General features: G+C 37.9%; 10 protein-coding genes and 2 long non-coding RNA genes across 18 annotated transcripts; 4 read left to right on the forward strand and 8 right to left on the reverse strand.

Moving 5' to 3' along the window:
* Positions 1-15,847: 15,847 nt before the first annotated feature.
* On the reverse strand, positions 15,848-18,965 carry LOC309486841. Its single transcript, XR_014201696.1, has 3 exons — positions 18,574-18,965; positions 16,552-16,659; positions 15,848-16,466 (listed from the first exon to the last, which is right to left on the reverse strand). It is a non-coding gene; the product is annotated as an uncharacterized lncRNA (long non-coding RNA).
* Positions 18,966-24,016: 5,051 nt separating this feature from the next.
* Positions 24,017-29,727, forward strand: ephx5 (epoxide hydrolase 5). Its single transcript, XM_082154290.1, has 9 exons — positions 24,017-24,209; positions 25,712-25,922; positions 26,141-26,321; positions 26,517-26,726; positions 27,569-27,698; positions 27,870-28,084; positions 28,199-28,307; positions 28,927-29,052; positions 29,234-29,727. The coding sequence occupies exons 1-9, from the start codon at positions 24,166-24,168 to the stop codon at positions 29,442-29,444; spliced, it is 1,437 nt and encodes a 478-aa protein (XP_082010416.1). The 5' UTR covers positions 24,017-24,165; the 3' UTR covers positions 29,445-29,727.
* A 161-nt stretch (positions 29,728-29,888) lies between these two features.
* On the reverse strand, positions 29,889-32,866 carry mad2l1bp (MAD2L1 binding protein). The gene is made up of 3 exons (XM_082154297.1): positions 32,467-32,866; positions 31,617-31,888; positions 29,889-30,932 (listed from the first exon to the last, which is right to left on the reverse strand). Exons 1-3 carry the CDS (start codon positions 32,819-32,821, stop codon positions 30,402-30,404), a joined length of 1,158 nt encoding a protein of 385 aa, XP_082010423.1. The 5' UTR covers positions 32,822-32,866; the 3' UTR covers positions 29,889-30,401.
* A 1,481-nt stretch (positions 32,867-34,347) lies between these two features.
* On the forward strand, positions 34,348-605,737 carry macrod2 (mono-ADP ribosylhydrolase 2). Of its 2 annotated transcripts, XM_082154292.1 has the most exons (20): positions 34,351-34,572; positions 36,648-36,752; positions 48,854-48,955; positions 185,462-185,491; positions 237,657-237,773; positions 428,138-428,259; positions 464,781-464,811; positions 478,890-478,963; positions 550,096-550,177; positions 567,200-567,244; positions 569,788-569,844; positions 575,419-575,454; positions 576,118-576,162; positions 578,555-578,620; positions 583,210-583,305; positions 585,273-585,347; positions 593,135-593,188; positions 601,598-601,645; positions 602,480-602,554; positions 604,300-605,737. In XM_082154292.1, the coding sequence occupies exons 1-20, from the start codon at positions 34,536-34,538 to the stop codon at positions 604,329-604,331; spliced, it is 1,329 nt and encodes a 442-aa protein (XP_082010418.1). In that variant the 5' UTR covers positions 34,351-34,535; the 3' UTR covers positions 604,332-605,737. The 2 variants fall into 2 exon arrangements, with proteins under 2 accessions (XP_082010419.1, XP_082010418.1); XM_082154293.1 differs by lacking the exon at positions 593,135-593,188 and having other exon boundaries at positions 34,348-34,572.
* flrt3 (fibronectin leucine rich transmembrane 3) lies at positions 134,181-145,316 on the reverse strand. Its single transcript, XM_082154276.1, has 3 exons — positions 144,938-145,316; positions 138,412-139,138; positions 134,181-137,358 (listed from the first exon to the last, which is right to left on the reverse strand). Exon 3 carries the CDS (start codon positions 137,328-137,330, stop codon positions 135,381-135,383), a length of 1,950 nt encoding a protein of 649 aa, XP_082010402.1. The 5' UTR covers positions 137,331-137,358; positions 138,412-139,138; positions 144,938-145,316; the 3' UTR covers positions 134,181-135,380.
* On the forward strand, positions 151,078-155,252 carry LOC309486847. Its single transcript, XR_014201701.1, has 2 exons — positions 151,078-154,194; positions 154,412-155,252. It is a non-coding gene; the product is annotated as an uncharacterized lncRNA (long non-coding RNA).
* A 25,155-nt stretch (positions 605,738-630,892) lies between the features above and the next one.
* Positions 630,893-667,195, reverse strand: kif16bb (kinesin family member 16Bb). Of its 3 annotated transcripts, XM_082154267.1 has the most exons (20): positions 667,066-667,195; positions 666,908-666,980; positions 666,488-666,557; positions 666,083-666,184; positions 665,595-665,711; positions 664,256-664,353; positions 661,620-661,729; positions 661,327-661,469; positions 660,281-660,449; positions 660,051-660,173; positions 659,629-659,804; positions 658,875-658,940; positions 658,373-658,432; positions 646,314-646,433; positions 646,078-646,129; positions 645,848-645,985; positions 643,886-643,968; positions 641,763-641,824; positions 635,133-635,202; positions 630,893-633,923 (listed from the first exon to the last, which is right to left on the reverse strand). In XM_082154267.1, the coding sequence occupies exons 2-20, from the start codon at positions 666,952-666,954 to the stop codon at positions 631,803-631,805; spliced, it is 3,927 nt and encodes a 1,308-aa protein (XP_082010393.1). In that variant the 5' UTR covers positions 666,955-666,980; positions 667,066-667,195; the 3' UTR covers positions 630,893-631,802. The 3 variants fall into 3 exon arrangements, with proteins under 3 accessions (XP_082010393.1, XP_082010392.1, XP_082010394.1); XM_082154266.1 differs by lacking the exon at positions 667,066-667,195 and having other exon boundaries at positions 666,908-667,047; XM_082154268.1 differs by lacking the exons at positions 666,083-666,184; positions 666,488-666,557; positions 666,908-666,980; positions 667,066-667,195 and having other exon boundaries at positions 661,657-664,353; positions 665,595-665,642.
* Positions 667,196-672,455: 5,260 nt separating this feature from the next.
* tasp1 (taspase, threonine aspartase, 1) lies at positions 672,456-711,460 on the forward strand. Of its 2 annotated transcripts, XM_082154294.1 has the most exons (15): positions 672,456-672,624; positions 672,957-673,150; positions 674,358-674,425; positions 675,145-675,213; positions 677,895-678,015; positions 678,576-678,660; positions 679,580-679,659; positions 681,960-682,051; positions 685,669-685,698; positions 686,580-686,750; positions 687,434-687,512; positions 693,897-694,007; positions 696,704-696,811; positions 704,493-704,566; positions 709,542-711,460. In XM_082154294.1, the coding sequence occupies exons 2-15, from the start codon at positions 673,027-673,029 to the stop codon at positions 709,632-709,634; spliced, it is 1,305 nt and encodes a 434-aa protein (XP_082010420.1). In that variant the 5' UTR covers positions 672,456-672,624; positions 672,957-673,026; the 3' UTR covers positions 709,635-711,460. The 2 variants fall into 2 exon arrangements, with proteins under 2 accessions (XP_082010420.1, XP_082010421.1); XM_082154295.1 differs by lacking the exon at positions 685,669-685,698.
* A 7,875-nt stretch (positions 711,461-719,335) lies between these two features.
* Positions 719,336-738,842, reverse strand: ism1 (isthmin 1). The gene is made up of 6 exons (XM_082154291.1): positions 736,041-738,842; positions 730,034-730,249; positions 728,463-728,724; positions 725,783-725,926; positions 725,574-725,663; positions 719,336-724,284 (listed from the first exon to the last, which is right to left on the reverse strand). Exons 1-6 carry the CDS (start codon positions 736,176-736,178, stop codon positions 723,767-723,769), a joined length of 1,368 nt encoding a protein of 455 aa, XP_082010417.1. The 5' UTR covers positions 736,179-738,842; the 3' UTR covers positions 719,336-723,766.
* A 1,873-nt stretch (positions 738,843-740,715) lies between these two features.
* sptlc3 (serine palmitoyltransferase, long chain base subunit 3) lies at positions 740,716-770,921 on the reverse strand. Its single transcript, XM_082154283.1, has 13 exons — positions 770,468-770,921; positions 769,252-769,452; positions 767,481-767,635; positions 766,413-766,561; positions 759,028-759,152; positions 756,512-756,605; positions 753,349-753,454; positions 752,235-752,454; positions 749,441-749,567; positions 743,508-743,643; positions 742,080-742,209; positions 741,345-741,476; positions 740,716-741,129 (listed from the first exon to the last, which is right to left on the reverse strand). The coding sequence occupies exons 1-12, from the start codon at positions 770,576-770,578 to the stop codon at positions 741,363-741,365; spliced, it is 1,668 nt and encodes a 555-aa protein (XP_082010409.1). The 5' UTR covers positions 770,579-770,921; the 3' UTR covers positions 740,716-741,129; positions 741,345-741,362.
* A 107,960-nt stretch (positions 770,922-878,881) lies between these two features.
* Positions 878,882-886,318, reverse strand: btbd3b (BTB (POZ) domain containing 3b). Its single transcript, XM_082154966.1, has 5 exons — positions 885,939-886,318; positions 885,446-885,768; positions 884,096-884,186; positions 881,689-881,807; positions 878,882-879,931 (listed from the first exon to the last, which is right to left on the reverse strand). The coding sequence occupies exons 2-5, from the start codon at positions 885,754-885,756 to the stop codon at positions 878,899-878,901; spliced, it is 1,554 nt and encodes a 517-aa protein (XP_082011092.1). The 5' UTR covers positions 885,757-885,768; positions 885,939-886,318; the 3' UTR covers positions 878,882-878,898.
* Positions 886,319-926,618: 40,300 nt separating this feature from the next.
* On the reverse strand, positions 926,619-947,822 carry LOC309486810 (uncharacterized protein). 3 transcript variants are annotated; one of them, XM_082154273.1, is made up of 17 exons: positions 943,719-947,811; positions 943,552-943,602; positions 937,491-937,591; positions 937,223-937,352; positions 936,811-936,860; positions 936,061-936,166; positions 935,507-935,665; positions 935,286-935,403; positions 935,098-935,159; positions 934,843-934,968; positions 934,390-934,469; positions 934,145-934,276; positions 933,519-933,712; positions 931,441-931,570; positions 928,842-929,026; positions 927,451-927,630; positions 926,619-927,368 (listed from the first exon to the last, which is right to left on the reverse strand). In XM_082154273.1, exons 1-17 carry the CDS (start codon positions 944,494-944,496, stop codon positions 927,347-927,349), a joined length of 2,604 nt encoding a protein of 867 aa, XP_082010399.1. In that variant the 5' UTR covers positions 944,497-947,811; the 3' UTR covers positions 926,619-927,346. The 3 variants fall into 3 exon arrangements, 2 of the variants coding, with proteins under 2 accessions (XP_082010399.1, XP_082010398.1); XM_082154272.1 differs by having other exon boundaries at positions 936,061-936,169; XR_014201690.1 differs by lacking the exons at positions 926,619-927,368; positions 927,451-927,630 and having other exon boundaries at positions 928,888-929,026; positions 931,441-931,592; positions 936,061-936,169; positions 943,719-947,822.
* Between the last annotated feature and the right edge of the window lie 141,024 nt (positions 947,823-1,088,846).

Below are 1,088,846 nucleotides of genomic sequence, written 5' to 3' on the forward strand. Positions count from 1 at the left end.
GTCCCACTTATCTCTGCTGTTTCACAAAAAAAACAAAATATCATATTACTCGTATCTCAATCCCTAAAATGCACAGACAGCCATTATAGCTGCCTCCTCCTTCAACTCTTGTTACGAAAATTCTCTAGACATCATTATTTTACCAATAAAATATATAATTGTTCCCCATTCTGCTTAATAAACCTTTGTTCACTTAATTTGACTTGCATGCATTTTGCCCATATGTTTCTTCATTGCACAGTATACCGGTGTGCAGTATTTACTATTAGATGTCCCCATAATGGCTGTTATTCTCCTTCTTTCACTATTGCCTGTGGATTTTACTTCAGCGCGCTCAATCTGACTTTTCACCGTAAATCAGGAAAGGTTGGAATTAATTTTTCTGCATACTCTCAATTGCCTCCCTGGAAGTGTTCCAGTGATCAATTATTTCAGCTCCTATTAATCTCACAATAACGAGTACTCGGCTTCGGTCTGGACAATCGCTCGACCTGCCTAGGTCTCAATTTCCTCGCCCTTTTTAAAAGCCTCCCTTTCCTCGTACCACAGCTCTAGCTTCAGTTCTTAAACACAGCCATTATGGTTCATCCACAAAATTTTCTTTTCCAAATCCCCAAATGAAAAAAATAAATTTGCTATCTCTTACCCAAGATTTTCTGTTGCCACCTGGGTTCTTTTCCGAATTCCAGTGGAAGTCCTCCCGGGCCTGAAGCGGCTGGTTCTCCTTCTCTGAACACTTTCGAGGTGAGACTGAAGCCTATTGCATTCAGGGCGTTTTCCCTCCACCGTCCGCTGATCAGGTCCAGAAGGCCTTTCAAGGAATATCGATCCCAATAATCTGACACCAACTGTTGTGGCAGTTTAATTCACTAAACAATCATCTTTGGCGTAAGAGACAGTCTGGAATCAAATGATCATTAAAAAGTAATTTATTCTTGCAAGAAGGCCCAGTTGCCACACAGAAGTCACAAGTACAGTCTGTGGAACAAGTGCGACCAGGAGGGAGGGGCAGGCCAGTCTTTATACTCTGTTATTGTTATCTTCCAAGGTTCTTTAAACTCCAGAGATGGATAAGACACCACCAGTGATCCTATTATACTGAACTTTAGTTTAGCTTAACAGCCTGCAAGTCCTAAATTGGACAGCCCTTTGACCTTAGGGGTCAGGGCTTCGGCGTCTCCCCCTCTTCTCCTGCCTCACAGAAGTTCCACATCAATCATTATATCACATGGTCAGCAGCACACATAGAAGTCAATCTAGTGTATGTTAATGAAAATCAAAGTAAGTAATGAAAATCAAAAATCTCCCATTACACTCTCTACAGGCCATCCTGATGAAACAGTTGTCTGACTCCAGAAAAGATTGAAGTTGTCAATGAAGTTCATTCCTTTTATTTTGCAGGTTTTTTGGAGCCATGTATTAAGCCCAAGCAACCGTGAAAACCTGTTTGTTCCTCTTGCTGGGAGTGGTCCACTGATGAATGCTTTAACTTTCAGTCTTTTAAGTGTTTCAAAAAGTTAATTGAAATCCTTTTAAAGGAGGGGTGAAATGCTATTTCATGCATACTGAGTTTTTTGCACTGTTAAAGAGTTGGATTCCCATGCTAAACATGGACAAAGTTTCAAAAATTAAGTTGTACGTTTGATGGAGTATTTCTGTGGCAAAAATACCTTCAGGTTTGTCACAAGTTTCGGAAAGTTTTTTTCGAGTATGGGCGTGTGTGACGTCAGATGGGGCGGAATTTCCTTATACGGGTCCTAAGGGCACTTCTCCCGGAAGGGCGCGCGCGCACCCGTAGACCAGAGCGAGAGAGCGAAAGCAGTACACCCATAGATATCATATAATAAAGGCTAGATGTCTTGTGCGCGCTGCTGGCCAATGGAGCTCGACGTCCGCACATGGCGGCCATCTTACCACAGGGTGCTCGCTCACTCGTAACATGGTTCATGTACTTTTAAATAACCATAACTTGCTCAATTTTCTACCGATTTTCAAACGGTTTGGTTTGTTATAAACGTCAGAGATGTAGTTATGACACTGCATACATATGAATAATTATTCATAGAACAGTTCTCAATAGATGAGTGAGGAAATTAACTCACCGAAACATTTGAAACGCCAGACGGTAAATTCAGCTTGTAAAAACTGGCGAAGGTGTTCAGAGAAGACCAACCAGCAGCAAAGCATATATCCTGATTAGACATACCTCTAGACCAAGCCCACGAATAGGCAACAGCCCTTGTCAAATGAGCTCATATGTTACGGGGACAATCCTTCCCCTTACACGCATTCTCATGGACGGTGATATCTGTTTCGGACCCGGCGACTGCAGTGTTACTCTCTGGCCGAGACATGGCTACGTGCCTAAGTCTCTCTATACACCCTTCAAAGAACAGGTTGTTTCTCTGCCCGCTTTATCTGCTGAGCTGTCATCCTCGCGTGACGCTGACACTCAGATCGCTGTTTGCCCTGTCAGGGCTCTGCAGATGTATGCGGATCACGCGGCAGCCGTCCTTCAGTCGGACCAGCTTTTCATGTGCTTAGATTGCTGTACTAAGGGAAAGGCGTGAACTGTCTCAAAACAGACTTTAAGTCCCCAATGTGCTTAGCTGAAGCAAAGGCAAGGAGCAGAGCCATTTTCTAGGGAGAGCTCCTTAACAGCAATCGTACCAAGGGGTCAAAAGGCGGTAGAGATTGAGCCCTCAAAACTAGAGCTAGACTTCACGGCAGCACTGAAGGCGGCCGTGAAGGACATAAATCTCCTCGCTCCCCTGAGAAATCTAACCACCAGAGCATGCCTTCCGATCAATTGCCCGTAACCGGGGAATGAAACGAAGCATTAGCCGCCACAAATCCCTTCAGCGTGAAAATACCTGTTAAAAATGTCCTAATGGGAAGGAGTGGTTACCAGTGTGCATGAGGTGATTTCTCAAAGACGGGTAAGATCCTCCTTTGTAAAAATTAAGTAATTCAATTCAATTTGGCTTATTTAAGTTTCTCTGAAAAGTGGATCTTTAAAAATATTTGAATGATGCTGAGGTAAAAGTGGATATTTTATAGAAAGAAGACCATTTAGTCAAATAATGGGAGACTTAGCTGTAAGGCGATTTAGCAATTAGCTTGATCATGACTGGGAGGTGGTTGGAAAATGGCGAGACTGTAAAAAGGGCAGAGTAAACTCTAAAATATGTCCAAAACATCGAAGATTCGTTTCAGGAGGAGACGAGGAGGTATGACAAGCGGTGATTTATAGCGGTTTAAAGTGGCGGGTCTGCGCTCTGAGGTAGTGCAGTGCAGTGCAGTATAGAAGATACGAAGAATATAACATCCTTGGTCCTCACTGCAGCACTCATGACGTGCAGCATCACTGCAGTATGATTCCTTAAATTATTATTTATTATTTATAATATATATTTCATATTTAGTTTAGTATGATTCATTATATAAAACAGCAGTACAATACACATTTAGCACAACACTTTATTGCTGGCTTATTTGAAACATACCTTTTGTTTTCATTCTCACCATGGTCCCCTCAGCACTCCTGACCTGCATCATCACTGATACTCCATCACAGAACAGTCCTGTGGCATCACTAATCCTCCACCTACCAGCACCAGTGCATATACAGTATGTTACTGATATACACTAACAAGTTTAAGTATATAATACAGTAATAAAATACATGTTAATATGATTACTTCTATAATACAGTAGTATTATATAATACAGTTCTGGTATTTAGTAAGATGGTTTACCATTTAGCCTAGTATGCTTCCTTTTTCAAAACTGCTCCCCTATTTTAAGAGTTTTTTTAAGCTTGTTTTTTTTTTTTTTTTTTATCTCACTTAGGTCCATCAACTTCCTTCTGACATATCCAAAAATCAGCGTAGCTGAAATATAGACAGGTAATAGTGAGTTTAACAATTTACAATTAAAGGGTGTTCATTACTAACTTTATCCAGTAGCCAATCCTAGCCTAATCTGTTAGTTATCTGATAACATCCCTTAAATCTACTAAATTAATGAGTAATAATCTAGGAGGCTTTAATGTACAAGTTATTTTTATTCAGATGTACTGATAATATACAATCTTATTCTTTAAACATCTAACCTTTAAATAGTGCGTCACAAACGGTTTGTTCTGTTCCATCTCTACAGCGCTGCAAGTGTTTGTTGCTACTTCAGGGAGAGGCTTCACGAGCCGCCATTGCTGTAAAAAAAACATTCCATTATGGCTTGTCTCCACTGAGCGGTACGGTACGTGGAGTTATCGCAACTCTATCTATGGCTCTGCCCCAAAGTAAGTTCAAAAAATAACTGTCAACTGTATAACTTTTAACAATTGGTCATTTATTTTCCTTTACTTAGGAAACAGCATTTTCTTCTGAAATATCTATTTCAATGATAAAAACAAACAAACAAAAAAACTGTTCTTTAAGATTTATTTTTTCCTTGGTAAACCTTCAAATGTTTAACACTTTCAAAACAAATATATTTCAATATTAAGACACAAAATAATTTACAAACAACACTGGATCTTTCAAAACTCTGACTTACGTTGATGACTCATAGTTCAATCCAAATAACTAATGTTAATTTCAAATAACTCATTTAAAAAAGACAACCTTCAACTTCACTCAAAAGATTCTTATGAATTAATTTATGATTCAGTTTCCTTTTGACTGTGTTCTCACAAACACGGCTCCTCCAGCAACTCTCTCTCGTGATCTCTCAGCCAGTCGACACCGTTCTCTGTCCAATGACGCAAACAACCGAACTGCTGCTTCAACTACGTCTTCAGTTTCACACGATAATGTTAAAGTCCCTATAAAGTCAAAATGAAGTATGTGTTCTTAGTTTGTCACACCACAGAAAAATGTGTAGCCACCCAGAAAAATTTGAATGATAAAAAAGCAGCTAAACTCACGAAACTATAACTCACCGTGCTTCTACTGTCTTGCATTACATGTCCAGCGGAGAAAATGTCGACTTCTCACACAGCGATCTATCATGGCGATAGTGACTATTTAAAAAAAAACTCATTCGCACTTTATGAAATCCTGCTCTCATTTGTTTTTGGATTCACCGCTATTGGACTTAGATGCCGACCAACATCTCGGTCTATTAAACTCTGCTTGACTGAATGCCCTAAATGAAACTGCTCCGCTTAAGCCTTATAAACCTAAACCTAAATCTAAACCATGGCTCAACGTGGATATTCGTTGACTAAGACAAGTTAGTAGAAAGGCTGAGCGTAAATGGAAAAAGGACAAGCTATATATTTCACTTCAGTTGTTTAAAGACAGTTTGTGGACTTTTCAGAATGCTGTAAAGTCGGCTAAAGCCGCATACTTCTCTGATATGATTATGGCAAATCACTCTAGACCAAAGGTTTTATTTTCTGTTATAAACTCTGTTGTAAATCCTCCAGGAAATACTATGTCTGGTGCTTCTGATGAGTTATGTGAAAGCTTCTTGAGATTCTTCATTGACAAAATATCTAATCTAAGATGCAAAGCAAGCCCTTCTCATACTGAACACTCTAGTCAGTTGTTGAATTCTGTTTCCTGGGATTCTTTTGAACCCATCTCTCTGAATCTCCTCAAAGAAATTATAGTCAATACGAAACCTTCGTCCTGCTCTCCTGACATAATTTCTCCTAAGTTTCTTAAATTAACTGTTGATTCAGTTGGGCCTGGATTGGTGTCATTTGTAAATAAGTGTCTCTGCACTGGCTCCATCCCTGCTGCCCTCAAGGTGGCCACTGTCACTCAGTTACTCAAGAAGCCTTCACTGGATCCTGCCGTTCTAAACAACTTCCGTCCTATCTCTGTACTACCTTTTGTTTCGAAGGTGTTGGAAAAGTTGTCCTTGACCAACTCCAGTTGTTTCTAAAATGCAATGGTATTTATGAATAATTTCAATCTGGTTTTAAGTCTGCTCACAGTACTGAATCTGCCCTGTTGAGAGTTTGAAATGACAACTCCCTATCCACGGACACTGGTGACTCCGTGGCTCTTGTACTCCTAGATCTATCAGCTGCTTTTGATACTGTTGACCACTCTACCTTGATATCCAGACTAGAGTATTATGCGGGGCTAAAAGGTATCGTCCTCCAGTGGTTCCAGTCTTATCTCTCGGGTCAGACTTTCAGAGTCAAGTTAGGAAATTTTTCCTCTTCTGTTGCACATCTAACCTGTGGTCTCCCTCAAGGATCTATCTTAGCGCCTTCTCTCTTTTCTCTCTATATGGTACCACTGGGCACCATTCTAAGAAAACATGGGGTATCTTTTCACTGTTATGCAGACGATACACAAATGTATGTACAAATCAAGAGAAATTATCCTTCTGCCTTTTCATTATTACTAAGTTGTCTAGATGAAGTTAAATTTTCGCTGGACCAAATTTTTTTATTTTTAAATGAAGACAAAACTGAGATCATCGTTTTTGGGCCCACTGTTAATCCTCAGGCTGCCACCCTCGACCAAGGCAGACTATCTGCTTTTAGATATTCACGTGTATGGAACCTGTTTTTTAAAGTCTTTAAACTTTGCTAAACAAATTTCTTCTGTAATAAGCTCTAGTTTTTATCAACTTCGTCTGCTGTCAAAAGTCAAACCTTTCCTTGATCATAAAACTCTTGAGATGGCTGTCCACGCCTTTATCACCTCACGCTTAGACTACTGCAATTCACTTTCTTGCGGGATTTCGAAAACTCAAACTGCTCGTCTTCAATTAGTGCAAAATGCTGCTGCAAGATTCCTTTCAAATAGCTGTAAAAGTGCCCACATCACCCCAATTCTGAGGTCCCTTCATTGGTTGCCCATTAATTTCAGAATTGATTTTAAAATCCTTTTATTTGTTTATAAATCTCTATGTAACCAAGCACTGAGCTACCTATCTGAACTGCTACAACCATATACTCCGTTAAGAAGTCTGAGATCATCAAGCGATAAGAACCAGTGATTGGTCCCTCATTCCAGACTCAAACGCAAAAGGAATAGAGTATTCTCTGTGGTTGGGCCTCGGTTGTGGAACAATTTGCCCCTAGAAGTTAGGATAGCCCCTTCTGTGATCACTTTTAAGTCACTTTTAAAAACGCACTTGTTTTCCATGGCCTATAATTAAGCTTGGTTAGTTTTTCCTTTTTATCTGAGTCTGACACTGCCATTTCTGTTTTATTATTGATGAGTCTGATACTGTATTGTCATTTCTGTTGTCTTATTTTATATTTTAAGTCCGATAATGGTTTTGCTACTCCTGTTTAAGGCTGCTCTTAGCTTTGCTGCTCCTATCTGTGTTGTACAGGTCTTATTCTCTTTTAATTTTGTAGTTCTGTATAGCACTTTGGTCAATCAGTGGTTGTTATAAAATGTGCTATATAAATAAAATCAACTTGAACTTGAACTGCTGGCGGCTCTCCGTTTTTATACAGTGGGGAGTTTCCTGGAGGTGATTGGGGATGGATATGGGCTGAGTAACACCTCGGTGTGGCGGTGCGTTCATTTAGTCTCGAACATCCTGCTCCACCACACCACAGATTATATCTGCATGCCTCCCGCCAGGCACGAAGTTACGGAGGCGCATCAAGACTTCCATGCCATTGCCGGTATCCCGTAAGTAATTGGACTTGTCGACGGTCAACCCATCAGCACTCGACCAGGCCTTCATCTGTTGTAAGGGCCAGGGTTGGATTTAGTAAAGTTTAGTTTTAATAAAGAACACCACTTTCTCACATAACGCAGTGAAGCAGTATCCTGGAAATCCAGACCCAAAATCCGAAAGATTAAGGGTCTGGCATTGAGTAATGAAAATCGCCCAACTCGAGGAGCAGCACCAAGTATGCATTTGAAAATCTCACTGCACGCAATTGGATAACACTACGACCAATCACAATATGCTTAGCTACCAGCGGAGCTAACTGGTAGATTAGACTCTTGCCATATCCGGTCGGCAAAACAGCAAAAACGTCCTTCTTGCAAAGGAACGATTCGAGCGCCGTCTTTTGTTCTTCTTTTAGATAGCCAAGCCAAGACTAACTCGTTAATTGTAGCGGCCAAAGCCGTTTCAAACAACTGGTGTTCATCCATAGCCATCTTGCAATGTTAACTAATGACTTCGACGTCCAGCGCTGTCGTCATCGGTTTAGCTCGCCTCTGGCCCGCCTATATCAGATACACCGATGTGATTGGTGCAGCTCGCCTACAAGGGCATAGTTAATGAGCATCATTACTCAATGCCAGAGTGACTTGCTGAGCAAATACAAATTGTGCTCTCGGGAGAACTCTGGATTTCCAGGATAGTGAAGCAGCCCCTGCATGAGTGAATAATTGATTCTCGAGCCATCGATATCAACCAATTCAGCACCACCGCCACAGACAGCACCTGGTAACGTCGCACGTAAGATGATATCTTATGCTGGGTACACACTAAAAGATAATCTGGCTGATTTTGGGCCGATTTCCCCCCTTCCGACAATCCTAGCTATATCCCGATTATCTTGATGGTTCTACAGATTATCTTATCAGATTTTCCCTTGGTGTGAGGTGTGTTAAGAGTGTCCAAACCTGCTCGGAAGAACATCAGAGCTGCCCCGATCGCAAACGTAAATATTCAACATGTTGAATATTTAAGATCAGAAATGTTGATGTGTGGGAGGAACCCCGAGGACAAACGCGTGCACGCTCTGGAGATTATCACGTGAAACGAAACAATATGGGAGATGATGGAAGACGGAAACAATATGGAGATGATGCGAGATGATGGAAGACGGAAGCATAACAAACACAGTCATGGCACAGCACAAAGTGAAATTGATGTGGACAGCAGAGATGGAGGATCAGCTTGTTAATTTGTGGCAACAGCACAAATGTTTATACAACGTGTTCTGTGAAAATCATTCCAAACACTATCATCGCAATTTCTTCCTGCATATCGTCCGCCATGCTTATTCTGAAGTCTCGCGAGATTTTGCGAGATTTCCTGTGTTCACAGTCGAGACTCTGGTTGAAAATCTGTTCATGTGTGGTGTGCTGTCTTTGTCACATCATGGCACACCACATACTATGGGAGCAAAACGGTTAAATCTAGGATTTTTTGTCCTCATGTTTGTGGTCTATCACATTTTGAAAATCTTATAAGATGTGTGTAGGCTACCCAGCATTAAACAACCTCCTAAGGTATAGTTCAGGGAACACGCCTAGAAACATAAACAGTATAAGAAATGAACACAGCGACCCCATTGACCATTGAGAAAAGTGAAGTCAATTAGAAGCACTCACTTCCTGATGGCTGAGCATACTGCACAGCCTCAAACTGAGCTTGACAACGTAGATGTGACGTGAGGAACCTGTCTGACAGTTGTAAGTCTTCTAGTAGCTGTGCCAAGAGAAATCTGAATCATTCCCTTCCGAATCTTGCAGAGATGGAGAGCGTGAGTAGGAGCTGTCAATGAGCTAGGAGCAGGAGCAACTTTTGGTAAACTTTTGATAAATTATTTTGTCATTTTACCTCCATGTCCCCCCGATTGCCTGCGAGCTTCTCCTCCTGTCTATAGCAATGGCTTGCTAGCCAATGGCTGCCCCCATGGAAGCTACACTTTCCAGGTGCTGGCTTACCCCCTTACGTAGATGTGACGTGAGCAACCTGTCTGACAGTTGTAAGTCTTCTAGTAGCTGTGCAAAGAGAAATCTGAATCATTCCCTTCCGAATCTTGCAGAGACGGAGAGCGTGAGTAGGAGCTGTCCGGAGCAGGAGCAACTTTATGACTCTCTATGGGCTTCTCCCTTGACTTTATTGGACTTTATGCCTCCACGACCCCCCCGACTGCCTGCAAGCTTCTCCTCCTGTCTATACGGTAATTTCTCTACTGTCCAACAGAGAGTCGCATGGTTATGAGGCAATCGTTAGCCTATTTTTATAAAAACTGTTTCTACGGGGCCATAATGTAAGATACAAGGTAATGGAGCCTTTTATACATTGTTGTGTTTCTTTAGAAATAAACAATGGATAAATAGAGTCTTTAAACGCCTCAGATGTAAAGTTATTCGCTGTCAAAGTGACGCCAAAATGAATGGGAGTTAATGGAATGCTAACAACAGGTGATGGCTTGCTAACCAATGGCAGCTCCCAGGGAAGGTACGCTTTCGAGTGCTGGATTACCCCCTTGCCTAGAAATGGTAAACCTTTAGTTAAGTTATACCTTTAGAGTCTTTATAGTAGGGCTGTAACGATATGCCATATGAAACCGAAATCGCAACACTCAGATCCACGAACCTGTGTCGCGGTGTGAGAAAGCAGAATCGCGACACACCCCTTCCATCTCCAAGAGTTATCCTTCCCGTCCAGATCCAATGCTACCACATCTTTAAATTACTATTAGTATTATTTGAAGTTAACATTATAACATACCTATACCTAAACCCAGGGCCGGATCTACCATATGGGCAATCTGGGCACGTGCCCAGGGGCCCTTGCGCAGAGAGACCCACCTTGTTCGCATTTATGAGGAAAAAAACAGTGTTACGGACGTGACCATTCTGAAAGCGGCACTAAAAGACTGTTTCAAAACGTTCACAGAGACCTCAAACAGAAAGCACAAAGCCTTTCTTTAAAGTGAATTTCGTTTTGTATTAATTGTATCTTAATTTTAATCAATGTTTCATCAACCAATTGCCTGGATTTAATAAATAAGAAGTAAATATAGCAGATAATAGATAATCACAACACGGAGGCGCCGGCGCGTGAACTGGAGCTCGTCACATAAATGAACCGAAACTAAGGTAGCTTGCCTCACAGACCTGAGAAATATATCTATAGAAAGCTTGAAATGTCTACTTTTAAACGTTTCAATTCAAAACGAAAGAAAACAGACTGGTCTCTGCTTATGTAATCCGTATGAAATGTGCATTTCTCGCTGGCGCGTTCATTACTGCGAAGATCGCGAGTCAGCATCGTCAACTTCATCTTTGCAGCCGAAACTGACACAGAAAACACTTGTTTATTAATAAACAATTAAAAATGTCTCCTTGCTATATTTGACATATTCATAATCATTACTTTTGCCGGTTCTTTGTGACAGCTTTTAGGTGCTTTATTGGCAGCGCCACCCTCACATGTTACATGAACGCGTCACCACCGCATTAGCATACGCGCCCCTTTTCGGTTGTTGAAAACGAGGGGTTCAAGTATTTACTTAGTTTGATCGAGCCCTGTTATGCATTACCAAGCCGGGCGCATTTCTCTCAAATTGTGCTACCAAAACGTCTAGAGAAAACAAAGCTAAGGAGGAGGAAGGGTTGAGTACCCGAGCGAATTCGAAACCAAAGATCAATTGAACCAATCAGTGCCCCGAGCACGAGCCTGACCAGGTGTGTGAGCCGTTAACATCGCACATCTGAAGGAGTTATTGTGAAGTATGAGCCGGGTATGGAGAGGAGCCTCACCCACTCTCCCGTGTAGGATTATCCGTGAACAAGCCATTTAATGAACACAACACCGCATCCCACAGTTCAGAGAGATTCCCCATCAAACCATTAATAAGTCATAAAACGCATTCATGGTGCCGAGATGGCTACGTGGTTTCTAACAAACAACGATCTCAAAATTGCTTCCAATAAGCTGACTCGCTCACCAGTATTTACCTCACATATATCTTGCTGTCCCTCAGAACGCATCATCGACCGACTGCCAGCCAATCAGCGTCGAAGAGATTACCTTCAGCAACTTCGTCACAGAAGGGAATGCACGTGCTCACAGTAGCATCCAAATGCAAGTTGGCCTACACAATCTCCTAATTCTTGCTGAACTGGTGCAAATCTTATTAAACAAACAAACTATGGTTAAAGTGCTAGTAGATTGATTCTCTCAGGTTGCGGTCAAGAAATAGTGTCTAACGCTAGACATTTGGGACTCCATTCACACTCCGTTAATAACAAATCTGTAAATCTGTCACTGTTTGAATGAATGTTTGTGTGTATTAGAGTAGTTCAATAAAGTCTTGGTTGAATTTACATACAAGTGTCTTGTGCTGTGTGCTGACAAGTTACTGCCTTAAACTGTAGATCTTGTTACCTTGCTCATAATCAGTGATCATAATTTTATGATATTATTACCGTAGGCCACGGGATAATGTTCTGTCCAGAAATGATCAAATACCCCAATCTCAATATATCGGTGGACGAATAGTTGATAAAGTGTTAAATATTAATTCTGAATCATTTGCATATTAATTAGGTTCTAATTCATTGTAATTCAATCACCCTTTGAGTTATATTGATCCTAGTTCCCTTACACCCGCCACAGAGAGTGAGTCGCTGCTGAACTCTGTAGACAGTTTGCTGGTGTTTGTAGAGGATGAGCCTCTACCCCCGCTGATCCAACCCAGCCCTGCACCCCTGGGGTGCTTTTCAATATCCCTCCTCGTCTCCTCTCTCCTCCGTCCTCCATCCTATGACCCGGAAACCGATCGAGCTCAGCCATCTTGAAGGACATCTCAATTCTCTAATTGCACCACGAGGAGTCGAGGATCGAGGAGTTAGGAGGCTTTCTGAGGAGTCATGAGCGAGGATACACAGGTGTATCCTATGCGGAAGAGTTTTATCGACTTAAACGTGACGCACGTCTAAATTCTCCTCCCTCTTCACATCGGTCACAATCATTTAAATTTATACTTTACCTTTGCAGTTTATATAAACCACACATCTCACATATTTCAACAGGGTATCTTGCTTTATTATTATTTATTATGAATTTCTTAAATAAACAAACTTCAACAACATAAGGGCAGATCCTTTGAGCGCTGCTGATGACGCGATGAAGTGACGCTTGAGTGATCAAGTATTCCAATGTTTAAAAAAAAGTTACATTCGATTCCTCCATCCTCGCGTCTTTTCCTTGCAGCCTTCCCTCGCATCCTACAGGGGGCGGAGCTGAGAAGCGAGGAAAGGAAGCAAGGAAAGGAAACGAGGATGCACAAATAAGAAATGAGAAGCACCCCTGGTCCCGTTCAGCACAAAGTATTCAGTGTCTCCGCCCAGCCTCCCTCTCCCGCCATCTCTTTGCTGTCCTCCATCAGCCCCTCGGCTCCTCCTCTGTGACGTGGATCCACCTCGGGCCTTCCGTTATTCAGCTCCTCCTGGGCGAGTGGATCCCGATCCGCCTCTAGCCGCTAATCCCGTCATTCCACCTCAGCTCGTTGCCCCCTCCACCAGAGACCTTTGGCCTTACGGCTCCCTCATTCCTCTGGCTCCACCTTGGTCGGATGTCGCTTCGCCTGTGCCACAGACTTGCAAGCCATCCGCTGCGCTCCATCTCTACACCCCTACGGCTCAGTCTGCCTCTGCCCTGCCTCCGGCTCCACCTGGGCCCTCATTTGCTTTGGTTCCACCTCAGGGGGCCGTCGCTATGGCTCTGCCGGTCTCGCTAGGTCCCATTTACTCTCTATCTGTGCCTCCACAACCATCGGCTGCGTCTTCATTCAGGCTGGACTCTGGGTCCCCATCTGAGTCCTCCCACTGTCATCGACACTCTTGGTCTCTCCTGTACTCAGACTACTCTGCGTCCTCCTCCAGAGACTCCTTCCTCATTTGGACTGTCAGCACATGGTCACCTTTCCAGGATGGGGCGTAATTTCAGTTATGTTCAGTTTTGAGTTCTGTCATTTCTGTTTTCCTTCCTGCCTGAGTTTATTATTAGTTACTATGATCACTCATGTAATGAATTATCTCTATGAAATATTAATAATCAATAACTGGTTATAATGGATTATGAATATTTGGTTCAGTTAATATAATTAACTTAATGTAGTAAAATTAATATTAGAATCAACCCACCTGTTCGTCTTGTGAACACTCAGCGTTAATTGTTATATTCAATTATATTATAAATATTCAATTCCGGGGAAGGGAAATGTCTTTTCTTACTGTACAGTACTAAGAGCCTGTAGTCAAAATCTAAATCGTAAAGTAAACTTTGTTGCAAGCAGAGAATCAGAACCAAATACATATTGTGCACAAGTTTTATTAACTAAATCACAAACATAACATAACTAAACTAAACAAACATACATACATGCATAGGAAAAATGGTGAGTGATAGAATGGAACCGGAAGCAGGATATGGAACTATGAAAAAGATCCATTTAACTATGAAAAGAACCATCAGCGTATAATTTTCAGAGCTCCTCATTAAATTGATAATTGCATGGTCTGTGCAGTGGACACAATTCTTGAAGTTGTTGGAAAAGGATGTGGATGGTTCGGTGAGTGTCAAACTTTGAAGTTGCAATCGATTTCTTCTCTCTTGGATGAAGAAGATATGATGAACTTGAGTGGTTTGTTTGACTCTGGTCTGGTTGAAGGTTTTCTCTCTCTCCATGAGCACATGACTGAGCACATGCAGATTGTGACCTTCCGGCCCTGGGCCGGAGAGGACACGCAGAGCAAATGGTGGGAGTTGCGATGGACTTCTTCTACATTGAAAGAAGACGTTGAGCCAAACTCCTGAGGTTGTCCTTGATTCTGTTGTGGTTGAGAGAGTCCTCTCTCTCCTGAATGAGCACATGGCTGGATGTGAGTCGAGGCCTGCTGCCTTGGGGCCTGCTGAGGCCACGCTGGACAGCACGGCACCCTGAACGTACCGAGAAGGCCAAGAGAGGATCATTGCCCATTCAGTGATGGTAAGGTGGCAATTTTCTTCTGAGTTGGATTGAAGAAAATACAGTCTGACTTCTTTGGGAGAGTGAAAGCAGATCCCCACAGACATCAACCCAAAGAAGCAGCAGTAGAGAGCCAGAAGAGAAGAGAGAGTCACTGTGAATTTGCCTCTAATAATGCCTGAGAAAGGCCCCACCTCTCCGGGTTTGCTTGACCAATGAGAAGGGTGGAATTTCCAAGCGGGAAAATTCCTCTGTGGTTGATTTATGAATCTTTGTTTTAAGCGTGCTCATTTGCATGTGCAGCTGGATTGGTTTCTGATGAAGAAACTAAGATTCTTGTAATACACAGCTCTATACATGCACAGCTCTCGATATGTACACAATCATTTCAATCTTTAAAGTACCAATTTACAGAGACCAAACATGGTATAGGTGACCATTGATTCTATTGTAAAATACACAGCACCAACAAAATAGTATTAAAAGACATTACACAAGACAGTAAATCATTCACAAAATGTTCTAGGATGCAAGCTCATTTTATATATCAGTTGATCGATAAATCAATGCAGGGAAGTCTGTTAATGTCTGTAGGTTCTAATGGCAGGGGTCCTGTTCACATTGCTAACAGCATAAAACCAACTTATCTGCTCGTGGTCATGGTAACCAAGACCTTCTTGGGGGGATGGGAGCACAGATCCCAGAGTGAGTTTTCAATATTATTTTGAACTATAACAAATACTTGTCTGATTTGTCTCAGTTGTTACACATTTGATTAGTCATTCTGTTCAGCTGAAGTTACCTTAGTTTGTTCCCTGTATACAAGTTCCCTTGTTTCACTTTATACCCAGTCTCGTGTTGTTGCAATTTACCCGTCTTCATCTGTTTGTCTTGTGGATTATATATTAAGACTTTAGAGATTCAACTTCGTGTATATACAACCCGATTGTGACACATGGCAAGATCAATGCATTTTAAAAGACAAATACAGAAGTAACGCAAAACGGCAACTTGCATCATAAACATACAAAAATTCCCCATTTCAATATTTTATCAATTTAAGATTTATTCCTGGTGAAAAGTTTTTAAAGGTAATATTAGCTTCATAGCAGGGTACTAAGTTAACAGCTGATTTGCAGTTGTTGCAAAAGAATAGTTTCCAACCCTTGTATCAAAATGCTTGCATCAATGCATTAATTCTGCAGAGGTTCATTTCATGTTCAGAGGAAAGGTGTGAGTGCAAGATTGAGGCATTTATAAAATTAAATTTAAACATTAAATTTAAATTACATACAAATATATCAGTTCTGGTACTGCACTCCTATAACTGTTATCACAAATACTATGGTTGGGTTGTTTTCTTTGTTTATGTATACATTCACAAAATATACAGGGGTCTCAATCCTCCAAATCAGTATGACTCCCAAAATGTATTTAACCAAAAAATGGTGCACAGACATATCTCATTCAACCATGTTTTAATAAGTCAAGGATGCACAAACATCAGAAAGTGTGGTTTGAGACATTTACAAATTGTAGACTTTCAGAGAAATTTATTCTAATGAGATTGTGTTAAAGCATTCTTATATCATGATTTGTTGTTGACAAAGGTTAGGACAAATCAATTCCTATTTTATCAATAGGAACGACATCTGGTTCACCATAATTTGCAACAAGTACATTTTAAAGCAACATGATTGTTAAAAAGCCTCAAACTGCACTAGAAACTCTACACGCAGGTGTTTTCAACTACTTGAATTGATTTTAACCATGGCTGGCTCCAGACTGCTATTTTGCATGGAGTGACCTTGAAGGAAAAAAGTAAATATCTTTTAATATGGAAAAAGAGAAATGCAAACAGGTAACTAAGTGTAAATGAGACCGTGTCTTACGTCTGCAGCAACAGGGTCCTGAACGGCACTCAGGGTCTTAACTCCAGCCTTCCTGCAAGATGTTCTGGCCACTTTCACAGTGAAGATGTATTGCATGCCTGAGACAACCTAGAGCAACCAGAAACATGTTCTGACATTGTTGGGTAAACCTTGATGTAATGTCACAAAAGCAACCTAGATTAACTGAGGCTTAAAACATTCATATCATGATGCGAGCAAAGAGGACATTAAGCAGTAACTTTTTTTGTAATTGTCAATTTTCAAAAAATATTGGTCATACTTCAAACACTCAAATACTGTTTAAAACATAACATCTGAAATTCTTTACAGTCTTACCTTTAAAAATAATTTCCCATATGTGGCTTATAATATAAATAGTTTACATGTTGGGGCCAACATGTCTCTTTGTATATTGCTTTGCATATTGCTTTGTATACAACCATTCGTTAGATGCTTAGTACTTCCATACCAGTGTTCTTTGCTACAATCACTTCAACAATTTTGATAAATACCTTATTCCGAACAATTGTTTGCCATTAAATTCTATAGGCATATGGAATAACTTAAGCTGAAAAATATATTAGTTGCTACTGGATTTAATATAAATATCCAAACATTTATTTGTTACATTTATTTGTTTAGTAAGTCTCTAAACAGGCTCATGTCAAATGAAAAAGGTTTGATGACAGTCATCGGTCACCATGAAGCAGAACCAGAACAAGTGTAACATGTTCCTGGATCACCATCTTTGTTGATCCTTACACATTCCAAATCAACCAATCAGATTTGACTGATAGGTTTACAGTTCCATTTAAAGTTAAGGCTTACAACCAGAGTTAGGTGCTTCTACACAATTCTTATTCACCTATCTTTCCCCTCTGATTTTAGCGATAACATGTGTAGTGTTAAGTTTAGGGATATGGTTAATAGTGCTAGGACGATACACCCATCTCCCAATTCGATACTATCACGATACATGGTGCCTATACGATATGCACTGCAATTTGTTTAAAGTATTGCGATTCTACAAGTTTTGCGATTTGATATTGCAATATATTGTGATTTCTCTTTTAACACTAGACCATGGGGAAAAACTAAATCATACACTTATACAGACTGTTCATGTATAAGATGAGTCATTTACAAAAACAATTCATAACATCTTTGACTTATTTCAGAAGCATCATACAGTACTACATACTGTTTAATAAATGATTCAATAACAAATACACTTAAGCCACCTGTCGCCACCTAGTGGCGAAACAGTGTAATCGATAAATGCGTTATTTTAAGAGCCAAGTTTCTATCAAAAGCTGGTTTACTCTATTGATCGCTATTCGGTAGACTTCGGTGTTTATATTTTAACTTAATTATAATTTGAACTATTCTATCACAGATATGATACTATGAGGTTGAAGATACCTTTTATAAAGCGGTTTCATGACATCTCTATGGGCAGCGCCAACGCAGATTTCAATGTTGCAATTTCAACAGACGAATTGGAATAAGATCGCGTGGTGTTTGAATCGAGATCGCAGTCTTTTAAAGATTAATCGTGCAGCTCTACTGTCTTATCACTCTCTCAGCACACGATTAGTGCGAGGGCTTTTCAATGCATTCAGTCTCACGCACTGATACAATGTCATTATTTAAATCAGTGGTCTCACGTCGCTTCCACTTGAAAGGGAAGTTACGTCACTCAACAGATAACGACACATTTCATCCTCTGTTGAAACAAGTGGCAAACTTCTGTCAATCTCGTATATAGCCTAAGCAAGGACAAAAATAAAGCAATTTAATATGACTAATATCGATTCTGTATTAAAAAAGATGGATTTTAAAATCTTAAAAAATAAACGCCATAGCTGGGTGAATCGATTTTTTCTCCCAGCCCTAATTGTTAACGCATATCGGCAAAATCAGGACGTGCCACCATGACAGCGGCCTGCGTTTCTCACTCACTCGGTGTGATTTAGCGACGTTCCGAGTATAAGTGACAAAACAAACGTTTAAACTACTTACTTGTTTTTGAACCTTGAGGACTTCGAGAATCTGAAGCACAAACGAATCGTTAAAGCAACGATTGTTGAACTGGGCCTTTGCAAACTGTAACGCTTCCTGAGCTCCTTGGTCGTTCATGTTTGCATCCACAGGAGCTCCAACCAGCCCAGCGCTCGCCACGACCAAAATCACCGCCAGAAACGCCACAATCATTTTAAGATACATGTTTAAGCTGTAGGCCTATTAATTGACTCGGTCTGTTTTTGATCAAGTTTTGATTCTCCCTTATTTCGTCAAAACGAAACTGAATAAAACCATATGTGCTGTCTGAGATTATATAGACAAATTTCACTCACTAATTAGGGCGGGGCCTCGCGCATCCACCAATCGCAGCTGTAGGGAGGGACAACGGGTTTGAAAGAAACACATTTGTTTCGCTCTCTTTAATTGAATTTCAGCGCTTGCAAGGCAGGTATACTGTATTGGAATTCTTTTTTTAGTCTTCTTCTTTACACTGATCTGTAATTATTTGACATTGTTTTGCAGATAATTTCATATTGATCTTTAAAAAACATCGGAGTTAGGTAACTTAATTTAAGTTTATAAGTAGCCTAGTGTATTTGTTTTGCCTATTTATTCAGGTATCCACCTAGCTGAGATGTTTTGATGCTTTATTGGTTGTATAGGCTACATTTAAATGTTTTTTTAAAACATTTGAATAAAACTTTATAAACTTGTACTTTTATAAAGAATATATACTTTTTCAGATAATTAATATTAACTCTAATTGAATTATATCTACATTCAAACTGACTGCTAAGATTTTAGCAAGAGGATCCTGCTGGTCCTGTTCTCTTTATTGTAAATCAAAGAAGTCAGATTACTGAGACTTTCATCTTTGCTCTTGGTGCCCCTGTCCCAATCTTTGAATGGTTATGCTAATTTAATTAGGACTGGTAACACTCTAGAGTCATGGGCAGGTTGCTATACCTGGATACTTTATTTGCATGCTTTGTTTAAGGTCATCAGCTAGGTGCTTTGTTCCATCTCTAAGCAGAGCCCACTTAAATCAATATGTATCATTTCATTACTTAGCCTCTGTGACTGCAGCTACCAACTGCACATGTTCTCAATAAAGAATCCTGCTGAAGATACAACCAAGTCCCCCGGGTAGGGTTGCACCAGACGTTCATAAGTTCTTTCTTAAATTGGAACGTAAAGTCCACACTAGAGGCTTAGTAACTACTAGCTAGTTTGTAACTAACTCTGTACTTTATTCCGTTGCACCATTTGTTCGAAAGGCAGAGCGTAGCTAGTTGGTCATAAGCTCTCCGTAAAGTAATGCGTAGTCGCATAATATGACGTTTAGCCTCGATGGTTCACCATGGATGCACTGGTAGGTAAGTAGAGAGACCTTGTACTCAATCCTGAGTGAGACAGGAAGCCAGTGGAGTGATTTGAGGATGGGGGTGATGTGGTCATGTTTGCGGATCCTAGCGGCGCTGTTCTGGATGTTCTGCAGCTTCTTAAGGCTTTTTTCAGAGATCCCGGTTAGGAGCGCATTGCAGTAGTCCAGCCTGGAGGAGATAAAGGCATGGACAAGTTTTTCCGCATCTGCAGAGGTGAGTATGGGACGAAGTTTGGCAATGTTCCTGAGGTGGAAGAAGGATGACTTGCAGAGATGTTTAATGTGAGGCTCAAATGTCAGATGGGAGTCCATTTTAACACCCAGGTTTGTGGCTGATGTTAAAAGTGGAATATTTTGGGCAGAGAAGGTGATGCTGGTAATGTCCGATGACCGAACCTGGTGTGGATAGCCAACTAAGATGGCTTCAGTCTTCGTGCTGTTTAGCTGCAGAAAGTTTTGTTTTATCCATGCCTCTATCTCCTCCAGGCAGGTGGTCAGAGTGGATGATGTCAAGGCAGCAAAGGAAGTTGGGTTTGTCCTGATGTAGAGTTGAGTGTCATCAGCATAGCAGTGGAATGAAATTCCATGCCGGCTGATGACGTGGCCAAGGGGGAGCATGTAAAGAATAAACAGGGTGGGGCTGAGCACTGAACCTTGAGGGACACCACAGGTGACGTTGTGTGGTAGGGATTTAGTCTTTCCCAAGGCGACATGCCCAGTAAGGTAGGATGAGAACCACTCAAGGGGCAGAGTCAGAAACACCGGTAACGAAATTTAGACGGTGGAGGAGGATGTTGTGGTCCACAGTGTCGAATGCTGCAGTCAAGTCCAAGAGGACGAGAAGAGATGGAGAGCCAGCGTCAGCAGTCATCAGCAGGTCATTTGTGACCCTGACCAGGGCTGTTTCTGTGCTGTGGCCAGGGCGGAAACCAGACTGAAACTTTTCGAACAGGTTGTTTTGTTTTAGATGGTCCTGAAGCTGTGCGGCAACTACTTTTTCCAGCACCTTAGAGAGAAATGGAAGGTTGGAGGGGCCTGTAGTTGGCGAAGACTTCTGGGTCTAGGGTGGGTTTTTTGAGAACTGGCCTGATGACAGCGGTTTTCAGTGTTGATGGTACAAAGCCAGCCCGGAGGGAGTGGTTAATGACCTTTGTGATAAGGGGACTTATGGCATGGAGGTTGGATTTTACCAGGGCTGTGGGGAAGGGGTCCAGGGCACAGGTGGATGGTTTCATCTTTTTAATAATGTGCTCAACCTCTCGCTGTGAGATGACCAAAAAACAACAGAGATGTTGGGAAGTTCCGAGCTGTGGTTCGGCAGTCGGGGTAGGCAGTGTGGAGAAACTGGATAGCAAGGAGTGGATGGTGCACCTCAACAATATAAGTGTTTTTATATGTAACTAACATTCATAAACTTTATTTGAAACGAATTAATAAGGATAAATAATAAGTAATGATTAAAAAAAATACAAGAAATAACATTTATTGATTATGATTTTATGTGACATGCACAACACGGACCAATGGGACAGATGCACACAGCGGCGCACTGTGGGACGGGTTCGTGTTGATGAGCCGCTAACAAAGTAATTTATTCACATAATGTTCTCTCTTTTAAAATGTAAGCGAGTTTAAATGTCAGCATTATCATATGTCTAAAGAATTGATGTCTGTCAGGTAAAAGAAGAGCTTATTGATGCAGTTTAGTCTGCCTACTATTTTAGTCCAACCGCTACTTCTGATCGGAGGCTTCCGTAAATATTTAGTTTATACATAGAGTTACGCTTCAACTAAGTTTAATGGTGCAACGCAAAAATATTTAGTGGTGCGTAAGTTGTATCTTAGTGCCCATTTACGTCAAAACTGTAGGCTAAGTTGTAGCCTAACTAACGTACAGCTGGTGTTACCTGCCCCTGGTCTTCGCTTCTGAAATTTCCCACAGTGCAAAGTTACAGAAAATGACTGTCTCTGATTCCATAAAACAAAATCTAGAACTCCTTGTTGAACAAATATGCTCTGTAAAAATAACCACTTTTTTTTGTTTTGTTTAAGAGGTTCCTTAATTTATCAAAGTGTCAAAGTGGTGCCAACGTTGCCATTTGAGAGAAGTCAGAGTTGGACCATTGTTTCATTCACTGTAACTCTTATAGGAATCTCATACAGAATAATTTGTAGAGTAAACAGAGTTTAACCTCGTGCAAAGACACAGTGAGTCTATAATGATTATTGCAGTAAGTCTGTGGCCTGGGATTTTTTTAACCACAGTTTTTGTGTTCTAAAAGAAGAAGAAAACTAGGCCTACTGCTGCTCTAACTTTGTACTGTACATTTTTAATTGAATATTGGGCTTTTAAGCCACATGTGTTAAATATTTTGTCTCAGCTTCTTAAGTCAAGTTATTGAAGTTAATCAGTGCATTGTGTGGAATAGCCTAATGATTGATTCCTACAACTATTATAATCACTGTTATTTGCAGAAAGTAGGCCTACGAAAGAGTGAATGTGCCTGCAGTTTCCTTCCGCAGATTTTCTATCATTACCGAATAAGTAGTCTGGACATCATTTTTTTAAACACTGTGAATATGGTTGGGACAAACCCCTTAAATTAAGAAACCGCTTAGCTATAATTGTTCAGGTATAATCATTAAGGATTGCTAAAGGGGTTTGTTGCAACTGGCTGCAGGATTTTAGCATAGTCTGAAAGACTAAGTAGATTTTAGACCATGTGTTTCCAAAAACTTTCCCCTGGAGCACCCAGTGTCTTCAAAACCTGATCCTGGAGACCCACTATCCAGGAGAGTTTAGCTGCAACCTTATGATTGAGGTGATATAGTATCACCTCACCCAATATGATATTGGACTCACTCTATCTATCTATCTATCTATCTATCTATCTATCTATCTATCTATCTATCTATCTATCTATCTATCTATCTATCTATCTATCTATCTATCTATCTATCTATCTATCTATCTATCTATCTATCTATCTATCTATCTATCTATCTATCTATCTATCTATCTATCATAATACTATACCTATCTCCATATCACCCGGCATGATTTTTCTAAAGTCTGAACTTTTCTTGACAGGTAACTACGTGATTGAGTTGGCAAATGAAATTGGCCGAGGAGCGGAGTTTGCACCAAACTCCACTAAATGTTTATTACTATTATAAATGACGAATAAAATATGTAGCCTATGTAAAATAAAGGCTACCAGCTATATTGTGACATAATTACACAAAAAACAGACAAAAGAAAGATCCTGTACTGTACTGTAGTCTATGAAAAAATTAAATAAAAAATACTGAGTGATTTTTAAGACAGAATATTTCATAAAATATGTTTTTCCTTCTCGAGCTATAAGCTACACGTCTTAATAATTGATGCTCTTCAAAGTCTGTGAATTTCATGAGTAAAATATTTCCATAGCCTACGTCGACGCAGGCACTCGAAAACAAAAACAAAAAAAACGTTTCCCTGTTTTATGGAAGTCCTAAAAGCATGCATAATTTATATATATATATATATATATATATATACAGTACCAGTCAAAAGTTTGGGAACATTACTATTTTTAATGTTTTTGAAAGAAGTCTCTTATGCTCATCATGCTCATTTTTTTTAAATGTAATTTATTTTTGTGATGCAAAGCTGAATTTTCATCAGCAAGTACTCCAGTCTTTGGTGTCTTATGATCCTTCAGAAATCATTCTATGTTTTTTTTTTTTTTAACTGCAGGCTTGATGAGAATAAGAGACTTTTTTCAAAAACATTAAAAATAGTAATGTTTCCAAACTTTTGACTGGTACTATATATATATATATTTTTTTTTTATATATATATAAAAATATATATAAATTATATATATAATTAAGTAATAATATTGACATAAGTTCGTTTTTCGCAATCTTAGTTGAGATCACGAGAAAACAAGAAAGAAAAAAATAATGAATGGCCTTTTAGGCTTCCGTACCTTTGGACAGGCTCTCCCAGTTTGAAAACACCCCCAAATTTGGAAACGCCCCCTTTTAGTTTCAGCAGAGTGGCGGAGTATACTTGAACTGTGGGATCTTTTGGGGTAAAAAAAAACCCCTCCGCCTCCTTCGCTCCTTCAACGTCTTTGCACTTTGAACGTTACATAAGCACGGTTATTTGTCAAGTATACATCTTGTCTGGAAAAGACACGGCTACCTAACGTACGATGGGTTTTGAGGACTCCATTATGCAGACAGTTGAATGCATCAAGTGAGTAAAACTGTGGAACACGGAATGTTTAGAGTTCAGTTAAATGCCAACGCAGTCTCAAGTTTTAGGTGCGGTTAAACCATTTCCGTCGATATGCAACTTGCCTAGTCATTTCGAGGTCATTTCATGGACTTCACCAGATTCATGCAACTCCACCACATTCTTCTGTGTAATCATTCAGCTGAGTTTTCATTGTTGTTTGTAAAAACAAATCTTTGCATGGCTATTTTGAGTTGCGTTTCATTCACTTAATTGTTTTAAGTAATATTTATGATTTCAAATTTCCATGACTTAACGTAATTGTTTCAATGCATTGAATGATATGCAAATAAATAAATAAATTTGCAAAGTGCCTCATGTCATGAAGAGCAGAGTACTCCTCAAGACTATAAACACTTATGAAATGCCTTAAAATGCTATTTTAATAGAGGAGCAAACTCATCCTGACAAGACAACACCTTACTAAATGTGACAAAATCAACGATAGAAATGGTCAAACAATGCCACCATATTAAGTATTACTGCCCCAGTGTATGGTGGGAAGAGTGTGGATGTGGCCAAATCACAATCAGTTTTTTCCCAGTGTCGGCCTATTTGAAGTAAAAAAACTAAACAAACATAAATCTAACCCTCCTGCTATGCTTATTTGCTTACTCACAAAGTAAACTACAGTGATCAAATAAAGGCTGGAATACACTACCTGATTTTTGCAGTCTAGGCGAGTCAGCGCTAGGTGCTGAAAGTATGAGCTGGTCTGCAGATTTTGGGCAGAGTTGACAGATTTAAATAGTGAAGTGTATGATGGACACGGACTCCGATTTATTTCTATCTATGTTGAGTCGATTTTAGAACACATGTTGTTTTGATTTTTCATGTTTTCTAGCAATGATGTTTCTGAATGTTTCTGTTTCATGTCTTAAAATATGTCAGTGCTATTGTTTTGTCTCAAGATGCACACCAGTAATGTCTTTTCTAAGGCATTATAAAAGCTACTTGAATGTCCAAATTGAACTAAGGCCCAATCATGGCTTAATCTAAGCCCTGTATGCGACACCAGGCCCTAGTGTTTTAAAGGGATACTCCACTTTAAAATGAAAATTCTGTCATCATATACTCACCCTCATGTTGTTTCAATCCTGTATGAATGTCTTTCTTCTGCTGAACAGAAAGGAAGATATTTAGAAGAATGTCAGTAACCAGACAGTTTCTGGTCTCATTGACTTCCATAGTAGGAAAAAAATATACCATGGAAGTCAATGAGACCAGAAACTGTCTGGTTACTGATATTCTTCTAAATATCTTCCTTTCTGTTCAGCAGAAGAAAGAAATTCATACAGCTTTAAAACAACATGAGGGTGAGTATATGATGACAGAATTTTCATTTTAAGGTGGAGTATCCCTTTAAAATCTGTTCAGACTGGTAAATCATGTAGTGTATTCCAGCCCTAAATCTTTGGTTATTTTTTCAACATTATTTGTCAACTAACTTCCTTCACTTTTAGAGAGACCCTTGGCAACCTTGATCGGTCTAAACTACAGCTCTTAGCACTCTCTTCTGCTGGAGTTGGAGCTCTTTTGTGCTACTTGGCATGGAAGCAAAGCCCCAAAACGATACCAATGGGAGATGGCTGGTGGGGAGCTGGGGAGAAGCCTTTAACCGAGGACAAAACCATTCACAGATTTGTAGTGAAGACCTCAGTGGAAGAGATAGAGGTGGGCACACAACCACCTGAACAGTAATGTTGTGTAATGCAAGGCAGCATATTTTGGGTGAAGAATTGCATGTGGATCAACAGTTCAAGAATCAAATAATAGTTTTTTCACATAAATCCCCACAAGATCATTCTTCTCCGCTTTCAAACATGTGCTAAGCATACATTTACTCAACCACAATATATTTATGTCATCATTAACTGCACTGTTTTCTTCAGGATCTGCACAGACGCATTGATCAAACACGCTTCACGGATCCACTGGAGGATTCCTGCTTTCATTATGGATTTAACTCGTCTTACCTAAAACGGGTGGTCTCTTATTGGAGACAGGAGTTTGACTGGGAGAAGCAGGTGAAGGTGATTAACCAGTATCCTCACTTCAAAACCAAAATTGAGGGTAAGAACATAACACTTTTAAAGGATATAATTTACCTGACTAGATAATAACCTGTTGTAACAAAGTATGCAATTTTCGCGTTATCTTTTAAGTCCCACATCATGCATTCACAAAATGTGTTTAGGTGTATTTCAAGCTTTTCTAGATTGTTTGTTTTTTTGGAACATTTTAGTGAAATTCTGTACTGCTTTTCAGGGATAGATGTGCATTTCGTTCATGTGAAGCCTGTTCCGAAGTCTGGACAGACAGTTCTCCCTCTCATGATGGTTCACGGCTGGCCTGGTACCTTTTACGAGTTTTATGGGATTCTGCCCTTGCTCACTGAGACGGATTCAAATGTTGTCTTTGAGGTCATCTGTCCCTCCATTCCAGGCTACGGCTACTCTGAAGCGCCACATAAAAAAGGTAAGTCTACCAACATGCAACAAGATATAGCAACGGGTAGCAAGAACTAATTCTACTAGACAATAGAGTATAACATTGCCTGCCCCCCTTTTCAGCAGAGCTGGTTACGGAATATTTTTATCCATTCATTTTTAAAATAGTCTTCGTTAAAAAGTTATAAGCCATGAACCAAGCCAATCAGCTACAAGGTGTATCACAACACTACAAACTTTGATTAGAATTTTTGAAAAACGTACAAAAAGACAAAGGCTGTGTACTTAACGGCTTCAGTAGGAAAGAAATACATCCCATGAAGCATTGCAAACAACATGATCGAATTAAAAACAATGGAGAAATATAAACTATTAATTTACAAACGTTGATTATAGATGTATAATGTTTATAAAAAACAATATATTTGAAGTTTATTGCAAAATATACATATATCTACAAGCACTTTTTTTGCATGTGTTTCTTTTTTAGACTCTTAAGATTGGTGTAATTTTCTGTACAGCATCAAGGGTAATGTAGTTTTTCACCAGGAATTCTGCTGTTAAACACAATAATTTTAAAAAATAAGCTGAAATAATGCTTGCTTACGGCTTCAGCAGAAGCAAATACCATGAATTAACAACCTCGTAGCTCACAGTAGGTCTGTCTTTAAAGGTTCATCAATTATTGTTCAAAATCAATTTCCCTATGGAGAAAATGAATGGAGTTTTTTACTTCCAGAACCCGACTGTTGCACTCTGACACACTGACAAACAAATGGCATGATGACAGATAATATACAATCTTAACATCTGTAAATAGATGGAAAATGGAGAATAGACCTGCTATTCTTTCTATTATTTCATGTGAAGGTTTTAACACTATGGAGGCTGCCCGCGTCTTCCATAAGCTGATGGAAAGACTGGGGTTCACTGAGTTTTATGTGCAGGGAGGAGACTGGGGAGCTTTCATTACCAGCAACATGGCCCAGATGAAGCCAGAGTAGGAGTTTCACACCCATTACTATCCAAATCACTTTACTTTTTATGACATGAATTCTCTGTCAATGTATTATTTGTTAATTTTTCCATGTTTAATTAATACAGAGCAATACATTTTATAATAGTGTTTATTGTCAATTAAAACGTTGCCTATTGCTCTCTTTAAAATAAGGTGTGTTCGTGGTCTACACTTGAACATGATCATTGCCAGGACAGACAGCCTTGGACAGCTCCTCTCCTTAGTCATTGGTCGCTACCTGCCATTCCTGGTGGGCTTTACAAAGGAAGATGTCAGACGACTCTATCCTTACTTGGAGAAGAATTTATATGATATACTGAGAGAAACTGGCTATTTACACATTCAAGCCACTAAACCGGACACAGCAGGTAGGTAATGCTTGGCACATATTATACTATGCTTTTGGGTCATGTCAAATTAACACTTAATTGAGAACTTCATTTATCTAAAAATATTTTTTGTGCATTTTGTCATTCCTGCAGGATGTGGACTGAATGACTCTCCAGTCGGATTGGCTGCATATATCTTGGAGAAATTCTCCTCCTGGACAGACTTGGGAAACAGAGACTTGGAGGATGGAGGTTTGGAGAGGTAAAGAGTGTTAAATCACATACAGGTGCAATTATTTTTGCACAGATATAAATGAATACCACCATTCAAAGTAAGGTAAGATTTTTTTATGTTTTTGAAAGAAGTCTTTTATGCTTACAAAGGCTGCATTTATTTGATCAAAAGTAGGCCTACAGTAGAAAAATAATAATATTATGAAGTATCATAATTTAAAATAACTGTTTTCTATTTAAATATATTTTTAAATGTCATTTATTCCTGTGATGGCAAAGCTGAATTTTCAGCATAAGTGTCACGTGATTTTTAAGATATCATTCGAATATGCTGATTTGGTGCTCAAGATAATTTTTTTTCTTATTGTAAACATTAATAATGGTTGTACTGTATATTTTTGAAAAAATCTTAGGATTCTTAAAAAATTAATAGAAAGTTCAAAAGAAAAGCATTTATTTGAAATACATCTGTTTTTGTAACATGTCTAATCATTTTAATATAAATTATAGTAATATCAATTTAATATCAATAATAGTGTTTTTTTTCATCAATTTAATATCCATTCATTTTTTAACTCTGATGAACAAATTCTAAAAATAAAAGGGTTTAGTTTGATTTGAATTAAGTAATTTTTGTTCCATTGTAGGAAGTTCAGTCTAGACGATCTCCTTACAAATGTCATGATCTACTGGACCACATGTTCCATCATTCCCTCAATGCGTTTCTACAAAGAGAACCTGAAGAAAGACTTCAAGACGAGGGTGGACAGAGTGTAAGTTTAGAACAATTTGTAGTAACCCAAAGTGAATACTCATCATAAAAGGATGGTCAAAATGTTTGCTTTAACATTGATTTTTCAACATATAATAAATTACATATAAAAAATATAATTCTTTGCAGCCTATCCAAAAAAGATTTGTATGGCTAAATGGTTTTCTCCCTTTCCCTGAAAGGACTAGTGTGTTTGTGCCCACTGGCCTGGCTGCCTTTCCTGATGAGTTACTCCACTGTCCTAGAGCCTGGGCCAGCTCACGGTTTGCAGATGTGCGTTCTTTCACCTACATGAGCCGAGGGGGACACTTCGCTGCCTTCGAAGAACCCCAGCTTATGGCTAATGACATCATTCAGTTTGTGGAGAAAGTGGAGAGCAAAGTCCACAAATAACAGCTTTATTCCAGTATCTTAAAAAAAAAAAAATGCACTGCTCTGGGCTGCGTTTCTAAAAAGCATTGTATGCTCAAGTTGATAGTAGAACAATTGCCACCAATGGTCTCTACGATCAACTTAGGCTTACTATGCTTTTGAGAAATGCAGCACTGATCGTTTCTGTTTAGTGTTAGAAATCCAAAGTTTTTCAGTGAACCAAATGAAGTTATATAATTATGTTCTGTACAATATAATTTTGCATTTTTTTTGCATGTTTTGTGAATAAAACTCCATAGACATACTTTTTTTTTTTTTTTTTTTACTTTGTGCTATTAAAGTCTGCATAGTTTCAAAAGCTCACCTCTGCTTGCTAAAGAGAAACTTAGTTTCATGGAACATTACAATATACACCATTACTGTGTCATTTCAATCAGTTTAATGACCTCTGACCTTAAGATTGAATGTTCTTTTTTAAGTGAATGGAAATGCAAATAAAAGCAGACAGTACAAAGATATAGCACCAAATGGAAAATGAACTGTTAAATTGCATTATTTTCATTAAAATATATATTGACAGATTTGAAGAGCCCCAAACACATAATTTTTAAGTGAATTAAAATGGTGTACATTCATCAGTTTACAAAAGCTACTATTTAGCATATGGTTTTAATCCATTGTGACTTAAAAAAAAAAATTATACAAATGGTCTTAAAGTGAGTAGCAGCTCAGATTATAAAACAACAGAAAACCACCACTGTATAATGTAAAACAGATGGATTAGCTGATGATAATGTAAACATGGCATAAATAATCTGCAGTTATAAAACATTAAAGTTCACACAGAATTCCTGAATAAATCATATTTAAAAAAAAACAATAGCCCATATACTTTTTGGCCAGTCATCCAGTGATCCCTGAGAATGGAGTGAATTGTATTCCAACATTCCCTGAAATCTGTTACTCTTTATTCCCTCATCATTTACAGAATCCTTTCACAGTGACAGAGGCCTGAAACCATATATAGTCCTCCAGGTCTCTCTTTCTTTTTTGTAGTTCCCCTGTAAGTGACAAATCACTGGCTATAGAGATGACTTGCCTTTTCACTTTTGTGGGAAATTTAAAATCCACTTTGGGTTTAAACCCAGTCACGCCACAATCCCGGTGCCCCAGAGCCATGACTGTGGTGGTCATGAGACGCACAGACTTGGCATCCGACAACAGGTCAGCCACAAATAGCGTCCGGAAAAGCTGTCTCAGACAGCTTGAGGTCCTTAAGCTGCTTTCGCCGGCCTCAACAGCCAATGCTTCCATGTTGACCTCATAAAGCTCGGTGGGAAGGATGGTAGACCCACCCAGCAGAAAAAGCACACAGGGAACATGGCTAAGAGAGAATAGGGCCTCAAGGTGAGCCAGCACCTCATCCAACTCCTGCAACGTCCGCTGGCACCGACGCCAGTCCAAGCCCCCAGAAGTCTTTGCAGACCGTCGGTTCACTGTGTCCTCCGTCTGTGAAAAAGAAAGCAGTTATCATACCAGATACAAACTACAATAGGGGTTATGCGGAACGCCCAACGTTCGAACCGGAAAACAGGTATAAGCATTTCCGGTTTGCACTACCGTACGCATCTGCAGCGGTAGGTGATCTCTGAGGTAACTTATTTTTCGCTTTTATAGAAAACAATTCTTATTTGTGTTTTAATTAAAATGTCACGAATGCTTAAGTATCAGAAAAAAATTTTTTATAAAAAAAATTAAATGCAGTCTTCATTTGATTGTTTTAATCGTCTGCAAGCAAATATAAAAGGTTAAACTACTATGATAGCATACAAGTCTAAACTAACTTACTGATAGTTAGCTAACTCTACATCGGGTGCCATTAGCAAAAGCTACATACTAACTTACATACCTTCATAATCATGAATAAATGAGGAGGCGTATAACTTAAATCCTTTATCTAACGGAGTACTCGGGGGTCTGGAAGTCCGTTTGGCAATACAATGTACATCTGAAATGGATAGAATGGGTAGCTCCTGTAAACACCGGCTATAAAAGGTAGCCATTCCTACGCTGTGTTTACCTCAGTAGCTGACGACCGGAAGTAGTTATATCTGTTTTGTAGAACCCGGAAGTATGTTGCGCATAACCCCTATTCAATTATGAATCAAACACATATGAGGCCTTCTGTAATACCTGAGTGGTATTATGCTGCTGTTTCTGCAGGAACACCATTTGGTCATATGTCATTGGCATCTGTTGCCGCTGGTAAAGGACACACTTCAGAAGCTCGCAAACTAATCTACAGCAACCGTCCTGGGTGATGTGCCCGGGGAAGACGACATTCACTCGTCCTTCCTCTCTCGCTCTCCTTAATATTTCCTCATCGTCAACATGGTGTGCAGATATTTCACTAGGTTCCCCCTGACTGCCCGAAGAACTGGCCAAAGCATTGGTCTGCTGGCAACCTTGAAATAAGACATTTACATGGCATTATTAACTGAAAAGAAAATGAGCAGAATAAAAATGTCAGAGATTTGATCTGTTTAGTCTGAGGCGAAGACTAGAATAGACAGACATAAGGGTCAATGATGTGACACTCATTTTATTTTTGTCCAGATCTAATCTATATCTATATTCTATATATATATACATACAAATATAAAAAAACATAATATAACATTTTAATGTTCACAATTGTATACATTGTGTTTAGGTCATATGCCATAACCCTGATTCATGATATTTGCAAAGTAATATAATACATAAGCAAACACACATAAACATGTATAAAGACTTACACATCTTTAAACACTAGATATAGACTAGTAAATGACTAGTTACATTTACTAGTGTAAACACTTTACACATCACCGAGCCAGACATGTATGTCTGTATGTATATAACTTACTTATCATTTGTAATCATCTTATTATTTATAATAACTGCCTCATATTTACTGATATTTAACTGACTGGTGTTTGATTTTCTATCACAGTTAGTTATGAAGCATAGACAGGAAATGGAACCGTTTATCACCACTTACCTACATCATGATCGTCACCTCTATGTGTGGAGATATTTCTGTTTTCTTTGCTCTCTGATGGTTTAAAGGGCTCCACACAAACCCTGTCTCTCTCAATCTCACCAATGTTGTCCAGCAGGCACAAATTTTCCACCTGAGAATGAGGGGAGGATTCAAGATCATCGACACGGCACAAAATGTTCCTTTCCGTTTCTCCGTCAGATGAAACCTTTGTTTGTTCTTCGTGAGATGTGCACTGATTGGTGTGAATAAGTTTGTCATTGTAGCTGTTGTTAGAATTTTCGTTGGTGCTGCTGTGTTTGGTGACAGTCATGTTTGCACATTCAACCTCTCTCCTCCTCGATCCCTCTTCCATTTTTAATGTTTGAAACTTTGAATTTACCCACCGGGTACGGCATCATGGGAAACACAGGAACCGGAAATCACGAAAAATTTAATAAGAGTCTCATTCCTTTTTATTACAATTTTTATTTAACGTTTTTATATTTAAAAAGTGTTCGGTTAAAATGTTCGTGGCAGAGCAACATTTTATTTATTTATTTTCTTTTTGTTCCTTTCGAGGTCCATTTTTTTTTATTTTTCTCTTCGGGTTTCAAAGAAGCGGTTAATTGACGCCCTCTGCAGGTTGACTTTTTCACTGTCAGGACTATGGGCTAAAAAAAGGTCAGCACCATTAATGGTTCTTGGCCATTCTTCATTAAATGCTATTATGTTATTGCAGGATTGATGGTTATTTGACAGCAATGGAGGTCTTTGTGCATCATATTGCTAGAAACATTCTGTATATGCCAGGCATGGAGAGACTTCTTTAGAGACTTCATGCATTACATTTGGGACTTTATAGACTTTACTGTTTTAAGTGCCTAATGTCTTGTCGAATAAACCCTTTTATCAATTAAATATTTACAGAACATATGTTTTTTTTTTTTTTTTGCGTGTGTTTTTTTGGAATGGGTGATAATGCTAAGAACTACGAAATAAGATTTCTTTCTTTCTTTTTTTTTTTTTTTTACATATTTTCTTCCAACAAGAGACACATGCAGCACACATTTTAGGAACTCATTTCCAAGTGTGCACATCGTTAATTAATTCCTCAAAGCAACATATTCTGAATGTTTCCACAATAATAATTATATCTAAAGTTATCCTCCTTATGAGAACAGATCAATGTGTCTTATTGTATGCATGTGGGTTAAAGGCGTTGTTCAAATACCACAAACCGGTTGCTACAGAATTTTACTTTCACAACCAGTAAATCACCAATATCATTTGATCCATCATTTCCATTACTAAATAGAGCTAAGGGAATCTAATTTAGATCCAAAATAATGTTTCATATTGTGCAGTGAAAGCAAGAACAAATTAACCTCAGTACAAATGTTACAAAACATGTTAGCATGGATTTCAAAAGTTATAATTATAAAAGTTAGATTGAAAGTTAGTTAGAGAGTGTACCAGTCGCTAAACAAAAATTGCGTTCGCCAGAGGTAACCATAACAACAGTATCCCGCTAGCACGTTTTCCATTGCAATTTGTGTCACTTTGGATGGATGGATGGATGATAGATAGATAGAATATTTTATGTCAAATCTGGGGAAAAAGTCAGTCAATAAAGTTGCACATCACTATACAACTGTATTAAATATGTGCTACATCCCCGCATTACTACCACGCACGGCGCTCCAGTCTTTTAAAGCTATTTTACTCGCTCCCCACGGTTGCTACCCTACCAGCCCTACAACGCTTTGACGCGCAACCTAGCGCACGTCAAGCGTATGCGCATTTTATCTGACTGCCGCATGAAACAATCCAATCACAACACCACTTCCGCGTACGAATCGACCAATCACCGAGCGCCCTTTTGCACGCAGCCTCCACGGGTAGCGTTAAGATAGGTTGCGTCACCGCACACAGTCTCCCCACCAACTACAATTTGACAGTTTCTCAGGTGAGGAGTCACGCTACCGGAGCTCTTTCACTTTCTCTTGAGTTTCAGCGCGCACATCACTGTGAGCCTGGGGTTGTTTAACTCAAAAACCATTTACCAGAAGCCCTCACACCACGGCACCATGAGCAAAAAGAAAAAGGAGTGGAGAGCGGAGAAAGGTAAGGCTCTTTTGGACTCTGGTCGTGTCTCTTCCGTTTAAAGACAGGATTCATAACGATAGTGTCAGTCTGGGGTTTGACATCCACCGGGTTGAACATGCGGTAACGTCACGTACGTGGCGGGAGAAATGTCTTCTTATAGATGCTCTGCCTCTTGAATCAACAGCATGGGGACAGACGCACACCTTCAGGTGCAGGTGGAGCATCAGTACATGATGCTGTGATCAAGGCCCTGATATGTCCAGCGTTAAATTATGTTTAAATGCAAATTAAATGTATTAATTAGTGTTTAGTCATTTTAAAACGAGCTGACACGTGCGTTTGTTTGGTGCAGCCAGTGAAACACCGTATGATAACATACAGTATTTCCATGAACCTTTGTACCATATGACTGACTCTGTGTGGTGTGAACCAGTAACGGGTAAATCCCTGTTTACTGTAGATCAGTTTGTATAAATACACAATCTAAATTACAAATTAGAAGGGCTGTTAATGGATTAAAAGTTCAGTGAGATGAATATCATGCACTCTGCAGTGGCTCAGTCCTGGTCCTGGATGTTCACCTTCATTAGTAGTTTAGGATATTCACCTTCATTTTTTTTGGTATACTTTCCAAACATTAGTTGGTTCAGTTATGTTCAACCAGTATTGGAGCTGAACTATACTTGGAGGTTCTCTACTGTTCTGTACTGTTCTATGCCGTTTTGGTAATCATATTTTTAGCTTGATTTGATGTGAGAACCTTAGTGATTTTGTGTTACGTTGGAGACACTTTATCATTATCATGAAATAATGACATAATTAGATTAATTTATTTTAAGTGCATAAGCACTCCTATATTGACATAAAAATCAACCACAGTGTGACCTGATGTTCACGACAACAATGTTTTTGACATGTCCTATGAAGTTCCTATGACGTAGTGTAAAACATTAGGTTGACAGTGGCGTAACTTTACACACATTAATGGTCTGTTATCGTAAATCAAATGCATAATAATATGATAAATGATATATGATGAGAGCTGTTGACTTGTGGCTAAGTGTAATACAGTGTATTGCAGTGATCGGACATCAAATGTTTCCTTTATAATATCTTTTTTTCGTGATTTGATTAAATGAATTAGCGCTGTTGTCATTTGTTCTATTTTAAATAAAAAAAAATCGTGAATACACATTGTGCTCATAAAGGAGCCCTTGTGAAAGTGATCTTCATTTGTGTAGCAATAGGGAGTGCAGAAGGATAAAAACAGAACAAATAAATGAATAAAGATGGTTGAAAAGGCAGATGTAGGGGGCAGTGAGCATGAAAAACCAGTAGTGTCGGCAGGGGCACTTTGGAGCTGGTTTATAACAGGAATACCAAGCTAAAGTTTCATTTTGTCTTGAAAGAGAGACATTTTTATTTTGGGAGGGTTTTTTAGAGCTTGTTACATTTTATGTACATGTTAATTTCTTATTCTCACCACATAATAAATAGTAAAGCCATTAAAATTAAAACAAAAATGTAATTTATTTTAATTTATATGAAATACAGAATTATGGGAAGTAAATTTGCCGCTGCAAACGTTTTTATTTAAATTTTTTACTGTCCATTCTATGAAAAACCCTTAACAAAAAATTGGTTATTTTGTACAAGGAAAGGTCACATTAACTGGGAAACAAAAGTGAAACTGAAATCATAGGAACCAACTGTGTAAGCTTTAGTCTAGTGCTAAACTAGTTAATGAAACATGCCTTTATTACAATGAAAGGCACATCAATATTTGGAAATGTTTGAATCATGTTGTCCATGAATGCTAAATAGAACTGATCACACACGGTCTGGTTGCATGTCAGGCCTGCAGCTGTATGCTGAGCAGTGTACCCTCATTAGCCTGTCTTTGCTTTCTCACACATACTTACATGGTTGCCACAATTACCACACCAAAGAGTAGCCTACCACTCTGACACGATGCACAGAGCTAGTCGCAGATGTTCCTTTATGAACCCCTCTGATTCAAACTGATTAGCTTTGCTTCACAAGACATGCTCTTGTCTGTATATTATGACTGTATTGTTTCTTCTGTTCCACAGAGCGCTTACTCAGTCTTGGACTAGAGGATAGGCGCAAAGATTATCGGGGAAACTATGTGACGTTGGACAAGATACCCACCTGGGCAAATCATGACAATAATACAGGTAAATACCAAAGCCTTTCTGACTTCTGTTTTTCGACCAATAGCAGACCGGGGGAGTGCTTTGAAAAGCTGTTTAAAAATGATTTGCAATTCTGTTTGATGCTAGTAGATTACACACTTTACCTTCAAGTTGCTCACAAGCTTTTACAATAGTGAATTGTATACCGTTAATGTTTGGGATTAGTTAAGTTTTTTTTTATATATATTTTTTTTATATAAAAGACTAATGCTTATACTCAGCAAGGATCCATTAAACTGATCAAAAGTGGCAGTAAAGATGTTATAATGTTACAAATGATTTATATTTCAAATAAATGCTGTTCTTTTGAACTTTCTATTAAAGTCGACATGAAATAAAACATTTACCCGATTACTTTGTTAGCTCATATTTACTAGTCTTGTGATGATCAATTAACCCGTGCAAGTTAATACACCAAAATAAATAGTTTGCCGTGGTAATCTTTAATCAGAATCTGAAAAGTTACTTTCGGTCTGGAATGGTGTTCCTTCTCTTATGACGTCAGTTTGACGGCTTGGGTTGAAAACGCTTAACTACTCCACTTAAACCATCAGTCTGCTATGAGCAGAGATGGAGAGGAGGAGCGCTTGCCCTCTGTTCAATATTCCGTTTCAACACTGGAGTAAAGTCGTTTGCAACTTCCGGTTCACGGGGCTTTAATCAAAGGATTCTGAAAAATGTATCACAGTTTCCACAAAAATATTAAGCAGCTCTTTTCAATATTGATAAAAAATAAGAAGTTTTTCTTGAGCAGCAAATCAGCATATTACAATGATTTCTGAAGGGTCATGTGACACTAAAGACTGGATTAATGATGCTGAAAATTCAGCTTTGCTATCACAGGAATTAATTTGAAATTAAAATATATTAAAGTAGAAAAAAGTTATTTTAAATTATATTATTTCACAATATTAATATTTTTGCTGTGTTTTTGAGCAATTATGTGCAGCCTTATCGCTGAACATAAGGGACTTGTTTCAAAAACATTAAAATAAATCTTTTGAATGATAGTGTATTTCTTGGTGAATAGCTTTAGAGCTATTTTATAGTATTGAAGTATATGAAAGTTATTCTGGAAGAAGGTACTGGTTGTTTCATGTCCTTCTTTCTCCAGCAGACATCATAGTTACTCTGCATGCAAGTGACTTGCTGCCCTTTTAAAAGAAAAGGACACATGGATCAGTGTGACCCTGGCAGCTCAGATATCATGGCTTATTAATGGATGAACCTGCCAAAATTTTGAAAAGGTGTCAGCCGCCTTCCCTTTCATAGCCTATGTTTGTGCAGGATTGCTAGTGCTAAGATAGTTGAGCTACCCTGACCTAAGCTTATTTTTTTTAATAGATTTATTCAAAGGTTTCCCAAACTTATGCATATAAACAGACCAGAAAGATATGATCGTGTTAAAGTTTTTCAATGTAGCTTAAATGCTGTTATGCCCTGTTTTGCTGTTGTAATCCTGTTTTAAGACCAGAGTTCTGTTGCATAAAAACATAGATTGGAGTCTTAAAAGGGATAGTCCACCCTAAAAGGAAAATTAAGTCATCATTTATTCACCCTGGTGTTCTAATGCCGAATGCCCTTTCTTTTATGCACCACAAAAAGGAGAATTTGTAAAAAAATGTCAGCCGCTTGTGCTCGTCCATATAATGGCAGTGAGTAGCGACCAGCATCAAACTTTTGAAAAAAGACGCAAAAGTATCACAAAATGATCCCATGCCGTATATTCCAAGTGTTCTGGTGGTATACAATAGGGTTTGGTGAAAAACAAACCGAAATATAATGTATTAATTAATGAAATTCTTAACCTTGGGTGTTGGGCTTTAGAGTTCACTCCGACTTAATTTTCATTTTAGGGTAAACTGTCCCTTTAACATAATGGCTGTGTTTATGCAACTGGCCCCAGAAGATCAGGGATAGTTTTAAAGGGATTGAAAAAAACATTGTCATTTACTTACCCTCATTTCTAAACCTAACTAGTTTTGTGAACCAACAGATTCACCAGTCTCAAAAGTGATTTGTTCTCAAATCTGATATTCTACTTCTCTCATAAATGCAGCAAGGGTTTCAGTGAATGGTGACTTACATTTTTGTTTCACACACAAGACTACTATTGCCTTCAGAAGACTTGAAAAATAGTGCAATAGCCTTTAAAGGGATAGTTCACTTTGAAATACATTTTTGGTATGTTTTAGCTTACCTCAAGGGCATCCAAGATGTAGGTGTCTTTTTTTCCGCAGTAGTTTCAATTTTGATATTTTTAGGTCAAACCGTTCTTGTCTGTCAGTCATATAATGCAGGTCTATGGTCATGATCTCAAAGAGCAAGCACAGAGTCCAAATTAAAACAATTCCCCGTCGTCCAAATTAAACAATTCCCCATCGTAAGTACACATTGATGGCCTAAGACACGAAACGAGCGGTTTGTGTGAGAAAACGAACAGTATTTATATCGTTTTTACGTCTTATACACAGCCATGTCGAAGTGCTCTGATCTGACGTGTACGCAGACTGGTGCATAGATATATACACACTAGATGTCGCCTTGTCTACGGCAGTTCATTGGAATGAATGTCTTTAAGGCGACATCTAGTGTATATATCTATGCACCAGTCTGCGTACACGTCAGATCAGATCACTTGGACATGGCTGTGTATAAGAGGTAAAAAAATATTTATAAATACTGTTCGTTTTCTCACACAAACCGCTCGTTTCGTGTCTTAGGCCATTAGGCCATGGGAATTGTTTAATTTGGACGACGGGGAATTGTTTTAATTTGGACTCTGTGCTTGTGTTTTGAGATAGTGACCATCGACCTGCATTATATATGACTGACAGACAAGAACGGTTTGACCTAAAAATATAAAAATTGAAACTACTGCGGAAAAAAAAAGACACTTACATCTTGGATGCCCTTGAGGTAAGCTAAAACATACCAAACATTTATTTCAAAGTGAACTATCCCTTTAATATTGCTATGTGTTTTTTTTTAAGCCTGAAGGTGTCAGTCCATTTTTTAAAAATTGCATTAAAAAGATCACGGAAAACAGATTTTCGTTTTGTGTTCCCAGGTTTGTGTTTGTCACATGGGTTTGTAAATGAAGACAGCTTTTGTATTTTTGGGTGAACAAGAAAGAAATATAAGATATATTTTCTCTGCATTTTATATTTTCTGTTATTCATCTTGCTTGTTTGAATGCAAAAAAAACCCCAGGAGAGCATGAATTGCATGTTTTTGCTGAGGCACAGTGGGAAACCGGTTCCATACAAAAAGTCAGACAAAGTGCAGCGCAAAAACAGTATTTTTATTACTTTAACACACATTTATAAAAGACTTGAATATATTCATTCTTGAAATGTAGCATTATTTGTTTTCTCACAAAGACCCGCCCCCTTTAGTTACTTGTTGCTATGTCCGACCATGCCACACCATGTTCTCACGCAGTGAAAAATACATTGTGGAGCAGAGAGGACACTGACAACGCGCTGACAGACAGGACAGAGCAGGTTACTTTTGATATGAAACAAAGTCTCAACTTTCAAATTTGGTAAAAAAAAATGTAAACGAAATTTAAACAATAAATACCGTTTTGTGGCTCTTTAATGTGTCTGACAGATCGCTGTAGAGCCTCAATTAAAGCTCCCTGTGAACCGATCATCTCTTCCTTCTAGTTAATTTATAGCATCAAATAAACATAAATGAACATGAGAAGGAATGTTGTTTTAACCGCGGAAAAACGTCAGTACACCGTTTTTTCAAGTTCAAATCCTCCGACGTTAATCTACTAACTCTCCTGACTGCTTTGTGTAATGACACTTACTTGTTGTAAGTACACTACTGCATTCATGTCAGCAGTGCCTATATACTATACTATTTGTTTTATAGTAAAATATCTGTGCAGTGGTGGTGAAGTGAGTAAAAAGTGTAAATAGACACTAGCTATCCATCCAAAGTTGCAAATTTAACTTATGTGCTAAATTGGAATATTGAATAAAACGTTTGTGAATAAATCACTGTTTCCATCCCATGTGTTCAAGAGAACAAAATAGTAATTTCCTGGGAAATTTGCGCAAAGTATCTGTAATAAAAATGGAATTTGCTGTAATTGGAGAAGCCACTGTTGCTCTTTTATCCTACATCACAAATGACTTGCACCTTTATCTTGCGTTCGGAAGCCTGATGTTTGTGAATGCAGTCGTGTGAGACACTTCTGGGAGGGAATTAAACCAAATCATTTTGATGACGGACTTTGGCACAGGCATTTCAGAATAACTAAAACCACAATTGACATGCTGTGCAATGAAACTGATCTGCTGGTTAGCCCAGTTATCCAATCACATTCTCTGTTGAGGTAAAGTCGTGCGAGTGTTTTTTTTTTTTTTTTTTGTGCATCGAAGGATTTATTCAGAGAATGTGTTTCTATCGTAGTTTATGCCCATATCTTCATATCAGATAAAAACGATGTAACTTAATTGAATGCATACGGTTTTATTTGTGTGCATCTTGGCGTTTCCATCCAGAGGTTTTTTTAATGCAATATTCCAAAATTTGCATAAAAATATGTGGATGGAAACATAGCTACTGTCAATTATGTTTGTTTGCTTTTTTTTTCTTTTTTTTTTTTTTTTGCCTTTTGCATTTGTTATTAGATAGGGCAGAGGAGAACTGACAGGGACTGAGGGATGAGTCAGAATTATTTTATGTAGTAATAGACTGCATGCCATTGATGCTTTGCATAAGGCTTAACATGTATTGAACCCTAAACTATTTATTTTCGTAACCTTTCTTGGTTTGGTGTCCGCTGGTGAGGAGATGGACTTGTTCTCATTTAAAGGTGAAGTGTGTAATTTCTGCTCTAGTGGCACCAAACAGAATTGCATACATTTTTTATTATAATTTTTTTTTACCATTGGTCAGTTTACACAATTTCCACTCCAAACTCATGCAGTTGGTTTTACTGTGATCTTCTGGTCGGGATGCTCAAAAAGTAGAGAATGTTTGATGGTAAATATTGTTGTTCTGTGGCACTCTTTTGGAGGGAATCAACTAGGGATGGGGCCGATCCGATCCAGTATCGGTATCGGGACCGATACCAGCGTAATTCACGTATCGGATTTTCCCGATCCAACCTGCGGAGATATCCGATATCCATGAGTCATGTCTGCGCTTTAACGTTGTCTGCTGAAATGACTCCAAAAGTGATTCCCGCCGGCGAGTCTGCTAGCTGGCTGCAAACTGCGGAATGGATTTCCTGAACGGAGGCGCGGCTCAATGAGACACAGAGTTATGAGACACACCCCCGCTCAGGAAATCCATTCCGCAGATTGTGGCTAGCCAACAACGTCCACTGTGTGGAAATACTTCACACTGGAAACACTGCAGAGCAAGACAGCAAAATGCAATGTTTGCAAAACCGTAATTCAGTCAGAGCTCTTTGAAGCTCCCTCGTGTCGTACAACACAACGAACGCAATCAAACATTTAAAAAAGCACCACGTTACTGTGTGTTCACACCAAACGCGAATAGTGCGTCAAATTTGCGTCTGCGCGTCTAGTTGGATGCTTGAATATTTTGAATCCATTTGCGCGTCCAGAGTGAAATTGACGCGCATAAAAAGCAAAAGTTTGAAGCAAAATTGATGGGTCTGAGGCAAAATCCGCTTGTCTGTTTGCAAGATGGCTGATTTTGATCGAGCATTCATCGAGAGAGTTACCGCATCGGAGCGAGGATCACCCTTCGTGTGTGTAAAGATGTTTACACTTGCACTTTTCTTATATTTCAACACTCAAGTATTTTACATTTTGGGAATGTAATAAATATGACAATTAATTTGAAACCCTTATAGTTGCATATTTGTTTTCAGAATGGGATTTTTCCTGTTAACAATATTTCCTGTTTTTCTAGTTTATTTCAGCATCATATAAAATAAACAATAATGATAATAATAATAATATTAAAGTAAACACAGCTCTGGTATCGGAATAGTATCGGTATCGGCCGATATCCAAATTCAGGTATCGGGATCGGATCGGAAGTGGAAAAATGTGGATCGGTGCATCCCTTGAATCAACCTACAAATACTCTTAGTTTGAGCTTAGTTTAACAACATATTGATCTTAGCTTAACATTTATGCAGTTTAAAATCCATTCTGTAGAATTCTATTACTTTTAGTCTAAAATGAGCTGTGAAAATCATCAGATTCTGTGTGGGCCTATTATTTCCAAAAAAGTGCCCTTTTAAATAAAGGATGTTTTTAAAGAAATAAAATAAAATAAAAACTCTTTTAAAGTCCTCTGGCCATTTTCATCTTTAGTTCTGTAGTGAGAGGATGTCGGAAAATGCTAAATTAAACACTTCCGTTGACTTGGATGAGGTTTGTTCCTCGCACATCCTGTGTGTGCTCCTCCAAATGGCGATGCCCTGTGCCAGCAGACCTGGAGATGAACTGACAGGAGCAGAACTGGTCCTTTCACATAAGAGCCGGAAATTTTCTCCGGCTCTACTAATCTAAAAGGACAGTCTGTAGGATGTGCTATAGTTAATTTTTCAAATAAGCATAATGAACGCTACTTCTTCTAGCTTGCAAATGTTTATGTCTTTTTTGCATATCATTCGTCTGCAGCCTATGGCATTAAATAGAGCTGACCGACTGGCCAATGCCAGCAGTTTGAGACCTGATGGTTTGGACGCTCTATTCGTTGGATTACTATCTGTTCTGTTAACCCATATGCATAGTGTTACATGCCAGCGCTTTAACCAACCAGATCTGATTTCATTGGTTTCTACTCCGTTCTGGGTGCTGGTAAAACCTACTTGAAAAGGTGACTTATTTGTAGATTTACATATACTTAGACACCTGTTCTACTATAGAGAACCCATATTGAAAGCTGGTTCAAATGTGCAGTGTTCTGTCAGGTTTGGCATTTGATGCCAAAAGGAAGAACTGAGATTAGAGTTATCAAAACCTTTGGTCATTCGTGCCGTAGCAAATTAGCTCTAAAGAAATATTAATAATCAATAATAACTTGTTATAATTGATTATGAAAATTTGGATCAGTTAAAGGAGTCATGACCTGTAATTTTCACTTTTCCACGAGAAAAAATTTATGTTATGATTGCCTAACGATTATACACTGGCCAGGAAGCCGATATTTAAAAGTGAAGCGTTTGTTTACCCCTGTGTTCGTCAACCAGCCCACGTGCACGCGCACTCAAATACGTGATGTTAATTTCTGCGCCGACTTGACGTCAAGTCGGCGCAGGATATACCATATATGGACACCGCAGACCTATGCTGCAGGAAGCCCGCCCTGCCCCTCTCCCCCTCATATTCAGTCGAGCCCCGCCATTACTGAATTCCGATTCGAAGTACGCACTCGACCGTGAAAGATGCAGAAACGTGGTGCACACGTGAGTTGCTCTGTTGTTGACTGCCAGAATCAACATGGAAATGTTTTTTTCTCTCCCAAGAACGGACCAAGCTATCAGGGACCAGTGGATTAAATTCATTTTTAATGACGCGGTTCCTACAACCCTTCCCACTGGCTTAGGTGTCTGTGCTAAACATTTTACAAAAATTGCGTTGCAATGATAAGATCTTTATTCACGCGATCAACAGACTGTCTGTCATCTGCTCAGTCAGTGCTCATCATGCTGCAACCTTTCATGTGATGGAATAGATTTAAATATAATGCTTTAAACGATACTTTTCACGATTTGTTAATCTCGATAGCTGTAATAGTAAAAACGAAGTAAAAGTTTTCGAGAGAGTTCATATAATACTAGCTATTTCATATGCAAGCATGTCAGCCAATCACAGCAGTGGGCGTTTGCACTGCAGTCTCACAGCAGACACGCCCCTTAAAACAGAGCGTTCAAATCTGAGGCTGAAATCAGGCTTGGAAAAATGGCTTTTATTTAGAAATTATGACAATTTTTGATGTAAAAATCATACTAACATTATAAGGGCACCCCAGGCAACATATAATTTGTGTGTGTCTGATTGGTCCAGATGCTACAGCGCCAATGCCAAATGTCGGTTTCATTGGTGCCAACAGTGGAAATCTTGGGCTGTGGACAAAGTGAAACATAATTGTTCTCTGAGTCCACCTTCAATTCAATTCAATTTGCATTTATTGTTGTATCGCGTATATTGTTGTATTCACAATACATATTGTTTCAAAGCAGCTTTACAGAAAATGCATGTCTACACATTACAATTTAAAGTGATCTGTTATCAAAGTAACGTACAGAGTAATGTAATTGAGAAATGTACATAGAAAAATCACACAGTTAACTAACAATGTATTAATTTTTCGGCAGAAACAATGAGCTCATTGAAGTAATAATTACAAGTTGTGAACATAATACAGGGCTCCAGACTAACCTTTCCACTGGTTGCACTGGTGCTACCAACTTTCTCAGTTGGTCGCACCAGCATATGATTTGGTCGCACCTTTTTTTAAATTTTTTTTATACTTGCCATGGGATTAATCAATGCATGCTGATGAATAGTGGTCTTAATCTGCATACCTTAGTTTTGCACTGATGTAAAAAGACTGACAGTGACAAGACCTCATGTTAGCAAAATGTTTTAATCTTTTAACTCTCAAAAAAAAACGATAAAAAAAACATGTATGTTCTTTAATGTTTGATTATAATTTTACTGTCTTCACATAGGGATGGGAATTGATAAGATTTTATCAATAATAATGCCACTGACAATTCTGATGATCGATCCGATTCTTTAACGATTCTCTTATCGATTCTTGATAGCACTGTGTGGAAAAATACCATCATATGCTTTTAAAAAAAACAAGTGGTTTTATTTTTCATTATTATATTTATTTTTTTACTTTTTATGTAATTTATGTAATAAATAGAACCTTATTGTAAAGTGTTACTGATTAGTTATACACCGATTCAGACGTCTCCTGAATTCACTGTTGGAAAGATCAGTTTTTTTAACCCTTCATTAAAATTAATCGGTTCAAAGGAGTCATTAGTTCGCGAATTGGACGTGTCATGCGCGTTATGATTATCCCAGCAGTTAGGACATGGACATCCAAGATTTGTGTCAACACAGAAAACATTTTATCACTGGATAGTTTTTTTCGTTTAATTAAAGTGTTGTTTTATGTCAGCTGAATGTCCGGAACGCTTTTCAGAGAAGATAAGGCAACTTATTTAGCACAATTCACACCCAGCGGTAATTCAGGAAAAAAAAAAAAAGAAGAAAATTTTCGAATGCTCCACATGAAACTTTGGTCTTCCGACCTTTTACCACCGTGTCGATTTATTTTGATTAATATGTGCGAGGGAGAGAGAGCAAGACAGCGCTTAGTTTGGAGACGGTGAGGTCTTGTTTACACTTTCGCCTGACTCCGAAGAGAGCGCGCGCGACCATTTTGGTCGTAGTCTGGAACCCTGTAATAATTACAATACATAGAAAATTTTGCATTAGGGCATGTTGATTTAGAGTCTGATCTGAAGTCCTCTCAGGAGTTGGTCCTGTCTCTTCACAAGTGTGCATCTGAAATCTTTGTGAGATGCTGGATCCAAACTGGAGCTGACGTACACTAGTTACCCCGGGAAGGGCATCCCGAGATAAAACAGAAAAGCAAATAGAGAGTAATTAGTATAGCTGCTGTTCATAACATTAAGCAAATATAATCATGTGCATTTGATCTGACCTAAATGTTATGAGATGTATTATGTGAATGCTTGGCTGAGGAGATGTGTCTTTAGTCTAGATTTAAACTGGGAGAGTGAGCTTGAGCCCCGAACATTATCAGAAAGACTATCCATCACTGTCTTTCCCATGTCCGTGGGAGTTAAGGTGTGGAGAAGCCCCAAAAAGGCTTGACACCCGGACTGTTGTGTTCCCAGAGTGAAGCACAGGGGGTGAAGATGTTTTGGGATGCAATGTCACTGCCAAGGACTACTGATTCTGGAGGACCATGTGCACCTAATGGTTTAAACATTGTACCCTGAAGGGGGTGCTGTATATCAGCAGGATAATGCTCAAAATTCCTCTGGCCACTGTGAAGGACTTGGATCTGTCATTCTCTAAATTAATTGATGCGGTATTGGCTGCAAAATGAGGTCCTACACCGTACTAATAAGTTATTGTGGTCTTAAACCAGGTGTTTCATTTTCATTGTGTGTACACTCTTAAGAAAAATGGTTCTAAACAGTACCAAAATAGGGTTCTTCGGCTTGTAACAATAGCAGAACCATTTTTGGTGCTAAATAGAACCCTTTTTATAAGGTTCCATAAAGAACCATGCTTTGAAAGTGCTATATAGGACATTAATGGTGTTATAAATAACATTTTCAATGATATTTATTTTCATTAATATTAGTATTAGCATCTTCATATTATTAATATTACTATTTTTTATTATTAAAAATGATTCATTACTATTGTTTTTTTAGCCCTCTGTCTGCCTGGTCTTATATCTTGTTGCCTCTATTTGGGTTTTACATGAAATAAAACAGCATGTTGTGTCAATTAGGAACTCTTATTTTTTATTGACATGGCAGATTATAGCAAAAATGAAAGTGCTCTTACAACAGAGGTTAGCTGAATATATTAATAAATAACAATCGACACTGAACATGATATAGATGTAATGAAAACCAAGGTCCAGTGAAATATCTTCACAATTCCCTATGATGTCTTTACATCCTTCATTATGTGTGTAATCTGAGTAGCAGTCTCTCTCTGCAGACGATGAGGTTATGATACGTGACAGCATCTGAAATACAATTGAGTTTAGAGTTACATTGTGTCTCTTCCATTTGATTATGTAAAAATAATGATCTTAATGAAGGCCAAAATTAGCAAAAATGGACAGTATGAGCCCTTTACCATATTAAAAAGAAAAAGTGATATAAAGTCATGGTATAGCATTAATGTTTTTTTGTGAATGGGTATGTTTAAGCATAAAGTCATAATTAAAAAAATCAAACAATATGGATCATAAATTCCATATCTCTTACAGTTACTTACTTTGTGGAGAAGAGAAGATGAGTATCCTTAACTGAACAGAGCTGCTCACACTTGCATGTTCTGTTAGACTAAAAAGAGAAAAAGACATGATTGTTAGGAAATTATTGTTACAATTTTATTGTTACAAAGTTATAATTTATAGACATTTTAAGAAAGAAATCATTTACCTGTTGAGAGTATGTTGACAGTCTTTGTAGTAACTATAGTTGTACAGCTGAGCACCAGAAAATCAGTAATGAAGAGGCTTTGACAGTTACAGATTTGAAAAACAAAAAAGCGGGAATAAAGAACCCTAAACTCTAACACAAAGAACCATTTCAGCATATAAAGGGTTCTTCATGATGATACGGTACTAAATAGAACTGTTACTACATGTAAAGAACCTTTAAAGAACCATCTTTTTTTAGAGTGTACCCTTACACTAGCGTTCAAAAGTTGGACGGTGAATGCTCACCAAGGCTACATTTATTTAATTAATATACAGTAAAAAAGTAATATTATAACTGTTATTATAACTTTCTATTTTAATACATTTTAAAATATAATTTATTCCTGTGATGGCAAAGCTGATTTAATTTTTTTTTTTTTTTAGCATTTATTACTCAATTTTCTGAAGGATTGTTTATCAGTTGAAAACAGTTGTGATGCTTAATCATATTGTGGAAACCGTGATGTAGTAGATGGGCACAATTGATATCAAACAAATCAGTCAAATTTGTCCAAACGTTCTACTGGTAGTAGTTAGAAAGTTTTGCACCTGAAGATACCAGTTCCTGGGAGAGGTTTTATTTTATTTTAGTACGTTCACCCACCAGGCCACATCTCTGACAAAGTCTATTTGTTTTTGACCAGTGGCCACAGGGTCTCTACCACTTCTTAATTTATATCATGTAGTCCTGTTCCATCTTTCAAAACTTTAGTTTTTAGTGATTGCAGAGTGTATATTGGTCAGTACAGTGTTTTAAGACCTTTGATGAAACTGTTTTTTTCTGATCAATATCGAGAGTCAACACGCAGTTGAAATGGTAGCTCTTGTGTAATTAACTTTACTCTATCGTTACCTTACAGCTACTGAGGAAGAAGAACATCAGTCTTTCTCCTTGGCTGACAAAGTGACACTGTACAAAGGTGACATCACCATCCTGGAGGTTGATGCCATAGTGAATGCTGGTAAGTTTGCTGATTCTGATCAATTCTCACAGTTTTAGTACATTAGCAAGGGATTTAGTGCAAAATTATTGCACTGTGATTTTTATTTCAAGTTTATTTTAGTGTTTGCTTTAGCTGAACGGTTTGCATAGTCTTTGATGCACTTTGCATCTGTTGTCCTTGCCTGACCTCTAGTGTCTATAAGTGGTACACTTCTTTTTTTTTTCTTTCTTTTTTTTGGTTCTGATGCATTCTACAGGATGGGATGTGAGATTCCTGCTTATGTATATTTATTTCTGTACAGTGTGTGTGTTTCTCTCCACTGTGGATTTTCCTGTTTTTTTTTCCTGTTTATAATAGTTCTGTATTGATTTGCCGTGAATGTTCTTTCACAGGAATGTTGCGTTTCCTTTTCAGGATGAAACAGGAAACCAAGATACAAACTTGTAAAAATGACTCTTCCTTTTGTTTGCAGGGTTAGATAGTATTATCTGTCTCTCTGGCTTGTTAATTGTCTTGTCATATTGTAAAAACTTATTTACTTTGTGCCCCATTATTGCCTCTTTAGTAAAAATCCATCAGTTTGTTCTGAATGGAAAGGAGCCGTGTTTTAGTAGATGTTCTGCAGAAATAGATGGGTGTTAATTGGGTTCTGATGCGGTGAGGGAGCACATAGATGACACTGCAGAGTATTTAGTATATGCTGTGTGGGAGATTGTCATTGATTAGATGTGTTCACTCTTGATGCTTATCTCAGCATCAGTCATGGAGAGGAATAGTTTAACATTCCCGTCACAGAGAGTGATTGGAAATAGTGTTGCGGTTCATGTCTGAAACCGCTGTCTGTTTGACAAGAACATCTGTGAAATGTTTTTTTTTTTTTTTTTTTTTTTTTTCTAGACCATTGAATCTTTAACAACAAATGAAATTCTTAACAGCTGTATTGTGCTCTGCCTATAACATGTACAAACATATGTTTTTGAAGGATTGAGGTTTTTTGTTTCTCTCAATGTAGTTCAGGCATTATGCAGCCTAATTGAAGTAACTATGCCTGTGAGCTTTGGGATATTTAGACCAATCTAAACCTTCTGTTGAGTTTACTGCTGTTCTGGGAGCAGAGGAACCTTGTACACTATAGTAGATTCATTATCACTGGAGCTTGCCTTTTATATTGATACCCTTCCTAGGATATTTCTACAGTTTTCATAGTGTGATGTATAGGGCTGGGCAAAAAAATCGATTTTTCGATTAATCGTTTTTTAAAATGTGGTCGATTCAAAATCGATTCTCAAACGCCAAGAATCGATTTTTTTCCATCTTTATGTATTAGTTTTCCTCCACTGTTCATAGGCTTGCAAACTCAATTTTATAGCTAATGCTGTGAGATTTTATGGTAGTTTTATCTAAATCATAAAATAACCTCAATTAGTGCTGCACGTTTAATCATATCGCAATCGCTATGACAAGCCTATACGCAATTAGGCTATATGACCAAAATGCTGCCAAAATGCTGTCGTGACTGTGACAGAAAAACTTGCGATGATATCGTGAGTGCGCACAAGACAGCACAGAATAGAATTATCTTTCGCGCTTGAACGAAGAACACACACAATTATGCCAAAATGTATTTTTGTTGAGTATCTTTATAACATAAGAGCAGTCTTATGACGAACGTGAAGAGTTGTGCCTCGTGAGAGAATGAGTCCGCGTGTGAGTTCCGCGTCTCTGTCAACAGCGGCTGGTCTTAAAGGGACAGTACACTGTAGCCACTAATTATCTCTGTCATTTAAGTTAATCAAAGAACAAAGAGAACAGAGAAAAACACTCACTGCTCTTGAATAAAGAACTTTTGTAACTTTGATTAGTCAATATATAATTTATAATTAATGCAACACAGACTGTTTGATAATTTTATTCAATTTCTGTATGGCCTAGCTGTTAGACAGGAAGGGCACATATTATATTATATGCAACGTTTTTATATGTGGGTTTATGTGAGGATAGTTAACCTGTTTGATCAAGACATGCGACTGTTCTGACTTGTCCAATTTTCAGCATCAATTTTTCATCTTGCATCAAAATCCTGTCTATTCATTGTATGCATTTGAAATATAGAGTTGGGTTCTGTTTTAATGTACCCAAGTGTACCTAAAATAAAAAGAGTTTAATATACAGGTTTGTAGCTCTTAATTTCTTTTTATTAATTAAACACTTGAAAACTTGTTCACTTTTTTTTCTTTTCTTTTTCTTTTTTTAATAAATATAGGATTTGTATTTAATATTCATTGAGTGAGTCGAATCGAAATTAATTTAGAATCGAAATTGGAAAAATCGAATCGAGAATCGAAATCGAAAATCGAATCGAGAATCGAAATCGAATCGAATTAGAGCTTGCGAATCGAAATCGAATCGAATTGTAACATCTGAATCGATACCCAGCCCTAGTGATGTAGGACTACAGGCTGATATAGCTAAATATGAACCTGTTTTTAAATAAGCGATAATATAAATTATTAATTGTATGCTTAATATACATATACATAAATACACACACACACACACACACACACACACACACACACACACACACACACACACACGCAACACACGCAACACACGCAACACACATGTTCACAACATAATGCAACACTGATTTTGCAGTGTCAAAGTAAATAAAACTATATATAGTAAAAAAACACATACATACATGAATGAATAATTTATATTTATATATATATATATATATATATAAATAAATATATATATAAATGTATTCATTCATGTTTGTATATAATGTATGTATGTATGAATTTTTTTTTACTATCTGACACTGCAAAATCAGTGTTGCATTATGTTGTGAATATTTGTCAGGAATTTAAGGATTTGTAAGTATTTTAGGTGTTTAGAACAAAGGGCTATTGTTTTCAGAGGTCTGGGACAGAACCGTGGACCCAGTGGGAAGGCTTTACCTCAGAGGATCTTTGAGTTTGAATCCTAAAAGACCCTGAGAGAGTTTCCGTGGTTGTCCCTTGACTACTGCTTTTGTATACAAGACAACTTTCCCCTCTAAAACTTTCCGCAAGGTTGCAGTAAGGTCAGTCAGCAAAGAAAACAGGAAATGAGAGAACAGGCTGAGTGGGACGCTTGTCTAATCTCGTGGTCTGACGCAATCATACCGATGTGAAACTGCAACAGTAAGCAAAACGAATCATGCGTTCAGTTGCACTGTGGTTGAGCTTCTCTCTGTCCTTATTTCAACAAGTTTTTTTTGCGCATTCTTCACATCAGTGGTTGCATAAAATAATGCGAACCTGTTTTGTAGGGTTTGTGGCATTGAATTAGGAAAGTAATTGGTTTAAAGGCTTCAGAGTATGAGGGGGACGACTTATCATGCAGACGGGTGGCTGTTCATCCATCAAAGGCCAGTGGCTCAGGCCAGGAAAGTAATCGCATTATTGCAACCATGCTTTGAAATGATTCTTAAAGCCCCATTTGCTCCAGTGTTTTTGAGTTTAGATTCCTGGAATGATGTTTCCATCTCAAAGCTATAATGCGATGATAAGAACAATCAGAAAGAATCTCTGCGATTGCGGGGAATTGTCTTTTTGTTTCCAGCAGTTATGCTGGGAATGATTACAGCATTGTGCTCTTGAGAAAAAAAACAGTTGCTGGGGTGTTTTTCTTTTTTATTCTTCAACGTGCTGTTATTTTTAAACTCAGAAATATGTCAGATTACATATTAAAATGGCTTGTAAACACTTTACAAGTCACTTTAATCAAACTATTGTATTGGATAGCAGTGTTGTCAAAAAGATCAATATTTCGATACGTATCGATACTGAAATATCTGAAATGATTCCAATACTTATTTTCTGCAGTATTGATAAATTGATACCAGCTGCAAGTCCTCTTTCTTTCTTCCCTCTGAGGATGAATTGACAGTTTGAAAATGAATGTGTGTAGTATAAATGTAATCTGGACGGACGTCCTATATTCACCATGTTGTCTTTGTCATGTGACCTACCATGTCATGTCACACTGACATTTACAACTCCTCTCCTCTCATGGGATAGTAAAGTGTTTTTTGGATGCACTCTTCAGATTCTTGCTGGAAATAGTAAGTCATCCAGGTACTTTTCGCCTGCTTACTTTTCACCTATGTACTTTTTGGTACTTTTAGTTTTATGAATACTGTGAATTTTCATATACTGTTTTTCACCTATATATAGTACGGAAGTATGCTATTTCGGATGGAGCCTTTCTCTAGAAAAAGCGGGTGAATGAAGGAAAGTTTCTTTCAATCCCTCTGAGATTTGATAAGTCTATCAGGCAGCAGCGCTGTCCTCGCACATCTGACAGTCTTCTCTTCTGGCCCTCGCATAGAAAAACAACTTCATAAAAACTCTTAAGAAAGGAATGAAATTGACTGATTATCATGGTTATTTTTCTAATTATGCAGAGAGGTTGGCGCAAGGACCGCCCGGTCATCAAACTTTTTTTTTCTCTTCCGATTATAATAGTTTTTACTCCTCTCCAGCTCTTTTATTGCGTTTAGCGTTGAGGAATATTACTGCAATAAAGAATCCTCTTGAGGCCCTTGCTCAAAAGGCCTACTTCAGATCATAAAAATATTATATTCCATAGCTTGAGTTTGAGGACTTTGGTGAGCAGGATTAGTTTATCTGGCGTTTTTATTCTTTCTGTATTAGAAAGGTATGGCTGCTGACATGCATTTTTTTATTTTTTTATTTTTTATATAATGCTTTTAGTCTTTTCCAATAATGACTGGAAAAGCATGAAAAGGCCAAAAAGCACCATCAAATTGGTACATTCAACTTCTGTAGGCATATTGTAGCTATTTAGAGGCTAATATTTTGTGTTCTTCACTGAAAAGTTAAAAGGATGGTTCGGAGTTACTCTCCAAACCATCCCTTTAACTCTATTTTTTGGCTTCAGAATGATAGACTTTTTGGGGGAATGTTTCCTGTAAAACTTAAAACTTAAAATCTTAAAACTACAATGCAATATGGTGAAATAATTCCCACCTTGTAAATAAAAAAAATGCCACTGACCAATTGGTAAAGTAATCCGATCACTGCAGCTTTCATTAGAAGCTCTGGTTCCCATAGAAACAGTCAGTGTCCTGCAATTTGCGCATGGTACTTCATGGTACTATGTGCATTGGCCCAACCTCAAATTTACTTAAACAGAGTTAAAAAAGCATTTAAGAAACTACATATATGGGATTTTTATGGCTGATTTGAAATATTATTTAAATGCATACGGAAATGTTACGAAATAGTTATCTGGAGGCAGCATCATTCTCTTTTGGTCTGTTAACTCTTTAGGATTCATTGTCTGAAGTGTCTTGGAGAATTGCTTGACATCTTTGAAATAGATTGGGAACGAATCTAGCATCTAATTCTGGAGATCTTCTCCTTGTGACTTTTGTTGCCTTCACATCCATTTGAGTCACTGAAAACCAAAACATTTTTTAATACAGCAATGTAAGTGAATAAAGTGTGCTGGTTTTACACCAGGCCCTGTAGAGTTTGCATTGGAAATGTCAGGCAGCATGAAATTAAATGGCAACAGTAATTAATTCTGGGCGGCTTCATGCTGCATGCTGAGAGAGGTGAGGCTGTAAGCATGTTAAATGGGTTTTTAAATCACTCTCTGGATGGCCAATTATTTTTTCATAGAAATAAATTTCTTGTCAGAGCTGCTAATTGAAATAGCAACTGACATCAGGGTCGTGATAGGTGCAGAAATTTTAATTGCTCTCTTTCTTGTTTTCACACAAGGTGTCGGTTTGCAAAGCAAGCAAAACAAACACTGGATAAAAAAAAAAGCTGTCTGACAGAGCGGTCAGATGGTGAAGCGTCTAAATGTAGCATTGAAACTTGTGCCAAAAATATCTGTCTGGCAAAAAATGAGAACAAAGTCAACATTAAAACTTAAACTAAAAATAAAAATGTAAAAAAACAACTAAACTTGAGTTGTGTGAAGCATATGGTTGAGCACTTCACCATTTGAAGATGTCGTGCAGGCTTAGTGCTCAGGAGGGGAGAGTGTTAGTTTGTAATTATGAGAGCTGTTCAGAAAGAAACAGAAAACTGTGTCTTTTGCCCTGTAGCGTGGTGAGACGTAGCCACAGACGAATGCAGTAATGGAGTCTAATGCACTCTGCACATTAAATGTTCTATGAGTCACAAAGCTTAATGGAGAGCACTTGCATGTTTAACCGAAGACGGGCCTCGGCTCTTTTGTAATTGACATTTTGAAAGTGGGAAAAGAGCACTCCTTATCAACACGACTTGCAAAGGGGGGGAAAAAGGGCCAGTGTTTAGTCTTTCATCATCAAAAAAGGACCCTAAGATGTAAAGCGGAGCTTATGTTGCTAGAAGCAACAAAAGGTATCTTTTGATTTGCTAAAGTAAATTCACATTCATTTTCTTTCTCTTCGTTTAATGTATACACCGTGATGTATCTTTTAGAGCAGGTGTTCCCAAACTTTTTCATTCCAGGACTCACCTAGCTTAATTGGTACATTATCAGATATTTTGCTAATGATTAAAATAGCAGCCTAATGGCTATGTTGTAATGATATGAAGAATAACCGAGTAGTTTCAGTCTGCTGCCTCAACTGATTTACACAGACATGGCAGAACAAATTTACAGAAATAAATTATGTAGTTAGGCTATTTATAATGAATTCTGTAGTAAATGAAGTAATGAAGCCTACTGTAAGCTTCATCTTAATCAAAAGTTAAACCAGTACTAAATATTAGTACTATTAGTTATTAGTACTACAATTTTACTTTGATTTTAAGATGTTAAAATTTAAGTAAAATTTTAGTACTAATATTTACGTATTACTAATATTTAAAATTTCTTAATTTACAGACGTTAAACTATCAAACGCTTGTCCGGATATGAACTGCGATCCACGCTGCGAGTGTTGTTAAACTGGGTGTTCAGCGCATAAAACGCTTTTGTGTGTGTGTGTACATATGAAATGCTTTTTACATAAATTTTTTTCCTTATGTTGGTAGGTAGCGGGGGGATGCAAACAACGCACTCTTACAACCATATCTCTTAAGAAAACAGCGCTGAGTTGAGCAGACGACAGAGATGAATGCGTTTCCCAAAAGCATCATAGGCCTAATTGGATCTAGAAACATTGCCACTAATAGTCTCTACGATCAACTTAGCTCAGGATGCTTTTGGGAAACGCAGCCCAGACCTAAATCAGCCATTCGCGACATTTGAATTCTCTGGTGTAAAGCAGAATACAGCGCAGTGATTGGAGTAAACAAGTTTCTTCCCGTTAATAATGCGCACCGAACAGCTTAATAAACCGAGTCACTCTGAGACGCTGAAAACGCGCGTGCTTCATGAAACACAATGCTGATATTTATATAATTAAATTGCACACAAAGCAATATAACACTTTCTATTTAATATTCACTGAAATGTAAATTTAGCTGCAGCCAAGTGACTGCTCTTCCCACTCTGACCCACAGTTTGAAAACCTCTGTTTAGAAGGTAATGACCAGGCACATGGTGCGTGCACCAGTAGAACTCCTAACATACACAAAGTTCTACACACACCCATCTCCATGCATGTTAGTTTAAATATTTGGGCTAATTTTATTATGTTTTCAGATAGGCCTACCTGTAAGTAAGGCTGGGCAATATAGCTAGAACAAGATCCGGCTTGACAGCCATTGACTCAGTGGACGGGTGCGACCCTGATGAAGGAGCAGTTTGGAGAATGGAAGGATCCAGCTTACCAAACAACCCCCCCCCCCCCCTTTTTTTTTCCCCTCCATTTTTTTTCCCCTCCATTTTTTTTCTCTCTTATTGATCACTATGCAATCATATTAGTTGCCTGATATCTTTGCTCTTAATGAATCTTTTTTTTTCCAGTTCATAGTTTTTTTTTTCAATAGGACTATATGTATATTACCATTCAAAAGTTTTGAGGTTTACAAGTTTTTTTTATAAATGTTTTTTAATTCAGTAAATACAGCAAAACAATAATATTATAAAATATTTGTATAATTTAAAATGACTGTTTTCTGTTTTAGTACATTTTTAAAATGTAATTTTATTCCTGTGATGGCAAAGCTGAATTTTCAGCATCATTACTCCAGTCTTCTAGCCTGACTACGTCAGACTTCGTACTTCCGCTCAATTTTAGTTCGCTTCAGTACTCAGTCTGAGATAGCGACCTGTCTATCAGTTTTCCTCTGGCCTGAAAACAGCCGGCCAATCAAGGAACCGAGGGCGGGCTGAGAGCCGTGACGTAGACGCTGATTGTACCGTGGATGCGTAGATTTAATTAACATAATCTGCAAAAGTCGTGATTTTAATGATTAATGATTATTGATTGAAATTAATGATTTTAAACTTCAGACAAGCGCCCCCCCCCGCGAAAAAGAAAACGCTTTTCTATTATGCCCTTCCAGACTCTGTCTACGAAGCAAAGCGAAGTAGCAGAGTTAGGTATTACCAGGCTACCAGTCTTCAGTGTCACATGATCCTTCAGAAATCATTCTAATATGCTAATTTGGTGCTCAAGAAACATTTATTATTATTATTATTATTATTATCAATGTTGAAAACAGTAAAAGCTGCTTAATATTTTTAGTCTAAAGGAACATAATTTATTTTAAATTGAAATCTTTTGAAACTTGTCTTCACTGTCACTTAACAACATACATTTTAAATAATTGAGATGTATAAATTAATTTATTTTAATTTTGAACAGATTCACAGAAGCAAATCAACTTTGCATTCTTTTACACTGTTTTGCTACTGTAATGAAAATTAAAACATCTCTGTTCTTTCTCAAGGAGGGATCGCAAAATTACCTGTGTTCTATAGGACATGCTCTTTAGGAAACTTAATGGCCAGAGAAGACATGCATTAACCATTCCGATATTCACAATATTGCTTATTTTATATTGCCAAAAAAATTATTGCAATCATATTGATAATATTCGATACGTCACCCATGCAGTAGTGTTTTTTTAAGTAGTGTTGTTGTGATCTGTTCAATTTAACATGTTTTTACCATGTTTAATCTTTATTACCATGTATAAATCAGTGAAGGCAGCCATTACTGCTATTAATGCCACTATGTGAAAAATAGGCGCATTAGTAATGATGGCAATGGTTGTCCTCCAAGCCAAGATGGAAAACTTTGGTCAGGCTTGAAGTCTTCTTAACTCACAATAAAACATGTATTGCAGAAGTTCAGTAACAGTAGTCCTTGTTTCAAGGATGTTTTTCTTTGATGTCTGTGATTTTAGGGCAAGAGAGCATGGGCAATTTGAAGACTTCAAGTCTAAGTCATTTTCAGCAGTATTGATTCTGCAGTGATGTGAGCAAGAGAAAGAGTGTGGCGTGCTGCTGTTGGTGGGGGGAGGACTGGTTTGTGTTGACTGGATGAAGAAGGGAAATGAGATGGACATTTTGGTCTGGTATTTCTGTTCAAGGCTTTAGCACTTAATAAAATCAGTTTGTGATATAATGCCTTACTGACCTTCGCTCTCAAACTTATATTGATTACAGACCCTCTAAAACACATGCACATGCGCGCGCACACATATGCACACGCACACACACTGACAAGAGTTCAAATCGAAGTCCACAGTTCAGTCTGGACAGTAGAAAGTGAGTTGATGTGCAAACTTGTGATTGTTGCAATGTTGCATCAGGAATGAAAATCGATGGCCGCTGCCCATGGCAGTTGCTGCTCTAATGAACAGTGAAATAACTGTGTGTGAGTGTGTGTGAGCGCAGAACCGAATTCCCTTTTAAAGCCCTGTTAAGATTGTCAGCATGATGGGATTCAGGCTCAAGGCCTTCTGTAATACTACACGCACATATTCTCTTGCTTGCCTTTCCCCCCAAAAAATTTGCATTGCTGATTGCAAATGGAAATGAAACTGACCTCAATTGTGAAACTGTCTCGCACTCTTGCACATCTGTGGCTTGACCTTTAACCTTTGAAAGTAAAAGTGCAGGGATTGTCTCAGGTATTTTCAGGTTCCTTTAGGAGACTTTGCTTTTTTGTTGAAGATTTGAGTGCCATAATGTGCAAAGAGGAATGTGTCAGCTCAACCTAATGTTGCGATGTGAAAGTGGAACATACCAAATCCTCAGGCATTCTGAAATTCATATTTCTTTTTTTTTTTATCTTTGGAGTATAATGTAGTTTGTAAAGTGCTAAGTGTAAGTATCACTTGTGGTCTCAGACTTTTGGATCCCACTGTATTTCCAGCTTCACGACGATCTTCACTGGAACTACTGGGCAGTTTGACACTTTGGCCTAAAGAGGGCACTGTGCATCCACGAGAAACCTGACGCTGACTGTAACCTGAGAAAACAGCTCAGACCTGCAAACTGCCAGTGCTCATCTCTGTTGTTTTGACCAAATCCACAGCGCATGTTTGGATAGCTGCTTGTATTCCTGGGATGTCGTGGTTGTGACGGATGGCTCTCGTCTTACTTTAGTCTCAGGTTACCGAGATGAGGGGATGTAGCTTACGTGTATATTTGTACACGTGGGCAGTTGTAGAAATACAGTTGGTTTTTGGCTAAAATAAAATTTAAACCATTTTGAAAAGAAGGGAAAAAGGTGATCTCTTCAGATCTGTTCAGTCTTACAAAGGGAAGAGGGAGAAAATGGAGCATCAATCAAAACATGTAACCTCAATTGTGGTTTGGTGAGTGGAAACATGCACAAGCAAACAGATAAACATGGCAAAAGAAGCACAGAGCGATGATGCATTCATTGCTTGCTGACAGCATCCCATTCCTTCTCGTGGAAACTAATTTTCCCAAAAGTTAGTTCAGCCCAGTCACCTGCTGGCTGCTGTTGTCTGTGCTGCTGCTTTGCTGCTAATTTCCCCAGATGCCTCCATGTCATCCTCATTTTTTCCTGCCATTTTGTTCATTTTTATGACTAAAGGCTAGCATTTCAGATGTTTATTGAAGTCTGTCTTCCGAGCTTCAAGACTATGGTAATCTGTGTGCCTAAGCAGAAATGCTTATTAGGTGCTTGGTTACATGCCCACGGTGGGAATATTTGCAGTAATGGCCCCTCTGAACATTTTCATAATGGGCCGTTCAGCGCTCCACAAATACAGATTTCAGAAAGCATGTGCTGTTTTTGAAGGAGGTTGTTTGCAGAGCGGAGGGTTTTCTTCTTCTCTTTGAAAAAGACATGTTGGTTAATGTAGACCACCAATGGGCTTATCAGAGTTACGCCTTCCAGTATTACCCCTAAGCCTGGGATACAATTGGATTTTCTTCCCCCCTTCTCCATAAAGGACCTCTCCAAACGTTTGTCGCTCATTTCATAACAGTCAGTCATTCCCTCTGCTCACTCCGCTTTGTAATCAGCCTGAGAATATTTTAATATATACTTTGCAAAGTGAGCCGTGAAGCCCCATCAAGGGCCTGTATTGAATTCTGGGATAAATGCAGTTGAATTGAACTTTAATTAACAGCCCATAATTATAAAGCACTCAGCATTAAACAGCATTAATGGGTGGAATTTAGACTTGATGTTTAAATTGAAAGGCGTCTGCACTTTCCTTACGTTAGTGCGTAACTTTATCTGCGCTTCTGTGCGCTATTGCAGATCAAATGATGGTATGAGGAAATTGATTTTGATGGTGGTGTAGCTGTCCTGCACTTTAACAGATGGAATTGAATGGATCTGTGCTTCATAGCTGTTCTCTCGTTCTCCTTCATCTGTATGCTAATGCCAGACAAATGGCGATTGTTAGGAAATGAGTTTCAATTGACTTGACAGGAGTTATATTATTGTTCTCATTGCACAACCACATAAGCCAACCACACTTTTCGGCTTAGCAAACTGAAGTTTAATGCTGTTATGGGCAGATAACATTTCAAAAGCCTTCATGTGTTTTCTGACTAATAATTCTTTGTAATCAAATCCAGGAAGTATTGCATGAAAGCAGGCCGGAAAGCACATGATGACAGGCTCTTTACACTAGATGTATGGACCTCTGCTTTAGCTAACTACAGAGGTGGTGTTTGAGTGTTTGATGTAGTTGGTGGAATAATGATTTTAAAGTATTAGTAGCTTAGAATGCAAACCTTGAAGTTTTTTCCCCCCATCTGCTTAACCTTGAATATATACAGTATGGGTTGTTCTTCAGTTAAGGGAACTTTTCTGTCCCCTAGGATGATTTTTAAACCGTAAATGGTTTAAAAATGCTCTAGTTTGGAAGTAGACATTATTATTTAATTAAATAAATAAAAAAAATAATCTTGCCTTATTCTTTATTTTATTTTATTTTTCATTGAAGTGCCTTGAAACATGTGATGATGTAATTTCAACTGAAACATAAAGACAGGGCGGGACATATTGAGCAGCTCCTCCCCCTTTAAAAAAAAGAAGCCAATAGCGTTTCATTTATATAACCGCTCGGCCAGAGCCGTTTAGCTCGGCAAAGCCGCATTTGACAGCTTTTGACAGCCAAAGTCAAATAGATCCTCCCTTTAGATTTAATATGAAACTGTTATTAAAGCAAAACAGTGATGATAAACATGCTGTGGATGTGTAGTTTGAAAAGTGTAGTTTTTGTAGATGTCGTTTTGAAATGTATGTTTGTGCATGCATGGCACCGGTGTTGTCTCTTCCACTCGTCAGTGCTGTTTCTAATGTCGAGTCTGTCTAACCATTTCTCCTCCTAATCTCCTCCATATCGTTTTAAAAATAAAGTATTCTGTGTAGAATTCAAATGGGTTCGATATGTTTTCTCGCCAACTCGCGCAAATGATACTATATGTACTTTGTACTGTCGTGTCTTTCGATTGGAGCAGACTGTGTGTGTGCTACAGCGGTTCGCGTGACACTAACGCGAAACCAGACTTCATTCGCCCCAATATAAAGCATATTTACACTGTCTGAATCGTTTCCTATCACCTACAGTATATAGTGCACTATGTGCCATTCACCATATATAAAATAGTAATAGTGTAAACAAGTGTCCGATCAGCGTCTATTTGAGGGCGGGATGCTATAGATTCTAGAGAGCATTTGATTGGACAGAAAATCTGATGAGAAGCTGAAGTGCGGGGTGATGTCATCAAAATTGTTGATCCATATTGGTGAAAATGAGAGACTGTAAGTTTTGAATGCTTATATTGCTTATATGTTCTAAATGCTAATTTTGTCTTGTTTTGGAGCACATTAGCTTATAGATAAACATAAACATATTTATGTATTTATACATATATTAACACACAGTATTTATATCGTTTTTACCACTTATACACAGCCATGTCCGAGTGATCTGATCTGACGTGTGCGCAGACTGGTGCATAGATATATACACACTAGATGTCGCCTTGTCTACGGCAGTTCATTGGAACGAATGTCTTTAAGGCGACATCTAATACTGTTCGTTTTCTCACACAAACCGCTCGTTTCGTGTCTTAGGCCATCAATGTGTACTTACGATGGGGAATTGTTTAATTTGGACGACGGGGAATTGTTTTAATTTGGACTCTTGAAATTGAAACTACTGCGGAAAAAAAGACACCTACATCTTGGATGCCCTTGAGGTAAGCTAAAACATACCAAAAATTAATTTCAAAGTGAACTATCCCTTTAAGGCTAACATATTCATACTAAAAGACAAACAAATTCAATTTCGACTTTAAGTTAACTTTTATAATATTTTGGATTTTATTTATAACAAAGAATTACTGTCCATAATACCACGATCATTACCATCAAGCCAAGCATTTTACAGAAAAATTCCTAAACCATTTTTCCAACCAATAAATGACTTTATTTTTTTGAATGGATGTATTTTTTTACATCATGATCTGAGAGTTTATTTGGTGATCTGAGAGTATCATTTCCAAATTGGTCAGTATTTGAGAATTTTAATTCATAAACAGTCCATTTTTTTCTTTTCTTTTTTTTCTCTTTGCTTTCACATCATAACACTTGAAGGTTGGTAAAAGCCATGATCAGATAGATTCAAAGATGGATGTTTTAATGCATACAACAGAAGAGTTGTATTGATTGTTTTAAATCTTGTATTCAAGTTTTCAAGATGTCAAAAGTGATTGAAAAATCCTTATATATGTAGCATGAAAACACACATATGCGTAAAACATATATATTGTTTTACTTACTTTTTATTAGAAGTTCAAAATGCATCAACACCACCTCTGTCAATTTTTAAGTTGATTAAACAAGGTATTAACAACGTGACAATTTTCTAAGACAATGTACAACTTTTTTTTAATGGAGTATGACATTTTCACAAGTTTGTGATATAATGCCCTACTGACCTTCGCTCTCAAACTTCTATTGAACACACACACACACACACACACACACACACACACACACACACACACACACACACACACACACACACACACACACACACACACTTTTTTGTATATTGTGCAGCAAAGAGAGATAAAGACAAGACAGAGAGAGCTAAAAGGAAAGCATTGGCTGCCTTGTATACAATTGGTAAAGTCTGTTTTGTGTTCTGGTAGCACTATTCTGTTTATTGGTTTTCTCAACTAGCCCTTAATTGAACCCACGATAACACATGTCTTAATATCTTCTCCATGTGGTAATGGCAGGATTTTGGAAGGTGCAAGATCCAATAATTGAATTCCCTTAAGTTGTTTCAGGTTCTTATTTTATCACCTGTGTTGATTTGGGTATTTTTAAATGAATATTAATCCTAGGGTCTTTGTAAACAGGCTTGATTACTTTCATTTATTTAAAATAAGCCAATGGAGACAATGGCTGAATTGTCTGATTGAAGTTCATGTGAGTGATAGTGAGAGATGGTGAAAGAGACATGTGTAAAGTCTCTAGATCACAGGATCATGTAGAGGAGATGCAGAAATTGTTGATTTGTAGCACTTGAAGCACAATTCAGAATTTGTGACCTTACGCAAACTGCATTTGTTTATCCTTCTCAGGCTTTTCGGCACATAATGGGATGATAGCTGCAGCCATTACCATGATGAAATGGCCAAATAAGTGACTAAGCATAGCCTCATAGGTGGCAAAGCTTGTCGGCATGCTGTTTTGTTGCCCTTTGATGGCATGGTTGGCAAGTCCAACCGTCTTTAAGGCTGCTGATTTAGGCTGCCAATGTGACAGGAACAAGTCTTAAGTACCTCAGAATGTCCAACGCTCACATGTTTTGACATGCTATGAGAGACAAAAGAAGGTGAAACGTATATATATTTTTTTCTAGTTCAGAACTGGAACTGGAAACCTGACAGGACTACTGTAGATTAATCGGCTTTTTTGTACTTTGGCTTTAATGCAGCCTTCTCAAATCAACAATGGCATCAGATGGGGGTACGCAAGACAAAAAAAGATTGTGAAACACTGACATAAACATAAATTCTACATGTTGGATAATTATAAAGGAGAAATTCTACATGTTGGAAAATTATTCAAGATCAATACAAATGAAGATGCAAATTCTATGTAAAGATGCAAAATTATCACATGCTTCCTTGTTTCCTGTCAGCTCGCTGTAAGCAGTAGCCAAAACTAATAGCCTTGTTTGTTTTGAGAAAATGTCTGGCAGTAGGGCAAACAATTATTTTGACAGAAAGGGAAAAGCGCTTTTAATCAGAGCAGATGAAGTTTATCCTCCAAATTAGATGAAAAAATAAGGGACAATATGGTGATTTTTATTTAGTTTTTTCGTGTTTTTCACTAATATATGAATCAAGTGACGATTAAAAAGTTTAAATAGGCGATATTCAGTGCATGTCTTTTTATGTATTTGCTCTGGAATAAATTAAGAGAACAGTTCACCCAAAAAATAAAAAATTATGTCAGGATTTAATCACCCTCATATCCATAGAATGAAAGTCAATGGGCTCCAGTGTTGTTTGGACCCCAGTATTCCTCAAAATATCTTCCAGTATATGGAGTACAATTTATTTTGTTCAACAAAGTTATACAGGTTTGGAATGACATGAGGGTAAATAAATGGCAATATTATACTTATTTGAAGAAACTATCCTTTAAAATGAAGGATGAAGCACAAATCCACTGTAACCAAATAGTTTAAAAATGTTTAATGCATGAAATACAGCACATATCTAGTTAAAAAATGTTCAGATGCTTGAACAATTTGAGTGATGATGCAAACTAATGCATTCTTTGAAATGAACTGATTCATGAATATGAATCTTACCAACTTTAAAACTGTTTTTCTGCTAAAGTTATAAGATGTTGTTTAAACATGTCTTAAAGTTTATGTGAATTGTGAAATAAGAAAGAATTTTTAAACTAGTCGTAGGAAAAGGGATGCATCATTTTGTCACACGCTAAACATTAATTTATAATTTTATTTCATATTGAGGTCCTTGTCTTAACCTGATTTTATTCCTTTAATTGTAATTTCTGAGGAAATGCATTCATGCAACCTTTGTGTAGCATTAAACGGTGGAAATACCTTTTGTGCCATGTATGCCTCTTCAGATGCTGTTTCACTGCTGCTTTTGTAGTTTAAAGACAGCAAATGTCAACACACGGACCATCATTATCGCAGAATGAACCCCCTGATAAGTTAATCTGAACCCTTAGGAGCATCAAGTGGAAGTGTTTGTGTTGAATAACTTATCATAATACCAGACTCACTGATCACACAATGGACAATTTATTTCACTATTGAAGATACCAACTTTCTGGGATTGTTTAGCTCGACGCCTTTTATCTCCACAGCTAAGACTGAATGTCACCGCGTTAATTATCTCCAGTCATCTCCTGAGTTAGACATGCCATGAAACATCAGAGGCTCCATTCTTAACAACCCAACAGATACTCTCAAATGTCTCAACTCTAATGAAACAGCAAGCAGACTTGCACATTCCTTAATTCTCTCTCTCTCTCTCTCTCTCTCTCTCTCTCTCTCTCTCTCTCTCTCTCTCTCTCTCTCTCTCTCTCTCTCTCTCTCTCTCTCTTTCTTTCAATCCTTCCGGCAAGCAGGTGTTGATTGATTTGAAAGAATGTCATTCACCGTTTTAATGTGAGAGTGAAAAAAGGAGGGGGGAGAAAGAGACTGAATAAATGTCTCTGCCGTTTTTGTCGTTTGGTGCTTTTTTTTCTTTCTTTTTTTTTTTCTTCATCATGGATTCTGTTACTCTGACAAACAGGAAGACAAGGTGTCTTTGCCTCATAGGGAAAATGTATTTATAGTGCTATTCTCAGAACTGCACCAGCTGTCACAGCAAATAGTAGAAGCAAGAACGGCAAACGGAGACGTTCTTTTTAGTCATGAAAACTTAATTGCATGTTTGTTGTGTCCACTTGCAGTTGGAAGAGCAGACCAGAGTCTAATATCGTTTGTATAACACTGTTTGGTGTGCATTCTGAATGAAGTGGTTTACTTTAATGATTAATTAACATAGTGTTAAGTTTATACAGGTGGATGGTTTAACAGGAAGTGACAAGGCTACTAACTGCTGCCGTCATCTTGACACATGTATGAAGCATTACTTGTCTCTTCTTATTTCTGTTCTCCACTCTCACCCCATTTCTGCCTACGCCTCCACATTGCTCTTTACAAGGAACCTTGCTCAGAGCACTCGCTGTTCACATTCGTACGGCAACAACTCTGATAGAACAAGCCCTGAATGTGAGCATCTGAGTGATGACATTGGCCGAAGGGCTGCCAAGTGGACAGTTTAATTGAAAGCGAAGCTGTGATGCATTGGTAGTGAATAGACAGCAACGTGAGATCAAGAATCAGGGGAAAAAATCCTCAGAGTAATTTACACCGGCTAAGAGCAGGCCCTATCGTGGAAAGCCTATGTCACGTCGGCTTTTTTGCAGTGTCAGTTAGCAGAGAGGGGAAGACATGGAATAATTGCTCACGGTCACTTCTGAATTTAAATATCAGGAGTGCAAGGTTCTGAGGACGGTGCGGGCACACCGAAATGTTTGGCACAGTAGAAGGGGACGTTCGAAGGGAGTAAGAGGGCCATAGCTCATACTTTTTAGCTCATAGCTCAATTCTCTGGCTATGGGGGATATCTGAAATTAGACCTTACATTTTGATTTAAAACAATCAAATATTTCCTCGAGATGTTATTTATTAATATTGAATAATAATAATAATAATAATAGTAGTAATAATAATAATAATAATAATAATAATAATAATAATAATAATAATAATAATAATAATAGTAATAATAATGGTTGTGGTCCTGGTATCAGCAACAACTGTTATTATTATTATTATTATTATTATTATTAAATATTATAACAATTTGAATTATTTTTATGATGATGATGATAATATTAAATATATTATTTTATGTATATTATTATTATTATTATAATATTAAATGTATTATTATTACCACCAGGCAAGTGTTTTAAAGGTAGATTTCCTTTATAATAACCTGTATTTTAATAAAATGTAGTACTATTGTTGTCATGAGAAAAGTTTTTGAACTTAAATGTTAGTTAGTTAGTAAAAATACTTTCCTATCTTTGCTTAATTTGTAGAATCAATTAAGCCATTTCAAGGTTCCCTGAAAAGTGTATACACTGTGAATCTGTGGGATAATTTTTTTTGCTTTTTGTTTGAGCAACCTTACACGTATGCATTTTGATTAATTTAAATCAAAGGCAGTGCAGGCATGGAGGTCTTTAATACCTGGCGAAAACTATTCATGATTGACAAATTATCTCAATGGTAGCCCCGCAGACGCACAACCTGGATTTTTACAATCTTTGTTTCATGGCCACTCAGTGGAAACATTTGAGTAAATTCTGTAAATGCATGTGATTTATTTAGTCTATACTGAAACTCATCACGGCAAGTACGGAAACATACAAGTCTTGTTTTTTTGTTTACTCTGTTATGTTGCATTTGAATAGCCATCAATGCTCTCATAATGTTGAAGTCACCGCATCTACCAACAGCAGCTAACGTTGACCCCTTGGATTCAGAAAACAGACATTTTCCAGGAAATCTCACTGAAAGAGTACACTGCAGATATTTTCTGTAATCATGAATTTGTTTTAACAATGAAAGCTTTATATGCTATTTTTTCAATTCACTCAGAGCATCCTAAATCTCTTAATTAAATTAAAACCAGGTCATTCCTTTTTTTTTTACATTCCTTCAAGAGTGGGTCAACTCTAACTTCCAACCACAATAAACTCTTTTACGACATAGGCTATTATTTTTATATTTTGTGCACAGTTTCTCTGCTTCAAAGCACATAAAAAGCCCCCCAAAACAAAACACTGTATAAAGTTTCAGAAAAATAACATGTTCTCCTAAACTTGCCAGAATCAGATTTTGAGGAGAAGCAGTTCTTTCACTCTGGAGGAGAGGAGAGTCAGCTATCTCCAAGGGTTTGTAATGCCTAGCGCATTGCAGAGAGGATTTCTGAATGGAATTGACTGACACCGTCACACTGCCTTGTCTCCAGAGTCTCATCAATGTCAGACACAGCTGCAGACCTGCCTGTCATCTCTGATATAAAAGCTGTCATTTGCTGTAAATCGAGCACTTGGCCTGGGCCGGCGGTTGGCCCTACGGAGATGTTAAAAAAGCACAAACTAAACAAAATGGAGGATGGCTGTAGGTCAGAAGAAGACAGGACTGCTCCCTATTGACTATCAGTCTTTCAGTTACGAGAGTCAAACCTCACAAACACCAGCTGCTGTTTCAATTACAGTGTTCTGCTGTGCAATTTTAACATGGATCAACAGACTGCTGTTTCTGTTTGCCAAGTGAATTTTGGATGCAGTGCGAATTGAATTCCTTTTTACGTTTAGAATTTTTTTGGAGTCTCTTTGCTGTTGTCTCTCTCATGGTTTCCAAACTCTGTGATGGCAGCAGTTGGCATTGCTAGTCTAGCTAACATTAAAATGAGAACTGGAGTGTTTCAGCTAGACAATATTATTCAGTGAAGCAGGATTACCATATTCCAGGTCTGAAATCTGATTGAGTGACAGATGTTAAAATTTATTATAGAATAGCCAATATATTCATGCCCGTGACTACACACAGGGTCCAAAGATAGCACTTGCCATGGGCCAAACAGGCTAATATGTTTATTAGAAAATGGATTGTGCATCTTCTAAAAACATTTAAACCTTTTTTGGAAAATGCATCATCGTAAGTTTATCTACAATGCCTAATTTTTTTCTGTCTTAAGATCTGTGTGACACACTTAATTGTCCTTGAATTAAGCCAACAAAACAAAACTACAGTATAAGGAACAAAATCAGGATGGGATTTTGTGACTGGTGCAGTCTTACTGAGAGACTGAAGGTGATGATACACAGGGCAACTTTTTGAGCAATGTTGCTGCTGGGCAATCTTGCCGAGCGATTGTTGCTTGGGCACTTTCCATTGAAAATGGGCAATACATTTCTATCTGGATAATTTAGATTGGTCGTGGGCCCTGTGTCTCATCTGGTACAGTATATGATGCTGAGTGACAGTGTGCATATGTTTGTCACAATAATTTTGTTTTTCAATAAATGTATTGGTAATTAGAAATGTTGGAATATCCCTTTTTTTGGCATCCCTATTTGGTTCACATTGATGTTATGACTTCATTGCTTTAACCACAACCTAGCATAATTTTATCTAGTACTTGGTAGCTATCTAACGTGAGAGCCATCATCCACAGCTAGGCTAGGTCACATCACTACTTTATGCTTATGCATTCAGCTTACTCAGTTTCACTTTTAACATTAGCCAAATGATTCATCACACAGACATTACTTTCTCCTTACACAAGGGCATCATGAGAGTCTGTGACTGGTAATTCAGGAAAATCAACATGCCCCCCTTTGAGCTCCCATTTCTAAAGATGAAGACCTGGTTTCCACTTTTTGGTTTCCATCTACATGTATTCCTCGTTGGGCCTTAATAAATGCTCTCCATCTTTTTTTTGCATGTCTGCCATTTTGGGGGTGAGTTCATGGCTCAAGACAAACATTTGAGAGCATGCCATGGTTATAGTGGTCATTTCATGTATTTTTTATAAAAGTGCTGGTTTGCCACAAAGTTTTTGTTTTCTTACATCTTTAAACTTTTAGTTTTAAAAATCATCACATTAAAAATAACATAAAAATTGGATAATATTTAGAGGTGTGAAGCACTTGGAAGCCCTTGAAAAGTGCTTGAATTTCACTCTCAAAAGGTTGTATGAACCCTGAGATGGAAATTGAAAAAAAAAAAATGTAATGGACTGAAATGCACTCTATAACTTTGTTCATGGCACAATGTTGCTCCTGGTTTCCACGTCAGTGCGGTTTGATCTGATATGTGTTGTTTATAACAGAATTCTGCGCCGAATTTAAATGCTTCCCATTTTATCTCGCTTCGATGTTTTTAATTTTGCGGTGAATTTAAACACTTTCTCACTGGATCTCCCAGCGCTGTGTAGTAATGGTTCTGTGTGTAATCAAGAATGGCCCGCGAGTAAACCTGTTCTAAGCTTGCACTTAAACGAGTAATTTGGTTTCCTTTCACTTTCTTTTCGCTTGCCGTTTGATGTTTCTCAAATATATAACAGAAATGGCAGCTCTTATCAGTTGGGCAACGTAGTGGTGGCACCAGTGCGACCTCTAACAAAATTGTCACACCGTCAGAAAAAGATTTGGTCACAGTCTAGAGCCCAGAGTTGGTAGGGGGCATGAAGGATGCACTTTTAGCTGTGCTCTTCCGTAATGAGTTTTCAAAAAAACAGTAGGGACAAGAAATAAATCAAAGACATGAGAGTATTAATCATTATAAAAAGCCAACAGCACTGTGTCATACATGGATCTAAAAATGGGAGCTAAAGAACACATCCGAGTGAGATGATCAAAATGGTTGAGATGTTAGTGTCCTCCAAGTCTCCTTATCAACTGCATCTCACCCGTTTCTCTACCAGAAACTTCAACTCGAACGATTGCTCAAGGACTCTTCCAAATGTCTGATATGATTCTGAATCAAATTGAAAAATGAAGTTAGAGGCCTTTATTCAGGATGAGAGCCTAAGTGCACAGTGACAATCTGAGCAGGAGCTGGAGTGGCTGTTAATGAAATGTTTTGAGGTTTAATGGAGTGGTCCAAGATTTGATCCTCATCCTTCAAGTGCCCCACTTGCTGCCAAGCAACCACAAGGTTATTTCTTAATGGCACCGCACGTTCTCCTCACTTGACCATGTATGGATGGGTAATTGAAGGCGATATTGTTGTGGTTCTTTTACCAACAGGGACCGTCAGCGGAAAGCAGTAATTTGACTATCCAACTTGGTGTAATTTTCTTTTAGGCTTCTTCTCATTCCCTCACCTCTTACCCCAAACATACGTGCTCACGGACCATTTGAACGCATTCTAGGAGGCTTTACTTTTTGGCATAAGCGGTTATGTCTGGTTTTCATTATGGAAATCCTCTGATTATAATTAGCGGTTAACAGATTACTCTGAACGTTACCTTCTGATTACGTTATTTTTTCAAAAAAGCTAAATGGATAGTTTCATTTCGTACCTTGTTTTTTTTTTTTGGGCTGTTGGCTGGGTTTATGGGGGCTAACGTTGTTGAAAATACTGTACTTGAGGGATTTTACTGTGTGACTGAGCATATAAAGAAATATAATGTAAATGAGGTGTCAAGGAGAATGTTCTAAGTATTAATTTAGCTCTCTTGATTGCAATCCAGTGGGATTTTTTTTTATTAATTTAAGGATCTCGGCTAACTAGCTAACAGTAGAACAGTATTTTTTAAAGACCTTTGTTATTGTTATTCATATTTGTGTATAGTGCATAAAAAATAGGCACACAAATTCAAATGAAGAATAAATATTATTCTTTAATTTGACCTTTTTTCCCCTGCATTTTATTACTCTGTAGACAAACAAAATAAGATTTGGCTGTCCACCAAAGTCTGAGAAAGTTTTTATTTCTGAACCAGAATGGCATACGTTCCACTGTGGCTGAAGTTGAGCTGATTTATACCACCGCTCACTGCCACAGAGTGTGTCTGCCTTACAGAGGCAGCACTGACTTCAAAAGACATTTCTCGCGGATAAATTGCCATTTGCAGGAAGAGGTGTTGACTGACTGGAGATTTTATTCATTCATATATGCATTTATGACTGCTAGGCTTGTCTTTGGAGCCTGGGCCCTGTGAAAAAGAGCATGAGGCAGAAGATGAATACCTGATAGCTTCTCTCCCCAGACATTGTTAAACGTGCAAACGGGCAGTTTACAGCGCTGCCACGGCCAAACCTGCATATTTTATAAATGAGCATTCCCAGGCATAGAGGAATATCCCGTCTCCCTCAAAATAGAGCACCATCCTGCTTATTTGATTTTAACAGCTGGGGTCTTATTACTCACGTTTTCTCTGCATTTGCTTCTGTTTCTTCAAAAAACGTCCATTACGAAGGGTGGAAAAGCTTATATGAAGTCTTAAACACAGCAACGTGTGATTAAATGTCATGACTTTTATTTCACAGGCCACCTGTGTGGCTGTTTTATAGAGATGGAGAGGAAAAATGAGCGTTTCTTTCACTCCTGCACTTCTAAATGGCAGAAGAAAAGAAGATTGCCAAGCAGTAATAACTATTTCTGTGCCAGCACTGCTTTCATGACCTTCACTTTCACTCCAACCTCAATTATGGTTCTGAATGAGCACTGGTGTGGAGGCATGCGTAGGGGCTGTGTGTCTTTTATTAATCTACATAAAATATCTTTTACTAGTCTACATTTTGTGTGCAAATACATTTTTCAAATAATTTCAGTGCCATTATTGTGGATGTGATGGGTCCTTACCAGTTTTTAACCACTGATGTGTATTAAAAATGCACTCACTTAGCCTTTATTTTATTTTTAGTGGTCTTGAGCTTTAAAGCATTTATAGAATGTGTGTGAGTTTCCATTGACTTCTCTTTTAACATGTGCATTCTAGCCTACCTCAAGTCAACTCTACTCTACCTTTCTTTATTTTCCTCAATACCTCTCTTAGGTCCTGGAGAGCCACTTCCTAGTCTTTCCTTAATGGGAAGCCTCTATGCGACACAATACTTGGGTCAGAGGGCCAACAGACTGCGTGTTGAGAGCTCAAGTCTCGATTAATCTCTCAGGCAGCTGTTATGGCGGCCAGGTGTTGCCCTCCTGTCGTTAAGGGTGGATGAACCTAGGGAAGAGGCGTAGGCTGAAGAAATGCTTTACAAAGGACCTTCAAGTTTCCAATTAACACCAGTTCCTTCTACCCCTGGTGGTAACCTGAAACCCCTCCCCAGAACAGCATGGCTCTCTTCACAACATGTTTCTCACTTGAGAGATCTCTCACACTGTCCTTTCCCCTCCAAGCTGACCCACAAACTATGGTCATCACTCAGAGACAAAAACAATTCTTATGTCTACAGTCCTGCACCACTCACTGCCATCTCACTGTCCCTGTAGACTGAACGATGGCCCCCTCTGAAAATTGATATCCGTGATATAATCTAGGTGATGCCTCGTAACGTTCTTTGAGTGGAGTGGCTCTTGCCGCCTCAGACATTCAGCCTCTGGGCTCTTGTGTGCGTGCATTTTTCTTTTTTTGCATTGACTTTTTTTTTTATTCGTATGTCCAATTCAGGAATTCTCATATATTCTCTTACTTGAAGCATTTAGTTAGATTAGAGTTTATGGCCCAAATACATGGCTGCAAAAGTAGGGATGAATTTAGTTATTTAGTTGCTATTTATGCTGGGTGCAGACTACACAATATCAGCCCAATTTTGGCACGATCTGTTTAATGTAAAGTGTCGTGGTGATTCGCAAACGACTGGGCGTTGGGACGCAAGAATCGATCACTTTATTTCATATAGTGTGTCATAGTGGACGATGACTCTTCATGACGTCCCGACAGAAAGAGGAGCACAGAAGCTCTTCCATACTTTCAAACATGGTGAAATGAAAGAGAGACAATAGTATTGGTGCTGCTAGGTGGAATTATGCAATGGAGGAAAGGTTTGTGGAGCTATGTCAATAATACTCTTGTCTTTATGGTGTTTCCTTGAGGGACTACAACAGAGTGAAAAAAGATTGTTGTGAACAATAGTGGGGGCGCTTAGGCACCACTGTGAGTACTGGAATTATCATTTATTCGTTAAAGACAGCGCTGACAGCGGTGATGGGTTGGAAAGCAACGTGTACACTCTAAAAACTTTTTTACTATGATTTACACATTTTTTGGGGGGGTGAAACATTTTTACACTTAAAAATATTGATTTAAATTGTAAAGCAATGAATTCAATTACTTAGATCTACTTAATTTTTTTTTAAACTTACATTTACTCAGTTCATACGGTATGAGTAACTGCATTTGGTCTTCAATGCAAATACCCACAAAGAAAAAATAATAAATGAAAAGAAACAAACAAAACAAATTATATAAAAAACTAAAACAACCCACAGATAGCCACGGGTTACCTATATCGTGAAGACAGAGTGGCGTTCAAAATGCTCTCACCACAACAACGCTCACAGCAATCACACTGCAAACCTACATATAAAAAGAAAGAAACACAAATAAAGTGACCAAACCACCACACGATCCCAGCCACCTCACCACCACACAGTGAGGGTAACCCAGAAGCCATCGTTTAAAAAGAAATCTACAAAAAGAAAGAAAAACAAATTAATTAACAGTGGGTAATGCAAGTAGAACAAACCAGTCAGCACCATGAAACCATTACTATCCTTTTATGGCCTAGGTTTTCCCTATGCAATTATGGTCCAACATCCAACAAAAAATAAAAAAAAATAAAACAAAGAAAATTCAATCTAAAGTAAACGGTAACCGTGCATCCCTCTAACATCCGTTATTTTGACTGACACTCAGGCAACAATCAGTCAGGCAATAATCCGGCCTAAACACTCCCTAACGGTGTGTATCATATATTCAGCTCTCAATAACGCTGCACCAGCATTTAACATAACTGCTCGTCCGTTACTCTTCTTCTGAAGTGATCAATCATCAGTTGAAGTTTTAGATGTGCCGCAACATCCATTCATCCACAAATCACAATCAAGGACAGGAAGCGAGAGAGCGAACAAACCTCACTACTTCCTTATATAGCGCTAGGGCTGATGGGACTTGTAGTGCCCCAATCATGTCCCATTACATATACATGTACATGACATTGGCCTTTATTGTTTGAGTACAACAGTACAGCACATACAGCATATATTTATACTGTTTTAACATGTATATAACATTGCCTACATTTAAACTCATATAACAAACATTTTAGAAATAAAAAATAAATATTTTAAATTAATTCAAATGTAATTAACCGGTCTGTTATCCCATTTCCATCGTATCAGCGCTGGTTCTCGTGCCTGAGATGGACTCGCGGGTGAACTTCTAACTTCAGATCGCTGTCCTGCATTTCACTCATAGGCGAAAGATGCTACGCCTGCCAATAAACAAACAGTGTACAGTTCAGAGGACATTTTATCATCCAAATGAATTATATTAATTATCTTTAGGAATAGTCGTGTGTTTTATGCAATGCATCAGGCGTTTCAATCACGCGAAAAGACAGATGCGACCCTCGTTCAGGTGACTCACATTGCATCCAAGTAGTGGTTTTTGCATTACATAAAATTATTTAAAGCACAGTAAAGATTTTATAGATAAAATAAAACATACACAAACCTGAATTTCACAGAGGACATGCACCAATTCTGCGACGCTGGGAAGAGAAGAACTGTTCTGGAGACTGGAGAGAATTCTAATAGCTCGCTCTCACTCAACCAAACCGGTGTTGAGTTGTCGTCACATCAGAGGGTGGGGGAGGGGTGCATTGTTTTAATTTAGTAAACTTACTAAATTTCTTAAGTGTGTGTAATATTTGTGGCCCTTGAAACAGATCAGTTTATTTCTCCATTCATTCTCAAATATTTTGATAGAAAATTCACAAATATACTAAATATATTAAAAAAAACGAATTGGTTGGTCAAATACTAAATTCTTTTAGTGAAAATTAATAAATATAACTAAATTTTAGACAAAATCAACTGTTGAATTTTTTGTCAATTATTTTGGTTTGTTCAACTCAAACCATCAAGTAAATGATATTCAGAGAATTTATTAAGTTAATAAAGTTAAGTATTACTGTGATATTTACTAAGCCTCTGAATAATTTTTTAGAGTGTAGTCTGACATGTTTGACCACAGTGACTATCGTAACAGACCAAAATAGTGTAGTCCGAACCAGGCATTAGGATGTGATGGGTATTACACAGTGTCCTTACCTTTTTATTTTATATAAATCATAGCTATATTTAAGTGCACTCGGCAAGTCTTAAAAATATTAGTAATAGTATAATAATAATAATGAAGATTGATTTAAAGGGGTCCTGTTGTCCTCGCCATCTCCCCTTTAGTGACTTAAGTCTCTGCTTTCTCCAGAGTCTATTGTTAGGCCTTGGGTTAAACCACAGTTCAAAGCAGGGGAGCTGCTGGGCTTATTCCCCCCATAATGACAGCGCGACGGAGGTCAAAGGGAATAATTTTATTTGTAAGTAATACTCATGCTTCTGAGATGTGTCTGGGTGCCGATGTTAAGATGCAGGTCAGAGATGAAACTGAAAGAGTTAAATTAAGAGATTAATAGAAGTGTTTGAAACTTTTAGATTTCAGTTTCCAAATATTGAAGGTCATATAAATTTGGAAAACAACAGCTTTTGTTCGAGACTCAACTAAGCCCTCAGCTATCTTTTAAAGAATCATCGATCTCTCTCTCTCTCTCTCTCTCTCTCTCTCTCTCTCTCTCTCTCTCTCTGTCTCTGTCCTTTTGGCCAAAACACTTCAGAAGCATGATTAAATATTCATTGAACACTCAATTGACCCCTCTCCCCTGTCATTTCTGATCAGTCAAATCAATGACAGATCTATCAAAAGTGCTTAGAATGAGAGTCCTCTGCAATAGAAAGATCAGTGCGGGCCATTGTCTCAAGACTATCTAATCAATTAAGTCAATCCCTATCCAACTACTTAGTGCACTTCAGATCAGACAATCTATCCTGAATGGCCAGGTTAATTCGCTCTTCGCACAGCCAGCGTCAGTCAGAAATTTCACCATGGTAACAGCTTGTTGTTCACGTGCAGCGCACTGCATGTCTGGATCATCACCGAGCTGTCACCCCCCGTCCCTCATCCGCCTTATCTCTGTAGGTGTTAATACATCTGAGAGTAGAGAAAGAAGGGACAGCTGTGTCTTTCTTGCGGAATGAAGGAGATGGAAAGGTGGAGGGGGAGGGAAAGGAATCAAAGAGAGGACTGCATCGCCCCTGTGGCTACGGGCGCAGGGATAATAGAGTAAAATTGCACACAGTCCTGACTCTGGGCAAGCCTGGCTTCCTCCCCATCCCATTGTGTCCTCAGCATGGCGGTCTTTGTGGCAACTCCTGTGTTCTGGTAATGAACACGGCAGCCCGCATGCCTGCTCTACTCAGTCTGAGAGGGTCGGATGTGGGGAGGGGTGGGGACGAGAGCTGGTTTCATTAGCTGAGGAGAATGGGCAAATTTCAGGGCTCTGATCAAGCGTGACATGGAGGGCTAACTTTTTCTTCTTTTTTTGACAGACATGGGTCTGAAGTTTGTGGAACTAAAGCTGCCGTTCGTCCAGATGGGGTCTGGGAGCCAATGATTACGCCCCTGCCTCACAAACAATATTCCTCTTCCTCCTCTTCCTCCTCCTCCTCCTCCTCCTCCTCCTCCTCCTCTTCAGGTCTCCTCGCCCTCCCCTGGACACTAGAAAGCCTCCATAAAGTAATTTAGGACATAATATGATGTAATCTCTTCTGTTGCCACAGAGTTTTTTTTTTTTTTTTTTTTTGCTTGTACGGGATCTACACAAAACCTGTCAGCCTCCCTGTTGTCATGAATGAGATTGGTGAATTTGCAGTCTGGTACATGATTTGTATTAGCATGAGAAATGACAGTCTCATCTTTTGGTGTGTTTACATTCTCTTTAAAGGTTTAATTTTTAGTTGGACTAATACAATGATTTGTCTTTTTTTAAATGGCGGTTGTGCACAATTCAGAATTTAATTTAGAACACTTTTTAAATTTGAATTGAATTTGAATTGAGGCAGATTCAGTAATTTCCCACCTGTAGAATTTTCTGAATTCAATAAATTCCACTTTCAGTTCAAATTCTATTTCAACTTCCTGTTAGGCATTTGAATTGAATACAAATTATATAAGTCTTTATAGAATACCTATAAATAAGTGTGTTAAGTGTATAAATGTGTTTATTTTAAAAGTTTGATTTAGAGAATAGAATTTATGGTGCAACATACAGCAACTTGCCTATGATATGCCTGGACAGGAGAGCACTAAATTAAACCAGGATGGGATGGTTTTAAGCTTATTCAAGTTTGTTCATTTGTGCAAGAAATGCATCTACATGCACTGTTACAATCAAGCTACAGCGATTGAGCTACAGTCTGTCCAAATATAAATGACACAATGTATAGTTGAATATTTGAAGAATTAAATTTACATCACCTCTGTCTTTTTTGGATCAAGCACACGGTGCTGAGGAATTATTGCTTTAGTCCAACTGAAATCAAACTTTTAAAGTAAACACGCTTATTGACTACATTTGTACACTCTAGGGTGTCCAACGTGGTATTTGCAAATGGCAGTCACTCTTCTTGGCCAGGGCTTCAATATGGAGTCCAGTTGCCTTCTTACACAGTTGACTAACTTGAAGAACTCTAGTCTCTTATCTCATCCATGCTTTTGTTTCTCCTCCTTAATGTTTGTGGTTCAGTCTGGGTATCTTGATCCCTGGGCTGAATCGTCTCCTACACAAATCTACACAAATGTCCTTTGTTGCAGGCTTTGGAAGCATGTGTGCTGCAGATGTTACAAATCTCCTGTTTAGCTTCAGGATTTAAGCATCTTATTTACTTTCACAGGTATATACGTTTTTTTCCTTGCCCGCTTTTGTGAATGCTCTGAGCAGCATGTGAGGGAGTGTCCAGCTTTTTGTCCTGACTTAGTTTGGCTGAATTCTTGGGGTTTGGGCCATATGTTTGAGAGTGAGTCTTTCTTTTTAAGTGTGGGACAAAAGAAGAACAGGGCTCCTTCTCTCAATGTAAATGCCAGACCATCACTTGCCTGGTAGGAGAAGGGCCATGTCACGATCGATTTCCTCAGCCAAGCCTTCCTCAGAAGGGCTGCTTATTAGTTGTGGGTTCAGACCGTAGGTGTGGGTTAGCTTTCATGCTGCCTGCACTCGATGGAAAAACCCAAAGGCTTGTGAGTGGGTTTCATATGCACGGACTAGTGCTCACACATTTCTTTTCTTTTTTCATTCACCCCTCCTCGCTCTGTTGCCACTTGTCAATCACAGGGTAGAACAGCTGCAAGTCTGGTGGTGGGAGCAAGAGAGAAACCGATGGAGCGATTGGAGCAGGCATTGATGGACATTAGGAGATGAGCTTGGAGGCATCAGTTTTAACGAAACTAGTAATTTGTCATCAATAATCATGATTACTTTCTTGACCCTTTAGCCCAAAGGACGGTGAGGGGTCGACCTTTGAGATCATCCCTGAGGGATCACAGGACACAAAGCCTTTTATCCTTTGTTGAAGAGACATCAGAGCCTCAACAATCCTACTTCTTACATGATCCGTCATGCATTATTTGCGTGCGATCATGCAACCAAATAACAGTCGAAGAATGTTGATGTCAGTCAACTCACGGCAGCGGATTATGGCAGAACACCACTGTGAGTGACAGAGGAATAATCTCTCATGAACGAGTGTAAAATTCACAACTGAGTGACAAGTCAAACCATCCTAACTGCAACCATGAAGCTGCCGAAGCAAAAGTGAAGGGTTTCCTGGCAAGGCCAAATCGGAACCACTTAAATGACGTTCTGTTTTTTATTTTATTTTATTTTTTTAAGCTGCGTGCCATTGCCCCCCTGCAGTATTTTTTAAAATGTTTTAAAAACAAAAGGAGCGAGTTGGTGGAAGAATCTGCATACATTTGCATGCATTTTGAAATGAGCATTAATTTACAGACATCTTCCAGAACTGTGCTTGCTTATGATCTGTCTGGATAGATAATACCCTCGCAGACTCAAAGTTTCTATGACTATATAAAGGTCTAGTGCTTATAGCCACACTGGAAAAGACGCTAACATCACCCACGCAGATTCTTTGTTCTCTCTGTTCTAAATTGTATCCTAACTCCTCTCTGATTATTGTTCATTGAAGCATAGCTATCAATGCCTGTGGATCTACACAAGAGAACTCATCACCAGATGCAGTGAGAGAGGTCTTTTATTCCCAAGGAGATATTCAGCCTCCACACCACCATTCAGAGTCCAGAATTTAAGTACTAATGCTAGAGTTAAGCCTGTCGTGTGCATTGTTTTTCAGCCTGTCTTTACGTCTCATGCACAGTCGAGTGTTCTATCTTTTTAAAGAACTCACCATTTACTGGACACTTCTGAAGCATGCACACTACGACTGTGATACTCTAAGTGACTTTCAAACTGGAGTTTCTTCTGACCTCCTTGTGCACAAGACAAGATGACTAAGACAAAGGTGAAAACTACAACAATAACAACTTGTTGCAATTTCCACCTTTGTCTTGTGTCGTTTTTTTTTTTTTTGGCATTTCAACTTCTATTGGTTAAGTAACTACTAGTAATACTACTCACAAAACTATTTAAGTACCTGCCCATCTGTCAGTGCTGCCAACAATTAGGGGCTGTTTACACCTGGCCACTTCATGCGTTTTCCCAGATCGGATAGCTATCTGATTTATCAAAACGATTCCATTTACACCTGGTCACATAAATGTGTTTTTGCGAAACGGATTTAAATCCGATCTTCAATTCCCGCGCTATATGCAGATTTAATGGAGTGCACTTCACCGAAAGCAACAGATATGAGCTGCATTTTATTGATCATCAGCTAAAATTTCTAAATCAAAGACCGCAATAAGAGAGAGCGGTAACAGCCCTGGTAAGATCATTTCGTTTCTTTACTTTTAATGATGATTGTGTGTTAAGCGTCTGCGACTTACTTTCACTTTGATTTGCGATAGTTTGCACGTTGGCTTAATCAATAGATGCTCAGATTCTCATCTGCGGTGATGCTGCAGTAGCGTCGTCATATCTGGCTATAACATTACATATAACCTATAACACGCTCTCACACGTTTATTTTTTAGCATTTTTGGGAGGAGTACAATTTACATATGTGGTTTCAACAACCAGATGCATTTACACTTGTCCAGTTTCGTTTGGAATGCGGCCCAGACCACTTCCTGAAGTGGTTTGAGCGATCGGATTCAAATCCGTCTCGAATGCGTTTCGGAGGGCATTTACACCTGGTCTTTTCACGATCGGATAGCTATCCGATCTGAGAAAACGCATGAAGTGGCCAGGTGTAAACAGCCCCTTAGAAGTAAACTTGCTTCAAATCACAAGCTCTTGATTTGTTTAGATTCCAATTTTTTATTAATTTGGCCATATATCCTGAGCATTTTTTTATGATTAATTAAAATAACTTGACTAGTTGTACTGTATGTCTTTAATTTGCATAAAAGAACCGATTTAAAAGAGTCATCTATTCTTGAATCAGACTACACTGTCCACAGCAAATTGGTGCAAAAACCATTGGCATGTAGTAAATTATTAGGTTTGGGATTTTAAGAATCAATATGGAAATACACGATTTAATCAGATAATAATTTTTTGGAACCACATCAACTCTTTATTCAATTGACTCATAACTGTTATCTTGTATGCAACCTGTAAACAGTTTTTAATGTTCATCATGGGCACATTTTCATCATCAAGGGAATGTTGCCAGTTGAATCCCTCGCTAGAATACTCCTACCTAGCACCAGCAAAATTTGCACCCATTTCTCTGGCCCATTACCTTGTTCGGCTAAATTAGAAAGGCGAGAGATTTCACCAGGTGCTATTTCTCCAGGCTTTGCAAATGAAGGCAGGCACCCATTTATTATCCTCCCAGTGAGGTTTACTCTCAAGGCCACTGATAAGTCTGCCGTGTTCCTTCTTTCAAACAGAGCTGCACATCCAGTCCTGATTGGGTAATGGTCCCAGACGGAACGTATTGACCTACCCAATTGATGCTCAATGCAGGCTCCGCTGCTTTTTTAGGATCTTTTGGATCAGCTATGACTACTTCGATTGGAGGTTCAGTCGGTAATACCTCATTTGACTGAAAATTGGAGTGCCCCATTGAGCCCATGATTAAAGACTAACCTAAATGTGCACAAACGCACAAATACTGTATATTGCACAGACCAGAACACTGAAAATGACGGCATATGAAGTCAAACCACAGAATTTTCTACGCTGCCTTTGACTATTTATGTTAGATTTGTTTTACTCCATTTATCTTAGCATTTGCCAGGATACACTGTGACAAGCTATGAGGCAATTTTATTTTGGCTCTCGTCTTCTGACCTTAAGTTTAATGACCACTTACTACTCAGCTGATGCTGAATGACCTGTCATTGAATTCGATATCCTAGTGGAAATAAGGGAATTTATTGACTGCCTGTTCTTTCTTTCACTGAAATCACTGCAGGTCCAGATGGCATTTTCTACAGAAAAAGTAAAGTCTCTTCCCCATGATAACCCGAAAACCTGGTCTAAATGACCTTGTGTAAATTTAAAATGTTTTTACAAATTTTTTTTGAAGACTGTTCAGAAAATTAATGCCATTATTCAGACATAGACTTGTAATTTTCTGTAATTGTGATGATTTTCTTTTATTCTCTCTCCCCTTTTGCTCTGGTCTGTGGCGACATTCAATAATCGTAGAAAAGGAGGATGGTAGTGATGTTAATGAATCTAAATGTTGCTTTTTTCCCTCTCATCAGAGGCTGTTTAAAGTAATTGTAGGGAGCCTCTGTATGTGGTCCTGAGGGAGGGAGGGGAGCGAAATTGCAAGCACCTCACACGCCTCTGCAATCTGATCCTATTATCTGACAGTACTCTAAAGCTGCTTCAATCACTACGTTTAGTGAGACACTGTGCCTTCCACCTTTCCATTTGTGTCCTTTTCTTTCATCTTTCTTTTTCCTCATAGTCTGCTGAAGAAAAGTCACTTTTTTGTCTCTCGGGTGGTGTTGGCAAGCTCAAAATGAAGCAAGTTCTTTGTCTGTGGTGTACAGCCTCTATCCCTTCACTTACTTAAAGAACATTCTCGAAATGCTTTGTCAGAATATAATGAGCAAATTTTTCCTGAGAAGGTTGAGATAATTGCACTTTGTAAGATTGAAGTGCATACTGATTAAACACGTTTTTTTTTTGTGTTTTTTTTTATGAGTAAATAATTGCCAGATAAATCACAATTCAAGATATTCCTAGCAAACTATTCGAATAGCTGTTAATTAAAGAAACTGAATATTTCTTGAAAGGTTGACATAGTTTGTTATCGCACAGTTTAGCATTTTTTTTGTTAATCAAATTGTTCAGACTTATGTTGTTACTGCTACGAGGACACTACAAGTGATAACTGTGCAACAACATTTGGGTTAACTGAAATAAACTAACATAATAGGAAAAGTTTTCAAATAATCTAAAAAAAGTAGGGATGCACCAAAATAAATTTCTGGGCTGAAACCGAAAATTCTGGATGCTCTTGACTGAAAACCAAAAATGCTTTTAAAAAAAATATTTATTTCTTATTTTATATTAGCTTATTTTTGTATAATTGTATTAATATTAGACTTTTTAATGAAATTCAATCAATTTAATGATACTGAATAAAAAAAATACAAGCATATATGTGTGTGTGTGTGTGTGTGTGTACCTATGTATATGGGTGGTTGACATGACATGGCCTTTTTTTTGTCCAATGTGTCAAAGTTAAGTAAATTATAGAAAAATGTCAAAAACTGTGGCGATATTGTTCAGAAAGTGCTGTTTTATATGAACCTACAGAGCATTCATGGGTTTACTCTTCCATTTTTTTCCACAATTTTCAGCCAAACCAGAAAAAGCTCATATGGCGTGACTGTCCCAAGCACTAGAGATGCGCGGATGGGCTATTATTTCATCCGCAACCGCATCACAAAACTCATCATCCGTCCGCCATCCATCCGCACCAACGTTTTTGACCAATTTTCAAAACCGCACCCGCCCGCCATCCGCTGATTGGTGTATACATCTATTTTTCATTGGATTGGTTCAACCGCCCGCCACCCGCCCGAATTTAATTAAAATATTATTTTCCGTCACGTCATCCGCCCGATCCGCGGTTTATCCGCGGAGTCCGCGGCTGTAACCGCAAACCGCGCATCTCTACCAAGCACATTTCACAAATTTTGATTTTGAATAAAAACAAGAAAATTTATTAATTTTCTGTTTATTCAATCATATATTGATATCCCAGATGTCTGCTTGACTAAAAGTTCAGGTATAATATTTTGAAGCCACCCTTAACTAAAACATTTTGTCCCAAAAATGGATATCATAAGGTGTGACGCCATATTCCTTTTTTTAAACGGGCAATTGTTTGGAGACCTTTGGGGAGTGGGGGTCCTCCTCCTTTCAGGAGGAAGAACAACACCTCAAAAGGACACTGAAAGTTACAATGTGAGTTTTCTTCCTTCATGTTTTCAAAAAAATCAAGTATATCCGGCATTCCTGCTTCAGTTCCCTTTTGCGCTGTCTTTTGTTGTGACACATTTTACACAAAAATGCCCAAATGAAATTACTTTTCAGTCAATATTACCTTTAAAACTATATTGTCATATTGTAGTTAGCACAAAAGCACATTGCTTAATGTCATGCTAAGTACATGAAACCTCATATGGTGTGACAGGGTTTTCTTGTCACACCATATGATTATTTTGTCACACTATATGATTTGAACTGCATTTAAATACATAAATAATGCTCTTAGATACATATTTTATAGCTAATAGTTAAGTTTATTGAATATTTCGTCCTTTTAACACATTTTGATACTATATTATTCACACATTTAATATCTATTCACCAACTCAATTTGGTGAATCCCTACTTCCCTACTATCCCATTTTCTAGCTGAATCCATGTTAAACTACAGCATTTTGTCACTCAAATGTTTCCATTCACTCATTCACTCATTCATTCGTAGATTTCAGTAGATGGCGAGATATGGCAAATACAGAAAGAACAAGGAAATGATACATCAGCAGCTTCCTGTTCGGTCATTGTTTTACTCATCCTCATTTTGAAATTTCAATGATTTACTAAAGATTATTAGAATTTATGTAGTTAATATTCAGCAGATTAAAATAAAAAGTCCAACATCAAATGAATGCAGTAAGTGGATTAATGAATGTGAATGTTAATGAATGTGTTATAAACAAACTTTGTTGTATTATTTTAATTTAATACTGTGAAGCTGCTTTGATACAATCTGTATTGTGAAAAGCGCTATACAAATAAACTTGACTTGACTTGACTTATAAACCTATGATTCTTTGCTACTATGAGTAGAAATGTTGTAATTTTTGCAGTAACTGAAACAATGATGCACTTCTCAAACTAAGTTTGGTTGTTTGTTAAATGCAGCTAATACAGATTTTTGCATACAGATTGTTGTGTGGTGTGACACCATGTCATCTGGTGTGACATTCAGAATTTTGAAAGAAATTAAGGCTTTCTGGTTATTAATCATAAAATCATCAATGTGACAGATGGGAATAGTGCCAGCAAAGGTTACAAGCATTTTGGTACTTTTATAACAAGGTATTCCCAAATTAATTTGAAGTATATTGAAAGATTACGAGTAAACGTCATACACATACATGCATACATACACATACATTAGGGCTGCTTAATTAATCGAAATGAATACGCACGCGATTTGGCAAAGGCTGCGATTTATGTTCAGCTTGTCAGTGAAGTACAGCTCTTTGATCAGTAGTAAATGCTGCTCCATCTGAAAGCCAGAGGGCGCTCTCGCGCACAAACTCCAAATATGCCCCGCTGGAGAAGTAAACAACACATGTCGTTCCAGGAAATCCCTATGGGCATTATACTATTGCAATAGCTGAATAAACAGAAGGTTGAAACGCTCTGATTGATTTTATTTTAATTTTTTTATGTTGTCTTTTGTTGGACAAGAGGTTCATAAATGCTTCTCATGTTTGGAAAGATGTTTGGCGTGTTGCTTTTTCAAATTCACGTTATAAGCGACTCAAACTCGCAGTGCTTTCAGATGGAGCAGCATTTACTACTGATCATATCAACTAGCTGTGAAAAAATTACAAATATATATAAACATAATATATATACAGTGCTGGTCAGAATTATTTGCCCCCTTGGTAAATATGATCAAAGATGGCTGTAAAAAAAAACAATTATTTGCCCCCTTTTATTAAATACTTTTTGCAACCTCCTTTTTCCAAGATAACAGCTCTGAGTCTTCTCCTATAATGCCTGATGAGTTTGGAGAACATCTGACAAGAGATCAGAGACCATTCCTCCATACAGAATCTCTCCAGATCCTTCAGATTCCCAGATCCATGTTTGCGCTGCTTCTCTTCAGTTCAGCCCACTCATTTTCTATAGAGTTCAGGTCTGGGGACTGGGATGGCCATTGCATATGCTTGGTTTTGTGCTCAGTGACCCATTTTTGTTTTGATTTTGATCCAAACATGGCCCGTTATAAGATTTCTAGCACAGGCTGTCAGGTTTTGATTTTTTTTTATCTGTTAGTATTTGATCGAAACCATGATGCCATGTCTCTGAACAAGATGTCCAGGACCTCTGGCAGAAAATTAGGCCCACAGCATTAAAGATAGAACAGAGTATTTCATTTTACACATGGGGTACTTTTTTATCCTTCAGTGCACCAAACCCATCTTAAGTGTTTGCTGCCAAAAAAGCTATTTTTTGCTTTTGTTTAATCTGACTATATAACCTGTCCCGTTTGAAGTCCCAGTAGTGTCAGTTACTTTTCAAACATTCTATGGACAGATGAAACAAAACAAAAAAAGAGCTTTTTGGCAGCAAACACTTAATATGGGTTTGGTTCATACAGGGATAAAAAAAAGTACCCCAAAAACTTTCAATATTTTTACTTCAATAAAAGGTTTAGTTTTTTTGCATGTATTTTAAAATAAAATATAAAAAGGATAAACAATGCAGATTTATTTTTTATAAAATATTATCTGTATAAACCCCAGCATAGAATGGAATATTGAGCAGAGCATCACACCACGCAGTGATAAGGGTTAGAGTGATAGTGAAACCTGGCGGTGCGTGTCCACTTGCGCGGAGCAGAGCGAGAGTCTTCAGTTCATTCCTTTAGTTCATTCCCATATGAATTAACTAAAAACGCTCTCTCTGCTCCGCTCGCTCAGGTGAGCGCTGAACACTTAGAGATGGGGCGGCATATATTTTCGGCTGTTTTTCTTTTTGGCTAAAAACTGAAAATTCCAATTTTCAGCAGATAATTGTCAGTGGCCGAAATTCCGGTGCATCCCTAAAATAATAATTAGAAGTTAAATATATGGGTATTTCTTGACAAAGTGTTTATAGTGTATTATGGTACAGTTTAGTATTTTTTGATAATCTAATTTTTCATTGACTTTTGTTTTTACTGATACGAAGACACTACTAAGTGACTAAGTAACAACATTTGTGTTCATTGAAATAAATGCTAATGAAATTTCAATTTGAAAAAACTAATCTCAAATACATTGTTTTACGACTCCAAAAAATAAACAACCAATTATGTGTTTAAAAAAACCCATATAATTATTGATTGATTTCTGTTGTTACAACAAGCAGCATTAAATCCTTGACTTCAAATAACGTGAAATCATGTTTTAAGAATTTTTTATTTTTTTGGTCTAGCAGTTTGCTTGGAGGTTAAATAAAGTCCAATATCCTCAGCACCTGTATTGAGAGAGCTTACTGAGCACAGGCACTTAAGAAGGGTTTAGACAAATTGACCCGCTGGAAAACTAAGTGTGCGATCAGCCACCAACTCTATTCTGAAAGAGTGGGCCGTAATTACATTTCACTTGCTCTGATGGGAGGATTAATCCGCGGTCAGTCCGAACAATGGCAGGAAGGGAGTCTTATTCCACCCCACTCCCCCACAGTCTAACTTTAAATAATATTCATACCCTGATATTACAGAGTTTCAGATGTGACATTTTCTTGGCTGGTTCATGGCAGTGTTATCGGTTTTCATGACTTGGATGTGCATTTCAAATGGCCTAGGTTTAGGTAACCAGTTTCCAAAGTAATCATATCAGTTTATTAATAGATTTAGCAGCTTTTGGCAGTGTTCCTTATGTTTTCTTCTCAAGTCTAAAGTGCAGGAGAAAGCAAGGAGCTCGATTTACCTCATCTGATACCTCAGTCTCCCTCCCCACCCATTTTATTACACTTCATGTACTAATTCTATTGGATCTGAGAGATGGAATACTTAACTCTGACAAAGGTTTTAATCTCTCTTATAAAAGACAGCATTTTTCAGGTAGGTTGTCATGGAAATGGTTTTCCCTTGCATGAGGTGTCTGTCTGTATACAGGGAGAGCTTCATCAGAACGGTAATTAAGTTATTTTTCCAGCAAGCGGGAACGGGGAGTTGGAGAGCTAGAGAAGAATCAATAATGATATTGTGCTGCACGAGTCTGCCATATAATACTCCATGGTTCTGGAAGTGCTTAATTTGGCTAGCTATATGCCTCTCCACCCATTGTCAGAACATACCTGCCCCCTCAATAGGGTAGAAAAGAATGGAAAAAGAATAGAGAACTTTGTTGCAGACTAACTTTGTCTTTGTTTACAGACAAAGTACATATGTTCAAGCTGTCGCCTTGCTCTGTGAGAAGAGATCTCGATGGTGACGTATCCCAGGGATGCTTTTAATGTGTCTTCTACACACCGACTTAAGTTACACCTACAGCAGCCCTGCTGGAATGTAAATAACCACTAATGGATATGGGCCCGTAAAAGTACCTGCATATATGATGGCAAATGTTTCGCACCAGCTGAATCAAAGAGCTGAAAAGATCAAACATGAGTGCCCTGGACACCTCTCACTTCTCCGAGTGGAAGATCTGGTATCTTTCATGGTTCCATTTCCATGATGGCTCATGACCGGTACACTAACAGAGGCAGGAAGTAACCATCACATTTCAAAGTAATGTAGCTTGGATGTAACCAGACACAATATCAAAATGGATGGGGGTTTACCATAATCACAAGGGTATGTGTTCACCTTCTTATCTATAAGTTTAGCGATAAGACATTCGTAGACAGCAGAAACAACAGAAGTGTCAAGCACATGTCAGACATCCATGACATTAAGCCAAATTAAGCAAAAACTGTTTTGTCAGTATACTCCCTACGAATAGGATATACTAGTAGGGGTGTAATGATATATCGTTATATCGAGATCTAAAAATGCGGTGATATGCATCGTTGATGTAAACGATGTGATTCGCGATACAGTTTTATCCAAGGCTCAGCTTACTGTATTTATAAGGTATAATTCACTCAAATATGTAAATTCTGTCATGTCGTTTCAAACCTATATGATTTTTTTCAACTTCCAAACACAAATTAAGATATTTGTGAAACCTGAGAGATTTCTGTCCCCCCGTTTAAAGTCCCTCCATTTAAATGCAGAATAATTTTTTTTGGATGAGCTAACATTTACAGTTTGGGAATAGTCATTTTGACATGCTTTCTTGCGATTAGAACTGTGATTGATTGCATTGATCATCTGATACGCATACGACACTCTTCAAAGTAAAAGCGCAAACATCATTTAAATCACCATGTCACATTTAGTTTTAGTAGTATGATTATTCATTTAGGTTTCACTGAGCTACAAAAAAAGATCTGGCTGGCAGGTCTAACATCTGCCAAAAAGATAATTGCGCAAAGATGGCTCCCTCCCAATACTTTATCTGTACAACACTGGCTATGTCAGTTTCATGATATAGTAATGTTAGAACTTTCAACGGCTAGAATAAATAAAGCTAGAGCCTCAACCCTTGAGGCATGGAAAGCTGCTGAAGATGAACTCACAGGAAAGCTTCAAGATGGAAGTATTTAGAACTTAATTTGGGGGACAGTTTGAACTTGTAAACCTCTGATGATCTGTGTTATTATACTTATACTAAGTTTCTCATATTGCAGTATGTATCTGTGTTTTGTATTTATGTCTCTATTTTATTTCTTTACTTTGAAAAAATATATATGTTTAATTTTATTTTTATGTAATTTGTTTTGATTGTTATGTTTTATTACAAGGATCAGTGGCTTGGACCTGGGGGACCGCTGGGGGGTTGGGGGGTTCAGATGGTCAAATTTTGTTCCGTTTATCGTGAAGAAACCTTGGGGTAATTGTTTGTGATCCTTTCTATGAAAAATCAATAAAATAAAATAAAAATTAATCACAAAAAAAGTAGTATGATTATTCAAAGCGTTTTATATGGTTTATTCTTATATGTATAGTGCATTAATAGAGGGAGAGGCGGGACACAGCGAGCACTGGGATAGTCTGTGCGTGCGCGACTTGTCTGTGTAAGAGATACAATGAATATCTGCATTAAAAGCGTGAGTACTACGTAAGGAAATAATTTAAGTTTATGCAGTTTCAGTGACATTACTACATATACATATACATCTACATCTACATGTATGTATGTATGTATAATTGCAATGGGCAATATTTGTGGGTCTAATAATATTATTTTAATAATAAAGAAATAACAATAAAAAACACTCTTATTTTGGCTTAAAATATTGTGATAGTATTGTATCGTGTGTTCAGTATCACGATTTGTATCGAGTGTATCGTTACACCCCTAGGATATACACTATTTTTGGTTAGGTACGATTTTTTAAAAATATATAATTTTTAAAAAGTCTCTAATGCTCGTAGGGCTGCATTTTTTTAATAAATTTTTTATAAAAAATATGGTAAAAACAGTAATATTGTAAAATAGTATTACAATTTAAAATAAATTTTTTAAATAAATGTTACATTTATATGTAAAATCTTTTAAAAAACAGTTATTTTAAATTGGAATAATATTTCACAATATTACTGTTTAATGTATTTTTTTTATCAAATAAGTGTGTGTACAGTGGTGGTCAAAATTGATGGCACCTCTGATAAATATGATAAAAAATGTCTGTAAAAAATAAATCTGCATTGTTTATCCTTTTGATCTTTCCTTCAAAAAAATGCGCAAAAATCTAACCTTTCATTGAAGTAAAAGAATTGAAATTTGGGGGTAAATCACATTATGAAATAAATGTTTTTCTCCAAAACACGCTGGCCATAATTGTTGGCACCCCTAGAATTTTTTATGAGAAAATTATCTCTGAAGTATATTCCCATTAATATTTACATTTTTAAGCACACCAGGGTGACTAGGAACATGAAATTGTCCAGCTATGACTTCTTGTTTCACAGGAGTTTAAATATGAGGAAACACAAAGGCCAAATTCCCTGAATCATCCATCACAATGAGTAAAACCAAAGAATATAGTTCTGATGTGCAGCAAAAGATTGTTGAGCTTCACAAAATAGAAAGTGGCTGTAAGAAAATATCTAAAGAATTGAAAATCCCCATTTTGACCATCAGGGCAATAATTAAGAAGTTATAATCAACTAAAGATGTTACGAATCTGCCAGGAAGAAGGACGTGTGTCTATATTGTCTTAATGGACGGCGAGGAGGAAAGTTTGAGTGGCCAAATACTCTCCAGGGATCAAAGATGGAGAATTGCAGAGATTACTTGAGTCTTGGGGGTCAGATAGCCTAAAAAAAAAGTATCAAACAAACCCTACACAACCACATGTTGTTTGGGAGGGTTTCAAGAAAAATCCTCCTCGCTCCTCCAAAAATAAACTCCAGCATATTCAGTGGTCAGACACGACTGGATCTTCAAAAGGGACCGGATTCTGTGGTCAGATGAAACGGAAAAAAAAGGGCTTTTTGGCAGCAAACCCAGCAGATGTGTTTGGTGCAAACAGGGATGAAGAGTACCCCATGCCTACAGTTAAATATACTGCTGGATCTTATATGTTGTGGGCCTATTTATTTGCTGGAGGTCCTGGACTTCTTGTTCAGATACATGGTATTATGGATTCTAGCAAATACAAACAGATAAAAAATCAAAACCTGACGCCTTCTGCTAGAAATCTTATAATGGGCCGTGGTCGGATCTTCCATCAGGACAACGGTCCAAAACAAAAATCAAAATCAACCCAAAAATGGGTAACTGAGCACAAAATGAAGCTTCTGCCATGACCGTCCCAGTTCCCTGACCTGATCAGTGGAGAGAACTGAAGAGAAGCACCAACATGGATCTGGGAATCTGAAGGATCTGAAGAGATTCTGTATGGAGGAATGGTCTCTGATCTCTTGTCAGGTGTTCTCCAAACTCATCAGGCATTATAGAAGAAAACTCAGATCTGTTATCTTGGCAAAAGGAGGTTGCAAAAAGTATTTAATAACAGGGTGCCAACAATTATGGCCAGCGTGTTTTGGAGAAAAACATTTATTTTATAATGTGATTTACCCCCCACTTTCAATTCTTTTACTTCAATGAAAGGTTAGATTTTTGTGAATTTTTTGAATGAAAGATCAAAAGAATAAACAATGCAGATTTATTTTTTACAGCCATTTTTTATCATATTTATCAGGGGAGCCATCAATTTTGACCACCACTATATGTGTGTGTATCTCTCTATCTCTATCTCTATCATCTATATATATATGCGCAGTATTTAAAACAAAATGTAAATGCAATTTATTCCTGTAAAGGCAAAGCTGAATTTTCAGCAGTCATTACTTCAGTCTTCCGTTTCACATGATCCTTCAGAAATCATTATAAAATGCTGATTTGGTGCATATTATTATCAGTGTTGAAAACAGTTGTGCTGCTTAATATTTTTTTTGGAAACCAAATGTGATGCATTTGATAAATAAAGTTCAAACAAAAAACATTTAATTGAAACAGATTTCAAATAAATAATTATTTTACTGTCACTCAGTTTAATGCGTTCTTGTTTAAGTATTTATAATATAATATAATATAATATAATATAATATATGTTTCATTACTTTTCTTTTTTCTTTCTTTCTTTCTTGCAAAGTAACAACTAAGTACTGGCTGCTGTGTCAGGTACGCTGACAGCATTGAACGCCTCCTTTGTCGCCAGTAGTCAAAACTTTTAAGATCATAGTGTGGTCACTTTTCAACATATAGTGAGTGCGGCGAGCATTACAAAGTTCTCCCAGTCCACCAGCCTTGCAGGCAATATCTTCAGCCAGCGCTTTAGCCTGGGGTCCTACAAAGCTCTCGTCTTGTCCTCTCTATGGCCGGCCAACCAATGAGATGCGAATAGGATTAGAGCAGAGTCTGCCATGCATGATGGAACAGCTTTGATAGGCGCTCTGCCCCGCTCACTCTGCTCTGCTCTCAGAAGAATACATTTTTGATGTCACGTCTTGAGAAATGAAGGCTTCAGCTGAAGGTTTTGAAATAATACAGAAAATGACAGGCACTGTGTTTGAATCTTTCCTGCAATGGCCTTTTAGATGCTGAATGAAGAACTGAATACACACATACAAATATTATATTATATTATATTATATTAATTATATTATATTATATTATATTATATTATATTATATTATATTATATTATATATATTAATTATATTATATTATAATTTAACCTAAACAGGCCATCAAGATTTGTGATCAATCACTCGTGTAATACTTTTCCTCATTTGTTAGTTGCTTTGGATAAAAGCATCTGCTAAGTAAATAGATGTAAATGTAATGCTTTTAATATGGAGTTTTCTGCAAGGAAATGTCTTTTCTATTCATATCACACAATTTAAGATTTTCTTGATGTTGTTTAAGTGATGAAAGGCTTGTGTAAAGAATCCTGAATGCTCAAGCTTATGTCTGGAGTTGGGCAGGTTTTCTGTAAATGGAGATGGCCCTCCTTCCCACTAGAGCAGCTCTGTTTCAGTCTGCACCGGGCTCTTGCCAATGTGTCAAGGTGGCGTAATAATTAATCAAATGGGTGGACGAGAAAAGAGCCAGGACTGAATACAGCCTATCGCAGAGTGCCAGGTCCTCTGCTAAACTCTGCCTAGGGAGAAGGTTCAGCCATCTGCCATGAAAGATCACGTCTTTTTCTTTTCCTCTAACCCGCTCCTTTCCAGCATGCACGCTTTCACAACCCCCCCCACCTCTTTTTTTCCTCTCTCTCTTTTTTCTTTCTTATTCTCCATAGCTTAGTGAGTTTGTGAATTTGGGTCAAGAAAGACTGGCAGCCCACCTTTAGCAGGTATTAAACCCTCCTTCTGCAGATAAAGACTTCTGTGGACAGACTTCTTTTGGTAAAGTTGAGGAACAATTTTCCTTGGCTACACAGTTAAAGGAAGAGTTCTGGGAACCAATTTTTTTTTAGCTGGGGTCCAGCCGATTACAAAGAACAGAACACAGGTTTGAAACCATGTGTGTGAATTAATCAATATCATGCCATGTCACGACAAGAGCCTCTCTAAAAGCAGCCGCAAGCATTGCCTTTGAACTGCCTACACAAAATGTTAACTGAAATAATCAAAACGAATTAAAGTGATCAATTAATTTCTTTCACCTATGTCACAAAACTGACATAATCCACAAAACAGACATATGATATGTCACTCACTGTTAGGGCTAATGGCCAAAAAACTGATCACAATAAAATATTTCACATCAGTCGATATCTATAATTATCATGATAAATGTCAAATAATTTTTTCTTTCAAGTTTAAAGGCAGTTGTTTGCTCCTAAGTGAAAGTTGTAGAAACCAGACTATTAATTGTATTTTTAACTTTATTGTCTCAACATGAAAAACCATTTTCCTTGAACAAAATAAATATCTTAATAGATAAGAGGGGAGTTGACATCACTCCAACAAAACTCATGGCTGCTGATGCTCAGACTCGTACAGGTCTCGTCTCCTCCAGGCCTGATGAACCACACTGCTCCTAGCTGAACCTCAGTTTCTCTCTCCGCTGCTTCTCAGTCTGGGCAGTCGGAGAAGAGGTTCCTTATTCCCTGTGGTCAGATTTACATACATGACTCCAATAATTATTTTGCATGAGTGGATTTCTTAACAATGACTTCATGAGTCCTATCATTTTACTCTGTAAAATACATTCCCTCAAACGTATTTCATTAGTTGTGCTTGCTAAGTCAAGCATCACTATTACTATTACTCATACTTAGCATTAGGAGTTGTTCAAAACCTCGAACCCAAAATATGAAACTTTGGTGTGTATCTTGTCCTGCGCTGTTTGTGCGAATGATACCTCAAATAATTTGGCTTGTACCTTTTTTAATTTGGCTTGTTCCAGGCAAAATTCTACATTTGAAGGAGGGAACAGAGCCATGTCTAGGAATCAGAATATCATAGAGACTTGTAGGTGGACTCTTTTGACTTGGGCCAATAAGCAATCACCCAGAAAACCATAGAAACCATATAGCAACATGATAAATCCACTTAGAACACCTTCACAACCTCATAGTAATGCCCGGGCAACCACCCACAAAACCAAAACATTGTGGTGGCGGCTTTTGCACTGACAAGCACCACTTGCAATGTTCTTCAGAAAATTATGTCTTTAGCTTATTGTTTGTTGTATCCCACAAATCCTCAGCACCAGGATGTAGAGAAGCAAAGCAGTGTTCACAAACAGGATGCTGGCCTGTAAGTCTAAACAATATGTGCAGGTGATGTGTCTGAATGGAGATTAGAGGGTTCCTGACAAAAAGCTTTAATTAAACAGAAAGGTGGGATCCTCAAAAGATCTGAATATAGCCAAAGCCTTGTTCCAGACAAAAGGACGGAAGATTGCACATACTTCCTAAATGTGAGCAGGTTGAGCTTTTATAACTTGCAGTAGCCCCAAAAATATTAAGACCCTTTTGAACACTTAAGTCACATTTGTGAATTTAGATTCATTGTATCCAAGTCAAATCAAGTGGCATCAGAAAATTATGACTTTTTAAATGACCCCATGTACATACAGATTACTTTAAGTACACATTAATTTGAACAACAAATGTTTAATGTTACAAAATATCTTTATTTAAAATAAATGGTTCTTTTGATTGAACTTTTTATTCATCAAAGAATCCTGGAAAAATGTTTCACAGTTGGTTTCCAGAAAAATATTAAGCAGCACCACTGTTTTCATTGATACTAATAAGAAATATTTTTTTCTTGAACTTTACATTAGCATATTAGAATGATTTCTGAAGAATCATGAGTAGTGGCTGCTGGAAGTTCAGCTTTGCCATCACAAGAATAAATTATATGTTGAAATAATAATAATTTAATTATTTATTATTATATTATTATTAAAATGTAAATGGTTATTTTAAATTGTAATAATATATATATATATATTACTGTATTTGTTATTATACAAATGCAGCCTTGATTAGTTTAAGAGACTTCTTTCAGAATTATGAAAAATATCTTACGGACCTTTTTAACTAAATTAAAAATCTCTTCCAAAAAGTGCCCACTTTTAATAATTAAAATCACTTTTTTTTTTTTCATTAAATATCTTGTTACTCAAGTACATCAAATTCTGAAAGTAAAATCATTTGTGAACAGCCATTCATATTGACTTTAAGATGTGTAGCCAACACACAGTATTGTAAGGCATTTGAGGCTCCTCACAAATGTTTTGCTCACAGTACACGTGGCATGACCAAAAAACGTGTTGTGTTAGGTCATGACCATAAACTCTGCATTAGTCAGAGCCTTCGATTGTATGTCCACAGCTCCCACAGATGGCTTCTGAAACATTTCAGTCACACGGGAGGGTGTCAGTAGTGGAAGAATCAGCTCTCTCTGCTCAACATGGGTGGCGCTTGTATTTTCACAGCTGGCTGTACATGCTGGAATCAGCCATACGATGGAAGAGCCCTGAAGCTGAAGACAAGGCCTTCAAAACCCAGCAGGGCTAACAAGGGAGAGCTTGTAACCTTCACCAGGCCACGCACACAGAAATACTCTCTCCCAAAGGAGAGCCTGCCGTTATCCAGCATCCCTCTGGGACTACCAAACAAGCCCTTCACAGTCTGTTCATCTGCCCCTCCGCTAGATAAACAGCTCCAACCATGCTGGTTTTTCTGCTGCTCTGAGATTCGGCAGTCTAAATACAATTCCCTGGAGAGAGGTAAAAATAGGAACCACACAAAAAGATTGACAATAATGGTGGCCATTGTTGGAGCGCATTCTCAAGACACAGTGTCCTTATCAGTATAGCATTCACCTTTTGGGATTTGCACATACAAAATTACAGGATTTATTTCAAACTTCCATGAAACGTCTATCACCGTTCCTTAGTGAAATTCAGGAATTCAGAGTCTTCTTGCTTTGACTTTTCATTTGTATATTTGTTTTCTCTAAGAATAACTTCCAGGTGAGATGATTTAGCTTATTGTTTTGTAAAAGCAGAGCGAAACAAACAATGGCAAAAACAAACTGAGTGCCTTGAATGGCATGTGATTACTTCTCACATTTAAATGTGCAAATGAACTTAACGCATTTCTTGCGCTGCCGCTCTCAGCCGTAGGCATACTGCATGAATTCAGACAAGGTAAACATGTCTTTTGGGAGACATTTTTGTCATAAAAGCCATTGTTGCACCAGATTTAGCGATGTGCTAGCAAAGTCTCTTTGCATCTTGTTACTCTTGCCAACAGAGACAGTTCAGTATTTAGCAGTGTCTTTTTAAGCACATCTTCGCGCTTTCTTTTTGGCTTCTTTGGGCCGGCTTGGCGGGGGAGTTAAAGACGATGAGCTCATAAAGGATTAAACTTTAGTTTATTTGATTGTCTCTTCCTTGTGGGGTTCGGAGATTGTTAGGGCTCCAGGAGAAGGGCACAGAGAGGGGCCTGGCCCCTAATCCGCGGATATTGAGCGGGATTCCTGGGACGCGACTGCTTTCCGCTCCTTTGCTTCTCGAGGTGTGACGGGAGATGCTGGGGAGACCGAGGATGGGTGATTTTTCTTTTTTTTTTGGTGGTGGGGGTGGGAGTTTTCTGGAGGATTCCTCTGTATCTTTTGTTGAGACAAAGTTTTCACAGTTTTGGGGCTGAGTAGTTGAGAATTGTGTGTCCAGTGGAGTGCGTCTGAAGAGGGGAGGAGGACGGCTGGGGCCTCAGAGGATTAGTCTCTCAGAGAATAATCACAGGATCAGTTCATACTGCTCAGGAGGGGGCCGCACTGAATGCGTAGTAGACAATCCTGAGAGAAAGAGAGTGAGGTTGTGATGTAACCGTGACGTACCTGCAGATGTGACTGCAGTTCTTTTATAAAGAATAATATTATACTAATATCCTTAAGTAGTTGATTTCAAATTTTAAGAATTGATAGCTGTTAGATTTGCAAGATTTCAAAATAAGCAGTGAGAAATGCTGTACAAACTTTAACCCTGTAACTAGTACTTAAAGGGTTAATGTATAATTCTTATATTATGATTGAACATTATTATTATACATTCAGTTTTCATAACTCGTTATATTAGATAATACATGGAATATTTACTTTAAATTACATCAAAATAGCTGATAGCTGTTAGATTTGCAAGATTTCAAAATAGGCAGTGAGAAATGCTGTATAAACTTTAACCTTGTAACTAGTACTTAAAGGGTTAATGTATAATTCTTATATTATAATTGAAAATTATTATTATACATTCAGTTTTCATAACTCATGTTATATTAGAGAGTACATGGAATATTTACTTTAAATTACATCAAAAATCTTATCCACTTTAAATAAACTAAAAAAATATATATTTAAAAGACTCTTTTAGATATGTAAACTTCAGCCTATTATGTCAACTACCCCATGCCTAACTTTTCACATACATTTGATCTACAATTATCTATGTACACTTTTGTTGTGCTCTTAGTTTATTATTTTGTGCATTGCATTTACAGAAAGGTGGTCAGTGTATTTATGTTTCATAATATCAGATATCAGTTAAAAATTTGTAAAGTTTCTAAAATTGGTATTTTAGTTTGAGCCTTTTATGTGATTTAGGGAACATTTCTTTGAGTCAGCCATTATGGATATTTCATTTGAATACCAAAGCCAGAAGCTTCTGTAATCTGGTTTCTGTTGGCAGTAATTGGCTGGTACAATAGATCTAGTGTTCTAATCCCTAATTCACTGCTACCAATCTGTTGAATCTAAAATCTAAAAAAACATGGTTGTTTAATCTGAATGTTTGCTTTTTGAGGGATTTGTTGTTGAGAGATTTAGACCTGTGTAAGCTGATACTGTAAAATCTGTGAATTATTCATGGAAGGGCTCCAGACTAACATATAAAAGCGGTGGCATTGGTTGCACCAAGTTCTACAGATGGTAGCAACTGATTTTGTAGCACTGGTGGGGGGCCTTTTAACATGAAGAATAATAATTATGAGCAATGGCAGTTAACAATATTGCATATTTTGTCCAATAGAAACACAGATTTCACAATAAATCATTTTTAGTTGGAGTACAATATAAACTTTCTTATATTATAAATATGCATCTGAAAAAACAATTATCACTTAACTTATTTAGTGCTTTTTATAGAAATAATTAATGTGGAGTTAAAATATTCTGACAGTGGGAATGATCTGGTATTTCTTAACCAGACACTGTTTTCTTTTCTTTAGGCTCTTGGAATCTGAAGGCAAACAAGGTTGTTTTTCTACAATCAGAGAGCATTTGAACAAAACTGATTTTTCACAGAACGTAAACTGATAGTCTCATTCAGGGAGGCTTTAAAGGCAACAGGTAGTTATTGCATAGTGTCCATAGTTTAACTCTGGTGTTTGTGGTTAGACTATTCATGGCCCCTCATTTCCATGTCGGGTTGGATCTGTAGTCATTTGCCATGAAACATTTGTTTCCTGTTTTGAATTTGTATTGTCTGTAATAAAAAAACAAAAAACAAAAAGCATCCGCACCAAATACCGAAAAGATTTGTTAATAGAAAAAAACTTTAGTGTGTAGATAATAAATTTATTATTACCAAGTCCAGCAAGAGGAGGAGCTTGCACATATAATCATAGAAAATGTCTTACGTGGCCATAAAAGTGGGGGAAAAAGTGCAGTGTGCTCAGTGCAAAGAGAAAAGATTTTCGATCTACATCACAATCTAGTATCATAATAGACAATAGCACACCGGATTATATTTGTACAGTAGAGAAGTATTTAGCCTATTTCATCTAATGAAATTGACTGTTAACTTGATGCCTATATACTCAGTGGTATAAAGCATTCAAATGTGTTTTAACATTCATAGACATCCAAAAGCTGTTACTGTGTAACAATAACTTTAGGAAGAATATCAATTTAAAAAAAAATTTTTTACATAAAATGGTAGTCATTACACATCCGTAGGAAAACGATTAATCAAAGCTATTATCCATTATACACGTCATACAAACCGATGTCATACAAAAAGTATTCCACCCTACTTTCCAAAACTGTACCAAATTAATATTTATCAACATAATATAATAGTCTTGTTTTATACAAATCTAAATCAAAATCAAAATCAAATCAAATGGAATCCAATTATTTTTTTCTAAAGAAGAACAGATAAGTCTACAACTATTTTTCTTCCAGAACCACTACATGTTTGAGAATAGTTTTTATCTCCAAAAACAGGGAGCTGGAATGGGTTCCAAATTCTCTCCAGATTATGGCTGTCTTTATGGGTTATCTGGAATACAAGTTTATTTGGAATAACAACCCTTTCTTTGTACAAATTTTGATTTGAAGATGATGCATTGACAACATGTTTTGTATTTTCAGGGGATCTAGCGAAACCTTTTTTGGCCTCTTAATGAAAGCATTTTGTAAGAAATGTTCAATGATTATGTGTGTGTGCTTCTCCTCTTGTTGGACTTGGTTATAAGCATTTAGAAACTGTAATCACAGCTGTCATAACTGAAATTATACGCTTTCATTTCCCTTATTTTTTTGTTTTGTTTTATTCGATTTTTTGAATATATTGCATGATGCTAAAACACTATAGTTGTTACAGTTAATGTTACTATAGTCAATCCATGGGCAATTTTTGAAAGGATGGTGGTGTGTATTGAAAAGGTGTTTCACTTTTCAGATTTTCCATGCGTAGCAGAAAATGGTAGCATGTAACCACAAAGAAGGGGGTAATTTAGTTGCATTGGCAGAGGAAAAATGGTCAAATGTTGTTGCTGTCTAGAACCTTGAGCAGTATTTTTTATGATTTATGCATGCTTAAATAGCTGTGTTTAGATGTTCTATGAATTTAAAGTGATTGCAGATTGCTACCTAAAGCCAGGTTAATTTATTCTTGAACTTTACTGATCGTAACGAGAAAACCAGAGGCTCTTAGTTACCTTCAAATAGAATTGTATATCCTGTATGAATTGTTCCCTCTCTTCCTGGCTGGTGTGGTCACCTTGACTTTCTCAAGAATGAGATTACTGTAAGGCTGGCAAAGGCAGATGCCAAGCTGAATGAGCCACATCTGTTCTTCTCATTCCCTTGATGTCTATTATACTAACAGGACAAAACCCGGAGAAACACATGGAAATTAGTTCTGCAGGCTTTTCTTTGGACAATACAGGATGATGATGGTCTAAACCTGCCAGAGCTGGCAACACCAATCAACTGGTGTAAACACCTTTGGTGTGTAACGGACGTTTCTCCTCTCCTAAAGGTCTATGCATTGTGTAGGAAGTATATCTTTTCAGCCAATCTTATAAATCATTGTATCCATGAATAGGGCTGAATCATCATTTCTCGTTCCCCATTCATCATTTTACATGTTTTCTATTCCACTTTTAGGTGTTGTGCTGACCTGCACGCATGCACATGCTTTCAATAGCACCAGTAAAGTCCAATTAGATGTCGTCTTAGATGTTGATTAGAGTTATTGTTAAAGTTTTGAAAAATACAAAACATTTTCAGTATGATTGTAATAAGAAAATATATGCTTTATACTTTTAAAAGCTTGGTAACAAATAAAAAATAATTGTGTGTATGTATATATGTATGTATATGTATATGTATGTATATTTATATGTGTTCTGAGATCACATTTCTACTTTTAGAGCTATTTTAAGGCCTTTTTGGATGGAGGAAAGCGGTGTATAGATTCATCTGAATTATTATTATTTTTTGTTCCATGAGGGTGAGTAAATATTGACAGTGTAGCAGTTGTTTAGTTTGGTTTCATTGTCACTGTCTTCTGTTCCAGTTTAACCTGTCATGGGCTACGTTCACACTGCAGGCTGAAACGACCCAATTCCGATTTTTTTGCCCCTATGCGACCTGTATCTGATCTTTTCATGACAGTCTGGACGACACAGATCCGATCTTTTCAAATGCGACCCAGGCCACTTGGGTATGTGGTCCCAAATCCGATACATATCTGATCTTTTGAAATGCGACTTCAGTCTGAACGGCCAGGTCGCATGTATCCGACCCGCACGTCATTGATACGCGAAAAACGTCATAATTCTGCGTTGAAGTAGTCGTCGGTTTGAAAACGGACTGCATATTCGTCGAGCTGAGGTAAATCTGCCGAACGGGTCGACCTCGACGAGCCCGTTAATTTAAAAAAAATAAATAAAAGCCCACGGCCATTATATATACGTTATGTTAACTTATTTGTGCTGAATCTGATATTAGATAGGTCAGCGGCTGCTGTCTGGCTCTTGTGTAACGGTCGCTGCGCGCGCTCGTGTGTGTGTGTGAGAGAATCACAGTTAAAGTTTAGCTACTTCCGCAAACAACAAGTGACGTCGTTGACCATTGAGTACTCTTCTGCGCATGCGGGTCACTTCTGGGTCATTTCACGTTCACACAGGAGATCACAAAAGGTCGCATTTAATTGGAAATGTGAACGGCCTTGCAAAAAAATCGATTTTTTTCAAAAAATCGGAATTGAGCATTAAGCCCTGCAGTGTGAACGTAGCCTTATTAGTTCTCTAGTAAATGTTCCGTTGTTCTCATTTTCCCACCATTAGTTAGTCTTTTTGGTTACTCATTAATTAGATCACATCTGTTAGTATTCAGTTTGCTATCTTGTGTATATATTGTATAAGCCCTTCAGTTCCTTTGTCCAGTATTGTTTGTGCATGGTACACTGATTCATTGAGTTTAGGGATGCACCGATATGAACATTTTGGCCAATACGATAATTCTTTATATTTGAAAGCCAATAACAATATATTGGCCGATAAATCTAAATCCAAATTTTGATATACTTTGAGAGCATGATTACAAAAACAAAAAGGCTCCATTTAAAAGCCATGTCCCAAACGCTTCAACAAATCAAACATAAACAATCAGTAGCTTAGTTTGAACCAGTGTAAGATTCCGAAAATAATAATAATTTGACACTCCTATGGCTGACTTTCTTTGTATAAGTTTTTTTTTGTAACACTTTACAATAATGTTTCAATTGTTAGAATTAATTTGTTAGTTAGTTAACATGAACTAACAAAGAATGAACAATACTTCTACAAGATTTATTAATCTAGTTAATGTTAATTTCAACATTTAAGACATTTGTTGTATCTGTTAGCATTAGTTAATGCACTGTGAGCTAACATGAACACATCTTTTTTTTAACTAACAATAACATATACACAAAATAAACATAATATTAGAACTTGCAATGGCACAGAAGGCTGCGAATGCACAAGCGAACTTGACTGTGTAACTCAGTGGACACGCTCTTTCCACAACAAAGCGCTGAAACACAGGCACACAAAGAATTCACAACATTCTTTTACAGTCGTGTTCTCATTCATTTTATGTAGCCTGTATGACAGACTTGCTCTGCACATGTTGCACTTAACTGTATTTTCCTTTTCGAAGTGATTCAAATCATATTTCAAGCAATTCAAATGGTGAACAGCACACATCTGAAGCGTCTCAGCTGAAGGAAATAATACATTATCTATTGGCTTTAATATATTGACCAAATCTTCTTATCAGATCAATAACGATAACATTAAAAATGACCATTTATCGGCTGATACCGATATGGTGGCGATATATCGGGCATCCCTAGTTGAGTTTGAACCTTTGTGGATTCCCTGAATTTGATTATTTTAATAAATACGCTACCATTTTATCCTTTGTGCCTATTTTCATCCTCATCATCATCATCATCATCGGACTTGAATTTGACAGACAGAACATTATTATAATTATTCCTTAAAGTAACTCAGAAGGGGAGGGATATAAAAAGTAAGTGGTATTCATGACGTCAGCCAAAAAGAACTTTGCTTGAGAGGCAGAGAAAGGTATTGCATTTTGCTAGAAGATAAACTGATGAATTGTGCCTAATAATATGCAGTAAAAAAAGCAAATATGGTAAAATTTGTTTAATGGTGAAATTGAATCTTGATTAATGACTTAGTAAAAAAATGAGAGAATCATCTGCAGCCGGGGGGCACGACGATGATGATGATGATGTGATGATGATGATGATGATGAAGTGTGTGTGTGTTTGTGTCCTCTAGGTCAGAAATGAGCACGGCTGACTGCTGTATGAGTAAATCAGAATGAGCGCAACAATCCACTATGATTTACCACACACACGCACTTGAATGAACATACACAAGTCTTACAGTAGCATTACATGTCAGCCTTATTGAGATGAAAATCTGCATTTTCAATATCTTGTAGTCAAACCTGGTGCCGTGCAGTGACTCCTCATATCACTGCGGGTGACTCAGGAGTTTTGTTTTTCGGTACTGTTTACTATCAGTAAATAAATATCGACTACGCACATACAACCTCATGTGCAATTGTCACCAGAGTTCGTAGATAAAAAGAGTGGAATTTTTCCCATCATGCCTTGCATTTGTGGCGACCCAATCTGTACAAATGGGATTTTGAAGCTCATCTGAACATTCCGATAATGGAAGGGCAATTCCTCATGTTCGTGCTGCCTCAATTGATCACCGATCCAATTGCTAACTGCAGTAAATTGAATTTTGAGCCCTAACATTGTTCGTTAACCACAGTGCCGAAGAGATAGCGATACAGATTAATGATAATGGTGGGTCCGGGATGGCTCTCCCTCACAGTCGGCGAGATTTGATTAGCCCCAGACGGCCATGGAGACGGAGATTGGCCCTCCTCGGCTGTTACGAGGAAGCACTTAATGAAAGGCTCGTATGGACGACTAATCGGGAAATGTTTGTCTGGCTGTCCACTTACTGTAGATGTCTTAATGTCGTAGACCAGGCATGCTCGTACATGTGTGTGACTATATGCACACACGCTCTTCCAGTGAGTAATGTCCTTGAGGATAGCTGTTTATTACGCTCTCGAGGTTAGTCTGTTCGCATTCACGCCGCTTGTGATGATGTGCTGAAGGATGTTTAATGGCTTTCAGACTCCGGGTGATGTGAGCGCATCTCTGTTTGAACATGTGCGCTGTGAATTAACTCATCACTGACACTTCTCATCATATTTGAGTCATTTACTCGGAGTTGAGTCTAAACTGACCCGTGTTATTTGCGAACATTATAGTGCTAATTAGTAAGCAGTTAAACATGCAGAGTGATACTTCTGTAGTGGGAGATGAATTGGGTCATTACTAGAACATGCTGGATAAAAAAACACATGCACATTAAACGAGAGACCAGCTCTGTTCCAAAAACTATGAGCTGCCTGCAAAGGGAGCATTTTAAGGCATCATAGGCTCACTTCTGACACAAAGCCTGTCCCATTGTGCTACCTAAGGGTACTTTTACACTTTAAGTCTTAATGCAGAGATCTGATATTTTAACCATATCTAATTTATTTTTTACTTATTTTTTTTGGCCTGCCTGTTTACATTCACTTTAGACACGGCTCCGATATCTGTGTTTACATTAGTTCCCACCCAAAATGATTGTCGGTGATCGCTTTATTATGCACATGGTAGATCCTCTTTTTTTTTTAATGGACGTGCTATTAAAAATTATTTATATAATTCATGTTGGGTGGCCATTTAAATTAGAAGTAATGTAATTTATTATTTATTGTTATATATATATATATATATAGGCATGTGCCGGTATCACATTTTCATGCTGCGATTAATTGATTGAGCTTTTATCACGGTATACGGTATTATCACAATATTTTAATTGCACAAGATAAACGGATGGATTGGGGGGGGATGCAGAATAAAAAACTTGCATCACAATAGGTGTAATTGTGATTGTCAAAACATTTGGTAACTAAACAGAATTTTATTAAGTTTAGTGACAACATGTTACAATGTTTACATGGTACAATGACTGGAAGGCTGGTTTGTATTATTGCTTAACACAATTTTCATGATTTCAATTCAAAACTTAAGTGATTTCAATCTTGATTCAATATTGACTAATTTTGGATAAATATTAGGAAGGTTACAGTAGATAGCCCACATGTTATTTTTTTCTCATGAAAAAAATAATAAATCTCACATAATGCTTTAAGTAGCCTACCATACAGAGAGTCCTATCAGCTGGCATTATTAAAGGTTAAAAAATAACGAATTAAATCAAATATAATGTGGTTTTCATTAAAATAACCATTATGTTATGATGACACAAGTGATAAAATATAATAAAGTGCACATATTCAGCAAAATACTATTTGTTTTAGTCAACTAACGTGCTGGTCGTTAAATGGCTTTCCTGAGGTAAATGTTTACTGGAACTGAGGCACTACAGTGATCTGTCATGTCACGTCACATTTACAAGCGACAAAACAGTATTTAATGTCTGAATTTCGTAATACAATGGACAGAATCTGAGAGATGAGAATTTGTTTCATATCAAAAGTATTCTGCTCTGTCTTGTCTGTCGGTCTCCGTGTCCTCTTTACTCCGCGATTTTTCTCTGCGTGAAGCCTCTGTTATACTCCAGTTTGGACGCGTACACGACAGCTGCGCACAGCTCGGACGCGGACTACTTGTATTTATACTTTCTGCTGAGGTCCGCTCGGTCAACGCATGCGCAGTAGATCGGTCGGGAAAGTATAATCGATAATATGTTTTATATTTATAGTTTATATTTGCATTTATGTCAAAACCTAGACACTTTCAAACATCAAAATGACATTTATTAATATGTATTCGTGTCAAAATGACATATAAACATCTTTTCCTATTCTATTTTGCGTGGAAATCCTTCCAACAGGCTTGCAAAAATAGGCATTGGTTCTATTTCTAGCATTCACGCGTTTTCCGTTTTTTTCAAATTCGGCGTCCATGTTATTTCCATCTCTTTCGCGGTTTTAACCTAATGAAATGCTTAGGATGCTGCCATAGTAGGCAGTAAGATAGCTACTATGCTTGGAACGGTGCTGCAGTGGTTTATTTGTCGTAGCTGTGCTGTTGTGTTCTAAATCCACAACATCCTGCAGGTCAGTCAGGGTTTTTTTTTTGGAACAAATTTTAATGTTTTATCACAACACTGAGTTTCTGGGACAGTTGGCATGCAAAAAAAAAAAAAAAAAAAAAAAACTCTAACCAACTGGCTTAGAGCATCTGTGAGATTACACATCGTGCTTCGGAAAATCTTTCACTGTTCCTCCCTGCAGCTTAAAGAGTGTTTAGTCTGATTTCTCACAGACGAGCCCTCACACAACTCGCACATATTTTGTTCCGTATGTGTTGGGCATAGTATTTAAATAACTGTGTACGCAAACCTTGAGACTAGCCACTCAATAGCCAACAGTTTGTTTTGTCTGAACATTTGACCTACTGACACAATGTGAAAAATTCATGTTTGAAAAGCTAACATTCTGCTGCACAGAAATCTAGTGAGATGTCCTGTGTATCTACTGTCTGCATATGCAGTATAAGGCAGTATTTCACAGAAAGTTGAACTTCATAACTCATTGTGTCATAGATCAAAAAACCTTCTGGTCAAAGGACAGTGCCAACATGGTAGATCGTAGCATTGTCCAGAAATGTATTTATACTACACATTTGTATACCTAAAGGTTGTACATGATCGGGAGATGAGAAGTATATGCTTCATCATTTTCTGTACCTACCCCAAAAATATAGGAATTTAAATGCAGCATCAGTTTATTTCAGTTTTTTGACATTAGCATGTTATGTAAGCGAAGGACCTGATGCTTTAATAAGCAAATAAATACTTGGCACACACACACATATTGTTTGAAACAGTGGAACTTAAATGGAACTATTTTAATTTGAAATTTTAAGTACAGAATATTTTTCATATTTTTAAATATTATTTTAAAATGTGTATAAATATATTTTGCCATCAATCAGGCTTTTTAGTACAGAATATTTTTTTACAATATTTCTTTTTACTATAATTAAAAAAAAAATACATTTAAAATCAAGAAGTACTTTTAATGCAGAATACTTTTTAATATAGAATATACAGAAAAGCCTATATATATTTAAATCTATAGTTTAGCTGTCTTTGGTAGAACATCCAGCGCATTCTGTGATTTGTTTTGTGATACTGGAAGCTGGAAGTGAGTAACAAAGTCAGTCATAACAAAGTCAGTTTATTTACTAGCATTATGATTCAGTGGATTTTACTGTGTACACATACACACACAAATAGAAAGTGACCGTGACATTGAAGATTGCACTGTTTTTGAGTGAAATCTGCTTTCCCAGCAGCAATGCTGCATGACACTTTGACCTGAGGTTGTTGCGAAACAGGATTTGTTCCTGTTGGATATTAATTGTCTTGTTTAATTACAGCTTAGTAATTAGAGGGGGGCGAGACACAAATTCCCTGTTGCTAAGTCCTTGTTAATGTTTGCATTTTCAATGTCATAGCTGTATGTTCTCAAGGATATGGCAACTCCCCCCTAAACTGCCAGTTAATGGACAGAGACAAGGCTGGAGTCAGCACCTCCTTGGTGGTGGTGTGTATGTGTGTGTGCTGACATTGCAAACATTTCTGCGCTGAGAAGCAGAGAGATGTCTTATTGGTTATAAGAACCCCACTGGTATTAACACCTGAAGATTAATGACACTCCTTAACCGTTGCCCACCAGTCATGCAATCTCACCTAGACTGATCGCAACCCTGTAGACATCACCACATGATTTAACTACATATAAACATTTCTGTTGAAGAAAAAACAACTTAATCCAGCCTAAGGTAGTTTTCTGGTCTCCCAGCCTGGACAAACTGGTTAGACTGGTCTGTTTTTCTGATTTTAAAGGGGTTTTGTGCACTTTTCCATTGGTCTTGGCCAGGCTGGGAGACCAGCTAGATCTTTTAGAAGGGATTTTGGATTTCTTTATCACTCCATAAATCAGAAAATACTGTCAACAGCAAGACAAAAACTATAAATATATAGATAAAATATATCAAGTGCAATAAAATAAACGTTTGTTTACTTTCCTCTAGTCTGAAAGAAGACATGTTATGGATGCAAAAAACTTTAAACTGACCAGTGCATGAAAAACAATGGTTTTGCTTGTAGTGTCTTGCCTTAAAAATCCTCTAATAATAATAATAATAATACTAATAATAATAATAAATAATAATAATAAAAAAAAACATTAAAAGCCAACAGTACACAACATGGTCGAATGCATCTCAGTGGATGTCTGTGTTGAATGTGTTTTCACTACGGCATAAATCCAATCCCTGCTTAAGCAGAGGACACGGACTATGGGTTCGTACATCTGGCTTAGCACATTGAGGCTTTTTACCCAGTCACACAGAGCGATGTCATGCATTTAGCCTCAGTCTCTCGTTTGTTGTCCAGTGTCCGTCTCATTGAGCCGTGGGCTTCCTGCAGTATTGCCTTGGGATGCAAGTTGCTGTGTTGAGATAACAGGCCCAACCCAGCTGCGTTATCACTGTCTCCCTTCCCGTTAATCGGCTTTCAGCCTAGCGCAAATAAAGTTTTAGTGTTTCTCTGCGTGATGGGGCTAGCCTGCTTAGTTAAGAGAATGCAAATGGCAGGCCAGGCAGGGTTAATTTACTCCGAGCTAGTCTCAGGGCAAACCATCCGTCATTGGCTCTAAACGCCGCTCACGTCCGCAGTTTTGCTCCAGCGTGAACATAAAGACTTATGAACTGTTAAAAAGATCCCTGAGCCTGAAATCTGGGTTTTTATTTATACAGTAAGTAGAAAACAACAGCACAGTTTATGGATGCAATTTGTTATTCTTTTTTTTTTTTTTTGCACTGCTGTTTATTCTTCCAGAATGTTCTATGCACTTTCAAGATCTTTTTCACACTTTTGAACGCTCCCTAACCCTCTTCTCTGGAGATTCCAACGTAGTGCCAATTAATCGAGACGCAGACACAGCTTGATTAAGCACACATAATTGTCAAAGAGCATCATAAACAGAAGTTGCTCATCAGCGCTCATGAATATGCAGCAAATATTTATAGGATTCTGCTGTTGTGTAGAACAATAAAAGCAGAGCTCATAGCAATCTGGGAAAAGGTTAATGACTCAATGAGGGAATCCAGCCATTTCCTTTTTTTCCCCTCCTAAAGCGGATCCTGACCTTTGCAGGCCCGTATCACCACTCTTCTGCTGTCGCAGTTTCATGTCCCTCTCTTCACACTCATCAGCTGCACTTTTGCACAGAGAAAAGGATATAAACACTTCAGCTTTACAGTCGGGGATGAAATGGTTGAAAATGTTGGAGAATGTTTTCACTCTCCAGTCATTGTTAAGTGTGCCATTTAAGAAATATCTCTCAAGCAAGAGTGCTGTTCGATCAAAGGTAATCACAGCGATACTGCAGCAAGGGAAAGCAAACAAAAAAAACGACCTGTTCTGCTTCCACTCTGCACATTTCACATACTTCTCAACATTCCCTGTGCTGTTACACTAAATATATAAATAAAATAATTATTATATTTATACTTGTTTATTTATTATTTATGATAATTAAATTATATTTATTACAAATAAATAACTTTTTATTTTATTTGATTGGATCTGATTTTATAATAATTAGAGAACTAGAACCAATTAATATGAACAAACAAATACATAAAATGTAACATTATATAACTATTTCTAATTTGCAATGCTAAATTATTTCTTATTTGATTTGAATATAATATATAACATTAATAGTTAAATGATCTCAGTTTAGTGGTCAAATCCATTTTTATTGGTAAAGAATGTAGTGTACATTGCCTGGCAATGATGGCAAGTAACAGATCATTTGAATTTTGCATAACAAATTAATTAAAATGTTGTACTCTCCTCTAGTTGTGCCCACAAAAGGAGATGGAAAGAAAAAAAAGGAGAAACAAAGTTAAAATTCAAATGATTAAAGGTTTTTGGAGGGGCACAAGGAAGTTTTTAGCTGTGTTAACTGGGGATCATTTTAGCATTTTCCCCCTCTCCATCTCTATCTTGAGGTCCAGCAGAGCCAGGATATGACTGCGCAGCTTGGTTTATGGCAAATACGTCTTCACGGGTACTAACTGAGTAAGTTGCCAGTGTGCTCTTCTTTACCCAGCAGAGATTTCGAGGTGTCTGCATAAATTGACAGCACCAGAAAATTGCTGCAATGGATTTGGTTTTTCTTCTTTTCAAAGCAAAGTCACACAAATACGGGCCTCAATTTATCGTCAGGGGAAGAATGTTGCTATGCATCACTTAACAAGCTAGTGTTCAAACAGAGCTTCCTCTGATTTACTGCTGATGGGGGAATGTGATTAATACTCCCTTTTAAAACCCCTCGTACTTTAGTATGTGTCGCAGCCCGGCCCATTATTCCCAGGACGGCACATTATTTCAGCGTTTCATGTCAGATGGTGAATCTTAGATGGTTTATAATAAATTAACTTCACTTACATCATCTCCAGCCACAACAAAGTGTTTTAATTTGTAAATAAAGCAGGACAGTTTGTGTCTACAGATTTTTAACTCATTTATTTTTGTTTTTAAATATTCCATGGTTTACATTAACATTCACATGCTTGTTTTCTGTAAAATATGAATGCTTGATGAGGGTGATGCAATATTAAATGAACAGTATTTGCCAGCTGTGACCAGCCCCAATTCTGTCAAGGTTAGTCTGTGAATTTATACACCGGCCGGATGATGTTTTGACAGATTTGACAATTTTAGAATTTTGACGAATCAAAGCTGCCTAGACTGGATTTCGCAGTTGTTCATGGTGTTGCTTGATTTTATATTATTTTTTTATTTTTATTTTTTTACTCATGTTGGATCTGTGCAAGAAATATGAATGTTAGCTCACATCCATCGAACGCAACTTTCCACTGTGATCTTAATAAACAACCTTTCTTGCATTACCATAGGTCATTCCCATCTCAGTCTTTATCTGTCTCAATTCTTAATCTACGCTGAGTGATTGGTGATAGCCCGCCAGCAGTTTTTGGTGGTTTCCACTAGTTCCACTGTAAAGCTCGCATGCAAGGGCTTCTCGATTATAGCAAAAATCATAATCATGATTATTTTGGTCAATATTGAAATCATCATTATTTAATATGATTGTTGGTGGGTGATATGATCCAAGTCCTATTTCATGATATGAGTCATTTTAAATGTCAGTGAACTTTCACAATTATCGATACTTCAGCAAAAACTACTACTTGGTTAATTAATGTAAGTAAAAGTCATCAAGACAGTTACAGAAGACAAGTAAAACAGTCAGCAATACAATAAGAACAAAGAAATTAACTACAATCAAAACTGACAAAAAAAAAATACAACGAACAAAAATACAAAATAAATAAACAGTGCTTTAGGTTTTTCAGGAAGATGTACAGTGGTGTTCAGATAAGTAATAACCTACAACAGGAATTGAAGTAAAATAACACTGCTGTACACATTAAATATAGACTAATCCTTATTAAAACTACAAAAGTTATTCATTCAAGAGCAGTGTGATTTATCTGTCTTTTGTTGTTTGATTAACAATGACCGCAGCAGATTTATTTGTCTGCTGTCACTTTAAGAGCTGCACGGATCCAATATACTGTTACACGTGCGTTTTCTTTCTCAGCTGTTTACGTTCACTTAAGACATTTTATAACCGACTGTGTTTACGAGTATACTTACCAAAGCGGCATTTTGACATTTGTGTGTAGGCTATTTGACCGTTTAGGCACGTGTCTGAAGCCCACAGTTAGGCCTGTCACGATTATGACATTTTTGTCTGTTTTAGGGCTTTGACGATTATGACGATTAATTGTCTGTTTTAGGGCTTTGTCATAAATTTTTTGTGTGCTTCTGCTTCATTAATAAATTGTGATGAATTTAATCCTTTGTAAGTTATCATTTTGCAGCGTAAGATTACAGTCAACACCTTTTAAATATTAAATAAACGTATTCAATTCAGTAATAACTGAATTGAATGAGAATCGATATCGTATCGTATCGTATCGTGATGAACTGTACAATTTACACCCCTAGTAATTAGCATCTCAGTGTGAGTGAGTACTTTTTTGCTTCTTAGATTGACATTCCCATGTTTTTCAAACTTGTCTTAAATAACCCTAACCGTAGCCTTTTTAGCAGTAGTTTCCATGTTAAATGGCTGCTACTATGCTTTATTCATAATAAGTACTGCAAGCATGCTGAGGTTAAGTCAGTATGCGCCCTGTCTAAGATAGTCAAGAATGCTTTATGTGAGGTCTCTCTGTCAGATTCCTCAAGGTGGGTTCCCAACCTCTCTCCATTAGCAGGCCATTAATCTGAGAGCTCAAACTCAAGTCCTGACACTAGGGCTATTTGTATTTTCAGTCAACCTCTCTGTCTATAATGACTTTCCTCCTTCCACCACTCTAATGGCTTAAAAAGTCTCTCTAATAATATATACTCTAAAATAACTAAAATAACTCTAATAATAATAATAATAATAATAATAATAATAAAAAGTCTCTCTCTTTTTACAATATTATGTTTTATTTTTTTATTATAGATTTAAATGTTTAGTGCACATGTTTAGTGTATTTTTTTTTTTTTTTTTTCTCTTGGAGTGAAGGCTGTTCATATGTGTTGATTTCTAAGATATCTTTATTTGGCCAAATTCTAAGCCAGCAGCACATACCTGTATCCTTTGTAAAGACAGTCTCAGTCCCAATTAATGCATTGCACTGAGTTGACTGATTGAAATTAATCCAAATTGATGAAGGAAATACCCATTTTAAGCATATTATTTCATTAAACAGTGAAAAGTGTCAATCATTTATCCTTTCCAAAGCTTGCAAGGATGAAAATCGGGAACAACAGCGACTTATTCATAATTTACACTCGCACAACAAAAGTAAACAAAGTACTTTTCTTAACTTCTATCCTGTTTTGTTTGTTGTGCTCTGCAGCAAATGCTCACCGGCATGTTCTCTGCCTCTTTTTATCTTTGCTGCCAGACCTTTTCCCCTCCACACCTCACCAAACTTGCAGTTTCACTCCTTTTCAAACTAATTGACTTTAATTTGCCTTTTCTTCCCTTCTTAATTATGGACTGAATCTCCGTGTCACAGCAAGTGCCATTTTAAAAGGTATTGGCAAATAAAAAACATGAGTGTGACTGATGTTAATTAATATTCATGCTTTATGATGTGTGATACTGGTCCTTTGTGGCTCACGATACCCTTCGGCCATTTAGCGTCATACGGTAAGCACCGATCTACTGACCGGGGCTAACGAGCCTTGTCCCTTGAAATGGAGCCCGGTAAGGAAATGGACCTGAGGGGTACATTATCTTAACACAATGAGTGCGTTTATACGTCCGGTGCCGAGGAACATTTTAAAGGGAATTTCATTTCCCTTCGTTAATATGTTTAGCTCAGTATTTAGAGTCTTTCGTTTTCCAAATGACTCATTAGAGGTTACATTATGACCTGCTTCATTGACAATATTTGCAGGCTTTTATTTCAGGACAGCTTAATCAATGGTACTTTGTTGCAATTTATCCTCCTCCGATTTGTCTTTGTCCTTTTTACTGACTATATTGGTGTATTTTTCGCCAAGAGGAAATTGTAAATAATGATTCAATTCCGTGCAATAATACTTTTGTTGTTTCCACAAGGAGGATCTGGCATCCTCCGGAATGGGAGGGGATGTTAATTAAATCACTGCCACTGTACAGTAGGTTGTTCTGCAAATTTTTGTAATCGAGCTGTAAACGCTCCAGTTTTGTGGCATTGCAGGATAAACAATAACCTCTTGTCGCAACCCAAAATTTAAATGAGGCTTTCATAAAACCTTTCCTGGTTTACTCATGTTCTCTGTTTTCAAATGTGGAGTCATACTTATCTGATGTTGTGGTAATTTAGGTCTGGAGTAAGAGTGCTTTTGATGCAAATGGAAGCTCCAGGACCTCTGCAGACTGACAGCCGTAGTCAACAGCCTGTACTAGCGCAATTACCTGTAAACTTTGCCTGTCTTTTCACCCCTCTTGTTTCTTTACGTCAGTCACTATGGAATATTTAAGTTGTGAAACTCGCTCAAAGATTAAGTGCAGCTCACTGTCGAGTTGCCTCATCTTTTTTAATAACGCAAGGAGGTCGTGGAGGCAGTCCATTTGTCCTATTTCTCCCTGCCTCGGAAAACCAGCTCAAGGTTGCTGTTTGAAATGCACATCTCCAAGCTGTGTAAATAAATTGCCTTTGAAAGTATATTCTCCGTGCTTGGTTTTAAAGACCGGGATTTGTGTGGGTAATTTGCCTTTTTCATGTGGGGAATGTGTACGTGATGATCAGGTTGTTGATTTGAATTAATTGATTAATACAAATCTACAGAATCCTCATTTCATCTGGTCCGGGGAATCTTAGGAACAGTGAAACTTTTAAATAACCTGTCTCGAGTGTTTTGCCCTGTTGGAGGACAAACCCCTTTCTTGTTCCATTTTCAAATCGATAGAGATTACCCTGGGAGAGATTGTGAATACCAGATCGGTAGCAACTGTTCAGCACTTCTACTTGATGTTTATCTATTATGAACTGAAATTGAGTTTGTTCACCTGAATAGAGCTTTATTAGCCCTATTTTACCAAAACTTCTAAAATGCTTCTCACTCAATGTTGCTTGTTTAAAATCTTGCCTTGCTGTGAATTTTCGCATTAGAGCTTATCAAAAGTCCACTGAAATTGGGAGAAAAGCGAATATGCCATTTTACAAGGTCACAAATCTTTGAAATTCTATTACTAACATCTTTCCTGTTTATTTGTTCTCATAAACTGTGAAGCCTTAGCCTCTTCTGTCTGTTTTAAGCAAGTTTTCTTCAAATCTGCTTCTTGTTTTTCAGGTATTGTCCATTTCACAAGCTAGACCACATTGACCTGTCAAAATGTTACCCAAACCCCTCAGTCAACCTTTCTTTTATAGATGCCATAATAAAAGTGAAAACAAGGGTGTGAGGGGTAAATGTACAGGACATTTAGTGAGTCGATGTTTATTTCTGAAACACTCAAAATACTGTGGGGACCATAGAGCATATGATGGAGAATAAAGAAAAAAATCATAAAATGGGTGACCACACAAAATATGTGAATGATTAATAATAATAATAATAATAATGTTTATGCATTATTAATTTATTTCTAATATTATCGTCATGCACATTTAATTTATTTTCCATTGAAAACTGGAAATAAAGGGTTTCAAATACTAAATATAATTATTTTCAGTAGTGTCTCATTTTCAAAAGGGTGTTTGACTGTGGTTTTCAACTGCACACTTTTAATGACTGGCAGTGAGAGCATTATGAGGTCATGTTTTGATCCCTTCCTCTCAAAGGAAAAGATTTTGAGGTCTAGTTTTCCTCTCAGTAATGTACTTTTGAAATGAGTGCAATTAATGATTTTCCTAATGCATAAATATTCACGATCAAAGTATTGTGATAGAAGAAGCCAGAGCTTTAAAACTTACGGCGGCACTTTTATCAACAAAGCCAGATCTGCTTTTAAAAATACTTTTCCATTGAATTATGTTTTAATCAATTCTATTAGCATCTCACAGGCTGTACCTTTTCTTTCAAGGGCTTTAATAATGACTGCACTGGCAAACATTAAGCTATTGACTTATGTCCTCTGGAAGCCTTTGGAATGGGCTTTTAATGGGAAATATCTGCTCTGAGGGTGTATCGGGCCTAAATCATCATTGCAGATTGAAGTAAAGCTCTTTGTTCAGTAGTAATTGTATGAGTTTCCGCGAGCCTCCCCAGCCATAAATTAGTGATGACGGTGTTTGCAGAAACGGATTTCAGATGGATGTTGCAGTAACTGATCTCACAGCTTTTCGGTAGGGTGGGGGACAAACAAGGCTAGGAGACACTTACACTCCTTCTGCGCTTTTGCTCATCTCTGGAAGCCTAATGGATCACGAAGCCCTTGAATATGGCAGTGTGCGAACCTCCCCAGGAGACCTTTTGATGGAAAACATCCTTGTGAGGCCACAGTTGGCGCCTGGGCATCAGGAGCCTCACAGACGCCACAGATTTACCACCACCTTTTAACAAAACCTTTTAATGGAGTTATAGAGTGTGTTAGTGAAGGTGTTGGGTCTGATGTTTGAGCATTAACTGGTTTACCAGAAGATTTATGAGTTTTTGAGGGAGTTGAAAGGTCTTCTGTTATTCTCTATGGTGATTTTTCTTTTTTTCTTTTTCGTAAACGTTGTTTACTGTAAATACTGAATATTAATGACTATCTGTAACAATCCAGTGGATTCAGGGGGAAATAGAAAACTTTCTGAAATTAAGTTAGCACATTTGCCTCAACTTTTTTTTTTTTTTTTATTATTCTGGCAGTCCCACCGCTGGCTCTTTCCTTCAACAACTCTAACGTGCTTTAAACACATCAGGCACCTTGTCATCTCTCCCATCTGCGCACTTTGTTATTTCCTGCCCTCTGTTGCTGTTGTTGGCTCCATTGTCTGTTCCCAACTCGCTACATCTGTTGTCATTCTCTCACCCCTAGCAAAGTGTGACCTCACACTCCTGTTTGTGTGGAACGAAGTGTTTTTAAAGAGTCCTCACGCTCTCATTGGCTGTTGCTGTCAGGTAACGCCCCACGGGCGCCTGCTTGTTGGAAGCCGCTCATTTCTGAAGAGACTCTCCGGAGAGGCCCGGAAATGTCGACCAGTCAAGGTTGAATATGTTCTAGAATGGAGATGGTTCTGGCCTGCCAGCGGCAGTCGAATTGAGAATTTATGATAATTGTTTTTGTGCTTTTTTTTGAACAAATGACTCCTTTTGATCGTTCTCATTTATGTCTGTGTAGTCTGTTCAGCTCCCTCAACGTACGTTATCTTGTTAAAAAAAAGCTAATGGGCACATTCTAATGAAACGCATCTGTTCTATTGGCTTCCTCACTGTTTGATCAATTCTAAAGCTGTTAATTAAAGTGATGAGAAAGCCTAGACGTCTTGCAAGCTCTGCTGCTGATTTCGACGCAATCGATTTCTGCCGCATTGATGAACGGATCGAGTGTCTTGTCAATCTGGCCATTCACACTGTGAACAACAATTGTATGCAACTCTTACAACTGAATTTTTTTTTTTTTTTTTTACTCAAGGCTGCACACGCACGGATTAGAGGTCAGTGTCAGTCAGCTTCAAAGGAGAAAAGAGTGAGATGTAGCCTTTTCTCATCTGAAGTCTGTCGCTAGAGTTCACCTTCAGCCTGTTTAGTATGCCAAAGACATATAGGTGAATGTGGAGCTGGTCAGCTCCTATTTTCTCAGCAGGTTGTACAGTCTGCCTCATGAAACCACAGCCGTAGCTGTAAAACTGAGGTGACTGCTTTAAAGATTTAATTTAATCACTCTGTGAACAATATGAACCATTTCTGTGAATTTATTTCAATTTGAGCCTACTTAAGATTCAAATTAAAAACACACAGCTGCACAGAATTAGATATTTTATCTCTGATAGTTCAGGGATCCAGACAAAAAAATGACAAAGGTGTAATTAGTTATTAAAAGGAAACGTTTAGGAGGCAAATTACTTCTTTAGATGACAAATTACTGAATCGGTTGATAAAGGTGGTTGTTTGTTCAATAAACTATTTGCTAAACTATGACTGCTGTCATGACGAGACATTCAGATGTATATATGTAAAAAAAAAAGAAAGAAGTGTGTTATAGTCTGTCTGTAGTAATTGTTCAGATGCAAAAGCCTCTAATGGCGGGTGTGTCTCGCGCGTCTCGCGTAAAAGATTAAGTCACGGCAGTTTCCTGCGGCGTCGCTATAACGACCTGGTACTATTGTGGAGGTACTATCTGCAATGGAAAACGGAGCGAAAAGCGAGCCGAGCCGAGCCGAGCCGAGCCGAGTCGAGTCGAGTCGAGTCGAGGCGAGCTGGTACTGTGTAGTGGAAAAGCGCCATAAGTGCCATCTGAAATTTTCTTCTAGAATGATCATTTTTATCAAGCTTGTATATTTAAGTTCAATAATTTCACTTAAATTGCAGTGCAAATGACCTATTAATTGTCATTTAAGTGAAATTACTGAACTTAAATATACAAGCTTTATAAAAATGATCATTCTAGAAGAAAATTTCAGATGGCACTTAGAGGCTTTTGCATCTGAACTCTTCATATATATATATATATCCACATTTATTTATATATATATATATATATATATATATATATATATATATAAAAAATATATATATAAAAAATATATAATATATATTATATTATATATATTTTTTATATATATTTTTTTTTACACACACACACACACACACACACACACACACACACACACACACACACACACACACACACACACACACACACACACACACACACACACACACACACACACACACACACACACACACACACACACACACACACACACCCTACATCCTACATCCTACATCCTAAACAATGACCAGCATTATTTGTGAAATATGTGTTTTTGTTGAATACCGTTATTACCTGGAGACAATGACAGAGCTGTTACTTTGAATATGTTTTGTGAGTTTTTAAAAATGTTTTTTGATTGGCTCATTAGTGATTTTTATCCCCACAAATTGGACATCAATGGAAAAAGTTTTTTAAACTGAAAAAAGTCACTAGATATGGTGACTGGATTTTAAACAATTGTTGCAGATTTTATTTCTGTTGCATTTTAATCTGGAGCCATGTAATCATTTTCATTCTATCAAATACACTGTACTCAAAGCTATCCAAATGGAAAGTGTCTCATGTTTTATGAGACTCGATTGATGCGTTACACTCTGTTCTTTCAGCTGTGCTTTTATTTGACAGTGGAGAAATGCATGCGAGAGGTGCCTTCATAAATCCAAAAATCTCTTTCGTCTGTGCGGCTGCTGGACCCTGTTGGACACTCTGGCATTCCACCCTCATCAGTGTTCCCCCCTCCTCCTCTCACCTGCCATCGTCCTCTGTCATCGAAGGGATAATTAAGTCGATCCCCAGTTAGGGTCCAGAGGCCCCGCAGGACCGACCGTGTGCCAAAGCACGATGCCTGCTGACCTAGGAGACTTATTTCCCCACCTCCGGCCCCGATGATAGATGGATGAATCCGTCTTGAATGGAACTGCATATTTGCTCTTTTTGTGCGTTATCTAATAATGGATTGGCCATGCATATATGTGAGGAATTACTTATGCTTGGCTAAGTGAATTAGCCCAAAACCACGGCCATCTGGCTTATGAAAATGAGCAAGGAGGGAGGGAGAAGTGCAGGAGTTAGAAACTAGATTTACATGATCAATTTGCATAGTTCTTTCTTTTTGTTTGGCACCAATGTCCACAACAAAAAGTTACTGACTACCCACACATAATCAGGCATAATTTCCATCTCCTTTTTTTTTTTTTCGGTGACCTCTGGAGGTCTTGGCCTCCTTACAATGGCTAAACGAATTTGGTGCCTTATGCTCTCTTGCCTTTTTGACATAATTCGATTAGTGACCTGGTAAGCATTATTGTGAACGGACCTCTTCATACTGGTTCATAGGGCTTTGGTGGGACTGTCCGTGTCACAGTAGACACCACCCACCGCCCCCTCAGTTCCCCCACTGTTGTTGTGTCGCCACACATAGGAAAGGCATGATTAATGACCGAGCTCATGGAGACATTGTCAGCCACTGGTGATGAGGACAAAATAGACACCCCGTCACGTTAACCTCTCGCTCCAGAAGCAGTCGGCTGGGTGGAGGGACACAAAGTATTGTGTCGAGGTGCCTCACAGGAAACTGAAGTTTAGAGAATGCCGCTTGCAGACAGGAAAAATATAAAATGGTTTTATTAGAGATGGAAGATGTTTCCTTACAGGAACATGGAAGGGCAGGGACACAGGGCGAGGGCTTTGTCTTTTTAGGGTAAAAAAGAAATGTAGATGATCTATTGTTAGACTGACACCAGATTTGTAACTCCGCTGATCTCTCCTTAGGCAGTTCAGGCAAACATTTATAGAACCTTACTCAAGTTTTAGATCACCTCATAGATCAAACCTGTGCCTTCAAATCCCGTTCCACACAAATCACGGTCGTTTCCATTTTCAACTGACGTTTTAGAACTTCATCTTGTGAGCAGATATTTAATGTTTCATTACAACGCAGACGCCATTAATACAAAGCCAGTTTTCCTTCCTGCTAATAATAGTAGGGCTTATTAATTGAAAATGAAGAACGGGCCTGCCAGGCAACCCGGCAGAGTTTTCCAAAACTGAGGACAGCAGAACTTCATCCTCGTTTGTGTTTAAATGAAACGTCTGGGAAATAATTAGCAAAAAAAAAAAACCGGGGGAAATGTTCATCCTAATCCCCAGACAGGATTTGTTTTGTTGTCATGTTCTCACTGGTTGAGAAAAGAGTGTGGGCAGCTGGGAAAAATGCTAATGTGAGTAGAACAGTAAGGATTTTTAATTTTTAATTTTTTTAATAAGAACATTTTAGAGGTATTTGCCTGTGCAGATCTTGCTGTTTGTGTATATATATATATATATATATATATATGTTATCAATATATTATTATAATTGCACATAATAGAACACTTATACAACTCATACGTAACATGACACATGCATGAAGGCTGTCTTAGATCCCAGTGTCCCTAGAGAGAAATACCCTTCAGGAAAAAGAAGGAATTTCTCTTGTGCAGGATGAGAGCGAGTTGTAGACTGAATGCTTTGCCACTTCCTGTCGTTCCATAATCCTGTTCTTATCAGCACAGCTGTCAGCCCCTAAATGAAGTTGGGCTTCTGAACTCATTTACAACTGTGACACTCAAAACCTTCACTACTTCCTCTCACTGCATGGCACACACTGACAACATTTTCATATGGTCACACCAGTGTTTGCAACAGAATTGTTCATCCTATATTTTTATGTTTTATTTTAGAATTGGAAGAAAACTCTTTTGTGAATTTGTATTTGTATTTTTTTTTTTATATAGATTAGAGAGATCAGATTGAGTTTCAAGAGTCATTTATTCTTGGTTTTACTTGTAGCTGGTGAAGGCACAATGAAAAGACATTGTCTTGGAGATGCACAATATATCTGTAACGCTGATTATTGGCCGATATTGTATAATTTTTATATTGTGTATTATTTTTTTTAAATGTATCTGTATCCGTTAATATTGGATAATTAATTGTGCATGCTAATTTTCCTTATTTGTACACTTCTATTGCCTTTGCCATCATCTAATGCTCATGTAAATGTAATCTTACTAAATAACTGTATATATTGTAAACACTGTTAAATGTAGTCTTTAGCAAGTCTCAAAAATGAAAATCCACTTTTTCTACTTTTTCTACTGTACATTATAATTTTGTGTTGTTGAAATTCATTTGGAGTATTTAAAGTATTTAATTTTTTTTATGTTTAGTCTGCTAAGTAATAAGTAAGGAATAATTGACGACAGGCCGTTGAATTATTAGAAAAATAATGCACACCCGAGGTGGTAATGCGGTCACGACGCGAAGCGGAGTGGCCGTTACACCTCGGGTGTGCATTATTTTTCTAATAATTCAACGGCCTGAAGTCAATTATTCCGCTTATACTACAGTTACCACACCTCGAAACATTGTTCAGATTATGTATTTCAAGACGTTTGTAAAGTTTTTGTCATTAAAACGCTCTTGTATGTAGGACTAATTTCTTACGCATCTAATCCCATGCCTCCGTTGCTAATTCCAAAACGTCATTTCAGAGTTAGTAACGGAGGTTTGAGCCGCTGATAGCAGACTAATGCTGGGGACACACGACTCGCTGACACATTCTCTGACTGTTTTCATCGACTGCTGCAGATTTTAAACACCGACTTTGAACACAGACTGTAACGCGCTGAACACGCTTTTGGGCATGATCAGTCAAAGTATTAAATTACATTCATAACCGGCCTTAAAGTGTGTTCCCGGCTTTATGCAGTTATTAATGCAGTTATTAGAGAGAGATGTTGCATAAATGAGACAGAAAAGCATGTGCGTCAATATTATTATTATTAATTAATTCAATCGTTTTAATTAATTCGTTAATTCTTTTTTTTTTTCTATTATTGACAGATGACAGTAGACTAGCCAAATAAATGAAACACAAAGCCCTTTTAACAAGTAGGCCTATCAATAATTATTTATTTGTTATTATCTGCAATAAAAATCCGTGCTGCAGGACTATCCATTTATTTAGCCTATATTCAGTTTAATTTTCTATTGATTATAGATAGGACTTTATAGTTTATTTATTCAAATTAAACTGCATGTTTCTATTGATTGTGAAGCTAGACATTGAAAATTGCAGATCAAGCGCATGGGGCGAAATGCTTTTTTTTGTTATGAATTGTATCCTATTTTCCGTTATTACAGTTGACTACGCGAAGTGATATGGAACTGTAATGCGGTCAAGACCTGCCTGGAACTACTTTAGCCGTGCGTTTCCCTGAAAATAATGCACACCTTAGAACGTTCGTCAACCAATCAGATTCAAGCATTCAACGGCCCTGTAGTATAAGGACATTTTATTTTGTGTATTATCAGCAACAATACGATAACTATAATCAGTTAAGTGTATCATCCTGAACTTTAATTTTGGTGCATCCCTAATGTTGTCTATTTACTGTCTCTTTGACACCCATTTAGTTATATATCACATTTATGCAGGAAGCACTAGAATACACCCTTGCTTGTGTAATTTGTCTGCAGTGATTGATATTTGAAATATAGTTCTAACAGTGCAAGTTGGCAATGGAAAGATTTGTGTCTACAAACAGAGGCCTTTGTCTTTTTACTTCAGCAGTATTTTGACCTAATTTTTAATGCATCCAGAATCTCAGCAGGTCCATCCTTTTATCTCACCACCCGTTCTAGTAGTGTCCAAGAACTTTTGTTCATGTGAGAGTGTGTGATTGCAGGGAGGGTTAATGGCATAGATGGAAATGGCCTTGTTGTCATTAAAGTGTCTATTCAGAGATTACCAGTCCTTGTTGTATTAAATCACAAATCATTTTGCTTTTATCATGATTGGTATCTTTACGGCTCAATGTTCAGTGTGCGTTTCATTCTACTCGTACTGCGATCTGTTCTTGGTCTTCATTGAGGGTCGGAGAAAGTGTTTGACTGTCTACATCAAAGAGTCAAATTGCACGCCACCAGATCCCAAAGAGATTTGTAATGGAGTTCTTTTTTTCCAGCTAGCGGCGTCTCATTTCCTGTCATCTCCTCACGTTCATTTGACAGTGGCCTTCTGAGCGAGTGTATATGCGTGTGTGTTAAAGAATGGATGGACAGACCACAAGAATGCCACGGTAAACAGTCATCTGTCACTTTAAGCCATTTGTGTGTCCATTTAGGGACTGTCCTGGTTCTCTGAGGCTTGTCATCTGGGATAGGCAGTCATAGGAAGGTCTTTAGCAGCTGAGAGACGTGGATTAGACCAGCTTATTTCCTTAAACTCTTCTAGTGGATCATTGGATTGCAGTAGCTTTGCTAGATTTTTTTATTTTATTTGAGAAACTGAAACTGAAATTTCTGCAGTATTACTTTGCTAACGCACAGATTAACCTCGTTCTCGTAATATTTAAGAATCGCTTGGTGGGAAATAATTAGTTTGTTGTTTGGTGTGATACAATAGCACTTAAACCTTTCTGCAGTTTAGTGACATACAGTAGCATCTGCTTGACCAGACAGTGCTCATGGGAAAAATTCCAGCATTTATAAGTGGCGACATCAAACCTAAAGTGCATTAGCATGCAATCAGGCATGTACAGTGTGATATACAATTTATAGATGGATACATAAACTACCATTCAAAAGTTTAAGTTAATAAACTTAAATTAATACTTTTATAAAGCAAGGAGGCATTCAACTGATCACACGGAAGCTCATCAAAAGTAAAATAACTGGACAAATGATTCACAATTTAAATGTTTTATGACATTTTATTCATGCATTATATAAAAAAGAATATATGAAAATTCACTATTTATTTTTATGACAATTTTTGTCTGAATGCATTTATTATTTTAATTAATTTTCATTAACACTATTGAATGGATGGATGTATGGATACATTTGGCTCAAAATTATGCCAAAAAGCTCATCTCTGCGAGTATCCTCATTGCTTATGTCTTAAGTGAACGTAAACGATTGAGAAAGAAGACTGATGTGTATCATTATATTGGATCTGTGCGTAAAGTCTTAAAGTGACAACAGCGTAATAAACCTGCTGCTGTCTGTGTCATTAATGTTAATCAAACAACAAAAGACAAAGTAAAATCACTTTTGTAGTTTTTACAAAGATTAATTATATTTAATTTATAGTTAAGACTATGCAGTTATTGATGACATGTTGACATGAAAATGACATGTTGTTTTAAATTTGACTGGGCTTTGTTTTTCAGATAAATCTAACAGTATTCAGGTAGAGAAACACTTTATTTAATTTGTATCTTTGCTCTATTGTATTTATCTATGCGTGTAATTTGTTTATTTTCTATGCGGACGCACTCAAATCACCCCAGTCATTCTAGAATGATTAATTCTTTCCAAATAGAGCTATTCAAGTCATTTTGTAAAATTGTTTTCATAACGCAGTATATATCGCAGAAAAACAAAATATTGAAATGTCAGTGTTTTCCAATATTGTGCAGCCCTAATGCTGTAACCTTTAGCAAACTCCTCAGAGCTAATGCAGTACACAACCACCCTTCTCTCCTCACCTGGCGCACAGGCAGTGATACAGAGACCTTGAGGCGTCGATGTGACACCGCCGATGTTCAGATGAATGGTGACAGCCAGTATTTAGAGCCTGCTGACACCACTGATTGTCCAGGAGTCGTAGTTGAGGCAGCCAGACCTACTTCCAGATTGCCCCAAAGAGAGACGCAGAGGCCTTGGGGGGAGACAGGCCTGTGTTGTGGTTAAGTATAGGTGTATTGATGCGGACTGAAGTGTTGTGTAAGAAGGGCCGTAGGGAGGTGGAGTTAGTCTCACGGTTCCTGGAGAAGGTCAGACTGTCACAGGCCGCATGGCATCTTTTCTTTCAGCTTTACATTTCCCTCGGAACCGGGTTTTTGTTTCGAAAAGCACTTAAAAAGTTCTCATTTATATATACAGTATATATATATATATATATATATATATATATATATTTTTTAGGACAGAAATGGATTAAAGAGGTTCATATGATATAAGTGGTCATGCATGAAAAGGCTGTTTCTTTTTAAGTGTTCAGTTTTATGATGAACAATGACTTTCCTGATCCTGAATTTTGTTCAGAACTTCTTGAGTGGAATGACTCAGTACATTGAGTCAGAACTCAGGGGCGTCATACATCTTTTTTTGAGGGGGCACCATTGACGTTCTTGACTCTTTTGGTGCCCTAGGCGAGAGAAGACATACAGAGGCCGACACGGAATCTACGCCCGCAGAATGAAATCTGTTAGTCCGCAGAATGCAGACGAAATCTCGGCAGATTTCAGCAGAATTTTTTTTTTGAAGTAATTCATAAAGGTGCATTAAATTAATTAGACATAATTGTTCATTGTTCATGATACCTAATGCATTAGCTAATTGAAACTTACTGTAAAGTTTAATCAATACATTATAAGGTTTGCACATTTTTAAGCTACCAATAAGAGTTTAGCAATTTCAGCTGAAATGAAAGAAAGGTGTACAAAACCCTTTTCAACAATAGTAGTTTTATATATAATCTTAGTTTAGTGGTACAGTTTTGACTTAATCATCCTGGCAAAATTTGCCACTTGGCCTCTGTCCATCATGGCCTACTAATCATCCCCATATACTGATTGGCTTCATCACTGTCTCCTCTCCACCAGTAAGCTGGTGTGTGGTGGGCATTCTGGTGCAATATGGCTGCCGTCGCATCATCCAGGTGGATGCTGCACATTGGTGGTGGTTTAGGAGATTCCCCCATCCATGTAAAGCGTTTTGAGTACCCAGAAACACGCTATATAAATGTAAAGAATTGTAATTAATGTGCAAAGGTACCAGATTTCAATTGTTCAATTGCTGATCTCCTTTTTTAATGTTTTTTTTATTTTTATAAATAAACCAAGCAAAATTGCAACTGAACTTGACAGACTGCTGCTAGTATGATCGGCAGACAACTGCCAAGGCTCTTATTTTCTGAAAGGTGTATGTTTTCACATTGCCTTAACTTGGGTGTGAAATTTTAATTGAGGCTGGAAGATGTACAATAGGTTTCTCTCTTAAAGTTAGTTTTTTCTTGACTTAATATAGTCACTTTCGATGCTGAATAATGTCCGTCACCTTTCTGATATTATCAGTGCTTGAGTATCAAGACCAAGTGACCTTTAGCTGGTCTTGTATATGATAGTTGTCTTAAAATCTAAAGAGAACTCGTATTGATTAGTCCTTTTCAGAAAATCTCCTACTGGCAGTCGCTAGGCTGTCTGATGGTGTTTCACTTTTATCAGACTGTAGATTTTAAGTGAATGCTCTGGTGTTATTTGCTGTAGTAAAAAGACTTTTCCATTTCCATACCAATTACACGATTGACATTTAAACTAAACCTTATTGGTGTTGAAATAATCTGATTGCATCTTCCTCTTACGGTTATATCAGAAGGCTACACCAAATCAGCATACACAACACCAATGCACCAGTTGGCATTACAGCATGTCTTCACCATCTGTCAGTTGCGTATATATCTGGCGGGTCGCCTTACCGGCATGCAGATACGCCGTTGACATTTAAACCTTGGCCCTCACGCAATGGGAATGCTAACCAGATCGAAGCTGGGCCCGACCCGGTCCTCGGAGGGCTAAAGAACGATTGTACCACACTGGAACTTTTCGAAGGAATGCAATGATTACTCCCAACAAGAGCAGACATTCTGGACAAATACCCCGATGGGTCGATGCAGCGGCAGAGAATGTGCCGCACAAATCTGTCAAAGGGCACAGGAAGATATATCACCTTTTAAAAGATAATTTAAGCTAGTTAATGGATGACGTGAATTAATGTCTCTCATCTAGTAAAGTCAATTAAATGGACGTTCTCAAAACATATGATGCTCTACATCAAATTATCATACCCAGCACTCGCCTGCAGTAATAGGTCGTTGTCGCTTGTTATTGCATTAACAGATGCTGGCTGGAGGTAGGAATCCACATCACTGCAGTTGTAAGTCATTTTCCCTGTTCAATAATTCAACCTGCTCCACCGGCAAAGTGTCGCTACTGTTGCCACCTTAACAGACGAGCCTTTGTTAACTTGTATTAATGTCAGATGATTTTAAGGGGAGATAGATGTATGCACGCTGTGTGCTGTCGAGCAAAAAATTGGATTCATTTAGATGATGGGAGATTGTAGTTGTTGCAGCCTTAGAGTTTCAGGTCGTTGGCCATAATGAGGAGAAATACTAAGTCTTGTTTGAGAACTTAAGGGGATGTAGGGAGGACTTTAGAAGATAGGGAAGAAAATGGATTGAGAATCTGAGAGGTACATTAAGGGTGGGGAAAAATGATAGGCCCCATTTACACTCCACATTAAGATCTGTCTCAGGTGATCCGATCGGAAGTGGTTAGCTGAGACAGACACATTGCTTTTTGTACCTGGTAGTAATGTCTCAAATACATCTCCTGTGTTCACTTGTTGCTGTATCTACTCAAGACAGCTTTGAAGGCCTTAAAATATGAGAAGCATATAGGGCTGGTTGTCGATAGATGTTAGATATTCATTAGGAAATATTCATTTAGACTACAGACCAAACAAATTCTATCTCTACTAATTCCGTTACAAAACTGTGTTTCAAAATTTGAAAAATTAACACTTTTAATATGGAATTTTAATTCATTGGAATAACTATATTTATTCCCAGTACTAAAGCAAAAGTATCTTTGGACTTTATCTTCTTTCTGGTTCTTTAAACATTTGCTTTGACTCATGACCGTGGTGACAGCAGAGTGCATGTGGCCGTGGCTACATGCCCAGACCGCAGCTGTCTCTTCAAGACATGCATAAGTTATGTTGTGGTTTCCATCTATATTGGAACTTACAAAAAAATGGAATGTATCTGTTTTTAAAAACTGGTCTGTCCTCCTTTGGGTTGCAATGCTTGTAATAAGAAGTGTATGAATGGATGTAAACACTGAAAGGTCACAGTGATCTGTGATGATTAATAGTGGCTCTTCAAACCTCAAGCCCATACAGACGGAAGTACAAGCAAGTTTTGCACGTTCTAAAAATATACATTAGTCTGTAATGTATCATATTGTGTTGATATGATTTATAAACATGCTTTGTTTGGAGTCCAGGCATGTGGGAGGCCACATTGGTGCCCTAAGCCTGACATTTTGACCTTAATTTCTCTTCACTTTTTCTTTAAAGACACACAATGAGGGGTCTTAGCTTTGATGTGCATGACATCTTGGACTGAATACAAGGTGTGGAAGAAGAGCAAAAGCAAATGGCTTATTAGGAGGAATTTTTTATATTTTATTTAGGAAAATTTTGCGCTGAGCTGAGGGAAAAGGTTTTGCAGTGAACGCGAGGCCAGGCAGAATGGGAGCAAACACATTACACACTCGGGAATAGATATGCTAGGAGTTGATGACTACATCTCCCTGCAAGGTGAAACAAAATGAGATCAGAATAAGATGGTGCTTTTAAAGTCAGCTCCCTTATGGCTCTTTTGGTAAATTAAACTCTAAAAATAATTGAATGACATGTGGCTTCTGCATTTGCCAGTAATTGCCTTTCTTGTCAAAAGCAATTCTCATTACCTTATTTTAGTTGCTCTTATAAACGTTTGATGATGAAAAAAGAGCAGTTGCATTATTTTTCACACAATTCATTGTTTTAAAGAGCCAGGGATCTGTCATTGTCCATGATAACAATGCATGACCTGATCTCTACTTTTCCTTTTCTTAAAAAATAGAGGTCAAAAGTCCAACAAGATGAAAAATGTCCATTAGTTGCTTTACAATGCGGTCAAAAGTTGAAAAGATGAAAAATGTCTACCAATTGTAAAAAAAGGGGTGGTCAAAGGTCTAAAAAGATGAAAAATGTGTATCATTTGCTTAAAAAAGGGCCAGATGTCCAAAAAGATGAAAAATGTTTACTAATTGCTTTTAAAAAAGGGGGTCAAACGTCCAGATTGTTCATCAATTTTTCATCTTTGGCTTGTGACCCTTGTTTCACCTGCTTTTATCTGACCTCTGATCAGTCATCGCTTTCTTTGATCACAGCAAAAGAGATGACCGAGCAACATCCAGTTTCTTAGAGTATATTTTTTTACAGCCTGATATTTTCAAGCTCCACATCATTATGTCGAAGTTTTTTTAAACTTTTTTTTTTAAAGATACTTTTGTCTTGTATCTCAAGTGAAGTACCCTATTCAAGGTAGAATTTCAAGTGTGCACCGGCCTCATGGACATCAGACCTGATCAATGGTTTTCCCAGGGCGAATGAGGTCATCTGTAAGCTCCAACAATGTGCTGACAAAGATGCCAGAGGTGAGGTCATTGTGTTAAAAGGGTCACCACAGGTCACCCCTAGTAGCAGCCGCTCAACTCGCCCTCCCCCAACACTTAAGGTTAGTGTTCTGAATAGATCATTTTAACTGGAGAATACAAATTGCTGTTTGCACTCTCATCCATCTGATTTGCTTTCACCATGCAGCACATGATATTAATATTTAAAGCCGTTTTGCTCGTAGCTCAAGCGGTAAAAAATTCTGATGGTGTTAGGAAACTGGAGATTGATTTACTGCATGCAGAACGTCCATAAAGTGGATGTGTACGCTCAAACACACTCGCACACCTGTGCGTTTTGATAATTAAAACTGCTTGGATCTCCTGCTTGATACTGCTTTATACCTTCAGTTCTGGCTGACATCTTATCTCCAGAATGAATGATTTGTAAGTTACCGCAGCTGGTGTGAGTATTGAGTAAATATGCAGAAGAGTATTACAAACTTGAATAGAGTAGAAGATGGAGTAATAATTTTTTTCTGGGATTTAAGGGAAAGAGAAGAAATAATGCTAAATCTGTAATTCGGAGTCGATTGAATGCATTGGATTAGACATGCTGTAATACAGTATTTTGGATATGGATTCAAGTTTAAATGTTCGCTTTTTTTTTTTATACCAAACACAGTTTACTTTCTGATGTCTGGATTTTACATTCTTTTCAGAGGTAAAATCAATTGTACAAATGCATCCTTGATCAGATAAGATTCATTTTAAATAAAATAACTCATAAAGAAAAAGCCTTCAGATTTAAAAGGAAGTGAGTGAAACTTAAAAAAACATCACTCAGCATTTGAAAAATTGCTAATACTGTCAGTCAGGAAACCACATAAACAAATGACAAGGCAAGTTGTGGAACATCAACAACATTCACATACCCTTACAGTACCATATGCTCACAGAGAGTGTTTACTTTAATTTCTAGCTGATGCGGTATATTTAGTACACGAGCTTGTTGAAGTATACTTAAGGTTTGGATCAGACTTGCTGTTTTTAGAGGCTCCCCTGAACTGTAATTACATCTCAGAGCGTGTGCATTGATGTGTATTCATCTGTGTGCGTTCGCACACTCATGGCCCACATATATGTTGTGTTGATGCATACACGTGCACATGCAAGCCACCTGTGAGATTCCTACTGTGATTTGAGCTATGCCGTCAACCTAATGCTATATAGTCATTAGATACATACATTTCCCTCTGTGGTTGCGAGGAGCATCAAAATCCAGCACAGCATCTCTCCAACGGCCTCATTTAGCTTCTGTTCTGTACTCACTGATATTTCCCACTTGGGCCAATCAGATAAGTCATATGTGGCTTAACCACACAAAAGAGCACTTGGAGCCCCAAGCAGATGCTGCACTAGTAAGAAGCCTCAGTAGGCTTTAGATCAGTGGTTCCCAAACTTTTACAGTGGCATTCCCCGAGGCATCTAACATCCTTCTGCGTGTACCCCTCTCTTCTATTTAGACTGCAGTCACACCTTTTCCATTAAGGGACAGTATTTGCCCTCTTAAAAACTCACACAGGGTATTTTGGTATCCAAAGATAGTTTGAGTCTTAAATCTTGTCTATAGTCTGTGTCTATATTTGTTCTTCATGCTAGTAAGTGCTAAAACCCCATTTTAAAAGGTACTATGAACCAGTGCTTAACAGTGCTAAATGAATAATTGTCAGATCAAAGGCCCTTTCACACTAGCTTGTTTGGTCTGGATTTTCTGACTTTTCAGTTTGATCCAAATCAAAATTACAGGTGTGAAACCTCCCCCGGACCACGGTCCGGACCAAACAGACGAAATTTGGTTAGACGAAAAGAGGTAGTCTCGGTCTGGATCAAACTGATCAAAGGTTTGGTTCGTTTCTAGTATGAAAGCATTTTCTGTATGGTTCGGACTTTCAGACCGTTTACCGGAAGTTCCAGTGGTTCTCGCAGGATTGCTTGTAGTCTTCTCCTCCTTTCCTGCCGGCGACGATAAAATGTTCGCGCAACAAGGACGAACATTTGGCGAATTTAAACTAGCCTTGAGTATAGTTGGTGCAGCAGGTAGTAATGCCATAATAATAACAGAATACTGGCAACGATATGCGTCTGTTCATTCATTCTTGTCAAAGTTACCCGCCGAATTGACAACATGCTGACGTCAGACGCAGGTCCGTTTACAAACCAATCAATGTCAAGATGCAGCCCACATAGATGATGACAACAGGACGCCAGTATGTCATGTAAAGTTCTTTAGTGCGCTTGCATAATTGCAATGTTCCTTCCACCAATTCGTTCCTTGGTGCGGACTTTCTGGTGTGAAAACGCCCTAAAAGGTACTGTGACCTACACTTGCCATACAACTTCAGTTTTCCCGGAACATACAATGACGTCACTAAACGGTAATGGCACAACTATAAGATCATCATTCATAGGTTTCTGCATGGCCCTAACATGTATGTAGCTACGTTGAGACCAAATATTATTCAGTTGATCAGTGATATTCTCTCTCACCTTTTGAAGTTGTTGCCTTTTCCATTACATCAATTTCTGATTCTGACTGATCTAACTCCCGTTGCTTGTGTCTCACGCTATCCTGATTAGTATTGGTAGTTCCAGCTTCTGGATCTTTTGATCAAACACCATCATCTTTACTCATGGATATGGAAAATGAAGATATGCTTGACTGTCTTTTTGACATTTTGGCGACATTAACTTATATTTATTAGAATAATTTGTCAGGTATATAGACTCTCTCTAAACTTTATGCTGCTTTCCAAACTTTATGCTTTACTGTGCGCAAAATAATTAGAAGTAAGCGCCAACCAATGAGAGGGATTTTGAACTTAAGATAGCTGATTGGTCAAAAGCATATTTGCAGAGGGCCAACAGCAAAACATAACCTCCAAATACATCTGCATAAACCTGTGCTCGCTCTGTCTCTCACACGCACACACTGTCACCATGTAATGCACTTGTTAATGCCGCATCAATCAAAAACAAGTCAGCATTTTGTTTGCATACCCACTTTGTCATCTCATGTACCCCCTGGTGTACTCATACCCCAGTTTAGGCACTACTGCTTTAGATGAAGACACTTGAGGACCGGAATGGTGTATGCAAAGTTTAGAGGGATTAAAAATAAATGGAAAGCATTCTTTTGGGGAAAAGGAGGCCATCAAGTTGGGGTTTTATCCACTTTTATTTTGCAATATGACCAATATCCTATCATATTCAAGTGTGTATGAAAAAAGTTAAGTCACTGATTTATTTTTTTGAAAAAGCTAAATACAATAAGCATTGGATCAAGGCACATACAAGACTGGCCAAAGGGCATTCAATGCACTTTGGTCTTCAGTTGTAAAGAACAATTTAACTGTGGCAACATAAAAGTGGCTTGAATTAGAAAACAAAAATACAAATAAGAATTATATGAACAAAAAATAGTTGACACTTTATATTCCAAATAGAAAAGAGCCCAAATGTGTTTCTTGCCATACTTTTTCTGCCCACAATATATTCCTTTTGGAGGGCAACGTTTACATGACATGTGGTTAACTGTACTGAGGGATATGGTAAATGCTGTTTCCCTTTGCCGAACAAGCGATATTTAGTTCTGTTCTTGTGTTTTAGCACATCTGCTTTGATTTAACTGCAAAGTAACCTCTCATTTGATCGGTGTGCTTCGTTTGCAAAGGATTTAGGATTCTGTGCTGTGTTGCTTCCTCTTCCAGGGCAGAGAGGAAGTAATAGATATCTGCCTCCTAAACGTTGGAGTGATGTAAAGCCTGGCAGCGTTCTGAAACAGGCAACCAGTATTCCTAAAGAAACCCAGAGGTTTCTGTGACACCGGAGTAAGTCTGTCCCCGCCCTCCTTAAAATGAACAAAACACTTGTGTCTTTATTTCCTTTGATCAACTATGCCCTATATTCCCGCAGCCTTGTTTTTTGTTGTATTTTTTTTTCACTGACAGCAACATAGCAATAGTTTTGACCTGTGCTTATACTACATGGTTTTCTAATATCTGATTGTTCAACACAGCAATGAAAACCCACTTTCACAGTTGACAAGTCATCATATCTCAGTAGAGCACAACGTTTTTTTTAATTGGTCTAAAACCATAAGTAAAGGAAGTACAGTACAAATGACTACAAATATCTAAAATATAGAATTGCAGTTTGTGGCAGCATACACCGACGGTTCAGTGATGGCCTGCAATCGGAACCTTTTTCCTTTTAATAAATCGTCCTTAAATATAAATTATATGGCAAATGTACATAACAATGCTTTCTCAGTCTTTTCAATCCAGTGTTTTGCAAAAGACCAAGCAGCCTCCAAGTCTTTCATTGGCAATAAAATGTCTTTGTAATCCGCGCACACTATCATGAATGAGAGTAGTCTGAATCTGGTATTCCACTGTCTCTGTAGCTTCTGTTATTGATGCTGTTTTCGCTGTGTGGACTCTTGTAAAGACTTAAGCCATTGGGAGGAAAAATTGTGTGTATCACAAACTCCTCCTTTGAAACAGGCATGTGATTTATGGGAATCATTTGAAAAGAGGTCTCTCTAATCTCCAAGATGGAGTTGTCCTTCTTTGTTCCAGCTTCAGCGTAATCGTCCTTCCGCCTGCGCCCTTTGTTGTATGTGCAGTTCCTGGAAAATAAGGAGCCGTTCCTATGGATGTACCAGCACACCAGGGCTAGCATGATGATGGCCAAAAGGGCCACTGCTCCTCCAATGATAGCAGCTAAAGGCAGATTGGAATTTTTATAAGGCTCTTTCTCCTGCTCTCTGTTCAAGGTTGTGGTGGGATTGTATGCTTTCAGGGAGCCAGTTTCTGTCTCTATGCAAACAGGTGTCTCGTCTGACAGGTAAATGTTACTAGTTTCCATGGGAACCATGCATATCCGATAAGAGGATTCAGGTTCCAGAGCTGTGAGCAGGTACTCTGTTCTCTCCCCTTGGACAATGGTCTCAGTTATGGATCCGAATGCAGGACTGTGGCCCAGCTTTAGCCAACTGAGCCTCAGGGCTGTCATGGGCTGAGATACTCTCCAAGATATGTGCACCGTCTCAGCACTACTGGATTTAACACTTATTGTGATGATCTTACGACTGGACGGCGTTGTGCTACGATAGTTTCTTCCAAGGTCTGGACCCTTAACCACAGGTCTTTTAGTTACGTATGAGGGCCATTGGGGTCGAGAGGGTGGCAAAGTGTTTGAGACTGTGCTAGTTTCAAATGTGGGTGGAATCTCGGTGTCCGAGCAGCCAAACAGCTCTGTGGATAAGTCCTTGATGGCCATCCCTTTGACCTTATCGGGACCCTGGCACATGAAGCCACGCACATTGACCTTAGATGGAAGAGTGCGCAGCCAATCACGTACCCACTTCATCCTGCAGTTGCAGTACCATGGGTTGTTGCGCAAGAGCAGCTGGGTAAGGTTATCCAGGTCGTCAAATACACCCATGGGCAGACTGCTCAAGTTGTTCCCTGACAGATCCAAGCGGTACAGCTGTCGCAGAAAAGCAAAGGCACCTGCTGGTACGTGATTGATGTGGTTGTCTTGAAGATTTAGCTTCTCCAGGCTTGTGCCAGGCAGGTTGGAGGGTGGGGATGTCAGGGAGTTTCGTACCAACGAGAGCTCGGTCAGATTGACTAAGTTCATCAAAGCCATCTCCCCAATGCCCCTGTTGTTCAATAGGTTGCCATCCAGAACTAGTCGCTTCAGGTTTATAAGATCCTGCAGGGATACCTCTGAGATGGATGAGATGCGGTTGTCATCGAAGCGAAGCTCCTCAATAGTCATTGGCAGACCGGAAGGTATGGTGCTGAGGTGGTTCCGGGACAGGAAAAGCAGCCTCAAATGGTTGCTGTCCCGGAACGCACCCTCTTCAATGCTGACGGCTGACACGGAATTGTCATCGAGGTGTAATTCCTCAATAATGGGAATCTGTGCCAGGGAGGCATGGGTGATAGTCCGTATATTGTTCTCCTGCAAATGAAGTTCCTTGACATTCAGCGGCAGGTTGGTGGGGAACTCATCAAGATTGTTGCAGTACAGATAGATCTTTTCAACATTGTTTAGCCGTTGTAGATCCGTAGGGATCCCTGCACTTTTGATGCGGTTGTTCTGGAGAAAAAGTACTGTAGCATCCTCTGGGATGCCCGAAGGGATGGAAGTCAAATCCCGGTCATTGCAATATATGAAAGTCCCATCGCAACGGCACTGCGAGGGACAGGAGGCTGAGGTCACCAATGGATTGGCCAGGCCAAGCAAAAGCCCAGCTCTGATGAAGATGACGAAGAAGGACTTGTAATTGCTTGCCATTGCTAATGTCCTCTTTGTGGTTGTTGCCCTTGGAGAAAAAAAAAAAAAAAAGAGAAAAAGTCAAATACATGCAGTCTGAAGAAAAGGCAATGTCCTGCTCTAATTGCTGTTTTATGTACAGTGCCTGCAGCGCCTCTTTCATTGTAAAGATTCAATTAAAGAAAAATAATACTATATTTCTGCTGTTGAATTAATGAAAAGAGGCTATTAACATTTCCAATGACATGAACAAATGAAAAAACCATGGTAGCGAAACATGCCTTGGGTGTTTATCTTGATTGAAATAATTTGTATCTAAAAAAAAAAACCCAAAGTACTGAAAAAAGAAAGAGGGATTAGAGGGGGAAAATTAGAGGAAAAGGAGAGGGTTAGAAGCAAGTCTAATTTAAGTGGAAGGATATTCCCAATCAGCTGTGCATGTAGATAACAAATCCTTAAACCTGCTAGCTTTCCTTGAATGAGATGCCTGTGTGTGAGAGGTTTTATCTTTTGCTGTGTGTAATGTAATCTCTGGCTCTTGTTGTTTTACACATTTCTGCTGTTAGCCAGTGCATTTCAAGACTGCATTTCATTGCTGAAAACTGGTGGTTGAACAAAGTCAGGCCTTGTTGATTAAACATTGTAAAATCATCTTGTCTGTTTTTATCCTCTTTTTGTTTAGTTTTTTGTGCGCAATATTTTTGTTACCTGTAGGACATTTCAGAGAATCATAGTTTGCAAAAGGTGTAAGGCTCGTAACTTGGAAGAAAATGAAAAGTGAATTATTTCAACCATTTTTATATAAGATAATATATAATTATATGTTTTTACATTGTTTATATATTATATATAAATATTATATGTTGTTTTGTTATATATAATATTTATACATTATATATTACATATTTTATTTTTCTGTATTTATAGTTTTTATATACTATGTCATTTTATTATATTATTTCCATTGGCAATTAATGTGTGAACTTTTTTTAATAATCTTTTTTGATTTATTACTTTCATTTCACATTTTCCTCATTACCTCTGTTTGTGCACATGTATTTTAGAAGAAAAGGCACAGCAAGAACATCCATATTTGTCATACCTGATTTAGAAATGCCAGTTAATCCTCTGCTGCCACCCCAAATCCAATGAGGCTTTAAACCTTCCTTTCTATTCTTTCCGGAGATGTTTGTCCGTCTTGTCAAAGGGGTCTCTTTGGTTATATCCTGACCAGGCTGGTATTTGCTGAACTGATCCTTGTTTGTACCGCTGACCTCCTTTCTTGTATTGCAGCGTCCACAGTTCATGCAATCAAAGGCTTTGCCATGGTAGATAAACCTATAAAGCAAGCAGCTCCACTTCCAGACAGACCTCAGGCAGGCTTTTCCTGTGCAGGCATGCAATTTCAGTAATTTTTAATTACAAAAAAAGACTAAAACAAACAAAAAAAGGAAATAAAAAAGAGAGCAGAATCCTTTTATTTTAAGTTGCGGCTCCTAATCAGACCCTTTTGTGTGTAACAGAGAGTCCTCTTTGAGAAGTGAACTGCTCCTGTCTCTCCCAAAGCAGACTGGTCATGGCCTTAAGACCTCTGTCCGTCTGCAGTACGCTGGGCTCAAATCCAGGGTGGTTCGGTTCTGAAGTCAGGCTCCAAAGTCAGCCCCGAATTCTGTAGTCGCACTCCCGGCAGGAGCATGAATAAAGTATCCAGCCTCGTGGCTCGAAAGCAGAATCTCCTGTGCTGCTGTAGCACTCTGGCTCCCTGGCTCTCGTTTCACAAACCTGTGCCTGACGTGCAGACACCCACTCCCTCTCACATGCTGAACTTCCTACCAACAAGGATAGAGAGAAAAGAAAATGTCAATAAGAGCAGATTCTTTGGTTATTGACAGCCTGTGACATCTGAATACGTCATGACACCGGAAAAGGAACGTGGCCTCGTTGAGAATGAGTTATTGACTTTGTGTAATATGCTGTTAGGCAGCGTTTATTTAATTCTGAGATGATAGTGCCAAGGCTGAGATTGAGTCAGACAGTGATGCAGCCAGCTGCAATTGGCCACTGTCCTTCAAACAGAGCAGTTTCACATTGCCATCGACAATACATTGACGTAAACCTATAGCTTACTAGCTTGTGTTTTCAAGGTTTGGACCTAACATAAAACGTACACCACAATGGATTGGATTTTTATGGATTGTTATGGCCTGTAGATCGCTTCACTGCATTTGAGACTTATCAGATTGAAGTGAGGGGGAAAATAAGAGGAGTGTGTGGTTGAGATGAGAATTTGAAAGTCCCTTAAGCTTATTGGGTTTCTGTATATCAGGGGATTTTTTTTGCCTCTGGGTAAATGACCACAGAGAAAAGCCCCTGGGCTGCAGTCCTTTGATAGTGGACACTGTTTGTGAAACCTGGATTAGTGGAGATATTGTGTGGATTTTTATAAAAACCTTTCTTTTTCCTCGCCTTAAGCCTGTGCTGCCTGGATAACCATGTGCGTTGTTCTGTGTGCCACTAACCCTAACATCCCCCCCTCTAGTGTTTTCTATGGTGATGGCTGAAAAGAATTCCTTTGCATAAGAAAAGCGACCACGGTTTGGGCCATGCTACAATGGCCAAAGACCGCTCCCTCCTGCCTGGCAACGTTCTCCACTGAGCTGTGCTTTCAAAGTGGCTGAAGACGCTCTGGAAGGAGAAGGTGAAGGGAAAAAGAGTCATGGTGAAGCATATTGCTGCTGAGGTGTCGAGCAGCCACCAAAGGTCCCTCGGGCTGCCCCGACAGCACCTGAACACAACGCCCTCGCACTGCTCAAAAATGTACATGTGAGATGAACAAGTTTTATGTCTTGCAGACTCATGAATACCCAAATGGGCTCTTCATGCAAGTCACCTCCGGTGGCCCTAAAGAGATGTCCGTGCTGCACCTTCCATACTGTAATTTCCCACGGTACACCTTTCCTGTAACATAGACTGACAATATACATTTCTCCAACTGACAGCCATCACCATTGTTTTTGCCCTTGCCTGAAACCCTTCTGCTGACCTGTGGATGGTAACCTTTCTGTAAAACATGCTGGGGTATGTCAGGCAACTTTAAAACAGTTGTAGGGAGTGACAAGGAGAGATTAGGGAATTGAAGGCCCTGTAACTTGTTAACAGGTCTCACCAACAAGGTCTAATAGTACATCCCATCCTTCTGTTGAGCCTAAGTGCTCCATGTGCCTACTATTGTATTAGTAGATTAACGAGGGCTTGGAAACAGCAGCTGTGACTCTTCTTTAAGGGCAGGTGATATTTGACGGTGAGCTTTCAGTATGCTGACAGAGACTAAGTTGCTTCCTTTTTGTTGAATGCTGAAACATTTGCTTCATGATTGTCAGATTTATTGAAGAGTAAAATAAGTACTTGCAGGAATAGTGAATAGTTGGTTAAAGATCGGCATGCAATTTTTCAACTGTTCTGAGGAAATGTTGTATTGATTTGGAGAATTATGCGTGTAAAGTAGCTTGCCATTTTTCTAGAAGTCTGACAAATAACAGACTGTGAAATGATGTGGAGATGGAATTGCTCTTTTTATGTACTGTACGCAATGTAAATCACTTCCTGGCACAGGAGTGGGCAAAAGGAAGTTGGCGAAACACAAGCCCCATTGGGGTTTTTTTCTGCCAAAATACTTCCCTGAAAATTGAAGGGTTCACTCACAGGTGGCTGTTTATTTCGTGATATTTCAGCTGAAATCTTACTCAGGAGACATTGATAAAACGCACAGGTGTTTTGGGAAATATATGTGGGCCAGTATTATGTTATAGTCGTAAAGGTCAAGCAAAAAAGAAGGGAGGACATCTACCTTATACGCTTCACCTAAGCTTGTCATGCCAGCTGTCTCAATGGGTCATGCAAACCTTGATCTAGCTGGATGATTGGCTGCATTATCATTTCTTTTCTTTTTTCTCCTGGCTTCTCAGATTTCACTGAAGTGGCAGTGGTCCATTGTTCATTTCAAGTTAAGCATAAGGGCCCCGGCCTTCGCTTTTCTGCTTTACTGAACTTCTTTCACTTAGAATTATTAGCTTTTTCACATTTGGTTAAATCTTCCAGCCCCTATCCCACCCACTGCTCATAGCCAGAGAAGAAAGGCCACTGAATGTGATGGGCACCTTTCACTATCGTTCTAATAGGCCACATTTTCCGTTAGAAGATCGTTCTAATGGCTAGGCCTGCTTCTGCTCCATTGCTCTGCTTGAAGTTAAGTTCAATCGAGCATCCTGGTTAAAATGGTCACAGCCAAATACCTTTTGCTCGTTTAGTGTCTTGAGTTTAGAACACTAGGGTTGAGGCACTGAGAAATGGGAAAACAAAAGCATTTAAGGAAAAAAAGAAAAGAAAGGAAAAAAAAAAACGTACTTAAATGAGATTATGCAACATTGATGTGCAGAGAGAATTTTTTTGGGGGGGAAATTGTTCAGGAGTATTGAATCATTTTTATAATTTTAATAAGAAAAGTGGAATATTAAATACAAATATTATTTTACGATTATATGTGAATTTTTCTGCATTTTTAGAGAAATTAGGCTAAACCTTTAGATGGTACATTTTTTTTATTATGCATCATTTTTAAATTGAGAATTGATGTTTTCTATTAGTTTCCAAAAATGCTGTCACATTTGATCAGTACCCATGCATGAACAAAGGCATTTAGGCTGAGATTAAATTTGCACTACAGTCTTCATTGGTAGGTTCTGGGCTATGATTATGAAAAACAGCTCTCTTGTGTTCAATAGATAATAGATTCTAAACCCCAGGCAGGATTTGAACTAAATGCCTCTCTTTGTCATGTATCTTATGTCCATGAAGCCATATCATGCCTCTCTGAGCCTAGTGGGCTGAGAGATGAAACATTTCTGCCTACATATTTGGAATCGAGAAGAACGGTTTGGGCACGGCTTTAACGTTAATTTAAGAGCAGGCTATTGTGTTAGGGGCTCCCCTCTGTGTGTGGTTTTGGGGCAGATGATCCGCAGGTTTGTCCCTGGCTGGCGTTCAGGCAGTGAGAGTGGATTCTAGGGGAGACAGGGGGTCTTTTTCTTTTGTACTGCACTGAAAAGAGAGTGGTCTGTGGCAGCTGCACTGTTTTCCCCACTTGGGGGTGGTAAGTGCTTCTGTATCAGGCCTGTGCATGCAGATACACACAGACAGTTGGAGGCTGAACTGGCGCTTTAATTACCACATATGTACCCCCTGCCAGGGTACAGGGGGCAGCAGTTGCTGGACAAGGGCAAAAAGGGATGGGTTGATTTACTGCACACCTTTTTTGTTTCCACTCCAAAGGGGGGTAAATTGTATCCGTAATAAAACTAAAATTCAGTCCTAGTTTTCTGTTTGTTACATAATTTGTCCTCAGAAAAGTATTTTCCCACTTAAGCATTACAAATAAGTCGTTTTTTTTTTTAAATGCTTCAGAAAATTAACTTCTAGGCTTGTTTTTACAAGGTACATTTTATAGAATGGCCTCACTGAGGTCAGAGGTTGGCTGCCGACATGAGGAGAATTCTACTAGATGATTTGTTTTTGCCGTCTGCACAAAAGGGTGACAGACTTTTTTCTGAAGGCCTGAAAGACATGACCATTTCATGTTGACTCTGAGTGAATGCCACGGACCACTGGGTTTAGCCTCCGGCATTCATGGCTTGAAACAAAGAGTGCTATCTGCCTGGCTGCTTGTAAACATACACTGGATGCTTATATTTTAGTATTCAAATCTAGAAAGTTGGTTAATTTGCATTGCTGTTTATTAGTATCTAAAGGGAGACTGGTATTTACGTCGTTTAAAGCTTGGAGGTGTGGTATTTGTGAATCACTGATACAAATTGTTTATGCAAGCGAAAAAGACTGCCACAGAGTGCTTTGACACGTCCAACAAAGAACAATGGGTTAGTTAATTTTATCACCCTCCTTACATAGTCAAAACAGACCATTTGTGGTTCTCTGCTATTATCGTGCTAAGAAACTAACCTTTCTGAATACACATTAGTGCATAGTGTATCTTATTAGTGCATTATCACAGATGAAGCTCAAAGCTAGGGAAAACAACTTGCACTTAAAAGTAGGCATTTTAGGGATTCATAGTATATTTTCTTGCAAACTTGTCCAATGTGAATCTTCTACACTAGCCTAGTAGTCTTATAAACTGATTTAATCAGCTCTGATTGAAGGCTTTGGCTCTTATCGTCATCTCATAGTTCCTCTCTCTGTATCTGCACAAAACTATTATTTCAATCTTGACTTTTTCTGCCTAACAGATATGAAAGCTTATCTATCAGATAACTTGGAAGTCTACTTAAAAGAAGGGAAATTCGTTTGATGGGAAAATCCTGAAGCAGCTGACAGCCTCAGATCTCTTTACTGCACCAGCGCCACACACTCACTCTCTCACTGAAATGCACAGGGCGCAAATTTATTGCGCTCCAATCCCAGTCTTTTGAGTTTTCGTTAGTATTCCAAATTAGAACGCGACCCTCATAATCAACGAATCTGTCTGCGCTGCAAGCGGCTTCTATAATGGGAGAGTTCTAGTTTTGCCGCGTCGCGCGCAGTGTAGGCTACTGGAGTGTCACGCGCCGCATCCCCGCTTCGCCCATTCTTTATTCCAATCACTCTCGCATCACGCTCTTAGAGCACAGGTTAGCCATTATTAATATATATTTTCTCATTTGTAATCGACGTATGTTCGTTTCATTAGCGATAAGCCTCTCACACCAGAACAGATTTGAGACGAAACGCGTGAAGTTTAAACGTTCCTGTTGACTGCAGCCGGTAAAAATACAATATGCATTGCGTTTTTTTCTAAACGATGTTTTAAAGATCTTTATAGCAGGTTAACTGATATAGAGTGCTGATGGTGAGAATACAATGTAAGTTGTACGTCCTTAGTGCGTTTATTCGCGGCAGCGGAATGGAGACTTAAAGGGATAGTTCACCTACAAATGAAAATGAAAATTCGTTCGTTTTCTCGCTTCCAAAGTTGTTCCAAACCTATATGACTTATCAACATCCTTTGTAAAATGTAATGTTAAACAGAATGACAGCCTCATTCACATTCATTATATGGAAAAAAGATGCATTGAAAGTGAATGGTGACTGAGCCTTTACATTTCTCTTTTACATGTCGTTTTGTGTTCAAGGTAAGAAAGTCAAAGAGATTTGAAACAACATAAAGGTTATTAAATTATGCCAGCATTTTGTTTAAAACGAACTATTGTTTTAAAATTGTTTTGGAGATGCACGTTGAATCCTAAATGGCAAATGGAGGGCTATAGCCTACTGCTGAATTTCTTGACTACTGTACTCGTGATTTTAAATTGCTATTGCACCCCCCTCAAATCTCTAAGGGTCTGCCTGCAATTTAAATAAAACACAATAAAACCCATTTTTCCTCATCGCAAACAAATGACTGGATCTTAAAGTTTAGAAGTGAAGTCTACAATGTGAAGGTTTGTGAGTGACTGCAGATGCAAATTTTCTCTATGCATGTTGAAGGTATTTGATAACCTCAGGGTGATGAAAAACATAAGGGAAAGGGTTAAAACAGCCCAAAAATAAGGGGGAAACACATGACAAAATACACTTACCTGACAAAGCAATAATTCAAAAAGGAAAATCAAAAAGAATATCCTCAAAGAATAAAGTCAGTCCGTAGGATAAATCCAATACGATGGAAGATTTCAATCCCAAAAACGAGCCCAGTGTCAGAAAGGCTCAGTAGCAGCAATGGTGCGTATAGCTGGGTGTGTTTTTATTTCCACACACACTTGTTCACATACACACACACACACACACACACACACACACACTCCTTTGGCTCAGAGAGAGAGAGACAAGATAGAGAAGTTGGCAGAGCTGGTCAGCTGCCTGGAGCTCACTACAAGTGTGAGGTTGCATCTGCCTCCAGCTCTGCTTCAACACAGCACTGATGTCATCTGGGGGCGGAGCCTCTCTCTCTCTCTCTCTCTCTCTCTCTCTCTCTCTCTCTCTCTCTCTCTCTCTCTCTCTCTCTCTCTCTCTCTCTCTCTCTCTCTCTCTCTCTCTCTCTCTCTCTCTCTCTCTCTCTCTCTCTCCTCTACAGCTCCCATTATGCTGTACTTACTGTGGACGCTAGGGGGAGCAGGAGAAAGAAAGATGAGTATTGAGCAGCCTTGAATAGGCAGCTTGAGTGGGCATTTCATGTGTTTGTGTTGAAGGCATTATTTAGATGAGCTTTCTGTGTGTGTGTGTCTTAGAATTAAGTAATGGAGTTTATATGTTAGAGATGCTGAGAAAAGGCAAAGCAATTGATCAGCCCTGGTATGCATTATTTAAATAGGAGCAAAGAGCTTTCTTTATTTTTAGTGTGTGTGTGTGTGTGTGTCTCTGATAGAGAGTGTGCTGTTAGTGCCATCTAAGTTTCACAGCACATTATGATTTTTTAAGCTCTGAAGTCAGGCGTTATGTTCAGCCTCATTATGCTTATTAAGTATTAAAGTGGCTCCAAATGGTGAATTTGCTCCCTCATAAACCAGTTGCACACACTGTGTGTGTGTGTGTCATCATCTCCGAAGGGCTTTTGAAGACTTTGTACAGTCGGGTCTGTTCCTGACCTGAGCAGACCACTTTGGATGAGTGGTTATTGTGTTTTGCCTGAAATCTTTGCAAGCAGATACGGTTCTTCTACCCTTATTGTTAAGGGTAAAGTTCACCCAAAAATGTAGCCATTATTGGCTAACCCTCATGTCGTAGTAAACTTTTTATTAGGCAATTTTTGGCCAGTCTTTTTTCATATAATGGAATTGAATGAGGATTGGGGTTGTCAAGCACAAAAAAAAAGCAACATAAATATAAGGTGGTCCATACTCCACACAATGGTGCATTTCTGTCATTCAGTTGCCATTATAATGAAAAGAGTGGCCAGTAAATTCTTTAAAAATAATTCTGTTCCACAGAAGAAAGACATACAGGTTTGGAATGACATTATAGTGAGTGATAATGAAATTAATTTTTAGATGAACTATCCCCTTCATGGATGGCTTTTTTTTTTTTTTTTTGAAAACTGATTATATACTTCTACTCTTCTGACCTTTTTTATTGCTCAAATTATTATAACTTTTTAATCAACTGCATGGAATTCTTCCAGCATGCTTTACTTGCTTGTGTGATGATCTTTTACATATTTGTTTTTCTAATAAAGGAACTGATATACCTCACAGAGTTTGGGTCTGCCAGTGATTAAATGCTGGTTGACCTGCTTTCACTATTGTGTGACTTGACTGTTGACTAGACTGCTAAGGTTTTGTCCCTTTCCCAAGAACCTTCCTGATTGTGTGTGTGTATATACTTATGTAATTACTAAAAATAAATATAAAAAAAGAATACAAATATTTTTAATAATCTAACATATCAATACGTATTGATATGTTATATTATTCAAATGATCTTTTACATTTATTTGTAATGATTACATATATTCAATTATTAATGAAATGTAATTATTAACATACATATATATCAATACATTGTTATATTGCACTGCCAAACCATGTCTTGTTGTATAGCTTTACTTGTAAGTATTCATTGGAAGACTAAGCATCTGAATAATGTCCTATCCACCCTGTGCTTTTACAGCAGGTCTAGGTGTCGTGATTTAGGGTCAGAGGTGAAGAAGCAGGGCACAGTCGTAGGTGACAAGAGGTCAGTGCAGGGCATCATGGGCAGAGGCCCGTCTGTCCCCCTGCCTCGGGATGGATCACGACTCCGGCCTCTGCATCGACCCTTCCGGCGCTTTTCTCTCCTAAATCTGACTAGGCTTTGTCTGTCATCGGCCCTTGATTGACTCTTAGACGTACAAAGAGCCCAAGTGGAGGGCCCCAAGAGGGTCCGATTACCACTATTTCAATACAGTTGGGGGAGTCTATGGTTGGGGTCATCTGTTGTTTGGAAGGATGAGTGTTCCTCATCTTTCCAAAAGATGCCATTTATTTTATCTCCTCCATCTCAATGTGTTTTGACAACAGACATGACTTTGATGGAGCTCAAGCCCTTCTCCTCTTGCTGCCCTCCTCTCGTTCGTTGTAGTTAGGGGATGGAGACGAGCATAGCTAAGTTTATTAAAGGACTTGATGCGGTCAAGTGCTAACGAGCATTTTTTTTTTTAAGCTCAGGCTTTATGCTTGAAGAATGTCTGACCTCTGCTTTCAGGGATGTTCACGGTACATTCTTTTTGTGACAAGCAAATAAGTCGCATTAAATCTGGCTTTTATTCACTGACGCGTGTTTCTTTTATGGCACTCTTCACTTGAATGGAATTTATAGCAAGCGTGTGTGTCAAAATCAAAGCCATACCTAAAGTCGCTCTTTTCAAAGACTTGTTGAAGGGTTTGTCATTCTGATCTTTACACCTCAAGTGTATATTTCATCCCCCTCCCTGGCCCATTCTCAAACAAACAATCCTGAGCTCAGCGCTGTGCTGTCCAGCTCCAGGAGATTTGTGGCGTATTTTTCTAGTGTCTCCTGCAACTCCACTTACACACATACTCCTGTTTACCTAGATTGAGGACATACCATAGACTTCATTTTTTTTAAATAAGCTAATTATCATTACTACATACAAACCCGACCATAGAACTAAGGAATGTTGAACACAATTGTTCAAGATTAATTGAAAGGCATAATTTTTTACATTTAATAGGCTTTAATATAAATAAACAACTTTAAATTTAAGTGAACTTATAACAATCTTCATGTAAACCCATTATAATAAATGTCACATTTAACTGTGCCTTTAAAATAGCAGGTCTCAACACTAAGGATTTTTCCCCCACAAAAAAGTTATTGTTTTCATTGTTTTTGACACTTGTAACCTTATATTTTAATAAATAAGGTTATGACACCAGCATTTTACTTACCAGTGAAAGTTCACAATTCTCGATTACAATTTTTATACCACAACAAAAACTATTAGCCTAAACATAAAGTTCAAACATTTTTATACAAAAATGTATGTACAAGATGTACAACCAATGTAAATGTCAATGCAGAACTGGGCTGTAATTTATTTTTGGACCACATGGAGATCATTCTTTTAGATTTAGATAACGTTTAGGGTTATTTTTTCATTTATGCATTATTATTGTTATTATTATAATATATTTTTTCGCACGCAAATACATAGTTGCAGGGCTTTCTACTGTCAATTTTTAACTCAAGCCCAGTTAAAGGCAACTTGGGAAAGCTTGTGCCAAATATCTGCTTTGTGTCTTATTTTTGCTATATCCTTCTGGTTCATTTCCATAATCATTCACCACGGGCAATTAGCAGTGATCTCTGTGCTGCTGACTTCTCATCCTCCCTGCGACTTCAGGAGAGACCTCCGCAATATGGCAGAATGTGAATTGCAGGATGGGGTCTTCATCTACAAAGTGTTCATGCTCATGGCAGCATGATAGAGTGGAGATGAATTATTTCCTGCCCTTTTCTGTTCTGTATGACCAGTCCAACAACCCCATTCTGAGATGGGACGTCGCTTTACATGACAAGTCATACTGTCTCCTTCTAACATCTTACGCTTTCTTTCTTTTCTTTTTTTTTTTTCAAATGCAGATCCCAGATGTTTAGCATTAACTTCCTTGGTCTCTAGAGACTAGGAATCTCCTAAACAGCAAAAACAATCTCACCAGGCCGACTTCCTGCTGTTCAAACTCGAACCAAAGGTCTGAGTCAGCGGTCAGCACTCTTGTGTATTTGTGAGGAATGAGCAAATCCTCACAAATACCCCTCTGGGTTGTCTTCTCCGCTTTCCCCTTTGTGTCTGTCGCTTGTTTTTTCAAGGACCTTCTTGTGTTGGCCGCAGGGATGGGGGTGGGTTTGGGTTGACTTGTCAACTGTGTGGAAACTTCTGGACCCCCCAGTGGTAAATGAGCTTCAAAACAATGGTCTCTGATCAGATTAGATAGCCCACCCCTTTAACCACTCCCCAGCCCAAACTACTCCGTTAGGCCTATCAGTATTGCAAAAGATAAAAGATGCCATCAGCACACAATGAATCCACAGTCTCGCGACTCCAGCACTCTAATGTAGCTCACTCAAGCACCTCGCTCTCTTCCTTTCCAACAGTTTACTGTTCCAGCCCTAAATCTGTAATTAGCCAAATAGCAATCTTCTCACTCCTTTTCAAATATAGAAGCCTCCCGTCTTCACAGTAGGAATTTAACTGTGCAAATAAGTCTCTTGAGGACTTTCTCTTTTGTTTGAAACATTCATTTTCAAAAAGTTTCCAATAGGCCAGCAGCAAACAACTATTTTTGGTAATCGAATAATCTGTTCATTATTTCTTCAATTAACAATTAAGTGCATGTTTCTCATTGAGGCCAATATATTATATTATATTATATTATTTTATATTATATTATATTATATTATATTATTTTATATTATATTATATTATATTATATTATATTATATTATATTCTATTATATTATATTAATTATATTATATGTATGTTCTATATATATATATATATATATATATATATATATATATATATATATATATATATATATATATATATATATATATATATATATATATATATATATATATAACTTATATAAGTTATTAATATAAAAATGTATGCTGTAATAATTTCACAGTTAGCCTCCAAATGAATATAGAAACAACTTAAAGACAGTAGGTTTTAAATACTTGTTTAATGGCATTTTTTGAAGGCCAGAATCACTGATACTAATACTGTTTCAATGTTTTTTGAAAAATTAAATATAGCCATTCAACATTACAGTGTAGTTGAAAGCTATCAGTTTTTTAACATTTACTAGGCTTCAAAAAATATAAAAACTTTTTATTTAGGTGAAATTAAATCAAGCCTCACATAAACATATAATAAATGTCATATTTACCTGTGGCCTTCTTGTCTAACAGGTAGGAAATATACATAAATTGTATAAAGTTATCACAGTCTGCACTGCCTAAATTATAAATAATATTATAGATTAATCCTTATTAAAGCTACAGTTTGGTCTTCGATTAACTTTACTGACAGACAGAATTAGTGGCTGCTGTCACTTTAATATCTGCTACTGCTGCACATGACGCGGATCTCACACGCATCTAATTTTCTCACAACACTTTACGTTCGTTTTTTTCCATTTTATTTAAGTAATTTAAGACTGCTCTTATGAGGATACTCTACAAAATGGACATTTTGCTGTAATTGTGTGTGTTACTGCTTGTTCAAGCGCCAAAGAGAACTATTCTACTATTCTGGCGCGCTATCTGTGCGCACTGGCGCGCGTCTTTCTGTGCTGTGTTTGTGTGTGTGTGTGTGTGTGTGTGTGTGTGTGTGTGTCAGGACATTCACATGCAGCGCATTCTCTTTTGTCTTGTGGCACTTGAATGGTTTAAAAGCATTTGCATGAATAAAAGCGTGATCATATAATGTAACGATAACCAAAGGATGACAGAAAAAACAGGTGATGCGTTAATTGCGTTAAATATTTTTTTACGTGTTAAACAATGCTCTGTTCATTCATCAACTAAAAACAGAAAACAGAATAGACTAGTCTATTCTTGGGATTTGAGAATCAATATCGGGGTCGTAAAAATGAGAAATAGATATTTTTTTTACCCAGCCCTAATTTTATATATATATTTAGATACATACATGCATACATACATACATATACATATACATATACATATACTGTACATATACATATACATATACATATACATATACATACACACTCACAAACACACTTCTTTATTCTTTGTTACCAAAGGAAGAGCGCCAGTGGTTTTTGTTAGTTTCGCCCCTCAGAGAGGAAGCAATGCTTAATGACATTAAAGGTTCGCTGACACAAACAGTACAACAAATTGTAGATAAGCTTGATAAAGCAGCATTCTTATTCATTACGGACCTGTCAACTCCCGCTGGTTTGGCTAGATTTCAGGACGTTTCATTTGGCAGAGTGCACAAACAGAGTTACACAATGATTAAAGCTGTTGGTATGAAGTTTATTATTTAGTATAATAGGTGCTAAACAACAGTTCATGCCTTTGTTCATTTGCTGCCTTCATGAATTTTTATAGAGCAAGAAGAATGCAAATAGGCTTCGCTTGAATCAATTTTTAATCAGTGTTGCTCTTCATTTCTGCTAAATCCTCTAAATGTAATTTTTCTCTATCACCCCGTTTTTTTAAATCGTGAGATATGATAGAAACCGTAATTTACAGATGCTCATAAAAACTTGCTGCTATTACGAGTAACACATACCGGTACGAATAACTTTGCAGCATTTTAAAGAATCGCATCTGCTGTGAATCAGTGTGCCGGAGAAAGACAAGAATGAGCCTATTGTGTTTTCATGTTCTCCAAACGAAGCTCGAACAATGCTATGTGAGCTATGTGCGTTTACAACATCTCACCTCGCATTGACTTGTGTTGCAACTACGGGAGGGTTACATGTTTGCGTTCAGTTCCAGTCGCCTTTTCCCCCCTTTTTAAATAATTTAGCAGTGTTTGTAATGGAGGAAAGTCATTATTTGTAATGAACATTGAACGACTGAATACTAAGTGGCTTCAGTAGAACCTTAGAAATTTAACTCTTGAGCTGCAAACACAGCGAATTCAGGTCATCAGGCCGCTGTACTGTTTATATAAAGTTGTTAATTTGCACAAAATTTTCTTTGTCGAATTGACAAACAAGGTCACTTTATGTTAGCAGAAATCACAAACTCTCTTTTAACGAATCATTAAAGGAAAACCCTGACTATTTTGCCCATCACTTGTTGTTGTAATACTTGTGAATAGGAAGTAGGACATTACAGACTAGTGTCTCTCTCTTCTAACTCAAGTGTGTAAGACCATGGCTTTGAACCTTCCCACAATGAAACTTAAGTCCTTCTGTCAGATCTAGAGGTGTTTTTCTTAACACCCCAGAAGCATTTGTGTGCCCCAGCGTTCTCGAGCGCTTTTGTGAGTGATGTATCAGATGTACCTCATGTCTTTGTGAAGAACGGCTCAAGAGTGGACAGGAATTGAATGATGACAGGTAAATGAGGGGAATGGTTTGTGTACACGTCTTACTTGAGCTTCCCCCCCCCTCCATTAGCGACCGTTGTTCCCAAAGTGAACTGGCAAATTTGTCGCTGCCGTTTGGGACGATGAAAGCTGAGGATTAAAGAAACTGGAGAAGGTTCCTCTCCGTTGCTCTTTGTCCTTAAGTGAGGAGCGAAATTTTTTTTTTGTGTGCGTGTCGTTTACAATTGCTTTGAGACCATATGTGATTGCCTGACCTATGTGTTTGTTGAATTTTGGCTGCAGATATTTTTTTGTTGAAAGAAATTAAAAGTGACCGTAAAGACATTTATAATGTTACAGAAGATTTCCATTTCAAATAAATGTTTTTTTTATTTTATTTTTTTATTTTTTTTACTTTCTATTCATTAAAGAATAATGAAATAAAACCTATCACAAAAACTGTTGTGGTTTCCACAAAAATATTAAGCAGCACAACTGTAACAGCAATATTAATTAGAAATGTTTCTTGAGCACCAACTCAGTATATTAGAATGATTTCAGTTTTTACTGTATTTTTGATCAAATAAATCCTGAACTGATTTAATAATGAGTTTTTTTTATTACAAGCAGAAACCCTAGAGCGTGACATCATATCTTGTCACCCGTGTCCGTCATGTTCTGCATATTCTAGTCTGAAATGCTCTCAGATTCTCCCACGTAAAATAGTTTTTTTTTTTTATTCAATGTTTTTCAAACTTGAACAAGATAAAAAATTTTTTTTTTTTACCTTCAACGTGCACTGTAAAGCAGAAACTCCCACTAGCTTTGCCTCCAAATTGAAGGTCAGTCTAATAATGCGAGGATGACATTTCAGCCCCTCTCCTACAGTATGTGAATTACTATCCTGCTGAGATCAGCTGTGATGAAGGAAGTGAAATCACTCGTCTTTGTGCGAGGATGTCGGTCTGCGTGTGTGTGAGTGAGTGACAATGTGTGGCGCCCACCAGTCTTAGCAGGAACAATGTCTGGTTCTGTCAGTATGTTGTTTTTACATATTCCTCACGCTGTTTTACATGTCTTAGCCTCGTCTAAAAAGGACCTATTTGCATCAGACCCACAGCGCTGAGCTCGTGCTACAGAAACCTGGTCAGTGAGAGATGGATGAGCAGACATGCAGAGCCCCTTTGAGGTGAAGAGGAAAGACGGATGGTGGTGGTGCTGGTGTTGATGGGAGGAGAGGAGGATGGAGGCGCCTCTGCAGTGTTGATGTATTCTCCTCTAGGGCTCTGATCATTTCCTTTCTGCTGCTGACTCAGTGCTGTCTGGGCCCCCACCATCCCCTCTGGCCACACAACCTAGTCTCTGTGTGTGTGACTATACACTCTTAAAAATAAAGGTTCTTTATTGGTCTCAATGGTTCCAACCTTTAACATCCATGCTACCTTTACATTCCACAAAAAGGTTCTTTATTGTAGAAAACGTTTCTTCAGATTATTAAAATGTTCTTCATACTAAGAAAATAATGGTTCTTTTAAGAATTGTGAAAGGTTCTTTGGGTAACCAAAAATGGTTCTTCGGTGGCATCACTGTGAAAACCCCTTTTGGAAGCCCAAAAACTGTGTATAGTCAAATAAAGTCTTAACAGAGACTTAACCAAATGAAACAGCACAAGTAGGTGGTGATGTGTTAAATAGTAGAGTTTCATAAGGGTGCCTGCATAAAAATAATGGCTGTGGTGTACAGAGAAGTGTATTTTTCTATTATTTGCACCGTAACGGAATGAAAAGCGCTAAATCTGCCAAACGCTGAACTTTTTAGCTGTAGTAACTAACAGCAAGCAATAGTATTTCCATCCCCCTTTATTGGTGCAGCTCGTGCTGTTGTATTATTATATTATATTATATTATATTATATTATATTATATTATATTAGTGAAATATTTTTTAGAATTTATAATTATATTTATATTGTTATTTTCTTTACTTTCAAATTTGTATGAATTTATTTATTTTTGCATTTAATGGAGGCAAGAAAGAGCCATACACTACACATGTCAGTCTGTCTTGGGACATTACAACCTCTAGATGCCTTCACAGTGCTTAAGATGGCTGATTACAAATTTTTAGCTTGGCACATACATTGGGCCATTTACAAGCTAATTTCTGGCAGCTGGCTTTGTGTGTGTGTGTGGGTGGGTAAAGGTGTGTGTTTGTATCGTGGCCGGCAAAAGCTCCACACAGCTTTTCTCAGCTGTGTAAAGGTCATCTCTCCATGCAAAAATGTCAGCTTTCTCTTTTTGGAAGCTTTTAGCAACTAAATTGTATTGCACGGTATAACCTCACAGTGCTGAAAACAATCGCGTGTTAATGCTTTTCTCACATCCTGGCACCTTATATGACTCACTGCTGAGCTAAATTAGACTTTTCTCATTTTTAAACAAGTCCACAGACTCGTATGCTAATCAGACTTGAGAAACTTACAAAAAACCTCAACATTTAGTGGTTCATCCTAAGGCAAACATCACTATTATTATTGCTCATTTAGGGTGAAGGATTTTAACTTCATCCCACACCATTTGAGCTACTGATGTGAATGGTACCTAAAGTCATATCTAGGGACCAGAACTGAGCACAACCAGTAAAATTCCAGATGTAAAAGTCCCATAATTTTTTTCCACAGAGAAACAAATTTTTAATGATTCTGTATAAACCTGTGAATGTCAGAGCTAATGTTATGTTTCTGTTGAAGCCATCAGTTAGGGTAACTTTAAGTTAAAACATTTGCATGTGAAGAACGAAGCCCCCTATGAATAAGAAATATTAAAAAAAAATTTTTTTTTAAATCGGGATACAATTCCTACACTAGAATTCCTAAACTTTGTTTAAATTTTTTTATTTAATTTTTTTTAATGTTTTATGCTCACAAAAGCTTAATTTATTTGAAATAACTATTTTCTCTTTTAATGTTTTAAAATGTTGTTAATTCCTGTGATGGCAAAGCTCAGTAATCATTACTCCAGTCTTCAGTGTCACATGATCCTTCAGAAATGCTCAAAGAATATATTACTATTCATGTTGAGATAATAAAAGCTGTGCTGCATAATATATTTGTGGGAACTGATCTTTTTTTCCCTTGATTCTTTGATTTATAGAAAGTTCAAAAGAATAGTTTATTTGAAATAGAAATGTTTTGTAACGTGTAATTATTATAATTTTTTGAGCAATTTAATGTATCTTTGCTAAATAGAAGCATTTTTTTAAATATTATTTTATTAATCTGACCTGGACTTTTAAACTGTAGTACATATAAGTATTTGGTTATAAATAAATAATAATAATAAAAAAAATTATACTTTACAATCACCATAAATCAGTAGTTTTATGTTGAACTTTTTATTTTTGATGTCTTTCATAATTCCTTATTCCTTCCTTTCTTTTTGTTTTTAGAATACATTTCTTTCTTCAATTCAAACTTTATATTGTTGTGATTCATCACTTCTAAAAGTGGGCTGTAACTGTAAGTAGCTCACAAACATCTCATGTCATTCCAAACTTGCATGACTTTCTTTTGTGGAACATTAAAGAAAATATTTTTGCAAAATTTAAGTTACCATAGCATTTTGGTTCCCATTGGACAAAATTACAATGAAAGTGAATGGGTGTAGAAACTGTTTGGTAACCAACATTCTTCAAAATACCTTCTATCTTGTTCCACATTCAGGTTTAGAACGAAATGAAGGTGAATAAATTATGACCGAAATTACATTTTTGGGTGGACTACCCCTTTAAATTCACACTCTCCTCCATAATTCTTTATTTCAACCCCATTTTCTTCAAGTATTTGAGTTATTCAAGTCCATGGAAGTCTACTTTTAGCGCTGTGAACTGCAGTGGAACACGATTCAGAGTTTTAGAGTCCCGAGTCTCTGTTCTTGACTCGTATAAAGAAGTGCACACTGCACAGGAACAGAAAGAGTGGAAGGGATTCCACTTAACCTCTGCAGGATTAGTCCTCATGCCTGCTTTAGCAAGGCTAAGAGGGAATTGTCTCAACACACCCAGTCGATATGGTCTACTCTCAGCCTACTGAGATCAACATAAGCCCAACTTTAGACATCAGGCTGGTCTCAACTTGCCAAAAAGGGTTGATAGGCCTCTAACCGATTGATGCACCACTAAACCTGCTGTTACCATTCAAGTCAGGATTTAAGAAATAGCTTCAGATTGAGTGTGCGTGTGTGTGTTTGTACGTCTGCCATTCCCCACCTTAGCATTTGACCCCTGAAGGCATGCGGGTCGAACTACGGAGACGACTGTAGTCGAGTTGTGTTGACTTAAGACGGTCGTTGACATTCCCCCACCGCGTTTGGCTTGGCTTTCGTCAGTTCTTCTTTTTAAACCTATGCCAGCAACTGCTAAAACACACACTCGTGCGGGACGCCAACAGGTGAGGCCCCATTAAGCCAGTCGGAAGAGACTTTGTGTGTGTGTGTGTGTGTGTGTGTGTGCGCACTTACTCTCTAAGCCCCTTGGCTCATAATGCTGTCATTCACATTAGAGTGTATGCATGCTGTACTCTATTACAATGTTTAGTCTTGATCTCCCTCCCCGTGCGCAGGCTTTCCACACTGTTGTGGATGGATGTGGCTTGTTGTTTGTAGTTAATGTTTATTTCAGGTGTTGTGGCACTGATGTGACAGCAGAATGGGGTTTATGGATTCGCAGCGCCCGAGGAAGGGGCAACCAGAACAGCTGCGCTTGTGTATTCATTCATATCCATCTCATCATCGCCCTCCCAATCACAATCCTCCGAACCATTAATCAGACCCCAGTCAAGCTGCCACGAGTGCAGTGTCTCTCCCTCTCACTTTTTCTCTCTCTTTTAACAATGTGGATGTCTGCCCAGAGACGCCATGTTGTGAAATTTCACACCTGTAGTGTCACTCTCGAGAAAAGAGGGTGGTGGAAGAGTGGTATACGAGAAAACAAAAGTGACGTGTCATTGTAGGAGAGAATTTAATCAGCTAAAACACTGCCGAAGCTTGGAAGACTGATTTTTAATTTTTTTTTGTACGAGACCAGGTGCAGTACACCTGCAAAAGTTGTGTGTGTGTGTGTGTGTGTGCTTTCCACCTCTCTTAATTGGAGTGCGCTATCTTCACTAATGAATATTCTCTCCTCACCTCAATGTGGGTGGGAGAGGAGAGGCTCGTCTGGGAATTAGCACAATCCCGGCGTGCCCCCCTGAGAGTTGGAGCCGCTTTCAGTCCTTCAAGCGCTCACTCGATCCTTCTTGACCACATTATCGCAAAAGAGCCTGCTAGCAATTTCGCAGAGCCGTGTGAAATTGTGTCGGAGTCGCGTGTGAAAGCGTGAACGTTCGTTCCTGTGGAGTTTAAAATGCGCTTTCTGCGAACTGTCATAATAAATTGCTGCAGTACAGTGTGTAAAGAAGGTTTTGTGATTGTGATAAGGCCAGGGAGAATTCTGGGACAGAAATTCCTCACTTTCCCCTCACATGGTGACAAACCACATGAAAGTCTCATGAAAAATTTTCTCTTTCTTTTGACTTCTTGTCTTTAGGTTACGGCATGGGGATTTTGCGTGTAGCGGGACGTTTCGGAGGTTGAGATGTTAGCGCCCGCATGAAGTATTGCATCAACACTGCAGTAATGGGGCTTAAAGTAAAGTGTACAAATGTTCAGGGTGGTCCACCTAATCCTTACCTACTCACTGTCTTTTACCTGACCCTGAAATGCCCTGTCAGAACATGTCAGTTTTGCGTGTGTGTGTGTGTATAACAACGTATACACTGCAAAGTTTTGTAAAGTCACAACTGCTTTTACGTGTAGGAGTAAACCCATTATCATTATGCGTGTGTATTTGTGTATGTGCGTATCATGTGCGTATTGTTCACCTTTCAGAACAGCTTTTTCAATTCCTGAATTTTAATTGAATTTAAAGTAAGTACAAATTATTTCTATTTCAAATAAATGCTGTTCTTTTGGACTTTGTTCATTTAAAGAATCCTGAAAAAAAAGTCATAATTTTCACAGAAATATTAGCTGTTTTCAACATTGATAATAAGAAATATTTCTTGAGCACCAAATTAGAATTTTAGAAGAATTATTAGAGAGTCATGTGAAACTGAAGACTGCAATATTTTTTGTAATATATATACTGTACCTAATTTGTAACTGCAATAATAGAAAATTCAGCTTTTCCATCACAGGAATAAAGTACATTCTAAAATAAATTAAATATTTTTGTTACTGTATTTAAAAACAACCTTTTTCAAAAAGATTTTTAAAAGTTTTGAACGGTGTATATATATAAATGCTATAAGTGTAATTTTTACGAAGAAAAGGAATGTTTGTCAAGAAAAACTTTTAATTGAACATACTTTGAAGCAAAATAAGATTTTGTTGTGGGCGGAGCTACAAAAAGTTAACTTTTATTGCTGTATGAATGTGTGGAGCTGTTTAGTTGTTTGTCTCTGTGTGTGTTTGATTAAACATATTAGAGTCCATTAAAAAAATTAATTACCTGTTCACTTATAAAAGATATAAAGTGACACTGTGAGATATAAAGTTACAACAGTGAGAAATACTCACAATAAGATGTCACATTGTGAGAAAAGTTTGAAATGACAAAATTGTTGAGAGAGAAAATCAAAAAGTTATTTACTTACTTTACTAACTATATTTATTATTTTATTATTTTATTATAATTATAATTATTATTTGCTTCCATAATTTGGACATTACAGTCTTGGCATCACTGTACCTAAACTGTGTTGTAGTCGCTCTCACTCCTGACACTTCCTGTCTGCGAGTAGAGCCTTTAGCCTCTGTGTTTAGTAAACGACCGTGTCCTTTTATTCACCCATGGTTTCCCTGGAGAACTTTAGAGTGAACCCAGAGTAGAGACATAGTTTGTGTTGATGTGTCCTGTGTGTGTCACAGTCATATGAGAGATCAAAGCATCATGGTTTACAGAGCGATAATGGTGCCAAACACATTTTCATGTGAGCCTAGCCTACCCTATATAGTGTACTTAGTGTTTTACAAACAAAAGTTCAGACTGCTCACTAATAATTCTGATTTGCGAAGATCTTTTGAAAGTTTGGCTCTCTGTGAATATTGTGCTACAATGCCAACACATCTAGCATGGTATCACATGGTACATGGACTTTGGATAACATCACTACGTCTTTTGACTTTGGGTTTGGGAGTCCATCTGCTTGTTGTGTAAGACTGTAGCCAGGCACAGCAGTTAGCCACGGCCTCATGGTGCTCTTTCTTGGTCTCCTGCTGTAAAGGCCTCTGACAACAAAACAAAACCAAACAAACAAAAAGGACATAGATGGTGGTCCAGTAATCCCAGTGGCTTTTCTGGAGGGATTTTTGGAGCAATTCCCTCCTCACTTTCCTTTGGTTATGTCCTAAATCATAAATCACCTTTTGAATGAATGCATTAACCCAGAGGAAGATTCATGTGAGATTCGGGTTGATTCTCAAATGAGTTTCTATGATTTCTGCCAAGGAAAGAGCTGCCAAGTTCTGAGGAAGATGATTAGAAGTTTGTGAAATATATATTAGGGATTATATTATATTATATTATATTATATTATATTATATTATATTATATTATATTATATTATATTATATTATATTATATTATATTATATTATAGCCTATTAAATTATAGCCTATTATTTGCATAATGCCTCTGCTTTTGTCATCATAAAGTGTTTCTTGTATATCAAACTGGCTACTAAATCATGTGGTGGTTGTGTTTTTTGCTCATGGCCTCAGATGCAGTTTATGTGAACCACCAGTTGGGACTTTTACGCTCTTAAACTGCGGTTGTACACCATGTTCCTCATTAGGTTTTTGGGGTGTTATGTGGTGCTTAACAAGCTATTTGTTTATGTAGCTTCAGCAGGTGTGTCTCTGGGTTCACAAGCCGCAATGGCAAGATTGGTTTGTGTGACTGTAATTACTAATTTAGGGAAAGTGCGGCGAAAACAAACAGCGACGGAGGAAGAAAACGCTGCTTGATTGAAGGTTAGAGAGGGAGGACGGCTCTCTCCAGCTGCCTTCAGCTCCAGTTCTGCACAGGTAATTCCTTTCAAAGCCATCGAATCAGCTCAGACGATTGAATTTCAATGCGCCTGGAAACAACGGTCCCTCTCTGCGCACTCAGCTGATTGTTGAGCTGCCGCTCTCTTAAAATGACATCTGCCCCGAGGTTGATGTCCTGCCTGTTTTTAATGTTTTTTTTCTTGTCATATTTTAGATTTAAGAGGGTGCTCTCTCAATGCAGAGCAGTAATCATGTTTTTAATGTTCAGTCACAACTTCACCTTCTCAGCTTAAACCAATTCCTCGACTTGACTGACGGACATCATCACTCATATCAGCCGACTTTCCACGGTTCTCCTGAAATGTGTTTAGATTTTGCATTAGTGGAGCTGTTGACACGAACCCTTTGAGTTTGCCAGCAATTTTGTGCCTCTCCTGCATCCATTTGTGAGGTCCTTTTATCATTTTAAGACCAACATCTTCACTGCATGACATGTGCTTACGTGTTCACAGAGTGTCCTGGATTATACGTGGAAGATGACTGATTTTATCACCCCTTCTGCATCCTTTATTAGAATGCAAAGTGTCTGCCAAATTTTACACCTCTCTGAGGCTAGCAGCTCCCTCATGTTTATGCATCAGCGGTCAGGAGCGATAAAGCTTTTTAGCGGTACTGGCTCCAACACTTCAGACGCTGAATTTGTACCATGTCTTTAAACATGACCTACAATCCATGGTCAGTCAAACATGAAAACCGTCGCTGAAGAGTATGAAGCTAAGCTTTAGTGTGTTTCGTTTGTCATGCATTTTGTTGTTGTTATCCTCTAACGTAAAGCGTCTATCTAATCTATCTCAATACTTTTTGATTCTTCCTTGCAGTCAAATTCAAACCGCAATTTTTCGCATCCTTTTTTGTGCTTCAATTGAAATTCAATTCCATTTAAGGATTGGAATTTCAATTCTGAATGGTTAACAAACTGATAATCATCTTCTTTCTGTTAGTCATTGATTAACACTCAAGGAAGAAAGCAGAAAAGGCTTTGTTCTATATGCTGTATTCTCTTTAACAACTACAATGTCTTGTTTAGGAAACATCTGTGTTCTACTAAATCTTTATAGTGGAACTTGATACCGTAGTGTGTATCCGCATACACTCCACTGCCGTGTGAAACAATGCTAGCTCATTAGCACACACTCACCTATCGTGCCGCTTCCTCTGAGAATCAGAAGCGTGCGGGAGGATATTACTGACGAGGTGTCGGTTGTAATCTCACTTTCAAGCCCTTTTACATTCCCATCACACTTACCTCCCCCATACACTTTCTAACTTCTGTAATACCTTAGCCAAGTCTTTGAAATATGTCTAAATGCTTATTCAACAGGTTGTGTGGTTACTTTATTACATTGTTTATTGGTATTTGTTTATTTTGAAAAGGGTAGTTCACCCAAAAATGAAAATTCGGTCATTTTCTCACCCTAATGTCGTTCCATGACTTGTATTCTTCAACAAAATACAATGAGATATTTTGAAGAAATGTTTTGTCTCTTCAAAATCAGTGGGATCCAATACAACACTGAACTCCTTTGACTTTCATTTTGTGGACAAAAAACTGAGACACTTTTCAAAAAAAAAAAAATTCCTTTCTTTTTTCTTTTTTTTTTCTTTCCTGAAAGTCTTACAGGTTTGGAACAATACACGTTGTTTATTGCCCTTACATACAGATAGAACTATAGTTCTGTAGACAGAACGACAAAAATGCCATCTGGAGAAATCTGTATTTAGCTTATGGTATATTTTATCATATTTTAATAGAATGACATGAGAGTGATTAAATTATGACACAATTTTCACTTTAAGTGAACTTTTCCTTTAGCCCTACTAAAGCACCAGACCTAGTCGGCCTTAATTACAATGTCACTTTACAGATCGGACTATCACGACTTGTTGAGATGAGCAGGGAAGCTGACTTTTAGCTGGTCCGTGATAGCAACTGTTGAAGATGTAACACCCACTTATTAAATGAGGAGATAATCAAAAGCTAAATGCTGAACTGTAATTGGATCTCCACTATGAGTGGCAGGCTCATTTATTTGGCCTTCGTGTTTACATGCAGAGCTGCATTTACAGCGCTAGCGTTCAGTTCCTTCAGCTATGACGAGTCAAATAGGGTGATGATGAGAGCATTTCTAATTGGCATCCAGGGTGGTATTTGATCATCCGCAGTCAGCAGATCAGAGGCCATTGAAGGGAATTTCATGGCATACGCGAGTTAAGTAAATGGCTTCCGTTTTGAAGGTGCACTTTTAAGAACACCCCCAGAAAATGCAGAGGTCACCCGTTTGCTGCTGCCTCTCACTGTACACTTTAATTTGTTCCACATTTAATGCACGATCCCTTTCGGCACCTTGTGTTCTTAGCATTCAGTCTGATCCGCATTTATGCCAGGAGACTATAAGATCCGACCACTGTTCCCACAACTTCTCCAAGGCATTTTTCGCAAAGATCCTTTGTCTGATGCTTATCTGCCAATTACTTAATGGCGTGTTCTAGAGCTGTGATCTTGCGTTAGTGACCAGTTGTCATAATATGGAAGGAAAGAGGAGGATTTTGTGGAATTAAAAGCTTATTGTCTCGAATGACAAAGAACAGGATTAGAGGGCAACACTGGTGACTGTTTGAGCTCTTTTACTCAGTGCCAGTAAGTTCAGCTCTCCTGATCCACGGTCTAATCCCTGTTCTCCAGGGCTAGCGGGCTCGCTGGGAAGTAGCAAGGCTCCTGCCGTTTCTCCACAGAGGAAAAATGCTATGTGTCATCTTTAGCTCTTTTCATCCCTCCTCCCTCCGCCATGAAGTTAGTCAGGCCTGGACTGCTCTTTTCCAGGGCAACCACCATTTCCACATGCATTAGTCTCCGCAGCCACTGGGCCACATCCTAATACCTCCATTTTAGGAAAAGCTCTAATCCTCATCTGAAAAGAAGCAGAGGTTGGATTTGCAGATGGGGATGCACACCCTAGTGTGCCTGGAAGTGCATGCGGAGTGGTAAGAGCTTCCTAAACTGTTATAGTTATGCTTAAGATGTGCAGCTCGTCTGAAATAGTTTTTTTTTTTTTTAATGGTGTTGTGAGGAAGTATGACTACACAAGTCACACTTAAATCACACATCAGATTTACTTGACCAAACTCTTAACCATCCGACTTTGGGTTCCACCGAGGCTGCTTCGATTTGCAAACTATTAAACTTGCAGAGTCTCTAAACAAGGTTTTTAGTCAAACTGCATTCAAATAAATTCATTTGCTTGTCCAATACAGTGCAACATAGATCATTGCTTTCTATGTCTGCACATGTAGTTCTCAATGTCCAAGATGTTCTCTTTGTGTTCTCTAGAAAATAATTGCTGGTTTCATGTCTTAAACCCTCAGGCAAAAAGTGTGAATGACATTCTGATGGCCACGGCATGGCGCATTGTCCCTGTGGAGTTAGATGGAGAAGATTAGGTGCGTTGTGGCATTTGGGGGCCAGAAGGATCAGTTCCAAAGATTACACATCGCTAGCGAGTTAGTTATGGGTTATTTCATCTGCTAATTCTGCCTCATTACCTTGTAGGAATAAAAGCATCTGAAATCTCCACAAAATTCAGTGGAGATAAGAAATAGCTGACAAGTTGTCTTGAGATCATTCAAAAAGTAAATTCTGAAACATTGTTTCACCACTTAATGGTTGATGAAGCTTCTTGTACAGTCTAAAATGGTAACATTTGGTCATCACCAATAAACTGATTATTATTTTCATGTTATGGCTGATATTTAAATTCTGTACTATTTAATTAAATTAAACACTGAAAACTAAAATCAATCTTTGTAATTTCTACAAGTAAATTTACGCTGACAGCATTACAATGTTTTTTATTTTTAAATTTGTGAAAGATTCAAGATTTAACTTTAAGTGAATGCTTAATGATGAATAGTAAAGAAAATGTAAAGATAGAATGCACTATTAAATATGTAATATCAATGTATATATTTAATAAAAAATGTGATCTAGTATATATGTATATAATATATTTATTTCATTGCATGCATGCTATTTTTCATTTATTTTATTTAAAAAATATATGATAATATAAAAAAATATATAAATAAATGTAGAAATATATATTGTGTATAGCCTTTGTGTGTTTAATGTAGCTCTACAGTAGATGGGATATATGACTAGCATGTAGCATCACAGCACCTTTATTCATTCTCTGTAGCAAAAGTATAATTACCAATATAAATTAGATTTCAGAGAGATGCAAAGATGTTCTCTCTGGGCTATTAGGACAACAGCCAAGCAAAATGTCCTCCTTGATCATTTAGAGTCAGTTTAAACCACTCACTCTTCCCGTGGAAGGCCATTTTGCTTATTCTAAAGAGCCTGTAAGTTGCCCTCATTGCTTTACAATAGGCTTGTCTCATTATCTAATGCTTATGCTAAGCTAAATGGTACTGTAAATCTTCATACCACCACCCTGGAGTAATGGACTACACCGCAGTCTACAATTGAGTTAGTGCATTTAATTCTACAAATGGGCATTTGAAAATATTGCATTTAAAAGTCAAGTCCATGCTAATATTTGATTTCATTCATGTTGACGCACAGTACACCACAAGCAAGGAGTTATAAAATGTCATGGGCCTTCATAAAAGGTAAATATGAACCCTGATATTGACTAACCGTTCATAACAATGATCGTTACGGTCATGCTTGCATCGGGTGTTAGCCTAGCGCCACTTTAGCTCAATACCAAGCTTTTTTATTGTGGAGATCTCAAGCTGAGAGCGCACTTTTTGTTTCTGAAAGGAATGGCACATTGCCTGGAGTGAGTGAAAGGAGGCTGTTTATGTAACACAGCCATTTGGGAGATAAGAAAGCAAAGCATGTAGGTGTTGTTACAGTGTACCCTTTTGAGTCAAATGTTTTTCATATTAACCATTTATAGTTTCTCATGTCATATCAGCTTGCATCACCATATCATGGGAATGACACAGCATTTCTCTGTGGCACATATACATTTTAGCAGCCTTTTTTTTTTTTTTTTTTTTTTTTACTCTATAATTGCCTGTCATGAAATGTTGTGTGTTCAGGAATATTTCAGGTATATTTTATTGCATGTTCGTTCAGACACGTGTGATGTAAACTGCTCTGTATTTCGTATTAATTTTGTTAACACATTACTGACATATTCTAGAGAAGATTTGGGCATTTAATGCCCTTTTAGGCCATTTTTTCTTTAAATGATTTGTACAGTGAAAGATGGTATTAATTCTCTGCTCACAAATGCAGCTTTTATTGTGAATATTTAAATGACCTGATGAAAGGAAGAAAAATGAAGAGAGGTCATGTGACCTACAAATAATGCATGCAAATCAGAGATGCGATGCAAATAAGAGGAAAAACACATTAGAGCTTTGTGTGTTGTGTGCGTTGGCTTTGTTTTCTCTCATGTATATATTAAACCTGCAGTCTTTTGTGGTGTTGCATACAATGCAATGGAGAGTAGATGTGTCAGTTTGAATGTGAATTTCATTTTCACTCCAGCTTTGCCTGATTCTTTGTTTTTTTTCCCCCTGAAAGTACATAAGCACTGTTAAAATGAAAAATGAAAGAGGATACAGATGCAGTCAGTGTTGTTACTGACAAAGACTAGTCTGCTTTAGTCTGTCCCTATCCTACTCAGTAACTTTTCGTATTGAGCTTTTTGTTCATTCATACAGGTATACTTTGTATTTTTGTGTTAGCTGTATGCTGTTTGTTTGCTTGGTAACATGTAGCATTCATTAAAGGTATTTATGACTTGTATTAGTTCATAAGCATCAGTTTTCTGATAAATCAGTTTTTATTCATTAATTTGTGGCTTGTTTTGTTTCGTCCCATTCTACAGACAGATCTTTATTCTCGCACTGTATTCTGATCTCAATCTACACAGTCAAGTAACCAGTTCCTTCTTTTTAATGTTTCAAAGCCTTAAGTGCTTTGAAAACAGTTCTGTTGTTTTATTCATAGTGCCACACAGCCCCTGAATGAATGTGTGCGCTTACTGGAACTAGGCTACGTGACGTTTTTGAATCTTATGTTAGTTATAATGTTATGATAATGTAGGAAGGGGGGAAGTACATTTTTGATAAATTTTTATTCGCGGTAAGTCTGTCAAGTTTTTGGGATTGGTAAGATTTTCTTTTTGTTTGTTTTTGAAAGACGTTTCATACTGAACTTGCTAAGACTGTATTTATTTAATGAAAAATGCAGTAAAACAGTTATATTATGAAATATTATTACAATTTAAAATGACTATTTTCTATCTTAATAAAACATTAAAAAAAAGAAATCTCACTGACCCCAGAATTTTTTAATGGTTTTCATGTACGTGATATAAAAGTTTTTTAAAGTAGACATTTAAGGGCATGAAAGTTAGTACAATTATAATTAATTATATTCTGTTTCTTATGTATCTTGTATTTGTTGTCATTTTGTGAATTTAGTTGATGTGGTGGGTGGTTTTAGTTCTGATTTTCAGAGTCTGTTTAAAAGCAAGATGGCATTTATTAACTCATAACTGATGCTGTCCAGTGAAAATCAAATCTAGCAGTTAAAAAGAAATAGAACTTGAGCTAATTTATCAGTAAGGTGTTTTAACTCTAATTGCTGCAATTGTTAGCTGTGCACTTTCACGAATAGCAAAGCTATTTCAAGCATATAAGTCTCCATCAAAGAATATTAAATAGAGATACAAGCAGTGCTTCCACAGAGTTAAATACAGGCTACAGTTTTCGCTGACGTAGCAATGTTTCTCCATTAGGTAAGATGGACTGCCAGCTTACTGCGGGAGGTTGTGATGCTGATAGAGTCCTCAAGGAAATCATATACGTTTAAATTAGACGAGAGATCTATTATTTTGAAATTGTGGGTTTTTATTAACATTTGATAACATATTATAGCATGTCAGCTCTATCTCACAATAAAATACTGTATTAGAGAAGTGGAGAAAACGGAGCAAGAAACAGTGCGAGGGAAGCGAAATTATATTTCATCATCACAGTACAAAAAGATTTCCAGCACAGCAGACCGTAATCAGACTAAAGACAGCATGGCATTGTAATTTGTAGCAGACAGGAAGGAGTAACCTGATTTCAAATAATAGAGACGGAGTGAGAGGAGAGATCGGGGTCGTCGCTGACGAGTGGGCTTTTGCACTGCTGTCCTACGTCTTTGCTGCACAGACACAATTTTACAATCACTCCAGATGGTCGGGCCTATGTGTGCATTAGCCACGACTGTGCTCCCTATAAAACTAAGCAGATGCTCTGCTTAAATGAGACTTCTGACATTAAAAACTGTTTGCCCTTTCCTTAGAGGCCTTTCTCTTCCAGCTGTTTTGGGGCTATTTCTCTCTTTAATTGGGATGGGAGAGATCATAGATAACATCAGCGGAGTACCATCAGTCGGCTCCCTTGGCTTGTCGTCCGAGCAGCGAGCGTGTAAACGGACTCCTGCTTTATCATTCCCCATAAAAACGCTCTGTTCTCCTAACTGATATGTATTTGGGTTGTATTGCATTTTTTGAAGGTGTTTTTATACTGTACCCTAGCGACTGGAATGCAGAGCATGAACGATTTTTTTAGTGTCTTTTTTTCTTCAACATTTAAAGGAGAAGTCTGGCGCTGTAGAAGTCAAGGCAGATGCTAAAGTCCTTCCTCAAACCTCTTTCATCTGCTTTTTAAATTGATGATGGAAGTGCATAAACCACATCCCGCCATGACTAGCAATGGCATGGTTAGTTAATAGTTGTACTGAATATGAATACTTTTCTATTTTGTATTCTATTTTATTTTATTTAAAAAGAAAATCCACTTTATATTGATTCCAGCAGCCAATCCTCTGTATCAATCATCTGCATCAATCCCAAATAAAACTTTCTCCTAACTGAATTTGTGTAATTGTATTTAGGTTGGTTGGATATAGGAAACACTTTTTTTATTTTGTTAGGTGTCTCATACCCTAGTGACTGGAATCCAGAGCAAGAAATATTGTTTTAGTCTTCTGGAAAGTTTTTTTTTTTTTTGTAACCTATTTTTCATCCAAAATGGATGCTAACTGCAAAATGAGATGCAGAGAACGCAAAGATTGAAAGATATTCATCCCCCCCCTCCTTGATTTTCCTAGAGATCTCCATGCTAGCTGTCTAGACTGCTTGATGGTAACATATCCTTGCCGTCTGGCCAGCAGTGACATATCATATATTTGCAGGAGACAATCCCCTTATTTATATATGAGTTAAATATGCCTCAGGGACCCGATCTGAGATTGCATATCTGCAACCCGAGTGCTTGCCAAGATTGACAGAGGCCTGTTACTCGATTCAAACTTGATTAAGTCCAATTGAAGAATGAATGGGTTCCACTCAGGACGGGGATGGAGGGGAGAGCGCGACGCTGGCGACATTACATTTCCTTGAAACAGGCCCTGGAAGCAGAGAAAAACCTGGCTGCTGGGAGAGGCACTCGAGGGAACATTTGTCCAGTAGAGAACTAGACTATGCCTTTTATTCCCATCTGGATAAAATAGTGAGGTGACATTTGATCCAGTCACTCAAGGCTCAACTTAAACTGCTCCCCTTTCACGCTGCCCGTCACATCTGCGTCTGCCCCCCGTCCAACTGAAGGGCTCGCATAACTGCGGGAGCACAGGTGACCGCAGGGGGGGTCCTTGAATTTGGAGGGCGATCCATTTCACTTAAGCGCGAAGGGCTTGGGAAGGTTAATCCAAGACTAGCAGCGGCATGCTCGGGTTTCCAGGCCAGTACATGTGGAGCATTGCACACTTTGTCATTTATGCAATATTGCTGTGTTTTTTTTTTTTCCTTTCTTTATTTAACCAAAACCTCAAAACATCCTGATCTTGTATGATCCATGCAGTTAGCTGTAACCACAGATCTAATCGAGGGCATGTTTTAATGGGTTGTGCTTTACAGAGACATCAAGCTAAAGTGGAAGGCCAATGCTTTAAAAGTCAGGGCGGACCACAAAGTCTTTCCTTGAACCGCTTTTCATTGCCTTTTTTAATTAATGATGGAAGTGCATTATATTCCACATTTTGAAATGCCTAAAATGTTAAGCTGTTAGTTTTATTGAATGGACCCATCTTTTTATTCTTTTGGAATCTGAAACACTGCTTGCATTTTGTAAGGTGTCTCATACCCAAGCGACTGGGAATCCACAGCATGACCTATTGCTTTAGTCTTCTGGAAAGTTTTTAACTTTCATTTTGTCATTATGTTCCCCTGAGTGCCTCTCCCAGCAGCCAGGTTTTGCTCTGCTTCCAAGACCCGTTTCAAGGAAATGTAATATTGCCATCGTCACACTCTTCCCTTCAATATGTTAGGTGGTAGCTGTCTCGAATGGAACATCATCTTTTATTTTATTGGAATCTGTGCATTTTATTTTTTCTATATAATTTTATCTATTATTTCATTTTCTTATTGTTTCCAATTTTTGTTTTTGTTATTTAGTTTTAGATTATTTTATTGTCATTTGGTTTTGTTTTTATTTAATTTCATTATTTTATTTAAAATAACTAGCAGCCAATCATCAGGCACCTGTATAACATGCCAGCCATCCTAGGAGGTATCTGATTGGACGATCATGTTGAACAACAATACCTTTGGGGTTTTCCTGTCACCCTGACAAGAACCTTAGCAGAGCCCAGACTGATTTCCTCCTTCAGGTCTGGCACTGACTTCACATGAAAGTGTGTCAGGAGATTTGAGGAAGAGAGGCGCTCTGGGAGTTCAATACACCAGTTTGATGGATCCACCTCAAGTACAAACAGGGTGTGCCGCCTGCTCCAGAGCTTTAGATATCTGTAAACTATTTCATGTTGAATTCCTGGCTGTGTGTGGCATGCCCACATTACAGGAAGACAGAAATTGAGATGAAAGCTGAAGAGATGAGCTGTAGGCTACAATTCTGAGTGTCTTAGTTAGAGAAAATGTCTTTTGTTTCTGTTTGTGTGTGGGAGTGAGCCTACAGTACACTCAGAGTTGAAGTAGAAGAGATTGAAATATGTTTTGTCACTTTAGCATTAAATAATATTTTACAGGATAAGTCAGATCATCTTTTCTGAGTGAGCAGTGCTCACTTGTGTATGAAAAAGGACTTTCTTGAAGAGTCTTTATAATCTATAGGTGCAGCGATGTGGCAGAATTCATCTGAGAGATGCCAATGAGGCACGTTTTCAAGTCGTGAATCGTAAATTATGAGAATGAGTGCTCTGGTGCATCCTTAGTAATTAGGATGTCCATTAATGATCACATATTCTCACTGCTTTGAAGTTCTTTTCTAATCCTACCAATGTCACATTCTTTTAGTCTGTTCAGGGAGAAATATCATAAAGAGCTTAATCTGATGCCAAATCCCAACTTAGCAGTGGTGCATCTATTATATCAAGCTGTAGGCTCTCACTGGGCCTTTTAAATTGAATACTGAGATTGGTGGGACGAGAGCAGCATATCTAGTCCCGGGTTTAAGCGGCTTGCAGCAGCAGCTTATAGTCGGCTAAGACTCTGCTACAGCAGTTTTGTGAATACTTGAATGAAAATGGCATTCAAGGAAAAAAAAGTTTTTACATACATGGTTAGTTGATAGTTTTGTTGAAGTACAAAACATTGTGTGAGGAATCTGTGATTTATTTTTTTATTTTATTGATTTGATTTCTCCTGTCTGTGTGACATGCATGGCTCATGCGCACAGCACTTGAACTGACAAAAACACAACATTTAAATGAGTTAAATTAAGTCTTAAATGAACCTGGATTTGTGATAAAGTGCGGTAAGTGTCAGATCCGTGTCATGTGCGGCAGGTCTTAAAGTGACAGCAGCCTAATTAACCTGGATAATCAAAGAACAAAAGAAAAAGAAAAAATCACTCACTGCTCTTGACTGAATAACTTTTGTAGCTTTAATAAGGATGAATCTATATTTCATTTATAATTTATGCAGTGATGACTTTGAAGTGTTTGATAACTTTATTCGATTTCTGTATATATCCTACCTTTTTAGACCGTATACATAAAAATCTTAAAGCACTGTTTGGGTGCTACAAGGTGCAAACTGGTCTGACTGGGCCAATAGAAAAAAATAAGCCCTGATATATTGTAAAGCACTGGCAAATGTGAAATAAAATTTACTTAAAATAAAAGTATTTAAAAAATATATCAAATAAATGTTAAAATCGATTCATTTAAATTATACTGTAATGCTAAATGGCTATAATTAGTAATGGCTAACATTTAGAAAAAGAAAAGAAAGTTTACAAAAAAATCATAGAAACATCAGTAGCAGTATTGGTATTGGTGATGCCTTTTTTCATAAAAAGATGCCATTAAACAAATATTTAAAATATAGGCTACTGTCTTTATGTTGTTTCTTTAGAGAATAAATGTGAAATTCTTACAATATAAAAATAAATGAAAACCTTTAATGTTAGATGTGACATGCAGCAAGGCAATAGTTGTGCAGAAAGTTAAGGTCACACGGTCCGCCCCCTGAGGAAGCTGTTTATCAAGATCAAGTCCAACTTGGAGGCCATTTTTCACTCAGCTGCAAGTAAAGCATCCAAAAGTAATGATGATTGAATAAACTATTGAACAGATGGAGACTTTCCATGATGTTTTTATCTTGCTTTGAGAGAGAGAGAGAGAGAGAGAGAGAGAGAGCGCCAGGTGTAGCATATATCTCGGGATAGTTTTGTCTACCTGTATTCATGCATACTCTTCCTACTCCAGAAGCCCTAATTGCATTGAGTTTTAATCACATATGCATTCAACCCATCTGTTGCTTCACTTTAATTTGACCTCAGCCTTGTTGACTAAATGCATGCAACTTTGCAGTAACCGCCATGTGTGGACACAAACAAAGGTGGAGGGTCACCTCAGGTGACAGGTGCACCGTAGGGTCCTGACGTGTCTGAGCTTGGCGCTTGCCAGGAAGTGACACTAATATTTACAGCCCCTATTCCAAAAGCCCCAATTAATCAACAGGGATCATGGGGCTTTTTTTTGGCAAATGGAATCTTTCAAAATGCACTTTATTCACCCTCATCTGGTTAAGGAAAAGAAGATCAAACAGGACAGCAAACAAGCAGGCTGGGATCTTAGAACAAGGGGCCTGTCTCGGCACATCTAAACTGATTGGTCACTGACAGAAGAGCCAAGTCGAGTTAAGCGTGTGCTGAAATGAATGCTGTGACATTCAATGCATTTCAAATGGAGTGTCCTTGATGCAAGGTCATGGAGGTGTACTGGTTAAAGACGGAGGCGATTCTTGTTGGCCAGCCTAAACACACAATTTTCTTGAGCTGTAATGTTTACCTGGTAGAAATGTAGGGAAATGGAACATCTTTTAGAGAATTTATCTGTAGAGCATTTCACAGTCTCTAGTAGAGATTGAAGGTGTTTTTCATCAGAAGGAAGCTAGTTTTGACTTGTCTTTTATCTCACTATTCTCATCCATCTATCCTGTCGGAAAGTGTTTCTCCTATTTGTGCCATGCTCAGCCAGTGAAGGGGGAGTTTTTCATCAGATCTTCATTTTCTGCCAGCCAGACATTTATATTTACATTTTAACTGAGGTGTGATCTAGACATTGAGGTTTATTTGCAGTAATACAGGAGCTGTTAAAAAAAAAATAAAAAAAATTGCTGCCTAAAATTAAGTACCATTAACTTGGATATTTAAGTAATTTCAACTTAAATTACATTAAACTGACTTAACAAAATTAGTTGAATATTGTATAACTTATAAAAAAACTGTTGAAAATTGCTTAACTTATTATTGCTTAATATTGATCTTATAATTTGTTTTACAGTATAATCAATGGGACACTTTCATTTGGTAATATTCTTGAACATGTCAAATCACACCAAATTTATTATGTATAATTAATTATTTCATGTTTTATTATATAATTTGTACTATTTTATTTGTTTTATTTTGTATTTTTGATTATTTAATTTTTTATATTATTCTATTTTAATTTATTACTATTTCACATCCTAATTCCAACAGCTAATCAGCAGGTACTTGTGAAACGTGCCTGCCATCCTAAAGGGATCTGATTGAACAAAAATTCATTTGGGGTTTGTCTTTTATTTTCAGTGATGATTTACAATCTACTGCTGATATGAAAAATGTACTAGGAAACACATCAATTGCTAATGCTGTAGACTTTCCCTAATTGAGCTTAATGCTACTGTTTCAATTAATATTGGATAATTTTATTCTATAGATGCTGAAGCAGTCTAAAAATGTCTGGCTCCCATGTTTAGATGCTATAGTGAACAACATCAGGATTAGTGCTTGTGCTCTTCCTGGAGAGCAGGAGGGAGTCGAATCTTGTGTCTTATTTAACCCCCAAGCATATTCAAGCTCGGTATCACTTATTCTCCAATAACAATTTACTGTTTCCTGTCAGTGGCTTCTGAAAATGAATTCTGCCAGATGCTGTGGCAGCATGATACAAAGACGTTAGTCGTTATTTGGCCTGCGTCGGAAATGTGGAGTTCTGAGAGGAATAAAAGGCTCATGAGACGTAAGCCAATTATCCACACTGTGGGAATTCCACTGCCGAATGCAAACTATCGTTTATGTAACACACTCATATGCACACACTCTCATATACGCTTGAACCCTTTCTAGTTTAATATTTACATTGTTTTAGAGAAGAATATGGTGCTAAACGATTTCATCAGGCTCTCTAGATTTGGGCTGGCTAGCAAAACGAGACAACTCTCCATTGTAGAGATGTTTAGATAGAAAGCAATGTAATGTGAAGTGAATTTTTGTAAAAGGAGATACTTAACATTCAGAAAATGTTTATCGTCAATCTTCCATGGTCACACAAAATATATGAACTGTTTTGTTTTATTTTCAGTTTGTTTATCCTTTTTGCAACCCATGTTGCATAAAAAAACGGGGGACATTAAAAAACCTAATATTTGTGTGAAACATTTTGTAAGTATATTGCATAGTTGTGCTTGGATGTTGTATTTGTGATAACACAATGAAACGGAGTAGAGTGGAGTGTTTAGTTTTTCCCTCATATTTAAAATATTTTATAAATACAAGTTTGATTTAACCATCAAAATATGAGGAAAATATTTTATAGTATAGTTTATATGTCCTCCAGACATTACTTTTGACCACTACTGTACACTTAAATATCTATTTAATAGAATACCAAGTATTTTTTCCAGTTGAAAAGGCCATGACCTCTTACAAAAAACATGGGATTTCTGGCTCTAAGGTTTTAAAAAAAAAAATTGTTTATGAGATACCAAAGTGTACCATTTGTGATGTTCGGTCCTGTGTACCATGATAAGGGAGACAGGAAGTCACTGGGAAAGCAGGATACAAATTATTGTTCTGTGATTCAAGCATCTAATATCCGAGTGCTTTACAAATAAATTTATCAATACAAAAGAAATCTAAGGAATGCTTTACTTATGCTTTGCTCTGTAAACAATGTAATCGATTCTGATAACAGTGTAGCAAACCCATAATATTCTGTTGTTTTGTGTAGTATTCTTATTAGATGATAAGAAGGAAAAAAAAAAGAGCCTGTACCTGAAATTTATTAAGGCTTTCTTTTTATTTATTTATTTACTTACTTTTTACGTGCATGCGATTTGGGCTGTCAAAAATATAACCTCTCCTACTTCCATTTAGATGCCTTTCAAATTCAAATAGAAGCTTATGCAAATCTCTGTCGTTAATATTCAGACTGATTGCCTTTTTCTTGGCCTTCAAACCTTCCCTTTGCTACTTATCTCAGGCATAACATGCATCCCTCAAATACTTTCTTAGCTACACTCAACTTAAAACTTGCATTTCTGAACTATAAACAGACGTCATCAACAAGCTGAAGTAGTTTTCCTTTTTTAATTCTTTGAATGTCATTTGGTTCAGTCAAAACATCTGTGAAGATCTAAAGAAAGAAATCAGATCTTTTGTTTCCAGATGCAAGAGCTGGTGTTGGTTAATGCTTTTATGTCACCCCCCTCACAATGTTTTTTTAATTATTATTTTTTTACTATAATTAAAGACATCTTCAGGTTTGTTTTTTCCTTAATTTTTTTTTGTTTTTCCGGTCATAATCTACTTAGTATGGTTACGATTACCTTGGTAGCTTGTGTTTTAAAAAGTTGCATGTTGTCTTAATTTGGTACTCATTATGTTTCTAAAGATAAAACTATGAGCTGCATATGCCAGGTTTCTGAATAGCGGACCCTTAATAGATGCAGAAATAAACAGGCAACACTTTTCCTTTGATGGTTTTACATTCAGGTGAATGCTGCTATAAGTTTTCAGTGCCCATGATGCTCTGATATCGCCTTTATTTGTGTGTGGCCCTGGGTGCTAATGATAGCATGCAGGTTTAGGTAATAACCTTGTTTATCTCCTCTTTATGGCTCAGCGAGTAACAGTGGGTGCCGTCGGTGTGCGTTTTTAACCCAAGCGTAATGCTTTTCCCTTTGAGGTGTAAAAAACAGCCTTAGTTGTAACTTCAAGTGGCAGGAACATATAAGAATATTTTGAAATGAATACCAGTTTCACTGAACTCCCTACCAATTTTTGTTTTTTTGTTTTTTGTATGACCCAAAATGACTACTAATCCCAGAAAGAGTACAAAGCAAACTACATTACCCTTTATTTTGGCTTTCATCATGAATTCAATGTCCTCTATGTTGGACCCACTATTGGATGTTTTGAACAGGGCAACTGCGATTATCTTGCATAAAAGCTGAAATACCAGAATCCTACATAATGATACTTGCTTATTTAGGGATTGTTCACTCAAAAATGCAAAGCTGCTGTTTTCCATACACTTCCATACACAGTTGGCCCTTATGCACTTTCATATGGAACAGAGCATCTTGGACATAAAGCTTAATATTTCCTTTTCCACAGTAGATAGAAAGTAAGTAAATGATAAAATCATTTCATTTTTGGATAATTTATCCTTTTAATATTCTTACAACTGTGTGGAGTAGTCTGGCAAGTCAAGGTTCTTGTTCATTTTTACAATGAAAACAGTCACAAACAGTTGAAAAAAATAAATAATTTTAAGCAATGATGTTGTTAGAAAATAAACAAAATTACAATATTAATAACTAAGTTAATAAATTAGGTGAAGTATTTAATGATGCACAAATCATCCGCATGTTACATGTTTGTGTACATTGCAAAAAAAATGACTAATTATTATATAAAACATATTTATATACAATAAATCCAGGAATGCAATAGCCTATGGAAGCAAAGTTGATCTCAGTAAACAACAAACTGACTAAATCCAACATCAGAAAGTTTGACATTTATGGTGCTTGTGAGCATGTGGCCATGAATGTATGTGGCTCACATAAAAGCATTTGCCTTGATTCAGGTTGCATTTTCTGCATCGTTTTTCTTATTTCTGTAGGTCGTCATGAGGTCATTTTAATCCCACTCATTTTACAGCCAATACAATCCCTCATGCTTTTTTATCAATGTATTTTTTCTGCAAGTTTCACAATCTGTCTCAGCAATATATTAGCAGTAGATCTTTTCTCGTACGCTGGCCTGCATGATACTGAACAAATTATTTTTTGATGAGTCTGTTCTCTTGCAGTCTTGACCCATTTCCTGCCTCTTATGTAAGTATTCTACATTACCTCTTTTTGAATCAACTATAATGTTGTTTCAGGGTACAAGGATAGAAGTCATTTAGGCCAGACTAACTGAAAGAGACTGTTTTTTGTCCCTGTTATTTTATCCGATTTATTTATTTATTTATTTGGTCTCAGATGATGAATCATAACACCTTGCAGAATGCATTAGTCCATCTTTGCATTCACAAGCGGGAGCATCATTATTTTTCACCATTATTGTTTGTTATTGCTTTCCCTTCTGCACATCAAATATAAGGATCGGAAAAGGGATGCAGGAAAGATGGAAGTTGAGAATGAATTAAGCCATAGTGATTGGAAGACTACACGGAGGTGGAAAAGAGATGATGTACAGACACAAATATAGGGATTCATATTTTGGTCCATGTTCTTTGTAACATTAATGCTGGTTGGTTTTAATTTTATATTATTGCAACTGATATTTTTTACTAATACTAGTTAAAGACATTATGAAATTAAAATAGCTATTTCATGTATGTTAGTTTTGACTCTATCTACATGCTATAGTTGCTAATAGTGGTCAAAATAATGCTCCATAAGACCCTTTTTAAAGTTTTTTTATTTATTTATTCAATGTCATCTTCAATATCCCAGCTTTCTGTTTCAATAAGATACACATCAACAAATGAACACAAGAACAGCATGACTGACATGAAGACTAATCTAATGTAGACATAGCTGCACATTTCTAAATGCATGCAGTTTTACAGGATTATATTGGATCTACAATTTCTTTTAAAGAGAAATCCATATTACTCTGGTCTTTAGAGAAAAAGTAAAAGCTGCTCTCCTTCATAAAAGCGGTTTTTCGTGTCTTTCAGAGGAAAACTCCAAGTTAAGAGCGGCATGAAAAGTATGCAGCTTGATGAATTATGTAGCCTAGTTTTCTCTCTCTTTGCATTTGATGAGGAGCACAGAGAAACGTTTCTTCACCAGGCATGGCGGGGCCACCCGTAACGCTTCTGACACATGAAGCAAAAGGGGCGTTCCACGTAACCATCAGAGCTGTGTTGTCTCTGTTCTCAGCAGGTCCCATGATGCCGCCATCATCATTTGTGACACCGTGCCTCAGTGTTGCATCTGTTAATTGTTCTCAACATAAAATTTAATGGTGATATGTGATATGTTGAACAGATCTCTTGGTATAACTTTCTGTTGAGATGAACAGATGCTGTGGGCCATTTATTTATGAAAATGGGAAATAATATTCTTTCATAAGTTTGAAAACATGCGTTGACCCTTGTGTATATAGAAGAGATTTGATACCAGAACAACAAAGAGTGAATTTTGTGCTCATTAATAAAAGTTTGAACTTGCAGGTCAGTTAAGAATTGAGCAGTAGTTTGGCTTGTTATCGGCTACTGTCGTGATAGATATTGTTTAAATGAGTGCCTAGAAGCTTTTCCTAGAGCTATGTGACCCTGCCTTCTGAATCTGTGGGTTACTTGCAGTATAAGGCCATTATACATCTTTAGATGTTTGTCTCCTTGCCAGATTCAGACTCGTGTTTAATAATACAGTATGTGTTTTAGTCTTTTAAAAAAATATCTTTTTTATTTTGAACTATGTTGTCATATTTGTTCATTTTAGTCAGTTTTACTTAAATGGTATCTGATTTTAGTCTTTGAAAATGGTTCAGTTGAAAGTGCAAGTGTTTATTCTTTAGATATTCATTGTTAGTGTTTTAGTGCGTTATTATGGCAAGAACGTACAGTATTTACATCATGACTAAAACATTGCTTGCATTTGCATCAGTTTGACTATGATCGGATTATTTGAAAAAAAGAGTGTTTTTTTTTTTTTTAGTATCTTGTGGTATTATTAATTACAAATCCTTTAAATTAGGTTATGACACACTTTTTTGTGAGGCAAAACTTTTCATCAACAAAAGTTTTTTCCAGTAATTGTTTTTAACAAGAACAATGCTCATTTGATTCAATCATTTCAAAACCTCAAGACTTCTCAAAACTGGTTCAAGCTGGCCTTGGGAGTTATGAATGACGATCTCTTGATCATCATATACCAGGACATCCAGAAGATTGAGTATTCCTCCTTGAACAGTTGTTACAGCCAGAGATGCGGGACTGTATTGGTGCGCCTGGTGATCGGACCTCACTGATGTGGAGAAGAGGGACTTTGATCAAGAGTGGTACAACACTGAGTGCTTTCGGCGCTTTCTTCCCTTGACTGCTATATAACTGTATGCGTACAGAGAGAGTGAGATGAGATGAGAGATCTGTTCTGGTCCCATACTCTCTGATTCAGCTTGTCCTGCTCTGGTGCTCAGCAGTTGCAGACAGATTCCTCCGGGAATGCTCGGCGCAATAAAGAACCAAAGAGCCGAGTAGAGTTATCACACTACGCTGCGTCTGGGCCAGGCAAAACCGCATGTATTTTTAATGTGCTGCAAATAAGAAATACAGCCTAGTCTCTCTCTCTCTCTCTCTCTCTCTCTCTCTCTCTCTCTCTCTCTCTGTCTCAGTGGCTAATGAAGAGTCTTATCATTACCCACAAGACTTGGTTCAATTTAACGCTGAGCTTTGCTGACATGAGATAGGTCTCCCTGATATTTTCTGCCTTCAACGTTTTCGCAGGGCGCTTTGTGAGTGTATGTGTGTGTGATGGTGTACAACACATTGCTTACTGTACTAATGACTTCACCCTAAAATTCTGGGCTGACTGGCAGACCTAGTTAAGCTGTCTTGTGAAGTGGAAAGTTCGGTGTGTGTGTGTGTGTGTGTAAACTGAAGGGTGATTCACCTATTATCCTTATTTTGAGGTTTCCAAGCTTATTTTCACATGGCTGGACATTTGAAGTATTGAATTCCCCACTGCTGTAAGTAGTTCCAACACTTTTATCGATGCTCAGAGTATTGAAATGGGAATGTACTCTGTGGAATCCAGTTTTTAGCCTTCTTTATTATTAAAAAGCAAATCATTTCAGCTAGATACTGGCATGTTCAGTATGTCTGGCTGCTAAATATAGCGGCTCCGTTTCTTCCGTCAACATGCTTCTGTTTATGCTCACTTCAGTTTTATAGGAAGGTTCAACATCTCTGAGGAAAATAATATTGGTGTTTTGAACTTGGCATCATGAATGTAAAAAAGCTGAGGATTTGGTGTTCATTTAGAAGCAAACTACAGGAAAAAAGGGGTATGAAGCCAGTGAAGAAAATCAAGTTGTTTTCAAGTAAAGTGTTTTAGCTTGGTTCATTTGAGGTCTTGGCAGATCATTTTTCCTTTAGCCTCAGGTTAATGCAGATTGTGTACTTGCTTTACTCTTGCATCTTCATTCTTTATGCCAGACGAAGTTAATTACATATTCTGATATTGTGCAACTAAGAATATGGAATAAAATGTGAAAAGTTCTGGAAGCTTATAAAGGGTGACAGGTTCTCATAAAATTGATTAATTAAGAAATGCAATTTCTCTACTTTAGCATGCAAAGGGTGTACTTAATCTATCTGTATCTGAAATGTACTCTACATTTACACTATTGTACCAGTACAACAAACTATCATGGGAATCCGTAATTTCTATATTTTGGCAAATTGGTGTCTAATGCGTATGAATCTCATTAGTACGTTTTCATACGATCTGCTCGTGCTCACACCCTACTGACGGGTAGGTTTGGGGGTGGATCTTCATGCTTTTTTTTTTTTTAAATGATACATTTCCAAATGAATCAATAGCATCATACTAATTCAAACATTTTGTCATGAGGTCAGGCTGTACAAGTATGTGATAATATCGTCTCTGTTGTAACAATAAAGGTGTGGTCACATTAGCGAAATGTTTTGTGACATTTTATGGGCAAACATTTTCAATAGCTTAATGATGTTGATGTGTTAAGCAAAGCTCACACAGAAGTTACTTTCAAACCAAGCAACGGAGTTGGTCAACTCTGTGAATCTGCGTTACCAACTTGAACCCGTTGTAAAATCTGCATGGGGAAATCTTTCGCTCTCACACAAAATTCCCAATCTTGTGGATTCCCGATCGCTATTGAAATGACTGGATTTCATTAGCAAAACAGTAGATGTTGACCGCACCTTAACATTTGTTTTACAAATATGTGTTCATTGTTTAAGATTTGAGGGAAATGTAGCTTTAAACATGGACCCTCTGGTTTAGTTACTGCTGTCTTTAGCAGATTAGCTAACCTAGTCCAAAAGCGCAAAAATGATATATTATACAAATACTGAAACATAAAGCCCAAGGTATACTTTGGTTCACGCACTGTCCGCTTGACATAATTTTCATAATTTTTTTTGTCTGCACGGACAGTACAAGAGTACATATGTGAGAAAACAAAGTCCACTAGATAGTGCGCATGCTACAAAAGTGTATTTCCGCACTCATGGCCATAGGAGTATACTTTGAAAGACTCACACACTCAACTGTGAGTTGAGAAAATGAGACATGGCAGACAATGTGGGTTGATGGTAAAGTACAGTTTTCAGCTCACATTTACCCGAGTTCCCACATCTTCTGAAACCTAGATTGTATGTATTTTGAGTGCATCAATTATCCAGCATTTAAAACCTTCTCTCTCTCTCTCCCTCTCTCTCTCTCTCTCTCTCTCCCTCTCTCTCTCTCTCTCTAGTGTGAGAGAATAGTGTGAAATGGGAAAGAGAAAATGATAGCATTATGGGTTTTAGTTAATTATTGTTTATTTGCTTTTTTGATTTGTCTCTTTATTGAAGGGTTGTGCTCATCGTTCATACATTTTTTTATTTATTTTTTATCAGAAGTTCCCATTGAGATCAACATTTTTTATTTTATTTTTACCTAAGAGAGATTTACCTATATTGCAAGACACAGGATTCAATACTAGTGCAATTATTTATGTGATTTTGAAAATGTGTTGTTTGAAGATGCCTAATCATGACTTAAGGTCACTCCAGAGGGGAATATCCCTAAAATAAATGTTCTGTCCTGTATTATCAGTATACTTTAAGATATCTGATTAATTAATATACCGATGAATACTTCATAGTTTTGCCCGCTGTATATAGACATGTTCCAGTCTTTATCGCGTCTTCATTTTTTGCTGTCTGCCAAAAGTTTTTGTATGTGTGAATTTTCTTTGATGTATTAATGCAGAATGTTTCTCTTTTTCTCTGGTGTTTTTTCTTTTCTGGGGGACATGCACTATTTCCCAATGGACCTGACTGGAAAGTGTGAGCAGCTTTTAGATGCTTTTGATATGTACCCTGAGGGCAAAAGTAAAAACACAGGAAAGATGCGATTGTGTGTGTGGAAGTGTGGGAATGTGTAAGGATGTCGTCACCATGGATGCCGGCGTCGGTGTTGTTTTCTGACACTAACTAATGACCAGCACAATCTTGGTGTTTCTGTATTGTTAGATTTACGAGCTTAGCGGGACGCCCACCGCTGTGAGTCCTACTGGCCCTCGTCCGTTCTCTAAGAGAGAGCAGGAAGCTTTGACTGGGATTTATGACCTGAACAGGATAGGAAAAAAAAAAAAAATGTACAGACAGAGCTTTGACTTTTTCTGTAGAGCGTTGTGGTCTTATCAAGGGTGGACACCAAGCGGATCAAAGGTCTAGGATGACGCAGGAAGTAGCATGTGTTGTCTTCCTGTCTGCTTTCTGGCATTGAGATGGCAGTGTTGGTGGTTTGCTTTTGTTTCTCTCTTTTTTTTATAAATTTTTTTTATTCAGACAACTTTTGTGAGGCTATAAGAAAATAATTTTTAGGTCAGTCAATTATATTAATGTACAATTATCAAGAAATGTTTTTTCTCATTTTAATATTAGCCTATTATCGTTCAATTTTTCATTCTGCTTTCTAAAGACTAGAGATTAATTATGCTATAATATTTTGTTGACAGCCATAGCCTAGGTTTTAACAGTAAGAAATTAAATCCACATCTGTATATAGTGTATATGTTTCTTATGCTCACCAAGGCTACATTTATTTGATAAAAAATGCAGCAAAATAGTAATTTTGTGAAATAGCATTACAATTTAAAATACATTCTGCCTATTTTAAAATGTATTTTGTTAATTACTAGTTATTATTAATTATTCCTGTGATGGCAAAGCTGAATTTTCAGCATCCATCACTTCAGTCTTCAGTGTCACATGATCCTTCAGAAATCATTTTAATATGCTGATTTGATGCTCAAGAAACTTTATTATTATTATTGTTGAAACATTTGTGCTGCTTAATATTTTGTGGAAACATAATTTTTTTCAGGGTTCTTTGAGGAATAGAAAGAAACAGAATTCATTTGAAATATAAATCTTTTGTAACATTAGAAATGTCTTTACTGTCACTATTGATCAATTTAATATGTACTTGCTGAATAAAAGTATACATTTCTTTAAAAAATATTCTAACCAGTATTGTGTATATACCAGGGTTTCTCAAACTCGGTCCTGGAGGGCCACTGTCCTGCACAGTTTAGCTCCAACCCTGATCAAACACACCTAGCTGTGAGTTTGTAGTGATCCTGAAGACATCGATTAGCTTGCTCAGGTTTTGCTGTGTTTGATCAGGGTTGGAGCTAAACTGTGCAGGACAGTGGCCCTCCAGGACCGAGTTTGAGAAACCCTGGTATATACATTTATTCACATTTTGATTAATATGACCATATCAGTTGATTACTACTTTTAGCCATGACTATTTTCTAATTGTATCTGATTGATTAAATGTAGAACAAAAAGACAGTGAGCTAATATGTTTTATGATTTAATACCTTTATCAAACTGCAATATGGTGTGATTTTTCTTCTGCTGTGGATTGCTGTTTAGATTTTGACTGTGGCTTGTTTGGACCTCGTCACTTTTTGGATCATACTGCGAGTAGCCAGTTCCACAGCACAGCAGCACTGGGATATTCTTCTGAAAGTGCATACGTTTTCTCTTTTACTTCTATACAGCAGCTGTTCTCCATTTGTTCTCCTGCATTGTTCTCCATTTGTTCTCCCGCCGTCTTATGATAAGAGATTAAGGAAAAGTCCCCATCCATTTTGAAGGTTTTAATGTCTCCCTTGATATCAGTTGCTGAGGGGTTAGTCTTGTTGTTGATCTCAGTGGAGGTAGCAGGTTTTTTTCATGCTTACCTAGACGTGTATTCTCTAAGAAAAAGAGCAGGAGCGAGGGGAAGAGAGATCAAAAGAATCCCACAGAGAGACTTGCTTTACAAAGGGAAAGAAACATTTAAGAAAGTAAAAATAAAATGGCCCTCGTGGGTCATTATTCTCAACTTTCTCAGCGTACGCCACTGGGATATGAAAATTCCGTGCTGTCGTTGTTGGGAAAGCTCAGACAGAAGCACACAGTCGCACTGTTAGGACCTTTCTATGCTGTTAAAATGCTGATGTATATCTTAGCATTCTTTCTGAACAGTGCAGATATTTGATATATAATTAACATTTGTTTGCATTGAAAATTATATAAAATATATATAGATTAAATGGGTGTGTATGTATGTATAAATGTAAGAAAAAACAAGCACACACGCACACACGCACACACGCCCATGCCCATATATCATATGTATGTGTGTGTGACTTTGGGTAGCTATAGATTTAGTGTCTTTTACTTTTTCAAACTTTAAGAAAAAGCATTTTAATAATTGGACTAATTTTGTATTTTGTTTCAGTTACCCCTCTTTTTTTCTCTAATGAAACCACTTGTTAGCTTACCACTTAGCAGAGAAAGGGTGTAACTGTGGGTTGTGGTGCCACACTCAAATAGAACAATCAGCCACACATTAAACATAGTAAAGAGGAGTGGAATATAGTTTTACTCCGTCTGTTTTTAGCACTCTTATCCGGGCGGCAGGAGAGATTTCTTAGACAGGCCTCGACCTCGGGCCGCCCACTGCACTATCTGAGATCAGAAACATGGCATCAAAGAAACACACGGGCCCCCGTCGCTTCTGCTTAAACTCACCGCAGCAGCTCTACATGTAGCCCACTCTGCTCTGACAGAAAACACACAGCTTAGGCGTTTAGCACTCAATGGCGTTCATTTAGAAGTGTAATCATAGCATTCTGCAGTATGTCTGCCAGTTTACTGTTGCCTCAAACCTCTTTTGAGTGCAAACTTCTGGCTATGACCAGTGTTCTTGACCTTCAGGTTCTACATCTCTGTTGGCTCTTATCTGAATGATAGTGTGCTCTGCTTTGAGCTGAAGTGCTTCTTTTGAATGCATTCTTTAATTCAGACACTCATGTTGTTTTTCTCTCTTTTGTTTCCTCTACAGCAAACTCTTCTCTGCTCGGTGGTGGAGGAGGTAAGTGTCTTATCTTACTACGTTTTCATTGTGACATCATTTTGAGATGTTAGGTGGTTTCTCCATGGATTCTACAGCTGAAAACATATCGCCGTCCACTGGCAGATGGAGTCTGAGGTGTCCAACCATGTCTGGGGTTGCCCATGTGGGCGGTTGATGGCGCAACACTACCCAGGCCCTCATTTGGAAACATTTCTGCACACACTTTGACATGATTGAAGTAATTACACACAAAGCACGAGACATGGCAGAAGGGGTAGAGAAGTGTCAGGGGTGTGGGGTCATGAATCAACCCAATTACATCTGGAATTTTGATACACTACACTTTTACAGAGAAATCCGTTTAGTCCCCAGATAATGAATGTAGGTCAGTCGTGTGCCCCCATTCGCACTATCCATTGTTTATCCATCTGTGCCACTGTGTCAGGGAGGGTCCCTCTCCCCTGCCACAACTCGGGAGCCGACCGCGCTTGATTGGGTCCCTCGTGAGGAAGCGATTACCACTCGTGATACACTATCCGTCTCACATCACACTCTCCTTAGTGTGGTTCTTATGTTATCTGATGTGTACTAAAAGCCCACAAACCCCCGTCTTTCTTCATAATAGCTCCAGAATAGACCCTTATCAGCCACTGTGACCGATTTCCCTGATTGGAGAAGTGGCAAAAAAAGAAAAAAAGAAGCCTGATTAAGGTTAGAGGTCACACGTCTGTGACAAAACTACTTACCACAGCACTTGTCAGTGAATCAGTGTGACCCCCACGTCTGGTAGTCAAATGCTTCTGCGGCTCTGTGCTTTATTGGCACCTCGTTGTATGTCATCATGGTCCTTTTATTGATTTGTCACGATGCGAAACGTCTTGAGGGCAATTTGGTTTCTTCATTATTTTGCCGTAATTGGCTTTTGATATTGGTGTGTGTGCGTGCGTGTGTGTCAGGGAGACTATTAGAGGATGTTCATCAGCAGTGGCAGGTGAACGAAGGCTGATGTAACACTCTGTGGGAATATTTTTGTACCTGAAAAAGATCTGTGAAAGGAAATATGCCTGTTAGCATTGCATCTGGAGTTGTTTTTTCCCCAAACATGCCAGCCTGCAAACAAAACTTGCATCCCTGATAAAAAAAAGGAGCTCATTGTCTTGTTCAGCACAGAAGGGAGTTTAATCAAAGCCCATATCAAGAGTATTGTCTCCTCTAATTGCCATCTCCAGATGTGAGTGCTAGAAAACCAATTAACCCATAACTATAAGACATTTGGTATAGTGTCAAAAAAGAAATGAAAATGCTAATCCAAGATTGACAGCATAAGAAAACACATGTTAAACTCTGAAAACAGGGGGAAGTAGTTACACTAGTTTGGGATTGCCACTGTTATGATTGGCTAATGTCATTGCATAGGAAACAAGTATCAACATCCCTTTGCTATTGCACAAGTGTTTTGAACACATTATCCATATTAAACTGTCATTTACAGACAAACTATTGAGAAATTGTTTACTTATGATTTGCGATGTAGCTGCTGTCAGATTCAGTGCAGTTGGCTACTTTATCTTTCAACAAAAGTTTCTTAGTGAACTCCCCATTACTGTGTCTCGTTTACAAAACAATCTGGAGTCAAATATTCCAAAAAAACATATACATCTGTAATGCAATATGGGATGCCATTAAAAATAAACTATCCTCTACTTCCTGACACTGGGGTCCTTTTAAAGTCTGCATAGAGATGCAAACGAGCTGTTTAAACAGGACACGTTCTTTTACTCTTCCATTTGTCCTGTTGTTGGTACTCAATACTCAAGTTTTGTCAGAAATTGAATAGGCATCTTTATATTGTATCCAGTATGGACAGGATCTGTAATTATTATGGGTTCTATTTGTTTTTGATGTGACTACATTTCGTGTAGACAGGTGTCAGCCGTTCAGCTGGGCCTATGGTGCGATTATGTTAAACCATTCTTCAATGTCTTGCTGTAGAGGCAGACATATGCAAATGTATTTTCCTTCTGAAAAGCGATCTTTGGCCTTTATCTTTGAGAGGGCTGTGAATCTTTTGTTGGACAGCGAATCGATTCGATTCACGATTCATAAGTTTTCGATTCAAGAACGATTTTTGCTAATTCAGACCGATACGATTCACAGAAAAATTCTATGCAATTCGATTAATGATTCGATGCTGCATTTTTTAATATGCATTCAGAGGATTATTTAAATGCTTCCTCCAATGTGTCTTAGTCAGTGTGCGTATTTCACAATGGCCTTTAGGGGATCAGAGAGTGGGGCAAAAAACAAACAAAACCTTTTGTCCGTTGTTAATGTTAGTTCTTAATGTTAGTTGTACATAATTTTATTTTAATATTTGTACAAATTTACGGTAACACTTCATTTTACAGTGTCCTTATGTTACATATGTTACATGGACTTACCATAGCAATAACAGTAAATTATGCATAATTACATGCAACTAACCCTCAACCAAATCCTAATCCTACCCTCTCCCTATAGTAAGTATGTAGTTGATTAATATTACTCCGTAATTAAATAAATAATTACACTGTAACAATGACACCTTAAAATAAAGTGTAACCAAATGTATAAGCCAAAATTTTAAAAGGCTTTAAAAGTATTGTTAGTTCATGTTTATTATTGTGTTGGATAGTGTTAATGGCTACACAACCTTATTAAAGTGTTCCAGGTATACAGTGTTTCTGAGGAGAGACTTCCCTAGAAGTCTATTCCGTGAAGAAAAGTTAGTTTAGGATTAGTTGGGAAAGTGCATGATATTCTAGGGTAGTCTCTATGATATGCATCGTCAGGATTTGTAATTGATGCATCAATTACCCATAGTACAGTACCCATGAACTTACCCATAGTAAGAAAAGCCCTCTTTGTTCTCTTTATACATACATATTTTGCCATGCATATCATCGACACAGTTCTGATGCATCGAGGAAAGGAGTGAATCGTTACACCCATACTTTGAGACTTCAATCTAAGGTGACTTTTCTCCCTCTCCCCTCCCCCCTTTTTTAACGGTCTCTCCTATTTCACTCGAGACAAAGCTCTTCATTTCTTTCTCACTCGTGAATGTCCTGGGTGGCTTTATCTCTTGACCCTACAATATCAGCAGTGGGGCGGCAGATACACAAACGTGTTTTCTTTTCTCCCCCTTTTCTACCGCTTATCGTTTATCGAGGTGAGGACCTCCATCTGTGACGAGTTCTTCTTACTTGCTACTCTTAAGAAAGACAGACACAGGCTTCATTTTATCTCTTGAAGGTTTTCTTGTTTTGCTTTCTAATGACCTGAGATCTGGCAGAAAAGCTGACTCTTTAATGTAAATAGAAGGGAAAGTTTCTACTGCATCGGGCTTTGAACTCTGGGTGGGGCAAAAGGTCACAGTCATTTAATTGTACTTGTAAACTGTTTTGCCGGTTAAAGCTTTAGCGTACTAGCATTCCTTCCAGTTTTTGACTCTCACAGGGTTTCATTGCTGTGGTTGAGTGATTTCCTGTTCTTGAGCCACAAATGCAACACACAACAAACTCAATCAAAAATAAAATTGGTGTGGTCAGCAAGGCACGTTCTTTAGTTGCCACTTTAGCTACACTTTGTTTTGAATAGACATGTTTAAATCTTGTATTTCTCCTTAATCTAAACAATCTCAGTAATAACAATTATTAGGTTGAATGTAATGATACTTTATAGCTACTATAATTTCTAGCTTACATTTTGTAATCACAGTTAATAAATACATTTGTTTGACTTCGTAAATGATTGCAATATTTTGATATTTGCTTTCTAGTAAATGAGGCAGTTTAGAGATGCAACTGGTTATGTAAACTGTTTGGGGTTGTTTAGTTTGCTGGATGTTGATGGAGTCCTGATGATGATGGGCTACGTCTGATGTAAATAAGTCCTGATGTCTATCAGTCTGGTTGTTGGTGTAGAACATGAGTTTGCTTTTTACTTTCCTACTAATCTTCTGTATCTGATAGAACTTTGATATCTTCATTCAGAGGGGATATTGGCTCGTTTACATTCTGATTAAAATGATTTTGCCTGTTTAGCACTGAGGTTTAAATTAGATCACCCAGACAAATCACAGCATTTTAGGTGATGTTTCGTCTTAGTAAGTTTGTGCGAGACCAGAGTATCTGAGTGGAGTAGAAGTGAGAGCATTTACATTTACATTTTTACATTTAGTCATTTAGCAGACGCCTTTCTCCAAAGCGACTTACAGATTAGGACAAAATTCAGCGAGTCATCATAAAGAGGCAAAAGCAACAACAACGCAAGAAGTGCTCAAAGTACGAAGTTCAGGTATTATTCAGAGTAGCATAAGCCTGATAAGTGATGTTACAAAGGGAAAGGAAAACTTTTTTTTTTTTTTTTTTTTTTTTTTTTTTTTTTTTCTATAAGGTTAAGTGCTCACGGAAGAGATTGGTTTTCAGCTGTCTTTTGAATGTTGTCAGGGATTCTGCATTCCGGATGAGGGTGGGGAGAGCGTTCCACCAGCATGGAACTGTGAATGAGAATGTTCTGGAAAGTGATTTTGTGGCTTTCTGTGATGGAACCACGAGAGCAGTTACCCTTCCTGTTCAAAGCCTTCTTTAATCACCCTGCTATAATTCCACTCAAGAGTTTTCCAAAATTAGCACTGTTTTACTGCTGTTCCACATTGTATAGTTCTTAATTTTTAATTTAACATAATTGTTTTGGCACAGGAAATTTTAAAAGTAAATCATGTGGAATGTACAATTTCCATATATGAATGAAACATTATATAATTTGAAAATGTCATTTAAGACTGTACATTTAAAAAAAAATTGTCCATTCAAGTCTATTTATCTCATTATTTTCAAATGTGCGTATGACCGTAATGTGGTCCAGTGAAGTTCCAGATTCTCCTTGCTGGAATTTGAACATGTCATGTTTCATACTTGAATTATGTCTCCTTATTCTGAGCTGTGGAGTAGTAGGTCGCTTGACCTTGCAAAAAGCAATTAAGACTGTGTGTGTTGCCAGCAACATCCGTTACCCTGCAGGCATTATGGGTTTTATTTTTTTTTGAGGGAGTGAAAGTGACTCCATTGACAGAACACAACCATTGGATAGCTTTTTAAATTGCTTTTTCACACTTAAAGGAGCCTATTGATACCTGAAGGTTTGCACAAGTGCCATGTTGGGATTTGCATATTCTTTTAGTATGTGAATTCATGTGTGTGGATTGGATGTGTGTACAGTACGTTTCACAAATTGGCTGCAAGACACATACTGTACAGAGCTTCTATTTTGGTCACATTCAACACATGTTGTTATTGTTTCATCACTTATCTCCACGGAGCCTATACCAGCTGTACATTCAGCTTCATTTCAAAGATTATATTTTTACAATATGATCACAACTAAAGGGTTTGCTTTAGTTGGATTTCAAAATAATTATTTGGCCAAAACCCCAGTTGTGCAACCTATTCACTACTGGGTTGACCATTTCTAAAATTCAAATAGACGTGTTGAGGATGTGCCCGTTTTGCATATGGACATATCTAAAAATGGATAATGATCATTTTTTTTCATGAGATAATGATTCATTTTTGTTCAAGATAACTTCTCACCTAAGCGTTAAATAGAAGACCCGGAGTGGATTTGGACCTATTGTATTGAGAATGCTTTAAGAAACGTTGGGAGGAGAGGAATGTCTGTCATTTCACTCCACTCACATACTCTGTCTCAAATCCTCCATCCTTCCAACCATTTCTCAGTCTCTCTCAGCATGAATATCATTTTCAAAGGGCAGTTTAGATTGTACACATTTGCAAAAGCTGTCCTTTAAATGTTTTGATCTGGTGCTGAATGCAACCAGCCTTGGGTTTTCCAGTTTGTAGGGGTGAGACCGACTGTCTCTCTCCTTGCACATTTCACCCATCCTTTCATCTTTGCTATTAATACAGAACATCATGAATCAGACTTCATCTTTAGGTTACCTCAGCATTGCTTGGTAGCTAATACATCATCAGTGCTTAAAACGGTTTCATCCGTGCACCTGCTGTTGAGCTCACAGGCACTGGAACAAAAGCATCACACCTGCCACTTTAGCTACGACCACATCCATGCTCAAATTAAAGCCTGAAATGATGCAAAACCCGTCCTTTTGACAGCCACATGTGGAGGATGTTTTGGTTAGAGTTGGGACGAAAGGCGAACGGCAGCATGTGGATCTAATGGATCTCAACAAGGTCATTTTACTCTTTGATAGAGATGCTTGTTACACAAGCACATGAATGTGTATTCTTTTGGATGGTGTACTTTCACCCATAATCCCTCACTGAATACTTGTTCACATGTTTTTTTTTTAGGAACGTTCCTGAAATAGACTCTGCTCTCGCACTCTGGCCCAATCAGTAGTGATGGATGGACTAATTGATAGAAAATGATCACACCATTAGTTTTTGGGCTACTTTATTGAGCTCTATATTTAGATGTGCTGATGTGTTATGGTGTCTTGGAGATCTCTAAGAATGTAATAAAATGGTATGTATAATATTAGTATTAATATTTACACATGTATAACATTTATATATTAATTTGGCCCAAAAATAAATGTTGAAAATTCTAAATAAAACACATATACTGTATATTTATTATTATTACTATTATTACTATTATTACTACTATTACTATTTTACATTTGATGAAAACATTAATGTGCTTGTCCATGTAAATGTCACTGTCATAATGTTAGGTTGTTGTGGGCCGTTGCTAGAGTGTTCATACTGTGTAATTGTAATGGTTTTCTGAGTGTTTTTTTCTTTTCTTTTTCCTATTCGTTATGTAGTCGCTAGGGTCTTATTGATACTTGCTAGGTTAAATGGGCCACCCTCAAGTCATATTTTCAGATATTCTAGTTCCTTGAAATGGCTCATGTTCCTCCTATAATGTTAGGGTTTTCGGCAACAATGCTGGATACATTAATTGGCAAATATAAGAAATACCTTAGCAAATACCAATAAATATACATATATAAAGATGAACAAATAAATGACAGTATTAGCAAAATATTCCAAGGCAGTTACTCCCCACCCCACCAAAAGCTTCATAAAGGACATATTAATGCAGGTGTCGGGACAAGGTGGCAGGTCTACTGTCACATCTCGGTTAAAGTGTGTGGATTCTGCCGTCCATGCTGAGCTCAGTGTTCGAATCACTGTTCCCTAGAAATGATGAATCATTCATCCGTGTCTCCACACATAAATCTCCCCACTGTCATCCCATCCCCATCGGCAACCATGCCATTAGTTAGTCAATGGCATCGCTTGGGCTCTGCCTGTGTGCACGATGCCAGGAAAGCGTTTTAACTTTTACCAGCAAATTACTGTCTGCACACCTAAATGCATAACTCCTGAACCCTTTCATTTAGTGAAAAAAAAAAAGAAAAAAAAAAAAGGATAAATTATTGAAATCCTCACTGTTTACTAGTTACAGGTGCAGTTTTCTTTTGGATTGCACGATCCAACAGTTGTGGATGTGCAGTATTTATCTTTTTAGAGTAAATGTAAACAGACACTCTGACATTCCCGTGCAGCTTACATCTTCCAGTAAACACCTGAACAAACTACTTCACTGGAGCCCTTCATTCCCATGGGAATAACCCTGTTGGGGCTTGTAAATGGTTTTCCCTTCACACATTCTCAGTAAACAGTCATGATCCCAGGAAATCATGATCCAAGTAATGATGTTTTTGGAAAGACTGAGTCATTTGTTTGATATACACCAACAGTATATACATTTTTTTTTTTTTTTTTTTTTTTTTTTGTGATTTCTTATGTTTGCATTTTTGTTACGCACTCTTTCAGTGCTGGTGTGTGTATGTGTTTGCGTTTCAAATGTGTAAATCTGTTATTTGCTCTGTTATTAGACACCTGAAACTTCCAGCACACCAAAAAAAAAAAAAAAAAAAAAAAAAACTGTCATAGCTATCTATAATTTTATCTCTATGCTTGTGGAGAAAAATATCCTTGAGGGAGTATCTACCTTCTGTGTGACCCATGAAAACATATTATTTGAGGAAGAGATATGACCTCATGACTCCAGGTAACAGGTTTCAAAGGCTTTCAAATTGTGACTCATAGATAGGTGTTTTACCATGTCATCAAATATGTTTTGAGAAACTGGTCGAAAAAAAGTTGTGATCATCGCTCCTCAGTGACGCATCAGAAAAGTCAAGCGCAGGAGTGAGGACGTCCTCCCTCCCCTTACGCATTATTCTGGGTCAATCGCTGAGATTTCAGACAAAGCCGAACATTCCCTTTCGGAATGTCACTTTGCATTTGCGTCTGGAAACCCCTCGTGTTTGGTGCTGCGGTCGCTGAGCCTCGCTGGCTTTGCCCACTGGGAGTCATACTTGTTTGGATGATGAGTCGTCCTGTCAGTTTACTCATTGGTCAGTTTTTGCATCCTTTAGCCCTAGGCTGTGGACAAAATTCATCCTGACAGTTTTAGGAGCAACGAGGAACAGTCCCCACAAGAACACCATAGTCTCACCAACAGGCCACTTTACAGACCTAGCATTCAAGTCACCCACGATCCCTTTAAAGCTGGATTGATCTTTCAAATCAGTGGCTGCTTTTAACACAGTAAATGGACAAAGTAAAATAATTCAATTCGATTGGGCCTTTTTCCATCACTCCAGAAAGAAGTGTTTTTCAGTGATGTTTCAGTAAAATTGTATGAGAAAAAGAGTTTTGATGTATTTAGCCAAGTGGTGATATAAGGGTGTTTATTTTTTTAAAGAAGGGTATGACAGAGGGGTCAATATGTGTGGGAAGGGGTCAAATTAATATCACCTTGATATGGTTCTTTAAATGTGGATTCATAATAATAGCATTTTGGGTGCTCTTTTGTTGAACTTTCACTTAGTATGTATGCCTGGCCATAGAGGTTTATTTGCAATTAAACCCTTGTGTACAGGCCATCAAAGAAACTTTAATTCGTTATCATTATTATTTATTTGAATGCATGTTCACCTGGAATGAAGACACACTATAATCAGAAGATAATCACCTGCTGGTGGCTAATAGATAAGGCCAATCTGATGTGCCCATATACTCACAGAGCATTTATGTGATCTTTATCACCAAGATGAGCATTAGCTCTTCTGGTGCACAAAGCATTAACTCAAGCATGGGATTAAATAGATTTGGGACAAAAACAATTAGGTTCAGTACTATTAGCTTTTAATGGGCTAGAGTTAGCCACATAGCTATGGAGTATGAAGGAGGATACTTTCTCTAAAGTCAACAGACTCAGAAGGTTTTAGTAATTACTACAAAATAATTCAATTTGAAATGGAATTTACTAAAGAAAATTCTCAAGTGAAGTGTGAAGCAGACCACATTATCCACATAGGGAGGCTGGGATCACTGAAGGCATGTATTTGGACGCTCTTAATGACGGCAGTACAAAAGAAAACATTAGCTTTCCACAACCCCAGTCTTGTAAAATGCCAGCATCCATAGGAAGCAATTAGTTGCGAGCGTGAAACATTGTTTGCATGTATCTGTGTGCATGTACGTAGGTTCACATGGACACACAACATCACAATAGTGTTTCAAGTCAAAATGTCCATTCTTCTGTCATAATTACAGCCTTTGTACTTTCACAGATGTCAAAATGGTCTGAAAAAGTTCCTAGCTTCCTAGAACAAAGGCCCATGAAGAAATATATTCCAAGACCCTTGGTATTTACACAGATCATGGTAAAAGTACGTCTTTTCTCTAAATACGTTTTTATTTTATTAATTTTTTAAAAAGCATCTGTTATATTTGTCTGTTTGTGTGTGATATCAGCAATAAAATACAGAAGGATAAATTGGGGTTTGGGGGTGCTGGGCAATGAAAGGGGGTTGTGGGTGACACTCTTGGCACCTCCAATAAGCACACACAGACCAGGAGTCGTGCCCTTTAGACAGACCGTAACTGACTGTCAGCCTTTCGATGTGTCTCAAGAGGCTGTGCTAGTTAGCGCTATCTGTCAGGTTGTGCTCTCGCCAACAAATGCCGTGTTTCTGCCCTGAGATGGAGCTGAGGAGAAAAGAGGAGCTCCAGAGAGAAGCTGTCATCTTTTTTCCTCTCTCTCTCTCTCTCTCTCTCTCTCTCTCTCTCTCTCTCTCTCTCTCTCTCTCTCTCTCTCTCTCTCTCTCTCTCTCTCTCTCCTCTGTTACCGAAGCAAGAGAGAGCATCTTTCCTTCTGGATATTCAGCTGGTGAAGGCTGTCCTGGAGAATGCCGCATCTGTCTAGAGAATGTCACTCAAGCAAAACAGAGACAGCTCCCACAGGGCAGAATGAATTCATTCATGCCGTTAACCCCACGGTACTGCCAGCCCTCCTGTCTGGGGCCGACATTTTACACACGTGCACCTACACCAGTGTCTGTGTGGGTCTCCCAGGGATAATAGGTGACACTGAGGAAGAAACAGTGAGACTGGACTCCTGTGTTTTGTGTATGTAAAATGACAGAATCTCAACTCTTTTCCCGAATCTAAGCCTTCCTGGTTAACTGTATAGCATTACAGCATAATAAAGCATATTTTACTCAAGTTGTAAATGTGCCGCAGTCCAGATTTGCATTCCAAATTGAATGTGACGAGTTAAAAAAAGAATGTCTATCACAACATAAATTATAAATTTATGTTGTGTGATTATTCAAATCAGTTAAATGATTGTTAGGCTGCATAAACTAGGTCAGCCTGAACCGGGAACACTTCCTATAACACCCGATGTACTCTATACATCATAAGAAGAATGGCATCTACGCTGATATTAGTCTCTCTGTTTATCCCGACGATTACTGTAGTCAGCCGGATCCGGGCCGGATCCAGATAAGATGGTGGACTTGTGCCTAGACACGACCACAATGCATGATGTAGTCAGCCGGATCCAGGCCGTATCCGTGATGACTTCTTCAACCAGATGGAACTGGATAAATATTCTGAATGTTCCGATCCATTCTGACTTCTGACCTGTGATGCTGCCTGACTCATAATCATACACTGTTCGTTGGCCAGAAGAGAAATGGCCCCCCGACTGAGCCTGGGTTCTCCCGAGATTTTTTTTTTTTCTCCATTCTGTCACCTGATGGAGTTTTAGTTCCATGCCACTTTCCCCTTTGGCTTTTGGCTTGCTTAGTTGGGGACGCTTAATATTCCACAATATTATTTATCTGCCTGCATTGACACCATTGTATTAGAACTAATCTGAGCTGGACGATGACATCCCTCTCTTCTCCAGAGCAGCTGAATAGATAAATGGACTAAATTAATAAAAAAATTACAACAAAAATGAACTGCACTGAACTTACTTTTTGCTGGACAATGACACGGTTTTCTACTAGATCTGCTGTGCAGTGCAGCCGAAACAAAATGTGTTGCATTATTTTCCTGTTATCACTGTAAAGCTGCTTTTAAACAATTTGTGTTGTAAAAAGCGCTAAATAAATAAAGGTGACTTGACTTGACATAAATGTGAGTAAATGCTTCATTCTAGTACTTGCACAAAAACAAACATACGGTACAAGTAGTGAAGTCCAATTCCTAAAGAAATTACTCTTCTGATCCAGTTCATTTTAGTGAATCAAAAGCATACAATGCAACCTGTGTAGACCAATTCATGAATAAATGTCTCTTATGAACGGATTCTTTAATAGTGCATGAAAACTAGAGTGAAACAAGTGTACATTTCTTTGATCTGGATCTTTTTAGCGGATCAAATACACTAGTATAGTTTCTGGTTCTTTTAATAAATCGTTTTACAAGTCAAGACTCGATTTACTGGAGATATTTTTTCAGAAATCCATACCTGAATAAACTCCCTGTAGTTATAATTTACTTTGTGATTTTCCTCTTGAAATGAAGCATGTGCACTTCTGGCTTGTGTCTGAAACCAGTACAATTACTGACCGATTAATAAAATGTTTTAATTAAAATATAATTTATTTAAATGATACTTAAACTTGCATATAAACAATCAGTCTGTAATTATACTGATTTAGTCTGCACAAACTGTTTAACTAAGAGCCAGTGTATACCTAATAGAACAGTTCTTTCAAAAATAAATGAAAATATAATTTAATCATTTTCATATTTGACTTGTTGAATTACTTTCACAACTGTGAGTAATTGGAGGACTCTTGAGACACCCTGGAAGCTCTAGTATGAAAGGTACAGGTGTTTAGAAAGAGAGCAATATGATAATGGAATAAAGAGGAAGTGAGAAGAGGAGGCAGGAAAAGCAAGATACACAGGAAAGAAGCACTAAGGAAGTTGGTTATTATTATAACATTGCGAAGTGGGAAGCTAACAGTGGCAGATGTTATCTTCAGGGTGGGAAAAGTAGGCCTGAGAAACTGATTTTGTGAGGAATGAAGCGGCGATGGCCAGTCGGGAGGAGGAAACAGGGATTTTTGGGAGGTGATGGGATTTATGAGCCAAAGAAGAGATATTAGCAGAAGAGACATTTTCTTCAACAATAGTATCTGCTCCTCTTAGTCCTAATTGGCTCTTATCTCTCAGTATCTGTAAACAGTCCGCTCTGTGAACTGCGAAATGGAGAAAGAAATGGGGAGAACGCTCACTGAAATATTCTCCATAAATTAGATTTATATTCATTACATTTCCAGAGTGGCTGTTTTAATTTGTCAGTCACCAGGAACCTTATCGTTCAGACCATTAAAGGCCTTCAAATGGTGTCTGGATCCCAATGGCCAAAGAAAACAATGAAGACAATTTCTCTTCATGTTCGTCATACTGTAGCTAAGAAAATAAAATAGTTTCTGACCATTTATTTGATTCTCTCAGTAGAAAAAATTTGAAATAAAAAGCAGTTTTAAAGGGGAAATATGAGATTAATTTGAGCTAATTAAGACAAGGTTCTCTGTTCCTTCAGCTGCTGCAGTTTGTGTTTGTAGAGCAAGTACTTAATGAGGTGAATAATAATGACACTTCTAATGCCAGATAAGATGAGTTTTTTTTTTACATCCTTTTGAAAATCCATTGATAAGCTTTAATCATATAATGGAGTAGAGATACACATTTTTACATCTTTTTTTATTTTTTATTGTTGACATGCACTGCTGTATTTGTACCTTTTTTTAACCTGTGCCATTCCTGGTGACATTGCATTGTGTGACATATCATAAAAAAAAAAAATATATATATATATATATATATATATATATTTATATTTATATATATATATTTTTTTTTTTAAAGGTCTATTTTTCTAATGGAGTAACTAAACTCCATTAAGTTTTTGAGCTATGAACGGGCAAACCTCTGGGTAATTTCTGTGCATCTGCCCCCTTCAGTTTTTCCTCATTTATTGGCCATCAAAAATAACATACTTTAAAATATCATACTTTTTTTAAAATCAGTTTATGAAATAATAAATGCCAATGGCATGCATCTAATTATAGTACTTGATAGGCAGTACTGTACTGATCAGACATTTCTCTTTGTGATTTGTGACTTTCAGACTATTATTAAGTTAGGCTCAGCTCTGTAATATTTCATTGGGTAGATTGCTTTTTTTGTGAGTGCTAACTATATAAAGTAACATAATGGTAACAAAAACATATCATGGTCATATTATGATAAATGGTAATGAGAAATCTTATCTGGTAATCATGAATGACTGAAATTTCATTGGTCAATAATCCATCATTGAGCTTGAATAGCTTAAGTTATAGACTTAATTTAACTTTAAGTGATAAGGGAGCCTACATTTAGCTTTTTTGTTTGTATTTACGAAATGTAAGATTATGTGGTGTAAGATTGCTCCCATTAGGTATGTGAAACTCTTCCATTGAATTGTATTGATGTGATCTGGCACAATATTTAAGGGTGTCAGAAGGTCAGAATCATTTATTTGTCATTATAAACATTGTAAAACATTGTCACAATGAAATTTAAAGTGCTACTCCTGTTGTATAGAAGAATACATTCATACACTCACTCAAGTTATACTCTCAAATGTACCATACCGACACATACACATAATAGGACAGGTCACATAGAGGCAGTATAAATAATAATAATAATAAATCCCAATGCTGGAAAGTGCAAATGCAGTGCAAAACAGGCAAGATAATCATTCATCATGATAAGTTCCTATTTCTGTAAGTGAGTGTTTAGAGTTGTGATGGCTGTGGGGAAAAAGCTGTCTTTGAATCAGGATGTGTGGGTTCTGACAGACCTGCAACGTCTTCCTGATGGGAGTAACTGAAAGTGTTCAGTTGTGATAATAATCACAATATTTGCATACTGAATTTCGGTTGGCCTTCTTTATTGCATCTCTTTAACCTTTTTTTGGCTCCTTTACTGCACATATTCTTATACACAGTAGACAGTAAACAAGATGCCCGCTATCTATCAATGGGCTTTGATGTAACCTTTCATTTACACACAGCTTAACCCTCTGAGGTCTGAGCTGTTTTCTGGGCCCTGGAGGTGGTCTGACATGCTCTGACATTTGTGTTTTTTTCTGTTACTAGTGACATTTTCATGGCTAAAGTCTAATTACACTGTATTTAGCACAAACTCTGCTACAATAATATATCAGCAGCATGTATGTAAAAGTTTGTAGTTTTGAGATAATGACATTTATGCGTGGTTTGTGAAAATACAAAAAAAAAATTCTCACTGAAATAAGGCCATGAAACCCATACTGATTATTTCTTCACAAGACTTTTGAAAATTGTATGACATAGCCTAGAATATTTGCTCCAAAACTATGTGAAAATCACCCTGACTGCTCATTCAGATAAGACAATATATTGATTTAAAATTTCTAAGACGTGTTTTGTGTGACAAAGCCATATGCGAAGGGGCGTGATCATCTCATGAATATGTAAGCTTTTACACCTGAGAAAGACAAATAGACTCCCCTAACTGCCCTATTAGGAGCGATCAGGCCCTGTCATTCAGAGCAACCTTGCACAAAGAATGAGGAGATTTAAAAAAGAATGGCTTTTAGATTGTTTGGATTTATTTACAACACAACACAATCCAAAAATACAAATGACAAAAGAGCACATTGAAAACAATGATCCAAAGACAGAGACCTTTGTGCCATTCCTAAAAACATACCTTTCATTTCCAAGGTGTTTGATTTTCACTTTACCATGTTCATGTACAGAGACTCATGTGAATGTTGAAGTCAGCAGGACTCAGTTGCATCTGGTCCCTGAAAGAAAGAAAAAAAGAAAAAAACTGTGAACATACTGATATCAAGAGAAACTACAGGGCTGCACGATTTTGGGAATAGATTTTAGATTTTTCTGGTTAAAATTTCTTTTTAAAATTCACAGAATACACACACACACACACGTTTCCAACAATATATAATGAACATGAATATAGGCCTTGTAGGCATAGGCTACGCAGTGCTGCATAAAATAATAATAACAATAAATTAAATCTTCCAAAAGATTTCAAGAACAACAACACTAGAGAAAAATATATTGATAATCATATGTTACTTCAAATGTTTCCATTCGTTATGATGATATGAAATGAGATAATAGTAAAAACATAAAGCCTAATGTTTGGTGCATTTTTCCTTTCAAACGCAATCGCGCTCCAAAATATGATACTCAAACCCACAGCGCGCTCCAAAATATGATAGCCTACATTCAAACGCGATCGCGCTCCAAAATATTAAACATTATGGTTATACATATCTATGTTTGAGCAGATATCCACAAACAGTATTTAACAGTAAACACGGGTCTAAATAGTATAATATTCACCATATATCTAGCAACAGTTCAACTGCAATGTGAAGTTTATGCAACAATACCATAAACTAATAAGTAAGAATTTCTTACCTTACATCTTTCTTGTCTTCAAATCGCGTTCTTCTTCTTCTGGGGGTAAATCCAATGTAAGCTCAGACGTGTCTTCCAAACTCGACGAAAAGCAGAGACTTGTGAAGTGTTTTGGTGTTTTGTGTTTGAGGCAACGAGGGCGTTCGCGTTCCATGTGGAGATTTGCATGTGAATCTCTTTTGCGCGAGTGGGCGTGTCGAATTAAAAAATAATTAGCAAGCGTTTGAGATACTGGACATCCTGTTGGTTTTATACAAATTACTTAAACAGAGAATATTTGTTTTCAGTTTGAATCCGATCATTTAAAAGTACACACTTAAATGTGTATAAAGGTGTATGGCTCATAAATGTGTGAGAAGGATTCGCTGAGTTTTGTTTCAGTTTATAGACGTGCTCAAGAAAAAAAAGTTCACCGCGACGGAGAGGCAGAACGCACACCCTGTTTATTTTCTTTATTTTACAAAAGCACAATGTTTTGATTTGATTGTAAGTGGACACATACAAAAGTAGAAATATCACAGATTCTTTTTTTATATTTCTTTTTTCTGTATAACCATAAATGACGGAGTAATTTAAGTTTATGTTGCTGCTATGTGAAAAAAATCCAGCAAAACGCGTCGGCGCGTTTCTCGACCTCAGAGGGTTAAGCCATAATATCAACCCCCGGTTTTACAGTCAAGGTTTAAGCCTAGTCCCAGACTAAAATGTATGTTTGGGCTGTTCTAACTAAAAGTAACTTTGACTGACATATCTTAAAATATGTCAGTGCTATTATTTTGTCTCAAGATGCACACCAGTAATGTTTTCTTCCAAGGCATGTTTGTAAAAGCTACTTAAATGCTAAAAATTTAACTAAGGCCTAATCATGGCTTAATCTAAGCCCTGTTTGTGAAACCAGGCCAAAGTTTACCTTGACACTGTTATTTTGCTGCCTTTCAAGCATTGGCATTTTCTGCATAAAATGCAAATTTTGTCTTTAGTTACAATGTGAAATTAAACACAAGAATTGTGACTATTATCCCAGTTGATTACCGTGAACAGAATTGCACAGGGAAGCTGTTGCATTATAAAAATACTGGTTCTGCACACTGCTGTGTGAATAGGAGGTGGGCTGTGGCAGGTTTGGCCCTGCATCTCGCTTTTATCCCTACTATGTGGCTAAATGAACTCCAGAGGTGGGCCACCATGCCTGTGTGAAATCTGCACTTACACCTGGGTCCTCGGCGAGCCCCTGTGGACCAGAGACCCCAGCTGGAGACTAGAGGCTTAGGAGTAGATCAGTGTTTATGAGGTGGGCGGTACGGCCACGGTGGTCCTACTCCTGTGACCGAAGTGTCTCTCTGTATTTGTAGTGTGGACTTGTATACGTTTACACAGCTCTGTAACCTTGAAAGCGCGAGATCAACTGCCGCTGTCCCTTCAGTGTTGTTTGAAGTGCCCTGGTATGTTTTTTTTTTTGGGGCCCTGAAACACTCTTCAAAGGGCTTTAGCTGTGCCCCCTGATAGACTGCAGAGAAGCTATTTACACTGCACGGAGTTTGAAGTCTCCGAGAGTCTGTGTGAGCGATTGTTTGTTTGCTCTCAGGTGATCCTGCAGGACCCTGGTAAGGAGGTGACCAGTGAGAGTAAAGATAAATCTGCCTTTCTATCTGTCTTTCTGTCTGTCTGAAATAAATATAATATATATAATAAAATAAATGATATACATATATAATTAAATTAAATATTTGATCAAATATAAGTCAAGCTTTATAATGCATTGAGCGTTATATTTTAGTTTAGCACAAACTTATATATTTTATATTTTAAAAAATATATCGTTTTTTTAATTAAAAGAAATATAAAATGCTTCTAGATATTGATCTGTTGTACATGGACACATATTTGGATTTTATTTTTAAATTGAAGCCCCCCTTTTGAGCACCCCTCATATAAAATTTCCGGTCACAGGTGTGGGTTTATCACCTTTATCGACTTCAAAAGCATTTTGTCCAACAAATCACATCAAATATGAAGTCCTTGAATGGATGTTTGTGTGAGTGTGTCTGTGTCTATATGCTTTGTATTGATTTGTAGTGCTGCTTTTATTGTAGGACTGCACTTGATTTATCAGTTTAGTGTGCTTCATTGGCATGACAAAAACAATACATTTCTCTAATGTTAACGCTAGAAAGTGCTTACTTTTTAGATGCATGCAATGATAATCATACAAAAACAATAAGAAATTGTGCAAATGGAGTAAATAAGTAATATTAACAAACACTTTCGCACGTAAACATGGCTTTGAGAACTTTCTTTGTTCTCAGTGTGTGTTTTTGTTCATTTTGCACTGTACCCTATGCATGTCAAACCCTTGGTTTTGTGTTAATGAAGCTGTCTTACTCGTGGTAGGCTATTTGCTGAAATCGATTCAGGCAAGGGGGCTTACGGACCCTGACTGCATTGCAGTTGTTAATATTTTATGACCTGAGCCCAGATGAGATAAGAGCAATGACTGAGTAAAATATTTCCTTATCTTTGTAGTTGGCTGGTCACCTCCCCTCATTTTGTAACTTAACACCTTCAATGGCCAAGGACACATAAAATTTGTTTAAAGTCTATAAAATGTGTCAATGGAGACAACACTTGCAAGATGAAAAAAAAAAAAAAAAAAAAAGCTTTATTTTTCTTGTTTGTATTGTTGTGAAATGAATCAGCAAGGCTTAACTTGCTACGTCTGTTGTAAAAGTGTTTTTTAATACGCAGGGCTGTGAACTCTCAGTAGGAGGTGGCTGAAATCTCTGAAGGTAAACCGCCATGATGCGGATGGTCCCTTTGATCGCACAAAAAGCACATTACACCCAAGTCCGCTCCAGCAGAGAGCAGATGGCCATTAAATTTACCGTAAAAATTTTTTTACAGCTTTTTTTTTTTTTTTTTTACTTAAAACGTGGCTTGAAGATTTACAAGTCCTTTTATCGCTGTTGTTTAAGAGGCTGAGCACACTGATTAGAAACATTCAGCATGCAACAACAAGAAGACAAATGTTTCATAAATGCTTATCAGGATCATTCATCTTGTCTGTAATTCCCTCTGCACTCAAACCCCTTCCCTATTTTGAGTCCCAAGTCTGACAAAACAAAGTCCAGCAATAAACTGGCCGTGTGAATCTGATTAAGCCTGATTGTCTGGGCTTTGAACTAGAGGGGACATGTATTGCCTATAATCTCTTCTTGATCTAGGCCGCAGTAGTTTATTTGAGAATAATGTGAGTCTTTGTTTGGTTATTTTGTGCAGGGGGTCATGGCCAGTGTGTTTAAGAGCGCTTCATGAAAGAGAAAAACATGTTTATAGCCGTGTTTAGTTACTGTAGCTCACAGTCTTGCAGGATTATAACACCCCGCTTCCGCAGGTCTGCTCAGACAACAAGCAGCGAATGTCACACCTCCATTCAAGCGTGGCACAAATACTCGTTAATCTTCATGTCAATCTACACAGGCGTGCGGGTCTAATTACCTCAACTTGATTAGTCGCAACGTGAAAAAAAATAAAAAAAATATCACTTTAATAATGTCTGCCCTGTGCTCGCCTTAGCGCTAACTGACCACCTGGGAGTAGGGATAAAAGGGAAAATACATTTAAACCCCCCCACATTTTCTGTTTTGCACATACAAAGTGACTGAACAAAGAAGAAAGAAAATTAAGAGTTGCATAACAAAGCGCAAACCATAGCCTGACCTACTTTTAACTTTTAATTTACTGCAAGAATAAGAGTAGTTTATCCTCTTATTCCAAACAGAATATTAGCAGACCATCCTTTGTGATAGAAAGAGACCACATCTGTGGTTTGCTTAACTACGTGTTGCCGTTGGAATATTATGAAGCTTTATTACGCAGAATGAATAGAATTCTTTTGGAGCGTGCCCAGCGCCGGGATTGCAGCCACAATTCCATGTCAACCAGATTTCTGCATGGCAGTATTATCTGTGAAAATACCCTGTGGAGTTTGTCCCTTTCTTCCCCTTGTCTGACGCCACAGCGGAATACAATCTAATATATCATGAGTCAGTGGTCTATTGTTGTACTTGCTTTGCTTTCTGAGATGCATCTGTTGTCGATAAATGTAAATGAAACGCACGTTCACCGGCATCAGCACATTTGTTGTTTGGGATGGTGTCCCTCACCTTTTACCCTCCTTTATTTAACAATAGGTGGCCATTTTGGGTCAAAGGGCATTACATTATGTGGCAAAAAAGGCCAAAGTTCCTGACCGGGCAATTTGAGGTTCATTCTGTGAGGGGTAAGTCCTCACAATAGTGTCCCTTGAACCAGAGAGTGAGGCCTAGTTAGTCTAATGAGTTTTAATCAGTACTCACTGGTGCCATTCACACCTGACCTGCATCCACCAAATGCAATTAAGAGAGGTGTGAAGGACAACATTATGTCACCATGGGTCTTATTTATAAATAGCTGAGATTAATTTGTTAATGTCTGTGCAACATCCTTAAGAGGGGTTTAATATTACCTGGTCCTTTATTATACATATATCTGAATAATCACCTGTATCTGTCTCAGTATTTATTTGTTCACCATTCTGTTAATTCAGTGGCTAGACAGCAAAATTTATCAGATTCTATTTCACCTGGTTATAAAGCAAAAATCATTACTGTAATACAACCAGGACTTGTCCAATTTCATTTTGCATGGGTTTTAAAATTGTATACACATTTCATGGTCATATTGCATTGTTCATTTGGTGTACAAAATGTTTCTGCATGACTCATTATTTCTTTATTAGCGGTATCATGGCAAATAATTGCAATCATAATGTACGGCTAAAAGAAATGCAGTATAGCCTTCCTTTCTTTCAAGGTGTTGTTAAGTGAAATCTAAAGTAATACTTTAATTATGCTAATTCCCAGGAATAATTAGATTAGAGTCTTAGACTAGCACAGAAATTCCAATCAATTATTTTTGGATTCCGAAACAAAACAAAAATGAATTAGAAATGAAAACTGAGAGCAGCTTAGCAGCCTTTTTTCTTATTATATCGTAAATAAGATAGGCTCAAAAGAACAGGAGTTTAACTGACATCCTGGGAGGAGGTTATTAAATTCTAATTATAAGGATGTTCCTCCGGTGGAAACAGAGAAGCTGAAAATTCTCATTATGGCGAAAAATGAAAGAGGCCTCAGTTTTGCTGTTAGCAGATTAAGGATCAGCTGCAGAAACCTTGGCAAGCCAGTCATTGTATCTGTAGTGAAATAAAACCGTTGACTCAGGATTATATCATGTGGCCAAATTCACATCTGGCATCTTTCTTAAGACTTAGAGTTATAGTTAAGCTTAATATGCTTTGACTGGAGAAAGTTTTTGTGTGTATGTGTGTGTGAATGTAGCTAATCACCAGATGCAAAAAGAATATCACAAAAGTAGAATAAATGCCTATAAAATTAACTTTTTTTAACTTGTTTTTGAAATAATTCTCCGAGCTTCACCATGGCTGCTTTCATTTGATAAAAAGTGTTTAAAAAAAAAAAAAAACGATTCTAGGGTGTAGTGGATGTTTGCCAGGCCATTGCTATGTAGCTGTTTAGGTTTTCTGATGGTTTTTTTTTAGTGTTTCTATGTGGTCGCATGCAAAGGTGTTGTGTGTTGTGTGCTGCTATGCAATTGAATAGTTCATATACTGTACCAGTGATGGTTCATTCCCCAGCCTTATTGCATGTTTTCACACAACACTCCTGAGCCCCAACCCTGTACCAGAGACTTAAAACCCAAAAGACTTACGTGGAAAGACAAGCTTTTGATGATTTCACTGCACAGAAGGCTTCCTGGGTAAAATGAAAGAGATAAAAGAGTCAAGAAACTCAGATGTACACAATTACAGAGACATGCGTAGCTACCATGTTGGTTCTCTATGAAGCCTTGAGCATATTTGTTGGCGAGATCAATAGGGGACCTCCTGGTAAACCTCATCAGACATCAGTGAAGTGGGAAATGAGAGAATGAAAAAATTGCAACAGGAAATAAAGAGGGGTTGTTGCAAATCAGCAGATCCATGGGATGGGAAGGCAGAGCACTTAATCCATGCACACACCCTTTAGTTGACATTATTCTCATTAGAATATGCACACATCAGAGACAAGAAGAGGTCTTTCTCCAAACCAATGATTACTTTTGAATAAAGTGTGAACTATTAAAGTTGATTAAAGTATTAAACCCATCCATTTAACCCTCTTACACAGCCTTGCAGGGTGTTCTCTCTTGGCTATTGAGTTTTGTTAATTTGAGGAGCAGCAGTCAGAATTGATCCCTGACCGGCAGTAAGAGTAGGTTTACTGTCTCTCAGCGCATGCTCAAAGCCCACTTTAATAAAGCTAGCCTGTCACAAGCTGTTAAAGTTGGAGGTGAGAGCCATAAACAAACAAAGATTCTGTACACGCAATCGCCTTTCACAGCAATCTTCCAAAACCACAATTCAGAAAACTAAGCCACTCTCATCATAGTCTGTATGCTGCTGTAAAACCCACTGCAATTACGAGCGCTATAATTCACATAAGCGACGGATCATTAAAGGTCCTATTAGATGTCTTTTACAGGCAAATCGACTGTTTTGAGTGTGGGGGTGGGGGATACTGCCTAAAACAGTATCAATTAAGTGTGCCTCACCTTTTTTAATTAGTAGTGCTTGCTAAACCTATTATTACTCTTACTGAGGATTAGGAGTTTGAACTAACCTCAAAGCCTGAGTATTGTTCTTTGACAGGTAACTGGTCCCTCACCGTTTGTGCTCTAGACATACATGATTTCTCACATCGAGCGGCTTGTTGAGAGTTGGTGTGCTATTACTTTTTTTAAAAGTGATTAGATTGACGATTTTCCTGGTGAACAATGAAATGAGACCAACAAACATGCAATACACTAATAACACATTAAACAAATTCCAACACATAAAGAACCACTCAAAACATCTCAGCAACTGAATAGCAACACATTAGCTATGTTTCTACCCAAATTTGCTAATTTAACTTATGTGCAAAATTGGAATATTGCATACATCTTTAACCAATAAAAGCACTGTTTCCATCCAGTAAGACGCAGAGAACAAAATCGTCTCTTCTTGGTAAACTGGCACTAAATATCACAAAAAACGTAGGAGAAACCACTGTATATAATACTTTTCATATATAATAAATTACTTGCATCTCAGAGCACGCAGACGAAAAGCAATAAATGTGTTATCTTGCTTTCGGAGGCAGATGCTACTGTTTGGGAATGCAGTCGTGTAAGAGAGTTCTGAGTATTAACTGCCTTCCCATCGTGCAAAGTGTCATGATTTTATTTATTTTTTATGCACATCGAGGAATTTATCCGGTAAATGTGTTTTCATCATAGTTTATGCGCATGTTTTTATTTTATTATTTTTTTGAATTTATGGGCATCTTGGCGTTTCCATCCAGTGTTTTTTGATGCACATAAAAATAGGTGGATGGAAACATAGCTATCGGCAAGCAAGCTAATTTAGCAACCACATAGCAACACCCTGGCAACCACCCCCAAAACTCTAGCGTAATGGAGGTTAGTTTTGCATGATTTTATATTCACATATTTGTCATTCAGAAAATGTAGTACAAGTAAGAAATAATTAGAAAAGAATTATTAGAAAAGAATGCACACCCAAGGTGGTATTTTGCTTACTACTGTTACCAGTTGTTCAGATGTTGTATTTCAAGACATTTGTCAGGTTTTTGTTCTTAAAACGCTCTTGTGTGAAGAACAAATTACTTGCGCATCACATCCAAAGCTTCTGTTGCCAATTACAAAACTTAATTTTAGAGCTAGTAACGGAGACTTAAGCCACTGATAGCAGACTAATGCAGTTATTAGAGAGAGAGAGAGAGAGAGGCTGTGCATCTCTCAACAGTGTTCAGCAGGAGCATCTCTACTAATAGTGAAACAGTAAGTTTATCTGCTTCAAGAACAGTGCCGTTATTCCTGTTAGTGAGAAATGACATGTAGCTTTTAAGTTGCTTTAATTATTTTGCTAAAAAAAATCATCAGAGTGTCACTGACAACACGTTTCTGTGCAAGTGTGTGTCTGACTGTATGTATGTGTGTTTGAGTTTGAGAAAAAGAGTATTTGCTTTCCGCACATAATAAAACATAATTTTGTGGCAAAACACATGGACATAATTTGTCGTTTTTTTTCCTGTTTACTATTTATTTGTTTGGTCAGTGTCGTTGTGGGTTTTTGTTCTTTTTGTTGTAGGCTGTAAGGACCTTTGAAATAACTGAAATCATTTGGTGAAGTGATATGGCATGTTATGCGGTCAAGACCTTCCTGGAACTACTTTAGCGGTGTGTTTCCCTGAAAATAATTGCACACCGTAGAACATTCGTCAACCAATCAGGTTCAAGCATTCAACAGCCCTGTAGTATAAATTAAATTTAAATGTAGTTTAATTCTGAAATTGCGAAATTTTGCTGTGTTGTGGCCTTTTGTTTGGTTGGTCTGGTCTATGCAGATAGGCCTTATCGACAGCAGAGGTGGATGAGATCTGCTCTCAGACATACCAGGTGAGGAGACACTGTTATGGATCAGACACTCCCACCGGTTACACAATACCACTGCACTTTATATTCAACCCGTGAAGAATGGGGCGGAATTTCCCGAGACAGTCAATGAGGTGTTTTTCTAAAGAAAATTCTGCAATTCTCGCGCTGTCACAACAGTGCAGAGATAGCCTTCAGCTCTGAGATTTCTCTTTGCTTCCTGTGCGTCCGGTGATGGGGAAAAAGGATCTGTCTTTAGAAAGAACGATCTGAAATTGAATCTTCTTAACTATGGCTCTCTTGCCTGCCAGATCTGAATGTATCTCTCTTCCCATCGCTTTATTCTGTCGTTGAAATGCTGGGAAGTGTTTGTGGCACAAGTATCTGTAATCGGTTCTTCCAGTGGACACGGATGGAAGGGTTTGATTTATGAGACCCTGGAGTTAATGATCAACAAGATGCCACAGCGTCAAGGACACAGTTACTAGTTTGAGGGTTTTACAGGAAATTGAGTCAAAACCTCTGTAGGAAAATAGGATGTCACTGGTTATATGTGTAAACAATAATCAACCTGTTGATTATTAACCAGCCAATTTTGATAATGATATTGGTTGCGCTCTGTCTAGCTGGTATGTAAATGTCTCTCTAATAGGGGTCATTCGAATAGAAACAAGTCTAATTATACAGATATTTAAGGTATTCCACCAACTAGTCAATTTTTTAAATGTGTTGTATTGCACAACCCAACATGTGTGAGTAATGTAAGTTTGTTTTAGCTGCTGAGAATGTCTTTTACATGAGAATGTCTTTTTAATGCTGCTGTGGTTCTAGTTGTTATTTATGTATATGCATATTACATGACATAAAACTTTAAACAACAGAGGAGAAACTCATTCATGTCACTGGGCTTCGTCTTGGTTTAGTGTTAAATGGCCTTGGCTTGGACTTGATTTGAGATTTCTTTCTCTCCCCATAAGTGTGTGCTTTCTGATTACTGATAATAGTGCATGCATAATATGAAAGACTTTAGCCAGTGTATGACTGCACCTTCATTATTCTACAGGCTCTTAAAGCCGCATGCTAAAGCTGCATTACTAATGGGCCGTATAGCGGAAATGCGACAGGAGAGAAAACACTAAAGCGACTGAATCCTTCTCTGGTGATGTCATGTTCTGTGTGAAGTTACTTTATCACATTTAGGAGTACCTACAGTATGGTTATGTGCTGGAATCACGTTTTATTCGTTGTAATGCATCTTAATCGGCAAATCTAATACTTATTCAGGTTATGTCTAAGAGAAAGTCTATTTTAACTTGAATATTGATGTTGGTAACATTTATTTATACTGACACTGTTGCACTTATTACTAGTTTCTTCTTACACAAATAGTCTTTATGACCAAATTCAAATTTAATGTTATAGTGGCATTATATCTCAATATTATTTAGCTGTTTTTTTAATAGTACATAATCATGTTGTACATAATGTAATCACAGAATATTCATAACACATGAAAAACTAAGTAAGTAAATAAACAAATAAATACATATTTAGTAATTTGTTATAGATATGAATTCAGTTATATGAATAAAGTAATGCAATCATTAAAGTAATAAAAGTAAATATTCCTATTTATTAATTATTAATGTAAAAAAGAATAATAATAAAAAACTGCTCAGTCTTACACACAGTAGCAACTTATGGGGGTTGCATATTTGTTCATCATATTGGTCACATCTTTAGTGATATCCTCTCCACCTGGCCACAGAGACAGACAATCTGGTGCCATCCTGGAGCTGCTGGACACATTAAATCATCCCGTCTTCCTCTCTACCTCTTTCTTTCTTTTTCTACTTCCACATTCCTGGCCTTTTCTTCTTGTCCCCAGGACCTTTGAGGTGGCCTGAACCACGATCTATTTGCCAACATAAAGATTGTTTTTCAGCCCTTGAAATTTTACCCGAGAAGATCAGTGTTGCAGCTGGCCCGTGTGTCCTATGTTAGGGAAAGGGGAAGAGGTCAGACTTTGGCCCCGCACCCTGGTGAGAATTTAGGGCAATACAGGATGCTTTGGAGTCCTGACTTTTACGTCTTTTATGAGCACCAGCTTTAGAGGCACTAGCTTGTAACCCCTTAAGTGGATGTTTTTTGAATTTTTTAACATCATGGATTAGAATTGGCCTATCATTTAAGTGTGTCTCTTATTTAAAAGTTTTTTTTTTTCAGCTCTCTAGATTTCTACATCACCTCCAGATAAGTGAGCTGTCACAAAAACTGACAGTCCATGATGGAGGTCATTCTCAACTTGTCAACGGACACCAGTCAGTTTCTTTTTGGCAGACGGCAACCCTCTGTTTTTTTGGGTGATGATTTTTTTTCTTTCTCGTTTAGAATGCATAGCTACCGGGAGATGTGCCGGCCGTTCTGCGCGTTAAGCTCCTCTCACCAGAATTTAGAGTGCAGACTCAAAAAACCTCGCCTACAAGGGCATTATTCCCCCGCTCTTCTTTATCAGCCTCCACAAAAGTGGGTCTCAGTGCTGCGATTTCATGCTTTCAGCTTACTAATAGCATTATACAAAATACCATTACCCTGGGAAGGACACTGCTGCACAAAAATGAAGGCAGAGCTCATTTTGGCCAACTGAGTGTTTTTGCAACAAAAAAAGAAAACTTTTTCCTTGCGAATCACACTGCGCTGTGATCCTTCACACATTAAAAAGCTCTGATATGCTTTATTCCCGTTAGGTTGTTTATTGTTTACTGTATATTTGTAGGGCTGTTTTGTTGGAATCATTGGTTTCAGGCCTTGTAATTCAAGAGCATACAGTGCTTTTAGATATTTCCTTCTGGATTCCATTGTTGAACAAATTAAATGATCCAGCATGTTATATAAAGTAATAGTTTACCCAAATTAATTGTTTACTCATGTTTTATATATTTGCATTATTATTTAACCTTTTTTTTTATTCCAAACCTTTACGACTTTCTTTCATAGAACACAAAAGTGAAAATGAGGATGGGGGCTGCCAAGCTTCAAAAGTACGCTAAAACACCATAAAAGTGTCATAAAAGGAGAATAGACCAAAATATAAGTTGACATTTTTGAAATTCCACTGATAATCTTCCAATCCAGTAAGGTGTTACTGTTTTGACTGGATTATTGAATGGAATCATTCAGACTGGTTTTGTGAACTGAATCAACTGATTCAATAAAATGATCCAGCTCAAGTTCAGTCCAAACTTTTATGGACTCTCATAAATACACACAGGAAAGCCAGGGCTTAAATTAAGATTTTCATCTTAAACTGTGCTCTGTTTTGTTCACAAACCTACAGTATAAGAAGACCTGTAATGTAGACCACTTTTATGGCACGTCTACGGTCCTTTTTTAAATTTATTTTGGAGTGACCAAGATATTCTTAGAACATTCACATTTTGTGTTCCACAAAATAAATAGTCATACAGGTTTGGAATGACATGAAGGTAAGTAAATGATGACAGAATTTTCATGATTGGATGAACTATTCCTTTAATTGATGTGCTCAATGGCACTCTGTTTACTCAGGTGCCTCTCCTTCCCTTGTTTTTCCTCTTCATCTTCTCTCTTGCTCGCTCATTCTCTCTCTCCCTCTCTTTGGTGAATAATGAACAAACCCTTTGAAAGCAGATGTTGCCTCTTCATCAGCCTTCTCAGAGAGACCCTCTTGAAAAAAATTAGTTTGTTTAAAAGAGGAAAAACAGATAGGAGAACAGCATCAAAGTACCGACTGACTGATGTTAAAAATGGTCAAACCGTGGCGGTGTGACAGAAACAATACCTCTGGCACATCTCTGGCTAAGCACCATGAACGATAATGATATTAGACATGGCCCAGTGAAAATCCCCAACCTGACCCTTGAGAAACCCTCTTTATGTGCCTTTTTTGGATTTCTTCTACTCAGTCGTCATGTCGGTGAAACAGTTTTAGGAAACAGAATGATTTGTTGTGGTTTTTTTTTAAGAGATTCTGTCAATATTTGTTCCCACTTTCGTTCGTGGAACATGAAAGATTAAATATATGCACTATTAAACTATATTCCAAGTATTTTGAAGCCATACATAAACTTTGCATAGCAAGGGAGCTTATTTGATGCATTTGTGGTGCTTTTGCACCTTTTTTGAAGCTTTTAAGCACTAGTCCAATTCATTATCATTGCATTAAATGACATGAGGTCTTAGAATTTTTTATTTTTTTTTAACTTTCTTCATGGTCAATTCATGTTACCGGACATTTTTAACTCACGATGATGCGAAGAAAAACAAGCAGTCAATACTTAAGCCAGGAAAGAAGGAAGAAAAGCTGGGTTAAAAAGCTAGTCTTTTATAGCAGAAACAGAAAATCAATAAAATAAATGATTCCACCATTCTCAAGAGGTCAGCTCATGATTTTCATGGAAATGTAGCTTGAAAGAAACTTGTGCATATTAGCATGCATCAGGTCTTGTAAATCAAGAGGGCTTTGGCCTTTAGATCAAATGAGAACATATTGAAGTGTTTTAGTGGAAAACATGTCGGATTGCATACCTTTTATCCAATCAGTACTTTGCAGATTGAATCAAAAGGATATGGGATAAAACTTGCAACATTGTGTGCTCTAAACAAGCAAGGAATCAATAATAATAATACAAAAAATGTCTATAGATGACTATTATTTTCTGTTTTGCATTCACATCCCGCTCACCAGCAGATACTCTTTGGAACAGATATGTTGTCACCTACAGTTTTACTAAGTCATATTTTTAGTGGTCACTTAAAAAAGTGTGATTCCTCAGTCAGAGACACAATTAGGTGTTTCCTTGGTCAGAACTGTCACTGAATGAGTAAGTGTCTCACTACAAGGTAATCGGATGGTAGACTCACTTTGTTGAAAACTGGAAAAGTGAAACTTAATCTCTCTCTTTAATTCTGGAATGTAACTGACCGTGACCAAGCTGAATAGATGGAAGAATTAAAAAAGAATTAGCTAACCATTGTGAAAACATTTATAAGGCTCTGAATAGCATTTCTAAAGGATAGGATAAGTTTAGCTTTCTTTCTAAATGAGAAAAGTAAGCTTTCTGACAGCAGCTCACTCATTGGCGGTGCATATCATCCTAACAGCGAGGTCATAGTATGAAAGGAGCTTGCATGCCCTGCAGCGGTTGACCCCTGATGTTTCTGCTTTGTTGCACATGTTGGCGATGATAAAGTTGGAGGCGTGTATTCCTGTGCCAGGACGAGAATCTTTGAAGTCATTTTATACCTATGGATGCCGGTCTGCCGGAAGATTAAACATTATCAAAAACGAAATAACGAGTGAAACTACTTCTAAATGTCTTAAGCTACTTTTGAATGATTGATCACAGGTGCTTCTTGTGTTATTTTTAATGAACCACTTTTTTTTCCTCAATACAGGACATGACCTCCCTAAAGCGTCTTCCTGAATAGTTCTGCTTGACTAGAGATTATTAATCATGTTAAATGTTTCAACCGGGTCATTTGTCAAGGGGTTAATCAGGGCGGTATTTGTCAACCTCTGACTCCAAGGTCAGGTGGAACCCCAGGCCCAGTTATACAGTTCACAATTGAGATGGGTAATTGGTGCATTTGGATGATGAAAGAACTTGGCAAAAAAATAAAATAAAATAATAAATCCAAGTCAGTAGATAATTGCCATCTGGATTATTATCCGGTCTTAAACCCTGAGATCTAAGTATATTTAATGCATAACAGGGGTCAAATTGACCAATATGGTTTTATTTATTTATTTATTCCAGAAAAAAAAAAAAAAAAAATTCCAAAAACACATTATATAACAGTACAACCCACTGAAGAGATGCATGTCTGTCTTTCATAGCCTCTCTTTCATTCCCGTTAAAAATCTAAAATGGCCTGCTGTTAATTTAAATCAGTCAAAATTTGCTGCAGGGTTTTGCCCATAATATGCAAAAGTTGCCAGAAAAGAAAAGGGAGGAAAACCCCCCTCACATTATTTATAGTTATAATCAGTGTTATTCTGGTATCATTTATGTACTACTATAGTATTTATTAATATTTAGCTTTTGAATTAGCTTTTATTTTAAATTTTATGTGCTTTTGCCATTTTAATTAGTTTTTTTTTTGTGTGTTCTTATTTTGTTTATTATAGTTTTTTCTTTTTTTTTAAGCTGCTCTCAATGAACTAGCATGGTTAGCATGGCAACAATGGTTAGAATTATTTGAATTGAATTTATTATGAATTAGATTTTATTTTACTGCATTTATATTTATATTGTGTATAATTACATTCTTCCAGACTTGATTTCACTGAAAATAAAGATAAAACGGAATACCTTTGTAGAAAACATTGAATCTAATACTTGTCTTTTTATCCAGTCTTGTAAATATTGGGGGTCATGCATTAGGGTTATTATGTGTACAAGGAAGTAAATCGGCTTCATCACGCAGTTTGAGTATGTGTTGCAAGTGCTTTAGCCTCTCTTTTCTCACCTTGAAAATTGTTACTGCAGCTTGCCATCGCTCTTGGCAAGCTTGCGTTGCTCACACTTTTCCTTCTATCGGTGATGATTTTCTGGTAATTGTTGGCATCTCACAGGTGCATGTGAGCTCCCGTCTAGACACCACTGGTCTTATATTAGAGATCATAAAAGAGGCATGACTGTCACTTACGGTGTGAGAACTGTGTAACGCATGTGAGTGTTTGGAGGGGGGTCTGTGTTTTTGACAAGAGAATGCTGAAATAGCATGTTTTATTGCATCTCTGAGTGTAAAACCCAAGGCCGCTGGGAGAATGTTTGTGCCTCCTGTGTGAGGAAACGTGTTTAACAAGCAGAAAGGAGAGGAAACGGACACCTTTTCATGAATGTGAAGTGCACAAAACACGGTTTCAAGTGTGGAAGTGCCTCACTTAGTCAGCAGACATGCTCTCTGTCATTTTGTGATGTACCTTTTGTGTTTGTTCTTCCAGGAACATGACATCCTGTTATTTGGCATGAGTCTTAAACTTCACTGTGCAACTCATCCTGCACCAAGTACTTTTCTAAGTGATCAGATATATGATTTTATCCTAGCAACCACCTAACATCATTCTGACAACCATTAGCATGCTTTGCACAGTCACCTCTCACAAATGGATGACATCATTTTTTTTTGACAACACATCTTTCTGCCAGCCTTGACAATTCACTGTTTTAGGCTGCACAACAACAGTCTTCTTACTTCTTTCTTTCTTTGATATGATATTAAGGTAGTCTAGTCTGAATGATCTTTCAGGTGTTATCCGTGCTAGTATATACATCTTGAGACTCCAGCGTGGCCCCCAGTGCCTGTGCTCTTTCTTAGACACAATTATCATTCTTTTAATGAAATGGCCTGGCGTTTAGCAAACATGTTATGAAAGGATAGTTTCTAATAGAACTGGGACACCTCCTCCCCCATCTCTGGAGGATCTAATTAAACTAAACTAGTTTCCAACCCGTTCTAAATGACTTCAGAAAAACCCATTCATTATGTCTGCCCTCCAGTCCTGTTAGAAATATACTCAAACATTATATTTATCAATTAAATAGGTTATTAAATGGCTTAAGTGTTGTTGAGAAATATGCTGCGTCTGAACCCTGGAGAGTTGGGTTGCTTTCTGTCACATCATTAGAGTAATGTGGCTACTGGACATGAGCGTTCATGCTTAAGCCCATAATAAATGTGCTTATGAGTCTATCTCACCACATTCAAATAATTAATCCTGACCTCAGGTTCTCCAAGGGAACATTTTCAATATTTTTTATCAAATTTGACCCAAGCGCAACAATTCGATAAACTAATCCACCTTCCCTATTCTATCTGATGAAAGTTTAAACCTATTGATCAATGGCCGACTGCAAACAGAGACCTCTCTGCTGCCATGGCAACAGTACAGACCTTTAACCGTGTGTTTACCAACTAACACGGCTGCACACTAGCTGGTATTGTGTTGCCTTTGTTTTGTAGCTAAGTACGGAAGCAAGGCAGCTGGCTCATACAGGACAAATAAACATAAGATATGTGTAAATCCAAATGCTATATGGATACTTTCTGGGACTTTGTTTCATCGCTTTGGTTTCCTCATGTAAACGGTAGGTGGGCTCCATCCAGATCTAGTCAATGAGAGGCGCAAACCCATTAGACCCCAGGTGTGGCTATGACTGTGCTAAATAAATCAATTTCTCTGCAGGCTTTCCTCATCACCGCACTCACCATAATTCATCCAGTCTCAAGTCCATTTGGGTAATAGCGATGGGGCTCCTCTGTCCAACGAGGCCGCTGATTGGCTGTCCCTTGTCTATGCAGGTTCATCCAAGACCTCTTAGCTGAGGACAAGGAGGTTTATCTGTTCTGACAGAGACAAATGGCTTGAGAGAGAGAGAGAGAACGATAGAGAAAGAGAGGTAGACCATGAGAGGTGAGATAATCTTTGAGTCGGCTGAAAACGAGCCCTGCCGGACTGCCAGGTTGTGCCTCCCTGATTAGAATTGCAGATAACCCAGACAATGAGGTGAGACTGAGCTACTGGTGCTGGAGCTTTGAGTGACAGCTGGAACTGCTCTGAAGCTCCTGGTCCAGTCTGTGTGTGTGCTCAGTCTGACACCAAATAGACGCTTTCAAATAGATCGAGCAAGAGGAAACCATTTATTTAAAGCCCTGTGCATGCAGTGCGGTCTAAAAGATGCATTTATGAGACAACGTGCATAGGTGTGTTGTCTAACATCTCTGGCTAAACAGAACTGTGTTTATTTTGTAAAAGTAAGATTTAAAGCAAGGTTTAAAGCATTTAATGAGAAAAGAGGAGAGGCAAAAGCCATTTTGTTTTAAACTTGATTTGCAACAGACAGTGATCATTTATTTTAGCAGTTTAAACCTTACTTTATGCACAAGTCATATTAGAATTAGGGTTTGGGAAACAACTGTTTTGTTTGTTGTTGGGTTTTTTTTTAACAAATGATTTTGATGATATTCTTGCACTGATATGAATGGGACATTGTGCAAAAAATAACAGTGCCAAAAGTTTCTTGCACTACTGTTCACTTGAGGTATTGGAGTAGAGTTTTTCTTTCCAGTAGCCATGGCCCAATGACAGGAAGCACAACAACCTTGGCCCTTAAAGGTCAAGTTGTCTCAGTCAGCAGTTTGTTTTAAACAAAATGTGGTCCTTCGGACGAATGCGTAGCGTCTCAAGTGACCTTCCACGATACGGCTTCTTGTTGGAAGCAATTTTTCAACTGGCCGGTTCTTCTGTGAGTTCTACTTGGAGGACAGCTGAAATGTGACTGTGGTGTGAGTCCTTGAAGGTTGCACTCAGTGCACACACATCACCAAAATACACAGACATATTCATGGAAAAAAAGTGTCAGAATCCACCACATGTCATTTCCAACCGACATGCTGGACATGTTCTGTCTCTTAAATGAACCTTAGGGAATTCACTGCTGAATATTCCTCCACTATTCGTCTGACAGGAAGCACTAGAGCTGCCCTCGGTGCTCATGGGCAAATCTGGCACCGGTAAAGACACATGTCTCTACCTCAGCCAAACCAGCTGTCTTGCTCTGCCAACTCAGTCAATCCTTGATAAGCATGGGTAGGAATGCTGCCATTTCGGTATGTGTGCACACGCTAGGAGATTATTTATTTGTTTCAATCAATAGATTGAACTTAAACGTTTTACAGTAAGATGATATTCGGCTTCATATTTTAAGTTAAATAAAAATCCAATATATAAAATCAGGGGAATAATACTTATCATAATAGTAATAGATTTCATTGACGGTAGCTCTCATTAGTCACCAGAGAGTGTTGTTATGAATATGTGCAAGATGATCCAACTAGATTATGAATGCCTCATCTGATTTCACCTCATTACCTCATTTAAATGTCATAACCTTTAACACAGCTGATTATCCCTCTCATTGAAATACTGCCACAAAGTAAAGCTTTCTCTGTGCTTAAAGGGCATTTAAAAGTCGTACGCGCTCAGCCCGAGAACACAAATTCTGTTCGGGCCTTTTAAATTCACACTGTGTTTTTGATTTACTGCAGCTGTTGGTGCAATGACACATCAAAAAATAAATCAAAAGAGAAAAATAGAAATTTTTGAAGCATATTAAAAGAGTTTTAATTGTACTGTTCTGTAGTTTCCATCCCCGTTTCTGTTTTTGGCTCAAAATGTATTTACCCCGCTGAGATACGTTGGTGTGTTTTTTTCGCTCTTCCTAATGTGGTTTCATATCAGCTTTCGGTGCTGTGAGCAATTAACTTGTTGAATTGTGATATATTGTTTTAAGATACAACCCGCGTTAATTGGAATTCAGAGAGCGACTGCCACAGGGTGTCAGGATAATGGTGGCTGTTTCTCTTCAGTCACTCTTCAGTGGCGCTTGTACACTAAAGGCGGTTTTATAACAGGAAGTCCTGCATGGATGCTTGTGCTGAGAGCGAGAGGGTGAAGAAAAAGTGATGAGTCAGGCGTGGAGTAACACGACTGAATGAGAAGGCGACCAAGCATGCTGGCCATTATGCGTTTCCTTCCTGTCAATCATAAGCCAGACTGACAGTTCACACAATTGCTTTAACAGATGATCTCCAGGGAGAAGACCCTCAACCTTTCTGCATTGATCATGATATCTAAAAAACATTTCCTTGGATGTGCAACATTTATTTTATTCCCACTTGACAAAGTGTGTGGATTAGGTAGGATCAAAGTAGTTCCATTTTGACTCCCGACTCTTGGAAACATGTAGGCTGCTACTTTAAATGGTTTAAATAGAGTTCTCAATATTTGGTGTGAAAGTCCTGCAAGTATATTAGTGCTCCTCGCTCCCCCTTCCCCCACGGAAAAATGATGGTGTTAATTAAGAAGACCAGCAGGAACAGACTGGGATCAAGATGGTATAATTATTAAAGTCTTGCTTGTGCTAATGCGCTGCACTTTAGCAGAACCCTGGAAACCCAAGATCCTACCTCCATAGACGTCTGTAATTTATATAAGCCAGTTCTCTTCCTCAAGAGAGACACAGGCTGCTCCTCTGTTTCATAAGCTGGGCATCTTAACAAAACATATTTGGTAAAGTATATTGACATAATTTTTTTTATTTTTTTTTATTATTATTTTTTTTACAAAAATACAAACACGGGCTAATACACACCTTAAATGACAAACTTGTTTGCGTGGGTTTCATTTTGTTTCACAGATTTTATTTTATTTTATTTTTTTCATTTAAAAGGGGGTCAGTAAGATTTGTTTTAAAGAAATTGATACTTTTTATTCTGTAAGGATGCATTAAATTGATCACAAGACCTTTACAATGTTACAAAATATTTCTATTTCAAATAAATACTGTTCAATAATTAATCAAGTTTCTTTTCATCAAAGCAAATATTAAATATTAAAATAGAATATTTATTTTGAATTTTTACTGTATTTTTATCAAATAAATGCAGCGTTGGTGAGTATAACAGATGTTGTGAGTATAACAAAAATGTTTTGACCCTAAACTTTTGCACAGTATTGTATAATTGTTTTAGTATACTTTCAAAGGCATAAATCATAATACCGTAATGGGTGATAACACATTAATATGTTTTGTTTTAAAGGTTTCTGTTTTGTTTTCAAAAGCGTATACCATCAGACCGTAATATTGACAGAATTCATTCCTCTCAGAAATATTTCAGTATTTAAAGAGTAGTCGTCAGACTCATCTGAAGAACCAGTTAACAGTTTCAGACAGACTTCTTCCTCTAAATGTTTACACTACTCGTGTGGCACTGGTGTTTTTGCTTCGGGCCGGTGCCGGTCAACGTGAGGCCAGTGATTTGTGCCATACAGCTGGGCCTGCAGTGGGCGGGAGGAGGTGTGGAGGAGGTGTGTAGGGGAGCGCTGGGTGTTTTAGTGGGCAGCTGCTAATGCTTAATCTCTCCCATGCTGACACAAGCTGAATTAATTGATAGTGTTCTCTGGAAGTCTGCTGGAAAGTTGTCAGGGCCCGTCAGATAAATCACTGGACAGGATTCCTCTCTGTCGTTTACTGACTCTGGCCTCAGCCGCCTCCGTCTTTGTGTGTTCATGTGGCCGGTGACAAGAAGGGGGGTTAGAATGAAAGATAAATAAAGCCCAGTCAAAAGATTTTTTTCTTGTTTGCTTGTGTTCGCTGGATTGTCACTTGTTTTCCTACCCAGTGAGAAACTGAAATGTGTAGCCAATTGTACTGAAATCACTACAGTATGTAATTTTCAATTTCTTAATTTCCTTTTTGTGAAAGTATGGGTGTAACTGGATAACATGTGCATTTTGATCCCGGTAATGTCTACTTTTTAAGAAAGTTAACTGAATATATGTTTTAGAAAGGAGGGAGACAAGGGTGCATCTTTAACCTATTTTTCACAGTTAAGACATGAACTAAACATTATATATGACATCCTGTTTAACAGGAATATTCCTGACCTTGTATTCATTCCCCATAGTGACTGATACTTGACTAGCTAAAAACCTGGATTCTGTAGCATAATATACTTAGCCTTTACTAATTATGATCGAGAGCAGCCTAGAAGATTAGCATGATAGGGAAGAAAAATAGAAGGATTATACTAATAGTAGCTAATGTATAAACAGCAGGAATGTAGATTCATTTGTGTAGTCACTACTAAAAAGGCTCTCCCAGCTCTGGCTTATGCACACATGCATTATTTCTAAAGCTCACAGAGGACACTTTGGAGAGGAGTTGATATCGGCATAGTTATTTTAAAGATGACATGAAATGGTTTGGCGAGTGTAGTTTTCTTTCTAATAATTTATTTTAACAGTTGTGTTGTTCCTTCTCAGTAAAAAGTGGAAAACAAACTCCTGCTGCATTATTCTCTCACAAATATTCGATATGATGCATTGATTCAGTCTTAATGTTTACCACTGCAACAGTGCTTATTTTTGGCATGGGACTTATTGATGTTTACACTCTTAATAGCTACCTTACGCTTAATGAGATTAACACATAAAAATCAATTAAACTTTCACTAGAAATGGTGTTCAAACCAAAGCAAGCGTGCACCGCAGGGAAATAGTTTCACCGTTACATTTGGCTCCTAATGTTACGCGATGTTGCAACCGATTCGAACGCTCCGCAATCTCGTTGACTTCCGAATGCCGTCTCCAATTTCCACACACATATTCTCTGCTAGATCAGCCTACGCAATGCCACTTCATCCTTTTTTCTTGCTTAAGTGGTGATGCCAGGCAGCAGTAGCTTAATCCTGATCAATGTCAGGGTTTTTAGTTTTACAGTTCTTTTGAGCAGTTGGAATTTTAGACATCAGCATGCTGACACGTTTCAAATGCTCGGCCTGACAGGTAACATGTCTCAAAGTACAACTACTCTGAGTCTGATGTTGGCTTGTTAACCTGCATCATTTAAACCGCTGAGAAGTGTCAAATGTAGGCAGCTGTGATTATGACTTATTTTCAAATCTATTTTTTTTTCTCCACTGTGCTGCATTAATAAATACATGTAAATATACAAAATAATCAGTACATTTTTTAAGTAAATGTGAATTTTTTTTGTTACATTTAATTTTAAATGTATGTTTATTTTCGGATTGTATATACATATGAGCAATATCACACGAGTAACAGTGCGATTTGGCTGTATTCGGCTGTAATCACAGCTTGCTGATATACAGCCAAATCACACAGCTACGAATGTAATATTGTGTTTATACAACAGTTCGACAGCACAAGTGAGTAAATAAATAAGAAACAACATTGGAGTGTCTTTAAAAACCCTCCTTTGTGCGGAATTACTTACTTACGCCACGCATTCAACATTCAAATCTCAAGTTTACAGTTTAACAGTTGAGCCCAAGCCTCCATTACTAATTCTTCAACGTCGTTGAAGCTAATCTAACAGGAATATTCCTGACCTTGTATTCATTTCCCCATAGTGACTGATTCTTGACTAGCTAAAAACCTGGATTCTGTAGCGTAATATACTTAGCCTTTACTAATTATGATCGAGAGCAGCCTAGAAGATTAGGATGATAGGGAAGAAAAATAGATTCAACGGATTCAACATTCAAATCTCAAGTTTACAGTTAACAGTTGAGCCCAAGCCTCCATTACTAATTCTTCAACGTCACTTCAGCTTGTTGTGTTATGTAGAGTAGAGTATTATGAGAGAGATCGACTAATCAATTGTATTACCTGCATCTGATATAGCATTCATTCTTCAGGTCGATGTCCATAATATTGCATTATAAAAAATCAGTTTGAATGTCCGCTGAGGAAAGCGATATCTTTGTCTTTGTCTTTGTCTTTGTCCTTTGATGGCGCTAAAACAACTTCCTTGTTCTGACTCACTCATAAAGACAGTCTTTGCTCCCATCTAATGGCGTAATAATGTAACTTTGACTGAAGCCCATATCACGATCACTAATGGACCATTTTTCAATACCAAATATGGCATATTATTATTTATATCAAATAATATTTATTGAACACAAATATTTAATAATAGCCATTATAAAAGACAATATATATATATATATATATATATATATATATATATAAACTTAATTTTTTTCTTAAGTTTGATATACCTCAAATTAATTATATCTCATGTTTAACTACTATCTACATAAGAGCCAGCAGCAAATTCCCGAAGGACTGGCTGAGATAAAGCCAGTATTTATTTTTAATTATTTAATTATTTATTTATTCATGTTAAAAAAAAAAAAAAGCACAGTATTTTTAAGTGGCACTCCTAGTCTTCCATTAATATTATCACTAGATTTGGAGAAATACGTTTTGTTTTTGAAATCAACTTCATACAAATCTCAAGTAGACACTCGTATCTTTAAGTCCTGCTATCTTTGTTTATTTTTTTTTCTTTTATTTTTTTTCTTGCTGTCTGCTAAGTATTGATTTTTATTTTCAACATTCAGCTGCCTTGGCAACTTACATTTTCAGGCCATCACATTTTCTCTGACCTTCAAACATAGAGCAGCTCTACAGGTGCGTCTTTCTCTCGTGCTTCGGTGCTATTATTCATTCCCCTCACTTCAGGCCCATGATCTTTGACCCCGTATGTATGATTGCATTCTTCCGTTTTCGTTTAAGTTCGTTTTATTTTGTCACTGGAGAGTCAGGCTCCATCATTCTCACAGTGGCGTCTCTGTACGCTCTGGCCTGTACACTTAGGTGAACGGCACCACAACAGAAGCAGATGTTCATGCATTTTAATCTGAAATTGTGGCTTTTGTTTGTCTGGCTCCATCTCTCTTCATTTCCGTAATTACTGCTTCTGTGGAAAAGTCCATCTGAGAGCCAGGAACGTACTGAGACAGAATGGTGTTTCTCTCCCCCTTTCTCACTCTTTCTTTCTGATGGACAGACTCCATTTCACTTTTTGCCTGTAATTACTTGGGTTTGGCGGCCAGCGCTGTTGTCATTTTTCCAGAAATAACAAGTGAACAGAGGCCCTCTGTCCCAGGACTCACCTCTGACTGGCCGGCTATTTACCTTCACGGCACCGGGCTGAACTTAGGATGAAATTCACTTCACTGGTGTCCTTGTGATGGTTGAGACACAGCTGCTTTACTGCCTCAAATGGAAGTACAAGCGAATACTTTTTTTGTCACACTGTGATCACTGAGGATTTAATGTGTATTTTTATTCATTGACAGTGCTTGACAGCTGGGCATGCAGAGCCTGTACTACTTGTTTATTAGTTTGTTGTTTATTAACTAATGGATGTTTGTGGATTTCATGAAGTCTTATTTATTATAATAGAAACGTAGTGTTTGACTTAGAATACTGAACGAGTGTTGCTGGCGTATATACATTAATTTATATAATGCTTCAAAAAAGAGAAATATATATTGCAATTACAAGATTCTCTTTCACAAATCATATGTTTGAGTGATACATTTGAGTCTACCTGGTTTTCTTGTGCATATTTGTGAGAGTAAATTAATAAGTGAATGAGGCTGTGTTTATGTGTTGCTCTGGCCTTGCTAGAAATGTGTAATTGCCGCTTTATGAAGAGGTGCCAAAGGCAATCTGACCTGAGGGTGCAGGTGATAATGGTCATTTCAGCAGAGATTTCTTTGTAATAAGACACTGTATGAGAAGTCAAAGGTGAAAAATCACAGTTATATTGTTTGGAGGGGAAAAGAAAGTGTGAGTTTGTTTGTGTGTGTGTGTGTGTGTGTGTACATGGGTACAAGAGTCTGAACTCTGAAGGAAATCCTCATCCCTCAGTTCTTTAGCCTTGAAGTGTGGCTACAATTTGTTGAGAATGTTGACTGTATCTTGCCCTTATTTGACAGTCTCTGCTTCCTCTAGAGCCCACACCAGAAATACAAGTCTAACAAAACAGCACAAAACATTCAGAATGACCGGCAAGTGTCAGGGCTATGGTGTCCCCAGGAATCCGGCTCCGCCGGGGTCTGGCACCGAGTCGTCCGCAGCTGTCAGAGTCTTGTGCAGCAAAACGCCAGCACCAGATGAGCTTTGGTAACCTAACCTGGCCCTGGACGCTTTATGAGCCTGGGAACAATCCTGTGTTTTCTTTGAAATGCCTGACCCTACCCCCTGGGTGCTAGACACTAGTGTTATTCCAGTGCTACCCCAATGACTTTTTTTTAAAACTTTTTTTCACCCCTCTTTTTTTAAACGACTGTGGCCAAAACATTATAGAAAATGCATTTTGACGTGTCTGCGGATCTTCTAATCCAAAAAGAATGCACGGAATGAGGTTCCTGTCTTTTTTCTCTTTCTCAGAGTTGCTTTAAGAGGTGTTTTGGTTGTGTTTTCACTGGTCCGGTCTAATGGCAGTGATATGTGAGTGCACAGTTTCTATCACAGTGGACACCAAGGACAAAATAAATACAAATGTCAGATTCTGTCCCGTCATTTTAAACCTTTTATGAGCTCCTTGCTTCACTGAAAAAATATAGTCACAACAAAGACAGAAAATGTTCAGTTTTCAAAGAACAGTCAGGAGTGGATACTTTATTTGGACCTTTGAAAGAATGGACTTGCTTATTTTGCGTATTTATTTGCAAATATAAGAGTACAGCATTTTAGTGCTTTTTTTGTTTGTAGTATGGTAAAAATAATTGAGAGTGAAAACACATTGGGTTGATCTATGTCGTTCTTGACCCTTTAGAGCATTTACTTTGCACTCCTCTATCATGAAATATGTCCAAAATCTACTCCACCCTGTGATATTCGTCATAGCCAACATGACAGTCTAAAGGCCCGTTCACACCAAGCACGATAACTATAAAGATAACGATAAAGATATAATTCTAAAAATCGTTCTCCATATTAAAGAATAACAGAGTTCACACCACAACTATAACGATAAAGATATGAGGAACGATATCGTTGGGATCACTTTCAGAACGATTTTTTTTCCAGCTGTCCAACGATAAAACACTGACAGCCAATCAGAATCCATTCTAATTTAAAGGACTCGCACATTTAAAATGGCAGATGACATTGCAGAGAAGTTAATCGTCGAGGTACAAAAAAATCCTCCACTGTTTGACAAGTCAAACCCCCTTTTCAAGGATACGTTAAAAAAGATGGATATATGGAAAGCAATCGGTCGTATCCTGGGAATAAATGGTGAGAAGTATTATGCAGTTTAGTTACCTCAGGTAGGCAACCAGCGCTAGTTTTGACAACATTGCTGAAGTTGCAGTGAAAAAGGCGTTGTATACATAAAGGTGTTGACTAGGTGATGTTTTTATCCCATCATTGACAGCGCGGGCACGCGCGTGCTTAGAATAAAAAGACCGTTATTGGTCGTTGGTGTGGACGCATATATAGTTATCTTTATCGTTATCTTTATAGTTATTGTGCTTGGTGTGAACGGGCCTTAAGGCTTTGTCTACACATTTTTCCCCTTTTTTTTAAACCCCAAAATGTTTAAACCGAACTGAAACATGGTCAATGAATAACTGAATCAAAAATAATTCACAATATTGGATACACAATATTACAGTATACAGTAAGATGTTATTTCAGGAGGATTTCGTGAAATGTTTTAACATTTTTAAGATCATAAAATCTTTTTTGCTCTTCAAGGCTGCATTTATTGAATAAAAAAATACATTAAACAGTAAAACTGTGAAATATTATAACAATTTCTATTTTAATGTTTTAAAACATAATTTATTCCTGTGATGGCAAAGCTGAATTTTCAGCATAATTATGCTAGTCTTCAATGTCACATGATCATTTAGAAATTCAAATTCTAATATGCTGATTTGGTGATAAATTTCACATTATTATCAATGTTAAATTAAATGGTTATAATAGTTTATTAAATAGTTTTAATGTTTATTATATTTGTGGAAACGGATAATTTCTTTTAGGATAAAAAAAAATTAAAAAAATAAAGTTCAAAATATAAGATATATTTATTTGAAATATAAATCTTTTGTAACAGTCTAAATGTTGACTGTCACCTTGGTGAATGAAAGTATTACTTTGTATTAAGTGTGACTCTTCATAGACAGAAACATATAGAAGTAGCTCCAGCTACAATGTTCTTTCCGCAAGACACATGCAGTTCTGTTTATCAACCGCTAGAGCGCCAACAGTTATGGACTGCAGCTTTAAATTCATAGTAAAACTGACTAAAATAAAAGAACATGACATGATGAAATACTGACTAAATTTAAAGGATATTTTCATCAAAATACAAAAACTATAACAGAAATTACCTGTTCACATGTATCACAGAATTTTTGTTTTAATCTTCACTTTAGAAGGCTGTGTAAAACAGTCTTTACATGTATATTGGAGGCCTAAACGCAGACATATCCGTGTAGACGGGGCCTAAGCTCAAAGAATAAAGACACAGTTCTTATCTGTAGCTTCCCAGTCAAATCTGATATTACCATTGAGACAGGTGAGATTTTTATAATTTCCATCAGCGTTTTGAAGGGAACTTGAATAATGTCACTCTCTTTATTCCCATTGCCTCAATAGTGAGTGTGATTAGCTAATATAACAATTTGTTGGAGCTCTGAAACTAGCGACGGGTGACGAGACGTCTAATATCTGACATTTAGAGTTCTAAGGATCTCTGATTGGCACTTGATTAGGGCCTAATTCATGCCATTATCTCCTCCAGTAGAATTAGCTGGGTAGAAAATTGTGTGGTAAATCACAGGGGCTGGAAACAGGAGGGGTGGGGAGGAGCCAGGAAATAAGGCATGGAGTCGGAATCAACACTTTCAGTTACCTAATCACAAAGTTGACTTGCAGCCCAACAGAATAGCACGGGACCTCTAAGTGTTTGCCAACTTATTTGGCACTGAGGTGTTCCAATCCGTGTAGTTAATTTAGGACAATTTACAGAGTTCTTGCTTTCCTCCTCCAGAGTTTCTGTTTTTCACCCAGCCCACCCTAACCCACCCCGGTGTGCACTTAATGGCAGCTGCTCCCCCAGGCCTGAACTCCAAACCTCACCAGGGACGGAAAATAATTAGGGAGGGAAAATTGCGCCTGACACCATTTCTGAAAAGCAGGGTATTATAATGAAAGCAGAGCAAGGATCTTTGTGTCAGAGGGAAAAATTGAAAGGAAAGGAGTCGGAGAGAAAGACTTTGCGAGAAAGGCCTTTGGGAGGTTAGCGAGGCATTACTGTCTCGCTGCAGCGCTTGTGGGAAAACGTTCAAACTCATGCATGTGCCCAACAGGTACCTGACTTTTCTCCAGGCACCGTCTGCACTTCTGCAGGAGAAAGGGAAGGATATTGAGGTTGCAAGCTCCTACACACTGTGCAGTTTTGTTTTAGTCATTGTTTTTGATAAATATTTTTAACATGTCATCATTTCATTAATTTTAGTCAGTTTCCTCTTACTACAATGGCATTTATTTTAGTCGATATATATGAAAAATATATTTATATATGTTTGAAGTTATTCAGTATGCTGGTGTTAATCAAATTCTTTTTACATTTCTCTTCAAAAACATTTTGCAGTGTTTTTTTTCATTTTTTTTTCTTAAAATCGATGAATTATTGTCATGATTAAATTTTTTCATCTAATCTTCATTATTATTGACAAAATCAATGCAGAACACCTTCAAAATGAATAACTCAACTGGCGCTGAGTCACACACATCTTGAGCGGATCGATGTAACATTAGCGGTAATGGTGGAGGAGACTTGGAATGGCGATGGTGGACAACACCAGATGCTATGCTGCATAGTAGGAGAGCGGATAAATGACAGATCCGCTGTTGAAAGGTCCAGCAGGGGCATTGTGGCTTTTGAAGAGGAGTGAAATATTACACTGGGCGGCATAGTTGCAGGATTACTACAGGCTGAAAGTGCTGTTTTTAGAGCCTCGGCAGCTGTCTTGAAAGCACGGGAAGCCAGGGACTGCAAATTTCTTTAATAGCAAGCGATCAGTGTTTATACTGAAACATCAACTTTAGGAGACTGCACGAATATGCTTTTGGTGGGCTTTTATTTGATGACCCCGGTTGTGATGTCACTTTAATTTGCATAATAAGCCACAGAGCAGATGATGGCAACTAGCAGAAGCCGCTTTAAACTGCACTTAACGTGTCTTAAGTGAAACCAAGCAGCCAAATAAAGAAATGTATGTTGCTTCAATGTATTGGTAAGACCATTAATTGTTAGTATTGCACCAGAAAGACATAAATAGCACACCATATCTCTTAATGACACATTCTCCGTTCAAAGGTGACAATAACACCACACTTAGCTAATGCCGAACAGAGGCAGCCTTTGTAAGTTCGCCAGCTTCGCAATCAGCAGGGAATTCTCCTTAAATCCTCCCCTGATTAGAAAATAAATTGACACCCCGGTTTGCATCTGGGTCACGCTTCTGCTGCGGCTCGGCTGAGACCTGCTTTCGGTGTTGTTAATTCATTTGTCATGAACAGAAATCATCGGAGTCGCTAGGGAACGATTGGGAACAGTAAGTCCTGCATTTGGAGCCCTACACAAATTCCCCTGGTTAGAAAGCAATGGTTATTGATTCCTGCAAAGAATTACATTGTTTTGTGCCATGAGTTGTTGTGTCTGACTAGAAAGTCGAGGAATCGGCTGACTGGACATGATTGCGCCCGGGATCCAGGCCTGGCCCCGTGGGCTCATTACCTGGGCTGGGTGGGAGAATAGGCTCTCTGCTCTGCTTTCTCATCTCAAAAGCCTTTTTTTTTTTTTATATCGGAATTCATCTCTAAATATACCTGCGGTGGGGGAGGTGGGGGGTTAGCGAGATTACGGTATTGAGCCGGCAGACGATTTCAGTTTTAGTGCCCAAAGCGATTTCAGATTGCCTTTCTTTAGAGATGTATGAATGCTGGTGCATTTTGATACCTTCGCTTAGCAGTGAAACAGGGAGCATGGGCTGCCACTCACACTGACGCTGGCATCACCTGATATGGCATCTGCTGTACCCAGCCTGCTGAACTCGTCTCCAAACTAATGGAGTGAAATTAAACCTGAGCTACTATGATGCAAGGCCACAGAAATCAGCTGAAGCCTCTCAACGCATCTAACAGGATTTGCTGTCACAGTGAGCTGAACTCCCAGATTACTTCTGAAAATCATTTCTTGCATCGTACAACAATTCAAACAGTTTAATATCCTCGGAAAGTCACGTAGGGGATTGGTGCCAAACAGACGTTTGGTTGCGAGGCGATAGACGCAAAGATATGTTGCTCTGAAGCTCTTGTATTGCAGATATTTTGTAATCGGGAACTCGTTTTAAACCCTGCAGTCCAGCAGCCTCTTGCCTAGAATATTGATGAGAGTCTAAAAACGCTGCTAATGTGAATGTCGTTGTGCATGTGGGTGATAGATAATCCCATGCAGGCGGACAAAAGACGAAAGTCCAGGGGCTTGAGGCCAGTGAGAAGAAGATGATGGTGATGAGGAGGAGGAGGAGGAGGATTCTGCAGCAGCTGGTGTTCACCTAGAGTTCACCTAGCACCTGCTGGAGGTGATCTGAAGCTCCGTAAAGAACTAAATCTGCACTCTCTAACCACTCTCAATCTACCACCAATTCTGTGTGTGTTCTTCAACTTCAGACATTTTTATGCACCATATCTTGTATTCCACTCATCATTTTTCATCTCAGGCACAAAGTGTGACATTGAAAAAAATAAAAAATAAATCACTTGTAAACCTTTAAAACAACCTTTAAAACATTTCCATCACTGTTAAATCACACATTGATCGTTTGTTTGTTTGTTTATTTATTTGCTGGTTTATTTAAATGTATAATGTAATTTTATTGTGCTTTCAATGTAAAAACAAACATTTGATTTTAATCCAGCTCACCAAGGCTGGATTTATTTGATCAAACAAACAAACAGTAAAAATGTAAAATAATATTATTATTTTTTATTTTATTTTCTATTTGAACATTTAAAAAAGTTATTTATTCCTGTGTTGGCAAAGCTGAATTTACAGAAGTCATTACTCCAGACTCACACGATCCTTCTTAAAGCAGAGCTGCTCATTTTACAGTGTAATATGCATTTTGCATCATTGAAATTGTTGTGTCTGCTTTAACCCTGCTGGTCTGTTTGTGGTCTATAATAATCTCAAAAAAAAAAAAAAAAAAAACATTCAACCAAGTCACTGATGTCAGTGATAAACACAAACCAAGCAGCAAAAAATGTATAAAATAAAAACGCTGTTTTAGGCTGATCCGAGTGAAGATGAAAGCCAGTATGGTATGCTTGGCGTGGGATTGTGAGGAAACAGAATAAATCAGCATTTGTGATGTTTCTTTGACTTGAGACATGCAGAGGGCAAAGATACGAGAGCTGCATAAGCATCAAATAATCAGACATTGGAAAGAAAGCTCTACATATGCTGAAACACATTTGATGTGTTCACCAGCAGCATCAGGTTAGATAATAATGGGCTTTGACAGGCTGTGAGGATTATGTGCTGATTGACTTGTATCACCTGATCCGTTCCTTGGCCTCCAGCTCCAGATTTTGCTCAACAATTCTGTACAAACAGGGACCGTGGAAGTTCAGGCATTGAACTCTGACATAATTAGAGGGAGACATTGTGCCTTGTACGTTGCGTAATATAAGAGCATGTAAGAGTAGCTTACAGACTTGAAGTCTGTCTGTCTATCTGTCTGTCTATCTGTCTGTCTATCTTTCTGTCTATCATAATCTTAATAATCTATATCTAGTCTTAGCATCAGACATCACACCTACAGACTGTTGGGAGACATTTAGCACTTAGCCATCATTGCAGTAAACTTGCACAACATTCTTGAATGAATTGCACAATATTCAGTTTTTACACCCCTAAACATGACACTGAAGAAAACAAAGTGTGATTGGTTACTTTACATGTCAGTCAGATGTCCTCTTGGGCGGTCCTTGGCCAATGAAAGCTACTATGGAGTCCAGACCTTCTGCCGTCAGTCTAAAGGTCTGGATACGCGAGACTAGTGGGTTGCAAACAAGGATCAGTAAACAGACTGAACTTGGATAATCCATAACATCATGAGCTTCTCTTTTAATGAAAAATAAACATTTTGTTAAGCGTTATTAATTATTACTTTTAAGTAAACACATCTTCACAAGCCTCTGCAAACAGGCTGCCATTACTGAGGGTTTATTTCCATGCGTCCCACCTGCTTGAGCCCAAACAATCATGCATGTTGTGAAGATTTATTCCATTCATCTGTTCAACATACTACATGGATTTATTGCCTTTAAACTGTGCTCGCAATCTGCAATAACATGCTCCACTTCCTGTAACACTCATCTCTCAAAGGCTGTGGTGTGCTTGACCAGGCATATTCACGAGAGGCGTGATTCACAGCCAAATGACTTTAAATGCTAACGCATAAGAGCTGTAATAATGTACTTTACATCCAGCTAAATATGCAGTTTTTATGGTGATGCCGTTTGCTGAGCTAGAGACTTTGTGTAATGAACTTTCTTTACAGGGGCCTGTAATATACAATAGACAGTGTTTAGAGTCATTCTGTGTTTAAAATTATACAATAGTTAGTTCTGGTCCTAGAATTTGATTGACTGACAGTGCTAATATACAGCACTGGGACTTTCTGCGACTCTATGAATAAGGGATTTATTTTTTTTTCTGTAGGTTACATTGTTAGTAGGTGGCACCAAGTGATTCATTCATGAACAAAAAATGTGACTCGTTATAAGTGCGTAATTAAAGCAGCACTCAGTAGCTTCGGGATTTCTTCGCTGTATTCTCGCTTTTTGCTCGCAGGTTTCTCTCTAGATCTCCCCCCACAGCTTCGGAACAGATATTTGACAACACTGTTGTAAAAACTCGTTGGTGATTCTCAGACACCAGAGGCTATAGATCAACGACATCAAAGCAGATGGGACATTCTTTAAAACGTCTTCTTCATTCGGGTTCGGACAGCGTGAGGGAGCACAATAATGACAGCATTTTAGCAGATTTCTTTTGGCCGTAAAGCAATTGTTTACATCGCGAGACCTGATATCACGCGAGACTTCCCGCCCGCCGGCTCAAAGTTGCAAGTGCGTATTTTCCGCTCACGGGCACCAGGGGGGTGCGAAACGACCACCATTCAACCCGAAATAAGTAATATAACCATTCCAATGACTCCGAAGCTGTTCAGTTAAGGTAAAAAAAGTTACTTAGTTCACCTTTAAATCCCTCACTGAACGAATTCGTATAAAAACTAAAATAAAAATAAATAAAAAGTGACTATATTTATGAGTGAAGCAATTTAATCATTCATTTATTCAATCAATTTGTTAAAAAAACACAGATTCGTTCAGGAATGGAACAAGTGACTCTCCATAAGAGTGAGTTATTGAATCAATCACAAAATACTGCTGCTTGGAGACGAAATGGTTAATGGTGTTTTTTTTTTTTTGCCATTGTTTGTAACTAATTTCCTTGACTGAACAGAAGTTGACGATGCCATATTGTCTCGCAAAGGTATGTTTCTCAATATTAACTTGTTTTTTTATTCAGCTGTAGTATAATGAATATGAATATTGTTGAAATTTAATGATGACTCCATGTGGTCCATGCTGAAATTCTCAGGAAGTGTACATGTATTGAAAAAATACACAACTTCACAAAACTGCAGGACGTAAAGAAGTACGCCTACACGGCTCTGTCAACATGTCCAATGCAGTCTGATGGCATTTGATGTGGTAATTGTTAGGCTGTCTAAGGAACCGATTCTCTCATTGCAAGCTCTGTCACTGTCTTCATCTATTCGAACTGAGTGCTTTCTCAAAAGCCATCGGAATCTGTATCTGTCGACTTGCTGTCGCTCAGACCATTAAAGATGATTGATTGTGGTGGAAAAATCTTCTCACCAGCTGGTGTCTCCTTCAGAAAATTGTGATAAAAAAAATAAATAAAAAAACTGTATGTAGTTTTTGTCAACTTAGGTAGTGTCTGATAAGGAAGAAAGGAAAAAAAAAAAAGTTTTTTTTTTTTTTTTTGCCAAAGCTGTTCGCACTCATTTACAACGTCATTGTACAATGAATGAGCGAGTGGATCAGGTCGATCATGAAATTTAGCACGAGCAGCCTCTCTTCTGTAACAGCGGGCTGTCTGTCATCTTTATTGCCTCTCATCTGCTTGTGTCATTAGCGTACTGAGACTGATCTCCTTTATGACATGCTGTTCATCTCTGTGCAAACCAGATCAGTGGCAGCAGCTAAAACTTACATTTAGGTCACATGTATCACGACCTGTTGGCTGGGGCATTGAATCAATCACAGGTTCTGAAGCTGTTTTTAACGCATAAGTGATTTGTTTTCATTTGTTTAAAATCAACATGAACACCATTTTGAATTTGTAATGCATTTAACGACAATAATATGACATTTCAGTGTGAAATATTAATTATGTAACTAGATTTTTATTCTGTATGTAGACGTTTTTCATAAATATTTGAGGGGGCTTCAAGTATTTGACTTTTTTGCCTGATATTTTGTCTGCCATGCCAAAAATTAAAAGTCTGATTTCTTAGAAAGATAATAACACACCTATTCTCAAAATTTCATTCATCCAAACTGTGTATGGTGCAGGAACCTTATGTGTCAGAGTTACTTAGAATTCCCCCCCCCCCCCCTAAAACACAAGTATTAAACCTCTATATGTAACTATAATAATGTAGGATTGGGCTGGATACGGTATGATTGGTTCATGAAAGGCTGAGTGTGATAAAATTGATTAAAATATTTCCCCAATATCACAGCCTTGGTTATGCTAGCAGAACAAACGTTTCAGATGTGGAAGAATTTTGATTAAAGATAATGAAAACTTTTTTTTTATTTTTTTATGTGTACAGTCGGTTTTAATTCCATATTCTCTTTATAATGTTCTTCTAAAATAGAGAATAGAGGTCAGGAGCTCTGCGTCTGTTGGAATAAGTCCTTCATTTCTGCTTACAAGCTCTTTTTCGGATTTATTTGTTTTGCTTATGACTGTACCTTTATGATGTTTCTTTGTGATTGATAATGGGTTGCTGGAGGTGTGTCATGGGCTTTTGAGGGAGGGAGACCATTTGGATTTCTATTTCTCTGCCTACTCATGTAAGCAGTACCATCAGTCAAAGGCATCCTGAGCTTAACCATGTGAAATTAAAACATCGGGAGGTGGGGATAACCAAGGGAGAGCAAAATAACACAGAAGACAAAAGCTTCTTCAAGACATTCATTTTATACGAATCAACAGTGGTCGGGGACACGAGGTGGTTTAGCACTTTTTAGTATCAGTAGTTCAAGGGTCATGCCTTCATCTACCATGAGTTTTTTATGTATCACTGTACATATAGTCTGTATGTATTATTTCCTGTTTTAATACATTCATTAATAAGATTTTTTAAATATTCATTCACCTCAGAATTTAAATGGTCATAATTTCTCTGTCGTTCAAAACCTGTATTTCTTGGAGCACAAAAGGAAAAATATATTGAAGAATTTGAATTTCAAACACCCCATAATCACAAAAAAGTTTAAACTAAAACCATGAAACATCAACTAAGTATCATAAATCATAGTATCATAAAAAATAGATCGTTTTTTTTTTCAATGAAAAAAACTACAACTTTTAATACTGTATTTCAGCCAACATATCTGTTCTCGCTAGGTTATGTAATGCCAAGAATCTGACAATACGATACGTGTAACGATACGGATACGATAAGGAAAAATAGTAAAGTGCTTGGAGAATTCTTCAGTATTCATCTAAACGCCGTTCTCAGCAGTGTGGATGGCACTGGGATGTTTTTTGAGCTCTTTAGATACAATGTGTTCCCTGAGTATTGGATTTTGGCACGGCTTATTTTTCAAACAACATGACTCTTGTTGATCTCCTTAAGTGCTTTCTTTATAGTGGAAGCCAAAATGAGTCCACACTTCACCTCTATACACTGCGGCGGGAGCTGGTATCATTATTTGGTCTTCCATTGGTGGTAACTAGTGAGCTGGGTTTGCCAATGCTAACGCTAGCGGTTCACCCTTGCACTTATGTCAGTTCACGTTCAGAGATAAAAAGACTTCCATCTAACGACTGGGGTTTAAACTGAACAAAGCCATGAATCTTGGATGCAAACAAATAGATATATTGATACAGCGTTGCTAAACATAATATCACGATATTATCTTACACCCCTAGTTCTCACACTGATGTTGTTTCTCTCTTTCAGTGGATGGCTGCATACACAGAGCCGCGGGTCATCTCCTGTATGAAGAGTGCCACTCGTTAAATGGCTGTGACACTGGAAAAGCCAAGATCACCTGCGGCTACGACCTCCCCGCTAAATGTAAGTATCTGCATGTTGCCCTTATTTATTTTTTTACAGGTAACTGAAGACCACTATGTTCAGAAGCCAAGGGAACAGTAGTGCTCACAGAACCCACTCAATGGATTTCTTACCTTGTTGTTTCTTTAAACAATAAGCATGAATTCTAGAGAAGAGTCTAATGAGTGAGTGTTACCACGCTTCAACTTTGTGATGTTCCTGCAGCAGAGCACCCGTTGTTTGCAGCGATGCACTTTGAGCGCGTATATGTGATTAATGGAGTGGTATTATTAGTGCGCTGATTATTATGATGACTTGCTGTGGTGTGCTTGGCTGGCTGAAGGGGCCATCTGTACTCCAACAAAGACATTAAGGGAACTATTAGTTTGTAATTTGATTGATATTTCATCCTTGATTTATTCCATTAGCTTATGGCATTCTCTGACTCATGTGAGTGATGATGAGCATCACGCTGGTAGCGGCTGGAAGACAGCGTCGCTACGAGGCGGCGTCACGGGATTTAGAATGCAGGAGGGTGTCTTGTGTCATGTCGTTTGCCTGCTGTGGTGAAGATGTGCTTAAAACATGAACAGACTCTAAACTATGGACTTCTCCTGAGGTGGTCTGATGTAGATATACAAGGTCATTACTCTGCTAAACACCATCAGATGCAGATTTGCAGGTCTTAAATGGCTTGATATGGTTTAGCTGGTCTCCCAGCCTGGTTAAGATGGTGTTCCGTCATCTAGTTGATCGGTCAGTTGGTTTAGCTGGTCTCCCAGCCTTACCAGCTGACAAGTGCTCTTGAATTATTTGGTTTTGCTGGTCTTAGCTAATTTAACTTTTCTCCCAGCCTGATTAAGCTGGTTTAGTTGGTCAACGAGGATACTCGCCAAGATGGGCATTTTGACATAATTTTGCATGTATGTGTTCATTCAAGCACAAAAAGGTGAGAAAGAGAAGTGAATTCTGTGTCTTTATCTGCACTTTTATCTGTTTTTTTGTTGTTGTTTTTTTTACTAGTTTTTCCATGTTAACATGCATTAGTCTGATGTTTTAACCATTGCTAAATATGTTTACTTTTAAAAATGCATTCAGAGACACATGTGGCGTGTTTAATTTCATTGTGCTTACTTTCTCTGTAAGTGGAGATGGGGATATAACATTCCAGTCATAACTGCTTTTTTTTTTCTTTTCTTTTTTTTTTCTGTATCTGATATTTCTGGCATTGGGGCAGCTCAAATATCTTGCAAACATTGTTAAATGTTTTGTGTTCTGCCACCTGTTTTTTCTAACAAGGAGCCGATATTGACTAAATGAGAAGCTCTGTGGCTTTCTCTACTGTCCTTGATTTAATGTTATGTCACTTCTGAGCTAAAACAATTGAATTGGATGTAACAGCATCCAGCAACCTTGAAGCAATCTTTCAGACAGTGATGCCTGAGCTAAAGCTTTTTATAGGCTTATCGAATCCTGGATGGCTGGATGATGTGATTAATTAGTGCAAAGGCAGAATCTCGGCGAGAGAAACATACTGTATGTCTCCTCTTCAGCCCTTAGGAGATTCATCAGTCCTAAAAGCATCAAACGAGTAAGCTGCATTTTGTCTCTTTCTGCATCAACATCATGTCACTTCATTATTTCTCTGTCAAAGCCGACATCTACTGGAAGTCTTCGTGCTCTCACTCGCTTCTCTCTTCCTCTCTCTGTCTGTATACTCTACCCATCGTTCAGTTTTCTTGTCTTAAGCGTTTACTCTTTTGTGACTAATTTCCACCCACATACCCATTCTGAGACTGTCTGTGGTGTTACTTTTTTTTTCATGTCAGAATATGTTGTTGAGCGTCTTTATTCAGTTCTTGCAGAAAGTCTATCTTACAGCTTTGTTTGCAGTTTATAGAAATCATGTTTTACAAATAAGTCATACTGTGTTGCCAAGTGAAGTTGCTACCAGATTAGCATAATTAATTGTAGTCCATTGGTTCTCAGCTGGTTTTGCTCCAGGACAAATATTTTATATTGGACGTCAAGTGGTGGCTCAACACAGTGCTAAAATTGTTTATTCTTCTAAAAAAACAAAAAGGTCCGTAGAATCATACATTAAAGATTACAATGAACAAAATAGGCCCAAAAAGGCAGCCAATATGTTCCAAAAATATAGTACAATTTACCATAAATTGACTATTAAAGGGCCCCTATTATGTATTTTTGAAAATGACTTTTCATGTGGTGTGTAACATAGCTCTAAGTGAATGAAAACATCCTGCAAAGTTTTAAATCTGAAAGTGCACCGTATATAAAGTTATTGTCTTTCAAAAGTAAGAGTCGACTCTGAGTCAATTAAATGAATCGTTTTTCAAACGAGTCATAAGCCGTTTCGTTGTGATGTCAAGACGAAACATTAGTATATTGCCCGCCCACTTATTGCACGCAGACACCAGGGAAAACTTGAACCTCAAACCTGGAGCTGATTCCTGTGGATACTGGATGGCATCATGTAGAGAAGACGGCGCTGTACTCTATAATGTGAAGGTAAAGCCAGTTCTTTTTTTTTTTTCTTTTTTTTTTTCACTGCCCAAGGACGAGCATGTGAAGAATTAGTGGTTAAAATTCATCTTTACCACAATATCACAGCAGTATAATCCTAAAGTTTTGGTGTGTTCCCTTTATTTTACTGACGACTGCTTCTCAAATTTCGGAGTTCAATGCAGGATTGGCAAACCGTTTTTACTCTTGAAAGATGGTGTTCAAAAAACTTAGTTTTGAGTTTTATATTGTGTAGGTCTCCTGCTAACTGGCTAACTCACATTATTACTGTCTTACTGAAATACTTCTGCTAATCAGTTGTGGACCACGATTACCTATAACTGTGTCTATTAATGCAGATTGTCTGTCATTCTCACTACTTTGAGGAAATATTTGTTTTACCAACGTTTGTTACATCAGATCATTTACTCTAGAGCTTGGCTAATGTATATTGTACTGTTATTGATACAGTTTCCACGTGTTCACCGCAATAAATTAGAAAAATACTTGGAAAATAAATTAGTACAAGTAAAAAAAAAAAACTAAAAAAAAAACCGGTTTGTTGATGGACATGCACTTGTTAATGCTGATGGTGAGGAATTACAGTTGCAACGTCTCATAATGTACCTCAAACTGAGTAGTGTATGAGTGAGAAACACTGAGTCCTGCTCGAGTCGTCCTTGTGATGGAGGTTCGGGTTGAATAACTAGTTCTTCCAATGTATCATTATCGGACTCACGCTCAAATCGACGTCATTGTTCGTTACTGTGTTTAGTTTACAGTGTAGGAAGCCACAGGACAGCTGACGTTGTTATGGCAATGGGCGTTTTTGTTTTCGGCGCGCTGTACACGGTAGGCCAATCACAACAGACTGAGCTGTCTGGCCAATCAGAGCAGAGTATATCGCGGAAAGGAGGGATTTAGAGAGATTGATTCATCTCACGAGTCGTTTGAGAGTCATTGAAAATGTGATGATGTGCAAATGTATATTATGAGGAAATTAAACAGTTTTTTTTTTTTTACCTTTGATGCATGTAAACATGTTGTAGGAAACTCCACAACAACATTAGGAAACTTTAAAATAGCATAACAGGGGCCCTTTAATACTTTTTACATTATTTTTCTTTAATATTTTTATTTCATTATATTATTAATTAAAATAATATTGGAAAATACACTGTGCTCAATATTTTATTAGTATTAAGTAAAAAGTAAATTTGCTGTGAAATACTGATGGTTTGCTTTTGATGTCAACGATAAAAAGTTTGGGAAGCATTTCTCCTCCATTTTTAAAAGTTAATAAGCCTATTTATAACTTTGCATGATTATTTTGAGAGTTTAATTTTAATATTTGCATTTAGCATAGCAACCAGACAACCATTTTTGGGTTGTGCCACACCATTTTAGTACAACCTCTAGTCTTGAATGAAGTATGTATAACACCTGCATTTGGAAAAAAATAATTTACTTTCGGTGAATGCCAGTCACTCCATGTGTCAAGAAATAGACATATCAACCAACAATCACCCTTACCTATTAGGACCTTACCTTCACACTTGTCTGTATCCATAATGTTTTATCCTGTGTATACTTTCAAAAAACAGATTTATTAATGCATAATTTTAAAATCAATCTACAAATAATTGGAGAGAGAATCGCAATGCATTGGTGAATCAATTTTTCTAGTCCCTATGCTTCAGATGAGTTTACTAATGCATTCTAGACTTGGAAAACGGCTTCATTATGGCATCATCTTTACGGTAGCGAAATAAGGAAGCTCACCACAAACAACACTGCATAGGCAAAACAGGCTGGGACAGTTGCCATGGTTATACTTGCAACTTGCAGCACATTATAATGCATATTTATCATCTCTAAGGCTCATTCTGATTGGACACACAAGCTCTTTCAGCATCACTAACTTGTATGTTTGCGTTCCATTGGCATCTGCTGCAAGATGGTTTACTCTACTGCGCCACAGAGACAACCAGGGAGCGGGATGCAAATGGCACAGATGGTCCTTTTACCTTTTATATCTTGGCGTAGTCAAATATTTCCAGCATGGGCTTTTTATGCTTCCATAATTTGCCAGAACACAAGCCCTTTTCCTTCCATTCTGCTCGCAGGAAAGTGTATCCCTCTCTTTTGGTAGAAAGGCAGAGAAAGGGAGCTCTACTACCTCGACCTTTTCTGAAGTCTTACCTGCGGGCTTCTCACTTCCCTCTGGAATTGACGAGAACAGAGATTTTACAGTGTGCAAGGCCACTTTATCTCGCTCTTTCCCATTTATTTGCTTCCTTCCTGTGTTCCTTTCTCTAGTTTCAGTTGACCTGAGACTGCCATATAGACTGAGGCACTAAAGTCTCAGGTGATGTAGAGCAGACGCCACAGAAAGAAATTTGTCCTAGTTTATTAGCATCTTTTTGCTATTATTTTTGTTCTTGCAAAAAAACAAAAAACAAAAAGTTACCCATGACAGGTCTCCCCATTTGATTTTGTTTTTCTGCTGGTCCAATGAGGCTAGTAGATGAGATTTTTACATCTACTGACAACATACTGACAATTTTTTTATTTAATTTTTATTTAATTAAATTTAATAAAAAAAAATCTTATTTTATTTTATTAACAAATTGTCAAATATATATTATCAATATATACCATTTTGAATAATAATAATAATAATATTTTGTATTTATTTATTATTATTTAGTAGTAAATACCCGACTAGCCCGACTCTTTTTCTCATACGCATTCTTTGCTTGAAGCCTATGGGACATGACATATCAAAAAGTGCAAAAAGAAAATTGTGATCAGCAGACCTCTTTCTTCAAATATTTGAATTTAATTTATTTTATTAGCAAATTGTCAGAAATAGATATTATCAACGATATGCAATTATTAAATATAATAATAATAATAATAATATTAATAATTCATATTATTATTATTATTTAGTAGTAAATATATTAACCTAGGTCTATATTTAATTAGCTTTTAAGTGCGCTATATATTATTTATTTAAATATACATGTATTTTTGTTATTAGTTTAGTTTAAAATATATTTAAATGTATTGTTAATATTTGTTTTTCTTGTGAAATGTATGGACAATATTTTTTTTTCTTTTTTTTCTCTGGTGGGGTCAGCAAAAATTGTTAATAATATAAAGGTATAACTCCTAGCTGTAGTATGTAGGCTGCGTTCTCTCACAAAATATTTTAGCTTTTGCAGTTAGTGTTACTGTAGTAAAACCATGGTAAGTTTTGTAAGGGGTAGCCACTTTTGAAGGTGCCTTTTTTCTGTTTAGCTTAATTCATGAATAAATTCAATTTGCAAAGATGAGTAGAAGGCCATTGTCCCTGTCCAAGATGGTGAAAAGATAACAGATTTAATTAGATCTGTTTGTCTTCAGCATGTTTTTTTTATATACCTGTTTGCATCTCAAAGGCTTTCATTGTCGTTTAAAAGTAAAATTGGACAAATAAATGGCAGGATTTGTGTGATCAAGATGGACCTGAAAGTTCTGGAAGAGTTCAGTTAAAGTTGTACCTAGTGAGCTAAACTACTCCACTTATCAAATACTCATTCCTCAAAGGCATTGGTGCTGGCTTGCGTCCCTGCTACAATCTGTCAAGGTCACCGGATGGCAAATTATATTGCCTTAGCTAATGTTGAAATTAAACGTAAAAGAGAAGGGAGAAAAACAAAGCCTAAGGGATAAAATGCTTCCTTGTGTTTGGACAGAGACGCTGAACGCCGTGAAGAACAACCCACCATTGGCCTCAGGAAAGTGCCTGTAAATAATGAGCTAAATCCAGACTAGTTCGGCTCTTTTTCTCATACGCATACTTTACTTGAAGCCAATGGGACATGACATCTCAAAAAGTGCCCTTTTGGATTCCTGTTCTCATCATTTGATTCTCTTTTGCCAAAGACAAGAAAATTGGGTGCTATTAGTGATCAGCAGACCTCTTTCTTCTAATTTTTTTCATGCGTTCTCACTTTTTTTTCTTTCTTTTTTTTTTTTTTGCTTAGATAAAACCAAGACTTGTGTATCTCAGAGGCAAATGGGACACTTGTAGGATCAGGCTGTCACATGTGGCACACATTACTGAAGACTGGCCCTGGGATTATTAATAAATGACAGTAATTATCTTCCCACCGTAGCGGAAAAAGGCACTAAATAAAACTGTGTGTTACCTCAATCTGACAATGAAACCAGTGATTTATTTAGGACAATAGTTTTTTTTTTTTTGGGGGGGTTGGTCCCGTTTCGGTAAATCATTTCTTCCGAAAAGGTGTATACGCTTGATTTTTTTAATTATTTAGTAACTTACTGTACTGTATATTATTCAGAGGCCAGCTGTATAAAAAAAACGTGGAATTTATATAATTAATTTAGTTTAAATTAAAGGGATTAGTACAAGTTAATCTTAATCAAAAGAATTTATGGTGTGTTTGATTACCACAAAACAAAACAAAAAAACCTCTTCCTTGTGTTTATGCAACTTAAATGAAAATAAATTGGCCTTTTTTAAAAGCCGAAATGTGAAGTACTATAATTTCATTTAGTTTATATAATTGTTAAAGGGGTGGTTGATTATGATTTCACTTTTCTAACTTTAGTTAGTGTGTAATGTTGCTGTTTGAGCATAAACAACATCTGCAAAGTTACAACGCTCAAAGTTCAAAGCAAAGGGAGATATTTGCTTTAAAAAAAAAGGACTACAACAAACGGCTGGTTGGGACTACACGACATTCCTCTCGGGTTAGTGACATCACTAACCCTAGAATTTACATAAACCCCGCCCCCGGGAACACGCAGACCATGTTGAGAAGAGGAAAAGTTGTTGTATAAGAGTACATTTGTGAGTCAGCTCAAACTTTAGCATCCATCTTTTCACATGCAATAGAAAGTCACTCTGTGTGCATCTCACAACAGTTCCTATATGAGCAATTTATAGATTTATCATGACAGAATATCCTAATTGAAGATAGTTAACTCCACATCAGCTGCATAAATTCATCAACTAACCATTCAGAGACGTCCATTCTATTGAGACGTCTGTTGCATTCTACATGTTGTCACTTCTTCTTGAGTCTCTCCATCCTTATCTGAATCCGTTTAACATTAAAGGCAGAACAGTTTCTGTCATTTTAGTGTGTCTGCGTGAGGTAACAGCAGCTGCTAACACACACGAGCTCTTGAAACCCCACCCTCTGCAGCAGCTCATTTGTATTTAAAGGGCCAGGCACAAAACGGTGCGTTTTTGCAAACCCTCAAAAAGTGACAACTTTAACTTGCTATATACAAATATCTGTGGGGTATTCTGCGCTAAAACTTCACACACACACTCTGGGGACATCATAGATATATTTTACATCTTGTGAAAAGGGCATTATACCACCCCTTTAACTTGTGTATTATTCCTTTTTCATTCTGTCATCTATTACAGTTGTCTTATAATTTTTGTGTTTATGGCATTTTGTTCTCATGGCAATGAAGATGTAAAATTGGACATAACTTTTTCATTCGTTGTGGCTAAAGTTTTGAAACAGTATTTATTGATTGGCCCCATTCACTTCCATAATCAACATTATGCCACAAAACTTGTATTTAGCCTGGAATATTCCTTTAAAAGTTGAACACAGAGTAAATGTTCATACAGTGTGAGTTTGTATGTATTGGCTAGAGTTTCTGCATAAATTTCCATTTAAACAAAATCCTCTTGTACTTTTATATTCATCATATCCCTAAAACAACCCTTTGTCTCTCGACACATTAAAAAAAGTACAAAGATTATTTGCAAAAATATCAAATATTAATGCAACGGTTGATGGTGCTTGAATATCACTTCAAAACACTTTAGCAATGTGGTTATAAATACACTGGCTAATCAACAGAACGGAAACATTAGATGAAGCATTGTTATGAATTATTGAACCATCAAAAAAATCAATTTTTTGTGTTTGTGCAGATGTGTTCTCTTTTTCATTTTGAAGAAAACAAAGCACAGTTTGCTTTGTTTGTGTAGCTGTAGTGTTCAGAGTTTGACCAAGGACACAATCTCTGACTTTGATATATCAGCTAACATTAAGCACACACTCATGTTCCTGTTAAAGTAGTCCAGTTTAATCTCTTACATCAAATCTTTTTCTTTTTTTTTTCATGTGAAGAGGTTTTCACTTAGAGTGTTCAAGGTGAAATATGTAGTGTGATTGTTTACTAGTGAGAAAAAACATGTTTGATATGACCGATTATAATGCTTTTCTGCATCACATCTACTATGATCAATTGAAAATACGCATACATTTCTCTTGAAAATGAATGCACACTATCCAGTGCTCTTCATTTATTCACTGCAGGGGCTGATTTCAGCGTCCCAATATGGTGTGGGCTACTTGAAGGAATGGAGGAGGAAGCTGATTTTATCCTCCTCCTCTTCTTTTTCTTCTCTGTCTCTTCTCCTCAAAACCAGCAGGGTCTCATCTTTATTAATGCGCTTGTACGTAAACAGAACTGTGCAGTATTTAGCATCAGCTGTCACTGTGGAGCCCCAGCACATTAATTGTTAAAGCCAAAGAGGACTGCCTGGGAAAAGTTAACGTCCCTGAGGAACGTTTAAGACAGATGAGGAAAAGAACGGATGGAGGAGAACGGAGGAGGAAGAGAGAGGCTCTCACTCGCTGATCTCGTCTGAAATCACCCACTCTCTCTTTGCTTTTTGTTTTTCTCCCTGAGGCGGCCGCAGATTGACAGTTCAAAATCCTTTCCATGTCATTTACTGTTCTGGCTTTTATTCTCATTTTCTTTAAGTAAAAACCTCAATGTATGCTCTAAATAATACATTATGCGCTGATGTTGAGATTCTCTGAAACTACAGTACACATAATCAAAGGATTCAGGGTCACCTGTGTTTTCTGTTTTCATTGGTGCTGGATCGTTCGATAATTGTGGCTCTGAGTCTGCTGAGGTCAAGGAATCGTGTTAGACACTGCTCTGATGTTGTCTGTGCTTTCATACGCTTATTTCTCTGTCTGGAGATTGCCAAGATAGCATCTCTGCCATTGCCAACATGTTTTAGTGCTCAAAAATGTAATCGATGATCATTAATAATGGAAATAATTGACAAATTTCATTATTATTATTATTATTATTTAGAATGTACACAATCTAAGATTGTCTATATTGGAGTGCAGAATGAGTGATTAAATGTAGCTGTTGTCATTAAACTTCACAGTTAAACTTGATGCATATCAATCAGTGTTTTTATACATAATTCAATCTTGAAATCCTTTATGCATGCAAATTATAGTGTTATAAAGTCTTCAATTTGGCAAGCTTTTGAAGCAAGTGAGCATTGGGCAATGTGTTGAATGTCTGATTAGTCAAAGAAATATGATTTCCAATCTTTCAAAAGAAATCTTTTCTTTTTTATATACCGTATATCCATGGTATTTATTATGTTTATTTAAAATAAGTTATATTATAAATACCCTATACTCTCCTGGTTCTAGCAATTGCAGGACTGTGGGGGGCCCCATTTAATGCATCTGGGGTTTCAGAGGGGGCAAAAGACGTCCCTGCAGATGTTGTGTTTCAAACACCCTGCTATTAGTGGGTGTCAGAGGCGCAGCGTGATGGATGGACAGAAATGATTTAAGTGAGTGTTGACCAAGGCTAAAACAAGCCTCAGAGTTCGAGTGAGAAACACAGACTGTTTGGTCTGTCTCAACTTTGACCACAAAAACGCAGGGTTCACCGGCTCAACGATTTGCTCATGCAATTTCAGACAGGCTGCTCATGGAGGGAGTGTTTTATTATCAATTCTTTCAAAAGCACACTGAATGCCTTTGAAATTAATGCAGTGAAAGTTTTATAGCTTTCAGCCTCAAATCTGAGTGCAAACTTGAAAGAAACAAAAACTAAAAATAGATTATGGGAGAGTTGGGGTACGCTATGCTAGTTTTTACTTAAGTTGTCCTCTAGGCAAGGAAAAATAAATTATCTACAACATAGGGCCATAGAAATATAACAACTTGTTTTGCTAAACATTATTTTAATATAAATATACTCTGGGCAGGGCGGTACCGGCAACATCTGGGTGAGGCCAACAACAAAGTGAGGGCTCTCTCATCTCTCCGACACACACGAACCCGCCTCCCCTCACTCACTTGCTTCATTTGCTATGGATGAATATTGTTGTTGTTACAGGGCTTTCATTTCAGCGTGGGATTGTGCATATTGCTCATCATTTTACTCAGTCCCGCATATTTTGTTCTCACATCCAAAGTGCGTGCACATTAAGTACTACCTCTTAGTATTGAGTTCTTTTTCACTGCTTATAACTGTCAATTACGCACAAAATAATATCAAAATGCAGATCTTGGCGAGTATTCATGTAAACAGTCAGTTATGTTTTAAGGGAACGTAAACAGTTGCTCCAGGTCTTAAAGGGACAGCAACCTAATATATATCTATATGGAAGTTTTTCCTCATGGCATCGATGTCAAAATTACGGCCAGTGAAAATTCTGAGTGGCTATTAACTTTGGAAAACCATTATATAACAGGGGTTTTGCTAAACAGTAGTTTGATGTTTTATGTATATTTTCAGACTTGAATTCGTTGGTTTTGAATTGATCAGATGTGTAAAATCAGTCAAATGTACTGACACAAACAAAAAGAAAATTACTTTTCACATGTGCATATCTAATTCATGTGATGAGCTCTGTCAAAATTTATATTCATGTGACAACATTGTTACACAATGTACATTTTGCAGGGTTTTTTTCCTCCCTGTGTAAACAGCACAGACAGAAAAAGGTCTTGACCGGGAGCTGGACCGGTGTTTGAGTAATGTCATGTTCATGGGCTCAACAAGTTAATGGGTAACACCATGTCTTAACCAGATGCGATGCGATAAGATTGCAGCGACAAATAATTTGTCTGTCCACACAAGACGCGACGCGACTGCGAGATGCGTCAAAATCAATCAAAACCTACAGCCAATCAGAACAGAGTGTGGGCAGAGTGCACAGCACCAGAGAGTAATCTTGACGGCACTCTCAAGAAAATTAATAAATAGGCTATATAATCAAATTCACAAATATTACACCATTTAAACATCATTAAAAATACATAGGCCACTGAGTTACTAAATTGTTTAATTTCAAGATCCGAGGGGAATTATCCATTGTTGCTTTTACAGCTACAAAGCTGAGAGCACTAAATGATATTCAAAGTCACATTGCATGCTTTTAACATTAAAAATAAAGCATATTAACAGTACCTGAGATTGTCATTGCCACACTTTGTGTTCCAGCACGACGTCACAGAAAAATAGATTCCGTTTCTAAAATAGAATCATCGCGTGTTGCCGTCGCGGCTGGTTAGGACAAAAACTCTGATTAACATGGAAAAGATACCCTTTATTGCGTCTCGCGGCGCGTGTAGTTAGGACATGGTGTTATTATCTCAAACATGGGCGGTCTTGACTGAACTGGTTGTTCCTTTTCTCTGCGATGAGAAATTCATAGTGACTCATGAACTTGACTCTCTCTCTTTCTCTCCACATGTAAGCTATCTAATATAAATAATATATTCTAAATTCTTATGTTAAATTGAGCTTCATATATTTTTAGACTATAATCAGACTACCAGTTCTGCTTTTTTTAAGGCTTGCTCTGTTTGTAAAATGACTACCCTCTCAGTTTGCTGCCTTTAATATCAATTAACATTTAACTCACTGCATACAAAATTCGATAACTACACAAGAAAGTTCAATTACGTTGCATCAGGCACACCACAGCGTTTATTAGCTGGTTTTGAAGGTCGTCTTATCATCTTCTCCATCAGCGTCAAACTCTCACCCCAAGCCAGATGCCAGGACTCCAATATTTACTGTAAACACACCTGGAGCAATAATACTAATCATTAGCACATGTCTTAGCGAGTGTGATGAATTCGGGTGAGTTAGCAATGAGAAATCACTCGTATGCCCCGTTTCATCCAAGGACCGTCTGTTCGCCTCTCTTTACCCTGCAAATGAAAATTAATTACACCAAAGTACCCACTATTGATAAGTGACACATAGTTCATTTAGATTAAATTATCCCTCCGAATCATTATCGGTTCACTGGGTTGCATTTGTCACTCGCAGCTCCATCCTTTTCTCTGATTGGACGACTTTGACACCCCTGCAGAGATGATTGTCCACTTTAATTTGGTTATTGGTGGTCTGCCTACGGCTCTCTCCTCTGTGAATTTGTTACACTACCCTTTTTTCTTTTTTGTCATCCTCTTTGCACAACAATTTAGTTTGGACCGAAACTTTCTGCACTGACCCTCTCTTTATGCGTGGTTATTTACTCCTAAGTGTATGTTAGTTTGTTTTATGCAGAATAAGTTTGTATATGAGCTCTATTGAGAGAAGAAAAACAGAGGAAATCCCTTCATGTGGATGTTAGAATTCAGAGAGCAATTTCTCCATTTGTTGAAGTGGCCCAAGGTGCTATGTGTGATCTTCCTGAATCAAAATTTCTCACTTCATGCTTTAGTCAGAGTTTCGCCGCAGGTTCTTTTTTTCTCAGCTACTCACGGTTTAGAATTATTTGATAGCTCAGCACTGAATAGGTATGATATATTTTCATTATGCAACTGTGAAAAATTCTTTGTTGTTGAAAAATGTAAAAGAATATTCCACTGCTAGTTCTGAACAGACCATTTTAAATTGTTTATGATGTAGTTGTTGTTATCATGTTTTTTTGGTTATATCAAATTGTATGTGTTTTTTTGGGGGGGGGGGAGTTACCAGAAACAAGGTTAGTTTCATGACACAAGTTAGTTTCATTACGCTACTTAAAGAGAACAAGGAAATTATAAAATACATGTTTCTCTTTTTCAAATCCTGAATCATGCAAGTGTAAGATGGGACTTTACACTTTTCTTTCTTTCATTCTTTTTCTTTCTTTCTTTCCTTTTTTTAGTGCTCTTATGTTTTTCAGGCGACTTTATGAAATGGCGAAGTGGGCCCCCCATAATTCAACAGCCACTTGCAGAACAGAAAAGAACATGTAGGCTGGTGGCTCTGGAAGCAGCAAGTGGGCACATCGTAAATGTCACCAATGCACACAAAGTTGTTTCAAACTTTATTGGAAAACAAGAGTCCAGCGGTTCAGAGCCTTGCAACCATCATATCCTGTTATTAGCGCCAGGGTGTGCAAATCTAAATTGAATTGACAGTGTTTTTTTAATTGCAATTTATTTACTGAATTGGATTTGTAAACAGGAATTCAGATGGTTAGATAAAGAGGTGTTGATCATTAAATGCTTGATTTTGTCATTATGGACATAAGTTTAAATGGATTTTTTAAGAAATATATTAACATGCTCAAATCATCTGCTGTATCAAGAGAGACAAATTATTTTAGTTACAACATTCTAATCGAAAGCTGCTCTATTGCCTTATTGAACGTAATTACAGAGCAGTCACCAAAACTGCCAGAACGCTCTGTTAATTGGTTAGCTGTAATTTTCTAGACTTCTCTCTTCCCTTCCCCTCTTCGTCCACTGCCACTTCAGAATATTTGTGTTTCTTTTGTTGGCTGGACCTGTCAGTCGCACCAATGCCTCCGGGGGGTTGGTATAATTTGGTAATTTTGCCTAAACGGTGATACAGTGATTATGTGGCATCAGCTGCAGGCCTGTCAGAAAGATGCTCAACGCTCATCCATCACCACAAACGTGTTACCGAAAAAAAACTAAAAAAACACTTCGATAGACTGGAGTGTAGGAGGGAAAATGCAACCGAGGGCAGGTTGGGTTGGGGGCGTAATAGGGTACCTGTGAGTGTCTAAGGGTCCCAGTTTGGCCAGCAGAGAGGCACTGGTGCTTTTTAATAAAAGGGATGCATCAGTGTTGAAAGGGATTCTGGGAAGGTCAGCTTTCAAAAGTGGAATGCAGAGAGGGCGGTGGAGTACTACGGGTCTGTCTGTTCTGCCCACATGCTCGCACAGGGCTCGATCTGTCCATTTACCCATCCTCCATTACTCATTGCACCATCATCACTCCATCCTTTTTCCATCTCTTTCTGTCTCTCCCCGCTTGGAGAGTCTGGGTTCTGTTGGGAATGTGCAGGTCTGAATAGGTCATGATTTCACGGAAAGCACACCAGAAAGGCACTTGGCATGACTTTTCCTCCCCAGAAATTCAATTTAAGGCATCTCGTCCTCGGAAACGGGTTTACAATCATCCAGAAATCATCCTCATGACTTTGTCAGTGGAAGTGACTTTCCGGTACTGATTTAAGACTAATATATCGCATTTGTCAAACAGTGTTTGCAATGTTGTGCAATCCTTCATTAAGCAGCCCGCCACCGTAAAAATAAGCAGCCGTTGCGCATACCGTGAGCCCCCGTGTTTAATAAAAACAGACACGGGAGAGTGAGTGTGAACGTGGTCCTGCAGCTTACCAGAGCCAAAAGCAGTGTCGCCAATGCAGTCAATAATTAGGAGACAGATGGGCAAATTGGAAGCAGCCAAGTAATGAAATTCACAGAGGCAGCATTGGGACTGTTACTGTACTGCTTTAGCATCTCCTTTTTATGTTCATCAACAGAAACACAGAAGAAAAGGCACCTGAAAATGATGTTTCTCAAGCTTATCGCCTTTGTTTACCTCTTAGCAAAGATTTAGCAGCAGAGCTAATTAAAACTAGCAAGTAGGAAAGTCCTGTTGCGCCGTTTTCCCGCTAATTATGTCTGAAAACAGGCTGCTAAATAGTTTTTCCTCAATCCTTGATGTTCCTTTCGCTAAATTGCAGTTGGTACTTGCGTTACTTCCGCTCATTATGTTTTAAGGCTCAGGCTGCACGCTCAGTGCCTGCGTGTTTGGGTATTTTCCTCTCTCTCCTCTCACTCATCAAATTCTCAGCTTGACGCAAACGTAGCATTAGCAGCGGAGGCGGTTTTTATGTGACATGAGAAGTGATGTCAAGGGGTCGAAGCTGAGCTGTGTTCGAGCAGCCGTTTCGTTTGACCTCTCCGGAATCCCACAGTACCATTTTCTGGTTTTTAATGTTGTGGGTTTAGCTCAGCACTTGCTCCTTTAAATGCCATTAACCCGCTAATAAAAGTGCATACAGCTGTCCATAAAGCCTAATGGGCGAGCCAAGATGTACACTGAGCCCTTTGTGTGTGCAATCAGGAGGGAAAACCTTGACAAATACTCAGAAATGAGACTCAATAAAACAGAAAGTAAAGTCCTCTTAAAATACACTGTCAAAACCTGTAAATGATCCGACATCTATGAAATAGTCTGCCTTCTATTCTGAATTGCAGCTAGTGGTACATTTGAACTCACTCACATATAAAACGCTTGCTCTGAAGGTGTTGCATTTATGTTTATGTTAGACTTGCACAGCATGTGGGTTAATGTCTCTATATTTTTCTGTTTTGAATCGAAAAGGCTGCAAAATGCAAATAATGCAAACAGTGCCTGTCAAATGCAAATAATTTCCTGCTGACCCTGAAACGGCTTGCATGAAACAACATTAGAAACCCCCTGCAGAATGTAGTGCATTTAAAGGTTTAGAGAGCCCATTTATTCATTTACACGATTAGTCTGGCTGTGTAATTCACTGAATGAGTGAATTACACAGCCATACACACACACACACACACACACACACACACACACACACACACACACACACACACACACACACACACACACACACACACACACACACACACACACACACACACACACACACACACACACACACACACATAAATATATCTGTTGACGTTGTCCATGTAGAATTTGGTGGTTGTTCGGTGTTGTATTTGTCTCAACCTTCCTCCAATATGATTGGGTTGACAGTGAAATAAACGCTCAGCGCCCCGTCACACTGCTGCCATTTTAAAAACGAGGCGCTCCCATTGAAAACATTTGGAAAAACAATAAAACAATTTTTTTTTAATTTGTATTTTAATTTAGCTTTGTTATCAGAGAAATTAAGTAAAAACATTTCTATCACCTAAAAATAACAAATAACTGAATTGGCACAGATATATTGTGCGTCCCTTGTTTTAAAGTTTCTCGTCAGGTATAATCAACAATATCAGGAGTTTTAGGGCCAGATCACGTAGTTCCTGGAAAACCTGAGGCTTTTGTATTTGACCTGGCGTTGGTGAAAAACGACGACGACTGGCACTTTTATGGTGATCACCTTGAGCCGTTGTTTTGGGATGGAGACCAGTGTGGATAATAGATCCTCTGGGAGTCTCGAGTGGCTGAGTGGATTTATGAATCAGAGCTGGACCTGTGCTAGAAATCAATAGCCCTCCTCTTCTGCAGACCCCTATCATGAATAATGCCACATAGTTTACACAAATTGACGGACTTTTAGAAAATACAGAGCCTGCCCAGTGCTGGTCTGAACAGTGACATTAAGTATGGAGCTAGTTGGAATTATGTCCTGCCATTGGGTCCTTCCTTCCTGTTACCCTCTACCCTCAGTGCACAAATCAATAAGAGAAGAACTGCCCCTCTCTCACCTATGTGACATTTTTTTTCTGTTTGCACTCGATTGTGTCAAAAAATGCTTTTTAGTTGAAGAAATTTTTTTTTTTTTTTTTTTTTTTTTTCATAGAGAAAAAGGAAAGGAAACAAACTACTATTAAAACCTGCATTTTAATAAAACATTTACGCACTAATTGGTGTTTACGTTTTGCAGTGCTGGTTTTGATCTGACATATTTGCAATTAGTTGCATAAGAAAATAATGGGAAAAAAAACCAAGCTTACAAAAGAGTCCAAGTTATAGTGAGAGTTGACTTGTAAGATGAAAAACAAAACAGTTACCCAAGACACAGAGTGTGGACAGCAAATGGAGTCGCTGCTGTGGGCGGCACGTTCACCACACAGCAAGGAGAGAAAAGGATGGAGGAGTAGGAACGGATCTGATTCTCCCTCCTGCAGCCTAATTATTGACCAACTAGTATTGTCTTTTCAATTGTCTCAATTATGATGGCACTGGTGTTTCTCTGCTCTGTGGTGTCCCAGCCTGCATAATTCATGTGCAACACCCCGGACTCCACTCAGCACTGGGGGAAATGAGGAGAATGTCAATACTGTAGGGTGGGGGTGTAGGGGAGGCAAATTCAGCTTTCAGTGGCCTCTGAACATGAGAGAGAGAGAGAGAGAGAGAGAGGGAGACAAAGTGGAGAAGACAGATTTGTGTTGTGTGCCTGTCAGATTTTCAGTTCCTTCTGCCATGCAGTACAAAAGAAAAAAATACTTTTAGAGATTTTGCTAAGCTAAAATATGATATGACTAATGCAACAACCAGGGTTCCCACGTTCATATGTATCGGAATTTTAGGTAACACTTTATTCCTGTTCCCCATGTATATACTATGTACTTATCATAGTTATTACAATATCTGGGTAATAACTAGGTACTAACCCTGAACCTAAACATAATCTTAACCCACCTTATATTAACCAGTACTTTCTTAGGCAAGTACACATAAGTATCTTTCTATCTGTCTATCTGTCTATCTTAATGTAGTGTATGTCTTTCCTCTTGTTGGTATGACTGTCTATCCCTTTGTCTGTCTACCCTTTTGTCTGTCTATCTGTCTATCCTTTTGTCTTTCTGACTTTCCTTTTGTCTGTATTTCTGTCTATCCTTTTTCTGTCTATCTGACTGTTCTTTTGTCTATCTGACTATCCTTTTGTCTTTCTGACTTTCCTTTTGTCTGTATTTCTGTCTATCCTTTTTTCTGTCTATCTGACTGTTCTTTTGTCTATCTGACTATCCTTTTGTCTGTCTATCTGACTATCCTTTTGTCTTTCTGACTTTCCTTTTGTCTGTATTTCTGTCTATCCTTTTTTCTGTCTATCTTACTGTTCTTTTGTCTATCTGACTATCATTTTGTCTGTCTAAAAATTGTAATTGGGATTGAAATGAGGATAAAATCCTTTTTGAGCGCAGTCTGTCAAATTTTTTGTTAGTTTTTTTATTTTTATCGAAAAGTCTGTGCCATGTAAACTTGAGTTTTTGTTCTAAGCAACCATGACTGTGACAAGCAGGAGGACATTTTGCCAATCGATTGGTTTCCATTTGTCGTTGTGCTGGATAGCCCTTCCCACTTCCCATCTCATTGCTCCCGATCCCTCCACATAAACATCATCTTAATACCTTATAATTGGCTGTGAATTTTTCATGTTGCACAGCAGTTTTGCTTCAAGTGTGGATAGATAAATTACTCAATTCTGGAAACTCATAGCACTGTCAAAACATGCAGTTTCCCTGCACTCTCAGGAGCTTGTCGCATTTAGTGAAATCATTGCACAAAATCGTAAGCTGTTTTCACTGTCACCTCTTCATCACAAGTAGCATCCATTTTGTTTCCAGAACATACAACAGACAGAAGGACGCTGCTAGACACTTATCATCACTCAGTGCCTGCAGACCCCTGGAGCACAGCGAGTGTCCCTTCGCATGTCGCCGTGGTTTATGTTTACAGTTATCTGATCTCAGGTCCAATTGTCACCCCAGACCCCGAATCAATAATGTTAAATTTACAATGAGCACCAGTCGCCTGAACCGAGATCTGCTCCAGGATCACACACCCCCCACCCCACCCCAGGCGGGACAGCGCCATCCATGGGTCGACCCAACTCCCTGCAGGCAGCTCAATGGAGGGAATTCAAGTGAGATAATGGGAAAGTTGTGTTTGTGAGAAAGGATATGAGAGCAGGTGTTCATTAGGAGATTTGAAGATGAAAGTCAGGAGAGCTTTATGTGACCGGCTGTAATGTCGTTGTAGTAGAGGTTCTCTGAGTGGAACAGAACGCTACGTCTGTAAAATGCTTCATTAGCGAGCATCGCCGCTGCAGGCGCGTTGTTTACCGGGGATCGGGCAGGGAGCGAAAGAGAGGGAGCGCTGGCTATGATCAAAGGAGAAGAGAGGTGTACCTATGTGCTAAGCCTCATTTTAGCAAGGAATGATGGTCCCTAATGATGGTAAAAAAAAAACGAACTGGGGTGGATGCCCAACACACACACATACACACGCACACGCGCACACACACACGCGCACACACACACACTATGCCTTTGTTTTGAACAGTTTTGTCTTTGTATCATTCTGTGCAGATTTGAGTTTCAAGCAATGATACATTTTCTAGAAATATACTGCATCTATTTCCAAGGTGTATAATTTATCGTAACTATAACAAATAAAAACACTCGTAAGTCTGTATTATGTACAAGAAGCATGTCCATCTGATACAAGAGCATACATGCACTGCATAAGTCTGTTCCTTGTTATGCATCTTGATCAGGATGTCTGATTGTAATCCACTTAAATAAAAGATAGGAATAGATAAAAGACACTGAAACATTAAATGGGGTGTTCAAATGCAGTGACATTTGGACCACATTTAAAGGTGCATTAAGCAACTTTTCATGTTAAAAATACCCGTTTTCTAACCCATACATGCTTAAACAATTGCCTGATGGGCTGAATGAGCCCTTCTCTGATCACTGAGATTGTCTCTATAATCCTGTAAAGTAAAATAAATAAGAGGGATTCGTGCCGGAATTTTAGACTGGGCGTGACGTCATGCGCGTTCACGGCACGCTCACCTGGCTATGTCTGGCAGGTTTGTGTATTCGCCGCCATTCTCCGTAGAAGATGGATTCTAAGAGACCGGCTTGTAGTTCATTTCAAACACCAACGCAAACTCCACGTAAGATAAAAAAAAAAGAAAACTTTTGTCCGTGAGCGTGCACACTTCTGGCTGCAGTTTCGCTTGTCGCCAGAGGGGGCATAGTTCTGCAAAAACTCAGAGACTTGCGCAATGCACCTTTAACTTCTGTAATGACATATTTCTGAATTCAGAAAGAAAAAAAAACAGTAATATAGGATGAGAAAATAGGATTTTATTTGTTGGTAAATGACTCAATGGCAGGTCTGAATATGAGTATGCAATGAATTTTGAACCCCTCATGATTCCGTAACACCTCCAGTAGCAGGAGGGTTTTTATTTATTTATTTATTTATTTATTTATTTGGCGTGCATCTGAGACGCGTCTCTCTGTAGGCGAGGGCGTGGTTAGCTGGTACCTTCTGACGTCAGAGGGTACCACAACTTCCAATAGGAAAATTCAACTGCAGTAGCCACCGTTCAACCTGAAGAGGGCAGCACTCAGACGTTTTTACACCATCTATTGTAGAATTAAAACACTTTAAACCCAAATGTCCAAAAAATTACTTGAATCAATGAACAGCATTAATAAAGCCCCAGTCTTACAGATCAGTTTGCATCAGTGTCAGATACAGTTTTAGGGTTTAGTTACCCTTTAAATTGTTTATTTTTGAATTCATAAACGGAAAATAGTTTTCTTCGTTACATTTTAAAAGTGCCACTATTATGCTATTTTAAAAGCAATTTAATGGTAAAAGATCTCCTACAATAGGTTTACATGCATTAAAGGTAAAAAAAAAAAAAAAAAAAAAAACCTTACATTTTCTCATAATATACATTGCACATCACCTCATCAAAGCATCTTAAAATGGTTTGTCCGAAGATTCAGCCTTTCTAAACCCCTCATTTCGGAGAGCCTACTCTTTTTCTCTTGCCTACTAACTTTCCGTGCCTTTCCAAATAAGGTATTTGGCTTCCGGCACATCTCTACTCAGAAGTATAGAACACCAGACAATCATGACAGGAAGGGAGGGTGGCACCCTGAGGTTTTAGGCTTTTAAAATAGTGCAGAGTTTAAAATTATTTCCATTTGGCATTCTCTGACATTTTACAAATATTATCCCTTTGTGCTTGCTAATTGATTTGATTTCTTCCTTATTTGGACCCCGGAAGTCTGGACACTAAGTGAATGGATTCTCAAAAGCTTTAAAACACAAAGCTGCTAAAACACTGAGAGCTGTAGGCAAGATGTGTTAAGAGTAAAATGAGCAGAATCACTCTCAAGGACCTTGGCTTTGGGCTGCTGTGCAAAAAAAACTCTCCAAAAGGTTGCATTGATAAACTGTGTTTTATTGCTGAACAGCAAGAGCTTTTACTGATGTCTCATGGGCCACAAGTAGGCTAGTTTTGGCTGTAGGCTAGTCCATTTTGTAAAGATGTGGGTGGAAGAACTTTAAATGTCTTAATGTATTATTATTGTTTGAGACTAGGCTTGTTGAAGATACTTTGTCACTTTTGTTTGTGATCATAGTCAAATCAAAGCCAAACGTGTAATAGTAAGCTTGGAAATGCATCCTGTCTTTTCAGATAATGGGTGAGAGTGGATAGACAAATAGATGTGTCTGTCTGTTCTTATGTCCATCTCTCTGCTGCTTTAATGGTCATCACTCTCTCCATCACTTTGTCTAGCCTGTGGAAGATAAGGAGAGAGCTCATTAGGTCTTTGAGGGGTTTCAGTCATACACGTCTTTGTGGAATGCCAAGTGAAATTAATTTAAAAGCAAAGACACTTGGTCATTGATTTGGTGAAGACGTTTTGATGCTCACCCAGCCTTTATGAGTTGTCTTATGGTGATGAATCGTCAGCATTTAAACTTTCTCACAATGGATTGCTATACTTGTTGTGAAAGGGCCTCCTGAAGGTGAGAATTGGGGTGAAATCGCCTAACCCTTCCTAAGATATTAGGAAGCACTTTCATTAACATTCTCAGACCCACATATCTTCAATGAGTCATGCAAATCAAATCAAATTGTCTCCCTCGACAACCCGCTCAGTTTGGTTTATTAACATTCTTCATCCTGTTATTTTCATAGTTATAGTGTATGCTGAAAAATATACTTTAAGGGTTTTAATTTATTTTTCTTGAACACTGCTAGATTGGAAATTCTGTTTTACATTTAATAAAGTTAATAAAATTAAAATAATGAATTAAAATAAGAAATAATTACATCTAAGCTAAAAATCATTTATTTGTAATTATTTCTTATTTAAATTAAAATGATTTCTTATTTTTGTATTTGATATTTAATTAGAAATAATCTGTTAGATTCTGAGATTTTGGTGTGTATAAATAAATAAATAAATATACTATTCATTTATTGGTAATTATTTTAAGTATTTAAGTATTTTTTATTAAACTCTTGTTATTGCTGGATTGGAAATTACATGCTACATTTATTTGTGGTTTATTTGGAATTATTATTTAATTTTGTATTTGATATTTAATTTGGAAATATTTTGATGTTATTTTTTGTGTGTAAAAAATAAATAATAATAATAGGTATGTTCATTTATTATTGATAGGTATATTGTTATTATTATTAATTTCTCGAACTTCGGTTTGAATGCTCAGTAGAGTCTTTTAGTACAATCCGCTTGTATCGATGGTCAGGGCTAGGTCTATTATCTTCATTTCAGTAGCTGTGTGGCCCACATGTGTTTTTCTAATCATGCTGATCAATATGACAGCCCTTCCCCCTTCAATTCCCCACTGCCCCAACACAAGTCTTTCTTCACTCACCCCATTAAACGTTCACAGCTAATGCAAGAGAGAAAGGCCAAGACCACCAAGACATTGATGGAGCGCTGTGTGTGTCTGCAGTGTCAAACTGACCCCTCTAAACAAAGACGGCAGTGTGTCTTTCAAAGCTGTGGGGGATTTGAGGCGATCCCTCATTAGCATCACCTGTTGTCCCAGATGGCATCATGGGAATTAGAAGGATCAGGTTGTGTGAATTTGTGGTTATTTCTCTGTTCTGTGACATGCAAGCATGCAGAGGTGTTTCAGAACAACTAATGCCATCTGCTGTGTTTTTCTAGGGAAAGCCTGGAGTGAAGACATAGCAGTAGCCCTGAGTCATGAACTTGCCTTACTTTGATATGGATTATTAGGCTTTCATATTCTGTACAGTTATTTCAGATCTGCAACGACAACCAATGGGGCCCGCTAATCCTAGTTTGTTTTGACTGTAATGGTGTTGTTCTTTAAAATAAATTTGTCAGAGACATGACCTGGCAGGTAGTGTACATGTGCCAATACATTGCAAGATTGTTATAAAGACAAAATAATATAAAATTAAATAATATAAAACATAAGGGTTTTGCAAAAATATATATTAAACTTTAATAAATGCAATATATATTACATTGTACAAATACTTTTATTTATATAAACTATTTATAAAAATTGTGCTGCTCACTTTTTTCCTTATTTTTTAAATGAAAATGAGGGACATTTAACCATGCTAAGTTAGAGATACTAATGCCATTTAAATGTGCTATGCATAATGCATGTTCCTTCCTGTCTTTGATTTTTGTCATCTATTTGCATCATTTGGTGAATAATAAGGCACTGACTTTTAAATGAACCATGTTGCTGTGTTATTTTCCCCTCTTCACCGTTTTAGATTTGACACTGTTGAATTAATACTGCTTGATCATCTTGTTGTATTCACATTAAAAATCACAACTCAAGTGCTGTGTTAGGTGCTTCAGTGTTTTCTTTAAGCACTTCAGAGGTCCATTCCTCTTCTTTTTACAGATTTTTACACTAAGTCCCAAATTTAATAATTGCTGTTCATATAGCAAAGCTAGAAAATGCATCCTCAGTAATATTATTTGTACACTGTGTAATAAGATGCTTTGGTAAGAAAAATTATGACATTTAAAAAAAAAAGAAAAAAAGAATTAGGGCTGCTCGATTATGGCAAAAATCATAATCATGATTATTTTGGTCAATATTCAAATCACGATTATTTAAGACAAATATTGGTGGGCGATATGATCAAAGTCATACACAGAGTTTACTAAAAATAAAGAGTTTGAACAACTCACTGTAGCTGTGTCCGCCGGCATTTTGACAGTAAAAAATAGTCGATCTCCGAATACAACGTAACAGGGAGGAGAGTAAAGATGGAAAGCTCCTAAAGATTAGTTCCATATAAATTCACGGATAATTTGTTGTTTTGTCGTTAGTGAAAATCAATATTGACCTTGTATTTGAAAAAGGATCCTCATAAGAAGCAATATACTAAAATTCAGAGTCAGTTTATTCACATTCGGAGATAGACTATTTTTGACTGTCAAAATGCCGGTGGACAGAGCTATAGTGAGTTGGTCAAAATCTTTCTTTTTAGTAAACTCTGTGTACACAAACAATGTTCTCAATGCTCAAGTTCATGTGTTGAGCCCCTGGTGATACTTTGAGCAAAGTTTCATGTTGTGTCGAGCCGCCTTAGAGTTTTAAAAATAGTGATTTTTGATGCAATCATAGAAGTGCCCCAAGCACTCCCATTCAAAAGGCATTTTGACCGAAAACGAAAATATGGTCAAACTTAAAAAGTGGCTTTTCCATTCTAATTATGCTTTTAAACTAAAGTTCGCCTTGGGTTGCATTTCGACAAGAGTTACCCCTTTAAGTTTGAGCTTTTAGAGAGGAACAAAAGCGCACTGCTGTGATGGAAAGGAAGGTGTACTGGATGGAATGCGGCAGCGGAACAATAATCGTTTTACCTTTTATTATCTTGTTTTTATAATCGTTGGAAGCCAAGATCGAAATCGAAAATCAATTACGATTAATCAGACAGCCCTAACATGAATGTTATTGTAATATTGCCATTATACTGCTGCATACATTTTTCTACAAAATGGATTTGTTGTGCCATTTCAGCCTGCAGGCCGTTAACAAACCGTTTTACCATTTAAAGACGGTCTGTCTAACAATTCCTCGTTAGAGTACATTAGCCACGTTAGTCATGTACTGTACGCACGTTATTACATCTACAGAGCTCACCTATATGGAAAAGCAATATAGCATTAGCAGTCTCCTGTAATGGTTTCTCAACGGCTCATTAAGACAGTGCGAGCACATGAGCTGCGTTAAGGCTGAACAGTGTGCAGGTGTAGGTGTCATCTCTCTTAGATTGCAAGCTAACAGCACCCCCCTCCATGTGAGAGCGAGGGAGATAATGAATGCTTTCACACTTTACCTTGAAAACTGACCAAACGGCCCTCGCGCCAATTAAGAGCTTGTTTTTCACTGGAGTGGCCATTATCAAACCTGACCTTCCAATTATTTTCTGAATTTCCTCTGCGATTCGTCACCTCGTTGTGGCCCCTAGCCAAGCAGGCTTGGTTGAAGATGGTCCTGGAATGGGTAATAGGGCTTCACAACAGATCGGCCACGATCCACGGGCCTGGAGACACCTTTACCACAGCCTAGATATCTCTGTCTCTCTCTCCTTCACCCTCTCACCTTTTCCATCCTTTCCTTCTTCCGCTTTTCTCATTTTAATGACTCATTTTCTCCATGAGCATATCCTCTTTCTCTCTCTTGGTTCGTTCATGTTTTTTTTTTTTTTGTGGTTTTTTGAATGAACTAGCTGTCCACTCTCTCCTCCCTGCTTATCTTTTTCATTTGCTCTTTAAAGTTGTTCTTCTTATTTAAGTTCTTTGAAGCGGTCCCAAAGCTACAAACAACTGCAAGGTCTTGTCATGGAGGATGTTCAGGACTAGCTCCGAAGTCAGTGCCTTTTCTTCTTGTCAAAGATACATTGTTTTAAAATGTTATACCCTGATATTTGAGGTCATTCCATGTGCCTATCCTTTCACAACTTTATCCTTACGTGCTATGTGATTTTCTGATTACAACAGTGATACAACACTAACTTTGAAACTACTGCTTGTTAAGTTACAATATACTCATAATTGAAAGGAGTTCAACTTCAGTTTAAAGTTGCTGCATTTAAAAAAAAAAAAAAAATTATGTTTTTTCAGGTCCACTTGCATAGTAAGATTTTTACATCAAAACATTGTCTATCGTTTTTTTTGCTCGAGTAATCCTGTGCTTGCGTCTCTTGCGTATTTATCACTGCATGTCATGCGTGAATCGGCTGGTGGGGCTAAAGAGGCAATGGTGTACTGTAGATGTAGGCGTTGATCTGTTGCAGAGACGGTCTTTTGTCGTACAATTACATCATACTGAGAAAAAAAATCCGAGGTGAGTCGTTTTGGGAGCTTGGTTTAAATAAAAACCATCAGCCATAGCTTATTGACAGAAGCCATCAAATTTTGAGTCATCAACATTTTACATTTCTAGATTTAACTTAATGTGAAAGAAAGTTCTTGAATTGGAAACAGGAAAGATAGTTAACAGTGATAAAGATCCATCATAGCAATTTAGCACGTACTGTAGCTCAGCAAGTCCAATCAGCAAGCTAATCAAACTATATTCAGAATGTTCTTTAATCACTCTTCAAATGAGCATATGACATTTTGACATCAACATGAATGAGATCAGTGAGAAGTTATATATATTTAAATATATGAGATGTATTCAGTTAATTGTTTAAATTCTTTTTATTCTAATAGATGTGCATGCATTTTGTATTAGGTGCAAGTTAACTTTTGCAATCAAATATTTAAGACACTTTAATTTCCAAAAGACTCTTCCTTTGCCCTGTCCTTGCTGAGACCACAACAGGGAGATTGGCTCCATATTGGGCGTTTCATCTTTCAGAGGATGTTCTGGTGTCAACAGCTCATTGATCATGTCTTTGTAAAGGAAGGAGTTTCATAACAGGCTAATGTCATCACCTTCTTCATCAGGCCTGAACTCTCAGTCATCAGTAAAGCAAGGGTTTCCCCTTTCATTTTTTGGCTGCTATGTGGTTATTGACCCATAAACTAATGTCCTGCCACTGCCTGTCTATTTTGGTTCTCAGTGATTTAGCGGCCTAAAAGTAAATCAGTGTGTGCTATAGCACCTGTACCAGCAAAATAATATCCTTTTCCTGATATATAAAACTTCCTTTCTCAAGGGTCATTCACACATGAGGTGTTTATCATTATATATGTCGTTGTGAACGTCCAATGTGTATGAAGAACATTGGTAACATGCAGTGCAAATGCTAATATTTACAGTAATACTTTTTAGTGACTCCTGTCTCACAAATTGGCTTTTCCTTAGGGTGAAATTGTTGCCATCATCCATTCCCTGGAATCCAAAGATAATAATTTCCATTTTAATTGATTTGTCAGAAGTGTTTGAACACCCTCCAGCAGTCGTCCTTAGAGGGTCAGTCTGAAAGGAAGTATCTCTGGAGGTTCCTTACTGTGGAGAAAAATGAGTCAGGATGTTGGAGGAATATTCTGCTCACTAGTCCTTGTAAGGACTTTCCGAGCCACCGTGATTAGGACGGTACAGATCTTTGGCCTGTTTCTCATGCACTTTGTTTGTTTTTCCTCTTTTCTTTCTCTCACTAACTTTGTTTACATCCGCTGTTTGATTTGTGTCGGGAAGACTCCTACATGACATACAATTACACACAAAGCCAGAGGCCATGGTATTCCTTCCTCCCAAAATAATCTGTTTCAAATTGGATCCTGCATTTTGTGTGATGCTGCAGAAAAAAAGGCCCAAAGGTACTTCTGCAACATCTCTAAACACAAGATTTGCGGCATTGAACTACAATCAGCATGAAAAATTTTAACGTTTGAGACTATTTTATTACTTCTGTTCCAACATTAAACATGCCAGCATGTTGAAACATAAACATAGCACATCAGCTTCATTTCTTTCAATATGATTCCACTCAAGGCTAGAATGCCTTGTGCCATCCTTGATCTCAGCAATGGCTACAATCAGAATTACCAATCTAAAGTGTTGACATAAACACGCTCAATGTTCTTGTTTATTTCTCTTCTTATTCCCTTTCTTCGTCTCTGCCTTTCTTCCCTCTCACTTGAATGTCCCTGAGTATTCATCACTCTGAGATGAATAAATGATTGTATGCATTATTTACCCAGCACAGAAGCTTCTGTAGAATGCTTTGTTCGCTTTTGCCATCACCCTGAAAATACGTCGATATCCCAGACGGAAACCACTAACAATGCTAAAACTGACTTGCTTGTTTACGTATCTCTGCTACCTAAAAATTGTGGCCTAGTGTGCATTCTGTACAACCTTTCAAACCGAACTGAAATATTTATCAGCCAGTGGCCCATTCCAGTAGCAAACAGCCGTATGAAGAATGCTAAGTGGATCAGCATTAACATCACTAGCAAAATGTAATCCATATCATCATAAACTCTCTTTTGTTTGAGTTTATGATGATATTTGTTGATTTCAAAACTTTTGTACGGTACTGCATGCTTCAGAAAGTTTATATCTATTATATACACATTTATCGATAATTAAAAGCAACATAATAAAACATAAACTTTTTCTTTCTTTTCTTTGATAAAAAATTCACATGACACCAACGTGTTAGCCTGGAAATCCAGTCCTAAATCTAAAAGATTAATGGTCTGGCGTCGACTAATGAAAATCGGCCAGCTCGAGGGGCGGCACCAAGCATGCATTTGATAATCTCACTGCACGCAATAGGATAACACTACGACCAATCACAACAATAAGCCCCATACGCTTAGCTACCAGCGGAGCTAACTGGTAGATTATACTCTTACACTGTAAAAATAAAAGGTGCCTGGAGGAACCTTTTGGGGTTCTTCACTTTGCCACACCGGCGGAACCGTCTGTAGATCCTCTAGGCACCCTTTAAAAAGGGGTGGTTCTCTGAAGAACCACACAAGTTTCCTGAGGAACTCTTATATTAGGCACTGTGTGGAACCACTTTGGGTGCATCCAGGAACCAAATTTCATTTTTATTTTATTTTTTATATTTAATTTCATGTTGTTACTATGGTTACCTTTGACTTCTATTATAATAAACAAATTGAACCAAATACAAAATAAGAATTGTTTATTACATATTTGATATTCATTTTTATACATACACTTCCATGCACATGGGAAAAAAGCTAACTATAGATTAATATCAATGAATACACAAAAAAATTGTATAACATGAATAATCAACCATGTATATACAATAGATAAACAAGAAAAGACATCTCAACAAAATGCATGGAAACACATATGTTCCACGAAATAAATCAATGTTAAAAAAAAAAATACATTTTGACTAATCAAAAATGTCCATCTTTACTTAACTTTAAAATATTTGTGTTTCAGTCCGATGGTAAGTCTGACATCACTGTTTCCAAGTCCAAAAGCTCTATCAGATGCCAAAAACAAACAGTGCTAATATGCACTCATTGTGCTGTAATATTCCTGAAAATTATGATCCTAACCTTTATCTCTATACCAAAATCTCAGATGGTTAGTTATTCAGCTATTTTGAATCATAAAATGTTGAAGTCTGGGATGCCGTTAGACTGGAGACTGTAATGTACACTATGCCTTTTGAAAAGCTTAAATGTGTGACTTGAATCAACAGTGTTCATAAATGGTTGTTGAGTATTCTCATGAAACAAGAAATCGAAAGCGAGGCTCCGGTGGGAAGAAAACCGGAAGTGTCGCCTTTAATCACAGGAGAGTCGTGAATGTGATGGCGTATTGTTGCGTTTAATGCATAAAATGAGTTATTCTAAAACTGTATACATTTCTTTCATACTTTAGACTATATACAGTGAAATTAATTTATAAATAAAATATTTTTTTTATATATAATTCAGAAAGTAAAAAAAGAAGCAGGAATGAACTATATACATATCCTATATTGGATATTAACATCCAATAGTGTAAATCGCGGCAGCAGCTTCAGGTTGGTAGTCCAAGGCATTGTTGTTTATCTTTACTTCCGGGGTTCTTCCCACCGGAGCCTCTCTTTCGATTTCAAAATGGCGGCTGCGTGAAATCAGCGTATAAGAATCCACACGATCAGCAATTTCGTTTGTGGTAAAAAATGTCACTATGGGACCAAGTTGGTGTGAGGTACTTAAAGAGTTAGAAAAGTGAAAAGATGCAGCAGATTCGTTTTCCGTTTGTTTTTCCTCTTTTCTGGTGGATGGTCCAGGCACTTCAATGATTTTCAGGTCTACAGGAGGATTTTTATTCTTGTTCAAACTTGTATTTCAGCTTACCGATATCCCTGCAAAGTACAAAATTTACTGTTAGTAAGGTTATTAAAGTGATAGTTGTGAAATTTAAATAATTTCCTCAGCCTTGTGACGTTCCAAACCTGTTTGACTTTCTGTCTGTGTAACCCGAAAGCAGATCTCAGGCATAATGCAACCCGTCACCATTCATCACTGCATGAAACACAAGCATAAAAAAATTGTGTAAATCATTCATGAAACCATTCTTATGTACACTTGTGTAGTTCAATTCAATGCAACAATTTATGCAAAAATGGTTAAGCTCCAAAAATGTCCCAGCAAATATCCTAAAAATAATCAATGAGTTCACAACTCATGTGTTATGGGTTGTGTTGTAAGTCTTCTGAAGCCATATAATAGCTTTTTCCTTTTTTTTTTTGTAGAAAAAGACTAAACTTGAAGTTATAATTCAGAGTTAAAATGTCTTATATTCAAATGCAAATGATAACGATATAAGAAAAAAGTAATGCATAGCATTATTTGTGAACCAAACCTGTGATATTATTTTTCTGAGTAACATGAATGAGATTTGAGAGCATAAGGTAAGATTTTCAGAGAATAACTGATTAAAAAACACAAGTACACAGTCAAACAATACAATTTCACACAGAGAAAGTTCATAGTAATAAAGTACGTGCATGTGGTGCAGGTAACTTACTGTAATTAAATGTTGCCACTGAAATGTTCAGATTATTTTGATGTATGGTTGTTCTGGGGAAACAAAAGAACAAAGCTGATTATTCACAACATAATATTTATTGACCAGTTAATGGCTTTAAAATGGTATTTGAGAGAATGAGGGCACCTGTAGTAAGTAAAGTTAGGCTAACGTTAAACAAAAACAGACCAAACTATATTAACCTGCTTTTGTTATTCATAACAAACGCCAATGAGACAGCAGGAATCAGCTACATTAGTTAGGCTATATCAGCAATTTGAAGACACAGTTGTACAGAATATGTTGAATTGAATGACTAAATCAATCTAAGACAATAAGTCAACAATTTCCATTTCATTAGATCAACGTAGTTAGCATCGCGGCTAAAACCTTCATACCAGATACTGTGCAATAAACGAGTGGTAAACACTGTAAAAACGTAGTAATATATAATACATTTAGTTTATATATATGTGTGTTTGAATATATAGTGAGTAGACTCTGTATTTATATTTATTTGGCGAGTTTACAAACCTTGTAACGGAGAGCCGATCAAACGGCGGAAGCTTTGCTGAGAGGAGCCGTTACTTTCCCGATGACTTCGATCAGCTGAGCTTTGTTGCGCGCGAGCAGCGCGAGGATCACTGAAGCGACGACAGTAGAGGAATAGCAGCAGGTTCGTGACAGAATAAAACTTATCTCCTCCTGGTTCTTCTTCTTCATATTATTAATATTATTATTATTTAGTGTTGTTGTTGTTGTTTAAGGTTTAAATTACTTAATAAAATAGGCATATACTAAATAAATGTAAGCTACCCAAGTGAAAAAGAAGTAGGCTGCTGTTAAATGTATTAAAAATGCATTAAAGTATATTTGTATTGTAGGTCTACTAAAAACACACTCAAGTACATTTTTTATACATTTAATTGTACGTCTTTTTCACCTGGGTATGTATACTGAATCAAACTTGAGTAGCCTATAATAATAAAAAAGAATAGGATAATAATAATCTTATTCTGGCCTCACTGAACCATTGGGTTCCTCCAGATGCTGGCTTTAACATAAGAGATCTTCCAGGAACCACTTAAATGTTAAAAGATCTTCCAATAACCCTTTTATCGCATTCAAGTTCCTCTATTTTCCCTCAAAGCACTTCGAGGTCTCATGGTAATGAAAAGGTGACTCCAGAACCTCTGAACTAAATACAAAGTGCTTAAAGGATCCCATAAGTTCCAGCAAGAACCTCAAAGATTGTCAATGCTCCTCCAGTAACCCTACTATAGGAGAAAGAGCTTTGAGGCACCTAAATTACATTTTGAAGTTCCTTGAGTATCCGACAGGATATTTGAGGCTCCTTTAGTTTTTACAGTGTACCGTATCTGGTCGGCAAAACAGCAAAAACGTCCTTCTTGCAAAGGAACGATTCGAGCGGCGTCTTCTGTTCCTGTTTTAGATAAAAAGCCAAGTCTAACTCGTTCATTGTAGGGCCAAAGCCGTTTTAAACAACTGGTGTTCATCCATAGGCATCTTGCAATGTTTATTAATGACTTCGACGTCACAGCGCTGTCGTCATCTGTTTAGCTCGCCTCTGGCCCGCCTATATCAGATAACCCGATGTGATTGGTGCAGCTCAGATCAAGGGGCATATTTATTGAGCATTGTTACTCGACACCAGAGTAACTCGCTGAGCAAATTCAACTTGTGCTCTCGCGAGAACTCTGGTTTACCAGGGTACCAACGTGTACTATTTTCATGGAAAATGCCCAAAACCTTTTTTCCTAATTGTCCAAAACCATAAACTAAAGACATTTGTGGAGGTCCCTCAGATATATCCAAGTGTGTTAGTGTATGTGTATACGTGTGTAAGCACATATCTATGCGCATGAATCTGTGACCTGAAGGTGTGAAATTAATGTTCGCTTCAGCAGGGTTAACTTGAATTTCACGGTAGTGTGGCTCCGGCCACCCACATTAATCTGTGCGGTATGCTCTTTGTGAGAGCGGTAAACTTCGAGTGAGCGAGGCAGACTTCTAGATGCAGTGATGATTGCATATTGTGTGGGCAGCAACACACCCTACATGCTCTCTCCTGCGCTTCCTGAGAGTGTGCACGAGTGATGACACTTCCTGGGCCTGGAAGAGTCAAGCATTTTAAAGTAGGGGAAGTGTGTGGGTTTAAACGGACTCTAGTGGGCTATCTCAGAGATCTGGATCAAGGAGGAACGAGCAAATTGCGGCTCTACAAATGTAGAGGAACGGGAGACTGATGCAGCCGCAGCTCACCTGTAAGGGCAGGTTGGGGCAGTTCCCCACCAAAATATTCATCCAAAACACAGAATGACTTTCTGTTCAATAAACTGAATCAATAATAAATTGTAAAAGTGTTCAGCATTCTGCAACAAATACTTTTTTGATTGTCTAGACTATTTCAAGTCGGAACGTGAGCAGGTCAAGTCATACATCCAGCAGTTTTTTATCACAGATAAATAATAAACTCTTACAGGGTGATCTGGTCTTGCATCAATGGGTTTATTGCATGTGCATCATCCCGCTTATTGCACAGCTACTTGCCACATAAGTAAATAATTAGACATGAAATATTTAAATATTTTATTAGCTCTTTAAAAGCATTTGCTAGCAAGTGGCAAGTTCAAACTTGATGGACATTTAAGGGACACGGTGCTGTCATACCACTTATTACATGGCATTTTACCACATAAATAATTTTGGGGATAAGAGATATTGAGTTGAGATGAAACTGTTTTAAAACATACCTGTAGGTTATCCATTACATTGTACAAAACAATCGTCTCAGAATGGCAGCAGCTGCCTTTGTATGAAATGGGAGAGAAGCGAGCCTGCGATACTGGATATATTAAATAACTGTACAGCTCACAAAACGCTAAACTTTCACAAGGAAAAAACTTTCCTAGCAAGTGTAAAAGGCAGGTATCCAGATGAGCCCGTGCTATCAGTATTTACTGGTTGTTATCGGGGGATAACATACTGCTGGATGGCGAGTATCATGGTGGAATCAAGTATTCCACAGAGCCATGTAATATATATATATATATATATATATATATATTTAACACATGGCTTTGTCAGGCATGTATCATGATACTAAGCAGGGCAGAGGGTGCCTGAGTCCTCCCCAGCTCTACAGCGCCCCTATGCAAATCTGTGGTGGAAATTGGAACTGCAGCATGCTCTAATTGAGAGCCAGTGGGGTAGATTTGAGACTGCCTCGCATATTTTCTCATTACCCTACGTAAACCTCGCTCAAGACCAAGATGATATCAATCTGCTTCAGCTATGTGTATATTAGTCTACGTCAGGTCAGTAGCTAGTAAGCATGTCTGAAAGCATTTTTTTCTTTTTATGTACCCCTTTGTCTGGTTCTATGTACTCTTGTCTGTGCAATATGCTTGGTTCTCAAAAAAAGTGTGAAACTTTTGGAAGTGAGAAAAAAAGATCAGTTAAAAAACTTTGATGGGAGTAACAAACTTCGCCATCATGTTCCATCCTCTTTTTTGTCAGCCTCCATTGGTACAATAAACACTAATTCAATAAATGTGTCTCAAACCCACCTTTTAGGTCAATTGAATGTGTGTACACTCCATCTCACTGGATACATGAGCTTCTCGATCCGCCATTTGAACCCCCATCTAAAAGGGATTATAGGAATATTGTGTGATGCGAGACCAGGCCACTTTAGTCTAACAGGCCAGCTTTAACCCAGCTTTGAGGCTGATTAAAGCAATCAATGTGTCTCATTTAACGTGCCAAGATTTGTTTACTTTCTTTCCCCTTCTGCCCCTACAAAGTGTTTGTTTATCAGGTTGAGCCACATCAGTCCAATCATAGAGTTCTTTATTCAGTTTCTGTTTGCTTATCAATAAGGAGCGAGATCAATTTTGTACCAGCTGGAGAAGTTTTGCTTTGAGAACACTCATGCTACATCAGCCAGGAAGGATCTATATTCAATTCTTTTTCATCGGTAGGATTTTCATTGTACTTAAGAAATACATAGTCACTCTTAAATGGAAAGTATTTCTAAGCTTGAAGGTTGTGTTGACTTTCCTTCCTCTTTCAAATGTCCTTTTTCAAAGGATGAGATTCTTTTCATTATACTTGACAGCAATTCATATTCACAAGACTTGGTTTTGTTACATATTTAGGCCATAGAGTTATGTTCACAATAAAGAGTATCAAGAAGAGGCCACTTTACTTTTAACCTTTTTCCTTTTATGATATGATATTTATAATGCTGTCATATTTAGTGTGATGAACGCTAAGAGATGGTGTGGTCTTTTTCGAAGTAATCTTGTGAGGCTCAACAACAACAAGGGCTACATTTTTTGGGATATCTTTAGGGATAAGATATATCTTGCAATATCATTTCACATAATAACTTTAGTGACATTTTGATCATATTGTTGTGCCTTGTGTGATTGTGGTCCCTTTCAGTCATTAAGTCAGTGAAGTTTGAGAAGCCATTTATGATAAAGTTAGTCTGAGGAGGCTGTTGATGTGGCTATTGTGGCTGCTACTGAAACATTAGGTTGTATTTCTGAATTGGGAAACCAGCCTGACTACAGTCCTTCATGAATTTGAATGGCATTGTTTAGGAGTAATGTGTCGAATGAAAGGAGCGCTGATGCTAAAGACATCGAGAAATAGAAGGAAAATGTCACCTCAGCTATCTTGAGAGGTTAATCCTCACCCGATGTAATGTAATCAGCAAACCCCTGCCCATTGCTCTTTCCTTCATTATGAGGTAGCATTTCAATGCGCTACATTTCCACGCCTAGCGTGACATCCCATTTATCTTCGTAAAGTTCTCTCGCTCTTTAAGCGTTGTCAAGCACTGAGCAGATCGACTTATATGTAATGAGACAAAACTTTAAGCCCCACTTCAGCCAACACAAATGAATAACCATAAATACATAAGCTTTTTTGATTGATTGTTGCCTTATGCCTTGATATTACCGATTTCAAACACAGCACGTTTGTTTTATGAGCTATACAGTTCCGTTACTATATGATAATGGTCTTCAACTGGTTTTATCAGTAAGCAGAAGGTCATTGAAGACATGGATCTAATTTAATACTAGTTTCCATTACAGTTGCATTGATCTACTCTGCAAATCCTTTTAGTCTTGGAATTGGCCTAATTGGTTTTTAGACAACCTAACTGGAAATGCTCTGTCTCACCTTGCTTTTAGCTACAGTACGTGCATGGGCTATAAGGTTAATGCATTTTTGGTCTTGGCCTCATAGACCAGTGTAGTCTTTATTTTAACACGATTAGGTACATATGATAAGAACTATAAGTATAGCCTCCTTCTTTACTTGTTCACTTGTTAAAGTGTGCATTTGTGATCATAAAACTCAACTTTCTAAAGGTGTTCATAACTTGATTTATCATTTCTATATGGCACTCATGTAATACAGGTTTATGAGCATGTGACAAATAATGTCAGGAGTCTTGTTTTGACCCACGTGCTAAGAGAAAATTGGCCTGGAGTGGCTCAGGCGAAGGTGCTTGACAGTCTTGTGAGGTCTTGGCTCCTGCCTGAGATTTGAGCACCAAAAACACTGCCTCTGGCTCTCTCATCTAGACAACTGGGTTTTTATACACGGAGTGGACAGGTATTGCAGTCACTCAGGCTCTGACTGAGTTTTCACTATGTTTGTGAAGTGTTTTAATAAATGTGCTACTACGCTGAACCCAGTAGCCCTTCCAGCAGCACCCTACTGAGTCGTAGCGTCTTGTCGATCGTGGGCAGATGACTATGAGTTTAGCAGTGTTGCTGGCAACCGCCACGTTCGACTCTGTTATTCTCTGTTAAGTCAATGATCATATGGTATTAGGCTAACACTTAGCAATATTAACTTCCATTAAGTAAACAATAATTATTTAAAACATTCAGGTTTGTTGATAATGCAAAAAAGATTATTAAAAAAATGACTCAAAAATCTAGAGAACTTATCTGTGAAGCAACAGTGTGATACTTACAAAAAAATCTCCATACATAGTTAAAAAAATATGTAACATAAAACTATATATATTTAAACAATATCAAACTATATTTGTAGATTTAAGTATAACGTTTTTATTTTTATCATTCCTAAATGTTCTTTGCCATGTTACAATTCATCTAGATAATATAATAATTTATTCCTAGTTTTCTGTTTTTCTAATCTTGTAATGCATTTATGTATTTTAGATTTTTTTTCTATTATTTTCTTTTATTTATTCATAACAGCTGTTTACCAGATTGATGGATTTTATTGGTAATTTTCAATATTTTATAAATTAAAGTTTATTTGTAATTATTGTTTATATATTTGAACTTCATTTATATGTATACGTGTTATGCATTATGTGATTACCTTCTTGTAAAGGCAACATGCAATATTGCCTTAGAGTTTGGCTATGAAGGTAACTTTTGGAACACCTTTAGTGTCTAGAGTGTTTCTATGATGCCTTAAAATGCTGCCTAAGTTATCAGCTCACTTGGTTTTGGACAGAGCCGTAGTATTTCCTTATGCACTGTCAAAAGTACTGTGAATTGAAATGACTTGTTCTTAGCATAATTTGTCCTCGTTTCCCTAAAACAGTGTGATGCTTTTTGAGTGTGGATGCTGTTCGGGCCTGTGAGGGCACGCTTGAGGTCTCACCATTACGCAGCAGTTGCACTGTGGAAATGGAGAGGCAGAGAAGACAATAAGCTCAAGGCACTGCCTCCCGCCGCCCCTGACCTCGTGCTGAAATGGCTTTTCCACACGCACCCAAAAGCCATTGGACTGCATTTTAAAGAATAATAGAATCGCTGCCTCCTCCCCGAGAAGCCATTTCAGCCCAGTAATACGGTGGCACGGGGGCATGTCTTTGAAGGTGACTTCACAGCAACTTTTTTTCTCTTTCTCGCCCTCTCTCTATTCTCTCTCTTTGATTCGGTCTTGTGGCACTCTGTCCAATCCTGACAAATCAAATTGTCCTCAAACAGTGCTAGCTTGCTGAGGTGTTGTGTTGTATCACTACATCAGAGAGAGCTCTTGGGTGGGAACTGGGAAATGCTCTTTGCGAGCTGGTAAACCCCCCCAAAAATCGTTTTGAAGAAGTCTTTTCACTAGTACAGAGGAATACGGGCATGAATGGAAGGGAGTTTCCACACTATAAAGCCAACGTAAGAGAGAGGATGTTCTGACATGAACACAGAGCACGACTGGGTAATCTTGTGCTGCGTGTGTTCAATCATTAATTATCCATATGAGAGCAGAGCTGCTCTGAGAGAAGCCAAAGCGTCTGACTCCTGTGTAAACACAAGTGGATTCGGTTATTTACTGAAGCTCTCATGATAAAGTGGGACTGAGGCTGCTCTTCTCTCTGGAAGCCTATGCAGTCCTGATATGAATCTCCTTTAAGTTATTTAATTAATTTAATTAAATCTAATTTAGTTATTTTCATTTGAATACGTTGTAAAGCCACAATACAAATTTCATAGTTCATATTCATATAGTCTACTGAATCATCCGGCTGTGGTTTTCCGTGTAAGGCTTTGCAGAATTTGTTCAATATTTTCAGTGAGTCAGAGTTTATTTTATTCATACATAAAATTATTTTGTTATTGAACAATCTTGGTAGAAATGTTGAGTATAGTGCCGGCAACATAATCTTTGCCGTTTCAGCAAATTAACCTCTTGTAGATGTTTGCTTGATAGAAAATGGTGTTTCTCTCTCTCTCTCTCTCTCTCTCTCTCTCTCTCTCTCTCTCTCTCTCTCTCTCCTTCTCTCTCTCTCTCTCTCTCTCTCTCTCTCTCTCTCTCTCTCTCTCTGTTAGTTTCAAACTGCTTATTCATCTCTACGGGGGGATCTGAGGCGAGATAGAGAGCTTAGTTCTCCAGACATGCAGTATTATCAGGGAAAGCTGAAATAACGCTAATTAATCAGCACAGCAATAATAAACACAAAAGGGAAGTGGCCAATGCTGGAACACTTGGCCCACAATGCACCACTGCATGTGAAATAAAATCAATGCAAATTTGTATAGATTTCTGAAGTTTGATGGCTCCTCCACGGACCTTTTAAAACATGTCTTCTCCTGTTGTCTTTCAAGCAAAAGCTTGTTAGTGATCAAATCTTGTATGTTTTGCTAGTATTTTTTTAGTAAACACATCCATCCATCCATCCGTCCGCCCGTCCGTCCGTCCGTCCGTCCGTCCATCCATCCATCCGTCCGAACTTATTGTTTATTTATTTATTAGGACTAATACCACAATTTTACTGTTTCGACAAAACCTAAAATAATTATTAGTAATTAAAACTATGGGTAAACTGTAATGGGTTTAATTGAAAATTGTGAATATTCCTTGTAGGCTATTTTTCAGTTTTACACACTGAAAACCAACCTATAGTATTTTATTGGTACCCATAGGGCAGATAATGCTAATTAATCTACATGTGTAAATTAAGAACAGGTCTTTGGTACGGATGAAAAATAAAGAGTAAGTTGTGAAGTCCAAAGCACAGAGATTACTGATAGAGATTGCTGCATAGACCTCTGGGAAATGGGGTGAAGAGTCTATGTCTATCGCTCTGTCTGGATTGATGAGCCTTTGATTGCATTGCTCATGAGCAGCTTTCATTAGCACCAGTCAGAGTGGATTGTGAGAAATCTAAATGTGTGTGTGTGTGTTTGCTCCATGAGACGTCTGTGTGTGTGATGAGTTCTTCAAGACATCTCTCATTATGCACCTATGGAGGACCGTAGCTTCTTTCAGACTCAAGCAGTGGAATCATGCCTCTAAATGGTTGATCTGATTACCTTGTTCAAGCTTTTACAGGAAGATGAGCTGGAGACCTGAAATGGGGCCTTTGTCACTCACTATGAATGTAACCTTTACTCTCATTTGCATGATATTTTTCGTAGTTGAAGAGCTTAAAGGGGGGGGGAAAAGCAGCCAGGTGCTCGGCTTTAGTCATTGATGAAAGCGTAGTGCTTGCGTCGAGAAGGTTCAGCCATTAGGAGAGTCTCTGTGTGTTTCTTTACTCCATTCTTTTGCATAATGAATCCTGCATGATCCTGTATTGAACTGTGTTGGCTTTTACTCGCAGGCCAAAAAGACTGATGCTTCATTCACACATTCATTTGTGATTCATTTTTGAGCTTAACCAAATGGCCACTTCCTAATGGCAGCCATTAGATATGAAATATCTTGCTTTTAATATGCAATTAAATGGCACATTTTCTTGTTGAAACAAATAATATTATAGAATGCAAAAACCAGACTCTTCTGACGTATAGGAAACGTTTCTTCTGCTCTATTAAGTGGCCTGACCCAAAGCGGGAAATGTGGCTTTGTGGAAGGGGTTAGTTTATAAGCTTTAGTATGATTATACTGTATGTTGAAATCAAATTAAAATGTAATACATAAGCTCTCAGTAGACCGTTCAGCCGTCAGTGTGGGGCATTTATTAAAACTGCTGCTGAGATTAATTATGTTGTCACGACAAGTTTTGTGAGATTTGTGCTCTATAGTACACGCTTCCCTCTCGCGCAATTAAGGCAGCATGATTACATATGCGTATATGCACACACACGCGTGACTGTGGCTTTGCTATTTCAAGGACAGACCAACCCTGTGACCTATACTGTAGACAAAATGAATTGATTTGTGTGTGACTGACTTTGCACTTGATAATTTTCTTATCTGAGTGTGGCACGCTATTTTGCCTGTGGCCCGATACATTGCATGTCACATTATTTTATTTCTCTTCATAGGTCAGCTTGGTTTAAAGTAACAAAGGTTGCAGGGAGAAGACCTGCAGAAGTCGCCTTCACATAACACAATGTTTATTAGAAATGTTTATGCTAAAATGTAAGCATTCACACTGTCCCAGTCGGGATTCATACCAGCAGTAGATGTATCCTAAAACAGGAGTTCTCAAACTTTTTGGGGCCAGGGACCCCTTAAAGGGAAGAACATTTTCTTGGGACCACCTCATAATTATAACAGTGATTAAACCTGAAGTGAATGTGGGTGGACACATTACTAATACATATAATTACATAATATGCTTTTTTTATTGGTGCAAATGGTCCCCTGTAAAAAACACTTTTTAATAATACAGCACAAATTTATAATTGACCTTATTTTCCAGAAAATAAGTTGCACCTGAGTATGTCACACCGTTGTTGAGAGAAAAAAAAACACTGATAAATTAGGCATTTTATTAGGCTATTATTACATAATAATAATAAAAAAAAGTAAAATACCAATACGAACAAAATGTTTACAAACATTTTATCCTCACTCCACAACAAATCCTTTGAATTTAACAGTAGCCTATTCAAAAAAAGAAAGAAAAAAGAAAAGAATAAGTAGACTATAAAATAAACAAATTATTCATTACAAACAACATTTATTTTAAAGCTAAAAATATATATATTTAAAGCCAAACTGAAAAGGGTGTTGGGCTCCTCTCTCATTCGGCACAAATCCAAATTGTTCCATATTTGGATGCTATACTATTATTTATTATATAAACAAGGCTTTGTTCTTTCACTTGTGCCCCAATATCCATGTAAAACAGGATCCTTCAAATGTGTTAAATGGTTTTGGAATAACACCAGTGCGACTGTAAGGCGGTGGTCACTCTAATCGGCAAAGCCTGCATATTACACAACAGACAATTTAAATCGAACTAAATACCTTTCTCTATGTTTGGTTTGTTAGGGGGTAACAGTTTAGGACCCAAGGACCAGATGTTTGAAAGAAGACCCGGAGTCAGAATTATAATAAATTTAAGAAAAGTTTTACTGAAAATAGTTAGCAGTTTCATCAGCAGAAGTCAGCTTCAAGACTCACATGGGAGTTTGTAGGCCGCCTCACTTACAGTTACAAAGATCACAGCAGTTATACCCTTCACCAAGGTCTAAGCTACGTCCTTACTTCAGGTTGCAGTTTCTGATTGGCTAAGAAATAGATAAACATAGTAATTTTCCACACAAATACAGATAGACGGAAGCATATCTCCATCGATTATGCAGCTGACAAGTTAGGCACGTCGTGACCTTCCTGGTCGCAGATTTGGGTTGCTGGGCGCCAACATGTCCAGAACAACAACTCAGGCAATCTCCAGTAATGCCAGTGGTTCCTTAACCTGTAACCAAGAAGACTAACACACACACCGACACAGCTTTTCCAAGGTTGGATTTGGCCAGGCTCTAACTATAAACAGGAGAGCTTCAATGACCCCTATATGTTTTAACACGTTGAAGACCTTTCCCAAACACAAAGCAAGTCCCTATCTAATTTCTGGAAGCCGGGCTAAATGAGCAAGCACTGTTACTGCATTCAGATATCAAACACAGACATTAAAGAATACATGAAAAGAACATTTCAGTAATCACACTGGTTACGTCTATAACAAAGTAAAATCTCCAGAGAAGTCATTCAACTCATTTGATATTTAGAAGGAAAAATATTGATTAATACCTTGATTATAATGACTCATTACATATCCATTGAAGTAGCTGTGGATTCCAATCCACCCCCTTCAGGTTGACTGCATTTTTAGTTTGATGATGATGAATAGGCTGTGATGTCCAGTCAGCAATGTTGGAACTGATAAGTTGTCTGTAAGCTCTGTCTCATTTCAAAGGCGGTGTCCTCCAGAGGACGCATTTATCGGCCGCATACGTCAAGTCTGCATCATTTCAGTAAACTGACCACTACATTCTAAAGTCGAAAAGAAATTTGAAGAGTTCAGATGCAAAAGCCTCTAAATGCCATCTGAAATTTTCTTATAGAATGATCATTTTTATCAAGCTCGTATATTTAAATTCAATAATTTCACTTAAATGGCAATGAAGATTACCTATTAATTGTCATTTAAGTGAAATTACTGAACTTAAATATACAAGCTTGATAAAAATGATCATTCTATAAGAAAATTTCAGATGGCATTTAGAGGCTTTTGCATCTGAACTCTTCATTTACGCTTCTCTAGGAATAACGGTCAATTTTATAATGGTTACTTTTCTGAAATAAGACATCCCTTAAGACGTATGCAGCCGACAAATACGACCTCCAATGGACAAAGCCTTCCAAATGAGAAACGGCTACTGTGTGTACGTGAAATTTTTCCTTATAGAAGCAGAAACAACTTAAAATACTTTCTCATTTATGGTCATACAGATAAGAGTAGGACATCATTCAAAACTGTATTGTGTAGATTCAAAATAACAACAAAACGTTTTTCTTTTGTAAAATAAAGAAAACACTGAGGATGCGCTTCTGCCTCCTTGGTCTCCGTAAACTGGAGCATGTCTCAAAAATGAACCGAAACTCAGCGTATTCAGCTGTAGCACAAACATGAGAAATACATCTATAAATGCCTTTAAATGTCTACTTTTATGCATTAGGCTACAAGTCACTTTGGAATAAGTTGCAGCACATTTTAGATGATAAAAAAAAACGCGACATAGGCTATAGTCCTGGAAATTTTGCAGCCTAGCAAATTATTTCACTGACCCCCTGGCTCTTGATCACGGGACCCCACTTTGAGATCCACTGTGTTAACATATATGTTCTCTAAATTCAAATGAAAACATTACCATCTAAGTAGTGTGCTTCAAGAAGACACAAACTTTCTAAATATGGGGTAATATTGCTTGCTTAAAGCCCTATTTGGACAGGATATGTTTTGAGGTCTCTCCGTCTCTCTAACGGATGTCTTTTATTGCCAATTCACATGGGAGGGATAAGCAATGTCTGTAGACAAAACAGTGATGGGCTTGTCTAATGCATCTATGCATTTCTGTCACATGCTACTGTACTGATTTCACTAGCTTTGCTAATTAGTTATGTAATAATTATTAAACAATTATAACAGATTTGGAGCGATTTATTCCTATTTTGGACAACAAACTTTGGTGGTGAAGTAAAATGGTTCCCAGAGGCATTAGCTGTGGCAGGATATTACCTAACTGCACATAATTGATGTTCGGTTCAGATATGTAACGATGTGACTGAGACGTTTTAAAAACAAACACTGGGTTTTCTCAAAGCTGCCTGAAGAAAGCTTTGATTTGAGATGGTGCAGCACAAATCCCGAACCATGCACCACTGCAACGTCTGGCACGGTGTCAGAGACGCTCATGAGAGGTATTTGCGTTCCGAACATCTCAAACACGTAATAAATGACAACGCTCGCACACAATATTGGATAAAACCCGCCTGCCAGATCAAGGTGTTTAGAATGGGATAAGATTAGTGACTGTTTGCTGAACAATTATACAATTTCATCCGTCTGTTTCCTTTATTTCAGATAAGACGCTTGTGTGTTTGGTATTGTAGAGGTGATACTTTATAGGAGGGTTGGTTTGAGGGTTTGTAGCCGTGTGTCTGGCCAGCTGCCAGGGCCTTTGCGGTAGAAGTCATCAAGCTCGAGGGTGCAGTTCTGAGATGTGCTTGTCTCCGAGCTCACAGCAGGCAACATGTTTGTGTCTGGGACTCATCTCCCCTGTCAAAACACACACCCGAGGCACCGGGACATGAAAGCTTATTGCTGTTAATAGTCTTTTTTCTATATATAAAGGAGGGCATACATAGATCAGGATCCCCCGCAGTGTTGGCTGTACTCGAGAAAGTGGTCTTCCTTTCACTCTCTTTTGGTTCCTGTCAATGTCTCTCTCTCTCTGTCTGACTATGATATGCATTATAACTGCAGGCTACTTTTGTTTTTTTCAGTCTGCCAGCTGTTGCCATTTTGAAGTGCAATTAAGAACAACTCTCCCTCTCTTCCGCTTTCCTTTTTCTTCCCACTTTCTTCTTACATGAAAGCATAAGTGGCACATACCTGTTTGTTTTCTGCTGCCTGAGCACTCCTTAATGAGCCTGACTTAAATGAAGCTTTCAAAGCATTCTAAACCTTTTATGCAGATAAAGCTGTTTGTTACAGTTGAGGTCATTTTTTTTCTGTTACATTTTGAGATTTTCTTTTTTCCAAATGCATGACATTTGCTTATTTAATTCTCAAGACAAGACATATCAGAATGGACCCCATTAACTTTATTTAATGTTCCTAATCTTATATTTTCATTAGTGCACTTTTTTTTTTTTTGTATAGTCTTGGAATATGATTATAACAATTTATATTTTTGTGACTATAAGTACACACCTAATTTTTTTTTAGTTGACTGAGTATTTGAGGATATAGTTTGCATTTAGTTTAGCATTTTTAGTTTAATGATTATGAATAGGCTGTGATGTCCAGTTAGCAATGCTGGAAATAATATGTTGTGCTTGTATGATTAATTGTTTTCATGATTAAAAGGTTTCCGTGCTATACGTACCCTTTTTTTTTATTAATTTTTTTTATCTGCACATGGCATATGCCTCACAGACCAACTAAATTCAATGTATATTGATCATTTTATAATTTTTAGTTTTATTATCTGTCAATAAATACTTTATTTACAGTGATTACCTCAGTCAGAGATTCTCAATGTTGCTGTTGTTTCAAAATAGTTTTATAGGTTGCATTAGTAATTTAGCTTTTTTTTTATTTAAATTTTTTTTTATAAAGTTGTATAAGCAGGTATATTTCCTCTGCAGACTTTTTTTTTTTTATAGTTCAGTTTTTATTCCCCCAGATGAAATGGAAGTAAAAAATGCACCAAACGTTAATTGTTCATACACCTTTAATTGTTCTCAATAAGATCTTTAACATGCATTTAGAAAATAGATGAGGGTGAATTTTCATTGCATATTGTTCTCATCGTTGTCATAGGCATAGCAATCCTGAAAATATTCAATTAGTACAAGAACATTTTATATCAACATCAGTCAGCTGTCCGTATCCATAAGTTCAGAAATTGCACATCAACATCACAAGTACACACCTCATGCAGACAGCACTTAATTATGAATTTATTATGTTATCAATCACCGCTGAGTGACTTTGTAATTTCAAATTCCCATCTTGTTAGTATATTGTGGGGTGTTTTTTTTCTGGGCAGAGTCCTGCCTGGCCAGTGTCAAAGGTCAAAGCCGTGCTGGCTCCTTTGGCTTCTTGCCCCAGTCTTCTTGGCTGGATTGCTTGATAAATGATTTTGTGGCTTACTGTAGCATAAAGCCAGTGAAACAATGATTTATCTGTGAACTGTTCTGGTTAACAGTATATGAACTAGCAGCCAGAGCTCCATAGACAGGTGTTTTATCAGTGGAAAATGCAGGCTGCAATTTGCTGCGTTAAACACAGCTAATCGGGACGAAATGCAGTGTCTGTGCTTTCCTATTGCTGTTTCTGCAGGGAAATCTCATCTGTGTCATGCATGTGTGTCAATTGCTTTTAGAGTTGTTGCGTAAGCACACAAAAAAAAATTGTTAAGCATTGTTATATTCCTAGTATACCCTCCAAGAATAGTCTGTTCTACCGGCCTACAATGCCACATGCAGCCAAAACACATCCCCCCAGAACTTGTATACAATTCTAATTTGGATCATCTGTTGGGGGTTTGATTCCTGTGGAGTTTTGCTTCATTCTCTTTACATAAAGACTTCCTCTTTTTGACTCACAGAGCTCCAGTACTGATTTATACTCTATTCCATTTGTCTTCAAACCAGGGGTTGAATTGGGACTGAATGATCTGGAATGACATTGCGGAACCTTAAGTTAAACAATACAGAAAAAAAACAGAAAAAAAAACAGGCAGTTTGTTTGTCACTATATTGTAGACTCCAGTCCAGTTTGTTCCATACTGTTTTCATTTTGAAAGTAAACTTACTCAAAAACGCTTTCAAACTTCATCACATTAAACATCATGCCGCCTCCTAGTCTGTGGCAGAACCTAGTAGAAGTGCCACATTCACCTCTAATGAAAAAAGTGAAATCAGAAATAAAATACAATTAAATGTGCACCCTTTTCTGATGTATGCAATACCAGTTTAGTTTTTAGTTTAAGTTGCACTGTGTATGTTGAAACGTTTTTACTTATGTAATACTTTTTGTTTTATTTCTAAACTTTTTATTTTGTATTTTACATTCGTATAATTTTTTTTACATTTTTATTTATTTTGTTTTGTATTTGATTTCTTTTTTTCTTTCTATATCGCACCAGATTTCGCAATTCTCAAAAATCCCTTAACCTCCAAACATACTGTCTTCTTTTTTTGAATACCCTAGATGAGAGCTGCCATATTGGCTCCAATGTGTCAATAATCTTTGATTTAACTCCCTTTGATTAGATCCTTCTGGCCTCCTCCATGCAGTCTCATTTGTTATGGCTTTTTCAGAGTGCGACCGACTGCGTGATGGATCTAGTGAAAACTGCTGACCGCCTTCCTCACCATCAGCCCCCCTCTTTTAGCCAACTGTGATGGATTTGACACCCCAACCTTCTGCACCGCGTCCGTCATTTCACCCGGCATGAGCCGGTAGAAAAAAAACAACAAAGAAAGACACAGGGCAAAGCATAAAGAAAAAGCCAGCGAGCATATTGTTCTCTCTTTCCCTGTGGTCAGCCCTCTGAGGTCGCTCACAGTTCAGTACTGGTGTAGGGTGGCTGATGATGGATTCTGTCCCTTTTTTAACTTCTTCCTCTTTTTCTAAACTCGCTACTGTTGCATCTCTTTAGAGACGGCTCTCCCGCATGGTTAGCGCTGCGATTCACATCACACCCTGCGATTGAGCTTGGCTTCGGGCTCATTAGGGGACTGTAAAGACTGTTTTATAAAGTTTCGGTTGATAGCTCATGCATGCAAGTTATCAGCGCTACAGAATCAAAGACTGGCAGATGTAGAATATGTCTGTTTATTGCGTATACAAACAGCCTGTTATCTGTCACCCCTGTGCTGAATAGGGTTTTATTAAGGAAAAAATACAAAAGCACGCTTTAGGAAGGTTTTATTATTTTTCTCCTCACTCCCACAATGCTGTTCTTTGTAGTCATAAATAAAGGAAGCATCAAAACACTGAGGATATTTTTAAGAAGGACAAAAGCAAAAAAATAAAAACCCTCCAAACCCACGTCAGGTTGTTATTTTATGTCGCCTTGGCGGATGAAAAGATCGGGTTTGCCGATGCCCATTTGGACCGTTCTAGCTGGTACTTGTTTGTCACGTTTGAAGCCGAGCTCGTAATCCTAAAGAGACCTCTGATCCCACGCTGATGTTTGATGGAGACATGAAATAGAATTCTTTGCTAATCTCAATGTTCTGATCCGTGAAGTTAAGAAGAGAAAGATTATGGAAGTTGGACTGAACTTTTAGAATCAGTTACAGAACATTAAATCAGTTAGAGTTCTTGGCATAAAGTCATACGATGTTTTTGGTCTGTTAGAAGGTGAATTGATCAAGTCATGATCAAGCAATGGCATTCTTTTGCTCTGGACTGCATCAGTCTGTAACTGGTTGAACTCAGTGGAAATTTGCTTTATAATCTGACCTGCCAAAGGAGACTTGAAAACAAAAAGCAAGCTGGTTATTTGCAATGTTAAGTGCAATGTAAAGTACAAAGATAAAGGTATTAAAAATCAACGACAAAATCCTTTCCTTAAGCCTCGAGTCATGTTTCAAAATAAATTGTTTAGATTATACATACCTATTTAAAGATTTAGGGATTTTCTTTTTTAAGGCAGACATTATACTTCATTCAGCAGGGACTGAAAGCAAACATTAATGATGTTGCAAAAGATTTCTAATTCAAAGGAGTGCTGTTGTTTTGAACTTTTGATTCATTAAAGAATCCTGAAAAAATCTCAGTTTCCACAAAAAACATAAAGCAGCACAACTGTTTTCAACACTGATGATTATAAGAAATGTTTCTTGATAATCATATCTGCATATTGCATTAAAGATGAACTAAACAGAGAGAGGAGAAGAGTAGTATGACTGTTAGAGGATAGCAATTAGTAGTCCACGTTCCAGATCTGGACCCATAATTGGTTCCAATCAAACTGAAGACCTTTTTTAATATATTAGTATTATTATAATAAACAAACACATACAGTGGGCATTCAGTAAGAGGCTACACTGTCTGCACAGCTGTTCATCTACAAATAGCTTGTGTCATGGTTTCTCAAATCCGGCCCTAGGGGGCTCGTGCCCTGCAGAGTTTAGCTCCAACCATAATCAAAGACACCTGAGAAAGCTGATCAAAGTCTTTAGAGTTACTAGAAAGTTACGGGTAGGTGAGTTTGATCAGGGTTTGATCTAAACTATATATTGAGGTTGATATTTAGGCCTGTGCACATCTGTAGCAAAACTAACATTATAAATTGTTTTGATGTTTTAAAATGGCCCATGTAGAGAACATTTTATCAAATGATTTTTTTGGAAGAATAAATCTGTATATACTTTATTTTCCAATGACACATAATGGGATATTTTCATATTGTGTACAGTACAAACCAGAAGTTTTGAAGTGACTTTCACTTTTTAAGATTAATTATTTGCAATTTTGCCGTTTTTAGGATTCATTTTAGGACTATTTAGTATTTATAATAAGTAGTTCTCATTTTCTGTTCTTACAAGCTTTTTTAGTTTTAGTTTTGTTATGATTGTGATTTAGCTGGGAAGGAAGTGTAGGCTTGACTTCTTGCACTTTATTGTGTGTACAGAATCAGATACACACAGACATGTATAGGATAACAGCTAATCAAATGCATTAACAGTCAGCCTGTCAGGTTTGGGTTTAGTTGGAGAGCTGACATTGTGTTTGTTGTCATGCGAGACATGCAGTCCATTGTTTACTTGCCAGAAGCTGTTTTATATGTTGATAGCACATGTCCTCATAAATTAATGAGTTTGCCTCCAGCTCAAAAGAGTCTACTGTCCTAATGAACGCTGGCTGTCTTTAGGAATACTCTCAGACCTTCAATTAACAGCAGGTAGATCCTTCGATTTTATTTTTTATTTTTTTGCATTCATTAAACTCAATTACTTTGAGTATATGTTGTCTGTGGTGATCTATATTCAACTCGCATAAAATTTTCAAAGTGCACTGGTCTGTAGCAGCTATGATGCTAATGTTGATTTCTATGCTGTTCATAGACAGCGACTTGCAAATAGCACAGGACATTTTTATCTCAATTGTTTCATGTAGTTTGCTATTAGCATGTTGCCAAGCTAACACAACTTGTAATAAACATACATAGCACACAAATATTAAATAAAAACAAAATGTATTAATTAAATTGAATTATTTTTATTAATTTCTTTGGTAGCTGTAGAAAAAAATATGCTATGTTGGATAAAGATATTGGTCATGTTGGATAAGTCTTGCTTCGTGCTTTATAAAAAATTCTAGCCGACATTGTGATGTTAAATTTGACTACTGGAAGTGGCAAATGGTTCATGATCTTTTTTTACTATTTAGATTGAGAGGAATATAGATAGACATATAGTCTAAGAGGAAGCTACTTTTGTTTATGGGGATGTTTGAAGTTAGTGTTTTGTGTTAGCATGCAGTTGTGTTGTCTCATTCAGAACGCAGAAGTAAATGGATACCTTTATTCTGTAAAGGAGCCACCGGTGTCTGAGGCATGTGTGCCGGGGTGAAAGGTTAAATGGATGTTAGGTGCAAAAAGAGCAATGTGAATTTGTAATGAGCTGACATCTGATCCTCCTCTGCTTCTCTCCTTCCTCTGACAACTGCCTCCCATCTGTCAGGAGTAACAGTGGCTAATCTTAGCCTGTCTCAGATGCCCTGCCTCATCCGAAAACCGACTGTGTCAATTATTCATTTCGGACCTCCTCGTACAGTTCACCTCGACTGACTGTCGGGCTGCGGAGGGACCGATGCGAACAGTTATGTGAGTCCTGGCGCTGCGGATGTGTTGGCTAACAGCTCCTGTAATAACAGGACTTCTTCTGCGGCTTTGTGCTGTGAGGAGTGACTAAGGAGGAAATGGGCTGTGTAAAATGGTCATGAATACACCTGGCCTGCAGACAAGACACTTTTACTAATGCACACTGCCACCTCCAGGCACACTGGCGCGTCCCCCTCGCTGTCACTACTTAGTCCTATGTGTTGTTTTTTTCTCCACATTTTTTTTCCCTCTCCCTTTCACCAGGTTTCCACAATCATTCATTGGCACAGCTTTTGCATTCATTTACATAAATGCCCACTGACTGACTTAAAATGTACATATTAATTCAACCTTTCTCTTTCTCCCTCTTTCTTTATCTCTTTCTCTATCAATTTTAAAGGTTTTAAAGGCTATTAAAGTGACATTAATAAAGCATATTCATCTATACTTATATTTATTTCTTTTATTTGTTTATTTCCCAATTAACCCTGTTATCCATTCTAGGGATTAAAAAAAATAAAATACAAATTATATACATTGTTTAAATGTGATGTTTATGTAATGTTCATCCCTAAAAACTCATTCAGGATTATATGCCAACCATATTTAGACATTTGGCCAGCAACTTAAAAAAAAGGGCAGAGTTTCCCTCCCTCTCTCTCTCTCTCTCTCTCTCTCTCTCTCGTCTCTCTCTCTCTCTCTCTCTCTCTCTCTCTCTCTCTCTCTGTCTCTCTCTCTCTCTCTCTCTCTTTCTCTTCTCACTCTCTCTCTCTCTCTCTCTCCTCTTTCTTTCTTTCTTCTTTCTTTCTTTCTTTCTTTCTTTCTTTCTTTCTTTCTTACTTTCTTTCTTTCTCTCTCTCTCTCTCTCTCCTCTCTCTCTCTCTCTCTCTCTCATCTCACTCTACTCTCTCTCTCTCTCTCTCTCTCTCTCTCTCTCTCTCTCTCTCTGCTGTGTGAAGATTAGGATGCTGTGTAGAGGTCGTTGGCGAACGGCAGTTTACTTTTCAATTACCTTGCCGCTGTTTTCATGTCGCCGGAAACAAAAAGCCCAATTTAAAATGATAATGAAGCAGTTGTCGTCTGGCAGGGACAGGGAAATGTGGCGAGCGTTGTGCGGATCGTAAATCTTGCTCCGTTACCCGCCGCGAAGAGATGAATCTCCACTCCTCTGCCTGTCTTTTTTTCTTTTCCACATTCTCTCTCACTGCCCCGCATGACTCGTCTCACACAAGAGAAATGCCTGTGCGAAAGCTTTTTAATGTGGTAAACAAGTGGCCTGATTAATCGATGTGTCAGCAATGCTCGTTTAAGGCCGAAACATGGAAAGGCACGATGTATATAGAAAGCATTACTTTCTTTTTAGACTCAAATTTCAAGAATTAGTTGGAGTCTTTTATAGAAGTGTTGAATATATGTGCTGGTAAGGGCAAGTTTCATGCAAAGAGATTCAATTTGAGCAGCTTTAACAATGATATTGCGCACTGCTTGTGTGGACAAGATGCTACATGTCTCGTTGGAATCACAATATTGTTATCGTTCTTGGTGTAAATTGGCCTTTAGGTTGGTCTGCCATACTGAACGTCCATTCACAGAGAGAAAATGTATGAGATGTATGAATAAGCCTCATTTAAAGCTGGTACTGACTCAGAGGAACTTGGGTCAAAGATCAGGTCTGCCAACTTCAGTAATGAGGTCCATGTAGAGGTCAGAGGCTGAAAAGGAAACTTTAAAACAGTCATCCAAAATACTGTTTGGCTTTCTCTCTCAGGCCTTCAGATGATTTAAGGAGCTTCTGAATAAGAATATAAAAACTGCTCAGAAGGACTGAGGTACTTTGTTACCCTGCGTGATCTCAAAATCTATAACCATTAGAGAATAGTGTGAAATTTGTATAAGTATCATTCTTGTTCTGCACTTATGTTGTTTTCACACTTGGTACATTTTCTTGAGTCTTGACCCGAATCTTATTGCCCCTAGTCTGTTTTCATACAGTTATGTTTTTTGTTTGTATGCAATTTGTGCCCTAGTAAAAGAAAATAGGCCAAAATGTATTAAAAATACATTTATTTCATACTAAGTATACTAACCATTATCACATTTACTGACATATTGCTTGAGACTTATAGTGACCTATAATGAATATATATTATAATGAAACTTTATTTGGTTTACTTCTTTATTGCACAATGCACATTTATTAATATTAAGCCTAAGATGTATTTTAATATCACTATTAGTAAGGATAGTATGATCACTGTATATTAACGGGAATGACACATTGCTATTGTTTTTTTGTAACACAGAGTCATCTCCAGATCATTCATGGTGATGTTGATTGTGAGTACTTCATAATGGCTGCAGGTAACAGGAAATTGATCTCGTTGTGAATGACTTCTGAATCATGTGAGGCAGATGGTCAAGCTTGACCTCTTCCTGCCCTCGGTATGCTACCTTTAAATTGTGTCTTCGTCTGAGATCAGAGAGAAAGATGTGCTCTGTAAAGAGCTTGTTTTGTAGTTGTAACTGTCATAAATCCATTGGATCTTGACAGAAAAAGTGGCTTGTGTTTCTGTTCTGTTGTGAAGTTTCTTTTCTTCTCAACCTCTGATGGCTTCAGAAACCTCCCGACAAACAGCTAAAAGGGAAAATGAAAATACTGAGGAGAAAATGAAACGACCGAGTGGTGTAATGAGACTCGGTAGATGCTCTTGGGACATATTTTCACCTCATTTTTTCTTTCGCCACCTCCCTTCATTGCTGATGTGCAGCACGTTAGACTTCTTTAGAGTCATCGACAGGCGGATCTGGTGTATAGTGGGAGGACAGTTACCGTACACTTGTTGAATATTGATAAGCTGCTCAATTGGGAATTCATTTTTCTCATGTTACGCCAGTCATACATCTTCAGAACGGGATGATGAAAACCCTTTCTAAGTTTTTCTTTTCCCACTCTGCCCGATGCTGAATATGTCATCTTCAGGTAAAGAAAGAGGACAAGTCATAAGGGTTGTTTTTGTTGTTTTCTCTTTTTCTTTTCTTTCAGAATTTTCAATTTATATACGCAAGAACAAAAGGCATGGAAATAATGAAACGCTAGATGAAAAAGGTCTGTAACTTTGAACTAAATTGCAAATGTGCAGAAGCTCCAAAGTTCCAAAACTTCCCATCTACTTTATCTGTCAAAGAACTTGTGGCTTTGTTCCCAATAGGGATTAAAACTGCTTTGAAGGAGTAGTTCACCCCAAAATGTAAATTATGTCATTATTTACTCATCTCATGCCATTCCAAACCCCTATGCTGTTATATTTTGTTGCAGAACATATTTTATTTATTGAAGAATCTTTATATTGTTAGCTGTTTATATTTATGTTCAGTCTACTGGGATGGCTCACATATGTGAGTGTATGTGATGATGTGTTATTTAAACAAACTAGCTTCTCTCGTAGCCGATCGACTGACATAAATGACAATTTATGGATGTGAGAGAGACAGACAGAAAAGGATAAGGGAGGATTTATGACTGAAGTAGTTGAAACAATTGTTTAAAATTGAATTTTGGTATGTATTATTAAAGACTTAAGTCACCTGAGGCAAGGCTTTTGAGCTTTAGCATCTGTGTGTGTGGTGTGGTTTCAAAGCATTTATTTTCTGTTGCCTGCATTAGTTAATATGTGCTGGCTGTTTGATTTGCACTGATTGACACATCTGTCTCAGTGAGTGAGTATTCTCCAGTGGTTATTTTGATTAGCCTGTTAAAATAATAGTTTATAAAGAGTAGTATTTACTCAACCTCATGTCGTTCCAACCCACCATAATTTATTTATTTACGTTTCCATGGAACGTGCATTTAGAGCATTTTGATTATCTGTAAACAATTTATTATTATTATTATTATTTTTATTTTTATTTTTTCATATTACATTGTTGATAATGGCCATGGCCAGCCTGATCTCATTCAATTTTGTAGGTATTCCTACATAACATTTACACGTACAATGTAAAATATGAATATACTGACAGCATCTAAAACATTGAATATTTACATATACATAGCTTTAGAAAAAAATAGATCTTTATGAAAATGTTATATTAGAAATATAGCATATCTGTTCCATTTAGGCCCTGTTTACACCATTATTAAGATGGTATTAAGATGTGTTTTTGGTCGATCGGATCACAGGTGGACGACACTAAATGCAGGTGTAAATGGGGTCTAAAACGTTTTGAGCTTGTCCACTTTCAACCACTTCCAGAGGATAGCCAAAAGACCACCTACTGGCCTAACGTGTAAACATTATGGGAAGCGCGGTAGCCAGAGGGGATTTAAACTTTGTCGGCTGAAGTCCCAAGTTTGGTTTGAAGATGAAAAACTTACCAAGCACTAATGTTCTCACTATTTTTAACGCACTCACAGCCTTCGCCGTGGTCTTGCAGCTATCAGAGCTGAAACGAATGCTGCTGCTCTCTACGTGATTTTCCGTAGTCTCCGATCGCGGTCATATGTAATTGCGCAAGCTTGTTTCGTACATTAGATCTAAAGATCTGAAAAAGACCATAGATTTACCCACACATAGAGTCTCTTCTCAAAGAAATCAGGACAGAAGTGGCTGAAAGTGGACAAGACAGACGGATTAAACACCTAAAAACGGGAATGTTCCCTCATCTACTTGTGATCCGATTGACCAAAACTCATTTTAATACCAGGTGTAAACACGGCTTTATTAATTAATTTGTTTATTTATTTGGACTGCCACTTTGGACTATCTTTTGTATAGAAATGTCTTTCATGTTAAAATGTGGTTTCATGCTAAAATCTTCATGTTTGCCTGATAAAATAAATACCACTTTAAAACAATACTATTGTCCGTGATAAAAAAAAATTTAATAAAAAATAAATAAACTGAAACTCTCTTATCATGCTTAAATCAGTATGCACAATATTAATACCCTCTTCCCTTTAGTTTCAAAATGTCCAATTATTTGTTCCCCTCAGTGTAATTGCTTTAACCTGTCAGCTGCATTGTCTGTAGCTCAAATGCCCGGAGTGAACAGATAGGTCCTCAATTCTTTGATACTAGGGCTGCTATGGTATTAATTGAGCTTCTGTCATTGCTGTCTATGTGAAGTTTTTGTCATCAGAGGGCCCTTAGTGTTACCATTGACAGAATGAGAGAGGAAGTAAATGTGTGTGTGTGCGCACGCACACGTTAGCAGATACGAAACGAGCTGCGCTAGCGCCACACGCCACACGCCAGTCATCTAAGCCAGTCAATTAGAGGTCCCTGCAATTTTCATGATCCTCATTGTTCTCTGAAATTAGGTGGTGAGTGAATAAAAAGCTGCTGTCGGCTTTGCAGCAGTGTTGACTGCTTTAATAGCCAAAACAAAGAAAATCTCTCCCTGTCTGTTCGGTCTGGATGCACTATGAATATTTCCACAGATTGTGGAAACATGTGGGTGTTTGTAGTGCTCTGAGCATCCACTTCATCTGCATCCAGGTGCGTGTAGGCGAAGGAGAACTTCTTTGTTCAAAAAAGGGTTATATGTTAATAGGACGCTAACATCTGATTGAAGCATTAGAAGGATCTGTTGACCCATTGCGGCTAATGAAATCATCTGCCAGAGCTGCTTTTAGATGAAGCACCATCCAAAAACTAGCTGTCCAAATTTGTTCTAAGGGCCCACAGATGTACAAGATGTCTTTTCGTTGGTGGGTCATGTTGTCTTGGAGCTAATGGGATTTCAGGTATGGCTCTATGCTTTCATGTCGTTCCACGTGGCCTCTTGGGCTCAGATGATATTGAACCATCTCCTCATCCATCTTGATTAAATGAGATAATTAGGATTCCACATCTGACCAATCGTGTGTATCCGGACCAGAACCGTCATAGGGTCAATTACTACACAGATCCTTCATTTCATTCTTTTTTCCCTCCTCAATAAATCAATTTCAGGCTCGTAAACAAAGGTGGCATGAAATCTGGCAGTTGATACCATGGTTTGAAGTCCAAATGGCCTTTTTTCACTAAGTACCTCATAGAGCTGGTTTAGGAGCTAGGTGATGCTAATTTTTCATGGCAGTTCAATTACATTCCCTTTGCCCTCTTTTTTTTCCTTCTTCCTTCTTTCTCTCCGTTTCTGCTTTTGGAATCCGTCTTCTGTGAGAATTCATGATGGTGAAGTGCCAAGAATAAGACCGAGCAGCAGTGCCTGAGGGATCCCTTTCATTTGTTCACAATTCACACACAGCATAGAACATGGCTCCACTCAAAGACATGCAATATGGAGATGAGAACGCTAAAGAAGCAAGACGTTACTTTTGAACTGGTTGCGAGTACAGCAGGGAAGAAGGTAGACAGAAGAAATGAAAGACAGGTGCATGCTTCTGACGTGCGGAGGAAACATGCCAAGCAATGCATTTGTTTTGTGGATAAGCATTTTCATTGAGCTTTTGTCCCTAATGAAAAAAAAAACTGAAAAACAATGAAAACAGTTTAGTATTTCCAGCAGTGGCACATTTACTTGATTAAAATGCATGAGGCTTTGTTAGTATGCCATTTTATTGCACTTTTTTCCATTCCAAGTTTTTTTTTTATAGATAATTTTCCCTCATTTTATCATTTAAGTTTAAGCCCAGCATATCAGTGATAGTATGACTTCATCAGCATCACGTTCATGCTATATATACTATATAGCGTTACATTTATTATTAATTCTTCATTATTATTAAATACATTAATAATTGATAATACAGTAATCTATGGTACACTAGCTATTTGTTTAAACAAAAATGTCCATTGTGTTCTCATGATTGTGAGCTTGTCTGTAATTATGTTGCGTGACTGTGTCATACAGTACTTTCCATTATGACACACTTTGGTCCATTATGACCAAACTTTTTTAGCAAAGGAAGGAGCTGCAGACCAGTGCAAGGTAACCCATGGTTTTGTTAGCATCACATCCGCACTCGTCTGATTACAGCTCTGTGACTCCAACTCCAGACTAAGAGTGGCAAATTAATTGGCCTGTCAATCACAACAAACTCGAGCTCTTCGTTTCACAGAAAAAATACTGTGAGGAGACGGAAAGCATCCAAGATAAAACACCAATGCCTTTCTGTAGCAGGTGACACCAAGGCTGATAATTATTTGAGGAACTGTGGAAATTTGAATGTTTTTGGGTCTTTTGCCGGAGCAGCCCATTCCCTTTGACTCCAGCTCTCCTCTTTCTATTTAATTCCTTAATTTGCTAGTCCTCCATTTACCCATGACAGGCCTTTTGACCATGATCATCAATCATTTATTTTGTGACAATAACTTAATTGAGAGGTCAAGGTTCAAGGTGAGTGAAGGTCTCCTTCATTCTGTGAATCAAACTGATCACATTAATGAACCTACCCTGGGGGGTTTGCGTGACTATTTGTGAGCGTTTGTGGATGTTTTGATTTAACAGAGTAATTGTTCCCAACTGTCCTAATTAATGCAGCCATCAGCTCGCAGATCAATAGAGAGTGTAGTGATTGATCTTACTATGGCAGTGACAGCGCGTGTCGTTGTTCTAAAGCGAATGTGTTTTCTGCTGTAATTGCTACAGCTAATACAACATATATTTTGACACGTGCATGTTTATAGTACAAGCCATACCGGCTCAGTCTTATAAAAAACAACAACACTTGTTCCTTCCTTTTTTTTCCCCCTTCTTCCAGGTTGAGATGTATTGTCAACATGGCCTTTTATTGCGCCGGCTGTCGTCTTTGTGCGTGTTTGTGCTCTCAATGTCTCACACTGAATTTTTCGCTTCTAAATGTTAATTATATTGCCATGACTCTCTTTTGTGTCTGCTTTACCATGCATGCAACGCCGGCACGCTCCTGCCTATTGACGCTCCATTCAAAATGTCAGCATTGTAGTCAAGTGTACAGAGAGCTGTTTTCCAAAGTTCCTCAGGCACGATGTGGTCAGGTTTCTGGCCTGCATTCAATCTGGAGAGCGCTGTCATGTAGGGACAATGGAAGGGAAATGAATAGTGCTGTTCCGTTGACAGGTCCGAAGGAGAACGTTTACAGTGCAAGTGTCGTAACGGCGAAACAGTGCATATTTGCATTAGATTAAAGACTTATTCTATTATATGGACAATATTTATCTGCACTGGCTACATGAATGCTACCTCATAGCATACAGTTTATTTAGGAGAGGTATGAAATCAGACTTAATATAAAAATGGGCAAAACATTTATACACACACACACACACACACACACACTGCTGTTAACATTTTTGGGATCGGTAAGATTTTTAATGTTTTAAAACAAGTCTCTTCTGCTCACCAAGGCTGTATTTATTTAAAGCTGCAGTCCGCAGTTTTTCCTCTTTGTCGCCATCTCTGTTTGAAATCTGCAATTGCAGTTATTCACGGAATTATAAAACTTTACGTGCGTTGTGCCTCGGCATGGCATAGCGCGGATGAATCCAATGTTTTGAGGAGAATGTGAGGCTGTCAGTCGCCGCGCCGGTGTGGATACTGTCATTCGCAATCACAGATTCAAATTTTTGGAAGTATGACCAACATAAGAATTTTCACCGGAAAACGTTTCATGGCGAGGCACAACTCACGTAAAGTTGATAATTCCGCAAATAACTGCAATTGCAGATTTCGAACAGAGATGGAGACAAAGAGGAAAATCTACGGACAGCAGCTTTAACAAAGCACATACAAAAGACCTGAACCGGAAGCGATGTGACCTGTTTTAAGTTTGTTGTGCTTACCCCATTGTGTCTGCCGTAACTCAGATCTTAAAAAGTTTCCTACTTGTTATTACAACTTTTGATGGTGTTATGTGCATTGAGCTCGTAAATGCGATCTTTCTGACAGGACTTGAATACACAATTAGACCAGATTCGAACCTGCCTTTGCTGAAAGAGTTCCACAGCTGTCCTTTAGCATTTGCACAAACTGCATAGCATTTTTACAGTATTATAAATAAGCATTTTGCATGGGTGTTTTCCTGGTCTCTGTCTGTCTGGAGCAGTGAGAGGGTGGAGCTGAAGGACTATCGAGCGTGGCAGTAATTATGGTGTCATGGTGCCGTGTCAGAGACTGGCATGTCGATGTTAATGAGCTCTCCTCTGCCTTTCTCTCCACCTCCATGGCTTTGATGTCTCCACATGTCAAACGCAGAGGCTCCAGTCTTCGCTCACGTTCTTCTTCCTCTCCCTCCATCTCTTCCCAGCGTGTCAGAGTAGCAGTGTCTGTCTGAGCTAATGTTCCCCTTTTTCTCTCAGTCTTTCACTTGCGCTCCGGCTTTCGCTGTCCCCATCATCGAAAGGTCCTTGTTTAAGACGCAGGAAGGTGGCGGGCGATGTGAAATTGCAGTGAAAGGTTCTCAGTGAGAGTAATGCATATTGAACCTTTTTCAGGTTCAGTCTTCATTCACCATGAATAAACATTGGCAGAAAAAAATTGTGAGACCACCAGGGAAAATCCCATCTATTTTGCATGTTTTGAATTAATGTTTAAAAAAAAAAAAAAAAAAAAAAAATGCAAACTATACTATCAGTATAACAATGTGCAAAATGTTCTTGATTAGTAAGCTACTAAATAAATACATTTTGTCTGCCTTATATATTAAAAGTGAAATAAATATACTAAAATATAACATCCTATTTATGTATTTTAAATCTAAAAATAAATAGTTTTAGGATGTAAAAACAAAAACAAAGAGCGTTATGAATATATATGAATATAATTTTACTCTGAATGTAAGAACAACATTGAGAAACTTAATGGTAAAAACAAGACTAAAATAATGAGAATATATATATTACTTTTCTTTTACATCCTAAAACTCCTTATATATGTTTAGCTTAAATTCCCAAATTGTCAGTGTGGTCTTAGGCTTTTGGACTATACAGTAGGTCTATTTTATCCATCATATTTTCTAACTTAATACATCTCCAGATATGGTCATTATTTGCTCATTTCATGCTTTCAGAAATGAAAAATTCAATCCCATTCTTGTGCTAACAATGGTGGAAATAACAAAAAAGATTCATCAGCAGCTTAGTGTCACTTAAGAAGCCATGCTCATAAATTTGACGAAACTACTATCGAATTCCAGTCATCGCTTTGTTTCCTCTAAGCCTAACCTAGTCAGATGACCAAATTACATCACAGGGATCTAGAGTAGGCTGTTGTGAGATCAACTCATTTGTTTTAATAAGAGTGTGATATTGGGTCTGATGACAGTCTAGTATGGGCGATGAGAAACAGAGAGAGAAACAGAGGGATCGGTGAAGAACGAGGAGAGATGCTCGTTTGTTGTCATTAAGTGCTTGTCGAGGGTCACTTGATTTGTGTGTTCCAAAACATTCATCGATCACTATGGCCGTGCAAAGCACCAGACGGTGAAAGATACATTTAACGGGTGATGCTGTTATCTTTTCTTCATTACTCAAAACTAGTTGTTAACGGCAATTTGGCATCCCGTTCATAAACTGTCATTAGCTGTTGCTGTATAGAAGTCCCTTAATGCATTGTAATTGAGCGTTTTGTCATTTTTGATGGACAATCTGCTGTATCACGAATCCATGATTTGACAAGTCATTTCATCATAGATTTGAATCTCATTTACAACAATGTGATGAATATGAAACTTAATTTTTCCGATTCAGCTTTGCTGGTTTGGCATAGTCACGCTGCTGTTATTCATGCATATTAGTGTTTGATTTATACCAAAGCAGGTTTAATGTAGTTTTAATGAAAGTATATTGGTGTAGCAGTCTTATATTTAAGCAGTGAGGTACTAGATACAATGCAATGCCTGTAACCTTATATATTCACAATATAGCACTGCCTTATTGGTCTAATAAAACAGTTACAAATGTTCAGATGAATTTTTTTTTAATCAAAACATTATTTCAACTCATTAAGTGAAGTCATTACATCGGAGGATACCATGTAAACAGTAACAGAATGTACATTCAATGCATCCTACTCAGTGAAATGCACATTCGACCATGCATGAGGTGTTTTTTTTTTTGTTTGTTTTTTTTACTTTATCTTTTATTTTAGCATGACTGGAACACTGTATTGACCAGTCAATATCCAGGACTAGAACTGGTTTAGGTTACACTTTATTTTGATGGTCCTCTTTAGACATTCTACTATAAGTAACTTTGCAACTACTCTACATGTCAACTACTGTAACTCTCATTAGAGTGTTGGTAGACTGTAGTGGACTGTTCGGTTAGGGTTAGGTGTGTGTTAGAATTCAGTTTAGTAAAATAAGCTGACATGTTCTTGCAAAGTTACTTATAGTTAGTAGAATGTATGTTGGAGGAGCATCACAATAAAGTGTTAGCAGATATTAAGCAGACAGTCTACTAATACTGAGAGTTAGTTGACATGTTAGTTATAGTTAGTTGAATGTGTTAAGTGGATTAATGGAAATAGTGTTACCATCAATAGTGTTGATCATCTGGTATCTGCAGTAACAGTATTTGACATTTCAGGGAAACCTGATTTTTATTTACCTGCTTTTTATTTTAATTTAATTTTTTTATCCAATGCTCACAGAATGTTAGCATTTCTTTGTTATAGATAACACAGAAAGGGCCATAGCTGCTGGGAAATGTTGTTGTATTAGGTGTGAGTTGTAATATTGATTGTATGTGGCAGTTGTGTTGAGTGCCCCAAGAGCTGCTTTGTGTCAAATCAGAGTCTCCCATCAGCCCCTTGTGTGCCGTTGTGTCTGCAAGTCTTTCCTTTCCATCACAGGAAATCTTTCAGGAGAATTCCCTCGCTTAGAGTTCCTGCTGTGATTTCTGAAAGCCGATCGTCCCTTTCCCTCATTGTTTTACTGAGTTGGCTTCCTTTGTCGCTGTTTATTTTAGATGTGACCTGTGAAGGTACTGAAATCACAAATCAACTTCTCCCGCCTGTGAATGGCTAGTTTTTGCAGCTTTGGAAATATTTATGCCTGAGGGGTTTATTTTTTTTATTTTTTTTTATTATAACAGATTTTAACAACTACTTTTTGTTATGTGAAGGTCCCAATGAAACATTGAAAACTTTTTTTATCATTCCATCATCATTTATTTTATGCTAATATATTATTTTGTATTTTGACATTAAGTAATTTTCTATTTATTAAGGACAAGTATACCTAAATCAGTTTAAATAAATTAAGGCAGTAATTAAACAATACATTTTATTTGTGAACTGATGTTCAGCTGTTCTTTTTAATAGTCAGCTTATTTTCGGATCATCAGTCAACATGCAAAGATGTACCTTTAATTTCACCAAGCTGATTGCTCACTAAAACCCCCCACAGTCATCATGTTTTCAAGCCATTTTAAGTTTGATTTTGATGTGACATAAAGCAGTGATATCTAAGTTGTTTGTTTACCGGTACTTTTTAATTAGTCTTCCCATTAACACCATCACTTTTTTCATTCAGATCGATTCCCGAACGCGTACAAAAACAAGAGGAGGGATTAATCACACAAACCAATCATATCTTGCCATAATCAATCATATCAATCAATCTTGCCATAATCATATCCAATCATAGCACGATAGAGGCATGGCCTCCTCTCTCTCAATATAGATTATTTTTCAACTGAGAGAACTGCCTCCCTTTCCTCGGAGGACACACACACACACACACACACACACACACACACACACACACACACACACACACACACACACACACACACACACACACACACACACACACACAATCAGTATTATACAAACTTACTTAAATGGTTTATGATTTAACATTGTTTATGTATCTTATTTAAATATTGTTATATATTTTATATTATTATACTATATCATAATATACATCTTTGAAATTGTACCTGTTATTTTTACCACAAATAATGTACTTGTTTACCAAGGAGACAACGGTGTCAGTGAAGAGAATAATAACAAGAATAATAACAGGAATATTCTTATTTACTATTTCCAATCTAAATTTCATTTTGTCAAATTTTGCACAAAGTCTGAAAATATGATTTTTGTGTGTGTTTACTTGTTGTAAAATGCTAGCTGCAGTGAAATTAGTAAAACAAAAGAGTTGACCGTTTAATTCCTTAAATGTTTAAAATTCAATTTCCGTTTCAAAATTATATTACGTAATTAGAGGTTTGGTGGAAATAACTTGAGGAAATTGAAAAAACATGGCAGATTTCTCATGTGATGCATGTATTTCCATGTATAGCCCTATTTGGACGGGATTAGTTTTAGATGTAGAGGTGGGGTAAAGTAATTAATACCAGAGCTTCTCTGTGATTTTAGTCCCGTTCGAATGCCATCTCAGTAATCATTACGGACAATGTCAGTAAAGATTACGGCGACTTTTACCTTCTGTAAAAAGGTCCGGAAAAATGACCTCATGTAATGCTAATCCCGTCCGAATACAAATGTTTGTGATTGCTGATGTTGTATTAACCTAATGCTTCTCCTTGTGTGTTTTTGACCTACCTGAGCTACTGTTTGCTCACCAATCTTCAACATGCTTTCATTTCAATATGGATGGTATCAGACAATTCTTTTTTTATTATAAAATTAATAAATAGAGCCAAATTGCAAAAAACAAACAAACAAAAAAACAGGAACACTGCAAAGACTACTCATTTTAAAATCAGTGTCAGGTAAGAGTAAGATGCTTGTCGAGATTTCGCTGCTCACTTATGTGGGTATCATAAACAGCCACTTCTATAATGGTATGCCAGCAACCATATCACCCTGTAGCCCAAGACTGGTTGCCCACTGAAGCAAAGCAGGGTTGAACCTGATCAGTACCTGGATGGGAGATCTACTGGGAAAACCAGGTTGCTGCTGGAAGAGGTGTTAGTGAGGCCAGTAGGGGGTGCTCACCATGTGGTCTGTGTGGGTCCTAACACCCCAGTATAGTGATGGGGACACTATACTGTCAAAAAAGCACCGTCCTTCGGATGAGATGTTAAACCGAGGCCCTGACTCTCTGTGGTCATTACAAATCCCATGGCACTTCTCGGAAAGAGTGTAGGAGTGTAACCCCGGTGTCCTGGCCAAATTCCATCCAATGGCTCTTGCCAGTCATGGCCTCCTAATAATCCCCATCCACTGAATTGGCTCTATCACTCTCTCACCTCTCCACCTATAGCTGGTGTGTGGTGTGCGCACTGACGCCGTCGCATTATCCAAGTGAATGCTGCACACTGGTGGTGGTTGAGGAGAGATTCCCTGATATGATTGTAAAGCGCTTTGAGTGTACAGTAGTACATAGAAAACGCTATATAAATGCATAATTCATTCATTCATAAACTTGTGAAGTTTACTTGAATAAGGTTTTTTATAATAAATAAAAATTTAAGACATATTCGTCATACGTGATGCACACAAACACAGATCTTCTGTAACGCATACATCTAGAAAACACACACTCCCACCTCTGTAATAAACACAGAGATGTAAGTCCCGTCCGAATCTGTACATGAAATCACAGAAGTCGAGTGATAAAAATTGTAACTCAAACGTCGTTTAGAAAACTAGAACCATCCGAATAGAGCTTATGTTGTTCGTTAGGGGTGTGCAGCAGAGCCAATATCTATATCTGTAACAATCTCACACTTATTCGTATCTGTATTCGGATAAAACCAGATCAAACCGGGCTTGGTTTTAACAGGAAGTTCGTAAAGTTATTTGGCTTGGGACACACCCCTTTTGTAAGTAGACAAAAAAAAAAAAAAACTGTAAGACACTGGTCCAAAAGTATTCAGATCACACTCTCAACGCTGGTCTGCTCACATGACTGTTGAGTATCTCTCTCTCTCTCCCTCCCTCCTCAGGTTCTGTTCTAAACTTCTCCATTGAGCGTGATTAATGGCTGTTCCAGTTGTAGTAGGGCTATGTTCCAGACCATCCTGATTATGACTCCCTCTTTCGGGCTGCGGTTCTGGCATTGCCGGCAAGTCTGCCGGGACCTCTGTGAATTTACAGCAGTTCTGTTCTGGCAGAGTGGCACTGGGACTCGGTTAAGGTTGTCCTGGGCTCTGTTATGGCACCTCTGCTGCCGCGGAACTCGTGTGCGAGCTGCTAGCAATATTACAGACAGGCCAGCGGCTGCCCACGGGAGTGCTAAAACTTATTATGCCATTCCTCTTTGCTTGACGTACGGCACGGCATGCTGGGAAGACGAAACTTCCCATCTCAACTCTCTTTGTTATGGCCCATCTCTCTCTCTTTCTTTTTATAAATTCATTTCTCTTTCTTCCTCCCTTTACCCCCCTCCACTCACCCCAGAATAAAATTTCAGTCCCTTGTCTTCTGTTTATTTGTCAGATTTGCGGATATGGATTGCACCGCAGGAAGTCGGAAGAATGAGGAATGAACTTTGACTAGCCAATTCTTATGAAATCAAGAGATATTGCATTTCTCTTCTTGCAAGGAGTGATCGCAGTGCTTAGTACGGCATGGCGCAGCCCAACCTAGCATCTGCATGCTGCGTGCGATTGCAAATTTAAAAGCAATTGAACAGCAGTGATTTGTAAAATGACATGAATCAGCCGTTGTCTCAAATCTCATTATTGACTTGCTTGAAATTGACTTTTTTTCCAGCAACAGCAGATGCTGCTTGCTGTATTTTTGTCCGTGTGTTTTCATCTTTGCTTTAACCACAAAGTATAATTTCAAGCTCTCTCTCAGTTCTCTACCTTTGTCCTTGCTCTGTGTTATCCAGTCTCAAGAACCATCATGTGAGTGAGTGTCTTTGATAGGAAGAGCACACATGATAGTGGAGTGGTAACCAGTCTTGATTCTGTTTATTCTGCCACGTTTGATGAAGTCGTTTGATCCGCTGTTTCAAAGTCATCCAGTGTCCTTGTGAGAGCCTCTATGCTTCCTACTGATAATGATGGATCTCTCTCTCTCTCTCTCTCTCTCTCTCTCTGTCTCTCTCTCTCTCTCTCTCTGTCTCTCTCTCTCTCTCTCTCTCTCTCTCTCTATCTCTCTCTCTCTCTCTCTCTCTCTCTCTCTCTCTCTCTCTCTCTCTCTCTCTCCCTCCCTTTGTGGGCCTTTTGATTTTAACTCAGTGTCTCTGTTCTTAACAACTGTTTTGGTGGTTCTTTATAAGTAGACAAAGCCGCTTTATTCTGGCACTGATATCAGTTGCACATAATGACAGTTTCAGTGTTCAATGACTTTCTCCACTGATATAGTTAAGCAGAAATTGTTTCCATCAGATGAGTTTGTTTTACTCTAGACTTCTCATGACTTTTACAATCTTTTTCTTTCTTTCTTTCTTTCTTTCTTTTCTTTTCTTTTCTTTTCTTTTCTTTTCTTTTCTTTTCTTTTCTTTTCTTTTCTTTTCTTTTCTTTTCTTTTCTTTTCACAGGAGTTCCTGATGTCACTATATAAACCCTTCACACTGACCTACTGTTCCCCCTTAAAGGGTTGTGTTTCCTTTTAACTCCTAGATGTCAGTTAATGCATAGTAATCGAAATGCCCACAGGCCAACGGCCAGCCATGTCTCTGAAAATACGGAATAATATCTCAAGATTATACTGTAGGAATTTTATTTTATTTTTTTCCATTCAAGGAAGTTAACTTTGCCAACGGCTCACTTTGAGACCACTACACTGGATTGTTTTGAAATGAACATGGGCAGACTTCTGCAGAAGGCCAGTGAGAGAAAGCTACTCCTCCTCCTCCTCCAGTTTTCTGTCATCTTCTGATGTTTCCTGCATCTTGGCTTGAGAGCTCAGCGGAGAGAGCAGTCTTGCATTATTTAGATAGGCAATCGCTCAGAAATTCCACTGTGTTAAGACGTTCCAGGGCGTACCAGGCTAAAAATATCAGTTAGGGCCCCGCTCCTGTACTCAATGTCCATGTAATGAAATCTCCAGGTGTAGTTATTCATCTCTCACTCGGTCTCTCCAGCACGACCCTCTTTCTTGGTGGCATTGTTGCCATGGAGATGGATGGATGCTGAGGCGTGGAATAAATTTGCATTCGTTTGATGATGAAGCAACCACACAGGTGTTCAATTGCCAGCATTGGTGTACTTTGTGTGGAGACCACATGAGACGCCAACCTGAGATGGTTAGCACTGATTGGACGGACAGGGAAGAGTTATGCGAGAGCAGAATGGAAACTCACCTCCCTCTTGGGAAAATGTTGAGGGTGGTTTGTGTTGTTTTATTGTTATTTGTGTGCTTCTCAGTTTGGAGTTTGTACACTGCTGTTGTGTACATTGATATCGCCCTTGTCAATATCCATTCCTGATGCTCACGGTTTATATGAAGCGTTTATAAGGACACACTCATATATTATTGCAATGATAATTATGGCTCTGTTTGTTGCTTTTTTTCATTATTTGCAGTATTACTGTCTCATTAAAAAAAATGAGTATGTACTTTCTCTTGTGTAAACAATCCAAAACAAAGTGTTGCAGTTAAACTAATGTTCCTAACACAGTTTATTGCAGTGACGCATGTCAACGCATCTGCCAATGCATGTTGTATGTTTGTTTCCCAGCAACTGTCTGTGTTGTCATTGCAGAAACAGATGGCATTTCTTAGTACTTTTAAGAGTGTGTCTATTGAATCCAGTAACAGTGTGATTAAGGGGTGATGTTTCCTGTATAATAGTACTCAGAAATAGATTGTTGTATTTTCTCAAGGAAATATAAGTGGCACTTCCTTGTGCAAAATTTGCTGTAATGATACCAGGGTGTTTTGAGTAGTTTCCAGGGCATTGCTATGCAGTTTTTAGGGTGTTCTGAGAGGTTGCCAGGTTGATCAGGTCTGCAAGTTGATGGTTTTGAGGTCATTTATGTTCATAGCTGCGGATGATTGTGTTGATTTAATTGAATAAATATCGCATTTTATTATGTTATACTATTTTGTAACGTATAGACTTGGCTCATGGTCTATTTTCTGCTGGAGTTTTCAATCATAATATGATAATATAATATTTTTTATCACATTTTTATTTAATTATTTTAATCACATTTATTTATTTATTTCAGTTTTCTCTAGACTTTTCCAAAAACAAAACTCTTCATACTGAACTTATTTTTGAGCTGTAAGTTAAAGGAAGATATGCCATTTTTATATATTTTTTTAAATATTGCTTTAACAATGTACTTTATTATGATTAACTTGCAGTTTTGAATTTGTGGGGAAAAAATGGAAAAGTGTGTTGAACATTTTTTGGACTTTTAAACGTTTATTCTTTTAAAAGTAGGAATGGCTTAAAATTGTTTGAAGTCTGTTGTCTCATTATTGTCTTTAACAGACTGGATCAAATTAAATAGACGATATGTACTGGCCCATACATTGTCTCCCCTCACTGTAGCAGATGTCTATTTAATATGTCATGTTGTGTGTTTACATATTTAACAGCATCCAAATGATTGGTGTCACATGTGATAAAGAGCAGCTGTCTCACACAGTGAGGTATAAACCCTCTGTTTATCCAAATACTGTCCATTTTATTTGCTAATGAAAGACAAGCATAGAGGAAATTGCTTCTTGTTAATTTCAGGCCGCTTTTGACATGCGCATACACACTGATTTATTTGCATGCAGAGTAAGAGCAGTGAAGATCCTGAGAGCACATTAAACCTGAGACAATTAAAGAGACTCTATCAACTCCTTCCGTTTCAGTGTAACATTTTCTCGCTCACATTGATACGGCAGCCAATCACTTGTTTACTAGCAAATAAAGCGTCTACGAGTGAAGAAGTGAGACTTAAATGCGGTTCAGAGAGACAGGAAGTACATTTGAACTCATCAATGTTAACAAGATGTCCACTGAGATAGCAGGGGAAAGTTAGAGAGAGATTCCGTTTGAAATGACCGAGCAGGGCATTCATCTTGACTTTGAGCAGCAAAGGCGTATGGTAGTCCCTGGTGTAGAGCAATGTTGTGTAGCATGCTGATGTGCACAGGCCTTCTTTCTCAACTGTGAGAGAGAGTCTGAGAGATCATACAGAATAGACAGAGATATGAAGTGACGCCCATGGGATGCTGCTGGTCATCCGTTTCAGTTTTACATTCTGTTCCGATTCTTTCCAGATTACCAAGGGAAGTCCCATGCACAGATGTCCCATATAAAATTGTGTCCCTTATATTTTCTTATGCAGTACATACATTTAAACACATTTGCACACATTATTTGTATGGGAGAGACTACTAAAAGATTATGTCTAGATTGTAACCCTCATTTTGCGAAATTCATGAAAGATTAATTCATATGCTGTTTTTATTTGTGAAGCTGTAATAAGCATTTTGTGCTCATTTATTTTAGTCTTGTTTTTAACATTAAGTTTCTCAATGTTGTTCTTACATTCAGAGTAAAATTTGTATATATATATATATATATATATATATATATATATATATATATATATATATATATATATATATATATATATATATATATATATAATTTATTGTGTTATACACACAATAAATAGAATAATGAAAAATAAAACTTGTGCATAGATTAGAAGGTATATATATATATATATATATATATATATATATATATATATATATATATATATATATGTATATGTGTATGTGTATATATATGTATGTGTGTGTTCAAGTGTTCAATCGTAGCCAAATAGATATTTTTTTTTTTAACACGCTGTCTTTTGTTCTGACTCCATTTCAGTATGAAATGCCCACTTTTCACAATCCAATCAATTCCAGATGGATAAAATGAAACCTATTTCCCCCATCTTTGAATATCCTGTTTCTCTTGTAAATATGTCACATTACAGAAAATGGGTTTTGCCTTGACTTTAACACAGCGAGCGTTTAAAGTATAACTATTTGGTTGCAGCAAATGTACGTGTATATCAGAATTTTGCAGAAAACATTTACCATCTGTACACAACACTCAGAACAGATCAGGCTTCTTGGTTTTTTTTTTTTTTTTTTGGTGCCAATGAGAATGGAATATGGCACTCTAATGTGAGTGTAAAGAAGACGACTGATACTGAGCTCTCCACATTGTGTGTGCATGTGTGTAAAGAACATGTGCAAATACATGCATATCTAGGGGATGGGAAGGTCAATTTTTTAGACCCTGGCACACATGTGGCCAAGACACTTTTTTCACTCCAGCGAGCCAGACTCTCTAATGCCAGTTTCCATTCTCATTGGTCTGGACCTCCACCCCTTTCTTGCCCCTTGGCTGCCAAGCAGATGGTCACTTATTAGTGGTAATTAAAATTCCATCATTGATCATAGTTTGTAATCATATTTAAAATGAGTCCTGTTAATAATTAAAGGGACAAAGATATATGGCTGTCATTTAAAAGCAGCAGGGGGATCTCGGCCACCAGAAGTTCATCCTTTATGCTTTACCTGTATTGGTGAGAAATGAACCATTTTACATGCTGCTCTCCGGCTCATAGTCTCTCATGTTAATAAATAGTATCAACTAGATCTGGATGAGATGAAATTTGAAAACAGCCTACTTCCTCGTTCATAATTCATACACACTATTCACTTGTCAATTTCTCAAAGAGAGACACACATTCAGACAGATGGCGAATAACATAAATTAATACGCAGCTATTATAGATCCCACTCTTTCTAAGGCTGTTATGAAGACAAAACGAAGGCCTTTAGTGTGGCTCAGACGAGGTGATTCACAGCCATTTAAGGAACTATACAGCTCCTTGGCATGGGAAGTTGTAAGCCAACTAATTTGCTAGCATTGTCATTAGGAAGCATGGGGAAAATAGCCCAAGGCTGATTATTTGATCCTCAGAGAGGTCGACATTGATTGTTTGCAGCAGAAAAGAGAAGCAAATGATTTTTACTATTCTGTCTGATAACTGAGGGCGTTCACCACCCACATCAATGCTTGACAAATCCACTCCTGTAAAGAATATGGAAAAACAACTGATATACTTTTTAAGATTACATTTTTTAAGATGTCATTGCTGTAGCATGTTGAGTTTCAATGCAGATGTCATGTGGAACTAATAGCATATGTAGATAGAAGAGGCCTGTCTGAATTATATTTTTAATGTACTTCCAAATACATTAATATATACCAGTTATGTATTTGGCATGGTAAAAGGTGTTTTGATTCACAAAGCTGTCATTTGTAACAATAGTTAGTCATCTTTCTATGTACAGTTTTGAGAAGTAGCTGAAAATAAGTTTCATGATACCTTAAGACTAATCTCAGACTCACACTTGCACTTCAGACTTTAATAGAGTCCGTCTTTTCTTTTCTCTCTCCTGTGTGACCTTCAGTTTCTATACACAAGAGGTGGAGTGCATCAAACTAAGTCTGTGTTTACACTAGGCATTAACATACGATCACCTTGATCCTATTAAGCAGACCGGATCATCAACCAATCACGGCGCGTTTACATTTGTTCACATCAAGTGGCCTCTGCATCTAGATATCTGATCAGATTTCTGTTTCCCGCACAACATTTAAATTAGGTCTGTATTAGACCTTTATCGTGGACGTGTTGGAAAGGCAGAACCTTCTGCGTGAAACGTTTGCTTTTGCCTCTATCAATGGCAGTGCTAGCACATAATGTTTTTCATGTACAATCGATCACATACATGTTGCGAAATTAAAGTGAAAAATGACTCACAGGGTATCATGTACAGTAAGTTTAAATAAACAATTTGAAATATTGATGTTTAATGTCAAGTTCAAATAAGTTTAATTTCTTGTCAAAACGGCATCTGTCCATTTTTTTGTTTTAACAGCCCTCCGAGAGAGTGGGCAGGGATGTACAGTATATGACGTTGACCTGTGAATGCAAATGGCTAGATTGTGTTTACATGCAGTGCAATCAGACTTTTGTGTTTTATATGGTAATTGAAGCATCAACTCATATAGTTTTTCATTAAAAAACTTTTGTTTATATTTATCTGAGGAAAGAAAGTCATATGCCTCCGGCATGAGGATGAGTAGATTAGTTAATTTCGTTGTTGTTGAGGTATCCCTTTAATGCCTGGTTTCACAGACTAATGCAAGCCGTTTTAACATTTAATCATTTAAACCGACTAGTCTCTATTTTCATGCTACTAGTACTTATTTTTTAGATACTAGTATCTATTCCATTAAGTACTAGTACTTATTCATTAGCTACTAGTGCTTATTCTTTAGGTACTAGTGCCTATTCTTTAGATACTAGTGCTTATTCTTTAGGTACTAGTACTTATTCAATAGATACTAGTACTTATTCATTAGATACTAGTACTTATTCATTAGATACTAGTACCTATTAAATAGATACTAGTACTTATTCATTAGATACTAGTACTTATTCATTAGATACTAGTACTTATTCATTAGATACTAGTTCTTATTTATTAGATACTAGTACTTATTCATTAGTTACTAGTACTTATTATTAGATACTAGTACTTATTCATTAGATACTAGTACCTATTAAATAGATACTAGTACTTATTCATTAGATACTAGTACTTATTCCAATAGTGACTAGTAACTATTCTTTTGTTACTAGTAACAAATAAAAAAAATTGCCATTGACTTCTATGGGGATCTGTCACTCAGATATCAACTATTCAGTTCTGACTAGTATGTATTCCAATTGTGACTAGTACATATATATTAGATACTAGTAGTTATTTATTAGGTACTAGTACTTATTTTTTAGATACTAGTAACTATTACTAGATACTAGTATGTATTCAATAAACACTAGTACTAAGTCATTAGATACTAGTACCTATTAAATAGATACTAGTACTTATGCAGTAGATACTAGTACTTATTCATTAGATACTAGTACTTATTCATTAGATACTAGTACCTATTAATTAGATACTAGTACTTATAAATTAGCTACTAGTACTTATTCAATAGATACTAGTACCTATTTAATAGATACTAGTACCTATTTAATAGATACTAGTGTTTATTCCGAATGTTACTAGTAAGATTTTTTATTTTTTCTAGTCACAACTGCTTTTTAACTCGTCTTATGTTATGACTAGTCAGAACGGCCACTGGATAGTTCAATTAAAAATCTTACTAGTAAAATAAAAAATCTTACTAGTAAAATAAAAAATCTTACTAGTAACATTTGGAATAAATACTCGTATCTAATAAATAGTTACTAGTATCTATTGAATAAGTACTAGTAGCTAATTTATAAGTACTAGTATCTAATTAATAGGTACTAGTATCTAATGAATAAGTACTAGTATCTAATGAATACGTACTAGTATCTATTGAATAAGTACTAGTATCTAATGAATAAGTACTAGTATCTATTTAATCGGTACTAGTATCTATTTAATAGGTACTAGTATCTAATGACTTAGTACTAGTGTTTATTGAATACATACTAGTATCTAGTAATAGTTACTAGTATCTAAAAAATAAGTACTAGTACCTAATAAATAACTACTAGTATCTAATATATATGTACTAGTCACAATTGGAATACATACTAGTCAGAACTGAATAGTTGATATCTGAATGACAGATGCCCATATAAGTCAATGGCAAATTTTTTTATTTGTTACTAGTAACAAAAGAATAGTTACTAGTCACTATTGGAATAAGTACTTGTATCTAATGAATAAGTACTAGTATCTATTTAATAGGTACTAGTATCTAATGAATAAGTACTAGTATCTAATAATAAGTACTAGTAACTAATGAATAAGTACTAGTATCTAATAAATAAGAACTAGTATCTAATGAATAAGTACTAGTATCTAATGAATAAGTACTAGTATCTATTTAATAGGTACTAGTATCTAATGAATAAGTACTAGTATCTAATGAATAAGAACTAGTATCTATTGAATAAGTACTAGTACCTAAAGAATAAGCACTAGTATCTAAAGAATATGCACTAGTACCTAAAGAATAAGCACTAGTAGCTAATGAATAAGTACTAGTACTTAATGGAATAGATACTAGTATCTAAAAAATAAGTACTAGTAGCATGAAAATAGAGACTAGTCGGTTTAAATGATTAAATGTTAAAACGGCTTGCCATACACAGACAGGACTTAAATTAAGCCAGTATTTGTTCAATTAGTATATTTAAGTACCTTTAATAAACCTTAGAAATGCCTTAAAAAAACAACAACAAAAAAAACAATACTGGTGTGCATCTTGAGACAAAACAATGTTTTTTGAGGAAAACATTACAGGATTTTTCTCCATATAGTGACTTCAATGGGGTCCAACAGTTTGAAGGTCCAGATATCAGTTTCAGTGCAGCTTCAAATGCTCTACACGATCCCAGCCGAGGAAGAAGAGTCTTATCTAGACAAACCATCGCTCATTTTATAAAAAAATAAACATTTATATACTTTAACCAAAATATGCTCATCTTGCAGTAGCTCTGTGATGCACCACACATTACATAATCACGTTGAAAGGTCACGCGTGTTCCGGTTCAGAAATGTAAAGTGAAAAACTCCATCTCATTTTCTCCTACAACTTCAATATCGTCCAACATTGTTGTTTTACACTTTATTTATTTTCTGTAAATGGCGTTTGACTTAGTCTTTGCACGTTCATTTTGTAAGCACTAGGTTCATACTTCTGCCTACGGTCACGCGTGATTACGTAATGCATGGCACATCGCAGAGCTAGTGCAAGACGAGGATTTGTGGTTAAAAAGTATATAAATGTTTGTTTTTTAGAAAATGACAGATCGTTTCACTAGACGATAAAGGTCAAATTGAATACTTCCATTTGTATAATGTAATAATAATGACTATTTTTGGGAAATGGAAAAAGTATAATACAGAAGGTGTGTCCAACATCACAATTGGTGGTGTAGAACTGTAGAGAGGTGCTTATTTTGTATTAAGTTTGTGGCCACTGTGTCTATAGTTAAGTGTAATGGTCAGTTTAAGAGTAAGGGCTTAGGAAATTACTTTTACTTTTGAGCCGGCGAGACACTGACAGGATGAGCTAATGACTGGAAATCCTGTCCAACTGCACTGTCACTCAATTATCGATTTGTTGTCATGAAAATTGAGTAGTGTAAAAAAAAAGTGTCTTGTCCATGTAAGCTGTACAATAGTCAATTAAAAGCAAAACTGTGATATAAAAAGTATTAATATGTCAGTCAAGCAGTCTGAAACATTGTATAATGTATCGTACTGACAAGATTTCTCTTTGTTTTATCATGCAAAGTAAAGCGGTTATAAAAGTAAAATATTACCATTGCACAGTTTTGCATATTGCATACCTTACACTCAAAAGTTGTCAGAGTAAAAATCTGCTTAAATCATGCTAGAGTGAGAAAATGCATTCGGTTTTTGTATGAAGTATGTATCAGACGATCAGTAAATAGACAGAGAACAGAACATCTGTGGCTTAGACTATGTAGCATGTTGTGTGTGGAAATATGGGAAGTCAGCCCAAAAATAATAGTTTAAAGTTGACTCACATGAGGCCATAATGAAATAAATTGACTACATGAACAAATGCAATTACAACAACCAGATGTGCTTGCATGCAATTAGACAATTATGCAAGGTGAGCTTCTGTTTGATTCTGTCAGGCACATATTGTTCCACTCCATCCCTCCTGACAGTTTCCAGTGCCCTTGTTCACTTACAATAATGTGTCAGCAGCTCTAAAGCAATAGAGTAAACAGTGTCATCAGGATAATCATCTAACATTTAGTGTTGAGAATTCAGCTTTCCCATCAGAGGAATAAATTACATTTGAAATAAATATGAAAAAAGAAACCGGTCATTATTTACCGATCATTATTTAACAATATTCGTTTTTACTGTATTTTTGATCAAATAGCAAATTGCTGAACATTTAAAAAAACAAACAAATCATACTCATGCCTAACTCTTAAATGGTAGTGTGTATTTTAAGTATTTAAAAAAATTTTTATATATATTTTTTTATATTAACATTGAACTTATATAACCTCAAAAAAGCTGGTAGGGGTGTTTCAAAGTGATATTCAAAGGGAATGCTTACAGCACTTTTAGACATAGCAAAACATTAATTTTGGAATCTTCTTTGATTGTTCTGAATGCTTTTGTTTCTATGTTGCATAGCACATTGTGACAGACTGCATAATCCAGCACCATGTGTTGTTAACCTGAGTGACATTGACAGTCAGGTGTTAGTGTTTGCAGTTTATGTAAATATTATAAATCTATGAGCATCTTCAAATGTCTTCACATAATTACATTGTGTGCATCCTCTGTATCTCCTCTGTACAGTAGGGTTACATTAACTATGGCGGCAAATCAATGCCTAAAAGAACCGAGCGCACAACTGATGCTGGCACGCACAGTAAATGACTTCCGCGAGAGGATAACAGATCTACACTTGGGGAAACGGGAACTCCCGGGCTCATTCAAACCCTGCGCGGGCGCATGACATCTCCTCTGCACGCAATACAAGCCAGGTTTAATAATTTGCTGGGTTTAATTTTGTTCCTCTGTATTCTGTAGTAAATTCTGAAAAGGCATTTGTAAGCTATAATTCATGCTGTGTACTGTATCTTTACTTGAGAAGCCAGAACCCCTTTTACATTTAATAGAAAATATAATGAACCACTTATATTACGTAAAAATGTATAATAATTTTAGTAGATTTGCAAAGCTAATAACCATGGAAATGCGCGCATCATTACAGTCTGTAAATATCTCTTAACAACACAATGCAATAACTAGTAAGACTTCCTGTTAATAAAGTATCTGGTAAGAATCTATTCTATATTAACAATGCATTAAATCACATTACACATTAATAAACCACAATAAATTAAACAAATTAAGTGATGTCTCATGTGTCAAGTTAAGTGAATTACGGGTCATTGGAAAGGCGTCCAATCACAACTAACTTCCGGAAAAGGGGAAGTAACCAATGACATTTGAGGTTATTAAAATAGTAAGTCCCGCCCCTCGACTGCCAAAAATAAAAGTGTTTGAGCGAGCAAAAGCACCAGGCGAGAGAAGATTAAGTGCAAGAGCACGGGGAATGATCTTGCACGCGCGAGGGCTTGTATTGTGTGCAGAGGAGATGTCATGCGCCCGCGCAGGGTTTGAATGAGCTCGCGAATTCCCGTTTCCCCGCGTGTAGATCTGTTATCCTCTCACGGAAGTCATTTACCGTGCACACCAGCTCAGTTTTGCGCTTAGTTCTTTTAGGCATTGATTTGCTGCCATAATTAACACTTACTTTGTATATGCAAACAGCAGCGCTCTGTATTCATCCTTTTAGAAGTCAGAGGCTGTCATGGAGCATGCAAGAAAACACAAATATCCTTTTAACTGCATAGAGACCTGAGTATGAAGCATAGGAGTCTCTCTTTCTCTCCCTCTCTCTCTCTCTGATATCTGCAGCCACCACATGCTTGTATTTTTCTGTTTTTCTCTTCTAGAAAAACATTATTCCTTTGAAAAGTGGCAATCCCTTTTTATGGCCGTATTTCTCCTTCAGTGGCGCGACGGCGCTTTTGTGCGTCGATAAGAGTTCGTGACTGAATTGTTCTTTGATCTGCCCCTAGTGGAGCAGGAACTCCAGAAGGTTTAGCAGCGAGATGCTAATGTCGGGCTTGAGCATGCTGATATCACCCCCCAGGCCTGTTTTACAGTACAAAGACAGTCTCAGCCTTAATGCTGCCTGCTAGAGAATTCTGTTGACAAGGTTTCGGTTCTTTCTTTTTTTCTTTTTTTTCCATTTACATCTACTTCCCTAAGTGGAGGTTTAAATGCAGCAAGCACATCATGTGTAAAACGTATGCAAAGTAAAACTACTAAATTGAAGGGGGTTTGGATGCCTTCAGAAGCAGGCACTGGGAACCTGGATTATTCTGTGCTCAAAACCGACTCTGGACTTAGAAAAAGACAAAACTCTGCTGTACACTTATATTAATTAATGCAACTTCCCTTTCCCTTTAAAGAATAACTGTGTACAATGCATTTAGGTTTAGGTTCACAATTACAGATACTGTATGTAAGTTCCTGTAGCCATTAGCTTTGGATTTAGCTACAGAATTCACCCTTCGCCTGGAGCTTGATTGACAGGCGATCTGACCAATCATAACGCCCAATGCGCCATTTTGTTCGATAAACAAACCAGACAAGAGAGTTAGTAGATTAACGTCGGTGGACTTGGACTTGAAAAATGGTGCATTGACGTCTTTCTGCAGTTGAAACAACATACCTTCTGATGTTCATGCTAGAGATGATCAGTTCATGTGCCGCTTTAATTGAGGTGCTACAGCTGTCACCACACATTAAAAAGCCACAAAAACTGTATTTATTGTTGATTTTCTTTAAAAAAAAGAAAAAAAAAAGAAAGAAAGCTGAGACTTTGTTTCATATCAAAAGTAACCTGCACTGTCTAATCTGTCAGCGCATTGTCAGTGTCCTCTTTGCTTCACAATGTATTTTTCACTGCATGAGAACATGAAATGTGGCGTGAGATTGCCATGGCTTGTATGACTTAGCCCCAGTAGGGGGTAAATCCCCCTAATTTGGTTTAACGAGGTACATTTTCACAGTATTATGAATCTGAGTTTTAAATATTGCGCCAAGACTTTTTTTTTTTTTTTTTTTAAGCTGCAGAAACCTACATCACAATATTATTGATTCAATCTGAAACTGTGCTTGCATTTTGAGGCCTTTTCTTTTGACCTTTCCAGGCTCAGGAAAGCAAAGGGCACGACATATTTACTAAGGTATGGATTGGTTCTTGGGAAAATCTTTTCAGAATTCAGGAAAGACCTCCGTTTTTAGCCCATAGCGGTGGGAATTGTGTTCTTTGTCTTTTGGGTCACTTCAGTGACGAGAGTTAAGAGTCCTGGAATGTTGGCATTGCAGTAAAGTTCATGGTGTATTTGTGTCTGCTGTTGTTACTTATTTTGTCATCTGGGCCATATTCTAGTACTTAAGTAAGTAATAGTAAATATAAACCATAAATCTAAAGTGACTTTGGAGACAGTACCTAGGGCTGGGTTAAAAATATTGATTTCTCGATTGTAATCGATTCTCATTTTGATGAACCAATTTTGATTCTTAAATTTCAAGAACTGATCTTTTAGTCTATGCTTTTTTTCAGTTGATGAATAAACAAAACTTTGTAGCGCGCCTCCCAGAAGTTGTGTTAAAAAATACAGTACATCTACATCATGTCTCATGTAATCACTTAATCAGTGTTTTAAACACGATAAAACATCAATTAAATTTCTTGTTAACAGTACTGTACTGTATGTCACGCAATGTTACATTTACCTCAGAAAAGCCATTCAGTGACTATAAACTCATTAGTCAGCTAACTTTGTTTAGAGAGACTGAACTAGAGATTAACTTTAGCATTTTGCTAAATAAATACACTATATTACATATTCATTCTTTTTTTTCTTTTTTTTTACTTAAAGGTATAGCGGAGGATCTTTCCAAATTTTAGATAAGACCCGCCCTCTCCACTTTTTGAAAAGTTTGATTGATTCACCAGAATGATTGACAATTAGGAGGACCAATAGTTTAGACTACCCACCAGGAAGTAAAACATCCTCCGCTATACCTTTAACCTGTTCTTCAATATTTAAATATGTTTGAATAAATCCATCATCAAAACAAAATCAGAATTGAATCAAATGGCAAGCTTGTGAATTAAAATCAAATTGTGAAATTTGTGTCAATTCCCAGACCTTCCCATACCAGACTTATCTGCTTTAGTATTTTATTTTGTGATTTGGCATGAGGTGAACATTTTTACTGTGGCTTCAACAAGTATTTGGCCCCTTAAGTCACACTTAAATTGTATGACTTATTCCCCCAGTTTCACAGACAAGGCTAAAGCCTAGTCCCAGACTAAAATGCATGTTTGATCTGTTTTAACTGAAAGCAATTTTTTTTAGGCCTAATTCTGGTTTATTCTAAGCCCTGTCTGTGAAACCGGCCCATTATGGCCCATAAAGTTTGGTTTAATCTGATAAAACATTAGATTTATTGTGTAAATGTAAGCCAAAAGTACACTGGTACTAGTTGAAGTTGTGCATAGTGAATGTGTTAAACTGAATTTGTGCCGAGGAGAAATTACTTTAAACATCATCTAAAAGCCACATTGACACCTGTTAATTAAACGTCATTGTAATAATAGCTCATAAATGCTTTCTTAGAAAAACTCTTTATATGTACAGTATTATATATTTTATATATTTAGCAGATGGATTGTTAGCAGATGTGAACTGCTCCTGGGGTCAGGAGGTAATCAGACTTACTTTTCCCATTTAAAATCTACTGTTTTATGTAACTGACTTTAAAAATGTAAGACCAGTCTTTAATAATCAAATTAGTTGACCAACTTTTAAGACTAATCTAAGCAGTTCATGCAACCGGTCACAGTTTTCTTTACCTTGATTGCCCATTGACCTTCTGTTGACTTAATATGTTGCTCATAATAGTCTGAGGTAGGCAGGCAGAGATATTCCCTTCAAATAGAAAAATAAGGAACAAAACATAGTACCACGATAAATTAATTTGGTTGTTCTACTGCCCATGATTGTCAGTGTGAAAGCTTTACTTGCTAAAATCTGACCATCTGGTGTTGAAACGAGTACAAAACCGGACCTTGGACCGAAAACAAGCTCCTATCCAGCCAATTAAGATATTACTGGTGGAGCAAAGAATGTAGAAATATCTCTTGTATTGGGATGATAGCATGATATGAAGTTCAGGGTATACAGTACATGTATATCCAATAATCTGAGGCTAGTTCATGCAAGTTATGTAGTGAATTCTACAGTTGTTTCATGTGTTACTTATTGAAAGGAATTACAAATATAATGTTACACTTTAGTCTTCTTTGTAATACTAAAAATGTTGGGGATCACAAATATTATATAAAATGGTTACAGTGCCCTCAAGATGTCTTTCTCATCAACTGGACTATAACAGCAGCAGGGTGATCCAGAGTTCTTGATCCACGTCACTTATTGACAACTCTGAGTCAATAAATCAATTGTACGGCTCCAGTCTTCTCAGCTGGCGTTCTTTTCTCGTTTCTTCTTGCTCCAGTCTGTCAGTCCCAGGAATCAGTCTTGCGAGTAGAACAAGTTGATGTTCCAGTCCTATTAGAAGGTTGGAATTGGACTTTACTGACTGACTCACACGAATCTGATTTCCATATGAGCAATCTCAAAGATTCTCAAGGGGAATCTTTCATTTTATGAAAGATCTAAACAAACTAAACTGTTTTTCTAAAACAGATCAGATACATACAGTGCATCAATAACTTAGTGAAGCAAAACGGCTAACTCTTGATATGACTTCAGGGCATTAGCGTAGCAAGTATAGATTTTGAATCAGCTTGTTGGAGACAAATGTAGTTCAGTGTGGTCTCACCACTTCTTCTGTCTCAAAACAACCTCCAATTACAGCATTATCTTCCATACTTTCAGTAAGTTTTCAGTCTTGTTGGGAAAGGCTCATTCATGAACCTGGCAGATATAAACGCCTGTTGCCCTTTAATTTGTAAGTGTTGCTCCATTGGGTATAGGACCAAAGTGCTTTGATCATTTCTTTCCTCCCTGCTTTCTTTTCCTCAAAATTACTTTCTGTAACCATGCCAAGGCAAACCAATCAATAGTTCAGCTACTGAAGTTCAAGGTGGCTCAGTTTCAGTACCTCTCGACTTATCGCCCCTGGAGATCATTTCCTTTGTCCATTTTCAAAGGGCAAGTGTTTTGAGCCACCAAAGTCTCAGAGCCACATAAAAAGGAGGACATCAGTGTACCACTTTTCCAGCATTTTTCGAGATCAGTGATCGACCCTGCTACCTCGTGATTTTTTTTTTTAATAAAACTGATTCTTACTATCCTTCCTTTTATATATGATGCAGTTCAAATACTTTAAATACAACTAGTGAGAATGTTGCTATTTGTGCATTTTCTAATTTAATACAAAATTAGCATGAATTTAAGGGGTTGTCTACATCTCAATGATGCACTAAAAACGGAAAAGATTTTCTTTTGTTTTGTTTTTGAGTACAGATGACTGGATTGCACATGACGTCATGCAAAGTGAAGCCACTGCATCTCTATATTGGTATTCCCTAGTATTCCCTCACATTATATTGAATTAATATGAAATCATATGATTTTAATGAGAAAACATTACCTAACGAGTCAGCGATTTTATATCTGAAGTCTCCTTGTACATTCTTGCAACGCAGCTGTCCTAAACATTTAAATTGTTATTTGATTAATGTTGGGAATTTATCTGCTCATTAAAAGTTACGTTCATCTTCATTTTAATAGCGAATGTCAGATCAGCTGACAGATGAGACACCTCAGCATTTATATTACAAATGTTAATGATTCTTCTGAAATCTGAATATAGATTTATGCTTTGAAAGGCATGCACATACAACTTATTACGTCATGTACATTTATTCACTGGTTAGACACACCCATCTTAACGATTTCTATATATCGTTTATCCTGCCCGAAAAGACCATAAACAATACAGATAACGTTCGAAGTATCAATTCATGTACATACAGTATCTTAAAAAACTGTTCATGTGCGACTGAAAAGCTGCAAAACGGGTGATTTTTGGCCAATGTTTTGGCTATAAGTCAGTGATGTCCTCTGTTGGTAGGGGATTGTAAGATGGCCGCTCGAACACTCCCAGTGGCTTCACCGCCTGCTGACAGTTTAGAATGCAATAAGCAATCCAGTCATGTATAGATATACAGTGGTACAGACGGCAGCGTTGTCAAAACGATCCTCATTCACACAGATCCACGAAAATGGCTAAAAATGCTGTATTATGCTGCCAAGCCAGTACTTGGCAATGTCACTTTGTAAAGAAACCTACAGACTGAACAAGCAATACGCATGCACATGACATCGCCGTTTTCACAAATTCCCTTTTTTGTAGTTTACATGGAGATGATAACAGTATCATTTTCAAAAACTTGAACTTTAAACCAGTTTTCAAAAGTTTGTGTTTTAAGGCCCCCAAAACACAGTTGTCATGTAAACGAATGGCCAAAATACGTAAAAAGTTTTCTGTTTTTTTTACGTTTTGGCCATTCGTTTACATGAATAAACTGCCGATCGTTCATTACTTTTTGCTTTAATGACTGCAGCAAACGGGCCACAATTTCACAAGTTTGTGCAAATCTTGCTGATCAATGAGGATGTTTCAAAAGGCATCTCGTTGAAGACTATTGTCTTCAGTATGATTTAAATTCATAGTTAAATGTATACATTTCTTTCAAATCTTGATTCATTTAAATATTTGTACTGGGATAAAATAAATGTATACATATACGTAATTTCTGAGTTTTAAATATATAAATATTAAACATATATATATATATATATATATATATATATATATATATATATATATATATATATATATATATATATATATATATATATATTAGGGCTGTCAAAGTTAACGCGTTAATAATGCGTTAACGCAAAATCATATTAACGGCACAAATTTTTTTAACGCGCGATTAACGCAGCGCGTATTTTCGGTTTGACCCGTGGCGCAACCTCTAGTTGGAGAAATGGAGATACACAGTGTTGCCAACTTAGCGACATTGCAGACCCCTTTAGCGATTTTTTTCCCTTCAACAAAGCGCCCAAACCTTATTTAGTTTCTGAGAATCTACCGGTACCGCCGGTACTGCTCTATCAGCACGCGCGCGCACCTCTCGCTCTCTCTCGCTCGCTCGCTCTCTCTCGCTCGCTCGCTCTCTCTCTCTCTCTCTCTCTGCGTCTCGCGCGGAGGAGCAGCGCTTTAATTCAGTTAAGCACAGAAATTATGTTGCTTCACTAATTTTACAATTATAGCCGAAATCAGAGCACAGATATTGTCTTTATCTTATGTGAATTTGATTTCACCAGACGACGGCTCGATTATCAGAATTGTTGTACAGATTAACTTAACATCTTGGAGGGGAGAGCTGGTTATGTCTTAATGGGTCGCGTTTCAGTCACCATTTCAAATTCATTCCGTTGTTTGACAACAGAAACAGTAAAATATACCAATGAAAACCGTTTTATTGAGAATTTAGCTTCATCAAAATGGGCACAGAGAGAGACAAACTACAATGTAATAATAAATAATAAATGTACATTTAGCATTTTCAGAAGAGCTGCCCTGTTATGCAAAATCTAAACATGTTTGTGTTAGTAAATTGCTCTGTGCAAAGAAAGAGAAGTAATGGTAACCTGGCATTTTTTTTTTGTTCTTTCTACATGTGTCTAATAGACATGAACAAGTTCTTTGAAAAACATCTATGACCTTTGAAACATGTCTCGTCCTTATGCTCTATATTGACTATGGTTTCAATAATAAACATACATTTGCATAAAGCATCTATATTTATCCATGCCCACGTTGATTAGAGTATTACAAACTTGAAAAGTATTAATTTAAGGTACATTTAGAACAAATAAAAAAATATGCGATTAAATGCGATTAATCGCGAGTTAACTCATGACAATCATGCGATTAATCGCGATTAAAAATGTTAATCGATTGACAGCCCTAATATATATATATATATATATATAAATATAAATATAAATGTATTAAGTTTAAATAAAATAATAAAAGCAGATTTTCAATGTAGTCTCAGAGTTCTGGACCCCACTGTATATTTTCTGTTTGATTAGCTTCCTCATTTTCTGTGTTCATTTGGGGATATTGCCGGGTGGTTAATGAAATGCCTGCAGGCTTGGAGTTCATCGAGATCACATGCTGCTGAAGGTGCCCAGTGTGAGAGACAGATGGAGAGATCTGGATGTGACATCTCCATCAAAGATGAGAGCAGAGAAGCAGAATGTAGTTCCTTTACTCTCACACAAGTCACATGTTTTCAGCTAATATAATATGATAAAAAGTCTAACTTATTTATTTATGAATGTATGAAGTGCCCTCTTCTAATTATGAGACTGCAATACGTACAATCATTTTATAACTACTGTATAACACAGATAAATGCTCACAACAAAATTAAAATCTCCAATATTGTTTCCAGCAGAATAATGGAAGGAGTGAAAGGGGGAAACGCATGTTGATTGCACCTCATTTTTGATTTTCAATTGCATATTTGACTTTCAAATAAATATGAAGCAGTGACTCCTGTGGGGGCTGGTAGTTGTTGGTAGCTCTCAAATGAGAACAAAAATTATTCTCGTTTTGAGAAAAGGAAAAATAAAAGATAAAATTCTGTCAATTCTGAGTTTTCAACAGTGCCTTGTGACTAGATGTGTGGATAAATGAAAGTGTTTTAGTGAGCGGGGGATTTTCTAGAGCTTTCCGAGTGGATTTGCCTCAATTTAAACTGTTGTTTTTACCCTCCACAATGAAGAGGATCCAAATCTAGTGGAGCTGATGTCAGACCATGTTCTCAGCTGCCCTCTCCCATGGGTCACTCAATCACGAGTCTTCAACCTATCAGTCACTCTGCAGGGGAAACTCCAGGCAGTTTCCTGTGCTGAGCCACATGGAAGAGATTGGTCTAAAGCTATTACACTGACATAATTGATCCCTCAATGTGGGCTTTATTAACCTGTAGATGAGTGAAGATCTATAAACATTTTCTACCTCTTTGCCTCTACTACTGTATGAGGTCATAATAGTATTGCCTAATTCCTCTTCTCAATGTCCTGTCTGTTCCTGCATGAGAGAGGTCGATGTATAGGAGAACGTTCTTTGAAATAAACAGATGGGTTTAATAACATGAGCACAGATCATTATCTTCCTCTTGCTGACTGTTAAATCTCCTGGAAGCAATGAAGGATGTCCACAGCAAATGTTCCTCTATGGACGAATCTACATTACTGATCGTCCCAGTGGACCCAGGAGGTGGGTTCAGCGGTTGTAAATTTACAATAACAATGGTCTCCTAAGAGGTCATCATTGAGAGACAAGATGGAAGCCTCGTGGTGGAAGCAGCGCATGGCTGCAGGAGAAGCGAGAGGTTATTGATTACTCATCCCTGCCGTTCAGTTATTACTCATTGACCTCATGGAGCAGGACAATAGGGGTGGTATGGACTGGGGAAGTCATCCTTTCTCTGGCCATGTCAGGAGTCAGAAGGGGGTATCCTGTTGCTTGGCCTTTGCTTTTGATCCGATGAGGATGTACTGGTCAGCATGACTCTATTCATGGGCAAATTTTCTAGTCATTTTACCAGTCTAACATATGTCACCATGTTAGGAAGGATTGCTTTCCTCTCATTGTTGCGTTTTTTCGCTTTGCTCGGTACAATCCTTACAGCAGCTGTGGTACTTTCACGCACATGTTGGCAGATTCCTTTCCCCTAGTAACACTATAAGGGGAGGAGACGAACCACTTGGTTATATTGTAATACTTAGTTTGGCACCTGTGGGATTGGAAGTCCCGCCTTTCAGTTAAAAGAGCCAGTGGCCTTATTGATTTTTAATGGTTTTTTCCCCCCTAAATAGCCTTTTCACTTTCACTCTATAACATGCATGTAAATTGACCAGCCTGTTGTTGTTGTTTGTTGGTGTTTTTTTGCCATTGAACACTATATTAATGCATTTATTATATTCTTTACCATCAATTATCCGCTCCATGTTAAATTAAGCAGCTTTATAAGGTTGCTGATATGACTGGAGTCTTAATCTTCTGTGAGTAAAAATAAAATAAAATAAAAAATACTTTTAATTTCTTTAGAGACAAAACTTCTTAATGTGGAAAAAATGAGTGCATCTGTATGAAAGCTGTGGATGAGAGCATGTCCGTGTATGGATGGAGTTGTCTGAAGAAGAAATCCCTCTCACCAAATGACTTGGGCAAAAGTGCCAGAGGATGTTATGGTTAGTTTAAATGAGTTCTCAGAAGTTAATCCTGCAGTCTTTCTCAGATGTGTTTCTGTATACATCTGGGATTGTTGTAATGATTTCAGGGAGTAGTTCGGACTCCGCTGTCTTGACTTTCCTGCTCAACATTCGGTCTTATATTTCACCCCACAGTCACTACACTCACAGGAAATACCTAAACTTATTAAACGTGATCCAAATAGGGTATTATTAGTCAGAATCCTTAGGTGAGGCCAGGTGTGTTACAGATCTTGTGCTTAAAGGGGAGTATCGCATAAAAAAAATAAAATAAAAAAAACCACAGCTTACTGTGCTTTAATGGAATGTTTCGAGTTCAGTACAATTTAACCTCCATCGACAGCTGTTGTGACATTGTGGATGCTTTTATTTATTTAATTTTTTGAATTAAAAAAAAATCCTGGTTATAAAAAGACCCTTGCACATTAAAGGGGCGTTATTATCATGGGATTTATATATGTGTGTGTCTGTGTGTGTGTGTATATATATGCTTTATATGCTCATTAAAAAAAGGTCTGAAATACCGCAAATAGCTTTGTACAGTTAAGATTAGTAACATTTAAGTGGAGGTTTTGTGGACAACGTTTTGAGTATCTTACTATTGGTTGTGCTGCCCTGTTTACTTCCATTGTATGTTTAAAACCAACCGGCAAATGTTGCTGACACTGATATTCAGTATATACTTCACTGCTATTATACCTGCAGCATTCCTTTGAAGTGCACGTTTGTATTAATGCAGTTAAACTATATTTCCTTTTCTTTAGACTTGAATAATGGCTACAGTAGCCTCCTTAGGCATTTTACTTCATGTTTACTTCTGTTGTACTGTGCTTGTCAGATTTGCTGCCTCCACCCTCCTCCTTTTCAACATGAATAAGTAATGGCCTATTAGTAAAGTGCATGTATTGCTCTGCTCCGTTTCTCTAACCCCTGATCGATAAATGCTCTGCTGGGCTCGCTCACCATACTTTGAATGTCAAAGGCTTCTACTATTTACGGTGGAAATATGTGTAGCCATGCACCTTTAACACTCAATGTGAGATTATGGTTGGTCATTCCTGTTTTGCAGTACCTTTTGAACTTTTACTTTTAAAAATGAATATGTATTGCTTGTGTTTTTTTTTTGTGTTTTTTAAAGAACTGTTTCTGTAAAAGGTAATCCAGACTTCCAGAAATAAAATATGTTCAAGCTCAGCCACTTAAACTTAATTAATGCTTAAAAGCTTTGTTTATGATACATTATATAATAAATGTATATAATGATAATAAAATAAATATATTTATTGTTAATTATGTATTTCTTAAAAATACGTTAGAATTTCATAGCACCTGGGAACATGACAAAATTGTTCATTTATATCTTTGGAACCTAGATATTATGATAAAAGACAACAGAAATGATTGGGAGTTTAATATTTTCTCCAATTGAGACATACAGTATGATGAGGACATGAAAATGTACTGAATAATAGGAATGTCACTGGTATTTGCCCATTTATGGTACTTAGATGAGAAACTGCTCATTGAAAACATTTGAATTCAAAAGAGTAAATCTTCATTATGCTTATTCAAGCGGAAAAACGATCCGCTCTACACGACAGTCATGCTTAAAAGGTAGCGTATTATGATTGATCATACAATGTTTTACACCGTAACACCTTGACCAGAAAACCTTGTAAAATGATCATTACCTGGATCTTGTGTAGTATAAGAAAGGTTAATCTCTGGGTCATTAGTAATTACCGATGATAAATGTCCCCACCTCTGAGTTCACTGCATGGTCAGTTCTCTGGGTTATTGTCTGGATTTCTTGTGATATTAGAATACATTTAACTAATGTAATCTGCCGTACTGATGGAAATTCTCCATTCAGAGATGGATTAAGATCAATTTCTTGGTCATAAGCTCGGTGCGGTCCAAGGGAAGTGGAGCGTAAAACCAGCCAAATGTTAATGACTCATTTGTAGGGAAATGGATTTTGCCATTGTGCTTCTACTTTAGAAAACATGACCTTTCATTTGAAATGCGTAGCTTTTGGCTTGTCGGCAGCCTGTTCCTGCGGTATAAACTTGTATGCCATTTTCAAATTGACTTGGGCTTATGAGGAGTTAGGAGTGATACAAATGAGGCTTATTTTCCATTGTGTGCTGATTAAGGATAAATACACACTCCAGTGCCCCGCGGGTCATCCACTTCATTGGACCGTGGGGTCTTCTCATGTTAAGAGCTGGTCTCTTTCTCTCGCTCTCACAAGACGAGCATATGTTTCAGGCATGCCGTGAAAAGGGCCCACCTAGCTCAGGAGAGTCCATAATTGCGATGCCAATAGGATTGCGCTGCAGTGAGACCCCGGGATGGAAAAGGATGTGTACCGAGCACTGTGTTTATGAGGACTCATGCTGGGCAGTTAGAAGTAGAAAGAAACAGCGTTTGGCACATCTGCACCGAGCAGCCTCAGTCGCCTAATTCCCCGATTCAACACGAGTACGAGGAGGACGCCGCCGAGAGCGTTTTAAGCAGGACTTACCCAGCTGCCTCTTAATCTGATATCTGTTTTGCAAAAGCTTGTTTCTAAGCAACAGTGATCCTTGCGTTCCTGCTGTGCTCATATTCTTTGTTTTGGTAATTGCTTCCCACAGAGAACAACCTAGTATTTGTCTGTCTTTTTGTGCTACTTTTATTAGGTGTAAGGGAAAGGAGAGGCCTGTGTGCTTTTTGCAGTGCAGGAGGACTTTTAATATATACTGTATATATAAATATATATATATATATATATACCGTTCAAAAGTCTATAAGTCTCTTATGTTCACCAAGGCTACATTTTTATTTATTTATCAGAATACAGTAAAACAGCAATATTATGAAATATTACCGGTATTATAATTTAAAATAACTTAAAAATGTAATTTATTCCTGTGATGAAAAGCTGAATTTTCAGCTTCATTAATCCAGTCTTCAGTGTCACACGATCCTTCAGAAATCATTCTAATATGCGTATTTGCTGCCATTTGTAAAAATTTTTCTCAGGATTCTTTGATGAATAGAAAGTTCAGAAGAACAGTATCTGAAATAGAAAGCTTTGTAACATTATACACTACCATTCAAAATTTTGGGGTCAGTAAGATATATATTTTTTTTTTTTTTTTTTTTGTGGAAATAATACTTTTATTCAGCAAGGATGCATTAAATTGATCAAAAGTGACAGTAAAGACATTTACAGTATAATGTTGCAAAAGCTGAATATTTCAGATAAATGCTGTTCTTTTGAACTCTCTATTCATCAAGAATCCTGACTTTTTTTTTTTTTACTCAACTGTTTTCAACATTGATATAGTGATAATAAATGTTTCTTGAGCAGCAAATCAGTATAGCATAATGATTTCTGAAGATCATGTGACAGCCCTACCCTTGATGTATTCATTTACAAATTCTGTAATGTCACTTTGTACAGTAAGTTCCATTTGTCATAATAGATTCTGTGATTCTGTCTGCATTTTCATCATGGAAATCACAAGGCTTTACATCAGGGGTTCTCAAATCTGGCCCTCGAGGTCCAGCCCTCGAGTTTTGCTCCAACCCTAATCAAACACTGAATAAGCTAATCAAGGTTTTCAGGATTACTATGAAGTTATAGGCAGGTGAGTTTGATCAAGGTTGGAGATAAACTAGTTAGTGTTAGTGTGAATTAGTGTGGTATGGCAGTGTTTGAGAAATATATATTGTACGCGACATTTAAACCAATTGGCAAGTGGGATCAAGTCTTACTGATTTGTATTATTGTCCTAAAGGCCCAGCAAGTACATAGTTTGCCTCCTAGCCTAATGGTGACTGGAGTAGCCTACTGGACATCATCACTCAAATGAGGCTCAGTCACCTACCCAAAAATCAACAGCCTCTTTAGTATTTTCAGTTATATGGCTACTTTCATAAAATATCCAGTCGTTTGCTCTTTTAAAGTGCAGATGTGCTCATCTGAGCCCTATACAGGGATAGTAGTAGATAAGGGTCACAAAATGGCTGTAACTGATACTGTATACTACATATGCCTTAAAGGAAGCTGAGGAAATACATTTGTTCAGTGTCCTTGAACACAATAAGTTGAGCTCACAATAAGTGGAAGCTTTTTTTGCTTTCTCCTTTCAGCAATACTGTCAGAAGTGGAAGATTAAGATAAAACTGCATATATCTGCAAAAGAAAGCTGTTTGGTTTGTTCTCTGCAAAATATTTTACTGGTAATAAAACAGTTTTTCACAATAAAATGAAGATGCATGGTATCACATTCAAGATTTTCCGAGACGGTGCTGCGATCGATTCACTGAAAAGACACCATCTGTTTGTGTTTTAGATTCACATGCATAGAATTTGTAGACACAATTTTTGGAGCCTTGTCCATTGTGTCCGAAAAATCCAGAGAATTCAAACCAGGAGCTGTTATCTTATGTTATGACATGTTTTGGATATCTTATGATTCATTTTTGCTTTCAGTGTCTTTTTTCTGCTCACTAATAGCGTGACATAAGGTTTGAGTATCTTTATCGAATGACTCAATTTTGAAAGCAATATATCTTCTTTCAGGCTTCATTGAAGCATGATGTTAAGATTGTTGTGTGCATTAAACCAAGATTTGCTGTCAGTAAAGCATTATTTCACAGTTTAACATAAACCTTATCATAATGTGTTTCATCTTGTTGCTCAGATGGAGCAACAAATTTCATTCTGGCTGTTGTTTATTCTGCTCTATCTCTTACTTTGAATGAAATACTGAAAGGGTAAAACAAGTGAAGGAAAAGTATCCAGTATTCAATTTTGCTGTCAGAATGTGAAATATGTCCACACTAAAAAACAAGTCGTTCAAATAACAAGAATGAAACTTATTTAGGTTGCCAACGTGTTAATTAGATTCTTGATTAGACTTGTGTAGTTAGCCAGTTAAGTTAACGCTTAGCCAGTTAACACTTAGTTTTACTTAGTTTACCAGGCTTTATAATTTCCACATCTAGTATGTTAATCAAGTTAGATTGTCATATTTGTTCATGTTGAAAAGCAACAGATTGCACACACTAATTTAGAGTTATTCTTGAGATGATGTCCTCAATTGTATACCAACTGTGCTTCAAATCAGTGGCAAGCATTCTGTATTCTCTTAGACAGCATGACAGCATCTTACTGTCAGGATTAAGTAAGCATTTGGCTCATAGCCATCATCACTGACAATACCACCACTTTTTAAGGCTTAAATCGTCTAGCGGATGACAGGCGGAATGTTCCGCGGCCCACCAGCCCTTCTTCTACTCCTCGCACAAAGCTGCTCTGCTCCAATCCTGATCTGCGGCAAAATTGATTCTGTACAGAGATGATATACATTGGAGAAGCATCATGTCAACAGATTTGCTGAGTCACATTTTCAAGAAACTAATTTTCAAGTTTCTATTTTGTCCATGTCACAGACAGGATGGTATTCAGGTTCATACTGCCAGAGCTGATAATAGAGAAGCTGCAGGGAAGATGTTCTTGCTGTCCTTACAAAAGTAATGTTCTTTCAAGATGACATATCTTACCCTGCAGGAGAGTGTTTGTGTTAATTTAAAAGATTCATCTTTGGAATATAAAACCGCATTTTGGAGTGTTAGATGCAAGACTCAGAAACATGAGCTTACCCATTCCTTTCCCACTGATGTCCATTTGCAGTGACAAAGCAGTTGATTTTGAGTGAGAGTTGGCGATTTGAGCGACAGGGAACAATTTAGCACTGTCACTAAATGTTAAGAGGTTAAATGTATTTATCAATTAATTTAAAATGTACTCAAATAAAATATAATTATTTACGTTTTATTATTAAAATTAATACATTAATGTATTACTTAAAAAAATATGTAACATTTCAAAGTCACATTTATTTTTCAAAGAAAGATTTCCATAATCACACCTTTTGAACAAAACAACACGCAGAATAAAATGTATCAGGTTTGACATGATAAAACAAATATACGTATATTATGAAGATGAAATACTCCAAAGCACTCACTGCTTCTGTTGGTTTGTAATACATATATATTGTTTAAAATAAAGTGTTTTCACACTTTTTTTCTGACCAGCTGGCCAAAATTACTTAGAAAAGTTTTTTGTGTGTGTGTGTGTGTGTGTGCAGGTTTAGCATTATATGCTTGCAGATGGCACTTGTTTTGTTATTGTGTTTTCTAATGCAATTACTTTCATACATTTGTTAAGTGTTACTTAAGCATCTTAAAGTGTCCAAATACGTATTTGGGACCACTGTAAATACCCACACTAAAAAGCCTACCAGCACATTGTCTTTCTCTGTCCAGCCAGGCTTTGTTGCATGCATTCAAACCCTACTGTGTTTCTCAGACATCTTGTCATTAACAAGGTCTGCCTGCAGGTCCACCATTTATTCGTTACTATCCAGAGATGCATGTCTGGATGTCAGCATAGTTGATTTGTGTCTTATGTCTACAGCTACACTGCTAATGGCCTTCTATTCAGAGAAAATCCTGGCTCGATACACAAGAAGCACTTCTCTGAGTGGAACCAAAATGGCTGCCATTGTCCCAGTGTTGTAACAGTGATAAGAGGCTAATTAGCGTTTGGACTCAACTCCAGCAGAGGTCATGAATTATATACCACGGCAAGTGACACCGCAAAGCTACCTGAGCACTGTTAAATTAGCCCCATAAGCTTCCCTCAGTAACAAAGGCTCTTTAAGTGTCAGCAGAGCGTTCTTTTTAATGTTTAACCCTGAGAGGAGATGGCAGTGGTTCTCCAATCGTCAATAAAATGGCTTGGGCGCAGTGCTGAGAGCTCTATTCTTGTGAACATGCTAAATGAGTGACCTTTTGAATGAGCATTCTGGGAATATGACTGAAGAATGGTGCTGCCAGGTTCCAGCTGAAGCTTTAGCCCCCGTATAACCTTGGGCAATGGTAAACATTGGTTCCTGTTTGTGTCTGGATCTCGATTTTGTGCCTCCTCGATGCTTTTAGAGTTGTAATGAGGAAATTATACTTTTAGCATTCTGAGATTATGAGGTGCACAAAGCACAGTGGATTAGAATGTATTCTCATGTGTTATATGATGTAATTTTTCTCAGGATTTTTCCAAGCTACTCCCTATTGGGTTCTAATGAATGTATCTTCATAAACAGGCATGCTAGCATTTTTATGCGGCTGCGACTCTTATTATTCATAATGATTTTAGAGCAGGCCCGCAAGATCATGATCTATCAAATACAAAATGGGACCTTTGTGATTCACGATGGTACAGTTTCCGCCAAAATAATGCAATAAATCTGTGGTAATGTGTTATTTTTGGCCGTGGCTATGGTTACAATGGTAAATTTACATAAGGGAAGAGCCATTTAGGGCATTGTTGTACAATAATTTCTTATGCAATAGCTAAAGAGTGCATAGAAATATACCACATGTACCCAGTTGTTTATGCAAACAGAATTTATTTTGCTGTATCTTTCTATCAGGATGGATGGATGGATGGATGGATGGATGGATGGGTGGGTGGGTGGGTGGATGGATGGATGGATGGATGGATGGATGGATACCCTGGTGAAAAGGAAATATATTTAAATTGTGCTTTTATGGACATACTTAATATATTTAAATGATACTATACTAAATGCATATTAAATGTATTATTTTGAAACTTTGTATATTGAGTGTATATCAAGATATGCTCAAGATCAATGTTAAGCTATTTGCAATATATTTTAATATATTAAATTGTGTTAAAATGGAACCACTTCAAGTACATTTAGTGCAATTTAAGTGTAAATTTATTCAAAATATACTTTAATAATTAATTTTAATGTGTTTCAAGAACATTTCAATAGCATTTCAGTTCATTAGAAATGCATTAGCATTACACTACTAGTTTATTTTAAACCTGTTTATTTTTCAGTATTCAAAATGGTATAAAAAGTTCAAAAATCATTAAATATAAATGTTAAGACACACACACTATATAGTACTTATAGTACTATATCACTGTGTACACTACAAAATAAATTCCTAGTGCATTAAAAAGTACAGCAGCATACATAATCTCTCGACAAATACATTGTAATAAATGAAAGATCAGTGAAATGCTATGGCAGAGCTATTTTTACCCATTTGTAGAACATTTCAGTTATACCTGAATTACTGGAAAACAAAGTGCAGAAGTGATTAATGCATTTATTATAATTTTTCTTAACTTAAGCATGCAAATGGCTGAACTAAACAAAGCAACAGAAGAGTTTGAATGTCAGATCGTCATCTTCAAGTGGAGAGTCACTTCTTTGAGTACGACTTGCATTTTCTGCAACTGAGGGCTTGCAATTCAGACACTAGTATTTGAAGACTGCTTTATCACAGGATCTGTGAAAGGGAAAAAATAAGTTATATAAAGTTAACCAGTGATTGCATTCATGTTTGAATGTATGTTTTAAAAAAATAAAATAAATAAAGTTGTTTATGTAATGTAATGTAATTTGCAAAGATATGCATTGGAATTTAGTTGACTTCTCAGTTTACCTTTCAAAGCTTTTTTTGGGTGGATTTGCAGTTATCATACCTATTGTGTTGTTATATATTGACAACCCATCAATTAAATATTTACCATCGTATATTCTGCATAATTGGAAGGTTTTAATTAAATAAACACTGACAAAAAACTATACAAGTGTTAGGGCTGGAAGATCTGATGATATATGGTATGTAACATTGATATAATTGAGCACCCAGATTTAGACCTATGTATTTACAGTGCATCCAGAAAGTATTCACAGCACTTCACTTTTTCCACATTTTGTTATATGTTACAGCCTTATTGCAAAATTGATAAACTTCATTATTTTCCTCAAAATTCTTCAAACAATACCCCATAATTACAATGTGAAAGAAATTTGTTTGAAATGTTTGCAAATTTATTAAACATAAAAATATATATATATATCACATACATGTACATAAGTATTTACACAAAGTAAACACAAAATATACTTTAAGTAAGAGTAAAATATGTTTTCTGTAAATACACTAAAAGTTCACTTAAAGTATTATGCTTGTCAAGCATACTCTATTTCTTAAAAGCTTAACTAATAATATATGTATTACCAAAGTACTTCCAGTATACTTTTTTGAAATATATGCAGTTCAATATATATTTTAGATATAAGCATTTTGGGAATACAAATGTATAAACATACAGTACTACTTGAATTTCAAGTATATTTTTTAATACATTTAATAGTACGTCTTTTTTCGCCAAGTGCAACATGTAATTGAGGTTCCTGTCCATTTTAAGCTTGTTTAATTGGGTTGGCACGTTACCTTTTAATGAAGCCAGGATGCCCTGCTTAGTTAGTCTGGCAATGATGATTGATGAGTGTTTCAGGCTTCTTGCCGTTCAGGTCCCATGCACCTTCTGATAGTTGATTTTGTTCTTTGAGACATAGGAAGGTGAAAAGAAGTTTAAGGATGTAAACAGCTGTGAAATGGCCTGCCTCTCAAACAACAACATTCTTAACCGGTGCTGTTGAGGGCAACTCTGGTGGTGGGAAGTTATGTAAACCAGCAAATCACAATGCTTTTAAAGCTCTAGGCTAATCTAAAACAGCCTAGTTAGCATTATTTGAAATTTAAGGAGGCTCATGTTTAATTTTTTGCATTGTTTTATTAGAGCTCGACTCAGAGAGCAGGTGCAATAGTGAGATGACGTTAAACTCTTCCTTTCAGTGGATGATAACTTTCTAATCATAATGTTGAAAGTATGTGAGGATTTTGGAGCTGAGGTGTCAATGTCAATGGGACTCATTGAGTTCCTGGATTAAATCGGTTTATTTAAGGCTTTATTTTCACGGCTTACGTTTAGAAATGTGTTTGTACTTGCTGCAGTTATGTAATCTGAAGTCCATATGGCTCAAATCTAAATTAAACCGCAGAGGGCCACTGATGCCAAAGAAAATAAAGGAAACCAATAGTGCTACATCGTCAGCGATACATGCAGTGTAGTTTTCAGTTGCTAGTCAGCAACAGCACAGTGTTTTTAGGCTATTTAGAGCAGGTAGGTGGTGAAGACATTGTGTGTATGTGGATTTCAGAAAAGAAAAAAGGCAATTAATTCACTCCACTTGAGGTTGAGAAAACCTGCATACAGTATCATACTCAGACCTAACACACAGTAAAAAGAAATCCTGTAATTTAATAAAACTGACAGCTGTGGATGTGAGTAATTCTGTACAAAATGCAGTAAAATGTAAACGTATTTACAGAGTAAATCTGACAATTTAAAGCCGTAATTTACTTTTTTTTTTAATTTAATTAAAAAGTAATTTACTGTGAAATTACACGGAATGTAAGGTTAGAGCAAATTTGTATGCATATATAGTACAGGAACTTGCTGCTAACAAATTAACAAGTTTTTACTGTCACATTTTTAGTCTTTTACAGTTAAAATTACAATCATTTTTACAGTGCTAAACACAGCAGTGGTTTTGTAATTCTATGTATCTGCCCAACAAGGGCCTTATCCTATTTTCTTTTTTTTCTCTTTCTTTTTTTGCTGCTTAGATAAATGTATCAATATTGAGTTTTTATTTTATTTTATTTTATTTTATTTTATTTTATTTTATTTTATTTTATTTTATTTTATTTTATTTTATTTTATTTTATTTTATTGTATTTTATTTTATTTTATTTTATTTTATTTTATTTTATTTTATTTTATTTTATTTTATTTTATTTTATTTTATTTTATTTTATTTTATTTTATTTTATTTTATTTTATCTCTCTCTCTCTTTTCACAATGCACATATTGCTTGTGGTTGTTTGGGGTTGGTAAGATTTTTCGGAAAGATTCTTTTTTGATGTTTTTGAAAAAAGTATCATATTTCATTTAATCAAATTATATATTGAAAAATTACAATTTAAAATCACCTTTTTAGATTTTAATATCTTAATATTTTATGGAAACTGAATTTTTAGCATCATTACTCCAGTCTTCAGTGTTACATGATCCTTCAGAAATAATTCTAAATGCTGACTTGATGCTCCAAAACATTTTTTAACATTGGAAACATTATTATCAATGTTGAAAACAGCTTGTGCAGTTGTGCTATATAAATATAAATAATTCTTATAATTATTATTATAATTATGATGTATATATATATATATATATATATATATATATATATATATATATATATATATATATAATTTATTTTTTTGTAAACCATGATCATTTTTTTAAGGAGTCTTTGACGAATAGAAAATGTAACCAATAATCTTTTCACCGTTCCACTTTTGATCAATCTAATGGATCCATGCTTAATTAAAGTATTAATTTCTGTTAGTTTACTGGAAATACAAGCACCATAACAGGGTGGTAACCTCACAGGGAATGCAACACTGTATTTTACTGCTAAAAAGACACTTCTCTCAAACATAGCCAAGAATCGTCTGGATGTCAGCCACAACTAGTAAAATCTCCAAACACTCACACCAGCCATAGCCATCTTCCTCTTAATCATCTTAAACACATCACAATGTTTCTCTCACTCTAACATCTTAATCAACTTCTTGTATTCCTTCTCTCTTACTCATTTCTATTGTTTTTCTCCCTGATTACCTTGATTAATTCCTTATATTTTCTCTTTCTTCCTCAGTCCTCAGTCACTCTCTCAATCCAAACTGCTTCATTTTTTCCTTCCCTCATGCTCACTTGGCCCATCCTTCAATGCTCCGCTGACAGCTCAGCGTAGAACAAAACAGTCGTTCCACCCCCAGAGACAGAAAATTTCCGACTTTGCTTTAACATTATTTGTTTTGTTTTCTGCATCGACATTCAGTTTTTGTGCAAAACAGTCAAGGAACTCACAAAGGATAAGGAACACAGATCAAAGGGAAGTGACATGCGTATGACACGTACTCTAGAGCTCAGCATCACAACCGTACGCTCCCCACTCTCATTTGACATTTTTTATGTGTAAAATTAAGATTTGACAGGAAAGACTTTATTACAGTATATTTCACCTGCACCCTGATTAGATTTCACCTGACAATATGTCAAAGCATGAAACAATTTGCTCTTGGAAAAACTGAAAGATTGTAAAAGATCACTGAGCGGCAATTCTCAGTGGGATAAATCGTCACTTTGGCATAAAGTCTTTCATTCATCCAATATCTGATGATTCATTCAGGATTTTTTTATAATTTTTTTCTCCTGCTGGCACATATTTAGAGCCTGAATCTGAAAGTATACTTTTAAATAGTCAGGTAGCTTCTTACATGGAGCAATGGGCCAATTAGTCGACCCTTTCCTAACAGATGGATGTGGTGCTTTTTATTTATTTTTATTTTTTTATCATTTATTTAATCATTTTAAAGTAAAAGAATAAAGGCATGAGCCAATCACCCACAAAGCACAAGCAGCTCTCTGCCTCTGTGGCTTTGAAGTAAATATCAAAAGCAACAGACAGTCAGTTTAGGACTGATATCAGTTTGATTTCATTCCCTTGTTTCAGTCCCTCAGCTTTTGTTCTCTTTTTTATGTTTCTGTTGTCTGGATTACAAAAGAAGCTGAAGTGTGCTGTCAGAAGAGCTCACCTGCGTCCAACATACTCTATATTTATGTCTTTTGTTATAATCATCTTTAAGTTGTTGTAAATGACAATAATATTATAAGATTTATTTAACACCAAACGGATTAATTATCATGCATAATGCATTGTCCTCTTTAATAGTGCAACCATGAATAGGTGTTGTAATGTATGCAGTCATTATCACTATAGCTCCGAAAACAAAATGTGTGTTGCTGCACTGAGCTAGCTTCTCCGTGCTAAGAATGCTCCTTTCAAATAATGAACATGTGAAAACGTGAGCTTCAGTGTTGAATTTACAATGAGATTAAGTGGAGTGAAGCATTAACAATGGCAGTGATGGATGTGAAGTATGTTGGTGAAATATAACCTGCACTTGCACAACATAGCCAATCAGGAGACGGAGAGCAACAGTGTTCAGTGATGCAGGTGAAGGGAGTCATTAAGTTGTGAGGGGATTCAAAGCTGCGTTCTGAGGCTCCACATGTGCTGCTGATCTGGTGACATTCACATTTAGTCAGTATTCACATACTGTTCATTCTATATACAATACCATTCAAAAGTTTGAAAGATGTTCTGGAGGAAAACATTTTTTTTAATGCTTTTACGCTCAGCAAGGCTGCATTTATTTGATCAAAAATACAACAAAAACAGTATTATGTTAACTATTATTAGAAATTAAAATAATATTTTTTTTTATTTTAATGTATTTTACAATTTAATTTAATCATGTGGCAAAACTGTATTTTCAACGTCATTACTTCAGTCTTCAGTGTCCTTCAGAAATCATTCTAATATGCTGATTTGGTGCTCAAGAAACATTTCTTATTATTTTCAAAGTTAAAAACAGTTGTGCTGCTTAATATCTTAAAACTGATTCATTTTTGAATAATAGAAAGTTGAAAAAACTTTTTTTTTGAAATCCAAACGTTTTTAAATATTATAAATGTCTTTACTTCAATGCAAAATTAAAGTAATTTCTTTCAAAAAAAAGAAAAAAAAAAGAAGCCTAACCCTTTTGAACATGGATCTAGTATACCAGATTAGAATTAACATTTATGATACATTGTAAATATAGTCGGTTTATGGGTTTGTCAATGTCTGGTTCTGATACCTGTTAAGCAGAGGCTAGACAATGGCTAATATAATATATGTCACACACACACACACGAGAGAGAGACAGAGACAGAGATACATGTAAATTGTCCAAGGTTGGGTTGTTAGTAGATTTAGTAACTGACACAAGGGAAATCTAACACTTCAGTTGGGCATAGTTATGAGCTGATGCGATAATCTTAAAATGGCCCAAAAAATGGTATGTAAAAGGTGCCAGCAATGTGCACTATTCCAAATGGATTTACAACACGTGTCTGTGCTTGCTTTTGTGACTGTTGTCCAAAACCTGCAACAGTTGTTTAAAGCAATATCAAAATGCGATTCCATGATGATGTGTTCATACCTTATACTTACTTACTTGAACTGTATTATTCCCAATTCAGTACGTATTTAAAGTTCTCTGAAGTATGCAAATTGGGATTCAGCCATTTGGAATCAAATCATGTGAAATTCGATTTTTCAGACAAGAGAATTTGTTTGGATGCTATTGATCTGAGTCTTGGCACATTTTACTCACTGCATGTGGCAAATGCCCACAGTGCTACTTGTGAGGGAAAGGAACGGGATTAACTTGCTAATGTTGCTAATTAAAAAGAGGGATGAGTCGGAGGTGCAGTTGCAGTGTTGTGTCATGAGGGCTGTCGGTGTCTTCCTCTCTGTGCTAATTACCACGCAGCCTTCACTGGATCCTCTAATGACTGTGGCTAGTTGAGACCCATGAGTTACTGCTGCTGCAGCTGGTCATTAAGACCACAAATCGGAGTAATTGAATGTAAATTGTAGAATGTAAAACCAACTGTTGCCTTTTGCTGAATGATGGCCTTGCTGAGGATATAGTAGAGGATGACACATAGACAGCATGGGGCTTTTTAGAACATTTCATTCATAATAATGTCTCATCTTTCTTTCAAGAGTAGGAATGTTTAGGAGATAAAGACTTGCTCAGGTTTCCTACTATTATCAGAAACTTTGAGCAGAATGCGATCTGATCTGTTTTGACGTAACAGTTCTGTAGATATAATTCACCCTCAAAAAACAAGCCAAAACTTGGAGGGATATTTGGCTGGTGTGTTTGGCTATTTGCTGGTTTGTCCAAGCAGATGGTGTGAGATGGGATGTTTAATGACTAGGCACTGGTCACAGTTCAGAAGCTGTTAGAGTAAGTGCTGTAATAATGAACTCACTGCACATGGACATCTGCACACACTCCACCTCAAAACCACAGCCAGAAACACATCTGATGAGAGAGCCATGATATATATCTATGCCCATCTATCCATCCTTACATCCTTACGTCCTTATTCCTGCCTGTTTGTTGTTCTGTATCATTTTATTGATCTGGCATTTGATCTATCCTATCTATCTGTCTGTCTATCATTCTGTCTTTTTATCTATTGTTCTATCTGTCTGTCATTCTTTCTATCATTCTATTCTCTCTGTGACCCTGCTTGCAGACAGAGTTCACTGAACGTGTCTCTGATGTCACTTCCTGTCTCGGGGGAATAAGAGACTGGGAAAAATAGCTGTCTTCTGTATTGTGCGTTTGTCCAGGAGTGAAGGGTTCTCTGAACCCAGGCAGAGTGTGGAGAGAGATACAGGTGTGTGTGTGTGTGTGTGTGTGTGTGTGTGTGTGTGTGTGTGTGTGTGTGTGTGTGTGTGTGTGTGTGTGTGTGTGATGCTTGTAAATTGTCAGACACTACAGATTGTGGTTTTGTCAGACACGTTTATTTTGCCAGAAAATGAGCATCCATGCCTGCTCCTGCATGTGTTTTCTACAGGAAAACGTCTAGTGTGTCTACAGAACTATTTATATAGCTGTATTTGGCAAGCATCATTTGACTCTTTTGTCTTATATTTTTGTCATGTTATTCAGTATTAAACTTCTCAATTTGTGTGCTGTTAGAAATATAGATGGCTCGTACATGCCTTTTATTAGGGACAAGCACTTTGGCAGCTCTAAAACAATGACAGATATCAATTGAACTTTAAGCCAGTCGTCGAAATGAATGGCTTATAAACATTGCTTGCAATGACCACGTGCCCTTGCTCAGTTCAGTAAAAAAATAAAATAAAATAATGCTTTAACACAGAAAACTATCATTGCCCTTGAAAGAAATTTTGTGGGTTAAGTTAATTGGCCCTTTTTTCATTTGGATGGATTTTCAAGAGTGAATCAAGAGGGAAAGGAAAAGCAGCTCTTATGCCAGACCAAAAAAGCAGCAGGAAACGGTTGGAAATTAAGAGCAAAACTGCATATTATTCCTCCATCTGCGTCCTGTTAAATGCTTATCTGGCTGGCTCTTTATGGACTGTGTAGCGACGGCCAGACGTTGCACTCAGTCAGATGGGCTCCCAATTTTGGGATTGCATTTTCGCTGCCTGCAGCATCTGTTGTCAATTGTCAGGGATGTAGAAAAATGTGGCAGGAATGTTGATGGTCTACAACCTCATCCATTGGGTTTTTGACTCATATCTCTCTCTCTTTCTCTCTCTCTCTCTCTCTCTCTCTCTCTCTCTCTCTCTCTCTCTCTCTCTCTCTCTCTCTCTCTCTCTCTCTCTCTCTCTCTCTCTCTCTCTCTCTCTCTCTCTCTCTCTCTCTCTAATCACCCTTCGACAACATCCCTCGGCCCGTTCCCGGCACTGTCGCAGTGTGAGCCAGCTGCTATGGCAACTCTCAGGCTGTCAGTTGTTGAGTATCGTGTGATTAAGCTTCTGCTCCAGTGCTGTTGATGGTCTGTAACTGTTTGAACTAGTATCTGTGAGCCAAGCTAGTCAATATGTCAAAACACTAATACAGCTCAATAAATCAGAGTAAACATTAAAGACATGCTATAGCACAGCTGTGGCAGGTAACATATCACCAGAGGAGTGCGCAATCGAAATGGGTTGCCAAAATATCACTTTGGTCAACTGGTTTGCTTGTTTTTTTTTTTCCTCCGTCGCTTCAGAGGGGCCCTGGGCAGTCAGCCTACTGTTGAAATTGATCTACTTGAGTTATAATGATGAACATCCAAATGTTTAAGAAGAAAAATCCCCCTCGCTAACGCAAATATCTCAACTGTCAATTTGCGCATGTTAGTTTTTTTTTTTTCTGTCGCCGCTGCGCGGGTTGCAAAAAAATGGAGAGAAATGTCACGTCAACAGCACGATGAAAACAAACTTGTCATTTCTGCCTTCAGTATTGCTAACCACATTTTCTTCTCATTTTGTTCTCCCTCATGTTCTGCCTGCCTGGGCCTGATGGATCTACCTCACTCTGTTGAACATCATCTCAAAGGTAAGTCACACCTATATTGCTTCTGCCCGTGTCCGATCTGATTTGATCTGATCTGATTGTCGTGTGTGTGATGGTTCCCCGCCGCCTGCTGTGGTTTGGGGGCATGTGCTACAAAAACTCATCTGTGTTTTCATAAGAGGCCTCTTGCGGTACGAAAACACGTGTCATCTGCGACGGATTAGAACAACAAGGCGGTGTTTCCTGTGCCAGCGCATTTTAGCTTGTGGTGATGCTTGGCTATTTGCTTTATTTATTATTTATTTTTTCTAGTCTGTTTGTTTACCACTTAGTAGCTGGCACAGCTCTACGTAACTCTTGCGATTTGTCAGTCATTCGCTAATCACGACGGCCTGTTTTTTTTCCCCCTTCAGTTTATTAAAATCAATATAGAACTTTTGCCAAGTTCAAACTGAGCAAATAGAGCTTCTTGGCAGCCCAAATTTGTACTTATTCCCTCAGAGCAATTCCGCCTCACTGGCATTGGCTAATTAAATTAGCCTGTTACGCCCTGCTCTCATTGTTCACGACTGTTGTGCATGCGGTTGACTAAAAACAATCATTTGTCTCATGACCGACGCTTTAATTTCATTGTTTGTGTTCATTTGACTTTGACTGCTCGATACAGCAATGTAGAGGGGAGCCCGGGGGGTCCACTGTTGACAGTGAATAATTAGAAATCTTTGTATCTCAGGGCAGAGCATCTAATGAATATCTGCGAGGTTCTTTGGGCCCCTGTGTCTCTGAATAAGATACAATAGCACTGCAGATTGTCACAGTATGGTATTGTTATAGACGTGATAAGTGAATCCACGATACTGAGAAATTTGCCCCCTTTAGATTCATTAATGCAGCTTTGTGTGATTTGAATTTGCACTATCAAGGAGAGTGTTGACTTCTTCAGTGCATAATGTTGCAGAGTCACTGTGTACGGCTTTATATGTGTCTCTTTGTAGTTAATTAGCAACAAAAACTTGACTTAATTAGCAGCAAAAACACAGATACTGTGGGTAGTTCTTATTATTACAATTTCAAAAATCCATATCGACTTCATAATCTCTCAATGAATTTATTTAAAGCAGCATTAGCACATTGTATATTTGTATATTTGTATATATGTATGTATGTGTGTATATATATATATATATATATATATATATCAAGGTTTTTGTGGATATTTAAAGGTTTGTCATCGGTAAGATCTCATGCTCACCAAGGATGCATTTATTTGGTCATTAATATAGTAAAAACTGTAATATTGTGAATTATTATTATTATTATTACAATTTAAAATAACTGTTTTCTATATTAATATATTTTAAAATGTAATTTATTCCTGTAATGGCAAAGCTGAATTTTCAGCATCATTACTCTAGTCTTGCTGATTTTGTGGTTAAAAATAGTTCTGCTGCATAATATTTTTGTGTAAACCGTGTTATTTTTTTTCCAGATTCTTTGATTAATCAAAAGGTCAAAAGAACAACATTTAATTCAAATAAAAATTGTTTTTAACACTAAAAATGTCCTTACTTTTGGTCATTTGAATGCATCCTTGCTGATTCTAACTGACCCCTATAACTACTGTATATATTGTACTGTATAATATTGTTTATATTTTGTTGTATGCACTTTTTTTGTAGTTTAAATACCATTTGTGATTCAATTCACATATAGTTGTTGACAGTGAAAAGCATTTTGGGTATATATTCTCTGGAATTTGCTTGCCTTAAATCTATCTTTTCAAAAGAGTGTTCTCTAGAGTCATATATGAATACACAGAATAACGTGCATTATGCAGCCCTTCTTTTAAAGTATTTTTTTTTTATTCAGGGTTAGAAACAGTGGCCGATGTAAGAACGCTGATGTGAGGAACAGGGTTGGCAGGCTTACTGTCTTGTTTGCTGAGGCTGACTTTAGATCTGTTTGGCTGCTTGTGATGCTAGAGCCAAAACCAACAGATGGGATGAGCAAAGAAAGTGGCGCTTTAGAGTTTTTCCTATGTGCGGCACTGGGCCAGAGCACACTGACTGTTTGGCAGCCAGTCCCTGGGAAAAAAACACGTCTCCAATGGACTGTCATGGCCTGGTGGTTTACCGCGTTGAGAACTTTGTCTTTGGTGTCACTAGCGTGACTGGCAAAAAGCCACATGTTAAGTACAGTGAACTAGGTTCAAGATAATGTACTTTTTTGTTTTTGATTTTAGCACATCCACAAATGTACAGTATATAGCAGCATGTATCACCGTTGCATATCTCTTATAATAACTTAACACTGACATGGAAGTCCTGCCTTCCGATGAAAGTGCCAACTGCCATTTTGAAAGAGTTGCCATCCTGAAAATGGCATGATTTGAGCTAAAACATTACTGTTGGCCGTAGAAAGCTGTCAAAACAACTGAAAATGAGCGCTTATCAGGATCAACTGAATGTCGGATTTTCAAAAGTATGTGAAGTTCACGGCTCCATTGTTGCAGTAAACTTGCACAACATTCTTAAATGAATAATATATTAGATGCACGCCAGTCTGTTATTGTAGGGACATTGACTTTACATTTTCACGCCCCTAAACATGACGTGGAACAAAACTGTGATTGGTTGCTTTACATGTCGGTCAGACGTTCTCTTGGGCGGTCCTTGACCAATAAAAAGTGTGTTGCAGTCCAGACCTTCTGCCGTCAGTCTGAAGGCCTGGCTACATGATAGCCCCTGTATTATCAAACCTTTTCGGTTGCAGAACAACATTAATCATGGATGACAGAAACACTCATGAATAGGGCATCAGTAACTGAATTTATGTGTAATTCTGCATCCATGCCAGTAGTTGTCAGTATAAAGTCCAACACCAACGTCATATTGCCCAGTTAAACAAGCACAAATAAATAAATAAATAATTTACTCAGTTTATCCATTTAAATAAGACTAACATAATCAGAGATAATTATTCATCTAATATTTCATGATAAAGCATGGCGCTAGCAACGCTAATTTCATGGGTTTAGTCTTAGTGAATGCACTTACTAAAAATAGCTTTGGATAGAAGTGCATGCCAAATGCTTGCATGTAAATGTATCCAGTTTAGCACTCTATGATACAGCAGTGCTTTTGTGATTCCCTTATCACACCTGCAATGCATTAAAAAGCTCTCACCTAGCCTCTACTGAGCAAAATCCATTAGAGTTTTAATCAGGAAAAATGATTGCCATATTCTTCATATCAACGTACCGGTTCTCTCCACTTGGATCCGGCACAACTTTACAACAACTTGCAAAGGGGAATAGAACCAGGAAAAACAGAAGAATAGGAAAGGAAGCGTTTAATGATCTTAAATCACTCTGAGCCTCTGAGAAGTAGACGGGAGAAATATATCATCGGTTCTGTGGCTTGTGACCGTGGGGAATATTAGAGCCAGGGGAAGAAAAAGAGGTGTGATGGATCCAGTCAAACTGCTAAATCAGTCATGCCATGTTTATTTGCTGTGCAGATAGGTGTTCGACTGCTCTGGCCTTGTGCTTCTCTGCAGGGTGTAAATCTGCAGGAGAGAGAATGACTTTTGGAAGAGAGCCTAAAGCTGCTCTGCGCCGCCCCGACGGCCTTGTTTTCAACTCTGTCTTTCCTGTCTCTCCTCTCCTGTCCTCCCTTCCATCGCCATTTGTTGTCATATCATGCCAAAATAATCAAACACAAATATCCCTTTAGACTCATGGGATGCAGGCTTGTCACTAATTAGGGATGTTTTGTGGGAAGTTTGGAATCCCAGGGATATATATATTTTTTTCCTGGTGGGGCTTGCTTTTTCATCTGGTTCCCAGTGTTATTCTTATGCAAGGCACATGCTATAGGTGATGGCTTTAATCTTTCCATTTCCCCCTTTTTTTCTGATGAAACAAGCCCAGCTTTGTTTGTTTTGTTTTCTTTCTTTCTGTTTTTATTACGATTTTTATTATCTATCATCCCTCAGGACAACTTCACATAGATTGCAACCAGAGGTGTCATTCTTATTCAAACTGGGGCCACGTGCCATTTGTTTGTTTTTTTTGTTTTTTTTTGACAATCAAGTTCTGTCACAGTGTTGCTTATTTAAATTTATTTATTATTGTATATTAATAATTATTTAATAATGCCAAATGCCAAAGTTGTGAAAAAGTTTTTTTAATTTTTTTTTTATGAGCCAGGACTGCAAGAGGTTTTCTTTCTTTCTTTCTTTCTTTCTTTCTTTCTTTCTTTCTTTCTTTCTTTCTTTCTTTCTTTCTTTCTTTCTTTCTTTCTTTCTTTCTTTCTTTCTTTCTTTCTTTCTTTCTTTCTTTCTTTCTTTCTTTCTTTCTTTCTTTCTTTCTTTCGTATGTCTGTCTTTTTCACTTGTTGCAATTCTGTCAACTATTAACTAATAATTTTTCCCTGTGCATGATACCATTAAGAGAGAAATTTATGCACCACTTAGTCTCTTTAAATGCTCATTTCATAATAGCTTTTATTCATTATTACTTTCTAGGAACAAAAATATCACTTTATTTCAGTATTTTATGTGAAGTTGTGTTTACCTTAAAAAGTTGCCACATTTATGCTTAATTGCAATTAGAGGGTGGTTCATTCCATAAATATTGTCTATTTTTCTTCTTACTTTTGAAGTTACCATTCCTGATACTATGACTCACATTCACTGTGATTATAGTTTTGCATTATGAATTTGTAATAGGTTTCATTTCTCTTCATTCCACTTTAGATGTGGCGCTTGTTAAAGAAGCTGGAAAATAGACTTCATTTTATTAATCAGACGGAAGCAAATAGCTTGCAAGCACCTCAATGTGTGTGCGCTCCTGTTGAGAATCCCTTTATAAATGTAAATTTGTCCTTGTGAAAGCACCCGCTTACTGTGAGCCCCATGCCTTTATTCATTCTCCTCTGCTCATAAGCTTTCTACTGATTGGGACTTATTTATTTATTTGTTTTAATTTATTTCATTTGAGTTTGGCTTTTTATCATTTTCGCAAAAGCCATTCGCTGTATGCATTAGTTTCGGTTGTTTTTGAAACACAGCTCACAGCTCGCAGCCGCATGGATTACAACGGTAGATCCAAAGCACCTTTTGTCATACATTTTCATAACAAACAGAAATGATGGATTAGATGGATTAGGTGCTTTTTGCTTTAAAATTTATGACGACATGTAATCAGAATAGAAATTAAGGTAATTTTGTTTATCATAGTAATTACTATGACAATTTTTTATTAGTTTAATGATATAAAATTCATCTCTTGTTTACATTATTTTGAAAGCACCATGCACATGCCTATATTTTTGTTCTGAGCTAAAACATCTACTTCAATATAATTTATATTGAATTACAAAAAAACAAATATAAATTTTTCACAAGGTGTTTTCATCCAGGTTCTCAAGATTAGAACATCCTGAGCACATAGACCCGAGTTTAAGAACAATCCAGGGCCATAACATCTTCTGGAGTGGCTTTAGTGTCAGTTATCCAAAATACATTCTCTGAAGTGATGTTCAGAAGCTAGTTGGAGATACAGTCAAAAGCTATAAAGCTGAGAGCACAATTTCAGATGACCCAGAACAGTGTGTTCTTCCATTGTCTCTGCCATGAGGGTTTTTCCTTGGGCTGTGAAGCAAACTAATGTGATAACCAACAATGTAGCTTATTTTCCTTCTTTTTTCCCCCTCGTTTCTCTATACCAGGGGTATGAAAAACACAGCCTGCGGGTCGAATACAACCTGTGGAGGAGTCTAATCCAGTCCAATCCAGTTTTTTTTTTAGAAGGTTCAAAGAAAAATATTAGCTGTTAAAATGTATTTAAGTTTGACTAAGAATCAGGCCTTTTTCACCAAATAATGGAAATTCAGTCATCATTTACTCACCCTCATGTCGTTCCATAGCCGTAAGACTTTTGTTCATCTTCAAAACACAAATGAAGACATTTGAATGAAATCTGAGCGATATCTGTCCCTCCTTTGAAAGTCTAAGCAACTACTACTTTGCACTTAAAAAAGTTAATATACTACACTGTGTGTAGTAGTTATACCTTAATTGTGTATGTAAATGTAATCTAATAGCCATAGCAAGTTCCATATATCTAAAATCACGATACCAACTGACTAAGTTCAGTTCAGGACCTAAAATGGGGTTGAAACCCCTGCAGAAAGAATTGCAGCAGTAAATACACATGCATATGTTCATAAATTTGTGGAGATCTGCAATTTGCCTGCCACACTTTGCCAGACTCCTCATTAGGTGGCCCATGCCTGTAGTTAGTGGTGACTGGGTGTAGCTGTGTTTTTCTTGAGGTTCCTTTTGGCTCTTGACAGAATTAATGCAATAGTTTGCATGATAACCCTCAGCTATGCTCATGCTCTCGTTCCCGAACTCAGATAAAAGTAACCAAGACCTCCACATTACTTGCTTACTCTATAAAGCTTTTGGATGGAAACAAACAACCTTGCCACTTTCCTCACGTTATGTCTTGCAGTTGCATCACTCCAAACGTGTTTAGACTGGAAATATCTCCAGCGGCACAAGAGCTTCAATCCTGATCCCAGTCCTGCAGTTAACACACAGAAACACAATTGGTGGATTTCATATTGCCTCAGCAAAGAAGGTGTTTACTGGCCTGACCTTGAATTTAACCATGTCTGAAAGATTAAAAGTAATAAAAGTAAGGTTTTTTTTATATACCCATTCAATTAATTCGTTCATTCATTAGTTTATTTATGAACTCTTCTTTTTTAAGCTTGTGAAAACATGCTATTTGTAATAAGGGCATATTGCTGTTACCCTTTTATTTGTAGTGAATATATTTAACGGCTTCCACAGCCTCATAGGTCTGAGTTTAAAGAGGGGAAGAGTGCCAGGATGGAGCTTTGCCTTCAGTGCTGTTGATCTGTTTTAAGTGCCTGTAAGTGCTCCAGAGCTCAGACAGACTGCCCCGTATAGCTTTTTTGGGTTTCTTTTTTTGCCTTTCTTGATCATTTGGTGTCAACAGCAGAGCTTGTTGTATGAGAATAATTGGCATGTAACAAAATGTGGTTCATTTAAGAGAAGCTCACTTTAAATGGAACAATGGAACAAAGCAATGGAAGTTCTGCATGAGATTTAAGGTTGTTATCGGATAAAGTTGTTAAAGATTTAGAAAGAGACCCAGATAATTTATATAATGCTATGATGCTTGTTTTCACATGTGGTTAGGACAAACTCAGATTTATTAAGAGTGTAGTTTATTACGTTAGACTCGTGTAGGTGACTAAAGCGGAAAATACTTACTACTTAGGGGTTGGTTGCCAACTTCACTCAGCTTCTTTTTAGGAAAATAAGCAAAACACTTTGTTTGTTTATAACATGTATGCCAGATTTAAGTAAACCTTTGTAAACAAAATGCTTCAGTCATTGGTTGTCTGCATCTGGTTATGTGTATAATAAGACAAAGTTAAGTTCTAAAATGCACTTGAAATATAATCACATTGGTTTTGACTCAGTGGCATACAGCTTCTTTGCATCTTTCGTAAAATAAAAAAAAAATACAATAATAACAATAAGAGGTACATTTTAATGTCATACTAGTGTCATTTGTTTATCTTCTACCTTAGCAAATTATAACACTTGAAAATTGTGACTGTACAAATATTTCAGTGTGAAAGACTTTTAAGAGCTTTGTTTTTTAGGCATTTTTTTTAGGCATTTTTTTAGTGGCCCAATTATGGTTTTTCAAATATTCCCTTTCATGCGGTGTTTAATATAGCTGTTTGCGAATGTAAAAGTTATGCAAAGTTGTAAAGTCGAAAGTGCACGATAAATGAAGTTATTGTCTCCCAAAAGAAAGAATCGACTCTGAACCGCCTATACAAGTCGTTTGTAATTTGAATCCCACTGCGTGACGGTTCTACGTCACTAGAAAATGCATTCGCATAATGCCCGCCTATGTTGTACTTTGTCTGTCTGGGAACCATTTGAACCACCCTCAAACACGTCATTTTACTGACGACTGCTTCTCAAATGCGGGATTCGCAAAACACTTGCTCTGGAAAGATGGGTCAGTACCCAGTTTATTTGGACCAACTTGCTCCTCAGAATCACAACCTGTAAGTATGAATAATTATTGATGAATATATTCTTAACCGGGTGTTCAAAATATGTAGTTTTGTGAGTTTCCGGCTGTTTTACTGTCTTACTGAAATGCTTCTGCTAAGCAGCTGTTAACTGTGTCTATTAATGCAGATTTTCTGTCATTCTTACTACTATTTAAATTAAAGGATTGAGCAAGATTTGTTTTACAAACTTCAATGTTACATCAGTCATTTCCATTAGTGCTCAGCTAACACATGCACTGTTATTGATACAGTTCCCGCATGTGCACCGGAATAAATTAGAAATATACACATCGGTTTGTTGATGGACATACACTTGTTGCTGATGCTGATGGTGAGGAATTACAGTTGCAACATCTCATAATGTACCTCAAAATTAGTTGTGTATCACTGAGAAACGTTGAATAACTTGTTGAATGTACGATGGCTGAGCTTTAGGAAGCTTTAGGAACAGAGCCGAAGTTCAGTTATGGTAATGGACGTTTAGCTTTCCGATATGCGCTGTAAACGGTAGACCAATCACAACAGACCGGGTCATCTGGCCAATCAGTGCAGAGTAGACTCTCAGAAAGGAGGGATTTAGAGAGACTGATTCATCCGTCGAGATGTTTGAGAATCATTGAAAAATGTGGTGATGTGCAATGTTATGAGAAAATGTAAGTGTTTTTTGACATTTGATGCATGTAAACCTGTTGTAGGAGACCTCCAAAACAAAGTTAGGACCCTTCAAAATAGCATGATGGGGCACAAAAAAAAATAAAAAGGTTTTAATTATATGCTGTAATTTTTAACATCAAACTAATTCAAATGCAATATATAATGTTTAGTAGGGGTGTGACGATACACAGCTCACACGAGGATACACGATATTGGCTCCATGAAAAAAAAGAGATGAGACGATATTTTTAAGAAACACTATATTTTTGAAATATTCAGTGACAAAATACGACTGGAAAAATAGTATTTTATTCGACTGAAAGTCACAAAATGCAAAACAATGCAGGTGCATTTCTACTTATAATTAAACTAATTCCGGGCTGTCACTAACGGTTATTTTGGTAATCGAGTAATTTGTCAAAAGTAATTAATTCAAGGGTCCACTTAATCTTTAATATTTAGCCACTTGTTTACAACAGAAATGCTACAGCCTCTGTAATTTATTGGACATCAAAACATGCAAACTCAAAACGAGGGGTTCAACTTTTATTTTGAAATCACGCTAAACAACAGTTTGCATATTTAGAAACATACTGCTATGCTATATTAAGATTTTTTTATTGTTTTAATATACCGTGCAGCTATAGACAACAATCTAATTATGCGGTTCATTGGTTCTCGTCCATGGAATACTCCACTTCCGGTATTTAATTTAACCTGAATTTAATTAAGGAGTGAAAGCCCTACACTAATTCTAAACTCTTTATTCTAACAGGGACAATGCACATTAATTAACATGAGCACTCAAGTCCATCATGTAAATGTGCCAGATTTTCATCATTTTCATCTGTAGTCTCTGGCAGGTTGATGGTAAATAAAAGACCATAATTACATAAAACATGAAAGATCATGCAAAGACACATTTCAGCAAACATAGCCATAACCAGAGCATATTAATACAAATACAAAATGACTTTAAATATGAGACAGAAACACGCCACTGCTCCAAATTATGAAGACATGTTTGATTATCCAATAACCACTGTTTTATCAATGCAGAAAAATAAGTGAAAGATGTAATATTTCTTAATTCTGCAGGTATAGTATTCCAGGTCGTGTTGTCAAAAATATAAATATTTCGATGTGAATCGATACTGAAATATCTGAAACTGTTCCAATAGGCTACTCCTTTTTTGCAGTCTCGATACACTGAAATCAGCTGCATGTTGTCCGTTATCTCATTCACTCCGGTGCTTGTATTACTCATTCCCACAGGGTTTGCGCTCACACCAAAAGCACGCATACCACTGATCTATATAAATGGCACACATTAAGCCGCGCCTCAAACAGCTCAAGAGAATTAAAAATATATATATATATATGTCTTGCAGTATTGTGCATAAACGGACAAATACACACAACATTAGTATTCAGGTAAACACAGTCAGTTTTGGAATGGAAATAGTTGAGAGAAAACGCATATTGTGTAACACTATTGGATCCGTGCATAAGCTCTTAAAGACCCACTCCGATGAAAATCATGTTTTTCTAGGTGTTAACATGTTCTTGTGGCATTTTTCTTATGCTAGAGGACATATCTTGAGAAAAATAAGCTCAAAGTTGTATTTCTGAGTATTTCTGCATTCAAATGGCTGTGAATCAGTAGCAGACGCTAAAATGCCGGCTAAAATAGACTGGAGTTGTGACGTAGTAACTCCACTGGGCGGGGCCAGGTCAGGTTCAGGAGTAGAGAGAAGACGATGGTGGATCAATACCTATGTGCGGTAGCGGGTTGCAATGCTAAGAGGAGAGATATTGGTATTAGCTTTCATGCTTTACCAAAACATGTTGCTGTGAGAGATGAATGGATTACGTTCCAGGGTTCCAGACTGCGACCATTTTTTGAGAATGTGCGAGTTAAAATTTTATGTGGTCGCATTTGTGCGAGTGCATGGTCATGTACTACTCAGTTAAATTCACGCATGAATTTTCCTGCATTGAACTTGCTTTAGCGCCCGCCAAAGTGAATTTTTGTCCCGCCAAAGTCTTATTTGATCGGTGAGTAATGTAGATGAACTGCTGAGCTTGTGACAGGACATGTTTATAACTGAAAGAACGAGCAGAGAGAGAGACCCGGACGCGCGCGCGCTCTCTTCGGAGCCAGGCGAAAATGTAAACAAGACCTCACCGTCTCCAAACTAAGCGCTGTCTTGCTCTCTCTCCCTCGCACATATTAATCAAAATAAATCGACACGGCGGTAAAAGGTCGGAAGACCAAAGTTTCATGTGGAGCATTCGGAGATTTTTTTTTCTTTTTCTGAATTGCCGCTGGGTGTGAATTGTGCTAAATAAGTTGCCTTATCTTCTCTGAAAAGCGTTCCGGACATTCAGCTGACATAAAACAACACTTTAATTAAACGAAAAAAACTATCCAGTGATGAAATGTTTTCTGTGTTGACAGAAAGAAAGAAAGACAGAAAGAGGCTGTTGCTGCCTATGTATCTCGCTTCAGCCAACGGCTCCGCCCACAACGCAGAGGCGAATTGCTAATGAGCTACTGCCGCTCTGCTGAAGCGAAGTCCCAGAAAACGGCACAGGTTTTGTGATTTTGGCTAAAAACGGCATAATCATCATTTAAAGACCACTGAGAATGTTTAAAAAATAGCTCAAAATATGATCGGAGTGGGACTTTAAAGTGACAGGAGCCTAATAAACCTGCCGCTGTCAGTCATGTTAATCAAAAACAAAAAAGACAAGGCAAATGACTCGCTGCTCTTGTAACTTTAATTGTAAGCATTTTTTTTTTTTTTTTACAATGAGGACTATCCAGTGTTTTTTTTTTTTTTTTTTTGCATTTAATTACTTTATGTAATTTCTGTAGTTTCTTATCTAAATACTAGCCCCTACTGTTAGACCCACATGAACAGCTTAAAGCCATGTTTATTTGATTTGTTTATTACATTTATTTATTTGTTTCTGATCTATTTATTTGTGCTATCGTTTGCAATTTGTTTATTTGTTCTTATTTAATTACTGACTGTTTACTTGGCCCTTTTTTTCTCTTTTTTTTTAAGTTTTTATTTTTATTTAGTTTTGAATAAAGCCTCCCTGTGCTGTGTTAAAGCTATTGCAGCAAAATTATCCAAATTATCCAAATAATTATGAGATAATAATAAAAATATCTGTATGGCAGTGTATGGCAGTTTTCCCCGTAGTATCAAAAATGGTGTTGAATATCGATATTTGTTCAAGGCATCTTATCAAAGTCAGAATTTCCAGTATTGTGACAACATTAATTCCAGGTATGTGCAGCTCTATAAGAAAACTCTGACAAAGCACTTCTTCTATGTGTTATTGTACAATCCCCTATAGTGGCTCTAGTAGATGAGTTATGATTTTGTCTAATTAAGTGGAGGTGGGGTCATACCATGCAACATTAATTCACAAGTAAAATAACTGTAATTGAATCATATTTCCCCCGTTTACATTTTTTTTACTTTTTTTTTTACAATGATGATATAAAATAGACCTTTTATCCAATATTTTCAAAGCCTGAGTATAGAGTATTTCTATTGATTGTATTGTAGTCCCACCTGTCTGTGTCCAGCTAGTAAGGCAGTGATTCATATGTGAGAAGATCATGGCATTAATGTATAACTTTGAGGCCTCAGTGGTTAAATTATTTCTAATATGTCTAAAATTTACCACATTAAATTAAAGTTTTAACTTGTTTTTTAAATGTAAGTTGTGAATCTATTATTATGCCTAAATATTTATACTCATGGACTACTGATCATTTTCTTCGGCACTAATCATCTTGTAATGATTGTCACTTCAGTTCTACTTTGAGTATGAATTATCATATGCAGTAAAAGAGAAAACAATATAATGTAAGCACTGTAAACATTTTTGACACAAACCCAACACGTTTTAATATTACGAGATGTCGTGGCATGAGATCTCGTCACACCCCTAATGTTTAGTGTTAGCTTTTTCACTTTTTTGAGTATAAGGTGTTAAAATACAGTTGTAAAGGTGTTAAAATTTTAAGTGTTAAAATCCAGGACGATCTGTGTACTGTATAGATTTAATACAGTTCAGTTACCTTAGGAGCAGTTCACCCCAAATAAAAGGAAAACAAAAAGAAAGTTCTGTCAGCATTTACTCACCCTAATGTCGTTCAAACCTGGTTTTACTTTCTTCTGTGAAACATAAAAGAAGGTATTTTGGAGAATGTTTCAAATGCAATGAAAGTGAAAATATGTTCCTCAAAATAAAGGATATCTTCTTTTGTGTTCCACAGAAGAAGGCCTGCTCAGTAGAAAAAAAAAAAGAAAAAAAAAAAAGAAGAAACTTCTGCTCTGTTTTACAATTTCCCTTGCATCATTCACTCTTCTATATAGACCATTAAATGTTCTGTCAGGCAATTCATATACAGTATAGATCCTTTTAGGGGTTCCCAGCATGGGATAATTTTATGGACTTATTTTTAATTATTATAAAATAACATGTTAAATAACATAATAACAGTTAAACATGAAAGTATTGTGCACTCATTTAAGACGAGGTCTTCAACCCTGCTCCTAGGGACCCACTGTACTCCAGAGTTTAGATCCAACCCAAATCAAACACACATGAACCTGGACCCATTTCACATTCACAGTCGTCATAGTTGGGTAAACTTCTACAGCGGTGAATGGGAAACAACAGCAAATATAATTTTTGTGTTTGCATTTGCTCTAAAAGCAAATGTTTCCACAACTTTCCAAAAAGAGGGGAAAAAAGAGATTTAGATGAGAGAGAAAGATGCCAAATTAGCTGTCACTCCCGTTTTGTTAATTAACACCCTTGCAGCAGCAATAATTCTTTTTTCTTTTTTCAGGTCATTTACTGCAACGGTTAAATTAAATAAACTTTATTAAAAACTTTACTAGATTTTATATGTTGATAACTAGAAATGCATCATCACAGTCTGTGAGAAGGATCCATCAAGCTCTTCAGGATAGCTTGAAAATACATTGAAGCAGGTTGGAAAATAATTTTTGCAGGACAGTGGGTCCCTAGGAGCAGGGTTGAACACCTCTGATTTAAGACATTTCTCCTTATATAGAACCTTTCTTGCATAAAACTTTCTTAAAAGTTGAGTCAAAAACCCAAAGGTTCTATATACAGTAGAACCCCATTGAGTATTGCTTGCTTTGGTGTAAAACCCACACTGATGTGGTTGTGCAAATCATGTGGATGTTATGTTTCTTAATTAGGGTCAAGAAAGCTTAGTATAAGACAGTTTGATAGAGGCCATCAGGAAGGTTTTCATATCTGCTTTAAATTCAACATAACTTTTGGACTTTTCTATAGTTTTCTTCACCATTTAATGTTAGTAGCTCATTATACCATCTCAGTCAATTTGTATCCTCAACAGACAGCAGCAGTCGTCCTACTATTCCTAGCCCTGATCTATTTAGTGTACATCTCCTGCGCTGATGGTTTTTGAAGCTGACAGCTCGTCTTTGATGGCAGGGTCGTGGGTAGTTGGCCCCAGGGCTCGGGCCTCTTCACTTCTCCATGGGTAATGTTTTGTGCGTGGGCTCGGCCGGTCTGCTCCGCAGCCTCTCAGGGGCCTGTGTGGAGGAGAGACATTCAGCGCTAACCTGATGTGACAGCCTCCTTCTGCTGTTGGTAGATCCAGCGCGGAGCTCGGTGAACTCTGCTCAGCAGTCCTGCTCATTCTTCGTCTCTGTTGTGTCAGATGCATGGTGCGCCATTTCATAACCAACCCCCACCCCCCCCCCTTCTTTGTCTCTCCTCACTACCTCTTGTTCTGTAATTATAGTCATGCTTATGATACTCAGGGAATATTGATGATGGCTCTCCTAAGTGCCTCACGTCAGGGAGATGATCTGACGCAATGCACAAAGGCAAACAAATGGCATAAACTGTGATATGACACTCCAAACTGCATGTATTGACAGAGTAAACACTCCATTAGGCTGTCTGCTCTGCACCAGAACAGTTCATTCGCACACAATGATAGAATGCTTCTTTTATTAGCAGTAGCAAGTTTAATGACTGCTAAGATCATAGAGAAACAGTGCTGAAGTCCGCAATTAAATAATTTTTGTAATGAATTAATTAGTTTTTATTCAGCTATTCATTTAATGTGTTATGTTCATAAGATCATAGTCAATAAACAATAAAATAAACATGTAAAAATGTATAAATAAAATGTTTAACTTCTTATTCCGTCGGGATACAATAATTAAATTAAAAGTAAATAAATCCGTTTAACTAAAGGTCTCAGACTTTTGCACTCTATACCACATGTGTAATTAATCTTGTTTTTATATAAAAAAAAAAGGAGTCTCACTACTAGCCATTGGGCTTTGATTGACAAGAGGATTTGCTGATCCAGTTGCATTGCCCCATATAAACAGAGACTGCTGCTAAACATTTCAACATTTCATTACAAACAGTGGAGGGCCTCCCGGCCCCTGAGGAAACAGCTGCCTGCTATGTCAATCATACTACTAAAGACATTTCGGTGCCAATCCGAAAACCCTGTGGGCCCGTTGCTCTGTTTTTCACTATTTCACTCTTCTTCTCATCCCAGCTCAGTCTTTCTCCAGTTTATTACTTTTGGAAAGGGCGAGAGCGTGTTTAGCTAATCATGTCAGTAAGTGAATGAGAGAGAAGATAAAATTACCAGATGCTTGCCTAAGTTTAAATGATCAAAATAATTTTCTGTTTTCATTCATCTTCATTTGAGTAATGCAACACAAAAGCAGGTTTTCAGGTGCAAGTATGAAAACCTCCCACACAAAATAACTGCATTTATGGCTTTTGGCTTTAATATCTTGTGCAATTCTACCAGTCAGATTTTTTTTTTTTTCGTATTATTTATTTGTTTATTTAAAGAATGACTTTGCAGAGAATTCATCTAAAAAGGTCTCGTCTCGTCTTGTCCTTTCAGTAATGGTTTCTCACCTGCTTGGTTACTTAGTATGTGAAATAAAAGGCCTAAGATTTGTAAACAGTTATCCTTCAAAATGTTATTTTTACCTCATGTGAAGTCTGATGTATATGTCTCTCCATTCTCCCAGGTCTAGGTTTACCTTTACATACTCTGTTTGGCTTTCTGTGCTTATACAGGAATGCATGAAGAGAATTATATGAGACACGGGTCGGACAGCTTTTAGAGAACCGTCTCTGTAAACACACGGGCGACTGCTGGTCTCAGCATGGCTCGGGTAAAACCTGCTTTCTAATGCGCTATTCCATTTCCTCTTTTTCTGTGTTTGGAGAAGGCATTATACCCATTCCCATCCTAAACACACAACGTTAAAATAAGTGCTTCCCCATGTTTCTTATAGATTACATTAGGGGAGGGAGTCCAAATTAGGTTTCTGCTTCTGTACACAACTCTGCTTCCAAACAGGAGTCTGACCTTATGTGTAGCCATTTAAACTATTCTGTGCAAATTTCAATTCAAACAAATATGTTTAAGTAAACTCTAAAGGAAAACTGAGCGCACACTTACTATTTTTCAAAAGCACTGTGTATTACTACCATTCAAAAGTTTGGGGTCGCCAAGCTCACCAAGACTGCATTGATTAAAAATACGGTAAATTTGTGAAATATTATTACTATCTCACTGAGCTCATAATTCTGGGAGTGTCTCCTTTGTTAAGCAAATGATTGTGCCCTAGAATTTGGCTTAAAGAAGGGATGTTAGATTGCTGCATAAATAACTCTCCTACCTTTTAGAACAGTCTTCACATCGAGAGCACATCTGTGATGCCTCCATAGGCAGCTTGCTTGATAATGGAGCAGAGCAATTCTTTTAACAGAATAAGTTAAGTGTCATGTATGAAAGAAGGTCACCTTCAAACAAGTTCAACAGTCCTATCCTGCTATTCAAATCACCATCCACGCAAGTCTCGATAACATCCCATTCAAAGCAGATGAGGCAGGCCTGGGCCTATTTTCGAAGGGTACTTGTCAGCTAGGGAACGAGTCAGAGAGCGGCTTAATCCAGGGGACATTTCCATAAGTAAATAGCTCAAAAGTGACAGAATGTGCTATAAATGAACTCGGAGGAAGCGTGGCCTATCAACCAACAGGACAAAGATGACGGGATAGAAATGGGACATGTTGGGGCGTGCTGGGTAGTTCGGTGTCGGGTGACAATGATGAATGTCTGCACCTAAATATAACTGATTTTTGTGTTGTTCACTCATTTACATATTGTTTGTTTAGTTCCTTGTTTGTCCATCTGTCTCTCTTCATTCATTTTAAGAATCAGGCATGTATTGTTCAGTTGTGCTTTTTGCTGAATCTTTACAGTTTATTGTCCGTCCGTCCGTCCATCCATCCATCCATCCATCCATCCATCCATCCATCCATTCATCTTTATGCTTGCCTGCCTGTTGTTCGGTCTATAATTTTATTTATCTGTCTGTCATTTTATCTATCTGTCCATCTATTCATCTACATGTGTCTAGCCCTTTATCTCTGCCGTTAATCCATCACTATATAAATCCATCTATCATTCTACCAAAGTCGTCACATTTGCTGTGTTCCCGTGTTGTTCTATCTCCAGGGTCTACAAAACACTTGTCCCATCTTTCTGGCTGGCCTCTTGTGTTTTTTTTTATTTTTTGTTTTTTTTACTGGAAATACAAGCACCATAACAGGGTGGTAACCTCACAGGGAATGCAACACTGTCTTTTACTGCTAAATAGACACTTCTCTCAAACATAGCCAAGAATCGTCTGGATGTCAGCCACAACTAGTAAAATCTCCAAACACTCACAACAGCCATAGCCATCTTCCTCTTAAATATCGACACATGACATGACTCTCTCTCTCTCTCTCTCTCTCTCTCTCTCTCTCTCTCTCTCTCTCTCTCTCTCTCTCTCTCTCTCTCTCTCTCTCTCTCTCTCTCTCTCTCTCTCTCTCTCTCTCTCTCGCTTCTGTTTCATTTGTTGTCTTGTTTGTCTTATTTTACAAATGAGCCCGTTTCCTTGTATTAATGGTACTAAAGTTGTGGTTGTAGTCTTGATGAAGCCTATAAAATTGGCAGCTTAGTTTATATGTGTTTTACTGGCAGTAAAATTATGTTTACCATTTTTGTGAAAAGGAAACCTCCAATGTCATAGTTTTGTAATGTTAATGAGAACTGTGTCTCCTCTTTCCCAAAACCAGAATTAAATGTCTTTGATTAATTATTGCCATTATATTGCACTTAATATTGCTTTTGCGAAATAGTATGGATTGCTTATATGCTAATTTGTTGTGTTGTCTTGGATTTCTATCTGTTATTTTTGGTTAGCTTGAAAGTGAGCAGGGCTATTAAGTACTGGCTACATCATCAAAGTTACTTTTTATGGCCTATTGTTAGTGCTTATTTAGGTACCTTATTTGCTTGGTGTGTTAAACACACTCATGGTGTGTTTAAGCAACACTAAAGATCATTTTTTACCTTGAAATAATGTTTCCAAAATCGTTTCAGTGGTTCATCAAGTCGAAACAGGGTGAAAGTCACTTCTGCATTCGCTTTGCGGCCCTATATCTGCTATAACCACACTAAGTAAGTTTGCCAGATCGGGTAGTGTTTCTGTAGTTCGAATGAGACATAAGAAACTACAAATTTCTTCAAAGTTCTTTGGTGTTGCTTTAAATATTGTGGGTAAAAGGGTAAAAAACTGGGACTGTTCATAATCTCTGAGACATTTTAAGGTTTAATGAAACTTTCAGGAGTGTAGGTGGAGTATGGAAACGTTAATCTATTCAGTCTGATATTAATTATACCCTCGCTAATGAGTGTGCCATAAAGAAAATGGGTGTATCTAAATTCCTTTCGTTATGCAACCGTAGTGCCAGGCTTGTATGTGTATGGCTACAGAAATGTGTGAGGGAAAAATTACAGTAGCTGGGTGTTTTCTTCAGCAAACTCTCTACTTTAATTCAACATATAATCAGTAATTCATGAGAGCACAACCTGAGAATGACTTCAAGGACTAGAAATATAGTGTCCTTGTAGAATTGTATTTACAAACATATTACCTGTAGCATTTTCTTGGACCTTATTTTTGAAACACAAAATAACCAATAACGTATCATGCTCCAAAACTCCAAAACAGCCCATACTAATCCTCTAAGCTCTCTTTAATTGAAAAATATGCATATTCATTTATTCATACATGGTTGCAACAACATTTGGTTAAATGTTCAAATGTTCATGGTTTTATTTGCTGAAATTTCAAAGACGTTCAGTTATTATGCTTTCAAATGTTATGCCATGTGTAAAAAAAAAAAAAAAAAAAAAAACATTTTAAGTTTGTCTTTTGTTTAGAGGTTGATAAATATATTTTATATTTAACATACGTTGGTAACTATATATAGAAAATGTGTAAAATTCAACAGTTTGAACATGGAACCATATTATATCTATGGGATTGAACCATATAGGACCTTTAAAATGAAGATTACAAAAGAAAGTTTATTAAGTATGATAATACAGAAGGATATTGATATTTTTATATATATATATTATGATTATAATATGATTATATTTTAGACTTTTAGAGTTACAGGCACACGAACTTTGGAAAAATACTATTTATGGCACTCAGACATCATACCAGTTTTCTCATGGAGCCACATTGAGATCCCTATATCTCTGGAAATTAACCATATTGGGCCTTACAAATTAAGAAACCAAAAGAAATGTTTGTTAAGAATTGAATGATATTAAGATATCTTTAAAGCAATTAAATGAGTTACAGGAATGCAAACTTTGGGCAAAAAAATACAAGGGCTTTTTCTGAACTGTCACCGTTGACATATAATGCAACAAAGATTGCTAAAGTCAACAGATTTAACTAATAGACCTGCCAATATCTGTGTAAAATAAAATAATGATGCCTGTAATCTGACTCCAAATCTCAGGTGAAAACTGTCATTCTAACCCCCCTCTACAAAATATTGAATTAATTCAATTCAATTCACATTTATTTGTATAGCGCTTTTCAAAATATACATAGTTTCAAAGCAGCTTTACAGAAAACGCATGTCCACATTACTATTTAGAGTGATCTGTTATCAGAGGTAACTGTCTAAGTTATCTACTTCAGAAATGTACAAATACAAAATCACAGTTAGCTAAAAATGTATTAATTTAAACAATGTAATCCTTTAAGGCAGAAACAATGAGCTCATTGAAGTAATGAATACTTGTTTGTTAACAAATGATTACTCAGTAAGTACACAGTACATCCATCATATTTAATGTTTGGCTTTCTTCATTTATGTTTGATATAAAAAAAAAAACAAATACAACATTTATAAACAACAAATAAAAAAGCCAGGAAAGTTTCTGAAATTTGTTTGATTTCACACGGAATGACCCAAATGTGTTTATGTCTGAGAACCTTTTATATACCTTTTGTACACATACTTAACTGCAGAGACTGAAATGGCATGCACTGTTTGGTAAAGTACAAATATTTTGAGTGTCCCTTATTCTGTCCCTTATTTTCCTATATAGAACATCGATTACATTGATTACATCAATTCAATTCAACATCAATATCAATATCAAATGTAGCAATAGTTCTAGATGGATCTGCACAGCCCTAGCAACAACAGCAGATTCAGATTTTACCTTTAGTTCATCTCTTTCTTTCATTTTTTCTCTCTTTTTTTTATAGTATTTGTTCGGGTTTAATTTATGGACTTTCATGAGTGTTTAGCCCCTTTCATCTTTTCTGTTGATTTTGTTTAGCTGTCTGGCAGGCAATGGAGTCGAGTGCTCCTATGCTTATGACAGATTGGAGGAAAGGAGGAGAATGGGGAAAGGGGTTAGTTTCCATGGAGAGGACTGTCCCATATATAGAGATGAATCCTTTCCACCAGACCCGCTGCGTTAACACGGCCACAACCGGACCCATAAATTACCCCTCCAGGCGTTTTATGGGCCCTGGTGAAACCTTCTTGGCTCCCTCCTCTGTTCACATCTACAGCCGAAGAGATAAATCATCTCTCTTGCTCTCTCCATCTCCCCAAAGATGCTTACTCTCGCCACTCTTTCCACCGTTCCTTACTCGCTGATGCGGTTCAAGTCCAGAGAAGGGTAAACATTGGAAAAACACAGAGCTTAGCTGGTCAGCTGCATCCGTTGGAGGAGGTAGACAGGGTTGTTTTGATGCTCCTGGGAGAAATGAGCTGGATTAAACAGGTGTGGGCAAGACGTGAAGGATGATAAAGGCCCATTGCTGAGTCCCACAGCCCCTGAAGAACAGTAGCCATTAGGGGCTCTGAGGTCAGCAGGGTTGGTTGACAAAGCAGCCTCCGAACGTGCTGTTTGTGAAGGACTCATGCAGTCTTCTGGATGTGTACCATGTGTAATTGGAGAGAGAGAGAGACCTTCAGGAATATGCCTAGTTCTACAACACTGGATCTTTGAAGGTGTTTGTTAAAATGCTGCTCCACATGTTAACACTTTTATTAGGGCTATTTAGATAGGGTTTGGGTTAGTTCACCCTACAAAGAAAAATGGTCACTTATGTTTTGGTAAACCTAATGGTTTTCTTTCTCCCATGGAACAGAAAATAAAATAGCAGAATATTCATCTTTTATTATATTGTTGTGTTATGTTATTTTTTTTAGGTTTTTGAAGCCATTGGTCACTTGTGGAAAAGAGAGCATCTGAAATTCTGCTTAACTTTTCCTTTAGTGTTTCAAGGAGGAAAGAAAGTCATTCTTTGTTAGAATTACACATTAAATTATGACTTTTCAGATTTTGGGTGACTTAACTAACATGTCGGTCCTGTGGACTACATCCAGAAATATCCATGGAAAAATCCAGCTGTTTCCCCTCCCATGTTCCCAATCATCTTTGTCCAGAATCATCAGTCCAAATTTTGAGGGGACATTTTGGCGGGAAGTAGATTTAAGAGGGGAAACTAATCAGCCAGACATAATTTTTCAATGTTATTTCATGCTCTAAATACTAGCCCCTCACCTTCATCATCTTCATTATATCTCTGCACAAAGAATTCAGTTCACATTTCATGGTATAACCATTGTGATAAATTTTGTTTTAGCCTATTTTGTGCTTCAATTGGAAAGTATAATCTGTGGTCTACTCCGATAATTGTTATACATGTTCCGTCGTGCTCCATGCTCCAAGACTTGCAGGGCTCAGGGGGCTTTTCTTTGGCCTATTGTTAAATCTCTTAATAAGGATTTTTTTTTTTTTTTTTTTTTTTTTTTTTTTTTGCTTGCTTCATATATTTTGTGAATTGTGTGGAAGTGAATAGCAAGGTTAGAGATTAATGAGAGATAGAAACTATTTCTCACATCTGTAAGTGCTGCTGCTATTCCTGGGCTGTAGAAAGATTTCTGCAGAAGAAGGAGAGCACCTCTAAATGAGAATATTTTTCTTTTCTTATTTTTTTTGTCAGATTTTAATCTCCGGAGGCTTTTTTATACTAATTACAAGCAACATCCCACTATCTCAGCTTATACTACTAAGAATTATTGACAAGAATTATACAATGAAACTATCCAATTATCCCATTGTGTACTGCGCTGGTTCCAAGAGCTGACTTTATGACTGTTCAATACCATTAAAGTACACTGATTCTATTCAAATTCCAATCTATTACCATAGTACACTAAACATCCCTTAAAACCATATCCATGTGCTTAAGCATTTTTCACAGCTGAACTGTATTGTAGTGGTCAAAGATGTGTGTCTCTAGAGCATCAAGAAGGACCAGACAACACAGAAAATATAAAAATAAAAAACAATAATCTCATATAATAGAGCAGCAAAGAGCTTTTGAAAGAGGGAAAATTAGGGGCCTGTTTACTTTGTGTCTGATAAAATGCAAAAGCAATCAGCAGCTGTGCAGAGCGCACGCCTCAGTCATGAGAGCTGCTGCTGTTGTTTGATGAGGGTGACCTTGTTCCTCTACTCAGCCACATGATATATCAGCTATACACTTCTCACAGGTCAAAATCACACACACACACAGGCAAAAAAAAATTAATAAAAAAAAACTCATTATGAAAAGCTTTGAAACTTGGCCTATTTGTTTGTTCATTTTCAAAGTTTAAATATGCTGCATGACTTTCTGTAATTAAGGGTGTGATATATAAATACATTTATGAATACAATTATTATATATATATATATTAATCCATCATTCTTGAGACAAAAATATATTTCCTCAATTTTTTTTCTCTCTCAAAATTGTATCCATATTTGATATGGGTTCTACTTACTGTAGTATGACCTACTTGAGAAAAAAAAAAATATATATATCCCCCAAAAAAGCTTAATATTAAAATTAATTGGAGGCTTAATATATGATATATATTTGTTTTCTTATTTTTATTTAAATATTTATTTTAGGTATTCACAACAACAACCTACTTTCCCTAAATTATCCCAAATAAGTTATTTGACAGAGTTGAGACATTTACAAATTACTTCAATCTTAAATGCTGCAAGTTTATATTCATATTTACCTTTAATATTACTACCATAATTAATATTTTATTGTAAAGTATGAAAGATGTCTATTCATTTTATTTGTTTCTGACAAAATGTCAAATCTATCTAACAAGTTTTTCTGATAATTTGCCTCATTTTATGTAGTATCTAGCAACACCAAAACATGCTACATGGCTACATCATTTAATAGGGTTATTATAGGTCTAATTATAGTTATTTTGTCAACACAGCCAATGTATTTTGTCCGACCGTGGTTAAGATTCAGTGGATGAAGCTGAAAATCAGTTTGAAACAATCCTAAAGTCCTCTATGCATTAAATGAAGTCAAAGTGAGATTTGTCAATATGTATAATACATGTTTGACATTACTTTTGTATTTGATGTATTAAGTGATAGACAAGGAAAAACACATTTTGCGATCAAATGAAAGAAATAAGCTTTTTTTTTTTTTTACTCTAGACTGGATGATCTCTTTCTGTGTAATGAGACTTTGGCATAATATTATCATTGTTCTGTGTGTGTCTAGCAGTTTTTATTAAGACAGTTTGATAACTACAATTCCGCAGATTTAGATGTGATGGATACTGACAGTTTAAGGCCTGTGTCAGAGTCTGATTATTGGATGTCGGAGATGAAACCAGATACAGTGTCTTTGTGGTGGAGGCCACATTTTCAGAGTTGATAGCACTGTAATCCCATAATGGAATCATTATCAGGTTGAGGCTCTCTGGAGAAAGTCTTTTAAAAGGTTTCAAAAGGTGAAATGAGGGACCAGCTGCGTTCCACCTTGAAATTCCACACCCCTGCGATGCCACGTAATGTAACATATCACAAAACGTGTAAGCTTCAGCCAACAAAACCGAAAGAAACAATTGCCTAAATATGGCTACCTTCACAATATAGAGTTTTTTAGCCTGTAGACTTTTTTTTCTTTTCTTTACAGTTTTGCATGCAGAATCCATCAGACAGTTTTAAGCAAAGTTGTGCTCACAGCCGTCACGCTCTGCCTGTGCTTATAACCATGGATGGTTGAGTGCCGGGGAAAAGGAAAGGAACATTTGTTAGTTTATAATAGGTGGTGTGCATCAGCTGAGGAATGTGTATTAAAATCGGGTTTGACATTCACTTTACTGCATGTCCAGACTGGTAGCGGGACGCATTAGTCTCTAGTAATGCCTTGGCAGCGTCGTGCCCACGGCTTGCCTCTGAAATGTGTGGCATTAGTTTCCCATCAGTCTGTGCGCAGCACTGGTTATCATAATTGTCACATCCCAGAACGAAACGCATGCGTATGTTTGCAAAATTGTCTATTACCGTCCCTGAAATACACAAAGGTACGGAGTGTTTTGCTGTCCGGACGCTTTTAAAAGCAGAAACTTTAACTCTGTGAGGCCACTCTTTACGATATCAGCATTCACTTTACAGGCTCATTAACAAGAAAAATGGTACTCAATAAAACCAGTCACACTGCAAAATAAACTTCAATTAAACAACCTTATTTTCCCCATTAGAGTGGTTTGCTGCCTTTAGGGGCTAGAGAAGATAACTCTGCTGCTCTCTCTCCATCTGCTGTGGCGAACGAGGCCCCTGTCTCAAACACATTAGCTGGCATCTGTTTGGGGCATCAGCCTTTTTGGTTGAGTGGAAGCCGGAACAGGTAGAGAGACGTAGAAGGGGGTTGTAGAGTTCCCACGGTCAGGAGAAAACCTGGAAATGGGGGCAGAAAATCACCGTATTTTTCCAAAGCCTTGTTGGTTTAGTTGACAATGGGTGCATGACTCGGACATAGCCTGGAAGTATCTGGGGATTCACAGACCTGGAAAAGTCATGGAAATCTGGGAAATATTAAATCTTGTTATGGAAAGCTTTTCTATTACTACAACAGTTGAACATGCCACTAGCAACACCAAGGTCTTGGGTTAATATAGTTAATCAAATATATGCTGTTGTCAGTTGCCTTGGATACAAGTGTCTGCTAAATGCACATATGTAAATTAAATTTGGTGGTTAATGCTATCTTTGCCTGCAGTTATTCACTAAATTATTGAATCAGCTAGAAATTGCATTTTGTGAGTGCAGTCTCTATAAAACGATTGCTAAAAATGCTCAACTGGTAATCATGGCCCCTGCAAAAGTCATGGAAATTATTTGGTCAAAAGGTATAGGTACTAGGGTGAAACTGAAGGTGCTTTTAAATTGAATAGTCAAGGATTATTTAATATTTGTTTGTAGCAAAAATGCAGTGTAAAATATTCAGGGTAAACGTGCAAAAATGATCACGTCAAATGGGTTTGGAGCATAGGGCATGGTATTTTAGCATTCTGTACATCTTGCTTTTATCATAATTCCCTCATTTTTCGGCCAACTTCAACAGCTCTGTTTAACAAGAAACAAGTGTGGCGCTCAGGTGAAAATAACAGCAGTTTGAACTGATGGCACTAGCTGTGACTCAGAGCCTGTCATGTGAGAAACAGCTCTGCATGGGTTTGTGTGTACATACTCAGAGGGTGAATTGAAGGATTAATGTTGCCACACACTGGATACACATGTCTGCTCTCAGCTGTCACTTAACCTCTCTGCCTCAAGTGTGAGACATGGACCCATAGTTTCAGCTTCAATGCAAGTCCCCTGTATTGATTTTGAACAGATGGTATTGTATTCTCTCTCTTTCTCTCTCTCGTCATATTTAAAATCTCTGCCTACAAAATTCTCCTTCGAGAGATTAAACACAAACACCCAGCATTCCTTTTGATAGGGAGGTTTTGTTAGCCTGCGATTAAACACTGATCCACTTTATCTTTGCTAAGACCAACATCACTATTACTACACAATTTGAACAAATCCTTAAATTCAACTTTGTTTTATTCTGTAACTCGTTTTGCATTGCATGTACTACAGACATGTATGATACTTTAATTTGCACACTTTCACCTGGCAGAATATAAAACTATACCTTTGATTTCAATTACAAATATATTTGAATTTAGAAAATATGGCTACATGTTTTCCCTCAGTGATTGCTTTTGCTTTTGTTCCCAAAAAGTACTGTAAGTTTTATAACCAACAGTGTGCAATAAGCAACCACCTCGAAGCCACATACAGTTCTGCTTATGTTGACATATAGTCCACAGAACTGTAGCATAACTCTTAGCGCAACCATCTTCAATGCTTCAGCAACCAGCAACACTCAGAATACCTTAGTAAACACTCTCAACGCACTAGCAACCACAAGCTGGAATGCTCAGAACACCTTAGCAACAACCAATCAGCCATTCTCTTAAGTCAAACATTAGTTCATATTTGATGCCATAAAGTGGAAGTGTCTTTTTTTTCTTAAGTTCTTATGTCTAATATGAAACTTTGAAATGAGACAGTTGTTGTGTATGCACGACGTTCCGGGTGACCCTCTGCCCACTGGAGGATATATTTGCGTAAGCAATTGATTGGGGAGAATCTGGATGAGGAGGAGGTTGGGGTGGAAGGGGGGCAGGGGCGTAATTACAGGGCTGCGAAAGTGTCAGAAGCTGCATTAGGCCACATCAAGCTCCTGTCTCCTCTATGAAAAATTAAATATGAATATATGCAAATAAGCCCCTCTCTGAGCTCTTAGGAAGGCTTCCTAGGGCATGCCGCTAACAGACTTGTTATGATTCAAAGCAGGGCCATTGTTATGTATATTCATATCACCGCGCTTTAAGACTCATGGAGACAATGAGGCAGAAAGACCTCTTTGCACTTTGACTTGAGTGTGATTATGATTAATATTTGACTATGCTTCCTCAACAGAAGTGATCTAATTAATTCTGTTGCCGCGACTGACGCTGAGCTACACGTGTATGCTGGGAGGCGAGCGAGTTTTCAGACGAAGCTTTTTAAAGACGCCCCAAAGTTTACCCAGAGAAGTGTCACAACTCTGAGAGACAAATTACCCGTGTTCAGTCTCTTCTTTAATTGCTGTACTGTTTCTATTTGCACGGTGACCCTTGTATGCTGAATGCTGTCTGTGAAGCTGATGAAACACATTTTTTTCCCGCTACCAACCCTTTTAAAGATGATGTATTAAGGACAGATGGGTGGCATTGTGTGAGTGGAGCTCTTGAGCTTCACACATTCTAGGTGTTGATGTTGTCAGGTTTCAGTGACACGCTTTTGTGAAATGTTGGCCTCCCGGTTATAGATTATCTTTCTCTCTCTTTCACATACACAGTTGGTGGCTTGCTTGTGGCTGCTCAATATGAATATATATGCTAAATACATATTACAACGGTATTCTGTTGAGCGACCATAGGAAATCAACCAGCTTTGTATGTTTTTTTATATATATTCATGGACTGTTAGTATTCTGGACATGACAAATTGAAGTTTCTCACTCAAACTGAAATGTGCCACTTTTTTCCCTTTTCATTCAGCTCTTTGTAAAAACTGTCTGAAGATTTCTGAGGAATTGCGTGTGTTTTGTGATAGTGTTTTGGAGTATAACCTTGAGCTGCAGTTTACTCGACAGTGGTAAATATAACCACTTAAGAGGCCTTACAATACTTGGGTGTATATAATACAATTCCTTCATATGTCTATTCATTCTCCTGAGTTCAACTTCCAAGGTCACCAATGGCAGATGCCATATTCAATATTCCTTCTGTTCCTTTCCTGGCTTTTTCCACTCTCAAGCAAACTGAATCGATAACCCCCCCCCCCCCCCCTCCTTTTTTTAAGGTCTAAGCTCCACTTAAATCCAGTTGATTCATTCCAGTGTAATTTCTTTGGGTGAAGAAAAACTAGTACAAGTTATTCCTGCCTGTGGCATTGTGAGCAGTGAATGCGGTATATGAACATCTCCGGTCAATTGTGTCTTCTGTATTGCTTTTCTCTGTGCGTCCTTGACATGAGCCTTTGACTCTCTCGCGCCTGCACACTTGATTCTATTAGTACCGAATTATCTCTCCACAGCAGATGACTTGTTAATGAACGGCAAAGATTCTACGCGTCCTCTGTGAATTGCGCTCAATACCGGATCTGAGCCGTTTGCCCTTCTGAATGGCCTTTCTAAATACTGTGAGGCTGTTTTTGTTGCACAGACTCTTTCGGTGTCTTGCTGCTCTTGTGGTTCTATTGTGAAACCGTCTGAGTGAGTCACTCAGAGCTGTAATACTGTGGATGTTTGCCTATGTTCTCCCTTAGCGATTCTTCTTTTGCTTTGGGCCTTGGCCCCTCGAGTTTGTGTCTGTCTTTCACTTCAGATAATGTCTCTTATTTTTTCTCTTTATTTCTTGCAGTGTCTCTCTCAGTTTGAGGGTATATGACTCGCCTTACTTCCAGCACCTTTCTTTTCCAAGACAGAGATCTCCAGCATTCCTCATCTCTCCTCCTTTACCACCACACTCCTGCTTCACACTAATAGATTTAGCTGCCAGGCATCAAATCACCCAGTTCTGTCCCTCACCGCTCAATTATTTAGATGCCGCTTCTTATGCAAATGATGTGCTATATAGGATATCCTTATTCCTCTTCTCCCTCTCTCTCCAGGCTGTTATATGTGCTTACACACCAGACAACCTCCAGCCTGGTTGGATTTGACACATGGCGTTTTGGGGGGATGAAGCATGCTGCCTCTTCACAATCCCTCATCTCCCTGTATGTGCGGCTCCATCAAACCCAGACTATTAGAGTCTGATCCATCCAGCTCTCCGTTTACAAGCTCTAAAACTCTCCAGTGGTTTCCTAGCAACAGCTGAAAGCCGTGTTCCCGTTTTCACTGTATCCCTCTGTTGCTTAGCTACGCAAGCTTAGACACAACCGCACATTTGATTGCCGTTCAGACTTGTGACGGTTGATTTCAGGCGCTATGATAGGACATCTACATCCGTGTTCAATTGTCTACCGTTTTTTAGTTACAGACATACATGTCTCTTTATTTTCTCTTTATTCAAAAGTTCAGATGCACCAACTTTAAATGTCTGGCCGATATAGATAAGCCGATAGTTTAATGGGTGACACTTTATTTTACAGTGTCCTTGTTACACATTACATATAGTTACTATAGTAATAACTTTAAATTATGCGTAGTTACTTGCAACTATCTCTAAACCAAACCCTAACCCTCTAGTATATAGCTAATTAATATTACTCAGTACTTATATGTATAATTACACTGTAACAAAGACACCTTCAAATAAAGTGTAACCATTAATGTTATGTCCTAAGTGATAAATGACCGTTTTGAAAATTCTATATATTTTCTCAGTAATAAGGCAAGACACCCCTAGTGAATTAAATAAACTAACAGATACATCCATACATCCTTAGTTGATTACATTAAGAATTGCAAACATTATATCTGTCATGACAACTCTTGGGAAATTGGAATGGGAATATAGGTTGGCATGGTAATGTATTTGGTCTTGGCGGAATAGATCTGCTACACTGCTGCTGCTGCAGAGCAAGTACCGAGACTTGCTATTGCCAATACATTCACATACAGTACATTGCTGTGAGCATGTAAGACATGCTTCTGCTGCTGCACATGTAACATACATGAAGTAACCCCCGTAGCAGATCTATACAGGTGGAGCTGGGGAAGGTGGAGAGTTTCTGAAAGTGCTTATGTTTATGCCTATTAGGCTACAACAGAATTGGTTAAATTTAACGAAAGCAAAAATTAAATATGTAAAAGTACATTTTAAACAGAACAAACTTTTAGAAAATAAAAATTGAATCAAAAGTTAAAAATAGAGACTACAACAATATAGCCTATATTTCATATTGTAGACGTCAGTGGGCAACAGAAACCTATTCCTCGGGGGAGCAGCGCAATAACAAACAAACAAAAAACCACTATAAGCATATCTCACAGTCAGTGAAAATAAATTGGGTAAGTATATATATATATATGTATGTATATATATATATATATATATATATATATATATATATATATATATATATATATATGTATGTATGTATGTATGTATATGTGTATATGTATATATGTGTATGTATGTATGTATATGTTATATATGTTACTTCAAATGTTTCCATTCGTTATGACGTTATGAAATGAGATTGGAGTAAGTAAAAACACGAAGCCTAATGTTTGGGGTGTTTTGCTTTTCAAACGCACAGCGCGAGTGACTCAACAGCTCACAGCCCGTGCAGAGACCATTTACTGAAGCGATCAAGCCGCTCCAAACTATGAAACATTATTGTTACCATATTATACATATCTACGTTTGAGCAGATATCCACAAACACAGTATTTAACAGTAAACACGGATCTAAACATTATAATATTCACCATATTAGAGTAAACACTCATACTAGCCTACTTTTATCATGCTGTGTTTTATTATCGAAAAACATCCTCGTGTCGTATATAAATTTAGCATTGAAAGGTTACCTACCTGTCTAGTTCACATTTCAACATGTTTCTGTCTATATATAGATACATACATGTACGCCATTAGGCTTCATGTTTTTATTCCAATCTCATTTCATAACGTACATTTTAGTCTGGTACCAGTTTAACTAGTAGCTACAATGTAAAGTTTATACAATAGTAAACATGCAGGAACGTGCACAGGGGGGTTGCTCAGGTTGCCCGGGCAACTGCCCATATGCCCTTCTCGACTCACGTTGCCCTTCCGAGGGGAAAAATAAATAAATCGTACAATGGATGCAGAATTTCACGTAGGCCTAGATTAAAAAAAAAAACGCAAAGTCTCATTCACTTCCATTCGGTCACTGAAAGTGAAAGTCAGTAGGGGAAGGGCAAATTCTGTTTACGTGGCTGCAGCGCTGCACGCGACCGGTGTAGCATGCAATCATACTACAAATCATGCGTAGTTGGCCCAGTTACCATATGTACCATCAGAACTGAATACGAGCAAGAAGCACAACTGAATGTACGGGAAGCCAAAAGGTTAAAAAAGGATTGTATTTTTTCCCGAAATGTAAGCGTTTTTTATTTATTTATTTAATTAATTTTTTTATTAGAAGCGAATTTTTCCCCATCTGTCAATTCAATCCAGATTATTTCTTTTCAAATTTAAAACAATAAAAAAACAACAACAAATAATAATAATAAAAATAAAATAAAATAAAAAAATTATATAATATGAGGAACTCTTTTTCTCATGTGTATTTTGGTGACATTTAACATATTGTTAATACATTTTGTATACTGTTTACAAAGTTGTATATCATAAACCTGTCATCTCTGACGTTTTGCAATCTTTATAAATAATAATAAGACCATAATATGAGGCATTGAGTTTGGACATAAACACGGTCAGATAAGGCAATTTGTATGGGCAAAATTCAACTGAATATATTAAGACATAATACAAAATCTATTTGTTTTTGATATAATTTCCATCATTTAAAAATAGAGACTCCAAGCTTTGTAAAGACATACGTCTCAATGTAAAGAAAAACATTCGCTGAGTTACAGGTCATTTTCTGTTGCGTTTCAGAATGAACTTCACATTGAGAGAGACGGCAGAACGCGCATCATGTTTATTTTCTTTATTTTACGAAAAACACAACATTTTGTTTTTATTATAAATGTACACAAATAAAAGAAGACATTTAACAGTTTTGAATGATGTGTAACACTTATATGTAAGATCAAAATCAACAGAGTACACACCGGCATGACCGCCGACCCCAGAGGGTTAATAATGCTAATGTCTAGAATAGCGAGTTAAGTCTGAATTGCGACTTATCTTAGTCTCAGACGCTCCGCTCCTCTCAGATAGCCTGTGGTGGGTTTGGAGAGGCAGTTCAGTGGCTTTATCTTGGGGGTGCAGGACAATAGCCTATAGGTGTTAATGTCCCATCTTTCATATGGAGAGTGTTGGATAGCCAGCCTAATGATACAGAACAGGCAAAGGCAAAATTCCTTTCAGGATAAATCTCTCTGTGTCCAAATAAGCCCTATCTTAATTAAATTATAAATATTGTAGCTAATGTATTTAAAGGTTTTTCATAAAAAAAAAAAAAAAAAAAAAATCTTTTTCTGGTTTTGTAGAGTTTTAAAATGTTTGAGGAGTGTGTATGATTGTCAACAATCTGGCCTTATCTAGACATTAACTGTTGACGAAACTGTTCATGCCAACTAAACGAATGCGAGTGAGCAGCAGATACAGAGCTTTTTAATTCGCGATCAACCTCGTTTTATTGTAAGGTGAATTCAAAAAGGAATTGTTTTTCTTTGAAGCAACAAATGCAAAATAATTTGTTACAGTTGTTTTTTTGTAATTGGTGTGGTTGACACGCAGCAAAATTGTCAGCATTGTCAGCTGTATGATGTGTTTCTACCCTGAAACATTTCATTTTAATAGAGACCCGGCGCGTGCAGTGAGGGAGACAAAAGAAACTTGCTAAAAAGAGATCCAGTGCGTCTGTGAGAGAGAGGCAAATAAAAACGCCCAATCTTAATTTATGTTGCTTTGTATAGGCTACTATTTTCATTTTGTACTGTTTTAATTGTACAAAACAAAGCTGCAATTTCTTTGTCAATACAAATATAAAATTTCGCAAGAATAAGATTCTGTATTTCTCATTTTGCATCGCAAAGGGAAACGCTAAACTCGACTTGTTGTAAATAAAAACTGTCCCGACTCTTTAGTTAAACCTTGAAATGTGCGATGGGGTTTTAAACTGAATTAATTTTAGTGTTCTTTTACATTTTCATTGGTTTTTGTATTGAAAGCAATACCTCTTAGTTAGTCTGTCTTTTTTTTCCTGATTTGTTCAATGTAATCTGTTTTGAAATTTTTCTTTCATTGCTATGGCCATGTATCAATCGTCTCAGTTTCGTGAAGGATTCACAAAACAATAATTTAGCAGATTAATGACGAGCTTCATCATCTTCATTTTCTGGTGCGATCTGCTGATAATCTGCCTTCAACAGCACCTTCGGGTTTTGTAATCTGTACAGCGCAACAGAGGCTCAACTGGAATGTAGCAAATTTATGTTGTAATGTGCCATTATTAATTAAACAAAATGCTTGACTTTAATAATCTGTTACCTATTTAAGCATCAAGAACCGTAAAACATAAACGCTGTCGGCCAACATCGGTTAACAGCATGTAGGCTACAATGTTATTATCATCTAAACGCCTATTAATAAAAATGACAGATAATAAATAACAAAGCTCCAAAAAGTGTGAGCGTAACGTCTTATTCTTACGCAAAGCCTCATTGATGTGACATTTTTCTATTGCAATGTTTATGTTGAAATGTTTTCATTATTTATTAAAGAAAATGATGCTAATCATAACAACCTACTGTAAGCCTGTTTAACTCTTAATTAATCCTAAAACACAAATGCTGCCGACTAACATCAGTTAGCAAGTCCTGACAATGTTTCATTATCAATGCCGTTTCATTGTCAATGCCGTTCCCTGACAGTGCCGCGGGAATGGCAGCGGTAAAAGTATTATTCTGGTACCAACTGTATGTTTAAATATGTAAATGCATTATCATTAAGCATTATCTAAATGAATATGCACTAATTGGCATAAAGCAATGTTCAAAACTGTTGTTTCATTTTGTTGATATATTAGAGTAAAAATTGCCTTTAGAGATATGTATTGTAATCAAAATCTACAGATTTGATAGTTATATTTTTGATAATTTGTTTAACTACTCTGAAACAACACTTTACGAAAAGCCAAATAGCCCAATATCTCAAAATAATGTAAAAAGTGTCTTCTCTTAAAAAAAGTAACATTTTTAAATCAGTAATCTTAAGTGCTATAATATTAACATTCACTTTCATATTTCAACATGCATTTAATATTGCTATTATAATTAATATTACTACAATGTACCATATGAAATATTAATATTAATTTTGAGATTGACTAAAGATTATTTTAGCAGTGTTCATTGTTATTAAAAATAGTTATTCAGATGATTAAATGTATGTGTGTATATCTGTGTGTAATACCAACCAAATATGGTACAGGTCTATTGTGCATCCCTAATTCAGAGAACAACCAAAATACATCTGCACCAACAGTGGTCAAAGGTCAAACGTGCACGGCTTACATCATACTCACAGGCCAGCCATCAACTTGAGATCTCTTCTGGTCGATCATGAGCAGTGTGCTCATGAAACTCCCGTATAAATGTTGTATTTGACACCATGGGGTTGAGGCTTTGGCCAAGGGCAGGAGGAACGAGGCTTGAAAGAAGAGCTCTAATTAACACTCATTCAAACAGCCCGTCCTTACTGTGATAACAGGAAGCCAGGCTGCTAACTCTGTTCCTCCACCCTCACCACCTGTCAGCGACCTCATTTCCTGCGCTGCCAGTTGGAAACTGTCTCCCGCCTGCCGTGACCACCAGCAGAACCTTGGATTAATAGAGAGATGATCTGTATTGCTTTTAGTCTGCTTAGAAGGTAAGGGACTTGTATTGTGGTGAAGTGCTATTTTAGTATTTGCTGGACATTATTAACCCATCTGAGGATAGAGTAGATGGAGAGGATCTGTAATTGAATGGTAGTGCTTCAACTAACCTCAAATTATGGTTTTTTGAGATGCTCAACATGAGGCCATTAATGCCTTTTGCTTCATTGCAGGTAAAGAGCCCATTTTCTCATTTCCCCACACAACATCTGAGCTTAAAGACTTAAAGTTTGTAGGTTGACATGAACCTACACATTTTTTTTTTTTTTTTTTTTTTTTTTTTTTAAGTATCTCAATGGTAATCAAATGAACATTGTGCACTAACACATTACTTCTGCTATAGTTAAAGAGGACATAGAGATGATCTGATTTATTATGCTTCCACGTAACAGACTAGTTTTAGTACTAAGGAGGACCAAATATGGCCCCCTTTATATCGGCTATTTCACAAAATGGGTTTTTAGTGAGCAAATAGCATTATAAAGGCCAGTGTAACTACTCCCAAGATGCATTGTGATTATGGAAACCCCATTAGAAGTGGTCAGGTATATCAAAATACGTAAATAGTCTGTTGTGCCTTATTTCAATTTGTAACACATTTTCCCCACGAGATCAGCACATGATTTAGTTCGGTTTTGTCCGTGTCTCGGGTCATAGTGAATGCATTGGACTCCATCTCTGCATGTGCTCTGCTTTTAATGTGCATTTGGGAGCGCTTTGGGTACCAGTTACACATTATTTTCACATTTGCATAATTTCCACATTCAAACATTTTTGTGGACAGAAGATTACAGTATTTCAGTAGATTTGTAATGAGACTCGTTTATAAACCTGTTTTCACAGAAACTGCAGTTTTTCTAACAAAATAAAAGCTCAACTGCAGTTTCCCACCAAAATAAAAGCTCAAGGGTTTTTCTCTTGCAAGTGAAGAAATTAACATATTAAAATATTGTAATTATCCTTATTTAGTGTAAAATAATATACTTATTGTGAAATATATTTTTTCTTTTACATTTATGTTACAGTGCATTTGCTTTACAATATGTGACCCTGGACCTCAAAACCAGTCACATGGGTATATTTTTAAATTGAGATTTATACATCAGATATGGCCGAGATGCAATTATTTGAAAATCTGAAATCTGAGGGTGCAAAAAAATCAAAACATTGAGAAAATGGCCTTTAAAGTTTCCATTTATGTTTGCGATTGTGCTGTATTCACAAATACATTTTTATATATTTATGGTTGGAAATTTACTACATATCTTCATGGAACATGATCTTTACTTAATATCCTAATGATTTTTGGCATAAAAGAAAAATCGATAATTTTGACCCATGTATTGTTGGCTATTGCCACAAATATACCTGTACTACTTATGACTGGTTTTGTGATCCAGGGTCACATATTACTGCCTCATGGATGATGATAATATTAATAATAATATAAAAGTATAATAGTTTTCTTCTTTTTTTCTTCTACTCGACATTTCGTAGTTTCAGGTTGTTGCAGGTGCCCTCCGTACCTGTATGGTATAGTCTGGGCATTTCTGGCTTTGTCTGTCCAAAACTTGTTTTTTATGTCCCTAAAAATGCCAGTTATATTTCTCTCCATTTTGTAGACAAATTATTCTTAAAGTTACTTATGCATGACAGAGCTGAGGTGAATTCTAAGGAGGTCACCCGCACACACTCAAACTCCCCACAAACCAGGGTGCCGCTCTATAGCGTTGCGCTGTGCTCCTCCGGAGAGCCTGGCACCAGAACTCGTTCAGGCAGCGGCGGGCGTCTGAGGCGGACCCCTCGCTGCAGAGCCCCACATAATGAAGCGCCCTGTCAAAGCCGTTCTGCTAGATGCGCAGAAAATCTCCATCCAAGTCGCAACATGGGAGAGGGCCGCCAGCCTCAAATTACTGTCCTCGCCAAGAACCAGCGGAGGGAGAAATTTCCCTCTCTCTCTCTCTGTTAACCCACTCCGATGGGAGGTGGTGACTAGCTCTCCGCTCCACTGAGACAGAGTTAGCGGATTCAGGGCATGGAGCAGAATAGATTCAAAGTTTTTTGAAATGGTGGCAGATTTTAGCTTTTATTTTCTTTCCCTCAGGTAATTTTGCAACCCGTACGATGATACAGAGAAGACGATGAGGTGGACTCCGACATATTCTTTTTTTTTTCAGGAATGGCAATTAATTCTAATTTCACCACCTTCAAAACACATTTAGCCTTGCATTAACTGTTTACAGGCTCATATCGACCGTTGCCTTAGTAACTTGTCTCTCAATGGAGTTCTCTGGGCTATTATCCACTATTATGTGGAGACTCATTCTCATATTAGACAAACAACATTAGCTCAGGTAAACAGGTTTAGAAGGTGTGAGAAGCGTCTGAGAAATGAAAACCTAAGATGAAGGAGCCATTTAAAGTTTGAAACTTTCACTTTGGAAATTTGATCTATGATTAGCCTGTACTTTCCTTGAATTACTTTAAATTTCCTGCTTGTACTCTAAAAAAGACTGATGATGTGAGGTAAATTCAATAAGGGTGTTTTAATGGTGTACTTCTGCCTTCATTTTGGGCCTTTGTGTCTGAATCAAGGTTATGTTTTTCAGAGATGTGACTATCTTCTATGTCTTTTAACATCTCAGGTGTTAAAATAACAGCAAGATTTCGACATTAAGGCTGAGGTCATGCGTTCTCAGATTTCACATCCCACAGATTCCTGTCATAGCTCTAGAGAACGGATTAAAGCCATCTAGAGTGGAGTAAGATAGCGCTGTTGTTGTTGACTCACTGTTCTGACCTTCCAATGTTGAGTCATGACTTCGGTCATGCTGCTGATGAGCAAAGTGAAATTCAAATGTGTAACACCTGCAGTGGCATAAATGTGTCAGTGATACACTGCGTCATAGTAGATATTTCTTTTTTATGAATAGTCTATGTTGTGTGCTTTTGTATTTTATAACTTTTTCAGTTGAAACAGAACCCAAACACCTCTAACTAAACTATTATCTTGATAAGGTATAACTGTGCCTTCCCTTGTTGTAAAGTTAGGCAGGATTTCAAGTTCCTTTCTCATCATTTAGTGCACAATCCCAAAAGTGTTTTTTTTTTTTTTTTTTTTTTTTTTTTCACTAAACACATTTCATACAACAGTCCTGCTCTGCATTGTGACATATGCTTCTAAAATTGAGTATACCTAATATGTGCACAAACCAGGGGCGTAGCCAGAATTTTATTAATGCATAGATTTAAATATTGGGGGGGTTATCTTTTGAAAAACTTTCAATTGTTTTACTCAAAGTCAACGAAAACCGAGCAGGACCAAGCCATTTTACAGCTGATCGCCATAAAAAAGTTCAGGAGGTATTTCTTAGCGATGGTGATTTAATGTCGGCTATTTTTAGTCCAGTGCCTGTTAAGTTATATAAGATTAGTATTGACCAAGTTCAGAGGCTGTCATATGTGGATCAACTTACTTTGTTGTGTATTTTCAACAGTTAAAATATGAAAAATAACTTTTATATTGATTCAATGAATTAACTGCATTTCGGAGAAAAAAAAAACTGTCATGAATTTATTGCATTTTGGGGAGAAACTAATCCTTTTTTATAATAAATATTTGAAAATCAAAATCTGGATTTGAAATTTTTCTTTTATTATAACCTAAATATGCTATGTGAAAGTTTGAAACAAAAAATTGTGGTTTTCATCTTTCCACTATATTGGTAAAGAAAACACATTATTACTCAAATTAATCATAATGGATTTATCGCGTTTTGAAACCAAACTCTTCATATACAACAACAGATATAGGCTATACAGGAAATGTGGTCATCACTGGTTGTGACGGCGGTTCATCAATTGCAAACAAGTCATTGCGCATTGTGCCGATCTGAGTCGAAGTCTCACCGCTATTCCTGTGATGAAATATGTGCGTTTCTGTCTCCTAGCCGCTTCACTCGCTGTCGTCTTGTAGTAAGCTGAAGCAAACTCAGATGTAGTGTAGATGGCTTATTTTCTCCTTCTCGCCCATCTTTTCGTGCGTAATATTGTACTTTGCACAACGCTGCCATTGTCACCGCATGAACTCCGCATGAACATGAACATGAACATGAACAACACGTCAAATCAAGTTTGAAAACAGCCGCATTTTACCGCGCAGTATTATGATTGGTCAATCTATCAATTAGACTAACACATCAACAATTTCTTATTTTTATTGTTTTATTTTAAGCAATCAGAAATCTGAGGGGGCCGGACATGTAAATGGCTACGCCACAGGCACAAACTCTTAGAGTTGGTAGAAAAAACGTTTCTTTTGAAACTTTGACTGTAGCACTTTGTACAGAATATGTAACAAGTTGATTTTGAGGCACAAAAGTAGCTTTTTTAATGTCATTTTTAAGAGCAGTGTGATCATGGAGTGAACTGTTGTTTAATAGGCACAGGCATTCTTTTCGCATTTATGCAAGGCTCACTCGGAAAAAGCTACCAGCTGATTCAAGGACGTGAGGAAGGTTTGAGTGGACACTCATTAATCTTCGGTCCAATCTCAACCCTCCTCAAATTAATCTGAGGGGAAACTGGAGTCATTTAGCATATGGTATTTTAATTAATGAAGAAAACCAAGGCTGTGCAAACATATTGTGACACCGGTTCATTTTAGAGTCACTGCTGCTTTCGCCCTTTGTTATTGAGTCAGATTTGTTTAGTGAATTAGAGTGATTATAATAGTCTCTACTGTTATACAGATACCACAATAAAACATCATCACATGACCTCATTACCTCTGCATGTTAGAGACATTTATTTTACATGATTAATTTTGTTTAAAATATCTTCACTTGAACAAATATGTGTTGTATTCATTCATATTCATAAAGTACATTTCCTATTCAGTATTTTTCGTCTTGTTTTCCCAGTAACTATATCTAAGCATTAATAAGCATTATCTAAGATACATTTACTTGAGATGTAAAAATTTGCAAGATGTGTTGTCAGAGAATGTTTTATATTTCAAGCCAAATCTTTTCATTTTCAAGACGCCCCTTTCCTGAGGATCACGCAGCTCTCGCGCTCGCGCTCGCTGACGGCGACCGCCCTCACTGCGAGCCAGTTACCTTTGTGTTCCCCCCTGTGGCTCAGTGGTGGAATCTTAGGTTTTTCGCACGAGAGACCGGGGTTCGAATCCCGGTCTAACGGCAGATATATTATGCCGCCAATGCTTCGCTCTGTCAGTTCCCTGAAAGGCGACTGCAGATGTGCATTTTGCAGCCAACGAGCGCGCTGTACAACCCGCTCGCCTGCACCCAAACACCGTTTCTATGGTTCCCGTGCGTCACTGGCGAAAGGAGAAAAGGGTGTTTTTAGCCCCGCTGCGGCCGGGCCGACCTCCACTCCTGACACATTTCTCATTCCCCTCTTAAGTTCAGGTGACTGGAAATGTCAATATTGCAGTGAGCGAGCCTGTTGTTTTGCACGCACGCCTGCAAACAAACGCCAGCATGTTGACGCTCTTTGATAATACTCGCGCTACTGAATGTCTATGTGTCTTCCTCTGTGGTCCAGTGGTAGATCATCAGATTTTCGCGCGAGAGACCCGCGATCGAATCCCGGGTCTACCGGCAAAACACATTTTTGCCGTCAATTCTCGCTCTGGCAGTTCCCTGAAAAGGCGACTGCAGATGTGTATTTTGCAGCCAACGAGCGCGTGGTACAACCCGCTCGCCTGCACCCAAACTCTGTTTCTATGGTTTCCGCCTCTGAAGTTCAGACGACTGGAAATGTCAATATTGCAGTGAACAAGCCTGCTGTAATACACGCACGCCTGCAAACAAACGCCAGCATGTTGACGCTCTCTGTTTCTATGGCAACTTCTCGCTCGTTCAGTTCCAGTAAATGCGACTGTTCCAGTGTATTCTGCAGTAAACAAGTCGGCGAAGCAGCCCGCTTGCCTGCACACAAACGCCGCTTTTACGGCTACCCAGATAAATCCCATAAGAGTGTATTTTCTGGTGTCCCGGCCACGGCCGATGGTGTTACGAATGTAGACGAAATGCCCACTGCCCAGTGCTCATTCCTACACACAAACACAGCCCGTCACACAGGGCTCGCGCACATGAAATCGACCCAGGTCGATTGCGCATTAAACGTGGTAAATGTGCCCACTGCCCAGTGCCCACAAACACTACGTTCCGCATATCTCAAGGTTTCTGTAAAAACAAAACCAACGTGCATTCGCTCTGCTCAGGCGGACAATGCTCTCAGTGTTGTAAATGTGCCCGCTATCCCGCGCCCACATTCACACATAGACATGACAGGTCCTACGGGACTCGCCCAGCCCCCCCCTCTCGGTTGACCACCGCATAGGAGTCGAGCGCGGGCAATCTGCCCGCTGTTATCAGCGCGCCCCCTGCCTCGAAGCGCGACGCTTATGTTACAGCACACCGAAGCCCCTCTGTCGCTGAGCGACCAGAGCGCGCTCCGCATTCAGCCCCTAGCCATTCGTGCAGATGCATGGGCAAGGCTACCCGGGGGTTTTGAAGTGGGTGCTAGACATTATAGAAAGAGGCTATTCGCTACAGTTTCGCCGACGCCCTCGCCGCTATGTGACGAGCGTCGAAGCTACGGTAAAAACAGAAGTAGCACCACCTACTTCGAGCCGAAATTTTGAAACTGTTGAGCAAAGGGGCCATAGAGCCTTTATCTCAAGCTCAGAGTGAAGGAGGGCTATACAGCAGATACTTCCTGGTACTGAAAAAAGACGGGGGTCTCAGACCCATACTAGATCTAAGGCAACTGAACAGAGTGCTTGCGAAGCAACAGTTCAGAATGCTCACGACCAGAAAAACCCTCACGCAGATTCGCCGAGGAGATTGGTTTGTGTCAATAGATCTGAAAGACGCATATTTTCAAATACAAATAGCGTCACGTCACAGGCGACGTTTGAGATTCGCCTTCGAGGGCCAGGCATATCAGTGCTCAGTCCTACCGTTCGGCTTGTCTCTAGCCGCTCGCACCCCTCAGACTACAGGGCATGCGAGTATTGAACTACTTGGACGATTGGCTGATTCTAGCTCAATCTCACTCGGTGCTCATAGAGCACAGGACCATTTTGCTCGATCACCTCGAGAATCTGGGTCAATTGGGCGAAGAGTTCTCTGTCTCCCAGACAGATAATATCTTTTCTGGGCACAGAACTGGACTCGCTGTCTATGATAGCGCGACTGTCACCAGAGCGCGTACTAGACATTCAGCGCGCAGCGAGCTCTTTCCGCTGCGGCGCATCTATCCCGCTCAAGAAATTTCAGAGGATGCTAGGTCTCATGGCCTCAGCATCATCAGTACTTCAGCTGGGCTTGCTTCGCATGCGCCCGCTACAGTTCTGGCTGAAAGCGCGAGTACCGCGCCGAGCGTGGGCTTCCGGTCTGCTTCGTCTCAAGGTCAATCAGAAATGCATCGCAGCTCTGAAACCTTGGAAAGCAAACGACTTGTACCAATCAGGTGTTAGCCTGGGGACTTCCTCGAGTGTGAAGGTAGTGTCTACGGACGCCTCCACCTTGGGATGGGGAGCACTGCTCAAGGGCAGACCGTTCTTCGGCCAATGGTCAGAACGGGAGAAGCTTCTACACATAAACTGCCTCGAAATGTTGGCAGTAGACAACGCACTGACGCGTTTTTGTCCCTAAATACGAGGACACCACGTCCTGGTCCGCTCGGACAACATGTCAGTGGTGTCCTACATAAATCGCCAGGGCGGCCTCAGGTCCCGAAACCTGCACAGGCTGACAGAACGCCTCCTGGTGTGGGCTCAGCGCAACCTGCTCTCGCCGAGAGCAGCGCATGTGCCAGGGCTCCTGAACGTAGGACCGAACAGACTGTCCAGGAACAATGTTCCGACAGGCGAATGGCCTCTACACCCACAGACAGTCCAGCTGCTGTGGAAGAAATTCGGCAGAGCGGAAGTAGACCTGTTTGCGTCTCAAGAAAACGCTCACTGTCTGGAATTTTTCTCCAAGAGCAGGGACGCGCTGGCTCACGTATGGCCCCGCCGCCCGCTCTATGCCTTTCCTCCCGTCTCTCTCCTGCCTCAGGTGATATCAGAGAAGGATGCTCAGTGCTACTCGTAGCGCCGTTCTGGAAAAACCAACCCTGGTTCCCAGTTCTGATGCAGCTAGCAAGCACTGCCCCATGGCCAGTGCCAGTGAGGAGGGACCTCCTCTCTCAGGCCAAGGGCTCGTTTTGGCATCCGCGCCCAGAGCTGTGGTCCCTTCATGTTTGGGCCATCAACGGGTACCCGCTGACCTCCCCAAGCGGAGTGTTAAACACGATCACGCAGGCTAGAGCTCCGTCTATGCGACGTCTCTATTCCTCGAAATGGTCAGTGTTCTCCAGCTGGTGCACAGCTCGTGGCGTGTCGCCCCTAGACTGTGGTGTGACGGAGGTTCTCTCCTTCCTACAAGAGCTGTTGGACAAGGGCAGGACCCCTTCCACGCTCAAAGTGTATGTGGCGGCCATAGCAGCGTTCTCAAAAACAACGCTGGGTCAGTCAGTAGGAAGGAACGATTTAGTCATCGTCTTCCTTAGAGGAGCTAAGAGACTGAATCCTCCCAGACCTCCCTCAGTCCCTGTATGGAACCTTTCTACAGTGCTGGAAGCCATGAAAGGTGACCCATTCGAGCCTTTACAGACGATTGATCTTAAACACCTGTCTTTCAAGACAGTGTTTCTTCTGGCTCTCGCTTCAGTGTAGCGCACAGGGGACTTACACGCGCTCTCAGTAAGCGCGACGTGTATGGAGTTTGGGCCTAATGACTCAAGAGTTATACTCAAACCTAAGCACGGTTATGTACCAAAATCCCTCAACACACCGTTTAGGGCGCAGGTCATTCCCTGTCAGCCCTACCGGTCTCTGACGAGGAAGGAGACGCAAGCTTCCTTTGCCCAGTCAGAGCATTAAGAGCTTATGTGTCTCGCACGTCTGTTTTCAGACAGACAGAGCAACTCTTTGTTTTCACTCTACGGACGTTCTAAGGGACTTGCCGTGTCGAAACAGAGCCTATCCAGTTGGATAGTTGATGCTATAGCGCTGGCTTATACCTCTAAGGGCTTACAGTGCCCATTTGGAGTCAGAGCACACTCCACGAGAGGCGTGGCCTCGTTGTGGGCTTGGTCTAGTGGGATTGCCTTGCAAGATATCTGTATGGCGGCAGGCTGGGCCTCCCCGTCTACATTTATAAGGTTTTATAACCTAGAGGTTCCCGCCTTGCAGGCTAAGCTGCTTTCGGTCTAAAATCGGTACTGTCTGCCCTGATGTGTTCGGGCCAGAATACTGAAACTGCTTGAGCAAATGCTCGCTGTTGGATCGCGCAGCTCTATGGGCAGTGTGTAAGACCCACTATATTCGTCAGTCCAGGCCGGGGGTCGCCCTGACTGTACGACACATCATCAGTATAACTGCTCCTTATAAGATGTTATATTATTACAGGAATGATGCTATTCTAGCCACTCTTTCCTGGGCTCTCTGTGAGTCCCTTATGATCATGTACTATATGAGCCCGGGCACTTGCCCTTGGGACTTTGGTGCTGGATCTTAGCATGCACGGCGTTTTACACTGTTTCCCCTAGCGTAAGATTTACGCAGTACGAGAGTACCTCTCGTAAGAGAACGTACTCGGTTACTAACGTAACCTCGGTTCTCTCTAGAGAGGAAACGAGTACTGCGTATCTTGCCGTGCCTGCACACGCTCTGGTTCGCTTCGGCGATGAAAAACCAGTGAGCTAGCCTCTCGAAGCTATGTTTATAGCCCTAGACCACGCCCATTCTGGCGGGACGTGACGTATTGGGCGCGAAGCGCCCCCATTGGAGCTGACGTCACGAGTGGGCCTTATCGATAGGCTGCTGCAGTTGCCGCAGGGCAGCCAATAGGCGCACAAGCCGTCTCGCCTGTGTCTGCATGCTGCCGCAACGCGTTTTACATTATTTACATTTACATTTACATTTACATTTATTCATTTAGCTGACGCTTTTTATCCAAAGCGACTTACAATTGCTATATATGTCAGAGGTCGCACGCCTCTGGAGCAACTAGGGGTTAAGTGTCTTGCTCAGGGACACATTGGTGTCTCACAGTGGATTCGAACCCGGGTCTCTCACACCAAAGGCATGTGTCTTATCCACTGCGCCACTACCACCCCCATTATTTCAAAATTAAGGATAATTTTTGGCTTCAGTATCTCGCGGAAAAGAGATTTTCCCCTAGCGTAAGATTTACGCAGTACTCGTTTCCTCTCTAGAGAGAACCGAGGTTACGTCAGTAACCGAGTACGTTTTCATTTTTGCAAATCATACATTATTACGATAGATAGATAGATAGATAGATAGATAGATAGATAGATAGATAGATAGATAGATAGATAGATAGATAGATAGATAGACAATTTAATACTGTGAAGCTGCTTTGATACAATCTGTATTGTGAAAAGCGCTATACAAATAAACCTGACTTGACAATTTATTATAAAAGCATACATCTAGCTTACACATTTACCCAAATTATCATACACATGTTTAACCGAAGTTAATTTGGGTGGGTTTCTCCATTTCAATGTAACTTCTCTCTTTTACGGCCGTGACGAGAGCGTTGCTCTCCTTGGCTGTGAACCGCTCCTGGCGCGCGCCTGGCAAATCCGCCGTTACAATAGCAATCCGCTATGGAAAAAGCGGGGAATGTGAGATGACTCTCTGATTGGTTTATTTCACGTTACGCCCAAACCACACCTATGAATAATGAAGCTACTTCAGACCAACCCATTTTAGATTTGCGCCTGGCGCAAGAGTCATTTATCCCGCCGGGAAAATAGCAACAGCGCCGAGACCCGCCCACAAAGTTACTTGCGCTTTGCGCTTGACATTTTTGCGTTTTAGATCGTTAAAATAGGGCCCCTAATGTTTCTTCATTGTGTGTTTAGAATATCTGAGCCTATGTGTGCACTGTGCAGACAAGAAAGAATGGAAAAGATAGATAGACACAGGGAATAGAGTTTTTCCGATGCTGCTAAACGCTCTGTCTGAGTGACAGCTCTGATGTATGCATTGTTTTCTGAGCTATTCATCATTTCATTTCATTTCCTGTGTGCACGGCTGCTTCGAGCCCCGGCCTAACTCACTGATGTCTATGTCGGATGCATCGCCGATGCTCTGAACAAAAGATTTTTTCTTTCAATGCATTTTTTCTTTCAATGCATTTTTTCTTTCAATGCATTTTTTCTTTTCTTGGGATCACGTTTGTGTTGTAAAACATCACAAAAGCTGGAGGAATCTGTAAAAAAAATCTGTCAGCCATACTTGCAATTGTAAGACGATTTCAAAGTTTATTTCAGACCACTTATTTCATGCTTAACCCCCCATCAGTCCCCTCAGATCAGACGCAGAGCATTAGCAGAGTAGTGCTCAAGTACTCTATTAGTGCTGGTGTAATATGAATCAGACAGCGAGGCAGATCTAAAGGTCACAGCTGAATCTGATGGCTGCTGGAGAAGCTCTTTAGACGCTCTGCTTGAGTGTAAATCATTCCAGTGAGTGCCGAGGGGAATGTGCTGGCAGAGTCCTGCTCGCTGATGTCCATGTGGTGCTGGAAGACCCATAACCTCCAAACTTTGCCTTCTGATATGATGTGATGGGTGGGTTTTCAAGATTTAACTGCATTTTTCAAGACAGCACAGTATTGATATTCCTCAAAACATTCTGGTTAGGGTTTGTTCTAAACTGTTAACCCTAATAGCAGATGATAATGCTATTTAAAGGTGTTATTTGGTTCAAATAAATAATCAAAATTAAATAAATGAACATTTATAAATAATCGCTTTTTAACCTGTTTTCTTAAGTAAAAAAAAAAAAAAGTATTTATTTGTATTGATTGATTTGCTTTGACCAGATTTACACATTTCTTTTATAGCTTTTTGGATGGTAAAGCTTCTTAGCTCTTTGGCCTTATGTGATAGCAAAGTGTCTGCTGTTACACACTTCAGTGGAAGTAGGTCATCTTGGTATTTTTTGTCTACTACAATACCTTACAAAAGTTTTGGTTCAGTAAGATTTGGTTTATGTTTTTGAAAGAAGTATCTCATGCTTGAAATTTGTGAAATGCTAAAGTTTTAAATAGCTCTTTTCTATTTTAACATAAAATGTAATTTATTCATGTGATGGCAAAGCTGAATTTTCAGCATCATTACTCCAGTCTTCAGTGTCACATGATCCTTCAGAAATCATTCTAATATGCTGATTTGGTGCTCAGGAAACATTTATTTTTTATTATCAATGTTCAAAACAGTTGCTGCTTAATATTTTTGTGAATAGATTAATAGAAATTTGTTTTTTAAAGATTTTTACTAAGTAAAGTATTTAGATAAGTATTTACTCAAATTTTTTAACAATTGAATGCATTCTTGCTGAACAAATGTATTAATTTCTTTAAAAAAAAAAAGAAAAGAAGAAAAGTCTTACTAACCCAAAACAGTATTATAAATGACATATTATATATTTTTTAGCTTGCTACCAGAGAATTCAAACCTTTAATATTTCATTTGCCAACCATTACACCACATCTTCATCATTATGCTTAGGGATGATATTGATCTATAGTTTTGGCCCTTAGAGCAAACAGTGATCCTTTGACAGTTTTTATTTTTTAATTTTTTTATTCGGTTTACAATACCTTCTGTCTTGAACAATTGTGTGTGAATGAAAGGAACTTGAGTTCTCAAGCCGAAAGTGTATTCAACTTTAACCTCCATACCAAATAACAGTTTAAGTGTTGAGACACTTTTTACAGACCACACACAATGAGATGAGAGTGGAGTCTCTTAGTTGAATAACCACCATCTCTCATTCTCTCTCACTCTCACACACACTCACCAAATGATCCAATCAAGCCTACATATTTGTGTAGCAGGAAGGAATGAGGGAGAAGCATCTGGCTCCTATTTCCAAATTACTCTTCAAACAAGAGGCCGTTGTCCGGGTGATGTTCACCCAGAGAGTCTTGGGAGAGCGGTCACTCCGCCAGGCTCTTCTTCGCTCGTGAACGTCGCTTAAAACCCCAGACCTTTCGCTTGCGAGCATCATCCCGCCCCATGCCACCATCTGTGTTTGTTTAACCTGGGAAAATGGCTGAAGTCAGCATCCGTTGCCAAGATCTTTCACACGTGCCAAACCACCATATGTTATTTCACGCTATTAATATTGGTCAGTGGAAAGATAGAGCTGCCAGTGATGATGGTGTTTGCTTTGCTTATCTGATGCGAGCACGCTCTGCAGCTGTAATGGAGACAGGCCTCAGGCCACGACTTCTGACGGCTTTTTCTGATTAGATCTTATCGGTCGTTCATTGAAGTCTGGTTGTGCCTGTTACCCATTTTAGACCTTTCGGGAAAAACGTACCAAATAAAACTTCACGGCACATTAGCCTGAAAAAGAAAAGAAAAAGCAAGCATCATTTTAGAGGATATATCAGCCACGTGGATTGTCTTAGTTATTATTATTATTTTTCGTTTTTTTTACAGTGGTTCTCAAATGCACCTAATTTATTACATCATTATGTTTAATAAAGTCCAATTTTGATTTAACGTGTTAATTAAATTAATTAGTTGTGGAATAATAATGCATTATTTATACATAATAAATGATTTACGTAGTTCATCTTACATTTCATACAGTCCTGAGCCCTGTCATCATGAGCACTGATTGATGGGTGATTCTTCAGGACTCACTCCTGATTGGCTGATGTAGAGCTGAAATGGGGTCGACTGTCCTCTGATACTGGAAAGACCATCGTTTCAACACAGGGTTGTTGCTGGCTCAGCCTCTTGAGCCGCAGAGTGCATGAATATTCTCTTTGTTACTAGTGACGGCTTCCCATCCCAAACACATCATTACGTTTTCTTCTGAAGTATGACATTTTTTTAAGAGAGTCTTTGCTGCTTGCTAAAAACTGTTAACATTTTATATTTGCTCTCTTGCAGAGCAAGATCATCTAGATCATCTAGCTACATCTAACATCCAAATGATGTGTTTATCTGTATCTACTCTGCCCTTTCATATACTAAACATCCCTTCATTTCTGATGAAGAGAGTGTCAGTTTTATGTTTGGTGACTAGAGATGGTGGTTTAAAGGCGAGCTTTGTGAGAAATCTGACTGAAATGAGAGCAGCAAGTGGTGTTCGTCTAATGTAAAGCATAAATGTGTAGAACAATAGGAACTAAGACTGGTGGATTCCCCTTATAAGCCTCAGCGTTTATATGATCATACACTACTGTTCAAAAGTTTAGTCATTTATTTTTGAAAGACATTAATACTTCTATTCAGCAAGAATTGATAAAATTGATCAAAAGTGACATTTAATGGTGTTTGAGCAAACATAATTTGAAATAAGAAAAAACCTTGACAGCGTGACAAATTTTGTCTACTACTTTTCTTTGATCTCTATCATTCAAGAAATATATATATATATATTTGCTCAGTCAGACATGCAATCCACAAAAAAATTGATAAATCAGTTTTTACGCTTTAAAACTCTTAGACGCTTAGAGATAACCAACTCTCAATTTACCCTAAAAATCAAATTGAGAAAGAAAAAAGCTGAGAAAATTGAGAGAAAAAAGAGAACCGAGGTTTCTCCTGATGGGAGGATAAAGTACAGGAAATGCAGTAAATATGTGCGTCGAGTGCTTGAGTGCTGGGTAATGATGATGAATACAAGACATCGACTATGGTCCGAGTCCGGCTGATGAGCGGTCTCATTCATCACGTGGCTCACGGTGGAGGGGCGGCGGCAGTTTGTTTTGATTAGCCACATAATTAAAGTGAAATGACAGTCAATGAAGAAGCAAATTGAATGATAGTCTTGTGGTGATTGTAGATGACAAGTTGACTGAGTCTCTGGAGCGTTGATGGCGCTGAGAGAATGTTCTAGATTCAGGAGACGCCGTGGGGCTCCCGTCTCCTCACCCGTGACACTGATGGTATCACTGATCCAGGCTGGGATCTCTTTTCTCCCTTGTCTTAATTGACTCATTTCTGCTCTCATGATGCAAGACAGTTTACTTTCCTGATGCTCATCTCTCACTCTCACATTCCTTCCCCTTTTCTCACTCCATAATATACATATGTTCTTATTGTTCTATTGAGAGTCATCTTAATGACTCAATGAAACCATTCCAAATTGGTTTAAATGATTCATTAGTGATTCAGTCAGAATATAAATGATTTTTAAAAATCCTTTAATCCTTTTCCAGTAATCACACGTCATGGAAACTTGGTCAAATGGTGTAGGACGCTTGTAATTATTGCATATAGAAAGAAGGGCATAACACAACCTACAGTGCTTACAGGGGGAAAAGAGGGAATTTAATGTTGAATGAATGAAATGTTCGAAATATAAAGTGCTTTAGATGGAACAGAATGAAAGAAAAGCCACTCAGACTTTTATTGGGTGCTTCCCATTATGATCACGCTAATCTTTTGATCGAATCCAGACCAGGAATGTTCAGCTTATCTGTTGAGTTCATCCAGTTCTCACTGCAGTAGATTGAAGCTGCAGGATGTGCAATCCCAACATCATAAAGTGTAATGAGTTATTTTATGCAGTGTCTGATAAATGCTGCTGTGGGTTGGAGGGAGTGGATGATGATGATGATGGGAATGACATTCCGTGTCCTCTGAGGAGAAGGGAGTTCTAGTCCTTCCCTCATGGTAATGATTTTCACGCCGCTCATGGAGATGAGATTTTTGATTTAATGTTTATATACTATTTCTGGACTTTATGATTGCTGTCTCACATCATGTTACTTATATTTTGTTTTGACTGTTGTCATAAATTTATTTTGTGTGTTTTTGCGTGGATCCTGAAAGGTTTTCACAAGTGACTTTTTGGGTGTAAACAATCTGATTTGAAGAATATTGATGCTGCTGTTTTACACATACTGTTGAAAAGTTTGGGGTCTGTACATTTTATTTATATTCTGAAAGCAATATCTTATGCCCAGCAAGGTTGGATTTAATTAATTAATTAATTAATTAATTAAATACAGTAAACCCAGCAAAATTGTGAAATACTATTACAATACAATTCTATATTCATATATTGACTATATTAACTCTTTCCCAGCCATTGACACAATTTTCCAGCTTTCCATGTTTTCACTGTTATACGATTGGGGGCGCTATTACGCATCTTTTGAAAGATTACTGAATCTCCAGATCAAAACACATGCGAAGATGATGCAGAATCAAGCAATATCATAATGTAATCATATGCATATATAAAATAACGTGATAATCAACATTAAACAGCATATGAATAAAAAATGGCCTAACATGACCAGATGGAATGTCGACCCAGGATAAGCTATAGGACTGTGAAGCTTTGGGGGTGTTGATGGACTCAATCTACTCCATCTATGTTTTGATCATCATTCTGATTCCGATCCATATGTAGTCTTTGAACAAAAAAACCCGAAAAACTCTGCTTTTTGCTCAAAATTTTGCTTTTTTCAAGTGCTGATAAAAAAAAAAATTAAAAAAAAAGAATGCATGAAACTTGAATAAAATATAGTTATGATATATTGCATGTTCAGATATTGATACGACAAAATGAAATACACCATGCAACTTTTTTGAAAATGGCCACAAATAAAACACTGGTGGGGAAATAGTGAAATATATTGTATTTAGCCTACTATATGTTTATGGTACTTTTGATATGTTTGTGTGTCATTTTAAAGCTTGAAAACCCATGCTCACTATCTACTTCCATTGTATGGCAAAAAACAGCATGAACATTTTGCAAAACATCTCCTTTCATGTTCCACAGAACAAAGCTATATGGTTTTAGAAAGTCGTATTATGACCCTTTTTCATTTTTGAGGGAGCCTATCCCTTTAATTTTAGTCAAAACAATCAAAGATATTATAGATTATATTGAGAAGAATTACTGTAAGGTTCTCAGTTCTCAGCCTGAAAGTGATTTGCACATCCTTTAACTGCTGGCGATAACTAAACATTTCAGGCGCGTGGCACGTTTTGTTGAGTAACAGCTCGAGTTAATCTTTGGACCAGCCGCATCTTCCTCCATCAATTCAGCATTTAGAGCATCTTAATTGAAATGGCTGCTAATTTATTGAGTGAAAAGAGCCTCTTCTGTCTCATCTGCTTTCCACAGCTGTTTCTTACATGAGCGAGGAACAATGTTTACTGATTGACAACCTGAATTCGCTTCATATTAGCTTTATACTCCCTGAATGTTTAGAATGTTTAATATAACATAAAAGTGCTATATGAGGAAAATGAATAGTTTTGCGAAGCCTTATAGCACCATTCTAAACCAAAAGACCGATATGTGTAAACGTCCTCTGAAAACTCAGCCAATTGAATTCACAACAGAGAATATTAACAAGGCACTGTGCAAACCCCCGTCAACGTTGTTAAATTCAATCTCTCATTCCCAGAATGCCACAGGCCAGAGCAGATTTCTGTCTTGCCATCCCTGTGCGTGATCAGAAGTGGCCGCGGCATCGCAGCATGATCATTTACAGCGCGGCGAGTCATACCGACTGAAACTGAAACACTGAGTGGAGAACCCAGCAAACCCACAGTGCTCTGAAAATGAAACGCAAAACATAAGATTGGAAGTTTAAAAAATGAGAGGAGGTGTTAGATGGAGACGTCAGCTGCTGTGGCTGATGTCAGAGAAAGACCCTGTATTTCTGAAAGCAGCAGAGAGTGAACAAGGGCCAGTTGCCTGAAGAGTCTTCAAATCTAGTATGACCCACTAGAAGTAAGTCAAAGGGCATTTAGTCTTACTTTTTGGTATCAAAATAGGCCAATCTATGTTTTTATGTAACTGATTTATATATATATAAACATGTCTAACTGGTTTATGCAACAGATGGAGACAGAGAAATTTACTCCACTGAAAAATCACATTGTGTACTTGTTTTATGTATGGTCAATTTCTACAGCCTAGCATCTCCAAACGAAATTGGAAAAATTTGGATTCTTTTCAAACATACGGAAGCTCAGTGATGCTATAAAATTGGGATGAAAAGAAAACAAGTCAAGAAAAACAAAACACTTGCATTGAAGTTTCTGAATGTTTGGAATACAGCTGAGTGGTTTATGGTTTATTCACAATATATTTATTTATTTATTATTTTCTGGTGATATACAATAAAACAGCTTGTAGAAATAATCTTTTAGGGCTGCTAAGTGAATATATCATTTCTAGTCAATTGATTTGAATTCTCTTATGAATCTGTTTGCGCCAACACTGTAATATGCATAACATTTTCTATATTGAGATGTTTTAATGAAAATGTATGTAGGCAAACATGTCTGTTTATTATTTATTGTTATATTGGTGGATATGCAAACAATGGAAGAGTGGAGACGTGTCTTTAACTAGATGTGAACTGTATTTTAGTTCCTACATGATTATTATTATTTTTAGTTTTTTGTTTGTTTACTTGACAAAAAAGGTTGTTTGGTTCCATTTCATTTTATAGCAAATGCATAACTATCAATAGAATATCCTCAAAAGTCTGAGAAGTATTGAGATTTGGACAGTTGGCCTATTCCATATGACTTTCATAAGACAATCAATATGGTTGTTAAAATGCCTGTCTGCTGCCTTCATCTCATAACTATCAATCTACAAATTTTATGAATTGAAATTTACCCGATGATTATACTTTTTGTGGAATGTTTTACAGTATGACGAGGCATCTGAGCCGTGTCCAGAGCCGTCACAGCTCATGCTCAGTTTGTTGCTGATGAGCAGGATAATGGAATAAGCATGTAAGCGTGGGCGCACATGTTTTATTCAAGGTTCAGGCCACCTATTTCTAAGATTCACAATGCTTTTCAGCACTATTCATTTCAGGCTTGTATCACTCCACTGAAATCAAAGGATGGGAAACCTTTCATTTTCGGGGTGGGGGGTGGAGAATTGGTTTTATGTTTAAAAATCATAAAACTTGCGTTTATTTATTATTTTATTCTCGTTGAATTAATTTTAGGCAAATCACTTTTAAGTTGGCCATTTACCTTGCCAAGCTATCTCTGTCCCTCTCTTTCATTACTCAAAATTGATGATCATTTTCTTTGATTAAAGGGTTTGGTGAAACAATGGAGGTTGTGTGTGAGGAATGCTGGTCTTTCTCAGATGGGATCATGTTTCTAGGTGGATTCTTTCTTGATTTGCTCAGGCAGTTAACTTAATCTTCTCTTTTGTTCTCCTGATTACGGCTACAGTCCACCATTAACGCAGGCAACTCATTTTATCAAGGTATTATTTCGATTATGTTCATAATCGATCACTGCACAATTGGCGTCGTTCATCCTAACTGGAATGTTGACGTCACTTGCCTTATTAAACTCTTGTGTGTTGAGGCTACAGGGGGTTGAAAAGAGACGAAAAATAAAACCATTAGCAGGGTGACAGTTTCACGCTCCCTGGCATTTATACGGCAGCTTCCTGTTAAAACAGGATCCGCTTCACTCTGTGTCAGACTCCGCCACATTAAACCCATTAAAGGCTATGAAAATTAAAAGGCAACTTCACAATTCATTTCATTTGTTAATTAAACAATTATCACTTTTCTACATTTAGACCGGTCTATTGAATAATGTTCTATCAAAGAGTTATCAAAGTCATGTCCCCCAGGATGCACTGCACTTAAAGAAGGATGATTATACTCTCACAGAACTCGTCCTGTTCACAAAATGCCGTATATATTGCTATAGTAAAGTTTGTTAATCCAGTTTAAGCAAGTTATTTATCAGATCACTGATGTTAGTGTTCAGTACTACTTTTAGTCTCAGGGCTGTTGGAGGAGCAGTCAGTGTTTAGTAATGGTAAATATTTGAAGTGCTGTGCTGGGGGTGTTTCTGTGTAGGCAGTGTCTCCCTGTGGACAGTCTGATCAGTGCCACTCCAACAGCTGCTGCATGACCACCGACTGTGTGTGTCAGAGAATATTATAGACACTTGGGAGTGTTTTCTCTAGAAAATATAGTTGTTGTGTGTGTGTATATATATATATATATATATATGTACGTATATGTGTATAATATGTATGTATATGTGTATAATATGTATGTATATGTATGTGTGTGTGTGTGTGTGTGTATGTGTGTATATATAATGTTCACAGCGCATTAATGTTAACAAATACAACTTTTGATTTGATGTTGAAATTAACAAATGAGATTAATAAATGCTGTAGAAGTATTGTTCATTCTTAGTTCATGTTAATGAATGTTAACAAATGAAACCTTACTGTACAGTGTTACCGTAAATACTTTGGCATGTGTAGAGAGCTCATTACCGCTGGTCTGCAGTCAACATAATAAATGTGTAACATTTTTCTTTTTCTTTGTAGAAGCGCCTCGTCCTCTGTCTTTCAAATGGTATGGTAGGCTTAAAGGCATAGCCTTGCGTCTTTGTGTTCCCTCATTAGCCTCGTGGTCCGTTGGGAGTGCTTTTTCCTGAACAGCTTGTTGTAGCTGGGTCCTCTTCCTGTACTAATCTCAAATGCAGGCGGCCCTCGTCTTTGCCTGTTTATTTATGATAATGCCCCTGTGTCTCAACAGGACTGCAAAGTTTTTTCTTCATCTATGCAGATTAGTGTTTTGGCAATCGCATCCCGCAATTACTCAACGTTAACATCAACATGTTTCACCCTGCCACTAATTAACAGGTGGCTTGGGAAAGCATTCGGATCTGGGCTTTTAGGGTAAGCATATCCGATCTGATTTTTGAAATGCGTGTTCCACCTCACTTTTGTCCACTACAGTAACTTTACAGTTCAGCGATGCAGCGTTTCAAAACAAATAATTATCTTTAAGATTGCAATAAAGGTGTTTGTCTAAAACGGTGTGACAGAATGACTTTCCATGTGTAACACAAGCCAGATGCCACAATCACGCATCCTGACTCTCACTGCAATTGATACATTTCTGTTTCTAGACCTCCTGAACCGAGAGACACACCCAGAGACAATATGGAATTGAATTCACTGTCCCCTCAAGAATGAATGTCATGTAGTACGACATTCTTGGCTAGTATCACTGGGACTACAGTGATATGGCTGGAAGGCAAACTGTCTGGCTTATATGTGAAGTGTTGGGGGACCTCAGTGAAGAGTTATGATGTGAATATGCACAGACAGTCTGTGAGAGAAGTTGCTGTTCTATTAGTGGCCTTGATCTCTCTCTCTCTCTCTCTCTCTCTCTCTCTCTCTCTCTCTCTCTCTCTCTCTCTCTCTCTCTCTCTCTCTCTCTCTCTCTCTCTCTCTCTCTCTCTCTCTCTCTCTCTCTCTCTCTCTCTCTCTGATTCACTTCTCGCTCTGGATAGTATTGATTTTGATATTCAAAGGAGATATGGGAAAGAAGTTAACGCGAGAGACAGGCACAGGCAATGTTGTTAGTGGTTAAATAGAGTGAACTTGACATTGCGGAGCACAAGGCACAAAACATTAATATCGGAGATGTTAATGTAACCAGGCACCAGCCAGTCAGTATAACAAACAACTATGAGATTAAATATATCAGCTAAACAGCAGTAACATAAAACTGACTGAAACCAAATATAGTAGGTTAATGAATAATAGTTTAAATGCATAGACTTATGCATTTAGAATTCACATTAAGCTCATTATTGTCAGCATCTCAAATAGAAAGGGGCTGTAACGGTTTAAGTGACTATTTTGCTTTTTTGTTGTTGTGATGTTTAGGGACAGATAAATGAAATCAAAGTCAACATATGTTCTCTGAACAATGAAAGTGAATGATGACCACCACTGTCTCTGGTATCTGTGGGAAAGAGAAGCTTGGACATTCCACTAAACATCTTATTTTGCGTAACTCTGTTCAGACATAGTATATTTTGTCACGTGATTATACTCATAAGAGATTAGTACTTGTATTTACACCTAATGCTTGTAGTTACAGTATCATATTTTTATATCTGATAAGGATCTAAACAGCCTCTGTTCTGTACCGATTATATTTAGTACATTTTGCACGATGCTAAATGGTCATAAACATAATAGATTTTCTTTTGAGTGTTCCAGCTCCTTTGAAAATCCCCCACACCTTTTTTCTTGCTCCTAATCCAGGTCCATGAATTATCATTAAGAAAACCCTAATCCCTTTTGAAAGAAGCATAAATTAATGCACTAACAACTGTGTCCATATTAAAGTAATTGCCATTTACTTAACAAATTGTCCATGCACCAATAAGGATAGAAAAGGATGATTTCTTACGAGAGCCTCAATCAACAAGGGAACCGTGACAGAACTCTGTCACCATGACAACAAGGGTTTGATCAGGTTGTTCCTGAGTGGGTGTGTTCGTTTTCGTTTTGTAATCTTTGATAACAAACATGCAAGCGGCAGCTAAGTGTGTGACGGTGGAGAGAGAGACTCTCTTTCCAGTGAGTGGGTACAGTGCCGCCCCTGTGGACAGGGCAGAAGCAGGGCTTGCTTTAACCGCTTGAGCCCCACAGGACTCTGTCCTCCCTCCTGTTAGTTTTATTCACTCACAGCTGTGTGAAACCAGCCTGCCTGATAAGAGGTAGGTAGAGGAGTTGAACCTCATGGCTGATTACGCTGAATTCTATTACCACTCATCCATGAAGCAAATTATAAGGACAACCCACCGGTCCTGCGCGCACCACTGACATCTCTTGCCTAATATATAGAACATGTACTCTAAAGAAGCTTTTTCCACCTTTTGTGCAATGTAAAGTTAACAAGAATTTTAAAGTGTATATATTTGTATATTAATACACATATAATGAAACATTACATATATTAAATAAATAAATGTAGATATTTTTATATATTTATTTATACTTGTATATTTATGTAATAATACCTTAGATATTGTGTATGGATTACATTATATATGTAGTTTCTTAACCAGCATTAACCACTCAAAGAAGTAGATTTATGAATGTCACGTGTCAGATGTGTATTTTTCATGTTATGATGATTGACTGGCAATCAATAATAACTCGTCTCGTCAGTGTTGAGCCGGCTGTCTATTTTAAGTGTGAAAGATGGGACTAGCTGTCACGTCTGCTCATGCATGGCGTTATTTCATGTTTCAGACTATTCTACACACCCATCTTCCCTTCTACATTGAATCAATACACTTATTTCTGTGTACGACTGCCACGCTGCTTGTGTGCACGTGTCTCTGCACGCAATGTTACTGTTCGAGCCATTTTGCAATTCGGATTTTTAAAATACCCTTAATTCTCTGGGGGGTTGTTCTTTTTTGAAGGTGCTAATTGCAGTCTGGCTTCAGCTTATACAAAAAAAAAAAACACACAAAAAAAAACACACATTTGTGTTGTGGTAAGTGATTTGTTTTGAAAGATTGAAAAAAAATGCAGGACCTGTTACAGATCCATGGAATTCTGGGACTCAAAGAGCAGTAAAATGGTCTAACAATGCCTTTTACAATCAGAATTTAAGCCTATTAAGAACATGGTTATTGGCATTATTAAAAGCTGCTTTTGCTAGTTCATTGGTTTCTGCTTCACAAATCACAATCAGGATGTTAAGTGCAAAGTAAATGCAGTGTCTGTTTTAGAGGACACCGAGCACTGAGTAGTTGGCGGTGTGCTCGTACAACACATGGCAACATTTAACCTCTCCCTAGATTTAGGTCAACCATTCCATGGTTTAACATGGAAAGCCTTACATGAGCTGTCATACCTAATCCATTCTGCTGAAGAAATCTGCTATTAAAGCCAGGCTATTTAGGAAAAACAAAAGCTTCTCATCTTCCTTTAAGAGATCATCTATCTGATGTCATGGCCAAAATATGTGCATTCCTAAAGAACTGAGATCTGAAGTAATACATGTAACAGCCAAAACAACTCATTAATTTATTTTTATTTTATCTGTTTATTTTGTTTTATTTAATATTTAATATATTATTTTATTTTAATTCATTTTTCTTTCTTTTTTTCTTCTTTTTTTCTTTTAATATTGTTTAGCAGTTGCTATAAAAGATCAAGGATGTTTCAGTCATGGGGGCTGCCATGTTGAGATCACATGACCATTTTGTACTACTCATTTGAGTGATTTAACCATTATTGGACTCTAGCTCATTTCTACAATGGCATTGGTAACTGAAAACTTGCTTTTGTGTCATGCTACAATACATACACTCTCCTTTCTTAGTTATTAATCGGATTAGCTCTTGTTAACCATATGCAGTGCTACAGTTGTCTTAGCTTCACAGTCAGGTTTTACATATCAAATTCTGCATGTGGCTTGGATTGGCCGTCCTCTTTGAGAGTTAACAGAAAAAATAAATGCTGAAAAATTGAATGGTTTCCTGCTGTGAGAAAAGCCTTTTGTTGACTCAGAAATGTCTTAGTGTAGACGTGAACACATTAAAAAGGTGTTCTGCTGTAGAATTATTCTTTGTGGTGCCTGAAATGGTTGAACAGAGTCAATGGTTGAACAGACTATATATATGTATCAGCAATCCAGTCAGCAAGTTAGCAGTCTCTGTTAACCCATTACGTGCTGTGACGGCTGAATTCACCTCACGACTTGCATCGAAAGTCATTACGTGCTTTGTTGATTCTTAAGTGCAAAGATAATTGCACCAAGTAGGATGAAAGTACTTTGATTATTGTCTGGCGGTTCCTCTGAATTCTAATAGATCTAATTTTGCCTTTCCAATCCATCATCTGAGCCTCATTTCTCTCCCAAATTAACTAAGATTTAAATGCACCACGATGAATGAGCAGGTGCCCCCTTAAAAGTAATGATAGTGTAAAATGTAATAAGTTGTGTTAACGTGCCAAAGAAGCGTTAGCTCCGAAAATCCTTTGTGTTTTTCAGTGCATTTGTTGTTTCTCATTGCTACATCACTGTCACTTGCCGCAAGATCTTGCCGTTCTCCTGAGCGTTTATCTGGCTGCACAAGGTTGCAGGCAGAGTTTGGATTGAGGTTTCAGTGGAAGTGCCTGCCTGCCCTGTCATTGTTTAATCTGCTGTTGCGATATCTTAATTAGTCTTGACTCTCATTTTCTCAGATGTGCGCTCTAGTTCATCGGGGACCCGGGCCCCAGAGTTGGCACTGTCCCTAACCACAACTGTCATCAAAAAAGACATGGAGGTCATCAAAACAAACACTGAGCTTAATTATTTACTATGCCCATCTAAGAGCAATCGAAAAGGTGTTCAGAATATCTTAAGGAATGTTGTTTGATAAAGGAATATATTAAAGGTATAGTGGAGGATGTTTTACTTCCTGGTGGGTAACCTATACTATTGGTCCTCCTAATTGTCAATCATTCTGGTGAATCAATCAAACTTTTCAAAAAGTGGAGAGGGCGGGTCTTATCTAAAATTTGGAAAGATCCTCCGCTATACATTTAATTAAATATAATATTCATTATTCCTGTGATGACAAAGCTGAATTTTCAGCATCATTACTCCAGTTTTCAGTGTCACATGATCCTTCAGACATTATTCTAATATGCTGATTTGGTGCTTAAGAAACATTTATTATTATTATCAATGTTGAAAACAGTTGTGCTGCTTAATATATCCAGGGTCTTTTTAAATGCACAATTTGGATGATTTTTGGATTAAAAATATCCAAAAGCACTAAAATTGTTATATATTTTGTTGACTTGTGTACTTACATCATCCCAAATATTTCCAACAATGTTTCAATCCAGATAAATCAGCTATTTTAACTAGGGCTGTCACGATGAAGGAATTTCCCTTGCGGTAATTTTGAGTGGTTCAATTGCGCGGTATGCGGTATTATCGCCATTTATTTATTTGATTTATTTATATTTATTTGTTGCTATGTAAATAAGTGTTACGATGTGGTCAGCATGCACAAAAACGAGGACATTTTCTGTAACCAATGTAACCGAAACCGAACATCGTCTCTGCACATTGAAAGGCTGTCACTCAGCGCGCAGTTACATTGTTACGGTAATGGACTGTCTTTGAGTGAGTCATTAAACCGTTCATTCTACGAATATGTTCAAAAATGCTGATTCATTAAAAGATAGATGTAATGAAACAAGGTGTCAATTATTCTTCACTTACTGTATTAGAGACCAATGGCATTGATTCAATGCGTGACTTTTTTTCCCGCGGCTTCCTTGCGCTGTGGAATGCTGACCAGCGCTGACGCCATTCATGGTAAATACCCTTAAACGTTAAAAGGATGATACGACAAATATTTTGCTTTCCTTGGACACTGCAACCTTTTCACGAATATATATGACTTGACCTCAAAGACAGACGCAGGTAATCGCAAGCGCTCAGTCGATCTCTCTCATTCATTGTCTGTTTAGGCTTAAGTGCAAATCCACGAAACCTCTGTACAAGATCACCATGATAAACAGTATTGTTATCATTATTAACTAATTTAAAATTCAATACACATGCACGAAGTTCAAAACAAGAAGGGTAGGCTATAGCCTTATGAAAAAAGAAAACGCGCGAATATCGCGGTTACTTGCATTCCTCTGCAGTTGGCTTATCAGTAGCGTGGTACTACAATATTGCTTACTATATGCAAAACAATAGTCTTATTGTTTAAATCTCTTGTTTTCCTGATTCACAGCGAATAACATGTTTGTATCATGCCTCAGAGACATTGCTGTTTTGTGGCTAACATGGCATAATTAGAAAGAGCTTTATTTGTAGGAACAGCAATACAGCATTTTCTCTGCCATGCAATATATTTTAAAATGAATTGCATGTCATTTAGCAGCACAAGTCATCCAACTTTTCTTAATATGATATTCTATTATCGATTTAGCTTACTGCAATGTGCAACAAGTGTCTCATACCAGCCACTGAGCAATCGCACAGAGTAACATTATAACATAACTTTCAACACACTCAAATGCATTTTCAGCATGATTGTTTCGACCAAGTAAAACAGCGCTACGTTACCCCAATTTTAATTAGGCAAATCAAGTGACCTGTAATAGTTGTAATTCAGCATTTTGTGGCTGTTTTATTAGAATGAAATAAAATAATGTGAATTTTAGTGATCAAACGTAACTGTAACAAAGTTCAGGGAAGGAGGCGGACATTAAATCCTTTAAAAAAACTTTAATTGTAAAATAAACAAGCAACAAAACGAAAGGAGCGGCAGTGGCCGACTGTGGCATATAATCATAATAATAAACTAAAAATGTCCCACAGCTTTCGGCCTCGCCCTGCTTCATACCACAGTAATGTTAATAAAACTTTAAAACATTAGCTCACCCATGAACATGATTTCTGCCTGAGTCCTGTCAAATCGCTTTCCATTGGCTGTGGAGGTGAAGACAATAACTCCCATGATTCCACTCTCTTTCACGGCATTATCAAGATACGCCTTTGTTATTGTTTTGAAAAAGTGACCTACAGTGGTGAAACTTACATACTGTGCCTTTAAGTCATATTAAATCTTAATGTGAAATTAAAGTTGTCATTATTTTTTTTAGATCCAACAGATCCAAAATCAGATATTACACATATTTGCTTGACTTCATGATGTTTGGTTACTAGACACTAAAGAAACAATATTACATAGTGTAATACATAGTGGATACATAGTGTTGACATAGTGAATAATGACCGATTTCCATCAATTTCATCATACTGTCATTTTGTATGGCTTCAGAAGACTTATAATATGCAGGTAGATCACACATAAATATATTAATAATAAAAAAAATGCATCATATTGTATGGCTTCAGAAGACTTATAATATGCAGGTAGATCACACATAAATAAATTAATAATAATAATAAAATAAAAAAAGCTTTAAAGCACATGGTCAATACGAACTGTTGTTGTTTGAAATACTTAAGACTTACAAGACTTGTATGTGTGTGTTTTATGGGGGAAAAAAGACCATGTTTTGAAAAGTAATTAATGTCAGAATTTTCATTTTCAGGAGAATGATTCATTTAATCTTTCTTTGTTGACTATGTTGTCAGCACAGAGAATAATATTTGTGTGAGAAAGTCTAGAAATAGCAATCATAGACTATGTGCGAGTTCTGCCAAAGCAGCTCGCACATCTAAATAAGGTGTCTTGTCTCTTTGATGTGTGCACGTCCCTTTGGTGGTGCATCTTTTGCTACAAAGGGGCTGTAAGAACAGAAGCCGTGCTAGTCTCCCCCAAGCCGGCTGTTTGAAGGTGACGTTTGATGTACCTCACCGACGCCAGCTGCCATACCTGTCGCACGCTGTGGCGGTAAAGCAGGAAACGTGGGAATGGGGCTGTGCCGAACGAAAGATCCGTCCTGCCCCCGTAGAGCTTTAAAAAACGCAGCCCATCAAAGCGACGGACGGGAGGCCCTCCTGCCGAAGTTCTCACCCATGTTTTCACCCACCTCACTTTCTTTTTTTCTTCCAGAACCTCTCAGTTTGCTTTGGTTTTCATTTAGGTTAAATTCACACATCAAAGGATCAAATACTCGAATGTTAAATCGATCTCAGACGATGTTTTCAGAGAGCCCGGATGGCTCGCATTATCATTGTGAGTATTAACCAAACATGTGGTTCAGGTTTCGGACGAACTGTGCTGTTAACATATATGTTAAAAGCAGATATAATGCCTCGAGATAAACCGAGTGCAGTGTTAGGATGTTGAAACCATATATCTTTTCTGGTCTCCATCCTCCCCACAGAGTTTACAACAAGAAAAGGAGAGGAAGTCGGCCCTGCTTTCCATTATTAATGGCTGTTGACGGTAGCCCATGGGCGGTGGCTTGTGTCCGTTGGAATAAGATAAGTCCCCGCTGCCCGCACCTCTGTCCTCATGGCGGCCGCCGCATATAAAACAGTCTCTCGACTCGCTTGATTAGAACGAGGCATTGAAAAGAAGAAATGCTTGAGAGGTCAGTCGAGTAAAGTGAGCCAAAAGGCATCCATATTCAGAGCCCTTGCCGTACGCTCTCCCTGGGCCCATTCTCTTATGTAAGTGCCCTTGACAGACTCATTGTGAAGTGATTGTATGCATTATTCCCGTTGATTGAGTTGAGGTGCGGGGCAGACACATCTTCCTGAGGGTGATTGCTCACCACACCTAGTGAGCCTGTCCTTTTTTCAGTGTTCTTATCTGCTCTTGCCGTAAAAAGAACCCTTGACGGCTGTACGGAGAGACGTTTTTTCCCTCCTTTCCATTCTTACTTCTTTCAGCATTGACAAGTTTGAGATGACAGCGAGTTTCTCTCTTGCTCTGTATGTCTGGGTTTTTTTTTTTTTTTTTGTTAAATTATTTATTTATTACCAGCTATTTGGTGGTTGAAATCTATGCAAATTAAATTCCACTCTGCAACATAATAACAGAGCTGAGAAAAAGGAGGTATGTCCGCTTTATACAAAAGATGTTATGAGCGAAGCTGTGTTCATTTGCATGATTGTTTGAATGCTTTAGTTCAAATTCAAACAACGCCATCTATTTTACGCTACACTAATGCTCGGAGAGGGGGCCTGAACAATAGTTGCATGCACCTTGGTATTATTCAGTATTGCATGGTTCCATGTTACAAGTTGCATTATCTGTGTGCATCGATTTGTGGCCGGCACATGAATAAAATAATAAGTATGTAGACTACAGATGGGCAAGACAACAATAACAATCGTTATGGTTAAATGGACGTCAATAATCAATAGTATCACCCCAGAAAATAACTGTTTTACATTAGTGCCTCATTTAAATTTTACTTTTTCAATTCATTAATTTAAATTATATTATTTCCATTCAATATTTTGTGGTCAGTAAAAAAAAAAAATTATGTTTTTGAATGAAGTCTCTTATTCAACAATTTGTATTATTATCAATGTTGAAAACAGCTGCTAAATTCTATCTATCTATCTATCTATCTATCTATCTATCTATCTATCTATCTATCTATCTGCACAGTACTGTGTGTGTGTGTGTAGGTGTGTGTGCGTGCGTGCGTATATGTATAGTATAACAGCGCATCTGTCCTCATGGTGGCCGTATTATATGTATCTAATACTTTTCACTATGAGTCAATAATTCAGTTATTCATTTATTTCCGACTCCTTCTACCCTGAACATAAACCCTGTTACAAATAAAAACATCAATAGAGTTTTAGACTGAAAATGTGTGTGGTGTATTTATAAGTAAACTAAGCACCAGATTACTGCAATTCATGTAAACATGGTAATTGTTAATGGACAGAGATTCTGCAATTACTGTTGAACATGTACCTTCAGAGGGTTCATTCAGCGGTCAGCACTCGAAACGCAACAATAGAGAGAAACATTTCCCACAAACAGAAGCGGAAAAAAACAATCACAGGTATGGTATCGCTCAGTCAGGATAATGGCTCTTTTTCCCCATCCTCACTGGTGAATGCTGGTCAGTCTAACTGGCTAAATATCTTTATGAGGTGAATTATACGACCACCTCAGTGCCTCAAGTGGGAAATTACAGTAGATAAGTCAAATGGAAATGGTTGAGAAAAAAGGCAGCCAGGGAAGCTCATCAGCTACGGGTTATGATTGCCAGTTTATCTCCAGGGCATATGGACTTCCTTACTAAAGCACAGTCTATGACCTGCCAGTAACCCTGAACACACACATCAACACACTTTTCTGTGAATTCAAAGGTTGATCTGTCCACGTTTTGTTCTCATTTGTATGGTTCCTTTTGCAAATATTTGACAATGGCAAAGGTTTGAACAACAATTGCGCTTTTCTAACCATGGTTAGATACTTGTCTGAAAGGGTCTAATTTGTCCCATGCTCCTCCAGTTGCATTTGTATTCACACATATCTTCTCAAAGTTATGAGAACCAGTGAATCCTCATCTCAACTGAGAGAGCCGAGATGGTTAAGAGTGAAAAGCCTCCATGGAGATGAAGGGAAAAATCACTTGTCAATCATTGTTGTTGTTGTTGTTGTTGTTTTTAATGTCTCCTCCAAACATACATATTCTCCTGGGTGCTGTTTGTTTGCCAGGTGAATGCAAAGAATAAAAATAGACCATCATAAAAGCATCTTCTTAGTGTACATTTGCATTTAAAAAAAAATAAATAAATCTGGAGCTAGCCAAGCAAGAATAATGATAATCTTTTGTCAACATGCCCTTATTCATGCATAAGTAAATTTAATGATTGTTTTCATCTCGGCATTGTCTAATCTCATTGACAAGAAGATATTTTTTAGGCCAGTTTTACCTTTATGTCAGTCGTGTCTTGTTTTACACACCAGCAGATGAATGCTAATGCTGAATCAATACTTAATGCTTGGGGTTTTCCCAAGCAGATTTCCCAAACAAATATCATGCACAGGTTGTACAGCCATAGCTTTAGTTTCATGAATTTATAAATGGTCTGTTCTGGCCCTCCATCCTCTAATTGAAGGGTTGTTGCTCAAGTGCTCCGGAGACTCATGTATTATGCATAGAAAACAACTGGGCGCAGGCTACATTATGGTCCCATCATGCTAGCAAGGTTCTGCTGGTATGGGGAGAGATGATATTTCATAGAGTTACAGCCTCATTAAGGGGCCACACTTATGTCCAGAACACACACACACACACACACACACACATACACGTCTATATTACTAACAGGGGACTATCGCTCTACACTGGCCAAGAGGGGACTAGTGTTTCTGGTCATTTTGAAGGAATAAAAATGACATACAAAATTTTCTTTTAAGCTCTTTTTTCATAATATAACTTCAAATATGCATTTTTTTTTTTAAAAAAAAACCATGCCAAGTGGGGACCTGAAACTCTGAACGATCTCTATCTATACTAGTGGGGACTTGATAGCCTGCAATGGAGCTGTGTGTGTGTGAACAGTGAAGTGAACTGGCAGTGAAGTCTGCCTTCATTATGTAACTCTCTCTCTCTCTCTCTCTCTCTCTCTCTCTCTCTCTCTCTATATATATATATATATATATATATATATATAACCTATCAGTTATCAAAAAAATTTAAATACGATTTGTTTTAGGAAAGACCATTTAAATCTACAACGGGGTAAAAAATACAGACGGCCCAACGGCAACAGTTCAAAAGCAGAGGCGAGAATATCCTTTTTCTTTTTTTTCTTATATTATTTTTATATTATTATATGATATATTATCTTATATTATTTATAAAATATTATTTTTCTTATTTAACGCTCTCTCTTCATAGATACTTTCTATGCTTGGTTATGCAGTCCCTAACAATTTACTTGTTACTACTTTTCTTAATAATTTCTTCTGTACCTCAGTAGCAGTTCCATACCAACAAATAATACAGAATATCATAACACTTTCAATGAAAGCACTATAAAACATCAGAAGCTTTATGTTGTGGACATTACAGCAAAGTTATTGCTTTAAGAAATTCATTCTCTGTTGTGGCCTATTAATTAAAACATCATTTCTACTCTAATAAAATCAGTAGACATGTCCTTATTTTTCTGTTTCCTTTGTTTCTAGGATGTTGATGTACAGAGAAAGTCAGTGTTTGAAATATTGCTCAATTTAAATGCAACCAAACATATGTCGTTCGTTACCATCCAACAGTGGACCTTTCTTTAAGATCTAATTCAAAACTTTTGAGTTGACTTGCTGCATCTGGTCATTTTGAAGAAACAAAAATGAAATCATTTTTTTCATAATATAACTTTAAAAAAAAAAAAATTTAAAAAAAATAAACATGCCAAGATTGAATCTCAACTCTGAACGATCTCTACCTATACAACAGTGGACTCACAATAGCCTGCAATGGAACTGTGTGTGTGTGTGTGTGTGAATAGTTAAGTATGTCTTTATTTTGTAACTATAAGTTATATATATTTATATATAGGCCTTCATAGATACTTTCTATGCTTGGTTATGCAGTCCCTAACAATTTACTTGCCATTGTTATGTGCCATTGCACTCACACATACATGTCTATATTACTAACAGACCAATGTCGCTCTACACTGGCCAAGTGAGGACTCAATGAACGATGTCTATCTATACAAGAGAGGACTTGAACAGTGTGTGTGTGTGTGTGTGTGTGTGTGTGAACAGTGAAGTGAACTGGCAGTGAAGTCTGTCTTCATTATGTATATATAGTATATTATATAGTATATTATATATTATGCCTTTTATCAGTCATAATATTTGTTTATTTTATTTAACACTTATTTTCTCTCTTCATAGATACTTTCTATGTTTGGTTATGCAGTCCCTTTAGGGTTTATAGGATTAATCAAACAGAAATAGCTCTTTAAGGTAACGATTTCAGGTCACTATAGTGACCTATATTTAGTATAGTGTAAAGCATACTTTATACAGTGAATAATGATTTTATTAATCAAAATGAACTTCGCGTCCCCAGTTGAATGGTAAAGAACGATACGTGTTTGGCTGCTTTGTACATTTCTTGCCATCACAAACACACTGTAAAGATTTTGGAGGTCAATCTCAAAATGTTATGTCGAAAAACTAAAGTGCAATAAATAATACACGCTTTAGGGTCTGTTTACACGACATCATTTTCAACTGAAAACTGAAAACGTTTTGGCCGTTCATTTCAACGAAAATGCCATTTTGGGGGCCTGACAATGAAAGCTTTTGAAAACGAGTTTTTGTGAGCTCATCTAAAGTGATGACTAGTTATGCCTTGTAAAGCATTTATAAAGGAGATTTAAAGGCTGTTAATATTTCTATGTTCTCTATCGTGTTGTGTTTGTTTCCTTTTTCTGTTTAGAAGATAACTGAGTCTTTAAATCTCCTTTATAAATTATTTACAAAGCATAACTAGTCCTCACTTTAGATGAGCTCGCAAAATAGTGAACTGACCACTACTAAATGCTTTATAACTGCCTGAATCTACTACATTTACTCACACTTTCTAAGTGATCTTATTAATCACTGTAAACACCTAAATAACTGATTTGTAAATAATGCTATACTTCATTTAGAAATGATAAATTGATTTAATAAAGTATGAAAATGCAATTATTAAACACATTATAAATATGCTTCTAACTCAATAATACAGCGTTTAAAGGTGTATTTATAAACTGCTTACTAATGTCTGCTTTATGAATTATGATTTATCTGTTTACCAATGCTTAACTAATGATTAATAGGATGCAGTTTTTATAAAGGGTTACCATATATATTATATTATATTTCTCAAAATATAACTTCAAATTTGCATTTTTTTTATTTAAAAAAAAGCATGCCAAGAGGGGATCTGCAACTAAATGTTATAATTATAATGTAATTATTATTATATTAAGATATTAATAATGCGACTGATAGTATTGGCTGCCTATTAATTAAAACATAATTTCTACTCTTAAAAAAAATCAATAGACATGTCCTTATTTTTCTGTTTCCTTTGTTTCTAGGATGTTGATGTACAGAGAAAGTCAGTGTTTGAAATATTGCTCAATTTAAATGCAACCAAACATATGTCGTTCGTTACCATCCAACAGTGGACCTTTCTTTAAGATCTAATTCAAAACTTTTGAGTTGACTTGCTGCATCTGGTCATTTTGAAGAAACAAAAATTAAATCATTTTTTTCATAATATAACTTTAAAAAAATCAAAATTAAAAAAATTAAAAAAATTAAACATGCCAAGATTGAATCTCAACTCTGAACGATCTCTACCTATACAACAGTGGACTCACAATAGCCTGCAATGGAACTGTGTGTGTGTGTGTGTGTGTGTGAACAGTTAAGTATGTCTTTATTTTGTAACTATAAGTTATATATATTTATATATAGGCCTTCATAGATACTTTCTATGCTTGGTTATGCAGTCCCTAACAATTTACTTGCCATTGTTATGTGCCATTGCACTCACACATACATGTCTATATTACTAACAGACCAATGTCGCTCTACACTGGCCAAGTGAGGACTCAATGAACGATGTCTATCTATACAAGTGAGGACTTGAACAGTGTGTGTGTGTGTGTGTGTGTGTGTGAACAGTGAAGTGAACTGGCAGTGAAGTCTGTCTTCATTATGTATATATAGTATATTATATAGTATATTATATATTATGCCTTTTATCACTCATTTTGAAAACGATGCCTTTACCATCTGCATGTAAACAACATAAACGTGAATTTGTGAAATTGTTACGTCATTCCAACCCGGTCACACTAAATGCGTCTCTATAGCACACATTGTGTTTATTGTGCAATTTATACGTGCATATGATAGGCATGGGTGGGTTTAGGGTAGGTTTAGTAGTGGTGTGTAATATGTAATATGTATTATATGTTTGGTTAGGATTAGTTTTGTAGGATGTGTGTGTATTACACTCAATAAAGTGCGTATTATATGCATGTAAAAAAATATATTTTCGCGTAAAAATTGCACGATAAACACAATGCGTGCCATAGAGATGCATTTTCATGAGATCAGGCAGGTCATGCACAAGTATATAACATGGTCACATGCGTACTTATCATCACGTGTTCACATGTTCATGAGTATTTGAGTTTTTTTTTTTTTTTTTTTTTTTTTTTGACAAAGTAAGAAAGGTTTGGGGTGTGCTTTTAGATGGGCCTTTAAAATTTGACAAACAAATATCTTCAGTAACTGGATCTAGTTTCTATCAACTCCGTCTTTTGTCTAAAATTAAACACTTCCTAACTGACAAAACACTAGAGATGGCTGTTCATGCTTTTATTACTTCCCATTTAGACTACAGCAACTCATTGTATTGCGGTATTTCCAAGTCACAAATCGCTCGCCTTCAACTGGTCCAAAATGCTGCAGCAAGATTTATTCACAAAAGTAGTAAATATAATCACATGATGATGATGATACATTTTATTTATATTGCGCTTTTCTGCTTTACATATAGCCTCACATTCAAGCTGGGGGCAAGCTGGGGCCAGTTGTACTGTTAGAGGGGCCAGTTTAGACCTTATTGTTGTCATATCATTTTCTGCACTGCACTATAGGCATTAACAGGCAAAATACCATGATTACCAATCATTCAACAATGTATTTGCATTGCCATTATATTTTTTAAATTTGCATTACATATTCAGAATCAGTCACATTAACTGCATTCTACGATTTTTGTGTTTTTTTTGCAAAAAGATCAGCAAATTCATCTAGATTTAAGGCCTTTGCCCTCCTTGACTCAATACTTAGAACACCTAAATTGCTTAATCTGTCATCTGACATTGTGGACCTGAGATAGGTTTTCACCAGCTTTAGTGCATACAATATAATATACAATTAAATTATGCTTATTTTAAATGTATTGTGCAGGCTAGGTATAAAAAATATAGGAAAAACCATGATAATATGAAACGCTTCAAAACAGAGCGCACAAAGCGCGTATGCGCATCGCGGGTGCAGAATGATGTGCTCAAAGCAACATGGAGTCACAGTGTTCAGCGCTGCACAAGTGCGCATTTAAAAGTTCACGGCACAAAGCGAAGAAATTTCGAGCGCACAAATCCTAGTGTAGCCTATATCTGTCCAACAGTTTATTGATCATTTGTTTCTTCACATAGTGAAGTTTTAAATTCCAGTTATTGTGCGTTTGATGCCGATTCATAGTCCTTGTGGTGTGAACAGGCACACGGTAGCGAGTCGTTTTAAAACAGCAACAAACATAAAATACAAATACACAAAATAAAGTCATTTTATGCAAATCCACAGCCTTTTATCTACAGATCAAGCATTATAATGTGTATATATCATATTGGAGAGAGTTTTACCGTGCATATATATAACATAATATAAATTAACATTACAAAAGTTAATGATAGTACATTTCAAATACCTAAAAATTGACAATTAAGTGATTTTGTTCGAGTCAAAAATATTACTTAACATTAATGAACCAACGGTACACATTTTTTACTTTAGCAATCTTATGGGTTGTGGTCTCTCAGACATTGGCAGTAATAAAAATACAATAAAAACATAGTTTCCCTTTGGACTTAAATTACATATCTTTGTGGTATACGGTAGAAATATTGCACATTTCAGTCTAGCTTAGGTTTTTAAAATAAATAACACAGTCTTGGAAATAATATGTAAGCATGTGCAAATAAGCCTGTATAGTAAATCAAGTTCTGTTGGTCTTTGTGTTTAAGTGAGAAATTAATTCATTTAAATTGAAAGATCTCAATGTTTATAAGATCTTTCAATTATGTTTAACAGTTTTGAGCGTATAAAAGAGTGTATAAAAATGGGCTCTGAGTTTTGGCAGTGGTTGTGTCTAAGTGAAATATGTAGTTTGGAAGATGTAGTCACTGAATGCATTAATACAACATTGAATGACACAGACATTTGCAACACTTCTACAGTAATACCGTAGTAAAATATTTTCAGAATCTAAAAAATTAAATACTATCAAAACAATTAGATGTAGCTGAACACATACAGGTATTAATCTTTCAGTTTCATCACCATCTATAAAAAGGGGAAACTTGGGGGAAATGTGTACTGTACTGTAAACAATGACCATGTGACATAAAATGCTGTGAATTCTGAACAACAGAAAACAGCAGAAATATGTTAGAATTCTACCCGTTATTTGTGTGTTTTTTTATTTAACGTGTGTTTTTGGGGGGTAAAACCTTTTCTAGTGTTCTGGAAGAATGAGTTGATCTGAGAATGAAGTTTCAGTGCATTTTGAATGTGAAATGAACTGCTGTCAAGCTGTAAGTTGGTTTGGAGAAGATATCATGGTCTTTTAACCTGATATCATTTAAGACATCATTTAAGACTGTGGTATAAATGATTGAATGATTTAACCATAACTCATTACTATCCTTGATATTCTAAAATAGGTATTTTTCATGTGTATGTAGACTAGGGTGTGTGATATTGAGTTGTTGCACTTCCCCCCCACACGCAATTTACATATCAATGCAGGAAGGCCTTAAAGGCCAGTGTTTTTCTTAGGTGAGAAAACTGGCCAACAACCCCCAGAGTCCTGTTACCAATATCTGTGCAACTTCTCAAATACACTAGAATAAACTAGAGAAAACGCTGGGATTTACCCTGCCAAATTTATTTTGTAAAGTTTTCTTTTGTAAAAATGTATTTAAAAAATAAATAAAACAAGAATTACACTATCTACTGTTCACTGCAGTTAATGTTACATTATCCACGTTTACAATACTGTACAAAAATATGAAACTGAGATTAACACTTGTATAGGTGTTTAGTTAAATATAATTTTTTTGTTTTTGTTTTTTTTAGATTCAGAATTTAAATATTAGGTTTTGAACATCAGTTTTGATTAGAGAATGTAAACATCTGCAAATTGGCCTGTATAGAACATAAATGTCTGTTGGTGTTTGTGTTAAGTTAGAAATAAAAAATTTTTTTGCCAAAGCAATAATAAATGATCCACAGTTTGGCTCACATAAGCTCCGTTCACACAGAGATTCCGGAAAATACACCTTGCACAATTCTGAAATCAGTATTATATATTATAATATAATATTTAAATATAAAATCTTGTTTACTTGTTTAGCACTATGTTTACAATGAAACTAAATTAATGATTATTCCAAACACAAATAAAATGTAAGTTTCCCAATTCTAAAGTCACTTTTTCAAAACTCTCTTCACACAGTGATCACACCTTCCGTCTATGTGAGCTAAACTGTGGATCACTGCTTTGAAAGATGTCATTGAATGCATTTTGTTCCATTTACATTAATTATTCTTAAACACAAACACCAACAGAACTTTATGTTCTATACAGGCTAATTTGCACGTTTACATACTCTTTTTAAAACTGTTAATAATAATAGTACTGTTAAACTGTTAAAAATTAATTTCAGTAATATCACATTGAAATAGATATTCTGATTCTAAAATATAATAATATCAAAATAATTAGATGTAAGTGTTAGTCTTTCATTTTCATCACCATCTATACAAAAGGGGAAACTTAGGAATATTTTAGTACAGTAATGTTAAAAAGTTAGTTTGTTAGTATACTTTACTTTATTGTCCTTTTTCAGGAAATTTGTCTTGGACTCAAAGCTGCATTAGTACACAACATATACATACACACACAAACCAAAAAGAGTTTAAAACTACATATATGTATAACTACATCTTGCTATTTAACATATTAATAGATACTCTAACGGTTACTCTTACTCAGTGGGACTCTATACCGTCTCCATGATGGCAGAAGCTGATACATTGGAAATAAAACATGGCTTGAATCACTCACTATTGTCTGTGCATTTTTTAAAAAATCCACGATTCGTAAATTGATTGAAGTGATGAGTACTCTCTTACACCCATAACTTACATTGCAGTTTTCACAAGACATGCAAGCTGTGATTTTAATTGGACCGAAAGATTGCCATATGAAGTTTGCATCCTATAATTTAAAAGACTACCTAAAACGGCATAATGAAATAATTGCATAATTCTCTGATTTACACCGAACAGCCTAAGTCTTCTTAAAAAAATACAATCGTTGCCGGAATTTTGAACAAAGATAATCAATGTGGGCTTTCCAAGTAAATGAACGATCAATGACCACACCTATATACTTATAGGTATCCACCTGCTCAATATTATCATAGATGATAACTGGGCTGTAATCAAAAAGGATTATGTAACATCAACTGCAGTGAATTATAAACAGTAGATAGTGTCATTCTTGTTTTATGAAAGCATTTTACAAAAGAAAACATTGTGTAATGCTCCTGTTGTTTGTGTTTTTTTGTTTTATGTGTGACAAAGTGTATCACTAAGTGTATGGGTGAAACCTTTTCTAATGTTCTGGAAGAATGAGTTGATCTGAGACATGAAGTTTCAGTGCATTTTGATTGTGAAATGAACTGCTGTCAAGCTGTAAGTTGGTTAGGAGAACTGAGTGAAGAGTTTTGAAAATGTACCTAAATATTGAGAAATGTGTCATAGCGATTGTAAAAACCTGTAATTTAATTTAATTTGGCAGGGTAAATCCCAGCGTTTTCTCTAGTTTATTCTAGTGTATTTGAGAAGTTGCACAGATATTGGTAACACTACTCTGGGGGTTGTTGGCCAGTTTTCTCACCTAAGAAAAACACTGGCCTTTAAGGCCTTCCTGCATTGATATGTAAATTGCGTGTGGGGGGGAAGTGCAACAACTCAATATCACACACCCTAGTCTACATACACATGAAAAATACCTATTTTAGAATATCAAGGATAGTAATGAGTAGGGTTGGGCATCGTTTTGATTTGAACGATTCTGATTCCGATTCCGATTCTTCATTTCGATTTCGGTTCTTTTCGATTCTCGATTCCAATTCTTTGAGGGGTGGAGTCAAAACCTGTCACAGGCTCATTTCACAGAGGAAAATTTTATTTTGATTTAGTTTTAGTTTTGGGAGCTGCAGCCCACGTGGGAGAAAATTAGGAATGCCTCTGCACCAGACCAAAAAACAGATTTATGCAGAACTTGCACCCTGGTCTGGACTCTCTGGACATAACTAACTCATTGTATAAAAGCTCACTTTAAAACACCATTGATTTGTATCATATTCCGGTCGCGGTTTAAAATGGTTTTAAGTAAAAAAAAAAAGATGTTGAAATATGTTATATTTAGCATTTTATATGCAGCTAATAGCTACCTTGCTTAGCACATATACTATAAACATTCTCTATTCATAAAAAAAAAAAAAACTCATATCACGTTGGTCCACGTGAGATGATTGACAGCTGTACAGCGAATGAGAGAGCGCTGATATCATAAACTGACGCGAATCATTTTACAAACATGTGATGATAAATCATTATTTCTCCAAATATGCGCACCATTGGATTAAGAGCCCTGGCGGATGCTGTTTATTGCATGTATGTGAACACAAATAAACCGGAGGAGACGTGAATGACGCTTTATGAGTGATGATTTCTATTCAAAATAACAAACATTACAGATTAATTATTTTGCACTCGATCCTGGCAACGTTACTAACGTTGGTCGCGCAGGGTTGCCTGAGGAGGACGAGACAGTGGACCAGCGCTCAGAGACAGTGGACATATGTCGAACACGCTACACTCCTTGTAAATTTTGTACACCATGCAGGCGTAACGTTAGGTGTTTAGTCATATTTGTAGTGCATCCGCCCGTGCAAGAAATAAGTTTGTCACATGTGTTGCACTCTGCCGACCCAGGCTTTTTTAAGGTGAAATAAAGCCACACTTTTGAGCGCCGCTTACCGTGCTCCATGCCTGCAACAGAACAAGCGGGCGCGGCAAGCACTTCCGGAAATCCAGTGGCCACTATGGAAACCAAAACTTGCGCGTTTGGAACCGATGATCGGAATCGAAAACAAATTTTCTAAACGATTCCAATGGCATCGTTATTTTTTAAACGGTTCCCAGTTGGAACCGGTTCTCGATGCCCAACCCTAGTAATGAGTTATGGTTAAATCATTCAATCATTTATACCACAGTCTTAAATGATGTCTTAAATGATATCAGGTTAAAAGACCATGATATCTTCTCCAAACCAACTTACAGCTTGACAGCAGTTCATTTCACATTCAAAATGCACTGAAACTTCATTCTCAGATCAACTCATTCTTCCAGAACACTAGAAAAGGTTTTACCCCCCAAAAACACACGTTAAATAAAAAAACACACAAATAACGGGTAGAATTCTAACATATTTCTGCTGTTTTCTGTTGTTCAGAATTCACAGCATTTTATGTCACATGGTCATTGTTTACAGTACAGTACACATTTCCCCCAAGTTTCCCCTTTTTATAGATGGTGATGAAACTGAAAGATTAATACCTGTATGTGTTCAGCTACATCTAATTGTTTTGATAGTATTTAATTTTTTAGATTCTGAAAATATTTTACTACGGTATTACTGTAGAAGTGTTGCAAATGTCTGTGTCATTCAATGTTGTATTAATGCATTCAGTGACTACATCTTCCAAACTACATATTTCACTTAGACACAACCACTGCCAAAACTCAGAGCCCATTTTTATACACTCTTTTATACGCTCAAAACTGTTAAACATAATTGAAAGATCTTATAAACATTGAGATCTTTCAATTTAAATGAATTAATTTCTCACTTAAACACAAAGACCAACAGAACTTGATTTACTATACAGGCTTATTTGCACATGCTTACATATTATTTCCAAGACTGTGTTATTTATTTTAAAAACCTAAGCTAGACTGAAATGTGCAATATTTCTACCGTATACCACAAAGATATGTAATTTAAGTCCAAAGGGAAACTATGTTTTTATTGTATTTTTATTACTGCCAATGTCTGAGAGACCACAACCCATAAGATTGCTAAAGTAAAAAATGTGTACCGTTGGTTCATTAATGTTAAGTAATATTTTTGACTCGAACAAAATCACTTAATTGTCAATTTTTAGGTATTTGAAATGTACTATCATTAACTTTTGTAATGTTAATTTATATTATGTTATATATATGCACGGTAAAACTCTCTCCAATATGATATATACACATTATAATGCTTGATCTGTAGATAAAAGGCTGTGGATTTGCATAAAATGACTTTATTTTGTGTATTTGTATTTTATGTTTGTTGCTGTTTTAAAACGACTCGCTACCGTGTGCCTGTTCACACCACAAGGACTATGAATCGGCATCAAACGCACAATAACTGGAATTTAAAACTTCACTATGTGAAGAAACAAATGATCAATAAACTGTTGGACAGATATAGGCTACACTAGGATTTGTGCGCTCGAAATTTCTTCGCTTTGTGCCGTGAACTTTTAAATGCGCACTTGTGCAGCGCTGAACACTGTGACTCCATGTTGCTTTGAGCACATCATTCTGCACCCGCGATGCGCATACGCGCTTTGTGCGCTCTGTTTTGAAGCGTTTCATATTATCATGGTTTTTCCTATATTTTTTATACCTAGCCTGCACAATACATTTAAAATAAGCATAATTTAATTGTATATTATATTGTATGCACTAAAGCTGGTGAAAACCTATCTCAGGTCCACAATGTCAGATGACAGATTAAGCAATTTAGGTGTTCTAAGTATTGAGTCAAGGAGGGCAAAGGCCTTAAATCTAGATGAATTTGCTGATCTTTTTGCAAAAAAAACACAAAAATCGTAGAATGCAGTTAATGTGACTGATTCTGAATATGTAATGCAAATTTAAAAAATATAATGGCAATGCAAATACATTGTTGAATGATTGGTAATCATGGTATTTTGCCTGTTAATGCCTATAGTGCAGTGCAGAAAATGATATGACAACAATAAGGTCTAAACTGGCCCCTCTAACAGTACAACTGGCCCCAGCTTGCCCCCAGCTTGAATGTGAGGCTATATGTAAAGCAGAAAAGCGCAATATAAATAAAATGTATCATCATCATCATGTGATTATATTTACTACTTTTGTGAATAAATCTTGCTGCAGCATTTTGGACCAGTTGAAGGCGAGCGATTTGTGACTTGGAAATACCGCAATACAATGAGTTGCTGTAGTCTAAATGGGAAGTAATAAAAGCATGAACAGCCATCTCTAGTGTTTTGTCAGTTAGGAAGTGTTTAATTTTAGACAAAAGACGGAGTTGATAGAAACTAGATCCAGTTACTGAAGATATTTGTTTGTCAAATTTTAAAGGCCCATCTAAAAGCACACCCCAAACCTTTCTTACTTTGTCAAAAAAAAAAAAAAAAAAAAAAAAAAACTCAAATACTCATGAACATGTGAACACGTGATGATAAGTACGCATGTGACCATGTTATATACTTGTGCATGACCTGCCTGATCTCATGAAAATGCATCTCTATGGCACGCATTGTGTTTATCGTGCAATTTTTACGCGAAAATATATTTTTTTACATGCATATAATACGCACTTTATTGAGTGTAATACACACACATCCTACAAAACTAATCCTAACCAAACATATAATACATATTACATATTACACACCACTACTAAACCTACCCTAAACCCACCCATGCCTATCATATGCACGTATAAATTGCACAATAAACACAATGTGTGCTATAGAGACGCATTTAGTGTGACCGGGTTGGAATGACGTAACAATTTCACAAATTCACGTTTATGTTGTTTACATGCAGATGGTAAAGGCATCGTTTTCAAAATGAGTGATAAAAGGCATAATATATAATATACTATATAATATACTATATATACATAATGAAGACAGACTTCACTGCCAGTTCACTTCACTGTTCACACACACACACACACACACACACACTGTTCAAGTCCTCACTTGTATAGATAGACATCGTTCATTGAGTCCTCACTTGGCCAGTGTAGAGCGACATTGGTCTGTTAGTAATATAGACATGTATGTGTGAGTGCAATGGCACATAACAATGGCAAGTAAATTGTTAGGGACTGCATAACCAAGCATAGAAAGTATCTATGAAGGCCTATATATAAATATATATAACTTATAGTTACAAAATAAAGACATACTTAACTGTTCACACACACACACACACACACACACACACACACAGTTCCATTGCAGGCTATTGTGAGTCCACTGTTGTATAGGTAGAGATCGTTCAGAGTTGAGATTCAATCTTGGCATGTTTAATTTTTTTAATTTTGATTTTTTTAAAGTTATATTATGAAAAAAATGATTTAATTTTTGTTTCTTCAAAATGACCAGATGCAGCAAGTCAACTCAAAAGTTTTGAATTAGATCTTAAAGAAAGGTCCACTGTTGGATGGTAACGAACGACATATGTTTGGTTGCATTTAAATTGAGCAATATTTCAAACACTGACTTTCTCTGTACATCAACATCCTAGAAACAAAGGAAACAGAAAAATAAGGACATGTCTATTGATTTTTTTTAAGAGTAGAAATTATGTTTTAATTAATAGGCAGCCAATACTATCAGTCGCATTATTAATATCTTAATATAATAATAATTACATTATAATTATAACATTTAGTTGCAGATCCCCTCTTGGCATGCTTTTTTTTTAATAAAAAAAATGCAAATTTGAAGTTATATTTTGAGAAATATAATATAATATATATGGTAACCCTTTATAAAAACTGCATCCTATTAATCATTAGTTAAGCATTGGTAAACAGATAAATCATAATTCATAAAGCAGACATTAGTAAGCAGTTTATAAATACACCTTTAAACGCTGTATTATTGAGTTAGAAGCATATCTATAATGTGTTTAATAATTGCATTTTCATACTTTATTAAATCAATTTATCATTTCTAAATGAAGTGTAGCATTATTTACAAATCAGTTATTTAGATGTTTACAGTGATTAATAAGATCACTTAGAAAGTGTGAGTAAATGTAGTAGATTCAGGCAGTTATAAAGCATTTAGTAGTGGTCAGTTCACTATTTTGCGAGCTCATCTAAAGTGAGGACTAGTTATGCTTTGTAAATAATTTATAAAGGAGATTTAAAGACTCAGTTATCTTCTAAACAGAAAAAGGAAACAAACACAACACGATAGAGAACATAGAAATATTAACAGCCTTTAAATCTCCTTTATAAATGCTTTACAAGGCATAACTAGTCATCACTTTAGATGAGCTCACAAAAACTCGTTTTCAAAAGCTTTCATTGTCAGGCCCCCAAAATGGCATTTTCGTTGAAATGAACGGCCAAAACGTTTTCAGTTTTCAGTTGAAAATGATGTCGTGTAAACAGACCCTAAAGCGTGTATTATTTATTGCACTTTAGTTTTTCGACATAACATTTTGAGATTGACCTCCAAAATCTTTACAGTGTGTTTGTGATGGCAAGAAATGTACAAAGCAGCCAAACACGTATCGTTCTTTACCATCCAACTGGGGACGCGAAGTTCATTTTGATTAATAAAATCATTATTCACTGTATAAAGTATGCTTTACACTATACTAAATATAGGTCACTATAGTGACCTGAAATCGTTACCTTAAAGAGCTATTTCTGTTTGATTAATCCTATAAACCCTAAAGGGACTGCATAACCAAACATAGAAAGTATCTATGAAGAGAGAAAATAAGTGTTAAATAAAATAAACAAATATTATGACTGATAAAAGGCATAATATATAATATACTATATAATATACTATATATACATAATGAAGACAGACTTCACTGCCAGTTCACTTCACTGTTCACACACACACACACACACACACACACACACACACACACACACACACTGTTCAAGTCCTCTCTTGTATAGATAGACATCGTTCATTGAGTCCTCACTTGGCCAGTGTAGAGCGACATTGGTCTGTTAGTAATATAGACATGTATGTGTGAGTGCAATGGCACATAACAATGGCAAGTAAATTGTTAGGGACTGCATAACCAAGCATAGAAAGTATCTATGAAGGCCTATATATAAATATATATAACTTATAGTTACAAAATAAAGACATACTTAACTATTCACACACACACACACAGTTCCATTGCAGGCTATTGTGAGTCCACTGTTGTATAGGTAGAGATCGTTCAGAGTTGAGATTCAATCTTGGCATGTTTATTTTTTTTAATTTTATTTTTTTTTAAAGTTATATTATGAAAAAAATGATTTCATTTTTGTTTCTTCAAAATGACCAGATGCAGCAAGTCAACTCAAAAGTTTTGAATTAGATCTTAAAGAAAGGTCCACTGTTGGATGGTAACGAACGACATATGTTTGGTTGCATTTAAATTGAGCAATATTTCAAACACTGACTTTCTCTGTACATCAACATCCTAGAAACAAAGGAAACAGAAAAATAAGGACATGTCTATTGATTTTTTTTTTTTTTTTTTTTTGTAGAAATGATGTTTTAATTAATAGGCAGCCAATACTATCTGTCGCATTATTAATACCTTTATAATATAATAATAATTACATTATAATTATAACATTGAGTTGTAGATCCCCTCTTGGCATGTTTTTTTTATTTTATTTTTTATTACAAAAATGCATATTTGAAGTTATATTCTGAAAAATATTATATAATATATATATGGTAACCCTTTATAATAACTGCATTTAATTAATCATTAGTTAAGCATTAGTAAACAGTTAAATCATAATTCATAAAGCAGACATTAATAAGCCGTTTATAAATACAGCTTTAAATGCTGTATTCTTGATTTATAAGGATATCTATAATGTGTTTAATAATTGTATTTTCATACTTTATTAATTATCAATTTATCATTTCTAAATGAAGTATAGCATTATTTACAAAGCAGTTATTTAGGAGTTGTCAGTGATTAATAAGATCACTTAGAAAGTGTGAGTAAATGTAGTAGATTCAGGGAGTTATAAAGCATTTAGTAGTGGTCAGTTCACTATTTTGTGAGCAAAAGTGAGGACTAGTTATGCCTAGTAAAGCATTTATAAAGGAGATTTAAAGACTCAGTTATCTTCTAAACAGAAAAAGGAAACAAACACAACACAACACAATGATAGAGAACATAGAAATATTAACAGCCTTTAAATCTCCTACATAACTAGCATAACTAGTCCTCACTTTAGATGAGCTCACAAAAAATTGTGAACTGACCTCTACTAAATGCTTTATAACTACCTGAACTACAGTAGAAATACATGTTAATAAAGCATTTATTAACACACTAAGTAACTATTACTATATGTCTGAATAATAAGTGTATGATGTATGAATGTACATTGAATTAGTTTAATCATTTACTCACACTTTCTAAGGGATCTTATGAACCACTGACAACTCCTAAATAACTGCTTTGTAAATGATGCTATACTTCATTTAGAAATGATAAATTGATCATTAATAAAGTATGAAAATACAATTATTAAACACATAGATATGCTTTTAAAACAGGAATAAAGCATTTATAACTGCATTTATATACTGCTTATTAGTGTATATTAATGCTTTATAAATGAATTAACTCTTTACTAATGCTTAACTAATGATTAATAGCGTGCAGTTATTATAAAGTGTTACTGAAGCAGTTAAACAGCAGCTCTACAGTCTCAGAGCCTCTCAAGGACAGCAGCCATTCAGACAATAGAGAAGTGTGAACGACGTGTGTTAATGGGCCACTGCAGTTCCTGCTCCAGCCTACAGGAGCGCTGCTGAGTATGGACTTAAACACACACACACATGTAAGTCCCCACTTGGTCAAAAATGTACAAAATTAACCAGAGCGTGTTTTGGCTGATTTTAACATGTTTTAAAGCATGACCAACAGGGGACTTGAAAAATGTCCCCACTTGGCTCGACGGTCCCCTGTTAGTGAGTGTGTAACGACACCAAGGTCCCCAGTTAGATAGATAGACGAGTACACACACACACACACACACCCTGGACAGCATGCTGTTCAAGCAACATTGCTGATGTAGCCCTGACCCTAGATATCACCACAGCGAGTATTGTCTTGTCTCATTGTCATTATGTGATATAAGTGTTGTAAGCCTCAAAACAGCATGTGGTACGCTGTTCTGAGTGAAGCGAAATAAATATGCCTGGATTTTGTCTCAGGAGAGTTTCCCAAAGACCCAGCATGTTTCTGTAGGTAATCCACACACAAATATTGCATTGCTATGTTGTGCACACCTTATTATCTTTAATACGCGATCAAGTGAGCTTGGCGAATTTTGTGCTTTAAGGTGACTGAATGAATAGTGTGATGGTTGTTTTCTAATTTGCATCAGCATTATTTGTGTCCCCCGTAACACTGTCTGCATGTCTTCCTTAGAATTGTCCCATTTTAAGAGAGAGAGAGAGAAACTATTGAAATGTGTCTGTCTGTGTAAACTCTGAAAGGCAGCTTGTCATTGGTGAACTGAAAAGAAAACTGGTGAGAACACATCAATAATTGACAGAGCTTTTATTCATAAAGAACAGGATTATGTAATGAGAAAAGCTCTCAGGCTCCCCCTCACACTCCCAGCTCTCATTTGCCAAACCACTAAAGATAGAAATCTTCGACTGAATAATGCAAACACGCTCCTTGTTTCCGATCCTTTCTGTACACTACACTTCTATCTATCTATCTATCTATCTATCTATCTATCTATCTATCTATCTATCTATCTATCTATCTATCTATCTATCTATCTATCTATCTATCTATCTATCTATCTATCTATCTATCTATCTATCTGTCTGTCTGTCTGTCTGTCTGTCTGTCTGTCTGTCTGTCTGTCCGTTGTTCTTTCTATTGTCTGGCTGCCTGGCTGAATTTAAGATTTTAATTTATTATAATTTTCTTAGATTTAGATGTATTTGAAAGCTACTTTTAGGGTGCACTTCTCTGTTTCTGTTTTCTCTAATTTGTCAATAGCAATGAGCCAGTACATTTATATTTAGATCAGATTTGAATTAGCAGGAAATTTCAGCTCATTCATCCTTGCGCATTTACATCATGTCTGTAAGCTAAAAAAAAAAGAAGGCCTGCAAGTGTTACTTAACATGTCAGACAACACACATATGTAATTTCAACCAAAGATGTCGATAGAGAGCCCAGAATTATGTGGTGCACCGCACCTTTAATCTTTTGTTTATTGTATTTTATGATTACTGTCACCCTTTTGTAATTTCCCCTTAATATAATAAAGTTGTAAATTAACTAGCTAGTACTGTTGTGAGAGTTAAGGTTAACAATGTGTGCCAGATTAAATTGTCTGTTCACACTGAAAGCTAAAGTGCTGTGTAACGTGACACAATAGCTGGCAATCAGAACATATTTGATTTTTAATATACAGTTATGGCCAGCATGGTTTGGACCTATGAGATTTCTGGATTGCCAGGGCTACTCAGCATGATACAGCAGGAATTGAAGCCAAGCAACTGACAAAACATCCTATCGCTTGTGGTTGCTCCTTAATAGAAGTTCAAATTTACCAGTTTTTCACATGGTTATATCTCAAATGCATAGATTAATAGAATAAAAGAAAAGAAAAATAATCTCTGAATGATGTAGAGCACTCTGTAAAAATGGAGTGTTGACTGTCTGCTGTAAAATGCTGACTGTAAAGGAAGTGAGGGCTACAAAAGCAATGTGAACAGGCCAAGCAAAGCGACCTATTTATTGTTATGAATTGCCCTCTGCCGCCCACCTTACAGGGCCTGGAGAAGTCAGGCAGGAAGGGCTACATTATTTCTCTCTCAGACTCATGCGCAGCTTCCTTTACTCCCCTGTCATCGCTGCAATGATTTAATTAAACCAGCCCGCTTCCCTCAGCCTTCTCGCCTCAGACCAGCCTCGCCACTGACTGACAACCCAACACATTACTATGCACAGGCAGCAGGAGGGCGGCTACCAGCAGATATGAATGTATGAATAGATAGGATAAAAGGATGGAGTAATTGATTTTCTATCTGCTCTTCCATTTCATTAACTGAATAAATGTACTCAATTTTGGGCAGTTTTTTTTTTTTTTTTTTGGCTTGTTCAAATCAGTCCCATTGTTCCATTGTTGGTTCTTGTCATTGTTGGCTGACTCTTGTTTATGTAGCATGATAGCGTTGCAGAAAAATAAGCTGTTTTGTACCCAGTAGGACTGGGAATGTGAAGATGCGTTCCCATGATCCTCAGCAGTTCTGAAACAGTTCTATTTGTCATTCTCTTGTACGACTTGCCTTTGAAGATCTGACAAGAAGCTTTGTTTTGTTTTGTTTGTCATGTGGGATTTGTCCTGGTGTTAAGCAGTGTCACAGTTTTAATTGGAAATTCATGTTATCTACGGTGGCATGTATTTACATTACGAATTATACACAGAGCTTTACATTTTGACAGTGTACAGACATAAACCGCTCACCTTTTTTGTTTTGTTTTTTTCTTCTCCCAGATGTGATCCATACTGTCGGCCCAATCGCCAGAGGAAATGTGGGCCAGCCCCAAAAAGATGACCTTGAATCATGCTACAAAACCTCCCTCAAGCTGATGAAGGACAATAACTTGAGATCTGTGGTGAGTTGAGCCTTTGAGACAGATTTTAGAAACAGTCCAATGTGACAGATTTGACGTTTCTTAAGACAGTGTTTTGAAATGTTGAAGTGAACAATAATAGTTTTGAAGAGGACTGTACAATGATGGTGTTGCTGTTGGACACACTCCATTGTTTGCACATTTGTATTTGATGGATGGAATGTTGCAACAACCTATGCTGCTCTTTTTTTCAGTAGGGCACAAGGGGAAAAAAATCTGATAAAGAGACAAACAGGCATTATTTTCTGTTGGTTTCCACGTGAGCTCTAGTGAATGCCCTGTCGTGACACTCTTGTTGTTGTTGCAGCAGCAGCAGCATTAATTCTCACATTTTGCATTATGAATTAGATAAAGCCAGATTATGAACCTATTTCACACTTGGGTAATTTGTTGCATGCTTTTTGTTTTGTTTTAGTCAAAGTCTTTGTCTTTTGATGAAAATATTTCTTGTCAATTTTTCATCATTTCTTATTCATTAAAATCTGCATGAAATGGAAATTCACCCTATCTATTTTCTAAATGCATTTTCTTATCTTATTGTGAATTATTCATCCATACATGTTTACTTATTTATTCAAAATTTGAATCAAAATGTCATAATTTAATCTTCCAGTAAAACATCAGACTTCTCTCTGGTGACATATGCTGGACTTTTCCAGTCATTTAGTCCACATAAACCACCTTTTTTCCCATCAACATCCAGATAGAACCAAGTCCTTGCCCTACATTTCTTTTTTTTTCTTTTTTCTTTTTGATAGTCCATTGCGCTGTACTGTATGCCACAATACAGAAGAAAAGATCTGTTGCTACTTTTCATTTTAGCCAGTTTTACTCTAAAACGGAAAAGGCATCTAATCTTAATCATTGAAAATGACATGTTGATCAATAAAGAATAATAAAAAAAAACGTTAAAAAGACGTGATCTCTGAGAGATAGTTTTCTCTGCACGCATACATAGAGTAAAGCCGCATCACAAACAGCTCGCGAGTAACAAAACTGAGTTATTTTTCGTGGATTATAGTGCTTTAATGGTCAAGAACACACAAAATAATGACAAAATTCTGGTCTTGGCTAGTATCCTCGTAAACACACTTGGTTATGCCTTACATATACATAAACAGTTGAGAAAAAAAAATTAACTGTAAAATGGATCCATGTGCTAGCTCTTTAAATACATGGGTATAATCTCCTTGGCTGAAGTCAGTACGAACATATATTGGTCCTAAACCGTTGTATTTCAATGGACAACTATGTGAGTGACGCTGTGGTGCTGCATGATTTTGAACAGCCGGAGTCGTAGCCGGTGTGTGACCCTCTTTACGCATTGTTTTTTTGTCTAAAATTTGAGGCTATTTTTTGGGGAAGGGCTCTGATAGCGATGCCATGCAAAGTGACAGAACATAATTTATGAATCATAACCCGCCAAATTGGCTAGTGTGTTGATATGCGTTACCCACCACAGTGGATTTTTTGGTCTTAGAGAATCATAAAGGCTTTGGTTTGCGTGCTAGCTTTTAAAGAACCATGCATACTGTATGTTGTATAGCCATAGAAACAGCTTGAATGGATAAGGCTCATATTTTCCGTATGACAATTATATTCAGATTGTTTCTCCGCTCTGTAAATTACCAGACAACCTCAGGCTTTAATGAAGCTGGCCAAAAACCAGCAGCTTTGGACCAGGAAGATGTAGAGTCTGATCGTGCACTGCTCCAGCTGCTGACCCTATCTCCACCATCTGGTGCACATGAGTTATGGATCTGTTTTAATCCATGGTGGCCACAACCAGAGGGGCCGTGCACAAGGCAGACCAATCAGATCCTCCATCTAGTCCAGCAGAGGCCCCTGAGAGGATCTCTCACAATTAGCCATGATGAGACAGTCTTTGCGGGACAAATCGCTAACTTCGGGACTTGATGGACCACTTTAATCACTCTGTGAGGATGGAGATGTCTGCTGTCCTCTTCATTACAAGGGTGGAATCGTGCAGTTAAGGCTGCACAAATTCCCTTTTGGCTGCGAGAAATGCACATGGCTGCCACGAGTGACTGGGAGTTAATGCTAATTAGCAATTCTGTTTACACTGTGTTATCTTATGGCGTACACAGACCTTCACTGCTGCAGCCCATGTAGAAGGTCATGAATGAGTCTGGGGTTTGGGATATATATACTGTATGTTTACTCCCAAAGCATATCCCAGAGATTCTTACAGGAATTATTATGTAGAATAAGAGAAGCCAGGAAAGGGGTCGTGCATCCTTCGCTCTATATTTCTTTCCCTAAGCAATACTTTAGTACCCGCTCTCTTACATGCACATTCCACACATGCATTTAGCTTCCCTTCTCTATTTATTTATTCAATAATTCACATTTTGACGTTAAACAGGGCTCTGGTTTTACTCTAAGGCAGGTCCGGTTCGGTGGGACATGTTTAGACAGCTGCTAAAGATTATTGTGGACATTCAGAGAAAACGCTGCTGCCCATTTTGATTGACTGATGTCTGTCCGGTGAGTTTTGCTAGCAGTTATGCTCGAGTGCGTTAGTGTATGCACATTTACCATTAGTTGCATACAGTGAAATTATAAAAATTCCCCTATTTTTATGGTCTGTGTCAGCAGCTGATTTATAGCCGAGGTTCCAGACCACTTGCCTGGTAGATTAGTGCTAAACTCGTTGGTGAATCTGTCACTTAGAAAGTCAGAGTGGAGTTTTCTAGAAAAAAAGGAACAGTTCCCCTAGTGGGATGCCGGGGTATTACAAGGAGATTTGAGACGTGAGAAAAAATGTAAAAAAAAATAAACATGTGCAACAAAAGATGGGAATTGGATGAGCTCTTGAGCTAATCCTTGTTCTTGAGAGCCCAAAGACAGCCCCTGAGGCAGAGAGAGATCTGAACATGTGCTGCGGCCCACATGTGCTGCGCAGACAAATTCCCCTTGATTATCTCAAGAGATAGGGACCCGTGAACATATTTTTAGACAGGAGGAATCCAGTGCTGAAATGTTAGTATGAGGACCCTCGCTTCCCCAACCCCCCTGTTCCTGGTAACATGAGTGCAAGTTAACTGTAAAAAAGAATATAAACATGATTGTTTTTGTGAATTACATTTAAAACTGTAATACAGTGTACTGTATTATTATTATTATTATTATTATTATTAGGCACCAAATGCTGAACTTGTAATTAAAATGCCTGACTTTTGTTTTCTTTATCATTGATTGTGTAGCATTTATATCACCATGAAAATTTTTAGACGCGTGTTATCTACAGCAAAGGTTAGAAGGTAAGCATTGATGCGCTTGTCGCTTGCCAACAAACGCTCCCACAGATTGGGATGAGTAATGTTTTACTGGAAGAGATAGCTTAGGGCACATTAGTTTAGCATGACACCTGTGTTTGCTCCGTGAAGCTGAATAAGGGATGAGCTTCATCTTCAGAAATGACAAGCTCTCGCAGCCAAGATGCTTAACCTCCAGAATGTGGTTTAACGCTTCTTGGACCAGAGGCAAGAGATGGAGGACTCTCACTCTTCGTCTCTGTCGGGTCTTGGCGTTTCTGCTCTGTTCCACATTAAGGTTGGGAAAGATCTGGAGTAAACTTAGTGAGGGTTTGAGAGCTAGTTGTGATGCCATTGTACAACATGTGGTCTGTCTGTCTGTCTGTCTGTCTGTCTATCTATCTATCTATCTATCTATCTATCTATCTATCTATCTATCTATCTATCTATCTATCTATCTATCTATCTATCTATCTGTCTGTCTGTCTATCTGTCTATCTATCTCTCTGTCTGTCTGTCTGTCTGTCTGTCTGTCTATCTATCGATCTATCTCTATCTATCTCTATCTATCTCTATCTTATCTATCTATCTATCTGTCTATCTATCTGTCTATCTGTCTGTCTGTCTGTCTGTCTGTCTATCTATCGATCTATCTCTATCTATCTATCTCTATCTATCTATCTATCTCTATCTATCTTATCTATCTATCTATCTATCTATCTATCTAGCTGTCTGTCTGTCTGTCTGTCTGTCTGTCTGTCTGTCTGTCCATGTATCGATCTATCATTCTATCTAAATTGATCGTTCTTTATGTCTGTCTGCTTTAAACTTTTTTTTAGCTTTCCTCTTTAAAAAAAAAAATATGCTGTATAATACCTTCTTACAAATCTGCATTTGTTCGCTTCCTCAATTCAATTTAGGAACTGAAATGGATTTTAAAAGGCATTCTCAATTCACTTCAGAATGACACACAACCCAGATATCTAAATGATGTCCCAGATGCCTCAAACCATATACATTCATGTAATGCATAGCTCTTATTATTCTACTTGTGCATTTGTGTTTTAAAGGAAGTGTGCTTCTGTGTGTATGTGAGAGAATGTGATTTAAACCCAGCATATCTGGTCACACCACTCCCATGTGAACCCCAAATACACACTCCCACCCCTGTGCTCTGCTCGTTTATGCGACCGAGCGAGCAATCTGTCACGTTCCCCTGGAGGCCCGTTGGAGCCACGTGTGACCGCGGCCTGGTCTGAGGACATCAGCAGAGCTAACCGCACTCCAGAAGGCCAGCATGGGGAATAGTGGGAACTGTGGCTCTGGCAAAGTACATTTACCATGCACCCATGAAGCCGCAAAATACTCTACGGCGCTGAGAACTAATAATTTACGGTGGCCCATGTCTCGATCGGCTGGCTAGATTAAAAAAAAGTGTCGCCACAAAGGCCTCTGCTTATGTGCACCATTAGCGGTAGTTGCTCATATGGGCGGTGCTGTGGTAAAATGAAAGGGACGGGTGAGTACAGATCGCAAAATCAGTCAAGATAATAAAACTGTCTGACTGGCCTGGGTGGGAGGAGTCTTGCTCTAGTGCTCTGTCAATATGTATGAGAGCAAAGAGACATTAAATGCAACACACTTTCCGGGGTATTTTGGGACAGTGGGAGCTTGGGGAAGCAGAAGAGTTTTTTTTGTAACATTGTTAATGAGAGAAGGCTTGATAACAGTTATGAAGAACAGAAAGAGAATAGAAACTCATAGCAGACAGTGTTGCTGATAAAGCATTCACACTTTGTGATTAATCAGAGTGTTAATTCTTTTCTTTTTTTTTAAAGCCTGAAGCTAGTTAGCTACAGTTCAGAAGTTGGGGGTTTATATGATTAAAAATACAGCAAAAACAGTCGTATTGTGAAATAGTATTACAGTCTAAAACTAAAAAAAAAAAATATATATATATTTTAAAATGTATTTTTTTCCTGTAATGGCAAAGCTGTCTTTTCAGCAGCCATTATTCCAGTCTTCAGTGTCACATGATCCCTCAGAATCATTCTAATATGCTGATTTGGTGCTCAAGAAACATTTTTAGAATAGAATAGAATACAATAAAATAGAAAGCCTTTATTGTCATTATACAAATGTAAAAAAATAAAAAAATAGGAAGTGCTTCCCTTGGCACAAAATAGAAATGGAAATAGAAGTTGTATAAACTGGTTCTTAAAATAAATGTAATTCATTATTTGCATTTAAAGAGACAAAATGCTCTAGCAAATTTCAGCAACATTCCAAGAATTTCCCACATTTTTATGGGAGCGACAGTGTCAGACAGTCCTTATGGTATATTTTTTTTTTTATACATGAATTTATTTGGTTAAAAAAACATTTACTCACATTTATCAAAAAAAGATTATACAGTATATGAGGATTGAAAAAGTCATAGAAAACTGGTTAATAAAACCTAGTGATATTTTTTTCTCTCTTTTTTAATAGGCTATACATTGAATCGTAGCAGAGGTTCTGTCGTTGTGCATGTGTTTGTAACTGTAGTCTCAACGGTCGACCCCTCAGAGAGCAGATCATCTCCGTAAGGACTTATTGAATGCCTAAAGCAACTTTAGGTGGATAGGTCTCTTGTCTTCATTAGCCATGCCAGCCTGTTCTCATTCCCATCCTGTAAAAACAGCCAGTCACTCCTGCGTGAGGACAACGCCATCTGGTAGCCATTCCCCACTCCAAGGCGATTCATTTTTCCCCAAACTCATAACATACCCTCCGGTCCTGACCTTTTACAAAGAGAAATAACTATGTTTACCCAAAACATCATCATCGTCTCATTTTGCATTGATTTCTTTTGTGAGTTTTTGCTCATTATATGACATTTATATGTGTTATTAAATTGCCAAACCTCTTATTTTTTTCTTTAAAGAACAAAACCACCCTACTACAAGGGCCTGTTATGAACATTTCTGGGAAACAAGTGAGATACAAAACAATGAGGGTTTTTCCCCTTACGTTTGGCCCATTAAGAATATTTGATATACCTCGAATGGCTTTGTTGGACCGCTAATAGTCCCATGAGTAACAGACCTCCTCCAGGTTTTCAAAGCCCACAAGGAACCACGAGTAGGTGCTTTCCGCAGTGCTACATCATTGAGATATTTTGGTAAATACGCATTAAACAAACTCCTGGGCGGTCTACTATCATTTTGGACAGTAACAGAGAGTTGGGCAGCATTTAGCGGCCTCTCTTTTCCCAGACAGACGTGTAATCATAGCGCTAGCTTGCTTTTAGAACCACAAATTGTTGATTGAAATACTGAAAGCCCAGCAGAATGAGTGATTGATGGTGTTGTGCGGTGAGAATGAATGTCCAGTTTTAGATAGTTTCAGAGTTTCCATTGGCTCTGTGTTGTAAGTTGTGATGATGTTTTGGCCTTCAAACCCACTTGGAGGTGCTCCTAGTGCTACCATTTCATTAAACACACCATTACATTAGTATTGTGCATGCAAAGAGAACATATGTGGGAGATAGGAAGCCCTTAGCTTATCCTGTTATGTATTCTAGGTCAAGAGAGAGACTTGGCATCTTGCATTACACAGCACAACCAGAAAAGGTTTCATTTATTCTTAAAGGGATAATTTGCATAAACAACTCTGCCATCATTTTACTCACCATCATGTTGTCCCAACCCTGTCTGTTGATAAATGTTTTAAATGTTTTTGTCCATACAATGAAAGTCTGTGTAGTCCAAAACAACATTAAACCCCAGTGGCATTTTTTAAAACATCATCTTTTGTCTTCCAAGGAAAGTCCTACAGGTTTGGAACGACATGAGGGTGAGTAAATGATGGCAGAATTTAAATTGTACTCTTCAACGGGTGCACCGAGTTAAGAGAGCTAATTCTTTGATGCAGTCATCTGACGATAGAAAATCAACTGCAGTATTATTACCGTCACTGTTTGGCAGCATTTTTTGACACCATCTCATTTACATGGTGCTTAATCGATGCATTTCGAGGGACATGAATAATTAATAACCTTGTGCGATGCATGAGGTAATTAATAATTGAACTGAATGACTTTACTCAGCATTGTACCTAAGCGCCTGTGGTGATGTTTTATTGCATGAACATGTCCAATCATGTTCCAGCTTATTGTAACAAACGACAACAGAAATCTTGTGAAAAAGATATTATAAACACTCCAAATTCAGGAATGGACCCCTGAAGAGTTTTATCACAGCATTTAAAACCTTTGTGGTGCTTCATTATTTATGCATTTAAATGTTTGCATGTAAAACCGCCACCCCATCCGTTCTCGCTTTCAGGGATTCAGCTCCCAGAGTGATTAATTAATGTACATTTATGTGCTTAACGGATCACACACCATCTTTCTCTCTAGCCCTTTCCCCCCTTCCTCTCATAAATTATTGTCACTGTACGTAAGTGGTACCGGCTTCGTTTCTGGAATAGCTGTGAGTGGCATAAAGCTTTTATTGTGGGTGTGCGCGGGCAGCCCTTAAGACCGCTAAGCAAACCGCAATAAAAGCTTGACGGTATTGAGGGGTTTATGGGTAGATCCATATAAACTCTCTTTTTTTATTCTGTGTCCACTGATCGACTTTTAATGTTCCTTTACTGGAACACGCCGGTGCTTTCTTTTGCTTGTGCATGCTAGGATATTGAACCGTGCGATGAGCTATAATGAGGGAAATTATAACTTTTTTTTTATTTCATTATTTTGCTCACACTGCTTACTACATTGCGTTAAACTTAATCAGGAAAGCTTGAGGCTCAGCCTGCCGCTTTGTTTTCCATAAGCCATATGCGTGGAGATGAGAGCTTTGGTAATGAGCAGCAGATTTGAGTCATGATGTAAAATTACTCGGCTGCGGGACCTTTTTATCTCGAAACACTCTCGTGTTTATGGTTTTAATATCCGAGCAGCTGTAATGGCGACACACTCTCCACCGGAGTTTGCGAAGAAACACGATTCCCTTCCACACTTCTGTAGTCAAGTTTGTTTCCTCTGCCCTACATAAAAACACCTGCATGCATCTAAAAGGTTAATTAGAGTGAAGCTTTATAAAGGTCACAGTGTCACTTAGTGTTGTCTTTGCTATTTATCTGATCCAGAAACACGGGCAACACTAAGCCAATTAGCTCCAATTAGGGCTGTGGCGTTCGGGTTGCCTAGCACGTATTAACGAAGAGGCCGTCTGTAATTTCCACAGTCGACCTCGCTCTGAAAGTGACAAATTTGTGAGATTGCAAAGTGGGGCACGCAGGAATTGGTGCATCCCTTGACATTTCACCCCGACCATCCAGGAACCGTCGTCAGGTTTGGTGTTGGCCTGAAATATGGAGGTATGTAAAATGTGACATTTTACTCCAGCGTTCTAATCAAGGCTGATGAAGGGGCATAGTGGGAGAAATAAAGCATGTAGCAGGCATACGGGGTGTGGCTAACTGATTACGAGCCTCAGGGAGCCATCTGTGACTGTGTACCCTTATCTTTCTTCTTTTGGAGGTAATTTTAGAAAACGTGTGGGGGGAAAGAATGGCACTCAGCTATGTGCAACAAAAGTAAAACGAAAAAAGTTTGAATTGGAAAAGTTTACGCCAGCGGACTTTATTCACCTAAATGCACTGTGCTAGGCTTTGATATGTGCTGTCTGTCAACTTGTCAAGTGAATTCTCAAAGGAGGAAACTTTTGGGATCATCTAGTGAATTTCAATTGTTTGTATTCCTCTGCCACACCACAATAGGATCGACAGCCAAGAGGTTGTCAGTGGAAAATGTTGATTAAACAGATGTTGGTCTCAGTGGCTCTGTGGGAGATGAGAATTCCACAATGAATGGATATTAATTAGACATTACTAAGGGTGGGTTTCACATTCTGAAGCAAAACAAGAGACTCCTTCTCCTTTGAGTTTCACAATGACACATGGCAGGTGGAAGAATTCTGTGTGCCAACGTGATTCCTTACGGCTCGTGTAGATACAGAGGAACCACTTGAGAATCTGTAGTTTGGATAATAGATCGCATAACATGTGGTTGTGCTGTTTAATGCAATAAGGCTTTATTCATTAAACATAATTTAAACAAAACTTAATTAAACAATTAATAGTTACTTTTGAAGTTTGTTCGGGAGTAAAACTGTAGACACTCAATTCACACTTATAAATGTTTGAATGTCATTGCGTTATATAACAAAAACTTTGAATTATGCTTTGACATGCAGATTTTTATAGTATGAACATAACATGAAGGGAAGATATTTGTTGCATATAAGTTCCAATTTTTGCTGGGTCTGCAACCCAAAATGGGTTAAAAAGATTCACATAAGGCCAAGATTCATCATAATGCAAATAATTGACTGTCAGTGAGCATGTCAAAACAAGCAATGTAATATTGCAATGTTTTGCTGAAAGTAATCTTGTATCTTGCTGGCCAAGATCAGATAATGTGCACCAGGCTTTTGAGGTAAAACCGATTGCCATTAAAAATGCAGCGTGTAAAACCCTGAGGAACTCTTTCTTAAAAGGGGGAGGATTGTTATTTACCAGAGCCCTTGTGAGAGAGGAGCACGTTTCATTCGTTAGAGACATTTGGACCTGGGATATATGAAGGTCTGTCAATGTGCGCACCGCCGCTAACACCTCCTGACAGCTTTCATCCCATGGGCGAGGCAGATTCACCCAGCTGCGAAAAGTGCAAGAAATCACCTAATCAGTTCATGCAGCCGGAGTTCTATCTTGCCGTCGTTATCACGGCCGTCAGTGTTGATTGCAGTGTGAGAGGATGGTGTGAGGTGCAAGAGGTGGTCTGTCCCTGGTGATTGTTTTAACAGATTGCTTTTCCTGTGTCAGTGGCGAGGTGGTCAGAATGAGTTCTTGTTTACATCATTACAGTTAATTAACAGGCAGAGTGGAGCAGCGGGGAGCAGGCGTCGGTGGGGCCGAACCAAACTGACACGTACAGTATATGCGCGTGCACGACATCGGTAGGGATGTCACATTTTCCCACAGTGGTGGCCGTCAGAGTTGCTCACCTCAACAAGTTATGAGTCCAGATCTGCTGCAGAGAGCCTGTCTAGATGTGAATGATTTGATTAGATAATCAAAGTGCCGTCAAGCATGCGAAAGCACGTCTTTGTCTCATACCCGTCTTCTAATTCTTCCCTCCCAGTATACGCTCTCATCATTACACTTCAACACAGCTACGCATGGGGGCATTTTCAATTTAATGCTCGCAGATGGATATTTTAATTATCATTGAATCAACCGTAATGGGGTCTACGAATCTGTGCATTCTTTATAACGCATTTAATTAAAGTTGCAGGGCATGACGTGGAACACGACACCACCACTGCATCAGACAACTGCTCGACAAGTAATGAAGGAAAAACTAGCCAATTATCTCTCACCAACAAATAAAAGGTTTAGTACTTGCTTGTTTCTGTACAAGGAATTAATGACTTCGTGTTTTTCATACTTTTTTTTCCCCCACGGATGTTTTATCCATGGCTGTATTTTAATATAGAAGTATATACTATAGAAGTTTCCAGAGCATTGTACAAAATCAGTTTCACGACCAGCCACTGTGGCCAATGGTTTTCTAAAGTTAGCCACTGAGCATTTTCACTGGCCACAATTTTGATATTGATGCCATGAGGAAAAACTGTCATATAGATACTTTTAATATTATCTCATAATTTGGCAGCAGGTATATTAGGCTGCTGTCCCTTTAAGACCTGACGTACAGATCCATTATACTGTTACACATGCGTTTTCTTTCTCAGTCTCAACCATTTAATGTGTTTACGTGAATACTCGCCAAAACCGGTATTTTGACATTATTTTGTGTGTATTTGGAATGTTGTAACAACAAAGACTTGTTGTAATGTCCAAACTTTTCACTGGTATAGTAAATTATAAATGCAGTCATTTAAACTAAGACAAACATGTGAACCTTTTACCAGAGGTGAGTGTCATCCACGCTAGCACTATGCATATAAAAACAGGTGTCTGTGGTATATTTGCACCTCCAGACTCACACAGATTGCTTTCCCGCAGAGCTGCTAAAGGCCTCAGTGGTTGCCTCACATCCTGTGACATCGCTCTCCATATGCACATTAATTTATGCCTACCACAGCCGCTGACTCAGAGAAAGGAGGAAAAAATGCACCAGGCACATCTTATTAGATTTCCTTTGTAGTCCAGATATCCAGTGTCGGACATATTTAATAACCCTCAGCTAATTATAACTGCTTGTTATAGTTTTGTGCAAATTATTTTCTGGAGGGTAATGCTGACAGGTGTGCTGAGTGATTTCTATGGCTGGCTGCCATTTTCGGTCGTGATGACAGAAATGTGGACATAGGAATGGGGTCTTGGGGAGTTTTGTTGAGGGGAGAAATAACCTGGTCTTTGTTCAGTGCTTGAGACACTGGAGCGATAAAGTACCTCAGCCTTTTTTTGGGTTGAGCAATGATGTACCAAATTAGGTTTAATCACATTACAAGGATTTTATCATGTAACTGACATTTACTCCTCAACAGTTTTCCTTTGATATTGTCTCTCAGCACGTTTGAGCATTTCATAGGGGAAAAAATAAAAGAAGGAATTCGCCATATGGCTAGATTACTCAGCATTGACACCTCTTTTCCATTTGCAGCACGTTCAACACATTTCCCAAAATAATGTCAATATTTATATAAATGTTATATAAAAAATTAAATAGTGCTTTTTTATGCAAGCAGCAGGAGGATTTAGAGTGTGAAATATCTCTTATATTTTGGTGCATTCTTGTGTGAAGCTTTCTTGTTGAAAACAAAGACCTTCTTTGAAACTAACTGAAATCCTTTGACATTTAAATTGGATTTGCACATTAATATATACAGACTTTAGGCAAATCATACATGCTACTCTTGTGTTTACTGTTCTTTCGCTCCAGGCAGGGGGACTGAACGCTTTCATTTCAAAGCAAGTGATGTTTACGCCTTTGCCGTAATTCTTTAATCACAACCGTCATCCCAGCATATCACCAGGTTTAGTGGCATTACCATCTCCCAAGGTCACTTCTAACGAAGAAGGTCTTCACTACGCCTGCAAACCATTGATTGGCTTTCAGCTTCAGTCGGGCACAAAACAAGGTCTGCTCTCACATTCATGAGGGAGCCTAGTCACATCTCAGCGGTGTTTATGAGAGACGCGGCGAACCCTAATACAGAAGATGAAGGTAGATCAGCACAATATACAAGCATGAATACCAAGAGAGGCACCACGATCCATCCTCATAAGTTGCTTGTGTATTCATAGAGTAGGTTTCATAGCTTTAACTCGGTTTTCTCTCGTCATGCATAGGGATTAGACTCAAAGTTTTCTTCAAGTTCAATGTGGTAAGGGAATAAGTTGCCTTAAAAGGAAAGTTTTGTTGTCATTTGCTCACCCTCATGTCGTTCCAAACCTGTTTGACTTTCTTTCCTCTATGGGACACAAACGGGAATTTTTTGAAGAATAGGCTGTCAAGCTCCAAAAAGCACCATACAAGTTCTCCATACGGCTCATGCAGTGTTAGGGAAGCTTCTTTAAAACTGTATGCCAAGTACAGTCAAGCCTACCATCCTAATAATATCAAATTTGGATTCGGTAAAGTGTTTTGTAAGAAGTCTCTTATGCTCACCAAGGCTGCAATTATTTGATCAAAAATACAATAAAAACAACAATATTGTGAATTTTTATATTACAATTAATATTGCAATTAGTTGTATTACAATTTTAAATAATCTTTTTCTATTTTAATATATTTTCAAATGTGATTCATTCCTGTGGTCAAAGCTGAATTTTCAGCATCATTACTTCAGTGTCACATGATCCTTCAGAAATCTTTCTAATATGCTGATTTGGTGTTTAAGAAACTTCTTTTTTTTTCCGTTGTGCAGTTTAATATTTTTGTGGAAACCTTGCTAAATTTTTTTCAGGATTCTTTGCTATAGAAAGGATTCTTTGAAATAGAAAGTTCAACAAAACAGCATTTATTTAAAATGGATTTTTTTTTTTTGTCAAAATTATAAATGTCTTTTGTGTCATAGTTGATCAGTTCAATACATCTTTGATAAATAAAATAATAATTAAAAAAAATCATTTGAAGATCAGCATCATAAATCCAGATTTTTTTAGTTATTTTTTTTATTTTTTATGTATGTACATTTATAACACTATACTTTGTATTATATTACCTTTGCATCACATTACAAAAAAAACTAGTTGATGATAACGTTGACATCTTTCTCTCTTTTGACTGCTGTTATCAATCCGACTATGATGACTTCCGCTTCTGAGAAACCCGGAAATGTGAAAAGTTTTACCCTAAAGGGACATGGTGATGGAAAAAATATGAGATGAGAGGAAAATAGTTTAGTTTTTTCCCTCGAGAAACTTTGCGTTCACTAAAAAAAAACATTGCGTTTTCTCGCAACAACTTTTGAGTCCGCTTGAAAAACGTTTGTGTTCTTTGCGAGTGAACGTAAGGTTTCTCGAGGGAATGCAAACCATTTGCAAATAATTTTTCCTCAAATATTTATTTTCTTCACCATGTCCCTTTAGGGACTCCATATAAGTTACACTAATAAGTAAACAACACACTAATTTAAATGTATAACTCAATTGTAAACATGGTGATAAATAGCTGTATTTAACTAAATATTCATTTATCTAAAAAAAATAAATAATAATGCCTTAGAGTGAGTTCCAGCAAGTCATGATTCTAATTATTTAAAGATTTAAAACGAAGAGATTTGCTATTGCAAGGCTGTGTGCACATTTTAATGTGAGAATTATTATTTTATTTTAATTTTTTGTCACAGTTCCCTGCTATTTTTAGAAACTTATTTACTAAATATTTTAGCTCTCAAATCAAATATGACACATTTAGGTTTGACATAAAAAAAATAATAATAAAAAAAACGTCACTGTCTTTCACGTGTCTCATGACAAAATGTCATTGATGTCAAAGCCCGCTTGATGCATCGAACTGCATTATATTTGACTTGAAAGCTACAGCAGAGGTCAACATTTTCATTGAAAGAAAGTAGCATGGGCAACAAGCCCTCTTCGGTTTGTGTGCAAATCACAGATGAAGTCAATGTAAAAATCGAATCATCTGTGACTACATGAGAGTGCCCGTTATTTCTTTTCTAGGTTGATCTGAACTCTAAGATGGTTGTAATGTTATATTTATGTCCTCTGTCACCATAACTCCCTCATAAAATGGCGAGCCTTGTACCAGTTATTTAGCATATAATGAGATTCTAATATGTGACATTGAGCTCAAAATAGATCCTAGATTATAGATATTGGTCTTTTTTGGCTCTCTGCTCGTTAACAGACTGACAGCCCTTGAAGTGAATCTGTGCTCTTGCTCTTTAGAGGTAATTAAAAATTATATGGCGCATTTCCATTAATCTGTCATCTAGTGCCCTGCTGATGAGTTCTTGGTGTAGTTTGACAGGTTAACCATTCGTCTCTCTGTCAGACAGTGACCTGGAATTGTAAATGTAAATGTCTCCGGTACGTTGTTTGGTCCTTTTTAACCACATCATTGGTGTAGATTCAGTTCTATTGATTCATCTCTTTCTATTCATACAGAATCAATTTGTTGTATAAATTTGTCTAATTGTAGCAAGACGAGTATATAAAACAAATGTATGGTGTTCCTTAAAGGGAATGTCATTTCTTATGTTAAGTTTCCACTACGTGCAGGTCAGAGGATAGAGACTTCTGTGACACATTTCTAAAGTAAAGCTTGTGATCTGTGAAGTGTAAAACCATCAAATGTGACAATGATTATATTAGCTTATAATTGTGGCCAGGAAGTCTTGCAGAGAGAGACATATAGGCATCGTACTGCTTGTAATAAATGAGCTGAACGTTCCAGGTCCTTCACTGCCATCCGCTGACCAGAGTCATTGTCTGAGGTGTCTTGTGGCCTGTGGGGAAACAGCATTTCTGCTGTCCTTACCTAATGAGGCAAGTGAGTTCAGACAGCGAGGTGATGATTTGCCTTCTGTTTTGCTGCTTTTATTTGATGTATTTATTTGTATTTTAAACGTTGCCGCCTTGGTGCTGAAGCTAATGTACTGTATAAAGTGAAAAGAGAAATGGCCTGTTAGTGATTACGTGAAATGTTGATAGTCCTCTATTTTAAAAATGGAAGAAAGAAAAAATAAAGAAATGTTTTTTTTTTTTCTTATAAGAAATCAAAAACAACTGTCATCTTATAATAATACTAGTATTTTAGGGATTTGAGCAGAGTACTGTCACACCCAACAAACAAAATAGCAAGACAAATTACACAGATATGGATGTTTCTTCAAATGCAGTTTATTTATTTGTGTTATTTAAAGGTCACATTGAATCTGTCTTGGAAACCTATTGCTATGCCTACATTTATTTTTGTTACTTTCACATAGATTTTATGTATAGATTTTATACTATAAATAAAGATAAAATCCAGAAAAATTACAGCTGTCCCATAGCTGTGGTGTCATTTTCTCCACACCAATATCCATATTTTTGATACAATTTTGTCAAATTATGCAAAAAGTGTAAAAGGTATTTTATTGTATTTAGGATACATAAAATGCCCGTTTAGCAAGAAAATTATTTTTCTTTTTTTCTTTGACAAAATCAATAAATTAGTAATAAATTAGTGAGAGCTTTTATTCGCCCAGAATGACAATTTTGCGTTGTTCTGTTGTGTATGACTTTATATAATATAAATGTGTATGACTTTCTTTGTTTTGTGAAACACCAAGAAATTCAACTGTGGGCACTAGTTCACCCCCAAAAAATTACCGTATTTTCCGCACTATAAGGCGCACTTAAAAGCCTTTAATTTTTTCAAAAAACGACAGTGCGCCTTATAATCCGGAGCGCCTTATATATGGATCTGGCGCCTTATATTAATGTCTGTAAAACAACCGCTGACTTAAACCTTTTGTTTATACTTTCGCCTGGCACCGGAGCGCGAGCCTCCGCTGACTGCGCGCGCACCTCCCCAAACAGACGAGGCATTTATACTTGACGCAACTGTTTTGTTTTAGACTGAACACCAGACCATACAACTGATTTAGACGCGCAAACTGGGAGTCGGTGTGATGAGATGTACTAATATCCGTCTGCTCGGGCAGATTCGGCTCAAAGTCGTGCATCTTCGGATGCGGAGGCGCGCGCGCTGTCACAATGACGTAATTTTGCCGCGCGCGCGCCTCCGCATCCGAAGATGCACGACTTTGAGCCGAATCTGCCCGAGCAGACGGATATTAGTTTTTTTATTACCTTCGCGCTCATGCGGACGCGTCGAGTATAAACAAGGTTTTACAGCTCAGCCACTTGTTTTTTCATATTTTTTTGCAAGTGGTAGATCTTGGTTTACATTTGGACTTTGGATGTGATCTTAGGCTTGAAAAGGTTGGTGACCACTGCATAACGCAAACCCAGTCAAACGTTTGACTGCAGTATCTTCTATTCTATGCGCCTTATAATCCGGTGCGCCCTATATATGAAAACAGTTCTAAAATAGGCCATTCATTGAAGGTGCGCCTTATAATCCGGTGCGCCTTATAGTGCGGAAAATACGGTATTCAGTCATCATTTACTCACCCTCATTTTGTTTCAAAACTGTGTGAAATGTTGTTTTGGACCACATTGACTTTTATTGTATTTGAAATGACAAATCATTGAAGGTGCGCCTTATAATCCGGTGCGCCTTATAGTGCGGAAAATACGGTATTCAGTCATCATTTACTCACCCTCATTTTGTTTCAAAACTGTGTGAAATGTTGTTTTGGACCACATTGACTTTTATTGTATTTGAAATGACAAACCTGTCGAAAATGATGGCATTTTTTTTTTTTGCATTTTTGAATAAACTGTTTCTTCTGTTTGTGCCAGAAGTGCCTATAGTTGAAAGAACACCCATTTAACACAATGCTTTTGTAAGATATTCTATATTTACTCCAATATGAATCACAACCTTCTCGATTGCTAGTAACAGTCTCCTGTGTTTACTTTCTATATTTTAGTTTTTTAGTTAACCCACACTGTCTTAATATAGTTTTCTATTTTGATGTGTTTTGCAAACCATCATTATACAAAACTGATTATGGACTAGTGAGGCATGCTATATAAAGCGATAGGGGTGATGCTTTTCCTGTCCCCTTCCGTATGCTGTTCTCTCTGAGGTCTCTCTCCAGCAGTGCTGAGCTGATTAGGGACTCAGTGGGAAGCGTGTGGGTGCCTGGCCGAAAGTCCCCTCTCATTGTCTTAAAATGGCCCCGAACTGTGCAACTCTCAGATGGTGGTCTGATTATGTTTCCCTGATGACAGACTTTTTCAAGTGCTTATGACCCAGTCTCATTGGCTTTCTGTAGTTTTGTAAATTGTAAATGTCAGATGAATTTATCAGCCTTGATTTGACACAATCCATCACTTTCATTCTTGTGAAATGCAATTAAATCCCTGAAGTACGTTTCACACTAGCTACGTCCGAGATGTAATTTAAAATTAAATGGCTAAATTTGGATGTTAATTAATGTGTCATCAATATTCATGGTGATCACATAAAAAGGTCCTAGTGTTTTCTGATTTGACATTTTAAAGACATGATTCTTGGGTACCAGTGTTGCAATGAACGAAAAACAGAAGTTTGTCTGAAAGTTTTTCATAAGCGTGCCACACATGCATTTGGCCTTCTCACGCAAATCTCTCTTTATCCACAAGGTATCAACGGCTTGACAATGGCGCTCCATAATGGCATGTATGTAGGCTGGGAGACGGGGAAGGCGCTGGGCAAAGTGGCTATAATTCATCGGAACCACCTGGTGATTCCCCCAGTCACCTTCCTGTTTCCTGTGTGCCAGATGCTTCTTGCATACCCAATCAATCAGCGGTGCCGAGCTGCTGCTTACCACGGCCGACCTTGAATCACATTCCCCTGCTTCTGCGTTTTGGGGTCTCGTCCGGGAGCTTATTCCCTCCTCAGTGTTTCTCATTTGGAGACGCACCTGTGTCCAGACCCAGATAAACCGTGTCCTCTGAGACTGCTCGGGGCACTTCTCTGCCTTTCTGGAAGTGCAACAAGGCAGTACTCTGGGAGCCCCAGCCAATCATGGATTGGCCATGCAAGGTGATTTAAAATGCATTGGAGGAAGGAAGATATATAATTATGTTTCTCCGAGGGGGATAGGCTTAATAACCAGCTAAAAGACAGTCAGTGTTGTCGTAAGATTCAGACAGTGAAGGCAGGGTTCACACTTCCTGAAGCTACTGTTTTTATTCGTCTTCATTCATGGAAATTTAATGCTCATGGATATTTCACAGATGTTGACAAAGGCTTAATCTGTGCTTCAAGCAATAGTCATCCGAAGCAAAATTTGTTTTGGCAGTAGAGCGCTGGTTTCTGAGCGGTTATGGAATACAGTACCTGTCTCTCACATTGCTACAAGGCATTTAATTCCCACAATTCACACTGAAAACGGATACTTCACACACAGTGATGGCTGCTGAAGTGCAAACGCTCAAACGCACCACTTTTCAGGTTCAGTCTGCAATATATGATTGTGACCATTGCAAAAAGCTTCACTGACCTTTAAATATGTTTGTAAGTTAAATACAGTAACTTATTTTCAGCCTTCTAAAAATATCAGCTTCAGTCCGTATGGTACCTCATTTCCAATCAATGCTTCCTCAAGAGGCAAGCTACTTTTCATCTGGAGAGCAAATGAAAGAAAGAAAATATGAATGAAACAGAATTCTAGAGTCCTTTGAAAGTTTGAAAGCTTGGCTAGTTCAAGCATTTTTGTAGGGAAATTGCATCACTTCCCTGCCTAATGTTTTTGGCTATTTTTGATGGTGTGGAGGTGGGGCTCTGCGGTTCCACCTGAATGCCGGTGGACATCCATCCCGAGAACCTGGGCAGGGTGAAGGAGCGTGTGATGCCCGGCTGTCCTTACGGTCTGATAAAGCACTTCCTCCCCTGAAGGTGACCCTCACTCCCTGGAAACTCAGCGCTGGACCCGTCGGCTGTCAGCTGTTGTGGACCTGCCACGGTCTATTAAGCACTTTAATGATGACCACTGCCAGGGGCCGGCCTGCACAGCATTGCGTGCGTACTGGAGAGACCCCTCCTTCTTTTCTCTCTCCTCTGATCCCTGATTTCTGATCTCTGAACAAAATACTAGATGATCAATAGTTTTTGAATGTAGATCCACTTTTGTTTCTTTGTCGTGTTTTGAATTTGAATACAGGAGATGAAATGTAGAGGCGATAAATCAAATACTGAACTGCAGTTTTATTTCCTCATAATGGGGTAGCATAAACTGTAACAGCAAGGAAATGAAATACACATTTTGTTAGATTTTTATTTTATTTTAAATAATCGTCTAGTACAGCACTGCCATAATTAAAAGTATAACAATGTTCAAGTGAAAAATCAAATGCTCAGACTGACTTCTCAAATGATGAATCAAATGAATGACTCAAATTATGAATTAAAAGTTTAAGCTGCCTGTTCAATTTATGAATCAAAAGCTCAAGCTGATGAGAATTGATCAATCATGAGAAAATTACACACTACATCAGTCATGTCAAACAATGCATTAGGACAGATTTTTTATTTGATCTTAGTGAGTCAAATCTTTTGATCAGTTCACCCCAAAGATTTGTTCAGATTTGTTCACTGATTAATTGTTGTTGAAAACAACTAATGAACATGAACAAAAGGGGCTTTCGCACCGGAGGAACCTTTTCATAGTTCCTAGAACTATTGGCTAAAGTACACGGATGTCGCTGTGTTCGCACCGCAGGAACTAGGAACGATTTTAGTTCTAGGAACTCTTTTGGAGGAACTAATTTAGCTCCTACTTTAGAGTAGGGTCTAAACCAGCACTATAGGAACTATCCGTGACGTTAGTGTTCGCTGATTGAGGGGACCAAGCCAAACATGATTACTGCTCAACTAGCAACACTGGACATCTGTATGCTATGCATTATAAGTCTGGAGTGTCTATTTACAAATAGCCCGCCTTGTTGGCAGAGGCTATTTACACTAACTCCACCCACTGACGTCTGGTTGGGCCAGAGTCCAGACAAAATTATGCAAGATGCTGAATTGCAAACAGTAGCAATAGTGTAGTGGTAAGGCGCATGACAGAAAGTTTTGACTCTAGTTCGAATCCGCCTGTTGTCGAACTCGCTCCAGTCCCTTTCCCCACATATTTACTGTCCCAATAAGGCGGCATCCATTTAACAATTAAAAAAAAAAAAAAATTATACTTTACACTCTGTTATTATTGCATAGTTTATTGTATAACAACACTGAGGTGCAAATAGTATCTTCCACTATTTATAACTACTATTTACAGCATAAATACTATTTACACGTAGAAAATACTGCTATTTTTACAGTGTAAATAGAATCTATTGCTATTTTCTATCGCTAAGAAAATTGTATTATTTGCACCTAGTGTAAATAGCATCTATTGCTACGAAAATATGCTGTTTTCACTTAGAATGAAAATGTCAATAGAATAGTTGCTATTTGCAAATAGACGCTGCCTTATAAGTTTGTCTTACCACTGTATAAGTATGACATGTTTCGCTGATTCATTAATCTTCTCCCCATGTCCCTCTTCCACTGTAAAGCTCTGTACATCTGTCCAGATTGACATACCTAACGTAGCATATAATTTGCACGTGGTCTATCTGTTTGATCTTTGGATTCTTAATTTGAACAGTTACATTTGTAATTTTATTAGTGCTGCTTATTGATTGATTAAAACAGTGAATCATCTTATAAAACAACATATGTTTTTTTTCTTCTATTTGTTACAGTTTATGCTTCAATTAATGAAATTGAATTGTATTCAAGCATTTAAATGTATCATTTTGCACATTATTATTATTATTATTATTATTAAGTTTAGAATTTAAGTATCAAGATTTTTGCTAGGAAAAGTCTTCCATAATGGCGATTATGTTGTGTGCACCATGCAGAAGGAGGCAGAGTGGAAGAGAGGTAGAGAGTTCATGGTTCTCACACATTTATTCCCGTTCACAGCTGGTCACAAAATAATACTGTCGAAGGGGAAACGTCAGACTGTGAAAACAGCTTTGATCTTTCTGTGGCAGGTGTTGCTTCTCAAGACTTAGAGACTTAGAGACTCCTCCGTTAGAATCGTCTCAATCACAGGGTTAGACGTACCTTGCCTTATGAACGAACATAGTATTTTCCACTGTCCTTTTCAGTGATTGACAGACGAATGAACTTCACTTCTCTGAGTTTTTCCATAGTAGTCCACAGATACAACCTAATTTTGCATGGAAAGTTCAGGGTAATCACTTAGCAATCACTCCAAATGAGCAACCTTTTGGCTTGTAAAGTCTTTCTATAGAATATTTTCACCATCGGTCTTTCATCATTAATGTCTTAGAGAAAAAATAAAGAATGTAATCAAATAAAGGTCGTATGAAAATGAGGCATCAGCATGACTAATAGCGAAGGGTCTCGACATCCATTCGCTGTAGCAACAAAGGCGTCGCTCTCAAACTGGGTCATTATACATTATACTATAGTTATCAGTGACTTGTGCTACCCTTTGATCTCCCCCTTTTACAACGCTGAGGTTGCCTCAAAAGAATTGGAAAACTCAGAGGAGACTTTTTTGGGGCACCATGGCATTCTCTGTCATTTTACTGAGCCAGGCCGAACAAAGTGCTTTGTGTCGCTTTGGCTGCCTAATCTGGCTCTTCTGGGCCTGGCAGCAGTGGGCTTTGGGATCAAAGTGGCACCACTTCATCTGTAGAGGTGCCCTATGGCTGCCCACATGGCTGGGCTAATGTGTGTCCTGTTCAGTTATGCCTCGTCCTCTGGCCAAGGACCTTTCTATTGATGATGCTTTGTTGTGAGATGGTTTGAACACCCAGACGAAGGCTGATTTAGATATTTGATACGACTTCTTTGAGCTGAGGTCATAGTACTCTACCTTTCTCTACAGTCCCAGATCATATCACAAGACCTGATATTGACAATCAGGTACAAATAATGTGTTCACATTTTTTTTTTTTTCTCTCTTAGTTTTGGTCTTTTTGGTCATAATTCCAGATTTGTCTTTAGATAAATATATCCTTTGAATTTTGTCTACTTTGTCATGCCATATACATCGATTTTTTTTTGTGTCAGTTTTACTCATCTAATTTTAGTTGACGAAAAACTGCAAATTTAACCTAAATATTGAAACATTATTTTACTTGTGCATTTGCATCATTTTGACCATTATTTGAAACATTCATATTCTTACCATATTAATTTTTTCATCTTTTTGATCTTAATTCATCTTAGTTTTGCTTAAGTTTTACACTACCGTTCAAAGGTTTGGGGTCGGTACAATTTTTGTTTTTAAAAATAAGTATCTTTATGCTCACCAAGGATGCATTTATTTGATCAAAAATACAGTAAAAACATTAAGAAAGTTTAAAACATATTATTACAAATTGAAATAACTTTTCTATTTTAATAAATTTTTATAATATATATAATTTATTCCTGTGTTTTCAAAGCTGAAATTTTTTGCATAATTTCTCCAGTCTTCAGAGTCACAGAAATCCTTCTATTATGCTGATTTGCTGCTCAAGAAACATTTCTTTACAAACAGTTGTGCTAATTTTTTTAGGATTCTTTTGATTTTTTTCTCCTTCCAAAAGAACAGCATTAATTTATTTATGCATTCACTGACAATTTTTTTTTTATCAATTTAATGTTTTTATAAGTAAATGTTTGCATTTCTGTGAAAAAGGTAACACTTTTTTTTTTTGAGCATACATGCAGTTATTATAGTAGAAACTAAATGATAAATTATGCATAATTACATGCAACAAACCCTAAGCCTAACCCTAACTTACATTTAGTTTCTAACGTTAACACTGTAACAAGGACACCTTAAAATAAAGTGTAACCCTATATATATATGTGTGTTTTAATTTGCTAATTATTGTCATAATACAATTTTTGGTATTTTTGTGTTTACTAAAACTATTAGTTAACTAAGTTAACCCAAGGTAACAAGTAGTTTTTTGTCAGTAATTCTGTTTAGCATCTAACACACAGGCATCTACACATATGCATTTGTTTTAAGAGATCTAAAAGTAATCTGACCGGGTCACAGTGCTGCAGAAAGGGACCTAACTACCCCCTCGGCTGATTGCTTTCATTTGAGGGATCAAGTTTATTAATGCTAATATTACTGGGGCCCTGACCCCTAATCTTTCTACAGTCAATTAGTGCTGCCGGTTCCCACCTCCAGGGCACAAGCAGATTTATGTGCTTACATAGCGGGAGAGGGCCAACCACAACCCTGGATCTTCCCACAGACTGTGTATGCTGCACTTCTGTTCAAACACACCGCACTCCCAAAGGCTCTTTCGGTCAGGGTGGGCTGACATGTTGGAAAAAGAGCTTGTTTGTTCAGAGGTAAAGATGCTGCTTTGAAGTGAACTATACCAGTATTGTACACACATATAACAAAAACTATAGTTTTTGTTTTGTTTTTAAGTTCCTTTCAACTTGGCAAGAGCTGTACTGTACAACAAAGTCCCAGTGTGTTCTTATCTGTAGACACGTGTGATAGTGATTTTCAGCAGCATTATTACGTTTTTACTATTTCAGGTTGCTAATTTGTACAGTAGTACTACTCAATTGTCTTCTTATATTCAAATATATTGGTATATCAGGGCTCGCACATGCGACCAAATTTTGTAAGGGTGCGACTAAAAATTTTCCTAGGTCGCACCGGTGCACCTAACGTCCTCGCATCCGCTGCCTCTCCACGAACTAAGTGTTTGTTCTCCTTTGACGGAACTCACACACTCATGGGAACTCACACTCTTCTCTCACCCTTAATGAGTGATGACGGAGGACAGAATTAAACATTCAAACGTAGCCTGGTTACACTTAAGGTCTGTGATATTAGTCTGATTTTATTTTAGATTTCGGCTTCCAAAGATTATAAAAAATAATATATTGAGGTAAAACCATTAAAAACTATAGCCGCATTCTATCTAGCGCAACTTCTTCCCTTCGCAGCATTACACTGTCATTTCTCCCTAAAACTCAAACCTAACGACAGAATCAGCACGATCGGTGATTGTTGTAAAATGCAGTCTAGCTAGTGTTGCTAACTTGCGAGACGCGTTAAATAATTAAAAGAGCTATTAAAAGCACAAAATCTGCGCAAGAGATGTTGTTCGCAAGGCGGCACGCGCTCCGAAACCGAAACCGAGACAAGCAAATTATAGCCTACTTTGGGTTTAATGTGCGTGTCTAAACGATCAAATGTACACAAAAGTATGTCAAAATGACCGGCTTGGAGATTCACTAAAAACAGTTTATGTCTTAAATGGACGTAGTTATGGAAATAGTTGGGAGAATATGGTGCATCAGATCAGTAGCAGATCTGCACTCGGTCTTAAAGGGGCCGCAGTCTAGTAAACATGCGGACGATTGCGCCATTACTGCGAATCAAACAACAAGAGAAAAATCACTACAAAGCTCTTGAAAGAATAACTTCAGCTTTATTAAGCATTAATCTATTTATGAAAAATTATGCAGTGTTATTTTACATTTGATTACTTTATTAGATTTCTTTTTAGACTAATATATATATATATATATATATATATATATATATATATATATATATATATATATGTGTATGTATGTGTGTGTATATGTATATGTATATATATATATATATATATATATATATATATATATATATATATATATATATATATATATATATATGTGTATGTATGTGTGTGTATATGTATATATATATATATATATATATATATAAAAACAAAAAGAACCGATAAGAATACAGTTAAAGTACCGGATCGATAAGCAGTATTGGTAAGAGTAGGAATACCGTTAAAACCCTTTACTCCCCGGTCAATGCTCCGACAACAGCCCAGACATGAAGCTACTTCAGCCACCATTCTCCCCAGTCCCTGGTAAGATGCCAAGCCCTGGTCTTTCGTCGGAGATGGCATCCGACTCAGAGACGGAGGTAGAGCCTATACCGCGCCTGAGCTAGAGACTCAAAATAGTTTGGCAGCTCAGTGAAGCATTTTACATTTTTTTTTGTATTTTCTTTTTTTTTATTTACCTACACCTTATTCTTGTTTAAAATCATTTACATAATATGAATGTATATAGAGCGTGATAAAAAGGTGACCTTGAAATTGTGGCGTTAAAGGTGACGCGAGCCGAGAAAATTTTTCGGTGCACCCAAATTTTGTGCTGGTGCACCTAAATAAAAAAGTTAGGCGCACCAGTGCAACCAAGGCAAAAAGTTAGTCTGGAGCCCTGTATATATGTATCAATATTTGTTAGTATTGATACTTTTTACCAATTATAACATTGCATGCTATAATGCAATGTTATATAATTTATATAATAATGATATAAGTTATAATGTTAATGGTAGAATAATACTGTTCATAATTTCCTTGTGAAATGTTGCTTGTGGATCAAGAAAAAAAAAGTCACATATTTATTGAAAGCGTTCATAGAATGAATCCATTCTTGGGAAATATTTATACCACAGTTTTGGGGTCACAGTGAGAAACAGAATACATATGCACCGTAGTTAACTTTTGTGCACGCATATGTGCTAATATGGTGCATTTCTACACATTTCTCACCATTCACAGCAACTCCTAAGCCAGAATTTGAAGCCCTTTTTCTGGATTTTAAAGATCAATTAAAGTGGGCTTTATAACTCTGATTAAGTGTAAGGAACCCCGTCTAATGAATACCCTCAAGAACATTTTGAGTCAGAGTGAAATCTGATATTAAAACATCTCCACACTGCAGATACATTAATTAGATGTGGAATTATAAGAGCAAAAAGTTTTGGGCTGGAAAGTCAGAGACAGAATAGCTAATGTAATTTCCTGGATATTTAATGGTCTCCTACAGCCGAAGGCTGTGTAGATGCTTCTCGACCACAGACACATATCAATAAACATGCTTGTAGCAAACAAAACACTGCTTGCACTGTTGTTTTACTTTTCAGGGTGAGTTTGTCTAGTAGGTGGTGTAATTATAAATAATATATTGAGTAAAAAACATTGATGAAATAGTTAATTTGTTTTCTTTCATAAATTCAATACAACTCTTCATATTACTTGCCTCCCGGCTCCCACACTTTCCCAGCATGCATCACAGAGATAGAGCTAGCACATTTAGACTCTGCACCTGAGTAACACTCCCCGATGACAGCAATCCGGTGTCCTCCTTTAGCAGTGGACGTTCGTCTAAAAATACACCCCAGATGCCGGCCAGCCATTTCTCCCTGAGCGCCACAATACCAGTGACCTTTATGCCAGTGTCCTGTTCCTGATTTCCCAGCACCCCACTAACCTCCCACAGTCTCCGCTGCCGGCTTACACCCGCCAGAGCAAACATCATCTGTTCTAGTATATTACATTTTAGTCTGGACTATAGATTAGTTGTAATGAAATGCCCCCTCCTGTCTTAAGTGTAATTAACCAGACATTTGGATATTGGGAATATAGATCTACAGTACATGCATTTTATTTTTTATTTTTTTCCTCATGGTCTAATCAGCTGCTCAGATTGGTTAAAAATGAATACAGTCAAAGTGAAAGGTGGAAAAAGGAGAGAGAAAAAATTCACCCTTTTTAATTTCACGGCTCCCCCCCATTAGTCAAGGACAACTGTTTTTTTTTTGTTTTTTGTTTTTTTTGCAGTCATTAGTATGCTTTTAAAACGCTGGGAACCTCAATAATCAATTACAGAGCAGCTTCAAATGAAGGTAGGACATGTTAGGAGAGGTTCACCCACCTTCGTGTCGGTCCTCAAGTCGTTTCATAATTTAAAATCATTAGGACAAACCTACAGACTGAAAAGCTCATTTTTACAGCACTCATAATATGTCTGCGCTGATAGAAAGGTGAATATTTTACTAATTGAAATAGCATTCCTTCTTTATTTGTCGGACATTCAATTCTCTCTATGTGAAACAGCTCTAACTGGCAGCCAAGTCACCTCTTTTTTTCACCTTAAAATGCAGAACATTTTGGCACCTTTTGCTTTTTTTGACTCTGGATTTTCTTTGAACCGTCCTTTTGATATGTGGCTTTTGAACTCCTGAAGGATGTCTTGAAAGGAGAAAATGTTTAATTAGCTGTTTTACACTGGGAGCAGAGCACAAGAGAGAAACCCACGACAAGGTACATAGATGGCCTCTTGTCCTCTACATGATAATATACTGTATGCAGGAAATGTCGATGTACAGATCATGGAATGGGCCCTAATGTCAGTTGAAAAGAGGCCTTTCATTCTTATTTAATGCATAAAATAGGGTTACATCTGAAGGAAAATGACTGCAGATTTAATGATGGTTCCTTGTTCTGAAAAGTGCAATTACTGTAAGCTTCACTCTTCCTCTTCCAATAATTCTTCAGGGATGTGGAATTGAAAGTGTTTGTACGATGTCAACTCTTTTTTTTATTCTTTGCATAAATTATATAACTGGAATTACATAACTTTTTTTTGTTTTTACTGAATCTTGATATATTTAAATAAGACAAACCAACTATGTTTTACACTAATAGTCACAAAACTCTCATTCTTATATCAATTTGGTATAAAATACCAGTATTTTGACACTCCTAGTTTGCATTATAATATGATCTTATGTCAAAACTAAACATCTAATTCAGAGTGAGGCATTCGAGTTTTCAAGTATAATCTGCAGTTATATACTACAGTAGCTGCTGTACGTGCAGAAATGTATATATTCATGTAGTCATTTCTCACTTTTCTCACGCCATTCTTTTCATCTCTATTCCCATTTTAACTGCTCCCCTTTTAAACCCATGATTCGAATGCCATCCTCAATTTATAATGTCATAGCTCTCATGATAAATACAATAAAACATTTAATAAGACCATTAGCTACGTGTCAGAGTAAAGATCTTAATCAATGTAAAGTTCAGGGCTTTAAAGAATTGATCTGGACGTTTTGTAATGAGAGGGAGATTGTGCGGCGGATAGAGGGGAATGGCTTCTATTATTCTGCCTGTCAGGGTGAAGCGTCGTCCCCAGGGCCCTGCTGATAAACATGCTGGAGAGCTGGGCAGAGCAGCCTTCATCCGCCGCCACAAACAATGCAATCAGTTTGATACATTTTTTAAAGGGGGCCGTTGCTGCCAACACACTGGAGCTTGAACTGTAAAATTCAGGCCGTGGACAGAATTAAAGTGACATGTCGGTGCGCTTGCGAGAACTGCTTACTGTCTATTTGTTCCTTCTCTACTCTTATTGTTTTCTGTTAAAACGTCTCACTCGAGATGTTTGTTCTCGTGCATTCCTGGAGAGCTAGAGAGATTTATATTTTCTTCCTGTTGTCTTTTAAGTGGAATACCATTTCTCTCTACACTATTTTTGCCTTTTGTTAAGATTTACACCATATTGTCCACTCTTTTTTCTGCTATTATTCTTTTTTATTTACAATTATGCATTTATTTATCATATTAGTATTTATTCTATCATTTTATATGATCCATTTATAATGCAAATTGCAAAAAAAAAAAACATTACAATAAGGTCTCATTAATTATTTAATGTATTAATTATAGCATTAACAATGAACAATTAATTTCTTACAGTATTTAATCATTTTTGTGAAGGATAGTTAATTAACATTTAATTGTTTATTGTTAGTTCATGTTAGCTCAGGACCATTAAAAATATATACAACTTTTGTTTTTAATAAGGTATTGGTAAATGTTGAAATTAACATTAGCTGAGATTAATACATGCTTTAGACGTATGTTTCATTGTTAGTTAGTTCAGAACTCGTGAAGTTTACTAATGTTAACAAATGGGACCTTATTGGAAAGTGTTACCAAAAATTGCATATTGTCTCAAAAAGCACAATATATGTGTGTTCTGCATTTCGATTATTGGATTGACTGGTCAGTTCACTCCTCATTTTCAGTCAAGCACTTGCAGTTGTTGAGAGGATATCGAACTCTTCTGTTAGACTACTTGAAGGAGCTGCAGTTGGTCAGCCATAAAAGTGGTGATTGAGTGTTAATCAAGATCATTGCACCAGTGGCTCTGTCAGTTACTGGCCTTTGTTCTCTAGTGTTTCTCTGATGTTCCCCTGAGTCTGTCTGTCATACTCATGAACCATGACGGTGTCTATCAGCATCACTAGCTGGACCTGCATGTGTTATGGAATATTGGATTATATTGGAATGAACATACAAATTCTTTATGTATTAAAATAATTATGCAAACTCTACCATATATAATTAGTTCAATAAATAAACTGTACTGTATAACAGTGGCAGTGGCAGACGGACCGAGTGTTTGGAAAACTTGATGCAGAAATTGCACACACATAATGTTACAAGCATCTTTTATACAACAGTTCAATAAACAATAATTTAATACTGGATAACTTATATTTTAGATGAAAATATTGCCAGTTACTTTGTCTATTTTTGCTCTTCAACAAAAAAAAAAGGGTCCTAAACGAAGCCACAGCAGAACTAACTACTCCGTCTCCAAGTGGCGTTACTTAATGAATCAGTGTTTGGAATTAATTGGTAGAGCGAATGATTCAATGATTCACTCATAAAGACAGTGGCTGTGTCCACAATGGCATGATCTGTTGAGTAGGTACTTATTTTGAATAAGTAATTACTTTACAAGCGCTAAAAATGTATGTTCTATTATGTATGAATGTGTAGTATGAAAATAATCCGGACATACTATATTTGCTATGTTGTCATTATCATGTGACCTACCAGTGTCTGTTGTATTGCTTCACTGCCATTCATGAATCCTCTCCCGTGGCCTCATGGGATGGTAAAGTGTCCATCGTATGCACACTTTAGAATCTCGCCGGAAGAAGTAGGTCATCTGGGTACTTTTTGCCTACTCTTTTATGAGTACTGTGAATTTGGACATACTTCTTTGTCACATATTGTTTTTATTGACGTAGGGAAGTGTGAGATTTCAGATGCAGCCAGTCAGTTGCTTTATTCCTGAATGAATCAATGTTTTTGAATGAATCGATTGAGAGAATGATACATGCCTCACTCTTAAAGACAATCCCTTGTCATCCCCTATTGGTGCATTGATGTAATCGACTGAGAGCCTCTGAAAAATGCCCACCAATAATTATGTAAAGTTATTTTGTGAGTTCAAATAACAACAGCAATAATTATTTTATGATCAATAATTCATGTTTTTATTGTTTGCAGATCACGTTATTATTGTGTCAAAAGCAGAAATAATTGAAATGTACCTCTGTTATTGGGCATAGAAATAATCTGTTTTTACTATAATACATGTTATGGAATATTGGATTGGAAAATAAATATATATAGAGTGAGAGTGGGATTTACAGGTTCACGTATGTAAGGTACAGAGGCAACTGTTTAATTCCAAGGGTGGGGAATGCAAGGAAAAGGTAAAGGTTATGTAAAGTTACATTTAGTGTAGCAGATTGCTCTTTTAAGACTTATTGATGAATCTTAACTTATTTTTGTTGAAGATGTCAAAGAAAGCCAGTGTTTTGCCCCTTATGAATGTAACCATGGCGTTGAAGCAGTGTTACTGTCAGTGAGAAATTGTGATTTATACTCAGTAGCTCCTTGAACAAACACAGAGGACAAGACTGTGGCCGATGGGTCATCTCCTCGCCTCCGCTGCTTTTAGCAGTGTGTTTCCATGGCAACCCTCATGCTCTGCTTCAGCCCGAGGATGGACGTGAGAACAGATCTGTGATTATGAGCAATCAGAGCCCCTACATACACACATGACAGAAGAGTTGGCCATGCCAAGTGTCCCAGTCCAAGTCATGGTGCGTCCTGTCCAAATGGCTTTGTTTCCTTTGTGGATACACTTAAATAAAGGGATTTAAGATCTACTTTGAGATTCCACCTTCTTAAAGTGGATATTTCCTTTATTAGATGGATGACCTGGAGGTGTGCGTGCAAATAAGGGGACTTTTGGAGGCTTTTAGAAGGTTGTATCAGTGGTTCATCTGTACCAGTTTAGTTCCATCTCTAATCAAACACACCTGAACCAGCTAATCAAGGTCTTTGGGTTCGCTTAAAAATTAAGCGGGCGGGGGGGGTGTAACACTTTACAATAAGTCCTTATTGAAATAAGCCCCAACATAAAATAACACTGAACACTTTTCTTTTTTCTTTTTTCTTTTTTATCACACTATTGAGAGTTGTGCTTAATATTCATTAAGGGCTAAGAACCCAGTATGGGGTGTGTTTCCCAAAAACATTGTTAGCCAACTATGGTCACAGGTTCCGTTGAATTGTATTGGTAACAACAGAACTTGCGATCATATTTGGCTTTGGCAAACACCCCCCTGATCAGTGTCAGGCATATCCCTAAACCAGTCTAATTATACAGTACTTTTTTAAGATCGACTTGTCATTCACTCACCCGACCCAGTAAATTTTTTAAATCCCTACTCTGATCACCCATGTAAACATATAGGCTATGGTACTATACCACTCCATAATGTGACATAACAAGCATAGAAATGCAGAAATTGCATTGGCCTGTTGACACATGTAAACGCAGACCCACACAGCAATTCATTCAATTAAGAGCTACTCTTAAACCTAGTGGGAGTTCAGCAAAGAATGTGCGTCTGTTATAAATAACAATAATAATCTTAATAAACAACCAGAGGAACACAAGAGGAAATGATTGATTAGAGAAGAGAGATTGCAGTGGAATTGGTTCCCTTGTGACCAATTTCAACATGCTACTGCAAGCAAAACACGAAACACAATAAGCAGGCAAAAGCAAGAGGGCCTTGAGCCTGATTCTGTCCTAATGAACTGACAGATCAGAAATAATAATCCAGCCACTGGACCATAAGTCACTGCAGAGGTGTAATAATGTCAGCCTTGTTAATTAAGGCAGCGGTTTGATATAAATGCACCAGAGTAATATATATAAACAAGTGTTGCTATGGCGTAACTGTGTCATAGCTAAATCTAATAGTGAGTTCTGGGCTTCTGCTGTTGTGTATCCTGCTGCACTATGAAGCTGTTATTATCACCTCCACTATCTGTGATTAGTCAGACACACCAGCTATGTGTTTTTGCTCGCAGAACTCGATAGTGAGACGTTCTCAATACTCAATACTTTCTGCTCTTTACCTATAATTGCAAGAGTTTTAGAAATTGTACTTCTATGAATATTATCCTTATTGAGTATTCGATCAATGTGTGGTCATGTAAAGCCAATAGATGTGCATGTTCTTGATGACACTTTATGCTCTATTGAGCCAGTGAGCTGAAAATACAAACATGCTGGATAACATCTAATGGGTTTTTATCTGTTGCTAAGGGCCAAACTGGGAATTATTGGATTGTATTTAATTGGTCATTTTTTAATTGATTTTGCTGATATGGTATGAATGTTTTTGAGAGAGGACATTTGCCTTTAGAATATTTTGGTACATTATAACAAGAGGACAACAGATATAATGCTGCAATAATAATAAATTCAACACACAACCCAAAAAAAATTTTTTAAAAAAGTGAGAATGTAGACATTTGTACTTTCATAATGTCATAGTTCTGAATGAAACTAAATATTTAGAGAGATATATATAGCATAGGACTTGATTTTATATCCATGATTTTATATTTATATTTATATCCGTTTTGATTTCATTGGTATAAGTGGGCATTTCAGAATAAATGAATGATATAAGGAATAAATTAAGAAAGTAAATTTTGATTTCATGTTATTGTTGTTTTTTAGTATCCCTCATCAAGTAGCCCTGATATCACCAGAATGACATTCCAGTATGTTGACCTGGCCACTTATAGCATGCTGTTGTGTATATATGTTTTGTGAGCGCATCTTTATTGAACCCTGCGGGGACTCGGGGGACTACATTGTGTTGAGCCGAGCAGCGCTCTAAAAATGGCCCTCCTCGGCTGCTCATCATGGGGGAATTTGAGCCCAAGCGAGATGTACACCTGGAAAGGTCAAAGCTGTAGTGAAAGACTCAGCTGAAATATTGATATTGACAAGCGGTATTTTGACACAACCCTGTAAAATAATAAACAGCTAAACAAAGATCCTCCTTTCTGATAAAAAAAAACAGCAACAACAACAACAAAAAAACCAGAAAGAAAGTACCAGACCAGCAGATAAAATAAGCTTGTACATTCTGGAATCAGGTGATGTGCGTATGCTGCATAATGCCGCATCATCTGCCGTACGGCAGTAAGTTATGGTTTATAATCAGAGGTACACAGCTTGGCGGGAGTCTCATCTGTTACTCATTGAAAAGCTCAACTGCCTTTGATTTGTACAGCTGTCACCTGGAATTATATCGCCATTGTTTTGTGTTGTTGTTTTGTCTCTAATGTTCTGTTAGCAAACCATTATTCCAATTGCAGTCTGTTTTGAGCCAAAGCTCTCACGGCAGCACAAAAGCTTATTTGATATGGAAAATACCTACTTTTAGCACTTCAAACCTTTTTAAAACAAAGCCTTATTAGCAGCCTTTAGAATGTCATTAAACAGCAACAAACGCCGATCGCACCGGCATTCACACCTTTTTAACCCTCACTTTATTTTCGGACAGTTACTCCTCTTCTAATCTAGATTCAAACAAATGGAAAAGATAGGGATATTTGCATTTTTCATAATGTTGCATTAAAGCAGTGGTCACACTTTGTTTTTTTGTGATAAATGCTACGCTAAAGCACAGATTCAGCTGGTTTGTGGAGACAAATGAGAGCTTTGAATAAATATCTCCTCTTTACTGTTTATTAATATACTAAAAATGATGAATGTGTAACGGGGCACGTGGAACGCGGTCGTATGGAAAAATGATGGTTGTTGCGGCTCTAAACCTGCTCTTGAGTAATACATCTGGTGCAAAGTGCCGCAGAGCCAGACCTATTACAGTATGGTAAGTTTTTAATCTTTTAAAAAATATGGCCATAAATATCAGAGATGCTCTTTTTCTCCCTCAGTCGCTCTGGTCTTTTTTGTTCCACGGTAGAAAACTCTCATGCACCTGTTCACAAAATGATATATAATTTATCAGCAAATACAGAGACACAAATAAACAGCCCTAAATAAACAAGGCCTTGATTTACATCACTTTATTAATTTTTTTTTATTTTTTTTATAAGAATTCAGGTAATCAAGGACATTTTATTGTCACTCAGAGCAACAAATGAGGTATCATCACATAACATCTTGACAAGAATATGGGTATGTTAACATTGCTTGTGATATAGGGCCAGAAACGTACTCAAGACAGATGAATTGTCCCACATTAATATATGTCCATATATTGTATTTCTCAAAAAGTGTTCCAAGAAAGTTTTCATCCACTTTTAATTCATCTGGACCATTTTTTTTTTATGACCCAATATCTAGGTTCCAAAATGATGTTTTTCCAAATAACACATTAATACAAATTTTAAACACATTGTATATGTTGTTCTACAAAACTTGCATTTGATCGCTATTGGTCTTAAAGGGATAGCTCAGCCATAAATGAAAATAGTGTCACTATCACTCGTCATTTCAAAGCTGCACTACAAAATATAGTACAGCTTTGTATACATAAAATATATTTTGAAGAACAATGGGTTCCATACAAGACTGAGTCTGACTAACATTCTTGTATAAAAAAATATATAAAAAAATCAAACAACAAGATTGTCAATTGGAGTTGTTCCTCAAAATATATTATTTTGTTTAAAAAGTCAAGAGGTTGAGTTAATGATGACAGAATATTCATGTTTGGGTAACCTGTCCATTTAATGCAAACTGAATCCTGCTTTGCTCAAATATGTTCAGTACATTGAGTTTGTCTTTGCGCCTGAGTCACATTATAACCTACATTTCACATAATAAAGTGCATGAGATTTAGAAATTTAATGTAGAGATGTAACCTACAGTCCAAATATCTTGACCAATTCAGGTGTATTTAAATCTTTTACTCAGTCATTCAGGTGCCAAATTCATAACTGAAATGAGGCAAAAAGACACTTTGGGATCGTCATGTTCACCTGTACTGTGAACACTTGCCAAAGTGTGTCGTTCTGCCTTCTAGTGTGTTGAGTTTGTAACTTTCCTCAGAGATCGTGACAGTCAGAGCTCCATCACTAAAACAGATCTGAACATTTCCCAGACTCCTAGTGACTTCAATCCAAGGCCTATTTACCCTTCAGAATGATCCAGGATATTGTAAAGGCCATGAGTGGATCAATTATCATTTTCAGGAGTATTGAATTACTGTGCACATTTTCTGGATGTATCATACAGACTGATGCACATTTCCCAAAGGACATCTCTCCTTCAGCTATTATATATGTCCTGACACCCTGAAATATGACTGTCCCTTAACTCTTTCCTCGCCAGCTTTTTTGAAAAATGTTGCCAGCCAGCGCCAGCATTTTTTATCCTATAAGTTTCATGGTCCCCCGAATATTTTGTTGTATGAATATTTGGACATGCAATATATAAAAAGAAAGAACAGATCTTCTGCTTTTTAACAAACAAACAAACAAAAAGAGCTTCATGCATTTTTTTTAATCAACACTTGAATGTGGGTAAGTTTCATAAAAAAGCAACATTTTGAGCAAAATGCTGAGAAAAACTTGTTTTTGTCAATGACTACATCCAGATCGGATTCAGAATGGTGATCAAAACATAGACACCCATTAATACATATTTGATGTTTGATGTAAGCCTACATTAGGCAGTTATTCCCACAGGCTATCAATGAAACATTTGACATTCACTAAACGGCAAATTTCTCAAAATCAAACCATTCATGCAATAGATTTTCATAGAGTTGGCTTTTAATGAAATTAAAATTGGGACAGGAATTGTAAAAAGACGACATCTCAAGGCTGAAAAATGTAAGGTTGGGCTCATTTCATTGCCTACCCCTCTGAATTATGCACATTCAATTACTAACTTCTGTTTGTAAGGTGGTTTTCTCATTCTTGATTGGTTTGGGTCACAATTTATGTGATTTTATATTAAATTAATTTCAGAGTTGGCTTACCTTTTGCTTTTTTTTGCTTTTTCTATTACAGGCGTTTCCATGCATATCGACAGGAATTTATGGTAAGCAAAATGTCTATTCATCCTCCAAACCTTTTCAGTGTATGTGTTTGTGTGTGATTCTGAAGATGTGCATGAAGAAGCATGTGTGCAGTTTAGATAGCAACTTACATGAATGCTCACTGTGTGTGTATGTAATGTAGGGTTAAAAGAGCTGATGATGAACAAATTACCTCTATAATTTCATCATGTCTTTGAACTCTCCTGGCATTACTTTCAATTTCAAAAGTTGCTCTTGTTTTTTATAAAAAAAGATGAATGTTTGAGTGTGCATTTCTGCATTGTGTGTGTGCGTGTGCGTGTGTTAGTGGTTATGTACTCTACCTTTCAAAAGTCTGCGGGTCGGTACGATTTTTTTTTATGTTTTTGAAAGTCTTATGTTCACCAAGACGGTGAACATTTGATCGAAAATACAATAAAACATTAATACTGTGATATATATATATATATATATATATATATATATATATATATATATATATATATATATATATATATAATTATTATTATCGTTTTCTGTTTTAATATATTTTAAACGTAATTTATTCCTGTGATGGCAAAGCTGAATTATCATTACTCCAGTCTTTTCATTACTCATACTTCAGTGTCACATGATTTTTCAGAAATCATTATAATATGCCGATTTGATGCTTAAGAAAGATTTCTTATTATCACTGTTAAAAACAGCTGATAACAGCTGCTTAATAATTTTGTGGAAACCGTGATACATTTCTTTCAGGATTGTTTTAAACATATTTTATGATCAAAAGATCAGCATGTATGTGAAATATAATTTTTTAGTAACATTATAAAATCTTAACTGTCAGTTTTAATCAATGTAATGCATCCTTGTTGAATAAAACTAAAATAATTATAATAATAAATATAGCTGCAAGCAGCAATTATCAAGGCCAAGCACAAGAAGGAGCAATGTTGACATGAAAGCATGGCTGGGAGCTTCAGAAAAACTGCAACAATAAGTTATTAAAGATGTTTTTTTATTATTTTAGTCGAAATGGCTGAACATACAATTACTGTAATATGATTAACTTGCTTATCACTTTTGACCAACATTAAATGATTGTAGTGTGGTCAGTGTGAGGTGACAATGATACAAAATGTTTGGTGTCAAAATGCCAAAGCGTTGGAGTTACAGCGTTAGAATCAATTTGGCATCATGGCAACCAATTCATTGAAATATGGTATCATTGTTCTCAGCCTGACCCAAGGAATCTATCAAGACCAGTTTCATTATTAATAGGACATTTTTATATATATATTTTTTTTTTTTTTTTTCATTATAAAATTTGACCAGAAGGTCAACCAAATCCAAACTTTTAAGCATGTGAATGTTTGATTTTACCACAAGGTGGTGCTGGCTCGAAACTTCTCAGGCTCCTTCAGGGCATTGTGCCAATAACCCATACCAAGTTTCGTAACGATTCACTAATGTGTTCATAAAATACAGTATTTTAATCCAGAATCCAAAATTGGATATAATTTTATTCTGCATGCTGCCCCGAATCTAAAGAGACTGATTTTTGGCCAAACCGTTCAGAAGTTATAAGCAAAAATAGCCATTTTTCATATCTCCTGACCAGTAGGTGGCACTGTGCCGAAATGCTGCATGTAGCCTCAGGTCATGCTTGTGAAGACATGTACCAAGTTTGGGCTGAATACACTTAAACGTTGCAGAGATTTTACTTCACGTCCAATTTGGCCTGCTCTTCGTCGAAATCGTTTGTGCGATATTCGAGAACGGTTGGGTTTATCAATTGAACAGTATGATGTATGGATGTGTGTGTATTGATAAGATTCTATCACTCAAGAAAGTGCCTTTGAGATCTTAGAACTTCATAAAGTATACGGTTATGTTTGATTCAATAAATAATCTTCTACTTCCCTCTCTAGCATTGTGTAATTGTTTAGATAATCACTGAGAGAGAAAGCATTTACTCTGAAAGTAAGAAGAGCACTTCAATATCATGATCAAAGAGCTAATAACCTAGAATACTTCACAAACCTGACGTTTTCTTGTTTCTTTCGGGCAAAAAGACAGTAAGCACTCGTTTAGGAGGAAAATTAATTTCATACGCTTGAGCTTTCATATGCTACCGTGGCAGTCATGAATGTTTGCTTTTGAGAACATTCCTAAATAAGCTGAGGGAACTTTGCTTGCTCTTCACTGTGAATAAGATAACCAAGCGAGACAAACTCAATCCATGTGGCTACATCACCAGATTAACCAGCCCCATGCACCCTGATCGAACATGTAGCGCTGTCACCCACAGCCAACCGGAGCTGACACCCCATCTCTCTTTTTCGCTGCATCATGGGAGCTGAGGTCCAGGCTGACAGATGATCGGGGGACAGAGGGTAAGGCGTAAAGGGGCTGTTCTTTGGGGTTGGAAACGTGGACAGCAGGCAGGTAGAAAAATGAGGCCTCACTCCCAGCTGACAGCCCAATCCCTCAGCCCACACCATTAGCACGGGTAGAGCTTTCACACACATGGCGTATTGGAGGAGATGCCACCCATAAACAAACTGGCGCCTGCCGCCAGCAGAGGGGTTGGATAGTATGATAGAGGTTATTAAGTCCGGCACTCATAGCCTATCAATCAATGCCACGAGAGACGGGTTAAAACAGGTTATTTCTTTTTCATAGAGGATGGGACGAACTGGCAAATCTATCAGTGTCTTACATAGTGTGGACACAGGCAAAGCACAGAGGTGGACAGAGGTTGCATCATCCTTTACTTTGTCTGGATCATTTTCCTCCCTCTTTCCTGGATATGCAATTGGTTCATAAAAAGCAACAGCTTTTTAGTGCCACATTAATTTATTTTTTATTTTTTATAATATATATATAATTTTAATGTAGCTGTTGCAAATCTTTTTTCTTTTTTTTTCTTTAAATAAAGTTGTAGTATTACAGCTCTGTTATGAGATCTGAAATAGAATTGGTAATATTACACCACTGTTATAAAAAAAATAAAAAAAATAAAAAAACTTATTCTATGAAATTAACATTTTTGCACTCACCAGCCAATTGGGCTACTTCATTTTTAAGTTACCAGCCATTCAGAACCAACCAGATTAACTACATCGCAGCTTATATATATCCAAATTGTATTATATTATATTATATTATATTATATTATATTATATTATATTATATTATATTATATTATATTATATTATATATTTATGTATATTATATAATATAATACAATGTGGATGTCATACATTAATTTCTTATTCAAACAAAATCCTGTAATCCACCAATTTCCTCCCTTCCTCTTTCATCCTCATTCTTTTCACCAAAACTGTGTTTTAGGTGGACAGATCAATTTAGGATGTTGGCAAATAACAATGTCTTTTCTGTTAACCAAATGTTTTTCAAAACTTTGCTATTGCTTCAATGCAAATGAACAAGCGCGCCGTTGTTTATTGCGTAGTCGCGGTAAGCCATGCGCAGATTCTGTGCAATACGCTGTATTTGATATATCACTATGACTCACGGGTTGAGTATTTGGCTTGCACGAACTTCCCCAGCAAAGTGAGTAAACATAATAAGTAACACCAAATTGGCTAGTGATTTGACAGTGTTACCCGCCACAGTTGATTTTTACCCACATCTTGCTGGGTTGGCGGGTGTTAATTTCAGACCCTGTTGTTTATAAAGAAAAAGGTTTTATTTATTTAAATTGAACAGTTTAAATGCTAATAATAATAATAGCTACAGTGCTAACATATCAACATTTAACCAACAACCTACAATAGACTAAAGTTAAACATTTCAAAAGCATTATAAATTTAGATCGAAGAGGAAAAAAATACTTGGATCCCTTTATAGAAAAAAAAAATCCCTTTTATTCTTCAAAATCAGTTGTTCTCAGGCAGACAGAGAACTGTACTGAGCATGTCTTCACACTTGGAAGATATTTAATGTTACAGTTGCCCTCGGTCTCCCCTACAGTTATTCCAACTTTGACAACTTAAAGAGGCTGTTCAGAACTTCTGTGTGTAAGATTCATATCAGGGATAGCTCTAATCCAATAGCCTTGAACCCCACAGGTTAATTCCTCCATTATTATTTTAGCTCGCAGAGAGAGAGAGACAGAGTCAAAAAGGAGAAAACTGCAATTACATTTGAACCATCCGGGCATCTTAACAGCCTCCTTCTTATGGTGCTGTCACAATCTGTCATGATATATCCAGCCCCACCTTTAGATAAGCAACAAAGAGAAAATGAATTAGACCCAGGTTCATCTTTCACCAAAGCCTAGAGGAGAAAAACTTGCCCGTGAGGTTTAACCGTCTGGTCTGACAACTTGGATGGGAATGGAAAGGACAGGGGCTGTCTGACATCAAAATGTGCCACTCATTAGATTATTGTCATCGCTGTTTGAAGAGAGCTCTTTATTCATAATCCAGCTCAATGGGGTATATTGACTTAAAGCGTTCATCACCATATCAAGGTCTGGTCATTTCTGGTTTGTGTACACATGGTTATAAGGCATGGTTTATTCATTTAAAGAGACCTTCCCAAGGCATTATGGAGAAAAATAAGAGGCTGTTTAATATGGTTTATTAAAGGCTCTCTGAACATATCATAGACATAGCGTGAGGCATTAGACTTACAAATAAATTGTTACATAGAGAACTAAATGCATATACTGTATATAGACAAAAGTATTTAGACACACCTCTTAATTATTATTTCAGGTTTTTCATTCAGACCTCAGAAGAAGGCAGGTGTACATTTACTTTAAATTTATTTAAATTTATTTTATTTTATTTTATTTTATTTTATTTTATTTTATTTTATTTTATTTTATTTTATTTTATTTTATTTTATTTTATTTTATTTTATTTTATTTTATTTTATTTTATTTTATTTTATCTGTCATTCTGCCTATCTATTGTTCTAATGCCTATAAGCCCTCATACTTGAAGGCTTTTATTTTATTTTATTTTTTTTATTCAAACTTTGAATTTGAACTAGAATTGAAAAGCCATTTTTTCAATTCCTGAATGTGAACAATCCTGCTTGACAAATAGTTGCCCCATCTCATAGCTGGAGAAGAGGTGTGTTGACACTGAGATTTTTTTTTAGCCCACGACTCTGGTGGTGTGAGATAGGTAGCGGTAATCCAGACAATGCATCCATACAACTGTTCGGGGTCAGCCAGGGTCAGACGACTAAGTGTCTTCACTCAGTGATTCCCCTGTCCATCTCTGTAGTGCATTAGGGCCGAACCCCTTATCTCTTTCCCTTGATATCGCATAGGTTTCCCTCCCAGGATAACACTGTATTTAAAGCATGTGGTTTATTCTGGGGAGTGGAAGTGTGAACACAGGCAGAGGGAGGAAGCCTTTATATGATCGCACACTGATGTGGGGTTATCTCCGCACAAGTTGGGAAAAGCAAATCTTAGGGATTAGGCATCTAGGGAAATGGATGAAGATTTTGTGTTTTACACTTTCATGGTTTTATCATTGTCAAGTCTGACACTGCTCGAGGAAGTTTTGAGGGTTGAGGACATATTTTAGAGATCACAGTTGTTTGAGAGGCATCTAAATCTACAGCCCTACAGCAACTAGATTTTATATTTTAGCGGAGCTGTGAACTCGCAGTCTGAATTGAATGTGACATGAGAGAAAGATTGGGTGCAGTAAGATGGTAAATAGGCAAGAAATTTCAATTGCATTTGACAACAGTAAACAGAGTGTGACAGTGTTCAGCTAGTGATGTCTGATTTGTAAACAAGTGGAGTTTGAGTTATTTTTTTATGAATTGGTCAAAGCATTGCCTGAATCAATCTGAATAAACTTGCTAGTTTTCGCTCTGAATCGAATAGAGATCATAGAATCATAGAGATACTGTATGCTGAATGAATTGGACTGCCAGACAGCTCTGAGTTTATTACTGATGAAGCATCTAAATCCTGCACTGAAAGTCACATCACTGTGTTTGGTCATATTCGACTGTGTTTTATAAAATGAATAGTTCTGACTCTAAGTTCTGATTGGATGAGCAGAATTTGAAACAGTTTTAAAACGCAACTCTGAAGGACATATATCGATGTTAATGTAAAGTTATTATATTACTTGGGAACAGTAAATTGCATATAGTTATGCTACATAATGTATATACGTTTTTTTTATTCTGATTGTTTTATTAGAGAGAGAGAGACAGAGAGGGTAATATCTATATTATTTTGCTTAAAGAAAAATAACTGTCAGGATGTGTGAGATTTATTCATGTGTGTGTATGTGTGACATGATTTAGGGAAAATGAAATGTTAGGTGGTAATTTTTGTATGTGGGACAAAAATGTCACCACCAATACATATGGCTTTTCAAGGTCACACACTGACAGGCTTGGTTTGGCCATCTAAAGGGTCTATCCATTTTAGATGTGGGTCACATCTCACTAAGTTTTTGTCCTCTTTCTACACCAGCATTATTCATTAAACTCTGCTGTCTTCTGCAGTACTGTACATTTCTGTGAACGTCCCCCACAACATCTGTTTGTGTGTCTGTCTGAACCTTCATCCACCAGCTGACATGTTCAGCTTCTATGTTTTATGAGCTCTGTACCCACATGCCCAGTTGGACACATGTCATACTGATTTGTTTGGACATCACCTTCATTGCCTTTTCGCATATAAGGCAAATCATGGCCATTTTTAAGTTCTTCAGTCTTTCCAGGTCCTGCAGCACTGGCTCAGATGTTTTAGGTTTATTCTTTGGTGCAAAGGTTTCCCACATTAATTATTTAGTATCTTCTACTAGTGTCCATTCAAATGCAGTCCATGCAAATATGACTTGTCATAAATATGACATCTTGCTACTGCATTCTTTCCTATAAAGTTAATCATTTTAAATGGGCTGCGATCATGTTTCTTGAAGCACAATGAGAATCATTTAAATTTGTATTTCATGATATTGTCATTTAGTAACCTATTGTATGACATTGTAGGAGTTAATTAGTTGATTATGACTTTTTAATACAGAGAAATATCAGATCTTATTTTAATGAGGCACCTCATAATATCCTAATCCTTCCATAAAGCAGTAATAAAGTCGAGAATTTCATTATTTGATGAGATGTAGATGAATATGTCACCTACAGAGAATAACAGAAAATGTGAATCATCCACTACATTACAATTTCCTCTGTGGGAAATATACAATCATGTGAATTCTGTAGTTTTACATATTATGACATAATAAAAAATCTTCTGATCAAATGAGATAAATACAGCTTCAGATGAATAACAACACATGACATATTACACCATGTCATGGTTTATTTAGCAAAAACTAGGCCAAAATAGAAAAGCCATGGCTGACAAACTCTGGCTGCGTTTACACTTGGCATTAACATGCGATCACCGTGATCCAATCAAGCAGATCATAAGCCAATCAGGACACGGTGCGTTTACACATGTCCACATCAAGTATCTGGATAACAGATCGAATCCCGCATTCCAGCAAAAAAAAAAAAAAAAAAAAAAAGGATGGCTCCGGTGCAAAGTCAACCTGAAGTGATGGGTTTTCTTTTTTTTTCAGTCAGGGGACATTTTACAAATCTCACAAAATGAGGAGGATGAAGAGGCTGCAAATACTAATAATGTGGATAGATGCCGTAATGGAAACGGTACAGAGAAACGTATGGGTCCAAGAACGTTGCCAGCTGTGGTGGGAAAAATGCGCCACATTCTTTACAGAAAATGAATGGTTCTGCTTTCAAGTGCAAAGGCAAACATTTCAGTATATTTGCGATGTACTTCACACTCGACTGTATCGCAAAACCACACAGCTCTCAGTTCCGGAGAGAGGAGGGGGAATAATGACAGTGGACGGGGTTTTGTGTGACATCCACCTGTGAATGCAGACACGATGGCTGGATTGTGTTTACATTACACTGAGATCCGATCACAATGCGTCCTCGACTACCTCCGAACCTGAACACGCTGATCGGATAACATTCCGATCAGAAGCGCGTTTACACTTGTCTTTTCAATGTGGATGTGGACAACATCCGGATACAGGTCGCATGTTAATGCCAAGTGTAAACACAGCCTAAGTACACCCTTACTGCTTCTATAGGAATTAAGAGGGTAAGTAGCAGTCAGGCACTGCTAATCAAACTTTGATTAACTGATCATCAGCAGGTGTGATCAGCTCTATAAAAGCAGAAGTTTTGGTAGTTTGCTGATCTGGAGCGTTCAGGTGTGTGCTAACACAATGCCAAGCAGGAAAGACATCAGCAATGATCTTAGAGAAGCAATTGGTGCTGCCCATCAATCTAGGAAGGGTTACAAGGCCATTCCCAAACAATTTGAAGTCCATCGTTCTACAGTGAGGAAGTGGAAAACATTCAAGACAGTTGCCAGTCTTTCCAGGAGTGGATGTCCCAGCAAATTTACCCCAAGGTCAGACCGTGCAATGCTCAGAGAAATCACGAAACACCCAAGAACCACACCTCAGACTCACATGTTGAAATCAGTTAACATGTTTAATGTGAAAGTGCATGACAGTGCAATAAGAAAAATAGTATGGCATGTTTGGAAGTGTTGCCAAGAATAAGCCTCTTCTCTCTAAAAAGAACACAGCAGCACAGCTTGGGTCTGCAAAGTTGAATCTGAACAAACCTTAAGACTTCAGTGTCCTTTGGACAGACGAGACCAAAGTGGAGATGCTTGGCCATGATGCACAGCGCCATTTTGAAAACAAAAACCAAACACAGCATATCAGCACAAACACCTCATACCAACTCTTAAGCATGTTGGTAAAGTGGTGATTATTTGGGCTTGTTTTGCAGCCACAGGACCTGGGCACCTTGCAGTCTTTGAGGTGACCATGAACTCCTCTTTATACCGAAGATTTCTAGAGTCAAATATGAGGCTATGTGTCCAGCAGCTGAAGCTTGACAGAATTGTCTGTCTATCTATCTATATCTATCTATCTATCTATCTATCTATCTATCTATCTATCTATCTATCTATCTATCTATCTATCTATCTATCTATCTATCTATCTATCTATCTATCTATCTATCTATCTATCTATCTATCTATCTATCATAAATCCAACCTGAGCCTTCCTTTGGCATTGTCTTCGCATTGCTCTTTTGCACTATATATCAGACTGCATAATAGTGAACTATATATGGAATGTAATTGTTCACTAAGAATTTGGACAGAACTATAAAATGCTGACATCCTATATAGTGCACTGTAGTCTCTCTCCTTCTCCTCTGTTTGTTCACATTAGAAGCAAAGGAACTCCCTGGAGTCCTCATCAGCAGCCCATACACTGGTGGGCATCCATCAGCTGACAATAGATCTTTTTGAGAAATATTTCATTCTGACTATGAAACTTTATTTTGCATTATTTTTATGGCAAAATATATTTTTGTCCCTATGACAACGAATTATTTAGTTGTTTTTCCTTGTGTTTGTATATGTAGCATCATATTCATGAGCCTGTCACAAACTTTTTTTGTGGCCTAAAGGCATACTTGGTCATTTGTTTTTCATTAAAAAGTTTAAAACATAAAGAAATGAATAGCGCTAAGTAAACAGATTTTTTTTCCGTCTTTACTGTGTTTTTTTCTGCTGTGCTTTTTTTTTTTGAAAGTCATGTAAGGTTTCCTTTGTGATTATTTGATTGCACATGCTGAGATGTTTTAAATCTTTTATTTTATTTTTTTTTTATTTTTTTTAGGGTTAATTTTGTGATTGCTCTGTGTAAGGTTTATACTTAATTGCATTTTTTATATCTCTCAAATGCCTCCCTTTTCTGTGTATCCCCTACAGCATGCATAGTTGCATTTTCGTCTCCCAAAAACTGAGTCCAAAGATTTGATGCAAATCCACTGAAAAAAGATCCTTTTCATGCCGAGTTTCCTGTTAGTTTGAGATTGATCTGTGATGTTTGTGTGGGGTGGGCATCTGTCAGACATGTATGGAACATGTTAAGCAGTCTGAAGTGCGACGTGTGATCAGAGGGACCTCTCAATGAGCTCTGACTGTTAACTTGGTCAACTCTGACCTCTAGTGAGCCTGGCTGTATCTCTATAGACAGACATAACACGGCTCTCAATGACCTCTTTGGCTCTCTGTCGTTTTTTCCCTCTCTATGTATAATTAATGTCTGATTTGTGAAGCACAAATCAATTTACATTAAAAACAGAAACACTCTGAAGATGTAATATGAACATGAGTCTAGTGTCCTCTGCCATGTTTTCTGCCCTTAAGACATTGTGATATGCATCGGCGTTCTCTCAAAGGGGCATGCCAGTAACAAGTCTGTGCTTATTTATTCAGTAAACAGTTCAAGTTCAAAGCCCTTTAAATAGGGAAGAGTAACACTTTATTTATTTTTATGTTTTTAGCCTAAAGCTTAGAATTTTGGCCTCTATCATCTTTGACATGTCAACAATCATTAACCATGTCCTCCCCCTCAAATCACATTATACTGTATGTAAAAACTAAACAAAAACAAAAACAGCCTGAGTGTTATATAGAGTCAAATGTGAGTCCATCTGTCTGATAGTTAAAGCTTGGCCAAAATTGGGTCAAGCAACAGGACAATGATCCCAAGCATACCAGCAAATCTACAACAAAATGGCTGAAAAAGAAAAGAATCAAGGTTTTGCAATGGCCCAGTCAAAGTCCAGACCTCAACCCGACTGAAATGCTGGGGTGAGACCTTAAAGGGTTAGTTCACCCACAAATGAAAATTCTGTCAGTAATTACTCACCCTCATGTCAGGACGCAGATGGGTGTTTAAAATGGTTCTAAAGTGTGCATTTCCTGGATGTCCAAATCGTGAGAAACCATCGAGAAAACGTAAAAGTGCCTTACCAATGCCGCAAAATGAATGGCTTACCTTTCACACTTTTCCATCAAATGATCTTGAGCGTCCTCTTCTCAGTTCTCGCGCATGCGTCGTGGCGCTCTCGTGAACTCACATCAGAGGCCCACACTGAAGTTGTAATTTTTGGGGGGTTTTGCGCACAAAAAGTATTCTCGTCACTTGATAAACTTAAGGTTGAGCCACTGTAGTCACTTGGACTATTTTAACAATGTTTTTACTAACTTTTCTGGGCCGGCAGAATGAAATTGCTTAGAAGCCTATGAAGGAGTGTGAGACAGCTCTCAGATTTCGTCAAACATATCTTAATTTGTTTTCCAAAGATTAACAAAAGTCTTACGGGGTTGGAACAACATGAGGGTGAGTAATTACTGACAGAATTTTCATTTTTGGGTGAACTAACCCTTTTAGAGAGCTGTGCATAAACAAATGCCTGCAAAACTCAATGAACTGAAGCAACTTTGTAAAGAAGAACGGGCCAAAATTCCTCCAGAATGATGTGAGAGACTGATAAAGTCATATAGAAAATTAGTTCTCCAAGTTATTGCTACTAAAATGGTCCTTCATGCTATTAAATCATGGGGTGCATTTAGATTGTTACGCATTGCTTCTCCATTTTGGCTTTATTTTTGTTAAATAAATAAAGTCACAGTGTAATATTTCTAGTGTTGTTGTTTATCTGAGGTTGTATATACCTAATTTTAAGACCTGCTAAACACCACATGATATATATATATATATTTTTTTTTTTTTATGTTCTGATAGTAAAACCATATACAGTAATTCAAATGGGTGTACTTTCTTTTTCACACCACTGTTTTATTCTATAGATAATTTAGTTAAATTAATCAGCACAGAAACATAAGGTAACTGTTTAAAATTGTATATGATGACCCTAAAACCTCAAATTGCACGTTATGGTTTAAGGTGGTTGTTGACGGGAAAGAAATGTCTTTAGTAGTATTGGTTTACTGCCTCTGAATTTTTCAAATTCTGTATTTGTCCAGAGCCACTGACCCTGATGGAAGTCTAAAAAATCTCCAGTAATCTCTTGGGAACTGAGTGTTGCATCCCTTACACACAGCTCTGGTCATTTTTAGATCAATTTGAATAAAGCACTAATTTAAAACTGCTATTTACGGGTCACCTAGAGAGCCAGGAAGCGTTGCATTCAAGCATTTGTTTGTAAACAGTCATTTCATCTGTTTCTCTGTATTTTGTTTACTGTGAAAAGGAGCCAAAAGTGTGCTTGTGTTCCTATTATTCTGAATGAGGATTATTCTCAAGAGAGATAATAGGTTTATCGGTTTCTCACGCACATTCTTGACCCAAAGATCATGTCTGACGGCATCCAGCCAGCAGAAGATATCATTCAGTGATTCTGCCTGTCAGAAAGAGAGAGAGCTGGAAGACAGCAGAAGCATACAAACAGGGAATAGATGGGGCAGAGACTGACAGGATAGGGCTGGTGTGAGACTCTCTCACATCCAACGGATCCCCAAATTATTTGGTGTTGAAAAGCCCAGACAGGACGTCAGGAGACACGGAGAGCGCTGTGTCAGGCTGCTGAGCAGATAGAGAGGTGAAACAGACAGGGAAAACATCTCCTCAGCTAGTGTTAATTACGTCTCCTATCACCCTTTCGTCTGAGGGTCAGTGCCGCCACTCGCTGGGTAACAGATGAGTCACTTCTACAAAACCGATGCTGTTTGGTCACAGTTTTACCATGAATTCATATCAGCATTTTTCTTATTATATAAAAGGCAATTTTAAAAAATATAGCTTTTTTGTGTGTATTATAGCATCCTGACTAATTTTCTGTAAATCGCATAAATGAATTCAATATACACGCAATACTTAAAAAAAAATTGAGGTCTGTAAAAAATAAATCATGTTTTCGAAAGAAGTCTAATGTTTACCAATGATATTAAGTAGTATTGTAATATTAAGCAATATTTTGAAATATTACTACAATTTAAAATAAGTTTTTTTTTGTTTTTAAATGTAATTTATTCCTCTGACGGCAAAGTTTATTTTCAACAGCCATTACTGCAGTCTGCACTGTCACATTGGCCTTCAGAAATCATTCTAATTTGGTGCTCAAGAAACATTTCTTATTGTTATCAATGTTTTTAAGGACTCATTGATGAAAAGAAAGTTCAAAAGAACCGCATTTATTTTGAAACATTAAAGATGTCTTTGCTGTCATGTTTGATCAATTTAATCCGTCCTTGCTGAATAAAAGTATTCATTCTTAAAGTATTTAATTAAATTAATCAAGTATTTTAAAACTGATGACCTTAAATTTGAATAGGTAGTGTATATAATGTCAACATTTTTAATACATTTATAGAATACTAGCATTATATTTAACATTATATTTTCCAACAGATTATAAAAAAATTTATTAAAAAAATTTGTGAACTCAATTCACAAAATCCGAACACGTTTCTGTTAGAATGTTTCAAATTTGTCAGAAATGTACTTTACCTTTTTAAAATGGAAAAGCACCCATTTGATGGCCTCCTCCCCCTCCTCCTCCCCCTCCTCCTCCTACTCTCACTCTCCTCTTCCTCTCCTCCTCCAGCGATATTAAATATTAATCTCCTCTAGTCTATTTATTCTCAATCGATACGCTGTGTTAACACCAAGACTGGTTTCCCATCTCAGCTCAGGCTCTGGTGATTAATATGGCAGTTAGTGGCATCATCTCTTACATTCACTGGTCAATGTGTCATTACTTTCTCATCAAGATCGTGGTGTGACGACCCCGGCACCTGCCACAGATGGCAGAACAGTGTAAATGATTATGTCGATGCAACTTAATGGATCAGTAAATCTACAAGGAATTGGCAAGCACCCGTGATAAATATAGCTAATAGGCCACATTTGGGGATGTGAGATGGGTATGTACAAACAGTCATGTGGATTATATTGCAGCAAAGGTGTTGGTATAATAATTAAAAAGTGGGCGTTTATTTGGACGGGCAAGTAGTGAGATTGTTCAGTGTTGGTTTTGTGTGCATACTAAACAGACTGTTGTTTGTAGTAAATGCTGAAAGTGTGGAGAGACTTGAGCAGCAAACAGCCATATGGTGATGTTTGTGTGTAAAAGTGTGAGTACATATGCTAGTCTTTTTCTATGGCACAAATTCAAAGCTGATTTTTTCCCCCCTCGCTATCCACAGGTTTTCCCAATGAGCCGGCAGCAGAAATCGCCCTGAAGACTGTGCATGACTGGATTGTGAGCAACCAAGATGAGGTAGGAGCCACGGGAAGCGGTTAACTCTTATTTCACAGGTCGTCGGCTACGAGCTTTAAGTTAGAGGAGAACATCTGGTTTGAAGGGCAGATTTTTTATCATAGGAAATGCTCACAAACAAGAGGAAGTGGAACTGTTGGAACCAGGATCCACAGTCCATTTCCCTGATGGAAAATCAATTAAAGCTCACAGCTCTTCCAGGTGGAAAATGTGAAGTGGCACCTGCTCTCTTCAAATGCCATGTTTGTCTCTCTCTGTCTGTTTGTGTGCATCTCATGACACGTCCTGCTGTTTATCCACTACTAAAGACTTGTTATGATTATGCTAGAATATGCAACTTTGAGGTTTGAGCACGTTCAGCAAACCATTAATGACCTGCCTAGTCTTATATCTGAGAAACCAGGTCTAAACAAATATAGGCCAACAAATTCTTTGTGAAAGCCCAAACCCAGCATGCCTTGATCATCTATGCAGCTTACTTGCCTTCACACGCATTGAATTAGAAAGTATTTCAGCTTGAATAACGTCTTTACATGGTCTGTTGACTTTTGAAATGGGTTTGTGCGGCAAACATCTATTCAGTGCAGGAAGATGGAGAATAAGTGTGAATAAAATAAGGCTAAATGAATTTTGGAAGACAATTAAGTCGTTGCGGTGCTGTTGAGAGACTGAACGCATGAATGTGGAAAGCGATGTTGACAGGTGGATGTGCTAATTAAGTGTTTGACTTGACAGATTTATTTGTGATTATTTACGTCATTGTCTACTCATAATTACTCCAGTATGTTAAGACCAAATTGACTGTACAAAGCATATTACATGATTTGTTTTGACAGTTATAAGTGTAGATAAATGAAATTCACATTAATTGAAGTACAGCTGCTGACCTACCAGCTAATCATCCTGGGGTTTGAATGAGCAAGATCAATAACTCCGCAATCATAAACTGTAATGTTGTGCGTACTGTTGAGTGAGTGGTACTGTGACAGTGTTAATCAACATGGGGTCTGTGGAACCCTAAAAGATATGAAATATCAGATTAGTATATTGTGCAATTTATGTATTTGTATATACAGGTATTGTTGCCATTTTGTCACCAGTTTTCAGTTATTTTCCTTTATGGAAATATGTTGTACAGTGCCCTCCAAAAGCATAATATCAGCATAGATCCTTATCATGTAGTAATGACTTTGCATTGATTACAAACAACAAATGTGAAACACATTTTCTCAAATATAAATTAATATGTTTAGAACATAGAACCATCTTAGAAGCATCTTTAAACTGTTCTAATTCGTCTGTTGTACACTAACCTTAATTGGCAATCAAGTAGTAGTAAAGCTATACGGATGTGCCCAATCATTTTAGGTGTTTTATCCATTAATCAGGCATTACAGCTGTTAATGGGGGGGTCTGACTGTGATGCTGCATACCGTATTGCTATTGTTTTGTAATTAAAAATAAAATCACTATTGCTGGTCTTGAATGATAATTTCAAATTACTTTAATGCATTTACGCCAAGAAATAAATTAGTTTATGCTGATGTTGCTAGAGGGTTTCCAAACTTTTGGAGGGTAGTGGAAACTTTGCCATTCAAGAATTTAACAGAGATATTGTTGTTATTAATACGCTTTTGTTGAGCAAGTCGTAGGACAGTTAAGAGATACTGCATGTTTTTCTGTATAATGGGACAAGTCAAACGACCTTTCTTAAATGATGATTTTTCTGTTGAAATGTAAAAATTTAAATATTAATGCGGAATGATGAACTGAGATATAAATAATTCATGTGTATATTTTTTTGTATTTTTTTATTATTCACTGGGCTTGGTGTGATAGACCTCTGGCTGAATCTCTGGCTTTCAGTCATGTACCGCTGACACTGACTTTGTTTATATACTGCCATAATCCATTTGCTGACCCCATTAAGACACTGCAGGTATTCTGCCTTGTTAGCAGTATTTTCCTATTATCTTAATCCAAGTAAACTCATATATAAACTGAATTAAATTATGTGAACGTAGCAGCTGCAATACTAACACTTTGCTCTTGGAAGAAAATTAAGCAATGACTCTTCATGCTGAAGATTTTGAAGGAATCCTGGCTTTTCTATAAGGAAGGTGGAGAGCTCTAATTCATCAATCATGGTGTGCTCTGTAGCTTGTAAAGAGGAGTATGAATGGAGTAGTTCTACGAGAAACCTGTTGTCATGCACTCACTTAGAAATAAACAAACAAATAAAACTTTGTGGGTACAGCTCTCATTCCTACGGGCTTCTTAGAATAGATTGCATAACAGATTTCTGTGCCGCTTTTATTGAATGGCTTTTACCTGCGGGAGCAGAGGGCAGTTTAATTTATTGTGATTGTTAGGCCAAAGCAAAGCCTCCAGGATGATTGTGAACTGAGGATTAATTACAGAGTGTTTAGCCGGAGAGGACAAAACACAGCAAGAGCAGTAAGAGGGATTTATTGTTCTGTTCTAATGGCGTCTTCACCTGAAGTGTTACCTGATATTTTTACTGACTTCTAACATTGCTTCCTTCTGGCTTCTATTTATTTTATTTGTATTGTATTTTATTTTAGACATTTTAAAAGAATAAGTAGAGGCTAAGTGTTGAGTTAATTGCACCTGTTGATGTTGTTTTTTTCCCCATTTTATTTCCAAATGTTTTCATCAGATGACAAATGATGATAAGGTACCTTTATAAATCTCACTTTTTGTGGGATTTTGATGCCTTTTATAGAGACAGTGACAATATGACAGGAAATCAGGGGATAAGAGGGGGGTGAGTAGGATGGAATCATGACACAGGACTTGAACCCATATCTCACTCAAATATGAGCATGTTGAACATGTTTCTAATACCAGTAATGCTTTACAATGAATTTAAGAAAGGAGATACTTTGCTAAGGCTCTGGTAGTGTTTTAAGTTAATAAAGCTGTAAGAACTTCTTTAAAAGAATTCCTAAATTATTCATGGTAAAGGATGAATGCCTTTAGCTCTTTATTTGATGTTCCCTGCTGATTGTTGCAGATGTTATCACAGTAATATTATTTCTGTTCACCCAAAAAAAGTTAAATTCTGTCATCATTTACTTACCCTCATGTATTTCATGTATTAATTGAATTGAATTTCCAAACCTTTTTGACTTTCTTTCTCATGTAGAACACATAAGAAGATTTTGAAGAATGTTGGTAACCAAACAGTTTTGGTGACTAATGACTTCCAGTGTATGGACAAAAAACACACTTCATTTTACGTTGACACTATCAGTTTTTGGGACTGACAACCACATGTACTTACAGGTGTGAGTCTTGAAATGTCTAGTTCACACAGTAACTTACAGTAGTCTCTCAAATACTGTATGTATCAATGGGAGTCAAGCCAAAAGAAATATCAAAGATGACCTATTTTATTATATCTATTCTATTCTATTCTATTCTATTCTATTCTATTCTATTCTATTCTATTCTATTCTATTCTAATCTATTCACTAGATTCCATTGTCTCAGTGGCATCTCAGAATACAGTTGAAATCCCATGCATGAAGGATAATCTGCTGTGCTGATAGCATCTCTATCCATAACAGAGAGAATACCATTACAGGCTTGGCATGCGAGAGGTGCATTAGATCGTCGAGAGTATCCAGGGACATAAGTGCATGTATGCACTACACTGTTAACTTCACAATAAGGTGCATTAGGCCTGGCTTGTAAATTAGGGCCTGGGCTCTTAGCCACCTTAAGATGCCTCTACTTATATGTGTAATATATCATGGTAGAGCCGTGCTGCAGCACCTCACACTCCGACAATTGTGATTGATGACTGAAGGTTAACCTTCGCGGGCCAGGGTGTATGTTCACTATGCCGCAATGGGGAAGAGTAATGGAGATGGGGTTTTCTGATGGAAGCTGGGCTGCAGTGGGAAGGGGGATGGGGAATTCTTTCCACAGAAATACAGTAAAGGACAGTTTATCTTATTTTAGAGACATTTTATAATGTCTGAAAGAAACTATGCTTTACTTTTTTTATTAATTTTTTTTAATTAAAATTGTATTCTCAGTTTCAGACTTTCAAATGTCTTTGTCAGTTAAAGATATGGTATATCTGGAAGAAGTTTAATTATTATTATTATTATTAGTATTAAAATAATAAAATAAATGCTGTTCTTTGAACTTTCTATTGAACAAAGAAACCTGAAAATAAAATGCACCACAATTTCCAGAAAATTAGTAAGTACCACAACTGAAATAATAGGACTTTTTTTTTAAGTACCAAATCATTATATTAGAATGATTTCTGAAGGATAGTGTGACCCTAAAGACTGGAGAAATGATGCTGAAAATTCAGCTTTGAAATCACAGAAATAAATGACATTTTAAAATGTTAAAATAGAAAACATTATTTTAAATTGTAATAATATTTCTCAATGCAGCCTTGGTGAACATAAAATACTTTTTTCAAAAGCTTGCCAACCCCAAACTTTTGAACGGAATTTATTATTTATTATCACAGCTTGTGTAGGTTCAGAGTGTTTAATGCAATTTAGTATTTAATAAGGCACTATTGAAGGAACTCTTTCATAACACTCTCAAATAAGAGTGATGGATTGCTGTAGATTTGACATAGTGATTCAACTTTGCAGCAACTATATTCCCTCATCTCTTCTTAAACGTTAACTTCCTGAAAATTCTACCCACACAAAATGGTGTTACAAACACAAAAGGGACCATAGAAATACATACGAGTGTTTCATCCCTCCTGTGTGGACTGTGGTGGTCCAGGCTTCGGGGTCACGCTCACTCCGGAGGTTCTTCTTTTAATATGAGATAGATAAGCTTTGTGTTTATCTCCTGGTCCAGCTCACCATGGCCCTGGTAGAATTTACAGAGCTTATGTGCCCTGTGTGAAATCATTCTGAAAAGCCAAGCAGTGGGTGTTATTTTTTCCCTATTGTGGTTGATTTGAGCAGAAATGGACGAGCACATCATCTTCAGCACTGCATGTTCCAGCTCTGTCATGATCTCTCACATCTGAGGGCATCAAAGTAGGAAGTCACGCTTTCATCTACTCTTAAGAGTCCAGACAACTCTGCACACTCTTTCTCTCGGATCTCTTTCTCATCAGTATGAATTCTATATGACAGCCGTAGACCGTCAATGAGACCCCTGCCCCAACGAACATGATGAATCAATTACACTTGCTGCTCTGTTTTCAGAGCTTTAATAAACTGTATCACTCTATTTCTTAAAGCACCGGTCCCTAAGCCAAACTGGGTCACATACCTGCAAATGTTCAGTCACAGCATGTTTTAATAATATGTGCAGTTATTTCTTTAGTAAGGTTAACTGAAATGGCAAAGACCAAATGCACTCTTTTCAGTCTACACTTCCACAGTGTTTGTGCTACTGCTACTGTTGCGCTGCTAAGCGTCATATCAAGTGGTACTTTATCCCAGTTCAAATAGATATGGTTATTCTATTATGGAGTTTTGGGGCCACTTTTTAATAGCCATCAGACAGACAGACAGACAAAGTTTTTTTCATAAAACTGCTCCAATCACAGCCACAGATTTTTCATATGCAAGCCGTGCGCTACATCTCTCTGCTACATCTCCTACTATAGCTCCAGTCGTCTGTTTGCTTTATTTCCCATTTTCACATCTAATTCAAAGTAATTCAGACCTACACTGCTTTAATCTGCCATTGAAAAATGCAGTGTGACACTTTATTTGGCTGTCACTTCTAAATTTGCAACCAGCAGACGGTTTAATATAGCATCTCGGACCCTGGTCCAGACGGCCCGCATCACCCACGCGGCTCTGACACATGAAACAGATTGTGGAGATTCCCTCCTAATAAAACCTTGACTGAACCGGGGATACATGCCATGCTCAGAGAAACTAAGCGTTACTGTTGTCACTGCACTAGTGGCTTTTAAGGAATGTGGTTGTTTTTCCTCCTCAGGGTTTCTGTGGGTCTTAAAAAGGTCTTAAAGCGTTTTAAATTGCCCTTCCACAAAATTGCCCACAAATTAAGGTCTTAAAAAATTTCTTAAATCAGAGCAAAGTTTTAAATTCATAAAGTCATGGCATTAAATGTTGCTTGCACTGCAAAAAATTAATATCTTCCTCAGTATTTTTGTCTTGTTTTCCAGTATCTTAACACCTTTAAATCAAGAGTTACAGGAAAATGATCTGAGTTTACACTTAAAACAAAAACAAATATGTGGGTTTTGAATTAAGCTTTTAATTAAGTTTAATTAAGTTTCCCCGAGCCCATTGGCAGATTTGTTCATTTGAATGATAAACTCATCATTCTTAAGTAAATTTATTTTCAATGTTTGCACTGGAAAACAAGACAAAAGACTGAGAACACAAAGAACATTATTTCTTGAAGTAGGATGAGAAGGTACAGTTAAAGTTATGTCCATATTCTAGTGGTTAAGAAGTAAAGTAAAAAAAAAAAAAAAAATTTTTTTAATGAATTAAAAAGTAATGGCGATCAGTTGGATCCCTAAATATTTACATGTATAGAACATATTGTGTTGTTTTTCCTTCACTTTTTTTCTTAACATTTTCTTTACTTAATTTTAAAAAGGTCTTTAAAAAGTCTTAAAATCTACCTTTATAAAAACTGCAGAAACCTTGCTCCTGTTTTGTTTAACTTTATAAAAAATGTTTGTTTATTTTTTGTCATCTGTCATTTAAGGGTGCGGATAATAAATGCAATCCCCCACAGGAGCTCTGAAAACTGAGATTGAATGGATAATAGAAACAATTGCCTGTCGTGATGGTGCGATTGGCTTTCCGAACGGTAAATATCATTTCAAGTACAGCAGGGATTGTGGCAGGTAAGGCTGTAAAATGACATCAGGGAGATAGTCGTTGTCATTTTTGGAAGGAAGATATATTGAGAATGTCAAACGGAGAATAGGGCAGAATGGCTTTCCGTTGTGGCTATTCCAAACAAACAACCAAGTATACATGTATATATGACCTAAAGTCATCATGAGACTCAAGCTCAAGTGCAGTTGCCTTTATTTGACAATAATGAGGTATGAGTGACAGAGTTGCCTCCGAGGCAGCAGCCAATCCCAGAAGACGTTGTGAAAATGCTGGAGAAATGTTGTTTATGAATGTATAATTTATTCAGTACTGAAACGTATCAATAGATTATATTTTAGAATAATAAAAACTGATTGTTTATTTAAAATTGGAGTAGAGTATAGGGTCATTATAAAAAGATGGTGACAAACCTGTCCTTTTACAGTTTATTATTACATGGACTCTTTATTATTTAGCAAATTTTTTTAAATACTTTTTTTTTTTTCGTCAAATGCTTAGAAAACAAAACCTTGTCTCATTGATCTGTTACACTTTTTTATATTAACCATGATTTGTTTGTATTTTAATCATTTTGTTTTCTGGGGATAAGCAGTAGTGCAAGGTCTAAGAATTTAGCTAAAAAAACAAACAAAAAACACATCAAATAAAGTAATTCATACTATAAATACTTTAGAAAGAATGCTTGTCCCTTTGTTGTCAGTAAGGTTACTCATGTTAAAAACTTATTTTGAAAATGTCCTTACTATAAGCTTTTAAGGGAGAGAGAATAACTGAAGTGAATTCCAAACATTTTGTAATTCAGAAATTCAACATTGCCTCGATGTCGAGTGTTCCAAATGAGTCCTTTTTGAGATTCTCTTTAAGTTCGGATGTTACCTTAGAAGGCAGTTTTGGCAGCATGGCAGCTCACTAGTTTTGGGAACAGAGCTAAAGTGTTTTTCAACTTAAAGGTGAAGTGCTCTTTCATGTGGAACGGTTCGCATGTCTTTCATCGCTGTAGGTGGACACTGGAGACCGGGCGGGGGCGTACACCAGTTGCCAGGCGGCCCGGTTCGGTTCAGGTGAAGTCAGTGAGAAAGACACAGAAATGTCAGATGTTTCTCCTCAAGGTGCTCACCGAACTGAGACGCTGGCATCTCTTTTGTATCTCACGTTGGTGTCACACCTGCCATCGCAATGCTGAATCTTGTGGTGTACAGAGACATTATACTTCGTGGCTGCAGGTCTTTTTTGAAGTTGGCTGGCCTAAAGTTTGTGCCGTGCTGCCATAGAGAAACCTGCAGGAGTGAGGTCTAGAACAAACTGAAGACAGCGAGAAACTCGTATTGTTGTATGCACACACATTTACACACATTACCATGATGGAGTAGCTGGTAGTCCGAGTTGGAGTCACTCCAGGGTACCGCCACCTGAGACCTCTTTAAGCACTGCTCACTTTCCCTCTGTGTGTCCAATCAGAGCGCACAATGCTGAGGGTGCACTTTTATTTTACTCTCTACTGACATGGAACTATCAATCTCAATAGTAAAGGTCATAACCTGTTTATCTAACACAGCCCTCTATTACTTATTCACTGCCTCAAAAGGAAACAGCTGTGGCTTTCAGAAAACTTGCGTTAATGCTGGATTGTGTGGTGCTATGTGTCAGCCAGTAGCATTAAGCTGTACTGTTTATACGGTAAATATACATATTTGCACTGATGTCAGTGGATAGGTTTACTGCCGTTTAAACAAATTGGGGTTGGTAAGATTTTTTTAATGCTTTTGAAAGAAGTTCATTATGCTGATCATGGCTGTATTCAAAGATATAATAAAAAAGCAGTATTGTGAGATATTCTATTATTACAATTTAAAATAACTTTTCTGTTTTAATTTATTTAAAATATAAATTATTCCTGTGCTTGCAAAGCTTAATTTTTAGCAGCCACTATTCCAGTCTTAAGTGCCAGATTTCCCTTCAGAAATCATTCTATGCTTATAGTACTCAAGAAAAAAATCTTATCAATGTTGAAAACAGTTGTGATGCATAATATTTTCTTTATGAAAATCTTTACTGACACTAATGGTCAATTTAATGTGTCCTTTCTGAATAAAATATTATTTTAATTACAATGAAAGTATCGGGGAAAAAAAGAATAACCCTAAAGTACTGAACGGTAGGTAGTGTGCGTTTTGTAGGTGGCGATAAGTGACCGTCTTTACGAGTGATTCAATTAACCTTTCATTAATCTGATTTGTTCAAACCCACTGATTCAATCAACGTAACAAGAGACCATTTGAGTGAGTCATTGAATCAGTAATTTAACCGATTCATTAAAAACAGTGATTCATTCAGCAACGCCACTACTTTGTGTTGCTCGGAGACGCACAACAGCGTTGCTTGAATCTTTTTGTGTTGGCAGAGCAAAAATAGACAAAAGTAACTGGCAATATTGTGGATAAAATAAATTGCTCAGTATTATTAGCTTGTTTTTGAACTCTTGTCTTTGAGCTTTTTTATCGTGACTCGTCTTTCACGGGTTTCGTACCCGAACTTTCCGCATTACAAGTACAATTCTGTACCAGCTGAGCTACCGAGCAAGCTTAGTATGTCAGTAAAACCGAACATATGGAGCTGGTTAAGTGATGCAAACTCCAAAATATTTCCATTTACAAATCATGCACTATGGCAAAAAGTGTTTTAAGGTCATAGCATAGTATTATGCAAGGAGCCGCGTGAAAACAAGCCTTTATTAATCCATAATCTGCCCTGTAATCATAATTGTGTGTGAATATGATTGCTTGCTGTTTTACTGCCTCTAGTGTTCATTTCTGTTGGAACCTGCAGTGATATGTGCGTATTGGTACATATTTTGCGTTTTGTAAAAAGTTTTTCCAATGAGCCTGCCTTACTTTTTTACATATTTGTCTGTTGAACTGTTGTATAACAACCTTGATATACGGCCATAACGTATTGCCTCGTTTGTGTGATATTGTTTTAATATAAAATCCATCTGAGACCATTATCTGTATCTATAAATGTTGTTTTATACATAATGGCATAATCTTTGTACATCCATACAAGTCATCTTCTGAAGAAATGATTTGTTTTTCTTATGTGTCTTAACTACAGTAAAACTAATACAATGCTAATTGGATTATATATTCATGAAGATAGAGAATAGACTAAACATAAAGAGAATGATAATTGAATTCAGTTTAGATGTGTTGATTGTTTTTATGTTTTATTACAGTCTTCAAGAAAAAGGCGTCACCTTAGTCACTTTGTTGACAAATTAATTGTCCTTCTGTCTCTAATGCAGTGTGTTTGACAGCCTTACATTACACAAAACAGTGTAATTACATTGTCAGTTTATTTTCTTAAATGTAAATTTTTTCATAATAATAATATTATGAAATCTGGAAATGTGTTATCTTTTTCTTACTCGTTGATAGCGAGTGCTAAATGAAAGAAATAATGTGAGAACTGAACTGTAAACAGGCAGCGAGGGTTATAATTAATCATCGGATCATATGAGAGATATACATAGCCCAAGGTTACAGCCAATTGCTTTCACAGTGTCAATATCCCCTCCACGATATGCTTGCATGAAAATCAATTTCAATGATGCCTCTGAACTCATGAAGATAAAAGTTTATATATAAAGACCAATTTGACTGTTTGGGAATATGGGAGAGAAACCTGCTCATCAAAAACCTGCTCATTCAAAAAGACTGTTTTTTGACCCTTATCACTCTTGATAAAATAATTAGATATGATTTTAATGAGCTTTACTAATTGCATTTACATATATTGCTCTCTCATGATTTGTGTTGCTTTACTGTCACAATTCTAAAGATATAAGTTAACTTGCTTCCAAACTCTCACACCTGATCCATGAAGATTTCATCACTTATGCATTCGACCCTACTTATTAAATTTGCATCCAACAGAACGGGCCTGGCTCAGAGAATGTAATGCAGAAACAACAGAGAGCTGGTGCACGTCCTCCAAAATAAAGTGATGACATCCTCGTCAGTGAGTCGTTTATCATAGGGATTAATTATGCTTGCTATCTGTGGCTCACAGAAATGGAAGATTATGAAAAATGTAATGGCCACTTTTTTGCCTCTCTCCCTGGTGATTGTATTAATATGGATTAAGCCATAAACCTCAGGCCTAAGAATGAAAAGACACTTGTCAGCATTTTCTGTGCTTCATGACTGAGGCGTTGCTATTATTGAGGATCTGTTGCATATCTTGACTGACAGGAGATTATGGAAGAATAGATCATGCTCAAGTACATCAAGTACATCCTTCCTTTTTCCCTTATTTTCTTCCTTTCTTTCCAGTTTTCCTTCCTTCCTTCCTGCCTGCCTGCCTGCCTGCCTACCTTCCTGTTTTTCTTTATTCTTTCTGTACTGTTTTTCACTTCCTTTCTTCATTTTTTTTACTCTTTCTTCATTCCATCCTTCATTGCTTCCACTTGTCCTTCTTTCTTTCAGAATGAGCAGTTTTCTGAAAAATAAATTGAATAAACTCTGAAATTAACTCAAACTGCAGTGACTAGATTTCACTTTGTATATATCGATGCACCCATTCAAAATCCAGACTGACGCCTGTTCACTGTCACAGACAGATCAATCAATTGACTGGCCTACATTTGGAATCATTCTTCCCCTTCACTGGCTTGATATTATATTGATATAGAAGGGACTTTGTGTGGCAAAGCATAGATTACTCTCTCTATTTGGTCCACACTGTTGCTAAGAAGGAAGCTGAGGGTTTAACTTGTCCCTTTGGGATAACTTTTCCCAAACTAGTTGTGCTTCTAGAATTAGTGTCTTTGAGCATCATTGGATTTTTTGCGATTCATTAATATGTCCAGTATTTAACGCTTAACTGGGCCTGTATGTTATCGCTGCTCGGGGTCTGATGCTGTACTGAGTTGATATACTGTATCCAGGTTAGGAAGGTGGAACGCTGGTGGGGCAGCAGTGAATGTGAATTAACAGGTAAAGGTCTCAGATCAACACAGGTGAACCAAATTATCTTCATCTCATACCTTTCCATTGCGAGGAATCAGAATCAGCCTCAGCCTCTCAAAGCATGGCCTGGGGCCACAGCCAGTTTGAAAGTCAATGTTTGTGCATTAATTATGTCCGCTCGAGGGGGTTTATCCAGACGTGGGTTTAGACCGCTAGCTTTAACATGGCATGCACATCAATATGCTCCCTGCCATCCGGAGGGCAATGAATCGCATTAGATGACAAACCCCAGCACTAATTTGTTTGAGTGTTATATTGGTAGATATGTAAACATATGTTTCAATTTGAATGGGGTGAACCCAATTACTCCTGTCTCCACAGTTGGGTCAAGCGTCAATACTTTCTTTAATTTATTCAATTTTTTACTGATACTGTATTTCTGTTTTATTTTCTTATGCATAAAGATGGTGGTTTGTCTCTCAGTCACCATTTTATTGAAAGTCAAACTTGAAAATGTGAAGTGCAGTACATACTGTATTTTTGTATTGTGTCTTTGTATTGTATCTGTACACATACAGTAAGATGTATTACCTAAAGCTTCAGACTATGGGATCAGGGTCTCTCTCTCTCTCTCTCTTTTATCTTGTTAGCCGTCCTTAAAGAAAAGTAGTGTCACTGTACCTCCAGCACATTATTTGACCTTTATATGGATGATTGATAACAACTCCACTGGCCTCAAAATATTTCATGCTGTTCATTTGGTGTCAAGGCCACTCGGTGCATAAGGGAGAGGAAACTGATGGGAAATGCTTCCCTAAGTGGGGACAAATTTGCGACACTGACCATATGAACTCCTTTGTTCAAAAGATCAGATGTTTTACATTCTCAAATCGGAGAACATGATCATCATGTTTTACCTCATCAGGTTCAGGTCTCTTGGATTGCTGCTGTTGTACATACAACAAATTCTGAAATTAAACTGATCATTTGTAAGGACAAAAAATATTTTAAGATGAGAAAAACAAGGTCTATTTTCATTAGTCTTCTCAGACTTTTTGACCCTGATTTTGAGTCAGTGAGGTTTCCCAATGCAAGTTTTCCCAATGTTTCTGGTTCCATGCACATGAATAATCCCCAATTTCAGTAAATACAGACGGCATGACCCCCCTCTCCAGCCCATGTTCCTACAGGCAAGAACACATCTGGAGCATTTCTGTTCTCCCAATGACCTGCACGAAGAGGCTGTCCTTTTATCATTTATCACATTTCATCCTTTAGTTTCTGTGTATGAAAAGGAAAAATATTTGGAGAGTAAGAACATGCATGAGGATGCCTTTGGTGTCATACAGGGAGAGATCTTTCAGCACACATTCTGAGCTGCTCTTTGAAGACCAGGTACATCTGATGTTGCCCACTGGGTGTTTAGACATGTGCCAGGGAAATGCAATGGTATTCTTTGAAATACTTGGGGCTACCACATAAATACCAAGGTTTATGAATATAGTAAACGTATAAGAACCATGGCATTATTATCTCCATTTTGGAGAAGCTACAGTACTTCTCCAAACTTAATCATAATCAAGTGGATACTCTACAAGCAATTAACAAAAAGCAGCTAACCACATTGAGGCTATTTATTGAGGTCATATCTTTTTAAATATGTAAATGTCAGATATATCATTTATTTTCATAATCAGCATGGTATTTATTTGATCTGACTGAAACAAAGACTTCTAAAGTGACAGCGCTTAACTTAACAGCTAATAAAACTAGAAATGACTCCATTTAATAACTGGATCAAAAAACATAGTGATGCATGGCAGCATTTAACTAAATGTTTCCCTCAAAAAAAAAAAAAAGCTTTAAATTGCCTCACAGGGCTTTCTGTGCAAAATCTTTTTTTTAAATTGTTTCATGTAAATGAATAGGATTTCCCAATGCTACATATGAGAAAGGACATTGTAGGAGTGTGCATTTGATTATTGCAGAGTTTGCTGCATGCGCAATACAATCTGACAAAAAACAGCAATATAGCCTTTTGTCACAGTATAGCCTGCACCAATGTTGGGAAAGTTTATTTCTGGAAAAGATGCACTATTTTGAAAACAGCTGAGCTTCTGAAAAATGTAGTTAAAGTAGTCGCGTTTCTATTATTATTTTTAATTCTGCACTGTACCATGGTAGTACCAGGGTACTTTTGTGGAAAGGTCTGTGGCACACTGAACTAAAGAGCGATGGGTGTTCTCACTTGTGCTGGAGCAGGTTAGGCAATCTTTCTCTGTGTTTCAGCAGCTGTAGCTGTGGCCATACGGGGGCAGAATTAATACGCTGACCCTGTTAGGAGAGGCAGGTGGTCTTGAGAGGGGGGTCGCACCTGTCTGAAGAGAGGTTACCCTCTTCTGTTCATCTTTCTTTCTTCTTGTTCACCTTGGGCTCTTGGCAAAACATTCACATCTCTCTCTCTTTTTCTCCCTCTCTCAAGTGACTCCACAAAGTCATTATTTTTTTTGTTAGCAACTTTCTCTAAAACCTGAAGAGGTGTTATCGATAACGGACAGTGTGAATGTTCTTTTAAAAGCTAGGAATGGATTGCAATCTAATTTCCAGAGAGGCATGTTTGAGGCCGCAGAGACGGGCCCACTGTGGGAGCGCCGTTGGGCTCGACGGTTCTCTCATATAGGACATCTGCTCAACGAGGCCTTGGTTTTCTGCTTCTCCTATGACCAATGCATTTATCAAACTCAGCCTGAACCAATATCACACTGTCACATAGGAGCACATGGCATTCTATCACTACGAAGGTCTCTGACAGGACAAGTCCTTTCCTATTATTGTCTTCCTTTGTGTGCGTGTGTGTGTGTGTGTGTGTGTGTTTCAGCTTGTTGAACGCTTGTACATGTGCCGCCCATGTCTGCCTCCTCTGAACTCTAATAGATTTTTTGGACTTTGATCAATACACTTCTTCACTTCTTTGGCCCAAAACATACTATTGTAAGTATTTGAACATAGATGCTTAACAGTGCAAGTTCAATTTCATACAGTGACTAAGTTTATATGTGCACCAATAATGTTTTTTTTTGTTTGTTTTTTTTTACAATAATCAGAGTAAGGACTTAATCGCAGGATGTTTACATGACATGAACAAAACTCTTCACTTTCCATTTATACACTAAAAAATTGTATTCTTTTTTACCGCCATTCTTCACATACACGACCGATGTATTAGCACATAGGATAAACTCACATTCAGTGGGTGTGGTACTGTCCACTGTTTTAATCCGCCGTCAAATGCAAAACACATTATATACGTGTTCTTTACACCGTCTCTGGATGAAGATAAGGAGCAGAGACTGCGCAGTGGGTTGTGTTGACAGAGTTCAGCAATTCAGAGTGGAAAACAATTTGGAGTGGAATAATGTCACGGAGTTAATTTATGAAGTTGTTTCATGAAGTTTTTTTAGAACTCAACAACAATGTACTAAAAACTGAATTTTCTTTTTCCAAAATGATCCCCGTTCACATGGATCTGCGAAAACGACAACGCGCCCCCGCGCTCATACGCATTCAAATGTGCATGCCTATAGACTAAACTCGTAGTATGCATTTGCATGCCGTCACCATTTTCAAAGATTTACGTTTTTGAAATTTACACAGAGCTGATAATAGTATTGTTTTCAAAAACTTGCTCTTTGAAACCTGTTTCAAAGTTTGCATTCTCATGCTACTAAAACACGGATGTCTTGTAAATGAATGTCCGGAACGCATAAAACGTTTACTTAGTGTCATGTAAACGGTCCCTAAAAACAGAAATGAATCAATGCTGAAAATTCTTAAAAACGATGACTTTCTTCTAGAGCTGCTTTACAGGCAAAACAATCTTTGTTGCATTATTTTCCTGTTATCACTATGAAGCTGCTTTGAAACAATCTGTATTGTAAAAAGCGCTGTATAAATAAAGGTGACTTGACTTGTGTAAATAACACGTCATTCGTGTACGTCCGAGCACATGCACACTTTGGTCAGAGTGGTAATAATGCGATTAAGCGATTAATAATACGATTAATGCGCATTAAATCAGCTTACGATACATAGTTTAATGCAATTTTGGTTACTACGATTATGAGCTTAATCGCATTAGTTTGATCAAAGTATTGTGTTTACATGAGGTAAAGTTTAATTGCAATTTTGCCAAAAACCCATTATGATCGCATTATAAGGGTGCATGTATACAATCATGTTTGCATTTAAAATTATGTCAGAAAGCAATTCATTAAATAATCTTCTATGGCCATCTACTGTTTGAAGATATTACAGTTTGAACTGTTTCATTATTTCATATATATATATATATATCATTATATCAAATTATATTTAATGTTTTATATTACTTAACATGTTAGTTTTGTCTTATTTATTGTATGTTTGAATAATCTGTAATGAAATCAAATTTAAATGTTATGTTTTAACGATGAATTGGAGTAGTAACAATTGTATCATTAAAAGTTGATATAGCTGCCTAGAACTGTTTTTTAATTGAGTGTTAATTTATTATATCAAAAAATAATAATACATAAATGTTAAAAAATATATAGCAATTGAATTTAATAGTTTGGACATAATTTTTAACCTTTACTAATATAATAATGTGCCAACTGACAGGGTTCCATGTGTAGTTTATAGCATTAGTAAAGATTTTGTTTTCTACTTACAATGTAAATTTTGAGTACTGAGATTTGTTACCGCTACAGCAATGCAAAAACACAGAATGTAAAGTATTACAGTGTACTTGCAATGCATTGGCTGTACATTTGTGTCTGTGTACTTCCATAGAGTATCACTTCACTAAAACAGTGTGGGAATTGATTTAGTAAGGTGGTCAAATAAATAGGTTATTTATTTAGGTTTATGTATGTCTGGTGAAGCACAAAGTTGACTGACACTCAATGCTGTTGTCCTCGGGCCACTTCTTGCCATATTGTAAGAGTGAGACAGAGAGATGTAGGAATTGTGGAGAATTGACATGTTCTCCTCCCTTTCGGTTTGTCATTCAGCAGAGGCCGTTTGAGGCTGGGTGCTCCTGTGGAGAAAGGCCACAGTGTCTCTCTGTCCCGCTCTTGACGCCTGGAGCGCTCAATTACTATTTATATGCTGATCTTTGACAGCTCACTGCTGCCTGACGCACATACACTATTGCGGAGATATGAGACACTCGTGCTCCGAGTTCTGTCTCGGACTGAGAGAAACCTCAGGATGGAGTCAGAACTAACTCCCAGATCTCACTCACGGATGTTTCATCAGCTTCTCAAGCACTACTTTATGTCCCAGGGATGTATTTTTTTATGTCACATTAACTGTCTTGGAAACATTTCTACTTGTCAAATTACTTATTTTAAAGAGAATTTCAATCCTAAACTATGAAAATTGAGTTATTATTCAAGAATCACGGGACTTAAAGAGTAATACAAAACAAATTACTCCTTTTTTTTTTTTTGATTGTCTGTCAGGGTCATCACACAAAAAGGATGTTTTGAGAGAATACATTTTGCTGAGGGACAAACTTGCCTGCTTATAGTTGAAGAAACACCTTCCTTCCCCTTCATACAGTATATACTGTAAATAAATCAAACAAAGCATTGTAGAACATAAGTACACCCTGCAATCCTTGCTCTTGTCTTGTGTTTTTTACCACGTTGAGGGAGACCAAAAGTCATCTTTCTTCTGAAGGGGAAGGTTGCCTGCTTTCCTTCGGTCATCAAGGGTAATGGAGCCCTCAGATTGTAGCAGGAAGATTGAGAGTCTCGTAAATTAGACGAGAAGAAGCATAACTGCAGGACACCCAATTCATATAATCTAGCTGAAGAGTTGATTAGACTCTTATTCACTACAAGGACTGGAATATAAAAAACTAGCTCAGACTGCAACTGTACCAGGGAGAGAAGGACACTAAAAAAGATTAAAAGACTCATGGTATTTAGCATGAAGTTGCTGTGCTCTGTGTGAAAGATACAAGATATTTTTATCTTAAGATAAGAATGTGTTTACAAACCCAACCCTCACTCAAAGAGATAGATGACCCTATATGAAAGTTATCTCTCCAAACCCAAATGCTGATCTTCCATTGAAAGTGTGAAGGTGAAACCTTCACACAGCTCTTTTCCATGTAACAGTTCCATGCAATAATCCACCAAAACTCACTGGCGCATCTGTCGACCCCAGAGGGTTAAGTCCTAAATAGTAGAACAAAAGTACAAAAAAGTAAATTAAAAAAGTGATGGAGCTTGATTGATTTTTAGGTGAAAATTCCTTTAAAATCTTGTTTATTTAAAGTTCCTGTTTCATATGTAGATAAAGCTGAAACCATCAACTGACTCAGGCAGTTTGTCCTTTTGTGTTGTAGCTGGCTCAACTTCAGAAAACTAATTGGACATATGTTTTAAAGTAGGGATGCAAATGTTGGTCAGTTAATTATCAACCACTGAGCACACATCCAGGAATATATGTGCTGTGACCCCTTAAATGCACAAGCTGTGACTTATTTTGCCATTTGAAATGTTTTATTGCAACACATGGCCATGTAATCTATTCAGTACAAGGATAACATTGACTGCCTAAAATTGGAAAATAAGCACCATACATAAGTTAGGTAAACCCTTTCTGGTGAGATATGACATTGTTTGTGTACTGTTGTGGGATTATAGCTCTATTTGCTCATTTGATATTGTGCATACATTATAAATGATCAGAATTTTTTTTTTTTATTAGTTTAAATCCCAAAGTGTTGTCCATAAACTGATTTAATTGTCTGGAGTCATGTATGAGAAGAAAGTGAATAATATTCTTTATTTTTGTGACTGTCACTGTGCCATAGTGGCAATATGTACCATATTTTCCAACAACAAGATGCCTTTGCCTGCAAGTCATTGCTTTATATTTCAGGAAACACTGTAAGCATCATAATTGAAAAGTATGTAAATACAATCATATGGTTCTGTTTTGTTAAAGGTCAGACTTAAAGTCAACTCAAAGTTTTGCCACAGCACTAGTGTAACTTAAAAACTTAGTTTAAAATGTTGTATGTTAACAAATTCTGCTTTCACACTCTGAGGCTTCTGGGATGCCTAAGCAAGGTGGTTATTTATTTAAAAAGTACGAGAATGTTAAGAAGTTTGAACGTTTCTAGTGCCATTGAAGTAGGTCTTAGTTACCTGTGGAATCTCTTGTCCTGGTTGAAGGGGATTCTTAACGCACACTTTGAAACTACTGATGCTTGACAGGTTCTTGCAAGAGCCTGTCTTTAATTTCACTCTCCCACATGCCTTTGATGTTAGTACGGAGATCCAGAGTCTCATTTTTGAGATTTCTTGTAGTTTAAATTCGAGTTTGAGGTAGTTTTATTCCTTTGGTTATACTCATACACACCTTATATGCAAGTGTATGTGTGTATTTATTTGTTTGCCACCCAAAGCTGAACATAAACCACTGTGAGTCATTTAGATTATGCTTCTCATCGTCTCCGTGTCTCCATTTACCTCTTATACAAACTGAAAACCTCCTCATCCCAGACACATTATAGGTAATCAGCATCCTAATAGATAATTTTGTTGCATGGCTTTTGTGGGCTCTGCTGTCATTATGGCTTCAAAGAAAGCCCCCTGAATGGGTTATGTCCTGTTGTTAGAATCAATGAGCTGCAAATTATTCCATATAGAGTGAGTTAGGAACACAGAAAAGGATCACACAGATAGCTCTCAGTTAGAAAACACTGGCTAAAAGTATTGCAGACGTGTTATGTGTGCATATGACTCTGCCATCGGGGCTGGGAACCGAGAACTGGTTCAAAATAATGTTTTAAAAACATTTTCATGCAATCAATAATCAGCATCATCAACAGCACAATTGCTGAATGTGATATTGGTTGTATATACCAGTTAAATAAAAAGTGAATATTGAGAAAGTTATGTTTTAGACAGAGTAACTTGTCTTTTTTTGCCAATGAACATAGATTGAACATAGATGCAATCTAATGACAGATTCCAGTGAACATAGATTCAAGCCAATGAACAGATTCAAACAAAGCTGTTGTATGTCTCAGAGCAAGACACATCATTGGCGTATCTGAATCAAATCAGTGGGTTTGCTTGAATAAATGGTTAAATGACTTCACTTATTTTGTTCCTGAATGAACCAATGGGTTTTAGCGAATTATTTGAGAGTCTCACTCATAAAGATGACACTGTGATTATTTGCTGAAAAATTTATTCAGATGAATTCAGTCTGAATTCACAATAGCATACTAGCACATCACAAAACTTAAATGGAAGGGCAAACATGACAACACTTGTGTTGTTTCACTTTTATTTGATTTATTATTAGCCTGAATAAAGAAATATTTTTTTAATATTAATCCAACTCTGTGGTAACCCAGTGAGTTAGCTTAGGGAGATTCTGGATCGACAGATCATGAAGGAATCGTAAGTGCATTGTGGCTCTGGGCTGGCTTTCAAGGAGGCTGCTGGTAATAACATTTACAACAGTCGAGAAGGCTTTTAATTTAACCGGCCCACCTTTCTTCCCCCTCTGTCTTATCTCAGTCTTTGTCCACTTATCAGCACTGTCATTTTTCATAAGTGCCAGGCGGGCTAATGAAAGCGTCGTTTATGACGACAATGAGTCAAAGTAGGACGTTTTGTGTGCTTACCTGGAGATACACATTTGAACCCAGCCTGTGCTAGCTCTGCCGCTGCTGGAGAGAAGAGAGACTCAGTCAAAACAAATTAACAACATGAAGGGAAGCGGTTTTCAAAGGTCAAATTCTCTTCGCCCTCTTTTCTTTTCCACATGTCTTCATCTATTATTTACTCTCGGTGATCTTCACAGTTATTGGACCATCAAACAGATGTTTATTTCCTGAGTAAATGTGAAATGAAAACCACTGTTGGTGGAATTGCTATTGATATTTTCTTTCTAAGCACAGCTGCTGCATTAAAGTGGTCTTGATATTGTTGCTCAGTCTATCGAGGGTTGTTGTCTGTAGGTTATTGAACTGGAGAGTATAAACCGAACCACGGTTCATTAACAGTAGCCCTCCATGTAACGAGTAATATTGAAAAAGGCAGAATGAGATGTTCTTAAACATGATAAGAGTATATAACGATCATGATAAGCACATTCATTTACAGTTAAACCAAAATGAACAGTCATTGGAAACTACAGCGAGCAAACTGCAAACAATATTGATGTGGTTTGCAATGGAATTAATAAATGATTAGTACTAATAGAGCTGTAAGCTCACACATTAAAATAGGCTTTTATTTTAATAAATGAATGGTGTCTTGTTTGCTTGCAGAATTATAGTGTACAGGTTCAATGCGATTATCATTTCATGCATTAATTAGTAGCACCTTTCATGGGTTCTTTAATTATCTCGTCAAAGACTCCATTCATCAAAAAAAATCATAATAATACAAAAAATACAAAAAAAATCATAATTATTAAATCATAATATGACATCAAAAGAAATATATCAATAAACTGAAGGGAAGCAAGAAGGTTTCCCTTAAGAGGATAAGATGAAAAACCGCTTTGAGCTTTTTAAAGAGCTTTTTATTTTGTTTCCCCTATTGCTGTCACTGCAAAAAATCTCAGATACTTTCTAGAGAGTCTTTACAGTTCGACCTGTAGTTTTGGTGATTTAATAGCAACCTTAATGATGATTTTCATTTAGGTTACAAATATATAGATCTATACATATAGATTAATGACATATTTAACTGTGGTATTTTTATGACCACGAACTGAACCGCTAAGGTCATTCTGAGAGTGTGCGCATGTTTATACGTGTCTTTCTCTCTCTCTCTTTGCATTGAAATTGATACATCACATCACTTTTTAAGCTTTTAAAACTATGAACTTGACCTGCAGTCAAAAAGAAAAGCAATTTTTGGTTTCTGAGACACTTGACACTAACTCAAATGACTCTGTATCGACCCAAACATCAAGATGAGAGACACTGGCGTCCGACAGCACGTCACTGCTCTGACAAACAGAGCTGTAGTTGAAAAATCTCATTGATGTCCTTTAAACTGGCCAGGCTTGAAGTCTGCGGCTGTGTGAAGAATAGTGTTTAGCCACCATTACTTCTCTCTGACCTTGTGACGACAGCAACAGGAACGAGTGCTGGGTTACAGTTGAAAGTTTTAGGCAGTGATGGCTAGATGTCACCTCCAACTTAAAGCTGAATTATTTAGTTGTTATTCTACAAGTTCTGGTCTTTTTCTTTTCTCTCTCTCATCTCAAAAGTTTCCATCACCTCTCAGAAACTTCATGATTAAACGGAGCAGAATTGCATGCATAGTCATAAGAGAGGTACATAGAAAGTGTGTTTAAAAATCACTGGCTTCGCTAGCTGTAATGAACCTCGCTGTTCATTTACTGTTCATTTTTGTGGAATATGAATATGGAGGAAAGGAAACTATGTTTCCTTAATGAACTATTCTGAGAGACATTCTCATTTCATACAGCTGAAGTTGTGTGTCTTCCGGGAAAGGAAACAAGTCGGTGATCCTGATTAATACGGTGCGATGTTTTGATAGCGAGTCGCGCTTTGACTTTTGCCATTATTCACGCCTACCAATCGATTCAGCCTGGTTCTTTCACAGAGACGAAAGTTGACTTTTACTTATAATTAAAGCAATCTAGATGCAAATCAGGGCAAATACGAATGGCATATTGTGTTATGAAGCCTGCCATGCTCTCGGGAGGCCCGTATCATTACTGGCCACCCTTATCAGGCATGCCACACACACACACACACATACACTTGCATATAAACATCGGCCTTCACCTCGTAACACGCCACATGCCTTTTTATGCACATGTACGCAAATTTAACTGATATTTTGAAGCACTCCCTTTGATTAGTTGCATTCATAAAGTCTTAAAGCTTGTAATTGTCACTCTCAACCTGTCTGCATACATTCACAGCTGGATCCCAATGTCAGGAGATGCCATTAAAAGCCATTATCCCATCAAGAGTTATCCATCTCTCACTCCTCTTGAGAAGCCTAAAGACTTGAGTATAAAACCACAAGCCCTCTCTGCTTTCCAGAGACTACTTGAGCCTCAAAATAAGTCGTCTCCAAATGATAGAAGTAATACAAATCATTGGTAAGAGTTATGTGACATACAATTTCAGGATTCTTACTTCACCTTAGAAATATGCCCTAGACCATTCTTTCAGAACTTTTAAGATCTTGTAACCCCATTAGTTGAAAGTTTTAGGGGTCATTTCATGAGGAATCAGATTTGCCTTGATCTTTTGAGATAAAAGAGTTGGTTGTACTATGAAAGTATACTGTAGTTTCAAAGTTTGAACTAAGTTGCAAAATGGCTTGTTTTGTTCCTCTGCAGTTGTCCAACATCAGACAGATGAATAAGTTTGAACACATGCACACAGTTACGTGTCAGCAATTGATCTTCAGAAACTTCAGAAAGTATATATATATATATTTTCCAATATCAGTTCAGGCTTCTCTGAATTGAAATGATAGTTCACCCAAAAATGGAAATTCTGGCATAATTTACCCACCGTTATGTCATTCAAAACCTGCATGGCTTTCTTTCGTCTGTGGAAAACAAATGAAGTTTTTTTTTCTGTTTTTAATTTTTTTTCTCTTCAAGACTGGTAATAACTCAACTTACATAAAAAGCTAAATTGGTCTTATTTGAATGGGAAAAGTAAGTCTGATTACCTTATCTAACTGCTAGTTGATCGGTTACTTAAGACACAGTCTTAACATAGTGGCTAAGTTTATGCAACTGACCCCTGCATATGTTGTTTTGACTTCCATTTTACGAACAAAAACAGTTCTTCAAAATATCTTATTTTGTGTCCTGGAAAAGAATAATTCATACAGGTTTGGAACGACATGAGGCTGAGTAAATGAGGCACAGCATTTTGGGTTGTTTTTTAAAATACTGTGTATATATATACAAAACTTATGTTTACATAGACGTCTTAAAGGCACAGCAGCTGAAAATGGCATTAATTAGGACTTAATGACTTAGGTATTTGTATTCCTATTGGTACACCTTTTAAGTACTTGTATCCCCAAGTCAAAAATTTCAAGTGACCAATAACATCTAAATTTTTCAATTAGTCTGACGTATTATTTCTCATTGAGCCAATGTTAACAGACTATTGCAACAAGAATTTCACTTGGGCCAATTGAAAAATTTAGATGTTATCGGTCACTTGAAATGTTTGATTTGGGAGGGTTAGAATTTTTTTACAGTGTAATTAAATAGTGTTTTTTTTTTTTTTTTTTTTTTTACTGTTCCAAGCAGGCTTCCTGAGATGGGTTCATCAAAGATGAAGGGATAATAGTTTTTTTGTGTAAGCATTGTCTTTACATGCTTTACATACTCTTTTCAAGTGTGCTTCCTGTAATGGGTTCATCAAAGATGAAGGGAGAAGTATTTTTTGTAAGCATTGTCTTTGCATGCTCCAAACACTGGGATTCTAGGACTTTTTAACAGCAGCTCCATAAGAGTCAAACACGTCTGTTTGCATCAAGGGATTGATAATTACAATCTTTATCATTCTGAGGTAATAAACATCTCCAGATTTAGCCCAGCCCTCTCACATGTTTACCCTCTACATTTGGAAATCCATTTTAATTTACCATTTCAATGCTGCAGCTGTTTTGGGCGCTATGTGTCAAATGAGAGACGGAGAGAGTGCAGAAAGACGCGAGCGGGAGAGGACGGCCAGCAGAGATTGAGAGGCTGGGTGTGTGTTTGTGTTTGTGTTTGGCTTCCCATCACTTCCTATCTAATTACCACACACACACACACACACACATCATTAGGAGGATCCAAAGCAGCACAATACACAGGGAAACGAGTCATTACCAGCTAGGTGGGAATCAATTAATGCCTCATTTTCGGTTTCATTGTGCACATTCTAATTAAACTGGCAGTTTGGAAAAACAGTCAGGCCTCGTTCTGTTTTGTCACAGGCATGCGGGCGTTCTGGTGAGAAGGGCTGCCGTTTAGTGGCGCCAGCGGTTATTATGTTAGCAAGACTCTGAAAAGCAAGACTAAAACTCACATTTTGCACACTGGTCAGTATTCTGACTGGGAATTCGTTAAAATAGGCTCATTGTTAAAATTGAACACCAAGTTTCATGATGCTTGATAGCAATTTTGAAACCAACACAATAGCAACTAATATGCTATTGAACACATTATTAGCCTATTAAAATGAAATATTTAAATATGTATATGTATATGTGTATGTGTATATATGTTTTTTTTTTGTAAATGGTTAGTAATAAAGGCCTAAGAAATATGAAATGATGTATTAAATGATTATGAAAATTTAATCATTTACATAAGTAATTAAATGTATTAAATTACTTAATAAATTAATAATACATTGTTTGATTATTTTTTAACAACCAAAATTTTTTAGGTTTTTTTGTTGTTGTTTCTTTGCCAATACCAGTACTTTTGGCATCCCTAGTTATTAAATTTTTTTTATGCATCATGAGTGGTTTTCTTCTAAATGTCGTTTAATTCATTCAAACAACAATATTGTATTGTTTTTATTTTTATTTCAGTATAAATTTGGTACCAGTACTTTTGACATCCCAAGGTGCTTTTATGCATGCATAGTGGTATGGGTATGTCGGCTAATTTTGTTATGTGTATAGCCATGAGTGGCACCGTAAAAAAAAAAAAGAATTCACATCCAAATAAATTCAAATGAAGGGTGTGAATAGGGCGGTTAGAGGTTAATGTGGTGATAATTATGAATGTGATTTCCTCTTGGCTGAGAACCTGGAAATTGAAAGAAGGGGAGGGTTACGGTGTGATCATATCTAATGCATTAACTTAATGACGAGATTCAGACTCTGCCATTCTCATGCTTTATTAAACTCCACGCCGCTGTCATCTTTCTCGCCAATTTCATCCAGAGGTTGAATATGTCACTGCTTAACCAAACGCACACACTCTCTCTCTACCCATTTTCTCAATTGACTTCATCCTGACTAAGGTGCCATGTTTGTATATCTGTTTTTATTTGTCATGCTTGATTTAGTGGAACTGAAGTGTGAAAAAGGTTTACAGATAACACGCAATGGTTGGAAATGCGATCGGGGAGGCTTCAAGGAATAACAGACGTAACCTTGAGAACTTCCTGTTTATGCCATTACTGCCGCTGAGGATGATGGGACTGGACATGGGTCACAGTCACCTCCAGTTCTGCGAGCTACTCTGATCTTAATGAATGACAGCCTACAGCCAAAACCAGTGTGAAAAGGTGTTATTTTATTGTTTCCGATAGGTATGGTGGAAGGTGAGGTTTAATTAAAAAACACGTCATTTAGATAAAGTGTCTTGTGTGCTGGTTAAGCTTTATAATGCCTCATTTCAGACTACCTAAAATACATTTAAAAAAAGCAAGATAATAGCAGATAAAATTAATGGAATATAATTTACAAGAAAACCACTCATTATGAATTTATATTCAGTTTAATACATTAAGTTATTTATAGACATTATTTAATGTATTACTCAGCATTTCTTTAGTTTATTTCTTTTTTTTTAAATATCTGACTATTTCCTTGAATTATTACTGAAAAACTTGAAGCAAATTGTATTAATATTAATATTGATAATATTAAGTTGTTTTGACTACGGATTACCAAACTATTTGACATCTGTTATAAGATGGTGCGCTCATGCACATCCAAAGCGACTAGCATTGCATTTCAAGTTACACATTTGCATTCTTAACAGTTCTTGCTTTCCCTGGGAATCAAACCCATGACCTTGGTGTTGCAAGCGCCAACGCTCTACTGTTTGAGCTACAGGATGGTAAGCGTGTTGAGAGGTATATACGTTGAAGCCCTGACTCACATTAAAAGTCTTTTTTTCCCTATTTGTTTTGTAGTATCTTCACTGAACATCCATTTGGCGTTTACCCACGTGGTTCACATGTTGTTTTCCAGGACACTCATCAGATATAATCCGATCCTAAACAGCGAATAGCAAGGCTTTGATTATTACAGCATGTTTTGACAACTCACTGAATTACTCTGAACCCTTTCAGTCAAAATTGCCTGCATTATGTGCAGCCATAAACAAATAAATTGCACAGAGGATTTGTTTATTACCCATAAACAGAGACCCCTGTAGTCTGCATTCCACTGGTGAATATGAATCCTCTCAGCCACTGAAGTTTCCTCAGCCACTCATTTACATACTCCCTTCTTACCTGAATGGACCAGATCATGGGCGGTAACATCAGAGTACTTAGGTCTCCTGTAAAAAGCCAGGCTATATGTGTCATCTGGAGGCATTAGCCAAAAAGGCTGTAATGTTTAATGACACACACGCACTCTCTCTTTCTCTCTCTCTCTCGGTTCCTGCCTTCTAATGAGATGTTCTTCTCTTTGCATGGATGAGAGTGCTTCAGTGCTGTTTTGACTGAAGTGTCTGTCACCGCTTTGGCCGGAATCACTGCTGAAAGTGCAGCATTAGCAGAAAGGCTCCTGGCAACATCACAGGTGGGATGTAGTGTGGAGCTGAAGGATGAGGGTCTCGAGTCCCACGCTTATGTTTGGTGACCGGTGACAGATGGTCCTACTTATACCAAGGGGTTATGCTGTTAGCCATCAGTATATGCCTTTTTATACTCTCATTTTAGCAATGTATTTTTGATTGATTATCGCAAAGTATAATATTTCAGCACAGTATGCGTAAACGGGGATGCCGGAGGTCCAGTGCTCATTTTGGTGTTGTATTAGAGAGGATTTGCCTCAGCAGTTTCTTCCCGGCTCTCGAAATACGACAGGCCATTATTTTGCAGCACGCTATTGGAGAAATGCATAATGAAGGATGACCTGAGAGAGATACATTTGGCTGGATTTAATGAAGACAACCATGCATAGCCGTCACAGAGGAAGTTGACTGGCCACATGCGTCTTGTTAGCAGGAGGTTCAGGTGAGAGGTCAGTTAAAGGCCTGCAGTCTGATAAGTTCACTTGTGGTTTAGTTTTGGTGGAAGAGCCTGTTTTACTGATTTGGTAACTCTTTGTCATGGTTGTATACTTTTTTTCTGATCTCATTTGCAGAATATTTGGCCTTTGTGTTTGTTCAGAAAGAAGCTGTGTGATGTTGCTGTTATACAACGTTGGGATAGGATCTTTTTTCCTCATTTACAAATCCTCATTTTTGACCTACATCATTAAGCATGTTTTACTTGTTGTACAATGACACCCATGCTAGACTTCAACTAGTATGTCTATGTACCTGCTCTGCTTAAAATTAGTATTGGAGGGAATTCAATGAAAAACTAGTCAAAAACCAGCCAGCTTTCTTGCCTTTCCCAGGAGCTTTTATGAGAACAGGAAGAGAGAGGATTCCTACCTGGTCTGAACTGCACATTCCCACCTTGCATCTCTGCCACCACCTGTTCATTGAAGCAATGCCCCAGGAACATATGCTAAATTAAATTTACACTCCTCCTGCCCAGCAATGTTGGCACTCTGATGAAATCGATGTGCCAGCATTTCTTTTATTAATAATTTGTTCAGGCCTCAATGTGTCTCTCACCGCATGACCAATGGAAAGTGGGAATGGAAGAGTCTCTTGTCTCCTTTGACTCTCAATTGATGGTCATAATTACAAAAGGTCTGAATCAATTGGCACAAATGAAAGTGATTTGTCGCCAGCTTCAGACTCAGCTAATTACATTGATTAGCACCAGTGATCTGGAGTCCATCCACTGTAGCCCTCCCTCGGATATATAATCTATTGCTCTGTCAAAGAAAACATGTTCGGGGAAACACAAGCTCTGAGTCAAAAGTGCCGAGGCAGCACATCCCGGCCAGGCGGCTCATTTGTCCAAAGCTGGACAGGTTACGAGTGCCACATAACTCCTTTTTCTTAACTAAATGTGCTATGCGCATATCTGAATATCTGAATATACAGTATATAACCCAGTATGTTGTCTTAAAAGCATTTTGTGTAGAATAATATAACCAGTATTTAACCAGCATGGCTCGAAATATTGAGGAATATTACAAAGTAGGGATGTTAAAAGTACTAAGTAGACAATTCTAAATTAAAAGCATTTTGTGTAGAATAATATAACCAGTATTTAACCAGCATAGCTAGAACTATTGAGGGATATTATTAAGTAGGGATGTTAAAAGTACTAATTAGACAATACTAAATTAAAATAGTACCAAAGTTAGAAAGGTCTGCCTTTCTTTTTTTCTTTTTTTTGCAGGCCGACTTATCAGTCAAACCCAGGCAGGATGTCACCATTTTATTTTATTCATTTTCCTTCATATTTTATTTTATTTTGCATTACTTTTGAACTTTGTTTTCAGATTGTTTACTTGAATTCTTGATACTGCTGTTAAATATATATTTATTAATTTGTTTATTTAAAAAAAAAAGTTTTTCTATTTCTTTTTGTTTGTTTGTCTTGAATAATTACTTGGAAAAAAAAATAATGTATTAATGATTTAATTTACTAATTATTATTAATTATTAATTATATTAATTATAGTATATTATTAATATTTATTATATTTTAAATATAATAATATTATATTATAAAAAAAATTTACTGTGGTATAAGAATTGTGAAATTGCACTGAACTGCTAAATGTTTGGAATTGTGACAGCCCTGTTGAGAGAGAAAATGAGTAGTGTGTGTGTGTGCGTGTGTGTGTGTGTGCTATTTAATCTGATAAATCTGTATTTCCTGTGTGGCTGCCCGCACCCGTCACTAAATGAAGCCCAGACCTCCAGCTCAGGACATCTTATCTCTCTGGCTCTTAATGAAGAAAGGGGAGCTGACACCAGCAAAAGGTTTAATTGGGTCACTAATTAAACGAGCTGCTGTGTCTGACTATAAGGAACGAGAGGATTAAATAGTGACACAGGTAGGACAGATGAGAGGACGACTAAAGCCCCACGGCTCTATGGAAGGGTTTAGACATACCGCTGAATTAGATGGAGTCAATTATATAGACGAGATAGCCGCTGCTCTCGGCTTGAGAGTTGTGTTGTGTTGGAAATAGGATTGGACTCATCTCAACAGGGAAATCTTACTTTTGATGCTGACAAGAATTCAAAAAACTTGATAACCTACCCATCTAAAACATGCTCCTTTTCTGATATAAGCACCAGCAAGTGAAACGAAGGTAGATGGATGTGTGTGGATCTAACTGGTGCATTATCAAGATGGGACTTGGTATGGGAATACACTAAATTGTGTAATTTTTTTTAAATGTTGAAAAACGTTCTTCTATCCTAGTTTAATATGAAGAGAACCGTAATTTAGCCATGCATGAAAACCGAAACTGGAAAGGACTGCACATGTGCAATGACGTAGAAATGGCGTAATGACGGATGACGCTCGGAATGAGCTGCTGTTGTTAAATAAAATGTCATAAATGGCTCGTGTTATTCTAAAATTCTCCTGCCACTCATCGTCTGTGTAGTGGAGCAGAACAACTTCCCATCAGTCCTCACTTCATACTCTCATCCACAGACACTTTAGGCACGGGAAGGGGCGTTTTTACTGTTTCATAAATATAAGCAGCACGGCACAACGATTCATGTGCTTGCCGTCTCCTAATCAGGACCTGAAATAGATACATATTAAGTCTCCTCTTTAAAACAAGGAGAAAAGTGTGCACAAACAGCGGGTAACTGTATATCCGTGCAGTGTGCACATGTCAAAAAATCAATTCTGATATGAAGCTTGTGACATATAAACGCGCACATCAACCCGATCACTTTATTGATCGTTCATGTGAACACTAGGTTCGGATTCATCAATCGGAATGAATTAATTAATATTGTAACAAAAGGTGCCCTGCATGTAAATATAGCCACTGTGTGATAATTGTATGCATTTTTCCATTAAGATCCATTGTAAGTACATCTCTGTAAAAATGTCTTTGTTTTTTGTTTTTGACTGAGAAATGAGTGGAATTTATTTTCTGTAGTATTCAACAGCAAGCCACAGATGCTGTCCATAGTGTTTAAGTTCATTTTAACTTGGCATATTCCCATTAAGGGAGTTTATTTTCTATTTTATGTTCAGATAATGGTGCACCTGCCCATGTCATTCCAAAGACTAAAGCATGTCCTTGGAGTCTGGGAGAAAGCAATTACATTTTTCTGTTTCTCTCCTTCTCTTTTCTTTCTCCTCCGTTCCACTTTTTCTCTTCTTTTGGCACACTGACTTAACATTAGATCACATGTTCAGACCCTTGGAAAACGACGATCAATCTGCTGCTGCACCCTTCTTGCCAGAGCGGCTCACCGTCAATCACAAATAAATGAAGGCCCCTGAAATCCATCCAAGAGCGTTTGAGTGGAGCCCTTTGAGAGACTGGCTGGTGATGGCATCATTACAACCCAGCAGCTGAAACCATGGCTCTGATTGGTTTTGATTACGTTGAGAACGGGTGTATGAGATGGGCAAAATCCTGAAAAAAATCAATGAATACGTAATTAGAAAAACAATTGAAGAAAGGTTGAGAGAGTCATGCACATGCATTTATTTATAGCACAATGTCCCTTAATTTGCCCATCCAAAAAAATTTATGTTAATTACACACTCTTCTTGCCAAAGTTGCAATCGGTCAATTGATTCAGTCTTTTATAAAAGTGTAAAAGTATCTCTGAAATTGATGCAGTAAATGTTATAATGAATCTGTCCAATGAATGGGTACATTAACCTAATTTTACATTAATTGCTATAACCACAAGAGCGACACTTCACCAGTAGTTTTATTTAATTTTTTTTATATATAAATTGATTTTATAGAGGAATGGGTGGATTCCAAAATTAACACTTGCCCAAATGCAAGTAAAATTGGCTTTGCCATTTTGCTGAGTGGATTGAGAAAATGTACCAAGGAGCTGTGTTTTACATTAACTTTATTTAAAATATTATTCATAATAATATTTAATAATTTATATATCATTTTAATAGAATACATATCTCTAGTGACAAAAAAAAAGAAGATAATTATAAATCTCATGGCTGTTAGTTTCTCAATTCACTCTGTATTGGCAGGTGTGGATAAAAGTTATATTTGGTCCTTGGGAATAAATCAAATAACTCCCTCATTGGCTCTTGAGCACAACTGTTCTTTCTAGCCTTGTCCTAGTTCACCGACTGTCTCGTGGCATGATGGGTAGAGTCTCTGCCTCTCCTGCCCTAGTTCACCAGCAGTGTGGAGTCAGTAGGAGGGCCCCAGTGAGTCTGCCCCTCTTGCCCCTCTCTCTCACAGAGGCAGTGGCTGCTGGGCTGCCGGGTTGCTGGAGCTCTAGAGCTCAGAGCGAGAAAGCGTTCCCAACCAGCGTTGCAGCTGGACCCCCCTCCCCTTCCCCTGGACACCCCAATGTGCCCGCTGGCACTGCCCCCTTTTTCACCCATAGAGTAAAAGAGAAAGAACAGAGAAAGAGCGAGAGATGTGCTTGAGTTACCCGAGGCCTCAGAAGCTCCTCTCTCCCCTTCACTGTGTTTCCAAAGTAGGCCAGCTCGTCCACATCCGTGTGACACCGCCTGTCCACTGCCGAGTGGGACTCACTAATACACTCCACCAAGTGTACCTTTAAAGGAGAATACTTCAATGACACCGCACTCACAAAAAAAAAAAGGGGGAAAAAATTGGTCATTCAAGTTTTAATTGACTTTTTAATTGAAGCACATTCAATGGATAGAATAAAAAATGTATATATGACCGTAAAATAAAAAAGAGCCTTATTTTGATGTCGGCCTTGTCACTGTTAAGTTGTTAAGCATTCAGCCATGAAAGCCATGAATCAAAGACGGCAGGAAGTGAAGTGTTTGGATGCAGAGTCTTCTCGCTCTGTCCTTGAGATCTCGTGTGTGTGTGTGTGTGTGTGTGTGTGTGTGTGTGTGTGTGTGTGTGTGTGTGTGTGTGTGTGTGTGTGTGTGTGTGTGTGTGTGTGTGACCGCACTGATGGAGTACAACAGCTTCAGAGGAGCAGGAAGTAAATCACGGGGTCAAGTCTTTCTTTCTGCCCGCGGGGAGGGGATAGAGAGAGAGACCGCCACACACTCAAGCCCTATTCAATAAAAACTATTTTCTCAGTGTCGACTTGTTTATGATAAATTGTTGGTCCACTCTCTATATATATTTTTTCATCCAAGAACTGGTTTAAACATTGACCGGTGTCGAAAGAACACGTCCACCTAAATTAATCTAAGTATCTCATTAAAAGATGACTTCACCCAAAAATGAAATTTCTGTAATTATTTACTCACCCTCATGTCGTTCCAAACCCGTAAGACCTTCGTTCATCTTCAGAACACAAATCTGAGAGCTTTCTTGACCCCACATACACTGCAACGTCATTACCAAGACATCGTTAAAATAGTCCATATGACCACAGTGGTTTAACCTTAATATTATGAAATGAAGAGAGTACTTTTTGTGCACAAAAAAACAAACAAAAATGTAGTTCAGGAGAAATTTATTAATATTATTTGCCATTTTTATTATTGATTGTATTCCTTTTGGTGCCAAATAATGTCTTCACGGTTTTGGGGGCCAGTGGTTTTTCTGGAGACTAGCTTGCATAATTATTATGCTGCAAGTGATTATAATTGACAGCGATGGGCCAAAAAAACATTCCAAATATGTAATTAATGCAAAATACAGTTGGTAAAATACATAGCTGATATGAATTTTTATGGCTGTTCTTTGTTAACCCACCAATCGCAGCTTTGGCAAAAAGTTTTAAACTTTGACATGGGATATTTTATTCCTTTCCTTCCTTCCTTTAACAGGGAGATGCTCTCTGCCATCCCTCCGAGCACTGAGCCAGCATTCCATTAACTTCTTTACATGGTCCGTCACGCTGCGCTGGTTTCACAGCCCATGCTGATATGAGACCCTCTTGATGTCATTCTGTAAACATCGTCCTCTAATCTGCGTTGGAGGCACATAAACTGTAATCATAATCTTTTGTTGTGCTTTCCTTCCCAAAATTCTGCAGTCATGAAATTCCGAAGTGATTACCTTCACATGTTAGCAGAGAAAATGGATGGTAATGATTATTATGATTATGCTTTTGATTATTTATAGTAAATTTAAATAAGAAGCACATGAGAAAACGTCATTTCGTCCTACAATAAAGAATGTACGCTTTTTTTTTCTTTTTTTTTTTTTTTACAGGAGGCACTAAGATGCTAATTTCCAGTTGATTACTAATAATTCCTAGTAACACCATTGATATTTTGACATATGTAAAATCATAGCAAAACAAATAGGAGTGATTAGGGTCAAAAGTAAAGCAAAATTGGAGTAGATAACAAATGAACAGGGATTTTAAAACTTTTGATGCAACAGACCCCCAAATATGATGATTTCCTTACAAGGTACCCTCTTTATAAGTTATATTTTCATCTGTAAAAGCCCATTTATACGGTAAAAAAATAAGTAAATAAATGTGGGTAAAACATTATCTGGAAATGTTTTACTTTGTTTTTTATTTAATTGGACACCCACCATTATTGTTAGATGTACAGTTTGATGTATAAAATGAAAGAGAAACATAACTTGCATCTTATTTTATTTGTTAAACAGTTTGACAATTATTTATTTACTAATTTTATTTTAATATTTGGTTGTTTTTATTATTATTACATTTCTTACACAAATTTTCCCTGAGCCGTAGTTTGAAAACCCCTGCACTAGAACAAGTCACATCGCTCTTCTTTCCATGCAGAGACCCGGTGAAGCCGGATTAACTGAAAGGTTAAGACTGTGAAAAGAGTGTGAATACCACAGAATAGATGAACTAAAGAGCACTGGAACACACACACATTTAAGTGCTCACCGTCCGTTTCAGCCCCGCTGAAGGTCAGGGAAATGGTACAGATGGCCTTTTGCACAAAATCAGCAACTTTTCTAAAGTGCGGTCAAATGCACACATATGGTATCAAACTCGCTTGGCTGCCCCCCCACAACACATCATTTATTTCTTTTATTTTCCCTCTCCCCCTCTCTGTTTTTCCGGTCCGTCTGTATCAGACACACACACACACACACACACACACACACACACACGCACTGACCTTCACACCCTCATAGAAAGCGACTTGTGTGTGTGTGTGTGTGAGAGAGAGAGAGAGAGAGTGAGAGAGTGAGTCCTGTGCTATCCCTCCATTTTCCACAAATCTCAGCATCTCTGTCTTTTAACAGACGGCAGCTTTTTAAATACACTCTCTCAGTCTGTTCAGCCTCACATCTGTGATACATTTATGTCACAGAGCTAATTGCACCTGATACAAATTAGGGGATTAAATAAATGGTTTGAAATGGCACCACAATTTCACCGTCTGTGAAGACACAAAGGCCGGGTATTTTTGAGCTTGCGGTGCTCCGGCTCCACAAAGTTGTCTTTGTACATGCAGACATGGCCTTGTCGAGAACGAAAACGCATGTGAGTGAATTATTGGTCTTGGCGAAGCTCTGCCACCCACAATGAGAACACGTTAGCGTTTATAAAGAGCTTTTATACAGGATGTTTATATACAGGAGTTTTTGTCAAATTTACAATTCCCTCTATACCAACTGTTGTGAAATCTGGTGGGATTTGTGTCTCAGGGAATCCGGTCTTTTTTCTCGTCATGTCTGGCTCTTGCTTCATGCTGTTGGTTCTTCTCTCACACCATCTGCTGAGTCGGGTGTCTCTCTCAGTGGGCTGCTTTCCATCAAAAAACTCTGGTTCACACACACCAACGCACAAGCAATCATCTAGCACACAGTGGCCGCCCAGTCCGGGAGCTTACTGACCATGCATGTGTGTGATTTTGTGTTCAGGCGTCTCCGTAATCAACTGGCAGGCAGAGATGGGAGGAATACTTGAAAAATGTATTCCTGTGCTAAAGTCTAATCGCTTACGGGGAAAAAGTGTCATCAGGAACCAGATTGAGATACCGCAAGATGAGTAACATCATTAGACTGCTTTTAGTTTCTCCTCAAGGCCACATGTGCAAATAAACAAAAGAGAGAAGTGATATCAGCTAGATGAGTTTTGCTCAGCCAGCAAAACAATGTTACCAGTAAAATGGCATAGAAAGCATTTGTTGATATCAGAAACCATATGTTATCTATTTAAAGACATGGTAGTCCAAATAATTAGCTGTTGAGAAATTTGGTTTATAAAAATTATGAAGCATTGAAAGTTAGCTAAATAATTATAGCAGGTAGTAAACAATAGAAACAGAATAAGAACAAACTCAAGGTATCGGAGGATATTTTAACAATTTTATCTTCTGCCACCTGGTGGATGATCCATGTTCTTCATGAAGTAAAAGGACTTTGATGCATTTTGCGATGTCTTTTTGCTATTAAAACTTTGTTGATTGTGATTAAACAACATTAAAAATATATTTATTACATTTCACTATAGCAGTGTGTTGATCATATCATTAACTGTATCATTTATTTTATCAAAATACCGTAAAAACTGTTTAAAATTGTAAAGTTGTATTTATTCCTGTGATGGCAAAACTTGGTGGCTTTATTACTCAAATCTTCAGTGTTACACGATCCTTCAGAAATCATTCTAATATGCTGGTTTGGTGGCAAGTTTTTGTGGAAACAGTTTTTTTGATAAATAAAAGAGTTCAAAAGAACAGCATTTAGACAAAATATTTTATAACATTTATAAATGAATAAGCCATGCATTAATTTCTTAAAAAAAAAATCTGACTCCAAACCTTTGAACGTTAGTGTGTATGTATATATTGATCTATTTATTTATAACCTGGTTTCTTCATTTGTTGGCATTAAATAACATTTCTTTGTCTAAATTTAGAAAGTATTTAATTTTGTTAAAAATTACAAAATTACAAAACAAAAAAAAAACGTTTGCCAACTTTAAGTATATTCTCAAATTCAAGACATCATCGTTCACAACAGAAGTGAAAAATGATGGATGTTTTGGATGGGAAGAGTAAGGTAATGCTCGTCTTGACTTTACAGTACCATAAGTCTCTCTTAAGCACAGTTAAGCATTCATAGAAAAAGTCCAGTATGGCCCGTATATCTGTTTCTCCATCTTTATCACTGCTGTTCTAGCCTGTTTCCTTCTACTTCTTTCATTTAGTAGTTTTGCTAAACCCCTGTTGATTTGGCAAAGCGCCTTCGTTCCTCGCTTCCATGGCAGTCAGTCATGCTGGACTGTTGTTTGTTTTCGCTCAGGGCAGGGATCATCTTGTGTTCGCTGTCTGTCAGGAACATCAGAAGCTGTCTTTTATTGATGTGTAATTGTTGTAATTTGAATGGGAAGATAAGAAGTGGCAGTGTGCGTAAGCTCTGCTGTCTGAAGGATGGCATGGAGAGAGACTGAGGAACATATGGTTGGAGTTAGGCTAGGGAATGTAAGAAGCAGTGTTCAGCCAGTCTTTCTGCAGGGAATGAGGATATTAAAGAAAGAAAGAGAAGGGGAAAAAAGAGCGTCTGAAATTGAGAAACGTGATATCAGCTCAATGAAAGGAAAACAAAGTTCTTTCAGCCTCCAGCCATTCCTGTTATTAAAATAGTATCAAGGTTTTATTGAATTTAACATGTTTAGGTTAGCAGACGCGTAAAAGACCCTGACGGTTCAGGTTTGAGCAAGAATTCCTGTTGAAAGTTGTGCAAGACCTTCAGAGATAACCATCGACAATTTTGTTTTACATGCAAAACAATTTGAGTCTTGTGTTTGTCCATGAACATGACAACCATGTATGTTTGTGTGAATGATAAATGGCCTGCAGCTCCTACTTGTGTTATGTACATTTTTAAAGGTGTTATGGATGAGATTTCTCCTCAGTATCACATTATTCTGCACCTCTTTATCAAATAATCCTGTCATTTTCCAGCGCATTGCCCCCGTTAAGCAGACGATTAGCAACACGCTTCTCAGCTAGCTCCTGTACGCACTAGAAACTGGCGTCGGAGATGGTTAATGCCACATCACAGGCATGAAAGCGAATCACTGGTAGGCGTTCATAAGGGACTCTTTGTTTGTCTCTCATCACTTATCAAACATTATGACTGTGAAAGTGGTGTGAAACCCAGTATTAAGATGGCAGGGTGGTGGAGCCGTCGATTACAGTAGCCGAGAACATGAAAGTTTGTCGTGCCTTGGAGGTAAAGGCTAACAGTGCTAACCGTGTCAATTAGCATCTGATCGCTGATACCCAAGAATATGAAGATGCAGATAAATATTGAAATATAAATGCGTCATATACTTATGTTAAATCACTGGAATGATTAAAACATGTTAAAATGTTTCAAGCTGAGGAATTCATTTTTGCCTTCCTTTCCTCTCTTTCTAGCATAATTTTTTTCCCAATTCCTGACCTAAAACTGTTATCCTAGAGCTTGATTTAAATACGACTTAATCTATTCCCATATTTATGAGTGTCATTTATAATCCAACTTCACCTCACACTGCTAATTTGGACCATTGGCAGGCTTCCCCTTCGCCCCATTACTCTCAGTATTTGCTAACATAGTTTAGTAAATGCATTGACAAGGTTAAGAGAACAGTGAGATGACTTTAATGGCCATTGCGTTCTACTCTTTTGGACACAGTTGTTTGGTATTAATGTGACCCACACTGGTTCAGCAAAACAAACCCAACTCCACATTGTCTGCTCAGGAAATTCAGTGGAAACCTATAGTCTCAAGAAAGGGTTAAGGGTGAGCAATGTAACCATGTTATTTTCTGTGAAATCTACACTCGCTCCCCACAGTATGAGCTCTGGAGCCAAAAGTGAATGAATGGAAACACATGAGCTGCACTGCAATGTAGATTTTGCTGCATTTTACCACAATACACTTTTGAAGGCTCTGCCCCTGGCCATCCTTAATGAAGACCTCTTTCACTTTACGGTACATAGAGGAAAAGGAAGGTTGACGCCAACTTTAATGTGTAGTCTTGAAGGAGGTATATGGCTGTATTGCCTCTTTTTGTGCAGTTATGGCAATGTGTACCTAATGGATGCCCTCTTGTGTCAGTAATCTTTTCTGCTGCTTTTCAAATGTTTTTGTACTCTGCTTTCAGGGAAAACAACATACAATGTGTTTTGCCTTTTCTATAGGAACGGTAGATGATAACGTATGAATGATGATGCTTTAGGACTTTGATGTTACAGGAATAAATTATTAGAACAATTGAGTGTGTTTATATGTGCACCAAAGTGCTTATAACTATTAAATTTAGTATACTCTAAAAGCCACTTTGTAAGGATTTTGACGTGCTAATCGATTCAACAACAACGAAAGGAAACGTGTTCATGTAAATGCACTTATCGTGCTGCAGACCAGAGGCTTAGGAAGATTCAGAAGTGAACATTGTATTTTTCAGTTAATGTAAGGGACCCATATGTTTATCTGTATTTATGTGTTTTGTCATTGTGGCAGAGAATGTACTTTTTAAACATTCATAACATATGGCTATATTTTGCCTGTGATTTAGTAGGTTACTCGATCAAAACACTGAATGTATCGTTTCTGCAGCTCTTTAGCATAATCACTTGTTCAAGTACTCTGTGATCTGGACTCCTATTGATATGTCCAGAGGTGAAGCTTACATCCTCTTGATAGAGGTCCATCCCCACACGTCTTGTTCTGAGGCCCAAGCTGTGTTTAGTGCCCAGGGCCTCCGAGTGGCCCCTTGCCACCTGTGATAATGATGCCAGCGACATGGACAGATAACCAGAGAGCTGGACTCCCGCAGGGACAGTCCTGGTTAAAGCACTGTGAAATGTAATTAAATTAAATAATAATAATATAAAAAAAACATTAATTACAAGAAGGAAGGGACACCATCTTACCAGCTGTGGAAGAAAAAAATGCACCAAACTGGACCAAAATGCTATAAAAGACAAGCTGTGGCATTGACAGTAGAAATATGCAAAAATATTTTTAAAGCTAACTCTGTAGCACCTATACTAAATTTCTCTGCTGATACCGATAGCCAATTTTACAGAATGATATCTGCCAATAATACCGATGGTTTGATTTTCTTAAGTAAAAAAATCTCTCCTAATGTTGTAAACTATACAGGGAACCCTCTCATGTTGTACATTGTTGTAATACTAGAGGTGAAAATTGACAACAGAGCCCAAAATACTATATGATAACTGATATTGATTTTCAAATATAATAATTACACTCAAATAAAAACTGCATCTATACAATTCTGATGCACATAAGGTAGTTTTCATACACTCTGAAAAATAATGTGTTGGCTCAAAAAAAAAAAAGTTTTGACAACTTTGAATGGAATTATTTTCAACTAACAAACTATATTTAGTTAGAGGAACTTAATAATCTATCACAAACACAAATATTTAAGTTGATTACTCAAAAAAATTAAGTCGCTCCAACTACTTGAGTTATGGTTTATTTTGTTTAGCACATGTTTAGTACAAGTACAAAACTATGCAAGGAGGGAACGAAGCCACTCTAGGCTTGTACAGAGCTCCACTCCTGCTCATATTAACTCATGAAACATGCAGACTAAACACTCAAAAAACCAAAAAATAAGCAGAAGAACTTAAAAAAAACAATACAAAATAACAATTCAATAACAAAAAATGATCAATCTAGAAAGAATGCAGAAAAAGAAAGCAATACCTAGAAAGGACTACATAAAGGCGTCAAGCTAACAATAGTAGTCTCTTCAAATGCTTTTTAAAAGCAGAATAAGAGGACATTGATCGCAACGTTGGACTTAAATCACTCCAGAGCTTAGGACCTCTAAAATAAATATTAAATTGATGTCTTGTAGTTCGTGTGTATTGTAAGAGTAAAGTATTATTACTATGTCTAGTTTGAAATGGATGTACATGTGAGGTAAGGATAAACAAACTCTGAAAAGAGTCTGGTAGATCTTGTTTCCTATATATAAACTTATGGATAAATAAACATGTTTGATAAATATTTACCTTATCAATAGGGAGAACTTTACATTTATTATAAAGGGGTGCCGAGGGTGCATATCTATTTGAATGAGAAATAAATCTAAGATATTTCTTCTGTATGACTATTAATTTCTCCAGAGTTGTAGCCCTGGAACCACAGCTATCATAGCACATGCTAAATGTAACTTATTTAGCATGTATATTTAATGAACAAGTAAGATTGTACTTGCCACTGGCATTAGCGCAGTCATTGCTAATAGAGTCAATGTAGTGTTTACCTTTATGTCATCTACTCTTTAGCACAATGGTAACCACAAAATGTTTTACATTGCAGAACCATAACAATATTAAACACTAACAGGTCTATCCCATTACTAAAAAAACACATAAAATAACACTTCATTTCAACATTTGATCTCCTTATCCAGTCCCTATTTCCAAAGTTATCAAGACAATTTCAGTAGTTACTTCAACTTAATTTAAAAAATCAATTAACGCAGAAATTAGATTTTTAATGACGCATTTTTTAGGGACCATTAGGGAATGGTTGACTTGTTGATAAACTAGTCAACCTTACTAATCGACTAGTCAATCGTTGTGAACCATCCCTAGTGGGAAAGCATTGAGTCACAGAGTCACAGCCTTCTGTAGAAGCAGCAATTATTGTTGTAGCCTACTCAAGGTTGACAATCCAAGTGAGGACAGTGCGGTCATTGCTACATCCCATCATGCTGTGCATGCAAGACCGATCCTTTCTGAGGGCAAAAAAGAACGAGTGCAAATGGCTGTGCGGTCACTCTTTTATTACCTTTTAACGGATTATAATTGTGTGCTAAGTGCTCTGTCTGCTGTCCCTCCCAGATGGAAGTTGAACCCTTAATCCTAGTTCTGGAGGCCGTCCCACTGCTTGGGGTGGAGAGGTTTCCATCAGCATTTTGTCTTGGCATCTGAAGTTTTACACACACGCACACAGAACGTATACCCGTAGGATGTCTGAAACGTCTTCTGACAGCTGGGCAGGCCGCCGATTTTTTGATCAGTCTTTAACCTTGTTTTAATGATGATGTCTGAAATTCGTCTGCTCAACACTTCGGAAATGCTTTCAGATGCCCCCCTCTAAAAGCTGGCAGATATAGTCGATTCTCTCCGATTAGAGATTGGCAGATTTTGATGCTTCAAATGTGAAATGCTTGCTTTTTGGACAGCATTTTCTTGCTTTTAAGCAGGAACAGCTGGCATAGTTGTTGTTATTAAAGAGACTCCTCTTGATTTTGCTGTAAATCCATGTAACTAGCTTGCTAAATTTACTAAACTTTCCCTTATTAAATATAACAACCTGTCTCATATTCTCAATAAAGTGATTTGTTTCTGTAAAATGATAGTTCCCCAAAAGTAAAAGGATTTTTTTTTTTTTTTATGAAAGTTAAAATGAAAGTTATTTACTCACTTTCATCTTGTTTCAACTTTCTTTTTTTGCATGGAACACAAAAGGTGCATTTTCAAAGCATATCCTGGGCACTTTTTCCAGTATAATTAACGTGAATGAAGACTGGGGCTTTCAAGCTTCAAAAAGGACATTAAAGTATGTAAGAAATAAGTGACAATAAGTAGGCTATGTAAGGGCCATTGACAAGATTTCTTGCGCTTCTCATCCAAGCTTATGTTGTTAATTCCAAAACATAATTTTAGAGCTTGTAACAGAGACTTGCGTCATTTATATGCAGACTATTGTAGTTATTAGGGAGAGAGATTGACTTATTAAGGTTGTGAATTAGCTGTGCGGCTCTTACCAGTGTTCGACAGCAGTGTCTTTATTTATTAATAGTGAAGCTGTAAGTATAACTGCTTCAAGAGTAGTGATGTTACCACCTTGTTACTGAGAAATGTCATGTAGCTTTTCAGTTGTGAAACTTTTTAATGATGAAGTCACAGGGTAGTGCTGAAAACAAGTGTATGTGCGCATCATGTATGTTTTCATGTGTGTGTGTTTGTACTGTATGTGTGTGTTTGTACGGGAGAGAAAGCAGGAGAAAGAAAGCTTATATATAAGCTTAAATATAAATATATATATTTAAATATGGTCAATGTTTTTGTGGGTTTTGAAATAACCACAATAATTAGGCGAAGGGATATGGGAACTGTAATACAGTCAGGACCTGCCTTAGAACTACTTTAGATGTGTTTCCAGAAAAATACGCCTTAGAACACCTTAAAAACACACCTTAGAACATGTCAACCAACCAGAATCAAGCATTCAATAGCCTGCAATGTAACATAAAATAAAATAAGTACATTTTTATGTTTTTTTTTTTTTTTTTTACTGATAATCCTCCCATCCTTCCGGTGAGCTGTTAACTGCTGTCACTGTAGTCAGAGCTGAATTTGAGAATTGAATTCCAGATTTTGTAATCAACCAAAAGATCTGATTCAAAAGAACAATAGAACTAGTTCTCTCATGAATACATTAGCTTTGAGGAACAGAGCAAAACTTATCAAATGGCTTCAGAAGACATTAAATATAGCACACAGGTAGATTTAATCACTTTTATGTCACTTTTCTTTTGCCTTTGGAGCTTGACAGACAGCTTTTCAGTTCATCGGAAGAAAGTCATACAGGTTTGAAACTAAGTAACCTTTAGGTTTTTTTTTTTTTTTTTTTTTTTTGGGTGGGGGTGTTTCTTTAACAATAATCAAATTATTGCCACATGAGTTCAGAAGTGTTTCCATCCCATCATCATTGTTGCGTCATTTCCCCTTCATATCTGTCAAAGAAAATAAAGAGTTGTTCCTCTAGACTGCAGTCTATGATTCTACACTTATATTTTCCCCTTCTGGGCATCTGGATGATAAAGAAGGTCACTATGTAATTTCCTGCCTGCGTGACATGGGCTGCAGTGGGTAAAGCTGTCTGCTGACCTGCCCGACTCCCCTGATCTGGAAGTGAAGTCTCTTACAGTGGCACATCCTGCCATCTGTCTGTGTCATGTGCTGCAGATGCCAACGGATGGGCACCATGCGGACTGCTATGGCAACCCGAGGGCAGACAGCATGTATTGACTGATCAGCACCACTATTGGGCAGAGTCGCTGTGATACAATGATGTTGAAGTGAATTTATATGTGTGTGTGTGTGTGTGTCTGAAGTAAAAATAGCCTGGTGAGAAGTCTGCTGTGCGCGTGTTGCCAGAAAATTAGCATGCCCTCAGTTGTCGTGTTATGCCCGATGGTTATCCATTGTTTGCTTAACCCGCTTCAGTCTTTTGAGAGGTTTTTTTTTTTTTTCTATCTCTCTTGTCTCACTGGAATAGCCAATCAAGGAATTAACAAAGGATCAGTGTTGCGAAATTGGAGATGAGAGGAAAAGATATAGCAAACCCAAAGAAAACAGCACAGAGGCTACAGAGATAACCTAATGAAGATCACCGCAAGGATGTTCCCTTCACCTGCACATGTGGTTTGGATGGGAGGAAAGAATTACGTTGTGGTTGGAGTGCCCCAACAAACACTGGCCTGGATTGAGTTACGATTGTTTTCTCTTGAGAAAGGAAAACAACATAATTAGACCTAATGTTCTGTGTCTGTGTCCAAAACTCATGTACTTGGTTTGGCCCTTCTTTTGCCTTAGGGACATATCACTTTTAGAGAAGTTGCGATTCAAACAGATCAGCATTACAAAAACTTGTGGTTCCGTCCTCCTACCAGAACTTTGAAGTTTGCAGTTTGAATAGATAGTTATTTATTTATTTAATATATTTCACCATTTTAAATAAACTAACTTTTGTGGACCAGTGTGGAGAAGAAATTCCATCTCATGAATTGAAAGGGTTTTAATTCCAGTATCAAATCTCACCGACTTTTTTTCTAACACATGATCATCTTTGATGACATGAAACTGTTCAAAGCATTGGAAGTGTTTGTTTTTTGTATTTCTCCTGGTCTGTATTTTGAATTTGGGGACGCTGCTTATGATTCACAAACCATCAGAGTCGGCGGAATCGGATATGTTTTCCAGGTCACGGCTTTTTGAATCAAACTCGTCAGTTGTTCTCCATCACAATCCGCTATGATGGCTTACATGCCTGTGCCCTGTGCCCTGGGCATTATATCTGATTACCAAACCTCCAAACCTGAAAACCTGAAAAACAGAAGGTTCAAGGTTCCTCTCTTAATGGATGACCCCTACCTGCCTCGCTGCTAGGGAATTAAACCGCTGTCAGCGGTTTGTCAGAGCACTGAATGCCGTTTTTCAGATTGTTTCCCAGACGTATGATGTGGATCAGGTGTCAAATGTTTGAATGAAGAATAGGAGTCTCTATGCAAAGTATCCTAAGGGTAAATACAACATGATTGCAGCCATCTATTTCTGGCCTCCATTGGCCACATCCACTTACTTACACAGTTGCTGTGGACTAATAACCTTGTGCCGCCATCTATATGAATGTTTTCCTCTGTAGAAGACGAGGATAGGAAAGCAGCTGTCATCTGCATCTCACTAAGATGTAAAATGTGGCTGTGTGAGGAATAGCTATTAAATAAGCCAGAATGTTTCCCTCTCAATTTTATGTTTATATTTGTTTGACTGCACATGCGTTTATACAGTTCACTTGTCTGGATGTTATGTTTTATGCCTCCTTGGTGCGTTGCTGATGTGTCAGAGTAGAAATCCAGGATTGCTCATTTTTTCAGCATCACTGTAGAAATGCTTTGCTCCCGAAAGCAGCTGTTATCAGGGGCAAACCACAACTAGATGTTTTCATATGATGGTGTTTCTTTTTACACTCTTACAATTTATTACATTTACTAACAATGCTAAACAATGTATATACAGAGCATACATCTCAGGAGAATTCTGTTCTCTTTTATGATTTTTTTGTAAACTTTTGTAAAATTTTCCAAGTAAATAAGGTAATTGTACCATGTGACGGGACACTCTCAGACTGCATGCCAGTTGCTATGTCATAAGGTCAATGCAGCTGAATCAATTTCAGCAGCGTTCACCACTGAGCTCTTTTATAATATTCCATTATTCCCCGCTGTGGCGAGTTACTGTTCTATCTGTCGCAGTATGTGTGCGTACATGTGAATTGACATTCATTATGGATGTGCTTGTCCTAATACAGGCCATGCATGAAAGCCCTGCCTGAAATTTGATACCGTTTTTTTTCCCTTTCTTCATCCCTTTGGACATGGTGACCCACTTTGTCTGCAGTTGGCACTGAAGACGGTTTGAGGGTGTCCACCTGGATTTAGTTAAGGGGTGTGGAGTCGACTCGTCCCCGCACACACACACACACACACACTGTTTCTCCCCGGCCTCCCCCTGCCTTACTGGCTCTCTGCCACACTCTCTGTTTAAAGTGGCTGTTTGCCAGGTAAAGATGAATTACATTTAATTATTTTACCACTGATGCATCAACAGGGGTTCTACTTATAGATCTGGGGGTATTAAGTTAGTGCGGTTTACTCTCAGTGGAGCCGGAGAGAGGATCATGACGGAATACCTCTTCTGTCTCTCTCTCTCTCTCCCCGTCCCCCATGATGAGGGCCCCAGCACCCACTGGCTCCTTCTACCACTGGCCTAATTAGTCCCCCGATGTGGCTTAACACTATGTATTTATCAAGAACATTAATTAGTATCTTGGGTACATATATGATACTAAGGGATATAGCTGATGTTCCTGTTTATTAGAGGTTTCGAAAAAGGAGTCAGGAGGGACGAGGAGTGGACTCATTTTTGTTGTTTGTTTTAAGCATTAGCATTCTTTTTTTATTAGCATAAAATATCCTCACTAACCGACTAGCTTAGCCAATCAGAGACGCTCTCTGCCTGTGAATCATCATACATGTAAATCAGGGTTGTAAAGTACATTAAGTACTTCATTAGTATACTTATATTATTTTAGGAAAGTTTTACTTTACTCAAGTTCTACCGAAATTGAATACTTTCAGGAAATTGTCCTTTTTACTCCTTAACATTTAATTTAGACAAAAGTAGAAATTACTAGTGTTGCAGTGCAACACTGTTAAAAAGTTTAGTGTCTGTAAAATTTGTCTCTTATGCTCCTCAAGGCTGCATTATATGATCAAAAACACAGTAAAACATATTAAACATATAAATAACGGTTTTCTATTTTAATATGCTTTAAGATATTCCTGTGATTACTCCAGTATTCAGTGTCACATGATCCTTCAGAATTCTTTCTAATTCTAATTTGAAGCTCAAGATTTCTTATCACAATTGTGCTGCACAGTTATTTTTTAATTTTTTTTAATCTATTATTTGATGAATAGAAAATTCACAAGAACACTTGAAATGGAAATCTTTTGTAACATTATAAATGTCCTTACTGTCACTTTTGTTAATTAAAGGTTTATTTTGTCCTTGTTGAATAAATCTCTTCAACAACAACCAAAAATAAATTGTACTGACCCCAAGCTTTTGAACAGTAGTGTATTTTGTTGTGTGTCATAACTAAAAACACTATTCTTACAGTACAGGTTAAATTCTCTCCTCAGCATCTGTGGCTTGTGGTTGATTACCAAAAAATATTTTAAATCATCCCTCGGTTTGTAAAAGAAAAATAACAGAAAATGTGTTTACATTTTTGTTCTTACAATAAAAGCCTAACAGGCAGGACAGCCAGATGGTTTAAAAGCAGAAATGTGAAGCTTGTATTTTTGTTAAAGCACTTTCATTTATTTGTCAGTTTGTTATTGCAGCTGTAAAGTGTCTAAATCGACTAGGTGGAGGAATTCTAGTTATGTAATCCCAGTGGGTTCCTGAGCTTGTTCTAGTGCAGCAGTGCTTTATGAGCATGCTACTTTTTTAGCATGGTTGAAAGATTGTATGCATCCTTATTTGGATACTGTCTGTCCTATTTATTATGTGAGATTAGATTTATAGCATCTAGGTATGCAATATATGAACTCTGGTGCAATTTCTCTGTTAATGCTGTTCTTTTGAATAAGTGTGAGCGCTGCCATCCGAACCTTGGTGCGCACCAAACAAGCGGACCGAGACCCCTGAAAAGGTTGGCTCTGAGTCCACTTCCAAACAAATTTTGGTGTGGTTCGACTGAAATATGAATGCATCATAGACCAAAGACATCTAAACAAACCAAAAACCAAATGTTATGTCAAAATACGACCCTAAAAAGGACAGACCGTTCAAGCATACCTGTTTTTTTCCCGTCATTCTCGTAAAATTTCGGTACAGGCATCGGAATAGCCATCTCCTTGCAGCAGATCTTATGTGTGCTTTGAAGGAATTCCTCACTGGTTTGAGTCCTTTACACATTTTATAAGCTCTTTGTGAGTTCTCAGCTGGTATAAATACCATCCTATATGCAAACATACAACGAGCGCTTTCAGCCCAGCACACAGCATTGTTTTGGATGTTCAGTAAGTTCTGTTTTTTTAGGTCTGGTTCTTTAGGTTCAGTGTTAAAAATGACAGTGTGAACTCTAAGCGAACCAGGACTAAATGTATCCTTTTCTTTTTTGGTCCGGACAAAAATGGTGAACATCCCCTTAAAGTACAAAATTCTTTAAAGGACAACTCACACAAAAAAAAGTATAATTCTCTCATAATTTACTCCAAAACGTTAAAAGAACGTTGGGATACAAAGCATTACACCTCACTGACTTTCTCTGTATTGACAAAAACACTGAGACATTTTTCAAAATGTCTTATTTTGTGTTTCACAGAAGAAAGCTTGGAACGACATTTTAATTGGTCAACTATCCCTTTAGATTTACATTTGTGCATCTGGCTTTAAAGCAATCGCCAATCATTTATATGTTGATATGTCACTCTGTCTAGTTTCCACCTTTTTTAAATATTTTGGCACATTTCTATTTTTGCTCTATAAATATGTATGAGCATTACTACCTTTTAGCTTGTCTCAGTATTGCTGTCACAAAGTGTCACCTTCCCAGAGTACGTGTTATTCATTAAGGAGCTCAATGTGTGGAATCACACTTGTGGTGTCTGGCAAAACTGGCATTCATAGCTTGAAAAATGTGTTTTTCTTAGCAGTTGGTTACAAAGATGGTTCCACCAGCCAGCCAATAGAAAACTCTGCCGGAAACGTCTAGGGAAATCGATTTTCTCAGCGAGACCCGGACTGAGACAGATTCACTATTGATTAGGGAGTTCATGGGGTAGTCACAGCGAGCCCAGGGTGTGTTAGTGAAATGCTCTTAGACTGGATGCTTCATAAATCGTACACAAACCACCACGGCATAACACCATTTCAGATATTCCCAGGATTACTCCTCCCTCCCGCGCATAAACTGTCCATCAAACCCGCTGAAAGCACTGTGAAAACTACAGCCTGTTTCTGTCAGCATCTGACAGGAAATGGCTTGACATGTCGAGGCGTCTGAGGTAGTACTCGAAATTAAATATCGAGATCAGCAGATGGTGTCTCGAGACCTTTGAGGTCTCAGATGCTGTACTTTTAAGGAGCTGCACCTGTGTTTGAGTCACATGATCCTGTGCTGTGTTTATGACATTACTGTGCTCAGACCAGTAAATGAGTTGAATGTTTCTTCTCTGAGCTATTCTATAGCTAGCGACGAGTTAAGCAGTGAAATGCATATTACTGAAGGTTAAAAGGTCCCTCATTCAAACGAGCTGTCATTAAAGAGCTCAAAGGGATATTAATCAGAAATTAGATTCAGTCTTCCATTAACTGCATTATGTATCTACACCGGTTCCATTTACTTTATGGGTCTCTTTTGAATTTCTGAGTCGTTTCCAAAAATGGATTTTGTGCACCATCCTCAAATGCCGATAAAACATTATGAATACGAAATGGTCTCTGGGAAGAAGTGTTTGAAAAGCTACTAACTGATCGCAGTATTTAGAGTGGGTCCTCTTACTTTACTGTTCATAAATGGATCATTTAAAGGCTATTTTCTCAAATCGCCAGCGCAGCAGCACTCGAGGGTCATTTTGAGATAGGGTCATTTGAGATTGAGATGCAGTGGAGGCTGTTGGGTTAACCTGCACAATGCTGCATTGCCATTGGACAGTCATAATATATGGTCTATTGTTATATCTGTCATTCTGTCTATCATTGTATATGTCTGTCTGTTTATCAGTATGTCTGTCTATCTATTGTAATATCTGTCATTCTATATATCATTCTATCTGTCTGTCTATCGTTGTATCTATCATTGATCTATCTATCCATACATCCATCCATCCATCTCTCTATAGTTTTTTCTATCTATTTACCATCTACCTACCTTCCTATCATCTATCTTTCTCTCTGTCTGTCTGCCTTTCTGTCAATCCATCTAATTCATTACATTTCAGATTCATTGATTTAGCAGTCGCATTTATCCAAATTTTGAGTGGCAATTCTACATTCTGTTTGCTGCCTCCTCCTATAAAACATTCTCAATTCCATTCTGAATGAAGCACAACCCTGACGTATACATAAACACATTTCTTCTGGTATGTAGGTTCACATGTAATCCAATGCTCGGTTAGTTTAAATGCCCACAAATTCAACCTGTTTTCTCAGGCCCATCTGAATAAGCAGAAGTGGAACAAAACATCATAGAGAAGCTCTCCAACCCAGACATACCCCAAACTGACCAATCAAACAGAGCATTCCATGTCCTCAAGCCCTCTGTTTGACTGCCGGCATGCTAGTTTGTTCAGCCGAGCTATGAAAGCAGTGCTGCCCACCACTTAGAATTCTAATTGGATCCGCTTTCTGAATTCATTGTTTCTTTAGATGGTTATTAGATGGCTGTGTTTGTTCATATTGATTTCCAAGAGGCAGACGAAAAGAAAAAGAGGCCCAGCAGGAGGCCTCACAGCCTGGAGAGAAAGGTGAGGGAAGAGAAAAGAGGGAGAGGGGACGAGAGAGATAAAGGTCTGTCTCGGGTGTGAATAGTTTAAGAGCTGCTACGAGCAATGCTTTTTATGTTTTAAGTGGACAGGGTTTTGTTTAGTCCCAGCCTGGAGGGCAGCAGCAGCCAGTTCGCCTACAGATCAGAGCATGAAACAGTGTGAGCGGCTCATGTTAATAAAGATACACATTGTTTGATTTAATGTGCTGGGTTAGAGAGAATGCCCCCTAGAGTATCAGAAGTTTTTTGCGGTTCCTAAGCTTAAACATATTTATTTTCCGAGTACCATTGAACACAACAGAAACAGTGACAGAACAAAAGGAAAATTATTTATTTATGCGAAATAAAAAAAATAAAAAAAATGTAATTCATTTAAAAAAACATTACTGGTTTCTTATTTATATGTTTCTACCATCTTTTCTTTTTCTGTCACTCATGACATTTTTTTTTCTGTATAATTAAATGGTGACTACTTCAGAATAGGGTGACTAAATCAGAATATATAAAGTTTAGATTTGTTTAACCTGGGTACTACATGATTCTCACCTTCCGTTTGTTGTTTCGTAGTTTTGATGACTTTTACTAATAAATAATATTAATGGTATTCTAAAATGTGGAATGATAATGAAGAATGAATAGGTGTCTCTAAACTTTTGACCGGTAGAGTGTCATATTATCTTCTTTTAATATAACACAAATGTTTTACAGATTTTGTTTTTAAAACTGTGTCCGTATGGTGCAAGATGATCAGTTGTGTAAGTCTGGCCTGAGGTAATAGTGTCGATCTCATCCATACGGCAGTGGTTAGCAGTCCAAAACAATTGATATATTGAGATATTGCTGTATACTGTAACTTGACCTTTTTATATGAAAGTCATGTCTTTAGGAAAGAGAAGATGGGGACAGATGTGGTCTTGATTCCACTTCAAAGTTATAAATGGAACTTGTTTTGCTTCTGTATTTTGGGTACAAATCATCTTAGTGGTTTGTCCTGCTTTGAACTTGAACCTCAACAAAGATGCACACCCACCACAATGGCATGGCACTGATTAGAAGTATAAGAAACCCTGATTATTTTTCAGAAATGATCATTATTGCACAATCTTTTTTAAACCAAATTCAGCCAAGATTTTTAGCAGACCCATTTTAGCACCTTCAGCTTCATATTTATGGTGGAGTGTGTCTCACAGGACTCATAAGGTTAGACCATGACCCATTCCTCACTTGGAGGGAGTGGAAGGTTGTTATTTTGTAATATATATATTTTTTTTTTACCTGCAGCACTAAAAGCAAACACAACTTTAATGAAGCACTAAAATTTTAGGGCTCTGGTTCCCAATTATATTTCACTTGTAAGAGTTCAGGGGTGTCAGTAGAGGCACTGCGAACACATGATTATTTCAGAGTCGGTATTGTTTGAGTGTTAAGTTGTACGCCCTTGTAAAGCGGGCCACAATAAAACTGGCGTAATAGATTTAGCCAAGGACACATGAAAAATGGGTCCCGTTTTAATGAGTTTGTTAATACAGGCCGGTTAGGTGAAGTGTGATAATGTTGGTGGTACATGAAGGGGACATTTCAGAGGGAGGAGGTGATGATTAGCGTAATGTTGGATAAAAGAAGCTTATCGTTCTATTCATCAGATAATATTTTCAAAGTTATACACACATTTATTTCAAGGTCAGTGATTAACAAGTTTGTTTGAGTTGAAACAGGATTTGATGCTTATAGCGGAATGACCCGTCTCCTGAAACACCCAGCTGCCGAAATCTCTTCTCTGATCTTCGGTCTGGCCTTGAACAGATCACTAGCTATAACTCCACTGGAGCTTTTGATCGCGTTCACCAGATTTCTGGCAAGATTTGAACTAATTTTCCATAAAACTCTTTATGGATCAAATTGCATATCTCAGATGCTCCAAAACGGCTTGTGGAAACTTCTAATGACTCAACTGAATGCGGAAATAAACACCCACTAAGTTTCCAAAACCTCAAATATTGTTGGTGGTTTGAGGCTGCATCTGTCAAAGTGAAAGCAGAAAAAAGACATGTTATTCTCAGATTTCTTCTTCTATCAGCATTTTCTCACCCTCATGTCATTCCAAACCTGTATGACTTCTATGGAATGCAAACACACACACACACACACACACATACATGAGTTGATTTAATCAGAATAATAAAAAAAATGGTGAACTGTTCCTTTTTAATCCTTAAACCTCTAAGAAAGTTTGATGACTCCTGTAGATATAATAATCTTCTGAGACTGATCTTTTTTAAAATACTTTTTAAAAAACATATCAAGTCCTAATATTTCTTGTTTTAGTAGAAGAGAGGAAGAATCTTCCTCTTTATCTTCCAGTGACAGGCTTTCTTTAAGATAAACTAAATTAAAAAAATGTTCCCTATCCAATTTTCTTTTACTCAGAATTTATTTAGCCTCTTTCCTATCAGAATGTGTTGAGGCTGCTCATCTATTCAGATTAGAGAGGGAAAATAACAGTCCTCCAAGAGGAAGCGCACAGCTTCGTCATATAAATGATGGTGCGAAGATGAGAGGACACCAGAGCCTTCTTCTACTCTCCCTCACAAACACCCACTTGACATTTATTGCTGCGACTGCAGTGTGGTCAATTCATGTGTGGAGAGTGTGATTTTGCCCTCAAGGATGTTCCACGCATTGAAGCTGGAACGAGTTTTAAAGTGTGAGGTGGGGGGATGGAGCAGAAGATGGGTGCATCGTGATTTCACTATTGAGCCCATGACAATTAATTAGCTCTGGCTGTTGTTGATAGGTAATCTTCATAGACTGTCCAGTCACTTATCTAATTAATATTGACGAGACAAACCTTCGCCTTGTACTGTTCATAAATATATTGATATTGTGTGCAGATGTATGGCCTTGCAGATGTTCCACGCTGTTTTGGCATTGAGATGCAATATCGAGGCAGTTTTATGCTTGCTCAGATTTTTTTTTTTTCATTACCTTTAAATTTTAATGAATAAATAATCCAGAGATTGGGTTTGTAGAAGAGCTCGTCTCTGAGATGTTCAAACTGGAATGTCAGCAATGAAAAAAAAAAAAACAAGATGCAATTTTAAAGAAGATTTTAAAGAATTGAATCAATTACAGGGGTAAACAACACACTTAATGGCTTTTTCTCTGCATAAATTTCCAGTTTTTTGAAAGATGATTTGTGAGTGATAGGTAGGTAGGTTAGGTAGGGTTGGTGTTGATAGTGTTGCAGGAAGTAGTACTTCAATGAATAGACACCCAGATCTGACATCTGAATTTTTTTTTCCCTTACTTCTATCCCCCTTACTTGTTTGAAATGCTACCAGGTGCTAAAACTATAGTGAATTATAGCTTGTATCAGAAAGCCTGGAGAGGCTAGAGAGGTATATTATATATTCCAATGGTCCCTCTGGGCTCCAGGCTGTCCGGTTTTCCGGTTATATCTATCCACAGAGGAATCCATGTGGGTAAATGTATTGCTTATCTCCCTGCTTGGTGAACTAACACTTGTTTTGTGTTCAGTCTTTTCACAGTCGCAGTCTCGTAGTCAGGGGCGTCGCTAGACTCTTTTACTGGGGCACAAACCACAGGAAATACGTCTGTGCCCCAATAAAATATTACTGATAAGTCCTTGTCTGATGGTGGAGATTACCATATAACAACCTGAGAATCGGTATCCTTGATAATATTTCAGCAGTGTCATGTGTGTTTTCTATCAGCTCTTTAGAATCAGCATTAGCGATGCCAGAATCACTTGTATGATCTAATCAGTCAAACGGGTTTGCAAAAAAAAAAAAGAAAAGAATTGTTCACAATTAAGTTTCATTCATTCAGACAGTTCACTCACACATTCACTCATGTTTTCTATGTATTATTTTTATATATATATCAGAAAACTAAAAGAGGTGGATATTTACCTACAATCTATTGTAGAAAACAAATCTTTCAAATGTCTTTTAATTTATTAGGGAAAGGCATATTATATCCATACATTTGTAACCATATATATGGGGGCACTTTTTTTAATGGGGATTCCCACCTTTTTCTCTAAAGTAGGTTATTGTATACGGCTCTGGCCCTCAGCTAAGTGTGTATTTACATGCAGGCTTTGTCAGCCACTTTCTCTGGTTGTCACATGATGGTGGATTTACCTGCAACATTGAGTTATGAGGGAGTGAAAAAGCAAGCTTTGACAGAGAAGACAGTACTAGTAATTTTCTCAGGCTGACATCGCTGCTTCTCACAAGCTGTTTAAGGAAACATGCTCGCTGATTTTGACACTTCTTGTCAGGACAAGACATTCTCACATACTCTTGTTGTTTGCGAGCTCCTACCCATGGTGTCAGAAGAACTAACTCTGAATGACTACAGACAGGATAAACAAAGATGGATGAGAGACGTGCCAGTGGCACTCCAGAGAAGACGACACATGTCTTTCTGTGTCATGTTTGCATCTCCAGTATACCTTGCTCCTCTCCTTTCCTGTAAGAGGACGCACCTCCTGCAGAGGAAACCCAGCACGACTCCACATAAGTGAGAAAAGAAAAGAGGTAGAGAGATGTGATGCAAAGGTACAAACGCTACCTAACTCCCTGCAGTTATTCCAGACGGCAAACTATGTTTAGAACACAGACATCGCTATCGTTTAATCTGAAACCAGCTGAATCTATCCATAAAGTGTAGCTGAATGTTTCTTTGCATGAAGGTAACGTCTTTTTGTAACAACTGGCTGACGTCTTAGGCCAGTTTCACCCACCTGTGTTTTATTCATTAACCTAAAAGATGGGCATTTGCGGAATGCAAATTTCGTTCAGCATGGATTTTGGAGGGCATATTTACTGTGTTTCCAAATTTGTATTATCTGATTGATAGCTCAAGCAGTGTGGTGCTAGTAACACCAAGGTAATGGGTTGGTTTACCTTAAATGTAGTGTAAGTCGTTTTTGGATAAATTGTCTTCCAAATGCATAAATGTACACACACACACACTTTTTGCTAACCCAGTGCAAAACCACACATACAGTATGTGCAAATACAGTAAGCACAGTTAATTCTTAGTAAATTCCCTTCTGAGTACTTAAATTATAAAACTGTTGTCTGGACTGGGCCATTAAAAACTATTAACTTTATTACTATCAAATACAATTTTCATTCAAAATTTAAATATTTTGTATGTATTTTTTCAAACAAAGTGAAAGAATTGATCATTTACATTTATGAATTTGGTCATTCAAAACAACATTTGAACAATATTAGCAATAATCTTTTTTGGCATAATGCATTAAAGTAACTTCATTCAACTATCAATGAGGACCAGTAAGAATCATTTTCTTTTTGATTACATAATAATGGCAATACACATTTCTTACATGTGCATTATGAATGCTAATGCGAACCTGGCGATCAAAATGTGTTTATATTCTTGTTGCAGGAGCAAAATATAGGCCTTGGAAAGCAGCTTTGAAGGATTTTTTATCTAAGAGAGGACGTGAGCAAGTGTTGATTTATGCTGAGTGCAGGCAGTATGCTATCATTCATGTGGAGAGGTTTGATTAAAATGCAGGGTTATGGGGGCTCTGCTGGACACCACTAGCAAGTCTTGAGAAAACGATGGAGCCAGTGGCCTCCACTTGTCATTTTTGGAGCATCCTTCATTAGCTCTAAAGTCCGAGACTCACTCTCTGTCTGCCTGTCTCTGTTGGAAAATAGAGGGTTGTGTGGCTGTCAGCATGTTGGTGAATGCTATTGTGCATTCAGCTGTCATGTTAGCTGATCATTTGCCATCTTTTTTATCTGACCCCACTTCAGAGGGCACTATTAGCATTATTATCTTGTAGAGACAGAGAGCTGTCACTGTTGCTAACTCATACTATATCCATCTGTGTATCTTGCATACAAAATATATGATCACATGTATAATGTTTTATGCAAAGAATGTTATGCAATGTTGTTTTTAATTAGACAAAGCTGTAATGATTCAATTCATAGACAGTCATTTGTTTTGTTCCTGAATGAATTACGTTTTTCGAACAAATCAGTTGAGTGAAGGATTTAATGACTCTTTTAAAAAGCCAGTCACTTGTTTTATTTCTGGATGAGTTGTTTTGGTTCAGTAACTCATACTTGTTGGTGCCTACTGGTCGATGATAAACAAATGATTATAAAGAAGATAGATAGCTATCATTACCTTCTGAAGAATAAATTATCTCAAATATTATTTTTTATTTTTTTAAGATAAACATTTTTGTAGTTTTGTGAACTAATGAACAGAAATATACTTCAATAGTTGTATGTGTGTTATGTGAATTGTTCACTTTTTCTATGGCCCCTGTTCTTTTGTTTCAACATGCACAGTGGATAGTCCTTAATTACAGTCTAACACCGCTGTCTGCCATCCAGCTCTAATTGATCAATGCTCTATTAGTTGTATGCTCGTGTTACACTGACACACGCTTCTGTTTCCCCTCATTTCCACAACACACCTGTATCCAGTCCATTAGAAAGCCAAAAAGTGGGCAATATTTCCCTCAAGAAATTGCATGTTCCTCAGCTGCAGTCTATTTTTCAAAAAAGTGACTATGGCATTATTGTCAAATAAGCTGTTAGCATTTGGACTCCATTTTTTATCCATTGGGAGGACAGCATGTGCTAGTTGACATTTACTTACTGGCGTATTATCTAACAGATCAAGAGCCCCAGAGTGGTCACGAAAGTAACGCCCGTGCTGTGACATTTAACGATATCCTGTAGTCTAGTGTACATAAATGCAAGCTTTTCAAACGTGGCTTTCTTTATGCTCCAGAGGGAATGAATGCTGAAAAAAGCATGTCTTGTTGTTTCGCTATCGAAGTACTGTAGGGTTCTTGTAAGGAGAGACTTCAAGAGCAGTGTATTTTTGCTGACATACAGCTTTAATTCTATCTCGCTATAATTCCCTATCATCCTCTGCGTTTAGTTTTATAGCTGCTATTTTAATTTTCTATTATACATCTGTGAAGAATATCTTGGCTTGCCTTAAACCCCAGGCTTGATTTACGCAGTATGGTGCTTAATTCATTATCAGTTTTTCATCTTATGGGCACAATTTAGGAACATTACATTTGAATGTTTTATGCAGAAATTGTTATGCAAAGTGGTTTTTAATAAGACAAAACACTTTTTAGCCTGTTAAAATGTCTATTATATAACTGATCTTAAATGGGTCACCATGGCATTCCAGTCATGTCAAAAGAAGATTTTGGTTAATAAAATAGAATTTTAATGAAAACGTCTGTCCTTAATATATTATTATGTTCAAAGAGCAGGTCAGAACACTCGACCATTGCTAGTTATGAGAAAATATCTAAGTTTTTCACCCAGCACTTTCCCCACAGTCCACCTGATGACCTCTGGTTTCTTAAGCGATGTTCTGAGGCCCTTGTTCTTTGATGTATAGATCTGGCTGTTCTTTTCAAAAGACAAACCTTTCAGAAGCCCCTCTCTGAAATGATAATTCAGTTTTAGCTGTGATTTCAAAAACTCCCAAACCTGCAATCTCTCTCTTTGCAGCACACAGATCAAAACAATGTCTGGCTGACCACTGTCCGACCCTCTTAAGTGGTCTCTGCCCGTCTTTGTTTTGATGAATGCAGGTGAATGCATTTGCACCAGAAGGACTGAGAGTTTGCAGTTTTTACATTATGAAAAGTGGATATGGATGATTACTGGAACAAATTGAGAAATGACTACTGGGAATTTTTCAGAAAAAGGGTTCTGAACATTGGCCACTGCAGTGCCAATACGTGGACCTAATTGGTTGAGCTAAAAGATTCAGCCAGATGTGACCCTAACCCTATCTCTATCTCTAAACCTAATTAGGTTAAGCTCCACCCCTTAGAACCACAGAGGTGGAGCCATCCATTTGGTGCTCCATCCATTTGGCCCATTTGGCTCTGCAGTTAGCACTACTTGAAACAGTCTACTCTTTGGCATTGAAGTACATGATGTTGTTACTGTTTTGGTAGTGACTGACCTATTACAACTTTTTAACTATATATTTAAAGTAACAATCGGTATCGGCCGATAAAAGCAATTATTTTCACTATCGGCCATCGGCCGATTGTTTAAAACAGCCGATGATCAGTGCCGATTATATCCTGTCAATCAAAAGGGTGCGGTAAAACATGATCGACTGTAAATCACACTGAAAATCTCTCGTGTTGAGTTAGTTAAGGCAACAATAATGCATTAACAGCTGAAAACAGCTACATAAAAGCAGGCTCTATTTGACCCTATGAATCACCCGTAGTTCAAGCCTGGGTTGCCAGATCTGCAGTTTTTCTTTTTCTAATAATCGCAAATATCTCTGTGCTTTGCTACTTCTAAAAAGGAACAAAGTGTTATCTTTCAAATTCTGTCAATTTTATCACGAAATTCAAACAATAAATGCCGTTTTGATGCTCTTAAATGTGACGTGACAGATCGCTGTGGTGCCTCAGTTCAAGCAGCAGCGCAGAGCCAGAGTCTTTTTTTCCACTTTAATACATTATATCTAGAAAAACGTGCATGAATATCAGAAGGTAAGTTGAAAGATACAGTACATCTTATGAAATCCATATCATGTCTCATGTAATCACTCAATCTGTGTTTCAACCGTGGAAAGATGTCAATAAAAACAGATTGTGAACAATATCACTTAATGTTGCATTTACCTCAGGATAGTCAGCCGTTTGTTAGTAGCTTTAAAAAAAAAAAATCGAGAGAGGAGCTTTATTTACTGTTAATTATATATGTATGTTTGAATAAATTTGCCATGAAGACAAGTGCTTATGAAAAGTACCTTATATGTGTCATGAGTATACAAACATTTCAGCTTTTATTTGAGTGTAAATATTATATCTGGAAATAAATAGCAGTTGAATATAGCTCTGTTGTGAATTTGAACCTCTAATATTATAGTGTAACAAATGAGAGGGTTCTCTGTATAGTTTGCAGCATTATTTGGGAGAGATTTTTTATCCATAAGAAAAACCAAACTATCGGCATCGGCCGATAACAATTTGAATAATCGGCTATCGGTATCGGCTGAGAATTTTCATATCGGTGTATCTCTAAAGGTGACATATTATGCCCCTTTTCACAAGATGTATTATAAATCTGTGGTGTCCCGAGAATGTGTCAGCCGATATCAATTTGAATAATCGGCTATCGTATCGGCTGAGAATTTTCATATCGGTGTATCTCTAAAGGTGACATATTATGCCCCTTTTCACAAGATGTATTATAAATCTGTGGTGTCCCGAGAATGTGTCTGTGAAGTTTCAGATCAAAATACCTCCCAGATCATTTATTAGAATTCTCTAAAGTCTCAAAGTTTTCGTGTGTGTACTGTATCTTTAAATGGAAATGAGCTGCTGCTCCTCGCCCCCTTTCTAGAATGTAATTGTTGAGAGTTACAACTTACTGGTTATCATTTTGCTTCATGATCATCTATAAATTCTTGTAAAGAAGTTGGCAACCAACATACCTTGTGTTACTGATATGTGTCGATGTGGCTGGCCTTTGCAAATAAACATTCCACTCTTAGTACAAGTCTTTTATATTTACAGAAAACATACACAGTTAATCACCTTTCTGTATTGTGCATAATAAATGTGCATTTATGAATTAGACATACGGTGAGTGTTTTCGGGTATAAAAATAACAACATGGCTCTGGTCTCTGTGAATACAGTCAGAGACCATTTCAGAAAAGTGATTTGCAAACATTCACAAATTATAAAGTGCAATACTTAAGTGTTCGGGATATGAAGTTCATGAACAGTGTTCAAGTTCATGAAATTGACACATATTTAAGAAGCAACTTTTGTGCAAATCCAGCGTTGAACTGACCCTCATTTGTAAAGCAGTCTGGTGTAAAATGATTTGCACAAACAAATACGAAATTAGGTAATTTCTTGGGCATATTCCCTTCATAAATGAAATTCATCCACTGCGTCCTCAGTGGCTCTGATGCCTGGAGTTTATGGAGACTCTTATGTTCATTACTACAACCAAATATAGAACAGTTATAATGATTACATAGCTCAGACATGTTATCACTAGCTGTTCTAGCGATGATATAAATATGGTATGCTAATAGGGCAGAGATTGTCACCATTCTTTGACGTCACATAGGGAGAAAACTGGAAAAGCTTGTTTTGAGACACTGATTTATGATTGTGTTTCTGATTTATGGGGATTATAAAAAAAGGAGTGGGTGGATTTTTTTTTACCTTTATAGGATGGTTGTTTACACACACTGCCAAAACACATTTATGTTCAAACACCATGTAAAAGTGAATCTTGCATTAAGTTTTATTTGTATTGTGTCTTTTGAAAGATGTCAAGGTTTGTCTTTCTCCCTCATTGTCAGTGCCATGACTGTACAGTGTTGGGTTTAGTCAGATTACTTCAAGTAACAAGCAGCATGTTACATATTAAATTTAACATAATATCAGTTACTTTTTTTAATAATTATTGTAATGCATATTACTTTTCTATTTATTTGATTTATGTTACTGTTTTAAATTATTTATTCAACCACAGCTTTTTCACATGCTTGAATACATCTGGTATATTATATAATAATGTTTTATTAAAATATTTTTTTTCCTAATTTAAAACCAATTTTGTTTTATTATTCAGGATTATTCATTATATCCAATATGAAGTGGATCTTTCTTTTTTCCCACTTTTGTTGACATAACTGCATTGTTTTGCATATATATATACACTCACCTAAAGGATTATTAGGAACACCTGTTCAATTTCTCATTAATGCAATTATCTAATCAACCAATCACATGGCAGTTGCTTCAATGCATTTAGGGGTGTGGTCCTGGTCAAGACAATCTCCTGAACTCCAAACTGAGTGTCAGAATGGGAAAGAAAGGTGATTTAAGCAATTTTGAGCGTGGCATGGTTGTTGGTGCCAGACGGGTTGGTCTGAGTATTTCACAATCTGCAGTTACTGGGATTTTCACGCACAACCATTTCTAGGGTTTACAAAGAATGGTGTGAAAAGGGAAAAACATCCAGTATGCGGCAGTCCTGTGGGCGAAAATGCCTTGTTGATGCTAGAGGTCAGAGGAGAATGGGCCGACTGATTCAAGCTGATAGAAGAGCAACTTTGACTGAAATAACCACTCGTTACAACCGAGGTATGCAGCAAAGCATTTGTGAAGCCACAACACGCACAACCTTGAGGTGGATGGGCTACAACAGCAGAAGACCCCACCGGGTACCACTCATCTCCACTACAAATAGGAAAAAGAGGCTACAATTTGCACGAGCTCACCAAAATTAGACAGTTGAAGACTGGAAAATGTTGCCTGGTCTGATGAGTCTCGATTTCTGTTGAAACATTCAGATGGTAGAGTCAGAATTTGGCGTAAACAGAATGAGAACATGGATCCATCATGCCTTGTTACCACTGTGCAGGCTGGTGGTGGTGGTGTAATGGTGTGGGGGATGTTTTCTTGGCACACTTTAGGCCCCTTAGTGCCGATTGGGCATCGTTTAAATGCCACGGCCTACCTGAGCATTGTTTTTGACCATGTCCATCCCTTTATGACCACCATGTACCCATCCTCTGATGGCTACTTCCAGCAGGATAATGCACCATGTCACAAAGCTCGAATCATTTCAAATTGGTTTCTTGAACATGGCAATGAGTTCACTGTACTAAAATGGCCCCCACAGTCACCAGATCTCATCCCAATAGAGCATCTTTGGTGGAACGGGAGCTTCGTGCCCTGGATGTGCATCCCACAAATCTCTATCAACTGCAAGATGCTATCCTATCAATATGGGCCAACATTTCTAAAGAATGCTTTCAGCACCTTGTTGAATCAATGCCACGTAGAATTAAGGCAGTTCTGAAGGCGAAAGGGGGTCAAACACAGTATTAGTATGGTGTTCCTAATAATCCTTTAGGTGAGTGTATATATATATATATATATATATAGTGTATATATATAGATACTATATATATATATATATATATATATATATATAGTGTGTGTGTATATATAGATAGATAGATAGTGTGTGTATGTATGTATGTATATGTATATATATATATATATATATATATATATATATATATTATTTTTTATTATTATTAAAGTATAAAAATATTATATTAAAATGTTTAACATTTAAGACATTTACATTTTACATTTACATTTATGCATTTGGCAGACGCTTTTATCCAAAGCGACTTACATTGCATTATCCTATACATTTATACATAGGTATATGCAATCCCCTGGGATCGAACGCACAACCTTGCGTTGTTAACGCAATGCTCTTACCACTGAGCTACAGGAAAGAAATAATAAATATTTAAAAATAATTTGGGTTGTGCATTCCTGCAGTGTAGTTCCATCAGCTTGTTTTAAGTTACGTCCCTGTGATTAGTGATTAGTAACAAGGGATTTATTTTAAAGTTGAAAAAATTGTTTATAGTCATGAACAAAAATGACTTCAAATCGCATCATCTCTGAGGGTTCTATGCCAGCTATGAAAATGCCACTGAGATGTTAACGGAAAGCTTTCTCCAGGTAACACAGACTGCCTTGGGTGCGATCTAAAAAACATATTTTGCCTAAATTGTGCTAATATTTTTAGTATAAACTGTTTAACATTGCCGGTCTCAAGACCGTATCTCTGTATCATCAGTCAGGAGAGGTATTGGCGTGCAGAGGGTTGTCAAAATATTTTACCACGGTTAAATTATTTACTCAGAGGTTAGCATTAGCCTTTGCTAATCATCTGTACCCCCAGGAGTGATATATTAACTCTATATATCAACATCACCTTCGCTAGTCTAATTATACATGCCTTTTAATTCGTGACCGCCACAGAGCGACATCTTCCACCCCGTTTCTCCAACGTTTTACAAATCACCTGATGTATGTGTGTGTGTGTTCATGCATCGTTTAATCTCGTCTGTTTATTCTCCTCTCCCTCTTTAACCATTGGCAGATCTCCGGATGTGAGTGCTTTGTGTGTGTGTGTGTGTGTGTGTGTGTGTGTGTGTGTGTGTGTGTGTGTGTGTGTGTGTGTGTGTGTGTGTGTGTGTGTGTGTGTGTGTGTGTGTGTGTGTGTGTGTGTGTGTGTGTGTGTGTGTGTGTGTGTGTGTGTGTGTGTGTGTGTGTGTTTCTCTCTCATGCTTTTCTCAACTCTTTAATTACTGTCCTGTCATGCAAGGCTGGCTCAGGTGTGTGTAATTACGCTGGTAATGAGGCCTGGAAAGTCTCCACCTGCCTCTCACTGGGCACTCTGGCTCCACACACACTGTCTTTCCTCTCTCTCCTTCTCTTTATGCTGACAGACAGGACTCTCTTCATCATTTCCCATCATGCCATTATGAGGCAGCTTTCTCTAACTGAACAAAGCGTAGCGCTGATGCCTGTCCTTTTCCCTCATTGTCAGTGCCATGACTGTGCGTACAGTGTTGGGGTTAGTCAGATTACTGTTATCAAGTAACTTGTTATTTGTTAAATGTACACAGTAATTGTATGTACTAATGTAAAGCACATTAATATTACATACTGTAGATTTTTTTGTTTTGTTTTTTGTTTAGGGCTGCAAGTAAGTAAGAAATAATGTATGTGATTGTTATTGTTTGCAGTGGAATCCACTAGTTTTACATATAGAGCTGTTCTGTACACGTTTTGGTCAAAAATGAAATATTAGATTGTTGTTCATGGAGTATGTTACAAATGTTTGGGGTCAGTAAGATTTATTTCATGTTTCTGAAAGAAGTCTGTTATCCTAACCAAGGCTGCAATTTATCAAAATATGCTAAAAACAGTAATGTTTTTACAACATTTAAAATAGCTGTTTTATTATTGAAAATATATTTTAAAGTTGTATTTATTTCTGATGGCAAAACTGAATTTCCAGCATCATTACTCCAGTCTTCAGTGTCACCATGATCCTTTAGAAATCATTCTAACGTTCTGATTTGCTGCTCTAGGAAAATTTCTTATAATTATCAACATTGGAATATTTTTGACGTTGCAAAACCCCTTTTTTAAAGGATTTTTTTAATGAATAGAAAGTTCAAAAGAACAGTGTTTATTTGAAATAGATGTTTTTGTAACAATGTAAAATTCTTTACTGTCACTTTTGATCAATTTAATACATCCTTTCTCAAAAAAAAAAAAAATATATACCTTTTCATGGTATAGCCTTTATGACTTAAATTAAGTACTGACAAACTTGTCCTCACCAACCTAATGCATTTGGTAAAAATAAATAATATACTATAATGTAATGCAATATTGTAACACTTTACCTTTAATGGTAATGTTCCTCAGTACTGTGAACATAAAGTTTCAGCTTCACAGCACTGCCATAATGATGACAAATCGCCTATAACCCACTCACACACTACAGGGAGCTACAGAGCCACCTCTTCGCTAGATAATATTCATCATTTGTTGAAAAAGGTACTGCAGTGTTCCGGTAATTACAATTATTCTAAAACACACATCACTTCTGTATCTTATTCACATCTCCTCCTACCTTTATGCCGATATACAGAGGGTCGAGAGCTGCAGCGGCCCACTTGTCCCTTTCATTACGCCTGACAGAAACAATAAGAAAATCCCAGCAAGAGTGTACGTGCCACAGCTAGTGCGTCAAAGTTTTTCTGGCAAAGTCCCCATGTAATTACAAGCCTGGGTGCCTGGCGGTGACAGATCGTTGGTAAGAGGGCCAGCTAAATGTCGTGGCACCTGCTGGGCTCTCGGAGACTCTGCTTCTGCCTGCAGCCACAGTCAAATTACAAGCAACTGTATCACAGCAAAGTGAATGGATTGAAGCTGTTGTTACTTGGCCAGGTGTTTTTCACCTACAAATGCAGTTGTGTTGCTGATTTGAAATCTGCTCTGAAGCACAACGGCTAATTCTGCTTTGGAACTGAGTAAAAATAGACCAGCTAACTGGGAATATTGTGGCCAAAATGTAATATTAGATTGGATGGATCTCCACGTCAGATCCGACCCTGGACACCGAATCCCTGTCGGAAGATATCCCATTTTGTCTGGCAAAACTATATGAACAGTCTTCTATCAGCCTGAGAGTTTAAATGAGAAAGCCAAGAAGGAGCAGAAGCAGGAGATGAAGTGATGATAATAAAAAGAGCAATTTATTGAATAAACTTAGTTGCATATGTTTCAATGCTCAGACTTCATTTGAACAGTACAAATCCAATAAGTGTTATTATACCACAGCAAAAAGGATGGAAGATTACTGCTTCACAACATTGTCCTGTGACGTTTAAAACCTTGACATGGAGACATTCTCTTATCTCCTACTCATGAAAACAAAATCCCTTGAAACCATATAATAATAAGTTAAACAACAATAGCAAGAGCAAGGAAATAAGTAAACTAATAAGTAATATAGAAACATAAAATGACAAATGAATAATAATAATAAAATAATGATTAAATGTTAAATCAAATGGCAACTACATAAATGACTAATGATTATAAATGATTATAAAAAAAAAAACACAGATGCATGGTTGCTCTCTTAAAGTTACACACACTCGGGTTGCTATTGAGAATCCTTCGATCCTTCATCAAGTAACTCAATATTGTTTACTGAGCTGTTGTATAAAAGTAACAAAGTTCTCACCCAAGTGAGACTGTCAGTGAGTTATTAAAATGTACTTGTATTCATATAGTTATGGCATGATGGATGTCCGAACACAGGCAGATGAGGGGAGTGTTTGAAACTTTTTTTGTTGTTGTTGTTGAAAACATGTTATTTTTGGCAATTTTGCCCCAGAGATTGGTGGGAAAGCATTTCTCTCTCTGTTGCTCTCCCTCCCTCTGGCAGTGGTGCTTCAGAGAGGGTTGAGTTATGAGCGGCCTGGCCCGCACACAGCGATCTCTGCTTCTTCATTAGGCCTTCATTAACCCTCTCAAGCTGAGCTTCCACTCAGCCTACTAGTGGATATGTTTGGACACCATTCTTCATTTCCCACAATCCCCCGCTGCTCAGCACATCGTACAGGAACTGTGGTTCAGTGCCAGGCTTTCAGCACATTGACTGTAAAATGACATACAAGGCTCAGGGGACATACATTGACCTAATGCGGTGCACAGACACGTTCAGGAAGAGAAACTGCTTTTGAATGTGTCAAATGCATGTCATTATTTTGACAAATAATATCCCTTCAGTGATGCCTCAATAGCTTTAAAACTGGGACTCTTAAGCAATAAAAAATACAGCCACTTATATACCTTCATGCCCTTGTGTTCGCCTGAGGATATCTGTAATATAGATATAGAAATATCCTCAGCAGGTTTAAAAAAAATGAGGTAATAATGTTTCAAAACTGCTTTTTGATCTCAGATCTCAAATTAAAAGTCATATCTGGAATGTTGGTGGCTGCCATATTAAGTTTGGGACTCTGGGAGGCTGATGTGATAAAAGTGATCATTTGATCAGCATTAGACCCTCAGTTTCTCTCTCTCTCTCTCTCTCTCTCTCTCTCTCTCTCTGTGTGTGTGTGTGTGCGCATTAATTCACCTAGGACAGCTTTACATTAAATAATTAATGTTTGGGAGACTTGACTAAACATGTGAGCAAAGTCTCCAGTGAGTCTCATAACCAAATGAACAAATGAATTCATATGCTAATGAGTTAATTAGGACTATATATCAGCAAAATTCCCCAACCACAGTTTTACTGTGTATGTATATATGTGTGTGTGTAATATTATAGGTATGCACATATGTATTAAAGTTTATTTTACTGTCTCTAGAATAAATCCTGTAAAGAAATTAAATACTATATATATTGATATTTGTAGTGTTAAAAAGTATAATATATTGTGTTCTAAGACTAATAGTTAGGATCGCACACTCTCTTTTACTTCCTTTCTTCATCCCTCTGTTAATTTATCCTTTATTTCACCATTGGACATCTATACTCTGGGGCCATTTGGATATAAATAGCATAAGGCAGAAGCAGAAAGTTCTCTCCATCTCTCCTCTATCTCTCCTAAAGTCTAGGTGCCCTACTCTCTGAGCATAACGTCTGAAAATGATGCGGATGACCTCCTCTATCAGGACCCCTCACCTTTCCATTCATTCTCTGCCTGAGGGATGAGAGAGATGTAATGGTCTAAATAAATGCAGAAGAGTTCCCAGCAGGAAATGTTTCTGCCGTGTGTTTGTTATAGTGGTTCTCAACTAGACGGATGCAACACAAAAATGGGTTACGGGCCTGTTCTGAAAAAAAAAAAAATGCTAATTGCAACTAACAATGCAGCCATTTATAGTTAGTATGGTAAAGTAAAAAGGTTTATACCATCTGTCCAATCAAATCATATTATTTTGCTGCAAATTCATGTGTCGCTTTGTAGATGCAAGAAAAATTTGGCAGATGCTTGCATAAATAGGTTACATAACATTTCCTCATTCTCAAGAACTATGAGAAAAAGTATGTAAAATAAAATGTGACCCAGATAATATTAAATACAGTTCTGTGTTTAATTTTAAGGACATTTTTCATTACTTGATACAAAAACAGTTTAATGTTTTGGCCATGAAATCTGGATCCTGTAAACCAGTTGAGAACCATCAGCTAATTGACGTTCTAGACTGTTCTGCCTTGTTCTCCGTGGGCATTGAGGTTTTGAGAGAGAAGCAGAGATTCCTGTGGTTGTGTTGTCCTCTTTTTGTGTCCTGGCCCTTGGTTTTTATAGCTATCTTAAAGATTTGAAAAGATGAAGAGGTGAAAAAAGTGAGCGGGACCATTTTTTCCCCTCTTTCTCTTTATGGCCATGACACCCGCTGACATTCTCCTGCACAAAAATAAAAATGTTACTAGTCTCAAGTCAAGTCTTAACATTTACTCCAAAGGGCAGGCCATAAACTATTAATAGACAGCTGTCTGTCTGCGAAAGCCTGTGAGGGAGAATGATTTTATATTGAATCCTCATGTGGTTTGCCAGTAAGGGGGAGGAGAGGTGGTCCAGTCTCTCGCCATCCCGCTGGGATCCTGCTTTATCTCCCTCTCCATCCACCAGCAGACGAAACGAGAGAGGCCATTACAAGGCTGTCTGGGAATATTGCAATATTCAGCAGGGCGATTATCTGACGTCTCCCTGGGAGGCACATTTCCTCTGTGGAGGGAGAGAGAGGCGTACCTGTGGCGGAGAGGGAGAGAGTGAGGCTGATAAGGACTCTTAGAGTTGACAGAGAGGAAGTATCACCTTTCTTGGTTTTAAAGGAGGTCTTTCAGGGCAGGAATGAGTATTTATATAAGGACTCAAAATCTAAAGGTGATCGCCACAGTGTTTAATAACAGTTTATAACATGTAATGCTTCTGTTTTTAATTTTTCGAACTTATTTGAACTCTTTCCCCGCCACTGATGGACTTTTCCGTCATTTATGGCTTTACACTTCCCAGCCATTGACTGAATTTTCCTGTAAGGTTGTCTCTGTTATACTGTCTGGGGTGCTATTACTCATCTTCTGAATGAGGGCAGAATCTCCGGATTAAAAGAAACAGAAGCAAGGGATAAAAGCACTGCTTATGCACATTGTAGTCTTTGACAAAAAATACAATCTTCTCAGCTTTTGGTTAAAAATATTGATTTTTATGAAACTTACATTCAAGTGTTGATAAAAAACAAAATGCATGAACCTAGAACAAAGGCTCTGTTCTTTCTTTTGATATATTGCATGTCCAGATATTCATTCAACAAAATAATCTGGGGGCCATGAAAGTTTTGTGAAAATGATCAAAAAAGCTGGCAACTTTTTTGTGTTTGTTGTTTTAGCGGGGATGGATTGAATTGAAACATTAACATGTATTTTTGAATTTCTTAGTGTCATTTGACCGTCTGTACAAAGGAGTTCACATAGTCAGTCACAAATGTAGTTATGATTAGCGAAGAAAAAGTCCAGGATCTTATTTCCTTTGTGTCAATTTTTCACAATCCTAAACCTTTTTGTTTATTTTCAGATTTACAAAATGGCCTTTTGAACCCCACTGAACATAATATGCAAATATAAAGAAAATGTTTGTTATTTAAACATTTGGTGGATCTATGATTTTGGTAATACACAAAAGATTGCCATCAACCTGTAGGGAATACACTGTGTGTGTGTTGTTTTATACTCTTGTTCACATGAGGTCTTTGTTTTGGGAACATGGGAAGAATCAAAAGAGGGTTTTGTATGGAGATCCCTGTTGTACTAGTGTAATCATAGAGATCTTAAGCAGGATGGTCAGTCTGGGTGGTCCGGAATGGAAAGAGATGGAACTGAATTGAGGATCCGGTCTCTGCAGTGATAAGAGAGTGTTGGCAGGTTTTATGTTTTTTGTTTTAATTTCAATCTTGATGTTCTGCTCCTAAGTGACATTGCTTGCATTCTAGTGAGCTGCGGTTAGAGATGACTAGAAGTTTGAGCTTAAGTGGAGGAAATGAAGGGTGGAGATGATTGATAGTGTTCTCCTCTTTTGTATATTTTATTGTACCACTTATCTTGATCATGCTCTTGATTCAATACAATAAAATTAATTGTCAGTCCAGTATACAGTATGTAAACTGTGCACAGTATGCACATTTTCTGTATCCCATAATGCAAAGCACTCAGCTTGATATTTTATTGCCAGTGTGATTCTGCAGTTTACATAAAATTAGGGTGTAAATGCAAAAATACCTTTATTTTATTTCCAAAATGATAACTAATTTAAAAGTCAACATCAATGTGAAAACAATATAGCATTCTACTAAGTTTATTATTTCACAATGTATATGCAGAAATGCTTTTTAAAGTAGTATTCTGTGTATACTGTGCAGTATACAAAACACTAGTAGTGTTCAGTTACAAACATAGTCATAATAATTGTTCATAGTTTTCTGTGTATGTGTTTGTTTCTTTTTAAGCTAGGCATAGTCATAACATCTTGACTGCATAAATGTAATCAATATATTTATGATATTGCAGAAAATGCTAATTTTATCTGTGCATGCAGAACTCTGCAAAATGTTCTGCAGATTTTCAATTGGAACATTCATCATTTCTACATTTCTACACTCTACGGGGAAAGATTTTAAATGTTTTGGCTTTTTTGATGATTCCTAGCTATTGTTTTGTGTATATCGATACTTTACCAAAATTGCTTTATTAAATAAACTATGTATTACTGTTTTAGAGCTAGACTAACACTCATTTGCATTTTAACTTTAAGAAAAGTCTCTAAAAATGCCTCAGTGTCATGAATGAGTCCCCTGAGCTCTAATTATGACAGGTTTGAGTACTAGTACTTTCATATTTATTAATAGTGTTGCCCTTAGCCATGTGTTTACCCAGAAAGGCATTGATCCAGGTTTCCATTATGCTAAATGCCTCTTTTCTACTCTTTCTGCAGATCGACCGTGTCATATTCTGCGTCTTTCTGGAGACAGATTATGAGATTTACAAGAGGAAGATGTCAGATTTCTTCTCCCCAGGTACTGTATCTTCTTATTGGAATCTTTACTTCATTTTATTTGTTGGTTGTAACACCCACTCAGCTCAAAGCTTGTTACTCGGGTATCAGGCAGGATTCACAGTGTCAGGCCGTCTGACTGGCGTGACGTTTGTAGTAAAGCACACAAACACAGCACAGCAGGCAGAGATTGGATTCCACATAACCAAAACCTGTTTATGGTAATGTACTGCCCAGGCTTCAACCCCCACTTTTATCATAGAACGCTATCAAGATAACCGCAGTCAGACTCTCTTCTGATTAAAGGGCTAATTCATCCCAATTATTCATCCCATATTATCTTTTAACCATACTTTTAACATAAGAGCGGGCGCGACCAATTTAAACTTGAGTGCAAGATTATTATAATTTAGTTATTATTTAGTTATGCAAAAACAGTTCATTGTGCTGCTGGATGTTGTAAACTGGTATTTGTTTTCCAGTTATTTTAATTTATTAACATAGTAACAAAGACACTAGTTTGTAGCGCAATTGTTTTACCATTTACTACATTTTAAGTGTGTCACACATCAGACGCTGCTCTACGGCTAATGAATTGAAGTCTCGCACATACACAGAAAATAATCTCTTTCCAAGAAAACTGAATTTAAAACCAGAATAAAGTTGCTCATATATTGAAACAAATTATGTTCAGGGTTAAGGGTTGGTTGGGACAATATATCAATGTTATTTTTACAATTAAACAACCTGAAAAATAATAATAAAAATATAGAACTGAATAGTAAGTTCTATAAAATAGTATAAACTGTTAATGCATAAAAACGAATAAAAAAAAACGAATAAAAAAAACTAGGGTCCTAGAAATGCGGTTCTAAAATTGCTGCCTCCAGTATTGCAAGAATACCCTACTCGTGAATAAAGAAAAACTTTTCACACATCAAAAAAATTCTCGAAAGCATCATAAAAATCCAATTTATGCACTATATAATTTTCTAAGGTCAAATGATAGCTTTGTTTGAGAAACAGACACATTTAAGTTATTCCCTGAAATTCTTGAAATAACTCTCCTTGGTGCGTTCATAAAGAAGAAAAGATTTCCGATTTAAGCACAAATTGCTCTTTTGAGTTCAATCTTTTTAATGAATCTGGTTCAGAAAACCGACATGAATGTGACATGACATTCATCATCACTCGGCCCCGGTTACAATGGTTAACAGCTCACTGGAGGAAAATGATCACTTAAATTCCCAACTGTTTTGCGCGCAGACTTGAAACATTTTGCACGAGTTTCATGACACTTTTATGCTGCATTTGCTTCATTCCTTATAATTGAATGGAAAAGAGAGACCAGCAAAGTCCTCAGAATCTCTTGTTTTCCACTGAAATGATGGCATAATTTCTTGCTTAAATAATTTTCAAACAGGTTTTCCAGTCTCACCGTTAGTTGAGTCAATTACTCAAACAAACAAAGTAATGTTAAAGCAGCCAGGGGAAATCACCCTACAAATGGCTTACTTACAGTATAGCACAATAAGCAGGGGTAAGAGAAATCATTTTATAATTGAAAGAAACAGCAACACAGACATCATGTTTAAAGAATACATAAAATATTACATATATAAAAGACCCACAATATGCACACTGAGAGGAAAGGAGAGTAATAGGAAAAGCATTGGAACTTGTTTTTGCTGTCTGCATCTCACGGCTTATTGCATTCGCTTCTCAGTTTGTAACCAGACGCCTTTGAGTGATTTTTGGTGTTTCCACAAACTCAATTTGTAACTAAGCTCTTAGGCCGCTAGACCATCTCGCTTCACCCTGCTGTCTGAGAATCCCATGAAATACTCTAGCGTATGAGTTTAACAGGTGTGGAGTGCTTCGGCTGCTTGTATTTCACAGTCCCGATTGCTTGTCTCTGAAGCGCAAACGTTGTAGCCCGGAGGTCCATATGTAGAGCAGAGGCTTTGCTTCTGTCAACACCCTCAGCGATCCCGAGCCTCAACAGCGAACCCCAGATGTCAGAGTCACGCAGGATGGCACCTCCTCGGTGACATTCCACCTCACACTTTTGCTCGCCTGTTTCGGGTTGGATCGTGTGGTTTCTGGTGCTGGCGTTGCTTTATGTAAAGATGAGCTGTCGTGTGATGGGACTTCAGAAGTCGGTTCCTCGGTTTTCACTTTCTTTTACTTGCACTTTGGCCTTCTGTCAATGTCAATATTTCAAAATGTTTCACTTTCACCCTATCCCTCACTTTGCCTCTCTTTCCATTTTTTTAACTCCCTCTCCCTCCTTATGAGACACTAGCTGCAGTAGTTCCATGGGAACTTGTCTATTGTGCGCCCATGTAGCGTTTCTCTCTCTTTAAAGGCCAAGTCTCTCTCAGGAAGCTTCTTTTCAGTCTCCCTGAGCGCTAAACAAACATATAATGTGAGTGCAGGCCGCACCGGAGCCCTTTTGGACCTTCCCAAGTGTCCTGCTGTCTCGCTCTGCCTGAAGCTCGCTTCACTTCCATGACAAGAAACCCTGGAGGTTTCCAAATGAGCCGCTGCCTGGAGGAGGTTCATCATTTGTATGGACACGCACACACACACAAACAAACAGAGGAATCCTGAATGCACCGGGAGAATAATATAATCCACCATTACCTCCCCTCGTACACACACTAGGAGTCGTGGACCGGGTGGAATAATAAGTGTCAAGACTCACTTTTTCCCCACTTGCTGAATGTTTTGTTTCTGTCATGTTCCTGTCACACACACACACACACACACACACACACACACACACACACACACACACACACACACACACACACACACACACACACACACACACACACACTCTCACACACACTTTCCCTATTCCAGGTCTTGCTGAAAGATAGAATTCACCTGAGAATTTGTAATTATATAAGCCAGGTCCCGGTTTCCCAGGCACGTCTCCTTGTATTAGTGTTTAGAAATGAGATGACGGAGGCGCTACTCTTTTAGTTTACAACCAATCAGGATGAGCTTGCTCTCTTGTTCTATCGCTTGCTATTTATTTGTGATTTGGACCTCACTGAAGTCTTAATCCAGCACTAATATAAACTAAGTTTGGTTCTAAATGCTTTATCATACATTTTAAAAGACCATATTTTATAATTTTTTTGTTTATGAGGGGTTTTCGCCACTTAAGGGTTTTTACCCACTTAAAAACACCTGTTTGATGTGTTTTCATGGCACAAAGCTATGATGCAAGTCATGTGAAAGACATGACTTGCATCATGGCTTTGTGCCATGAAAAGACATCAAACAGGCGTTTTTTTCTTTTTTAGGTTACTGGGTAGCAAGAAAGCTGGAAGTGTGTGTGCAGGAAATAGGGAAATAGTCTTGTGATGCATCATGTAAAGTTTTTATTGGCTTTGCTTCGAAAGGTCAGTAGGGAATGTGATGTTGATGTGAGTCTTTATAATGTTAATCAAGATTTCTTACCCCAAAAAAGTATAAATTATGGCCGGAATATTACATTTGTATTTAAGCATGGGCAGTCAAAGGGCTGCACAATTTGGGCGAAAAAAAGGTTATTATTATTATTACAAAATTATTACTAATGTAATATTTCACTGTCAAATAAAATAGAGTTGTCCACACTAATATGTATTTTCTCTCCGGTTTGGCCATCTGCCCACACTGAGACAATGTTTTTATTAACGAAAACAAAGCTTTTTGAAAACGCTCTCCAAAGTGAATACATTTGAAAATGCCGTTTTCGCATTGTTGTGTGGACTGTGAAAATGGAGGAATTTGAAAACAATGACGCGTGTTTAGTCACGTGATGCATATTGTACCGATAGCTAGGTATGTGCATACTGCTATTGTGCCTGTGCTATTCACTTTCACATAGTTGCAAAAATGTTACTTTGTACACTCTTCATATCATAGTCCTGAAAAGATGACAGAAAATGTACTCGCGAGTGCTGTCCTGCGGCAAAACATGAGGGCAATTGCGTTTTAGACCAAACATATAATGAGAGCGACCTGGATGCATCGGTGAATGGTGAAATACTTTTGCTAAATAAAATGATCCTGCCAGAAGAAATGCGTGATAACTTTATTATGTCTTGTTCCATCTATATCATCTCAGCAAGCTTTTATGAGGTTTTACGTATGCGCAGTAAAGCGAATTTAGCGTTTTCCAACATTTCAGTGTGGATGAGAAACTTGTGGAAAACGTTCGAAAACGTTAGAGTGGACGGAGAACATTTTGAAACGAAAAAGCTGTGTTCAAATGTATCCGGATTAATGCAGACGTAGTCTTAGTAATAAAAATAATAAACATTCCTAAATGCATGTTGTAAGCAACTCAAACTCACAGCACATGCAGAGATAAGTTAGTGAGAAACAGTATTTACTACAAACTAAGCCACTACGGGACGCTGAAAAAAAGCTGCACACACAAGCTGAGAACTGAAACATGCTTATGTTTTGCATATATGCATATGCATATATTTAATTAAATCGTAGTCTTTGTGAATCGCTTATCGTAATTTTTATTAATTATGGAGCCCTAGGTAGTTTTATGTTAATTTTGACATCACAACCATTTCCGAAAGATTGGTTTCTTACTTGGAAGCTTTTCCTTGTGAATCAGTGCTCTAAAACATTTTTCAAAATGTGTCTACATACTGTTTTAAATTTCACATTTTGTTTTACATTAAATTACCTCTTTAAAATGAATCTCAATAGTAATGTTACAATGTAAAGAGTAATTCAAAGTCTGGGCTTTTAAAGAGTTTGAGAAGTCAGGTTAATAGTTTCAAAGTCACACAAATGGTTTTATTATTAAAATGTGGGTCGAGGAGGCAGACATGCGCTGATTAATAAACAGAGAGAGTGGTCTGACAGGGTCAGAGGTCAGCGATGCAGAGAAAGGGTCACCTGCTGTAATGGCAAACCGTTACAAAAAAGTCTGGAATTTATTTCAACATTGTTTTTTATTTGTTTGTTTGTTTTGCCATCAGACTCTCTAATCCACCATAGAAATTGTAGTTTAATGTAATCAAAGTAGTTGTTTCTCTTAATCTGTATTTTATACATCATTTAAATTGCTTGTTCCGAGACAGTATCTGTGTTTAATATGAGAATCGTTATGAGTGGCATATGGAGTTATTATCTGTATTGAAGTAAACTCGTCTTTCTCACTGTTCAACAAGCAGCATCATTTGTGTTTTCTTAGCTACATCATTAGCATGTTTCTCTGACTGCATATTAGATATTGATTGACGCAGAAGGAGCGCGTACGGAGAGAACATTCCAGAAGAGCGAAATTATCATGAGGATGGTATATCGGGGCGAATCGTTGAGGAGTGATGTTTGAAATGCTTTTTAGATGGAGAGAGAGAGACAATAGGACTGAATTAGCTCTGCTGGTGTCCCTGATAGCGGCAGTTGTAAAATGTGCGAAAATAACAAGGGCCTGACAGCTCGATCCGAACACCTCATCATCATCATCATCACCATGGGAACCAGCGTGCCAAGAGCTGCGGAAGAGACGTGCTCGTTTTAACTGAGCTTTAAAGCTGCACTCGCATCTCGTGCTGTGGCTACTCTCTGGCACGCCGCATACATTTACTCCCTCTCTCTTTCTCACCCACTCACTTACTCATGTATTCATACAAGCCCCTCGTCTACTTTTGCGTCTATACAACTGGAAAGAAAAATCGTCTTTGTTCTGGTTGCTTAACAAAAGAGAAGTTATTTTGTACTGTCAGTTTGTGAAACAGTTTTGCCAAGTATTCTTCTTAATACTTTTGTTTGTGTGTACCTGTTAGGATTCGTGTGTTCTTTTAATCTTTTTCTTAGCCTTACAAGTGTGTGACAACTGGCAAATAGAAAGGAACAGTGTCGGGACATGCAAACAGGGCATTTGCATATGGAAAATTGTCTCATCAGTGTATGCCTCCCAACCAGCTGTCATTTTCACCCCCCAAAAAAGCAGCTGCAGAAATGAGAAAATTTTTCCAGATGATAGCAAAGAACAGATTTTGGAAACTGTAATGTGCAGTACAAGTACTTTAAAGTCTTATTTTTATGCCGTTATGTTATAGTTTTCTTTTATATGTTTGGTTTATAGGTTAATATGCAAGAAATTTTATTCTGGAAGATAGAAGTTTAAGAGTCGGCAGTAGTTAAAGGAATAGTTCACTCAAAAATGAAAATTATCATAATTTACTCACCTTTATTCCAAACCACAATGGTATTTCAGTTTAACACAAAAGAAGATACTTTTTCTTTTTTTTTAAATTAATGTTTTTTCCATACAATGAAAGTCAGTGGAGTCCAATGTTGTTTTGACTATGGACAAAAACTGCTAAAATGTTCTTCAAAATATCTTTTTTTGTGTGTTAAGCAAAATAAATAGTCATACTACCTGAAAAGCCTGCTTATTGTTTATTAGCTTCTGCTTATCCAGAGATCTTAAAGGCCTAATATGTAAGATTTTTTTTATTAAAATATTCAAAAGCCAATAGAACAAGGTTATATATTTTGTTAACTTGTGTACTATCCCAAATGTTTCCAGTCTAAATATTGCCTGTCAGGGACATCATATCCGCGTTAGCCTCGATTTCTTCGATTTCCTTTAACTTCCACAGAAACCATGAAAACACCAAAGACGCTTTAAGGGGAGACACGGCAGGCAAAAACATTGTTTGTTTTTTTCACTGGTCAATTTTGAGATTTTGGGCTATTTGTCTTCAATAACTCTGTCTTCTTTCAGACTTGTGGTGAAAAAAAAGTCCAAAATACACAAGGCCATTTTCTCAAAATGTTTTTTTATTTTAATTTTTTTTATTCTCTGAGCCAGAAATCTCCACTTCAGTTGTATTTCCTGTCTATATTCTTAAGGTTTTTACAGAGGGGTTTGTTCATATATCATTCAGATTCTGATTTATACAACATTTTATACCTTAAAACAGGGTGAAAATTGATTTTTTTATGGCTGTTGACAGTTTTTTCTGATTAATGGAGTGATAAAAAGAGATATCCAGAATCCCCTGTGTAAAAAACCTTTGACTCTAAAATGTCAACAAAATGAAACAATAATTTTGAATCTGGCTTTATCCAATGTTCAGATTTCTCTTCTGGAAGTAGCCTATATGCAAATTAGCACATATTTAATGAGATACTACATAATTTGCATATTTAAAACATAAATATTCTAAAAACTTGTAATACAAAAGATATTTGTCTTAATGTCAGTAATCAACTGGGGAAGTGTCATGCTGATAATCTATTATTATTATTATTATTATTTTTCCTATTCACCTGGGGTGTCTCCCCTTAATATATAATGTGTTTTATTAGACATGTGAGCAACTGTTTGGATACCTTTATCGACAGAAAATGAATCATTGTTATATAGCTCAACATGGTTAGTCTTCTTGTTTGAATCTCTTGTTTTCTTGTTTTTTACCACGAGTAACATGTTTGTATCATTTAAACAACACTATTTTGTCAAGTGGTATATGGCATATTCAGAAAGAGCTTTATTTGTAGTTACAGTAATAAATAAATAAAAATCCACCACACAATATATTTTAAAATGAATTGCATGCCATTTAGGAACACAAGTCATCCCGCTTTTATTAATTTGATATTCTAATATCGATTTAGATTACTGCAATGTGCAATAAGTAAAGTAACGTTAATGTAACTTTCAACACAAATGTATTTTTAGTATGATTGTTTTTACCAAGTAAAGCGCTGCGCTACCCCACAATTTTAATTTGTCAAATTAAGTGACCTATACGAGTAGTAATTCATCACTTGTGGGTTTTTCATTAGAATAACTGTACTGTAACTGTAACAAAGTTCAAGTTCAGATAAGAAGGGTCACATGGGACTCAAGACTGGTGTGTTGCACAGGTGTCTCTCACTAGCATTCGCTCCACCGGCCTCGTTCCGCACCCACAGCTCTCAGCCACACCCTGCTTCATACCACAGTAACGTTAATAAAACTTTAATACATTAGCTCACCCATGAACATGATTATTTCTGCCTGTCACCAAGATATGCATTTGTTATTGTTTTCAATATGTGATCTTTACCAGCGAAATTTACAAACAAGAATCACTGCTAATCATACTTAGGCCCAATCCCAATTCTATTTTATACCCCTTCGCCTACCCCTAACCCTTGCCCCTTGAAACAGAGTGTCAAGGCGTAGGGGTGAAAATATTCCCCTAAGAAATGGGACACCACTACTACACCATTACATGTCATTATACATCGTCGCTAGCGCCTACGTCACAGGAGATGCGCCAATGTTTATCACAAACTTCCAAGATGCTGTCGTCAGCTGTAGTCTTGCGTGAGTTACAGCTATTTTTTGTATTTTTCTTCTGAAGTTTGCAGAAAAAAACGGAGATGACGATATCTTCAACGCCTAAAAGCTGCGTTCACACCAAATGCGAATAGAGCGTCTGGCGCGAGTGATTTCAATGTTAAGACGCGTTTACGCACGTCTGGAGGTCTTGCGGCGCGAATGAGGCGTTTAGTGCGGCGCGGAATTCGCGCGTCCACTTCGCTTCAAACTTTTGCTTTTTACACGCCTCATATTGTTAACCAACTTTAACGATTTTTTTGCAACCGTTTCTTTGAAGAACATGACCGTAAATATGAACACAAGATTGAATGTGACAAAGAAAATGATTATTGGCAGTCATGTTGCCTCTGTAGCCAGTGTATGCAGGTACATTTCTCATACCCCTTCGTTTGAAGTGTGGTCCCGAAAAATCTTCGTTTCAAGGGATATCTGGCCCTTCCCCTTACCCCTACCCCTCCAACCAAAGATAATTGAGACAGCCCTTCACGTGCACACGCAAAATGGAGGGGTAGGGCCAAGGGGTGAATTGGGATTGGCCCTTAAGGCTGGAAGGTTTTCTGAAACCCCCTTATTTCTTTAGCACACTTGTCTATTGTTTTGTATTCTATTTAAAGTCATGATCGGACAAAGAAATGAATGTGTGAGTATGTTGGGGAATGAGACTTGTCGAAGCTAACTGCACTACATCTGTTGATGTCTCTGCATGTTCTATTCTGTACATTTTCCTTTCTGTTGCTATGCTCAGTTTGTGTGTTGGGGTTATCACTCACATCTGTCATCCAATCACACTGCTTCTTTCTGATGACATCAGGCTCTGTGTCTTTGTCTTTATCTTTACAATCTTAGACATATCAACTTGAATGAAATTTCATCATTCTTGACATTACTGAACTCCAACTCCTCTTTCCTATAGCCTGACCTCCTCAGATTCTCACACTTGATTTTATATTCTATATCTTGTCCCATCAATTGTAAAATATAATGCAATTCTTCAGTTAGATTTGGTCTAAATGTTTAGCACAAGTTTTGTTGGGGAAGTTACATAAAAAATGTAGCTTTCCAAGCAACTCATTTAAAGTAGTTTAATAGCTTCACTACATTTTTAAAAAGCAGTTAGCTATAAAAGCTAAGTGCACTGAAGCTATTTAAGGGGTCAATCTTGTAAATTAAATGCTTGTGTCCTTTACTCTTCTGTGCATATTTGTGGTGGGTTCCTCATACATACTCGCATCCCCAATGCAAGCTGCACTCCTCTAACACTCCTCCCACCGCAGACATACTCCTCCAAAACAGACTTTTCTCCTTTTCTCAAAAGAGAAATGTCTTTGAAGTCCTGTCAGTTTCTGAGACATCGCAGTCGCCTTGTCAACTCCGCTTAGCTGCGATCACATCCTTTGCATCCCCCTGTTCTCCTCCCTCAAGAGCCTCACCGCCCAAAAGAGCAGTCTGAGGTCCATTATGTTGGAGTTGGTGGGTTCAGGCCTGTGAGATGATTCATAAGAAATATCACACTCATACCCGTGCAATATCGCTCTACGTAAGCAAGGCTGTGATTCAGTCGTAGGCAATCACAGCCTTGATGAGATAGAGCCATATCGAATGATTACGAGTGTGATATTGTGTTTTTTTTACAACAGTTCAACGACACAAGTGAGTAAATAAATAAGAAACAACAATGGAGTGTTTTTAAAACCCCTCTTTTGTGCAGAACTACTTGCTTCTGCCAAGGATTCATATCTCAAGTTTACAGTTTGACAGTTGAGCCCAAGCCTCTGTTACTAATTCTAAAACATCACTTTAGAACTAGCAATGAACAAGGGACACTGAGGTGCTTCATTGAAGCTCATTGTATTATGTAGAGTATTATATGAGAGAGAGAGAGAGAGAGAGAGAGAGAGATCAACTAAGCGAGTGCATTAATACACAGAAAAAAATTATTCGTTGAATTTAATTAAAAAAATTATCGTAAGTGGTTGCACACAATTGATTTCAGCTTCATTTAAACAAATGCATTAAGTTGAACTTAATACATTTTAGTTTAAATGTAGCTAAATTCAATTGTGTGCAACCACTTACGATAAAAAAATTGCTTAAATTCATCGAATATTTTTTTTTCAGTGTACCTGAATCTAGCTGATATTCTTCAGGCCAATCTTATATTCATAATCACAAAATCAGTTTAAGTGTCCGCTGAGGTAATATCTTTGTCGTTTTAACAGTTAAAGGGATAGTTCACCCAAAAAAGAAAATTAGCCCATGATTTACTCACCCTGAAGCCATCTTAGGTGTATATGACATTCTTCTTTCAGACGAATACAATCGGAGTTATATTAAAACATGTCCTGGCTCTTCCAAGCTTTATAATGGGAGTCAATGGGTATATTTTTTGGAAGTCCATCAAAGCACATCCATCCATGATAAAGTGCTCGAAACGGCTTTGGCGTGTTAATAAAGGCCTTCTGAAGTGAAGCGATGCGTTCTTGTAAGAAAAATATTCATATTTAAAACTTTATCGACTAAAATAACTAGCTTCCGGCAGACGGCCGTACGCAAGTCGACTTACGCCAAAAGAGTAACACTTGAACTTGACGCACAACGTCATGACGAATGCGGTTGCCCAGCCATGTTTGTTTGAACTGTGAGAGTGTCAAACGTTGCTCCTACATCCTACGTCATACACATACATCGTCAAGTGTTACTCTTTTGAAAAAAAAAAAAAACTCTTTTGGCGTAAGTCGACTTGTGTACGGCCGTCTGCCAGAAGCTAGTTATTTTTGTCGATAAAGTTTTAAATATGGATATAAATATTATATTTTTCTTACACGAACGCATCGCTTCACTTCAGAAGACCTTTATTAACTTTCTAGAGCCGTTTCGAGCACATAATCATGGATGGATGCGCTTGATAAACTTCCAAAAAAATATACCCATTGACTCCCATTATAAAGCTTGAAAGAGCCAGGACATTTCTTAATATAACTCTGACTGTATTTGTCTGAAAGAATAATGTCATATACACCTAAGATGGCTTCATGGTGAGTAAATCATGGGCTAATATAAATTTTTGGGTGTACTATCCCTTTAAGGGGATTTCCCATGACAGCGCTAGTCAATGCATTTGTAAGTTGTGTTTTATTGTTTACAACCTTGTTTCAGTCCCTTTCAATATGAAAGTTTTTGCTACTGACTCGCTTATAAAGACAGTCTTTGCTGCCATCTAATGGGGTAATAATGTAACTTTCACTGAAGACGAAATCACAATCACTAACGGACCCTTTCTCACCACCAAATAGGCATGTTATTTATATAAAAAATTATATTTAAATAAATAATATTAGCCATTATAAAATTAAGAAATTTGTACTATAGGAAATAAACAAGCAAACAGTTCAGTCAAAAGTACAAAAGTAGCACTAGTTATAGTAGAGGATTTCAGTTAAATAAAAATATAAAGTTATAAAACTTAACTTTGCCCTTAACTAAATAGATTTGCCCTGGAATAGACCAAAGATTGCCCATTTGAAATTATTCCTGATGTTTCAACACTATCTACATAAGAGCCAGCAGCCAATTCCCGAAGGACTGGCCGAGATAAAGCTGTTCTCGGGGTGTACGAGGCCTGAAGCTCACATCTACGAAAAACGTCTTAACAAATTGTCAAATAGGTGCTATGTTTATATATAAGTTTGCATATTTGAGGTCTAAATAACTACAGGTACATGCTCGCCTAAATTCTTAAAATTCTCTGCATTCTGTTTCACAACAACAGTAGTATTTGTCAAATTATGGTGGTTTGCTCGTCGGCCTCGTTCTCACATAATCGCTGGAAAAGGCTCTCAGCCAATCAGAAATGAGAACCAGAACAAACTGTTGTATAATAAATAATATCCAACGCTTATGTAAGCAAGTACAGCACAGATCACTGCCTGCTGTCCTCTTACTCAGTCATTTATGAGTCAGTGAAGGGACCATGAAGAATACATTTGTCATAGAATGAGGATGAATCAGATGTGAGAAAGAGCTTTAAGACGATGTGCCATCTCTGTGTTTCATTATATGACAAGACGGGATATGATTGTGTTTCAATGAAGTGGGTCAATGGAGCAGATATAGAATATTATAAAATAAAATAAAAAACTGCAAAATAAGTAATAAATAGATAGACAGACATAAAGAGAGAGAGACAGACATTGACATTTTGTCATTTAAAGAAATGTAGTTTTATTAAAATGTTTTGTCAGATCTCGTTACGTTCAGTCAGGAAATGAAGTTCTGTCTCTCTCACTATCTCATTCTCACGCTCTCTCACTCACTCTTGGTCCACCAGCCACATCCATATTTACATGGTGTTTCTATGGCGTGTTCTCAAACGACTGCTCCCCCCTGCTATCTTTAATGGAGGCTTTCCTCTCCCAGTGTTACTGTGTCAGAACGCCTATCATTTGTAAAGCCGGGTGTTTGCGGTGAGACGATGGTCGTCCGCCGTAAGCCGACGGGGCCTCCTGGACCCCTGGAAGAGTCGAAAATGAAGGCTGCGCAGGCAACGTCCTCAGTCTCCAGGGAACAAACGTTGAGTGTGTTACGGTGCATTAATATCATCAAACACACCATGGGAATTTTTTGAAGTGCCAACATGTTGAGGGGCTTTACACAGCTAGGAATACAGCCATTACGCTAGTGGTGAGGAGCTAGCAGCGATTTAGCTGTGTGTTATTTTCAAGAGATGGAATCATTAAGTACACAGCTTCTTTCACACTGCAATATAATGTCAAGACAGTGGCTGAATATTTCCAGTTTCTGTAGAAATTTGATCATAACATCATTTCTCGTTGCATTTTAAACGACTTTAGGGTTGTTGTTTTTAGAAAAAAAAAAGCATTTTGTGTTGGATATGAAGTATTGCATCCTCTCAATTATTATTATTATTATTATTATTATTATTTTCAGCCTGGAATTTTAATCCAATTGAAAAAAAATGGTGGGTAGGGAGCCGGTTTTCGTCGCACCCCAGTGCTCTAATTGATTGATTAAAGTAATTGATTGGTTTGGGAGGCGCTGCAACTGATTAAAATGCTTTCAGACATGAGCAGATTGAAAGGCAGCATGTACCAGCACACTCTCTGGCCCCCAGGGGCCCATGTCTGGCTCTCCTCGAGGAGCAGAGACAGTGGATGTACGTTGGTGTGTGTGCGGTCCATCTGGTCAGTGGAATTCAAGTCTCTGGTTAGCTGGCTTACATGTGTCTTGTTTATTTCCAAATCATTTAGACATTTATTGTTTTAGCTCACATAATCACTGCAACATTTGTTTGATTTGAAAAGAAGAAAAAATAGATCTATCTATCTGTCTGTTTATCTATCTATAGCCTATATATTTTCATATATATATATATATATATATATATATATATATATATATATATATATATATATATATATATATATATATATATATATATATATATATTCATTAAAACTTTCTGCTTTTATACATACATTTTTTGAAGATATTTTTTTTTAATTCTTTGCAATTCAATGGCTGAATGCACCAAGCACAACATCTTGCTTTTTGCATTTAGCATAAATTCATAAATAAAAAATCATAGACCAGCATAGCAGTGTGTTACATTTACAACACTTTCATAGTGAAACTGCACAATCAACTGGCAGCATTTATGCACAGAGGGCAGTATTCCTTGTTGAAGGTTGTCTTAAGGGTTTTGCTCTCTGTCCAGAATGACTCAGCAAGTTATGATGTCACTGTTTTTCCCCTCTCTTCCACATATACAGTAAATGCATGTTCTGCTTTTATTCTGTGTTAAACAAAGGGAAAAACATGGCCCCACCATCCTGAGGGAGATTTGACAGTCTTTTTTTCTCGTGAACAAATGACAGGAGTGTTTTATCAAAGCAGGAGCGTTTGCTAGAGGCTGGATGTGTGAGTGTGTGAATGTGTTTTCCTGTGTGTGACCAAGTGCCTGTCTGAGGATGACATGCTGATGAGGCCTGGAAATGAAATTTAAAAAAAGCTGTTTTTGATGTCGTGATTTGCCATTCACAACCCATTCTACTTATTTAAGGAGTTTTTGTCAATAATAAAAATAAAAAATTAGGGTGAACTTGATTTCATCAATTATGAGTTCAGTGAATAAGAGGTGTTATATACCAGAATGGGGCTAAAACATAAAGAATTTGAATATTTGTTAAATTGGAAAGCAAGATTGTGTTAAAGGAAGAATAATCCTTGTTAACACTATTTCAATAGTTCACTTTCTTACTTAGACATTCTACTAACTATAAGTAACTTTGCCACTATATGTCAACTAACTATCATTTGTGTATTAGTAGACTGTCTGGTTAATATCTGCTAACACTTTATTTCTATAGTCTGCCAACAGACATTCTACTGACTACAAGTAACTTTGCAAGTACATGCCAACTTATTCTGACCCTAACCTAACAGTCTAATCCTCTAATGAGAGTTAAGGTTACTTATAGTTATTAGAATGTCTAAAGTGGACTATCAAAATAAAATAACCCTTTAGATTGCGTAGACGAACTGGTTTTACTTTAGAAAAACATGCACCGATGAATCTTGAGACCATGAACATGCAGTAACAAAGTAAATAATTTTCATTTTATGGTGACTTTATGAAAAAAATTATAATAATAATAAAAAACTTCTCTTTTAGCTAGAGTTTCTTTTAAAAATTTTGTTTTCTAGAAGGAGTCTATGAGAATAGATCTAATTATGAGTTAGCGGTGTATGAATTGGAACCTGTTTGGTTTGTGGTAATGGCTACAGTCGTCAGGGATGGCTAACAAGCTGTAACCAGGCAGGGAACAGCCTTAGCTGCAGGCTCCAGGCTTCAGGTCCAGTAGATTTGGCATCATATAAGAAGAGAAAGGGGACTCATGCAGAAAAACAGAGAGTCAAAATCCGGGGGACATATTGACTTCTTTGGCAAGAACTCTAAGGTGGGAGTAAAAAAAAAAAAAAAGAATAGATGAAAAGAAAAAGAAAAAACAGAGTTAAAGAGAACAGTGGACCTGTTACAGGAGGGAATGAGAGAAGAGAGAGAGAGCTGAGCATTGGAAGAATGCTGATCCCTGCATATTTAGCTGACAGATGGCTGAAATACAGGTATTTTTACTTACAGTCCGATCAAATCACTCAGATCCTGTAGATCAGTGGATCTCAATGGATTGGTCAGGAGTCAAAAGTGAGTCTCTAGTCTTTTTTCACATTGTCGTTGAAAAGAGCTAGATGGACCACAAGAGCATGCAGATGTTTAAGATGCATTTTTTAAATATATACTATTTTAAAAGGATAATAAAAATGTCAAATCTAAAACATATAAAAGGAAATCACCTTAAAACTGGTTGGCTGTTGGATAAATAGTGACCCAAAAACTGTTCTCAGGTCTGTTCTGTTCACACTCACAGGAAAGAAACAATGCAGAATATATAATCATGCATATTCTGGTAAAATAAATCAACCTTTAAAAGGTAGGAGAAACATTTATCATTTGTACTTGTTGCTATGCAAGTCTGAAAGTCTGCAGTATTTTGTTGCTAATTAATTTGTCACTTGGTTGAAGCTAGTCACATCCTTGAAAACTACGAGTAAGTCAGGGTTTCTCAAACTCGGTCCTGGAGGGCCACTGTCCTGCACAGTTTAGCTCCAACCCTGATCAAACACACCTAGCTGTGAGTTTCTAGTGATCCTGAAGACATTGATTAGCTTGCTCAGGTTTTGCTGTGTTTGATCAGGGTTGGAGCTAAACTGTGCAGGACAGTGGCCCTCCAGGACAGAGTTTGAGAAACCCTGGAGTAAGTAAAAGACAAACAGGGCAACATGAAGCCACATCCACAACTGTGCCATTTGATTTGAGCTATTAGCCCAGTTAAGTTTACTGAAATATCATTGACATGTTTATGCACTTAATGGCAGTGCATTTCTCATATTCAGTAATCTATTTAGCCCAGAATTTGAAGAATAAATCCCACATTGGCTGCTCTTTCTGCATTTACAAAATTGTCCCCAAAAAATTCTGTATTATTCTATGCAGATTATGGTAGTATTAAGGAGGTTTTTGTTTTCTAGATTTGTAGAATAGAACTTTTTACTACCGTGATGGGTCATGTCCAATGTAAAACCAGTTAGGAACCACTGCTATAGACATTGAGCCTTCAGCCTCTGCTGAAACAATCTCGGCTCTCCACCAAATGCTGAATTTAATTGCTGCTTAGATCATATCAAACAGCGCGATTGTCTTTCCACAGATGAGCGTTTGATAGCAGCCTGAACTCAAATAATACATCAATCCAGATCAAACAGACTGCGAGCTCTCGCCTTGTCTCTGCTCAGCTTTCATTAGAAGTAACTGCCTGCGGGACTCAACAAACCACATATTTTCAATCCTTAGAGAAACCTTGGATTTAATGTAAAAATCAATGCTTGTCCTGCCTGTTTCCTGTTCAGCTCTGTTCTGAGGTCTCGCAAAGAGGGCATCTCTGTAAATAAACGTATTGTATTCGTGCTTTGCTAAATTCTCGTTACGCTGCTAATAGGGATGAGCCCACGGAAATCCACGCTCTCCAGGCTGCTTTTTTGATCATATCAGGCTTGCCGTCGCAGCTTTTGACCTCCGTTTTCTCTTCCTGTCTCTCGCAGATAATGACGACCATAAGAAAGAAGACGATGCCAGAGTGGAGCAAGGTGAGTGACAGTGTTTCCTAATGTTGTGTTCACGTTTGCAAACAAGATGGGAAATGATCACATCCAATATCCTGGAGCCCAACGAAGTTTAATCCACGGCATCTGAAATGCTCGCTCCATGATTAATCGAGCCTTTTGTTGTGGGTGGCAGCTCTACAATTGCCTATAAACAAGAAAACAAGAGTCTGCATTTTCTGAAATAGTTTAGCTGGCTTTCCCATGCACACCTTTGGTCTTTTGGCGAGTTAATTGAGATGAAGGTTGTCAGGCGTTGTGCTTTTGCAGGACTGAATTGTTTTGCACCATATTTAGATAGATTGAAAGCTAATCGGACTCGCTCGCCACCTTGTTGGCAGTGACACAATCAAACATTATCAAATGGGATTCAAATTGGCTTTGCATGTCAGCTTTTAACGGTGGTCTATTCAGATGCAAATCACCTTACCTACTTTGTTGACTTTCAGAAAAGCATAAAAGATTACAAGGTTTTCATCTGCAGGCCTCCTTGAAAGGGAGAGAAAATAAAGGTGTTTCTTTGTGACTAATGCGTGTTTGCTACAGGAGCTAAATACATGGCTGCAGGTATAGCATTACAAATGATTCAGTGCTAAGCTAATTCCCAGTGCTAGACCCTTAAATCCAGCTTACATACCCACAATGTTCCCAAACCTGCTTAAGCGACTGTCAAAAAGACAACTGAGCATCGTACAGTGATTATCTAATCTGGGTTTATCTCTAGGTTTAGCCTGGACTACAAAACCAGAACAAGTCGGATGATACCAGTCCTTGAGATTGCTAAACTAGAGTTTCAGTCAGATTACAGTAGAAACTAGAACTATATAAAAAAATAAATATAAAAAAAAATAATGTTTTTTGTTAATTGAAATAAAATAAAAATATATATATATTCAATGAAAACTTTCAACTTTCAATATTCAACAAAAATTACTTCAACTAAAACTGAAATAAAAAATAAGTTACACAAAACGTACTTGAAATTACTTAATAAAAATTACTAGAACGAAAAGTAAAAAGTGAAAATATAATAATAAAATACATATCAAAATATTAATAAATAGGCTACTATGCCTATTAACAATAATGTTAAAATAACTAACAAAGTACAGTAGGTTTATTGTGGAGCTGGAAGGCTGAACCCAGGTCAAACATCTCCAACAGTCACTTAAACTTCATGGAATTATAAGATTGAAGTTTCCTGGCAAGGTAACAAGGCCAGCATTGATCGTTTCCACAAAAGTTAGGTGATTGAAAATACAGAGAGTGAAAGGAGTGCTAAATGAAGCATCTTAGAGGAAGAGAACATGTTCATGCCTCAACGACATGAAGTAAAAGAAAAAACAGTGATGCATGCTGTGATTTTTACTAAGAATGTGAGAAGCTGTTCACATGACTGTATCTGTAAGTTAAGACGGCCATCAAAACCAGATCCAATCCAGAACAAGCGTTTTTTCAGCGTTGACTTTTTTACAGCCATGTTATAAAACAGTATTCTGAAGCAATCCAACAAGCCTCTAATAGCCCTCGGAACTGCTGTGAGTCCTTGGGTTGTGGCTTTGTGTGGTTGTGTTTACTACTGCACAAAACCAGGGAGACCAATCACCTCTTTTGTGGTCGCTGTTGTACCTCATTGTAAACACTGGACCGGGATGACCCGGCATGGCAACACCTATCAGTATTCTATCTTGTTCACAACACGCCACGTATCACATCTGCACACACACACACACACACACACACACACACACAGTAGCTCAGAGCACACTGCTTTTCCTGCTCCAGCAGTTTCGGCTAGCTTAGCCCCAGTTTCATTCAGTGAATGTCTGACTGGCAGCCAAGCCCTGGCCTTTAGCAGCGCTTCACTTAGCCGGGGCTCTGATTCTCTCTCTTTTTCTCTGGAACCAATTCAAAGGCTCAAATGGTTGCCATTCTCACAAGGAATTGAGCCTTTTTTTCCCTTTATCCCCCCTGTATCAGCTCTCTCCCACTCTCTATCAATCAATCTGTTTCTCTCCCTCTCTCTGTCACTACATTTTTACTGGCCCCATTTGTTATCAGCTGGGTTTTGCCGAGGCACACAAAAGCCCCTGTTGATGCAGAATCACCTGGTTCATGTATGCACTCCAGCAGGGCCTGCGACACAATAGCAGGATATTCCTCCGCTCATTTCACCCTTATCAGTGCAGCTCAGTATAGGCAATCTGTGCCTCGTAACCTTAGATGCTTTTTTTGTTGTTGTGGTGAGCTGGCAGGTGCCGTTTTCAGTTCTGAGATTAATAGAGGTTTTTATTTTTTTTTTATTTTTTTTTAAGTTTATAAAGAGATAAAAGCGAACTACAAACTATGTTTCGTAATATTTGTTGTGCAATTCGTTAATAGGTGGTGCTTGCTCATTATTATTGCTAAGACGTTATTGATACTGTAAAATCATACATTTATTTTTATTTTATTTTATTTTATTATTTTATATGTGAAAAATCTATTTTTTGGATTAAAGTTCTCATGAGTGGTATGATTTTTGACAGGTAACACGCAGCCCATGGAAGGAGGGGAAGAAGATGACGATGATGCTGATAAAAAAGGTATGAGAAAATCTCTGTTCTTGTGATCATAAGTTCAGCTGTCAAAGTCCGTATCACCCAGCATTCCCTTCTTCCAACCATTGTTGAGGGAAAATCAGACTAAAAGGAGGAGTTTTTTTGGGTTGTTCTGCCAGGGTGTGGAAACCTGTTGAAGGAGCCATTAGCTTTCGAGTTCTGCCGTTTCAGCCTCTTTGGTTGTAGCACTGACAATTACTTGCTTCTCAATAAAACGGACCAAAGATAATTAAATTTGTATACTGAAGGGGAGTAGCAGGCTATTAACACCACAATTTCTCCATTTGTCTTAGAGCCCAGAGGGGTGGAGATGGTGTTTCTTTCTTTCTTTCTTTCTTTAATATTAAAGCAGGCAGCACTGATGTATTTGGGGAAATTTCCCCAGGCTGATATCTGGAGAGACCAATATGCAGCATAAAGAATGAAGTCATTTTTTCAGTAAACTGATACTTTTGTCCTTCTAAATAGCAAACATATTCCATGACTACCCTTACAAACATTTACCATAGTTTCTGCCAAAATACTGATACTACCACTACTACTACTAATATTATTTATTTATTTATTTTAAATAATTTATTTGTTTGTCATTTGTTTGAAGTCATTTTTTTTTCCAGTAAACTGCTACTTTAGCAAACAACAACCTACCATATGCTGTCCTTCTAAATAGCAAACATATTCCAGGACTACCCTTACAAACATTTACTATAGTTTCTGCCAAATTACTGATACTACTTTTTATTTTTTTATTTTTTTTATTAAATAATAATTTATTTGTTTGTTTGTTTTTAAATGCATTTTTTTAAAAATACTTTAAAAAAGTATTTATTTTAAATATTTTATTTGTTTGTTTTTTAAATGCATTTACATTTTTTTTACTTAAATAAATTATTTATTTTAAATATTTTATTTGTTTGTTTTTTAAATGTATTTAATTTTTGCTGGAAGCTGTAAATGTTTAAAAGGGTATGTCTAAACAAGGTTCACAAATTCAGACTGTATTTTGTGTCACTACCTTCATAACGTCTAGCATATATGAACTCTGATCTTAATGGGAGCTAATCCATTCACAAACCCCCTTGTTTAACCTTCACAGGATGGCTTCAACATTAAAGCTATCTCTGCTGAAGTTAAGCTCAAACAACAAACAGCGTTTGCTACAAGGGAGTGAGGAGCAGAACAAAGCGTGTTAAAGCAGCACAGTCTATGATTTATCCACAGGTGTTAGCCACAGCCGTCCTCTAGTGCTGTCGCCAACATCAAATGCACTCGCTCTAATGCAGTGTCACTCAGAGAACAAGGTACAGCGGCACATTAAATATGTTTTTGAAATCATTTTTTGATTCATGGAAAATGAGCTTTTCCTGCACATTACCCTAGCGCCGGAGCTTGCAGCTACAGCTCGCCTATCGGATTCCCGCCGGCCGCAACTTTGTTTTTCACGAACAGTGGAAGTTGATATACAGCCGTGGTGGGATATTGCTTTGTATTACACATTCAGTACTCTCCCTGAGGGGGATGCTCTCTAACTGAGGTTATGGCAAGAGGGCCTTTTAGACAGCCCGTTAATGACAGAGAAACATTAGTGCTGTTCTCCCTTAAGCAGCACTTCATACATTCACATGCTCAGGGGACAACTGGCCCCGAAAGCACTGATCTGGAACTCTCTCTCCGTGTTCCTCGACGGGTTACCTGTGAGGAGTGTAAAGGAAAACAGTACCTCATTCCAGATAAGCTCCCACTTGCCTTCCTTCACAGCGAAAGAATGTGCGAATCTCAGAGGTTCTACTTTCTGGTTGAGAGACAGACAGACTGAAGGGGTTTTCCGAGGGCATTAGCTGCGGCTGGCGGCCGGGTTTAGTCTCAGTTAGTGAAGGCACGCAGAAGAATCCGTTCGATCCGACCTATCAGCGCCGGGTTGTGGCCTAAGAGAACCGGCGAGCTGAAGAGACTAGACTTCTTGACAGAGTTCTTGGGGGATAAAGTGATTTGTGATGTAATCCACGTGAAATCCATACATGGGGGGATCGGTGTGTGGAGAAAATGAGAAGGATTGTTCACAGAACTGGACTGAGCATTTTAGCGCCCCCAGATAGCTTTTCAGATGACCTATGAAGTGAGTGTATGCTTAGCGTGTGTGTCATGCTGCATTTCAGAGATTAGGAGGTGACAGGTTAGATGGGCGAATCAGGACGCGGAGCATCGGGTCGAGCTGTTAACTGTGTACTCAGCAGATGTAGAAGGCAGAGGGGGCATGTTTGGAGAGGGAGAGAAAAAGAGAACAAGTCTGTGTGTGGAGGAAAGAAAGGGATAAAAGGCATCACATCCGCATCTCGTACGCTCATAACGCTTTTGGTCTTATTCTCTTTTTAGCTTAACCTCATTAATTAAGACTTTATAGGTGCTCTCAGTATTATTCCCTTATTAAAAAAAGATTTATCCCTTAAAAGATTAATAGCATTAAAAAAAAAAGAAAAAAAAAAGTTTGAAATAATGTAATTATTGTAATTATAATTACATTGAAATAATGTAATTACTCCCAAAGATATACAGAATCCAGCATATCAGTAGCCTAATAAAAATCTCATATTTTGTTTCCTTTTTGTGTTTTACTTACTCCCAAAAGAGATATATATATATATATATATATATATATATATATATATATATATATATATATATATATATTGTACATTTAAATATAGTGGACAAATCAATTGAATAAACACAGTAAATTAAGTTTAGTTTACTAAAATCCCCCCCCCCCAAATTTTTTTTTACAGTTACCATATTGATATTTATTTTTATTTTATTTTATTTTCATCACTTGTAATTTTCATTGCTTTTTACCTTGTTTGCACTGCTATTATTATTTGTTTAGAGCAATTTGATATATTTTACATCATTTCTTATCGCACTCACGTTGTAAATGTTTTTCATCCCATTGAGGCTCACAAAACAATTATATGAACCAAATGTGTTTGACAGAAATAAAGATAGAATGTGTGTGAAGAATGTATGTGAGAGAAAGATAAAGGCAATGAAATGGCAAAAAATACAGAACAAGAGGATGGGAAGAAATACAGGGCGGGAGGGTTCAAGCGACAGAAAGCTTCAATGATGCATTCATACCGAGGGTGGGCGGCTTTACAATTGTATATTGTGGATGGTGGCTCGAGTGTCTCCAAGTCCACAGTTTTGCACAGCTTGAAACACGTCCGTTAAGCTCCGACCCTGGCAGAGAGTGAGACACTGAATCAAAAGACTCTGCACCGCATGAGCTACATGCAGCTCTTATAGTGGAAGCCAACACACACACACACACGCAGAAGGGAGATTCTAGGCCGCCGAGCAGCATTTGTTGATTGTGACACTCTCGCTCACCTTTCTCTCTCAAGTCTCATACATTTTTCATGGTGCCGGTTTTCTTCACCATGAACTGTGTTCAGAGGGCCTAACTGACAGGAAGGAGAATTCCCCACAGTGTGAAGGGAGGAAGTGCTCTGACTAGTCTGTATGATTACAGATCCATAGTAATGTGACTGTAAATGTATGGCATTAGAAATAGTTTCTATAGCTCACAGAAGTGTTTCTGCTTGTATGCAAGCGAGCGTACTCCTCCTGAACGTGTGCATTCATTTATGCGTGCGGCTGTCATTTGAACTCTGTTACACTACTGCCATCTGCTGGTGGAATGACTCACCGCTGGGTTGCTGCATTGAGGTTCATGTCGTTATTCAGCATATTGGCTTCATAAAATCATAATTGAACAACACCAAATGCTCATTTTCACACCCTCAAATCTCCCACCAAAGTTTGTACTCAGGCTTTGCTCGCCTATTGTTGATCGGATGTATAATAGACAAGACGTCATTTTTGATGGATGTGAATTCTCTGGGTTATTTCAATGTCTCTCTTGCAGGCAAAGATAATAAAACTGCTGATGAAATTTTAAGTAATAAAAATAGCTTAGTCATATTTTGAAACTTTTAAACCTTTCACCTTTAACTACTTTAACTTTGCTTAGCTACTTCCCATTTAGAAGTGAAAGCATGCATGACTCATTTTAGTTCTCGTCTCTCAGAATAATTTGGCTTTGTCTCCATGGTTATACACAACATCCCTCACTGGCGTACGTGGTGACCATATGACCTCACATTGAAACTGAGAAGATTTATCATCTTAGTATTTCAGAATCCAATTTATCTTCAGGTTCCTCTCAAGAATAGCATCAAATACAATGGTGCATGTCATCCTTTTTAGCAAGAAGAGGATGCTATGTCTTAACCCCACGCACAGGAACGTGTCCTCAAAGTACTATTACCCGTATAGTCCACAGGGGGACTAACCTCCTCCCACATTATAATTCACATAGAGGGTAAAACATTGAGCTCCAGCCTCTGGATAAAAGGCCTTTGCCCTCTAAATGAATAAAATGCCACTACATCATAATCTGCAGTTGGTTTATCAATATTGAGGATGAAGTCTAGAAGGTCCAGTGGGTGTGAAGCTGCATTTGATTGACAGCACCACTTGACGCAAGGCTAACGGCAAATCATGTTACCTTTTTATGAAGGTTTCCAATGTCTTTTGGCACATTGTGTTTGTTTTCTTTCTTTTTTTAAGAGCATGTGGTGAGAAAATAAATTGCTCAGACATTGGGAAATTGCTTCTCACACCAGCTTGTTAAAAAAGCCAATTATGCCAGTAGCGTAATGGTCATTGTCAAGCACAGCGGATTATTTGTGTCAGGCTCTTCATTTTCCAATTCATCCCAGACCCTATCTGGGTTAAAGAAAGAGACAATCTGGGAGAGTATCGGGATATCACTGAAGAGAGGAGAGGGGTAGAAGGAGATGTCGAGTTTAGAGGACTAAAGTGACTAAAATTAAAGTGGCAAAATTAAACCCACCTGGGATATACGCTTTCATGTAAGCCCATGGGGAGCACTGCAGCGGCCTCATGGGACTTCCGTGTGGGGTTAGCTGAGAAGTATTTAGCTGTCCGTTGCGACTGCTCTTGGTGGAGTCTAGAGATTTTCAAAAAGTGCTAAATTAGTCCAGCATGCCAGAACTATTATAAATATTTGATGTAAAACATGACCATAGCAGTACAGCGCTCCTCAAGACAAATGTGTGGACTACTTTATTTGGGATCTTGAGGGAAGATAAATATGCCAAACAGCATTTTAACATGCCCGTCAATGTACTGGGGTTATGATACGGTACCATTTTGTGTGTGTGTGTTATAATCTTTTTTCTTTTTCTTTTTTGAGTGATTTTTTTCTCCTTTTTTCTGTTTTGTTGAGATTTTCTGTTGATTTGATCTGCTTTGCTGTGTTTTCTCATGTTTTTTTCATTGTTTTTCTGTTTTGATTTGCTTAGATTTTTTTGATTTTTGTTTTGTTTTATTGTTTTATGTTTCTTTGTGTTTTTCTAATTTTAGTTTTAGTTTTTTTCTTGTTTTTTGTTTGTGACACAATAATTTCAGCATGTATGTCTACACTAAATACATCTATGTTTATCTGTGACCCTTTTTTGTATTCTGTTTTTTTTTTAGATGAAAAGGAAGATGAAAGTATGATGAGCCAGACAGGTAGGCCTTTCATGTATGATCGTTTATAGCTAAGGGAATTTTGTTCTTCCTGGCTTTGACCTTGTATGAAACCCAGATACAAAATCATTTCTGAGTAGTTCTAGTTTACAAGCAAGAAGAGCAGATCTGCTTGTCTCTTCTGAAAGACACTTCACATTAAAATGTTCCTGTCTTGTCTGCAATTGAGGAGCAAAAGCAATTTGTCTGAACTTTATGATTTATTTGACTTGCTGGTTAATTTGTTCTATTCAGAACAAAATTTACTCGTGAACTGGAACAGCATCATGAGTTTAAATAGTTGAAACTGAAGGGATTAAATCATCTGTGATACTGTAATATCAAATTTTAACATCAAAATCACACTGAAGTTTCTCGTCCTCAGTTATCCATTAAGAAATAGACTTGTTTGATAATCAAACATCAGCTGGAGTCTTTCCTGTTCCTCTTCACAGATGAATTTGGGGTTTCATTTCTGCTTGCCAGCAGCAGGAGTGATTAGATAACAATCATCCTCTCATCTTTAATATAGGATTAGCCACTGCAGTTTGATGAAAGGACCGGAAAAAAAAGATTTTTTTTTTCTTGCTTGTTGTCTTTTAAGAAGGGGATTTTAGAAGAAAGACACAAATCTTGTCATTAAGTTTTTCTCTTTTTTGATTTCAGAGGAATCCCATGTTGATGAGACGATGGAAAGCCAGAAGCTAGAAGGTTTTTCTTCATTCTCTTTTTCTTCTTAAATTTTAGTCTGGATCACCACAAGATCCACTACAAGAGTACCAATGGGGTTATGCTCACCCACACAGTGGTCATTAAACCTTGAATACTTAAGAAACACTTACTAATTTGTGAAAGTGCGTTAGATAGAATATTAAACAATTTTAATAAATATAGCATGCTTTTCATGCAAATCATCTAACAAAATAAGTTTCTAGGGATTTAAATGATTAAACAAGATATCTTGTTCAAAATTATGAAATCATTTAAAATATTTGGACACTTTCTGGTTTACTTGACACCGCCACAAGCCCTTGCACCATTGGTTTGCATTTTGTTTGACATTCATCCATATTTATGACATCATAGATACAGTATTTAGGTGTATGGTCATACACCTAAATACTGTATGTGTGCTGTCACTATATACTCCCTTATTTTTCATAATATCCAGTAGTCAAGGACAACAAGAATCAGTAAATATGCAAACTAGGTCTGGCTGTGTGGTTCAGTATACATAGATCTCCCTAAACACATGCAGTCTACATTTTAGTGAGCGAGAAAATTCACAGTCTCTCCACAGTCTTTACGCTTCATGTGTCACGCTGTACCCATTCACTGAAGGATCTGGATTGGCTCTGTTGTCCTTGAACTTGTCTCATTACGGACAGGGAGAGCGGCTGTCAGATACAGTTATTAGCGTGACGCTCGTGTGCGTGTATGTGTGTGTTTGGGGTGCATCTGTTTAATGAGACACCTCGCTCCAATCCACACGAACGTACACAGACATCAGAACATGTGCACCGACAGACACACACCACTGCACACGCTGAAATGATTCACCAGATCGCTTGTACACACACACATACTCTCAGAGACGCTGGCCCGGCTCCCTCTGGGGTTTTCATGTAGCGTGATAGAAACTTTACGTTCAAAACCTGAGGACAAAACCTGCCACAGCTTGTCTCTGCATGGCTAACGTTGAGCTTGCACCTAATGTCACTTTGACTGCATAGCTCTGAATCGCATTTGATCACTCATAAGCCGCTGTTTTTTTTCGTATCGACTTACAGTATTACCAAAGTACCAGTGCTTTTGACATCATTATTGCCGAATTTCAATTCCCCATACATTGACAGTAGTAGCTATAAGCATTATTAATAGTAGTCTCGCCAGGCAGAGGATGCAAAGCAAGTGTTCTGCTTGGGCCGAACCGAAGAGCCAGAGATACTTGCAATTATGCTCTCTTGAGAAAAGAAAAACAGTGAGATTTTTAAGACCAGGTGAGACAGAGCTGGAGATTGTGCAGAGACAGAAGCTGAATCTGAATTTACCTGAGCACCTGCAACACATGAATCATTCCCCCATGAGTGCAAACCAGCATGTAAAAACGCCTTTGTATTGTTTTTGCACTTTTGTTTGCTCATTCATGAATGTTTCTCTATGTATTTTGTGTGTACCAGGGATGTTTCCTCCGAGTAGGCAAGGGAGGCAATACCTCCTCAAAAAATTGGATGAGAAAATAATCCATATTACAAAATGTGACATTAAAACATGTAAAAATCACTCGTTTTCTAAAGTAACATTGTCCAATAGCAACAACCGCGGGTAAAGTTACAGCGGGAGGCTGCGTCTCTCTTACTTCCCCTGAGTCCATTGAGTTTTAACAGACCCCCTAAAGCGTGCAGTGGGATTGGTGGAGGGTAAATGAGAATGAAAGGGGGAAGTCACATGAGAGGAGGCAATGCCTCCATCACACTATGATGGGATATGATTGTTTATGATATGATATGCAAGCTATAAGTTCTTGTAATCAACGTGTTGGATGGAGGAGAAATGGGCAAGAAGGAAGATCTAAGCAACTTTTTCAAGGGCCAAATCGTTATGGCAAGGTAACTGGGTCAGAGTACTGCAAGGCTTGTTGGTTGCTCTCGGTCAGCAAAGGTGAGAATTTACCAGCAGTGGTCAGAGGAGGGACAAACCACAAACCAGCGACTAGGTGTTGGGTGCCCAAGACTCATCGGTCCACGAGGGCAACTAAGGCTATTCCATCTGGTCCGAGTCAACAGAAGGTCTACTGTGGCACAAGTCACACTGCATGGTGGTTAATGATGGTTATGGGAGGAATGTGTCACAACACACAGTACATCACACTTTGCTGTACATGGGGCTGCGTAGCCACAAACCAAACAGAGTGCCTATGAAAACCCCTGTCCACCATCAAAAGCATGCGGAGGACCAACAACATATTAGGCAGATGGTCACTATTTTGACTGTCAAGTCAAGTCAAGTTTATTTGTATAGCGCTTTTCACAATACAGATTGTGTGTGTGTGTATGTGTGTGTATATATATATTATTTATTTTCTGTTTGTTTGTTTTCTAAGCTGAGGGCCTTGATGACGAACCCATGGTCCAGGAGGACAAAACACCTGCAAAGGAAGACCATAAAGGTAACGTGTAGTCTGCCTGCTCCCAGCTCTTGCTCCATCTTTGGTTGTAATTCAAGCAACCAAATATCTTGACTCAAGATATTATGTCATATTTGAATAACACTTTACAATTTATAGTTAATGCATATGGTGTCATTACCTAACAATGAACAGACATTTTTTACAACATTTATTCATTTAAGTTCATTTTAATTTATGAATAACATAGGGTTGTGCGATTATGGCAAAAATCATAATCACAATTATTTTGGTCAATATTGAAATTACGATTATTTATTACGATTGTTACTGGGCGATATGATCAAAGTCTTATTTCACGATACGAGTAATTTTAAATATCACTGAAGTTTCACAATTATTGATACTTCAGCAAAAACTAATGCTAGGCTAACTAATGTAAGAACACAACAGATCAATGATACAAAATGAAATTTGTAAGTTGTCAAGAAGATGTACGTATTCCAAAGCTATCTCAAGACCAATTCATACAAATTCATACGAGTGAGTACGAGGTGGCTAATTCGTACGAATTCGTACGATTTGTCTAAACCCCAGTGATAGGTGTATGGGCGGGGTCAGGGGTAGATCATTCATATGAATTTGTATGAATTAGCCACCTCGTAAAATTAGTATGAATTGCGGTGAGATCGGGTTGAGTATTCAGATAGGTAATAGCCTACAACAACAAAAATTAATAATCAAATGTAAAATAACACTGCATATAACATTGCATAGTCATATTGTACACATTAAATATAGATTAATCCTTAATAAAGCTACTTAAGTTACTTGATTTACTTAATACTTGATACAACTCTCACTTATTTGTCTGATTTGGATGTTAAGTTTGGGCTTTTAGAGAGGAACCGCACCGCAATAAAATCGAAAACAAAAACCAATTACTATTAATCGCACAGCCATAAGGATAACATATTAAAAATTAATTAGTATACACTACTCTTCAAAAGTTTGGTGCTGGTAAGATTTTTTAATAGTTTTGAAAGAAGTCTTTTATGTTTACTAAGCCTGCATTTATTTGATCCAAAATACAGTAATAACAGTAATATTGTAAAATATATTTCCAATTTAAAATAATTGTTTTCTATTTTAATCTATTTATTCTATCTATCTTAATCTTCTTTCTTTAACCAAAAAAGAAACTTAAAATGATAAAGCTGGCTAAAATGTATCTGTTCTATACTCACAACTAGGGCTGCACAATATAAAGAAAAAAATACAATATGTAATGCAGTAAAGAAAACTAATAAAGTGTGTTTCAGGTGACAAGTGCATTTAAAAACAAAAAATGACATAACCAGCATACAATTTTCACGATACGCATATGTGCAATATTTCAGTAAATGTGATATATTACGCAGCCCTACCACAATGTTTGTTACCTCCTGTGGTTTAAAATGAGGTAAATACCATTTTCAAATTCAAATAAACCTGCACCACTGACAGTAAGTGATAAAACAGTCTTGACATCATGGGTTTAAAGTAAACGAAAATCTGCTTTCCAACACCACAGAAATACATTTACTTAAAAAAAAATTGCAATAAAGTGAGCAATCTGGACTCCTCTTGGGATGCAGTGAGATCAAGAGTCCTTGGGCGGTGGTGTGTGGGTGATATAAGTCTTGCTCTCCTGCAGGATGCTGCATGAGTCTCGGTTTCTGTAAGTGAAGGACAGAGGCCTCCAGGGCTCCATATTGCCCAGGTGGTGCGATATGAGCCTCACAAACAGCCAAACTACCCCACATACTTCCCACTCCTCTATTGATTATGTGAACGCATGTCTGTGTCCCTCTGAACTGCGACTTCAAACACTTTCCACGCAGATGGAGTCAGGGTGGACACGTGTGCATTAAATCCTGTTTTGTTTCTTTCATCTGATGTAGTGTGTATTTGTGTGTGGGCGAGGGCAAAATTGATGTCTTTTGCGGCCTTGTATCCCACTCCAGAGCAGACACAGGTGTTAGCTGGAACCGCACAGATGGATACTCTGACGCTCCATCCCTTTTAAAAGAGAGAGAGAGAGAGAGAGAGAGAGAGAGAGAGAGAGAGAGAGAGAGAGAGAGATAGGGGTTTGATGAGAGGGAGAGAGACCTAAACACAAATTAAAGGCATTAGGCTGAAACAGCTGCTCCAGTTCACCCCAAAGTGGCGGCTTAATACCGCTCGGTCTTAAGCAATGGGTCGCCTATTTCCTCTCCATTAAAACCGTCATTTAGAACTCATCAAGATAATCTGAGAGCTGGTCCACCAATATTTCATCCCAGAATATACAGTTATTAAATCTTATTGTACACTCTTAGCCGTTGTAGTGACTGTACAGTGATTTGTTAGCGCTAACATCACATTTGTTGTATATTTGAGCATAAAACATAAAAAAAAAAACTAAGCCCAAGGAGCCTTGAACTGTAACCAATTGTTTCTTTTTGATAGGTTCAAATAAAAATGAAGTAAAATGAAAGTGAAATTATGTAGCATAATATTATTTTATTGGCTGAAAGAATTGGCTACAATTCTACATTTTACACTGCAGAAGTTTCAGGTCAGTACGTTTTTTTATACTTTTAATTATTTTATTCAGCAAGGATGCATTAAATTGGTCGAAAGTAAGTGAAGACTTTTAAAACATTCGAAAACGGTTGTGCTGCTTAATATATATATATATATATATATATATATATATATATATATATATATTCAGGATTGTTTGATAACTAGAAAGATATTTGGAACAACTTTTCAACACTGATAATAAGAAATGTGTCTTGGGCAGAAAATCACCATATTTCTGAGTTGAAGGATTTCTGAAGGATCACGTGACCCTAAAAAATTTGCAAAACTGAATTTCAGCATCATTACTCCAGTCTTTAAAGTATATTAAAATAGAAAACTATTTTAAAATGTAATGATATTTCATAATATTACTATTTTAGTATATTTGTGATTACATAAATTCAGCCTTGGTGGACATAAGAATCTTTTTTCAGAAACATTGAAAATCTAGCCGAACTCAAACTTTTGAATGTTAGTCTAATTCATAAAAAGCATGATCTCTTATTGGTAAAAAAGAACAATGCCTCTTATTAAGAACAAAAGAAATATCAAAAGTAACAGAAGAAACCATAAAATGACACCGTAAAAATGGTTTTTATTTTAACACATTTTTATTGTGATTCTTGTTATTTTAGTAAGTTTAATATATTTTTTTATGATTTCACATTGGTTCCTGTATCTCTTAGAAAATTTTACCATTGTGGTAAAATCACTGTAACAGTTTCTCGCGCTGCTTATTGCTTTTGCAGTAAAAGGGACTGCTGAATGTGGAGTATTTTTGCCTCTCATACTTTTTATTTTATTTTATGGGAACCGTGTCCACACAACAGAAGATGCACCTCTTTTAATAACTAACACATTTTTCACATGTTTCTGTTTCTTCATTGCTCTCACTTAATGCAGTCCTGCCCACTAAAGCCACTAAAGCGACAGTTAACTTGTGTAAAGTTCATTGATGTAAATTCTGGTCAGTTTCTAATTAATTTCAAGCAATTTAATCTTTATCAAACGTCAACAAGCTAGCCAAGCCGGTTTGATTCCCCGCAGCAACCACCCTTAAGACACCACCTCCAATGCAAGGCTTAATTCTCATTCGTTAAGTAACTCGCACACAGACACAGATCATACACTCACATTCTCATGTTCAAACCCTGAGTGCACCTGAAAGGACATGACTAATCAAAGGTTTAAGCCATGATCAGTGCCATACATACAAATTCACAAAACACACATAGAAGAACATCTGCTGCAACCAGTGGAGTACCAGAGAAAGGGTCTCCGTCTCCCAGATGCTGGGAGTTTGTTCTGGCATCCCTGATCAATTAAACGCCTACAGCAAGTCCTTGAATGAGAGAGAGGGTGAAGGACTTAACAGTTGCATTCAGTTTCCACATTGACTTGGTTTCTCACTGTAAAGATGTCAATCAAATATAATGCTGCACTATTATCGTAATTACCGTAAATAAAGCTCAGTAAGATTTCGAATCGCTGTTGCTGTACTTTGATGTCGTACACCGATCGATCTGCACAGTACCGAACACACCTTAAATTTGCAGTGGTCAGGTGGTACAGCGGCCACATGGTACAAGTTGTAGCTCTTAGAAAATTACGACTTTACATGTTTTAATTACAAGTTCTGCAATCACGTGAAGGCTTTTTACAGTTCAGAATCGTTACAGTAAGTACAACACGCCACCTTTAAAATGTGTAATAAGGAGGCATATGTGTGATGGCACTGGCAGAATGCTAATAACAGAAGAATGACTGTTTTACCAATTATTATCAAAACATTTGCTGGATTTCTGTCAATATTTGTTCAAGAATGTGTTCAACTGGAAGTAGGACATATTGAGTTTGTTAGTAATAACCCATGATGCATTACCCCATATAAATAATTCAATACTCTGTGATATTGTTCAAAGCTTTTGTTGCAGACTCTGTAATGTTTTCTCATTTTTACTGATATTGACGTGTCTGCATATATTTCCCTGATACATGTTATTTATGTGTTTATCTTTTAGTGGAGGTGAGTCCAACAGCAAAGAAGAAACCTGAACCCGAGGCGGAAAAAGAGAAGGAGAAGAAAGAAGTCAAGGGAGATGATCCACAAGTTGCAGGTGAGATTGCACATCATTTACACACTGTTTTTCCCACAGAATAAAGAAGAATTAAAGAAAACAAGAGCTTAGATTTATAAGAAAAAAGAAAAGAAAAAAAAGTATGGCGCGTTAAAGATGATGCATATATTTTATGGTATAATACTTTATATTATCCAGCTTAATAGCAGGGGATGATTATAAATTATCCATATGTAGTTTGATTCCTCTGAAAAGTGTAAACACTGAATTAAAAGTTGATAATCGAAACATGTATATATAATAATTAGTGTGACCGGTAAAATCTGATAGTTGTGCATCTTAATAATGGCTCCAATATTGTATCTGATACACTTCTACCACATTGCCTAAGGTTTTTATATTGTGAATCTCATTATTCTTCTCACTGATAAGGCCAGTAATGATTTATAGATAGTTACAAGTGAAATTTAAGTTAAAGTGAAAGTTTAATTAGATGCGGGAAGTTTTCTGGCATGTGCGACTTGATAACCATAACGACACTGATCAAAGGAAGCTGAGGAGTTGGTAAATTAGTTCATAATGACAAGAATCTATCAGTGAATTCTAATGGACTGAGTGTGATTTGATCACTTTATGAAGGAATTATGTTTATGAGAAAAGCAGTGCAGTACAGCCTAAAACTTATTTGCACACTTAGGTCATTAGATACAAAATATTAAATCTTGTGGCGTCTGCAAACAAATTCTCAAAATGCTCCCTTTTCTCAGAAATTGACTTGGCTTTTAACCTGATGGTCTTTAGTTAAAGAACAAGAAAATCAGAGAAACTACTGGTATAGTTCATCACATTCATATTTTTGACATTTTCCAGGAAGTCTGGAATCCGGAAATTGTCCAAATACGTCTCGGTTTTGAATTTTGTTGAAAAAATAATAATGCTTGAAGTGAAGTCTTTCTTAAATGCAGTTTGCTGTGAACTTTTGTTATCTAATGTAATTGCATTCATAATGACATTCAGCAGCCCTCCAAAGTCATAACTGGCTTCCTATAAAGGATTTGAGAGCTTGGAAAGCTCTATTCTTGTCATCAAAGATGTGACAGCCAATTTTTTCCTTCTTCCTGTTTTTATTTTTATTTTGATTATTTGTATTGATTGATTGTTCTCTATGCACTTCATATGCGTGGTGAAATATTAAATGTTCTGAAAAGAGTCCGCTGGAATGGCTGGTTTGCAATTTGGATGCCAAGGAATTTCCTAATCTCTCAATTTGTCATGAAAATCCTATTAGTAAAGCCATTACAGGTTTTCAAATTTGACATTTTGTGTGTTTAACCGTTTTTTTTTTTTACTCGCCAAACGTACAAAGCGCTGACGTCTTAATACAAGCCTGCTATCTGTGACCACAGCCTTATTAACCGCAGACATCTTAAAGCTGAAAACAAACACACAGTGTAGTGTTTTCTCACAGGCATACGCTGTCAAAAAGCTGTCAGTCATTTGAGGCAGTTCGAGAGGGCAAGAAACAGCTGTCATGTTCTTAATGTTCCAAGTTTCATACAGGAGATCAAGTAGTCTAATGCACTTCTCCTGCATTTGGCAGATAGTAAATATGCCGCGTGTGCGTGTGCGTGTGTGCGTGTGCGCGTGCGCGTGTGTGTGTGCGTGTGTGTGCGCCACCTTAGGCAACAGATGAGCATCATCAAGGCCCGCTCTCTCCTTTTGCCATTTCCTTGATCGATTACTCAGCCTCAGATGAGGCCGTTCTCCTCTCACTCTCGAGGGCAGGGCTTCAAATTTGTCTCAGAGCCCCATTATTAAAAATGATAACTGTAATCTCACCGGCTGCCGGATCTGAATGAGGAAATAAAGGGACGGTAATTCTGAACTGGATGAATTATGAATGGAGCTTTTTGAGAAGTGAGCAAGTCGGAAAGGACAATGTTATTGGATTAGTATTGTTTTGTTTTTTTATCCGTTAATATGTTAATCTGTCTGGTTCTGTCAAGGGGAAGAGAAAGAGGATAGCCCAGGAAAGAAGATGCTGACAGGCCAGACTGATGAAGCGGGAAAACTGATGGAAGGTAAGACCAGTAGTATCATCACCTCATTAAAGAAAGGGAGAGAGAAGGACATGGCACATTTAAAGCTTTAGAGGCCAAATCACGTTTTTCGTTGTAAGAACTATTAGATTTGTTTCATAAACTATAATGTATAAATGTAATATTATTTCTCAAATATAGGTCTTATATATTAATTTCATTAATTGAAAGTATATTGGTCTCAAACTACCCCATGCTGTGAGACAGATTAATTTAAATTAAGTTTAATTAAAACTATTTTTATTCATTATATATTTAAATGGATTATTTTATTTATTTATTTTTTCCATTTATTCCATTTATATAGTAATGTATTATAAATATTACATATATATATATATATATCACTATTTTAGATGTATAATATAATTTATTATATATTATATATGTATTCACTATTTAATATGTTATTTAATATTTATTTCCAGAAAATCAGGGTTTATATAGTAATTTAAATTTTGGTAACATGTTTGCAAAAAGATCTCTTAGAAAAATAAATGGAAAATAAACATTTTCTTTCATTTGTGAAAAAAAAATCCCTGTTTTATATTATGTTCATGGTATTTGAAAATTTAACATTATGTCTTTATACAAAGCAGTTATGCATAACCGGACTATGTATAGATGAGGTGTGTTTGCCACGTGTTCACAAATTCATTCAATTATGCCCACTATTTGTGCACACAAAACTTGATTAAAGTGTTATGTACACAGATAATGGGTAACGATTCCCATTTAGACACAAGCGACAGACTAATACACGCACAAACACACACACACACACACTTACACAAACACGCCAGTACCAGATGTTAAACACGGAGAAGATGAGATCGATACAACATAAGAGGATAAAGCCAAGCTCGTCACCTCACCATACGGTGCTTTTATCAAACACACACTCACATTCACACACAAAACAGCCTTCCATAACACCTCAGCCGAGTGTTTCTGAACGCTGTTGGCACATGGTCATTAGGGCACTGCTGCCAATTTTATGCAGGTGTGTCGCTTGTTTAACTTGTAAAGTCTAATGGTTTCACTTGTTAGCATTGGCTCTGAATAAAAGCATCTACTAAATCAGTGACTTACATGGAAACAAGTCCCACAAATAAGAAGCCCTCAGCTCGAAAGGCTTGTTTAGAAAGTCTGCATCAATATTAAAAACATAAAATTGTTTGCTCAAGTACCTAGACTTGTGTACTTTTTCACATCCAACTTGTTCACATGCTTTTCCCCTGAACAAGCCCCGTACGACTGATTTGATGATTTTGTGAAATATTCATAAATGAAATAAATTTCTCTTAGCCTGAAGGCATCTATGAATAAGTCTGGCTTTGCTAATGGAGGGTGTTTTTTTTGTGCCGTGGTGTATTGGGCTCCTGCGGTGGGAGTCGATATCGCCTCTTCGCCCGCATGCAGGTGAGATTTACTGCGACGGCTGCTGAGCCTCAGTGGCTCTGAATCCAATCAGAGTTTGTCTCCTCATCTCTCACAGTCTGCCTGATGAAGGTGGGGGTTTTCACTCGCATCAAACCGAGGTTTGGCCTGTTTCTGCATGTCATTTTTTTGATCGCATCTTGAAAATCGCAAGACTTATTTTGCCTGATTAAATCTGATATTGCAGTGATAATGTGAATCGACCACAGACTATCACACATGATGGTTGGAGAACAGGTGGATCTAAGATCGGTGTAATGTTGTTTTTGGAAAGCTTAAGAATCCCTTGCTGTGTCAGATGCTTGTGTCTGCTTAGGACTTCTGGCAGAAAGAGAGTTTTGAGTTTTATGTGTAGGGCAAGCTGTAAGGCAACAAACAAGATATGTGCTGGTGTATCGGTAATTGATAAAGAGGGTAGAAGTTGTGATTTACATCATGTTAAAAAAAATATTCTAATTGTGATATATTATTGAATATAATTCATTATGCCTTATTTTGCCTATTATAAGTAAGGGATAATCCACAGCTAGCTGTGCATTAAACAACTTTAATGCACAACGTGGAGGTTTGCAGCTCAATATTTGACCGGAAGGGTAACATTACGGTTATTTTCATCAGTTATGGATTGTTAGATCTCACATTCTGCCTGCTTTGAATCAGACACAGAGATAAAGTAGTGTTGTAAGATTACATTTATGTGAATGAATGAATGAATTATAGCATTTATTTGAATTCATTATCGAGAGAGAGATGCGTATTTGTGTCTGTTCAGCATCTCTCTCTATTAAGAAGAATATATAATGTAGTGAAGAAATATAATGTAGTGATTCAGTTGGTAGCGAAACTATTTTATTATTTAAAGTCGCTGGGCAGCGTTGATAAGTTTCTGTGCTTCTGAATGTTTCTGTGTTCTCGAAGCTCGATCTCCGCTCTCTGTGTATATGAGTGACGTATGTGTGTGCGCGTTTCAGTGAAAACAGCGCAATAATATAGAAACAGATTTGGAACTACCTGTGCATTAAATGTTTTTATTGCACACCTTTGAGCCAAGAATTGAGTATTCAGACAGACCATGGTATAATATAATATACACAATAAGGCTGCATACGAAATCGCATACTTCCCTACTATATAGTTGGCGAAAAACAGTATGTGACAAAAGAAGTATGTCTGAATTCACAGTACTTATAAAAGAGTAGGCATAAAGTACCCGGATGAACCGAGATTCTGAAGTGTGCATGAGATGGACACTTTACTATCCCATGAGGCCACGGGAGAGGATTTGTGAATGGCAGTGACGCAACGCAATTGACGCTGGTAGGTCACGTGATTATGATAACATGGCGAATGTAGTTCATCCAGATTACATTTATACTACACATTCATACTTTTTAGCTGTCGTGAAGTAATGACTTATTGAAATAAGTACCGATAGTGTGTGATTTCGGACGCAGCCTAAGTCTCTTATCTACATATATATGTGTTCTTTTTTATTGCATTGAGAAAATTCTAGTTCATCTTTGTCATGTTGCTCACTTAAAGTGTATATTTTATAGTTAATTATAGTTATAGTTTGTAGTAATAATCAGTACAAATTAATGAACCCAATTACCAACCATGCTTATCGCATTTGGTTAGGTAAGTTTGCTTGGTACGTGTTTTTATTTTTTTGGTTGTAAAATAATGATGCTTAAGCACCATAAACAGTATTGAAATATACTTAGTACAACTAATGCTGTAATCAGCACTTCAAGGACACTCTTTTATTGATTGTACAGGTCTGGTGCTTTTTGTTTCAGTGTTTTCTGCTTGTAACTGCAGATGTATTGTTGTTCATCCTTATTTGTGTCTGTTATATACACACAAAAAATCGTATCTCAATCTTTCATTTCAAATTGAGACATTTTCATATCAAGCAAAATTTGTACTGTGGTATCCCTAACACAAACGTGAATGCAAATGCTTCACACTGGATAGAGTGACCTTCATATATCTGTTCCATTGAAGTGGAAGAGTTATTATTTATGGAGCTCATTATAAAGAGTTGCTTTATTTGCTGCTAAATGTTTGATTTTCCTATACCAACAGTTAGTGAGTTTGTTTCACATCTTAGAATCATTGAAGCAAGTGTTGTGTGAGGGTAAAAACTTGAGAGGCGACAAAATGGAAAGAGAGGCAGAACGTGCTTTCGCTCCCGTTGTCTCTCGTTCTCAAGCACAGTGGGCAATCAGTCTTTCAGTGAGAAGAAGACAGTTCAGATTTGTTTCATTTTGGACACTTTTTTTTTACTTGTTCTTTTACTCTCTCCAACCCTTTGTTTTCTGTCTGATGTCATGGTGAGGCTAAAATGGAGTAGTTTGCCAGCTTAACTCTTGGATATCAGTTAATATTCATAATTTCCTATCTCACATCCTCCGTAGTGAGATCACACGGCACCCATTCTCGTACCCATTCTTTTGCCTCTCCAAAAATAATTTCTATTCACTTAGGAAATCATCAAAAGAAGTCATTGTTTATTTAAGTGCTATGCTCACTTATTTATTTGTTTACTTCTTCAAGCTACACCCAAAGGAATCTCCATGTAACGTTGCCCGGGTTTGGATCTGCTGGGTTTTTGTTCCTTGTGTATTAACTATTGATTGCGGCCAAGTTTTCGAGGCTGCGAGCGACTAGGATGGCGTCATGTGTGAATGGTGAACTCCTGGTGAATGTGGCCTTGAGGCAGAAACCCAACAATATCCTCTGTGGCCATCTGTTGCTTGTGTTGAAGCCCTGAACATTTCTAGATTCTCACTTCAGTAAAACCCACCGAACAACAATGGAAAGCAATTTTGACAACTTCTAACATTTAGTCATCGTCTTTTGTTTTCTTTATTATTCACATTGTTTGAGTTAGTGGCCTATTCTCATTTTCCCCCAGTCTTGTCCCCGGCAGCTATATTTATTTTTCAGCAGCGTGACAAAGCTTTTATAAAAGTGCAGCTTTTCCAGTAATGATCTGCCTTTTCCACTTAGTGGCAGTGTAGTGCGACAAAGCATTACAGGATTTGTTACATTCTTTTGCAAGTCAGATTAATTCTGTTTAATCAGTTTGTTTGGACAGTTCATGTAAATGAATTGATAAAAAAAACAACCAATTCTTCTTTTTATTTACCTTATGTAGCGACGTGGAAATAAGCGTTTTTTCTGTGAATGTGCGGGCACTTCCGATTCATTAGCCGCTATAGTAAATAACTGGAATAACAAAATGCAACAATTGGTCAAATAATTTTATTTTCAATGCGCTACAAAACCAGTGTTTGTGATTACAATAATAATTTAAAATAATATGATAACAAAAAATATAATAATGTAAATAGATAGTTAGATTATATTGTTTGTATAGATTTTATTGTTTGTCTGCTCACATTTAATGCTGTCACACTAGTTTTTCATTCATTCATTCATTCATTCATTTAAAAAAAAGCATTTGTTTGTGCCAGAATGTAAATATATTTTAAAGATTGTACCCTAAGCTTCAATGCATTAGCAGTTTATGCAGTTTGTCAATAATATTTGCAGTTCACAATGCCAGGTTTCATGTATAAGCTAGTTTAGCACACAAGCTAGAGCATAAGTAGAAGAAACAAATAAAAAAATTCATCATTAGTTTACAATTTATATATATTTTTTAAACTATTGTATATTATTTGGAGTTATTATAAAAAAGTGGTGTGTCTTTAGAATAGAATAGAATAGAATAGAATAGAATAGAATAGAATAGAATAGAATAGAATAGAATAGAATAGAATAGAATAGAATGAGGCATTTATATAGCGCTTTCATATGTACTACTGTACACCCAAAGCGCTTTACAATCATATCAGGGGATCTCTCCTCAACCACCACCAGTGGATATGTGGATTTAGCTTCAGATATGGTTTTTTGTAGCATTTTTTTTATGTACAGTAGCAAATTCAGCATTATTATGTACCAAATTATAAGTAGTTTGTTGCATGGACAGCACTGCTCTCCCAAGTGTGGTCTTCCTATTGTGTGAAATGGGAGACATTGACCACTCGAGTAATCTGTTTCTAGTAGAATGACTTGAGCGAGGTCACACTTCTTCTCTCCATTGTGACTTTCCTTTGGATGCACCCCTGTTGAGCAGCTCCTCTGATCCGCCATCCATAGAGGCTTTACATGGTGGAGAGACAGGTGGAGGCAACTGCCTTTTTAATTGGCTGTTTAAATGCGACTTCCCTTGTTCTGTTTGTGTGCCAGGGGAGATTGTGGAGGTGAAGGCAAAGCTCAGAGAGCTTCTGTCAGCCCGTGGCTAGGGCTTATCACAGCACAATTAGCTATTGCCCTGGGCTCGTATATCGCAGCGGTCTTTGAAAGAGCCTGGTATTAGCCACATTTTCTGCTTAAATGCAAATATTCTTGCAGTGTGTCTTCATCCTGCCCCAAAACTGTCCTCGCACTTTGCTTTGGAGCTGGGCAGAATGAATAACACAAAGACAAGAACAACATGCACTTAAGCGGCTATGTGTTTTGTACATCATCTGGGTTAGTTTGTACGATTGTAGCCTCCCCGGAGCTGTAGCTTAGTGGCTTGTTGTGCGGCTACGAGTGTGATATTGCGCTTGTACAGCAGTTCGAGGGCACAAGTGAGTAAATAAATAAATAAAAAACAACTTTAAAGAGTGTCTTTAAAAAAAGTTCCTCTTTATTCCCTCTTTTGTGCGGAACTACTTCCTTCCGCCACGGATTCAAATCTCAAGTTGACAGTTTAACAGTTGAGCCCAAGCCTCTGTTACTAATTCTAAAACTTCACTTTAGAACTACCAATGAAGGAACATTGAAGTCGCTTCATTGAAGCTTATTGTATTATGTAGAGTAGAGTATTGTGAGAGGGATATCGACTAACCTAGTGCATTACTTGCATGGTCAATATTATATTAATAATCACAAAATTAGTTTGAATGCCCGCTGAGGAACATTGACCTTTTAACAGTTAGGGGGGGATTTCCCATGACAGCGCTAGTCGATGCATTTGTAAGTTGCTTATAATGTGTTGTTTAAAGTAAAAACAACATCCTTGTTTCAGTTCCCTTCAATATATAAAAAAAAAACGTTGCTACTGACTCACTCATAAAGACAGTTTTTACTACCATCTACTGGCGCTTAGATTTCCTACTTTGTACAATAGGAAATAAACACAAGCAAACACTTCCGTCAAAAGTACAAAAGCAGCGATATAGTTATAGTACAGGATTTCAGTTAAATAAAAATATAAAGTTATGAAACGTACCTTTGCCCTTAGCCAAATCGATTTGCTCGGGAACAAGAAATAGATTAATAATCTATTATTAACGTTTCCATGGTGGTACTGGTAGAATATTGCATGGCTGGAAAAGGCTTTTAGCCAATCAGATTTGAGAACCAGAACAAACTGTTAACAAAAACACATGAAAACAGTTCATATTTTGAAAATCTTGCATTCTGAAATGATATGTTAATGAGCACAATAGTGTGTTTTGAATTGGTTCTGCTATTTTTTCAGCGTGTTGTTAGAAGACAGGCTTTATAGAAACCGAGCCATATAACAGCTTTCGGGCTGAGGCACCACTGTTATATGATTTCACACACACATATGACCATCATGAACCCACTTCAGCGAACACAACCATCTGCTGATGGACCCTGGACTTCAAACACACCTGATCTGACTGTCATTTGTGACCCAGCAGAGCACCCAGAATGCATTGTGCGCGCTTTCCATTATGCAGTCACCTATGGCCCACAACCCTGTTAGCATCAAAGCAGGGGGAATGCAGGAGAAGAGGAGTCCTACTCAAATAAGCTGGAAGGAGCATGGCTCTCACACTGTGGCTTTGAAGATCTTCTTTTGATCAGCGAGCTCGTCCCTCCCACAGCCCTCCAGACGGAGTGAGCGAAGAATGTGGAGGCAGGCTAAATCACAGCGAAAGTGAAGAGTTGCTGTGGCACAGGCTGCAGAGCTTATATTTGATAATGGCAGTTTTGTTTTGCTCATGCCTATTCATTTTGTCCCTCTCACTCTCTCCCTCTCAGACTGTGCAAAGGTGTACAAAATCCATTAAGAAGTCACATTGAATTTAGATGCTTTAATGCATATTAAACAAAAGAAAATAGTGAGAGAAGTAAAGCCACTGACAGTTTGGCAGGAACAGGAAACTATGTGACAGTCACTTTGAAAACTGGTTCTGCTGATAGTATTGCTTCTTTGGAAGGTGTTCTAACCTCTTTTCTGTTTTAATGACCGTCATGTTCAGAATATTCTCTGTTTCTCTTCTCTGTGTCAATAGACTCAACAAAGACAGACACCAGTCAGGAGCCTGCGGATCCCATGGAGGTTCATGGTATGGTTTCCCCAACCTCTTTTGTGTTATATACTGTACCTCAAAGCACCTCAAATGTGTTAACTCGGATAAGTAAAAGCCCATGATTAAAACCCATCATTTTTTACATGTCAATGAGAAGGAAAACATATTTTTACATGTACGTTTTTTTTTGTTGTTGAAGGAAATGAATACTTTTATTCAGCATGGATGCATTAAATTGATCAAAAGTGACAGTAGAGACTGTTTCCAATAAATCAACTTTTTATTCATCACATTTTCAACATTGATAATAATAAATGTTTCTTGAGCAAAATCAGCATATTAGAATGATTTCTGAAGAATCATGTGACACTGAAGACTGGAGTAATGATTCTGAAAATTTTATAAATTACATTTTAAAATATATTAAAACAGAAAACGGTTACTTTAAATTGTAATATTTCACAATTATACAGTTTTTACTGTATTTCTGATCAAGCAAATACAGTCTTTGTGAGCATAAAATACTTCTTTCAAAAACATTAGAAAGTCATACCAACCCCAAACTTCTGAACAGTAGTGCATGGGGTAAATATGGATTACATATAATATGGATTAGTATTTGTGACCATAAGAAGCTGTGAAAAACTGAAAAAGCTTTCAAAAAGCTGAAAACATGTTTCCTTTGAGTGATTTAATATTTCTATATCGTTAATGTGTTTGAATGTGAAGAACTTTGCTTTCTATATTCTCACATCTTTCCCCAGCAAGGTCTAAAGGTGCTCATGCATCCTATTTTCTGCTGCTGAAACTTTTGCTGGTGAATATAACCTCATGCCCAGGAACACGCGGTGGGTCAGGTTCAAAAGCAGTCCACAGATTATGCTAAGTCACTCGATAAGTTTTCACAACAAGCCCTGCTACCTTTGACAGCCGCGTTTAGTTGCTCTTAAGGTCATGGCAAAGGGGATGCCCTCTTTTTCTTACTTCCTTCACATTTATTGTTGTTTTTCCTTTTTTGTGTGTGAGTTTTATGGTTTTGAATCATCACAGCTTTTGGACTTGTAATCATTCCCATATAATTTGAAGCAGATAAGAAACTTGTACTTGCACTCTAACTTTTTGATCACGCTCTAAAGATGAACAGACTGATTTTTTAAGTCAGTTTATGGGTATGATGTTCAGTTTGAGTCAATTCAGTTAATTGGTTGTTCTGGTTCACAAAACCAGTCTGAATGATTCATTTATTATCAGACTAATCTGGTTCTAGACTACAGCGCACTGACTCAAAGATCATTGCTGTGGGAAGATTATCAATGAATAACAAATCAAAAAATGTTGTCCCACAAAACTATTATATAGCTTCAGACGACTTGGAAAAAAAGCGTACAAGTTGTATAGACCAACTTTTCACCACCTTGTTGAAGCTTGAAATCTCTAGTCCCCATTTAGTTGCATGGATATCAGCAACCAGTGCATTATACAAAATTTCCATTGATGAAAGAAGTAATGAGTAAATTATGACAGAATTTTAATCTTAGGGTGAGCTATTGCTTTCAGCTCTGAAAACACACTTTAGACTCATGTTACATGATGATTTTATCATATGTTTTTTAAATCGACAAGTGATGCATTAAAAAAAGGCTGCCGTTCGCCTCCCTTTACTGCTTAATGTACTTTACTTATCTGCTGCAAACCTCCCTGCTCAATTCTCCTCAGCACTTTCAATGTGACCCTTAAACCAAGCGACCCCATGTTCTCTTTTCACATCTTTTAAACGTTTTTTTTGTTTTTCCAAGCATGGCCTTCTTGGCCCGAGAGAACTGGAAGCCTTTCAGACCTATAGAGGACCTCTTCTTTGTACAATGGCAGCTCGTCAAAGCACATCTTGTAACTTTAGGCAAATGCGGCCAGCAATACAATGCTACTTGGCTCTGTAGAAACTCTTCCTCGTATTTCTCACTCTTTGCTTTGAGAGGGTGGAATACAGATGAGAGGAACCACTTGGCTTTTCACAGAGGAACGTGCATGAGAAAGATCTGTGGTATTTACACTGAAGCCCTCCCCACCGGGTTTGTTTCGACTCAATACCTTTTAATTGCTTCTAATTGTTTGAAGCTTCACCATCACACAGCGACGCAACAGAGAAAAAAAAGCCCCACACAATCAAGTGCCTCCCAGAATGCTTTTCTCTTTCTCTTCCTCTCCTCAGTGTTGTTCCAGAGAAAATATGCCTGCCCTCGCCCCGCAACCTTTGAATATTTACATATGAAAATGAAGTTTGCTCTCCACATTTAGCACTTCATTAGCTCTTATGGTCTGGCTCTTTGAAAAGGTTGTCCGCCGTTGTTGCGTATGAATAGACCTGGAATTACATTGATGTATGTTTAAATTATGAGCTGAACTCTACCGTTAACTCGCACAAAACGTTACAAAAGACGCACTTTGGTCTAAAATGTGGCTATTCACTTGAAGAATACAGTATTTTACATGTTAGATGATGAATGCACAGCTTGAAGACCACCCTGAGCTTCTTTACCTAAAGTGAGATATCAGGTACTTCTTACGCTGCTCATCTTTTCCGGATGAGAGGAGCTTGATTCATTATATCAAACCCGGAAACCAAACATACGGTGTGAACATACTGTGATGGACAGATAGATAATGCCTTCGCCTTCTGAGATATCGAGTGGTTTTACTCAACAAACCTCGTGTGAATGTTCGGACGGCTGTAAGCTTGTTCTCTTGTTCTCCTTTCAGTCGAGATCTTTTCCATTAACCTTCTGAGTGACATGTGAAAACTGTCTGGCGAGGTGCTTTTGTGAGTCACTGGTTCGATTACACTGGGCTTGTGCCCCAGTTAGGCCAGGGTTATTGGTTTGGTTGTTTGTGGTCGGCTTTGAGCTGCTGTGAGAGTCAAACGGCTTTGAGAACATGAACAATCCAGGCATTCAATGGGATTGTAAACATTGCAGGTGCCTTGACTGTGAGAAAGACTCTCTCCTCTCTCTGTTGAAGCGTCTCGGATGATTGGCCTTCCTAAAATAATCTAAAATCAAGTCCAGTTGCATTTGACAGAATTTCATTAGACATTCTTGCTTTTTCAGGCATGTATGTCTTTGGAAACAGTGAGAGTAAAGGTGTAATAAAACTGTGGTGCATTTCATGTACAGATGATTTTCTCATTTCAAGTCGATCACTGTGAGGTAAATAAAATGTTAAGGCTGTTTTTGTTTTGTGTGTACTGATGTTGTGTGAGTAGAAGAAAATGCTTGCACTCTGTTAGCAGTTTAATCATTTTACATCTGTTGTGCCAACTTTGGTGCCAGAGCCTATTTTGTGATCCCTTCATTACATGTACATGTCCTTTGTCGTATGCAAGTACAACTTCATTATTTTAGAATTATATACAGTACCGTTAAAAAGTTTTGAGTTGGTACGATTTGTTTTATGTTTTTGAATTAATTCTTATGCTCACCAAAGCTGAATTTATTTGATTTGAATTTTCAGCATTCATTACTTCAGTCTTCTGTGTCCCATGATCCTTTAGAAATCAGTCTAATATGCTGATTTGGTGCTCAAGAAACATTTCTTATTATAATCAATGTTGAAAACAGTTGCTGCTTAATGTTTTTCTATGGATTGGATGGATGGATGGATGGATGGATGGATGGATGGATGGAGGGATGTTTAAAGTTTAATTCTGTGATGCTTGCCATTTCTTTGTAATTGTGAAAATTTACTAGCAATTTCTGAGTGATTTTTTTCCAACACTACAGTTTTAGTGTCGTTTCCTTTCAAGTTTAAAATAACACTTGTCCCAGTTATATAATATTTTTAATTATTTGAATTCTACTTCAACTTAAATTCCAAATCTGTATCCTCTTTGTCACCTTAAATTCAAATTCAGGAATTTAAAAGGCACTCTCAGTTAAGTTCTGAATAGCACACAACTCGGATTGAAATTGGTCATTTTTGTGAAGGCATTGGTCAACCCCTTCAACCAGCACCAGCATTAGAGTATTCAGTAAGCAGTCATATATCATGAGGATTACTTCACGATTACTACACTCCTGCGTTGGCCTTTGTCTGTAACTTCATTGTTGGTTTTGAAGGGGACGAGGAAAGATGTTGATGCTGGCCTGACAGCCGGTCATTATTTGTGTGGCACAGTCGATTTATGCAGCCTAACAATAGACCCACAAGCCCCTCACGATCTCTAGAGCGAATGGTTGGTGGAGGATCTAATTTTCTGCTTGTCTGAATATGAATATGACTTACATCTGCCCCCAAACACACTTCCCTCCCTTTCTCGATCTCCCTCTCTCACTTGTTTCGTCTTCCATGCTTTGTGAGTGGCCCAGCACTGACTTTAAAGATACCACACACACAAAGACACCATCAAACTTTCATTACGCCTAAGTGCAGTTAATTTCAAGGGAAGCATATGAAGCAAAGAAAATATGACAATTTATCCAAGCTAGAGCACTCAAACACCGGACTATCTTGAGCTCGCTCAGCCGTTGTGCAGAAGAGATTACCGGAGTCTCCAGTGGACTGTTGTCAGGATGAATAAATAAATAAATAAATGAACCATTATAAATAACCAAAACGCATAATTTCAGGCCTCTTGTAAAGACTTCTGAGTTGGATGTTTAACACCAAATATATCATTATTTGTGATTTGTGAGGATTTTAAATCATAATGGCATGATACCGTGACTTTATCAACCTGAAATCAGTCTATAGACTGCTGGGTAGGGAAATGAAATTCAGTTGTTTTCTTTCACATTTCTGTAGAAAGTAAGTGCACGGCTACCCTCCATGTCACATTTCGCACACTTTTTCCTATACTTGACAGCCTCTGGCTACTTTATTTGTTTCACAGCACGTCAGACTCTCTTCCCGAAAGGCCGAACTCAAACTGTTGTCAGCTGTAAAGCTAAATTAGAGAGCTGGCAAATTTCTGCAGCATCTCCTGACGTACATGGCAGCAGTTGGAAGCGAGCACAGGCATTGATTGAAATTCCAGTATCTTGTTTTTTCCCCCCTCCTCCTTCTTTTCAAAGGCTGGTTTGTTGTGTTTTGATCAGCACTGCTTATTAGGATCCTAAAGTGGCAGGGCTCCCTCTCAGCCATGACATTATTACATGGAAAGAGAGACAGACGGAGCGTCAGGAGGAAGCCGAGTCTCAATTGAGCTTGCAGGTTCACTCGAGCGACAGCTTTAACTTTCTCACTTTGGTGCTTGTTCATACAATTTAAATGCAGTGCTCATCTCAAAATAACTAAGAGCATTACAAAAGTGATGTGAAAGTCAGAATCTATCCAGCAAAAGTCATTTCCTAAACATTCTTAAAACAAGATACACACACACACACACACACACACACACATATAAATATATATATATATATATATATATATATATATATATATATACACACTCACCTAAAGGATTATTAGGAACACCATACTAATACTGTGTTTGACCCCCTTTCGCCTTCAGAACTGCTTTAATTCTACGTGGCATTGATTCAACAAGGTGCTGAAAGCATTCTTTAGAAATGTTGGCCCATATTGATAGGATAGCATCTTGCAGTTGATGGAGATTTGTGGGAAGCACATCCAGGGCACGAGGCTCCCGTTCCACCACATCCCAAAGATGCTCTATTGGGTTGAGATCTGGTGACTGTGGGGGCCATTTTAGTACAGTGAACTCATTGTCATGTTCAAGAAACCAATTTGAAATGATTTGAGCTTTGTGACATGGTGCATTATCCTGCTGGAAGTAGCCATCAGAGGATGGGTACATGGTGGTCATAAAGGGATGGACATGGTCAGAAACAATGCTCAGGTAGGCCGTGGCATTTAAACGATGCCCAATTGGCACTAAGGGGCCTAAAGTGTGCCAAGAAAACATCCCCCACACCATTACACCACCACCACCAGCCTGCACAGTGGTAACAAGGCATGATGGATCCATGTTCTCATTCTGTTTACGCCAAATTCTGACTCTACCATCTGAATGTCTCAACAGAAATTGAGACTCATCAGACCAGGCAACATTTTTCCAGTCTTCAACTGTCCAATTTTGGTGAGCTTGTGCAAATTGTAGCCTCTTTTTCCTATTTGTAGTGGAGATGAGTGGTACCCGGTGGGGTCTTCTGCTGTTGTAGCCCATCCGCCTCAAGGTTGTGCGTGTTGTGGCTTCACAACTGCTTTGCTGCATACCTCGGTTGTAACGAGTGGTTATTTCAGTCAAAGTTGCTCTTCTATCAGCTTGAATCAGTCGGCCCATTCTCCTCTGACCTCTAGCATCAACAAGGCATTTTCGCCCACAGGACTGCCACATACTGGATGTTTTTCCCTTTTCACACCATTCTTTGTAAACCCTAGAAATGGTTGTGCGTGAAAATCCCAGTAACTGAGCAGATTGTGAAATACTCAGACCGGCCCGTCTGGCACCAACAACCATGCCACGCTCAAAATCACCTTTCTTTCCCATTCTGACATTCAGTTTGGAGTTCAGGAGATTGTCTTGACCAGGACCACACCCCTAAATGCATTGAAGCAAATGCCATGTGATTGGTTGATTAGATAATTGCATTAATGAGAAATTGAACAGGTGTTCCTAATAATCCTTTAGGTGAGTGTATATATATATATATGTATGTACGGTATGTATGTATGTATGTATGTGTGTGTGTGTGTATGTATGTATGTATGTATGTATGTACGTACATACATACATACATACTAGGGGTGGCACGGTACATGAAAAAACATCCGAACCGTTCGGTTCGCTTGTCTCGGTTCGGTGCGTGTGTGCGTCGCACGGTTCGCACGGTTCGACGCATGCGCAATGTAGCCTCGTGCCCATGCTAATACAATGCTAAATCATAAATCCGTATGTAGAATATCATTCAAGACGTATGTAGAATAACGTTACGATGTCCAGCAATCGATTTAAATAGTACACTGGGCTTACTTAGACATTTAATGAGATCTACTCCACTATATGTTGTTTTTTCACGTGAATAAATACATAGATCGACTGTTTTACGTATGTACTTTAATGGTCCAGTGGCCAAAAAAGAAAAAAGAAACAATTAAAATAAAACAAATGCAGATTTTTTTTTCTCAAGTAGAAATATGTTGTTTTTAGAATGCTTACATATTTAGAAACGTATTATATATTATATATTTAGATATTTAACTTAAAAACAACACCAAAGTACTGATGATAAGCAATGCTGTTTTTTTGCAGTGTACATTTCTGCACTGCCTCTGTAAGTGTGTGTGATTCTTTGTTTAGCCCAGCTCCCCATTTGTGGAGGAATATGGAAAAAACACAAAGCGAGGGACAGAGAGGAGGCTTGCTTCCAGAAGTGGGCGGTAATGGAAACAGTGTTTTTGAATCGTATCGCACTCAGTTTCAATTTCTCCCTCTACGGTGCCGCGAGACAAGAATGAAATGAAATCATGGTGGTGGTGTTTGCCCGTACTCTCCCTCACCTTTCCTCATCCAGACATTCTGCTGCTGCTCCATTTCTCCAATGGAAAGACCTTTTTCTTCCTTGTTCGAAAACAAAAATCCATCACTTGTAGCTTTGCTCTGTTAAATCAGTAGAATTTGTGGGCTGGCCACCAGGGAGAGCGAAGCGTCTGGGTTGCTCTCCTTCTGAAAGGCTGCATTAAAGCCACCGTCTGTAGTTGTTGAAACATTGCCACCATATCCCAAAGAATTGTGATGAAATTAGCATGAAAGCGTGTAGCATCACGATGAAAGCAGAGGCCATGTTGTTACACTGTATTGTATTGTACGTGTAAGATGTGCCAGTGTGTTCAGAAGATGTTTGAGAGATTCTCATGAAGGTAAATATTGTTGTTCTGTGGACAAACGTTATTGTTCGAGTGCAGAGACATTCTGCAGCACTGAGTTTTGTGTGCTTGCATCATCCGTGGATGTGCCGCAGGAAGGAGATATTTCATGCTGTGGTTTGCTTTGGTATTTAGGCAGAGAGATAGAAGAGAGAAAGTTATAGAGGGAGTTTGAATTAGTTTGAGAATAAGGCTCACGCTGATATAGACTCAAGGCAGTTTCTAATTAATTTTCGATGCTTCCCCTTTCGTCTGCGTTTGTTTTGTTCCTCTTGAAGGCGAGAGGCTTTTGGACCATATTTTTCATGTTTAAATATTATGCATGGGTTTCATACCAAAGAACCAATAGCTATAAAGTAATCTCTTATTGAAGTGACTGTCTAAACACACTACACTTGGGGTGATATATATATAATCATGTTTTGGGGGATAAAATAATGTAGTTGCTGTTCTTCCTATAGAGGATACTGAGGAATCCAGCATATGGAGCCAGTATAATTGCAAAAACCAAAAGAAACGAAAGCCACAGCGAACTTAATGCATTGTTTTGTGACTTTTGTTTAGATCCTGTCACAACAGCAGCCAAGGAGAACAACACCAGCAGCACTAAAGGTAAAAACAAAAATGTAGAATATATTTTGCCATTTTAGTCACTTTAAATTTGAGAGGGCATGTCATGACAAAGCATGTCAAAGAGGAGGGAATGGGATCGAAATACTTACAAGCCAGATTCAAACTCAGCTCGCCTGTATGAGCACCACAGCTCAGTTTGACTTGTTTTTTTGGACATGACTCCAATTCAAATACATGGTTTGTTATTTTATATTTCGTACAGATGAAAGCAAAACTGTGTGTGTGTGTGCATTTTCAGATGTAAATTCATTGTTATGCCCTTTTAGTTACTTTATTTATATGAAAGTTCGATAGAGAAAATACAGTAACCAGGATCAGAGATGTCACCCAGTCATTTCTGAGCTCAAATGCATGGTTTATTATTCATACAGAAGAAAGAAAAGTATGAGTGGATGCATTTTTTATATTTGAAATGACTGAATGGACTTGTTTGCCTCTTTTTACTCCTGTGACAGTTGAGAGGCAGATGAGATAACAGGGAAAACAAGAGGAAACGGTCGTAAATGTTGCACTTCCTCAAATGCTTGATTTTTTTTTTTTTTTTTATACAGAGGAAAGGGAGTGTTTTTTGGATGTACTTTCAGAAGAAGCATGCACAGGTGTATCTCGTCATCCTGAGCTCTGTTGAAGCCTCTGTTGCCTCAGGCATAGCCTTTAGCATCCCTTGCATTTACTTCAGCTAGGAGAGGCACAGTAGCCAGTGAGATGTCACCCAGTGGCGTCTAACTTTTAATTCTCTGATCTCGAGTCATTCATTCCCTTCTCTCTGCCTTGTTCCCTCTCATTCCCTTGTTTTCTCTGTCTCTCCTCTAGTTGATGTGAAAACCCAGGACAAGAGCCCACAAGAGCCAGACTCAGCTCCAACAGACAGCAGACCAAATTCCCAAGGTAAAAACAATAAATCAATAGAAGCTGTGAGAAACATACTCATGTAAATGTCCCAGTCTCTTTCATTGTCCTCCTCATTCAACTAAAGGCTCACAACTTTTTCTGCCCCTTATCCACATTTCCTTCACTTCCTTTCTCTCTCATTCACTTTCTCTCTGCTGATCTGGAACTGCGGAGTGACCCTGATTTTTCAGAGTAAACGTGTTGGCATGCCTCCTTAAATTGAGTTTGATGAATTACCTGCATGCCCACCTCACGGACATTAATAAATCAAACACAAAGCGTGTGTGATCGGAGCGCAGAGATGACGCAGTGCGAGAAAGCTGATAAATCATGTGTGATAAGAGTTTTGCTGTGCTGTCATTTCGGGAACCCTAGGGTCAGCTTGCCTCTTAGGGCCGCACATACAAACTCCCAGCATGCCATTTATATTCATTCCCTTTACGTTTGACAGGAAGATATTTAGTACAGTACCTTTATGTGGGTATCTATACAAACGCAGGTATTGATTGACTGTATATTAATCAAAAGAGAAACTCTAAGTAATATTGATGCCAACATAAAATTGAAGGCAAAACATACTTCAAATTAAAGCAAGTTTGCATGAAGCAGGGATGTGATTTACCGACCTGAAAAGTGTGACCCACGTGAATTGCGTAGATCTGAAAAAATATTTTTTGCTGAGGTTATGATTGAAATCGCAAAATGGCCTCAAACAATTACTAATTAAACTGCAAAATGTTACATTTACATTTTCGTGCACGGATTGCTTCTGACGGCGCCGCAGGACACCCTTAGCATGTAAGCCAGGGTTCAAAACACCAAATGCGAGTAAAAACTGCCATTGGAAAGGTGTTACTAACCTGTTGCCCAGTAACTTTTTTATGCCAGTGCATGGTTGTAAGAATGTGATATGGCTCAAATCACAACGGCCACTGCAATCATATGAATATATAGTCTGATGCGCTGCATGTTTCAGCACAGCACTGTTCATTTTCGATTTACAGTAAATGCTACTCTGCAGGTGCTGTGTGTTTGAGTCGCTTATAATTTGCATTTATGAATGAAACATGCACCAACCATCTTCCCAAATTCGTAGTCAACAAAGAGAAGTGTTAAGGTCTCCCTGCGGTTTACCGACAAAATAAAAGCTCAGTGGTTTAACGTTTGAAAGCAAAGAAATGAAGACAACTATAAATGTATTGTAAAATACTAGTTCTGTAAAATAAAATATAATATAATACTAATTATTGTGGTTTATAATTATAATATCAATAATACTAATGACAATTCTGTTAATACTTTTATTATAACATATATTGTATTATAATATATTATTGCTATTATGATTATTAAATACTCGATTTTTAAATGTATTGTACAATAGTATGTATTGCAGTAGTAAGATTCACAAAAGAGAGAGAGAGAGAGCCTAATAAATTAAAAATATTAATTTTGATAAAATATTTGAATAATATATCATTGTAAAATATGATAATGATATAATCATTTATATATAATATAAATATAATAATTTTGTGTGTGTATTTATGTATGTGTGTGTGTGTGTGTATATATATATATATATGGTTGGAAGTGGGTGGTTTGACAAAGAAAAAAGTAAATAGGCTCAATGTTGGTTTCATGTTGAAACAATTCTTTCAGTGTTCTGAATTAGTCCAGGTTAATTGTTTATTTGCTAACATGTAATTCTTCATTCTGCTTATATGTTTGCTTTCTCCAAGACGGCCAAGGCGATGAGAGCGCACAGGAATGAGACGACAATCAGCCTCATAGGAACGAGTGCCGGCAAACTGTGTGAAGGCAAACATCACACCAATTTTGTCCCACGACAGGGAGTCGCCCACAAGCACTGGGAAAAGAGTTGACCCCCACTTCATTCACCATATTTCCTTCTATTCAACCTGTATTTCCTTTCCACTTCTTCATACTGATAATAAATCAAATATATAGCTATATAAAAAGGAACAAATGAGAGTTTGAATCGGAGAGAGTGCAGGGATTGTGGAGCTAGAGGAGGGCTGCTATACCTCACTTGACATGCTGCTTGATCAATAGTTGTTGTTGTTTTTAAATATGGCATCCTGGTGCTGGATTTGAACTGGTTTAAATTAGGTGGATTGATCAAAACACATCCAAAAATCATCCTGACACTTTTAGTGACAAGCAGATTTGCAATACTATACAGTAGATGAAGTGCAAAGCCAAGATATGATTCGGTTTCACAGCCCTGTCCATCGATTAAGATTTATTTTAGGTGAAAAACACTAAAATGGCTGTAAATGTGCCGTTTGCGCACGAAGTGAGTGTGTGTATATACCGATGATGTCACTTTAAAGAGGCTTTCGCTTCGTGTTTGAGCTTCAGAACCAAGTCAGGTCAAACGAGGAGAACATCGCTTGATTGTAATCTCCGATGGAGTGGTGACATTCCTCCCTACTGCACGCTATATAACAGAGGCGTTGAAACGACACGACGCTCGCAGAGCCTCCCTTTAATCTCTCAAACGAGCATTGATCATGTTTCATCTTCAAAGCTGCTCTGTCTACTGCGAATGCCTGTTAAAAAAGGAAAACCTCTGTTGTGTCAGACTGACGTGGTCGTTTTTGATGAGTGCGCTATCAAATCTATTCCCTCAAGTGTATCTAGATGCATGCCAGCATTGTTTAAAATGTTTTATTTACAGTCCCTCTCTCTCTATCGGTCTCCTTCCCTGTCACATGCATAAACAGATATCAGTTGCAAGCTCTCAATATTTTTACCAGATTGTCTCTGCATTTTCAAAAATCTGCCTTATTTCATGAGATAGGTAGTACATAATCACAAACTGGTGATGGCAAAAAAAAAAAAGAAAAAAAAAAGCAAATAGTAAGTGTGTGGCTTTGAATGAATTAAATGCTAATTAAGATGATGAGTGATGCATTTCTTTTAAACAAATAAAAAATGTTTTTCTGTCTTTTTGTTTGGGTTTTAATTTGGTTGTTTGGTTTTCTTGCATATGATATTTTTTGGTTGATAATGATTAAAAAGTGTATTCAAAAGGTTAATTTACTCCTTTAAGTGGTGCCATACTGTATATCAGATGAACTTATGCCTTCATCCTTTGATGTTTGCTTTGCTATAAAACAACTATGAATAAAGTTATAAAGTTGTTTCCCTGGGCATGATGTCTGTGTGTTCCTTTGACAAAATCCCAATAGGATTTTGCCAGTGACTTTTGGATTCTTGCAGAACATCTGTGACTAACAAACGCTTATGATTCTTACACGTTTTGTTCATCGTAATAATATTCACAATTGAACATAACTTTTATGAATTTTGAAGCATAAATACAATCGTCAGAAGTCAAAAGCTAAACTACACCATTGTCACATGACTTCAACATCATCATCACTAAGATTCTAGCAACTCTTTCAGTCTTTAAAAAGCATTTTTGGTTGCACTTTATTTTAAGGTGTCATTGTTACAGTGTAATTATAAATTTAAGTACTGTGTAATATTAAGCAACTACATGTACTTACTATAGGGTTAGGGAAAACTTAAAGGGATAATTCACCCAAAAATTTAAATGTTGTCATTACTTACTCTGAAGTTGTTCCAAACCTGTGTGAGTTTCTTTCTTGTGCTGAACACAAAAGAAGATATTTTAAAGAATGTTGGTAACGAGACAGTTGACGGCACCCACTGACTTCTATAGTAGGAAAAAAAGTCAATGGTTCAGTGGGTGCCGTCAACTGTCTCGTCAAATATCTTCTTTTGTGTTCAGCACAAGAAAGAAACTCATACAGGTTTGGAACAACCTCAGGGTGAGTAATGACAAAATTTACATTTTTGGTTGAACTATCCTTTTAAGATATGGAATTTTGTTAGTTTTTAATTACAATACAATTATATCTTTAATTCAGTTTCAGCTTGAAAACTAAATGTTAATATATGTAAATAAATACAAATTTTCAACTTACAGTATAGTCAGGAGCAACTTTGGTGTTCAAAATCCCCCCTAAGATTTTAATTTTATTCTAGGTTTTCAAAATAAAGTCAAGGATGAATGATCATTCACTGCAAAATGACATCCTTAAAGTGTCTATTGCATGAACTGAGGAACATATATCGAACTCAAATTACTGATGCCAAAATTTCTTCCTCGAACTGATCATTTCACACCTTTAACTTATAATCTTTATGGAGTTATAAGAAAAATTCTAATCAAATCAAAACCATTTTGTTATTGTGCTACAACCCTAATCCAAGTCAGAGTTTCTAATATCAAACTTAATCTCCCAACAGTGTTTTGCACATATAAATCGAGAGTCACCTGTAAGAAGTCTTGTGATCCCTTGTTGACCCTTTAGGAGATGAACTGAGTGTATTACGACAGCCACAGTTCATCTCCAGAGAGATCCTACAACCTGTGGAGGCCTGGAGCGTATTCGAGACGGCCTGAATAAATGAAAATGTCTTTGTTACAAACAAAGTCATCTGTTGTTTATCGCCAAAATAAAACTTATTTCTTTCTTTTTTTTAAGTAATATAATAATCTGCTCACTTTTTACAATTATATTCTTGTATTTGAACCCCAGTAGCTAATTTCTGATGTATTAAACTGATGGCGTCTGTCTAATAACTCTCACCTGTTCTGCTCTATACAATAAGGACAACAGCCCTTAAATGTATGTCACAGGTAAACACATTTACCTCATCAATACCTCTCAGCTGACCGACCTCCACCATAGGCACAGAGAGAAACTCCAGCAGTCAGAGAGACACATGGAGACTGTTCACAAGGTTCTCATTGTGGTTTGTGGTAATTACTTTGCTGATAACTTGTCCCCAGGGCTGTTACTATGAATTATTACAGACACACACACACACAGTAAATGATTTGTGTCACTTTGCTTTTCTCCTCAGCGAGAGGACACTGAATCACCAGGATGCTGTTGGATCCACAAGGCCAGTTGACTTTTAATGATCACTCGCTAGAGAAATTGAAAGGTGCAAAATTAGAGAATGTAACATGGTGGATTTGAACATGCAAAACAAAAATTCACTTTAAATGAATCCATTAATAACTTGTTTGTGAGAAAGCTATCAAAAGATCCAGGTTATAGATGGTGGTGCATAAGCATTACAATTCATAGATAAAATGGGCCAGATCTGTGGCTTCTCAGCACGATTCATTCTTTTGCTCCCTGGTTCCCTGCTGCTACCACTAACATGCCATATATTTCCATAACAAATTCCCCATCTAGGTAGGATGAATAAAAGAACCTTGGCAGCCCAGCAGGACATTTGCACAGGACCCATACCTCAGCTGTGCTGCATGCGATGAGAAACCGAGTAATGCAGCGAGAAAAAGAACAACAGAAAGAAAGCGAAGGAGATATCCAGCTCATATGGGTCTCTTTGGCTGGTGCATAATGTATCGCCTCTGATTCCAAGCAGCATTTCTGATGTGTTGTTGGTTTTGAAAGTGTGTAGTTCTGGGAGGTGTTAGAACACAGAACAGTGTTGTTCTGTACAGTCTTGCTCTCATGCATACTTTGTAGCCATACAGCATCTAAATGATCTGTTATTCAGGATAGTTGACCTTTAAACCATATATTTTCAACCATTTGTCCTTTTTGTATATCTACCATTGTAATAACTTAAAATTGTATAGGAGAATTTAAACTTGTATTTGGTGCTAACCCAAAAATGTATTTGTTTGGTGTACCTTTGTCTGTTTAGAAAGGTAGTTTGATTCACAAATCTTACAAATCTTACATGTCTGTATGTGTTTGATTCATTTGTCCGCAAATCAGATGGATGCAAAAGAATGTCAGTAACCAAACGGTTGATGGACTTCCATAGTATTTTTTTCTCCATTCTATGAAAGTCAATGGGGTCCCATCAACTGTTTGGTTACCCATATTCTTCAAAATATTTTCTTTAGTGTTCAGCAGAACACTAAAGTGGAACTTTACACTTAAGTGGAATCCATCTGTTTGTTTGGCTGGAAGCTAGTTATTTTACATTATATAAAGTGGATATTTTTCTTACACAAACGCATCGCTTCGCTTCGGAAGGCCATTATTAACCCCCCGGAGCCGTGTGGAGTTCGTTTATGACGGATAGATGCACTTTTATGGACTTCAAAACAGAAACAGCAATTCACTGCCATTATAAAGCTTGGAAGAGCCAGGATATTTTATAATATCAATCCGATTGTATTCGTCTGAAAGAAGAATGTCATATACCCCTAGGATGGCTTGAGGATGAGTAAATCATGGACTAATTTTCATTTTAGGGTAAACTATCCTGAAATGAACACAATGGATCTCCATCAGGATTTGAGTTTGATCAGTTCAAATCAGTTTGATCAATATTAGAGTGTCCTTGTATAAGACACATGGGGGGAACAAAATCCAATTGCGGTGAGAGAGAGTAAATGATAAATGTGTATATTGTTTATCTTATTTTATTACTTAGCACCTATTTTAAAACAATGATATTGTTATTAGTATAATGCTTTGGCAATATTGTATGTAATAAAACATTTTATACCTAAGTAAGTATTTTATCACATTATAATATGATATCTAAACACATAACAAGCATTAGAATGTGATAAAAAAAAGCTTCTGCTTACTGTGGAAACACCAGTGGAATGAGCACTGTAGGGAACACCAATCTAAGGGGAAATAAACTTTGACAGAACACTAGTTCATACAGTATGACAAGTCTGTGAAACTAATTAAAGCAATTAGTTCATGCAAGAATGAAAATTGTGTGAAACACACCAAAAAATAAATATAAAAAAAAATTTTATCCCGGCAGATGAAATCATGAGTAAATCGTGACAGAATGTTCATGTGGGGGTGATTTATTCTCTTAAGAGTTTTCTGACCTCTCTCTGTAACTGTCATTGTGACTAGCACCGGCTCATTAGTGATTATTCAGACATTGGTGTTTAAATCGGCAGGTACAGTAGATCTGGGGTGTGGTTTACAGACAGCTAGAGAACATGAGTGCTGACAGCAGTGCAGCCTTTTCTCCTCATTTTCTGTTCTGGAGTTAAAAGCTTGCTGTCATTACCAACAAACCCACCTCTGGTTAAGTCAGTGGCTCTGTCATAAAGCTGATGAGAATCAAGATCACAGTTATGATTTTCTTTCCATTTTATTCCCGTCATCCAGAACAGCAGTGCTTCACCCCTCTAATAGTCTCAAATTACAGGCTGGATCACTCAGTCATTACTCAAGGACTCAATTACTTTGTGAGAGGTGCGCTTGATTCCTAAATTACTATCTCTGTAAAAAGACCTGAACAATTTCAATGAATCAAGAACTATTTATTTCGCTGTCTGGACCGGATAAGTGCATTATGCTCACTTGAGACTTGTAAAAATGTTTTTTTTTGTTTTGTTTTTTTTTCATCTCATATTCTACCTGCATTATCATATATAGTAAAACAACTGATGGTATATTCACCACAGGTGTCACAAAATGAGAGTAAAACTTGGGTAAAAATTTGCTCATCTATAGCTTCTCTTTCTCTGCCGTCAGTTCATTTTAATCTGAACATCTTTTTGCCAGCTCTCCATTCATCTTACACACCTCGTTTAAGATCCCTTTTTTTTCTGATGCAAGGCCATCATTTCTCCCGAAACCAATATAGATCCTAACCACTATATTCAAGACTTCCATCAGCCCTTGATAATGCTGCTTTTGAATATCTGTCAGGGCGCTGTCACTCCGCTATAAACCTCATGCTCCATATGTCTATTCCCCCTATATCCCGCAGAAGAAAATAAGAAAGGGGAGAGCGACAGAAAGAATGTGCCAGAGTGAGGAAGTGAAAAGAGAAATCAATTGGCACCATTCTAAAGAGTCTCAAACACGTCCTATCTCCCAAGTGTGTGTCAGACAGAGAGAGGGCTTCGTCCCCGGGGCCCCTGCCATGGATCCCAGCAGAGGACATCAGATTGCCTGACACAAAGCATTCACTTGTCACTCTCCTGAAGAGAGACGGGCCGCCTCCTGTCCAGTCAGAGCTGCTGGCATGATTGATCATCTAAAGATGGAGGAGAGCACAAGAACTGAGAAATTAGTCGGTGTTTAGCAGTAGCTGAGTGAGTACTGACCACCTCCCAGAAAAGTGATGGGAGCAAACTGTCTAGTCCATTTGATAGTTACCCAACAAATCACAGATGGATGGTATTAAACTGCATTTGCAAAATATAAGTACAGAATGTGTGTGTGTGTGTGTGTGTGTGTGTGTGTGTGTGTGTGTGTGTGTGTGTGTGTGTGTGTGTGTGTGTGTGTTCATGTTTTTCTATCCCGGTGGGGACTTCAACCTGAATGCACACAGACTCATGGGGACTCGTGTCACAGTGGGGACCTAAATTGAGGTCCCCATGGGTAAACAAGCTTATAAATCATACAGAATGAGTTTTTTTGGAAATGTAAAAATGCAGAAAGTTTTGTGTGATGGGTAGGTTTAGGGGTAGGGTTAGTGTAAGGAGATAGAATATACAGTTTGTAAAGTATAAAAACCATTAAGTCTATGGAGAGTCCCCACAAAGATAGTAAACCAGACATGTGTGTGTGTGTGTGTGTGTGTGTGTGTGTGTGTGTGTGTGTGTGTGTGTACCTACTTAACTATATTTTGGGGACAAATTTGTACCCAGAAGTGACCAAAACCTCACAAAATCTCCTCATTTGTAAACCTGGTATAAAAATAAAGTAATTAAACTTTTTATAAAAAAATTTTATGTAAAAATGCAGAAAATGTTGTGTGATTGGTAGGTTTAGTGTAGGATAGAATATTCAGTTTTTACAGTATAAAAACCATTACGTCTATGGCATGTCCCCATTTAAATAGCTAAGTAAACGTGTGTGCGTGTTCATGTTCAGTAGCATCGCTGAAACTGGATGGTGGTCCATTTCTACAAGAGCTAAATTGAAAATATTTTACGTATTTATTTTAATAATTGCACAGATTTTGATTAGTGTTATCTGCTCAATACTATTAGTGAATACCATTAAATAAATATAGTTTATAATTATTAGTGTAATATGTTTAACTTTATAGAACACTTTATATTTAACTGCTATGAACTTAAGTTATAAAACTAACTTGAGATCAATTTCAGCCTGGTTCACTTGAGATCAACTCTCCTAGTGACAAACCACTGACATTTCAAAACGTTTCAAAACATTATGACGTAACTAAGCCTCGCTTGCTGATTTTTTTATCGCTTGTTTAGTTTGATTCAAGCTCTGAAAACATTCGGACAGGTTTCAAAGCTTTGCGATACAGTGTTTCAAGCATCCATCACTATGAATGGTAAGTTACATTTAACATAATATGGCTAGTTAGCAGTTAACTGCAAGAGATTCATTTGAAGTAGTGTGACGTCTATTTGTATTTGGGTTTACTCAATTCAGTTAGGTTTCTACTATACAAAATGTTTGAGTTGAGTTTGCATTTTAATGATAAGAAAACTTTTTTTTTCTATAATATGAAACCATTGTCCACAACAAAATTAAGTTCAGCAAAATAATTATTTTTAAGTGTAGATCACACACAGAGACACAAAGTGCTTGACTTTTCTCATTATCTTCTTCAAATCCAATAGAGATTATATCGAATAGAGATTGTATGTCAAGCATGTGATTCATGAATTGGTGATCGAAACCAAAAGGTGATGGAATTCGTTTCTCAAATGACAATGAAACAAGGGCTCAAAGGTCGGAGGTTTCTTAATGGGAATTTCTAGCAGGGGAATATTAGAATCTGGCATCCAAGAAATAACAGACTACATGCAATCCATACACAAGCAGGATGTCAGGGACCAAGTCAATGGCATTTGTGCATGCACCACAGGCTGCCGTACCCCAGGCTTTGAGACCATGCAGACGTTTCATTATCTAGAGACAGCATTCCCTCTGCTGAACCCTGGACCTGCACCATTATATAACAAAATTGATGATCAATGGTATACGGCTCGGCATGGATCCTGTCACGCTTAGTGCTGATGGTTTGGGAACACCTGGAAAGCCACTTCCTCTGAGTTAGGTTTCATTTGGAGTTGAATCTCAGTGACTTCATACTTGGTGCTAAAATGGAATGAAGGCCTAAATACTCGAGATTTGCCAAATGAGACTTCAGATGAATTCCCGAAAGGCTGTTAGGGTGCAATCGGCCCTGAGATTAGTATAGATGAATCTGAAAGGTCCTTTATTTAGTGCCTGTGATCATTTGAGTTAAAGGCAGAAACAGTCACAAAATGTGGCTGAAATTTTTTTTTTTTAAATGACACAAGTGTGGGGAATTAAAATCATCCAGGACTTGAATTTAAATTAAATTCTATCATTTACTCTATGTCACGTCATTCCAAAGCTGTATGACTAACTGACTTCTGCATTTAAAGAATATTCTGGTAGGTTTTTTCCCATGTAACGGAAGTAAATGAGTATTGACTCTATTAAGCTCCAAAAAATAATAATAATAAAATAATAATAATAATAATAATAATAAATCATAAAAGTAGTCAATATTACTTGTGCTCTAAGTTTTCTGAAGCAATACAACAGCCTTGCACGAGGAACAGACTTATACATAAATTATTTCCTGTCTGTCCTTGGTACATTCATGAGTTGACAAAAAAGTGGAGGTGGATCGCATCAACGAATTAGTTGATTCATTTCACAGAATTGGTTTCAGAGTTATATTCCATTTCATTGTGTTCTCCTGTGACCTAGTTTTCCTGAGTTGTTTGATTAGTCATTGTTCACCTTTCGTCTCATTAGTTAGCTCATTAGTTCCTTTTGTCCTTTTATTTATACCCTGTGTTCTCCCTCATTCTCTGTCCATTCTCGTTGATGTAACGTTGTGTTAAGTTAGTTTTCCCTGTCTGATCTCCTGAGCTTGTCATTAAAGACAGTTTGATTTTTTTTCTCCTTCGTCTTCGTGCTTTTAACACAACCAACCCCTGGCAGAAGAGCGGACCTAACAGTGATTTTTTTCAGCGTTTTTCCCTCCTATGGATACCAGCCATCCAACTTCTCGGCCCAACAGAGGACGACACCAGCCCCACTCCACATCCAGAGACCAGCCATGTTCGTGAGCACCGCAGACAAGGGAGAGCTGCCTTGAGCCCCTTGGATCGTCTGACCAGGTGTGTGAGCCCGCAAATATCGTGTATTGGTGAGGGAGTGTTAGTGGAGGTCGAGGGCTGGGAGGAAAGCCCCGCCCACAACCCCACCATGGTGGATGTGATCGCTATGGTCACTGGAACAGTTTTTAGATTATTGGATGTGTTTGAAGAGGTTATTCTCCTGTTTCTCCTGTTCCCGCTGGTTCTGTCCAGCGCTGACTCTCCTGTGATCTCACCGCCTCCTCTAACAGCCAGTTCCTCAGCCCCGCCTCCTCAGGTTCCATTCAGCCCCTCTGCATCTCCAACACCATGCGAGGATCTGCCTCAGAGCCTCAAGTCACCAGCTCTGCCCAGTAAAAGGATCCCCTGGATCCACCTCCAGTCTCTGAACCTCTCCACCATGGCCTGTCAACCTGTCGGCTCCTCCCTCCCTCGGCTCCACAGGAAACCATCATCCTCACGACTCCACCGGGCTCCCTCGTCCCACCGGCTCCCCTTGGTCAGACGTCGTCCCGCCTGCGCCTTCGGCTCCATCTGGCTCTGTCTTTCCCTGCCTCCGCCTCCATCCTTTTTATGATATTTTTATAGTGCTTTTCTCTAATTTTTTAAGCTTGAAAGCCTCAGTCCCCATTGATTACAATTGCATGTAAAAAGAGTACTTGCATCCAAATTTCTCTGCTGCTTGTCTTTCTTGTAATATAAGTTTGAAACAATGTGAGGGTGAGATAATGACAGAATTTTTAGTTTTGAGTCAATTATTTCTTTAAGAGGAAATGCAGAACTGAACTTGGAGATTTAAAACATCAAGATTCACATAAGAAGATTATAAAAATGCTTGAAAAGATTATTTCAATCACTAAAATAAGTATAAAAGTAATCAAATGAAATGTTAGCAGAGTTCATGTTTGCTACAAACCTTAAACTCCCTGCTACCATATGAGGTTAAAAGAACCAGAGGCACTATGTAAAAAAAAAAAAAAAAAAAAATTGACGTATCAAGACAAATTTGTCCTTGAAGTTTAAGAGCATTTTAGGCTTTCGGCTTTTCCTCACAACCTTTAAAAGCATTTTGCTAGCAGTGTGGAGTCAGGCTCAGACAGAAAGTGATATTTGGTGGCTTGAGATGGTAGAGAAGATGATGTGTTGTTAGTGGGGTGAGACAGAGGCCTCAGACTCAGCTGGCTGTTGGTGTAATTGGGGAGGTCGGGAGGGGGGCCGCCACGGCTGGTCGGACCCATATGCAGCGCATGGTGGTGGGGGATCCGAGCCAAAGTCTTCTCCCTGCTGGTGGACACGCTCCAGCACATGATGCTGCTGGTGCCCAACACCTCATGCTGCTGGCCAGCTGTCATTCCTCTGACAGACCCTGACGCCCCAGTCATGCCTATTCATGACTACGCTAGATAGAAAACCAGCCAAGCCAAGCTATGTGATTATAAAAATGATCAAGGTATATTCTACACCTTTGAAGTAATTCTGAAGTAACTTTAGCTGTCGTGGCAGACCAAGCAGCTGAATAGGCATTTATATTTAAATGTGTGGCAGTTTAAAATGATATGTTCCAGCATTCTTGGTAAATAGTTCCGATTGGCTGTCCGTGCTGCAATGCACTATGGGTATATGCTGTTCGGCTCTCCCCCTTTTGCAGAAGTGTAGTATTATATCATTAATGGCGTTCTTATTGACACGCACTACTGTTTTAAACTTGAATTGTTTACAGTTTATTTTAGCATAGAAAATATATAAGCATCTCATTATAATGGAAGCCTGTTTCTGACAATGAGTGAAAATATGATTCTGTAAGTCATAATATTGAGTCATTATTTATTAGTCATTATGAGAAAGTTTCATAATTAGATTTTTGGCAACGCTTTACTTAAAGCCTTTATGTATAATGCATTATATAATGCATCATAATATATTGTATTTTTCATAAACAATTGTTACTGAAGTTAAAGTGCACTATAATATTTGCAGATTCCTTGTTGCATCTCAAATTGGTTTGTTTTGTCATGCGTTCATTTTCTTTCTTTTCTTTTTAAAGTTGTTCAATGAATAGATAATTATTTTAATGTATTATAACCATGGTTCCAATTATTCATGAGACTATATTATGCATTATTAGTGCATTGCAAGGTATAATTAATGCATTAAATGTATAGTTAAAGTGTTAACCATTTTTATTTCTTCAAAATTTTACAATATCTTAAAATAAATATTTTTAAAGTTATTTTAAAGTTAAATTTATAAAGTTTCTCATTATTATAAGATACCAAGAAATAATTAGGGGAATGTTTCTTGTTATTATTAGATCCTAAGCCATTATTTTGAGAAATGTTCTCAATATAATGAGATGAATGAGTTTCTCATTATTATGAACTACAAAATCTTCTTTCTTTTTTTTTTTTCACTCAACTGTGGCAAAACGGACTTCCATACATTCCAAATTTTACAAGAAAATCTAGTATTTAAAGTTAATTAAATATGTTTTAATAACACATATATTTTTTTATTTTATGAATTATCCATTTTTGCCTTTAAGTTTCCATAAATGGTCAGGTTCGATTTAATTTGGAATCAGGTTATCTTGCATTAACATTTAACATCTAACATTTTCTATGATTACATCTATCAACACAAACACTCTAATGTACATTCGAATATATGTTTAATTATAATGGATGATAACGAAAGTCTAATTTTGTTTTTGACCAGTGGTGATGTGTCGTTTACCAGGTGACATGTGGCACAATTAGAAGTGTGATGAAAATTGAGGTGAAGCTGCTGGCACAGATGCTCCCACCCCTGCCACTCTCTCTCCACCCGAGCTCCCAGCCGCCCGTCTGCCCACTCGAGTGTGTGTCAGGAGAGGAATCGATTCCCTTCACACTGGGCGCTATATTAATTAATGCTCCTCACTCCCACTGTCACAGTCCCTCTCGCCTTCTTCCTGTTTTTCCTCTTCTTGTTCCACTTCTCTGCTTGTTTTCTCTCATCTCCGGACCACTTCCTCTTGTTTTTAAAGACTGTTAAAGATCACAAGGCTGCCTTCTCTTTGTAATAAAACACCCCGGATGAAAACAATAGTTTAGTAGATTAATGCTGACAATCACCATAAACACATGAAAAAGCAGACATATCCTCCCAGCGTCAATGTGCCATTTTTTTTTATTTATACTCACTGTCTTTTTCAGAAACCAGATGTCTGCAGGGCACAATTTCATTTATAAGAGAAAGACAGAAAGCGATAGAACTGCAGTGTGCTACTGCCCCCATCTGACCATCGTAGTGCGTATCAGTTTATGACTGTTTGAGGACACAGGCAGAGCTTGAACATTCAGGTATTTAAACACGTTTAAAGACATGTAAGAAATCATATTATACACTATGGCCGCACCAAACATTTTATACACACCATTTGCAACTTTATACTTCATTTAGGAGAAACTATACTGTCAGTGTGAGGAAGGTGAGCAAGCAGGAGTGACTGCAGGCCTCTCCGGGGATGCTGAGAGAGATGGCTCTACTAAGCAGTAGGGGGGAAACCAGATCACCTTGAATTAGCATAAACTATCTTCAGATGGAGATATACACGGTCTAAATGCAGGCAATCCCAATTGGAATAACTTCTAGTGTTGGATTACTACTGGGTTCAGCCGGGTCATTTAGCACTTAGAGAGAGTCCCCCGAGGCACCGAGAGCATTCAGGTTGGACAAATTGCACCACCGCTGTGGCAGGTCTCCACCAGAGGGAGGGCGCCTGGGGAACTCACCGGCTCAATTTACACAGTTCAGAGACGAAGCTTGGCACCTGGAGAGAACTGTGGGTAACTGAAGTGACAACTACACAGTTTGTGCAAAGATTGTGGATCATCACCGATTCAGATTAGGTGACCCTGACAGGGTCAGAGAGGTTGAGTCTGGCCCTGAGGGATGGGAAACCAGCGGCATTGAACTTAAAGATGCATCTCAAGCCATTACTAAACAGTGGAAGTTTTTTAAGAAAATAACTGACCAAGATCAGAACTTTAGATTTAGAATATTAACAAATGGTATGAGTTCTTGAAAGCAAAATTCTGCCTTCATGTTCTATTGAAAATGTCCTCCTCCCCACCTCTGAAGTCATAATTAGTTTTTCACATGCACTTGCTTTGTTGTCAAAGAGAACAGAAATCACGGAGGCCGACAGTTTCATTATTGCCAGTTACTTGGGGAAATCTTATTAAATGCAACATGTATCGAGGATATTTAGTCACTATCAAACATATTTTGAAAAAAAAATGAAGTGTCTCGTTCGCTGGAATCCATATAAAAATTACCCATGCTATTATGTAAATTTCCACTCCAGATGGTTTAGATTAGTTACTGTAGCTTGCTGATGATTCTGGAATTTCAGTCAACTAAATGCTAGTTTTGCTGTGTAAAAAATACCCCAGCAAGCAATAGCTGTCATTTCATCATCTAGGTTAACTATAGACCCGAAATAGTCTGGCTATGAGTAACCCACTTCTAGCCAAAATAACCTTGAATTTAGTTACATGTCATTTTTGCCAAAATAACTTGCGATATGTTCCCTCATGTAAGCTAAGTAAACATATCACCCTGTAGCCCAGCAGCAGCCATATCACCCTGTAGCCCAAGACTGGTTGCCCACTGAAGCTAAGCAGGGCTGAGCCTGGTTAGTACCTGGATGGGAGACCTCCTGAGAAAACCAGGTTGCTGCTGGAAGAGGTGTTAGTGAGGCCAGCAGGGGGGGCTCACCCTGTGGTCTGTGTGGGTCCTAACGCCCGAGTGTAGTGACGGGGACACTATACTGTCAGAGAGCACCGTCCTTCGGATGAGACGTAAAACCGAGGTCCTGACTCTCTGTGGTCATTAAAAATCCCATGGCACTTCTCGTAAAGAGTAGGGGTGTAACCCCGGTGTCCTGGCCACATTCCACCCATTGGCCCTTACCAATCATGGCCTCCTAATAATCCCCTTACATTGAATTGGCTCTATCACTCTCTCTCCTCTCTCCACCTATAGCTGGTGTGTGGTGAGCGCACTGGCACCGTTGTACTGTGGCTGCCGTCGCATCATCCAAGTGGATGCTGCACACTGGTGGTGGTTGAGGAGAGATCCCCTGATATGATTGTAAAGCGCTTTGGGTGTACAGTAGTACATATGAAAGCGCTATATAAATACCTCATTCATTCATTCATTCAAACAGTTTTTACATTTTGGTTTCATTTCTTCACTCATTTAATTTCTTTGTTATCTAATTGATGACTATAGTCTATTCTTGGGCTATGGTTTAAATTTGAACTGACAGCCCAAATTTAGTCTTTTAAATGCAAAATTGCTTGCTGGGACATGTGTCAAATAGTTATTTATATACATAAATATACTTCTTACAGGACAACTCTGAGTGTTTGGCATGGTAATGGAAATGTCAATATCGATGTTTGCTATTGGTATTGCTGCTGTTATTGCTGCTGCTGCTGAGCAAGTACGGGACTTGCTACTGTCAATACATCCGTACATGACACACTTCTGTGAGCAAGACATGCTGCTCCTGTATAATATAGCATACATGAATTACCTGTAGCAGATCTATACAGCTGGAGCTGGGGAAGGAGAAGGGTTTCTGAAAGAGTGCTGCACTTCTATTAAAGGAACTCTACTTGTTCCTGGACCAGTCCCAGAGGTCAGAACTCGAGAATGAGGTTTCCAAACTTGGAACAGAATGTTGGAAAATCCATTCAGCAGACTCGCCCCAAAGGAACGATCCTGCAGAATCAGCAGTTCGTACTTAGCCTGGTTAAAATCAGACCATTCTCAGTAGTAACTGAGTTATGGTCTGGCAAAGCTCCATAGACAAATCATTTCCAAAGGGGCGTCACCAACGGACGTCGCTCAAATGCCTTTGGGCGCAATTGGATAGACCTAAAACCAATCAGAGCGATCGCGATCGTCATCGTGTAAAGCAATATGCTGCGTCCCAATTCGCCTAAGTTACACTACGCCATAAAAGTATGTACTCTTTTTGTGAAGAAAAGGTATTTACTACAAAAAAGTAGACAAGCTTTGGGACATACTACTTCGTCATCTTTATCGGACGGATCTGTCGCGTGCATCCTTTCACGTAAACTGCCCTGTCAATCATCTTGTCACAGTTAAAATCCTCTATTAAATCTAATTTAATTTCCTACCGTTTCGGAGAGAAATGTAGTAGCACGTTCATCTGCCAGTGGGTCTTTCATGGAGACTGTCCTCATGTGTTTGCAATTTGAATATAATAATGCATTTAAAAGTTGAACGGACGTCGCTCAAATGCCTTTTGGGCGCAATTGGATAGACCTAAAACCAATCAGAGCGATCGTCATTGTGTAAAGCCCGCCTCAACGTTTCTGATTGGTGCCTCGATTTCGACGGATTAGAAATGGGCTTGAATGAGCTCTTTGCCAGACTACTTCTCGAGCAAATCTGAATTTGCCGAAAGTTGTCTGGGTTTTCCCAGGCTAGTTCGTACTGTGAGGCCTTGCATAACCTGGGAAGAGACGGAGTCTTCACATGGAGTGAGTTCCAAACATTTTGCATTGATTGAAAGTCCAATGTCCAGAACACAACAGGTGCTTTTTCCAATTCAATTATGCTTCATTGAAGTCCTCTTGGGATACTCAAATTGCATCATGATGTGTGTTGTAGGGATTTTGGTCTGAATAAAAAGAACTCGGTGGACAATTTCATTTTTCTCTTTTCACTTCGCGACGAAAGACAATATGTTTTTGCACTGACAAAATGAAGAGAAATGACGCACATTAGGTGTATAACTGATGAATTATCTGTGCCTTTTGATCATCCTTGTGCTGCTACAGCTTTGGTTGCACAAGTCTGTCCAGATCATTTTTTTCTTATTAAAATGCATCCAAACTAAATTGTTAATTGACAACCCTTTGCTTCCACTATATTAAACATATTCTCATCATTCAAAGCGTACATGCTAAGTGACTGAACAGAGAGATAGCGCTTGGTGATGACATGTGCACTTTTATTTGCTACAATACTGAAGTGAGGCAAGTATAGATATACTATAGATTCTTTGCACATAAAGCCATTTCTGAATTTTGATTACATTTTAGGGGAACTTCTTTCCCTACAGCCTTAAAGCAATCACTTATAGTCTAAACAGAGAACTTGGTGCACCCTATGAACTTTTAATCTATTGTGTAAACTTGGCAGTGTTATTCTGCCGTCTGGAGAGCTGTCAAGTGCGGCGGTGGACATTTCTCATCTGGGTTGATACAATGTGTTTTTTGGCTGAAGAAGTTCTTCTTTGTCTCTCAGTTTCAGTGGGCTTGTTTTGAAACTCCTGACAATTAAAACAGAAATGTGCACATTCTTCATTTTCTTCATCAGCAGCAGGTGTTGTGATTTTAAATTTATGTGAAATTATAGTGTTGACAAATCCACCAGGACAAGTGAAGTCACCTGACATGCATGTGCTATGTTCACACTCAAATAGACACATTGTACAGTTTTCCAATAACTGTATATATGAGCAGCCATATAAATCCTCTCTGAATATACTTGTGAACTTGGCCCCTCTTTATTTTTGTCTCCTCTTCTGTTGACCTTAGCATGGCGTTAATACAGAGAAGATAAACCTCTTAACTGCAATAAGATCACATTATCGCCCGATGCATGCCAGTTGCAATATATTCCAGCACGAGTTGTCACTTCAATAAACGCAGATGACAGGCGATGCATCAATCATTCAAACAGGCCTACTTCTCTTTCATATTTAACACGGTAACCTCCAACAGCCGAGACAAGAACTGTTTGTCTCAAAGGAGGTATTAATCTACTTCATGTGGTGTTGAATATTTCAGCAGTCAGAAATAAACAGAAGCGCTTGCGCATCTGGGAAAGTAAAACCGTGAGTCCTGGAGCAAACGCTGGCCTGGAGGTTATAGACTGAAGTTCACTGTATTAGAAATCGAAAGGTAACCGAGCTGGGCTGAGGTCTAAGATAAAAAGGTACCCAGCGGAATATCTGGCGTTCAAAGAAAAAAAAATTCTCCAAAATATATTTTTTTCAAAACAAAAAGATTTCTCTAATTCTTCAATGTCACCACAACACCGCACAAATCTACAACACGAAAAAGACAGCGACTCATGAATGCTCCTGAACTAGTTCTTTTTAGTGAGCCAAAAACATTCAGCACAGCCAGGGTGTAGTGTAATACCCGCACAAATGATTCTCATGAACTTTCATGAACGGGTTCTTTTCAGTGAGTCAAAAACAAAAACTGCAACCAGTGTAATCTGATTCCCAAACTAATGACTCTCATGAACCGGCTCTTTTAGTCAAATCAAAAACGTAGATCTTTCAACTATACCTGAGATTGAAATCAGTATACTGACTGGCTGTTCATATATGTAAATAAAGATACGCTTTGTCAGTAGAATTTTATAGAAAATAAAGTATTTTAGCCCTCTACTGCACACATTTTGATGGCACATAATGAAAATTATTTCACATCATTTCTTGCCTCATTTGGGAACATTTTATTGAATTATTGACTGACCCCAAAATAGTTTTTTCCAACAATATTGTGCAGAATCGAGAAAATTATCATAATACAATGCTCAGAGAGCAATAAAAAAATCACAAATCTTTTTCAAAAATGTCAAGAAATCATTAGGTAAAAAGGGAAAAACACTAGAAACACATTAATACATTTGATTTGATACAGGCATAGGTTTGTATCATGTGGTGTGTCATGTCATATCATGTAGTTCATGTAATGAGATTTCACTCTGTGTGAAACTCTGTGTGAAACAAAAAACAGTCATTCTCTGCTATGAAACGTTACGTTACACTTTTTGCACATCACTTTGGGTGTTCCTGTGCACCCAGGAACTCTGCACCTTCCCTTCTTGTCACACATTATTTGCCAGCGTGAGGTATTGTCCAAGACATCCTTGAAAAGTACCTCAGCCTTATCGCACAACGTTGCCCTGAGGCAACAAAAAGAAAAACTGAATCTCTGAACTTTTAATGCAGAATGAATGATCTTTTAATGAAAAATGTATTAAAAAAACTTCATAAAACCTGCCAAAAGGCTTCTCTATAACTTCATACACACACACATATTTTTTATGTTTAGTTCATGTCATTTTAAATAAGATTACTAACACGTGTCAGAAAAGGACGTCCCATCTTCCAATTGAGCTTGATAGTGACTCCCACACCTTATTGGACTGTTCTTTGATACGTTTTCAAACATTCTAATCGGTTGCAATCATTTAAAGAAACATGTACTGAACATAGGCCTCAGGAAAACTTTTCATTGCTTGAGGACAACGCTGTGCTGTACAGGGTTAGTGCACCACATTTTTGGTTTGTCGAGTGTTTTTGTTTAATATATAGATAAGGCCAATTTAGTTGTACATAAAGGTCAACAAGACTGAAAAGTTATTAAAAGTCTGGATGAACACATTTTGCACGAGCTGTTTTAAATTTAAATCGTTAAAAATTGAAATTAATGATTGTTCTTCCATCAAGGTTCCCTGTAAAGACAAAATTTATGCCATTTACAACACACTGAGGATTTCTTAATTTTCCTGTATAAAATTATACCGCATCATTGTTTGTTTAAAATACTATAGGCTAATTATCTGTGCAGGAAAACCTTACATAACATGGCCTATGAATCAAGTTTGCTGGAAACTAATTACGACTTCTCTTGCTTGTGCAATTTATAACAGCGTTCTGCCTGCAGTCACACTTAACTTCTACAATGTGATTAATGACTTGACATTGGAGGTACAGACCATAGTCAAAAAGAAATGACAGTGAGAGAGACCAGGAGACAGAGAGAGAAACTTCCCTGACATCAGCATTCTGATGGTGAGTCCTTCCAAACCCAGAGGCCACAAAAAGGAAAGCATAGCAGGTTTCAGAAAACAACCTTGTCTTGTTTGTGAGCGTGATCGAGGGCAGAATAAATAGTATGAGTGTGCCAAGGCTCAGGGGGAGGGGAGTGAACAGAAGTTAGGTTTTCAATGGGCAAACACAGCAGTATTTATGATTTAAGATTCACTACACCATACACAGTGGCAGATGCCTTTGATGCTGCAGGAAGCGAAAAGGACGGGTCATAACGGACAGTAAAATATATGTTGGACTGTGTCGCTTTCAGGCAGAGACCTTGTATCGCCAACAATGCTACTTTTCAGGAAATTGAAAAAATAGTGTAATCCACAGGTGTCGATCCCCCGAGCAACCCCTGGAAAAACAATATATTCTCAATTCATATCAACAAATTAAAAATCTATTGAGATTCGGAAACCTCTCTGTTGGGTTGATCTCACATTGGGTCCAGACGGGTCGTTATACACACAGTTATATCGTTATATTTAGCATTACAACATATCCTGACACAAAAGCTTGTGCTTTCTGTTTTGTTTTGTTTTGTTTTTTGCATGATAAATTGAAATTTAAGTAGTTTCATCCAAAATCATCAGGTATATCAGCGAGAGAGTGACTTGCGACAACACAAAAAATATATAGTTGTGTCCCAAATTACACACTATACACTATGCACGTATACACTACTGTATGTACTCATTGACTATGTATTCAACCGTGTGGTGAACTTTTTTTTTTCAAACATACAGTACATACATTTTCTTCTTACATACATTTATTATTTATAATATTAAATGCTTACTTTGAATACATTTGCATAAGAGTAAAATGTATATGTGAAAGGAGAATGTCTGTGTGTGAGAGTAGAAATGCATGTATGTGAAAGGAGAATGTATAAGTGTGAGAGTAGAAATGTATGTATTTCAAAGGAGAATGTATGTGTGTGTGTGTGAGAGTAGAAGAATGAATTTTGGCTTGTTTGGCTCTTCATACATTAGCCTTATATAAAATGAATGTTTGAGATGTTTTAACTAAAATACACTTGCACTGACATATCTTAAAATATGTCAGTGCCATTGTTTTGTCTCAAGATGCACACCAGTAATGTTTTGTTTTTTTGTTTTTTCCTAAGGCATGTTTAAAGGGATACTTCACCGTTTTTTCATATTAAACTATGTTATTCCCTTAACTAAAACGAGTTGATACATACCTCTCTCGTCTCAGTGCGTGCACTAAATCGCTCTGTCTTGCGGCGAAACTTTGTTAGCACTTAGCTTAGTCCAGTTCATTCAATATGGGCCAAGCAGAGAAGCTACCAAACACCTCCACGTTTTCCCTATTTAAATACAGTTACTCGCGTAGTGTAACTCGACCTAGGACGGTGACACAAAACAAAACGTTGCGCTTTTCTAAGCGTGTAAAATGGATAACTATATTGTATGGCGGAATACCATAGCAAGTGCTTGTAAGCACTTCGACTTCGGCGCAGTAATATCTTCACTCGTGAAAAATCCTCTCACCGGCCCCGCTCCCTCTAGTGAAGATATTACTGCGCCAAAGTCGAAGTGCTTACAAGCACTTGCTATGGTATTCCGCCATACAATATAGTTATCCATTTTACACGCTTAGAAAAGCGCAACGTTTTGTTTTGTGTCACCGTCCTAGGTCGAGTTACACTACGCGAGTAACTGTATTTAAATAGGGAAAACGTGGAGATGTTTGGTAGCTTCTCTGCTTGGCCCATATTGAATGAACTGGACTAAGCTAAGTGCTAACAAAGTTTCGCCGCAAGACAAAGCGATTTAGTGCACGCACTGAGATGAGAGAGGTATGTATCAACTCGTCTTAGTTAAGGGAATAACATCGTTTAATATGAAAAAACAGTGAAGTAACCCTTTAAGCATCTTAAATGCCCTAATTGAACTCAGGCCTAATCTACTGTAAGCCCTGTCTGTGAAACTGGGCCATAATGTTTATTGAGTTAGATTTGAGAAAAATTAGATTTGCGTATTATGGTTTTAGGGTAGAAAAAATTTAAACTTACATTTACACTTTTATGGTGCTTATTTGTCCGTTTTGGACTTTGACAGCACCTGGTCACCATTCATTTATATGGAAATTAGTTAATGTGTAAAAATAGGGTTTTCATTTCAAATGAATTAAATAGATTAATTTTATATAAGAAAATACTTAAATATTTCTCACAACCAATAAAAAAAAATAGATTGATTCATTTCCAGACATTTGCTTTCCATTGTCTTTCTTGATTTTTATTTAGCAGAATTTTAAAATATTACAGCTAAACAAGACATGCAGACCTGAACAGAACATCTATATCTTGGTTTCATTTGCATTTACTGAAGCTCCAATTCTCACATCTTCATGCAAGTGAGTGTTCAAAGTGGTGAGTGAAATCACAGCCCAACACCATAAGCGCCTCAAATGAACACTCCATATCTAGAGTTTGGAGTGTAGCTGGCAGCCAATAGGAAGTTTTCTTAAACGACCTGCTGGCTTCAGCTACACTATCAACAGATGGAAACTGTGCCTCTGCCCCCCAGGGCAACGGTTAAAATTGAGCCTGTGAAATCTGTCACAAAGCCGAAGTGGCAAAATGTCTCAAGGTTTTTGCAAAATGCTAATGTGACTCGTGCAGAGTCCAGAAACAGGGAGGGGGGAAAGCAAGTGAGGAGGGGGGTGATGGGATAGAGTGTTCCAATTTAAAAAATGACATCAGATGACAACATCATCTTTCTAAAGGGCAGAGAAATACGTTTGGCCAGAGGACAGACATTCACAAATGAGTCGCGGCTCAAAGAGCCGGATGACATTCAGGGTTGGCATAATAAGTGTGTGTGTGTGTGTGTGTGTGTGTGTGTGTGTGTGTGTGTCTCCTATGAGGCTCCCCCTTACTTGCCAAATTCCATCAGAGTGCCCGATGCAGAGACTAGCCTGACTACAACAGACCGAGTCTCAATAATGAGGAGAGGAATCCGGAGGTTAAAGGAGAAGACCAGCGTTTCGCTAACATGAATTAACGTACAAGGAATCACTGGAGCTTTGCGATGGCTCACTTTAAAGACACTATAGAACTTCGGAAAGTGTCCTCAGCGCTAGAACATGGGGAACATCACAGACCATGAGACTGTCATTAAATTAACCAAAATCGGAAAAAATATTCAAACGTTTGCTAAATTTTTTTTGTAAGACAGTGATCCTTAAAGTCAAAGAATCTTCACTTCCAAAGATTCAAATCTGCCATGTTGGGAGCAAATGAAGTATGTGGACAGTTTCTTTCTTCCCTCACTCTACACTTACGTAAAAATGCATTTACACGTGCATCATTACAGTGAATAACGACTTAAAATTTGTTCTAATTCTCACTCAACGCTTGTATTATAGCTTGCGAGTTGTCCGGACTAATGATACTTTAATGGTACTTTTATGTGCTTTTTGGAGCCTGACAGTTACAACCACCATCCTCACGTCCCTCATCCATCTCTTTTTGCGTTTCACAGATGGGGGAAAAAACATGGGTTTGGAATGGCATGAGGGTGAGTAAATGATGACAGAATTTTAATTTTGGAGTGAACTATGCTTTTAATATCGTTCCTGCGTAGCATTGTCGCATTTTAATATATTCATTTATTTTTTAATGCATTAAAAGTCATTTTCAATAATATGTTTTATGTGTTTTTGCAACAGAAAGTTTACAGAAAATAATCAATATGGCAAAAAGTTTGTTTTGCATTGCAATAAAGAGAGTAACTTTTCATTATCAACCAAACAATGAAAACCAAAAGAACACATGTGGGAAAAAGTGGCATAACATGTTTTTGCAATAAAACCTTTGCTGTCGGCTCCTTTATGCCCGTTAAGTCAACAAAAACATAATGAATAAAAGTAAATAAAGTTTTTGGTATTTAAAAAAAATAATAGGCTACGTTTTTTTTTTTTTTCAACAAAAATAAATAATTGAAAACCACTGTTTTCTTACAAAATGGAAAATGGCACTAATTAACATTGCATAAAACACAACAGCATTATTCTCAACATTAAAGTATAATTTAATATTGTTAAATTGGACTGAACACACAAAAAGGGCAAACAGAATCAATGTTCCTCATCAAAATGGTCCTCTATAGTTTCTTTAATGTTACCCAGAAACAAACCTATAAACCTCCATCTGAGGTATTGTTTTTCCTTGACGTGTATTAACTCTCGCTCATATAATTTCCTCTACATTTGTGCTTACTAAATATGGGTTTCCTTTAAGAGGCCTTATTAGAAAGAAGCAGCCCTATATTTCAATGTCATTACTGTTTAACTTAATGTACTGTACTCTAACTTGATGGATCTTCTGGGATCAAGCAGCTAAGGTTACAAACAAAGGCATACATGCATGATTGATGGCTCTCTTAGAAAAATAGAGAGCGAAGCAACGAGGTAGCTAAAATGAGAAATTTTCTCAGGAGCTGTCAAGCTCACCAAGAGGCCCCACCTGTTTCTCCCATCAGGCACTGGGCACACCTAAAGCCATTAAAGCAGAGGAGGTGTGAAGTATATTAATGAAAGAGGACGCATCCCACCTCACAGGGCCTGCAAAGGCGAGATAAGAGGTCTCGCTGGTCCAGGCGAGAAGCTCCGCTCGTACGCACACACTTTCTCCGAAAAAGCCCCACACATCATTCCCTGGCTTTTGTCCGCTTGACCTGATCAGCGGTGCTGAGCGGGAAGAGGGTGCCTTTCTATTCGCGCTGTCATCTTGCCTTTATTTGTTATATTTCAAACAGGCTTGCTTCTAATGTGATGGATAAAGCATTCAAAAAGCATCCATAAGGAGACTACAGTGGCACAGAGCCCTCTGCCCTGCACAATTGATTGACTAGAATGACAGCAATACAGACTCTACTATTGTTATCATGGTAGCTAGCAAATTTTGGGGCCTCTGTTGGGTTGAATAATGGTATCCAGCGTCACACAGCTCTCGTCCTGCAATAACGGTTATTTGTTAGGGAGGCTTTTTATGTGATGACTCCAAATAAAATAAAACAAGCTTTTCTCTCATCACAGAGATGGATGCATTCTCTTTATCTGCACAAAACACGAGTAAAAGAATCACACTGTAATGTATTTTATTAGTTTAATGATACATGAGTTTTTGTAGCTCTAAACTTGTGAATGTGAATGGCCTCACTGTCAAACAACCTCACAGTTGAACCTCAAATGCTAAACTGTCACCTATAAAATTGTTGCAATTTTTTTTTATGTTTGTAGAGTACCGTTATTAACTGACTATAATGCTTTGAATATTAATCTTTAATTACACGACTTGTCTTATGAACCGAAAATATACACAGTACTGGTTCCCGGTTCATTTCGATCAGATGTAACTGAAAAGTGACTCATACAGTTCAGTGAGGGAATTAGAACTCACTCAATAAGTGAATGTGATTCAAACTTGCCAGCACACAGCCATTTCGATAAACTTTTATGAATCTTTTTGACTGAACCATTTTGTGAAAATCATTGGTTCACAAATCCTGTTCATTTCTGAAACCACTACCATAAATCGCACAAAGTTTTCCAGACTGTTGCCAATGGCGACTATAGTTTAAAGTATCGTCATATACTGTGTGAGTGGAAGAGCCCATGTCGTAAAAATAAATCAATATTTAAAGTAGCAATTGTAGCACAAAAATCTTTACCTTAAGTAAAATAAGGGATTGTTCAGCATAATTAAAAATTGATTATCAATACATTTTGGTATTAAATGAATGTTTCATTTTGGAACAGAGCGCTCATGTGAACAGTGCATGTGTGAATAAGACAACCTTTGCTTCATTAGACAAGCACCAGTAAAGCAGATGTCATCATTACATCCCTCAAAGTTTTCATTAAGCATATAAAAAAAATCCACAATTCCACTTCGTGTGCTAAATGGCTTGCTGACTGCTTGTCTTTACTTGATCACTGATGTTTCATATGCAATTAAAGGAGCTGGTGATAATTGCTCATTAAGGTTTTTAGGAGTGCTTATTTAGATAGATGTTAGAGCTAAAATCTGTTAAACCAAAAACCAGCCAAAATGGGCAAAAACTAATCATTAAAGGGATAAGGGAGGATTATCAATCCACTTTTATGAGGACTGTGCTGTTGGAGTATAGGGCCTATATGGAATTATGGAGTCTCTGATACATTATAGCAAGCAAGAAAAAAGGTAACACTCTTTCAATAAAGCTGATAATAGGGAGCGGGTTTTTTTCTCTCTGCAGATTTCACTTTAGCTCACAAAGATCAAGAATGGCAGCAATATTCATGATAACAGAATGTTCTTTTTTTCCATGTCTAAATTTTTCTGTGTTAAATAAAACCGCTTTTATGAAGCCACTTATATGATGACTCTTCATCTCATGTGAGTTTACATAATTTAGTTCTTTAAAATTATTACCATTAATTTCTTCAAGGTTTAACATTGAGGGGAAAAATTGTAAGCACATATTTAACGTTATATGAATGTAAATGTAAACATGAATGAAGCACAGTAGAACAATGCATGCAAACTTAAGCCTGCATAAAACACTTATGACATTCTTTTTTGCTAAAAAAAACATGACAACAGCTCAGCTGATATTACTTGCAGTCTGCCATAAAAAAAGAATTCTGGAAAAATCTGGCCTTAGGACAGGATCTTTTCACTTACACAGTATTTCATGTCTGAAAAGGTGAAAAGCTCTGATTTTTTGAGAAGGCACATGATGTACTTTTATTAAAAGGCACTCTCTCCCTCTCTTGCTGGCATTGTCAAAGAAAAGCACTAGTTGATTGCACTGTACATGCACCCATCATTTTCTACACAGTATACCATTTTTAGACAAGGTAGGGAGGAAGAATGTCTTCTTCCTGCTCCTCTTCTTCAGTGGCATAAAGTCATCAACAGGGAGCATGGCTGGCAAAAAGGAGGCACGATAGAACCATAACTAATATATTACACAGCAGGGTCTGAAACAAAAGGGGCCATGAAGCTATTAGCTAGCAATGTGATGCAGTGAACTTAAGTGACCCTTCAGAAGAAAAAAAACAATCTCACCTTGACCTTGGAATCTCCCCACACCATGACGAGTTCAAGAGATGCATACTGATAGCTGCTGGAAGCTGAAGGCATACAACATGACTTTTTTGTGAAGCAAGGATATAAGAGTCAAAGACAAGGTAGGGAAGAGTGTGAAAAATGAAGAGAGAGAGTGAATAAAAAACATATTTTAATTTTTTATGTTTGGGTGGCACATCACTGCTCAACCGAAACAATATAACTTTAACTGTACAATCTGAGATAATGAACTACACTATAAAAGCATACTGGTGACGCACAGGGATAAACATGACAAATGCAAATTTGAAGCAATCTCGCACTTTAGATTCTATAATTGGCACTGAATAAAATGAACATGAAAATTTAGGTTGAGTACTGATTCTTTAATCCTATTATACATTTTTATAGATCCATTATACAGTACTCTGAATCAACAATCATTTTTGATCTGCCCATATAATATTGCCCAACCAGCATTACTACTATGTCAATGGTCTCAACCAGCCTTATGGATTTATGATCTTAATCATGGGCACTACTTCCAATGACTAAGACCCATTCACACCAAGGATGATAACTACATCGATAAAAATATAGTTCTAAAAATCGTTCTAAACATAAAAGAATAGCAGAATCCACACCACAACTGTAATGATAATGGCACAGAGAAACAATATAGCTGGAATCACTTTCACAAGGTTTTTTCCTGCTGAAAACATAGACAGTCAATCAGAATAGCTCAAGCATTTAAAGGCAGACATCTGCATAACTGCAGCGCATGCTTAGAATAAACAGAACAATATTGTGCGTTGGTGTGGACACTAATATAGTTATTTTTACAGTTATCGTTTTTTGGTGTGTGGCCTTTACTCATCCCTTTGTAAGACAAATTTCTCACAATGCTAGTCATAAAACTTCATGGAAAAGTAACAAAATAACAGAACAATTACAAAAATATTTCTCAAATCTTAGCGCCACAGACTCATGTCATGTTTTCGGTGGACTCAGGCTATTTGTAGTCATCTGTCGAATTCTCCTCACTGGGCTATTAATTATTTTGCTGGAAGGTCCTTGATCAAATGTTTGACAAGTTATTAATCAGGAAGGTGGCCTCAGCGGAGCTGCTGAAAGTTAATTTCCACACTTCATTCCGGGGAGATGAATCAGACTTGGTAGGAGATTGGGCAGCTGCCTCATCAGCACTGCAGACCTCTAGAGGTTGAGAGTGACCTCCAGTACCACCGGATTTCCGGTAGACATGAGCCAAAACCACATCCAGACACATACTGCCGTATCCGTCTCTGACCAGCACGCAACGGACGTCCAAACGCTGCCGCAGGTCTATTAGCCTGAACTGGGCCTGAGGTGCCACTATAGCTAGTGAACGTGGAGGTGGGTGATAAACAGCATTCTCACGCAAGAGACACAGGTGTGTGTCTGTCAGGACAAGCTGGACAAGCTCAGATTCTATTGGTGCCACCTGTGAAACAGGTACAATGGGGTCAGTGTGCAGCTTGAGACTTGATCGCTGAAATCTGACAGTCGTGTAAAGCAGTATTTGTACATGCGCAAGTGCCGGACGTTCACCCTGCATGTTACCATGTAACAGGAAGACCACCTTAGCCATAGTTTTCTGGAAAGAGCATGTAAGGCGCCCACCAGAGGGTAGAAGCAAATCCTTAATATGGGAGTCCCAGTCTAAGGACAAAGATACTATGTCACTTGACAGTAGCGGATGGTCCAGTGCACCACTCTCGAAAGGGCAAATAGCCTCAAGTAAAGTTCGGGACAGTTCTTGACTTAAGACTGCATTGCAAGTGTGCAAGGTAAGTATGCTGTTCTCTGTGATGCCCGTCAGTCTGACAGTCTGCCCAGAAAAACCAATGTGGATCTCCTGCATTTCCTGAAAAGATAATTCATGGAAAACATTTAAAGAGTGTGTAGGGCTGGAAGAATCAGTCAAAGGATCAAAGGTGACCACCAAAAGCTTAGTCTGGAAAAGGACAATAACTGCAGGCTGTGGATCTGGTTGAGAACAGGTGGCGACACTGAGCCAGTATAAAGCTAACACCCGCTCTTCCATTAGCAAGTGGGCAGGGATGGCATTGTGCAGGCAGGAGAGAAGCTGCTGAGGTGGAAGGTTCTGGAGATGGAGCAAGGGTTCAGGTACAGGGTGTAGTCTTTGGCAGCATACCTTCAGTCCTTCACTTATCTGGGTGGTCACCGAACCCCTTGTCTGAGTTGTCTCCAAAGCCATCAAAGGGCTCTTCCATTCATCTGTTCTGGATCTTGACAGATCTTGCATGGAAGGCAACGCTACACTCTGTTTTCTTACTGACAATATCTCACTGTGAGACAGATTGCGTTGAAACTGGGTTGCCTCCAGAGTTGGTTTTGCCTGTGGTCTTAGAGTCAATTCTAACTGGATATGGTGTACAAAGGGTAGATCCTTTACCATTGAGCACATTTGATTGTACCAACTGCTTTCTCTACCACCGGTTTGTTCCTTCAAAGAGTTTGTAAGCACACGCCCTGCGTCCGCCAGCATCCAGGACACTCTACTTGCAAGGCTCCCCAGGCTAGAGCTGAGCCCACTTCCTTCTGGATGGACTTTGGCTTCATGACTCTCAACAGACATTCTGGATAAAATGTGCTCGCTAAATTGGCCCTCCATGGTAAGTGGGCTATGCCTCTGTGAAAAGTGCTTCAAGCGAGTCAAGCTGGGGACAAAGGCTGCTTCTCCTCCCGTGGCGGAGTGCATGCTCTGTATATGGGACTCCTCAGCTAACAAGCTCCCTTCTGAGCCCACGATCGGGTGACAGAGATACTGCTTCTCGACATCCAGAAGCCCAGAGGTCCCGTTACGGCACTCTTGAATTATTCTAGTATCCCAGAGCCCTCCATTCACCCCTTTTTCCTCCCCCTTTGTTTCCTTATGTGTAACGTCCACTGACGGAGCTTCAGTTTCTGATTTATGAGGGGCTGACTGCTGCTTCTCCCACTGGATGTTGAGACTTGTCTGAAGCGACTTTCCTAGACTTTTGGCATCTCCTGCAGGGTTGTTAGTGACACAGTGTTCTGTAAGTGCCATGTGTGTCTCAGGAACGTGCTGATACTCGGAAGGGCAGCTGAAACTACTGTCTGTCTTGTTTTGAGGAAAAAGGAAGTTTGAAGGAGCAAGAGATGAGGAAAATATCTGTAAGGAGAATAAATTAATAGTGTCAATAGAGTTTAGTTATTCAGGTGACTACATTTTCTAATATATTTCAATAGATGTATCAATGTTTTATGCAAATGTTTTTGAGACAATTTTATTATAGTTACCTTGTCTGGCATCTCTCAGAACTGGGCTTTAAAAGCTGTGTAAATAACTTCTAATTTCTGCTCACCTCTGTTTATCCTGCATCTGTTTATCTCTGTTTAAGTGGACTAAACACTTCACCCAATATAAATGGAAGAGCCAGGAGTAAAAGCAGTGAGAAGTAATTGGTTGGAAACACTTACTCTATGGACCTTTATATTTGTTAGAAATGCTCTGCATGCTATTTGTATTAGCTGCATTTCCACAGATGAAAATATGATTAAGCCATTGATTTGATGCACTCTCTTACCAGGGGGTAGCCATAAAGCCACCTAAAACACATGTAATAGGTAAAAAAATTATACATCAAAATCAATGCTAGCTAGGAGTGGGAAAAGGGGCCTTTATACTTGAATTATTTGGGATTTTAATTATTTGCATGGAAAGCAAATGCTTAAGGCAGTCAGTCCATATTTGCAACAAAAAGAACAGCATGTTTCTGTGGTAATAAGAAACGACCCCAATAAGCACTGTCTGTAATAAAAATACTTCTAATAAAAGTTTAACCTAAACGATCAGTGGTATTACAGTGGATCAACATTACACTTTTGATGCCCTTGTTTTATTTAAAAACTGAGACAGTAGTTGTATTAATTAGGGTCTAATTAATTATAATAGACACTGTGTGACTAATATTCATACAGTCACTGAGTTAATTGAACAAAATAATGATCTCCTTATGTGCTGAAATCAAATAACTTGACAAGAATAGGACAGTATGTTCACATCTCAATCAGAAGCCTCCATTTCAGCATTTTTTTTTTTCAAGTGCAAACATAAAAACAGCGGCAATGCAGCGGCACTGCCTTCAGGCAATGGTCAACTCCATTTATGCTTGTTGTTTTTTTAAAACAGTGTATTCTTACATCGCAAATCAAGTTATACAAATCAAGCTACTGCCCAGTCAGCCACAAACAAAACTTAGCACCTCTGATTTTTCTCTTAGACCTCAAGTATAGAAGAAAATAAATTCATGCAATTCATCCAGAAATAAAACAGATCTAGTAATAAAGCACCAAGTGGAGGCTAATAACACATTCTTACCCTGTGATTCTCTCCTGAGAAACAACAGTCTTCTGCATCACACTCAGGTTGGTCAGAAACCTTTCTGGTACTGTAAGGGAAAACATTCTTCATTTTAGATGATTCAAACAAGATAGAAATTCAACATTTGTATTAATATTACAAGGATTAGAGAGAGGAAAAGCATATTTCCTCTTACACTTAAGCATGGCCACAAAAGAGCAAAGCAATTAGGTTTATATTCAAAATAACGATGCTGTAGTCATTGTTTTGAAGAGTGATTTTAATTATTTTTGCTACGGTTATGACACAAGAGACCTCCAACAGACGGGATGGCAAAAAGACTAAACTGCACAATGTCCCACATCTCCAAAAGAGTCTATTAGATTTGAATAGCAAAGGACCCAAAATGTCTGGGTGTGATTAGGGCCACTCAGCTAGCTGTGAAATTAAATAGAATGTGCGCATGTAGATTTGAGGATTTACATACAAGCACTTCATCCTCAGACTGTTCGCACAGGGATGGAAAAGCAGCTTGGTGGGAAACAAAGACGACTTTCCGTCAAGCTCAACAGGATTTTGGACAGAAAGCCAAAAATTTAATGGATCCTCGTACACAGCTTGTCGGATAGCAGAGCATGTACAAGTCAAAACCCTGTAAAATGTCAGAAACGTCCCCGGTAGAAAACAACAGCAGAGTACTGATCTTATACTCAAGCTTGGGTTTTTGAACAGCAGAGCTTCTATTGAGAGCATTTCGTACACAAAGGTAAATACAACATGTTTTACAATGCAGGTCACAAAGGCAATTTCACAGAGCATTTCTTGGTTAGGGATGTAAAAAGGTGAAGCATAGATTTTTCAAAAATGCAATGCATAATTTTACTAAGGAATCGTAATTTGTAAGAACAAAATTAGTACTGATTTTACAGCATAGTGCATTCAATAAACATGGTTGTCATAAGTATAGGTCAGATAGGCTCCAGACTACAGGCACAATGCACAGCATTAGATAGGAGATTGAAATTCTGAACCTTGACTGGTGCCGCAAAGACATATCCTCTAGGTTTCTACCCAAGCAGTGTGACTCCTTTTGGACTGTCTCTTGTATATTCACATCTCTAGTCTCTATACATCACTATGCCCTGTCTGTGATTGTTTCCCTCCCACGGTCTCTGCTGTCTTTCTGTCACCCTCTGAGTTTACAGAGTTGTATTCTTGGTGACTGGCTTCCAGCAGTTTTTGTTGTTTGATTGTTGTTCTACAAATAAGCATGCTATTTTCCATATACTAATCAGTGTGTGAATGAAAACCACATTACTGTTAACCTAGCCTCGCCATTACCCACAAGTTGGCATTTTAAACCTGAAATGGCAAATAAGAATGCGTTTGTGAGTCGCTTCATACTATACTACTTGGTCAACTAATCCAAAATACCTTTTTTTTATTTTTTTTTTACTTGAGGTTAAATGCCTTGCTCTTGTACAACAGAACAGATCCTCAGTCCTTGCAAAGTTAACCAACCTTTCAATTAACATTCCAGATATTTAAAGGGGTCATGAACAGCATTTTTATATTTTGTTTCCTGAGGTGCACTTATAAATGTTAGTATTTCATTCAGAAATAAAAACTAATTTTCTGCCCTAATTTTAGCCCTCTGATTTGAACACTCTGTTGGAAGTCTGCTATGAGACTTCAATGTAAACGCCCACTGCTATTACCATCAAAGGCAATGTGCATTGTAGCCTTCATTGCAATGAAAAGCTTTCACTTTTATCACCTAACAGTGTAAACATGATGTAAATAAGAGAATCATTGTGGAGTTTAGACAGCGTCATTGATTCTAAGTTTTGGCGAGAGAGTCCAGAACTCAGTCACTGATAAACTCTCACTGTGTGATAGACAGCTCCAATGATTATAAAGTGAGGGTTCTTTGATCGCTTTCAGTATATAATTTTATCTCAATTGTCACGCTACTATGAGAAACAATGTGTAGTTGACTGTTTAGTCACTGGCTTGATTTACTGAAGCATTGACAGCACTAAACATTTTGAGACAAAGAATGTCTGACTGTCTGACATTAATCATTACATATCAGAAAGCACTGATCACAGAATTAACAGTTACTTACATGCATTGGCATTACTGTCCAGACCATATATTACCATAAAAGTCTTTTTTTTCTAAATTGCGACTGAGAATCCACAGTAAAATGTGAAACAAATAATGCTCTACTGAAACACTGTGAAAATAAATAAACACTTTCCTAGCATTATAGGATCCTTTGGAAGGTAATGTTACTTTAAGTCCAGTGATGCTGTATCTCTCTCCATCTCATCTCACTAACGCGTCATGTAATCATAGGCATTGACCTGATTCTGCAGAGGCGGTTTTTCGTCATAATGTGACAAAATCTGAAAGGACTCATTTTCAGAGCTTGATTTCAATAAAAGCTGTTTTTGGATTAACAAGGAAGTTTTGAGTTCTGAAACTTATAGTAAGTTTTTAATAGTACAATGACCTCTTACATGTTAAAAGATCAAGGAAAATTTTATTCTCAATTCATGACCCCTTTAAGCACTGGGCGCACATTCTGTTTGCAAAGGAAGAGAAGGGGATTGGGTGGGGATAAAACACTCATCCTTAAAAACAAGACCCACTGTATTTTTGACAAACAAAACTGTATCCTAAAGGTAAGACATGACCCACTGCACAAATTTCACAAAGGGAAAAGACCTTGTTTGTACTTCCTTCTGTCTGAAACACGTTTCAGGAAATGAAGCAGCATTTAATTAAATTAAATTGTGAATGTACATAAAACGCCCAAAAAAGAAAGAAACAGGTTTCAGCGAAGTGACAGAACAGGTGAGAAGCATCTGTTTCACTAGCTGATTACTGAACTTTTGCAGTAGCACACCTTCTGTTTGCAAACTGAGAGGAAGCAGAGGTGAATGGGGAGACATAAACACACTCATCCTACATATAAAGCTTGAGCAAATGCAATGGTTAAATAGCAGCATATTTGTTATAAGTGTAAAAAAAAAAAAAAGTGTAACAATTTACTTACTTTAAAAGGTTAGTTCACCCAAAAATGACATTTCCGTCATTAATTACCCTCCCTCATGTCGTTCCAAACCCGTAAGACCTTCGTTCATCTTCGGAATACAAATTAAGATGTTTTTAATGAAATCCGATAGGTATCTGAACCAGCCATAGGCAGCAACGTCATTGCAAATTTCAAGGCCCAGAAAGGTAGTAAAGACATAATAGTCCATGTGACTACAGTGGTTCAACCATTATTATGAAGTGACGAAAATACTTTTTGTGTGCAAAAAACAAGCAAAAATAACTACTTTATTCAGCAATTTCTTCTCTTCAGTGTTAGTCTCTGACGCTGTTGACATAGTAAACACAGTGTAGCACTTCCGGGTTCTACGTCAGAACGGCGGCTCATTATTGGCCGACTCCTGCGTCAGCATCACACGCACGCGTCGTGGTGGTCATGTGAAAAGCGTCAGCCGATTTAATAAAAAAATATCTTAATTTGTTATTCCTGAGATGAACGAAGGTCTTACGGGTTTGGAACGACATGAGGGTGAGTAATTAATGACAGAAATTTCATTTTTGGGTGAACTAACCCTTTCAACCTTTCAAGGGATTTTACAAAAGACGTTATAATTAAAAAAAAGTCAAGCCAAATGAAAAAAATAAAGTGTTTAGCTCTGCTGATACACAAGAAAATGTGTTTACTACATGAACAGCATCAGAGAATGACACGGAAGAGAAGAAATTGCTGAATAAAGTCGTTATTTTTGTTTATTTTCCGGGCACAAAAAATATTTTATGTCTTAAAAAGGTTCCTGAATCGGTTGCAATCAAAGTAGATTTAATGTTCTTGTTGTTGTAGTGTTAAAGCTATTGACGTTTGTAAGCTTTCCTTAGGAAACTGTAAAACTACAAAATGACAAACACATGAATCCAGGCCAATGGAGACAAACAAAATTTTTATTTTTATTTTGTCTTGCCCAGCAAATCTGTATCCTGAGCAGTGTATAAATATATGGTACAAAACTGACTCATAAATTAAAGCATTTTTGGATAGTGTAATGGTTTTCTTTTTTGCTCTGCTGGTATTTAGCCATGTTTGATGCATGCATCAAATCCTATAGGATTTCTTTTCTGATGCTTTTGGAGAAACCAAATCCACAGTCTATCACATGAAAGCCAGAACAAAATAAATTAGCAATCTGCTAGGCTTGCAGTGCTCACTTCAAACACACAAATCCATTATCTATAGAAAGCTTTGAACAACAAAGCCAAAGACGACCAAACAAACAAAACATTTTGTAAACACCGACAAAGGAACAATTAGGGGGAACAGCGTGCAGAACATTGCCGAAGGCGTCTAAAGCGCCACACATAGACTGTGTGTACATGTGAAGAGCCCGGAGGTTCACAGATGATGCATGACGTCTCCAGGCTCCAGCTGCAAACAGTGGCACGTCAGAAAGAATTCTCCCAGCTGGGAGTTGGGAGACTGGGAGCTTTCTTTGTTGTCATAGTTGTCGACACACAAGACACAGAACAGCCTGAACCTCTCTAGCTGTCCACATGTCTTATTCTCTTTCTCATCAAACTTTCTTATGTGTGTGGAAATTCATACGCAGACTAACACAGGGGTGTCCAATCCTGCTCCTGGAGGGTCAATCCAGCAGAGTTAAGCTTCAAACCTGTTTTAATACACCTGCCGGAAATTTTCCAGCAATCCTGAAGACTTTGATTACTGGTTCAGGTGCATTTAACTGGGGATGGAGTTAAACTCTGCAGGAATACTGGACACCCCTGGACTAACATGACTAGTTACCATAGGCGTAATTTGCAGATGGGACAGGTGGGACATGTCCCTACCACTTTTTTTGAAACATCTCGCTGCATGGATACCCAATTAAAATAAATCATCCAGTTGACATTCATTTGTGTTAAATAAGAGGCGATCTGGAGCTGTAATGTGTTGTATTTGAAATTATGCTGAGGTTTCTTCCCAGCTGTTATCAGTGGCGGAACGTTCTCTTTTGGCTCGTGCTCAGTCTTCACACAGGCGAGCGCGTCAATCTATCACTTAATGCCGTTGCGGAGACTCTATTCTTTCTGGTGAAATCACAAAATGCACACAAATGTGTCCCTGCTCTTGATATACAATCACTTTGATTTTTAATGAGGAAAGTCTGCTATGAGACTTCAATGTAAACGCCCACTGCTATTACTATCAAAAGCAATGAGCATTGTAGCCTTCATTGCAATGAAAAGCTTTCACTTTTATCACCTAACAGTGTAAACATGATGTAAATAAGAGAATCATTGTGGAGTTTAGACAGCGTCATTGATTCTAAGTTTTGGCGAGAGTCCAGAACTCAGTCACTGATAAACTCTCACTGTGTGATAGACAGCTCCAATGATTCTAAAGTGAGGGTTCTTTGATCGCTTTCTGTATATAATTTTATCTCAATTGTCACGCTACTAAGAGAAACAATGTGTAGTTGACTGTTTAGACACTGGCTTGATTTACTGAAGCATTGACAGGACTAAACATTTTGAGACAAAGAATGTCTGACATTAATCATTACATATCAGAAAGCACTGATCACAGAATTAACAGTTACTTACATGCAGTGGCATTACTGTCCAGACCATATACAGTATTACCATAAAAAAAAAAGCAATAAGAGGGCGCTTTAGAAAAATTCTACCACCACTAGGGAAACCTGTATTTATGTACTGGATCTATGCATTTATTTACTAACTTGAAGTAGAATCTCGGGACTAACTATATATTTTGTTATAGATATAGTAGATGTAAGAATGAAACTATCACATTAAACATGAGTTCTCAATGTACTATTGAAACTGATTTCTGGACATCGTAATGTAATTGTTTTTCTACAATTATTATTGTACATATCTGATATAGCACTGCATTAGCAATCCACTGCAATTAAGAGCCAAAAAAAGAAATTAGTCAAATGTGTGGAATGAATTCAAATGAATTTGAATCCAAATTCAACTCAAAACCTGTAAACAGAACTGAAAATGTTAGCTAGGGATATAGAAAAGGTCAGTTTAATCTAAAAAGAGTGACAAAAGTGTTTACTTTTAAGTTTGTTTGTTTTTTACACAAACCTGAACTGTCACTTAAATGTACAGTCCCAGGACAAACATTGACTGAAAAACTTGAACAAAACTGAGGATTTTGCTATTTTTTCCCATCAGAGGCTGGGTCAATTATTTTGCTTGAATGATGAACAACTCACATCTTCAGAGAATGACAAAATTCACATCAAACTCCATGTGAATTTGCAAATTCTTTCTAAATATTTTATACTTCCATGTTGTTAGATGTGAACAGGTCTCAAATCTCATCCTAGAAGAAAGTAAGTGTCCTAAATATGACAATTTATATCCATCTAGTCCACGTTTAGGTATATAAAAAGTAATAAGTGAAGCAATAAAAGTAAATTTTTCCAGGATTAGTGGTGTGCGAAATGTCTTGTGGAAGAAGATAAAGCTACAGTGCTGACTAAACGTTATATAACATAATGAATCAGAGGATGGATGGGGATACAGCACAGTCTGTCTCACAGCAGGTGTACTCACCTGAAATGACTGAAAGTGTCCACGGAGAACGCAGTGGAGTCACTCGACACGAAGAGCCCAGACTGGGGAGAACACACACACACACACACACACACACACACACACACACACAAATGGATGGTTGAGCATCCATAGACACACAGCACTGTGGTAAAAACCACTCTCACAACAGAAAGACAGCTGTTTCTAACACACCGCAATTACAGCACACTAATTAAAGCAAACATGCTATTAGAAAACACTACAAATCACCATCATTCAGATCGAAATGAGAGAGCAGAATGCAAGGAGACTAGTAAACATGATTGCAATGTGCCTCAATGAGCATGGAAATAAAACACCTTTTATAGCAAACTGTCTTTGTTCGAATGAAAGTTTAAAGAGATGGATCACACAAAAACACATTTTTTGTCATCAGTTATTCACCGTCATGTTGTTCCAAACCCGTATGACTTTCTTTCTGCCATAGAACACAAAAGGAGATGTTTAGCAGAATGACTGAGCTGCTCTTTTCCATACAGTGTTTTCACTGTGGACAGTGTTGGAAGGTGACCGGGGCAAAACAGAAGCCATGCATGAAGACATTCACTAAAATCTTTCCTTGAAAATCATTCTGTGGTTATGGTTCACTTTCACTGTATGGAGAAGAACATCTGAAGCATGCTACAAATAAACTACCTTTGGGTTTTACTCAAGATAGAAAGTCATACTGGTTCAGAAATGACCAATGATTAAGTTTAGACATCTGAATCAGTCTAATATAAGAAACACCTTATGTATTGTGCAACTTTGTTTTCAAAAGATTTGTATATATTATATCTATCTATCTGCATATTATATACACATTATATATATATACATATATATATATATATATATATATGTATATATATAATGTATGTGTATATAATATGCAGATAGATAGTAAGATGCATTTAAAATCAATTGTCATTATATATATATATATATATATATATATATATATATATATATATATATACACATACATATACATACATACATATATACACATATACACACATGTATATATAGATATAGAGATAGATAGATAGATAGATAGATAGATAGATAGATAGATAGATAGATAGATAGATAGATAGATAGATAGTAAGCTGCATTTAAAATCAATTGTCTTAAATATCACTAAATATCACTCTCTGATCAGAATATTGGACATGTAAGGTGGTATTTCCTCTAAAATTGAGAAAAACTTAAACCGTGGCACTTAATAATTTACACTGATAAATAACCATTCCAACTTGATAAAAATTGTAAGTTTGACATCATCTTAACATAAAATGTAAGTAATAAGATTCATCTGGGCACAAAATATCAATGGAAACAACACTCCATGAATTGAGTTTATGCAAGCAATCTTCAAACTATTATGCTCCATTGTGTAATATGGAAATGAGCAGTTTGAGTAAAAACTAAGTTTCGCACAACAAAAATGACTGAATGGTGCCACTGAGAGCTCCGTGAGGCAAGTTAACAGTTGTTTGTGAGCGTAAGAATAGTTCACGCAGAGAGAAGGCGCTGTAATCTCCGTGCACAGAAGAGGAAACAGCTGCTGTCTAACTTTACAATGAGAGACTTAACAGTCAGGAAATATTTAATTACCTGTCACAGCAGTGAGAGACAGAGAGAGGGAGGGAAAGTTAGAGAGAGTGTCAGAGGCTGAGGAGAAAGTAAGACAGAGGAAGAGAAGGTGCATACTCGCAAACCAACGACAGAGACATGTGTGGCTCTTATCAGAAGACACTGAGGTGCACAATTACTTTACCTCTCTGAGGAAATGAAGAAAAAAGGTGTAAAAGATAAAAAGAAAAAAAGAAAACTGGTACTTTGCAAACATACCAAGAGGGATTCATAATTTTAGCTTGAGGGAAGTGTATATGTGCCTCTTTGAAGAAGAAAGCTCCTGTTCTACCTTGCATGGAGAAGCACACAGCCAACTGGCATAGCAATTACAACTGAGAGCAGTTTCTGATGACTTGCATTTTTTAACATAAGTTGGTAATTGTGCTCACCCTTTATCCAGCAGCGTTTTAAATACATAATTTTTCACAAATAGCTTCAAAAGAGAATGATTTTTCCCCCACCTTGCGCTTCTCCCGGAGTTGGGCTGCTTCTTGAGGATGATTGAAATGGAACATGGTGGCCTTTCCAAGTTGTATGTTCACACCTGACAAACAGAAATATAAACATTAATGGTGAAAAATGCAGCAATAAGCAATATCTGTTAAACAATATACCGACACAATTTACCCAACAATACTATTTCACTCTTACATGGTAAATAACTGTATTACTTTACAATAAAAACTAAATATAGGCAATCTGGCAAAAACAAATGATGACAGATAGACGGGAAAATAGACAATCCTGAACATGTGGCCAACCTGTCTCTTTCCTTTTCTAGTAAACACTTTATGCATAACATTACTGAAACACAACTTTCTCTGGGGATTGTGAGAACGATGGGTTTCCGAGCAGATGCCCATTTCTCTCTTTCTCTCCTCCTCTCCTCCCTTTTTCTGGAGTGAAAAAAAACTAATCTTGCCTCTATTAATGACATCCAAGGGGTGACAAAGCCCTTGAAAAGCCTGCATCAGATGGATTTGGGCCATGGTTGCTGTGGAAATTACTATCATTTGTTCAAAGGAAATGGCTTCAGATGCCACCGTGTCTAAAGAGGGGAACATTGGCAAATTGAAATTTGTGAAAAGGAGACTAGCATGGTTTTCCCACTCTCTTGTGAGTCTCCTCCTTTTTAGTTGGCTTCTCTCTCTCTCTCTCTCTCTCTCTCTCTCTCTCTCTTTTTTTTTTAATCTTACACCCAGAATAGATCTAGCCTGTTTTGTCTGAATTCTGGAGGTTTTACCCTCTTTGAAAGGTTAATCCCACACATGCACTTCAAAACCCCTCTGCACTCTATCTGTTTCATCAGCCAATTAACTGCGGGTCGGGTGCTTTGTCCGCCAGAGTCTTAACCTCAGTCATGTTAGGCTGTTCTGGAAGTGCCACGAGTCTCACTCTGAGATGAGAGTCACGTTGGTGGACATGTACAAGGATAGAAGCAGTAGGGCGGGACTGTTGCACTCCACGGGCCTAGGAATGTAGAGAGGAGATCTGAAGTGGCAAGACGAAGACAAACTCAAAGAGCTTCTTTGAATTCCAGTTAAAACTACAGTTTGACATGAATCATATTTTCTATATTTGTTTAAAAATGTGTTTGCTTGTACAGTTAAGGTATGACAACAAATCTGATTGGAGGACTCCAATTCAAAGCTGCTGTAAATAGCTAAAAGACAAATCTGTTTCCATATACTGCATGTACTGAATATTATATTAATAAGCCACTGTGTTATGTCTTTGACTCACAAGGTGTACATAAACAGCCTACAGCCAGGGTATACTACTGTATTACTTGGCAGAAGCACTTATTGTTATATACAAATTTCAACAAGAATGCATTAAAATGAACTGTTATGTACATTGTTACTTTTATTTTTTTAAATATATAAAATAAATTTATAAAATAATAAAATAAATTCATCAAAGAATCCAGATTTTTTATTTTTATTATAGTTTCCACAAAATATTAAGCAGCACAACTGTTTTGAACATTGATAATAATAACAGTTGCCGCTTTCGCCTCTGGCTTACTTAGTTGGGCTGAACTGATGCTGTTCTATGAGAACTGAACTGAGCTGGACGATGACATCATTTTTTGCAGAACTGCTTTATATATGAAATGAACTAATTTAATAATTGATGATCTTTACAATGGAACTGAATCAACACTGTACTGACTTCAGCTGAACAACAGCCGAAAAATGCATAATTTTCCTGTTATAACTGAAAAGCTGCTTTGAAACAATTTGTATTGTAGATAAATGAAGGTGACTTGACTAAGAAATGTTCATTGAGCAACAAATCAGCATATTAAAAATTATTTCTGAAGGATCATGTGACTCTAAAGACGGGAGTAATGACTGTTGAAAATTCAGCTTTGCACCATAGGAATAAATTAAAATGTAAAATATAGTAAACCTTATTACCCTGGGTCAGAAGGTATGGCTGGGTCACCTCCACCCCATTGATTGCACATCTGGCTCCTGGTAACGGCACGAGTGTGACCGCTCCTCTCTGGTTCTCAAACACACAGTGTTCCCTCTGAAGAGCTTCACCATGGAGAACTGCAAAACAGAGAAAACTCAAAATGAAAAAAGGTCTGACATTGCCGACAGCTTCCTGTCAGGAACAAAATCGATGCGGACAGAATACAAACCTATATCCTGCTCTGGCTCGGTTCCTCCAGTCCCAGCTGAAGTTTTACCTTCCTAAACCGCAGAACAGGGGGATGTTTAGAAACCCCATAACAGCAAATATCGATTCAACCAATACTCTAGTTTTTAACAATACAATGTCACTTGGGCAAAACTGACAAGCAACATCACATCAATGGGAGAAGAGTTCAACTGTACAGTACATGTTGGCTCTACGTTATGAAGAGGTGCTGCCTACCTTTAAATGATAGAGAACAACCCCTGTGCTGAGTAGATCTTCATCAATGCAGATTAAATAGGGCATTTGGGAATCAAGAACTACACCAATACCCTCTTTTCTGAGAGCTACTGTATCTTCCTAGATAAGAATCATAAAAGAAAACAGAGAAAAAGAGACGAGATGAGATGAGATGGACGGGGGTTGGCAAGAAAGATGATGAGCTAAACCATCAGAAAAAAAGAAAGAAAAAAAACCTCTAAAATATGTTTAAAGAAGCGGGACCAATGCATAAATCTGAAATGACAGACATTTAATTGTAAAGCATCCGAGCAGAGGAAACAGTGTGTGTGTTGTTTATGACTTTGTCTTCATGCCCCAAGGCCAAGCAGAATAATATCTGGCTTTGGCTATATGTCGAAAGGTTGGGGGAATGGGGATGCTGGGAGAGAGGGAGCGATGTGAAAATGAGAAGAAAACACCATAAATCTTTTAGATCACTATGGGTCCATCTCAAACTCTCAAAGTTTGTAAAAGGAAATTCAACCAAACCCCATCTCAGAGACATGTTGTTGAACCCTGCTAAAACAAGGACACATTACAACAACCAATACATTACGTGTTCAGAAAATAAGACTACTAAAAGACGCTTGGTATTTGAGGAGTGACACTACAAATGTATAAAGACTTCGGGGGTGCATCCTTAGCAACAACAATCCAGTAAGCCGATAGAAAAATGCATATTAGATTAAAAATAATGCTATACAGAATAAATAAAAGACCATCTTTTTGACATATCTGGCTACAAAATATGATTTGAATGCAGGCCTTGCCCACTAAAGACGAGGAATTCATAGATCAATGTGAAAAATGTTGAAATTGTCACTATTCTATGCATGGCTTAATGATTAATACTGTGATATAACACAGCGTTGATGTTTTAATTAAAAATCATTACAGTCCAACACCAACATTCCCTATCTTAAACTTTAAAAGTCACAGTTAAATCAATATTCCCAGGAAAAATCCATTGGAGTTGGATTGGAGAGAGAGGGGGACACATATAAATATGTATTTAATGGCATTTGAACAGCCCTTCACAGAATGGTAATGAGAAGCAGAAAAATTATTCTGCTGTGCGAGGCGTCTTTTTTTCTTAAATATGGTAGCACGTGTCAATGCTACTCCTCTTATTTCATTCTTCACAGAGATGGGAGGCACTTCCATGTTCATGAGTGCCATCAAAGCGCACATATTCTTCAAAGGCCAAGTGACATCTGTGATGGTGCACGCAGATAGTCTATAAAGATTAATGCATCAGCTACTTTGAGAATGTTGGTTCCAAGGGAGCGATTATCACATTGGCGAGGCACATATTAAATAAATTCGGCGTGCAGGATTTAGCATGTTCATTTTCAGGATGCAAATCCTAGACATACTACATTCGTAAAAACCCTTGTTGAAAAGACAAGCTTAGAGCAGTATGAATTTTCCGAATTTCTGTTGTTTTTTTTGGTTAGTGCTAGTTTGGTTCGGGTCTAGTTGGTTGAAGTCAGTAACTGGGTAAAATCAGTCCACTAGGAAGTCTTGCTGGTTAGGCTATAGTTAAATAACCTTGTGACCAGCATGTCAGCATCCAAGAACATCATATCGTGAGCTTAGAATTATAAGGTTCTATCTCCACTTTTGGTCGAAATTGAGTTTTTGACATAATCTGATCCATTAGGTGTTTATTAATGCCTGTGTGGTGTTATTTTTGTAAAAAAAAAAAAAAAATGTAGTAGTTAATAATAATTAATCAAATAAAAAGGTTCCATCTCACAAAAACATAAACCGAGTTGGGATTATAAGGTTCTATCTCCAGTAGATTCAATATCCAACCAAAATCAAAAATCCAATCAAGCTGTGTGCTTGTATTATAAATATATAAATTGATTAAAATCAATGGTTATATACATTTATTCTTTGAAATGTGGGGTTTTATTTGTAAAAGTGGAGATAGAACCTTATAATTCCAAACAGAATCAGAGCTCTCAGAATTATAAGGTTCTATCTCCATTTGGGCCATCTTAAAAAATCCCATTTCCAAATGTGCCAGGATTTTGATATTCTATCCTCAAAGTACCTGTAGGGTGATGGTCTTGTTGAGCTATAATAGTAGATTATACTACATAACAGTTTTGCCAGCTGGGATGTAAAAACTTTGATGCTCAATATCTCAGAACTACCCTAAACGGAGATAGAACCTTATAATTCTAAGCTCACGATATGCTGTTTTTTTTTTTTTCTGCAGGAATACCAAACAATTCAGCTTTTAAAGAAAAGGGTTGGACGTGATTCATTATAGTGTATTTTAGGAATTTATACACTTCAAGTTATTGTATAACTTAAAAAATATATATATTTTGTGTATTCCTATATGTTCTCATGGTCTATCTTACTTTGAAACATTTCTATGCCATCCACATCGTATGCAAACATCACTAAAATGGTAGAAAGTGTCATGCCTCATCAAATAAGTACTCTGCTTTGAATAATGTGTGCTTTCACCGGGGAACACGCGTCTGTTTCCAATACGAGAAAAGAAATAATGACAACAACCCACCTGACTGAACAATGAGAAAAGACCTTCGGATGCCCTGCGCATACTGAAGCAGCACAACAAAAAGAAAAACACTTGCATACCAATCTGTCCGTGAGGACGCATTTAAATAGGAGAGGGCCAGAGGACGTCTTGAAAGGAGTCATGGACTTGGGCAGAGTGTTGGTATTAATTCAGAGATTTGGAGACTGGAGCACCAAAGGTTCTCTCTTCAGAATGAAAGTTAATGTGCTTTGGTTCACTGTGCTCACTGACCTGAGGACACAAATGTCTTTCATTCTCTGAGGAACTCTGTATTGCACAAAATGAACTGCTTTTAAACTTCTGCCTGTGTGTGTGTGCAAGTGATTTAACTCAGTCATATTGTTTCAAACTTGTTTACTCATTTAATTTTTCAAGGAAAAGCACCATTTCTCTCAAAAACAATGTCAGAATTAAAATTGTTCCTATTAGACACCTTGAAACGATCAAAAAACGGTCACAATCACGTTAGTTTGGACTCGTCATCGTCTGCCTTCGTCACTCATTTGTTTTTTCACGGACACTAATTATGTTCAGCTATGCAATCATCAATCACCATAATTATCACCTGTATATATGTTCAGTTATGTTTCAGTTCGGTGTCAGGTGTCATCTATTGTGGAAGTGTTGTATGTTGCTCTGTTCCTGTTCGAAATACCCGTAGGATTTATTAAATATTATCTTATTGCATTCATCTTCTTCTTCTTGCGTTTACACAACAACCCTGCATGACAATAACCTTACCAGCACCGTGTTTTTTTCTTTTCTTAACAAATGTGGCCTTCTTCCCCCTCATCTTCCATTCCTCTCATTCTCTGCCTCTTCAGGCTAGAGAGCAATGCGTCTATTTCCACCTCATTGACAGCAGCGAATGGAGCGAAATCCTTTTCTCCTAACGAAGAGGGAGAAGCATCGATTGAGTGGAGGGTCTTCTCTCCACACTTAATTAAATGAATTCTTCCAAGACTTCATTAGATTGAGAGAGAGAGAGAGAGAGAGAGAGAGAGAGAGAGAGAGAGAGAGAGAGAGATAGGAACCATGTCAGATTTCAGAGAGAGAGAGAGAGAGAGAGAGAGAGAGAGAGAGAGAGAGAGAGAGAGCTAGCCTTGGAGCAGGGTACCTTCTGCCCCCGAGAACTTTTTAAAACATGGTGTGTGTACAATTACATGCACTCTAAACTTGTGCAGCAAATGAGATCTGACTGAGATCATAAAACCTCTAATTTATTTCAATCTCTTGGCAAATTAAAGGTGGTTTTGGTGCCCAAGACTTCAATTTGAGGCAATGTGGTCTGAAAACAAGGCAGATGCACTGGGTGAAGATTAAAAGGAGCTCTTAAAATATATGGGTTGAGAGATCAAGAGAGGATAAGAACTGCAAAATGGTGCACAGACTATAAAAATGACAGAGAGAGAGAGAGGGCAGGAAAAAGCAGGAGGTGGTATGTTTTGGTAAAATGATATAGGGCAGTATAGATCTTAAATGTAGCCCCGCCCCTTTTCAGCGCTGTGCTCATTGTCTTCCGGTTTGTATTTCCACAACATGAAGGTACGATTTTATAACTTTAATTGTAAGCATTTTTTTTTTACAATGAAAACTATCCAGTGTTATTTTACTTTTGATTGCTTACATTTGATTTCTGTAGTTTTCTACCTGAATATACTGTTAGACCCTGTTGTTTATTTGTTCTTATTTTATTACCGACTGTTTACTTGTGTTTTTTTTTATTTTTTTTATATGTAGTTCAACGATTCAAATAAAGCTTCCCTGTGCTGTGTGTAAGCTATTACAACTTAATTATTAAGTTAAATTATAAATTATAAAAAAAATATGCAATAACAAATTATCTGTATGGCAGTATATGTGGCAGTTTTCCACGTGGAATCGAATATCGATATTTTTCAAGGTATCGTATCGAAGCTAGAAATTCCAGTATCGTGACAACACTACAGTCTACTGACATTATTATGACATCCGCTTCAAACATTCCAATGCTTCAACAGCGATGTCATAGAAAAATATTGAGCTACTGCAAAAACAGTCATTTAAACACAAAATTCTAAATATGGCTGCGCACTTGTTTCTCTGGTGTATGAGGTCTACACACAAGGACAATAACAAGGAATAACTTGCATGAATAATGCTAACCCATGCAAAACTAGCTATCATGATGCTAGGACACTAAGGTGCATTACCATGCAGTTGCTACGAAATAAGTTTTAGTAGGTAGCTAAGTTGTTGCGATTGATGTTCTGGGTGGAATTTAGATAGCAGCCAAGACTTTTCACAAATCTTTATTGTATTGTGGTCCCTAAATATGACTCAGATACCTTCTTCAAATCTGAGATTTTCCCACCTGTTTTATAATCTGTTCACTTAGAAAAGTAACAACACAACTCTGTTCAACAAGCCACATGATCTGGGGTATCATTTATGTATGCATCACAAACGAGACGGGTTATGAGCTGAAGTTTAATACTCAGCATTAGCAGTCTGTTCAAATCCCTGACTACCCTGAATATGAGCAATATTCATATTGACACTTGCCTTGCCTTCACATAGACCGAGATACTAATATGTACTGAGGTCCATGTTGGCCAACTGCGGATTCACCAATGAAAGCTTATGTTCCTTTTTCTGATCACGGCTTGATATGGTTCTCAGATTGATGTGACATCCACTGAAGAAACACTACATTATATATTCATTTTATCAGGTGGACATTCGCAGAACTCATTAAAGGAACGCTTAATTACTGCCATTTGTTGTTCCTGTCCATCCCATTGTATTATCTGAAGCTATTTCACACCTATCCAAGGCTGAAGAAAAAAAAAAAGAATGTGTTGCAATCACAACACTGCAATTAAAAGGTTGTTATGGATAATTAAGGGTGGATTTTAATAAACACTGAAAGTGATAAAGAAGCGAGAGGAAAAAAAATTATTCAGAGAAATAGGAAGGGTGGGAGGAGGACAGAGAGACATTTAAGTTAATATATAAATAAATACTCTTTCAGAGCCAAGATGAGAATAAGTGCTTGTGTTATTCTTGTGTGTGTGTGTGTGTGTGTGTGTGTGTGTGTGTGTGTGGCTCCAGGGACTTGATGCATCTTTTTTTTCAAAATGAAAACAAATGGCACAATCGACTGGAAGATAAACTGCTCCGGTTAGGCTGCTATATCTGTCATCAATCCTCCTATTCCCTTCAGTTCTGTATGAGCACTCCTAAATTAACAAATGCGACGAGGGCACATCACCTCGCCAGCTGCCGAAGACTGGGACAGCCACTGGACAGAAGAAAATTCCCTCCCTCACACACTCTTCCCTCACACTCACTTTCTTTCTCTCTGAGAGTCCACTATTCAACCACATCTCCTTATTAACCGCTGTCCCCTCCCACCCCTGTAACCAATCTACAATGGCGCAGCTGCATAACTTTGCATTCCAAATCTGCCTCAAAAAGCGAATTAAGATTCTGTTTACGTTCCAGAGCCAGAGAATTGCCGTCACTCTCTAAAAGCATCAATTTACTCCTGCGAAGTAGCGAATCAACTCACATCAACTGAGTTAACCCTGAGCTTGCTGAAAGAGAGTGAACACTGAAATAGGAGTCAGAAAAGAGATTTTATGAGCTCAAATAAAACTACCATCTATTACACTAGATATAAGCTCAAGATGAATAGATAGTCTATCCATCTATACTGATAGATCAACTCTGTCCAAGCTGCAACATATAAGCTGATGTAAAACTATTCTTAGTGGTGACCTTTCTGAAGAAAGTCTCACTTCTGGCTAAGTAAGGGATATTAACAGCTGGCCTTTTATTCTCAAATAACTCTTAATAGTTCATTTCGAAGGGATAAAAGTTTGATCAAAAAGATATCTTTGAAATGTGATGCCTTTTTATTCATCAAATGTCTTCAAGAAGCAATTACGCTCATCAAAAGACAAGTGGAATAGCTTTAGCTAGTTCATTAAACACATTCAGAGGTCCAGACTGATTGCACATCTTGTGTCCTTGCTGTTCGTTTGTCACATAGAGACAAGTATCCATCTTGTGGACACACATCACTTGTTTGCATGTCTGTTAGCATCCTGTTCATTCCGATCATCACACCCACTGAGACCACAACATGTGCTGTTAGCAAGCTAGCAACTGGAACCCCAACCGAACAGCGAAGAAAAGAATTACAACACGGCCATATTAATTAGATCACTGGATGCTCTGAGATTAATCCCGCCATATGTGACTAATCAAAATCTCTTAATTAAGGACCGTAGCATTTTCTCGCAATGAGCCTCAATGGTCTGGGCTTCTTGAATGAACTTGTTATATACCCCTGATTTGCACTAGTATAGTTATAGTAATTTTGTTTAATGTTTTTGTCATTTATTAGCTTTTTTCAGCTTTAGTACATCAAGGTAAGATTACTTACTGCTGTTTAAGTGTTTGTTTTTTCCCCCAGCTACTTACTTCAGTAACAAAAATCTTTTTTATCTGTTGTTTTAGTTCTAATAACTATAATACTATAACCCTGACGTAAAGGAGTTCTCGTTTCGGCCAGCTTTTCTATTGATTTCATGTACTATAAGGCAACATGCTCTGAAACACTTCATCAACCTTTGGCATGTGTTCAGAGGTCTTGCGCTCACTAGAGACAGACCGCCAGCTTTCCTTTCTGCTTAGCACTCCCTGGTCAGGGTCACTATCAACATGAACAACAATTTGATTGACTGAGAGCTTTAGGAGATTAAAGTAATTTTGTAAATACAACACAGAGTTGGTTATATGGTGTAAACTGGACTTGTATTTTTTGTAGTTGGATCCCCAATGAGACACAATCAACTTATGTTAATGTTACTTCTTTCCTCTGTGGAACAAAACAGAACATACTATGAAAAATGACTTAGGGTTTGTTTTTGTCCATAGAATGGAAGTCAATGAGGTTAAATGTTGTTTTGACGTCAATGCTCTTCAAAAAAATCTTCTTCAAACATACTAACACTTTAATATTGGGTATACTGTCCCTTTTAAATTTACATATATACAATATGATATCCAGTTAGCCCCTAAACTGAATTTAAGCTTAGTTTTAGGTTTTTTTTAGATAAATATTTGGCATACTACAATATAATTTAGTCAGTGGCCATCCTATCCCCTTAATAACATGAACAAACCCACAAATGGCATTTCGTTCACAGAAAGGATCCTTATTACATTGACGTATTTCCATGTCCATCACTCTGAGAACATACATTTTACCATTATGTACGGCCATTGTTCCAACTGTGCATATACACACGCTGGGTGGCCACTGCAGACATTAGAGTGATTGAGGAAGAGAAACCGCAAAGCACTGGATGCATAATCTCTGTTAATATTTCTTCACCAAGAGAAGCCATTTTAATCATCTGCTGCACAAACCCCCTCCCTTCACTCTGCCACATGTTGACTTCAACATCATTAAAGCAGTTTTTATGGTGGCTGGATGACATAGTAATCTAAATAGTTTGAAAATTAAATATAAACCACGGGTAGACTTTCTTCTGTTTATTTCATTGCTTCAAGTCCAAGTGGAGGAACAAGAAACATCAAAGTGCTACAGTGCCATCTTTTGGTTCAACCTTTTCACCGTGCATGTTCAAAACGACACTGAACTGATTCAAATGAATGACATGTAATATGACAACATTTTCTAATACTTTAAAAACATAAATTTATAAAATGTGTTACATCATATTGGGCAAGCATCACTATTTCAATTTCTCAAAGGGATTTGAACAAACCCTTTACCCTAAGTACTAAACTTTGGCACATAGCTTGTCCTGCCCTACTTGTGCTAAGGACATCAACAATACTTTGAGAGAGGCATGTGACAATCTTAGTTGTCCAAAAAATCTTATACACTTGCCCTAAAGAAGGGAGGGACCAGAATATCAGAGACTCAATAACCTTGTAACCACACATTCAAAACAATCAGAACACCTAAGCAACTTTTCTTGAATTAACTTTTTAATGGACAAGAGCAACTCACATTTACTTAATTAAAAAAAATATATAAATATACAAATTTGGTCACACTTTAGTTTAGGGTCTAATACTCACTATTAAAGTTACACTGTGTAATTTTTTTAAGTTGATTCTTAGCAAAAAACACTTTGTTCTTTCAAAATGATATGTGCTCATTAATGTGTAATTACTTCTACCAACTAATCAAGTATTCTTGTAAGCGTAGAATCTGCCATTTGGAATACATATGAGCGAGTCGCTCGAATGGCGGAAGCCATGTTGCGCCTCCATCTTGAAAATACATTAGCCAAAGACGGACATACCTATAAATTCAAGCTTCGTCTTTCGCGTTTTTACACTCAGTGGCACCGTGACGAATGCGAGGGGGAAATTACTCGCGACTGCTGGCAGATTTGAAATAATACGGTCACCGTAGGAGTTAAAACGCCCTCGGAATGGGAGGAATATTACCAACTGAAAGTAATATACAATTTCACCACTAGATGGGAGAAAGTCATACACAGTGTAGCTTTAACTATGACTTTTGCCTCAATAAACACCTAATTACTGCTTATTAATAGTTAGTAAGGTAGTTGTTGAGTTTAGGTATTGTGTAGGATTAAGAGATGCAGAATAAGGCATTAATATGTGCTTTATAAGTAACAATAAACAGCCAATATCCCGGTAATATGCATGCTAATAAGCAACTAGTTAATAGTGGAATTGGACCCTAAAGTGTTATCAAAAATTCTATTTGTATCTTAATTGATCTTGATACTTTAATATTATGTATTGTTCATTTACTTGTGTTTTATTGTCTGCCACTAATATAATACGACATTCACACAAGACAACAGATGCTTAATATGCAATCGCTTGCCATTGCAAGGAAAAAATAACAGCCATAAACAGCCATCTGCCTTTTGGGGTTCGCAAAACCGCGTTGCATTGTTAAATCTTCTGTTTCTCAGTCAACCTCAGAGGCGGACCAAAATAAAAATGAGCTTTGAGACTTGTGCCTTTGTTCTTCTCTTTGTGGGCTGTCTCTTTCTCACTACAACACTTTCCCATCAAAAAAGATGCCAAAGCACTTGAAAAAGGTGGCGAAGAATAAGCAGTTGAGAGGCGAAGACGCTCATTATGTTTGGGTTTTGAGAAAACAGCCCTGGCGAAGTGCTATTTGAAGTAATTATCTGCAATTAAATTCAGCTGATGCATCAACGGCTCATCCCCATGCTGTTAGGTGGTTTGACAAGGCCAGGATATTTCCTCAACTTTCTGTCACCCCCAACACGTGCACACTGAATTCGATTGGAAAAAAGCAGGATGGCCAGAGAGGCAGTTGGCATGCTGGCATGGCAGGAAGTGAGTAATAGCTAAATAGAGGTCTGGGCTATTTGGCCCTTTGTGGCTCATGTCTTTCTGCCTGGACTGGAGCAGATGAGCAGCTAAAAGCTCAGAGAGTATGCGTGACCATCTGCCATCTCCGTTTTGCTCTCCGCTTCATAGATTTGGGTGTGTATGTGTGTAAATGAGACAGGGAGGGAGGTGATGTGACACAAAAAAACAAAAACAAAATAAGAGAGAAAAACCGAAAGCATATCTCGCCTCCTTCATCACGGACTATTTCCCCATTTCCCTATCCGCTTTCACAAACATTTACGTGCAGGAGCAAGACCGAGGTAATAGTCTCTCATACCAATGAGCTTATGCTGTGGCATTCTGACAGTTCCAGCTTGTGGCCTGAAATTGACCCCAGACTCCTGCTACAGTCTGAAAACCTCCATTTACAACACCACAGGCTGCTACACAGAGCACCATCAAACACAACCGGCCAAAGGCAAAAATGTTGCAAAACCACTGCGCTTCTCAAGCGCAACACTGCCACCTGTCGGAGGGAAATCTATCAGCTGCCGTTAAGTGTGTTATTTTTTAGAAGAAGCAAACTGTTTATTTCCACACAACCAGGGCCAGTTACGTTTCCACAACTTTTGACATATACAGCGCCATGAGTCTATTACAAGACAATCCCACTGGAGCAACCTGGGGTTAAGTGCTTTGTTCAAGGGCAAGGTGGTAATAACTTCTCACGGGGATCGAACCATCAAACCTTCCCAAACCACATATCACATCATCATCAAAACACTACTTTACCAGAGGAAAAAACAGATCAGTGGCACATGATTTGTTTAGGTGTACAAAGGTGAAATGGTTTAATTACTGCTTATGCATTATGCAACTGCTTATGGTAATATTATATGCATGCATGCTAAAGGAGAATCTACTTTTCCAGCCAGCACTGTGAATGATTACTCAGTTTATTAAATAAAAGTATGAAAAGTTTGAGTGTCATTAGTTTAGTCAGATTATGTTTAGCTATAATTGTGAGCTGATTAAAGATCATATCAGATTTTATGGAGGAATCAATGCAGAAATCAAAATAATTTGAAGAAACTAATTAATTCTTGCCACTGTTTATACAATATATATAAAGGCATTTTTGATAGATAAGACACTATGGTCCTAAGTCATGGTAAACTCCATAGTTCAAGGTGAAGCTGAACGACGTCAATGTATACGACTGCACAATACAACACATTAAATAGGCAAAACTTCTATATTGTCATTCACATCATATTAAATAGTGCATCTACCCTGAATGAGTTCTAAGAACTAGAGATGACATTTTCCTGACTGAAAGCCTACATCCCTGTAGGAGCACTACCTCTCTTAAATGTGCTACAAGCTCAAACCAGCAGCAGAATATTTAAATGTCAAATAAACCAAGGAATTACAAACTATTTGACCCATTTTCGCTGCACAGTTGAAAAGACAAAGACAAAAAAAAAACTCTGCTATCAGGAATTAGAAATCTATGTGTGTGTGGCAGAGTAGGAGGTTATTTAGGTGACTAACCAGCAATGTCTTCCTCTCTATTTAGCAGCACATGGAGCTAGAGTGACGCACAGAGCTAAAGTGATATTGTTTTTCCTCCTCACAAGCAGACTACTTCACTGACTGCCACAGTTTACACAGAAGGGTGCAGAGAAGAGCAGACTGGATTCACTGCAATCTTTCTCAGATCACTGTGGATGAACAAATTAGATATAGAGGTAGAATTGATGCTGTGCTCTTGCAACTACGGGGGATTCTGAGTAAGAAGCAAACAAGCTGTGAGAGCTGAGTAACATCAAATTATAACACCTGTTCGACTGTAGGTATATATATTTTAAATTTTTATGTTGTATATGCACATTAATATTTTTTTTTTAAATGCCGTATACAGGAAGGTGAGTAATTTGGAAAATAATTAGGGTGAACAATCCTGATAACCCCGACACTCACTGGGATATGACAATTAATTTCACCACCATTTCCTGAAATTCATGTTTGAAAGCAAAATGTAAAGGTGTATTAAGTCATAACTAAGTGTATGCAAGTTACCAACCCTAAGAATATTATGGATTTCTTTCCAACGACTAGCCCACTGTTTTGTCAGCTCCTGAACCTGAGAAAGAAAAGAGAAATACTTTGGATTATTTCTATAAGAGAAAATACAGATACAGAATAAAATAAAATGCTTATTGTACAGCTGCCACATTCTTTCATCACAATAAATGGGACAGAAAACAGCATTCTGAGTGTTGGGATAAATACAGCACTCTAAAATCCCAGTTGCAAGTCATGCATATTTACATCCAAACCTAAGAGGAAGACTAAAGTGCAGCATAACATAAAATTAAAATAAAAACAACAATGCTGCTGCTGACCTCCTCTAGCATAAAGGCTTTAATTATCTCCCTAAATCAGCATGCATCATACTTAAACAGCCATGAGCGGTGGGGAAATCAAGGAGTGATCGGGTGCTGTGCTCGGTTTTACCCAACTTTTAATCACCAGAAGATCTGCTCAAGTAGTCTGAGGATGTGCAGTGAAATTGAGACACTTACTCTGGCTTCATCCTGATGAAGCCTCTCCTCCACACTCGACCCTAAAGGCTGCTCAAATGACACCATCTGTAAGGAGGAAGACTGAAGTATTTAAGTCATGTGACCACTGAGAAACAAAACAAAGGCTGTACAAAAGTAGGTTCTTCTGTGTATGTGCCAGTATTACATTTTAATACGTCATAAAACATCTGTACAACTTTCCAAACCATAAAAGGCTGATAGCAATATTATCCCAAAAAGCATGCAGACTTTGAAACAGTATGTAGTCCGGGCCATTTTGACATTATAATTTCAGTGATATGATTTGGGAGGCACTAATCCTTCCAGAGGAAAAAGATATTGCTTAAAGGTTGCTTTCATAGCTCAGGAGAATTAGTTATGTGTTAATTAGGTAAAACTGATCTCTTAAAATTGCTTAGGATAAAGAAAAATAAACACAAAAACAATTGCTTGTTGATAAATTCAAAAGGTACATACTGAAATCTCTAACTTTTTTTCTAAATCTGAGTAAAGTTTGAGCCATCATTCAAAAACTCAAGAAGAGACTAAGACCCTACTCTGTCTTATGAGAGATATGAGAAGCTGGAGACTCCATCTCGTTGCAGTCTAAGAGAAACAGAGATATTGAAGAGATCTCAATTCTGATTTTTTTAATTTCTTTAAGCTAATCTTGGCATACCATTTAATACTGATAATATACAAATTGAAATTCAGCCTGTGATGTCTGAGGAGGATGAAGTCGAACTTAAATCACCTGATTCCCCGCAGACAGCAGCGCTTTCAGGCGGGCAATCTCAGCTCGCAGCTCTCTGATAATCTTTACATTGCTGTCCTCATTCACAGTGGGCTTGTTTAAAATGTTCTTGGCACGGCTGGCATAACGAAGAGTGTTCAAAGTTTCGCTGTAGTTCACGTCAGCAGGTGAGATGGCTAGAGTGACAAAAAAGATAAAAGGAAATGAATCCTTAATACATAATCAAGGCGAGATTAGCTCAAATCTCCTTGCAATGGAATGTTCATTTCAATCTGCCACTTTTTCTAATGGTTTTTAGAGCTTAACAGCCCAAACTTCCCTTTTGTTGTATGGAAAAGAGCAGCATGAACGTTTCGCAAAATAAATTGCGTAACAAAATCTTGCGTGTTTGACCACAGTGATACGTGTGACCTCTGACATACTGGCTATCATGATGGTTTTGGAGTTCCCACCAAGACTGTCCTTTAGGAGCCAGGTAAGCGCAGAGTCTCGATATGGAACAAAGTTTTGTTTCCTTTTTATTCCACCGCCAATGGACAGATCAGCTGTGACAACAGAAATAACAAAGAATATCCACTGAACAACATCATAACATGTCAGTCAAAGTGCTTGAAACCTTAAGCTGATACGTATTCTTTGATTGTTGGTTTACCTAAAGTGGAAATGACGATGCCCAGAGTAACCAGAGATCTATTGATGTTGGCGCCTTCCTTCAACCTAATGCCAGTAGCCTGTGTGGCATTAGCTCTTTCACTTCCTGCTAGGTCAACCAGGTGTACCTTACTCACCGTCTCACACGGTAACTCTGCATCAAACATGGCCTATAAGGACATATTATGGTAGGCGATACAGTTAGATATTTCTCAATCCGAAATTCATAATGTAGAACCATAATGCAACAGGGAAAAGAAACAAGCTAAAAAACTTGTTTGAAACACATGAAAGTAAGATTGGAAATGCTTAATGCTGCATGACATCCTATCCCCTGAAGTTTCTGAAATTATTATGAATTTATTAAAAGAGCTGGATTATAACCAACAGAGCCAACTTATAACCAACTCAAACCCTGTTGAGTTTAAAATAGTACATTTACAAAGTAAAGATCCGCACACCGAAGAGCTCCCATTCACAAAATGTATTTCAAGTGTGACGTTTCGGGCCTTTATAGTAGTCTCATAACATGGAAAAACTAAGAAGACACACAGAATATTGACAAAATATAGAGGAAAAAAACTGGGGGGGGAAAATGCAATGTTTGGTGCAGCATACCACTATCATACTACTCTATATCCAGTGTGATAGATAAACTGGAAGGAATATCAATCTGTTTAAATAAAAACAGAATAAAAAATTTAAATATCTATTTTCAGATCACATGGAAGCCACTCAAAACATCAAATACATTTCTTGTGGAATAATGCCTACTGATTAACTTTTCCTGATTATAAATAGCCATCTATTATTTCATATATGAAATACGGTCCAAAAAGCAGTAATCTAGTATTCCAAAACATAGCCATTGACACATTAACATCTGTGTATCATTACCCAGACCTCCCCAACATACACAGAAAATGGAGAAAGCTCAGTGGATAATACAAACAGGGAGATGATAACTTCAAGCTGCGAAGGCTATCTGCACAAATGTACAAACAAAGAGGCAGATGGCATTCAGCAGAGGGTAAATGGACTTGTGACCTTGATGAAGCGAATGGTGAAGATAGCGTGGGATCGGCTGCTGACATGGTTCATGCCTGTGCTGGCAGTGGCACGCCTCCTGTTGCCCTCGTGTATTAGCTGGCCAACCTCAGTATAGCTCTGCACATGGTGTCTGGAGAGGGCTAGACATATACAGGACATAAGAGAAACATAAACAACTGTTTTTACTGGATTTCTGATAACGTTGTTTAAGCAATCAGTAAAGTAACATTAAAAAGTGAGCCAGTTTTCAATCATCATGATGTGAGGTGTTGTTTCTGTAATCATTTTACCCTCCACATATGCTCCATCTTTAGGATGTTCTCTTACTCTCAGCTCACAGCCTTGTGTCTCTGTGCTGGGAAGGAGGTCTCGAACTCGCTCATTGTAGATTTCAAAGTAGCTGGAAGCACAAAGCATCAAAGACAAGAACAAAGCAGTGATAGATTGCTCTTGAAACATTAGCTCCTATTTTAGGATATAATGAGATGAAATTTTGGTGCCACAAAAACTTCAACAGTGACTCAGTCTAGATTAGTCTGGTTTTAAACGAGCCACATTCCAGCAGTTTTGCTAAATACCACTGATTTAGTTTATATTTTGGTTTAATAGCTCATTTGCTAGCTTATTAAATTTTCTTTGTTTTGACTAAATCACTCGTGAAGCAATTGCCTGGAAAACTCAAATCAATTACCTGCCGCTGTTTGAATCTCATTGTACATGAATAAAATTATCGAAAATGCTGGCTTGATGGAACACAGCGACTTGACAAGGAATTAGAGGCTACACATTTTCCCTAAATCTGAATAAGCTCTGTTGTTATATACTGCTGCATATTACAGCAATCGTGTGGGTGAGGGGGAGAAAGTCTCGCCAGTCAGAAAAGAAATAAAACCCCACAAGACGATAAACCTATTTCGAGCTGTCTGAGAAATGTGAATGTTTAAACAGGCTCATGAAATGAAAGACAGATTGGTCCCTCTTCATCTCCTAATGAAGCTGGAGGGAGAGAGAGAGACAGTATCAGTTCGAGCTCAGTACAAACCAGCAGTGAACTAATTAAAATGTGACAGTCAGACATTTTGAATGCCTCTACTGCTAGAACTGTCCCCTGTGAATGAGCACTGTTTAAAGGAGGGAATCCAGGTAGTTAAACTACAAAAACCTCTTGCAGGCATTTAGACACTACAGTCGCATGTGAGAGAAGTCATGGGTTTTTCAATTGATAAAGACAGGTCTCACTCAGGGGTGTGACTGGGCTATTGGGTTTCAGTCACCGATATTTTTTTTCTACTGCAGCAATCCTAACTGCAATGGCAATCGATTTAATACACAATAACTGTAATTTAAGACCTCATTTATACCACAAGCAAAAGACATGACTCGGTAGCTTCCTTTATTAAACTTATTACACGTCCAGAAGTCTGCACAAGCAAAGAGCTTGCATTGAAATGTACTGTAGATGCAAACAGTCAATATTTTGCAACATGCAACAGAAAATATGGCCTCTGGGATATTATATAGCTGAATCAATTTCATTATGGACTTTATTAGCTCTAACCTACTAACCTTCTGCCAATTTAACAGACCAACACTGCTGTTTAATAGTTTTGAGTCTGAACATTTTGTCTTTTTTTAAAGAAATGAACATTTTTATCCATCAAGGGGAAAAAAGTGACATTTATAATTTTACAAATTTCTATTTCAAATAAATGCTGTCCTTTTGAACTTCTTATTCACCAACAAATCCTGAAAAGAAGTATCACGTTTTCATTAAAAATAATCAACATTGATAATAAAAATAAATGTTCCTCGAGCACCAAATCAGCATTTCAGAATCATTTCTGATGGATCAAGTGACACTGAAGACTGGAGTAATAGCTGCTTAAAATTCCATTTTAAATTACAATTAAAATAGAAAAGGGATTTAAATAAAAATATATATTGTGGTCAAATTTTAGATTAGGGTTCAATTCTCACTATTAACTAACTATTAACTACAACTTTGCCTCAATAAACTTCTAATTACTGCTTATTAATAGTTAAGGTAATTAAGGTAGTTGTTGAGTTTAGGTATTGTGTAGGATTAAGGGATGTAGAATATGGTCATGCAAAATAAGGCATTAATATGTGCTTTATAAGCATTAATAAACAGCCAATATGTATCTAGTAATATGCATGCTAATAAGCAACTAGTTAATAGTAAGAATTGGACCCTAAACTAACGTGTTACCAATATTGTAATATAATGTTTCACAATATTACTGTTTTTACTGTATTTATTTACTGTTTGTACATTTATATTAACCTTACCAACCCCACATTTTTTAACAGTAGTGAATAAGCATGTTCAGTGTGTAATCGAACTGTGACAGCCGGTATATCTATGATGTTTAAAATAACATGTATTAGGTCTAGTCTAGGGACGTGACGTTGAGGATATTTTCCCACCGGTTAATCGACGTGTGACAACAAGGTGATGCAACACCGGTTATATTACTTGCCCACAGCAAGCCTAGTCTAGTCACACCCCTGGTCTCACTTTCTCTCTCATCTCTCTCATCTAATCTACCGCGTGGGCTGTTATCAAGACGCCACTATGATAACTGCTTGAGGCGGAAGCAGACGGAGGCTGAACACTGACCTTCCTGATCATCTGGTCGTAATTAGAGTCCTGCTATCTTACAATGCCCATAAGAAAGGACAAACTGCCAGAATGAACACACTGTAATCTGTCTGTCCTTCTCCCTGGGATTTTGATTAGTTCATTATCCTACAATAAACCACCATGGAGCAAATGATGGCCGTTGATAACTGTGGTCATGTATGTAGCTCTCTTGACACGTCGGAATTACTTATGTTACTCACTTCTTTGGCACTATCCCCGAAGCAATGGTTATGCCATTACCAAGAAATATTGCGCTCATACCTGACCTCCATGTGAAATGATGCCTTATCTCTTTGCAACACTCCACTGATGTGGTGGAACAGCCCCTCACAGATCCGTGGAATCAGTCCATAATCACCCTGAAAGAAGGAAATTAGAAAATTCAGCTCAGTTAGCTGTTAAATGTAGTCAGGTGGTTGAGGAACTAGACTGAAAGATCGCAGGTTTGAACCCCATAGGCCAGGGATAACCCATGTGTTATGATCATTGACAAAATATTTTGAAGAATGTTTCAACAGCTTTTGTCTATTCAATGCATTTTGGACCCCAGTGACTTTCATTGTATGGACAAAGAAAATGTCAAAATATCTTCTCTTGAGTTTCACAGAAGAAAGAAAGCCATAGAAGTCTAGAATGGAATATGGGTGAGTAAATGAAAACTCCTGGAAAACTATTTTATCAGGCAAGACACCGTCTTTGAAATAAATAAATAAATAAATGTGTGAGCTAAATGTGGTTAGGTTGTATATGTATTGAAAAAATATATATATTCTAAACACAGCATGGAACATATACACTGGCCAATATAATGTCAATAAACCAAATAAGCTGTGAAGACAATGCTAAGCTTGACCAAGGGCAGAAATAATAAGTATTGTTAGAATGTACATTAGACATTTAGTACAATTTAAGAAGGACAAGCAATGACGTCACGTGACATTGTGCAATAAAAACCTGGAGTAAAAAGAATCATGTGAAAGTGAAGCATGTGATTTATGTGGCATTAATGTAACTTATTGTCTACAGTTTTGTACATTAAGCTAGAATAGGTGAAATAATTCCAACATCATCAACTTTAAAAGATCAAACAAATCTACAATTATAGCATAACACAAATTTTAGGACAAAGAATTGATGCTTTTGCCCTTCAGACTTCCACACACTTGAGACTTGATTTCAGCTCTCTTTCTCAACTATTTCTTCAATCTGCACTTTTCAACAGCACTCTGAATAAATAAGAACTCCATAAAGTCTCCACACTATTTTCCCCTCTGATCTGCAAAGGCGGCTTTTAATTACTACCCACGACAAAGAGGGGATATCAGACAGAATAGAATAATTATCATCAGTACAAATCTGAACGAGTCTCTCGGACGTCAGACCGATACCCGTTATAATTATGTGTTCTTCATATGCTGCCCTTTTCACATTTTCTGATTACTCATGAGAAGCATGCAGTGAAATAGAGGCTCAGTCTGCAGCCACTGGAGTAGTGTGTGCATCTGCCATCTTCTGAAGAGTGAGAGTGTGTTATTAGCTGTGATTTGTAGGTTTTGAAATTACACTTGAGAGGGAGACGGTAATGAGATGTGAAGCTTACAGCGTTGCCCATCATGGTGTAGGACTTTCCTGAGCCTGTCTGGCCGTAAGCAAAAACGCATGCATTATAGCCCTCAAAAGCAGCTTGCAGGACATCGGTACCAAGATCTTTGAATATCTGAAATGACAAATGAGCTACAGAGTTACTATTTTTAGCACGTATTCTTGGAATCTCTATCTGCTGTAAAAAAAAAAAAAAAATTATAATAATAATTTTGGGTTTTTATTCACTGACGAGATCTTACTGGTTTCAAAGCCTGTGGTTACAGCTCAGCTAGTATATGTACAATGGCAGATCAGATATTATCAAAAACATTATCAAAGTTAGGCATTTATATTGTTCATGCTACTACTTGAAATGAATGACACTGAAAAACAGACCTCGACATCTACAGTAAACGACTCGTAAAAACAGCTAATTCTATGGGCGCTGGAACACTTCTATCATTATTACTACTGGTCACATGACAATTGCAGTGGAGTTTGTACCTTTTCCTGGGTCACAAAGTTTGGACTTGTGCTGTTCATTGAATCATAAGAGAAATCATATGAGAAAGACTTTCCTCTCTCTCCAAACGGTTCTCCAGTCTCCTACAAAGCATAAAACACTTGCTGACCTGCTGCAACTGGTGTCAATAAAAGGTGATATTTGGACATTACATTTCATTTGACCCTAATTAGGGCATTTCTAACACATACATTGTGTTGTTAATTTATGCCAAATAGTTTAAATTAACAATAATCACTACAATAGCTAAACCATAATTATAGGCGAGTAAAAGATTTTAAAACCTATTATACATTTTAAACAGGTATAAAAAGTCAAGATTGATTTTTGACACTGGTTAATTTTGTAACCAATGCACATAAACAAACATCAACTTAATGAGATACCTTTGAGTTAAGGACAGAGGTTTTATGTCCATTCACATGTATAATGACGTTGGCTGAAAGGTCCTTCTCCCTGAGAGAGGAAAATAAACAGACGGATAGACAAATATGAAAATATTATTGTCAAAACAGCAAACCATGATAAACTGTATGATAGCTTGTATGATATCAAATAATAATAAAGTGAGACATGCTCTCTTATGGAAAACAGTTTAAGTTAGTGAGAGAGATTTATTAAATAGACACATGAATACTTGTGCAGTTTTGTCAGACGCGTTTAATCGTCTAAAACATAATGATTATTTGCCAGTTGCCATGTTGTGCCAGTAAATCAAATCTTAAGATACCAGACCAACGTTTATAATGTTATCTAATACAGTAGTTATAGCTTACGTTGATTTTGAGCATTCGGACATGACTAACCTTTGGCTCAAAGGACGGACCCGCACCGCCACACGCACAGACGCCATGGGTCATCGGTGACAGGACACTTCACCTGCGCTTCACGAGTATTATATCATAACTGTATGCGCTTCCCTAGACACCTATACCTGTTTGCGCAGGCAGGTAACACCTACTACTGTAGAGTTCGACTGTACTCACTGTACTTATTTCTCTCCACTTCAACAGGTTACGTAGCCTATCTACCAAAGATAAAATAACCTTTAAGCAAAATAGGTTTGTTGCTGGCAAACTAACAAGTTCAGAGAGGGTTTATCTCATGAATAGTAATACTGTCAAATTGTAACATTGTTTGGTAACCAATGCCAAATACTTTCTTAATGAATATGAATTGTGTTATGGTGCTAAACGTCCAACGATTGGCTGATGAATTCTGTCACACCTTTGAAAACCTATCACTGAAACAGGAATGGCTCATGAATATTAAGAGACTTCACAGCGGTACATGTAGTGCAAAACCGTTATGAAAAATGTGATGACTTTCACTTCCTTTTTTACATCTGTGTTGGGTAGATAAAAGAAAAGATAAACCCCCCAAAAACACAGAATTTATAATCATTGTAGAACCACTACAATGTGATTAATACCTGTTTACCTGCTGTACCTGAGCCCTGGAGATTATCATGAGATTATAGGTGAATGCAGCATTTCCGGGTACAATCTAAGAAATTGGACTGTACCATTTTATTCAGAAAAAGGGCCCCTCATTCACCTGTTCACGTTTATGTACTGAGTGTATCAGTTTTGTTAGGGTTACAGTTTGAATGTTAAGTTAGTGTATCAGTTTTTTTAGGGTTACAGTTGTATGTTAAGTTAATATATTATTGTGAAGTTTGTTTTTAGCTTTTATTATTGAACGACACTTCGATATTATTACCTCTTTTGTTTCGGTGGTTTAAACAGGTGAAATTAATGTCCTGTAGATGGCAGTCTTTCTCCAGTTATAAGAGGAAGGCACATACTTGCATACACCAGCAAAACCTGAGGTCTAATTGTACTCTAGCTCATATTTTCTTTACTGTCTATTATATGCATTTACATATCTGCTACAGCACTGTAAATTGCTACATCTAAAAGAACTGGCCCTATAGTTGAACTTACTTTCTATTACTTAGCTATAGCTAAGGTAGCCTACACACACACACACACACACACACACACACACGATAAAATACAACATATGACAACTGCAATATCCTCTGTACCAATTACTTGAATGACATTGCATGACACAGGAGAGTTACAGGCCTATCTGTTTCACTGTCACACACTGCTGCTTACCATTTCTCATTTCATAGATAATAATCTTAATTAATGTTTATGAAAGTTTATAAAAGATCACTCACTAACAAATCATATTTTTGATGGGTGAAGATTCAATAAAAATTGCTTTATCATTTTTTTTTTGAGTGATGTTGAGGAGCTATGGATGGTTTTGTAGTGATTTGGTAGTTTGTGAGTGTGCCTAAATTGGCAGAGATCAGTGTAGGTCCAATATCTATCCTGTTTTGTATTCGCAACGCGTCACATTGATGCAGGCCTTCTGGTTTGTTTGAGAGACAAGGCCATGTTGGGGATGCTTTGTTTATCCTTAGATCTTTCTTTGAGCAATGATTTTTGTTCTACTTTCTTCTCCAATCATCACAGAAGAATAAAAGGGAAGTAAGTTGTCAGTCACTGATCACATGGTGCACAGACTCGCCTTCTTCCTAGTGTCAGATGAAGCATTTCCTCTGCTTTTCCCACCACATCAGATCACAGTGGAAAGAGTTCCTCACAGCCACTGAGAGAAGCTCCAGACTATGAAGTACAATCTGCTGATTTAGCAAGGCATGATTTCATTTTTGAAAGGTATTATTGCCAAACATTTTTTTTACAAAAAACTTCAAGAGACAAGTCCGCCAATTGAATTCATGGGGCCCAGGATTGTTTTTATGGATGGTCCCAATCCAGGCCTCTTTCATCACAATTCTCAAGACACATTCCTGATTGTCCTCCCCTGACGGTCCAGAGGTCCTGAGAATAGTCACACAAATATCTGTTCTGGTAATATATGAGGAATGTTTGAACACTTCAAGCTGGGTGAGAGATTGGAGATTGAGGTCTGGACTAATTCAGTAGTCTATAGAGTTAATAACTGGAGACTTGAGCCAAGTGACACCAATGACTTGAGACACCGTCTGATGTCAAATAAAGTTTTTCACACAAGATCCCAGCTAGCGAGAAAGACAATATTGCCAGTCTGTTAATTGTCTCAACTGAAAATGTTTAACCTTTGTTCTTTTTCATTCATCTGAAGTTGGAAGCAGAAGACTTTTACCATATGAACTGAACTGGTAAAGGTTTTGTTTTCATTTTGAGAGTGTAAACATGGTGCTATACATGGTGCCGGTCTCGGTTTCTGCTTTCTCGGACTCGACTCGGACTTGTTCCTTCAAAGACTCGGTCTTGACTCGGACTCGGCATAGGCGGTCTCGTCCCCATCACTAGTGCTAGTTAAAACTTTAATCTATTAAATCTAATAAGACACTATGCCTTGATTTTTCGATGAAAGCCAAAAAAACACAAACAAAGAAAACAATAAAAATATCTTAAACTTAATCATGGTAAATTAGGTTGGCAAAAAAGCATTCAGCTATTCCTTTTTTACTGTATCAAGTGCTGCCAGAACAAACAAGCTTTGTACCATCAACTCACTTACTCCAAGAATCTTAAAGCAACTCGTATTTTTTTTCTGCCCTCTCTCTCTCTTTCATAAGTTGAACATAATATTTAAGTCTCCAGCCTTATATACACTACTGCACTAATTGAACTAGGGTGTTAGCCAACTCAAATATCATTAAGAGAACAGATGATTAAAAGAAAGTACTTGTTAGCTGGCAAATGTATAACCATCTGGATGCAATACTTGGAAGAATGTGTAGAAACCCTTCCCCTTATAAGCATTGAAAGTATGTTAATATACGTGTTTCTAAATATTATTTTTATAATTAAAAAAACAGTTCTGATACTTTTGCAGAAAGTCTTTGGTAGCCAGATATTGAACATTAGAGAGTGGTGCTATTACTTCAATCGTTTCCAAATGTAAAGGTCAACCTGAACTCATTTAAAAAATGTAGAAATGAATAGAAATGTTAGCACAGCTACTCATGAAATACATACATGGACATGTAATATTGATTTTGGTTGAAATTATTTTATAATTTTTGCTGTATATTATCATATATTATCCATTTGTAGAAAACAAGAGAGAATCAATCTCATGAGAAAACGTAACTATGTTACAAGGTGGCAATTTCGTATGAATTTGTATGGAAACTTGATTATTATTAATAAGTGAAGTTCACAACGTAATTTCAGGAGGAGCGAACCCATCTAATCTTTCAATGAACTGCCAGAGCATATAAGCAGCCGCTCACCTTGTCCCGGCATCAGCTGTTTTGGCATCCCTCCACCTCCCCAACTCCACCAAAATAATTTAGTCATCTTGCTACCACTCATCATCCAAGCATTAGTAGTCCCACTGGGGGGTATATCTAAGCTCGAGTTGAAGCTGCTTCCTCGAGCCCCTCTACTGTGGACAGCAAGCCAAATACGCTTAACCTTATTAGCTTAAAGATTATATGGGCAAAGGAACTCGTGAAACATAAGTATGAAGGTCCACCCCAACCCCATCCCTAAACCTAGCCATCAGTGGGGCATAAGCAGATCATATAAGATACAAATTCACACGAATTAGCCACAGATTTGCCAAAACGTAAAATAGTTGTGAGTTGCCATAAGAATATGCTGATTTAAACTACTTTGTACCATTTTAGATGTTATTATTGTGTCAGAGTTACACATTTATTAAGTCTTGGTTTTGTTTCATCACTTGTAAAGCACTGTCATTCTTTAAGTCAGTAAAATGACGTATTTTAGACAATTGTGTTCCCGACAGCCTTGTAAAAGAAGCATAAAGCTGAATGGCAAACAAGTCTATAATGCTGATATATTAAGAACAATCATCCGAGCAAAGACAATTATCTCAGCACCAATAAACGCCATATCACTGAACAAAGAAACAGCAAGAGTGAAATCCATCACAATACACTACAGAAAGGAAATAATAACAACCGAATATTTGCTTTAGCTTTGACAAAAGATGTGTGATGTAAGAACTTGATCACAGAATGAATTCTACAATTAAATCTGAACAGAAAGGTGGTAAAAGTCTGGATGATACACTCATATTAATATTGGATATTAGTGTCAATTAATCAGTTAATCAAGCAGCTCTCTCTCTCTCTCTCTCTCTCTCTCTCTCTCTCTCTCTCTCTCTCTCTCTCTGTGTGTATTTAAATTGTGTATTTTAGTTGATTTTAGGATGTTACAAGAGATGAAACCTACTTATGGATTGATGTGATACCAAATTTTAAAATGGAGATTATAATTAAAGATATAAGATTACAGTACTGCAATCCACACTTTGAGACACACTCTTCTAGCCGCAATTTAATGCATCGATTGTGATTTTATCTGTTTAATGAAAGGCTTTTTAATAAGAAACCATATTGAAACCTAATAATTGGATGTTGTGCCTCATAGACTGCTGTCCCTTCTCCACAGAGCACCAATGGGAGTAACAACAATAACCTTTAATTAACTTCTTACTGGCATAATTTTTTGATTTTCTAAAAAGTCTGTTTTTCAAACTGTGGAGTCATCCGCACTTGACTTCAGTCAGAGGACGTTTATGTAAGCAAATAGTCCCAAGAGGAGAGTTTTCAATTCCACTGCCAATGCTGGTTTACTTGACATGACAGAAAGAGCATCTGTTTAGAATAAATAACACCAAACTGTGCTCATAAATCCTCACATCAGATATGTGGATGTCCATGTAATCTGTTCTGTGTTCTATTGATCTTTCTTTGCATTCTGATTTGAAACCAGACAATTATATTTAATACATTTATGCGCAGAGTTAATATGCGGTATGATTTTAGTTGCAGATTTTTTTAAAGTCCATTATTTTGTTCGTGCAATTCCTACTGATCTATTTACATATTTACCATTAATAGACTAGGCACTGTTTTTTAAGACTATAATGGCTTGGTTGACAACTAAAATACAGTGTCAATAATAATGGAAGACATTTTGAGCAGCAACATAAATGTTTGAGATAATCAACTGATTAAACACACTCTATAAAATGACATATGCTTCGTAAAAGTAGTACTATTTTCTCTTTAAAGTACATTTCCTATAGGCTACTGTATTCCCTAGTTCCACAAGCAGATATACAATTATGTTATATAATTTTGTTAAACATTATTATACTTATAGTAATTAAAGTAACCTTTACGTTAAACAAATACTCAAAAAAGTTTCATTTTCTGTGTAAAAACTGTGTTGTCCTTGTTCCTTTTTCTGTTTGATGCAACGCAGTTGATGACTCTGCCGCAGGGGGGCGCTGCTGTAGTCATACGGTCACATGTGTCACTGAACCAGGAAGTATTTTGGTGTGACGAGAGCACATGCGCCGCTCATCATCACATCACATCACAATCATGCTGCAGACATAAAACTACACTCATAATTTAGTGCAATCTGTATGTGTGTGATATTAGTAGAGACGCTGAATAATGCGTATGACTGTGGCGCTCTTCTGCCGTCATGCACCTGAAGTTTTCATGCGAGTGAGTTTTGCAGTCTTCATTCTTTCATTCTGTTTTGTAGGACTGAAATTAGCAGTAGTTGATGTACTGTAACGTTATATAAAAAGATTCATAGCTGAGTGAATGTAATATAAATTTGTGAGCAAACAGTAAGTTATTTCGTTTGTGTTCCTCAGTATGAAGAAAATTTGAAGGGATGCATTAAAGTAGTCAATGTTGACATTGTCAATGTGTATGTCATTATTACTAACTTAACTTAACTGAATTAGATATAGATATAATGTAATAGCCAATATTACTTTATATATATGTTGAATTCTGAAGGTATGATATCTCACTCTCTTTTCTTTCAGGACTTGAAGAATTGTATTGGAATTCTGAGTGAATGATGGGTCAAAATGCAAGCAACATTAATTACGGGTCATGGAAAAACTAGAAAACTCGACAGATTGCAAGGAGACTGTGTCTCCACTAAACAATTCAGGGTCTGTACTGAACTGCACCGTCTCCGGTCATGAAGCTATGGGGTTTGTGCTGGTGCATGCAGGTGAATTTGGGTCCCTTTGCGAATTTAGACTGCGCTTCAAGACATTTCTGCATAAACATGCTTCTGCACAAATTTAGATGTTACATGTGCAATGAGTAATTGTGAAGATTCCCTAAAAGGTATAGGTCCCTGAATTTTTTTAAATTGTCATTATTTTCTCACCCTTATGTCTTTCCAAACTAGTATGTTGTTATTTTTGTCCATGGAACACAAAAGGAAAGGTTTAAAGAAATGTCCATTTAATAACACTTCATAGTGGTTAGTCTGTTAAACATCAAAAGGAGACAAAAAACACTGTATAAGCACAATGAAAGAAGTCAATATGACTGTATTCCACTTCTTCTCAAGACATACAAAAGCCTAACAGGCTATTATTTGAAGTTATTACTTACTGATAATAATTTCCCCTTTTGCTGCTGCTCTCAAATGTCATTCTCCATTCTGCATATTCAAACCAGCATGGCTCTTGAAACAATGGCTGGTGAATGGGATTTGAGAGTTTTGAATAGTATCTGTCGATAGCAGTCTTAAATTTAGTATAGCTTCTGAAGACTTGAAATATAAGGACTATGTGTATGCTACTTTTTGTGTTTTTTGTCTTTTCGACAACTTGACAGATTGTTTCTATGAACATTGTGTGGAAAACAATGGAAAAAATAACAAATTGGTTTGGATAGGCATGAAGGTGACTAAATAAGGGCATTAAACTTTGGCAAACGGTTTCTTTAAAGAGATAGTTCACCTAAAAATGAAAGGTTTGTCATTTACTCACCCTCGTGTTGTTTCAAACCTGTATGAGTTTCTTTCTTCTGTTGAACACAAAAGAAGATATTTTAAAGAATGTTGGTAACCATACAGTTCTCTGTAACCATTGACTTCCATAGTATTTTTTTTTTCCTACTATGGAAGTCAATAGGGCCCATCAACTGTTTGATTACCAATATTCATTAAAATATCATCTTTTGTGTTCAACAGAAGAAAGAATCTCATACAGGTTTGGAACAACATGAGGGCGAGTAAATGATGACACAATTAAAAAAATGTGGGTGAACTATCCCTTTAATGTTTAGGTTCCTATAGACTTTTCATGTATGAAACTTACTTTATTCTCAAGACCTATATGACAAGCAACTACAAACTGTTAACAGCTGAAGAACCTCACTTGTAAGAAATGTCTGTCTTATTTTTGATGATTTTATCTCCACAGGGGCAGGGTATCATTCAGAATCCAAAGCCAAGGAATACAAACATGTGTGCAAGAGAGCTTGCCAGAGAGTGAGTTGCATGTGATTCTTTATTCAAAACTTGATGCCTTGATGTACTTCTGCATTTCTGCTGTGCCCTGAAACCTTTGGATAGCTCTGCCAGAGGTCATGTCAACAAGATGTCAGTTCAGTGATATAGTCAACTTTCATTCCCAGCTCAGTTTGCATGATTTCTGATACGTATTGTGTAACATTTTTAACACAAAGAGGAATTCCTTCTTGCTTACATTTACAAAATGTTATTACATTGTATATATTCAATATACAAAATCTAAGATATGCTGATAAAACTGTAATAGATGTTTTATCAGTGAACATTAATGCATAGGTTGGCAAGTTGCAATGCAATGCTTTTCCCTGTCCAGAGTGCCGTGTAAAAGGATGAAAAGAAGGGATCAGGCTTGAGTAAAACACCTGTGCCAGGGAATTTGAGTTATGTGTCGATAACATGACACCAGCAGCGACCCGCGAACTGCTGCCCGGCTTAATATACCATTCCACGCTCTCTGCTTGAAGCTTGTCAAGTGGAAAACACTGCAGCTTTATTTGCTTTTTAAGCTCTTGGTATTGGATTATCACATTTTTTATGTTTTGTATAGATTATTTCAGTGTGATCTTTTCTGCTTAAAGCTCTAGAATCCCGAAGTAGAGCAGAACACTCACTGAGTTGGTTTTAGGCACTGGCAGACATTAGGTTGCTGTCATCAGTTGTGATTTAATGTGTTTCAGGCTGTGGACAGGCTCAGAGCTGGAGGATTGGCACTGGAGGCAGTGACAGCAGCTCTAATAGAGCTAGAGGTGATAGTGGATCACAACAACTCACAAAGATAATGGATAGAAAATATATAGTAAACATTTCAGATATTAATGGGATGACAAGCAAGTCAAATTCAACTATAATATATATATATATATATATTTAAGCTTTTATTTGTACAATTTCACTTTTATTTTCCTTTTAGCTTTTGTAATTATTACTCATTTAAAAAAATATTTCTTTATAGCTTTAATTTATTTTCATTTTAGTAGTTTTAGTTCTAATTCCAATTTAGAACTAACAAACGTTAGTTGCCAAGCCAATTTATTTAAGATTTTCATCTAATTATATATTTTATTTCAGTGACCTAAAGCATTTTTTAGTTTGTTTGCAATAACACTGAAGGGATTCTACTGTTGTTTAAAACAATGACAATTGTTTAGCTGAAGAAATATCTTTCCAAAAAGCTTTAAGTATATATAAAAAAAACCTATAAAAGTGTGAATTGTAAAAATTACTTGATCTATTACCTTTATACAATGCATGCTATTGTAAAGACTGCAAGTGTATCCTCATAGTCTTTTATCCATCTGCGTAAAATTCAATATTCCGTCTACCCTGACTAAGGTCTATGACAGACAGAAAGTCTACACACATTTTCACAAATTTCTTCAGTGTTTTTTGGCACCAACATGCCATTAGTTGACATGTCAGACCACTCAAACAGGGCAGTGCTTTGAAAGTGCCGCTGCGTTTTCAGGGACAGCAACCTATGAATGACTTACTTATAGTTGTGTCTGCATATTAAGCTGGGATAGGGAAATATAACATTTAGCATAAACAATTTTAAAACTAAAATGTGACAAATTTAGGGATTTTTATGTGTATTGTTTCCAGTGGTGGATGAAGTACACAAATCAAGTACTTGAGTAAAAGTACAGATACCCTAATAAAATATTACTCCAGCAAAAGTATTAAGTACTCCTTTTCAATTTGACTTGAGTAAAAGTATTTTATTTTTAATATACTGGAGTAATGTACTTACTTTAAATGTAAAAAGTACTGATAGGTGAATTCCAGCTCAGTCTGACATTATTATGAGTTATTATGAATTGTTATAAAGTAGCCAGCACTAGTCAATAAGGTCAGTATTATGTAGAAAATGTGTATTGGTCTGCAAATAAAAAAACATTTTATTACCAAAACTTGTCATAACACTGATAACTACTCTGATAATTACTGATAATGCAAGTGTGCAAACAAGTAAAAATAACAAAATATGCCATATATTATATAGAAAAATGAGGAAAACTGAATGCGGGTTGACAAATATAAACATACAGTACAAAATTAATTTGCATGTCCACATTCAAGTATTTCATGCTTAAACAGCTCACCCCTTTACAGCAGATATAGTTCACAAACAACTGACAGTCATGACCTTTTTCCTTTACAATAATAAATCCTAGGGAAATGATTTTAAAAAGCCTGCATACTCCATCAATGAAGAGAAGTACAAGATTTGCGAGATAAAACCACTTTTTTAATGGTAAATGTTTCGGTCACATCTGACCTTTCTCAATGCCAATTTGACAATGCTTAAAGGAGTAGTTCACTTTAAAATGAAAATTAGCCCATGATTTACTCACCCTCAAGCAATCCTAGGTGTATATGACTTTCTTCTTTCAGACGAATACAATCAGAGTTATATTAAAAAATATCCTGGCTCTTCCAAGTTTTATAATGGCAGTGGATTGCAACCAACAGAATGAAGCTCAGAAACGTGCATCCATCCGTCATAAACAAACTCCAAACGGCTCCAGGGGGTTAATAAATGTAAGAAAAATATTCATATTTAACACGTTACAAAGTAAAGTTCTAGCTTCCAGCCAAACAAACATACGCAGTCTACTTGCCCCTAATGCGCAACTTACGCAACTCATGACGTCAGAAGTAGTGTAGTGCGTCAGGGCGTAGTGGAAATATCAGCAGTACGTTGCATTACTCGCATAAGTTGCGCTTAACACTTAAGTGGAATCCGTATGTTAGTTTGGCAGCTAGTTATTTTACTTTATAAAGTTTTTTTTTTTACACAAACTCATCGTTTTGCTTCAGAAGGCCTTTATTAACCCCCTGGAGCCGCTTGGAGTTCATTTATGACGGATGGATGCACGTTTTTGAGCTTCAATCTGTTGGTTGCCATCCACTGCCATTATAAAACTTGGAAGAGCCAGGATATTGTTTTATATAACTCCGATTGTATTCGTCTGAAAGAAGAAAATCATATACACCTAGGATGGCTTGAGGATGAGTAAATCATGGGCTAATTTTCATTTGAAAGTGAACTACTCCTTTAACCAGGAGCCATCTTAAGAAGTCACATGATTTATATGGACCACATGGTCAACCAAACTGGGGTGTTAACAACCAAAACAATTTTTAACAGAATTATACATAAAATGAACTTCACTTCAAAATAACGAGGACGACATGTTTTCATGACTTGGAGCGTATTAAGAAGTACTATATTATGCATAGGAATGTAGCATAATGGAAGTAAAAGTTTCCCTTAATAAAAATACTCAGATAAACTACAGATACTTAATAAATGTACTTAAGTATGTTAATAAAGTAGAAATACTTCGTTACTGTCCACCACTGCTTGTTTCTTATTATTTTAGAAGAGAAAGAAATTAACTTTGAGGTTGTTGTTTATTTTTAGGACTCCCCGTTCACCAATGCGGGCACCGGTTCCAACCTGAACCTCTCGGGTGAGATTGAGTGTGATGCCAGCATCATGGATGGGAAGTCCTTAAACTATGGAGCTGTTGGAGCCTTGAGTGGTGGGTGCTGGTTTGAGCTTTTTGTCATGTGATTAAAGGTGCTATTTGAATTTCAAGCAAATCAAATAAAGGGCAACTTGCAACCTCCTTAGCCCTTTATAGGAAAGTGGCTAATTGCATTTTGTGCGTGCAAGAATGCTAAAATGCAAGACTAAAATATGTTTTTTTTCATTTGTTTATTTAGAAAATAAATGTAAATGTTATACATAATTATACATATACGCTACTTATTTTCACTGGAAACTAATTGAAGCACACAACAGGACCGATTTGACCTCATCAACCTGTTGCCATGTTGGTTAAAACTAGAAAAACTTGATTTGACATGCAGTGTCTTGAAATATTCTGCTAATCCACATACAATATAAAGGAAGTTTATTTAGTTCAACACTGATATTAGTGAAACATGGTGTTATTTTTCTTCTTCTTTTTTTTTTGGGTGCAATGAACTCCAAACAATTCTTCAACAAAAGTGCTTGAGGAAGCCAAATGCAGGTTTCATCTATCATATTTAAAGCTATCTTGAGCAAAAGTGATACTAATGCTGCTCTTTCTATCAGGAATCAAGAACCCAGTGCTGGTAGCCAGAAGATTATTAAGTGAAACTCAGAAGGGGAAGCTATCAGCTGGCAGGATCCCTCCCTGGTGAGCCAAGCTCTCTGATGTTGGCTTTCTGGCTATCAACTTAGACATATACACAGACTGACATACTCCATTGATGCCTCAGGGCAAATATTTTAGTGTAAAACAGCAGCATTTCAATCGCAGTATGCACAGAATATACAAACAAGTACTAACTTTGAGCAAGACAAAACATGCTTGGACTAAATGCATTTATGTTGTTGTGACAATATAGTGTATTTTCTTAGCTATAGGAAATAGGTGCCAGTCATAGATTAAGACATATTCTGTAGATCGCAGTGGCCCCAAAAAGTATTTACTTGTGCCAGATTCCTTTGATAACTAAGTATCACACCAAGTTGCGTTTATTTTAAGATAACACAAACACTTTTCAAACAAACATTTTCATATTGGCTAGGTTTTTAAAAATATATTATTCAGTAAGGATGCATTAAATTGATCAAAAGTGACAGTAAAGACATTTATATATGTTACAAAAGCTTTCTTTTTCAGATAAATGCTGTTCTTTTGAACTTTCTATTCATCAAAGAATCCTGGGGGGGAAAAGTACACAACTGTTTTCAACATTGATAATAATAATAAACTTTCTTGTATAATACATTTCTTGAGCACCAAATCAGCATATTAGAATGATTTCTGAAGGATCATGTGACTGGACTAATGATGCTGAAAATTCAGCTTTGCCATCACAGGAATAAATTGCATTTTAAGATATATTCAAACAGAAAGTTATTTTAAATTGTAAAAAATATTTCACAATATTATTGTTTTTGCTGTATTTTGGATCAAGTAAATGCAGCCGATCTAACTTATCTTTTGCTGAGTTCAAAACCAAAACAGGAAACCTCCAGTATAGAAGTAGAACGTTTTGTAGTGTGATGAAATTGCTCCTTTTATGTAAATCACATCTCTACTTTGTCAGTTTTTTAGTGGGCAAAGGAGCAGAACAGTGGGCCATCAGCCATGGGATCCCAGCATGCTCTACAGAGAAGATGACCACCAGTGAGTGTCAGACCACCCACACTCTTCTTTCAGCTGCTTTGACTGCAGTCTTTTTATTAGATTTGTATGTATTAATAATACATATTAGGACGCTCTTTGGATTACTGAATATTGTGAACAACTTAATCACTCTTATTGGTGAAAGAAGCTAAAAAGTAAATGTAGAAATTGGAAAGTGAGTTTAAATACCATTATTTTCCATAATTAGGAGAAAACAGGAGGTAAAGATGTTAAAAGGCTCATATATTTTCAGTAAAGAAGCACAGTAGAGGCTGTTTTTAAATGAATTGAAAGGTATTGTGTAAGCAACAAGATTCCCCCCGCTCTCTTTGGATCTGTAAGGTGTGACTGGCATCCAGATAACTTTAATAGAAGTGTTTGCGGTTTTATTCTCTCATAATGCAGTGAGGTTTTGTTTGAGGCCTGCGGTGGAGTTTTAACCTGTTACACAACACTTTCACAATGACTATTATTTGTGCTTTCTCTTTTCCTTTAACCAGTATTGTTCTCAATAATTCATTATATTAATATATTATTATACAAGAAATTTGTTTATACCATGGAGTTTGTTTTTTTATGCCAGTGAGACATTTGCTAGTGTGTGAGACTTTCTGCTAGTTTCACATAATGCTAAAAATGAAAGCGAAGGGTGCTTGACATCGCTATTTTTATACAAATGTCAACTATAAAATAAAATGTTATTGTTGTAATGTATTTCCAGATATTGACTGAAACTTTTGATTTCTTCAGGAGGACAGTAGTTACGTAGAACAGAATCTTCTAATTATCGGCCGTCGAATCTGTTAAATCTGAATCTGTTGCATAGAACTGCATAATATTTAATCATAAAATATTTTCTGTCCAATTTTAGTTTTACTTTCAATAAAAGTGTGGTTATTTTATTTGATTGGCTTGTATTTTTTAAGTCCAGTATAATTAAAATGATTGAATTTCATCAACGTCAATTATAATAAATAAAAAAAGCTAATTTAAAATAAAAAATCTATAATTTTTAAAAAGCTTTTTTGGTTTTGGTTTTCGGCCAAGTGTATCCTGAAATTTTCGGTTTCAGTCCAGAATTTTCATTTCGGTTCATTAGGTGTGATTTTAAGTTACCTTTGAAGTCACAGAACTGTATTGATATTCCTGAAACATTCTGTTTGAGTTTTTCTAAACCCCTAAACTTTTACACTTCTGCACTTCAGCCCGGAACTTTTAATTGTATACTATCTATTTTGGTTTTGTTTTCATTTTATACTTATACTTAAAGTATAAGAATAAAGTTTAAAAGTTTACCATTGATGTAATTGTTCAGTATACAGTTGTTACTGGCAGCAATAATGTAATCGTAAAATTTGCATGCTCACGTGCTTTTAGTCTTCTTTCAGACTCTAGTTTGGATGCTGAATTGTGATTGTTTATTGTATATATTTAACCATTTAGCTACATGTTGATTATTGAGTGAAACCGACCGCAAACACCTTCCACTGAAGTGGCTCTGATGCAGCATTTTATTTTAGCAGTGCCTTGAACGCATTTCTTTCAGGGAATCCAGTTCTTATATTGTCCTTAAACTGAATTCCCACAGGTTACAGTTTTAACTATATGTGGAATCTGTTATATGTTGATGTTTTTACCAAAACCACAACAATCCCTCAGTTGTAAGTCTTGACAGTTGCATGTAATAATTTCATTGAATAATGATTGGCAAGATGACATGTGATCTCATCTGTTGGAGTATTTTTAAGCCATTTACTCAAGTGTTATTTTTACCAGCCCTAATTGCATTCCATCCAGTTCTGCAAAATGACTTAATTGTGCCCATTTCATTGATTAATTTTCTTTGATTAAGAGATTTTCACAGAGTGGAATGCATTATTTGGTAAACAATGGCTTCTATACTTTAATAGAGGGCCCCATGCCGACTCCCAGTGTGTGTCAGACAGCGATAGAGTGTGTGTTGTCAGTGTTGGAAATGATCTGATGCCAAATCCATGACCTCATTCCAACACATGTCCCATTATTTAGGGAGACTTTGAAGGTTTCAACCACATTTCCACCAATAGACTGATTTATTGTGAGAGTAAAGGCTCCCCCGCCAAACACACACCCTTGCTGCAATATATAATCATGAATAATAATACTAATAATCTAAGCAATAAGGCCACAGGAGCAAAACATTTGTCAGCATTTCGTAGGTCTCATGACTCATAACACAGACAAAGTTTTTTTGGATTGGAAGTCAAAGCAGTGGAGTAAAATCTATTATTGACTGTCATGCCTTTTTCAACACTCAACAGAGTTCAGTTTGTCAGGCTACAAGAGGAACAAGAGGAAGATGGAGCTGGCAGAGCAGGTTGAGACAAAGAGGAGAAGACAATCGTGTGGACACGTGAGTGAACATGCAAAATGATTAAGTCACTTCTCAAATTTTTGTGCTCATGTTATACATACAATGACATCCCATCCAACCAGGGTCTAAAATTTATACATGTTCAACACCAAACTATTTATAAAATTAATAATAATAAATAATGATTCAGTTGTAATCTAAATTATTCAACCCCCATTACAAATCAGTTTTATTGGCAAAATGTACAGACTTTCAGCTGTTTGCAATGAACAAATAAAAAAAAGTTATTAAAATAGCTCAACACAACAAATGTTTCAAGTGGTTTCCCCAAATTCAACTGAAAATGCAAATTTAATGACTTCCACGGTCTCAAAATTATTCAGCCCCCTGAATAGAATCCCTCACAAAAGCACAAATCTGCAAAACAGGTGTTGTCTCAAGCACACCTGATGCAACTAATGAAGGGCTTCATTAGTTGCACCAGGTGTACTTGAGCTAGAACACATGAAATATTTGAACTGGCTAGGTTTGTTGAGTGTCGCGTTTGACTGCATGTTAGAAATATGGCACAAGTCAAAAGAATGGTCCAAAAAGTTGAAAAGATATCATCGCTCTTCACAAACAATGAACAGGATACAAAAAGATATCGAAGGCACTAAATGTGCATGGAGACACCATTTGAAAGCATAGTTTGCAAGTTCAAAGTTACCCATTTGAAAGCATAGTTTGCAAGTTCAAAGTTAAAGGAACGGTGGCATACTAAAGGCGCATACTAAACGCATGCTGTTTCCATGCCAGAACTCTAAGACGTACACCACTACTGACCCAAAATCATATAAATAAGCCACAGACGTTTTCGGATTCTGTTCTGTGGAGCGATGAAACAAAACTTTTCAGCCCTACAGATCAGTGGTATTTCTGGAGGAGGAAGAATAAATCGTGCTGAAAAGAACACTGTCTACAGTTAAGCATGTTGGTGACTCGGTAATGCTCTGGGGCTGCTTTGCATCCTCTGGCACTGGAAACCTGCAGTATGTGGAAGGCAAGATGGATTCATTTTTGCATATCAGGAAATCCTAGGAGAAAACATTGTGCCGACAGTGAGGAAGCTAAAGCTTGGGTGTCATTGGACCTTTCAACAGGACAAGGATCCCAAGCATACCTCAAATTCCACCAAGTCTTGGTTGCAGAAGAAGTCCTTGAAGATTCTACAGTGGCCATCCCAGTCACCTGAATTGAACCCCATAGAAAATCTCTGGTGGGAATTTGAAGGCGGCTGTTGCAACAGCATGCAAGCCCAACACTATTCCTGAACAGGAGGCCATTGCTCATGAGTAACAGGCTAAGATTCCTCAGAAACGCTGCCAGAAGCTGGTGTCTGGTTATACATCTCGTTTGCAGCAGGTCATAACAGCAAAATGATGTTCTACTAAGTACTAAAGATGCATGCCATGAAGGGGTTGAATAATTTTGAGACTGCAGAAGTCTTTAAAAGTTTCATTTTCAGTTGAATTTGGGGAAACCACTTGAAATATTTGTCGTGTTGAGCTATTTCAATTACTTTTGTTTGATTTGTTCATTGCAAACAGTTGAAAGTCTGTCAAAGTTGCCAATGAACCTGATTAGCAATGGGGGTTGAATAATTTTGATAATGATTCAACTGTAAATAATATAATCATAAATTTATTATTATTATTATTATTATTAACCAAAATATATTATACCTTTTAATTATCAATATATTTAATTGAATTATTATATTAACAAGTAAATGCTATTATATTCATTGTTGCTATTTTTTATTATTATTATTATATAAAAATATTATTATTTATATACTATGTTAATTTAATAATTATATGTACCTGGAATAAATAATGCAATTGTCATATGGACAAAAATATAAATTTTGGACCCTGAGTTTAACAGTGATTTTAAATCAGGTAGCATTTTTCTCTTCTCACTGAATGCAAAACCTCTGCATGACATGAATCAATCACGTCCATATGTTATATTTAATTTACAGTTATATGGAGAGGACCAATGACATTTAAGTATGGGCGGGGCTACCCAGCCTTCAGAATTAGAAACCAAGCTGCCATCAAAATGTCATGTCCTTTGTCGGTCTGGATCAGACTCGATTTTAGGAGTGTCTTTTTTTTAGTTTTTTTTTAATAAAAGGGAACACTTTAACATTCAGGATATGCTCTTGATTTTTGACACATGCGCTCTTTAAACTCTGATTTAAAAAAGACTGAACTAAATATGCAAGTTTCTCCTATAAATGCTCCATGATCTATAGGTTTCCACCCTCCCATTCAGTGCAACACATTTAATTAGGCCTAAACACAGTGCAGCGGATGCATTTGCTCTGACATTATTACTCGACTGATAACAGGATCTGCATCTGTTCAGTCCTCTAATTCAAAACCACCACATATACCCAGAGGAGGAAACCCATTGGGTAATGACTACCTTAAAGGGGGGTGTGGAGACCTCAATTACTCACAATCACAGGAAACACACATACGGATACTTACTGCACTGCTGACATGGCACTGCACACAAGGAATTTAACTTGGGTGACACAGTTCTCTGATGCTCTTTTGTAGCTTCTTGTCACTGACCTGAAAAGCATGAGTTCACCAGGTAGACATGAAAATGTTCACTTCTTTTTACCCATTTACGTCAGAGCAGTTTCAAATGCATGATTTATTTTGTGGACCATTTAGGCCTTATTTTTAAGGAACAAAAATCAATCAATTTATGTGTTTGTGACTGAGGCCTATGAGACATTCGTGCTTCAGCACCACCCTGCTGCCCAATTTCCCACGCCAACATCTTGAAGTTATTTCACCGAATTATTTCCCGTAATGTGCTTGAACATGTTAGCATCTCTCCTACTTTTTTGGGGAATTTTCAAGGAAGTGATTTGACAGGTACACATGGAATGCAGGTGTCGAGGGAAAATGGCTTCCAGCACAGATCCATCCGTGATGTGACGCTTGTGTGGTCCCAATGAGAAAGCGAAACATGGGTCACTCCTGGGTCATTAGTTGCAAATTACAGTGTCTGAATGTGGGCGAAATGTTATTTGACAGGAAAGACAAATACGTCGCAGTCTAACTTGGTTCGGTATATGTGGTATTTGTGTTCGGAGTTCGAACCTTGTACGGTTTGTTTTAAAGATAGCATCAGTTTGAAGTGAGTGATCGCTGTTGGCTTTTTCTGCATGAATGAACTGTACCTCTGGGATGCCACATGGTCTTTCTTCAGTTCAGTTCAGTTAAAACTTTTCTCCAAAGCTATGCATTAAATGGTCATTAAGATAACAACACATCTCCCAGTCTCCTCTCAAGTGGCCTGTGGTTTGTTTGATTTTATAAGTGCCATATTTATTGTTTTACTGGGGATGTAATGCATTTGTATGGCATGGATGGCCTGGGGTCTAGGGGTTCTCGCTCAAATTTAATGCATACTTCTCAGAATTAAGATGTTTCTCTAAGTAACTTCTTTTATGTGAGTGAGTGGGTGCACTTGTGCTTTATAGAAATATGACTTTAGAATGGAAGGTTTCCCACAGTTGTGTATTAAACAATACTTTAAAAAGTATTAAAAACCATGAAAACCATTTTTTTTGTTTTGTTTTTTTACAGAAAAAGATTGGAAACATTAAGTTGATTGAAGTAAGTTGATTGATTTAAATATTTTTTACCGACTTGCTTTTATGACACCGAGATAGAGAGAATATTTTTTTAAGACATAAAGGTTATACAAACAGCTACCCATTAAGGAGAGAAAAATTGATGCTCCTCTTTGGAAAGGTCTGTGAGAGCAGATGCTGTTCTGAAGCTGATTCTGTCAGATTTATCGCTGATTGTGAGATCAATAATAATAACATTCTTTTTTAGCCTGTTCACTCATATTTTAGAAAGTACTGAAGATCCATGGCCTAGTAATGACACTCTGTTCATGGGAAGATGAAATTATAAATTATAAGTCATCACGTCCCCTTCCGCAGTTTCCCAGGATCGGCCAATTTGTCAAGCGGCTCCATGACTCTTTCAGTCCACATCAACTTTCTTTCCAAAGTACACAGCAATCAGCAAATGAAAACAGTCCTTTAAAATGACCACTTTACTCATTATAAATGAGAGCATGAGGATCATTTTTCAGATGCTGATATGTAATTGGACTTTATTTGCTCAAGCTAGATAGCTATGTGTATTTCAGTACCCCAGTTTGACAAAGTTCAAGTTTGGTTATGGTAGCCAGCTGGGTCTGAAAGCCTACTTCATAGACAAGAAAGAAAGAAAAAAAACATTACAAGAGAAGCTAATGTTCAGTATGTTTCAATCTAGTATTATTCTGGGCTTTGGAAAGTGCGTTTTTTGAAGTTGCCGTAACCACAGCCTCTTTGTTCCTCTTTTTTGGCCCACGGTTTAGCATGAAGATACATTAACACTTACATTTTATTTTTGATGTCTCTGTATAAATGAGCAGAATGGTGCTGTTTATTATCTGTGTGCGATAGGAAATTCGAATTGAATGGCAATTGTGTGCGCAGGAGAACGATTTAGGCTGCTTGGAGCCAGTAGGAGACATGGTGGAAGGTGAGGAGAATAACTCAGCCTGTCTGGATACAGTTGGTGCGGTCGTAGTGGATCGGGAAGGGAATGTGGCGGCTGCGGTATCCAGCGGAGGTCTGGCCATGAAACACCCGGGTCGGGTTGGACAGGTGACCTTTGGTTTTCTCCGGAGTCTGACCATATTCTATTTGACCATAATGCTTAAATAAAATAGTATTCCGGGGATGTAGCATATTTTAAGCTCTTTATTTGTAGGGGACTTTTCATAATTAAGGCATATCCACACTGAGCACAATTTTTTAGCACATCATGATGCATCATTACATTACCGGTCAAAAGTTTGCTCATGATCTTAAAGACTGCATTTATTTGATCAAACATACAGTAAAAAGAATAATATTGTGAAATATTATATTTAAAATAAGCATATATTGTAATATGCTGATTTTATGCTTTAAGAAATGTTTTTTTGTATCAAATTTTTTTTTTTCAGGATTTTTGGATTAATAGAAAGAACTAGTAATACTATATGAATAGTATTTTTGTAACAATGTAAAAGTCTTTACTGTCACTTTTGATCAATTTAATGCATTTGTGCTGAATAAAATGTATTTTCTCTTAAAAAAAAAAAAAGTCTTACTGACCCCAAACTTGAACAGTATCATATGTTGCAAATATTGGCACTGAAATTAGATCTTTTTACAGTGTAGGTTATAAGTGCTTTATAAACAGGTTAGGTGTGTAATCATAAAATGTTTTCATTTATTTTATTTAACTGCAGCCGACATGTTCTTTTTCAACATGTTTTTCTTCATATCTTTCTGTGTCTCAGGCTGCTCACTATGGGTGTGGCTGCTGGGCTGAAAACGCTCGAGACGTCAGCCTTTACTCTACAGCTGTGAGTACCTCAGGTATCAAACACACCGGAGTCATATTAGTGTGACATTGCTGTACATTCACTGCTTTTTGACAAGTTTTGCAAAGGTTCAGTCGGTCACTTTTGAGTTATTGTTTAAGAAATTTGTGCACAGTTACAGTCGATAAAAATGTCTAATTTCTATTGCTTTGAAGTAAAAAATCTACATCATTCAAGCTCTTTTTGTTATTTTCTGTTCATTCTTTGGCCCTGATATGGATGTCAATCCGTCCCTCCAACATCTTATTGTCATTAGCCAGTGTCTTAGCAGCAGTGGTGTGGACAGTAACGAAGTAAATGTAATTCGTTACTGTACTTAAGTAGCTTTTTTGCGTATCTGTACTTTACTGAAGTATTTAAATTTGGGAAGACTTTTACTTTAACTCCACTACATTTCAAAGTCAAATATCTTACTTTTTACTCTACTACATTTTCAAAATCAGTCGTTCCTTTTTATTTATGAGTAGATAAAAACTTAACTGGTCAAACGAGCCACCTATCACAGTAGCCTACAACGTGCGCGCTTTGTTTTGAACTTGCCTTGGCGGTATCTACTAGCGCAAACCAGAGCCGTTAAATATGAGAGTTGCGACCATAGACAGTATATAAGAGGTTGCGACACACACGGCTCGTTCGACTTGAACCGGCGCTGCACAGACCGATCAGTTTATGACATCAAAGTATAGAGCGAAATCGCGAGAGCGATTGAAAAGCATACAGAGCCGTCTACTCTCTAATCGCTCTCGCGGTATTTTAATGTCATTCACCGATTGGTCTGTGCAGTGTGCCGTTTCAAGTCGAACAAGCCAACTGTGATCTCGCCGCCGCACGGTCACGTGATTCGTGTAGCTCTCAATAGTTCCAAACAATTTGTGTTGCCAATGATTTTAAGCGGGGCAGAGAGCAGCAGCTATTATTGCAGCAATTATCGGTAAATACTGACGCATAATGAACATTGCTTATTACCTTGACTCTAAAATTACTTGCATATAATAGCTTTTTTTTTTTCTGAGGAGTAGCAGAAACACTGCATTAATACGTTTTGGTGTTTAATTTTGTAGGGAAATTGGCTGCTCCCATAATGTAGTAGTGTGTATATATATATATTCAATGGCATTGTGCAGGTTTATGTGATTGTGAATGTATCATAACATTAGGATGTTTATAATTATGACCATAGACGCTCGTGAAAAATATGTACAGTAAATACTGTAAATGTATTATACCTTATGGGAACAGTCCCCTTCCGTCAAAAATTAAACACACAAAAAATTTATTCAATTCAAATATATATATATATATATATATATATATATATATATATATGACTAATTAATGTCATTTTATTAATAGATTGATGTGCCAAGAGTGACATTAGAGTCTTCACGTAGACTGAGTTAAGCAAGAGTCTTGTGACAAAAATTATAATAGGACATTATAGCCATAAAAAAATCATAGTACTTGGATACTTAAGTACATTTGAAGGCAAATACTTTTGTACTTTTACTCAAGTGAATGTTTAAAGGCAGCACTTCTACTTTTACTTGAGTAATATTTGACCTTGAGTATCTTTACTTTAACTCAAGTACATGGTATGTGTACTTCGACCACCACTGCTTAGCAGGGACATATTTCAAGAGCAAAAATTTCTGCTTTACTTGGGATTCCTGCCGTGAGCGGGGCCCGAGGCCGTACACTTCACGTTTTAAACTAATGCTTTCTGTCACATGAATAAAACAAGCTTTTATTCCTTATATTGCTTGTGCCCAAGTCAATAGTCTACAGACATGATTCACATCTCCATACAACACATACAAGCAAGTCCATTGTGCCCATAGAGGATGTCTGGATTTCTTAAAGCAGTAATGATGAAAGACAGATTGTTCATGGGTAGACGTGGACGAGGACAAGACGATTATGTTTGAATGGATGCTATTGGAGCTATTCTCTTCAGGTCAAGATAAAAGAAAAGATGAAATCTCTTTTTGGGTGTATACGTCGCATCACAACACATCACTTCCTTTCATGTATGTACAGTATATGCTTTTTGGGTATGAATATCCTCTTAGCAACTAATGGCAAGATTCGGTCAGACATGCTTTGGCTTCTTTACTGATTGGGAAGGAGTGAACGTTAAGGGTGATGAAGGAAGATTTGCTTTAACTGATATGGCCATAGTGAGTGCATTGTGCATTACGTTGATGTTACATTTATTAATCGTTTAATTTATCCCATCTCCCCTATCCGTGCAGTAAATTTGCACATACTTTAACAACCACGACATGGTGCATAACTGCACCTGTAACTTTATTATAATATTTCACGAGGCAGTGACATTGCTTTAACAACCAGACACCTTGTAAAAAGCTCTACTTGGCTTTGAAATGTCGAACTGTAGCCTCTGTTAATATGCTTCCCCATGCCATAATCACTTACACAACTTCCAAAGAGTGTTAAATTAAGATGAAGGCCATATTTCTTTTCTTTTCCTTCATCCTTTGTTCTGCGGCACCCTTGTGTGAAAGCACCTTTGGCCTGGCCTGAGCCCTGCAGTGAACACACACCTGGCCCATTGCAGAGAGACTGGGATTCATTCAAGCTTGTCATGTTGCACAGGGGTGCAGCGTGTATGATTTCCTCTGGTTAACCAAAAAAAGAAAAAATTGGTGGTGGTGTTCGCCACACAGGCTTTTTGAGAGATTTTGCTCTGTGTGTGTGTGTGTGTGTCTGTGTGTGTGTGTTTTTTTCTCTTCATCTCACCATTGGTACCTTCAGTTCAAAATTTTTATATATATATATATATATATATATATATACTGTATATACTGTATATATACACACACATACACATATATACATATACATACAACAAAAATTAAATAAAGTTTTTTTTTTTTTTATGATGTAATGAGAATTAAGTTGGAAAGCTTTTGTAATGAAAATGAAACCTTTATGGAACAAATCTTAATGGTATTAAAACAGGCTTTTTTCATTATGCAATAGGCCTTTGCAATTTCTATTTTTTTTGTTTTGATTTAGATGGGAAATCTTACTCAGACATGTTCTTGATAGGTTTTGTGAGATATCCCCGATTGCTTGATTCAACAGGTCTGAAATATTACGAGCACTGTTTTACACGTGTGCTCCCTGTTGACATTTTTACTTTATAATCACACAAACTCATGTGCAACAGGCACGGAACTTACATTGTGGTTTGTGCCTCTTTGTTTTTGATCGTCCGCCATTCTGAAAACAAAAGCAGAATCACACATTTTATCACCTTCTCCCCCCATGGCTGTTTCAGCATGCATTTCTCTTTCATCCTCCTCAAAATTGAAAACTCATGGCGGTGAGGACAGGCCGTTTGAGTGTGCGCTCCAGCGGTGCACCTGCTTTTCATTTCCCAACTTAAAAGGCGTTCCTATCAAAAGGAGGAGAAAAACAATCATTCTGGCTTCATACTGACACAAAGAGCTCGTTTTCTCCCAGGTCAACCCTGTTAGTCTCAGCAGCGCTCGCTGTGGTTTCGCTGAAGGTGAAAGGCAAGTCAGTGTTGATTCCTTTTGCCACGTTTGCCCGTTTTATGCCATCTCTGGTTTGTTGTGTTTTATTTACTTTCCACTGGAAATTGAGTTTGCACTATCATGGCACTGTTTGCTTGTTAAATTAACTGTTAACTTGTGATATTGTTGCCAGTAACATCCATTTCTCAAGAGAGAATGAGAGGGTTTACGGTAACTTGAAAATAGTGAGCCAACGGTGGAGCCAGTCGTTTGTTCATTCTTTTGTTAAAACAACAAAAAAGAAGAAAAGAAAAGAAATTAGCATCTAATTGTCATGGCAACAAACCCGCACAGAGTTTTGTTGTAGTTACCTGATATTTTACGGGGCCCACGTTTGTGTTTACAGAAACAACACGGCTATTTTCTTAAGGCTTTATGGTTTCTTAGGCTTGAGAGGCTTCCAGACATTTTGTGTTTAAGGCATTTCTTTACACTCCCTCCCTTTTGAAAACTGGCTGCTGTACACGTTTGCCTTTGAAAGGCAAATGACTATGACAGTCTTTAGTGTCTTGACAGTGAGATTGACTATTTTTAGATTTTACATGTTCTTTTAACTTAGTTCCTGTGGGGACAGCTGACTTGCCAAACAAATATAATACATTTAAAAATGTATTAAAACACACACACACACACACACACACACACACACACACACACACACACACACACACACACACACACACACACACACACACACACACACACACACACACACACACACACACACACACACATTGTATATTATATACAATAATGTTTTAGATGTTTATGTATTATATTATTTTATGTTAATATCATTTATATAAAAATAAAAACCTATTTTATTTCAGAATGTCCTTTACGACATCTGAAGTGCATTTAATTTCATTGTTTAATTGATTTTTTCAAAGCCAGTCTTACAGGTATTGGTTTCTTAACCTTGTTTCTTGTTACCAGTGTCCGATTCACAACTTGTTTAAGATTGTTAAAGATGATTCACAAACTGAACTCTTTTTTTTATTAGTCTGCCAAATCCGTTTACTGATGAACTATAACTGGCGTATTGTATATACGCCATACAAATGTATCTACTACCATTAAAAATGTTGAGGTCAGTACGGTTTTATTCAGCAAGGATGCATTAAAAGGACAGTTCACCCAAAAATGTAAAATGTAAATGTAAAGTCCTTGGTGATTCATATAATGCAAGTCAATGGCTAAAGTCACTTTGTGAGAAAAAAACAAACATATACAGGCAAAACAAAATGAATATCAGTGGCTCCTGACGATTCGTTGAGGTCTTATGAAGCGAAACGATCGGTCTGTGCAAGAAACTGAACATTATTTACAACATTATTATCTGTAATCCACAGCGTCAGCAAACAGTTCTGAGTGCGTTCTTGGCAGTCTGGAGCGTGAGCTTCCTGACGCATAATGACGTAAACTTAAATATATACTTGGGGTTGGGAAGTGGCATCGGAAAATGGTTTGTTTCATGGCTGAGAAAGAATATGATATGTACCATTGGTTCTACATTATGGAGAAAACTAAACCGTAATAATGAGCATTTAAAATATGAATTAAGCGCTCAAGTGCACGGATAAAGCTTTAACGTTTGAGCGAGTGACCATGTAAAGTGGCTGACGTTAGGCTACTACTTGCATGTTTCAAGTGATAAGCCATGTTTGAGGTCGATGAATGATAGGTGAACTTTTGGATTTCTTGCTTGACATAATTACCACATAGACCAGCCATGTTAACAGTCTGTTCGTCATGCCAATTCATGTGGAGTTTTTCTTTTATAACCGACTCATTAAAATTTGGTTCACTAAGCCTCTTCTCGTTGACTAATATTCATTTGACTATTAGGGGGCAGCCCTAGCCTGGTTAAAACCAGACCATTCTCAGTAGTAACTTAGTTATGGTCTGGCAAAGCTTCATTAATAACTCATTTCCAAAGGGGCGTCAAGAACGGACGTCGCTCAAATGCCTCTGGGCACAATTGGATAGACCTAAAACCAATCAGAGCGATCATCATAGTGTAAAGCCATATGCTGCGTCCCAATTCGCCTAAGTTACACTACGCCATAAAAGTATGTATTCTTTTTGTGAAGAAAAGGTATTTACTTTTGAATGTGTAGCAAAAAAGTAGACAAGCTTTGGGACATACTACTTCGTCATCTTTATCAGACGGATCTGTCACGTGCATCCTGTCACGTAAACTGCCCTGTCAATCATCTTGTCACAGTTAAAATCCTCTATTAAATCTAATTTAATTTCCTACCATTTCGGAGAGAAATGTAGTAGCACGTTCATCTGCCAGTGGGTCTTTCATGGAGACTGTCCTCATGTGTTTGCAATTTGAATATAATAATGCCTTTAAAAGTTGCTGCGCTTCACCAACGGACGTCGCTCAAATGCCTCTGGGCGCAATTGGATAGACCGAAAACCAATCAGAGCGATCGTCATTGTGTAAAGCCCGCCCCAACGTTTCTGATTGGTGCCGCGATTTCGACGGATTAGAAATGGGCTTGAATGAGCTCTTTGCCAGACTACTTGCAGAGCAAATCTAAATTTGCTGGAAGTTGTCTGGGTTTTCCCAGGCTAGGGCAGCCCTAAATTCAATATGCAAATACACAGACAAATTGCAATTCAGTATGAAAATAACATGAACTCCATGAACACAGACAACCAGAACTGGAACTAACAGTTCCAAACATGAAATTGTAAATTTACACGCAGTTGTACAATATACATAATGTCTTATTAGGTTTCTTATTTTATTTTTATTTTTTATAATCAATTATTGAATGTGGGTCTTGTCTGTACTGTTGCAGGCTCTGGAGAGCACCTGATTCGCACCATGTTGGCCAGAGAGTGCTCTACCTCCATGCAGACTGAAAACGCACACCAGGCCCTACTGGAGGCTATGCAAAATAAATTCATCAGTGAGTGACTCTCAGATAATATCTTTCCCTCCCTGTTATCCTGTTTTCATGTTTCTCTCTCTTTCAGCAGGCTAGCATCACTTCACCACAGTATGTGTGAGTAAGAACAGCTCTGAGCTAAAAGTGAACAACAAAATCATTAACAACTTGCTTGACTGGAAATGAGCGCTAAAAAAATTCGGCAGCCGCAACGTTTTTTTCTGTATGTTTGGATTTGTGGATCAATAACATTCTTTTGAATGGGCTCCACAAGTTTTTGGTTAAATCATATTTGTGTGGCCACAGTTATTTTCAGATGCCATAAATACTCTGTTGACAGTGCTTTTGAAGATGTCGCCTTCTTTCATGTTCAGAAGCTTTGCTCGTTTGGTTCCCATTCTGGGCTTGTGAAATTGAGTGACTGCTTGGATTTTATATTGAATGTAACACAAAGTACATGTGGGAATATTTGCTGGTTTTGGCCTGTGACCTTTATAGTTTTGTTGCACGGAAATCTTCAAATGTGAGATTTTCTTGATTATTATTATTTATTTATTTCATTGAGTTTTATGTGTTCCTGCAAAGCTTGGTTAATCAACATTATATTGACCCTCATAAATTAACATAAATACCCAAAACACAACGTGATGCGATAAGATTCCTGATGCGACCAAATAAATCACAAATCGCAGCCAATCAGAAGAGTGTGTGGTCAGGCTCTTTCTCCAAGTGCACTGCACATCTGTCTCACACTTGCAACAAAATGGATAAGTATTTAATCGAGTTAATGAAAGTTAAACCATTTTAACATTATTCAAAATATTTAGTGACTAATACCTTTCATTTGTTTTCAAGATCTGAGACAAATTATCCATTGTCACATTTATCGTGGCTATATTTAAGTTGGTATATATGATATCCAAACTCAAATCAAACTAAAATATTGTGCAAAACTCACAAGCACATGAGATAATCATTGAGCTGTCAGCCAAAAATAGAACCCTTGTCATTTGATGCATATTGTCTCTAATTAACATGGAAATGACCTTTTATCTTGTGTTAAAGGGACTATATGTATCATTCAGAAACCCTTGTTATTAGCGACACCGGTGGCCATATGAATAATTCAGAAACCCTTGTTATTAGCGACACCGGTGGCCATTAACTGTACTGCAGCTCGCATACGTAATGTACAAGAGTCTGAATGTGATTCAATGCTGCGATATACTCACAGCAAAGTTATTTTCGTTCTTTGCTTAGAAGTAAAAAAGCGATTAACTGTTAACAAATATCCTGACGCCGAAATGTGCTGCATGCTTTCCTGAATAACATTAAAGGTGCAATGCGCAAGTCTCTGAGTTTTTGCAGAACTATGCCCCCTCTGGCGACAAGCGAAACTGCAACCAGAGGTGTGCATGCTCATTCCGTCCCGAATCCCTCTTATTTATTTTACTGTACAGGATTATAGAGGCAATCGCAGTGATCAGAGAAGGGCTCATTCAGCCCATCAGGCAATTGTTTAAGCATGTATGGGTTAGAAAAACGGGTATTTTTAACATGAAATGTTGCGCATTGCACCTTTAACAATAAACAGAACAAAAATGACAGGCGTGGATTTGGAGAAGCTCTGAAGGGAGGGTGGGATCTCATGCTTTTAAAGCTAGCTTGCTATTGCTAGCCTCTCTGAAAATTGCCTACCCTTACTTTAAGGGCTTTATTTTGTGATCAGATGACTGCATGTTAGCACTTTGATTACAATTGTTTACCAAATAATTAAACAGGTATACATGAAATATTGATCTAATTTAATGTGAGAAGAGAGGCTCTGGAGTGCCACTATTTCTACTAAAATAGAAACTGCAGAATGCTGTGATTGACCAATAAGAGACCAATAAGTGTTTCTCAAAGCTGTGTAATTTGATTTAAACTTTGAACATGCCTAGATGAAACAGAATGAGGAGAATAAAATCCTTTTTAATGGAATATTGGATTAAGATCTGTTTTAATATGTCTTTTGAATTGTGGTGTTAAGAGATATTCTGTGTGAAGGCTGTCCAGGTTTTAATTAAGAGGTGTTATAAAAGAGCTGTTCAGTGTAAACAAGCTGAACACAACATGATGTGCAAAATCAATATGGCATTAATGAAACGGAGCATCTATCTGAGGTGAAATTTAAAACTCTTCCCTCCTGTGGACTGATGTTATGCTTGAGTGCTTCAAACCTAGTCCGTGTCCAGCACTCCTTTGGTTTTGAGATGTAATCATTTGAATGGGCTTGAAGCCCGTTTTGCAGCGCAAACTCTTTCAGTTTTTTCCCCTTTGGAAAAGTATGAGTATTTGCCTGCTTTTTCAACAGAGTCCCTTTATCAGAGCTCCGTGAGGGGTTACAGAAATAACTCATTCCATCATTAACCTATTAAAGAGCGAAAAGTGGCTCTGCTCCCAATTTTTCTCATTTGGTTAATAAAACAAAAGCTTTGGAAAGAATAATTGTTTTCAGTCGTTTAGGTTGGCAGGGGAAAGTACGGAAATGTACGGCTTTTCCGCTCATTTCATTAACTTCTCAGAACAGAGCATAACTAATAAATCATTGACCGAATCGCTGGATTTTCTTAGATGTCTCCAACGTGCTTTCATTTTGATTTTACATCTAAATAGACTGATTGTAGTGGAAAGAAGGTCACGGTTGAAATGCAGTTGGCTTGTTTGTGTTTAAGGTTCGCCGTTCCTGGCTGGCGAGGACTGTGTTCTGGGTGGGGTGATTGTTCTGAGGTGCTGCACATGTGGAGAAGCCCAACGCTCTGAAGACATCCAGGCTCTGCTGGGTATGTGCTCTGTCCTGCTTCAGCTTAAATTCATTACACCTGAGGTCCAAAACTGTGATGATTGTGCATTCAAAAACATCAAAACGGAATGGATTGGAACAGAATGCCGGGATCACGAGACTGTATCACTAGTGCATTAAAAATAATAATAATAAAGAATACTAAAAAGCAGGGTTCCTCAAATCTTGCCCTGCAGAGTTTAGCTCCAACCCTGATCAAACACACCTGAGCAAGCTATCATACACCCGGCGCAATGCGGCAAGTGTTTTTTGCTAGTTTCAGCCCGACGCACTTATCTTTTTCACGTCATGTTTAAATAGCAAATGCATTTGCTCCTATTTGTGCGCCCCTTGGGCGTGCTGGTCTGTAAACGAGGGGTGTTTAGGCGCATTGTTGGCATGTTGCTATTTTGAGGCTACTGAAATAGACTGACTTTAGACCAGGTTTTATGGGTCAATGGCACAATGGCACAATATTTTTTTTGTTATTTAAAGAGCGCATTAGTAATGTGTGCCTATAGGCGGGTCCACAACGTGCGTATACTTTGATCCATTTCCTTGCTATAGAAGCGCTCAGTTTTTCCGCTGGCAAATTCCGTCATGTAAATAGCGAATCCGCAATGGCGTGAGCCAACTGTCTTTTAAAGGGAATGGGACATGAGACTCTGATTGGTTTATTGCACGTTACTCCCAAAACACACCTATTACTCATTAAGACAATAGGGACAACCCTTTTAGACCATGCGCCGGGCGCGCCGACCATTTTTCCCGTTGTTAAACAAGTAAAAGTGGATTTGGACACGCTCTAAGTGCACTTGCGCCGTGTGCTTTAGACCATGTGCTTAGATTGTTAAAAAAGGGCCCAAGGACTCTAGAAAATCAGGATCACTAGAAAATCACAGGTAGGTGCGTTTGATCAGGGTTTGAGCTAAACTCTGAAGGGCCGTGGCACTCCAGGACCGGATTTGCGGTGCCTTGTTATAAAGCGAATTTAATTGACTACCTTAACTATGTAAAGTTTTTATTTTCTTATTTCTTATGAGTTTCTTATGCTCATCAAGGCTGCATACAAAAAAACCCAGCAATATCGAGAAATTATTATTATTATTTTAACTTTTTCCTTTGATTTCAAACCTGAATTTTCAGCATCATTTCTCCAGTCTTCACTGACACACGATCCTTCTGAAATCATTTTAATATGCAGAGTTGGTGATCAAGAAACATTTCTTATTATCAATGTTCAAAACGGTTGTGCTGTTTAATATTTTTGTGGAAACCGTAATCTTTTTTTTTTTCAGGATTCTTTGATGAACAGCATTTAAAAAAAAAAAATTTTTAAATAGAGATCTTTTGTAACATCATAAATGTATCTAGTATCACTTTTGAACAATTGAATGCATCATTGCTGAAAGTGTTACATAAAAAGATGCCGTTATAGAGGATTTTTGAAGAACATCTGGGTCACTGAAGATTCCCTTAAAGTAATTTGTTATTTTGCCCCCCTCACCCCCCATTCTTCCTTTCTGATGCCTCCCTCACATTCTTGTCTAAAGATGCTGACAATTTTTCCAGGCGTCTTTGTTTAAACATTCAGGGATAAACATGGCAGCTCCCTGCATTCATAAATAGCAGAATAAACAGGTCTCAGAGTGTGGTCGGGAGAATAGAGGCATTGTTATGATTAGGGCTGACAACACTCAATGGAACAACACATTTGAGACTGATATGAAACTCACCTTTTCAATATCTTTGTCTGTTGTTGTGTTCATTAATCAAATTAACCGTTCAATCTTGACTTCAATTTAAGGCGAACTCAGAAGGCTAATTCGCCATGGGTTCATTTTGGAAGTTCTAATGGGTTTTTAGAATAGCGGTTTTCCATTTATGAGTAAAATATTAGGGGTGGGAATCTTTAGGCACCACACGATCCGATCCGTTTTTTTATTTTTTTTTATTGAATAGTTTACTGACTTTAAATCTTATAATTAGTATATTTATCTTAGAATTAATGTATCAATTCATTTAAGTACTTTTAAAAATAATTACAAATTTAAAACAATTTTATGTTAAGAATTTAACTAATGGGTTGGCATTTAACTAATTTAATGGTTTCAAAACAATACAATTAAATAGCAAATAATAAAGAGGAACAAAGAAACACAAACAAAGAGTGCTCTAAGTATCTGAATGTTTTCCAGGCAAGAATAGTGAGTGATTTTACGCTTTCTCAACTTTACTGCTGTTTGATTATTATTGATGACATCATAGATCACACTAATGCACAGATCTATTTTGACAATATAGATGTTTTGTCTTGTCTGTGTAATAAAAACAGACTTTAATGACATTAATTTTGTATCATAAAAGCATTTTAAGATGCAAGTGCATTTAACAACTAACACTGATTCACCCCACAGCCACAATCGTTATTTGAAGATTCGTGTGTGTGTGTGTGTGTGTGTGTGTGTGTGTGTGTGTGTGTGTGTGTGTGAATTCAAAGCAAGCAGAATACGGTTGTTTCTAGATCACGCACAATTCTATCGCGAATGCTAACTCAGAATTTGAAGAGATAATTGCGATGCATTGGAGTGTTTTTTTTTTTTTTTAACCACCTGGTAACGGATCGCTGGCTTCCGTTACTACTAACACAACACGCTGGTAATTCGCTAGCCTGTTAGCGCCACCCGTGCGCTCAGCTATTTTTATTTATTTATTTTCTCTCGCGCGCTCGTGCCTTTGAGTTCATAAAAGCTCAGGTGAGTAAGAATCACTCAACAAACGCGGTGAGTAATGTCTTGTCCTGTTATTATCATGCGTCGCGTCTGAATGCGTTGTTGTTTTTGGAGCTCTATCGATTTGATTTATAATTTTTTGATTTTTCTCTTTAAACTCGCTTACAACGAAGATTTTCTACTTTTCCTCACTGAGAAGCACTACTGCTCAAACCTCATAGTTACAACGCGGACTGTTGAGCAGACGCGTCTCAAGCCTATTAGTGATCCAACGCTGCATACTCTTAAAGGTTACGTCCGTGGATCACGGCTGAACGCGTCTTCTCCACACTCACTTACAAACAAACAAACTTATAATATAAATTAGTATTAATATTGATAGCATCACTGGTAGTTTCGTTGCTAACTCACTGTCCATCTGTTAAAATGGCGAATATATCAGATGTAAGCAGTCTACCGTTTGGTGCAGGTGAGGACACATTTGAGCTGCACGCACTGCAGTCTGAGCTGGAAGCTGTTGAGAAACAGATCCACAACCTTTTATTGAGACAGGCCGAGCTGAGAGACCGGTGTTTGGCTCTTGAAACATCACGTGCCGATGCACACAAATCAGTGTTTAACGTTACTAACCCGCTGACTCCGACCGCGTCTACTCCGTGCGTTCCTCAGCATCGGTCGCAATCAGCCATGGTCTCGTTCACTCCGGCTCCAACACGCCACCACGAAGCCTGGGTGGTTCCGCAGCGGAAGACGCGAGTCAGGTTTAGACCAAGACTTTCTCCGACCCTCCCGGTTTTCGAGTTATCCACACAAAACCGCTTCTCCCCTCTACGCGAAACAGAACACGATGCTGTGATCATCGGCGATTCCATCGTTCGGCACGTACACGCTACGTTAGGTAAAAGTAAGGTGCAAAGTCACTGCTTTCCTGGTGCTCGTGTTTCTGAAATCGCTGCTCACGTTCCCGAGATCCTGAACGGTGACGAGCGCGTCGGAACTGTGGTCCTGCACGCGGGAGTGAACGACATCAGGCTGCGCCAGACGGAGATTCTGAAGAAAGACTTCAGGAATCTATTCGATACGGTACGCAGCACATCGCCTGAAACAACGATCATTGTGTCAGGACCGCTTCCCACGTACCGACTAGGGCATGAAAAGTTCAGCAGATTATTTGCGCTAAATGAATGGTTAATGTCATGGTGCAATGAGCAGAAACTGCTCTTTGTAAATAATTGGAATCTGTTTTGGGAGCGTCCTAGGCTTTTCCGTGCTGATGGCTTACACCCAAGCAGATTCGGAGCGGCTCTTCTGTCAGATAACATCTCCAAAATGTTAAATACCCTTTGACTAGTAACCAAAAGTCCAAATCATAGTCTCTGCTGCACCAATTCAACTGATATAAATACTAGTGTAGAACATTGCATAGAAACCGTGTCTATTCCTCGTTTAGTGAGATCAAATAATAAATCTAATGCAGGATCTAGGAAAAATCTAATTGTTATTAAAACAGAAAATGTTGCTATTAGTAAACAAAAACTATTTCTAAAGCTAGGTCTTCTAAACATTAGATCACTCACACCTAAGGCAGTTATTGTAAATGAAATAGTCACAGATAATAGCTTCGATGTACTTTGCCTTACTGAAACCTGGCTTAAACCAAATGATTATTTCGGTATTAATGAGTCTACTCCTCCTGGATACTGTTATAAGCATGAGCCCCGTCTGATTGGTCGTGGCGGAGGTGTTGCAACCATTTATAGAGATATTCTAAATGTTACTCAGAAAACGGGTTATAAGTTTATTTCATTTGAAGTACTTGTACTAAATGTTACGCTCTTAGATGTTAGAAAAACATCACTATTATCTCTAGCCTTGGCTACCGTATATAGACCGCCAGGGCCTTACGCTGATTTCCTAAAAGAGTTTGCAGATTTTCTCTCAGACCTATTAGTCAATGTCGATAAAGCATTAATTGTTGGAGATTTTAACATACACGTAGATAATCCAAATGATGCGTTAGGAGCTGCGTTTACAGATTTATTAAATTCATTTGGGGTCAAGCAAAACGTCATCGGACCAACACATCGTCTTAATCATACACTCGATTTAATTATATCACATGGAACCGATCCAACCGATATAGATATCATTCCACAAAGTGATGAAGTCACTGATCACTACATGGTAACTTGCATATTACGTACTGCTGTAATATGTCATGCAGCGCCGCGTTATCGACCAGGCAGAACAATCCTTCCATCCACCATAGATAATTTCTCAAATTGCTTATCTAATTTGTCTCAGCTGCTGCCTGAACCCAAACAAACAGATGAACTAGAAGAACTAACTAGCACTATGAGCACCATTCTCTCTAGAACATTGGATGTGGTTGCACCTATTAAATTAAAAAAGGTCAGAGAGAAAAATAAAGCACCATGGTATAACAATACTACGCATGTTTTAAAGAGAGAAACCCGTATTTTAGAGCGTAAATGGAAACAAACTAATTTAGAGGTCTTTAGAATCGCGTGGAAAGACAGTATGTCACGTTATAAAAAGGCCCTAAAAGCGGCCAGGGCTGAGCACCTCCGCAAACTAATAGAAAACAACCAAAATAATCCAAGGTTTTTATTTAACACCGTGGCTAAACTAACAAATAAACAGACGTCACCTGAACAAAATATCCCGTTATAGTTCAGTAGTAATGATTTCATGAACTTCTTCACTGAGAAAATAGAAAGCATCAGAACCACAATTGTAAACGTTCAATCTTCAATCGCGCCTTATAATTCAGCTTCAATTATCACCCCGCAAGAACAATTACAGTGCTTTACAACTATAGAACAAAAAGAGTTAAATAAACTTATCACTTCATCTAAAACAACAACATGTTTATTAGATCCTATACCAACTAAACTACTGAAAGAAGTGTTACCTGTAGTGGAAGAGCCTCTCCTCAATATTATTAACTCGTCTTTATCTCTAGGTCATGTTCCAAGAACATTTAAACTGGCAGTTATAAAACCTCTCATTAAGAAACCACAATTAGATCATTATAATCTAGCAAATTATAGACCCATTTCAAATCTTCCATTTATGTCTAAAATATTAGAAAAAGTGGTGTCCGCTCAACTGGGCTCTTTCTTGCAACAAAATGATATCTATGAAAAGTTTCAGTCTGGATTCAGACCGCATCATAGCACTGAAACTGCGCTCGTTAAAATCACAAATGATTTACTTTTAGCTTCTGACCAAGGCTGTATCTCAATACTAGTTTTACTTGATCTTAGTGCTGCGTTCGATACTATAGATCACACAATACTCTTAGATCGACTACAAAATTATACTGGTGTTCAAGGACAAGCACTAAGCTGGTTCAAATCATACCTATCTGACCGCTACCATTTTGTCTATTTAAATGGAGAAAACTCCAGTAAACTATGGATTGCCGCAGGGATCTGTGTTAGGCCCTCTGTTATTTTCAATATATATGATGCCACTTGGAAATATTATAAGGAAACATGGAATTAGTTTCCATTGTTATGCTGATGACACTCAAATATATATTTCATCAAGGCCGGATGAAAACGCTAAATTTTCCAAATTGACAGAGTGTGTTAAAGATATAAAAGATTGGATGACGCGTAATTTTCTTTTATTAAATCCAGACAAGACAGAGGTAATACTTATCGGTTCAAAAAACCGCCCACAAAACCTCGCACAATACAACTTTAACATCATAGGATGTCCTGTTACTTTATCCGCTACAGTAAAAGACCTGGGTGTTATACTCGATTGCAACCTGTCTTTTGAAAATCATATTTCATATGTTACAAAAACAGCCTTTTTCCACCTTAGAAACATTGCTAAGCTACGTAATATGCTATCAGTTTCTGATGCAGAAAAGTTAGTTCATGCATTCATGACCTCGAGACTGGATTACTGTAATGCCTTATTAGCTGGTTGTCCTGCATCCTCAATAAACAAGCTACAGTTAGTCCAAAATGCCGCCGCTAGAGTTCTTACGAGATCAAGAAAATATGATCATATAACACCGATTTTATCATCACTGCATTGGTTACCTATAAAGTTCTGTATTAATTACAAGGTATTGCTACTGACTTATAAAGCCCTAAACGGCTTAGCTCCAGTCTATTTAACGGATCTTCTATCGCCCTATAATCCATCGCGCTCTTTAAGATCACTAAATTCAAGGCTTTTGGTCATACCTAGGATATTCAGAACCACCAAAGGAGGGAGAGCATTTTCACATTTGGCTCCAAAACTCTGGAATAGTCTTCCTGATACTGTTCGTTGCTCAGACTCGCTCTCCCAGTTTAAAACTAGATTAAAGTCGCATCTCTTCAGCCAGGCATTCATATAATCCCACAGTTCAAACTACAATCCGGCCTCTAGCTCATAAATGCCAGAGGAGAACTGGCCCCCGACTGAGCCTTGGGTTCTCCCAAGGTTTTTTTTCTCCATTAGGTCACCTGATGGAGTTTTAGGACACCATTAGGTCACTTGATGGAGTTTTTCGGTTCCTTGCCACTGTTGCCTTTGGCTTGTTCAGTTGGGGATATTTTGGGGATACTTAATTTAATTTTATCAATCAATAAATTCCTCTTGAAACAAACTTTGTTGTATTATTTAAATTTAATACTGTGAAGCTGCTTTGATACAATCTGTATTGTGAAAAGCGCTATACAAATAAACTTGACTTGACTTGACTTGACTTGACTCTATAAAATATGCATTGTGGTTCACAATATTATTTGAGATTTTATTCTGTTCTAATATTTCATTCATTAATAAAATAAAGCTATTCTAAAAATCCATTTGAAACTCCTCAAGATGCTAATTCTCTTCCAGGTTTATAGAATGTGTAATCTTCTAAGGACTTTTTAGTAGCTATATCTCACAGTTATTGTGTCTCTCTTTTATTCACAGTGGAGTTTCTGTGGAGCCATACTACAGAGAGCATGTGTGTGGGATACATGTCTGCCCAGGACAGTAAACCCAGGGTAAGAAGTTCCTGCATCAGAACACCCTCATCAGGGGCTCTTCACTGTCTCCGCAGTTGCTAGGGCATTCTGGGTGGTTAGTCTCTATGATTTTCTGGTCCCTAGATATGGCTTGGGTCCCTGCTTCAATTTAGTCATTAGCATGGCAAAAAAAAATTTAATCTGTTATAATAGTAATAGCACACCTTTCTTAAATAAGCCATGCAATTCCAGGCATCATGCATGCCTGTTACACCAGTGGTGTGGGTTGAGTTACATGCCAAAATATATTACTTAAGGTGCGGTCACTTTCACTTTTTATTCTATGAATTTTCGTGAGTGAAATCCACATTTCCACGGGTGAATCGTAAGTCAGTTTGGAACCGTGTGATTGAGCGAAAGATTTGACCACCCAGGCGCATCGTGTTCAAGTAAATTCACAGATTTGACTTAACAGAAAGATGCTTGGTTTGAAAGTGGCTTCATACATCGTTACACTATTGACAGTTGAAAATTGACCTTTTTTTGTGACCGCACCTGCAGGGTTTGTTCAAGTGTGAGCAATAGAAATAGAGATGCTTGTCTTTGCAGTCCTCACAATTAAGGTTTGTTAGTGTTATTCAAAATTATTAATAAAGTATTAACAAAACTCCTATGGGTTTAGCTTTAACAGTCATGTCCTAATGCCTGAAAAGTGATAAAAGCATGGCAACACGCACAATGGCAGCAGGTACTCATAAAATGAAGCTGTTCAAAATGAACAATCCTACTGAATTGTGACGGGTCTTTCCTCCTACGACTGCAGCAGAAAGACACCAATTCATTCCTGTACCATTCCAGAAACATTCCTCCCATTCCTTCATGCATTGTGCTGCTGTGTATGTGTGTGTGTTTGATGAGATGAAAGCCCAGAGCTGATTGGCAGCTCAGCGAGATAGAACACAGTCCAGAGCTCTGGGAGTGTGTGCCGTTTTAACCGTTTCTATTCACGCTAGTAGCTCAGAGCGTGTCTGGAAGTGTGCATTGACCCATTTTAGAATAGTCCTTTGTTGGGTTTGTGCTCTGAACAGGGGCTCTAGTCAGTTCTTGCAGAAGCCAGTGTACTCTTTATCCGGTCTATTGTCAGTGCAGATTGGCTGGAAGCGAACCCTCTCTGTTGCTTCAAGCCCTTTGGCTTTCATGCCTGGCATTGATGAATCTCTTACATTTAGCAAGCATCTTTACCTCCAGAACTTCTCAACCTGTTCACTTTGTACATATGTTAGCACAGATGCAATGTTAGGCCATATTTAATTTTTTTTTTAATCCATACATTTCAAAGAATTGCATACTGTAAACTTTGCACAGCATAAAATTATAACTATGTATACTGGATATTTGTGGTCATGAAACTGTACATAGGATATGGATGAGCCTCTGTGTTTGGTGCACTGACAAACATGTTGTCCGATAGATAGCCTGGAATGTGGATTGCATGTTTTTTTGTTGTTTTTTGGCAAGATTTCAGACCTTCCAGCTCAATTCCCAAATCCACACGCATCATTGCGGTTGGAGGAGAGCTAGTTTTCTCATGTCCTCTCCTCCTTGCTCTGGGATGAGTTTCCTGTACAGCGATGTAATTTGCTGATTAACTATCATAGTACGATGCATCGTTAAGGAAACTTACCAACTAGTCATGATTGTTTTCCAAAGCCGTAGTAACTCTTTTGCACCTCTGTCATTTGAACTACATTGGTCCAGCAATATAGGACTGTCGTAATTGACGTCACGTGCAGGTGGATTAATACTTTTCTGCTAATTAATCTATTTGAGATCTCCGAAATTCTGCTTTAACATATGGTGGCAGTACTTAATGACTATTTTACTGTTTTTGTTACATGTCATTTTGCTTTATTCGTGGGTTCATTCATTCAAGTTACACTTTATTTGGATACAGTGATTTATTAAGCAGCGTTTCCTCCGAAATTACCCGGAACAATTTGTCCCTGGAACTTTTTTCCCCCCATAAAGCCTGAACCTTGTCGTCGGGCCATCTGCCAAATTTTTTAAACTCCATTGTTGATTCGAAAATTAAACAACAGTTACTACACGCACCGCAACAGATGAAAAAAAAAAATGGTGGTTGAAATAAAATGCTGCGTGGAGTCAACCAATCAAAATGCGGCATAGACTCAACCAATCAGCATGTTCAGCGCCCAAGTCCCACCCCTCAAAGTTCCTTAACTTTGAAAAAGCACTACCTCGCAAGCAGGGACTTTCGGAGGGGGAAACACACAGAGTACCACCCCAAAGTCCCTAGTTCCTGGGGAAAGTTCCTGCGGTGGAAACGCGGCCTAGACAACCACTGTGTATGTCGTTGCTTCTTCCGCCACAATATTTAAATAGAATGAAATATATAGAATTTACTGAATGTTAGCTTGCTTGTTGTGCCCAAGAGCATGATCTATTTAAGTCCACATGTCATTGAACAATAAACTGTTTCAACCATGCAAGTTTGCAATGCTGTTTGTGAATGTTTGTCAGAACTATGGTTTCGGGAAACGGCAAATCGGTGAAACTGTTGTTAACGTCGGAACTTGCGACCATAGTTGGCTAACAATGCTTTCGGGAAATGCATCCTTGGTTGCTGATTAATTGGTTACACTGCTCACTCTTCCATTTTTCCATTTAGCCCCTCAAAACAAGCGATGGCACATTGTGGCTGAGAACAAAATATGTGGAAACCACAGCTGAAGCATGGCTATTGTCATATATCTGTTTTTATGCTGCAGGCCCACTTCTGGTTTAAACATTCTGGTTTTCAGCTCTTTAACACATCATACACACTTTTTTTACATGGCAATTAAAAAAGAATTTTAATGGCATACTTTTGGTCTCTCAAACAAAGCAGTTTTCTGATTATATCCAACTGCTTAAATGTTTGGCTTGAGTCTAGATGTCTATCTCAGTCAGTGAATCTCTGGTTTGCCGCACAGAATTAAGTCTAATCTTCAGGTTGCGTTAAGACTTCATGATTATTTCCAGCAGTGGTAATCCCAACCACATGTGAACCATTCCAGATAAAACACCATCAAGTAGATTGAAATGTGTTCAACTTAAAAAACACTGTTGTCATTTATAAGAAGAATAAGTCCAATTTACACTTGAAGATTGGAGGGGAATTACATTTCAAAGTCAGAATTGCGAGTTATAAACTCACAACTGTGAGAAAAAAGTCAGAATTGGAAGACAAAAAGTTGCAATTATCTTTTAAATTGTTTTATTCTGTGGTGGAAACAAGCTTCCACAATGTGTTGAAGCTTTTTCTAAGAAAAAAAAAGATTCACATAATTAGTTGATTGTTAAATGTATCTCACTCTAGACGATTGTGCTACAGGCTTTTGAGAAGATGTGTGCTATTACTTTTCTAAGTTACAGTGAATTATTTTTGAATGATAAAACATGGGAAAAATCACATAGACTTCTATAGAAAGGGGGACCTGAGCCATTTAGTTGAGGACCACAATATCATGGAGACTTGGGCCAATAAGAAACCACCCAGAACACACTGGTAACCATATAGCATAGTGCTAAAAACCACTCTGAAGACATAGGCATCTCCCTGTTGCAACCACCCCTAGCATCTCACAAAAAAAATCTTGCATCTAATGGTCAGAATATTTGGGCCATGTTATTGCACAAATGAATGTAATGGGCATGTATAAAGGAAGGCTTTATCTCTATATGGAAACAACATTGGAATAACGTTCCATGGGGTAGCAAGAAAAATGTGAAAAGTTGTGTTATGATTCCCCTAATCCTTTGCAGTAATGTCTGAATGTGTTTGTTACATGGGTGCGTTAGCGATTAGCAGAAACATATTAGAAAGTTAGTGTTCTATGCCTGTTACTCATCTAGATTTCAAGCTAAGCTTTTTTAAAGATATTTTGGGGCTTTTTTAACTTTATTTGATAGGACCGTTGAGGATAGACAGGAAGTTATAGGGGAATCACGAGCTGGGACTCAAATTCGCATCACCCAAAGTTCTGTGGCATTATTGCTCCGACAAGCTACGCCTTTTGTAAAACAGTGTTTCAGTTGGGGTTGTTGTGTGGACTCCAATTTACACTAGATTGTTGGAAACAAGTTAAATCTTTTTTTCTTTTCTTTTTTTTTTACAATAAATCAACAGTCTTCTTTTATGTAGAGGCATGGGTTCAGTACCATTTCTGTCATTTATTGTATTTATATTTATTTATATTTTAGTGTCCCTGTTTTTATTTATTTCAAAATTGTTTTTCATTTCCATTTTATTTTCCCATTTTAACTTTTCTCTATTTATTCATCCCGTATGGGCTAAATTTGAGACACCCTGTGTTTTACAGTAAATCCAATTTTTATTACTGGATTCTGTCATTCCATCAGTTTTTTCTGCGTTAAGGAAATCATAGGGCCCTGTATTTTAATGATGTCATACTTTATATTTACATTTATTTTGTAATTTCATTATTTACTTTATTTTTTTGATGGATTTATTATTACTATTATCTTTTCTCAGAGTTGATGTCTGCTTGTGTTTGTATGTGATGTCCTATTGTTTAGTTTTAGTTATTTTAGTTAGTTTTGAGGTATTGTCTTCTAGCTTGCTAGTAATCTGCCTGAGCTTGTGCTGGAGGTCACATAGACTGTGTGAGTGAGATATGGATCACTATCATAGCATAACTGACACACATGGATGTGCTGAAAGGGGTCACAGTTTTCCACTGACTTGTCACTCTATGCGTGTTGTCCCGTCATGAACCAGTGCTTCCAACAGGTGGCCCGGGGCACCCTGGGATGATACCTTCACACATGGTTCTGGCTCCCAGAGGGCCGCTTATCGTTGCCCGACAGAGAGCGTGCCTTTGATTGCAATGAGGACACCTCACTCCCACTATTCAACAGCTGTGTGCTTCTCCGCCACACTCACACTTGACTCTGTAAACACTCTCTCTTTCTCTCTCTCTCTGTTTGCCAGACTCACATATCCAGACTTCCTCCTGGGGCGGTGGCCGGACAGTCTCTGGCAATCGAAGGTGGAGTCTGTCGACTCGGGACCGCGAGTGACTGAAGCGGTGTGAAATCATCCTCTATTTCTGCAGCAATATGTCAGCGGGATCTTTATAGCAAAGAGCTTGATGTTGTGTCATCGTAGGACACAATTATAAAGGGACAAAAAGGTTGCAATATGTCTTTTCTTCCATCTTTTCTTTATTGCACAGATATAAAAACATTTATTCATTTATTCACAATTTCCTTTTCTAAAACATACCATGCTACTTTTGCGTTCCATTCATGGGCATAGCATAGACAGTGTCATCTGTTTTACTGTCACTTGAGAGGGGGGGACGGGGACAGGGTTAGCAGGGTAATTTGCCTAAGGCGTCTGCTAAGAAAAGGACATGCCAAGTGCACTTCAGGACTAGTGCACTGCTCTGGTTTTAGTGGGCTTCCAAGAAACTCAGCTTCTAGTATGTGCTGGACAAGACTTGATGCTCCATTTCTATTCCTCTCTTAAACAATATGCACCGTCCTTTTCATTGTAAATAAGCTAAGGGTTGTTGAAACAGGGTGGCCATTAATGTAAACGGCTTACTTGATGTTTAATATTACTTTTACTATTATGTTTTATATATAGATAAGATGCTTGTTTTGTGCAAAAGTTTAGTAATTCATATTATAGGTCTGAACGTTTCTGGTCTGAGTTGAGATATTTGACACGTGTGCTTGATGTGAGTCTGGTTGAGTCGCAAATGCGTACGCAGCGTGGAATACAGGATAAAATCCTTTTTGAAATTTGCAAGAATTGCCTTTTCATTTGACTTTTTTAAAGCTAGGTATAGCAGCTCAGAATAAAATTTGTCGTTTACTCACTCTCATGTCATTCCAGACCTGTACAGCTTACTTTCTTCTGCAGAACACAAGAGTGTCCTTGTCATTGTTTTCATTTAGTAAGCTTTAAAATATTGAAAAAGTTTCAAAGTATTATAAAAATGGTCCATTTGACTTGAGTCTTTAGAACTCTTACTGAACTCATGCACGAGTCACGTGATAATTGCATAGAAAAGAGCGACCTGTCTATTCTTCTGAAATCCAACTTTCGATCGGAATGACATGAAGGCGAGTAAATGGGAGAAATCTATTTTCAAGTGAACTATTCATTTAAAGAGTGGGACTATTCTCAAATCTAATGATATGCACTGTTGAAAATGTGTTCAATCGTGGTTGTTACACTTTCACCACAAAGTTGATGGCAGTAGGATCATAGAAAGATCTTCTGATGAGACTAGATGCACACGCACTTTTGCTCAGCGTCTTACTAAATAAGTGCACTACTTTGACTAACTGCACTGCTCGTGTGTACTAAGAACATGGCGCATGTTTTGCAAGTATGCATTTCTTTTGCGTACTTTGAGTTCACTTGACCTTATTTGAAAGCTGCATAGTGCACTTCTGTGTTTAAGCTGTATTAACATGTCAACAGCTTTGTGTGTTTTCTAATGCCATGTGTAGTGCTCAGGAGATGAGACCCCCGCTAAAAAAAAAAGACTGTTAGTCCATCTTTGAAAATGCAAAGTATATTTTAGGTCTGTATTTTATAATGGCAAAAAAAAAGAGGATCTCTAAAATGTATTTATAAATTACACTGAATCAAATGTGTTGACGGTTATTACATTGATGAGGGTTTTTTGGCAGGGCTATTATTTCAAGTTCTGCATTCGAGAACTTTTCTTTACTTAACATTCTTGCATTACTATAAAAATGTATGATATATATGCTTATTTTAGTTTTACTTGACCCTGCATTGATTATGTAATGTCTGTGAACGTTTCCAACAGCAGATTGTACTAACCTCTTGCTATCGTAATGCTCAATAAAACTGAGATATGACGTGCAGTTCTAAGTGTCGATTGATTCATTCATTCACTGACTATTCCCTTTTACTTAGTACATATAAAAGTTGGGCACTAAGAAACAAGTCATGTATATTTAAAAAACTGTTTTATTTTACATAAAATGGGCTGCCCTATTATTGTGGCTGTCATGTTGAGATCGCATATCCAGCCTTTTCTTGCCATTTGAGTATAAAATCAAACTAACTTCAGATACACTTACCTTGAACTCTGATGTTTTTGAGAGAAAAAAAATAATCCCTAGTTTTTGTGTCAGCTTAGCCAGAAAGACAAATCAATTACAAGGAGTACATATAACTCAAGGGCTGCGTCCGAAATGAGTTCTCTTGAGCGTCTCTTGAGTAGGTACTTTGACACGTAATATTGACAAATGTCCCTCAGTCTTAACACCACCTGCTGCAGAGTAGCGAGTTTCAAATCATGGTTCACGACTGTAACGTAACTCCAGCCTATTGGTTAGCACCTCTGTAAGTCCCGCCCAAGCTTCCTGTTTCAATAGGAAATACATCAACACGGGTATGGAACTGTGGTTAATGTTCTAAGTCACCAAACTCAGCTGAATTCTTTTGCATTCTTGCATTAGAAGTGGACTGAGATCTCTTTTTGTTCCTCTTTCCAGTCACTGTGTTGGTTGGATGCTGAACCATATGAATGCCTCTCATGTTAAAGAGACATTGTTTGATAATTTTTTTGGCCGTGTTGAAATGTATTGTCAACAGTCTGTTGTTTTATCTTTATCTGGAGGCCTACTGTTCTTACTCTTTTGTTTAGTCTCCATTAGTGCTTGTGGAGTTCTAGACAAAAACACTGCTCTATTTGTAGAATCATATTTGTTTTTGAGGCTCTAACAGACAGCACAAGTTCTATCCTTGTCTTCCCCCTGCCTTTTCTACTCCCCACATATCTTATAATCTTAACTGTGGCCTGGCAAAGATTTATAGTCTAGAAATAAATTACACACTTGACAATAACCCAGAGGTGAAAATAGAAGCTGGAGAAACAGGGGGTAAATTTGTCTTTGTTTGATGTCAGATTATAGAATGATGGTGTTTTGTCGACAGTGTTTGGAAGGTTTAAGTTAATAATGTTTTCCTTTAAGATCCATATTCTGTGGCTGTCCTAAATGTTGTCCTGAAATTTGTCCTACATGGTGTCTGTGGATTTATATGCGTTCGTGGTCAGAGCCACATTGACGTTTGGTTTCTTTCACCACCTTTTTCTCTTTCACCATCTCCTCCTTTAATTTTTTGGAACGGACTCATTTAGTCCTTCATGCGATTTCCATTAAGGACAATAATTGCATCTGTCTTTAATGGAGTGTTTGGTATAATATTGACTTTTTACAACAATATTGTAGGTATATTGAATAAGAAAAATCGCTACAACAGTAATAATGCAACATAAATACCTTTTATAGTATATATCTTTTATATATACTTATATATATATATACTAATATATAAAGAAATATTTTTTTGCAATCCCTTGTTTTTACATGTTATACATGAAATTAAATTATGAATAAACCTTTTAGAACAAACTGAAACAAGAAATCGTTGAAATGTTATAAAAACAGAAATGTATCTTTTAATATAGCAGCTAGATAAAAATGTGACTGTAACTGTTCTTGTGGCATTGAATAAAAAAAAAATATATATATCTCACTGGAAATGTCACATACAGTACAAAAAAAATGCAACAGGTGAAACTTTGTCTTAGTATTCAATAAGGCTCCACTCACCAAACCAGTTCCTTTTTATTCATAACTCATATTGCATATTATTCAGGATTATGATTAATATTATTAAAGACAACTTTACATGAAAAACAATTGACATTGTGGGTGAAAAACAGACAAAATAGGACATGTACTGTCAAATGTACACAAATTGAAAAATATTTGATTTCTTAAAATGAACTGAAAAGCAATTAGATTATCGCTAAAAGGTTTAGATACTTGGTGTTGATTTTATTGTTCATTGCATATAATTCATAAATGTAACTCACACTTAAAGGATGGTAGACATGTTGTGCTCATGAGAAGACGTCCTCCACCTGTTGCTCTTCACAGCATGATCAAACACATATTACAAGATAATACAGCTCACCTTGGACCCTTAACACAAGCACATTCCCTGTGTCACTTTCCATTTCAGTCCTCCAATTCAGTGGCACTTTTATGCCGTGCACACCGTAATGTTATTTGTGAGGTTGTGGCAGTGGGGTTTCAGAGGGCCCCTTCAGCTTTGAAAAGAGATACTTGGTCTTTAAGAGGTGGCAGGGGCACAGGACATTCAAGATGTATCCAATGCCTCGCGCTCAGCAGCCCTAAAACGCAGAACAGACGGCAATGCGAGTGAAGATCAAAGCCTGCACCCGTCGCCCCGCTCGGCCTGCTGTCCACACATGCTGAGCTCTCCTGTCAGAGTGAATCTCTGCCATGTGGCCTGTGTCTTTCTGCTCAAACCAGCTCGCACAACAGGTAGCTACTTCTACCACCACCAAAAACTGTTTTATTGCACCGTATATGAACTGATGTGTGTACAGAGACACCGTCACGTACACAGAGCCTCACAGGTCGTCTTCCACTGCTCATGTCACACAAGGTCATTCTGTGCTGGAAATAGCAGACAGACGCCCTTTCAGTGCAAAACAGAAGTAAGGGGGCATAATTTACCTTTTTGTTGATGATGGCGGAAACACTGTCTTATATCAGAGTGGACATGTGAAAAAAGGAATCTAAGTGTGTATTTTACAAGTCAAAAGTAGTGCTGTCAGTTCAATGTGTTAACTTAATGTTTTTTCATCACACTACAATTATACACACACATTATTTCAGGCACAGGTAATTTTTTAGATTTTGGGCCATTTCTTTTCTAGAACTTTTCTAGAACAAAAACCAATTGATTGCATAATTACACTTGATCTATTTGCATCTGTAGATTTCAGTTTGTATCTTTAAAGTCTGTTTTCTCAAAATTCGTTTTTTTTTTCTCCTGCACTGATCTCCACGTCAGTAGCACTTACATAAACCAAACTTTTATTATCTATATTCTGAAGGATTTTACAGAGTCCGTTCATGTAACATTTGCCTGTTTTATATAACATTGTATACCTAAAAACATAGTGAAAACTAATAATATATTGACTTCTAAACCGTCTCAGGTCACGACTGTAGCCATGGCTTTCTGAAAAGGGGAACGAGACACTGTGTCTTGAATTGACACTATGGGGAAGGCCCTCAGCATGACTGGTGTCTGAAGCACGTGTGAAAACGCCAAATATTATTGGCTGATGACAGTCCATGACATCATTAGCGGAGCGCCCGTGAGTATAAGACGGCGCCTATGATACATGTCATCAACTTTATTTACCTGAAGGAGACATGCAGGCAAGCCCAAGCATGGCAACGAGACGTAGCGTTTCGTTCCGCTACTCAGGGAACCATGGATACTGAGACGTTCCCTTTCGAAGTGGAACTCAAACCTGTGTCTTGGATTGACGCTATGGGGGGCAAATACCCACTCCACCATGCTAAGGGATTGCCTGCCTTACTATGAGTGAATATGCTCAACATAAAGGGCAGAGCATAAGTTGAGTCAAATATGTGGTGCGGCGCAGTTCGGCGACCTCATCAGGAGACAATCCTTGCCCCTGATCCAGATCTCTCAGCAGATCCATCTTGTAGTCATGCTTAATGGCCATAATATGCAATACTCCACCGGCCTGACCTGCTGCCACATATGCCCTGCCGGAGGTCTATAATGGCCTCTAAAGAGAATGACTCGCGTCTCTTCAACGGGGGGCGTCCTCATATACCCTTGCTCGTTCAAACCCTCCACAGTTGCATAATTCGTATTATGGAGTGGATGAATACGGCTGAATATGGTTTCTTCCACAACTTCTTCACCTCTGCGTGGAGTTCTGGAAGAAACGGAAGGCTCATGGTGGGAGGGGCGATTATGGCCAGACAGGAATCGGTCGTCAGGTCTGCCCACAAAAGATTTCCCGTTTCTCAACTTGTCACAATGGAAGCATTCAGAACCCTCGGGTACTGAACAAATGTGCTCCTCACCCAAGCACGAAACGCACAAGTCGTGTGTCCTCAGGTCTCAAAAACCTGGGACAGGGAGGCACACACTTCCTGAAACGCTTGACTGGATTATCCATTAGATTGCCTTCACACACGCTATTTACAAACGACTCCTGAAGACAAAAAAGTTGATGACGTGTATCACAGGCCCCCTCTTCTATTCATGGGTGCTCCGCTTATGACATCATGGACTGTCGTCGGCCAATAATATTTGGTGTGTTTTCACAAGTGCTTCAGACACTGGTCACACTTTGAGGCCATTCCCCATAGCGTTAATCCAAGACCCAGTGTTCGAAAGGGAACCACTTATTCAGACACTTATTCTATTCAGATCTTCAGTTTGTCACAATGATGTTTTTGAATTCTCTATTTGGGTATTTATTCTTAAAGTGCTCCTATTATGCTATTTTAAAGGCTCCTAATTTTGTTTTGGAGGTCTCCTACAACAGGTTGACATGCATCAAAGGTCAAATACACTTTTTCTCATAATATAAAATTGCACATCACCACATTTTTCAATGATTGACTCGTCGGATGATTAAGTCTCTCTAAATCCCTCCTTTCCTACTCTGCTCTGATTGGCCAGATGGCCCAGTCTGTTATGATTGTTCTACCGATTACAGCACTTTTCGGAAACAAAATGTCCATTACCATAACTGAACTTAAGTGCACATGCAGGAACTGTATCAATAACAGCACATGCGTTAGCCCAGCACTAACAGAAATGACTGATGTAACATTAAAGTTTGTAAAAAAAAATCGTGCTTAATCCATCATTACTCAAAGTTGTAAGAATAAAAGACAATCTGCATTAAAGGTAGGATTTTTCTAAAAAAAAAAAAACTTTCCAAATTTGTTTAAACTGTCTTTATATACCAATACATAATTAAAATGTAAGTACTCTGAAAAAGAGAGTATAAAAATCGAGTGTCTGTAGACCTCTCACGACTGTTGTAATAACAGCTAATTATTTCCATTCACTCCACCCCCTCCCTTCTGATCTCCTTCCAAAGCCACGTCCCCAAAACACATGAACGCGCGACGCCAAACGCTCAGGCTCAGCTGGAAGACGCATTTATTTACCTGAGACGAGTGGAGAGGAAGGAGCTCAGTGCATGTAGTGACATCATGTCAGAATCACATGTAATAAAATACCTAACTTTATCACTATAAATATAAACAAATAAGATGGCTTTTAGTACTCACTATCAAGCTAGCATATCGATACTGGTAAAGTTTAAAATATATTTTGTTTGATTCGGTAACGAGCTATATTTATAGGCAACGAGCTATATTTATAAGGCAAAGCTAAAAACAGGTTGCATTGATACACGTTTTTCCATTACCATCAGTTACACTGTGATGAAGGTGAAGTTCGTGTAAGATTCATAACATATACGGTGTTTTGCATGTAAGAGTTTCCATGATGAAAACATTGTTGACTCTGATGAGGACTACACTCCGGAGACAAGTACCACATCGTCGGTTCGAGGACAGGTCCGGTGTCGAGGGCGAAGCAGAGGAGGTCGTTCAAGAGTGCGGGCAACCAGGGTTTTGTTCAGTGCCTTTTCTAGAACTGTCTTTCTTTTTTTGCCTTGTTTGCCTTCGCTGACTGCATATGCAGGTGCTTTGAATTTTGAATGCTCTTTCTCTGCCATAATTTTACTCTTCGTAGGTTCTGCGCCTCTCTTGCACTCCTCAAATCAAACGGGTGCGCGCATATGGGCAGATCTTGTAGCAACAGGGGTGGTAGCCATGGTTTCGAGAGAGAGTGACAGTCGCCCAAACCAATCAATTGTTTCGTCTCGAATGGAAATAATGAGCTGTGTTTATTGCAGATTAAAAGGTCTACAGTCACTCGATTTTTATAATCTCTTTTTCAGAGCACTTACATTTTAATTATGTATTGGTATATAAAGACAGTTTAAACAAATTTGAAAAAAAGTTTTTTCGAAAAATCCTACCTACCCTACCTTTAATAGACACCATTTTAGGTAATAGTGGCCCACAGCATTAACTATTTCAGTACAGTAATAATGTGAGTTAGCTGGTAACTTACACAATATAAAACACAAAACTATGTATTTAGAAACCCGGTAGAAAATATATACATCAATAATTAATCATTTACAGGTTGTGATTCTGAGGAGTACGCTGGTCCAAATAAACTGGGTACTGACCCATCTTTCAAGACCAAGCGTTTTGCGAATCCCTCGTTGAACTCCGAGATTTGAGAAGCAGTCGTCAGTAAAATCCTGCGTTGAAGGGTGGGTCAAGTTGTTTGGCAGACAACGTAGAACATTTGGAGGACATTTATGCAAATGTGTTATCTAGTGACGTGTGACCGAAACGCAGTGGGATTCAACAAACGACTCGATTAGGTGGTTCAGATTTGATTATTTCTTTTGGGAGACAATAACTTCATTTATTATGCACTTTCGACTATAGAACTTTGCAGAACTTTTACATTCACAAACAGTTATATTACACACTGCATAAAAGGGAATATATATATAAAAAACATAATTGGGGCACTTTAGCAAATATTGATTTATGTAATTAATTGTGTTTACAGTGATTGATTAATTGAAAGCATTAATAGAATTTGGGAAAAAAAAATCGATTGATTGACAAAACACTTCCAAAAGGTTTAATTTTTTTAACAGCATCATTTTTAAAAGCAAATCAAAAGCTGAAAAATATACTTGTTTTTCCATATTCCTATCCTGTTATCTGTAAGGTTGCACACTTGTGGAGTGTTGTGAGGTGAAAGGCAAAGGTCACGACTAAGGTCATAAGGTCATGTGTGCATTTTCAGCCACCTTTATTCGTTCTTGTATGGACAAACCCTCGCAAGGGTTAATCTGAGCCCCAGAGCCCTTTATGGTGTTTGTCAGCTACTTGACTTGTTTGTTCAGCTGCGTGCCCCTCATTCCCAACCCCTCCCCCAGTTTTTGTGCACCCTGTGCCAACAAGCCCTCTCTAGGTCAGGCGTCGGGCCAGGTAATACACCATTCACTGCAGCCCATGCATTGGAGCTAGTGCTCGCCAAACAGTGACCTGGCAGTATAGGTCATCTATTCCAGGTTCCACGCAGCACAGGCTTCCTTCTAATTAAGCCAGCCAAGCAGCCGCAGCCCTTGCGGCATTGCGGGCCAGACACTTCCTGAAATGTGCTACACCACCCATAAAGTGCCAGCGCTGAGAGAAAGAGTGCAAAAGCGAATTGGATTTGGTCTAAAAACAGCCTCGCTTGAAACCACAACTCTACACCTCTCATCGGAGGAGGGCGAATAACATGAGAAGAAGGTTGGCCAGCTGCACTGTGGGAATTCTCAAAGCCAAATAGTGGTTCTGCATCATTGCAAAATTTTGGGCCTGAGCTTTTTATTGTTTTTTTCTCTGCAATCATAGAATTACTTTTGGCTTTTTAGCTAAAAAAAAATTTTAATAAATAAATTTATGTAATTTATATATATTTATATGTGTATATATGTATATGTGTGTATATCTTTTCTCCAGATATGATCAAACATTATAATTTTATTTATGCAACTTCATCAATTATTCATGGCTCTGTATGCTGGGAAAATATTATTATAATGTTGAATAGATTGTATTTGATTTTATACTGTAGAATACAATACTTTTTTCTTTATTAAATTTTTTTCTTTATGACTTTTAGGAAACTTTAGGACTCATTGTAAATATATAAATTGCAAATCATTGTAAATATGAACATAACAAAGCTTTTTTAGAATGTAGTAGATTCATGTATTTAATGTATTTACTTGTTCATATTTACAAGTGCGTTTCCAATTTTAGGCCTGCATTTTTTTTAAATATGTTTATTCAGTATTAACATGGTCAATGTACAATGCACTTTCTTGAGAGAAATAAAGATACAATCATGTGTCATTTCTCAGAATATTGTGTTACATGGATTCTGCTTCAGGCAAACTACAAAGACAATTCCAAATCAAGAGGGACATGGTGTAAATAAGGCCTGCATTTTGTTTTTCTTTGCTGTTGTAAAGTGATCTAACCATCACTGTTTGGGACTAAAGACCAATACACAGCAGTAATGACTGGTGCATTATCTTGTCTTTGGTTATTAAGTGTTTAAAATTATGCCTATAATTTGTAAGCTTTGTATTAAGGAGATGGCTTAATATTGAAACTATAATATTGACGGCATCCAGTAAACACCTTCTGTGAATGCAGGAGTCTGTCACTATCCACAGCTGTTTGTAAGTCAGAAGTACAGTGGAGCTCTCGTAAATGGAAATGGTGTAAGTTCTCAGAGGACATGTGGATTGTGTGTGAGAGATAGAGTTGGTATGGGGCAGGATCTGCCACCGCTCTAACACAGGCCTGATGTTTTAAAATAAAGCAGGCTGTTTGCTTTGATGTCGAGGGGCCTCTGAAGCAGACGGTCTGATTCAATAAAGATCACTGCTGCTTACCCAGCTCCATGCTGTAAGCTTAGCCTTCACTCTGAAGTGCTTTTCTGAAGGTGAGATGGGAGAAGACCAGGAGAATTCACTTGATACTGAGAGCAGACGTTCTTGATCTGCATCCTGCTGATCTCGTCTTGTGGAGCTCAGGACGCGGTTGTGCTCAATGTCACCTGCTATGTGGGCTGCTGTCATGAAGTTTAACCTGTTATGGCAGTTATGTACAATCATTTGACTCACTGCGAACATGCATCAACATTCAACAACACCTGCTAGGCACCAATTGCAGGAAGGTGATAGTGACACATTCTGCATCATTTTCCAAGCGTGTTTATAAATTTACTTTCATTATATCCATATGATTTCCAACATGTTTCCAACAATTTATATAAAAATATTACTGTATATATATTACACATATATATAACACCATTACGGTAACACTTTATAATAAGGTTCATTAGTTAACATTAGTTAACTACCATAGTTAACATGAACTAAGAATGATCAATTTACAGCATTAATTAATCTTAGTTAATATTCATTTCAACATTTACTAATACATTATCAAAATCAAAGGTTGTATTTGTTAACATTAACTATACGTGAACTAACATGAAAAATGAACAGCTGTATTTTTATTAACTAACATTAACAAAGATTAATAAATACTGTAACAAATGTATTGCTCATTGTTAGTTCATGTTAGTTAATACATTAATTAATGTTAACTAATGAACCTTATTGTAAAGTGTTACCCAAAATTACTGTTTTTACTGTATTTTTGATCAAATAAAAGCAGCCGTAGCATTAGAGACATGAAATCTTACCGACCCCAACCTATTGAGCGGTGTTTTTAAAAAATATACAGTGAGGAAAATAAGTATTTGAACACCCTGCTATTTTGCAAGTTCTCCCACTTGGAAATCATGGAGGGGTCTGAAATTGTCATCGTAGGTGCATGTCCACTGTGAGAGACATAATCCAAAAAACAAAACAAAAAAATCCAGAAATCACAATATATGATTTTTTAACTATTTATTTGTATGATACAGTTGCAAATAAGTATTTGAACACCTGTCTATCAGCTAGAATTCTGACCCTCAAAGACCTGTTAGTCTGCCTTTAAAACGTCCACCTCCACTCCATTTATTATCCTAAATTAGATGCACCTGTTTGAGGTCGTTAGCTGCATAAAGACACCTGTCCACCCCATACAATCAGTAAGAATCCAACTACTAACATGGCCAAGACCAAAGAGCTGTCCAAAGACAGACAAAATTGTACTCCTCCACAAGGCTGGAAAGGGCTACGGGGAAATTGCCAAGCAGCTTGATGAAAAAAGGTCCACTGTTGGAGCAATCATTAGAAAATGGAAGAAGCTAAACATGACTGTCGATCTCCCTCGGACTGGGGCTCCATGCAAGATCTCACCTCGTGGGGTCTCAATGATCCTAAGAAAGGTGAGAAATCAGCCCAGAACTACACGGGAGGAGCTGGTCAATGACCTGAAAAGAGCTGGGACCACCGTTTCCAAGGTTACTGTTGGTAATACACTAAGACGTCATGGTTTGAAATCATGCATGGCACGGAAGGTTCCCCTGCTTAAACCAGCACATGTCAAGGCCCGTCTTAAGTTTGCCAATGACCATTTGGATGATCCAGAGGAGTCATGGGAGAAAGTCATGTGGTCAGATGAGACCAAAATAGAACTTTTTGGTCATAATTCCACTAACCGTGTTTGGAGGAAGAAGAATGATGAGTACCATCCCAAGAACACCATCCCTACTGTGAAGCATGGGGGTGGTAGCATCATGCTTTGGGGGTGTTTTTCTGCACATGGGACAGGGCGACTGCACTGTATTAAGGAGAGGATGACCGGGGCCATGTATTGCGAGATTTTGGGGAACAACTTCCTTCCCTCAGTTAGAGCATTGAAGATGGGTCGAGGCTGGGTCTTCCAACATGACAATGACCCGAAGCACACAGCCAGGATAACCAAGGAGTGGCTCTGTAAGAAGCATATCAAGGTTCTGGCGTGGCCTAGCCAGTCTCCAGACCTAAACCCAATAGAGAATCTTTGGAGGGAGCTCAAACTCCGTGTTTCTCAGCGACAGCCCAGAAACCTGACTGATCTAGAGAAGATCTGTGTGGAGGAGTGGGCCAAAATCCCTCCTGCAGTGTGTGCGAACCTGGTGAAAAACTACAGGAAACGTTTGACCTCTGTAATTGCAAACAAAGGCTACTGTACCAAATATTAACATTGATTTTCTCAGGTGTTCAAATACTTATTTGCAGCTGTATCATACAAATAAATAGTTAAAAAATCATACATTGTGATTTTTTTTTTTTTTTGATTATGTCTCTCACAGTGGACATGCACCTACGATGACAATTTCAGACCCCTCCATGATTTCAAAGTGGGAGAACTTGCAAAATAGCAGGGTGTTCAAATACTTATTTTCCTCACTGTATATTGCATTTTTATTTATTTTTATGTAAAAAAAACCCCACAAAAAAACGTAACATTTCATGAAAAAATATAAATGTTTCTAGCAAATATAAAAATGTCTTGCTCATATAAATTGGCCAAGGGAAATCTTGAGTCCTGTTCATAGAAACTCATATAGACAGTTACAAGTTACAAGAAACCATTTTAATTAAAGCAAAGTATCTACTTGTTTGGCATTATGTCACTGCAGAGGTCAAATTTTGCCTGGGATTGGTCTAGCAAAAAAACTAACTGAAAGGATGCTCTGAGGTTTCAGCGTTGGCCCGAAGAATGCGGCCTTCTATTCATGTGATTGCATGATCATAGTCAGAGAAATTACAGAGGAATTCGAGAATATGAGCAAGCTTGCAAAAAAGACTTTGAGCCCCTTTTAAAGGGGGAAGAGTATTTTGCATCAGACATCAAAAGCGGAGCTTAGGCCTGTTTCAGGATGGAGCTAATAGGAGTCTTGTGGAATGGCTTAAAGTGTTTAATACCCGAGGACGGATCTCATTTGACTGTAACAGAAGTTGGAAGACCCTTCGACCTCAGCAGTTCCTATATGGAATCATCTCCTGCAAATTTAACACATTGAGAGTCATTTGGTGGTGCTGATGTTTAATGTGACATGGCCTATTTATTTAGCACTTAAAATGTATCCATACATCTATATGCACAAACCCCTACCATTGACACATAACTATGACTCAATAAATACTTTGCGAGGATTATGCAGGTTTTTGACTGTTTTGTTTTTAGCAAAAAAGGAAAAGTAATGCAACAGGACATTATATAGGAATTCTGTTCATCCAACTAGACAAATATATGCTCGTTTACACAGAAACCTGAATATTGTATCCGATATCCTTGAATCTGTCCAAGAATCCTGAGGAGAGGCTTTCCAACTGCATGTAGGGCATAAAATAAGCATGCAAAACCGATCATTGGTTGGGTGATTCCTGATATGACTTCCCTTTAGTTTTTCCCTTTTACTCCTAATAAAAATTCAGACAGAATGGCAAATATGTTGAGAAACCCCAAGTAATATAGATAAACAATCTGGAGAGAACCATGATGAGTTACTTGGTATTATTCTTCCCACGAAAACACTATGAAAAGAGGTTCTGAGGGCAAACATATAAAGATCTTCTGTGCTTGTTGTAGACAGTGCTGTCTGTTTCTCACAGCAAGTCCTGTTCAAACACGAGTTCTGCTTCTGTTTTAGAAGGAGCATAGCAGCTTCTCGGCTCAAAACTCCCTGGCCTCCTCAAACTGTTTGTAGTAGTCCTCATCCTGGGGGTTCTCTGCACATTTCTGTCCGTTATTGGGAGGACGAGCCTGGTTGTAGCGGCTCCAGTCGCCCTTGCAGATGATCCATGGTAGGATGTCCACTTTGTAATGCAAGTCAGCGGAGAACTCCGTGCTGATGAGGTTGGGCGTACCTGCCCCTTTGCCCCGGGTGATGAGCTTCATGCTGTCGTCGTAGCAGCAGTGTTGGGCCGCCAGTGTGGTGGATTCCAGCGTGAGCATGGAGCGGATGCAATAGCGAGCAGTGGGTTTGTAGATCTCCAGCTTCTCCTTTGGGCCGCTGGCGTCCTTCCAGCGGAAGTTGCGCCTCGTTGCGGCATCGTGAACGTCTGCGGTGCTGTAGGCCACTTCAGTTGGGTAAAAGCAGGGGCAGCTGGGAAGGTCGTTGGCCACTTTGCTCATGTATTTCTTGAGGAACTCACTCTTGCAGTTCATCCAACGCTCGCAACTGTCTGTATCTGAGGGCCAACATCACAATCAGGATCACACAGTTAAAGTAATGTTTAAATGGGCGACTAACACTTTTCATATCTCTAATATCTACTATTGATGGCTAATAATGATGGATGCATCTTTCGAAGGCCGCATTCGAAGGCCGATTGCATCACAGCGGCACGGTAAAGGCTGTCCCAATTCGAAGGCTCTTTCAAATGTGGCCTCGAAATGTGGCTTTCGTTTCCCTGGCAATGAAGGACAAAACAGATGGATCTTTCGCAACCTACCCTACCCCAGAATTCATTGCGTGCCGGTGACGCCAGGATTTTTTTGAGAGAAATTGCTGGATTACACTTTAAAATGTAAGTATTGGGGTTCAACAGCTGCCCTGTATAGTTTTGATTAACTAAAAAGACAAAAATTCATAAGACTGGTCCGATTCATGAATCAATCAGTCTTAAGAGTTGGTTATTTTTAGTGAATCAAAACCATTGTGTGCAACTATTAATATTATGAACTACTATGAACAAATCACAGTAGTTGCACTGTATAGTTTTGATTAACGAAAAAGAACAAACTCATAAGACTAATTCTTTCAGGAAACAGATTAAACACACTAGTCATGCTGTGGATTCAGTAGTGGGGATGTTGTATGTAAGCAACATTTACTAATTCAATAAATATTATTTCTAGTCTAACTGTAGGTTTTCCTATGGAATCTTGTTTCCGCCACAGAATAAAGAATAACAATTGTTTAAATCTCGCAATTCTGACTTTATTTTAATTGTGTGATATAAAGTGCCAATTGTGTGTGTTATAAAGTCAGAATTGTGAGATAAAAACTCGCAATTGCGAGAAATAAACTTGCAATTCTTGACAATTTTATTTTTATTTTTTCAGAATTGCGAGTTTATTGCGAGTTTAATTGCTTTATAACACGTAATTTCGAGTTTACATCTCACAATTCTGACTTTATAACATGCAATTGCAAGTTTATATCATACAATTCTGACTTTATAACTCGCAATTCTGAGTTAAAAAGTTGCAACTATCTTTTAAAATGTTTTATTCTGTGGTGGAAACAAGCTTCCATATTTTCCTCCTACATTTAGGACAGTAAGCTAGTAGGTTTAAATGATGTATAAAAAGCTAAGCTGTATTTCTGTCTTCCCTAATGCCTAATTTGAATAAAAAGTTAAAGTAAAAAAAAAAAGGTTAAATTATAGAGCTAGGAGCTTGTTTTGCTCACTTGGGGTATTGGTTTTATTAGCGATTGGTTACCCAGGTGATGTTAAATTACAACATAACTCACCAACTCCGAACAGCTCTGTTGCATTAAACTCTTCAGTGCCAGCAAGCAGACTGACTTCTGTCGCTGCTGTCTTGAAAGCATCTTCAATCCCTGCACATAAGAAAGTGTCATTAATGTTTAAGATTGTCCTTTGGCTGCATATGCCACTTTGTAATCTAGGTACAGGAGTTTTCTTGACTAAAGGATAGTCCAAGGAAGGGCTGTCTTACCGGGGCAGCTGGGCATGTCACATGTCCGTGACTCTGTGGCTGTGCAGGCATAGCCACACGACCTGGTTCGCTTCTGGTTGCCATTTCCACAAGACACACTGCATGGTGACCAACCGCTCCAGTCACCTTCCCCATCTATGTAGTCTGTAATAGAGGCAAGAAAACAGTCAAATTTCACAAATTCACTGGCACTTGAGTGTTATGACGTGACTTCAAGCACAGGTTGTGCTGTACTCCTGTCCCACTGAGTAGATCTGATTCAGACCTTATGTTTCAAATACCTGAGGCGCTTAAAGTCGGTTTGCTGGCCTATACCATTAGCATACCTCTCTAATTGGCTGATACACATGGGAGTGGGTGAATGAATGAGCCAAGTCTGCATACCTATGCCAACTTCCAACTCCTTTTAAAACAATGTACAAGTAGTACTCTTAAATTTCTGATTCAGTGATGAGGGCCGACCAAAACAGATACTGAAGTATCGAGGTGGAGTATTTTTAATGTTTTTTTCTGACATTGCAATTTTATTGCCTTTAATACAGTTTTTATATCCTCACAATGGGCGTTTACAGTTCATCTGTCAGACACTATGGCTATGTGCACACTGTCAGTACAAATCCGATTATTTGTGTATTTGTGGATCTAATGACTGTCCACACTGTGTATCACAACTGTTCATCTCTGATGTGTGTGTCCAGTGGTGCTCTTTCTTTTTCCGGAATATCTGCATTGGTTTTTAATGGCAATGACGTTGCGTTGGAAGTGATATGCCAAAAACAACAACAACTGCAACATGGAGGGGCTGCAATTCAGATGTTGTCATATTTACAACATTACAATGACTGTGTAGCCGCTGCGCTGGACTACTACATCTTCCAAGGCAGCGGCAGATACATAGGAGCCTGGTGAGCGTAGCTTTATTCTGTGCTGTCGTCTCCGCCGGTATCAAAACGTGTCCGTTACATTGTCATTTTCTGCTCGTCCGGCACTTTGCAACAACCCAACCCGATCTCACGGCAATTCGTATGTATTTTACAGTGTGGCTAATTCGTACGAATTCATACGGCCTCACTTGTACAAATTTGTCCAATTTTTGCTAAATCGTACACATTTTACGAGTTGCCCAATTCTTATGAATTCGTACAAATGACCCACCCCTGACCCTGGCCCTAAACCTACCCATCACTGGGGTTTAGACAAATTGTCCGAATTTGTACCAATTAGCCACCTCGTACTTGTGAGATAGCGTTGCACAACCTGGTTTCTGCAGCGACTTTCAGCATGTTTCCTATAACAATGTCTGAAGTTTACGTTTTACGTGGCGTGAGAAAGTCACATAAACCACGCGAAATCCGATCAGAGCAGTCAGGCTGAAACAGATTTCCAGAAATGCGATTTAAATAGGATTTCAAACTATATATGAATGTAGCTCAAAACAGATTTGCAAAAAGCACATTTCATGCGATTTTTTTGACGTTCACACTTGCTAAATCTGATCGGATTTCAATTGAATATGCACAAACTCAGATTTGGACTGACAGTCTGAATGTAGCCTTAACGTATGCCAAAAGGAGGCCAAAACAAAGTTGGAATTTTAATAATAATCTATTTATGTTTAAGTTGATTATTATTAGAGTTTGTAAATAAATACATTTTTAGCCACAATTTATGTAAAGCTATTTTAGAGCATGGATCATTATTTATTTAATAATAATAATAATAATAATAACAATAGTAATAATAATAATGTTAGCTTTGTATAGAAATGCGTTGTATTTATATGCAAAACCATTTAATAATGATCAAAGTTTATACTCTAAACTAAAAGAAAAACAGCCAAGCCAAGGGTGGCTCCTTTGAAAAAGCTCAATTATAAGAACGTTTTGATTTGTTTAAAATTTTTTTGGTCATTACATAATTCTAACTTTTCTGGTAGTGTATATATACAGTAACACACACATGCACAAACCAACCAAGCAACCACAATCTATATCCACTCCCCCTGATGAGAGAAAAACAAAGAGCTTTGGTCTTAAAAAGACAACATTACTCTCAGCGCCGTCAAACCGCATGGTCACAGTTGATTGCGGGCCAACTCACAGGCAACAACATGTCTGAAACCCACATGAGCCGCAGTTCCCTACACACACCGCTAATGGAAACGAATAAGCCAATCAACAGTAGTTATGGCAAACCCTCAGGAATGAGTCACGGCCTCAACAGGCCGTGTGTGTCATGAGGAAAATTTATATGGAGAATTTTTAGCTTCAGATTGATATTACCCTAACCCATTGATCTGTGGTGACAGGGTAAGAATGAATTTGACAGGAAGTGCAGTCTCTGACAGTAACACACATTCACTCATTTAGCTCCACTTTACCAAAAAATAAGACAGAAAGAGAGCTATTGGACTGGAGGAACAGATGCTCTGGATTCTCTTTCCTCCTTTGATGTTCAGGAGTGTGTTCTGTCACAGAGACAGACTGTTGCAGGAATCCGTCTGTCACAGGAAGCAATCTACAATCACAAACTCCATAAGAAGTGCTGTCCTTGTTATAGTGACAGCGTAAATCATCTGACGTGCAAATTACAGATTCCATCACCTCACGGCAGAGCCATATTTAAGCTTTGCAGAGCCTTTCATTAAGACAATAACTCATAACACTCGCCTGTAACGTACCGTATTCTGTCTGTGTTCTGCTTCCCGTGCCGGCAGACCCTCTTCGCTCCCAGTCTCCCAGCGGTTTGAGGAAGTTGCTGTCCTCCGTGTTGCTCTCATAATCCTGTTCCCCGGGACCTTTTGGGGTGGAAGCTGAGGACGTGGAAGATGAACGCTGCCACCAGTTCCTCCAGTTAGGAGCCACCCAGCCAGGCTTGTTTTCTTTGCGTATTCCCTTCTCTGGCTCAGAACCTTCCAGGCTGTCCACCACTTCTATGGTAACCTAAAACGATTTTTAAAAAATATTGTCATATCAAAGTACTATGGTAGTACCATCTGATACCATCATAACTCCAACAGTTTCCTTTTGTAAGAAACATTTCAAAACAGTAATTTCATGCTGTGCTGTAAAACTAAATCAAACACTGCAGTCTGTATCGGTCCCTTTTATTGTGAATCTAATGTTTACTTGCACATGTTGAGAATAATCATACAGATCAAGGGTGTTTGTTGTAGGGAGAGAGGTTTTGTGGAACTTCAAACAGTGAGGGGTGGTGTGATGTTGTGGAGGTCCAGATGGACGTTGACTTAGGTCATGGTCATGCTCCATGACTCGCTCTGAGAGGCTGCCATTCTGCCACCCCCCCCATCCCAGCCAAACACCCCACAAGTAACACATGTGCCTCCCAGATTGGGGCAGGGGGTGGGCGTCCCCTCTCTAGCCTCTATTTCTCTCGCTCTCTCCACCTAAACATCAAGTTCAAAGGGCCTCTCAGCCTCCTTAAGACCATGAAAGCCAGATGATGCTTTGGATCAAAGATACCCATGCCCACACACCCCCCTTGAGACTCACACACACACACACACACACACACACACACACACACACACACACACACACACACACACACACACACACACACACACACACACACACACACACACACACACACACACACACACACACACACACACACACACACACATTCACTGCCATCTTAAGACATCGATACACTTTATCCTTGCTGCCATTCTTGGTCAAGACTCACATGTTTTTCCTTCTGATGTGGATCAAGACCATGATGGATTAGTTGGCGGCTGGTGCTGTGCAGGTGTATGTGGTTACTGAGAATCGGCTAGGTGAATGTTAGAGGTTATGTGTTTGTGTGTGTGTGTGTGTGTGTGTGTGTGTGTGTGTGTGTGTGTGTGTGTGTGTGTGTGTGAGAGAGAAAGAGAAAGCGGGGGGGACCAAAAGGCTCTATTTTTGAAAAGAAGTGCTGATGTGCATCAGGGCTTTCTACCACTTTCCCTTTGCCAAGATTTCACTTTATGTGCTTGGTCAGCCATGTCTCCTTTAAAAGTCTTTGTGTTTGTGCACGGCAAAAACAACAACATTTTATTAATCATTATTTTGTCTAATACAAATAAACTTGCTTAAAATGTTACATTTATTTGAGATGCAAAAATGTGTAAAATAAGATAATATATCTTATTTTCTTAATTTGTATTTAAGTCATTAATATCACTAATGTGTCATTGCAAGCGATTTGGTAAATCTAAGGAAAACACATTGAATTTCAGCATCTTCCTACCTGTATGTTGGGATTCTGCCCATTTATATCAGCTTTGGAAAGATCAGGAAAGTTCTGCAGGTCCAGCAGAAAAGCTCCTGGGCCATCTCTCTGCAGGCTGCCCCCTGTCCCATGACTCTGAGCCCAAGGCTGAGACGCTGGAATATGAGCCACTCGGGACTGTCTGTCACCCGGCCCCTTCTGAACGGAGGAGCTGCTATCTGCATTGACATTATTCTGCATGAAACGATAAGAGAAACATTGAAATATGTGATGAGTAGTTCTCAATGAGTTTTTTCTTCAGGACCCACATTTGATCATTTTCACCTCTCTTTTAAAACTTAATAAGTCTATCTATTTTATCATGCTAACTATATATGGTTAGTGTCATTTTATTGTTTGCATTTAGCATAGTTTTTCCTGCTGTCCACTATCAGAACAAACCTGTGGCTGTGACCCAATGTTTTATTACCCACCAGTTGGCCCACAGACACTCAAGGACTTGAATCGTTTTGCAAAAAGACAAATGTTAAAGGAAGCCATTCGGAGTGAATCATCCCTCTGTAAATAATTCTTGACTCTTTGTTGTCACACATTCAAAAATTCATCTCAATTATCTGCTTGTTTTCACCCTGACCTCGGGAGACGTTCTACAATTGATGTTAGACGCAGCGTAGAAGTATATTTACATTGTGTAACTTCCCAACAAGGAAAAAAAAAGCAGCGTCCTGGTATAAATACAGATGAGAGTGGTTAAAAGTGCTCAACATCATTAGATTCATTATTCCATTATTCACTGGTTAAAATGGCAGAGGTCAATTCACATCTCAATCAGAGGTCACCGTCAGCAGGAGTGCACAGTGGCAACCCAATCTCATGGGAAAACATAACTATTTACGAAGTGCCGATTATGAATTTGTATGATGTGAATGGTACCAAAAAAAAAAAAAAAAAAAAAAAATAAGTAAGCATGATGGTCCTACCCTAAACCCACGACTAAACATAACCACCACTGGGCCATAAGCATATCATACGAATTAGCCACCAATTCGCCAAAACTTAAAATAGTTACAAATTGCCAGAATACTGTGTTGACAGTGGTTGATAAATGGAATAGTGTTCCCTAGCTAGTTCAAGCTGGTCATCTTTGGTCATTCGCTGCCCTAGATGTTTGGTAAGATCGACAATCAGCTGGTTTTTGACCTGCTCAACCTGGTTAGTGCTGGTAGACCACCTTGGACTAGTCACAAACCAGCCACAATGGTTTCTCCAGCATGGTTTGTTCATCGAATCTGTTCAGCAGGAAGTTAATAAACAGACACATTGAGGACTTTATGCCAGAAATGATCAGAAATACTTCAAAAATGGCAACCTGAACATGGGCACCTTTTTCTTCCCGCCTGAAATGTGCGATTGCAACCTAGACGTCTTTTAACACCCTTTTAGCCAGCCATATGTTCACGAAAGAGACCTTGAAGACTGAGATCAAGGGATACGATACTGGTTTCATCCAGCTCAGCCCAGCACTGTTTGTTTACACTGACGGAGATTAGAGACATTGACTGCTCCATTCACTCAATCTCACCTCAAATGGCCTAATTACCCACAGGTGCTACATTGCTCCTTATCACCCCATAATATAAACACACACACACACTAGAGACTTTCTGTGAATCTTATGAGAGTACTATAACAATAGGCCATCACATAAAGCAACAGGAGGGACAGTTCACAAAAAGCATCATAAAAAAGATTAGCCTACTGAGCATAATTGGGAGGAGAGAAATTCGAATCTGATCACTTAAAGGGACTGGAAAAACAATCTATTATTTCATTATTTATATCATTATTTGCTGTCTTTAATGCTGTTCCCAGTATTGTTGTGGTGGTTGTTTTTCTTTCTTTCTGTGGAACACACAAACACAAAAATAATATATAGTTTGGGGTCGGAACGTTTTTTAATGATACGTTTTATCAAATACATGCAACCTTGGTGAGTTTAGAAAAGCTATATTTTAAATATTTTAAAATGTAATTTATTCCTGTGATGGCAAAGCTGAATTTTCAGCATCATTACTCCTGTCTTCGGTGTCACATGATCCTTCAAAATTCATTCTTATATTTGGATTTGCTGCTCAAGAAACATTTATTTATAATTATTAACATTATACATTATACATATAAAATGAACAAATAAACATTATTATTAGTGTTGAAAACAGTTGTGCTGCTTAATATCTTTGTGAAACCCCTGATACATTTTTCAGGATTATTTAATGAACAGGAAGTTCAAAAGAACATACGTTATTTGTTAAACGTCTTTATTGTCACTTTTAACCATTTGAATGTGTCCTTGCTGAATAAAAGTATTAATAAAAAAAATAAAATAAAAAATCGTATGGATTCATACTGACCCCAAACTTTTAAACGTATGTGAAGATTCTTAAAAAAATCTGTTTTATTTTCCTTAAAAATAACAGCATACATGTATAAAACAACACAAGCAAATCATGTCAGAATCTTATTTTTTCTGTTAATTTTTCTTTAAAATAGGCAGCAGTATTGTAGTAAGCACAGATAGATAAAATTGACCTAATAACTGCTGTTATGTTTCAGCCATCTGCCATCTGTTTTTATGAAATGTAAAAAAGATATTCTTTAGTCATTTTTAAGGAGTTGGAAACGTCAAAGGCGGATGGCCTGGCTCCTGTCTTTCCTTGGATCAAGAGAGGGTTTCTGGCTACAGTCCTGCACTGTTCTACTCTTGAGCAGCTGAAATAGATATAGAACGAAGCCCATTGCAAAACTGTTGTGCTGGCTGACAGAAAAAAATATGCTTTTCCCTGTCAAAGAGGGTTGTAATTGTTTTCCCGTAAGACTGCCAAGGCATGTGTTCGCTGTCACATACACACAGAGGGGGCAATTACTCCACAATTGGACAGCTATAAGTAGCTTGTAATCATGCATACTGAGCTAGACAATAAGATCAAAGGGCACCATCAATCTTTTGTCTCTTTCTCTCCTCCCTCTCTTTCACTCAAGCCATTTTGTTTGACTGCCTAAGTGCAGAGAGCAGTGTAGTGTAGAATGCATTTTGCTGCAGGTAAAAGGGGAAAAAAGTCCAACCGTTTTGGGGAAGCTACTCTGAAACAGTTGTTTTCCAAGCTACTTTAAATAATCAAGTGCCACCCTTTTGAAAAAGTAGTTAGCTATACAGACTACTAACACTTCAATAATGATAATCAGAGAACAGCTTTTCCAAACTGGTTCGTTTAACTGGCCCACTCAAATGAACTGATTCATTAAAATGAGTTGAACTTCCCAAAACAACATTGGTATACGAGTGCTAAATAATGAACAATATGCGGCGTCTAATAGCATGGTGCTAATGGTTTGAAGGACAAAGTCAGCATTACTGATGTAATATCAACATGTTTGGCAGAAAACTAGACTATTTAAGAGACTCCAATACAAAATCCTAGAAAATCCTGGATATACTAGATTACTTGAAATGTTTTAATGCCTTAATAATTGAGGCCTTAAATATTGTGAAAAACTGTAACCGTGACATAACATTATTACAGTTCCTACAAAGACATTACCATTCTTCAAACAGTATGGGCCTCTGACTATGAAAACAGACACAAGGGTGACACACAGACGCCCCTATTACATTTCGGACTACTTCCACCTCCCGCTTCCTCTTCATTCCCTTTGCTTAAGGAGCATGACACCATTTCAATTGGGAACCTCTCAGGGGGTCTTCCCAGGAGACTGGACAGGAAATGAAGGCTAAACACAAAGTGCAAAAGGCTTTTCAATGCAACACCTATGAAGTAGAAAAATATTTGCTTTTCCGACTTCATGAGGAAAATACATTACATCTTGAAGTCTGGACAATTACGTAACCAAATATTCAAGTTTGGCAGGGACCAGAATGTAAAATCTTAAGGATTGTGCATTTTAAAACCTGCACTGACCGGTGAATATTAGGACCACTAATTGGGAGATGTTTCCCTCATTAGCAATACACTACAAAAAATAAGATCCTTGATATATTTTTTTAATTCAACAAGATAAATTTGTGTGGTTAGCAAAGATATTAAGAATTATTTTAATATTTTCGACAGTAATTGGTCTTGTGGCACTTGCAGTTTTTTTTGTACTTGCTTGAGCATAAACAAGTGATAAACAACGGAAATAAGGCAAATATATTTATATTTAAGATACATTCTTTAAAAAAACAAATATTTACACAATTTTGCTTAAAAAAAGAATTTAACTTGATTTAAGGAAGTTTACATATGGGTCACTCTTGGTCTTACTGGATCTCACTGAGTTGGGAGAAATATTAGGTATTAATGTATTCATTTTAAAATGTATATAGTTTTATAACTGGGACAGTATTATATTTATTAATTTAATTAATTTCTGGTAATTATGTTCTTTATCAAATTCTTACATTTCTGACTATAACATTGTGAATCCTATAGATTAAATCATAAAGGAATTATAAATAATTGATGCTGTCCTCTCAGGCTATGGCCACTAGAATGTTTAAAAATTAGCAGGTGCTGGTGTTTCTCATACTGTATCTGTTCATTTGAGATCAGAAGCTGCCATTAAAGCGTTTTTGTCATCACCAAACTCTACTGCCTCCGTCCCTCACTGCTGCCCCCAACCGTCCTCAAACCTGGTTAAGTTTGACACATTCTATGTACATTCCAGGCACATTTCCAACAGCCGTGTATGTCATAAACGTGTTCCGAGAAAAGCGAGTTCTGTCCCAAGACTCCGCACAAAACCACAGACTTGACCTCCAGGGCTAAACTGTAAAGACTCACCCGGGATTCATTCACTTCCTTTAGCCACTGACTGAACAGACTGTTGAAATACAAACTTTTAGCTTTCAGCTTCTGTTTCATCATTTAACTGTTCACCTGAATCACACTGCTGCCGTTCTTCTACAAGAGAGCCACCATAGTGGATAAACACACATTCATCATGGTGTTATGCCAACGTTTGCAGGCTGACAAAGGCATCTTGGTGTCATGCTAAAAATACATCAAAAAGCTAGCCGCAGGGTTTTTAATGCACCCAACAAAGCCCTGTTGATCTCAAACCCTTCTTGACCCCAGGGTCTGGTCTCTGGGAGCGCTGCACTTGCTCCGTAAACAGATGGCAGAACACTTTTAGCTGAAATCTGCACAGACTCATTAAAGCCAGGTTTAATCTCGGCTAACGGCACTAAAGGACAGTCTAAACTGAGAATGTTTTCCGTAGCCCTGAAAGTCACCCTGCTCTCTTTTAATGGCCCCGTGCACCAGTGTGTTGAATATATTTGGCTTTCCTGGTCTGATTGTACTATACTTTTTTTTTTTTTTTATCTTGGCAAGTGCACAGTTTGAAGCAAGAACATATTAACAGGATGCTTGGGTGACAGTGATGGACCAGTGGTGGTAAATGATAGCCTGCAGCTTGTTAACTGGAGGGAAAGAGACCATCTCTGACCCTGGCTGCATCCCAGCTCAATTTGAATATGCTATGAATCTGTGCAACATCACAAATAATAATGTTAAGGTTGAAGTTTTATTATCACAATGTGTATCTATCTATCTATCTATCTATCTATCTATCTATCTATCTATCTATCTATCTATCTATCTATCTATCTATCTATCTATCTATCTATCTATCTATCTATCTATCTATCTATCTATCTATCTATCTATCTATCTATCTATCTATCTATCTATCTATCTAATATATATTTTCACTGATGTATTTTTTATGCATTGTGACTTGAATGAATTTTCCACCACAAATCCTCATTATGGAAATGTCAACAAAAAAAAACATATATATATATAATGATTGGAAATAATAATGAAAAATAAAACCAAATAAATGAGCAAAAATAAATTATGAATGATTTAAAAAAAAAAAATCTAAAAAAAAATTTGATTTTGATTTTAGAGTGGAATGTGACCTGGGCATGTCACGCGTTACACAATTAGAATAAACTAACCTCCGCCACCCGCGCGTCCTGCTCCGAGCTCACAGTGTCATTCCCGTGCTGCAGCGGGCTGCTCCGCAACACCGTGATGTGTAACGTCAGAAGAAGGAGTCCCAACAGCAACAGCAGCTCCGCGGCCAGACGCACCATCCTTTTCACTCGAGCGCTCTTAAGACCCTGCGCTGCCACCGCTGCCGGGCTTCCGCTGCCGCCTCCTGCCGCTGCAGACACTCCGAGCTCCGGATCCGCCGCGGACGAGGAGCCGCCACACCACTGCGGAGCCACCTCGGGGTCCAGAGCAGCAATACTCACGGGAAAAAGAGGAACCAGCTAGAAATGATCCCAACCACTCCACGTTTGAAAAACTGATCAGATCAATGAGTGATCTATAGTTCCTCGCCTTAATGTTATAATCCTGATGTCCAAAAAGAACGTGAATTACTTTTAAGAAACAGAGAAGTAAGCCCCACAAACTCCAAAGCTGTGTACCATTCCATTGAGGTATTTACTCTTCTTTTAACATTAGTATTAAATGCAAAAAGAAAATATTATATGTGGAGTGAATACGTTTTACTTCTTCACTGGACAAACTGGAGTTTTACTTGTGCGCAGGTAAATCAGGTAGCATTGGCACAAGAACAAGTCTGAGACCCTGCAGCATTCTTATATTTGAAAATAATAATAATAAAACACAGAAAGAAGTCTCCAGCTCAGACAAATTTATCAAATTTAAATTCTCGTGGTCTGTCCTTCACGTCTAATATAAAACTTGTGGTTTGGGTACATTGTTGCGCTCCGGTGCGTTGCGCAACGTGCTGTCATCCTCTCCAAACGCCAGTGTCCTCAGAGATGAAGTGCAGTTCACTATAAGCCCATCTTCAGTGTGATCAAGATCCAAAGTTCCTCCTCTGACTAACTCATCTGAGCTGTGTCCTCCGGAGGGTGTATGAGCCGCTCTTGCGCAAGAGTATCCACACACACCTTCTGCGTAAAAGCGCGCTGTCAAATAACACACGACACCACAGCTCAAGACTAGTGTGTGTGTGTGTGTGTGTGTGTGTGTGTGTTCCTTTCTGTCGTTTCGAGTCTTTAGTCCAACACAAACACAGTCAGACTCGTGCCCACGAAGCCTTTGGTGTTTTTATATCCCCTCTTCTTTTGGTTTGCTGTCACCTCCCCTCCCCACCGAATTAACCCTTCATGTCCCATCACACCAGTGCACTCATCAGCAGAACACTTACAAAATGCCTTTATCTGTCCTGTGTTGATCTGTTGTGAATACAGTGGTAATGGAAAAATAGATCGATTGGAAATATTTGCAGTAGAATGTTTAAGATTCTGTAACATGTATAGCTTATTATATAGAACTAAAAAGACTTAAAAAAACCGTATATATAACATGATAAATTCTTTGTTTTTTTGCTCTGAGACCATATCTGATTTTTTTTTGTGTGAAACCATATCATATATGAAAAAAGTCTACATCTTCTTTTAAAATAGTGATCAGAGCTCTTGACCTTCTTGATGAAATACTACAAAAATGTCTTAATTTTGACAATCTATTTAACTGATAAGTTTTATATTTAAATAAATACAAAAATGGAAACTATATACAAAGTTAAATTAGGATTTTTTTGTGAATAAATAGTTTGAGGATTTTGAGCACGCCATTTCAAATCAAAATCAATAAAAACTTCTAGACTAATCAAGACTCAAGTCTTAGTTCTGAGTGATTGATTTAATTTCAAACACTAATTAAAAGTGATTAATGGGTTGTAGTTTGTAAAATCCTATCGACCTTTCCTTTGTTTGAGTGATTATAGTGCTAATGATCTTATCATAGATTCTAAGCTGAGAGGTGATGTAACAATATGAGGGTCTCTTTCCCTCCTCCAAATTTCACACTTTCAGGAATGTGAGGACGAGGTGTGCCATGATTTGCATTTGTTTGTTCTTCATGGGTCGTCTGAGAGCACACATCAAAAAGTGCGACAAATGCTTTAGCTCTTGTCCAGAACTTGTGTATTGGTCTGGTTGGTTCAAAGGGGTTCACAGCATTAGGTTTGCAGTTGAACAGTTGAAAGATGTTTGTTTGGACTGTCTACCTTCTGATTAAGCATAGATCACATGGTATGCAGAGCTAAACAATTATTTTATACTTCGCATCTCAGTAACATTTCAAAATGACCCGATTTCATTTGTCTAGAACACATATGCTCTCATTTAGAAAGGACTAAGAGGAATCTACAGTCATGGACACACTGGTGGTGCTCAGAATACCTTTGCAGTTTCAAAGGGCCGATGAGCCAGCTCGCGGGGCCCCTTTGCTGATGGTCAATGCTTAGACAGATGTTTTCTTGGAGCAGCACATTGCTGTGTTGGTAGCAAAGGAGATGGAAGGAGACTTGACATCTGTTCTCCAGACCGGCTAGACCCTCTGACACTCAGGGTGGGGGTAAATTGATGGAGAGAGGCCCGTCCTGTTGCGTGTGCATCTGTATTTGTGCTCTTCAGTTGAAATGTGTGTCTATCCTTGATTTTCCTATAAACAACAAGGAATTTTTCCAATGTTGGAGTGTTAGAATTCCCTAATGTCAGGAATCAAAGATTAAGTAATTAATCTGGGTTTACGTACCTCGCAGAAGTAATAGTCGTCCTTTGCAAGGTTCAAACTTTTCAGTTGCTGGTCTGATCTTTTACCACTACACCACAGCACCTCAAAGACAATGCTAAAGCCTGGATGCTATAATTCTCAACAAGGATTTCTTCACAAGTGACAAAAATGGGAGATATCCGATATATTTCAGAATATATTCTTCTTTTAGGCTAATCTAGTCATGGCTTTTGTACCTGTCAAGACTGGTTAGATGTGTAGCTAATATTAATTGATTTTCATCTCTGAATGTGTTAAAAACACAAAACTTGAAAAATGGAACAATGATTACATCACAATATACTTCTGATAGATCTGCATCATCTAATGTAATTAAAATGGGGAAAAAATATGGTTAATTTCAATTGTTGCAATTTAGATGTTCTTAGGTTATAACCATAAGATATATATATATTTATTTATTTATATTAAAGATAATAAATAATGGATTATTTCCTTCCGTTGAGACACTTCAGATTCGCACTGTTCGCCATGATGGTTTTGAATTGTTTGAAATATGATTGGAAAAAAAGGAAAATAGAAGTACAACATATGCAGCACAAGTCTGTCATTTAAGCTGCATAACATTATAATGAGAACATTATAATTGTGTGCTTGGGACATGGCTTTTAATGATGAGACTTTTGTTTTTATAATCAGGCTCTCAAAAATTATATAAAAATTGGGATTTAGATTTATCTGCCAATATATCCGGTGTCAGCTTTCACATATAAAGAATTATCGGTATCAGCCAAAATGTTCATATCGGTGCATCCCTAGTTTCTATACATATGAAAGACAAAGAGAAAAAAACACCCTTATAAAAGGTAAAAAATAAAGGCTCTAAAAATCAATTCCACAGGGCTAAAATTGTCCCTTAATATAAAGTAAATTTCTGACGGATAGAGGAGCTCTTCCACTATGAACATGTCTTAGACATCACTTAAAGTAGCACAACCTTGTTATATAATGTTGTTTTCCATATTTGTGATTGTTTTCCAGTGCAACACCAATTGCACCTCTGAAACAGAACAAAAACATGCATTGTCCGACATGTCTAGTGCCTGAGATCCCACAAATTTCTCACCTCAGCCTTGAGAAATCTTCATCACTATGGTGTTGGTATTCTTGACATAACAAACATTGTTTCAAACATGAGTAAAACAAGTGCAGACTAGACCTCATCTGTCTGCAGCATTTACTATCTGTCTTGATTCCTCCCAGCATTAATCAAGCGGTTACCCCACACCTGCGGAATGTGTATCTCTGTACTAATTGCTAGTTTTAGGTGAATATTGGCCTGTGCGCAACATAGTTGGCATGTTGAGCTCCAGCATTCAGACGGTGCTTTTGGGTCTCTTTCAAATGTAACAATTAAGTTTAGTCTCATCCAAAGCAAAGAGTTTGGTAAAACATGTGCAGACACTACTTTTTGTTAGTTTTGCAGCTAATGAGTCAAAGAGGTAATTACTATATGCTTTGGTGTTTACTGTGGTAAATACAGTTTCTATAGAGACGTTCTGAGCTCGATTCCTCAATGATTCTGGTTCTTTAATGGTTCAAATTTGACGAAGAATAGTTGGAACAGCATAACATAAAATAACAGTAAACTATATGTTTACAATTGACTCAAAAGAGTAATTCGTTTGGGAATCGGTCAGACTACATTGGATGCGATATATGATACTGATTCACAAAAAATATGTTCATTCGAGAATCAAGAGTACACTGGTTACACCAAGTGACACTAGGTTTATTATTCATTTCAAGAGTCATTACCTCAGGAATCAGCCTACACTTCTTGCACTGCATGCGGGTGCGGTGTTTATTAAAAAGTGGAAGTATTTCTGAATTAGAACTGATTCTATGGCTCTCAATCCTAGTTATGATCAAACTAAATGTTTCAATGTGAGTGACAAAAATCTAAAATGATCCTGCAAATGAACACAAGTCCTGCATCTGAAATACACAAACAAATGACATTGAATTCTTTCCAACTTTCCAAGCAAACATTTGATTTACAAGTACAATCAGTCCATAAATGTTTCTTTTTATTATTATTTTATAATCAGAAGTAGTTTTGTGCACATAACAAATAAATGCCTAACAGTTTAAATTAGAAGGACCTGCAATATGCAATGCATGAATGTTTAATGACTGTGAATGAGCTGAACTGGGTCTACAACGCCCAGCCTTGTTCAATCTCTTTCAATCAATGTACTTGTGGATCACACAAACACAATCCAGCACAGAATGAAGGTCTTTCATCAGTCCATCTTAGCAGCAGGATAAAAAAATGGGGCCACTTCAAGGGGTTTCTTATCCGCAGCTAGAGTTTTGATGTAGGTCAGTGTTAAGGGAGTTAATTGTTTGATATATTTAGAGCAGCTTTTGATATATGTTCTATAAACACAGCCGTCGCGACCCCTCCCTTTTCCCCACAATCCCCTGAGAAAGAAAAAAAAATCACTTAACATACTTCAAAAAACTGTGAAACAGCAGTTAAAAAACAATTAAATATCATTTTACAATATATACACACACAAGTCCATGCCTCACACGAGGACAAATTTTAAAAGCTATTACAAACACTGCACAATTTTTTGGGGAGAAAAGACTTTTTTTCTTTTACACTGAGGTAACCTTGGTGGCAACACACTCACAGTGATGAGTGTGAATGATCAGCTGTCCAGCTCAAAGTCTGTTTCACCGTCCAGCTCTGGCCGATGAGAAAGTCTATGACGAGAGAACTTCACCCTGATGTAGTCTCCAAGTTCATCAAGGCTCTGGAGAACCTGGGAAGAGATAAGGCTATTCAGTCAGGCTATGTGAGATATTTTGACATTGCTATTTTCAAGTTTCTTGTTGGGAACATGCCCAAAAATAATTATTTAGTTTCTGTGGCACTTTCAGGTGGCATGTTTGAGGCATTAAAGGTTATTTGAATTGTAAAAAGGCAATATACAATCAAAACATATTTGTTTGAAATGGAATTAAACATTTGCTAAGCAATTTAGGACTCTATTTAGATCTGTGAAACTAGGCCTTAGTGTTGTATTTTTCAGTTATTTAAACAAAAGAGTACAGAACTTTAATATCATCCAAAATTCATAACATGAAAATATTTAACTGTTAAAATTCACACAGAATTTGTATATCAGTCTATCCTTATATAGAGATGTTTGAAATACACTAAATGTTTTTTAAATGAATGCTTTTTAAATGAAGGTTTTTGATTCGTCTTGTCTGAACACCTGTTTTCATTTCACTTGTCTTGTGTAACACTAACACTGTAAAGTAAGTCTAAGTGTCAGTAAGAAAAAAATAAAGAAATCAATAAAGAATACCAAAATAGAGATAGATAAGTCTGTGAGATGTTGGGTGGTGTAGTTTATTACCTTGTCGAGCATTTCTTTGGTATGGGCGGCAGACACACAGAAGCGAGCTCTGGCTTCTGTAATGGGTGTAGCCGGGAAGCCTACAACTACAACACCAATCTTCCTCTTCAACATGGCCCGTGAGAACGCCCTGAGAGCAGACGATGAACAACATTTTGGCTTGTCACTATGGGTTTTAAATTAACTTTACACACTCACACACACAGTCAAATGTTCTAAAACAGCTTGCATCTTCAACTTTAGTTTAGTACGATATAATGTCACGATTAATGGTATTGAAGGTTTTCACACTAACCCTGAAAGCAGTAGATGCATTTCTATTGCTTGTTTCTTCAAAACCTTTTACACACTCAAGTTTCCAAAAGTTGTCAATGCTCTTAGTATGACAATCTGCATTACAAACCAAGGCCGTGATTAGATATCACATGGTCATGGACAAGTTATCGCCTGTTTTTTTAGCACATCTAAAACTCAAAGTAGAAACATTATGCAGAGTAAAGCTGTCGAGATTTCCATTCAGAGTTTGCACTGTCTGCTACCTTTCCTCACCCTTTGAGTGAAGGGAAATCCATTGTAAACCGCACAGCTGGAATGTCATTTGCATTAGCCAAGAGGGAGAAAAAGAAATGGATTGACAAGGAGAGAAAGGCAAAGGGAAAGGTATAATGGAGGAGGAAAAGATTGAGAGCGAGAGGAGGAGAAAAGGCCTCCACTTTGTCAGCAGAGACGACAGCATCGAGAGAACAGAGCGGCGACGGAGAGTGAATGCTGGATTTAAAAGGCCTCACAGCTGCCGTGGTCTTTGTTGGTGTGCCAGGAAGCTGTTATCTTTGGAGGAGTCTGAAACGCCTGTGCGGTGATGAGCCTCTTGCATGTCATGTTTTCTTTCTGCCTCTCTTGTTTTTTTTCCTCACCACTGATTCATGGATCAACTAGACCATCCAAGATGGCTATGATCCAACGTCTTCTTGAAAAGACCACATCGCCTTCTTTGGAATGACCAGTGAAGATGACTGCAGCTTTTGTTGGGGTGTCCTCAAGCAGTCAGTACATTTTCCACATGGCATTCAAAGCTATCACCATTGTAACCCATGTAAGCCTTGCATTGTTGTTTTATTGGCAGCCCGAAATGTGGGCAGGTTCACAAGTTCAAAGGAGGATTACTGTAGTGTCCAGACAGTGGAAACTGTTCTTAAATCACAAAGAAGATGCACAGATGCGAAAAAAGCTCACAAAGAAACGTAATGTTTTGCTTCTTGCTGGCCCGGCGATCTAAGCTGAGAGTTCTCAAATGGACTAAATCAGGTTTGTGTAAATGCGAGCCTGGTGGTGCTGTTGTGTAAACTGACGCTCTTTTATACGCTGTGTGAATTAAACGCTGTTAGAATCTGTAATCCAAACGGGTTGCTGGCTTGGGGAGCTGCTTACCCAACTTTCCCAGGTAGATAGAGCAGGAGCGGTACCACTGGAGAGTCCTGGTTGCCGTAAACGATGAAGCCCATATCCTTCAGCCGAGATCTGAGGTAGTGCGTGTTCTCAGCCAGCTGCCGAACTCTTCGCTGGCCTGTGGGGGAGATACAGACAGAGCCGTCATCGAGGAGAATTTGTTAGCTTTCATTGGAAAAGGAGAGACATAAATGGGAGTCTACAATAAAGTAAAGGTCATGATTTACAACAGAGCAACTGTAGGTCAAAATGAAAAGTGCAAATAATCTCAAAGTGCAAATAATCTCAATTCTCCACTGGGACTGTATTTTAATTGATTGTACTCTGGATGAGAGGAATGCAGGCTATGAAAGTATCGGTTACAGTAGATGTCCTATATTTATTTATAGACATATTACTAATATTTTTTGTACTATATAAAAAAAAAAGTAACACTTTACAATAAGGTTTCATTAGTTAACATGAACCAAGGATGAACAATACAACATTTATTTATCTTATTTCATGTTAATGTTTTAATGTTTACTAATACATTATTAAAAATCAAATTAATGCACTGTGAACTAACATGAACAAACAATGAACGACTGTTCTTTTTTTTTATTAAGTAACATTATCAAATATTAATAAACACTGTAATAAATCTATTGCTAATTGTTAGTTCAGGTTAGTTAATACATTAACGAATGAGACATTATTGTAAAGTGTTACATAAAAAAAAAATTGCAGCGGTCAAATAAGAAATACTATGAAACCAACAAAGGACTATGAACTTCAATAAAACTTCTTCTTTTTTAAAAAACTATAATCGAGTGGCTGAGCAACATTATACACTGCCATAATAAATAATTGTAATGTACAATGGTAAATGATTTTTAGACATTTCTAACCAATGTTTACATTTCCATTTTGACTTTGAAAATACAAAATCTCTACTAAAGCCCGCCACACACTACAAGATATTTGGGGCGATTTCTCCCCTTCCGACAATCCTAGGTAAAGTTGCGCCGAACCATTCTCATTGCTTAACCGTTCCATTCTGTGCCAATCCGTCCCAGATCTCCATATAAATACAACATATAGACTACTAGCAAAACAGTCAAATATCATGTTTAATTATCTGTGCATAACCTAAGAAATATTCATAAAGCTTCACCATTTTAATACATTACAAGTAGTTTGTCTGTCCGCCCGCCTCCCAACTGTCTACCCAATGCTGTGACTATGATTTTATCATATTTATGATATTTTGTATAACTGAAAACTGTTTGAATCTGATGGTAATTTGAAAATACACTGAATTGTTGTTACGGCAATTCTACAGTAATATGTAGCACTCAGAATCTGTGCCCACTCTGCGGTAGCACGAACTCCAAACAGACCATGTCAGGCAGAGTCTGCAAACCATAGAACAAATATGTCTACAAACTAGTCCTAAAACAGCTGGCACAAAGATTAGCCAACTTCTTTTCCAGTTTTTTTTTTTTTTTTTTTACTTCACTGTTTGCTTGAAAGTTTCATAGTTTTTCTACTTAAATATAGTTGAAAACACTGGGAAAATGGCCAAGGAATTGCAACATAATGTAGTGGCATGAAGCCATACCACCAGCAGTTACGACTCTACAAAACAGTCTTAGCAATACCTTAACTTTCCTTTTCCAAGGCTACTGGAACATATATATTTCACCCTTATTTATGCAGGTATAATCAAGAGGAGTTTACAAACAACTATTAGTTCCCTTTAGGATATAGACTGATTGTATGTGAAAGACTAGGGAAGGGGCCCAAAGGAGGAGACAGGAAATGACATCATCTGCTCTGCCGTTCAAATCCCAGGATCGCTCTTTTAATAGCCCCTCATTAAGACCATTAAGTAGTTAGGTGAGACAGAGCAGACCCATTCATAAAATTATCCAAAAACATAGTAACAAACAAAAACAGGAAGAAAACAGTGAAACTGTCTTACGGACTTTATACGTTTTCATTACATTTTGAGGCTCATTTCTGTACTCTCTTGAAAACGCCTCTTAATGTGTGTGTGTGTGTGTGGACTGTGGAATGAGTCGATGTGAAAAACAGTACCAGCTGGTTTTGTTTTGTCAGGCTGAATGGTAGACAAATTTCATTATTTGCCAAGACACTCTTGGCTTGTACATAGGATACAATGGATTTGGCACACAATTGGAGACTTGGGGTAAACTGAGAAGCATGGACTCAGATGCACACGGTACCATGTGGTTGCCAGTAGATTAGCGGTTACCGCTCCGGACTAGTAATCCGAATTTTGGTGGTTCGAACCACAAAGATATAATTCTAACAACTTAATGCAAATCAATAGCTCAATGAACATCAATACTTTTCACTCTCTGTCTTGTTCAGTTTATGTCTACCACTCTTTCTCTCCTCCATCTTTAATGGAGTGAATCATGCAGTTCTGAGGGCTGGCCAGGTCCGCCTCCAGCTCTCTTTGGCACCATGGCCAGAGCTTTTGGAAAACAACAGCATGTTTGCATATAATTACCTGTGAACCGATTGGCAGGTATTTCAAAAGGAGGTGTGCTGTAAAGCCAAGCTCAAAAGCCCGCATGTCAGTGGAACGAATACAACCGCTGTTAACATTCATTACATTAGAAACTGTTCAACTGAAACACTGAATACTGGCAGACGCTAGAAAGAGCAGGTGAAGCTCAAACCAAACACTTAGTCATGGACATGGTACACGTTCAGGTCTTCTGCAGTCTATTGTGTTGTAAATTCAGAGCGATATGGAGCATTCTAAGGCGAACTCTCAGAACAGTGTGACTCACCCTCCACAGAATTGCATATCATGCCAGTTATGACACCCATGGGCGGCTTGTCCAAGTCTGATATAGACATCACAGAGTTCAACAATTCAAAACAGCCTAGAAAGATTCTCTTTGGACAAGTTTGGACTGGAACCACTTGGACAATTGAAGCAGAGTTTTATTTAAAATAGTTATCTGAATTAAAGCTGCAGTTGGTAACTTCTGTAAAAATTTATTTTTTACATTTTTGTTAAAACTGTCATTATGTCCTGACAGTAGAGTATGAGACAGATAATCTGTGAAAAAATCAAGCTCCCCAGGCTCCTCCCAGTGGTCCTATTGCCATTTGCAGAAATACACCGCTCCCGGTAAGAAACAACCAATCAGAGCCAGGAGGAGTGTCTTAGCAGTGTCAATCATGCTTGTGTACGCGCTGATCACCCCCCTCTCTCGCACAGCGCGTACCGTCGTTCAAAATCAAGATAGCCGGTGTGCCAAACAACCAAAACTGCCAATTTCTCGAGTGGCACCAGCTCATGCAACAAAGACAGGTAAACGGAAAAAGACCGATGACGATAAACAAGCGCGTCGGAGCCCATTGACTCGGTGTCAAAGCTCTAGCCGCATAACATACAGATACAATGTCACGCACTGTGCAAAGCAACATTAGAAACCTGCTAATTCACTGGCTTGTCATGTTGCTGAAATAATGTACTAGCAAACCTTATTTAGCATTACACATCGCTAGAATAATTACTTACATACTGTAACGTTACCATTATTATCTTGCTAGCTATTTATAACTTATAGAAAGAGTGCAACGTTATGAAGTTACATTACATGTATTGCAAAATACGTAATGATTTGAGGACCAAGTTTGTAGTCAAAGTATGGGCAGGCCATAGTCAATGTAAAGCATATTGTTGATGTTTCGTCCCTACCAGTGAATGTGCGATAACTGTTTATCCGCCGTCATCAGTGTCCCTGCATGTTTACTAGCCTGCGCGTTCATGGCAGGCTCCGCTGTGGAGGGAGGGCTGTAGCGCAGCAGAGAGCGAGGGGGAGTGACCTGTAAGCTGTGCTTGTTCAAATTTTCAGGCTAAGTCAACGTTTTCTAAAAGCTCCCTACTGCAGCTTTAAACTTTACCAATGCTAGCTTGATAGTGAGTACTAAAATACATCTTATTTGTTTATATTCATAATGATAAAGTTCGATTTTTTTATTACATGTGATTCTGACATGATGTCACTGCATGCACTGCGCTCCTCTCCGCTCGTCTCAGGTAAATAATGCGTCTTCCAGCTCAGCGGTCGGAGTCGCGCGTTCATGTGTTTTGGGGGCGTGGCTTTGGAAGGAGCCCAGAAGGGAGGGGGTGGAGTGAATGGAAATAATGAGCTGTCTTTAAAACAGTCGTGAGAGGTCTACAGACACTCGATTTTTATACTTTCTTTTTCAGAGTACTTACATTTTAATTATGTATTGATATATAAATAAAGTTTAAACAAATTTGGAAAAGAAACTTTTTAGACAATTCCTACCTACCCAACCTTTAAAAGGTGCTCTATTTAAAAAGAAAGTCTCTGATTTAGGAGTGCCATTTTTATAAATGTTGTCGGATCCAAATATGGTCATTTCCTTTTTTATCAGCAACCAATCGTGAAAGTACAATGGGGTATTTAACTCTAAAAGTAAAATCTCATTGGCTGATGTCAATTTTAAAGGCCGTTTTCTCAAAATGGGTTTTTCTCATTCTCTGAGCCAGAAATCTCCACTTTAGCAGCACTTACATACACCAAACTTTCCAGTAGTATTCCTATCTATATTCTTAAGGTTTTTTACTGAGGGGTTTGTTCATATATCATCCAGATTCTGATTTATACAACATTTTATACCTAAAAACGGGGCAAAAATGAATTTATGGCTGTTGACAGTTTTTTCTGATTAATGGAGTGATAAAAAGAGATATCCAAAACCTCCTCTGTAAAAAACCTTTGACTCTAATATGTCAACAAAACGAAACAGGAATTTTGAATCTGGTTTTATCCAATGTTCAGATTTCTCTTCTGGAAATATATGTAAATTAGCGCATATTTAATGATACTACCTAATTTGCATATTTCAACATAAATATTCTAAACACTTGTAATACAAAAGATATTTGTCTTAATGTCAGTAATCAACTGGGGAAGTTTCATGCTGATATCTATTAGTTTTTTTTTTTTTAGTTTTTTTTCACCTGGGGTGTCTCCCCTCAAATAATTTACATTTTAAAATAGTAAATAGGGAAACACTTTATTTTAAGGTGACGTACTTACTCATTACTAAGTACTTACTATAGAAATAACTGTAAAGTATGCATACTTACAAGTTACTAACCCTAAACCAAACCGTAACCCTAATCGTAACTATATAGTACGTACATGTAGTTAATTAATATTACTCAGTACTTATTTGAGTAAGTACAATGTAACTACGTCACCTTAAAATAAAGTGTAACCGAAAATAGTTATTTTAATTTGTAATAATATTTCACAATACTGTTGTGGTATTTGAACTATAGTATACTGTACTTCATTGTGGTTTGAGTTTTTTCTTTTCATGGTGTGAACTACAGCGAAACTAAAATGAAACACAATATCTTCTCTAAAAACATAAATATATGGATTAACGCATATCAAAAACAGAAGGCAGCTTGGGAAAAGCCTTATAACATCTGGTGCCATTCTGCGGATTCTTAATACCTGGAAATATGTGACCTTTCCTTGACTAAAGGTCTGCAGGACTCTTTAAGCCGGTCCCATTGCTTTATTGAAATCTGTTTTACATGAGTTATACGCTGTGGTGAAATCTAATTTATTTGGTTATTAAATCCATGTGAATCTCTTTCCCATTGGATTCCCCATGTTCAAGGAGAATGTTGGGTATGTTGGGTAGAGGATTTCAGTGTCTTCTGATATTACAATGACTGACTGGTTTGAATTGTGGGTCTCAATGACCTCTGACACATCAAGTGTAAAGTAGTGCATCTGTTGACTTCAGTCATGTGACTTAAAAATATCTGGACAGTCCCTTTCATGATTTAATGTCTTAATATTGTTTCAGTGTCTTTGCAAGGCTTAGTTACTAACCTTCTGTTGTGCCATCGACTCCCATGATGCATTTAATTGCCCTGATGATCTGCTCCACGACAGGTGGGGACATGGCTGTAGCGTACACTGCACTGTGAGAGTTAGCCCGCAAATAATCCACCAACTCCTGCAGAAAAACACAATACATCCATTACTAAAGGAATACTTCAGCCCAAAATAAACATTTTCATAATTTACTCATATTTATGTCAGACATTTTGCCTAAAATCTTCTTTTGTGGTTCACAGAAGAATGCATTTAATACTTGGCCAAAAAAAAAAAAAGAAAGAAAATAAATTATTGCTGAAATAAAAATAATTGTATTTTTATTTAATTGAATAATCAATTATCAATCATCAAAATTGAATACAATTCATTAAAAAAAAAAATATATCAAACTGAATAAGGAAATTTCATACTGACAAAAGGGAAATCATTTATGGTGATATATTAGCTATTCATTTCCATTTTAACTACTTTATGGTCAACTCTCAGTGTCACTGTTTCACAAGTTGCAGTGTGGTTAAAGACAGGTTTGTACGTTCAAACACTTGAACACTAAGCAGATCATCCATGAGAAATGTATTGCTTGCTTGTGCAAGATTTTTGAACCTCAGGTTTCTTCAGAAGAGGCAATTAAAATGGCACAAATAAAATGGCACTTAAAGGGATAGTACACCAAAAAATGAAATATGCTTTTAATTTACTCACCCTCAGGCCATCGAAGATGTAGGTATCTTTTTTTCTTCAGTAGAACAAATATTTTTAGCTGAAACCGTGGTCCTTGTTGATTCATATAATGCAAGTCAATGGTTACCATCACTTTGAATCAGCGGCTCCTGATGATTCATTGAGGTCTTATGCAGCGAATTGATCGGTCTGTGCAAAAAACTGAACAATATTTACAACATTATTACCTGTAATCCACAGCTTCATAAGACCTCAATGTATCTTCAGGAGCAGGTATTATTTTGTTTTGCCTGTATATTGTTTTTTGACTCTCAAAGTGACGGGAGCCATTGACTTGCATTATGTCACCAAGGTGACAAAGCTAAAAATCTTCTTTACATAAGAAAAAAAGACATCTACATCTTGGATGGCCTGAGGGTGAGTAAATTAACAGTAGATTTTCATTTTTGGGTGAACTGTCCCTTTAAAATGACCTGAAACACTGTGCTGTCCGAACTACACCACTAGAGGGAGATGAAAGCACACACCTAAGACACAGATCATGCAGTGATAATGACAGCTTCTCAAAATTCTCAAATTTGTCTGTTTGTGACTAATACAGCATGTTTGTTTTGCAAACTGCTTGAGGCAATGAGGCAAACAAACGTTTATAGCTGTCATTGAACGATTTTTTCACAAACAATCAGTTTTGGAGATTGTGACCCGTCTGTCCTGCATCCCCCCCCCCAAAAAAAAATGCTTCCGAGCAGAAGCCGGGGCCAGTATCCAGCTCTTAATCTCTGTCCTCAGACATCTGTATCCACTGTGGAGGAGTGAGGGGAGGGGGACGCACCTCGCAGTGCACACGGGTCTCTGCATCCAGATGTGTCCTCTACTTTGAGGACGTGGGCGAAGGGGTTTTTAGGGGGAATATCTGCGAAGCAAACATCTGCTTCCACTTAGAGTGCAAAATTTGCAGTGCTTTAGGTCCTGGGAGCTTTGCGGTAACAGCATAAGATAAGTCAGTTAAGAGAACGTGTCCGAAATCCACCCCCATCTGTGGAGCGAGGGACTGGCTGGAGCCGTTTGGCAGCTCTCTTTGTGTACCTCCCTCTGTGCTTGTGTACAGTGTCCTTAGTACCGCTGAGAGCAGATTTTACTCTACTGCTGTACCTTTATTAAAGAAAACAGTAAACCTATGTGAAGGGAACAGAAGTTTTCTTTGACATGTTTACAGGTATGACTAAAAAGGTCTGTCGACCAGCAACACAACATTTCAAAGGAGACAAATCATAGAAAAATTGTAACGATTTTTTAACGATTTTATATAGTCCAAGGTAATTTTAATCAAATTTGTATTTACTTTTTTAAAATAAACAAATTTAGTCAGTGCTGGACCGCCACATGTTGTAAAAATCCGAAAAAAACGACTTCTTTATACACTATAACACTAACGTTCAAAAGTTTGATTGATACCGTTCAAAAATGTATTTTTGATCCAATAAATATAGCCTTGGTGAGCATAAGTGACTTCTTACCAACCCCAAACTTTTGAACGGTAGTATACATTATAGACAGGTAACATGTTAGGAAGCATTCCGTGAAAACCTGCGATTTTGATTTGACCCATAAAACAGAGCTGGCCGACAGTCTCACCTTATTAACAGCACACTTAATATTACGCAACACACATGTGGGGTCTCCCTCTCTTTCCCCCTCACTCTGTTCTCCAAAGTATGTGTAATGTAAAAAACCTGCAGTCTTTTTCCTTTTCAGTCTTTTATAATCAACTGCCATGTCCGTGATGTGGTTATGAAGTGAAGTGGTCTTTTTTAATGGAGTAATGAGATGAGAGAGGTGGTATTGTGGCAGGAGCGTCAGTGACATTTGGGTAACATATGTAGTTTCACATCATGAAATGAGACCATGTGTATGTGCTTGAAAAAGACAGGAAGGGAGGATGGTGTGCATGCTGGTGCATTGTGCATTTCTGCACCACGAGCGTCACCAAACGACAAACAGTAGCTCAACGGGCTGAATTTCTGTAAAACATTGGGCTGATTTCGTGCCTCAGGAAATGCCTTGTTAAAAGGCCCTTGATAGTAAAGTATTACATGATGCCTACCTTTTTGCCAGCTATGTATCCGCCAGCAGCCCCGAAGCTCTTAGTGAAGGTTCCCATCAGAACGTCCACTTCATTGGGGTCCACTCCAAAATGTTCTGTAACTCCCCGACCTGTGGGGCCCACGGCCCCGATGCTATGGGCCTCATCGAGGTACAGATAAGCCTTGTACTTCTTCTTTAGTGCTAAGATCTCTGGCAGCCTGACAAGAGAGCCTTCCATACTGAAAGAAACAGACAAAAATAATTCAGTTAAAATGTGTGCAAGAAGTCAGATCACTGACATAGGCAAATATATATAAATAATTTTAATTATTAAAATATTTAAACTGTATTATTAGTGTATATATAATATTCAATATTATAATAAAAACTGATAAATAGATACACACAAAAATACATATACTTTTTATTTTAGTTTTCATAATCCATCAACTTGAATATTTTACATTTAAAATACCTACCATCAAAACTACTATACAGTAAAACGTCTCTACTACTTGGCAGATATTACTGAAATAGGTGTCAGGAAAAATCACACCTGTCTCAGATACTTCACTAGGCATTGTAAATGTTTTGATCTGGTTGCAAGTTTGTGACTCGTTTAAAATCTTCTATAATCGTGTGTGAATTTCATATAAAGTTTATGAACCTTTAGTGTTCACGTCACAGCCCACTGAGCACAGATTTATGCAATAAATGACCTTACAACAAGGGTTATCAATGCTCACGAGGCTGGAAAGGGTCACACAACCATGACTGAAGACTTTGACCTCAATAAACCAACAATCAGACAGGCAGTGTCCAAATGGGTGACATTACACATCAGAAAAAACTAAAAGAAACAACAGTGATAAAGAGGCATAGACAATTTCATTATCTCCACTGCAGCCAAAGTAGGTGCCACTGGTTATTAAATCCAAAACGTTGTAGATGTTCTCCAACAATGATAGTAAATGGCAGATTTTTGTTTTAATTTACTTTCTGCTACTTTGTAAAGCAATTTGAGCAATACTTTCGTAGGAAAGGTATTTGATTAATTTGCACAGTTACATCCTCTTTCATTTGATGTAGCTGCTTACATTAAGGCTGGAGTGAATATGATTGTAAACATTCACCTGTAGATACCCTCCACCATGATGAGAATCTTCTTCCAAGAGCGATGGGTACGAGGTTGCCCTGAGCAAATCGCTTCCTTCAGCAGCTTTTCTAGACTCTGCATGTCTGCAACCAAACACAAAACCGGCACGTTATGACACAATAAGGTATTAACAGAAATACACACTGTTTCATGGTATTTGACCTTAACCAAACAAAAAAACAACAACAACAACAACTTATTTTTAGGTCTTCCCAAACCAAAATAAGAAGGATACGCTCATAAATGCCAAGTGGTTGGATACAAGACATTTTTATGTGGCAGTCATGAGCAGAGGAAATTCTATGAAATCACCTTTAGAAATATATATGTCTGTAATATTACATCACTAAGCTCTATTCCAAATGAAAAACAACCGAACATGCTTGTTCTAGATGCTTCTAACTGTATGTGGCCAACACGTTTTGTTGTTATATATATAGAACAGTGTTTCTCAATCCTCTTTCTGGAGAGACCTTATTTAAAGTCCCTGTGGTGAAAAATCAAGCTTTAAATGTTGTTTATGTGTCTATGTGGTGTTTTTAATATGCTTTAAGACAAACAATATGCAAATTCATAAGTCAACACCAACTGCAGAGCATTTTCTCCTTAAAACTGCAGTGAACCAAACGTTTCTGACGTCACAAACTGCCTTGTAACCAATCACGTCAACGTGTGATCGTCAACAAGTGGATCTCTGAGCTGGTGTGAGTGAGTGGAGGCGGGGCTAATTTTAATATTCATAGAACAGCGTTTACTTAAATGAGGTAAGGGTGTAGTTACCTTCAAGCTATTTTAAGGCATAAAGAAAGGAAAGGAAATATTTTTTTAAATGTCATTTTGATGATCAAAGATGAGTTTTAAGGGATCAAATTATGGACTTTAAATGTGTCCGATTGCTGAGACACAATCTGGCAGAGTTGCCAGACCGTGCTAGAAAAATAAGCAACATGGTCTGGCAAAATAAACCCCAAAATAAGTGACCTACCTCACCAAAATAAGCCTAATTTGCTTTTGGGAGTTTGAGGGTGTTTATGGATCAAGGAGAATTGCTTGAGTTCAACGATCTGATTTATTTTGGCATACACATTAACCAAGGTTAAATTGCATCTTACTAAAAACTAAAAAATTAAAATAAATAAAAAAAGGCTTTCCAATAATTGTATCCTAGGGGAGGGGTTGGAAAAGGCTGAAACACGGAAAGAAAGAGCTCCAAAGGCACACTGGGATATTCAGCGATGCTATTATTGGTTGGTCATATTTTATTGTGTAAGTTCAAATGTGTGACTGTATCCCCCCCCCAACTAGCCTTAAGTCACTTAAGATAAACAGACATGGCAACACTACAAACTAGCCAACAGATGGCAGAGTTGAACTGCAAAATCAAAGAAAATTTATAAGATGCAGGTTTGATTCTGGCCTGTGTCTCAACCTGATCTCATTCATCTTCTCTCTTACTCTAAAAACGTCCTGCCTTCTCCACTGTCTCTATGAATAAAAAGTGACGCAAAGCCCAAAGAAAAGAATGTCTCATATCAAAGTGGCCTCATTTCAAACAGGTGAACTTATTTAGGCCAGTGAAGGCCAATGTGGACGCGGCCTGCTTTCACTATCCATGCAGTCCTGAAATACTACACTCACCTAAACAGATCTGGCAAAGGTTTCAGGTTAAGAACAACTATAAGAAGAAGAATTGAGAAGTGAAATGTAGTACTAGATGAAACAAGGCGTGAGGGGGTAAATGTCAAACTATGTTTGGCTAAATCTTTGTTTACTTGTGTGTTAAGTAATCACTAGTTTATTCAATACGACAATAACAGTATTTGCAGCTTGGTTATGAAGGTTTTGAGCCAGAATAATTTGTGCTTATAATACAAAAAACATATTCGGTGTGCAGTGGAAACCTACCCACTCACTACCCACAGTCACTTTGACATGTACAAAACGGCAAAAATTATTATTCAAAACTATGCGCAGCTTTCAAAAGAAACTACAAAAAAATCGACATTCTGTGTACCATATTTTTACAGCTGCAATATTTTCCCCAGGAAAATCTAAGTGTTCAAGCAAATGCTTATGTAATTGATAAACTGACCAGAAGCCAAAACACAGGCCTAAATATTCCCAATGTCAGCAGCACATTTAGAGCATTTGAACAAATTGAGTCTGTTTGCATTCAAATGTGCAAATGAGCATAAGCGGACATCAGCCAGAGAAACAGAGATAAATAATATCTACCTTCCTGCAGAATTTATGCTGTTTTTCATATCAAGTTGGATGTGGAATTTTTCAACTTCTGACCATTGCGCAATCCTCAGAAGATGACGAATAAAGAATCAAAATGGCAATGCTAGCGTTGGTGTGGTAGATATTTGTCAACACACGTCCTAACAATCAAAATGTGCGTGATACATTGTCATTGTTATGCAATGACAACATTTATTCTGCAGGTGTACAGGCATCAACAGAGAATCATACCATATTTTACGCCCCTGTCTCTGCAAATGCTTGCTAAACAGGTTTGGATTATCATATAATTATGAACGTTGACTAATTGATGCATTTCATTTGCTTCGAAGTAAACGTTTATCATTAACTCCTCCCATGTTACATCATACAATCTCAATGAAATCAGATCTCTGAGATTCCAAATTGACTTCAAGTGACCTTCTATAGTTCTGACTCTAATCAAATACACCTGAACCAGCTTATCAAGTGCGATGCAGTTGGGTCTCCTCTGTTACTTTTAATCAAGACCATTTTCAGGTCAGACAGTGGCATGTAGAGTCTCCAAGCTTTGCCTTAAGGACCTACAACCAAGTATTACACGGCACTGCGAGAGTACATTCAAGCTTTTGTTCTTCATGCATCATGTATTCCATCCTCTGGAGAAAGACGCACACCAGTCATCCACTAGCTACACAAGAATACCATTAACTACAATGGATTCCCTAAAGAACAGCCATTTTAAAACCCCAAATATGCCTCGCTGCAGGCTAATGCTTAAACTTATTCGGCTAACCATCACTAACTGTGAAGGTGATCACCTCAGAAATGTTGAACCTTAAGCAACTTGTGTTGATAACTTAACACACCGTGACCTGGTATATTTAAATGTCATAATATTGTGAATATGTACTTACTGTTGTGTTTGAAAACTCGAATGGTTGCGCCCGACAACCTGGCTCCCAGGATAAGGGACGTGTGATTTAGCTCATCGCTCAGGATCAAACAGCCCTGGAAACAAGGCATTATGTTACTGCATGGCTCTGAACACATTACGAAGCAGGAATCTAAAGCAGGAATACATCAATAACATGTTGTGTGAAATAATAATGTGAGGGTCATACAAAACACGATCACAAACAGTCATTTTTACAAACAGTAAATAACAGCGTTATTTATATAGCACCTTTTAAAACACTGTGTACAGTGTTTTACAGAAAGTCATATTAAATACCATACTATAATAAAAAGAGTAAAAATAAAAGGGTTGCACTTTATTTTACAGTACGTGCACTTACATGTACTTACCTAAGAAAGTACTGGTTCTACGCCAGAATGTCGGCTCATTACTGGTTAGTTCCTACGTCAGCATCACATGCATGTGTCGTGGTGCTCACATGGCCAATGGTGAGCCTACATTCTGACGTAGAACCCGGAAGCGCTGCACAGTTTACACTACGTCAACAGCGTAGGAGAACGACGTGGAAGAGAAGAGATTGTTGAATAATGTTGTTATTTTTGCGTCGCTTCATAATATTAAGATTGAACCACTTTAGTCACATGGACTATTTTAACTATGTATTTACTACCTGTCTGGGCCTTGAAAGTTGCAATGACTTTGCTGCCTATGGGTGGTTCAGAATTTAACCTCTCAGATTGAATCAAAAAGATCTTCATTTGTGTTTCGAAGATGAATGAAGGTCTTACGGGTTTGGAACGACATGAGGGTGAGTAATTGATGACAGAATTTACATTTTTGGGTGAACTTACCATTTAAAGTTAGGTTTAGGGGTAGGTTCAGGGTAAGTACTTAGTTATTACCCAGTTATTGTAATAACTATAATAAGTTTATAGTATGCACATGGGGAACATGACTGTAAAATAAAGTGATACCAATCACTTTATTGATACCAATAAATGAATAAAACATAATAAAATGCAAACAAACATTATACAATACTTTTACTTATTTTATTTGTTAATTTATCCATTTTTATTATCTTCACTCTCTCCTTTTCTGTCATTGAATCTTAATTGTTCATTCTTTTGAGCTCATTTAAAGGTATAGCGGAGGATGTTTTACTTCCTGGTGGGTTACCTATACTATTGGTCCTCCTAATTGTCAATCATTCTGGTGAATCAATCAAACTTTTCAAAAAGTGGAGAGGGCGGGTCTTATCTAAAATTTGGAAAGATCCTCCGCTATACCTTTAAATATAATCCTGCCCAGATAGGGAATGATCTGTCTGGACAGTGGCCACCGGTGAGGTGGTTCTTACACATATAATAGTAATAAAAACCTTTTAAGGAGAGAGGGTAATTAAAAGTCCATCCTTATATTTTGTCAACAAAAACACATGCAATGACATCTGGGAACACTACTGAATAATGACTTAAATCAGTTGAGTTACATTTATGCATTTGAAAGACACTTTTATCTAAAGCATCTAAGGGACCATTCACACAGAACATGTTTTTCCAGTTACAAACACGAGACGCAGATCAGTGGAAAGAGAAAAAGAAACATCAGCTCTTGAGATGCGCTTTTCCCCCCAAAAGTTGAACTTCTTTTAACTTGAGACACGAGCACAATGGTTAAACACGTCTGTCTAGTAGTGCATGTTTACATAGAACAACAATGGAAAAGCAGCACAGTGGAATGCAAACATGCGTTCTGTGTGAATGGACCATTACAGGGCATTCTATCACTGAGCATGTTCGCTGGGAATGGAACCAATATGTTACCAACTATGGGAAGCAGTTCATTGAAATGAACCTTCAGAAAAAAAAAAAATGGTTTTGTTCAAATGAATTGAACTTTTTAACATTCAGATCTTTTGTTGTGAACTGGATGACGAATTCTCAGTATCAGCAGAGCCTGGCCTGATTCAACAATGGTTGCTGTCATATCCTCTTCACCTTGAGAGGCTTTGAACTGACACCTCCTCCAGAAGGGACAGGTTGTTGGACTCACTGCTTAACCAATACCTCAAGGCTGCAACATACATCATGAGGACTTTCTTAAGGGAAGAACATCCCCCTCAGCACAATCCTTAAGAAAGTCCCCCAGCCCTCTGGATCACATCCAGATCCTGAGGTCCTCTCATCTGAGCTGGTTATGACGACCACATCATTGGCCCCAGTATAAACAATCCCTAATGAGACGCCCTAAACAAACACTGTCAGTTCTAACTGTGCTTGTTTATCTGATTGAGCATAATTTGTAACAAGGGTTTGTTTAGTGTGCTGGTTCATTGGGTTATTCTGTAGTGCGTGAAAAACTTTTTATTGTGGCAATTAATAGCAGCCGCCCCAGAGATAATGGATTAATATACAACACTTGTGAGCTCACTTCAGCAGATAAAATTGAGTGATTTAAGACAGATGTAAAAAATAAAGAGGCACCGTTGAGGATAAATTTTTAAACACTGACCTTTCCGACTAGAGCTGGAATGTTCATAGAATTGGTGGCGAAACCCATTCCAAACGCCATGGCCGACTCCATACCCAAGAACTCAGCCACATGTTGCTCCAGTTTCTCATGGATGCTGAAGTTGCCTATAAAAAAAAAAAGATAATGAAAAGTATAAGCTAACACTTTTATGAAAATTAGTTTACAAAAGTCTCCTTGGTGACTTGTCTCTTTTCTTTGTACAATAAAGGGGAACAGAAAATGTCACAGGCCAGAGCACCACAACTCAACATGTCAGCAACACATGTGCTGACCATTTTCTTTAACCACAAGACCAGAGAAACTGAAGAAAAATTGAGAGACTGACTTTCAATAACTTGAGGAGACTTCTGATCAAATAAAATCTAAGGCAACAACTCTCCATGTCCACTACAGAAGGTATTCAGGACCATGAACAACAGGAAGTGTTAAAAGCATTCTGGCAGGACAAAAGAACAACAGTAGAAGTCTGCTCTCATCCATTTCATTCATAAACTTTAAGAATTTATTAGACCACAGTCTTTCCCGGTAAGATTAGGCATTCTACCGCTTTGGAGGAAAATAGTTTAGAAATGTCAGCATGTCTTCTTCAGCTTTTCTAGTTTTAGAGGCTCAGAGAGCGCCAGCATAGGGGAAACAAACATACTAAACAAATACTCAACAATACTACCATGATGTTAAGACAAAAACAATCAAAATATCTGATACTGTGAGATACAAATGTGACCCATGCCTCATATGTAAAATATAGATAGATATATAGGCTATAGATGTGCCATAAATCTCTAAAGTGTTCTTTTTTGTTACTACTGCAGAATGATGTTATTGTCTTTTGAAATAATAAACAGACCTTGATTAGTTAGACGTTTTTACACCAGTACTAGGAAAAACTCTGAATTTGACTCACTTTAAAGGAAGTGTTCACCCCAAAATGTAATTCTGTTATTATTAATCACTATCATTTTGTTCCAAACCTGTATGACTTTCTTTATTTTGCACAACACATAAGAAGATATTTTGAAAAATGTTGGTAACCAAACAGTTTTGATGGCTGTATTGACAAAAACCACAGACATTTCTCAAAATATCTTCTTTTATGTTCCACAGTCATACAGTTTAAGAAAAACATGAGGGTGAGTAAATGAATGGGGTAAATGAGGGTGAATTTAGATTTTTGGGTGAACTATCCCTTTAAACTCATTAGTTGGAATTTGAATTGAATTGGCCACACCCTTCAGGTTGTCCCAATAGAATTTGAATGGGGATGACAGGAAGAGGAATTTACTGACTAATATATCAATACCATCTAATGTTTCTGGAAATCCACCATATGTTGTCTGTATAATTATGCTTGTGTGTTTCAAACACAATATATTATTGACTAATAACTACACTTACACCAATTTAATTGAACTTCACTAAATTTAAATTCGAATAACAGGTCTGCATCCTGTTTGCGGTCTTAATTAAAATTCTACTTAAGTTCTGGAATGTTATTAGAAAGTAAATTACATTATTAATTCAAATCTAAATGCACAACCATGCACACATACATACAATACAAAACAAATTAAATAATTTAAAAACACCACTATACTCATGTGGGCAATTGGAGTCTGGCTCCCATAATTTCTGCTCCCATGTACCCCTCTCACACACCAAAGTGGCAAAAAGACCATAAAGGTCTGTTTAACAGCTTTAAAGCAAGAAATTCGGACTAAAGATATCAAGAGTGAATGCACAACACACTCAGTGTTGGTCTGTGAATAAATGCCTCTCCTTTTACATGATTCCTTTGGAGAGCTTTGTACTCTAAAACACCATTGATTACTCCGGACCTCTGATCATTCCCTCTCACAGCAGCAGCTGAAGGGTGATGAGTTTGATTAAACCTGAATCAGGTCCAGGGTGGCTAAACTGCACTTCAGTGTGATAACTGAGAAGCTCGCTCAATACAGAGGAAAACGCATAAGGGTCTTGACTTGTAACTGGGGTATTGTAGTAGTCTAATGAAGTGAGAAATGAGAGCGAGATCCATGAAGATCTCATTCACCTGCTGGGAGTGTACAAACAAGCAGAAACTGCCCATAAAACAGCAAGTTCTCAACCTTAACCTAATTTAATTTAAATGGATGGGAACAGCTCTGAAAACAGTAATGAGTTATGTTCAGGGTTAAATACAAATGAAGCTCAGTCAACATCATCAGTGGGCACAGACTACCACAGAAAATCATGTTTACGGTAATATCTACTGTGAAAGTTTATGGGTGAAGGAACTGCACCAGAATAATACATACACGAAGAGTAAAGCATAACATTTTCCCAATTGCACTTTTAGCAGTTTGCAATGAACAAATCTAACAAAAATAATTGAAATGGCTCAACACAGCAAATGTTTCAAGTGGTTTTCCCAAATTCAACTGAAAATGCAACTTTTAATGACTTCTGCAGTCTCAAATTATTTAACCCCTTCATGGCTTGCATCATTAGTACTTAGTAGAACACCCTTTTGCTGATATTTGTCCTGTTGGAAGGTCCAATGACACCCGATGCTACTAATCAAGGGCTTCATTAGTTGCACCAGGTGTGATTGAGACAACACCTGTTTTGCAGATTTGTGCTGTTGCAAGGATTCTATTCAGGGGGTTGAATAATTGTGAGACTGCAGAACTCATTAAAAGTTGTATTTTCAGTTGAGTTTGTGGAAAAATTTGTTGTGTTGAGCTATTTTAATTACTTTTGTTTGATTTGTTCATTGCAAACCGCTGAAAGTCTGTAAATTTAGCTAATAAGCCAAGCTTCACATTTTTTTCCCATAGACTTCCATTGCAAATGCTATTTTTGTTTGTTTAAAAAAAAAAACAGAGAGACAAGCCAAATTATTTTCTCTAGTAATCAAAAGCACACCTAAAGCTTAACTTGTTTAAAATTTGCAAAATTCCTTTAAACACTGGTGCTGTGAACTGTTCTGGGCTCAATTCATATTAACTGATTTTCAAAAACAAAATAGAAAATAGATTAATATTTTAAATAGCTCCAATAAGACAAAAAAAGGATGTAGCTCAATGAAAAATTCTGGTTTATGAGCCCCTTAATGGCACTGGAGAAAGACAACTTTTGTCTCATAAGAAACTAGTGTAGCAAACAACATTTGCCACCCACTGGTTGTACAATGACTGCATCACCATGGTGAAACATTAAGCTCTCGTAACAATAAATGTGACACTTAAATAACCCATTATGTTGTCGAATCCTCCATAAGTGCAACGTGCTTCAGTGATATTAGTGTTTGACAACTGTAAATGAATGTTAACTCTTTGTACATTTAAATAGTCCATGGTGACTGAAAACACACACACACGCACACTCTCTCTTGTACATCTATCTTTATGAGGACATTCATTGACACAATGCAATCTCTAGCCGCTTACCCTAACCTTGCCCATCACAACTAAGTGCCTAACTCGAACCCTTACCCTAAACCTACCCTTAACCTAATTATAACCTTATCCCTAAAACCAAGTCTTGACCCTCAAACAGGCCTTTAAAGGGGTCTCAGAAAGTGAGGACCGGCCAAAATGTCCTCACTTTACTCTCTTTGTCCTCACTCCAATAATCTAAAACTCAAAACGGTCCTCCAGGGTTGTACAAGTACAAGTACAAGTACAAGTACAAGTACAAGTACAAGTACAAGTGTACACACACACACACACACACACACACACACACACGCAACATAATGAATTCTAAAGACACAGAGACACTCCAGGCAGAATTTCTGTAAATGAATGATGAAGAAGTCTTAAAACCTGTCAGCAAAAACAAACACAGGCGTTATTGATCCTGCAATTAGAACAAAAACATCCTGTCAACCGTGACCACGTTATAGTGAAACAAAACAAACATTACATAACATCACATAAATTGAGTAAAATAGTAATCAAATGTAACTTGGGAGATTCAATGCCACTTTCCAGTACAAATTTAAGGGTAGTAGCCTAATTCTGTGATTTTGATTCCTGTTCCTAAATGCAAATCTTTCATTAGTCAAACCCTTTAAACACTTAGTAAAACAAGATTCATGAATATTTATACTTAATTTTTAAATCAACTATTTTTATATACTTTAATATTTTACATATTGCATACATTTACTTTTAAATAATATATAATTTAATATTTATTTTATAATTATTTTGAAACACTGGTGATGTAATGTTCGTGAATAAAATAAAGAATTTTAAAATAATCAGGTAAAAATTTTTTGTTTAAGAACATTGACTGCAAAATTATTTAAAAATGCCCATCCCTAATATATAATACATACACATGCGTCTAATTTAGAAATGCATCTTAATAGGGAGTCGTGGGGTTAGTTGTTATTGCTCATTTAACAGAGGACCTGCAGAAATATATCCCAAAGCAACGACTCTGAGAGATGCAGAAAGAAAGAAATGAATCCCTCAAATGAATAATGAATGATACGAAAGGACTTTACACACAAATACTCCCATGACTCATGATCGCATGTTCTTTTCGTGTCTGTTTCTGATATTTGGCTCAGATTCACCACAGTAGTACATTCACTGCACAGCACCGAAGATAAAACATCTCAGATTACCAACTTGACCTACTTCTACGGATATGAATTATCTGATATCTGATGAAAAAATGTAATCATTAAGAGGGATGTGCATTTATACTGTGTAAGAGTGTATGTGAGAAAAGAAAAACAGAAAAGCTGTGACAAAGAGAAAGTGAAATAAAACAATGACAACAAATTCCAGCTTAATTGTAATGTGTACTTGACCCAACTGTGCTCATGTGATGTTTTACAGCCTTGCTGATGTCAGAACAATAGCGAGTGTAGCGACAGTCATCAAAGCAGATAAGAAAAATGTCACATATGTAACAAACCAGAATAACCAGATGCTAGAACATCGGTTTAAACAAATGACTTAGAATTGTGCAACTGAACATGTATAATCTCTAAACCACCATCAAGGGTTTCCACACCAAATTCATTTCCATGGAAGTTGTTTGTGATCACTCAAGAGGCATTTAAAAAATACATTTCCAACCAATTAAATTGAATTTAGCATAAACAACAACAACAACAAAAATCTATTCACTACAGACTTTTTCAAGCCGGGAAATCATAATTTTAAATCATGCTTTTTCAAATATTACCTTTCATGGAGTGTGTAATATAGCTATTTGTGAATGTAAAGTGTCTGCAACGTTTTAAAGAAACTTGTTCACTACAAACACAAAGTTCTGTAATGAAACTCTAGATGGCGCAGGCTAATAGGTCCTTAACTCAAACACTTGTAATCATATAATTTTCTATAGGGCACAGCTGATTGGTTCCCACCGTATCAGTAGCCAATAAGCTCGCTGCTCAACCTTCAAATACTTGGTTAGCATTTGCCTTAGCAGTGCAGCGCACTTTCAGAAACCCTCCACCTTCCCTAACTCCACCTGTATAGATCTGCTATGGGCAATTCTTGTATGCTATATTGTACAGCAGCAGCTTGTCTTACTTGCTCACGCAGCGTGTCATGTATGTAGCAAGTCCCGTACTTGCTCTGAAGCAGCAATAACCAACAGCAGCAGCGTAGTAGATCTATTCCACCAAGACCAAATATATCAACATTGTCAAACCCATTACCATGCCAAACACTCAGAGAGTAGTCATGAGAGAAATAAAGTTATTGTCTCCCCCAAAAAATTAGCGATTTTGAGCTGCTGAATTCAGTCGTCAGCAATTCCAGTCTTACTTATTATTACATACCTACGTAACAATGTAACAAATTTGCTTAATGCCCATGGTATTCATTGGCTGTCCACGAACAACGTCTACTTTGACCCACCCTCAAACACTGTTGTTGTAGCCGAGGCCTGGAAGAGTTTGGTTGGTGTTGTGACATGTCGAGAAGACGCTGTTTTCTGCGCTGCGAATCTGAATCTACTTTGATGTAGGAATGCGGATGAGGACTCACGCTGGAATTGATACAGAAAAACTACACCATCGTTACTGTTTGCATCACTGTGTATCAAGTGCTGAGAAAGCTGAAATTCGAATATGCTAATAGCGTTTTGTTTCTGAAAAGAGCTGTAAGCGCTAGGCCAATCACAACACACTGGACCTATTGACCAATCAGAGCAGAGTAGGCTCTCGGAAAGGAGGGGTTTAGAGGGACTGAATCTTAAAACAAGCCTTTGAGAAATTAGGTAATGTATAATGTATATTATGAGAAAATGTAAGTGTTTTTTGACCTTGGATGCATGTAAACCTATAATAGGAGCCCTCCAAAACAAAATGAGTAGCCTTTAAAATAGCATAATAGGGGCACTTTAAAATTCCCTCAGATTTCCTGGTTTTCCTTCACTGTGGTACAGATAACCTTTTCAACTCTTAGCCTTACTGCAAACATGCCAGCTTTTAACCTACACAATCTACATGACATTTGTAAAAAAATGTCAGCATGGGAATACGGGAAGATCATTATGAGTCATTGACACATGACACATACTACATATGTAATAAACCTGTAGAGAGAGATATGAAACAGGTCAGTTAATCATCAACTTACGTTGCAAATTCAAAAACAGGTTGGGCCTTTAATAAATCTATTGGTGAAGGAGGAATTCTGTTAATGCTGCTCAAAGCGGGTCAGAAAAAATGCTTTTGACGGGTTTATGGTGGCATTTACTAAACCATAATAGTTGCTAAACAACCTACCATGCTTGTTCTTAAAGGGGTCATCGGATGCAATATTCACTTTTATATGGTGTTTGCATATAAATGTGTCTTTGCAGTGTGGACACAACCACCATACAATGGGGGGAAAAAATCCATTCACTCCTTTTCTTTTAATCCACAAAAAGCACTCTCACTAATCAAGCCGTTTGGATTTTCTGAGCAATATGATGTCATATTGCTCATGCTCCGCCCACGACCGCTGATGGACTGTCCCGTATTAACATATTTCCTCCCTCAGCCATTTGTATACTGTCTCTGCCAAGACAGGTTGCCAAGGCAGCACTTTACGTGTCTTGTGTCGACACACCCCACGGAAGAGAGGGGTGGGGTGAGCAGTTGCTCATTATCATTTAAAGAGACATGCACCGAAACGGGTCGCTGTGAACAGAGCTGTTTTTGAGGAGGTAAAAGGGTGTTGTTTTACACAATCATTGAGGAATTTTAACTAAAGTATGTTACAAACTTTACATAAGGACCGTAAAGAATAATACCAACTTATGGAAAATGGGCATCTGATGACCCCTTTAAGAAAACAATGTTGGAAGCTATAGGTGACCTGTTTCTGAGATACATTTAGTTTGTGGTGTAACCACACAAATACCTAGTTCCTGTCTTGTGCTGCAGATGCCCACCCCATACTGTCTGGTCACCTCTGCTACGGTTTTCAGGAAGTCAACATTGTTTTCAGCGAAACCCAGATAGTTGTAGGAGCCCATGTTTATGACGTTCTCAATGGTTCTCCCTGTTAACCTGACAGAGAAGAAACACATCAACCAAACCGTTATTGATATTGATTTATCCTGACTAGCCTGTACATAGATCATTCTTGTTCTAGGGTAGAACTAAAATCAGTGGGTATAATATAAAAGAACTTTGTGCAATACAAAGCAGCAGTTCATGTTAGGGCGGCCATTGAAAGAAACAATAAATAACATGAGCTGAAATTACAGAACAAAATGAGGAAAAAGTTCCAAAAAATCATATAACTGTCACTTAATATTTTTCTCCTCTGATGAAATGTATTAAAATGTTGATATAATGTTTTTAAAAGAAGTCTCTAATACTCATCAAGGCATTTATCTGGTCCAAAATACAGTAAAAAAAAAAAAAAAGGAGTAGTATTTTGAAATAGTATTACAATTTCAAATAAGTGTTTTCTATTTTAATATACATTAAAATGTAATTTATTCCTGTGATGTGAACGATGAATTTTCACCAGCCATTACCATCCTCAGTGTCACATGATTCTTCACAAATCATTCTAATATGCTGATTTGCTGCTCAAAAGACATTTCTTAATATTATCACTGTTGAAAACAGATGGTTTTTGTTTTAGGATTCTTTGATGAACAGAAAGTTTAAAAGAACAGCATTTATTTGTTTTTTCTTGTAACAACTTAAAAGTTTTACTGTCCTTTTTTAAAATCAATTTAATGCATTCTTGCTGAATAAAAGCATGAATTTCTTTTTAAAAGAATGCTGGTTAGTGCTGGTGCGGTTGAACGCATGACGCATGAAATGCTTTCTGGTGAATTTGTTTGACCAGTTTTGCTGGTTAAGTCAGTTAGTAAGACTTGACAATCAACGCCTTATACCAGGAACCATCACCTCTACATCATGCTCTTTTCAACAGTTATAACAGCTTGTTTTATGCAAAGCATAGATTTACCTAAAAGTCCAATTGTTATCATCCGATACCCTTTCCATGAGATCAAAAACCGGACCGGGTAAACTGCATATGGGCCGGTTCCAGTTGTCTCTGACTCTCATGTACATGTTCCGGGTGTAGAAGTTTTCAAAATCTTGGTAAAGGGGAACAAAGTCCTGTAATACAAGAAATCAATTACAACATAACAACCAGAAGCACTTTTAACACAACCTAACATCAGTATTTCATGCTTCCCTTCCGCAATATGCTCTATTCATTAAAAAAGAAGAGGGACAGGTGACCCAAGATCAGCCATAAAAAGATACTGTTTACATGTGGGTAGTTACAACCGGGTGAATGTTTCAAAACCATCTGCTCTGTGAGTGTCAGAGTCCTGAGAGACTCACCCACATCTTGTCCTTAAGTAAACTCTGCCAAAGAACAAAGAGGCTATGCAGACTCCTCATTGTGCTGCCTTTATTAAACCTTCTTTGAACTGTTAAGAATCCTATTTATGGAGATAGTTAAGACAGCATAAAATAACAAAGCCGCAACAAACTGTAGTCTGACTTTTACACGTTTTTTTTGCATAAGCTTTTGACTGCCACTCAAGTTTTTCTGGTCACCGAGGAGGTGTCTGATCTTCGCCCAGCGTTTTAGATCACACATTCAAAGCATTCTCTTAAGACACCAAGAAAGCTCAAACAAAAACTGCTTTCTCATTGATTCTTATAGCCAATTTTTGTTCTCATTTAACACAAAGCACACAGTTTAAAGCTCTGCTGGTGTGTGACTCAAACGAAAATGTAGAAACCACTGTTAAACAGGAAAAGGGAGAATGGAAATGCTGTGAGATTATGTAAATTTTGCTCTTAAATGCTGATGGAGTGTATGGGCCTACATCAAGCACACTCTGTGAAATGTGCAGAAACCTGTTCTTTCCGGTTCATATATTTATATTCATTGGATATTAATGACAAATAGGCCTAGTGGTACTGCAGCATTCCTACACTGAAATGTCTGTTGTGCTCACTTCTTGACTGATTTGTATTTTTTACACTTTAAAGATTAAGCTTAGACAGCTAGCTTAGAAGATTTAGGCTGTGACAATTTTTGCTGGAGTGATTCACGCTGATCATGGAAAACATGGCAAGCACAGAGCAAAATATTCCCCATGTGTTCACTCATACCAATTTAACACTATTTTACTAAAGGTGTGACTCCCTCTGAAAGTTTATCATTTCATGATCTTGCCAACTAAATTTTAAAAAGCTCAATTTATGCCTTTTAATAATCACATCTAATGTAATACTGCAAGCTTTGAGTGAGAAATGTGAACAAAAGAGGCACCTTTTCTCAACGGACAGACTGTGAGCAGAAATAATGAAGTCACTGTCCTCTGGGGTTTAATTGCGTCTTTAACCTCCCCAGCATCACCTCACACATATCATGGAGATTTTCCATAGTGAACAGTGTGTAAATCAAATGACATGAAAGAAAACACTTTGTGTTTGAGAATAATTTGTCTTGCCTATACTCATCTTTTTACAGTTATTTTTTAATGTTAAGTATGCAACTCTCAGAAGATTTGCCTTTTAGACACATAGAAATATGTTATTCTAATCCTATAAGTCCTACCAACTCAGTATAAGGTTCAGCCTATGTAATGCTAAATATAATATATAATAAAGATTTTCTTCCCTTTGTGTATGAAAACTAGAGCAAGACAAACTAGAACAAACTCTACATGGTGGTTCCTGTGCAAAATGTATTAGATGGAGAGCAACCCTACCTTTTGTTCTTCTCTCTCCTGGGCCTGATGGCATTTCTCTAATCCAATAGCTCTTAGTAAGTCTCTGAAATAACCAAACAGGATGACAATTCCATAGCCCATGTATGTCAGGACAGCCACATACATGGGGGCCTCCTCGAATGAATCTTCACCCCTAACTCGAGGCTGATGAAAACCATTTCCCATGCCATTTTTCCGCACCTACAATACCACAGGTTAACAAAACATTATAATATAGTTAATATTGAATTAATGGCACTTTCATTTAGCAGACAAATGATATTCAAAGATATACTACAATAACTAAACAGTCCAATTAACATAATTCAATGATAAATGTAAGTGTGCTTAAGCCATATCTTTCATAACCAATAGGAAACTTTTAATGACAAATACCATAGTTTGTTTTTAGAAACTATATATAGTTTAACTGTAAAAATTGTTAGTAACAACAGGCAAAACCATCGTGGCTTCTCTCTTAAAGGGATAGTTCACTCAAAAATGAAAATGCTGTCATCATTTACTCACCCTAAAGTTCCAAACCTGTATGAGTATCTCTCTTCCTCTGTACACAAAGGATTTTGAAGAATGTCTGTTACCAAACAGTTGTTGGGCCCCGTTGACTTCCATAGTATTACATACCATGTCAGTCAGTGGGGTCCCATCAATGGTTTTTTTACCCATATTCTTCAAAATATCTACATTTGTGTTCAGCAGAAGAAAGAAATGCATATAGGTGTGGAACAATGAGTAGCCTACATAATGACAGAATTTCCATTTTTTGGTGGACTATCCCTTTAAGAGAGAAGCCACCATGTTTTTACCTGTGGTTAGGTTACACAATTTTAACAGTTAAACTATATGGTTACTATTCTAATATTTACATAGGAGTAAACATTTATTTCATTACCAGAAGTGCCCATGAACTTTAAGCATATTTTAGTGATGACTCAAACGAATTGGTGACTCGTTCTTCTGAAACGATTCATTAAACGAAACACCTGAACGAACCGATACGGTGAAATGAATCGGACCACCTAATTCAAATTCCACGCTAAATCAAACCCTTGAACATGTTGTAGAAAAGTAACAGCGTTGTCTGTTAAAATCAACATTTTATCCCTTGTACCCATTTAACTAAACTTTAACTAAAAGAACACGTTTAACTTGACGTATTTTGCGATGAATTGAGTGATGCAGTTTTACATAACGTTACCTTTTCATTTTTGTGATATCCATTCTTCAAACTGTTGTTTTTCTGTTGTTTCTGGTCACAATGAGACTTCAGGGTTCCGTTGCGTGGATAATGTTCATCTGTTCCCATCATGTTTGCTAAGCGTCAACGCTGAATAATGAATTAGGCTATACTATTGAACTTCTCTGTTCCTCAGTTTAGAGAAGTGTGTGTGTGTCCGTTGAAGTGTAATTCCCTGCTGTGAGTTCACCATCCGACTTCATGCTCAAATGACTTTGATTTGAGTACACACAACTTTGGACCAGGAAGTATTCACGCACACCAGAGGAACGACGCGACGCGACCGGGCGCTCCCTTTGACAGTTTCGAACATGGCAGAGCTCCAGCTTGTACAGTGAAGACACGATGGTATTCAAACTTGACAGTCAGTTATGAATCTGCGCCTGGATGTGTTTTACAGTAAAGTAAAAGTAAAACTGCTGCAGCCACTTAAACCAAGTTGTCAGTGGTAAAAGAAACAGGTGCTACAAAGTGAAACATGTTGTGCAATACGCAAATGATGTCTATTATCTAACAGCTTGAAACGAGTTTACTTAGTTTTAGTTTTCACTAACCATAATTTAACTACTAAGACCAAGACAAGTAACCAAAGATGGAGGACGGGCCTCTGCCAGGGTCCTCGATCTGAGAAGCCCCTCAGAAACGAGGCACTATGTTATGAATGTTATTGGCATTGTTTCAATGCATTCAAATTGTGGTGTTTTATTATTACAACCTTCCATCTATCCTTAATACTGACCACATGTAAAGCCATGGACGGCTCCTCGTTAGTTACATCAATGTGACTGTATTACAGTGTTTAAAAACTGGAGCAAACATTTGTCTACATTATTGTAACTATAGGATATGCATTATAGATGGAGTGCAAACCTACCTTTTGCTCTTCTCTCTCCTGGGCGTGATGGCACTTCTCTAAATCAGCAGCTCGCAAGATGTCTTTTAAATGGGTTAGATCAATGTAACTGATATAAAACACTATTATAAAAAAAATTAAAAATAAACATCATTTTCCATCACCTTCATATATTTAGTATACAACTGTTTTGTTCAGATACAATGGTTAGTGTTATTAAAACGTATGGTAAATTTTTATAAGGCGCACCAGTGTTATTTTAGTATTATTTATATAAGCTATAGGCTATGGTATTTATCAAAATGTTCACTTTTATTTTTATATTTTGGTTTTGATCATTTTTTATGTGGTCATTTGTATTAGTTGTTTATAATTTGATGACACTTTAATTAATATTTATTTCAGTTTGAGTTTTAATAATTAAATGTACCATTTCAGTTAGTTGCAACATTTCATCATTTAAGTTATTATTATATTTAGTTTATTTATATTAAATAAGCAAAAATGATTTTTACTAGTTTTAGTTAACAATAACAACACTGAGGTAGTCTGCATGTGGTTTTATTTTTATCAATAAGGTATATTATTAAGCACAAAGTATTTTTTATGTTCCATTACAATCTTATATATGTTTCTTACATTGCATTATAGGCCTTAAAACAGAAGTCTAACACTTTTCTTCCCGGTCTCCAAGATAAGCTATCTTTGAACATTTTTACTGCCTTCTGCATATTTACCACTCCAACTACATTCAGCAGAATGTAGGAAGTCTTCCAAAGAACAAGAAGTCATTGTGATTACACAAATGAAGAAGAATTCTGAAGCCATACTTTCCTTCCCTTGCTTTTTCAACGGGGTTGTGTTGTTGCATAGGGGAGAAGAGAAACAAACACCTGATTGAGTGAATGGGGGAAACATATCTATCTAGATGGAAATGAAGAGAGGATGAGAGTGGCAACGTTTGGCACTGGCAGCAGCCTGCAGCTGTCTGAACTAATGCTGGACTAACCATGGATCTGTCACTGCTAATTAACCACAGATTCCCTCTGTCTTGTGCTCTCCCTCTCAATAAACCCTGAACTGTCCCCTCTGTCCACCTCTATCCCTCATTTCACCACATCCACTGAGCTTCCCAATCCTCTGCCTGTGACTTGCTAAGGGAGCTGTGCTAGCCTAGATCTGCCAAGCATCATTAGCTTTATTAATATTAGCACTCATTATTTATCTCATATTTGCATGGCAGGTAGTCTCCCTTTAGACCTCTAATGACTTATCAGTTTATAGGCATTGTTGTTTTATCACGTTTGTAATTACCTCATTTGGTATTTAACATCTTATTAAAGGTGATATTTTTTTTATTTTAAAATACTGCTAGCGTTAGGTGAGCGCCGGGTTTATCGAGCTAATTTCAATATCAAACAGTGTTCCTCTCGTCCAGTGAAATGTTACTAATAAATCAGTTTTTGACTAGAGAAAAATTACACACGAACTGAGAAATGGTTTCTCTGACGAGATTTCATCAATTAAGTCATGTGTTTCTGTCATGTGATTTTTTACATACAAAAAATCACGATGCCCGATTCGCGAATGAATCACTCTTTTGAGTTGATTCTTTTTTCTTTCTTTTTTTGCAATCTCGCGTGTCTGTCGCTGAATTCGGAATCGCATACTATACTACTCTACCTTTATCATATCTTTTTGTGGCAGAAATAGAAACAGTAGTATGCAGTTCCAAATCAGAACTAGCCTACCAATGATGACTGATTCGTAAATTCATCTTTTTTTAGTGTATTCGTCCATTGTGGTTGGCAAAACTGTCGGAATCGTTCCTGTGAGTTTAAATTATCAGCTCACTCACGTACTGAATCGGAGCGTTGTTCACTCTGTAAAACTTTACATGTTAAAACCAAAACATGCTTTACGGCACAGTAAGCAAAACTAACCGAGTAATTGCAATTTAATTCAACAAAATGAAGCATTTGAAACCAAATCTTCAAATATATCGTTTGTCAGCGATGAAGAAGATCCTGCACGTGCAACATGTGATGGTAAGTAGCCCTACAACACATTCAAACTAGTAGCCTATTAAAACACTGACAGCACGTGTTTTATTTTATTTTTACTAGGACTTTGGAGTAGCTACCATGTAAATACCACTATAAATATGCAGAGTAATCATGCAATAAATGTTATATTTCAAAGTACCATGGAATTTCAGTCTGAAACCATCACAGATCACACATACTATTACCCACACTACTGTCAACTTATGCACCCTGTACAGTAGAGATGCTAAGTTCAAGAAATGAACTGTTTAGGGAAAATAGATAACTAGGCTACATTTTATTTTTTTTTTAAAAAAATTCTATAATTAGACAAAACAAATTGAACCATATATGTTGAATTGAAAAATTTATTTATTTGAAAGTATATATATATATATATCACAAATTTGCTTATTATGAGTAGTGACCTTGAAATAATCCATAATCTTAAATATTTCTTCATTTTATGTTATAGTATTTCTTTTTTTCCCCCCATAATCCTAAAACTTGCTGCTTATATCCACGTCTACATTTGATTATAAATCCCAGATTTTCAATGCAGTCATACTTTTGAGCCCCGCTGTGAATAACGAAGAATACAAAAGATCTATATCTCAGATGCATTTTGATAGAATCTTTTTGATAGTTTTACAAGAATACCCGCTGAGCCACAAGTCTGCCCGCTAACCAAACCGTTCCTGGCAGTAAAGATAAAAAATCTTAAAAAGATAAAAAAAAAAGCACATTTATGCTTGAGGAAACCTTGCCTAGAACTCTCCTGACCTCATTTAACATGACTACATGTCTTGGTGTGTTTGTGTTTGTGGTAGACACTTATTTTGCTAATGACTATACAAATAAAGTTCAGAAGGCAGTATACATCTGTACCTAGAATCTGTTCTTTATGGAAAACAGTGGGAGAGTTACTCCTGCAGTGCTTTATTTGGATGTGTACAACACCTCTTGAAAAGGTTGAAATGTGGCTTTCACATTCCTTTTGATCTTGAATGAGAGTTTGTTTTTATTTCGAGCAATTTGATTGTGATTCATGTTGTGTTTCCTTCCAGATTTTGTTGTGCATTCTTTGCATTTCTTTGTGGTGATGCTGGAATGAGATTAATTCACCGGAAAGGAAAGGTGAGCGCACCTGCTCCAAAGAGTTTCTCCTCCACCTAGTGGTCAAATTAAAGAGGTAAGTCTGGGGAAAAAAAATAAAAGTAGTCATGGAAATTAAAGTACGCTCTTTAATTAAAAGAGGTTTTTATACAGAATAATTTGAGAGCTGCACTTAATCAAATAATGAAATGAACATTTATGATAGTATGCATAAAGAAATTGAATATGTGGACTGAAATGAATGGCATAATGTCATTTTATTCGTTATCATTTCACTATCTGCTTGGTCTGTGTCATGTCTCGCTCTTGATGTTTATGGGTGATGTCCTTGCTGCTCTGTCCTAGGAGGGGCCAGAGTTAATGCAGTGCTATATTTGTGTTGACCCTCAGGGGCCATTAAATCACATAATTTCTTCATCAGCTGGATCTGACCTGATTTTCTAGACGGCCTCCTCAAGCAATGCGGGGGGGAAATTAAATGCTACGGAAATGTAGATACATTTGTGTAATATTGCATTTCATTTTTCTTTTTGCCCTGCAGGGAAAAACAAATAGCTTTAAAACTTTACTTTTACTAGTAATTTGGCTGATCATGGATATCCTGCATAGTATTTTGAGTTGCACAGGATAGTTTAATTTGCACAAATGTATTTTAGTGTAGATCTTTCATCAGACACATTAGACTTGAGTAATATGGCAAGATTTCTACCTTAAAATCTCTTACAACCATGTGGTTTATTTAGACAATTACATGGTGATTGAATTTTTAAAGCTTCATCCATTTTATGTACCAGACCTCATTTGACTGAAACTAGCAACATTTGTGATTGTTTTATTGGTGGCGTGTCACAATCATAACGTTTATTTATCACACAATTAACTAATTAATTCTGTTTTATGTCAAATTAATGTTGTTTTTTTTAAAACTTGAAATCGAATATAATATAATAATAAATATTATAATAAAATAGGCCCATATGATTTACTTTAATGCTGTTAATATAATATAATATAATATAATATAATATTATATAATATAATATAATATAATACAATATAATTTATAATACAATATAATTTAATGCAGTCTGATAATACACAGAAACCTTAATTTAATATGAAGGAAGACCTTTGACTATCTTTGTGTTTTTTATACTCTTTGACAAAATGTGGTTGAAATTTATACTGCACAAAAATTATTGCGGTTATCTCAAATAATTGCGAATGACCACGATTATCAATAATCAATAATCGCGACAGGCCTAGACACCATGGTACGGTTCTAAATAAACAGGCCTTCACAATAGATAATTAAAATACAGTGATAGCTGTATTGCAGTGAATACAGTGAATACAGTGGTGCTGTGAAGCTGCTTTGATACAATCTGTATTGTGAAAAGCGCTATACAAATAAACTTGACTTGATTTGACTTGATTTTTATGTCGCAAGTAAATGCATGTGTAGTATATGGAACGATCCCTGTGGAGTTGTGATATGTGTGGTAAGGTCATGACTGTTTATCTAACCTTGAATTGGACAGGTGAGCTCCAGGGGGTGGCAGCAGCCACGTAACATTCCTCAGAGCTGTCAGTGGCGGTGAGGGAGGGGTGGGAAAGAAAGCACCCTCTGTCTGTCAGAGAGGGAAAAACAGATGGTGAGAAAGAGAGAGGTGCTGTAAGCCACTAGTGGGTCACGACCCAAATTGAGTCACAGGTCTGTTTTGATTGCAGGAACAAAACAATGGTAAATGCAAACAATAACATTCAACTAATTAAATCAGGCATTGTTCGGATTGCAAATTAAATAGGCTTGTCAACTTTTAAAGGGTTAGTTCACCCAAAAATCGAATTTCTGTCTTTAATTACTTCTTTAATTTGTCTTTCCAAATCCGTAGGACCTTCGTTCATCTTCGGGACACAAATTAAGATATTTTTGATGAAATCCGAGAGCTTTCTGCGAACGACTAACGACTTTTTCCAACCATCTCTTCGTCTTTTACGCTGTTGACGTAGGCATTCTGTCCTTTTTAGGTTCACGTTTTGACATAACATCCTGGTCCGTGTTTAGTTGCATTCATATTTCAGTTGAACTGCACCAGAGTTTGTTTGGAAGCGGGCCGAGCCCCCCTGAAATGGTTGGCCTCGGTCCGCTTGTTTGGTGCACACCATGGTTCGGATGGCAGCATTTACCCTTATCCAAATGAACCGCACTAACAGAGTAATTGAGTTCATTGTAATCAAACCAAACCTGCCAAGCGAGAACACAATTTAAAAGGGATTTGAAAACACTTCCTATATGTATTGTTCTTCACATCAAAGGCTGAATGTTGGTATGTTTGGCACAAAGTCATCTGTTCCTTGGTAGAAGCTGTATTGAAGCTTGTATTGGCCAATAGTGGATATTGCTTGCTAATTTCCCACTATTGTTCCTTGAAGTTATCTTTGCTGTAATACCATGCTCATTTAAAGTTAATATTTAAAACACTAATATTATATAAAACTGTTAAATGTCTTATTTTTTTTGTGCCAATCTTACTTATCATACTGTACATTATAATGTTGTGATGCCTAAATCACTTGTGAATTTAAAATGACTGATTTTAGTTATTTTTTTTATGTAGACAAAATAGTATAGAATTTAGGATAACCAAGGCTAAACATATTTGTTCTGACCTCAGTGAATTATTAGCAGCCAGGAGTTTGAAACTATTGAAATTCAACCCCAATACTACATTAACCTATAAAGACAAACTTGCTTGAGATTTTCAAAAGTGTTTCCTGGTAATAGTATAAAATTACTCGGTAAATATATTAATACATTTCAGTTTTTAATTTAAAGGATTTTTTAGGATTTTTTGAAAGGTTCAGCGTTGAGTCGCCTTGATGTTCACCATATAATCTAGGTCCTGAAGCAAAACCAGCTGAGAATTGCAAAAAGAAAGATGGAGAAGGAAGAATTGTGACACGTTAAGCAGAATGAGATAGAAAATGTGGAACAAATGAAATAAACGAGAGTGGAAGTGAATAGAGGGCTTATCGTCTCACAGCTCTTTACTTGGTCAGGGGGTCAGAAAAGTCTCTTAGCTGCTGTTTCCTTCCCAGCAGCTCTAATTAAGATCTCCAAAGCACATGACTCAATTATGATGAAGCAGGCGTTTATTATTGAGGAAAAAACCTGCCTTGACTAATGAAAGTTTCAGGCAATATCCTGAGGCGCTTCCTCTCACTGTTTCTCTCGCTGCCTCGTTGTTTTCTATCTCTCTCTCTTATATCTTTTTCTTCACTTGCTGTCAGTCAGTCAGCATCTTCTCCATCCCTCTCTTCCTTTGCATTGCTGTTTTATCTCCTCCAACCTGCTTCTGCAGCAAGTCAGTCTCAGTTTGGTTAAACGTGGAGCAACGTCTATGTTAAAGCATGCAGCCATGCTTTGATGCCTGTGTCTGTTACTGTATAGATAAAAATAGTTAGAAGTTTTCAGTCCCTACCCCAGATTATGGAAGCCAGTTATGGTTTGCGTCTGTCTGTTTTCTCAATGTGATTTCATTAGTATTCGCAGGGTTTAAGTAGAATGTATATCTACAGTAGAAGACTCTATGGAAGCTTGTTTCCGCCCACCTAATAAAACATCTTAAAAGATAATTGCGACTTTTTATCTTACAATTACGAGTTTACATCTCCCAATTCTGACTTTTATTAGACATAAACTCAAAGTTGTGAGTTATAAAGTCCAATTCTGAGGAAAAAAAGACTGCCTTTTTTTCTCAGAATTTATATCTCACAATTCAGACTTTATAACTCGCAAAAAATGTATTATGCATGTAAAAATTTTAGATGTATAAAACATTTATCAATCATCTCTTTAGGTTTATGGGATTCATAGATTTATAAGAAATTAGATTGTTAATGTTAGCAACAACATAACATCAACAATGTGATTCACATGTCATCAAAAAAAAACTCACTTACTGAGTTTGAGCGGCAAAATATGCACGGGCACAGCGAGGATCAGCTTCAGAAACGCATGTCAAACCAAAATTATTTTTCAAAGCCCTCATCTCTATCGAGCAACAATGGAGACGTGTCAATGAATGAACATGCAAGTACTGTAAAAGTGCAGGAAGGCAGCATCTATTTCGTGTAAACAGCGTGGATAAACTACAACAGATAAACTTCAGCTGTGTGGACGCAAACTAATCGTTAACAATTCTTGTTTTTAATTGATGCTGATATGGATTCTTTTTCTCAAAATATCTTTTAATCTTTGCTTTTTTCTGATACTGCCTGAACTTCACTGTAGCAAATTAGCTCTAAAGAAATATTAATAATCAATCAATCAATCAATCAATCATAACTTTTTCTTATGATTATGAATATTTGGATCAGTTGATAGAATTAACTTAATGTAGTAAAATTAATATTACAATCAATCCACCTGTTTGTCCCGTAAACACTCAGTGTTAATTGTTTATTAATTCTAAGAAATGTTCATTTCCGTGGGAGGGAAATGTCTTTCTTACTGTACAGCATGTACTTAGAGCCTGTAGTCAAAATTAAAATCATAAAATAAACTTTGTTGCAAGCAGATAATCAGCACTAAATACGCATTGTGCACAAGTTTTAATAACTAAATCACAAACATAACCTAACTAAACACACATACATGCATGCATAGGCAAAATGGAGAGTGACAGAATGAAACCAGAAGCAGGAAATGGAACTATGGAAAAGATCCATTTAAGTATGAAAATAACCATCAACTTATCATTTTTAGAGCACCTCATTAAATGTATACTTGCATGGCCTTTGCAGTGAAACATTTCGTGAAGTTCCTGAAGAAGGATTTTGATGGTCCCATCATGAGTCTCAATCGATTTCCATGTTAAAGAAAAAAAATGGTGATGAACTCAAATGGTTTGTTTGACTGAAGGGAGGAACCCGGAAGAGTTGTTGGTTAGAGTTGCGATGGACTTATTCTACATTGACGTCATTGTGCCACACTCCTGATGTTGTCCTTTGATTCTGTTCTGGTTGAGAGAGTCCTCTCTCTCCTGAATGAGCACATTGCTGGTTGTTGGCCAAGGCCTGCTGATCTGGGGCCTAGTGTGGCCATGCAGGACAGCTATGCGAACGTACCGAGAAGGCCAAGAGTGGGAAGAGCTTGTGTAGGGGCCCTTTATAGTCTGAGAAAGGTCCCACCTCTCAGGGTTGGTTCGACCAATAAGAAAGGGGGAATTTTGAAGCGGGAAATTCCTCTGTTGGGAGGATTTATGGCTCTGTCTCCAGTGTGGTTAGACATAGGCCTTGCTGTTTGTGTTAATTTATACTCAGATAGATATAACAAACACACACTGCATTCTATGAGAAGGTGATGTACACTAAAGTGTAAGTCATTAAATGAGGATTAATTAGAAAGGAGACACGATACAGGTGGGGTTACATTGACCGTTGGTTCTATCATAAAATACATAGTATCAAAGACATAATAGTATCAAAAGACACTAAACAAGACAGTAAATCCCAGGACCATAGATCCCAGAGTGAGTTTTAAAGACTATTTGTTAAATATAACAAATAATTGTGTCTGATTTGTCTCAGTCGTTACATCACATTATTTGTAGCGCAGCCATCCATAATCGTAGTGAGATTTGTACTTAATTGTCACCTTTAACGTGTTTGTTAATTTTGGTAAACAATTTAACAAACTTTCAGCTTTCAAAATGTTATAACGAAATATAAGCAGTTAATGCCGTTTTAGCGCTCTTTAATGTTGCCTGACAGATGCTCAATCAGCATTTCGACCTTGGAAAGAGCTTGTATTAAGCCGTTTGAGAACAATCGCCAAATTTACCTCAGAAAAGTCATTCAATGCTTATAAACTCATTAGTCAGCTAGAAAAATAACTATAGAAAGGGGCATTATGCATTACATCACATAATCCTTATATTACTTAACCTGTTTTCTACATGAGACAGAATTGAAGGAGCTAAAAATGAAATTCAACACTGCCCGTATAATTGCAAATGAAGAGCTGCCTTTCTCCAAATTTACCTTTTAGATGTTATGAAGAAAAATAGATTGGGTCTGTGCAAGACATATGACAACGTTTATAGGATGCATTTGCTGACATTATTATGGTCTGTAACACTGGCTCAGATTGTGTGTAAAGAACGATTCTTTATGACTGTTTGTAGTTGGAAAAGCAATTCAGTTCCTTCTTTAAGTGAATTTTAGTTCCCACAGTGTAACTGGAAGGGCTACACCAGCACATCCACAAGATGGATGAAAATGCTGATGCTGTAAAAGGAAGGCAGACATGACAACACATGACAAAATGAAAACACTTTTATTCTTTTGTGCCACTTAAACAATTATTTGCTGCCTATTGTTTTTTTCCTTACAGGAGCCAATGTTTTTTGTTTTGTTTTTTTGGAGGCCTGAAGCATACACAAATGTATTTGTAGAAAGAAAGTTAATATGCCTTTTTTATTTTGAGGGGAAACCATTCGCAGTACTGTCTCAGTTTGGTGGCTTAGGCTAGATAAGACATGAAAACATAGGGAAAAAAACCATGAAACCATGAAAAAGGACCATGATAAAACCACAACAACTTTATAAGTGTAAGATTGGATAATCTAGTGGAACAGCTTTTGTTTAGTGTGAATGGAGTTTAAATCTCAACATGGCATGTAGTTTAAAAAAAAAACCTAATTGAACTTTACTTTAGGCTAATTTCTATCTATTCTTGTTTCACCCTTATTTTGACTCTATAGATTATAAAATGCATTTAACTATAAATGTACACTTCATTCTTCGTTCTTTATCATGTGTGTTTGATGTTTGTTTTCACTCTCCAAATCCTTTTTTACTAAAAACAGAAACTATTTGTCATGACTGCCTGCTTCCTTCATAGCCTGCATTACACAACATCTTTGCTGGGGTCTAGTGAGTAATGCTGAGCTTTGATGCTTCTTCCTGCTGTCCATCCAAGGCTGCGGCCATCTATAAACTATTGGGAATAGAAGACTGCTCTTCTCTGGAACAACAGTCTTGTGATGGTGCCTGCCATCAGAGTATTGATGCATGGACTCCAGGAAACTCACCTCAATGACTGGTGGTAATGTATTACTGTTGGCAGGCAGATTGTACACACAGGTTTCAGGAGATAGATGGCTGTTTGCAGAGGCCAGTGGGGCTGTAGACGGGATGGATCAGCGTTTCAGTCTGCCGGGAAGGTGTCTTAAAAGAGATGGGGAAAATGCAATAGAGAAATAGCAGATTAGGTGCTGCACGGTCAGAAGTGTGACAGAAGTCGTTTGAGGAGAGTTGGAAGATTTTGCTGAAATAAGTATATGGAGGTCATGAACAGTGTCTTTTTTGTTATAAAGGGATAATAGTTTCTCCCTGAAATAATATTTTTGCCATTTATAAGGGCTTTTTTATTTTTATTATTTTATACATAACACCATCCATTTATGTCACTGAATTCTAAATGAACAATTATGACTGGTACCTATAAATTCAGATCAATATAAAATACTTAAGCATCTCAAAATAATTTGCAAAATATTTTTTTTTTAAGTCATTGTGGAATATATTAAAATGGTCATAAACAGAAAATATCTGTAGTGGATTTGGTGGTTCTTTGTTTTCTCTGTCTCTTTTAATGTGTGGGGAATGTAGGCTAATCGGCACAAAAATGAACACTAGTTGTAATTGTTTAACTGTTGAAGAAGTTCTTGCATATTCAATTCTGCATATGTCATAATCAGAATTGTGATTATTAATGAGAATGAAATGAGAAAGCATTAATGTGGAATCAGTTGGCTTTGAAAATTGTGCAATAACGAGCAAATACATGAATAGGATTCAGTTTTTTTGATAGCAAATCATGTGGAAAAATCAGATAATGTCGTTCTGCTCCTTATCTTTCTCACAAATGCCTTTGAAAGCAAGGATGTTTACTGAAAGACAGTCCTCATTTGCATATCTTGTAATTTATCATCTCAACAAAGAGGTGTCAAAGAACATCACATCAACCCTTTCTAACAATTTCATCAGCGAAAATGGCTATCAGAAGTGTCTGGTGTAGGCCTACCGTGTAATACTGAATCAGAATGTAAGACATGGAAGTCTCAGTGGCTCTGTTTCGCCATCATGTTATTCCAACAACTGTTTGTTCACTAGTTAAAAAATATAGATCAAAAAAAGCTGTGGATTAGGCTTTGCCTGTGAGACCTGTCCTTGATGTAGAATCATATCTGTCTTCAATCCAGCTACATATTCCCCCACTTTCAACTGAACATTTGCATCCATGCTCTAGTTTCTGTTTTCTCTGAAAAAGTGTGGTTTCCGTCATAAATATTTTGGGTGTGTTTCACCTGAAGCTAATGGAAATCCTTTTAAAACACATGAAAGGCAGGCAGAACCACAAAGAAACATTTTCTGACCAAGATTAGATTACCATTGACAAATTCCAGAGCACACGTTTAAAAAATGTAACAGCCCATTCTGTTCCTCTGAAACCATCATAGAACTATCATGGGAGTCATGCAACTGAAAAAAGAAAACAATGCAGAGAAGACGGAAAAATCTCACAAATGTTTAAAAAAAAGATGGACAGAGAAGGCTGATTTGATTGAACATGTCAGCAGGTCAGCAAATTTTCATTTGACTATTGACATAATCAGTTGTTCAGCTTATTCTTGCCAAGAACTGCCAACTTAGAAAGAACAGGTATACCTGACCATAAACTGACCAATCACAGCTTAAATGTTGAGTTGATCCCTAGTCAACATTTCATTGTGGACCTATGTAGGCATGATATGGGCTTGAGGTATGGGCCCTACATGGGTTTGGAACCCATGAACAAACCCATTTAGGGCAAATACTGGGGCTTTTTCAGATAGGGCGACATGGACCTATGGACAAACCCATGTGGCTATGTCTGAAACAGTAGAATGACTTTCGACTACTTGCCAAAAACTTGTGGTGAATAATAAATCCCAGAAGTTGCATAACAACAGCAGGTTGGATTGCAGCAGGTCGAATTGAAACTGGTGATTTCAGGCATCTCTTGCCATTTAGTGTATAATATTTAGACTGTGACTGTGAGTGGTAGGTGAGTAGGCCTTTGGAGGCTGTGCTTAAGAAAATTATGTAACTCAATATGTAGCTGGAATCCTTAAACGTAAATTATAGGTCTATGTATGACACATTCTTAAAGGGCTCTTCCATCGAGTTCCACTGAAAAAAGAAAGTCATATGGGTTTGGAACGATGTGAGGGTGAGTAAGTGTAGATAATTACACAATTTAGATTTTTGGGTGAAGTGTTCCTTTAAGATGCATCCAAATGATAAATACAAGAATAATCACATTAACGAAACTGAGTGAGTGGGAGCAGGTGATACCTTGAGATTTTCTGCTATTTTCATAAGGTGGCAGAAATTGCATTAATTTGGAGCAGTCTGGTATGGGGACATTGGAGAAATGCACATAGCCTTTTCAACACTGAAGAGATGTTTGAATGGGAAATCTATATCTAAGATACTGCATAGGCCAAGTATTTGTGGTTTGCATTAAAGTTTTTTGACAAGGGAAAAAAAATGGACTTCATCACCCAAGTCTATTTATGGTTATGATCAATCGAAGTAGTTCATATTTATTCGAGCTTTATCCATGCGTAACAGTGCTGGTCCAAAAGAAGTGCCAGTAGGTCACCCTGAGGAGCCCGATCTCGTTTAATCTTTGTCCTAGTGTGCATCTGAACAAGCAGACTCTCCTTCAGAGCCGTGTTTTATGTGGCCTCAGTCCCTCAGAGACCCACACAGAACAATCAATGCAGGAAAAGCTCTCAGAACTGAGGAAAGTTAATGGCCCTGTCTTGTTCAGCATCAGATATGATCAATATAACAAATGAGTACAGTTAAGACTTTTCACCATATCAGACGCTCATAGAAAATAAGCACTTTGTTTAATCTGTTTAAATATTAATGTGTTTAGTTTTGTGGAGAGTTTTTTATCAGATATTTCAGTGTTAAAGTGGCCCTTTTATGCTATTTTAAAGGTTTCTAATTTTGTTTTGAAGGTCTCCCTCAACATGTTTACATGCATCAAAGGTAAAAAAACTATTAAATTTTTTCATAATATACACTGCACATAACCCCATTTTTCACTGATTCTCAAACGACTCGTCAGATGATTCAGTCCCTCCTTTCCGAGAGTCTACTCTGCTCTGATTGGCCAGACGGCCCAGTCTGTTACGATTGGTGTACCGCTTACAACACTTGTTGGAAGCTAAACGCCATTACCATAACTGGCATACTGTCTCCTATGCTCACCAGGGCTGCAATTTATTTGATAAAAAATACAGTAAACAGTAATATTGTGAAATATTATTACAGTGTAAATGTAATTTATTCCTGTGAAGACTGGAGTAAAATGGCTGCTGAAAATTCATTGTCATCAGTGTCCTTCAGAAATCTATTTAATATTTGTAAATATTTTTTTGCTTATTGATTTCTTATCAATGTTAAGTTGTGCTGCTTAATATTTTTGTGGAAGTTATTACATTCAGTTTTGATAAACGTAATGTGTCTTTGCTCAATGAAAGTGGTTTCTTTAAATAAAAATGAAAAAATCTTACTGACCCCAAACTTTTGAACGGTATGCAGTATGTCAAATTGTATTATGATGTGGTAAGATGTGGAGTGTAACAACTTCTGGACTCTAAACAGTCACCTGAAAAGAGACATTCAAATTGAATCACTATACATTAAATTGATACTCAAACATAGCTTAAACTAAAGATTTATTGTTTTGTATTAAGGAAATTTAAAATAATAGTTTCAGCAAGGTCAGCCTTTTTGAACACCAGACAAAGTGCTAAAAGCCCAAGTGCAAAAACCTGTTCGTGTTGTGTTGCACTTTATGTGAGTTCACTGATGGAAAGGCAGCTTGTGACGGATAACAAGACAGCTCAGGCACAGGGGACTGAATGGGGATCAGTTTGGACAGATCATCAGAGGTGAGATGCGTGGGGAGACGGGTGACAGTCTCAAAGCCTGGGGTTACTGGATTGAGCGACAGGATTGTGTCAACTCCCCCAACACATAACGAACTCTCGCCTTCTAATTGGCATGAGGTGTCAGAGATGTTGACCGTCACCATTATCATTTTCGTTTTCGAATCAGATGCTCCATCAACACCCTGGCGTTGTTTGAAAGGAGAGAAGGTTAGCACTCCACTTGACAAGGATTGAAGAGGTTCTAGTGACCTTCAACATGCATGCGGGTTAAAGCATTGCCATCTGCTCTCACCATGTTTGGGGTGTTTGTATAGGGGTTAAGGCTCAGGGCTGGTAGCTGGAGGTTTTCATTTGTGGTAATATTGTGGTGGATCATATTGCCCCATATTTGATGTTTAATGGTGCACACTAATTTATCAATTTATGTATAATATCACTAATAATTTAAAATCACTATTAAATGTTCATTAAGTCTGAAGAATAAGTTATGAACCAGTTCATCAATGAATGAACAGGTTCACTAAAACAAATCAGACTTTCTAGCATCACATCTGATTACATTTTATTTGGGCGTACTTGATTATTGCTTTAGCTCGTTTGGGTGTAAGGCTACCTGGATTGTACTTGATTATTGCTTCAACTTGTTTGGGTGTAAGGCTACCTGGATTGTACTGTGTGACATAAAAGTAGTGATGTGGTACAACAAAATATGTCTTGTAGCAAACAGCTTTTTCATAGAATAGCTCATTTGAAAATATCTTGGTTACTAGTGTAACCCTCTTTCCTTGATGGAGGGAACAGATACGTTTTTTCGAAATACAGGCACTAAAGGTCACTCTTAGAAAGTCTAGAGGAAGATCTACGTGACAGTGAACAATGGGGGCATCAAGAAAGCGTACTTTCTCGGCATCCCGCATTTTGGCAAGGTTTAACCATAGGTTGTGCTCCTGGACCACAAGTGTTGACAAATCCAGGGGCTGCGTCGTAACCTTTATAGCCCAAAGGGGATAATTGGGTGCAGTACACAGTTCCTGCATTACCTCTGGGTCAGGACTACCCTCGTGCAGATCTTTCAATGCTATGGCCTGATAGACTTGCAGGATGGCCATTGCATGCGAGGCAGAGGCGGCCTGGGCAGCAGCATTGTAAGCCCTCTGAGAGATGAGGTAATCTTACAAGCTTTGGATGGGAGCCTTGGACGATTCCTCCAAGTGCACGTCCACCTGGGGAACCTCCGAGTTCTGGAAGAAAAAGGAGCCTTCCACGACTTCGAGATCTCCTCGTGAACTTACGGGAAAAAACGGAACCGGGGGCAAGGTGCGGTAGTGTAAACCAATCATCCAACCGCGAGCGTTCGGGACAGGGCGGAGGAGTTCACTCAAGCCCGGTGCTCACGGCGGCCCTGGAAACCACAGCTGCCAATTCGGCGTCAGCCTCAGACTGAACCGCCACACCCGAAGGTGGAAGTCCAGGAGAGTTATCTGCCTCGGGATGTATAAGGCTGCCCTACGATGCTGCGATTGACAACTCATCCTCCCGAATGAAAAATTAAGCTTACCCGTGGGCAAGCCTCCTAACTCATCCAGAAACTCGACCGGGGGACACGAGCTTGCTGAAGAATGAGAGGCCTCTGAGGATTCAGTCAGCGGAAACTCTCTCATTATAACCCCCAGATAGCCCTCAGATTGCCACTCCTAAGTGTGACCCTTAGTAGGGTTGGGTATCGTTTGAATTTTAACGATTCCGATTCTGCTTATCGATTCCGATTCTTAGCTATTCCTAATTTTGATTCTAATAAGGTAAAAAAATTATTTAAAAAAAAATTTAGATTTCGTTCACATTTAGTTTTTTTTGTTTGTTTATTTTGATCATTCATTTGTACAATCATATAGTATGTTTCAGTTTACATATAGTGCTCAATGCAATCACAAAGTGTCTTTACAAATACAGATATGTACAATTACCTAATGTGTTTTAAATATAAATTGTACTCACGATTTGTTAAATTGTTTCAAAGTATAATTTTTTTTTGTCTTTTACAAAAAGAAAAAGAAAAAGTTAAATAAAAGAAAATAAATAAGGGCAAAAAAAAGGGGTAACTACTGTATATACATCCAGGGAGAGAACATCCTAGTTAGATTCCATCCTTAACAACCTCAAATGACTTTTATTATAATCTCAAATGACTTATGAGAATTATTATTACATACACATACAAACATATATTATTAACATTTACATTATATAGTAATCTTCATCTATTTAAGTATAGCAGCAAAATCGGCCCTTCTTTCTGATACATATTCAACCCATTTTTTCAATTTTTCCAGAAAAACATATTTCTTCAAATTAACAAAAAAAGTGATATTTCCCATCATATAAATCTGGTCACATCTATCCAGTCATCTATTGTTGGTCTCTCTTGTTTTAACCATTTGTGTGTGATTGCCTTCTTATTGGCTGCCAAAAGCACGCCCATCGGGTATTTATTATCTGCTTTATTATCACTATTATATCTGGACATACACAACCAAAATACAGTAATTTGCATTCTAGAGGTATGTCTCTTCTAAAAATATGTTCAAGAGCATTCTGCATTTGTTTCCAATATTCTTGAATATGTAAACATTCCAAAAATGTATGGTAACGGTTTGCTTCATTACATCCACAGTTTCGCCAACATTTTGGAGTGTTATTACTGTATATGGCCATTTGTATTGGTGTTATAAAATGTCTTATAATGTTTTTCCAACAGTACTCCTTCCAGTTTAGTGACGTAGTTGATTTCCATTGAAATCTCCATACAGTTGACCACTCTTCATCAGTTAAAATGATTCCACTTTCTGTTCACATTTAGTCTCATTGCAAAACATTTAATTATAGCTGAATATCATGAAGAAAAATCACCAGGCTAAAGAACACTTCCACAAGGAATGTTTGCCTGTGGTTTAAAAATACCTTAGCAAAAATAACTAGCCTTACTAATATACATTTCAAGCAGTAGCGGCTTGTCAATAGAGGGCGCTGGGGCACCGCCCCCATCAAAATTCCAGAAATATACATGTATACAAAAATGATATAAAAATAAAAAATAAAATAGTTTACTCATACAATGTAAGTAGTAAGAGCCTCAGCATTTAATACAAACTGGCTTTAATCGGTTAACTATTTTCTTTATTATGTTTTTCAATAAGTTTCATGCGGTTTCATGTGAGAGGGACGCCGGACAAATGGATGTCTATGGAGTCTTTACATTTTCGGGCAGCATGTGACCTGAAGCTGGTCTCTAATTGGTTTCTGAAAGATTCTCCTCCGGACGCAGGTCGCTGCGTTCCTGGCGAATCAGAATTGGATACATGTTATTTTATTCAATCTGATTGGTTCTCGTCACCTGCCATTCAACTCAACGCTCTTTGCCACTACTGCGAGTGCGAGTGCGCGAGCGACACCGTTAGGCCGTGTGTCCACCAAAGCGTTTTTAGCCAGCTGAAAACGCTAGGCGCTCTGCTAAAAACGCTCAGCTGTGGGCGCTTGAGAGCGTTTTGGCAGCGCAGCGTTTTTTCAGTTGAGACGGTTGAGACCGAGACACTTTGCTTGTTATGATACGGAATATCCGCGAAAGTCTTACTAGTATCTCATTTCACACATATTTTGTTTCTGTGTTGATTCTATATTAAAATGTCAATACAATGTAATGTATTTTCTCTGGCTCCTGATTTTGTTCCGTTATTATGCTTGTTGTTGTCATCTGTTGACGTTGTACAAGCAGAATCATGTGGCGGACGCGGTTGGTCGGTGTGGTATTAGTCCCGCCCCTCCTCCACTGTGATTGGACGGTTGGGTAAAAAGTGACAGTGATGAGCGCTGCGTTTTACCAAAAGTTGAACATTCTTCAACTCTCGGCGACCAGTAAAAAACGCAGAACGCTCAGCGCTTCGGCGTGAAAAAGACGCTCAGCGCCTCGTTACGCTCATGGCGTTTTAAAAACGCGGCGCTCCCATTGAAAACAATTGAAAAAACACGCCAGCCGCGAGTAAAAACGCTTTGGTGGACACACGGCCTTACTCCGACTCCGTCAAAACCTTGCTAGGCTGATCATTTTCGTAGAGAGAATGCCAGAAGTTAAACCAAATTCTGTCATTGATTTACAAATAAAAACCTTTCACAAGGCGTTCGCTGGAAGAAAAAAAACGATAAAGGATCTCTGACCGGACCAACCCGATTTACAGGCCAGTGACAGAGGACGAAGCTAACGCTACACCCGGAGCTTCACCCGCGCTTGTTATGAGAAACGGAGGTGGCTGGCTTTATTTGCTTATTTGTTAACTTATGCTGTTCAATTCATTGCATTTTAATGTTCATGTCATGTATTTGTACTATATAATCTAACTGTACATATCTGTTCTGTTACAGTTAGTAACTGAAGTGTAGATCACATTTGTACAATTATATGAAAAAAAGATGATTGAAATAAATTATAAACTCAAAAATTTCAACTTTTATCATTTTCAGGATTGATTCTAATCATAATGTAACATTATTTGAACAAACAAAATTTCAGTACAAAAAACCTTTTTATTGTTAGAATTGTGATTTCATAATATTTAGATATGAATCCAACTGGAAAATCTTGTGAAAAGATATCTTTCAGTTAGTCAAATAGCATATAGTGGAGCTCTATAGCCATCTAGTAGCTAAAATGATAATTTTTTACTTTTAAAACTACATTTTACAAAATATGGGCAAAAAGTTTACACTAAACCATGTAAAATTATCCATGTTATCCCCATGAATGAAAGTTAGAAATATGGGTCTTTTATAAAGTGAATTTTACATAAAATGCAGTTTTTTGTAAAAAGCCTATTTAAATAAATATTTTTTTTTTTAAAGAAATTTAAAATATATCATAAATCTTACAAAAACTGCACAAATGTTGAGTAAAAACATTAATAAACAGTGTAAAATTACATTTGTAAAAATAAACAACAAAAAAACTATTATTCTGTTACAAAATTAAATGTTATTGTCTGGGGACCCCAAAGATAACTAGTGTCGTCCCAAATGAAGATAATCAGAGGGTTAAATACCCCCCCCCACACACACACACACACACACACACAAAAAAGCGCCCCCCAAAAAATAATTATCACCAGCCGCCACTGATTTCAAGCATTATTAAAGAAAAGTAAACGCTCAGTAATTTAAAAAGAACAAATACAAAATTAGCAATCGCAACAAATGGATACAAATGAACAAAGATACGATTGAAATAAACAGTGTTTTAAGATTTTCAGGTATTCAGGTACAGAAACTGTAATCAAATGTAAAATAACACTGTACTTTATAAATAAAATATAAATTACAAATATAGTTGCAAAAGTTATTCAGTCAAGAACGAGTGAATTTTCTCTATTAGTGTTATTATAGAGACTAGTGCTGCACGATCAATCGCGATATCAAGCCTGTGCGATTATATGACACAAAATGCTGTGATTTAATGAAATAAATAAATGCATGTGTGGACATGACAACCCAATCTCTCTGAGACCTGTTTGCCCATTTTATACACCGCTAATAAAAAGAAGACCAGTCAGTTTCAGTTTAGGCAGAAGCATGTGTGGCGCGTATGGTCATGTCGTGACTTTTTCCGGTGTGCAGCGCGGAGAAGCGAACAGGTGAAGATGGATGCCGAGCAGACGGACACTGAACTGGAGGCCAGAAAAAATGCTACCTCGTTCATATGGCGATATTTTGGCTATACAATAACCGACACTGAGCTGAGAGAGGTACTGTGCAGAATTTGTAAAAAATAAAGTTGCTACATCACGTGGCAACACCTGCACCTGAAACACCACAGAGAAAAGTATGATGAATGCATGACGTTGAAAGCCCAGATTAGTAAAGAAACAGCTGAACAAAAAGAATAACCTGTAAGCCGAAAACAACAAACCACAATTACAGATGTGTTTGCGAGTGTCGCACCATATGAAAGGTCTTCACAGAGATATAAAGAAATCATTGATTCCATAATGCACTGCTTGGCAGGAGACATGATGCCCATATAATGCACACCTTTAGCAAAGGGGGATTTCAGAAAATGATCCACACACTGGACAAGAGGTAGCCTACCAGCTGCTCGCGCGAAACTGTTTATCTCAAGTTGCAATCCCTGAGCTTTACAACAAATGCCGTGGCGAGGTTCATCTGGAAATGGCTACGTTGACGTTCTTTTCAACAAGGAGTTTGGAGTTTGAACTGAAAAGCCGCTGCCTGCAAACATCCTATTTCCCCGAGAGAATATAGCCTTGGGCTTGAGAGAGGCCCTGGCTGCATGGGACCTCTGTGAGGAGCGTCAGGTTGCTATCACAATAGACAACGGCACTAACATGTCAAAGCGGTGGAGCTTAATCAGTGGATTAGGTTCCAGTGCTTTGGGCACAGACTTCATCTGGCCATCGGTAAGTTGAATTGATTTAATCTTTTGTTATTAGGCTTCAGCAAATATTGGTAACTCTGGGTTCGGGCCAAATTCCGAGCCTGGAGCGCGGAGCCCTCCCCCGGACAGCACGCCAAATACGCGTAATCTTTACTCAGTTTAATATGATGTAAGTGTGAACTCGTGAATGTACTTTTAAGAGTACAGTAGTATAAAATATTATACTATTATTTGGGGTTTTGCGGTAGTTTACCGTCATTTTAAGAATAACATAATTTTAAATACAGTGTAGAATTATGTGTGCCACAAATCATACTAAGAGTGGCCTATTTTATTTAGGACTAATTATTAGCATGAAATATAATTCTGTAAGAGATTGTTGTGTATAAATTACACATCTGCCACAGCCATTTGCCTACTACTGCACTATCATTTATTAGGCTTAGAGTGGTGCCATATAAATATTAACTGTGTGTTTGTTGTAATTTTTGTATTACTGTTTTTATGCTATTAGTTGGCATAGAACTGGGCATTTAATCAAAGTGTGAATATTAAATGTTTTGCAGTCACTGTAGTTAGTAAATGTTTTGTCTTATCACTCCCCATAGCTGGAAGAAGAGAGTTGCCTTGAGGGAAGCACAAAGAGCGCTTAACCTCCCAGAGCATGCCATGGTGATAGACTGCTCAACACGATGAGGTTCCACTCAGAAAATGATCACAAGAGTCCTGGAGCAGCAAAATGGCTTGTCCAAGGTTCTCTCTGCAGATCGCAAAGTGTGACACCTACTGCCCTCATGGCAGGACCTGGAGGTCCTGGAATATGAGAACAAAGCACTCAGCCCACTCCAGGACTTCACGGATGCCCTGTCAGGTGAACACTATGTGAGCATATCTTACGTGAAGCCTGCTCTGCATCTTTAAAACACCTAAGTGCTGGCTGAAGAGGAAGAGGACACTGGCCTGACCAAATCACTGAAATCTAAAATTCTGAACTACCTCAACGAGAAATATGAAGTCAGGCAGGACCAGCTAAATGAAGTTTCATGTAACAAAGTTCAGGAGGAGCACGTTCAGGTAATCAACCAATCAGCACAAGAGGAAGCCGGTATAAATAAAGCCTTTCCTCACCTTCTGTCTCACGACAAGTTTCTCAGCATCCCTCCACCACCCCATCACCTCACACTCGGCTGGGTCTACCCTAGTATAATGGGGGAGTACTCTGGGTTCGGGCCAAATTCCGAGCTCGGAGCCCTCCCCTGGACAGCAAGCCAAATACGCATAAATACTACATCAGATTCCATGTACGTGTGAACTCGTGAAACAGGCCCACATTCCTAGACACAAGGTACATCTCTGCAGAAGAGACCCTGACCTTAAAGGAACGAGTCATCTCTGAGTTGATAGTGAGTGCAAACACAGTGTTTACTTAACTGGCTACAATTCCATGTAACAGATTTCTAAAACGTGCATTTTTTATTTGTTTCAGGAAATTCATCAGCAGCAGCCTGTAGCCCAAACAAGCAATGTAGCGATGGATAAGGATAGCCTGGATGTGGAAAATCCACCTGCTGCTAAAGCCAAGAAGAAAACTCTGGCCAGTTTCTTCAAGGAAAACACACACACAACACCAACAGCATCAACCATATTTGATCCCATGGTACAGTTTAGAGAAGCAGTTGATGCTGAACTCAACGCTTACATTTACATGCCAATTGTAGACCATGGAGAAGACACACTGAAATGGTGGAAGTTTCACAAAATAAACTTCCCTAGGCTAGGCAAACTAACACATAAATATCTGTGCATACAAGCAACAAGCTCTGAATCAGAGAGAGCTTTTAGCACTAGTGGTAATATTGTATCAAATCATTGCTCCTGTCTGAAACCAGAGAAGGTGGATATGCTTGTTTTTTTTGGCAAAGAACCTCTCAAGTGATAAGTAGAGCTTTTTAGAAAGGATTTGGAAGTACCAGTTGTTACTTTGTTTTTGTTTTGTTGTTCAACAACAGTTTTAGTGGTCTGATTGAGTGAACCACACATTTATATCCAGTTTCCTTTTTGAAAGTTTATACAAAGCATACGTTATATCCTGCTTAAATTTCTTCTGTTTCTTTGGACAGAACGTTCCAAATATCTTATTTTCATGAACATACAAATGTTCTTATTTATTGTTCTATTTATTTTATTTAGCTGTACTATTGAGACAATAACAAGTTTTCAGTAATGCAAAGATGTTATTTAATTTAGTAAAAATATTATTTTAATTTGAAAACACTGTGCATTTATTTGTTGTTGTTGTTGCTTGTTTGAGTTTAGAAATACACATTTCAGCATTATCACTAATCTGTGTGTGCATTTTCCTTGAGAACCAAGCAAGTTGATTCATGATACCATTTGTTTATTGTATCGCTATCGCAATCGCAATATTGACCACAATAATCGCAATATGAAATTTTTCCCAAATCATGCAGCCCTAGAGACGGCAGCTGCTGTCACTTTAAGAGTTGCCCTATTTAGACATGCCTACAGCACTGAAAACAGAGTACGAGTCATCTCGCGCTTGAATGTTTTAAAATCACATTAAAATCACTATTGATGTGTGCACAGCACAGAAAACGGCACGCGAGTCTGTTCTTGCGGGTGAATGTGTACGCAGCACAGAAGACAGCGTGACTCTTCTCGCGCTTGAATTGTTTAAAGTCATATTGAACTGACAAAACTGTTCTGAACTGACAGAACTGACAAGAACTGACCAAATGTAAAATGTGTACCTTGAATGCAATGTAAGTCGCTTTGGATAAAAGTGTCTGCCAAATGCATAAATGTAAATGTAAATATTGAAATGCTCACAAAGGAATTTTATAATTAGTATAATTCATATAATTTTAATTGAATTTATATAAATTTAATAATTTAATTTTATAACAAGTATCTGACCTGACCTCTCAACCTTCCAGAATTGGAATCGATTTTCGATTCCCAACCCTAACCCTTAATGTCGGTATTTTGACACGACATCGAAAGTGATCGACAGAAAGGGAACAAATGAACTATATCACTATTGAAAAATAGTTAGCATGGCTGCTTTTATTGTGAAATGTGAAAGTTGTGGAAATAAATAAATAGTATAAATTGAAATTCAGCTCAGGGACTACTAAAAGCACTGATAACATGAGGCTCGACATGAGTCATAATAGATGAGTTTTTATTACAGTTACTGTGGGGTCTTCTTTGACCTCCATTTGTTTGCTGCAGTACCCAGAAACCCCTTGGTGGCCTCCTGTGGGAAATAACCTAGGGAAAATGAACAGAGTGAAGCACAGCAGTGAATACGCTGTGTGATTTTAAAAGACCCAGTGGCTCCCTCTGAAAACAGTCATTTGTGAGTGGTTGCATTACAGACACGACAAATGAATACGATTTAAAAGCTTTTTAGAGCTCTAGTATTGGTTTATTAGCCTTAACTGCTCTTCGTGGCTTCTGTGGATATGAGCTACACAGGAAGTACTTGATGCAGCAAATAACAGCTCTCATTTTAAGGTCATTGGTCTTGATGGATGTTTCAGCAAAACTGTTTTTGTTGGTCGGTTACACCTAGCAAAAACATTTGAAAGTGTGTGTGCCACAAAGCAAAAAAGTCACTTTCCTTTCCTTTATCATTTTAATGGCTTTATAATGGCCAAATTCAGCACTCCACGGTCGGGATTATTCAAATTCCCGGCTGAATGTCTCTAGGGGTCGTTAATGACCTTGAAACAGTGACTGTTGAGTCCAGTGGCCTAAAGTAAGTGAGTGTCTTTGAGAGATCCTCATTACCATAACACCAAAAGTCAGAAACAATCTAGCTACTTCAGCATGATTACCATCCTTATCCGGCAGGTGTGTAATTGGCTGAATGTTATGTGGCGGCTCTGGATTGTTGGTAGGAACAGTGTCCTTAGTGCTGCTCAGGCTAATTGGATCTTTAGCCTTTACCATAAAGGCTTTTCTGTTAATGTTTCAACTCATCACAGAAGATGTGGGCTAATGTGTCATTAGGATTTTGTTTATATTATATATATCTGCATGCTTACCAAGCATTTGTTGAAGGTGTTGTGCTTGGTTATATTTTTTGACTCGATAAGACAATAAAAAATTGTAGTTTCTGTAAATATAATAACTTTTGGACCTTTTTAAATAAACTATTTTATATATAAACTATCTATCTATCTATCTATCTATCTATCTATCTATCTATCTATCTATCTATCTATCTATCTATCTATCTATCTATCTATCTATCTATCTATCTATCTATCTATCTATCTATCTACACATGTATAGTTTTCTTTTAACTCTTCACTAACAATGTTCAAATATTTTTGGAATACAATGGCTTTACAAAGAATTACTTACTGATATAACTTTAATTTATTATTAAAACCCTTTTAAAATAAACTTTACAAGTTTATAGAAGTGGCTGTTTGAAATAACCCCACATAAGTGAGCAGCAAAATCTAGACAAATATCTTACCTGACACTGATGGGCAGTCTTTGCAGCACAATTTGGCTCTATTTATACATTTTATAATTCTTTTTTTCGTCAGATACCATCCATATTGAAATGAAAGCATGTGAATGATGTGCAAACGGTAGCTCAGGTAGGTCAAAAAACACTTTAGGAGAAGCATTAGTATAATACTATATCGGCAATCCCAGACATTTGCATTCTGGCGGGATTAGATTTCTCAGAGGACTGTTGAGTTTGCCGAAAAACAGTAGTTAATTCGCCATGGAATTTTTACTCGGGTTGTGTGAGAAAAACACAATGCAGATTCAGACAGGATTTAAATCTCCAAGTTGGCCTTTGAAAAATAAATATTTCTCTAATTCCCATCTGAATAGGGCTTTAGATGAAAATTAAGCCTTATTCGGACGGTAATGGTTTCTCTTGGGGTCGAAAGGTATTTTCAACATTTACTGGGGCTAGTCAGTGATTTTATTGCCGTCAGAATCCAGAATGTCAGTGTTTTTCTCCCACCACCCATGTAAAAATCCCCGGCTGAATTACCTACTGTTTTTTTGTCAAACACCAAGGTCATATTGCTGTCCGAATCCACATCACTGAGTTTACAAGAGATCAATTAAAAATTCACTGTTTTTAAAAATCCTTTTTGACCAATGCCGAGCACCGTACAATAACTGTTGCACTTCGCTGAAATTTGGATCCATTTAAAAAATCTAGCCTACACTTTTATTACTGAAATGCTGGAAAAATTAACAAGAACAATATTTCATCACTGTTCAAAGGTGAAAGCGGAGAAAAGCATGTAAACATTTGAAATAGAAGCAACTATATACATTAAAATACACATTAAAATATACATTATTTCGGCTAATTTCCTCTATTTGAGATACAATTTATCTTCCTATCATTAAACATGAGATTTAAATAATCACATATTAATTAGGATATTATTTTCCTTAAATATGAACTTATTCTAATTATTCCAAGCATAGGATATTTATAGTCTCAGCCTCAGACGTCACGCCCACGGAACGTTGGCTAACGTTGGCTAACGTTGGCTTCTGCCGTCAGTCTGAAGGTCTGGCTATGCGAGACTAGGATATTTATAACAGACAATCCACGTGAGCAGCGCGTTCCCGCGTTCCCACCCTGAATAAATCGCCGTCCGATTGCATGAGTTTTATCACTGAAGTGCCATGCAAATTTATTTTTTACAAACTTCCACATGAGAAACAATTACCGTACAAATAGGGCTTTAGAAATGTTAACTTTAGTATTTCATCTTAAACTTAAAACTAAAACTGAACCAAAATAAAGCTAAAAAGAAATGCTTAAAAATTTATAAAAAATGCTATCAACTATGCAACAAACACATTTTCTTTAAATGTATTTTTTTGGATAATGGGCTTTCATAGTTTCAGAACGAAGCCATGGTAAACAACAAAAAAACATTAGTTTTAATGTTTTTAAACTTTTAATGTTTTGCTCAACCCCTGGGATGTTAAAGTTCTTATAGTTGATCAAATGTGCGCAGTCATGAACTTCTCTATTCTCTTTTAATGTATCTGTTCATTCTGAGACCATACCAAGTGCTTTTCTCAGCTTTTTTTGCAACTTCGTGGAATCTCTGTGGATTTGGTCAAATTTAGCAGGCAACAGACTCTTTATTGAGGGTAATTTGCAAAACAAGCACTTTAAAAACATTTAAAAGTTTTACTTCACACAGGCAGCATCCCTTTAGTAGCATTGGCTTGTACCAAGTGAATGTAATAGAATGTGTAAACAACATGCAGAGACATAACAATGATAAAGGATACATCAGCGTCAATGAGTAATAAATAATTGCAGCCATGTAGCAGTAGAGAACCGTGGGCAGTCGCAGGAAGCAAACAATCATTCTAGGGGACTGAAAATATATTAAAATTGGATCCTTGACGCATATGGGAGATGGAAAGAACCATCCAATTTTCATTTTACCTATAGAAATTGCATTTCGTTCACCTCTGACAGTCTGAGCCCTGTTACTACTACGTGGCAGCCCAATGATTTTTCCTGGTTTATGAAAGCTCAGAGAGGCAGCTGCAGCTGGTGGAAGGCAGAGATTTTATTTGAGAAATAAAGTACGCTAGCGCTACAGTTTATGTGCGATGCAAAAACCATAACCGTCCCAAGTTATCATTCTTCAGTGACCTTTGCGCATTGTTGACATGGAAACGGAGATCATGAATGTTTAATGGGAAAACGAGTCTAATGAGAGACCCAGGATGACACTAACTCAAAGCCGCAGGGTTAAAAGGACAAGCGGCATAATCAACCCTGCCAGCAGAACACAAGGAGAGGGCAGAGAGAGGACGTCACACATGAGCAGAGTTGTTAGTGGCACACTTTCACACGCTTACCCAGACACACGTAGACCACATACAATTTACCTACACGCACATTGCTTTGCTGTAGCCAGAGATAAGGCACATACCGGACTGGAGAGAAGTAAATACTAAACATTCAGGATAAATGTTTCTATCCTCTCAGGCAATATTTTCCTCTCTTGGCTTTGAACATCATTCTAAGTCATGAACTAAATCTCAGAGTTAAACCTTAGCCAGTGCTCCGACGAGTTGTCATCATATTTGAAGAGAAGAACTAAGATTGTGGGTAAATTTTCAGCATTATGGTGTGCTTTATATTCCAAGTCTTCTGAAGACACATGATAGCTTTGTGCGAGGAACAAACTTAAATTTATGATGTTACTCACTGATCTCCTTTACTTTCAGTGAGCTGGCCAGCGTTGCAATCAGGTTAAGTCAGTGAGATGAGCTCGAGAACTGGGTCAGTCCATTTTGCGATTATATATAAAAATCTGACTTTTATGTTCTTTTGTATCTATAAATAAATACTTTATGTGACCACTTTTTGCAAAACTGTCAATTAAATAATACCTATTTTCCACTATAACAGCAACACAAAACAGCAACCCATTTGGTCCCTTGATGCCATTACTGACTGATGTGGCTTAAATTATGTAATTGTATGTGTTTGACTTTTTTACTCATAATTATCAGAATGTATACTGATTACAAGAAATATATAAACCTGTTTTATAAGATAAAGTCTCCGAATTTTGCTGGCATTTAGAAGTCTTTTTTTCTTCTTTTTAATGTTATTCAGTAGGCTATAAATAAGCTTCTCCAAATGGTATAAGCTTAGCCTAATGAAATTTTATAGAGTGCTATAGGGCTGCAATAAGAGGAACTTAAAGTAGAGTAGGTACTGAGGTTTCCGTCTTGCCTTCTGTCTTTCTGGAAAAGCTTTTCTAGAGTTCAGTGCATGTGCGCTATAGGCTTGTTAATATGCATTTTCAGGTTCTTTACAGGAGGTCAGTGTGTTGTAGGAATTTAGGATTATGAAACTATAAACAGTGTCAGAGGATTGCTCCGAGATGAGCATTTCTATATTTCAAAAAGGTCAAAGCATTTGTATACTTTGTATTGCAACTGGTGAAATTTTTCCACACTTTTCATAAACGATACCCCTAAGCATCATGATTTTTGATAACCAGGTTTAAGGGAGAATTGGCTTTGATCATGAATATAAACTTGTTCTCTAGGATTGAATGTCAGAGAACATGAGAAGCAATATGATATTGCTAGCAAAAACATGCCAGACACTCTCAATTCAGTTGTTTCCTTGACATAGTGAGGATATAACTCTTTTTCAGTTAGCCAGCTTTCCTCTCCTGTTCCGATGCGATACAGGGAACAAAGGAACTCAGGAATGATGTTTTCGAGGCTAAAGAAAACCTTCTGTGTGTTTCTCTGACGTTTCCGTCTAAAAGACGAGGCAAGATAAAACCCTGTTTGCAGAAAAAATTCATTCCGCAAGAGCACGCTGTAATGATTAAGCTCACTGTCAGCTTTAAACATTTGAATAAATCTCCAGCACACTAAACATTTCATTCAGCAAGCTTCATTTACATAACTCAGTCTGCGGACACAGACTTGATAACTGTGCTAATTACAGTGTAGATCTCACTGGTAAAACAACACATGCGTTAAAATCATACATTAGGATTAACTTTTAATAACTCTGAAAGTTTCGTGTCGCTGCATTCGTGATGTGAATAATGGTATTGTACAGTTAATACCTCACGGATTAGGAATGTCTTTGCTGGCATCTTTAATTCTGAAAGTAACTTCCTGAGCTGTGTGGAAGATAGCATAGTTCTCCTGCGCCTGGAGATTTGTGGAACCTTATAGATAATGCATCAAGGAGACCAATCAAGGTTAGCGCTAGCTCATATTTATATTCAGATGTATTTAAATAATACATTTAGGTATTTTGGCATGCAGGGAAGCTTTAGTGACCTTTGCTCTTTAGTATTTCGCTGAACTGAGGTTGTGGGGTGACGGAGCAGACCACAAATTTGAGAGCATTTTTCTTAATTTTTTTTATCATTATCTACAAAGCTTCAAAATGGACTGAAGGTCACTCCCGAGAGTTCAATAGTTGCTGGACTAAAAAAGAAAATCTTTTTTCTTTCTCCTGGAATTCTCAAAAGGTTCAGGCCGGAAGTAGTAAAGAAAGTGAAAACGTTGAGAGAAATGGGGGAGCTGGCATTTTTTTGTCGCTTTGTTGTGCTGCTGACCTTTGGAAATATCACAGATTAGATCTTTAATTATTTATGAAGGGCAGCAGTGTTGGGTTGAGGCAGAAACAGTCTTGTCACACATGATGAGGTTGTGTTTTTGGCGTATTAAGAAGGACAGAATGGATCAGGCTTGAAGGTTGCTCTTAAAGTACACTGAAAAGGCTACGTTAGTGAGGTGAAAACATTGGCAAAACGAACATGGTCAAAATTGTGCATGTGGTGTCTGTGCTGTTTTTTATGGCTTTATTCACTAAAATAATTATTCAAATCAAGTAACTGCACAATTTTCTGATTGCTTGTCAGTTCTGAGTGAAACATTCAGCATACTGTCTTGATCAGTGATCTTTTATTTGGACTGCACTGCAACACTCCACTACTGTGAGTCCATCATTTGAATTGCCTCTTTACAATGCCAAATGTGTGCTCAGTATCCCCACGTATCTTTATATATGCCATCATTTGGTCATCATTTGATGAATTAATTATTCCATGATAAGTGGAAAATGTACGCAATGTAAATCACTTTAGATACTTTGAGTTAAACATCTCAGTTGCCTTTTTATAATGCTATTATAATATGGTTGTTAACCCCATGGGTCTGTATATTAACCCCAGGTGTCTTTATTATAAGGTAGCGGCTATTTGCAGTACAAGTAGCAATAGATTCTATTTACACAAAGTGAAAATAGCAGCCTTTTCTTTGCGTTACGCTATTTACACTAAGTGAAAATAGCGATAGATTCTATTTACACTATGTAAAATTAGCAGTATTTTCTTTGCAATAAGTGTAAATAGTAGTACTTAGATGCTATTTATAATTATAAATTATAATTTTTAATAATTATGGCCATTAAAAAACAAATAAAATTTGGAATCTTTGAATTTGATTTGGTTAAGTTTGAATTATAACACTGTTTCTGAGCAGTACGACCAAAAAGTAAGCTTGTACAGCACATTTTACGGAGGATAGCTTCCTGAACCTTGGAGAGTACAATGCCAACTATGAATGAAAAACTATACACATCAAAATAAATTAGAAATATACACTTAAGTATGTTTTTGTTGTCGCCTCTGGACTTAAAGGCACAATATGTAAGATTTTCGGTTCTAATGCGGTGGTGACACGTTCATGTAACCAGAGGGTGACGCTGCCAATAACGCACCTAAAAGCTGTCAATCAGCTCTCAGACAACAGAATAAGATAGGCCTACACAAAGAACCTTGCCCTTGCCGCAAAGAACCGGCAAAGTAATTAGGCCTGTCGCGATAGTCAATAAATCAATTAATCGCACGATTAAAAAAAATTCGCTCAAATTTTTCCGGCCGCGATAATTCCATTTGCATGCTTGTTTGTTTTCCTCGTCTCTCTCTCTCTCTCTCTCTCTCTCTCTCTCTACCAAAAAGACTGGATGACCACTCTCGGTTCCTTAGCGTATAGGAGGAGTGAACCCTCTTGTCAGTTGCATGGTCTTTGTGTGGAGAGGCTGCGCCGCGGCGCTTGTCAGTCACATGGTATTTGTATGGGAAAGCGGGACTGCTTGCGGCGACTGCCGGGAGAGAGAGAAGACGCTTGTTGTGAGTTGGAGGAAAAAAAAAGAAAAAGACGGAATTGGTTTCAAAGCCAAACGCGATCCAGCGAGCCCGATCTCATGAAAATGCGTATCTATACCACGAATGTTATTTCTCGTGCCATTTATACGCCCAAAATAGTTTTTGCGTGCATATGATACACACTTTATGGCGTGTAATACACACGCACTCCTCACCCCTAATCCTTACCAAGTATTTTCAGTGCGTAGCATATACACGCAATAAAGTGCGTCTCCGTCTTCCCGACAGTACACAATCACTCAGGCGTTTAGTCGACAAAGTAACAGGAGGACAGTGCAAAATGGTGTGATATGGCCTGTTGAGGCTTTTTTGTTTGTTTTTGTTTACAAAGGTCCTAACTGGCAGTTTTGCCTGTTATGGAATGTATCACTATTTATGTCTGAGCCTAATGTTTCATATTTTTTTAAGTGCAATTTTGTTTACATCCATTTTATTAATTGTTTTTGGTATTTATTCAAGTAAATTTTTTTTGTTAACAGAGACTGAGAGTCCATTGCTTTTATTGTTTTTGGTTGTTTTGTTCATTTTTTGTGGATATTTAAAATGTTTTCCGTTTTCAATGTTTAATATTCTTTAGAAATAAAAGTTTATAGATCTTTGAAAAGGTGTACCAGCATTATTATGCCATTATCATTATATTAGATGAAAATGGTCTCAGAACGACAATATTATCGTTTTTCGCAACAATTTCTTGGACAATTTATCGTCCAGCAAAATTTGTTATCGTGACAGGCCTAAAAGTAATGATCATGCATGAGACATTTTTCTTTCATTTTTCATGATCATTTACATTTTACATTTTAACATTTACATTTAGTCATTTAGCAGACACTTTTATCCAAAGCGACTTACAGATTAGGACAAAATTAAGCGAGTCATCATGAGGAGGCAAAAACAACACAAGTAGTGCTAAAAAAAACAAAGTTCAGGCATTATTCAGAGTAGCATAAACCCGACAAGTGAGGTTTTAAAGGGATGGGGAAGGATTTTTTTTATTTTTATTTTTTATTTTTTTATAAGGTTAAGTGCTCACGGAATAGATGGGTTTTCAGCTGTTTTTTGAATGTTGTCAGGGATTCTGCATTCCGGATGAGGGTGGGGAGAGCGTTCCACCAGCATGGAACTGTGAATGAGAATGTTCTGGAAAGTGATTTTGTGGCTTTCTGTGATGGAACCACGAGACGTCGCTCTTTGACCGATCGTAGGCTTCTGGTAGGGATGTAGACCCGTAGGATTGAGTGAAAGTAGGAAGGAGCTGAGCCTGTGATAGATCTGTAAGCAAGCGTCAATGCCTTGAACTTGATGCGAGCAGCGAGAGGTAGCCAGTGCAGAGAGATGAACAGAGGAGTGACGTGGACCCTCTTGGGCTCGTTGAAGATAAGACGAGCTGCAGCATTCTGAATCATTTGTAGAGGTTTGGTTGCACATGATGGAAGTCCGGCCAGAAGAGCATTGCAGTAGTCAAGCCTAGAAATGACCAGGGCCTGGACGAGAAGTTGTGTTGCATGCTCATCATGCATGAGTGTTTTCTGTGTTAGTGTCGGCTGCAGAGATGAAGTTGACGATGCTGACTCACGATCTTTGCAGTAGTGAACGCGCCTATAGAGAGAAATGCACACTTCATACGGATTACATAAGCAAGAGTATCCCATTTCTTTTTGTTTTGAACTGTTTTGTTTACATTTCAAGCTTTCTATAGATATATTTCTCAGGTCTGTGAGGCAAGTAGCCTATACGCTGAGTTTCAGTTCATTTATGAGACGAGCTCCAGTTCACGTGCAATGCAAGTGATCGCGCCGGCGTTTCCGTGTCCTGATTATATTGTCTGCTATATTTGCTTCTTATTTATTAAATCCAGGCAATTAGCTGATGAAACATTGTTTAAAATTAAGATACAATTTATACAAAATGAAATTCACTTTAAAAAAAGTTTTCTACAAAACAAAACTTAATGAAGTGGTCAAAATAATTTCTGACCCACTCCATATGTCTACCGATATATTGTGTATCTTATGATCCTATCTTACTCATCTCATGCGGTTCCCTTTTCATATTATCAACATAGATGAAATAAAAAAATGACATTATTTTATTTAAACATGAATGTGAAACTTATGTTTAAGTTTTTTTTAAAGTTATATTAAGCATCACACTGCTCTGCTTGCCTAGACATGCATGAGTGCATGTGGGGGAGAGGTGCGATTTTCGAATAATAATCAAATAAAACCTAGCGATCTTCGAATGTTATTTTTGTATGAACTGCCCATCCCTAGTTTCCAACAATGTTTAAATCCAGAAAAATCTGCTATTTTAACCAGTGTAATGGCCTAGTGTAATGGCCTGTGTTGTTGTGTCGCCTGTGAATGACGTCATATCCGCGCTACCCTTGATTTCCGTAGAAACAATGGAAACACCAAAGATGCTTTAATATATTATGGGTTTTATTAGACATGTGAGCAACTGTTTGGATACTTTTATTGACAGAATAAAACATGCCTCACAAACATTTTGTCAAGTGGCTAACATAGCATAATCAGAAAGATCTTGAACAGTAATACAGCGTTTTCTCCACCATATAATATATTTTAAATTTAATATCATGCCATTTAGCAACATAAGTCATCCAGCTTTTATTAATATGATATTCTAATATTGTCTAGCTAAAAGTTCAGGTACAAAGGTGACGGATGTTAAACAACTTTAATAGTAACTTTAAATGTAAAATATGCATAAACAACAAAGCAAAAGGAGCAGCAGCGATCGACTTCGCCGATTACAGTAAGCTTAAAGGGTTAGTTCACCCAAAAATGAAAATTATGTCATTAATGACTCACCCTCATGTCGTTCCAAGCCCTTAAGACCTCCGTTCATCTTCGGAACACAGTTTAAGATATTTTAGATTTAGTCCGAGAGCTTTCTGTCCCTCCATTGAAAATGTATGTACGGTATACTGTCCATGTCCAGAAAGGTAATAAAGACATCATCAAAGTAGTCCATGTGACATCAGTGGGTTAGTTAGAATTTTTTGAAGCATCGAAAATACATTTTGGTCCAAAAATAACAAAAACTACGACTTTATTCAGCATTGTATTCTCTTCCGGGTCTGTTGTCAATCCGCGTTCACGACTCCGCAGTGACGCTGCTGATGTAAGACGCTGCTGACGTGTTATCTGGTGCGCCCGAGCTTCGTTTACAGTCTGAGGGAGACGCACGCTCGTAACCGCGGATTGACAACAGACCCGGAAGAGAATACAATGCTGGATAAAGTCGTAGTTTTTGTTATTTTTGGACCAAAATGTACTTACGATGCTTGTACACATGGACAGTATACCGTACATACATTTTCAATGGAGGGACAGAAAGCTCTCGGACTAAATCTAAAATATCTTAAACTGTGTTCCGAAGATGAACGGAGGTCTTACGGGCTTGGAACGACATGAGGGTGAGTCATTAATGATGTAATTTTCATTTTTGGGTGAACTAACCCTTTAATAAAAACAGCAACATAAAATGTCCCAGGCTCTCGGCCCTCCCTGTTTCATACCACAGTAACGTTAATAAAACTTTAATACATTAGCTTACCCATGAACATGATTTCTGCCTGAGTCCTGTCTGATTGTTTTCAATAGGCTGTGTAGGGGAAGACACAACTCCCATGATTCCATGCTCATTCAGGGCGTCATCAAGATACTGCTTTTTTTCTTCTTTTTTTTTCTTTTCGAAAAAGCGACATCTAGGCGAAACTTACATACTGTGCCTTTCAAGTTGTTACAGTGAAGAAGATAAATTAAACTTGTAATGACATTGTATCTGAAAGGCAAGAGGGTTACAAAATAAAACTTTTTTGAGCATAAAACAAATCCATATTTGTTTTATGATGTACTATTTTTGATCACCATCAGTTACTAGTGCAATTTGGATGGATTTTTATAGATGCAAAATTGTTTTTGACATCTTCCTTTAGAAATAATTCTAGAATCAACTCGCCAATGATCAGCAACGACCTAGAATACACACACCACATTAGCAGCACTGCTAATAATGCATTCACTTTTAGCATCAGACCAAAACAGCTTTGACTATCAACTCGCAAACAAACATGAGAATGTGCACTGGAGGATTTGATGTCCTCCCTCGAGTGACTATGGCATGTTTGATATGCAAATTTTCTTCAGAATTACAGATCCTCTAACGTTCCGTGAGGTAGAATTCACTGGAGGAAAAGTGAACAACTCAATCGCAACTCTGCGCTGTGTGCCTCCGAATGCTAGGGGAAATGAAAGCCGTCATTCAGATTCAGCAAGGGCATCAATGAGAATAGTTTAGCAACTTAGCACGGGCTGTGAGACTCTGGATCTGCCTGATGATGTTACTTTCACAAGCACGACTTTGTATTGCAGACATAGGAGGTTCTCCTAAACAGTTGCGCTATTTTTGTGTGCACTGTAAAAGCTCTGAAATAGCACTGAAATTAAAAAATCTTGTAATTGATCTTTTTAATGCATACATTTACATTTAAAAAAAAAAAAAAACTTGCATCATGCTATTCAAATCAGGCATTAAACTAAATTTCATTTAAATATGTTTGTGTACATTACATTTACTATTGATTGTGACAGAAATAATTGATCAGATTATTGAAACGAGTGTTAATCAGGCATATATTCAGTGTGTATGCCTGTGCAGTGTATTTGAGTACATTTCTAACAGAGCTGATTCAGATGTCTGCATCTCAGACCCAAATTCACATTCAAAATCTGACCTTACTGAGCTTCTGCTGGTATTCATTAAACGAATATAGGCTAAAAGCAGGTAGCAAGTGTAATTAAACTGTTTAAAAAAATAAAAAAATAAAAAATAATTACGTTGTTCTGTTTCTATAGTTTTTGTGTATGTATATGTTTACCTGTCAGAGAGGGATGTAGAATTGGGTGCGTAAAGGAAAACGTGTGTTTCTTCTTTTCAACTCTCATTTCCCTAACCATGAGCACCCCCCCCCCCCCACACACCCCACATTCCCATCCCTTAGGTCAGTCTTCTCTCTTCTTGTCTTGGACAATGCAAATAAAATGAGACAAAGTGAGAGAGACTTTACCCCCAAAAAATGTTACAAGTCCAGAGGACGTCTAAAATGCAAAATCCAGACACCTTGTTATGAAATGCTCAATGCTCTGCAAGAAGGGTCAGTCCAATGACGTGACCTTGTCTCCAAACTGTCCCAAGGTTGGCAGATGCTTTGCATAAAACAAGACATTTAAAAAAATGAGGAAAGCTCATATAAAGTATCGTAGATCACTTGTCAATTTTTTTATTAAGTTTCAAAACGATATTATACTATCTGGACAGCTGTTTTGAAAGTGTAACATTTTGACGTATACTGCAGAATTATTATTTTATTTTTTTATTGTATTGTTTTAGAAAAATGTCCAAAAATGAAAATAATAAAATAAATCCAGATTCCCAATGTGGTTGTTGGACCTCACTGTATTAATCAATAAATGTCTTTCTATTTTTCTGTCTATCTATAATACATGTTGAATATAGTGGCTGAAACTTTGTACAGGGTGTGAGCATGTTCACACAATGCGTAATCATAGACATTAGGCCAAATGAGATTGAAAGGCATCTTTGAGTGAATTTGATTAGCATCTCTCTGAAATTCTCCATATTCCAAACTCAATTTGGGCTCTATTCTATTCACAAATAATAGAAGCCTAATTTTAGCATGGGCATTTTACTGGCAATTGCATCATCTCATCTTCAGGGTTATGTTGTTCTCGAAGGTGGAATTAATTTCTTATTGTTATGAGAAAGATATGGGATGATTTTGGCACCGCTACTTGCCCTTTCCTTTTAAAAAAGGCACTTGTTTTTCTTGCAAAAACATAGGGCAGCTTCTCTCCGACATATCTGTTAAAACCTGTTCACACCACTCCTTTTTGTAAATGATGTCAGTGTTTACTGGTTTTTTTTGTTGTTTTTTTGTTTTTTGAAATCCATATATTTATTCATATTTCTGCAATACTGCATCTGTGAACTCCATTTTTCTCTCCCTGAGGGATGTACAAACTGGGGAGGTGCCGAAGAGTCAAAGAGAAAGTCAGATTGAGCTGCTGTGAAACATCTCTCATTTCTTTCCAAATGTTGCAGTAGGAAGAGGCTTTAAACACTCACTGAGGTTCAGCAAGTTCATCAGCCAAGTGATTCATTTAAAATGCTGCCATTGTCTTTACATATACACAATGGGATTAGTGTGTCCTTTGAGACTACTAAATGAAGTTTGAGCTGACAAACTTGAACCGCATCATTATAATTTGGCTACTCTTATTTCGCCAGTGAATTTAGAGGAAATATTGCAAGAAGCTTATATAAGGTGACTGGTCATCACTTTATTTTGTGGGCAGTCTCATAACTCTCAAAACCTTTGTATGGCTGAAAAAGGCTGTTAGGGTCTCAGTAATACCACTGTAAGTTCTACCAGAAAGACTCGGGAGATAAATGTATATAACAAGCGTATATTTCAGCAAGCATACATTTATAAAGTTCTTTGGCGTAGGCCCTGTCCTTAGCGTGCAATGCGAGGGTAGCGGAAGCTGCATATCCTGCCTGAAGAAGAAGGCAGGGGCGCAGCCGACCCCCTGAAGGTAAAGGAAGGGACCATCTTGGTGGTGGTTGGGGAGGATGGAGGTAATTTTCATTCATTTCATTCATTTTATTTATTTATAAAGCACAAATAAACACAACAAACGTTGACCACTGTGCTGTACAAGTTAATAAATATAAAACAAAACCACACACAAAACATTAATAACAGACAAAAAAACACTATAGTTTGGGTTTAGCGAGATCAAAAATTATGAGTGATATGCAAGAGTAAATAGATAAGACTGTAGTTTAGATTTAAATTCATAAACAGACGTAGCAGACCTCACAGATAAGGGAAGACTGTTCCACATCCTAGGGCCGGCCACTGAAAAAGCACGATCGCCTCGCAACCTCAGTCTTGATCTTGGATATGACAGTATAATGCTGTCTGAGGATCGCAAGCATCTTGTTGACTTTTTCACATTTATAAGATCTGACAAATAGGATGGTGCCATACCAATCAAAGCCTTAAAAACTAACAACAAAATTTTAAATTCAACTCTATAACACACTGGCAACCAATTTAAAAATGATAGTATCGGAGTAATGTGTTCTCGTCTACGAACCCCAGTTAAAAACCTGGCAGCGGCGTTTTGGACCATCTGAAGATGTAACATGGAGGATTTAGGTAATCCCATTTACAGAGAATTACAATAGTCCAAACGAGATAAAACAAAAACATGTGTGACAGTTTTAAGATCGTTAAAAGATAAAAAAGATTTGACTTTGGACAGCAGTTTAATATGGAAAAAACAAGACTTTACCACAGAATTTATATGTTGGTCAAACTTGAGAGATGAGTCAAAAAAAACTCCAAAATTTTTCACAGTGGGTTTGATATAAGAGTTTAAATAATCATAATCAATATTCGAGTTTGCTTTCCCCACAGAGGGGCCAAAAACAATTACTTCAGTCTTACTCTCATTTAAATGCAAGAAATTCAAAGACATCCAAGATCGTACATCAGTTAAACAGGCAAGCAAAGTTTCTAGGCCTTGCTTGTCATTATGTTTCAAAGGGAGATAGATTTGGGTGTCGTCTGCATAAAAATGAAAGGATACTCCATGCTTCTTAAGAATTGAGCCAAGTGGTAACATATATAGAGAAAATAAAATGGGAGCCAGAATAGACCCTTAAGGAACACCATAGGCAACTCGTGCTACAGATGATACAGTGCGACCAATACCCACTGAAAAGGTTCTATTACTAAGATAAGATCTAAACCAACTAAGGGCAGTTCCTTGAATGCCCACACACTTTTCAAGACGCGTTAAAAGAATTTCATGATCAACTGTATCAAATGCTGCGCTCAAATCTAATAGCACCAAGATTGCTGAGTTCCCGGAATCAACAAATAATAAAATATCGTTTAAAACTCTTAGAAGTGCTGACTCAGTACTATGTTTTTTCCTAAATCCAGATTGAAATTTTTCTGCAATATTGTTTGTTTCTAGAAAGCTCTGCAATTGCACAGATACAGCATTCTCTAAGATTTTTGCCATGTAAGGTAAATTTGAGATTGGCCTAAAATTTGATAAGATATTTATATCCAGACCTGTTTTTTTCAACAAAGGTTTCACCATAGCATGTTTGCAAAAGGATGGAACAATCCCAGAAAGAATGCTCTTGTTTATAATTGCTAAAATCCAATCCCCAACACAATCAAGTACCAATTTAAAAAATTGGGTCTGAACAATATCACATGCAGAGGTGGTAGGCTTCAGCTTAGCAACTGAATCCCTTAGACCCAGCAATGTGATCGGCTCAAATGAGTTAAAAAACTTAGTAGGAATTAAAAAATCAACAGGGTCGTCAGTACAAGGAATAATGGACTGTCTAATTGTATCAATTTTATCCTTAAAGAATATCAAAAAATGTTCACACAAAGTTGGGGACTCCACTAAACAAATTTTGCCGTTTGGATTATAAATAGAATTCAGGATATTAAATAAAGCCCTGGGACTATTTGTACTTTTGCGAATTATCTCAGAGAAATACTGAGATTTCGCAACTTTCACTGCTTTTTGGTATGTCATTAAAGATTCCCGTAGCATATCATAGGATACTTGGAGTTTATCCTTTTTCCACCTGTGTTCTGCCCTTCTGCAGGCTTTCCTCAAACTACGTGTATTGTTGTTTAACCATGGTTCTATTTTGTTTTTATATTTTTTTAGTTTCATAGGGGCAATAATATCTAAAACACTAGTGCATACATAATTCAACGTATTAAGAAGCTCGTCCTCATTTAACACATTAACAAGATAATCTGAGGAAAGCAAATCACAGGTCTCTTTGAATGTCACTGAAAATTTTTCCACCGAGGTTGGAGCAAAAAGGCCAACACGTGACCATTTTTCAGGTCTCATTATTTCAGTAGTGTGACAAGAAATATCAGCAGTAAACATTATAGGCTTGTGATCCGAAAAACTCAAATCATCGATATGCACATCTGAAATAGAAAAACCATGTGTTAACACCAAGTCTAAAATATGACCCTGTGCATGTGTTGGTTCTTTCACCCACTGGACAAAATCACACGCCTCTATGAGATTAAGAAACTCTTTCACTAACACTTCGGATTCACAACCAACATGAATATTAAAATCACCAACAATTAGAATTCTATCAAATTTAGGGGTAATATCCCCTAGAAATTCGGAGAACTCGGCGATAAAGTTTTTGTTTGTTTTTGGTGGACGATAAACCACTGCCACCACCAACGAGTTCATCGAGTCCAGCACAAAACTTTGAACTTCATAACTTGTGAAACTGTCGGTTTCTAAGATTCTACAACAAAAACCATCTCTAAAAACAGATGCCAGTCCTCCACCCCGACCAGACAAACGGGGTGAATTAAAAAATTTATAATTAGGAGGGGTGAGTTCAGAGAAAGGAGTATTATCTCCAACAGACAGCCAGGTCTCAGTCACAAATAAAAAATCTAAATTGCCAGAGTTTATAAAGTCATTAAGAATAAACGTCTTGTTTCCCAGCGACCTTGCATTTACTAGAGCCATTTTGATCGAAGATGATTCACAGACCTGTTGCGAAACAATGTGCGATGCCCGACAAAGTGGACGGAGATGATGACAATCCACCCCACCACGCCGAAGACGCGGTGAGCGGCGACGGCAGGGAGGCACCAACGAGTCCGCTGACAAGTGTACAATCCATTCATAAGGAATTTCCAGAGAGCGCCTTGGGATGTAGAGGCCGCGATTTATCTCCGTCCGCACAGCATCCAGACGAGGTTGACAGATCAATCGAGAGGAAGCCAGGCAAAATCTCAGCCTAGCAGCAATGCCCCCACGCTTTCCTCTCCTCCTACGCCGCTTTCTCCAGGAAAGCGCACACGGCACACGGCGTAACCATGGAGGTATGTTCATCGAGAGGGGTGGAGGTGGTAGGCTGAAACTCGGACCAGTCGTATCCTCGAAGGAGTAAAGCGCTATAGTAGATCTAATATTAAGCAGCGTTTGGCGATCGTATATTAACGATATGGCCTCATTTTGACTTAATAAAGACAAGAAATGTATAGACACAAATAAACCAAGAAACAAACGAGAATAGCAGAGGAGCTGACGGCATGTCATTTCAATCGGCGCCATCTTTTTTTAATTGGTAATTGGCAGCGTCAGCATCTGCAAACTCAGACAAATGTAAGTACCAATCTTTTATACTGCGAGTATTAACACATGATTGGTTAGAAGTGAGGTAATACGTGACGCGCTGATTGAGTCTTCCTGGCAGAACTTACGCTAAAGCTTTCATTTTCACATCAAATAAGCCTTTCCTTTGACAATATAACAATGTAAAACATTTTTATTTATTATTATTTACCTATTATTTAAAGAAGAAAGCTGTGTGTCATGTGAAGGGTTTAGATCCATTTACTGTTCTTCTCCGGAGCTGCTCCCAATAGTTTTGTGGTCTAAGCACGAATCAAATGCTCCACTACTGTAAGTCATTGTCTGAACGGGACATTTAGAGACTCACACCTGTAAAGAAGTGCTTTTGTCAATCCCAAAAAACGATAATGTGAACGTAGCCAAAGTTACTTTTAAATTAATTTAATCAATTTAATCAATTGGTTTTGTTGTTTTAAAATGAGAATATAAATATGGTGAATTCAGGTAAATTGTGGCAGTTATTAACAACTATCTCTCTGTGAAAAATTGAAACAGAAGCAGAACTTTTAGAACAGAACTTTTGCTAAGACTTTTGATTAAAAAAATCTTTTGAGATGTTTGGAAAAACACCAGCAATAAAAAATGATCAGGAATGCATCCATACTTCATGTATTATGATGCATCCCCTCCATCTCCATCCCTAATTATGATCCGGATTCAAACGGCAGGATGAGCCAGCTGTTCGGATGGTTTTAATTTGCTGATTGGTGAGGCGTGTCTGATGAGCTAAAGCTAAAGCTCATCAAACAAGTGCAGAGTCATCCTTCATCACAGCCCATCCGCATCCGGCAATAATTTCTCTCTGTAAAAGCTTATTTTGGAGTTAAACTGGTGACATGCAGTTTTTAGACAACTTTACAGAAGGGTTGCAAAGTAGGTCAGACCATTAAAGGATTAGTTTACCAAAAAATGAAAATTCTGTCATTTACTAACCCCTGTGTCATTTCCAACCCATATTAATTTTTTTTCCATTACGTGCTATGCAAAGTTAGACATTAGACGTTAGACATGGATTGCACTTTTGTCTATGAAATTACAATGATTTAAAGGCTTTCAAGCTTAAAAAAAAGACACAAAAGTACCATAAAATTGTCCAAAAAATCATTCATATGACTATAGTTCAAGTCATAAACTTATTTTGTTGAATGTTTAAATTTAGGTCCTCACTCAAAGCTATCATATGGCTTCAATATATATATATATTATATATTAACCCTTTCATGCATAGAGGCATAGGCGTAATTTGTGGGTGGGATGGGTGGGACATGTCCCCACCACTTTTTGCTAAGGTCGATATTGTCCACACCACTTTTGAAACATCTTACGGCACGAATGTACCAATACAAATAGACAAAACATCTCCAGTTAACTAGCAGAGCATTCATTTCGTTCGTTTGTTAAATGAGGCGATCTAGCGCTCAAATGTGTTTTTTTTTTTTTAAATCAAGTGATCAAAGTGCTCGTTGCCGCTGCGATCAGTGGCGCGGATACTGTGTTTGTTTGTGGCTCGCGCTTCAACGCGCGCGCTTCAATCCGTTGTGGGGAGACTCTCTATTCATTCCGGTGAAATTACAAAACAAAATTCACACAAACGTGTCCCCGCCTGATATACAACCACTGATAAACATAATAGGTTTTGATGATAAAAAAAAAAAAAAAAAAAAAAAAAATACATATATATATATATATATATATATATATATATATATATATATATATATATATATACAGTTATATATATACAGTGAGGAAAATAAGTATTTGAACACCCTGCTATTTTGCAAGTTCTCCCACTTAGAAATCATGGAGGGGTCTGAAATTGTCATCGTAGGTGCATGTCCACTGTGAGAGACATTATCTAAAAAAAAAAAAATCCAGAAATCACAATGTATGATTTTTTTACTATTTATTTGTATGATACAGCTGCAAATAAGTATTTGAACACCTGAGAAAATCAATTTTAATATTTGGTACAGTAGCCTTTGTTTGCAATTACAGAGGTCAAACGTTTCCTGTAGTTTTTCACCAGGTTCGCACACACTGCAGGAGGGATTTTGGCCCACTCCTCCACACAGATCTTCTCTAGATCAGTCAGGTTTCTGGGCTGTCGCTGAGAAACACGGAGTTTGAGCTCCCTCCAAAGATTTTCTATTGGGTTTAGGTCTGGAGACTGGCTTGGCCACGCCAGAACCTTGATATGCTTCTTACAGAGCCACTCCTTGGTTATCCTGGCTGTGTGCTTCGGGTCATTGTCATGTTGGAAGACCCAGCCTCGACCCATCTTCAATGCTCTAACTGAGGGAAGGAGGTTGTTCCCCAAAATCTCGCAATACATGGCCCCGGTCATCCTCTCCTTAATACAGTGCAGTCGCCCTGTCCCATGTGCAGAAAAACACCCCCAAAGCATGATGCTACCACCCCCATGCTTCACAGTAGGATGTTCTTGGGATGGTACTCATCATTCTTCTTCCTCCAAACACGTTTAGTGGAATTATGACCAAAAAGTTCTATTTTGGTCTCATCGGACCACATGACTTTCTCCCATGACTCCTCTGGATCATCCAAATGGTCATTGGCAAACTTAAGACGGGCCTTGACATGTGCTGGTTTAAGCAGGGGAACCTTCCGTGCCATGCATGATTTCAAACCATGACGTCTTAGTGTATTACCAACAGTAACCTTGGAAACGGTGGTCCCAGCTCTTTTCAGGTCATTGACCAGCTCCTCCCGTGTAGTTCTGGGCTGATTTCTCACCTTTCTTAGGATCATTGAGACCCCACGAGGTGAGATCTTGCATGGAGCCCCAGTCCGAGGGAGATTGACAGTCATGTTTAGCTTCTTCCATTTTCTAATGATTGCTCCAACAGTGGACCTTTTTTCACCAAGTTGCTTGGCAATTTCCCCGTAGCCCTTTCCAGCCTTGTGGAGGTGTACAATTTTGTCTCTAGTGTCTTTGGACAGCTCTTTGGTCTTGGCCATGTTAGTAGTTGGATTCTTAATGATTGTATGGGGTGGACAGGTGTCTTTATGCAGCTAACGACCTCAAACAGGTGCATCTAATTTAGGATAATAAATGGAGTGGAGGTGGACGTTTTAAAGGCAGACTAACAGGTCTTTGAGGGTCAGAATTCTAGCTGATAGACAGGTGTTCAAATATTTATTTGCAGCTGTATCATACAAATAAATAGTTAAAAAATCATATATTGTGATTTCTGGATTTTTTTTACATTTTTTTATTCTGTCTCTCACAGTGGACATGCACCTACGATGACAATTTCAGACCCCTCCATGGGGTGGGAGAACTTGCAAAATAGCAGGGTGTTCAAATACTTATTTTCCTCACTGTATATATATATATGAGTGCGGATTAGAACCCAGAACCTCTGACACACTTGGCAAAAGTTCTGCCCCTGGACCATTTAAATACACACTTAATATGGTTGGATCAACATATAATAGGCCTCATTAAATGACTTATTAAACCCAATCAATGTACTATTTAAATCGATTGCTGGACATCGTAATGTTATTGTACATACATCTGTTTTATGATTTAGCATTGTGTTAAAATGCTCCCCACCTGTCCCACCCACTTTTTAAAACAAAGTTACGCCACTGCATATGGTCACAGTGGACGGCTATTAAAAAGCCATTTTCTTGTATGCATGGGTTCTGATAGCATATTAGCCTACACATCAACCACTACAGTGTCTTATGAATAGTTAGCCTTATTATGTGGAATTTTTTTCAAGCCTTTGTATCTGGATTTTTTTTTTTTCTCAAATCAGTCATTGTGAAATCTACTAAATGAGAACTTCAGGTTACTTTAATGGTAGCTATAAAGTGTTTATTTCTGAATTTAATTGTTGTTGGTATACCAGTATTTTACCAGTAAAATTTAGATATGAAGAATATGCAATATGAAAATTATTTTCAAATAAAGTATTTTCTTTGGTCTTCAAAAAACCTTTTTCCAAAAGGTACATCTTGAAAAATGGGGTCTTATATTCAGGGCCGTCTTTTGAACATCAGAATTATCTGCTAATAAGGGTAAATCGATGTTCTCTGGTAGACTGGAAGGAGCGTGAGCATTTTCTACATAGACAGAGTTTCCACAAAGTTGTACCTTTTCCCACTTGTAGAGATCTTTGATGGAATCACGTCCTCATGTTCTGATATCAAAGACACGCGAATTTCAACTTGTATGAAGTTCTTCTCTGTCTGCTTTTGGAACGGGAACAAACTCAATTGTGTTTGCAATAATTTAAGCTGTATTATATTTTTGTATATATTTTTTAGTTTTCACCTGATTTTATATTTTATTCATTGGTTTGTTAAATACACACAGTATTACGGTGCTATAACTGTATTACAGTATCTCTTCAGTTAAAAACATAAAGTGACACATCTAAAAAATGTATGTGATAAAAAAATGACTGGAATGTCATTTGGAATGACTTGAACCCTCAAGTCATTCCAAACTCTTTTTCTTTCTTTTTTTTTTTTTAACACATCAATTTTTTAACTAATGACAGAGCTTTTATTCTTGAGTGAACTGAACTGTTCCTTTGAGTGTTGGTAGTAGCCTACCAGAATGACAGTGAGAAGTCACCTGCCATTTATACTCTCACTTCACAGATGGTCTGTGACTGGATGGTTTCATGTGTTGCATTTTCTGAATGGCTCATCTGTATGGGTCAGAGCTGATCAGACTGCAGAAGCTGTTTCCCACAGAGCCCATTCAGCATGTCTGACCATTCCAGGACATGAACTCTTTACCTGAATCGAGGGAGACGTGTGCTGCAGGGAACTGGAGGAGTCAGTACCGCCTTTGCATCTGGCCAGCGGAACGCATGACATCACAGAAGAGCTGACCTAGAAGGAGGGAACGAGGCCTGCGGGGGAGTTTTCAAAAACCCAGAGAGATTAAAAGAAGTCTGAAGAAAATGCAGGAATATTTCAGTGTTTAAGCCTTTTGTCAAACAGTTTTTTTGAGTTCCTCCACAATGGCCGATAAGAATGAAATATAGAGGAGGCATGTCGAATTAGCCGGGGGCAATCCTTTACCCATGTTCCCCGAGGCACACACTGTGTTGTAATATCTGGAGGAGGAGGAGGAGGAGGAGGAGGAAGAGGTAGGCGCAGTGCCGGCATAGCAGTTCTGACACTTTAAAGAGTGCAAGCACATCCGCAGTGCACCCCTGTGCCACCTCCACTCTGCATTAGTGTCAGCTTCATTCCTCTGAGTCCTGGACACTCTCCCAAATAGACCAATCATCAAGATCCCTGTGTGTGTGAGAGAGAGAGGGAAAAGCGTCCTCAGCTATCCTCATGACCACGACAGAACCTGCATATCAGCAATCAGTGAGTCAAAGTTCATACATTACGCCCTTCCTTACAGTGCATTTAGTCATAAATAGCTGTAAAAAAAAAAAATTTTTTTAAAAAGGGTACTGCATATGTGTGCTGAAATCATATTAAAGGAGTAGTTCAGTCGAAAATGGAAATTATGTCATGAAGTAACATGAAGCTATCACATGGCTTTTGAAGCTTCATTTTGTTTATTTTTACAGTTTTTGTCATAGTTTTTGTATGTTTTAATGAAAGTAATACCTTAACATTGTCAATGTTTTAGTTTCATTTTAGTTAGTTTTACTTTGAGAACATGCAAAATTAAACTAAATATTCTTTAAACTAACTTATATACACAACCATTAAGAAGTTTGGAATATATATATATATATATATACACATATATATATATATATATATATATATATATATATATGTATATATATATATTTTTTTTAAATACTTTTTGCTTTTATTCAATTAAGATGCATTACATTGATCAAAAGTAAAAGTAAAGGCATTTATGATGTTACAAAAGATTTTTATTTCAAATAAATCAAGGATCGTGATTTATGATCATGATCATGAAGGATCATGTGTCACTGATTAAAGGGATACTTCAGGATTTAGCATTAAGCTTTGTATTAGTAGAAAACCTGTAGTATTTTCGAATTACCGTGCTTTCCACCCTCATATCTCCCTGAGACGAGAGATTTGTGTATTTTTTGTCTGGAAAAAAAATCCTCCGATGACGCAAAAATCGTCATTTTGCGTCATCGGAGGATTTTTTGGCCACAGGCTAAAGACTACAGCCAGTAGGAGGAGCTGTCCCGCATGTTTTCAATCCGCCCAGAGAGGGTGGGATCTCACTCACAGAATGTGTAGTAATCATGCCACAGGCCTCTCATCTCTCTTCCACGGCCCTCAGTCTCTTCCTGCTCGCCACAGTAAACATAATGAATGGCGACTGTAGAACGCAAAAGCCGAATCCCGGACATTTTGGGCAATCTCGAAATCCCGGGCAGACTCATCACGGAGACTCAGCCTTGTTGTTTTAAACTGCGCTCTCTTACCGGTAGGCGTGGCTTGGGAGTGGCCTCCTAGGGCAGCGAAGCAAGTGCATTCTAGGAGTTGTTGTCTTTCATCCACATAAGCCAATAATACATTTTCTGGCTTTTCTCAGTCTAGAAAAGCTCCAAATTCAAAAAATTATTTCACATTTCTTCTACATAAATGACCCATTTTAAATACACATTCATCTTTACAGAGGTGAAGTATCCCTTTAATGGCTGATGTCAATTCAGCTTTGCCATCACAGGATTGAAATGGAAAACATTTATTTTAAACTATAATAATATTACACAATATTATTGTTTTTACTGTATTTTTGATCCAATAAATGCAGCCTTGGCCTAAAAATCTTAAAAAAATCTTGCCAACACCATCTTTTGAATGGTGGTGTATTATTTTAAACGTCAACATCGTCTTTGATATTGTTGATGACTGAAAAACCTGTTAACAATTTTTAGATATATATATAAAATTTGGTTAATGAGATTTGTTGACACTATTTAGAAGATTTCCAGTATAGTTGTAATGATTTTTTTTTTTTCAAAATTCATCCTTTTTAAACAGCATACAGGTTTAGAACGACATGATGGTGAGTAAATAATATGATATTTTTGTGAACTGTTCCTTTAAGCTTAGTTTTTCCCATCATACAGACTTGCAGACGTTTCCCCCTTCATATAGACCTGCTGAAAGGATGAAGAGAAGTCAGTGAGAAAGTTAATTGTGTTGTTTCCTTAGTCCACGGGAGCTTAGTGTTGTTGCTTGCTTTTAATAGAAAGAACAGAGCAGTAATCCAGAGGGATTCTTCCAGAGGAACACATGATTAAGATGTCAGTGAATCAGGTGATCTCATGGCAGCAGGACGCAAAACAGTGCTGCAAATTATATCCATCAAAATAATCCATAACTCTCTTATTTTCTCCTTTCTCTCCCAATCCATACCCCACTCACTTCCCACAATCCTCTATTGACCCTCGGGATGATACAGGGGGTCTCCTAATTTAATTCCCTGCCTCTGTGTTCCTTGTGACTGCATCTTGATAATTAAGAATTTAATTATAGCTGAAGGGGAAATATCATCAACAAAAAGCCTGATATTTTAAACATGAGATTATTGCCTCTGCAAGGATTCCCAGGCAAACGATGAGAGAGGTGATCTACAGTATAGGCAAGTTACTGCTTTGCAAAAACTTTAATGAATTAATTAATTAATTAAATAAAAGCAAACCAGTAAACTAAAACTTTTCCACAAATCCCTCGTGCCTGCCATGAAGGACGCTGTTTGAAGTGAAATCATGGACATCCTCTCTGACTGGGATCTTTTGAGGTATTCTGGGTACGTTGAGCAGCTGAGAGCTGCAGAACAGTGAGTTCCGGCCCTTAGCCTTGGGCTCCGTGGTGATTCTCTCTTCGCTCAATCTGCACCGCTGCTTAATTTCTGCGGGGAGCCCTCCAGCAAGAATTTGTTGCAAGCAGATGTTTCAAAGCAGAGCAGGTGATGTTTTGGGTACCTCTGAGACATTAGCCAGAGCATGAGCAGGCATTTGAAAGATGCTACAAGAGATTAAGGATGTTTTTATTTTTCGGATTGTGCTTTACTGTATACACAAACTGATAAACAGGCCAAACAAATGCATTATTAAAATAGCACTTAAATATTTATAACCTTTCATTTTGAAACTTAGCATTCCCTCCACCATATTGTGGTCAAAGACTGCCTATTTATAACCATCTGAGTGACCAATCACAGTTTTATCAGACACAGACTCAGCTTTATTGTCTCTCTCAGGGAGACTAATAATGCAACAAGGAGCCAAACATCCATTTGATGCTTTTTAAAATACCATTATATACAAGAATTCATGAATTATAAAACAATAGATACAACAAATAGCAGCTTGCATACATAGAAATACCAACATTGATAGATTTTCTAACAGCTTGCGCCAACGCAAACCCTCTTTTGGCGTTAAAAATCTGCTGTCAGGATTTACTAAAGACATGCAGAGAAAAATTTGGGAGGAGAGTATTTAAATTAATCATGCAAGGTGATTTTTGACCATTATTTAACGCCCAGAAAAGCATGTCTTAAAGTCTCCCGTAGTCAATCATTGTATCCCTTGAAACTCATCTTTGATCACCAAAATCACATATTTAAATATTTTTTCCTTTGAAAAAAAAAATTCTTCAAGCCTTAAAATAGCTTGAATATAACTCTACACCCTTGCTTCATTTAGTATATGTGGTTTTATGAATTTGCAAATTAGCCCCCCCTCCACTCACTCACACCAGCTCAGAGATCCACTCATTGACGATCACACGTTGACGTGATTGGTTACAACAAAGTGTGTTTTTGAGACTGCCTTTGGTTGACTGCAGTTTTAAGGAGAAAATACTCATCAATGTTGTTGATTTATGAATATGTTCTGTTTTGTCTTAAAGGAACACACCACCGTTTTTTGAAATAGGGGTTATTCACCGTCTCCCCTACATTTAGATAGGTGGGCAAACGCATTTCTGTCTCTGTGCATGCATTGTCTTAGTCTAGCAGCTCGGCCGCTAGCTTAGCTTAGCATAATCAATGGAATCCTTTGTTGCCGGATAGCATGTTGTGATTAAAAGTGATAAAAAAAAAAATTAAAAAAAATAAAAACGAATTACTTCTTGTGGCCTGCGTATTCACAACGAGTACAAATAGCAATGCAGATTAAGACTAGGCGATTTCATAGGCAGATATTGACTTGAGGGGGGAAGCACAGGCAAAGCACTGCTACTTGGGCACAGAGATATCAGATATCTTGGGCACAGAGATAGCGGATTTCAGGTGTTGCGTGATATCTCTGCGCCCAAGTAGCAGTGCTTTGCCTGTGCTTCCCCCTCAATATAGTTTAGTTGTGTCCGTATTCCACAGGAGCTTGCTCTTGTTACTTACTGACAACATAAAAAAAAAGAAAAAAAAGAATCCGGAGCCATTCCTCCTCAGATGCGTGAAATGGTCAGAAAGCACTGTGACCATTCCTTGGACATATAAAGTTGAGTGCTGAAAATCTAACTGTTTTGTTGTTCAATCTGTTATATAATAAATAATTTTGCTCTTACTTTGGGGGAAATTGTTACAACACCAAATGTCTTATTTCTTTTATGCTCTCTGCAACCTTTCATGGTGACATGAGGTATGGGCCACTGATGCAAAGCAAACATAAGGGGCCTGGTTGCTAGGATACACATGTACAGTCATAAAACAATCTGCCTCTCTTCAAACACTTGATGCTACAATCATTTTTCCCCATTGTGGACTGCACAATGTGTCTTCACAGGTTTCCCTGATTGCAAGAGAATACCGTATGTTACACGTCTGGCAGTGCAGCTCAGTAGTGCCTTATCCTTTTTTTAAATACAATTTTATTTAATTATCCAAGTATATCCAAGTGCTTCTAATGAGAGTAATGTAGAGTTTTCTGTTCGCTCCCCACGACTTCTTCCTTGCAGAGGGCCGACCTGCTCTGATTGCCTTATTAATATGTTTTGAAAGCTGTAATTAAGACAGGGGTCGACATGCACATAATTCTATTATTTGATCTACTGAAGCAACAAATTTCAGAGTTGAATCACTCTGCTATGAAAGAGGCTTTGAATTTTAAATGGCCATGTTTCAGTGGAGTGGGTTCTTCCTTTTACTTTTTCATTTTCATGGCATAATACCTCACTTTGCTATGCATGCGTTCATTCTTTTTCAATCTTCTCTTTAGGATTCCCACAGTCATGGAAAACCTGGAGATATCAGGGAATGTTTAAATTGCAACATCCAGGCCTGAAGATCGGAGAAAGGAGTCATGAAGAATTTGGTATTACATTTTTAAAAAAATGTTCCCCCTATTTATGCTCTGCTAGCTAAAATATTTCACCAGCTGGAAATGTCTAACTATGAGTGAAATAAAAAATATCAGTCACACTTTAGATTAGGGTCCAATTCTCACTATCAACTAACTATTAACTATGACTTTTGCCTCAATAAACTCCTAATTACTGCTAATTAATAGTAAGGTAGTTGTTGAGTTTGGGTATTGGGTAAGATTAAGGGATGTAGAATCTGGTCATGCAGAATAAGGCATTAATAAGTGCTGTATAAGTACTAATAAACCACCAATATTAATATGCATGCTAATAAGCAACTAGTTAATAGTGAGAATTGGACCCGAAATTAAAGTTTGACCAAAATACCTGTATCCAGTTATCGCAAGTGACTGGAAAATTCGTTAGTCAAATGCATTGGTCAAAAAGTTTGGGAGCCTTGATTTCTTTCAACTGAGCTAATGAAATGCCTTTATTTGTAGCAACACATACATATAATTGTAGTATTATGTCATATTTTAATAGTTGTTTTTATCATATATATTTGTATTTATATTATCATATTATTAATATATTTTAATATTTTGCTTTTAAAGCAGGTAACTACTTTTTTTATGGTTTCCTAGAGGTTATGCAGGATGACATGCAATACAAATTTATAATGTAATCACTAAATCCATTTTACCAGCTATTTCGATGAGCTGTCTAAACATATTTTTATTCTAATATAAATGTCTTAATCTATGTGAAGAAAATGTCTTTTTACTAGCCATTTGTGAAAATGTATGGTCAGTGTGCTGAAGGGTTCTTTCTGATGCAAAGAGTCATTAGGATCTGCTAATATGCAGCAGGATCAGTGGACTGATTGCCTCATCAAATGCAACATTGCCAACTGTTGTTCCGCATGACAGGCAATTGTTTTGATGGAGGTCTGAATCCCACTTGCAAAAATAAAGATCTATTTTGATGGCAATCGGCACAGGGCTGTAATGGGAGCTGAAGCACGTAAACAGAACCGAGACTTGCTGTCAGGTGCAGCTGGAGGAAAGACATTTACTCCCATCTGAGGCCAGGGGCTGAATTTCAATGTGAAACTCGTTGGTTCTGGATGAGTTTAGTTGTTATTGCTTATAGGGGCTTTAATATGCTCACAACACCTGTTGTCGTATCTGTTACCCATTTTGTCACTACATTTTACATTTGTTTATTGATGTCTGGCAAACTTACACATTTGGTGAATATTTCTGATTTAATGTGTCTTGTAACTTCATGTAGTTGGATGAAGGATCAGTTAGATTGAGATGAAAATTATAAACCAATCAATACAATTTTGCACAGTATGGCATTGTTTTCTAACAAAAGTGGGTTTATGAATTCAATCGTCATACATTTAGGGCCCTATTTTAACGATCTAAGCACATGGTCTAAAGCACACGGCGCAAGTGCAGTTATGGCGTGTCTGAATCCACTTTTGCTAGTTTAACGATGGGGAAAAATGGCCGGAGCGCCGGCGCATGGTCTAAAAGGGTTGTCCCTATTCTCTTAATGAGTAATGGGTGTGTTTTGGGCTTTACGCGCAATAAACCAATCAGAGTCTCATCTCCCAATCTCTTTAAATGCCAGTTGCGCTCGCACCATGGCGGATTCGCTATTTACATGGCGGAATTTGCAAGCGGAAAGACTGGATGCTTCTCTAGCGATGAAACAGACCATCTACTGGACTAGCCGGATTCCACAATATCTTTATGTACTCAATAATAATCTTTTACATTGTAGTTCTTTTTATTTTAAATATTTGGCATGTTTGTGTGCTGCTGTGCGTCCCTGTGTGTGTAATAAGCAGAGTGTACGCGCGTTGTGGACCCACCTATAGGCTCATATTACTAATGCGCCCTTTAAATAACAAAAAAATATATACTGCGCCATTGACTTTAGAACATGTTTTTGTTGGTCAATGACGCAGTCTATTTCAGTTGCCTCAAAATAGCAACGCATCAACAATGCGCCCGAACACACCTCGTTTACAGACCAGCAAATGCATTTGCTATTGAAACAACATGGCGCAGGACGTGAAAATGATAATTGTGTCGGGCTGAAACTAGCAAAAAACACTTGTGACGCGCCTTGCGCCGCATAGCGTTGGGTGTATAATAGGGCCCTTAAATGTAACACATACACATACATATGAAAAATTAAGACTTTGCTTTTAGGAACATTATACAAGACAACCTGTAACTCACATGAGATTGTTGCAATAGCAAACCACAACAATCCAAGCAATTCCCAGTGGACAAAATCAAGTCCTGCCCTAAATTTTTTCTTGCTTTAGAAACCATTTCATTAGGATATACATCACAGCATAAAAGAAAATACAATCGCAACTTTCGTTTCAAGTTAAAAAAAAATTTGTGTAGGACAGTGAAAATGTCTAAAATCTGAACTACTGGCCAGAAAGTCCTTTTTGTTGAAACATGTCCAATTTAATCATTTAAAAGATTTACTGCTAGCCAGCACAGCCTGCTATTTTTGTCAAAGATATACTCTATGTCCAGGACTCACATAATCACTGACTTTGTAAACCCACCAACCACCATTAACTACAAAGGTACAGAGATTGAAACATGTTTCATCCAGGTCAATTATGAGCACGAGAGCACCCTGCAGTTACATAACAGCTGAAACAAAGCAGCATGTCACGTTTTCCAGCCTTGTTTGAGAGAGTTCCTCACACTAATGAGCTCTACAGATGTGTCAAAGCCAGCGGTGGGGAGCGTCATCTCTGTGGTAAATAATGGCCAATTACCCAGCTCAATTAAGCTCGCTCGTTTCTTTTGTGCGTGTTCAGAGGCCACATCTGTACAACTGCATTTCGGTTTCGTGCTTCAACACTGGAGCTCTGCTGCTCAAAAACCTAGGGAGATAAACATGGGTCATATGTGTGTGTGTGAACTGAAAGAAGACATAACAGTATGCGACTGACAGATAAAAAGGGAGGGGAAAAAAAACAGACAAACTTTATGCCGGCTTGTATTCTCATCCCAGGTGTGCAAGAAAATAGAGCAGCCTGATGAAAATAGGTCACTGTCTTTTTTTCTTCTCATGCTGATACTGGTCTATTGTAAATGTTTATTTTTTATTTTTTATTTTTTATGGACATAGAAAAGACATGGTGCCTCTGAAATCATGATCAAAGATTTTGAGCCATATTTTAAGATTAATTACCATATGATAAGAAATTGAAATCAATAAAAAATCTTTAGGTTTGTTTAATTTTATGTTCCGGTTTGTTGTCAACTTTAGCGAACGTTTAGCAAAACATTGCAATTTCCGTAAGTTTTCTGCTTTTATAGATGTTGTACAGTTCAAACACCAAGTATCTATGGTGCATCTCTTGCAGAGTGCTGAGAGTGTGATGCTTTAGATAAAGGTGCCATACTTACTCCCAGAGGATTTGATCCTTGGTTAAATTGAGCTGCACCAGATATCTGCAGAAGTATTTCTCTTTTTATCCAGGAGGAAAACAAGAAAAAATACATTTAAGTACTTAGACATGTTTTTCCTTTTCGAAATGGTTCATGTAATGGTTGTGTGTTTGCGTTTCATGCTTTATTCATTTCAACAGTACGGTCTAATTGAGCTTAAATGTCATGCTGCCTGAAATATATTAATTATAATTAGTGGTCAGTCGATATGCATTTTTTAATTGGCTATATATATATATAACTAATAAACACATGCAAAAACAAGAGCGATAACTAAGCGAAATATAAATAACTGATTGTTGAGTGTCTGCTTTTTCCTGTGAGCATTTTTGTTTTTTTGCACAGTAAAATAAAACCAGTAGCTGCAGTTTGCCTTTTTTGCCAAATCATTTTGTCAGATAAATAGCTAAACCAAGTTTAGTGTTTTGTTATTCCTTCATATTAAAAATATTTAAAAAAATATTTAAAATATATTTCCTCAATTGTTGATGGAATTGTAGATGGATTATAGGATCATAAAAAACAAATATCCCCTTCGGATATCACTTTTGGCAACTACTATATTTAGTTTATCAGTTTATGTTTATATCCTTTAACGTTTCCCATTAAATACATCAAACAAATACACACATCATTACATATTTGTAATATCTGTATATTTTTTAAATGTTCTTGTTTTTCCTTGTATTTCCTTACATTTTATTTATATGAAAAACTGAATGTCAGCTGATCATTGTGATAATTGTAATATTTAGAATATAAAGTTGACATTTTGTGCTGTCATAAAGTATAAACTTAGTTATGTTATTTAACAGTCCATATAAGAACATTATGAGCCCATGTGATTAGCTTTTTGTGCTACTACATGAATGAGTAGCACAAAGGGACATGAAGGGACCAACCCTCTTGTGAGTTTCTCTGACTGATTGCCTGCAGTCCTGCTGAGTAAAATGGAGACACATCATGTGACTATCAGCACACAGGTTGAGTGTGTTTTATATGAGCATGCAGCCTATTAGGCATATGTCATAACACATCCATACACGCACAGCTGTTAAGGAAATGTTGTATCATGAAAGCAGGATATTTTATGACTGTAATGCATATTAATGTATACACTACACTGACCTTTCAATGACCACCACCATTTCACAGCTGTTCCAAATGCAATAAACAATATGAAAGTTGGATTATTCCACGAGAATTATAATAAAATCCTGCAAATAAATTAGATTTGAAAATGAACTGTCAGCTATATGTTATTTAAAGGTACAGTATGTAATATTTTTTATTTTTTTATTAACAAAATTTAAATAATGAGTCAAATAGAGAACACGACAGAGCTCGTAATAAAATGAGAATCAACATTGGCATGACCTTTCGGAGATGGGGAGAACTGAGGGAATTGAGTTACATAGTGTACCTTTAATTTTGCTGAATAAAATTGTTTTGATGAAGAAACAACTTTGGCCAAATGCGATGATCTTCATTCACAAATCAATCTTTTTATTCAAAGTGATCAAATAGATTATTAGTGAATAACAACTTAAATGTCAGTAGTTTTTTAAGGCTTAAAAACTATGCATAGTAATTGCATGCAAAAGTGACCAACACATTGTTGATTCATAATTTCTACTTTTGTGTTCTTCAGAACAAAGGAAATCATGTAGTTTTGGAAAATGATGCCATAGTTTTAATTTTTGGATGAAATGTTCCTTTAACAGTGGCTGGAATACAAAAATCCAAGAACGTTCTTTAATTCTCTTTCACAACATCTCCTTGAACTCGTTGATGCAGAGTGTTTAATCCCTAAATTGACTTCTGGGTTCCATCTCAGCTCTAGGTTGTTATGTGAAGGTAGCTCATTATTCTATTGTAAAATGAGAAATGAATTATAAATGCTTGACTGCATCAGCATGAGCTCTGATGCAGATAGGCCTATATATTATCTGGAACACAGTCCGTTTTTACTGAAGCAGGAATATGTATGATTTTAGAAGGAATTTATGATTTTACCATTGCACCTTTTGATGTCGTCTACTTAAAAATAAGCTAAAAGTGTCACTACCATTTTTAAAAAAAACTTGGCTGTATCCAACTCTCATTAAGTTCCAGTGCAGCAACGCTGATATGCTAGACGACCAACCTGTAAAAACACACACAATGTGTCAGAGGGGTCTGATTGGGAGTCTAGGCAGACAAAAAAAGAAAGCGAAGCCTGTACTCTAGACTCCCCAGGGTTTAAATTAACAATGCTCCCATCTGTTCGGCTACTTTGAGCATGTCTCTAATGACAGGCCTTACTTAGCCCAAGACTAACCCACATCCAACAACACTGCACTGGCAAACTAGATCTATCTTTACACGTAACCTTGAGAAACTAGGACTACACAGAAGAGTTTTTCTGGCCCACTTGGTTTTGTCTCATCTATGATAAGATGCTACGTCCCATGAGAGCATCATACTGTAGTATAGAAAGACTGTTTTTGTTCTGTGAAATGGAAAGGAAAGATCAACAGCTTACTTTATTGGGTCAAATGAATGCAGCTGTGCATTTAAAGAGGATAACAGAAACCGCTTGTGTCCTTGTGAATATGCCATTTTTTAAAAGCTGGAAAAGATCAAAGACTTCCGTCTAATGCCGCCCTCCCCCTTACACCAACCTGAGCATATATTTTTTCTCGTGTCTTAAAAACGCTTAACACCATCTTTAATAATTTGGCATTAGACATGCAGATATGCAGATTGCATCTCTGGCACACCACATCAGCAGAAACACAGAGTCGCTGCATGTTTAATGAGATTTGCAGTGGAAAGCGATCCTGTGGTGCAATGTCTCATCTAGCAGGAATGGGTGTGTTGTGTGTGTGTGTGTGTGTGTGTGTGTATTCAGAAGGCCCTTTTTGTTTTGTTTTTTCTCTGCCCTGTGGCCTTTTCTGCTGTCTGTTCTGTCTGTTCCAGAGTGGCAGTCGTGTCTGGACTGCGGGGAGAGAGACGCACTTGACTCCTCAGCGTGAGTTTAGATCTTGCTTACGATGAGCTCTCTGTCGGCTTTGATCCTGAGATTGAACGCTCATCTGTGTGCCACACTGAAACGTCTCAGAGCAAGTCTTCGCTCTCTCTTTATCTTTCTTTTGTTGTCTCTTAGGATCCGTCCTCTGTGGCAATGTAAGGTTAATGCTCGCTGTTAAGCCACAGTCTGTTTTTAACCTTAAAGGGACAGTTTACCCGAAAATAACAATTCTTTGAATTATTGAGCAAGTGATCCGTATGATGCTATATTCCAGGTATTCTGATGTTATACAATAGCTTATATAAATTTAATTGATTATTCACTGAATATATTTATATGTTGGATGTTGTAATTTTATATTTGTAATTTAATTGTCAAATAAATATTGAGTAGTTTGCATGTGTATGCTGCATCAAAAATATGCACTTTTGCATTTAAAAAAAAATTTATGTATGCCGTTACCTTCCATTATGTGCAGTAACTAAATATCTGTTAACATCTCAGAAAAAAAAAGTGTTGTAGTGTTTCACGACTCTTTAAAGATCTAAAGATCTCTCTAAAACTATTTTTTGCCCCTTGCAGCCATGATGATCAATCTCATTTTACAGTTCAGAGAGCAGATGTGCAACCCTGCATGTACCTGAGTCCAAAAGCATCAAACCGGCGATTCATTTATTAGAGAATTTGGCAGAAACCTATCGCCTCGAGAGAAGAGAGTCTGTGCTATTACATCGCTTGATACAGTAACGTAATTACACTTTGAGCAGCCGGAGTGCAGCAGGAGGCCTGAGATATGGAGCCCTGGAATGAATGTTCATTTGAGTCAAATCATACCGAAAGTAAGGTTTAGGTGGCCATCAATGCAATGTAGCAGTTAAAGACACTTGGACCCTGTAAACTCAAAAGGTTGATACATAGTTTGGTTCTAGCACAAATTAATTTTCGTATTGATATTGATACGTAAAGTGTGGTTCTAACACAAATTCATTTTCGTATGTTTGCATAGTCAAAGTTCATTTATATCGTTTATTTATATAGCACTATTGACACAGCAGCAGCTGAGCAATGTACAACACATCATAAAAAAACATCAAAATGCCATAAAAGCAAGATGAGAAAGACATAAAAATGAAATAATCAACAATGAAATGCATCATTAAAAAGCATAAAATGATAAGAATGTATAGAAGCCCACCAACAGAAATTACATCCAGAATCCACATGGCTGGTGTACATCAAGAAGGAGAAGCCGACTGACCCAATAGCCATACTTAAAGTATTTGCGATATTCTGCAATCATTTAGCGAACAATGAAAACCAGTGAGAAGTAGTGAGCTTTTAATTAAGACTCACTGGACAATAATGTCCATATATTAACATATTGACAGCATCTAAAACATAAGATGTTATACATAACATTATGTATAATTAACTTTGGAAATGTACAAATTCTTTGAGATTCATACAATATTGAATTCATAGTGGATTGATATTATTGTTTATTTCTTTTATTCTATACAATTTAAAAAAAAAAAAAAAAAAAAAAAATTGTAACTGCAGTCTAGCTGCAGTCTGTAACTTTTTTTGTTCAAAATTTACTAAATTTATATTTGCGAGTACATCATAAATCCATTTAACAAACTGTGTTTTTGTTTTATCTTGAATCTCTACACCTATAATAAGTGTTTATATTGGGACTATTTTAGACTGGTACAGGTCGTACCACTGCGGAGTAGCCCAGTACCTGCCCGTACCTTGTTATTGACATAAACAGTGAGAAGTAGCTCTGGCTACAATGCTGTTCTGTTTATTAAGTGCTAGAGCTCCAAAAGTTATGGACTGCAGCTTTAATATAAAATATTAAGGCTCGGTTTCACCTAAGCGCCTCGGACAGGGTTTAGATTAAGCCAGGATTAGGCCTTAGTTCAATTAGAATATTTAAGTAGCTTTTATAAACGGGCCTTGGAAAAAAAACATTACTGGTGTGCATCTTGAGACAAAACAATTAGCTCTGACATATTTTAAGATATGCCAGACAGTGCAAGATGTTTTTAGATAAAACAGCTCAAACATGCATTTTAGTCTGAGACTAGGCTTAAGCTTTGTTTGTTAAACCGGGGGTAGAATATAAAAAATATACTGTACGTGTTAACATTACATACGAATACATATGAATTCGAATGAGGTCAGGCTGTTTTTATTCTCAACATGCTCCATAAGACTGTAAAAGGCCCTCAGGATAACTAAAGTAATCTAAAACAATTTCATTATATTTACCATAGCAATATTTTTTATCCAGTACTTGGTACAATTCCAAGGTGCCAGATCATTGAATTTAATACATTCTGAAAAAAATTCTCTGTTTTTAACAATAGGCTTAGTGACCATTGATCCAAGTTCTTGTCTACTATAGTTATATTCATTTGGATTTAGCATTCACCACTAAGAATTTTATTCCCCCATGTCTGTATGATATCAATTTCCTCAAGAGTGGCCCTTTGAAGGAGCGCTGACTGTTTGGATACATTCTGAAGCGCCATCATGCCCTCCGTGAACAAGTCTTTCTCAGCGTATTTTCAGGTCAGTCAGTGAACTGTGGAAATTGATTGTGAGGGAAGTAAATATGCACTGAGAAACAAACAGCACTTGATGCACAGTCGCTCACTTCAGAAGGCCTGTCGCCACAAAGACGAATTTACTAAAACTTGAAAGCCACTGCGAGCGAGAACTGTGAATTCAGCGAACCCACTGCCAATCAATATGAACGCCAACTAACAAAAGACTGTGAGTCAACAGCTTCTGCTCAATCTAGACAAATAGATCAACTCCACAGCAAGGCCATTCAAGGCAGGGCATTTATTTGAAAAGAAGTATGCAACAAATTATAACACTCTATTAAAAACCATGTCCAATCAGACAGCTGATTATAACTCTCAAAAGTGGAAAAAAGCCATAAAAGCTAGTTATAAAAGTTTATAGGTGGCTTTCAAAATTCCATTAGTGTCTAGCAAGAGGTATATTGAGATAATTAGCGTCATCATTTCTAACTAAATGCTTTTTAATCTAGGTCATTTACTTCATATTAAGAGAGACAGAGACTTGGGGAATGTGTCTTTTCAACCCTTAGTGGAATAGGAAGTAATTCAGGTAAAAATAGGTTTAATGGAGGCCAGTAATTCTGCAAGTTTTAAAAAAATTGAGCCTATTGAGAGAAGAATGCATGGCATTTATGTCCACTCAAGACAGATAATCAGATAGCTCTACAGCACCACTGGGTTTTACAGCTTCATTGAAAATGACAGTTGCACTTTCTTCTGAGATAAAAACAGAGGAGAGGAGGGAACAAACCTGTGCAGTTATCATAGTGCTGGAAAGCAGGTGGTAAATTGATTTTTATTTCACGTTTGTGTACAGTTCTGTGTTTTCAGTCTTTGTGTTTGGGAATAAAAAAAAATAATAAAAATTGTCCACTGATCCTTTAAAATATATATATATATATATATTTTTTTTTTTTACCCCAACTCTCTTAGTAAAAATGGCACAGAAGCTGTCATTGTGCTGAACCCTTTCAAGAGGTATTATATATACTATTTAGGTATTAAAATGCACCCTTTAGTGGTAAATGAGGTACAAAGGTGTACATTTTGAAAGCTACTGACCCAGTGACAATTTTTGGACCATTTTGTTTCTTAGAGGAAAAGTACACAACTGTACAAACTATTAATCAGACTGCATGTTTATCCTGGATCAGTAGCTTTGTTTGCGTTAAATTAAAAATGTCGTCCACCCTGACCAAGTTCTGTTAACCGTCTGATCCCTACAATGAGACCATTGTGAATTTTTATATCTATGGACTACCGTGATCAGTCATACTTTACGGTTTACAACTGTGCCACAAGTCTGGATATATAACTGATTTTAAACACCATCATTTGATCCTCATTTGATGATTACTGCAGCCGTGACCAATAAAAATGTACACAAACATCTCTTTTTAATGAAATTTTCTTTACAGCTTGCTTTCTGTGGCCGTTAATTCCACAACATTAATTACAAAGTACCATTTTACCACATTAAGCAGCTTAAACTGGATTATTGATTGGTTACTGAATAAGATGCAGGTTTTTGCTCTGAAATACTGCATGCAAAAGTGGTGCGATTGTAAAATTTGCCCTTCTGAATTGCTCTGCACCATTGAATTGCCTGAAACATTGGTTTTGAGCACCGGTAATGCTGCTGTCCAATGTGAATGAATGTGGTTGGGTACCATTTTAGACAGCTGGGTAAAAAGATATGACTGTTATTGATCATTCTGAACAATATCTCTACTGTTAGTTTTTCTAGAGGGCAGTAAGTGCACTAGCTAAAACCGGTGTGATTTCTCATGGTTCGAATCCATGTATATCCCTATGATGTAGGTATTTCAGTTTGGGCTATTGCACTACTGGAAAAGAAAGCTCTGAAATTTAAGTTGGCCTGTGGCAGTGGAAAAACATCTTAAATAGAGTGTTATCAATAATGTGTTGAAATACTGTACCTACTGAAGAAAGCTATTTTAACAGATTTAGCACTAAGTTTGACTCCTTCATTGGTATGTATAGAACAGCATGCTAAGTGACCCAGTTTCTTACCGGAAAGACTCCATAATCTATCCAGTAGCCAAGATGAATAATTATGTTGGAGGAAAGAGCTATTTTGCCTTGTAACAATTGACACAATACAAACATTGTGTGTGAAATCTGATTTGGCCATTTCAAAGTTTTCAAAGGCATTCCTTAATTGTGTTTTTCTGTTAACCTCAGCCATTGTATCACCCAAGACTTTGTCAAATTAATCGCATACTCTTTTGGATTGTTCTGCGAGATGCATTGTAACATTTATATAATGACTCAGACTTCATGACATATATCTCTGTCTGCCACAACCAGATTACACAATGTTCTCAAACGCCATTAAATCTGTGTTGCCTCCAGGTCGTTATTATAATACGGCTGTATCAGAGTCCTGCGAGAGCAGGGACAAAGATCCACAATGCTCAGTTACAGGAATGTAGGAGACAGGATTGATCTGTTTTTCTTGTTATCACCATCTCATTATAATGATGGGAATATTAGATCATAGCCTGTCATGCCTTGTGTTGGGTTCCCCCACTTTGCCGTACGCTGACGTGTAATGCTGAGACGCATCACTTCTCAATGTAAGAAACATGAAATGAATAGCTTGACACTTCACATCACACATCAATACAAATGCTGTGATGGAGAATGGGTGACCCAGTTGAGAGATGAGGTTGGGGGGGTCAAGAGACTGGTGTCTGGAAAAGAAAAAGGAGAAAATGCACCTGCTTCTCAAGAGCACATACAACCGACATGGCATGGGATGCCACTGGCTATGTCGTTTGACACTAATGGTCCCACGGTATAAAAGAAAAAAAAGGAGACTAGACTATTGTAAGTAAGTCCACTGAAGGCAAGTTTGAAGAACCCAAGTGCAGCTTTTATTCAAAACAAGATCAAACAAAAGGCAGGACGTGGCATGACCTCAAAACACGAATGCTTACAAACAGTGGTTACACAAACAATACTTTGACAAGGACACTTGGCAAACATGAGGGCTTAAATACACACAAGACTAATGACAAGACAATGGACACCTGTAAACAATTAAACAATGAACCAATCAGAACATGACACATAAGACAAGGAAACACATGGCAGGATCACATGACCATAACAGGGAATCACATGACAAGACATGAAACATGACTGACATGAAACATGAACCAAAACAAGAAGTGACAACTATAATGCATGGATGTATATTTGAGAACTGAATTTCTAGCAATATTTCCAACCCCATATTTAATATAAGTATTGAATGTATTATAAGTATTTTGTGTTGTGATTTGTACATTTTCTCTTTACAGATGAACAGTTGTGAAGGACATGGTCTTGCATGCATCAACATTGCAATGACCAATATTGCACTGCCTCAAACTGCGGACAGCGTGGGCCGAGGCTCTGAGAGCTGAGATTTTCCAAAATACTAGGCAGTAGAGGAAATATCAGCTGAACCAGCAAAAATTTTGCTGAACTTTACACTATCCTCATTCAGGTAAAATATGTTCACTAGTAGTTGTTAGGATGTGAAAAGTACCGGTCTGGCTTTGTGCATCCAGTACTGCAGCAAAACTCATGTCTTTTAACCCTGTAAGGCTTGACATGAAGTAATACTTGTTTAAAAATGGAATAGTTAATTGTACTTTTAGACTAAATCTTTAAAAAAAAATGTAAAAAAAATTTGCATATGTGTTGTATAATTGGTATCATATCTGATACATCAGGCTTTTATGGCTTGTGTAGTTTGATATAGTGAGAGTCCAAATGAGGAAAGATATGCAATTTGGCACAGTTGCTGTTATTTATATGGCCAGAAAATAAGATGTCAATGTTACAATGTCATCTCTACACAAAACAAATTTAGTACATTATATATATATATATATATATATATATATATATATATATATATATATATATATATATATATATATATATATATATATATATATATATATATATTTAAAATGAATTAAGCTTTCAGTATATAGTAGTTGTGTTTAACACATTTTTCCATATTTAAATCATATGCATTTTACTCCCAATATCAGTATAGAAAAATGATTAAAAAAAAGTCTGCAGATTCTGTCTGGACTTGCTTATCAGTAATTGTGAATATATTTTTTTGGTCTGATTGGGGAAACTCTTTCAAATATGAACAAAATGCCTGATATTATACAGTATATATTATAGGACCATATATATTTCAACTATATACCCCCAAGAAATGTTGCTTTCAAAGGAACATAAAGCATTTTTAGAAGCCACATTGTACAATGCAGGCACTGCATGTCAGAGCATTCTGTAATCAAGGTTGCTACCCATCTTCTAGACCTGATTTCCTGTCTCAGTATTCACTGCCTCTCCTGACACATTGGCAGCGCATTTCACTTGGCAGATCTCCGCAACTCGAAAGGGCACCTCAGCATCCACAAGCAGAATGGCCGATTCTTCTGCTGCGTCTCAGTATTCAGTGTGCGTATCCAGGGCTAAATGATCTCTTCCTCTCTCTCCTCCGCTGTCAAGAGCTCTGGAAGAGTGAGACAGTCACACCTGCTTCCCCTCCGAGCTCACAAGGACAGTGTGCCGAGGCCCACTGTTTCCAGGACATGCTATTAGCATTTTTTTGAATTGCAGTTTATCCTTGCTTTAAATGGAAATTTTATTATTATTTTCATGTCATTCCAAAACTGTGTGATTTTCTTTCATCTGCGGATCATAAATGTGACAGAAAGCTCCATTAAAAGGATTCTATAATACTCATGCATAAAGACTTTGTGTTATTAAGTCAAGCCTTTGTGTGAGAAACACACCGAAATTGTAACTATTTTTGACATTTCTTCTCATAGGTTTGGAATGACATGAGAGTGAGTAACTATCCATTTAATTTTCAAAGTTTGGATGCTTTTAAATCAGAGAGATGGTGCTCCCAATACCCAAACTTTTTTTTTGGTTTTTTTTGTGGTTTTATATTGTGGTTGGATGAGCTCCATCTGATGCTCATTAATTCAGAGCCCCTAATGGAGGCCGAGATCTCTGATAGAAAGATCAGTCTTCTCACTCCTCCATGATTTCATGATCAATTCTCTGAAGGCTGCCTAGCAACAGAACACTGCTTCCTGTCCACTGTCCACAAAGCAGTGTTGTTTATGCATATAGTTTACAAACTAATCTAAGATTTCTGTAACGCCACTGACTGAGACTGTAAGTAAATCATATAAGACTGATAATTTATATTGGTGGCATGATTCTGGTTTTGTGGCATGATTCTTGTGACCTATAGTGGGGAAAAAAATGTAATGCATAAAACAAAATGAAATTAAGAGTACGTTTACATGACAACGATACGTTTTTCCTTTGAGTTTTCCGCGTACAGACGACATCAATACGTTCCCCATTTGCACGGATCCGCGAAAATGATTAAAAACGCTATAGACTGAACATGTAATACGCATGTGCATGACGTCATCGTCTTCAGAGATTCGCGTTTTTGTTTACACGGAGACCGTTTTCAAAAACTTGCACTTTGAAACCCGTTTTCAAAAGTTTGCGTTTTCAGGCTCCCAAACCGCTGTTGTCGTGTAAATGAACAGCCAAAACCCATAAAAAGTATTCCGTTTTTAGTTGAAACCGGTGTCGTGTAAACAGCCCCTTAGTTAAGCTGGATGAAGCTTTGACCAGCTTATTTACGACCAGGAAATAATTAATTAGATCTGCTATCATTTCACTGAGAAGAACATTGCAGATGACAGAGTAGAGCACATGATGTCCTTCACTTTTTATTGAATGTTGTGTTTTGAATGTAACGTCCTTGTAAATATTGCTCTCGTAAAAATAATGCCTGGTTCACATCACAAAACCCCTTATTTTAAGAGCCTTTTCTCCTAATGGAGCTCCTAACAAAAACTCAGGGGGAACACGCTCATATAATCAATTCAAAACATGCAGTTCTTCCAACATCCATGATGTGACTGCAACTGCAGAACCTGCCCGCAAACAAACCTGGGTTCGTCATAGTGTTTAATAACAAGTCTTACTTCTATTTTTAATAACATACTTTACCATACAAATCCAGTTCTTTCTACAGAGAAAAGGACAATGTGTATAAACAGATAACCCTGAACTAATAATCCTCTAAAATCAATAGATTCTGCTGCTGCTTATTAAAATCAGCAGAAGAAGGGAGAGATCTGTTTAAGCTTGTGTCAGTAACACAAATATGCAGAGTAAGCTCTTTCTGCCTTCATCTCTGTCCTACTGGGAGGCTTTACTCTGTCCATCACAGAGCAGAGGGAGAGAGTGAAGGAGAGAGGGATGGATTAAAACAGCTTTGTCTTTGGCTAAGTGGATTAGCAGCAGGTAAAGCTCTCGCTGCATTTCCGCCGTTATGATGTTAGCGCACGTCCTGTCCCAGCCATCTGCCATTTATCAGTGATTGATGAGCCAGAGCAGGAATCACTTTCAGCAGCACATCCACACACAATTGTTTTTCGGTCATGGTAGGTTCTTTCCACTGACTTCTGTTATTTTTGTTCTGAGCTAATGATATTATATATCCCTTAACCCCTAAATCTTTCCCTCACAGAAAACTTTTTGCAGTTTTAGATTTTCAGTGAAACATTATTTAGAGTGTTTATTGGAACAGTTGGATGGTCCCCACAAATGTTGGGAATTGAATACCTTTTGGGGGTATTTGGCATCCAAATTTATAATATTGGTCTATAATGATCTGCAGGTTCATGATTTTGTGTCAGTATTGATGGACTACTTCTTACCTCTTTATCTGACTTTAGAAAACTTTACTTTCTCAAAGGACAGTGGACATTTTCTGTATATTTTAATACATACAAACTAATTCAAAATCATTTAAACTGAATTGCAGTGAATTCACAGTTCAAAATTGATAATTTACCCCAAATGAACCTACAAGATTAGTAAAACCTAAAATAGGGTTATAATATACAGTATATATACCTGTACACGCACAAAGATTTTTGCTTATAAGTATGATTGAATTGGATCATCAAAGGTCAGCAGCAAAGACATTGGTTAAAGCTACACTGTGTAACTTTTTAAGTTGATTCTTAGCAAAAAAACACCTTGTTCTATCAAAAGTATATGTGCTCATTCATGTGTAATTACTTCCACCAACAAATAAAGTATTCTCGTAAGTGTAAAATCTGCCATTTATAATACATACGAGCGAGTCGCTCGAATGGCGGCAGCCATGTTGCGCCTCCATCTTGAAAATACATTCGCCAAAGAGGGACATACCTGGAAATTCAAGCTTTGCCTTTCGCGTTTTACACTCAGTGACACCGTGACGAAGATTTGAAAGATTGCTGAAGATGGAGGATTACGCCTATTTTCGAGGACATTTAGCAGAGTCGCCAAGGAAGCAAAAGAGAGAATTAAAACGTCAACGCGACAGGCAAATCAGCAAGACCAAAGTCAATATTGGAGTAACTTTTCCCAGATGGAAAGAGCTCATGAGGAGCAAAGATTTTAAAACGGACGCCGAAGTTGCCTGCTTTCTTCTCGACAGGTAATTCAGCCTATTTGTGTAAATTCGAAATTTTATAGTTGCTTGTCTAACCATAGCATGGTTGTGCATAACGCCAGAATGACCTCTAGTATAACTTGCGTTACTTTTCCTCGCGTCAATGGTGAAAAAGTATTGTTTACCTTGTGACATAAATCTGTGCTGCGACGGATCACAGGTGATGAATAGTTTTAAAGGCGCAATTTTTTAAGCTATATAAAAAAAGGACACTGTAAATTATTTTTTTTTTTTTTGCTTTTACTTTGTACACAATGTAACGTTAGCCTAATCTGATTATGCTGGGATAGCTGATTCCAAGGGTGACGTTTACCTCCTGACAAGTCGAACTGGAAGCCATGTTAATCTTGGAATAATACGGCCACCGTAGGAGTAAAAACGCCCTCGGAATTGAAAGGAACAGAAACTAATATTCACTGGGAAGTCATACACAATTTTACTGCTAGATGGGGGGAAAATATCACACAGTGTAGCTTTAATAAAGTGAGATTAAATACATAAAGTATATTTGTATTATTTAACATTTAATTATTGGAGGTTTGCGTAATATTCTGAGTTTGCATTTCAGTGATTTATTCATTTTGAGGAATACTGAATCTGTTCTTGTGCAAGTTAGATAAATAAATGCATACTCATATTTAGTCTAGAACTACAATAACGATCAACTTTACACAGAGCAAGCAACGCCTCAGCACCTTACTCCCGATTTTCCTCAACATGGACGAGATAATTGAAGGAATTGGAAAACAAAGAATTGAAGGAATTGGAAAACAAAGTAACTTGCGTTACTCAATAAAAAAAAATGAGATGTTTTGTTGCCAATTTAAAAGTAATACATTACTTAACTCGTTACTTGAAAAAGTATCTGATTGAATTTATTTACATTACTTGTAATGCGTTACCTCAAACATTGGGTATTATACAACTTTTCTCAAATAATCTTTTCCAGGTATTCTATTAAGCAGGATAATGTACAGTCATTATCACAAAATTGTTATATATCATTATCAAAAATGAAACCCCTTCAGGTTGATGCAAGACCTGATCACCCTGTCTAGGTTTATTTTGTCATAATGACTTCACATTTTCCCATACATACTGTATATAATAAAATGGCATAGACATCTTTTTTATTATTATTATTACATCATAGGGTAATAATGTTAGGGTGTATTGTGTTAATGCACTCTATGTATCCCAAGACAAGCTATATTTGTACAGTTTTGTGACATTTAGAATAATCTGAATATAAGACTTGACTCATATAAATTAGGTTCATTCATTAGTTCAACCTGATTTGCTTAAAAGGCAGATGTTGGTAAATAAGTATTGCCATATTTATAGCCAATGTATGATTACTGTTAATCATGAATGTATTTCCCATATAGTAGGAGACGGGGCATATGATTAATACACTTCTGTTCAACCCAGTATGCAAACTATTTTATTCTCATATGGATCCTCCATTGAACAAGCAGTTAGATAAAGGTAAAAACGAATCCATATATTTATGATATGGGTTGTAATTTATGATAACAAGGGACTGTGATGATGAGCAGGCACAGACAGACTCTGTCAGCATGAAGGGGATTGTGTGTCCTGAAGCGTAAGAGTGTCTGCCCTGCCATATGTGGACATTATGTCCATGTGCTCTCCTTTCTTTATGTGTTAGGCCGTGCATATATTTGTATGTATGCATGAGATCACCCACACTAAGCCACCCAATCGAGCATGTCTCCCATGGGGTTTCACAGCGCCTTCGCAACGTAAATCAAAGGCGTGGAAGCAACTCACCAGTTCAAAGCGCAGCAGCAATGTGGATTGTTCTGGATGGATCTGAGAATGGCTCACTCAGCCATTAAACAGGGTGAGGCTCAGTACAGGGAATAGAGAGGACAGAGGCGGGCTTTGATGTCACTAGATTTCATGTTTAGAAGTGAAAGGCCAGGATAAGGATAAAACATCCTAAACTAATGGAAGTACATCCTGGTGTGCATAATACAAACCTGAACCCATGTCAGAGGAGTTATGAGAGGCAGGAAAATGTACAAATTATATGTAGGCTATTTAATTGGAGGCTGTGGTTGGCGCTCAATGGTGTTACTGGTGCTTTTAGTGTAATATATCAAAGTAACCAGAATGATACACAACTGTGGTAGGCAGATGAAATGTATATTTATATATTTATCTGTATTTCATATATATTCTTGAAATATTTTCCTCATGATTAATGGTTGATCATTTTGGAAAGACATTATTTTTTGCATGAATCAATGCTCTTGATGTTTAAAAATGGTCTTTTTACTGACAAGATGGCTATTGTTGTGTGTTCAGTTAACCTGTAACATGATTTAATACGGAAAATTAGTAAAGTAGTATATGGTCCATGTAAAACAAAAATCCCATATCATTTAGTTCATTTAAATCAGGGGTGCAGAACTCAACAGACCTCAGCTACAGCCCCTGGAGAGATTAGGTGTTTTCGACTTGAAGTAGACCGATCGCTGTGTGACATCAAAGTGCCATGAGAGCGTTTAGAGAGCAGAACACACCTTTTAGCTTCAACCCTAATTAAACACACCTGACATAGCTAATCAAGTCCTTCTGGTTTATTTCAACATGTGTGTTGGATAGGGCTGCAGCAAGCGATTATTTTGACAATCGATTAATCTAACGGTTATTGAAACGATTAATCGACAAATCGTTGATTATTTATCCAATTAAAGCTGCCGTCGGCAAATTTTTTTTTATCATATTCAGTGAAATTGACACTATAATCTGACAGAACAACATAAATAAGATGGTTTTAGAAAAAAAAACAGAGCTTCTAACTCCACCTGGAGCGTGTTATTTGTTTTGCAAAAATCCACCGCTCCCGGATCATCGGGTCCAATCAGCGCAGGGGGGTGTGAGATCTGACTGTCAATCACAGGTCGTGCACACGCCACAGATCCCCCCTCACTCGCGCACGTTAATATCACATGCACACGCCACGCCTGAAGTTCGCCTGGAGATTGCATGAAGCGTGATGGCGGAGAGAAAATCTACTAACAAGCTTCCAATTCCTCGGTTATTGCTATCTATGGATAGATTAGCCAGGGCAGCCTACCTCCGAGTCCATGGTGTTGATAGATGCTGAAGAGACGGACGCGTTCACAGAAAATCAGGTACACACGCACAGTGACGCACTGACGAGCACGACCTCGATGGGAGGGTGCTCGCTGGTAGTGGGGAGGGGCATGAGAGTTGTAAACATTCAAAATTTTGGCTAATCGACCCAATCTGCCAGACTTGCCGACTGCAGCTTTAATGAGGCTTTGATCGATTATTCCACTTTTGCAATTAGTTAAACTATTGAGTTATACATATTGTAACTAATAAATAAAACAAGAAAATCACTTCAGCTTTTGAAAATGTCTTTTTAATAACTGAGTAGACAAATCTCCTTCTGGTTTTCTGTCCTCCTCAGAAGTCATCATTAATCCTGGTACTGTGTTTTTATTAAGTCTGGAAATTGTAATAACTGTTTAATAAGACTAAAAATACGAATATGTAATATTGTGCATATTTTTTTTAAAAGGCTCCTCTCTAAAGTTATTTTTTTTAACTAACTATCAAGTTTATAGTTATTGAATGGCTTTCCTGGGGTAAATGTGACGCAACATATTGTTTGCAAGCTGTTTTATTGACGTCTTTCTGCAGTTGAAACACTGGTTAAGTGAATACATTAGAGATGATTCATTTCAGTAAGTTGTACTGTATCATTCAACATGCTTTTTGATGTTCATTTATGTTTATTTCGTGCTGTATAACTTATTGTTTGAATTCCATTGCAAAATTCAGCTGTTCTTTTATATTAAAAGTAATCTGCTCTGTCTTATCTATCAGCACATTGTCTGTACGTGTCCTCTTTGCTCTGTGATGTACCTTTCACTGCGTGAGAAAAATGGATGTGTGGCGTGAGAACAGTGTCAATTGTGTGAGTTTGAATGAGTGAGAGTTGCATATGCATATGATTTTAAATTTTTTTAAAAAAAATTTTTTTAGTTATGTTAAACCTTCCAACATTCTACGGGTTCAGCTTCGTTTGTACTCCGAAGCGCCATGTCTTCTATTGGTTTGGATCCAGGAGGGTTGCATTACAATATTGCACAACAGCGCCCCACTGGTCAAACTGTGTTATTGCAGGCCCTTCAAATAGGTCATATGAGATCAAAAGACTATTCGACAAATATTTGTCGACAATTTTTTGCATTGGAGCAGGGTTGGAACTAAAATCTGCAGGGCTACGGCCTTCCACGAACTGAGTTTTGCACCCCTGATTTAGTTCATTTAGTCATGTTGTTGAAAGTGGATGAATAAAATAATAATTAAAATCAAGTCTGCATATTGATTATCTGACACTTTATCGCATATTGATTATCAGTTCTATAAAATCAATATTGGTATTAGTCATAAAGTTGACATTTTAGAAATGTGGTGAAAAGATGATTGAATTAATCTTTTTTTAAAAAATCTCCATTTGTGTTCCACAGAATCAGGTTTGGAAAGACATGAAGGTAGATAGAGTAAATAATGATAGAACATTGGGCGAACTATCCCATTTAAAACTGCTGGTAAAAATGATAGGCAAGTGCATATTGCTGATACTTCAGATATTTCAGGAAACTACACAAAGGCAACCTCCAGCTGTCATGAGGACTCATTAATTGGCTTCTCTCTCTCTCTCTGTTTCATTCATTCAAGTCCAGCGAAAGAGACAGGTAGGACATCAATAGTGTTTGTAATGCTAACGGGTCAGGCTTTGTGTTTCTGCTGTATTCAGTCCTTGGATGGGATTCATGCTTAACAATGTTTCACAAGATTTCTGAGATCAGAGGCAGATAGCCAACAGGAGCAGAAGGATGGAGAGAGAGAGTGTTTGCTCCTTGGCTTTTCTCCATTATCCCCCACAATCTCTTATGTGGGCCTTGCCTGTCAGGAAATCAATTAGAATACGTGGAGTAATGAAGAGAGGAATGGTACAGTATGGACACATATGGAAATCAGTATTGGAGAATTACATTTTTGTTAGTGGTGGCAAATTATTAGAACGTTAAGATTTTTTTTATGTTTTAAAAGAAGTCTCTTCTGCTCACCAAGGCTTCATTTATTTGATCCAAAATACAGCAAAACAGCAATATTGTGAAATATTTTTAAAAATTTTGAAAATATTTTAAAATGCAATTTATTTCTGTGTTGGTAAAGCTGAATCACATAATCCTTCAGAAATCATTCTAAAATGAGGATTTGATGCTCAAGAAACATTTATTATTATCACCAATGTTGAAACCCGTTTTCTTCAGGATTATTTGATGAATTGAAAGTTCAAAAGAACAGCATTTATCTGAAATAGAAAGCTTTTGTAACATTATCACTACCGTTCAAAAGTCTGGGGTCAGTAAGAATAAAAAATAAAAAATAAATTCATATTTTTATTCAGTAAGGATGCTTTAAAGTGATCAAAAGTGACAGTATAGACATTTACTATGTTGCAAAAGCTTTTTATTTCAGATAAATTCTGTTCTTTTGAACTTTCTATTCATCAAAGAATCCTGAAAAGAAATGGTACACAATTGCTTTCAACACTGATAATAATCATGAATGTTTCTTGAGCAGCAAATCGGCATATTAGAATGATGTCTGAAGGATCATGTGACACTGAAGACTGGAGTAATGATGCTGAAAATTCAGCTTTGATCACAGGAATAAATTACATTTTATTCAAATAGAAAACAGTTTTCTATTTATTTTAAATTGTAAAAAATAATTACAATTACATTACTTACCGTTCTAATTATTTTGGCCACCACTATATATATATATATATAAATTTAAATAAATATATATATATATATATATATATATATATATAAAAGAGTCTTGGTGTCATCTTTGATAGCACCCTATCTTTTACGTCTCATGTTAATAATGTTACCTGGTCTTCTTACTACCATCTTCGAAACATCAACCGTCTGCGTCCTTTCCTCACGTCACGCCTCACTCCACTGCCATTCTTGTTCATAGTTTAGTCACTTCTCGTTTAGATTACTGCAATTCTCTTTTGTTTAGCCTCCCACATAAAACCCTCCATAAACTTCAACTGGTCCAAAACTCAGCTGCTCATGTTATCACTCGTACCCCCTCTATTCATCACAACAGCTCCATTGACTCCCCATCATTTACTGTATCAACTATAAAATACTTCTCCTCACTATTAACGTCATTCATAATATTTCCCCTTCATATCTTTTTGACCTCCTCCTTCTTCCATCCATTTTACTGTTCCCCGTGTACGCCTTGTTACTATGGGGAGCAGAGCTTCTCTGCTCCTCAGATCTGGATTTCATTGTTTTTACTTAAATATTGCTATTGTCTTGTTGATGATGTATGGTGACCTTGAGTGTCATGAAAGGTGCCTATAAATAAAATGCATAATAATAATAATAATAATAATATCAACCTTCACCATTTGAAATGCACACTTGAATGATATTTTTGTTTGCAGTTCATATTTTCCTTTGTTGTCCTAGATCTTTGAAGATTAAGTTTATGAGCTGTATAATTTTTTTGGACAAAACATAGGCCCACACTTTTTCAAACTTGATTTATTTAAGATATTTATCGTTGTAGTTTATCACATCCAGCTTACTTGGCCTCAAGGTTTCCACATGAAGTTATCAACCTTGGAAAGAAAGCGATGGGATGAGATAAGGTACTGTTATCAGACACATCTGTTTAACCTGCAGGTTTTTTCCGCCCTATGACTTTGAAAGAGCAAGACAGCTATCAGTGAGAACTAATGGAGAACTCTGTCGCTCTGCCTTATGCCTTAGGCTGCTTATATTTCTAGATTTAAAGGAATAGTCTACCGAATAATTCATTTCCTCACCCTCATGTCATTCCAAACCTGTATGACTTTCTTTCTTCCGTGGGACACAAAGAAAGACATTTAGCTGTATGTCCATGCTGCTCTTTTTCCATGCAATGAATCTATTTTGGGACCAGGGACAGCCATGGTAACCATTTATTTTTATAGTAAGGAATTTATAATTTTATTATGAACTATCCCTTTAAAAGCAGAAGCTTGTCAACTCAATCGTCGCCTACTTGTTTCTCCAGTTTCATCAACTAATCCACCTCTCTTTCTTTCATCCTTCGTCAAGGTTACCGTTTGACGCATGTTGAAGCATGCAGCTTGTAAAACAGATTGCATTTATGATAATGAAGCTACTTGAGGGTAACATCAAACCCTATTTTCATTCCATCACCTCCAAGGCTGACATATCCAATCAATTTGAAACTGATTGTGAATCAATTTCCTAATGATGGGAAATCAATATTTAATCTGTGAATGCAAGGTGAAATCTTGGTCAAGGTACAGTAGAATTTTTTCCCACAATCCTCTACTTCCAAACAGCTGGTTTTATCTTTCACTTTTAAGTACAAAGCTTCCAAGAAAGTAATAAGAAATTCACACTATCATCTACCTTTCTTAAAAAATTGCAAGCAAAAAAATAAATAAGGATCACTGAGAAGGGAAAATCTCTGGGCTCATAGCTGCCGACTCTATCTCTTTTTTTTTTCTCCTTCGAGAATGGAATATTTCCTCTAAGATGCTGCACTGTGCGCAATTTTCATTCTGTCATTTCTGGCCTTCCAGATATCCCAGCTAAGCTTCTGATGAGGTGACCCATCACTCTCCGTAGTTGAGCCAAGCTCTGAAAAAATACACTGCTTTACTGCTCGCCATGTGTGACGGGCTCTCTTGTGCATGTGTGAGAGAGTGTGAGTGTGTGCAAAGCCTTCGTTTCCTTCCTCCCCTGTTCCTTTGCAGGAGACCTTTGGTGTGAAAGGCAATCCTATTACCCCCAGCCCCGCGATAAGGGGGACTGGCTTGCTCACAAAGAATGAACTGGAGAAAGTGAGCCTCCGGTGGTTTTGGTTTAACCCAGGGTCGAACATTTTGGTGAGGTTTTCCACCCATCATTTCAGGGAAATTGGATCTTTGGCTGAGAGGTATGTGTTTAGGAGATGGAATAAGGTGTTTCACCACATCCTCCTGCTGCATCATCAGCAACACTAGTGAGAAGACCTGTGAAAGGAGCCAGCAGTTTAGAAATTAGAGCCGTACTCGGGTGCGCTTCCCAAAAACAATGTTAGCCAATGCGGGAATTGTGTTGGTAACAACGGAACTTGCGACCATAGTTGGCTTCGGGAAACACACCCCTAAATGGCTCACATGTGTCTAGGTCTGAAAATGATGTTAACTCAGCTCAAGGGATGAAAAGTGCAAATAGGACATATAGGACATGATCAGTTTTTTAAAGTCAGGACTGAGAATTTCAACCGTCTGTGAGAAGTAGTTCTTCTAGCATCATCTTTTTCCAGCTAAAATCACAGTGTAACACAGTGTTACAATTACAGTCGTAATTAGTATTTATTGAGTGAAAATTGGAATAATTTTCACTGTAAATATGTAGAAAGCTTATGATTATTCCATTCTTTTTCTAAATTATCAAAATTATTGATGATTTATATAATTCAGCATGTATTCATTCATTTTACCATGAATTTTCATAGTTTAACATTGAACTCTAGATTTGGGACACATGTAAAAATAAATAAAATCTATACATAAAATGCACTTAAAAATAAGCTTTAAAAAGTATTTTCTTGTAAAACATACTCCAACAATATTTATTTTATTTACAGCTTCAAAAAAAGCATTTTTACAGTGTTTATTGGAACAAAAATCAACCCCTCTGACATGAAAGTTGAAGAAGCACCAAACTATTCTTGCAAGAAGACCGTTTATATGAGAAGCATATGAGACATGATGCGGAAAATTTGAAAGCTGCGCGTTATATACCAAACGTGCCACTGACAACCTTTTGCAGTGCAGAATGTTATATTAAAAACAATTTTTATATCCTCGCTGGCACCTTAAAGGAAATGAATGTCATCCAGTTGAAATTGGTTTCCTTTTCCCTTCAGTATGTTATAACCTCCGCAAAAACTGCTCCCAGTTTGCTGCTCACTTTTATTTTTTGAGTTTTTCAAAGATAGATTGCTGTGCCTTGTTTTACACACAAACACCTTTAGATTTCTGTCATCTGTAAAAAGAATTAGACATGCTGAGCAAGATTATTGACAATTATTGTTGTAAATATCAATGAATTATGAAGCAATATTGGTTATTTGAAAAAAAATATCTAATAAATAATTATAAGATAAATAACATGAATCAACAATTAAATTAAAGGACCAAATAATCATTTGATAATGAAGAATATTTATTTAATAATGATATTAGTGATATTTTCCTTCTTCTTTTTGTGGCTTACTACTATATCTAATACAAAGAGCCAGAAGCCTAAAATAAAATTGGTATTTATTTCATGTCCAACTAGCTTTTATTTCCTGAGTCTAGCGCAGCCAGTGCTCTAAATCAAAGTTTCTCCTCCAGGTCTCCCAAAAGTGTTGTTCACAGGTGGCAGTGATAGCGATCCACCTCCTGCTAAAGTGAATATAATGGTGTCGTGGCACACAGAGAGAAAGTAAGGGAAGGCGTCCTCCAGAGAAATGCCTGCAGAGAGCCATGGAGGTGAGCAGCTAATTATGAGTCTATCCCCCTCTTCCTCTTCCTCTTTCATTCCCTTCCTTTCCTTTCCTTCAGAGGTTCATCTGCATGTTTCTGAAGCTCTGCAATTACCACAGCAAAACCCCTGGCCACTACCAGAGGGAAGAGGATGGAACAGGAAAGAAAGAAAAGAGGAATAATATTAAATCACATGAATATTTGAATACATACTTAGTCTCTTGGATTGCAATTTATCCCCAAAAATGCTTTTGAATCCCAGCATTGCATTATATTGCATTTGTGACCTTCACTCTGCTGTTATAGAGATACGAGAGGGAGAAATGCTTTTGCTGAAAACGCTTAAAATAAGAAAGCTATCATCAATTATAATGAATGAGTATGTGTCTGTTCCCCTTGCAGTCATTTTTCCACACTGACTTTCATTTTCCCTACACTAAAAATAATTAATTTGCTCAAACGCTCTCCAGTTTGTATGTCCAAAATGCTTCTTGATTGAATGATTCAACATTCACATTACATCCCCTGCATGATGCACATACTTCTATGTCTGCATTCTGCAAATAGTACAGGCCACAATTTCACCATGTTGCATAGGCTTGGCTTTCACCCAGACTGGGCAGGACTGCAGGTGAAAGGTGTTTTCCTGATGAACATTAACCTTCACTGGGTCAAGTGTACCATCGACTTCCAAACAACTGCAGTCTTGAGTCCTTTGACCGAAATGTAGACAAATGTGTGTCAATTAGAGTGATATAGAATGCTGTTCTCCATAATGATGTGGAGTTGGCAGTGTTGTTTGCATTTTGGTACCTTGTGACAGCTGACACTAATTATTGATAACATGCTGTCTCATAACTTTAAATGTCCTACTTTTACAGTAATTCTTGAGAGACAAGAACATGAGGGAGAAGTAAAGCAATCACAATTCAAAATGTAAGTTTTTCTGTGCTTCATGGCATAAAGCAATCATGTGATACTCAAATTGGCTGCCGGTAGATTGGAAGTTCAGTCTTTCAGTTAATAAAGCCTAACAACAAAGGCATTCTTTGCATGTTTTGAACTAGGATCAAAATTTGTGGTGCCATTGTTGTCATTTTATTGCTGATATAAATATATCTGAAATATATCAGTTCTGGAGATTTTGGTCTTTCCCCATTCATGTAAATAGAAGTTGCCTAGACTAAAGAATTGAAAATAACTGCTTGGGTGTATTAATAGGCATTAATAATTGCTAGTTACTTATGCACAATATAAGAAAATGTATTATGTACACTACCTTTCATAAGTTCAAAAATATATATTTTTTTTTCAACCAAGGCTGCACTTATTTGATCAAAATACAGTAAAACTGTAATATTGTGAAATATTTAAAATAACTGTTTTCTATATGAATATATTTTAAAATGTAATTTATTCCCAAGCTGAATTTTCTGCAGTCATTAATTCAGTCTGCTGGGTCACATGATCAATCAGAAATCATTCCAATCATGTTGCTCAAGAAACATTTCTTTTTAATATCAATGCTGAAGAAAGTTGTGCTACTTAGTCGCTTTTCTTCCCTAATGTGACGTATATCCGAGTGAAACAGCTTCTGGAATGAGAAAAATGTAAGGCGAGACTTGATTTCGTCCTTCAGGAATTGATTGGATTGTAGGAAGTTGGGCGTTGATGTCTATATGGAGGCAGATCTGAATGCTAGTTTGCATTCAGTTGCGGAGGATATTTAGTCCCACCCCAGGTCGAGACACACATAATGAAGAGAACAGACATCGTTTTGATTAAGGATTACGAGGGCATAAGAACTTTTAATACAAAAATAATAATAATGATGTGCACGGATAAATAATTTATAATAAGCACTACAGCGTTCTGTAAAAGAAATTGTCAATTTTTATTTCATTGTGACTAATATTTTTTGTGGAAACTGCTGAATACAAATATTTATAAAAAATAGTAATAATAAAAAAAAAAAAAAAAAAAAAAAAAAAAATATATATATATATATATATATATATATATATATATAATTTAATATTAAAATGTTTATAATGTTGTGATTGCTGATTTCACACAAAAAAACCCCAGAGAAATTAGATCAGAACTTTGGTGGGTTACATGCAACGTTTTAACCTGTTAGGTCTGAACATCTAAATGAATTTCACACGGCCCACACGCATCAATGGCAACTATTTGCCATGGTTTCTCTGGCAGTTCAGTACGTGTGACTGAAACAGGTCTGGGAGATGCCCCATTTATTTGGCATGCATGGCAGGATCTGACTAGTTGCTCCACATCTTTATCGATTCCTGGCCACCATACTTTTGTACGGAGGCACTGTTTAGTTTTTACAATGCCCTGATGCCCATCGTGGGCCAACAGCAGAGTACGGGATCTGGCTACTTGAGGAATAACAATGTGATTTCCCCTTAGAATCAAAATGGCCATGCATGACAGTTTGTGTTTGATGCGAGGACTACACAAGCTCCAACAACTCTGCAGGATGCATTTCCTCAAACTGCACTGAGTTTCATCTGCTGCTGCTATTTCCTCTAATTCACGAGGTGTAAAAGCTTTAGGGACAGCATGCTTTGCAACAAAGTAAATGTGCTCGTCGTCACCTGTTTCAACAAGAGGTGGGTTCACAGTGAGACGAGAAATTGAGTCAGCTGCGTTCTGTGGGCCAGGTTTGTTAATCACTTTATATCTGTAGGGCTGTAGCCTTAAAGCCCAACGCTCAATCCTGGCAGGCGGTTTTGATTTTGATGAGTAAATCACCTCCAATGGCTTGTGGTCGGTTATCATTGAAAATTCCTTACCGTACAAGAACACATGGAACTACTCACAGGCCCACACTATAGCAAGCACTTCTCTTTCAGTCTGAGAATACCGCCTTTCCACATCTGTCAAAGCACGGCTGGCATAGTAGACTGGCTTATACGCTTATTGTGCTTGGGTCAAAATCGCTCCAAGCCCTACTGGACTGGCATCCATGATCACCTGTGTGTCTGCCTTCTGGTTGTAATAAGCCATAGTTTGTGAACTTGCCAGTGCCACCTTCAATGCCTTGAACTTGTTCTCTCTTGTTCTTTCTCCCATGACCATGGACATGTTGACCTAGTGAGATGCAATAGTAGCCAGGCTGGGAATGAATCGACCACAATAATTAACCAAGCCAAGGAAACTCCTCACCTCAGTGGCATTCTTTGGCTGTCGAGTGTTTTGCACTGCCTCCACTTTAGATTGTGCTGCTCCAACTCCGTTCTTTGAAAGCATGTGGCCCATGAATTCCATCTCAGTCATCCTGAAGACACACTTATCTTTGTTTAGTGTCAGCTGCTTCTCTTGCAAGCGTTTCAGTTCTTGATGTAAGCGTGTATCATGTTCCTGCACAGACTTTCCGAATACCACAATGTCATCCGAGATTATGTGAATTATGTGTTGGTACATTTCAGGAGCGGAAGTGATACCGAACATGAGTCTCTTATATCTCCATAGACCAGTGTGTGTGACAAATGTAGTTAATGCTCGTGATTCGGGTTCCAACTCAATTTGGTGATATCCCCATTTCAAGTCCAACTTGGAGAACTACTCGGCACCTGTCATGTCCTCCGGAATTTCATCGATGGTAGGGATAGGGTATAAAAGGTCCTTCATTGACTCTACGCATATCCACACAAATCCTGATGTCTCCACCTTTTTTATGCACCACCACAAGAGGTGATACCCATGGAGTAGGTCCTTCTGCCTTTTTCAATGACATCCAATTGTTCAAGCTGCTGTAGGTTTTCTTCAACTAATTTTCTGACACTGAACCGCAATCTGTGTATCGGCTGTGCAACAGGAACAACACTGCTGTCGATATGCAATTGTAGACTGTAGTCTTTTAGCTTCCCCAACCCTTCAAAACATGCCTTGCATTCCATGGTGCACTGCATTGATATTTGACATAACACCAATGTGTAAGATTCCAAGACCAATTGCAGTTTTGCGTCCCATCACAGATGTCTGTACACCATTCACAACCAAAACGTCTGCTTTGATGCTCTTATTCCCTGTAACCGGTCTAATGCCAGCAGTGAAGAATCCTTCCACAGCCAGTGGTGTGTCTGATCCATAAGCGTATAGCTGCTTGAATGTGGTCTTTAGCTGTGTATGACCATTGTTATGCAGTGTTTGGAACACATTTGAACCGACAATGTTACAACTCGCACCCGAGTCTATTAGCATGGTCACTGGCATCCCGTCCTCCAGTATTGACATTTCAGCGTCATCTGTGTCTCCTTGCAGAACAAACACCCAATCAGGATCATCATCGTCTCCTGTGATGTCCACTGACATTTTGATGTGTGGCACCTCATTTGTCACTTGGTTTACTTTTGGTATGTAAATCCTCTGCAAAGTGGCCCTCTTTGCCACAGGAGCGACAGTGCACATGGGCAACAGTGCACATTTTCCCATAATGTCCTACACGGCTACAACGATTGCACGTTAGTTGGCGTGCATATTTTGTGCTTTGTTGTGAAGTTGCAGATGGTTTGTGTCTTAATTGTGGCTTGCCACCAGCAGACTGTGTACTCACATGCAACGTTTTGCCTTTTCCAACAGCATTAATAGTGAGTTTTTCCATTTTTGCAGCTTGTTGGTCCGCAGCTTCCATAGTTCTGGCAACATCTTGCAACATAAACAATGTGAGATCCTTCTCACGCAATAATCTTCTTCTGAGAGCAGTGGAGGTACACTTGTCAATGACTTGATCACGAATGAAATCATCTTTGTGATCGGCAAAATCGCACACGTCACAGCCAACTGCTTCAATCTGCTTACAAACGAATCCACTGATTCACCCTGCTCTTGTATTGCTTGCCGAAAAATGTGCCTTCTCATATGGAACGTTTTTCTTTGGCGTAAAATAATCGTTCAGCTTTGTCAATGCTACAGTATATCAAAATCTTTATCATCACCTGTTTCTTCCATTGTCGTGAATATACCTTGCACATCAGAGCCACCAAAGTGAAGCAGCAGCGCACGTTTCTGAGAATTATCTTTAATGCCAGAGGCCATCAAATAAAGTTTGAAACTGCTCACCCATTTTGCCCATCGCAGTCCAATGCCGGCGGGGTCTGTGTGCACGTCAAACGGGCCGAGAGGAGGTAGATTCAGTGCCATCGCCATACTGATATTTCCCCTTTTTGTTTTGTATGCTACAAAATCTCAAAATCTGAAGAACAATCCACATTAAAGTGCCTTAATCCGAGAGCTTTAATCCTCGTCGCCAGATGTAGTGTCTATCACATCAGATGCACACATTTTCAAGTGAACACACACACTTCTTTATTGCCAACATACACTCCCCTTTCCTTTCTGCCCCGCCCCCCTAATGGTCACTATCCTACAAAGTGCATGATGAGGACCTAACAGGTTGAAACATGTGGTTATAAATTTAGTTTGAGCTTTAATTTCAGTGTGCGGCCATATATCTACCTTCTTTGTTCTTTGTTTTTGTCCGGCACCCAAGGCAAATTTGAGTTTTGGATTTAATGCGTAAACAACACCAAAATGTATTTTGTTTTAGTTGTACTGGCTTCCCTGTAATATATACTTATCGATCCATCATTCTCAGAACAAAAACAAGAGAAATTTTGAAATCCATGAAAGGCAGGGCATGTTTTTAGAGCCGCAGTGAAGTGTCATATTCACTGTGTGAGAAGATGACACTTCAGTGCATCTGCCTGACCATGAACATGTAGGCAGATCCATTAGGGTTTCAGAGCCATCATCACTGTTTTCCATGTTCTCCAAAGCCAGGCTTGTTCAAATGGCCCTCTAGCCTCTCTAACATGTTGTTTTGCTTTTACTAAAACTAATGTTTCTTTCTCTTTTGCTCTTCCTGTGCATCACACTTTCTGTACTTTTCTCTCTCAGTCCCTAGTGGACTGCACAACACCTCGCTAAAACATTTCCATCGTTGTCTATCTGTAGTCCTGTAGCGTGGGGTGGGTAATGGCCGGTCATGGCTGACAGCTCATTGGGTTACTAGGGTTATGTGCTGTGCTGTTCAGTATTCTCATCATGGTGCATTTCCTCCTCCATCACCTCCAGCTCGTTTTAATACACCTCTATAATGCCTGTCTCACCAACTCCCACAGCGTCGTGACATCCACACATCATGCCATTAGATACATGGCCCTGCTCCCAATGCATGAAAAGAGCTGAATTACAGAAGGCTTATGTCCACAATATTAGTCACCTGTCAACTCAGTGCTTATTTGTTTTGTATCTATAAAAAAAAACACAGCAGACATTTAGCAATCTTGTGGCATGAAGATATTACCCTCTGCTAAAAGCATACAACCCATTATGGAAGCTTATTTACACCAAAAAAAAAAAAAAAAAAATTTGTTCCAATTGTGAGGTACTGTATGAACTCGCATTTACAGTATTTTATTCCTTAGTGAAAATGAGCTTCCATAACACAAAATTTGAACTCCAAATTGAAGCAAATCTCCTGATGAAATGTGGTTTTGAACACCTTTGTGCATGGCCAAATCTAATACAAGACCTTGTTAAATTACAGGTGAACTCCATTTGCAGGTCATAATACTGAAGGACACATCTCTGGTGAATTTTCGAGGTGTCTTCTGCCCTAGTGGGTGTATAATGGAGGCTGATGGGTGCTACTAACCGCTAGCACACAAGCCTTCGGAGAGCCGCTAATGCCCTGCAGATATTGACCCAACATCCATCATAGTTCCCATCGTGCTTTCCCACCAGATGCAAAGTGCTGCTGCCTGTTTTCCAGAAGCTAAGTGAGAAATGTTCACAAATTGAAAGGAAGCTCTTTGAGAAAAAAAATAAATAAATCACGTACACGCAACCCGCTAGCTGCTAATTGTTGGGAAATTAAATGCGTCTCGTAACCAGCGGTGGGAAGGGTTGAGGAATCAATGTATTGATCGCACGTCCAGCTTACTGTTTCTAATCCTGCAAATCTTGTGTTGCTGCTAGAAGTGCCGTATTGAATATCTGAAGGAACCAGACGTGCAGCTTAAGTGTAATTTATGTAATGCAGTGGATGTGTGTTGAGTTTCATTCCAGCAAGTGCTCACTGATTTCGTGAGCTATTAAGTAAATTTATTTAGCTGCAGTGGTTGACAGGATCAACACAGGGGAACTCCAAAACCAACTCAATGTTCTTAAGGTATTAATTTAAGCAAAACTAACAAATGTCATAATCATAGGACAAAGAATTTTAGATGATCGAGAATTCATTTAGCACAGTATGTATTACAGGTTTAGTCACCCAGTATAATGACACACCAACGCGGGAAATGCGATGAACCCAAGTGCAGGAGTTTATTAAACACAAAACTGAAGAAAACAAGTCGCTGGGGGTCCAAAACAGCGCAATGTAAAGAAAGCCAGGCTTATTACATCAGTGACTCGCGTTGGATTTCAGTGAGTTAGTTATACCAGTGTCTGTTTAGGTTTAAAACACGAGCTCTGTCATATTATGTGATTGTTTCTGCTGTGTGAAATACAGAATACAAATGTTTTTATCTGTCATGTGTATGTTGCAGTGTTTAGTAAATCTGAATGGATCCATGTACTGTAGTAGGCATATAATGTAGTCAGGTCACGCTTTTTTTTTTTTTTTTTTTTTTTTTTTGCATCTGTTCATTATTGCAACGTTTAAAACATAAACAAGCTCTAAAAAGCTCTAAACAAGGTATTTGCTGTTGCACTGTCCATAACAGAGTACATAACAAAATTACTCAAACTTAAGCTAAACTTAATGTTAACTGAAAATTTTTAAATAAAAGGTCATTCAAAATATGAATAAATACTATAATAGTTTATAAATAATACTAAAATAACACTGATCACCTTATATACCCTGTCCTGTATTAGATTGCAACAAACTCGAGTTAAGAAAACTCTGGATGATAAATCCCTTAAAATAAAACCTATCTAGCTTAAATGTTTTCTACACTTAAGGGGTTTGTTGAAACTGAGCCAAAAGCTTTAAGTTGGCCACATTAGGAATATTCTCTTCCTGGCTGTTTGGTCCCACTCTGTATAATATTTGAAAGGATCCTAATGTTAGAAACTTTTAAGTTTATTTACAGCCCTTATCCCTGATCATTTCAATCAGACCTTCACAGTTTGTGTGGCCCATTTCAGATGTTTTGTGAACCTGTCACAAGTGTAATGCAGGCTTTGCCAAGAGGCTGTTATTGATGGATGGGGCAGCAGCAACTGTATTGGTCCCAAGTAGGTCTAAAATACCTGGAGAAAGCTATCCGATAGCATTCACATTCATCTCAAAGGCAGCTGCTTGACTGTTGCCCAAAACCCTGATCCCTAGATTGGACCTAAAACCTGCAAACATTGTGACGCATTCCACATGGTAAGAGGTTAGCCAGTGGTAACATAGTTCATTTACATATAGATCTTTAAGGTAGAATAGCCCCCCCAAAAAAAAAAAAAAAAAAAAAAAAATTGTACTGTTTATTGACAGTTAGTAAGGTATAGTTGTTGTAGTGGTTATATTTAGGTATGGGGTAGGGTTAAGGTATCTAGAATATGGTCAAGGCATTAATATGTATTGTTATAAGTACTAAGCAGCCAATATGCTAATATGCATGTTAATAAACAACTAGTTAATAGTTAATATGTGTCCCTAATCTATAGTGTTACCAAAATCTCTGCTGGATTACACAATTGCACATTAGTCAAAGTCAATCTGAACAGTTTTGATGAAGATTGCAAAAAAACAACAACAAAAAAACGGTTGAATAGATAATCGCAATAGAAGTGGCTCAACCTGCTCTTTTATTATTCAAAATGTACAATTAAATAATAAAAAAAATCAATAAAAGATATAATTGTATGCTCAGCTAGTTTAATGAACAGAGCTTTTCACAAGAAAATGGTCAACTAAAGCCCTCATTATGCTTCTGCGTCAACTCCACGGCGTAGCTACGCCGTCACTCCAACGGCGTCGTGACCGTTTTATGGTTCTGCGTCGGGTTGCGTTGCATCGCGGTGCATTTCACCGCCAGAACGCTAGGGGAGTGGTGTGGTTCGCGAATCTCTTTCCTAGTTTGTTTTGGTTCCATGCGCCGGTTCCGCTTTTTCATTTCCGACAATGGCGAGCGAAAGAGAGAGAGGGTGTTTCTCAAAACCAAGAATGCAAAGAACGGACTTGTGTTCTTGGGGAGAACGCTCTTGCTAGTTGTTCTTGGAAGAATGAACTCACAAGGTGACGAGCACACAGAACGCCGCTGACAGTTTGAGACGATGTGTTCTTGCTGGTATTGCGCAATAACACCCCCGCACAGTGTCTGCAGTGCCCAAACATAACGAGAATTATTGACGGTAACAGCCAGGCTTTATCGCCCAAGCCTACCTCTCAGCTCAAGGGATTACTCTACAACTGTACACTATGTAATGTATATTCATAACAATAAAGCAACCTACGCTGAAGATTCTCACTTCCGAAAACGTTTGAGCACATTTTCGAAAAATGCCAATATTTGAAATCTACACAGTTGATTTCTCGCATCAAATGTTCGCAGAAGTGAATTTAGCGATGAAATTGTAGAAAAACGACTTGCTGTATTGCCCTCTCGTTCCTCGAATGCCGAAATGAATGCTGGGATATTTCTGCCGTCAAGTTCACACAAGTTACCAACCAATGCATCCTCGGTAAAATGGGCGTGTCAAGAACACTTCCGGGATTTTTAACCGTTCTTGCCAAAATGCAAACTTGTGTATTGGGACGGTACTTGGGCAGCGACTGATGACGTTTCACAAGTCCACAAGAACGCAAGTACAGACAAGAACGCATATTGAGAAACGGCCAGTGTGTTGTTGCAGCTGGAGCTAATCAACGTTGAACAACAAATGATTTTATTGCAAATGTTTAATCGTAGAAGAAAAAGACGTCAGCGAAGGTGGTCTGTACGACCAGTGCACGAAGACAGGGGAAGGATTGGCGAATTTGTTACGGTTGTTCGACCGCTGAGGGACTTGGACGAAGAAATGCACTTTAAGTATTTTCGGATGTCGAAAGGTCGATTTGACGATCTTGTTCATCGTTTAAAGCCGTTAATACAGCATCAGACTACACACAGTATGCCTATTGACCTCGCTCAGAGACTGGCAGTGACTTTAAAGATTTTATCTTCGGGTGCAAAGATCACCGGGTTGGGCTACAAAATGGGTTCGACCACGGTGCCATGGCAGGATAATGTAGTGTCCCGTGGCAGACTTGGTTAATTACTTGATATCCATGATGTACCCGTGAACATTGTATTGTAAATAAACAACAAACTTTTTTTCAAAACAAACATTGATTTGATTGATTGAAGTTTATTTCTAGCAACAACAAAAAAAGAAAAGAATATATATAAATATATACATATACACTACCGGTCAAAAGTTTTAGATCGGTAAGATTTTTTATGTTTTTAAAAGAAGTCTCTTCTGCTCACCAAGGCTGTGTTTAGTATATAAAAAACAATAAAACAAAACATATTTTATGACAATTTAAAATGACTGTTTTCTATTTTAATATATTTTACTCCGGAAATGATGTATAATCTGACCAATCACAGCCCCTGCGGTCTGCGTCACCGCGACGCGTAGTTACAATTTTTTGGAGGTGCACGTCAAGCTACGGCGGAGGGGTCGCGTCGAGGTTCGCGTCGACGCAGAGGGGTCCGCGGGGGTACGCCGTCGATTCGACGCAGAAGCATAAAACAGGCTTAAGGGTTTTGCTGAGTTCCACTCATACAGTGCTGTAAACTTTGATTTTCCTCAGAAGTAATTAAGTCAGCCTTGAGAAAAAACATCTTAAGCTTTTGATCAACACATAAAAAGCATTATATGGCCTTTTTTGCCATGACAGACAGATGTTTTCTCTCTGTTGATCTCTACAAATGAAATTGCGGAGCGCTGCCATCACGGTTTGGATGAAGGTCCATTCCAGTTTCGAACAGAGCAACTTCCTTTGATTCCCATCATGCGGCGATGTGTCGGCAGAGGGACTTGCTCTCAGCATGAAATATTGAAGAAGTCGACCCTCTTTTGAGAATCAAAAAGAAACATAAACAGCGTATGTTAATAAGTTTCAGAGTACTCATTTAATAATTTATATATTACAAAGTGCAGAATGGTTTTAATTCCACATTCCTACTAAGTGTGATCCTTTTCATTTGCAAAGCCACAGTTTGTGGTCTGACTGATGTGGGTGGGTTTGGGATCCTCTTTCCTGTTCCTGTCTTTGTCTCCAACAGGCGAAGAGAGACAGAGGGGGGAGCGAAGCCTTGAGGTAGTATTGAATAATGAAGAGGGCTGCCACAGTTTCAACAAATGTTTGAAAGCAGCTCGTAAGTGATCAGCGTCAGAGAATAAGTGTGCACGTGTTTGTGTGTGTACGTATCTTAAAAGAATTCTGTGGTTATTCACTCACCGTCTGTCATGTCATCTTCACGCATATAATGACAGTTTATAGTGACCCTATCTGTCAAGTTTCCAAAATTAACACTCAAACAAAGCACCAGAAAAGTAGTCATGGGGATTCGAGCTCCACATTCTTAACAAAAAATATAACAAAAACGACAATACAATATAAAAATATTATTCACTGATAATCATCCCCTCCAGTAAGCTTCTAACTCAAATCGTTATGACCAAATCATTGAGTTCATGAGAACCATTCAATTCTTGAGTTAGACCTTTAGATCCATTAGATCCAGCGCCTGCCTGCCTCTCTGTGCCAACTGTCTCTCAGCTCTGCTTCACTTCCTCTAAGCCAAGTCTCCCAGCAGGGATCCCTATGGAGAACTTTCCGAGCCACCACGGAGGTCCAACTCGTCTCGTCTTCTCTGGCTGTTGTGAGAGACCCATCAGGACCCACCCCACAGTTCTTCAATAGTTGTGGAACCACAGTAAGTGGGCTGTCAAGGCTTAAATCTTATTCACTTTAATCATCGGATGAAGTAATTATTTTCTGTTTAATTCAGATGATGCTGTGTTATTAATAAATTAGTCATGACAAAAAAAAATATGATATCCAATCTATTTTTCCATGACTCCGCTATGTCAGCGATTATAATGTTACCTAGCTTTGGGAGCTTGTTCAATACAGTAGCTTGTTGGATAGTGAGTCACCCACTACAACTAACACATCGATAAGCCAATGTGTGAACTGATATTAGGCTACTTTTGTAGATCTACCGTTGTGTTGGGATTTGCTCAATATGATGTTAAGTGGCAGATCAGTGGACTTGTCTGTCCCAGACGAAACCTAAAATACTAGGTATTTTGATAACTAATTGTCAAAACTTTCCCTTTGTGTAAGCTACAAGTACAATTTCAGCTGTATTATTAGTGTCCCCTTCAAAAATTGCTCTTGAGAAATATTTTGTTTATTGTCCCCCCCTACTGTTAGATTAAATTTACGCCCATCCGGAGGCCAGCTAGTAAGAGCTGTGCGAGTAAACCTGACTTCCCTCGCACGCTAGAGGCTGTGGTTTTTAGCGTACCTGTCAGGGTTTCGCCTCCCATGTTGGAAACACTGGTTCAAATCCCGCTTAGAGCGGTGCGAGTAGAACCGGAGGGGTTACATTGGTGCCGTGACCCGGATGGGAGTGAGTTTTAGGGGCATGAGTGTATCGGAAGCCAGCTAGTAAGAGCTGTGCGAGTAAACCTCACTTTCCTGCCATGTTAGAGGCTGTGGTCTTTAGCGTACTTGTTAGTGTTCCTGCCTCCCATGTCGGAAACACCAGTTCAAATCCCGCTCAGAGCGGTGCGAGGAGAACCGGAGGGGTTACATTGGTGCCGTGACCCGGATGGAAGAGAGGTTTAGGGGGGTGAATGTAACGGAGGCCAGCTAGTAAGAGCTGTGCGAGTTAACCTTAGAGGGTGTGGTCTTCAAATCTCACTCAGAGTGGTACGGGGAGAACCAAAGGGGTTACATTGGAGGGGTTACATTGGGTGAGTGTAACGAAGGGCCAGCTAGTAAGAGCTGTGCGAGTAAACCTCACTCCCCTGGCACGCTAGAGGCTGTGGTCTTTAGCGTCCTTGTTAGAGCGCCCACCTGCAATGCCAGTGGCTTGGTTCGAATCCCACTCAGATTGGTGCAAGTACGACCTATTGCACAAACATGTTTTTTTTAATATAATGGGAAAGCATAAGATCCCATCTTCCTGAGTAGACTTCATTCATTTGATTATTCTCATTTAACCATACCACTCTGTTTGTTACCTCCTCTTATCCACTTAGGTAAGTGCATGCAGGGTGGAGAGCCAATACAAGGTAAGAGCTTCACTCTGGGTTTGGTCATCATTGTTCAGATGGTCCTTTAGCTGCCTGTGAGGCTGCTGTTCTTGACAGTTATTGATGATACAGTCGCTAACTGAGCTGCTCTCATTCTGAATGTACCACTGCAGAAAGAGCCATGAATGAACATTAGAGGCAGATCAAAGGAAATGCGGTTTTCCCCAATGGCACCATTAAACGAAGGCTTTTCTAATGCACCGTCCAAATTAATCTGCTATTTCTGCTCTGCATTTAAAACTGAGGATGGCAACCTTCATGCAACATCATCTCGTGTATCTATATTTTATAGAGCTCACTTGGCTGTTCAATATTGTAAATCATTATTTTTAATTATGCCAATGATGGGATCAAACTAATTTCAATGAATTTGTATTTACATTACAAAAGATCTGCTGAACAATTCAACTGATTATTTACATAATAGGATATCAGGTTAAATATGTGCTGTAAGATAGATAGATAGATAGATAGATAGATAGATAGATAGATAGATAGATAGATAGAGATAGATAGATAGATAGATAGATAGATAGATAGATAGATAGATAGATAGATAGATAGATAGATAGATAGATAGATAGATAGATAGATAGATAGTATTGTTTAAGTATTTGTCATATACTGTATATAAAATAAGATAACATGTTTGAATATATTCATATGAACTAATTCTATTTCCACTGTTCCGTCACACATATTTCAGTAAAACAAGCTAAATAAATCTATCAATAAATATTATTATAATTCAGACACTTTTATGTAGCTTGGCCATGAGCAAAATCAAATGTCACTGTGGTGCTTCTGAGAATATTTCTGAACAAATTACATGAAAAACACAGAGGCATTAGTTTAGCATTTCATTTATTTGTTTAAATTTCCATCTCAGGCAATTGATGGAGTGTGTCGGAGTGGAAATACACAGCATAATTTGTGCTTTTTCTCCTGACAGCCAAATAAAATTGGCATAACGTGTTCTGTACAAGAGGTTCAATTTGCCACAAAACTGTTTTGCAGGTTCAACACGGCAAAGTAAAGGAAGGAAAACTGAAATTGACATCCCAAAAAAAGAAAGAAAAGAAATGTCATTAAAATCATTCACTTCAATCAATTAACAGATTCATACAATGCATTTTAAAATATGATCAGCACTAAGGCTGTCTGTACTAATGTTCACTGCTGACTGTAAACATTAGGATCAAAAATAGAACTCAAAGGATCAGTACATCCGAAATTTATGTTTTAATTTGTCATATTGTCAGTTGTGCAGTTTCACTTCTCATTCATTGCCAAATTCATTGACATGTCAGTAAAATTCAAATCTAATATACAGTATGTCACAAAAAAGAGCTTAAGAGTTGACTGTAGGCCAAACTAAACCTTTTGATATTTACATCTTGTATATTATGTTGACCGTCAATGCTTTACCAGTTAAAATGGTTAAAATGTATCCTACAACACTGCTGAAACTTGAATTCACTTTTTAAAACTGCATTGGAAAGGAATGCCTTTCATTATTCAAACAAGTCATCTGCCTCTTTGAAGTACTAAGGTGGCAAAATGAAATGCAAAACATACATTTGCATTTGCACTTGTTGAGGCAACAATGTGATACCTTCCAAAGAGCTTGTAGAGTAACTAAATTTGGATTCCTTCAGCGCAGACATTAGGAAAAAAAAAAAAAACTGAAGAGCTTGTTTTCACCACTCTGTATCCTCTGGGAGGAGATGACAAACACAGCAGAAAACTAGATACAGTTAAAAAATGTAGCATATTTAAATGAAAAATAAAATAGAAATATAGCTCTCAGTAAACTACTAGTTTAGTGCAAGTATACTATATTAGTTTTGCACTTTAAGTATTCTATTACATTCATATTTAAGTGTTAATTATACACTTGAATTTAATTTCCCCACCTGTGTTTTTTTAAATAAGTTGCCACAGCAAGCAAGTATTTGTTATCATTTTTCCGAAACTTTCATCGCCCTATTTTGTTGTATGAATATTTGAACATGCTAAATATCAAAAGAAAGAACAGAGCCTTTCTTATTGTAGCTTTAATATTTCAGAGCCAGAAATATTCTTGCTTCATGCATTCTCTTTTTATCAACACTTGAATGTGGGTACGTTTCCTAAAAAAAAAAAAGCAACATTTTGAACAAAAAGCTGAAAAAATCTCGTTTTTGTCAAAGACTATGTCCGGATATAGATTCAGAATGACGATCATAGATGGAGTAGATTGCTTCCATCAACACCCCCAAAGCTTGCACAATTCTATAACTCTTCCTTAGTCGACATTTCATTCAGGAATGTTAGGCAGTTTTGATTTATATGCTGTTTAATGTTTGGTGATCACGTTATTTTACATGTGCATAAGCGATGCTTCTACTGGCTTCACCTGTGTTTCGATCCTCTTTTAGTAGATGCATAATGCCCTTACCATATAACAGTGAAAACATGGATTGCCGAAAATTCTGTCAATGGCGGGGAAAGAGTTAAGTAGATTTGAAGTAAACTCCTATTACCAGAGGACTACACACAAATTCACATCCTCAGAATTAGTAACACATCTGTTTTCATCCTAATGTATTACTTCTGAATACTTAGAACAAATGAGCATCTGTCTTACAGCTTCTTATTCCAATGAAGAAAAAAGTTCATATGGGTTTGGAACAATGAGGGTAAGCATTTTGGCGTGAACTATTCCTTTTAAATCAGTGGTTCTCAAACTTTTTGGTCACTTTAAACCTTTAAAAAATCTGTCTGCGTTCATAATAGCAGCTTGTAATTCCGTGCGCTGAAGAGTTGCTTTTGTATGGCGAGGAACTTCTATGTCTGGCTTGTTCAGTTGTTAAGTCGATGGTCTGAAGAAGAACGATTCAGTGGAATTGGCGTTCGGTGCCGCTTTGTAAAGGCTATGCATCGACTGTTTTCTTTCTTTTTTTCAGCTGATCTCCCATGCGCCCCTTGCAGTACCTGTGTGCCCCACACTTTGAGAACCAAGTGTTTTTGGGTAATAGTTCCATACTTAATTTTTTACATATTTCCATAACCATGCTAACATAATCCTGGTTAGGTAAAGGGAGGAAACATGGATTTAGTTGCTTGGAATTCTGTGCACGTTGTGTGTAGGTGGAGTGGCCAAAAAACACATTATGCCTGTGTTGTGAAATTGTGCTGACTCCTATTTTGTGACGTTTCTTTAACCTCTCTTAGACACAAAAGAATGGCTTTTTGGAGAGATGATGTTTTTCCCGAGACTAAGCAGCCAGTGCCAAACAATAAGATGAATATGGCTGATAAATATACAATAAGTAAAAGCATTCTCCTGTCCGTGTCTGTTTTTGTGCTAACCCATTCAAATTGTGCTGAATGCGAAAGCGAAATGCAATCAGTTTGAACAATCTCGCTGTGTGGAACGCCATTCATCTCCATCAGCACAGGGCAATAAAGCGTATTTTCCATTAACTCTAATTAGGTCTTGGTATTTTCCAGAGCTTATGTCATCTTTATCCTGAAAGTATTGTTGAGTTAACTTCAACATGTGCTGGATTCTACATTCTCTCTTTATAGACACTCAGATAATTGAAGTCACGGAGGCTACATTAAGACTGCAGGTAAATGTGGCCTAAATCCGATTCTTTTGCTTATATGGGACTCAGATCTGTTTTTCTCATGACAGTGTAAGTCGCACAAACCACATGGAATCGGATCTTTTCAATTCGGATTTGTGCCACTTCCATATGTGGTCCTAAATCCGATACAGGTCAGATTTTTTGCAGTCTGAACAGTCATATCGGAATTCATGCGACTTTTACGTCACTCTAGATACCCGACATTATCAAGAGAGTTACGAAAGGTAGTCATTGGAAGGACCTAGGAAGTATTACAGTGACAGTTCTATATACAAGAAAAACATGAGGGTTCGTATTTAAACTCTGCTCTCTTTTTTAATATCCTTCGTCTTTGTTTTTTGGCTCTTCAGTGGCAGATCACACTATAAATAAATCACTTTACTTTAATGTGATCTCTGTTTACTTCCGTATGACAGTGTTGTGTGACGTCTTTTTATCGTTCTTTTGCGCATGCGGGTCAGTTCAGGACCATAATCTGTTCACACTGGAATCTGATATTGGCCACATTTTAAAACAACAATGTGAACAGCTATACAAAACAAAATTCATATAGTCATATTACAATTCGTTTTTTGACTGTTATATTACAATGCCTTTTTATGTTAAAATTAATTTCCTGAATAGTAACGGAAGTAGCAGAATTTTCATGTAAATATTTATATTTCTAAAAAATTATTGATATTAATAATTTATTTTAAAATTTAATTTAATTTGTGGTAGAGCAAAGTTCAAATTTGTTTTGATTGTTCAGATAAAAAAAAAAAAATGCAAGTTTTTTATTTAGTCAAGATGCATTTTTCTAGTTGAGAATAGCATAGTCAGTCAAAGTGAACAATTTAATTAACAATTTATCTAATTTAGCAGAATAAGTTAGCATGTAGTTGCAAAGTAATTGCAAACTTCAGTCAGTAAAATGTCTGTTGGGGAGCATCAAAATGAAGTGTTAGTATATATTAAGCAGGCTACTAACAAACGAATGATATAGTTGGTTGACATGTAGTATAGAATGTCTAAAGTGGACCATTGAAATAAAGTGATAACAAAAAGGGTCATTAAACTACAAGTTCCAAAGAAGCGTCTTTGAATGCACACACAATAACTTGCAATATGGAGACAGAGAGCAGCTTGGATTGTGTGTTGTATGTCAGGCATTAGTGTTTCTTGGTCTTTATATCTTTTTCAGTGGCTCTAAGATTCTGTTTAGTTAGCTTTGCTTCTTTATATGGGGCCCCTGGGACACAGTGCCTCTGATTCGATGCTTTCATGCCATTGGACTGCCTTTAAGGACTCCGTGCAGGCTTGCACGGCTGATTTAAAGAGCCTTGAGTTAAAAAAAAAAAAAAAGGAAAAAAAAAGTGCTCTGCTCAGCCCTTCTTTCTGTGTGTGTTGTTGCCAGCATCCAGGGTTTTGATCACGTCTCACCATTATGGCAAAATATGACAGGTATCTGGAGGCAAGCTTTCCAAGAGAATGCAGATTAGCATAGTGCATCACCTAGAAATTCATCTCTCAGTTTGGGAAGCAAACAGTGATTCTCCTTGCAACACACAAGATAATATCTATAAAATATATTTAAAGTAGTGATAGCAAACAGGCACAGTTGGTAAGCATGATACTTATTGTGAGTGAAAATATTGAGGCAGAAAGGCAATGATAGTCTGAACATGACAGATATGCTGTTTGTCAGTCGGAGAGAAACCTCTGCATGACTGTTAGAGATAATCTGCTGTGACACAGAGGGTCGTAGGAACTATGTTCCAAGAAATATATCCAAAGTGAAATCCTAATTTTCTCCCGGCCTGGGATGTTTTCCTCCTCGGAAATCCCTGTCATATTGATCCATTTGAAACTGTCATGCTTGGTAATAGCAAAGATAATCTTACATAAACCCAGGTTGCGTGTCTGCCCACTGCCTCTCGAGACGATTTACCACCACCCGCTCACAATGAATAAATAAACAGGGAAAGGAGATAGAATCTTAGATTTCATTCTTTGTAGGTCTTAATTGTGAAACAGAGGAGACAAGCCTGAAAAAAAGAAAACTGCTGAAAATTGTATTCGAATTGATGGGACTGTGAGTGTAATGTGACATTTAAATATATGGCAACATTTGTTTAACATCAGTTTCTGCTTGGAAGAGCAATCCTAACCTTTAACCAACGTCAAATGCAGATGGTTGCCTAGTAATTAATGAGTCATTCAGATTGGTTTTCTTTGGATGACATTTTTCCCCCAGTGTTGGTGAATTAGTATTTTGAGCAACATTTGTGTGGAAATATTATGAAATATGATGTATCCTCTAATATTTTTTGGGGTATATTTTGCTAATTTGGATGGTTGGACGGACGGACGGGCGGACAGATAGACAGATAGACAGATAGATAGATAGATAGATAGATAGATAGATAGATAGATAGATAGATAGATAGATAGATAGATAGATAGATAGATAGATAATATAATTTTGACTTTTATAATATAGGCACATACAGCTGAACCATTTTTCAAAATACGTATTCACATTTAAAATGTACTGACCAAAAATATTGATGGTCATTGTGAATCAAACATTTTTGTCCAGTCAAATAGTCTCTTGAATGACAATGTTCATTCCATAAATAACACCTTCCTCCGACTAGCAATAGAAAGCAGCAAATCATGGCTGTGACATAACTTACAGTTATTGACCTTTTACATATTTCTATGTGCCCGACCCTTCAGTTTCAATATGAAATACATCAACCGAGGAACTAAAACTGCCATTTTTAAAGCAATTTCAAAGGGTTTTTAATCTTTCTAAAGTTCTTGCCTAATACAACCTTCACCCTATCCTTTTTTTAGATCAGGAATCATATCTCAGACATTTATATGCAGCTCTAAATAGCCAATACTTATGTTTCATGTATGACTAAACCTGACATTTGTGTGCTATAAAGGGAAACTGTGCATAAAGAGACTGTGAGAAAGGTTTCAGTATCGACTTCACTAGCATCCGTAAAAGCCTCGGCTTCTCTCTCGCTCTCAGTTTTTCTCTAAGTCTTTCTCTTTACCTCTGATCAATATTACCAAATTAACATTTCCAACCCCCATTTCAAAACCACAAACCCTCTAAATTAGTCATTAGAAACGTGTCTCAGAGGAAGCACAATCTGTGAGTAAAGCCTGCACTCATTCAATAGTGGATAAAGCAATTTCACCCTTACATTCACCTCACACAAATATGATATACTCAGCATAGTTTTTTTATTATTATTATGCATTACTTGACTTAACATCAGGAGATAAAAAAAATAAAAAAATAAAATGTAAGAGGGCTAATACTAGGGTGATTCCGTTGGCAGTGCTCTTAGTATCTGGTTTCTAGCTGGTCTACATTGGTCACTGTCCAACCACTATGTTCTAAAAAGCAGTTTGACCACCTTTGATCAAGATGGACCAGTAAATGACCACCTTAGACCAGCTAGAAACCTTCAACAAACATAGCTTACCATACAACTAGTTTAAACTAGAGTATGTTAAACATATTGAACAAAATGGAATCTTATATAACATTTTGATTATGCAGTATAATGGGCGGGTAAATATTGATTTACATAATCAAATCTTGGAGAACAAACAGAAGATTCTAGATCAGAGATGCCATGCATAGGTAGCTGGGGATTTGTGCTTCCAATGTGCTGCATTAGTGTAATTGCTTTTTAGATCCATTGATCTTTGAGAGCATTAGCTTGGTGATCATTTGAATTAGTCCACTGTTTCTCAAGCCTGAAGTTCTCTCTTCTAAACATGATCAGCCAAATCTATGATCTCTGAGTTAACATCTAAAAGCGAGACGTTTCAGGTGTGATTGTTCGACAGATCATTTTCCTGCATCATGTGTCAGTCAATGTAAGGCTTCATGGGGTCAGTTGACTGCTGTTTAATGCACTGTCTGCAAGCTAAGAGCCATGTGAAAGAGAGATAAGGTGGATTTTGTTCAGTCTGATGAGGAAATTAATGCTTTGGTGTGAGTGAAGATGAGATAATAGTTGGAGAAATAGAAATTACCTTCTTTTTTTTTATCTGTTCTCCATTTTTATGATGAAGAATGGAAAAAGAAGGATAACCAAACCAACAAGAAAGACATTTTTAAATACTAATATAAGATTTGTAAGAGTTATAATAAGATTATTATTCTTTTTCTGCAGAAAATTGCCCCAAAATATTGGGCTTAAACTACATTTGCTATTTCAGATGGCGAGATTTTAAAGACAGAATGTTATCTAATTTATATTCAAATAAGCTACACCCCTGAGATGGTGGGCAGCATGAATAAGTTGTTTCAGAATGGAAACGCACACACGAAAAAATGATGACAAAGTCAATCTGGTACCTGCAATTGCTCCACAAGCCTAAATGAAAAATGACCTTGACTGACAGATTTCAGTTCGATGACTTCATCCAAGATGCATCTTACATGCTTTTTTTCTGGCATGTGACCAAAATTGGCTGTGAAAGATAAATGATTTTCTTCACTGCAGGTGAACAAACAAGTGTGTGTTCTTTTAATTGAGAACATAAAACATTTATTTTGTCAGCACCTACAGTGTTTCAACAGTTTTGCCCTTTAGTGTGGTCTTTTACCGCTGCTAACAAGACAGGGAAAAAAATTGCTGGATTATAAATGAAAATAGAATAAAAAGAGTCTGTCTAACTGGTCTCATGCACTCCTGAAAATAAAATAAATAATTTTCTCACTCTCTCTCTCATTTGTTTCAGTGAGTTTTTTTAAATGTATAAACCTTATATAAATATTGCATATATGTATTATACAGGAAATATATACAGATGTGAGATTGTTTTTATACAACAGTTCATTTAGCAAGAAGTTAATATTGAGTTACTTAAATGTTCTTCCACAGAGTAGTGGTGTTTCGTCTCTTAACAGTGTTGTGAGTCACTGAATCATTCACTCAACAAATTGGCTGATAAAGACACTCATAAAAGATGGTCATTTCTTTAATTCTCGAATGAATTAGCATTTTTGAACGAATTGGTTGAATTAATGTTTCAATTACTAATTCATAATGATGTTTGCTGTGTCCATAACCGCATACTGTATAGTAAGTACTACATTTGATCCGAAACTTGCTTAATTTCACTCCCATTCACAACTGGCCTCATGGGATAGTAAAGTGTCCATCGTATACGTACTACAGAATCTTGACGGAAGTAGTAAGTCATCCAGGTACTTTTCGCTTCATGTTTCATGAATCCTATGAATTCGGACTTACTACTCGGCTTACATACTGTTTTTCGCCTACTATATGGCATATCGGCATAATCAGACACAATTTTTGTTTTAGAACGTAAAATGTTTTTGAGCAAATAGTTGAATTAATGATTTAGTGGCGCATGTTATTCATATGCTATTTTAAGGGCGCATGCTTGGCCATAATCAATGTAGCGTGTGCACAACTGTCTTTTACGGCCCTGACGAGAACGACGGTCTCCTCGGCTGTGAACCGCTCCTGGCGTGTGCCTGGCAAATCCGCCGCCATGGAACAAACGCGCCTGCTCTTAAAGGGAATGTGAGATGATGCTCTGATTGGTTTATTTCACGTTATGCCCAAGCTATGAATAATGAAGCTACTTCAGACCAACCCATTTTAGATTTGCGTCGGGCACAAGAGTAATTTATCCCGCCGGTATAATATCAGCGCCCAAGACCCGCCCACAAAGTTACTTGCGTTTCGCACTTGATACTTGCGTTTCAGATCATTAAAATAGGGCCCAAAGACAGTAACTTGATGTAACTTTCAGAAAGAGCTTGGATTGATGTCAAGATTTAATCGGGTCTTCACACAGATTTGTATGGACTATTTTTATGATTGTACTGGTAAAACATCCTTTGTTGTTTTTTGTACCTTTATGGTGATGATGATCCGTCTTGACTCGAAAGAATGAGATGCTCAAGTTAAAGGCCGTTCAAGGATATTTATTGTTGAAAAATAAATAAACAAAACAAACATGTTAAGTCCTATAAGTGTATTACTCCAACACGCTTTAACGCTCATCCGCACTCTTCTTGCTGTTAATGACTGTTGTGCTGGTATCAGCACCCCTGCTGGACTGGAATTAAAGCCTTTATAACAAATTTCTCCCATTGCCTGCAGGAGGAGCGAAAACACTAAGAAAACATATAATAACTAAATGGAAAATTAATAACAATTCAAAGTTAAAGAAATACCGGCACACACAACAATTTTTTTATAAATGAAGGTAACTGAAATGTAGGCTACTTGAAAAGAAATTGTTTATGTAAAATTGGCACTGTGATTAACCATGAAATAGGACCCCAAAAGTCTGTGTCCTTTCATCACTAGGGTAGGATTCTAAGAAGAGTACTACCAACCTGGTTTCTGGGATTTAAGACTATCCGAGTTGCTTGAAGTAGATACTCAAGTGGCTATTACTGTGTCTGCATTATGTACTGAAAAGGTCAATCCACACCGGATTCTCTGGCTGGGCTACTAGACATTTCGTGACAAAGAACAGGCCAGCGTGGACATGCCTCTGGGGGGAAAAAAAGCCCTTTCCAGGGATTTCTCCATGCCTTCCAGTGCATTTTGAATAGCTCTTGTCAGAAAGTAATCTCTCGCCTAGTGCAGTTGAAAAGAAACCTCTATCCATGAAATACTGTACATGTACTATATGTGTTATGGTTCATAATGCATTGTCACGTCAAATAAAATTGAGCATTAACACTGTCTGCTTTTTCCAGAGGCAGTGTTATGAATCTTTAATGATGCTTTATGAAATGCGTGGTCCAAAACATCATTTAAATTGACCCAGTGCAGAACCGTTAGCTATAACTTCATTGCATTAAAAGAGGATAAACTCCCCCTTAAAAAATATGAGAGGGTATTCTATATACTTTTTATTCAGGTGAAGTGTTTTCATATAAGAAACCAAAAGCATTGCTATTGACAGCTGGGGAAAAGGTCACATTTCCTCTTAATTTTAAACGTAGCGCTTTTTCTAACATTACAAATGTCAGCGGCATGATTTTAAAATCTATTATAAGACCACATTCTTCCATAATAAGTTGCACAAATTGCTTAAAAAGACACCAATGGAAAACTTTTAAAATTCGTGATCTGTACACCACTTAGAGCTTAAAGGGTTAGTTCACCTAAAAATGTAAACACTTTCTCAGAGTGAGCCTGTCGAAGTTAGCGGCAATAATTCGTTTTTGAGACTAATTCTAAATGAAAGTCTGCTGATTGACACGGCAGGCTATTGATCTGTTTATACGCGGCCACTTAACAGTCCTGAACTCATCTGAGAACCTATTCAGAGGTAATCAAAAATGCCATGTAGCCCCAACAATCAAAGCTCACCAAATTATTCGCTCCATTTTCTTGATCCACTGAGGCTGGTTACTGTCCTTTTGAGAGTTCTTACAAAAGAAATCAGCGGACAGAGTATTGATCTCTGGAGGTGTGGTAAATGGAGGCTCTGACAAGATGGCTCTGAACACACCTCTTCATGTTGATGGCCCGCTCGGGGAAAAGCGGCTTTCTATTAAATGGTACACGGCAAAACAAGAGCCTTGATGAAACCGCGGTTAGCATCAATAAAAAGCTTGGCGGCACATACCTTCATGAGAAATATGATCTGGTAGACGAAAACGCAATATATAAGGGTGCGGATTAAAATGAGTTTAGATGATAGGTTAATGACATTCTGAGGTAATGAAAATGTTAAGAATTCATTAAACAGTTAAACTGCATTTGTTTGTAGGATTTCTGTGCAAAATTCTGTATCTTATGATGCGTTCAAGTCATGTCGGAAAGATTGTATTTACGAGCACCTTCATAAATTGACACATTAAAAAAATGCAACAACACACCCAATGTGAAATGAGACAGATGCTAAGTTTAGATGCCAAGTTTAGATGCACACCTGCATCATTTTATAAATTAGAGTTAAAAAATCTCGCTGTATTTAAAAAATATATAATTATACATTGTCATCTTGCATCCACCAAAGTGATTTGAATGCACATGATGTTGTAATTACAACTGCCAAAATTTGAACTTCCCAGTCAGACTTGAATACACCAATATTCACAATAGAGTAACCTCTGTAGTCCCATTTAGCCAGCAATCGCCTTTTACAAGACAAATAGCTTTAAAAATAACAAGGGGATTTTACTGATGTTGTAGAACTATGTTGTAGAATGAAGCGTAAAAATATATTGAGCTTGTGTTAACCATACCTTATTTTAGGCACTTAACCAAAAATCCATTAAAAAAAACCCATTTACTTCAGGATATTCAACGCTATCTCACGGATAATTCATAGGGAATTTGTACAAGTGATTAAAAGGTGGCTAATTCGTACGAATTTGTACGATTTGTCTAAACCCACGTGATGGGTAGGTTTAGGGGCGGGGGTCAGGGGTAGGTCATTTGTACGAATTCATTCGAATTTGGCAACTTGTAAAACATGTACGATTTAGCAAAAATCGTACGAATTCGTACGAGTGAGGTAGCCTAGTATGAATTAGTACCAGTTAGCCACCTCGTAAAATTCGCATTATGCATTATGGCACACATCTAGAAGCATAGTTAATGAACACGCTTGTATTCCTCTGTGATGAATGGTGGTCTGGGACACTAGGGTTAGTTTTATCATAAGCAGTAAAGTGATCCTACAAATATCCCATGGCTTGCATTGTTACTGATAATGTCCTATAGTTAAGAAGATGAATGTTGCATGGCAAAGAGCTGCATGTTTTGTCCATTCTTTCCATCCTCCTTTGCAGATTTCTATTCTACTTGTCCTCTGCTAGCTGACTGAACTGTAATTTAGAGCTCAATATATCATCTGCATTTGCCAGGGATGGCTTTGACAGTCTGTAAACCCAGAACACCAGGCTTCTTACCATCATGTATCTTGCTGTCTTTGTGTGCAATACAATTTTTTGCATGAACGTATTAGCAACAGGGTAAAACAATTAATAATTCTGATGATATGTTTGGTCGCAAAACATACTGTGTGGAATTTAAGCTCAGTGATCAAGTCAGACTTTGTATATTACTAAAACATCTCAATATGACATTAAAGGTGCAGTAAGCAATTTCAGAGAAACGTTGAAAATTGTAATCAACACAAACCATTTTGTGAATATTTGCTAGATGTCTGTTCTGTGTGTGTGCTTTTATCCAAATCGACTTACATTGCATTTCAAGGTACACATTTACATTCTCTAGTTCAACTTAATAGTCCTGGCTGTGTAAATAGGACAAAAAACAAAGGGAATCGGACTGATCCACTGAGCACCAAAACACCCTTTTAGCCAATCAGCAATAGGAGGCGTATCCGCTTATGAGAGGGGAGGAGAAAGCGAGCAAGCGGGACATTTGTAGAAAGACTGTAGAAAGATAGATAGCTCAGATATTACCAAAGAGGAAAAGGTCAGATGAATATAATTGGAAGAAGGAGGATCACGATCAGGCAAGAGCTAGAATCCGCATTAATATTGGAAAGCGCTGGAGAGACGTTAGAGTGGGACGGCCTGAAAAAGGACGCCAAGGTTGCTTTGTTTCTGCTCTTATACGTGAGTAACTCATTGACTCAACTTTGACAAAGGGGAGGAACGTTTCACAGAACCATGCTGTTGTTGTTGGATCACAGATGATTCATCCATACTTGCACCAGCTGTTAGTGGTTGCCTGTGTTGCATAGCGTGTTCATTATTTTGGGGGCAATTTAGGGAGATGTGTGTTTGTTTGGGTGTCGATTTGAAATATCAACAGTGTTTCTCAAAAATTGCTTACTGCACCTTTAAATGTAAAAAAAAAAAGAAAAAAAAAGAAAAGCATATTACACAGTATTTTTATTTCACAATTTCTTATTCTAGTTTTTTACATTCTAGGCATCTATGTATTATTTATGGCCTTTTTATACAGTGTTTATACTGAATATTAAACATGCCTTTTTTCATGCCTATTTTTAACCACAGTATATGATGAAATGTGTACCTGTGAGCTTTATTTCTGCATCCATATCTGGCGTATCAAATCTTTATATTGCAAACTGCTGAAGGAAAAATATGCACTTTTCCAAAAGGGATGTGCATTTTCATCATGTGAACACATTAGATATAATAATCAAAACTCTGGGCAGAACAACTCTAAAAAGTTGTTTACTGTAAAATAAAAATAAAAATAAAAATATTAAAAGTAATTCTGGATGTCATGATAGAACTGCTTAAGTTTATTTGCATGTTCATCTGTCATACACATTCATAAGTCTCTCTGTACTGTAACACACAAACATATGCTTTATACACATTCACTGAAGTGTTATAAACACACAGCGAGCACCATCAATGACCTCTTCTAAGTAGTGCACAAAGATTAAAGTAGCTCATGTGATGGGTAAATTCACTTAAATAAAAACATGACGTTAACAAAATCGTGACACACAAAAATCCATAACGTGACACATTTTAATTGATTTGCATGTATAAACATTGATGTTAAAGCACATTTCAAAGTGCACCTTGTTGGTGATCTATATAACCCTAGTGTTTCGTTCACATTATTGACTGTTAAGTGTGTGTGATATCACATAAAATCAGTGTTTTGATCAAATGTGACTGGTCATTTCTAGATCAGTGTAAAGATCAGTTATTTGCCTTCTGCTCATCGCTAATATGTCTGTCACTAAAAGTTCTACACGGAATAGAATTAGCTTTCTGCACTCTTGCCACTTTGACACCTTAAAGAAAATAAAGGGGGGAAAACACAATGCTGGTAATTACAGCCCAAAGCAGACAAAATAGAATGCTTGAAATATCTTGTCTTTACAAAAATGTGATATAATGTTAGTTGACAACATCCCATTAAGTAGCGTGAAGACAGGTTTGTTGAGTGACAGCTACTTATGCTGCTAATTAGCCACGAACACAACATTTTATAGAGGTGGAAATGATGACACAATATCCCAAAACATCACATTGTGTGATGGTGATGCTGTGAATATGTAACCTGTTATTGCAGCTGAATTAACTGTAATAGGCCTACATGTTAGTTTCTTAGTGCACTTTACAAAACCGGCATGAAAGAGACTTCAAACTGGTGAACTGTGTTACTCAAATAAGCCATGTTTCATAGAACCCAGAGATATTGTAAGATAAATAATTATGATGTTGATTCTGCTGAATATAATACAACATTCACTGTACATTTGATTCTACTAACCTCAGTCAGGCTATATTAATCTTCTGAGAAGAAAACAGTTTGGGACAGATGTACAGTCCAAAATCCTGTACTGTCTTTAGGTCCTATGCCATGTCTAATTCTTCTTTCTTTTTTTCTTTTTTTTTTTACGTCGAATTTAAAAATGTTATAACTCATTGAACAGAGCATTATGTCCCTTGTTTTCATTTTCGTAACATTAAATACAACATGTACCTTGACTAAGGTCTACTGCAGGGTTAAAGACTTTGAAATGAAAAGTGTTTATTCCAGTGCAAGCTCAAAACATTTTGTAGTTTTTATAATGGAGGGATGTTTCTAAATCTAAATGATGTCATTATTCTAAACAATCTGTGCTTGATGATGCTGACCAAAAAGTAGTTATGGTGACTTTGGTGTTAGGTATTTGATTGCCTTGAATCGTGATGTGGAGAAATGCTGGAGTTAGACTGTTATCATGAGAAATTTGTTCACTATTGCTACAATATACATGTGCAAGCGGTTCACTAACATGGCGTAGTCATTGTAAACAGTAGATGCAGCCATGAAGTGATAATATAATATATTTATATATATATATTTATAATTTACTTCACACATTTAAATATATACTGTACAATGCACAATGTCCCCTCTCAAATTAAATGAATCAGATATTTTAAATCAATTAAGATAATGAGCAACAGCCTGGCTGTGGCATCCAATTAGGAGCTTAGACAACGACTCCCATACCATTCAAATTAGATTTTCTTTGTAAACAGGTGCAGCGTTGTTCAGAGCACAAAATCAAATATTTAATTCACTGTTTACGGTTTGACAGCCCCGAAAAAAACACTAACAGCTCAAAACAAAACCCTTGTAATGCCTGTTATGCCTCAGTTTTCTTGAGCTGGCATCATTGGAGGAGTTGAATTCTGCCATGTAATAGAAAAACGGATATTGTAAAGCTATTTCACTCTGGAAAGGTGGAATATTATCTGAGTTTTCTCAGGGGAAACTCAGGCATAAAAAACGAGCTCTGGAATCTGGCCGCCCTGCACACCTGTGCCGTTGGTGCTGTCCGAAGAGCACTGAAACTGGAAGGTCACCTTCCCACACTGAACTTCCGTCATACCCTCTTGTCCAAAATAACTCAGTTCATTTCCATCCAGGACCACACTGGCCGTATAGAAAGTGTCAGGCTCTATCTGAACCGGATACTCAAACCAAGCGGGGAAGGTGTTGCTGGATCCATCTGAAAAGTACTTGCTAAGGTTGGTTCCCAAGACGACCCCTTGCCGTTTGAGCTCGATCTTGGCGGTGTACTCGGCAGATCCGCAGCTTGAGCCGTAAAGCCCGAAACCGGCAATAAACACCCGCTTATCGACGGCAAACTGAATGCTGTCGCAGCGTCCGCGATAACGCCACTGGTTGCTGCGGTAGGCGCACGACTGGAAGCGGTGGCACTTCTGTGGCGTCAATCCCTTACGAGGTTGGCTGACAAACTGCAGCTCGGGTTTCTTAGCCGCCGTGTACCACAAGAAAATGTCATTGGTCTCGTTCAGCGTTAACACTCCTGATTGCGCTGCACCGTTTGCAAAATCATCAAGACCCATGGTTGGGATACGGATCAGGTAGACGGACGGGCCCAATACCTTGCGCTTGTTGTCGATACTTGTGTTCATCTCCCTCCGCTGACATTCGGCATCTGCCCAGCTTAGTGCCGCTTCAAACACTACAATCTCCTTAGCGTTCAGAGTCTCTCGTCTGAGGATGCTCTCCAGGGTCTGAGCGTCAATGTCACAAAACCCCTCAGACTTAAGTGCCAGCTCAGCCTGAGCGTCAATGACTTCCCAGCAGCGTTGCGTTAGGTCTGGCTCTTCAAACAGACAGCTCTGAGACAGAAGAATACATGCGTTCTTTGCACTCAAACTAGTTTCCAAGAAGTTGACGCAGGCCCGAGCCAGGTGTGGGACTATGTACTTTTTGGCTGCGTATAATGTTGCCAGTACGGTGTCTGCACTCAAGTCAATTTCGTCACAGTAAATGTACCTGATAAACAGACAAAAAAATCAGGGTTAGCCAAAAAGGGTTAGCCATCATCTGCCGTAGTCATTTAAAACAGATGTAGTACTGTAGGATGCATTATAGGCTGCTATTACTGGCCCAGCTAGAAGCTACTATTTTATGATGTGCTACCAGCATGAACCACAATGTGTCTTTGGTCAAAGAAAAGCTGTACTGGGAATGGAAATACTATATTTTGCGACACCTCTTTATAACAAAAAGCACTATTCTGACACTTCGTGGAATAGGAATGAACTTGGCCTGTGATTGTGTCCTTGGGAACAGATGTTAGGCTGAATTGATCACCACTGTGATGCAGTCTGCAGATCTTCTGCAAATCTAATACTATGTCCTGTAATGCATTCTGGGCTAGAAGCGATAACCTATATAGAAGTAGCATAATAAACACAATGTTATATGGGAGTCTTCGGCAAACCAAAAGACAGCATTCACACTTCTTTATGAGAGTGGGGGAGGACGGATGAAAGACACGGAGGGAGAGAGAACAAAAATCTCTCTCAAGAGATGGAGGGAGTGAAAGATGAGCCAGCGCAAGAGGAGAGAGAGAGAGAGAGAGAGAGAGAGAGAGAGAGAGAGTGGAGAACACAGAAGGACTCTCATGAGAAATGGGTAAGCATGAGCTAAGATCTATCAGATCTTCTGTCATGGTCCTAAGCCCTCTGAGAGGCGGACAAGCTAAGCTCACTTCATTATTTATTTTCTTCATGTTTAAGCTACAGATCTATATAACATTTAAGTATCTAGTGCCATTAGTGTTCAGAGTTCACTCTGATATATATAAAAGACTTTGGGAATAAGCAACAGCCATTCGGGAGATACCAACGCATACTCATTGGGAAAAAATATGCATGTGGCAACATTTCTTCAAAATGATTCTTGTACGTTTTGCCATACTCTCAATGTAAAATATCCAATGAATGGTGCTAAAAACATGTTGAGTTTTATCTGAAACCGTGAAATCTGGCAACGTTTTATTACGATGGTTATTGTACGTATGGCGGCACTTTGGAAATGAAACATCCAGCGGGTGGCGTTAAATAAAACACATTTGCTGAAGCAACCATGCCATTTAGTTCTACAAGTCTCATCTACTAGGCCAGCTGAAGGCTGGTTTGAGCAGGGTTATTTTTTTATAATTTTTTTTTGCAGAGATACAGTTAACTGGCACTTAATGAAATTAGGCAAATCAGAAATACACTGTACATTAGAACCTGGTTAAACTGAATTGCTGTGGTTAATGAATAAGATGCAGATTTCTGTGCAGAAATACCATGAGTGGTGCAACTTTTTCATAAATTTGCCCTGTGAAGTCATGCTAGGGAGCTTTTCAAACTTAAATGATCTAAGAACTCAATTCAAAATGACATTTAAGAAGTCAAATTAAAATATTTGGTATCTTAAATGTATTCAAATGAAGCTAATTGCACAGTTGATTTCAATCAGACAAATCTCCTTCCAAAGGCCATATCGTTTTTAATGGTCTTGAACCGTCCGCTGTAAAGAAATTACATGTCGATGTAGTCGATTAACCTTTTGGAAGAAGTCCAAAGAGGGGTACTTAGATCAGATAGAACAATTTTCTTCACTCCTGCGCTTAATTGAAAACAATAATAACTAAATAATCTGTGCAGGAAGATAATATTGTTTTAACCAGGCAGATGAGGAAAGGGTCAGCCAGCACAGACCAGACAGATAAGGTGCAATTGCAAAAGGAGTCTTACTTAAGCATAGCCAGAAAGGCTGGAGGTTCCACATCAGGGATACGGATCTCATCGTTGTCTTCTGCCAACTCTCCATAGAACATGGCATGGAAAACAGAGCTTCCCACAGCAAGGACATACTAATGAGAAAAAAATATGTATATAGTAGGCTATGTAAATTAATTTGACATGACTTGTTTTATCGATTAGCATAAGGAGCTATAGTATCCGTCACTTTATTTTTTTAAATAATTTACATTAGCAGTGATTTCCAAAAATCGTAAAACAGTGCAAACCCATCAAATCAGCTTTGTATTGAAGGACACATGTGGTGTAAATGGAAAAGGTTTCATACTGTTCTGCTATTGTTCAGTCTCTATTTTTCTATAGTGACCCAATTTCATCACCAGTCCTGACACTAAAGTCTCTCTTCGCTTTAACAAAAAAACCTGATTATTCTCCTCACACTTATCAAAAGAACCTTGCAGGTAGCAGGTGATGGTTATAATAAACCTGAATCAGAAAGGCACAGCTAGCGATCTTTAATTCCTCACAAGTTGCCCTTCAGGGTTTCTTTCTTCTGAGTCAATTGCATTGTAAAGGTAACGCTTGGCTGTTTTAAATTTCGGCTTGATCCCATTCCCCTGGAGTCACTTGAGCGTGAAGCACACACAAAATTTCACCCACAAAGACCGATGCTTAATTACCGCTGTAATTTCCCCCTGGGTTTACAAGACACGTGAGTGCCATTCTTGTGAATGGCATTTGCTTTTCCCTCCAAATCAAGTTGCACAATGGTGTGAAAGTGGCTGCTGGAGCTAAAAGTTATCTCGCTGATGCTAATGGGTGCACGTAGCTAATGATGAAATCAGAGGCCAACACAGCAATGCAGATATATTATATAACATGAGCAGGAGCGAATATTTACAATTCATTTTAGCATTACTCTCACATAGGATTTTTTCCAGTTAGTGAACTTTAGTTTGTCCTTTTTATTGCTGCGTCAGTGAACGTGTGTTTTTCTCCCTCAGGATCCCTCATGTGAAAAACCCATAGCAAATATACTGTAACTTTAAGGAGCACCAAATGGCGAGAGTAATTTTTGCAAAGCACTCGCATGCAAGGAAGCCTTTCCTAGAAGCAAACATAACCTTCTCAAATAAAAATGATAATGCATATCTGAACGCCAGCCAAATGGACATCATAAAAAAAGGTGCTCTGTAATAACTCTTCATGGCCCATTGCAATATTGGCTGTGGCCATGCAGCAAAGCAATACAATGCCCTTGCTTAAGTGAGCTTTATAAAGCATCACATATCAGCCATACACAGGTTTCAGTTCTACCCTCTTAAATGGATAAAAGATGAGTCATGCCTGAATTGTAGGCACCAGATTAACCCTGTCTTGTTGAATAAAGTCAGAGAGTGAAACAAGAACCGATTTAAATGGGGTTTTGGTGCAGTTAAAATTGGCCTGAGGTTAAAAAAAAATGTCATACATAATAAAGCCAATCCAATGGTCGCCATGAAAATTTTTGAACAAAAGCAATTGCTTTCCAAGAAGATCTCAAAGGGTTTTCTCAGTGGAGATAAATTAGATCAAGGGTTTGCAAAGTCATATGTGGAAAATATTATCTGTATGAACGTGAAAAGAAACATTTTTCATTCATTTCAAATTTTTAATGCGTTTGTATAGCCATTTTGTTAGTATGTACTACTCCAAATAAATGTTGGTGTTTTTTTTTTTTACTTTTAGAAGTATGGTTGTCGATAGAATAAAATAGTCATGATTAATCACATGATTTCCAAAATGTCTTTATACACAGCATAATGATAACGTTAAATAATAGTGTCAGATCTAAAAATGTATTTATTTTCCATGAATTCCCTAGCTCCCCTTGTCGCCTCAGTCTGAAAACCACTGAGTTAGATCACTATATATGCACTAATATTACAATAGTGTATGATGTTGAAACATTATTTGAAACAGATCGGTCGAACGTGTTTTGTATTGTCAAAATCTGACACTTTCATTTTACCAAGCAACAATTAAGCAGCTTACTCAGAAAAACCTTTGGGAGATTCAGCCACAGTGTGCATAAATAAAAGCACTTTATTCACGTACTAAAACAATTTGCATGTGCTTTTGTACAGTTAAGGAACTTTGAGCACAAAGTCTAATTAATTAATACAGTATAAATCCAAATGAGCAAAAGACAGACATCTCTCTGTCAAAAGACTCTCCCCACCTCTGTCTGATTTACATCAATAATTTAGGAGTGTCTCAGAAAGGCACATGGCCGGCTAGACTGAAAACAAGATAAAGACTTGAAGCACGACAGCAGTGAAGCACATCGCAAACTCTAAATCCTGATTATGTTCTCTTGTAATGCTGAGGTGACAGTGTAGTGCAGGTCAGTAGGTCTTACCTTGTGTCCCGGGAGTCTCTGAGTCCCTCCGGATTGACCGACAACAAAGTGAACGTCAGCCATCAGTTCATTATTGAACATCACAGAATTTCTGCAAAAGAGACGATTTGGGGGGGACGTTTTTAGATTAAAAAAACAGAGAAACATTCCTACTTGATTATAAGCAAGAGGTGAATCCATGTTTCTGTATTTCTTTAGACATAAAGGAATTTTCATATAACAGGAAATGACTATCAACTTTAAAAATGCTCTTATTCTATTGGGAAGTAGGAACATCTAAATCTTGTTAATTTTGAAAACATTCAGAATAGAACAGGATCTTTCTCAGGAAAATCCCTGGCCCCTGTGAAATGGGAGTCTACAATGGCATCTTCTTCATGTATTATTGTGGTCCCGGCCACATAGGAGCAGTAGGTAAATAAGGAACACTGTTCCAAAGGGACTACAAAGCCAGGTCCGAGAGCGCACATTTGTTTTGGCCGGCATGGGGCTTTCCCATGACGACAAAGTAAATATTACTCTTTGACAGAGAGCAAAGCCGTTGCATATAAAACAAAACTTGTTCTTTTCTTTTGCCTCCTCTAGGACAATGCATACAGGATAGAACAGAGACCGACAACCACACAAAAGGACATTTTAACATTTCAGAACATTCTCAAAAAATCTCAGAGAGCCATTGAATAACACTTCAACAATGACATTCAACACCCACACCTGAACCTAGTGAACCCACTCAGGTTAACTGTGCATGCAATATAGTCTTGCAAATATTCAGTGTGCTCTAAAAGTCTGAAACCAGCAGTGAAAATGCTCCAATTTAATAAGTATAACTTATTTTTTAAATTTGTATTTTAAAATTGAAAATGTGAAATTTTTATTTTAAGTTATTTATTTATAATAAATCATTTTATGAGCATTACAATTTGTTTGAAATGTTCAATATATATATATATATATATATATATATATATATATATATATTTTTTTTTTTTTTTTTTTGGTGAGTTTAATCACCACAGCTTTCAAGCTGCATGAGCTCCACAAGTTACCCATTAGGATTTGAAAATGTTTGAGAAAAGCATCTTGCTTCACTTTTCAAGAACATGTAAAAAATTTGCTTATTTGATTAGATATTAACTTGAAATAGTGTAATTAATATTTCTTTAATTACATTTTCATAATCCTAAAACTTGTTTTTTGCAGGTTTACGTCCCAGATTTTCAATGTGCTCTGAGACTTTTGGACCCCACTGCATCAGCTATCACTTTATAAAGGCTCTGTTTGTCGGCAGATGTTCTCTGCGTACCAGTCTCTGGTCTCCGTCTCTGAACACATCAAAAGTTGACCTACCTCTCCCTGATTGTGGAGTAGAGACCCTGCCAGTTGCAGCATTGGATGGTGTTGTTGTTGTTCAAGTTCTGCTGCTGGTACTGCTGCACCGTGGTGGCCGACGCCGGCTTCATAGTGGGAAAGATCTCCGCTGCCATCTTCTTCTTCTTCTTAGTTTTCAAGGTGATGATCTCATAGCACACAGGGGGCAGCTTGGACGAGCTGCTGGGACTCCCCTTTTTGGAGCCTTTGCTGGACTTGCTCTTAACTGATTCTGGAAGCATCAATAAGAACGTCAGACATTTCATGTTCCTTCCCTTGGCATCCACCATGAGTGTGTTCACCTGCAGAGCAGTGGAAAAGCATGCAGAGAAGATGTTGGGAAGGAAAGGAAGGATCTGAGAGAGGTGACGACTTGTGAAGAGGGCGAGGAGCCCCCCAAAATCACAGCAATTAACTGAAACAGAAGAAAAAAGGAAAGAAAGAAGGGAAAAAATCCACTCCTAATCTTCACCTTCTGAGAGCAAACTATCAGGGAATATAATCTCCTTCTTCCGCCAGAAGATTAAAGTCAATACGGTGGCTGACTTTTCTGTCCTTTGCTTCTAGTTTGATCCGCTGGTGGACCGCAGAGATGAGTCTCCATAACTGTGGTGCTAGATAAACGTCCTTTTTTCAATGTATTCTCTCTCTCTCCTTCAGTATCTGTGACAGTCCCAGATTTAGTGCTCCTGCAGTGGTTCAGAAGCAGCTAGTCCACGCTGTCTCTCTCTCCTCCTGACACTCTGAACACACACACACACACACACATCACACATCCACGGAGCTCTGCAGGATTCTCTTGCTGTGGACCTGCGCTCTGACGAGTGTTTTGCTGACTGTGGGGGCTGAATGGACGGATGGAGCGGAGAGAGAGTAACCCCCTACCGATGGAAGCCAGACATCCCCCACAGCCCAGCCAATAAGCACTCTCGAGAGCCACGATTGGCTGCAGCCGCCATGCGCAGCACCTACTAGAATATGCTAAGACCTCTTTGATTAAAGTGCCTGCCCCTTTCCTCTTAGAATGATGCATTCTGATATTCAGCATCTCCCTTAGCAGCCTATTGTTGATTAATATTTATAGCGTAATAGAAGTCATTAAATATATAAAGAGTGTGAAGGAAATGGGAACTCATGTGAGAACAGAATGCTTTATTTCAACTATTTAGTTCATCTGGTTCAATGCCACTCTTTTTAAAAGAGCATAGCTTAATTAAATTATTTAACCATAATGGTTCTGAGTGATTTTTTTCCAATAGAATAATCATTCATTTAAATGAATAGCATATTCTGTCTTCCATTCACCCTCATAGTGTTTCTTACCACGAAGCGCAGTGTTTTGCAGCCCCAGTCTTCCTGTCACAGATTAAATGAAGGTTCAAATCTCCTCAGTGAATTGCGGTTCAGCACAGAATACAACCTGTCTTCACCTGTGAAGAGCATTTTCGTTTTAAGTCCCAGCTACTACCATACACATGGCCCTACATGTCATGTTTAATGCATGTAGCACAGAGCTCGGCTCTAGACATCTTTTCTGCTCTCACTGAATTACATTGCTAAGCCTTTTGTTCCTCGGCCGAGGAACACATTACAGAAATCAAGGAACCGAACACATTTCTGTAAAACCACATAAATCTGTTGAGATTGCTTGCAGCAGGGTCTGAATTTCTACAGTGTAATAAGACAATAAGACCTCTTAACACTGAGTTGCACTTTTCCTTTATTTATTTATCTATCTATCTATCTATCTATCTATCTATCTATCTATCTATCTATCTATCCATCTATCCATCTATTTGTCTATCTATCGTGAAAAGGAATTAATTGCTTGAAAGGAGTGTTTATGAGAACATCTGGCACCTGTCTTGACTGAAGAGGTCCCTCTGCCCCCTCTGCTCGGGACAATCATTGTTCTCTGCATCTGCTGGCCACTGGAGATGTTGCCCTGGAAACCGTGTTCACAGGATTGTCGGGGACAGCCGGGGAGAAGGTGAGATTTAAGAGAAACTGGCAGAATGAGATCTTCTTTTCTTGACGTTTCTAATCTGGATCTGCCTTGATTTGAGCTTTGCCCCTGCTGGAAGAAAAGCTTAAACCAGGTTTAAACTGGTCTAGGTAAGCTCCCAACCTGGCCAAGTTGGTGTTTAGCTAGTTGGTTGGTCAGCTTGTCTCCCAGTTTCTGACCAACTGACTGACTAGTGCTCAAATCCAGCGTTGGACCAGCTTGATCAACAGCTTGTATACAGTATTTGAGTCGCTACTGTTTGAACAATGTCAATCACCTTTTTTGTTCTTGCATTAGCAGTGAATATCCCCAATATTGACTAAAGCGATATAAAAAATTATGTCATTCATATTACGTTAAAGCCTTATCACAGTTGAAGCACAGTTGAAATATATCCTGATCCTGTATTAATGTTTCATTTAATAAAGGCCTGTTCAGACCAACTATATTAGCGTCCACACCAATTCAACTGTCTGTAAATATAACTGCGTGCTGCAGTTATTTTCTCGGCAGTGGCTATTTGCACCAAGTACAAATAGTGATAGCTGCTATTTACACTGTTTAAATAACAAATTCTATTTAGAATTTAAAAAGAAATAGCAGCATTTTCTTAGCAATATGCTATTTACACTAAGTGAAAATAGCGATAGATTATATTTACACAATGTAAAAATATCAGTAGGCCTATTTTCTTTTCAAGAAGTGTAAGTAGTAGTTAGATGCTATTTATAGGCTACTTATAAATTGGGGCAATACTATTTGCACCTCAGTGTTGTACATTAAATGGTATGTGATAAGTGTAAATTATTATATTTATTTAAATTATTAAATGGATGCTGCATTATTGGGACAATAAAGCCCTCTCTACAACTACCCTAACCGATAAGCACTTTATTATTAAACACATGTTAGACACTTTATTTACATTTTTCAAATGTTTTCTTTATTTTTATTGAAAAAAATGCCATTCCAATCTGATATGTGATGGGAAAAGGGAATAGAGCTAGTTCGGCAAAAGGTGGATTTGAATTCAGGTCGATTTGCGTCACAACTTTCTGCTAAACACACTACGTCTACACTATTGCTACTGTTTACCTTTCAGCGTCTTCCGTAATTGTGTCTGGCCCAACCAGACGTCAGTGGGCGGAGTTAGTGTAAATAGCCTCTGCCAACAAGGCAGGCTATTTGCACTTAGTGTAAATAGACACTCTGTATTTGGCCCTGCCGCTTTAAATGTTTAAGCTTTTTCAGAAGCTTGGACAAATTATTGATTGTCAGTGTTTTATTATTCATCAGCTGAAAAAAAACCATTCTACAAGTGAATCTAACTACATCCTTCTGTGACGTTATTGTTCTTGTATCGTAGTTGTGGTGTGGACTTTCTATTCTAATAGAATTAAAGCCATTATTAAACCTTTATAGTTATTGTCCTCAGTGTGAAGGGCTCTTAATACTAGTATTATCATACTTTCACTTCTGTTTAATTTAGAGATGAGGCAAATCCTAAAAACTTGCAATTGTATATTTTCTCAAGGCATCCATTAGCTAAACAGAATTTAAACTGTTGCACTAATACTTGTTATGAGAGTGATAATGATTCCATCTCATAATGATATACAGACGCCTGTTATTCTCAAAAGCTGTGCTGTTTGAGTAATTGTTCAGTCTCTCGATGGTTTCATGCAGTGTAGCGGTTGCACATTTCGCTAAAGGCTTGCTAGCCTCATTAACACTTTGCAAGCACAACAAATTGCATTTTCCATTTTTTTCAGCACACATGGCGTGAAATAACAATGGCAAAACAATGCTTTATGTAATCATGCTGAGATTCCCATCTTTCACAAAGTAATTTCCACGGAACTGACAGGCTATGCGATTTTATGAATGTTAATAAGTCGCATATTCAGCAAAGAATCACTTCTGTGACTCTCTCTGCACGACTGAGGAAAGAGAGCTCCGTGAATATGCGTGGAAATGTGTGACCTCTCTGTCTCTCAGAACAGCCAGAGAGGACGAGACGAGTTGGACCTCCGTGGTGGCTCGGATAGATCTCCATTCTGTAGGGACACCTGCTGGGAGTCTTGGCTTAGAGGAAGTGAAGCGGAGCCGAGAGACAGCCGTAAAGGTTGGCACAGAGAGGCAGGCAGGCAGGTGCTGGATCCGGCAGGCTGGCTGTTGTCCCCCCCTCCCCTCCTTTTCCTCCCCCATTAAAACGGCCAAGAGCACCTGACAGGTGGGAAGAGGGGAGGAAGCCGTGGCTTTGGACCAGGGACAGGGCTCACGCTGCTGTCCAAACAGGAGACTTGCTGGGTAGAGTGATCTGAGAGGATTTGTAGCAGAAGGGGGCTGGTGGACAGAGGGAGTTGGCGGTCTGTTTGTGTTCATGTGCACATGTTTGTGTGTGGCGCAGCACTAGTCCAGTTAAACTAGATAACAAGCGTCCATCTCCCCATGCTGTGCTCAGATATGGGCGCAAGGACATGTTTTGATTACTGCTATCTGTTCGGGCAGCTGTAAGTTTTGCTCTGGAAGTGCTTTTGGCATCCAAACACTAAATTACAGACTTACAGTAAAGTGGAAAAAGGTGACCTGAGGTGAAGATATCTTTCAGACAAAAATAAACATCAAGTAAATTTCTTAAATTACAGGGTGTCTTAAAAAGCATTTTCTAATCTGCCCTGCGTGAGAGACTGGGAAGGTCTTACTCTGTGACACTGAAATCAAGTGTTTGTTCTGTGTAGATAACCTTGTTCTGCTGCCTCTCACAGAAGGATGGCAGACCCCGCTAGAGCAGTAGAGTGGACATCGACTGTCTATCTGGATGAAACCACTCCAAACTACTCTGTCCAGTAGTTCTACAATCATTTGAAGGACAAATAGTAGCCTACAACACAAAACCTCTTAATGATAACAAACATGATTACTAACTACCCTTAACACATAAAAAAGAATGATAGACTTCTACTGAATAATCAGTTGAAATAATGAATGTATGCACGTCATGCAAGTAATGAATTAAAACAATCCCTAAACCATAAAACAACAGGGTTCACATCAACGATGACTTAAAAAAAGGGTGACATATCATTTTTACACACATTCACTGGCCAATTTATTAGGTACACCTTGCTTGTACCGGGTTGGACCCCCTTTGCCTTCAGAACTGCCTTCATGGCATAGATTCAATAAGGTGCTGGAAACATTCCTCAGAGATTTTGGTCCATATTGACATGATAGCATCACACAGTTGCTGCAGATTTGTCAGATGCACATCCATGGTACGAATATCCCGTTCCACCACATCCCAAAGGAGCTCTATTGGATTGAGATCTGGTGACTGTGGAGCCCATTTGAGTATTGTGAAATCATTGTCATGTTCAAGAAAACCAGTTTGAGATTATCTGAGCTTTGTGACATGATGCATTATCCTGCTGGAAGTCGCCATTGAAAGATTGGTACACTGTGGTCATAAAGTGATGGACATGGTCAGAAACAATACACAGGTAGGCTGTGGTGTTTAAACGATGCTCAGATGGTACTAAGAGAAACCCAAAGTGTGTCAAAAAATATTACAAAAAAACAACAACAAAAAAACACCATTACACCACCAGCCTAAGCCGTTGATTAGGCAGGATGGATCCATGCTTTCAGGTTGTTTACGCCAAATTCTGACCCTGCCATATGAATGTCGCAGCAGAAATCGAGTCTCAACCAAGCAACGTTTTTCAATCTTCTATTGTCCAATTTTGTTGAGCCCGTGCAAATTGTAAACTCTGTTTCCTGTTCTCAGCTGACAGATGTGTCACCCTGTGTGTCTTATGCTGCTGTAACCCGTATGCTTCAAGATTTGACGTGTTGTGCGTTCAGAGATGCTCTTCTGCATTCCTCGGTTGTAATAAGAGGTTATTTGAATTTCTGATCGAACTCAGCCATCTTGAAGGGCATCTCAATTGTCTAATTGCACCACGAGGAGGTAAGGAACGAGGAAGCTTCCTGAGGAATCATGAGTGAGGATACACAGGTGTACCTTTCCCTCGCATCCTAAGGGGGTGGAGCTAAGATGAGAGGAATTAAGGAAATGAGGATGCACAAATAAGAAATGAGAAGCACCCCATGTCTACATGTTTAAATGCAATGAGTTGCTGTCATGTGATTGGCTGATTAAGATATTTTTATACAATAATCAATACAAATGTGTTTCCTCAATATAACAGAAACTATTGCCAATAGTTAGTTTAAAAGCTAAAATACAAACTAAAAAAAAGAATTAACAAAAAGCTAAAAATCTGTAGTGGATGGGTAATCAACCACACCCCCATGTCTATATAGGCTACCACTAAAATTCTGGATAAAATTATTTTATCTGATCCTTAAAGGAAAATCAAACCAATCAACAGAATCAAACCTGTGTCAATCTGATGTCAAAATCTATTTTTAAAAATGGGAGAAAATATTAGCTGGCATTTGCAAACATGCTCCTATATTTTTAGGGCACATTTAAGTGGTTCAAATAATCTCAGCAGGGCAGGAGTGGGACTGAACCCACAAGCAAATGGAAAAATGAAAAATACCCCTGTATAATTATCAGCATAACCTCATTCATATTCATCTAAATTAAAATTTAAGCATGTCAATCATGTCAATCACATGTCAATCAAATCTTTACAGTCACATTACCTAAACACACTAGTGATTCAATATAATGACAAAACTCAATCAAATATCACCTCAATTACAGGAGTTATTAATAAAACTTGAAAATTATAACAAAAAAAAATGAAATAAAATCCAAAAGTTTTTTTTAATTCTTTTTTTAAGAATGAAATATCAAAATCACGCTTACATTATCTGACCATAATGAGATTAATCTTTAGTACAAAGCTCTCTAAAATTCTGATTGGTCAACTAGTTTTAGATAAATACACTAACCTGGCAACCAATTTCCAACACTATAGACCTTATGTAGCCCTGCCCTTTTTCAGTGCCGTGCTCGTTGTGTTCTGTCTTTCTGTTTGTATTTCCACAACATGAAGGTAGAATCTTGTGAATTTATGAATTAACTGGCCTTCCTGATCTACTGACATATGGTATGCCATCCACTTCAAAGATTACAATGGTCATGATAACTTTGTTAACTCTACAATTTCGTTAAATCCACTTGACCAGCTAATTACTCTTCAACAGCGATGCCATAGAAAATACTGAGCAAAAACAAAGTTCAAACACAATATTCTAAAGATGGCTGGACACTTGTTTCTCTGGCGCATAAAGGTCTATAGTTTCATGTTTTTTTTCTCCCTTTCTCCTAATATAATAAAATAATTTCAACTCAAATTCAAATCACAGAAGTCCTTACAAAACACTGTGACAACAAGTTGCCGTAGTTCAGCTCCTAAATGGCTCTTTTGCTTGTTCAATTCTGTATAGAAATAACATGTTAATTAGCTGTACTGATCTTTGAACTTCAAGAGAGGGACAGTGACACAATGTGAGAGACCTCTGATGCGTTTTTACTGGTACATGCTGTGGGCCAGTAGGTTATACATCAATAGGAACACTGATAGGACCAATTATGGAGCATGAGAGAGTCTGCTGTGTGTGGGTGTGTGTGAGCGAGCATTTCTGTTGAGGGTGTGTGTGTATAGCTGTGTGGGAGGGGAGGTGATTCTGCCATCTGGTCGAGGGCAGCAGCAAAATATCTAAATTAAATGGTTTCTCACTTCCAGAATACCAGACATATTTATTTATAAATAAAACAATATTTAAATAAAAAAATGTACAATTTAAGTGAGAACTTTACACAAAACAGGAGAACAAAAAGCAGGCACTAGAAAAGCAAACAAATGAGTAGGTCTCTCTTTCTTTGTATCAGTTAAAGAAATGACATTCACAACCCATTTACTTTCATAAGTGATTTGATTTAACCCATAATGTGAAAGTATTGTAATATCCTAATGAAATCAGAAGACATTTTATAATCCCTAATCTGCCTGCTCCTCCCCATCATGGTGGACGGCAGCAGGCCTGGCCTCTGGTGAATGGCGGCAACTTCTCGTTCCCCTCACGGAACTGTTTGGTACGGGACTATCTGCTGTCAATACATACACATACACATACACTCTGCTGTGAGCAAGTAAGACAGGCTGCTCCTGTATAATATAACATACATGAATTACCCATAGCAGATCTTTACAGGTGGAGCTGGGGAAGGTGGCGGGTTTCTGAAAGTGTACTTCACTGCTAAGTGTAACCCACTTCAGAGTATGTACACCCTAGGTTCGTAGGAGCTGAGAGTACAGTAATAACCAAGCAACACAGGTGTAACGTTTGACATGTGTAAACTTTTAGTTCAACAAAATGTTTCAACACTTCACAACAATTTTTGTTCACAATACCTATGGGCCCAAAATAAATTTAGAATAAAATAAAATAAAATAAAATAAAATAAAATGTCCTTTCTTTGTTGAAAATGTTCCTTGGAAATTTTCCTTAGGAATTCCAAAGTTAAATCCAGAATTCAAGTCAGTTAGTCAAGGGAAATAGTCAAAGTCAAGGTAAATATTCGTCAGGGAAAATGTTGTTGGTGCCGGTTAGTTGAACTGACACAATCCTACCACAGGCTTCCGGAATGCTGTGGTGGAGATTCACGGCTCATTGGGAAGGCTCGCCATCTATGGATCAATGGTTCACCTGGTATAATTCAAGGACTGGAGCTTCTGGAATTTCTGCTCACCTCATCAAAAAAAAAAAAAGACCTGACCTGTATATAGAACAGGTTCAGTCCAAAATCAATGATATCAAATAGTTCTTAAAGTATTGTACAACATTATATTACTGTTAGAAAATATCATAGCATAGTTCACGTGAAGAAAACAATAGCTACTTTTACTATTTAAATCAGAATATACCATTTTAACCTTATGTCATTACAATAAAATGTAATTCTAGGACACATTATACTAATTAACTTTTTCTCTCTGCTTTTAATCCCTTTTTACATAGGATTTTTTTAGATTTTAAATCAAAATAACAAAATACAGTTTTACTTGAAAACCCATTTATATGAATTTACAGCATTTGCTGATTTAACCACTTTAACTAACTTAAAATGACATTTTATATTCTTCTGTCTGTAACTTTAACCTTTAGTCATATGTATATCACAAAGTAAAAATGTTACAAAAGTTACTTTTGTTTTGTAATACACACAAAATTAGTTTACATTTCTCCTTAAACCATGAAATAAATTGTCTTTTATCATGTTACATTCCTTCAAAACAACAGAAATGTTTGAATAATCACTAATTGAAACTAGCATAACGTTAGCTACCTCGTGGGTTTTTTCACACACCATCATTGAACACTTTAGCTTACCAAGAGAGGATTTTCAGTATGAGAAGCCAGGACAGATAAAAGCGATTTCTGGACGGCTCTCCAACTTCTAAAACAAGTATACAGATGTTTACATAATGAACTGAATCATATTTAACTGCTAGCAAAAATAGACCGGTTTTCATACCTTTTCTTCTCAGTTTATTTGAACTCGCGGGAGAAACCGAAGCAGTGCTCCATCTGATTTTAGCGATGTGAAGCTAACGGAAGTATTTTAGCGCGCTACTTCCGGTTTTCCCCAAAATAAAATATATTTTTCAAAATAAAACCCCCATTACTCATAAACATAAAGTATGGATAAATAATGATAATAATTACACACAATTAACTGCTTAACCCCTTTTTAGGCGGGTTACATCCTCCCCCTCTTAATTAACATGAGTCCCTTCATGTTCGTACAAGGGTAGGGGCACCTTCAAATGTTTCAACCAAAACTTTGTTAAACCCATCTAGTATAGTTTGTGCAAATGAAATCAGGGGTTTACCAAGCTGTGGATAAGTAAACTTAGCAGGTGGCTTTCTCACCCGTTCAGATCTGCGTATTTGGTCAGCAGTCTGATTGTTAGGAGCATCAGGATCTGCTAGCTCAAGAGAACTTGCATCTTGTTCAGCATTGTCCATTTCAGTAGATTGTCTCCGTTCAGTGTCTTTGGACTGTTCGACTCTCTCAGGAGTTGTGGTATGAGAGTAGTTGTCCGGTAGGTCATGTTCCATTTCGGTAAGTCCACTCTCTTGTTCATTTTCAGGTTCCAGTTCATTTTGTGTCACTTCCGCTAAGTTTCCATTTTGATTTGTCCTCCGTTTTTCCACAGGTTGATCCAGGATTCCGGGAGGTAAGTCCATAGGTAAGTTTTCAGATTCCTCAACCTTTGGGAGATTCTCCTTTGTAGCATTCGTGTTTGAATTCACATTGTTTGGTTGAATAATCCTTGTGGTTGTTTTGATTGTTGTGGGGTAATAACTCTGAATATATTCATCATCACTATCAGAATCAGGGGTATTTTCCTCTGGAGAGACGGAAGTTTGCCTTGTTTTGGGTTTTGAGGCTTGCTTTGGCGTTGCCATTTCCTCATCCTCTTCAGATAGAAATCCACAAGGGAGCAATAAATCGCGGTGGAGTGTGCGCAAGGGTCCCTCCTGACCCTCAGGACAGACTATATACACAGGCATATCTCCCGCTTTCTTTTGTACAACATAAATAGTGGACTCCCATCGATCGGCGAGTTTATGTTTTCCGCGAAAACGGAGATTGCGCACTAGAACTCTATCGCCTGTATCAAGTGTTGACTCCCTTACTCGCATGTCAAATCTGCGTTTGTTTTTGTCAGCGATTTTCTTTGCATTAGCGGATGCTAACTGATAACTTTCTTTCAAGTATGTCTTAAGGTTTTTCACATACTGCGAGTGAGACATGCCCGGATTGTTCTTAACTGGTAGTCCGAACGCAATGTCTATGGGCAGTCTAGGTTGGCGCCCGAACATTAACTCATAGGGCGAAAACCCGGTGACGTCACTCCTTGTGCAATTGTATGCATGAGTGAGAGGTCGGACGTACTCGCGCCACCTAGTTTTCTCTTTGTCCTTGAGCGTACCCAACATACTGAGCAACGTACGGTTATACCGCTCGACGGGGTTGCCCCGGGGATGGTAGGGGCTCGTTCTTACTTTCTTAGTACCGACCAAGACGCACAACTCTTTGACGACCTGTGACTCGAAGTCGCGGCCTTGGTCGCTGTGAAGACGTTCAGGGAACCCGTAATGGACAAAGAACTGTTCCCAAAGGCATTTGGCTACAGTTAGGGCTTTTTGGTCTCGAGTCGGAATAGCCGTTGCATATTTTGTATAGTGGTCAGTTATGACCAGAATGTCCTTGCAATTATGGCTGTCGGGTTCGATGGACAAAAAGTCCATACAGACCAGTTCCATCGGGCGACTTGCCTGTATGTTGACTAATGGTGCGGCTTTGTCGGGTTGGCTTTTTCTTTTAACGCACCTTGGACAGCTTTTAATCTTGGACTCAACATCGAGAGACATTTTTGGCCAATAAAAACGAGATCTGGTTAGCTCAAGGGTTCTTTCAGCTCCTAAATGGCCCATTTCATCATGTAAGCTGTAGAGCACGGGGTTTCTCAAAGTTTTGGGTAAGACAAGCTGGTAGATGGTTTTGTTGTCACACTGTCTTTTCCGATACAACAGACTGTCTCTTATCTCAAATCGACTCATTTCTTTGAGCATAAGCTGGAGTTCAGGACAGTTATTACCATCAGGGACAGGTTCTGCTGACTCACAAGACTGTATGATTACACTGATTACCGGATCAGCTCGTTGCAACTCAGCTATCTCAGCCTCACTGTACTTAGGGACGGTTGAAAGACCACTGAGATTTTCATCGTCGGAAAATGCTGAGGGAATAGCATCTGGATGCACGGCAAGTGACTCAATGTAACATGGAGACAGTTCAGGGTCATTTTGAAAAATAGTGTGGAGTTGACATGTGGCTTGGACAACGTTCACAGGTGCAAGATGGTATGAGGTAAAGTCATGTATTCTTTGACTCTCTTCTTGAGATGCACTGTCACTGATTAGTTCACCATGTGGCCTCCTTGACAGGCCATCGGCGTCTTGATTTTGCTTGCCTGCACGATATTTGATGTCGAAAGTGAACGTAGACAAGGCTGCTAACCATCGATAACTAGTAGCATCTAGTTTGGCTTTGGTTAGAACGTACTGCAAAGGGTTGTTGTCAGTAATGACTGTGAACACGTTGCCATATAAATAGTCATGGAATTTTTCGGTAATAGCCCACTTTAAAGCTAAAAATTCCAGCTTGTGGGCTGGATAGCGGGCTTCACACTGCGAGAGACCCCGACTCGCATACGCAATGACGCGGGTCTGGCCGTCCTGTTCTTGATATAACGCTGCGCCCAGGCCTGTTGTGCTCGCGTCAGTATGAACAACATAAGGCAATCTTGGATTTGCGTACCCTAAAACAGGCGCGGATGTTAACTTTTCAATGATCTGGTCAAAAGCGTCTTGGCAGGATTGGGTCCACCTTTCCCCGAAAGGTTCTTTGGGATTATGGTACTTGGCGGCTACACTGGTAATCTTTGCACCTTTACGCATGGGAGGGTAGCCAGCTGTGAGGTTGGTTAAGGGCTTTACTATTTTAGAATACCCCTCCACGAACCTTCTATAGTACCCGGAGAACCCAAGAAATGACCTAAGGTCTTTTAAGGTCTGAGGTCTTGGCCAGGTCTTAAGTGCTTCTGTCTTTTGAGGATCGGTTTTGACTCCATCGCGTGATACTATATGGCCTAAGTAACGAACCGAAGTTTGAAAGAAACGGCACTTTTCAGGAGATAACTTTAAACCGTTCTCTCGCAAGCGGGACAGGACGTTCGTGAGACGGGTTTCATGCTCCTCTAGCGTTTTGGAAAAGACAATAATATCGTCTAAGAACACAAGCACCTCGCGCAGATTGATGTCCCCCATGCACTTTTCCATTAAACGCTGAAAAGTGCTGGGCGCGTTTGTGATCCCCTGTGGCATACGATTCCACTCCCAAAACCCAAGAGGGCACACGAACGCTGTCTTGTCTTTGTCACTCTCAGTCATCTCAATCTGGTAATAGCCGCTTTTCAGGTCCATTACTGAAAACCACTGAGATCCGCTCAAGGCTGAGAAAGATTCCTCAAGATTCGGTAATGCATACGCATCTTTGATCGTTTGCATATTCAATCGGCGGTAATCTACACATAATCTGACATCACCGTTCTTCTTTTTGACTATGACTATTGGAGATGAAAAAGGAGATTGTGATTCGCGAATGATCCCTGCTTCAAGGAGAGACTGCAGGTGACGCCTCACTGCGTCAAAATCCTGAGGATGAATAGGACGTGGCCGTTGCTTGAAAGGTGTCTCATCCTTGAGTTTGATTGAATGTTTCACTTTTGTTGCATGTCCGTAGTCGAGATCGTGATGAGAGAAAATGTCTGAAAATGTGTTTAACTTGTTTGTCATACGAGCTTTCCACTCCTCGGGAAGTGATTCTCCAAAGTCGAAGGTTAGGTTTGAACTTGGCTGCTTGTTTGTTTGGCTAGTGGGCTGTTGGTGGCTACTGCAACTAGCAGTGTTCTGAGTTGGAACAATCTCTTTAACAGCGCTAAGTTCACCGATGATACACCTAACAGGAAGGCAAATGTTTCGATCAGTTTCATTCCTTACCACTACAGGTATTTTGTATGGGGTGTCTCTTGGGACGTTAATGAGACAACATTCGACAAAAATTCCCCCAGGTAAGGATGACACTGTAGGTTGCTCAAGCAAAACACATTGTTCATTGTTTGCGTCGTCGATATTTGCATATCCTTCTAGCACTATCCTTTCACCAGCACAGATTACACTTGGCTCATTATTTCTCAAGTTAACGAGACCCAGTCTGCCATTTAAACTATGCTTGTGTCTGATTTGTAGAGTTCTCAGGACTTGGTGGTAGCCACAGTAAGCACTCTTTCGAAATGTATTGTCATCACAAAACTGTTCATACAGTGGATCGAGGGTGTTAGTTCCTATTAACAACGGAGTGAGACTGTTGGACCTAACATCTGGCACTACGAGGGCAAGTGTCTCTAATTCAGGCTGACTACCAATGAACTCTTTGGAAAACTGGAGTATGACTTTGACATACCCCAGGTAGGGCACTGACTGACCGTTAGCCCCTTCAATCTCTAGTAAGTCAGCTACTGGGTGAATGGTCTGATCTGAAAGGTAACGGTTGTAAAACGACAGTGACATAGTTGTTACCTGCGACCCGGTATCAAGTAGTGAATTGCACTCAAGCCCATTAACTTTAATGTTAGCGGTGCTCTTGCTACCAACTAGCCCTTTAGGTAAGGTTCCGGTTTTTGTCACTTTGTGCTCTTTTAACTTGACTTTCGATTTGGTTTTTGGTTCAATTATGGGACTTTCAGGTTGATTTGTTTCCATTTGTCCCTCAATAGAAACACTGTTCAGTTTAAATGTTTATCGAGGGTTGGATTGTCTTTTTCCCAAGCTCGTTGTTTCTCTTTTAGCAGAGTTCTTTTTGCAGACACTAATGTGGGGTTGGGAGGATCATCACAGTTTGTGGCAATATGTCCATCCTCGCCACAACTGAAACAGTACCATGGTTTTGGCTTTGATTTGACTGTTGTGGATGCGGCTCCTGAGGTAAGTTTTGATGTTGATGTCTTTTTGTAAACGGGTTTCTCTTTTCGTTTTTCCTTCTCCTTTTCCTTTGCAGGTTTGTTTGCAGGTGCTGTCTGTTGTTTAGGACTCGATAGGGCAGCAATTTGAGCTTGTAGCTCAACAATTTGCTTTTGAAGTTGTTTCATAGCTGGTGGTTCGGCAGAGAAAGACTGAGGTGAATCGTATGTGTCTCCCATATATGCCTCATGCACTTGCGCTGCGGCTTGAGTTTTTGGTTTTTGAAACCCCAGATGTTGCTTCATCCTGTTCGCTTTCGCTGTTTGTTTGTCCTCCTCTATGCGTAAAAGGAGTAAAAACTCTGGAAAAGTGGGTGGATTATTTTTGCGTTGCTCAAGCTGAAGGTTATTAATCAACACATTGTTCCAGCAGCCCCTACAGAACTGCTTTAAGAGCTGCTTGTCTGAATCTTGAGGCAAAATGGTTTTCATTTTCACAATTCTATTCAAAAGGGTCTGCAATCTCTGGAGATAGTTGGAAGGTTTCTCGCCTGAGTTCTGATTAACATTTAGAAACTGGGCGAAAAGTTCGTCCCCATCTTCCACCGTGGCATAAGCTGAGTCAAGCAGATCGAGGAAAGCTTTTGGATTTGCATGGTAACCAAGCGACTTGACAACCGAAGCGGCAGGGGGAAGCAAACTATCAACAATGCGTCTTACCAGCTGTGCACTGGAAACGGTAGGATCAGCTAAGTGACATTCAATGCTGTTCCTCCAAGTTTCATAATCGACTTCAAAGTTTGGGCAGGGGACTTTGCCGGAAAAAGGTCTAACTTTTGCTGGTGCGTGTATTTGCGAAGAGAGGTCTGAACTTTTGACAATGTGTTCGACCACTACACGCTGCACCTCAGGCGGAGTAAGTTGTTCAGCAGTTTGCAAGAAGGAAGATACTGGCAATTGAGTGGGCATAGCATTTGCCATAGGTCTGAAAGGAGGGCTAAGGGGGTCAAGAGGACGTTGCTCATCATTGACTGAGTCCATTTGAGTGGCATCAGGGGAAACGGGACCTGTGGCTGTTCCAGCAGGTGCCACAACTGTAACCTGAGGTCTGCCAGACCCACCTTGCTCTTTCAGTAATCCAGTGATTCGTGCTAACTCGTCATGTAGCAGGTTTTCAAAAGATTTTCCACTGAGTTTTGCAACATTTTGGAGGTCAGAAAGAAATGTTTTAGTAATATCGGTACCCTTTTCACTTGAGTATGAACTGGCTAAAGCTTCAACGTGGAAGACAACATCGTCATCTGTATCACTGGTTCTATCAAAGGGTAAATTTTTCTCAAGTGTCTCCACAGCAGCACCAGATGCATATTCTACAAGAGCTTTACCATAAAACTCAGAGGTTTTGTCTAAAACCTTCACAATTCTGTTAATAGATCCAAATTGCTTTAAATCTTCATAAATCTCTTCGTCTACATCGGTATTTGTCAAACCTGACACAATGACGGCATTGGGGACCTTAATACTTTCTTTTTCAATCACATCCATTTTCAGAAAAAGAACCAAAAGCAAAAATGTACTTTTTTTTTTTTTTTTTTACGAACAGAAACCTGGTTATTACTCACTCAAAGCTCCTGGCTGGCTCGCCAAGTTTTACCGTGTAACCCACTTCAGAGTATGTACACCCTAGGTTCGTAGGAGCTGAGAGTACAGTAATAACCAAGCAACACAGGTGTAACGTTTGACATGTGTAAACTTTTAGTTCAACAAAATGTTTCAACACTTCACAACAATTTTTGTTCACAATACCTATGGGCCCAAAATAAATTTAGAATAAAATAAAATAAAATAAAATAAAATAAAATAAAATGTCCTTTCTTTGTTGAAAATGTTCCTTGGAAATTTTCCTTAGGAATTCCAAAGTTAAATCCAGAATTCAAGTCAGTTAGTCAAGGGAAATAGTCAAAGTCAAGGTAAATATTCGTCAGGGAAAATGTTGTTGGTGCCGGTTAGTTGAACTGACACAATCCTACCACAGGCTTCCGGAATGCTGTGGTGGAGATTCACGGCTCATTGGGAAGGCTCGCCATCTATGGATCAATGGTTCACCTGGTATAATTCAAGGACTGGAGCTTCTGGAATTTCTGCTCACCTCATCAAAAAAAAAAAAAGACCTGACCTGTATATAGAACAGGTTCAGTCCAAAATCAATGATATCAAATAGTTCTTAAAGTATTGTACAACATTATATTACTGTTAGAAAATATCATAGCATAGTTCACGTGAAGAAAACAATAGCTACTTTTACTATTTAAATCAGAATATACCATTTTAACCTTATGTCATTACAATAAAATGTAATTCTAGGACACATTATACTAATTAACTTTTTCTCTCTGCTTTTAATCCCTTTTTACATAGGATTTTTTTAGATTTTAAATCAAAATAACAAAATACAGTTTTACTTGAAAACCCATTTATATGAATTTACAGCATTTGCTGATTTAACCACTTTAACTAACTTAAAATGACATTTTATATTCTTCTGTCTGTAACTTTAACCTTTAGTCATATGTATATCACAAAGTAAAAATGTTACAAAAGTTACTTTTGTTTTGTAATACACACAAAATTAGTTTACATTTCTCCTTAAACCATGAAATAAATTGTCTTTTATCATGTTACATTCCTTCAAAACAACAGAAATGTTTGAATAATCACTAATTGAAACTAGCATAACGTTAGCTACCTCGTGGGTTTTTTCACACACCATCATTGAACACTTTAGCTTACCAAGAGAGGATTTTCAGTATGAGAAGCCAGGACAGATAAAAGCGATTTCTGGACGGCTCTCCAACTTCTAAAACAAGTATACAGATGTTTACATAATGAACTGAATCATATTTAACTGCTAGCAAAAATAGACCGGTTTTCATACCTTTTCTTCTCAGTTTATTTGAACTCGCGGGAGAAACCGAAGCAGTGCTCCATCTGATTTTAGCGATGTGAAGCTAACGGAAGTATTTTAGCGCGCTACTTCCGGTTTTCCCCAAAATAAAATATATTTTTCAAAATAAAACCCCCATTACTCATAAACATAAAGTATGGATAAATAATGATAATAATTACACACAATTAACTGCTTAACCCCTTTTTAGGCGGGTTACATAAGGCAAATGAAAACCAAGTATTTGAAGGTTGAGTAGCGAGCTCATTGGTTACTGATACAGCAGGAACCAATCAGCTGTGCCCTATAGAGAATGATGTGACTACAAGCAGATTGAGTTAAGGACCTATCAGACTGCACCAACTAGTTTAATGACAGAACTGTGTATTTAGGCTATGACGCTATGATACATATTTGGCTATAGCCTTTTCCTCTTCTCTCAACCTTGTACCATCATATCAGACCTGACAGGTGCAAGGCGATGGACTAAATCCAAAACAAATACAGCATTAACATTAATAATAATAATAATAATAATAATTCATTACATTTATATAGCGCTTTTCTCGACACTCAAAGCGCTTTACATAGAAGGGGGGAATCTCCTCAACCACCACCAATGTGCAGCATCCACTTGGATGATGCGACGGCAGCCATATTGCGCCAGAACGCCCACCACACACCAGCTTACTGGTGGAGAGGAGACAGAGCGATGAAGCCAATCAGTATATGGGGATGATTAGGAGGCCATGATGGACAGAGGCCAAGGGGAAAATTTGGCCAGGACACCGGGGTTACACCCCTAATCTTTCGAAAGACATCCTGGGATTTTTAATGACCACAGAGAGTCAGGACCTCGGTTTAACGTCTCATCCGAAGGACGGTGCTCTTTGACAGTATAGTGTCCCCATCACTATACTGGGGCGTTAGGACCCACACAGACCACAGGGTGAGCGCCCCCTGCTGGCCTCACTAACACCTCTTCCAGCAGCAACCTGGTTTTCTCAGGAGGTCTCCCATCCAGGTACTAACCAGGCTCAGCCCTGCTTAGCTTCAGTGGGCAACCGGTCTTGGGCTACAGGGTGACATGGCTGCTGATTATGCTTTTCTTTTTTTTTTTTTTTTTTTTTACCATCGTGTTTAATACTGGCACTCCCAATGATACCCTTGATCTGGACCCTAATCATCTGCAAGTCTTGTCTTCACTTTTTGAGACACTTATCTTGTGGCAATTAGGAGATAAGGATGACATTTTCATTAGATAATTATTTCTACAAGAAATTATTATCTTACAGGTAAGTTAAATTGGCCTGTTACTTTTGACAATCATATCTGAATAGCTTTATTTCCATGTATAAATACAAATGAATGCATAACAAGATAACATGCAGATATAATCAGTGAATAATTATGGTCATCACAAATAGTTTAAATGGGAAAATAAGAAAGACTCAATAAAGGTGCACTTCAGTTTTTTTATTTATTTTTTTTTATTTATGTTGCACCATCCGATATTGCATGGATTTGTCATCATTTCAAATCAAAGTGATATGTATAATTTTACACACATTTTAACATAAAATACCACTTGTTAAACCAATTAGAAACAAACAAGGATACATCTCAACAATGGTAACACACATGATATTACAGTGTGACAGTGATGACAGTGATTCTCAACTACTGCCATCAATATCTCCCTAAACCCATTTCTCACACTTTAGTTCTAGTGAGTAGTCATCTCAAACTGACTCTGAGTTGAGCCAGTCCCAAAGAATGCTGGGCAACCTGCAGTGCAACCGATCTTTTTAAAAGTACTATTAATGCTTAACAGCTCTCTAATCAGACAAAATACTAAGTGCATCGTTATAGTTTCTGCACATTATGATGTTTTATTAACAAAGTTTGGGAGTAACATGTTCAAATGATCTATCCAATCAGCATGAGAGGAGGACTATATGTGAATTGCCACTCACCTACGTTCCTCAACAGCTTTCGGCATCCCTCCACCACACTCTGGTTTTAGGCCAAAATTACCGAGCTCGGAGCTCTCTCCTTGGACAGCACGCCAAATACGCATACTTCTTTTACTCTATCTGATTATTTGTAAGTGTGAAAGTGTGAAATGAAACACCATGTAAACTCTTGCAGGATGAATGTGTCTCTCAGCTCTTAAATTGCTAAATTAGAATTTGCAGATAGGTGCGTAGGGAAATGCTCATAGGGACTGAAAACAGATCTCAGTCAAGCGGAGACAGGATTGGCCAAGAGTCCTGTTTGTGGAGGAGTGTGTTTGCTATGAGTGGACCTCATGGAGAGCTGACCCTCTCACCCTGAGCCCACCAGCACAGAGCACAACCACCCACTCATTCATATCATTCTCTCACAATCACATACACCCACACCCACAGATTTTTATTTATTACACCATCATGTCAGTACTCCTCTTCAGTTCAAAGAGTCCACCTTTACTACTGTAAACGATCTGTTTCTCACCCACTGCCATACATGATGCCGCCCTCACGGCATTAGGAACCAATTATATATATACTGTACAGTACATCACTGTGTTGTGATTGGTCAACCACTTCGAGAAACAATTTCACTGTTTCGGAAACCATAAACCTGTGAAAAAAAAGAAAGAAAAAAAAAACTCTTGGACATGGTGACAGCACACAACCAGGCCTCGCCTCGTTCATTTTGTGTATGGCTTGGGTGGGAATTATTTAAATAAGGGATATTGTGACGTACGTTTCCGGAAGAAAACATAATACAATCAAGACTACAATCAAGGCATTTCAGGGAGTTGAGAAACAGTGCTTACTGATAGAGAATAACTCCCTTGGAGTGAACTTTGTGCTTTGTAACTTTGCAGACTTCTTCATTCTCAAACAGCAACATTACTGAAGAACGCTGAAGATGTAAAAAAGAAAAAGCATAATAGGTCCTCTTTAAATGTCTATTCAGTGCTTCTAATTATCTTTATTTGGGTGTTTTTCTCAACAAATATTAATATGCAATTCATTGATAATGTAATAAGTTATATAAAAAATATAATGGACTGATGGCCTTATAGAAGAGATTTTCACTCCTTTCCACTCTGGTCATCACCCATAAAACTTCAAAACTCCCATCGACCCAGGAGATTTAAAGGTGTGTAAGGTTGTCTAACCAGGTGTAGGAGTGTTAGAATGAAGGCTTGTTGTTCTGACACTCTGTTCTGAGATTCACATTGGGAAAGGAGGCAGACAGTCTATAATGAACACACTTTTGTCAGGAGGAGGAGGAGGAGGATGTTCTCTTCTGGCTTAATAAAAGAGAGCAAGGATGTCGTTAGGATAACAATAATGATGCTGTCCCTTTCTGCCAATGACATTTGTGGCATTTAAAGGAAGAGATGTGGAAGAGAGTGAAAGGAGGGGGAAAAAAAGGAAAACAACGGAAATGTCGTTTCTCTCGAGGCAAGTCTGCCTATCACTTTATAGAATGAGTGGATCATTATAAAAATGTAACTGGCTTTTTTCCTACACAGGGCAATTAAAAAGCTTTCTCTGTCATATATTTATATGATAATTCATTTATTTTTGTCCTGAACTGAGAGCTAGGCACAGGGAGCAGTTGTGCAGATGAAAGGTATTGTACGTGGAAAATTGGGTTTTGTGAAAGTGGGTCTATCTGACAAGCAACATCCACAGCAATTACCGAGGAACATTTTCAAACCTTTCAAAGGAGCTTAGAAAGTGGTGCAATGTTAAAATCCCAAAAGCTGAGTTCTGATCAAAGTTTGGAGCTCAGTCTGTTTCTGTTTTTGATGGAACCAAACATTTCAAGAGGAGGGGTAATGCGTTACATATCTCAAGTAATGAGTAAATTAACATTACATTTTAGATTTACAACATAATATCATGTTTTCAGGTTTCCTGTGTAAATACACTGCGCTGCCCATTACAAAGCATCATGGTGTTGCATGCAAAAATGGAAATTAAAAAATTATCTTGACGCATTACTTTCTCTAAAAAGAAACAATGTGATATAATTAGTTACTTTTTATAATGAGAATAACACAATACCTTAAAACATGATTTTTTTTAAAGAAACACTCCCAAACACTAAGTGTTTTATCCCAAATCTGGTGTCCACATCAGCAACCAGTTGTTTTTAGAGCTGGATTGGTTAACCTTCTCAGAGCTAATTCTTAATGATTTCCTCTAAGCTTAACAACAAGTGTCACCTCAGTCTGACCTTTTCAGTTTTTATCAGCGCTAACATAATCACAGTGATGCTAATCAGGATAATGAGGTGTTAACATTAAAGGCAACATGCATGCTGCCCTTTTCTATCGTGTTCACAAGCGAAAAATATAGACTCATGCAGCAGATACATGGAGATTCAAGCTGTTCGAGTTCAAGTTGCTAGAAAAAAAGCTCAGAATCTCACACACAAACAACAACACGTCTGTTTCTTCGTGTTCACCACCTCCTTTAAGGTTTATAATCTTTGATGCTCTATTTGCTGCTTTGCTCATGAAATATAAAACACTTAGCATGTTGTTGTTGTTGGTTTTTTTATTTACTTTTTTATTGGCAGTAGAAGATTCATTAGAGCTGAATGTTCCTTCTTTTCAAACACACCTTGCTAATTAGGCCTAAACTTCAAGAAAACATTTACGTGTATTCCATTCCTGCGAATATTACAAGAATAAACATCAGTGAACTAAGATTTGTTCAAGCTATATTTGGCTCCATTTGAGAAGTACGACTGAAAAGAAAAAAAAAGAAAAAACAAAAAAACAACGGTACCAAAAGAAACCACAGAAGACGGAGGTTACAAAATAGCACAAAGGTCTCCATGGAGATTGAGGTATTAACCCAAGGCGAAGGTATAGAGCGTAAAGATGAAAGCCATACACAGCTGCTGTATTTTTCTTCAGATATCTCCACAGGGGTGCACCTCTTGATTTGTGGCACGTAGGTTTTCATTAAACAGATTAGTTCATTTCTGTTTCCCAGCACCTCCAAATATCCATGTTCTGTGATCAGATAGCACAGCAATCACAATTACAATTAGCTTTATTAATCCTAAAAAAAAAAAAACTTTCTTTTTATAGATAAACAGTGTTCTAACTATAGTTAGGTTCATAACTATATTTTGATTGTACAGATACATTATAGATCAGAGTAAAAGATCAGAGTGATTGGCCAATGTCTGATCTACTAAGTTTCCCTTTCATTACACATTTAGTCCAGTCTGGAAATTAAAGCCACCATGACTTATCCACTGAAAGTGTTTCTAACAAAAGCTTTTTAGGGGCATGTTCAAATATTTCCACTAATCACAATACTGTGGGTATATAAACAACCTCATATCTTCCAATAATTCTTTTGCCATCTCTCCTCCACCTCTCTTTTTCATAGTTAGCTCCAGAAGGACTGAGACTTTCCAACCACAAGTCAAACAGTATCTACATCTTGGATCTTGAAAATTATAAAGAGTTTGAGACTCAAGTTGCAGCAAAGGATAAACTTTTTTAACAATTTATGTTCATTAAAGGTGACCAAAAACATTCAAGAAATGCTTTGGCAGTGCTAAGCTCTTGTGCAAAACGCAAACCTTATGGATAAAAAAACCACATATAAAGAAAGTAGTTACCAACAGTTTTACTGCCCCTGCTGGTAGATGTAACTACACTATCTGGACCCCGAAAAAACGTTTATCTATTGACAGCCATTCAAAATTTGTCATGTATTCCTATGAGTAAAGACGGTAAAGATGGAACATTTCAAATCGCATACTTCCTGTGTAAGTCAGGCAACTGCCATTGAGATGAATGGGAATTCTATTGGATAACTTTCTCCAGGTATTATATACAGTACTTTCTTTGTATCAACAGCTGTGTATCAAATCCTGATGGATCAGCCATATAAAAAAAGTTTAGTTTCTTAGTGAAGGCCATCAATTTTACAGGCTATATGCTGTGATTTGTAGCATTGGACCGATAATGAGCTGTGCATTTTTTTTCTGGAGCGAACACGGTTGCTATGGTCTGGTGAGGAAACATCAGTATAGACTGCTGCAGAGCTTTGCTCTTCACCTTTAGCATGCACAAAACCATATTAGATTTTTCATTTTCTTCCACTTAAACAACTGACTAATTACTACCCACTCCGCTTGTCATTTAGCAGATATGTTTTACCCACAGCGACTTACCAGCCACTAATTGCATCTTAACTCGGGGTTGAGTGCTTTGCTTGAGGGCACATTTGCGATAGATCTCAGAAACCTCCGTTTCATGGGTCACCCCTTCATGGGATCGAAAATTGGCCAAAGGAAACCTTATAATCCACTGTAACCAAACCCAATCCTGGGTAATTAAGATGTTACTTGAATAAAAAATAGTGAACCGAACTGCATGCAGTAAGCTACATATATTAGATCGACATCAAGGAAATTGACAAACTGCAGTATCCATATAGAAATCTATATGACGTATTAAAATCTGAGGCATGTAGGACACACATTTAATGATAAAGTGATTGCAGTGCCTTTGATGTCTTTTCAAACATTCCACAGAGAGAATCAATGAGGCACTGAAGTACATGATGGAAAATTGGCTGCAAAAAGAGAGGAAAGCTGGAATAGAAAAGATTCTATTCTATCAGTAACAATGTGGATTTCATTAAAATGTGGATATGGCAGGTTACAGTATAATAATGAAAGAGCAGAAATGTCCTATGGGTTCACAGTAGAGTCAAATGAATCAGACAGACCAATTTAATTCAAACTATTTCACTCAGTTACTAATTATAGACGTGTACATTTTTACCTCATAGGATATTTGGCATGCTTTTGCAATTAAAATTCAAATCCAAACATACTGCACATCTGTGGAAATCTACATGTTCATGACCACAATGACACTATAGCTAATGGCTCATGAAATGCGGTGAATGGAGTTTATACAGCATAACAAGCATCATTCTTTGTTAAACTATAACATTTCATATCGCCTCAGTCATTCTGCAGCAAAAACAATTTGCAAACGCTGGTGCCCGTTTGAATAAAAGCTGCAATGCATAAAAAATGTATAAGTAGTACTTAAAATGTGTGACCTATATTCTCCGTGCAAATAAATAAATAAGTGTGTCTGGGTGGAGAAGAATTCTTTCCAAACTGGGACACAAGAGAACCTAATAGCATAATGAGAGAAGGATTTAGATCTTGCTCTGTAAAAGCATAATGGATCCTGATCCTGTTTTCTTCCTCTTCTGCTTGTCAGCCCCTTTCAGAGAGATTATGTCCAAATGCTCCTCTTCCCTGTTCCTGCCCTGAAACATGAGCCCCCCTGCAAAGCGAGGAATCCCCTTTCAGTTTGGATGGTGCATTGTCTCATATTCTGAGCCAAGGAATTTAAATTCCCGTCTGTTATAGCTTTAGTTGAATGGGTGATTTCTGTATATCAAGCTTTTATCACAACACTGTTGGAGTCTCTTTGTATCTCAATTTCACTCTCTCATCACTGCTTTCTCTACTCTGTCCATTCCTTCCCATATTGACTGTTTACATGCACACACTTACACCAGTTATTCGGAATTAGCCAACAGAGCAAAGCCAATAATTATTTTGTTATGGCCTATATCTGATAAATGACTGATATTAAAATGTATACTACTTTGTCTTTAAAAAAGAAAAACAAAACACACAAAAAACTAAAATCTTAAAAGTTTTTAAAGCCACCAGTGAATTCAAAAGTGAAAATACAGCATGAAAAAGTGATATTCATTTTGAGATTTGCTAAAGATTAGATAACCCATACGGTACTAATATATTGTGGATGTCTATGTACATTTTTATGTCGAAAAAAAGAAAAAAAAGGCTGTTTTTTGGCATTTTTCAGCATTTTGTTGAACATTTAAGCCTTCTCATACTCACACTCTTTCTGTTTTATTTACCCACCATCCTTGTTCACGTATTCACTTTGTCACACTGTCATCTCTTTACTGTCAGGAGTCAGGGAAAAATCCATGGTCATTTTGCTTTGCCACACTGATCCTTTCTCACATAACCCTGAGGAAATGAATTAGATGCTGAGGGAAACGAAAGGGGGAAAAAATACAAGGAGGACCGCACAAAAATGCTTGACTCACATTCACTGGCTTTAGCACAAGAGAGCAAACCTATTACCAAAACAGTTGACTTCTGTGGAAGAAATGAATGACCTTTTGGGCAGACAAACGAGAGGCTTAACACAGCTTAGCATGCTGGCTATTGCAGTTGTAACCTTTTCACTTATCTGGTACCTCAAAGGCCATCATCTTGGCAAACTGACATCTGAAAGGAAAGTGGAGTGTGTATGGAGGGCCAGGTTGAGCAAAAGCAGGTCATCTGTTTCTTTTCCTCTTTTAATCAAATACACAGGATCTTTGTTTTACTTTAAAATCCAACAACTATTCACATGAAGACATTCCTAAGCAATTATCAAAGATATTTATTGAGAAAGAAATCTTCCTCTTCACCCCTCCCCCTGTATCCAGTCCTTGTGAAGCGTCTCTCACCTTCAGTTTCCTCGCTGATTGTTGATTTCAACTGGCCTTCACTGGGGAGCCCCTTCACGGGTGAGAGTTTAAATAAGCCTGACAGGAGAAGCCAGCATTGGATCATATGGGTGAATGAGCTAATCAATATTTCACATCTCCAGGCGGCGGGCAGACGGACAATGAGTCTAGACAGGCCAGGCTCAAAAGGGAGTTCCTCAAAGGCAACTACAATGAAGAAATGTAGGATTTCAATACTTGTTTCTGACAATTTGTGTTTTTCATTGTATCTTACCCAACATTACACATAATGTAAGCGTGATTTACTGATGGCTTGATGTAGAAAAGTTGATGTAGTTGTTTTCATGGAAACATACTAGAGGAGCTTTTTGTTGTCATGGCTTCATTTCAGCTACACAAACTTTCACAGGTCACATGTTTCAGAGGATTGAACTCTATTCATATTGACACATGTCAAAAGTGCAGTGAGTTGAAATGGAGTTCATTGCTTCTCCACTGAACCACATGGAATTGGAGGAAGCCACTGGAATTGGTCAAGATCCTTAAAGAGATAGGCTGTGTCCGAAATCGCATATTCAAAATAAGTACCTACTCAAGAGTGTAAGTAATTACGTCACGACTGCTGAAGAAGTATATTCTATATAAAATTAATGTGTGTAGTATGAATGTAATCTGGACGTGCTACATTCGCCATACTGTCATTATCATGTGACCTACCTGCGTCAGTTGCGTCGCTTCACTGCCATTCACAAATCCTCTCCTGTGGCCTCATGGGATAGTAAAGTGTCCATTGTATGCACAGTTCAGAATTTATCGAAAGTAGTAGGTCATCCATCCGGGTACTTTTTGCCTACACTTTTATAAGTATTGTGAATTCGAAGATAATTATTTTGTCATATACTGTTTTTCACCTATATAGTAGGGTAGTATGAGACTTCGATGCAGCCATAGTTCACCCATAAATGTAAATTCTTTTACCATTTACTCGCCTTCATGTTGTTCCAAAATGGTAAAAGGAGATTCCATAAAATATATATATATATATAACAGAAATGTATCATAAAATAGGTCTATAAGACTTGAGGAACAGAGCAAAATGTATACCATCTTTTGCTTTCGCTCCGAACCATTATCTCTCAAATCTCCAGCTATTTAAATATGCACATATTTAAATTTGCTACATTTTTCTTCAGCAAAGTATGTTTGGCTTCAGAAGACTAGAAATACCAGTTGCGTGGTCTACATTTATTATGGGTTATTTTTGTTGTTGTTTTCTTTTGTCATTTTTGGAGCTTGACAGCCAGTAGTCACCATGTACATTCATATAAAAGAGAAATGTGAACATTCGATAATTAAGAATTATCAACAGTTAAAATTGTTGATAAGATCTTTTATTTTTAATGTTGGGGAAAAAAATAGGAGGTATGGAAAACAGTCAAAGATGTGGAAAGCAAATTTTCAAGTAGGGACATTAAAAATGCAACCAATAATACTTTGCCACTGGAGGGTGAAACAACTCTGAGGACATATAGAGATCTTGAGTAGTTGAAAAACAGCACTATACAAAAAGTTGATTTTTTTCCCCATCACATCGACTGCCCACTAAACTTTGATGAAGTGCCCACTATCTCAGCAGCTGCCATGATGGGTAAATTTACTCAAATCAGGCCAGGTCAAACCACATACTGAAGCAGTGCTTTAGGTAGCCATCAACCAAGCATGACAAGACTTCATTGAACAGAGCTAAAGTGCAAGCGCTATCTCTATCAGCCCCTTACAATTTTCTATTACAGAGTAATGTCAGGTTGAAAATTGGTCGACAGGAAGCTGTCAAAACACAAATGCTCTCCAAAGTGATACAGTCACTCAACAAACAGAGAAACATGTCATTTCTCCATTCAGCCACGCATCAGCGGTGACAGCGAGGTCTCCTTTGATAAATGGGGATGTGAAAGAGGAGTCAGCATGAATAAATGGAATCATTCAGCGCCTGCAACACATCAGTATCCATTATCCCATAATTCATACTATCACCTTCTGCAAACCTCAAAGCTGACATGTTTACAAGAGTACAGCCCCCCAAAAACTAATAAAATATAAATTTCACTCTTATTTTGGAATCTGCACTTCTTATAATTCAGTTTTAAAGGACAAAGTAATGTAAAAAAAAACACACACAAAAAAAAAAACACTATCCCAGTGGCTTGAAAATGTGTCCAGTTAATTTATGAAGGACAAGCAGCTTAAATGGAATGTCACTTTTGCAGATGAAGTTGGTTCCAAGCCACATGAGGCACCAGCAAATTGGCAGACTTCAGTTACCCGCTCTCCTTGCCAGCGTTCATGCTGCATTTCCGAAATACCCTGACAAGTGTCGTCCTTGAGTGACTTTCATGTGTGAATTTCTCCCCTCATCCAGGGGGTACATATTTCTCCATGTTGGTTTGCCGAAGAGTTGCCATCTTTAATTGTGAAGACACTGGGCAAGGTTCCACCATCTCCGGGTGAAGATCAGTAAAGCTCATGACTTCTTATTCCAACCCTCCAGGTCTTCCTCATGGAGTACAAAAGAGCCTAGACAGAAACAGACAGGGAACACAAAGAGATGAAAAATGTGTGTGGTAAAAACTCTTATCTTTTATACTCAACCTTGAAATTATCTTTTAGTTCTCCTTTTTCCACTCTCCTGTGCAAGATGACAAGAACCCTTGCTGGTGGCCGAGATGGTTTCCTCAGAAAAGTTGGCGTTGTGTCAGACGGGATCAGGTCTCCAGGGGCCTCGGATGCGCAGGAGCTGCGGACGTTTTCACGCTCCCTGACCGATTAACTTCTATTTACTAGCTTGTCTCACTGCATCAGGCACTGAGAGTTTGACTGCCATGAACAGTCACAGTCTGTCTTTCTATTGGTTCTGGTCTGGTTCATAGAGGAAGATGATCTTGTCAAGGATGTTGCAGTCCATCAAGTGCCCATTTTGAAAAGAATAAACAGAAGTTTGTTAGACTATAAAACAAATTAAAAAGATGACCTTTGAGTTACGCAAGCTTATTGTGTTGTGGAAAATAAAATAAAATGATTTTGAATAGTTTTATTGGCATTTAAATATATCTTCACTTGCTGTTTTATGATTTTACTTTCATGCGTTCCAACTTTTTTACAGCTTGTTTTATTGTTTGAAATTCTTGTTGTTTTGTTTTAGTTTTTTTTCCTTGTACAGCACTTTGGGCAACTTCGGTTGTTTTTAAATTGTGCTTTATAAATAAATATTGTATTGTATTGTAATTTTCAGAATTAACCCCTTCAGACCTGAATTATGTTTCAAGTTTCTGAAAAATATAAAAGTAAATTTTCCCAGCTCATGAGGCTTCTATAAATGAGACCAAATACAAATATTACAAATTTCAACACTCTTTAATTGTTTTTTTTAGTTTTTTTTTTTTATGGAAGTCAGGTCAAAACAGGGGTACTTCACAAAAATGTACCAACATTAAATAAAATAATAAACATACAAAATTGTTGGTCAATACTTTAAGCTTCTTCTCAAGGTCAAAAACTTAAGTATAACATTTCAACTTTAATTTTGAGCTTTTTGTTTAATAGATTTACATTTACATTTATTCATTTAGCTGACACTTTTATCCAAAGCGACTTACAATTGCTATATATGTCAGAGGTCGCACGCCTCTGGAGCAACTAGGGGTTAAGTGTCTTGCTCAGGGACACATTGGTGTCTCACAGTGGATTCGAACCCGGGTGTCTCACACCAAAGGCATGTGTCTTATCCATTGCGCCACCACCACCACCACAATGTGCATAGATTGCACATTGTTTGTAGCAAACTAAATATCTTAGAATCAATCAATATGGTCATGTTAGAGTCATTTTCTGTGTGCATCTTTCTTTTTTTTTTATCAAAAACTTGAACATTAAAACGTTTCAACTTTAATTGTAAGGTTTTTGCTTTATATATTGCAAATTTGCTTATTCATAACAAAATAAACCTAGGAATCAATCAATGCAGTCACGTTAAAGTCATTTCCTGTGTGCATCTTTGAAACAATTTCTCTGTGACACAAAGCAGTAGTGCACCTTGCACTTATCACAGAAGATGTGTGTTTTCCCAGAACAACCTTCCAGTTTGCATCTTTTTGCTTCTTTTTTTGTATCATAATTTGGCAGGTGGTCCACCATATCTTTTTGGACTTCAAGAACTGGCCGCCATTCCCTTGCCCCTCTCTTTTGCCCAGCTTCATCATGTGGAGTTTGAGAGGTACTGGCTGCGTTAGAACTGCTCGGCCTCCCTCGTTTTTTTTAACCCTTCCCAGAATACACAAGCACTTCGGCCATATTCATTTTGAATTCAAGGAGATTCATGATTTTCTGTGGCTGACTTCCTTTATATTCATTGTCCCTGCGATACTCAAGCCAGCTGTTCACTACAGCAACATCAAAAGCATGAGTAATCATGCGCAGTGGCCATTTGCGGTACTTTATATCAATCCTGTAAAGGCTGATTAGCTGATCAAGCTTGTCCACCCCTCCCATGCCCTTGTTGTATTTCTTCACAACCTCTGGACGCTTGACCTTCACAAACTGCCTCTCTTTCTTATCCCACCTCTCAACTTCGTCTTCATCTCCAAAACCAGGCCAGTACACCAGAGCGGTTATCAAACCACTTCACTAGAACAACTTTTCCATCCCTAGTTCTAACTTCATCATGGTTTCCCTGCGTTTTCTTAGACATTTCCTTGTCTGTCTTCAGTGGCGGATTTGCAAAGCGGCAAAGACTGGCTGTTCCAGCAGCATGGATTTTCTTTTCTGCAAGAACTTAAAGGACATTGTAGGTGGTGAAGTAGTTGTCAAAAAAGAGCTTGTGGTTGGGAGCCTGGATTCTGTGGCACAGGTGGACGACAACAGAAGCTCCATGCCCTAGAACCTTTTTGCTTTGCTCAGAAAGCTCTGTTGTGGCACCTTGATAGATGAGGAAATCATAAGCAAGCCCACTTTTGCCACCGAAGAAATACATCTTCACTCCCAATGGTGTAGGTTTCCATTTGATATACTGGAGCACAGAGAGTTTTCAGTTTACAGAGTTTACAGAGATCTTCCTCCAGTTGTATGCAGACAGCGTTTCTTTATGGACTCATAGATTGGTCTGACCTTGAAGAAAACATCAGTGTCTCCAGGAGGCCTCTCATGGTTGTTAACAACATGCAGGTTGGAGCGGAGTTTTAAAAAAACGATCTCGAGACATGGTTTCCTTGAAAATTCCAATATTGATACTGGAAGACCAGTACATTCTCACTCTTGGAAGACCAAGAACTCGCATTGCCATATAGACAGACAAGGACTATCTCAGAAGCTGAGGCATGTTTATACCCCCTGACTCCATTTTGTTCTGCATATATATTGGTCATTGTGCTCATCAGCTCAAACATCTGACTTGGGCATGGGGTCAGTGGTGGAACTTTCCCATGTTGTTTTTACTGGGGTAAAGCGGGTGTGACGACGCCACTGAATATCACTCTTTTTTGTGATATTTGTAAAAGGATCATCACCAAGTACTGGTTCTACATCTGCCTCATGCTCATATTCTTCTCTGTCTTCTTGATTCTGACTTTGCCTCAATCTCAATTTCTTCCCCTACTACTGGTAGTGGCTCATCTCTGTCCTCCCCTGAAATTATTACCAAAAACTGTCCCTTACAAAACAACGTCATACAAGTTTTATATTGTAATTTATTTTTACAGGAAAGAAATGAAACTGTATATCCAATAAAACAATATTCAATACATTTAGGGACATCTACTTGTATGACAAGTCTTAACTAACTAACTATCCCTAATTTTCAATCTACACTCACCAATTGTCGGAGATCTAGCATCATCTGCATTTCCATCTCCATCTTCCTCATCACTCCACATAAAGTCAACATCTGAGATATTTCCATCAGCTATATGTTCAAGCACTTCAAGAACTGTATATTCTGCATATGAAATAGTTTCAAAAATGTATTAGTACTGTGATATAGATTTTATTATATAAGAAATTTCAATCAGCATTACTGGACATGTGATTTCAGTAACAGGCGTTTGAACCCACTGTACATTCTAATGGACAGACATATTTGAAAAAAAAATCCTGATTTAAAACTTGCAATTCTACAATCGATTTTTAACTTTAATTAATAAGTTCAGTCCTTCTATTTTACATTCAAACTATGAAATACTGACAAACATATAAAACAAATGTAAATAAAACCATAGAAAATGTTGCTTACTTCTGTGTTTGGAGTGAAGTGTTGCCGTGCTTCTCTTCAATGTATTATGACCACATGCAGAGCTTTAGGCCTACTGCCATTTGATTGGATGGCAAACGTCCAATCTCATGGACTGCAGGCTTTAAACTAGGTGAAATGCTCCAGAAGTAAAATGCTCCAGAAGTAAAAAAGGGCTGACATGTGATGATGTATATTGTAATGGACATGGCTAGTTTCTTTTTCTTTTCTTTTTTAAGTGAATAATGTTTAAAATAGGTGAAACCTATAATTTTCACCTTAATTTTGTAATACTAATGTTCTCAAAAAACAAAACAAAACAAAAAACAGCTGGTAACTTTCCAAGATAAAATGTTTAAGGTGCAAGTTATTCATTTGAAAGTATATGAAACAGTAAGGATGACTATAGGCTATTGTCTTTACACTGGAGATTACGTCACTATATCGGGTTTCTCTCTTTATCTAAATACAACCTTTTTCTCACATGTGCTAAACGTCTTTTACTTAAAAGTGGGTCAAATTAATATTTCCAAGTGGGTTTTACGTGTGGTGCTTCAAATGCTTTAATAAATTCAATACTGCCCTCTGGTGGTAACCTACACCTTACGAAGGGTTTATCGCTAAAGTTAGGGAAAATGCCCAGAATCAAATCCATAAAATAAAAATAAAAAACAAGTAGTTTGATCCTTTTTTATTTATTTATTTCCTGAAGTGTTCCAATATTTGGATTATGTAAACTACCTGGTTAATGAAATTATTAATTAATAATTCATTATTTTTTTCAAACCCCTTTGCTGTTAATCTTTTTGTGGAACGTTAGCAAATCTCACAGCTCCTTTCCAGACAGAAACAGTTTATCGTATCCATGTATGAAAAGCTCCAAAAAGGACAAACAACACCATCAAGCAAAGTCTATACAGCTCTTGGTAGACTTATGTTCCAAGTAGTGCATATTCAAACTGGCAGACACATGCAGGAACCAATGGTTATCAACGTAGCTGGGGTTTAAAAAGGAAAGATAAAAATCAGGTAGAAGTATTACTTTGTGCATTTTATAATGACCATAAAAACAGAAAATAAAGCAAGGGTTAGAAAATATTTTATCAACAATGGATGAGTTTAAACACATGCTGACATATATCCAGCTCTCTCAGAAATAAATGGTAGCCTACAAAAGCTGTCACTGGGATGGTTCCCTTTCAAAAGGTTTTCATATGTACTATTTAGGTACTAATATTTACACTTTAGGTACCAATATATACCTTTTAGGGACTAATTTTAGGGACTCTTTAGTTACAAAGGTGTACCCTTAGATGTACCCTTAGAAAGGGTACCACCCCAGTGACAGCTTTTGTACAGTTTTTTTTTCTTCTTTTTTTTTTCTGAGGGTGAATGTTAAAAAGCTCTCTAAGAAATTTGAATGTGCCTTTACTTGTGAGGAAGCCGATCATCATACAACGACAACAACAACAAAGATTCTTCACCGATTGATTATGGTGTAATGCTACACCAGTTTAGGATTAGTTAGACTAGTAAAATGAGGACTGAAAAAGAGATTATGTGGAAAAACTGTGGTTACTCCCTCTGACCAGGCTAAGATTTACTAGGCATTTTATGTGTCATCAGATCAGAATAGCCCTTTTTTCAAGTGTACCCTGCAGTTTTCACATCGCTCAGTTCTTTTAGCGCTCGGCTCGTTTTGGGTCTACCTCTCTCCCTCCTCCTTCCTCAATCTGCCTCTCTCCCAGTTTCAGTGGTATAGCCGGTGCCAGTAATTGTACAGTGTTTATAAATGAGCTGCTTGTTTAGAGTGTGGGAAGAATTTTTTATTATGTAAGAAAACCCAACACCAGCAAATCCAGGAGCCAAAGATCACCAGAGGCTTGAAAAGCCTTTGATCTTCATTTCTTTCTTTTTTCTTTTTCTTTTTTTCATTAGACAGAAAAACTCTACTAACTGAAAACATTATCACAAAACAGACTTTTTGCAATCTCTTCTCCTTAGAAAACCACTTTATATCTATAGGTAACAACATAATGTTTACAAAATTAAATTGCACTGCCATTGCTGCAGTACTAATTTTGACAGGAAGATGGCAGTAGATGTTTTGTTAAACTACAATATCTCAGACTCCTGAAGTTGTTTGGAAGTCACGGGGCAACCACTAATCACTGTAAGGTCAAGACATAAACATCTTAAGGGACTTTCTCAAGTGTCTACTGCCTTGTAGTGTAAGATCTGCCAGTTTGAATGGAAAAGTCTCTTATTGTAAATGCTGGGGAAATGAAATTGGAAGCCTTATTGGACCCAACTCCTTTTAATGAAACCTTTGCCCCTAATTTTGAGTGCGTGATTGACCTTCCTGCTGTCTTGTCATGTGACTGATTCATTCATCAATTTAAAGTGATCCATCACTGACTCATTGACTTACTACAATCTCCATGCATCAATGGAAGTTTACGCAATTGGTCTGATTCTGTTCAGTGGAGTCATACACCTAGTATTTTGAGAGGGAACCAGTGGCAGTCCTAGCACTACTTCTTAAAGGGATAGTTTACCCAAAAATGTACATTTTGTCATTACTTACCCTCAAGTTGTTCCAAAACTGAATGGATTTCTTTCTTCTGTTGAACACAAAGGAATATATTTTAAAGAATGTTGGTAACCAGACAGTTGACTGTAGCCACTGACTTCCATAGTATTTTTTATAGAAGTCAATGAAGTCAACTGTCTGGTCTGGAACAACTTGAGGGTGAGTAAGCAATGACAAAATGTTAGCCATGAGCCATAATAGTGGTGTACTTTTATAGTTTACATGGGAACCGGGGTTAAATTCTAATAATATACATTTTTATAATGAACCAAGCACTATTTATCCATTTTTATAATGCAACTGAACTTGACTGCCAGTAATTGCCCTGCATTTTCATACATGGAAAACAGCTAATTAGATTTTTTTGATAACACTGATTTAATATATATATATATATATATATATATATATATATATATATATATATATATATATATATATATATATATATATATATATATATATATATATATATATATATATATATCCAATTGAATGGGCCTCTGACTCTATAATTCTGCTATACACTTATGTTCATACATCGGTGAAAAAGCAGACTGACTGTTTACTTAGTGATACTTAGTGATATTCAGTCAGGTGAGAATTTCCAAAGAACATTTCACAGATGGTGTTTTACAACTGACATAACTAGTTTGATGGCACCACTTTCCCACAGGTGTTTAGAAACCTGTAGGCAACCTGTCAGAACTAGTTAGGCATTTGCTAATCAAACTGTCCCATTTTTACTCCTCTCTGCTCATTGCATGTTACTCCTGATTTATTCCTTATTGTGAACCATCTTCCTGTCCACACGCAAAATGGAGTCGATTTCGGCCCTTTGGCCAGTCTCCATGTGTTTAAAGAGCATGTGCAGTCCTGCCGAGTGAGCCGCGCTCCTGCCTGCCAGCCAGACAGTCCCAGAGAGGCCAGATTTACGTGCCGAAAACTCCCCTCACTAACAGAAAAACTTTGGCTCTGACCCTTGACAATAAGCATACTCCCTGTCTCACCAAGTATGCGGTTCAAATCAGTCAACCCAGATGTCAAAGACAAACCAGTTCCTTTCAGCTCTGTATTGCTATTCTGAGACATGTAGTCAGGAATACATGTGTATCTTACACTTACAATAAATCATTTAGCAGATGCTTTTATAGAAAGTGACTATAAAATGTGGATGAACACAAAATTTGTTTACATCATCAGTATGTTATTTAAAATACTGCACATAAGCAGTATCACATGAGTAATGGAAGTTATGCGCGCTGCATTTCAGATGGGAATTATTATTATTATTTTGCATGTGTCCAATCAATGCATTCATAAAAGTGATGATCCTGGACCAATACCCTCCCTTGCTGTCACGGCCACTTGAGAGCGCTTGTAACTGACGGGAAGTAAGTGCACAAGACTGGCAAGGAATGCACAAGGTCTAAAAATGCCAGTGCACACTAAATACTCACTAGTAATATGGCTTCGGAGCGGTATTTGAGGCTAAGCGTATCTCATCATTCATTTATCAAGTTCAGGAACTCCTATGTCCTGAAAACTTTACAGTGAAAGTTAAATTAATTATATATGACAGGATTTGACAGTCTTTATTTCTTTGTCAGTCAGTCAGCCAGTCATTCCACCAATACTTTTAGCAGCACTGAATCATTCAGGAGCAACTGACTGTCTTTATGAGTAAGTCACTGAATTATTCATTCAACAATTTGTTCAAAAACACAGTTTTTTTCAGTAACGCTTGGGGACGCAACAGTAAATTTGCCGTTGGATACGGTTTCATTGGCGGACCAAAAATAGACAAAGTAACTATTGCGTCTAAAATGTTACTGATGTTGTAGGATGGAACAGGGCTAAAGGCGCACCAGGGTAAAAGGCACATTTGATTTTATTCTCTTTACAATTCAGCTCAGCACTTTTCTTAACAGCTTTTGATGATACACGTGGATACTTGGCTGATCCTTGACGTGATCGCGGACAGCAATGCAAAGCTGATTCAGTGCTAATTTGATCTAATATTTAATGTTTTTAAAATGTTGTAGATTTATGTATTAAATGAAAATAGATACAATTATTGTATATTTTGAGACAAAGGTCTTCTTAATGTTTTTCAGTTTTGTTCAAGGTAATTACAGCAACAGTTTTTCAACTATGGAAGAATATGTAAAAGTATGGTATTTGGGGTAAAAGGCGCTCCTGTTATCGGGGCTAAAGGCACAATAATTAACATGATAATAAACAGCTGGCTGCCTTTTCCAGTTGTTGTTGATTAGATTCAGATGCTAAATATGATATATCAAGTTGGGTGTCAACCTTAGAGATAATCACCATATTTATAATGACACATATTTAAAAATGTGATATTAATCATATCATATAATACAAAATATGTATTTGGTACTACTACTGTAAAGCTATATAAAAAATTTTATTACAGTGTATTTAATGTACAAAAAGGAATTCTTTTATTTATCAAAATAAACTGAATATAGTATAAACTTTGATAAAGTGATTGTTTCAAACTAATATTAACTTATTATTTTAAAAACATATTATTTTAACTAAAGTGTTTGTATAAATAATGTGTGTATTTTGCTCCATTCTGGTGAGCCACACGCACGGGGTAAAAGGCCCACCTTGACACCTCATACATTTATAAGATTTTTAAACAAACAAACCACTTTTATGATTTATTTTCAAACAAAATCTGTTGCTCTATCAATGTTAAAATAAAAACACATATATTTTTTCTACAATCATACACTATGGGGCACATTTTTAGGGTGTACCTTAAATACCTTTATTTAAATACCTTTAGCCCCATTGTACCCATTAATCAACTGGCAGCTGTCGATAAACTGATATTAAGGCAGGTAGAGATTACAAGGGGTTCTGTCTGAATAGACATCTCAGACTAACCGTAGAGAGAAGGAAGGTCACTGGGTGCCAGATATTTCTTCATAATAGCCAGTAAATGCCAAGTTTGTTTGTATTATATTTTTGTACAGGGAGTAATCCACTTCAGTGAATTTTCAACCTACAGACCTTTATTGGGCCTGCATAGGGATTTGAAGCAGGAAACCAGAGCTAATGCCTACACTAACTTCAAACAAATGCCAGGAGCTCTTTAAATGTCGGGTGGGCATGAGTGGGGCTCGTGTTATGGGGGCAGATGGGAGAGAGATGAACCTGGAAGTGCTGAGTTCAGAGAGAGAGACAGATGTCTGCTTTTGCTTATCTGGAAGGCTGTGGTTGGTCATATCTACAATCCTAAAACAGAACAGACGCCCAGGGGTGTTACTGTACGATTCAAGGGTCAGCCAACAAGCGCAATGCAAGAGCGCACAACTAGAACATCTTCCTCCTATAAGTACCGATCCAAAAATGCATATATGCTAAAACAGCATATGTTGTTAATAACAGACTCCTTTCCATCATCTTTAGTGGCCCATTTTGGCCGCTATGTGAATCTATCCAGTGATGTTTGGAGAAAATGGAGACAAGATTGTCATAGCAGGTCATTATGGAACTTGGCAGATATCGAAATGTCTAAATGTCCTTGCCTTGAATGACTCATTCGGATGTAAAGAGGGAGTGAAAGGATAGAAGGCTAAATTGTGTGTACATGGATCGATTGTCTGCAGCTGTTTAACTCTGTACACACACCATAAGGTCGAAATGCTCTGGGTTTATATTTAAATATCAACTGACACTAACAACGCACATCATATGCATTACAAGGATAAACGTGTCCATGTTAAACGATACGTCAACGGCCCTGCAGACTGAACTGATATAGTCTTTGAATGGGGCACAGACACATGCCATGTCCTTTGGACGTATTGCATTGGCTGTTAAGTTGAAGTACAGACTGCCAGAAAGCTTCGAAAAGCCACAGCCACCCTCACTTTGCTTCAACACCTACCAAAAAAACAGCTCAGAAATGCCGAACTGCCCCCTCCATTTGTTAAAGAGAAACTTTTTCCCCCTTAAGGAGGCCAAAGTATTTTTACTGGCTTCAGATCCTAACAGAATGCATATATGGAGGTTTTTGGCCAGAGGGAAGGCGATCCCTCAGAAATGCGCTATACGTCTGTGGCAAATGTTTCTGCTCCATAAACTTTAGCAGCTATGTCTGACAGTCAGTGCACTGGAGCAATGCCTGCTGTGATGATGGGAATATTCATACTGTGCCATCCTCACGTCTTCCATACACATACGACAGGTCTGGACGCATTTCAAGAACTGCAGTGTAAGAAAAATAAGATATAGCACAATTAGTACAGTGCTCATTTGAACACATATTTAAATGAACACATTTAAAAATAATTTAAAAATAAACATATTTAATGAAAAAATATGGGGAAAAAATAAAAATGAACAGATAATCTGTTAAGGGCAAAAACATTTTTTATAATAAACTAATTATCAAGTGTATAACTTGCAAACTAATATATTCATTATTCATGAACACATTTTCTTGTTTGTTATGGTTGATCTGCACTGTCACTCAGCACATTCAGTTCATACTCGATCTTAATGATCAAGAGATTAATAATAATTTTAGGCTTCGGGCCATATGCGTCTTTTTTTTATAGTTGTCAGACTTGTTTTTTTGTCAGAGAAATCAAAGACAAAAAAAACACATGAATTATGTTTTGATGACTTACAACTTACAGAAACATGTTTTGCCCTCAAGCGATGAGAGAACTGTTTTAACTTCTGCAATATTTAGCAACTGACAGTCATATTCAATATTTCTTGCCACTTTAGAATACTGTTCAATCGTTAATGAATAGCTACACGTGAACATGAGTATCGCTTAGTTGAATGAGGTAGATAATCAGTAACTACAATTTTTTCATTCCTCCCAGAGGACTTCTAAGAACTTCTATACAGGCTCATAATTAATGTTAATAATGCATAATTTATAATTAATTCTAAAGTAAAGATCATGGTAACCCACTAGTAATGACTCAAGTATTACCAAATTCTATAGAAGGAATTTCTAATTATTCAGAACAGTATTTTAAAGTGAAAAGCATGATAACTCCGTAGTAATGACTGAAGTCATTGAAAGCTTTTGAGGTTTTTGGAAGGTTATTGATTAGCTAATAGTGAACTACTTCATTCAACTGAGCACTAGTATACTTTAGTTAATCAGAGTATGTAGAATGTTACTCATTTGTTCCTGTGTTGTTGCTCATTAATGGCGGAACAGTGTTCTAAAGTGTTACCTTTCTTTTTTTATTATATTTTCATGCATTTTTTTAATTCTTGAACAACTAGTTTCTGTATTATTATAAATCAATCTTCTCTTCCTTATTCTTATGATTGGTTTTATTTTGGTGCGTTGGTTGTTTTCCTTTATCAAAAAGAAAATAAAGAAAGAGCATTTTTAGGAGACATGTCACGACTAGAGAGGGTGGGGAAGGGCGTAGGCTATTGAGAATCCCACAATGTCTTTCTTTCCTTGCCAGCAGCACTGTTTATGAAAGTGTGTTTGGATTGCCCTCCCTTGTGTGAACAGTTTGTGCAGCTAAATCATGTTTTATCTATATCGTATAAAATTTGGATGGACACTTCCTGTTGATTGTTTAATACTTCCCATGTGCCAGTACACCGAATGCATATTTGTTTGCTGACAGATATGACAGTTTTGATGAATGTATTAGTTGTACCTTAGATTAGTGATTATGCAACGTACATTTCAGCTGCCTATGAGAAAAACTGAATATGTGAACACAGTCTGAACAATGGCAAATGAATCATGCACTGTACTTGAACATACTTACACACAGTGTAATTCACTTCCACTATGTCAGTAATAGCAGAATTCCTTTCCTCAAGACTTTCTTCAACTCCCACAGTTAGATTCACATGACCACATAATTCCACCACAAAGGTCAAGAGGTCACGGGTCAGGTCACCTCCCTCCATTTGCGGGTCCCACTTGCCAGTTAGAATGCCCAGTCTCTTTATTAATAGGCTTACAATGAAACCCACAAGGTTGAACCACAAGACCGGATATATGGGGTCCACAGAGGCATCAAGACGTGGGGCTAAAAAAGCACATCTGTCACACTTTGAGTGTGTGTGTGTGTGTGTGTGTGTGTGTGTGTGTGTGTGTGTGTGTGTGTGTGTGTGTGTGTGTGTGTGTGTGTGGCTCTCCTTTAACATAGATTTAGCCTAAATCTACTAAAAACACTTCAAAAATGTCAGGTCAGAGTATAGATTGTGCCCTTCCCGACAGCATATTCCATACCTGAACAATTCTCTTCTGTTTTTCCAAGAGAGAAGTAGGAAAAAACATATATATTTTCTTTTGTTCACGTGCAGATTTCTGTGAAATAATGTATGGTTGCTGCTTGCAGGTTTTCACATATTGTAATACACTTTAATCAGACCTCTTCATGAAGCTTATAATTTACAAATACATTAAAAAATAAAATAAAATAAAAACATTGTGTTAATACAAGCAAGTGGTTCATTTGTTTTTTACTACACAATGAAATAAATATTTAGCTATTTTCTACAAGTTTAGCTTTGATATCTATATTCTCATTAATGACAGTCTTACAGAAAGTGTTCCCTGCCTTCCATTTCACCACAGCTGCCTGTACAAAGTGAAAGTTTTGACAATGATTTATTTTGCTAACTTGACCTTCATGGTTGAATGCTTTTTAGAATTCAAAATGCCTTTTTCCCATGCAATTGCCATTTTTATGAGGAATTTTTTGACTGACCCACCCATTATTTGAGACTTTTACATTACTATCAACCCGAAAACATGAAGTCATACCCTCCCAAAAATTAAACTGCCCCGAAATGACCCAGAAAATGTAATGCAGGGTAAACATATAAACCTCTTCTCTTACAAGACAAATGTCATTACGCTAATAAGTGGGATAAAACATCAGATATGATTTTGTCAGATGTGTCTGACTGTGTTTCTGCAGAAAGACAGGAAAGAAAGTGTTAGCAAAGACAGTGTTTCTGCTTATCGACAAGAAAGACTGAGTTTAGTTGGTTTACATTGCTTGGTGTTTCAGCACTTGTATGTCCTGGTGATCACTCAGGGCAGAAGGGTCTTCCTGTGGAAGCTCCTGGGCCAGTTTGCGTAGGACAATGATGTGGGCAATATGTGTCTTGAGCAGCAACTCCAGCTCGTCCTCACTGCTCCCCAAGACGCTCACTCCGTTTACTTCCACCAGCCTGAAACAGAGACACACACCTCAGAAAAAGAACACTGATGGCATTGCTAACAGGGACGTATTACTGTTTTTTAAAGGGGTAATTTGGTTCCATTGGAAAGATAAGGCAAAACAGTCTACCAACTTAGTAGTTGTGTAACAAATATGTAGTTGCACAGTTTTCGAGAAATGATAAGGAAGACCTGGTGTCATGATCCGTAAGCAACTTCTGAACTTCCAAATATATATTGCAATAATATTTAAATGCATTATGGAATTTGCATTGCTGAAAACTAAATAAGAGGTAAAAAAATAAATTACACATTGTGGGTCCAATAGTCAGGGTTTCTAATAAATTTTAAGAACACACCACGCATGAAATTAAATCTCCAGAATCTTAATGGATCACATAAAAAAACTAATTTTAAGCCTGTTAAATGTTGTGCACTTATTATATTTTATTTAAATCACTGTGTTTCTGAAAATAGAAAAGTGACGTTAGCCTTTATGTTTATTTACTGACTGTGAAAATAATTTTGCCAGAGGTTTGGCAATTAGCTACCAAACATCAGATTCCCCTCTTCCAGAGGGTGCATATGCTAATTTTTGTATTATGTTTTTCCTCCCCCCTCCCTCTGGTCCTCATCCTCCACTTAATTATAACTTGTATTTTATTTGTGTTTATGTCCATGTGTTTGCATGTATAAGGTTATAAAGTTTGCAAAACCCAGCTCAAAAATGTAATACTTAAACTGCAAGCCTAGGTACAGTATTCTTCATGTTTTTATCTGTTCCTTGTTCATAGCCACCCACATTTTACATTTCAGTGTTTTCCTGTTATGCTCCCTGTCTCCTACAAATTTCCATAGCAACAGGGGAAAAACACAAGAGCTGATGGAGCCTCTGTGATCCTCTCTGCTCTTAAAGGCTGGAAAATTTGGGATGTTTCTTGGCATGTTTTATGAAAGGCCAATTAGAGGCTTAATTCATCAAAACATCCATTACACTGAACTGACCTCTTTGATCTCACATTCTTTCACATTTCAGTTGTTTTAGGACTATGACCCAAAGGTTATACTTGGTGGAAGTCATTTAAAGAAAAAGACTGCAAAAAATGCTGTTCCAATTTCCATTTTAGGGTGAACTATTCCTTTAAATGTTTCAATAACATTTTGGTGCAGGTAAAAGAACGTTTGAAGACTTGCTACAAAAAAAGACTTGCTAAACAATTACCTGTCATTCCGACAGAGACTAGCACCCTCAGTGTGTACCACCATCAATCCCTGGCCCTCTACCCAGCGTGCAGAGAAGCCATAATGACCGTCTGAGTCTGCTTTCACTTGGGTGGCCACCAGCATGACAGGAGACTGCAAAGAGACCAGCTGAGTCAGAGTAGGGCTCTTCCTTTCAGTTTTCTCCTGCAAAAGAAGAAGAAGAAGAAAACTGCTGAAACAGCATCAGTGAATATCTGGTTGCTCTCCTCAATGAGACACTGCTCTCGTTTTATAGATAGATTTATGGATCTGTCCTTGAAAAGGTGTGAAGTGTTAAAGCTGACAGCCTCTCTGATCTGACTGTTTCAAGAAAATGGGCTTGATTATTTGTGGAGTAAGCAGAATTAAAAAAAAATTATAATAATTTGTCACACAGGTGAATTGAGAAAGACAATATTTATTGCCAGCCATGAAACTGTATTTTGTATATATATTTCTACAAAAATATATATTTTATCCTTAATGCCATTTTTACCCCCTTGCATTTAAATGCATATAGGGGCCAAAATGTGTCATGACTAATGATTTCATCACTGGTATACATGCATGATCACATGAATCCACACCACCAGACCAATAGCTGAGACAGAGACTGAATACAGGAAGTGAGTGAAAAGATAGATGCAAAGCGATCAGGTTTCTCTGAACACGCAGCAGAAAAGTCGAGGTGAGGGCTCGAGTCTCCTGGCGTGTGAAAGCCCTGCGGCCAAGACTACTGAGCCTCTCCCCAGACATGGGCACCAGACGGCTCGCTCACACAGGAAACCCCCCTGCAGAAATGCTTAGGAGCCCTGATCACCCCACTGTTTGGATTCCCTAGGGCAGGACGCATAGCTCGGGCCTCGCTCAATTATTTAAGAGAAGCGGCAAAAGGGCAGGTACTTAAGAATTAATCATTTCAGTCCACTTTCATTAGCTCGTAATGTCGTCCAGCCTTCATACTAACCTAGTGATGGAGTGAGGTGAGGGAATAGATACTGGACACAGAGCAAACAGAAACTAGAGAGCAAGCTGAACAATGGAAATACAGATTATAACTTGGCAACTGTCTTTTAAACCGTAGATGTTTGGGAAGAACAAGAACAATTGGTTGAGAAACGGGCACACCTTCAGAAATCCCCTAACTCTTATGAGATGGGAGAGGAAGTCGTGCCAAGCCCCGGATTGTAGGATTGTGTTTCGCATGAGAAAGGATTTCAGACTCAGTTAGAAAAGTGTGGCTGGTATTAATGATATAAGTGAGGCACTGTCAGTTACAATAAATGATTCACAGGGCCCTGGAAGGTAGTGTTGCATGCAGTAAAATGGCAACCTCAAGATGGACTATAAATCCCAAACAGAGCCAAAAGCTGCCACAACTATTAGCCACTGGGCCTCTTAGCCGCCAGTGCAGCTCAACACGGTGACCACCAAGACTTCGGAAAGAGGGAACAATCAAAGTGAGCCCAACTACTGGGAGCTCTCGTGCTTGGCCACAATCGCAGTATCTCCACAACCTTTTCCCACGAGAATAGTGAAACCTAATCTGAGTATGCAACCACTACTACATCTCTGGCCTGAAGGGAAATGAAATGTAATTTAATTGAAATAAAAAAGGGAAGGTTAGATAAGGTTTGAGCCATATTACTTAAAGGGGTTTTTCCCTCAAATCCCTGAATTTCAGCTCTAGACCCCACGTTTGCCACCATGTGTTATTTTTCGCTCTATTTTAGCAACTCCTCCCTCACTCTTCCTGTCTTTTTTTGATGCACTGCAGTCACGACGGATTGCAGAGATTAGAGGCGATGATGAAATATTTCCTTATTGTCAGATAATCTAGGGAAAATAAATGTCAGACTGCTCCTTATTAGGGCCAAGGCTTGTATTAGTTCCCAGACTGCTCTGTGGCATGACCTGCGCCTTTCCCTTGATTAGGTCATATGATAAACATTAGCGGCACTGCCTCTTTCCCACCAACTCAGCACCTAAAGACTGTGGCCTGAGGGCGGCAACGTGACACGCTCTTTTCTTACAAAGTCCCGGTCGGCATGTGTCCTTTCATGGCACCTCGTTAGGTCTCTACCGATGAGATGAAAGAGACGCTTTAAAGGAGAACGAAGGTGGGAAAGAATCACCGGTACGGCCACAACACGGATAGTTTTACACTAGTGTTTGGTGTCATCCTGGCTTTTGAAAAACAAGTGGTGTTGGTGGCAATGGCTCACTGTTGTGGTGACCGTCATTGTGAAACGCCATGGGAAGCAAATAAATGATAAAGTTTTAAAGATGGCAACATAAATAAAAAAATTTACACATTATGAGAAAAGCTTCAGGACTTCATGCCGCTTAACTGCATTAATTTTTTCCCCAAGTGTTTTTGTATGTCCAACCAAGTGCTTGCATATTGGGAAAAGCCAAGACTGTAATGCTCACATTAGTACCATATGTTCAGCCTCATTAAAATGTGGTCTAAAATAATAACTACTGGCCTGCGTTCACATGTCAACACTATATCATTTCATACTGCAACAGGAAACTCTGAAAACCTTGAGAAACTAGATCGGGGGTGCCAGTCTCACCTTGGCCTGGGTCTTCTCCAGAATTTCACGCAGGTGAGCCACCTGCCGATTTAGGTGGACCAGTGTGATCTCGTCTTTAAACACCTGGCAATTCAGCTTCATCTTCTCCAGAAGTCTGACCTCTGAAGGCCTGAGGAGTAAACAAACACAAGCTGCTCCCTTGAGCTCTCTTAAAGGTGCACCGTGTAATTTTTAGAGGCATCTATAGTGGTGAGGTTGCAAATTGCAACCAACAGAATTTTCGGTGGCCAACACGGAAAAAAAAGATTTCGTCTGAGACAGCAGAGAGTAGCCAGTTAAGCAATGAGGTTTCTTTACAAAGATAAATTAAGAAATTAGGTTTACTTGATTATTCAGTAAAACTGTATTTCGAATATTATTGTTACTTGTTCATCATTGTGTCAGTGTTTTATTTGCTGACTATAGCTAGCTTCTTTGCACAAAGAACAACATAGTGACAAAATGCATTTGTCCGTTTAGGGCTACTGTAGAAACATGTCGGCACAAAATGGCTATTTCAATGTAAGGGGACCATGTGTATGTAGATAGAAATGGCTCATTCTAAGGTAATACAAACATAACGGTTCATTATGTAAACATATATATTATGTATACACCACTGAAAACATAATTATGTATATGATATTGCATTTCTGTCAACAGATCCTCCTAAATATTACACAATGCACCTTTAAAGGAACAGTTCATCTAAAAATATAAACTGTAGATTTTTATTTCCATGAGTTAAACTTCAGTCTTTGCTTCACACAAAGCTACCATACAGCTTCAGAAGACTTGGAATATAACAAACAACTTATATAGACCACTGTTTTTTTTTTTAAGGTATTATTATTTGGACTTTGACGGTATCTCATTAACTTTAATTATATAGGAATGAGTGGACATCATCCTATATTTCACAGAAAAAAAAGAAACTTTGGAACAAAATAAATGATGACCAAATTTTCATTTTTAGAGAACTATTCCTGTGTCTTGGATCAGGAAGCTGATCTGAATAGATTTCCAATGTTCTGTCACTTTATATCAAAGATTAGGCTTTTTATTTTTGTGTGGCTCAGTCTTAAATAAATGTAAGTGGTCTAAACCTCTTGTGTTCTCAGACTTAAATATCTTAGATTAATGTCATCCAAAAACCCTGATACTTGAAAGATTTGTTTGCATTTTTCCTGGGGAAATGGCCAAGCACATGAAGGACATAACGAAACAAAAAACAATAAGCCTTCAAGTTAAGTGGCTTATCAGGTAATTAATGAGGACTTGGACATATTGATTTATGATGGTATTTTCTAACACCCTTATCCATTCCTGCTTTCAATCTGTCCAGCTCGAAAAGATGTCAGAATAAATCAAAGGCCGTAAATCGGAGAAAAAGCAGGAAACTACTGGGTGAGACCCACACTGGCTTTTTCCTCAAACACCCTCTCTTTATTTGCACACCTCATAAATTAAACAGGTATGTATTCCCATTTTGCAACAGTAACTATTTGCACATGATAAGGCTGATCCTTATCAAAAATTCTGTTTTTGTGTTCCAATGAAAAAATAACATCATGAAACATCATAAGGGCGAGTAAATGATGAAACTTTCTTTCCTACATTGTCAGAACCATGCAGATATTTAATATGTTAAGAAAGTGCATTAAACTCTGGCATAATGGTCCAATCATGAGGCAGACCGGGCAGCAGTTTTCTCTAAACTTTAGGAAATTAAGAAAGATCTGTGGACTACCCATTACCATCATCCAATGCAACTTTCAGCACTGACGCCACAGAAAAATAAACTGTAACAGACTGTAAACAGAGCATCAAAAATCACAGGATGTTCAGTCTCAACAAGGAAATTACACTGAGGGCATCCAAAACCAGCTCTGATCATCAGTTCTTCCAGCCTCTCCTTCTGGAAGACGCAACACATCATTATCCATAAAGACCGATGCATTAATGAACAGTTTCTTTCCCTCTCCAATTCCATGTGATAATCCCATATAATTACTCAACTGCTCTGCATTAACCTCCAGCACATTCTATTATATTTTACAATGAGAGGATATACTTACTTATTCTGCACTGGTGCTGTGTTAAGATTGTCCCTGAGTGTTTGAAGGCTCTGTCTCTTCCTCCTCAGACAGTCCTGGGCTTCACTGAGACGCCTCTTCACTTCCAAGCTGTCTGTTTGCACTGCATCCATGTCCCCCTCCATCTTCTTCAGCTCTGAACAGAAGGCCACCAGTCCATGGTAAAGCTCCTGAACCTGATAATAATACAGACATAGATGAAATAAAAGCAATAGAGGAGAACAGGGTTAGTTGTCACATTTTTTCCCTCAAGGCAGGTTTATTTTTGAAAGTCTATTTCTGTGTAAGAAAATACCTCTGTTACGGATACACTGTTTTTGCCAAGGGAAAAAGACACAACCCTGCTCCAAAAGTGTACTCAATGATACTGAAATTTTAGGTTTAGGATAAAATTCACAAGTATTATTCTTATTCATGAGAGTTTTGAACTAGAAACCAAAAATAAATCCACTACTAGAGAAAATAAGCATTTGGTTACTGGACTTTTGACTCAAAAACAGATAGTTCCTGGTGTGACAACTAGCCCCAGTCTTCATTTGAATAAAATGGTGAAAGACTTTTCTGGTTTTATTTTGTCTTCCTCCAACAGGACAACAGAGAATATTTACCTGTATGATGACGTTTTGAAGGGAGGCCACCTGTTGGTTAAGCTCTCGAATCTTGCCGGTGTTGTTTAGCAGATTCTTGCTCTGAATATCGTCAGTGGTAGAAACATTATTTGGGGAATCAGGGCCGTCTTTCTGTGTTTTGAGAGGCAAAAGTAAAAAAAAAGTTTAATTTGACCTAAGTTATGTTTGTGTGTTTTCATTTAATCCATTGAAATATTCAGCTTAAAACATGCAATTCTGTCTACCTTCCTACATAAGTGAAGCTCCATTAGTCTTGTTTCTGAGCCAGGCAAATCTCCAATCTGCTGCTCAGGGGAGAACTCATCTGAAAAACATGGAAAAATAGAGACGGTATGTAAAAGTAAATTCACTGTGTAAATTCCAGAGCACTTACAAGCCACAAGCCATATATGATTCTCTCCAAATGCAAGACTAAATGGCTGATCTTTTCCAAAGAAGACAAAAGAAAAAGCCCTAAAGATAATACAATAAATTGAGCGTAAGTCAATTTATTTTGTGTATGTGTGCATAATCCCCAAAGAAAAAAATAATGGCACATATAAATCAGTATATTAAAATATTTTTTTTACTGCAAATAATATACAAGTATTTGCATTTACAGGTTGGTGTCATCTGTGATATTGTATAAATTAACAACAATTTGTATATTGTATTCCTTTTGGCTTTTATATACAGACCTTCATTGCTTTTCATGTTAAAGTGATCTTTGTCTTCATTAATTCCCAGCATCCTCAGGCAGGACTCCGTTACTTTTCCCACACTTGTGTCTTTGGGTGTCCTTAAGTGAACAGTACGATCTGATGCTAAATCAAAATCGCAGACAGATATAGGCAATTGTCAAAACCTTGAAATTAATTTAAAATAAATAAATAAATAAAAAAAATAAAAAAATATTTTGAACTATAAGATGGGATAAAATTGCAGAATGGTACCATTGACTGTGATTTCAATGAGATGTGAGTTCTTCTGAAATCTAGCATTTTGCTCTTTCTGTCTGTGAAAGATAACATGACTCATATTCAGGTCAACCTCTAAATACTGTTATGAACATAATTCCATTTTGGTAACAAGTAGTGATAACACATCATTTTACATTCTACAGAGAGGAAGGACGCTCTACCTGAATTTGAATGAGCATCGGTTCATATTGATGCTGCTAACTTGAGGAGAAGATTTTGACTTGGTCATGGACACCAAAGCCGCTGTGAATTTCTCAACATTGTGTGGACCAAACCTTTCTTTTACGGGAAAGAAAACAAGTTCAGGTTTGCTTCCACAACATTACAGACAAAAGTACTGGAATGTGAACTCAAACAGTTCATGTTGGTTGTGCAATGGTACCCAGGAGGGAGTTGAGTCTTTGGGTGGTGGCGTTCGGTGGGTGTAACTCATGGTAGATGGCAGACAGCAGCCTCTCTCTTTCCTCCAGATTGGACAATTGAAGGATTTCAAGGGTGTGGAGATCAATAGAAGCGATGTGAGATCCACTGAACTCTGCCTCTGTAGGTTTTGATCCACCCAAAGCCACAACATTATTATTAACATCTCTTCAAACTGTTCAGCTTCTGATAAATAACACTAATGGATCTCTAAAATAGATCTTTATTGGTTTGAATATTCAACAAATAGGCACTGCAAATCATTAGCTAGAAATGGTAAGAGTCTCTGTGGTGTTGTATTAGCTAGTAAATGTTGTTTTTCCATCTCTTTTTAAGTTGATGCATGGAAATACTTCTTAAAATGATGCAATAACTTAAAAGTGCAAATGAGTAATACATAATCTAAACAGTTATTGGTTTGTGGTCAAAGCATTTGTCTCTTTGAATGTTTGGCGAATTAAAACATTTAAAAGGGGTGGGAAAATGACAAAAACAAATGTGCAAACTGTACTTTACCTCTAATGAAGGGCAGGCATTTCTGTAGACCAATATTACTAAACCACTGGCAGACCTCCTCCGTGTTCAGCTCTGCTAAAGTTTTGGCACTGTACCCATTAGAATCCTGCTGAACACAGACAGATACAGACAAACTCACAATACATGATACAAATGACTTTTAAAGTTCGCAACATGTATGCATGCAGACACATTCATCAACTTGAAATAACAGTTCATGAACATACTTCTGCAGAGTATTAACGCAATGGAAGACGTGTCCACACAAAAAAGACCAAGTTAGAATATTCCATCATAAAAGACAGAAAATAGGACTTTAAGAGTTGTTTTGTTTAACCATGGAGAATTTTCGGTGCTCTTATGAAACGCTGCATGAGTGTCTTTGTGTATACCCTAAAGATGTGGATACTCTGACTACATTAAAATGTGGGTTATTTTTATATGAAACAGCATATAGTTTTACAAAATGGCTGTAGTTTGCAATTCTCATCTAGACAAAAAAGCCAAGTCAATGGTGTTAAAATATGAGTGTATTTTCACAATTATGTAGGAATAAAAAAATCTGCTACTGTATGTCTGTTGACTTACTTAGAGTCTGAAACCATGAGACATGAGACAACTTACACAATGTTATTATGAGAATAAATCACTTTTTAGAATAAGACCTGGTAACTGAAGCAGAAAAGCAAAAAAAGTTTCCCGAATTTTTTTCACAATCTTGCACACAAAACCAGCAAAAAAGGCCAATACCTTCACTGCACTTTCTCCGGTGTGGTCCATTGACTGGGGAATGTAGGATGCTGGGAAGAGAAAAATAACATGATCACTGCCATGCTGAAAAGACTAGCTTTAATTTGTATGCTAGTTTATGATTAGTGCTTGTTGGGGTCTTGCTTTTTGTACCCGCACTGGCATACTATTCAACCAGCAAAACTTGGTGCTCGTGAAGCTTATCGACCAAAAACTTTCTGGTTACCCTAGTTAAAAGGCCAAGTGGGAAACATCTAAAACACAATACTAGAGTTTCTTTTTCAGCAGGGTACTCATTTTCAGACCCGTTGTTTTCATATGAGTCATCTAACAATAAATACAATAGAGAGAGCATCCTACCCTTTGTCATCCAAGCAATGGCTTATAATACAAAGTCACATCATGTCTTTACCAACAGTTATCCTTCTTTGACGTGGGGATTCTTCATCTTCAAGAATTTCATTTTGCCTTTGGCATGTGGAGTGAAAGGTATGACTCCTCGGCACCGTATCGCCCAAACTACAGGACCTAGTGGCTAATTTCTGTGACAGGATGACAAAAAAAGAGCATTTGTACATGTTTAGTGCCTTTTAAATGTATTCTGTGTGAAGTATGGATTATATTAATGTCTATTAATTAATAAACGTTTCATTTACAAAAGTAATCCCGAGTGATTTTACCTTTTGGTGTGTTAGCATGCTTATCTTACTGCTCAGCGGTAGTAGCCTCAACTCTTCCTTTAGCAACTCATGGCTGCTGGCATCCTTGTTGCTCAGGTCATCTAAATGAGTAAAACAACACATCAACAAGATGTCAGCACTATTAGCAGATGATCCCTGAGCTGATGGGAAAGAACTTTTGGATCCGGAGAAGCCGGAGAAGCTCTGTCTGGGTCAGTGAGTCCATCTCTGGGAAACAAAACAAGTAGAACTTCAAGCTAACATGGGAAAAATTGGTCCCAAACTGAAGTCTGGACACTCCAGAACACCATATTTGGTGTATTGTGCTCCATGGAACAAACTTGAAAGCTTGGTTGGAATTTGTGTCAAATTAATAATGTCAGCCGGAAACAGCTACTTAATCTCTGTATGCTAGTGCTAATACTTGAGCTAATAATGTTAAGGAAGGAATGAAGGCGTTTCTTTTCATATACGGGTTCTGTAGCATCAGTCATCAATAATTTATCATAAGCCTCATCTGCGCGCTCTGTAAATAAATGCAAACACACAGCAAACCACACTGGAATACTGTGGGATGTTGCGAAACTGGGTTGACAGTGAAAAGGACAAGTGAGGGACTGTCTGGCCAGTGGCATAGTTTAGTGAACAGTGACATGCTATGTTTTCCCACAGACAGCAGACATTCTAACATTCCCATAACCGCAATGCTTTTTAAACCCCCTCCCCTTCCTTCATAAAAAAAAGCAGGAAAAACAAACAAGAGCTGGGAATTGACACACTGAAATGATGGTCTTAAGTCCTATCAAAAGCCCACTGTTTGATCCCTGGTGATTCTGCATAATAGGGAATAGTATGTGTTTGGCATCGGTGCCAGGTTTGTACATTGCCTGAGGAATACTACTGGTGTCTTTTATAAAACGAAATATTAAACGGTGGAGCGGCTGACCATAGAGATCGGACCATAGAAACCTATAGATTTGTCAGTATTGCAATACTCATTAATTACTTTCATCAAACTAGTTCTCAAACAGAATATGGACAGAAGAATCTATAGTATCTTAGCCCAACAGGACAGCTTTGAGTGAACAAGAATGTTTAAAAAGCAGTTGCAAATGTGAACACCATTAGGTGACAAAGCAAGTAAAAGCACAAAAAATCTGGAGAAAAAAAGCATCCCGGTTTCCATTAAAACATTTAGCAGCACAAATGCCTAGTTCTGTCATGAAACTCTAGATGGCACAGGCTGATGGGAACCCAAATTGAGGATATTCACAGCGTTAACTACTTGGCACAAGTAGAGTGGTTCATGTCACATCTGCAGTCAATGAGCTTGCTGCTCAACATTTAAATGGCTGGTTAAACATGTAGACATACTCTATAGCAGTTTGCAGCGTGCTTTCAGAGTTTGTCTAAAACCCTCCACCTTCCCCAGCTCCACCTGTATAGATCTGCCATGGGTAATTGATATATGCTATTTGTGCAGCAGCAGTGTGTCTACATACTCACAGCAGTATTTCGACATATGTATTGGTAGTAGCAAGTTCCTGTACTTGCTCTGCAGCAGCAGCAGCAATAATCAACAGCAGCAGCAATTCAGCAGCAGCAGCGTAGCAGATCTATTTCGCCAAGACCAAATACATTAACATGGTCATGTCCATTACCATGCAAAAAATATCCTGAGAGTTGTCATGATAGAAGTGTTTTCAACACTTTTAATGACAAATAATGTTTCTGGAGTACCAAACCAGCACATATTAGAATGATTTCTGAAGAATCATGAAATATGTTCAACATAATTATCTCTAAACATCACAGATAAACTGAGCACACACAACAATAACTCCTCTCTCTATATCTGGATTTCCTTACTGGCAGACCTCAGACATTCGGGATAGGCAAAAACTGGTCCGGCACCATCATACTGAGCATTGGAGCCCCACAGGGCTGTTGTTCACCCTGATGACTCACAAATGTACTGCCAAACACAGTACAAACCACATCATCAAGTTTGAGGATGACATTGCAGCGGTGGGCCTCATCAGCGACGATGAGTCATCGTACAGAAAGGAGCTGGAGCATCTAGTAGAATGCTGTCCAAACAACAATTTCTCTCTAAATGTTGACAAAATAAACGGAGACATCGACTCCACAAAGTCCCGCACTGACCACCTCCCAAAGCACATCAATGGGTCTCCTGTAGAGATAGTCAGAATAAAGACGTTTCTGGGTTTTCACATCACTTGTACCACCCCAAGAAAGTACAGCACTCTCTGTGCGGTGACTGATGAGGGCAAACTTCCCCCACCAATCCTCACCACATTCTACAGAGAAACAATTGTAAGCATCCTAACAACATGGTTTGGAAATTGCAATGATTTAGACCACAAGGCCCTGCAATGCCTTGTAAAAACAGCTGAGAGAATTATTGGAAGCTCACTCTCTCCAATATCAGACATTTACCACAAACGGTGTGTGAACAAGACCCAGAGCATCACATAAGACCCCAAATGTCCTTCCAATGAACTCTCTGCCCCCTTAAAAAAAAAAAAAAAAAAAAAGGCTTACGTGAGTACGGGGGCCAACGCAGAGAGACTTTGCAACATTTTTCCCCCTAAAGCTCCTCAAAGCCCTGATACTGACTTCCTCCTCAAGGAGAAAGAACTGCTGCACTGAGACCAACTGATAAAACTACAATTAGTGATGCACAAAAAATTCTGGGAAAAAGAAGATTTTTTTTCACCACTTTTCACAACAATTTTTCACTACAGCCAGCCCTCACCACAACTTAATTATTATAATCATAATTTCTACTGTTATAAGTGCATTATTAACATAGTACTTTCAAGAATAACCAATCCATTTGCATGCTGTTTGCACAGTTATTCATCATGTGCAACACGTTCACAAAGCAAATACAATTTGACAGATTTCACAAGCAACTTCACAAGTATTCTTCATTTGGGATCTCAGCAAATCAGGGCCATTCTTTTATTATTTAGCCATGATCATTTAATAATATATGCAGGCATCGCTTTTAAATAAAACTACATTCATCACTGGCTTTCTGAATGCGGTAAGACTGTGATGGTAGTTGTGCCAGGCAAATAGGGTTGATTTTGTGCATAAGAAGCAATTTTTGGCTAAACTTAATTCAGTTGTGGACAGTGGTGGGAAATAAGTTTCATTAACATGTAAACTCAACTCAAATACTTTGTTTGGTGGAAACTCAATTTGGTAAAGTCATGAATCAGACACGTCAACTTCAATTTAATCTTTTGCAGTAAACTACTAGCTAGCAATAGCACATGTTAGCATGCTATTTGTTAAAATTGTTTGTACTTTCATGCATGGCGTTTCCAGTACAAGCACAAGGACAAAAATTTTTTTTACATTGGAAGTCTTCAGCATAATGGTAATATCTAACATATCAGAAACACAAAAGAACACTGAACACTAACAAGTGTCACCATTTATTAATCTCATAAACGAATAAGATATCACTTAATTTCGTATATTTACACTCCCTAGCCGGTCCCATGCAAAGCATGCCTCAAAATAGAAATCCCTTGCCCAGTTTTACTTAATGCCCACAAAAATGATGTTGGCCTATGTAGTCCCAAATGTAAGAACATAAAGAACACAAATGTATTTCACACAACTGAAATTACTTGTGAAAATGTTTAAGAACTGTTCTGCAATACCTCAAATTAGGTACACTGAACAACCAACTTGTTTTTTTTTTGTTCTTGTTGATTGTTGTGCACTGCAAACTTGATAAAATTATATTTAATTTCATATTTCAATATGGCTGTAATGACAAGAAATGTAATTTGACAAGCAAGAGGAAGGGAGTGTGACTTCAATCAAGTGTGATTCAGTTGTGAGATTAAATTGACCTTTAAATTGACATTCAGAATTGGTTCAACTTCATGGACTGTGTGAAACTGTCCTATTTAAACAAACAAGATACTTACAAAAAATACAAAAGCACAAAAGATTTCAAATGGGAGAAAGTGAGACAGTGTTTAGTCCCCAGACAGAGCTAAAATGGTCTAGCAAAAGGACAGGAGGCTTTCAGAAACTGGGCCACTTCACACGGTCGGTGAAGTCGGCCCTCTGACAGCCTCTGGTCGTTCTAGACAGTGAACAGGAAGAGGATATGTGCAGAGCCTGTCCCGAGACTGCAGAGAAAACTCAGTAAAGCCAAGGACTTAACACAGGTCAAGATCTGAGGGAGCCAAAACCAGATCTCGCTGCAAGAGAATAACATGCATATGTGCTGCAGTCCAACACATTCTCCTCCTTGCAAAAAGCCAGTAAATTGCAAACTGGATTAATGGAATACCACATGGCCGAAGGAGGTAGAGGTACAGATATTCAGAGGATCACAGCGAGAGAGGCCTTTGGGATCGTGGGAAGTATCTAGGTCTTTCCGCCCTGCCAGCTGTTTCCCCAGTTTCCATAGGGCCCCCGATGTACTGTGGACCAGTGTGAAACACAGCACCAGAGAATACAGTGTCCTCCAAACCAAGCTCGCTGAACTTTCAGAAGAGTGAATTATGAACAAACACATTCAAGTGTTAATCGATTTAGGGCTTTACTGTAAAACACACCTGTGTGTTGTCAGCATTTATTTACAACTGGCAATGGTGTACTAACAAATAGAAGTATAACAGACATTGAGACAGATTCATTCATAGAAGATCTGTGCAACTTCTTCAAATGCCTGGAGCAACCGTGTGAAGGTTTTTGAATGGAATACAATGCTTGGGAACAGGGCATATGGCTTCACGCTTGGGATAAATGTGTACAAAGGCCATCCCTCACCACAGCACAGACACCATTGTCCTAAAAAGATTACCCCTTGGTCACAAAACAGCACCAGTGGGTGTCGTTTCTCTAGACCAAACAATAAACACCTTAGTTTTCGGGAAGGAGCAACAGCTCACTTCACTAAAGGGTCTAAATATCTTTGCTGTGAGGAGTTGCTTTGTGCATGATGAGACCTGCACAGTGGCATGTCCACCCACACCCTCTGAACTGTGCCCTTTCTGCTGAAAACCACACCTGGATGAGGACATGAGTAAAATATCAAAAAGGCAAGAAGAGTCATGAGAGGCAAGATTTCAGCATTTCAGACAAATACGTCAATGATGAACTATTCAGACCGTCTCAGATTTCTGCCACATCTTAAAAATTGCTAAGCACTAATTAAAGGTTACATACTATAGTTGTGTTACATACCAACCTCGAAATATTTGTAGATGTGCATGCGGCATCATTTTTATGTGATTAGGTTAAAATACCCAACATTTCTGATTCCTTCTCTTTCTGGTATTATGGCACATTCTACAAATACAGTGCACAGTAGTTTTCCATGACCTTTTTAAAAAAAAAACATAAGACAACATTAGATATTAAATATGTTTGATAAAGTATTGTTCAAAGTCAAATTAAGTAGCTAGTATTAAACATCAAATGTTGGTATCCTCCCTCCTTAAAATGGGGATTTAACCATTAAAATTGATATTGACAAAAGTTTGACATAATCAGTTTAATTTTTGCTATTAATACCTTTTTAAATATTCATATTTGATTCATTGTAGTAAAAAAATTCAACTAATTATAATTGCACAATTGTTACAGTTTTTTATATTTTAAATAATATTTAAAGTATTAAAATATTTAACATTTAAATTTGCAAGCCCATAGAAATAAACGGTATGCACCTATTCACTGCAAAAAAATAAAGAAATAAGGTTTTCAGTTTTGTACCTTATTCGTAAAAAGTGCCATAAGACAGCAGGAATTTTTGTCAAGCTACAACAATCAATCATACTTTGATGTCAGTTTTGACAACAGTTAAAAATATTGACTGTTTATAGAACTATATACTATATAGAACAAAATTACTATATATTACTATATTTTACCATACTATATATAGTACTAACAAATGTGCACAGGACCTTTTCAGATTTAGAAGTGACTATTCAAAACTATTTCACTACAGGAACCGAAGACTACTGTGAAGATTCATCACAAATCAAAACAGACTCACCCAGATTATGTTCCGTGAACTGCAGCAAACTGATTCCAGTATTGAGGCTTCCTAACAATGCAAACAAACAAGTAAATATTTCAGAATGTATCATGGTAAAAGCAAAACTTCACTCCAGTCTTGTACAAACGTGCCAGTGGGCTCATCGCACTGCTGACGCCTCTTACTTTTTCGTGGGTATTCAGGAAGTGGGGGTACTTGAAAGGAGCTGCGCAGGAAGTGAATTGTAGACTTGTCCACGCTGTTCTTCTTGGTCGTGTCTTCCTCTTGAGGCTCCACCTGTGGATGTTCTTGAGTTTTGGTCTCACGGTTACCTTCAAACTCCACGTCTTGGTCTACATCTTCCTCGCTTTCCTGCTCTCCTGTAGCAGCACTGCCGATACTGTCCACTCCTTCACTGCCGGAAGTTTGCTGCATACTTTCTTCTTCCGAGTTTATGTCGAAGAACTGGTCGTCATCTATTACTTCGGAAGGGGTCGGAGGTATAAGGTTAATGACTGGTGGTGTGAGAAGACCACCATCTTCAACATTAATGCTGCCAGAACCATACAGAAGATAGTCAACAGCAGAATCATCCTCATTGTTTTGGATCACTCTGGACTGAAATGGTAAAGAGGAAAGTGGTGCAAGCTTCTTCTTTAGCGCTGCTCTTTGGCACACGGACACAGAACTAGCAGAGCGGCCAATGGTGATCTGTTGAGGTGGCCCGTAGCGCTTAACTTCAGCAAGGCTAAATCCAGGGTTGTCTATTCCCAAATCTTCAACAACGACATGGACATTCTCCTCATCCATGACAGGCTTGGGATTTTGTGGCTTTTCCTGATTGTACTTCAAGCAGTCGTTTTCAACAGTCCGAAAGCAAGAGCAACACAGGAACCTTTCTACAATGTCGATGATGTTTTCTCGTCTGGACTGTCGGTTATCCACATGCTTTTCCACGTCCATCGCTACTTCCTCCCCATTCCCTGACCCTCTCAATCCCAGAAGAAACTAAAAGTCTGAGGATCAGAGAGAGAAAAGCATGGCTTTTTCACCTCTATCACCTAAACCTTCATCGAAAGGAAAACAGACCCCCTCAAAGCATCAATATGCAAGACCCTCTCACCGAAACCCTTCCGAGCAATAAAAAATAAATCCTCAGTAGGTTGTTGCTTAGCAGTGGCCTGAAAGAGAATAGGATGAGGCTTTATGCGTTGGCTTCGATGAATACTTGAGATGAATGCTAGTTTCAATTAAAGGCCTTTCATATGGAAAGTACTAAGGACACGGCTCTGTCCTCAAAGAGATATGTGAATAAAATTAAGAGCGTAGCTGACCTTTTTTTGTGAGTAATTTTTTTTGAAAAATTACAGTTCATTTAGAAAGAGCAGTATATGGTACTAGATCACAAATTGTACTAGTTTGGGTACATCTGTGGAATCTGTTATTTCTTGATTGGTCTGTTGTTCCACTTACAAAGTTGCTGTGCTATGCTAAGCTGCTAATGCTAAGCTTTCTGATACACCTGAACTGGTCACTAATAATGAACATAATTTGCCTGGTTATAATGCTCTTTTCCTTCATTTGATAATTGTTTAATTAAATATTAAGGATGTATACACACACACACACAAAATTTAATACAGTGCAAAAGTGACATCTGACCCTGAAAGTGAAAGATTCATAATTTGAGATACACTACCGTTCAGAGATCAGTAAAATGTTAAATAATATTTATTTATTTTTTAAATAAACGCTGTTCTTTTGAACTTTCTATTCATCAAAGAATAGAATAAAGAATAAATGTATCACAGTTTCCACAAAAATATGAAGCAGCACACCAACTGTTTTCACCATTGATGATAATAACAAATGTTTCTTGAGCACCAAATCAGCATATTAGAATGATTTCTGAAGAATCGTGTGACACTGAAGACTGGAGTAATGATGCTGAAAAAAAGAAAGTATTGCTGTTAGAGGAGTCCTTTTGTATAACCTTTATATTTTAGGGCCAATCAAATGCATGCAAGCAGAAATCATAATGTTTTAATTATCATTAATGCATTCGAGCACAGTCGGAGCAGAAAGAACTGTCAGCACTGTATCAAGCGTTCCATGCAGAAGAAAAGGTCACCATGTTCCAGTACTTTTTAAAGAGCCAGTTGTTAAGCCTGTTGATCAAAGGCTCCACTGATATTTATATATGTTTTTAAACAAAAACATTTGTGCACAATAAGGGATGACATGGTGGGCTGCAGTAACTGTGTTGCATGACTAGCATCCATCACAACTATAGGCCAAGGCAGAATAATCGGCATTGTATTGTACGTTGTACATTTCCTGCTGATTTTAGGGGACGATCTGTGGAATTCTGCAGAATTTATTTAAAAATGGTAAGCAGAGCTGAGGAAAGGTTAATATACTCCAACTGGTAGCTGGGAAAAAAAAAAATCATATTAGCCAAAAGGTTTGATAAACAAACATACAGTATAAGGGGGGTAAGGGTTGCACAGAAGAGTTCTGTGTGTGCAGATTTCGTGTAAGTCTAGTCCTAACCAAAGAGTGTGAAACGACACTTTACTGTTGTACTGTTGGATTATTGTACTATATTATTTAACTATAACCTGATGAAAACCACACAACAGAGAGAGACAACTATCCTGAGAATGTACATTTCATGATTTCTACTCTTTACAATCCTGAAAAAAAAAAAAAAAAAATGTACATGTATTTACAGGTATACCTTACCATGTATTACATATTTGAGAAACAATTGCACAGTGGCTCATGTGCGTCATTCCTTTCTTTTTGGCAGGTACAGTAGCTGTTGCTTTTCCAGGCTCATAAAAAAAGCAACTGGTACATAAGTGTTTCTAATCAGTGAAGCAGGTCAGAGGGAGCAAGATTTGCAATTCATTCATCAAAATATAATTCACATAAAATAAAATACGCATCATGTTCTTTCATTGCAATGCCCAATAACATGATGTATGATACTCTAATGAAATTTCAGACAAAATAAAAGCTGTGAAGCAATTGCTCTACATTGTGTCCTTTCTGGTAGCACAAACATTTACTTGAGCCATCTTGCAGTTAAATCTTAATCAAACAGCTGCTTTCACAATAATACCAATTAAGTTGCTATTAGGGAAACATGGCATTTGTTTGACTACAACTATCTTTCAGGATCCCACAGTCAACATAGGCTGAGTGTGTTCCTTCAAGGCTGCAGTAGCTCTTAAACATTTAATGGGTTTGAGCATTTTTAAAGACTTCGAGTAAAAAGCCTGACTTCTCCCCACTCCCCCTCCTCTTCAGCTTCCAAAATCCAGTACACACATTAACATCCCAGACTGTTAGAGAACTGAAACCCTACCGGGGTCTCAGTTCAGGAAACACCTCTGACGGACCTCTAACAGTCTGTCAAACTCATTTAAATGACCAAATTGTAACGCCTCTGTATGTTCAGTTCACATTATGTATATTTAAGCTGTATCTGTGAAAGGTAAGAATGTGGAGGATTCCCTACGGTTGCCACAGAGTGTCACTAGAGTGCAGACGTTCTGCTATCAGAGAAGAGGGCAGGAGAGGGAGAGGCGAGTTTTGCAACTTGGTATTCCAAGTTTTTGGGTCCTGTTACTGAAGAACCACACAAATGCTTTTCATTTACCACTCAGCAAAACAGATACGGCATGATACCTTGATCAAATATTTGTAGGAATACCAATTTTCCCCTTCATTTCTTTTACACGATATTCAAAGGCCATTTGAGAACGGCTGCAAACCAAATGCTCTCTTCCTCTGTCAAACATTTTCATCCAAAAGCTTTTGCCAAAGAGCTCTTATTTCAAATTTCGCAAAGATGTTTTGCACTAATTTGAGCTAATGTAACACATGGCGCACTAAAATAATGAAATAAAGTGAATAGTTTTTAAGGGGGTGGCTATACATCTTATATAATGAGATTCTCTTAGGCACTGGTCCTAAACACATGCAATAAATACATTCTTTATGACAAACGAGGAGAGGGTTTCTATCCCCCTTGTACTGTTTCCCAACTTTTCTCTTTCGAAGCATGTTTTCTTTTGGTTTTGACTGCACTCGCCACCACAGAGAGGAGGAGAGAGAGAGAGGTAGATCCGGGAGGGGGCCCAGACTCCGAGCCAAAAAAAACAGTGAGTTTCAGCACTGTCAGAAAGGGCTCCTCGCTAAAGAAAGCTGCACCACGGTTTTTAACACTCTCCAACATATTGAACATTTCCTGTGTTGCTCGTGTTTTCCCGGGACACTCTCCTGTTCACTATCACAGAGCAAGCTGCTCTGTATAGCCACGCCCACTTTGGGTTTAGCTAATCTAATTGGTTGAGACTAATTCATATATTTACAGTCAGGTTCTTTCACCACCTTCCCAGGACTCCACAACAATAGGCAACGGATCCCTTAATTGGCATTTTTCCTAGGAATTTGCCTGAATAACAACCATCTGTAGTGGAGCAAATTATTACCAGTTTACATTCATTTTAATCAACTGACGATAATACATAACATTAGTTTAAGGAGCCTTTATATGACACCGCGTTCAACTAAAAACGGAAAACTTTTTATGCGTTTTGGCTGTTCATTTACACAAAAATGCTGTTTTAAGGACTGTCTCAATCACAAAAACCTTCCTGTGCACTGGAATGTGTGCTCCCTAAAAAATATTTCACAATGCACCTCAAAAACCAGGGAGTGTCGATGCTCATATGCTCCCTTGTTTTTTTTATTATATCATATGTCAACATCGCTGGTACAGTAGTGAACATGTATAGTTAACATTAATTAATACTCAGCTGAAATGTTGTAAGGATGTGTAACAGGACAGTGGGTCTCATTTACTAATAATTGCATGGATTATTTTGTGTTTGTATGCACAAGAGAACTTCTCACGGTAAAAATATCCGCGTAATTTACAGCACCTTCGCACGCACATGAATTTGTTCTTAACGTTTTTCTGATGTTAGTGAATTTGGAATAGGGCCTATAGAGAGTATGCATTGACGTCACTTTCCCTGCTGGAAAACGCCCTCTCAGCCGGACTGAGTGGCAAAAGAGCTGCTGTATGACTGGATTTAACAGAGGAAACTGCGAAAACGTGAGTAAAACAAACGATTATCAGTTTCAACTAAAGGTTGGACTCCAGTGATCCATGGATATTGACATGCAGCCAGGAATTGTGTTTCCTGAGATTTAAAGGGATAGTTCACTTTGAAATAAATTTTTGGTATGTTTTAGCTTACCTCAAGGGCATCCAAGATGTAGGTGTCTTTTTTTCCGCAGTAGTTTCAATTTTTATATTTTTAGGTCAAACCGTTCTTGTCTGTCAGTCATATAATGCAGGTCTATGGTCACGGTCTCAAAACACAAGCACAGAGTCCAAATTAAAACAATTCCCCGTCGTCCAAATTAAACAATTCCCCATCGTAAGTACACATTGATGGCCTAAGACACGAAACGAGCGGTTTGTGTGAGAAAACGAACAGTATTTATATCGTTTTTACCTCTTATACGCAGACATGTCCAAGTGATCTGATCTGACATGTACGCAGACTGGTGCATAGATATATACACTAGATGTCGCCTTAAAGACATTCGTTCCAATGAACTGCCGTAGACAAGGCGACATCTAGTGTGTATATATCTATGCACCAGTCTGCGTACACGTCAGATCAGATCACTCGGACATGGGGAATTGTTTAATTTGGACGACGGGGAATTGTTTTAATTTGGACTCTGTGCTTGTGTTTTGAGACCGTGACCATAGACCTGCATTATATGACTGACAGACAAGAACGGTTTGACCTAAAAATATCAAAATTGAAACTACTGCGGAAAAAGACACCTACATCTTGGATGCCCTTGAGGTAAGCTAAAACATACCAAAAATTAATTTTAAAGTGAACTATCCCTTTAAATGTGCCTGATTTTGACGCCGGGAAATACATAAAGCAAATTTGCCTGTGAACGCTTTATATAAATACAATATAGGTAGGTCTAAATCCGGGTGATCACTTATATCAATGTTATATATATCATCATATCATCCAGCCCTTAAACCTTGTCTAGTTTTTGTCAGTGTTTATTTAAAAACATCCAATTATGCAGAATATATGATGGTGAATATTAATTGATGAGTTTGTCAATACAATATACAACAATACAATATGTAGGGTATGATTTTACCGCAAAATTCAACATATTGACAAAATCATGTCTGAAAATCCACGTTTCGCTGCCTGGAGTCCAGTTGTTTCTGTTTCTGTGCAGCGATCCATTTGCTTCTCTTTTCTGTAGCTTTCGGCAGTCTGTAAAAATATACCTCAGATTTCTTGTCAAATCTATTTGTACAGTCAACCTCAAAGCTCTCTCCCAGTTTAGAGCTCTTTAGGTTGTGTGTGTTTTTCGAAGCATTCACGCTGAAATCCAATGCTGTCATTGAGTCTGATTGAAATGACCCCAAAAACGTGAATTTGTGAAAACGGTGATGCGCATACGTATTACGTGTTCAGTCTATAGGCGCGTAGTGTTTCTTTACAAAGTGACATCGCCAACTATTGTCCCAGGCCAGTATTCTACAAGAGAATAAAAAGAGGATATTCCTCAAAAAAAGCAACATGTATTTGCATGTGTTGCCATGTACAATACAGTATAAGCAACTTTTAGCTGTTTAAATGAATAAATAATCAGTTGCAGACAATATTTTCACCCCGCGATATATTAAAAGTTGGATATACTGTATAGTAAATTATACCTGCATGCATACAGTATACTCGGGTAAAGAAATATATACTCTATAGCAAATCTTGGTTTAAATTGCTGCAAAATGACAGCACACACACTATAACACAGTTCTAAATATAAAGTTCGATATAACTTTATCTGCATCCATACAATACACTCATGTAAAGCAATATATACTATATAGCAAATCTCAACTGCCTGATTTGTTATTGTTGCAAAACGTTACTCTATTATCAGCCAGCTCTTTATGTAAAGTTGGAATTGTAAGTAAGTCCAACTTCATAATATATTATATTCGCGTAAGGGAACATAGCATGTCTCGTCACAAAATATAAATTATATTATCACTCAGCTCAAATCTGCTGAATGCAACAAGGCATGGATATATTAAGAAGATATTATAAACATTAACATCATGATTTTCTGTGAAGCTGCTACAATGAGTATTGGTAAAGGCACAATTTGACTTGACTGCTGTTATTACTTTCTTATTTCCATTTGTGTAAGCTTATTTTGGTGAGGTAAGACGCTTATTATTGGTTTGTTTTGAAGGACCAGCGATACCGATCAAGCAAGATCTGGCAATGCAAGATCCGGCAACACTGCCAAATGGTTAAAGATTTGGATTTCTAACATGCTTTCCCATTGATGCACAAATTCAGGAATTAGTGAGTTACTGAGATGCCAGCACTGTTACTTTGGCCTTGAGCAAACAACTAACCAGTACCATTCATAGAGAGAGTAACTAGCATGACTAATGTGAGGCCATCCTTCAAATGATCATTCACAAAGGCTCAAGCAAAAGACTCAACTAGTGCTCTCAGCTTCCCCTCCTGGACACAATTATAGAAAGTCGGTGGAGGGATGGTGGACAGATTTTTGCAGGAGTGAGGTAATCAGCTGTTTATCTGCAGCGTTGTGATTCAGGGCATTAAATGAATATATGCCTCCTTTTTTCTGGAATTCTTTTCCTGTAAATAACTCTACATTAAAAAAAAAAACGTAACATAATATTTGGAAAAGTGTTCAATGTAACTGTCATTGAACGTGACAGGGGCAAATACAAAGTGCATTAAACAACATCCACATAAAAGCTCCAAAATAAGGATCATATGAAGTACAAATATTTAGTCATCAATGGTGAAGCCAAAGCATGTTTTGTAGAGCATAACGGGGCTGTGTTTTCTTCAAAAGTCAGCTTTCTCATTGCCTGTGAACCAGAAACTACTAGGACGCACCTAAACAACATCCTCATGTTTGTGTAGCGCTCCTGACTCCAAAGTTGTAGCAAATGTGGCCAAATATTTGGAGTTTCCCCTGGTGGCGGGACCTTAATGACTAGTGCATTGAAGACTCTGTCCAAATAATTGAGAGAAAGAAGGAGGGAGGCATTGACCTTGGAAACCTCTTTCACCTCTCCCCCTTTAAAACCCTGTGGCTTCAATCCCATAATCAATTATCCACTGAAGGCTGAAGACCACCAAAGTTTAGCTGCAGTGAGGATACAGGGTTGCAGGACTGTGTGTGAATGAGTGGGGGTGGTACAGATTATTTTATTTTTTTTACCAAATACTTTGTGTGAATGAGCAATGGGCTATTTTTTCAAATTGCATATAAAAGGGGAACTACATTCAAATGTGTTTATGAAACAATGGCTGTGCTCTTTGCTACAGCTGCAAGTCTATATATGTTGAATGATAAGTCACGAGATGCCATGTGTTACAGTAATTTTACCACGGTTAAGAGGTGGACTATAATAAGCTTCTATAAAACGATTACAGCAATAATACAATAAGAGTCACAGATGTTCAATAAATAGTTTTATGTATTAATATTACAATTTTCAATTACAATACATATTATTATTATTATTATATGTAAATTATAATTATTATATATTAATTATATAATAAAAATAATAAGTATTATTATTATATTTATATTTATAATTACTATATTATTATATAATATAAATATAAATATAATAATAAGACACTATTATTATTATTGTTAAATCCTTCAATATAAATAATTTAGAATTCAAATTATGATAATATTTCGATAATTCGTTTACATTGTTTGTTTAAAAAAAATGCAATACACAGAGAGAAAAAAAAGGTCCCAAACAGAGAAGGGATACAGAGACTATACAGTAAAAACGTCTCGGGTTACGACTGTAACCCTTGTTCCCCGAGAAGGGAACGAGACACTGCGTCGTCGTCGTGACGACACTATGGGAACGCCCTCAGCGTAACGCATCTGAAGCATGAATGAAATCTGTCCAATCCTGATTGGTGCTGCGTCATGACGTAGTAGATGACGGCATAACCGGAAGATACAAAGGGACGCCGGCACAAACACACGTTAGCTCCTTTGCGATGAAGCACGCGCTCTGCCCGTGATAGGTGTGGCGACGAGACGCAGTGTCTCGTTCCCTTCTCGGGGAACAAGGGTTACAGTCGTAACCCGAGACGTTCCCCTTCGAGGGAACTCGCACTGCGTCGTCGTCGTGACGACACTATGGGAACGCAATGCCCACTATGCCACACCGTAAGCACGCCACCCTAGTGTGAAGCTGGGAGACCAGGCACACTTAGGACGCGATCACTCTGGCGCCAGGCGTCACAGGGAGTTGCAGACTATAAAATCTTATGAAGGTGTGTGGAGTGGCCCACCCAGCCGCTTCGCAAATATCTTGAAGCGAGGCTCCAGAAAGGAGGGCTACCGAGGAGGCCATGCTCCTGGTAGAATGAGCCCTCACAGCTATAGGTGAAGGCAGACTGCGCACCTGATAAGCCATGGCTATAGCCTGAACAATCCAATTACTGATTGTCTGCTTGGATGCAGGCAGCCCTTTCTTGGGTGAACCAAAGCACACCAACAACTGGTCTGACTTCCTCCACTGAGAGGACCTCTCAAGGTACACTCTCAGGGCTCTGACCGGGCAGAGCAGGGGAAGTCTCCCCTCTTCCGCCGTCACGTGAGGTGGAGGATGGAATGCCTGAAGAACCACTGACCGTGCCACATTAAATGGCACCTTGGGCACATAGCCCGGTCTAGGGTGTAAGATGGCCTTAACTCCGCCAGGGGCAAACTCCAGGCAAGTTGGCATTATAGCCAAGGCCTGGAGATCCCCCACTCTCCTCAGAGAGGTGATAGCAAGGAGAAAGGCCACCTTAAGGGTCAGGTTCTTTGCCTCAGCCGACTCCAGTGGCTTGAAGGGGGCCTCAGCCAACCCTTCAAGTACCACCGCCAGGTCCCAGGTTGGAACTCTGGAGCGAGCCGCAGGCCTCATCCTCCGAGCCCCACGGAGGAAACGTACAACCAGATGGTGCTTCCCCAAAGGCCCCTCACCTATAGGCGAGTGGAAAGCCGCAATGGCAGCCACATACACCTTAAGTGTGGACGGGGTAAGACCGGCGGAGAAACGATCTTGGAGGAACTCCAGCACTGAAGCCACTGGGCAGTTAACTGGGTCCACCTCACGCTCTCTACACCAAGTGGAAAACACATTCCACTTCAGGCTGTACAGTCTCCTGGTAGAAGGAGCCCTGGAGCTGAGTAGGGTCTCGACAACATCTGCTGACAGGCCAGCCTCTAGGTACCGAGTCCCCTCAGGGGCCAGACCCAGAGGTTCCACAGCTCTGGCCGGGGGTGAAATATTGTGCCCCCTGCCTGCGACAGCAGATCTCTCCTCAGAGGGACCTGCCACGGAAGGCCGTCCAGCAGTGCTACAATGTCCGAGAACCATACTCGGGTCGGCCAGCGGGGTGCTACTAAAAGTAGGCTGATCCCCTCCCGGCGGACTCGCTCCAAGACTCCCGGGAGCAGAACGATCGGGGGAAATGCGTACAGACGCAGCCTTGGCCACGTCTGCATCATGGCGTCCAGCCCCAGCGGAGCTGGATGCCTGAGAGAGAACCACAGTGGACAGTGGGACGTCTCCGAATCTCACGCACATGGCTTCCACCACCTCTGGGTGGAGTCGCCACTCCCCGGGCCTCAGCCCCCGCCTCGACAGGACGTCTGTTCCCTGATTTTGGTCCCCGGGGACGTACATCGCTCTGAGAGACGACAGTTTCCCCTGGGACCACAGAAGGATCTGGTGTGCCAGTCTGCATAGAGGGCGCGACCTCAGACCCCCCTGATGATTCAGATACGCGACTACAGAAGTGTTGTCCGAGCGTATCAGGACATGGTGGCCGCGGAAGTCTGGGAAAAAGCTCCTCAGAGCTTTGTAGACCGCCAGCATTTCCAGGCAGTTGATGTGCCAGGAAGAATGCCGGGTCTCCCACAGACCTCTCGCAAAGCGGCCGTCCATGACCGCGCCCCAACCAAGTGAGGGAGGCATCTGTTGAAACGGTTTTCCGGCAACATGATGCTCCCAGCACCGGTCCCTGGGACAGGAACCAAGGTTTCCTCCATATGACGAGAGAACGAAGGCATTTGCGCGTTACCCTGATCATACGGAACGGATTTCCCCTCGGGGAAAACCCCTTGGCTCTCAACCACCACTGTAGGGGTCTCATGTGTAGCAGGCCAAAGGTATGACGTTGGACGCTGCTGCCATGAGCCCCAGCAGTCTCTGAAACTGCTTCACAGTGAGGTTGTGGCCTAGCTTCACTCTGGAGACCATCGCCCGTATGAATTCCACCCGTGCAGGAGACATTTGTGCCCGCATCGTCGTGGAGTCCCATACCACTCCCAGGAACATAGTCCTCTGGGAGGGCGTCAACACGCTTTTCTTTGTGTTGAGTCTCAGCCCCAAGCACCTGATATGGGCTAGAACGACATCTCGATGCCGAACTGCCATATCGTACGACTTGGCTAATATTAGCCAGTCGTCGATGTAATTGAGTACACGAATGCCCTGGAGTCTCAGCGGAGCCAGCGCTGCATCCATGCACTTGGTGAAGGTGCAAGGGGAAAGAGCTAGGCCAAAGGGAAGAACCCGATATTGGTACGCTTCGCCCCCGAAAGCGAACCTCAGGAACTTCCTGTGACATGGAAGGATGGAAATATGGAAGTATGCGTCCTTCAGATCTATCATGACGAACCAGTCCTCGAACTGGATCTGACTCACGATGGCTGGAATTGTGAGCATCTTGAACCTGAATCTCCTCAGAGAACGATTCAAGTGCCTGAGATCTATTATTGGACGCAACCCCCCATCCTTCTTGGGAACTATGAAGTACCGGCTGTAGAACCCGGACTCCCTGTCTGGCAGAGGAACACGTTCTATGGCCTCCTTAACCAACAGGGATTGAACTTCCTGTTCCATAACCCGAACCTGCTCTGAGCCGACCACAGTCCAGACCACCCCGTTGAACTTCGGGGGAGGGGAGCTGAACTGCAGTCTGTAACCCAGCTCTACAGTACGCAGGGCCCACACAGATATATTCGGAAGCATGACCATGCGCCGAGATAATCTACTAAGGGAACCAGCCTCTCAAGGCTGGCCTCGGGTGTCAACCGAGCCTCATTCCCGACCCCCTGAAGCGGCTGACCGGCAGGGAGCAGTCGAGAATGATTTTCGGTGTGCGGACGCGTTCGCTGCCCAGCCGCAGGTCTTTCTAGAGGCGGCTGGAGCGGCGTGCGTGCGCGGGAAATCAGTGTGGCCCGAAGCGTACTGGACGGCGGGAACACAGCACTGATTTCCTGAGAGCTCCGGGGGGAGGCGACCTCGATCGCTCCACCCCGGGGGGGACAGCTCTGAGTGGTCCGGCCGCAGCTAGGACCACCTGGCAGAAGCCTTCTTTGCCTAAAGGACGGTCCTCAGATCGACCTTAGGCTCAGAAGGCTTGCCGCAAGAGCGCCGTCTCCTTTGCCAGGCTCCCTCGGGAGGGGCGCGGGAGGCGACACTCTTTTTGCACCTGTCGGTGCGAGGCTCAACATTTTAATTCCTCAAAATTAAATGCAGCCAAAAACACTAGATAAGTGAAACGGTGGTAGGCTGAATTAAAATATATAACTTCTCAAAGTCAGATAATATTCCATCATTTTAATTCCATTAAGAATTAAATGCAGCCATAATCACCAGACAATACTGTTTGTTTAGTTTAATATTTATTTAAACGGTTTCGTAATCTACGTGCTGCCTCGGCAACGCGAGATTCGAGCCGTCGGTCACAATATATCGGCTTTCATCCCTCGAGAAGAAAGTCAACAATTGCGAGGTTGAAACATCCGACAGCGCACGGCTTTTTTCTATGCACGCGCGCCGAGATATTTCTCAATGAACACTGCCAGCCCCCTCAGGAGCTGACTGTGAATGCCTCGCACCCAAACAGTATTATTTCACAGATCGTGTGTGTCCCTTTTATAGCAGACTCGTAATCTACGCGCTGCCTCGGCAAATGCGAGATTCGAGTCGTTCACAATATATTTGGCTTTCATCTCTCGAGAAGAAAGCCAACGGGCGCGAGGCTGAAACACCCGGAACGCACGGCTGTGTGCGTCAAGATATTTCTCAATGAACACACAGCCAGCACCCTCAGGAGCTGACTGTGCATGCCTCGCACCCACACAGAATCTTTAATGCAGAATAGCCCCGTAATCTACGCGCTGCCTCGGCAAGCGCGAGACCCGAGCTATAGATTCTGTATTGCAATGCAGACATAATCTACGCGCTGCCTCGGCAAACGCGAGATCAGTCACAGAATCTTTATTGCAGAGTAGACCCGTAATCTACGCGCTGCCTCGGCAAACGCGAGATCCGAGCCACTAGATTCTATATTGCAATGCAGACGTTATTTGGGACAATTCTTATAGGACAAACAACACCAAATAGGACAAACAGTTTCACACAGAGCGCTTTGCTGAAGAGCAAAAAGCTAACGTGTGTTTGTGCCGGCGTCCCTTTGTATCTTCCGGTTATGCCGTCATCTACTACGTCATGACGCAGCACCAATCAGGATTGGACAGATTTCATTCATGCTTCAGATGCGTTACGCTGAGGGCGTTCCCATAGTGTCGTCACGACGACGACGCAGTGCGAGTTCCCTCGAAGGGGAACACATAATATACACTAGCATCTTGCCTCTATTTGGCTGTGTGTTAAAGTCAAGGAATAGTTTATTTGCCTCTTTTTATAAGAAACCGTGCTGTTCCCACACCCAGTGTGGTTAAAGGAAAACCAATTCATTAGTCTTTAAATGAACTGATTGGCTCTCAGCAGCTAGAGTGTAAAGATGATGACATGAGTTAATCTCTCTCTCTCCCTCCCTCTTTTTTTTTTGGTTGGTCCCCTGTTTATCTTTTTATAGAACGGGCCACTCTTCTCATTCTTTTATCCTCCCCTCTCTTTTATGCAGGGAGAAAATGAGCAAAAGAATGAAAAAGAGAGAGAGTGTGTGTGTGTGTGTGTGTGTGTGTGTGTGTGTGTGTGTGTGTGTGTGTGGTTGTTTGTGAAGAGATGTGGCTCATGAAGACCTGATTTACAGGATGTGGGTTTGCTCAGGGCTCCTGACGTGTCCCAAACCCTTTTAGCCCAGCTTACCCCCCCCCCCCCACCCCCCCCCAAACACACACACTCATTTAATGGCATTATGAGTTGCAGTGGAAACGTTTTGCACTAAAATAAAAGACAAACTGAGGCTTTCTACAAACTTTCCCATGGGAATGGTGTTTATGACCACCGGTTCCTGCTTTAAGATGCAGGTCCACTGTTATCAAGGATTCACTGCCAAAGATAAAAAGGCTTAACTTGACTTTTCTTTTTTACTCATATCAGATGTAAAATATTTCAGTCAGAGCGATTTAAAGAGGACAGGAAGCAGAGAGGGGAAACAAGAAAAACTATTGCCGCAGTAGAGAGAGGGCCCAGAGGAGCAGAGAGAAGTCTCTTTGGTTTCTGTGGTAACCAAGGGGGAGCTGCGGTCTGGTCAAAGGTCCTATTGTGGCAAACGCATTATCAGTTCAAAGAGGGAGAATGTAAATGAAGCACCATGAATTTCTAGTCAAAACAAGGCAATTTGACCATCTTCACTGTCAATGTCATGATCTTTCTAATGGTCCTTACAAAAAAATTATATAAAACCACCATAAGAATAAAAATAAAGATAAGAATGAATTGTGAGATGAAGTTTGAAATAAGGTCACAATTGTGAGAGTTACCATTGTGAGATATAAAGATGTATTTGTGTGAAATTACAGTTGTGAGACAAAGTCTCAATTACTAATTAACATGTAAAGTCAATAATGTTAGATATAAAGTCATTTTGAGATAGCAATTGTGAGTATAAATGCAAAATTATCAGATATAAGTCACATTTGAGCGTATAAATTCATAATTGTGAGATTTAAAGTCACAATTGTGAGTTTAAATTCATAAAATATATAATCATACTGAGATATAAGTATGAAGGCAAAATTATGAGATATAAAGTCACAATCGTGTATGAATTCCTAATTGTGAGATTTAAAGTCACAATTGTGAGTTTAAATTCATAAAAGATAATAATCACACTGAGATATAAGTATAAATGCATAATTATGAGATATAAAGGCACAATTGTGAGAAAAAATTCATAATTGTGAGATATAGTCACAATTGTGTATAAATTCGTAATTGTGAGATATAAAGTCACACTGAGATATAAAGTCACAATTGTGTGTATACATTCACAATTGTAAGATGTAAAGTCACAACTGTGTATAAATTCATAACTATAAGATATAAAGCCACAATTGTGTGTATAAATTCATAGATGTAAGATATAAAGCAACAATTGTGTGTATAAATTCATAGATGTAAGATATAGTCACACTGAGATATAAAGTCACATTTGTGAGTATAAATTCATAACTGTAAGATATAAAGCAACAATTGTGTGTATAAATTCATAATTGAGATATAAATTCAAAGAGATATAAAGTCACAATTGTGTGTATAAATTCATAAATGTGAGATATAAAGTCACACTGAGATATAAAGTCAAAATTATGTGTATAAATTCATAATTGTAAGATGTAACATCACAATAATGAGACCGTCAAATCTATGATAATGACTGAATGTTAATGTTAAATAGTATTCATTCACAATTGTGAGCAATAAAGTCACAATTATGAGATATAAAGTCACAGTTGTGAGTATAAAGTCATCACTGTGGGATATTAGTCACAATTGTAAGTATAAATTCATAACTTTAAACACTACAGACTTTATGAAGTATCTCGCCTTGTGCAACGCTCCATTCAGAAACCCTCCGCTCCCCTACTAGCAGCGAGTACACAAGCCTTAGGGGCATAATAGCACACCACTGGCACGTAGTTCATGCGCTCGCCCCTTTAAAGTCCTTTAATGGCCCTCGCGCCTGAGCTGCCATAGAAATCAGTCCAAATGAATTGCAACACTTTAAGAATGGGTAGATTAGAGGAGGAGAGGAAACAATGGGACATCAAAAATGGCGAGCAGCAGGTCGGACAACAAGTCCGTCCCCACCAGATTACACTGGCTGCCTGGCAGACTGTCCTTTTCAATAAAGCCTGACCTAATTTCAAAACATGAGGATTGTTTTCCGTCAAGCTCCATTGTATGTCAGCCCAATAAAAGCCACTAGAGTGTAATTTGGATGGGCTTCTCTTCTCAGTTCACGCTTCTTTAGAAGTATGTTGCTTGAAAGGAATTAATTGAGTGTGGCAATTGATTGGATGGCCCATATTGATCACTAGAAGGGGAAGTGATGGAGGAAGACACCTCCTCTTCAAAGAAAGACAAGCAGAAAGAGCAGATGGCTACAGTTCTATTCTTCAAATTCCCTCCTTTTTGAACAAATGGCCCATGGTGTCATGAGTTTTTCATGATGATATTACTGACACGAGGTGGACCTAATCCATAAGTCCACTCACTAAATGGGACAAAGGCTGAAAAGCGCTCATGAATAATAGTGAGGGGGCTTTCTGACAAGCCTTGAAGAGCCTTAACCTGACTGCTCCTTCTGAATCAAAGTAAACCTCAGTCTCAGTCTGATCTTCAACTTTCATTGTGTGGACTGAAAACACTGTTCCACAGAAGAAAGAAAATTATGCAGGTTTGGAATGACTCAAGAATTATATATTTTTTTTTTTTTTATGAACTATCCATTAAATAAAACAAAGGAAAGTTGTTATTTGTCATGATTGAACTCATTCTCACATGATGGCATCATGACAATGTCACATTTCACGCATACATCTGTTATTATTGCTTTAATTGTTGTCTGCTCTGTGGGCTGAACTTCTAATACTGATGATTTTTGTTTTGGGCAAACATATGCATTTCATGAAAGTCACACATGGCTTATGGCTTACCTCATACCAAAACTTCTTTTTGAGACAAAGTTTCCCTCTTAAAATCATTCTCCAAAGTCATAACTAATCTTGTGGCATGCTATGCAGCTGAGGAATGTGTTTACTCACACCGAGTGGGTCTGCCAAGGGCTTCATGAGACAGAACCCAAGGCAAAAAAAACAAACAAAAAAAAAGAAACCCAGCATTAGGCTGATGCCACTCTTAATAATAATAATAATAATAATTATAATAAAACTAAGTATTCTTATATGTTGAGTTGCAAATTTATTTCTATCGAAATTTATTTATATCATGTACTGTATATCACTCATGTCTATCCAATCCAAACCTATATGACTTTTTGTCTTTTGTGAAATACAAAATACTTTTTTTAAACAATGTCTGAGTGAGTGTTTTTGTCCATAAAGTAAAAGTCAGTGCTGTCCAGTGTTGTCTTCAAAATATCTTCCATTATGTTCATGCAGAAAAAAAAGGGGTGAACTACAGTATTCTTGTATTTTTATTGAAGGGTTAGTTCTCCCAAAAATGAAATTTCTGTCATTAATTACTTACCCTCATGTCGTTCCAAACCTGTAAGTCCTTCGTTTATCTTCGGAACACAAATTAAGATATTTTTAGATGAAATCTGAGAGCTTTCTGACCCTCCATAGACTGCAAAGTTCTAACCACTTTCAAGGCCAAGAGAGGTAGTAAAAGACATTGTTAAAATAGTCAATGTGACTACAGTGGTTCAACCTTAATTTTATGAAGCGAAGAGAATACTTTTTGTGCAAAAAAACAAACACAAATATAGGCATTATTCAACAATTTCTTCTCTTTCGTGTCAGTCTCTGACGCTGTTCACATTTTAAACACAGTGCAGCAATTCCGTGTTCAACGTCAGAACACCGGGTTAGTATTGACCGACTACTGTGTCAGCACCAGACGCATGCGTCACGTGAACACCACCAGAGACATTCTTTTTTGTTTATTTTTTGCGCACAAAAAGTATTCTCGTCACTTCATAAAATTAAGGTTGAACCACTGTAGTCACATGGGTCACATACATTGCAGTCTATGGAGGGTCAGCTAGGTCTCGGATTTCATCAAAAATATCTTAATTTGTGTTCCGGAGATAAAAGAGGGTCTTACGGGTTTGGAACGACATGAGGGTGAGTAATTAATGACAGAATTTTCATTCCTGGGTGAATTGACCCTTCAAGCATTTATGAACTGTAAAGCTTAACAAAAATTGTGTTTAGTAAGCTCAATTCAGCTTGTGTGACAGTAGTAACTTCCATCCACATGTTTTTATGTGCATTTTGGGATATCGAATCAAAAACTGCTGTATGGAAATGGCAATAGGCGCATAAATTCAAAAAATGCGCATAAAAAACGTGTGTGCTTGTTTGAGTTGGATAAAGAAAGAAAAAAATAACATGCGCATAAACTACGATGGAAATGCATTTAGGCTACCATATAAATTCCTTAATTCGCATCAAACAAATCATGTGACTTTGCGCGATAGGACCACATAACTGGACTAACCAGCGAAACGATCTTTCCCATTCAGTGGCGTCATGGGGTCTCCCCTGGGAGCCGAATCACCTCCAAGTGGTAACAAAACGAGCCAATGGACATTGGCCAGTGAGATTTGAATGTCGAGTCACACCTACCTGGACATATGGGTATAAATATGACCGCCATTACTTTTTACATTACATTACTTACATATTTTGCTTCGGAGCCGAGTGGTTGGCTCATTCCAGTCATCCTTCAACTGAAGTGGATTCCTGTGCAGAGAAACAGCCATTTTAATTGCTTAAAATACCTTTTTTTTTAGGAGATCTCTCCTGCCAGTGTGAGGGCACATACAACGCGGCTTCGCATCCTGAAAGGGCTATACACAGATAAGTGCAGTGTTTCACCCCTCTGAGCTTTTGTGCGTGAGAGCGAATTTCGGAGGTACATTAGTGTAGACAAAGTGCGCTTTCTTAACGCTCCCATCTCGCAAGGTGGCCTCTTTGGTGACACTGCCGGGGAATTGCACGGTAGTTGTCGGCAGTTCAGAAGCAGATATCTCTGCCACTGCAGTCGCCGCGGGCCAGTCTGCTTGTCACCAAAGACATTGCCCAGCGAGAAGAGCTCCGTCCCGTCTCAGTTGTGACACCGAGCCCTCCGCAGAAAGGTTATGCAGCCCGTCCCCAGGCCACTGCTAAACCTAAACTGTTAGCGAGGCAGCCCCGAGACGGGTGACCCAGAGCTGCAGGGGACCTCTCTTTCTTAGGAGCTGGTGTACGCACCACTCCTAACCCCGGGGAGGGCTGGTGGAGAATCTTTACTTTGGCTCTGTTCCGCAAATTCTGTAATTCTGTAATTTCTCTACCCAAATTCTCAAGATAGAGCAGTTTCCTCCCTTTCTGGTCATACAGGGTGTGTGTGGGCAGTGAGCGACGCTCTGCGTCCTCCTTCCCAGCACCCGTTGTTTTTTTGTCACAGGCAGGGAGTGTGCATTCAGGGACGCGATGCTTCCTTCCACAAGGGACCCACGGAGCCAGGTAAGTGAACCACACTCACTGTCTCTACCTCGGGATGCTGCACTTCCCGGGTTAGGCCCCAGTGCTCCTTGCGTCTGTTGTGCCTCTGGTGCTGCTTGCATGGAGCTTGGGAGCCTCGCCGGAGCTTCCCAGCTCATCATGCTGGCTCATTCGGATAGTCAGACTCTTCTACGCGATTCAGTTCCCCAGGCGTTCCCCCCAATTCAGTGGTGTCCTGTTTGCCTCAGGGCAAACAAAGACGCCCCTCTCCTGATAACAGAGATTGCGGTCCTGTTGGCGAAGGACACAATACAGCCTGTCCCTCCAGTCGAGATGAAGTAGGATTTTACTGCCCATGCTTCATCATACCCAAGATAGTGGTGGGTTATGGCCTATCTTGGATCTGCGTGTCTTGAATTAGGCCCTTTACAAGCTGCCGTGCAAGATGCTCATGCAGAAACACAGCCTCATGTGTGTTCGTCCCAGTATTGGTTTGCAGTGATCGACCTGAAGGACACGTACTTTCATGCCTCGATCTTACTTCGACGCAGACCATTCATACGCTTTGCTTCGAGGGTCGAGCATATCATTAAGGTCCTCCCCGTTGGGTGGTACTCAGGCACCTTAGCCATCTGGGGCTTTGGGTCAACTGGGAAAAGAGTAAGCTCTCCCCTGTGCAGAGCATCTCCTTTCTTGGTGTGGAGTTGGACTCGGTCAACATGACAGCGAGCTTCACCAACGAGTGCACACAGTCGGTGCTGAACCACCTAAATGCATTCACGCGTAAGACAGCGGTTCCACTGAAGCAATTTCAGAGGCTCCTGGGGCATATGGCACGGTCAAGCCGCTTGAATTGATGCATATGAGACCACTTCAGCACCAGCTACACAACCAAAACCCTAGATGGGCATGGCGCCACGGCACGTTTCGGCTAACATCGAGCTGTCACCAAACATTCAGCCCATGGTCGGACCTTGCTTTTCTACGGGCCAGAGTGCCCCTAGAACAAGTGTCCTGGCATTGGTGGTGGTTGAGGAGATTCCCCCTTCTATGTAAAGCGCTTTGAGTGCTGAGAAAAGCGCTATATAAATGTAATGAATTATTGTTGTAACAACAGATGCCTCCCCCGCCGCCCTTTTGCGTCTACAGAGAGCTCCCTTCAAGCCACTAGTCAGTTGAGTTTAAAATCCTGTCTCTGAAGACAGTGCTCCTGACTGCACTCACTTTGTGTTTTACCCAAAGTTAAACATTCTTCAACTCTTGGCGACCTGAAAAAAATGCTCAGCGCCTCGTCACGCTCATGGCGCTTTAAAAACGCGGCGCTCCCATTGAAAATAATTTCCTTAGGGATCAATGTTTGGTGTAGGCAATCAGTGCTGTGATTGACATGACTAATAAAACCTTAAGAAATGGCTGCAGGGTGGAGTTTTCATTGAACTGATTTTGGGGGGGAAATCACGGTAATGAGAATGTGATGTATTTGGACATGGGCGTGGCTTCTGACATCACACATGGATGTGGGCCGGGTTGGATATCCATCGCAGGCTGCAGCGAGACGCTTCTCAGTATATACGAAAATTATTATATATATTATATATTATATACAGTGGTTTCTCCTACTTTTCTTAGTGATATTTAGCGCCAGTTTGTCAGGAAGTGACGATTTTGGTCTCTTCAACTAACTGGATGGTGCTTTATTCGCAAATGTTTTATGCAATATTCCAATTTTGCACAGTTAAATTGGCAACTTTGGATTTAAGCATAGCTAGTGTGAAGGTGTGTGAAAACAGCAAAAGAGTGAGAGTGATCATGTGACCACCCCTCCTCTCTCTCTTTGCTGTCGGACATGGTGTAATGTCCTCAGATGGATTACAGGCAGCTGTGTGAAGTCAGAAACCTGCAGCGATGAGTGTAATTATTTGTCCACCTGTTTTACCCATTTTTATTCATAATAATTCACCTATTAAAATAAAGAGTTTAACCAAAAAAAATAAAGCATATGAAATCGCTTCAAATTCTTTATTTATAAAACATTTTCAAACTTAATGGAAAAGTGTTCCTAATCTGATTGGCTGAGCAGCATTCCAAAAGCGATGCACAAGACATTTCTCTGATTTGGAACACATATAAGCGGGATGATACAAACAAAGTATGCTCCTGTGAAAATTCTTTGGCAACCAGTTTAGTTGGCAGGGAAAAAAGGACTTAAATTTTGGGCCAAATTTAGTCAGAAACCTCTTGTTTATAGAACTGTTTGATAAAAGAACATTCAAGCTGTCTATTATATGCTGCCAATGAGGGTCTCAGTCAAAGTACCATCATATGAACTTACCGGAGTAACAGACCACTAACAAAGCACAAAGCCGGTGCATGAAAGAACACAAACACGCATGCACACAGTCACACACACAATATGCATGTTGACAGAGGCTAATGAACGTCCTGCGATCTGCTGCCAAAAGCCGTGAGAACCACTTCTCGTGCTTGTGGTGTCCTGCTGGGTCCCTGGAGCACAAATGAGCATCGTGACAATATATTTCAGCACAGGAACACAAACGTAATAACAAAACTGGGAATAGAGCACCTACATCTCATACAGAAAAGGGCACTTCTCCACCTCATCAGAAACAAACAAGGATCCTCAGCTTGCCAATAGGCCCTGTAACCAAGGGAACTGACATTTATTGTGCCGGAAAAACGGTTATAGGAAACTAGACACCTGCAATCCAGCCAATTAGGTTATGAGGGAATAGTACTGTTTCATTTCCTGACACTGAATGGACTTTTCAAATAACCAAGAATAGCCATGAGGGTTATTCATGCTCGACTTATAATCAAAACCCAGAGAGATCTCTTTATGTGCTTGCTTTGACAGAACTTTTGTCTCAGCGAGTTTGTTTTGTTTGTTTAGCTGGTAAGTCTATTTCACTAAACATTTTAGCTAAATGCACCTAAAAGGCAAAGCAACATATTTAGAATATAGTAACTGTCATTGTTTCAGTACAAACACACGTATTTATTTACACTTATTTACTTCTTTATTTGTCTCAATTACTGGTTATTATTTTTTTACTCTGAGGCAAAAACAGGTTTTCAAACTGCTAATTAAATTTTAATAGATGTTTGTGTGCACTTTATTTTGATTATGACAGCTGATATTAATCAAATGATTAAAAAAAGAAGAATCAGTAGTTAGGAACTGCTGCTTTTTCAAGTGTTATTCTTAATAAAAAAATAAAATACAATTTAATTAACAAAAAAGTTCCTATGTTTGCCACCTGTCTGGTATGGGATAAAACAAATCTCTTTAGCTATTAAAAGCCAAGCACCCGGGTACATTTAAATCACTGTTTCTTAAGGAGGCACCATTTGTGATCTTTTTCCTGTTCCGCCCATTGGTGTCTCATGGGTATTATATCCTACGGTAGACAGCGGCAAGCTGCTACATACTCAAGTTGCCAAAGGTCCTCCACTTGCCTTGACCCCGGCTGACACCCGATCCCCCTAAAGCCATCTTTTATTCCTCCTTCAAGAAGAAACATTAGGATCATTCTTACACCCCTGCTGTTTGGTTGTGGTGACCTCTAAGCTTATGGGAATCCAAGGCCGACAGCAGAGTAAACGGCAACAGTCGGTTTCTAACAATCAGCTCTCTCTCTCTCGCTCGCTCTTCCGGCATAATGTTTAAATGGAGAGATTGAGGGTTAAGCGAGTGGTGCTTGGGTTGCTGTCTCCCGTTCCGGCTCTTGTCCGAATTAGTTCAGGATCACCGGTGCTGCCAATGGCGTGTTCTCAGGCTAGCACTGCATTCCTCACAGCATTTCATTCTTTCATACAGCATCTGTCCCTCAGCCTACAGGCAAAACCACAGCACAGAATCAACAGCAATTTGATAAGTACTTAAAGGGATAGATCACCAAAAATGTTCCCTATTCCACCCATATTTTGTAACCAGAATCATGCACTATCCAGGAAGTGATAAAAATCAATCTGATCTTCAAGGCATGATGACTATGAAAACACATCTTTCTACAGCAAACTTGTTTTAGCAAACAAGATGCTAATCTCCAGTCTGTGTCTTGTAAGTGCGAAACTTGCTTTTAAAGAATTGAAACTTATTTTGGAAGACTCACCCACCCACACACACACACACCTGGTTTCCATGTTTTATGAGGACTTTCCATAGACATAATGATTTTTATACTGTACAAACTGTATATTCCATCCCCCTACACTAACCCTACCCCTAAACCTAGCAACCACAGAACATTTTCTGCATTGTAGATCATTTTAAAATCATTTAGTATGGTTCTGGGACCAGAACATTTTGTCACAATAATGTAGGGTTTACCAGGACACACACACACACACACACACACACACACACACACACACACACACACACACACACACACACACACACACACACACACACACACACACACACACACTAATCAAAATTGTTTTATTGATAAGTGATATTTTTAGTAGAGTATGCTTCTCATATTTTATTGCTCAAAAACTAATATTAAAGATGCACTCATTAGGTTTTTGGGTAACATTTTATTTCGATAGTCCACTTTAGACATTCTACTAACTATAAGTAACTTTGCAGCAACAAGTCAACTAACAGTCATTAGCAGTGGCTCAAGCCACTGCCCCTTTTGTCTCAAAATTTATAACATCAACATAACTAAACATGAATTCCTCATAATTACCTACTTGATTCTCTGTTTTGTTTGGTAAAGTAAATAATATTTAGTAATATTATCATAATTTCCCTATTTTTGTTTGATGTGTTATGCATTCTAATTGTATCAACATCTTTTCATTGGTAATGAAGAGAGGCTCTCTGACCTACTGCTGCTCTCCATCGAGCGAGATATTCCAAATAATTGTGAGGAAGTCATTAAAATATATAAAAACACAACAGACAGACGGGTACTGCTTTAAATACAGGTGATTTATTTAAAAAATAAATGTTTTTAAAAAAAGTGCCCTTTTTGGTCCTTCCGCCCCTGCCCCGGAGGAGGTCTGTGCACACCACTGGTCATTAGAGTGTTGGTATAGACTGTCTGCTTAATATCTGCAAAAACTTTATTTTGATGTTCCCCCAACAGACATTCTACAGACTGTAAGTAACTTGGAAACTACAAGTCGACTAATTCTCCTAACCCGAACCCTAACACCTAACAGTCTACTACAGTCTACTAATACTTTAATGCGAGTTAGTTGACATGTAGTTGCAAAGTTACTTATAGTTAGTAGAATGTCTAAAGTGGACTATCGAAATAAAGTGTAACCGGTTTTTGTTCATGTTTTTCTGGTAGTTTTATACTGACACCTATAGGTGTGGATGTATTTTAGTTTGTCTACAAAATTCACTAGCTAAAAGCACTATATAGAGTGAAAATATTAAATTCACAATACAATATAATTATTGTAATTGTTATAACTAATTAATATAATTATTTTTGCAATTAGTAGTACTGTAAGTAATAAGGGTGCATGTGAGTGCAACATAATTAATGTAAAATAAAACATTTACAAAACAGTATAACACAAAATGTTACACTATTTTTATGTTTTTTATAAAAAGTTACTGAGTGCCATTTGGGTTCATTGCATTAAGTGACGTTAAACAAAACTGTAAATATTTTCAAAGTGTGGAAATGAGCTTGGGATGTTATAATTGTTAAGACACTGATTGACAGTGTTGCGTCAAACAGGCATTGATGATATTTATCTCTTGTAATTGATGCACATGGTTTGAGCCCAGCCCTTGCCTGCAGCCACACTCAGGAATGTGCTAGAGAAGGGAAGTTCTTCTCCTTGGAAGAGTAAAGTAATCCATTGCATCATAAAAACGGCCTGTCATGAGCACCTACGCTGCATGCTAACAACCAGAGCAGAATGCCAGAGATCTGAAAGTTGTGTTTTGATAAGGGCGTGTGATCTTGACCTAAAAAACAACAGAGAGGAGAGAACAAAAACACTGCAGTGTTAAATGCTTGAGACGCCCAAAAGTAGCTCTACCTGCACTGTATTCAAAACCTTTAAAAAAACATTAGCAACTTAGTGTCTAAAAAAAGAGAGAGAGAAGCTTTGTTTATTATACAGTCACCGCACCTTCAATGAAGACGACAATGACTTCTGTATAACAAGCCCAGACATTTTATTGCTGCTCAGGTCTTCCATGACCTCACCCCATATCCAGATTCAGCCTGTACCTACATTCAGGCTGACGTAGCAGAAGAATCCCAGGAAATCTTTCGGTATAGAGGAAGTTTGGATTGCAGAAGCTTATTTCATCCGGGGCCCTGACAGCACAAGAGGCGATGTCATCATGGGCCCAGGCCAGAGCGTTTCATTGTTCCTGCTCATGGCACAACAAAAGAGGTAAATAAACATCAGCAGACTTGACTCCCCTCGGCTGTCAGTCCAATTACCCAAAAACCCATACCTCTCAAAAAGTCTATTTACCCATGACCTCAACGGCTCGTGCCTGAGGTGGGGGAAAGTCTCTGGGTATCTGTGTGTGTGTGTTTGTATTTAAACTGCTCTCACACTCTTCAGAGGTTTTTGCTGAGTCAACAGTTATCTTTCCTGTTCAGTGGCTGAGTATCCCATCCAGCAGATAAAGATCTGCCCTGTGTCCAAACCCCCTCAATCATGCAATTCACACATTCACTGAGCCACTGAGACTTAAAGATCCATGAGGGACAGACATAGAGCATCAGCCTGTATATTGCAAATATAAATATATATATACAGTATACAGTATATATATATATATATATATATATATATATATATATATATATATGAACATCCCTACAATAAATGTATAATAAAAATAATGTAAAAATATATTTTTTTTTTTTCACTTGTTTTTCACCTAAAAGTGATTTTTACTGAAAATTAACAAAGGAAAAAATTTGTAAAGAAAGGTTTCTCCAGTGTAGATGTACAACTTGACAGCAAAGCTATGCTAAATGGTAGGCCATCACACTTCACCTTAAAATATCAATACTAAACAGAACAGATTGACAATGTATGTTTTTCAAATACAAAGAAAACCTCGAGAAAGACGAGAAAGATCTCTACGTCCACATGATGTCATGGATGCTAATATTACTAATATCTTAGCTCTAAATTCAAATGTAAGATAATCCTCTTAAAAATATAATTACTTGTTGGTTATGAAATATTATACTATTTTTTTTAAAACAGACACACACACACACACACACACACACACACACACACACACACACACACACACACACACACACACACACACACACACACACACACACACGCACACACAAAAGAGAGAGTGACAAATTTGCATAGTGGAAACATTCTGGCTCAGGTCCTGGCAGAACCAGATTTCTTTTTAGATTACAACCTGTAACATAACAATATTGTTAAGTAGTTAGGTAATAAATATTTTTAAAAAATAGCATTGTGTTTCGAAATTTTGCAATGTCAGCTATAGAAAAATAGTATTTACAAAAAATAAAATAAATGTTAAAATATAAAAAATATTTGTAATATTATTCAAATATTTAGTTGTAATAAAACATTAGTAAAGTAAAACATTGTCACTCATGACAGTGAATTAGTTATTTTTAAATACTGTATATTGCTGCGCCTCAATATTGTTTTTAGTAGTTTATAGCAATATAATAAAAAATAGTTAATAAAAACACAATAAAACAATAGTTTATTATTAGCCTAACTGTAAGATTTTTACAGTTGCCATATAAAATTTAGAATTTAATACTGAATTCAGCTGACATGCGACAGGTGTATTTTTATTGGCTATTATCAATAAGGATTACTCAATCAGAATTAGGGCTGCACGATTAATCACAATAAAACCGCACGCGATTTGGCAAAGACTGCGATTATTTTGTGCGCAGCTTGTCAGTGGAGTGCGGCTGATTGGTAGTAAATACTGCCCCATTTGAACACCAGAGAGCACTCTCATGCAAACACGATAAATATGCCCCGCTGCAGAAGTACAATAATGTGCATCATTCCAGGAAATCCCTATTGCTGTAGCTGAATAAACAGAAGATTGAAACGCTTTGATTAAACATGACTTATAAATACACGACTGCCTTATCAGGGCTCCATAACTTTTTGCCTTGGTTGCACCCAAATTTTTCCTCGGCTCGCGTTATCCTTTAAACAAGAATAAGGTGTAGGTAAATACTTTTTTTTTTTTTTTAAGCACAATTATACTGTAAATAAAAATAAAAATCGTTTAAAAATAAAATAAAAAATTAAAGTCAGGCGCGGTAGGCTCTACCTCAGGCTCCGTCTCTGAGTTGGATGCCATCTCCGACGAAAGACCAGGAGTTGCCATCTTACCAGGGACTGGGGAGACTGGTGGCTGAAGTAGCTCCATGTCTGGGCTGTTGTCGGAGCATTGACCGGGGTATTCGGTATTCCTACTCTTACCGATACTGCTTATCGATCCGGTACTTTAACTATATTCTTATCGGTTCTTTTTGTTTTATATATATATATTAAACAAAGATAAACAATAGATAAACAAAAGATAAACAATTAAACAAAGATACACATTATATAGGCCTACACATTGCTTTAATTTCAGGAAGGTCTACTAACATTACTGTTCAGGTATGGTCTAAAAAGAAATCTAATAAAGTAATCAAATGTAAAATAACACTGCATAATTTTTCATAAATAGATTAATGCTTATTAAAGCTGAAGTTATTCTTTCAAGAGATGTGAGTGATTTTTCTCTAGTTTGATTCGCAGTAATGGCGCAATCGTCAGCATGTTTATTAGACTGCGGCCCCTTTAAGACCGACTGCAGATCTAATAGGCTACTGATGCACCATATTCTCCCAACTATTTCCATAACTACATCCATTTAAAGCAACACTAAGGAACTTTTCCTCTTCGGTCGCCCTACAGGTTGGAAGCGGAATTGTCCATTACCGCTGTCGTAAATAATTTCGCCGCCCGCAGCCTACTATCGCACGCACGCTCGCTGTTTATCTAGCACCAGCTTTGGAATGAACGATGTCCACAGACAAGGTAGAGTATGTTGCATGATTTCATGAAAGTATGATGTATTGTAACATCAGAAACGAAGGAAAACTAAATAATGGCTATTGTAAGGCTTGACGTAAAGCAAGTCAAATGTGTAGTTTTCTTATGTCTCATTCGAACTACAGAAACACGACCCGGTTTGGCAAACTTGCATAGTGTGGTTATAGCAGATATAGGGCCACAAACCGAATCCAGAAGTGCCTTTCACCCTGTTACGACTTGATGAACCACTGATACGATTTTGGAAACATTATTTTAAGGTAAAAAATGTTCCTTAGTGTTGCTTTAAGACATAAACTGTTTTTAGTGAATCTCCAAGCCGGTCATTTTGACATACTTTTGTGTACATTTGATCGTTTAGACGCGCACATGAAACCCAAAGTATAATTTGCTTGTCTCGGTCTGTTTCGGAGTGTGCGCCGCCTTGCAAACAGCATCTCTTGCACTCATTTTTGTGCTTTTAATTGCTCTTTTAATTATTTGACTCGTCCCACAATTTAGCAACAGTAGCTAGACTGCATTTTACAACAATCACCGATCGTGCTGATTCTGTCGTTAAGTTTGAGTTTTCGGGAGAAATGACAGCGTAATGCTGCGAAGGGAAGAAGTTGCGCTAGACAGAATGCGGCTATAGTTTTGATTGGTTTTACCTCAATATATATTTTTTTATAATCTTTGGAAGCCGAAATCTAAAATAAAATCAGACTAATATCACAGACCTTAAGTGTAACCAGGCTACGTTTGAATGTAGGTCGCACTCTAGAGCCCTGCTTATTCTGTGTATGAAGAAATGTAAGAAGGCACATCATCTCACAGAAGGATGCTCAACTGTCGTTATGAAGTGAGTTTGGATTAAATGCATGTTATTTAATGTTGCATGTTATTAAAAAAGAGGTTCATAAATGCTTCTCATGTTTTGGAAAGATGTTTGACGCGTGTTGTTTTTTCAAATGCACGTTGCAAGTGACTCAAACTCACAGTGCTTTCAGATGGAGCAGCGTTTACAGAGCCGTACATCAATGACAAACTGTGCATAAAAAATAACCTTTGCAATTTTAAAATCGTGATAAGCCATCTCGATATAAAGGGACAATGTGTAGTTTTTTAGGTATTTTATTATCTAAAATCAATATTTTTATTCATAAATATGTCCTCAATGGTGTACAAATACCTTTGCTAATTATCTGACTTATCCTCGTAAACGAAGAATTTATTATTTTTATATACATGGGACGGGTAGGTCCACGGAGGCTTCCATGTAGTTCCGCCATCTTGAAAAACTATAATAGCAGAGAGGGACAAAAAGTACTAGGCCAACGCGTTTCCACAACGTGTTTTCGTTCAGAGCCAGCGTCACGTGATTGAAACCAGCAGAAGCGGAGGAGCAGAGCAGTGAGAGGCGCTTGTCACTGCCCCGGCAAGTTTAAAAGGCTGCACTGTACGGTTATTTATAATGGAGGACCATACATATGCTGAGTCAAAGGATAAGGAGTCCTCGTCGTCGAAAAAGTCCAGTTTTGAAGACTCTGTACTCTTTCAGAAGATGAGTAATAGTGCGTATAACAGTGAAAACATGGATAGCCGGAAATTTCAGTCAATGGCGGGGAAAGAGTTTTGAAGTAAACTCCTATGTACATTACCAGTGGATTACACAAAAATTCACATCCTCAGAATTAGCAACATAGGTCTATCTGTTTTTTGTTTTGTTTTTTAATCAATATTATCAAACAATGTAAGTTTATATGTTTATTAAATAAGTATGTAATCGCCTATTCAATCAAAAGAGTAAAAACAACTAGCTAAGCATACTTAGAATATTTAATTATAATTTTAAGTATATTTCGATCAAAAGACTGAGTACAAGTATAGGCCATATATACTTAGACTTTTCTGTCAGTATAAGTCACCATAAGTTACTTAAGAGTAATTTTAAGTATATTTCTGAGAAGTACATAAAAAGTAGACTAAAAGTACACTTTCTTATTTTTAGTCACTAAAAGGGAGAAAAGAAGTAAACTAATAGCACACTTGAATACTCTTCTTTTTTGTAAGGGGAAACAGTTTATGCAACCGGCCACAGTGACCTTGTCTTTCTCTGAATTTACAGTTTGACATTCTTTTCCCTTTATAAAAAAAAAAAAAAACACTCTTTATTGTCATGAAAACACTCTCATGTTTACATTTAGGGTTTTTAATGTTGCACAATAAACAGATCTACATTACATCGTCCTGTTATTAATTGCCATCGGCCATTGCGTCATTCTAATTGTGCCATCTGATAAATATTATGTGAACACTTGCAATGACAAGAAGGATTACATTTTGTTAATTGCTACGTGTTTGACGGGGATCTTAGGTGTGAGACAACAAGATCGCTAGTTTCAGCACAATGTTACAGCAGATAGTGAAGTTTGTAAGTGCGTGTGTCCTGTGCATTACTAGCGGTGATGTAATGACAGACGGTGTTCAGTTCACATGATCACTGTCATCATTATTGGGAGGCTAATCCTGTCATATGATCATTGTTTATCACTACCGGCAGATTGCTTAATCTCCCTGAGAGCCTGAAGAGAGAAAAAGAGAGAGAAGGGTGGATTTAAATTATTCTGATCTGATGACCCATGACATCTATCTGGGTCATACCTTCCAACAAGGACCACACAGACGAACAGACCTTCCATCAAATCACATCAAAGCATTGCAGAAAGTGATTGAGTCTGTTTGAAGACAGCCAGAGAAGTGCAAGACAGATCTTTGTATTCAAATCTTAGTCACTCACTCAAGCCATATGACCAAAGCATGAGAGGAAAGTTGCATGCAAACCAACCCAAGAAGTCATCAAAAACTTCTCAAAACCATCAAAGATTACGAAACAATGGCTCGGATGATTGTCGCCTAATACAGTCCACCGATACGGCTCACCTGCAATTATTCCAGAGCAAGCCACACTCTCTCGCTTTCTGCCTGGGTAAGATGATGCTCTGTGGGTGGTGGTCTCCAAAGGCCTGTCAGGACAATGGATCAAATGCCAGCGCAGTTCCTTTGAACTATTGTGTCTGTGTCTCTCAAAGGCATTATCTGACCTAGGACTACCTGGCCTGTCAGTGAAAGAAGCAGGCACTGCTCAATGTAGCAAAAAATCCGCTTGTCTGGTATGTGACATGGGAAATACTTTCCTTTATTCTGCTGCTTTGGGTTCTCTCCAGGAAATCTTTCAGGTCTCTGAAGGGTGAACAAATGTGGATAAGATCATGATTCATTGAGTTCTTATCAAACTGCATTGCTTGCAAGAAAGTGAAAGTGAAAAAACAACAACAACAACAACAACATTTTGGTAATTTACACAAATTCTTGGATATAATAAAATCAAGAAGGGTTATTATAGAAGTTAGGGATAAAATACACTACGAGTGTTTGCTATCAGCGATTGTTTTTGAGATGAATCATGGCTAAAACATGACAGCAGCCCAACAAAAACAGCCACCCCACTCTCTACCCCAACAAACACGATTATCGTTGAGAGAGGACGTGAGAATCCACCTCTCTGTACATGTTCAAGATAGACAAGACAAGAGATCTGATTAGTTTCACAGTTTAGGAACAAAACCACCAGTACCACCCTACAACTTGTTGAGAGTCGTCCAAATACAACAAGACGTGCTCTGATTGAGCCGTTATTTCTCGGAAATGTAAAAACACTGTAGGGGCAGATTTTCCTTTTACGACACTGACATATTAACTGACTGATTTTAATGTTAAATCTCCAGTACTAACCTGCTGTAGCCAATCAAATTTATATTAATTGACAGAAATCTAGAAAGATGGAACTGAAGTATTTCAGCATAGAGGAAATTTTTTAAATCTTTGTTAGTGAAGGATTTTTTTGTCAACAATAGTGAAGATGAGGCAAAATGTGCATTGTGGCGATAATTATTTAATATACAATACTGTTCCAAAGTTTAGGGTAAATATCACTTTTTAAAATATTTTGTATTATTATTCAGCAGGGATGCATTAAATTGATCAAAATGCAGATAAGACTTTCACATTGCTGCAAAAGAAATATTTCTAATAAATGCTGATCTTTTGAATTGTCTATTCAAAGAATTCTGAAAAAAATGTGCAGCACTTCATTTTACAGTCCTGTTCCCCATGTACATACTTATTATATTTATTACAATAACTGGGTAATAACGTACTAACCCTGAACCTACCCCTACCCCTAAACCTAACCTTAACCCATGTAGTTATCTTATATTAACCAGTACTTTCTTAGGTAAGTACACTATAAGTACACGTACTGTAAAATAAATTGCAACCAACATTTTTTTTACGATTTCCACAAAGACCTTAAGCTGCACAACTGTTTTCAACAGTGATAATAAAAATAAATGTTTCTTGAGCACCAAATTAGCATATTAGAAGTATTCCTGAAGGATCATGACACTGAAGACTGGAGTAATGACGCTGAAAATTGTCACGGTTGTTAGATCCGTTGTCTTACCCTTGTCTTGTTTCTGTGTATATGTGTGTGTGTGTGTGTGTGTGTCTCGTTTACGCTGATTGGTTCATGTGGGCATTACCGCTGATTGATCCTCATCAGCGCCAGCTGCATCCCATCTAGCCAGCCTACTTAATGCCTTGTCTTTCATCTTGTGTTTGTCAGATCGTTGTCGAAGCTTCCCGTGTCCGTGCCTGTTCCTGTGTTCCTCATATTTCTCGTGTTTCCCGTTTTTCTCTCTGGATTCTGGATTCTTCTGTCACGATCTCACCACTGGTACATCACTCGTCACTCTCCGAGGATCGCCCATCTCAGTCCCTGCGTCACCGCTCTCCTGCTGTCTGCTGCGTGCGATCAGCTGTCAACCACCTGATGTTCCACGTTTTCCTGAGCTTCTTCCTGAGTGAACTTTGATTCTCCTGAGTTTTATCCTCCAGCCATATTTACCAGCAGCCATATCACCCTGTAGCCCAAGACTGGATGCCCACTGAAGCTAAGCAGGGCTGAGCCTGGTTAGTACCTGGATGGGAGACCTCCTGAGAAAACCAGGTTGCTGCTGGAAGAGGTGTTAGTGAGGCCAGCAGGGGTCCTAACGCCCCAGTGTAGTGACGGGGACACTACTGTCAAAGAGCACCGTCCTTCGGATGAGACGTAAAACCGAGGTCCTGACTCTCTGTGGTCATTAAATATCCCATGGCATTTCTCGTAAAGAGTAGGGGTGTAACCCCGGTGTCCTGGCCACATTCCACTCATTGGCCCTTACCAATCATGGCCTCCTAATAATCCCCTTACATTGAATTGGCTCTATCACTCTCTCTCCTCTCTCCACCTATAGCTGGTGTGTGGTGAGCGCACTGGCGCCGTTGTACTGTGGCTGCCATCGCATCATCCAAGTGGATGCTGCACACTGGTGGTGGTTGAGGAGAGATCCCCTGATATGATTGTAAAGCGCTTTGGGTGTACAGTAGTACATATGAAAGCGCTATATAAATGCCTCATTCTATTCTATTCTATTCTATCCTGAGTGAACTTTGTTCAAATAAAGAGTCTTTTTACTTGCAATTGCTTCCGCCTGTACTTTACGTAACAGAACGATCTGACCAAATATGGAAACAGCAAGTACAGCAAGTACAGCAAGTACAGCGTCTCCCGGATGGACCAGCAGAAGGAGAGCATCACCAACACGGGACGCGCGGTACAATCGCTCGTGACGCAGGTGTCCGAGCTCACCCAGCGGATCCAACTCTTGAGTATTCCCACTGCGCCACCCACTCCACCCGTTCCCCCCACAGCACCGGAGCCGAACTATCGACCTGAGCCACGTTTACCCGTCCCGGAGAGCTATGCTGGGGACCCAAATTTCTGCAGAGCCTTTCTTACCAGATGTTCAATGCATTTCTCATTGCAGCCCAGGACGTTCGAGACGGAAGGGTCCAAAGTGGCATTCGTGCTCACCTAGCTAACGGGGCGAGCGGCATTGTGGGGAACGGCGGTGTGGGAGAATCAAGACCTATGCTGCGCCTCGTTCCACGCACTCGCCGCCGAAATGAAGAGAGTGTTCGACCGGGTGGTAGCCGGTAAGGAGGCTGCCAGAATGCTCGCGGATCTCAAGCAGGGTAATCGTTCCGTGGCCGATTACTCGATCGAATTTCGCACGTTGGCGGCGGAATGCAAGTTGAACGAGGAGGCGCAGTGGGATATGTTCCTGCATGGGCTGGCCGACCGTGTTCAGAAGGAGATTTACATTCTGGACCTTCCTCAGAGACTCAACAAACTTATTGATCTGGCTCTATGAGTGGATGCCCGCATCAACCGTATAGAGCAGTACACTCACCCCATCCGCACTCCCAGAGGCGTTGGAGGTCGAGCTGCCAGCGAGGAGACGGTCGGTCACATCGTCGATCACGAGCCCATGCAGGTGGGGAGAGCTCGGCTTTCCCGGGAGGAGAGAGAAAGGCGGAGGTCCCGAGGACTTTGTGTATAAGTGACTTTGTCTATGGAGGCATGGGACATTTCCTGCACTCATGCCCGGTAAAAGAGCAAGCCCGGTAGTAATAAAGAGGCTACTATCGGGTGGGATCTCCGCGTAAAAGTCCTCACCATCAACTCTCCTTCCGGTAAGACTGAGATGGGCCAACAACACTCACACCTCCCAGGCCTTACTGGATTCCAGAGCCGATGGTAATTTTATGGACCTTCACCTTGCCCACAAGTTGCACCTCCCCATCACACCACTCCCTTATCAGATCTCTGTCAATGCTCTTAATGGTCAAGAACTTCCCAACATTTCGCTTATCACTGGTCCCATAACCCTCATCACTTCCGGCAACCACACAGAGAACATCACTTTCCTCCTCATGGACTCCCCGGTAGCACCCATAGTTTTGGGCCACCCATGGCTGGTGCAGCATAATCCCGGAGTGGATTGGGGCTCGAACTCCATTGCCATGTGGAGCGAGCGTTGTCATGAGTCTTGTCTTGTATCTGCTTGTCCGTCTGTGTCTGGTTCTGTGTTTCAGGAGAAGCCAGCGGATTTCTCAAACGTGCCCTTGGAGTACCTTGACCTGAAGAAGGTGTTCAGTAAGTCCAGCGCTGCTTCTCTTCCTCCGCATCGTCCCTATGACTGTGCCATAGATTTACTGCCAGGTAAGTCTCCCCCTAAAGGCAAGCTTTACTCTCTTTCTATTCCTGAGAATATATTTCTGATTCTCTGGCAGCGGGGTTCATCCGGCCTTCATCTTCTCCAGCGGGGGTGGGTTGCTTTTTTTGTGGGGAAGAAGGATGGTTCTCTGCGACCTAGTATTGATTACCGAGAGCTGAACAACATTACGGTAAATAATACTTATCCTTTACCTTTGATGTCTTCAGCTTTCGAGAGGTTGCAGTGAGCATCATTTTCACAAAATTGGATTTACGCAACGCCTATCATTTGGTTCGCATCAGGAAGGGGGATGAATGGAAAACCGCATTTAACACCCCCAGGGGCCATTTTGAATACTTGGTTATGCCGTTCGGGCTGTCCAACTCCCCAGCGGTTTTCCAGGCACTCGTCAATGACGTGTTGAGAGACATGGTAGATCAGTTCATATATGTCTACCTGGATGACATATTGATTTTTTCTTCGTCTCTCCAGGAACACATTCAACACGTCAAACGAGTGTTACAGAGGTTGCTAGAGAATGGGCTTTTTGTCAAGACGGAGAAATGCGCTTTTCATGCACAGTCTGTTTCTTTCCTAGGTTACATCGTCTCTTCTGAGGGAGTGCGTATGGATCCTGGCAAGGTTAAGGCTGTGATAGATTGGCCAAGTCCAGATTCCCGTAAGGCCCTACAGCGGTTTCTGGGGTTCGCCAATTTCCATCGCCGTTTCATTCGCAACTTCAGCCAACTAGCCGCACCTCTGACCGCCTTGACCTCCCCCAGAACGACGTTCAGGTGGTCCGATACAGCCGAGGCTGTATTCACCAACCTTAAGAGCCGCTTCATTTCGGCTCCCATCTTAGTCGCCCCTGATCCCACACATCAGTTCATGGTGGAGGTCGACGCGTCAGAGGTGGGGGTAGGTGCAGTTCTCTCCCAACGCACTTCCTCGGACGACAAGATGCATCCTTGCGCGTTTTTTTCCCCCATCATTTATCACCTGCCGAACGTAACTATGACATTGGTAACAGAGAGTTGTTGGCCGTCAAGTTAGCGTTGGAGGAGTGGCGTCATTGGTTAGAAGGGTCGGGGGTACCTTTTATCATTTGGACCGATCATAAGAACCTTGAATATATTAGATCTGCTAAAAGACTCAACTCCAGGCAGGCTCGGTGGGCACTTTTTTTCGGACGTTTTGACTTTTCTCTTTCGTACCGCCCGGGGTCCAAAAACATCAAACCCGATTCCTTATCTCGTATTTTTGATCCATCCGTACGGCCGGTTACTCCCGAGTGCATTTTACCCGAGAAGGTAGTTATCTCCACACTCACATGGGAGGTTGAATCGAAGGTCAAGACGGCTTTAGAAGGGGTAAAGCCTCCGCCCGGTTGCCCACCGAGTCGATTGTTTGTTCCGGAGGGGTTACGGTCCGAGGTTATTCGATGGGGTCATTGCTCCAACGTGGCTTGTCATCCAGGAGCAAACCGCACCAGCTGATTAGTAAAGCAACAATTCTGGTGGCCATTAATGGCTCGCGATATTCACAGTTTTGTTTTGGCTTGCTCAGTTTGTGCCATTGGTAAGACGTCTAACTGACCTCCTGATGGGTTACTCCAACCGCTGTCTGTCCCTTCGAGACCCTGGTCCTACATAGCGCTAGAGTTTGTCACCGCCCTCCCGCCCTCTAATGGCATGACGGTTGTTTTAACCGTAGTGGACCGGTTCTCGAAGGCGGCACATTTCATTCCCTTGCCCAAATTACACTCAGCCAAGGAGACAGCGATGACTGTAATTGATCACGTCTTTCGGTTACATGGCCTCCCGATAGACGTGGTTTCCGACAGGGGTACCCAATTTGTGTCCAAATTCTGGCAAGAGTTTTGTAGGTTATTAGGAGCTACAGTCAGCCTGTCTTCGGGTTATCATCCCCAGAGCAATGGTCAGACCGAGCGAGTCAACCAAGATTTGGAGAGAATGTTGCGATGTTTGGTATCCAAGAATCCTTCATCCTGGAGCCAACAACTGTCTATGGTTGAGTACGCACATAACTCGTTACCAGTGTCATCCACGGGCCTCTCTCCGTTTAAGTGTAGTTTAGGGTACCAGCCACCAATTTTTCTGAGTCTGGAATCCGAGGTCGCGGTCCCCTCCGCTCATGCCATCGTCCAGAGGTGCCACCGCACATGGATCAGAGCCTGTGAGACTCTGCTCCAGGTGGGGGCGCGCACTAAGGCTAAGGCCGATCGCCACCGGTCAAGGCCTCCCGTATACGTCGTGGGTCAAAAAGTGTGGCTTTCTACCAAGAACATTCCGCTCCGTTCCGTTTCCAACAAGTTAGCTCCCAAATTTATTGGCCCGTTCCCTGTCACCAAAATGATTAGTCCACCGACAGTCTGACTCAAACTTCCTCCGGCGTACAGGAGAATTCATCCCGCCTTTCATGTGTCAAGAATCAAGCCTGTGTTTTATTCTCACATTAATCCGCCGGCCCCGGTTCCCCCACCGCCGCGACTCGTAGATGGGGAACCTACATATTCAGTAAATTGTATTCTGGACTCGAGACGGAGGGGACGCGGTTTCCAGTACTTGGTGGACTGGGAAGGTTACGGTCCGGAGGAGAGAAGTTGGGTACCTGCTAGGGACATCCTGGATCACTCCCTTATCGATGATTACAATCGGCAGCTAGGTTAATCTGGGAACGCCAGGAGGCGTTCCTAGGAGGGAGGGTACTGTCACGGTTGTTAGATCCGTTGTCTTACCCTTGTCTTGTGTCTGTGTATATGTGTGTGTGTGTCTTTCGCCTGTGTTTGTCAGATCGTTGTCGAAGCTTCCCGTGTCCGTGCCTGTTCCTGTGTTCCTCATGTTTCCCGTTTTTCTCGCTGGATTCTGGATTCTTCTGTCACGATCTCACCACTGGTACATCACTCGTCACTCTCCGAGGATCACCCATCTCAGTCCCTGCGTCACCGCTCTCCTGCTGTATGCTGCGTGCGATCAGCTGTCAACCACCTGATGTTCCACGTTTTCCTGAGCTTCTTCCTGAGTGAACTTTGATTCCCCTGAGTTTCATCCTGAGTGAACTTTGTTCAAATAATTTTACTTGCAATTGCTTCCGCCTGTACTTTACGTAACAAAAATTCAACACATGTATAAATTACATTTTATGAGGGAAAAAAGTTATTTAAATTGTATTATTTCACAATATTTCTGTTTTTGCTGCATTTCTGTTCAAATAAATGCAACCTTGGTGAGCATAAAAGACTTTTGAATGGTAGTGTAGACTGTTGATGAAAACAAGTACACTTTACACTGTTTGTGTTGAATGTTAAACATTTAAATGTATCAGATTTTTTGAATAATTTTATTTATTTAATTTACAACTTTCATGTCAACTAAAATGTTATTTTTGTTGGCTAAAATTAGATGCCATTTTAGTAAAAGTGACTAAAATGAATGAAGATTTTCTGCTGTCATCGTCATACCTCTTTGCCTCTTTTATTGGAAAAATAGCCATGGTATTAGATGAGAAAATGTGAAAGCAACAGATACTGATAACACATATATAAAACTCAGACAGAAAGACAGTTCAAGATTCACTAAAGCCGTGAATGTTATTCAGATGAAGAGTTACAGGCATGCTAGTTTGAAGGCCAGCTAAAGGAGAGATGCTAGGACAAGTAAGAAGCAGTAAAAACCTTGTAAATGTAAAAGGTAAAGGTTCAAGAAAAACTCAAAATATGCCTTCAAAAAAATTAAACTCACATTCAAAGTCCTCTTGAACTGTGGTCAGAAATCCATTCAGGAACACCACTCACCGCATACAGTCCACTTTGTTTTGGCTAGACACAGTAGATACTGTGAACGGGGTGGGTGTAATATCTGTGTGTGACACTGCAGGATTACAGCATTAAGAGTGTGCAGATGTGGGAACATCCACAGATGGGCCATCATCCCACTGACGGTGACACACTGACCCACTGATGGGCACCAATCAGCTTTTACTGATAAAGTAAAGAAGATGCAATCATTTATTATGAAATGTGGAGGTGGTTCCCAAACATTCAAACAAAAGCTCTTCAAGGCCTCAGACAGTGAAGATTTTAATGCAAGTGCTAAAGAGCGTTATAGCTGAGAGTGTTTAAAGCAGATATTGTAATGGCAAGAGCACAGACGAGACGGGCTGAAGCCTCTTTGAGCTAAAGCTGATTAAAGAGGGACAGATGGACCCATATCAGAGTAAGAACAGTATTATTCACACAAACATAACACTGTGCATGCTGACATCACTGCACATACGCATCTGTACACATGTGGGGGATTCATAATAAAGTAGGTCAACACACATGAGCATCACTATATATATCAATTTATCCATCCATCCATCCAAAAATTATATTAACAGGTTTAATTCCAGCCTTGAATCATAATGGGAAATTAGTTACTCCATGAACCACTAATGGCAGACAGATGACCTTTGCCCTTCCTTCAGTGGGCTTGCTACACTTGAGGAATCGCTCTAGGCAAATCTGCATGATTGTTAGCCGATCTGGAAGCTGCCATGAATCCACTGAGGAAATGAATTGCTCAGTCAACACTTACAGAGTAACACGATTAGAAATGCATTAAAGAATAATCTCATCAACCAATATCTAAACACTCAGGCCTGCTCTAAATTAAAATGCTCAGATATGACAGTTTAGTCATTCAAATGCGGTCTAGGAAGGTAACTGCAAGACTTCTAATATATTTACTCTTTTGTCTTTCTACATGCAGATATCAATTAAGCGTTTTTTAATTTATTTTTACCCAGTACAACCCCTCATTTAAGTGCAGATACTAACTCAAAGGGAAGTTCCCTTCATATTAAGTGCTCCCTATTTATGCTTGTTTCATTGTCTACAATATGTACTTTCATTGACAGGAAAAGCTTCAGCATGTAGTGTCTTCCTGTTGTCGAGGAAGGTTTTGTGATCAGACACTGACTCAGCAACTGCACCACTGATTGACTCAACAGATGGATAATTGATCTGTGAATCATGACAGCTTTAAAAATGTGCAGGGGTGCAGCAAAGTGCACTTACTGCCAAAACGTGTACTGCATTCACTGTGGAATAGTAGTAAATCTTAAAAAATCATTGTCTTAATCAGTTCATTTTCTTTGTCTTGCGTTTGAGACTCAAAACTGTCTCTTGCCTCACTGGCATTGTTTTAAGAAAGTAAAACAATCTTGTAAGATAGTATTTGTAAAGGACAAGTCAAACAGGACCATTTAAAATTTCATTAAGTGTAATTTTCTCAGTGCATTTACTTGCACACAACATACTATTAAGCATCTTTAATCTGTGGTTTAACCAGCATGGCCTCCTGAACATTATTATTCCTCTTTACCTCAATAGATGATTTAGTTGTTTTCATTTGTGCATTAAGCTCCAGATAAATTACTCCCAGCGGAAAATCAGGCACATGTTGGAATCACGGTGATTAGCATGATATTTCCCAGGGTGTGTTTGCATTGCAGATTGAAATCTTGCAAGGAAATGTCTGAGAAGCTACAGTATGATGACAGAAACACTATTATGAGGAATTCAAACTGGTTAATCACGGGGAAGTTAGCTAAGTCCCAGGCTTTGACTATTTATTTAGAGTATAGTGCGTCTTTTTCTGGATGCTTAAAGGGATACTCCACTTTTTTTGGAAATAGGCTCATTTTACAACTCCCCCAGAGTTAAACAGTTGAGTTTTACCGTTTTCGAATCCATTCAGCCGATCTCCGGGTCCCACTTTTAGCATAGCTTAGCATAATGAATTGAACCGGACAAGACCATTAGCATCTCTCTCAAAAAAATGAACAAAGAGTTTAGATATTTTTCCAATTTTTTTTTGAAAAGGAACTTTTCATTTTCCGTCGGTCTTAGTACACGATGTAACAACAGAAGAGTCAAGTTTTAAATAGGAAAAATATCGAAACTCTTTGTTAATTTTTTTGAGAGAGATGCTAATGGTCTTGTCCGGTTCAATTCATTATGCTAAGCTATGCTAAAAGTGGGACCCCCAGACCCGGAGATCGGCTGAATGGATTCGAAAACGGTAAAACTCAACTGTTTAACTCTGGGGGAGTTGTAAAATGAGCCTATTTCAAAAAAAGTGGAGTATCCCTTTAACAACAGTTGCTTTATGCCGTGCTGTTTCACTGGACGTGCAAGCCACATTGTAAAATTAAACGGTAACATTGTTTGGCTTTGTAAATAGTAACAGCAGCAATGTTTTTTTTGTTGAATGTAACAATTTTAAGTGAATATATATGTTTTTTTTTGTTTTGTTTTTTTTGCGTCTATACAGGAAGTACAAGACTACATACACATACTTTTATTGTGCATATAAAATAAACCATTGCTATTGCAGTGGTGTTGTTCATATGCATTTGCCAGCTCTACTGTGTGTTGCATTACAAGCAATTATGGCTACTTTAGGGATCCTATAAAACGCACTGATCTAGACATTTAACAAGCTCAGACAAACTTTTCTCAAGAATTAAATAATAATAAAAAAAACATTCAGGGTGACATCATCTACTCCTATTATTGGATTTATATCTGTACAGCTCCACGGCACTAACGGTTTTCCTATCTGACCTCCTGGGCTGTTCTGGAGCGCTCTGGTGTTGGACTTTCCTCATGAGATTTATTCAACTTTTTTTTACTCATGTTTGGAAATAAACCAAGCTCTATTTTTGTAAAAATGTATGTCTAGTCTACTTGCCTGTCGATCCAACAGCTATTCTGTATGGATTCCAGTAGGTTTGTCTCATGCACTTGACCAGGATTTTAAGACAAGAAAAAAAGAAAAAAGAAAACTCTTATGGAACCAGACCATGTGCAAAACTCCTCGCAATGTCTTTAAAGTTATTTATAGTATTTTATAGTAATCCAACTATGCTAATAAAAAGGTATTTTAAGGAATAACATTCACTAAAGCCTTTTAAGTGAATCACTTTCCTTCTAAACATCAAGTTTAATGCAGTGCTATACAAGATTATAAAATATTTGACTTTTTTTATTGTTTTTAACGATATTTCAGAACATTAGTTTCAAAGCTGTCATTAACACCAGTAATCAGATATGCTATAACTCCAAGCAACACAATATACCCTCAGTAAATATCCAGATATCCAGATATAAAACCTTCATTCTTGGTCCAGATAAGAATGAATTGGTGGATCTTGAAATCATCGCTTCTGAAAAGCCGACATGCTTTTTTTTAGACTTCCAACAATGCCAAATTCTTCCACCCTCGACGGTCGTCTAGAAGCCCAGATTCTCTGCTAATCAAAGTATAACAGTGAAGTCTTGACTTAATGCTAACTGAAAACAGCTCATTCATTATTTTACAACTGTACAGCAAATGGACACTTAAGTTAGATCATTTATTATCATTAATGCATTTTAATGCAAGTTTATATTGTTTGGGAGCCAAACAATATATATAAAATAAAAAGCCTGGCCATCTCTGGAGTTTATTTTCAATCAAGGTTGTTTTGTCTATCTTGTCCTTTATGACTAAGGGCCGGTTTTCTTTCACTTACCAAAGGAGACAATTACAAGAAATCAACTTACTTAGCACTTAGCGAAGTGACTAACAGTGCAAATAAGAGTGAGTTGTCTTGATTGGATTGGTTCAAAGCTAAGGGGTGTGCGCTTATGGAAGAATTGAGATATTGCCCAGGAGCCCATTTTTAACAATTCGCTCAACCTTTGTTCTCCTGCCAATCCATTGTCCGCCCCAAAATGTCTCATTCTTTTTTAGCAGCAAAGTTTAAGGGATAAAACAAATGACTTAAATGGCTATGCAACATATATTTCCATTTGACTCTGTCTTAAGAAATAGTTGTTTGGTCTAGTGCTGATTGAAGGTGCTCACTTAAAACATGATGATTTTGGAATAAATTTGAATGGGGTATCATAAGAAGTTTAGGATATGACTCAGAGCTGTTTGTATGGTTAGACGCCTAATATGAAAGAGATGGATGACTGCTTTGAGATCTAACGTGCTCAGTTGGCGTAGAGATGGATGACAAATCACGTGGTGGTTTTGGCCTGCCATGGGAGATGTGTGGGTGAACAACAGACAAAAGTCTGTACAGCTGTTTAGAGTGACCCAGTTAGTAATTGACAGGCTGGAGAGTCTATTGTCTATTATGTGTGTATCTGTGATGTGTCTGAAAAGCATACGTTTACCAATAAAGGCTTGTGGTGAGTAAGTTGGTGGCCCATGAAGAGGAAAGTCCATAGCATCACATCTCCTCCAGCCTTCTGTATTGTAAGCAAAAAAAAAAAAAAAATATATATATATATATATATATATATATATACAGTATATATATACGGAAAAATGGAAAAAGTATGCGCCATTTTCTGCCAGGACATTATCCATTACAGATATGCCAGCATGGCAGATTTTGGATGTCTGTGATATCTAACACACTTGATTCAACTCATCAAGGCTGCATTTGCCAAAAGGATCGTAAGCCAAAAAGTAAATTGTAGAACCATTGCCACGAATGGTCTCTACGATCAACTTAGCTCACAATGCTTTTGAGAAACGCAGCCCAGATCATTAGCAAAGGCTCCAGGACCAGAAGTTGGTGTGTCCGATTTTTTTGATACACCTAAAATATGCCACGCTGGGAGACTCTTAGAGCTATTTTATGGTTTGTATATGACTATCCTGCAAATACAAAATAATATTCTGTGCACATTGAAGGGTCTGCAATTTATAACAATATGTGATAAATATATGTGAGAATGAGTGAGAATTACTGTCATACTGTATAAATACTTTTTTTTTTTAAACAATTGATTTACTGTACATGTCTGAACTATGCATCATTTGTTGTTTTTTCAAAAGGTCTTAAAGTCCCCCTGTAGTCAATCATTTTATCCCTTAAAACTCATCTTTGATCACAAAAATTATATATTTAAACGTTTCTTCCTTGAAAAAAAATGTCTTCATCCCTTAAAATAGCTTGAATGTAACTCTACACCATTGCCTCATTTAGTATATGCGGTTCTATAAATATGTAAATTAGCCCTGCCTCCTCTCACTCGCACCAGCTCAGAGATCCACTCATTGACGATCACACGTTGACGTGATTGGTTACAGGGTAGTTTGTGACGTCAGAAACACCAGCGATTTCAAACCGTGTCTTTGGTTCACAACAGTTTTAAGGAGAAAATGCTCAGCAATTGTTTTGACTTATGCATTTGTACGTGGTTTGTCTTAAAGCATATTGAAAACACCATATAGACATATAAACAACATTAAAAGCTTGATTTTTACCACAGGGGGACTTTAAGATCTTCTTATCGAAAAGAAAAACAGATTCTATATAGCTGTAATTTCCTTCTAATGTCTGATTTGAATTTAAAAAACAACAACAACTGGCTTTGTGATTCAGGAAAACTAATTATTAGCACTAATTGATCTGAAATAAAGTACTCCAGTGTAACTGTCATCAGGGTTGTCAACTTTTAAAATCCCAATTTAACTCCCAAATGTGAATTGAATCTGAATTAAAGTAGCAAACAGGATGTAGAATCAAAATTCAAACTTGAATTTAATGTTCATCAAGACAAACTTTGAATGATGGAAGAAATCACATCATTCAACTGAAGAAAAATTTAAGTATCAAGTACAATGATGTATATAATATATTCATCCATCTTCCTAGCATCATTCTCACTCATTTGCAGGGTCCGCTTCACACACACAGATTTGATTTGGCACAGGTTTTATGTCGGATGCCCTATACCTGAAATATTCAAACTCACACAACAATTTGGCATATCCAATCCACCTAACCTGCATGTCTTCGGACTGTGAGGGAAACCGGAGCACCCGGAGGAAACCCATGCTGACACGGGAAGAACATGCAAACTCCACACAGAAAGGATTTCTGGCTCAGCTGGGGTTCAAACCATGGACCTTCTTGCTGTAAGGCGAGAGTAATACCTACTGAGCCACGTGCCCCAAATGTGTATAATATATTATTGCAAATAATTCAGTAATATCCTCTTTCTTTCATTCCAATTCAGCTTCCTGTGGTGTGGCCAATACAATTCAAATTCAAGCTTCAATTCAAGGGAGCCAATTCTTCAAATATGAATTCTGCACAAGCCTTATTGTCTTAATTGTAATGGTAATTTCTGATTTAATACAATTGCCCATAACAGCCGTAGAATTTAACAAACACAGTTCGACTACTTGTGATGCAACTGCACAGATGATTTAGCAGGACATGAAGAGGTCCACATGCATGCCATGGACAGCATTATTCTTCTCACTCACTGTCTGTGCATGCTTGCTTTTGCTCTGCAATGACAATGACCTGCCTTCCTCCGTACTGGCTATTAGAGAAAGACACACACACACACACACACACACAGTTTCACTCTCTCCACTATTTCTCTCCCTCTGTTTCTCCCCACTTCCCTCTCTGGGAACAGAGGCGTGCTTCAGGCCGGGTCTGGGAGAAGAACAGACAGGGATAGGCCTTTGAAAGAACAGTATTGTGAGGTCACATTCTTCCCAAATGCGAGCGGGAGCCAAGTCAGTAGCTGTCGGAATTACCCCATGAATCATACCCATTGTGATGCCTACTCCAAGATGAGAACATGGAAAGGAATTAGGTACGGCTAGTCTTATCAGTCCTCCGACATGGACACAGGGTAGCCAAGTGTCCGCAGCGACAGGGCCACGTTCCCGCGACCGTCGACGAGAAGAATTCCTCCGCTGCCATATGTTGTTACTTAAGGGTGTGCTGCAGCCAAGCAGAGTGTGCTTTTCCATACACGCCCGTCTTCCTGTCTGTGCACTTCCTCCCGTAGCCGTTACCCAGAGATCTTTGTGGTGGGTCCTGGAGTTCAGGCAATATTAGGTTGCACCTCTTAAAACATGTCAGCTTTGTGGTGAAAATTAAAGAATGGAAAAAATGATGAAACGTAATGTTTTATTGATCCTTTTCTTCAAGTTTCAACTGTTAAACAGAGAGAGAGAGAGAGAGAGAGAGAGAGAGAGAGAGAGAGAGAGAGATGGCTAGAAGGGGAATGGAAAGACGGTTTCGGAGGAGGCGTGCGAGCGGGGCCATCGCCACTCGCGAAGGGTGGTTTTCGACAACTTGGATTTATTAAGCATGGAGAATTTGCATGGAAATTGTGTTACCTCCAGTGTCTGACTCACTGTTTGGTCTCTGCAGCGGCACTTTGATTTAAAGGAGCGAATGCTGAGCTGGAAGTTTTCTGGGTTTTACAGTCAGACCTTTGTTTTTGCTCCTCTCCTGTTTTCACTTTCGCAAGTTCGTGTCTTGATGAGGAAAAAATGATTTTTACGAAGACCTCCAGTGGAAACATCAAAACACATGTTGAATATTAGATACACAGATACCTTGTTAGGAGGCCCCTGACTGCAGAGCGAAGCCGTTTCCCCTTTGAGCCGCTGTATCTTTACGGCAGGCCTGGAGAGAGGGAGATGCAAGCGAGATATGACAAATGAACTGAGTTCTGCAAGTTAAAAGAGAAATGTGTTTGTCATTTTAGTTACGGAGGATGAAAGAGGCAGAAATCAACAATGAGGCAGTGTAATCTAAACCACTTTACAATGGAAAGAGACTCGCAGGATATGGGAGGGGAGGGCAAGGTTAAGGAATAATCGACTGGACCTTTCAGATTTTTAGACATATGAGCTGTATGTCCACAAAGAGCTCCGTCCTCAAGGAATCTGATGATGGATGTGCACAGTGCCAAAAAAAGAGAGAAAAAAACATTTTGAATGAAGTAATAGCACTTTGAACAGGAAAACACACTGGCAGGAAATCTCATGTCAGCATTCTCCATGCACAGACCCCAAAAAACACATGAGGAGAGGGAAAAGACAGGGTGGAAGGAAAAAAAAAAGTTAGGGATTCTCTGAACTCACAGACACGCATCAAAACAGCAAGTCTCGTATGAGAGTGCTGTTGGTGAAAGCATGTATATGTGCGTGCACAGACTGCACACGCTCTGGACTGCTGTCTGTCAGTGGTTGGGGGAAAGAGGTGGTGGATATGTGCAAGTCATTGGTGGATCCCGTGAACTACTTCATGTGGGCCTCTCTCTCACTTGGAGGAAACAGACTGCATGGGTACATTACAGTATGTAGACTGCAGAGCTTATGAGGTGAACACAGGCAGAGACACAGGAGAACCAGAATAGCAACGATATGATTATTAGTAGATACTAAACTGTGAAGGCAAAAAGATGAAAACATATTTAAAAACATAATAACATTATATATATTATGAATAGAAAGTTCAAAAGAAGAGCATTTATCTGAAATAGAAAGCTTGTGTAACATTATACACATACTGTTCAAAAGTTGGCGGTCAGTAAGAATTCTTTAAAAGAAATGAATACTTTTATTCAGCATTAAATTGATCAAAAGTGACAGAAAAGACATTTACAATGTTACAAAAGCTTTCTATTTATTTTGAACTTTCTATTCATCAAAGAATTCTGAAAATAAATTGTACACACAACTGTTGTCAACATTGATAATAATAATCAATGATTCTTGAGCATCATATCAGTGTAACGATCACCAGCTGGAGTGCCCTCGAGAGCCACCAGAGGGCGCTCCACAATAGACTATGATCACTTCCTCACAAACTACATTTCCCATAACTCACTGCCCGGACTCATCAGCACTCATCTCATTCACCTGTGTCTTATCACCTTGTTTCACTCACACCATAAATACCTGGTTTTCACATTCACTCAGTGCGAAGTCTTGTTGTATTGTTACTGCATTTCTGAGCGTTATTTACCCGTGTTTGATTCTTGTATTGCTGACCTTGGACTGTTTCACCGTTTCCTGATTGTTTCTCTGCCTGGCCTGACTTGTTTATTGGACTCTGATAATTGCTGCCTGCCCTGACCTCTGCCTGTTATTCGGATGTTCTCTGTGTTTCCTCCATTGATCTGTTTGCTGTTGTTGACCCTGCCTGTATGACTACTCTGTAATAAAGCTGTATTTGGATCTTCTCCTTCGAGTCTCGGAGCAGTTCATAACAGAAGACTTCACCTCACCCAGATCCAGCAGCTATGACCTCCAGGAATCCAGCAGTACGGATCTCGCCTGATCTTCCCAGCATGAGCCGGGAGTTCGCTGGACAGATCGCGGCCTTGGCCCTGGATAGCCTCAATCTGTTCCAGTACACCTGGGGGTTTGTTCCTCTCGCTGCCTCTTGCTCTCTGGGTGACGAGGCAATTAAGTTGTGTTACCAGCTGGGGGTTAAGGAGGTCGACCCGAGGGAGCTCCCCGATCTCTCCGGTCTGGATTGGAGAGAGGCACTCTCCAGATGTCTGGAGAGCTTCCTTCTGTGGCACGCCATGTCACCGTCTGCACTTCACGCCAGTCCAGCCGAGCCTGCACTTCACGCCAGTCCAGCCGAGCCTGCACTTCACGCCAGTCCAGCCGAGCCTGCACTTCACGCCAGTCCAGCCGAGCCTGCACTTCACGCCAGTCCAGCCGAGTCCGCACTTCACGCCAAATCTGCCGAAGCCAAGGCAGTATGCGTCATGCCCGCCACCCCTGAGACAGCAAGCGACATGCCCGCCAAGCGAGAGCCTTCACCGCTGGTCCCGTCCAGCACAGAGCCCTCTTCACCGCTGGTCTCGTCCAGCACAGAGCCTTCTTCACCGCTGGTTCCGTCCAGCACAGAGCCTTCACTGCTGGTCCCGTCCAGCACAGAGCCCTCTTCATCGCTGGTTCCATCCAGCTCAGAGCCCTCTTCGCCGCTGGTCCTGTGCAGCTCAAAGCCCTCTTCATCGCTGGTCCTAACCAGGTCAGAGCCCTCTTCGCCGCTGGTCCTACCCAGCTCAAAGCCCTCGCCGCCGCTGGTCCCGTCAAGCTCAGAGACGTTTCACTTCCTGCCAGCCGATCCAGAGACTGTTCACGTCAGTCCTGCCGAGCCAGAGCTTCACGTCAGTTCTGCCGATCCAGAGACTGAGCTTCACGTCACGTCTGCCCGTCAAGAGTCTCGTCCCGCCGAGACTGAATCTGTTCCTGAGCCTGAATCTGATCCTGATACTGAGCCTGAATCTGTTCCTCTTCCTCTTCCCATGCCTGTGTCTCCGGACAAGATGGCCGACTCCACGCCTGTGTCTCCGGACAAGATGGCCGCCGCCGATCCAGAGTCTCCGGACAAGATGGCCGCCGCCGATCCAGAGTCTGTTCAAGTCACGTGTGCCGAGCCAGTGTCTCCGGACAAGATGGCCGCCGCCAAGCCAGTGTCTCTGGACAAAATGGCCGCTGCCACGTTGACTGAGCCCTCAACAGAGATAGCCGCCGACACGCCTGAACCTGAGCCCTCAACAGAGATGGCCGCTGTCACGCTGTCTGTTCCTGTCGCTGAGCCGGTGTCTGTTCCTGAGCCGGTGTCTGTTCCTGTGCCATGGTCTCCGCCCTGGCCGCCTGAAGGGTCGTCTCCGCCCTGGCCGCCTGAAGGGTCGTCTCCTCCCTGGTCGCCTGCACAGCCTGATCCGCCCTGATCGCCTGCACAGCCTGCTCCGCCCTGGCCTTCCGCCCTGCCGGAGTCTTCAGGTCCTCTTCCGCTGCACGGGCCTGGCCCTCCATCCCGCCCCCGGGTCCGCCTCTGCTCCACCTCCCTCCTGGACAGTTTTAGGAGTGTCTCCTTAAAGGGGGGGGGCTATGTAACGATCACCAGCTGGAGTGCCCTCGAGAGCCACCAGAGGGCGCTCCACAATAGACTATGATCACTTCCTCACAAACTACATTTCCCATAACTCACTGCCCGGACTCATCAGCACTCATCTCATTCACCTGTGTCTTATCACCTTGTTTCACTCACACCATAAATACCTGGTTTTCACATTCACTCAGTGCGAAGTCTTGTTGTACTGTTACTGCATTTCTGAGCATTATTTACCCGTGTTTGATTCTTGTATTGCTGACCTTGGACTGTTTCACCGTTTCCTGATTGTTTCTCTGCCTGGCCTGACTTGGATTGTTTATTGGACTCTGATAATTGCTGCCTGCCCTGACCTCTGCCTGTTATTCGGATGTTCTCTGTGTTTCCTCCATTGATCTGTTTGCTGTTGTTGACCCTGCCTGTACGACTACTCTGTAATAAAGCTGCATTTGGATCTTCTCCTTCGAGTCTCGGCGCAGTTCATAACAATCAGCATACTAGAATGATTTTTGAAGGATCATGTGACACTGAAGACAGGAGTAATTTTGCTGAAAATTCAGCTTTGCATCACAGGAATAAATGTAAAATATATTCAAATAAAAAACTTTAAATTGTAAAAAATATTTCACAATATTACTGTTTTTGCTGTATAAAAAAAAAATGCAGCCTTGGTGAGCAGAAGAGACTATATATACACTTTCTCCATTGAAAAAAATCATATGTCCTTCAACGGTAGTGTATATATAGTCAGAATACACAGCTAATTTTGAATGACTGTCAACGGAGAAAGTTTCAGGCTAACAAATTTCCTCTTGCTTTTATGTATTTAAAGGTTTCGGTTTTGGATCTGCATTAAAGTACCACATTAGATCTTACACTTGCAGTGACATGCTGTGCACAAATGGCTGAAATGTTTAGTGAAACTAACTAAACCTAAACTAAAACATTACACTCATTTAAAAATAGTAGTAAAATAAAAAAGTTGCCATTTGTAAAACTGCAATAACCTTGTTAAAAACAGAGAAGGAGAAAGCAGATGAAATCAAAAAAGGAGATGTAAAAAGTAGCGGGTGAGTGCGCAACAAAGCAGCTAGCCCCCCCAAGTTGATTTGCTCTCTGGTGAGTAAGCTTTCAGTCCATTAGGCCAAATAACAACCAGGTGCTGTCACTGCGGCTTTTCATGTAAGGAAGGTCTGCTTTGTTTCACGAAGAGATGCAGGAGGTCGGGAAGCGGTCCAGCCAGAGCCATAAAGAGAGTTCTCACTGCATTTAAACTGCTCTCCTCTCGTCCTGTCACCTGAGTCACCTCTCCAACTGTCCAAAAGGGCAGCATACTTCTCACGTTCTGACATCAATGTGCGTTACAGTACCTCATTCCTTTGTAACTGTGGGTGTCATCTCCCCCTGAGTGAGACCTCCCTCCATTAACCATTCACTCTGCTTCCCACAACAGAGCGCGAGGCCCCCGGGCCAGCACCAAACAAGCTTTTTTTCCTCCTCTCCATCTGTCTCCCCCTGAACTTTTAATGAGAAACAAGAAAAAAATAGGCAATGGAGGGAGAGGAATGTTTGACAGAAGTACAGAGGAATTTGACAAAACAACCACAGACAATAAATGTCAATGACAATAAGAATGGAAACAAAGACCCTTCCGACCGAGTTCAAACGGTAGACTCTCGCAAATTGAGGGCCACCTGGACCACCTCGACAAATCAAGAATCTGACAATAGTCAGGAGAGTATAGGAAGAGTTTACCCAAACGTTTCAAAGTTTTCTCAAAGAATCTATGACTTAAGCTTTGGAGAATCAAGGCTTCGACCAAAAACCACAGCAGAAAGGAGTGCAGAAAATATGTTTTGTAAGTATCCGTCCATAATTCAAAAAAGAAATGACAGGGAAGTCAATGCCTGGCTTGGGCGTGCCGCGTACAGTAGACGCTAACGGGTAAAGCCTCTGCTGTGTACACTGCTCATTCACATTCATACAATCCTTACTTCAATGGGAATACATGTCAGAACAAGGAAAGAAGGCATTTATCTTTTCCTTCTGTATCTAGTTTGTCAGCTTAGTCTGCATCTCAGCATCTTAACTTTAAAACCACATTCTAGAATCCTTTTGTACCTCCGTGTTTGTTTGTCCCTGGAAAAACAAACCAAGTGGAGACGCTCATGTGTGACATCCAGTATCAGTTCTCACTGTACATTCACTCAACACAAATCGACGGTCAAGAGAAGATGGTATTAGTGTCAACCCAACCAGAAAATCCACTGGCTTTGTTCATATCTCATAGTGAGCTCTAGGCTCGAATCAGGCTGGGGTGAGGCGAGTCTTAATGCTTTTTCTTGCTCAATGGTTCAACCTTTATTTAAAGAGCCATGTTTACCAATTTGTACTGAACCACTGAACAGAAAATCCGATGAGCAGTAAAAACAGAATGTAAATGTTTTTGTAGGAGGATTTATATTGTTGCATGCATGGCAAATAGTTGTTATTTAATCTTTAGAAAGCAATGAGATGGAAAGTGCTTTAGAGGCATTAGACAAGGTCTGGAAAACTGTCAAACAATAGTTTACTTGCCCTCACATCATAATTTGAAAGAATTGAAAACGCAATAGCTAACATGAATTAACAATGAGCAATAATTTCACAATTGTTTTTTAAAAGATATGTTTATTCAGTAAGGGTAACTGATAAAAAGCCAGAGGAAAGACACATTGTTACAAAAAACTTCACAAACATATAAAGCAGTTAGCATTGATATAAATGAGAAATATACAGTTTTTACTGTATTTCTGATCAAATAAATGCATCATTGGATAGCAAAAAAGACCAAAAAAAAAAAATATATATCTTACAGACCCAAACTTTGTAATGGTAATGTATACTAATACATTAGTAACCCTTTATAAAACAGTATTTTCAACATTTCGAGTTGTATAAGTTAACAGTTAGTTACCGAACATGAATTAACAAAAGTTTATTTTATAAATTAGAATTGACAGATTAATAATTGCTGTAAAAAGTGTCGGTCATTGTTGGTTCATCACACCAAATGCCTTAACTAATGTTAACGAATTGAACCTTTTTGTAAAGTGTGACCAAAGAGTTCATAAAGTTCATAGTTTCTCATGTCAACAAGGCACCGAAAAAGCCATGATCTACTCAGAAAATCTCATTCAAATGCTTTACATCGACCTAACTTTACTATGTGTTTGCTTTGCGTTATGTTTATTGGGCCCAGCAGGAGGCTCTAACCTAAAAGCGCAAAGATTAATGACTGTGGTATGGAGTGGTGTTACTGAGCGGCCACGGAGCAAACAGCAGACCAGTGGTGTGGGATTCCCCCCTCATTCAACACCAGATGGTGCAGCCCAGGACATGGTTTCACTTAACTGACCTCACATATTCTTATACCTATATCACATTTACTCTTGAAGACTGCACTGTACATACAGTAACTAGCTATATAAGTTACTGTAATCCATATGAGTATTCAGTAGAGTACATTCCCACAGTAATAATTTAGACAGATATTGGTACAAAAATGATCTGTGCAAGGCATGGCTTGATTGGCCTGTCTAAATTTAGACATATGAATAAGTGATAAAAATGAACTTGAACTTTTAGCTTGTTGCACCCTTAAAGGAATAGTTCACTAAAAATGTTTAATATTGTTATCATTTACTCACCCTCAAGTTGTTTCAAAACTGTATGAATTTATTTTCTTCTGCTGAAGACAAAAGAAGATATTTTGAAGAATGCCGGTAACCAAACAGTTGATGTACCCCATTTGTTTCCATAGTAGGAAAAAATATATATATTATGGAAATAAATGGGGTACATCAACTTACAGACATTCTTCAAAATATCTTCCTTTGTGTTCAGCAGAAGATAAAAAATTAATACAGGTTTTAAACAACTTGAGGGTGAGTAAATGATGACAGAATTTTCATTTTTAAGTGAACTATTCCTTTAAAGTTAAATCTATGTGCCTTATCAACCCCTAAAAGTTTTGCATTACCAATTTTTCTTCAATTTAAACACCTACAATTTTAACAACTAAACACTTTTTGGTAACACTTTATAATAACTGCACGCTATTAATCATTAGTTAAGCATTAGTAAACAGTTAATTCATCATTTATAAAGCATTAATATACATTAATAAGCAGTTTATAAATACAGTTATAAATGCTGTATTCTTGATTTATAAGCATGTCTATAATGTGTTTAAAGGGATACTTCACCGTTTTTTCATATTAAACTATGTTATTCCCTTAACTAAGACGAGTTGATACATACCTCTATCGTCTCAGTGCGTGCACTAAATCCCTCTGTCTTGCGGCGAAACTTTGTTAGCCCAGTTCATTTAATATGGGCCAAGCAGAGAAGCTACCAAACACCTCCACGTTTTCCCTATTTAAATACAGTTACTCGCGAAGTGTAACTCGACCTAGGACGGTGACACAAAACAAAACGTTGCGCTTTTCTAAGCGTGTAAAATGGATAACTATTTTGTATGGCGGAATACCATAGCACTCGTGAAAAATCCTCTCACCGGCCCCCGCTCCCTCAAGTGAAGATATTACTGCGCCAAGTCGAAGTGCTTACAAGCACTTGCTATGGTATTCCGCCATACAAAATAGTTATCCATTTTACACGCTTAGAAAAGCGCAACGTTTTGTTTTGTGTCACCGTCCTAGGTCGAGTTACACTTCGCGAGTAACTGTATTTAAATAGGGAAAACGTGGAGGTGTTTGGTATCTTCTCTGCTTGGCCCATATTAAATGAACTGGGCTAACAAAGTTTCGCCGCAAGACAGAGGGATTTAGTGCACGCACTGAGACGATAGAGGTATGTATCAACTCGTCTTAGTTAAGGGAATAACATAGTTTAATATGAAAAAACGGTGAAGTATCCCTTTAATAATTGTATTTTCTTAATTTATTAATGATCACTTTATCCTTTTTAAATGAAGTATTGCATTATTTACAAACCGGTTATTTAGGAGTTGTCAGTGGCTAATAAGATGACTTAGAAAGTGTAAGTAAATGTAGTAGATTCAGGTAGTTATAAAGCATTTAGTAGTGGTCAGTTAACTATGTTTGTGAGCTAATCTAAAGTGAGGACTAGTTATGCTTTGTAAAGCATTTATAAAGGAGATTTAAAGACTCAGTTTTCTTCTAAACAGAAAAAGTAAACAAATACAACACAGCGATACAGAACATAAAAATATTAACAGCCTTTAAATCTTCTTTATAAACGCTTTACAAAGCATAACTAGTCCTCACTTTAGATTAGCTCACAAACATAGTGAACTGACCACTACTAAATGCTTTATAACTACCCGAATTAACCCTGAATTACAGTAGAAATACATGTTAATAAACCATTTATTAACACACTAAGTAACTATTACTACATGTCTGAATAATAATATGTATTTAAACAGTTTATTAATAATTTACTTACACTTTCTAAGTGATCTTATGAACCACTGACAACTCCTAAATAACCGGTTTGTAAATAATGAAATACTTCATTTAGAAATGATAAATTGATCATTAATTAAGTATGAAAACACAATTATTAAACACATTATAGATATGCTTATAAATTAAGAATACTGCATTTATAACTGTATTTATAAACTGCTTGTTAATGTCTATTAATGCTTTATAAATGATGAATTAACTGTTTACTAATGCTTAACTAATGATTAATAGCGTGCAGTTATTATAAAGTGTTACCCACTTTTTTAGAAGTGGCATTCAAAATCCATTTGGCTCAGAAATCTGAGGGTGCATTTGTGTACATACCATCATACACACTACTATTCAAAAGTTTGGGGTTAACATATTTTTTCTTGAAAGAAATGGAACTTTTATTCATCAAGGATGCATTAACCTGATCAAAAGTGACAGTAAAGAACGTTACAAAAGATTTTTATTTCAAATAAATGCTGTTAAATATATTAAGCAGCACAAATGTTTTTTGAGCAGCAAATCAGCATATTAGAATGATTTCTGAAGGATCATGTGACGCTGAAAACTGGAGTAATGATGCTGAAAATTCAGCTTTGCTATTAAAGGAATAAATTACATCTTAAAATATATTAAAATAGAAAACAGTTCATATAAATTGTAATAATATTTCACAGTATGGCTGTTTATATTTTTGATCAGATAAATGCAGCCTTTGTGAGCATAAGAGACTTCTTTCAAAAACATTTACAAAAGCTTAATGACACGAAACCTTTGGACGAAGTGTAAGTTGGCATAACTTAACCATCTTATGGTTTCATAATCAGAGAAGAGTCCTGTGGCATACTAAATTAGCCATTGTAATGCAGTCATTAATAACTGTTACAAACTATAATTATGCAACTGCTCCGCAAGATAATGACTGTATTTTTCCACCTCTCAAAGATTACAGGATTATCCATTTGTACAGGCACTCTTGGCTCGTTCTCAACAAGGGATTTAGAGCTAAAAAGATTTAGTTCATATAAAAGATATAAAGCACACTGATTTCTGGGAGATCCCTCTCAACATAATGGGGCCCCTAAGATGCTGCACGCACTCAGATGATAACACTATAGTAACGTTCTCCAAACGCTGACATCAACGTTGGAGAGGACGGAGGTGGTTAGAATCAGTCAGCAGGGTGTGACTATGGTACGCCTGGCAATAGGTGCCCTAGAACATGCCAGGAGGAAAAGACATTCCAAGTTCCCGTCCAGATTCCATTGGCTTGACATGACTTGGGTCTACTACACTACAGTTAAATTTTTATTTATTGAGTTTATTAAAAAGGTTTCTTCAATGAAACACTGTGAGAAACTATGGAAACAGAGTCCAACAGAAAGTATAAACTGTAATTTGTGTTTGCTCAGTGGTTCGAGTTGCTGGACTTTGCCATGGCTCACTTGGTGGGTTTGATGGAAGAGGGCAAATGATACGTAATTGCCTCTTTCCACTGGTGACCCCTGTATTACAGCAAACAGTTCAAGACCATTTTCAAATTAGATGGTAGATTTGAGGGGGTTGTTGTAATACGTGTCTCCTCGGGAAAATACAGATGAGAAAATAATCATAGCACAAATAGTGTGTACAGCACTTACCAAATATCTTTTTGTTTAATGGTCAGCATAATAAACGTTTCTTGAGTGACAAATCAATTAAATATATTAAAATGGAAAACAGTTTTCTAAAATTTTAGTTATATTTCACAACATTACTGTTTTTACTGTATTTCTGACCAAAGAAGCGACTTCTTTCAAAAACAGTCTGACAAAGACAATTTTTACATTTAAGTTGTATAAATTAGCAGTTAGCTAATGAACATGAATTAACAAAAGTATATTTCTAAATTAGCATTAACATGATTAATACATGCTGTAACAAAGTTTTTTTTTTGTTTTGTTTTTTTGATTAAACCTCACTTTTTTTGAAAGTGTAAACATTAATTTAACCTGGGAAATATGTCAAATTCATAAAACTGGTTTCCACATACAGTACCTTCAATCTGTAAATTGTATAAACATTAAATGGAATGTTAATTTACATTGGACTTAAAAAAAAAAACCTGTAGTGAAAATCAAGTTTTTAATGTTGTCTATACGCCTGTGTGGTGTTTTTAATACGCTTTAAGAGAAACCATGTGCAAATTCATCAGTCAACACCATTGCGGAGTATTTTCTCCTTAAAACTGCTTTGTACCAAAGACAGTCTAAAAAACACGGTTTGAAACTGACCGCAAAGCATTTATTTCTAAGGATGCTGATTCTTAGAAGGTAGCTGTCTCACTCTGAGATGGCGAATGGGAACATGGTTTGTGTAACATTAGCAACGAATCATTATCTGTTTGATAACGTAGTCAAGCAAAAGGATAATCATATTAATTACTGTTATGTGTCAAACGTTGTAGAGAGCGATACATAAAACACATTACCATTTGGATACATCAACTTGTAGACGACCCTGTATAATTTGCTCTTTCTCTTCTTCTGAATCAGTTGGTTCAAACATATACGGCTGGATTATTTCCACTTGCCATTGTGTAGAGTTTACTACTACAGTTGAGTGAGTGGATCAGGTAGTCCCAGCTGCTGTGATTGAGTGTAGGCGGGGACTAATTTGCATTTTCAGAGATCCAGGTATCCTAAATGAAACATGGGTGTAGAGTTAGATTCAAGCTATTTTAGGGCATAAACAAATTATTTTCACAGGGAAAAATACATAAATATATCACAGATGGGAAGGATAGAGGGATACAATTATTGACTGCAATTTTTAAATGTAAGAAATGCATCGTCTGTGTTTCAACCAAACACAAGACGTCTACATAATTTATAGCTACAGTGCTGTAAAAATAATGACTTAAACTCCAGTTATCGTTACCTTAACTGGAATCAGCCCTACATCTGTTTAATGAAAAGAGATCAAATGACAGTCATTCTCTGTATCCAACAAAAGGGTCAGTCTGTGAGCCAGAAGAACATGTGGAGGAAATTCATGTTCTTCGGATTCAAATCACAGCTGGAGACAGAAAGCATTTTTACAATGTACATGACAGGATAAAACCAGGCTATTTGAGATCATGAACTGAGATGGCTAACTTTTGGTCTCTTTTGATCTTTGGAGAGCACCTGCATCTGATGGCTCAAGGAAATCCTTTTAAAGTGACTTCTACAGTAATGTGGGAGCAGTTGAGATGAGGCAGACCACTCTGATCTGACAATGGTTTTTCCTGTAGCATGAACAGCAAAGAGATAGAGGGACATGCAGGTCCTTAGGACACATATGGAAGCCCTAAAACACATGACAATGATTAAAATCAATCCATGCTGACAGCCAGTACAACATCTGGGATGAGAGGAATCATATAAACCACCCATATTCCACAACAATATCATTACACTTATTGGCTAATGTGTTTGTGTGAGCATTATGCATTAACATTGATGCATGTAGATGATCTGAATGCCTAAAAAGTATAAAAAAAAATTTTTTTAAAACACACATTTAACAGTGCATGTATATGAAATTATAGTAACAAATAAGTTTGTTTGAAAGTATGTTAACCCTTTCACGGCTCAACATTTAGCCTTGTTATGTGCTTGTCCATCGGAAAAGTAACTCGGTCATTCGCTTGTCTGGAGAGAATTATTATTATTATATTTTTTATGTAAATGTTATTTATTCTATAGCATTATACTCATCAGAGTTAATCAATTAATTATCTGAATCTGTTAACACTAATTTACACTGAAGTGTTTTTGTCTCGTTTCAACGACGTAACTCACAGACTCTTGTGAGCATATAATCAACACATTTAGGTTTGACAACAACAGCCATGATCATTTCAATTAAATAATAACAAAACCATCTAAAAAAGGATGAATTTGAGGTGTGAGGAGATATGCCAACTGAAAAAATATGAGAACCACTTAGACCAAATTTTATAATCAATCTGACCAGTAATAGAGATACATCCTGAAACCATACAGTATGTGTGAAAGTATTAAGATGCACAAGAGATGTAAAGACCAAGCACATACAGTAGTCAGCGGGAGTTGGCTCAAGATCCTTTGTTGTTCACTTAATTAGTTTTAGCTGAAATCAAAGCATGCACCAATGGCAGATGATGAGCATGGGCGCAGGGCAGATGGGGCTTCCTGTCTGGCATGGGCCGAGCAGGCAGGGCTGACTCAGCACTCAGGAGGGGCCGTGACTATGAGTGTGAAGATGAGGGGAAGTGAGTGCACCGGTGGCCTGCCTCTCCACGGGGCTAAATCACTGCCCTCTAATTAACAGCAAAATGGCTCTTTCAGAGGCCCCTGGTGCTTAAACCATTATAGACACCGTCTAACACAACTAATAACTTTTGCAGTCTGGGGGGTACACACACAACGCTTTGAGGTCTTGCTTTCTCTCTACTCAGTAAATGCTAATAAATAACAGGGACCTCCATGGTGAAAACACAGATGAAGATAAGTATGTTCACATGAAGATTTCTTTTCCAATAAGTGAGAAAATTCAACATTATTTTATATACAGTCATGTGAAAAAGGACACCCAATTGAATTCTGTGATTTTACAGTATTAAAAAAAAAAAGTCTGTTCCTTGGCAGGTCTTAAAATTAGGTAAATACAGCCTCAGATGAACAACAACGCATGACATATTACACTGTGTCATTATTTATTTAACAAAAACTAGGCCAAAATGGAAAACTAAGTACACCCTTACTGTTTCCATAGGAATTAAGAGGGTAAGTAGCAGTCAGGCACTGCTAATCAAACGTCTTTGATTAACTGATCATCAGCAGGTGTGATCAGCTCTATAAAAGCAGAAGTTTTGGTAGTTTGTTGGTCTGGAGCATTCAGGTGTGTGTTAACACAATGCCAAGGAGGAAAGACATCAGCAAAATCTTAGAGAAGCAATTTTTCCTGCCATCAATCTGGGAAGGGTTATACGTCCATTTCCAAACATGTTGAAGTCCATCATTCCACAGTAAGGAAGCTTATTCACAAGTGGAGAACATTCCAGACAGCTGCCAATCTTCCCAGGAGTGGACGTCCCAGCAAATTCACCCCAAGGTCAGACCGTGCAATGCTCAGAGAAATCGAAAACACCCAATAACTACACCTCAGACTCTACAGGCCTCAGTTAACAAGTTAAATGTTAATGTTCATGACAGTACAATAAGAAAAAGACAGGACAAGTATGGTGTGTTTGGAAGAGTTGCCAACAGAAAGCCTCTTCTCTCTAGGAAGAACACAGCAGCACGGCCTTGGTTTGCAAAGTTGCATCTGAACAAACCCCAAGACTTCTGGAACAATTTCCCTTTGGACAGACGAGACCAAAGTGGAGATGTTTGGCCATAATGCACAGCATATCAACACAAACACCTCATACCAACTGTCCATCACGCTCAAGGAAGGTTGATGACTTTTGGCTTGTTTTGCAGCCACAGGACCTGGGCACCTTGCAGTCTTTGAGTCGACCATGTTCTCATCTGCATACTAAATTATTCTAGGGTCAAATGTGAGGCCATGTGTCCGACAGTTAAAGCTTGGCCAAAATTGGGTCATGCAACAGGACAATTATCACAAGCACACCAACAAATCTACAACAGAATGGCGGAAAAAGAAAAGAATCAGGGTTTTGCAATGGCCTAGTCAAAGTCCAGACCTCAACCCGAATAAAATGTTGTGGCAGGACCTTAAAGGGGTCATGAACTGGATTGTTTTATTATTTTATAATGGTGCCCTTATAATGTTAGTATGATTTTTTACATCAAAAATTGTCATAATTTATAAATAAAAGCCATTTTTCCATGCCTGATTTCAGCCTCAGATTTGAACGCTCTGTTTTAAGGGGTGTGTCTGCTGTGAGACTGCAGTGCAAACGCCCACTGCTGTGATTGGCTGACATGCTTGCATATGAAATAGCTAGTATTATATGAACTATCTTGAAAACTTTTACTTCGTTTTTACTATTACAGCTATCGAGATTAACAAATCGTGAAAAGTATCGTTTAAAGCATTATATTTAAATCTATTCCATCACATGAAAGGTTGCAGCATGATGAGCACTGACTGAGCAGATGACAGTCTGTTGATCGTGTGAATAAAGATCTTATCATTGCAACGCAATTTTTGCACTCTCACAAATGCTTACACCAAATCACAATGCAAACACGATGTGAATGCACAGTAAGAGCTTTGTTGTGTAGTGTAACAGTGTCATTATTTCATCACGAGTTTGGAAAGTTTCGCGGCTCGCGCTGTGCTGTTTGATTGACAGCTTGGGCGATTGGAAAGGGATCGTTCTTTGATCGCTTTCAGTTTAAAAAATATTATTTTCATAATTCTACGAGAAATTATGTGAAGTTGATCGTTTAGTCACTGATGCATAAACAGTATTGAACGATTTTAAGAGAAATATCTGAACTTGAATAATTACACAAATCACTGATCGCAGATCAGGCAATAGAATACATATGGTTACTTACATGTTGCTGGCAGATCCGTGTCGGGAAATTGTGATTGACTGATTTAATAAAGTTTAACCATGCTGGAATCCGAAGGAAGCTTATGCAGACTGTCTTCTTCCACAAACAGGCACTCCACAATATTTAGTAAACAGCATGTTTATTGCTTGGAAGTAGCTCGACCCGGTTTAGCAATTATCATGTCGTCCTCAAGCGGCAACATTCTAATCTGAAAAATGAAGCCTATCCGGAAGTGCGAAAAACTGCAATACATCGAAAATCCGCTAGGGGAAGGTCCCAAAAGGGAGCAAATGTCCATACACCCCCATGTTAAAATGTCCGTTTTCACAGCATAAATTCATGTTTTTACAGGTTGGTCCCATGGACTTTTATTGTATTTTTCGATAGGTTCCGAGTGCCTGACAACTGTGAGGGGGGTGAATTTTTTTCTAACTCGTTAGTTTAGATCGTATTTAGATATAAAATGTATGACAAATAAGGGCGCGATTGACAGCTTGATTGACAGCTGACAACGAGCATAGGCTGCGCCGAGTGGAATTCCTGAAATTTGACGTCTCGGCCATGATCTGACACAACACATCATACCTGTAAGTTATCCTTTCTGAACATTTGTATTGAAATATGGCGCCGCCCATACCCCCCATAAACGGCCTCAAAACCGTTCTTCAGAAGTCTATGGGTGACGTCACAGACGCTTTGTCCATATTTTTTACAGTCTATGGTCGTCCTATGTTATTTAGCATGTTTGGGCGAATCGGTGGGCGGGGCTAAACAGGCCGTGTTGAAGTAGGCGTTGATCTTCTTTTGTGGAGGCTGTTTTATCCTCTTTGACGTCATAGTTCCCCACTTTGAAAAACGAGTCGTTTGCTGAGCCTGATGTCTATAAAAGCTTTTATTGGACTAACAAGGTAGTTTTCAGTTCTGAAACTTACAGGATATTATTATAGTATGATGATCTCTTATATGTCAAAAGCTCAAGGAAATTTTGATTTCTCAGTTCATCACCCCTTTAAGAGAGCGGTGCATAAACAAATGCCCACAAACCTCAATGAACTGAAGCAATGTTGTAAAGAATAGGGCCAAAGTTCCTCTGGATTAGAACAATGCGAGGGACTGATACTGTCATACAGAAAACTATTCTTTCAACAGTGCATTTAAGCTAAACATTTTCATCAGTATGTTCTCTTGGAATAAAACCCATGACCTTAACAGTGTCAGCGGCATGTTCTATCAGTTGCACTATGGAAATATTTCAATATGTGGAATATTTGAATACCAAACACTGTTTCAGTTTACAGATGTTGTGATTTTACCAAGATATCTTCAAAGCTATTATGTGAAATAGATCTGACTAAAATTATTTGGCAGCTTATAAGTCTGACCTATTGGAATTCCAGAGCGGCTTGCAAAATCTGCATACGATAACCACAACCGACCACAGACAAGGCGAAGTCTCTCTGTATAGCAGCAGCTTTGATTATATCATTGTAAACAAACCTTGTAAACATGCCTCGTTAAGAAAAAATACAAAACAGATCGACCGTTCCACATTTTCCAGTCTGGAAGGAAAGCAAGAGAGCCAATATCCGCAAGAGACCCGGTTATGGCTGACATAAGTCATTTGAAAGATTACACAGGCCATTGAGTAAAGCCTTTACAGACTTTGGTGCCGTAAAAGCACATGGTCACAAACACAGCGGTTATGCCCATGTTTAATAAAGCTTTCCAGCTATGTTGCCCTCAGTTGCTAACATGTGGTATATTTTTGCATCGACTGTGTCCACCCCAAATCCTCTGCTTTTGCCCCAGATTTCTAGTCATTTTGTGTTCATATAGGGGCCTCTGCCAACTCTGAGCTGGGTTTGAGGTGAAAGTATATCCCATTGAGCTCCACGCATGATTGCCGTCTTGGGAGTGCCATAGAGCGGCATCACTGGAAATGAGAGGGGGTCAAAGGCTGCCTATGATGTAGTGTTGATGTAATATGGCTCCCATTATCTCCAACAATGGCCAACAGATGAGGAATATCCTCCCTAACGTCAGAGTCAATTTCGAGAGAACTAATGTCGCCTTCCCTGCCAACTGCACACATTAAAGTATCAAATCACTAACTGTACTGGAGACAAGTTTAGCCATTCTGATTGAATCCATGATTAAAAAAAGTTATGAAATTAGTTAACACTAGTGATTGACAGTCATTTTGGCATGAAATAACAAGGAATTCTCTGTACATCAGTGTTGAATAATGTTACTTTTAAAAGTAATATTACAATATTGCGTTACTCATACTTTTATCGAAAATAATGTGCAACAATATTGGTTTACTTAGAAAAAGTAAATATTACATTTTAACTTTTTGCCAAAAAATATAATGTCTTACTATATTGCATTACTCATATTTTTTCAAATAAACTTAAGGAAAATAACATTATTTGTATTTGTCTGTAGCTACATAAATTAAATAGATTAAATATAACTAAATGAGAAAAAAAATTGTAATGCATGTTAATTTTTAATTTTTTATTAATTATTAACATTTTATGTGTTACTTGAAAATTAAAGGGGAGCTATTATGCCCCTTTTTACACGATGTAATATAGGTCTCAGGTGTCCCCAGAGTGTGTCTGTGAATTTTCAGCTCAAAATACCCCACAGATAATTTATGATACCATGTTGTAAATGCCCATTTTGAGTGGAAGTTTTCGTTCATGTATCATTAAATGCACATGAGCTGCTTAAATCGCTGATTTCTCTGGATTTAAACATTGTTGGAAACATTTGGGATAATGTAAGTACACAAATAATCAAAATGTATACCATTGTTCTAGTGTTTTTTTGATATTTTAATCTAAATATTGTACCTTTAAATGCTCTGGCGAGGAGATAAACATGGCAGACTGTGTACTGCTCACTCAGGGGAGGAGCTAAGCTTATAGGGCAGATAATGTAGCCAGTCGTGGCCTGTGATGTCACATTGTGAAGTACATTTCTAAATTGTGAAACATTTTGAAACACTGTTTCATTGGGAAAATAACAAATGGAATGGATGGATTTTCACCACAATAGGGTGGTTGTGAACACACACTGCGGACACATAATTATGTTCAAAAACAATATAAAAGTTTTGCATAATAGGTCCTCTTGAAAAATAATAAATTATGTGTATTATCTCTAACACTGCTGGTGCTTCATAGTGCAATAATTTCTTCTTTGGGCTCTTTAGCTTTCTTTTCCTAAATGATCTCCTTAACTTGCAAAGCAAATATCTGAAATGTCTGTATCTCCCTATGGAGTCTAGAGGCCACTGGAGAAAAGAAGCCACAGTTCCAGTCCCCCACAGCAAGCCCATAAACAGTCATGGGGCAAGGTCTACATACCAGCAGAGGTCCACATCAAGGACCAGGCAGAAGACATGGCCTTACTCACAGCTTGCGTCCCACACACAAACATGTCTCAATATGAAGACACACCCTGACCCAATCTGTCATCTCCACATTCCTTCTCTGCTGGGTGAAGTCTGACAGAAATTTCAGGGTTAGCAGCAGGGTTATTTGCACAATACAATGTCTTGATCAATCAAAGCAAACTAATTCGTAGCCAGACCTTCAGACTGACGGTGGAAGGTCTGGACTCCATAGCAGCTTTCATTGGCCAAGGACCACCTAGAGGCAGTCTGACCGACATGAAAAGCAACCAATCACAGTTTGTCATGTTCTGAAATGTGACAATGTAACATCGATATCCCTATAACAGATCGACGTGTCTTTAGACATATTTTAAAGAGTCTATGCCGCAAGTTTCACATATTTTTGAAAATCCAGCGTTTAGTTGATCCTGATAAGCGCTCATTGTCACAGTAGTGAACATGACAGCCTTCTTCTTCCATGAGCAGTTTTGGCATCATGGCGGGTTTGTTTCCAGGTAGAACGTTAAATAAATCATGTAGAATTCAACTAATCAGATGATGACTTTGAAACTCCAGAAGTATTTCCAATTTTGTGTGCCTTATGCATCAGACGTTCACCCATTGGTCTATGGGCGTGACATCTGAGGCTGAGACTAGCTAATGCATAACCATTATCATGAAATAATTAAAGGTGAGTAACTGTTATTTGAATATTATATGTTCACTGTTGGCAAAAGTTCCATATGCTTATTTGGCCATGTGAGACTGAAGTGAGTATTCAACTCACTGTGTGCTTCCTTTTAGAAGTAAGACCTCCTGGAAAAACGTCTCCTGGAAAACTTCTATCCAAAAGCATAGGTAATGGTCTGGATAGCTCTGAGGAGAAGCAGAACAAACATGTATTTTCATTGGCACACTGCGATCGCATTGTGTGGGGCATGCAACTCTGCAGACCCCAGGCGACTGAAGTTTCATCCAGTGAATGATGTCATTGGATAAAAAATGGCATTCTGTATGACTATTAAATCGTTGTATCCCCACACTGCAGAGATCCCAATATCAAGAACTGATGCTGTGAAAGACACAACACAAGTTATTACAAGATATTTATGGTTACATCATTCTTGATAATCTTCACAGTACGCAAATGTAACAAATCAGTCTGATTCATAAAGGAATCATTCTGTTCACTGAAAAGAAATGGTTAAAAGTAAACGACTCATTCATTTATGCAGTTCACATGAGGATAAGTAAATAAATGACAATTTAAGGCTAATTGCTTAATTGCTTGATATGTTCCTCATTTGTAAGTCTCTGGATAAACACATCTGAATATTTGCATGAATGTAAATGTTTAAAGACAAACTTAATCCTCAAACAGATTGATGATCAAGGGAAAAGTTTGTAATTCACTACAATAAATGAAAGTTAGTATTGTCTTGAGGCACTCACTCACTTCTCCAGGCATGACTTGCATTTTGAATTAAAAAAAATTATAGTAAGGAGGGGGAGCTCCTGAGATTTGACTGAAACATCATCCCCTCGTTCAGGTTGTTCATGAAGCGCAGCAGCCTGTTTTCAATATTGTTGTAGCACAGTTGCCAAGCACAGGAACACACCTGAGTAAATACACAGCACGCTTTCTCCCTCTCACTCCCTTTCCCAAACACAGATGAGGAACTCTTGGCGCTGTGAGGCAGCCGTTTCTTCAGTCTTCATTCTTCTCGCTGTCAGTGCTGTTAGGCTTGGCGATTAGCATAGATCCATCTCACTTCAGGGTATTGTCTGATCAGACAACAGTATATCTGCACCAAACCAGAGCCTTTCCAACATACTGTACTGCATGAAACCACTTTGAATCTTCAGTATCTCACTCCATCAATCTGTTCTTCAAGAATTTTAGCCATTGAGCATGTCAGAGAACATGTCTGGGCCGCCTTATTTAATGATGAAGTCCTAGGGCGTAAAAAGATAGTTCACGCAAAAAATGAAACTTCTGTCAACATTTACTCACCCCCATGTCATTTCCAAAACCATATAATTTTTTTTATACAATGGTATGCAAAACATATTATTAGCAAAAGGTCAAAGCTACTTATTTCATTACGAGGAAAGTGACTGGTGAGCACAGCTGCAAAACTTGATTTTCAACGTAAATTGGTTGTACTTACTGTACATAAAGCTATTACAGACTTGAAATATAGCCATGTATGGAATTTTTGGGTTGTTTTGGCTCACATGGTCTCCATTTACATTCCCTATACGGAATAGAGCAGCTTCGACACTAAGCATGTCTTTTTGTGTTCTACAAAAACAAGAACCAAAAAACTAAAAAATTATATAGTACATTGATACTGAAATTGTAAAAGTTTGAAGGTACCAGCTTTTCTGCAGTACCCTAATACAGAGTACAGAGTTTCGGTGAGAGGTGCTGCTTAACGTGCATTTTTGCCTGAGTGAGTTTGCACTGAATATTAGTGATTGACCGTTTTAATGATTATGACCAAATCAAAATAAGAATATTAGGGCGTTTTTCCACTGGGTTCGTTTGCTGCGGTCCGAACCCGAGTGCGCTAGTTCCCGGCGCCCCCCGCAGCGTTGGTCTGGTTTCACACTCAATTAGTTGTATCGAACCCAGGTGCGTTTGCAGTGATCTTACGTCATCGCAAACACACACGGAAAACGCATGGAGAATACAACTCGACTGAGCATAGCTGTAATTTGTCTGTTTTTTTTTTTTTGGTGCTATTATGCACAACATAGTGAGAGACAACTACGTTTATGTTCATTACATGGTGTAATTCAGCACATATCCAGGGGACGCCGTGTTTCTGCTGCTCGCAGAAGATTTTTCACTGATGCGACAGTGATACGCATGCGCGGGATACTATACTTCCTGAACAAGCACGCACCCGAGTCCGTGTTGCTTGCACATTAACGTGAACCGCGCCACGGTTCGGGAGCAACCGAGCTCAGACCACCTCCTCCAGGTAGTCTCGGGTTCGGTACTCTAGTGCGCACCCGGGTCCGATGACAGCGTTCACATTAGCGATTTTTCATGCGAACCGTGCCCCGGTCCGCACTAAACTGCCAGTGTGAAAGCGCCCTAAGTCTTATTTTTAAATTTTTCAAGTTGTTAAGTGTACACAAAGTAAAAGTTTGGGAATGACAACCATATTACCACATCAATTGTCATGATTGACAGTGATAGCCAAAGGAAAGAACAAAATAAATCTGATGTCAAAACTAAACTGTGAAAGCTACATGCAATGTTTTATTAATGTATTATTTACTTAATTAGTTACTTAATTTATTTAATAGTTATATATTATTTTATTTTCAAATAGTAGTTCCAATAGGTTTTGCTATGGTAACAAAATTGGAACAGCGGATGGTCAAATTTGACTGGGTATTGGTAACGACCACTGAAATTTTGGTATTGTGACAACACCAGAGAAATTCATTAGGGTTTGGAATGGCATGATAGTGAGTAAATGATGACTATCCCTTTAAAAAAAATTCAAAAGATACATTTAGTTAACCTCTGAGCATGGCAGAAAAATGAAAGAACATTTACAGCTGGTTGAAAGAGGAACTAGTGGAAGTAGTTGCCAGTTCTACTCATGTCAACCACATTTGTAACTAAAAGTAGAATCCATAACTTTCTCAGCTTCGTAATGGGGCCTCTCAGTCTGAATGACATAACCCTATTTGCCTGTAAACCAGGAAAAAGAGTAACAGAATGGTTATAATGACTGTATTGGTGTACTCTTTGCCTCAGAGTGGGGTTTTGGCTGAAACACTAGGCTGCATTGGAGGGCCAGCAAGTATTAGTGGTTCCAGTAAAGTGCTCTGGGCCAGTTCCTTTCGTATCTGACTTCCCTCTTCCATTCTCGTTATTTTTCTTGTAGCCTTGTTGTTTGCTGACGGAGAAGAAATTTAGTTTTTTTTTATTATTATTATTATTTATTTACGACTTTTTTAATACCAAGGCAGCCTGGTCCAGAGTTTTATAATGGAGGTGAGGTACAGTCACGCCCATGTCACACCACTAGGCCTCTGTAAAATTTTACAGTATCCCACCATGTGTCCATGGAAACTAAGTGACGCAAGGCTCATGAGAACATTATTTACTAACATAATTGCACTGTGAAGGGAGGTGGTCAAAAGTTACATAGTTACTAGTCAATGTGACATAGTGGACTAATTACAGGGATTACTCCGAAGTAATCTGCGGTTAGGAGCCTCACTAAAAAAGACAGCAACGTTTGAACAGGACAGTGATTGCAGTCACTTTTAATGGTACATTATAAAGGGTGCAAAAACAGGTCCATTGTTCATTGTCAATAGAGGAGAAATGTATGAAGCACGGCTTGCACAGAAGTCGTTTTTAAAGCAATCAGCTTTCTGATGGTCAGGGTGGCGAATTTGAATATGAACATGAACAAATGTTCATACATTTGAATATGAACGTGAGGAAATGTTTCACCCTCATGCAAAAGCTCCAATAGTGCGTTCCTATTAGAATGACTGGATTTTGCCCACACATTTCTAGAGAAATATTGGTTAGGTCGTTTTTTTTTTTTTTTTGTAAAAATGTATAAAACATAGATACATTTTTACAATTAAATTCTTTTGAAGTAACTTAAGTACTTTTTTGAAAAATGAATAATCATTTTGATATTCATTATATAACATGCACAATTAAATCCCCAACATCGACAGACACAGATCAACTAAAAACATCTCCAATATCTATCTGATGTAAGTCTTATAATCGATATACATGCATCCCTAAAATAAATTGTTTATCTAAATCAACCTACAGTACCCTTATTCGAAGACAAATTTTCCTGGAGCAACTCACGGATACCACAGAAACAGAAACCAACAGCGCAGCAAAATTCAGTTTAACTTGTCTCTGTTAGGACAGAAACTTGGATTAACATGAAGACAACTTTGTGTGCCTGGTTCGGACACATTTTAACTGATATTCTTAAACATGATGGAAAATTCCCATTGACATTTGATGGCACATGCCATAATAAAATCTCCATCATCCTCACTAAACCTCTCACTCTTAACCATATTCTCTCTCCCTCTCATCTCTATTTTCCTCACTCTCTTTTCTTTACCCATCTGGCTTTTATAAGAGCCAGACCCCTATGGAAGCATATTAAAGCAGCACAACACGAACGGCAGGAGAGGTAAATGGAAGGTAGTGAAGTCTTTTGAACCTCTGTTACATTATAACCCTCCTAAACACATCCAGCTGGCCAAAGTTCAGGGAAGACATAAAAGGGGCTTTTGCGTGTTACCTCGGAGAATGATAATAGCCAAGTACCACTAAAACTACTGAGACACTTCACAATCAAAGGAATGACTCCAAACACTTATTACTGGCTGCTAATGGGAAGTCTATATGAAGGAAAGCGCTATGTGAAAGGATGTCCATCTCATAACATGGGCAACAGAAATCGTAAAGGAGAGGAAATTTTCTGTGAAAGTGATTAAACCCAATTAAACCAGGGTCAATTAAATTTCCTAAGACCAGGATTTGTACTAATTTCACATGACAAGGTCGTCAATGTCATTTTGATGATAGTACAGAGGCTACAAGTGAAAAGCAGCTTTGCTTTTGGATCATGTCAGCAGTATGAAGCCCAAAGTTGAAGATTGCAGATCTGTATCTTTATTCTCACACACTGCAAAACCACAGATCTGTTTGCATTAGCTCTGAGAACGTTGAAACCTCTAGTCTTCTACCATATGGTCTGTTTTGGGGTGTCTGTTTGGAAAAAGACTAAAAGAAAGATTAAAACAGAAAAGAGAGAGAAAGGCATTTTGCATGCTGTTGGTGTGCCGATAGACTGTATCGATGGTGAGTATTTGCACATATTGTGTGTGTGTGTGTGTGTGTGTGTGTTTGTGCGTCTGTGTACGCAGTTTATGTTTGGGCCATGTGTTTTCTGTGGTTCCAGTGTGGAGCTTCTACCACACACAGTAAATATGAGCTTGTGGTGGGACTGCAGGGTTTCAGGAATGCTCTTATGTGGTAAGGCTGCTAACCACCATTGACAAGAGAGTCAGGAGTCTTTCGTCATCCGTGCTGGCCGGTGACATATGAGAGACATGAACAGTCTCTTTATGGATAATGGGAAGACAAACAGCATTTGTTTCTTTAACACAACATGGTAACAATTTCAGGCATAGTAACAATGCATGTTACAAATTATCATATATTACTAAAAATATGTTTATGGGGAAAATATACATACACACACTATACTGTTCAAAAGTTTTGGGTCAGTAAGATTTGTTTTATCTTTTTGAAATTAGTCTCTTATGCTCACTGAGGCTGCATTTATTTGATCAAAAATATAGTATATAAAAATATCACATGAGAACGCTTAATGAGAAATGCTAGTTTGGTCTGTCTAAAACCGAGCTGCAATGATCAGAGAGCTTGTTAAAAATAAACTTCTCAGCCACTTCTCTCTTTTTGTTCATTTTGGGATCCTTGTCACACTAGGCTCTCCCTCACTCACTCAGCCTTCACACTCACTTGAGTACTAACCATGCACACCTGACACTCATCAGACCTCATCACCAGCATTATAAGAAGAGCGCACACACACCCGGGCTGAATCCGAAATCGCCCCCTATACCCTCAAATAGGGTGTTATTTGAGGGGACAGCCATTTGTAGTGGTGTCCTAAACCATAGTGGACGTTATCGAGTGCACTCATTCAATCCCACATTGCATTGCAATAACGAGTGTACAGCCGATGTACGCTCAACGGCTGTCCAAATTCACTCACTCATTTTCATTTCACTTCAAGTGAACAGTATTAGTGGACTAAAGTAGGGAATAGTGAATGGGGGCAATTTCATATTCAGTCCAAGTCATTAGGCGTTTCTCAATACCAAGTAGGTAGTTTGGACTTGGCCAGTTCGTCTTGGGATGGAAGGATGATAGTCCGGTAATAATGGACATGGAACGATGAAGAATAAGCTGTTAGAGGATAATATAGGCAAAACATGGACATGGGCGTCGTAGGTGATTTGTGGACCCCCGTTAGCTCAACAGCGCCCCCAGAGGTGTCCACCAAGCTCCTGTGGGTCATTACCCCTCATATTCACACGTGAAAAAGGTAAAGTGTCCATTTCACCATTAACTTAAGCACCAAATTGAACTTTTAATTGTTTATTGCCCTTGCTGATATACTGTCACCGACTGCTGCGTTCATACCAGCTATAGTTACCTGGCTCTTTTTTGCTTCTCTACCTGACTTTCCTGTGTGAGCCAAAATGTGGATCAGCAAGTCGGTAATACTCATGTGGACTGCTGCGCTTCTCCTCACAAGTTCCTCGTCAGCTTTGTTTCAATACTCGACTGCTGAGCTTCTCAAACTCTGCTTCAATCCGACTGCCTCAGCAGTGTTAAAATCGACGCTGCACCCTGGCCCGGAAAACGCTCGCTTACCTCGTCGGAGATATCTTCATCGTGGGTCCCGACGGAGTTTCAACATCGATGCCTCCACTTCAATCAACTCCTTCTGGTCCTCATCTCGCCGTCAACCGAGATCATCCAGCAGGAGGGTGGACCAGAGTGTGCTAACCAGTCTACCCAGGTCTGCTAATGCTAGCTCTGTCTCCCACAAGAACAACCTTAGTGATCTCCACTTTGGATTATACAACATCCGATCACTTTCGGGCAAAGGACTTTTTCTCCAGGATTTCATCAATGATCGTAAATATGACTTCTTTAGTCTGACAGAGACTTGGCAGCAGCCAAATGACTTTTCTCAGTTGAATGAAGCAACTCCCCCCGGGTTTGTTTACAGCTGTCAACCCCGCGCTACAGGTCGCGGGGGTGGTCTCGCGATAATATATCGCGAGAGCTGGAAAGTCTCGCCTGTCTCTGTGCCACTTTATCAGTCATTTGAGTCTCTTGTCATTAAACTAAATGGTCCATCCCCTATCATTGTAGCCACCGTGTATCGTCCACCTAAGCCCAATTCAGAATTCATTAATGAATTTTCAGCTTTTCTTACACTTATATCACCTCTTTCCCCTAATGTTATTCTCCTTGGTGATTTTAACATCCATATTCATAATAACAATAACTACCTCACAAAAGACTTTATATCATGCCTTGATAGTTTTGAATTGCAGCAGTTTATTCATTTCCCCACCCATTCAAAGGGCCATATCTTGGATCTACTTTGCTGCTTTGGTGTCACTCCTTTTAACTGTACTGCATTTGACCTTCCCATCTCTGATCATAAACTTATTTCATTTAATGCTAAGGCAACACTGTTCAAAACGAAACTGTCACGTACAATCTCTTTCCGTAACATCAAGTCCATTGACCCAGTAGCTCTAGACTCTGGTATTGTCAATCTTCCCAATATTGACTTCACATCCACCCCTGATGAACTGCTCAGTCACTACGATTGTGGCCTACATCATCTCCTCGATACCCTGGCTCCAATAAAAACACGGTCTGTTTCCTTTTCCCAATCTGCACCCTGGTTTACTTCAGAACATCGCCAACTGAAAGCTAGAGGTCGCCAACTGGAACGCCTCTATAGAAAAACTGGTTTGGTCATTCACAAACAAATGTTTTATACCCATTTACTTTCCTATAAAGATTCTCTTTCCACTGCAAAGTCCAACTACTATACAGATTTAATCAGTTCAGGTTTTGGTAACTCTCAAGCACTTTTTTCACTGGTGCATAAAACACTTCGTCCACCTGATGCTCTACCACTACATTTTTACTCCACTGACTCCTGTAATTCTATTATGACATTTTTTTCTACTAAAATTGATCGTATACATCAACAGTTACCCCCTCAGATCTCAACCTTCGAATTATCGTCTGATTTTCAAATATCTTCTTGTCATCTTTTATCTGCCTTTACCCTCCCCTCTGCTGCTGAAATAACCAACCTTGTTCGCAAATCTAAACCATCAACCTGCCAACTTGATCCTCTTCCGACTACATTGGTTAAAACGTGCATTCACTCCCTGACCCCTCTCATAACTGCAATTATCCATTCCTCGCTTATCACTGGTATTGTTCCGTCAGCCTTCAAATCAGCGGCAATAACCCCTATTCTTAAGAAACCTGGAGCTGACCCCAGCAACTTTAACAATTTCCGCCCAATTTCCAACCTCCCTTTCCTTTCAAAAATTCTTGAAAAAACAGTTGCTTCTCAGATTCATGACCACCTTACCCACAATAGTCTTTATGAACAGTTCCAATCAGGTTTCCGTCCCCTTCATAGCACCGAAACAGCTCTTGTTAAAATAACCAATGACCTCCTCACGGCTGCGGACTCTGGATTACTAACAATCCTTATCCTTCTGGACCTGAGTGCGGCTTTTGACATCATTTCCCACACCATCCTTATTGACCGATTAGCTTCCCTTGGATTATCTGATACACCCTTGCACTGGTTTAAATCATATCTCTCTGGCCGTACTCAGTTTGTACAACTAAAAAATTTCAGATCCCACTCTGCCCCCCTTTCCTCTGGTGTTCCCCAAGGCTCTGTCCTTGGACCTCTTTTGTTCATTATTTACCTTCTCCCTCTTGGCCATATTTTTCGTAAACATAACATCCAGTTCCATTGCTATGCAGATGACACCCAGCTCTACTTATCCACCAAACCCACTACATCCCTTCCTCCCACCTCCCTATCTAATTGCCTTCAGGAAATCAGATCCTGGTTCTCGCTAAACTTTCTCAAGCTTAACAGTGACAAATCTGAACTCCTCCTTATTGGCACCAAATCCATCCTCTCTAAAATAAATGACTTCTCCATCTCTATCGAAAATTCATCTGTGTTTCCCTTAAAGAGTTAAGAGTTTGGGTGTCATCTTAGATAGCACTCTGTCATTTCAGTCCCACATTAATAATATTACTCGGTCAGCATATTTCCATTTACGTAACATCTCTCGCTTACGCCCAATTCTTTCCGCCAACAGTGCTGAAATTCTGGTTCACACCCTGGTCACCTCCCGCCTAGATTATTGCAATTCTCTCCTCTATGGTCTACCTGACAAATCCATCCATAAATTACAAATAGTCCAAAACTCTGCTGCCCGTATCATTACTAGAACCCCCTTCATCAGTCATATAACACCTCTCCTGCAGCAACGTCATTGGCTTCCCTTCAAATATCGCATAATTTATAAAATTCTTCTCCTTACATTTAAAGCTATCCATAATCTTGCCCCCAAGTATCTCACTGAGCTCCTTCATATCAAGATACCCACCCGTTCTCTCAGGTCCTCTTCCTCCATTCAGCTCATCCTTCCACATGCTCGTCTGGTTACCATGGGGTTTAGAGCTTTCAGTCATTCAGCCCCATATCTTTGGAACTCTCTGCCCCACTACATTCAACACTCCACGTCCATAACTATTTTCAAAACTCACTTAAAAACTTATCTTTTTAGACAGGCATACTCTCTTTAACTTTTACATTTGTTTTGACTGTAAGGACCCCACCCTTTCTCCTGTTCTTTTTTTTAATAGTCAAGTCAAGTCAAGTCAAGTTTATTTGTATAGCGCTTTTCACAATACAGATTGTATCAAAGCAGCTTCACAGTATTAAATTTAAATAATACAACAAAGTTTGTTTCAAGAGGAATTTATTGATTGATAAAATTAAATTAAATATCCCCAAAATATCCCCAACTGAGCAAGCCAAAGGCAACAGTGGCAAGGAACCGAAAAACTCCATCAAGTGACCTAATGGTGTCCTAAAACTCCATCAGGTGACCTAATGGAGAAAAAAAAAACTTGGGAGAACCCAGGCTCAGTCGGGGGCCAGTTCTCCTCTGGCATTTATGAGCTAGAGGCCGGATTGTAGTTTGAACTGTAGGATTATATGAATGCCTGGCTGAAGAGATGCGACTTTAATAGTATTATTATGTTATTATATTGCCTGCTTTCGCTGATTCAATGTTAAATGGATTGAGTGTTTTATTGTTGATTATGTAAGGTGACCTTGAGTGTTGAGAAAGGCGCCTATAAATAAAATGCATTATTATTATTATTATTATTTAATTTGATTCATACAGGCTCCAGGTACCAGGTATATTGTTCATTTATTAGTTTACTTGTGTTTGGTTTATTAGAGTTCATGTATGTATAAATATCAATGCACTTCTCCAGCCAAATGTTTCAAACAGCCATTTTAGAGCAAACGAATGTTATGCTGTTCTATTTCCTGCCAATGCAGAGGTAAAAAATAATGTTAATGTAACGTGATGGCAGTGCTGATTATAAAATCAGTAACTAGAATGTTAATGTATGGTTTACATATATTTCTCAGGTTTCTAGGCCTTACGTGTTTAGTCATGTGTTGATTTTATATGCATTAAAATACCCTTTGATATTTTATCATATCACATTTTATCCCAAAGGAGCAATGTGAAAAGCTATAATTATCATTTTATGTGGAGAAAAAAAATGGAAAATGTAAATGTGAAATGTGCTTTGTTGTGACAATAGAGAAATTGAAAGAATGACACCTATGCAATAATAAGAAAAAAATACTTTATTTGAAAACAATGTGAAAAAAAACATTGAATAAACAGTTATGTGCGACGCTGAAACGTTTGCTCCTGTCTCCTCAATTTTTCCTGTTTTCACAGGTATGACTTTCTAATCTGTCAACAAGGCTTTCTGCACGGGGCCTGCAACTGATTTGTGGGGGCTCGTCCGGGATTGACTCCTGGGAAGAGGGGTCCAGAGAGCTGGTGACTGTGAGAGTGGCTCGAGGGGCTGTGGAAAAGAATTCATCATGGCTGATCGGGTACGCAATAGCCTGGTGTGGGACATCAGGAAAAGGCTGCTCAACCTGTCAGCTGTTGAACTGTTTCAAGTCGCCAAAAGCATCGACCCAGTACCAGAAAGGAACTTCTCTGAACTTGACGCAGAAGATCAAGAGGGCTGTCTTGAATACATCAATGCTTTCATGTACAGCACTGACCTGTTAGAATCGGAGGACAGAGGTATGACTGAACTTTTGGTTTTGCAAGGGACGGTGGAGGCTGTTATACAAGAGCATGGTGCTCCAGTGTCTTATCATCATCATGGTGAGGTTGAGAGTAATGTTGATGTCAATGTATACCCTGCACCCACTTCATATACACGCACCTCTACAGGCCACATGATCACTACAGACACTGTACATTTAGAATCACCTAACTCTGCAACTGACCTGGGGAAAGCTAGAGGGTTAGATACAGATCCTAGCACCAACCCTCCTGTCATGCATTCAGATTTCGAAGAGCTGAGCAGGAAACTCCTTCAGTATTTTACACCACATACACAGTATTCCACTCCTATCCCACCTTTGGCTAGTAATAATGTTGAACGTACCTCACAGGGGATCACTGAGAATGTGGTCTCTTTACAAATCGACAATGGAGTCAAAGAGAATTTCAGTGAAGCTGAACTGGTCAGGGGAATATTGCGCGTAATTAAACCAGGTAACTTCAAAGAAATTATTATGAATAAAGAAGATATGACAGTGGAAGCGCTTAACCCCCTGGGGTCGGCGGTATCGCCGGCGATACCAGCTCGCTTTTTTTTTTTTATCAGTTCAAAAGAGATTAATTTTGCTCGGTTGACTTTGATATTACAAACAAGTTTCATACATCAATCGATTCTGTTAAATGTGTATTATGTTTGTGTATACTCACAATAAAAACAAAGTGTTGTGCTTTTCGCCAAATAAAGAAAAATAAACATGATGCGAGTTCTGCCTCCTCTCTGTCAGTGAAGTCAATTCTGAAACGCGTCCGAAAATGAACAATAACTCAGCGAATACTCAGTCAAACAGGCATACAGACACACAGGCATGAAGCTTGAATTCTCTTCTTTTAAATGAAGTAATTTATATAAAAAAAAAAAATTCTCTGTTTATGTAATCTTTATGAAAAGAGAGAGATGTCAGTCGTTCTCATCTCAGCTCATTACGTTTTAATCTGCCTCGCCCACGGAGAGCGCGCGCTATTCAAACGCAAATGACTGAGACGATCCCATACAAACTGTGAACGCCCACATATCAGCTCGAGAAAACACATCAAGTTTATTCAGATCATTGTACTTGTTTACACTGTCTCGCAGCGCTGTGAGGAATAATAATAATGGAAAATGTACCTCAGAAGTGCTGGTATTTCAAGGAGCAACGGATGAAATACTGTAGTAAGTTTTTTTTCATTCTCAAGTAAATCGCGTTTCTGTTTGTGAATGAATGAACGGCAAAGATGCGCTGTTTACCACAACTCGCAAAAAGACGGTTTATATTTGAATTGCGTTTCTGTGTGTGAATGAATGATCTGCTTTTAGCAAACTATTTTGCTATACTGAGTAAAAATCGACTGAAATATGTTGAAATAATGTATTTGTATAAGCAACGTATTAAACTGCAAATTAACATTTATATTCCTTATAATAAAAACGAAAGACCTATGTTACAGACAAATGAAAGACAACATTTCGTTGATTAGTTTTGGATAGATTACACATTTTTACTGTAAAATATCTGCCACCTCAAATAAGCTTTTGTCTGCCAATTTTTGCTAATATGTTAAATATAGTATGTTTTGTCAATGTAGGCCAGTGGTTCTCAACCTCTCCTGCAGGGACCCCCTGACAGGCCATGTTTCTGTTTTAACCCTGGAATGGCACACCTGATTCAATTAATGAGTAGTTATTAGAGTAGGAAGAGTAGGAATTAGTCAATTAATCAATTAGTCAACTACTCATTAAGCCTTTAATTAATTGAATCAGGTGTGCCATTTCAGGGTTAAAACAGAAACATGGCCTGTCAGGGGGTCCCTGCAGGAGAGGTTGAGAACCACTGATGTAGGCTATATTCGAAGTAATGAATCCTTAACTTTGAAATATGTATGATAAAATGTATAGCCTACTTTAGTTTTTACAAAGAAAGATTACACTTCAATTGTTGTTGTAATTGTAACCTTTTTAATAAAAAATATATATTTACAAGGTAGATGTAAACAAATTTTAAAAGGTAAATATAAGCCTTTTCTTTAAATAATTTTTATTGTGTTTTATTATTGACAAATTTGGGGAGAGGATACATATTCCAAAACTGAAAATACAGTATGAGAATTAACTGCACAATTACTAGACATGTTTTCCTTGGATATTATACAATTTGCAAGCACAATTTGTGAAAAAAAAAAAAAAAAAAAGTTTTGACATGCTTCCAACTGTGAACCAATTTGGTAGAATATATATATATATATATATATATATATATATATATATATATATTGCTCTTGCATTCTTTCTTGTGGCTATAGGTGACACACCTGAATGAATGGCTCATTAAGTATGCGGGCCCCACTGTCTCCTCAGGTGTGAATCACTAAATATGCATGATGGTGTTGAATCGTTGACGCCCCTTGCACATATTGCCTTTACAAACAAAAAGTGTTTTACAAGATTTAAATCAACGTATTGTGTTATGTGAATGATTAGGTAGGATGATTTTCACATCATTTTGAAGAAAAAACTCTAGGCAACGACATCCATTAGTCAAAAGTCTTATTGACACATATTTAGTATGTGTTTTGTGGCCTTATTTCAGAAACTTTAGTTTTTAGTTTTTTCAATAACCATGCATAAACATTATTCTCTCAAAAATACAAACATGTACATGCATGTTGCTCACATATTATGGTAGCCCTGTTTGTGCTAAATAGAGTGTAATTATACCTTTGCCATTAATATGTTTATAAGTAACTGAAAAAAGCACAAATGTCAGGGCATGTCAGAACATCTCAAGGACCCCAAAAGCCCTCAGACCCCAGAGGGTTAAGAGGTTCCTTCAGTCACACCTAGGGGACAAAAGTAGCACAGCGTTATTTCAGGAACTAATGTGTGCAAAACAGATGGAGACTGAAACTCCACAACAGTTTCTGTACAGGGTAATAGGCCTTAAGCAGAAAATACTACCTAGCCACAATCCAAGATGTGTTCCATACTTCAATACTGTATATCAGGGCCTGGGGCACAAGTATAAAGATGTCAGGAGTGAGCTCACACCCCTGCTGGCTGACCACAGTATCACAGATGAGGCAATCGCGAGAAATGTGATGAAAATCACTAATGATGAAAAAGAGCGAGCATGAAGATTGGGACCGATAACTCGGCCTAAGCAAAGCACTGCAAGCTGTGCCCAACTCGAAAGTGATCCTGACAGAGGGGTAAAAGAGATACCTGGTCAGAAAAGTAAAAGTGATCCAATCATGCAACTTACTGCTCGCATTGACGCACTTACCAGTATGGTAGACTCCATGCGACACTGAGGCCACAACCTGAACACACGAGTCAATGTTTTGTAAGAGGTCACCCTACAGCAAAGGGCGAGACTCTGGGGTTGCCCCAGATGTGTCGAAGCCAGAAAACAGAGTTGCGTTCATTGTTTTCTCTATGGCGAAGAGGGGCACCAGGCTCGAGGATGTCTCCGGAAGCAAAGACTGCAGGGAAACGGGAAACTGCCACTGCCAAGGGACGACCAGTGACTGAACCCCCTATGTCCCAAAGCCCTGAGGATCCCATTTTGGGGATTGAACCTGACCCTGTAAAGTGTAAACCCACAAGAACATCTCCCTGTTGTAAGAACCAAACCCTCAGTGACAAAGGAATGTATCAGGGTGTGGACGGTCCATTGCCGTCCGGAACTAAGAAATAAACTATTGTTAAAATGATAGGGAAGAAGGCGCTGACCCAGTGTAATCTCAATAGCCTTGTGGTGACCGCTTTGCTTGATACCGGGGCTCAAGTAAGCATGATCGACTGAACCTGGAAGGACAAATACTTACCCAATGTAGAAGTAAGGCCTCTTGTGGAGCTCATAGGAATGACAGAGAAGTTAGAAGTGTATGCCGTAAATGGAGATCTAATACCCTTTGATGTGCGGGCTGTCATAACCGTCAACTTACAAGGGAACGACAACCCTGACCTCTCAATTAATATTCCTTTTCTGGTGAGCCACATCCAAATCGAAAGGCCATTGCTCGGCTTTAATGTGGTGGATGAGCTAATTCAGGGCCAACCAGAGCGTCTAGTTCCTACTTTAGTTCCATTGCTCTCCAGCGCAATAGCAGTATCAAGTGAGCAAGCCCAGACCCTGGTTAGTTTTGTACAGACTCCCAAGCACAGCAGACAGTGGGGGCGGTTGAGAATAAACTAAGATGGCATTTTGATACCAGCAGGTCAGGTAGCATTGAGTGTCACTCAAAATGGACCAGTCCGGCACAGCAGCCTTGTTTGAGCCAGATGAGCAGTTGGAGCAGTTGGACATAGGTGAAGGTCTTTTGGAAGTCAAGAGCTCAGGAAGCCCATACTTTGTGGTCCCTATCGGCACCCACTCTACATGCAACATTACCTTACCTCGCAACACAATCCTAGGGTACGTCCATCCTGTTGAAACGGTGTTGGAAGCGGACAGGTCCAGGGAGACAAAGGCCAGTGGGAAGGTTCATGATGCATCGGTGACAGCGGTGGATGAAAGCTTAACATTGTGTCACCCACCTGTTGACCTCAGCCATCTGAGTGAGGATCAGCAAGCAGTGGTTAGGCAAATGCTGCACGAGGAGTCTTCATCCTTTGCCAGGGATGGAAATTATGTTGGCTGCATCCCGACTCTCCAAATGTTCATCAACCTCAAATATGACATACCAGTACAACATGCCTATTCTTCAATACCCAAGCCTTTGTTCAAAGAAGTCAAGGACTATATCCAAGACCTTCTGGCAAAAGGGTGGATTGTAAAATCTAAGTCCCCTTACTCCGGTTATTGGCCGTGCACTAAGCTACATTAGTGATCTTATTGTGCCATATTGTCCTGCTTGGGCACTTAGATCTTCCAATCACTTGCTCTTAAATGTGTCACTGTGTCGCTACAAATCCAAGGGTTGATCAGGCCTTTTCTGTGGCTGGGCCCAAGCTTTGGAATGGTCTCCCTTATCATGTGAGGTCTACTCCTTCATTGGACATTTTTAAATCTACTCTTGAAATGCATTTTTATTCTTTAGCTTTTGGAAACCTGTAATTTTAGTTTTTTATATAGTGTAGACCTGTTTTGTACTATGTACAGCACTTTGGATCAATCTATATTGTGTTTAAATATGCTTTATAAATAAATGGTGTTGTTGTTCCAGACACATGACCGCCTTCATCACTCCGTGGGGGCTATATGAGTGGTTGAGAATTCCATTCGGCCTGTCCAATGCACCTTCAGCATTCCAGCACAGTATGGAGTGTCAGAGATGAGTGCTGTGCTCCATACCTTGATAGTGTGTTGTGTTATGCCCGGTTATTTGAGGAACATGTAGGAGTAGTCCGAAAAGTTCTTCAGACTCTTAGGCGCCACGGAGTAAAACTTAGGCCTGAGAAGTGTGAACTCTTCCACAATGAAGTCCAGTACATTGGTCATCTAGTGTCGGCCAAAGGAGTGAGGATAGATCCTCGCAATCTTGAAGCAGTGATCTCATTCAAGAGTAACAGACCCCAGACAGTAGGAGAGGTGAGGAGATTCCTTGGATTCCTCGGATACTATCGCCCATTCCTACAAGATTTTTCATGTGTGGCCAAACCAATTTACGAATTGCTCCAGACTCAGCTGGGGGCAACAATGCATCAGTAGAGTCAAAGGAAGAGAAAGGGTCCCCAGATGCCCTCTCAAACACCAGTGGAATGGACCTGTCAGCACCAGAAAAAACGCTCAACCTGCTGATTGACATGCTGGTAAATCCCCCGGTCTTGGCTTACCCAGACTTCAACTTCCCATTCGTGTTACACACTGATGCATCAGAAAGGGGACTCGGGGCTATCCTTTATCAGCACCAAGATGGAGGGCTGCGGGTCATCGCCTACAGTTCTAGGACCCTTTCTCCAGCTGTAAAGAACTACAGACTGCATAGTGGGAAGCTGGAATTTCTTGCATTAAAGTGGGCGGTATGTGAGAAGTTTAGAGACTATTTGTTTTACGCCCCTCACTTTATCATTTACACCGACAATAATCCCTTAACATATGTTATGAGCACTGCAAAACTGAATGCAGTAGGCCATCGTTGGGTGGGAGAACTGTCAGATTTTCGCTTTGAAATCAAACATTGACCTGGCAAAGGGAACACCGATGCTGACAGGCTATCACGCCTTCCACTTGAGATAGAGAAATATGTCACGGAGTGCATGGAGGACCTGTCGTGAGGTGATACGAGCGGTCTGGGATGGGACTCATGCCACCGGGAAGAAGGATGTGGCTTGGATTGTAGCCCTCAGTATGGCTCATGAAGACATGGACCAATTAATCCCTGCCCCCTCATTGCCACCTATAAGCAAGGTTGAACTCGCCAAAGCTCAAAGGGATGATCCAGTGGTCTCTAGGAAAATGGAGATGAAAGAGGCAGATGAGGTGCTGGATGAAGACAGAAGGAGAAGCGTGACAGGTCCAGCCAGGAAACACTTACGAGAGTGAAGCAAACTGTCTTTGGAAGATGGATGCCTGAATAGGCACGTGGCTGGAAGAAAACAACTTGTCCTGCCAACCAAGTATAGACAACTTGCCCTGGAGTACCAGCATGATAGGATGGGACACCTAGGCCAAGAAAGAGTAATCCACTTTTCCACTAATAATGAGGGAGAGGTTCTACTGGCCACATATGAAGAGAGAAGTAGAATATATCACCAAAAGTTGTCCATGCATCAAAGCAAAAAAAACAGCCACTCATGTCCGAGCACCCATGGGGTGTATAACTTCCAGCTCGCCATTGGAACTTGTCTGCATCGACTATCTGCACCTGGAGCAGAGTAAGGGAGGATACGAGTATATACTTGTGGTTGTAGATCATTTCACACGATTCGCTCAAGCTTACCCTATGAGAAACAAGTCCGGCTGAACGGTTGTTTAATGACTACATCCCTCGTTTTGGCTACCCAGGGAAGCTACATCATGACCAGGGCAGAGAGTTCGGAAATGAGCTTTTCAGAAATCTCCGACAACTGGCTGGTGTGTGTCACTCAAGAACATCTCCATATCACCCACAAGGGAACCTAGCTTAGAGATTCAACCGGACGCTCCTGCAGATGCTCCGAACGATGGCTGAGGAAGAAAAAACAAAGTGGAAAGATCACCTGCCCAAGATTGTACATGCCTACAATCGCACTCGTCAAGAGTCAACTGGGTATTCCCCATTTTACCTGCTGTATGGACGACATCCTCGACTTCCTGTTGACTTGATTTTCGGCTGGTTGAAGAAGACGAGGGGCAAACGCCCAGAGGATTTGCCGAACAGTGGGCTAGAAAAAAGGGTGAGGCATACCAAATAGCAATCGAGAACAGCAAGCAGGCAAGTGCACAAGGCAAAGCCCAGTACAAAGTCAAGGTGTAGTGCTAAGACCCGGAGACATGGTATTAGTCAGGAACCTCAGTGGGTGTGGATGCCCGGAAAAACTCAGACCATACTGGGAGAAAACTATCCATGTGGTCAAAGAGCAAGTGGCTGATAACCCAGTGTATAAGGTGAGCCCTGAGAATTGAGGTAAGAAGGGAGAATGCACTCTACATCAAAACCTGCTGTTGTTGATAAATGATTTACTTGTGGAAACTCCGTCAGATCTTGGGAAACCTGTGAAGCAGAAGCAATACAGACAAAAGGACAGAGAGAGACAGAGCAAGGAGCTTACTTACCACGGGGGAGAAGAGACGAGAATGACACTGGAGAGTATTGGTTGAGGATTCCTTCAAGTAGGGCCAAGCCTAGAAGAGAGAATACTTACCTTCCAAGTCCAGAACCAAGTCAGGAGAATCCTCTGGTGGATTCCACACTGGGTCAACCCTCAATACAACCCGAGACTGCACTCAACAGTGTAGCAGCTTATACACTACCATACTTACCTGTGTGGACAACACCTTATCCCCTACCACATCCCTTTCAGATTACACCTTACACTGACATAAACTCATTTACACCTTTCACATATACAATTCCAGTATACTGAACAAGATTAGAGTCACTGTCGTCGCTCCTCCTTTTATGCTTCTGCTCCTCCGTGAGAGACACGAGACTGGTGCGTCACGCAGGTGTCGCTCATTATCAATCACGCTACCGGCCTCGCAACGCTCTCTCACAGCGCTCGGCCTCATCCTGCTTGCCACAAATATATGTTACTATCAAGTCATCCTGCCATTCAAGTATCTCTCTATTGATCATACTAACTGTTTAAAGACTGCCTGTGTTCCTGTCGATTTACTAATAAACTTGCCAGTTTTATCACTCTACCATCATTGTGTCTAAGCCTGTACGTGACAATCCTTCAGAAGGATTCACAGAGATACATGCAGCCAGGAACAACATAAGATTTGATACACTTCCCACCATTTAACCGTTATCATTATTTATTCTGGTTGTTCCCAACAATAGCATCAGCATTAAAAGGCTTAGTTTGAATAAAAACACTTTTTCATATTATATCAAACTTTAAGTCTAAAGATCATGGAAAATTTGATTCATCATGATACAACCTTTTTAAAAGCAACAATCAGACTTCCCCAAACTGATATTTCCCAGAACTGGAGAAAAATATTTCTAGTTTAACAACGAACACTGATTAGCTGTTGGTCCGAGATGAATGTTTCCACAGCCACAACATCCAGAGATGGATGTGAATGGAAAAAAAGATGGAAATGAAAGAAGACTCATAACCAATGCCAAATACAACGCTTGTGATAAGCCTTTGGTATGCTTTATGAGTTCATCAATAAAATCTCAAATTCAGGACTTCAAATCTGCCACAAGGAATGAGAATTTGTTCCAGCTTCACCCCTAAAGATAAAAGATGTGGACATATTTTAAGCATTCCCTGATACGTCTATCATTAAACCTCGGGCCAGTGCGTCAACTATTTGAAAACATTACCCAGACATCTAGGAGAATGGAGAATAGAAATACTGGGCTGGTGTAGCTGACCTTGTGTGCCAGAGGTTCTGGGAAATGAATGCAAAAGGTGAGATAAACCCCAGTAGCCGTGTGTGTGAAGTCTGTGACTGATGCCACACAGTGAGACAGCACTCAAGAGAGGAAAAGCAGTTCCCTTCTCCCTGCACATGGAATACTACACCAATGTGATCATATTTGTGATCACTATCAATGTTTGGGTTAGACCCAGGAAACAGAGACAAGCCTAATTTTTCTCTGTGAATGAGACTTGCAAGGAAATTGACATGGTCCCATGCCAACAGTCGCAGTCCTGTCACTCTCAGAATAAAATTAATAGCAAGTATCTCTGTTTGTTTGCTTCTTCATTTTCTAATGCCCTAATTTTAGAATCAAATTCTAATGGATCTTCAATGCGTTATTTTTTATCTAGCTTAAAAAGTATATACTTGCAGTTTTAGACAGAGAAAAAAAAAAAGAATTTAGGTGCAAACAGGAAATAGAGCTGAAATTTCAATTTAAGGATGTAGAATTAAATGAATTGAAGAACTGTCTAAGTTCTTTGAATTAGATTAAATTAAATCCCACTTCCTTTAATTTCAATTTCAAATATAATTTAACTTACTGTGGGCTGTGGGCAATTATACTTCAAATTCCAACTTGTGAATTGAAAAGAGGCCAATTCTTAAAGTCTGAATTTTGTCCAATCCTGCCAGCACTGTAATTACTGTAAAGGCATTCTTTCCTAAAATCCCAGCAAAGTGCTGCATAATGATTTTTCCATTTGCAGGCCAGACAGATGTTTCTAAGATCCTTGAGGCCAGGTTGTGTCTGTTCTTTCCATATTTATGGCAGATCATAGTTTTTGCTAGATCATAATTACATATGCTGATTAATGCCACACGCTCTTAACCTGTTCTAAAAGAACTGAGAACAGTGCAAACAAATCCATAGTACTACAACAGTTCACCTTTGATGCTTAATTTGATTCAGTGAATTTCTTGATTCAAATAGTTTCTTCTCGATTCCGTGAGACTGAATAGAGTTCATCTGAGTTGCCTGAGCTGTCTTGCATGTAAAAATGATTGGAAGCGGAAGGTGCGCTGCTACAGCTGCTAATCCTGTTTACTTCCAGTAAAATATAAGGTATGATACAATCTGCCTTTGATAAGGGTTACTTATTGATTAAGAGATCTGAATGAATTCCTGCACGCTAGTTGAGAACAGACAGCGAGAGTCCGCCCCACTGGTCAAGGGGACTCATGACATTAATTACACGCTCTGTTAACATTTGCCCCTAATGTTCAGTCTTTGCGGGGTTAACTCCTTCCTGACAGAGGAGAGAGTAATGGGGCTTGAGGGGTCTATTTTCCGCTAGTCGGCCATGACGGATGTTCTGCGTCCACGCCGCACCCTCTGTGTTTGTCTGAGGGCCGCGGTTAAGTGCTGTGCTCATATAGACCGAGTGGATCTGCTTCTCTCCAGGTGACAGGGAAAGGACTTCCGTCAAAGCCTCTGTTAGATCCAGTGCAGGTCAAAAAAGAAAGAGCTTTCACGGGTCAATTACTGGGTTTCTGCTGTTGTTTAGACCCTTGGAGAGACTGAAGGAGAGAAAGAGAGGAAGATGGATGTGAGAAGCATGCAGTGACAGGATATTCCCCTCCTTCGGTGAGATGTAGAGTAAATACTGAGGAAGCAACAGGAAACTTCTCAGCGCTGTGTACAAGGCTGGACTCGTAACAGATGTCTTAAGAGGTGTATTGTACATAAGTAGACGCATCTCGAGGACCGAAGACCAGGTATTTGTTTAGGATAACTGAAGCACTCTTGAGAGGGAGACTGTAACTATTTGTATCAACAAGCAGTCAGATTAACAGTGGGGGGGATTCTAGGAAAAAGTGGAGAGGTTTTTAAACTTTTTTAAAGCCACAGATCTAAATACAATGAACTCACGGTGAGGGACCTATATCTATATATTTCCTTCAAGGCCCAGGTCAAACCTTTTTAGAAACCCTGCAAAAAGACACAAATAGGAACCATACTTTATTTTTTTTCTAAAAAAAATTAAATAATAATTCCTAAAATGTGTGGACCTAAAATAAAATAATCTTGATTAATCTCATGATTTTCTAATCTGTCTAAAGCAGAATGAAACTATTACATTTGATAAATATTGATATCAAAAATTACTATTTATTAATATATTGTCAACAAACATGTTAACAGATGTTAATGAAAATAACAACAACAACATTATTATTATTACTATTATTATCTATATATCACATTCCACTTTTTATTATTATCATAATTTTATTCCATCTGTACAAAAGCACTTTCTGCTTTTAATAATAATAATAATAATATCATTATTATACTTCCCATTATCATTATTCTTAACATTACAGAATAATATTACCATACATTAAATAATAATAATTATTATTACTGTTGTTGTAATTTTGTTGAATTTGATTATATTAAATTTGGAATATAAAAAAAAAAAATAATAATAATAATAATAAACTATACTTCACGATTCACCAATGCAAAAAATATCGAAAGTAAAAAAGCAGTTGCAAAGTACAGTATGACATAAACTCAAAACCCAGAATCCTAAACTACACACATATCTGCACATCACACTCAGACACACACCTGGTTAATTCTGGGTGGTGCTCTGGGAAAAAGTGAGCGTGGGTGGAGGCCTGGGGAGGTTCCTTGAACATAGACACAATCACACACACACACACACACACACACAGCATATCTGCAGACGCTGCTCTCTTTGAATTGAGACGCGACACGTCAGGAAGTGTTCGCCCAAATCTGTTATGACATGCTCGCCATGGTGCAAATCCCACACACCCTAAAGAGGGGGGCAACAACATACTTGCACCTTCATAAGGGCACACTATGTGTCAGTGAGCCACACTTTAGCTTTACCACTCAAGCAGAAATGGAAGCTTAAAATGCATGATTCATATGCTTTTTCTTGGAAGAAAATGTCATATAACAGCCACTAAAACCTAATGTACTTGGCACTTAGCTTGAGCTGCAAGCTTGTAGCTTTAATGGAAAGCAACAGTTTTCAATCATTGCTGGCCCTAATGAACTCATATCTAGTTGCATATGATATGATAACATTTTATGAAGTAGTTATATTGTGAATTTGCATGATGACAATCATTTGACCTGGCAAGCTCCACAACATATGTATGTTATTCTTTGGAAAAAGAGTTGTTTACACATTTTCCATTTAGAAGAGTACTATATTTCATATAAGTGTTTTTTGTCATTACTACAGTATCACTCATACTTAGGGTGAATTTCCATTTCAGTCCAACTTTAATACTTGGATTTAGGGATTTGAATAAACTCCTACACTATGTATTTTCTAAATGCATCTTAATGATTTTACTGTGAACAATTCATTCATGCACGCACATTTAATGTTTTTTAATTTGTCCCAAAAAATGTTTTACCTTGACATTTTTTATCAAAAGTGTCACTAAAAAGCTGAGGCTTTGTTTCATATTAAATGTATCAAAGCACCAAATGTTTTGCAATTATTGGATTTCAGGTGCACTAAATAATGTTTAGTGAAATTTTAAGATATGATATCCTAGGATATTCTGCCTTAACAATTAGATAACAAATAACAACAAGACATTTGACCTGAATTATCATAGTAACACAAATTTCACTTGACATTTGCAGGGTCAAGCACCATTCACCCAACATTTTGTTATTTACATGATTTCTTCTTCTACACTTAACAAAATTATAAACACAACACTTTTGTTTTTGCCCCCATTTTTCATGAGCTGACCTCAAAGATCTAAGACTTTTTATATGTACACAAAAGGCCTATTTCTCTCAAATATTGTTCACAAATCTGTCTAAATCTGTGTTTGTGAGCACTTCTCCTTTGCCAAGATAATCCATCCACCTCACAGGTGTGGCATATCAAGATGCTGATTAGACAACATGATTATTGCACAGGTGTGCCTTAGGCTGGCCACAATAAAAGGCCACTCTAAAATGTGCAGTTTTATCACACAGCACAATGCCACAGATGTCGCAAGTTTTGAGGGAGCAAGCAGTTGGCATGCTGACTGCAGGAATGTCCACCAGAGCTGTTGCCCATGAATTGAATGTTCATTTCTCTACCATAAGCCGTCTCCAAAGGCGTTTCAGAGAATTTGGAAGTACATCCAACCACCCTCACAACTGCAGACCATGTGTAACCACACCAGCCCAGGACCTCCACATCCAGCATCTTCACCTCCAAGATCGTCTGAGACCAGCCACCCGGACAGCTGCTGCAACAATCGGTTTGCATAACCAAAGAATTTCTGCACAAATTGTCAGAAACCGTCTCAGGGAAGCTCATCTGCATGCTCGTCGTCCTCATCGGGGTCTCGACCTGACTGCAGTTCGTCGTCGTAAACGACTTGAGTGGGCAAATGGACAACGAACACTGGTGTATTTTATTGATGGCATTTTGAATGCACAGAGATACCATGACGAGATCCTGAGGCCCATTGTTGTGCCATTCATCCACAACCATCCCCTCATGTTGCAGCATGATAATGCACGGCCCCATGTTGCAAGGATCTGTACACAATTCCTGGAAGCTGAAAATATCCCAGTTCTTGCATGGCCAGCATACTCAGCGGACATGTCACCCATTGAGCATGTTTTGGATGCTCTGGATCGGCGTATACGACAGCGTGTTCCAGGTCTTGCCAATATCCAGCAACTTCGCACAGCCATTGAAGAGGATTGGACCAACATTCCACAGGCACACCTGTGCAATAATCATGTTGTCTAATCAGCATCCTGATATGCCACCCCTGTGAGGTGGATGGATTATCTCGGCAAAGGAGAAGTGCTCACTAACACAGATTTAGACAGATCTGTGAACAATATTTGAGAGAAATAGGCCTTTTGTGTACATAGAAAAAGTCTTCATGAGTTCAGCTCATGAAAAATGGGGACAAAAACAAAAGTGTTGCGTTTATAAATTTGTTCAGTGTATATGAAGTGAATTGTAGAGAAATAAGTGTTAGCTGCCTCTCAAACTATTTTTAACTTTTCAAAAGCGTTGTTTGGACATCACATCTGGTCGGGTTTAGAGGAATAGAGAAACTCTCTGAACCGGTGTTTGTGTATGTATGTAAGTGTGTGCGTATATGTGTGAGCATGTCCTGCCTCTAGTAAGAGTGGAAATCGTCCATTAGGATCAGAGACCAACAGTAACATGCATACCCGCCCGGGGGACAGTGTAACTCAATCCAGAGCAAACAATGACAGCTAGAGGAGTTGAACATTTCTGGCCCTCATGTGACTGGGGCCTGTTGGTGGGGCTCTGCGTTGATGCACGCTATGATAGTCAGTCCTCCTAAACTACTAGATCAATGCAAAGACAGGGAATCCACCTCCCAGCGGGAGGATCTTGGAATCAATTTCAATAAAATGAATTTATGCCAAGTTCAAATTCTTGTAATTTTCCAAATCTGGAGGGCTTGTATGTGGCTTGAACCTTCTCACTCCATGAACCCATTAAAAGGCAAATGTCTTGAGTCTCAAAAATGTGGCTAGAGTAGCTAATATTTAAGGCCCAAGCAATGAAACTGTACATTTGATAGTGGTACAAAATACTGTATAGGCAGTGATAATATTTTTTTTTATAATAACAAATAACAAAATACAGAACATAAAATTAGGGATGCACAATGTATCGGCCATCATATCAGTATCGGCCGATATATGTTCATTTTTAATGTTATTGTTATCTTCCTGATAAGAACATTTGGCCAATATATTAAAGCCAAAAAATAATGGATTATTTCCTTCAGCTGAGACACTTCAGATGCGCACTGTTCACAATGATGGCTTTGAATAGCTTGAAACATGATTGGAATCACTTCAAAGCAGGAAAATACTGTTAAGTGCAACATGTGGAGCGCAAGTCTGTCATATAGGTGTCACCATTACGTTCATTGTCATTGTCATCGTCTTCTTCACTGTCACTGTCACTGTCACTGCACTACAGTTCCCATGATCCTCCTTGGCCCACATCTTCACCTCCTCTACCATTACCCGCACATGCCAGTCATCATCATCATCATGGTCTTCAGCTGTTGTCTCGTTATCATCTGTGTATTTAAGTTCCCTTCATGTCCTTGTCATTGTCGGTGATTGTTTGTGGACAGTGCACACTATATGTGCCTCACATGCTGTTTCTTCTTGGATATACTATCGTTATTGGAATAAAGCTTCTTGTTATTTTGTTACCCGTTGCCTCATCGTCCTCATTGAGTCCAAGCGTGACAATAGGCTACATAAAATCATAATGAGAACATTATAATTGTGTGTTTGGGACATGGCTTTAATGGTGAGACTTTTGTTTTTGTAATCAGGCTCTCAAAAATTATATAAAAATCTAGATTTATTGGCAAATATATCGGTTATCAGCTTTCAAATATAAAGAATTATCGGTTATCGGTATTAAATAAATAATAAAATAAATAATAATAAAAAAAACATAAGATTTATATTCTTTTAGCTTATATACACACATTAATTACTACTGTCCAAAAGTTTTTGAAAGAAGTCTCTTATGCTCAATTTAAAATAACGATTTTCTATTTTAACGTTTAAAAATGTTATTTATTCCTGATTTTTCAGCATCATTACACCAGATCACATGATCCTTCAGAAATCATTCTAATATGCTGATTTGGTGCTCAAAACTGTGACAGCTTTTTCCAAGATTTAATGATTAATGGAAAATGGAACAGCATTTATTTGATATACTAATATTTTGTAATCTATATTTTTTGCTGATATATATTGAAAATATATAAAAAAAAAAATATATATATATATATATATATATATATATATATATATATATAAGCTTTCAAAGAACCCGCAACATGAATAGAATCATAGCTACTATTTGTAGTCAAATGTGGAATATTCCTTGAAAGTATTTATCATGCCTCTGCATCAGCACTAGCTTTTGAATGCTAGACATGTCACTAAACATTTCAGTCCCGTCAGACAGGAAAATCAAACGCCAAGCACTTGAGAACATCAGCTTTAGCGCTTGAGACTCTCCACGCAAACCACTTTTTTTTTATGACACCGCAACGTCTACAAATAACCCTTTAACTCCTCAGAAAGATATTGTCATCACTTTCTATCCAGTGACCTCATCCTTTTATCCCCACTTTTGGACTTTATTGAAAGTGTGAGGGTGTTTCCAGAGACTAATTATGAGAATGGGAGACGTAAAATAAAAACGGAGAAAAGCTACATTAAGCTGCATGTGTTTTCCCTGTTTCCAAAGGACACACAAACCCCATCTGCCGTTGCTTTACAATGCTTTGTTCTGATAAGTCTCTGAATGAAAGTGAAAATGTAGAAATTGTAGTTTGCTTTAGCATGATATCAAATAGCTGGCTACCTCACTGGATAGTTTGTGGTCTAAAACAGGCCAGATAAAGTGATGGAGAGTGTCACTTGTAGGCATATGGTGTAAAAAGGTCCTCAGATGTGACTGCAGAGGAGTGGTAAAGCCAGACAGTCCCTCAGTCATCTAGTTACACAGCCTTGACGCATGTGGTCTGCATTAGAGCTTCACGCTAATTGAAACAAATGACTGCGGGAAAAACGCTCTCTGCTATCACTTTAAAAGCATGCCTGAGTTGTGTGTGTGTGTGTGTGTGTGTGTGTGAGTGTGTTTGTGTGTACTGTACATTGCTAAGGTAACATGAGGACTAGCTTTACAGGCATGAATCACTGGAAACAGCCATTTTTGCATGTCTAAGATGATCTCCTGCTTCTACATTGTGCTAAAAAAACCAAATCACAGAGTAGAACACGAACTGAGAGGTTTGAAGTTCATTTATAGAAACAGAAAACAGTGCCGTCACCTCGTTCCTGTCATACGGGTGGCCCCCTTTATGTGTGGGGGGTCCATCAACGTTCTGGAGGATCCTGCATATGCACCACATGCGCTTGTTTGGCGATAAGAAAAAGTGCCACCAAAGACGAACTGAAACACTGATGTCAGTGCAGAAAATGACAACTACTGCCAAATCAGAAAACTCTAGATTTTCCCTATCAGAGAATATAGCACAGTCTAACAACAACTTCAAATAATGCAACATCTCCATAACATCATATCACAAACCTATTAATAATGTAACCTAATCTTGTGATCTTCTGCTAAACTTCAAATATGTTGCTGCAGGTATACAATTTGCTGCAGTTTCATATAAAACATTCATATAAATTAATATAAATATAAAACATTCACTAGAATGCTAACAGTGGCGGGAATTTTACTTCTTTTGAGAGAAATTGGACCACCACACTTTCAAGGCAATAGAAAATGGCGCTTTCTACACATTCCAGCAATGCATTTTTTTCCCCCAAAATCTAGTTTGTTTAAGATTCAAAATTCAGTCACACTTTTACCAATAAGCGAGGTAGTAACAATGGATTGTTTCAAACGTGCCAACAGTGATGCATTAACAGTTCATCAGCAGGAAATCAAATAAATATGACTTCCCTGGCTGATTCGTGATCCCTGATATCTGATTTCACTGTGAAGTAGTCAACACACGCGAAAGCATAACTTACAGTAACACGAGAAGCCTCTTCAACAGCCGATCTCCTAAAACAAAGAACACCACCTGCTCCCCAGCACAAAGAAAGACGAAAGACTATAAATCTACGGAATAAATAGATAAATAGATTATTGTTACTCAAACAAATACAATAATGTTGCCAATGCCACAGTGGTTGCACTCCTCAAGCTATAAATACAGTAACTACCTGTTTGTAAATTGGGATAGGAAGTATTTTAACATAGAAAAATTGCTTCATCTTTATGGATCCACAGCTAAACCAGTTATAGATCCATTCCCCTGTCACAAGGCAACACCCTATTCAATCCAATCTTGCATATATGGTACACATTTTTTTTACTTGGATGTATAGCCTCTAGCCACACATCAATCCAAGCCGCTTCGTAAAGCCCTCACATGCACACAGGACAGCAATTAACATTCTTGAAAATTGCATATTTAATTAACGTAAACTGATACAGCCCCAGGGAACGCAGGGTCAATCGATGCATGTGAAACGCACGAAAGCTGGTCTTTGAGAGAGCCTGCGCTCCTGCCTTCACAAACATGCACACGCTCCAGAATCTGTGCTCCAGTTAAGAGGCTGAAGTCATCAGACGAGGGTGTCTCTGGAAATCTGTAGTTGTGTTTAAAGCCGCACCCCTGGCATTCTGTCTAAATAAGTTTAACACACCACCCCAAAAATAAAGAATTGTTATGGAGGGGATTTTCTAATACTCTTTACCCTCAAAGAAAAAGCAGCACGCTCTGCGGAATCCAGTCGCCCACGCACTCAGTCAGGACACTTGATTCCAATTAGATATTTTCTTTACTTTCTTGTTCTAGCCTGTCTGGGCCTCTAGACTCCAACCCTCCCTCGTTCCTTTTCTGACACACATCGACTCCCTCCCTCTCTTTATTTTCAGGCCTTTTCTTTCTATCGTTCTCCCTCCCGTCTCTCTCATTCAGGGTATCATTGTCCAGATCAATCAACTATTCATTACGGCCTACATTTAGAACGCAAGAATACGCTTAGCTCATGTGCGAGACTGTGAATGTGGGTTTGTGGGCCCTCAATGTTACAGGAAACAAAACAGCTCTCCCATACATCACCCATTTGACTCCATTATTACACTGTGACAAAGGAAGGGAAGGGAACGAATTTCTCATACTGGCACAGTGAATTACATGCGCTTCCTCTTTCACATCAACCCAGACTGGGCCATAAAGAACAGCAGTAAACATCTTAGAAAAACAACTTGGAATTGTTTCTTTGATAATAATAAAAGAGTGCAGCTTTCCTCCCTTGTGGTGAGGTTATTTATTAGTTTAGGTTGAAGAGGATCTTTGTCTGCGGTCGCGTTCGGGTTGTAGCTATGACAGCATGGGCACAGAAGACATACGACAGTTTTACAAAGAATGTGAAAAGCATGTAATTACCCATCCAAACACTAATTACTGTAATTAAAACATTTAGCCAGCCTTTGGAATTCATTTTTCATTATCTTGTTTGTTCTTTTCTTTCTCAAGCCATATTTTCGACAACTATGAGAATGAAAATTACAGAGATAACAAAGTACAATCAATTACAAAATGTAAATCAAATCACTTATGCTATTTGTATGCTGAATTAATTGAATATGTATGGTATTTGCAGGGGGAAATTTAAAGGGTTAGTTCACCCAAAAAGGAAAATTCTGTCATTAATTACTCACCCCCATGTCATTCCAAATCTGCAAGACTTTCATTCATCTTCGAAACACAAATGAAGATCTTTTTAATGAAATCTGAGTGATTTCTTTCCCTCCGTTAACAGTCCAGGCAACTACAACTTTGACGCTTAAAAAATATATAAAACTAATCCATATGAATTGAGTGGTTTAGTCAAAATTTTCTGAAGAGACTTGATCGCTTTATATGATGAATTATTTTTATTTAGTCTTTTATACACAAATAAACATTGATCAGCGAACATAAACAGAAGCTCAACCGAACCTGCTTAACGTGCGAGAACAAACCTCTTTCATCTGGAAGCTCAAACATGCTGCATAACATATGAGAATGAACCTCAATGGTTCTTGCAGAAGCTTAAATGTGATGCGTAACACGAGAATGAACCTCATTGGTTCTTGCAGAAGCTTAAATGTGATGCGTAACACGAGAATGAACCTCATTGGTTCTTGCGGAAGCTCAAATGTGTTGTGTAACACACGAGAATGAACCTCATTGGTTCTCGTACGTCAAACAAACATGCTTGAGCCTCCGTTTACCATAACTGATGTGTAGATGAATAATAAAAGCCTCAATTTGTTCATCATTTAAAGCGATGGTGTCTTCAGAAAATGTGGACTAAATCGCTCAATTCAAATGGATTAGTTTTACGATCGCTTAATGACCTTTTTGAAGCGTCAAAGTGGTAGTTACGTAGCTATCAACAGAGGGACAGAAATCTCTCAGATTTCATCAAAAAGATCTTCATTTGTGTTTTGAAGATGAATGAAAGTCTTATGGGTTTGGAACGACATGATGGTGAGTAATTAATTATATGTAATAAAATGTAATAACATTTACAGAGCAGTCTTATATCCTGAATTAATCACATATATAACAGAAGATAATTTTAATGATATATTGATTTTTAAAATTAATATATACACATATAGTATATTTAATTATACTTAAGTGCTTAATTTCATTTAAAATTAAAATCTATAGCTCTTTTGTTACGTTAGTTTACTTCTGCAAGTTTGTGTTTCATAATAAAGGTCAAAATGTGCTCACAAGCATTCTAATAAAGCAGAACGCTAATGATGTGGATCAGCGTGTGAACACGATCCTCTCTGTGCTCCAAAAAAATGTTGTCCTCTCACGAACTGGGATGCCTGGAATGTGTGTCCATTTTTTTAGAACACCAGAGTGCAATTACGACTTGAGAGGAGAAGAAAGAAGGAATGGAAATAGAGGACAAACGAAGGGCACAGATTTGTTATTGCCATCTCTGAAAACCACAGAGAAGATGAAGCATCCTCGGTTATTCTCTCTGCGTGATTTAAAAGACTCTGAAGCCTTGAGTTTTTCTTGCACAGCCCCAATAAATGAAAAGCACATAAAGAGTTTGCTGTTAAAGCCAAACCAGATCTGTACAGATATATTATGAAGAGTATAAGAAAACACAATACCCTCCTTCCACACACAATTATCCTCGAAGATTATTTCCCAAATCATTAGAAGTAGAATTATGATATATTAGACTTATCAGAGATTCCTGTTTGCTCTCAGGCAAAACACATACATTTTGATGCTTGATAAGGTGAGCATGTGGGTGGTGATTCGGATGAGACAGGAAATCACGCAAAGGTTTAAGTTTGTTTGTAAATATTTGTTATATTGTGTGTAAAGGATAAGTAGAGGAAGCAAATTTTGAATGTTCCCAGGCTTACAAACACGCACATGCACAAGTACAATCTTGTTTTTCCTGCCCTGAATAGATGTGTCAGGTCACCGTATTAAGCGGCTTCCTGTGATAGATGCCTATTCTCATGGTCAATCAGAGCGGAGGAATTAACAGCATTTGTATTGATGACTATGAGGAAGTCATATAACTGGTAGAGCATGTATGCGATTAGGTAACCATGGACAGCTGGGCACATATTGACCGTCTAAAGGTCATGAGTCTCAGGGGGCTCTGATGAGGCAGATGGCTCCTATCCTGACAAACCTATCATCTGAGTTCATCCCCACTGCTGCTGAAAACACCAGTATTGCTAGTTACCAGTATATATTGTTTTTTTGATGCTGGTCAGGCTTGTCATCCAGCTTGGTCAGCTAAGGTTTGCAAAGCCTATGCTGGTTGCCAAGCTACAGTAGATCAGCACAAGCCAGGACTAACAAACTTTATTCAAAGCTGTCAAAACAGGTCTTTTCAGCATGTTGCTTGCACAAGAACAGGATATCTTTAGATCACTAGGTAGCAAAATGCATGGAGATTAGGAAATGCACCAATATTACAATTTACATTTATATTTATACATTTAGTAGATGCTTTTGTCCAAAGCGACTTACATTCTGTAATCAATAGTGGAAATAAGAATGCACAATTCAATATCCAATATTAACCGATATCAATAATAGGGGTGTAAATCGGATGGTTCATCATGATACAATATGATATCGATTCTCAAAGCCAACGATAGAAATTTGACCTCAAGAAATTCAGTGATACGATTACGATCCGAATCGATTCAGCATATTTTCAACAGATAACGTCTCAGTTACATATGATAACCTTCGTTCTGTCAGGACCACTATCGTCAAATATGATGGAGTCTATATATGTATATGTAAAATAACCAGCTCCTCAACACCACCAAAACGAAGGAGCTCATCGTGGACTTCAGGAAAGTGTCAAGAGGCACACACGACACCATCCACATCAATGGAATGGCTGTTGAGCGTGTCTCCAGTTTCAAGTTCCTGGGGACCCACATCTCGGCGGACATGACCTGGACAACCAACACCTCCAGCCTGGTCAAGAAGGCTCACCAGCGCCTTTTCTTCCTGAGGACACTGAGGAAGAATCAGCTTTCCTCCACTATCCTGGTGAACTTCTATCGCTGTGCAATAGAAAGCATCCTGACCAACTGTGCTACAGTGTGGTATGGGAGCTGTTCTGTTGCAGAGCGCAAGGCACTGCAGCGGGTGGTGAAAACCGCCCAGCCCATCACTGGGACTCCACTACCTGCCATCGAGCACATCCAGAGGAAACGCTGTCTGCATCGAGCTCGCAGCATTCTTAAGGACTCCTCTCACCCAGCCCACAGACTGTTTTCTCTCCTGCCCTCCGGCAGGCGTTTCAGGTGCCCCCGGACCAGGACCAGCAGACTAAAGAACAGTTTTTTCCCCAGAGCTGTCTCTTTATTAAACTCTAACCCTCATTGATCCCACTCCCCTCATATACTGATTGACTCTCCTCTCCCTCCTCACACCTGCCTCCATTTTGTTATTTGCAATACTATAATGTTCATTTGCACTGCTGACTGTTATTATAGTAACAACTGTTTACATATGCATCTTGCACTACTACCTTGACTGGAATATGCTCAATTTGCACTGCCGACTGTTTATTTACAGTACCGACTGTTTACATATACATTTGCAATACCGTACTTTAACTGTAATATGCAATTACTTTCCACTGCACTTTCACTCAGATAGCTTCTGTCCAAACTTTACTTGCACTACTTTAAATCCATTGTTATACTGCTCATTTTAGCCTAACTTATACATATATCTATTTGTAAAATTCTGTTTATAGTAATAGCCATCTGTATATTATGCTCACATTCTGTTTATAGTAATAGCCATCTGTATATATATTCATAGTACATATCTATCTGTAAAATTCTGTTTATAGTAACAGCCATCTGTATATTATATTCAGTACATATCTAGCTGTAAATTCTGTTCACAGTAATCGTTATCTGTATATTATATTCATAGGACAAATCTATCTGTAAATTTTTGTTTATAATAGTATTCAAATCTATATTTATTCAGTACATATCCATGTTCTGCACTTATGGAACCACTGTATATCCTGCACTTGCTGCTATTGCACTTCTGGTTAGACCTAAACTGCATTTTGTTGCCTTGTACCTGTACTTGTGTAATGACAATAAAGTTGAATCTAATCTAATCTAATCTAATACAGTGATAGGCGTCGTATTCCTCTAGGTAGACGTGGATCAGCTGAGAGTCAGCTGATGCGAGCTTGACTAATGTGACCTGCCAGAACTGAAGCTACGCTTGTTTTCCCTGAAGGAGGGAACGGAGACGTACGTCGTGACCGACGAATAGGAATCTCGCTAGAGAGGCCAATCTACTTCGAGTGAAACTAAACGAGCCAATGCACATTGGCGTGCAATCATTTGCATCAGCTGTTCAGTCACGCAGCAAGGGTATATAATGAGCAGGAGGTGCAATTGCACTTGAGTTTTTTACTGAGGAGCTAAGCCTGTGAGCTGGCTGCCCCCACGGGCCGCAGCAGATATGGCGACGAGACGTATGTCTCCTTTCCCTCCTTCAGGGAACGAGGGTTACCATATGTAACCGAGACGTTCCCTATCAGTCGGTCACTCTCGACGTACGAAACAGTGAGCTCCTCATGCACCTCCGGGAAGAAAGGCACCGGGGTGGGTTGCTGAGAACCAGTGCGCGCCACCCCGAGAAACCAATCATCCAGCCTTGAGGGCTCGGGACATGGTGGAGGGTTCCACACAAGCCCGATCCTGTTGGCGGCCCGGAAGCATGGCTATCATCTCCGGGTCCGACTCAGGCACCGCTGTCACACCCAAAGGGGGTAGCGGCGCCAAATCATCATCCTCAGAGAAGTCTGACCCACCCTCCGATGCAGCAATCGACATGTGTTCATCGTGGGGAGCGTCGAAGGAAATTACTGGTACACACGTCGTGGATGGTCCAGCACGTTCCGTCTGCGGCTCTACTGGCTGCGGAGCGTGGGGGGATGAGGGTTCCTTGGGGGTTGGTTCCCCGAAGGAAGCGAGCTCACCTTGATCATCAGGTCACCCGCACTACTGCCTGAAGTAAACCTCTGAGGAGGGTTAGACCGCGGCAGAGGCGCAGGGACTCCTCCCCTTTGCAGGAACGAGAGTTTCGACCGTAGCTCCGAGATGGTCATCTTCCCACAATGGGTACATGACTCATCCACGAACGCTGCTTCAGCATGTTCAATGCCCAGACACGCGATGCAGCGTTCGTGACCATCCCTCGATCCCAGGTAACGGCCACATCCAGAAACACACAGGTAGAATGACATCTTTAAAAAGACGCGCTCCATCCGTGTAATCTCTTTCAGGGGACTGCTCTCCTTGGTGCTGAAGCACGCAGGGGAACGGTCACAGCGGACACAGACAGGGAAGTGTCCAGCCTGTCGTGTGCTGTATTTTTACCAGCCATAAGAACGGCTTTTCAACGATCTTGGTACACCGTACCAGCTGCAAGAACAGCCTTTTTGTTTTGCTCAGTGACAAACAACACAAACACAAAAAGACAGAAAGAGAGAGAGAGATAGAAAGTCGACCCCGCTGCTGCGCTGTATCGCCCGCACCAGACGTGAGAGATTCTCCTGGAGAGCTTGCTCGTTTAATATAAACACTCATTGAAGAACAGCATCGAAATGCTCGGCTCCGAAGCAAAACACTGAAGTGCAATCGCACCTGCTTCTCATTTTATACCCACGCTGTGTGGCTGAACAGCTGATGCAAATGATTGCACGCCAATGTGCACTGGCTCGTTTAGTTTCACTCGAAGTAGTTGGCCTCTCTAGCAAGATGCCTATTCGTCGGTCATGATGAAAGGACTCAAATGAAATGATCAGTGCATTTCAGGTAGGTCTAAGAAGTTTTCAGGCACAAAGTTTAAATAAAGTAATCAAGTGTATAATAACACTGCAAAGTCTTCACTGTATAAATTAAATATAGATTTATAAAATTAAAGTTATTTAGTTAACAGCAGTGAGAGATTTTCTCTTAATGACACAGACAGCAGGTTTATTAGGCTGCTGTCACTGATCCATAAATATATACACATGCGGTTTCTTTTGAGCCCAGGTGAATTTAAAACGAGAATGCAAGCATTGGCGTCGGTAATGCATAGACGGACATTGCATGAAGATGTGGAGAGTGTCGAAATAAAGGTGTCTCTTTAAAAAAATATATAGGTATCGATTTTTTACGTTGCATCGATACATCGTATCGTTAGTCATTTGATCGATATATCGATCCATATCGATGTATTACACCCCTAAAAGTTGACAAAATCTCTAATACCGCACAATAATCAAAAGGGTACAAATGAATTGTGCAACAACAATAATAAAAATAAAAAAACAGGACAACTTCTCACTAACAACAAACCAATGAGTTAACTTTTTTTTAAATGCTATCAAAACCAGTTATAAATTGTCTGCTATTTTTGTTGAATTCAATTGTCAACTGGTTTTGTTCAAACAGTTTATGACCTTTATCTTATATTGTATAAAAACAAGCAAGTTGCAAGGCCTTACACGTTGATCGGTTGTTAGGCATAATTGGTGTAAGATCATACATGTAAACGCAATTACTGGCAGAATGAGAACCCGAGGGCATATGGTGGAACTTCATACAGTTGGTTTCTAAAATGGCTTAGATCCAGAATTGGCTGTATGAATCTTGAATAGAAAAATTTTCCAGCACTTCTAGAGACCTACATTTTTTTTTCTGCAAACTCTTCCAAAAAAAACGACCCCTCAGATGTGCAAAACGTTTGCCCCGTTTCCTCCACCCCTCCCCTCTATGAGGGAAAAGCTACTGCTCACCTGAGAGATAGTCGTTCATCACAGCAGTGCTACAGAACAGACATATGTGCACAAACAAGATCCTTCGGCCGTGAAGACGGAAACATTCAATAAGTTAAAAAACTCATCTTGCAGTCAGCAACCCCGACAAATCCATCTGACCCAGGCAGCCAGAGCCATCTGTACCTCTTTAATGGACATAGCAGATGGCTGAAGCTACTGGTGCTACACACCTTTATAGCAACAAGGTAACTAAAATAACATATTTAAGAGAGAATTTCAGGTTTGAATTGGTATCGGCTGATAAAAGCAATTATTTTCACTATCAACCAAATTATCCTAATGATAAAAACAACCGATGATCAGGGCCAATTATATCCTGTCAATCAAAATGGGGTGGAAAAAATGTCAGACTGCTCATACTGTGTGTGAAGAAAATGTGTGTTGTGTTGAATTTAGAGCAAGTTAACAAGACAATAATGCAATAACAGTTAAAGAAAGCAACATAAAGCAGGCTCTATTTAACCCTATGAATAGTTTTTCCCTACACCAAACATTATTTGTATAGATAAGAATACAAAGTCTCAGCTTTCAAATTCTGTCCATTTTATCACAAAATTCAAACAATAAATGGCGTTTTGACACTCTTAAATCAGACGTGACAGATCGCTGTACTGTGGCGCCTCAGTTCAAGCGGCAGCGCAGAGCCCGAGTCTTTCTTCCACTTTGATACAATTTATAGCACGAAAAAACACTTGCATGAACATCAAAAGATATTTTGAAAGTTACAGTACAACTTACCGAAACAAATCATGTCTCATGTAATCACTCAATCAGTGGAAAGACGTCAATAAAACAGCTGTGAACAATATGTCATGTAACGTTGCATTTACCTCAGGACAGTTATCCAGTCTTCACAGTTTGTTTGTTAAACATAAACATTTCAGTTTTTGAGTGTAATTATTATATCTGAAAAATAATATAATAGCTGTTGTTAATTTTAACCTCTAATATGTACCAAATGAGAGGGTTCCCTGTATAGTTTACAGCATTAGTTGGAAGAGATTTTTTTTTCCTTATGAAAATCAAACTATCAGTATCTGTAGATATCATTCTGAATAATCGGCTAATGGTATCGGCGGAGAAATTTAGTATCGGTCCATCTTATAACTACATTTAAATGTATGTATTTATATATAGTTATAATTTATATCTATTTAATACATAAGCCTTTACATCAATGCAATAAAACACAGGAATATAAAAATAAAAATAAATCGTTTTTAAAAAAAATCAAAAAGTGATCATGTGACTTTGATTCATTCTAAACATGTTTTGGTGGATGAGTTATGAGGAAGTACCCTGTGTTCTCACCTTGGAGTCTGCCGACTGTAACTTCAGAGTGGCAGATGTGTCAGACACAACCATCTTTCTGACGGGGGTCAAGGGAGGTGCCAGGGACATTCCCCTAGAAGCACCGACCTTCTAACCAGTCAGTCGTTTAAGAGGAAAACTAGGATATCTGTGGCACACATACACATTCCCAGTCTTTTACTAATTTGTTCAAACTGACAGGGCACACCACTGATCCTTGACCAAACAAAAAGGTCACTGAAGGGATGGGTGGGAATAAAAGCAGTGCCTAAAGAAAAGAGATGATCTGGCAGAACCTAGTCTCAACTACTGACTGTTTCAATGGGAGTCAAGCGAAAAGTAACATAAAAAATGTCAACGTCCATAAAACTGAAAAGCCTCATCACTTTTGACACGACAAGAGTCCAATCGAGCCGTGAGTTTATCCGTCAAATCTTCATTAACCGACAGCAGATTTTGGGTGGAAAGCGGAGCATTTGATTCGTGCTTAGAACACAAAACTGTTGAGCAGCTCCAGTGGAGAACAGTGACTGGATCTAAACCCTTCAGATGACAACATCAACTGGGGGAAACATCAATTGATTACAGTGATCGAGACTTTAAACACAACAATTAAAAAAAAATTCCTTTTCCTTTGAGAGAACACTGCTTTTCCTTTAACAAAGAACGATCATGCCTGGCCTCTCTGTCAGCATGTTATAGCCCTACTAATGCAACTGTATAAATTAAGATTATGAAAGAATTATTCTGCTGTGTCTATCAATTAAAGACACTCATGTGTGGCTTTCCAGGGCAGGCAGCCAGGCTCTTGCCGGCACCAGTCCTGGCACTCTTTCATTCTTTGCGAGCGCCTCGATTCGTCCTCCCTAAAACATTTTTATCAGAAAGGAATGTGCGAATGAGCCGCAGAAATCTGTCTCCACAGAAGGCAGTTTTCTGGAGTCGATTTTTCTTAACATCTAATGAAGATGCTCATGTGTTAATGTAAATGTACAATACACTTCTGCTAAAGTGCAATCCTGAGTTCAACCCAGAAGACTAACACCAAAACGTACAACCACCAATCCTCATTAGGCTTTCATACCACAGTCCAAACATAAATAGTGATGTAGCAGATATCAGTGTCTAGCTATAAGTCCAAAGTCCAAAAAAATCAATTCAACCATAAGCTTGCACAACAAAGAAATCCTTTAGCCGCAGCACATACATGTGATCTCATTACGCATTCACAGGGAAGCACGGCAGCACTGGTAAATCACAGATTTTATGTATATGTCTAAGGTTTGCCAAGTTGTGTGAGATACCATGTCTGAAAAAGCACTCCGCACCTCAGTGGGAAACCCTAACTGATGTTTAATTCTTGGGTTTTGTGGGTCAGGGTCGTACCTCCCTGTAGGATCTGGCAGCTGGGATTGGCAGCGGGCCAGAGGAAGGTGGTTTCAACACGGGTCCACCGCCAGGCTTACCACTTCAATCACATTCCGCCAGTCGCTTAACGCCTCACGACAGCTGACATACGCCATCTTGCTCTCTGCAGCAGTGGTCGCTTCTGAGACCTTCTACCCTTCTGCAATACCTGGTGGAATGCAGATGTGACAAGTCTTCCAGGTTTTTCCATAGAGGATATTTTCTGTAGGTAGGGATACGGTGGTATCAAAATTCTGGCTACATTTACATTTATGCATTTAGCAGGCATTTTTATCCAAAGCGATTTACAAAAGAAGAGCAAAAGTAATTTGTCAAAGAAATGAGCATCAGTTATAACATCAAAACTGATGACAGAGAAATGGCCAACATAAAAAAAAAAAAAAAATGTGTAAAAAAAAGCATTATTTTTAAATCATTTTCACAATTAATAAGTTATTAAAATAAAATGAGTAGCTCTGAATGCTAAGTGGATATACTGTGAATATACAGTTGGCATCACAAAAAAAATAACTGACAGATTGCTTTTCTTTTGTGATCTGCTAAGAGATTAGATTAAACAAAAAATAACTTATTAATTAAAAAAAATAAGCGTTAGATGCAGCAAATAAATTTAGGCAACACAAAATTATAATTTATGTATGGAAGTATGAAAGAGATTTATGAAAGTGGTCCACATGACTGAAGTGAAACCAAGCATTCACCCCAAAGGAAAGCCTGTTTAAACTGTCTAAATCGCTCCCTTTCCCCTATGTAGTGCACTTCATCTAGGGGTGGGCGATATGGTAAAAATATCATATCACGATTTTTTTCAGGAAAATCACGATTAACGATTTTATCACGATTCTTTTTTATGTTGGTTTTACTATTTTGTGACTGAGCATTACAGCCAAACTAATGTCCATATTTTAAAAACAAAGCCTTAGGTAACAAAATATAAAATAAAAAAGAATGGCAGACGGGGCGAAGATAAAAAATATTTGTCATTATTTTCTTTGTTATTAAATATTAAGATCAAAGATACACATTACACACACAACTTAATATACAAATTAAATAAACAGTGCTTTGTTTTCAGCTACAGGTGTATTTAACAGTAGCATTGAAGAAAGTAATTAAATGAACAAATATGAAAATAAAACAAAACATAGACTTCACTGTATAAATTATAAATTGATACTTATTAAAGCTACTATTAAAGTTATCAGTCAAGAGCAGTGAGTGATTTTCTCTTTGCATTTTGTTGTTTTATTAACAATAAAGGGATAGTTCTAAAAATTCAAATTGTCATAATTTACTCTCTCAAGTTGTTTTAAACTCGAATAAGTCTCTTACTTCTGTTGAAAATAAAAGTTATTTGAAAGAATGTGACTTCCATAGTATATGTTTCTCCTATGGAAGTCAATGGGGACCAGCTACTGTTTGTATAGCCACATTCTTCAAAATATTAATATTAGAAAAATATTAGAAAATATTACAAGGAAATTAATACAGGCTTGGAACAACATTATAGTGCGTAAATAATGAGATCATTTTTATTTTTGGGTGAACTATCCCTTTAAGGACAAACGGCAGCGTGTTTACTATTACTACTGTCTCTTTAAAGGCCAATTTATACTTCTGCGTCGAGTGTACGCCGTAGTGTACGTCGTAGGCTACGCACGTAGGCGACGCCGTCGTGAGCATTTATACTTCTGCGAATGTCTGTGTTGCTCTGCAGTTACACCGCCGAAACGCTAGTTGGCGCGGGTGGGTTTTAATGTTCCAGTTCCACTGTGTTTACATTCCTCGCGGCTATTTTGAGTTTAGTTTTCTACGAGCAATGGCGACTGAAGGAGTCATACAGATGGCTGTATTTCCGCACTTCTTCAAGCAATCTCTCGGTCACTTGGTCTATTTCCATGGCTCTTCACTGATCTTCGGAATTTAAAAATGGCGGGCGGGCGGTGCAGAGTGCAGAAGATCATTCCGGAAATGCGTAGGAGGAAACGCGATGCTATCCAGCCGACCAATCACGGATCTTGCGGTCCGCGTCGCCGCGACGCGTAGTTACATTTTTGAGGAGGTGCGCGTCAGGGTACGGCGAAGGGTACGACGTATGGTACACGTCAATGCGTATGCTACGCCGTACCTTCTACGCGCACCCTACGCAGAAGTATAAATTGGCCTTAAGAGCTGCACGCGACGCGTCTTTTATACACGCATTTGACAAGCAGATTTTCTCTCAATTTTCTCAAGTTTGCTTTCACTTTAGACATCACCGACTTTGTTTATGTAAACCTTATGTGTATTTGACAGTATTAGCACAATAAGACTCGAAAGATAACTTAGACCAGTATCCAGGCGCTGGTAGACAGGCTTTTAGTGCATGTGAGCTTCGCATGTACGCGCTGAGAAACGCACACGTTAGAACAGCGCATTAGCACGCGAATTAAATGTTTAACCGACAAGGCATTAAAGCACATGCAAATTATGAACTTTTGTGAACTGTAGTGTCCCGTTCCGCTGCGTTAACATTTGATCTGAATATACGTTGCGTTGTTCAGTATGTTGGGAAAGAGGCGCCAGAACAGCAACTGAGAATGCGCGATACTACGATATTTCTTCAAAAGCAGATCGTGGAGACATTTTAATCGTCGACGATCAAAAATCGTCATATCGCACACCCCTAACTTCATCATATAACATAGTAAATGTGTGAACAAGCCACAGCTTCATTGTCCTTTATACGTACTGTAGAGAACGGGACGCTTCAGATTCTAGAGATCATTTGATTGATGAGAAACTGAAGTGCAGAATGATGTCATCAAAATTGTTAATTTGTGAGAATTTAATGCATCTATCTTCTAAATGTGAATTTTGTCATTGTTTTTGGAGCACACTAACATATACTAACAGCCAAAAAACAAAAAATCAGTTTTGATTTCAGGGGGGACTTTAAATGCTATAAGATGGATTTTCATTTTAAGATCTGCTAAATATCACAATTAAATATTAGCCAAAATAATTAATTGTCAATAACCGTGCTGAATATTGATTCTGATATTTTGTGCATCCCTAGTTGCATATGTTGAGGGGGATACATTCTGCTGGGCTCCAAAACAGTGTAGACTTTGGGTTAAAGGCTTTGCTGAGCCAAGATCTGTGTGTTTGACTGCTGAGGTGTCAGTTCTGAAACAGTGGGTGAATAAGCAACATTTCCCTCCACAGCCAGAGCTCTTGTGTTTAAAAATACTCTATTTCACAATCCCAGAGTGCTGGACTGGGGTACTAGGCTACATTTTCCTCCCGACTGCAAACGTAAGCATTCCTTCGGCTTACATTTAAACTTCAGAGTGTGTATGTGAAATGAAACCACTATGTTACTCTGACAGGCCAGATTCTGTATGTTACTTTCAGTTAGTTCAGCACTAAACAAAGAGGATAAGTGCCCCAAACTGAGCTCTTCTGTATCTCAGGAGAGATTCCCTGGGTGCATTCCTCAAAAAGCTTTGCAGAGCTCAGCAGGGGGGGAAATACACAGAAGCCAACTGTATGGAAAAAATACACCCTGACAGAAGAAATGATAGCCAACAGACATTATTAACCTTTGTTACAGAAAATTGTGATCTGGCACATCGAGTTACAGTACACTCCCTTCAAATAGCAATCCATTTTGACAAGAATTACTGAACTGGAGATGCTCTTAAAAAAAGCCATTCAACTCAACACTAGCTAGTGCTCATGCTTAACAGCACATGCAGTGCCTTTCAAAGTAATCTTAAACTCCCGATGAGATTTATATGCATGACTTGGCCACTTCACAACATACTTTTCAAAAGTTTTGGATGAGGATAGTTTGAGCTGGAAATTTACGGCATTGGCAATCAAATCGAAAAGACATAAATTATCGTCAGAAAAGCTTGCCATGTGATTCAGTACAGAATGCTGTGCTGGCCATCAAGTGGTATTGTTTATCATCGCCAACTGTTTTGCTCCTTGTTTTTCCAAGTGGCTGATGCTTCTTATCTTCTCATCATGCAGAAACAAGCAGCAAGGAATGGAACTCTGTGGAAGCTTACAGAGCAACTTTGAAACTCAATATGCAATACAACTTCATTGTCAATACAGCCTAGAAATTTCTGATGAAATAACTATAAAAACTGCAATGACAATATATGTTTCATATATATAAAGGCCATTATTGTGCGGTAGTCCTGTGGGTTTGGCTACCGTGTGCATACTACCACCAAAGCAGCAAGACTACTTCAACAGGCCATTTGAAACTCCATTATAAACAGTGAATACCTCAAGTTGTGTATGCTAGGCACACATCCTGTCCACCACCAACTCTTTGGCTGTTTCTCAATTCCAAGAACGCAAAGAACGGACTTGCGCTCTCGTTGAGACCGGTCTTGCCAGGCGACCTTGAAAGAACGAACTCGGAAGGACACGAGGACACAGAATGCATCCTTGTGAGAATTGAGATGCGCTGCGATCTTGCTGCTTAACTGACCATCTCAGCAAATAGCAATTAATAACCGAAGCACAATAAATACAACATGACATCACAACCAAATGTCACAACCTTTTAAACATTTCTTTCAGATTATTATAGGCATTGTTTTCATATAATTTATATCTTTTTATTTTACCATGTGTATTTATGAAAATGAATAGCCTGTTACCTATGCTTTGTCAATGTTAAGATTCTTTTTAATATGCCAATAAAAATACTGCCGCTTTCTTAAAGTCTTTATCACTTTATTAAAATTAAGCAAAAGAGACAAACAAATGTTTACTTTCATGAGCTGTCACATATTTCTAGCGTGTAGCGGAAAATCTCTTAAGTGAGGACGAGAAGTTTAAAGCTTACATGCTTCCGTACGTCCACCAACCACAGCATCTTCTGGGATTTTTATCGGTTCGATTCTCTCAAGTCTGCATTCGATGCATCCTCAATATCAAGAACACTTCCAGCCACTTTCATGCGTCCTCTGTACTTGCGTTCTTGAGGATTGGAATTGAACTTCGATGGTTGATGATGACATAGTACGAGAACACAAGGGCGCAAGATCGCTGAAGAACGCATATTAAGAAACAGCCCTTATTCGTTATGAACTGGGTTTGGTTTGATGTAGTGGTTAACCTGGAAGTTTCATTGGGCTAAATCCCTTAAAGGAGAAAACCATGACCCTATCCCAAATGGCACACTTAATGTGCACTTGCAGTCTTATGGACTTACAATGGCTGCTGTGTGCGGGTGTCCGTTAAATCCACAAGACCGTAGGGAGTCCCATTAGTCATTTTAGGTTTCAGAAGGGTGCTCACAAGCGCCCCCTTTGCAGCTGATATGCATGTTATATGCACACCAATCTCTGTAACAGACCCAACAGTCAAAGCAGCATTACATTACGAAGAGGAAGATTGTGAGGGCTTAGGGCTCCATTTGGGACAGGGTCCATAACCACTGTACACATAAAAAAAAAAATGGTTCTTCAGGGGTTCTTTGCGGTGGTTAAGGTGCTATATAGCACCACTACCATTTAAAGAACCTGTTAAGCCCAGTTTGGTTCTTCAGCGGTTCTTTAGCGGTTCTTTGGGGTGGTTAAGGTGCTATATGGCACCTCTTATGGTTCTACATAGCACCATTTGACAAAGGTAGGTGCTATATGGCACTTAAAGTGGTTCCCCTATGATTACAAGCCAATGAACCACTTTTAGTGCTATTTAGCACCATTTTTGTTTAGAGTGTACACTTAATCAAGCAACTCAACCCCAGGTTTCTCCTGAGGACTGTGTCACTGTCAGTGTACTGTCACTTTAAATAAAAGCATTGGCAAGATGACCACTTATGACTAACTGGACTTAAAATGTGCATCTCAGTCAAGAATAAATCTTGACAAAAAAAAATCTTGACAAAATTAATAAATCACCATATAGGTTTACTCAGAAAAACCATGACAGACAATGCTTTGAGATATAGAATCACATATGTTCCATGTTGGGAACAATGTTTTAGTATTATTTATATAATATTGTAGTATTCATTAATATTTTTTAAATTAGATTTTATTTGTATATTTTCATAATTATTATATTTTTATATATAAATATTAAGCACTCTAACTTATTTTATTTCAGTTAGTTGCCAAGGCCTCATTTCTAATTTTCATCTAAGTTCTTTAAGTGTACTTTTTCATCTAATATCTATATTTTATTTTTATCAATTTATTTTTTACAATAAATGAAAACCATTTTAAATAGTGTAGGTTTTAGTTGACAGTAACAACATTGGTTGGGAAATGAGAACCAGTTCTTATTCAAAAGTTCTTATTCCCCTTACAAGTTCTCAGCATGCATTCTTACACTCATTCACTACTCATGTGTGCCAAAAAAACAATACTGAATCTACAGTATGCCGCAAAGCGTAACCCGTGTAATCTGACTCCCAAACAAATTACTATTATGAGCCAGTTCCATTTACTGAATCAAAAACATACTGCAAAACTAGTGTAATCTGATTGCCGAACAAATGAGACGGTTCTTTTTACTGAATCAAAAACATACAGCGTAGCCATTTAAAAATCTTTCCAAAAAATAAGATCTTATGATTTAGCAAGAGACAACTGATGGAATTAAATGCATTAAGAAATGTGTGACAGAGACCCGAGCGGTCACAAGGCGAATCACACCAGGTGATCACACCACGTTTAAAGGTCGTTCCAAAAGAAGTTTAATACTTTAAAGGCAAGGAAGGGCAAAATGGCCATACAACAGAGCATAAGAGCAAAAATAAAAACAAAGGTTACAAAAATAGTCTAAAAACTAGCACTGTTGAGGTACTAAAACTAGCACCAACTTCTCTCACTAACTGTAGATTGAAGTTCTCTTTCATCATCTCGTTTCGAGATCCACCTATGGGAAGGGCATCCGGTACCTGACCTCTGTAGAAGCATCCAATTGCACCAAGTCTGGTTAACAGACAGAAGCGCGCAGCCAATGCCCGGTAAGGCCACACCCCCTTACCTAAGGCATATAACCCCAATGCGCGCTCGTGTACCTCAGTTGTCATTCGCTTCTCGCGATCTCTGTATTACTCAGCTCAGTGAAAATTTGCACACTGCTCACCGCGTGTCTGCAGGAGGACATATCGACTCGATCAGCCTCCGCCGGACGTGACAGTCGTGTTTTCATCTGTTGCTGCGTTGCATTCGGAGCCGCCCGCGCTCTCTATCTCCGTTTTCCTCCAATAACGGCTGCCCGCCACGGATTTCTCCAGCTTTTTGCGGATATGTCGCTGTCCAAGCCTGCCGCCTCGTCGGGGGACTCCCTATCACGGGCCTGCCCGGCCGTGTGTGGAGCCCTTATTGCCGCGAAGGACCCTCACCAGCTGTGCGTGGTTTGCTTGGGTCCGAGGCATGCTCGCGAAGCCTTGGAGAATCCTGAGAATTGCAGCCTTTGTCTAAGGCTGCCGAGGAAGCTGCTGAAGCGCCGTTTCAAGGTAGCTGTGACACAGTGCACCGAGCTCTCCCTAACTTCGGACTCGGACGGAGGACACGGTGATGACGCGCTACCGGGGGCCTCCCGGGGCGCGACTCAGTTTGTTTGGGCTGACCAGCCCAATTCCGCCTTCCCCGAAGAGGACATCTTCGAGGGCGGCCTCACTCTCGTCCACGAACCGGCCTGTTCTGGCGAGGAGGATGATGCGGCTATCCTTGGGGTCTCCGAGGACAAGGAGGCCATCCCGCCCTCCGGTGTTCCCCAGGCTAGCACGGCCCACACGGCTTTACCACAAGCCGTTCTCCTGGAAGTGTGTGAGCGAGCGGCCGCTCGTCTCAACGTTGAGTGGCCAACTCCCCAGAACGTCACCGACCAGGAGAGGGACATTTATGATGGGAAAGTGCTGGGACCCCCTCCCGGCCCGAGGAAACAACTCTTCCCCATCCTCCCGGCGTGCGCTAAGCACATGAGAACGTACTGGAGCGATCCGCTCGACTTCAGACACGGTCTCTCGGGACTCGAGGCTAAGGATATGGCGGTTCACGGTATGGGCGACCCCCCCGCTGTCGAGCCGTCCATCGCCAGACACCTCAACCCCGCTCAGGGTGGGCTACTCGCCCCGCCTAAGCCGGTCCTGCCAAACAAGATGGACCGGTTTGCTGCTTCCATTCACCAAGCCACGTATAAATCATCGGCCGTGGCTGTCAGGGCGCTGAACGTTTCTTCCCTCCTCTCCGCCTACCAGGCGGAGATTCTCGAGGAACTAGGACAGCAGCTGGTGAAAGGAAATCCTTCGGATACCCTCTGGAAGGAAATCCTCACGGTGAACGACCTCGTTCTCCGTAACGCCCGGCAGGCCGTCCAAGCTTGCGGGCGCTCCATGGCGCTTTCCGTAGTGGGAGAGCGCGCGCTGTGGCTCAATCTGTCAGGACTCCCAGACAGCGAGAAGCGGCGCATCGCAGGCGCGCCGGTGGAGCCCGGCTGGGCTCTCTTTGGTCCCGCCGTCGCACTGATGCAACAACGGTGCGACGATAAGAAGAAAGAAGATGAGGCGTTTAAGCTGTGCCTTCCCAGGAAGGCTGCCCCACGCCAGGTGCCCCGTGCGCGTGTGCCTAACCCACCTGCCATAGGTCGACAGTTTGCTCAGGGCAAGGAAAAACCCCGCAGCATCCCTCCACCACGGCAGCAAGCCCCAGCGCCGGCCAAGCGCTGGGGAAAGTCTAATCCCCCCGCGGCCGCGGCCGGGAGACAGGCTAACCCCACTTCTACCGACTCGAAACGCAAGCGGCCTGCCTGACGTTCTACCGATGGGGGCTTCGAGTCTGCCGTCGCGGGTCACAAACCCGTCGGACTCCCCCCTTTGTTCAGGACCCCCGTCGAAAAGACCCAGGGGTGCCCTCGGCTCACCGCGCCGCGAGACTGCCCAGTTCGCGGGTGCAAGTGTGTGTTTTCCCCCCACGTTCAGGGGGCACTCTGTGAGGTTACGTTCATGTGTAGTGGCACCAAAGCACCACTCGCACTCTGTTCCCCTTACGTTTTCAATAAAGGCTTCGGCCCAAGTGCATGTCCAGCACAAAACACACACAATTCAAAAAAACACGAATCATATAAATTCGTTTCGGAGGGAAATCCCCTCTCTGCAGAGAGATCCCATCTCATTGCAGAAAGAGGAAATTCCTCCGAATCCATGCATGCCTCCCCCAGTGTGCCCACTGGATGGCGGCATTGCATCATTGACAAACCAGCTGGACGCTCACAGCTCCGCTCCAGCCCGAGCGGGGGCGCTCGCGAGCCACGAAGCGGCTTGGCAGGCCATTTCAGCTCCCGAGTGGGTGTTGCGTACCGTAACCAAGGGTTACAGGCTGCAGTTTGCAATGAGACCTCCACATTTCAACGGTGTTCTTTCTTCTCACACAGAGGAAAACGCCGCACACATTCTGAAAGAGGAAATCTCCTCTCTCCTAAGCAAGGGAGCAATTCAGAGGGTACCACCCAATCTGATAAACCAGGGTTTTTATTCCCGGTATTTTCTTGTTCCAAAGAAATGCGGCCCACCCCGCCCCATTTTGGATCTGCGAGTGTTGAACAAGCACTTGAGGAAATACAATTTCAGAATGTTGACACAAGGCTCTCTCGCCCGTGCCATAAAGCAGAACGACTGGTTCACATCAGTCGATCTGAGAGACGCTTTCTTTCACATAAGCATCTACCCCCCACACAGGAAGTATCTTCGTTTCGCCTACCAAGGCACATGTTACGAATTTACAGTTCTGCCGTTCGGGCTCAGTTTGAGTCCCCGAACGTTTTGTTTATGTGCGGAAGCGGGTTTGACGCCCCTGAGACTATCAGGGCTGAGAATTCTGACGTACATAGACGATTGGCTCATCATAGCCGAATCGAAGGAGAGTGTGTCGCGGGACACCACCCGGGTACTCGCGCACATCACATCCCTCGGTTTCAATGTGAATATGAGAAAGAGCAATCTGACTCCCAGTCAGAATGTCATTTTCCTGGGCTTGGAATTGAGTTCGGTCTCCATGCGAGCGCGTCTCTCTCAAGAGCGCGTTCGCTCTCTGATGGACTGTCTGTCTCGTTTCAGAGAAGGGGCGAGAGTACAATACCGTACATGCCTCAGGCTGCAGGGTCTCATGGCATCATCTTTCCAGGTTGTGCCATTGGGTCTACTGAGAATGAGAGCGTTCACGAAATGGGTTTTGTCACTGCATTTCAGCCCGATTCACGATCTCTGCCGCTCAGTTACGGTGACGCGCGCCTGCTCGGCGGCCCTGCGTCATTGGGAGAGCGAGGGCTTTTACGCACGGGGAACCCCCCTCGGGACGGTTACGATGCGGAAAGTTGTGACGACAGATGCGTCCTTAACAGGCTGGGGAGCCACCCAGGAAGGCAGAACGGTGAACGGTCTGTGGCCGAGCAGACTACGTTCAGCGCACATAAATTATTTAGAGTTCCTGACCATCTGGAAAGCTCTAAATCATTTTCTGCCTCGCCTGCAGGGACATCACGTTCTAGTACGGTGCGACAATACCACGGCAGTGGCTTATATCAACCGTCAGGGCGGCATGCGCTCGTCGAAACTCCACGCTCTAGCGTACAAGCTTTTGGTGTGGAGCAGACGGGTGTTTCTGTCATTACGCGCGACTCATGTTCCGGGCATTCTGAACAGAGGCGCGGATCTGCTATCGAGGGGAAACCCAATCTACGGGGATTGGCGTCTTCACCCGCAGATAGTGGAGATTTTATGGGCGAGATTCGGACAGGCAGCCGTAGATCTATTCGCCTCGCGCGAAAACCACCATTGTCCTATGTTCTTCTCGCTAAAGGACGTGGACGCGCCCCTCGGGGCGGACGCACTGGCCCACCCATGGCCCAAAGTGCTGCTGTATGCTTTTCCTCCTCTGTGCCTTATAATTCCTACACTGGCCAGGGTGAGGGAGCATGGCCTGTCTCTTATTCTGATAGCACCCAGGTGGCCCAAAGCCCCGTGGCTGGCAGAGATAATCCCTCTGTTATACGCCGAGCCATGGCGCCTCCCCCCTCGCACGGACCTGTTGTCCCAAGCCAACGGGGAGATTTACCACCCCCACCCGGACAGGGTGGCTCTCTGGGCCTGGCCCGTGAGAGGACGAACCTAAATGCACTGGGGCTCCCGCCGCGTGTAATTGCCACGATCCAGAATGCCAGGGCCGCGTCCACGCGATCCCTGTATGGTTGTAAGTGGCAAGTGTTCGAGGGGTGGTGTGATGGGCGTGGTCTCACATCTTATCAGTGCTCGGTGCCCGATATTTTGTGTTTCCTGCAGGACCTCATGGAAAAGGGCAGGTCCTTTTCCACTATTAAGGTCTATCTGGCTGCGATTTCAGCCTGCCATGTGGGTTTTGAGGGCTCGTCGGTTGGGCAGCACCCTCTAATCCGCAGGTTTATGAAGGGTGCACGCCGCTCTTTACCGGTCACCAGGAGAATTGTTCCGGAGTGGGACCTCTCCATGGTGCTGGGAAGCGCTGTCTCTACATCCCTTTGAGCCGCTGGGGAGTATCTCCCTGAAGCTGCTGTCCCTCAAGACAGCTTTGCTCTTGGCCTTGGCATCTGCTAAACGGGTCAGTGAGCTACACGCACTCTCGGTTCATCCCTCGTGCGCCAAATTCTCCCTAAGTGGAGATAAGGTTTCCCTTAAGCCTAACCCGGCCTTCATGCCGAAATGCTTCCCTGCGTTCACGTCAGAGGTTTTGGAGCTGTCCGCTTTTCACCCTCCACCCTTTGCTTCCCCGGAGGATCAGAGGCTCAATGCTCTGTGTCCCGTCCGTGCTCTGCGAGCATATATGACCAGGACCAGTGCTTTCCGTAAGAGCGACCAGCTCTTTGTTTCATGGGCTCCTCCGCACAGGGGGAGTCCCATTTTGAAGCAACGCCTCTCACATTGGCTTGTGGATGCGATAACTATGGCGTATGAAGCGAAGGGAGTGCAGCCCCCAGAGGGCATCAGAGCTCATTCCACAAGAGGCGTAGCCACCTCTTGGGCTTTGTTCAGGGGAGTGTCACTGCAGGACGTCTGCTCCGCTGCCAGCTGGGCCTCTCCTCATACATTTGTGCGTTACTACCAGTTAGATGTCACTAGAACCTCTGTGGCACACTCGGTCCTAGGGGTAGGGTCCTCTTAACCCTTTCCCTCAAGCCCCGTTGGGTATCCAACAAGGAGTGAACGGGCGGGCCAGTCATGTTCATTCCAGTCACCAAACACTTGCATTCCTTCTTGGGTTTAGCTTGTGCATTTGTAATGGGGGGCTATTTTCATGTATGTGTCTCATGCATGATGCATGCTCTGCTTGTCCACTGCAGTCAGCGTGGCGTTATGCTGGCAGGGTCATGTTTTTCTTTTAGGACGTGTCAGGCAACCGTCCTTCTCTGGTCTCAGAATTTCACTGTAGGTGTATTGGGCAATCAGGGAGCTGTCCAGGTCTCCCATAGGTGGATCTCGAAACGAGATGATGAAAGAGAACAATAGGTTACTGTCGTAACCCCGGTTCTCTGAAACATCGAGTGGAGAGATCCACCAGCTTTGCCCCGCTTGCTGCACGAGAAGCGAATATACTTACTGAGGTACACGAGCGCGCATTGGGGTTATATGCCTTAGGTAAGGGGGTGTGGCCTTACCGGGCATTGGCTGCGCGCTTCTGTCTGTTAACCAGACTTGGTGCAATTGGATGCTTCTACAGAGGTCAGGTACCGGATGCCCTTCCCATAGGTGGATCTCTCCACTCGATGTTTCAGAGAACCGGGGTTACGACAGTAACCTATTGTTTCTCATCCTCAAGCAGCATTAACAACACTTGCATTAAACTCCAAACCACTCTCTGTTCCCCATGCCTCACCTCTGAACACTTAAATGCATAATTTTCCCGCCTTTAGTTAATTGGAACATACCATTTTCTGTAAAACTAACTCTTGTCTCTCTATACATTTCAGCAAGTTCCCTCAATGGTAGTTAAGACAGTTTAAAAACAATCAATACATACAACATACAGGTAAGAGAAAAACAAATATTGTCATTTGCACAACTGATATTTCTTATATTAGTTCAAATTAGCATTTCCCGCCAGGGTGTGCACATCCCTAGAGGTTAAGCCCACTCCTCTAACCACAGGAAATAAAGCAGTAAAAATCCACATGAACAATCACAATATGCATGATCTGAAGAACAATATGGACATGGTTTTGAGGAATGGAGAAGCAACACTGGCTCTCCATCACAAAATGTATTTGCTTTTTCCCCCAAAAAATTATTCTTCAAATGTACTAAAATTAATTGTTGGTGGAACCAGAATTGCTAAGAGCAACTTGAGCCAGTATCACAATCAATATATAATACACAATAAAATTCCCATCCCTGGTGATGAAGACAAAGTCTATGCGTTTATTTAATTAAAGATATCTATTCATTTGTGATAATTTTATGATTATGCCAATAGTGTCTAAACATGTGTGACTGTTGTTCTGTTGGATACTCATGCACTAAAGATTTGGCATTGCTGAGAATCTGCAAATCCCAGTGGCAGACACCGCAAAATCACTGCTTCTTGAAGCCATCTGTGGTCTAAATGTGCTTACATAAGCATCAATCAAATGCATGTTTTGAGACCAAAAATATGTCCCAGGAACACACGGGGTACCCAACAGTAAATGTAGCACTTTAACAGCAGACCTCTAACTTATCTAACTATTTTGCTATCAGACTCCTTGTTCATATCATTATCGATTACTGACTGAGCATGTCAGGACAAACAAAGAGCATGTGGCCCTAATAGAGCATGCCATCCTGTCAGTGGCATGATGGGAGTTGAACGCAGTGCCCCGCAGTGGTGGCATAGCCCTTCCAGGTGCCCTGGCTTTGTACAGAGCCATTAGCACAAGAAAAGACGACCCGCAGAGTACAGAAGGAGAGAACATGCAGCTGTGGTCCCACAGCTTAACGGACACTACGCCTGCCACTAGTAATTTAGACCTGAGCGGAAAAAAAAAGAGGGGGCAAAGAATGAAAGAAAGTCTATAAACTTCGTGGGTTAATCCCCTAGAGGTGGAAGCTATTATGTGAAGCATAGATAACGTACTAGAGCATATGGAAAGAATCAGTGAAAAAGAGTGTGACACTCACACAAACGCACACGCAAACAGACATGCACGCATTATCTGCATGCACGACTACATGGATGAAAAGCGTGGAGTTATTTATACCAAACGTTGAACTTAACGTCTAGAATTTCGTACGAATGTCCACAAACATATCTGAATGCAATCAGATGTACAAGCGCACTATCCAACACGCATATTTCTCAATCTGAAAAATTCAGCTAAACCCAATTTTGTCTTCCGCTCACTCCAGTGCCCGCGCACACACAGACGCACACACACACACACACACACACACACACACACGAAACAAAAGCGTGGCTCTCTCCAGCACTGGAGCATGGCTGGGGAAAAGCTCAGTTTTCAGACTGGGATGCTTCGAGTTCCAAAGGGGCGTACATGAAAGAAAGCCTGCGCAAGGAGAGTGCCCAAGGATACACGGCAGTGCTCAATGTGAGGACAATTTAGGCCTGATGGAAAAAGTGGGATCAAAGGACCGAGCTCCATAATTGCACATTCCCCAACTAACACCGTGCCATTTGAAGAGCGAGCCAGACCTCCAGTCTCCTCAGAGAAACAACTACATTCATTCCTCTTTACCTAGCAGAGCTGCGCTCTGTTTCAGGGTTAGACACAAAAGAGAGGGAGGAGAATAAAATGGAGAAGGAGGGAGAGAAAGAGAAAGTTTGCGAGGGATGGTGAACAAATAGATATCCAAATTTCTGCTAAGACATACAACTAACAACTCAGTGTCAAATAACGATAAATAAAATATTGAATTCTTGTTTGCCAGAGATTCTGGCATGCTAAAGCATTAATTAATTCAGAGATATAATATTAATAGTACTTGGCAGCTGCTAACTTCAAATACACAAGTTTGGGGTTGGCAAGATGTTTTAATGTTTTTGAAAGAAGTCACTTATGCTCACCAAGGCTGCATTTATTTGATAAAAAAAAAAAAAAAAAGTAAAAACAGTAGTGAAATATTGTTACAAATTAAAATTACTTTTTCTATTTGAAAATATTTTTTCCTGTTAAAGCTGTAGCCATTACTTCAGTCTTCAGTGTCACATGATCTTTCAGAGATCATTCTAATATACTGATTTGGTGCTCAAGAAACATTTCTTATCATCAATGTTGAAAACAGTTGTGCTGCTTATTAAGTTTGTGGAAACCATGATACATTTTCAGGGTTTTCTGATGAACAGAAAGTTCAAAAGAACAGCATTTAAACGAAGTAGAAATCTTTTGTAACATTATAAATGGTTTAGTACGTTTTTTAAAAAGAAAAAATATAACACTTTTATAAAGCAAGAATGCATTAAATTGATCAAAAGTTTGGAGTATCAACATGCCCTTTAATAGCTTTTCCAATGGCAGGATGCAACAGTTTAAATGTCAAAAAATAATATTTTATTCAATATATTCCACATTAGCAATTCATGTTCACTGGTGAAGAAAAGACTGAAACAAGAATGAATGGATGGAGTCCACATAAAAATGAGGAATGTGATCCAAACAAGTGGTAACAGTCAGGTTTGTATCCAAAAGGTCATTATAAAATCACTCATCTTAAAGGGACAGTGGACCTCAAATAAAAATTCTGTCATATTTTACTCACCATTGTCTCATCCTAAACCCATACAGTGCATTGTCATTTGTGTATATAAGTGTAGAAATCCTTGTGCATCTCTTTACATTGAACAACAATAATGTCCGTCAAGCTCTGAAAAATAAAAAAAGCACCATAAAAGCATCATAAAAAAGTTTTATGGTACTTTATTGGAGGTGTTTTTTTTTTTTTTTGTGGCACTGAACATACTGGGTCACTATCATTGGAGAAATAGCTATGTTAAGGTAAAAAAAAATCCCTTTTGTGTTTTATGTTGAAAAAAAAACAGCACACAATATTTGAACAACATGAGGGTCAGTTCATTTTGGGGTGAATTGTTGTTTTAAGTCCATTTACAGCTCTTCTTATCTGGATCAGAGTGTCACGTCACCTCAATATGGCACCATTACGGCCTGCATCAGGTCTATCAAGTCAGATTTATGGAGATACATTTAGGATGGGTGGGGGACCTCTTGGAAATGAAATTCATGTTTGGCCTCAGTGCGGAGGCAATCATGGGGAAAATGATTCTCTTCAGGAGTTCTAACCAAGCCAAGGCCCAGAGGTCATTAAAGAATGTCGTTAGTGGATAAAAGAATGAGGAAAAGAGCAATCGGCCCACTCAATTTGCCATGCCAGCACTTTCTCTGTGTGGCCGTACATAAATAAAAAAATTAAAGAAAAAGAATATTGCCTTTTAGGAGTCGGAATAACAAAAACACTTCAATGGTGCTCCCATTGTCTCTCTCTCTCTCTCTCTCTCTCTCTCTCTCTCTCTCTCTCTCGCTCTCTCTTGCTTTTTCAGCGGTGAACTCTTACTAGCCAAACTAGCAGACATCTCAAGTGACCTGAAGCCAAGTTTGGTTTGTGTGGTTTTTTTTCTGCTGCCTTTGGTGATTAGTAGAGATGTTTTGAAAGTGCACGTCCCCTCACACTTTTCAGAGGTCGACTTTGACAGTCCACAAGTGCTTGCTATTAGGATTTGCTTGGTTTTATGTTGCGTCTAGACGTTAATAGTTGGTTTGTGTTCGCTCTCTCACTGACTCCCATCCTTCTGTGTCCAACAGATGAGCCCCTCCTCTCCGATCCAAAGCCAGACAGGGAGAGTGACGGTTTATGCTACTAATGAAATAAATACACACTAGCGAGTTCAGTCTGTTGACAGGATTCCTCTGGGTGGATGGAAACACACAAGCGAAAAAGCCAAAACGTAATTTGTGAGGTTGAGGGACTTTTTCACATCATGACAAATGTTAAATTCTACAACAAGACTTTGTTACAACAAGATAAGATCTGTTGTGGAGAGATAAGGTGGAGAGATGACAGGAATTTATGCGAAAATGGATCAGGGAATTAAATTAGATTATATTTCCCATTTGAGCACCACAACCTAGACCACTACTCTGATTTGTTTTTCCCCCTTTCTCTTACAACATAGTACCATGTTTTCTAGCATGGTAACACTGTGATTTGGAATATTTGAGTTCAACAATTCCCATCTAATTTTTCAGCGGCCAGTATTTTTCCAATAGGATTTTTTTTAAGTCTTCATTAAAGATTTAGAAGTCATGAACCAATCCAACCAGCTACGAGGTGAATCACAACATTACAAACTTTGATTAAAAATGTAATAAAAAAAAAATCAGACAAAGGTAGAAGACTGTGTAACAGCTTAATGAGGGAAAGCGCTACAATCCCATGAATAATTGTGAATGATATAATTGCATTAAAACAATTGATAAATATAATATTATTGATTTAAAAATGTGGATTATGTATAAAGAAAATAGTGTACGTTTATTGCAAAATATGCACATACAGTATATATAAATATTTAAGTAGATTTGCTTGTCATGATCAGTGGGAATTTCTTTGCAGAACCATGGATAATGTAGTTTTTACCAGGATTTACACTGTTAAAAGTTTATTTAAAAAATAAGTTGAAATTGCAGGCTGATGGCTTCAACAAATGTATATACCATCGATTAACAAGGTCTATTTTTAATGGTTTATTATCGTTAAAACTCAATTCTCCTATGGAGAAAATTAATGGAATTTTTATTTCCTTAACCCCTATGTTGCACTCTCTATGTTTCGAAGTCTAGATGTCTCTTAAATATAGGAAATGCTTCTTCTATCTTAAAGGGACAGTTGACACAAAAATAAAAATGCTGTCATCATTTATTCACCTTTATGTCATAACTTTATTTGGACCCGTTGTCTTTCCCAACAGGGACATTTTTCAATCTTCCTTTATGTTTCCCAGATGCAAATCACACAGGTTTGGAACGACACGAGAGGGTGTAAATAATTATTTTTGGGTGAAGTATCCGTTTAAAGTTAAGACTTCTTTCACATCATCATACAATATCCATAACTGATGTCTTTGAAATGGGGTCATTGTAATTTTGGGTGATTCCACAACAAAAGTGATTCCCTATTCTCCCAGGCTGTGTTGTGATGCCCAACTCTGATAAAACCCAGGCCTGGGAAAGGCGGTCGGCAGGGGGCCTGACTTTTTGACCTCTGCATGGCCCCGGAGGTTCTTACACACCTCAATGGGACAATTGTTCAGCTGCCAACATTTTCGTTACTGCGGAAGTGAGCACAAATCATTGGTTTGAGACAACTCGGATTTCTCCCCGATATTGACGTTAGAAACAATGCGTCTCATTATTACGTTGTGCTAAAGTCCATTCCACAATGGACTTAACTTGATAGCCGAAACCAGCTTTTCCCTGGTAAATGGATTGGCATTTTAGGAAAATCAGGGTGGCAAAACTTACAAGACGAGGCTTTATTTTACCGTCTCTGAATCCGATCTTATGCTACGATCAAACATTCAAGTACATCACATCAACAGATGAGAGGTAACTAATACTTGTCTCTTGAATCACGGCTTCTCAGGAGTCGTGAGAAGAACGTGTAGGATCTTAGACAGGTCAAGAGGTCTAAGGTTTCCTGTTTACTGATGGAGGCCAGGGCGAACCTGAGAAGCATCTCATCTGTCACAACTGTTTGTCCATGCTACCTGCGGATTCTCTTTTGGGACTGTTTGTAAACAGATTAGCATCACTTTCAAACAGGCTGTTGGGAAATACTTTCCTTGCTTATCAGAGCACCTTACCCACAAAAAGACCACGGCAAACACAGCTCAGTGTATGACTTAACAGGATGTTTATCAGTGTATTAGCTCCAACGGAGATGCTACTGCAACAGACCTTTACTAACTCAAATCCTGATGAGACAAAACATATTGACTAAGATAAATGTATGCAAACACAAGGGAAGGAAAGTTACATGCTTCAAGTGATGAACAACTGCCAAAAAAGAAACATTTAAGAAAGGAGAAGAGATACCAGGGACTATTTTCCCTTTTCATAGTTGAACAGGTAGAACCTGGCTAGTAACCACAAGATTATGGACTTGGCTCATAAGGAATACACATACTGATAGAAATGTACATAAAATGTAAATGTAGTGCTTTAAAACATCCAGGAACATTCACTGAGGTTAGGGATGCATGATCTGTATTGGCACTTTTAAAAGTGCATTTGATGTATACATTTTATCAGTATGTGTATTCCTTAGGAGTCATATTCATATTAATTCAGTTTTGGCCTCTATTGGATATTTAAAAGTAGAAGACAAGATATTGTCACGGTACCAAAATTGCAGTAGTCGGAACCAATACCAGTGACAACTTGCGGATCTCTCTACCAATTTCATTACCAGAGGGTACCGAATATACCCGGTGCTCGAGTAATAACATTATGTTTGACAACCCTATGTAAAAGTGTATACTCATTTATTAATTTTTATATTTAGATACATTTGCCATTTTCTAACATTTTAATCTTTAAAAATGTATTGAATAATACTCTTACATTACTTACTAATTTACTTAATCTGACATTTTAATATCAGTGCATCCCTAACTGAAGTCGGTTTGCCTATCAATGACAGGGATTAGGAGAATGAAAGTGAGAAAAAGGAAGATGAAACAGTTTAAAGAGCTTTGCTCTGCGATGTAGCTCATATCTAGAGAGTGCTAATGTGTAAACCTGACCCCGTGGGTCTAATTGGAGGGGTACAGGAGGTCAAATGCCTCCCTAACTGTTATGATTTGTCACTCTTCACAGATCTGAGTACCTCCGGAAACGAAAGGTCCTTTCCTGATCCACTGAGAACACACCAGGAGCCCTATTATAATATATACACTCACAGCAAATGTTCTCACAGTGCTCAACAGCTTACAGCCTTGCTGTATAATTAGACATAAAATAGCTAAATGTGATGTTTACTGCTTTATACTAATGTACATTATTAGAATTATCCCCAATTACATTTGGCCTGTAGTATTGTGGGGTCCTGTCAGTTTAAAAAGACGTAGAGAGAATTGTGAGGAGCGGTGATCTCTTAAGCATCTAAAATTGTTATGCAATGAAAATAACTTTTTGACCATGTGCTACACTAAAATGAACACAGACGCAGACACTCAGCTAAACCTGCATACACCTAATATATTGTGACAGCATTCGATTTGATTCCATTGGTGCATTGAGTAATACAAATAAACAACTCATCTTTAACAAACTTGTAAATTAATTGTAATAAAGTTGGAAACTCAGAATTTGTGATGCTTTAAGTGAGCATTAAATAAAGGTAAAGAGGTTATCTAAATGTGGACAAAAGGTGGAAATGATTTCAACAAATAATGATACAAAATTAATAATATTAATTGATAAGCAAGCTAATAAGAAATGTATTGTGAATCCCTACTACTAAACATAACATTACAATGATTAGACTAACAAGATAAATACTAAATCATTTAACAGAATTATTCCTTTATAGGAGTGATCACTATAAAAAGAAAATTGTTTGTGGAATCTATTATACAAGTAATAGGACAATATACTCTAAGACGTGGTTGAAAACTAACCACGTTTTTTTACGGTGAATTTACAGATCCGTCAGAGGAAGTGACACTCCGTAGGGTCAAGCTTTACGCTACAGATTTAATGGAACTCCACCAATTACCTAAAAGCACTCAGCCTGATCCTCCTTTAAGGTCCCCATCCATCCACGTTAAACTGCAGCATTATCTCCCTTTCCTCTTTTATAATGAAGTTTGTTAATGATTCTTCTCTGGGGTTATTAGTTTTGTAACAATTTCCACAGAGAAGAGACATTCCAACTAAGAATGTTTGTTTGAAAGTATGGTGGTCGGTGGCCTGATATAGTTCCATTCTGTTCCTCAACTCTGGTATTTTAACGCAAACACCTTTCATAATAAAAACTATAATCAGCCATAATTCTTTCAATAATAATGCTGTTTCAAAACCACACAAGTAGCTTAAAATGTCTTGGGCGTTTAAAAAAAAGGTTTTCATTGTGCAATTTTAATGTGCTGTTCCTTATTTCCAGGGGAGTGATGTACAAGCCAGATCCCAAAATGTGTGCCAGTAAGTCTCAATTCCATTAAATTCAAAATGTCAACATTTCAGCTGTACTACCCCTCTAACTGCACATAGCGTCATATTGCACAGTCCCTCTCATAATGAGCACTATAAATTAAGTGAACTCTTTGCCCTATGCTGCATACCCTCTTTCCTCTCCATCTAGATCTACAAATGGGAAAATTCCAGTTTGCGACGGAGTCCAAGAGCAAACACTCTCAGTATAAGAGCCCAGCCCAGTTGCTTTACCAGTCGAAGTCTGTGAGGCCTGCTGCTAGCCTTTTCAACCGCTCCACCTACTCCCATGTTGCATTACTCAACGGGACTTCCCCTAATGATCAGAAACGAGGAAAAGGAGGAAAAAAGTCCAAAGGATGAGGCGCTGTCTGGCTGTGTGTGTCTGTAAGCAGCAGAAACAAGGGAAACACTGTTATAGCCTCTCTGCTGCAGTAAGACACTTTTTTTGTGTGTGTTTGTGCAATGAACAAACACTGTCAAAAAGCATGTTAAATTTACAGTAAAAATCTAGAAGTCTATAGAAACCTACTTGTCTACTAAAATCTGGTTAATACAAATATACTGATACTCATCATAGTAATACAGGTGGTAAAACAGAAGGACACATGGTTAAAGTTCATCAAAATTAGCCTTTCACGGACCATGGCTAATAAGCTTAAAATGTAACTTTGCAGATTGTCTTTGTATTGTAACAATGTTGGCAGTATATGTAATTGAACAATGTTTACTCATTCTCAGTGTGACCTGCCCTGGACCGAAAAATTCACATTTAATTGTCAGCAAAGGTCAGCCGGATGACGCAAAAGCTCCAGGGCTTTTGTGAAAACCCAACTTTTGTTTTTGGTTCTTGAAAAAGAAATTCAAATATATATCAAGATTATTTTTCATTCACTTAATATGTGAATGAAAAATAATCTTGATATATATTTGAATTTCTTTTTCAGGCAATTAAAACTCTTTCTATATGGGAGTGCTTTAATATATATACATAATGTTTAGCCCACCCCCTGGCTGTAAGTTTTTCTGTCCTGACTGTACATTGACTTTGTTTGTTTTAAGTTTAATTAAAAACTATTTTAAATAAATAAAAAACCCTAAAGATTATACTTCCGCGTTTATGTATCCCCACCCACGGACAGTCAGATCGACAAAGGGTTATTAACAGAACGGACACAGTTAATGGTAATGGTCGGTTTTTCAGTGAAAAATTTGTAATTTTCTCTTAAAAAAACAGCATTTTGGTCAAAATGGAACACTATGACAGTGGCAGTTTGCTTCGGGAGGATTGGTCGGCACTGACAGAATGACAGTTTCTTTCAGTTTTTCACCTCCGTTTGGCATAAAACACTGTGTTAGTAGTCATTCAGTTTGAAATGTTGACTACAAGATTTTCCGCCGCAGCGTTCTCTCCATATATATGTTTCTTTGTAACCTTTAGCCACTGCCTACTGGATCTTTCACTGAAAACTGAAAGTAACTCACTCCCGCTAAACGTTTACTCTTTGAATTCTTTGCACCCGAGAACAATACAAGTGTAAAATAACAATTCAATAACTAAAAGTTTGCTTAGAAGTATTTCCTACTAAATCAAGGTGGTATTTGACTCTAGACAAGCATATCCATAACAGACTGGTGGGAGTGGCATATCCATAACAGACTGGTGGGAGTGGCCTTGGAAGGCAACATGCCCAGTGTATTATGGGTGTTTTCCTACCTATTCGGCAAAAGGGAAGAGAACAGCCTTTTTTCTTTGTTTTCTCCAGTCAGGTAGCACCAATTAAAAAAATTCTAACCAGCAATTCCCCATGACCATGCCAGAATTTGTTATTTTGGAATCAATCAACTAAATCTTTTTGTTGATTTAGCTAATCATCCATAATCCTAGATAATTAATAGGTAGATGGAAAATCACTGGTGCATACCCTCATAAATGAAGCTGGAATCTGCTATTACATATGCCGTCCTGAAAATGTGTGAAAACAGTGATCAAGAAGATAAAGACAGTAATTTTCCAACTATGCACAAGACAATACTCCAACATTTTCTGATCCTCAGCCATTCAAGCAGAACACTGATAATTAGATGAAAATGTCAGACACTTCACACCATCTGCAACCAAACAAACCTGTTTAAAATGGAGACGCACTGCGTTAGTGATGGGACAAAATTAAAATGTACTCATCTGAATTACAGGAGCGCTATTGTGTCACATGTACATCTGGAGGAGGTTCTTCGGTTTCTCTCTGAAGAAAAAGTAGAGAAAATTAGATGCTGCTCTGTATTACAAAAGCAAATGAAAAGGTGTAACAGAGAGCCAACATTTCAATGTCAAAATTACATGCAATCCAACATGCACGTGCAATCCAAACAGGCACATAAAAAACTAAGAGCAGGTATTATGACTTTAGAGCAACATTAACTCTTTAATCTAAGAGTCCTCGACACCAGGATTTCAACACTGAATGTTTTACTGTGTACAGAAAAAAATGATGTTGAAATATGAATGTCACAAGTGAATGAATGTGCTTCATAGAGCAAATATTCATTTTCCCACGCTATTCGACATGGAAAAAAAGTCATCACTCTGTGAATATTCATTACTCATGGTCGTATCTCCAAGTCATTTGGGAATTTGGCCAAGATTAAATCTCTCAGCACTCAGAATAGGGGCATGCCAGTGATGTGACCTGCATGCAGTGATTATGAATGTTTTTAGCACTGCCAAGATAAAAATGAAAGATGATGCTTAGATTTTTTCCTGTGCTAAAATACTTGTTTACATAATATGCATAGACATGCATAAACAGCCAGCAGCCATATCACCCGGTTGCCCAAGACTGGTTGCCCACTGAAGCTAAACAGGGTTGAGCCATGGGGATGGGAGACCTCCTGGGAAAACCAGGTTGCTGCTGGAAGAGGTGTTAGAGAGTCCTGTAGTCTGTGTGGGTCCTAACGCCCCAGTTTAGTGATGGGGACACTATACTGTCAAAAGAGCACCATCCTTCGGATGAGACGTTAAACAGAGGACCTGACTCTCTGTGGTCATTAAAAATCCCAGGATGTCCTTCGGAAAAAGAGTAGGGGTTTAACTCCGGCACCCTGGCCAAATTTCCCAATTGGCTTCTGTCCATCATGGCCTCCTAATCATCCCCATACATACTGATTGGCTTCATCACTCTGTCTCCTCTCCACCAATAAGCTGGTGTGTGGTGTGCGTTCAGGCGCAGTATGGCTGCCATCGCATCATCCAGGTTTGAGAGAGAGATTTCCCCCTTCCATATGTAAAGCGCTTTGAGTTACCAGAAAAGTACTCTTATTATTATCTAAGCCCATGATTGATATCTGTTGCTGGACATGCAATTGCATGATTGGGACTATGCATGAATAAAAATTATGTTTTGGCTCAGCAGCACTGACATATTTCCTTCATAAAATAAATATGAACTTCAACTAAAGCACCAGGACTGTCTCTGAATAACAAACAACACCATATATTTCCCTGTTGAGCAAAAGGCATCAGCTGTGAAAACAGACATCCACCTAGAAAGACACGACAATGAGATGCTCGTCCCCAGCGGACCCCACCTCACAAAGCACTTCCACTATACTGAGTACATTTACTGTAAACGACCACCAAACAAAACCTCTTTTGCCTGTTTTTCCTATTATCGATTATATTATATTTGGCCTTAAGACAAGGCATCAAACAACCTTAATAATTACATATATGTATATATAACTGCATTTTTAAATTGAATGTACTGTCCTGTTAAGTAGAATATAATTTTCTATGAAGACAAGACAGACAGACAGACAGACAGAAAGAAAGAAAGAAAGAAAGAAAGAAAGAAAGAAAGAAAGAAAGAAAGAAAGAAAGAAAGAAAGAAAGAAAGAAAGAAAGAAAGAAAGAAAGAAAGAAAGAAAGAAAGAAAGAAAGAAAGAAAGAAAGAAAGAAAGAAAGAAAGAAAGCGACTTGAAGCCCTGTCAGTGAAATTCGTGACATTTGTCTGAGTGGGCTCTTGTCTTTCTCCAGACTTTACACACTGTTTCCACACAGATACCCTGCGGGGGAAGCTGGGATCAGGGGCCTCGCTCGTCCTTCTCTCTCTCATTCTCTCAAACACATGTTCAGAACCTACGCCTGCCACACAGAGCCCATGCAGTGGACTCCAGGGGGAAAGAAAGACTGCATGTGCCCCACAAGGGGCCAAAGGTTCAGAGGCCAGACAGAAAGCTCTGGAACCCGTCAATAAAGCCCAGACTGTGGGGGTGTGCATTCACATGCAGAATACTGCAGAGGCCAGCTGTCAATCAAGAAGCTGTCAGATATGCATGCATCATAATGGTTCATTAAGGTTCATAAAGGGTGTCCATGTTTATGAACCTTAATGTATTCAGCCAATAATTATTTTTGGCTTAACCTATTCAGCCAATCCACTCAATTAATAAATTTCTTCTAGAAATATATATATATATATACATCTGTGCAGATTTGTGCATTTGGCGGGTTGGCGGGTGTTAATTTAAAACCCTATATATATACCCTGGTCAAAAAAAAAAAAATGCTAAGTATACTTGCAGACAGTCTAATTATTATACTTCAAGTGTGTTAATGATTAGTTAACTTGAAGTGTGCTATTTTGAAACAACTAATTTTGTAGGCTATATTTTAGTTGTAATTAAATTGTAGTAAAGCATAACTTTAAGTGTATTTAGTGTACTTTTGTGTACTAAATTGGACCAACTTCATGTATACTTAGTATACTTTAAGTATATGCCTGAGTAGGGACTAATTACATGCTTGATTACTGATATTAAAGTGTACTTTATTTGTGTAACAAGTACATTACAAATTCATTAAAAGTGTCTTCGAAACATATAAGCAATATACCATAAGTGTATTTATATTTATTTATTTATTTATTTATTGTAAAAAAAAAAAAAAATACATTTTTATTTTTTATTTTTATTTGTTTTCACCTTTTATTAGCTAGACAGGAAGTGAGGTGGGAGAAAGAGAGAGAGAGAGAAAGGAGGGACGGGATCAGGAAAGGTCCACGAGCCGGGAGTCGAACTCGGGTCTCCCGAAGCACATAAAAAGTATAGGCTCGTTACATTTGGCTTTTTCCAAACACTACAAATTGCATACTTTGTCTTCAATAACAAATTATTAGACAAAAGTAAACTTAGCTATACTTTGTACAAAATACCACTATAATGTATTTTGAAAGTATACTTCCAATGCATTGTTACAATGATCATTTCCAGCACACAGTTAAAATATACCTAAAATATATTTTTAATAAAGTGCAAATAAATACACTTTTAAAAAAATAAACTGAATTTTCACTTCAAGTATATTTTTCTAAAATATATTTGTAGAAAATATACTGAAGTACAATTATTTTAAAGTGTGTTAAAAGTTGTATTGTGAAAATAGGTCAAATCATGATGCTAATCAACTTTTAATATATTTAAAGATAGTACAATTGTTGTTAGTATATTTGCAATGTACTATTGAAAAAAGGAATATATTTCAAATACAATAAAGTATACTTTTTTTCACAAGGGTATATATAATAGAAAATGAATTAATTGAGCATGTGACTGTTAAGTTTTAGCAGGATGACAACTGTCAGTCAAGTCCAAAGGGAAAAATACATAACAGCAATGGGGAGCTCTCTCACACACAAACCACTGCCCAAACAGACCAACTAGCTTTGTCAAATAAAGGATACCCATCTCATTTCAATCATCAAAGCTATAGGGTTTAGGCTCTTTCACTCTGTACGTCAATCAACACCACTCATGGTTGCTTGGACCCCGAAACACTATCCACAGGAGCACATGCATACACAGACACACACACCTCACTGGCTCTGTTCTGCAGCTTCATTGATTTGCCCCCTATTCTTTCTGTTCACAAAAGATTCCTTCAAGTGCCACAGTGACAATGGCCTTAAGATCATCAGAGCGTAATGATTGCTGTCCAATGAGAGCCGCTTCAGGATTAATTGAGCCAGAATTAATTTGGGGAATTTCTGAGTACTCTGAAAGGAGACTGTGGTAAAGAGCGGATAGATTTCAGGTAAGCCGAGGGTGGACGTCTTCAAAACAACTACGGTTTAGGGTCTTTTTTTTTTTTATTAGGAGAAAGAGAGTTCCTAAAGATCAGCATTACAAATTACTAAACATCTTTTAATAAGACATTTATTACAAATATAAAACTGTTAAGACAAGTTTTCAAACAATATTTTTTTCAATTAAGCTTATTTTTTTATTTCTGATTTCTTTAATTTGCATTTTCAACCATTAATGAAACCAAAAAAAAGATACAGTGCTGCAAACTATTTTTACATTTCACAGTTTTTACACTGATAAAGAAAAAGACTTCACTGTAATCGTTGCATTTTGTCACAATCTTCATCAAATCTTTATAATAATTTTTATAAAAAATTTTTTTTAAGTACAGGAGGTGATCATTCCGAGAGAGAAATATCTATTTGATGTTCTATTACTATAAATGTTAACCTCAAACGCTTTCATAAAGCCTTGTTCTTGACTATTTGTACAGGCCAAAACAGGATTTTATAGAAAAAGGGAACAAGTCCTGCAGACCTCTTCAGTCTTAATGGCTGTCTCACATGTCACAGTTTCCACCCAGTGTTCTTAAAAGCAAGTGTGATTACTATGACTAATTCAGCTAATTACTTAATCTTGGATTTAATTAAAAGTAGTCTACAAATGAAATAGCGTTCATACGATTAAAATCTAAAGATTAAAGCTATTCATTAGAATATAGAATGACTTAAATGAAAGATCACCCCCAAAGCACGTTTTTGCTTGAAGGGAAAGTAATTTCTGCCCAGCAGTCATGTTTTATAACTGAATATGATGTCAGCCTAATTTTATGGCCATAACCAGCCACATACACACCCACTCATGGAGCAAAAACATAAAATTTACAAACAGCTACTCAAGTTCTGATGAAATTACTACAAATAAAATGATCAAGGGACCAGGGAAAAGAAAACCGAGAGGACAGAATTCCCTGCGGGCAAACCCCTGTCTGGTTCCACCAACACAGTAAACAAAATTTGTTCTGTCCATCATTGCATAGACAAACAGAGTCAGGCCTCTTGTACTGCTGGCACCTCCATAGCACTGATTCAATTACCCTGTGACTCGCCAGCATTGCCTTTTTCTTTCATTGAATGCCAACGGAGCAACCGATAGACAGGCTCCTTCATGTCACACTTCATCACGCCTGCATACTGACCTGCTCCAGAGGTTTTACCATGAAGAGCACGTTCTCACACCATGCGTGTGCCTTCTGGCTCTCTCCTTGTGGATGGTGGCATGATAAGATTTGACTTCCAGTCCAAGCAGGACTGAACAAGGTGTTCTTCTCGTTCATGTGAGTGGGATGATCAGTGGCTCAAATTAAAAGGCCAGGTTGGCCGAGAATGGTATCTGACCTCAGTGTACCATGTTCCTTTGATTTTTTTTTCAGTCCCATAACTGCTTCAGAGTCTACTGCCTATATAGACAGCTACTTTCTATGGAAGCATCCTGACTGCAGTGGGACATCATAAATGACTGATTTGGAACACACAAATAGTTCTCTGCACGTGAAGCACATGGAAGACTGGACTTTTTTACTTATTGTACATTATATTTAGCTATACTTTTCAACACTGAATGAATAAGTAAATAAGAATATTAACACTTTTAAACTTAGCAGACGATTTTATCCAAAGTGACTTATTTCTAATTAATGGTACACTATGCAACTTTTTTTTTGTTCAAAATTAAAAAAAAAATCAAAAATGAGTCAATACATCAGTTGTTTTTCCTAAACGTGTTTTTGTCTAATTCTGATACCCTGATTCAGTCATCAGTCACCTTAGTACACTGCATTTCCCATCATCCATCAAGTTCCTCACCTGCCTTCAGTCAACCATCATCCACAGCTGATTCAGTTCTCCAACGACGATTCCTAGAAGTGTATCCTTGTGTTTGTTCCTTGTGTTCCCAAGTCTGCCCCAGTCAATATCTGCCTGCGTTACTCACCTGTTCCGGTGCTTGTCTTCTGAGGTGTGTGTTCATCTGCAAGCTCTGCCATCTCCCTCTGGATCTCCTGTAAGACAAAAGGACAGTTTAGTTCTCATTTCACCAGCTATATTTATCCACATTGAGTTTACTCACCTGCTCACTCGGTGTCTGCTTGTGTCTTCAATAAAGCTGTTATCTGGATTACTGTAACTTATTTCCTGTCCAGTGTGTATTTCCCATGGGCGTCGGAAGCAAAAAAAAAGTGGGTGGGTCCTCCCCCAGAAAAATGTTACTTACACCATTTCATGTATTCTGATGCCTTTTAATTAAACAAGTAAACTAAACTCGCATCCACGTCGTGCATTACATGCACAGCTATCCGTGGATTAACCTGCTGATACCATGGTAATTTGCCAGCATTGACAACTTAAAGCTGTTATTGATGTTTGCAACGCAATATTTGACTGGAAGAGTACAACGGGCGTTTTTTTTCGTCAGTTGCGGCTCGTTGAGAAATATAATGTAGCTATTTCAGCGGAAATGGAGTTTAATTCATTAGGGCATTCCTCAAGTGGAATGGATTTGACTGACGACGCTCTGAAAAGCGAACAGCTATGCGCTGAATGTAAAAGTAAGCGGGTCCAATATCATTGGTCTTAAAAAGTGGGTGGGTCTTGTCCCACCCATATACAATGGTTCCGACGCCCATGGTATTTCCTGTATACATTATGGTAAGCTTATAAGTGTTTATATTTTAGACCTAGCAGGATGGTTTTCGTGGGAAATTTCGTACATGCATCACTCACCTGTGTCTCATCATATCTGTAAATAGAGAAGTTTCTACTTTCTAATATGGTGTGGGAGTGGCATAGGTTGTCACAACGAGCGAGAGTGGTTGACATGGAGCACGCTGAATCACCTGTTTAAAAAAACACACCAAACAGAGGAGTCTGTTGTCAAAAAGAGAACATGACACAGCTCGTAATAAAACGTGAATCAACATTGGCTTGGTTTTTCGGAGATGGCAAGAACTGAGGGATTTGAAATGTAAGTCATGTTGAGATGTTTTTATTACTCAGATAGGTGAGTAAGGTCTTTTATTGAACAGATAAATTGCCGTATGTAGCTCTCTCTAGTTCATCCACTGTAAAAGGTGATCAGCTGACTTAACTTAAAATTAGGAAACCAATTGCCTTAAAATTAAGTAAATAAACTTTATGTGTAATTGAAAAAAGACAATTTCACATAACTTAATTTTTACTTAATTTTAAAGCAACCAGTTTCCTCACTTCATAAGGTGTCAACTGATCACTTTTACAGTGTTGTAAATCATTATCTATTGTGAAAGGTCATTTCATTATGGTTGTTGTAGCGCTGTGCTGGAATTTATTTTCAAGTAAATACTGTCTTTTAATAGGTATAACTATAGTAATGTCTTCAGCTAGTCAGCTTAAGATCCTTTTCATATAAACTAATTATATCTCTCTTAAGCCTAGTAGTGAATGTTTTATGATCAGTAAGATAACCATATTAATTCGCAGTCACGCAGAGCCGAAGCACATCCAAAACAATGTTCATCTGCAAAATACATGCAGTTCTGTTGTTGTTTTTTTACCACTAGAGGGCCAGAAGTTACATAGCTACATAATTGCATCTTCGATTTATTTACTGAGCTCATCCAGAAACAGTATAAGGGGAGGAGATGGACCACTCATATAGAAATGAATGGGAGAAATCATAACGCAAAATGACAGCTGGAAAAGAAAAAAGAAACCTTTTCAGATATTGCCTGTTTGTTTGGTCACTTGAATGTGCATATTAGATTTGATCTTGACTTGATTTGAGCAAAAGAACATCATTAATGTATTCATTACTGTTAGATTTTTCCTTATATTAAATGTTATTTTAACCAGTGACAATCTGTTTTAGAAATTTTTGTCTTTCCCCATTCAAGGTGAGAGCTGTCAAGTAGATGAATGAATGAGGCATTTATATAGTGCTTTACTATATCTACTGTACACCCAAAGCACTTTACAATTGTTTCAGGGGTCTCTCCTCACCCACCAGATGTAGTTACATGACTCAGCGCATTACCAAGAATTTGGCTCATCAGTGTATTCTGGGAAAACGAAACACACAATTCTGCCTTAAAATGTGGTAAAACAAAGAGAACTGAGAATATCCCCATCTCACTAATGTTAACTACAATCAGCCTTCTTTGACGCTGAATTAACAGGTGTTTATCACATGACAAAAGTAATGCACTTCTAGTGTTTTATGTTGAAATTATATCTTGAGCATTATGGATGCAAAGTTGACAACGTTTTTTTTTACTATTTTGTTAGTGTACAGTACAGCATAATTAAGATTCTCATGTCTGTCTTCTCATCAAACATCACTGAGCTATTTCAAGCTGTTTGGAATTTTTATCTGCATGCCACACTTTTTTATTTAGATCTGATGCTTTACTCCTAATTAGACTGAGAACAAGCTTTTTAGATGACGTCAATCTCAAAACAGATGTTTTCCCATCAACATTCCAACATCTTAATTTGTACACATTTCACCGTCTGTACTTTTTTTTCACATCGGTCCGGTTGTTTCTTTTCGCTCCTTATCTCTCCCACTTACACACACACACACACAGGTCTTTAATAGCGTCTACTACACCGCATCAAGTTTCAGCTGTTCTTTGACTGCTACGCTTATCTTCTTTTTATTTAAACAAGCTTTATTTCGAGCCAAATCGCAGGAAAACAAAATGGCCAAAATTCATCAGAAACTTTTGATTACAATCTTAAAAATCCAACACACCTTCAAAGCATAATTTGCCAATGCAGCATGTGTAAAGTATCTGTTTTCTCTTTGGAGTTTAAGAGGCATTAGAAAAACCAATTTTTTTTAGTTAAATAAAATAGCTGACAGTCAATTTTATCCTTTACATTACTAGCACTTTTCAAAGCACTCTGCAAACCACAATACCCATACAGAAAAAGGACAACATATTAAGAGTACAGCTGTAAATCAATTAAAAATCATCATCACATATACAGAAAAACAATCATTTGCAGAAAAAAAGCACCCAACTGAAAATTTGAACATAGGGTTTCCACCGGATAAATGCCATTCATTGATCATAAGCCTATCACTGGAAATACGCCAGTGCGCACACAATTTACGCCTAACAAAATACCTTTTAAACCACCAATCCGTCACGAAGGCAGGAAGAACAGGCTCATCGGTTTCGCATCAAACATTTGTTGATATGCTTCAAGGAACCTCAGAGAGATGCCTCCAAGATTCAAAATCAGTCATTCTCTATTGGATTCTGTTTCTCCATACAGATCACAGGGCATGTATATACAGTCACCTAATAGTTATTGAATAAATTGATGTGGTTAACAATACAAATATGAACTCTAAATTCTACATCTTTGGGGACAGTTGGATAAACACCTGGCTGTAAGTTGTAAATCATTCTTATTTTAGTGTTAGGCCAGGCTGCTAGATGTTTCCACAGCTGACTTTACTGGTAATGCTTGATTCTCTTAAATTACAGTGTGATTTTGCCATTTGTAAAGTTAAGAAAACATTTTCAATCTGATTTTACCCTCCTCCAGTGCTTCATACATTCCACAGAAGAGAGAAAGTATGAAAAAAGAAAAGGAGGAAAGAACCCCTCATGCATAAAAACATACATCATCTTACAATGATGCCTGAACCACTTGAAGTTATTGCCTTTATGTTCATATGAGCCATGTGGATTGAAAAGGATTTTGTTTACTTTGAAACTAAATGGAATGTCTACGTTAGATTTATTAATACTGACAGGACCATTTGGAAACAATCATCAGAAGTGTCATGGAAAAACCACTACGTCATGGCCTGCTAGAGGCTCCTTCACTCCGCCAGCATCAATATTTTCACCAAGCTTCAATGTGTTTGTTGACTGACAACGTGGTACAGTTTTAGAGCAAGATACATGCAGTACACTGAAAAATATATATAGTTGTTTGATAACCTCTATTATAATGGTTGATTGAGATATATGATGCAGAAAAAAATGAGATGACAAAAGAATGTCAACTTTTGCATGAGCAATTTAACTTTTCAAACAGAGTAAACAGAGAGACATTCAAAATGTAACCACATGTGGTGCACCTAAAAATGTTCAGGTTGACTCAACTTAGTGTTTTAGTAACTAGGGTGTTGATGTAAAGTATCACCAGATTGTGGGTTTTTCTTTTCCGTACTATTCCCGCAATAAAACAAAATGTTCTTTTTTGGTCACGGGCGAGAAATTATTTTAACTAAGCAGAATCCAAATTCACCAAAAGGAAAACTAATCATCTTAACAATGACTTTGAATAAACCACAGTAAATAAAGCTAAAAAAAAATCTGTTAATTCTAACAATTATTTACATGCTCTAAAATTAAATTGTTCATTTGCTAGGGCTTATGGGTATTTCCCCAGCCACAAAGCTTATAGCAGATGCAGCAATATGAAGTTCAAGCACTTAGCCTTAATAGTTTTAGAACAGCAAACTTAAAGGGATTGTTCACCCAAAAATGAAAATTACCCCATGATTTACTCACCCCTCAAGCCATCCTAAGTGTATATGACATTCTTCTTTCAGACTAATTAAATCTGAGTTATATAAAAAAATGTCCTGGCTCTTCCAAGCTTTATAATGGCAGTGAATGGCCATAAAAATGCATCCATTCATGATAAAAGTGTAAGAAAGGCCTTCTGAAGCGAAGCAATGCATTCATGTAAGAAAAATATCCATATTTAAAATGTTATCGACTAAAATAACTAGCTTCCGGCAGACGGCCTACGCAAGTCGACTTACGCTAAAAGAGTAACACTTGACGATGTATGTGTATGACGTAGGATGTAGGAGTAGAGTAAGCTTTGACGCCTCTCGCGGTTCAAACAAACAGGGATGGGTAACAAACTCAAGCTCCTCCGACATTTCTCTTTAAAAATTCTTGTTTTAAACTTCTAATTTGTGACTGGTGTTTTGTTTTGCTCTATCCTCTGTGCTTCCGTGTTCGTCAATGCTTCATGCGTCATGTCAAAGGTTACTCTTTGTGGACTTCAGACATAAACGACCTTTCACTGCCATTATAAAGCTTGGAAGAGCCAGGACTTTTTTTTTATATAACTCCGATTGTATTCGTCTGAAAGAAGAATGTCATATACACCTAGGATGGATTGAGGGTGAGTAATTCATGGGGTAATTTTCATTTTTGTGTGAACTATCCCTTTAACATTTCCACCTCATATAAGTTTCCACAGAAAATAAATGAACAACCTTGTGTCGTTTGCAAAAATACTCTGTCAACAATTAAGGTCCAAAAGTACATATTTCTTTTCAGTATGTACACATCATCAGTATTTTCCATATTCATTTTTTTTTTTTTTTACTTACAGTAACAAGTCATAATGATTGGTATGATTTGATGAGTGGCCTCATTGCTAGTCAGTCACAGGTGTTATTTGGGGAGAATAATTTGGATATGCCTGTGAATGAAAGAGTCTGACATGGAATAAAAGCCACAAACTCCATTATTGAGCATCATATTTATATGGATAATTTATAATCTTCTCAATTCAAACAAGTCAAGAGTGTCTTTAATCATGTGCTGAAGGAGGCTTGAAAACCATTGACAACAAATTCAGCATGAGCAAGACATTAAAGCATTTGTTTCTGTGCTCTTTATCAGTAATGAGTTCACAGGGCACCAGGCTGCATTTCTTCACACAACTCAGGAGAAAGAGAAGGCAAGTTTGTTTGACAGTTCTCCTGCCTCCCACCACTAGCTGCTTAATGGAGCAGACGGGCGAGTGAGCAGCAAACTGCGTTATTATCAACTAAGACTCTCACTACATCCTCAGAGAAATCCGTAACTTCCTTCCAACTTTAAAGCAAAGATCTGAGCATTCAGTGATTGCTGACAGTTTAACAGGGTGTTTTCAAGTTAATTAACCTTACATCTCTCATTGCAAGCAGAGCCATTACTGTGTGTAAAACATAGCCTACTTTGAAGAAAGAATGCAGTTGAGCCAACATTTACACAGGCACAATACCTCCTAGGCCCAGTTAAAGCAAAAAGTATTGCTTTTAGGGACCTGAACCAGCAACAAGATGTTATGAGCTCCAACTTAAAAAAAATTATGTCCACAGCCACAATTTTGCAGTCTGAGACAAACATACGGCAAAACGGAACTTGGATCGTTTAGCATGCTCACTGATTACAGCCAAGTAATTGCCTTTAAATAAATAAACAAAATATTACACAACTTGACATTATAACTATTTTATTCAGCTTTTTAAAGACCAGTCCGACTTTTTGATTACAATTATATTATTATTGACAGAATAAAATATTTCTTTACTCTATGATCTCACTCTGGTCATATTGTGTAATCTGACCAGCAACAATCGTAAAGTACAGGATATTAAAATAAAATAAAAAATGTTCTGAGCGCACAAGAATAATATTTGGTTTTGGGGGGTAATAATGAAATTATTAAACTTTGTTTAAAAGAAAATGTGCACTCTGAGCATAGAACAATGTTTGTATTCAAACTGTGCACTAGAACCATATCTGTGGCTTAGCAATTCTGAAAAGCAACAATCAATACAGTACATGAAAAATATTAAAAAGCAAGAAAATAATAGTAAATGTGTGGGCACTAGAACAATATTTGTATGGTTGAGTAACCAAAGTTGATGGTGGCAGCATGCAACATAGAAATTGGAAAATTGCAGGAAAAATATAAAAATATAAAAAAGTATATATACTTGTTTTACAAAATAGTGTGGCCTAGAACAATACTTGAATGAACAAGAAACCAAAGTCAATTCCCTTTTCTATTTTTGTGATACCCATGAATACAATATAAACTACATGAATAGTTATAAGTAGGCTATTGCTAGTAGACACCTAGGCAATATAGGCTAACCTTTATGAAAATAAAGGTGCACTGAAAAAATGGCAAAACACATATTGTCCAAAGTACTCAATAACCATATTTGCAATCTACACAACAAAATGGTTTCTCTTGCAAACTTGATTTCTTTGCTTTCGATTACTGTAATTCTCTAAAATGTGCTAGATTCAGTTATTTAAGCCGAATGTGAACCAGTCAAGTACTCAAGTTCCCAGGATGCTTTGCTTGGGACTTAATGAGGGTAATTTTTTTTAAATGAATTGTTATTTTAAGTGTTTTTGAGCAACATGATAAAAGGGGGAGAAATGATTGGGTATGATATTATTTAATGTTTGATTATGTTGTAATTATTAGAACTGTTTAAATTACACTGGGTAACCATTGTATAGAAGAGACGAGTGGAGCATTTGCTTTGGCTGTGGACTGGTACAACATGTCTTTTCTGCATTTACTGCTAAGCACTTAGCATGCTAATATGTGCTACTGTTAGCTAATAGTTTGTTAGCTAGCTAATACAATCTTATAACTCAGTCATGTGACAAAAAAGATACATGAAATTGAATAAATAAACCCTGTCAGGGAACCATCAAAGATCACTTGATTCTACTTAATTGGGTCACTTAAAAATGAGTTGATTCTGTGATGTTGAAATTACGTGAACAAATTATATCTGATTAACTTAAGTGATTTATGTGGGACTGATGTACATGATTAAATCATGTAAATCCAACACACTTTTTTTTCAGGGGATGACAAGAGGGAAATGGCAGCGGAAGTGCTTGATAAAGTCAATCAAAACCCCCTTTTCCTGTGGATGGGAAATGTGAATAATTAGCCTCACGAGTCCCAGCAAGTCATTTCCTGTCCAAGGAGGACACAGTTCCACCTCATTGAGAATCTGTCACATGGCACCCTGAGCTAGTGAAGTGGAACCCTCCCAAAGTCCCGCAGAATTCTCAACTCGGGGGGCCGGTGTGGGAGAGCTCATGTTGTTTCAGGGCGTGCAGAGAGATACAACCGAGCGCTCCTCACTTCCTCCGATCCGTTCCCTCGTCACATCAATCATCTCCATTCCTAACATTGCGATCACAGTGCCATCGGTTCCACACTTGTTTTCCTTCCTTTCTCCCTCTCACTTTTTTTTCCCCATCTGTGGATGGTGTCTCTCTCTCACGCTAATGTTAGCCCGGACACAGAGGACGCTGGGCGCGAGGGGTTTTAGCGGCGACATGGGTTTCCCACACAGCTGTGCTAATGCGACCCTTCACGCACGGCTCAAGCGTGTACAGAGGAGGCACTTATGTGCATAAAGTGAGAGCATTCATCAGGACTTGAGATGGCCCACTTGTCGCTGTGGAAACAGTGCGTCATTTGACTTGTTCACCAACATCCCTTAATCAGTTTAACATTTTTGCTTCTCCATCCTCTGCTGAGTCTGACTAACCGTATAAGGGGAAATTTAAGGTCTGTGCAGACACTGGCTAGATTCACACAAAAGCAGAATACAATTTGTTTTAAAGTGCTAAAAACTGTTATATTCACACACAATCCAGTTAAGATTGAGTAATCCAGCAATACCTCAACTGCACTGATTAACTGAAGTGACTCTGGACTCACAATCATAATTGAGAGTGAGAACTGTTTTTACCTAATATTCATACATAATTCCGTTATGAATTAAAGTGACAACTGCATTCTATAAGCGAAGTGACTTCAGATTAATAAACAAATTTTGAGTGCGAGTTTGGTTAACTTGTGCTCTATGAACAGAACCGCTGTTAATGTTATGTTCACACACTGCCGACATATGTCACCACTGACTAAAGGCAGGATGATATTTAGTGTAGCCTAATAAACTTTTACATTTCCAATGACAATTCAGACTTTAATAACCTCCTTATATAGGAGGTGTCACAATCACAGATTTTTAAGGCTGCTTAGATGAAAGATGGGACTGAAGCACAAATGGGTAGAAATCTCTGGTTAGTTATTGTCATTTGGTTAATCGTTCATTATTCTAGCAACATTTCCTCTTTCTTTTTTCTTCATCTGCATGACTGTGACAAAGAGTGCTAATGCTAATCACAGAGAGGGAAAGTGACGACAGTATTTAGCATTAGCAAGGGATGATCGGCTCAGACTCACTGAGTGCGTAGGCAACACAAGTCATCTCTGGCCCCATATGATCGGATCAAAACTCTGGATTAATGAGCATGTTCTCAACTGACACACAAATCAGTAAATGCCATTTTGACTGACACACACACAGGCCTACAAGCACTGGCTTGTGA

This window comes from Leuciscus leuciscus (assembly GCF_965113295.1).
Source record: "Leuciscus leuciscus genome assembly, chromosome: 22".
NCBI classification, from domain to species: Eukaryota; Metazoa; Chordata; class Actinopteri; order Cypriniformes; family Leuciscidae; genus Leuciscus; species Leuciscus leuciscus.

Coding starts and splice junctions, on each gene's coding strand:
- LOC309486810 (XM_082154272.1), bottom strand. CDS start 944,496: ATGGACGTGGAAAAGCATGTGGATAACCGACAGTCCAGACGAGAAAAC. Junction 935,404..935,506: donor AAGACTCAACTCCCTCCTGG/GTACCATTGCAC, acceptor TTCCCGTAAAAG/AAAGGTTTGGTCCACACAAT. Junction 934,277..934,389: donor AGCTTCACTTATGTAGGAAG/GTAGACAGAATT, acceptor CTCAAAACACAG/AAAGACGGCCCTGATTCCCC.
- sptlc3 (XM_082154283.1), bottom strand. CDS start 770,578: ATGATGGGAACAGATGAACATTATCCACGCAACGGAACCCTGAAGTCT. Junction 756,606..759,027: donor TTCCAGCTCTAGTCGGAAAG/GTCAGTGTTTAA, acceptor CCTTGTTTCCAG/GGCTGTTTGATCCTGAGCGA. Junction 743,644..749,440: donor AGTCGATGGCACAACAGAAG/GTTAGTAACTAA, acceptor TCTCCCCCACAG/GCCAGCGAAGAGTTCGGCAG.
- btbd3b (XM_082154966.1), bottom strand. CDS start 885,756: ATGGTGGATGCCAAGGGAAGGAACATGAAATGTCTGACGTTCTTATTG. Junction 884,187..885,445: donor TACTCCACAATCAGGGAGAG/GTAGGTCAACTT, acceptor TCTCTTTTGCAG/AAATTCTGTGATGTTCAATA. Junction 879,932..881,688: donor GCCTTTCTGGCTATGCTTAA/GTAAGACTCCTT, acceptor TCTGTTTATCAG/GTACATTTACTGTGACGAAA.
- ephx5 (XM_082154290.1), top strand. CDS start 24,166: ATGGGTTTTGAGGACTCCATTATGCAGACAGTTGAATGCATCAA. Junction 25,923..26,140: donor CCTCAGTGGAAGAGATAGAG/GTGGGCACACAA, acceptor TGTTTTCTTCAG/GATCTGCACAGACGCATTGA. Junction 27,699..27,869: donor ATGGCCCAGATGAAGCCAGA/GTAGGAGTTTCA, acceptor CTTTAAAATAAG/GTGTGTTCGTGGTCTACACT.
- flrt3 (XM_082154276.1), bottom strand. CDS start 137,330: ATGGCAAGCAATTACAAGTCCTTCTTCGTCATCTTCATCAGAGCTGGG.
- ism1 (XM_082154291.1), bottom strand. CDS start 736,178: ATGGTGCGTCTGGCCGCGGAGCTGCTGTTGCTGTTGGGACTCCTTCTT. Junction 725,664..725,782: donor TGACATGCCCAGCTGCCCCG/GTAAGACAGCCC, acceptor TCTTATGTGCAG/GGATTGAAGATGCTTTCAAG. Junction 724,285..725,573: donor AACAGAGCTGTTCGGAGTTG/GTGAGTTATGTT, acceptor GTTGGCCCTCAG/ATACAGACAGTTGCGAGCGT.
- tasp1 (XM_082154294.1), top strand. CDS start 673,027: ATGGAAAAACTAGAAAACTCGACAGATTGCAAGGAGACTGTGTCTCCA. Junction 675,214..677,894: donor CAGCTCTAATAGAGCTAGAG/GTGATAGTGGAT, acceptor GTTTATTTTTAG/GACTCCCCGTTCACCAATGC. Junction 696,812..704,492: donor AGACATCCAGGCTCTGCTGG/GTATGTGCTCTG, acceptor TTTTATTCACAG/TGGAGTTTCTGTGGAGCCAT.
- macrod2 (XM_082154292.1), top strand. CDS start 34,536: ATGAGCAAAAAGAAAAAGGAGTGGAGAGCGGAGAAAG. Junction 428,260..464,780: donor ACAATAACTTGAGATCTGTG/GTGAGTTGAGCC, acceptor TTTCTATTACAG/GCGTTTCCATGCATATCGAC. Junction 575,455..576,117: donor AAGTATGATGAGCCAGACAG/GTAGGCCTTTCA, acceptor TTTTGATTTCAG/AGGAATCCCATGTTGATGAG.
- mad2l1bp (XM_082154297.1), bottom strand. CDS start 32,821: ATGGAAGAGGGATCGAGGAGGAGAGAGGTTGAATGTGCAAACATGACT. Junction 31,889..32,466: donor AGGTGACGATCATGATGTAG/GTAAGTGGTGAT, acceptor TCTTATTTCAAG/GTTGCCAGCAGACCAATGCT. Junction 30,933..31,616: donor AGCAGCATAATACCACTCAG/GTATTACAGAAG, acceptor TCTTTTTCACAG/ACGGAGGACACAGTGAACCG.
- kif16bb (XM_082154267.1), bottom strand. CDS start 666,954: ATGGCGTCTGTGCGTGTGGCGGTGCGGGTCCGTCCTTTGAGCCAAAG. Junction 643,969..645,847: donor GCCATACCTTCTGACCCAGG/GTAATAAGGTTT, acceptor TCTGTTTGTCAG/GTGTGAACATACAACTTGGA. Junction 641,825..643,885: donor AACTCCGGGAGAAGCGCAAG/GTGGGGGAAAAA, acceptor TGTTCTCCCCAG/TCTGGGCTCTTCGTGTCGAG.